This window comes from Syngnathus floridae, chromosome 2 (assembly GCF_059516105.1).
Source record: "Syngnathus floridae isolate MCC-2025c chromosome 2, RoL_Sflo_1.0, whole genome shotgun sequence".
Classification (NCBI taxonomy): domain Eukaryota; kingdom Metazoa; phylum Chordata; class Actinopteri; order Syngnathiformes; family Syngnathidae; genus Syngnathus; species Syngnathus floridae.
In genome coordinates, this window is record NC_142414.1 from 7,608,377 (window position 1) to 8,738,985 (window position 1,130,609).

Genomic DNA, 1,130,609 nt, shown 5'->3' on the forward strand with positions numbered 1-1,130,609 from the left:
TATTTAAGTAAAAATAATAAAAAGATAATAAAAATAATAATAAAAAAATAAATAATAAATGAATAAATAAATAATAAAAAAATAATGAAAAGATTCCGACTGGTTTTAAAGCATAAATTGACCCTGACTGTGCTAGATATGCAGAGTTTAAAAGTCCAAGACAGCGTTATACTTTTCACTGCTCCATTTTGATGAAGACCAATCATAACGAAGGGTGATGATGATGTTTGATTGCAGTGCGGCAAATATTTCAGAAAAAAGGAAGCGGTGACATCTGAGGACGGGTCACACAACAGAATCTTACGCAATGACGTGATTTGTTTGATTTAATTAGAGATGGCATGGCTTCCTTCACGCTGCATCCATCCTTCTGGGACCTTCTGGAGAAGACACGTGACTCACTCTGTGTTTAGGAAGTCACATGGGAAAAAAACCTTTTACAGTATAGGGAGTAGATCAGATGACATGAAGACCAATCACGGCAAAAAGTTCCAGCGGGTTTACGCCCGTGAGGTATATTTTCTAATCTGGACCTCATTTCCAAGCAGCGGACAGACACGGCCGCAGGAAGTCGTGACTTATTCGGTCGGATGAATGCCAACAGGTGGAAACGCAGGTGAATTGCACACTCTGCCATCATTTGTCCTGCCTGTCACTGAAATGGAGGGAATGGACTTGCCATTAATCTGCTACAGCCCCCCCTCTAAAAAAAAACCAACAGTTGCAATGTGTGTTTTGGTATAAAAAAACAGCACTCTATGATATTGTGTTTCATAGAAACACACTCAGAATATGATGAAATAGAATGTTGGGAATTAAACCGTTGATTCATTCATTGACACCCTTCTGATGTGCATGTGGCAGAATGTGTATACCACAAACTGTCAGTAAGATGCAGTAAGAAATATTTATTTGATGTCTTGCGTGTAGGAAAAATAATCTATGCCTGTGAGTACTGTTAAATTGTCTGTTTACAAGTGTTGCTCCACCGTTTGTCTTCAACTGTCAATGCTATGTATAAATGTGCTTGTTTTGATACATGTTTTGTTTCATGTTTAGCAAACTGACAGTACCTATTGTTGATATGTTAGATCTCATAAATTTGAGTCATTTTATTATGATTTTTTGTTAATTATTTTCAATTTTTTTATTTTTTTTTAAATTGTATTATTTTTATTTTATTTTTATTATTTTGTTATTTTATATTTCACACTTTATAGAGAAGGAGAAGACATTTTGTTGCTTTTTTTCCAATTATTTTAATTTTATTATTTTAATTTTATTTGTATTATTTAGTTATTTTATATTTCACACTTTACCTTTGCATTGGAGAAGAAGCTGCTTTTTGGAAGAATTGTTGAAAGTGCTGCGTGTTGTGAAGCTCATATCTAAAATGAAATTTTTGCTTGCAAGTCAAAGCAGCGGGAAAACGACATTAATATAGTGACACTTGATGATCACGACGTTTGGAATCTCTGAGTTGATCTAGTTCAGTTGCAGTGTCCAAGCTAATATTATTTGGTGACCCACCTCCCGTTCCGCCGGCACCTCCGAAGATTCCTCTGCCGTTGGGTTGATTAGGTGTCCAAACCTATCATTTGTTCATGTTGGCATATTTATCAGAGCCCAAAGCAAGCGCTCTGTTCAATTTCACTACTCATCTGCTGTTGTGGGCCTCGGGGGTCGCGCCTACCTGCTCGGACGTGTGGGATTGGTTTGCTTCGCCGGACCGTCATCAATCTGTTGGCTTGCACTCCATCAGTAAGCAACAGGCTTCCCAAAAAGACACATGATGAAACAAATGCTGGCTGAATCTCATTTAGCTGTCAGCGTATTGGGCTCTATCACCACTTGTGCTTGTTGCAATCTTTTTTTGTGCTTAGCAACACCAGGAGGCATTAGTGGTTGTGAGTTGAAGCAATTTTGACTTGACAGTGAGGCATGATACATTCACAATGGTTTTGTGCGTTGTGGTCATAGATGCAAAACAAACACACATGCTGACTGGACTGACGGTTGCCATGACGTCGTGGATCCGACGGCCACAACATTGTAAAAGGAAATGAACCGTAGCATTGGAAAAAAAAAAAAAAAATCAATAATCAAACAATATTGTTGGTGCGCAATCTGCATGGTCATATTTAGAAGGATATTATTATTATTATTTATAATTTTTTTCTTTTTATTATTATTTATTTATTTATTTTAGTGGTTAAGTTTGTCTTTAGTATAGTCTGAAGTCTTGGTTGTGATTAATGAAGAAAGAAAATCAGTTTTCTTGGGAAAGCCTTCTCAGGAAAGTTCCGACTTCCCTTTTTTTTGTTGATATTGTATATTTTAATTTTAAGTGTGAACGATTTATGCGCTTACTCCATTAAAACATCAGCCTCTCTTTTTTTTTCTTCCCTGTTTTCTTTGCATAATGCATTGTGCTGGTTACAAGATGTCCCGTTCTTTCACCTGAAGAAACAGGTTTTTTACTTTCCATTTCACATTTTGGGGCAAATGCTTCCAAATGCCAATCATGGTTCTGCAGATGACACACGGCTGGCTATATTTAGCAATGCCCCCAGATGACAGCAGTTCGATTGACGTGTGGTGTCACCGCCAAAAGCAAATTAACGAGACAAACCCAAATTCCCTTCAGCCAAACCAAAACAAACTTGACTTCATTAATGTGTAGCAGTCCCATATTTGGGCTACCGCAAGTCGATTACAAATTATTCAATTTTCCAAAGCTACTTTTTTCTTTAGCTGACTTCTAAATGTGCTTAAAAGTCGTCACTGGATGTTCTTTTCGTCATCTTGCTAAGCTACTTTAGCTTTCTCTTCTGGGCTTCCAAATGTTCTTTGCAAATACTTTTTTTTTTTTTTTTTGGGGTGTGCTTGCTCGATGTTCACAGCCCGACCGTTGTTATTTCACCGTGTCTGGACTTGTTTGAAGAGCTCAAAGCATAACATTCATTCATGACTTTTTCTGATTGCCCACAATCATCTTCTTGCATTGCCGTTTATGACGGTCTTCACACACAAAAGTTTAGCGAGGCACACCAAGGAACATTTTGTTTTCTCCGGGCGCTGATGTCCACTTAGAGAGAAGTACCATAGTCGAGCGACCTCTTCAGATTCCATTTGGAGACAATCTGACTTTCTCTTGATTGACGGCTACGTCCCACACGGTGGAGGTCTTCGGCCTCCATCCAATTGCAATGAATACAATCTTGCCTACCTTTGACTTGGTGCTTTTCGATCCAAATGATCACCAAACTAAGTGAAGTTCCCGAAGGTCGACTCCCATCCAGCTGTGTGAACCTCTCATGATGATCATGGTGAAGGTCGGCTCAAGCTTGAGCTTTATGTCAAAGGCTCAGAATATTTATTTACATGTGAAATTAAGAACATATTTCTTAATTGTTTCCCTGTTTAAATGAAGGTTAAATTTTAAAAAAATTGATTCCTTTATTGTTTTAATTCATCATAATTTTTCAAATTTTTTGTCTGGCGTGTTGTGTGTAAAATGTTAATGGAGCAAAATTATTAGTTTCCATTTTGGAATGCTGTGACTATCATGTAGAATAATTCTAATATAATAATTCTACCTTTTTATTAATTCTACCTCTTTATTAATTCTTCATTAATCACAACCTAATTCTAAGAATAATTCTATCTTTTTCAACGATGTGACCTCGCCGTGTGAGTAAACAACTTTTGCTTCCATGTCGGTCATATGTGAAGGTAGCAAAGTGTGTCGTGAAAAAGCTATTCGGTCAGGAAAATAGCTTTTGAAATTGTGAAAGGGCGGAATGACGACGCGCGCAATTGACAGACTGAAAGGCCCAATGTTCAATTCAATCTAACAGAACAAGTCTGGCGGACGGACAAATGGACGGACGGATGTTTCATTAAATATTGATGGACACATGCTGCTCTGAAGGCAACAATAAGATGGTCTCTTTGGGGAACTTAAGTCGCAACCATTCTCACAACGAAAACAAACATCCCAGTTGAGGGTTCCACAAAATATGTAGCTGGTGATCTTAGCATGGCAAAACTTGAGATTTTCTCTGAAAAACCTTGAGAACACATCCAAGAAATGTGTCAGTGGTTTGCGGAGCCGGATGACAGAAGGCGGGCACTTAACTTGTTGGCATGGCAGCAGCTGGATGGAAGAAGTGCAATCGTGAGTGAACGGGCCTTCATGCTGGCTGGAGTGGGTGGTCAAGGCCAATTGGCCTTGCGTGCGATGCAGGCAATGACGCCGACGGCGGCGGCGGCGAAAGCGAATGTAATCAATGTTTTCCAAGCAGTCAAGAAAATGGCGGGCGCTATTTTGAGAGCAAACTGAGCTCCGATGTTTGAATGGATTGCACTTGGAAGAGGCTTTTTAAATGTTCAACTCTTATGATGAAGTGCTGCTCGCGCGAATGAAAAGAGTTGACAAAATATTGGCTCGCTTCTATTTCAAGTTCAAGATCTGAGGAGCTCATAGATTGAAAGCAGTTGGGGAACGCATTAGCATGTTGGCTAGCACAAATTTGTGTAAGCCAAGTTAAGCCTCTCCAGGATTTCATTTGATATTCTCAATTTTTTTTCCAAATAATTTTCTCTCGCCAGCTCAAGATGATTTGAGCTTTGTAAGAACGGATTGCATGGCTCATCTCGATGGAAGTAGCCTCAAGCAGCAGATTGATTTGTGATTTGAGATGTTTACACCACCAGAAGGAGACTCATCAGAGCACAAAGACTTCTCACATTGCAATTTTGGTGACATCGTGACAACTGAAGTCTCAGTTTAGTCTTTCAAAAAGGAAACCAATTTCACCTTCTTCACTCTTTGATTATGCTATTAAAAGATAGATTGCTTTCTGCACATTTTTTTGTCACCCACTGTCAGTGGATGAAAAAATGTAGCTGACAGGGAGGGAGGGAGGGAGCGGGGAGGGGGCGGTCCTTACTTAAGCCCCAAGCAACTGTGATGTCATTTTCAGGGACAGATGAAATCGGGTGGATTTTTCTGCTTAATTGATTTTCCACAAAGCCAAAAGGAATCATCACTGTGCTGAGAACATATTAAACATCTAAGGAGAAATCTTTTTTGAGTTGACTTCCACTGAAAAGGGTGGATGAGCGTTGGGGTGGAATCTTCTTGATAATTCCAAATAATGATGCAACTTGTCTGAGACGCAGAACGAGTGGCACAGTCGGTAGCGTACTGCCATCTATCGGCCGCATTGCGTATTGTTTGAAAGCCGGATAAATGTCAGGAATGCTTGGAGAAAAAAAATTAAAAAAAGCATGAAAGCTTTCTCTCATCAGACTGGACAACACAACGTCTGTTTCTGTCCGCAGTCAGAATTCAACAGAAAAATCCCCCACACAAAACCCTTGTTTGCGTAATGATTTATTGACATTTGCTTTTCTTTTTATAGCGACATTATTTTCCATCTTTTTTTAAATTACAGGGATAATGACTGACTCACATACACGCATATGATTCAAGTTCATCTTATTGCAATAAACAAGAGTAGCCGGAAGGAATCAGGTATTGCTACAGTTCATCATACAAAGAAAGTCTTTGTCCATCCGACAGTGAAATTCAAAAATAACTTTATTGGCGAGACAAAGTTACAGCATGGCCTCTCTGTCTCTTTCTCTCTGCCCCCCCCCCCCCCCCCCCCGCAGGAGAGATGGAGGGCAGCATAAGGCTAAGGCTAGTAGCCTAACATCTGCTCTGCAAATAAGAACCCAACGTGATTTTGAGCATTTTGTGAATATCAAACATGAGCCGTGATGATTGCTTCATTTGTGGAGCACTGGATCACGTGACGACGGCACGGCTTCCAAATATGACCTTTTGACCTCCGGAAGAGAACGAGAAGGTGTCAGCGCACGCAGGAACAGAAGGAGAGCACGCACCCCTGGAAGAGAACACTGACGACGAGGCAAATGGATCATCTTCCCGTTTTAAAACAACTAGAAAACCATTCTGCCAGTTTTGTGAGTCGATAGCTTTTTGTCGCAAGACTTCTGGCGTTATACCCTGTTCCCAAAGCAGACATTAGCTAAGCAAAAAAAAAAAAAAAAAAAGTTCTTTAATATGAACCCAATTCCATCTTTGTAGTCCAGTTTAGGAAGCCCGGGGAAGGTTCACCACCCTCATGGAAGAAAAACTCTGCTCCTGGTTGACATGTACGACTCTGAATGACATGTCACAAAGCTAAACAACAACAACGACAAAATGCTCGTGGCTTTGCAATATTCAGACAAAAAGACTAAAACATTAGAATTCATTGCTTCTCAAAGAAAGGCGGCACAGTGAACATGTCCGGAGCTCATTTGCGGCAATCGCTGCTCCCCTCCCTCTTTCCAAAATGTCATCATGGTGTTGCTTCTCTTTGTTTTTTTGGTGCTCTGAAGTCAAAGTGTGAACTCAATAAAGTGCTCACCATGCAGAGGAAAACAAATCACGGTGCATTTCATGGCTTTTAGGAAGAAGTTTGACCTCACTGTGGTTCTTCTCCAATTGTCGCTCATTGCTCAAGTCATGTATTTGGCTTCTATCCGATCACTCCTTCTTTCTCTTTTGGATTTTCATGTGTTTGCTCCATGAAAGGAAGGCTTGGTGAGGTGGAAGATGAAGGAGCAGGCTTGGGGGAAAAAAAAGCCAGACCTAAAAGTAACAAGTTGGTGTTGCAACCTCAGCACCCACAGCTTGATGAGACGTAGCTTTCTCCAAGAGAACATGGAATACAGCAGTTGCCATTTCAGTGCATACTTTGACTTTCCCAAGCAGATGCTAATATGCGACTAGCATGTAGCTGGCCTGATTGCCACCCCATTGACATAATTCCTGCAGTATAAAGAAAGCGCCAGTAGGTGGCAGTGTAACCTTTCGGCCGACCGGTTGTTGGCTCTGACTCGTCACTGTCATGCACCTTCTTTACTTGTGTGCCATTAAGGAATGTTTTTGGAAAAAATTAGGTGAAATTGCAGGATGAAACAAAAATGCGCTCATGAAGCCCAACTTTTTGGAAATCGTGAATACTATGTTGTTTATTTAAAAGTGAACAATTTTGAAGTTGTCGGATTATGTTCCAATTTGGAGATTCCTACGTCCCAGCCTGCTCTGGTTTCTGTGGAAATGTGTTTGTTGGTACCATCTATTTTGGAAATGCAGATTTGTCCAATCTGAAATACTTTTCTCACTCGAGCTGACATTATCTTTTGTTGCTTTTACGACTTGCGTGTGCATTATTACGAGCAAACACCCCGGCAAAAAAAAAAAGTGGACTATCACAGCAAAGCTACCAAAAACCAAATGTGTTTTTTGGAAGTGCATAGGATGAGAAGAGCACATTTTGTCATGATGACAGGAAAGAAACAACACGGTGCAGTGACACGTGGTTTTGATATGCGTTTCTTTTTTGTAGCTATTTGGGACTGCCAGGAGAGTCGGTCAGGATGTGCCAGGAACTTCAACCCCTTATGAATAATCATCTCTGACCATTCAATCTGCAAGTCTCGCAGAAGTCTCAGAAATGGAGGAAGAATTTCAGGTAAAGGGAAATATGAGAGACTGCTCCGCCCTCTTTTTTTTTTTCTCAGTTCAAAGTTTGGATCAGTTACTGTCTGCATCTTCACAGTGTGCTTTTGGAGTGGCTGATCCTGATCAGGCCCGAGTCAGTAAGGGGAGAAGAGGATGGGTCCGTGGGTGGTGCGGATGGGTCCCGGCGCGGGTCTTAAGATGGCGTGGCTGAGGGGCGGTCCTTGCAGAAGGTGGTGATGCGGGTGCGGCGCCGGGGCCGCCGCGCGGAGCGCCAGCGGATTCGTCGAAGCGGCCGCCGCCATAGCCGCCGCCACGGCTAAAGGGCTGGGGAGCAGGCCGGCCCCTAACGCTTTGCTCAGACTCTTGGAGAACGTCAGAGAAGACTAAAAGTGGCGAGGAGCAGACACAACAATTAGTTGGAGGCCACCAACATCAGAGGTGGCTTTTTGGAGAGTTAGCTAAGATTCCAGATTAACGCCGTCAAGTCTGAATTTACCGTCAGATCAGCTCCCCTGTGCTTCTTGTGCCGGCCGAGGAGAGGGTTGGGCTTGCCCGCCATGCCGTCCCGGTGCCTCCGACTTGATATGTGCTGCAGCAAACAGACAGCTGACATGATGACACTGGCGGACTTTGAAGAAGAAGATGGACCATCCATCCGTCCATCCGTCCATCCGTCCATCCATCCATCCATCCATCCATCCATCCATCCATCCATCCATCCATCCATCCATCCATCCATCCATCCATCCATCCATCCATCCATCCATCCATCCATCCATCCATCCATCCATCCATCCATCCATCCATCCATCCATCCATCCATCCATCCATCCATCCATCTTCCGCATACCTGTTTGAGCTGCAGTTCAGAATTGACCCGCACATTGCAGATCTCACAGTGGAAGGTTCTTTCCTGAGTGTTGGGGTCAACCGGGCCGCCTCCCTGCTCCCCACTGGGCTTGGGACCCAGGCGTGGATATGCCTTTATTGGGCCCAGCCCGCTCCGAGCCTCCAAAATAGTTTTGTGTTTGGTACCTGCGTGCAGACACAAATGTTTTTTTTAAAATGCTCTCAAGTGGCCTGAATGAAGCAAAAATGTATGGGCTGTATTTCTCCAATAAAGCGAGCTGCAGCTGTAGCACAAAAAAACGCCCGCGAGTTATACAGCTGCACAGCAGGTGAGCTCCGAGAGATCAAGCCCAGTCTGCTCATTCATGTGTCATTTTTATTACAATATTGTCGTTTGATGTTCCCGTTTGTGAAGACAGGGGAAGTTAGCGCCACATGTGCCGCATTGTTGCTTTTCTTCCTTGATGGCATATTATTGCAGAGCAGTCTGGGGTCGGGATGAAGGCCTTTGCGTTTTTGTTTTTGTATAACAACAATGATGGAGTGACGCTATTATAGTAGTGACCAATTCCACGAGGTATCTATCTAACGGCAAAATTCAAATAATACAATAACACATTCAGTGCCATTGACAGTTATAGACGTGAAAAATATAACTGGGTTGGCAGTGAATGAGTTAAAAACCCCGCTCAGATATTTTTAGTATCGGTGTTGAAGATCATCGCTGTGCAATGACAATGCAGGTATTCGGGAGGAAAGTCCAAAGGGGAGGGGCGAGTCTTGGGGTGTTTTGGGGCAGTCGTGCTCACTTGAGAGCAAGTGCCTCGTTGTCACGGCGTGTAAAAAAGCTGCGACAAGCTGGTGGCGGACGAAATGAAATTTGAAACACATCGCAAGGAGGCGAAATGTTTGCTACTGGAGCGTCGTGTCGTTGGCTGGTTCAAGCGTGTCAGTGTCAATCATGTGATCATGTCGGTGTCGTACTCCAACGTCTACCGTGCCCCCTCCCCCCCACCCTTGAAGGAAAGCCACTGGCTCAGTCTTGACACTCCCAAAGCCCTTTGAACAGAGTTAAGGTTTCAGAATGATGGAAGGCGAGGAGGGGGGTGGGGTCACGGGGGTGACATACACCGAGGAGGACGAAAGCTGCTTCTACTCAAGGCCAGAAATGTTTTCTTCTCGCCTTTCTTCTATTTCGGTCTTTGTAAGCTTGCCCTCACATGTGTAGAGCGACACGCAAAGCACATTTCTACAAATAACAACATGGCCAATGTGTTTGCCTGAATGTCCTGACAGCATTTCACACACTTTTTCCGTCTTTATTTTTAGAGTCTGCAAACGTACGCCGTTTTGTTTCATTGATTCCAGAACATTCCGACTCAAGTGGAGCGGGCTGGCCTTCATGACCCGGTGTGGTTTTTTTTTCTTTTTTTCTTCTATTTGGTTCAGGGGACGCCTGATTCGAGTAGCAAGTGCGTCGCTAGCTTGCCCTCGAGAAAACCACGAGAAACTCAAACAAGGGAGAAAACAATTGCAGCTCAAAATGATGAAAGCTGCAAAACTTAAATGGTGTGTAACCCCCATTAATAATGCATGGGTATAAAAATAACTATTAAAAAAAAAATGTTGGCCCTTTACAGTACATTTGGTCTGCAGATGGATAACAAAGCAAAGCCATGGATAAACACAAGCACACAAGCACTAATGAGCAGACAAGGGGGGGGGGGGGGGGGAAGGTCACGCGGAGGGCAAGAAGGATTAAAACAGAAAAGTAACATTTTGCGGCATGGAGACGTGCTCGCTGTTTTTCTTTTGCGTAAACAAACATATTTGGTGTAAGCAGAAGGATGCAGGGATCTGCGTCATGCCAACGAAGAGAGAAAATCGTCCATTTTAGCTTCAATTGTTTATCCCAGTGTTTGGAGCCAAGGCAGCCACTTTAAACAAGATCAGAGCAAATCCTCAAATATTGACCATCGTGTCTACATTGACTCAAATTGAAAATAAAGCCGATCTGCTTGCTTCTGTTGAATGACTGGAAGGAAACATGAGAAGACGCTGAGGTCTTAGTTACACTCAGGTAGGATATCAGTACGCCTTCTGAACTTTGGACCAGGTCATCCTCAGGTGTGGACCCAAATGGCTGTTTTTCAACACTCACCTTTATTGTGAGCTTCCAGCTGAGACAAGGAATTGACAGCCACCTTGCACAAGGAGCAGTACAGAAGCTTCTTTGCCTTGTCCTCCTCCGTCTCCGGGCCGGGCGGGCCGCCCGCCGGAACCGGGGGCGACTCGGAGTTGGCACCGGAAGAAGACGTGGAGCTCGGGGGAGGGACGGGAGTGGGCAAATTGGGAAGTACACTGGGAGGCTCTAAGGGTGAGGCGGGTGAGGTGCTCTGAGGCGGGAGAGCTCCTGGGGCAAGCCCGTTTGACAGAGGCTGCGTTTCATCTGCGGAGAAAAAAATAATTGTACCTGACATTAAATACAGCAGGGTTGTCAAAATTATTTTTGTCGCGGGCTGCATCTTAGTCATAGTTTCCTTCGGAGAGCCATTGAAATCCAAATAAATGTGTGGATGTCTCATATATGACAAACTAGTGAGAAACTAAATGAATAACTAGTTTTCAAAACAAAGACTAATAAAAACTGTTTAGATATTTCAAAAAATATGAATGGTAATAAAAGTTGCTAGCAATATCGCTATTTTTTAAAAGTGAAAACAATTTATAATTTTAGCATTGACATATGAATTTGATGCACGATTTGCGGGCCACATAAAATGATGTGGTGGGCCGTATCTGGCCCCCGGGCCTTGAGTTTGACACCTGTGAAAGCGAGTTTGGCATGTTGAGATCACACAAGGCAGTGGAAAGCAGGTGCGAGTCAAATAGTTTCATTTCCGACCACACGCGCCAAAAAGAATGAAAACCCGTCGGACAGCCAAAAGACGAGGGGGGGGCTCATTTCCGGCAGACGTGAAGCTGTTGTTAGCGTGTTTGACTTGAGTGAAATGTTTATTTGAGGTGGGAAATCGATACGTTAGCTGGTGCGTTAGCTTCTTTCCTACACAGCTGTTCCTTTTGGCACGTTTTGTCAGAAGTAACAAAGTCCGTCTTTCCCGTACTTGACATGCCTTCTCGTTTTTTGTTTGTGAACCTGTTGGCACAATGATCCGTCCGCCCGTCTGTCCGCACGAGCACATGTGTTTTTGCTAATGCTACGCCATGCCTGTGGTATTCACCCTGGTTGTTGTCTGAACAAGACGCCCTAAATTTGGGTGGCTTACTCACTCACCCCCAACGAGGAGGTCGAGCGGGCGGGTTCGGCCCTTCTCCAAATTCCCCCTGATGTCGAGCCAACTTGAGCGCCGCGCTAAAGCCTCCCACCAGATTACGGCATTAAAGGGCTACCATGAGATATTTGCGGTCAGAAGACAAGCTCTCAATTCAACGACTCCGTCGCTCTTTAACAGCTTTGTCTTGACAGCTCGTATATTTATCTTCCATGAGATCATTTTGGAGTTATGCAAAAAAAAAAGAAATCTTTGATGACATCATATCTGATGAACGGGCTTTCCGAAATGACAATCCATGCAGGTTTGGAGGTTTCCAGCTGCAGATGTTCTCTTAGCCAGAAATTTTTATTTTTTTGGGTCGAAATGGAGCCTTCTCATTCGTCCTGTGCTGCAAGCCAGCGTTTGACGCTCCAAATACAAGCAGGCCATTTGCGAAGCCGATGAAGGCTTGAGCAGATTCTAAACATCTAAATTAGGAACACATGACCCACATATTTGAATTCTACTGGGGAGGACTATTGATCACAGATCCATAGCATACGGTTGACATCTGGTCAAGTTCGTGGAACGGCCGAACGCCTCCTAACCCTCAAAGCAGGTCAGCCAAAGGCGAAGTAACACTCCCAAAGTTCTTTTTGGGCTACTAGCGGATTTGCTCAGCTTTTGCTATAATTAGCCAATGTTTGCGTCAAGTAAGAATTGGACTGTGACGGACAGCACGATAGCGTCAATTAAGGCCTGACATACTGATAGTCCGCCTCAACTCCAAACAGCAGAAATGTTCACTTGGGGGGGGGGGGGGGTCATGGAGGTCAACAAAGAGCGTTAACACAGTCCAGATGCTTGATAAGTGTGTCTGCGTACATAATCCATGTCAGGAAATGAAAGTTACGCATCATATGCTGTTGCTTTGTCGGTGAAGTCGTGGGAGTCTTTTAGATTCCACCAAAGGAATGTTTTTGAGCCGGATGCTGGAAACATTATCTGTCAAAACATTGGGGGTCATCAAATGATGCTGTGGGAGATTCTACCACAAGTTCAGCATTGAAAAGCTTAGCTCGTTCAACTTGCTAGCCGCCCGCCAAGACATTATGCTAGCTCAATTGTTGATGAGGCGCGCATCGGGTTTGAAACTCAATGCTCATCTTGAGCGCTAGCTAGCTAGCTAGCTAGCTAGCTAGCTGATGGGTGCCCTTCACCCTCATCACGCAAACGGAGAAATTTCAGATAGGAACTTACATCTTTTGAATCGTTTGACCATTTTGTAACAATTTCCACATATGATAAGATGTGATGTTTGAACCACTAGAATGGAAACCCTATTTACCCCGCGTAACCTAATAGTCAGGCGCTAGTCATGCAACCTAGCCTATCGCATGAACGTCATCGCTTTAATTGTCCTTGAGTGTGTCTACGTGTGTGTGGAGGACAACAAGGCCCAACATTCAAGTGGGTGAGTGTATCAGAGAACAGCGAGGGGAAGAAGGTGAAGTTGTGTTTGTCTTCATGTTACCAGCTGCCTTTCCATCACCCCCAGAGTCAAGTCAAGTCCTCAGCTTACCATAGCAAATCCCTCAAAGCAAAGAAGACCTTCTCCGAAAGGTCAACAGCCTGGATAAAGGACGCCACCAATTATGTATTGCTGGACGTACAGCACAGATTGAATACATTAGTTTTTTTTTTTTTTTAGCAAATTCCACAGCGAGCGTTTCCACGAGAACGAGGAATGAATGCGTCGGTATCTTCTGAAAGCCGCTTTGCAACCAAGTCAATGATTCAGCATTATTGTCACGGCCATGTTGTGTGTTTTTGCTGACTTTCTGTTTTTAGCTTCCCCCGTGTCCCGCTTTTCTTGGTTGACCTTGCACATTAGTTAGTTCCTTGTTTCAGCCAATCAGCTCCCTCCAGTCACTCGTGTCATGTCCAGGTGTAGCATGTCCCGTCGCTTGGCTCGTATTCGGTTCCCTGGTTTTGTTCCATCTTTGATTTCTGATATGTTTGTTATTTGAATCCATCCACCCCTTTTCTGAATTCCTTCTTCTCAAATTCTGGATTATGCACGTTGTTCTTGGCCTCAGTGGGAAGAACCAGAGTGAAATCACACATTCACATGCTTCAAAGAGGGCAAGGCAGGAAGACGCAAGGGTCACAACAAGTCGATTCTTTCACATGTTTCTACTTTGTGTTGCCAATAATAGCGGGCTTGCTTTGGCTCAGCGTGCTCCAATGGTGAGTTCAAATCCCTCTGGAGAGACGCAGAGCAACCCAAACGGACCTCTCGCTATTACGGGATGGCTAACACAACAATCTTGGCTTTTAAAGTGGTTTTGCGGGTTAAAATAAAGTCAAAGGTGGTTCAAGGTTCACAGTTTTGTACTTGAAAATACATCTGCATTGTTTTTGCTTTGCGCCGCTGCCACTTTTGGGAAGGAATCTTTATAAATGTCACCAAAACAAGGCAGCTATGTCGCCTGGCGCTTATACCAAGGACAAGTCCGGGGACACTGAGGCAATGGAAAATGCAACACGGAGGAAGCAACAGAGAGGAGACACACGGCCTCCACGTCAAAGCTACAAATATAAAGATGAGCTGAGTTGAGCTGCTGGATAAAGAGATTCTGAGAAAACAACTGGACGACACAAGGTCGCACCGTGACTCTTGTTTCTCAAGTTGGACTAAGTGCTAATGTTTGCTCAACGGCGCCATCTTAATTGCCTCGGGCGAGTTACTATAACGACATTACTGTCCTTCCTCTTCTACAAGTTTCCCTCCTTCACACACGTGATCGTCTTAATAGCATAAGCTTGTGTTTCCCATTAACATAAATGTATTTATATTAAAGTTAAGGAACAGAAACATCCCAGTTGCGTGCAATTTAGTCTCAATTCCGTCTTCTAAATGAACAGGAAGAAAATAAAAAGAGTTCCACGCCAGATGCTACACTGAAAGACGGCCAATCAGTTAGAACATCGAATGTTGTGCGACGGCAACCGATCAACGGTGACCGAAAGGCCAGCCGATGGAAGAAAGCAGTCGTGGCAAGACCGGTGCCAAGGGAGTGGATGCAATACTAATGAAATATTAGTCATCCCCAAATTCCGAAGCATGACCGTAAACGTGTTGTAATTTCTCCAAAGTCGCAAAACATGAACGAGTCGAACGAAAAAAAAAAAAACAAATCCACTCCGCTCCTCGATGTGATACCAAGGGAATGTCCCGCTGCTCGTGTTCAAAACATGTTTACATTTAACAGATGGGGAGCATAGCTGTGGTTAGACTTGATTAAAACAAGATATTATCTTTGGCACACGCTCGACGAGAGCAGGATAAAAAGTAAATGCCCCTTTTGGATTTGTGCAGTTGTAGGCGATGAGCAATCAAAACAGCATTGGTGCTGTAATGTAAGATGGCTGCGACACTTCTTGGGATCATTTCCAGCTGCAAATATTGATCAGAAAAGAAAAAATATGTATTTGGCAGGAGTCCATTTTTGTTTGTGGAGATAAAATAAAATAATGCATGGCGCGTGACATATTTCTGCGCTAAGGCAGGTTGGACCCAAAACTGGTTACAAACTTAATTTGAATTTTGTTGAACAGCATTGATAAGCGGATTGTCGTCAGCAATTTGCCTCAGCAACTCTGAGTTTGTATTTGCTATCCTTGAGAATGTTCCATTTGTTTTTTCTTTCCCAAGATAAGTGCTTGCCAGTGCAATTTGTGCCCGCTATTGCGTGAAGCGTTTTCTGCTTTGTCACCTTGTTTGCCGGTCTCGCTATCTGAGGCAGCGCCCGGAGGAGATGGAGAGGCGGTGGGGGTCACAGTCTGAGGTTTGTCGCCATCTTGACAGCGACTCTTTGACGTCTCGATGCCTTTGACTCTCCTGGCGTGTCGGTTTCCTTTGTAGTGAGCTTCCGCTTGGTTCTGGATTGTGACACAAGAACACGTTAACTATTGCCTCTTGCAATGCATTCCTTCATCACTGACTTTGTGAATGATTGAATGGTCATCGAGTGTGTAACCAGGCTTTATTTGTATGGAATTCTTTAAAAAGAAAAAAAAAACATATCAGGTGCTGTGTGAACTGCAAATAAATAAATAGAACAAATAAACTCATATTTAAATCAATATTTGAATAAACATATCACGTGCAAATAAATAAAAAAACTGATAAATACATATTTGAATAAATAAATGAATATTTGAATGAATAAATAAATTAAAAAATTAAAAAAATAAATAAATAAATGAATGAATGAATGAATGAATGAATGAATGAATAAATAAATAGATAAATAAATAAATGAATAAATAAATAAGACCACCAGGCATATTATTTTTAAGTTTGCAGATGTTATGTTCTTAGTTGGTTTCGTTTTGGCTAGCAAAAATGAGTAAGAATTTATTTTGAAAAATATAAAAAATTTTGGGCGATTATCTCCCAATTACATCCGTCGGTTACATCCGGTCACGTGACATGTCACCCAGGTAGAGCACGAGAAGCAAGCAAAAATGAGCAAGAAACAGAGATGTTTGGAAAGCTTCTTCGGAAAGGGAAAAAAACCCAACGAGGAAACGTAAGAAGAAGAGGCTACGACTTCTAAGAAAAGGAAAGCTGCATTTAAAAGAACATTTTTGGAGCCCTACTTAAAATATGGATTTTTCAGGTGACTGACTCGCCAAGCCCACTCAGCATAATATGCGGCGACAGGCTTAACGAGGCAACGAAGCCTTCAAAACTCCTTCGGCACATGGAAACCAAGCATTAAAAGACAAACCTTTGGGATTTTCTTCAAGAAAAAAAATCGTGGACAAGATTGACAGAAGCAATTACTGAAGTCTCTGAAGCTCAGCGCTCCCATTAATTCAACGTAATGGTGAGTTTTATTTTTATGTGATTTATATTTGTTTTTATGCTAGTCGTATTATTTTATCTCATCGTATTTATATATTTATTATAAATGTATTATTTATTTATCTAAATGTATTGGGTTTTTTTTTATATAAAACGTATCCGGTCCGTGGTGCAAAAAAAGGTTGGGGATCACTGCTGTATATAATACAAAGCGTAATAATAATCATAATGACTAAACTATAAACTATGACTACAATGCAGCCCGTGACAAAAATGAGTTTGACCTGCATTAGAGCCTCCTTTGCCTTTTGTTTTAAATTATTTATTTATTTTATCTTTAACCCCTATCCCTGCTTACTTGCACGGGTCCTCATTCACCGCTACCTGACTTGACCTGACAGCGGGCGCATACATGTTATTCTATACGCGGGGTGGGACTGTAGCACCGACGGCAGCCTGGTTTACAGTGAAAGGAGAGATGGCGGACCAAAATCCTGCTGAGACAGACACTTGAGACCCTTCTTTGTTCCTTACTCATCACATATTTATTTGTCATTTCTTTTCCCAAGGACATTTCATGTCCCTGAACGCGTGCTTGTCAATCATCAGTCCAAAGTCTCTGACAGTTACTGGCTCCGTCTTTCATTAATAGCAGACTGAGAATGCCAGTGGGAGTTAAACTGGGGCCCACTGAGATGCCGTTGTACTGGAAGCGCCATAAACTATCCTTGTAATGCGTGTCATTAGACAGCATTTCATTAATGGCTTCCAGCTTTTTATAGTTCCCAAAGAGGCAAAGACACACAGCAAGGCACGCTTGCTTGCTTGTCCGGTGAAAAGCAAAAAAAAATATAAAAAATCATCCTAAACTACAAGAGATAATGTTTCTGGGATTTATTGCAGGAAGTCATCTCTGGCCACGAGCGAATGTGTTTGCACAGAGCGTAAACAAGCGGGGCGAGCCATTCGTCAGGGGACTTCTTTGTTTGGTTATCTGCCGGCAGTTTTGCGAGGCCGGCACGAGACGGCGGATGAGACGAGACGGCAGTTTGCTAGAACGACGATTTTTACTAGCTCACTTTGCCGCAAAGCACGGCGAACGTACAAACAAGTCCGCCGAAAGAGCGTAGCTGGAGGGAGCAGATGTGCAGCGTCGTGTGCTACAAAGTGAGCTCGTAAAATGACATCGTGAAGATGTTCCTTTTTAAGCGGCTGGCTCAGGGTCGGCGGCATGACGGGCGGCGGACAGCTGCCGCACGTGCTGAAAGGCTCCGAGCATTTATCTGGCTAAGAGGGGACTGATGGAGCTGCTTGGTGAAGGTGTTGATTGGCGGGCAGGCCCACTCATGTTTGTTTGTGGCATGACAAGCAGAATCTGGCATTGCAGTGGATTTCAAAGGTCCTACATCTGAATCATGGAGTGCTTGCCACACTAAGTAGTGGACATCTATCTCCATGTGTGCTTAGAAGAACGGCAGCTATGCTCCCTGCCATGTCTTGCTAAAACAGGAAAGATTTGGATCCAGCAATTTTGATGACGAAATGGCGGAGATTCAAAAGGTGGCTCCGATCTCAAGAAGGTGAAGCTCTGCCTTCCTGGTCTGGCCAGCGAGGCTTTCTTAAGCTCTTCAGCTGAGCTCAAGGGATGGACTGGCAGGCTGCTGAGTGGGAGGCGTCCATATTGGGAACCAACCAATAGTGACACGCCGATAAAGAGATGGAAGCGTCCCTCACCTTTTCGAGATAAATTATGGTCGGGATAAATGATGCACGAGTCGGCGTGATTCTAATTCTTCTGACATTTATTACAATCGAGTAGAATTGACTGACTTAACGTTCGCAAAGTGAGATTCCCGGTCCAAGTTAACGGATGTCTTGTAAAATAGATTTTAGATTTACGAGTGGCTAAGTGAAGCCAAATTGCATAAATGGCATGCAAGCAATGTTAAAAGGGGGGGGGGGGGACTTTGAAGGGGGCCTGCTATCTTTGATGATGAAATATGAACGATATGCAATATGCGTTTTATATGTTTCATATCAGCGTGTGTTTGTAGCTCCGTGTGGCCGCATAGAAATAGAATATCTGGTTGTATTTTATTTCATTTCACTTCATTTTGTTTATTGATTGATTTTGTTTGAGATTATTATTTGAAACAAAGATCAAATGACTGATGTGACAGATGTGAAAATAGAAAGCGGACAAGGTGGCGCTGAAGGAGAACGTCAGCAAATCAACCGATCCTTATCGGGCTAATTGTGCTGCGGGACATTGCTCGATGCTGAGGAAGCAAGCGCTTATGACGTCGTCAATATGGAACGCCACCAGAGCATTGCTATTTAGGAAAACAAAAAATACACTTGCAAGAAACCACACCAAAAACATTCCCGATAAAATAATAATCCAAATACAGCTTGAAAGCTGAGGGGAAAAAAAAAAAAGGACGCCTTTATGAAATCGACGTAAAAAAACGGCAAAATCGAACCCTTTTAAAACACGTTGATGATTTTATGATTGCACACAAATCAACAGCTCAAGCCGCATTAGATTGAAAGTCATTTTGAATTGTTGATGGAAAATGTGAAGAACATGGTGAGCTCAGATGGACGAGCAGACGACCGCAACTCTGACATAACCGACATTCTGCTGCTGCTGCTTTACGAGCCATCGACAATTGTTTTCTTGAACCATTTGAGCTGCAGCTTCTCGTCAACGTCGGGATAATTGCATGTTTTGGGAAGGCCCTGTTTGGTGTCCAGCGTGCGCGGACAACACATGATGTGAATGAGTTCGATGAACGCGGACAAATCCCTCCAGAAGTCTTAACAGAAATTTGAAAGCTGTTGCGCAGCTGAATACACATTGTCCTTCTCTCTCCTTCACTTCCTGTGGGTGTAGCTCCTTAATATATTTTTTTGGTCCAAACTGTGTATGTTTTTAGCCTAGCCTGAATCCTGAACACTCCCATAAACATTGGCGAATAAATATCACTTTGGTTTGAAGATCTAAGCAGAACGGCTTGAAAGATTGTAAGCGTTACCGCTTAGCCACATGATTGCAGACTTTGCGCGTATATTTAGCAGCGGTGCGCTACTCCTCCGTGTGGTCTGGCCAAAACGTCTTTTCAACATCACAGTCTGCACGGTGGAATTCTTTGAAGGCTTCCCCGTCATCAGACACACTTTGTCTCCTGCTGAGGACTTCCGATAAAAATAAAAACGGGGCAGCGACTCGTAAACAAGCTATGCTAATGAGCTAAGCTACTCATCCTTGCTAGATCTTGTTTTGAAGCTAATTCAATTCCAACGGGGGTCAAAAGGGACAAAACAAGGCCGCACCAAGACCCGGCCGGCTCTTCTCGCGCTTTAAACGTACCTCCGAGTTGAAACGGATCTGGCAGACGTTACAGGAGATGACCGGCCGCTTGGTCTTGACCAGTGGAACTCCAAAGGTGTGGTTGATCACCGCCTTCTGGACCGGGTCCATCTGCCACAGAACGGAAAAGAGAAACACAAGTTTTGTTTAAACAGTTTGAGCTACACATTTTGTTTTCGGTTTAGCTTGCCGGAAGTAAACGTCGACCGGCGCTAGCAAGAAACAGCTAGCAGCTTCACTTGTGACGTGTTGGGCTTCAACGAATGACGGGCTGACATTGTTCTGTTGGACTTTCACATTCTTGCCGTGTGACTTTTCTCCAGCTGCCCCATCAATCAGCATCTCGTATACGTTTAACCGACTCATTTTAGCGACTTGAATCCTCGAGCGCCCGAGCTGACTGCATTTAGCCTTCAGCGCAAATTGCCTTTAGCGTTAGTCAACGGCGGGATTTTCCATCACACACAGAGAAAAAAAAAAAAAAAATCAAATGATGTGGCACTGTTTGGGGTATGTAGGAGGAGGAAAGGAAGGAGGGGAAAAAAATGCATTTGGTGTTGCGTGTTCCTTAAAGTCAGAATGTTCCACGCAGCCTTCCAGCTGTGATGCAAGTGTGCTGCTTTGGCAGGTTCATAGACAAGCCATGACTCAATTTGGCCCATCTTGCTGTTTCATTTGGCCCATTGCCAAGCTTTCCCTTGCGTCCTCCCACACCTTCATTATCAGGAAGAGCGTTTCCTCCAAGACTGAATGTCTCTAGGACTTGAGTTACGTGCAAAAAAATTGCATGCATCTGGGCGACGCCGTCAGATGTCACCTGCAGCGCTCCAAGCGGCGCCTGTGACTTGAGGGCGTTGCCGCCTCTGGAGAACGTTTAACAAGAGCTGAGGTAACTGTGCGCATGAATGATGGGCTTGGGTCCAGTTCCCTGGGTGGAGGAGGTCAGCTCAGCTACGTTCCATGCAGGCTCCTTCAGCTGTTAAAAACACTGTGCAGCTGCCAAGAGGCCTTTGGGGGGGGTCATACGGAAAGCAACCCAAACTCCCACTCAAGCTCAGCCAACACTCTGAGATGATGCCTGCTGGCTTCTTGAGACACTGACGATCCAAAAAAGCTTTGCTGTCCACATCTATTTACAGAAGTGCCTTGAGATATGAGTTTAATTCCTTCAGCGGATCAAAACAATCAAATCGTAAATGTTTTTTTCCTCCACTGCAATGAATGAAAATGGGAGTACAACAAAACATTGAGTGGATCATCACCGGAAAAACGAGGCTTGTCATCATCCAAGGATATCTCATCCCGCCTCCCTCTTGGATGGTACGGCTTCCACCGGCGCAATTCGAAAAAATGGAACGGCCCTCCAAGAGTCCTGAGTCGGATTGCTTTGGCTGTTCTGGTCACACTTGAGCAAGCGTGTTTGCAAATGTTACACGTCTTGCGTATTTTCTTGGTGGTGAAACTTCCATGTTCTGCTCCCAAATTGACTTTTGTCACTGGCTGTCTTTGATGGCTTCTAGACAGCAAATTGCTTTCATCATGTGCAAGTGGAGAAGCCGGGAATGCGCGCCGTGTCATCAAGTGGCCACATGAAGACACGGCCGCTTGAAAGAACAAGAAGCATTTCCAAGGAGCTGCGTACTCACCTTGTTCTCCTCAGTGTCTGCGGTAGCTTGGAGCTGCATTTTCCCTCGCGTGTGTGCGCTGCCGTCACAGGTGTGTGTTTGCCTCTCCGAGCGGCTTAGACTCAAAGTGCCTGATGCACTCATTCAGCTTCCCCCCTCACTTGTCAAAAATGAAAACAAAGTTCTGCCTAGTGGTGCATGGTTGCCTTTTTGTTGGAGATGTTGGCATGACACCTTCCGTCAGGCATCGTCCTCGTTCACCATGTCCCGCTGCTCTCTTGCCATGCTGAGTCCCTCAAGCTGCACCGCCGTGTCTCCTCCCCTTCTCCTTCTCTCCTCCCACCTTCTCATGCATATTTGCTCTCTCTGGATGTGCTTGAAGCGTTCCCCCCTCCACCCCCCCCCCCCCCCCCCTTGCCAAAGCTCGGCCAATGAAAGCTGAAGCATTTGCATTGCCAGACAACTCGGACCAGCGCACGGGAAGCATTATCCTATCCTGCAACATGTCTTCTTAAAAATGTGCTCGGTGACTTTCAAAAGAGCCTGTGGAAGCAACTTCAAGATGGTACTTTGTCGTCATAGGGCAGAAAAGCCAGCGAGCGTTTCTCTCCGGAATGCCGGAATTCCCTGCCTGTGATAATGAGATTAGCGACCTCTGTCAAAATGTTTACAAAAAGAATCCATAACAGAAGGGGGGGTATTATTCTGCGAATTGAAATGAGCCTGATAAGAAAGTCCAATTGCTGACCTTTCGTTTCGCTCGGGGGAATCTATATTGGGAGCAACACATACTGTACTCTACTGTAAAGCAAGGTCCATCACTGTCCTAAAAGCATCGGCAGTGACAGCCAAGTGGAGCGCAAATCATATTACGCCCGAGTAAGAAAGGCCATTGAGGTAGCGAGCCATGTTGTCAAGGTAAGGCTAATTAGGATGGACACAATCAGGAAGAGGCCAAGAGTGCCAGCTACAAGGACTTTTACAAATGTTGAGTCTCCAGTGACATGTTCAAAAGCAGAAAGCCCAAAAACACCAAGGGGATTTGAAGACACCAATTAGCAGTTCCCCTTCCAGAGCGCTGTTCTTTTATTCTAGCAGCACTCTCAGCTCCAATCAGTGTCCACTCTCGTTACCGTCTGTCCGTCCGTCCATCCATCAGTCCAAATTCCAAGACACGACTACAAACAAGCAAGCCACAAAACTATCAGGGCCAGTTTTTTCTGTAAATCAATCAGATATGAAAGCTGAATTTGAACATGCAACTTGCTTTAGGCTACATCGGTCCCATGGCTCCCTCTCCTGGCCGCACGTACACATCACACGCAGCAGTTTTTTTTTTTAATCAAAAAACTTGTTTTCTAATTAAAAAATAGAAGCAGCTGGTTTGAAGCTATTGACAAATGGCTTATGCGAGTCGAACTGTAGCTTATGGTTTCAAGCAATTATATTATAGCCAAATTTAAAAGAAAAATGAAAGACTTTATGTATCATATACAAATTTATTTCCTTTTTTTTTTTTTTTTTTGGACAGGCAATAAAGGCAACAGCTGCTCCCCCTTTGGACAAATGCCCAAACCGAGCATGAAATGATCAATTCGGTGTTGTTCAGCCCCAAATTGGAAACTATGATGTCACTGCATTTTTATTTGCAAACACCACTGGTGATAAAAACCAATGCCAATCATTCCATATGTTCTTCAACCTTCATTCTACTGCCAGGCTTGCAATAATAATCATAATAATAATACAGTTTGAACATTCTCCAATTATTTTGCTCATCCAAAAGAGAATAAGATAAGAATCATCTTTGGAGCCAGCGACTCATTTGACGGATGAAATACTGAAGCTGCGGTCCAAACAAATCCTGATCTGCAATGGAGGCGGTGACAGTGTGCAGGCCAGCCTGACGTCATTCCCCAGTGGCAACAAAGCTTAGTGCTGCTCCAACATATTGATGAGCAACGTGTTGACATTCTCAAACGCCGTTCGGAGGAGCAACATAAGGCCGAATTGATGAAGTGTTGAAAGCCTCGGCGGTCTGTTCTGAATTATGAGCATTTTTCCAAGGCTCGGAGGGAGAAGGAAAGTCCCAATCTGTCACGATAAACGCTGAATCAAACAAACTGTGCCATTTGAAATGTGTTGCTACCTTTCATTTGGCAGCCTTGATTCATTCGAACAGACTTTCATCACAGAAGATCTATTTGAAAGAAACGGTGGCTTCTGCTCATTCCAAGAGAGCAGCTCATTTATTTCCCCGGCCTTTTTATTTATATGTAAATTTTAACCTCCCTGAGAAAATAAGTCGCCAAACACAACACAAGTCTTTGGATCAGTTCATCCAATCATCACGCAGGAGATCGGCGTCACGGTCCAAGCCGTCCGTCCCTTCGGTTTCTTACCGTGCTGAAGTTGTGGAAGAGGCTCAAGCCGTGTGGAGGAGGGGGAGGAGGAGGGGGAGGAGGAGGTGTTGTCTCCATGGAGAACTGCAGGAAGGGCTTCATGTCCAGGTGGGACTGGATCATTGTTGGGGTCCGCAAGAATGCTGGCACCGCTGCCCCGGCACGATTTATACTTCCTGCACACACAAATAACATTTTATTTATTCATTTAACAAAACGTTGTGGGTCGCCAACGTCACCGTCTAAACAGAAACATCTATCATTTCACCAGTTCGTCGATGATAACGTTAATTGTCTAATTTTGAACAAAAGTATCTGCTAAAATATCAATTCTGGCCAGTGCAAGCAATCTGGCTGATGTCACATTTTTCATTTCGACAGAAATTTTACAAAGAAAAAAGACTCAATTCATTATTCAGGCCATTCACAACGTAATCAAGATCGTTTTTTAACTCGTGCAGCTGTTGAAGCCAATACGCCGCCCCACCTCCTGGCGGTCATCATCTCTCCTCTTCCCTTCTCGTCTCCTTTTTGACCTCTGTCAAGGATGATAGCGTTGGGCCCCACGCGGCAAAACTCCTCTTCAGCAAGCTTTCGGATTAAACCTTTTAATATCCGCCGGCGCGTTCAAATTCCAACCCCCGCGACTTAAAGCTTTCGCTGCTCTCCTTTCGGGGATTGCTGAGGGCTACACGATATTCTCGCTTGGCCTGGAAAATTTTCCATCTACCTGCCTCTGCACCGGCAAGATGTAATTTGAGGCTTTCTCGACACCCGGGCTTGTTCATCAAACTCAAAGCGCGCCGGATGAGATCAGAGGAAGCTTCTGCGCGGGTGATGCTAAGCGATGCACTCGACAAACTTTGGATTAGAGAAAGCGACTTTGTCAGACAGAGTGCTGTCAAGTGGAGATTGCCTTCTGCTGAGCATCTGTCAGCCTCCAGGTGGGGACGAATGCATCGTTACCACAGCTTAAGCACTTGGAGCGCTCCAAACGTTGGAAAAGAGCACATTGGCGCTGCTAAACTCATTCACTACCAATGACGGTTATAGACGTCAAAGTGAACGAGTTAAGGAATGAAATTGGAATCAACAAAATTGATTTGGCTGTCTGTCTGTGCACGCCTTGGCCACTTGAGGGCAGTATAAAACAGGGAACATGATAGACATGGACACGGTCACAACTCCTCGAGAAACTGCAGTAATTAATTATTCGTTGGCAGCGGAAAAAGAATCTGTTTCATCAATCACAAGTTGCACGGAAGGTATATGCGAACGCCTGAGGGCGTGTCAAAAAGGTCACGGGCGGCTTAGTTCCAATATGAGTTGCAACATGTTCTCGTTTCAGTGTTCCGTATTCTGCGTGCAGACGTTCTGCTCTGAAATTTCCCTACGCAATCACAAACTACCACTTTACAGAACGATAATTCAATCATTTTGACTGCGCTAAGCATCACAAAGGTCATTCGGGTTCATGAATCTAAAACCCGGCAACACGTCAATCTCAGCTCGCGGCTTTTCTCGCGTGAGGCAATTGTTTTAATTTCAAGGCAAGCTTCAATTTATGGGCTGGCTGTAATGAAAGGCTTGATGCAATCGTAATGACACCCCGGTGGGATGATTGTGACACGTTGGAGACCCCCCAGGTAGATCCCACTTTGATATCCGCGAAGTCGACGAATCCACGCAATAACATTTAATCGCCGCTCGGTTAGTTTAGATGACAACAACAGACGAAGTGACGTCAGAATCATGGAATGACTGCTCGTGACCTGTCTGACCTCCGCTCGGCAAAGAGCAACGTCTTGAACACACATACACCAGTGCACGTGAGCCACAGATGCACCTCCCTTAATCCTCCAGATAAATCTCTTGCTGGCTCCTGCAAGCGGACCTTCGCAAAAGAGCTCGGCTTTTGTACTTGTGGCTCGAGGGATTTCACGCGTGTGTGTTCGGTGGGGGCACCTCTGGCTAACACACATGCATGCCCGCTTGACTTCTCCAGCTTTACACAAACAAGTCCTTTGACTGGGCAACGGCGTACGAATAATGGAGCGCACCGTATGTGGATGCGCAAAAAGTATGCAGTGTCGAGCTTTCCGTCGAGTCGGCATCTGCGGGTCGCATGTCACGACACGTACTCGCTCGCTCAGAGGAGGATTTATATACTTAATGAAAATATGCCAGAGTTGGCTCTCGGCCACGGCATTCCCTCATGATGGTTATCTCCAAAGCGTGATGAAAAGTTAACGTGGACTCGAGACTGAGGCCCTGGGACAAAATGATTTTGTCGTGCCGCTTTGAGGTCAGATGAATAGCTAATGGGAGAGGACAGACCGGGGTGAGGGCTCCAACGCAGACGGTGCCAGGGCGACGCTGCAGCTTAGCACAACAAGAACATGCAAAAGAGAAGAAGATGAATCTGCTCGCAACTCTCTGGATAACTGGGAAAGAGCAGAAAGCACACAAATGGGAGACTTTGCAGACTTGGCACTAGAAGAAAATTCATAATTTATAAAATGAACATCTGGATCCGGAACTCTATTTCAACTCTTTGAGATTTTAAATTAAATTCAGCAGGAGTCATATTTTTTAGTGCAATATATGCATTAGAATATATTTAGGATATGGAAATGCTGCAATTGGATGATTCAAGTCTAACAGCTTGCAGCGATATGGCACAGTGCAAAGGTCAAAAGTGTTAGCAAAGGAATCCAAGCCTGATTATTGACCTTTGGGGGGGCGCCTAAAACGTTTCCCAACACAAAAGGCCATTTTTGTTGTGTCTGCTGCAAGACTTGTGGGCATGGATGATAAAAGTGGGGCGGAGCAAAAAAAAAGGGGGCGTGGCCACGAAAGTGACGCAAGGTGAAGCGCCACCATCTCCTTCCACCTGGCCTCCATTGTTTTCCATCCCACAGCCAGCCCTCCCCCACATCCTCTCCGTCTTTTGTTTGGGCGGGCGGTACCCTGCTTGAACAATAGCCGGCAACTTTATTCCCAGGAACTTGTGCCCTCAGGTGTGCAATTCTATCAGCCCAAATGCAGTTTGGGCAGAGGGGAATGTTCCATCAGCCTAACAGAGCGGGGGAGGGGCTGGGTTAGCCCAAGCAACAAACATGTCCTTTAACATTAAGCCAGCAAAATCTTTTTAAGTAACGGGTTCACTTCTCATTGCAGAAACCGCAAAGGACACTTGTGTTCAAATCAGCATCAGTGGGACAGCTGACACTCCAAGGGAAGAATCCAAACATGATCATTTTCTTACACAAGCCGTTTTCAAATTTGATGAATGCGCACTTGGCATATTTTTTCAAGAAAGCAGCGATTGCATCACTCGACGAGCCGCCGTCGTTCCTGGCCGCCATAAATCTCAGTCCTGTGGCGCAACCAAGCATGAGATCACAGCAAACGTCAAATCAAAATGAACAACGGTGAGCTTTTCCAACAAGTTTTTTAACAAAGCCGAGCGTGGATGAAAGGAAAGGCGCGGATTGCGGCTTTTGAACGTCGCTCCAAGGCTCCTTGTCGACGAGCATCGGTGAAGAAATGGGACGGCAACACGTTTGCGAGGTGTGACTTTTGATTGTGATCAGACACGAAGCCTTGTAAAGTAAATTCTCATCTGTCAAAACGACTTTGACGGTTTGCGACACCCTGGCTCGCCAAAAAACAGCGAGCTGGCTGGAGAAAAAAAGAACTTGACAGCTAGCAAAGAGAGAAATGTTCCCTGGTGGGAGAATCAATCAATTCCTCTGCACATGGATTTTGCTAATTATGACTCAGGAAATGCTGAATCAGCAAGATTTCAATGCGCCACTCAAGTATTTACAAAATGGAATCCATTTACGGGCTCCCGAGTGTGACGATAATAAGTTTCGCAATCGCACCGAAATAAGCAGACTTGAAGAATTAAAAGACACGCTATCAAATTAGCCAGCAAATTGGTGCCGCTGCTCCTCGAGCATACATCACCATTCCGAGGAGCAGAAATGGGAAAAAAAAAAAAAGAGAGTATTTCCGGCACTGCGGCTCGGCCTCATTGTTGTTTTGATTCTTCTGCTAATGAGCAGCGCCTTGCTCCGGCTGCCATACAAAGGCCCAATTGAATCTGGCACGCCATTAGCATGTCGGAGAGGCCCGGCCGGCTTCGTTCGTCCGTGAGCCGCTGACTGACAGCGGCCGTCATCTCCGTAATTGCGCCGTACGCCGGAGCCAACGCCGGCCCGAGAGAGCCACGTGGTGCCGGGAAGAGGCGGCACTTGGAACAAGCGGGGATTAGGATTTAAAAGGGGATTCGGGGAGGAGAGAGGGAGACGACAGGCTGGGGAGAATTAGCCACCAAACTCCACGTCGGTGAGCTCAAAGAGGACGCTGGCGAGAAATAGCTTCGGCTGGCGCAGATGACAGACCTTGACTTTGTGAAAATAAATTAAATTAAAATAAATTGAAATAAATGAATAAATAGGTAAATAAATACAATTATTTATGCTTTATAAATTAAATTAAAATAAATTGAAATGAATGAATAAATAGATAATCATTTATAAATTAGATTAAAATAAATTGAAATAAATGAATAAATAGGTAAATAAATACAATTATTTATACTTTGTTATGATGGTGTGCGTGGTGCAATTGCAAAACAAACCTTTTCAAGGAACACTTTGCAATTTAAAAAAAAAAAAAAAAAAAAGACTGCCACCGCGACCTCAGCACGACACCCTCGCTTGCGCTGCTGACCTTAATTGTAACCTTCAGGAGCTTTGCTCAAATTTGTCTGGAAAAGCCACCTCGAGTAAATTAAAAAACTGATAAGACATTTTAGGTGTTCCCGCTCCTGATGTGTGTTTAAGTCCTCCCTTAAGTTCTCCCCATAGCTCAAGTGGGACGTTAATTCTCCTCTTTGTCACCTTCACCTGCAGCGATCTTTGCTTACGCTGCTTTTTTTTCCCCCCTCTGCGACCCTTTGACTCTTTACTCTGCACTCAATGTTCATTGTACAAACAGCATGAAGACACTCATGCAAGACATCTAAAATGGGCCAATCACACCAGCCCCGCCCCCATCCACTCGCCGTCCCTGTCGCTGGCTGGCTTGACGCTGCGCTTTGCTTCTTTTCTGGGCTGACACGCTTGCAGTCAGTCTCAATGTGTGTGTGTGTGTGTGTGTGTGTGTGCATGTGTGTGTGTGCGACTGTGATGTGCAGTGCAAGCACATTTTCAAGCTTCAGCCACCTGGGTGACACTGAAAGATGTTTCCCACACACGAGGCGCTTCCTTGCCCCCAAACATCCGAAAATATGGCGCTCACTTTCTTCTAACTCACTGCAGCAAGAATGTGAGAATTCATATGTTGGTGTGTATGTTCAACAACCAAATTCCATATGATGATTTAGTTTTTGCAGACGTACGTAAGTGTTGATTTTGCGACAATGTTTGTGTTGGTGCGCCGTGAAATTGTTGCAACATACGAATATTGAAACGCAAGCACCATAGCAACATATTAGATGCGTTGCTCATGGTATTTTTTATCCTTTGTGAAAAAAAATAACTAATTTGTCTGCAGATGACTGAGACAGCTGTGAAACACTTCTTTGTGTGTCTCTATGCATTACACTGCCCCCAGGTGGCAAGGCGAGCACATTGCAAGGAGCAGTCCGAAGGAGAAGCAAAAAATGGAGTGAAATCTGTTTCATCTTTACATTTGAGTTGAGTGTCGTTAAATATTTGTTCGTAAACTACGACGAATTACAGAACACAGTTTAAAAACTGTCAGATTAATGGCACTGGTGCTTTGAGTCACGAACATAGCTCAAACTTGGACCTCAAGGCACCACTGGATTTGTTTTGAAAATAAAAACCCACTCAAGGGTCAGACTATATTATATTTAATATAATCTGTCTTTGCGCCACGATTGAGCACGCACGCGTGATGTGCATGAGAGTCCGTTTGCCGACATGTGACGGAATGTCACGGAGTTCATCGCTCGGCGGCCGACGGACGTGACAGCGGCAACAAAGCGTTGCGCAACCACGCAAGACGCGCCACGTACACTCCCTGCCATCGCTTTCCTTCGCTCGCCTTCAAGTCTGCCTCGATAGGAGCCTCAGACTGCGGCAGTGCGGGGCAGTGAGGCGGAAAATACAGTGATTGTCGCTGACAAAAATAGAGGAGCTGGGAGAGGGCGGGGGGAGGGAAGGGAGGCAGGGGGAGTCAAAGGATGACAATGCAAGGGCATGAAGAGAATTGACGGATAGAGCAGCAAAGCTTCGGGGGTATATGGAGTCGCCGAGTTGAGGTAGGTGGGGGCCCAAAAAAAAAGGGGCACCATGCGCCCACGCAGCAAGCCAGCTGTCCGGCTCGCTCTCAGGGAGGGGGGGGGGGGTGGTACTGGGACATGCAATATTCATGAGCAGGGGTCTATTTGGCTGCATCATCGCCCTTACCTCTCTGCCAATAACAATCTGTCACTGGAGTCACCTTTATTCAGCCCTCAGGGAACTACAGCAAAAAAATGGAGTGAGGATTTTTATTCTCCCAAGCTTTAAGATTGAATGACAGAGATGATTGATGTTTTTGTACTGTGCATTTGGTCCAGCGGAGGCTAAGTCATTGAAATCCAGGAAAAGGAATTTCTTGGATCAGCCGAGTGATGTTTGAAACAACATTGAATGTAATTATTGCAATTAAAGTGGCATATTTCATCGAAGGCCGCCATCCTTTTGCCTGTCGCAGCCTGCCTGCTTGCCTGCCAGCCTGCCCGCCCGCCCACCATGAAGGTCACCCTCCCTGCAGCTACGGATTGCACAGGCAGGCACAATATGATGCCGCCCTTCGACAGAGGTCTCCACCTTGCCTTGCTAAGGACAAACCCCCTGGAACTTTTTTGTGTTTGTATAGATTTAGTATTAACCACAGTAAGTGTTTAGGATATTTAAAATAATAATTATAAAGTAAAAGATGAGCAGCCACTGTCTTCGAAGGAGACATGAGGGTGTGCCACCAGGAGAACCTTCATGTCTGTCTGCTGACCTGGTTTCAAAAGAGGGCCGGTGTCACCTTTTATCTTGCAAACTAGCTCACCGAGGAGCACAGGAGATGTCTGCAGTCAGGTCCATTTTAAGGGGTCAGCAGAGTTTTTGGGAAAAAAAAAAAAGTCATACACTTGCACACATCTCGTGTGGTCCATCCCTGCTGTGACCTTAATTTGTTGTGTCTTGAGGAGGCGTGCCAAACGGGCAGCTGATGCTCCCCGAGGGGACACGCTGACAAATCGTGTGAGCATTAGCTGCCCGCCATGAGGGATGGAGAGCGCACACACATGTGCAGTTTTACATGCAGACTACGTGTGATGGAAGGAAGGAAGGAAGGAAGGAAGGAAGGAAGGAAGGAAGGAAGGAAGGAAGGAAGGAAGGAAGGAAGGAAGGGAAACTTGCTGAGCAACTGGTGAAAGTAACACGACACAAGCTGTCTCCCTGCTAGCTAATCCTCTAAGCAAAGATTTGTGGCAGTGCCAAACAAATCTATTGGGACATTTCAAAACAAGTCATCACAGGTTTGGTGGAGAAAATGAGGTAACTGAAAAGCTTTTTTTTTTGCGGCTCACGTGATTTAGTTTGGTTTCCGCAACCCTGTTCTCATCATCTCCCTTTTATCCACCAATCGGCTCTTTCCGTCCGCTTGGGTCTTGTTGCCACGTCAAATCTGTTGTCAATTCATACTGTTGAGTTTAGTCCCTGTGTTACTTGAATTTTTCTTTCGAGGGTGGGGGTTGTTTTTGTATTATATTTATTTCACATGGATTCTAGTTTTGGTTTTCTTTTGCTGTGAATAAATTTTGGAAATTCACCACTGCAAATAAACCCAAAAATATCATTGAAATGATCTCTCGGACAGTAGTATGACATTTCCGTCATTTTAAAAATAACATTTATAGAAAAACATCCGGGGGGAAAAAGGAGCTTAAAAGATAGAAGCATATGTTCTTCACTCTACTCCCATATGCAAGCGTTGCTGTCTTGAAGCCCAACATTATTCAAATGTCAACGTGCGGTGCCGCTTCTAAGTGCATCAATATGCTAATGCTGCTTCCATTGCTTTGCAAATTATCTTTTGTAGCGTTGCTTTACATTTCACAAGCCAGCTTAAAACTACTCGACGCGCTGAAAATGCTGCAACGGGAACGTCATCTTATGACGTAGGCGTCACACGCCGTCATGGATATCCTCAGCTCCCGCTTTGGCCCTGACAGCCTTTCTAATCTGCACCTCTGGCATCTCCCGCCCCAACCCCGCCCTGCCCCTCCCTCTGGCCTCAGGGGCGCTGCGTGGGGCAGGTCCTGGCAAAGCCCCCTCTCACACGCTCTCTTCAGGAGACTCGAGACAGGTGTGCATACCAGACCTGCAGCGGCTTCTCCTTGAACCAAAGCTCCAAATACGTGCGGGCTAGACGACACATTGGGCTCGCTCTCAACTCCGGCTACTGCCATCTTTTTGTCACTAACACAGGGGAAGATTTACTTGGCAGTGTCTGCGTGGCCAATCAGGCTATTTTGAGAATCTCGCTGTAACATTAAGGATTAGCTTCTCGGAAGCCAATGAAGCGGGTTCTGTGCGTGCGTGTGTGTGCGTGGTTATCCCGAGGACGGAAAAGAAAATAGCCTTTGTGATGGTCGTGATCAGGAATTGAGGTGATGGCGTTTCCAGCGGTATGTCATGGATAAAGCTCGTATGGGCCAGATTCCATGAGTCAGACGATACAAGAGAAAGCTGGGCTTGGTGTGTGTGCGTTGCTGAAAGGAATCCATTTCTTCCCGCGGGTCAATTTTGAACTGAAAGAAACGAGTATGTGGCCATTATCTTACGCAATTCCTTCGCTCGTGTCGTACGTTTCTCCCACGCCTTCCCGTGCATCTTCGTCGCCACGGTGACCTTGTTGCTTCTCAAGGACAATTGATTTGGGAGGAATCTCCTCCATTAGCTCATTTGCACTTTTCACTGCATTCGCTTCTCATCGTCTTCAGGCTGCACAGAAATAATAATGCGTCATCTCTGCCCACCAAACATGTTTGCTTTGATGCTCGGCTGCTGCCGCTTGGGGATTTATTCCGAATCTTACCGAATGAAGTGATCGATAAAAAAGCCTTTAACTTTTCACGATGGCTCCTGACAAAATATTTAGTTTAGAACGGTTAACAAAGCAAGAAAATTTCCCCCCAAATATCTCAGAAGGCTTTGAATGTAGCGCAACCACACTTTTAGTTTATTTCCCAAATTCTCATTAGCGAGCGAGATTGAGAAGCTGAAGTGTAACAAGCTAGCACGAACGGTTAAATGTTCGGACGTGTTTTCCAATCAGCTAGCGTGAGGCGCAGCGTGAAGCAAAGAACGGATCGATGGCCCCCGACTCGGCGGCGCTCCAAACGACATGACACAAAGAAGGACGCGCTCGGGCACAAACGCTTTCCTCCGCGCCAGCCCAATGACGGCCCCCGTCGTCAGAGTCTCCCGCACGTTTATTGACGAAACAGGCTTGTGGACAAGCGGACGAGTCGGATGTACGACTCCACATCGACGTACGTAGCTTACACTCAGCTAATCACCGATGATGTGTTTTTCCTGGCGTCTCTTCTTGCAATCTGTTCGCTTCGGACTTGTCATCAGCCTGGAACGCTCCACGAGTCCAGCAGGAGCCAAGGCGAGGCTCGTAATTATTTCTTGAAGCTTTGGCCCTAGCACGTGCTATATGGATGGCAGTCAAAATGGCGCATGAAGAAGTTCAGTGAAACTAAACTGATTTGAAGAATTGTGCTCCACCGGATTATTTCAACACAAGCTCATCTTCAGAATTGTCGAATATGCAAATGAAAGTCAGAGGGATGACGCGTGTATGCGTATTTGGCAAATGTCTGCCTCGTCGAGAACTTCTAATTAGTGTATCGCTTTGACACAAACACGGGGAGCAGTTGAGAAAATGGGCAAGAAGTTCTGATCTGCTCAAAAAAAATATTTTCTCTCATGTCATTTTGAGTTGACCTGCTGGAGCCAGTTGAGGGCAGTTCAAGGGGGCGGGGCTTGTGTGAATGGAATGATCATCATCAGCCATAAAGACGGGTCTAAAGCGAGCCAGGCTTTATGAAAACAGATTAGGCGTCCAAATACAAAGCGTCAGATGAAGGTAGATGAAACGCGCACAAAAAAAATCCACAGGAAGCCGAGCATCAGCACAACATTCCTTGCTTGACCCATGAAAGATGTAAAATGATGCTACGTATGTCAAACTATTGGCTTTTTCGTATCAATTTTCTACTTTGTTTAACATTTATTTATTTATTTGATTTTAATTTGATTTATTTTTATTTATTTATTTATTTTTATTATATTGGCAAAGAGTGAACAATTCTTCCAAATAGATGAATGGTGCCAATGGTGTGCGTATTGAGATGATTTTTATGGTGTGTTTGCAATGTTCTGAACTCTCCCTGCCACATGCTCCTTGGAATTCAGTCAAATGAGGGCGATTGCCTCCAAAGTGCGCTCCAATTGATTGACTTTCTGATCCACGGGTTACCCCGGAGGGCAACCAAAGAGCACGTCCACTGACATTCCCATAATTACCACTGTCACATTGAAAAATGGCCACCGGGGCTTGTACGACCTTCATCATGTTAGTTTCTCCAAAATGGACTCTCGAGTGCACAATAAACAGTAGAAGGTGGACGCTCAAGGTCATTCACAGTAAACGCCAGCTGCTGACGAGTGTTTACATTTTTGGAATGTCACAACTCTTGTTTGTGTTCTAGCCGCACTTAAAAGATTGGACGGTGCATGAAAAGGGACAAAAAGTACGACTCGATGATCCTCGACATTATGCAGGCCGCAAACGAAAAGCGAGAGTCATCGTCCAAGCCAACCATTGCCGATGACGCTGAGGAACTTTAGCATTGCTTGACTAACATCATTCACAACCGCCACACACACACACATACGTCTAACTAAAGTACTGCAGGCTCCGGCAAAAACCTGAACGTGCCAACTCTGCCGGAATGATAAACAAGAGAAAGCAAAGTGGATTTTGTTCTTTTCAAAGTCTCCATGAGACGCCTGCTCTGAAAACACGTTTGCCCACAGAGCAGAAGGGCAGAGCCCGAATCAGTCCAGGCATGCGTTAACACAAAGTGGCGTCTCCGCCAGCGCGCATAGCGACGGAATTAACGCACACACACACAAACATACACATGCAGATGCTGGCGGGCACGAGGTAGATATAGTTAAATGCATAAACATTGTCCTTCATCACGCATGATCGGCCATGTGGACTTGGAGAGGCGAGTGCTCGCAGCAGCGATGTCAGACATGGCCACTACGAGAGCGGAATACTAAATGCCAAAGTGCCGACCGAGCGCCCGGTTGGCCGGCTGACTCACAACCCAGCAAGACTGCATCAGAACTCCATTTTTTTTTTTTTTTTTGCTGCTGCTGAACTGAAGCTGAGTTGAGGGCATCCGAGGCATCACATGACAGCGGTTCCCCCAAATCTGTAAATACTGCTTCGGAATTGGGTTCCTCTTTAACGATGCTATCCACCTTCGACTCCTCAAGCCTGTTCATGTGACCAAACACATCCTAATCAGATAGTTGAGCGTTAAACAATTTGACCTTGTCTGTCATCGCTCACACCTGCCATATTAATGGCACGCAATGATGATAATTACAAGCCCTCGCTGGGATTTAAAGCTTTTACCCCGCCGCCGGCCTCTGTTGACAGATGTGGAATGAACACCGCCGCGCACGCCGCACCACTAATGAAGAGCCGCCAGCTTAGCGAAGGAATTAGTCAGCCGGCAAAACCGTTGACCTTACCAGCGCAAAATAGCCAAAACTGCCAACTCACCCAAAATCATCCTGCGTGCTGGCTGCGGGTCAGCCGACGCAAAGGTTCTGGGAACGGATAGCTCCAAAGTCCTTCCTCAGGGGTGCACTCCAGTAGGAGGCAAGTCAGAGAGCCTGATGGGAGCAGAGAGAGCTGCTGCTGCTGCTGCTGCCGCCACCACCGCTGCTGCTGCGCATGCCGTCCGCTATGCCCGCACTCGCCAGGTGAAAAGCTAGGTGTGGATGTGAGAAGGAGAGAGAGAGCGAGGGAGAGAGAGAGAGAGAGAGAGCAAGCTCACGTGTGTGTGTTTAGATGAGGGTGGGGGGGGAGTGTTCCTGCAGCTGTGGCTCAGGTAAGCTTGAGGACACTACAGAGGGGGTTTACTTGCAAAGGGGAACAAGGGAGGGGAGAGTCAGGAGGAGGCGGGGGAACCTAAAGTCAGCTAACCAATCAGAGGGGAAGACTAAGGTCTTCTTCTTCACAGTAGCCAGGAGGGATTGCAGTGAGCTCCAAGAAACAGCTGACAAGCAACTTCTTCACAAGTATCATTTCATTCCGACGCTTCAACATGCACACACTGTCTTCTCCAGCTTTGTGTGTTGTTTTTTTGGGCTTGCGTATAACCGAGAGGCACCTTGCATGCCTTCACTCTGATTGGTGGCAGCCAGCACCAATGGGAGCCGCAGAAGACACTTGTCATCATGCAGAGTGGAAGTCATGAAGGAGAGAAGGAGCTTGACCGAGAACGCGATCTCCTCCCACCATCCCGTTTCTCGCATTGACTTTGCACAGAGCAGCGCCTCCCTGCAGGCTCTTGGATTGTCACATCTGTTTAGCGAGCGCAATTGTTGTCTCCTCTCCGTCCTCTAACTTGCTGCGTCTGTGTGACTTGCCAAAGGATGAACCTTTATTTAAATCGTCGCCGCTACCGTTTCTTTTAACCTACTCAGGCAAGAAGGGATGGGGGGGGGGGGGGGGGGGGGGTTACGCAAAAAGATGAAATGGAAGGCGACAAGCAGAGGAAGCAGTAGCCTATGAAGGAGAAGGAGGGGGGCAGTGATTCGACTCAATGCAAAGAGACAGAGGGGTGAAGCGATGTGAAGTGGCAGCGAGGAGGAGACCAAGCGCAAAGTCACAGCAGAAAGGCAGCACAAAATGAAACATTGTGCAAAGAGGAACCGCCTCCCCTCTCAGCGCGCGCACCAACAGCAGCAACAGCTCCTCACTTTCACAATCAAGAGGAGTCGCAGCATGGCTTTTGAAAAGCACCCTGACGCAATGTTAGCGCAAAGCTTAAGAGAAGGCTTAACGGAGCTGTCAAAAAATTAATCCCCTCCGGGCGGGCGGGCGGTCGTTTATGCTTGGAGACGCAAAGACATAAACACGTGAGCCCGCGGCAACGGAAAACGCTGATGTTAACAGCGCCTCTTCGAGTTGCGCGAGATGCTTCCCTCGCTGCATGGGTTTCCTCTCAGCCTCCATGCATGCACCAAAAGCGTCTTAAGTTTGGAGGAGGAGGTGATGAGTCACTGGCCGCCGATGCCGCAAAGATTCGCAACAACTCCACCGTCGCCGTTGTATGCAAACATTGATAACTAGCAAGCAAAATTCCACAAAGGAAGACAAACACGTGCATTCAGATCCTGCTTCTGCGGTTTAGCAAAAGAAGAAAAAAAAGCTGCTTTAACTAAACACAACAAACGAGTGAACCCGTTGCGCTACGTGCGTCGAGGAACCATATTTGGCCCCACACGTGCGCTTTTTTTTACCAGCCAATCAGAATAGAAAGTTCAGTCAGCAATGGAAAGGCCACGATTATGGAATATTACAGGAATGCTTTGAGATAAGAGTCATTTTTGTTTCCCTTGATCAGGCTTGTAACACTTGTATTGCAAATCATCATTTCGTATTGAAATGCATGGAAATTCCATTCATCCCATTCATTTTGCCAAAGATATGGAATATACCGTATTGGCCCGACTATAAGACGACCCCGATTATAAGATGACCCCCTCTTTTTCAAGACTCAAGTTTGAAAAAAAAGCCTTTGTCTAGACCCTGAATGTACGACGACCCCCCCCCCCCCCCTCCCCCTTTTTAATTTTTATTTCAATGAAAAAAGACCTCGTTTTATATTCCGGCCAATTGCTCGCCTCGCTATGATGTTACCTCACATGTTAGCATTTAGCTAAGCGGACTTTAAGGTATGTTTATATTTTAAAGGTAAACTAAAAGTGGTACTGGCAATAAACAGCTTAAAGGTTCTTTTGAAGAAGGCAAGTATGTGAAGCTCCAACGTAATGATTCACCGATTTCTCAATCGGCATTCCTGTCGTCATAATTAGTTTTGTTTACTTGGCAATCAGCCAAGGTGGGACGCTGACAGCAAAGCACGAATGAACAGGCAGACGGATGAAAATGACGGCAACAAGTAAAAGCGGTGGAAGCGATCGATACGGCCACGTGTGAAGGTCGCTCTCAGTCAGCACAAAAGTTGCGCTCGGGTTTCCTCATTAGTTGCGTCGCTATCAATAATTCAGAGACGCCCCTTGTCCGCGTCCAATGGTCCGAGTGCTAATGTGCCGTCGAGCAGACGGGGGCCCCGAGGACGGGGTCCGGTGCCGCTTTAATGGATGTCACGATGAGAAGGTGGAAGAGGAGGATGGAGATCGGGTGTCCCCGATGAACGAGAGGCAGCGCTGGGTGACGGCGCCGGGCTGGGCCAGGGGCCTCCGAGGGGGGCGCTTGGCATCACCGGACATGGTGAGGGAATTGAGCGGAAGCGACAGGAAATCACTTCTTCAGGCAATGATGTGGTGATTTTTGGCGCCTCGAGGGAGACGCGTCAAGGAAGGAAGCATACACGGAACGTTTTCGATGAATAATGAATTGGCAACGGGCGACCTGTGCGGTCTTCGGGGATTGAGCTCACAATTGTGTCATGATGATGACAAATGACTTTTTAAAGGATGACAGAAGAATGGAATAGAATCATTTTCACATGCTGGGATGGCAATTAACTGTGCATGCGCTAAATGGGAATAAAACATTTTTAGTGCTTTCCAGTTCTCATTTTAGCGAGGCAGTCAGCTCCCTTCCATTGTGTGTTGCTGCTCTACCGAAATAAATCTTTATTTATTTATTTAGCTAGCTTGTTCGTTTGTTTTTTTCTTTATATTTTTGTTTATTTATTTATTTATTTTATTCATTCATTCATTTATTTAGAAAGGGTTCCTGCAAACGATGATTAACTCAGCTTTGCTGCCCCCTAACGGTGGAACAATGTCAACATTCCAGCCATAGGGCGAAGCCATCAGTTCCTGCAGCTTTGACTTTGTGAAAAGTTCCTGTGAGGAACAAATGATCTCTTCAGTTTGTAAATGCTGATTGCCCGATAGACTGAATGCAACAAATCTGTTGAACACACTTGAAATGTTCAGTCCGAGGAACATCCGGCGAGCTATGAATAGATCAAATCGAGGAGGGTCAGGATCACATTTCTCCATCGATCTACAGTATACCATCCACCATCCAACCTCCGCATTCTTTCCTGAAGGAGAGACGCGGCTAAATCTCTGCGTGGCACAAACGATTGAAGTATGTTCAAGTCAAAGTCAAGTTGTCAAGAGGCAACTTGTGCGCCAGTCATTTATCAAGAACTGACGGCAGAGAGCTCAATGCTAGTTTGTCTTTGCTCTTTGCGAGTGCTGCGACGTCATGGTTTGATGTTGATACAGTGTGCGGCACTCAGCTAGCTCATATATCAGCACTTCGGGTGCCAGCTCTTGGCACCGAGGTGGTGAATTTAGAACCCGCCTACGACGGTCAAAGGTGAGAGGGCGAGCAGGGGCAAGCGGCTGACATACTTGCACTTGCCCGCTTTAAAGCCCCGCCCTCCTGATTTACACGTCTGACTGGATAAAAAAATGTCAATCATGACAGCAGGAAAATCTTACGGGTCTAAAGAATACGTGTTAATTGTTGCATTTTTTTTGTTGCTTTTACTTCACGTGATGAATCGACAGAATTGAAACAACTTGTTCACCTTGAATTGGGCGCATTCGACATTCGAGTCTATCAGCTTGCAGCCATGACAGTTAATCATCACTCTGCATTTAGACCATTGATTATATATGCGGGAAAAGGAAATGACCTCAAGTATACTTTGTGAAAAAAAAATACATATATAAAAATTGTATTTATTTATTTTAATATATATATATAATATATATATATATATATATATATATATATATATATATATATATATATATATATATATATATATATATATATATATATATATATATATATACATATATATATATACATATATATATACTCAATGTGTGTGGGTGTGTGGGTGTAATCTGTGGTGTGCCCAGAGAAGAAGAATGTTGAAGTTGACTGTCACACTCTAGCACCTCCATGACACTTTTACGCCGCCCCCACTGGAGAAGAGGGCATCTTTCTTTGGCAAGTGCATCGGGATCACATGCTTGCCCCAAATTCTATTCTCTTTTGTCTCTTCAACTCCCGTCCGAGGTATTGGATGACAGTAGATTTAGTAGAATTTGTCCAATTCCACTTAAAATGATCATTACAAATCTTTCTTCATCCATCTGTATCAATCAGTTTACAGCCACAGGCCCAATAATGACGCGCTCCTCGGTGAAGAACCTGAAGTGTGTCTCCCCCAACAGAACAACAGCTTTGCCTTCAACCAAAAATTGCCTAAATTCAGATGAGGTCATCCTTATTTTTTTATTTTGATGGTGCGCTGTTAGATTTTTTGAAGTAACACCTCAATCCCGAATCGAAAGCTCTTCTATTTCTTGCCCCACATTCAAGCAAAACACCCTAAAAAAAAAGGCTTCCTTTCTTACCTGCAGCCCACATTGATCGCCCGTCTGCTGCACTTCCCGAGTTGGTCAAAGGAAGAGTCGCTCGCTAACTCCTTCGGGGAAGTTACATCAAACTAGTCATCGCATGCACCTCTTGTTATCATCCGTGTGAAAAAGATTTGAAGGCCGGGGGAGCATTTGCATACACTTCCCCGTGCAAACGTAAAGGACGTGCTGGCGGTGCTGGGCACACAGAGACCGCAAACATATCGGCGTGAACACCTCCCCTCCCTCGTTTTTTTGCAGCGCTGTGTGATAACAATCGACAGCGGGCCATTGCAAGCTGCCGAGACGGACGTTGGTCACCAGGAGAAAGAGCTTCCAATGTCAATCAAGTCATGACATTCAAGCGTTCCAAAAGTCATTTGGAGCGTGATCATGTTAACACACATACTGAAAATCAAAATTGCAGTCCAAAGCGGTCACTCCTGCCGTTTCCACTTGCGTTCAAATTTCAGAATCGAGAGGCCGGTGGCTAAGGTCACATTTACCACCATTGTTGTTTGTCCCAAGAAGAAGAAGAAAAAGCTCTTAAGAGTACAGAACAACACTATAGATTAGGAAAAGTATGTCATGACTGCATTTATTGAACACTGAATTTGCATTTTACACTTTACTATACTCTTAACCGCCAATAGGGGGAGCCGTGGTCATGTGCGTCCCCTTCCTTGCGTGACGTAACAATACCCTATTCATCATTGAATTGGTTTAAAACCACACAGAAGATCGCTGATGAGTTATACCCCAAATATTTTGACTTTAAAATGTAAAACGTGTAAATTACATAAATGGATGTGTATGAGGAAAGCATTTGACTTATGACCACGCCCACTAAATCAATGTCAACTGAAAAGTCCTGTGAATGTCCAGGAAACGTCACGGTTCGGGTTTGTTAGGTGCATCACCCTAATTGTGCATCAAATCAACTCTACTGCTGAAAAGATGTCCAGCATTGAAGTCATAATGAGTAGATTTAACTCTTATGCCGTGATGTACAGTTTTGAGTCACGTGAGGAAAGCTTCACCAACTGGCCCTTTCGAGAAGATTGTAACTGCACACCTGAAAAGGTAAGACCAGCTGGCTGCTCTCACCGACTTCAAGTGCAACTTTACTATAAATGGAATATATCAAGAATGTACTTTATATAGCCTACTGCGGCGCTAGATGTGATTTGCAGTCAAGCAGGTACCGGATTTGGTTTTACTCCTAAAGGAGTCAAGTGCGCTTGTCCACATCTTCTCGTGATTGATGGGCACTCTGATCTCAATTTAGAAACGGTACTTTAATGTACATATTGTGTCATAAACATTTTTTTTTATCTGAGTGGGAGCCGAAACATCGTGGGAAAGCATACATGCTTATTAAATTGTACATATGTTGCTTGAAATACCCCCCCCCCCCCGATTCTAGCGCCTCATTTGATCAAACAGCGACATCTAGCGGATGTTGTTGAGAATTACATCCTGAACCGTGTGCGGTATAGTTGGATTTTGCTGCAGATCCGAGCGAGCGCATGCAGCTTTTTGTGTGCAGATGGCCAAGGCTGGCTTTGTGCACTGTCCCGGAGACAACGAGCCCGATGTGGTGTGCTGCTTCTTTTGTCTCATCGAGCTGGAGGGCTGGGAGCCCGACGACGATCCCTGGTGTGGCCAAAATCCAATGGACACTGAGCAGCCAGCCACATTGGCATCACTTCGATAGTACGCGTTAAGATCGCTGTGGTAGAGGAGCCAAGTTGGCCATTCAAACACACCAGGACAAAATGAAACCTGCTATTAAGTTTAAAATGCGGCTGCAATAAATCCTCGCCCAGCCCTAATTTAAAATATTTATTTTGGCAAATAGTTTTAGTGGCTGGAGAGCTTTCCACTTGTCCTGGCTTTGCAACTTCAGTTTTTTTCTTTTTCCCGAATTTTAAAAACACCTTTTTTTCAAGTGTGGATTGACTAATTTTGAAAATACTCTAAAATCTGATTATGCTGACAGTTCTTAATTTGCTAAATGCAAAGCTTTGATTCACTTTTGATTGCCCTTATTTGCTCAGCCCTTAATGACATTTCTAAATGTTATACTTTGTTTCTCCCCAAACGTATGTATTATTATTATTATTATTATTATTATTGTCCAAGTGGTCAATGTTGAGGCTGGTCAGTGTCTTTTTTTTTTTTTTTTTTGCTACAGTATTGTTGGATAAGAAATAAAACATTCCCCCATTTTTTTTTTTTTTTTTTTTTTTGCTACAGTATTGTTGGATAAGAAATAAAACATCACCCACTTTTTTTTTTTTTTTTAAATAATAAACTCCCAGGAACGAACACTCAAAGCGCTCCCCCAAGTGTGCCTTCCTAAACCTGAAGAAAGACCAGCGCGAGCTGACCCTGGCTGAGATGTTCCACTTGGAGAGCGAGAGGGTCAAGATCTTTACTGTGAGCATTGCCGCACCAGCCCGCCTAAGCCCGCACGTTGTTTTGTGACCTTCTTTACTTTCGTAGAGAAAAGTTTGCCACAAGAAGATGGCGGGCATGCGGGATGCGGTGGACGAGGCCCTTAAAGGCTTTCGCTCGCAACTGACTTCTCTTTGACAACGCTCACGTTGACTTTTATGATCTAATTGCGTGTGGTGAATGCTGTTTTGAAATGTAAATAAATTTTTTATGTTAACCTCAAAGCAATGCTTTTGAGCTTCAGGTTTTTCGCGTGTCTATTGGAGCTCACTAATTTGACAAAAGGCCCCCTAAAAGAAAGTTAGATTACCATGTCGTCCGTATTCCCTCCTTTCAAGCACACACTTAGCATCTCGGTGAGCGTGTAGCCATCTCCAGCATCCCTTTTCAGAAGTTGACCCTGGACAGATGGCCCCAAGCCCCTCCCTTTCAATACCAACTGTTGCCTCCCGAACATCTGTTCCACTCGGAGAGGGCCCGTCGCAACGCTGGGAGGAGCGCTGCTGACAGGCCGAGATTCAATATGGCGTCTTCTTAGCTTTTCTCAAATGTGTCGTTTTTGAATCGAGCTAGCGGGATTCTTTTTAGCTCAGCACGGCGGGATGAGAGGTCATGACCTTCACTCTTCTGGATTAATATTTAATGTAACACTGGCCACTCGGATGCTTAATTCTCACTCATCCGCTTGCAAATTCAAAAGCAACTTTTTTTTTTTTTTGGAAGCCAGAACTGACTATTTAATGAATGACTTAAAATAGAAGTCAAGTGGAAAACACTGATTTGAATCAAGTCCACGCACGACATTCACAATATAACACTAACATTGTTTGTTTTTCCTGTCCCAGGTGGCGGCCATTTTGCAACTTGCTGTTGACTGAAAATGACATCACAGGCAAGGAAACTTTTTTCTATACCACACTTCATTTATAAGATCATTCTGAGTGCTTTACACAAAATTGAAATAGAAATAAAAACTCATTTTGGTTTTTAAGCATTGGGCCAAGTGGCAAAATGGCCGCCCCTTATGAGGGATAAAAACGTGTGGCTTTTTCAAACGCATTATTTCTCGAAATACGGCATGATCTGATTGGAAAGACAATTTTGACACAATTTGTTTGCAAACTCGAGTCAAAGGAACACTGCTGCCGTCTGTAGGCCGCGCCCACTTCAATCCGTGTTGACATTAGTGATCGTGAAGGTGACACTAATCACCCTGAGACCATCTATTTATTCATCGCAGATGTTGATCTGGTCATGGGAAAGCTGCAAACCTGTTAATTCCTTTGGATAATCTGATCCTCACACCCCCGCGTCGTATCTGCCGCTCTTTGTTTTTTGCATTTTTTTAAAATCTGTTACTCATGGGAAAAAAAAATCAGTTTTCAGTTTAAAATTAAGATTTTAATTTAAAATTCAGTTTTCTGTAATATGATGAAGCAGCCATTTATTTTCAGCAAAATAGAAAGACCACTTCCTCTGCACTCACTTTACATCGCACCTCGCGCATCCGGCACAATTAATTACCGGCCCATAAATGTGATTTAATAATTCTCAGTGTGCACACATTAAATCAGGGGCGAGCTTTGAGTTGTTCCTCTTGTAATTGAAATGCAGTCACAAAGGCAGAGCACGGGATGGCCTGCCTTTTTCTAATTAATCAGCGCTCGCTAAACAAACGAAATAAGCGCGGCAGATGGACAGACGGACAGATGTTGCGAGCACAAAGTTTACAACCTGGGCTTTCCATCAGTCCCATCTGTTGCTGTGGAACCTGCTACCTCCTTCTCTCCGCCCTCCCCCATCGCCTTGGTATTCTCTCGCTTGGCTCATCAGCATCTATCACCGCAGCCTTGGTGAGCGAGCGAGCGGGCGGGCGTCCCCATTTAACCTCCCGCCTGACCTGCTTTAACCCTTGCCAGACAATTAGCCGCTTATTAGCCCATGTGAGCCCGAGCTCCATTAGCTTACAATTTGACATTCTCGGCCCTCCGATTGTGTGTTTTGTGAATCTGAGCAGTAGGCGGAAGACAATTTACAATCCAAAGAAAAGCATCGCCAGAGGAATACTTTAGAAATAATTGCAATGTCCTTTGGAAGCAAGTTAGGAGGAGAATTTGAAAGGCTTCACAGACAATCAATTGCCTCACTATGGGGGGTTTTTAACTTCTGAACGTTTGAGTTAATCACTTCCAAAAATTGCCTCACTTGTTTTGAGTTGATTAAGTCAAACATTTGCAAAGTTAAAACTCAGAAAAAGTATCTGAGGGTTTTTTTTTCTGCAAACTTATTCGGGTTTACAGCTAGGGTACCACTGGAATAAGTCAAGTATGACAAATTGTACACCTAGTACCTCAGTTTGACAATCACTGAGCAAAATTATTTATAAATATTATATAAATAATATACTAAATATACTATATTATATTTCATTATATATTATGTTATGTTATATATAAAAATATTGACAGTATCTATCTTTATTGGGCAAGCTCCTCCCACATTTTGGATCCTGTTGCTATGCAGGTTAAGGCATAGAAAATATTCACTGCACAGTGGCAAGCTAGGCTAGTGTTCTTTATCTTTCAACTTGAATTGATGTCACTTTTAAAAGCTCAAAGCAAGTCCGTGCAGCATCACAATATCCAGCAGCTCCTTCCTCTCCTGCCCCCTCTCTCCTTCTTTTCCAAGTTATCCCACGTCCCGCCTCTCAGACACCCGGGCCCTCCTACCTTGGCTGTTTTTGTGGCCTCTTCCAAAAGGGACCTCCATCTGTCCCCACACTCGCCCTATTGTCAAGCGCCAAAGCCCGGCAAGTTCCACAATGCAGTGGGCGTGCAAGGAGGGGGCGGGGCGGGCGGCGGCAGGGTAAACACCACAGCATCCAGATCCCATTAGAAGCTCTTTAACTTCCACACGCTAATACTGGGAGCGAGGCCCGCTCGGATGGAGAAGGCGTGTCCTCCTGCACGGCACGTCACCTCTGGTGTGAGGTCACGGGTCCGCGTGCGAGCTACTCAGGCTTAGCCCCGAGGCGAGCAGGGAATTGTGAAATATCTCCTCTCCTTTCCTCTTGATGATTCTAACATCACCATCATCTCCTAGTTCTGTGTCCTCCACCACCTGCTCCTGAGGCTCCTCTGTTTGAGGTTTCTCTACCTCCAAGTGTGGGCCATCACATCCCTGCGTGTGCCCCACCAGGGGGGAGGGGAGGGGCTGAGGCCAAGGGATTACTGGCGCACAGACACTGATTAAAGCCTTCCAAGCTCCCATGGCCCCATTAATACAATCTTAATCACAATGCTTTATCCCTCAATCTCGCTCCTATGGATCAGGGCCTTTTCATTTTGGTGGCCTGGCCTGCCACTGTTGTTGGCCTGCTGGATTAAGGATGAGCGGCCGGTGCACACAAACGCTAATCTAAGCGCAGAAGATGGCTAGCTAGCAAGCTTCCTACATGGCCAACGTTACAAATAGTTGACGTTCACATTGTTGCTTTTACAATCAGACGGCCGTAGCTAAAAATTCTGTGAGGCGAGGCGAGATTATCGTGGTTTGAGATTTTTTATTTGAGTTACTTTAGGACTTTTGTTTAATTTCTGCTAGTTTTAACTCATTTTGCAGGAGCAGGGTTAGGGTTAGTTTTAAGTTTTCATTTTTGCAAATATGCCTTGTTTTGTTTTATTTATTTATTTATTTATTTATTTATTTATTTATTTATTTATTTATTTTTAAATGTTCAGAGTATTTCTAGACCGCAAGATGGAGAAAAAAAAGGTCATTAAGTATATATGTAAGGTGAACTCCAGTTCCCAAACAATTTACAATACGCATTATAAACAAATGAAGGGAAATATCCTTCTTAACTGTTTGTTTTCAAATACTTGGTTCAGCCAACATGTATAAAATGAAGTCAATCTCATGTGAGCAACCTGTCCATTTTGCCTGGTTGTGACACCATATCTTCTTGTTCCATGACTTTGCAGCAAGACCCGCAAATTTTAACTGGCGCCAAGACAACATGGATCCTGCCAAGTCTTCTAAAAGGTAAGCAGAGCTGCAGTTTTCCCAAACAATACCACATAGTGTCAAATACTCCCAAGTTGCTAAAGGTTGTCGACGTGAGCTTGGATGGATATGGCTATTTGGCAAATTTCCGGGCTTGCGTGTTGAGGTGCTAACACATTTGTCTTCAGACTCGAAGCTTCTCAAAAACAAGCCGCTTACCTAGTCGTAATCCCTGAGGCTTCACTTTGGTCACTATGGTGATAAAAGACATTGGTGTGTCCTGTAATTCCTCATCCTTTGTGTCATGTTTTATTCCGACACTTTATCAAGACACTTTTCAAATTGTGACAAATGTCTCCTTGAATCATTGTACTTGGTTGACCTTATTACCGAGTCCACAATGTTCTCTTTTCACAACTTTTCCATTTTTTCTTTGTCATTGCTTTTGCAATCCAGGTGTGAAGTCGCTCTTGTCTGCGTTTTGGAAAGTTAATTTATTATTTATTGATATATATTATTATTATTATTTATTTGCATATTCAGATTTGGGGCATTCTGCAAAGCTAATTTATTATTTCTTCATATATATATTATTATTTATTCACATCCAACATATTTAGATTTGGGGGGGTATGTATGATCTCGCCCCCCCCCGGCAAAAAAGCACAAAGAGGCTGCATGCACGCCAACTGACTCCAGCAGTACTTTCTCACAGGCCGAACGTCTGTCTGTGTGTACAGCTATGTGTCCCTATATGCCAAAGAGCAGTCGGGACAAAGTTGTGAATGAAGAGCAAGGACCCCCCAGGTCACCTCTGGTGCCCTCGGCCTCCCCTTCTACCCCTCGGCACACTGCTCCCCTTTTCTGTGGGCCGTGCCGCCCGCTCGCTGGCTCGCATGCTCTCACTCAGCTCTTCCCAAATTGGCCCAGCTGTCCGTCAGCCCCCCCCCTGCGGTTCCCCCAGCTGTCTGCCCTCCCCGAACGAGAGAACCCCGCAACAATAGAGGTCGCAGGTCAAGAGAAAGAACAGGCTGCGCTCACAATAGACCAGTGGCGCCCTGTAAAACAATCATTCCCTTTTCCTCCTGCGGCCTTTCAGCCCCAACTGGAAAAGACAAACCTTTGGAGAGGCATCTGAAGAGGGGGCACATTCTTTTGGACAACGAGGCACCTCTTCTGCTTCAGCCGAGGTCGTTCGTACGCACGCACGTCGCGCTCTGCCACCCTCGTCTTTGTTCACCTCGAGTGCCGTCAAGTCACTCGACGGGCTCATTAAAGTGTAAACTCGGCTTTTTGACGTTAAGGGAGTGATATAAATGTGCCAGATGATACGTGGCCACTTGGGGAAATGCACATTATGGTTTGCTGGCACTAAAAATCTGCTTTTTTTTTTTTTTTTACTTTGTATGGTGGATGAAACATGACTTTTTGCCCTGCAGTGTTTTGGCATGATGGGAAACGGGGACATGTGGGAGAGCTGGAGAAAAAGGCCGTGCCACATTCACCTGTTCCTCAAGTGTTGTTTCCCATGGCCCACAACGGGGTCCCACACACCCGCCTGACTGCGTGAAGCCACACATCGTGCACGCTCACACATTTTGCAAATGAGTTCTGGTGGGACTTTACTGAAAGAAAAAAAAAAAAGCCTGTACTGGCGCTTTTGTCACCATGAATGAAATGAAGTGAAGCAAAATGGTAGACTATCCTTAAGCGTTGTTAGTTTTATATTAAAATGAGAACCAAACCATCATTTTGTAATGTGTGGTCCCTGTGGATTTTTTTCATATTAATTTATTTATTTGTATTTTTTTTTTTATCTTTAATCAGTCATTTCTAATCATTTTAATAATTTCTAATAATTTTCTAGAAGCATGGAGTAAAATTGCACGAGCCCAAACAAAATCTTACGACGGAAAGAGCATCCAATACTGTATAAGAATATTTATTCAATTAAGTGCGAAACAGCAAAATTATTTACAATGTCGACACCCAAAGATTGTGACACCCAATCAACAAGTACCTGAAAGAGCTCCAATAAATAACTTAAATACAGTATAGCTGCCAAAGACAAACCGAGAAGACAAAAGAAAACAAAACGAAAATATAGAGAAGACAGGATTTTTTGTAAAAAGACAGACAGGATCAAAATAAATATTAAATACAAATTTATAAATAAATTCATTGCTCCGCTGCTGAGATGCTCAATGGCTGCGGGCATTTCAGGATGGAAAGTTTTGCGTCCTTTGTTCAAAAAGATGTTGAGCATCAGGTAGATAGATGGGAGCTGACGAGTCGCTCTTTGAAAGGTGGCCGCGCTCAGGTGATGCAATGTACTGCTGGTTCTCTAGCACCGGTGTCCAACGTTGAGGCTCGGGGCCCAGAACTGGCCCTTCGCATCATCGTATGTGGTCCATGAAAGCAAACGTGCATCGACTTCAAGTTTGGTGCCTAATATTGTCGTCCACCAAGCCAGAGGTTGGAGGTTGGATCCTCAGCTTGCTCAAGGACAAGATGCTGACCACCCCACGCTGACACCCCCCCCCCCCCCCCCCCATCCCTGGCCCAATGAGGAAGCAGTGTAGCAAAGGTAGAAAAGTGACAGCTTGTTGACCATTTCAAAGCCCACGCAGGTCTTTTCACATGGTACCCATCTGAGCAGCCAACAGATGAGAAGAAGCGAAGGAGTCAAAGGCCACATCCAGGGGCAGCTCGTAGCGGGACGCCTGGAAGAGCGGGTGGCCCTGATGCCCCCCGGCTAGGCCAGCGCTCGCCGAGGCAGGGTAATGGTGGGACGTCAGGTAATGGGCGTGGTGGCCTGTGTAGTTCCTCTCGGACTCCTGGGGTGACGGTTCCTGCTTCAGGGCAAAGTTGCCACTGATGCTAAGGGGGGGCGTGAGGGGCCCGTCGTACGGCGGGGTGCCTCCGCCACCGCCGCACTCGTGAGGGGAGGGGTGGTCGAATGACTGCCCCCCCTTGAAGCCCTTCATGTGGAGGAGGTGGGATGCCTCCAGGGAGCCGTAAGGGGGGCTGGGGAGCCCCGGGGATGGGTAGCTGAGGCCACGGCCGGCTTGACCCCCCGCGGTGACCGAGCCGGGGCCTCCGCACTTGTCCTCAGGCTTGTTGATGAGCAAGGGCGCTGGGCCCAGCTGCAGGCAGCCGGCCACCAAGTTGCTGGTGGGCTGCGACAGGCCTTTGCACAGCATCTCCATGAAGCCGTGGCTCTCCGGAGACTGGCCCTTCTCCAGTACCTCCGACAGCGCCCAGATATAGTTGCGGGCCAGCCGCAGCGTCTCAATCTTGGACAGCTTCTGCGTTTTGGAGTAGCAGGGCATCACTCGCCGCAAATTGTCCAGCGCGTCGTTCAGGCCGTGCATGCGAGAGCGTTCCCTAGCGTTGGCCTTCATGCGGCGGGCCCGGAAGCGCTCCTGACGAGCCTTGGTCATCTTCTTCTTCTTGGGGCCCCTCCTCTTAGGAGCCATTTCTCCATTAGGCCCACTCATCACCTCCTCCTCTTCCTCCTCATCTTCTTCTTCCATGTCCTCGCTGCCCAGCTCAGAGCAGGAGTGTCTGCTGCCTTCGAGCAAGACATGGTGGCCCCTCATCTCGGGGCTTTCCTCGCCATCTTGAGAGCTGCCATCTTCCTCAAGCCAGGCCAGGGAACCCACCAGCTCACTCATATCACCGCTCTTTCCAAATGGCTTGTTCATCATTTTGCTCTGCGCAAAAAGGGGACAGTGTGTACCATTAGTCAAAGAACAACTTCAAATCGCATGTTTGATATCCATTTTCAGCACCACGAGGTGAACAGCTCACACATCGCCATGCATGAGCCCTTTCCTACATTTGACATGTCTTTGCATTGTAATATAGTGAGATTCACAAAAAATAAAGGAGAGGAATGAGAACGGCATAAGGACGCTGTCAATCTGGGACACGGCAGGATTTAGCCAGCAAATAAAGCCTAAAGATTAAATGGGACAACATGAAAATCAAAAAATGTGTTCACATGCACACCCCTCTCAAAAAAAGAAAAACTATTGTTTTATTTTTGTTTTATTTTTCTGTTGAAATAACGTGATAATTATTATTTATTATTATTATTATTTATTCATGCAAAAAATACATAAAAATATAACTATAGATTTTTTTTGTGAAATGTCCCAGATAAGTGTGCACCGGTATGTAAAAATGAGACAGATTACTAGATTTAATGTATTAAATCTAAACTATAGATTTTGGATTTTATCGTTGCCCTATTTTTTAATTTTGTGAAGAAAATATTTGCACAAATATTGCCTGTCGTAAATATTACATCTGGAGGTCAAGCTGGATCGAATGCAACGCACCTGTTTGGGCAAGACGGTGGTCCGGTCAAAGAAAGAATATGAAGAAGTGAAAAAGAAAGTCCAACGTCTGCGCGTTTATCTCGTACGTGTGCCACTGTCCCCAAACTCAGTTGGCCGCTGGGGCGCATATATGCATGGAGGCTTCGTCCCAAAATGACTCGAGCGCGCTGAGATTTGTTGCCCTAAGCCCCGTAAGCCCCTCCCTCCCACGCCACACCCTCGACCCATTCAAACGCGCGTGGCAGTCTCGTGGCCAGAAGTTTTACAACATTTGTGAGCAGAGAGAGAGAGCGAGAGAGAGAGAGCACGCCCCGCTGCATGCCTAATCACTGTTTTATAAGCGCGAGACAAGCGGGGGGGTTGGGTGGGGGGGTCAATTGTGTTCGGAGACGGAGTCAAGCGAGTCACTTCATCCCGAACAGGACCATCAATTTGCATAGCGGGGGAACCGGCCATTCATGGAACGTCACTTAATTGTTCAAAAGTTTCTATAGATTTCCATAGAAACGAATGATTAAAAACTCAATATACGTTAAGATGGTAAACGTCATCGCCGTAATTATCTACTCGATACAAAATACAAATCGGAATTTCAAGATGTATTGCCTTCATTTGCGACATCGGTGACAGGATAAAATCGTTTGAATGCCGACGTGCGTTAAGCATTTTAATCGATTGTCTATCTCATCATTAGTCGGTTGGATTAGGAATTTTCCACTTCATTAGGCGCACATTGTACGGCTGCTTGTGGCCGGGCGAGGAGACGCTCCTCCATGAGCGCGGATTTAAGTGTTTCTGACAGCTTGCTGCGTGGAGAGCAGGTGTGTGTGTGCGCGCGAGCGTGTGTGTGTGCGTCGTGCATGCGCTCCGTCGTTTGATTGTTTTCTTGCACGTTACTGAGCGCGCGTTATCTTCCGTTCCTTATTGGTGATTCGCTTGGCGCGACAATCAACAGCCCAGAATTTGGAAACCGAATATTGGGAGCTTGGATGGGAAACTGTGGACCGCCTTTGATTAAATAGATAAAAATGAAGTTTCTTAGATGAAATTAAAAAGTTGTTTGGGCTCGGTCACTAGCTGTCCGCTTTTTTTCCAATCAAAATTTTGGATTTTTGTGCGGGTTTGTGTGCGTGTGTGTGTGTGTGTGTGTGTACTCACTGGCGAGGAAATATTTTGTCAATAGTCGAAACGGCATTGTATTAGATTAAATGTACCCGTTGGCCTTTTATATGGACCCTGACAATGTAAGAAACTCAAAATTTCAAGGCAACAAACTTTCATAACATTCTGAGTTAAGCAATTTCTTGATTTTTTTAAAAGTTTTTCTGTTGTGAAATTTGTCTTCATTTGCTGCCTTGCACGAACACATTTGTTGCACTAAATGTCAACGATTTATATTTGAAGTTTTTTCCAACATTAGGCCGCAAAAAAAAAAAAAGTCGCAAAAGGGATGCACATTTTGAGTTTGCTAGCTGCAAAACTCTGCCGTGACAAGACCGTCTTGTTTTTACACTCTCCATATTGACGCGTTTTCACATTTTGTGGTGGCATAATAAAGGGCCGGCGGCTCCGTGCGTGGCGAGCCTCGGCCCAGTGGGGGACCACATTGTCCTCTCGGGGTCTCGCGCCTCGCACGTGCCCCCACATTGATCCTTTTGTGCACGAGACCAGGGGGGAGGGGGGGGGGGGGTTCCTCAACTTTGCCAAGCAGCACGCATACATGCAAAAAGTTTGCATGCACCCACTTTTGCTCGGACCGGCTTAAAGAGGATCACGTGACTCGTTGCAACGTCGCGCGTGAATGCAAGAGCGGCGGTTCGCGCTCGGCTCAGTCCAACGATTTATTGAACGGGGCCTGACAGATGGCTGCATTTCGGAGGCGTGCTGGGGGTGGGTCTTGGGGGTGGGCGCATCTGTTGCTTGGATGCTCACGCGTCACTCGCCTGTCCGCGGATGCGGTCTCGTGCTGAAACAGCATTTAGACATCCATAACGGCCCTCAGTCCTTTGGCCAGTGCGCCTTTTGGGCGTGCGCGCTAACGCGCGTGCACGCGCACGTATATGTGGTCGAAGGCGCTGCTTTGAGATACGGGTTCAATTCATTGTCATCTTGCTCATAACGCAAATTCTTTTGTGTATTTTTTCTATGAGGAAAATAAAATTGCACAGTGTGTAGCTTAAAAAGATAAAAATCAGTTTTTCTTATGTTGCATCAATTGACTGGCCATTGTGCTGCTCCTTTTGTTGTTCCCACCTTGGCCATATGGGGCCACTACAAGACAGATAGATGTATAGAAAAGTAGTTAAGACATCTGAACTCTTCTCAGGTCTTAGGGAAAATTATATTAGTTGTTTTTTGCAGCGAATAAATAATATAATTGTCCATAGACAACTAGACAGAAAAGGACGTTGCGTGTACATATAGAGAGAGGCCCACTCCCCAGGTACATGCACCCCTGCCCCCCCCTCCCCGTATACGTCCCGTGAGTGAGCATGGCCTCCATCGCACCTGCAGCCTGCACAGGGAATTAGAACCCCATCATCTCCCGCAATCCCCACTGCTCCGAACGTCAGTCCAACGGAAAGGGAATGGCATCCTGCTCCCATTTGCGCTAACACACAAAACCAATCTTCTGGAAGAGGTCATGCGTCGAAGCTGAAACCATGTCACAACTTTTTATTTTAGTTTTGTCATTTGCGGGAGAATTGAAGAGCGTGCTGGAGTGTATATCAGCCTTATCGCAAATCAACTTGAAGTGAATGGAAATGCCAATCATCTGTACCAGCCTTCACCCGAAAATTATTTTGGTAATATGCCTTTTGATGAGGAAAATATTACTCTTTTATAGATGATGATTTATTCATTATTTTGGTGCTGGTTCTTCTGGTGAGCCTGTTTTTGTTACCTGGGGCGGTATAAGACGAATGGATTTACATGAAGATGAAGACGATGAAGGATATATTACTGTCAGCCCACATGTGTTGCTCCACCATTTGTGTGCTATTTGTTAGCATGTCTATAGAGATTTCCATTGTTTGTTAGCATGAAGCTAAGATGACTTTTCATGAATACAAAGCTAGTATGTGGTTGATTTAAAGACACATCTGGTCTTACTCTGACAGCCAAATTCAACTTTTATTGTCATTAATTACCTTGAAGCATCATTTTTTGAAGAATCATCGAATCACTGCATAAGTGTCGCTTGGTGCAAAATGAGTTGAGTTCACTTCCATCATACAGCGCTCCTGTTTCAAATTTTTGCTCTCATGTCAAGTCAGAATAGCAAATTGGTAAGTCGGATCACTCGTATCTCAAGGCTGGTTTGGGCCATCTGTATTTTTGGAGTCATTATGAGGGGAGTCTTGTACCAGCTATTTGAGTTCTGCTGTTGCTAATAATGAGGCTAACCCCCTTCCTTACAACAAAAAAAAAGAAATCACTGCCACAAGTGAGTTGTCTCTCAGTCATGTCCCCAGGGCCTCGCAGTGAAACGGGAGGGCTCCTTGCTTGGTGCTGACAGATGGGTCCTTGTTCCTGTCTTTTTCTTCATCTCCCTCCTTTGCTAAAACACAGTCGCACTCACACACACCAGGACTGCGCCGACACAATGGGAATTAAAGCTCTCTCCACACACACATACACACACACACTGCTACTGAAAGCTGAGCCCTTGTAGACATCATAAAAGATGGAGTGAGTGGGGAGAAGGGGCGGGCCGCATGCATGGTACAGTGTGAGCTAGTCCGAGTGATGCCAGTGTATTGTTTTGCCAGGAAGGAGCAACTTGCTACACATTTGCACACATCGAGGGATTGTAGATATGGTTCTGGATGTTACATGAATGTTGAGAAGGCCCTGGGTGCTCTTTGGTGTTCATTGAGGCTGTCATGGAGGACGTTTTGTTTTTCTCACAAAAGTAAATGCCTGAAACAACTCAAGCAGCTAAAAAAGCAAAGAAAACAAAATAATTACTTTAAAAAGTACATTTAAATGCAGTAACCTACCCCAAAAAGATCAAGGCATTGAAAAAGAAAAGGAAAAAAATTGAAAAGTAGCTTACCGTATTTTCCACACTATAAGTTGCTTTTTTTTTCATAGTTTGACCGTGGGTTCGACTTATACTCAAGAGCGATTTATAGTCCAGAAAAGATGGTAATTTCAGAAAATTACTGTCAGTGAAATTGATTTTAATTTTTTAAAGAAGTTTAAAACATAGTTTGTCACCTGGATTTAAAACCGTTTACACTTCGTATGGACTGGCGAGGGAGAAGTTTATGTCACACGCACACGCAAACTGTTTTATTTTATTATTATTATTATTATTATTTTTTTTATGAAAGACAGTTGCACTCACCCAGATATCCATTGTATATAAAACATATATGAATGTGCAAGTGTGCCACTTGAATCTGATTCTTCAAATTGTATTTTGCTAACATCCTACATGATCCGCGGCGATATGAGCAGATAGTTTGCAGCTTATTCCGTCTTCCTTTGGGCTAATGGATTGGCAAAACATTCCAATCGCGCGGATAGCAACAGAATGGGAATCTGGCTCGAGGGCAATTCTCACTAAGTGGAGAGAGAGCCGTTCAACAAAGGTGCCTGTGGTTTCATATTCGGGATACTTTACAACCTCCGTCCCAGGACATCAACAGTGTTTTTGGGTGTGCTGCATGTCGGAGGGGGCAAAACGGGGGGGTAGGGGGGGGAGCCATCTGCCACGCTAGCGCTCCTGAGGGAGACGGCCATATCCCAGGGGTGTTTTGCAGAGAGAGAGGGGCTGAAAGGATTACACCCAACCACTAATCAACAGCGCTAATCTGCGAGCCCCCATACAAAATCCCATCCAAACAACAACTTGGGCCAAAACATAATAGCTGGCTGAATTGTGCGCAGTACAATCCAACAAATATGTAAACGTAACGTTCGGCATATGATTGGAATTGTGGAGGGAGACTCGCAGAGATGTGATTGGCAAAGAGCCATCCATCGTGAGTCTGTGATCAGGTGCGAGTATCCCACAAGTGGCCTCGTCTGATTCCCACTGTGACCATTATGCAAATACAGCAACACGACGAGCCCGCCAGAGAAATTAGACCAACCGACAAAAGCACTCGACTAATACGTTCGCATTGTCCCGTGGCGTACTTTCAAGCGAGTGTTGAGCATTTGGTGTCATCCGTCCTTCTGAGTTGTTGATTTAATGTCATACGACCGGCCAAACCTTTTTGGCTGACTTTATCACAGCAGGGGGGCGGGGCTAAAGTGCATATGCTTGGATTTTGTCTTGGCACCGAGCGGGGTATCACTTTGCAACTTGTTTCACGCTCCCCGGGCAGCACGATTTTGATGTCCGAGATGCTAGGCGCTGGCGGGCCCATCTTAATAATGATGCCAGTCCTCCGGGGCACAGGGAACTGGAGCACCTCGGTTTACGCCTATACGCGACCTCCTGCAGTATGCCCATTGGCTAGCCTGCCGCTAAGCTCCCGATTCCATCGCCTCATTGTTCGACGGGCCCCGCGCTGCCAATATTAAGCCCGGCTAATGTGGTCTCCAGGCAGCTGGAGCGGCCTCGATTATTACCATGACACAGCCAACTGAGGGGTGTAATATCATTAAAAATAAATCAGGTGGTTTGGAGATTTGCTTGGGGGTGGGGTGGGGAGGGCTTTGAATGGCATTAGGTAGGAGAGCTGCCATAATTTCATTAGCCAGTGGGAACATCTCAGAGGATCTGTTGAAACGTTTCCTTCAAGTTACACTAATTTAATTCCTCCCTGCACTCAGCACAGAATGAGTAAAGTATATGACGCAGAGTTTTCAGAATGAAGTGCCAAATAATCATAAAAGAGAACGACCGTCCGATGCTTAGATGCGCCGAAATATCATCGCAGCGGGATTAAAATTCAATTTGCCAATTAAAAGAGAGTGGCAATCGATCTGAAAGCAGGCGCGCTGTCGCGTTATTGGTGGAGATATTAGCTTCTTTTGCTGGATTATCGAGATGACAGGGAAAAAAAAACGTGAGTCTGCTCATGCAGTTAATCTCCTTAAAGTGCTTGACACTGAGCTGTCTGCTCGGCAGACTTGCCACAATCGCTTGGCCCATGAATAGACATCAATGCCAAGCCAATGGACACCCTGGCCAACTTGTCGTTGGGTTGTTTTCCATTGGCCCGGTTCGAATGCTGCGCTTTGCTCTATGTGAACATTAAAATTTCCTATTTTATTATTGCTGTTGATTTTGCACAATCCATGATTGTGACGTCAGAGGGGCCATTTAGTCTGCCGCCTTTGTTCGGGGCTCATCACAAATAAATAAGGTGATTTCAAGGCTCATTGAGTGCGCGATGGATTGCGCCCCAAAGTCACGCTCACATTCGTTGGATAGATAGATGGATAGAGAGAGAGAGAGAGAGAGAGAGAGAGAGAGAGAGAGAGAGAGAGAGAGAGAGAGAGAGCAAATATATGTTTGTTTCAACATTACATTCCAACAGGGACCTCTAGTGGTAAAGTTGCAAACTACAATATTTGAACTCAATCGCAGGATTCCTCTTGATTTAGTCAACGAAGATATTCGATATTAGAGAAGTCTGAGACACACCACCAAAGAAAATTGTCACAAAACGTGGATGTGCATATGAATTATGTATTTTCTGCCATCAAGTGGAATAACATGAAATTGTTCTATCTGTCACTTTATGTCACTGGCATATAGGTGGCTTCTATTCCTACGCTTTGCCTCACCCCCTCACTCTCTCTCACTTCGTCATGCTCCATGCATTCACTCGTGCAGTCCCCAAGCATCATTGGCATCATCACCCGTTTTTTTCCTTCAACCCATTTCTCCATCACGCTGACATACTTTAGTCAGTCACTCCTAGCATACAGTCCGGGTAGCCCACAAGAGGCTAAGGATGGCTCCGAAAAGAGAACCTTCCATTAAGAAGTCACCTTCTCCACTGGCCCAGCCCATCCTGGGTCCACCTTTTCCTCTCCTGCCTGCAGCACCGAAAGTAGCCCCAGAACAGAAACCGAGGATGCTGCGGCCATCAGATTCACCGTTTGACCCCAGTACTTTGGAGGTGAGTGATGTCAATCATGCTGAGTATGTGACGCTCCATATAGGGTGATGATGGTTTGCAACGAAACACACAATGAATAAAGACGGCAGCTGCAACCTGTGGTGGGAAAGAAGCTAAAATAAGAACTAGGGCACCGAGAGTGATGCCCCCACGCGGTTTCTGTCACAGTGCATTCGTTCTCTTGTGCATCAGGCAGCCACTTCGACTATCAAATAAGGGCGTACAATAATGTAAGAATGAACAAATATCATGACTGCCTTAGAAATTACTTTTTCAGTATACTGCATTTTATACAGTGCCTCCTTTAAATGAAACTATTGATTAATTGTATATATTTTTAAAATCACTTCTGTCTGTGCTCTATTTTTGCTCTGGCTAACTAGAATATTGCATTGGCACCGCTTTGTGGCATCTTTGTGCCAAGAACGATTTTAATAGTATTATTGGGGGAGTTTTACTGCCGTCTACTGGATGGGGGTGGGATTGTCAATTACTCACTGATTTTTACTGTCTGGGGAACACTGTACGTTTGCTCTACTGCCCTTTGTGTCAAGGGATTCTAAGGAAATACAATTGATGTCTACATATGCAGTAATTGTGTGTATGTGTACTGCAAGTAATGTCATGTTTGTGTATGTTTGTGTCTGTTTTCTCATAACTGCCTTGTGTGAGAATGTATGCGTGCAAATGTCACGTGCTAAACCTTTACAATATGTCTCACATTTATGCATGGCCATCATCCACACTATAAATGCTGTACGAACATCCGACCTTTTTTTTTTTTTAATTTATGACACTTATCGTCATTGATGTCACGGTGACACCAAGAAATGGTATCCGGGCAATCGCAGAGTATTTAAACAAAAACCATTTATGGTTATGGACAAAATAAACCCCCAAAAAATCGAGAAACACTTTATATATTTGTATGGATGAATAATTTTGTTGCCATTATTATCAAAGCGTAGAAAAATGAAATTCATCAATCAAATAGAGCACTTCAACTGACGTCACTGTGGTGATGTCATGACGTCGAGCGACGTTTCTTTTTTTTTTTTTTTTTTTTTTTAATCCTCACCCCGCCCATCTAGCCGAGCCGTCACTCCCGAGTCTGACTAGTGCATGTAGTAGTCACTGTCACATTCTTTTATTTCTCCGACACACCTCATCCGCTTCAAACATGGTGAGTTTTTTTCCCATTCGACATTTAAAACAACTGTTTTAGCAATTATTATTCGGATTAGCGCTGCGATCGATTTACACTTGAAAATGTCGTTCTTGTGCTCGCTTCTTGCTAGCGGAAGTGCAACTTTTTCCCAAGCTAGTCTTAGCATGGAGCTTATACGAAAGTAGCGAGCGCAGTTTAACAAAAATACTTGCAGCAATATACCATAATAAACGTTAATTATCCAAAGTTAAACAGTCTGAAATAAGTCGTTTGAGTAAAGAGGCCTGGCGACATGTTTTAGAGCGGAGCTAACATTGCTAACGTCGACCTACTACAGAATCATTTTCATCTCGCTAAATGTCTCTTAACAGTCTGACTTCTCGGACGATCAAATTCAAGGTGAGTATTCATATTTATTTTTTTGTTACCATCACGCTTCTTTCTGCATGCTGTGTCATTGTGTTTCATTTCAAACGGCACTTTGCCCCCCGTCCACTATCACCTTGCTTTATTTTTTTGTCTTCTCCTGTCACAATCAACATACTTTAAATTTCCTACTCTTGTTCCCTTCGCACAATTTCACCCCTTTCCACTTGCAACTGCTTATTTTTTCACAGATTGAGTTTAACCCCGAACAAATTCATGGTAAGTCGGTAGAAGACCGCCTGTAAGTGCAAATATTGGCGCACTCGGGATTTGGTTTTGCATGTTCGCATATGGCGGAGTTGTTGTTGACGTGATTGAAATGCTTTGAGCTGTTTGTTGCGTTCCAAAACTAAAGTTGCCAGATGCGTAACACGATGAGACGTGCATTTGCACTGCTGTAATGCCAAACATAGTCATGAGCAGAGTCTTTTGTCATTTCTGCTTTGTGTCAGGTCACCATAAACTTTAGCTCATCAATTCCCAGATAGTCGTTGTCTCACTGCTTCCCCTTTTTTGGTGCTGCTAATGTATGTTTGAACACCGTTGACATCATGGGCCGTGTTCCTTCTTGCACTCTCCTCCTCCTTTCTCCACTCCTCCATTACCAAATATGGTGCTGGGGAAAGGTTGTCTCATGCCAGACGGGAAGAGACGCATTCCTTTGAACGGGGCCAATAAAAAAACACCTCACAACACTGTGACTTGGGCTTGGTTTTTGCTTGGTTTGACATCCTGGCATGTCTCACCTAATTACAACTGAATATTAAACGGTCATTTGCTCTCTTGATCAAAAGCTATAAGTGCAAACAGAGTAGCTTTGCAACACTCGGATGACAAACATCTCCGACTGTAAAAAAGGAAAGCATTTTCACCAAACTGGTGTTATTACCTCATTAAGTTAAATCTTCTTTACTACAATTGTATTTATATCAAGGGAGCAGATAAGTTGCCAGATAGGATTAGTGTTTAGTGGTCGCTAATCGTGAAGTTGATTGACTTAGACTTGTCCACTTACTCAAATAGTTTGGAACTCTCTTAACGTGTTGAAGGTCCACGGTCAGGCCGCACATGTCCAACCGACTTGGAAGTAATCTTTTTGTGGCTTTTCGTGCACTGACATTTTTGTCCAAATGCTTGCTGTGTCCAGTTACTCGCCGCATGTTAGCACTTAACTTCAGTCCCCTGTTTGTCTTTCCGCATATATGCTTTTTTTTGTTTTCCCAGATCATTCGACTAATTTTACTCCCTCAAGAGGAAATTCCGTTGAGAGCGTTTTTGTTTACATTTTGTTGTAATGTGTTGACATGCAGCTGTTGAAAAGTTGTTTGAATCAAGTATCCAGTTGGTCTTTGCAGTAGAACCACAACATTCAAGCATAACCTGACCTCCACCTTGCGTTTCTTTTTTTCCACCCTTCTTTTTACCAAGATGTGCACTCTGCACATTTTAGTGTTGAACGCTTTCAATATTAAATGTCTGCTTCCCCCCCCCCCCAGCGCCCCCCCCCCCCCCCCCCCATCTGCCTGCATGTTGGTGACGTCATTACCATGTGGTTTTTGTTGATGGTTCTCGCGCCGTCCTCATCTCTTTCAGCAGGTGCGGCTTTTCAGTTGATCGTCGTCCTCCCTCTCTGTTGCAGAATTTAAGGAGGCCTTCCTGCTGTTCGACAGAACAGGCGAAGGGATGATCTGTTATAGCCAGTGTGGGGACGTCATGCGCTCCCTGGGACAGAACCCCGTCACGGCCGACGTCCTCAAGGTCCTGGGAAACCCCAAAGCGGAGGGTGAGTCGGCCTCGGCGGCCTCGGCACCACGCAATGGACTTTGCTGACTTTGGTGTTGTCCTTCAGAGATGAACACCAAGATGCTGGACTTTGAGAGGTTCTTGCCCATGCTCCAGACCATCGCCAAAAACAAAGATCAGGGCTCCATGGAGGACTTTGTGGAGGGCCTTCGCGTTTTTGACAAGGAAGGCAACGGCACCGTCATGGGCGCCGAGCTGCGCCATGTCCTCACCACACTCGGTAAGTGAGACTCTCCTCGCCGAGGTCAGTCGCTGTCGGAACACAATTAGGACATGTCTCGGAAAACGCAAGGTGGAAAATGTTTGCAACATTCAAGAAAAGTACTTTTGGTCTTCGGGCGAACCCTGATCAGAACGGAGACACCTTTTGAATGTGCGTGTAGATGGCTGCGTTGTTTTAAGGTGCCAGTGAAATACTTTTCTGTTGATTATTTTCAGGAGAGAAAATGACAGAGGAAGAGGTGGAGACTCTTCTGGCAGGACATGAAGACGCAAACGGCTGCATCAATTATGAAGGTGAGATTGGGGGGGTGATAATTGACAAAAGAGAGGAAGGAAGACATTTAAAGTAGCAAGTGTCCCAACCCAGGACAACACAAACGATCGCGAAATCCTCGACGTAGCCGACACGGTCCATCTCGTGCTGACTTGCCTTTGCCGTGTGGACCACTCAGTGTGTAACTCTTCTTCCTCCACAGCGTTTGTGCGCCACATCATGTCAGGCTGAAGGCCGGTACTGGCAGCGGGTATACATACCGCCAGGCGGCACGAGCGGGCTTTGCTGCTTCCGAGCTTTTTTTTTTTTTTTTTTATTTTCCTCAACATAATAAGCGCTCGCATTGGGCCTCCCTAACTCTCTCGAGTGTCCATGTGGTGGTGGTTCACAATAGATTGAACCTGTCGGTGTGTGGGGAAAGCCTCTATTAGCTTGGTGGGAGGGTGTGGACCTCTTGCAGCGTAAAACCGGGAAGTGGCTTGCGTCATCCATGGAAAGCGCGTTGCAGCTCCTCATCTGCATGAAGGACTTTTCTTCTCTGCGGGTGTTTGAAAGCGTCCGTGTGGCTCTTCTCACACAAACGCGCAACCGACCGGTTAGCCGTCGACGGCCTTTTGGAGTATTCCTCTTGGAGCGTTTGTACTAACCAGACATCTGCAGAGTTTCTCTGATAGCTGAATTTGTAGCTGGCCGCTGCCTCCATCATCTCCCTCTCTTACCTAATCGGCCGGCCGGCTGGCTCTCGTTGGAGCGTAGACATGGCCAAACGCTTGGGCTGATAAAGAGCTCGAGACGATTGCCTCGCCTCCTTCTCTCCTTCAACGCTTCCTTCCTTTTGTTGCGGGGGCAGCACGTCGACACGCACTCCTGACATGTTTTCTTTGTCTCCTCCTCTCTCCTCAGAACTGGTCAGGATGGTCATGAACGGCTGAAGATGAAAAGAATCACGCTTTTTTTTTTTGTCTTTTACCCTGTCACGGTTCCTCCTCTTGCAGTTCTCTGTCAGAATCCCCCCCACAAGCTCCTTGATATGTCTGAAGACATCACCTTGGCTACTGCCGTCAAGTCTAACAACATGACTGACGTGAATGAATTCATTAAGGAGTCTTAAAGCTTGCTTTGTTTGACACATTCCAAGATGCATCATCTGAGATTTTTCTAACTCACCCAATATTGTCGTAACTACTGCTACCAAAGGGTCAAATTTGGATGGCAATTTCATATTTATCCACACTGATCTGCTTTGATCTACCGTAATATTGGCAAAGAATTTGGGCTTAAAACCACTGGCTTGCTTTGTCATGGCAAATCAGTCAATATAAATTCTTATTATCCCTGAATAGACATTTCTTTCCCATGCTATTGATATCACCGTCTTTTTTTGCATTCGAATAAAAGTCTCCTCAAACACGATTTCATTGGATGTGACTGCGTTTCAATGAAATGGCTCGTCTGTAGTGTTGGTCGTACGACACGAGGGGGCAGTGTTGCTCTTATTTTGCAGTATCCGGGTGGTAACTGCTTAAATAGGCATTAGCGGGGAACAACATACTCTTCGGGGATCGCAGTGAATTAATTGGTTGTATTTGATCAAACTTTATTTCCAGCATATGGACAATTAGCTAATAAAAATTACTTGGTGTACCGACGATGGTGGTAAATTTGAAACGTTTTATTCAGGCGCCGTCAGTTTACAGTAAAACTGTCAAACTAAATTCCAATTCATTTCCTTCGGGTGCGTGTGGCGAATTCCAGTTGCTTTATCAACTAGGATTGCTTTTTGTGGGCGTGTTGTGAACATTTTGGGTGACAAAGCGGTAAAAAGACAACAAAAAATAAGGCTCCAGTTTGTTTGGTGGCATCGTGCACAAGTGGTTCAACTTCTTCCTCACTGTACAGCGAGAAGCCCTCTGGGAATGCGCGTGCACGTGACGGGTTGTCGGCGCTCCACTAATTACTAGGCGCGTGTCCGTCCGTGCGCGCGTCCGGTCGATGGAAGTCAAGGCTATTGATTATTTTAATCCTCCTATTTGCGAGCCAGTATGTGATCTTCACGGCGGTGCATTGAGCAGGGGAATCAGTAATTATCCGCGCGGCCGTCTCCGACCTCCTTCGAACCTCCTCTGCCGATCCAATGAGCTTTGAACCCGGCTTAAGCAAAGGCAACATCTCGATCGTGTTCTAAATGACTCAAGACCAAGATGCTATCAGCCCTCTTGTATAATTACAAGTTTGTTCTACTCACCTCATCAATAATCTAATGGGCTGTCAGAACCAATCGGCCATTATCGATGACGTGCGCGGTGCTCCTTTTACGTGCCTCAATGTGCTACTTAGGAATTTAGATTCAACTATTTCTGACGAGCTTTTGCGTAAAACTTAGCTCGGCGAATGAAGGTAAAATAAGGATTAGGTTAGGTTAGGTTAACTCAATTAAATTGATTAGTTGAATATGTCAACGTAATGAGGGATGGAAACAAATTATTTATTCATCGCACACGAGGATATGGATCAATGGTAAAATGTCTACATCAAAGTCCGTCCGTTATCATGAAAAGAAGTTTTCTTGAATAAAAGTGTATTTCTTTTTTAATAGCATATCATCTTCATATATCAATTGAAATTATAGAAAAAAAAAGAAAATCACATTTGTCTTTTTTATGGATGTGACATATGTATTTATTTTTGGTTTACCTTGTGTATTTTCATGTGTAGCTTAGTCCAAAAGAAAAGGTTGTTGAAAAAAGTATCAACGATTATTCGCTTATATTTTTATATTGTCTCATCAGATTGTGTGAGTGTACCTGATGTTTATTTTGTCATTGGAATTGAATTAAGTCAACACGTTATCAATGATTGATGATGCCACCATGTTGAATGCAGGAAACTGCTCAAATTGCTATTACTAATGAGAATCTCACCAATTTGTTCTTGCCAGAATATGACAGGATTTACTACGACAGCTCATTTAGCTTTTGCACAATTGATTGTGACATTTCCGTCAGCTGCATTTTGCAGAGTTGCGTTGATAATTGAGTGGTGTTGGTGTTTGTGTCTTGGAACGGTGTCTTAAGACATATTGGAAATCCATGACGCACAGGCTGCATGCATGCTCGGGTCGAGCCTCGCCTCGCCCACGGCCGTTTATTCAATGCTGCAGTCCGAGCCAGTTTAGGTGGCGCTTGCAAATAACACAGAGCACGCTTGATGGAAGCATAGATTATTTAATAGTAATTCTTTACCCGACCTCGTCGACATATTGCAGCAGACAATGACATTTTGACACACTCCTTCTTCAAAATAATTAAGATATTTTTGTAGGACTGCACGACATTTAATTGGGCCTGTTTGTCCCTTCTGGGTCTTATCGATATACCGGATCCGTTCGGACATGTGTTCGTGGACAAGTGACAAATCACACACACACATAAGTGCAGTTGTAAAAAGGATCTGAGAATATGCAATCCATGTAATCCTTTTGGGTCGCGCCAGGGGCTTATTTCTATTTCGATGAGATCAATACCATACTTCGCCTTTACAAGTATTGTATCATAATTTAGGTTTGTGGGAAAGGTCTTACTGGAAACTCCTGTGAATAAGACGCACCCTTGTAGAATATGTTTATTTATTTTTATAACACCCTTACTAAATAAAGTGGAAAAAATGTCCTTTTCAATAGCCTCAATTTGGAATATTTTTTTGTTGTTTTGCAAAAAAGTGTTATTCACAGGATTTTGCAATAATGAACACGTTTTCGCCTTCATCATGAGCGTATTGTTGAAATTTTCGGAATGGAGTCAACCCCAAACTTTTGTGTATTATCGAATTTTGCACATTTTTTGATGACATGGGATCTTGTTCAGTTTGCGAATATTTGTGCAGAAGTGGTGAAATGAAATTTTTGCATGCAGTCAGTGCAAAGAAGGTGATTTTGCTTCTCATTACTCCCAACACAATTATTGCACAACAAACAATCTAACCCATGGTGTGCTTTTAGAAATGCAATTTACCTTTAAATGGATCATATTGAAATATTTTGTAGGTTTTCAAGCCACAAAGTGCACACCAAGGAGCTTATTAAATATCCCCCTCATAAATCAACTTAATTGTAATTTTCCATGTTTCTATCCCGCGTCCACTCATTTATTAGGATTATATTGGCGTGTGCGTGCGTGTCGAGCCGCGGGCCTCTCGATCCTGTAAGAAGTCCGTTTTAATGTACGGCGAATAGATGACGTGACGGGTGTCAATCTGGGTAGATGAGGAATCCGGAGAAGGTGCTGTACTTGTTTGTGTTGCCCCCGTGGACCTTTCCGCCGTCCAGCTGCACGCACACTTCATCGCCCACGTCCAGATGCAAGATGACGCTGTTGGACGCGTAGTCGTAATTCTGATCGGCGTCTTGAGCGATGGCGCTGGCTTTTACCTGTGACACGCACAGTTGAGCAGTTAGCACGCGTGCAAATGAATTCATCACTTTTTCAACAGCTCCTCGGCGACTTATTCTTCAAATGAACCTGACGTCAATCTTCCCGCACCTTTTTTGTTCAATTATTAAACGCTCTCGGATGTCGGTAAGGCCTCGGCGAGCCGTGACTCCCAGAGGTGGGCCGACCGAGAACGAAGACTCTTAAGCCGCTGCGGTCAGGGCTCGGGATCTGATCGGGATTTGGAGATAAGCGACATGGGCGGGGCGGGGTGGCAGTTGCTTCTGATCTTCTAGTCCAGCTCGATCGGCGAGGTATCGAGTGCTCGCTGCCGAAGCCGGACAGCTTTCTATTTGCACGCCGTGCGTGAGCTGGGGCTTATCGACCCGGAGGCGGTGGATCTTTACTTGTTTGCTAACACCTTTAATTGGCTTTACTCTTTCTTGATGTTTAAGTACTACGAGCAACACAAATATTGTCGCATTAAAGGCACGGCATCTTCTGAGCATCGTGGTCCAGTCCATGTAGGGCTGGACTGACAATCGGGCCGACTGATTGCTGTGCTGCTTTTTTTCTTCACTTCTTTTTTGGTCGAAAAAAACACCAACATTTTAGCTTTTACCGAATCTTCCAAATTGCAGAATTGCGTCATTCATCAATTGATTGACTTCAGATATGCAATTTTAGAACATTATTTATGTTTTTCACCATTAAATCTCAGTTTTGCATCAGTAAGTGGGGCATATCGGCCGGCAGAAAACAACACTTTGGTATTTCCATCATATGTCAGGCATCCACTTCAACTGACCTCACCTGGTCACCAAATCCATTTTTATTTCCAAATCTGTTGTTCAGCAGCGATCATCCCCAGCTCAATGTCTGGAAACGACTTTGCTGAAACAAGATACCGCGTGGCACAAGCAGCAAATCCTCGCTTAACGTGGCTCCTTTTCCTTCTTTAATGTCGGACATATACCTGAAAAGACCAAAACTAGTTGCTACTAATTCGTGGGCTGGCTCAGGAATTCCCCCAGCATTCCGTTTAGCCTTTACTCATGAATAAAGGTGAGATTGTTGTCGTGCTTGACATGCTTGGTGACAGCCAATATCATATTTGCATCTTTGGCCGCGGCTGGTGGTGATGAGCCACCCTGGTGACGCGCTATCAATGTCAGCCATATGTCATCCTGCTCATTATTTTTGGCCGAGCGACAGCAGACAGGAGCACTTTCACCCCGTTAAGCTGTGGCAGATTCAGATCGCTTAATGTGGGAATTCTTCACTGGTGTCAAACTCAAGGCCCGGGGGCCAGATACGGCCCACCGCATCGTTTTATGTGGCCCGCAAAGACAAATTTTGCATCGACTTCGTATCATTACTAAAATTACAAATTGTCTTAACTTAAAAAAAAATCGAGAGATATTGCTGGCAGTTTTTATTACCATTCGTCTTTTTTAAATATTTAAAGTTTTTACTGGTCTCTGATTTCAAAACTAGTCACTCATTACTTTGTTTTGTAGCTGATACTGTATATAGAAGACATTGACGATCATAATGGCCCTCCGAGGGAAACTATGAGTTGGACACCCTTGCTTTACAGCAACAGCATTGCAAGAAATGAATTGATGCCTGCGATAACACGAGTTATCGATTAAGACAGAGAGGGATGGGGTCGGTCGGGTATTAAGACAGGACGGAGGAGCCAGACTGATCCGGCACACTGCGTTGATCCCCGAGCGAGATCCCCACAGGCTTGCCGACGGCAGTCCCTGCCCAGCCCTTTCATTAAAGCATAGGTGTCAAACTCAAGGCCCGGGGGCCAGATTTGGCCCACCACATCATTTTATGTAGCCAAATTGAGCATCGAGAACAAATTGTTTTCACGTAAATAAAATAACGATATCGCTAAAAAAAATTATTACCATATACTTTTTAAAAATATTTGAAATTTTTCTACCAGTCTCTGATTTCAACACGAGTTATTCATCAGTTTGTTGTGTAGGCTAAACTGGATATAATATAAGGCGTTGACAGTCATAGCGGTCCTCCGAGGGAAACTATGACGACGATGCGAAATGAGTTTGACACCCCTGCATTAAAGGGTCTCCAATAAATCCACCCGGGAGCCGCGGGGGAGGAGGAGGGGGAGGCCGCGTTGTCGTCTTGTATACAAGCAGCGTCTCTGACTTGAAAAGACGGCAAGTATACAAAAACCAAACGGGGGCGGGGGTGGTCCGGTGTCACGGACCGATCAAGCGAGGCTGTTTTGTGAGACCAGAGAGATGCGAGGCTATATGAATTCTTGTTTTCATCTGTGGCGCGGCGCTCCACGGGTAATAAAAGTGACAGGGTTCATTCACGGTGATATAGTGACCTCTTAGAGCGCAGACAATAGAAAAGTAGCTGTTAAATTTACCTAAGGGACCTCATGGCAAGACGCCGGCCGGCCCGAATGTAGGCTTCACTTGACTGTGCGTACGCGCAAATGGAATATTTATCGAACAGATTGTCTTGCTCCTTTGGGATTAACGTCTGTGGCGGCAAAACAGTTGTGCCGCTCGCTAGCTCCGTGTTACGTTTCACGAGATTATGTCAGTCGCGAAAAGTACGAGCCTGCGACACGGCCTCCGCTTGGCCTCAAATGAGGAGATCTCATTCGGCAAAATCCCGCAGGTAGCTGTGACATGTTAACAGCGGCTGACCTTTAAGGAGGTTATTAAAAGCGGCCGTAACAAATGCCGAAAACCCAACGAGGTGTCCGCGATGCCATGATATTGTCTGACGATAAATTTGTCGCCAAAGGACCAAATCGAAGGAAATGAGAAAAGGTCTTTCAAAACGTTTGCAATCATCTCATTCAGTTAGTGGTTCATTTTAACGATGGGGAATTGGGGTTGCCAGATTTTGGGCAAAGGACTTTCTGGGTGGATGCCTTGCTTTGTTTTTGATGTTGTCTCGTTGTCCTTTAGGCCCAAACGGTTTGATGGTGTATTGAAAGATTCTTGCTCGATGATTGATTTGATTTGGCAGAATCCTTTACCAAACACGAGAGTGTCTTGTTCCGTTTTTGTGTGCAATGCCAAGCTTGTCTTTCAAGCTCATACAAAGGCTAAAATTCAAATCAATCGTAGCACCGAATCCCCCGTCTCGAACTCCCGCCGGCCTCCACCTTCATCTTTTTCCACTTAGCGTGCCCACTAAACTGTTTTGTTGAACCGAAATTACTTTGCTTGCCCGTAATTAGTATTCCTTGGTCACAAATTGGAATTCTGTTTGCGCATTATGGCCAAAATTGACCCTTGGGGTTTCAACGTAAAGGAAAATGTTTATATTCAAAAAATATATATTCCAAAAATTATTTTGAACTATATTTGTCTGCATCAAGTCTAAAGATGCCAAACTGTGTCTGCCTTGTGCAAGCTTTTACCGGATACTCCAAAAAACAGAACAAAATCTCACAATTAAATGATGGCTTGACATCAACATGATGGTCACGATTATGATTGCGTCATGTCTCCAACATGGCCGCCGTTGAAGCAAGACTCTTGAATCACAAATCCGCAGATGCCGATCCCCGTCAAACTGCAATGATTTTGGGAACGTTAGATTGAGGTGTGAGCATGTCGGGCTCACGCAGCGGGGGAGCGGGGATTTAGGGAATGTAATAGGTCTGGGATCTACGGCAATCCCGCGGAAGCCCCCGCCGCAGCTAGCACATCCTCCGGAGATGCGGCCATCGTTCTTGTCAGACCTCGCTGGCACGAGGACTGTACTGGAATCCATAATGACAGCTAAAAATCAAACTTTCTTCATCATGGTTGTGATTTAATTGAATTCATTTGGACAATTTATGGTGAAGTACACCACAATGCGATGGGCTTACTAAAGTCTCGCGATTTAGTTTTTTACCGGCTTGGTTCTTCCCACAAGAAAAATACGGGAATAAAGAAAATCCATTGCAAGCCTCAGCTTAGGTTTACCCTGATATCAACTTTCCATGCCTGGTGTCAAAAAAGGAAGCTGTCGTGTTTGACGTCATCTAATTGTGAGATTTTGTTGTGTTTTTCGGAGCATCCGGTAAAAGCTTGCACAAGGTAGAGCACTTTTCCGTCTTCCCGCGGCCGACTCGTCAAACCGAGACGTGCCGAGCCCGTGTCCCGGCGGCCTCGCCCGCTCGCCAACCTCCTGATGCCTCGTCTAGCGGGCCGCTGTCTCCGCGCCTCCATCAAGTCGTCCATCTCGGCCCCCCTTCCTCGCATTCCCTTCGACTCGCCTTTCTTCTTTTTCCACGTACACCGAGTGGACGGCTCAGCTTGTGCCTGTCATGTTCGCCGGTGCTGGACATGTCACTCATTCTCGCTCACTGTCACGGTATGACGCTTAGAATGCAAACCGAATGGGGAGGGAAGGGGAGTAGAGTCTTTGTTCAAGGGTGGCTGGGCAACAAATACAATCCCAGCAGATTTGACCATAAAAATAAATAAGTAAATAAATAAATAAATACACTAATAAATAAATACACAAATAAATAAACTGATAAATAAACTGATAAATAAATAAACACAAATAAACAAATACACAAATAAGTAAATAAACAAACAGATAAATAAATGCACAAACAAATAAATAAATACACAAATAAACAAACGGAAAAATAATAAACACACAAATAAATACACAAATAAATACATAAATAAATTAAATAAATAAATACACAAATCTATAAACAAACAGAAAAATAAATAAACACACAAATAAATAAACAAACTGATAAATAAACTGATAAATAAATAAACACAAATAAACAAATACACAAATAAGTAAATAAACAAACAGATAAATAAATGCACAAATAAATAAATACACAAATAAACAAACAAACAGAAAAATAATAAACACAAATAAATACTCAAATAAATACATAAATAAATACACAAATCTATAAACAAACAGAAAAATAAATAAACACACAAACAAATAAACCAATAAATAAATAAATACACAAACAAGTCACCAATAAATAAATAAATCTGGAAAATAAATAAATAAACAAACAAACAAACGGCAATAGGCGAGCAGAGGGAGGTGGTTTGATTCTGCCACACCAACGTTCTTTGACTGCACCTCACGCAACTAGCCCCCACCACCATGCCCCCCCCCCCACTTCCTGTCAACCCCTGTTAGGCAACGAAACTGTTTAAAGAAGCCACGTGACGGGTGTCAGACCTTGCTGAGGTTAAATAATCAAGTTGAATGAAAACATAATTAATGGAGAATCAATGAACAAGTGCGCTTATAGCAGCAAAGTATGCTTGAGAGGATCTCATCTGAAACGGTTCAATTATTTAGCAGGCCAAGATGACTCGAATGACAATTGGAACATTTGATGGGCCACTCAGCGGATATTTCTTTCCAAAATGACCATGATGATTCCCAACATTTTCTATTCATCTCCCCACAAGAACTTCTGAGCTGGTTTCACTTTTTTCGACATTCACTCAATGTGCTTGCATGACCAATGCACGAAAAACGAAACTTAGCTGACAACGTTGCAGTGTACTCGTAATGATACGTCTTGCCTCCCCCCTCCCCCTCCCCTATCCGCGCATCTCTCTCCATCTTTAATTAGTGTCAGGGGAATGCAAGAGTGGATGAGTGGACTGCCAATTTTGTATTTATTATTAATTTTGCCGAGGTGTCAAGCGAGCGGGCCACGCAGTGACGGACGTGGCCGCGCTGCTCATTTGCGCTCTCATTTAGGCGATAATCAAGCCGGACGAGTGATCCTCTCTAATTAGACGTCGGCTTCCTTTTGGCGACGCTTGCCAGCGATCTGCCGCGTGTCATGTAGCCAAAGCGCACGTGCAAATGCAAACAGTAGTGGCAGACAGCTCGGCCGACTTCAAACTGTATGAACCTCCGTTAATGAGGAAAAAGACGACTCTTTCATTTCTCATCTGTCATGTGGCCTCCTGCGAAGTGAATTGAAGATGGAATGTTCATTGCGGGGGGTCAGCAGGAGTCAGAGATGATTCGTGTCAAGCGATCGGAACGATTGCAACTCGGTGACGATACGTACGTGTGAGTGATCCGACTGTCTGATGGAACTGTGTGATGGATGAACTCAGAATTGCTTTTTTTAAATCTGACTTGACTGTTTTTGCACCGTGAATCGCTGATGTTGGTTTCATGAGAAGATCGTTTGTCCATCGGAACGTATATTAAGCTTTGAGAACCCCACCCCCCCACCCCCCCTCTATCTATCTATCTATCTATCTATCTATCTATCTCTCTCTCTCTCTCTCTCTCTCTCTCTCTCTCTCTCTCTCTCTCTCTCTCTCTCTCTCTCTCTCTCTCTCTCTCTCTATATATATATATATATATATATATATATATATATATATATATATATATATATATATATATATTTCCCAGCTGTATTGTCAATGCGCTTCCGCATAGCTGCACAAAGACGCATTTACTCACCAGGCCGTTCTTCTTCAGGTCGGCCCACATGCTGGTGCCGTCGCCCCCTCTCATGAGCACATGGTAGGTGAAGAAGTATATGCCAGGCAGCGGGCAGGTGAACTTGCCAGTGCTGGGCTCGTAGTAGTTGCCCACGTTGGTCACCACGTCGTCAAACTTGAGCACTTCGCTCCCCTCGTGCTGCTTGCGGAGCCCTGCGTAAAAGGCGATTTTGGGAGTGTAGAGGGAGGGAGAGTAGCCGCCAGGACCGGGGCCCGGGGGACCCTGCGGCCCAGGCTTGCCGGGCTCCCCGGGAGGCCCGCGTGCTCCCTGGGGCCCGGGGATCCCTGGGGGGCCCCGGGTGCCGGAGCGGATCTTCTTCCCAGAGTAATCCTGGGGTGGCGGAGACACGGCCGTCAATTCCTGGCCTGGCTGAGAAGTGGCGTAGGGATCGCACACCATCCTGCAGCTTCCCAGCATTTCGTAATGGCTCCCTTCGCTTCCACCCTTGGTGGTATGGACCAGCAGGGGAATAGCCACCAGCAGAACCAGAACCATGGCGACGCCGACGGCCGCGCCAATCACACGCTTCCTGCGGCCCAGGCGCGAAGCGGCCAGCGTCAGAAAGTCCTCCTCCCCCTTGACCGGAATGCCGCCCGCCAGGGTGAAGCCTCTCGGGGGAACCGCGATGAGGCGGAAAGGTGGACGGACGGGGGGATGTGTGCGAGAGGGAGCCGAGTATACGAGTGAGGGATGAGAGGGGCTGAATGGCAGACAGCCAGAAGAACGCAAGCAGATGAAAAGCACCAAGAAAAATGATGACGGTGTCCAGGGAAGAGAGAGACCAAAAAAAAATTGTGATTAAAAAGATAAGAAAGATGAAGCTTCACCAGCGTCCGGTCTGAGATTGTCACTACTGGGGCCAAACAAAAGCACCACCAAAAGCATCGTTTTGGAACTTTGCTTCACTTCACACTTCAAAATAACTTTATTGGTATCAGAGACAACTCATAGTTCTGCCTCGATGGGGAGAGGAGGGGCCGTGCACGTTCCAATTTTTCTTCACACAAAAAAAGAGGTGTGACTCAGGAAGCCCTCGTCAAGGTTGGCGCTTGGCCACGTGGCAAAAGTTGAGCGATAGAGAATCTTCTTGACACCAGCATCTCCTCCTTTGGAGCATCTCCACCTCTTCATCTACTCGATAGCTGCACTGAAGGCAAACAAAAAAAGGAAATGCAACTGTTCAAATATTTCTCTATTATTATTATGATGACACACATTTTCTGGTCACGTTCTGAATCATGAAGTGAAAGCCATTGAAGGAGGAACTTGAGTCGGGAGAAAAGTAAAAGTCTGCTCACCTTTGCAATCAATCCCTTTCAGACCATGGCTCCCCTCATCCATGCAAAACCTCAATTATGGGGGTCTCACTGTCCAGGGAGGAGAGAGAGACATTGAAACCAGGATGACATCAGAGTCCGTGGAACGCAGGGGGGAGAAAAAAAAAAAGATGCTTTTTATTTTTTCATTTAATTTTCAAGTAGGTCCAAAATAGCAAATTTGGCGCTGCCGATGTCCATCGTAACACTGGACTGCTGCACGCTTGTGTTTGGAGACACACCTGTTAGAGCGCTCGCTCGCCCTCTCGCTCTCTCACTCCCCCCCCCCACCCTTCCTGTGTCTCCTTTTCCCTTTTTGCCTTTCCTAGTCTGGGTTTCCAAAGTCTGGCCCAGGGGCTGCTTGCAACCATTTTTTAAAATGTATTTATTTCTTTTATATTTATTTATTTATTTAACATTTATTTAGTTATTTATTTATCCATGTATGTGTGTTTTTTTATTTATTTATTTTTAAAAAAAATTAGTGTGGGCTTGTTTTGTTTATTGGCTTCCAGCATATTTTAGAAATAAGATTAAACAATGTTAGAATGTCACAACATTGGGTTTGGGCTGCAAATTAAATGAGGGGGGGATTATTAATTTTGAAAATCTTTTTATTATATTAGTCAAATATCGGTGGACGAAATGAGTTTGTTCAAAATTTCAATGAATAGAAATTGAATTTGTCAGTTGCAGCAGTGTGTCAACTGAAGCAGTCTTGTGTGTGTGCGTGTGTGTGTGTGCGTGCATGCACAGCCTCATTAGCGAGACACCCTGTCCAACACATTGTGCTGCCCCTTTACTCACACACTAGCACAAATAGTACTCGTGCACGAGGGTGGACACGTAGAAGCTTCCATCCAAAGAATGTGTTCACCCTTTGTAGTCTTGTAGAAAGTACAAAATGAAAGCGTTAACAGAAAATGACGTTGCAAGACATCAAAGTCACATCGTGGGATGTGACTCGAGCAAATGTCTTTCAGTATCAACGACGAGAAATCTACTGTGCAAAAGTCGAAAATCCAATCGGACACGATTTTTAGGGCTGATCGTTTGCACTGTTTTTAGCGAGTGTCTGAATCGGATTCTGTTCAGACCCATCTGGGTCACATTTTGAGGTCACATGACTGCGACCAAATACTTTCATAAATAGACTTGTTTCAATGCCGACTTTCCAGCTTTGCTCTGTTTTGTGCCAATGCGTTTCCCGCTCTGTCCGAGGACTGCTGTTTTCAATTTCTTCCATTTTTTTACCCCTCCGCCCTTTCAAAACCGATTGATGTGTTTGCAGTTCAAGCCATTCAAATCGGATATGCAACTAACTCTCCAACGTGGCTTCAAGCCTTCTCGCAAAAATCAAATTCCGTGTTCTTTGGAGCCATCTGGTTCCAGTCTGGATGGGCTGCAAATGGGATTTAACCGGCAGTCCGAACAAGACCATAGTGGGGAGAAGATACAATAAACCTGGTTGCCATTCATGCAGCAGAATAAGTCATGCCAGTACACGTTAAGCAGGCCCACGTGTCACATTCAAAGTCGATTGGGGCAAGCTCACCATTCATACTTTTTCTGACGTTTTTTTTTTTTTGGTGGTGTGCCATGCATGAGATTTTTCAAAATGCAAAACCGGGAGTGCTCTGGCCCAACTTGGTCTAGACAAAAATAGTGTATTTTTCCCGTACGTGCGGCAAGGGAGCAGATCATCATTGCCAACAGAGGCAATATGCTCACAATTGGATTTTTAGAGCCTGTTAAAATATTACTGAGATGATGAATATTGAAATATGCGCATGTCTGCCTTTCCACTCCCTCTTCGCTCTGACTTCCTTTCAGTAATCTTCGTCGTGTTGACCTGATGCCTCATTGCTTTTTTTTTTTTTTTTTGGGAGGGGGGGAAGTCGGCTGCTGCACCATATGTCATATGTTTATGTCACCATAAACAAAACACAAAGTCAGTTAAGTCAAGGGAGGATAATGAAGTAGTCCCCCGCTTGAGTTGTTAGCCAGTTTAGTGATTCATTTCACGCGTTCGGATGTACCAAGTAAATCTTTGTCTTTTGTGCATACGCATCGTTTCGGTTCCGTGCAACTCCTCCGTGTAAACAAATAAAGTGGAGAAGCGGAGAACTTATTTATGGCCGCATTAGTCACGTTAGATTTCTCCTCTGCTACGGCCGCTTTGTCTGCACGCTTTCCGATACTAATTCTTCAAATCAACCGACCGCGGTAGCATTAAATAACGCCGCGCTTTTCATGCCTAACATTTAGAAATGGCGCTGCGTAAAATCAATCAATCGTTTGGAACGGTGGAGCTATCTGATGCGCGCGTTTTTTGTCCATCAATCGCTTGAAAAGGGGGCGGGGCCAACATGTATCGGTCATCAACTCTGACGGATGCGATGCCCCGGGAGGCTCCTCGCCACCGCATTTCCCGGGAGTGGCCCCGTTCCTCGCGCGTGTGTAACGTCGGTGCGATCAAAATACTCTCCTTTGCTCTGTGGACGAAAACGACCCACTCGCAAATCAATTTCCAAGTCGTTAAGGGAGGGATGAAATGGCGTTTGCCCGTGTGTAATCTGCGGCAAGTGTACACAGGAGGAAACACATCGTGTCTGCTTAAGTGGAAAATGAAATGAGCTCCAAGGCGCAATGTCGTGTGAAAAGCAATGCGCTTAATCATCAAGTCAGCGTTTGATAACTTCTATACGCACCAGATGTTTTGGGACAATAACGATTTTTTTTTGCCTGGCCTTTTAAAACCAACAAGACGTTTTAAAAGGTTGAACAAAAACATGTTTACAATACACCTGCATTATCAGATGGCATTGTATAAATGTAATTCATGAATTGGATGAAATATTGAATTATTGCCTGAAATTTGAAGTAGGCCATCAACAGCACATTTGGAGTATGAATTGCCTTCAAAAATGTCCTTGAATATTTTTTGCCTGTTATGAGCTTTTAGTTATGTCATCAGTCGAGCCATCCGCCATCTTTGATAGTTTTTCCGGCGTAAAATTAAATATGCAATCCAACACAAACATAACTCTTGTTGCTTTTGCTGTTCAATTGGTCACCTTCTACAAATACCATTGTTGTTGTTTTGTGTACCTCTAGCTTGCCTCACACAATTTATGTTCGTATTTATTGTGCGTTGTTCCACTTTATCTGCTGACAGGTTTGCGTTGCAAATGACAATCCGTTCTCACATGGGAAATAAAGATTCAATAGAATCAAATGAATAACTCGAGAGGACGCTTTTCATTTACTGGAGACACAAGTGAAGATGAAAGCAAGTGCGCACATGCACTAAGTGCGCATTTGTAAGCAGCGCATGCAAGAGGCACTGCGCTGTTCTATTAAGTTCTGATTACGGGGCTTGATGCAGAGTGGCGCTGTTTGGATTGAGTTGCACGGCCACTGCAATTCTCTCGATTAATAACAAGCCTCCACGTCCTCAAGCACGTTTATTAATCACAATTTGTCATCCGTCCAGCGCTCCACCCTCTGCGCGCTCCCTCCCATGCTTGAGCTGCGCTCACCTCCTTCGCCGACATTGCTTCCTCCAACTCGGAGATGGTTCAGCGGAGCGATGGATTCTCTCATTCCTTCGCCCTGATCTCAAGCTGCCGCACGTACTGCGCACTTACTGCGCAGATTAGTTTTACAGCAACATTTGCCTCAAACGCATGAGTTAAAAACTTCATCGTGTGTGATGGTAGCAAATCACGAGGTGTTCCCGGGCCATTCAAGTCCTTGCATCCCTTCAGCACGTTTGCTGTGGTTTGCAAATGACTTGGGTTGTGTAGACGCGAGTGTGATTCGTAATCGGGCGTGCTGCTGATCTCAGAAAGTTTTGCGCGATCATGACGCACTTTCAAAATGTCGACTTTTCAAACGACCTCTAAGTCGAAAGTAAGCACGGTACTTTGTGTTGTGGGTTTTTTTTTTCGGGGGATTTTCATGAGCAAATGTCACTCGCTGCGCTCATAGCAATCACAGGCCCGTCTGTCTCCTCGGGAGAGGGGGGCGCGTTTGAGACACAGCTTGAATAATTTAGCTGCTCTGCGCCAGCGTGCTTTGGGGTCGCAACCTTCTAAAGTGATGACAGAAAGATGTCGGCCGGTTCCCCCTTCTTGCTCCCTCCGCTCACTTCCATGACCACTTATTTGCCGTCCCCGATTGGGCGCGGACAAAGCAGAGAGCCGCGCGCGGGGGAGGGAAAATAATCGGTGTTGAATAAATGGTGTCATAAAACGGAACGCAAGCAAACAATGACTTTTGAGTTAAGTCCCCGTTTTGACGTGCGCGCGCACCCGCTGCACGGGGGATCCGACAAAAGGGAGGAATGACACGAAGCAGGAACAAGTACGGCAGAGAATACTCATGTCGAAAAGTGTATTAAGTCCGAAGACATGAAGGAGCCGTCCAAATCAATTTGCGCTCACACACGTTGTGATATGGAGACGTGCAAAGCAGAGGCGCAGTCATCAGACGCGTGCACGTGCACGCACGCTGCTCCTCTGACAGCAACAAGACGAGAATGAATGGACTAGCAGGTGTTGTGCTCGATTTGGTTCCCCCGTGAGATTTTGTTCCCCCTGCCGCGGGAGCGCGCACGCCCTGTTTGGAAAGCGAAAAACCGATGCCGTACGGCGTCGTACGGCGTCAGCACTATGTTGTTTTCAATAAAAACATGAAGAATTCACGTTTGCGTCAGTCAATTTTAATTTTTATAAAGGATTATTCTCATTTGATGTCTTTAAATTCATCCGCGTTCTGCCATTGAAGCATTCAAAGACCAGTCGTAAAGACGGAACACTCACTCACTTCACCAAAAAGCAACGATATAATTACGTGAGCTCTTTGCATAAACCTCGATGCAAAGAAACTCCTCCTTTTGGGTACCGTTACATGCTACAAGGAGTATATATTACAAAGGAGACTTTATTCTTAATTGTAATCATCATTCATCCATCCATTTTATTACTCAGGTATTTTCAAAGCAAATTAATATTGTTGCATTTATTAATTTGCTTTAAAATGACAGCGCAATATAATTAAAAGCTGACACTCTAGCAATGTCAAACGTGTTCATTTAAGAAAAAGCCACACACGTTTTGTGATCAAATCTTTTGAAGGAATGAGGTCGAAATACAAAAAGTCCTGCCTCGCTACAAAAACAGATATGCTCAAACCTCATTGAATAAAGTACATAAGCAGACAAGTATATTCACATATTAAATAAATAAAAGAAACATTTGAAGCATATAATTATACCTACACACCAAATCAATAAAGAAGACATAACTAGACATTTTTGATAAGTGGTGATGAGAAAGGTTTTTATAACTTTATGATCTGATATATATATTTCTGAGGACTTTGAAATAACAAATGACTTTTGATATATTGCCTAAATAGCTCAATGACCCTTAAGGAACTGTGGAATGCATGCCTGATGTTTTTTCTGTGAATCATGGACACGGCCAGAGTCGTCTTGACCGTTCAGTACTTGATTGTATCTTATGTTTTGACTAATGCTAGACGCCAGTTTTTGATTACTACTGAACGCTCTGCACAGAGGGAAATAGTTTGCCTAACAAAGAAAAGATACGGTTGAATGCGGTACGACAGTGTATGTCCAAGATTGGAGAAGAATGTTCACAGGAAGGTCACGTGGAGATAAAACCAGTGGGTGCCAGAAGGAGCCACCCGAGAACTCGGCCAAAGATGATCGCCAAGGCCGAGAGACGGGATGGAAGACAACAGCCCCCTCCACACACACACACCAACAGCCCCCCACCAACACACCGAATCGCCCATAACCAGCACCACTCCCATGGAAGCAGACTCTCCTTCGAACTTGCCCCATCCCGAAGACTCATCGCCCATCAATCCCAGCCCACAATGTGCTACTGAATATAAAACTGATCTAACAACCTTGGACTTTGCCTTTTCTGAATGGAGACTTTCCGCTCTTGAAGGGCCCAGCGCTGTATTGCACTTTCCTGAAAACAGAGCTTTTTGAACAAGAATTGTGATTGAACTCAACCAATCGGTCTAAGTCTAATTTCTGCTTCAGTGTCTTTGCATTTTCCTAAATCTGAAGAAATCAAACGAGCACGCAGTGAGTAAATTGAATAACAGGTGATTGGCAAAGGCTTTTGCCGTGAGGCGCAGATAACGCGCTCCCTAAATTGTGGACAGAATCCAACACTTTCATAACGACAATGATTTGAGTGAATTGATTTGAATGAATAATTGAGAAGAAATTTCAGTTCTGAAGGCTCCTTTTGTCCCAAGCAAAGTGAAAGGTGGTGGGATAAAAATTGTAACAGGAACGCTATAAAAAATGTCAAGGCGTGAATATTTGTGCCCCCTCCCATTTTGAGAACGGTGAGTCCTGGACATCGACTGGCTTTTTTTCTGTCTTCCTGGGGGTCTGCTCAGGTAGTGTGGCAAATTTGAACAGGTTCCCTCATTCCTGGCCCAAGTTACAGGGGGGGAACATATCCTCACGGGTGGCCCGTGAGGATATGTTCCCCCCCCTTATTTTGAGAACGGTGAGTCCTAGACTCCAGCTGTTTTTTTTCTGTCTTCCTGGGGGTCTGCTCAGGTAGTGTGGCAAATTTGAACAGGTTCCCTCATTCCTAGCCTAAGTTACAGGGGGGGAACATATCCTCACGGGTGGCCCGTGAGGATATGTTCCCCCCCCTTATTTTGAGAACGGTGAGTCCTAGACTCCAGCTGTTTTTTTTCTGTCTTCCTGGGGGTCTGCTCAGGTAGTGTGGCAAATTTGAACAGGTTCCCTCATTCCTAGCCCAAGTTACAGGGGGGGAACATATCCTCACGGGTGGCCCGTGAGGATATGTTCCCCCCCCTTATTTTGAGAACGGTGAGTCCTAAACTCCAGCTGTTTTTTTTCTGTCTTCCTGGGGGTCTGCTCAGGTAGTGTGGCAAATTTGAACAGGTTCCCTCATTCCTGGCCCAAGTTACAGGGGGGGAACAAATCCTCACGGGGCACCCGTGAGGATATGTTCCCCCCCCTTATTTTGAGAACGGTGAGTCCTAGACTCCAGCTGATTTTTTTCTGTCTTCCTGGGGGTCTGCTCAGGTAGTGTGGCAAATCTGAACAGGTTCCCTCATTCCTAGCCCAAGTTACAGGGGGGGAACATATCCTCAGCTGTTTTTTTTCTGATGATTTGTGCAGTGATACTGTTATTAATGCACTTTATCAACGTCTTTGGCCTTATTTGGGTCAAACAACTTTGTTTCTTTATCATATAACATACATAAAAATAATGACTTTAAACTTTATTAAGAAAAAAAAATATATTTTTTTAAATAATGAAATAAAAAAATAAAAAATATTAATAAAAAAAAAGCAAAATGGTCTTCAAGCAAGGTTCAAATATTTAGCATTTATTTTCTTTACATGCTGTACACAAAAAACAGCCTTTGGTTGAAGGCTCCCCGACACATAAAAGATGGAACCACCTGCAACACTCGTCACACTGAATCTGGTAAACAAAGAAAAAAGCAAGATCATACAATGCAGCACATTTACAATAATTTACAACGCATGTGTCATTCAATATATTTCTTAATATTAATAATTTATTTACATTTACACCGTTTTAAATGGGGGGGAACATATTCTCACAGGGCACCCGTGAGGATATGTTTCCCCCCCTGTAACTTGGGCTACAGACTCAAGGTCTGTCTGTATTAGTACTGTTTATTGAATTATATATTGCAAAATTATCAATGAAGTTAAGAAGTTAAATATCTTAATATTGTTGTCGGGCCAATTAGTGGACCAACAACTTTACTAAGACATTATAACTGGCATAACTCAATTGGCATTAATTTTGTTCTTTACACATTTTATTGAAATTATTGAAGTTGTCAAAGTTGTTTGACCCAAATAAGGCCAAAGACGTTGATAAAGTGCATTAATAACAGTATCACTGCACAAATCATCAGAAAAAAAACAGCTGAGGATATGTTTCCCCCCTGTAACTTGGGCTAGGAATGAGGGAACCTGTTCAGATTTGCCACACTACCTGAGCAGACCCCCAGGAAGACAGAAAAAAATCAGCTGGAGTCTAGGACTCACCGTTCTCAAAATAAGGGGGGGGAACATATCCTCACGGGGCACCCGTGAGGATTTGTTCCCCCCCTGTAACTTGGGCCAGGAATGAGGGAACCTGTTCAAATTTGCCACACTACCTGAGCAGACCCCCAGGAAGACAGAAAAAAATCAGCTGGAGTCTAGGACTCACCGTTCTCAAAATAAGGGGGGGGAACATATCCTCACGGGGCACCCGTGAGGATTTGTTCCCCCCCTGTAACTTGGGCCAGGAATGAGGGAACTTGTTCAAATTTGCCACACTACCTGAGCAGACCCCCAGGAAGACAGAAAAAAATCAGCTGGAGTCTAGGACTCACCGTTCTCAAAATAAGGGGGGGGAACATATCCTCACGGGGCACCCGTGAGGATTTGTTCCCCTCCTGTAACTTGGGCCAGGAATGAGGGAACTTGTTCAAATTTGCCACACTACCTGAGCAGACCCCCAGGAAGACAGAAAAAAAACAGCTGGAGTCTAGGACTCACCGTTCTCAAAATAAGGGGGGGGAACATATCCTCACGGGGCACCCGTGAGGATTTGTTCCCCCCCTGTAACTTGGGCCAGGAATGAGGGAACTTGTTCAAATTTGCCACACTACCTGAGCAGACCCCCAGGAAGACAGAAAAAAATCAGCTGGAGTCTAGGACTCACCGTTCTCAAAATAAGGGGGGGGAACATATCCTCACGGGGCACCCGTGAGGATTTGTTCCCCCCCTGTAACTTGGGCCAGGAATGAGGGAACTTGTTCAAATTTGCCACACTACCTGAGCAGACCCCCAGGAAGACAGAAAAAAAACAGCTGGAGTCTAGGACTCACCGTTCTCAAAATAAGGGGGGGGAACATATCCTCACGGGCCACCCGTGAGGATATGTTCCCCCCCTGTAACTTGGGCCAGGAATGAGGGAACTTGTTCAAATTTGCCACACTACCTGAGCAGACCCCCAGGAAGACAGAAAAAAATCAGCTGGAGTCTAGGACTCACCGTTCTCAAAATAAGGGGGGGGAACATATCCTCACGGGGCACCCGTGAGGATTTGTTCCCCCCCTGTAACTTGGGCCAGGAATGAGGGAACTTGTTCAAATTTGCCACACTACCTGAGCAGACCCCCAGGAAGACAGAAAAAAAACAGCTGGAGTCTAGGACTCACCGTTCTCAAAATAAGGGGGGGGAACATATCCTCACGGGGCACCCGTGAGGATTTGTTCCCCCCCTGTAACTTGGGCCAGGAATGAGGGAACTTGTTCAAATTTGCCACACTACCTGAGCAGACCCCCAGGAAGACAGAAAAAAAACAGCTGGAGTCTAGGACTCACCGTTCTCAAAATAAGGGGGGGGAACATATCCTCACGGGGCACCCGTGAGGATTTGTTCCCCCCCTGTAACTTGGGCCAGGAATGAGGGAACTTGTTCAAATTTGCCACACTACCTGAGCAGACCCCCAGGAAGACAGAAAAAAAACAGCTGGAGTCTAGGACTCACCGTTCTCAAAATAAGGGGGGGGAACATATCCTCACGGGGCACCCGTGAGGATTTGTTCCCCCCCTGTAACTTGGGCCAGGAATGAGGGAACTTGTTCAAATTTGCCACACTACCTGAGCAGACCCCCAGGAAGACAGAAAAAAAACAGCTGGAGTCTAGGACTCACCGTTCTCAAAATAAGGGGGGGGAACATATCCTCACGGGGCACCCGTGAGGATTTGTTCCCCCCCTGTAACTTGGGCCAGGAATGAGGGAACCTGTTCAAATTTGCCACACTACCTGAACAGACCCCCAGGAAGACAGAAAAAAATCAGCTGGAGTCTAGGACTCACCGTTCTCAAAATAAGGGGGGGGGACATATCCTCACGGGGCACCCGTGAGGATTTGTTCCCCCCCTGTAACTTGGGCCAGGAATGAGGGAACTTGTTCAAATTTGCCACACTACCTGAGCAGACCCCCAGGAAGACAGAAAAAAAGCCAGTCGATGTCCAGGACTCACCGTTCTCAAAATGGGAGGGGGGCACAAATATTCACGGCTTGACATTTTTTATAGCGTTCCTGTTACAATTTTTATCCCACCACCTTTCACTTTGCTTGGGACAAAAGGAGCCTTCAGAACTGAAATGTCTTCTCAATTATTCATTCAAATCAATTCACTCAAATCATTGTCGTTATGAAAGATTTGATCACAATCTTGGCTTTTTCTTAAACTAACACGTTTGACATTGCTAGAGTGTCAGCTTTTAATTATATTGCGCTGTCATTTTAAAGCAAATTAATAAATGCAACAATATTAATTTGCTTTGAAAATACCTGAGTAATAAAATGGATGGATGAATGATGATTACAATTAAGAATAAAGTCTCCTTTGTAATATATACTCCTTGTAGCATGTAACGGTACCCAAAAGGAGGAGTTTCTTTGCATCGAGGTTTATGCAAAGAGCTCACGTAATTATATCCTTGCTTTTTGGTGAAGTGAGTGAGTGTTCCGTCTTTACGACTGGTCTTTGAATGCACCCCGCTTCAATGGCAGAACGCGGATGAATTTAAAGACATCAAATGACAATAATCCCTTATAAAAATTAAAATTGACTGACGCAAACGTGAGTTCTTCATGTTTTTATTGAAAACAACATAGTGCTGACGCCGTACGACGCCGTACGGCATCGGTTTTTCGCTTTCCAAACAAGCTGTGCGCGCTCCCGCGGCAGGGGGAACAAAATCTCACGGGGGAACCAAATCGAGCACAACACCGGCGATGAGACGCCGGTTGCCATGGCAACCAGATTGTGTCAGTCGGGATCAAGTGAGCCGATCTCCAGGAGACTCTATGGCTGATGAGGTTTTGTTGAACTAGTTGTACATCCAAGATTCAAAGAGACTGTGGTCTGGTCTGGTCTGGTCTGGTCTGGACTGGTCTGGTCTGGTCTGGTCTGGTCTGGTCTGATCTGGTGGTCCCATTGTGTCTACTCTTGTGTTTGCTAGAATACAGTAATCCCTCGTTGATCGCGGATAATTGGTTCCAAAAACCACCCACAATAAGTGAAATCCGCGAAGTACGGTCACCAACAAGATGCACTGGGCAGGCTAACGAGTTAGCGGAAAGATGCTAATTAGCGATTCTAAAGGAATGTAAACGAACATTTGGAGCAATACTACATTGTCCCAAAGGTTAGACACGTGTTTCCTCAATTTAGAAGTTTTATTTTGACTTTTAAAAGTTTTTTTAATTTGGAAAAAAATTCGCGATGTGGTTAAGCCGCGATAAACGAAACGCGAAGTAGCGAGGGATCACTGTATTTAATGCGCGACGCCATGTTGGAAACGGATTACATCACGTCATTGACACGGCCGGAAACCGAGTTGGCTCTGTTCACACCTGAAAATATCGGCATTACGAAAGCTGCTACGAGTTAGCGCGTTGTCGTGAATCATGGGAATGCGTGACCAGAGCGCCCAAGGGAGGACATGAAAGATCCCTGTGAGTTATAGAGTGTGATTGTTTGGTGAGTTATGGTCGCCGGCCGTCCACACCGCCACGATAAATAGTGCTGAGTGAGAATTACACTTTCTCATTTCCTGCTTGTCTATTTATCTACCTTTGACTTGGCGCACCACCCTTTCTCATCTCTCTCTGCCTACTTTGACCTTGTGCTGGGAGTGACTCCTCGGGCTTGTCCTAGAAAGACCTCCACAGAAGACAACAATGGCGTCGTTCCTCCCAGGTATGGCTGTTCATCTCGCAGTGAGCGAGTGTGATTCGGACAAGCCCACGGCAAACAGGCACATCTAACCTGATCATGAGTCAGAGCAAATGAGGTTACGGTGAAAGCTTCCACATATTGAGGTGAGGAGCCTGACGGAGACACAAGCAGATGGGAGCAAATGAAACGCCCACCAAAGGAGTGTCCATCCGGCGAGCAAAACAGACGTGTCGAATATGAAAACAAGATCCAATGTGTGAGTGATGTCCTCAACATGTCAGTGTAGGACATTTTTGTCGTTTGCTTTTCGCATGACAGGATCATCTTTATAGCCATCTTGAAATTCAAGGCACCTTTCTACTTTGGTGTGTCATTTTCTACTTTTTATCCAGAGCAAGTGGAAACACGGGCTGCAATCAAGTTTGGCCCAAACTTTTTTTTCCCCGCACTCTTCATTATTACTTGACGTTCCTTGAGGGCTTTGTTTTATACCGCAAACACCGGGAGACGCATTCCTTCAATTCCTCCTGACATTCTCTGTTGCATAATGTTTCTGACTGACTGATCAGGTATCGGAGATGGAGTTCTTTGTGTAAATGCAGTCTGAATAATTCATACAGGACTGAAGTGGGGGTAGGGGGGCATTTTAGAAATCATCCCGCCAGGCCCCTGATCATGAATAATTGATGTGAGGTGATTCAAGTTTCTCCTCGGCAAGTGCCACATCTGTGTTTAGCGCCTCTTTTCTTCTCTTTTTTTTTCAAGCATCGGCGTATGATTGCATCATATTCCCACACATGAATGGGATACGTTGGAAATGGCCTGTGTTGTGATTATTTTTGTGAAATGGTGCGTGTGCCCATTCTTTCATGTAAAACAAAACGAAAAAATCAGGTGTACACATGGGTATTCACAGAACTGAATGAAATTTATGCTAATCACGTTTGACAAATACTGTACAATCCTAAACTGAAGTGTGATTTTGAGGTATCGGTATGGAGTCCAGTTTGTCCTCAGCTAGCAGAAGCGATGAGCAATTAGCCGTGGGATCCTTTTGGAACGGCGGCAGACCCGTCCCGATTTGGGCTTATCGCTCCTGGCTCTGTCTTCGCATCTGCGCGTCAGATAATGTTCAGACACCAGGATGGCTTTTCTTCACTCTTAACCTTCAAAGTCGGCAGAGGATCGCATCTTTGATCGGAAGGCGAGGAGCGAAACGTCTGACAGAGTCGAACGCGACGGGAGGGAAGAGTGACAGCTCACGACATGACTACGAGCCGTGACCTTTCCCGTGTGCTCGGGCATGACGAGGCGGGCTCAAGGTGACAGCGTTACTTGGGAAGAAGACAACAACAAGCCTTTGTTTGTTTGGGATTTAGCAGTCATGCTGGAGATTAGAAAGACAATCGTGCTGGCATTGTGGCAGACGACAATTTGAGATGTAATTACGTACAAATGCTAAATTGTTGCAGTACTTAAGTAGATTTTTTTTGGGTCTCTGTACCTAATTTTTATTATCATTCATCTTTTTAAAATATTTGTTTTTACAAGTCACAGAATTCAAAACTAGTTATTCATCAGTTTGCGTTGTAGCCGTTGACATTCAAAATGGCCGTCCGAAGGTAACTACGACTACGATGTGGTTCACGACAAAAATGAGTTTGACACCCTATATAGGGTCATACCTCTTCAGAAAGCATATGTTCATGTAAATATTGTTATATTATCTGCCTAAATGTGTTTAAATATCTTTTGTTTCACCATCGCATCGCTGCTACGTTAGCCTGTCGTTTTGCTACGTTAGCCTGGCGTTTGCTAGCATTAAGCTCAACGGCTAAGGCTGACAAATGTGTATTTAATAGCAATATTGCTCCTAAAAACAATACAAAACGACAAGACCTTTTTGTGCCCGTGCTGCTCAACGATGGCACGCTATTTTGTCAGGATTAGAAATGCGACATTGCTCCTGTTGAGCTGCTCCTTGTGGGAAATTGGACGAATGGTGCGTCCATTTCGGTTCCCGATGAAGGTTTTCAAGGGGCCGAGCGCTCTGAGCATCCTGTCAGCTCAGAGCGGCCATGAGAAGGACGGGAGGCGGGGGCCCCCGCTAGCATCACACGTGGCTGGTCAGGACCTCGCTAGCAGAGCAACTTGTCTAAGCCCACCGGCCGGCGGCATCCGGAGAGCCTTTGGAAGAAACGAGAGGAATACTAAGAGAGCGGGCATAGATTTTCTGCTACGTGGTGGAGGCTGTTTGAGGGTGCCGGGGTTGACTGGCCACGTCACCCCCCCCCCCCCTCCTACCTCCCTTTCCTCCCCCCTCTCATCCGCCTGACTCTGGAGGGAGCGTCTGTTTGTCAGCCAGCCAGTGGAGCATCGCCCTCCCACACAACCTCAACCTGCTTCTTTCCTGTCCTTCCTTTCTTCTCCGTTTCACTCCGTCCTTCTTTACTCTGCTCGACTTTTTTGTATGAGAGCCAACAGATGAAGTCAATGTTGAGCAGCTAATATATTAGCTGTGAGCAGCTACGATGCTAAAAAAGCACCGTCAGTTACTTTCAGTTTTTCCTTCATTGGCTATTATTGCAATGATAAAATTTTTGATGAAATAATTCAATCCAGTACCGATACACGCCCAAACCTAAATTTTGTCTTTCAAAACTAAATTGAAGTGAATTTGAGTGTATGATCCATTCATCAAATTTCCCCTTCTTTGACCTCCCCGGCGTTTTTATGTCTCGCTGCCTCCTTTGCAGCTCCGACCGCCGATTACAGCGATGGCGTCGGCGGGCTCTATTGATTTCTGTCATTGTGCGATGACAACTTTGGTCTCAGTCGGCCGCGTTTGTGTCTGACTCAGTGCTTTTGGCCAAGGGGAGCGAGACAACATTCAGAGAAGAGAGACGATGGTTATCTGTGACACACATCCATTTAACTCGACTCTCTCTTTCTGGACGGCGCCATTGTTTGGCTTTGGGAAAGCGCCACGAGGCGACCGCTGTGAATTGCGATGAATACGAGAAAGACAGACGTGAGTCGAAGGAAGTGGAGGAAGCGTCTGGTGACACGATCGATGGCGCCCGCAGGTGTGGCCGCTGGATCAAAACCGGCCCACAATCAGCAGCGACAATAAAAGGTGTTGGCAACTCGACGCCATCGCAAACCCAAAATTTGGAGTGAAGAATTGGACTTGACATCTTTCTTGCACCCTTGTTTTGGAGTGTGGAGTCTCTTTCGCTTAGCTCGTGCTCGCTTATTGTTTCAGGCAGGTGGGACAAAAGCACGTGTCGCTCGATATTACCACACGCGTCTGTCTCGGCATCAACTTTGTTTTGTCCGCAGTTTGAACTACGGCCAAACCTAATTTGCATCCTTTGACGATATGTGTTTCTTAATTCACTTGACCTGTTTGAAGATAATATCTGAAGACGTAGAAAGACTGAAAACCGGCACAGTCGCGGTTAGCTAGCTAGCAATGGCGTATACTAGCTAGCTAGCAATGCCGTTAGCTAGCTAGCAATGCATCTGCGGTTCTCGTGTAGATTGCCAGGCCTTGTGAAAGCAGCAAACAAACGCCCATCGTTGCCTGAAGCTGTTTATCCGTCCACCTTTCAGTGGCTTGTCACTTTTCATTGATTTCAACTGTTTGACCCGCGTCTTCTCTTGAAGGATGCGTGTGGATTCCTGCCGCTCGGCTTCCGCGTTTTCTCCTCAACACGCCACGGTTCCAAACGCGATGGTCAAGGTGATGTCGTTTGCGCTAAATGACCTCGCAGATATCTAAGGATTTTTTTAAACTCATTTAGTGCCATTGACGGTTATAGACGTCAAGATTGGAGATAAGCAGTAGACTTCCAACATAAGATCCTTCTCCTCCTATCTTGGCGGTCTTATTTCTCTACAGCTGGGTTGAGGTAGAAGAACGTGAAGAGGGGGTGTGTGCTGTCCGCTTGTCCCACGATGTTTGTGTCCATCACGTGTCAGCTTTCACGTTGTGTTTGTCTGAGGGTCCAGCTCCAACATCTCCATTTTCTCACTGGAGATCCACGTCCCTCAGAGGCAGGAGATGCTTTCTCGTCTCTCTAGCTACGTTTCATGTCAGCTCAGCAACGACGGACCCGGCGTTCACCTCGGTGTCGCGGGCTCCTCAGTGGACGGTTCCCGCCCCTCCATGACCCCCACCCGGCTGCTTGACGGGCAGCTGTCGGTGGTCATAAAGCAGGAGAAGACACAGACTGGACTTTGGGTAAACATCAATGGCTACTTTCCTTACACTTTTGAAGTGGCAACTTCTGTGCTCTAGCCAGGGGAAAACAACTTTTTAACAGATTGTCAATAGCAATCAGAACATGGGCCAATATTTGAATTAATAACCGCAGAACGAAATGGAACTATTGGTTTTAAGAAGATGAGCCAGAAAACTGCAAAAAAGAAGAAAAATTGCAAAATTAATGTTGTTAAATCAATCAGGCTATCAAAAACTTTATGAATAAATTTGGGGAAATTATTATTTATGATATCTTCTTCATAGCAATGCGCGGATTTAACATGAGTAATCTGATCGGACGCTTCGTAGTGTCTTTGTGTGACGTCACGACTCCGTTCCCGTTGCTTTTTTTATTTCACTTGCAGGTTGACCTGCTGACAAGTTAAAATCCTCAAAGTCTGGGGTCACCAATCCTGGTCCTCGGGTTCCGGTTTCCTGCATGTCTTGACGACCACATTGGTTATCCAGCTTCTGCAGACCTGGCCAATTATCGTTTTTTTTTTTTTTTTTTTCAGCAATTAGCTGATAGTAGCCATAGACAAATGTGTTTTGATCCACGTTGTGTTCTTGCTCTGGTGGAAAGAAACCTTTGAAGCTAATGTGTAAATACTTTGTGTGGTTACCACGGGAAAGCAAACGTCAGTCACGGGGGCTGGAAACAGGCCAGAGGCTGATGAAGACAAATGTGCAAACACACGTTGGCAGAATTGCTTTTTGGTGGAGTGTGATCGGCTACACTCAGCAGGGCGGAACCGCCGGTTGTGATTTATGGTTTTTTTAGGAGCTGCCCGTGGACCACCGGTGTCTGCTGCCTCCCTTGACTTCCATTACCATGGGCATCCATTAGAATGGCTCCTCCCGCTGCCTGGCCTCAGTAGGGGGGGAGGGCAGACGAATAAGAGCAGACAGGAGGGAGATAGGCTTCTTATTCAAACGTCAACGCCCGGCCTTGACAAAAAGCATGATATCAAGGAAAAGAGGAGGCGAAAAAGACACCGCAGATGATATGATAAAGGTCAAAAAGGAACCATTGGAAAAGGTTGTGAGGGCTGCGAAGAATAAGGACGCAGAAGGCTTTCTTCTCATAGGTCAAGCTTGACTTCATCGCAATGGATGCAATCAAGAAGAAAAAAAGAATAGAAGAAAAAGTTGTCTTACTCCTGTTGTAAACGCAAGAGTGAGAAATTGATTTTTAACCCGGGAGTTTTTCAGAACTTATTCCACTTACGCGTAGCTTGACAGCTAAATGCCGCTGCTAAATTTTCATTCAACCGCAATTGGCAGTACGCAGGAAAATGGCCGCCCCCCGAGATGAATTTAAAAAATGGGGAAGGGGGGTGGGGACTTTTACGGCTTCATTCATATTCCACGAGCACAAAATCAATCAGAACACAGTGCGTAGACAAGAGAGGACACAAAGAACGTATTGCTGTCAAGAAAAAGAATGACATGACTTCCTTTTGAGAACAGTCGTTATGACTTTGACAGCTAGTACGTTTGTGAACTGTGAAAAAAAAATCCAGACAATCTAATGCAATATTTAAAAAAAAAACACCTTGCCGGAAGAAAAACTCTCGATCGGAGACAGAAAAAGCATCATGACAGATTCAACAAATGTGACTTGCCACAAATCAACAGAGGTGCGCGTTAGCAGCGATCGGTGAAATGACGTCACAACGCTCATAAATTAAAATTTATATTAGCATCATTGTGACATAAAATATTGTCAAGTCAAACTTTGCCTATGATGCAATTTGTGCTCTTCTGTTGTTTCAAGTTCGCGACCACATTTTTAATGTTGAACAGGGCAAGCCCGAGCATTTGTTTGCTTTGCTTGTCATTTAGGTTCTAGCACCTTCTAGTGGTGCCCTGCCCACATGAACATCCATTCGTGGATTTATATAGTTTAGTCAATGGTTCCCTGGAATTATTTTTTTTTTTGTTGGGATGGTGCATTGTTTTTTTTAAATTGGGTTTTGATTGCTTGTCAGACTGCCGCTCTTCAATTTTTACTTGTCTGCATTAATTTTGTTTTCTCACTCTCCAAAAGATGATCCAGTCATGTCAATCTCGTTGTTCTTTTTTAATGAGGGCTCATAACTGTACTGTAGGTAGATTAACAGATTAGCTCTTTTCATTTAATCCCTTTTTTCCTTAATTTTTCTTCTCAGTGTGCAGTGGAAAATTTCAAATTTTTGACTTAAAGCAACACAGCAAGAAAATACGACAGTCGTCAAATGAGCAGCAGAAAGATTTGCACATTTTACACCATTTATCATGTGCTCCTTTCATGTTTGTTGGTGGATGAAGGGGCACACTGACGATTGAGGATGGCTTCATTCTGGCTGTGCCATTAAAGACTCCTATCTCGGTTTATGAGAGAAATTCCAGCACCTTCAATTGATCTCCGTGACCACAAGCTCAAGTGGTTCTGTCTGAATTTTCCTTTGTCTTATTAAGGCTATCTGATCATACAGAAAAACAGGATTACTAGCAAATAGAGGTAGTATTGATTTGGTCAAAGAGTCAGGGCATACATTTCACATTGCACCAGAGAAGGAGGATTTCATTTGTATGCAAGTGTTGGCTTGAATTTATGGGAAAATACTTGATGAGTTTTTAAACCCCTCCCTTGAAATGCATTTGCAGCACAAATGATGTAATTATTAATGAAAACATTCAATGGCAAATTATCTTTATTCCATAACTGTCTGTGCGCCACACTTTCAATATTGCCTTTCTTTTTATTCAAATCATACGGTGGTCACAATTGTTTTAAAGTATCTCAACAACATCAATATCATTTTTAATATCGTACAATATGATAAAAACTGATCTTGAGTAAATGTTTTAGTGGTAAAGATCGGAACTTAATTGTATTCATTCCGTGATTTGAACTGCATGTTGAATGTTTTTCCACCAGCAGGTAGCAGCGTCGCTGTTTGTTGACGACAACCCGGAAGTGGAGGAATTTAGCGGTCAGGTGGTTCGTTTTTACTGCGTTTCCGTATACCTGCGAAACGATGTCGTTTTGCGGGGGGACTTGCTGGACTTTTGTCGCAGCTGCGACGTTTTTTGCTCTGCTGCTGGATGCTGCTTCTTTTGTGAATGCGAAGGTAAGACCTGCGGGTGCATCCTGCGGGGGGGCTGGGGGGCGGGGTGAAAGGATCATCAGTCAGCCATAATAGCCACACAACATTGCGCTTCTATGTCGGACGTGATATACCGATATGCTTGATTTCGTGCTCCTTCTTAAAAGCATCAGGTCTGCAAAGCAATCCTCACAAAGTCGGTAACTTGCGTTCTGTTTCGTTGGTTGGGCTGCAATGACAGAGTTTTGAAGATGTTCGCTGCAAGTGCATCTGCCCGCCTTACAGAAACATTTCCGGGCACGTCTACAACCGAAATGTTTCCCAAAAGGATTGGTAAGTGCAGCAATGCCTTTCTCATGTTCTATTTGTGATCTGTTCGAGTCTGATGATTTGATTTTTCTGCTTCTCTGTGTCTAGCAACTGTCTCCATATTGTGGATCCCATGCCGGTACCTGGCCGTGATGTAGAAGCTTATTGCCTGCTATGTGAGTGCAAGTACGAGGAGCGGAGCAGCAACACCATCAAGGTCGGACAAGAGCTTCTTTTTGCCAGCCCAGGTAAAAGTGGGAGGCAATCAAAAGCTATCATTTTGCATCTCAGGTGACCATCATCATCTACCTGTCTGTTGTGGGGGCGCTGTTGCTGTACATGCTCTTCCTCCTCCTGGTGGATCCTCTCATCCGCAAGCACGACGCCTACACGCAGCCTCTGCACAACGAGGATGATTCTGAGGTACGGCAAATCCTCTGCTCACCACGAATCTCGGCTTCTCCACGTGCGCTCTTGTTTTTTAGGAGATGCGTCCGCAAGTGGATGCCGGCCTGGCCAGAGGAAACACGGTGCTGGAGCGGGTGGAGGGCGCGCAGCAGCGCTGGAAGAAGCAGGTCCAGGAACAGCGCAAGACGGTCTTCGACCGCCACAAGATGCTCAGTTAGAGCCGAGCTTTAGAGCCAGGTATCTTCTCTGTCACCAGCTGCACTTTCGCAAGTTCACCACACGGAATTTCAAGGCTTGACGCAAAAATAGACCCGCTCGAGATGATTGCGATGCTTAACTGACGAGCACGGCAGTGAGCAATTCCTGCATGTGCTTTACAGTAAATTTGTGGAAGATTGAAAGTCATTCATAGTTTGTATTTGAAAAAAAAAGTTTATTGTTTACCAATATAAGTTAATAGTTTTACCATGACTGTATGATATATTCAACATTTTAATAACAGGCTAGCAACAAAAATGTGATATGATTTTTCACAACGAAAAAAAAAACAAAAAACGTTTCTGTGCGCAAAACAAGATCTGGCTGAATTAATACAGCAAATATTTATCTTACATAATAAAATTATAAATTTTACTATTTATTGTTTTACACAAATATAATTTAATAATGGCCAAAAAGCGAAGCGTGGAGAGTCTCTTGCCCAAAGCACAAATAGATTAATAATTGCCAACAGCCTGCAAACACCTCACCGGTTTGTTCCAAAACAACTCTGGTGGCTTTGTGACCAAACACTTTTTTTGCTAGCCATGAAGTATTGTTTGAAGGTGCCAAAGCATCTTGTCAAGAAACCCACATAGTTCGTTTGGTTCATATTAAGTTAGGCATATCATTTGAATGTGTGCTTGTTTTTCTTCTCCTGTCTTTGGGTGATAGTTTGTATCAAAATTGGGCTGGCTGTGATATTTTAGCAAAATGACGGGTAGATTATAAATCGCTAGCACGTAAATGAACTTTCTTGTGTTTAAAACCATTATTGCACATATTATTAGCTCCTTATCCTGATGTGTTGACCACAAAGGGATTTATCATGATTGTTTTATTAGATATTTGTGGTTAATTTGATTGTACTCGCTCCTGAATTGTATGCATAGTCAGTTGTCTGTACTTTTGTCATTCTTGCCAAATAAGAAAACACCGGTTAAGCAATTTTGGGTGTTTGTCGCGTTAATTTGCTCGTACCGAAAATGAACACTAGAGGGCAACACACTGCTTGCCCTTGTTAAAGAAGTTATGGTCGTCTTAATCCTTCACTTTGCACGTTTAATTTGGAACACATTTTGATGCTTTGAGGTCAGTTTTTATGGAGGACCAAAACTGCCAAAATCAAAAATAAATTAATATGTGAAAATAAAACCAAAATAAAAAATTCCATTGAAATATCTAAATAAAACAAAAACATTAAAATCCATAAAAGTAAAAATAAACACAAAATGATTTTTCAATAGAAAAATAAATGTAGAAATAGATCAATAAATAAACTAGATCTGCTCTCATTTCATGTCACAGTCAGTGCCAGCATGAAATGAGTGGCTGTGTTTTTTATATTTAATTATTTGTAATAATGCATTGTTTATATTCTTGAATTTTCTTTTTTAAAATAGGTTTTATTTTCACTTCATTATTTTTTATTTTGGCAGTTTGGGTCCTCCAGATATTTGCATACAAACAAGATGGAACAAATGACACTTTTATTGTTGAACTTGTTTTTTAGTTTGAATAGTTTTTAATAGTCGTACACTGCCCCCAATTCACACAAACCAACACACTAAACACGAGTCACAAATGTAAACATTTGATCAGCCTTGGTCACCTCCCTTGCCCTGCCCAGACAACCCACCCCACCCCCTTCATTTCATCTCATCCCATCTTGCAGGTCGTCACCCCCCAAACCTTTTTACCATCCCCAAGCATGGCTCGCCGCTAGTTCACGGTCTAAAATTAAACTCCAGCAGGGCCAACTGCGCTTGCTGCCACTTGGCCGGCAGGTTTTCCAGTCAGAGGTCCTCAGCCAGGCGAGGCCCGCGGCTCCGCGGGAGGCACAAACAAACGCGATTATCAGCCTCAGGTTGGGATTACACAAGCGGCGGAGCCATTTCTCTGGAATTGAGGCCCCGTGGGAATCTTCAGGATGGCGTCAAACTCGGACGCGTCCAAGCCGGTCATCATGAATGAAGAGGAGCTGAAGAGGAAGCAGCGGGAGAAGCTGAAAAAGTTACAGGCCACGGGGGGCAACCCAAGACCTGCTAGATCCCTCTTCCTCCTCACTCTTAAAAATCCCTTCCGCAAGGCCTGCATTAACATTGTGGAGTGGAAGTATCCTTTATTTTATATCGAGATTGGAGCATGTCAGGTGCCCAAACCATTTGGCAACTTGATCGAGCTGCTACGATTAAGCTGCTTTACACCAGCTGTTTGCCGAGATGTCAATCGCTAGCCCCCTTAAGCTCACGTCAATTTGTCGTGTGACGTGCAAAGACTTGTGTTATTCCCTGGCAGTCCACGTCCATGCAGGCACGCGAGGCCATTCTGTGTTTAATGTGAAAATAGCGCTCAAATGCTTCCACTATATGTGACTTGGCGCGCAGAATATCTCCCTGCGGGGACTTTCCTGCTTTTATTTTAGCCTCATGCCCATTCCGGGTTCAGACATCTTTCGTATCCAGAACAGAATTAGCCGACAGCAATTGATGTATTTTCAGATGACCCATATGCTACTCCGTTGATTACGATGGATAAACTTTTGGATCAATTGATAGTCAGGGTCACGTTTTGCTGATTTCTTTACCGACTTCACTATTCAGGGCTTATTTATTGTATACAAAATATTTTACATTAGTGAGCATTTTAACACAGAAAGAAAGGGCCAATTTAGATTGTGAAGCCCATTATGTAAAAAGTAAAAAAAAAAAAATCCCCCCAAGTTCCGTTACCATTTGTCGCCACATGCTCAACCGAGTCATGGGCACTTTTTATTGCACAAGTATAATCACATTGGTATGTCACCCCGCAGGACATGTAGACCACAAGTGGAGGGGGGGAGAAGAAAAAAACATAAAGTGTGGTGACGTTTGACAAGAATGAGGAACAAGTCTGACTCATTTTGGCAGGCGTGCGTGTGTTTGGCTGCTTTGGACATATTCTTGGGCCACGCAGCTGTCCTGCTGCATCACAGCGGGGACATGATGCTGACCTGGCAGGCGAATTCTCTTAGTGAGCCCCCTACTGGTGGGAATGAGAAAGTGTCGAGGCCGATACTCCGTTGTGATGCAGCACATTGGTGAAAAGCAGGGTTGTTGTTTTCTTGGCTTGCCAAAGTTGATCTTCACAAAATCTGCACCAAAACGAATTTAGGCCTCGAGTAGAGGTTCTTAATCTTTTGTCACCAAATACCACCTAAAAAAAAATATTCCATCAGATACCAGCGCCATAATAGCCTTTATTCCTGACATATATATTTAGCATCTTTGTGTCTTTACGGACAGTTTAACTGTGATTAAAACTAACTAATCTCTTCTACTGTACCTGGAAATCCCAATCATCTCACCTACAACTATTTTAAAATGAAGTAAACACGGTGAGCCGGTCACAAGATTCTTTGCTGTGGAATCTACCCCGCAGGACACCGCAATTCTCATCCTTAATCATTTTATTAATGTTTATATGACAGCCCAATAAACTTATCCAAGACAGACATGGCACGTCCAGTGACGTGGTGGGAGCTTAGGGCAGCAAATATCATCTGTTCTTATTTCTTTAGGGAAAAAGTGCAATTCCCATCATCCTTGAGTAATAATACTGAACAGCAGCATCCAGAACCTTTGAGATCATCATCTTATTGACCATCTTTGCAAACTGTGTCGCCCTGGCCGTGTTCCTGCCCATGCCCGAAGAAGATAGCAATAACACCAATTCCAGCCTGGTAAGCGAGAATGATCGCTCCGTCGGGACTCTTCAGTGAGCACCATTCATGTCTCAAATGTGATTCGGCGTGGGTGCTATTTGTTAGCTTGTCTGTGGTGTTTTGCATTGTTTGCTAGCATTAAGCTAGCTTAATTGTTTATATGGCATCCACATGGGTGCCGTTCGTTAGCTTGTCTATGGCGTTTTGCATTGGGTGCTAGCATTAAGCTAGCCAATGGGAAACATCCGTGGTTGTTTGATGTACAAAAGTTGTAATTCTTTTTGTTTTGTGGGAACTTAAATTAGAAGTGGCGAGAAATAGCTAAAAGACCATTTTTGGAAGAATTATTCGTAACCTGCATGTTACAAAGTCAGTTGAGATTACTGTCCATGCAGCGTTCATCAAGTTTTTGCTCGCAAGTCAAAGCAAAAAAAAGTGTCTCGTATTTCCAAAAAGATCGTTCTGACACTCAACTAAATAGATATCACAATACATAAATAAGTTTATACTCATCTTGGGTATATCAGGGACTGACCCATTTGGCCAAATGCCTTCTCATTCCTCTGAGGTAACAAGAGCTGCTTTCCCTGGGAAGATCTGCATACACAAACCCAAATGACTTAAGAGAACTATAAAAATAGCTTTCAATCAATTTCTAGCTTTACTTGACGTAGAAGATCTTTAATTGGATAACATTTTTTTCCGCAGGAGAGTCTGGAGTATGTCTTCTTGGTCATCTTCACCTTGGAGTGCTTTCTGAAGATCATTGCTTATGGTTTTGTGTTCCACGAGGGTGCATATTTACGAAACTGCTGGAACATATTAGATTTTGTCATCGTCTTCATGGGGTAAGAAAGAACCTTTGATGCGTGACCACAGCAACGTATGGGAGCGCTCAGTGATGGTCCTCCTCCAGGTTGGTCACCTTTGCCCTGGATACCTTCAATACGATAGCAGGTGTTCCCATGGAGAAAGGCGGCGGGTTCGACATGAAGGCGCTGAGAGCCTTCAGGGTTCTGCGTCCCTTACGCCTCGTCTCCGGAGTTCCCAGTAAGAAGCGGTTGGCAATCACATTTGCTTGAACCTGAGGAGAACCTCTGTATCTTGTTTGCATCCAGGCCTGCAGGTGGTGATGAACTCCATCCTGAAAGCCATGCTCCCTCTGCTGCACATTGCCCTGCTGGTCTTCTTGTTGGTCACCATCTACGCCATCATGGGACTGGAGCTCTTCAAGTGCAAAATGCACAAGACCTGCTACTACACGGGCACAAGTAGGCGGCGACGGCCAAAATGTTAGGATGAACTTTGACCTTGATTCTTTCACCCCTGCAGATATCTATTCGACAGCAGAGGGGGAGAGACCCGCCCCCTGCGCTCAGGCCGGGAACGGACGACGCTGCTTGATCAATGGCTCCGAGTGCCGGCCGGGCTGGGAAGGTCCAAATGACGGCATCACCCACTTTGACAACATCGGCTTCGCCATGCTCACAGTCTACCAGTGCATCACCATGGAGGGATGGACCAAAGTTCTCTACTGGGTTGGTCACGCGGCCATGTCTTTATCAGTCTGCATTGCAAAAACTTTCCAGAACGCTACCATACAAATATTTTTTTAATATATATTTATTTATTTATTTATTTTTTTACCTACATACCAATATATTCATTTATACATACAAACGCTACTGTACAAATATTTTTTATATATTTTTTTTAAATATTTTTTAATATATATATTTTTTTGGTACTAATTTTTATATAATTTTTTAAATATTTTTTAATATGTATTTAATATGCAACATTTAGTGAAGTCCTAACTCTTTTTCCAAAGCTGATGAATCGGCTTAGGCTGCACCCGCCCTTAAATGCGCGCGATGTCTTTCAGATCAACGACGCCATCGGAAACGAATGGCCTTGGGTCTACTTTGTTCCTCTCATTCTTGTCGGCTCCTTCTTTGTGCTCAATTTGGTTCTGGGCGTGCTCAGCGGGTACGCCGACTCAGAACTTCACGCCGCGATTTTCTCAACACGATTGAAAACGTTCCTCCTTTGCTCAGAGAATTCACCAAAGAGCGGGAGAAAGCCCGGTCCCGAGGAGAGTTCCAGAAGTTGCGGGAGCGTCAGCAGCTGGATGAGGACCTGCACGGCTACATGGAGTGGATCACCCACGCTGAGGTCCTCGACGCTGACAGAGAGGGCCAAGGTCAGAGAACTGCAAATTGATTACACTCTCCGTCTATCTGTCTAATGTAATCTACCCACTTATTCATCCATCCATCCATCCATCCATCTGCTCGCCAGGTCTCCTGCCTCTGACCAGCGGCGATTCTGACACCGACAGCCTGTTCGACATGGAGGGCAAGAGTCGTGTGATCTACTACTAGTGAGTAATCTTCGACTGTTTACGTGCACGCGTTGACAACACTTAGTTGTCCCCGCCAACGGCGTTGCTTTGGCATCTAGTCGCCTGGCTCGTCGCTGGAACCGCTTCTTCAGGATGAAGTGTCTGGTTTACGTGAAGACCAGAGCGTTTTACTGGCTGGTGATGTTCCTGGTGCTCCTCAACACGCTGACCATCGCCACGGAGCACCACCACCAGCCCGCCATGCTCACAACGATTCAAGGTTGAGCAACTCCCACGTAGACTCCTCACGGACTCAAGTTCACACTTTTCTCTATCTTGTCTGTCGGCAGACGTGGCAAGCCGTGTCCTCCTGGTGCTCTTTGTCATCGAGATGTTTGTGAAAATGTACGCGCTGGGACCTCGGGCGTATTTCATGTCGCTGTTCAACCGTTTTGACTTCTTCGTGGTGATTTGCGGCATCCTGGAGATGATCATGTTGTCGGTGGGAGAGGTCACCCCCCTGGGTTTCTCCGTACTCCGATGTATTCGGCTCCTCAGGATCCTTAAAGTCACAAAGTGAGTCTGGCGAACCATAAACACGTTACTCCTCAAACCACCCTCTAGGTGGTGCCATTGCATCCCTCTGCTTTTGAGATCAGCACAACGAATCACGGCTGTCCTCTTCTCACAGGTACTGGACCTCTCTGAGTAACCTGGTGGCCTCCCTGCTCAACTCTGTCCGCTCCATCGCTTCGCTGCTCCTCCTCCTCTTCCTCTTCATCGTCATCTTCTCGCTGCTTGGCATGCAAGTGTTTGGGGGCAAGTTCAACTTTCCTGACAACAGGCCCAGACGAAGCAACTTTGACAACTTCCCTCAAGCCCTCATCAGCGTGTTCCAGGTGAGATGTTTTCCACAGGGTCAGACACGTTTGCTACTATAAGCCGTCGTGGTCTTCCAGATCTTAACGGGGGAGGAGTGGACGGCCATCATGAACAACGGCATCATGGCCTACGGAGGCCCGGTTTTCCCCGGCATTCTGGTTGCCATCTACTTCATCGTCCTCTTTGTCTGTGGAAACTGTATCCTACCCGAAACTCCCCTGTGGGATATTCGAGCCAGTCAAAGATTGTTTTCCCGAACCTGATCCGAGCAGATATTCTTCTCAACGTCTTCTTGGCCATCGCGGTGGACAACCTCGCGGAGGCCGAGAGTCTGACCTCGGCTCAGAAGGAAAAGGCGGAGGAGAAGTTGAGGAGGAAGCTGCTGCGGTGAATCAATCATTGCAAAAAAAAAAGTCAAAGTGATCATCTGCACTCCATCTTATCACGTCTTTGTGTGTAGGTCCAAAATGCCTGACAAGACAGATGAGGAGAGGGAGAGGATCTCCAAGAAACTGGCTGAGCAGAGAGCCAAGATGGAGGGCATGCCGACCACAGCCAAGGTTCAGCTACCTTCAAACACACGCCACACTTGATGAGTCATCATCAACGATCATCTTCTTTCATCAGCTCAAGATTGACGAGTTTGAGTCCAATGTCAATGAAGTGAAAGATCCTTTCCCGCCCGCCGACTTCCCAGGTAAACAAACGCAATTTGTCATCTTTTCAAAATCGAAATTCTATTTCTGCCTTCGTCCAAGGTGACGATGAGGAGGAGGAACCCGAAATCCCCATCAGCCCTCGGCCGCGTCCCATGGCCGACTTGCAGTTGAAGGAGGAAGCCGTGCCGCTGCCCGAAGCCAGTTCTTTTTTCATCTTCGGCCCGCAAAACAAGTCGGTGGCGGACGCCTTTGCCCAAATGCCGATTGGCCATCTCGCTGATTGCGCGTGCTCTCGTTGTTGTCACCGACGGGGCTCAGGTTCCGCAAACTGTGCTACAAGATCATCAACGCCTCGTCTTTTACCAATCTGATCCTACTCTTCATCCTGCTGTCCTCCATCTCCCTGGCAGCCGAGGACCCCATCGATCCGAATTCTTATCGAAACCAGGTGCCGACCTTTTTCCGCCAAAGTCGTTTGACAAAAAGCCGAGCGACGTCGTTGCCTTCTGCCTCTCGTCCCGCAGATTTTGGCCTACGCCGACATCGTCTTCACGACTGTGTTCACTATTGAGATTGTGCTGAAGGTAAGAGCGGATGGATGGATGGATGGATGGATGGATGGATGGATGGATGGATGGATGGATGGATGGATGGATGGATGGATGGATGGATGGATGGATGGATGGATGGATGGATGGATGGATGGATGGATGGATGGATGGATGGATGGATGGATGGATGGATGGATGGATGGATGGATGGATGGATGGATGGATGGATGGATATTAATTGCAACTTTTTCCCACGGCAGATGACAGTTTATGGTGCATTCATGCACGAGGGCTCGTTCTGTCGCAACTCCTTCAACATCCTGGATCTGATTGTGGTCGGAGTCTCGCTGCTCTCGATGGGCATGGAGTGAGTACGCCCGGGACCTGCCGTGTGAAACATCACGTTGTCATTCTTGCCTGCGTCATTTGCGGTGTTCAGATCCAGCGCCATCTCGGTGGTGAAGATTCTCAGGGTGCTCAGGGTTCTGCGGCCTCTCAGGGCCATCAATCGAGCCAAAGGCCTCAAGGTGGGCTTAGCGTCACGCTAACTCGCTCACCGTTGAAGCTTTTCTTCTAACTTTCCTTTTTTTGGTGCAGCACGTGGTCCAATGTGTGTTTGTGGCCATCAAAACCATCGGAAACATCGTCCTGGTCACCATGTTGCTAAATTTCATGTTTGCCTGCATAGGAGTGCAACTTTTCAAGGTTGGTGACGTCACCCATCATCTTGCTAACATCTTGCTAACTTGGGTTTTTTTTACGACAGGGGAAATTTTACAGCTGCACGGACGTGTCCAAAATAACAGAGGAGGAGTGCCAGTAAGGCAAATATTCGTTTGGCTTGGGGAACCCACCGATGGTTCACTCGTGGCTTTCTGCTCTCAGGGGATTCTACGTGAAGCACATTGAGAACACTCTGCAGGACACGGTGGTGGCCAAACGGGAATGGCTCAACAATGACTTCAACTTTGACAACGTCCTGTACGGGATGCTGGCGCTCTTCACCGTTTCCACCTTCGAGGGCTGGCCCAAGTACGTGTTGACGCATCGTCGGGTTGCGTACACGCGTAGAAGTTAGTTCAGAAGGTGTAACTCCTCGGCAGACTCTTGTATCGAGCCATCGACTCGGACGAAGAAGACATGGGCCCCGTCTTCAACAACCGGGTGGACGTGTCCATCTTCTTCATCGTCTATATCATCCTCATCGCCTTCTTCATGATGAACATCTTTGTGGGTTTCGTCATCGTCACCTTCCAGGAGCAAGGGGAGCAGGAGTACAAGGATTGCGAGCTGGACAAGAACCAGGTGAGCCGCCGCCGCCGCCTTTAAACCGCAATGTGACCCGATCTCCGTTGCCTTTTTTTAGCGCCAGTGCGTGCAGTACGCCTTGAAGGCCCGACCGCTGAGGTGCTACATCCCCAAAAACCCATACCAGTACCGGGTCTGGTACATCGTGACCTCCTGCTACTTTGAGTACCTCATGTTCTTCCTCATTATGCTCAACACTTTGTGCCTGGGGATGCAGGTAGGTCAGTTTGCTTCCAAAGATAGAAATGAGACTTTGTGCAATTTGCAGATTGACTTTTTTAAGTCCAAATGAGATCCAGCCGATGTCAAATGTGTGTGTGTGTGTGTGTGTGTGTGTGTGTGTGTGTGTGTGTGTGTGTCCCTTTGCTTTTCAGCACTGCAACCAGTCCGACCACGTGACCAAGCTGTCGGACATTCTCAACTTGATCTTCACGGTGCTCTTCACGGTGGAGATGATTCTCAAGCTCATGGCCTTCAAAGCAAAGGTGGGCTTTCTTCCGGCCCGATGGGGCCCGAATCCTGAGCAGATGCCTCTACGCAGGGTTACTTCGGAGACCCCTGGAACGTGTTTGACTTCATCATCGTCATCGGCAGCGTGGTGGACGTCATCCTGAGCGAAATAGATGTGAGTAAATGGCGCTTGGGTGTTCAACGGGAGGTTCCCGGCCAATGACTCTCTGTCTTACTTTACTGTGTGTATTCGATGCTGCGAGCCAGACACGTATAAGCGCGGCCTCGATCGGTGCCGGCACAACTAGTTGGCAGAATCTGGTCAGTAATGCGGTTGGCCGTCCGTCGTGAGCACCACCCCTGCCGCCATCCTCCAGAGCAGCATCTCTATTCTGTCACCCACCGCCATGTCACTCCCATCATTGCCACAATTCTCTTCCATTTGGAATGTCCACGTGTGTCGAGTCAACAGCGCTGATTTTTTTTGGTCACCGTATGTGATGACGCAAGGTTTTCTCGGCCTCTCACGCACGGACACGCTTTTGGGCCGCTTTTCAACCACGCCTTTTTTCTGGCTTTCCACACGCCTGGCTCACTTTGTCTCGTTTCTGCTCAACATCTCACTCATCACCTGTGTCTCCTTTGCAGAGCGCCCTGGCCGCCAGCGGAGGACTGTACTGTCTCCAAGGCTGCGCTGTAAATATCTGGCCACCACTCGCATGCTGTGTCCTCTTTTGCACACTCGACTAATTTTGTTCATTTGTTCTGCAGGACACCAATCCCATGCAAGCAATCGCGGTAAGCCGCCTTCGTCATCGGCCACGTCTGCATTTATGAAAAGATTGACAGCGAGCATTGTCGCGGGCAGGCCTCGGAGAACGCTTCAGTTTCCATCACGTTCTTCCGACTCTTCCGTGTCATGCGGTTGGTGAAACTGCTGAACCGCTCTGAGGGCATCCGAAACCTCCTGTGGACCTTCATCAAGTCCTTCCAGGTGCGTTCCTCGCGTTCAAGCGCCAGCGGCAAGCGAGCTAAGCCTCGTCTCGCTCTTCAGGCTCTTCCCCACGTGGCTCTGCTCATCGTCATGCTCTTCTTCATCTACGCCGTGATCGGGATGCAGGTGAGCAAGCTGGAGCGCTCGCTTCCGAACCAGAGCACGCTCAACTTTTAAACATGTTTTAGATTTTCGGAAAGATCGCCTTAGTGGACGGCACGGAAATCAACCGCAACAACAATTTCCAGACGTTTCCTCAGGCGGTTCTCATGTTGTTCCGGTGAGTTCTCGCCGAGCGTTGGGCGCCCGCGTAAACGGCTGAGCACGCTGAAGATTTGATCTGCAGATGCGCCACCGGAGAAGGTTGGGAGGAAGTCATGATGGCGTCCATGTACGGGCAAAAGTGCGACCCCAAGTCTGACTTTCAGCCTGGAGAAGAGTTCACCTGCGGCTCCAACTTTGCCGTCTTCTACTTCCTCAGTTTCTACTGCCTCTGCGCCTTCCTGGTTAGCGATTCACGTTTGCGATTGGCCGCTGGCTCGGCAAGACGACTTTTAACAATAAATGTCGCCACCTTCTGCAGATCCTCAACCTGTTTGTCGCTGTCATCATGGACAATTTTGACTACCTGACACGTGATTGGTCACTGCTGGGTCCGCACCACCTGGATGAGTTTAAGAAGATTTGGGCGGAATATGACCCAGAGGCCACGTAAGCCACGATGACCACCCAAAAAAGAAATTTCTGGATGAAATGCCTTGAGAGGAGAACTCGATCTGAGCACGCCCAACTTTTCGTTGAGGTTTCGGAGCATTTGTGTTGAAGGTGTTTGTGTGCTCGGCCAGAGGCAGAATCAAACATCTGGATGTGGTGACGCTGCTGAGACGCATCCAGCCTCCGCTGGGCTTCGGCAAGTTCTGCCCTCATCGTGCAGCCTGCAAGGTACGCGCTGGGACACTGTCTATTTAAAAAAAAAAAAACTATTCAACGTCACGTTCAACCAAATCTTGTAGTATACTGCCATCTGCTGGTTTATTTGTGTCACTGCAGTTGTCAAATAACCCAGTGATTTTTGTATTATGAAGCCCTTATCATTTGAGTTTGTTTGTGTCGGCAGCGCTTGGTCGGCATGAACATGCCGCTCAACAGTGACGGCACGGTCACCTTCAACGCCACCCTCTTCTCCCTGGTCAGGACAGCCCTGAAGATCAAAACAGAAGGTAGAGCTCCCCGACGCTATTCACAGTGTGTGCGCAAGAGTGTGTTTGTTGACCTTGATTTCTCCTGAGCAGGAAACTTCGAGCAGGCCAACGAGGAGCTTCGAGCCATCATCAAGAACATCTGGAAGCGAACGAGCATGAAGTTGTTGGATCAGGTCATCCCTCCCATAGGCGGTGAGCACGCCGACACCATTCCAGGCATCCAGAGGCCTTTCGGAGACTGACCGCACCTCCACTTGCAGATGATGAGGTCACCGTGGGAAAATTCTACGCCACTTTCCTACTCCAGGATCATTTACGGAAGTTCCTGAAACGCCAGGAGGAGTACTACGGATACCGGCCAACCAAGAAGAACGCCTCCGGCCCAGAGATCCAAGTAAGTTGGCCTAAAGGCTTCAGAGGCTCTAGAAGTTTCCTTTGGTGGCATGCCTCCTCTTCTGGATTTTGCAGGCCGGTCTCAGGGCTATTGAGGATGAAGTGGCTGCAGAAATGCACCGAGCAATTTCGGGAGACCTGCACAATGAGGATGAAATGGAGAGAGCCATGCAGGAAGCTGGGGAGGAACACATTTACCAGGTGAAAGAAAATGTTGTTCACAAGACTGACAGGAAGCACAATGCTAATGTCCCTGAAAGTAGCTTTCACACCTTAGGCTCATGTTTCAAACTAGGGCTTAAAACTAGGGTTAGGGCTTCAAACTAGGGTTTTAAAACCCTAACACTAGTTTGAAACCATTGTTTGAAACCCGAACCCTAGTTTGAAACACTACTTTAAAACCATAAACCTAGGTTTAAACCCTACTTTAGACCCTAAACCTAGTTTTAAACCCTATTTTGAAACTCTAACCCGAGTCTTAAATGCTACTTTGAAACCCTAACCCAAATTTTAAACCCTACTTTAGACCCTAACCGTTGTTTTAAACCCTAGTTTGAAAGCCTAGCCCTACTTTGAAACCCTAAACCTAGTTTTGAACCCTACTTTGAAACGCTAGCCCTAGTTTTAAATGCTACTTTGAAACCCTAACCCTAATTTGAAACCCTACTTTGAAACCCTAACCCTAGTTAGAGACACATTTTGGGAGCACATTGTGGCCAGAATTAAACTTTTTTTGCACATATCATGTCTGTAGATTGTTAGATTTAATGAATGTTAAGGTGTAGAATTGTCTAAAAAAAAATCTCATTGATCAACGTATCCCAATATTTTTGCTGTTCCTTGTGAAGTTTGATTGACAATGTTGACACGTACAGCGTACGCACGGCTTGTTTGGAAATCGAGTAGAGCCGTTCGCCACGGAGAATGTCAACGCTCCGCCGCCACACATGACCAACCAGAGGCCCCTCAAATTCTTGGAAAACCAGCCCGAGTCAACACTCCCTTCGCCTGCCGCCGAGCCCGGCACGAACTTTGCGCCGCCAACGGCTCCCAAAAGCAACAGCAACAACAACGCCTTTGCAGAGTGAGCGTCCGACACGTGTCCTCAGATGAGACCGCTGACATCCAGCGGCTGATGAGAAGCTTCTTGCTCTTTTTTCAGATTGGGACTGCAAAGACAAGGTAGTGCCGAAGAGCTTGACAGCCCCGCTGAGGATGCAGGAGCAGGTACACAATTGTAGCTGAATATCTTCTAGTACGAAGATGTTGATTTGATGTCTTCACCTAGACAATATGCACCCGTGGGACTTCACAGTGAGAACGGACCGAACGCAGGTAACGTGAACGGCCGGCCCGTGTACGCCATATGAAGCAAAAAGAAATGAAAACCGGCCCCTCTTTGCAGTTCCCCTACGAACCCAGGCTCGCCGACAGTCCGACCTCGGCCTATGACGACGTGAGCGGCTTCGAAAGAGGCTTTTCCTTTGCCGTCCATCCTCGGTCAATTTGGAAATCGACGACTTTGCTTTTGTCTCCCAGGCCAAGAACGAGACAGTTGACGAGACACACGCCACCATCGAGGACCTCGAGGGCGCGGCCCGGGCTATCCTCAAAAAGAAGCGGCGCCTCCCCGTGCCTCCGCCAAGTCAAGCGGAGCGTCCCGACCCGGCCGTGAGGAAGAAGAAACGCCCCATCGCCGCAACTCCCTCCGCTCATGGTCCGCACGGAGCTGAGCCGCCCGAGGCCGACTCCAACGTTTAGAGGCGCGGCCACGCGTGTGCTATCACATGACTTCTTTTTGGGGGCGGCTCCGTCCTGAAGGACGACTCGACCTGGGCTTCAAGTCAAATGTGGCTCTCTGTCGTGTTCAAGTCTTGATTTGTGGTGGCCAGCCCAAGTCTTCCTGTAAACAATCAGCAAAGTTCTCAACATGGGCAACAACCTTCAAAGTGGAGCATTTGCCAGTTGTTCTCAATTCAAAATGGCTGAGAGATCAAGTGAATTCATTCATTCATTCCAGCCTCAACGTGTCACCATCATCTAACATTAAAGACCCTGCAAAGTGAAATCACAACCCGCTTTCTGAATGCATTAAACACGTTTGAAGATAATTGCTGCAAATGTGCAGAGTTAAAATTCGATGTAAAAGTTCAAAACAACCAACTTTTCAAAATATTAGCTCGTATTCTGGTTCGGCGGCCACATTTTGGTAGTTTGACCCTCAAAATATGGTGAAAAGTAATGATAGGAAAATGAGGCTTCAAATTTGCTTCATTAACCAGTTGTATTTTATTTACTGCACTAGATGGCACTGTTGGTTGACGTGAATAAAGCAGTTTTAGAAATGGTAAGTATACTTTTAACCCCAAAGTTGAACAGAGAGGAGTGAAAAAATTAAAAATGCTTCATGAAACATATTTGAAGCTTCACTAGTGAAAAGAAAAAGTGACACATTGCAAGTGATGAGTGACTGGTGTCCCTAATAAATTGTCATGGCTGTGAGTTTGCTTGGACACCTCAGCAGAGTTTCTCCTTGTAAATTGAGCCCCTCTTTAAATAGTCCCAACGGGCAGAGTGTTTGTGGAACGGAATGTCCGAGTCCTCATTTTGAAAGTGTCTTGAAGCTGTAGTGCGATTCAAAACAAAGATTGATTTGTCAAATAAAGAATGAGAGGATTCGAAAGAATTCAACTTTTATTTGTCGATAAAAGACACTGAGAGGAAATTGCCTCAAGCTTTCGTTTTGTCTAGCAGACATTCCGAATTTGGCTCGAGGGGAGTTAATAGAAACACATTGCTGATATTTTTGTCGTTTTTCTTTTTGTGATGACTGTTGTCTTTTCAGTGAACGAGTGATTCTTTGTTCAGTTCCTATGACTTCAACCAGTAGGTGTCAGTAATGCCCATTGAAGCTGGTGCCACCTCGCCGTAAAACAAAACGAAGAAGAAAATGACGTAACTTCCTGTTTACGAACCAGTCGCGAATTGCATTTCCCGCTCACCAACGAACGAATCAGTGAGTGAACGAATCAGCATTTCCAGTTCATGTTGAGAACGGATCAGTGAGGGAACGAATCCTGACTTTCCCGTTCACGAACGAGTCAATGGTTCAACTGCCTTCCTTCCTGTGCGTCAACGGATCAGTCAGTGAACGTGTTGCAGCCCCCTCCTGGCGTGAACTATGTAAGCCAGAATATCGATTTACGATTTGCCAAGGAAAGAAAGAACCATTCACTGCAACACCACTTCTTTTACGCGCGTTTTCTCCAAGCTAACGGCTAACTTTATTGCATGAAGGGATGCGCTGTTATGCAAGAACGGGGAGATTATGCTCCTCTTTGGGTAATCTTGATTTTATAACACTTATAGTAGTTTTTAAATAACGTGTATGCATGTATACGCCTAAATATTGTTATCCAATATATCTACTGCAATTTCACATTGGATTGCTGGTTTGAAATTTACTTTTAATATTATTATTATTATTATTTTTAATAAACATTTATGTTAAAACTTTTCTGGTGTTTTATTCCTTGTTTTTATATTCGCCAATTAAAGCATAAAAATCAGACATTTGGTTAACTGCTTTATATGACAATATAAACACTAGGTACACTACACGAGGTAAAAAGAAAGAAAGAAAGAATGGGTTAATTGCACAATAAAAGCACATTTAGGTGTGTTTTAACACCTGGGACCGAACCAAGTTCTAACCGAGCATGAGCCCGTATCACTAACCAGTCGGCTATTTCGACCGGGCAGCCCATGGTCGTCTGCACTGTTTTGTACTAGTGATGTGCATTCCAGTTACGTGAACTGACTCTAGAATCGGTTCACTCAAAATATTTGTTCAAAAGAATCGTTCACCGAATCGTTTGCTACACTGTCATTTATTCTTTTTTCTTTTTCTATTGTAGTGTTCATTAGGTGTACCTAATTACAGGCCACTTCAATAGGGAAAAAGCTTAAGTGAAAGTGAAAAGTGCCACACCCGCCCTCACCCCCACCTTCTGATTGGCTGTTTGATCTGTAACGTCACTTGGACACTCCATTAGGTACACCGCCATTTTCAAGTGTACCTAATATCAGGCCACTTTATTAGGGAAATATCATGGTCAAAGGTCACAGGTGTCAAGCTCTAGTCCTTGGGGCCGCGTTCCAACATGTTTACCAAGTGACCCTTGTTAAGCGCACCTGCGTGAAAAGTTTTTGGTCACTTTTACGTTCAGCAAGAGCTAAAAGTTTTCACGCAGGTGCACTTAACGAGGGAATCACACGGACACTCCATTAGGTACACCGCCATTTTCAAGTGTCAGGTTCAAAATCAGTAAAAAGGATCAGCAGACAAAACCAGTGAGGCAGAATGTTGAGTCTTTTCTCGCGAGGAGTGCATCCAGACTTACAGCAGTCCGACTACACTAAAAATCTGTTTTACACTCCTCGCTCTTTTTATTTGGAAATGCCCTACCCACATTGTGAGACGATTAGCCCTTAAGGGGTGGGGGAAAGAGATTGTGGCTTCGTCTCGTAAGAAAAGAAACAAAAAGTAACGCACAAAGTGTTGCGTGCAGATATGGCTATATCAGCAAAACAGTTTAAGCGATATTCCGAGAGATAAAAAGAGAAAGTGACGTTCTTTAAGGAAGATCAGAAGGTTCATGACGCATCGTTTGACGTGTTGCTTTCACGATCTGTTCTGGTGGCCGCTGAGCTGTCAGCAGCATCTTGTTTGACACAACCGTCATCTCGCCCCTGACCCAGCCGTAATCCTTCTGTTCTGTTGTACAAGATAAGAATAAGCAAGGCAAAGCAGCAAGCATACTGAACAGTAACATTGTGAATAAGTACTCATTAGAGAACGCATGATAACATATATATACAATTTTTCTAACATCAAGTGTACCTAATATCAGGCCACTTTATGAGGGAAATATCATGGTCAAAGGTCACAGGTGTCAAGCTCTAGTCCTCGGGGCCGCGTTCCAACATGTTTTCCAAGTGACCCTCATTAAGAGCACCTGCGTGAAAAGTTTTTGGTCACTTTTATGTTCAGCAAGAGCTAAAGGTTTTCACGCAGGTGCACTTAACGAGGGAATCACACGGACACTCCATTAGGTACGCCGCCATTTTCAAGTGTACCCAATAACAGGCCACTTTATTAGGGAAATATCATGGTCAAAGGTCACAGGTGTCAAGCTCTAGTCCTCGGGGCCGCGTTCCAACATGTTTACCAAGTGACCCTCGTTAAGCGCACCTGCGTGAAAAGTTTTTGGTCATTTTCACGTTCGGAAGGAGCTAAAACTTTTCACGCAGGTGCGCTTAACGAGGGAATCACACGGACAGTCCATTAGGTACATCGCCATTTTCAAGTGTACCTAATAACAGGCCACTTTATTAGGGAAATATCATAGTCAAAGGTCACAGGTGTCAAGCTCTAGTCCTCAGGGCCGCGTTACATGTTTTCCAAGTGACCCTCGTTAAGCGCACCTGCGTGAAAAGTTTTTGGTCACTTTTACGTTCAGCAAGAGCTAAAAGTTTTCACGCAGGTGCGCTTAACGAGGGAATCACACGGACACTCCAATAGGTACACCTATGTGTGTTTGTGTGTGGTGTGTGTTGTGGGTGTGTGTGGTGTTTTTGTGGTGTGTTTGTGTGGTGTTTGTGGTGTGTTTGTGTCTGGTGTGTGTGTGTGTGTGTGTGGTCTATGTCTGTGTGGTGTTTGTGTGTTGTGTGTGGTGTGTGTGTGATGTGTGTGTGTTGTGTGGGTGTTGTGTGGGTGCTGTGTGGTGTGTGTGATGTGTGTGCTGTGTTTGTGTGTGGTGTGTGTGTGTGTGTGTGTGTGTGTGTGTGTGTGTGGTGTGTGTGTGTGTGGTGTTTTTGTGGTGTGTTTGTGTGGTGTGTGTGTGTGCTGTGTTTGTGTGGTGTGTGTTGTGGGTGTGTGTGGTGTTTTTGTGGTGTGTTTGTGTGGTGTTTGTGGTGTGTTTGTGTGTGGGGTGTGTGTCGTCTATGTCTGTGGTGTTTGTGTGTTGTGTGTGGTGTGTGGTGTGTGTGTGGTGTGTGTGTGTTGTGTGGGTGTTGTGTGGGTGTTGTGTGGGTGCTGTGTGGTGTGTGTGTGATGTGATGTGTGGTGTATGTGGTGTGTGTCTGTGTGTGGTGTGTGTGTGTGTAGTGTTTTTGTGGTGTGTTTGTGTGGTGTGTGTGTGTGCTGTGTTTGTGTGGTGTTTGTGGTGTGTGTGTGTGTGTGTGTGGTGTGTTTGTGTGGTGTGTGTTTGTGTGTGTGTTGTGTGTGTGTGTTGTGTGTGTGGTGTGTGTATGTAGTGTGTGTGGTGTGTGTTGTGTGCGTGTTGTGTGTGTGTTGTGTGGGTGTTGTTTGGGTGTTGTGTGATGTGTGTGGTGCGTGGTGTGTGTGTGGTGTTTTTGTGTGGTGTGTGTGTTGTGTGTGTGTGAGTGTTGTGTGGGTGTTGTGTGGGGTGTGTGATGTGTGTGGTGTGTGATGTGTGGTGTGTGTGTGATGTGTGTGGTGTGTGATGTGTGTGTTGTGTGTGTTGTGTGTGGGTGTTGTGTGGGTGTGGTGTGTGTGGGTGTGGTGTGTGTGGTGTGTGTGGTGTGTGATGTGTGGTGTGTGTGTGTGTGTGGTGTGTGTGTGGTGTTTTTGTGGTGTGTTTGTGTTGTGTTTGTGGTGTGTTTGTGGTGTGTTTGTGTGTGGTGTACCGGCAGACAAATGTAAGAGGGTACATTACCTTGTTAACACACCCACGAACAGGGGCCCCTGGGTGAGGTGGGGACATTTTTTTGAGTCCCCACTTTTTTATGCTTTAAATCTTGTCAGAATCATGTCTGAAACTATTTGGTGAAGTTTTATCATTTTTGCAAAAAGGGGACCAAAAACTGTGTGAGTGTGGAAATCAATGCTTCTGCTGTTCCACACGTTTCCACACGGTGTATTCCACACACGTCGTATTCACACTCCATTGTTAACACACCCACGAACAGGGGCCCCTGGGTGAGGTGGAGAAATTTTTTTGAGTCCCCACTTTTTTATGCTTTAAATCTTGTCAGAATCATGTCTGAAACTATTTGGTGAAGTTTTATAATTTTTTCAAAAATATCAATTTCTGACATTTCTTGCGCGAAGTTTATATAGTAAAGAGGGGACATGCGCATTGTGAAATGTCAGACAAACAAAATATTACACACTCTGCTTACAAGCTGATTTTTTTTCATACTGAATAGGGCACTTTTCTGTCCATACAAATAATGCATATAGCTGACATTTCCGACATCTCATTTTTGCTGGTACAATGTCAATACAGGTTGACTGGTTCAAGACGGCGGCGCGTGCACACCCAGCGGCCACTCGCTGTCCCGTTCGGTGTTTTGTGAGTGTTTACTGAGTGTTTGTCCGGCAGTTTTGTGTGTGTTCGTTTCGTGTGATACGTCGTGCTACTAGTGCGGCGGGCATGTTCTGCTCAACATCGGCGGAAGTGGGTTTTATGGCGTTCTGGACTTTGGTGCGGAGAGATTAAGGGCGCTCGGACTGCTTCGTCATGGAGCGACGCCGGACTGGCCTGCTCTTCCTCCCCTGGTTGGACTGCGTCGTGAGCTCGGACTGCTCCGTCCTGGAGCATTGTTGGGATGCGTCGGCAGCGGGTCTGCGAGGCAGCGGAAGAGGGGCCAGCGCGAAGACGTCGGGCCAGGCTTGCGGCCAACCCAGCTCGCCCAGCCGTGCCTTCCATTCTCCTGGCGTACGTTCGTTCGCGGGACGACAAGATGGGTTGCGTTCGCCTGATAGGATCCACGAACAGGTGTTGTGCTCGATTTAGTTCCCCCGTGAGATTTTGTTCCCCCTGCCGCGGGAGCGCGCACGCCTTGTTTGGAAAGCGAAAAACCGATGCCGTACGGCGTCGTACGGCGTCAGCACTATGTTGTTTTCAATAAAAACATGAAGAATTCACGTTTGCGTCAGTTAATTTTAATTTTTATAAAGGATTATTCTCATTTGATGTCTTTAAATTCATCCGCGTTCTGCCATTGAAGCGGGGTGCATTCAAAGACCAGTCGTACAGACGGAACACTCACTCACTTCACCAAAAAGCAACGATATAATTACGTGAGCTCTTTGCATAAACCTCGATGCAAAGAAACTCCTCTTGGGTACCGTTACATGCTACAATATTATATATTACAAAGGAGACTTTATACTTAATTGTGATCATCATTCATCCATCCATTTTATTACTCAGGTATTTTCTCTGTTTTTTTTCTGTCTTCCTGGGGGTCTGCTCAGGTAGTGTGTTCAAATTTGCCACACTACCTGAGCAGACCCCCAGGAAGACAGAAAAAAATCCAGTCGATGTCCAGGACTCACCGTTCTCAAAATAAGGGGGGGGAACATATCCTCACGGGCCACCCGTGAGGATATGTTCCCCCCCTGTAATTTGGCCTAGGAATGAGGGAACCTGTTCAAATTTGCCAAACTACCTGAGCAGACCCCCAGGAAGACAGAAAAAAAACAGTTGGAGTCTAGGACTCACCGTTCTCATAATAAGGGGAGGGGAACATATCCTCACGGGCCACCCGTGAGGATATGTTCCCCCCCTGTAACTTGGGCTAGGAATGAGGGAACCTGTTCAAATTTGCCACACTACCTGAGCAGACCCCCAGGAAGACAGAAAAAAAGCCAGTCGATGTCCAGGACTCACCGTTCTCAAAATAAGGGGGGGGAACATATCCTCACGGGCCACCCGTGAGGATATGTTCCCCCCCTGTAATTTGGCCTAGGAATGAGGGAACCTGTTCAAATTTGCCACACTACCTGAGCAGACCCCCAGGAAGACAGAAAAAAAGCCAGTCGATGTCCAGGATTCACCGTTCTCAAAATGGGAGGGGGGCACAAATATTCACGGCTTGACATTTTTTATAGCGTTCCTGTTACAATTTTTATCCCACCACCTTTCACTTTGCTTGGGACAAAAGGAGCCTTCAGAACTGAAATTTCTTCTCAATTATTCATTCAAATCAATTCACTCAAATCATTCTCGTTATGAAAGATTTGATCACAAAACGTGTGTGGCTTTTTCTTAAATGAACACGTTTGACATTGCTATAGTGTCAGCTTTTAATTACATTGCGCTGTCATTTTAAAGCAAATTAATAAATGCAACAATATTAATTTGCTTTGAAAATACCTGAGTAATAAAATGGATGGATGAATGATGATCACAATTAAGTATAAAGTCTCCTTTGTAATATATACTCCTTGTAGCATGTAACGGTACCCAAGAGGAGTTTCTTTGCATCGAGGTTTATGCAAAGAGCTCACGTAATTATATCGTTGCTTTTTGGTGAAGTGAGTGAGTGTTCCGTCTGTACGACTGGTCTTTGAATGCACCCCGCTTCAATGGCAGAACGCGGATGAATTTAAAGACATCAAATGAGAATAATCCTTTATAAAAATTAAAATTAACTGACGCAAACGTGAATTCTTCATGTTTTTATTGAAAACAACATAGTGCTGACGCCGTACGACGCCGTACGGCATCGGTTTTTCGCTTTCCAAACAAGGCGTGCGCGCTCCCGCGGCAGGGGGAACAAAATCTCACGGGGGAACCAAATCGAGCACAACACCTGTTAGTGCGTGCCTGCTGTGTGGTCGTGTTCGCAGTGGCCTGGTTGACTGTCATCTTTCCGGACTCTGCTGTGCATCGGGAGCGGCTAGCGTGCTATCACTCTTATATGTTCATCTTGTTTTATTTATCCTGTGTTGTTTACTTGTATGTGCGTTGTGAACTCTGTCTTGTCACCCTGGGATAGTGAGAAACGTAATTTCGATCTCTTTGTGTGTCTTGACATGCGGAGGAATTGACAATAAAGGAGACTTTGACTTTTTGTGCGAAGTTTATATATTAAAGAGGGTACGTGTGCATTGTAAAATGTTCAGACAAACAAAATATTACACACTCTGCTTTCAAGCTGATTTTTGCAGACTGAATAGGGCACTTTTCTGTCCATACAAATAATGTACATACCTGACATTTCTGACATGTCATTTTTGCTGGTACAATGTCATCCTATCATAGAGGTTGACTTGCGCGAAGTTTATATATTAAAGAGGGGACATGTGCATTGTAAAATGTTCAAGACAAACAAAATATTACACACTCTGCTTTATTGAATTTCAAGCTGATTTATACTTATTGAATAGGGCACTTTTCCGACATTTCATTTTTTGCTGGTGCGATGTCTTCCTATCGTAGAGGGGACTTGCGCAAAGTTTATATATTGAAGAGGGGACATTTGCATCGTAAAATCTTTACATATGTTAGCATGTGTTATGTTAGAAGGGTGCCGGTTCAATTCCCCCGCTGACCCTCCCTGTTTGCATGTTCTCTCCGAGGCTTCATGGATTTGCTCCGGGTACTCCGGTTTTCTCCCACATCCCTAAAACATGCTTGATAAAGCCGATTGAGCACTCCAAATTTCCCCTAGGTGGGACTGCGAGTGCGGATGGTTGGTTGTTTCTGTGTGCCCTGCGATTGGCTGGAAACCGGTTGAGGGTGTCTCCCGCCTACTGCTGGAAACTGCTATCCGCGCCTCACGGCAAAACCCATAGCCAATCACCTGTTATCCAATGTATTCACTGCATGCTCCTTTTATTTCTTCAGTTTTAGGAAAAGGCCAAGACTCCAAAACTAAATTTAGACTCACACTGTTTGGGTGAGTGTTTCATTTTTTTTCTTACTGTCAAAAAAGAACACAACTGACTTTCACCCCCCCCCCCCCCCCCCCCAAAAAAATAAATAATATTACACTAAGTAAAATAAAGCACTGTTTGACATGATAGACCTGGTTAAGACCAAACTATATATTTTTTATACTCTATACCAGGGGTCACCAACACGGTGCCTGCGGGCACCAGGTCGCCCGTGAGGACCGCATAAGTCGCCCGCAGAACTGTTCTAAAATTAGCTCAAAATAGCGGCACTTGTCAGTGAGCTGCATCTATTTATTTTACAGTCAAACCTCGGCTTTCGAACGTCCCGGTTCTCGAAATAATTGGAATTTGAACCAAAAAAATTCGAGATATTTTTGTTTCGGTTGTCAAACAAAATTCGGAGGTCGAACCTCGCGAGATGAGCCGGGAAGACCCGAGAAAACCCGACCGCGCGGCCTGGATGCCGACTGAGTCCGTTGTTATTGTATTTTCGTTACTTTGAGGATTGTATTAACCCCTAATCATGCCTCCAAAGAAAGCAAGTGGAAGCAGTAAAGCCATCCTAAAACAAAAAGACGCTCTTAAAGCAATGCTACAGTGGGCGCCCGGCGTGCGGCGGTTGCGCGATCGGACCAAATTAAGAGCCCTGCGCAATGAGTTCCACTTAAATTTTGGAAAGTACATCAGGACTTTAAAAATATCTAGTAAATTTTAGCGACGGCTCTGTCACAATAATGCGACCAACGCGGTGCAGTTGCGCGGTCGGCGACGCGCTACGGTTGCGCGTTCGGCGGTGCGCTGCGGTTGCGCGATCGGACCAAATTAAGCTCCCTGCGCCCTGAGGTCCACTTAAAAGTTTTAAAGTACATCAGGACTTTAGAAATATTTTCTAAATTATAGCGACCTCTCTGTGACAATAATGCGACCAGGGCGGGGCAGTTGCGCGGTCGGCGACGCGCTACTGTTGCGCTTCGGCGGTGCGCTGCAGTTGCGCGATTGGACAAAATTAAGCTCCCTGCACACTTAGGTCCACTTAAATTTGGGGAAGTACATTAGGACTTTAAAAATATTTTCTAAATTTCAGCGACGGCTCTGTCACAATAATGCGACCTGCGCGGTGGGCGACGCGCGACGGTTGCGCGTTCGGCGGTGCGCTGCAGTTTCGCGATCCGACAAATATGCGCAAATGAAAAACTGCTTAAAAAAGGCGGGGTTTTTTTTGTCTTGAAAGGGATTTAAAAAAAAAAACAACATTATTTGTAATGGGAAAACCAGATTCGGAATTCGACCAATTCGCTTCTCGAACCGCCTTCTGGAACGGATTGTGGTCAAAAACCAAGGTTTGACTGTATTTTTGCTATTCTTGTTAAAATCACACTTACATGTGAACTGGAAATGACAATAATAACACATAGTAAAAGCCAAATTAAGCAAATTGGCTATTTCAGAATTGTGTGTCAAACTGGTAGCCCTTTGCCTTAATCAGTACCCAGGAAGTAGCTCTCGGATTAAGAAAGGTTGGTGACCCATGCTCTATACAAACCCTGACTGCAGGTGGGTGGCCATCTGCCTTGACCGGTTGGGTGGAAAGAGACAGAGAGAGACAAACTTAGCACTCATTTATTACACATTTCTCCTTAAGGATGCAATTTTGTTGTGTACAAAGAATTTTATGGCTTTCCAGTCTCGTCCATGATCTTTGAGTAATGGATTTTCATTTAAACATTTTTCACAGTCTTCCTTTCGAGGAACCCTCATTTCTGTCAGGAACTGCTTCAAATGACATTGGATAATGTTTTTTTCTGTCTTTGACCAGGGTATTCTGGATTTCACTGTAAATAAACAAAGAAAGTAAGAAAGTGAATAAATAGATGGATGGAAATGATTATCATTCATTCTTCTTAAACAAGCACATTACACAGGCATTATTAGTCATCCATTTTCCTTGTTAACAAATGTCAAACAAAGTGTTTGATTTCAAGGAGACAATATATTTTAGAGTCACTACACTAACACACCCTTTTGTTTAGATGGCTGTCCCCCAACTGCCTCTCTTGAAGTAGCAACTGTTTCTTTACCTTCCTCTGAGTTTTCTGAAATCACATGATCAACGATAAGACGTTTGCACTTATTGTGATTGAAAGTCACAATGCAGATGTAAATAATGAATGAATATTCAGTGAAAACTTACTTTCTTGACTTTTGAGAGTGGGCCTCTCAGACGGAATGTCCTTCCTCTCAGAGTCATCCGGCTCCTCTTCAGCTGAAACTAAATATTTTAAATCAATACTTGTGCACTAAAAGTCATTTTCCTTTGCTTTGTTTAGTAATAAGTGTAGCAAGTTATTGAAACCCTATACTTACAGTTTATGTTTGGCATTAAGCCCTCCAAGGTCTGTCCTTTGAATTGCCCCACTCCACTTTCCATGGCATAGAGGAGTCTACTGACTTTTGCTGTTTGCAAGGTCTCTTCAGGCAGTCTGTAGTATTCCCTATGGACTTCAATATCATGGCCCATGAAAGTTGCCAGCTGATCAAGCTCATGGCTTTTTAGATTTAGCAGCCGTGAAACAGTAGCCACATGTTTTCGCAATTTTGTGGACGTTATATTTTCTGGCCGTTCTGCTCCACAGGCCTCTGCAAATCTTTTTAGAGTATCGCATCCACGAATATTCCCCTCAGAACCAAAATGGGTGCGGGCAAAGATGTAGGGGTTGTTTGGGGCAATCCCAACCTCTTCCCTTGTTTTGAGGAGAAGATCCACAGATTCCTTGACATCAGGAGGGAACAACACTGGAACTTTGCGGCCTCTTTTCCCCTCTACCCTGGTGAGATGATTGCACAGATTCTTCTCCAAAGGGGATAGACTGTTCAGAATGTCATCCTGCATGCTTTTCTTGTTTCTGTCCAGGTATGATTTCAACTCCATCCGCGACACTTCTCCTTCACGACGCCGATTGAATATTATAAGCTGTGTCAGAGTTATTTGAGACAGTTCACTCCATGCCTTTGTCGATGGATGGTCGATGAGTGCTTTTTTGTTAGCTTCTTCAAGGCATTTCAGATGATCACGAAGCTTTTTGATGTCCTCGGATAAGGGCAGTGTTTGGGGGTTGTTCCATTTCTTCCGATAAAGTGTTTTCAGAGCATTGGATGACACAAGCGTTGACCACTCCAGTTCGATTAATCGCAGGAATTGATCTGCTCTTTCCTTTAAGCCGTGGTCCTGTTGACGCAGAGCCTCTCCTTGCAAAATCTGTGCCACCGTAACAAGGGAATAGCGCAGTTTCACCGGTGTTGAAGGAACGGCATATCTGTTTGTCAAGTCATTGAACCCATTCATACTTTTCACAGCCTTGAGTACAGTGTTGAACTTCCCTGGGTGGATTAAATCCTTCAGAAAGACAATGTCTTTGTCGATTTCCCTTGCCTCTAGGACAAGTCTGGCAAGTTCCCTCATCTTATTGCGCATGTCTGCCCGATATCGGCTAGACTCGCCATTTTTTAGAAACATCCTCTCTCCCAGTGAGATTATCAGCGTGTCACTTTTCACCACTTGAGTAACATGATCATGTGTCATGTCTCCAAGAACCCGTTTCAGTCCGATGGAAATGGAGGTGTCAGTGGGCAACAACATGGAGCAAGCAGCTTGAACTTTTCTCCTCACTGGTCCATCTTCTTTCACTCGCAATTTGCAAATTTTGATATGTCGCCAGATGTCAGATTTGACATACATAGCAAAGCAAAACTTGCATGGCAAATAGTCTGCAGCTGTTGAGGGATTTCTTGCTTGCCTTCTTGGCACGATTTGTCCATTTCCAGATGCTAGTACTTCACAGTTATGTTGGTAGTTTCCTTGATTCCTCACTTTGGTCAATAAACAATTACGCTGGCTTGAGCCTTTCTTATGCATCAGTGCCTTAGCTATGTCAGGTTTATCGCAATGTTTCTGCATCAGATGCCTTGCAATTTTTGCAAAAGGTTTCTCGCAATAAAGGCAGTAATTCCTCTTATCATAGACACGATGATGGGCAGTGTTTGAGGACATTTTAACATGAATACCTCGTTGAATGTCGCTACCATTACCATTATAATTTACTGCCTTTAGGGGTTTTAACAAAGTGCTTGACACTTCTGCAAGCTGTTCTTTCTTATCTGACATGTCCAGCTCAAGGGAAGCCTGTTTCCTTGGGATTTTGGAAGGTGGCTCTTTGTAGATCCCTCCCTTTTCTGCTTCTTCATCGTCATCTTCCTCCTCCTCCTCTTCATCATCATCATCGTCCTCTTCTTCTTCAATATAGTCCTCATCTTTTTGTTCATCTTTATCCTCATCATCATCATCATCATCATCATCATCATCATCATCATCATCATCATCAGTAGCATCAGAGATATCCAAGGGAAGGGAAAGCTGTTGCACACTGGTCTGAAATAAAGACACACAACGTATGTACCTTGCAAACAATAAACTGTGTCAATATCCTCAATACTTTTCTCATAGAAAATAATGTATTAAACCACTTCTTACCATTTCAGACACAGATGGTTCTTTTTCAATGGGAGAAGCTGAATCCACCAGGTCATTGCCAGTAATTTCCGACGGGTTATGAAATCACAATTTTCAGTTTGAGTTGTGACCTGTAAAGATATTTAAAGGAAGTGTTAAACATTTTGGTAAATTTACATGTTTTGCACATACGGATACATTCCAGATGTACAGCTTAGCATGAAGATTTTGATAAGCCTCTATCATGACAAACATCTTGATTCACCGACAATTACATTTTATAATCCATGTTTACAGCATGAAATCACTCATTTGAAGTAAGTTTCTATCATTGTGAATATAAAAAACAATTTATGTTCCCTTGACATGTGATATATCATGTAATTTTAACTATAACAAAAATAAATTATTAGTCAATACCAGAATCTGCATGTAAAGGCATGCAGTACTTTTGTTTATTTAATTTAATAACAATTATATATATATATATAAACACGCACATACTGTTATACATACCTGTCGCCATGGACAGTTGGTGTCCCCATAGTCGTACACAATTTCTTCTCCTTTATTTTTGTGATTGCAAAAGCACACAGATGTGTTTTTTTCTGTTTATCCAGTATCTGTTGGTCATATAGGCACAGACAATAAATAGTAGGAATTACAGTCATTAACAGTAATTTTTCTGTCTGACGGTTTCAACAGTGTATACATATATATTGTTACTTACTATTCTAATTTTGCTGTTTGGCTTTATGTGATCATCATTTATGAATCTTCCAAGTCTTGCTGTGTGCTTGCTGCCATCCACGCTGTATAGGGGATTTATTGCACTTATTTAGTCTTTGTTGCATTTCAGCGATATTATTAAACATAGCTGAAGCATCTATAACTAAATGATTCATTCAATTGTTCTTACCAGAAAATCTGTCCCCGGAAAGAGTAAAAATACAGAAATGCTGCATCTGTATCTGAGTATTGTTTGAACAGGGCTTCTCCTTCTAAACCTGTCTCGTGCCTTCCAACGTATTCAAGCAAGAACTCTCCTGCCTCCATGTTTTTGGTGGCAATTATTCCATAACCTGAAAAATGTGAGTATTTACATTTAATTATAGTATGATTAAAAAAAAAAAAAAAGTTTTGCATAGCAGACCCGTAGTAGAGCCTTAAATTCTAATGTGATAAGATACCTTTCTCTTTGTTGATTATTCTTTTTTGAAATGTGGGTTTATCTTTATCAGCAGAAATTAACTCCAAGGCTTCCTTTTCAGGGCAGATCCTTCTTGGTCTCATTTTCTGTCAAAATTGACTGCAAGCAGGGAAAAACATTAACCTGTTATACAACACCAATGCACCTTTACATACAGACTAACACTGCTACGTGCAATAACTATTTATTATTTACTTTATGTACATACTTCATTCATGATAATATAAATACTTGCATTGTGCATACTGTAAATAAGATCTTTCACGTTCATTCTTAGACTTCCTTCATACTTTTTTTATGTTCGTTATGTTTTTCACCAGAAAGTAGCCCCAATTTCATTGCACCATTGTGTTGTAAAATGACAATAAAGGGCACTCTATTCTATTCTACTTTTTTATCAAATAGGTTGTCTACCCTTACTATTAATTGCTTAATACTTTACTAAGAATATGTAAACCTGTGGACCTTACCGCTCTCTTGATGCTCAAAAACAGGTTTGAGGGGTGATTCTTGGTGCACAGTGCTCCAACCAATATTGCAAACTGCAATGAGGCCAGTCGTATTTATATGGTCCTGCCTGCTCAATGCAAATGAGACCTGTCTGTTTTCGACCTACATACCAGGTTGAATGTAACGACCTATTGACGTTGAGCATTACTTAAAAATTTGCATCAACGTAGAGCAAGGCTGGAGGTGACGACCTGACCCCTCTCTTCCACTCAATCGAAACCAGAATTTACCCACTTCTAACTTCTAACTCAATCGAAACCAGAATTACATTCAACCTGGTATGTAAGGACCAAAGTAAGGTCGAAAACAGACAGGCAATAACGTGCATTGAGCAGGCAGGAAGTTAGAAGTCACACTTCTAACTAAACTTGTAAGAAGTCACAGTTCTAGCAGGCTTCTAACTAAACCCTAACCGTAAATTATGGTTTCCATTGAGTCAAGATGACTCTTTGGTTCCCTGGACTGGTAGACAATCTGTTTGTGGACCTTTTTTTGAGCATCAAGAGAGCGGCGAGGTCCACAATAATGCACAATTGGTTGGAGAAGTTGAATAAGTAGTTTGCATTATTGGTTGCAAACCAATTGTGTATTATTGTTGACCTTACCGCTCTCTTGATGCTCAAAAAAAGGTTTGAGGGTTGATTCTTGGTGCACAGTGCTCCAACCACACAAACACACACCACACACAAACACACACCACAAACACACCACACACAAACACACCACACACAAACACACCACACACCCACACACCACACACATCACACACCACACACAACACCCAAACAACACCCACACAAACACACCACACGCACACACACCACACACCCACACACCACACACACCACACACATCACACACCACACACAACACACACAACACATAACACACACACAACACCCACACACACCACACCCACATAACACACACACCACACAACACCCACACACACACAACACACACACCACACAAACACACCACAAACACCACACCACAAACACCACACACAAACACACCACACAAACACACCACACACACACACCACACACCACATACATCACACACCACACACATCACACACAACACACACACAACACACACACAACACACACACAACACACACACCACACACAAACACACACCACAAACACACCACAAACACCACACACAAACACACCACACACAAACACACCACACACAAACACACCACACACAAACACACCACACACACACACACCACACACATCACACACCACACACAACACCCACACAACACCCACACAACAAACACACACCACACACACACACACACCACACACACACAACACATAACACACACACACAACACACACCACACCCACACCACACCCACACAACACACACACACACACCACACAACCCTAAACCACACCACACACAACACCCAAACAACACCCACACAACACCCACACAACAAACACACACCACACACACACACACACAACACATAACACACACACAACACCCACACAACACACACACACCACACAACCCTAACCCTAACCCACATCACACACCACACACACAACACACACACCACACAAACACACCACAAACACCACACACACACACCACAAACACCAGACACAAACACACCACACACAAACACACCACACACAAACACACCACACACATCAGACACCACACACACACAACACAACACACCACACCACACAACCCTAACCCTAATCACACACCACACACACACACCACACAACACCCCCACACACACAACACACACACACAAACACACCACAAAAACACCACACACACGCACAACACACACACACAGCACCCACACAACACCCACGCATCACACACACACCACACACAAACACCACACAGACATAGACCACACACACACCACAAACACCACACAAACACACCACAAAAACACCACACACACCCACCACACCACACACACAACACATAACACCCACACAACACACACCACCCACACATCTCACACCACACAAACACACCACAAGCACAACACACACACAACACCCAAACAACACACACACACAAACACCACACAAACACACCACAAAACCACACACACACCACACAAACACACCACAAAAACACTACACACACACACCACACAAAGACCACACACACACTACACACACACCACAGAAAGACCACACACACACACCACAACACACCCACCCACCACACCCACCCACCACACACACACCACACCCACAAACACAACACACAAACACCACACTCACACCACACAAACTCACACAAACACACACACCCACCACACTAAATATCAATGGCAACATTTCGGGATTGATTTAATGAATTTGCGTCAGAGAATTCTGAATTTGTTTCAGTATGCAGCTCTCGAGCAGACATTTAAACACAATTTGAAAAAAAGAAAAAAAAAAAAAAAAAACATTTCACACTGTTAGGTTACGGATTCTAGTTATTGATCTGACTCCAAATTGCGATCAACACTTAACACATAAATTGCTATGTCCTAATCCACACACTGGCGCACCTAACAATTTTGCGAGTTCGTTCTGTCAAAGAGAAGACCAGTAGATCAATCAGACCAAATTTACCAATTGTTTATTCCTGACAAAGCGCACTAATACAGGCCTGGGTCCCGGGTCCCTCACACTAAAACTCGTGCGTTTTTGTGACCACCAAAAGACGACACATTCTTCCGGGTTGCCCAGTTTTAAAGAAACACAATATGAATATTAAAGCATGCAAAATATTGTGAGATGATTGGTCGATGGCCATCTCCTCCCCGTCCAGGTGTCGCTGAGGTCAGGCGGTTGGGTTTTCCCCTCGAAGTCCGGTCTCATAGACGTGCTGTTGTTCTCGTTCCTTCACCGACCTTGGGATGGTCTCCTCCGGTACTCCCTATCCGGGCCTATTCCACAACACTTCGAAGAAAACAAGTTCATGCAGTTTGCCTGCACATTCCTCGGCCCCCACCAATCCACACGAGCACTCCAATACTAGATATTAATATGATTATAAGTTTAACACAACCTTAAAAAATATTTTTGCAAACTCCCGAAAGCACATTTTCCTTTAACACGAAGCTGCGCAGGGCGACGCCTCCAGGGAAGCGGGTCTCCCTCAAAACTCGGTGAGCGATGCCACAGCGGTCTGTTCACCTCTGATCAGATCGTGTCACATCCCGGTCGCCATCTGCAGAAACAGAAACAAATGTTAGAAACTCAAAGAGCACCCCAAGTTGTCGGGCACTTGCTTACTTGATCACAGCGGCTAGCTACTATTGGTGACCGTCGCCGGGTTGGATCGGATCGGGTCAGGCCGTGCGCCCCCCCCCCCCTTTTGCGTCTGGCCTGCAAATGGCAGAACATGCAATGAGTTGGGCGCTGCTCGCATCATTACGTCTTCCTCGTGGACCGGCTCGCCCAAACACCGCCCCCTACACCTAGAGAAAAAAGGACACACAGCTTAGATCAGTGGTTCCCAAACTTTTTCAGGCCAGTGAATTCCTAGCGCCCCCCCCGTCGACTGACTCGTCCTACCGCACATGTTGTGTACAAATCGTCCCCCCCCCCCGTGAGAGACGGCAAGAAACGACAAACATTTGCTCCCTTACCTGAGAAAATGACACGCGCTCGGTGGCACCTGCATTTGAGAACTCCCCTTGAGCGCGAAAATCGTGCAACAAACACGGCGTCCGTCGTGGAAAACGGCAGGAGACGACAAACATTTGCTAGCATGCTAGCTTACCTGAGAAACCGTCCGCCGCCACGCGCTCGGTGGCACCTGCATATGATAAGTCCCCTTGAGCACACCGGTCTTCAATTTACCGAAAGCCCTGACGTCACATCCGTCAATTCAAATCTTCTTCTCCTGATCGTCCAACGGCGCTCCGCACACTGACGCTGCCAGGTGGTCGCCTGTCATGGTGACTACTGTGGAAAGGGTTGCCTCGGACTATCCGATGAAAAATTGAACACCGAGCATGTTTGGATGGAGGATACCCTATCAATAGGACCAAATCTCCTTTTGTTTCCGAGCAGGCTCTGGTCGAGTGGTTAACGCCTTTGCCTTCAATCCAATGAAAATATTTGTATCGATAGTTCATCCTAAAAGGAATTGTTCTTACAAAAATTCTGCGGCCGTTGCAGTGGACTCATTTTCAATTCAGTTGTTAAGAAACACCACACCGTTGCACAGAGACAATTCTTGAGTCATATCAAATAAATGATTTTCAAACGGGTCCAAACAAGTTTTTCCGGTGGCACCTGCATAGGATAACTAGTGTTGGCTGGTGAGTGAACGATTCGTTCAAAAAAGAACGAATCTTTTCAGCGAACGAGAGTGAACGAATCACTTCCTAAAGTGATTCGTTCTTTTTTTTTTCCTTTCATATATAACCTCAACCAGTAGCGTGAAAGGTTTTTGGTCACTTTCACGCAGGTGCGCTTAACGAGGGAATCAAATGGACACTCCATTAAGTACACCGCCATTTTCAAGTGTACCTAATAACAGGCCACTTTATTAGGGAAATATCATGGTCAAAGGTCACAGGTGTCAAGCTCTAGTCCTCGGGTCCACGTTCCAATATGTTTTCCAAGTGACCCTCGTTAAGCGCGCCTGCGTGAAAAGTTTTAGCTCCTGCGGAACGTGAAAGGAGCTAAAACCTTTCTCGCAGGTGCGCTTAACGAGGGAATCGCACGGACACTCCATTAGGTACACCGCCATTTTCAAGTGTACCTAATAACAGGCCAGTTCATTAGGGAAAAATAATGGCCAAAGCTTAACTGAAAGTGAAAAGTGCCACACCCGCCCTCACCCCCAATTTCTGATTGGCTGTTTGATCTGTGACGTCACACGGACACTCCTTTAGGTACGCCGCCATTTTCAGGTGTACCTAATAACAGGTCACTTCATCAGGGAAAAATCATGGCCAAGGCTGAACTGAAAGTGCCACACCCACCCTCACCCCCACCTCCTGATTGGCTGGTTGATCTGTGACGTCACACGGGCACTCCATTAGGTACACCACCATTTGGTTTTCAAGTGTACCTAATAACTTTATGGATTTTTTTGTACGTGTCAAGAATGTGCATTTGACTACTTGCTCTTTATTTTGGGGGACACCAACACAAATTACACAATGTAAAACATATACATATTGTCATATAAAGCAGATAACCAAATGTCAAATTTTTGTTTTCATGCCCAAAAAAATAAAAACAAGGAATAAAACACCAGACAAGTTTTAACAGGTTTTAATGTTTATTAAAATAATAATAATAATAAAAGTACATTTCAAACCAGCAATCTAATGTGAAATTGCAGTAGATATATTGGATAACAATATTTAGGTGTATATATGCATACACGTTATTTAAAAACTACTAAGTGTTATAAAATCAAGATTACCCAAAGAGAAGCATCATCTCCCCGTTGTTGCATAACGGCGCATCCCTTCATGCAATAAAGTTAGCCGTTAGCTTGGAGAAAAGGCGCATAAAAGAAGTGGTGTTGCAGTGAGTGGTTCTTTCTTTCCTTGGCAAATCGTAAATCGACATTATGGCTTACATAGTTCACGCCAGGAGGGAGACGCAACACGTTCACTGACTGATCCGTTGAGGCACGGGAAGGAAGGCAGTTGATCCATTGACTCGTTCGCGAAATGGGAAAGTCAGGATTTGTTCCCTCACTCATCCGCTCTCGCGATGAACTGGAAATGCGAATCACTCACTCACTCATTCGTTCGTTGGTGAAGGGGAAATGCAATTCACGACTCGTTCGTAAACAGGAAGTTACGTCATTTTCTTCTTCGTTTTGTTTTGCGGCGAGGTGGCACCAGCTTCAATGGGCATTACTGACACCTACTGGTTGAAGTCATACGAACTGAAAAAAGAACGAATCACTTCAGGAAGTGATTCGGTCACTCTCGTTCACAGAAAAGACTCATTCTTTTGAACGAATCGTTCACTCATGAGCCAACACTAGTGTAGGTGTTGTATTATAGAAAGAAATGTGTGAATAACCGAGCCAATTATTATTATATATATTTTATTTATTATATATAATAATTTGGTGTATTGCTTAGTTGTGTGTGTTATTGAAGTTAAAAAAAAAAAAAAAAAGATCAGTGTGTGTATGTGTGGGGGGGGAGGGACGATTCGTTGAACGACTCGTTTGAACGAATCTTTTGAGTGAACTGATTCTAAAGATTTAACTTAAAAGAACTGGAATGCACATCACTAGGGCCGATTGCACCATGATGACATCAAAGTTGTGAAAATCTGCAGATGAAAACACTTTAATTTCCAGGTGACTCTTGTAAATACAAACTAGAAAACAAAAGGATAATGTTGGAGTCAGACAACCTGGCTCTGAGTGTCTACACGACAACCACTAACTACGACTACTACAAAAAATATAAAGAAATCCCACAGTAGCATATACATTATAAAACAGGAAATATCACACTACAGGATACAGAAGAAAATGAAGGAATGAAAGTTTTTCGAGAGTTTCTACTCGTGACGGGAAATCTTGTCCTACTCGTTGGGATTGGGGTTGGCGTCAGGATACTGAGAGAGGTCAAAGGTGAGCACCTTGCTGATGACGCAGTCTCCTTGCTGTGGACGAGAAGGAAGGAAAGAGTCACGAGATGCGGCGCGGAACTTCAAATCAAAGAGGTCGATATTCACTAATAGGAGCACAGGGACGTGTTCCTGGCAGATTTTTGAGAAGTCCCAATTTTAAGCTTGCACCACAACAAGATAGGAGCCACAGAAGCTCCCCATACAAGTCACTCTTCCTACAGAACAATAAATTCTTGTTGTGTGTGTATCATAAATTTTATTTATGGTCCAGATGATTAAAAACAAGTAAAAATATATTAAAGTAAAAATATATTAAATATATTTAAAAATGACATAAAAGTATAATCAACAACCAAATAAATAAATGAATAAAGAAATTGTAAAAAAAAAAAGGTAATATGATAAATGACCCCAGAGAACAGAAATAAAGTTGTGCGTTCAGTAAAAATATATTAAATATATATAAAAATGGCATAAAAGTATCATCTAATCTCCGCCAGCATCACGCTGAGCACGGGGGCCCCCCAGGGCTGCGTGCTCAGTCCATTGCTCTTCACCCTGCTGACGCATGACTGCACTGCGACCTACAGCGACAACCGCATAGTGAAGTTTGCTGACGACACGACTCTGGTGGGTCTCATCACGAAGGGCGACGAGACTCGGTACAGGTCGGAAGTTGACCTTCTGACCACGTGGTGCAGGGACAACAACCTCCTGCTGAACGTCAATAAGACCAAGGAAATCATTGTTGACTTCCGGAAGGGTCACACAACACACCTGCCGCTGATCATCGACGGTGCTGTGGTGGAGAGGGTGAGCTGCACCAAGTTCCTGGGGGTGGACATCAGTGAGGACCTCTCCTGGTCCGCCAACACCTCGTCACTGGCAAAGAAAGCTCAGCGCCGCCTGTACTTCCTGCGGAAGCTCAGGCGTGCATGTGCTCCTCAGGCAGTCCTGTCTACATTCTACCGTGGCACCATTGAGAGCGTCCTCACCAGTTGCATCGCTGTCTGGGGTGGTAACTGCACTGAACAGAACTTGAAGGCCCAGCGCATAGTGAATACGGCTGGTAAGATTATTGGTGCTTCGCTCCCCTCCCTGAAGGACATTTACACCTCCCATCTCGCCCGCAAGGCAACCTCGATTGCCAGAGATGTGAGTCACCCGGCTCACTCTTTGTTTGACCTTCTGCCCTCTGGGAAGAGGTACAGGAGCCTGCGCTCCCGCACCACCAGACTCGCCAACAGCTTCTTTTTCCAGGCTGTTAGGGCCCTGAACTCGCTACCCCCTTCTGCGTAGCGTGCGGCACTGTTGCGCTATTTTCGGGAATGTCTGCTGTACTTGCTCCTTTTTTTTCCTGCTCCTCTTATTTATTTATTTATTGTTGTGTTATTTATTCATTATTTATTCAGCACGCTTTTGTTTTACTTGTTTACTTGTTTGTCTGTTGTGAGCCATGTCTTGTCACCGTGGGATAGGGGGGAACGAAATTTCGGTTTCTTTGTGTGTCTTTGGCATGTGGAGAAATTGACAATAAAGCTGACTTTGACTTTGATCTATAAATAAATAAATAAAATTTATTTATTTATATAAATAGTTTAAAAAATAAATAAATAAGGTAATATAGCAGAATTTCCTCTCACGATGAATATTGGAGAAAAAAAAAAGTGGCGGCTAAAGAAAAGCTACGCACCTCGGGATAGACGCCGATGAGCGAGTCGGCTTTGGTGTAAAACTCCTCCTTGAGGGAGATGACGATGGCCTGGAAGTTCTCCACCGACTGGTCTTTGATGTAATTGGCCACCTTGGAGCGGGAAACAGAAATTTCATTTGCAGTCCTAATGACGACACGTAATGACGACGAGGACGGACCTTGCCGATGTTGGTGTTGTCGAGAGCGGCGTCGATCTCGTCCAGCACGAAGAAGGGCGCCGGTTTGTAGCTGAGGGAGAAAAAAGTTAGCTTGAAGCAAGAGTTGAAAGCTGCCACCTTGCTCTCACCTGTGAATGGCGAAGAGGAGAGCCAAGGCCGCCACCGTCTTCTCTCCTCCGGACAGGTTGTCCATTGGCCGGAACCTCTTTCCGGGAGCCACGCAGTTGTAGTTGATGCCGTCCAAGTAGGGCTCCTCTGGATTTTCTGGGCCGAGGAAAGCCTACGAGAGGAACGAGAGGAGCTGTTTCATTTTGGATGCTTGCCGCTCTCAAATATGAGGTGAGAGTGGTAATGACCTGCGCGCTGCTGTTGCGTGAGAGAGCCTTGTAGATCTCGTCGATATTGTTGGCCACGGACTCAAAGCAGGTATTGAAGCGATCGAAGCGTTCCTTCTTGATCTGCTCAAAGGCCTGCTTGGCCTTCTTGGCCCTCTTACGAGCAGCCTCAAACTCTGGGCGCAGAAAAAAAGGGGTGAGTGTCACACGTGGAGCTCAAAACGGACTTTTGGGCTGGCAGCTCACCGTCACTGGTCTCTTGGAACTTGTCCCTGACGCTCTCCAGCTTCTCCATGGCCTTCATATTGGGGGCGCTGATCCTCTGCAGGATGCTCTGCTGCTCGTTCAGACGCTGCTGGAGCGTGTTGGTCTCCGCCTTTATCTCCTCCTCGGACAAGGTGTCCTGCAGGAATTTCAGAATCGATTTGTAATTTTGTAATTGTTACCTAAGAAAGCGTCTCAGCACTTTTGTACATCACGACGCATCCCACGGCGGCTACCTTGAGATCTTCAGACAGGTTGCTGTAGTCGATCTCAATGAGAGCCTCTTTGGCCAGAACGCTGCTGGACGTCCTCTGGCTGCTCGACTCCTCTGTCTGGGAGCTCCCCTAAATATGCAAATGAGAGGAAGTGACGGCGGTGGTCCCAAAAGACGCACGGCCACGCTCCAGCTTGCCTGGCCTACCTCGCCCTGGCTGATGTCGTCCATGGTTCCTGAGCGAAGCGGCAAGCGGATGTCCTGCATTTTGCAGGCCTGCAGCAGGTTGTGGCGGTCACTGCGCTTCTGCTCTAGTTTGGTCTCGATGGCCGTCACTTCCTTCTGGAGTTGCGTCAGCTCCCTGGGAAACGGCGACGTGAGTTCTCGTAGCACCGGCCAAACGTCTCGGCTCGCGGCAAGAGCTTACTTGTTGGCGCCGCCCAGTTTCTTGCGGATCTCCTCCATGTCGCGGTTCTTGTCGTTGACCTCGGATTTCTTGGTGAGGTGCTGGTTCTTCAGGTCTTGCAGCTGAGCCATGGTCTCATCGATGATCTTCATATGTCTATGCTCCTCCTGGCACAAAAAAAAAAAGACCAAAAAGGAGACACGTGAGCCAAGAAAGCAAAACGGAGAAATGAGCCGTACCTTCTTAAGTCGTTCGATTTCAGCCTCGTCCTTCTTGACCGTCTGCTCCCACATCATGACCTTCTCCTGGTCCTCCTTCAGCTGGTTCTTCTCATAGTCCACCTGAATTCCTAGGCGGGTTTTCTGGGTCTCAAACTCGAGACTGAGAAAATAATTCAAGCAAGATCAGTCAAGTGACTTGACAACAAGCAGTGATTCTTGATCCTCTGTCAAGAAGGATGAAGACGAGTGCACCCGAGTTAGCTTACCGCTTCTTAGCGATCTCATTCTGCCTCTTCACCTTCTCCTCCTCAAACTCTCGGATGTTCCTCACTCCAATCTCCTTGCAGAACTCAATAAAGACTTCGTCTTCCACCTGAAGAGCATCGAGACGCGTCAGCACCCCGGCCGGCCACGCGACAAAGACGAGCAAGATCCGCTAGGTAGCTCACCAGGTTCATGCGGTCCCTGAGGTCAGTGATTTCTCGCTCGCGCGACTGGATGATCCTCTTGATCTCGTTGATGCGAGGACCAAAGTTTGCCAGCTCGCTCTCCAACTTGGACTTCTCCTGCGGGGGGCACGGGGGTGTTCACAAGGAAGAGGAGGCAAGGGAGGAGGAAGGATCAAGCTTACCTGCATGTTTAGCGAGAGGTGGCGGGTTTTGGTCTGCTCCAGGTCACTCTGGGAATACTTGAGCCTCATCTGCAGGCCGTGCGCCTGCGACTGAACCTGACGCAGCTCCGCCTCTTTCCGCTTAGCTTTCATTTGCTCCTGTAAAGCAAAGCATTGCTAAAAGTTTTGCTTAAAAAATGTCTCCAAAGAAGGATGAGCCAAATGACCTTGAGCTCATCAGTAAGTTTCTCCTTCTTCTCTTTGAGCTTGTCCACTGCTTTTTCATCCCAGCGTCTGGCCTTGGCCTTCAGGTCGCTGGCTCCTCCTGAGATGACTCCAGATTTTTGGAAAAGGGTTCCGTCCAGGGCCACAGTCTGGATGTGTGCGGACAAGCAGAGGATGAGGAAAATTCAGAGCCGAAAAGGCCCACACGGGGAGAGCAGAACATTTATTTCTATCTTGTGGCCCGGTACGGTACCTTGTGCCTGTACGGGCCTCCGAAGGCAATCCTCCTGGCGTCCTCCACGTTATCGCACACCAGAGCGTTGCCGCAGGCGTACTGCAGAGCTTTCTTGATGTGAGGAGGCTCGTAACGAATCACGTCAATCACCAGCTTGGCTCCTCGCAGCTCTCGAAGTTTCTCGTCGGTTGGCTTCACCTGTCGTTGGGCCCAAAAAAAAAGTCTACATCAAGGCAAGCAAAAAATATATTTTCATACCGTCACAGGGGAGGAACTTTTTTTTCAACGACCCAACAACAACAATTGGCCGTTCACCTCCAGGTAGTCGAGAGGCAGGAAGGTCTCCGGCTCTCCTCTCTGCTCCTTGATGTACTGGATACAATCTCTTCCCGTCTTCTCGGAATCAACAATGATGGCGTCCATGTTCTTTCCCAGAACTTTAGTGACAGCGATCTGATATTTCTTCTGAGTGGGCTGGCACAAGTCAATCAGGCGGCCATACTGCAGGAAGAAGAATAGAATAAGCGCTGTCATCTGAATTTACGTGAAAGCACCCGAGGCGATTCCTCACCACTGAGCCGGGGTAGAGTCGCTTGATGCTCTCCATGATTTCAGCCTTTCGTTGCTGTCGACTGTTCTCCTGCCTGTCGATCCTGGCGTCGCCGAGCTGCTCCATGACCTTGGTGGAAAAACACGACGATGGTGACATTTTGAACACGCGTGACAGAGCGTGCCAACGTAGCTACCTGATTCAGCTCCATGTTGATCTCATCAATCCTCCTCTTGGCCAGTTCCACTTCTTCAGTCAGTTCCTCCTCCATGCGTTTCTGCTCATCCAGAGATTGCCTGCGTAGAGGAAGCCGGGTTCAGTGAATGAAGCGAGACGATTCAAAGAGCTTCTTACAGAACGGCCGAGCCCACCTGCTGGTAGTGATGTAATCCTCCAATTTCTCAATTCGCTTCTGGTTCTCCTCAATCTCACGAATCTTCTGTTTGATTTTGGCCTGCAAAAGGGGTTGGTGACTATTTGTAGTTGCTCAAATGGTGCAAGGGCGTCGTCTTTTACCTCCGTCTCCACTTTCTTCCTCTCCTCCAAGTCAAGGCGGTCCTGGTCAGCTTTCTGGTCCCTGTTGAACTTCTCCAACTCCTGCGCCAACGTGGCTGCACGTTTGCTAGCCTCCTCCTTCAGTCGATGGTACTGCTTGACCTGCAAATGCAATGCCGCGTGGATATTATTATTTATTATTATTTTAGGGGCGGGGCTTCCTATTTGTTGAAACCGAGTCAAATGGAAAACAGACAAAATTCAAGTACCTGGTTCTCCTCCAGGGTTAGGTCCTGGCCCTGGCTCTGCGCTTCCTCCTCCATGCGCTCTTCAAAATCTTGCTTGGCGAGCTCCACCGCTTTCATCTCCTTGTCCAGCTCGTCCATGTCCCCCTTGCGCTTCTTGTACATCTTCTGGGCGTTCTGCAACGATTTACGGGCCGCCTCGAGCTTCTTGATTTTGTGCGACGTGTTCTCTTTGGCCTTGATGTACTGCGGCCTTTTTTGGTTTAACTCAGAGTCCTTCTCTCTGGGGGGGCAGAAGTCAAGCAATCAGTGAGATGCGAGCCAAACGGAAAAGCAACTTCGAAACGGTAAGAGCAGCGCGAGAACTCACTTGATCTCTTTCTCAATTGTCTGCTGCTCCCTCATGAGCCTTCCGAGCTCCTTCTTCTTGTCTTTCAGCTCCTCCTCCACGTGGTCCATCCTCTTGCGGTCCTTGTCGATCTCCTTGTTGCGCTGACCCAGCTCTTTGTTCAGCTTCTCGATCTCCGTCTCATTGTGGTAGAGTTTGAAGAGCTGCAGCTGAACACTGGCCCTGGCCACTTCATCCTTCAGTCGCTGGTAGCGCTCAGCCTTGATGAAAAAACAAAAGTGGCAGTTATGAATCTTCTGCTTGTGCTCAAAAGGCTCACTCACTCACCTCCTCTTTCTCTTGCTTGGCCTCTTTGCGCTCGGCTGCAATGTTCTTCTTGCGATGGTAATTGAACTGTGTGTCCTCCTCTGCTTTCACCATCTCCTTCTTCCTTCGGTCATACTCCTGGGCCAGCTCCCCTGAGCGTGAGATCTCCTCAAAGAGAGCAGTGCGCTCCTTTGGGTTCTTCATGGCAATCGATTCTACGGCTCCCTAGAGAAACAATCGCAAACACAGAGTGGAAAAAGCTTATCATTTATTTGAATGGTCTTTTTTTAAATCAATATAAATTCTCTGACGTTTATGAAGAGCACAAAAAAATGTTCATCGATACTCTGGCTCACCTGGAAAACCAAGAAGTTTCGAGCCTTGATGAGAATGCCGAGTTTCTCCAGCTGCTCGCTGTAATCTGGCAAGCCCACCACTTTGTTGTTGATGCGGTATTCAGAGGAGGAACCTGACACATAATCAGGGGATACGTTAAAAGTTCTGCGAAGGCAAGATTATTTTGGGTGCCTGCAAGTTTGTGTCTACTTGCTCAAAAATTACAAAACTTGTCTCAGACAAAACTCAAGGCCACAACAAAAGTAGATCGTCGTACCGATGATCATTCTGGTGAAGGATCGCTCCTCTCCGTTGTCCTCCTGGTAGACCATACTAACAAAAGCTCTGTTGGCAGCTGGTTTTCCAACAGGTGCCCCGTGGATCAGATCTTTCAGAGTCTTCACACGCAAGTTACTGGTCTTCTCCGCCAACACAAAGCTGATAGCATCCATAAGATTTGATTTTCCTGCAGAAACGATTAGACGTATTATTATTACATTGCGTAATTGTTTCTTGGCTGTCTATGAAACGTACATGAGCACGTGAGACACGCCCATTACGTGCTGAATATATATATGCAGAATATACATTTTACTCAGTTCAATGCATTTGCAAAACAATAGTTTTTTTTGTCCAGTACCGATAGCCAGAAATTTGCATTAGCAAACATACCAGATCCATTGGGGCCGATGATCGCCGTGAATTTATGAAAAGGTCCAATGATTTGTCGTCCTTTGTATGACTTGAAGTTTTCGATCTCGATGAGTTTTAGGTAACCCATGGTAGTTGCAATTCAGTATTTGCACGTAAAAAAAAAAAAACTCAGGAAAAGCAAGTTTTAGCTAATGCAAGCAAGCAATGCCTACTCGAAGAGCTCTCACAACAAAAGCATGCAAAAATAAATTAATCTCTCCACTCAGTCGAATGCCGGACAATACGACCACTTTATCGTGGTATGCACCTAGTAGTTAATCTTTGCAATTCAGTCATAATGTCGACGAATCGGGCACGACGCGGTGCTGACAACAATGCGCCATTTTACAATCCAACAGGAAGGGCTTTGAGCGCGAGAGCTGTAAGCTTGCAGTTTCTCGCGAGATCAAAGGTGCTGCTTTTTTTTTTTTTTTTTTGCCTGAGATTTTTCTTCCCGTACATATAATGCTGTTGAGGTAAAAATGATAATGATGACTAAATAAATGCTGCTCTTGTTTTTTTTTTTTTATCATCAAGTTTACCATATAATCAAAGCAGCTTATATTAAATAAATTAAAAAGCCTTTAGGCGTTACCATGGATACCGAAGGCCACAAACACAGCAGCGGTGTTATGCGTCCGTCTTGTCTTGATTCTTAAATTAAATCACAAAAGGTGAGTCCTGATTTCAATGGTTATTGCTTTAGAATATGAACAGGGCTACAATGATAGATAACTGATGATTTAGAAAGGTTTATTTGCAAATATGTGGATTATATAGGCAACATAAACTATAGTCATTTTCCTTCCATTTTCTGTATACATGTGGTCCCAATAATCCATTATTTTTCTTTTTTTTCCTCCCTGTTATATTGCTACGAGGTGGGGGTAAAAACATTTATGATATGAAACACTGATGCACCAAAGTGTCTTTGAGTTTAGTAATAGTTGACACGATTGAATTTTTTTCCAAATACATGAACTATAACCATTATGTGTTGTGAATGTTACAGACTTGAAAATTGAGAAAATGTACAAAGTAAAATTCCCTCTTGACCAATCGATCGAGACTGCCGTGGAGCGGAGACAGGCTGCCGAGGCTGCACGCAAAGCTCGAATTTTCAATACAAGGTTGCGAGTGATGGGCCTTGACCTGGATGCACTCACCAAGCAGACCCAGGAAAAAAAGCACCGCCAAGAAATGGAGCGAGAAAAGGACAAAGCTTTCGGTAAAAGATCCACGACAGCCAAGATGACGTGGAGACGAAATGAAAGAATATTTCTGCGCATATTGCAGATACGCTGAGACTGCAACACGATGAAGTTCTGTTACAGAGAGACAGACAGGAAATGAAAGTGCGAGAAGCTTTGCACACTGGCCTCACTCAGTTTTGGAACATCCAGCAGCGCGTGGAAGACTCGAGCGATGCCGACCTCAAATGTGGCCTGAAGGGGGCAGTCACAATCACTGTTCCAGAGGCTGAACTTGGGCCTTCCAGCATGCAGATCTTTCAGGTAGCTTGTGCCTGATGGGTGCAAAGACATGGCTCGGAAAGACCCAGCCTGATTTGTGTGTTCCATAGGGTGAAGATGTTGGCAAGGCTCAACGGAAGAGAGAACAAATTAAACAAACAGAAAGGGATCTGCTGACACAAAGGGTCCAACAGGAGAGGAGGTGCTTAGAGGACAAGCACAAAGGTTATTATTATTATATTTTTATATTATTATTATTATATTTTTAGATCACAAACACAATCATTGCACGTTAGCGTTATTATCTCCTACACAAAAAATAGCAATACATTTTATTGTCAAGTTCCATTTGTGAGCAGTTTCAAGTGGGTGAACAGGTCTTGATTTGTAAGACGTGTTTCGCAGAGATGCTGGCAGAAAAAGAATTGTTGCAACAAGATGTCAGCTGGAGACAGCAACACAATGCTGAGGAGGAAAGCAGAAAAGCCGCCCGGGTTGCTCTTGACCACTACAATCGAGCTCTGGTACAACACACATCTTGCCTAGATGATTAAATCTAGGATGTCAACTTAAGGGGTGCTAAGCTAGTTAGAATGTGATGCATTGAATACCACGGATGATCCTGATGAAGTGCAAAGCTGACAACAATATGCTGCCTGCAGGCCACAGAGCGGGCTGAGCAACTGAAGGAGGCCCATCGGCGAGAAGAGGGGGAGAACCTTGCTGAGAAATGGCACACACTCACGTCCACTATGATGACAGAAGGTTGGGATGCGGCTGTGAACCAGCTCCAGGAAGCCAAAGCCTCTATGAGGGACAGTTGGAAAGGGATGAGCCCCGAGCAAATCAGCGCCATCTACAGGGCAAGGGAGGAGCAGTGCATTGAGAGACAGGTGCTTACTGACTAAGTAGTGCTTCAAGGCAACCATGATCTGACATCCTTTTTTTTCTTTTTTTTTTTTTAATCACTGCTAAGAGATGCCGAGATATGGAGAAGAACCAAGATGCAGCCTGGAACTCCTGGCTCCAAAAGGCATCCGGTGAGGCCCAGCAGGAGGAAAGGAGATGGTCAGAACTCAGGAGAGCAAAGCAGATCCAAGAAGAGCAGTTCAACTTGCAGCTGGCCAAAGAGCAGCAAGCACAGTGAGTAGCAAGCACAACTGGCAAATCCAATCCCAACATCTTACTCTTGTGTATTTGTGTCTAGTCAGCGTTATTTGGACAAGGAGCTGTACACCAACAAAGCAACTCCAGAATACTTCTGCCAATTTAACACTACCTCTCGCTGATGCCGACACGCGACATGGAAAGACAGAAGGACCCAAATGGTCACATGAATCTTCTCCGCCGACAAATCAAGCACAGCTTGGATCGTTCCGCATACTTTATTGTCCGCTCGTATATCTCGTTACATTGGTGGATTGATGATGCAATTACACTTATATTGGCCCCATGGAGATTTGTATGTGGGGCACCTAGTACCACAACGAGGCACATTTACAAAGCCGCAGACACTCCCCAACCATGCAGTCTTCAAAAATGCTTCTGCAAACAAATATTTTATTGGGGTTTTTTTTTTTTGGAGGGGAGGGACGGTGTGGGCAGACATTAGCTTTTCCTGATCTGTCCTGAGTGTGTTTGGGTGTGTATGTTTGTGTGTTTTAACCAAGACTCGCCTGACATGTCCTTGCCTTCTCCTTTTATGGTCATGTGACACCTGTCTCGTCGCATCGACTGACCATGCTGCAACCTACTTTTCAGGACAAACAAAAAGAGTGACTTGCCAGTTGGCACGAAACAAAACACAAGACAGTTGAGAATTTTGCATAAAATTGGCAAACATCTACAGACTTTTCCCCTTTTTTATTTGACCTTTAAATTTGCAGAACAGCCAAATTTTTACGACAATAATATGGCAATAACAAAAGCAACGATACAAAGAACAGTGACAGTTTTGCTTTAAGATGACGCTCAGAAATTTTAAGCCTGCAGATTTTCAAGCGGTTGGGGTTGGGGTTCTTTTCAGGGATGGATTGTATTTACATTTTAAGATCCTGCAATAAACTCCTGCAGCCACCGTAGCCGAGCTACGTTGCACTCCGCAGCACGTAGAGCAATTATTCATACCCTGGGAAAATTTTGAAGTACATTTCTGTTTTGTTAAATTTAGATTTTTTTAATTTTTAATTAAATTTTATTTTTAGATTTTATTTTTAATTATACATATGCCCGACCACTATGAATCTATCAAGTTAGAACAAGGCTCTGCATTGGAAAAAAAATGCAGCATTAATCATTGGGGATTTTTGTAAAAACATTAAAAAAGATAATTATTTTTAAAAAAAGAATTATTGTTTTTAACACACTTTTTTTTTGGGACACTTGACATGGCATTTCCATTTAAAAATTCACCAAATTTTATTCAAAATGTCATCAGGGTATGAGTAATTGATGGCCTGAAATGTAATTTAAAAAAATACATTCTCGAGATGTGATTTCAACACCACCTATTTGCCTTTATTATCTGCAGATTGCCAATCAGTTCACCAATCTTAAACTGCATGATTGATTGTATGGCGTTTACCCGCAAGACTCCGCCCCTTTCATCTGCAAGCGCTGCTGCGCTGCACCTCTCAAACAAAACACGGAGCGTGATAGTGTAGAAAGAGACAAAGAAGACAACATACAGAAAGCAACACAAATCTTGACACAAAATTTACAAGCTCATCTCCAATCACAACATTCCACTTGATGATGGAGTCATGACATCAATCAGGTGCTCAATGCAAAACCCAGCAGGCACAGGAACGCGTAAAGGACCAGGAGCTAGAATACTGGAATATGGCTAAATAGATTACATGTCGATGCAAATATATACACCAGATGCTAGTCAGCGTTTTCACAGCAAATTCCTCTTGATGCATTGTTAGTGTGTTAGTCATGATATGAAACTGTATGAAATCGTAACTTCAATGCGCTCTGACAAATTATCTCAAATCCGTGAAATATGTCCATAAGGATATATATATAGTATATATGTATATATGTATATATGTATATATATATATATATATATATATATATATATATATATATATATATATATATATATATATATATATATATATATATACATACACACTATATATATATGAATTTTTCATATATATATATGATTTTTTTCATATACATATATATATGATTTCGTTCATATATGATTTTTTTCATATATATATATTTTTTCACATATATATATATATATATATATATATATATATATATATATATATATATATGAAAAATAATCCGAGACCGATTGACATGGATTAGCTGCACATTTTTTACGATTATTTTCTATCAATTATATTTCAATTAAATGATGAATCAGGGGGAAAAAAATAGCAAAATTTTCATTCTTTTCTCATACAAAAACACGACATTATTTCAAATTGACAGTGCAGAAAACGCACAAACATATTTTACGAATTTGGTCGGTAAAGGGGGAGGGGACGCCGCACTGCACGCAGGTTGATTTATCGTTGAAAGGCATGAAAGGCATTGATCGACATACCAGATGCCGACCACGGGCTTTTCCGGCCGCTCAATCGGAGCACGACTAATATAGACGTATAAACGGGATTAGCTCATAAAAATGGAATACAAAATTGAGACAGTTATCCAAAAAGAAAAAAATCACTGGCACTTACATTGTGTGAAATCATTATAAAAAATAATAAACGATGAAAATGTACCACGACAGCTGCGTCCCATCACGCTTCCCTTCCAGTCGGCAGCTGCTCTGTTCGCAGCTCCTTTCGATTATTATTATTTAATCTGCACAACATTCTTCTTTGCCTTTTTATGAAGAGGTTTTGAGGTCAGAAATCAAGATGATAGATGAAAGTTAATCATTTACGTTATACATTACACATGACGAAGGATCACCGATTCCTCCATGTTAGGGTTAGTCGGATTTATGTCCCATGGGTCCAATACTTTTTTTGGACATGCCTTTGGTCAAAAACAGTCCAGTCCATCAGACGACACCAGCAGCAGTTACATCGATTGCGTCGTCACACTACTCAACGGGGAACGGGAGCGTACGGGCACGTATGTGTTGACATGTTTTGGTCTTGAGGGTTCTCCGCGGATGGTCAATCGAGGATGGTGGCTTGGTTGGGCAGGCCGTTAGCGGCGGCGGCGCCGTTGAGCGGGGAGTTATCGGGCACCTCTTGGCCTTCGCTGGGCCCCCGGCTGAACTGACTGGCCAGCGACTCATCCAGGTTGATCTCGGTGGTCAACACGCTGCTGCCGTTGAAGTTCAGGTTGTCCTGGCTGCACAGCTTGCTCTCCTCGCACAAAGACGGCTGGCTGGCGGTGCGCTTCTCCTCCAGGTCGCTGCACGAGGGAGGAGATCAATGAACGGGGGAGGAGTAGAACCGATGCTTTTGATAAAAGGAAATAGCGCAAGCGGCATGCAGGTGAGAATTTGGGATCGGGAATCAAAGCGTACCTTTCGAGAGATCTGCAAAGCAGGCACAGGCATCGGGAAGAAAAGGGGACAATAACGGCAGCAAAAAAGGGTTAAGGAAGCCAAAGCAGTGGTGAGGGAATCACGAGGCTCGAGAGATGCATCACATGACCAACCTGTACTCGCCAAAGGTCTCATCCTTCATTGGTCGAGCTTCTGAGTCCATCGGGCCTTCCTCTTTGTCTTTCACTGAACGGAAGAGAAATGGTTGACCTTAAGTATCAGCTTGATGGTCTCTTGAAGATTTATTCTGGGCCCATTCACGCCTCGCAATCAATATGTATCCGATAATATGAAAATTATCTTTTAATCAAATACATCCCAAGGTGTTCAGATCCCGTCATGTTTTGTTCGGTTCTCAAATTGCCTTGCTCTGACAAACCAATCAGAGGATAGAAAAATGATTATTGGCCATCTGAAACAAACTGAAATCTGATTGGTTCAAGAAATGGTCCTGTTCTCGGAACGCATTTAAGTTGAAAATATAGGTCAGTGTTTCTGATAGCACTGCTATGGTCTTGGTTCCAAATTTGTGGATCTGTAAAAGTCAAGGCTAGCAAAGAACCTTTGAGCTACAAGAAGAATAAAGAATCTTGACACCTGCCTGAATACTTTCCTCCTTTGTTCCTCCGGACAAAGCAGAGGATGAGCAGTATGAGCAGTAGCAAGACGATGGCGCTGACCAGGCCGATGAACCATCCCTGGGTCGCAATGCTGGGCAGCATCTCAGTCACACCTTCAAAGTAGATGGTAGAACAAGGAGAAGGAAAAGCCTCCAAAGAGGCCACATACAAACGCCATTTCTCACATTTTGGTTTGGTTTAGTTTATAGTTGAGCACATATTATTACAGCAATAACAGTGCAAAGAGGGAGACGAAGCCTAGGGCTTGTAGAGAGCTCCACTCCTGTTAGATATACATCTCACCAGGGAACTGAATAAATGCCCTGAACAAATCATCTCATACGGATCACACTTGAAAGCACTTCAATCGAGATGCAGGGAACGACTAGGACTTCCTTGCGGCTTGATCTTTCAACCAAGGAAACCCGGAGGAGGAGCAGAAGATGAAAGATTAACACGCCATACTGTTTCCCTCGGTGTCAATTTCTGTCTGAAAGAAGGTGACGTTGCTGTGGATGAAGTGCAGATGGTAATGAGAACCAGGTCTTAGACCCTGGAGCTGGTAGAAGGACTGCGAGGAGTCCACCCTCTCGGCCTTCTTCCGAGCAGCATCTGTGCAGACAAATTAAGATGGTCAGGGGTTTGAAACCACAATTAAATTTACTGGCCGATGAGATGCTCTACCGTTCTTCTTGAAATATTGGATCTGGAATGGAACGCTCCTGTGGCGCTTCTTGGCCACCCAGGTTATATTCACAAAGTTCTCTCCAGGAGACACGCTGATGTTCATAGGAGGCACTGAGAAACATCCAAGGGTGTGAGTCACTGAGTCTGAGTCTGAGTTAAAGAAGGCGCCTACCTCCATCCAGAGTGGTGGCACCTTCCCTCATGATGGCTTCTCCATCTCCAGCCGCAGTGCGCCCCTTCAAGTAGAAGCGGTAATGGCTATGGCGATCCAGGCCCTTCAGGGTGAGGTTGCTGATTGTGGGATCGTCGATTTTCTCCATCTGCATCGGGCTGTCGTCACTCTCCACGACTGTGGATGAGAAGACATTCCATCAGGCTTTAATTGTTATGTTACTGCACGTTTAGAGAAGAGGGGGCGGAGCTAGTATAGCATTCGGGGTAATCAACTGGAACCTATCCCAGATGGCTCCAGAAGAAAATCATCAATGATGCTCACTTTGTTGGTACTGCAAGTGGTACCCAATAAGAATCCCGTTGGGCTGACTTGGCGGTGTCCATCGCAAAGTCATTTCTGTCTCAGATGGACTGTCCAACGCCAGAGAGGTTGGTGGATGTGGAACTAGTCAAAGAACAGAGCAGAGACGATCACATGAGCTTTAAAATGACATTCAACATGTTCTCCAAGACTATTGGACATCGGTTCCACAGAGTTGGAATAATATTTCGTGCCAGTCCCCCTGAGCTCCTTTATTTCTCACCTCCTTCTTCGGTCTCGAAGGACATCATCTCCGATGGCGGCCCATCTCCTTTGCTGTTGAACACGCTAACGGTCAAGCCGTAGCGGGAGTACGGTCGGAGATTGCTGATCACCTTCCTCTCCTCGTTGGCCCCGGTCTCCACAATGACAGTGGTCGATAGCTCCCTTGCCCTTCGGGCTCGGTGGTGACCCCGGGACCCGAATCGATTCAAGTGAATCTGGAGCCAGAAGATATGTTCATTTAAACCATGGGTCACCAACCTTTCTTAATCCGAGAGCTACTTCCTGGGTACTGATTAAGGCAAAGGGCTACCAGTTTGACACACAATTCTGAAATAGCCAATTTGCTTAATTTGGCTTTTACTATGTGTTATTATTGTCATTTCCAGTTCACATGTAAGTGTGATTTTAACAAGAATAGCAAAAATACAGTCAAACCTTGGTTTTTGACCACAATCCGTTCCAGAAGGCGGTTCGAGAAGCGAATTGGTCGAATTCCGAATCTGGTTTTCCCATTACAAATAATGTTGTTTTTTTTTTTAAATCCCTTTCAAGACAAAAAAACCCCCGCCTTTTTTAAGCAGTTTTTCATTTGCGCATATTTGTCGGATCGCGAAACTGCAGCGCACCGCCGAACGCGCAACCGTCGCGCGTCGCCCACCGCGCAGGTCGCATTATTGTGACAGAGCCGTCGCTGAAATTTAGAAAATATTTTTAAAGTCCTAATGTACTTCCCCAAATTTAAGTGGACCTAAGTGTGCAGGGAGCTTAATTTTGTCCAATCGCGCAACTGCAGCGCACCGCCGAAGCGCAACAGTAGCGCGTCGCCGACCGCGCAACTGCCCCGCCCTGGTCGCATTATTGTCACAGAGAGGTCGCTATAATTTAGAAAATATTTCTAAAGTCCTGATGTACTTTAAAACTTTTAAGTGGACCTCAGGGCGCAGGGAGCTTAATTTGGTCCGATCGCGCAACCGCAGCGCACCGCCGAACGCGCAACCGTAGCGCGTCGCCGACCGCGCAACTGCACCGCGTTGGTCGCATTATTGTGACAGAGCCGTCGCTAAAATTTACTAGATATTTTTAAAGTCCTGATGTACTTTCCAAAATTTAAGTGGAACTCATTGCGCAGGGCTCTTAATTTGGTCCGATCGCGCAACCGCCGCACGCCGGGCGCCCACTGTAGCATTGCTTTAAGAGCGTCTTTTTGTTTTAGGATGGCTTTACTGCTTCCACTTGCTTTCTTTGGAGGCATGATTAGGGGTTAATACAATCCTCAAAGTAACGAAAATACAATAACAACGGACTCAGTCGGCATCCAGGCCGCGCGGTCGGGTTTTCTCGGGTCTTCCCGGCTCATCTCGCGAGGTTCGACCTCCGAATTTTGTTTGACAACCGAAACAAAAATATCTCGAATTTTTTTGGTTCAAATTCCAATTATTTCGAGAACCGGGACGTTCGAAAGCCGAGGTTTGACTGTAAAATAAATAGATGCAGCTCACTGACAAGTGCCGCTATTTTGAGCTAATTTTAGAACAGTTCTGCGGGCGACTTATGCGGTCCTCACGGGCGACCTGGTGCCCGCGGGCACCGTGTTGGTGACCCCTGATTTAAACGTACACTTGTAAGTGATTGTAGGAACGAGGATCAATCAGAAAGGTCTTGTAGCAATAAAACGGCGACACTGCTTCATCTGTCCATCTCTCGATCCATCCTCGTTCGTGAACGTGACCTCTGATGTGACTCAATAAATGACTCAGAGTGACTTTCTCTCTGTTCATTTCAAAACTACTGTCCCGATTAGCTTGGTACCTTGTAGCCCAGCAGGTGTCCTCTGACCGTCTCTCTGTCGATTGCGGCCCAGGTCACCCTGATGGCGGTGCTGTTCAGGGTGGCAATGCCCACATTCATGGGGGCCTCCAGTGGAACTGAGAAAAAGATACGGATGTAACGCAACACACCGATTGCCGTCCAAACGCTGGCTAAGCCAAACGACTGCGCTTACTGTTCTCGCCCGAGTAGCCAATGACGGGATCGGGCTCAGGCCCCTCCCCCTTTTCATTGACAGCCTGCACTTTGATCTCAAATGCAGAGAAGTTGCCGATCTTGCTGATAACTAACGGGGGTTCAGTCGTGTAGTTGGGGTGCCAGTCAGGCCCGCTGCCCACCACCCGCCTCCACAGGATGCGGTACTTGAAGTCAGGTCCGTTAAAGTCCCGTTTGTCCATTTCCTGTCACGAGAAGAACATTAACCTCTTCGGCAAGACATGAAAATCCTTGAGAATGAGTTGAATTGCACATCTGGTACCTCCCAGGTGATGACGAGCGTATCTGGGTCGGTGGACTCGCTTCGGACATCTTCGGGGTTCTTGTCTGGTGCTACGGTCGACACATTTTAGGCGGCAATACAAACGTGTGGCTACAAACGCTACAAAAAACTCGAACCTTCAGCAGCCGTCTTGTAGATTTCAGATGGCTTGCTGGGAGTACTCTTGCCCACCTCGTTGATGGCGATGACACGGAACCGGTACGACATGAAGGGCCAGAGAGAGAGACTGGCGTGGTTCTTGTCCCCGGGTATTCTGCTCAACTCTTCCCAACCTCGCTCATTTGAAACCTGATCCTCAAACTCAATCACGTACTCTGGACATTATGGAGAAAGATGATTGGAGCCCTGAGTCAATGAGGCCAATCATCTCAAGATGCCCGTGTAGATACAGACCTATCACGGGGCTGTTGTGTTGAGAGCCAGGAATCCAACTGAGGTTGACTGCGCGTCTTTTAGGTTGCGTAAGTTGAAGGAGGCCAGGAGGATCTGGACGATCTGCAGAGAAGAAATTGGCATCATTAAAGTTCTTAGCTCTTTGATCATCGAGCGGTGAGCTCACCGTGTAGAGTGAGCGTGCCGGTCGCTTGGGCCATGTCCAGATTTGTGATGACCAGACACGTGTAGTTGCCTTCATCGTCAGCTTTGGTATCAGAGATGATCAAGTCTGGTCCTTCCAATGTGTATCTAAAAGATGTCAAATGGGGGTTTAAGTCAAGTCAAAGTCAAAGTCAAAGTCAGCTTTATTGTCAATTTCTCCACATGCCAAAGACACACAAAGAATAGATTATTCACAACAATCCAGTAGTATCTAGTAGACAGAGGTCTCAGACTATTCTCGGTCTAGTCTCGTCTACTCTTGCCGATGTTTTAGAACAAGTCATTTAGTCGAGTTGACGTCTCACTTTAGATCATTGCTGGATGGAAACAGCTTCTGGTCGTTCTTTCTCCACTGGATAAGCGGAGAGGCCAATTTGGGGTCCACAAGAGAGAGACAGGTGAAGATGGCAGTCTGTCCAGGCTGTACCTTCAGAGCCTGCGGAGGTGACAGGATCACTGTTCGGTCTGCAAGAGAAACGGAAGGAGATGCTGAGACCTGATGCTGAGATGTGTGTGTGTGCGTGTGTGCGTGTGTGCGCCTGCCACTCACTGAGCACCTCCAGCTCTGCAGTGATGGACAGGTTGGTGTTCTGCACCGAGCACGTGTAGAAGCCCTCGTCGTCATGTGTGACATTGAAGATTTCCAGACCCCCTGTGGTGAGAGGGTTCATTCTGGAATCAGCCAGAAGGGAGGAGGCACTGCCACTGGTCCTAGAAAAAAAAAAACAGAGATCCCACTTGCATGGCTTTTCTCCAGGAAGAGGTGAGGTGGACATTCAGATTGCTGGGAGGTGTGAATGATCACATAGTCCTGGGATTGATATGGAACAGATGGAGGGTTTGCCTTCTTGGGTGAGCATCAATCACACTCCAGATGCAAAAGTGTTGAGTCGCTAATGAAATGCATCCTACGCTATCAACTCACCAAATCAAACGAGACACCATGAGATTAAAAAAAACAGTGCAATTGGTGGCTTGATGGTTTTACCATGTGACTTTTGGTTTAGGAGATCCGAAGCTGTCACACTCCAGTAAAACCTTCTGGCCTTCGGTCACCGTGTACGTGTTGCCGTCCTCGGTCAGGATTTGTGGAGGCAGCTCTGAAACGACAAAAGGACGGATGACTGAGATGCAAACGCAGGGTACATGGTGGCCACCAAATCTCTGAAACACACTCGTTCGTTGATTCGTTCGTTCGTTCGATCTCTCACCAATGACATAAACGTTGATGTTTGACAGGGTAGCTCCGTGCTTGTTGGAGGCCTTGCACTGGTAGATGGCCGTGTCTCCGAAATTCACGTCCTTGAGGATGAGAGAGTTGCTTGGCGTCACAGTGCGTCTGGAGTCTTTGTCAGTCGCTGTTTAAGAAAAATTTAAAAAGACGCAGAGGCTAAGCGGCACGTTAGGATGACTTCACAAGTCCGTTTGTTTGCATACTGACATGAGAGCGGGATTCCGTTGATGGTCCATGTGATGACTGGAGTAGGGATGCCCTCCGCCTGGCAGTCGAGTCTGACGTTCTCACCGGGAGCGTATAACATACTGGCCGGTTCTTTGGTCCAGTAAGGAGCGGCTAAATCAGAATCACATGAGTGTTTGTTGAAATTTTACATAAAGCCTGGAATGAAGACGATTGCAACAATGTCGACGGACGAACCTTCCACCGTCAGGGTGTAGGTGTGTACGAGCTTCCCTTGGGAATTCTCAGCAAGACACTGGTACTCGCCGGCGTCACTCTCGGAGATATTGCTGAAGCGAAGACGGCGGTCAAACATTTCTTTGGAAGTCCGGGATTCGGACATCTCGGCGTCCTTTCTGACCCATGATACTTTTGGAGTTGGACTGAGGGGAAAGGATGGAGCGACGGTTCAAAACGAGAGGAAGCAGATGCAAAAAAGCAAAGGTGGGAGGAAAATGGATGTTCAGTCATTCACTGCCATTGACGGTTATAGACGTTAAAGATATTAAGTGGGTTGGCTTGAGCACCTAGACGACTTAGACACTCACTAGCCTTGGACGATGCACTCTAGGTCGATGGTCTGGCCCCTGAGTGCATGGTAAGTGCTGTGGCTTCCAGTAGGTCTCATCATGTGGGGTCTTCGGTTCCGCACCACTGAGTTGGCTGAAGCAAAAACAGAGTAAAGCCTCATTCCGAGGACTGGTGGACTGGTGCTGGTTAAGGTGCGGCTCTGATGTCAAACTCTTACAGGGGTTGACGGTCAGCGTGACAGCTTCCTTTGCCAGGATGGTGCGAGTTGCCAGATACTGGACATTGCAGGTGTAGTCGTTCCTGCTGTCCGTGGTTTCCAGGTGGGCAAAGTAGAGGTTACCATCCTTGCCCACGACCACCCGCTCGCTCAGATGGATGTGACGCAGCTCTGCAAGGATGGACGAGAGAGAGCACGCTGCTAATGTCAGTTTTGTTTCAAATAGGCCTCTGATTATTACCGTATTTTCCGGACTATAAGTCGCAGTTTTTTTCATAGTTTGGCCGGGGGTGCGACTTATACTCAGAAGCGACATGTGTGAACTTGTTATTTATGTTATAGTTATTTGAATAACTCTTAATATGTTACATCAGGCACGTTCTCAGTTCCTTGTTTCTGTTTTTATGTAACGTTAGCATACCGTACCGTTCAGCCTGTTGTTGCCTATCCTATTTTTATTTTAAATTTCCTTTCAAGATGACATGTCTGTTCTTGGTGTTGGATTTTATCAAATACATTTCCCCCCAAAATGCGACTTATACTCCGGTGCGACTCATAAATGTATTTTTCTTCTTTATTATGCATTTTATGGCTGGTGCGACTTATACTCCAGAGTGACTTATAGTCCAGAAAATACAGAATATATTTTTGTTTTTCCTCTCCGTGTGTTTATTTTGCTTCCTCAATTTCATTTTGGTTTTATGCAAGGACTTTATCTGAGAAACAAACAGGAAGCTCTGTATTATTTGTAATATTTGAATATTCGGAATTAAAAAAAATATAGAGAGTGTGCACAAAATGAACTGAAAGAGATGGAGGCTAGTTGACTTACGCCAGTCCATCCAGTGAATGATGGGCTCCATGGAGCTCTGCGGGGGGTTGCACTTGAGAACAATACTGCTTCCCTCTTCAGATTTCACATGGACTTTTTTGTCTTTCTGCTGAGACGGTGGGACTGAAGGGAAAAGAGGCACTCGTGAGAAGAGCGTCATAAGGACACAACCACTTGACATTTGATGTAAGAAAAGCAAAATTCTATAATATTGCACTTACAACATACAGTGATGAGTTACACAAAACGTAAACGAAAGCCATTTTTTGCTTGCACAATGCAGTAGGTTGCAGCCATTTTTTTGCAAAGGATAAAGAATACATGAGTATTATTTTCCGTCCCGTGTTGCTCATTTGCGTTCAGATATAATATGTCGAAAACATCGAAACATCGCCAGAAGCCATGCTAGTTAGCCCGTCTGTAGTGTTTTGCATTGTTAGCGAAACTGACACACGCTTGTTTTAAAGACACAATGTGTGATTTTTTTTTTGTTTTGACTTGGACACACATGTCAAATCAAAAAATAAAAATATCAGAACGACATGATTTTTTGAAAAAGTTGTCAGGTCACCACTATCTGAAGGCATCACCTTGGCAACGAGACTTGACACTCGACATTTACAAGCGCCTCTTTTGTCTCAACGGAGTGGCACAATGGGATCTGGGAGTTGCACGAGCTATATTTACTTGGTGCCTCCCCTCGGCTCATCGTGCGTAACCCCGCGGGAGACGCCCAAGAGACCTCGGCGTGACATCAGCTCACAAGTGTTTCTGGGGAAACGGTTGTCAGGGAAACTGGGAGTGAAGGAGGTCGCCCAGGGGAGATCCAGCCATGTCGGTGCACGTACACAAAGATGCTCTTTGCGTTAACAGCGGGAGCTAGCATGTGTGTGTGTGTTTTTCCTGTTGCTGATTATCATGTTCTTGCATCTAATTATGTTGGAGGTGGCCGTTCCGTGCTGTCCCAGTGTGAGTCTTCATTTGCAAACAAATGAGCTCTTTAGAAAGCAGGACGATTCGACATCACACGGCTCTGCTATTGCTTGCCAACAGACAATTAGCTTGCGCGCTCAAGCGTCGCTAATATATTCCAAATATAGCAGGCTTCTTAAGCGTATTACTAATTGAGAATATTAGGAGGGAAAGGGAAAAAAAAGGAAAACAAACACCTGTAGGCTGGTCATTTGTGTGTATCTCACTTCCTGTTTTGTTGTTGTTAATGCAAATATTTCCACAAGCGTGCATTTTGTATGATTACTTAATTTCCATCCTCACCTTTTTAAATATAAACATTATAATATAATCAGATTATTTTGCTTGTAAGAAGTAGGAAGAGCCTCTGCAATTTTAGATTTTTTAAAGTGCTACTGTACACATATGTACACTTTAATTTCTGACTTTTTTTCCCAACCAAACTGGACTTTTTAGAGAGAGAGAGAGAGAGAGAGAGAGAGAGAGAGAGAGAGAGAGAGAGAGAGAGAGGGTGAGTGAGTGAGTGAGTGAGTGAGTGAGTGAGTGAGTGAGTGAGTGAGTGAGTGAGTGAGTGAGTGAGTGAGTGAGTGAGTGAGTGAGTGAGTGAGAGACAGAGAGAGAGAGAGGGTATATGAGAGAGCGAGAGACACACAAAGAGAAAGAGAAAGAAAAAGAGAAAGAGAGACAGACAGAGAGAGTGTGTGTGAGAGAGAGGGTATATGAGAGAGCGAGAGACACACAAAGAGAAAGCGAAAGAAAAAGAGAAAGAGAGACAGACAGAGTGTGTGTGAGAGAGAGAGAGAGAGAGAGAGAGAGAGAGAGAGAGAGAGAGAGAGAGAGAACAGAGAGAGAGAGACAGAGGTAGAGAGAGAGAGAGAGAAACAGAGAGAGGTAGAGAGAGAGAGCGAGAGAGAGAGAGAGAGCGAGAGAAAGAGAGAGAGGTAGAGAGAGGTAGAGAGAGGTAGAGAGAGAGAGAGAGAGAGAGAGAGAGAGAGAGAGAGACGCAATAAACAATAATAATAAAATGCAATATTTGGGCACGTGTGAGCATGCGTGGAGTGCTGAGTCCATGTCGAGTGGCTTCTCACCATCAGTTTTGAGCGTGGCCTCGTCGGAGACGGCCGTTCCGAGCTCGTTAGAAGCGTAGCACACGTATTTGCCCTGGTACTGCTTCAGGGAGTCCACCGTGTTGCTGAGGGTGTAGAAGGCAAACGCACCCGAGTCCTCCGTCACCCCAAGCTCGGGGTCAGCGCCCGGGTCGAAATCCTCGCCATCCTTTGTCCATCGGAATCTGCAACAAAACGAACTTGAGCGACTGCGTGTCCTTATGTGACTAAATTGGAGGACGCAAATAAATTGGAGTCCCGACGGGGCTCCCGAGCTTATTATGGCTCATTGCGATATTCATTCTTGACTTGGCAAGCGCTGCAGTCTTCCACTTGCAAAGATTACATTCGTCCTTTGTTGCTGACAGAATTGTGACAGAGAGCTGCTTTCTTCTCATGATGAACCACTCAACGCGGACACTGAAAGTCACCCTCAAAGTCTCCATCAGTGCGTGTGCGTGTGCATACGAACATGGGCGACGGGTTTCCAGAGGCTTTGCAAATCATGACGAGATCTTCCACGCTGAAGACGGTGACAGACTCGGGCTGTGTGGTGATAACAGGAGGCTTCTTGACTGCAAACAAGACACATGGTCGTAAGAAGACGGTGAGCTCAAACACGTGCCTTGACATGCGCACTCAACTCCGTTCCCTGACCGCCCTCTTAACTCAAAACACTCGCGTGTGCCATTAATCTTTTCCAGCCGCTTCAAAAAGAACGCGTACAAAGGAAAAAATAAATAACCAATATAACACAATTCAAAAGTTTGCGCGTCATGATTAATTCATCTCCACCTGATGTGTACAACTTAGCCATTAGGGGGCAGTATGACATAATTTTTCATTCGAACACAGAAGCGTTTTACTACTATAGTGACTAAGTAAGTTGCAGTGAATATGATGCGTTTGAGTATTGTTCTGTACTGTCGGTCTACATGTATTGCTTCACCCTTTGTGTTCAAATATTTTTTGTTAAAAGCTTTATCAGACTGCTATACAGATGCTGTTAGATTGTCAATGGCATTTTGTGTCTCAAGAAGGTTGAGTGTCATATTGTTTTTTATGCATTTTGTTCATAACTGAGGCTAGCTTCCTTTTCCACTCGTTATGAACATTAAATGCGATTTATGTTGTGATGGAGACAGTTGAACTCCGGAACAAATTCACTTCTATGGCCAAGATTACAACAAAACATGGACATTTTAAATAAAATTATTGGATTATTAATTTACATTATTCATAAATGGAGTTGAGTCATTGAGTAAAAACAGTGTAAGGCACTGCTTTACAAACCTGGTTATTAATATGAGTTCATTTAAATGACTTCCTTAATATGACTGGTTATGAATATGACTTAATATGACAGATCGGAGATTTCAGCTAACGTTCAGCTAAGTGTGGAAGTAACATCATCTTAAATTATTGGCGTTAACTTAATTTTAAAAGCATTTGGTGTGTCTTTATAACTCAATAAGGGAACCAATATTGTATGGCAGTGCTGCAGTATGTGATTGATTTAATTCCGTATGCATTAAGCAGCGCTTTGACGCATATTACCCCAGAGTAATGCAAGATTCCCTACGACCAGAAGGCACAGCGACACCAATCATTTTTAGGTCAACAGCTGCCAATAACCATATATTGGGTCGATAGGATGAGCAAAGGGTCCCGAGAGAAAGACTTGTTATATGGACAGAGGAGGAAATTGCTTGAGATGAGCGGAAATGGAAGCAACATCATAAAAGAGGGATGGACGGACGTCGAGGAGGAATAGACCTTATCTGCTTCCTTTTTCATGTACGAACACTGGTGTCAAACCTGAGGGGCCAGTCCCAGCCCACCGCATCATTTTATATGGCCCACTATGGCAAATCACAACTTCAGGTTTTTCACTAGTATACCAAAAAATTGGCCTTTTTCCACTTTTAATAAGATTGAGATAGTACAAACGTTTCGGAGCATGTGATCAAAGGCGTCCGATTAGAACGATGCGCAGCGATGACACGGCGCCCGACAGAGACAGAAAATCGACAAAAGGTTCAGTAGAGAGAGAAAGGCAGCGAGAGAGCGAGGGAATGCAATCAAAGCTAATAAGCCCCTTCCTGATCCAATTAAAGTTCAGGCTCGGGGGTGCTCAGCCGAGCCGGATGGAGCTTTTATTTGCCCGTGCTGCCCACGTGACTGCAGAGTCATCACATAGCAAATCATTCAAGAGCAGTGTTGTTTTTTTTTTTTTTTTTAACTGTGCATGGAAAATAAGCCCAGCGGCCTAAGTTAAAAGTGTTTAAAAGCGTTTTTGCATTGCAAAAAATTGGTCAGAAACATTAAAAGCACTTACGGTCACTTATGTGGTCTTTTGTAGTCCACAGTAGAAAGAAAGCGTGAGGGAGAAAATGTTTTTGTTAGAGGGAGATGGACATGCTAGAGTGGACGTCAAACAGGAAATACAAGCAAAGATACAGTTTGGGACCAGGAAAAGATATGTACAGCGTGCTGAAACTTGATTTTGTTGTTTTGGTTTGATTTGATTTGGCAACTGGCCAATCACAGCGCAGGACAGGACCTGACCATTTTGCTTGATATACAACAATCAATTGAAAGTTATTCGATTTGGTGAGTGGTTTGTGGCCCGGTGTCACGGAACACGGTTCCACTTGATAGTGTAGCGAGGTCGTTGAACAATGGTCACGATACAACCCAATTGAGACACGATGGAAGCTCAACGCTTATCGCTGACTCGCATTGTTGCAAATTGAAAGGCAAGGGACACCTTGACCTTTGACATTTTTCACTTGCTCTTCCTTCCACCTCCTCCTGCACATCATAACCATAACCCCTCCCCGGGCAGATTGCTATCTTTCCATCTGCTTTCAGGCCGAGCTCACGCTTGTTTATCTGCGCAGGTGGTGGAGGACAGCTACCGTGACTCACTGCAAGCGCTTTCCGGAAAGACAAGCAACAAATGGTGTTAGTGGAAGGCTTTGGCTTGTTTTTTTTGACACGTTGCCAAATAAGCAGCACCTCCAGCCGCCATTTACTCGTTGATTAAATTACTCCTCAATCCGATTCTGGTATGCTCGGAGGAACCGGATCAATAGTGGGAGTAATCAATGCTCCTCGACAGGATCAATTAAATGGTAATTAGACGCACAACCGGACGAGGAAGGAAAAGGAGCTCCAATGTTGAGATCATTATTAGCACATGAATTAACAATTTGGTGAAGGCCAAAAGTGACGTGGAGGCGTACTCACAGTTGGAGGGAAAGTGGATGGTTGCTCGGCTGGGCTGGACCACGAAGAAGAGGAGGATGGGGAGGAGGAAGAAGCCAGAGCTCCGCCTCCTACTGCCCACCTGCTGTCGGGGAGCCATTGCTCGCTGTCCCGTCCGAGGCCTCGCTCACACGTGCACGCAACTGGGGGCCTGCTGCTTTGGCGAGTCTTTACGTCCCTCACGCTGGTCTTCTTTCTGCCACATAAAAGAGAAAGGAGGGGTGGGGGGAGCAGGGGCCATGTGTCACAACGGGAGGAACATGAACTGGCACCATGTGGCCAGACCGAGACGCTCAGTTAATACGACAGTGGAGATTTAAAGCGTCAAAATGGAGCGACAATGTGCCGATCACCATTTGGTTCATTAGCGGGACATGTCGTCCGGCGGCCCATATGGACGGGCTGGACAGATGGACAACAACAAGGAGACAATGACCAAGGGATGGACGACAGATGTGCGCACGATGAGAACCTCCTGGTGGTGATGATCCAAAGTTGGATGCGCCACCATCTCAGTCAAGACATTAGTGGCCCAGTGCATACAAAGTCATTTAAAGGTTCAGAAGATCCATTTCAGGATTATGTCTCTATGTTCATATCATCTCACCAGATGATGGATAGCAGTAGAAGAACACACACAAAAAAGGTGGAATAACTAAAAAGAGTATCTTGAAAGGAGTCTGGGTCCACATCCAGTCCAGAGTTCCTCTATTGAGGAGCTTGCCTGAATTTTTGGCTTCTTACATGGCAAACCACCCCTGCTAGGAGTCTATCCATTCTCCATCTGGAGCTTCTGAGCAGGTCCTGGTCGTATCTCCGCAGCCCCCCCCCCTTCCCGCTGATTGTTTGCACCACCCCGTATCACACGCAAAGAGCTGTTAAGCACACGCCATTATTATCACGTTGAAAAGAAAGAGACAAAAGGAGCGTGTGATAAGGACGCTGATTTGGCAGACGGCGCCGTCGGAGTTCCTGGCGCTGCCGCACGTTGGCACGTTGACTAGCGTGGGGGAAGGTCGTTTAGGAGAGAGATGGAAAATGAGGGAGAGGACTGGAGGATGCAAGATAATTACAGTTCATCAATGTGAAGATTTTAGTGTCACGCAGCGGAGCGCAAAGCACAAAGGCGGGAGGAGGAGACGGGGCTGCCTGAATTGTCAACATCAGTGGACACAAATGAGGTGAAATGGACCACCAAAGGAGAGATGAGGACTCAACGGGACGGGTAGCATTAAGATACAATGAGGCGTTCGAGTGGCGAGAGGAGTGCGGGATATTTAAGTGTAAAAGTGGAGGAGGGACGACAAAGGGCATCCATCCTCTCATACGTGTGAAATTGCAAAAGCGTCCAATCAGCATTTGTTCAATTCCTGCAGCAGCTTGAAGACACCGGCAATAAAAATAAAGACAGTAAAATACGGCCACTGGAGAGGTTAGGATTATGATTGGCTGTGCTCGCTTCTCACCCAAACTGGGCTGGTGACCCCAATGAGGATAAGCGCTGTAGAAAATGCATTAATGGAACCTCAAAGAGTAAATTGTAGGCAATGATTATAGGCTTGAAACAAATCCACACATTGAGCCAAATCCAAAATGGAATTATTTTTAGCCCCGAGTCAAAAAATGTCACGGGGATAAAAAAAAACAAAATGTAAGCACACACTTTTTAGAATAGAATACATAAAGACACGATACAGTCGGGCAGAAGAACACACACGACACACACACACGGAAGCTGCTGAGCGACATCCAGCATCTGCTTCATTTCACCTCGCAATCCATTGAGCAGGTTCAAAGGTCACGCCTGCGACTGTTGTCATGACCCATCAGCATGTTCCTGAGTGCTTTTAAACGCTATTATCACAGCTGGAATGTCAAGCGTGTCATCATCACAACGAGGGGGGCTTTTATAGATCCGCCAGTGCCGAGATGAGATTTGAGGGTGTGGTTGCACACAATTGGCTTGTCACATGACTTCTTCTTCAGTCATACATTGATTTCCCCTTGCAATATGTTGCCGTGCCATATTGTGTCACAACGTCTACAGTACAAGCCCACATCTCGTCTGGTCACATTCGGACCGTCACTTTTGGCAAAGTAGTTTGTCGTGTGGCTCTTTGTGTCCCCACTCGTCCCGGCGAGCCCGCAGATGCATGGATTATTCAAAAATGCATACAGAACACGCCTGAGGGAGGTAATCCCCACGTTCATTAAATATGAATTTAACTAAACGTAGCATCAATACTTAAAATGGATAATTACTTTATTTTGTTGCAACAAGGTTTTTCTAAACAGGCTCCTTTGTGGGTTTTCTTTTGTTGGGCGTGGCTTCCGTGTTTCCCATCATGAGCGACCACCGATCACCGTTTCTCGTGCGGCCGACCTGAGCCAGCGTGTCGAAGCGATCCTGTGTTCTGTCTCGCCTCCTGTTCCATTTTAATCAGCTCAAGCTGTGAAGATCCGCAACGGAAGAGCGGAGACAAATAAATGAAAAGATGTCTACCCTGCCCTGCCTTCATCTCCTTCCCCGAGGTTCCTTCCGTCGAGATCAGCGTGTAAAAGAGCGGCTGACTCACTCGTAAACAAAGCAATTCCTCACTCGACAAATGGAGTGTTGCGGAGCCTCGCTGCCGGAGATTTAAAGGGTCAATGGATCGTAAAAGCGAGGAGGAGGAACAAGGTGAAGCCGGTGGGGGGTCTGATCCACAGCCCCTGTTCGGGTGAATTATTCATCTCAATCCGCTTCCTCGGACACAATTTGCCCCAAATCCACCCAAATTCATAATTCATCCGTACCCCCAGGCCCATGTGCATTTGGTTTGGTTCCAGACTGCGTTGGTTCATCCATACCTGACATTTTCTGCCCTCAACCTTGCCCCCCTTCCCTCTCCCTGGCAGGGTCATACTTAATGCATGAGCCTGTTGCAGTGAGACGAGCGTGAGAGGCAATGGCAGGAAAAAAAGAAAAACACAAATCACTTTGAATAACAGCGGCGACCCGTGTCTGCTGTTTTAGCACTTCATGGAGATGATAAACCCAGGAGGTGTTTCATCAAAGCGTAGGCAGCCATGCAAGCTATCAGAAGCAATGAGGATCCATTTTCCTGTCTGCTTTTGATCCATTTTCTTCTTGTCCCATTTTTTTTCAAATTGCTTTCTCTCTTTCATTCCAATAACTTGTGCGGGAAGCACTCTGGTGAGGCCAATTGGCAAAGCAGCGGATTAATTTGATATCTGCAACTTTAATGGAAAACGGGCTTACGGTACAACGGCTCCCTCGTGCTTTCGAGCTTGCGTTTCAAGGCTAATGATGCACGATTAACACCTAATGGAAATTTACCTGCTGGAAAAAAGAAGGCAGATGGGCCCGGCCGCTTATCTAGAAACACGCTACATGCGCTTGACATTCATCAATACTCCAATTAGCATTTTAGCACAGGAGCTAGCACCCCCCCTCAATGTGAACAGCAAATTGGCCACAATTACAATCCCTGTAAAGTGAATATAAACGATATACCACAGAGAGAACTGGTACCAAATTAAAAAAGACACGAAGCTTTAGAATTATGAAGCTTTTCCACATTGCGACGATAACAAGCTAGCTAACGCCTTCCAGTTAGCTAGCTAGCACCTTTCCAGTTAGCTAGCTGGATGTTGCAATTGCGCTAACTACTCACAAAAAAAATCTATAAAACTGAAATAGAGTGAGAGAATACTATAAAATACCTAGTTCATAGTTCTGACTTAGCACATATGCTAACAGCAAATATCTTTCAACATGTGTAATGTAAATGAATTCACTTTCGAGGATCTCAATTTAGAGGCCCCACCCAAATCGGCACATTTCACTGAGGCTTCTCGGTAAATACAGCGTCGAAGAAAGAAAACAAGGTTGTTGGAGCAGCCACAAGGGCAAACGCCTACACCGGCTGTATTGTGGTTTCCTTGACAACACCGTCTCCGTGCAACCCCCCCCCCCTTCCCTGTGGTACATTCAAATCAGTAATTCAAACACGGACATTAATAGGGTTGCGTTATCGCTTACATATGCGCACGCACGTTCACCTGCCGACACCTCACACGTTTGAGAACATGCTATGGAGGCCTACACAGAAGGAACACCAATGATGGATGCTGAAGCTAATCAAAAATGCTGTTTGTACACTAATCCAAACAAACACCAATAAAGCGTTCCCAAAATGAAGACTCGTCTCCAACAGTCAAAAAAAATCTGTCTGATGTGATTTATTTGGACGCTGTTTGTCCCCTAACGAGAGAGTGGGAGAATACAAGAGGAGCTGAATCATTCAAGGAGAATGGAGTGCACTCAAACATCCATGAAGATAAAGGCTAAGTGGAGGGACTGAGGAATGCTTTGGAAAAAACAACAACAAAAAAACAGCTCAGACAAAAGCAAGATAGCAATGGAAAATTCATGAACAACAATTTTTTTGAAAAATTCATAGCGGGAGAAAAATCTATGTAAAAAGCGTGCTGCAACGAGAGCCATGCTGTAATGGGATCATCGACTCAGACAAGCTGGGGGGCGTCCGTCACGCTTATGTAAGCCCGTGTGCGTGCGCTGTTGCTGGCGTGTATCAGTCAAGATCCGCATTTGTGCCGCCGCGGATCTCCCGCGCCATGTTCATCCAAAGCGTTTTGTTAGTTATGCAAAAAAAAAAAAAAAAAGGATGGGTTCAATGGAGGGCAAGGCATGATCCACAATGCAATATTTTACGAGGCAAGAAGAAGCCTCCCACTTGGTTGCACAACAACCTGTCGGCCGATGTATTAATACATTTTGGCCTCATTTTTTTTGGTCCCACGGTGGCTTCTCCAGCACACAATGTTTAGAGAGCTGCGAGCCCAGTCAGGATAACAGATTGACGGGTTGTTAGAAGGAGGCAATGACACAAAACGGACCTTTTAATTGTCACCGGCAACGCCCTAAGCCCACTCCATCGTCATGGTAACGACCGCCGACCTCGCCACTGACCTGACTTTGGCGGTCAGTGGCTCATTTGCATGCATTAGCAGGAGCGCCACTCAGATAATGTGCCGGTGGCGCAAAGCTAATAACTTGACACACCCTCAGTGTCGTGGCGAGGAGGGGGACACACGCAAACACGCCCACTCATCCCCTCACGTTGCACATCCTCGTGTTGTTATTCACAGCAGGAAGGTGAAAATTAAAAGGCGGCCGCTGCTTTGGGAAATGAAGAGGAGGAGTCACCTTCTGCTGTGGTGTCAGTCAAGTGCTGCCTTCGCCTTGCGTCTCGCTCACCACTTGACTAATGTCTCATTTGAATATGTATGCCCTTGGGGCAACATTAAACATTGCAATTATCCACACGAGACGGCGCCAAGGGTTTGGTTTTGTTTGTGGTAATGCAGAATGAAAGGATGTAAAGAAGCTGGTGCTCTTGAAAGCTCTGTTGAGGGACGACAGTGATGGCATGGGCGTGGGCCGAGGCGCGTGAAGGCCGACACATGGGGGGGGGGCTGCAGGTGCTTTTTGCACTCCGTCAGACAGGAAGAGGAGGGAGGGCTCCCTGGAGCCGTGTGCTAAGTAGCCCATCGAGCGCTGGAGGACAGCTCATGTGACATGCAAGGACATGTCCCCGCCTCCATGGGGAAAATTGGCACGTCAAATAACCCGACAAGGGGAGGGGGAGTGTGTACAAGATCTGCCACCTCCAACAGGTAACGCCCCTTCTGACTCTCTTATAGGAGACAAAGTGGGGTCCTTGGGGTCACTAAAAAGAATGATTGTGTTTTGTTTGTTTTAAGTACAAGCAGCACAGTGGATGACTATTTAACACGTCCGGATCACAGTGCAGAGGTTGTGGGTTTGATTCCGGCTCTGGCCTGCCTGTGTTTGCAGGTTGTCCCTGTGCCTGCGTGAGTTTCCTCACACATTTCAAAGACATGCATGGTAGGTTGATTGAGCACACACACACAGACACACACTTGAGGGGGGGGCAACTTTTACTATTTTTGTCTCCAAAAAGAGGAACCATTTGTGTCAGTTGTGTTTAAATGCCGTTAGAATTCTGCGAGGAGGAAATGTTTATCCACTCAAAAAATTTGAGAAGTTTTGCCTTGCAACAATATCACACGGTACATTTGCCTTGTCTACGCGATGTAAGCAAAAAGTATATGAAGAGAAGTGTTGGGTTACAGTATGAACAAAAGTTTTGGGTCATTTCACAGATTTTGTTTTATCTTGGAATACTCGTCATGTCCGCCTCATCTAGCGGTTGGAGCAAATAAGCTGCCGGGTCGCAATTTCCATTCGGCGCATTTGCATGGACCAGCGCCACAATGCCGCCCCCCCACTTGGAGGCTGGATGAGGACACAAGGAAGCCCCCGAAGGAAAACAGAGCGCCGTCATGGTTGCAGCAAAGCGCATGCAGCATAAACAAGGCGCTGTTCAAGTCATCAAAGAAACACCGAGCGCAACTAAGAGGGAAACCAATGCAACAACAAAAACAACACACCAGTTAGATGTCACACAGGCGTCGAGGGCTAAACGAGATTTTTGCGCTGATTTGCATTGGCTAAATGATGAAGCAAGTCCAATTGGATCGTCGGCAATCCCATTAGTTTTGCCCAAAGCTGCAAATGCAGCAGTTCTCCTTAAGTGCAGCTCACCTAATGAAAACTCTCATATTGCACAGACAAGGCAACTTGCTAGGCCCTTTTTGCTCATAAGCACCCAGAGAGTGCAAAGAGAGTGCAAAAACAAAAGTAGACTTGTTTTAGAACATGAACATTATTTTTATCGCGGGCCGCATTGTGCTCGGTTTCATTCCATTATGTCTGTTAACGCCTTATATTATATACAGTGTAAAAATTGTTCAAATATTTTAAAAAGACTAATAGTAATAAAAATTGCAAGCAATATCTCTCTTTAAAAGTGAAGATGATCTATAATTTTAGTAATGACACAAAGTCAAAAAGTCTTTGCGGGCCACATGAAATGATGTGGCGGGCCGTATCTGGCCCCCGGGCCTCGAGTTTAGAATGACCTTTCTCTCCTGCGCTTTCAGTTTAACACTTCCCAAGGACATTTGATGGACCGGTTTAGGGCATGAAGGTTCTCTCAAGGTCAATAATTGCACGTTTGAATTCCAAGTAGAGTCAAGAGTGAGCTACTTGTTGAAAACAAACCTCTTCCCGCACTCCCTGAGATGGCACAAAAAGGAAAGTAATAATTCTTGCTTTCCCTTCAGAGCATTTCCAGAGAAGCTCAACATTTGCCGATGTCAACATTTCTTCCCGTAAAGGCGAGGACCCGGCGCGCAGATGTTTGGCTAATGGAGTCAGTTGGAGTGGGATTTGCATGCTGGCGAGAGCTGTGCATTCCGTCAAACACAAAAGCGAGCAAGCATGACACGCCGGTGCTCGAGATGGATGAAATGATTTGGACGCTTGGGAGTTTCTTGGACTTGAGGTGAGGCCATGCGTGCAGACGTTCGAGGCAAGGTGTCACTCAGATGAGGCCGCCTCCAGTCCCTGGCCTCACCCTGCTGTCACCATGACAACCTCTGGATTTAGTAATGACACAAAGTCAAAAAGTCTTTGCGGGCCACATGAAATGATGTGGCGGGCCGTATCTGGCCCCCGGGCCTCGAGTTTAGAATGACCTTTCTCTCCTGCGCTTTCAGTTTAACACTTCCCAAGGACATTTGATGGACCGGTTTAGGGCATGAAGGTTCTCTCAAGGTCAATAATTGCACGTTTGAATTCCAAGTAGAGTCAAGAGTGAGCTACTTGTTGAAAACAAACCTCTTCCCGCACTCCCTGAGATGGCACAAAAAGGAAAGTAATAATTCTTGCTTTCCCTTCAGAGCATTTCCAGAGAAGCTCAACATTTGCCGATGTCAACATTTCTTCCCGTAAAGGCGAGGACCCGGCGCGCAGATGTTTGGCTAATGGAGTCAGTTGGAGTGGGATTTGCATGCTGGCGAGAGCTGTGCATTCCGTCAAACACAAAAGCGAGCAAGCATGACACGCCGGTGCTCGAGATGGATGAAATGATTTGGACGCTTGGGAGTTTCTTGGACTTGAGGTGAGGCCATGCGTGCAGACGTTCGAGGCAAGGTGTCACTCAGATGAGGCCGCCTCCAGTCCCTGGCCTCACCCTGCTGTCACCATGACAACCTCTGGATTCCTGCTACTGAATATTCCTCTCCCCTCCCCCTTCCACATCTCTCGCTGGCTCCTGCACCTTGATTCTTTATGCTGCCTGCCTCGCACTCAAAGCAGTGTGAAACTTCATTTCTTCCAACTGAAGCTTCGGGGTCACGTTCCTCCTTGCAGACTTCCTATCGACTTCCATCTTGCAAGCAGGAGAAACTATGCAGGGGAATGCACAGCCCCTAAGTGGCTTCCTAACTCCCATGGCATCTGTTATCATTATCATCGGGAAGCCATTTTTGCTCGCCAAATCAATCCAATTATCACTAATAGAGTGGGCAGCTGAGATCCAGGCAAGGAGGAAGCCATGAAAGGCGGCAGTGTTATCTGAAGCGCGCACGCAGAGCCCCGTCTCGGCAAATCCTCCTCCGCCGTGGCTCAGAAATGGAGGCTATGACCTTTTCCTGAACGTGCGGCAATTTCGAGCCAAGCTGAAACAGAATGAGCAGCTTCTGTGCTCGGGATAACCACCAACCAAACGGAACTGACAGAACATAACAAGAAAGTCAGTGTTGACTCCAGAGCTCGGAGGGCGTGACCTCCCTCCCTCCATCCCTTCCGAGATGCAGATGTCGCAACCAGTGTACTCACAATCCGGGAAATACGGTGAAAGCCACGAGGGGGCCAACGTTGACCTTTTCCTGAGGCCAGATGGTCACGAGGAAATAAAACACAAGACTGTCTGCAGCGTCACTAAGGATGCATGGGCAGGTCAAGACTGAAGCCGTCTTGGGGCAATTTCAATTCTATCAAAATACTGGATTGACTTTGGCTCCACAGCTTTTTTGTTTTGTTATTATCTTTGCATTTGCATACTATCACAAAAGATTTGAAATCAATACTGATGAAAGCAAGAAGAGCTTTTAGGTGTGAACAGAACTCCTGAACAGTCAATCCAAAATCACTCGGCAATATGAATCCGGAATTGTCCGTAAGGAAAAGCCTCAGGGTCGAACGGCGTCCATTTTGCTTTTGAGCAGCTTTCTGTCAAAATGTCAGGCTGACATTGAATGGTGCACGCCACACCCCAAACAAGTGTCAAGGCCTCACAAATGCCACCTTTTCACTGTGCTCCTCTTTGTCTGGCCTCCCCCATCACCCCACCCAACATGTGCGCCTGAATAAATCTTTCACCTTCTTGTTGATCCACCGTTTCCTCTAGGGGACTCCACCTTTCATCTTTTGCTCGTATTAACAAGGAGCCTCAGCATGCCCCACCCCACCCTTCCCCGCCTGCAGCGTCAATCAGTCTTCTTCTCGGCACAGATCAAATGATTAGCTAGCATCACCTTACAGAGGATTGGAAATGATGCAGCTCAACCCGGACTGGGCTGGGCCTCCACGTGGTGTCAAACGTGGAGGATGACAACTCGTTTAACTTAATGCCAAACAAATGCGATCCCCCGAAGGAGATGCCTTGAGGGACGGGCAAATTCTTCCCAGGCAATGCCAGCAGAACGCCCCAGCCAAATGTGGCGGAATTGAGCCCAGAATTTTTTTTGCCCACATCTCTTTGGTGAGCAGCTCACTTTGTAGACATGTCAGGGAGCGCCAATCAAAACGGAGCATAATCGCCTTTGATACAGCTTTTGTGTCAGATTTCATTAAGCGTACGCGTGACATCAAATCATATCAACAAATTTGCGCTAATCTTTTCCCGAGGCACTTCATCCTCTCTCTGCCGTTTCTTCGCATCTTGACTTTTTTTTTTGGGGTAGGGTTGCCTCCAATGTGGGAGCAGCCGGCACGCGGTGGTGTGTAACGACACGGCGGCATGGGCGGTGAGATTAAATTAGGCCCGTGTATAGGGATTACAAGGCTCTCAAAGCCTGATCCCCCTCCTACTGGCGCTAATCCAAGCCTAATGAATGGATGATGCAGAACACGTACTCCAGGACGCCAATTCAGCTCATTTCTTGAAATGATGCATCTCTATGAAGGAGGGAGACGACGTCATCCATGCAACCAGTCAGTCATGCTTTATTAGCGTCGAGCTAAGCAAACATTTTTCAAGGCAAGCTAGCGACGCCATGTGATGTGGTTGGCACGTCAGTTGAGTTCAGTCAGTGTCACCATCCGGTTGTTACATTTTAAATTTTGGGCCGGAGGGGTCCGGGTGATCACGAGAAAACTTTCTGGAGCATATTGTTCCTCAAGCAAACCCCCATCCCTCTAGGGTTAGGAATATTTTTTTTTTATCAAATTAAAACTTACTTGATCCATTAAACCCATAAGAACAGATATTGACCTGTCAGTTGGCTCTTTATGAGCCTTACACGTTCCAGAGACTGTTTGTAGAACCATTAAAAATTCAAACTTATTTATAAATATTTTTCTAAAAAATAGTCTTAAACCCAACTACAATGTATCCCAAATACATTTCCCCATTAAAACGAATGGGAGAACGAAACCAATTCTTTGTTTTATTGCTTCATTTCAATGGAGATTGTGCTGCTCCCACCGTGGCCACCTGGGGGCAGTATAATACGAACATATAGCGTTTTGGGGGGTTTGCTGCTAATTGTTGCTTCAAACTAAAGGAGGTCAATTGCTGCTACGTGCTAAAGTGACAAAAGGCCGTTTGACATTCGGAGACGATTACCGAGGAAACTCGGTGAACAGAAGGTCAATTTAGTGGAGCATTTGGCCGAGTGACGCTAGCAAGAAGGCGTCTTTCATCGTACTGCTGCAGATGAAGACTCCCACAGGGGATTTTCGGCCGCTCGCATAAAGACACTTTTGTCACAGAGGCAAAAATAAAACAGGCTTGCAAAGTAAGGTCCTTCATGGGCCTTCATGGCCACGCTTTCTTCTGCTGAATGTCCGAATTACACACATTTGATTGTTTTCGTTTTTAGTCCAATTCTCTACACAATATTGTCCCAAAAGGGAATTTTTTTTTTCAAAATTATGATTTTTGGTAACTATTAGGACTTCAACTTTTTTATTTGGTGTTTTACTTCTTGTACTTTTGTGTGCTTCCTCTTGTGTGTAATTTTGCAGGATTTCATTGAAAAGTAACGAAGGGATAAAAAAATGTTTGTTATTTCAGGATAAAGTTAAAAAAAAAAAAAAAATTCAGATCCAGTGCGGGCTGAAGGTCTGAAGCCCATTTTTATTGCTGGCTCACCTAAGAAAAAAAAAATTCATCAAGGCAATAAGCCTTCCTCATATCCAATTTACTTCTCTGATTATTGCCTTTGTCGTAATTAAATTGCCACCCGGGCTGAAGAAATATTTGCTGCGAGGATTGCAATTTGAAGTGGCAAGATTTGCCACCCATGGGCTTTACTACCTTTCCTACTCATGAGATAATACAAATTCAATTCATTCCCATATCTGATGCTTGTCTTGTAATCTGTTCCAGCTTCCCCTCAAAGAAAAAAAAAAACTAACATTTTTTGTGAGGCGTTTTTTTAAATAAGGAAAATAGTATTAATTAAACAAAATGTAAACAAATGATTTTTTTTCCTCCGCAGCTTCCTATGGTATTGAACATTTTAATTTAAGACAAAGATACAGCTGTAGATGGAGTAGAATGAGATGCACACAACTCCTCAGTAAACTGTAGCGATGTTCGTTTAGCAAAGGATAAAGAATATATTCCTTTAAGTTGTTTCTTTGTCTGTCTACATGAGTTGCTCCATCGTTTGTGTAGCTTAAAAGAGACACCGCATTGTTTGATGGCACTTTTATAACAGAAAAGCCATTTGTTTTTGTTTTTAATACACATGTAAGTTTCTTTGATTTATGTCTAGTTTGACAGTACACGGTTGAGGCGAGAGGGTGGCTGGTGGACGAAGACAGTTGCGAGTTACGGCCGGACTGTCGAGCTGCACTCCATCCTCTCCAGAATAGCTTTCATCCCGCTGTCATCCGAGCACTCGCTTTTCAATCAATCCTTTCCATCTTGAGCTGCGCTTGCCTCCCTTCACTGTCAATTCAATTTTCCTCATTTGCAAGCTTCCTTCCCTCCTCCTCAGACCTCGTATATAATGTTTGGGAAGCGGTCGCCCTGTCAATCCACCAGACCTCGACCTTCCTAAATCACCGCAATGTATTCTCCTGCCAAGCCCCCCCCCCCGAAAGGATGTCAAAGCATACCCTGACCCCACTTGACAGCCCCCCTTCTCCACGTGCAGCCATTTTGGGAGGGGTGCGAGCTACCAGCCCGCTGAAGGTGTCACAAAGACGATAATGAGAGGGCGTGCCAGTTGAAGGGTCGTTTCTGCTTAACTCTCGGCTGGCCTGTCTCAGCCTTCAAGGCGAAGGCACCGCTTATTAGTGAGTCAGCCCATGCAGGAGGGACATAAGAGCAAATTGTGCTGCTGTTGAATGTCTGTGTCGTGAATTGAAAGGCTGCCAAGCATGCGGGCCCCCTGTCATGAACTCAATTAGGATTTAGTGAGGCTTTATGGCAGCGGGTCGAAAACAATTTACCCACTCTTGCATTCAAATCAAATGGCAAAGTAAAAAAATTCAAGAGGGTCGTTAGGAAATGAGCTTTCGGCTCAAAGGTTTTCAAGTCACTTTGCATGGTGTTGCATTAACTCATGCTAAAAACAAAATGTCTTTTGTATATTTCATCAGCTCCAATGCTCGCCTTTTGCTTCACTATGGAGTCAATATTCCCTATGAGCGTCAGGTTAGTCCCCGCCCACTTTGACTTCATCATTTGGCCTTACGGGAAAAGCATGTTAGCTTGCCATTGTTTTTTTATGAGACACATTTGGTATTCAAAACAGGGACACAGAATAAAAAAACAGGTTTTCCATGGAACTACGGTGTGACGGTTTGATGATTTTGTGGTCAGCACTTTTGTTTGCGCAGTGGAAATCCGCCCATGCAGTTGTGGTGGAGGAGAAAGCATCCTGAGGCTGAAACAGGGGAAAACAAAGTGTTCCTTCCTCCTACACACTTACTGGAAGAGCGAAAACGTTTGGATGGGCGCCAGCCTCTGCTTGACATTGGCACCCCCATCAACAAAAGTTGCTTTTGCCATCCAAATAAAACAATGCGATTCTCTTTGTTTTAGGCTTTGTTGCACAATGCTTCTTTTTTTTTTTTTTCGAAAAGATAATGTGACCTAGTTGTGTGTAATTTAGTGGTTTTGCACAATTCTTTAATAATTGATGACGATGCATCTTTTTTATTCTTTTTTATTGTGCAATGCTGCAAACTGGCTTCGTTGGAAAACATACCAGATGTGCATCTGTTGGTTTCATGATTAAAAAACATGGTGAGAACAAAACAGAACAAAAATGAAACTGTATGACAACTCCTTACGAGCACAAAGCTCCTTCTGCTATGCACGTCTCGGCCACTAGAGGGCAGTACGATACAGACAATTAGCTAAAAATTGAGATGGAGGAGACTGTCAAAGCATCATTCAGCTGCAGTAGGAATTCTATGTTTATCACAGAGGATAAAGAATATACGCCCGCAAGTATGATACTTTTCGCTGCTGAGGCGAATTGTGCTACCCAACATCGATGCTATTCATTAGCCCGTCGACTACGTTTCGCAATATTTGGTAGCATGAAGCTAACAAACGTTCCTGCTTTGTGGTCATTTCGAATACACAACTTGTAAGTCATGGAATTTGATGTTTGGTTTGACAATTATAGACAAAGCTATATTTTTAGGAATAAGCGTTTAATTCGTCAATACAATTGGGGCGGCTTGCATTTGCCTAAGTGAGGATGCAGAAAACGGCAAGAGCAGAAGGAGGCCAGGTGAGTGCCTAATTTGCATGCACACACGCACACACCAACGTGCACACACCAACGCGCACACACATGCACACACACACAGACACGTGCACGCACACCTCCAGCTGGCTGCCCCACCCTAATTTTCACGTCCTGTCATCTCTCTCTTCCCCGGCGCCTGCATCTATGTCGGCGGCCCTTATTTGAACCTCGGGTCACTTTCTTCCCGCCGGAGCTCAGTATGTGTCGTTCCCAGAGGAACGCTAGTCAGCGTAACGCATCATCTGAATGAAAAGTGTTGCAGCCTGTTGCGGCGACGGCTCGCACGTATCAATGAGCCGCTCGGCGATTAGCTGGGGGAGGGGAAAGAAGGCAGAAAATGGGCATTGATTTTAAAGGCAGAAAAATGGCATTTGCGTCGCCTTGCTCGCAAAGGCCCGGATATTCAAAGCATAGGCAAAACGCAACCGCACCTTTATGAAAGCTCACTTTTGCAAAATGGCAGCATGAAGAATGTCAGGTGAGACCCTGTTGCATGCGGGCGCGACAGAAAAGAAATCACACTCGTGAAGCAGATGGACAGCTGTATGTCTGCCACAGGTGCAGACATGAATCATCCTGATCGTCACACCAATCATTCCGATATGCATATCGCCATCATCACCATCATCATGGTATGGCTGCAAAGCCGTGTTGACAATTGTGTTAACATGACAGCGCCACGATAACGTCATTCAAAATAAAGACTACTTCCCTCCAGAGCAGACAATGAATTGTGAAATATCCGCAAGTCGCTAAAGGTGTGATGGCACCTCTGCAGCCTCATGAGGCAACCCATCAGACGTCCTTTTTTTTTTTTCCAACCTCCAAAGTGTCTGGACAACCAAAGCTGCTCTTACCTTCGCAACGATGTTTCTTTCCTTTGGTGAGTCCTCAAGCGGATCTGTTGCCGCTTGGCCTGGTCTGGTCCGGTCTGCTCTAGTCTGGCCTGGTGTGGTGCTGTCTGCCTGTGTGCACCTCGGTACGGTGCTGATGCTGCAGTGATAGAAAAACACACCCTCTTCCCTCTGGCCGCGCTCGCTCTCTCGCTCCCTCCTCCCTCCCCCTCATTGGCTGCCTCTCGGAGGTGACATCACCCCTCCGTCTGAGCCTCCGCTTCGGCTCCCCTCCTCGCTCCGTCGTGTGGATCCCTGGTTATTCCCCTCTATGTCCATGTCCGTCCTCTCGTCCCCTCCTCATCCTCACATCCAGCTGCTCTTCTTCTTGCGCTCGCATCTATCAAAGTAGCACATGCTGAAAAAATTAGCACACTGCCGAGAATCTCCTCCAGCTAATATATCAGGCCGTCCAAAAAAAGTTATCAGTCTCCACATTGAAGCTCTTTCAGTCCTCCTCTGTGCCTTTTGGTTTTTTATCTAAGTATTAACTCTTCACAAGTGAGGGTACCCTACACTCTTCCATAAGTGGGTCAAAAATGAGCCATATTAGAATCAACGTGTTTTTAATGCTATTATCTTTTTGGTAGAGCGTCATTCATTTCCATGATATTAGATTTCCATTGGATTTCATAGAAAATGCATTTTTGACCCATTTATGGAAGTTTGGGGCCGTAATACAAAAACTACAATTTCTTAAAATGTATAAAAGGTAAGTTAAAATTTTAAATGCCATGTTTTTTGAGGAATACTAAAACATAACTTTTTATTAGGAAGATATTTCAAAACAACCTAACCCACTTATGCATTTAAGGGTTAAAGAAACGTCTGGCAAGGAACATTATGCAATAACGCTGAATTAAAATGTGAGAGGCATAATACGCCACCTCTTATCTGCACGAGATGAGCCAATCTCATGACGGCCCCTCTAGGGGTGATACATTGATAAATGTCGCCTGGCAACCACGGAAAAGGAGACAATCAAGATCTCCTGATTGGACCTCTGCCGTTTCCTGTGACTGCAAATGAACTACTGATGATGATGTCTTACAATTCAAGGGAACATAAAAAATTAAACATGGAACAAGCTGTTCCAAGCTCTTTAATAAGCCGCAAATTTAGTCATGCCTCACCCAAGACAAAGAATACATGAGTCAAACCACCCAAATTGAAACATTCCTATATTTTAATTCTATACTTATTAAAAATGCTATCTAATGCATTCATGTGCCTCAAAGATGATTACATTGCAGCAATTTGAATGTTATCCAACATCAACATTGTAAGGATGACTATAACAAATTAATATATAAATAAGGCTGTGAGTAATGCTGTTCTACTTAAAGGCCATTATTCCGAAGGCTGAAGATCTCTGAGTACTTAAAAGGTTGAAAAGTGAAAGCCCAGTTCCAAGAAGACAAAGAGCAGGAGAAGAAACAGCATGGCAACATAGCGCACAGCCACATCCTTCCGCCTTGCGAACCGCCAAGCAGCGCGCCCATCTGCTGCCGGCAAAAAGCCGACCAAAGCTGCATAGGGCGAGAGACCTTCACAAGGGAAGAATGATGAATGGCGCTGGGCTTAAAGAGGTGACAAGCCCAACCAACAACCCTGCTTGAGGTCAACCAATCTGGGTCAAAACCACAACAGTAACACCAAGTGCAAACTAAAGGACGACATTGGTAGCGTTGGTGTGCATGCCATGGTTGCCCTCAATTAACAGCACCAGAAATGGACAAATTCATCTTTTGCGGTGAGGCAGTTGTGTTTTGTGATCGAGCTTGGCGTCCTGAAAAGGTGAATGGGTTAGACCACCAACCAGGAGCGTTCAAATCATTTCAAAGCCGTGGACGTCAGTTCACGAAAACACAGTAAAGGAATGTACAAAAATGAGATAATAATCGAATTGTATATGATATGTTTAGTTTGTCATGAGGAAGTGGAAGAAGTCATGACGATTTCTCAGCGGGGCCAGTTCGAGCACGGGCAAATCGTGCACAGATCAACGGAGGGAAAATATGTGCAAATGCAGATTTGAGAAGAGACATTTTGCGCACTCTTGGCTGGATAGCTTTTAGCAAAGCTCTTTGCTCGTTTCCAGCGTTTAAGCGTCCAGCGTGGACGAGATGAGCTGGAGGGAGCCGCAAAAGCGCGCATCCAATGAACGGCTTCAACCGAGAAGGGAAATCCAACCGAGTCAGCAGAAGGTGGGCGGGTGGAGACATTTTCATCACCTTAAAAGCAGGAGGAGGGGAGGCAATCGCGTAAATGGCCGGCTGCACTGCGGATGGGGAAACTCGGGAAAGACAAGAACGGAAATAGACAAGAGGCTGCTCGTGCAAAAGGTGGATACGCTCGTGCTGGAGACAAAATATTGATATGGCAATAGACGGACTCATTACGCGGCACAGGAAAGGACACGCTTGCGTCAAGAACCCGAGCGCATGCTGGCTGCCATCCAACGGCTCCATTTGCGCACCACTTCTAATTAATCGAGCTTCGTCAACCTTTCCACAAAATTAAAATGATCAACACGCATACCACATCACCAGAAACTAGATGGACCAATGGATGGTTGCAAAGATGAATGCAACTTATTTCACAAGCACAACTTGGCAGATTGTGAAAAAAATATATATACAAAAAATATAGCATTGGCATTCTTCTTGGTGTTCGAACCCTTCTCTAAGAAACCGATATCCGAACAAAAAGTGTGGTGCAACACATGTAGACAGAGTAAGGCACATTGTCAATCGCCTGCAAAAAAGTAACGAGAAATATTCCTGCATCTGACTGGACAGTTGCGACCATTTCCATGTATAGCAATGGGGCTGTGTTATACTGCCCCCAAGTGGGCAATGTGCACACAGCAGACGACTCAACATGCACAATCTGGTTGATTCTTTATAGTCCATTTAATAATCACTTAAGAGTTTGGGCTAAAATAGGTCATCCGTGCGTCTATCAATCCACTCGTCTGCGGCATTGAAGTTGTAAGAGCGCAAGGTCAACCGAGCGTCTCGGAGCCACCTTTAATCAGTCGCTAATTGAAGGCTAATGACTCTGATTAAGTTTCCTGCCATGCGCTTGACTGACTTGACTCTGACAGCTCAGCGTGCCAGAGAGCAAGAATGCTTTCATTTCAAAGAGAATCGGCAAAATAAGCACCCTTTAAATCATGGGTCACCAACCTTTCTTAATCCGAGAGCTACTTCCTGGGTACTGATTAAGGCAAAGGGCTACCAGTTTGACACACAATTCTGAAATAGCCAATTTGCTTAATTTGGCTTTTACTATGTGTTATTATTGTCATTTCTAGTTCACATGTAAGTGTGATTTTAACAAGAATAGCAAAAATACAGTCAAACCTTGGTTTTTGACCACAATCCGTTCCAGAAGGCGGTTCGAGAAGCGAATTGGTCGAATTCCGAATCTGGTTTTCCCATTACAAATAATGTTGTTTTTTTTTTTAAATCCCTTTCAAGACAAAAAAAAACCCGCCTTTTTTAAGCAGTTTTTCATTTGCGCATATTTGTCGGATCGCGAAACTGCAGCGCACCGCCGAACGCGCAACCGTCGCGCGTCGCCCACCGCGCAGGTCGCATTATTGTGACAGAGCCGTCGCTGAAATTTAGAAAATATTTTTAAAGTCCTAATGTACTTCCCCAAATTTAAGTGGACCTAAGTGTGCAGGGAGCTTAATTTTGTCCAATCGCGCAACTGCAGCGCACCGCCGAAGCGCAACAGTAGCGCGTCGCCGACCGCGCAACTGCCCCGCCCTGGTCGCATTATTGTCACAGAGAGGTCGCTATAATTTAGAAAATATTTCTAAAGTCCTGATGTACTTTAAAACTTTTAAGTGGACCTCAGGGCGCAGGGAGCTTAATTTGGTCCGATCGCGCAACCGCAGCGCACCGCCGAACGCGCAACCGTAGCGCGTCGCCGACCGCGCAACTGCACCACGTTGGTCGCATTATTGTGACAGAGCCGTCGCTAAAATTTACTAGATATTTTTAAAGTCCTGATGTACTTTCCAAAATTTAAGTGGAACTCATTGCGCAGGGCTCTTAATTTGGTCCGATCGCGCAACCGCCGCACGCCGGGCGCCCACTGTAGCATTGCATTAAGAGCGTCTTTTTGTTTTAGGATGGCTTTACTGCTTCCACTTGCTTTCTTTGGAGGCATGATTAGGGGTTAATACAATCCTCAAAGTAACGAAAATACAATAACAACGGACTCAGTCGGCATCCAGGCCGCGCGGTCGGGTTTTCTCGGGTCTTCCCGGCTCATCTCGCGAGGTTCGACCTCCGAATTTTGTTTGACAACCGAAACAAAAATATCTCGAATTTTTTTGGTTCAAATTCCAATTATTTCGAGAACCGGGACGTTCGAAAGCCGAGGTTTGACTGTAAAATAAATAGATGCAGCTCACTGACAAGTGCCGCTATTTTGAGCTAATTTTAGAACAGTTCTGCGGGCGACTTATGCGGTCCTCACGGGCGACCTGGTGCCCGCGGGCACCGTGTTGGTGACCCCTGCTTTAAATATTTGGCCGTTGTAGTGGATCTGTACTTTACTTTTGTGTCATGTTGCAACTTAAAATAAAATAATGTGAGACATGTCACAATTGACCACCGTATATGCTCAAGTCACGTGAACACACTTTTCACAGTACACAAAATATGCAAATTAGGAACCATAATAAAAGTTACCATAGTAGGATTCTGTAGCCTTTTCTACAATGATAAAATAAAAAATAATCTGCTGACAAAATTAAGTCATCGCTCAAGTAATTATTTTGTAAATTTTAAATATGTCCGTTCAAGACGTAATTCTAGGCTTTTAATGATTTATAGGCCTTCAGTTAATCTTTGGAAGAAAAAGCTCGCGAAGGCAGCATTTTTTTTTGTCACCACAGAAGCTGAACGCGAGGAAGTCTTTACCTTGCCAGATGCACCGCTTATCCACGTCTCCACAACGTTCGTCCATCCCAAAGGCTGCTTGTTTTACTTTCTATTAAAAACAAACTTGATAATAATTCTAACACGTTCGATTCGTGGATTCCAAAATGTTCCATAGGGATCATCCGTCCGTCCGTCCGTGCGGTCAGTAAAAAGTAGGATCTTCCTCTTGACAGTTCGAGAAAAAAAACACTTCCGCCAAGTGAACACCTGATTCAACCTAAATAGCCCGCCACCGCACGGTGGGCGGTCCTGTCAATTGTCCATACAGTGAGGGTGGCCAAAGAGCAACTGTAAAAATCAAGATTTACTGTCGTGGGAATCGAGTTTACTCACATATTCCCTCCAATGAACATTTTTCGCGTCAACTCCTAATTTGCTTTTTCGAGGAAGCACGTTGCATTCTTTTGCCTCCTGCTCAGCCGCGGCCCTTAAATGACGTCACACGTTTTGAAACGTTAAAGGGTTTTTTTTTTAAACCTTAACCCAGATTTAATTATTCAATGAAAACAATGTCATTTTACTAGTATATTTATTGGTGTCCATTTTGGCTCTTTCAATCCTTAATACCAGAAGCAGGGCAGACGCTAAATATTTATTATACACAATATATAAGTTTTAGGACAAGTCATCCTAAAACATTTAAGGAAGCCTTTTTTTGGTCACGCTAAAGAAGTCAATTTGCTGGAATTGAGCTGAAGAAATAACCAAACTTGCCTTCATTGCCCACTTTCAAGCACCGAAGCCTGTGGATTCAGGTACACAAGTTCCTGAGCAAGGCCGTTTGGAGGAAAGGAACACGAGGCAACATTTCTGGCGGTGTCGTTACTGGGTATGATTTACTTTAAATATAAATCTGGTATGATGCATCGAAAATATTTAAGCATCTTTCTGGATTTGGTAATTTATAAGGTTAAGGTTAAAACATTTAAAAAGACAAGACGCAATTTTATGCATTTATTCATGTTATTCCAATCGGATTCAAAGGCTCAAGGCTGTCAGCAATTTAATAGTCAAAAATACTCTAGAATTTGTTTTTTTTTTTGTTTTTAATCTCCTTCAGGTTTTGGCTTCAAGTGTACCATTCTTCCTTAAAAATGCCACAAAATGTTTTTGAAAAGTGCATTTTTGTGAACTTCTCGAGTTGTTCAGCCCAAAACAAAACGAACAAAATCAAGGCTTGTGATCATAAATTTGCAACAAGAAACCACCAACGCAAAGGTTTTATAACCATCCTGTTCACACATTCTTTTTTCTTTTTACACAGCCAGAGGAACAAAAAAAGTTGAAACAATAAACTCCCAAACCTTTTGTACAGAGAAAAATCAACCTAGATGAAGAAAATGTCTCTTATATAAGTCCAGTCGCCTTTGCATTTGCCCTTTCCATTTAAATGGGGAGGGGCTGACAAGCGCGCATATGTCATGCGTGTCTTTTACACGCGAGATTCTCCATGTGGTTTTGATCTGTCGTGTATGGACTGGAAACCAGAAACTCTGCACCATTAAACAAGTCATCCAGTATCATCTATGCAGGCGCTGTTAAAGAAATTTAACTATGTGGGGTCGTCAAGCTCTAATTCAGGTGTGTGCGTGTGTGTGTGTGTGCATGTGTGTGTCTTCAAGAGTCTCATTGATTAAGCCAGCCCGAATCCCTCAGAGCACTCCTGGATGGCCAGCAGCAGCATGTGTCTCAGCTTCTCGTAACTCTCGTAGGCAGGGAGGTCCAGCTGGTTGAAACTACACGCAGAGAACACACCGTGTCATTTCTGGAGGCGGCAGACGGGTTCATTTGTCACACGCAACGTGTTTGCTTACCAAGTGTGAGCGGAGGGCAGGCGGTCGGTGGAGCGGTCGTCACGGTGGATTTGGAACTTCTGGATGCCGTTCATGCCCTCAAGAGCGGCGAAACCCTGAAGGGGAACTTTGGAGGTGCCGGTGACGAATTGTAAGAACTTGGCTCGGTCCGCTTGGTCGAAGGAACGCAGGGCCCTCCAGAACCACTGGATCTTTGGTCAAAACGCAAACAAGCGAGTTCTCACACCTGGCTGGCTTCGCAACGACATCAAGACGGACATCCCACGGTACCTGGATGGAGCTGGACTGGTATTTGTGGTACTCCGTGTTGGCCTTGAGGTCATCGATATCGATGGTGGGCAGGCCAGAGATGAGCAGCTCCAGCTCCTGCTCGGTGAAGATGGAGATCAGCCTCTTGGGGATGATCTCGTAGAAGCCCTCCAGGAAGGCGGCCAGCTGCTTGCGGATGGCGCCTGCGCGACATAGTTCGAGGCAGCTTAAACGCTGACGGCCGCACATTGAGAGAAATTTTCTCACACCCAATTACTTGAAAATACAATTTCAAAGCAATAACACTTCTGAGGGGTCAGCAACGCCTTGAAAGTCACGCCCGTGTTTCATTTTACGGCAACACGATCAAAACATGATTTATTTGATTGCATATTTTCCCATGGCGGTGTTGAATGTCACACAAAATGTAAAGCCCGAGCTTACCTGTCATCTTCATCTGGCAAACCAGGTGCACGTATTCTTTTTTGTTTTCTTCTGTGACCAGAATGTTGGCGCCGTTTGGCTTGAGGTCTCGCACTTCACAGACACCGAACTCTTGGACCTGCGAAGTAAAAAGAGCAGCGGCAAGCTCTTGAAATCCGTTCGCCTCTTGCTATCTTCCAGACGACCGCGTCGAGAGCATTATCAAGCGGCGCTCGTGTGCCAATCTTGGGAGCGACAAGCCATTTTCCGGCACCCACCTCTGTGCTGAATGTGAGTTCATAGCCTAATGTGGACACGTCGTTCTCCAACAAGTAGACCAAACCCTGGAAGAAGGGGTAGTCCTCACTCTCCATGTCAGTGTACCTAGGAAGGGAGAAGAACATCAGGACAAATGTTAGCACTGACATTATTTCTCATCATCACTTTGAATTTGCATCACCTGACACTCTTGCCCAGGATGTGTTTGTAAAAGCTTCGTGTGAAGTAACACTCCAATAACCGGTTATCGTAAACGGCTTTGGCCACCACCCGGCCCACAAACTTGAAGTAGCTCAGGTGGTTGGGGTTGCAGTGGGACGAGGGATTGATGGTGTAGGTGACTCGATCTCCGGGCGACGTGCGGAACAGGGCGTACATGGGGTTGAACATCTCCCGGGAGATGATCATGTACCATTCCCTCAGAAGGCCGCCGGCATCTTGGCCCTCTTCTCCTTCAAAGACAATGTACCTGCAACACAGACAAAAGCACGTTGGCGTGCTTCCGGATGGAGCCGACTCGGGCGGACGTTTGGGCGAGGGAAGCGTACAGCCTGTTCTTCATGTCCTCGGGGCTCTTGCGATGAAGTTCTCTGTACGAGTCCTCAAACACGTGATCTCTTCTTACGTGCACAGCCATGTCCTCTTTCCTCAGGCCTTCATCCAGGCGTTCCAGCTCCTGGCGGAAATACCTGCCAGATGAACAACAACGGGTCAGCCACCAAGAAAGTCTGTGAATTGAGAGAAGGTCAAATTCATCCGGCTTACTTCCTCTTCACATCAAAGTCCAGGATACGGATGTAATCCACCAAGACCGCAAAAGGTCCATCAGCCAAATGAGTGGTGGACTGACGCAGGATCTGATTGAGTACTGTGCGGTGAGTTTCTACAAAAAAAGAGGAATTCAAACTCATCAGACCAGAAGAAAATATGTAAAGCCTTTACGGTCTTTGGCGATTCCGTTATTTACAGTAACTCCGATAGAGTTGGACCCGTTCAACGCCCACCGCCGAAGCGCGGAAATGCTGCAGTGCCAGCGAGTTCATTCCCTCTTACCGGCAAATCGGAGGAACTTCTGTGTGTCTGGTGGCAAGTTTGAAGAGATGTGCATGGAGGACGGTTCCCGGGAGAAGAACGGGTCTAGGGACGACGGTGTTGCTGGTGTGAGCGGCGCCGGAGAAAGTGGCGGCGGTTCATCCTTGATGTGTGAAAGCTGGCTCTCCCGAGTGTCCCGGACAGGAGGTTTGCTCTCTCGCTCGGTGGCGTGGACGAGGAAGAAGGCCTCCACAGCAGGCTGGAGAACTACGGAGGGATCACATTGGAAATTAAATAGGACAAAAAAAAGCATCGCTTACACGGCATAGCGGGAAGATTCCACCTACCCAAGACAGCGTGCTGGTCATGGGACTCTTCTAGCTCCTTCAAGCATTCTCCGAGCATGTCCCACAGCTCATCCAGCAGGAGCTGCTCGCTGAGCAGAGGGAGGTCAGGGAGTTTCTCCTCACTCTCTGATTGGCCATTTCCTTCCTCATCTGAGGAGAAAAACAAACATATAAAAACCCACTCTATGCCTCCAAACATACCAATACAGATTGGAACCTTTTAAGAGTGTGAATAACTCACCCAGAGTTGAAGAGTCCAGCTCCATAGATGTCTGGTCAACATCCATTGGCGAGTCATCTCTCTGAGTCGCCTGAGCCTCTGACACCGACTGCATTTCAGACTGTAGCGACCCAAACAGGAGACGGCCAGAAAGACGGGGCGGGATGGGAAACAAAAGATAATAATTAGCAATACACTTGAGCTACTTATCTGCATGCATTAAGTCATTTGCGATTCAATGATTAGGGCACTGTGGCTTGAGCAGGTAAAGCATGAAGCAACTTCAGCCAGACACCACTGCTGCCGATGATCATCAGGGGGTTGCCGAGTTTGGAGCAGGGACCCTCACACGTTATACAAACAAGCATGCTGAGAGAGCACACATGGTGGGTTACTGACACGTCCATTTCTGAGCAGAGTCATAAAACAACTCTTCAGAAACAAGTTGCAAACAAGACCACATTTGGAGGTAAGAATGCAAAATAGATCCAATAAAATAGCATGAATACGCTCAAAGCATATCAGTCGCTCACAGAAATTGCATCCAGCCTACGACGTTACCAAAAATGATAACACGGTTGGAAATGAGGCCCGAGTGAGCTTAAGTGTCTGCTGTCAACGCGGCCCATGCTAACCGTAGCGGCAGCAGCTGTGCCAGCAGGGGGAGCAGCACCGGCGGGGGCATGAGACGCTGCGACTGACGATCCGGCGGCGACGGCGACCGAGGCGGCAGTGGGCGGAGGTGCCTGTGTGAGCCGACGTGCCCGCTGACCCTCTCTCACCATCTGGATGATGGCGTCGGCTTCGGCCTCCAGTTGACGAACGGCAGCCTGAATGCTGCTGGCTGAGCCCAGGCTGGCCGAGCCTATCCGTTGAGCAAAAGGGGCGGGGTTTAGCGCTCCGAACCTCAACTGCGCAACGCTTTCTCGGCCGTATCGACCTCTCACCTATTCGCCCGGTCTGTTTGGCTTTCTTGTTGGCACGGCGCGTGTCCTCGCGAAGTTGGATAATCACCTGCAACACTCGCAAGAAAAATTTCTGCGTCGACGTCTTGGAGGTGAGAGAGCTCATGCAGGGGAGTTGGAGCTCTCGTCCGCCAAGCGTGCGCTTCTGTGCAGCCACAATCACCACGCTCTCTGCTCCATCAAACCTGAGGCCCAACGACAAACACCTTTAAGGTCGAGCAAACTGTAGGTGGAACAAATGAGTCTTTCATTTAATACTTTTTGCGTCGATCATACCTGCTGGTCATTTTGCCCTTAAGTCTGGCAGAGAGGGACGAATCATCAGGAGGTGCATCGGGGGAATGAGAATCTGCGTGCGCTCGTCTCTGCTGCTCCAAGTTGTACTCTCGGAGTTCAGCCAGTAGCGTACCTGGGCGGAAATGGAAATGTTTAAGGAGAGCGTACGAGGCTTTGCGAAAAGCCAGGAGCATAGCACTGACCAATTTGTTTGCAAAGGGTATAACCAAGATGTCTTGCGCCACTGAGCAGCAGTCTGAGCACAGTGTCCCTGGTGGAACCATCTCCCCTGGATAACTGAAGTAATATATTTGCTGCATCTTCCAGACCCTCTTCTGAGCATGAATGAGAAGTCAACACCTTGAACAAAGAGCAGACTTGTATTAAAAAAAAAAAAAAAACAGGAAGGACATAGCGGTAAACAAGGCAACGTTGGAAGTTGAACTTTCACAAAGCCCACACATGGTATTTTCCGATACCTCTACTGAAAGCTGAAGCTGTTTCTCCGTAAGTCCAGCCGAGGCAATCTTGTTGTCACTCTCCGTGCTACTTGAAGAGCTCTTTGTTTTTGCTGCTGTGACAGAATGAGAACACATCAATGACAAGCAGCATTTCGCAGCGATGACAAAAGTTTCCAAACGTCACCGCTGTTCCTTTTACCTGTGAAGACCGTGGATGTCGGCAATGGCGTGGAACTCGCAAACATTAAAAGACTTGTCCCTGAGGAGGTGCTCTGGGTCCCAGATCCCGCAGAGGCCACTGTGCCCACTGGAGCGGGCTGGGTGCTTGATGCCACTGTGCCCTGCGCAGTGCCAGGGGCTGCGGCAGCCGAGCTGATGATCTGGTTGGGGTTGGCTGACTGTGGAGTGGCGTGGCCTGCAGGCACCTCCGTGGCCTTGTTGTCAGGCAGGGCAATGGATATGAGCGAGAGCAGACGCAGCAGCTTTTCAGTGAGCAAGGAGCTCCGCCTGATGACGGGATGGGACAGCATGTTCATCAACTGACCAAGGGGGGACGTTTCCAGGCTTAACTGGAGTCCCTCGGCCTCTGCGTTGCCCCCTAAAGGCACGGTCTTCATTGAGGCTTTTCCTTTGCGACTGACATTCATGTTGTCCAACTTTACAAGCAGGTCCCAAAAATCGGTGGAAATTCCCAAAGACTGGGGAGTGATTGATGAGGAGCCAAAAGCGTTCTGTGCGCCCGAAGCATTGGAGTTTGGGTTGTTTTGAGCCTGGGAACTTGACTTTGATCCTCCGCTCATACCGCCCACGCCCGAGGAGCTCGAACAAAGTCGGGCCTCCAGGTCAGAGGATGACACGGACAGATCCTTACAACGCTGCTGGGTGAAATGACTGGGGAACACCTGCAGTGTCAGAAAAAAAAAAAAAAAAATCCGCCACTCAGTACTCATCAAATATCAAAAAGTGGATACATAACAGCTTTAATTTGTTTTAGTTTCCATGCCAACATTTTGGCAGGTTGGTGTAACATTTTCAAATCAAAAATGTAAGAGAAGGCAAGCCATATACAATACACACTACAAGAACACATTCCATGGTAGGCAGGTAAGATAAGCTTTCCGTACCGTGTTTTATAGAAGTGCTACGATGCAACCATATAACATTGCCCCTCACGGGAAATTCGACGAACGTGGCATGGTTGGATGATATTGCGAGGCGGCAAGCAAAGGAACCACAGCAATGAGCCTTGCTCTGTGTGTTTGTTAGCATCGATTGTTATTTAATAAGTTTGGGGGAGGAAGGGAGGGAAGAGTGGGGTAGGGGTGGCTGTAAGCCTTCCCACTACCCTCACGGGAAAACAGCAAAATCAAGTAAATTGCAGCTATGCATAATTTTAAACAAAGTACTCAAATAAATATTTGCATGTTGCAAAAGTGCATGCTGCATATGAAAGGGCTCGGAAAATTGTAGCTTGGCAAGTCAGACCTGATGCTGCACCAGCACTTGGTTCATCTTTAAACGAACCGACAAGTCAAATTTATGTATTTGCTGTGATAAGTTTGATTAATTCAGCATTAACTCTGTTTTAAATGAAAGCAGAGCCGGCAGCCGACGACATTGGAAGCATTTATTTCAAAAGACGTGGCGTTTTTCCTCGATGTCACGTCCGCCCTTTGCTGATTGGCTCCTTCGAACTGTCAGTTTGCTCATCTTTGTCCTGCCCACTTTTGTGCCGCATCAAGTCAAGCAACAGCATCGAGCAGATTTCGCGAGGGATACGTGACTCACCTTGGCTAGCTGGATGAGTGTGTCCAACACATGTCGACAGACGACAGGGGCAGCTTGCGGATGGATGTGTACGGTGGAGCCTCCACCTCCCGCGCAGGTTACCCCAGCAGGAGCTCCCGACATACCACCTCCCAGGGCTCCGGATGCTGCTGCAGCAGCAGCAGCAGCAGCAGCAGCAGCCGAGTGACGGTCAGCATGCTTCCTACCAGATACCCGTTGGATCTGGAAGATGTTAGTCCGACAGCCCAAGGCCGCATCCATGGACACAGAGAGCCAAGAAAGTTGGCTGGAACTACGAGACTCCACTCTGTTTAGAAGCTCGAGGGAGGAGGAGGAGGAAGAGCAGAGGGAGGCGGCAGCTGAGCCTTTCGCGCCGCAGCCTCCCTGGGAGCTCCTTTTTCCACGAGAATCTTCAAGGCGCGAGGTCTCCACACACACCTCACTCTCACTACTGCGTTGGAGGATGGACAACAGGCTGCGGATGACCCAGCCGCGTGTCTGCGAGTGGTAGCAAAGATTCCTGAGCACACGGTGCAGACGGCTGGTGTTGAGCTTGGGTTCGTCCACAAACAGCAACACCAGCAGACAGGACAAGGCCTCGTGATCCAGCAGAAAACGGCCGCGCAGGCGCAACAAAGAATCCACACTGGAACTGGATGGTCTGAGGAAACAACATTAAGTGATCAGCATCTAAAGGCACAACGGCTCTTCCATAAATACAAGATTGTGACGCTTTTACCTGTGGTTCGAGCCGCCACCCATCTGAAATGTGCCTCCTCTCTGCACGGCCAGTCGGGTGTACTGGACTCCACGATTGCTCCCTAAGCGACTGGTGAAGGCTGGCGAGCGCAGGATGGCCGAGAGCGCAGATGTCGAACTGTGACCAAAGAGCCGCTCGTGCATCAGTTGCCTTTGTCGTGCCTCTTGCTCCCGACGCAACGCCGCGGCTTCCGCGGCGATGTCGGGAGGCATGACGGCCAACACGCTGTCCTCCATGTCTTCCAACACGCTGCGTCTCAGCTCAGAGGGCAGCGTCTGGATGAAGGTAACTGGGTCCAGGGGAGTATCTCCCTGTGTGGGCTGTTGGGAAACCTCCCTGCGCTGCTGCTCGGCTCGTTGCTGGGCAAGGACCTAAAATAATCAACGGCAAACTTAGTCCAACCTTTTATTCTGTGCAAACCGTCTCTCATATCTCTTGTCTTGATAAGTTCAAGTCATCCAGTGAGTTCTCACCTCCTCCTGTATGGCAGGTGGCAACGCAGCCAGGAACTCAGGGCTGACCTCCGTAACCCCTGGTCCTGTTAGTACAGGCGCAGTAGAAGAGGGCAGGCTGGTAGCAGCAGCCGTGCGAGATGGTGGTCTTATTCCCAACTGATTTTGAAGCACTTCTCTACGAATGTCCTCAGGAAGCGCTGCCAGGAAAGACGGATCCACACCCTCAGGAAGACTGATTCCTGCAAAGACAAAGGAAAATACAGCGACAACGGTGTCATGTCTTACGAGTTCAAAAATTAGCATGTGCGGTGGGGGAAAAGAAAAAAAATAATACAACCACCTGTACCTGCAAGTGGGTCTTCTTCGTCATTGCTAGTGGATGGGAGAGGCTCTTCCTGGATAGCTTGGGATTGGCTGTCGGCGCTGTCACTCCTGATGATTGCTTCACCGGCAGATGAAACTGAAGTAGAGCTAATCAAAGGAAGACCATTTCTTCAGATGTTTTTTTTCTCTTCAAATCAGTATACAGAGGACTTATTGACAAACAAAAAGAACCTGACCCAGTCTCCGTAATGGTCTGCCTGTCGGTCAACTCGCTCTCCCCGCTGGCAGACAGATCTTGCGACACAAGGGCAGTCTGAGCAGGGTTGGCAACGGCTTCATCTTGCGTGGCAGAGGCGGGGCTGCTGGTGTCCATTGGTGACCCCTCCAGTCGTGACACACCCACTACTGTTGGTTCTGAGGTCTCAACCATATCCAGGCTTGAGGCTAGAAGGCAGAATTATTATTTTACAAAGAGCTCACTCACTACTACTTTCTCCGCCATTGCCTCTCTTACCGATTGTGGGTGCTGGGGACATTTCCATCTGAGATGCTTCTGCTTCACTATTAGGCCTGTCGGCTGCTGCCAAAGGTGGAAGTCGAGCGCCGGCCAGAGCCGCCAATGAGCTGGCATGCGACTCGGCCAACAGCAGGTCAGCCATCGGTTGGTGGACCTGTTGATTGATTGCGGTTTCCAAGGAAACTAGGGCTTGTTCATGTGGGGCTGGCGTAGTGGGAGTGACCTCTCCAGAAGGTGGCGCAGTAAGGAAGCCTTCTGACACCCTCGGTGGGTCTAGAGAAGACACTGCAACTCCTTGAGACTGCTCACCCTCTAAAAGACAAAAATATGGAAAAAAAATATTGTTTTACCTCACGAATGAGGGTAAAAAAGGGTCTGAAAATGGCTGGTGCTGAGTGAAATCATTTAACATGGGACAGCACGACGACAATTTATACACTGATGTGAGAAGATTAGCGTGTGAAAAAAACATGACTATGGCTACTTTCTGTTGCATGACCTTTGAAACCATTACGAAAAGGTCGCCTGATAACTGGCAGCTCTCATAACTGGTGCCAAAGTCCTTGCAATGACCCAACATGTGACGTTTTGGGGCCCAAATGGTTTCACATGAAATTTCACTGGGTGAAATTGAGCACATAGAAACACAAGATGTTGTCAAACAGTCGAACTGAGGAAGGCAGTAAGTTGCATCGTTATCTCCTGAACGGGGTGTACAATCCTGTTCCCCAACAACAACACAACTTACTACCTCACCACAACACAACCAGTTTCAAAAGAATGACATTCAGGTCTTCAGACAGCAGATGTTTCCCCTGCCGGCTATATGGCCGAGATGCTGTGGCGCTGCCCTAAGAAAGACAGTAGACTGTATAGTTATCTCCCAGATCTGGTGTGATCCTAAAACTATACAAACTACTACCTCATCCCAGAGCACGCACTGTCGACTCCTGTGGTTTCTTTCAAAAGAAGACACAATACACTTAACACAAGTCAGTACCTGCTGTGCTTTCTGCACCATTAACAGTCCCCAATCCAGAACCCTACAAGCGAGAAAGCAGAACAAGACACAAAGTGAACGTTTGTCAACGGCAGCGTATCGAGTCATCTCTCGTGTGCGTCATCGAGTCATCAGCAAGCCTACCTGCAGGCCCTGCTCCCTGGTCTGCTCAGCTCCAGAGGCCCTCCGCTCATTTTGTTTGGACTCTTCCTCTTCCGCCAGCTGCCGCCTCCGCTTTTCCCTGCGCTCTTCCAACTCCTCGTCTCGCAGACCTTCCAGATGCTGCAGGATGGGCACCTTCACAACTGCAAATAACACATCACAAATTCATCTTGAGCTGTGGTACAGAACATAAAACGTGCTGTTGGTGCTCCTGCATTGAAAGCAGGAAAGTAGAGGAGTCACAGAAAAACAAATCATCCCGAGCTTGACCCAGAAAACTTTGGTGAGAGAATTTACCGTGCTGCAGCATTCAGATCAAGTAAGCGTCACAACTTTGCTCACCTGCGACACAGTCGTGCATGCTTTCCGCATCCAGCACTTTACACTCATCTGTCCATCGAGTTAAGGCGGTAGGAATGCTTGAGAGGGTGCCTGGAAAAACAGAAAACCAACATGTCAAGAATTACAAACTCAACGATATACATCGAAAACAAAAATCATCTCACCAGCTTGACCTCCCGTGCTGCTCTGCTCGTGGAAAAAGTCGTCAAATTCGTCATCGGAGCGAGCAATGATGTGGACGTCCTCGTTTCCGACCAAAAGACGGGCTCGGCCGCGAGACTGCAGAGGTAGCGAGCTGGACAGTTGCAAAATGTCTGCTGCGGCACTGGGTCCCAACAACCTAGATGCGGTGGAGCCGTGGAAATGTTTAGAAACGGGCAGGCGGCTGTTGGGCGTGCGAGAGATCAAACGTCAACAAGGCATCTGACCTCTGCAGGATGAGGGGAGGGTTGGGCTGGCGGTTTCCAGGGTAGTGGACATGGATGGTGTGCCCGCTGTTGGCAGTGAGCTGCCTGAGCGTCCGCTGGCTGCGACCCATGCCTTGCGCCAGACGGCTGCTTGTGCCGGCCACACCTAGGGTGAGGGAACCGTGGTCAGCGTGGCGCACCATCAGTGGGTGGGCGCTAGGGATGTTGCCTGGGGAGGGAGGGATGTCAGCTGATGGAAGAACACAAAACGGAGGTCGACGTTAGGAAAAAGCTTCGCAATATACTTCAGTTTCCCGTCTACGTTAGCGACCAATCGTGGCTGCCGTGTTACAAGTGTCGAAAGCGAACAGCGGTCTGCTTACCATTGTTGGAGAACATGTTGTCGAACTCGATGATGAGGTCATCATCCCTGTCAAATCGCTCAAAGCGGATATGAGGGGCGGCATTGATGTCAGGGAAATCCTCATCCAACTCCATCTCTGAACCTTCGTCGTCATCATCCTCATCTCCTTCCTCGTCATCCTTAAGGGCAAGTGAGAGTCATGAGTTTGGACGAGCGACACCACTTGATGCGACATCTTATTAAAAAGTATAATGATCCAAACCGGGTCCTCCTCCTCGTCTTCCTCCTCCTCCTCTTCCTCATCCTGGCTGTCGTCATCATCGTTGCTGCCACTGGAGTCTTCTTCTTGCGTGTGCTCCTCATCCTCTGGTTCCAGGATATTCATGGAGTCTAATCATAAGAGGGCAATTTTAAAAGACGTACAGCTTACAAAACTTCAAACTGTGTTCTTCCCCCACACTCGCCTTCTCGGTTTGCCTGAAGAGTGGATGCCTGGCTAATATTGGAGGGGGCCTCTTCCATCAGCACGTCCTCTTGTGATTCATCCTCAGCACTTCGCCCGACTGACGGGAAAATTAAAAAGGTCAGGAATCCTTTCCTGTCGGATTCATTTCCGCCGCACAAATAAACGCAGACCTCCAATTAAGGCTTACCTATGATTGCACTACTGACGGTACCGCCGTCTCTCTCAAGTAGCTCATCAATCAGATCCACCAACTCATTCTCCACCTTCACGCACGTGTAAATAGTGTCACACTTACATGTATTGAAACAGCAATAGATGCTAATCAAAAATGCTAATCACCTGCATAGCCTGAGTGCTGAGAACCTCCGGTTGACCAGCAATGACCACCGTGTCTCCCTCCGTTTCTCCATCCATCAGGTCGCTGTCCGCTCCCTGCACTCTGTGGTTGCCCTCCACTGGCTCCGCTTCACCAGATTCTCCTGTAACAGATACCAGAGATCGCTAAGTTGCTCCTTCCAAACACTGGAGAACATCCGGTGTACCATGTCAAATGCGGATACCTTGATCTTGAGTGTTGCTGTTGCTATCCCTCGCAGCGCCCGTTGTGTCATTTTCGGTTTTGTTCTTGTTGGAACATCCTTTGCTCCCAAACAAACTGCTGGGCTGATTAACAATGCGGGACAGAGTCTCCAGAGGCTTGAGGGCAGCATTCACCGTGTTGGCCATGTTGGGGCTAAACCAATCAAATGTGAATTAGTCGTCATTGCTTCACCATACTTTACCAGACACAAAAATACACAAAAGCTAATTTGCTCTTAAAACACAGTTGTGCTATATGAAATTGCATTTATGAGCCATTTTTCAATCTTGCTACAGCACACAATGTATATCATACCTGGACAAATCCAAGCTGTGCGGCACACGAGCCAAGTCGCTGACCAGTCCTTTCTTGAGAAATAGCCGTATGATATTATTCATGCCATTATGTTGCGTCTTGGCTGCTGCTGTGCTATAGAAACTGGACGTGGAGGGACACGACTCCATGATGGTGCTGATGATGCACATCACTGCCTGAAGCCTGGGGGACACAGAGGAGCATTGGAAGTTTGCAACACCAATCACCGGCCATCAGAGTGCATTTATAAACAACGTCGCTTACCTCGCATGTTTCTCAGCACCTTCGGTCATTCCTAAAGCGCGACTGAGGGCAGCTTTCACCTCGTTAACCAGAGCAGCCTGGGCATCGGTGCCGGTGCCAGCGGCGGCTAGGCTGGCAAGGAAAAGACGGGCCAAGGCAGGGGTGTCCTTGTCCTCGGAATTTTGGGTGTGAGGCAGCAAGTGGTCGAGCACAAAAGCGAGCACACTGCAATCCTGTCGGGATGGACATGTAACAAGTGAAGGGGGAAACTTGTACTGGAAAGGGAGACGCCAGCTAAGCGTCCATCAAACGAAGGAGAAGTTGTTACCCACCTCCTTAATAAGCTCAGATTGTCCTGCAGTGTAGCAGTAAGAGGCAATTAGTGTGGCAATGCCAACATAGGAGCGCACCAGTTCAGCCAGCAGTCTCAGGATGGTGGAGGTAGGCATGAGAGGTTTGCTCGCCTTTACCTTTGCCGCCTTAGCCTCCTCTGAGCTGCTACTCTTATCACCCTCCTGCTCTTTCTTTCCCTCACGCATCTCCTCGGGAGTGGAGGCTAAGAACGTTCATGCAGTGTACATCAGTTGAATGACAACATCTCAACTTGTCAAAAAAAAAAAAAAGGTCTGTATTATATATATATTTTTTAAAAGGCTACTTTGTGAGACAACTAAAATCAATTTGTTTTCACCTTCTCCTTGTGGCGTGCCAGACTGGGATGACTCTGCCACCGCTCCATCCGCAGCAAAAACTTGAGACTAGGGAGAAGGCAGCCATTATTATCTATGTTTTCACCGCACCTGCTGAAATGTTACTGTTCGTCGCTAAAGCTCACATTGATATGGAAAGCGGACTGGGAGTCAAAGTCACTGCCTTGTCGAGTGAGACGGTACTGTTGGTAAACATCGTCGCCGACGTCCTGCAATATCTGGCAAAGGTCTTGGCTGCCGGGAACAGCTGACACACGTTCTTCTGGGCGTTCCGCTATAACCAAAAAATAATAAATACATCATGTGTTGTAATATTTTATGTATATATATATGAGGGAGAGGTTTGCCTTCAATCAAATAATTTGAATTGTTCGAAAGCCAACGAAAATATCCTACGTTCTTCAGGAGCGTGGTATGCAGCCAAGGCGTTGAGCATGTCGTATATGACCTCCTTGATGGTGTCAGGAATGGAAGGTAGCGGTGACAATTTCAGAGGAGTGGTTTTCACCAGCTGCACGGCATTTGGCCCCTTTATACGAAGATTTTCAAACTCGTCGTCGGACGCTGTGGGAAGACGGGTAACAAAACGGAATGAATGCAAGTCGGAAAAACTAACGGCTGAAAATGGTGATCCGCTCACCTGTGCCAGCTCCGCGGGGTGCGGGCAGAGCGATGCGGACGCAATTGCTGGCAGTTTCGGCAAAACATTCCGGGTCACGGCACGCGGCAGGGCCCAGCACACGCAAGATATAATTGATTTCCCTTGAGCCAAGGCTGCCTGACACCACCCCTGAGGTGGTGCTGCCTGCTCCGCTGGTCACTGCAGATCTCACCACCTGTAGCAACAGATGAACTCTTTCAGCATACATTTACAAATTTGTAAAAAAAAAAAAAAAAAAACGAGAAGGGCCTCAAAACCTTTTCCATAGTATGCCGAAGAGTAGCTGGATCTTCGATGATGTGTCTGAAGAGCAGCGTGACAAGGGGTGTGAAGCCATTGAACCCGGAGGTCTGCGTCAGTCCAAGAATCATTCGAGTGCTCTTGAGCTCGGCAAACATCATGGCGTAGTGGTGATTTCGCGTCAAACGCAAACAGAGACGCAGCGTCGCGTGCAGGGTGTCTGGGTCCACCGGGACGCTAATCATGCTGACGCAAGCGCGGATAAGAACGGTGGTCATGTCGTCACTCAGGCCTACGACAGCCGAGCCTTGCAAAGAGTCCGGCTCCTGGGGAGCCGCCGAGCCAGAGGTCGCCTCCTTGGGATGGCTGGAAACATCCTTGGGGATACTCATTTCCACTGCTGCCCCGGCGTCAAGATAGGTCTGAGTTTCTTCCACTTTGCACCGGTCTCCCTCTTCTCTCTCGGGGTCTGTTACGCAGCCCGCCTTGGCCGCTTTGGGCAAGCGAGGAAGTCTCTGAACAGTCAACATCACTGGCCTCCGGTTGCCAGTCTCTTCATTTACCTACACCAACAGCGACTCTCGTTAGATTACAAAGGAGTCCGTAAAAAAAAGTGCAAAAGGTTATGTCCGGTTTTTCGCACAAATACCTGCACCATGTTGTTAAACTGAACCGTGTATCGTCTGCGTCCGGCTGTGAAGCGAACATTCGTTTCTCCGGCCCTCCACGCAGAGTCAATAGTGCTGTTGTTGGAAGCGCTGTAACTGCACCAACGGCCTGAGCGGTCATCAAACCATCTCCAGTTGTTCCCGTTCGGCTGAAGATACTGAAGAGAGGCCAAGAACAGCATTGTAGTAGTACACAACCCAACACGACACGTGTAGCTCACAGATATTTTACCTTGTTCATTTGCGATCTGCGTAGTGAAGATACTGCCATTTTCTCATAAAAGTCAATAATCAGCAAGACTGGTGTGATCCACCTACAGGAACATGAGCAAGATTCAGCATGTGCGTGTTCACAAATCAAGATGTAACATTCAGCTCTGCGGCTATTCTTCAGGTCAGAGGTCATTTCGAGCTCACGGAAACTCACTTTGGTGTCTGAATGTCTTTCTGTTCTTTTGCAGCCTGCAGACATGGCTGGACCACCTCGAGAAGCTTAATCAGCAAATCGAGGATGCCACTCTTTTCTACTACTGTGGTACACATGAGCTTCAGTTCCTTTAGAGAAGGGGGGAAAATAAATGATCATTGCCTGGGCTAAAGTTGCTGTCCTGCTGTAAAAAACAATCGGTTACCTCAAATAACAACGTGAGTAGCAGAATTCGAGTGGCCAGCTTTGATGCCTGGGGCAGTGTGGCCATTTGTTTAGTCCATTCGGACACAGTCTTTGTGTCACTTGTAGTCAAAGGCACAGCCGCCTTGATCAACACGTCCGCCGCATCCCACACCTAAAAAAAAAATGGTCAGAGGGTAGAGCCGTGCAAGACGCGTAAGACACCCTGAAGATTAAAATGACTGACCTGATCGACGACCTGGCCAAGGATGAGGTCCCTGTACTCGGGGCCACTCCTCTTGATGGCTGTCATCAGCAGGTCACAGAGTCTGTAGACCGTGTCGGGCAGCTCATCCAACAGGTGGAAGCAGCCGGGGAGCATCGAGTCTGTGAAGGCGTGCAGCTCCTGCGGGTCCAGGGGTTCGGCCTCCATGAAGCGCTCCAGGCAGCGGGCCTCTTCCTCCTCTGCTCGCTCCCTGGCTCTCCTGTCGTCCTCCTCGCGCCGACGTGCCGCTTCCTAAAAGGTCATTTTATCAGCAACTCTTCATTCATGACCTTCAATTCCTTTGTCAGCCAATGGTCAGGTATTGAATACAATTTGAACAGTGAGAAAGGCACACCTCAGGGGAGTCGGAACGTTGCTCCATGCTGACCTCCTGGCCAAGTGACATAGCAATCGCTCTCATCATTTGGTCCTCTTCAGACATGGAAAGATCCTAGACAGACGACGATCGAGATTGTCAGCGGCCTTAGTTTGCGTGCAGATTATTTCAAAGGTACAGGCTATTTCTGATTTAAGCTTACCCTTACTGCTCCCCCAAGGTGAGGAGGAGGGTGAGTAAGAAGATATTCTGTGGCTTGCTCCATGGTACTAGTGTTCAATAGTGCCTCCATGGCATGCTCTCTTGAGAAACCCATATCTATCAGCTGAAATGGAAAACATGACTTACTTTCGGACAAAAACTAATGCTCACAAATACAAATGTAGCAAATGGCTTGAAAACCAGGTTTTTATTTTGCCTCCAAAAAAATATATATTCTGACAGACCTGTGTAAGCTGCGCCTGGTTGACCTGGGGGTCACGTCTTGGTGTGGAATTAGTCGACTCCTCGGCCGATCCCACAGCTGGCACTCCAGCACTTGGTGCCGTGGATGCTGGTGCCTCTCCGCTGGTTGCAGGTACACCTGGTGCTCCACTTTGTCCCAGAGAAGAAGAAGGAGCCCCCTCGTCATCTGGACGTACTGTGCCCTCTCTCTCCTTGGCTAAGCGCTCCTGGATAACCGGCTCCCCTCGCAGGATGTGGCAAAGGATGGCCAGCATAGATTCAGCCATCCTGCCTCCATAAACTTTCAGCGGCTTCCTGTTCCACAGGCTGCGGATGCAGGTGAATGCAGCCTAAAAAAGGGGGAGTTAATATTTGTTATTAACATCTTGGATCTGACCAGATTGATAATTTAACACTTTGAATGCAAAAAAAATAATCTTTTACATGTTTAGTTAAAACCTAATTGTAGTGGATTGCAAGATGTGGATGATGATGGTTAAAATGAGACTTCTTTGCCTCATGCAGTTAAAGCAGACTTACCTTCTGGGTAACTATGAGGAACCGAAGGGCACTGAATTGGGGTGTGGTTGGGGTGACCCCAGGCATCTTTGCTGGCAGGGAATGTGGAGAGTCCAACACAGTGCTGGGATTGACCATCTTCTCCACCAGCATCAACCATGCATCCAGGAACTCTCCTGTCCCATCTGGTAACTCAGTATGCTCCAGACCATCTGACACGGGAACCTTTCCACCCATTGACAGGGCCCAGTTGAAAGTCCTATGAAAAAATGGCAAGTCATCCGTTGAAATTCAGGTCATACGTGAGTGACGACAGCGTCGATACAAGTTTGTGAGTATGATTGAGCTATCTGCTCAATAACTTACTCAAACAAGGCATCATGTCCACCAGAGCAGAAAAACTTCTGCAGCATAAGGTGGTACGGATACTTCCTCTCATCAAACAACATGGGGGATGTGAAGCCAACAGAGCAGATGAAGAAAGTCAGTCTGTGAGAAGCAGAGCACAAGAACATGAGCACTTGTTTGCTACGCGACATCATTTGTGCACAAAAGTCACACCTGAAGCGAGGGGTGGGTGTGTAGGGTGGGGGCTGCCAACTCAGACCCTTGGTGAGGAGCTTTGTAAGAGCCGAAGCGGTGGCTCGGGCGGCGGGCGTGGGCGTCGTGCCTGTGCTTGTGGCGTGATGGGAGCGCCGTTGACGCACCGGGGAGCCGACGCACAACTTCACCAGCAGGCCAAAAAGCTCGGCGAGTGCCCTTCCGAGACGAGATGACGCTGAAGATAGGAAAGACGGCAGTGAAACGTTAAATACAGGTCTTATAGCAGGCTCAAACTGTTGAGAAGCTTTCGATACTAATCTTGATGTGGGCTATCAAAAGAAACTCACCAGAGAGGAGGGGTTTTATTTGTTTAATGCGTGTGGCCATCGCTGGGGTGAGCTTGGATTTGGCCTTCGGGTCTGTTGACGTGGGCTCGTCTGTCTCCATGGGAGCCAAGCTATCGCCATCTAAACCCATGCCTTCCAATAGCCCGCCGCTACCAGATGGCTCCACCGCCTCAGATTCTACTGATACAACAAACGTGTTGAAGATACACAAGAATTCGAGCTGAATCAAATCACCAACTTACCCGCTTTCCTGGAGCCAGGGGTGGTGCTCGTTGCAGCACTATTGGAGGGTTTCTCCTCTTTGGGTAAGAGTTTCTGCATGTCCGCTTGGCCAAACTCACAGCCTGGAGGCAGACTGTTCAAGACAAAAAGAGGTTAGCAGGCTAATAGTGGGCCGAGGTGATAACAATAAGGAGATCGTCAATTGTGTTTATACCTGTTGGGCGTACAAAGGGAGAGCAAAACAGTACTCTCCCATACCAGCGAACAATAGAGCTGACTCAGCTTGTTGAGAACAGTCAAACCCAACTGGGATCCCCACTGATTGACTGAGATTGCCCTGATCTCACTCTGTTGAAGGATAAGACACGTTCAGCCAATTTGACAAAATCAAAACGTAATGACTCGCGTCAGTTTGCAATTAGAATTGACACAGAGGAAGGAGCACTGCACTGAGGAGCTTGGTAAACATCACAGAGGGGATTAGATCTTGACTATTTACCTGTCCCACTCGACAGGTGTGGACAAACATGAGGATGTAGGCGTGCGCAGCAGTCAGCGCGTGGAGCAGCGGCGTGGCACGAGCAGACAAAGTGGCATCGGCGACGTGGCCGGCATTAGCCAGCTCCCTCAGAAGAACAGATCCCCCGGGAACCTCAATTGGCCGATGAAGGGGCTCCAGGGACGTGAGAATAGTGTCCAGCTGGCACAATCCCTCTTGAAGTACTTTGGGCTCATGTGAGAGAGTCTTCAGCAATAAAATGACAACAGTACATGACGATAATCATTTTATTCAATCGTTGAACGCTGCTTTGAAATAAGTGCAATTCAACTCACCAAAATGGACTTGCACACTCCAGCAACAGCTTGGCAGGCTGCTGAGGTGGGAAAATCTATGGGCAGGTTGGGCAAGCCCAGAATAGAGACCAGTGGGAGGAGCCCCTTCTGGTTCACAAACTCCTGACAGTGGTCATCCGTCGTATTGTTGCTGAGTATGGATTCCACAAACTTCATCTAGAAAATAGCCACAGCTCACGTCAGTTATGGTTTTGCGAGAGTTAAAAGGATCTGACAAAAGACTCAACACTTACCACGTTCAAAATGTAATCCATTAAAGGAATAGGAATCCGCTCCTCAGTTCCCACCACCCTGAAACAAGGTGAGCGTTAAAACAAGGAAGCACTTAGTACAGAGTGAATTTTAAACCATTCATTCATTAATTCAAAATGAAGAATATCAAAAGTGTCGCTGCATTGTGATATATCAACCCAGTGTCATATAGTTCAAGTGGCACTGACTGTCTGTTGCTCTCTGCCTCCCCCTGCTGCTGGCTAAATGTGTGGAGGGCCTCCTCTTCCTCTTCATCCTCACTTGAAGCTTCTTCGGCAGCATGGCTGGAGCGTGCCGGCGGCACGGCCGCAGTTCCGTCGGCTTTCTGGATAGACGGTTTCTGGCACACATACTCGGGAGCTCGGCCCAAATTGCATATCTCCTCCAATAACTACGACAGCAAGACCACTTGGTTAAAACGCATCGTCGCTTCGATTTTGACAAAGCGGACCGCTTCAAAACTACCTTAATGATTGCGGTGGTGGCATCTGTCTTCAACGTTGGTTGGTGTCTCATTAACTCATCGACAGCACTTCCTAAATTTGATGCAGTGTCCCCTGTGGAGGGAAGGAGACAAAGAATATCGCTCAAGCTGGGGCCGCAAAGGAAGGTCACCGCAGGACAACTCACCCAAAGGGTCTGAGCTGCGTCGCCGTCGCATGGCAGGTAGGTAGTCGGGGGACAAGAGCACTTTGAAGAGGCGCTCAAAGGGCTGACACCGCACAAAGGAAAGGAGGCCTCGGGCGTTCAGGCACAAGGCACTGAACACATTAGGGAGCGATCCCAAGACCTCACGTGTCGCAGGAACCTAAAATCAAGTGAAGGTTCGGAATACACATCAACAGGTCGTCACTTTACTATTGCATGCGCACACCCCGCAGATACTTTAAGCACCTTTACAGCCAAACCCAGCTGACAACAAAGATGTTTTTTTTTTTTTTGCTTTAAATGTCGCAAAGTTAGTTGACAAAACATACATCTTTGATGAGAAGTGCATGAAGCATAACATCAGTGAGGCCATTGTCCTGCAGAGAGGAAAGCAGAGATGGCTCCTGGAACACAAACACCGTCACAACCTCGGTTGCTACACCAGCCCAAAAAAAAACAGGAGAAGAAAAAAAAAAACAGCGTTATTATTGTTTGAAATCACAAACAGCAGTAAAATGACAACAATGTGCTGTACAGGAGATTCTAAAATTCTTTCATAATAAAATACTTTCTGAAGCGCACAAAAGGATCTCACCAAGAAGAAACAGCGAGGGTCCATAGTATTCTGCGTTACTGATGATGTGCTTGAGTGAGGTAGGCAAGGATCCATCCATGACTTAAGAGAAAAAAAATAAAACGTGACCAGGAAATCAGCAGCAAAGTCTGAGGCAGAGCTCTTGACTGGCTCCATCTGTGCAACTCACCATGGCGGATGCCATCAGAGAAGGCAGGGTCTTGGATGGCTTTCTTCAGGAAATTTAGCATTGACTTTAAGAGAGCTGCCCTTTGGGGGATACACTGCATGCCTGCACAAAAGGTCCCGCAAACTATTTCAAACACGTGTACATTGTGTGACCAATGCGGCGTGCACGCGCGTCTACCTGCACGTGGCGTGTTTGCAGCGCTACTCGGCGGTGCGCTCTGCTCCACTTCCGGTCTGGAAGCAGAAGACGATGGCCCGGGGCTGCTTTCCATGGCAACCTCAGACGCTGTTTTGTATCATCATGACATCTTAGCACGTGATAGCGAATGCCATTGATATTATTTCGAAAAAAGATTCATTTTAGTCCACTTACTCTCCATGTCTGTGTCCATGTCTTCAGACTCGACAGTGGGCCTTGGCCTTCGGATCTTTGGCTTAATGACGAATGGGCACTCTTTCCTTGATAGGTCCACCTCATGCTGCGTACGTGTAGAAAAAGCCGGAGAAGGGAACGGTTAAGTATGAACATTTACGCTTCAACGATCAGACGTGTCAAAGCGGGAAGGACCTCGAGCCTGCAGATGAAAATAGAAAGGCCGCTGTGTGACTGGAAGGCAGCCATGTCAAGGTTGGTGATGAGGTCCACGACCCGAACCGCTCTTGTTACAAAAGTGATCTGGTCCTGCTCGTCTCCCAGAAATTTGATCACCTACAGAGCGACATCGTGATGTCAAAAAAAGGGACTTATCTTGATGAGACAGGGAAGTGCGGTATACCTTTAAGAGGGCTTCCATCATTCCACAAGAGACAAGGGCTTCACCCCCAGCATCATAGCTGGCCAAATGATAGAGGAAAGAAAAGAGTGCAGTGGCAAACTGATGCGGGTACGGTTCCATCAGAGGATCTGGAAAGAAGCGGTTCAAGAGAAAAACTCCTTAGTATTAAGTGTCAAGCAAAGCGGACGCCGAAAGGACACTCACCAATCATGGCCTGTATACAGTTGCGCACCAACACGGGCAAGAAGCCATGGTAGGAGGCGGTGCCGGTGCAGTCAATGATGTTGGAAAGCTTGGGCGTTCTCTCCAAATGGACAATGGAGGTTAAAGTGCGCAGAGATGCAGCCTTGATATCCTGAAGTGCCAAGAAAGGAAGAGGGTGGCTTTCAAACTTGGCCTCAATTTAATTCCTGCAAGTCTTGGCAGAGGGGTCGCGAGGACAGTTTTGCCCGAGCTGACTAACGGGGTGGGGTATTTCGACACGACATTTTTATTGCTTTGATTTGCAAGCAAAAATTCTGTGATTGTCCTGCTACTATTTCACGCTCGGTACGAGTGAACTCAATTCAACTCACTTTGCAACAAGGTGCAGTTTTGCACAAGCTGAACAAAAAAAAAAAAAGAGGGTCCTATCTGTTGAATGTGTCTGACATTTCGAATTGACTCTCAAACAAAATTACATCTTGCGTCTTAAAGAAACAAAATAAGACCTAACTTCTCCTTCGTTTGCCATCTTTAAGCTTACACAATATTCAAAGCCATTGAAGTGCAACCAGACAACATCTCTGCAGCCATGTAGAATGCTTTAAGCAACAGATACTTGACCACAAAGAGTGTAGCAACACATGTAGAGAACAACTGAACCGTACCGAGTCACAAAGACGTTCGTCACTTACCACAAGCTGCTTGTCTGTAATCTGTAAGACATCCACCAGCTCCTCTATCAAGCCGTTATACAGGATGCTATTGGTGGACTCGCCAAGCGCATTTGAATAAACTGCAAAAACAAAAAAAGGGAGCTTTTAGGAATGGAGGCACGACCCGTGGACACGCTTGCTCATCATCTGAAGCGAGTCGTTTCAACCCACCCAGTATGGAGATGGCATGCAGTCTGGCCTGCACGGCCTGCAGCCTCTTTTTGTGATTCGAAAAGCCATGAGCCAGACGAATGTGTGTGAAGAGCAATGTCTGCTTGTCTTTTGGGATGTTGTACAAGCCTGTGAGCGACTGCATGATCTCAGATGGACTGTCTGAAATCTGAAAGGGAGGAGGAAAACGTACACCGTGAAATAAAATAAAAACTCCGGTGTTGATCCTGTAATTGAATCAGTGCATACCTTGTCAAGTTGCTCAATGTGAATATAGTGTAGAGTGTTGCTGCTTGTCTGCAGGAGAAACGCATTTAACATTTAAAGCCGCCTCGGACTTTTCTTGAATTATATTGCAACGAATTGATCGAGCTTTACCTTCCGCTCCACTTTGACCTCAGGAGCTGGTTCAGCATAAAACTCAAAGTGCAGTGTGGTGGCACTGGGAGGGTACTTCTGGTCAGGCACAAGTAGCAGGCAGTTGGAGTGGGACAAACAAAATATATTTGATTAATTGAGGCAAAATCATAACACGGCATTACGAAATGGGTCAATAGAGACTCCTACCGTCATAAGAAGATCCCTGCAGCATTCAGCTAGGCCAAAGCCATTTTCCTTTCCTCCCCAGCTCTGTACAAGAGCCAAAAGAGACAAAACAATCTAGCTTTTTCCATTCAGGGGACATCTGAGATCATCGTATCGAAAAAAAAAAAAAAAGAAACATTAACGTTTGCTCAACCTCAGCCAGATGTTGCAGGCGTGCCAAGAGAGGTGTTCTTTTGTCAGATCCTAGTCTTGTGATGTAGTTGGAACGCTTGCTGAAGACGTAGAGCAGGTTCAGCACAGACAGGACCACTTGCATGTCACATGACGCCAGCAGGGTTGTTAAGTGCTGCAAAGGAGGAAGAAATGATCAAATATGCTATATGACGCAAAAAATACTTCATTATGAGTTAGATATGCACAGTATGTTTGTTTACAAGAGATCTTGCACGCCAAGTATCATTTTTTTCTATTGGGGTTATACACTATGTATAATAAATGCAAAGTGACGTTATGTAAGTATTAAGACAATTGAAATAATCGCTTGACGTCAACTCATTGCAAAAATAATGGCAGATTCATCGACTACTAAAATAATCATTAGTTGGAGCCCCAGAAACACCAAATGGTTGATATTATCAAATTGCATTTTAAGATGAAGTTGCCTTTCCAAGCAGAACCTACCTCTATGGAGCTGTAAAGGTGCCTGGAGAAGCTGTACTCAATGAGCAACGCTGTAAAGTTGAGCACTGCCAAAAGCAGCGCTTTGAGCTGGCTGTTGTCGGGCCGGTCACACACCAGCAGCCATGACATATTCTCCAATGTCTGGCCCGCATCGCACAGAATGCCATCGAAGCGGTCCAGCAGATCCACCCAGTGGTACAACTCGCACTAACGGCCAAAGACAAGAAAGACTCACAATCTTTTTGATTCCAGTTAGGTTGTCAAAACATACAAAATACTATCAAAATGGACACACACTATGACATTCCTGGAATGAAACTCTTCAATTTTTTTTTTTCCCCATTCCAAAGAAATTACCTTGCCAATATTCCAGGTCTTGATGTGCTGTAGTTCAACAAGCAGTTGGTCATCACTGCATGCTTTCAACTTCTCGATAAGTATCCGGCAGTCAGCGGGCTGCAGGTTCAAAGGGACACGGTGTTCAAGATGGAGCAATGGAATGCACCAATCACTTTTGGTCCTGACACTTAGTGCGGACATCCCAATTCCGGAGTCAGCACCAGGATTACTACAAATTATGCAGAAAATGATCACGTGTACTCACAGCTTCCGTGGGGGTTTTCTTTAACTTGCTTCTGTCCACCTTCATGATTGGTGATCTATTAGAAGCTCCTGTCGAAAAACGTGCATATTAATAACCATGTTTTTCGGATACACAACTACTGGTTTTCATACAGATTTATTTACGCAATCAAGCGACGGTGAATGTGATTTGAGGGAATACGTACAGATGATTTGGAAACGGCCGCTTAACGGCATTTTTGAGTCACTTCACCTAGAAGAGGGCGACAAAAAGCAAACCAAGAAGATTTAGCTGCAAATTTGAAGTGTACACAATTACTGTACCGTTTTATTGTGTGCATCTAGAACAGACTTGTTTGAAAAACAAATTTGTAAACCAACCCAAGATGTTTATAAATCATGGACAGTGATGAGAAGACAAAATGTGTGATCTAGCAACGCAGAAAAATGTGTTAAAATGAGAGGTTTGTTGGGTGACTGTTGGGAGTCATCACAAAGCAAACTTACAGAAAGCGCATTGGCCGGTGACTAGCTAGGAAAAATACTCAACGGCGACGGGTAAAACAGACGCCGGACGTCGCCTTAGACTGGCCTCGGAGCTCCGATCGCGTTTATTGTAATGTACAATTATATGTTTGTATGCCCTTAAGTGGCGTGACCACCGCAATTCCAAACACTCAACGCCGACAGCTTAAAGTTGGGGGCTAGGTGGCTACCTAGCTAAGTCAGTAGCATGCTAACACCCGCTTGGTGTTAAATGTTGACAATTCGCGAACGTATACGCCGGGAATAGTGTTACACAAACATCCGGCACGACGAAACATACTTGATTGAGGTCGAGTCCACACTCACGGCGCGAACGATTAATACAAGCGCACGGCACGGGACGGCAACATTGGCTGCGTGCGGAGTTGTTGTTAGCCCGTGTCGCTTTCAAGTGTGTCAAGAAAGAGACGCACTTCAAAGCGGTCAAATAGCCCGTGACTGCGTACAATTTGGCCGGATCACACGAAAAACGAGCGTGTGCCGAGCCTGGGAACAACCTTCGGCCTAAACGTGTCTTTGGAGCATCCGAGTCGCAGCTGTCAATCCACAACGAGGAAGGCCAGCAGAGTATCTTGACCTGACGCTTTCCAAATTTAGGTCGGGGCTGCGTAGGCCGAAGGGGGGGAAAAAAGCCCGCAGTTCCTTCCCGGATGCCTTCTCGACTCGCGGAGACAAGGGCGCTCGCGTGGCCGAGACGATGGCATGCGGGGAAAGTCGGGGGGGAAAAGGTGCGACGTGCTAAACATGCGTTCTGCGACGACTGGTTCCGTTTTCTTACCCTCCTGACTCATCGCCAGACAGCCGTAGCACGCGCTAGCTAGCAAGCTAACAGCTAGCGAGCAGCAACGCATAGAGCAACTCGCTGAATCATTGTCGTCACACACACTCACAGACGCACACACACTTGCGCTTCTCACTTGGATTTCGGCAGAAAAAAAACAAAAAACACGGGCGACACCAACGAGATCGGGCTCGGCAAAAAAACCGTGATCGTTCTTTTTTTTTTTTCCTGCTTCTCAAACCATGAGTGACGTTGCTCGTGCGTGAACATAGCACATAGGCATTGGCGTGCGGCGAGTGTGCAAAAAGTGAGCAATGACAAGGCTCCGATTAGACAACACACCATTCGGACTCCTCAGAAGGAATTGGCTCGATTGAAGTTCTAAATGCAGAGCGTGACTTGTTGGAATTCCCCATTGAAATAAATGGAAATGCCACTAATCCGTGACAGCCTCCACCCCAAAAAAAAAAAAAAAAAAAACCTTCATAAAACCGTAGTAACAACAAATACAATGTCAATAATAAAAAATTGTGACACTTGGCCACCGCAGGGCAGTACATGTGGACACAAAAACGAGTTTCACAACTAAAATATACTCAGAGTGACATTGCATTTATAGCAGTGCTTATATCATATTGTGAATCTTAGTGGGCAAAAATGACTACCGTAATTCCCAAATACCGCTACAAATATCGAAACAAAGCTGACATACCATAAAAATAATACTGGTGAAATCACGTATTTCATGACCATCAAAGGTCAATCTGCATGGTCTCATGTTACATGTTGGGATGTCAAATGTTGATACTGCCTAAATGCTGACATAATCAACAAATATTTTAGTGCCTTAAGACTTTTATACACTAATGTATGCAAAGAAAATGATCATTAGTGTGTAAAAATGTTTCACGATAAATTGTACTAAGTGTGTATTTGTAGGGATCATGAAAACAAACAAAAAAATAAAAACAAATAATAAAAAAAATATGAAATTTTTTACAAAAAAATCCGCTGTAATAGCCAAATGAGTTTCATTTCAAAGCCTCATCCTCGGTGTGCAGCGGAAACAAAATTAGAAAGGGGGAGGCTGATGTTACTCGGCACGCACATTTTTGTGGAAGACATCAGCAAGGATCAAATCTATTGTGCGAAATGGCAGATCGTTTGAATGGCACACGTACGCCGGCAGCGACGTCGCCGTGGAGACTTCGACAGCACAAGAAAATCATTGATGTGAACAGCGTTGTCATTTCATAAATTGTGAGCGCCGGTCTGCATTTGAGAATATTTGTGTTCAGACAAAGGCTTGTCGGAAAAGGAAAGAAATCACTTTCCATTTGATGTTTCGCGACTTTTGCTCCAATTGCATTCATTTGATCTCGCTGCTGCAAACCTTTGTGTGCCGAGTAACGAGACGGCTCGAGCCATTTTTTTCCCGTCCGTTCATTTTTGCCAGTCGCGAACGGGGCCAGCAGAAAAGCAGTATGCCGATCACCGGTGAGACCAGACGCACATTCCGGACGTGGTGCAAGTGGACGCATTGTCCCAATTAATCAGCAAGTTAAACAAAGGAGCGGCACGCTTAATTTTTTTCCTTTTTTAGTTTGAGTTACAATGGACACCCTGCGGTGGACTAAATGCCGACCATGACGTTAAGTCAGCTGAAAAATGGATGTTTTGAACTGACATCTTGCCACACATTTGTTTCAACATCTGACAAGTTAGGAGCACAGGAAGAAGCGGTACATACCAGAACTTCTTTGGTTCAATAGCTCCGGCACTCGGTTCACTGGCATGCTTCGCAGCTTGTCTCAGTGTCTAGAAAGATTTTTTCGGGGGAAAATGACAGGAAAGGACAATTAGCAATCTTTTACTTCTGTTGATCGTAACAAACAACAAAACAAGAAGCCTGAATTGTTATCTGCATGTTGGCAAGTTCCCGAACACGCGATCAAAGAGATTTTGTTTTTTACTCTTTGTAACAAGAAACAGGAAATCTGTTATTTCCCCAAAACAAAAATTTGGTCTCTAGAAAAAATGATATCCTAAAAATTCCTTCCAATTTAAAAGCAGACGTGGCTTCTGGAATGTTTGACAGCAGAAGTAAACTGGACACGAGCCATGTTGTATGTAAGCTGCATCACGCTAGCAGACGGCTGGCTGGCCGTCGGTGCCGACGAGACTGGTGGCACGACCCGCCAGAGAACAATCGAGGAAACAATTCAAAAGCTGCCAGCCTCATCGGAAAAGTACACATTTGTAATTAATTGCAGTTTTGTTGTGCTCTTAATTTTATATGATGTTGAACAGCCAAAACAGCTTTGTTTTTCTACAAAAGGCTGCCGATATTTCATTTTGGTATGGCTTTTTTTGTTCAAACTCCTTCCAAAAGGAATGACTTGAAAAAGAAGTGACAAAATATCAAACGTTAACCATTCAGTAAGACTAAAATCAGGTTGAACTAGTGTATGTAGGCTCCATTAAATTAGCAAATGTGTACTTTTTCGTTGATGTGCAGTTGTGTAACTTAGGCCAAGGACATTTTGTGATTTTTTTTACGTGCGCTTCTGTTACTAAACTGTGAAATGTACGTACTTTTTGTGACATTCGGGTTTGGCAGTATACCGTCAGTATTTTCTAATTTAATGAGCCTTGTCTAAATAAAGACTGGGTAGGTTAACGGGTAGGTACATTTAGTGTTTATTTAGTCATGTTTAATTTATTTCAAGCTATTTTTTTTGGTCCTTTAAATTCCCGACTTGTGTCACGCTATGTAGTCATCTACAAGGGGTGGTCTGTATATTGCCGATATGTATTTTTTTAAATAAGTTAGAAAATAAAAAACAAAGGAGTTCGCAGAATGCTTTTATTTTGAAATTTATTTAGAAATCTTATGGAAATCTGACAGAGCTCAGCATACGAATACGCAGCGCAGCTGGTGCAGACTCCAATGCTTCCTTTCTCTTGCGGCGTCCTTACGGAGGACGCATTGCATCCGCAAAGCATCTGTTCTGCGTGAATTTGGCGTTAAAACAACATTTGAACACCTTCATGTCAGTGTCATCACTGGCACCTGACTATGAGAACAAACGGTGACCAAATCAAATCATACTGGCGCACTCAAGGGATTTGCGGTGGAATCAAGTTCACCCCACAGGGCGAGCCATTATTTTCTCCCTACGTTCTTATTCCAATATGTATAAAGACACGCCGTATCAGAGCTTTCATGAAAGCACACTTTGATTGTACTAACATACGTAAAACGGATGTAATTTTATTTCTTCAGGTCATCAAAGAGTGAAACACAATATTGTGACTTTGCTGTAAGAATGTATCCTAACACGACGCAGTTCGCTTTTTAAATATTCCACAAGCGTAGCCGTCTTTACATGGTGTCTTCACGGTTCGTTCAAGCTAATGCCTGTCACCTCGGCACCAGTTTGGGTTTGGGGTTAACAGCTAACGTTCGCAGATTACAAAGTCAAATTAGCACCCGGTTACACGTCGGAACATTTCTCCCGGATACGAATTGGTTATCTGGTCGTATGAGGAGAGCGAGCGATAACTGACCCAAAACAGCCGTAACAGACGCCGGAGAAGGGAAGAACATCAGCGGGTGCTAGCCTGTCGCTTGTAGCTTGCTAAGATAGCAACGAGAGCTCGCCACAATGCTCGATCAGTGGATCATGGCTATATTAAAAATGGCGCTTTAGGGCGCTACAGCCAGTGTAGCAGCCCTTCAAAAACACTTATGACCTCCGGAACACAAAAGCAGGCAGTTTCTTAACACAATTATTTCGACGAGGAAAAAACAGCTGCCTTAAAAAGCCACGAAGACACTGGCCTAAACAAGTATTTGTGCTTACCTCGAATGCGTGTTGCACGTCTCCATCTTGAACTAACAAGTGAGAGGGCAAGACGAGATCTCGCGAGAATAGCAGAGTGCTGCGTCTACCGGGGCGGGGCTGAGGGCACTCCCATGTTAAAAAAATGTACTTTGAAAAAAACGCTAGTCATTTGTTCCAGCAACGAGTTTAGGGTACATTTTACAAAAAAAAAAAAAAAATCGAAAAGGCATTCTATTAATTCAAATGGTAGCTATGGCAGCGTGTCTGCGTGGTTTGCACAATTCTGAATTTAAATCCTGGCTGTGTGGAATTTTTGATATTAGGTTTCACCTTCAACAATTTAAAAACCTCCTTATATTAACGTAACACTCAAAATTTCCGTCAATGTGAATGGTTTGTCTAAAAATACAGAATTAGTGTAGTTGCAGCAACTTATTGTTTGTGGACCCTCAAGCCCATCAAAGCATTTGAGATATGCGCAGCTTTATCAATTGTCTCCAACAAACACAAAAAACAATCACTTGATATTTGAAAAAAATCTAGTTATAATTCTTTTCCATGTGGTAAATAAAGCATGTTTAAAACAGTACACAAAACACAAAAGTGAATATCTGATGATTAATAATCAACCGAACCAGGAGGAAACAAAAGGAATTCATTTCCTCCCTACTCTTCAAATGTTACACAGCCAAGACAACTAAAGATAACAATTACTGTATACAAATATAAAAACAACTATTTAAAAAATACAGCAGTGTCATGTACATCCATAAGAAGGGTTTCAATGTTTCTGCACTATAAAAACAAAATGACAACATATATTTACACAAGTTGATCATTCACGTTTTCAATTGGTACATCCACATTTCTGCAGACATTCTGTTTCTCATACATTCTGCGGAATGGATACTAAAGCCTAGCAGGAATTACAGTGGATATAAAAACAAAGACCAAATGAAAAAGCCACGATGATGCGTGGGCGGTTCTTCAATTATTAAATGGTCACTTGCAAATGATTTCACTGGAGCAAAACACAAAAAAATCTGAAGAGGACGCATATCACCTGTTTACCAAATGTTGGGGTTGGATTGACTAAGCCAGATTCTTTCTGCTAATTGTTCACCCAGAAAGAATTAAAAGTTACGAGTTTTGATTTTAAATGAACGTTTTTTATATCCACTGCAAATCATTTTTGTCTTTGCTCTTCCAATCTAGCTATATACACATAACAGATCATACATATGTACAATTCAAACAAAATGTAAAAATATGAAAAGATTTCCAACATAATGGTTAGGATTTTTGTACTGCGGTTGAAAAGACATCAGGGACCAAGAAGGATGACAGAGACAAAGGCAGGTGGAAAGACACAAGAAAATAGGCTCAAGTTGACAAAATGTTGCCTTTGAAAATAAATTAAATTGCAATAAATATAAGTGTACATGATCAATTGTTGCTTAATTCTCCTGATTTGTAGAACAATCTATAAATGAAATGTTTAAGAAGCAACAGTGATTTCAACACTGAACGTTTTTAGCAAAACTTTATAGAGTGATGTATTCAAAAGTCCAATTAAAAAAACCGAAGGTCATTTGAGGTAAATATTAGGTTTTTGAAAAAAACAAAGCCTTACATTGGAATTACATTTGAACTAAGACGCATCATTTTCTTTCCCTTTCAAAATGTGATTGGAAAAGCTCGTCGTTATTGTCCACTTTACGCGTCCTTCCAAACAGCGAGAGGTGTGCTCGTGACACCGAGAAGCTGCTAATTAGCTTAGCAAATGTTAGCCAAGAGATGGTCAGACAAACACCTGGAAACTTTAGTAAACAAGCTTTCGAGTATAAAATATAGATTACTATTGTTACCTCCTTCAATAATATTTTCACACGGCAAGAATTGCTGCTCAGGAATTCAGCAGCAGTTCCAGATTCCATCACAAAAGCAGTTTGCCGTTGCGATGAATCTTCAAAATTTTCCCAAGTCTCTGTTTTGCTGTTGCAAGTCCTTTCTTTGGACGTTTCCCTGAATGCCAAAGACACACATGTACGATGTGAAGATGAGAAACTGGACAAAAATACGTAAATGTGTCGTTTCTTACCTTGACCGAGTGCCGCCGTGCCTTGACCGGCTTGCCCTGAAGGCGACGTGCCGGGGAGCGAGCTGCTGTTTTGCGGAGACAAGGAAGGTCGGCGTGAAGTGAGGAAAACGCCGGGGGCCATAGCCCCGCCTCCTCTAGGGCCACCAGGACCGAAAGGTCCCGGCCCTGCTGTGTATTCATGATCCAGCAGACTGGCGGAATAATAATCCATCCTCCTGTGCGGGCTGAAGTCCGGCGACGACTCCGAAACGTGCAGCGGCGAGGGAGGCGCTTGCTCGACGTGAACTGGAGGCGGACTCGCAACAGGGACAGGAGGACGCACTTTTTTGGTGTACTTTCTTTTAGCAGGCTTTTGCTGCTCCTGAAGTATAGACGGAAAAGATCAAAGATGTCCTTGTGCATGACAATATGCTGCATCACCGTTCAAAATGGCCGTCCTCACCTGCTGCGCTAGCTTGGCTGCGGCTGCTGCCAGGCCCGTTTCCACAGACGCCACTCGAGCTCCATCTCTGGCCGGTCGGTCCTGTTTCGGAAGTGTCGGCATCACCCGGGCTGTTTGATATAGAGATGATAAGATAGATGTTAGATGATCCAAGTTTAAAAATAAAGACTTGAGGTCAACACCATGCTGACCTTTGGGGCTCCAAGGTGTGTCATCCCAGTTTTTCTTGCGCTTCATCTTAGCCTTGTTAGCATGGTCCTCTTCATCAGACTCCAATGATGGATACACTTTGAAGAAGGATCAATGAGGCCAGAAATTTAGTGGAAGCAAATGACTACAGAATAAAGTTTTTTTTTATTATTATTTAAATAGTTGTACCACAATATAACGGGTGAAGACTGTTATGGATTGCTCACCATATTCTGAATCTTTGAAACAGGTTCCCAGTGTCTCCTGCTCATCCGGGCTGTCGTCTTCGCTAAGATGGCGGGCCGGACGCTTAATGGGCCGCTTTCCGGGCCGCTGGATAACAGCTTTTTTCTCGGAGGTCTTTTTGACCCCGCCCGTCACCCACACAGCCCGGTTGCCTTTCCCCTTGACTATTGCCAATCCTTCAGTCAGTCCTCCAGAAATAGACAAGGGGGAGGAGGAGGAGGATGACGACGACGATGAGGACGACGACGAAGGTGGGTTAGCCATGGAGAGCATGCCTTGGATGGCATCTCGGGTACTGGGAGAGGCTGGGGCTTCCTCGCTGGAGGGAGGGGAAAACAAAGCAAAATTAAGAAATCACCTTTAAAAAAAAAAAACGAAAGTGTGCCACCTGTATAGTAACAATAACAAAGAGACGTATTGCAACCTGAGTGCTGAGGAGTCCAATCCTGCCACCTGCTTGCTGGCCTTCAGTAAGTCCAGGATGCCGCCTGCGCCACCCTTCACCCCATGAGCAGCCAGCGCCTCTTCATCTGTGGTGTAATCCTCCTGAGGTCATGTGCACAAACACGCTAAACATTAGCAATGGAAAATAAATCAATGTGAGGTCAATCAACCAAGCAACAATACGGTACATCAGTCAACACGCCTGAGAATATTCAAAATGGCCACAGAACAGCTCCCAAATTGAAAAAGGCAGCACTTGATTTCTGGTTTAGCCATACTGAGCTCACCTCAATGTCAAAGTCGACCTCTCCTGGCTCCCGGATACGATTTGGGTCGGAGCAAGGCTTGGCTCTGGGAAGCTTCCTCGGAAGACCTGACGGCATATGTTGACATGTGACTAAGCAGCACGCATACTCGGATACCACTTATTGACTTTGTCATTATTTCACATCCCACCGCTGATTTTCTTCTTCTTGCTTGATCCGGCAAGCTTGCGGCGTGGGGGCGGCGTCTCGTCTATTTGGAGCTCATCCTCCGAATCCAGGTCAGAGAAACTGGAACCCTCGGCGGCAAGGTGCTGGTAGTTGGCAGCTCCTCCCGCACCATTGCGGCCCGCTTTCTTGCTAGAGTTGAATAAATGAGCGAATGGAAGCTCAGCTGTTGGCAAGATCATCAACACCACAACAAGGCTCAAAAGTTTACCCTTGGATTTTCCCATTGGTCAGCACAAGTTTCAGCTTGCTTTTGTTCAACTTTCCTTCAAAGTCCTCTAAAGGCAGCTCCAACTGAAGAGACAGAAGGTTTGAAATCATGCTTCCACTTGTACTTGAAAGCTTTTCAATGACATCTTTATTCGGGGGTACCTTCTTGCTTTTGGACTTGCCAGGTTGGATTCTTTTTAGCGTGTGCTTGGTATGGATCTCAAGCAGGTCTAACTCTCCCGCTTCTGTCTTAAGGAGACCCTTTTGGGTCTTCTTCTTGGGTCCTGGTGTCCCGAGGCCTACAATTATGTCCTTGGGCTTAAGGCCTTTCTTCTTTCCAGGGGGGCGACCTGAATTCTGGGAGGCAGTCGAGGGGGCTTTTGAGAGCGGCGAACCAGGAAATTGAGGTCCGGTGCGGCCAATGTTTTGTTGGAAAATGTCCTATGAAGAGAGAAAAAAAACCACAGCTCGAAAAAAAAAAAAACTTCACTGCATATGACACAGTCTTGTACAAAATACACTTTTAGACTGTTCAACCACTAATTTGCTTCATTACCTCAACCAGACGTATCTCCTTAGCAAGGTCCTTCACCAGTGTCTGAGTATTGATGGTTTCTGGAATTTCCACTTCATGATCGCCCAGTGCCTGAGTGTAAAAAAAAACAGTCATCAACATTCTGAGGGTTGCTTGAAAATACAAATAGATGAAATGGAAATAGGGCATCCTGCATCCTAAATCCAAGCTGAGAGTAAGGTCACCTCTTTCCTGGTCCAAGTGCGGAAGGCATTGTTCAACGCTTTTGCTCCATGAACCAGGTAAGTGGCCGGGTGTCTGCGATTTTCTCTCAAACCTGCAAAAGACCACGTTGTATGCTTTAAAAAAAAAAAAAAAAACGCGTGGAAAAGTAGGTGGCCGCGGTGTGCTAAAGGTGAACAGTCCAACGTTACCTCTGAAGGTATCAAGAAGGTGCTTCCCAACATACCAGCACACGGTCTCAAAGTTGGGAAACTTGAATAAGTCTGCTGTGCTCAACCGTTTCTCTAATTCGTATGCCCTGAAATATGAAGAGAGGAAGTTGTGTCATGATGATATGCATGAACATCCAATTCACTTTCTTTAAACAAGGAAATTATACTTGGCTTTTTTTTTTAATAACTCATTTTGAAATTTTGTTTGGTCCTCACATAATTAAAGTGTTTTCATGGAATTTGTCAGAATATTTTTTGGACGTTTTAGGATTTTCTTGTTTTACCCCAAAAATAAATGATAGTTTGAATAATCGTGATCATTATTTAAGTAATCATGTTTTGTATTTTTTTTCTTAATATAATTGAGCAGCCCTGATTTCATTTCCAAAATAATCATGATTTGTTTTTGTTTTTATTGAGCAGCCCTAATGTGAAAGGTTGGGGGAAAACTAACCGAAGCTGCATGTCAATATTGAGACTATGCAAAAAATTGCCCCCAAATGCCAGACAGTCCACTGGAGTCAGAACCGCATGAATCCATCCTGGAACAAACACACCATCTCAATCAATCATCAATGGCTCGGATATTGTTCCGTTCTTGAATACGGTCAAATGGAGCGAGAGAAACACAGGTAGGAGAGAAGTTCCAGACTCATTTGCTCGTACCTGTTGGAATGAACAACGTGTTTCCTTGTTTGACAGAGCACTTGTAACACATGTCAACCTGATCCCCGAAGAACATCTCGTTCTGATTGGACGAGGAATTCCAGCGCTCAAAAAGCGCCAGGTTGGCTGGGGTGGGAGATATTAGGTAGAAGATTTTCTCCCCCTGGATGAACAGAACAATCACAGGGCAATGAAAACAGATTCAATGAATACAAAATGTCCGTATTTGTGTCCTCACCCGTAAAACGTGATACCAGACGGAGGTGCCTCCAAAGTCAATGTGAAAGTCGGTGTAACTATCCTTCACTCCCATCAGGCAGTACTTCTGCACATTGGGCCGCTCAAACACGGACTCCTCGGGCCAGAGGTTCTCCACCCATGACAGTTTCCTCACAATCTTCGGAGTCTCCACCAGGTTTGAAAGCCTGGGAAAAAAACCAACAACATTATTTTCAATATAATTGTGTTTCTTTTCTCAGAATCAAAGTACCAAAAAATTGCTGCTGGATTAAACTAATAGATCCGATTGTGTGAGAAAAGTCAAACATTCATTTTAATGGCACAACGGCCCAATTCCGCAGACCTGGTTTCGGAGAACTCCAGGCTGATGACATTCAGCACTCGGTCTCTGTTGGGGCTGTTGTAGTACTCGGCAAAGTCACCGAGTCGCATCTTCAGGTCACATTGGCGAGACACGTCAATCACGTCAATCTCCTTGTCTGAACCTGCGAGCATTCCCAATTAACGCAATTACGGCTGCGTTCTCCTTGAGAAAAGCGCCTTTGAGTTCAAACATCACGAGTGGAGGCCTGACCAGATTGTGGGCCAAATTGAAAGCAGGAAGCTGTGGCTTACCGATGTAGTGTTCGACGTCGCTGACACAGAAGGACGCTGGCGGCAGAGTCATGCCGAGCCCGTCTCGCCTCAGCACCATGACGGGAACGCTGAAGGAATGCTCCTCAAGGAACTCCACCGTCAGTTGGGCCCCCGAGGGCTTCAGCAGGACTTCATCTGCACTGTGGATGACATACAAACAGGCTCATGATCATCCTCGTTTTTACTCGTCTCGTCAAACACTATGCTGCTGATGTTCAGTAGCCCTAAATATTCAGAAGAAACTTTTTCTACCCTGCACTGTGATGTTTCAATTTTTTTTCTTGCGTGTTGACTTTTTAATGAGTGTAAATTACAATGACATCAACATGATATTTTCATGTCTAATAAAAAGCTGTTGCGACTAAACATTATCTTCAATCTCTACACACATATTTTTTTTTTCCTACCTCGGAAAAGTGCGACTGCGTAGCTCCCTCACAAACTGGGGGCTGCCCGTCTTCACCAAACGGCTGGGGTCTCTTACGCTGACGGCGGCTCCATCTGTCTGCTTGTTGCCTCCGCGGCGTTTACGCACTGTGAATATGCAAATCAGGGAACGAATATTACTGCAAACATCTGCATAACTTGGTGTCACGGACAGAAAAAAAAGTTTTTACTCACTGACAGACGGTCCATGACTGAGCTGACAGTTGGGGCAGTGATAGAGGTCTATTTCTGTTGCTTTCTCCTCTTCTACTCCCACACAGCTTAAAAACAACAACAAAAAATGCATTTGAAATTGTGTAAATTCAATTATAGCCACCAATAAACTTGTACGGACAAAATTCTGAGTCGTCTTGTCAAAATGTGCAACATGAACATGGAGGCTACGAAAAGTATGTTGTAATATTATTCACATCACAGTTAATTTGAAGGCGATAAATATGATTCTGGCAGTAGTACTTTTATTTAGTTATTTTTTTTTACGTACCTTCCATGGAACCAGTCTTGACAAATGTCACACTCGATCATGAAGCGAGTCACATCATATGGCAAGCGACATAAGCAGTACACTGGTACAGAAGCCATACTAGACGTGTATGTGTTTGGAAGAAGCTACAACTTTGAGAATTTCAAAATGTCCAATTTACAAATGCAATTCTGATATTAATTCCTAATATTTCCGAGCTGTAATAACTTTGAAGCTGGTGAAGACACACATCCACTTGGGTGCACCAGGAGAACTGGAATACATGAATAAAAACAAGTTAACATTGCTATGTTAATTTATAGTGATGGGGTGGACACATAGCAAAATGTCTAAAATAAACGATATAACATAACACTTGGGGAACTGCAAACTTTCACTGTTACAGCGTAAAATATAAAGTTTGACCAACCACATCATGCTGATTTAAGGTAACTATTGATGCTCCAGTACTAAATCCAAAATATAGTGCTGTTATATGTAAACACACTCGGGATCGGAACATTGTGATGCTAGCTAGCTACGCTAGTTAGCGATGTAGCTAATCTATCGACATTTGCCAAATCCATGCAAAAATGTAGCACATTACCGAGGCCCGTTTAACTATCAGCTTCATCTATTAAACTGAAGTCAAAGATGGGTAGAAATGTGTCAAATGCAGCTAGTTGAAGAGCTGTTGAGCATCTCACCAGAATGGCGCTTCAGCGAGGCCAAGCTTGCAATGGCCGCCGTAGCACTTGACAATCCCTACGCGAGATCGGGGCAGCTGCGGCCTTAGTACGCAGCCGACTCGAGTTGTAAGAGTTTACTTCGCCACATATTTATGTAGCGAATGTGAAGTGCTCGAGCGGGAACTTCGCCGCGCATCCAAATTTGGAATTGGGAAGCGACACGAAACGACACTTCAGCTACAAATGACAGCGGAGTTCAAATGCACTGACGCCATTTTCAAAGACAACAGCGTCACCGTTCTTCATCTCTGTTAACCCGAGTGTGGTCAATAAAGTTTTCTTCAGTCAAAATCACTTCGAGGAGCGGAGAAAAAAAAAAGTCAACATGCCAAAAAATATTTTAACTTTCTGAGTACCCTTAAGAAATGCAAGTAGTCCCTCCCAGTTAAGCTCCTAAAACATTTTACTTGATATTATATATTTTATTAATTCTCAGCCTCCTTTATCCCAGTAAACAAAGGGAAAAAAATAAAAATAGTGTAATGTAAAGATGACAGAGAAATTATTTGCGCATGTTTCTAATAGACATAAAAACACAGAAAAGAATGTAGATGTTGGACATCATTTATTTGGATTAGTTAGAAAACATAAATAAAAGCAAAAGTTGTTTGTGTTACAATGTACAGAGGGCAAATCACTAGCAACATACTTTGTATTTTCAGGATTTCCCAAATGTGTTTGTTCATCATTGGTTCGCAGGCATAACACAGGGCGAGTCCCTCAGAACACGGATGAGAAACAGCCTTTTGATTTATTAGGATCACAATATTACAAGGAAACATCTCCATTTCAAAATACAAAAATAATATGTATTTTTCTCTCGTTCTTTTTTTTAAGATTTCGGTAACACACAACCAGCTCAACATCATACAATGTGATAATCAAGCTTATGGTCAACAAGTTAGTATCAGACGTGACAGCAATGGATCAGGAAAATCACTGGTCAATTCTAAATGATTCCAAAGTAACCCGACTATTTGATTTTCTGAATGTTCATTACCTCAGATGCAAAAGACAAAGTCCGGAAACACTGCAAATATGTTTCATCCTACATGAGCTGCTAAACCAGTTGAGTGAAATGTATCCACTTGCATATTGTTGCACAGAGTACGTCTGTATGTCTTTCATAATTTAACCTTTGGCAGTGTGTAGTCAGCACATGAAATGCTCACAGATTATCTTGTGACAGTTGGCGGTCAAGTGCAATGATTACTTTGACGCCCCCTAGTCAGTTGAGTAATTTTAGACGGGTTCGTTTGAACGTATGATTTAATGCGGGTCAAACAAAACAACACGACTTACACACTGAAAAATGCAAAAGGCAAAATGTGCTAATGGGCTGTCACTTGTTGAGTGCAAGCTCTTTCCACTGCTTCCTCAACTGGCGCTTCAGTGTCTTGCTCAAGGACACTTGGACATGGTCACAATGGCCGAGAATCGAACTCCCTACCACTGAGCCATGCCCTCTAATCCGAACGAGTTGTTGGGGGTCACTAAAACTCGGCAGTTGCTTCACTCTATGCACCACAATATTTGATATGTGGAAGGAAAAGTTTCTGCTGTGGGTTTGCTTGCTGTGGTTGTTGGTGCGCTGGGGTGGCCAATTTTTGACAATTCACAATTTAGCAGCCACTTTATGTCACAAAATGTTGGCGGTATAATTTCCGGATGAAATTAAAAGCTTGTCACGCATTAGCTGCCATTTGTTGGTCACTTGTGATTTTCTGTTTTTGACATTCCATCAGCACTTGACTGAATGTGATGAAATGCTACCCGGTAAACGGTAGATTGAAATTAGAGCTTGGACTGGCACCTAAAATGACTTTGTTGGAAAATTTATAGCGCCAAAAATATGGAAATTTATTCTATTCACAGATTGGCGCTGGGTTGACTGAGCCACAGAGCAGAAATTTGTCATCATTGCTTTTTCGGTAAATGTGAGCCATTCATCGTGAAACTAAGTAGCAAACTGTTATTTATTTTTTATGGTCCGCCGAAGTAGTTTGTGCTGTAAGCCAACCCCTTTGAAAATTTTACGTATACAAAAATATTTGATGACCTAGACATGACAATACATACATGCTGATCAATTCCCATGATCAGGACTAATTGCACTTTTAAAATTGATAGTCCGTTCACCGCAAGCATTAACAAGTGGAAACAAAACATCTCCGGCATAGGTGCGATGGTGGACAGGTAAAAGTTTTTTCGGAGATATGTTGCAAATTCTCTGCCGCGCGATGAACTCAAACGCACGCAGGAGAGAAACGAGAATATCGTATCCCGCGGTGGTGCGTTCAATGTCGCCTTCTGTCTGTACATGCGAGAGCCGTTCATATCTCACATTCATGTCCCATTGCGCAGTTACTAAGACTGGATTTACAATGTGGGTCGGAGTGTTTCCGAATTTAAGCCAAAATTTGATTTTTGGGCAGCAACGACACACCGGTGGGTCAACATGTTAGCAGAATACTTGTTAGCATCCTTCAACATCAAATAATCTAGAAGCCCTTTATTTGGAAGCCGAATGAGTAGAATGAGTTTCAAGTGTTTGGGGATCATATTTCAGCGTAGATATACAGTTTAAAGTGTTCATATGGACAAGATTTTTAATCCTTTTTTTGATTTGTGACAGGTCCCCGTCATCTGCGACAATGTAAATCCAGCCTAATAGTCCAAATGGATCCGTGCTACTTCCCACTTCAACTCAATTACAGCTTTTCTGGCACCTTTTTTTTTTTTTTTTAAATAATCACACCAACCTTGGTTTTATTTCAGTTCCAGAGGAGGCGTGGAGGCCGGGGCTGTCAGTGGGGTGATTCTTTTTGGCACTGGAAGGTACAGCAGCGTTCAGACAGGAGGAGCAGTTGGTTGAAGATGAGGAGGAACAAGTGCAAAATGCCCCCCCGCCAGCAACGCCGCTGTCTGTAGAGGGCGCGTCACCAGGTGGCGCAGATGGGACCGAGGCGGCGCGGGAAGGCAGCTGAGATTGGTTTTGATGCAGCCGGACGTCGGGCGGCGTCTGGACGTGCTGATAGCTCATCTGCTGCTGGAGGTGTGCTACTTGGGCCGTGTGCGATTGAGGCTGGGACGCGCCAGAGATGGACAGGTCAGCTCCGCCAGTGTTCCGGGCAGGGGCAGGCAAGCCGGTAGCCGCCGGGGGCGCCTGCGGGTTCAGTGGGACCGACGGAAACCAATCTGCTAGAGGAGCCACCTGTGCGAGAAGGAGTGCAACAACTGGCCTTATAGGTTGCTTGTGCCAAACCAAGCACATCTTCTCATTTAATCTGTGATATTTACTTTGAAAATGTTGCCTCTGCTGCATTTATCAATCACTTTCTCAATGTTTCATCCCTCCACCAGGGGGCGCATCCAGGCGACTAAAACATCTAAATGGGGGCACTGATTGTGTTACCTCAGGTGTCTGGGTCCAGCCTCCCAACTCCTGCACCTGCCGAATGTGCTTGATCTGATTGAGAGACGGCTTGGGCGTGTTCTGGCCCACCGTCTCCTTTGTCCAATTGTCAAGCAACTTGTGCAATTCCAGCGTGAAGGTGCTCTTCTTGGCAGGACTTTGATCTGAAGCATGTAGATAATCAGCTGGCTCCGACTCGCCTTTCAACACGTCACCTTGTTGTGTACTCACTGCTCTGGTGTCGTACCTCTTTTGGCAGGCAGCGAGGGCCGATGCTCTGAGCTGCGATGAGAAGGCCCTCCGCTTTGTTCCGTACCCGAAAAACCGCTCGACTGCTGGAGTCCTGGACAAGAAGTGAGGAAAATCAAGACACGGCGAAAACCAAGCTGCGACGATTTGCGTACCGGCGTGTGTGACTCCGTTGTTATCCATGTGAGAGTGAGGTCGGGGTCGCAGTTTGATTTTAGCCGGCCTGGGTCGACGAGGGGAGAGGAGGGGCGGCGCTGCGGGAAGGGCGGGGCTTCGAGACAAGCAAGCTGGAAGACTTTGCCTTTGGTCTTTTTGGGAGCGAAGCTGTCTGTACAGTTCTTGCAGCTCTTGGTTCTGCTGGGCCTGAAGCGACACCACTTCTTTGATGTGCCTGAAGGTTCCAAACACAGTAATAAGAGTCGATATTCAAAAAGAATATATTTGATTACTGGTGAAATACAGTATGAATGAATATAAAAGACCCGTTCTGACTTACTTCTCCCTCAGCTTGTGCAGTTCTCTTCTCAGATCTTCATCCTCCAACTCACTCCCGTCGTCGTCATCCTCGCTGCTATCGACGGGGGAGTGGCTATGCCCGTGCCCTCGAGAATGGTGACCTGCGGCCGGCGTCCTCCGACTCTCATCTTTCTCGCCCTCCTTCACCCGAGATCTCCTCCTCTCCCTGAGCTGGACAGGAGACACCGGGGAGCTGTCCGTCTGGCCCGAGTCATCCCGCGTCTCGGCCTTTGTCACCGAGAAGCGGCCCACTTTTCTGTCGGCGCTGCCACGCCTTGAGGACGCCTTCCTGGGCGGGGGGGACGGAGGAACCGGGATCACCTGTTGATGAGGGAAACATCAGCCTCGTCTTCCTTGTCCAAGCAAATGAAAGTCAAATCCATACATGGAATCGTCCTTTGCGCATCTGAGTCGGTGGTGCCACCTCCTTCGCCTCTTGGAGCGACAGAGCGCCGGACCCTCCGTCGGACAACGAGACTGGGGTGAAAACCAAAAGGGACAACAAGGAGCAAGAGGCGCACAGAGACGTAAATATGCGGACAGACGAGAGATGACATACAAACATAGAACACAGACATACATTTGTGTTAAAAATCCACTCACAAAGTCACACTTTTGTAACGTACACAGTATGGGCTGCATGCACTTTTGTGAAAGGTGTATCAAAAAAATTATGCAATGTCAGTAAAATGAGCAATGTGCATGCAAGTGAGGAGCTGGTGGTTAAAAGCATAATTTCAATGCAAACAGAAAATAAAACTGATTTTTTTTAATGCTCTCCAACGCTTGTTAGGTTAGTTAGGAGAGCGCTGTGATAGGTCTTCTATGGCAGTGATTGCAAACTCTAGTGGCCAAAAGCGGTATTGCAAGCGGTACATGAAATTGGAAATGGAAAATAATTAACATTTTTGAAAATAAAATTGGTTTATTATTTAGTTATTTCCCAGCTAAATTTGTAAATCATTTACCCATCCAAATGGTGTCAAATGTAGCGGAGATTCCCAAAATAGCAAATAAATTGCCTGTATAGGTCTAGCCTACCTTCGGTGCAAAATAAAATAATATTCAAACAAAGCAGTGGTCCCCGAGTTGCGTCCTGGTGGTCCCTTGGACAAAACCAATTGAAAACCCCTGTTCAAAATCCTAGATGTCATCAACTCTTCTTCGTGTGTGCTTCCATGTTTGTATTAGACTGCCCCTAGAGGCCAAGGCGTGCACAGCAGAAGGAGAAGCACAATATTGAATTGAAGTGAGGCAAAAAAAAGTTCAATTCTCTTCAAGAGGTATTTCAAGGCACCACTGTACTCCCATGACATCAATTACTACTTTCCTATTAGGGCTTTGGCGCCATGTTGTGGCATCTAATCGCAGTCATAGAAAGAACAAAATCATGTGAATCGGTGAATTTGTGAATAATGGAACGTGAGTTAGCAGGGGGTTCGCTGCAATGCAAGTCACATAATATTCAAACATGGGGTTATTAATCTATGCAAACATTTAACATCACTTTCTCAAGGTTAAGGAAATTAATTCTGTTAATACTAGTACTACATATTAGACTTCCATTTACAAGCATTCACTCACTCACTCACTCACTCACTCACTCACTCACTCACTCACTCACTCACTCACTCACTCACTCACTCGAATCCCTGAAAGCACGCTACCTTGCTGGACTCTGGGCTTCTTGAACAAGCTGGCGGAATGGCGCAATTTGCATGCCCAGTTTTTGAATTTGCGAGTCCAGGATTTCTTGCTAGAAACAGGATTTCTGATACTAGGACATGTCAGGTTTAGGCCAAAATATCCACCTCCTGCATTATGCTGCTGCGTTCCGTGCCGGAGGGGGATCTGCTGGCGGTGGGGCCGCAAGGCTTCTCCAGTGATGCTGTTGTCAGAATGTGGGGCCAAAGCCTGAAACAGGTGGGGGACAAATAAAAACGCTGCATGGGCCGGAAACATTTGAAAAAGAAACACAAACAGGAAACAAAGGACGTGGCTCTGACTACATAATGGACTTTCTCCCCCTGGGGGTCTTAACTGCAGAAGATATCAAATCCCCATTTAATTTGCATTTAAGATGGACCACACACTATTAGAGAGGAGGCCACTAATTGAGGAAATTGCAAATCCTGATTCACTCACTAGGATAGTCGGTTCTCCTGCTACAGGAGGACGCTGTGGCCCAGCAGGCTCATCCTGTTTGACAGGGAGGAAAGATGCTGGGGGAATGGAAGTGGAAGGCTCTATCAGGCCTTTCTCTGTTGACTGAAGAACTTCGGAGGAGTCTCCCTCAACTCCTGCACAGTTTTCCGGGTCAGGAGTGGTGGTGGAGCTGGAGGAGGAGGTGGTGGTGGAGGAGGACGAGGAGCGGAGAGATGAAGGAGGCGCGAAGGACGACGGCTGCGGCTCCGATGACTCATCTCCACCCGCAGATGTGGAGGCCGCCGACGTTGACGTCAGCGAGGACGCTGCCCCGCCGGCCGCCGCGCCGCCGCTGTGCTCCTGATACAACAAGTTCCTCAGCTTTTCATCCAGCGTCTTCATACGATTGTCCCCGAATTCGATTTTCGGGGGACCTTCGCTGTCCGACTCGGCCACCGAGGATGGCTGCGCGGGGGACGGGCTGAGCGTGAGAGAGAGCGGCAGATAGGTGGCGTCTCCGGCTCCCAAACGAAGCGGCGGCAAAGACGCCGCCGCCGCCGCCTCGTCCGTCAAGCTCATCTCTCCCGTCGACACCTCCGACTCGGACTGCTGGAGAGAAGACTGGGTGGGGAAAGGGTGTTGTCGGGGAGGTGTGCGGGCGGTTGTGGCCGTGTCCCCTCGCTCTGGGTTTTCGATGTGGGTGGCCTGGGCCACATGGCTAGAAAGCAACTGTTGCTGCTGTGTGTTTAGATGTTGCTGGTCTGTGAGGGGCTGACTTGGAGGCAGAACTTGCTGGAGCTGACACTCTTGCAGCGTACTGGAATTCTGCTCTTGGTGGACTTCCTGCGTCTGCTGCACTTGTTGACGTTGAACCTGTTGCTCAAGCTGCAACTGAGTCTGAAGCATCTGCTCCACGTCAGCCGTGCTGACAGTGAGATCAGCCTGAACGTCGGCGGACGCGGGAGGCATGACCAGAGCGGCGGCGGCGGGAACGGAGGTCGGGTCGGCTGCCGTGGAATTGGCCGGCGCACCGAGCCTTTGGTCGGCGGAGGTTGCGCTGAAGCCACCTGAAATAGTCGGAGAGGTGCTTTCAGGTGCGGCGGCGTGCCAAGTGGATGCAATCGTGGTCGACGGCGCTGAGACGGGAGAAGACACGCTACTGGAGGACTCCAGAATCTGGGCGCTTTCGTTTTCTACAGAACAAGGAGAAACCAGTAAGTTGTTTGCGGCGCGGAGAACTTGACAAAACACAAAAGCGATCCATCGCAAACGAGGCTTGAGCTCACCCTGGTCCGTTTTTTGGGGGGGGAGTGTTTTTGCTTCTCCGGTAGGAGGTGTGGTGGCAGCCCCCTGGCTCGACAGAGAGTCTCTGTGGCGAATGGTCTGGTTGATAAAGAAACGCCAGCGTCCCACCGGAGACGAGTGCGGCACCGAGTCGGCTGAGGAATCACACGCAAAGATTCCGGCCGTCACGGGTTTTGCCGCATTGCGAAACTCGAAACTTTGAAACCTACACGTAGAGCCGGCGCTGGGCGTGCTGACTTGTAAGCGCTCGGTGGACCCGGTCTAGTCGAGGAAACACGTAAAGAAAGCATCATCGGGAAGTGGATCATGGAATTGAACATGCAAATGAACGTACGAGTGAATGCCTTTGAAGTATCTCCTGCGCTTTTGCCACGATGGCTCTGAGCTCTTCGACAAACTTCTCCTTTTCCACATCCAGTACAAAGACTTCCTCCACCTGCAAAAAAAATTTTAAAAAATTGGCAAGTGGTGGCTTTCACCTCCGAAAGATTTTTTTTTTTTTTACCATGTAATCCGCAATGTCCTCCGGAGCATCTCCTTCCATATCAAATTTAAAGGTCACCATTTTGTTACTATGGGTCTCCAACTGGCACTCCACCATATTGTCCCCACTGCCCGACACCTAAAGAAGCAGGAGAAACAAAAAAAAAAATCCCATCACGCATTCTTGGCCGTGGAAATTATTGCTTGGGCGCGTTGTCACCTGAAGCATACTCAGCTGAAATTGATGTGGAAACTTCTCGGGTTTTAGCGAAGACGCTCTCCTCTGGCCTTTTGCTTTTTCTAATTTGCCATTGGCCAAGAGTAAAAGAGCTTCTTCTCCGTTTGCTGGCAGACACCTGCGGGCGGCACAGTTTTTTTTTTGTGTACTTGAGCCGAGGTAGACATTGCATGGACAAAATTTCATTTTGCTGTGATCACTACGAGTTGTGTTTGATTTTAAAACAAACGATGGTGATGATGAGCACACTGCGAGACAATCAGACGTACCCGGTTGAGGAAGGGCGTTCTGTATTTGACAGGGGCGGACAATCCTGAGGAAAACATGATTGACATCAGAAATAGAAACACAAAAAAAGCACAGGAAAAGAAGGCACGCAGACAAAGTCAACAATGAATGTGAGCCAAGTGTCAACATAAACACACACACACACAACTAGTGCACTTTTTAGAATGGTTAAGGGAGAGGCTGTAATTTTTTTTTTTTTTTAACTCTCTCACTCATCCCAAAAGCAAAATCACTCATGTCCACTGCATCCATTCCGCCGGTACCTGAGAAACGCCCAGCGGGGAAATGTCAGAATCTTGCGGCGAGGCTTGGGGCAGTTTGGGGGCAGGGCAATTAAGCAAGTCTAGAGCAGCGGCAGCGGCGAGAAAGTCGCCTTGCCCCGGTGGCGACACCTGGGCTGCCGGAGGAAACGGCGGCTCTGGCGCAGCAGGAGCAGGATGAGAGCATGGTAGTGACGACGGGGGAGGTGAGGGGTGAGAGGGGCTCAGGGCTGCGGGGAAGACGGAGCGGAGAACAAGAGGCGCTTGGGCGGGCGGCAACTGCGATGGAATGCACGTCTGGTTCGGCGCCTTCTGAGGGGAAGCCACCTCGCCCGCCGTTCCGCTCGTGCCCAATGAATGATGGGAATGATGATCGGCCACACGTGCCGGCGGCTCGACCTCATCCCCGCAAACCTGACCGAGCGGACAGGGCTGGGGCGGAGGCGGGACGGGCTCGACCGGCAATTGGGCTTGACAAAGCGTCTGGGAGACGGGCTGAATTAGGGCGGGGTTTGCGGGACTTCCTCCTGGTTGCTGCTGGGCCAGGACCACCGGGATATTGACCGCAGTGGCAACGACGCGCGAAGGGTCCAGCAGAGGATTGAGACCGGCGACCTGCTGATAGCGCAGCACCGGCCGCTGTGTAAAATTGATCACATCGCGCGGGAACGTCGAGTAGTTGCCCGACTGAGTGGTCAACAGGTTCGCCGGAAGGTGACTTTGGGCCGGGAGAAGCGTCTGGCTTGGAGTTTGCTGCGCCAGCTCTGGCATTTGAGGTTCACGCGGGATCTGAGCAGGAATTGTCGTCGCTGGAAGCGGGGCGGCGGTCTGGCTTTGAAGGCCCACGACATGAACGTCAGCGTTCTGGCTGTGCGTCGGTCGGGACTGAGCAGGATGCAGAGGCTGAGCCGACATTTGGTTGGTGGTGGAAGTCGTCGGTTCGGGATAAGCGCCGACAAGATTCTGGGTTTGGATGACGATTTGCGCCTGCCCTTGGGAAGTGACGAGCACAGGAACAACGCGGGAGTCTATCAGCATTTGAGCTGCTTGCGTGGTCGGCGGGCTCCTGTAATGGAGCGCAACGTGGCTCGGGTTCGGGCCGGGAACTTGCTGGCAAAGCGCCTGAGCCGGGACGGCGCCCGACGTCTCGGGAGGCCGCACGGCTACGGCCGGCGAAACGACACCGGCGAGCTGCCGAATGACCTCGGGGCCGAGCGGAAGTCTGAGCGGGACCCGGGTGGAATACGCTCCCGGCTGCATCAGCAGTGCGGCTTGTTGCCCCGGAAACTGAGCGCTGCTTAGTTGAGGGGCGCATGCCTGAAGCATTTCACATTGTTGCTGCTCAATGCAACTTTGAAGAGGAACAACGGGCTCTTCTTGTTTTTCCGTCTGCTTGAATTGAACGGCGGCAGCTTGGTGCTCTTGCTGCTCCTGAAGCTGTTGCAGTCTGGCCGTTTGATGTTGCTGAGGCACCACCTCGTGTGGTTGTTGCAAAAGACCTTGTTGCTGCTGCTGCTGGAAGACGAGCTGCTGTTGCAAGAGAGCTGCCGGTTCTTCTCGTTGCCTCGGCTGGGGCTGCTGAGGCACGGCTTGCTCTTGCTGGATTCTGGTCTGGGGATTTTCCATCTGTTGATTCAACGGTTGCCCTAAATGGTGATGCGAAAGCGCTTGCTGCGGCACGACTTGATGCTGCTGTTGAATAATAGCTTGTTGTCGATCCAATAAGAGCTGCTGTTGCTCCAGTTGAGCTTGCTGCTGATCAAGAGGGATCAAAGTTTGATGTTGGTCCAGCCTTAAAACTTGCTGCTGTGATTGAACGGTGATCCGCTCATTGACCGGTTGACAATGTTGCCCCGACAGTTCCGTGGCCGGGGGAAGGCTCGGCCGTACGCAGATGGGCTGCTGAGGCTCGCTTTGAAGGCTCTGTTGAAGGCCCGACGTCTGGCCGCCGAGACCGAGCTGCGTTGGAAGGACAGCTTGCGTTGGCGGCTGCTGAATAATGTCAGCGAGCTGGGCGGCGGGAGGGGCCTCGGGCCGGGGTTGCTGAGCGAGGGGAACAATAGTCACCACCAGATCACCCGGTGGCATGGATGAAGGGAGAACTTGCGGGGAAATAGGGGGGACGTAGGACTGTGAGGGGGCCAGCGGCGCTTGGGGGGCGGCGGGTTGAAATGCATCTGATGGGAATGTTTGCGACTGCGCAAGGATGATTCGTGTTGAAAGAAGGGGAGAGGGAGGGGGGGAGGGAGGGAGGGGGGAGAAAGTAGTAAACATTAGGTAAGAATAAGCTTTGCCATCACAATTAATATTTGATTTGACAGGATTTCCCACATTTTTTTCCCACAATGGAGGAAGCTCATTTGAGACACTTTTGGAGAAGCCCAATTCAAGACTATAAAAATCAATTCCATCATTTGAGCAGTGTGATGGTCTCGATATTCCACTGGAGATATGGGGGAAACCCTGGTAGCACACAGCGTTAGAGGATTTTCAAAATGATTTGTGCGTGGGTAAATATTCATCAAGAGAAAGAGGGAGAAGGTGGTGCGTTCAGGTACACTAGCATAGCCTTGTTTGCTTGTCAGTTGAAGCAACTAACAATTGAATTAAAAACTGAAAAAAAAATTATAACCAAAAAAATAGATAAAATAATAAAAATAGATAATAATAATAATAATAAAAAATAGTAAAATAATAAAAAAATAATAAAATAAGACAATCACCACAAAATAAACCAACTCCTTACAAATAATATAAAATATGATTTAAAAAATGAGAAAAAAGTTTGAATGTCATAATTTAAAAAAACATCAAGCATAAGAATGTGTTAAAAAAATAACTTGAATGTTGCTACTTCAATATTATTCAGACATACTGCACTCCCTTCAACATGCTTAAGTCTCAAGAAAAAGTCCCTTAAAAAAAAAAAAAAAAAAGACAGTGCAGGCCTACTAAACTTATGACACAGGAGGCCAGACAAGAAGCAATACGATGTGACAAGGACAACGACCGGGGAAGGACAAGCCTGACAAGAGCAGGCGTAAACGAAACCTGACAAGTAGACAAAACACAAACAAGAGACACGGGGAACCACAAAAGCAAAAACGACGCCAAAGTCTAAAAATACAGATGATGACAGAATCACGAAGATGAGGCCGGCACGGCGTGAACCCTGAATGACACTAGAGTGGCGTCTGCCGACCGACCGCGTGTACGAGCAACTCCCAACCGATGACGTTCCTTTCACCTGAAAATACAGCTGAGGTCTACTTGGCGATACCTGCTGAACCACGGCGGCGGGCCGGAGAAAGTTCTGAGCGACGGGCGGGCCGACGCTGGTCAAACTGACGCTCTGGCCAAGCGGCACGCTTGGAAGACCCTCACCCACCGGGAGCCTCGGAGGAGCGGCCAGCGCCGCAGTACACTACACAACAAACAAACGATCGCATCGTAAACAAAAAAAAGAGAAATAAACGCTGTATATTTGTACATGCATGTTACTTTAAGAGGCGGGGCCTAATCTGTGAGGGGGCGGGCAATCCAAATTAAGAAAAACAGCCTTCGGAGGACGCAGCTTGTGAATTTGGGTACGGGCACATACGTAATCCAAATCATCTTTCCCCATTGAAATGAATGGAAATGCGATTAATCCGGGCGTACATCGTAATGGACATAAAGTGGCGTCACGTACGATTGTGGCCAAATCGCATACAGATGTGGAGATGGGCTGGGAGAGCGCGAGCGAGTCCCCCGGCTGAGAGAGTGACTGGCTCTGCCCGCTAGCACACGAGTCGCAGGTGGTTGCCGCCAGACTTTGCCCTAACAAAAAGAAGAATGAAAAGAAATCGAGCATGCTCCATCATCAAGTGCCTCATGGTTTTGACTTTACCTGGCAGGCACACCCTTGCCCCTTGGACAACATGCTGGTCCACTTCAGGCAGGTTGTCAGACTCCTGTCCTCCTCCAGTTGCTCCGCCCCCTTGTAGTGATGCGCTGGATTGATGGGAGACGGTGGCGGACGTGAGAACGGAGTCGCGTCTTTCTTCCCATCCCTGCTGTTGCTTCTGCTGCTGGAGCAGCTGTTGCTGCTGGAGCAGCTGTTGCTGCCGTCGCTCCCGAGACTTCTTGATCAGATTGACCCGGTCCCGGATGGATTTGCCTACCACCTTGGCATCGCTCTCGTGGAAGAAGCCCGACTTGACCTGTGTGACAAGACGCATAATTAATCTTGAAGAGCGCCAGAAATAATCTGAGATTCTTCTCTTCTATAAAGTCGGACCCTGAAGCCCTGAAAGTAAAACCGCTGCCTCCTTTTGTTGTTTTTAATAAAAGTAGCTCGTGTATGACAAGGATATCCGCCAGAAGTAACAGGAAGCAGACTCACTTTCCCTTTTTTTTTTTGGTCTGTGTTATTGGAAATTTTCATCTCATGACATTTTGGAGCTCATCCAGCAGTCATGTGACTGAGCACGAGTTGTTTCTGTTCAGCTGCACGATGCTGACACGGCACCTTTTGACTTTGGCAAGGTGCTACTTATTGTTTCGTGATAGGAGCAGCTGAGAACCGAGCGAAGCCGCGGTCTGCTACGTCAGCGACTGGAGAAAGTCTGGGCGGATTACGGCTATGAAATAAATCCGATAAATTAGACTCAGATGTGAAAGTTGACCGAATGGAAGTCGGCTTTGATTGTGTTGCGGCGGCGCGTCTCACCATCTCCAGAGCCACTTCCTCAGCGCTGTCGTTCTCCAGGTCGTAGCTAAACTCGATGGCTTCGTTATCTTTGTGCTTGCCCTTCAGTTTCTTGGGCTCGTCGACCCAAATCCGTAGAGCCAAACAGTCCTGGGTGCCGGTGTCTTCCTCTGCCAGCTCCACGCGGACCCCCGTGTCTTCACCGAAGAAGGCGTGGTTGGAAAGGTCTCGGATGGACAGCCTGAAAGCGTGGGAAGGTTAAAAGTGTGTGTGTGGGGGGGGTGACCTTTCTGCGTGAGACTAAAAGAAAAACTGCTCACCTCTGACTTTTATTCTGACGAATGCAACCTTCGATAATCTCTTTGATCTCTGGGTCGTTGACTTTCTCAAAGCTGGCCGGTTTGATACCCTGCGGAAAATCACGAAGGAAAGCGTCATTCGATGGCAGAGGGCTCGACTCGACTCCCGTCCTCGTTTGCTCGGGACTCACGCTTGTCACTTTGCGATAAATCTGGGCGGCATTTTGGCACTCGGAGTAGGGATATTCGGAAGTGGCCATCTCCAGCATGCACATTCCAAAGGCGTAGACGTCCACAGACTCGTCGTAATGCTCCTCGTACATCTCGGGAGCCATGAACTCGGGGGTTCCTGTTGAGGGCACATTGAACATTTATGGACCCAAACGTGTGCCGATGAAGCAAACCCGCAAAAATTCCTCTCAAAATGGCGCCTTCTTCTGAAGAAACCTACCTATGACGCTTTTGGCAAAAGAAGTCCTCATGAGGGTTGCGAGTCCCAGGTCGCCTATTTTGACCGAACCGGTGGGGCCCGTGATGAAGATGTTGTCACATTTGAGATCCCTGTGCACGATGGGAGGGGTCCTGGTGTGAAGGAAATGAAGGCCCTTCAGGATTTGCCGACACCAGCTCCGCAGCACCTTGGGCTTCATCACCTTGAAACGCTTCAGGTACCTGCACAAGGAGATAAACGTTGAAGGATGGGTTTGGGTGGATTGATGGATGGCCGCACTCACGTTTTGAGCGTCCCCGAGGTCATGAGCTCGGTGACGAGGACGATGCACTTCTTTCCACGGAGCGCCGACTCCCACGAGTCGTAGAAGCGCACAATGTTGGGATGCTGGAGCCCCTTCAACATTTCCGCCTCTTCCTTGAAGCGCTGCTGCTCTGCCTTGGTCAGCTTGCGGTCCTGAGAGGAGAGCAACAAACGAGGTGATGAGGAGCACACTTCATGGGATGTGCCACCTCGGATTCTCCTTCACAGGATGGCGTTACGTTTTGGGAAAGGATGGAAGGAAACGGGGTTCGACAATTCAACACATGCTCAAATTGATTAGATTAGATTAGATTAAAAAGATTAAAAAGTCTACACACCTCTTATTTGAATAGCAGGTTTTGGCGATATACAAAAATGAGATCAACTTTTCATACCATAAATGTGACCTATAATTGGAACAAAAAAAGTAAAATAAAAACTGATATGTTGTCATGTTATAAAATAACTTGAATTGATTGCAAATTAATCAATCACACCCTGGACTTGTTGCTAGCCGAACTTCTCCATTTCAGCTTGGTGTTCTCTGTAATCAGTGACAAAGCATTTTTTTTTTTTTATAGGCCCTTTTCAATGTCATACTATGTTTTATTTTATTTTCTAATTTTTTTAATTTATTTATTTTGGGGGTACACAAAAGTCCAAAAATAATAATTTAATATTTACAGTCAATGACTACAATAAAATCATAAACTAGTCAATCCCCAAAAATAAATCCCGCATAACTTTTATCGCTCCCGATGGCACACGTTTGCTGATCTCGAAATCTTTTACAAGAAGTGAGCGATGGCCATGCGCTGATATGGGAGGCCTCTAGATGCCAGCAGCCGCACATGCAGCATTTCACCTGAAGCTTGGAGCTCCGCACACCGGCATGGCTGACGTGAGAGGACGTGGCAGCCATCAAAGTCACTTGGCAAAATTTTGGTCCTCAAATGTCTTTCCTGGGAAGGCGACCCATTCACCCCCCCTTTTTGTCCCTTCATATATCAAATGCAAGTCAGGGAACAGTATTCATGACTATGAGCAGGCACTCATGAATCTTTTAACACAAAAGCATCAAACAGTGCTGTCAAAGCATTTGAAAGGTTGCAGGAAATCCCAAGCAACACCTGCACATGTGCTGCCCTATTTTTAGACGCGTCACCAGCAACTGTTGTTGACTTTTTCCACAAGTACAGAATTCAAAGAATCCAAAGAATTTCAGCTCCTTCCTCTCGTCCTCAAATCACAGACGTTTGTGTCGTCTCGTGATAATGATTTTCTTACTCTTGTCTTGAAGAAAATCTAATATGCAAGAGGAGGATGGACAGCGGGCCGCGCTAAAAATAGACGTCATGGTAATGGAGCCCTTTAAAGACGTCATCGGAAAAGACCCCTTCAAAGTTTGTAAACAATGTGACATCATTTATGGGGCGTGGCTTGAGTGGTCAGCCAATCACAACAGGGACAGAAGACAAGGATGGAGCAGGCCATTATTCATTTGAATATTTCATGCCATTATTCATTTAAATATTTCATGTTGTTTTAGATACTCTTTTTTTCAGTCCAAACCTTTTGCCTATTTTTTGCTTTTACTGTTTTGGTAGCTTTTTTACTTCTGTTCCGGTGCCTTCTGTGACATCACGAAAGGCTCTTCACACAAGCCAATCGATTCTGTCATATCTTTCGTTTTGTATTTATATATTGGGAGTCTATGGGCACATTTCTTCCTTGCATGGGATGTCCTTTTGCGGCAGTGGTGCCACAGACCTCCTCTCCCTCTCCTCTCCTCTCCTCTCTAAGTAGCATCAACAGAAAGCTGGGCTGCTCTTTGTCGAACTATTTTGGCTAAGAATAAGTCCCGGCTCATCGTCACTGTCGGCCTCAGCAACACGCTTGTGTAAACATGGCTGACTGCGCTCAAATACATCAAGACCGCCCCCCCCCCACCCAGATCACGTTTTAATGATTTTGCCAGCACGCCTGTTTGGGTGCTCCACGGCACTCGGAGCATGATGGCGGCTGTCAGGGGGCTCAACGAGAGCGTTGGATTGCCACCTCAGCATCTATTGCCGTCGCTCTTGCCGGAGCCATCTTTGAGTCAGCGCGGTTCACACAAAGTTCAATTCTGGCTCGACAGAAAACCTCCCGCACGCATATTCGACCGTGCCGCTCTCAAATGAAATCCATTATTGTACTTTGGAAGGGCTTTCTCGTTAATGGCCGACCTTTAAATTTTGGACAGATGAGGTCAGAGGTCGGCGCTACCACACTTGGCATTTCGATCACGTCGGGGTTTACTTGTATCTTCCATGTTTACATTGATGGAGAATTAGTAACCTGATCAGAAAAACAAGGTCAGCTCACACAAGCGGAGCTTTATTGGCTTCTTATGACATCGCTCCAATTATGGCGCATTTGATTGGGTAATGTGCAAGTAAGCATCCGGCGTTGGGCATTCGGAGGTGGCGGGCGCTTGGGATTAGATTACTGTAAGCCACAACGGCTCTGGGTAACAAGATAGATAGGCTGGAAAAGGGCTGGCCCACATGTCAGATTAGAACGGCAGGCCACTAGGCCAAGTTCAACGACAAAGTGAGTTGGAATGGCAACCTTGAGCGTACGGACCGAGTTTGTTCAACCGACCTGTCGCTAAATCGGGATGCTTTGCTTTTTTTTTTTTCCCAAAACAATTGATTCGCAGTGTCAGACCAACATAATCAGCTCTTAGTTGCCAGTTGAGTGCTGTTCAGTTACAGCAGGAGTGGATCATTGAGTAGCGACGGAATGGCCCGTGCCCGAGGCTCAGATTGTCGGGTTCAACTCCAGTGGCTTTGCGTTTGATTTCTAAATTCAGACGCTCATCAATAGCGTGACCGGATGACCTCGGCTGGCTGATCAAGAGCAAACGTTGTCCACCCCTGTATGGCTCGGAATCTCTCCCTGCTTCTTCTTCATGAAATGAGTTTTTCAAAAACCCCAAATAGTTTATGTTGTAAACAAGAGGCCTTTTGAGAAGCTTCTTGTGGAGGCATTGTTTTTTTGAGAGCACGAGGTTGCAGATTACGCCATGACAAAACTAATCCGCGTACTTAAAGGCCTTAAAGGGAGCGAGTGTACCGTTTGAGCTATGTTGAGCTGCTCCGTTCTGGGACAACTGGGTTGAACCAGTCTGCTTTCTGCTGCCGCTGGCGCTGGCACTGGCATGCTGTCTGTGCAGGGTTTTTGTTACAGTCTGACAGGTCGCTCGCCCGACCGCCCGCTCTAATGGATCCCCCCCGCAACGGCACGCTCACTCACACGGACACAAATTATGGATCGAAATGTTGGGGGGGGTCACACGGTAGACAGAGAGCCGAGCATACGTTTTGGTGAAAAAAAAAGTTTGGATGTTATCATCATGAGCCAGCAGCGGACCTCAGCATCAATTGGTTGACTGTAAACTAAACCCATTTTTACTTTTATCAGACTAGAAGTCAGTCCAGAGTAAAAAGTTGCCTCTATTCTTCCCTGCCTGTGGAATTTCCCGAAAAGTAACACCGTAAGAGCCACGGCGTCGGCAGCGTGAGTTTTCATTTCCCGCTTTTTCACGCTGGGCTTGGACAACTAATCCCCCCCGGCTTCCCCGGATAGAGGAAGATAAGCGAGGTGCTCCCACCACAAAAAAAAAAAAGAGCATCCACTTGCGACCGATCTTCTTCAGGCCTTATGTCTTAATCCTTTGTTTGTTGTTCCCGTCGCTCGCTGTGAGTCAATTATAAATCGGATGTAATCAATGTGACTCGCCCAAGCGCTCGTTCAAATACAGTGATCCCTCGCTACTTTGCGTTTCGTTTATCGCGGCTTCACTACATCGCGGATTTTTTGTCCAAATTAAAAAACAATTTAAAAGTCAAAATAAAACTTCTAAATTGAGGAAACATGTGTCTAACCTTTAGGACAATGCAGTATTGCTCCAAATGTTCATTTACATTCCTTTAGAAGTCCGTTTTCGTGTGTTAGCACGATCGTGAATTAGCATCTTTCCGCTAACTCGTTAGCCTGCCCAGTACTTCTTGTTGGTGACCGTACTTGGCGGATTTCATTTATCCCGGGTAGTTTTTGGAACCAATTATCCGCGATAAACGAGGGATTATTGTATGCTAATGAGGAGTAAGGTCAGGTGACAAGAGTGTTTCCGGCAATGGCGCCGGACCAGACGGTACCGAGCCTGGCTGCGGAGCGCACATGTGAGCTTTGAGTTTCATCTCTGCATGTGGTGACTTGGTATTAGCCGGGCAGCTGCTTTCTTGGAGGGATGCTGTGCTAATCCTCCATTTGGTTCATCATGCTCACACTCCGTCTCGCGGCTTTTTTCCCCCCACGTGCCTCTTGTCACTGTTGCGTCGTTTTTCTCGCACTCTCTGTGTGTTTTCCCTTTTCATTTTGTTGGCAAAGTGTGCCTTGGCAAAAGCTTTGTAAGCGTGAGAAGCTAGCGTAGCACTTTGCGGCTTCACTCACTGCTCGTCCTTGTCAAATGGCACCAACAATCAGAAATCCATTAACGGTAGCAACACGGTGTCTGCTTGTCGACCCGGCTAAAGACCGAAGCGACCTGAAGCCAAACAAACAAAGCCAGCAGTCAAACGAGCGGCCGTGCAACAATACAGCTTTCTATTCTCCTCCGCAAGAATGTCTCCCACCGCTCACGTCGAGTCCACGTTACAATGTTCTCCAGAACGCCTCGGCTTTCATTTCCATTTCCTCCTTCGTGACAGCAAAGACGTCGCGTGCTCAAAGTGCTCCATATGTTCGTCAACAACAATGTGTCTTCTGTAACAACCATGAACAACTTGGAAAAGACCCTTGAGGAACAGGGCAACTCGTAACAGCTTCAGATGGAACTAATCATTCGACTAATTATGATCCGGAAAAAGTTCAATCTCATTTTAAAACTCATTTTACACCATTACCCTAATAAATAAATGACTGATCTGATTCTTTTCTTTAAATGTGGCAAAAGTGCTCTTGTGATGATGATGACATTCCCTAACTTCCATAACAACTCAGAAACAGAGATCCTCCCATCTTCCAGCATTATGTGAAGAGTGAAGATGAACTCAGGGTACAGCACAAAAATACAAATTTGTGGTGTGAGGGGAAAAGAAGCAAAATCACGATACCTGAAGCTCACACCAAGCCACCTCCACCCAGGTCTCGGTGTCCAAGCCTTTGTAGACGGTCTTGAAAGCTCCTCTGCCTAGTTCAATGTCAAATTTGAGGAACCTGCCTCCGGGAGAGGTGGCCACGGCTTTCATCTCGGCCTCCTCCTCCAGCTCACGTTCCCTCTCTTTGCCCTTTTGGCTGGGCGAAGAAGGAGCGCCGCCTTTGCCGGGCTCCTGCTCACCGGGGCGGGACGGATCCTGGCGCAGGGCGGTGCAGGACACGGCTCCTTGCTGCTGGACGCCGCTGAAGACGGGATCGAAGGAGTGCAGGTCCAGGTTGGGCGCGCTGCGAGGAGCTTCCAGGAGACCCGCTTGCTCGTCCTCCTCACAAATCTCCACGCTCTTCCTGAAAAAGCGCTTCTCCCTCCTCTGACATTTCTGCCCTGTGTCAACTGGCAAGGTGGGCGTGGAGGAGGACATTTCGGGTGTGACCGAGGCCACCGCGCCTTCCTGACCAGCTCCTTCATGCTCTTCTGTCGTCCTTCTCCACCCCTGAGACGGGAGGACGGCGGCTGGGCTGCTGCCAGATGTGTCCCTCCGCGTGCGCTCGAGGTCCTCCTCCTTGTGTCCATCAGGTTTCTCCGTCGAGTCCTCTGTGCCTGTGGGCTCTCCTGGATCGGTAGCCATGGAGACCTTCTTTGCAGCGTTTCTCCTCGGCCTGTCTCTCGCTGGGCTTTTTTTTCCTATGTTCAAACTCGTGACCTTTTGGTTCCTCTCTGTTTTGACATTTCTTCAAGGAGCGTGGTTTATGTCCTCTGCGGCATCCTCAGCCACCAATAAGTGCTTCTCGAGCGGCGTACTTTCACAAGCCCGCCGGAAGGAAGGAAGGAATGGAATCTCGGAGCCAACGTCATCAACGAAAGCCTGCAAGAAAGACAAAACAGACGTGTCAGAGGCTGCTGAGAAGAACCGAACGTTCTCATGTGCTTGCCGTACTTTTCAAAGCGATACGAGCGAGGCCCGCTTCAATTCCACTGGATCATTACCTTCGATTGAACGGCTTAAACTAAACGGTAGAGTGAGCTTGTATTTTTTTTCAACTGCTGTATAATCTTCACCGAATTGAGAATCGGAAAACGATAAACGATAGTAGCACGGCCTCAATTTTAATTGGCTTCATTATGGCCGGCCGCGACGGGACCGAGTACAAACGAGAAGCGAAGGTTATTTTACGCCAGCATACTGGAAGACCACGCCGAGGAAGACGTCAAAAACAAACTAAAACGGGAGGAAAGTCGCGAAAGAAAAGTGATTGATTGGCGATGCTGATGCAATTTTAAAATCTACCAAATGTATTTTCTGTGAAGGTCGACTTCAGGTACTCCATACAAAACGGGCTTGCGCTTAGTAAAGCCGATCCTGGTCATGAAATATGGATGATCAACTATGGACTTGTTCGGTGTGAATATTTCATGCGCAACGGGACTGACAAAGCAGAGTGAAAGGTATAACGCTGGTGTGATTATATGGAGCGTCCGAATTGCCTCTGAAAGCTTCAGGAGGAAATAAATATGAAGGATTTACGGCGCTGTTGTCGAGTTCATCTCGTGGACGCCATTTTTATGACTTATTATTTAATAATACGAAGCGACATAAATGCACAAGCAACCAGTGTCATCATTTTCTGTTAAAAACAACAATCAGGTCTTTAAACTTGGAAAGGAGGAGGACAGCTAGCTTCAGCTGTAAGGGAGTCTCGTCTCAGGTTGCGGCACTTCGAAGTTCTGCAACGCAATCCGCAAGGAATGTTAGCATGAGCCGCTCTCGATTTGCAGACGGGCAAAGCCGAGAGCATTTCTTAGAATTAAAGAGCAAAGCGTCACTCACGCGTGTCGCGACTCGCTGTCAGTCAAATTGCCAACACGCTCGGCTTGGAGACTTCCCGCATTCCGACATCTCGGGGAAAACTAGAATGAGCTTGAAACAGCCGCCAAAAAATAACAACATAAACCGCGAAGACTTTTGTCAAACAATTGCGTGACTGGAGGCACTGCTGCAAGGGAAATCCAGAATTTCATTTCTTTATGTACAATTAGTCGGGTCTTTAGCGTACTTATCCACCAAGTGTGAAAATGCTCAACGGGATTGATCTTTTGTGGGCTGGCCGTCTGCCGAAATGCACAAGGTCTTTTGAATCATGCCAAATGATGACATAAGGTTCATTTGGATAATAGCGTCAGCCACGCTGAGTACTGGGGTGCAGTTGAAGCATTGGCTAATTTCAACGAGGTGACAAAGAAAAAAAAAGTGATTTCAAATTGGTACGTTCCTTTGTGTACAAGTGATCCCTCGCTACTTCGCGTTCCTTTTATCGCGGCTTCACTACATCGCGGGTTTTTTTTCCAAATAAAAAACATTTAAAAGTCAAAATAAAACTTCTAAATTAAGGAAAAATGTGTCTAACCTTTAGAATAATGTAGTATTGCTCCAAATGTTCGTTCACGTTCCTTTAGAAGTCCGTTTTCGCGTGTTAGCACGATTGCGAATTAGCATCTTTCCGCTAACTCGTTAGCCTGCCCAGTACTTCTTGTTGTTTCGCGGATGTCACTTATCGCGGGTAGTTTTTGGAACCAATTATCCGCGATAAACGAGGGATTACTGTATTCTGACCAAAATGTCAATAGAGTCTAGTATTCAATGTTTGCAAAATGTCAGAGATGGTTAATAAAGACACCTGGCAGCAAAAATTGCTAACACTCATTTATCTCATCATACAATAATAAAAAAAAAGAGGAAATTGGAGATGAAAATTGTGTAAGACGCAATGCGAAGGCGCTGACGGACGACGTGGGAACGATTCCGGTTGAACAACAAATGATGAGAGAAGCAAATTGCCTTGGAGGCAAGAGCTTATTTGTCTATGTCCCCGGGGGAAGGAGGTGCCGTGAAATACACATTCCGGACCGACAGAGTTATCACAGCGCGCAAACCAGTTGAACGCATCACTGCCTCGCAGTCACACACACGCAAACACACATGCGCGTGCGCACAGTCGCCAGTCTATACACATCGTAAACACACAGGCAAGCTAAAACAAACATTGCGCTTCCCTTTCCTCTACGTGAGCATCTAAATTTACATTTTAATTTAGATTTGTTTGAAATTGCCCCACCTAAAATGATTCTCAACAATAAAATACAGTTTATACATTCAAGAATTCAAAACTGCTAATTGCTCCTCTCGTAATTTCAACAAGTGGCAAGTCTGCTTTTCAAAGAAAAACAAAAAGAAAAACTGATTTTAGGCCCCAGGGTTTGATGACAAAATTCTGTTTTGACAGCAGAATGTTTTCAGTTTCCATCACACAGGACGTCACATGACGTCACACCAAAGCTACGTCACGATCCTTGTGTGTTCACTGACGCTAATGCTGCATTCAAGGAAAGTCAGAGATTTCCAACTAGGTAAAATGCACCTGAACTCCCCTTTGAACAGAGATTGCAAAATTGGGGAAAAAAAAAAAACACCAACGGACTACAGAGTGATGTCATTCAACAATGGCGTCAATGAAAAACCCTAATTTGAGGTCGGAATTGGGAAAGTCCCAGTGTGATAAACCTAAAACCTCCCACCTTCCTCGAAGGCAGCAAAAGCAAAGGTTGCAAATGTAGTCACATTCTGTCCTTCTACATGTTAAAAAAAAGACTGGAAATACTGATTTAACTCCTTTGTTTAAGTAAAAGTACAAAATGAGACTCCAGATGTGAAATGTACTAAAGTCTGAGATTAAAAATAGGTTTTTATTCTTTCCTGGGTAAGGTGTCAACTGCTACGTTAGCTTCTTATATTAACCACTGGTTAGTTAGCATTAGCTCGTCAGGTGATCAAAAGGTAGAATACTTCATCAGTGTGTTAACATTTTATATTTCAAATTTCATTTTTTAAAAAAACATTTATCCTCCTTTGTCAATGAAGAGATTTCTTGTTGTTCTTAACTGGTCATAAAATTCAACTGATCGACATCGGGGTGGTCAAACTTTAGTGGTCAAGGTCACCCTTTGATTTTTAAAATGGGCAGGAGGGGAATTCATAAATGATCCTAAAAATAGTTACATGACTGTCAAATAAATAGTCTTTGATTCTTAATTTGGGTGTATTATAATCAATGCTACAGCGTTATACCAATTGCACGTTTGCACATTTGATTCCTGAATCCAAACTGTTGCAGGAAAAGCGAGCGAGCAGACAAAAGAAGAGCCAGGGGACTGTTTGGGTGTGTGGTGGGGGGGGCAAGCCGGGTAGAGTGGGGTGGCACTGGATAAAAAGTGGCCAGGGGGACAGGAAGGGATTGTCATTGGACAGCAGAGTTGGAAACTGGGGAGATGGAGTGCGAGAGGGAGGGAGGGAGGGCAAGGGGCTTTCGGAGAGGGGTGGGAAAAATGCATGTGTGAATAAGAACAAGAGAGAGATCAAGAGGGGGAGGGGGCACAGACAAAAGAGGGCTGGAAGGATTTGCTCTGATCAAATATGTGCTCCAGTTGAACGAAAGCCGCAACTCTTGCCCAATGTCTGCGCCCACCGAGCTGGCGACGCGTGCTGACCACAGCAGAGGAGCAGGGCAGGTGACCCCAAAAATTAGATCAATTACACATATAACAAAATGCCAATGTCCATTTCATTCAGAACTTCTACTGTTTTTGATTTTTCCTTCTCAAAAGTGACCCGTCGCAAAATGGCAGGTTGACGTGATTTGAAAAATGGAGACCAAAATAAATCATTTCAAAATTTTGACTGCAGGTTTAAAGTGCCTCTCCTTTAAAAAAAAAAAAAATTCAAGCCTTCTCGCCGGCTATTCCTGGATATCCCTCTAAAACTGATGAAAAAAGACAAGAGGAAAATGGCTCAGGGAGGTTGCCAAGAGGTCGACAGCAACGCTGAAGGAGCTGCAGGAATTTCTGGCTGTCTAACTAGGGTTACATATGTTTGTGAAATTGCTGCCATTATCGCAATTCCCTAATTATGTTTGCCAGGACTGAGCGATGGTAAGTAATAGATATCGTCAGAGTCGTGATCGAAAAAAAATGATGAGTAACTAATGCCAGCTAATGCAACGACATTTCACAGCATTATTAATGCAGCACTTGAACATATCCGGCCGGCACACTCAGCATTATTCCCACAGATCCAGGCTCGCTGAAGCCTCACGAGACCTGGTACGAAGAAAGGACCGCTCCTCAAGTCCAAATGGACAAAATAAAACAAGTCAAGGACCAGGAGTGACAATCTTGCCAGCTCACGAGCGACTTGAGCACACATTGTCGTGCAAATGCAACAGGTCGACATCTCTCGAAAACATCCAAGTAGCCTGCAGAACATTCAAACAGCGGATTGTTCTTCTTGCATTAGCAAAGCCGAGACTGGCAACACAAGGACTTTTGTGCAATCCAGGTCAGGCATGGGCGAGTTCGGTGTAGGTAGAACACACTGCCGGCCGACACTAACAACTAGCTATGTGTTATCTAATCCCGCCTTTTGTTCCTTCACCGCCTTCGGCCGTCAGAATCATCCTGTGACAAAGTCCAGGTGAGAAAGCCAGAACATCTCTTTAATGAGACGGTTGAATCCAAATTACATGCTATTTATTTGGCGAGCAGCTCTTTTTTTCTTTTTCCTACGCCTGTTCAAGGCCGGCTGCAACTTTATGGATGACTGAGCCGGTGAAGATCAGAGTTGACTGGAGTGGCTCGGCAGCTGTCGGCCTTTTTTAGTCAAGGGAGCACCCGCTCGCCCGTGCCGTTGAAACCAGATGCGATACTCACACATCGATACTGGAGGAAACGGAGGGGAAAAACAAGCATGTACGTATCTTGGGAACATCCCTTCAAGACAAACACAATGAAAGCACGTTATTTATAGGCTGCAGCATGTAGAACACGGGTCACCAACATGGTCCCTGCAGGGACCAGGTCACCCCTAATGACCATGTGAGTCACCCCCTGGCCTGTTCTAAGAATAACTCATTGTGGGACATTGTGATTTCCGAGGAATATACCTTTCATTTCCTTCTTAGCTAATTTGAAAATGTAAACACCTGCAGAGATTTACAATTTTTTTTCTTCATATTGATCTTTTTCCTACCTTGATAATATTTTATTCGTGATGAGTTTCTTCATTAGTTTTCGTATCAAAGTGGCTTCGTTTGCAAAAGGTTGATGACCCCTGATGTCCACCATAATGATGCCTGTTATGCTGCTGATGATGCTGGGTGACCTGTCTGATTTCCCAGGCCAGGCTCAAGTCAGCATGAATGTACCAAATCAACTCAGACATACTATAAAATATATATATGATGCTATTTTACATGCAGGAGCCGCTTGATTTTACATAACACACTCGTAAATCAATAGGCTCAATCCAAATACTGTTAAGCAGCCAGAAGTGAGACATGGTCATGTGCCTCAATTAAAGGGGGGGAACATTCCGACATCATTTTAACAACACAATTCAATGAATAAACTTCACTCACCCGAATGCAACATCGTGTCTGTCAGCTCCTGCGATGGATTTCTTCCAAGAAAAAAATAAAAAATAGGACACCAAGCCAATTCAGCACAAATAAACGCTAACGTTGCTGCTTGCAATTTACGCTAAAAATAATATTGGGGAAATCACGTTTAAAAAAAGCGATGTAAATAAAAAAATAAAGTCCGACTGTTGTCTATTTGGACTGGAAAGGCTTGAAAATGCCCCAGAAAAGCCGCCGAGGTGTCTGTGGAGCTCCGCCGCCGGTGACATAGGACGCTCCGGCTTTCCTCCGCAGGTACTCCGGTTGTCTGCCGCCGGTGCTCGGCTTCTTCCCGCGCCTCACACGATGCCCCTCGCCGCCGCCGTCGCCGCCTGACGACTGTCCCCGTCCACTGCTCGCGAGCGGCCATTCACCACTTGGCTAGCAGGCCAAACCAGAATGTTTGTCACTTGACTGCATGGCATATTCTTCTTAGTGACAGTCACCGTCCCACAAGTCCACTGCGGCGGGCCTGGACGTGGCGGATTCTCAAGTGAGCGCTGCTGTTTGCCCGTGTACACTTGCCTCTGGGTTCATCATCATCTTCCTCATCATCACTACCATCATCTTCATCAGCCAAGCGCCACACGTTTGTGACCAATCATCGGTCGTGTTGCGTCCACGTGATCACCTTTTCAGTCAGTTTTTTTCAAGCTTGCACAGTACTTGTAACAGATATTTTAATTCAAGCGCAAGGCCAAATCACAGAAAATACATGACCGCTAAATAAATCCCCAAAAGCCTTTATGCGAGGACAGAACAAAGCTAATCGCGATGTTTAGTTTTCGTTCCATGGTTTTAGAAAGAATTTATGAATTAAAACAGGTTGTACAGTACAGTATTTTAAAAACTCCCCGCAACACAAGAATGGCAGTTTTATGAAATATGTTGACATTCCACACACAATTGGTGGAGAAAATGACGTTATGCTGCTAATGGCCATTTCATTTTTTAGCATGAAAGATCCCGATGTACATGTATGGCAAAAATGCTTGAGGCATTGTTAACCGAACAACCCTGATACTTGCGCTTATGTCGCCCTCTGGTGGAATTTATGCGTAAACTGATTGCACTTCTCCAAGTTTTGACAAAAAAAAAACCCAAAAATTATTGTAGCCGCTTCCAAGTACCACCATCACGACGACCGACATTAAAATACGATGAACTGTGTACCTAAACAAAAGGTTAAAATAATGGCTTCAAATATAATAAAACATTTTAAATGCAAAACACTTTTACAATTTTAGTAATCCCTCTTCATTTTTCACTCCATCGAAGGTTATTTGCATTCATTTTAATGTCTTTGTAATTGTATGCTATGTTTTGAATAAATCGTATTTTTTTGTAAAACTTAAAAATGATTTAATAGTAACTTTTGTCACGCACACAAAGCTTTGTATAAAATTATAACCAGTCAAAAGCAACAGAAAACAATTCCTAAATGTATTGCTATGTCTTTAAATAGTTCCAACATGTCAAACATTTAGGGAAAAAAAAACATACATTTGCAAACATAATGCAACAAAGCACTCAGTGGACAAATATCAACCAGCATTGGATATTATGAAACTATTGAGCAGTCTAGATGGTTTCAGAAAGCATCTGCGTTTGGCATTTCAATAAATAATTTTAAGAAAGTGAAACAAGTTGGCAAACTAAACAGTTAAGCGACGCCGTAGGTTTGTGCATCAGGTTTGAAGGTATAAAACGGCTCCGACTATTTTGCGTACAATTTCACAGAAATATTTGTCACAGCATTAAAAAGAGCTACTTCGACTTGAATATGGAATACAGCGCTTACATTTTAACTTCAGGCAAAACGTTACCCTTCGTGAGAACCCTAAAAAGCGTTTGGAGAACCTCAGGACATGGTGCGACTTAATGGGGGGCCTTTTTGGCAGGGCGAAGAGAAACGATCACTTTCTTTCAAAGGAAAACCGACTCCGGCTCCATTGTTACATGTCCGAGATGTGTGCATCAGAATCAGTTGGTTGTCATGGAAACGCTCCCCGCAAAGAAGCGAATTAAACTGACACGGCCGGCCGTAAGGGAATGCAGCCGTCCATCTCCAGTGACTCAGGCCACCCTTCGTATTTGTTGTTACTCTTGCTGTTCTTCATGCGCTAATGGGAACGACAAACCAAACAGATCTGATGTCAACCACACGGAAAGATGAGATTCCCGCCGACAATGCTGTATGCTGTGGTTGTTTTTGTGCCAAATAAAATGAACACAACTACTAGAGTAGAACAAGATCATTCAAATCCAAATTAATTCCATTGTCCGTTAATAAATAAACTGATGAGTTACATTTATTATTGCCTACCTGCTCAAATGGACTCTTGTTCTCGATGCCCTTGGCGCCAACAAACACCCAGCTGTCCCGAAAAGCCAATTCCTTGATGGCGGTGCTCCCGAGCTCCTCAAACATACGCCGAGACTCTGCATTCAACCTGGCGATGAAAAAAGTGGGGGGCCGGACTATAAATGAATACAGTGAGGAGCTTAAAAAAAAAATTAATAGGGGACTCAAAACGGATCCTGGGGGTACTCCGTAGTGTACTGCTAAAGAGGGTGCCGCAAAATCATAGCGATGAAATGGGTTAAGGTAATAACGTATGTGTGACACTAGCCATGATGCGCTTGGTGCACTCTTACTTTGTAGCAGGATCATCAAAAGAGGCCACAAACACCAGTGTTCCCTCGTGGAGCGGCCGCAGATATTTCAATAGGTCCGAAACATCTGACAAACATCACGTGAGCCATGAATTGGTCAGTCAGAGTCATTTGCACCTAATATCACATTTACAATGGCACCTTGAAGACGACCATGGAACTGATTGTGGTCAAACATCAATTTGCTACTGCAAAGTGGACAATGTCAATTTTTATTACCTCCTGCCCACATGTCAAAGGTCTTGGTTTCCAAAGGTTCACCGGTCACCCCTAAAAAAAAAAAAAAAGTGTGTAAAACTGAGCGCGCGTCACAAACCGCTCGGTTCATTGTACCGTTCACCAAAGCGATGTTTAATCCTCGGCCGATGTTGTTTTTCACGCTGCTTAATAACCTGTGCGTCAGTGAGACAAAACAGACACTCAGCTTGAGTGGCGTCCAGATGAACGGGAGGACAGACGAGAACAAAGTGTGCTTGCTGTCATCTACTCAAACAGGGGGAAGCAAATGAACTCCAAGAGGTGGTGACACAAAGCAGCAAATCTCACATCTTGTCCTCCAGACAGATTTTGGGCCCGATGATGTTAGCAGCTCCCGACACCAGGCGGAAAGCCAGATGTTTGGGCGGGCACGCTGCAGAAAGGCCGCATTTATACCTGCGGGGCCGAATGTCAGCTTCATAAAAAAAAAAGGAGAAAGATCAAGATGTTACTTGTGGGGGAGGGGTTTGTCCCTCCTTTTCCCATCCCACTGTTGATGGACCATTGATAAGTAAACATCTTCTCTCTATTTATGACCATTATCATAATTATTAATATTTAAAAGCATATAGAATCTATTAATGCAGCCGTACCTGCTGTTGGTTCCTGACTTGCACCTGAAAAAAAAAAAAAGCAGAGGGGGGCGTCACACATACATGCATACATAGATACATATACGTATTTCCATTACATAAATATTGTACGTTTGAAAGAAATTCTGGCATCACTCTGTTTGCCTTGTGGAAATTCTGAATGTCCCGCCTCACCAGGCACAAATCTCATCGCATCTCACCGAGACAACAGAAACGTTGCCATGACGACGATGATAACGCTGTCAGAGCTCTGACAACATTTGGCTTTGCGAGATAAGATGTCAGACAAAAGTAGTGATTTGCTAAACTGTTTGTGGGTGTGTATCCTTGTAAAGAGTCGTAATGGTGGTGCGGCATTCCTTACTATTGAGGAAATGGCGCACGAATGAAGCACTGTCGCCTCCAAACAACGTGCTTGCAAGGAGCCACGTGAGTCCCACCAAGAGGAGCACAGCCACGACGCGCACGGGGCCTGCCGAGTCAAATGGAAGACACCGGGTGAGAAAATGGTGAGAAGAAAAAAAAATAAAAAATCCAAACCTACCTGTTAATCTCATGATTTGCTTTCTCGTGGTCATGGACTGGCGTGGGAGGAAAAACAAGTGGTTGGTTAACGAGCATTTTTTCCCCTGGGGCTTGTCAAATAAAAGTTTTCCATTTGTCACGCTGAAATAGACAACTTTGTTAAACATCAGCAACAGATAAACTAACAAATATATGTACAGATAGCATGCACTAAATAATCTTTCTTTAATAAGGAAAACTAGCATGCAATAAGATTCAATTGCATAAAAACAGATGGTTGTTGTTGATGCCAGGGGATGTTGAGAATAATTTTCAACTGTGGCCATGAGACATGTTTCTGATTAAGGGCTATATAAATAAAATTGACTCTCTCTCTCTCTGTTTAACGATTAACATTTTAAATTGATGATTTGTAACGCCATGACGCTGCTGATATTTGCTAATCGATCTATGGAGTTTCCCATTATATTAGCATTAAACCACCATTAGACTTTAACGCAAAATTACGTGGCTATTTTAAATTACCAACTAACCCTAACCTATTAGACTTATTATTCTCTTTCCATGTTTAGTACAATGTAGGTATCATTTTAATCCTCCCTTTCTTAATAAATTGTTGGAACGCGTAAACATGTGTTTTACGCGTTCCTTACGCGTTCCAAGTGTTATTTTAAAACAATACAGTTTCTTGACTTTAACATAAGAAAAAAAAAAAGGCGGGTCGCGACTTTTGCGCCTGAGTGACAAACTTCAAACATTTAAAGCGAAATAAATTCGCGATTTAACGACATATTATTTGCAAGCATGACACGACCGTCGAGGTGCCGTTTGTAAGCTTCAGTCAAGTGTTGCGTTTTTGGTTGTCGTCACTAACCTGGAATTAAGGAACAAGCGTCGTTCGCCAGAAAAGTTGAACTACTTTTTCCGCAGCTTCCTCATTTGGGCATGTGTCGTGGGTACGGCTCAAGCAAATATTTGCACGCAAATACACGCGTGTTTCTTTCCGTATTCGTAATACAGGTGCGGGGAGAAGAAACGCAGCAGATTACATTTAAATCATGTCGATTATTTTCCGGAAATATCAACTCCTCCTGCACGGAGCATGCGCATCTAACGTCACGTGATTGGCCGTCTCAAGATTTCCGCAATCCACCCTAAATCTTTAAAGTACGTTTTTATAGACATTAAATCACAACAGCACGAACTAGACGTTTCATTGGACAAATAGTAAATGCATAAAAATTGCATTAAGGTTAAAAAATAAATAAAGGAATAAAACTACTATTTCTCTTTTCTTGTACCGCTAGTACTAACCCAAGATGGCTGCTCCCTGTGCCGCATTCTCCATGTCCAAAATAATCCAACCTTTCCGGGCTGGAATTGCTGGAAACGCGATTAAAGTAAGGCGACAAACCTTTCTTTTATATAAGGTCCGAACTAATGTGCGTGGGTTCTATGTCGAACTCTTTTTATGATCATTGTGGTGGCACAAGGTCAAACCACGATAATCTAATAATCTACAGTATTTTACTCGTCAAATAATGACTGATTTTTATTTTTATTCTTCAGGTATTTGGACCAACAGTCACAAGTCACAGGAATAAGACGGTGTTGACTGTGAGTGTTTTAATCTAACGTGTCAGTGTGAATACAAGTGGGGCTTTCTTGTCCCTTAATCTGGTCACACGGATTAAAATGTCATGTGTGTGAATCTGTTTTGGTTTTAACTTTACAAATTGATCTGTTTTTTTTAACGTTTCATCTGCTTTCCTTGCTGCTCATCTGCATCCAAAGGGAAGTAACATTGTAAGTATGGGACGGGTACACAGTAATTGCAAATGTTTATTTTAACATTTTAAACATGGCTCTTAAATGTCTCTGCATTAGCACAGCTGTCACGTTGTTCACAAGAAGTCTTAAAATACATCAAATTATACTTTAACAGATGTTCACAAGAGAGATAAAAGTCACAATTTGTTGCATCTAATTTGTCACAGCCGCCTCCAGCAAAGTATGGCGGCAGACATACTGTCACTCTAATCCCTGGAGATGGAATCGGTCCAGAGCTGTTTAGTCACGTCAGGGAAGTGTTCAGGTTGGTCAGACTAAAAAACAAGTAAAGTAGAGCCATGCAGCCACAGAGCTTTTGCTTCACCCTGTGTCTTATCTGTAGGTTCAGCTGTGTCCCTGTGGACTTTGAGGTGGTCCAGGTCAATTCCGCCTTGGAGACCGAAGATGACATCAATAACGCCATCACTGCCATTCGCCGTAATGGAGTAGCCCTCAAAGGTGAGTTGTTTTCTCTGTCATCAGTTTTTATCCATTCCTTTAGCTTTTTTTTTGTCATATTTAAGTGATCATTAACTGAAATCAATATTTTATGCAAACATAAAACAACCCATATGCAGAATGTAACTACATAGATTTTCCTTTGGAAAGTCAACTTAGCTGAATGCTAACACACAATGCAAAACAGCATAGGCAGGCTCACGAATAGCATTTCTAATGATATCAATACTAACGGTGGCGCAACACATGTAGACATAAGTTGTATCATCATGTCAATCCTTAATTCTCCTGCCAGGTAACATAGAAACCAGGCATAACATGCCCCCGTCTGTCAAATCCGGGAACAATCTTCTTCGGTAAGTTTTAAATGTTAGGTCGACATTGTTTTATTCACGTTCGTAGCTTCATAATTTCCATAATGTGTCTACAGCACGAGTTTGGACCTGTATGCCAACGTGATGCACTGTCAGTCCCTGCCCGGCGTCCAGACTCGCCACAAGAACATCGACATCTTGATCGTTCGGGAAAACACCGAGGGAGAGTACAGCAGTCTGGAGCACGAGGTGGGACCGATCCTTCTCCTCCCTGTTAGCTTGCTGTAAAGACTCAGCTCTCTTTCAGAGCGTCTCCGGTGTTGTGGAGTCTCTTAAGATAATCACGAGGAACAATTCGCTCCGAATTGCCGAGTACGCCTTCCGGCTGGCCAGAGAGAAAGGCCGACGCAGGGTGACGGCTATCCACAAGGCTAACATCATGTGAGTTGTGCGCGCGATTCTTCTCTCCTGGATTTGGCTAACTGTTGCGCGGCCGCCAACAGGAAGCTAGGCGACGGCTTGTTCCTGCAGTGTTGCAAGGAGGTGGCCTCGGGATACCCCGACATCACCTTCGATAGCATGATTGTGGACAACACCACCATGCAGGTGAGGGAGAGAACATGCAAAATGGCCGAGTTGGCAGCAAGTTGCGGACCCGTCTGACTGTGCCTCCAGCTGGTGTCCAAGCCGCAGCAGTTTGACGTGATGGTGATGCCCAACCTGTACGGCAACGTGGTGAGCAACGTGTGCGCCGGCCTGGTGGGAGGACCTGGCCTGGTGCCCGGCGCCAATTACGGCCAAAACTACGCCGTTTTTGAAACGGTGAGCGTTCCGGAGCACCTCGGAAGAAAATTGCACCAAACTTATTAAGATTTTTTTTTCCTCCAGGCCACAAGGAACACGGGGAAAAGTATCGCAAACAAGAACATTGCCAATCCCACCGCCCTGCTGCTCGCTAGCTGCATGATGCTCGACCATCTTAAGTAGGTCCTCACGCTTTCTGCCTTCTTCTGCCGTGCGCCTCCTTCAACGCATTTTTGCTTTCCTCCAGGCTTTACGATCACGCAAACCTAATCCGCAATGCAGTACTCACAACCATGAATGAAACTCGGGTGAGTCCTGCTCCCCCTGACATGCCCTTTGCTGTGCTCCCCTTTAACACAATGTTGTTGTGGTTCAGTTGCACACAGCGGACATCGGCGGCCAGGGCACCACGTCCGAAGTGGTTCAGTCCATCATGCGAATCATCCAAAGCAAAGGACAACGCACAGCTGAGATGTAAGCGTCCATAGCGGGCGCACATATCTATGTCGTATTCCATAAAAGCAGACTTTAGCTCGAAAATGGTAAATGGTATACTGTAAGTGTGTTCACAAATTGTAAAGGTTAAATGAGAGTTGATAGCGAAAGACTTGACTTCGTGGATCACAATTCACGACTTGCTGCTGTGCTGTAACTTATACAAAATTTCGCTCGACTTAAACTGTACTATTTTGTATGTCGACATCATATCATCAAAGCATCTTAATGTAAACTGCACAAATAAACCTGCTTTTTGTCTCCAATGAATCTCGACTTTAATGGTGTATGATTGTGCTCTAACATAATATCAATACAGAATAATTAATGTGGAATTGTCCTTTTTAAGCTGCTTCAATATGATCAAAACAAATCGGTCACATGAGCAAGTCTATTGGAGCATTTAGAAAAAAAAAAGCGACTTTGAGTCATCAATAAATAAGCTAGAGCATCTGTTTAGAGCAACTTTTGCCAGGGCTCCTTTCTGACAAATTGGCTTTTACAACTTGCTATATTTCCATTTTACCGCTAGGGGGCAGAAGCTCCCTGTTGTATTCCGAGATGACGAAAACTGCTGAGAATGGTCTACACGCATACGGAGACTGGAAGCTAAAACAATGAACTTGCATCAACAAGACATCCTTGGCAGAAAACTTGCTTAAACGTAATTGAGAGAGAGAGACAGAGAGAGACAGAGAGAGACAGAGAGAGTCAGAGAGAGACAGAGAGAGATATAGATAGATAGAGATAGAGAGATAGAGAGATAGATAGATAGATAGATATAGATAGATAGAGTGATAGATAGATAGAGATAGAGATAGAGATAGAGAGAGAGAGAGAGAGAGAGAGAGAGAGAGAGAGAGAGAGAGAGAGAGAGATTTTTCAGCAAGTTGTGTTTTCAAACATAACGTGACATCCGCAAATAAGGTTATGCGACACCTCTCCCGAAAAAGGGCGCAACCAAACCCTGTGCTGGTGCCACCGACTTTTTTTAGTTGGCCGCAGCAGAGCTACCAGTGCAAAAGTTAGTGTCCAGACCCGCTCTGGAACCAAAGCTGGGACCAGCTGGCCAGTGGATTGCGCAGCAGGGGCGGGGGGGGGCGAGGGAGGATGTCGCAACAGACCCCTGGCCACTTGATCATCATGGCCAGCGTTCAGTGGAAAACTCCTAAGGGCCCAACTGTCTTTGTAACTAAATACTATGCAGTATTCCCATGTGGTCACCTCTTGCATCATAAAACCCCGTTAAGTCCTCAGCTGTACTCACACGTTCCGGGGTAGGGTCAAGGTGCATTCAATGGCTTCTCACAAAGTGGAACATCCCAAAGTATATTAAAAAAATAATAATAATTGCAATTGATGCACCAAACAGCAATGACTGGTACTTGAGCACATTGCAGGAGTCACAGGAAATATTTGAGAATTCACGCGAAGCACTAAAATCAGAACAGCGGGTCGTTTTTATGGTTCAGGCGGGGCTGGTACTTAGAGAGGAGGGCAGGAATGCTCCAAGATGAGCAAATGGAGGAAAATGACACTTTTCAAGAGCTAGCTGCTGGCTAGCGCCTCTCGACGAGCCACGCAAAGCTCCAATGGGATCGATAAGAAACTAAGTAGCACACATTTATCAGCAAATTGTCTTTTCAAACATGAGGCGGACACACTCACAGCATTTGAGAGCTGAGACAACAACTTGAAGCCTCCTTTCAAACACAATACTTGGCAATTTGTGTTAGCATCCGAATTTGGCAGGACTTCGATGTGTCAAATTTATAAATTCAACATTTATGTTTCACTTGACAGGAAATTCAAACAAGCGAGTCAATCTTAAGTTATCTGCTTTTTTGTAAAAGTGCCATCTGAACTTGTGTCTTACTCTTACAAAACTATGATTGCGTTTCACATTACGTCTCGTAACAAATGCCTCCATTGTGGACGCTCAGACCTCGCTTAACTCGTGGTAGATATTCTTCTCTTTTATCCAAGATAATAAAAATACAAAGACGGCACAGATAATCCATTTAATGGCGGCCAAAATGAGCTCCAGTGTGTTGCCTGGCAGTTTGCGTCAGAGCAGCAGTAGTTCCGAGTCGAAATAAATAAGTAATCGAGGGTCGAATGTGTTTTAACTCCAAATTGTTCAGCTTGGCAAAATGGTCAACTTGTTTTTGAGGTCGAAGCAGGTGCTTTTACTTGGAAGGAACCATGCTGCTTACATGCAATCCAAAATACATCCATCACTTGTTGACTCATTCCAAAGTTATTTTTTCCGTGACTTGTATTTCCTTGTCCTTCTTGCCCTTCTTCCATGGAGTGAAAGTATTCCGGCCGGTCGGACGTTTTTCGCTCCAGCTTTCGCTTGGATCTTGTCAATGTCCCGCTGTATCGAACGTTGCGCTTGGTGAGCGTATTTGCGGTCACGCTGAATGGCTCTTTTTTTTTTTTTTAAATGCCTTCTTATCCGATACCGAGCAGTACGTGAAAAGAACCCTAAGCAGAACATTGTCATTAATCAAGCTGCTTTTCCCAGATTTTGCCTTACAGCTGCAACCAGTCAGCCAACTCCATTCATCCCTAATGGAGCTAGCCCCACTACACACACACACACACACACACACATCTCAGCTCAACATACACAAGAGAATGCAAATACGTCAGCGGTCTGCTATTTGCTATCAAGCTGGTTGTATTTGGGGCCAGTATCTTCCTCAGCTGTGACGGGCCTAATCTATCATGACTAATGAGTCCAAATGTTGTGGAAAACAAATCAAATGGAACCCCATAAAAAAAGAGAGTGAGAATAAAAATGCCTTTGGAATATAAGTGGGGTGAAAGGAGGAGGAGCATAAAAAGATCCGTCTTGGCCATGTGGGCGAGCAAATCCTGAGTCGTATCTTTAACACCTCCTTCTTCATAATGAAAGCATAGAAAGCTCTTGGCTGCTGAAACCAGAAGGTCTTTGTCATCATTAGGGATCAGCCAGAAAAAAAAAAATCTGTCTTGCAATATATTGTTGCGGCCTCTGTTGGAATAACTAATCAATACACTAAAAGTGAATATCAATATTTTATGACAACACGAACCGATTTACTCCGTTGTCAGCGTCAGTACTTAATCTGCTACTTGATCTACTTAGCGTGCTAATTAACATCACATTTAGTGAGTTAAAAAAAAAAAAGCGCATGCTTGAACTGGATGCGCACGAGACAAAGAAGGCAGCTCAGTGGGGAGCCGGTTATCGATGGCCTATTTGTTCTCCTGGAAACAATTCTCCCTCTCTTGCCAATGTTCTCTCATGTTTGGATACGTAACTGCCGTCTGCCGGCAGTTGAGGAGTCCGTGCCAGAGTAACATTGCAGCCGGAGCGATCGCGCCGACCTCATGAAAACCTGGGTTGCGCTTGTCTGACGTCATCACAAGGCTCCCTTAAAACCGGAGCGTCTTGGCTCTTTTTCAGCCCCCCTCCCTTTGGGTGTCTGCACAAGTGTTTTTTTTTTCCCCCACGGTTGCTAAAGCAAAGTATTTATTCACGTTTTAATCAAATAAACGTGTGGCTATTTGCTACAAGCTAACCCATGCGTCCATTTCCCAGCGCGCAAATCGATTATTTAAAATTCCTCACAATCTGGAAATGACACCGAACGGCCACCAAAACTTTCAACACTGAGCTCAAATTCTGTCCATAAAACACAAAAACAGCAAAATTAAGATTTATCTGAAAAAGTCGAGACCCCCACGTTGGTTCTCCCCAGGTGAAGCGTCTCCAAAGACGAAAGCATGTGCGTAAAGCCAGCAGAAAACACAACTTTGATTATTTTTGGGGCCCTGCTCTTGGCGTTTGCGGACCGAATGAATGGAAGGGCCTGGAATAGCGTGTGACGAACCTTCACATGATTTCACGCGCATTCGTTTAATCGCTGCCAATGGCTGCGGGGAGCAATCCGAGCGTCACAGGAGCATAGCTGATCCTTGCTGGAGATTGTCGTTAAGTTAATAATAAAAAAAACAATGCTTGCCTTGGTATTGATGTGGGAGGGTAAATAAAAAAACATAAAAATCCCGAGATTTAGCCTTCAAAAGTTTTGGATTTGATTTTCCAAAATAAATCAATTATCCCTCAGAATGAATTCAAAAAGAAAAGACAAGCAGTTATTTATTTGGATCGCAGTTTTTCCCGGCAATTGGACAAATGCGCGGTCACTGCCGGTGCTGGTGCCAGGCCTGGATGATAAATGAGAATCTGTGGGATGCTTCTGAAGGGGGAATTTGGGGGGGGGGAAAGAATGAGGCAAACAAATCATTGGCGTTGTCAAGCCCTGATTAGATGAGCCCAAATTTGCAACAACAACAAGTTATACTTGCTAAAACTTGCAGATTCAAACCTAGACAACAAAGATGGCGGCAACCAAAGGAGAAAGACACACAGTCGAGCCCATTGTTTTGTCAATCTTCATTTTTCGGGAAATGCCCATGACTTTCAGAAATAGCTGGCTGACATTTTTGATATCTGCGTAGCGTCCCCCTGGCGTCAAAGCGCACTTTTTGAAGCTCATTGCTAATTTGAGTTGCAACGTGAAAATAGTATGCAGATTGATATCATGAGATTTTTTTTTTTAAGATCTTGTTTGCTCTGCAAGTCAAGCGTAAAAAAAGCCGGGGCAGGTCACGGCGTTGGCCCCGACGCAAAATGAGCAGCGTGCTCTAAGGATGAGCCGGGAGCTTCCTTCCATCTTGCAAGCCTTTTATCTTGAGAAAGCTGCGGCGGCGGCGGAGCCGGTCCGGAGGGGATGAAGCCGTAAATCCGGGCGGAATGAAGCGCTAAGCTGACTTGACTCTTCTCAGCCCATCTCCCGCCATTAGGCTTGATTTGCTGGGATGTATTTCTTGGCACTTGATCCTCTCTCCGGCTTTTGATTTTCTTGTAAGATGTCGGGAGAGTGACAAATGGAGGAGGAGACGCTTACGTGAAGCGATGAAGCCTGCCCCGAGCTTTACAAATACTTCACATCTTGACATTCTTTCGCTGATGCTTTCAGCGGGTCTGACACGGGCCCACTTCAAAGCCGGGCCGCCGATCGTCCCGTTGCTCGATACTGCGAAAACAACACGAGGCGACTCAAGACAACTGCGAATCCGACACCCGGCAAATAGACAATATGCTGACTGACACTCTTAATGTTTCATTGAGTGTAACAGGAGAGCGCCGCCATTTGCATCCATGCAAGTGCGTGCCCGCCAACAATGGCCGTGCGCTGCGGCCTCACCGCCTTGCACGGGAGATTTTCCATGCGCCATCCAAACATCTCCCCCCTCGGGGGAAAAACAGAAAGTTGAGCCCTTGTGTAATCACTGCTCTCGAATTCTGTTTGGTTTCTCCGCAAACGCTTCCATCTTGTTCTACGCATTACTCGTTGGCTCGAGAAAAGCGATGGAGCCGATGGAGGCGACTTCTTCTCGAGTCAGGAAAGACATCTCCATTGAATGATTGGATTTAAATGGTTGCAGGTGACGCACGATATGTCTGTGCCAGCCATTTTTTTTTTCTGCTCTCCGGTTCAAAATGTGCAAAAAGCCACTCGTCGTTTCTGAACACGTTTTGCATCGTCGATGAATTCCTGAACGCTTTGCTCTCAACTCTGTTTCCCGTCTTCTCTCACTTTTGTTTGTCGGACGTTTTTTTTTTTCTTCTCCCCTTTCTCACTTTGTCAGAAGCCTAGGAGCAATTTTCTTCTCTCGCGCAGCAAAGATGTGACCCCAAAAAGAAAAACTGACAGCAGAATATAAGCAGATGCCGTCAAGAAAACGCTCCCCCCAATCTCAGGAAACAATTTGGAGAACCCGTGGTCAAGCTTTTGTGTTTTTAAGGACTCTCTTCATTTCCCTTTCCTCCAATTTTGACTTTCCTCCATTTTTTTTCATGTTGTTTTAACAACTTTGCTGAACCTTTGTGGAAAAGTTCGACAAAAGAAATTGGTGGAGTTCAGAATCAGAAGTCAAGGAAAATAATTGTGCTTTTTTAGTAAGCACGACTAAAGATAAAATTGATTTGTAGTTTTCGTGGAGATGTTAACAAGAGTTGTTTGAGGGGGAAAACAGACGACTCGATGGATCGAATGTGGCCCTGCGGCTTGGCTCTTTCGAATTCAAAGTTTCGTTACGCTCGTCTAATTGAAACCACGTTGAGCTGTCAATCAAAGTCGGCCGCAACGCAAACATTTATCTGCCCATCAAGCCTGGCAGATCCGGAATCGCCTCCGTCGGGAGCAGGAAGAACCGGATTGGCTGTCAGTCACGGGGAAAAGACGTTCGTTCGTTCGTTCGCTCGCGGGGCATTGCGCGCAGATGAGCATCCTGGAAAAAGAAAAACAGACTGGGAGGGGCGGGGGGGACTGGGATTAAGAATCAGAGGGATCAAGCGGAAAGGGCAAGATGTTGGGAAATGGAAGGTGTGCGGTGTTTGTTTTTGTGTGGGGGGGGGGGCAGGAAAGGGGAGAGGCGGTGATGTCAGGCAGAAATCAAGACTCTTGAGCATTGTGCCCGTGGACCCTCGAGGAAAAAAAAAAAGCCTGACAGCACAACGTGATCATTGTGGGAGGCGATCGGGCGCAAGTGCAGCGCGTGTTTCCATTCAAAGTTTGTTTAGAGAAGCATGCCGAGCTAGTTCGCTGATGTGTACGTGTTGAAACCAATTTTTCATAGTTTCAAGACGAAAGTTGCCGCGCGGCGACATATTAGCAAATGTCCGGGTACAATAAATTATCGCCTGCTGCATCCAAATTGGATTGAATGTACTTTTATTTTTTTCAACCTGTCACATCTTATTTGTTGGCTATGATGTAACTTTATTTGACTTTGCATAAATTCATGTGCGCTCATAAACATGCACTTGCTTGGTACAGAGCGCTTGTTGTTGTTGGGAGAAAAGTGGAAAGTGGAGCAGGGGGCAAAAATGACGGAAACTTTTAAAATTGTTGATCTGGAGGGTTGAGATGCTGCCTGCCAGATTGCAGTTTTGCAATCCATTTTCCATCTCAGGGGAAAATAACAGAAAGGTTTTGTCCTTAGAGTAAAAGCGTTCAATGCACTTTTAAAGTGGAAAAAAAACAACCATTAGGATTACATGTTCTCCATTTTCAACATTTCAGTTTGCTCGTTCATTTGTAAGAAAAATAAAATAACATTTAGGTGGGGGTTGATATATATCATGTGACTAAATATAGGAAAATGTGACATAAGAGCTCTTGGCTTGAGAAGCAGCAATATATAAAGTGCTCATTTAGAGGACATTACTCGCAACGGTCACGTCTCCACCAATGTAGCCAGAAGAACTGTCACACGTCTTGCGTGTTCCAAAATACAAATCAAAACAATCTTGGCGAGCGTAACTTCTTGAGCTCATTTTCAGTTTCTTTGTTATTTCAATCCTGCGGGGCACCTCATCAATTCTAGAGAGCACTTGCAAAAAAAAAAAAAAAAAAAAATCAGTCTCCACTTGGTATGCATGTTGAAGTTCTCCCAGATTCATCTTGTTAGCAACAAATCCAGTTTTAGGTAGCGATGTCACGAGATCAAGACGAAATCTCGATCTTATGACCGAATCCGATTCTATCCGATCCTCACAAAAGATATCAGATCATTTTGAAAACAATCTGGCATCCATTCGGTATGACTTGCTAGTTTGCAACATGTTACTAATCTTCAATATGGAAGGATGAGAAGATGTAGTGAAGAGCCGAAGGCTCAACGTGAAGCCATTAGCTCACATTTGCTGTGAACCCTCGTACATCATGCATCTTCTGCAAAACAGGAGTGCAGATAGCTACCAGATGAGCCGCTGCGATTTGTTTAGAAAGCTCGGCCTCAATCCTCAAACATCTCCTAAAAAAAAAAAAATAGAGTGAGCCTGTGTTACACACAGAGATGGATGACGAGTCGCAGCTGGTGGAAAAAGAACAACTGATAAATTGACAATGGAAGAAATATCAATCTCACTTTTGGGCGCAAATCAGACCGAGCGGATCCTTGAGGAGAGACGCAAAGCTTTGGCGTCAACACGAGACTGTTCGAAAGTCATCCAATGAGAAAACATTGATCAAGCAAGCCATGGTTCGTACGTTGGGGAAAAAAAAAAGTTCATTTTTTGTAAAGAGCAAAGAAGGTCAAGCAACATTTCCATTCAGAATCAATGATTTGAAAAACAATTTGTGTTCCAAGCGCGGCTACGAATGAATTCAACTTGTATCTCAAGGCACCTCTGCGTTTGGTCCACTTAAATCTACTCATACTTGGATCCCAGATATTGAAATGCTCCATAACACACTAACTGAGTCGTTAATAAAAAATAATAATATATTTTGAGAGCGTCTGGACTCCGGCATGAATGATCGCCAGGAGAATTGATCCGATGTTGTTTTGAACGTAGGCCAAAAAAAACACGGAGGGGGGTCCCAGTTGGAAAAAGCAAAGCGCCAATTCTGCTGTGTACATTTCAACGTAGTTGGAGCGAAGCCGATTTAGCGTAGCTTGACGTCATCCATCTGATGATAATTACGATGATGATGTTTATTCATCTGCAGTGGTGGAAAACGCTTGAATGAGCTCAGTGTCGGAGGAGCCCGAGATCGAGCGAGGAAGAGGAAGTCCAAGACGGCGTGATGTATAGTGCTGCTCTGTTTTGGGACGTGAGGGAAGAGAGCGAGCCGTTTATGGGATGTCGTCCCGGCCGGGCGCATTTGCGCGGTCTGTGATCGTTCAATCGCTCCGTCATGTCAGCGCTGCCGCGAGGCGTGCATGCCATGGCGAATCATGCTGGGCGAGCTTCCGCATTCTTGCATTATTGTCATTCATCGGGAACGACTATAAGTAGATTTTATTGCTCTTTTCCGAGAATGAGAGGTCAACAAACAAAAACCGCTGGAGGCGACACAAGGTTCACGCAACGGTCTCCAAATCGGATCACTCGCTCTGATAAATGTTTGTATGTAATCGAATTACAAAAATGAACTGTAACCTGTTACACGACTAGGATGACATCATTTAATCTACAGTTACAATTTTGATGATTATACCGTTTTGTAAATAAGATCCACACCCAGACCATTTAGTAGTTGTGCGAAGGCAGCAGAGGGATCGATGGGAGGCTTCACACAACCACCTGGGTGTTCTGGAGAGTGTCATTTGAGTCCAAGATACGGGGTAAGATGAGATGTGGAAGCTATCTGGAGGATTTAGGAGCAGACAGAAGAAAGTACAATAAGGGGGGAGGGTGGGGTTATTACCTGGGTCAGGTGGGGAAAAAAGAAGCGCTCCTGACCACAGGTCCTTTGTCTAACTTTTCCTGCTTCTTGACTGGCGACCACTCTTGTAACCCGAAAACGATGAATATTGTATGTATTTAACATGATTTTTTTTCTGTTGCATTTGTTTAAATCAGTCATTTATTTATTCATTTATTTATTATATTTTCCTAAAATGTTTAATTTCTATTTTAATTATTTTTAGGTGTTTACTTATGTGTTTATTTATTTATTTATTTATTGTATTTTCTTAATATGTTTTATTTCTATTTGAATTATTTTTAGGTGTTGACTTATGTATGTGTTTATTTATTTATTTAATTATTCATTTATTCATTGACCTTTAAGTTTCCTGCAAGAAAAAAAAAAAAGACAATCTTCATTTGTACTTTGAGGTACGTATATATAGGTATATTTTGAGGTATATTTTTTTCCCACCCTGGTTCAGTATCTGGCAAAATGAAAAGAAGAAATCTGCAAAATTGAGGTGTATGAGAAGATAACAACAATGGAGTGAAGCAGGCAGCGTGACTATCCTGAGACTGATGACAGAGCGATGGAGAACACGATACGGCGTTGATTGGCGGAAACGCGGAGCACGATGGACAAGGGATAGCGCTCGCAAATCGACAGTCCAGGTGACTCGAACAACAAGCTAACCTTTAACCCGGGAATGCATTCCGAGGTGCGATGTCACTCCGAAAGCAGAATATCGGGACACAAGTCCGACTTCAAGGACTTCTCGAAATGAGCAATTTTTAGAACCTGCGCCAGGAGAATTTATAGAGTCCACAGACATGAGCACATACATGGAATGCATCACAAATGAGATCATGACAAACCAGATGCATCAATGCCGCAAGCTAGTGGGAGGGGGTGGGGGGGGTCTTCCTGAGCAGAACATCAACCAGCACAAAGTCAACAGCCGTTAGCATTAGCAAGGATGGAACCATTCACTAACCAAAAGTCAATTCCAAAACCAAAGCACGCTCATAAAACACAACTTTTGCGTCTTTGAGGAACTAATTCAGAATCTTCACTTGATGCTCCTTGATCAACTTGAACTTAGCACACTCCAAAGAATCCAATTCAAGTCCTTGAACATTCAACAAATATGTCTGCCAAGTCAACCGCCTCCTAGCGTGAGAAGCTAACGTAGCATTCCCCTCACGCCTTCCAACCCGACGATGGGTTTCTACAAAACGTCAACAAATACATCTGCCAACTCAATGGCCTGCTAGCGTGACAAGCTAACGTACCATTCCCCGCACATCTTCCAATCCGATGGGTTTCTACAAAATGTCAACAAATACATCTGCCAACTCAATCGCCTGCTAGCGTGAGACGTTAACGTAGCATTCCCCGCACATCTTCCGATCCGACGATGGGTTCTTACAAAACGTCAAAAGTGGCTTATTTTTGGGAGTCGGAAGACTGCTGAACTAGACGGACCGCGTTTGTGACCTTCGCAAACACTCGCAATCGCTTGCCCCTCAGGCTTGAGACTTGCTCTTTGTGCTGGACTTGCGCTGGGAACAAAATGGGGCCCTCCATGTCCAAAAGGAGCCAACGCAAACAGACAAGAGCAGTGGAAAAATCAATAGCTCTGCGGATAAGCTGCGATGAGCTCGGCGAGCTGGAAATAAAGCATCTTATTATGACTGAGTGCTTATTATGGATTCACACCAGATGAATCCAGCAGGACTGTCCGATACGTAGAAAACGGATCGGCTCCTTGCTTCGGTTTACGCCAACAGGTGTTGCGTGCCGCCCGCTCGTCCGGCCAAGACGTGGCCTTGATCAAAGCGGCCAAAACAAAGAAAAATCGCTTTGCCTTTCTTAACATTCCACTCAAACCCAAGCCCGATCTCTTTTTCCGAACCCACGGCAGCCTTGTTTGCAGAATGCGCCAGAATGCGAAGGAAGCCAAGAAAAATGGAAATTGGATTCAAGGACTGTGGGAGTACACGGCCTCCGATTGACGGCTGAGTCATTGCGACGTTTGTTGTAGTTGTTCCGATTTTGGATGATCGGTCGAAGAAAACAGCCTTCACTTTTATTTCTCGCGTAAATACGTGCCGACATGAATGGAGACCGTCCAGTCAGAAATCTCAGAACTGGGTCATATTATGGGATAGTTTATCCTAAGCCTTCCGTGTTCTCATAGCTGTGTGTAAACATCGCATCTCGAACCGGGGGGCATCGAAGTGTTTTGCTCAGACAGTCGACCCTGCCCAGAAAAGGCGGAAAAACGTTTTGCAGAGAGAGGCCACAAGGTGGCAGCAAACGACTACCCGCTTCCAAATGAAGCGACTCAACTCACTTCAAATTGCTTCTTTGGCACCATGGACTGTGAGCGTGCTCGTAATTCAAAGCATTCATATCTCAAGTTACCTTTCCCTGTTGAAATGAATGGAATGCCATTAATCTGTTCCTGCAAGCAACAAAAATGTTAAGAAATATTTGAACCAGTTTGAACCTCTTCTTGCAAATTACACTTCAAAATAAAATTGCTGATTTGATCTTGCACCAGAAAAACAATGCACCTTTGAAGACTCTGATGCAATCCAAGCTAAGTCAACACCTCCCTGACGTCCAAAGCTTTTCTCTTACCAGGCCCGACATCGAATATGGAGGACAGCCTTTTTTTTTTTCCGCATAGGACATGGCAAGGTCACTATCTGCTGACTCGACCAAATGATGACATTGCTGTCATCCGACGAACAGGCACCTGGCCGGCCACTAGCAGCAAAAAAAAAACATTTTGAGCGGCCGAGTGCTCAGCATGCAAAGTGACGGCGGCAACGTGTGTATACACAAGAGAGAAACGGCTTGAATGAGGGAAGGGCGGCTCCCCCCACCAGCAAACATTAACCTTTATTTGTTTCTGACACGTGAGAAGGCAGCCCACCTCTCTCATACATTAAAGGCATGTGAGACAATCACACCCTTCCTCGATTCCTCGCTCCACCCTCAGCCCTCGAGGACAGGCTTGACCCAGGAGGAGGGGAGATAGCAGGGGGGAGGCAGGAGCTCAAATTCATTTGCACCGCTGCAGCTGAAGGCAGCCGGAGGCAGCCGAAGGCAGAGCACGTTGCAAGAAGTGAAGTCGCCGGGCGGGTACGCCGACCGCGGATTACAATCATCGGAGAACGCCAATCTGGGGAAGGACACTTTACGAGAGAGATTGCAGTCTACTATGGTGGGGGGGGGAGGCATAAAAAAAAAATGCAGTGACATTTGTTACATTTTATTTTGCATCCAAACTGAATCATAACAGACCCATCTGATTTTTTTTTTTTTTTTTTTTTTATGCCGATGTGGATTGATCATTTCTGACATCTCTCGTAAATTGCACAGCCAAAGTGGATCACACGTGAGTGCCCTTTCATTATTTATTTATTTTTTGAAGTTTCTTTACGGCATGAATCTTGAAATCCAATTCTTCTAAGTGGTTGTGTACAATTCAACTCAATGTGATCAATGTGGGTCATCTCTCCACAAACAAACAGCTGAGGTCTCCACGGCACACACTCCACGACACGCACACACATTAACAGCGCCTTTAATATTCAACTAATAGTTCAGCTATTTATTTGTTTTGTTTTTTCATGGACTGTCACTATCAACACATGCAAAAGAGTGATGTGTTGCTTGACCGGTATGCAAATTCCAAAACAAATTCATGACATGATTATTAGCTTCTTGTTAAAATAATGAAAACAACTGAAGGAAAGGAAGGCTGTAAAATATTGACAATTAAGAGGATTATTTATTTGCCATATAGAATAGATTGCACTTTTTTTTGTAAATGTGAAAACTATGTGCAGCGCAGTTTCGTGGCTCCACAGTGGATTAGCCGAGTTCTAAGAAGGTGTCGGTTGATTTGTGTGAAATGTTAATGGATTGTATCCGGTGACAGCGCCAAAGATTTGTCTCGCTGCGGTCACAAAAACTTGCATAAGGAAGAGCGGCGAGATGTCAGGCAGCATTGTCTTCCAAATCCATGAATTGATCAGGTCAAGAATTGTTTTGATTGTTGAAAGTGAGTGTTGATTCAACGCTTCTCAAAATGCAGCACGTCATTTTGCTCAATACGAGAATGTCATTGACAAAGGATTACAGTCTGTCTTGAATAAATAAGTCATCATTGGTCAAATGCAACTTTTTCCTCCAAAATACAAATTTTCTCCTCCAAAACTTTATTCTTTTCAAAGTAAAACTTAAAACAAATATGATCTTGTTGTAACACCTTATTCCTGTATAAATAAAGCTGCTTGTTATAAAACTGTCGGTAGTATAATGAGAAAAAAAACACATTGTCATAATTCTGACCCTTTCTAAAAAGTAACAACAACATGAGGACTTTGAGCCCAATTTTCACAGCCAGCACAAAGTGCACCTTAACTGTCCTGCTGTAGTTTTCTTCCGTTTGGTCTTTTCGTAGGCACGGACAGTTAAAAAACATGCAATTGCGCCGTTGTGGGAGTGTACACAGCCAACTTGCTTCCTTGCAATGGAAGCGGCTCTTCCTCTCTCATTCCTTTTCAATTCCACCTAGGAGAGGCACACACAATCTCTCTGACATTATAGAATCGGAAATGGACTCGCTGGAGTCCATCCAGAAGATAACAGAGTAAAAGAACTACGTTTGTGAGGAACTGCAGGCAGATCTGTACTATCTTTTCCGAGCACGCTGTTGTTATATTTATGAATGAGATGAAATCCACCACAGAAAAACCTGTCTGCCGACGCTTGGATCAAATTGACACCTGCGCAACAAGTTAGACCTGCTCCAAGCTGGTCTAAAGTCCCAAACCAAATCCCAAACCCAGCATGAAAATCAAGATGTGCCAGTTTTTCCTTATTATATGAAATAAAATACATTTTACCGTAGCCAGATGAGTACATTATTTTCATAGTATAATGCTATTTTACTTTCCAAAGTAGCCCCGCCCATTTGTGTGAGAGGAAAACACAGTGAGAGGAAAACTGAATTTTTCCAAACTCTAGTCTGCCGCGTCTTCCGTCAAGTGAGCCAAACGGCACCGGCATTTGACGATGGTGCTCACATTGTACGAAAGCGAGGAAACGCGCAACACCACGATAACGTGTACTCAACCAAGCACGACGGCCTCGGTCGTACTTTCAAATCCTCAAGATGTTCTCTCCTACTTTTGCGTGCTGACTGAGCATGTATTATGGATTCCTTTACACCGAAGCCTAAGAAAAGTGTATTTTTAACCTACACGAGTGCTTGAAGCACTTTCCAGATGGAGTAAAGGTAATTAATCCCACTAAGGCCTTCAATGTATCCGCTAAAACACCACGTAAATCTTTGGCAAAGATTTCAAGGAGCCACTCCAACAATTTATTTATGCATATTTTTCCATCAACACTAGGCCCCCTGAGGGTTTGTTCCATTAATCAGATGCTATTTTTAATACCCCCCCTTCTCCTTCAAGTTGGCAGAATTTAAAACGAGTACAAAAGGACTTCCTTGGTTTATCGCCATTGGGAAAAATCCTCCTTGAGTGGCTGACCTTTATTTTGGAGGTGTTGGCTTCATGTGCACACCACATGTCGCCTTAGTCTAAAGAGCATGACTCGAAGCATGACTTGCTGGTTAATGATACATTCCCACCACCGCCTCCTCCCTTCAAAAAAAGTAAACTTGGTCAACGCATCCCCATTGGCGTCCTGTATTGTGGAAATACACGGCGGCTGTTTGCGAGTGACACACAGTGCAGGTGGCGAGTGTCGACGATGTGGGTGACTAATGAGGTGTGCTTCCACACCATTAACATTTAATCAGCTGTTTTGCCGTGACACAGAAGGAACAAATTGTTCACTTTTATTAGCTCGCCCCACCTCGCCGCGTCCGATGAATAAATCAAGCGCCGACGGGCACCGATCCGCATTCATGTGCAGAACGTCCACCTGGCACTCAAGTCGCTGTCGTGTTTGGTCCAATTTAGCTCCACGTCGAGCCGGCTGACTCATGCGGCTCTTTGTTGCATCGATCAGTAGGTAAATAAAGTCTCATGCCACGCTGACGAAAGCCACACAAAGCTCAAATGGGAGAGATGAAAAGGCGTGTCGAGAAAAATCTCTGCAGAACAGAAGTAGCTAGAGGAGTAATTTTCTAAGAACAAGAAAAGTCTCATATTTGTTTAAATGCTCATTGGGTATAAAAGCAAAAGGTCAACCTTCTCTGGCCCATTTTTGTGCCACTCATACAAAGAACCACCGCGCCTGAGGCAAAACAACCAATCACAGAAACAGGTGTATCATTTTTCGAAGAACAAGAAAAGTCACATATTTGTTTAAATGCTCATCGGGTATAAAAGCAGAAGATCAACCTTCTCTGGCCCATTTTTGTGCCACTCAGACAAAGAACCACCGCGCCTGAGGCAAAACGACCAATCACAGAAACAGGTGTATCATTTTTCGAAGAACAAGAAAAGTCACATATTTGTTTAAATGCTCATCGGGTATAAAAGCAAAAGGTCAACCTTCTCTGGCCCATTTTTGTGCCACTCATACAAAGAACCACCGCGCCTGAGGCAAAACGACCAATCACAGAAACAGGTTTATCATTTTTCGAAGAACAAGAAAAGTCACATATTTGTTTAAATGCTCATCGGGTATAAAAGCAGAAGATCAACCTTCTCTGGCCCATTTTTGTGCCACTCAGACAAAGAACCACCGCGCCTGAGGCAAAACAACCAATCACAGAAACAGGTGTATCATTTTTCTAAGAACAAGAAAAGTCACATATTTGTTTAAATGCTCATCGGGTATAAAAGCAAAAGATCAACCTTCTCTGGCCCATTTTTGTGCCACTCCGACAAGGAACCACTGCGCATGAGGCAAAACAACCAATCACAGAAACAGGTGTATCATTTTTCTAAGAACAAGAAAAGTCACATATTTGTTTAAATGCTCATTGAGTATAAAATCAAAAGATCAACCTTCTCTGGCCCATTTTTGTGCCACTCATACAAAGAACCACCGCGCCTGAGGCAAAACAACCAATCACAGAAACAGGTGTCTTATGAGCACATTTACCGCAGAATTTTTTTTTTTTTTAGATCATGTTTTAAAAAGGAACAAATCTTGACCAAGTAGTCGTTGGGATGAAACTAAAATGAAAAACAAAAGGTTTTGTAGTCCATTTCCAAAACACACACATTGGGTTCCCACGTAAACACTGCTCCACTTTCGCAAAATAAATAAACGGGCTGGACTTCACATAGTTTGCCCCGTGTTGCACTTTAGACCTGCGATTCTGGCACCGCTCAACAGTTCCCATGAGTAAAAACGCAACTTGCCATCCTGCCGAGCGGACATTTTTGAATGAGTTTGCGCTGCGCCTCAATTGACAAAGACATACTGTGAGGGTTACTAAAATGCAAGTCCAGTCTAGTTCTTTTTTTTTTTTTTTTACATTCCGCTTCATTTTTCATCCGACGACGGTGCATAGTTTGCCGATGATGTCGTCTTAGCGGCTTTTGACCCACACGTGTGCGCAATGTGTTGAAAGACTCCCCCCGACCTGTAATATTTTCTCCCTCACCTTAAGTACCTGTTTCAGTCATGCCAGAGGCATCGTTAGCCAATGCGCTGAGCTCAGAGAGGATGAGGCGGAAATTGATGGTTGCGCACCGGGTGGCCTCCGGGGAGATTCACGCCGAACGAGCAGACACAGCCATTCGTTTAAGGCTCGGAGGGAAGCGAGATCGCCGTGTAGCGCACGTGACCGTCCAATCCAGTGTGCATTGCCTTCCACACTACTTTTCAAATAAACAACGGCGAACAAAGGATGAAATGAATAGAAGGACCAAAATCATCCAAAATACACAGAAGAATTTATTTATCTATTTATTTATTATCTATTAATTAATTTATTTGTCAATTTATCCATCAATTTATCTATCGATTTATTTATCTATTTATTTATTATTTATGAAGTTATGTATTTCTTTATCAATTTAGCTATATATTTATTTATTTATTTAATAGATAAATATCTATTTGTTAAGTCATTTATTTATTTACCAATTTAGCTATATATTTATTTATCAATTTATTTATCTATTTGTTAAGTCATTTGTTTATTTACCAATTTAGCTACATATTTATTTATCAATTTATTTATCAATTTATTTATTTATCCATTTATTTATTATTGAATCAGAAAGATGGATTAGAAGGGCGGATAGCATCACCCCAAAGGAAATACAGAAAAATGTATTGAATTTATCGCTGCTGCGGATTTTTTGGGGTTAAAATTGTCTCGGGTTCAAAGTACGCGTGGATCAGATCGGCTCAAATTTGGAGTGATTTGAAAATCAAATTGCCAGCCTTAATTTATAGCATGCGCGTGGCATACAAATCAAAGTAGATTTAGAATATTTGTTTTTGTCAATGGATCCATCTGTTTTTAAATTGAATTTTACACACTTGTTCTTGTTGTTGCCTCTTTTAACAAGGAGCTCCGAGTTTTTACGATGATTGCACCAACTGACAAGCTTGTGATCCAAACATGGCGTCTTTCATGTGCTCCATCAAAGAAGCCACTCATTTTTACCGTCTACATTTCCCGCATCAAATTTAACTCCCTTATGTTCTTCCAGGCGTAAAAAAAAAAGTATTAAAGGTCAGCCACATGGTTATTGAGAACATAGATAATGAGACCATATAGAAGGCACAAAGAATGTTCTATGGCGTAATTACAGAGAACGGGAGCAAGACGGCGAGGTTCAAACAAAGAGAAGCCCGAGGAAATTGAAGAGCTCCTCGTACCGTTAAAACTTAATTAAAAAAAAGTGAGCGGTCATTGACGTCACACCGTCCGTCCCGCTCTCAAGTCGCAAAATGCGGCCTCGCTATGCCATAAGAAAAATATTTAATAGTCCAGGGCATGTTTGAATGATTGACAAGAGAGGAGCCCCCGTTCAGGTCAGAGAAGTCCATTTGGCAAAGCTACTCACGCATTCCTCCGTGCAAGCCGGCATGAGACACTTGACAACATGTCACTCGGCACGATTAGCCGCTAATTGGCTAGCGGGTTCCCAGTGGAGTTGTGAGAGAGCGCTTTTACCTCCCTATTTTTAACCAAGCAAAATCACAAGTGGCTATTTGACGTGTTGGTGGAGGCAAAAAGTAGACCTGAGTGCAGGGAAGCGGGATTATCTCAAATAAATAAATAAATAAATGGGTAAACAAAGCTGAGGCAACAACTTTGCAAAGTCCCCAAACACAACGTACAAAGACAGACGGAGAGCAACAATAACACACGAGCGTACGATTATTTTTTTTTTCCCACAATAGCCTGATCACGTTTTCTCGGACTTTTTTCTAAATCGGCCGGGCAATCTTCCGCCCGGCCTCCCACGAACTTCTGTTCCTCGGATTGCCCTGTCGTTCGTCTCTTGCGACGAGCAAGCAATTTATTTATAAGCAAAGAAAAAACAAACATGACATTTATTGCGCTCCACGGTGACATCGAGGGAGGGGAAGAGAATGTGATGTACTCGAAGCGGTCAAGGGAAACAAGAGAACGGAGGAATGCGACAAAGCATGTGATGTGGAGTGGAGGTGAAGGGAAAAAAAAAAAGCTGTCCATCAGCCTTGAGAAAATATGAAAGGGAAAATAAACGGTGAACACAAACTAATTAAAAATTGGAGATGGGATAATTTTCCCACGATTTTAATATATCGGATATAAGGCTCAGGCTGGAGGGCAAAGGTCAGTCTAGCTAACGAGAAGAAAATAGCACAATTGAGCAAACTTGATTTGCAGGAGTTGCTCTCCTCACCGTCGAACCGCAATGTTTGTCTTTCAGGAATGGAAAGCATCAGCTTGGAAACGGACTGGGACGCCTTAAGCCTCTCCTCTCTGGTGGCGCCGGCGAGCAACAACCGCACTTCCACGTCTGTCTTTGAGCTCAACACCCTCAACGGCTCCCACGGCGGATCCTCCTTCTTCGGGATCTTTCCGGAGAATGGCTCCGACGCCACGCCGTACCCGCTGCCCCAACCCAGGGTGAGGGACCAGGGCCTGGCCCGGGCCGAGATTGCCGTGCTCGGGGTGGTCCTGGCTCTCACCACGCTGGGGAACGGTTTTGTCCTGTGGGTGCTGCTCAGGAGGAGGAAGCACAACGCGCCCATGCACGTCTTCATGGTCAACTTGTGTGTGGCTGACCTGGTGGTGGCCTTCTTTCAGGTGAGGAATCGCATCCTTCATGTTTGAAATCAATCAATGAAGTCGGCCGCACGTAACCCGACTCGACACAACCGGACAATCATCAAGGTGGATGAAGCCACGTATACATTCTTGCGATGATTATTGATGATTAGAATTCCACCAGGATTTTTTTGGAGGCAGTACAAATATTTGCTCAGCCGCCTACTCACATCGAAATTTCTGGGCTATCCTATTCTTAATCCATAGAACATAAACAGAACGAAAAAAAAAAAAGGTCGAAACTTGGTTATATTTCAAATGTGCGTAGCTTTTTTAAATCTGTCGACAAATGATGAAGAATTTATTCTCAAAACGGCTAGCGGTGGATAGCTAGCGGTGGATAGCTAGCGAGTAGCTAGTGGATTAATTGTTCAATAAACGAAAATGTTACAGCCTGACAGAGTTGTTCCGACCAAGATGTTCAAAATTTGCCTCGTGAGGAACACTCCGCTCGGAACCGGCATGTTCTGAGCTTGGAGCTAAATCCCAATAGCGCAACTCAGCTGCAAGAATTCTTCCCATCATCATGAAGTCATGATTATGTCACTGAAGGAGCCAGAACATCACGTTCCTTGCGCCTTTATCATACTTGATTCAGTCAGCAGACAATATATTGAAAAGTGACAGGTCGTTGCGCTCTGTTGGCACCAGGCTAACTTCCAACATCTGCAAATCATTTTCGAGATCCTGCATCCGTCTTGCCTGGCTGTTTGGCAGCAGCTAAAATAACATCAACAACATTATTAATATCAACGCAGGGCAGACATTAAAGTGTCCAGAATGGATTTGCACTTTGACAAACTTTAAAATGTGCGTGTAGGTTCTTCCCCAGCTCATTTGGGACATCACAGACAAGTTCCAGGGACCCGATTTCCTGTGCCGCTCCATCAAGTACTTGCAGATTGTGGGAATGTTTGCGTCCTCCTACATGATCGTGGCCATGACGGTGGACCGCCATCACGCCATCTGCTGCCCGCTGCAGGCTCACCGCAGCGGGGCAGTGCCCCGCTGGAACACGTCCGTCATGGTGGCTTGGGGTTTGGCGCTCGTCCTCAGCCTACCGCAGGTGAGCGCGAGTAACGGGATCAGGCCGGTGACATTTATATTTTTGTCATTGCCATTTTGATGTCGTTCTTCTGTCAGGTGTTCATCTTCTCACGCTCAGAAGTGAGTCCCGGGGAGTTTGAGTGCTGGGGTCAGTTTGCTGAGGCGTGGGGGCTCAAGGCCTACATCACCTGGATGACGTTGGCTGTCTTTCTCCTGCCCGCCCTCATCATTACCGTCTGTCAGGTAAAACTGATTTTTTCCAGCATCGCCTCTTAGTAACTTTTAATAACATCTGGACAGGCAGAAAAATATATCCGAAGCGTCTCGTGACTATGAATATCCTCAAAGATTTTGGAGCTAGTTAATTCCTCTAGAAGCTGTCATTGTATTAGCACAGGTCCGAAAAAAAAGTAAGACCTCAACAACTAGCATTAGAAGTCGGGAGTCAAAGAAAACAATGTTTGCACTCATTTTAAAATGAATAACGTTCATGAGTGCTTGAATCACTTTGCGGCCATCTTGATGGCGTAGCTCGTGTTTAGGGGGAGCAGATGTTTATCGAGTTCATTCTGAGCACTAAAGAGAGAATTCAATCATACTACATGAGAAGGTCTGTGGTTGCTTTACTGCTGATGGTAAAGGCCAACACACAATCCTTGTTTCGCTTCAATTTCCTGAAGCGCTTCAACCAGAAATGCAAATCTGGCGTGCGCCCATCGTCAAATGGAATCCAGAGTGTTTTTGCTGATGTCATTCCAACTGTGCAAAATAAAAAAAATGGTCATCTCGCAGATAAGAATCTTCCGGGAGATCCACAACAACATCTACCTAAAGTCGGAGAGGATGGTGATGGCTGAGCTGAAGAGGAAAGAAATCCTTTTCCCTTTCCACAGCTTTAAGAAAGAAGAGCGGGCCAGGGATAGAGAAAGGGGGCGGCGGGCGTCCGGAGGCGGAGCTCATCCGGGACTGCGCCTGAAGCCCGTGACAAACAAAAACACGTCCAATAAAAGTCAAGCGGGAGACGCCGCGTCGAGAAGTGCTACGTCGTCCGATCAGCAGCAAGCCAACGGTCCCGAGTGCCACGAGTCCTGCACGGCGGCCCCCGGCTCACCTCGCTGCTCCCTCGATTACGCCCCCCCTCGCCCCGAAGCGCTGCCGCCGCCCAGCATCACCAAGGCCATGTCCAAAACAATCCGAATGACGCTGGTCATTGTGCTGGTCTACACTGTGTGCTGGTCCCCTTTCTTCATTGTTCAGCTGTGGGCCGCCTGGGACCCCAACTCTCCCAATCAAGGTCAGTAACATTCATCTTGGGTCGGGGCCGCTGTGCTCAACGCATTCGATTGGTGTTCCAGGAACCGCTGTGGTTCCGACAACCAACTTTCTGGAACTTGAAAGACTTTAAGAGACTTTTGTTGTACGCCATGGCTCCGAATACTAAAGCAGGAGTCACCAAAACGGCAGCCAGGTTGCCACTGGGGCTCAGTTCTAAAAATAGCTCCAAACAAAAGCAAGGCCTGATAGTGTGTCCCGTGATTTGAAGCAAAAGATAAACAGCAGACAGCAGTAAAGAACTTCTTTTGCAACCTGAGCGGCCAGATGTTGACATTTCATCAACAATGATCGGCGCTGGCGGCTAAAAAATTGGAGGCGGGTCCAACATTGAGCTCACCGCACCTTTTATTATACAACTGACCTTTACCTTAAACGAGTAACACGCAATTCTATATCGTATAACACACACACACACACACACACACATCTCGGCTGATGTTTATCGTTGTTTAGACCCAAATCCGTTTCCGTTGTTTAATGCTGACACGAGTATGACATAGGCTTGACTTATGTAATGATTATTATTAGAAGGCCAAAAAAAAACAGGACGTGAAGCTTTGGCCATCTGGAATGTTTACAGCTCTATAGTGGGACAGTTGAGAAGAACGCCATTCAACACAATGGACTGATCGGCTTCTCTTTTCAGGAGTGGCCTTCACCATCCTCATGCTGCTGGCCAGTCTCAACTCATGCACCAACCCGTGGATCTACACGGCCTTCTCCAGCAGCGTGTCCAGAGAGCTTCACAATCTGCTACGCTGCGGCTGGCCATCCGGACGCCGCCGGGGCTCGCTACCCGACGACTCCACCGCCACGCATACGTCCACCACCAAGGACAGCCAGTACTGACCCGGTGAGGCAACCCCAGAGAACCTCGCCTCCGGAGAACACGGGTGACCTGCTTCTGCCAGATGTTCCCGACCATGGGATCGAAGCGGACGGGAACTCCATCCGCGTCGGCGCGTGACGGAATGCGCCGTGACAGCTCGTGCGATGTTGCAAAGTGGCCTCGGCTGAAGGACGCAAGGTGTGAATGGCGTCGGGCGGTCAAAGGAGCGGATGGCGAGCTCGCTGCCGCGGGACCGACATGTCATGGACGACGCTGTTCCACAGGAAGGCTGCGGTGGAAATCCAATCGTGAACAAACTTCGACTCAAGTGAATTAGCGACGGATGAACTTAAGAGGACAACAGAGAGCTGTGAGCGGACACGAGAGAGGCTCATTCAAGAGAAACACACACACACACACTGGAACACACACACCCAAACAAACATGAGCCCTCGCGGGGCGGCTTAGTTCTGCAAAACGAACAATCCGGCTTTCCGCAAGCCAGCGGGACACAATGATGTGTTTTGATGACAGCATGTGAAGTATAGAAAATGACTTCCTGACTGGTTACGCAACGCGCCGAAGGAACGAGAGGAAATATTTCCAAAGCATTCCAAAGGATACGTATTGATTATCAGGCATGTTGGACAGCATAAACGTTTGTCGACTTGGAAAGTCGCGGCAAGTTTGTGTTCGTCGTGTAACCAAAGATAAGCTTGCACTTTTCATTAGAAAAGCGGCGCCGGTCCGAAGCGAGTGTGGATGATGTCCACGGACACTTTTATAGCCCGACAGCCTCGGTTTAATCTCACGCTGTCGTCAGCCGGGTTATTCTCGGCGGCGATATCGCCAGAGACGGACGTCTCGCCAGCGCTTTTCAATTTCATTTATCGACAGTTTCCACCTCACCTTTCGTAATGCCTTTCTGTCCCTCAACTGCTGACATATATCAAGTATTGTTTTTTTTTTTTTTTTTTAAATATTATCCAACTATTAAAGTCCGGCAAATGAAAGTAGATGAAAGCGTCGTCAACATGAAGGAGACTCAAAGGCCGCAATTACACAGCAGCTTCAAAAGGGCTTGAATTTGGACATTCCCATGACATTGCACAATAAAAACTTGCTCTTTGCATTTTTCTTATTCTCATTTGAACCCTCATGAGAAAATGTCACTCTGCAAGATGCGCAAATCAGAGAAGCGTAAAAAAATGGAACGCCACCAGCAGTCAATGGGCTAATATCTACAATCAGCAACTAAATGTTGTGTAAAATTCAATATTTATCTTTTATATTTGTTCTTCTGTGTGTTGTCACTGCCCTCTGTTAACACTCGTCGTTTCGAGTGTTCGCTAAAAAGTAAACACGAGATCGCTGATTTGATACGATACTACTCGATAGGCACGATTCTGCAATTTTGGATCATTCTTAAAGATGCTTCTTAAAAGAATCAAGAAAATGAAAAGTTTGTTTCAGTTAATGGTAACAAACCGCATCGATCAGTACAATCGGAAAAAAGGCAACCACTTGATAAAATCTTCTTTGTGTACGGCTGGGTGTGGATTATACTGCCCCCAGGTGGCCATTCTGAGTGAAACAGATGGAGCAGCACGACTTCTATTGAATTGAAGCAAAGCATGTGGAGGAAAAAAGAAATGCTTTGACGCTTGAATCATTGATGACATTACTGCGGGCTTTTTTGCGTCATACAACGTAAATTGCAATTTTTCTTTTTTGGGTGGATTCGGAATGGATTAATGACGTTCTCAGAATTTAAAAAGCACCACCGCATAACAAATTTAAATTGACTCAAGGCACCACGGTCGAAACGAGCTCGGCGAAACGAGCAGCAGAAGAATCTCCGTGTGATCCTTTGTGATGGTGTCTCCTAAGACTACGCAGATGTAGCCGTTGGCCGGTGTAACAGATGAAAGCAGACATTTCCAGACGTTCTGTTTTTGTGTCCAAAGCACAAATGCGGAGGACAATGCTGGGACGCTTTCAAGATGTCTCTGGAATCCTCGTCCGTGTCGGAGGAGAAGCCTCACCTTTTCCTCTGGCCCGGCGCCGCGTCCAGCATTTGTTCCCCAGACACGACGTTCCTCTTTGATCGTTTGCCAGATGAAAAGCTACATCAACACCCTGGCGTGTTCTACTTTGTTTCATCGGGAAGTGGGCCAAGTTCTCCGCAAACTCCTTTGGGTGTTAATGCATGTTCCTCTTCCTGGTAGGAAACGGAGAGGTCAATAGATGTTTCTTCTCCAATGATGCTTTCGCAATGGCCTCTCACACTTATGGTGATTTGAGATACGAACTTCCATCTGTTCCGTGACCTCGTTCCTCAGACAGAACACTTTGTAACACTTTTCAAATATCCTTTTTCCATGGAAAATGCAATTAATCCATGACGGCCTTTTTTTAAAAAAAAAAAAAAAAAAAAAAACACGCTGTAACATTGACAACTTACAGAAATGTAAAGTAGGATTGTTTTGTGTGCTTGTGAGGATTGTGAATTTAATTTTGCACTGCCGCTTGAATTACAAATATTTTTGGATTCTAGATGCAAAGAATTAAATGGATTTTGAATCAGTTTTAGTTCCAATTCAATGGGCATTGTGCTGTTCCTTCTGATGTACAAGCTTTGGCCACTTGGGGGCAGAATAACAGATATCATACAAGCTGCAGGTATTCTTAATTCGATGAAACGTACTCCCGCCTTCTGTCTGATCGCTCGCATTTCCTCGGGTGCTGTGCTTTGCTAAACTTCGTATCATCCAAACACTTTTAACAAATACGACAAAATATGACGACGGTCGTAAATTCCAGATTGGTTCACATGACTTGCGCCTTCGTACACACTTTTGTGTGCGCGTTAGCTAACGAGGATGCATTTTGGGCTGAGGTCGTGTCTATGAGCCATTTGGCCTTCTTGAATTATTTGAGTTGGTTTACCTCCACGCCACTAGAGGGACTCTTGTGTTACTAAACGGGAAGCTTATAAAACCCGCAGGTGAATTAGGACACGGGCAGGTTTGACAGGAGGAAAATAAACCCGCAAGTATCTTTTTATTTGTACCATCAACAACAGAACTTTTACTACGCCTGCTCATTTACGTATTTTAAGTGCAAATTCGCACGTCATAACAATCGGCCATCAGCCCCGGGAAGTAATTATACAAGGTTAGTCACTTGATCATGTTTTTAATACTACCGAGGCGTTTACCGCCAAGTCACGGACTACAACGGGAATGAATGACTCCGCTTGGAAGCCGCGGCAAGGTCAGCAAAATGAGTGAGCCGCTCTCCTGAAATCGATTCGGGCCTGGCGGACAAGTGCGGGATGATGAGGCCTCTAGCCTTGACCGCTGCCCACAAGGATGGATTTCTTTCTTTCAAGATTTCACAGCCAATTTGTCCATTGCTGTTTCAAATTGATACAGAAATGTTACAAGGCATCCAATTTCATGCGAGCGTAGTTCATCTGTTTATTTACGATTCCTCACAAATATTTTACGAGGGATCGGCCGACCCGCTTTTGACGGATTTACGGCCAACAAAACGGTTTGACGAGCTAGTCAAGTCAAGTCAAGTCAAGTCGAGTTGATTTATGTGGCCCTAGTTCACAAACAAGTCTCAAAGGGTTTCACATGTACGAAAATGGACAATTACTCTCAGGGGGCAAGGAAAAACAATGAGAAACCTTGAGAAGAGAACACAAATGGGAGGATCCCCCTTCCAGGATGACCAGGCTGCAATAGATGCAGAAAGGGCACATAGAACAGATGATGTAAAACAATCCAAAGAAAAAGTGGTCCGCTGGCGTGTCATGGCCGACGTCCAACTGAGAGCAGTTAACGAGCAGCGACGTGATGGAAAAGCAAAATAAAAGCAGAACTCGAGGAAAGTAGGTAGCTTCCATATATGGCCGCTTTTTGACCAGCGGCCCGCCAGGCAGACAAAGCGGATTAGTGGATACGCACACGGGACCGGAAGAGCCAGATAAGAAAGAGGGAGAGAGAAAAACGTAGTGGCTTACGCGGCCCGCTCACATTGTTGCGTTAGCGGCGGCTCTACTGTACACAAGTCGGGTCGGGCGTGACATAACGGCGACAATGGCCGTGGCGCAATCATAATAAAGTCAGAGTGGTGGGAAAAGAGACAGCGTGACTTCACGGCTGACTGACGCCATAGCGCTACATTTGTCCGATTTGGGTGCAGGAGTACATATGGCGGTCCTTGCGTTTTGAAATACTGATTTTTGTTTCAGTTAAAAAAAAAAAAAAAAGTTGATTGTCTTTCATGCGCGATGGTGAGTGTAAATGCTTGCCTGTCTTTTGTGTTTACACGGCGAGCGGCTCAGGAAGAGGTCCATCTTTCCGCAAGTATGAAGACGATAAGCACGATAGAGCATAGATGTCAAACTCAAGGCCCGGGGGTCAGGTGCGGCCCACCACATCATTTTAAGTGGCCCCCGAAGACAAATCGTGCATCAACTTCATGTGTCAATACTAAAATTACAAATTGTCTTAATGGAATTATTGCTAGCATTTTTTATTAGCATTCATCTTTTTAAACTATTTGAACCGTTTTTACTCATCTCTGATTTCAAACCTAGTTATTCATCAGTTTCCCGTGTATAATAAAAGGCGTTGACGGTCAGAACGGCCCTCCGAAGGAAACTATGATGACAAAAAAAGAGTTTGACACCCCTGCCTAAAAGAAACGCTATATAGATAGAAATGGGCTCCCAAAACTTTTTTTCGTCTTAAACTCCGTGCACAGCTTTCTTTTAACTGACTGAAATGACCTTTAGCGAATTCAACGAGCAAGCGAGAATCAAATCTAGCCTTCCTGTGGTTGTATTTACTTTGCAAAAAAAAAAAAAAAAGTAAATACTTGAACATATTTGGTTTGGTACTCCCGCAGAGAAGCGCAATCATGCCTTGGAAGGCAATCACACAAGTGCAAAAGAGCGAGACAAGCCCGCAGCCTTCGGCGGCGTTTGTTTCAGCGATGCGCCGCTTCTTCCCACAGCACAATTCAGGTTTACGTACGCATGCTCGTGCCACGAGAGTCTGCGAATTGAAATTAGTTGGGTTTTAAGGCTCCACATGGAACACACAAAATAGACTCGAGCTGTTTCTCTGCAGCCGCAAGGAAAAAAAAGGCTTATTGAGTCTTTCCAGAAACAGAACAAACAAGAAGTCATGCAGGTTTGGGTTGTGTTCTCGACAACTAAACTGAAAACTTGACATCTGTCAGCGTGTTTAACTTTAATGTTCACAGCTGCTTTTTATCGACCAATCGTCACCATTATTCCCTAATGACATTTTTGCATGCGTTTTGTCGTTTTACTACTTTGTTTTTTCTCATCATTGACGCTTTTATGTTGGTTTTATCTTAATTTTCAGGTCATCTTGTTCTTTCCTCATTGTTTCTTTGCCTCTAAACATTTGTCTTGCAGTTAAATGAACTCAATCCGTTGCTTTGGAAATAACAAACAATAAAAACTAACAATACGACCATATTGGGCAAACTGCACAATCAGGACTTTAATTTCTCGTCGTAAAGGTAAAACGGTGTGACCCGTGAACTAAAACTGGGCCTCAAGATGTTGCATAGTGATAGAAGATGTCGTCGCTGCACGAGAATAAAATACACAACACTGCTACCGTGTGGGCAATTAGTGTAACTACACAAAGACTTGATCAATAGTGCAACTTTCCTCAAGTCATTTATAAAAGCTATTTGTGTTTTGCTGGCAGCCTGGGCAGTGACGCAATGCAAAAGTAGAGATTTACAAAGATGGGTAATTTTCGGAGCAGCTAAGTAATGGAACGTTAAATACATTTCATTCCGATGTCTGCATAAAAAAATCCCCCAAGCTTGGAACCTTCGCAGAAGCTGCAAAACCAACCAGATCATTTGAATCGGGCGTGCAGAGAGACGGAGAGAAAACAACGCACTCCCGAGGACCAGGTGACTGTGCGAGAAAGACCCGTTGCAGTTCCAGAATTCGCCACACGAGGGCGGCATTTTACTTTAAATGAAAATGCCTTGCCTCAGTGTTTGACTGCAGTGCACTCTATCTTATAGCCATTTTTACGCCAAAGCTTAAAAAGAATAAAATACTTTTCCTAACTGATTGTGTCTCATAGCTATCAAATAAATAAGTAATAAATGAAAAATAAAAAAATAATTTAAAAAAACATTTTGTTCCCTCTTTTTGTGTCCAGAATTTCACAAGGGAGACTGGCAATGAAGGACTTAGCTTCCATGCATTTTCAACAGGCTGACTTTGGGCTGCCCTCAGTACACGCTGGAGTGTCACGGGCCACCCAGACCATAATCCATCGTCGTGATCAGCTCCAGCGCCGATGAGAGAAACGATGGATTGCCGAAAAAGAGATTCCGTCTCGGCTTTGTGTCTCTCACTGAGAAATCGAACCTTTGACCTCGGTCAGACAGTTGTCTGAAGTTGAAGCTCTGTAATTCCCCAGCGTCACTGCTTCGATTTGATCTATTTAAAGCTGCTGCATTCCTCTCTCAGAAGACGCTGATCTCTTTGAGAACGTCCAGTGCCAGAAATAACAGGTTTGGACCAACACGCGGCCGAGGCGTGGTGGGCTTGGCTGACCATGACTGCGGTTTTTTGCTCCACTCTTCTTTGCCTCAACTCTATTTGTCTGTTTTTCTCACAGACGTTTGCGAGGAGGGAGGGGTTCTTCATCTTACTCATTGGAAGTGGCTAAAGAAACAAGAGCACATCCTCAAGTCTGGGAATGCGGGAGAGTGCAGTCAGAGGCGACCAACGTCAGTACTGGATTGACGTCCCGACTATTTGCTGCAGTTGGTAAACGTGCTAGAATTTCAATCCATCAAATTTTCACGTGTGGGTGACGTTACCAGAAATAAAGTTGTATAGTATAAAAAATTAGAAAATACCGGCTGGTCAGTCACTTGTTTCACTTTGCAGCATTGCAACAATTCGGCCTTGGAGTCAGCTGCACTTTTTTTTGTGACATCTGGAATAAAACATTTTTCATCGGGGAGAGTGACAACGACTGCAGGCTTGACGTGTCGTCGTGGGATGTGGCATCCGTCATGCATTATTTGGCAGGAAGCTAACACTCATTTTGCATTAGATGCATGGCTCAGTGCACCTGCATAGCCGCAACACACACACAAACGCACAAGTGCATGTTTGTCACCTCTCTCGACACTGTTTGTGTACAAGAATGTAGGTCACATACTGTATGTGAGCAGTTTGTGTGTGCACTGCTGAGGTTGCACATACACACGAAGCAGCGGTAGGTCAGTTTAATATTTAATTGGGCTGATGGACGGCGTCTGTTGCTCGGCGAGACAAACATCATTATAACACACTAAGTGCCTTAAATCTAATTAGAGCTGAAAATCACATTACAGCCGCTGGGTGATATATGAAGCGGCTAAACCACTTTTTTTTTTACGCTGCTCATTGGGGTAGGAAAAAAAGGAACGGGTTTGAATAATAATTGACAATCAATGATTATGGAGAAGGTCACAAGAAACAGGTGAGAAGAAAGGAAAGGTTGTGTTGAGGTCATTTTTGAGCGATTTTTTAACAAAACAACAACCAAATGCTTGTTCGTATTCATCACCGTACTATTTCTATTATTGCACCTAAGCAAAACCCGTGTGTGTGTTTGGGGGGGGGTCTAATTTATGAACAATGAGTGCATAAACAGCTTCCACTTGGCTTACATGCTTTTGCACTTGGCTCGTGTGGAGATGTGATTGAGTGTTGGGCTCTGGCGGACATGAAACAACAGCTTCGCTTTTAGATTTGGAAACCTCCGCATCGTGATCATTTCCACCAGGGGAAACAAATAACTGAGATTTTCGCGCCAAGTGTCGGAGAACAATTCTGAGCGTCAAAATAAACCACAAAGCTGAATCAATCGACGACAACAATGAAAACGGTTGCGCAATGGTTCCACAGTTAGAAATGTCTCTTTTTGCTCTTTTTCATGACATTTCTTGCGACAACATGCTTTGAGCGCAGCGCCACTCCGCAGCCTTGGCAAGAGGCGCCTTGCCCTTGTTCTCTCCTTCTCCCGCTCCCTCGCCGTTTGTACGGAACAGATGCCAGCGCTGGGTAAAGCCCTCTCCGAAGGGCTCGACCCGGCAGCAGCATATTGCTTCATAATTAATGAAATTAGGGCCCGTGTCGGCAGAGGAGGCTTGAGTCCCGCCGTACGTGAGACTGCTCCCTTCAACAAGGCTGACGGGAAGAAAAAGACTGCTTGGATAAAGTCGCTCTAAGCTTTGCAACAGGCTCAGGTAATGCCACGTGCGGCCTTGAAGCGCTCGCTCCGACAAAAACGCGAACACAAAGGGCACAACCAGGTCACACAAAACCTGTGCAGACCTGAACTTTGTAACGCAATTTTGCAACCACAAGGAAAAAATGGGAGCACTGCTCAAACTGACTTTTTTTGAGGTCACACAAGCTGACATTTATATTTTTTACTCAATTTTATAACTGCTGGTGATAATTTATGACATTACCGGTTGGTATATTAGTTTTTTTTGTTTTAGTTTATTTCGTTATTTTATTTTGTATTTCTTTTTATTCATTGTATTTATTCATTTATTTTTAATTAGTTTTCAGTGTGGAGCCCACAATTTCTATTTTGTTTGTATTTTGTAAATTTACATTATATTTTTTTATTATTATTTTTGTTTTACTTTATTTTTTTATCCATTTATTTTTAATTAGTTTTCAATGTGGAGCCCACAAGTCCCAAATGCAGCCAGGACAACCAGGACGCAATGCAAATTTCGTACTTGCTAATGCTAACCATTCCCAGCCAGAGATCGTTAGCAGGCCGGCTGTCTTTTAATGCCGTTGTAAATTGTCCCTTGAGCTGGCTGCGTAAGGGAACCAGCCGAGGAGGGAAGGCGGCGTGAAATCTCAGACACCTGGTGGCGCTTCCTGCAGCCGAGCGTGCAGCTGGTGCAGAAAGCCAACGCATAAGGCGCCTGGGCAGCTGTGGCGCCCAAGACAAGTTGGCATGCACCGATGACCTCTACGTCCATCCATTCCATTCAAATCCAAAATGTTAACTCATATGTTACGTGCGCTTGTCATTATTCAGCGAGCGTGGCGCCTTACATAATCAGCGATTGCCTCAACAGCTCATTGAGCATCAGCTGAGGTCAAAGCTCAGGGAGGCATTCATTTAAGAGCCTGTCCCATTTAAAAGTGCTCGTGAATCATTTTTTGATGAACAACATCGGAACGCTACAATCAATTCTTGTTCCCAGCTTAACAAAAACAATGGACAAAACAATAGGCAAGATGACACTTGACCCCGCCAAAAAATGGCAGCATCAATTTGAATATGCACCTTAAAATTCCGCCTTTTTTGTTATAATTCACCTTTTGAAATGTATAGATACCTCAAATTGAAGAGCACACTTTAAAGACATACAAAGCAATAGGAGAAGAATATTTCCCAACAATATCAACAATAATAATACGTGTTGGCTTGAGCATGGGCCGTTTTCAAGGTTCAGTCAATCCTAAAGAAGCAAAGAAAAATCCAAACCCTACCTTGACCTTGATAGGAACATATGAACAGTGATGGCATCATGTGTTGTCCTATAATGGTCCTCGGAATCATAGTTTGTTGCGAGCTTGCAAGCTTAGAATCCAAAAGTTTCTCCAGGAAGAAAAAAAAAAAACAGCCTGTGAATCAGTCCACAAAGAAGAATAAACTTTAGTGCATTTAGCAAAATATAACAATGTAAGGCCACATGTCGGTGCAATTATTGGCTCTAAAACCGCCCAGGTTTACCAATACACTGGGAGATTTACACAAGTTAATACTGCAAAAAGACAATACACAGGCATTAAATATTGAAAAGAAAAAAAAACTGATAGGTATTTCTCTTTGTTTTACGCTAACATTGAAAAGTGCTTAAATGGAGTTCAAAGCATCTTCGGGATACACTTAAGTAAAATTTGCTTATTATAAGCTACTAAGAAACAGAAACATACCAAAACTCGTCCATTTAATGTTTTAGTGTTTCTATTCACATACTTCCTTGGTTAGATAACGAAAATTAAGATTTTAAGTGGAAAAAAAACTCTTGGCAGTCCGACGATGTCGTACTAACGGCAATTAGAGGTCGAACCTGCACCTGCTGAATCCGGTAGTTGTTCCCCCCCCCCCGTATGAAAATACGTCTTAAATTAAAATAGTTCACCCCCAAAAAATATTTGCATTGGATGGCAACATATTTATCATAACATAGTTTCAGTTATTTCTAACATTTTATATTTTGTGTACCTGCTCAATCCCGTTTGGTCCGGTACGAGGACGAACATAGGATATGCTAATGAGGCGCAAGAAGTGAAGCCATGAACGGCCATCTTTTGTTGCCAATGTCTATTTCTGTTTCTATGACAAAAATGTGTTTGGCCTTCTGTTGAAACAATAAGTCTGGGAGAAGCTCTAATCGTACATTTTATCTTTAAGAATAAAATTATCAACTTTCTCTAATGAGGTTTATTTCTCAGTTTGCTACTCAAATATTCATCTACAATAACATGATGCACCATCAAAGAAATAAAAGAATAGAAAGAAATCTATGTGAAATATAAACCTAAAGTCAGCATACGGAGATAATGTAGTTTGAATGTAGTTTAAATAAATCTGTGAGGATCTCATTTCTCCATACACAAATCATGCCATTTAAAAAAATGCATTGAGGTAAAAAAATAACAGAAATTGTCACTAAGAGGCAGCGCAACATGGGTACGCTCTGGTTTGTGTATATGTCGGTGTGTGTTTGTGTACGTGTGAGAGAGTGAAAACGTTGAGCATGTGAAAAGAGGATCACAGGTGTGTTTGCAAGCTCCACAGAGAGCCTCCTTCCTCCAAAGGCCCTCCGCCCCCGAGCATCCTGAGTAATATCAGGCTGCAGAGCACCTGCGTCCTTACCCCAAAACACACACACACACGCGTCTAATGACCCTTTATCGGTCTGCCATACGGCTCTAATAGCCAGCTGTGTGCAAAACCAAGCGGAGCGTGCCAACAGTCACTGATGCAGTTGTAATATTAGATGAGAGCAAATTTCACACGAGCCTCCACAAACACGTCAATCGCACACGATTCGTTCTCTGCGGCAAAATGTGCAATCGGAGTAGACAAACTAAAAGTTCATATCTACAAATAAAGTCTGAGGAAGGAGAGGAACGTAGTAAATCTTTATTTATTCTAGTTAATATAAATGTAATAAATAGTGAGGGTTTATATTTGCATCATTGAGTTTCTCAGTTGCTGCAGCAACAATGGAACAATAAATTATAACGACAATTCGAGATTTCAAATCTCATTGGTCAGTTTTTCTCCTGCCGTTATCTCCGCTGCCCTGCAGAATTTGGGCTGTCCGGGCTGCTATACGGAGACAAGGACGACGTTGCTGGTGCTGACCCGTTTCCCGTTTCTCGATCTGTCTCTGGCTCTCCCTCAGTTGCAGACGCGCACGCTGAACCTTTTCCATCTTCACTCGAGTCCACGGACTCCTCTTCTCGTCTCACATCGGAGTGACGCTCCCGGTCGTCGTCTTCAGGGCCCGACTCCCTGGAATTGTGTCGCTTGAAGTTGAAGCGTTGGTTCTGAAAGAACTTGATAATAGTGTGCTGAGGCAGGTCCAGTTGGGCTGACAGGGTGTGGATGGCCTCCTGGTCCGGGTAGAGCCCCACGTCGCCGATGAAGCTCTGCAAGATCCCCAACGCCTCCAAGGAGATTCGGGAATTTTTGGTTTCGCCCGTCCTTTCGTGCTGAGGCCCACTTTCCGACCCACCGACGAGAGGTGAGGCTGTTGGCAGCACGTGAAGAGGCGATAGAGCTCTCAGAGGTGGCAGTGGTGGTCCCTGTCAAAAAAAAAAAATCACAGCTTCACCGTGCACGTTTGGAGACTGGGGTGGGGCGGCCCGCATGCCTAAAACCAAAAACTCGTGGGTCATCAAATAGACTGGACAGACCTAAATAGAGATAATGGCAATTCCTTTCTCTCTTTCTTTCGCCGTCCAAAAATAAAATTACAGGCTGGCTGTCTTTGGAATGATACGGAGGTGGAGACTGACTGGCAAATATTTTGCGGGGAATGCCGAGCGGGGGCTCATTGAGCGAGCGTGTCTTTTTTTTCAATGACTTCCCAGACGAAAGCAAAGACAAGAAATCATTTTGGTTTGGCTTGGTTCTATAGCTGGACACACCTGATGTTCGAGGATGCGTGGGCCACCTTGCTGCTGCCTGGCTTCCTCCTCATAAACGCGGTCGCGCTCGGCCTCCGGGATGGACAAAAACCTGCGGATGGTGCCCAGGTTCTCCCACAGCGTGCGGTTCTCTTGGCTCGGGCTCTCTTTCCATCGGAGAAGTTCACACAGCCAACCCTGACAACATTTGTTCTCGTTGCCGGTCGTGCAGCAAACTTAATTGCGGGGAACGAAAAGCGCGGCTTACTTGGCTCTTGTTGGCCGAGACCTTGGCGAACAGACATTGGGAGACCTTGGCCCTCTTCATCTCTCGTTGGATCTCCTCGTAAATCCTCGACGTGATGTTCTCAAGCGTCTTAACGGGAGTTTCCGCGTGGCATTTAGTCTGCAGACAGGAACTAAAAATGAAACAGTGATGTCACATGACCAAACTATTTTCACACGTGTACCTGTGCGTGTTTGTGAGCGTTGTTGTGGTTTGTTGGAGTGTTCCTCTCTCGCTCCGCCTGGTAGATGCGGTCTCGTTCTCCTTCGGGTAGAGCCAGGAAAGCCTGCATGGCCTTGAGGTTGACCATGAGTGACTGGGAGGCCGAGCGGGGGTCTTCCTCCTTGCGTAGGATCTCCGAGAGCAAGCCCTGCCCGGTGACGACTCGTTATGGGATGATCTCGGTCGGATTTACGTTGGGTTAGTTTACCTGCGTGCGGTTGAAGGCCACGCGGGCAAAGACAGCTTGAGAGACGCTGGCTCTCTTGAGCTCGCTCCGAACTCGGCGGTAGATGTCAGCGGAGACTTCGGCTCCCGTGGGCTCCGCCGGGCCTTTACACGGCGGGCGGTTGGCGTACACGGGTTGGCGACACAGCAGGCGGTTGACGGCCAGTTGTCGGCCGATGAGGTGCGCCACGGCGAGTTGGTGCCGCATGAGCGGAGGGAGACCGCCGTGCAAAGGGGGGCTGGGCGAAGGATTGCTGGAATGCGGCAGGCTGGAGTTGTGCTGCTCCATGAGATGATTCGGGAAGCATCCGGCAGCACCCCGGTGAGGAAAAAGAGAAGGAAGACGCTTGTCCATCATATTTGGCTCCCAATTTCGCTCTGCTATGGAAACACAAAAGAATCTTTTTAGGCTTTTTATTTCAAAGCCAAACAAAGTCACGGAAAAGACACACGTCTGCCTTCATTCCACCTATCACGCTCCTCTGAGGTTCTCATCTCATACTGAAGTGACTTTGCACCCCTTACCCCAAAATTTTGCTTCTCCTTCTGATTTCCAAGCCTAAGCAATCTGCTCAACCTAAAGAAAAATCTCAGCATCTTCATTTGCCACCTCCAGCTCTGCTCGCTGCCTCCACTCCGTAATGTATCTGACTGGTGGAAAGTCCTTTTCAGTTCTTGTGGATTTTGATGACTCGTCCTCACTGTAGCCAATGTGTTTCTTGTTACGCTGGTGTTGGGTTGAGGGTCACAAGGGCTATTAGGAGAATAAAAATGGGACTGAGGTTTGGCAGGGTGGGGTTGCTGCACTGATTCCTCGACTATGGCATATCTATTAAGGGTGACATTAATGCGAACCACGTGTGATGACGGTTCCGTCCGACCATGAGCCGTCACTGGCACAAGGCTCTTGGTGCTTTAGCTGACGCACACACAAAAATGCAAATTTGAAGCAAATGCATGCGAGTTGTCACCTTGAGCACGTTTGTAGTGTTTGTACCAGCGTCCAAACTCTTGGCATTTGGACACGGACATGTTGGCAGAGTAGGAACTGTTGACCATGGTAGAAATCAGATTCTGGGGAGAGACAACATTGAGCAAAGTTGAGTACAGTATGAGTGCAGAGTTTCCAATAATGCAAATAAAGAGTGTTTGTTAGTGTTAGTCCTACCTACCTGGGAGAGCGGACACTCCTCGGGCAGAACGTTGTGATTGGTCTCTCTGAGCATCTCTTTGAGGGCCTTCCTCACAGTGGCATGTGTCCACTGTTCAGAGGGAAGTTCCTCCAGCCGGGCAAAACTGCAAACGTGCAATTTTTCTTTTAGAATACAAAATAAAACTGACTTTTTTTTTTTTTTCTTCTCCAGATCACAACGTCCCTACTGGAGTACCTGTGCAGCAGGATCCGTAGCGTGACCATGTGGTAAACATCTAGCAGCATGTCTGCTACCGTGGCTTCTGGAGCATCTGTCAGGTTGTGGACGGGCATCGGCTTCCACTGGCCCACTTTGATGACACCTGGACAACACACACACATACACACACCTTCCGATAACGATGAGCTTGGCTGTGACCCTCATTCTGGACCACAAGTCCGAACGAAAGACTACCTTCATGTTGGGAGAGGAAAAGACTCAATTTGATGTCAATGAGTGTTTGCGCTGGAATCTCGCATGCTCAGAATAAACAACAGGCAGCCTAATCAAAGAACCCCTGGCTCGCTTTAAAAATACTTCAATGAGACAAAATCATGCCAAATAAAATAGAATCACGAGAGGGGAAAAAAAATTGTGTAATTTTGGTTGTGACCACAATTGTGGAGCGGTGTTGGGATGATGCCAAACACAAAAAAAAATACTGTGAAAAGAAAAGGCTAAGGTTGGACGGAGGTGGGTCGCTGAGAGGCCCCACCCCGCCCCATGTTTAGGACACGGCCAGGAATGCCTTCATAAAAAGACAACAACAAAAAAATTCAAGATGGAGTCATGAGCCTTTATTGTGTAAACCCACCCAACTGGAAAACAGCTCCGATCTATTCATTGTCGCTCTTAATAATTCACTACTCAGTCATGAATTACCAAAAACATTTGAAATATCCCACGAGATATTTTAGGAGGTTACTAATGACGGAAATACACGCACCTCGGGCCTGGACAGCCGAGCCCTGCGAGTAGCCCAACGACATGAGCGCCGTCTCCACCAGTTGTGTGAACGGGACATCTTTCGGGATCAGCACAAACTCGGCGTGACGGTGAGCGTGCTGCCTGCCGTCGCTCGCCACGTCGGCGTGTTCCACAACGCAGTAGACCGGGATGGTCACACCTGCTACACAAAGTTACGAACGACACCAAAAGCACTTGGCTAATTGCTAATTGACAAATGAGGTCAAGCTAAGTTTAGCCTGGGTTGTCTTGTCGCAGTCTCACCTCCCGGCTTCAACGGTGTGTTTCGATGAAGCTGAGTTTGGGGAGTGTCGTTGAGCTCCAGAAGGTTCATCTTGCACAGCGGGGGTCCGCTTGGGGGGGTGCTCCCGACGCCATTGCCTTCCTCTGGACTGTCCTGATGGCTCTCCGGTCCCCTTGCTCCACCTGGCAAAGAACCTGAGGAACATCAATAAAGAGGAGTTTGTCATTTATGTTGATGACTCATTATAGGCGGATGATTTTCAGAATTTTCAACACATGCAAATTCATGTTCATTAGTGCATGTGTGCATTTTTATAGCAATAAATTAAAAGCAATATAAAGTAATTCAATTATTTAATCAGGTCATTATGCAGTGTCCATAAATTTTTTTATAATTTGACAAAATCTTTAACCCAGTACCCCTCCAAAAATAGAAAACAAATACTATAATAAAACATGCAAAAAAAAAAATATATTTTTTAAACTTGGCTGCATGAATATTTCCAAATTGTAAAGAGACTTTGAGGAGAGCGTTAATTGTAATTCCAGTAGACACAAACGTGCAATGACACATTTTGTTCGCATGCATTAACAAGCACTTACTTTTCATCATGCCGCCTGCCACCTTAAAGTCAGTCCGTCCATCGGGGAAGTTGCACCGCTTTGTCCGATCCGACAGCCAACTTTTGCTTGGCAAGCTCGGCGGCGCCCTGCGAGATGTGAACGCAAGCAGTGACAAGTGCGCAAGTGCTGCGGCTTCAGCTGAGAGCAAGCAAAGGAGGCCGGTCGGCCGGCGGGCTGCAGAGTCGTCTCGAGTGGGAGGGAGGGGGACCGGACCGGGCGCATCGTGGCCCTCAGCGTCTTCATTCGGCACTCATGAAGCGCAAATATTGTCATCATGCAGATTTTCCAGCCATCTCTACTTTGAGTATTTATTTTCCTCAAGTTAATAAAAGAGGGAAACTATTTTGTTTGCACCCCCAAGTGATCAAAACTTGATATGGTTAAAGGTAAAAATGTAGCTTTATTTTGACACATTCCAGAATTTAATTTTGAAACTTTTAATCAAGTAAATAAGCGGTAGTTTTTAAATCTTACAGCGTATGTGTACGTTTCCCACCCTTTTTTTCAGCATGTACAATATAATTAGAAATCGTCGGAACAGTGTGCTTTTTTTGGTCTCTCGCGCCATCTTGTGGTGCAAACGCGTTGGTGATATTTTACGTGTATTGAAGCTTTGTAAAAATCTAGTACCTGCTGTTCGAACTTGAACGGGGGCGTTCATCTGTTCGGTTACATTTAAAATATATGGCTGGTGAAATAATCCCAAATCAATTCACACAATTGCTGACCACAATTCAAATAGTCTTGTCAATTTCATTGAGACGCAAACATGTTAAATGACGACATCTAGCGGTCACCAGGGGAACAGCACCATTCAAAAAATGCTGTTTGGTTCGGTGATGGTTGTCTGCAGTGGCAGTAAAAAAGTTTGTTTGGAATTTATTCGTTTTGTGCATAGATTGTGAATAAAACTTAATCTGATCTAGAATCACAATAAACCGAGTAAGGGGAGCACTAGTTTAAAACCTTTATTGCAAACACAAACTTTACGACAAATAAAGGTGAGAGCATGTGTGAAGTGGAAGATCAAGTTTTAAGACCGTTAAGAGAAAGTCTGACCCTATTGTGAAATTTCTTTGAAAACCTAAACCAGGGATTATCAACCGGTGTCCCGCGGCCCTCTGGTGGTCCGGGCGGTATTGCAGGTGCTCGGGAAATTGGAAAATAATTGTAACATTTTTAAAAATAAAATTGATTGATTATTTAGACTTGATTTGTTTTCCAGTTAATTTTGTGAATTGTTTACCCATCCAAATTATGTCAAATGTGACTGAGATTCCCAAAATAGACATACAGATGCAAATACATAGCCTGTATAGGTCTATCCTCCTTCAGTGCAAAATAAAATAATATTCCTCCAAAGCAGTGAAGCTGCTTCTTAGTTATAATGGACAAAACCAGTTGAAAAATCCAAATTTAAAACCAAACTTGGAAAACCCAATCCTATTTTCAAACCTGACTTTCAATCCTTGGCCCTTGATTTGAATCCTAATCCTATTGAAACCTTAATTTGAAGCCATACTATGAACCTCTTGTTTGCAACACTGCCTCGCTTTTAAAGCCTCAGGAAAAGGTTTTTGCCACGTGGGATCAGACACACCTCAGAAAACGTTTGTCAAGACACAAACCTGGAGCAACACATCAACAGGTTAAAACTGCCACCGGTTTCTCGGGGCTCATCTGAGAAGCGTCAAAGCGCAGGCCACGTTTCAAATTGTTTCGGGAAATTCTGGACCCAAAAAGTAAGAGGCTCGTCTGGATTGTTCTCAGCCGCCGTTTGTGACGGGCGTCCATGACATGGCTCAGTGGCAAATCTGTGAACGCACCATTCATGTCCAGGTTTGGCTGCCATCCAAGCAACGTCTTTTCGAGTTGTGATAATTTGACCGTTTCTCACAAGTTCCGAGAGCACGCCTCCGAAAACGCACCTTTGTAAAATGAGGTGGGTTGGGTACGTTAAACCGGATGATCAACGTTTTTCAGGAGATGACCACTTACTACATCTGTCACAATTTACCGCCTTGGGTAACATTGGTGTCATTTTTGCAGTTTTACATTCGTCGTCAAAAATCCAGCGGCGACACAAAACCAGTTTTTTTTTTTGGGGTGGGCTCATAAACCCGGCCCATTCCTTCTAGGTTCATCATACCAATTATTTAACTTCTCATCCTCACCTTGAAAGGTATCGATGCAGGGAATAATGCAACTGTTGGCAGCTTCATCTTCAAGTTCATTGGAGCCAAGAAATGAATTGGTCCATCCACAGACCTAAACCCCAGTGAGGATGCATTCAACCTGCTGACGACCAGAAGAATCAAAAAGAAAAAAATATTCAGCTTTTATACTCCACACAAATAGCGTACGATGCCAAGACAAGGCAGAATGATTTCAAATCTGGGTCAAATATTATGCACACTTTTTTTTTTTAATTATAGAGTTGCCTTGTGTTTATCATGAGCGTGTGGTCATGATGAACAATTACGACACCCGAGTCACAATGACTCAACACTTGATAATTAAGCATAATTATCATCATCGACTTTCACGCCCTAGATGAGCTTCGGAAGCGTTCGTCCGAGAGAAAGCATCTTCACAGCATATCGGTGAAAACTGGATTGTCGACTTTTTTTGAGAGGGACGGACACCCACTTGTCATTTTTTCACAAATTCACCCTGGAGTAACATTGTTACCATTTTTGCAGATTTGTTAAAAATGCAGAACGGTGCCGCCACTGTCATTAAGCAAGCACGGTTTGCGTCTGTTTTGTGGTCAAAACCTGTTTGAAAGTGCCCCAACCCTTCGGCGCTTATTATAGAAATATTTCGCAAAGTTCCGTTTACGCCTTCAGAAGTATCGGCCGATCCCTAATGTTTTTTGCTGTCGATAGACATCTTTGGGTTTGTCACCAAAAGTGAGACAAGAGCTTTTATTTCTAATTGGTTACACTGATTCGGAAGCTATTTCTTAGAGATTATGAAAAAAGCATGACGATAATGAACCAAAGCGAAAGTCAAGCAAAACCTCAAAGTGGTTGCAACCAAATCTTTGGATTTATTTTTGGTCTGTCTATGTGGGCCACATAAAATGATGTGACGGAACGTATCTGGCCCCGGGGCCTTGGGTTTGACACCTATGAATTAGTGCATGAAGTACATGGAAAGAAAAAATAATAATTTTAAAGTGCTGTAATATGTTAATATTATTGTGGTTTGGAAACCCAGTGATGAAATTTCTTCAGCGTTTGCCACTTTCTGTCTATTAAGTAAATTGAGAGTTTTACAGCCAATGAAATTTTTCTCACCATGGGTGAGACCTTTTTTTTTTCATGTCATCTATGCATTTTTGCAAAACCAGTTTGGGAGGTTGGAATAGTCTGAGAATGTGTCCAGTTCTCTATAATTTGGAGGGAGGGGGGGCATCATCAAGTGTGCATAAAAGCAGAAAGCCATAAACTCCGAGCAGGAATCGTACGAGACTTGGGCTCCTCAAGCGCATCCTTTCCTCAGAGCATATTATGATGCTTGACGTTTCAGTGATGAAGGTCAACGCGTTGCTTCTCCTGCTGGCAGGTGAGCCAACTTTCACATTTTATTAACCCAAAAAAGTCCAACCTGGATGAGGATTGAGGACTTTTTTTTTTCTTTCCAGTTGTCTACAGCCACTTGGCTCCGACGGACACGCAGTCTATCGATTTGGCTAGTTGTCCAATTAGCATTTTTGGGAAAATGCAAGATGGTTCATTAAACGTGAGTAGTAGTTTGGTGGAACATTGTGGTCTAAACTACAAAAAAAAAAAAAATCACTACCTTGAATTTGTTCTGCTCGCTCATGATGTTTTCCCTCCTTCCAGATAAACCAGGCCAACGACTTCACTCAATTCTGCTTTACGTCTGGTTCAACAATCCCCGAGTGCATCGAAATCTCCGGTGCGGATGCGTTCACCGTTGCGACCGAGTCGGGGAATGTCACCGATGATCTCCAAACATCAGTCCAAGCAGCGTTGCCTCAGCTCGCCAGCGGCAGCTTGTCCTGCTTTTGGAAAATCACTTTCTCCACCGACAGCCAACTGAACGTGAATCATCTGATGTGCAACATTAATCTCGGCTAATCTCTTGACATTTATTATTTTATCTCACTATGTTCCCAGATGACCGTTATGTTTCTGAGCTTTGGATCCCAAACGGCCTTGAGCGTGCAGCTGACGTCGTACGGGCAACCAAATGTCGTAAGTACGCGTTACTTCGTCCGATGGCCGACGTGTTTTGAGAATAACATTGTCCACTGGCTTTGACGCAGCTGGTCCGGTCACTTGACGCTATCGGCGGTTTCGACGCCACCTTCACCCAGGCTGAAGGAGAGGCAACGAAGTACTTGGACCTCAGCGGCTGCAGGATAATGGGTACGTGTGAGAAAGGTTCACACTAATGATGGATAGAAAACAGAGCCGTCTCTTTGAATCTACAGGACAGGTGGTCTTTCCGGCTTCAGATAGGACCATCTCAGAAAACTGCACCGACCAAACGTGCAGCGCTCAGGGTGAAATCACGACTGTGTCCGCTTGTGGATCCAAGGAGACTTGCGCTGCCGATAACACGTAACTCTTCCCATGAGGGCCTCGGTTGGTTTCTTTCATTTGTGAAGTTGCTAAATGTGTTTTTCGGGGCCCGGGTTCCATCTGATGAAGGTGCCAGCCCGTGTACCGCGTGTGCACGGTGAGCGGCGGGCAAGTGATCCAGTTCTTCGGCCAAGTGTCGTCCATTACGGACCGCTGCATGTACAGCCTGCTGGAGCCGGCCGCTGGGAGCGACTTTGTACTGCTGGCAGCTTTCAAAGATCGCCGCAGTCAGACCAAGACTTTCTTGGAGCGTCTGGATCTGATATTGTCGTCATCCAATGTTACCATTTCTCTTGAGACGAGCGGCAAAGTTCAAGTTAGGAGAAGCGAATCGATTCTGTGTTTCAATTTGTGATGAAACCATGAATAGTTTGCTGATTTTTTTTTTTTTTATAATGTAGGTCAACGGCGAAATCCAAATGCTGGACAGCACGCCCACCGACGTCCAGGGGGTGCAACTCTCCAGGAGCGAGGCTGGGGTCACTTTGGAGATTTCCAGCGGAAACATCTCGCCCGTCGATATTTCCATTTTCTTTGACGGCTCGACTGCGTACCTTACAGTGCCTGATGGTGGGACCTTGACGGGCTTGTGTGGAAACCCAAGCGATCCCACATATTCCGCAACCCCCACCGCGGATAGCCGAAGCGAACTCGGGTAGGCTCCTCGCTGAAGTTGTCGTGGCGCACCAAACCAAACGGTCTAACATGTTTTGCTTCTTAACTTCAATTTGATGGCTCTAATTGGTGCTAATGTGCATCCCCCAGATGTGAAACGATGCCCCAAGCGAATAATTTAATCGTGGACAGCACATTGGGAATCCAACGGTAAGCGTCCTCGTTTCCGAGACGACGCTGTTCTGCTTCTCTCACCATCCTCCCGTCTGTATTATACATTCGCAGTTGCTCCCTGCTGGAGGCGGAGCCTTTCACCACCTGCCACTCCAAGGTTTCGGTGGCGCCGTACGTGCAGACGTGCAGCGCCACGCTGAGTGACTACCCCATGAAGGACAATCTCAATTGCCAGTTCTTCGAGGTGTACGCACGCGTCTGCAGTCTGCAGTACGACATCGACTTGGGAGACTGGAAGGCTTCCGTCGGCTGCCGTAAGGAATCTGTTTACGATCTGACCAAAGAAACCATAAAGAAACACTTCCTAAATAAAAATATTTCAAAAATAAAAAGCATTTGAAAGGAAACTTGTGTGCGCCCACAGCTTCTACCAATCAGGCGTACTGTCAGAACCACGATTGCGGCGCCAACGAGTTCTGCGGCGAGTCCCCGCTGAAAAAAACCGCCTGCCTCTGCCGAGCCATCTACGCCTCAGAGTACAAGTCGAAAAACGTTTATGGTAAGCGTTGCTTCCCTTCCTTACCTGCACTGGCTGACATTTTTTTTTTTTTGTTCAGGTGACCCTCCCGTTTGCCAAGAGGGCAGAGGATCCATCTCTCTGATTGGCTGCCTGCTCGAGGAGAAGGGCATCGACTACACCACCTTGCATCTGAAAAACGAGAACTGCACCGGTCAAAGGGACAGCGAGACACACTTGGTGACTTTCAATTTCGACTCGAGCAACACATGTGGGACAGAAACCGAGGTGAGTCGGCAACACTCGGGTCGGGTCACGATACGATTGAGAAGCGATCGATTCGGAAATTATGGAAAATTATGAACGAGTACTTGGCATTTACAGATAATGAAACGTTTTTGCTCCCGACAGAAGAACAACAGCTTTGTGGTTTTGAAAAACAGCATTTTACTGGGTCACCCTGTGACCGATTCCATTATCACACGTACCGGCATGCTGGAGGTGGACTTCACCTGTACGTACAAGCAGCCAAAAACCAAAGACTTGTCCTTACACGTCACAAGCGGGTAAGCGAAGCGTGATGTCGGCTGTTCGCGCAAACACCTGCTCACTACTTGTACGTTTCGTAGCTCCGTGATGCGTCAACTGATATCGCAGGACCAGAACTACACGTTGGTGCTGGAAGCGTTCACAGACAGTGGGCTCACGGAACCGCTGGATCCCGACACAGACTTAGAGCTCAACCAGCAGATTTGGATCGACCTCAGAGCAGACGGGCTGAATGGAAGCCTGGTGAAACTAGTGACCGATTCCTGCTGGGTGACACAAAAACCGATGCCCAACGACACTGCCAGATACGACCTCATCATTGACGGGTGACCCCCACTGGTTTCACATTAAGGTGGGTTTGCCAACACCTTCTCCAACGACATTTCTCGTTTCTGGCCAGCTGTCCGAACCCCAAAGACGACACGGTGGAGATAAATGTCAACGGAGAGGGGAACGAGAGCTCCTTCACGTTCCGAATGTTCCAATTTGTGGACAGCTTAGGTTTCTACCTGCATTGCAATGAGAAACTGTGCGCAATGCCGATGTGCAAACCGGTGAGTCGCCAGCACGTACCGAACACTGTTCTGCGGGAAACGATACGAGAAACCATTTTTCTTTCTCCTGTCCAAGCAGGACTGCAGCCAGAGTCGCCGCCGCCGCCGCAGAGCCTTGAAGAACTCCTATAAAAACGTTGCCGGCGACTTAATCTCAATGGAGTGGAGGCAATAGAACCATGCTGGAGAACTCCTCTCATTGGTCACTTCTTTGCAAATTTGTCATATGTGAAGAGATAAAACCCTTGCTTGAGGGGAAAACACTTTGACACTACTAGCAAATAAGCATTAATAGTAAATCTTGTATTCTCGGGTGATCAAGGGTCCGTCCGTCTTCAAGTTACTAAACATGGTTTGATGGCTCCACACCCTGAGATGTTACAAATTACCTGGAGTGGCTTTGGGGATTAGGGACAAAATATTTACCACTAAAAATGGATGGCTCAATTGACATACAGACATTCATAATCCTCATTGTAATAAAAGTATATGGTGATTGAAACATGGTTTCCTTCTGACCCAAATGGTAAACTCTGGGTTTTATTTAGTGTTTACCGTTTTAAATAACGGAATATTAATGTAACAATGACATATGTAATGTAATGGAATCTTAATTATGTTATTGTACAGGTTGTCTCGTTTTCATAATGACGATAACAAAAACACCAATTAAGTCAATGGAGCGTGGGGCTCAGCCGCGCTATTTTGCTAACACAGAGAGACTACAGAATATTTGCATCTCTGTCTAAAAAGTTTCAAAATGAGGTCAAACACAACAACCGAGACCGCAAAACCTACCAGGTAGAAACCGCAAGGTGCCAATTGTTGCCAGTCCAGGAAGCGATGCCCTTGCTCTGCCACTGGTGCTAGCTCTTCCCGCGGTAACTTGTACTCGTCCGTGAGTGAAATAAGCCCGTGTGGAAACGGCGCTTATTTAAACAGAAACTGCTGGTGCTTACCTTTCCCGCGGTAACTTGTACTCGTCCGTCAGTGAAATGTGTCCGTAAGGAAATGGAACTTATTTAAACAAAAACGCGAAGTAATGCGTAAATGAGGCGTTTCTTTGGGTTGACAGTCATAATGGCCCTCTGAAGGAAACTATGAAGACGATGCGGCCAAAACGAGTTTTGACACAGCTGGTCTAGGTCCTGAAAAGTGATGATTTTGGAGATTTCATGAAGCACTGATTGCGGATTGTGCAATCAACACTGGCCTTCTGGCCATGATCAAAAAGTTGTCAATCTAACGAGTATCATCCCGACTAAACGTCAATTAAAATGTTCTGCTTCGGGGCGTGGACACACCAACAACAAGGTGAAATAAATAATTTTATTATTCGTCACCGTCATATCGATAAACACAGAGCTGTTGCATTACTGCAGAATTTGGCCAAAAACATTTAACGGCACCGCTGCATCGGTCTGGACCAACCATGCATAAAATCTCCCATGTAAAATAAAAATATATATATTAAAAAATTATACATACCACTGATATACAGATCTGATATAAACAGGCGTATTGGTCACAAACCAATTAGAATTATAAACATGGCTTCTTTTACAAGACATACACAAACAGACTTTAGAAAAACAAAAAGGTACATTTGACTTTTTACATTTGTACAAGATTTTCCTCATCAGAGTCCCCCCCCACCCCCCCATGCTGAGCAGGCTGGCTCCAGGCAATTTGGGAGGCCCCGATTGAGTAAAGACAGTAGTTCAAACACACGCAATCACAACCTTGAGAACCAAATACTGCAAGTGAAATGTTAATCAACTATGGTGAACCAGCCCAAATGACATTCAATCATTGCAGCAAACACACACACGTAAAAAAAAACACAAAACATGCAAAACAATAACAATGTGTGTATACATATTCCTACATATATTTGCATATATATGTAGATATATATATTCATATATATATAGTCATATAATATGCATATATATATTATATATGTAGATGTATATACACATATAGATCGATACATATATAATATACATACACATTAGATCTCTCTCTCTCTCTAAATACATATATACATATACACACAAAGTATCAAAACCTTAGTGAGTTAAATATGCATCCTGGGTACATTCCTGGTTTAGCAGGACTGAATGTGGAAGGTTGTGCGTTTGTGTGTTGTAGTGCCATGTAGCATGTCGCAATACCGTGCATGTTAAGTGCTTTCAGAGGAATGGAGGGAAATGATTTTTAGTGGCTTTTCGTACCATCAAGTGGCTGCTGTTGAATAAAACAAAAAAAAAAATCTGGTGGTTTAACAGCAATCTTGACCTCCAAGAAGTCGAACTATGGTGACAAGACAATCGGAGGTGCTTTCTGGAATGTGTGAGTGCCAAAGCCGGCGCATCGAGCGTCAAAATTGCAACGCAATTCCTGGTTGGGCGTGATCAATACATAAATGTATGGAAGATTTGCATCTGTGGGGAATTGGAAGAGGTTTTGAAACAGTCGTGGCTCTGGAGTGATTTCCTGTTTGCTAGCAGGAAGAAACATAAAAGGCATCGGGAGTGTTACTGATGGAGTAGGGCGATGTGTCAAAAATGCAAAGTCTTCTTAAGGATGGCCTCCATCATTTTCAAAGTGACAGCGCCAGATATGGATGTGCTTGCAGCAACGTTGAACAGGACTTGCTTTCATCCAGGAGCAAACAGAAGAATGACGACTCATCCAGGCAATGTTGAGAAACGCAAAAAGGCACAAAAGCGAGATGGCGACTAGCAAAGAGGGCGAGATGAAGGCAGATGATTGGACGTTGTGGTCCGTCCGCCTGGTTTTTTTGTTTCGTTTTAGCAGCAGCAGGGCCTGGTCATCGAAGGCAGGAGACTACATTCTGGGGTCGAGTTCGCAACGTAGACGCCATCCCGCAGCACAACGTTAGCATTAAAAAAAACGGAGATGTTTCCCAAGAGTTTGGATCGTCACAAGAGAGGGACTTGACTCATCTCCTCTTGAGAAATTAAGGTGCGAAAACAGAAGACGCCTTTCTGCCATTAAGAGCTATATAAATACATTTGATTTGATTCTGCAATTTTATACAAAGCGCCCGACCTTCTTCCCGGTCCGAGCGAGGAAGCAGGCGGGGCGGGACCTTAATGTACGAAGATGTGCCTCAGCAGCTCATCGGCGCACGGACGCTGCTTGGTCTCTACAAAGATACGTTTGAGGAATTCTCTGCAGTGGTCCGACACGTGGGCGGGTAAAACGGGATTGGTGGGCTGAGTGGCGATCTTAAAGATGGCCGCCATGGCCTCAAACTCCGCCCAGGGGGGTCGCTGAGTCAGCATCTCAACAACCGTGCAGCCGACACTCCTGAGAGAAGAACGACACGGAGTAGCCGTAAGCACTATTGGATCAAAAAAAGCCTGAACGAGTGTTTTTTTTTTTTTATGGAAGACGCGGTCCTACCAGATGTCAGCCTTCCTGCCGTAGCCCTCGCCGCTGATGACTTCCGGGCTCATCCAGTACGGCGTGCCGGTCACCGACTTGATTCCCGTTCCTGATAGGCAAATGGTCTGCAGCCTTCGACTGGCCCCAAAGTCACCCAGCTTCACGTTTCCGACTGAATCTCGGAGGATGTTGGCCCCTGAAGATGACGACAGCTTTTAAACTTCCTTCCGTCTCTCAATTAATTAGCAAAAGCCAGTCCGATTTCTATTCAAGCTGGAAATGTCTACCTTTGATATCCCTGTGGACAATCATGTTGCTGTGCAGGTAGGAAACCCCCTCGAGGATCTGCCTGGTGTAGCGTCGTGTCACGTTCTCCGTCAGTGCGCCGTACGACTTGACTTGGTCCTTTATGGAGCCCTGCGGACACAACGGGGGGCGTCATCGGCATGGCGTCCACAGCGGAGCGTGGCGTTGGGAGAAACTAAAGCACTCACTCCGGGCATGTACTCCATGAAGATGGAGAGCGTCCGCTCCAGGGAGTCTCGCAGACAACCGTAGTACTGCACAATGCGCTCGTGGCAAAGGTTTTTCAACAGCTGGATTTCGCACTCCAACGCGCTCACCTCCTGCTCCAGACCAGACGAGAACAATAAAAGCATTCCTGCTCTGGAGAGAAGAGCAAAAAAAAATAGTGGAACCACAGTTCTGACCTTGCTGGTCTCTGGACTCTCCGGATCAAACTGGACCTGTTTGACGGCCAGCTCCCGTCCGGTGTCGGCGTCGTAGCAAAGAAAGACCCGTCCGAAGGCGCCCTGGCCGAGGAGCTTCCCCAGTCGCCAGTTGGTGGGCGCGCGCGGAGCTGAACGCAAAGGCGCTACAATGACTCGTTGGCCGCTTCTTTCGTGACAAACTTTTTCAACGAGTCGTATTGCTGCCACGTGAATGTTTTGGGATGCAAGAACTCACAGCGACTAGGCGGGCTAATGTCCATGACCGACAAACCGGGGGTGCCGGCGGACTGGTTGGCCTCAATGTCGCTTCCCCTTCGCGGCCGCCTGGCGGGCCCGGCGCCGTCTTCCAGGTCGGGGGTGAACACGCTGCTGCCGCTGCTGGTGCTCGGAGACTGCTCGGTGGGGCTGATGCTGACCGGCGAGCGCAGACCTTGCGCCTGAGTTCGCCGAGCGCGAGGGAAGGTCTTCCTCCCTGATGATCAGAAGGAGGACGTGTGTCATCGTGCGCTGACGCGTTGGAGGAAACCGGAAGGGAACGAATGCCAACCGTCGCTGTAATCTTGCAGGCCGAAGGGAACGCCGTATCGCCGCGGGTACGTGCCGCCTTTTCCCGACTTGTCAAAGACGGGGATGTCGTACTCTGGAGAGGAAGGGACGCATCGTTACAACAAAGCATTTCAACCACTTTGTTGCAAAATGTCTGGAGGGGAGATGGCTTTTTTTTTTAAAAGCACCCGAGTCCCGATGGCCGGCTGACTTTACATGATTTCCGAGCGCGATTGCATCAGGACAGCCCGAGTAGAAGTCGAGAGATAAGACTATGAGCAGCTAGCAAACGCTCGATATGATTCGCAAAGTGTCTTCCTTTGGTTCTTGTAAGCAGCACGCAACACTCAGCGGCCACTTCCTTACGAGAACATCCTGTTTGAAGCCGCGACTCTTGATCAATCTCGGTCTCGTGATGTCAAAATGTGAAGAGCGTGAGAAAGAGGAATGAGTGTTTAAACACTAGATCCAATTGACTGAAAAAAATAAACCACAATTCTTCAAAAGCATCAAAGTGACCATAATCAATTCAGTTTGCTCTGTTTTTAGCATTTGAAGATTCATATCTGCTCCTTATGTAAACTAGTTAGCAATTAAAAAAACTAGTCACACAATTAAGTATCGTCTCGTGGGCCAGTCTTGTCATGTCATCACTTGGGTTTGTTGAAATTTCTCACCTGGAAAATCTTGATGGTTGTCGGGGTAACTCTGTGCTCTGGGCATCCTCGACTTTGGGTATTCGCTGTTCAAGAGACAAGCGTGCCAGTCAAGAACGGGTTCCCATCGGCACTCGTTGTTGAAAAGAGAGTGCCTCTACCTGTCTAACGGGCTGTCCAAAGAAGGACAACTTCCAGACGCAGAGTTCTCCGGACTGCTCATGCTAAGTGGGTCCAGCATCTAAAGAGGAGAAGGAAAAACAAAAAAACCTTCATACTCGCTGTGTGTGGAGCAGCACACATTTTGGAGTGAGGAGATGTACCTGGTCCATGCTTTCCGGAATGAACTCTCCCTCGCTGTTGATGCTCGTGAAGGAGCCGTTCCTTGCCACTTGCTGGAGTGCGTCGGGAATGTATCCGGGTGGAGGAGAGCTGCGGTCCGTCGAATGAGACCCTGAAAAAAACAAAATCAAACTATGGTGCCAAAGGAGATGGGAGAGTAGCGAAGAACTGAATGATGTTTCACCTGACGATGCCAGCATGCTCTTCTTGTCTGCGACTCTGAATCCTGTGTTGTCCAACTCCTCGCAGGAAGGTAGAAGGCCCATGTTGCAGGAAGAGTTCTGGAAAAGCCAGGAATAAAAACAATAAGTGAACAAGAAGAGTGGCAACGTCCACAACGGAGCTGACCCAAGTGACCTGCGAGGAGCTCAGCACCACCAAGAGGATCTTCAGACTCTTCATGTGAACGCTTCGATCAAGCAGCTCCACCGCCTTGTCCAGGTCGTCCTGAATGCTGAGTGGAATCACCAGCTGCGGGAGTCAAGGAGCCAAATGAGCGACGAGAGCCGCCGCAGACCGACTCACTCGATTGTTCTTCTTACCTCGTTGTTGCTATAGTGAAGGTCCATGGCCTGGCCGAAAGCCACCTTGGCTTTTTCCCTCAGGTCGTCCAACTTGACAGGGCGAGAGAATTGCAAAATCCTACACAGACCAAGAGGAGAGGTCAAGGTGAAGGTCTGCCTAGTCCAAGAGGAACACAAAGCCAGCTCGAGCTTCACCTCTTCTCTCCTTTGAACTCGAACTTCACCCTCACGTCGTTCTGTTCCAAAAATCGAGAAGGAGAGAAATGAAAAGCTGCTTTTTATGCATTTCAAGCAAAGTTCTAGGGCAGTGTGACCCAGACTTTCGGGACGTATTTTACATGGCAGAAATAAAGATGCAGTAAACGTGGTGAAGAAATAAATCATCTAATTAAATTCCCTGTTGCCGGCCAACAAATCTCTCGGGGTCCGCTGCTCTAGGAAATAGCAGTAAATAAATCCAAAACCCAAAACAGTGAGCACATGGCTGGTTTCTTACCAGATTCTTAGGCGAGGAGGCTTTGGGCTTGCATAGGTCCGACAGGAACCCGGCAGGACGGCTGGAGCGGTGAAGTTCTGCCAGGTCCTGCATGATTGACTGCAGCGCCTCCTGCTCATCTGCTCACATAGTGTAAAAGAACACCACAAAAACATGATAATAAATCAAAGCATAACAGTGACACTGCATAAACTGTATATAATAAAATAATAAAAGTCATACCCATCGTAACGGCACAACGTTTGACCCCAAGAGACCATCAAAGGGATTTCTTCCTCCTGGAAAATAAGTTGAAAATAAACAAAATAAACACATGCTGGAGTATTTATTGCTTTTTGGAGCTGAAAGGCACAAGTGGTGACTCCCAAAAAGTGTTCTGTGACTTATCATCAGGTTTGTATCATGATATGATCCAATTTTACCTACCTTATCCTATGATTATTATTTGTTTTTATCTTTGAGTCATTCTTCCCCTGCCTCAAGAAGATCCACAGCTGCCCTTCCCTATCTACGTTTAGATTCGGTCACAAGTGCAACCTTTGCAATCTTTTTGGGTGATTTTAATTCAAGGTTTTATTATTCTTTTAAAGTAAAAATTGAATGCATGAGCCAGCCGGATCTATGTTAACGTGATCTACAGCACAGTAGCGATTACCAACCAGCAGGAGATGTCATAACTAGGAAAATATATCCGATTTCCCTTAATTTACCTTAAATTATTATTCATTTACAAATTGAGTGTCGTTGACCAGCCATTTACATCAGCGACGTAAAGCAACAATAAATGACAGTACAAAACTGACCCGCACTGTTGATGACATTTTGGCATGGTGCTATGCCACGATACTTTATTAATATTAAAAAAATACGACTTTTCCCAATAAAGCTTTTGAAACTGTACAGCACACGACTTGGGACAAGTTACAAACATTGCTTGTAGCCGTGATTATGGCCTGCTCGGCTGAAAATTAGCTTCAACGCTATCGCCTAGCGCGGCTCGATGAGCCCCGGCAAGCGAACACTTTACGTCAATTGTGCAAGTAAATTAATTCCAAAACAAATCGGTTTGACTTCAACGGCCGTGGCATGCCACCACATACGACGGCAAACTTGGAACTGTCAAGAAGGCTTAAACGCAGCAGCTACTTCGGCTAGCTGTCAGGCCAATCAAGTTGTCAAGCTCCGCTAATGCTCAAGCTTGCACCAATCGTGAAGCTATTCGACGCGTATCGCGTGAAGAAACGCGGTTGAATTAACGCTCCGACATTGTGCTCGTATTTTAGATACCTTACCTGGATGGAGCAGAATTTACCCCCTCATCCACAGGGCCGGAGCCTCGCGCCCCGAGCCCCGCGGAGAAGCCGCCGCGAGCCGAAGTTTGGCACCGAGCAGACAAGTTCGCTCGAAAGCTGCTTGGGAAACGACGACAAGGCCCTCGGGATGTCACTTTAGCCCCGTTTAATCCAACGCATTGAGACACTTCTCTGTATAATTTGTTTAATAAAAAAACAAAACAGCGAAGTTTCTAAATAGCTGCGATTTTAGGCTACTTTCCGCCGTGTTGGTTGACTACGCTAGCTTTTGCTTGCTGCTGTGGCCTTACAGCATCAATCGCTTGATTGTTGATCATGAGTGTCGGAAGTCGCTATACTTAACTGACAAAATAAATGTTTGACGCAATATCATGTCGTGGTATAACTTTTATTTTTTCAGCCGAACACAAGAAATCCATGTTTCGTAATGAAGCATACTTGATATGTCATAACCTTCGACCTTTATGGAGGAAAGTACCAAAACACAACCAAAGCTTGAGAATTATAAAAATAAGTCAGTTCATACACTAAATGCAACTTACAAATTTGGAAAAGTTTGTTAGTTTAAATAATGACAAAAAATTCTCCCCCACATTATAACAAAATTAATATACATTGCGCTAAATTCCAGCTCAATTTACTTTCGGTGTTTTAAAATGACCTGCATCTTCACAAACATAACAATGAACACACGTCTGAACTATTCCAAGTACTTGTACTTGTACGAGCATGAAGTTCTTATTTTGAAAGTGTATCGTTGATGTGTTTCTTCCGCTGCTTGACTCTCAAATTACGTTTTATTTTGAAAGTGTAAAGTCCGCATTCATATTTTTCCGTTTCCTGTGACTCACATTGACAACAACTCGCTTGAGATAAGCTAGTGTGCTAGCTGTGCTTATGTGACGGCCAAGCAGCGTTTCCTAGCCAGCGATAATTTTATTATTGCTTTTCTTTCATCGCTCACAGAGGAAAAAATGTCAGATACGGTGAGTTTAAACGATTAGATCACAGTTGTTGCTTTGCCCCCGGACACGTGCTCGCAACGCAAAACTAGACACCGCAATGTTTAGTGGCTTCTTTTGCTATGCTAACTGTTAGCTCTAGTCAGAGGCCCCAAACTCCTTCAAACAACTATCCCACTTAAGTCTCGGACTCAAGCTTCCCAACAACCGATATTGCAACTTTTAATTGCAACGTTGTATTGAAACAGTGGCGTTTTTAACTATTCCCTGATCATTCCGAGCCGATCCTTTGTGTTAGTTTTTTACGATTGCGACGTTTAACAGTGCTGCTATTTTGTAGGAGACAAAACCAACGAGTCAAGACTGTGGGGACAAGAAGGATGGAGAGTACATCAAATTGAAAGTGATCGGTCAGGTAGGAGCTCCTTGAAATTTGTCCAATTTTGGGGTACTATTTTTTTGGGGAGGTGGGGGCTTCTACGGCAGGAAGGACAATAATGTTTTACCTTCTGGTTGATTTATTTGTTGACACGGTCATTCTTGGGTCCACAGGACAGCAGTGAAATCCATTTTAAAGTGAAGATGACAACACATCTGAAAAAGCTGAAGGACTCTTACAGCCAGAGACAGGTTTGAATGCACACACTGTTTGAAGTATAGTTGAATATAAAACAATTTGCATACCAAAATTCATACTTAACGTTTGTGTGTGTTTTGCAGGGCGTCCCAGCAAGTACACTCAGGTTTCTGTTTGAAGGACAGCGAATCGCAGATAATCAAACTCCAAAAGAGGTAGCATACTTCGATTGTAATTGACTTTTTTGTTTGGTTCACATTTGAGGCGTCTTACTAAAATGCATAATCTTCTCCTGACAGTTGGGCATGGAAGATGAGGACGTCATTGAGGTATATCAAGAACAGACAGGCGGACTTTGGAATCATTAAACCTCTATTTGTATTTTTTTTATTTTGTATTTAGTTTTTTTTTTTTTTATGAATGCATTTTCGCTTCACTTTCAAACCATCTGGATCAATACTATCTGGGCTTCCATGCATCGGGACAGAAGGGTGTGGATGATGATCGGGGCGGTGTCTTTGTGGTTTTATGACTTGACTTGACTTGACTTATGTCCCTCAAGGATGCATCATGTCGCAATCACAGCAACAGCACCAGGATGTAAACATTGCAGCATGTCATCAAGTGACATACAATTTTTTATGTACTTTCATTTTGAGCATTGCATTTCCCTTGTACAGAATTTTAAAGTCCCACTGTTTGTTTTTGAGAAAAGCGATGCATTAGTTTGTCTGCATTTCTCACAGTTTCTGGTTAAATGAATTTAGGGGTTTTCGTATTGATATAATTGCAATACTGTTGGGCTTTTTTTTTTTTTATATAAAAATATGTGCTTGTACATGTGTTGGTTTTGGTGTTTGATAAAGCCATGATTATCTCTAGTGTGGTCTCCTGCTCATATTGGAAGATGTCATTGTGTAAATGAATGGCTTGCTGCTTCCTACTTTCGGAAATTCACCTTTGCGTACTCAGGGGTTCACGTCGCATTCAACCTCTTCTCCAACTGCAACGTCCAAGATGATCCAGTGGAAAGTCAGTCCCTCAGATGTGTTGAAGACACTCAGTTGTTCTCCAGAGAAGCCTTGATACAGTTGGTTTGACATTCTGATGAGCTTTTTTTTTTTTTTCCCCCCCAAATAAAATATTTATGAAAGGACAAAGCTTTTGTCTTAACTGTTAAGCTGTGGAGGTGGGTATGGATACTTCTGGGGATCCTCTGCAGCTCTTGTTGCCATCTTGATGTCATCCCCGTTGGTGAATCCTTGGGCTTGGTCCAAAAACACATGGGCTAGGTAGGCCAGGTCGAGAACATTGCTTGAGCATGTTCTTGGGCGGGAACTGTCAGATGCTCGAGCAGCCGCGAGTTGTCCCACCAAAATTCATTTGCACCTAAGGAAGCAAACACTCGTGGACTTGCTAGTTGATCATCTGGATGACCTGGTACATGATGTTTCCTCAAATGAAAAAATGCCATCAGGAGAACTCTCGCTTTCTTTGTTCTTGAAGATGTCAGTCTCTTCAATAAAGGTTGGAACAAAGTTTCAGAACTTTGGTCTCCATGACTTATCACCAATGATTACTGTCACATGATTGCTCAACGTCCTCATGGCTTGACAACCTGAAGCAGAGAAAGAAGAAGTACACAAAATCATGTGGAAATAATTTCAACGGCTGCCAAGAGCTGAGGTCACAGTTTAATACTTCAGGGTGATGTTAATGAAGGGGGGGTTACTCACAGGTCGTAGTTCAAGTCCAAAATATCGCCTGTGACACCAGTCCGGTAACTTCTCACTTCTCAGCCACACGTGCTGGTCAGACAGGAGAACGCCTATTTCAAACAAAGTTCAGTACTCCAAGTAAGTAAACGGGTCAATTCGCAAAGGACCAGACCGAAGACTTGCAATTGGAGACTTTTCAATTTATCACGACAAAGTTTTTACTGAGTAGAAAACAACCTCAAGTTGCTCACCTCAAGTGATTTACAAAAGCAAGCAATCAAACTTTTTGTGTGCTCAAATTACGAACAATACACAACAAATGGCGGCAATGTCCACAGTCTGAACGCAGCCGGCCATTTTGTGTCTTAGAGGTAAACATGAATTCACAAAATGTCCACGCATCCAATTTCTGTTGTCTTCTGTTTCTGCCATTTTGAGTAACAAAAAAAGTCAATAATCCCCTTCAAGTGACAGAATTCCAAAAGTGCTTTCAGGTCCGTAATCACAGTTAGAAGATTGTAACCCATCCAGATGTTTTTTTTTTTAAAACTGCAAGCGCTGCTCCAACGGCAGACTGTCCAACAAGCACTTGAGCTGTTCCTCGCCCAGCTTGATTTTGTCCTCCAGTTTACGCTGTTCCACGATGAGAGCAGACTTCATCTTGACAAAATGGCGATAGTCATCCAGGCGCTCGGGGTCCAAATGGGCCTCCATGACGGAGGACACCACACGCTCCCGGCGTTCCAAGTTCTCCTTCAGTTCCTTGGCGTCCTCGTATTGCCGCAGTAGCAGTTTGCGTTTCTCGGTCAGGGTGCGCTGAGAAGAGGAGATGGGAGCCGTTAGTCATGTGATCTATGATTATCTTCTGAAGGAACCTACCTTCTCCTCCTGTGGAGCTCCATCTTCCAGACTGTTGAGAGCGTTCTCCACACGAGCCAGCCGACCCGAAAGCGAGAGCAACAGGCTCACCACTTTGTCCAGGTCACCCACAAACATCCGAAACTTGTCCAGCTGGTTGGGCAAGCAAAAGCGTTGCACGGCGCTCTCCACCTCGCTGCCCAGAGCCTCGTTGTCCTCCACGTCCTCCTGGAGACTTTGTCGTGCCTCCCGTAGCACGTCCAGCTTCTTGGCCAGGCTTGAGATCAGCTCCTGCTGCAGGGATTCCATAAAGTTTTTTTTTGTCTTCTTAATTTGAAATATCATGGCTCAATGAAAAGTGGGTCACCTTTTTACTTGCGAGGTCCACTTCCAGCTCATCTTCAGAGTCCTGCTCCAGTTCCTTCATATCTTTCATCTTGATGAGGAGCTCAGCCTTTGGAGCTGAAGTGTCGTAGTAGGAGGAACTGGGAAGCAGCGAAGCCGCTGCAGAGACATCTTCTGTGTCCTTCCTAACAGCATGGACACAAACACAAGATCAAAGTTAAGATCAGTTTGACTGAAGTCAGAGAAGATACATGGTTGGGCTGAAGACAAACCTGCTTGAGGTGGGCAACCTGGAGCCGCTTGACGGTTTTCTGCGTAGCTGGGCCCCCTCCAGGATCTGCTTCTCTTGGGGAAATAGACCCTCCATCAGGTCCATTGTGGTCTTCCTTCCAGTCTGATCTAAGATCTCCATCAGGGATTTGTCTTTGTCCATGATATCTCTCACCAGCTGCTCTGTCTTGGTATCTTCTTCAGCCATGAGGTTGCACTCAGGAATCCCGGCCTTGAGTCGGAGCTGTCCGGGGTCCTTAATGGAGTTCTGAATTGAGGAGTGGCGTGTCTCGTTGGCATCGACTGAAATAATGTCTGAGCGAGGCTCGGAGACGGCAGACGTGTTGTTGATGTCCATCACCGCTTTCGAGGACTTGGAGTCATTTTGAGATCTGAAATCACACAAGATTTGAATGAATCAATGATTTGGTCATTGTTGCTATCACAAGAAGAGCAAAGCGTTGCGTAACCAGAAGTCAAGGAGATGATGCAGACTTTGAGATAAGCCGCTTACCCGAGACATGGATCCTCCTGCACGGACACGTCCATCAGACTCAAAGGAAGGCACAAATCAGAAGACAACACCGACTGCTCCTTCTTGCTCTCTGGATCTCGTCTGCCTTCTTCTGATTGAGGAGAGCCGGGAGGGTTGCTACTCCAACTCGACGGGGGCTGGAGTGTGGCAGCAAGGAAATCCTGGGAGAAGTCTGCAGATGGAGAAGATCTGGATCTTTCATGGAAGCACGCTACCTTTTCCTCAGCTTTGGTCTCCAAGATGTTCTCAGCAGAGTAAAACCTGCCTTGGATCTTGGTCTCCCACGTTCTCTTCTGTTTGTTCCACGTGGCTTGGTACTCTGCAAAGGTTCCCAGCTTCTGTTGCTCCTGAAGGAGCGACACACCTGGGGAGCTTTCCACAGATGGAGGAGTCTCCTGAGCTTCAGCAGATATCCTCCTACTCTCTTTGCTTTCAACTGCTCTCACGGGAACTTGCTTCACATCCGTATCGGACGTTGTAGCCCGTTTCCAAAAGGCTGGCTCGGCCTCTGAGAATTTCATTTGAACCGAAGCTCCATCTTGACGCGCTCTGTCCACTCCTACTCGATCTATCTTGTCAGGTTCTGAGAAGGAAAGCACCTGTTTGGCTAAGGGGAAACGCTTGCGTCCTCGAACGCGTCCGTGAGAGTTTTTGGTTCCGAGGGGTTCCAGATCACGTCTCTGAAAAGAGGTAGCCTGGAGGACCCGAGCTTGTGCTTCTTTCAGGTTATCTTTGTAGGCGTTTGAGGAGGACACGCAACAAGTTACGGAAGGTTCCGCGTATTTCCACTCGGCGGGATCTTCGTGGTGGATCAGCGTTGCGGCACTGCAGCTTTTTTGGAGCTGGGCTCGCTTCTGTTGCACTTGATTCCGTAACGTGGTGGCGTAACGGTCACCGCGCCGACTGTTTTTGTCGCCGAGCGTGGAGTCGGAGAGGTTCTTGGAGGACACGATACTCCTTGGCCTGACTTGCGGTTGACTTCGAGTCTCCTGTGCCAGTGAATGAAGCAAGGGTGTTTCTGAGGGGGATATTCGGTGGTCTTTTTGTGGTACCCAGGGTTTGTGGAGACTACTTTGGTGAGCTGGGAAAATTCTTTTCATGACATGTGCTTCATTTCTCTTCATGGCATCCTGTGGACCAAGACAGTGAGAACGATCAGAGATCTGAGGGTCAAAGAGGGGAACATATGTCAGAAGACCATTGCGCCCCATCTCCAGCTTTGCAGAGTATTTGTAATCTTCTCGACTTGCGGCTGAGGAGCACCACATCAATTTATGGCTGGAGGCTTTGGTGGGCAGATCCTGTAAACTGCGATAATAATTTCCGACACTCTGAGTCTTGGTGGGAGGAGCGAAGCACGACTTGGGATGAAAGAACCTCTCGTCGATGTACTGTTTGTGGTGAGAAGGTCCGTTTGATTGTCTGATATCAGTGGTGGACAATGAGAAATGCTTGTTTGGGTGGACTTGGTTGTGTTCAAGAACTTTGTCTGACAGTGATGTGACGCTACATCTGGACTTGCCTTCAGCCAACCTTTCAAGTGTCCTGTACGGCAGCATGCTTGTGGCAACACGACCTCCATCACGAGAAGGTGGAGGAGAAGATTCAGACTTCTTTTCCGGTACTTGCCACACTGAACTGATGCTGGGCCTAAATCGACTTGACATCCAAGAGGAGTTCCGCTCATCGAACTGAAGGTCTGAAGTCTGAAGGTAGTCGGGGCACTCCACTGGCAGGTGACCTTCATCCCCAAGAGCCTTGAAAAATATGTTTTCCGCACTGGTTCCTTTACTGCCGAGTGAGTCTAGAACCAGAGGGTTGGATCCAATGGAGAAGCAGCCGAATGTGACTTTTCGGCCTTCTGAAGCAGCCAGAGGTTTGCTGATGCCGGTGTATTTTGTCGGAGAACTACGATCTGGTGTGAAAGGGTGAGCAGGACGCTCCAGTTTCTCCATAACACGCACTGAGCCGAGCTGGCTGGTTAGTAGCTGCTGGTTATTCTGGCCTGGTTGACTGGACCACTCTTTGAGCCTGGTGTGGAGAGTCACATGAAGATTTAGGGTTAGGCCACCATGATGGATGGATGGATGGATGGATGGATGGATGGATGGATGGATGGATGGATGGATGGATGGATGGATGGATGGATGGGTGGGTTTGGATGGATGGATGGATGGATGGATGGATGGATGGATGGATGGATGGATGGATGGATGGATGGATGGATGGATGGATGGATGGATGGATGGATGGACGCACCATGATTGGTCCAATGACTTTCAGTGGTTGAGCTTTGAAAGAAGCATCCAAAGTTGTCAAGCTCACCTTGGTTCTTTCTGCTGCCACACTGGCACTGTGCCGCTTTGGTTGCCGAGGCTCTCCAACTCCGTCCCGTTCAGTTTGGAGACGTGCCAGGACTGAGGCCGTGAGCTCAGATCATTCTTCCTGTTGAGCGGAAAGCAACCGAGTTTTTCAAATGCTATCATCATTGTCGCAAATTGAAAAGGCAGCTACCGAGCTTCGACCGTGTCTCTTTTTGCTATCTTGGTCGACTTGCAGAACAGAGGAACTTCTAATTAGGTCTGACCTACCCTTTGAGGTGATTCTTCCTGGTTTGCATGTTGGGGAAAAAACATGACTCTGAGCATTCGTGTGAAAGTAGGGAAAATATTGATTCACTTGACAAACTAAGTATAAAAACTAGTGAAGCAGAAGAACCAACTTGTCCAGCCCTAAGCGCTACGTGACCAGAGGGCGCTTGCTACATGTACCTCATGGAGCTTCGCAAGATCTTGGTGAGAAAGCACCTTGCCACGAGAACCTCACTTTCTGACGGCATGGTGTGTGCTGACACAACATCAACCATTTTAGCCCTGATAATGGCGAGCAAAGGGGAGGAAAAAAAAAAAAAGCAAAGACACATTTGAAGCAAAGCTAGCAAACACACAAACACCACGAAACCTTCAACTAAATGACCCTCAACTGAAGGGACAAAAATGAGGCTGGCAGACCTGCAACTTGTGTTACCTTTGTAGTTCTGCGCTCCAAATGTAAGCGGCTACAAAAAGGTTTCACGCTGCCAGGCTCTGATGGAAGCACATTCTTTCCACGGAGGAATGTTGGGAGGTATTTTCCTTTCCTGCCATGCTTTGGAGCTTTGTGGCTCCGAGCAGTCCAAGTGCTCAGGCTATAATGTGGGAATGACACATAAAAAAAGTGTACATTATAATCTGTGCATGAGAGAAACTAATCTGATGGGGTAAAGGTCACGTTATTGTCAATATAAACACAGCAAGAGTTTTTTTTTTTAGGCTGGCTTTTTACTTCCAAAACTAATACAACTTCAAAATGGAGCATTTGCCAGTTGATTTGAAGTGGTTCTGGCAGTACCAACTCAAACACAGATTTGGACATATCTGACATATCAAATTGTGGATAAGAGAAAAACAAAAACTCACCTAAATGCTCACGTCGTTTCCAACCATGTGACTTTTCCCTGCAGTTAAAGAAGTTGGACTTTTCGGTGCCATTAAACAGAACCAACAAGTGCAACACACTTTATGCTACTAGGAGATCTCCGAGGGATTATAAAGGGGGGGATTTGAAAGAAGGGGAGGAGTTCTTCACCAGCACAGTGTCCTTGCTGTAATCTAGGATTTTAGAAAGGAGCGCACACTCAATCAAAGGTGCGAAAGTTGGTTCCTCTTGGTTCCCCAGGGACGCAATCCAGAATATATTTATTTGACCGTGCAGGGTTTGGTTTTTTTTACCTGTGTCCTCCAGGCAGCATTTTACCTGTGGAGAAAGAAAACAATTTTATTCTGCATTGCATCATCGGCTGCCTCCCAAGTCACCTGAGCCTCTCTCGGACTCAACAGCCTGCTGACAGCAGGGCCCAAACATGCAAACGGCCCCGAACACACAAAGCAAAGTGCCGCAGTCATCACCATTGAGCTTAGTGCCTGTTCGAACAATAACCTGACAATCTTGCTCCTAAAACACTGACAACAAATCACCAATCACTCACTCGTCCTAAAGTTTCACAAGTTATCTCGCTGTTATTATCTCCAACTCACACACGAGTACCTGATTTAATCGTTCTTCTCTCAAAAGTGCATGATTTGATCAGAGCAGATGAACGAAATGGAGTGGAAACAGGAAGTGGAGAAGTTCGAAGCGGCCATTCTGTGCCAACACAAAGCGATGGTTCGCTCACCTTGGCAACATGGGCTGGGTTGGGTCGTACCATCCTCATGTAGCGACGGGGGGGTGAGGGGGGGATGCTTGGACACGCGCACACCCGAGGGAAACTCACAAAACTCGTTTTACAGATTCCAAATTTTCATGTCGGCTTCCTCATCCGCATCATCAACTGCGTTTGTTTGTCTGTCCCGGCGAGCAGATCTCGCACTTCACCTCCGAGGGTCTCCACCCCCAACCCGAAAACGCTGGAGCCCAACAAGTGGCTTTGCAACTCATAATTGGATTCAAACGTCACTACGCTAAGCACTCGGGAAGATGTCTGGCTACAAGTGAAAGTGAAACACAGAAGATATTTTTCAGGAGGTTCCATCCCGTCGTGCAGGAGCAACCTGAGAGATCTGATTAAAAATGGAGTCGTGTCCTGTAACCCGAAGATGTCTGCGCTATGTTCTCATGGACCAAGAGGTGCCAGTTTCTGCAGGAAATTCTTCAAATGTGGTGGAAAGCAACAGTTGCATGGATTCTTAAAATTCTGCCCCATAAAAATAAAAATACACACCAAGAGTCCCACTAATTTAACAAACACTGCTAAATTTAAATTCATTTTTGGTACACAAAACAAATTCCACATATAAAATTTGCATTTGTCATTGCTGCAGGAAATCATTTGACATTGACTGAGATATCAACTGAAACCTCATAAAAAAAGTCATGAATTTCAATGTCTTTAATGAAAAGTAATTAAATTAGCCGCAACAAACAGAAAACAAATGCCGCATTGCTACTTTGACCTATGCATAACCGTGACAATCTGGGTGAAGAGCAAATCAGAACATCATCATAATTTGTGCTAAGTGTGACCAAACAAACTTGTGTGCATGCATATTGTGTAAAACCACACAGAGACAAATATATTACGACAACAGGTGAACAAACATCACAAATCACATCATGTGAACATTGATAAATATAAAAAAGTGACAGATTTTAGCAGCATTGTTGGCATATGTTGCCAAATTGGGTCAAACCATTAATAATCACACTTCTAAATCTAGAAAGATCTTAAATATTCTAAAAGGTTCTTTAGTGCACAGAAGCAGCAGTGACAACTCTCCATTGGCAAAAAAAATAAAAATAAAACAATTAAAAGGAACACAAGTGCTGTAATTTCCACGTCACGTGGAAAATAACCGCACCGCATTTCTACTGCTGTGCCCTGGTTGGACCATCTTGCAGCTATTGGCTGGCCAAGGTGGGCTTAGCCCCGACATACAGTAGGAGGAGCATTTACTCCGCATCGGGATCCTGCTGGTGCCGTCGGCGCCGCCGGGTGAACGTGAAGCAAAGTCTCTGATCGTCGGGCTGACGTCGGTGCTGGCCTTGGGTGGTTGCCGTGACGGTGAAGATGTTCTCCCCGTGCTCTGGACTCTGGCGTGCCGCAAGGTTGGCGAGGTCGCTGGAGTAGAGACATAATAATATTGTACACGTGTGTATAAAATTGAGAAGAAATCTGAGAGGTGCCGATCACTCACGGGAGGACAAGCAGCTTGGAGAACCAAAGTTCTGGTTAGTAGCAAGTAAAGAAGCGTTGGGGACACTTTGAGCTCGAGCAAGGTTGGGCAAGCTGCTCTGGGTCTTATCTGAAAGACACAAAAAGAGAACATCTTATCCAATTCTGTGCTTCTTTGTCATTCAAGTCAAGTTTGAAGAAGAGAATGTTTCGATTTTTCCTCACCTGGACCTGTTCTGAAAGGCTGCCGCAATCGGCCTGCGGAGAGGCGAGGTGGGGCGGAGGGACATACGGACAGGAAGCTGCTGCTTTGCAAGTTTCGGTCGCTGGAGAAGGTGCGGGCGCATGGCGGCAGCGGGTAGAGGTGACCTTTGCCGCCAGCTTCGTCTTCCGGGTCGGGGCGAGCGCTGAGGGGGAGGGTGACACTCCGGCTGCGTCGGGTGGCCAGGGCGGATGAAGTGCTGGCGCAAGCCTGCCTGAGTTCTGGGCGAGCGAGTTATGAGGAATAGCACGCCAAACACAACCAGAGGCGGGACTGTCACATCAAGATAAAAGTCTGACTCGAGTAAAGTCATGTGACAAGAGTCCCCACCTCTGACACTCGCTCACACACACACAATCAATCAATCAATCACCTGGAAGGGTTAATGAAGCTAAAGTAGCGATGAGCTCTGAGGTCTGCAAGTTAGTGGGGGCATGACGGTAATTAGACAGAAAGAAAGAAATGCAATTGTTGCTTTTGGGTTTGGACTTACTCTCCTCTTGCAGCCGTGCCACCACTTGCACATCAGTCAGATCCTTCAGTTTGTAGCCACGAGGGACCAAGTCATCCTCGTCCGGCCCAGGAGGGATGACGGCATGGTCCGCTTGTAGCCGAGGGCTGCTGCGGCGCCGCGGGCTGCTGTTGCTGCCTGGCAACCCAGAAAAAGTACATTTGTCTTAATTTTTTTTGGGGGGGGGGGAAATAAAAAATGAAAATTAAAGCTCTTCTCGCTCATTGAGACCAAAGCAGGCTTACCACGCGTCAGATGGGGGATGAAGGTGGGAGTCCTTGCCCTCCCACTGGGGCTCTGAGAGTGAGCTAAAGGAAGAGGAAAACAAAAATAATTGTTTTATTTTTTTTTTTTTAAATTCCCCCCAAGCATAATTTTGGTTGGTTTGCGGGTTACCATGTGGGTTACCGTGAGTTTCAGGCGACCTTGGGCTGCTGATGGGGGACACGACCGCAACTTTGCCGAGAGGCGGAGGAGTGGAGGGTAATTGACGGCAGCACGAAGCTGAAGATGTTGAAAGGAAAGGCTAGCTTCAGAGTGAGGACAACAAATCAGTTGTGTTTAACTTTTGAATTTCTTAACAATCCATTTTTCAATATTTATCAAATTGAGAATTGCAAGCATTTCTTGGGAGGTTCTTGTAAAACGTTGAAGAAACAGTTGAATGGACTATTGACGTGACAAAGGCGTCTTTGAAAAGCGTAGCGTTAGCTCATCCGCGCCGCCTGTCACCAGCATCCTGAATAAACGCTTTTGTCTCAAAACAAAGCTGACAGGAAAGGAAGGATCCCAACTGCTCAATAGATTGAATAAATTGATAAGCACACCTTGCCATCTCTTACCTGACTCCAGTTGGAGACGCATGAAACGCCTCGCTACCTTCCATTCGGGAGCCTCCAGAACATGGCGGCACCATTGTAAGGGGGTTACAGGATCTTGGGAGTTTTTTTTGGTTTGTGGTGGCACATACAACCTGTCAAAGACACACCACACACAAAGACTGTCAAATTTATTTGCATATGAAAAATCTTGGCTAACCCATACAAGAATGTAAAAAAATGAATTCACTGGTTGTGCTTTTGTCAATTTTAATGCTTGTCAATGTTTTGCAAAGCTCATGCTAAAAAGTAGCAACATTGTCTCATGTACGTGTTCTTTTTTAAGTCACTGCTGTACATATTTACAATATTTGTCATCTAAGAGCAATAATTAATAGTTAAATGTAAATAAGAAATGCCAAATCGACATAATGTTAAATTTGTAGTAAACAAATAATTTCCAAAGCAATTCAATTACATAATTTCAGTAGGTAAACCTGACAAACATGTTCAAACAAAGATTTAAAACTGCAGTGATTTAATGCCAAAATAATTTTCCTGCATGGACAGCTTGGTGTTATGTCAGCTTTTCAACAGGGCAAACTAAGTCATGAAAAGCACGTGTAATTTTTTTTTTAATATACAACAACAAGCAAGACACTCACCACGTCTCATGATCAGAAAATCCAGTCGCGTCCAAGTCCAAAAGTTCCACCTCGTCCAGAACTAACGGTTCGTAATGCGTCTTCAAATACTGGATACGGTCTTCAGGCGCTCTCGGTGAGCCCAGCTGACACGGAAGCGGCGTGCAAGCTCGACCCCGGGGTCCGGTTGCAAGCTTCTGCTTGTTGAGGAGCTCCAGCCTGAGGACGATCTTATGCACCCTCCTCAAATGCAGCTCGCCGTTCGCAAGGTTCTTCTTGAGGTCCACGTTAACCAAGTTCACTGCAGCCTCCATTGGATCTCTAGCTCGAGTCAACCGTGACAGGGTCAATCTGGTGGCTCTTTCCGTTAATTGAAAAAAAAAAGTTACTCCGCCCACTCCACAAAAGCCGCCTCTTTGAGACAGTGCCACGGTCATAAATAAATAAATGAATAAATAATTCTTACTTTATAAATGTGTGACTTGTATTTCTACGCCAATTACTACAGCATAACTTCACAATTTATTTGTAGCTGGTGGAAATTAAAATCACACGGGCTTTTCGTTCATTTGTCGCCATCTAGTGGTTGCGCCGATTACAGCATAATTTCACAATTTGTAGCTGGTAGGAATTAAAAGCACATGGGTTTTTCGTTCATTTGTCGCCATCTAGTGGTTACTGCACATCATTGCGAACATCTTAAGCCTCCAAACGACTCACAGTTTTCCACCCTGCCGCACTATAAATGTTGGCCCAAAAAAAAACCATGTGAGGTCATACAATTGTTTATCTGGTATTACTCTTAAAAAAACGTTTACTGTGACTTAGTCAAAGTCTGCTTTATTGTCGATTTCTTCACAAGCGTTGTAATTGAGTCAAACTGACAATATTGCTTTTCAAAAATTTGCAGAACAGTTACAGTAGTTTATTCATATACTAATGAATATAATCCAAGTCGTTCTGGACACAAGCGCCTGGTGGCTGAGAACCAAATGTCTCATGTTCCGTCATGATTGATAAAGTTTTCTGAATCGTAGACCATCTCAGCTCCATTTGTCAAGTATCCTAATGACAAGATGGTCATTATTTCACAAGTTCTGGTGGTATCATCCTCAACGTTTCTTCCAGGTGAATTTTTTCCTAGCACCTTCTTGACCGGGCTTCTTCCTCTCCCTCAGTCTGGGATCAGAAGTCAGCAGACCAGCTGTCCAACGAAGACAAAAAAAAAAAAAACTCCAACATTTGAGAACAATTTGAGTTCAATCAGCAATTGATACAAAAAAAAGCAGCATCCTCACCTTGCCTCATGATCTCAACCTCTCTCTCAGAAACAAAGCTGCATAGAGCGTGGGAGATGGCGTGCCGCAGCGCCCCCGCCTGGCTGGAGCGCCCGCCACCGCTCACGCTGCTCTCCACGTCAAAGCGTCCCAGCATGCCCATGAACTGGAGCGGGAACATCAGCTGCTCTCTGTCCACAAAACACCCAGAATGGACAAAGACGATAAAATCAACTGCAATACGTAATATTTTCACCAAGCTGAAATTCTTGCTTTATTAGCATAAAATGGCATTGACTCCCATGGAGAGTTTCCAACTGTGAAAATTGCCATGCATCCTTCGCGACGTGGTCGAGTGACTCCGCTTGCCAGCACGTATTAAGAAAAACGCCTGACTCAGCAACGGCGAGAAGATGCGAGCGTATGAGGTTGCTGACACGGATGCTCTCAACTGTGTAATTAATTCACAACAAGGAGATAAAGACACGGCGTCTGGTGGGAGGAGTAATTGGAGAAAAAAAATAAGGCTCCCGCCAACCTGTCTTGTAAGACGTTGAAGTACCGGATGTAGCTCAGCCCGTTAACGGTGACACTTCCAGAGCCGCCATCTCTCAGAACCACCGAGGCGTTGGATGACTTTCTTCGTCCTGAGAGTCAACGCACAATGGGTTGCTTTTTTTTCTTGTCACAATATAAAATCCTGAGCTACCTTGTGAGGTGCTAAAAGCCAAGCCCTTTTCATCCTTCTCCAGAGGTGGGATTGTCTGCTTCCTGGACTGAGTCTGGAGTTGCTGGCGGTAACGGAGGACAAACTCCTCCTCCATGGTGCAGTAAGGCAGAGACAGCAGCCGCTCCATTAGCTGAAGGAAGCGAGTATACTGCAAGAACATCACAGTTGAGCTTACGTGTGGGCTGATAAATGTTTGTGTGGAAAGCTCTTACATCATGAACAGAAATGGGCTCCACCAGCAACTCCTCCAGCTCCTCCTTCAGGAGCCACCTGCTTGTGCCGAGGGGGCTAATGAGAGATGGACAGTGTCGTTACACTCTAGCAACAATAACGCGACTCCTCGGTCCCTCAAAGCAATTCGTGCACCCACATGGGCTTGACGTCCTGGTCGAAGAGTCCTTTGACACGCAGACGATCCTGATGCTTCTCGATGTTGACGATTTTACTCTGTGTGTCCTAAAAACGATCAGGAATGGAATTTAGGATTCATTTTGTTGACTAAGCAATGAACTGGAGGCAAACTCACGTGCATTAAGCTATAGTAAGCCTGTTTGCCAGTGTAAAACAGGAAGTGGAATGGCCGCCCGTCCGGCCCCCATTGGACAGCTGCGAGAAGAAGACAGGCCAACGTTAGTTCCGAAGAGCATCGGGCGAAACGTGCTCATGTCAGTGTGGTGTACCTCGCTGCTTTGGGAAGATTTCCTCCGGATGCTGATGGAGAAACGCAATAATAATAATATATATATATTTTTTTTACGTGATAGATGAGAAAACATGTCGAGTGTTGACCTTCATGAGGGGCCGCGCCTTCTTCTCAAACAAGCCTGAGGGGAAGAGGTAGGCGATGCTTCTCTGCAGCGTGGCAGAAAAAACAAACATTTTAGAAGAAAGTAAAAACTATGACAACAGATGAGAAGAACGGAGGTCATGGAGACAGCAGGACACAAGCTGCCCGCAGGTTCAAGGAAAGGTGAGCTCATTTTTGCGGCAACTCTGACAGCCAGCGGACGATTCAGACAAAGTTCAGCACGCGTGCTCACTAAGCATCCAACAGATGCTCTTCTCTGTTTTTAGGGCGTCAAGGATGGGCGAGCAGGTGGTGTGCAGGCGGCACCTTGACATTTCAGCTCGTCATCAGCAGCGGAGGAACAACAAAAGGCTCTCGCAGTTCGACAAGAAGCGTGGTAAAAGGCAACGACAGATGAAGTCCCCCCTGCGTCCCCCCCGCAATATGGCGGCCATTCCCAAGAGGGCGCCAGCTGAACATTTAATGGGCATCACAACAGATTTCTTTTTTGGGTGGCATGGAGGTAAAGAAATTAAATGCAAGTCATCGGCACAGACTACGACAAATACTCTTATCATTTCAGAATAAAATATTAATTCCAGGCTTACATCTATGTCCTCTTGAGTGAAATTCTCAGGGTCCTCTCCCATCATGTTGGCCAGGTGCCGCTTGCCCAGATTGAATTCCTCCACCTGCTTCTCGATATACTCCATCGTAAACTTTTCAGGGCCAGCGGCAGCCAAGTTCTTCCTGTGCATGACGGCACTTGTGCATATCTGTCTCCGGGCTACCTAGAGGAGAAGATGCATAGAGTTTTATTAGTTTTACAATGTTCTAACACAAATATTGCATTGGTGAAGAAAATAACAAATTTGAAGGGATTCACCAACATGTCATAGTCCACATCAGAGATAAGTTTGAAACAGATTGAATAAGGAACAAATGCAATGTTAAGGTTATTTTTAAAAATCAGCATAATACTATCGAACATTATTTTAATTTAACAGGAAGGGTGATGTGAGATATCAACATCTGTACTGAATGTTATTATCTTTCATGAAACGTGTACATACGAAAAGAAACGAAATGCGTGTAGTACAGTAAAGAAAATGGATGAAATTCCTTAGTTCTTAAATTACTACATAATTCGCTTGAAACATAAAATGATATTTCCGTATTGTCGTAACATAGCAACTGTAAGAAGAGTTGTGATAGCAAGAAGATGCTAGCTCAAGGGCATATCCTTTTATTCTTGTTTTTATATCGTTGAATATGCCCAATTGGGAATATATTCATCGCCGATTACAAAAAACTTACCTGCCGATTCGCCTGTGACGAGACTCTTGAACAAGATGTCCCACATTTTGTGAGAAAATAGCCGAGTGCTCGCGTACACGGCGCCGCCATGATGGCTGGCTAAAAGTGACGTCACATCGGAAGTTGACGTGACGTTTCGGCAGATTAGATCCGCCTGTGTAACGTGCCTGTATGGCGGCCATATTGGTAGAGGCAACGTTCCCATCGAAGGCAATGCATGGACATGGAAAATAAATAACCTGCTCATTTCTTAAACGGTTTTCACAAGTTTTACTTAATCATTAGATACAGAGGCCAGGGAATCGTTTATGTTCAGTGATTACATACATACATACATACATACATACATACATACATACATACATACATACATACATACATACATACATACATACATACATACATACAGACAGACAGACAGACAGACAGACAGACAGACAGACAGACAGACAGACAGACAGACAGACAGACAGACAGACAGACAGACAGACAGACAGACATACATACATACATACATACATACATACATACATACATACATACATACATACATACATACATACATACATACATACATACATACATACACAAGAATATAAAGTTAAAAATACAAGGACACATGGTATAATGAGTAGATAATATTAATGGCATTATTTATTAACATATTCTTATATTCAAAGATTTAATTGAATAAATTATCAATGAGTTGTTTATTTGTTCCTCTCACTCCCTTCTCTCGTTCTCTTTCTGTCTCTCCCTATCATACTGTATGTATGTAAAAACATGCCTGGTATACAATTTATTCCCATATGTTATCAACAAGTAGCTCAATGAATAAATTCCTTCCTCCCAAAAAGCATTTCGACCAACAAAAACAAATAATGCGCTGTAAAGTGGATAATAACAGGCACATGATGGTGTGCAGGCCACAACACAAACTGCCAGGACTGACAAATGAAGTAACGAGTAAACTGAATGTTGAAACAAAACATTTTTCAACAATAAAGTAATGATGAATAGGCCACTTCCGCTTTTGTAATCGAGGGGCTCTCCAGTCCACATCGCAGCATGACACATCTAGTGAGGAAAAAAAAACAGATTTTTTCCAAAAACAATTACAAAGCAAACAGGCCACATAACGTTCCAAAAAACAAAATCTGTTCCTGTTTTATTCCAATTGATTCCAACCATCACTCCAATCCCAGTTTACCCATCCCAGACTGACTTCACAACCTAACCACTAGAATGCACAAAATATATGTACAGTTTGTGTGCATGGTACAGAACACTATAGCTACAGATCAATGTTGCGTGTCTTCACTTTGATAGAGTTGGAACAAGAACATGGGAAGATTAATCACAGTGAAGGGGCACTGACTCCAGGCCGGTGCCAGTCGATTTGGCCGTGTGGTTAGATTGCCTCAAGGAGGCCTGTCGTCACTTGGATGATAAACAGTGTTTGCCCCTTTCTCTTGCCACCAGCGTCCTCCTGCCCACCAAGAAAAATAGTTTTCGACCTGCCTTCTCTAATTCACAGTGGAGTTACCAGTTGGGACATTAATCATCCCTTCCTCATCTCACAGGAGACTTGTCGTGGGCGGACTGCAAGGAGATCTTCAAATTTCACTTTTTACTGATGACAAGCTGGGGTTTGTTTATAATGACGGCTAAACACCGCAGAGGTAAGGCAATGCTGCGGAAAATAAAATCACAAACCCATCCGAGACTGAATGGCGAGATTCCACAATAGGCCACGTTGACCTCCCTTTTCTCTTAAATGAAGTGGCACACTTTTAATTATGCGCCTAAAACAGCAACATACACATCCCAACAGAGGATATCACACAGTGGAGCTAAGCCAAGCTCTCCTTCCCCCACTTTGCCGAGGACGAAGGCTTTACTATTGCCAAGCTGAGGCTTTGCTCCCGTCATCATTTCCATGCCGCTTTACGCTGATTTCCTAATATCCTTAGCGCCGTGCGAAGGGATAAGCCCATCATGCTGAAACATGACTATAAACCGTTCACGGCTCTAAAGAATCCATTATGGTTCCTCCACAAACACGGAAACTCGAATGGCCACTTTGCCCGTGCTCCTTTATTTACCCTCGGTGCCGCGGCGCGGGGGATTCAGCGCACTTGCCAGACAGCCACGCTGGATTTAATTACAAGTGGTCATTCATACCGTAAATCACTTAGCAGACATTTTTAACTTATATTGTAGTGCGTAACAGAAGTAAAAAGTTCAAGGCTCGGGGAAAAAATGGGTGGCGTGCGTCTAATTGCAGCAGGCGCGCGTTCATTCACTAAGGCGCACCCCGCCCCCTCGCCCCGCCCCCTCGCACGCACACAGTCATGTCAAAAATCTGCAGATTACAGAGAACTGTCCCTGAGTGGAAATTAATTTGCCACCAGTAATAGATAAAGACATTTTATTGAGATGCGTAAAGGGAGCCGAAGTGCCAGCGATGACCTGTAGGAATCAACCCTCATCAATATCACGATAATTACAAAGCACTTCTGGCAGCGCGTGAAATGAAGTGCGCGTGCAACAGATTGGGCGGCGGCCATAGTTGTCTGCAGGTATTAGAGCGCCTTCTCCTCACGGTGCCTCCACGGGCCCAAGTGCTGCCTGAGCCGACCGCAAGTCTTGCTCCGTTTGGGTCCGCTGTATCTGCGGATAATAGCCTTTGACAGTTTGGAAGAAAAAGATAACAAACGGAATGAGACAGTGTTCTGGCAAATTGTTCAGAAATACATTCCTCTCCAAAAGTATTGGAACGAGAAGGTCGGTTCATTGATCTTTGCTGACGACTGGAAACTTTTGCTTTGATTGAAAGCGCTTAAATAAATAAATAAATAAATGAATCTGCCCTCAATTTGATTAATTAGAAATATAAATATACATGCGACACAATAAGACATTTCAGATCAAAATTAAGCTTGTCTCCATGCATAGTCAATTTATTAATTTATTTACAAATGTTGATTTTAAATATATTTATTGGAATTATTAATTGGAATCTATATTCAAATAAATACATTTAAAATCATTTGTCCCTGTTTTGAAAAATGAGTGCGTTTACACAACCCGCACGCATTCAAATAAAAACCAACGTAATTTTCATGTAGGTTCAGATCCAAATCCATCTTCAGGATTGACAATAATGATAATATTATGATAGCTGACATTCTCCTTAAGATTTAATCATGACAAACATGATGTATTTGTAGCATTGAGGCGGCCCACACAACTCTCGCAGACCCGCTTACAGCAAAACCGTGTTTCCGATATGACCTTCCACCTCAGTTCCGAGAGGTTGATCCAAATGTTTCCCAACATTCACATCCATCCCTCACCTGGAACCACTTTGTCGACCAGCTCACCCCGTTGCCCTCTCACACGCCGTATTGAGTTCCCCCAACAGCTGAAAGGTTACTTCAGTCCATCTCTGGCTTGAAGAGATGACATGACTACTTTCCTTCCCCTTCTTCCCTCTCGGTGTTTTGTTCATTTGAACGGCTGGAGAGGAAGGAAACCATTTCAGACTGAACGAACTGGGGCCTGGCTCATTGGAGAGGAAGAGGATTTGCTTTGGAAGGTAGACAGGACGAAACCTGAGACTTCTCCAAATGTCTGGGAATGACCGAAGAAAAACATCCGGCACCCCGGTTGCCCTCCTCATCCCCCTGAAACTTTTCCCCATAATGGGCCCAGTCTGCTCCAATGTAAGGTCCCAAGAGGATGGGGGGGCAAACACTCAAACACATTGTACACATTCTATTCAAGTTCATAGACATCTATAAAAACACACCACTGTCAAAGCGTGTCTTGCTTGGACACGTGCAAAATAACAATCGACTATTTGTACATGAAGGGAGGGGGGGGGGTCATGGAGTTAGAGAATCACGAGCCTACATAGGAAAAACATGGAGACGATTAAATGGTCTTTTGGCGTGAATGTGACTGGCAACCTAAAATCGGTCAGGATGGACTAAAAAAAATAAAATCAAATCAACCATAGAAAATGTGTGAAAGGATGGCTAGACGACCCATTGGATGGAATCCGGGAACTGACACGCTTCAGGGAAGATTTGAATTTTCTTTCCATCAACATGTGGACAGATGTTCTTACACATCAATCAACAACAAAAATCTGGACAAAGATGCATTTCACTATTAAAAGTCTACTTGTGAGCATATAATGTAAAATTACTTCAGGGGGACCCCCCCCCCCCCCCCTAACTTACCTAACTTAACAACCCTAACGCGGCACCTTGACTAATGACACTGCTGGTTGGAGCGAGGGACACTTTGCAGGGTTAATATGCACGCTTGCTCTCATTGATCTTCCCAGCCTGGCTAATGACCACGGCGATTTGAAACGATACTCCTCGCTCGTGACTTGACATCATGGGGAAGGCACCAGAACTTCTCGGGGGGGGTGGTGGGGAAGGGCAAATCAGTATGGGCCGATATGAACGAACAAATCTGCGAGCGTTCCTCAACATCTGGCAATTTGACAATGTAGAAAGGTTAAACCACTAAAATGAAATATTTGCCCAGAGGGAGGGGGGGGGGGGTCAAGTCGGCGCAATTACAAGGTCCAATCGGCCGGGCTAATCAGCTAATAGCGTGTACCGGGGGCTCGGCTGGCCCGCTGAAGCCTGATCACAGCTCTGTTCTCCGCCTCTGCTGTTTACTTATTAAACCTTGTTCCCATGTTGAAGGACGCCTTGGCAGCCTCTGGCCCTGCACGCCCCGAGGCTACATTTAGCTCCCGACGCTACTTTTAAACAGGACCACACCGATTGGCGAGAGAGAGCAGCCGAGGCGTTAATCAGTATCCCGGGCCTTTGTTGCGGAATGATCTCAAATTACTTTCCCCCCCCCCAATCTGGCAGGCATTAACACCTCGGGAAGCAAAGGTAGGAATTTGCACCCTGAGGTGGCAAAGTGCAAGATGTGTGTGTGTGTGTGTGGCGTGAGACAAAGCCCTACTTGGCATTCAGGCTCTGATGATGTGTGCGTTGTCAAAGTCACAAATTTGCTGTACATAAGTATCAAGTGCAGGATTAGTGTTGGCTTTATCAGAAGCGTCTGGTGTGCAACACTTTTGAACGATGCTCGGGGAACAATTACTGGTAATTAAATATGTGCCAGTTACTGGAAAGAAAGATAATTACGTCCTTGGTGTATCGCACCAATTAATTACTTTTATTTCAATGAGCTTTTGAGAACGGAAGCCACTCGGATGTTTGAGTACAAGCAACCTCTGTGTTTGCTTTTTGTACAATTTTTGCACATTTAGCAGATGTTGCCGTCGTTTGATATGGGCAAAAGAGCGTCTCTTCTCTTTGCCTCCTCCCGCTTAAGCGGGGAAACGTTGACGCTTGAGAGGAGCTGCCTCTCGCTAAGAGGATTGGTCAGATTGGAGGATCGTTCATCCTCACACTTTTTCCGTGCGTGCCGCTCCTCACCGGGCCGAGATTACCTGCAGGCGGCAAACCGTTTCCGCATCACAGCGCCAACCGTATCCGCTTGCTCGCATCGAGTTGGAAACTGCGGATTAGCACGCTCATTTGTGGCGCGGGGCTCTAATGTCTAACCTGCAAGGACCCGCGGCCCATCATTAGTAATCTATTAAATCCAGCGGCTAGAAATGGTTACACCAACAAACCGGGGCTGCTGCCTGCCTGCCTGCATGTTTTCCAATCTGCTTTTTGTTTTGATTAATGAGATACCGAGCGAGACGGCCCGGGTGCTCTCGATTCTTTCACCTCTTCTTTTTTTTTTTATGCCGGCTGTCTTTTTTTCTATAGCGGCGGTTTAATCCACGCATGCACCCACAGCTTCAGCCTGTCAGAAATGTTTTGTGTGTGTCGTTTAGGAGCTGGTAGGCTCGAATGGCCACGACAAAACCATTCGTGCTGAGAGTTTTGCAGCCAAAGGTCAACTTTTGCTCGAATGTTTGCGAGCAGTATTTTTTTAAAACTTTGGACGTCTCCTTTTTAAAAGTAGACAGCCAATACTCAGATTGCACAGATAAAAAACATCATATAATACATCACCAGTCCAGTGGCTTGTCATCCTGCAAAGATTTTCAGAAGTATTTGAAAATATCAGGAATGTCTCATTTGAAAAAGGATTCTTGATAAACGTTTTTTTGTGATGCTCTGCAATTGCTTGACCAAGGTCAACTGGGAGCGGCTCCACCTTAGCCATGACCCCACAATGAGGACAAGCAAAATAGGAAATGAATGGACGCAGGAGAACTGCTTCATGTATACAAACCAATTAGTCATGTGATGTCATGTGAGGAAGTGTGCATGGGGCGGTGGGAGAGGGAGAGGTGGAGGGGGGGTCGCAGCAGGTTGGCGTGGCTCCTGATCTAAGCAGTATTGACAAAGCCATCGGAGTCGGTGATGTGTCTGGCTCCCCGCTCGCTCCCCAATGACTCCCCCCCCCTCCCGGTGCTGTCACCAAGGTAACTGCCGCCGGGTCCAACAGCCTGTCGGGACAGTCCCCAGACAGCCAACTGGAGCATACATGTCACTTTCAAACACGCCATTTCTATGCCACAAAAAAAAAAAAAAGGATGACAAGAAAAACTTTGTTGGAATATGACATCATCTGGGGGAAAAAAAAGTTTAACTCTTACACAGCAGGGTAAATCATGTTCTTCCACAAACTACTTTTTGTTTCTCTACTTTAAAGTCTTAAAATGTTCTCTTATTTCAAATGTCTTCAATTATTTTGTCTTTAAATGTTGCATTGTGCCTTTAAATAATTCCTTTAAATGTTGATTTTTAAAAGACAATTGAAATTTGAGTTGAAATCTGAAGTTGCCTAACGATATGACGCACATTAAAATACGATAATCACATTACACCTACGAGCAAATCAGTCACACAGTGTCGACAGTAGAAGATATGAAAGATAACTAACTAGCTTCCTGGTTCCCTTGGCAACCACAAAACCTTGTAGAACATCTTTTGTTGGGATCATCAGGCGCTTTTTAACCCCTCGAATTGACTGCTTAGAACAAAACAGACTGCAAATACCAAACGTTTACATTGGGAAAAAAATTAAACACGTTTTTTTTTATAAAACAATAGTTTGTCTAAAAGCGTGCAACATATCTTGCAACATAATATTGGGAGCTAAAAACAACAACCTCGTCATCGTATTTATGTAAAACACTATGCATGAAAAAATTCGAGCCAAGTGGCCACTGGACGGCGCTGCAGGGTCATAGATTTGCAGGGCTATACGTTTTCTTCCAAATTAAATTGTGTTCTTTATGGATTAGCTTTGTTTACATATATTATATCAACGATATTGAGGAATTTTAGTTGAATTATTGATTTATTGATTTGTAATACTATATATACAAATAAATACAATTCTTAGATTGCGATATAAAAATACCCATTTAAAAATTGATTTTACTACACGCAACAACTACAGCAAAATAAACAATATACAATTTTGGGAGTTTAACAAAGAATTCTAGTAAATGTACATTAATTAACATTTCTATTTAATTGCGCCAATCCTCCAAAATCATTGGCTTTTGGTAACTTTTTTACTGCGGCATGCTTTAAGGTTGTTTTTTTTTTTTTGAGAGGGGGGGGGGTCAAAACTATAGATAGATAGATAGATAGATAGATAGATAGATAGATAGATAGATAGATAGATAGATAGATAGATAGATAGAGAGAGAGAGAGAGAGAGAGAGAGAGAGAGAGAGAGAAGAGAGAAAGAGAGAGAGAGACAGACAGAGAGAGAGAGAGAGACAGACAGACAGACAGACAGACAGACAGACAGACAGACAGACAGACAGACAGACAGGTACTGCTGGGGCCGCGCTTGCAAAGGTAAGCTCGAAGAAAAGGGGAAAGGGAGGCAGTTCCCAACTCTGCGACCTTCCCAATTTGTGAAGAGGAACCCCGACAATCACATCCACAAGATGCTCGTTTGTCCTTCTCTTTTCATCACGCAACAAAAACAATAAACACTACGTTAATGTATCGACAGTAATTGTTGAGTGTTTAAATTATTTATGGCAATTACGTGCAACGTGTGTCTGATGGGATTTATTTAAAACAAACATTTTTATGGTAAATTAAGTTTTAATTGGGGAACAATTCCAACGTTAGAGGCAACAATTTACAGGTCATTTATATTACTGCCGTTAATGTGGGAATAATGCGAAACAATTTGGCAGGAGGTGAGTGTATCTGCGTGCAATGATGCTGACGAATAAATGGCTCAGAAAGAAAAAAAAAATGTCAACATGAGCAGTCTTGAGCATTGTTCTTTTTTTTCTTCGTTTGGTTAGTCGAGTCGGAATAATTAGTAATACTCCACGCGTGGATTAAATACAGATTCCAAAAGGACACGCTAAAAAATCAAAGTGCTGATGTCGTGTTAACCCATATGGATTAAATATTCAATATAGTGCGCCTAAATCAACCTTATCAGGACCTAATAATTAATTGGCCCTACTTAATATTCACGTCGTGTCGTGTAACATGGCCCTTATTGGATGTTATTGCGTAAGTGCGTAGATAAAATATTAATCGGGCTAATTATTTCTTATGACACGCGCAGCAGTGACTTCCTGCCGGAGCCCTATTGAAATATTAGCAGCAATTAGGTGTTTTAAAGTTTGCTTTGCGTGAGAAATCCCCCCCTAGATCACGGACAAAGTGGTTTTAGGCGTATAGTGGTGTGACATGTCGAGCCGCTTCGATTATTGGGGCTCCCATTGAGGGCCTCGCGAGCACGCACCCACGCGAGCGCACACACCGCTGCCAACATAGGCTTGAGGAGCCATGAAAAAGCCAAAGCTGTGGCAGAATAGGCGGATCAAAACCCATTATGAGATTTGAAGCTGGTTTTGTGTCGGGGCCTGCTTGAATCCCTCAGCAGATTGCCGTTGAGGCTATTTGTGCACAAGCAAGCGTGCGTGCGTGTGCGTGGAAAATCATCAATGCGTTGTCAACTTGGCGGACTTCTCTCAAATGGAAACAGACAAAAAAAGCTCACGCAACAATTATTTAAATTCAAAGTTGAGATTACTCGAGAAAAAAAAAGATTGCAAATAAAATAGCAAGCGGTTGAGAGAAAGAAAGTTTTGTGCATGTGACGTCAGCCATCTCCAGTCACGGAGACAAAGACGTGCTGCTATGTGATCATTGAATTCGGTTGCTAGGCAACTATAGTGCGGGAATTCATCCGCGAAATTCAAACCGTACATCGCAAGGACACGTTCTGGGAGTTTTGGCGAGTGGCGAGAAAGAAAAGTTAAACACACACACACAAATATAAGACAAGACACATAACCCATACGAAATCTTCTGAGTTTGGCCTGCAGATGAAATTCATCATTCACCTCAAATATAAAAACAGCACATCTTTATACTTCGACTGAATGCTGGTGGAAAAATAACCCCCTCCCCTCCCCCAAAAATTTTGCAAAATAATACACGTTCTTGAAAAGAATTTAAAAAGAGTTTGCATCCTGACACGTGCACGCATGCGCGTTCTATTAGTATTTCATTCAAGTGAGTTCTTCATGTGCAAACTCCAAATAGGCCATGCACACAAGTGGGCACGTTATTGGGCCTGAAGAGGCTCCACATGTAAACAAACGACTGCCTTGCTTCGTTTCAACACTGCTGAATCAACGCCAACGTTCGTGCAATTATTTTTGACAATTAGTTTTATACGCCACATTTTAAAATCTATTTAAGACTATATAATGCTGAGCATGCAGCAGCAATGCATTTGATGGTAATGCGTGTATCCCAAAAATATCACACACACATCGCAATTTAATAATAATAATAATAAAATAATAATAATGTCAATTTAACACACAAGATGGCTGCATTTCATTCTAACAAATTTATTGTGTCTCAATCAGCTCGTACGGAACTACTACTGAAATTAAATTACAATCAAATGATCACATCAAAATATACCAACAACGGCAGCTTGTGATGATTTGTGCTCCTCCAGAATAAAAAATAAGAAAGAGAAAATATAACAAGAAAGCATCTCACACAAGTCCATGGGGCGGGAAATAAATTACCGTTTGGAATAATTCATAGGTATTCCGAATAAAATATTAAAACAAATCATTCTGATGAAAAATATAAAGTAAATAATTCCGATCAGTATCTGATCTAGTGATCTATATTGCCGGCTTTACAGAGTTGTTTATTAAAACCTACCAAAGAATACTGCTTAGAAAGGGCAGCATTAATAATATGTCCGCAGCACCCACTCAGTCACACTTGGCAAAACAATTTTTGATTTTTTTTTCTTTAAATTCCCCCTCGTCAAATAAGTGCAGCTGGAGTCTTTGTCAAATGTCTCTTTTGTTGAAATAGAAACGGGGACACGGAGAATCCATCACGACGTCAGCGTCCATTAAATAATAATAATTAAAAAAATGCCACTTGAAAGCAAAAAATGATCTTTCAGATCAGACGGGTTTTGGGGAGCAGTCCACTTCCGGTCTTTTTTGTTTTTTGTCGTGGAAAAAAAAAATCCCTGATCCTTCGAGTGTGGGTAATGAATACAACAAGAAAGCTTGGTGGATTTTATTCGTTCTTCGACTGGTTTGAAAGTCCTCCATCGAAAAGGATAGAAAAAAAAAAAGCTTGGCCCTTGTTCTCGATCACACAGGACAGTGGTCGTTGTTTTGGAGGGTGGGCGGGAGGGGGCATCAAAACAACACTCGGTGATGGTGGGATGAGGTGTGTTGAAGGAGGGCGGGGTGGGGGTGGGGGGGGTGTCTTGGTGTGTTCTCAATGCGCCAAAATTACCTGGTGGAATGAACTTGTGGTTGTCACCCTCTGGTCGCTCGCCTCACTTGCATCTTTTAAGTAATCTACTAAAAAATGCCCCTGAAAGAAACAAGCAGAAGGAACCTTTTAGGTTAAAACATTTCAGGCCCCTGAAGAAGATGCGTTTGTTCTGAAGGGGGTTGGGAGGAAAAGCGGTTCAAGGTTCTCTTTGTTTTCTCTCTCTCTCTCTCTGCTGAAAAATAGATAACATTTGTTTTGCAGTCTCATTCACATTCCCTCACAATCACAGTATCAAAATTGCTGCTATCCTGGCGATAGTCTGTGCGTATGTGTTTTTTTTGTGTAGCAATCGGATATAAAATATTCTGCTGTGCTGCTTGCTCTATGTTTCACTGAACATTCGTTTGCAGTCCATGGAGGGGGGCGGCGTTTCTGCACTCACATTGCCGACCTGAGAGTACACATCCTCCGGCGTCTGCGCCACTCCCGGGGGCGTCATCCGCTTTTCCTTCTGTCTCCTATTGCAAAACCACACTCGGACCACTTCCTTCTCCAGCTGCAGGTTGTCCGCCAGGGTGCTGATTTCCTGGGCCGAGGGCTTGGGACACTTGAGGAAGTGGCTCTCCAGAGCCCCCTTGACGCTCACCTCGATGGACGTGCGCTTCTTTCTCTTTCTGCCCTGCGCGGCGATTTTGTCGATGCTGGTGGGGCTGCCGGTGGACGAGTCGGCTTCCTCCAGCCACTTATTCAGCAGCGGCTTGAGCTTGCACATGTTCTTGAAACTGAGCTGCAGAGCCTCGAATCTGCAGATGGTCGTCTGCGAGAAGACGTTGCCGTAAAGGGTGCCCAGCGCCAGGCCCACGTCCGCCTGGGTGAAGCCCAGTTTGATCCTCCGCTGCTTGAACTGCTTGGCGAACTGCTCCAAGTCGTCCGATGTCGGCGTGTCGTCGTCCGAGTGCGGGTCGTGGCTGTTGACGCCGCCGTGGTGCTGGTGGTGCGGGTGATGCTGGTGATGGTGGTGGTGGTGCGCGCCGTGGTCCAGATCCGGGGTGTCGCCCCGGACCAAGCCCGGGTGCACCAGGCTCTGGCTCCCGGGGCTGAGCATGCCGTTCACAGTGAAGCCTCCCGGCTGGGAGTAGATGAGCGACTGCTGCTGCTGTTGCTGCTGCTGCTGCCCACCCGATATGGAGTTAATGTGCGCCGCGGTGCTGCTGCCCCAAGCGCCGGCGTGAGTCTGATGGGCCGCTAAGTGAGGCGGCACCGGCGGCCGGTGGTGCAGCGCCGTGCCCGTGTGCAGGTCGTCCCTGGCGGAGTTCTTCACGTCCTGCTGCTGCGGACTGGCGCTCATGCCGACCGGGCTCGACGACCAGGGGGAGCCGGCTTCGGCGGCGGCCACCGCGGCGGCTGCAGCTGCGGCGGCGGCGTGCGGGAGCGAGGTCACCCACTGGTGGGCATGGCTCAGCATGTGTCCTCCGTTGCTGGCTGCCATCGCGCCTTGCATAAAGTCACTTTGCACCATCTTGATGGAGGGGTCCCCTCTGTAGCCCCCAGAGCCCGAGGTAACAGCAGCGCTGCCCGGCTGCATGCCACCGCCTCCCGAGTCAGAGTGCACGATCGAGCCCGACGATAGGATGCTATTGCTGCCCAGATAAGGATTGGAAGCCGCGGTGGCCATTCCGTCAAGCCTTATGAATATGTTGGTGGATCGCCCCCTCCCTTTCTACAGTCACTTCTTTCGTGTAGGCAAATTATGCCTCATGAATTATTCAAACGTCAAAAAGTAGTTATGGCTTGCCACACACCATGCGTGCGTAAATACGCCAAAACGACGGTTTCGGAAAACTGAATAAAATCCGCATGCATTTACAGCATCCGCGCGGGCAGCTGTGCATGCGAGATGGACGAATACAAACTCCAGCTTCGCAAAAATCCTTTTAAAACATGTGCAGTCCGTGTACAAAGTTGCTCGGATGAAAATGTGGACATTAAAATTCAATTATGAATGGAAAAAGCGTCGTCCCCCCGAAAAAGTTTCGGTGATCAGGAAAAAAAAAGAAAAAGCTTGCAAATTGTCCACACAGTTCCAGTTTATGTTCCCGTTAGATGTTAAAAAAAAAACATGAGCGGAGTCCTTTTGTAATTCGGTCAGATTTCTCCCTCGCTTTATTCTTTTCTCTCTCTTCTTTTTACAGCAGTGAGGAGTCTTTCTCTTTGTTCCGTTTTGATATATTTAAAGCTGCCAAACCGCAAACTCCAGTTGAAGTACAATCCGTAGGAACAGTGGAAGGCGCTGCTCACCAGCCTCCCCTCTCATTCGCTTGTTCTCCCTCTCCTCCTCTCTCTCCCTGACTGGCCGTCGAGTCCCGCCCCCCCTTACACCCCCGACTCCCCCCCCGCCCCCTGGCACGAGGACTCGCGGATGTTTACCTCGTTCCTCTCCGCTGATTGGCTGCCGGGGGAATGATTGGCAGGCACCAGCAGCTTCGCTGAAGGCTCACGAAGACTCCTTCCGGCGGTTCCAATTGGTTTATTCTTAATTGCAGCCCAAACAAAACCAGAATAGTAAATAAAATGGAAGCTCGTAAAGTGAATGTAAGCTCTTGTACAACAACTTTGCACAATGTATTAGATTTCCAATCAATCTGTTAGGGACAACAGTGCACCTGTTTTGAAGCATTATTTTTGGAATACAAAGAAGAACGACACTTTACAAAGATTTCATGCTCAAATTCTAAAGCATTTATTAAAAAGGAATTGAGGTTTCAAATTCTTTAATTTGGTTAAGGGTATCCACTAAAATAAACAGTAGTCGATGTATCACTAATTAATGTTAATTTTTTCCCCCAAAAAACTACAAGTTTTAATTTTGTCATTACAACTCTTTGGTCAATAAAACATTCTGCTTCACTCTAACAATTCTAATGATCTTCTTACTTGGCCTGATTGTGTAATAGGAGGAATAGACACTGGTTTGTTAATTCCTCAAGGGTCAAGTATAGATTGAAGACATTCCTGAACAAACCCAAACTGTTTATGTCCAACAATGACAACCAGAAGCGGCTGTATTATGCAATCAAATTATATTTGGTATATATTGGAGGATGATGAACAGATGAGAGCACATGTTGTGCACATTGTTTTCCTTGGTAGCTGTCCAGTGTACTCATTGGCTATGTTCAAAAGATCATTGAAAAAACAAGGCTGGTAAATGGTGTGTAGTGGGTCAATATAAAGGCAGGTCAAATTGCCTCCACAAAAAGTTGTAGAAAAAGAGCCAAATGCAGTCTTTAAAGCAGGGGTGTGTAAACTTTTGCTTCTGAGGAATCAAAGGATGCAAGGGCGACTTTGACATTTTTTACCTTTAATCTATTAAGTATCCTAAAAATCAATCAAAAAACAATTTTATGTACACAAACTATATCTAATTCATAAAGTAAATAGTTTTAAAGCAGTTGAGGATCATTATTCACAAATCAGACTTGAAGCAGAAATTGAAGGTTATCATTTTTATGCAATAATATTACTAGTATTTTATTTGCAAATCTGAATATTTTTAAGTTATTTACCAAGGGCCGCTAAAAACGGCCACCGGTCCAAAAATCGCCCTCAGGCCGCAGTTTGGACACACCTTCTTTCACGGTGCGACACAGCCACACCTTCTCAAACGACACCCCGATTGACTCAAAGGAAGCTGGGTGTCTGCATCCTACTGTGCCCAGTTTGCCCACCTGCCAGGGAAGGTCCACCCGCACACAAGCCACCCGGATTTGTGAGACATGTCGCGCATTAACCCCGAACGCTCGCTCCAAAGCGCACCGAATCAAAGATGACGCAACAAGAGACGCTAAAGGGATTTAAGGGGCAAATATAAGGCCCTATGTAGTCCGTGCCAGAGAGCCAGCGCCCCCCTCCTCCCTGATCCCAGTAGATTTAATTTGGACCGGGCTCAATAACGGATTGCGCCTTGTGCATTTGTTTACATTGAATAGGCAGACTTGGGGGGCAGAGCCATGGGGGCCCAGCACGATTCATTAATATACAGTTCGGATTTCGGTCCAAATTACTGATGTTCTATGCACACGACGCCTTTAAAGTGCGTCGAGGGCAGTCAAAGGGCCGCTGTTTGATATATGATGTGTTTATTTATTTGTTTATTATAAAAGGCTCCCCTAAGTTTCCCTGCTGGGGGACTCGGTTTTATTATGCATAAAAAAAAAAAGGCAGGGGAGAGAGGGGGAAAAAAAATCATCCCCAAGTATAACAAGAGACGAACAGTTAGTGCTGATTTTCATTTGCATAAATTTTCATATATTTTAGCGAAAATAATAGCGGGAGCAGAGGAGAGCTGGTGCTCAGTTGAGGCAGAGGAAAGAAAATCTTAGGGAGCAGCAGACAGTCACATGCAGGGAAAAGGAGATAAGCATTTCGACAAGTCGACAACCTATAGTCCACTTTCCTGGACAGGAGGTAAGCCCCGGCATGTAAACGGATATATGTGCTTTTTCCGCGCGTGGAAACATTTAAGATCTCGTCCTGTCCCAGATGTGCAACCTTAATCGGCAACATACATTTGGTCACGTTGAAAAAAACGGACTTTCTTGAATCCAAGTGCGTAAAAAAAAAATCGCTTTCGCGCTTCAGCTTTTATACAAAGAACTGGATATACGCTGCGCAGTTTTATGCCGAACCCGGAGCGGAGCATGCAAGCTTGGGGCCATCAATCACATTTTAAGCAGGGGGAGAGAGAGAGAGCTCGGCTGGGAGGAATCTTGCGCAAGGGGAGCGAAGAGGCAAGTGCGGTGTTTCACGTAAATGGATGAAGTTTGTTTACAGTTGATCGGATTTTTATTTTTCAATTTGGTGGCGATTGTTTGCGATCAGGAGATGATCTTTAAATGTAGCCTAAGATATTTCGATGCCTGCGTGGATACTTTGTGAGCAGAAGTCTTGTGTCTTCCTTCTCACGCGGGTTAACTCCTCTTCCTCTCGCTCCATTGATGCAGCAGCGCATTTCTGAGCCGTGCGCGCGGTCGTCATGGTGAGCCCCAATAAAAAGGGGAACACTGGTCGCATTAAGCTGTATGTTTGTGCACTGGAGTCGAGAAGAAAAATGTCTCGGTGTCCTCACGTATCTTGAATTGTGCACGAGTAACGGGTTCACAGAAAGCTGGCTTCGGCTGAGAGGGGGGGAAAAATCAAATCATGATTTGTACCGTTAAGTGTTGAAGGAATTATTTGAAATACGCTTGACAACCTAGAAACTGTATTGCTAGTTGTCTGATCTTATTCAAATTATTTAAAATCGCCATTTTACAGAGTGGGGTTAGAAATTGAGCTTTTTGGGTTGGTTAAAAATACTTAAGGCAAAGAAGATTTTCAAAGTGTCAGTATTTACACAGACAATGTTTTGACAATGAGATGCAGCACATAGGGTCATTGGTGCACGGATACAAAAAAAAAAAAAAAACACACACTGGCTATGCTGTCCAAAATAGAAATATTAAAAAAATAAATAATTAATATTTGCCGCCAGGTGTCGCGCTGACTCGTGCTACGTCACTGTGCCAAACGCTAGCAGTCATAAATTATTTAAACGTTGCAGTTTCTTGATGAAACGAACAATTTTGAAATGAACTGTTGATTATTGACAGCTTCTTTTAACAGCTTGCTTGGCGACAGAGTTTTACATGTATTTGAATAATATTACTTTCCTCAAACACCAATACATACAAATCATGATGCTGCATTTTTTTTCTGATTCGTGACTTGGACTGAATAAAAAATAGGTCTTGCGCTCGAACAAATTGCAATTATATATATATATATATATATATATATATATATATATATATATATATATATATATATATATATATATATATATATATATATATATATATATATATATATATATATAAATCAATGACAGCTGATATGGAAATATTTGGTAATTAGGCATTGCACAATCGTGCCAACCATCTGCCAACAGCTCTTTGTTCAAACATATGTAAGCATTGACTTTAAGAATGAGTGGCAAGCGGGGCCCGGGCAGGTCTCATGAATCATCCGGCAAATTAGTGAGTCTCAATTTCTCTCCACGCACCAGCGGCCACTTTGCTGCAGCATGCTCTTGCAGCATTAGCGCAACAACTTTGAGCATTGCAACCATGCGCACAGCCTGTTATAGCCTCGTTCTACTGCCAACACAGTTTTTAAAATTGATTAATTAGGTAAACCCCCCTCACCAGGATAACACATGACAACCAATAATTCAGGGCAATTGACAATATAAAGAATAGTAAGACATAAAACATAAAAAAATATTTTCGTCACAATAAGAAATTGCTCTTCTCTCCTATAAAACTTTTCCTTATGCTCATTTCTGCCATGAATGCACGATAGAGATTTATTCCCACTTCAAAAGGTGCATCCTTTGCACCCCTGGTTACAATATTCAAATTGAATAGATGCAATTCCCGCCATTTTAATTATGGCCCACTTAAGTTGCCTATGGGCTGCATAATTTAACACCCCCCCACCCCCAATGTGAAACGACATACAGCGAGTGTGTCTCACGTCAGGCCAAACGCTGATTTACAGCTGAATTCAACTTGGAGCACTTAAACGATAATGTGGCCACTATACCGTTAATTAAATGACCTAAGCACAATATCAGAGCAAGCATTAAACAGGTCTTCAATTTCAGACACCATTATGATGCCCCTCTTTCTAGCTCAACCATTATTGATATTCTACAAATAAATGATACTAAAGAGCTATAGACACCTCTCATCCCAGCTTGCATGCTTGTTAGTGATAGGCTAAAATGTTTGTTAGCAGTTCAGCATTTAAAATGAAAACCAATAAGCATGCACACCCCCAGTAGGTGCATTTTTATTATACACATAATTATAAAACTGCATTTAATCCACTGATAAGATGATATGTATTGTCGTCAAACAAATATAGCTTGATTTTGATTAAACAATTATAAAATTACTTGTAAAAAAAAAATCATGTCCATGGTTAATAAAATTCAAAGCATTTAAGGGACTAAAATAGAAGTCAAGTTGAGTGACAAGGGACAGATGGCCGAAAAAGAAGCTTTCCAAGTCTGTGTGTGTTTCAATTAAAGGCTGTAAACTCAGTGTAGCTTTTGTGTACACACACACACGCACATACACACGCGCGCGCGCACACACGCACGCACACACACACACACACCTGAAGCCCTTGATGGAAACAAATCAGTGTTTGTTGTGAATGCAAATCAGTAAATGGACACAATGGTCATTTTCTATTCATTTGCCTTGTATTACAATTGCTAATCAAGATTTATATTTGGTTATCAAGCAACATATTTAATAAATAAACGAAGCCCGCAGGAAATCTACACTGCTTATTTGTCTCTATATGTATGGTGATGGTGGCAGCTTTTTTGTTTTTGTTTGTTAAACAGCGTCAGTCCCTGAGGATGTAGTCCGACCGTTTGTGGCACCTCCCCTTGCAGGATTACATTAATCAAAGTATTTATTTCCCTTGGGGAGCTAGGCGCAAATCACTCCAAATCCCAGTAAAATTGGATAACAGAGGAGTCGGCACCCAGGGTAAACCTCGCGCACACTTTGTTGTTGTATGTTTTTTTTTTTTTTCCTCATTTCACCAACTTAATGGATCTAGTTCTGTCTAAGTTGGTGTAGCAAGTGCAGGCAGGCAGGCAAGCGCCCAGATAGAGGTATTGAGGCCCGGGAGAAGACAAACAACATAATTGGATGGAAGCGGGAGCTCAGGTGCAGAAAACAACAACAACAAGACTACGAAATAGACGGCGAGTGCGGATGTGGACGTGTACAAATAAGTTGTTGTCTGACACTATCGGCCGCCTGGGTCACAAGCCCAAAACAACAAACACAAAACTTCTCCAAGTTTCAGCTCAGCATAACCCACAAAGTATACACACCTGCAGTGACGTCACGCCCCCGCCGGTAAAATTTGTCCGACACCTAACCGTGTCACAAAAAAGGTTGGGGAACGCTGCTCTAGAGTGGCTTATTCATTATTTAGTTTGAACTATTTTAATTAAATTCTCATATCAGCAGTCTTCACACGTAAAAACACTCAATAAAGCACATGGAATCAAAAACTTGTTTTCGATCGTGCGCGCCACTCCGTTCCGAAGTCCCGTTGTCCGAATCAAACCTTTTAACTCCGGAGTTGGTCGTCCTTTACTGATGACCTCCTGCTTCGATCGGAAATCCATAGTTGAAAATCGTTTGGATATGTAATCCTCCATTGTTAAACGAAAAGTAAAAACGAAAAAAAGAATAAAAAAAAGGAATGTAAAACGAAATAAATGGACGACTGCTCCTTAGTCGTTCATTTTAAATTTGAACTAGAGATCTCTTATTCTACAGGTAGGCGCATGACGCATCGGGATCATTAGCACCCCCTGCCGTAAGGCTGGAGAACCTTTTTTTCGTAAGGTCTCTTTTTAAAGCCGTTTTGTTCATCTTGTTCTCGTGGTTTTAAAATAACTGTAAAAATCCAGCGATTTTGATTCAAAATGATACAAAACTACTGAAATTAAAAGGAAAATGACTTTATAATAAAATCAATTTGTTTTTTCCCCTTTTAATGATGGCAGGGAGGCGTGGCCTCCCTTGCCTCCTCTGACTGCACGTCCCTGCACCTGCAAAAAATAAAAAGCATGACAATATTTGTTTTATTCGTGCAGTAATTACTGTTTGATCAGCAGTGCTATGGCTAATAATTCTTGAAAAGTTTACAAGCAGGCTGCTGCATCTCAGGGAATAAACACACCAAAAAAATTCTGCCCATTATTTTACAAGTAATGCAAATATAACAACATGCCAGTTATTTTTGCCTTGTGTTGTTGGTATCCATGATGGAAGCAACCTTGCTAGCTTAAGACGAGCTGCTAACACTCTTGCTAGCAAGTGACTGAAGCAGGATACGTTGAGCTTTATGCAACTTAAAAGTGGAAAAGGGCGTCAGTGTGAAAGGCAAGCTAGCGCCGACGATATGCAGCGACAGCAGCTATTGTGCGGTCACGTTCAAACAGCGGAGGGGAGCCTTGATTCATGTGGGCATTATGCACGCCGGACGCTTATGGCACCTCACGCCGTTGCTGTGCAGTTGGGCCCATTTGCTGGGAAATGGCTTTACATACATCTTCTGCGAAATGACTCAACCTGGAACCCCCCCATCACACGTCAGTGCTTGCAATGAACTAAGGAGAGGTCGGAGCAAAAATATCGTCAATGATATATAATATGTATTTTGAGAAATTGCTTCATAGCAAATGAGCTAATCAAGCGTTAGCTTGCGTTTGCGCGACCTTTATGATATCAAAACAACTTAGCCATAGCTTTGCTAACATTAAGAAGGAACAAAAAAACTGATACCATAAACCTTAGCTACTATTATGAGTCAAACACATCTCTTAAAAACGACAATATACAAGTTAATAGTGAGTTACCAAGCTTGATATATATTTTTAGATGTTTTTAAATGATCACATATTGATAAACGAATTCACCCTAAAATATTTTGTGCAGTTTAAAATCCAGCATGTTAGCTGAGCCTCATTTTCACATTTTTTTCTTAAAACTGAAACTACATTACTGCCCTAATCATTTTTACGTACAACTGATCCACATCTTATATTCAGGGAATACTTTACATTCATTCCCATTGAAAGTTTCCAGAATGTTGCAGCCTTCTGTGATAGTCCGTCCCTTTAAGGAGTTCTGAAGGACAATGTGGGCCAAAGCTGTTAAATTGTCCCATAGCTGTTTTTCAAATTAGGAAATGAATTCAGCCTTGCACGTTACAATGGAGAGTTAAATAAGTGAAAATATATCTTTGTTAACTTAACCTACTGGCTCCCCTGATGCAAAAACTGCAGCAGAACTTCAAGTGGCCCGTTTCCCCGTCTCCTCCCCTGGCCATGTTTTAGTCCAAGCCTGTAAGCGTTGCAGCCAGCAGCGGCACAAAAGCGCCTTTGAGGGGAGGGGGTCGTTTCTCGGAGCAAACAAATGACTCACCAGCGGGCCTCGGTGAAGACGGCGTCACAGGATGGACGGACACTACGGGAGTGAGTCGCTTGGGTTTGTAGAAGCAAGAATTCTGCAGGCCTGCAATGGCACAATAGAACTTTGTTGTTCAAGCATGTCAAAGAATTGCCTCAGCGTGGACTGTCAAGTCAAATCTCCCTCTGTGTGTTTGGCTTTTATTTTTTTTTTCATGATGCCATGATGACTGTGTGCGAACATGCTGTAAATGTGCGCGTGTTGAGACTGTTTTGGCGAGAGGTGCCTGCCAATCTGGATCATGTTACATCTGTGCTGAGGACTGAAGATTTTTTTTTTTCGATATAAATAGTTTAAATGTGTCACAGCACCTGAAAGGTAAACGTCACAGGCGACTTTTGCAGAACAGCACCAGATGATTCATTTTTGGTCGCAAACATGCTGCTCCTGTTTATGTAAAAATATGAGTTCAATTATTTCGCCATTGTTGCCTCGGAATCATATTCGCAATCCTTTGTGAGACAAGCGGAGATAATTCAATATTATGTAAAATGAAGCCTGCCTCTCTCCCTACACAGAGCTTAGCCAAGCAGATTTTTGGTGCCGACACAGTGTACCTGTTTGCCGAGCACCGATTGGATTAAGATTGTGTAGATCTTCCCCCCCCCGCCATCCTTCCTCCTGTTACGTAACGTCGCAATGTACCGCGAGTCATCATCAACTCATGTTCCAATCTCGTACGCAAATAAGGACGGATGCGTGGGAGAGTGTGGATCCTACAGTTAGTCACGCAAGCAATCATCTGTCACTCAAACAAGGCCATTACATTTGTTTCCAGCTGTTGATATGTTCCGGTGTTGTCATTTGTGTTGAATATTTTGTGCGGGAATATTTTGAATTTTTTTGATTCATTTATGAAAAGATGGTAGCCATGTCAAGAGTAAATCAAATTCTGTAAAATGCTGACTTCATGTCGCCCTTTCAGCTAGCTAATATTCATTTTGAATAGTTATAGTATGCAGTTCATGTATTGGCTGGTTCAGTAGGAGGAATAGATTTGATAATTTGACCCAATAATTTGACCCCCACACACACAATAAACAAATGGATCCATACATTTCTTAATCCATTTTATTAGCGCATTTTGGGTGCCAAACTAACAAAAAAAAAAGTTTCCTCCATGTATGGATATCAGACATCATGTGTTTTGTAAAGTTCCCTCAATTTTCTACATATTACAGCGATAAAAAACTGATTTTGTTGTTAGATTTTCATGAGTGGCCCATGCTATAGCTAATGCTAGCATCCCTTAGCACAAAAAAATGCTTCTTTATTGTCGACGAGGTTAACTTACAGTGCTAAAACGGTTTTGACCAAATATGAATGTTCATTTATTTTTTGCGGCTGCAATTTTCTGACCCTAGCGAGGATATTTTTCATGAATATGGATAATCGGCAAAACAATATCAGCTATCGAGATGTCTGCTGGTTTTAACGAGCGTCGTTCAGTAACGCCAAGACGACTTCCTCTTGCAATTTGACTAGCGTGGGGACTCTAATATGTCTTTGTCTCTTCCTCTTCCAGGAGAGCCGCCTCAGCACCCGCCCTCTTCTCCTCCACATCCACACACACACTAAACTTTGCTCACCCCTCCCCAATACTGAGCGACTTCTGGAGGTAAGGGCCCAAGTGTGTGTTTGTGTGTGTGCGGGAGTGCAAACCATCCAACCCCAAGTGAAAGCGGACGCGCCGTCTCCCCGGCATCCGCTTCCCTCCTCACGCTGACTGCTGCTTCGGGCTGTTTTCTTTGAGAGAGAGAGAAAGAGAGAGAAAGTATAAAAAAAATATGCAAATGCTATTGTTGGAGCGCAAAGATAGGAGGAGGAAAGGTGGTGGCGGCGGTGGTTCTTCTTTTACACTCTGTCACCTTCCTGCCACCTTCTCCTTCCAGGATGGAGAGATGGAGATGGAGAGAGAGAGAGAGAGAGAAATGGAATCACATGTACAGTACACACGCACACTTTCAAAAGGAAATTTATAAACAAACAAAAGTCAGACTTACAAGGTGAGAGTAAAGAGTAGGTTAACATTAGCTCGATGTCTATTTAGGTAGCAATCAATCAATCTACCAATCAACCAATCAGTCGGCATTTAACATTTGGCAAGAAAGGCAAAAGATGAATCCTAATTCAGTGATAAAGACTTTTCTAACCATCAAAAATCAACAAAACCAGTTTGATAATTCTCTTTTCTGTAAAATTCAACCAACTCTAAAAGAAAAAAAGTCATAAATCAGTCAAATGTCCTGTGTGTAATTCATAAATTCATTGTTGTAAGTGTTAAGGGAGCGTCATGCTCTCACTAGCAAGTCAACAATTTGAAACATAGAAATGTGACACTGTCTCGATGGAACTGAAAAAGTGTGTGTGTGTGTACGTGTGTGTGAAAGTGAAGCTCTCAGCAAGACTTTTAGAAGTGATTACCGAGATGGTTCAGATCAAAGGATTTGACAAGTGTGCGCCAAATATGAGACGGCTAATCACACTGGAGCCGCTCCATACAAGATGGCAGCACACGCTGACATGTTTCCTCACCCCCACCACCAATAAGCCCCCCCCTACCTCCCCCCCCGCCTCACCCCATTCAGTCCCCACAGCTTCTTTGCAAATGTAATGCGACGCTAACGGATAAACAGATTATGAAGGAATGGTGGCTTTGGGTGAAGGCGACTAAAGTGGATAAAATGGGAAAAAAAAATCCACTTTTATTTACGTTTGGTTTATTTAATGAAGTGTGGAGGGGGTGGGCAGCGTGGGAGAAATTAATTACCTGTTGCCAGTGCGGCTCTAAACGATATCAAGAGGGGAATATTAGTGGGAATGTGAGATGCTGGGGAAGTTTTGCTTTTGCTGTGATTCTCTCTTCCTTCACTAGTCATTATAGATTAATCCGTAATCCTCACCACCTAAAGACATTTTTGTCAGCGTAGCTTAGGGATGGAGATAACATTTTTTTTCCTTTTTTTTTTTTACCCACTCATGTCTCAAAACTCTTCTCACCTCTTGGCTCTGTCACCAAACCAAATAAAAAAAAAATGGCTAGTCAGACACTAATCATGCTGAGAAGCCAAAATATATTTGTTTTTATGTACTGCATATTCGAACCTCAATGTACGTGTGCTTTCTGAAATGTAAATGAACACGTTTTCAATAAAGTCAGTGCACCAGATGATTTTTTTTCTCTCCGTTTGTTGTGTCATTCAAATGAAAAAGTAATTAATCAGATTTGGATGTAGGAGGTTTTCGCCGGAAAATGCTGACATGTTATTTTTGTATGTTGTTTACATTCAGTGCTGTGCGATGACAAATGGTTTGGAAAATGGGTAAGTCATAACTGCTGTCATGTACACTTTTCTTCATAAGCTAGCATCCTGTGAGTCAACAATAAAATAATTAAAAAAAATATATGTATTGAAGATTTTGTTCCTAAATAGTCAATACAGTTTTTAATTAATTTAACGCACTTAGAAAGAATAATGATGTCGCAAAGAATTCTGAAATATGTCTCTTATGAACTTACTTACTAAAACACATAAAAAATTGGAACATGAGTTAGAATATTGAAAAAAAAAAATCTCATTGAGGCCCTTCAAGTGTCACCGAGGGTCACGTCAGACGAGGATGCATGTCCGGCGCGAACGCTTGATAAACGTCCCTTTGAGGGACGCATTTGGAGGGACGGAGCGAGGCGGCGACAGACACAGAAGACTGAAGCGCCAGTGTCGCCACCGCCGCCATCGCCATGCGAGCCCGCGCCGCCATTCATCCGCTATTTTTCCGGTCCCATCCCAGAACTCGTGATGCAGCATTAGAAGAAGGAGGGGGGGCAGCTGCTGCCTTTGCTTAATCATAAATAACATTTGGTTTGCTTGATAGAAACACACAAAAAGTTACAAGAATGGAGATGAAGGGAACTGACAAAAAGAGAAACCCCGAGGAGGCGGAGCAGATAAAAATATCTCAAAAGGGGAAACCAAGTTCACTTGCAGGTTACAGGTGACTCCAGCTCCAGAAAAATGTAGTCTGTCAAATAAAAGAAACCTACTAGCCAGATAACTGGGAGATCATCAGGACAGGAAGGTTTTAAGCTTGTAAACCAGGGGTGTCCAAACTTTTTTTTTTCGCGGGCCGCATTGTAGTCATAGCTTTTTTCGGAGGGCCATTATGACTCTCAAACCGAATAAATGTACGAGCGCCTCATATTATATACAGTAAAAGCTACAAAACAAACTCGTTTTCAAATCAGACCAGTAAAAACTGGTCAAATATTAAAAAAAAAAAGATATTAAAAGTGAAGACAATTTGCAATTCTAGTGATGACACATGAATTTGATGCACAATTTGTCTTCGCGGGCCACATAAAATGATGTGGCGGGCCGTATCTGGCCCCCGGGCCTTGAGTTGACAGTGTTGTAAACTGTTATTGGAATAAAACTGAGCAAAACTAGTTTTGGCTGCAGAGAATATAAAAATATGTCGGGAAATAAAGGGGAAAAAAAACCATGCAGTGTGTTAATGTGGTCTTATTGAGTTTGTTGATGTTTGGGATCAACGTGTCACTTTGATTGGTCAGTATCAAGGGCAGCAGGCTATTGATTGGCTGGTCGTTAGGAGGGTGCGCCAGTCACCTGGGAGCGCTGACACTGTTAACACGGAGCTCCGCCGCTTTGACCCGATAGGATGCCGCCATTGACCTGCCACCCGCCTGCTGTCCCTCGGCGCCACCGCCGAGCGTGAGTAAAGCGCTGTGGCGTGTGATGGTATTGATCGGCGGAGGGCAAGTCTATCGTTTACCATTGGAGGGCAGGCAAGATAGTGGCAGCTTTATTTTTATTTTTTTAATTTTATTAATTTTTTTCTATTTTTATTTAATTAATTCATTTTTATTTTATTTACTTTGGAAGAAATCGGGCAAGTCTGGTGACGATGAACACAGTATGAGCTGTCAGAGCCGAGGAAATATTTCATGACACCGAGGATGGGGGGGGGGGGGGGGGGAACAGCATGGAATGTGTGTGTGTGTGTGTGTGTGTGTGCAGGGCTGTGATCAGAGAGCGAATGAGCCGTTTCACAGGCTGCTCTTCTCCTGGGGGGGAGCCCTCGCTACAGTGCTGGAAATGAGCTCGGCTGTGCAGTAAGTGTGGCGACCTCGCGACTGACCCGATGCTGCTTCACCACCCTCGTCACTACGTGCTGCCGACTCTTTCCTGCTCATGATGACGATCGGTTGGGTGGTGGGCGGGCGGTCGGGCGGGGGTTGGTGCTCAATGGACTCAAGTAGAAGCTTTCTCCCGCCTTGTTGTCACACGCCAGCAACAAAGTGCTAATTCTGACTCGGAGGGACATTTTGACTGTTCATTTGTGACAGTTCTTGGAACGACCAGTGTCGAAACTGTACTTGTAAAAAAAGGCCATCGAACACACTCACACAGTCGATCACCACTTTGGAGGTGTAGAACGAGAAAGAGGGTCTTTCTTCAAAATAATTTCGTGCCCTTTATTTACAGCCGACTGATCAGAGGAAACAGAGCGGTTGGGAGGCAGGAAGTGAAGGTGCAGCAAGGGACTGCTTAGAGCTCCGCCCTCCTCGCTGTACACCAGCCGCTCTCCACACCTCGCTTTTCTCTGCAAAGCGGCAGCGTGAGCGAGCACAGGTGGTAATGCTCACTCCAATTTAGCTCAAAGTCCCAACTTGAAATAACGCTGCTGTCAGGGCCAATCTGTGCTGTGAGATGGACTGCTGTCTCCGCTTGGGAGGGGGCGAGGGGGCAACAACATACAAGCATACAGACTCACTGATTCGCTGTCTGCAGGCAAGGGAAGTCCATTTGGTGAATCGCAACATAACTTTGAAAGGTCAAAAATGACAAAATTAAATATGCTGCTGTTAATGTACTGAGTTTTCCATTTTCAAAAGAAGCAGCAGCGTATCGATGGCCAATCAAGGTGTGTGTGTGTGTGTGTACGGTGCCTGGCTTTGTTCCATTACGAGGCCCCGTAAATAAACCTGAAAGGTTTAAAACACTCAAGAGCGTTAAAGTTGCCAGATGGAAGCTTAGAAAATGCAAAATTTTTTTTTTTGCGTCTTTGTCCCTATCACATGAAAACACACGTGTGCCGTAATTGTCTTAAGTGCACACGCATGCTGTCGGCAGAGGTTGCGTTACCTGCTAATGCCTGCTTCTGAGGATCCCCGCGCGCCTGATACCCGGCAAGCAGGCGGCGAGAGTTCCCTGGCATCATCGCAACGCTCCGGATTTACGTACGACGGGAGGCAACAAAGACAGGAAGCGAGCGCGGCGTTTCAAGGAGCGAGAGCAGACTGAAGGCGTTTCTTCTTTGACAGCACGCGTTTAGAAGCTTCGTTGTTTTCGCCTGCAGCTACAGCCAGCTCCGATGATGCCGAGTTCCTCTGGGGGCGAAAACTGCCTGTGATTTGTATACCACAAATATCAGGTGAAAACAAAAACATGGAAGCTCACTCTACCCACATTTTGGGTTAGCTAATTCAGCTAATTAGCTAGCTCTGCTCGGAAACACGACACATACATACTGTTTATCTGCAAGGACTTTGGGCAATTCCATATCCATCCACCAAATAAAAAATGTATTTTCTACGGGCCTTAAGAGTCAAGTCATTCGTAACATCTCACAAAAATTCACATAATGGCTGCTTCGTGCTTAATCACACATGAACTTACGAGGTTGTCGCCGAGTCAGCATTTCTCTGCTAAGACACGATTTCAAGAATATCACTCCTACCTGGGCTATTTTAAAACTCTCACAAACAGCTCCTCCATCTTGAGGCCTTTGAAGACCGACTTCATTGACACCAATCTTGTCTCCATGAGCTCCATCGGGTCAATATTCTTTTCAACTGGGGGAGAAAAACTCCAGCAGTGTCTCACCACTAAATTGGGAGCGAGCGCGAGTTAGCACTTCAATGCTCTGTCTTCAAACACGCTGTTGAAAATGGCGTTTTAGGTGGACGGCCCTCTGTGCGGGGACGGTGCGCACCCCGCCGAGTCAGCAGGGGGGCGCCTGCTCAAAGGCACTCAGAAATGAGACAACCATGAGATGCACTCATCCGGAATTCAAATCCAGCACATAGAAACCAACCAATCAATTTGCTTTCAGCCAAAGAGAACAATCAGATTTGAACCGGAAAGCTCCAAATTTACAGGAGTCGAACGGGCATAGTCGTCTGGCTTCCTTTCAGCTGAGCAGTCAGTCGGGAAGCCGCATGGGAGTAATGACGGCTTCTGAGAGAGCGGAACGTCTCTTTCATGGAACAGAGCCACGGGACGTGAGCAGTCGGGGACGCGGATAACTTTGGAGAGCTCATCTTTGAGGACGACGCTAACCGCCTTTCTGCGAGTGTGACGTCGGACCAGACTATGTGCAGTGTGTCTGCTTCGAAACATAAGAATAAACTTAAGTGGCAGAGGATAAACGCTTCATCTCCATTGGAAGTAAAGAAAGTGTCACTCATGGATAATTGGCGGTGATTTATATTTAAGTAGGAATCTTCCTTATTGGTTGCGAGGGAGCCATCTTTACGGAAGTCATCAGCAGGGGAGCGGCGGAGTAATCAGTCGTTGGTGTACATGACTCCGCCTCCCCTTCCAATGCTAATGCTACCCCGCGACATCAATCACACGCCATGAGACGGGTCGGCGGGGGAGGGCCGAGCCAACCCAGGACCGAACAAGGCGCAACGAGATATTCCGAAAACAAAACAAGCATGCACACATGGTCACGCTCCATATGAAGATTTGCATTAATAATCGTACATCAGCGTGATGACATACAAACCGTATGCTTAACAAATTTATTAGACCATTAGACAATATTTATGCCACAGCTGCCCTAAATGATCAACATTGGTAATTATTTATGGTTAATGTAGAATTGAAATTATGTGAATGCAGGGAAGCAAGGCAAGACAGGGGGGCAGGAAATAAAAACATAAATAAAAAAAAAAAAAAAAAAAAAAAATATATATATATATATATATATATATATATATATATATATATATATATATATATAAAATGCGCTAATGCTATAACCTTGGAGGATGGAAGAGTCAAGGATTATGTCGGGGTAAAACTGAGTGTCGTTTAGCAATTACAAAAACAATGTCAACACTTTCTTTAAAATAAACAAGAGGCCAATCAAATATTTAAAAGCCGAGCTTAGATCATATCAGTCTAATATTTCCAGGGAGATTTTTCAAGGCAGGTGTTGAGGATGACGAGTCAGATGCGGCTGAGATTTGTGTTATCCCACCACAGCAGATCAACACAGAGATTTTGAGAAAGATATGGTGGGGAGGAGAACAGGGGGGGCAGGGGGGGCTTTCCGTTAGGTTGAGGAGGGAGAGTAAAGCCAGTTGGCTGTGTGCTCAAAGCCGAGAGAACAAACCCCTCAAAGTCAGCCGGCTAATCCATCCCGACAAGACTGAAGCCTCATCATATCGACGCCTCCCTCAGCTGTACACACAAACACACTTTTCACTCCTTTCTTGACAGGACGCCGCCAGCCCCCGCCCGCCCCGCCCGCCTCATCCTCGCCTCTGCATCTCGCCCCACTCTCACCAGCTCCACTCTGATGGACGGATGAAACAAAAGAGGAGGCAGAAGGTCAGGCGGAAACATCTGAGGTATAGACAAGCAAGGCACAGACTCACTCCTGCTTGAAGACCACGCCCCCCCCCTTTTTTTTTTTTTTTTACCTGACCACCGATGATGCCTTCGCTTGACAGATGACACAAAACGGGTTCAAAATTTCAAGACAACCTAACTCAAAATTGCCCCCTAGGATTAACCCACCAATATCAAACAACTCAGCAAATCATTTACTAGCTTGCTTTGTTGTGCGAGCTAACTTTGCTTCCATAAATATCAAATTACATTTTAAAGTTGTGTTGTGTTCTATCTCTAATTAAGCCAACGATAGATGATTGGAGGTCGAGACAAAGTGGCACAACGGGGACAAGCCGTGGGCGGGAAGCAGGGAGACGGTAAAGGTGGTTCGCGCTAAACCAAGGACGGCAGCGCTCGCCCGGCTGCCAAGTCATGAGCTCCCCGGCAGTAAATTTCTTTCCATTTCACGGCCGTCAGCCGGGACCAGTAAAACGGCGCAGCTTGTGCCGAGAAGTCGGACCCCGAGGGGGGCCGTGGTGAGCCTGAAGGACGAGCTGTCCCTCACACACGCTTGCTCTTTTTCCCGGATGGCACATGCTCTCGCTCCCCTTCTGCTCTGACATTTTTTGCTCTTTTGCGCACACTGCCACACACTTCTTCTCCGCATCCGATATATCCCACCGAACCCCCGCCGTGGACCACATGGGCCTCAAAGTCTCATCCTTCGTTCTACTCTCATTCCAAAAGTGATTCACTTTGGGAGAGAAAAAATGCTACCTGAAGTAAGAATTTTCTTTGGACGTGGTTCTGGGCTGTCCGTAGACTTTATCCGTTCAACGGTTTTGAATATGACAGATAGGACACACTCGCTCTGGCTGTCACAATCCCGCTCTGTTCCTCGGCCATCAATGGCTTCACACACACGTGTGCTGTTAAAACACCAAAGCGGGCCAGAGACAAGTCATTTCACTCCAAGGGAGATCTTCTGTCAAATCCGCGTTTGTACTTGAATGCTAACAGGACAGTTGGGTGGCCACATGTGACCCGGTTTGACTCCATAGAGACGTGTGGCATCAAACCAAATCTTCTCCAGATGCTTGTTGATGTTGAAAACTAGTATAAGGCTCAACACAGCAAAACACAGATTCCGTTTTTAACCTAATAGGACAGTTCAGCAAGTTGTGCTAAATCAGAATCTCTTGCAGCGGCTTTTGAGTTTAGAATATCAGGAGCGCTCGGTGTGGCGAGCCCGCAAGTCAAACGGAAAATAGATCTCGTGCTGTGCAAAGATGGGAAATCTCGCCTCATTGTAATCCCGTGAGATCTCGCAGAACGAGATCTTGTCCCATCTTTATTATGTAGCGATGCCACATAGACACTCCACCCCCTGCCACAGAAAAAAACAGCTCAAAATCAAATTGCGATGATCTTCATGTGAAAATATTTGTCCTAAAGTTTCTGTATGACTAATTGTCTTGTACTGTGTGTGTGTGTGTGTGTGTTTGTGCATTGGGAGATAAGGCAGAGGTCCAGATGGTCAGGGGGGAGAGTGACAAGTGGCTGTCAGGGGGATTCAGACAGCCTGGCCCTCTGCTGCCTTGCTGGCAACACACACACACGCACACACACACATGCACGCACACACACACACATGCACACACACAAACACACTAAAGGCACGATGTCGCTTCTGCAATGCTAAATCTGCCTTGCTAACCGCCTTTTGGTGTTGGAGTCAGCGACCCCCCTCAAAAAAAAAAATCTTCCAAATAATCTAGGTCATAAAATTAACTGCTGGACCTTCAGAAACCCCCCCCGAAAACTTTCATGGCTTCTTATCTGCTCACCGATACATTCTGGAAGCATAAGCGGTCCCGTCCACCAGTGACAGCCTCAAACAACGCGTACCTGGGCACGTTGCTCTCCATCCATCACATTTACATTTCAAACTGCCTGCTCTACCTCCAACGCATCCATTATTTAGCAGCCTCTGGCCAAAGCGAGGCGTGCCGCGATGCGAACACGCTTGCCAGGTAACACACATGCAGCTCACTCAGCAAACTGCAGCTTGTTATTTTTCAACGAAACTTTATTTCAATGCTCCCGCACAATTGCCTTCTATAGGACCAACGATGTTCAAAACACAGTCCTAATTAATTAATCAGCCCGGCTTTTCCTTCACACCACGTTTTAATTATTGAATGGGAGACCAGCCACTTGTCCAGCATCAGTGACCTTTGACTTTACAGATGTTCTTTCTTTCGTTCCCACAGTCATACTCAAGCTGCAAAGGTGGAACCAACAGCATACTTGAAATTTCCATCTTGTTGTTGTAATGTTCTGTCCAGTTAAAGAAATAAAAAGCCACAAACCAAATTGTTAAAACTGACCAGAAAAAAAAATCGCCCTTAATTTTGTTTGTTTTGCAAGCTTTCCAGGCACTAAGTGTGAGAAAATAATTTAAGCATGAGCACCAGTCGCTTAGCATTTTGGCTCACTCTTCTCCGGCTGGCCTGAATTAGACCTGCGGGGGCTGCAGAAACTTCTGGAAATGCAAAATAATCGCAATAAAATAATTATCTCATGCTACTGCTTAGAAATATTTGGCCTTCCGGAAGACATCAGCAATTTGGAATCAGACCAAAATTTTCTAAAAAAAAGAAAACAATTTAAAACATCTCCCATTCATATCATATGTGAGAAAGAGGGGAAATATTGTTAAAAGAATTTTGGGATCACCTAGATCAGATCATAGGTGTCAAACTAAAGGCTCGGGGGCCAGATACGGCCCGCCACATCATTTTATATGGCCCGCCAAGACAAATTTTGCATCAACTTTTTGTCATTACTTAAAATTACAAATTGTTGTCACTTTTTAAAAATATTGCTAGCAATTTTTCTTCACTTTTTAAAAATATTGTTAGCAATTTTTATTACCATTCATCTTTTCGAACTATTGGTTCCAATTTTACTAGTCTCTGATTTCAAAACTAGTCAGTTTGTTGTGTAGCCAATACTGTCATAGTCATAATGTCCCTCCGAGGGAAACTACGACTACAAAAATGATTTTGACACCCCTGCACCAGATAAAAATAAACATTTCAATGCGTGATGGTGGAACACGCTGCCCTGAATTGGGAAGAGTCCAAACGCAATACAGTGCTGGGCTCTCTCTCGGCTAATCAGCAACACTTACCAAGTGATTGCGGGATGGCTGGCCAAACATCTTGGCTCTGACCACCGTGACTGGCTGCTGCTTTTGCATGCTTCGCTCTCATGTTGACACTGATTTCCACACTGGAAGTCCAAAACACCTTGACCGTATATCCCGAGATTAAAGCAATTGAACCCGGAGTTATTCTGCCGCCTTCCTTCTCATCGCAGTGGCGAGCGGCATATTTTTTACCAAACTATCCCTCCGTCTGTTCAATCACACCACTGTAGGTGTGATTGTGTTTTCCCACGTCTGGTTCTGCTTAGCACCACAAGCACCCCCCCTAAATATAATCTGAATAAAACAAATGATGTCAGCCATCTACTGTCTCAAACATCTGGCTGATAAGCTACTTTAGCTTCACCTGCTCTTGGAGAAGACAGAAAAGTTGTTTTCTGGAAATGCATGCACCGGGTCGATTCTGATCTATTTCGATTGTGCACAAGCAACGTGTCTGGGCCCTCCGCTTGTTTGGCACCGCTAGTCAGCCAGTCGATTGCTCAACACCTGCGTGTGAATGCGAGTGTCCAAATTAGAAAGCTGTGGGCATCTGGTCATCCGTCACGGAATGTACACAGCTAGGCTGCGAAAATGCAAAGGAACGGCGTGCGACGGTTGTCACGTAATGACGGAATCAGCAAGGCGTTTCCCAACCTTTCTTGAGACCAATCTGTAATAATGATAATCCATTATGGAGGCAAGTTTCGATAGGCTTGTGGAAGATCGTTTAATTGTTCTGCCTGTCTCTACCAACCAACTAAAATAAATTACTTGAGGAAAAAAATTATTTTCGGACAAATTACCGTAATTTCCAGACTATAAACCGCTACTTTTTGCACTAGCTTTGAACCCTGCGGCTTATAGTCCACTGCGTCTTATCCATGGATTTCTAATAATTTCTAAAAATATTATACATAATATATATGTATATAAATAATAATTAATAATTATCCCTAGATTTTGAATGATTTTTTAAAATAATATTATACATAATATATATTAATAATTAATATATATATAATATTATATAATTATTATATATAATATATATGTATAATTAATAATAAAAAATATGTGTTTTGGCAATACAGGTAAAAGAAATAAGGACATTTCATTAAAAACACCTGCGGCTTGTCGTCTGATGCGGCTTATATGTGAACAAAACAAGATTTTCCTCAAATTATAGTTGGTGCGGCTTATATTCAGGTGCGGTTTATAGTCTGGAAATGACAGGAAGTAAAAGTGGATAATTTGGTGTTTGTCAAGTATTACTGCCCTCGTGCCATACAAGCAGTTGCCGTGTTCCCTTTTGATGGTTGGGCTGCTGTTTACTCGGATCTCTGACCCACCACCGGTTCTTTCTTTGTCAGCTGCTTTGAGTCGTACTTTTTTTCTGAGAAGCGCCAACCCCGTCAAACATCCAAACACAAAGTGAACTTTCCCAGTGAAATCCGCCAAAAAGTCTGCAGGTGCGATGGCGCCTCCTTTCAAAGGTAATGCCATTTCTTGGAATCTGCAAAACCACTTCATGTCGTCTACTCGCAGCGCTTTTATCATTTTAGTCAACAAGGCCGCGCGACTGAAGGCTGTTTACCGAGCGCCGCCTCCCTCCTCTCCGCCACCTCCACTCGGCTACGACTGGAGGCTAGCACGCAATCAAAGCGCGCCGAACGTGCGTCACCCTTTGAGGGGGTCTTTGAAATCCAGCCCTCATGCGCACACAGAAGCGCATCGTGGCGCATTAGACAGTTTGCAGAATAAATATTTGACGGACGGCAATATCACAAGACACAGAGAAACCTCGGAGCAAGCAGCCCCCTCCATCCCCCCCCTCCTGCCTGACTGCACCCCCCCAAACCCCCTCCCCACCCTACCCGCTTGGCTCCTGCAAACAGAGGGTTGGTTTAAAGCTCAATTGTGCATTTTGAAGATAAAGTAGCAAAATTACTAGAGGCGGTGTTGTGAGTTCTTGTTGCCAGGGCAACACTGTTACGGAGTCCTGCTCCTCCATTACTACTTAATTTGGTCCCTCTAATTGCATTTTTCACAATCTGTAGCCTCAATGTTATGCAGACGAGAGAAAAAGTTAGGGTGGGGGCCAGTTTGGGGGTTAGGTCCTCCATAGACCCTCTGGCTTGGAGGGGGAAATGAATGTTTCGGCAAGCAAATGGTGGAAAATTGCTTTGAAATTGTCCGCCATATTGTTTATTGTGACAACGTAGCTCGAATTATCCGCTACCATCCAAGTCTGATCCGTTTGGATGACCCAAATGAAGGAACCCGAATTTGGATCGGCACCAAATTATAGACCTTCAAAGTTATTCTTGCTTCGGCGTGAAATATTCGAGATGTGCTAAAGCTTCACCTCCTTACAAAGTTTCCGAGCGTGCATCTTCGTTTGATGGTGACGATGTGTGGTGGATACGTGGAGGGAGGGGGGGGGACGGGTTGACCCCTGTCACTTTCTCCGACCTGCCCTTTGTCGTGTCTCACCCTGGAACGCCCCCGACCCCGCCAAGCCTGTCCCTTCTAACATAGCAACAAAAGAAGATTTTGGCTAAGGGAGGGGCATGAGTGAGGTGGTGTGGGGGGTACCTCTTTTATGACTTCTATGCCACCCCCCCCCGCTATTGCGTTTTCAGGCTCATTCGTTCCTTACCCGTCCGTCTTCGGGAGTCGGGGCGGCCATTTATATCGTTGCCTGGGAATTAAGGCGTCGTGGCCCCTTTTGTTGTAAGGTGGGCCGGGGCAGCGGTGGCTGGGGTAGGGGGCGAGGTTCTCGGGGAGGGCTGTCTTTTGTCCCAGCCGGAGGAGTGGGCTTCAGTTCCCACAGAATGGGGGTGAGCGGGGCCCTGCGGTGATTTGGCTCGTGTTTACAGAGATCGGGACCTTTGCAAAAATGCACACGTGTGAAAGGCTGATTTTTTTTCACAACATCCAACCAACGTGGTTATGTTGGACGAACATTTTTTCTGTATAACGAATACAAAAAATATATACATATATATATTTTTTTTTTTCGATTAGCCCCGCCCACTTTCCTGGGTCCACCTGCCTTTGGTTTCTACTCCACCACGTGACACCAAGCTTGCTCCAAAGCCTGACGCTCCTCACGCGTGTATGTGATCCGGCTGCCGTTGTTTTGTCAGAAGGGTCAGGGGTGGGCAATTAATTTTCCAAAGAGGCTACGTGAGAAACTGGAACGGTTGTTGAGGGCAACACCGCGCTAACCTCAATTGTCTCCAATGTGAATTTAATGCCTTTATATAAAGCAGTGAATTGTGTTGCAGGAATAAACTGTAAAGTGTGTCAATATTGGATAGAGTGATACTTTCGATTATTGGTGCCTTAACATTTTCAAGGGAGACCAAAAATTGTTGATGCAATTTATTTATGTATTTATTTATATGTTTATTGGTTTATTTTATTATGATTTATGTTATTATGATTTAGTTTATGATATTGATTTACAGATTATTTATCTATTTATCTATTTATTTATTTACTTATTTATTTGTTTATTCATTGAATGTTATACAAAGAGTCAAACAGAAAATTACAAAAACAAAACACAATGGAAACTTCCATCCAGAAGTTTGGACAAATTCTAATCGGCCATATTGCTGATGCTGCACTCATGAGGCCACGCCCCTTAAAGGGACACATACGCCACCGCAGGAATCTCAGGAAACACAAAAAATTTTTCAGTTTGATTTGATAAAAAAGGCTGCTCAGAGAATGCAGACAGGCGGATGCGAGTCCATTTATTGTTTATTTGAGATTGTGAATCATCTCAGCTGCAACTTAAAAATAGCGACGGTAGTTTAGTGGTCTGACACAAAAAGAAATATCCATGGCGACAAATCATATCAGGTGAACTTCTAATGACTCACCTTTGACAGAAGCGTCAAAACATCGAATTCTCGTGTGACTCAGCGCTACTGTGCTAATGAGGCACACATATTTATTATCGTAGCACAACTGCTGCCATCTCCACGTTCTCGGTTTTTTTTTTTTTTTATAAGCATGTAACTGAGTACAGAGGTGATGTTTCATCGCAATCAAGTCAGCTAGTTAATAATGTAATCTTAAATTCCAGCGTAATTACCGCCTCTTAGCCACTGAGGGACGTTGGCTAATTCAATCACCGGCCTTTGCGATATTCTACAACGACAACACACAAAAGAAAAACACTTTATCTTGGCTATTTTAATGTGGAATAAAAAAAAAAAAAAAAAGAAGATTGCGCTGGGGGTAATTTGACAGGAGAGACTCTGCTATCAGTTTGAAGGGCTTATCTCCGTGTGTGTGTATTTTGTATGAAATGTGCACTTTAGCTCAGAAGTGGTACAGAACTTAATGTTAAGACCAAAGAGTTAACATTTTGGGCATCCATCTCTTGTTTTGTTGTTTATATATAATGTTTGGGTAACACATTTGACATAAAAAAAAAACTAAATGTCAAGAACTTTGAAATATACTAAATATTATATATGCATACTCCAGTAAACATTATGAGAATATTCTTGGCCTCAGTCAAATATGATTTGTGCATGGAAAATAAACAGGATGGAAAGGTTGGGATGACTCATTTAAATGTTACCATTGTTTCATTTCAGAATTTATCCGACACTGAATTGAATGAAAACTTGTCTGTCTGTGTGAGAATCCTACCGTCAAGTATTTGTCGGATCAGCATCACACACGCACGCACACACACACAGTCAACCCAATTTGTCACTTATTTGCTCGAGAGTGATTTCTTTAGAGACGCGCTTGCTGTATATGATGTGGCAGGCAAAAGGGGAGAAATTTGATTTGGGAAGTGTGAACTTCATTTTGCAGGTCTACCTGGGACTTGTGTGAAAATCCATACAGGCATGCTGAATCAGCAGTGGATTCCTTCTCTGTTGTTGAGAAGAGAGCAGAGATGTCAACCTAGTGAAAAGGGAGGGGCGGGGTCAAACGAGCGTAAATAAAGTCGAAAAAGTAAGTCGCTTTCTAAAGTGGAGGTAAAGCACAAGGTGCGACTGCGCATTGCAACCTTTGACCCCCCCCCAGCCTTCCCCACAGACTGCTGAAGAAGAAATGAAATGGATGACAAAGTGGGCAGAGGGTCCAGGTGCAAGGTCACGTTATGAAGACGAGGAGGTGTGTGCGGGAGGCAGCTTTCCAATTTGTTGGGGGGGGGACGAGGATGAGCTTTGGATGAAGTTGAGGCCTTCCAGGGGTCGCCTCCACCTCCTCGACGGCCTCATCTCGCCACATAAAAATAAATAGATTTTCATGTCGGTATGTTGACAAGAACATACCTTTGCCCTAACTAGCGCTGCACGCCGGGCGTGTGCGTCGTCATGGCAGCGAGCAACACGCCTGATAAATTTGACTCCCATTTGACAGCCAACGCCTGATCCGATGGATGGAGCAGAGAGTTTTATGCCAAAGCTTCCACATCAATGCCGTATTCATTCATCGGCCGCAGTGGGATCAAAACTCCCGAGTCTTGCGCTCGTGGTATTTTTACTGCACGCTCAACTGAACAGAACATCGTCCTGGCACCATTTTTTTTTTTACCTTTTCCGTGCTCCCCGTGTCACGTTACTCTGTAAAAAATGTCTCGCTCTGTTTTTGGACGGTGGGTAGCGGGAGGTCCGGGGTTCCGACTTGTTTAGATTGGAGGTTTAAACTCTATCCAGGCTTTCAGAGTCCGACCGCAGCTTCTTCGTTTTAGGCCAAGACTCACATTTAGCTTTGCGCCTCCTAACGTGGCTTTAATGCAGATGATTAATAATCAAAGTTAAGCTACAGTCCTGTTTTCATTTGGCTTCAGATAGAAACTAATCGACACATCTGGCAGGGTCAATGTTTTACTAGCTTTGAAATATAAAGCACCAGCTTGCTGCTTTACGGCCGACGCTCCTCGTCCAGCTTTTGTGCCACAAACATGTCGTAAAGCTTCCAAATCAATTTGCTCGAAAAATATCGTTCTTGCCATCATACTGGGTGGCTTTGGAGGTTGAGAATGAAGCTTAACCAGTAAAAGGGAAAAAAAAAAAAGAGCTGGCACCCAGCCAAGCGATTTGCCCGACTTGATGATGCGGTAGTTCTCTCGTTAAGAAGAAAAAAAAAAAGGCAACTTGGTAAGGCTGGAGGGAGGTTACCTTTCCATTTCAGCAGCCCAACGGTCCGCCGACCGCCTGCCACACTCTTTGGAGCCGGGAGGGCATAAATCAAGATAATTCTCAGCATGCCTTGAACTTTAACCCCGCTACAATTCATAGCAACATGAAGACGGGTGGGCGTGGGGGGTGATGTGAAAATGAAGCAGTGGGGGTGGGTGAGCATAGGTGGAAAAGAGGAACCGGGTGAGGTAAGAGAAGCGACGTATTTAGGTGTTTGCACTTGAGCGGCTGAGGATCTACGCCGATTAGTCATCGGCGTCCAGATTAAGGCAGTGGTCCGATCTAAACGCTACATCTTTATGAGCCATTAATCTTCCACGCCGAGCATTTTCATTAAAGTCAAACCTTGCTCGGGAGTCACCATCTGCAGCAAACTGCATTACAAAAAATTAATAACCTCCCCATTTCTGTCCTACAATGACCTCTGACATACAAGCCCCTTTATCTCCGACTCTGTCTGCAATGCCACTTCCCCCATTTTCTACAATTTAAAGCTCTATGGTGCCGTAATTCACTTAAAAAAAAGGCCAGAACTTTTTTATTATTATATTACATTTTTATTATATATTCTATATTATTAATATATTTTTTCTTTTTTTTTCCCCGCCAATGCATTTCAATAGGTGTCGATTTTTGCTGTTCACGATACATGTCCCTTGCAAATAGAAAGAATCAACTGTATAGTTTTTATTGTTTGATTTTTTTAATTTTATTGAGTTGATTTTGGGAATAAAAAAATGCCCAAAATGAGTTCTTACACCTGTTGGTTTTCTGGCCAGCAGTTTTGAGTCATCCTTGAATCATAATTTAAGGTGCAACAATCTGGCACGGTATGTGATTATTTTTTATTGTCCAAGTTTTTTGTTGTTTCAGGCTGGAGATGAAAAATTAGGGTGCTGACTACATTGGCTAAATAAAAAAACAGATGGAAATTTATAAGTGCAGAGTTCATTCATATTTAATGGAACCACCACTAAAGAGAGTTTTGGAAAAAAAAAAAGCTAATTCAGATTCTTGTGACACTATGGCAAAATTGAAAAGATAGAAATTGTTGTTTCGCCATCGGGGGAGTGGCACTTTCTCATTTCCTGAGTTCAGAGCACCTTGGGCAAAAACAGTGCAAGATTTGTTTCATGATCGCCGCGGGTCATCCATCACCCCATGCAGACAAAAGATACTTTTTTTTTTGCAAACTAACTTTGGATGTGCTGCATATTTTTGCAGCCTCTGGGCGTGCCCTAAACTTGCATTTAATTATCACGCGTGTTAAATGCTACGCAATTAGCATAAGCGGTCATGAGTCAAGTGTGTGTCCCCAGCAGTAAGGAGCAGAGAGCATTTTTTTTTCCCCCCCAGATATAAACAACGTGAAGTTTTTAACATGGCCGCGACCAACGCAGATCTTTCAAGACGTGTTTAAATCAATATTACACAGGAAGACTACAGTGATCCACGACCTTCTGCATCATACAGACACACTGACTAAATAACTTAAATGCTGTAAAACGTGCGCTGGTTCGGTTTTGACCTGAAACTCGGCCCAGCGGACCCGAGCGTGCATTGCTTCGTTGAAATATGAGCGACAACTTGAAGTGGTCCACCCTTGTGGACATTGGGAAAAAATAAAATTAAATTTAAAAAAAATTGAAAAAAAAGAAATAAAATAAAATGAAATATAAATAAAATAAATACATTTTTAAGTGATTTTTTTTCTGCTCAGAATCTTCTGCAATATCCTCATCTCTTTCCCACTCTATTCAGTTTGCATCCGAGCACATGACCTTCCACGTGACCTTATATGGGCATCAGGAAGCTGTTGACCTCCGCATGTTGGCACCATAAGAGGAAACAATACGGAGGTGGTGGTGAAAGAACTTTTTACGCCGTCAACGAAGACCTCTTGAACATCTTAGGTCGAACGTCAGTAAAACAAACCAACAAAGCGCAATGACTCATTTATGCCAAGAACGCCTTCGTGTTGTGTTTTCGCTTCCAAGTAATTATACCGTCCATGTCTCCACTTGAACTCCCCCAGTCGGCCGTTTTAAAAAGCTGGAGTGCGCTCGTTCTCCCACCGATGATGTCATCCATCTCGACCTTGAATGCAATCGTTGCGATTAAGTCACATACGCAAGTCCATCTGTCCTTCGAGCATATTTTGATATGAATTACTGACCTATAGGCTTCGGCTAAGGATTCATTGCTCCTGAGGCGTCACAATCAAGACAAGATCTTTACTGCTTATTGTTCTTCTTCTAGACATTCGACTGTATAGGGAACCGCTTTCATGATTCACATCACTGAAGTAAGACGGGGAAGCGAAGGCGGGAACGAGGAGGCCTCCAGATATACCGAGAGCGCCGACGCAGAAGCCTTTGGGAAAGCAATCTTAGTCATGCTATCTGTAGCTTGGCCTGATTGAGTTGATCAACTTTAAGGAATTACAGAAGATGAATGAGAAGTTGCGGCACCAATATGAATATATTTAAAATGGCCGCCGAAATAACTGGAATGAAAAATGTACAAGGGTAAAATAATCATGACTGTAGAGGATTTAGCGAATAACTCGGAAGATGGCTGCCCAATCTTGAAAAAACATAGCAGCAAAATGAAGTCATGAAAAATGTACCAGATTAAAATAATCATGACACAGATGTTAGCGAACCACTCACAAGATGGCCGCCCAGTCTTGAAAAAACATAACAGCAAAATGAGGTAGAGGGAAAGCTGTCTTGACTGAATATTAAATTACACTCTTAAAAAAGCAAAATAATCCAATTTGGGTTCATAATTGGATTCAATTTACCCCAACATCCTGGGTTGTTTTGCACAAAACAACCAAATAGACCCAACTTCCTGCGTCGGTCCAATATTTAACCAACACTTTTAAGGGTGTACCTGCTTAATATTCCAAACAAAGTTTTAACCCCCCCCAAAAATCAAATATGGAGGGATACAACAGAACTCAAAGGAGACAAAACCATAAAGTGTTTATGCAATTCCTGTGTTGGTTACATCTTTGCTAGCTTTCCCGCGCCGTACCGCCATTTTTTTCACACTAACGGGAAAGAAATCATTCCCATGCTCTGTCGTAGCCTCACAGGTGCACGAAAGAGAGAGGGAGAAAGAGACAAGGCACGAGAGAAGAAAATGGCAAAAATGCTTTAATGGATTTATGCAAATGGCGTAATCCTCAGGCTAAGTATTCCACGGGAGATGTGAACCTCACAGCTGTGTACAACGGGGATCTAAAGTGCTTATTTCCTTTTTTGCGTGTACACACAAAGCTGTGAAAGCGGTACATCCCTTTCCAACGAGTGTGAAGTCAGTCAACACCACTCACCTGACCATTTTTTTTTTTTACTCGGAACAGAATCTTTGCTTCCCATAAACTGTTAGCCGGGCAGTTTGTGAGGAAAGTAAACATTTGTCATAAAAATAATGTGTGCCTGGGCTCACTGCGTTACTTATATTTTCTTTCGTATGTATTTATATGTCGTATGTACATATTTATATTTCCTAGTTTTGTAGCTATAATCCGGCATATTTACATTTGTTTTTATACTGATGCTCATTAATGTGCATTGGCCCAATTCAAACAAATGAATAAAAATAAAATAAAATACGCAAAAAATAAATAATAATAAATAATAGAATAAATATTTATTAATAAATAAAATAAATAAAATAAACAAAATAAATAAAATAAATAAAATAAATTTGATTACTGACTATTTGTTTTTGTATTCTGTTTAGAGGCTTTTAAAATGACTGAAGGTCCCATACCAAACTACAAAACCCAGATTCCCCTTCCGGTTTCACACGCTTGCTACCCACAACCCCCTGCTGCTTGTTTACGGCAACAACAGAGGGCGAATCATGGAGGGTGGGCAATCGCTAAAGCAGTGGGAGAGAGAAAAGAAGCTGGACGACATGAGATGTGTTCATTTGTTTCAAATGACGAATTTCAACTTTAGATCCAAAGGGATGATCTGGAGTCCGGCCGAAAAGTCCACATTTTTCATCGCCGCTCTCGAATGCATTAAACTTCAGGTGTGCCACTAGCAACTCTGAAAAATCACAGCACTCCTCCAATTCAATTAAAATGTACTTAAGGCTACCTAATGGAAATTGATCAGTCATTTAGATCATCTCGGTTTAATCCAATTAATCAATGCCTGCTGATTGGGATGCTCGCTGGCAGCTGGAGGGACAAAAAAGAAAAAAAAAAAATCACAGCAATTTCACTCCCGAGCAGACACCAGCAAAGATTTGAAAGGAATTCTAAACAGTTGAGTCACCTTCAGGTATGTCTGCTCTCAAAATGAAGACCAGCGAGGTGCGGAGATACATCTGAACATCGATCAGATAGATCGTATGTTCTTGGGAGCTTCTTCATAAAGCGAGTGGACCGAGGAGCACTTTGAAGAATTTACAGAGCAATTTATGGGATGTGTTTATCGCAGCCACGTCATAACTCTCTCACTTTGGAGCTAAATCAATACGCTCTCGCTCTAGGAAAGTCACAAGAGAGATTTCAAATCGTGAGTACGTAAGTCTTAAAAGCAGGATTTTTTTGGGAAATTTTAGAGAGTGTAATTCTGAATCGACAATTCAGTTTTGGTTCCACACTGGGATGGACAGAGCGAGTGAAGCCAAGACGTTAAAAAAAAAAAAAGAACTGCTGAAATGTCAAATGAGAGGTCAGGAGCAACAGGAAAGGAGGAAGGAAATGAGAGGTGGGTGCAGAAGCATCACATTAAAGCTCAGCTAATTAAGCAAACAATTTGACCTTTCTGCATCACAAAGTGTTGCTCCATCTCCTCTCATCTGATTGAGTCGCAAATCTTCGGCTCTGCTTCAAGCAGAAGGCGCAATTTGTTTTGATGATGATGTTCACCCTTGTCTTTTCCATCCAGCTTTTGGAAACAAAACAAAAAACGGACAAAATAGCCTTTGCTGATTCATGCATTTAAATTTTCCCCCGACAACGCTGAGACTTGGACTTTTATAAACTCATCTCCCTTTTCATTTTATTTCCCAGGCTCAAACTCAATTATTCCCTCGTCTGGCCCGGCCCGGGTCAGTTGCCAAATGAAGCCAGGCTAAAAAAAAAAAGTGCAAGCGTGCACCGGATGAAATATGGATGAGGCGGTGTCGGCTGCAGGTGTGTCAAGTGTGATTTAATATGAGGATGGGGACACCCGCGCAAAGATGAAGATTACTGACGAAGGCGCACACAAACAGGGTGACCTTTGACCTCTACCATAGTAGGCAGCCGACTAATACCGCTGAGCTTGAATCGAACCAAAGATAACACCATCGGCTGAGCTGATTCGAAAGAAACAATTCGACAATTTGTCACTCTTTAGAAAATAAAGTTCCCAAACCTGTTTGGATTTCAAATCAGAAATAAATTAAAATAAAATAAATACAAATAAATAAAAACTAATACATAAAAAATAAATACTTAATAAATAGAAAACTAAATAATTCAACATAAAAATACATAAAAAGAAATAAAACCTATAAAGAAAATGAATAAAAACTAATACATAAAAGAATAAAAATAAATCCAAAATAAATCAACAACATGCAATCAAGTCGACAATGACGGTTTTCCACAAAGGTGAGCAATTTGAGTTTCTTCCACTTGAAGCTGATGGAGCATGAAAGCTATCGTAAAAGGCATTGAGTGTGTTGGCTAGCGAGCTAACCATTACATAGGATCTTCCTACCCCCCCATTCTAATGGAAAAAAAAAGTCAATTAAAATAACGACTGTGTTCTGCTTTTGTAGTGCCCAAATGTACAAATTTCCGTGTGTTTCAGCATTCCTGATTTGTCAAACTGGGTATTATGTAAATAAAATTCTACTTCTATGATTTAGTCCATTGCACTCAATACTTTGGGATTAAATCTATACTTCAACTTTTTCAAATACAAATATCTGTACAAAGTAATTTTGCCACTTCTGGTGAAAATCATAGCATTGTGTACATGTGTGTGTGTATCCTGAGAACTGCACCACCTGCCTTGTGAATCACTTGAGCATATCTCCCCTCTGCATGAGCTCTTTCAGCCTCCCCCCTTCTTTCAGGCCGTGACAAAAAAGGAAGAATTGCACTTGTAGCGCTGCAACACAATGGCCGTGCGGTGGGCGCTTGGCTTATGGGATCACAGAAGCAGCGCACAGGTGGTTGTGCGGAGAACATTCTACTCCCCACTTGGCCCTGACCTTTTTCCGGGCTGCACGCCGGAGCTCACGAGTCACCCCAAACAACGTTGGCCCTCCCATCATAGATCGTTGTTATCCAGTGTGATGTCATCATGCAAATAAAGTGAAATCAAAATAAAAGCCAAATGCAACGCAAACTTCATCCGTCCGTCCAGACTGACACGTTGATGTGTTAATTCCGCCCTGGAAGTTTCCTTATCTGCCTTCGACTTGGCCATTCATTCATAGTCCTGTTTTAATTAGCCATTAGCGAACACACTCCCATGTCAGAGATATGAGATGAGGGAGGGGAGGGGGGGGGCAGTGTGTGTGTCTGTGTGTGTGTGTGAGTGAGTAGGCTCCGTGCAGACAGCTCCATTCTCCTACTGTGGCGGCAGAACAATTGGCAGGGACACGCTGTTCGGCGGGGCCTCCACCTCATTACCGGCCCACTGCTCACTTGTGAGCCGTATCATTGTAGTGCGAGACAATGGCTGCCAGGGGCCCCAGCCGACATGATACCCCCTTTCTTGCACACACACACACACACTCGCACACACCAGTCCAGCTATAACTCCCCTCCTGCTCTTCCTTCATTCCAGCTTTGCAGTAAGGCTTTATGAGATTGGCTGTGGCGTGGGTGCCCGGCGTTGGTCGTGGTCGGTGGCGAGCGAGCGAGAGAGAGAGAGAGCGAGCGAGGAGGATTAAGCCTAATTAGCATGAACAATAAAAACAAACACACATCGGGGAGAGAGAGGTCAATGAAGCGATCCCGCAGTCTCTCTTAATTAGCATTGTTTAGCAAGCGGCACACACAGCAGCACGCATTTCACACTGCTGTGTGTATGTTGCGGCACAAGCATTAATAAGTGTGTGTGTGTGTGTGGGGCGAAATGACAAAATACAGCATATGTACAAAATTTTCACTTGTGGCAATGAAGTTTTTTCTCTACTAGTAAATAAGGGACACTTCATAAAAGACTGGAGTGAAAAAAAATCATTGTATTCTTATTTTCCATGATATTACGTCAGAGGTTAATAGTTCAGACTCACAGCTGAGTACAACGGAAGCCTCCCATGCCCAAATATGGTCAAATTCAATTTTTTCTCACAAATCATCACGATTGGTCAGTCCCTGTGCAGGTGGGTTATATTTCACAAATATTTAAGTGTTAAAAATGGTGTGTTAATATCTTTTTGGGTTAAACAGGTAACATCATTGACAGCCAAGAAATGTAACGTATAGAGAGAAAATGCCGGTTTTGTGGGTTTGACATTTCCATGAATGAGTCGGACGTCTGGGTCGGCAAATGGAGCGCACCAATGCAACGCAAAGAAATTAAATTCCGCCTCTTCAAATTTCAATGACTCTCACTATTAATGACTTATAATGGTAGGCTTTTCAAAAATGTTTTTGTCGGTCATCACCAGCCCAAAATGAAATTTAAACATACTATCATTCTTCATGATGTAACTTTACACCGAGCCCTACCTTGCCTGACTTGTGAAATGACAAAACACTCCTTTGGTGTGCTTGTAGTATTGATCGGACGTGACAGCTACCATATATTTATATGTGGTCAAATGATTGATGATGGGATATTTAAATCTCTTTGGCATTGCAGAAAAATTGAATTTGCCTCAAGAGTACCTGTCTATACAGTAAGTTGAAGTCTTGCCCCTGGGGAGCTCATCTCCTCAGCGGGGATAACCGAAAGTGGGCCAACTCAAAGTGATTAAGGATCTGCAAATCAATATTGCTTTAATATCAAATTTACTCACACAAGTCAGCAGAAATATAAGCCGGTGTAGAAACCGCAACCACCGGCGCTGGTATAAATCTTTAAATCAAGTTTTTAGATCATGTACGGAAAACAAAAATAACCAAACACCAAATAACTTGGTTAACATTTTGACCAGACCAGGTGCAAATCTAAACTTGTTGACAACACATGGATAGAAAAACCATTTTAGGTTGAAGCCACCATTTTAACAAACTCCAGCTTGATTGAGGACTTGAAATAAGACACGAATGTGAGCGTGAACGTTTGCTCGTACATGTTCTGAACTCCAGATCACTTGTGACCCAAATGAGGCTACAGAAAATAAACGGAGGTTAGGTCACCAACCAACACAGGTGATGCGTCCTCCTGGTGGAACGAAACTCATGACTATTATGATCTGATGTTCTCCAAAATTCCATTAAAAGCAAGCAACCACATTATAAGTGTATTGTTAAATAAAAGCCTCTTTGACATAGCAGAATTTGTGGTCCGGCATGATTAATATACAGTAGTTCTTCTTGAGGGACACTGTGGATTTATGTTTTAATCTTCTCACTTCCCACTGGATTTCCATTAAGGAAGCAGCAGCATTTGGTTCTACAGGCTGTCAGATGGAATTTGGGTAATGCAAAGTGGAACATTACGTTGAAAGCAAAAACAACTTGGTGGGTTAGGGTTAGGGTTAGAGGTGGTCCGGGAACTCCCACTTGGAGTTACATGATATTTTCCGTTACTTTCTGATAAGTAGCGGAGTGTGTTTGTATGTGTGTCAGGTGTACTGGTCCAATATGTTTACTGCTCTGATTGGAATTACACAATCAATTACTCCCCCCTGCTGCGGCCCAAATGAGCCGACCCAAAAGACAGGGGGATTGCATGAATGTTATTGTTGGGAGGCCATTACCCAACAATCGGGGTGTTTAACGCAAGAAAATGACATTCATTAAAACGGCTCAACGGGAGGCTCCCAGGGGCCTGGCCACAGATGACCCTCATTCACCGGCGGGCTTTGCGGACCTTTGTCCGTAGTGGGGAGGGGCGAGCGTGTCAAAGGCACAAAATGCTCCTTTTTTTTTTTTGTCTTAAAATGGCCTTTGGTCTCACTTTGCATGTGTGCATGCGGTAGAGAAAATACCTGTGAGATGTTGTCGGGAGGGAAAATATAATTACGTCATTGTGTGAATGAGAAAGGGGGTGAGCGCACATGTAATCCTGCAGTAATGATGTGATGCGGCGCCACAATCGACATAAAGAAAAAAAAAAGCACTTCCAGACTGTGGCAGCGATATCATCTATTAGCGCCGACACTGCTATCAAAAGTCAAAAGTAGCTGTGTGGTTATTTTTGACGCAGGATCCCTGGGAGAGATTATTTTTACAAACTGCCGCCAAGGCTTTCTTTGTCTCGTTGTGTTCAGAGTTCCACGTCGGAAAGGCAGGTCAGCTCGAGAGAGGCAGACGGCCTTGTTATTTCTGCACATCCTCCAGGAAAACAAGCACCGTCTCATGTCAGGGACTCGCAACAGCAACCCGTCATGGTTTGCGCAGACACCACCAGGTAATGAGACTCTTTAGAAATCTAAATGTTTGAGGAAGCAGAAATGACGATATATTCTCATGAATTTTTATTTTGGGTAGGCGGAACAGCCAGGTGTCCCGCGCCCCTTGCTGAAGTGTACAAACTGGTCAAAGAGCTGGCTTTGCAACACCATTAATTACCGTAATTTCTGGACTATAAATTGCTCTTTATTTATTTATTTATTTATTTATTTATTTTAAGCTCTGAACCCTGCGTCTTATAGTCCAGTGCGGCTTATCTATAGATTTGTTTTTTAGGATTTTTATAAGATTGTAAAATGATTTGTTTTGGTAATGCCGGTAATAAGAATGATGACATTTTCAGGCTTGTATTCAGGTGCTGCTCATAGTCTGCGTTCTTGTGTCCTCCACCGACACAAAAAATTCTGCCGAGGTTTTAGCGCAAGATGATTCATTGCCTTCTTCCAAAACATACCCCAGGAGGTCAATCGCCACAAGTGCTATCGAGTTCTCTGGCTAGAACACAGGTGTCAAACTCAAGGCCTGGGGGCCAGATCCGGCCCGCCACATTATTTTATGTGGCCGGTCAAGGCAAATCATAAATGACTCAGTGTTTCTTATTAAGATATAAAAAAAAAATGTCTTACTTTTAATAATCGTGAGTTATTGCAATAATTTTTTTGTCACAATCCCACTTTCCAAATAAATTGTTGAACTTTTTATCACTGGATTCTGTTGTATGTGATAATATGAGGGGTCCATTCCTTTCTATTTAAGTCATTAATGGCCCCCATGAGGGAAAAATGAGTTTGACACCCCTCTGTCTCGAATCACTCACTGTCCTGTAAAAGCAGTAGCTACAAAGACAGCAGCACTTTCAGAAGCCAGTCATCTCCAGTAGGCGGCCCGGCCCAGCTATCATTATCTACTAGAGAGACGTCGTCCCCATGGATCATCATTACCAGGCGCATTAGAAAATACTTTGATTAAACTACCCTAATCCAGCGTAGACAGCTGCAGTCCATTCACAGCTGCCTAATCTCCCCGCCGCTAAATACCAGCAAGACAATGGGCAACAAATGACAACTTTCATGAAAGGGGGAGGGAGGGGGGGAGGGGGGGGAGCAGGCTCGGAAAACAAAGCAAAATATCAATCGAGAAACGCGTAAACATCGCTGCGATGGCCAGCGACTCACGCTAGGAGACGACAGACGCTTTCGAGACAAAGCTCCGTGTCGTAAAGACTCGAGGTGACGTGAGCCCCGGAGGGGGCGGGGTCAAGAAGGAGGTAGTGGCCTCCTTTTGGGGCGGCAGATGAAATTGTGGAGAGTTTTTTTTTTTTTTTGCTGCTGCAAACAAGGCAATAGCGCCTGATGACAGCTGCCGCAATCAAGACGAGAGGAGAGTACGGCTGGGAAAACTCCTCAAAGGCACAAATCACCGCAGGGAGGCTATCAGGGCTGCCGGCAATCACTATAATGACAACGTGGCGTGACATGATAGTTACGGCACTCAAAGAAAATAATTTGCCCGGGCTGGGAAGGAGGTTGGCGGGTGGGCTGCTCCTTAAATGGCGGCTTGTGAGTCATGTGTAACAGGGTGTGTGTTTTACCTGAAGGTTGACCGTAAACTTGGTCACCGTCATTAAGGCAGCGGTGATGAACTGTCCATGCTGGAAAGTTCAACTCGGAGCAATCTGTGTTTTCGTTTCCGTCCCTTCGGATTTCCAAACGTGCCCAAGAGTAGTACGGCTTCATTATTTCAGCCGATTTTACACCTTGACAATCAAAAAGGCTAAAAGTGAATTCAACTCAACTGCTTGGGGCTATAACCTGAAGCTGTCACTCATCTGGTCTCGAAGACTTAAAAAAAAAAAAAACTACGTCCACTGACCTGACATCTTTCATTTCTTAACATGAGACTTGAAACTTGTTTGAAGTTGCTTATAGGAGCCAATGAGAACCAAGTCAGTGAGGTGAGGAATTTGAACCATCTCGCCCCCCATTCAGCCACTTGCTCAAAACCACTGTGAGGGGCTTTGCATAGCAAACAAGTAGATGAAGATGTGATTTATTTTACGATCAATGCAATTGTAAAGTTATCACCCATAATATATATTTTCAAATAATAATTATAATAATTATAAAATAATTATTATCATTAATCATAATAACCATTATTATTAAATAAAATAATTTTTGAATGCATACCTTCACAAAAACAAGCAACAGTTAAATAAAATTGTTCACCCTTTACATTCTGACAACGCATGAATCATTGCAATGCAACGCAGTTGCCGCCATGCATGTAATGACAGGTTTTTATTTGGAAATTAATTCCTAATCTAATCTATACAGCCATATTAATAACTGTTATAAAGCACACCGAGTCATGAATTAATCAAGGATTGGCAATTAGTGTAAAATTTAAATGCATGTTGTAAAGCCACATTGAGTGTCTGGCACTAGACGGAGGTGCCAAGCCATCGCTGTACTAATTAGTTTGCAATTATGTTTAATAAGTTCTGGGGAAGCCAGTCATCTTCCAGTCTGGGCGCTGACTCTGTTCTGCTCGACTGGAACCGAGTCAGGATCACATTTTTTGTGGGCGGGGCTAACTCAGATTTGCTGAGTATGCGTTTTCTTGGACCGGCACTTTTTTACAAAGCGTTCAAAAACAAAACAGCTCGTCTCCTCCCGGGCCTGCGGTGCTGCGTGCGGACCTAACAGCATGTTTGGGTTGCGGATTTTGGCTCATCCACACCGCTGGAGCAATCTGCAGCGATGTGGTGCCATTTGGACAAGCGCCTGACACCCTCCGTGTTAACAAGACTAATCAGTGCCTGCAACAAGCCCGCCTATAGCACAGCAGTGATACGACTTTCCCCAAACTATCCCCAGCCCGCACATCATACACGTTAATGAGCGGGGGAAACCCAGTCAATACAGAAAAATTGATCAGCATCGCTAGGTGACGGCGCGCCATCGATTGGGCTAGCCCCGGCTTGTAATGCCTAATTAGCCGCGTCACACACACACAAGCTAGCAGGTGCAGCGCAAACAAAACTGTTTAATTTAGAGCCGCTCGCCAGGCTGTGCCTCATTTCGCCGGGAACTCTGGTTCATTTGCAACGGTGGTGCCGTGTAGCCACACTCCATATGTTTTCATTAATATCAATTGTGTGATGTCAATATTAAGCCTCGGCCGAGTCCCTGAGAAAGGGACCTGTAAATTCAATTTAAAGGCAGCTTTTACTGTACTCATAGAGATTGTAAGACGGTTATATCCAGCAGCGCTTCATGAGGCAATTTCACCTCCGTTAAAAACAAACAAATAACCTCATTTGTTGTGCTGGTAAGACGGAGAACTTCTAGTAGAGGTCACAGATATTAGCTGTACCCAGATTGGCGATTGTTCCAACCTTGGTGGTGCTGTTGCGGTACGAATGGATGGAGATATTTCCTAGAATAAAACCAAGTTGGGTCCTCAAAAGCTCCATTTGGATTCTTTCAATGCCAAGATGCTCCATTCAATGGTTTTCATGGAAGGCTAACCTTAAAGGTGAGGTTATGGAAGTGTGGCATCAGTCAGCAAACATACGTATGATTGATGAAGAGGAGGAGGCAAGTTTCCCAATGTAGATTGGCTGTCATTCAACACATTGAAAGGACTGATTGCCGTAATGACAGTCATAGAAGGACCCAATGACACCCTGCAAGATAGCACTGGGAAAATAACAGAAGCTTTATCCCCCTTTGCTAAAGGTGCTTATTTTGTCCGACAGCAAGTTCCCTGCGATCAAGTATGGTTTTAATTTTCTCGCCACTTTAGTTTTTCATCTCTACGGGTTGATGGTGTGCAAAGGCCGCTGGATTTTAAAGCACAGAGACATCCTCCCGCTAGGTCTTGTCGGTATTTTTTTCAAACTTGCGGATCTCCAATTTTCCATCTGAATGTTATTAATTCCAAAAGCTTATTTTTATTTGCTGAGTCAAGATTTGTTAGGGTAAAATAACATTAGATGGATTTGACTGACGGACGGATGGACGGACAGACAGATAAAATTATGTCATACAACGATTAAACCAAAATTTACTTATGATCAGAAGAAAAAAAATCATGTCAATGTAAAGCAAAGAAAAATGTAACATTCTTCGATATTGAGGATCGATAAGAATTATAGAATCCAAATGAGGGAATACAAAAATCTGCTAGCTGCTCAAAAACTGAAACTGCTGTAATGAGCTAAAGCTAGCTTACAAAAATACAACGTTAAAGGAGAGTAAGACATTTTCTAATTTTAGCCGCAGATTAGCTTCTTGTCATTGGGTATCTACATATATCATTCACCCTCCCGCTAGTATTACTCACACATGAGAGGATGTTCTGTTTTATTTTAAAAAAAAAGTTACAAAGCTAACGTTAGCTTAAAACCTTTGTCCTCAAATGCGACGGACATCAGATATAATCATTTGTGGTATGCTTGAAGCCATCTTGAGTAAACCAAAAACATTTTAGATTCTTCAATTGAACGGAAATGAAATGCTTTGCTTTGTTTTGTCGAAAACGGAAGATGGTTAGTATAATCCGCTGGGTCGGATTTGAAAAAGTTGCGTAAAAGCTGCAGCGCACAGCATTCGTAAAACTATACTCCAACTCTCGCCCTTTCCATATAACGTTTTTGAGGTCACGTCGTTTTACTCAAATTGCACACACCTGACAAGTCACACAAACGGGCACCGTGACGTCCGTTTACATATCCGCCGTACGGGCCCCCGTGTTTGTTTTCACCGCCACAAACGGGAGTAGCGACGGTGAAAAGGTTGGCGCTCAGTGTCGGCGGACCTCTAATTTGTTCCGCCACGGCAGCGGCGGGCTAATGCGGCGCACCTGCTATCGCTGTACCATCATTAGCCGGTGCAGAGCGGCAAAAAAGGTCAAACATAAACAGGGAGATCACAACGACAGGAAGGCAAAGAAGAAAAAGCTGCTGTGTGTGAGGGGGAGAGAGAGGACTACTAATGTGGGGATGATGAGTGGGCGTGAGCTGCCCAGGCGGCGAGTGAAGCATGATGGGAACACTTCACGCAGCCGGGACGCTTGCCTCTGATCTTGGTAAACAAGCCTCAGTGCAACGGGAGGGGAGGGAGGATGACTGCGAATGGAACAAACAAACAGCGGCGAGGCAGATGCGCCACCGTTTACTTCCATTAACGCCGACGCGAAGCAAAAAATGCTGAGACGGCACGATTCATCATCCATCTTGGAAATGCATCTGCATGGAGGAGCAAAACTCGGAAAAGGCCTTTGAGCAGATATTTCTTTTGGCAAAAAGTATTCAGCCACACCCCGAATTAATTCAATAAGTCAAGACATGAAATTGTGGGGACAAATTCGATAGCCCTGATCTGAACCTAGAAATCGTAAACCATCATCAGTGATCTCTGTCGTTCTCAAATGCTCCTCTGGATGAGTGGAGACAAATTGGAAATCCCAAATAACGAAAGACATTGCACTGCATCGGAAACTTTTGGTAAACATTAGCCGCTTTTATTTGTCTGTTTACGTAAGCGCAGAGCAGGTATCTGTGATTAAAAGCGCAATGCTAATGTTGGATCTTTAAGAAACAAGAGCTCATTCCAAGACGCCAATTGCTCCCAGTGGAGCTTTTGCAGATTTACTTTGGAATGTTATTTTGCTTTCTTTCGACCGAGGCTGCTGCCATAACAACGGGATTGCATCTCGGCACGATTCTTCCGGCGTCCAATCATGTCAAAATGTCACGCGCTAGCAAAGAAAAAGAGAAGCTAAGTTTGGGACAGCAAAATCTATTGGTCACATGACCTTTGATGGGGGCGACCGCCTTATGACATTTTATATCTGGTGACAATCCGCGCTAATTACCCCCTAAAACTCACGTGCACCTGTGATTAACGAGCGCCGTATTCGCAAATGTTGAACAAGATAAATATGACAGAGACAGCCACAATTACGTTGTCTCTTTAAGCTACATTAACTCTCGCCGCTATTACCCACTGGAAGGCGCTCATTGGCTTGGAGGGACTGTTAAAGGAAATTAAAAGGAGGACTATACGCTTTGTTGTGATGCAAGATTGGGAATTCATTTCAATTAGATGCTGCGATGCTACTTTTGAAGGCACGGGGGAATGTCAGGCCGCAATGCACGGAGGACGACTATGTTAGACATCACGTTAGAGATGCTAAGGCTAGCACTAACAACATGTACTGGCATTATTACTGCAAAATAAATATTGCAGGAATTAAAATGCCTTCCCGCAGAAGAATTTGATTTAAAAAATAAGTACTGAATATGATACAAATATACATAGAACACATGTCCAACCGACCCGTCAGTTCGTCATTATCAGTCCATCAATATTTCAGTCCGTCATCGTTATTTTAATTCCACTTCAGTCAGAAACAAAGTAATAAAATTAAATTAAATTAAAAATATGTTCAAATTAAAATCTTTACGAGGCAAAGTTTTGCACTGGCATTATGAAAAAAAAACTAACCAAGCACTGCAGATATCATAAAATGATAGAATATGACTAATCAATGTTAACTTGCTTTATTTTCAATCATATTGGTATAAAGTGAGCCAAATGCGGAAAAAAGCCTTCAAAAAAACAACGTAATGTTAAGGCAACACCCATCGTCCTCTGCTCCCATCACTCCAAACTGCCCACTTATCAAATTGAGGTTGAGCAGGGGAAAGCGGGTCTATGCCTCGTGCACTAAAATGTTAGCTGTGGCTTTCGTAAAAAAGCAAAAACAGTAATTGCGCTTCTGTGCAGTGTGTCAGCAGTGCCAAGACACTTATGGAAAAAATCCAAACAAGTGGCTGTTTACAAGTAGCCGCAAACACATTAACGCCAAGGTGGGCAGAGACTTGTTAGCTCACCATCTGTGTCCTTCTCACAATGTTGCATTTGTAACAAGTTGAATTTACGGCCTGATGTTTGACCACTGCCAATTCGTGGCCAGCAAAAACAATCTTACTACTTTTATTTCAGCCTATTTTAGCTCAGCAGCTCCTGGACGCCATCAGTTAAGCTAAAGGAAGTCCTATTAGTGAGCTAAGGGCGGCTCTCCAGGGTGAAAATCCAGCAAGGTTTGAATTAGCTTCGTTATGTCAGTCTCGGTTTCCGCAGAAAGGCAAGCATGAGAGGCAACGTTGGAGCGAACGAATGCACGGCGTAAATCTTCACAGCGCCGACGTGCAAGTACGGATAAGGGAGGGTGACGAGCGGGTGACGGCGAGCGGCTAGCTTGAACGAACGCGGCGGATTTGCATGGCTCTCTTAATGCACTGATTATGACAGCAAAAGGGGAAAGTGCACTGGAAATTGGGGAGTGGAAATTACCTGCGTTATAGCCGCTCGCCATCTTACAAATGAATACTGTTAAGCTTCGGCATATAAATGAGTCCGTCGGCTTTTGCTCGGGAGCGGAGAAGGAGGACGCAATCGCTTTTGTTTTCATGTGGAGGTGTACACGCACATTAGAAGGTGTTTGAGTGTGGAACTGCAGGCGTGTGTGTAGCCGCCTGAAATTATGCAAGCGGGCAACAATGAGCAAATTGAACCTCCGCGTGCTGATACACAACCATGTGCAAGCATGCGCACACACACGCAGTACAAGGTCAGGCTCAAAGACAAGGCAGTTGGGGGGGGGGGGGGGGGCGAGCAGTGGGTGGGAGTGAAAAACAGATCATGATAAATTGGCTCACATTTTACAAAACGTTGCCCTTAATGCACCGTGGCTAGCGTGTAGCGCCGGCTCCGGCTCGGGCCCGCTTTAATAGCGGCATTTGTGATGTATGGAAACCAGGCGCTGGCACTAATTGTGCAATTACAAAGAAGAAGCCGGTTATGGCAGCTCAGCTCCGAGATGACTGGAGCTACCTGGTTAATCCAGGCTCCGTGTTGCGGGCCTGCATCACTCCAGTTCACTCAGAGGTGGAGGGGAGTGTGCCAGTTTCACAAAACCCCCACAGAGTAGACCAAATCGGGGAGGAGGGCACTCCAGTAAAACGGAGCAAGATGGAGGAAAGCGGAGGGAGGGGAAAGAAGGCAGAATTTGTCTTGCGCGTGGATGAAAGGACAATTTATTGGAAGCTGTTCAGGGAGACGGAATATTTTTGCCCCGGCGCTTTACCGACTGTCCGGATGAGAAATGAGAGCGTATTAGCGGCCGTGCTGGGCCTGAGCACGAGCCCACCGAGACAACAACCCGGCTTAACATCCCTGGGGGTCGTGTATCAAGGGTCCTGCAGTATAGGTGCAAGATGGTGCCACTGTTGTCTTAATCGTCCTGATTTCCGAAATGGATTAAAGTGTCGTGACAAAAAGTTCCTTTGAATCTTGTTTTTGATCCACTGCTCTTTCTGCCTGATCATCTATTTAGTTTAGTAAGCAGGCCTGGACATCTGGTGTACCTGGTGGGTACCTGGTGGGCCGGCGTCCTTTAGGGCCCGTGCGATGCTTTTTTGATTATTATCTAACTTGATTTTAAATCGAGACCTGCCTATAATTTAGATAGAGGAACCCATTAATCTGTTTACAGTACAGGCAGCAAACCAAAGAAATCAGCATCAGTGGTAGCGCTAGCTTACAGCCGGGTGTGGTCAGGAATCATGTTTGATTGTAAATTCGAACTGAATCCAAGCAGACATATAGATACAATGTTTTTCAACCAAGGGAGCTGCAAAATTACGAGTTAACAAAATGATACAAATGTCAGCAAAAAGACTTACATGAAAGAAAACACAAGTCATTGGAAAACACAAACAAAAGAATTCAGCCTTACCGGAATTAATGAGGTGCACAATTGACATGAGGTAGTCCTGACTGAAATCCAAAACTAACAATAAATAAATAAATAATCCCGATTGGAGATGAGTACACGATTGACAGGGAATACTAGCAAACAGTTAGTTTGCTTCGCGCCAGCGTTTAAATAGTCAGCTAATTGGGCTGTCGCACAGGTGTGTGCCGGAAGCTCCGCCCATCACCTGACTCAGGTCCCGGAAGAGTACTGGGGAGAGCAAAGGTTCATGACACTAACTTTAGAATAGAACAAGTCAATTTTAGTCGTATCCATTATTTTCACACTACATAGGAGGCAAACAACATGCCTGAAAAGTTGATCATATCATCAACTGATCTTAAATACAAGCAGGAACAAACCGAATTAAAATGTTTTTTTTTTTTTAATTGTGAAGAATTAAGACATTTTTTGGCTCATTGGGCTTTTTAAATATGATTTGAATGAATGGGACACCGATTGCAGATGATTTTTTTTGTTTTATTTCAGTCTAGACTTGTTGGTAAGTAAAAGTCCGCTCAGCCATCTTTGCATATATCGTCGTTATGGTAAGAGAAATCAGTCGAGGCAAGCTTTAAGGAGATGAGCCCGTCATCACTGCATCTCCATGCATCACCCGCCAAAGCGCACTTCCTTTTTATCTCCCGTTTCAGTGAGCAGCGAGCCCGACTGGCGTGACCTCTGTCGGGCACCGCATTAATTTCGCCTCGTCGTTTCTATGGCGTCGATTAATAAAAAGTGACTGGATTTCCTGCAAATGAACATGCGCTGATAAATGGGAGCACAAGCCTAATTGCTTGGCAAATTAAGAGCTCACAATAGTGACGAGGAAGTGCGCCGCTTTTAATATTTAAAAACTCATTAGGTGTGGGAAAAGTCTCGCTTAGTTGGGCCTGGAGGTTTTCTTAATGGCCATTTGAAATGTCACTGAGCGTTTTGGGTTAGAGGTGACGCCACTGATCGGATGAGAAGCGCGACAAAGTACACAGATGTGTTTAACACCACAATATATTCTGGATTAAAAAAAAAATATATATATATAAATTGCATTGCAAATATTGCATTGCAAATATTATAAATAAATATATAAATAAAATATATATATATATTTATTTTATATATTTATTTATAATATTTGCAATGCAGCAATTGCTCCACCGATATCATCTTCATTATTATTGCGCAATAACGTAACACAAACACAGAGGTGGCAAATTGAGCAAGTTGAGTGGATGCTCGGATTACGGTGATGGATTGCTTTGGGTGATTTCTCTTTATTATGACTAGCCAAGATCAATATTTTAACACTTTGTCTACGGCCCTGGGTGGAGTGCTTTAAAATGCATTATTCAGCACCTTCATCAATATTGGGGAGGGTAGGGGGGGGGGGGGAGCGATCTCCCTCCGAGACAACTGTGGAGTGGACGCATGCTTCAAACATTTCATCACATTTAATTTCTGTGTGTATTCATTTTTTTGGGTCAGAACGACAGAAACAAAGCAGTGTTGGCGAGATATCGCACATCAGATACGCCCTGTGATACCTGGCTGTGGAAAAGCGTCTGGAATTGAGAGCAGCGACATATTCATATCTGACCAGAATGAAAGCTGCTGCTACTGCTGTGCAAGAGGCTGCGCCGCTATCAAAGCTGCAGGAAGTCAGCCAGAGAGGAAAGCGGTGGCGGGTTGGAGGCAGGCGGGGGATAAAGCGACGCAGAGGTACAACCGAAGCGAGGGAGGGATTTCTTTCAAAGCTCCTTTAACCATCCTTCCAGAAGAAAATCCTTTGTAGCCTCCTTCCAAACCAGCTGCCAAAACCTCCTTCACCTACACCCCGCAATTCTCCCTATATTTAAATCCCAGTGTGGAACAAATGGGGAGCGAGCCCTGGAAAAGTTGGTCCCAGGGAAGGCCGGGTCGGAGTTGAACTGATTATATCGGTTTCAGCGGCGCGCTGGTAATAGGCTCCTCCTCGAGCTGCCGCTAACCCCGGCCCGGCTCTCCCCCGGCAGCCGCGGCGAGCGGAATTAATCAGGCCTACTGGGAGCGTCCTCCATCCCCTCTCCGCAGGCGAGCCACTCCGCAGTCATTTAGCAGGCCATCCCACCGTCAAGCCAGCGTCATTTAGACCCTTTTCATTACACCTTGTCCCCCCTCGTCCAACACACGGCCGCACTTTTCCCTCTCGCGTTGAATCCGAGGAAGCGTGGAAATGGGGACAGATTAGCCTAATGCTGCCTGTCTTTTTTTTTTTTTCTTTCCCGATATTACTAGATGGCCTATTATGACCACTACCACACTTTGTCATAAATATACAATATGGGAGCTCTTTTCACTTGCTCTAGAACAGCCCAGCTCATTAGTCCTCTTGTACGGTTTAGAAATGTATGAAAAATAAGTTAAAATGTACATCTACATTTATGTTTTGAAAAATGAGTTACACTTTTACTCATTGGCTCGCATCCGCCTAAATTGCTAGCTTCTGATTGGTTCGTTAGGTCAGGTGACGGGGAATGAGGAAGTGTCGGTTGTCACTGAACGCTAACCGGGAGTTCGATTCCCACATATGACGGTGTGAATGTGTGTGAGTGATGGTGTGAATGTGTGTGAGTGGCAAAAAAAAAAAAAAAACTCTCATACCACAACGTAAAAGACATACAGTGATCCCTCTCTACTTCGCGTTTCGTTTATCGCGGCTTCACTACATCGCGGATTTTTTTTCCAAATTAAAAAAACATTTAAAAGTAAAAAATAAAACTTCTAAATTGAGGTAACATGTGTCTAACCTTTAGGACAATGTAGTATTGCTTCAAATGTTTGTTTACATTCCTATAGAAATCCGTTTTCGCGTGTTAGCACGATTGCAAATTAGCACCTTTCCGCTAACTCGTTAGCCTGCCCAGTACTTCTTGTTGGTGACCGTACTTTGCGGATTTCACTTATCGCGGGTGGTTTTTGGAACCAATTATCCGCGATAAACGAGGGATTACTGTACATAAAAAAAAAAAAAAACGATTGGCAATGTCCTGAACGCGATGATCAACTTTATGAGGAAAAAATAAATAAATGAGGTGACAACCACAAATTAGCATAGCTCTTGGTCCCAGAGGTGCCTTCTCAAGTGGGCTATATTTGGACTCTTAAGTCCTGCAATGTTAGATGATCCTGAGAGGAAACACAAGGCTTCCTTTCCACAACTGACCTACAAATGAAGAACCATCTCGCCTCTCCCCCTCCCTTTCTCGACACAAAAAAAAATATTCATGAGTAAACAACAGGAGTGATTTAAAAAATGGCCAGAGGAGAAAAGAGAGTAATAAAAAGCATGAATAGTGCATTATGGGAGAGCTGAGGAGCCCTGCCCTCTCTCTGGGGTGAGAGGGAGATTGCGCTTGGACTTTATTAAGATCCCAATTGCAGTCGAGAAGCCTAAAGAGGACGACATGCTTGGATATAAGCAAACCCGAACGTGTCTTTGCATCCTCATCTTGGTAAAATATCGTCCGAATGCGTTGGGCGGAGCTGGATGAGAAGCAGACCGAGCACGCCGGACTCGAGCCCAATTAAGATAAGTGGCCGTTAGCAGGAAGCGCTTGTTTGACATCCCGTCACGTTAACGACTTGGACTTTTACATTGGCCATAAAATTCTGTTAGTTGTCATCGCTGGCGGTTTGGAACACAGAAAACAGAAGCCGAGTTGACGTCAACCGTTTCCAGCTTTGATCACCTCAAAAGGCCGAGGAAGTAAATATCTGCAGCGGCGACGAGTCACATGACATCTCAACCCGTCATTTCTGCTCTAACGCTACGCAGGTGGCAGCTGCCGTTCATGCGTGAGTTTATTTGGGCTTGGAAGAAGCGAGTTAGCCAGCGGGGGTGTTCTGCTCGGCATCAAACCGGGCCCTGGCTGTGTGTAAAGAACCAAAAAGGTGTTTATTGTAGCTGTGGCTGCCTGGAAGTGACTGGCAGAAAGCGTGCACAGTTTGTCAAAATGAACAGAAGCCAGAGGCAGAAAGCAGACAAGCTCTGAGACCACACTGTGTGCAAAAACAAACCAACATCTTCACAAATTCCTAGACATATCGACCATGTTTGAAAAAAGCTATTTGGCTCCAATTAATTACGTCGTATGAACTGGTGTCAAAGTTGAAATGTGCATAAATGAGATAATGACACGAAAATATTTGAAAATGCAAGTCACTCATCCATTAAATGATTGTGCTGAATTGTGCTTCTCTGCGATAACCACAATGTTCTTTAACCTGAGCACCTCCAATTAGAGCTTTGGAGGGAAGGGGGGGGGGGGGTATTGCTCTGACCCGCCCGAGAAAGGCGGAGATGCGACGGCAGGATATCGTCAAGGAAGAAAAAAAAAAAAAGCTCTGACTCAGATGGCCAGCGGTGCCCTGTGTCCCTGTATCAATGCAAAACAGACCATTTCCCAAGGCGAGGAGGAAATTTCACTTTTTATAAGCCGCCTTTTTCTCTTCAACATGAGGACGCGGTGAAACGCAGATGGGCAGCGAAGCGACGGAAGACAAGACCAGATGAAAAGTATCGGCCGGGATGTCCGCAACATCTGGTTCTTGATTTGCAGAAACGACGGGAAATTAACAAATGGCCTTTTGTTTTCATTTCTTTCATTGCGTGATTGGATGTGTGGTGCTAGCTTAGAGCCTTCCGGTCATGAAAACAGAAGCAAATGGGGTCAATCCAAAACCCGATCGGATGGCGTCACGTCAACAACATCCTGCTACTTAAACTTTGCCACGCGACAATTTTCACTTTTGAAAGACTTTCAACATTCGGTCAAAATTTAACGGCAACTCTAAAGCCCTCCGCAAATGTGTTCCTCATTTTCTGTATTTTCTTCTCAGTGAAATTTTGGGGCCTATTTCACGACAAAAAAAATAATTATCTGGGCTACACTAGCAAGTCGATCCGAAAAATAAAGCGTGCACGGTTGCGCTTGAGTCGTCTTTGACCTTCCCAGCTGTGTAGGAGGCCGAGAATATACCGTGCCACTAAGCTGCCAAAAAATATTTCATTAATAAACCAGCCGGTGCCGAGTCGAGGCGTTGGGTAACCTCTTGAACCGGCCTCAAACCACCAACACAAGTAGGTGGATGCGCTTGGGACAACCAAGATGAGAACCAAAAATGTTAATATTCTTCCAAATTTCCAATTGAGATGACCACACAGGAAGCTTTTGCAAACCAATCAAAGACGAGGGGCAAAATTTTGTGTGCACTGAATCAAGAATTTGGTTCATCGTTAACAATCGTGTTCATCATGTTGGCTTGAAGAAACATCTAGCATCAGCTCATGTGACCAAACAGAAATCTTCCTGGATTGTATTCCGCTTGGATTCTGATCCAGATGAAATCTGTCTTGCACTTGAACTTCACATTCAGCTCTTTATGCTTCTTCCGAGAGTCTTGCAGAGGTTGCTCCCTCTGCCCATCCTTTCTTGATGTTTCTCAACTGGACCCTTCACCCTCCCCATCGGACTCGGGAGCACACAAAAGCAAGCAAGCCGGCCGGCGCTGGAGGGATCCCTCAGGGCCGGGGGTCCTTCTCTCCGGGCTGTTTGATGTTGAGCCGCCGCGGATGAACTTCACCCCCCCGCAACCCCGGCCCGGAGTTTGCGGCCATCTTCAAACACCTCGGCTGGATGCTGGGCCAAAGCTGTGGCCTTAATCAAACACGGCAACCCAACAGAGCCCCTTTCATGCTCCGAACAGGAGAAAAAGAGTCATAAATGAGGACTTCAAAGTATCCAAAAGTGACACCGACCTCTGCTTCTTTGCAATAATACCGAAAAGAAGGTTGCCAGAAATGTAACGTGTCTATTCAAACATGGCATCCTACAGAAGGAGAGAGCGAGCTAAGAGGAGCTCGTCCTTGGAGAGATGGCGAGCGCTCAATTTTCTGTTTGCTGCCATTTGTCTTGTGCGGCTAAGAGAGATCAACAGTCCTCGGCACACAGATCAATATCCTCTTAACCCGCACATAATCTGGCAAGAGTTTCGTTCAATTTCTTCACCCTCACCACCTGCGTCCCCGTCCGCCGCCTTTTCTTTGCCGTCTTTTTCTTCCCAGCAATCATTTCTAGTTGTTCAAGTGACAGCCATTTTTCATGTTCCTGGCCTGAGCCGCTGACATGAAAAGGGATGGTGAAACGAGTGTGTGTGTGTGATTTGATGGATATGGTGGAGCTGGGGGGACAGACGTTTTCACCCTGAAGACCACCCCACCCACCCCTGATCCCGGTCAGATAGACTCGCTGTCAAATGAGGCACATGACATTGCAAATTTAGCTTTTGTCTTCCCCAAACACCCTCATGATGCTAACAAAGACAAGCGGTAGAGAAAATGAATTAATAGATTAAATGTGAAACAATTATAATGGAACTGAAAATTATGTAAATTATATCAGATCCAACTAAACTAACTAAAATCCAAATGTAATAACCAGTTCATCGCGAGTTGTGGAATCACAGTCTTCATGTACTGCGCACTTATTTTGCTAGCTTAGCGATTAGCATGGCTTTCTCCCCGTATTCCCTTTGTTTTCGTGCTAACGCTACTTAGAGAAGTGTCGCTTTTTGCACCGCCATGGAATTGACGATCAGTGACAGACAAGCATGCTATGCAGACGCGAAGCATCATTAGCCACATTAGCCACGTTAGCTACTAAGCCGCAGCTTTATCTAATATCCAGCAATTTCTTCCAGATTCTTTTTTATTCTGTTATTTATACATTCCAGTGCTATTCTTCTTTTTTTTAATCTGCAAACTTCCTGAGAAGCAGAGTGAAAGTGAGGCTGCCTGTATCGGCAAATGAATCATATCAATATTAGCGCAAGCGAATTTCCTCATCGGCACATTCCTTGGCCCACCTTCACGACTGCTCTTCCTCTCCACCCTCCAGCGCTGCGTTTAGGTTCCTGATTCTGGGGCGCTAATGAGGGAACGTTATGCGGCACCATAAACGGAGGGGCTCTCTGTCACCATGCATAAAGGATGAGACAGAGAAGATGGCGGCGGGGTCAGGTGGGAGAGCAGGCAGGCGAGCGCGGACACACAAAGTAGAGCAGCTCAATGACAAGGCAGAGAATCTGGTGACAAATCTGCTCACCTTTATGCTTGAATGAAAAGGGTGCAGCGCCCCCTAGGCTTGGCCCAAGGGAAGTGATCAAGAAAATGCCACCCCACCTATCCCCACTTGAACTCTGCGTGAGCCGACTGCCTAATGGATTTACAGTTATCCACGAATTTGAACGTTCCAAAAAGAATCGAGCGACACACAAATGTTATTTTGGTCAAAACACTTTCATAGTTTTACAGTGTTGTGGTTTGCTACCAAGCTTTGGAAGGAACAATCTTTAGTTGGGATGTCCAAACATTTTCTTCATTTTACGTATCGTAGGAAAAAAAAAAATGCAAGGAGGAGACTACTCATATTCATCACCTTTAGTTTACAGTAATTGAAACCAGCCCATCAGTGTAAGGCATGGTGTCAAACCTAAGGCCCAGGGGCCAGATATGGGCCACCACATCATTTTATATGGCCCGCAAAAAAAGATTCAGGGGTCAGTAATAAGATTGAAAATTGAATTCATGGGTCAATAATAAGATTGAAAATTGTCTTGACTTTTTTAAAAAATACAGATATTTCTAGCAATTTTTATCCAACCATTCATCTTTTTAAAAATATTAAAACAGTTTTGACTTTAGTCTGATATAAAAAGTAATTATTCATCCATTTGTTATGACTGAAATAAACTTTATACCACTGGAAGGTATACTCAGCAATTCGTTTTAGTTATATGTACTTATTTCAAAATAAACATCCAGATGATGAAGATTTGTACAAATTTAACTTGTACCCGGGGCCGTAGCTTGAGTAGCATCGACGATCGTGACTAGTCACGGCGTGTACGTACCAGAAAACAATACAGTGGCGAAAAGGCCATGAAATTAAATCGTCGCTTTTGACACTCAGCCAACACCACTTGAACGCTAATCGACGGCTGTCTGCGGGAAATACTGGTCTCGCAGACAAAACACACCTCCGTATCATTAGCTGTCATGTTTGCCGTCAGGTAACAGCGGCGGCGGCACGCGGGGATGCGGCGAGTCTGCGGGCTACGTCGGTGTGTTTGTGCACACAAACAAGGAGACGTGGGGAGTGTGTGAGTGGATTACAGCGGCGGGTGTGCGGGGAGACAACTTGCAACCATAATGGGATTTTTCACTAACACACACACTCGGAGATCTCAGCCCAAACAGCAAGCAGGTTGGAAGCTGCTGCATTGCGAGAGCAAAGCTGCAGCAGAGCTCACTTAAAGACACACATGCCATCAGCTATCTCTCTCACAAAAAAGCCACAAGCAAGGATGGAGAGAGGAAGAGACGTGTGCACGGATCAGCCGCACGCCACAGGGATGAGGAATGTGTCGCAAAGCTGGATGGGGATGAAGACTGGCTGCTCCACAGCGGATATGAATAGTTGAAATGTGTGCAAAGAATTCAGAGGTTGTGTTACGTAACGGTGACACTCCAGGCACAAGTCGTCCTTTTCCGAGTTTCAGGCGCTCTAATGTCACGTTGGCGAGTTTGGTGGCAAACTTTTTATCACAGTTACCTGAAAAGCATTTAATAATTCATTAAATTTGTATAGCGCTTTTGAAAAACCCAAAGATGCTTGGGTCATCTCTAATACGGGAAAGCGTGTCCGAGGTGCCGTCTGCTCGTCACTCCGCGCCGCTTTCAGCTAATAGGCCGCACATGGCCAGCAGGGAGCAACGGAAAAGTAAGCATGCAAACCCGCCGGGATCACGAGTAGGCAAAAGGAGACAAGCGGTGCCCTATCCTCGGCGGCTGAGGCGGGCCAAATCAAATAGCGCCAGCAGGAAATGGCCAAACATACGATCATTTCTCTTTGCCCGGCGATAAAAGGCTTTTGTATTAATAAGAAAAAATACAGCAGAAGCATTTTCTCAAGCTTAAAGCGCTTTTGGTATTTGAATTAGATCCCGTGACATACTTTTGCAAGGAATTAAAAGTTGCTGTTAATTTCACCCGGAACATTAAAGCCACATCTCATGACTCGTCAAAGCCCGGCTTGTCTCTCCTCACCTTAGCTTAGCTATCTGGTTTTCCAACCACAGGAGGCAGAAGTCACCTCAGCCGTCGTGAAAATCCAGGGACGGCGAAGATCAGCAAAGACGGAATATCCACTCTACTGCTACGCCACATTTGAATCCAAAATTGATATTCACATGGGATATTCACATACTACTAATAAGATCATCTTTGGCATGCATGTTATTTTTTTTATTCTCTATGTAGACCATAAACAGTTCCCGAGTATTGATCCCGGTACTCAGACAGGTTCAGGGTCACCAGAGATGCTTCGCAGTTGCTCAGCCGGGAAGTGCGTGGAGCGAGCGGCGCATTAGTTAGACGAATTACGTGGCAACAGTTCACGGTGCGGATGCTCACCGTCGGGATTAGGCAAGGCTATTATCGGCGTGATCCTTACATTAGAAAGAAGCATTAGCATGGATAATTCCGCCGATTCGTCGGCAGAGAACTGACATTGAATCATCGCATTCAATCCAAAGAGAGAAGATTTATATCTCAAAAGGCACTCGGGAAAAATACAACCTGATGGTAAATCTTCGCACTAGCGGAGATCCGATTGTGTCTTGGCGGATAAACAGGATAGCGTATTAAAGCATGCTTAATCCAACATTTTATTAAACCGTTACAATTACGATCTGTTTCTATTTCCCAAAACAGAAAGATGAATGTTTTTGAAAGCAAGTACCGTATTTTCCGGACTATAAGCCGCTACTTTTTGCACACTGATTTTTATCATATTGTATGATTTGTGCATATGTGGAAATTAAATATTAAAATACCTGCGATTTATAGTCCAGTGTGGCATATATATAAATAAAACAAGATTTTCCTGTAATTTTAGCTGGTGCGGTTTATATTCAGGTGCGTCTTATAGTCCAGAAATGACAATTGGCAAATATTTTTTTTAATATTGTATGATTTGTGCATATTCTCTTATATATATGGAAATTGAATATTAAAATACCTGCGTTTTATAGTCTAGTGTGGCTTATATATGAACAAAACAAGATTTTCCTGTAATTTTAGCCGGTGCGGTTTATATTCAGGTGCGTCTTATAGTCCAGAAATGACGGTATGCAAATATATATTTTTTAATATAATGACCACTAAAATCAGATCACCTGGATCCAAATAAGGGTTCGTTGGCCTTAGCGGAGCTCTTGAGGATTATTTAAGTTTAATATCTATAGCCACAGCCATAAATGTCAATCGTCAGTCAAAAAAATGCGTTAAATTGTCCATTCAAATTGTCTGGCGTAACGCTCGAAGGTGAGATGGCAGCCATGTTGGTTTGGGAGGTCTGTTGAGCCTCAACAGAGCCTATGGAGTTAACACATCCAGCTGGAGACAACAACACGACATGTTTAGCTGCCGGATATTTGAATGCAAATGAACGTCGTGGGATTGGCCAATGGGTGTTTTTGTTGACTGGAATTAGTGCGGTGAGTGAGCTTTCTTCTCTATTCTCTCCTCGCTTTTTCTCTTGCCTCCAAATTACAGCTATTAACACAAGACTGGGGCGAGCCAAACACGCCGCTTCATTTAACGTGATTTCCCATGCTTGACGAGAAAGGGAAAAGAGGCAATGATTCATGGAAGCCCCACAAAAAGCTGAAGATGGGAAGATGTCCACCTCCAGGATTCTCCAGAACATAAGTAACGCAAAAACACTGTGTACGGAAGATTAGCGCACGCCTGCAAATGAGCTTAAAAAGGAAATAATGGTTTATGACGTCCTATTTTTAAATATGGCCGCTCCTAAAAGAGACGTACGATTGTCCACAACCGGCTCAAAGAAAGTAGCAAGAGCGCTACCTTGTGTTGACTATCGTTGTAAAAGTCTTGCTAGCACTTATTTCGTTATTTCACATACAGAATATGGATATGAACTATTTCCAACCTTTCTTAAGATTACCATAAACTATGTGGATTCACAAAGTAGCAAAGATTCTGGGGTGACCAAATACTTTTGATTTCAGTTAGATTTTAGTTTGAGATGATTATTACTAGCTACGTGAATGAACGTGAGGTTAAATATTTTTGCTAATAATATTTTGACACCTATAAATATATAATGATACAAATAAATAATAAAAAAATTAAATAAATATACGAATAATTTACAAATAATAATAATAAAAATAAAATAGAAAGAAAATAATAATGAGCATTCTTAAAATTTCTTATTGGGATTTTCTGTGACTGGTGTTGAGGATTGAGCTCCAATTGATTAATACGATTGATATGTATGGATGTTTGATTTTTAACAGATGAGTCTGAGGCGCACACATTTGTTTATATCAAGAACTTTGTGTCGTAAAGCCTCGCAAGTCAGAACTCAAAAGCTGCATACAATCATTCTGGGTCAAGTAAGCTAATTTGTCCAAGACTTAACGTAGCCTTTGGCAGTGGTTGGATGGCCAAGACGGATGACAGTTCACTGAGGTGGCGTCCCTTGCTAAAGCTCGGTCTGGCCTCTAGCGCTACGCCGGGCCCTTCTTCTGGCTGGAACCAACAGAACCGAGGGCCGATGATGGCTAACACCCCTCGCTAATGGGTCCCCGGACAATTAGGCTCGACCTCATAAGCCTTGTGCATTCATTATCATCCGGTTAGCAGCTAGCGGTACTAGCCGCGCATGCTAACCGATCTTAATGTTAAATAAACTGTGACCTCTGTATACATTATCTCTCCTCCCCCTGCAGGGCAATATGGCTCATAGCAGAATTCCCATTTATCTGCATCCTTCGGAAAAACAAAACAACCTCCCCCATCCCACGAATTACCGCCTGGCGGAGGCCCTAGCGCCTCTGCGGATCAAACCGCAAAGCTAAAACCGATGCGGTCGTAACGGGAGGTGAACCCAATGGATTGGGAAAACATTAGGAGGGCGTGAAAAACTTGTCGCTGGGGATGTACGCGTAAATCGTCCGTCGCATGTTCCTTTTGTTGCGAGACGACAACAACAACACAGCGGCGCTTATCTCCATTACGGACTGGCACCACCGGGAGCTTTCCCAAAGCCATCCATCGCCTTATTAGCAGCGGCTCCCCTTTCCCGTACTGTCTATTCACGCAACGAAGCCCGGGATGGACCCGATTCGCCCGTCGATTCTTTTTTTCCAATCTTAGCCCTGACTCACGCAAAGAAGACCAAAGCTGTTATTTATAAGCCCGTACACAAAAGAGTGGCGGATCATTTCAGTGCCAGTAAGAAGATGAAGATCTTTTGTGCTTGTTTCTCTGGTAGAAAACAAATGAAGGGATAATGCCAATCCGCAAATCAAGGAATCGGCGAAACAATATGTAATATATGCAAAGGTTGAGTTTGCTGCCACGGCTTAAGAGATAAACGGGAAATAACGGGAAGTTCCTTTGCTGTGTTCTCAAATGTGGTTGGAAGGGAAGGGTGAGACGGTTCCTCCTGTTTTTGGGTCCCGTCGCCATCCCGTGTTTGTTTAGCTAGTGTTTATTTGTTTCTCTGTAGTCCTGGGATTAATTATCATAACCATATGCCTGGCTAATACATCTCCCTCCAAGCTAGTCGTGTGGCAGCCTGCTACTTCTCCATTTTAATTACAGCTAACATCGTTAGCCTGGTTTTATTTTTTGCGTTTTTTTTTTTGCTCGGCTACGAATTTATAATGCAGTCGAGCATCAGAAGAATGCGAGGCTCCGATAATTAAATGCTGTAAAGTCACAAGATGGGAAAGTTTCTGAGTTGGCACAAAGTCTGTGCTGGCTTTTTTTTTTTTGGCAGAACCAACCGGATAACTTGATGACATTTTTTTTTTTTTTTTTTTTTAGGGGACAAATAAATCAGGTGCAGAGGATTGGAAGAACTGAAGAAACCATCATCTGAGCTATTCCCCCCCTTTTTTCCCCCGCCAGGCTCTCCATTGGATATCGGCCCCCCTACTGCTTTTCCTCTTCAAGGACGAACGTGGCAAAGAGGAAAGGAGTTGACCCAGTCGCCGGGCGACCTCTTAGAAGAGACAAAGTGAGGGGTACAAACAGCACTCAGAAGAAACGTGCGACCCAAATATACATCTCTTTGTACTCTGGTTCAAAGATTCCTGTCCTCTCTCCTAAACATTCAAGGAGAGGAAGAAGGAAAAAAAAAAAACCACAATGAATAAATCATACAGCACCATGTGAGGTTTACTGTACCGTCGTTCCGAGAGAGAGAGAGAGAGAGCATCCATAAGACGAAACAAGAGTTGAAAGAGAAAACGCAAAGCGAAGCTCGCTTTGGTCTTTTGATAACGTTCTTATGGAACAGCCTATTTCTTGATTTCTTCTTAAATCCATCATCAGTCGAGCTAATAAGTCCAAGCAAGTGTGGTGCTCTGATGCAACACCATCCATCTCCCCCCCCTTGTGAGTACTCAAATTACCAGAGCCAAATAATTCAAGGGCTTATTAAGCAACTTTGATTCAAGGTGCCATTTTTTATTGCTGTAACAGCTCAATTAATATTCCATTTGATAGGAGAGTGCCACCGGAGAATCAGATTTGGTTAAGACGTCGCAAAGTAAGACGGAGATAAAACACACCATATTTTTTTTTTTTTTTTGTAGCGTAGATAAATGTCTTTTAAATTTGGTGCCACGGGGGAAGCGTGTCATTGACAAATCTGCCTAATTTAAATCATTTTATAAAAGCTTCAAATAAATAAATAAATAAATAAATAAATAAATAAATAAATAAGAATAAATAAAGAATGGATAAATAAATAAATTAATAATGGATAAATAATAATGCATAAGAAATAATAATGATAAATAAATAAACAACGAATGAATAAATAATAAATAAATATTGAGTTGAATGTGGCACAAAATGTCAATGAACAATTTGATTTTTGAATGAGTTTTGAATTGCAGCAATGATTGCAAGTTGGACCGCCATTATTCTTCATGAAGGAGAATATAATAATAATCATCATAATTAAAAATAATAATAATTTCAAATTTGACATTTTGTGTTCTCATTTACTTTTCTTACTATATTTGTTTTGCTGATGAGGTCAAAATTGTGTCTGCTCTGTGTGCAACTATAATGGCGCTATCTTGATTATCTAAAAAAAAACAGATTTCCATTCACAGAAGCACATTTGGATTTGCACCTGTCACAAAAGATGTGAAAATATTTACCAGGTGCGGAGTTCTCGCACGCTCCCTCGCAGGACATCGCACACAAAAGTGGGATCCCTGTCGGGAGGTCAATCGAATGCCGCTCAGCATATTTCGTCTCAAATCTCAAAGTAGCCGCCATCATCAAGAACCGTGGTGACACAGAACGCCATTGCGCCGTCTATCAAATGCGAAACCTGCTAATGATCATGTTTTCCTCCTAGCACACAAACATCAAGTCCGGAGAGATTTGCATGTGTGTGTGCGCTTGACAGAAACATTACGATAATTTCCCTGAAAAACGCCACGAGACTTTTCTCCAAATGATGGAATCTTTTGATGTTTAAATCAAGAGGAGCTACCGTATCCTTGCAAGGCCGCACCTTTGACAAGATTAGCAGAAAGGTAACGCCACGACTGTGGTCCAGCCTATTCACAAAGGTCATGAGAGAGAACTGGAGAGGTGTCCGTTAATGAACGACAAGAAGAAGAGGAAGAAGGAGGAGGAATGCAGAAGAAAGATAAATCTCAACTTCAGTCCGACAGAGACAGGAACAGGAACGACCTTGGATCGGATTTCCAACCTTGGCCACAATGCAGGGCGGGATCCCGGTTAAAATAAGCCATTTCAAACTTTAAAGTCAACAACGTGAGATTTCGTAAAGTCCCACGAGAGCCACACCCTTCTTGCAACACACCCGATGATGATCAAATGATCAGGATCGTTTCAGGCTGCTGCAGAGTTTGCTGATGAGCTGATCATTTTGAATAAGGTGTGTTGGATTTGCCAGAGACATAAAAAAAGTTTTTTTATGATCTCGATACACTGATACTTAACTCATTCACTGCCAACCCGATTAATATCTTTGACGTCAATAACCGTCCATGGCACTGAATAAATTAAGAACACACAAATGAACATTTTGATATATATTTTTTTATTTGACGGAAAATAGTGCTCATAGTGTAATTTAGCGATAACGGAAGACCGGGTTAAAATAATCACGGAGTGACTGGAAAAAATGACGGGTGAAATTTACCGACATGTCCACCACTGATGATTTCAATCCCACCCGAAAATATCCAAAGGAATGGCAACCCTGCTCTTCCAACTCTACCTCCTCTTCCTCGTCTATTTTTTTGTTTCATACGAGATGATAACAGGACCCCCCCCCCCCTCCCTCACGTCGCCGCCGATGATTTCACCACCTCGCGGGCGAGCACGAGCCCTAAGTGCTGCTTTCTTGGCGTCAAAGAGAGGCTGGCGGATAACGCGAGCACTCGACGCTCTTCAGCGCTCTCCCGGGCAGCGATGGCGGCCCCCTTTTGCGAAGCCCTCTACCTGCACTCGGGTTGAGCCACGAGGGCCTACTTCACCGCCGTTATCGAGGGATGGGAAATACATTGCTTCTCTTGAAAAACTCTGACCTGGCCTTTTAGACCGCCACGCAGTGGGGGGAATTATACTCGCTCAACCTTTTCCAAAAAAGTTCTGCACGCCCGTCACGACCGAGGCGGTAGAAATCTGCGGCAGCTCCAACTCGGGTGGAGATCTGCTGCGTTGGAGAGTGTTTAACCTTGGAGTAGGGGTGACTTTCACTCTCGTACTCATGTGGGAGTAGCTTTTGTGGGTGCCGCTGAGCTCATTGTCGTAAATCTAAAGGGCTTGCTTTGCCACTGCCTCTTTTTGAAGATGACCTTGGGCTCAAAATGACTCTCGAAAAACCTGCTCAGTGTTCCGCACGTGATGGCTGCGCTCTGCAGCTGCTCCGTGTCCAGGCTTGAATGTGAATAATAAAGTCCGAGCATGAAAGGCGAGCGGAAATGAGGCGTTTTCAGAAGCTGCCGGGCGGAGGACTGAAGTTGACCAGCTTGCTGCAAAATATTAACGTCCAAGGGCGTGTCACGAGGAGAAAGCACTGGACCCTCCCTGGCCGGGTCCCCCTTGAAAGGTTCTTCTTGGTCTTGTCATACTGTAGAATTTCCAGATTTTTTTTTTTTTAGGCTTGTCTTTGTACTCATCAGCAAATTCCAACCTGGCTTTCCAAGAAGCACTTTTCATCTTTTAGTGTTGCTTATGTAACCATCCATCAATCCATCAATGCAACCCATCCGTCCGTCCGTCCATCCATCCATCCGTACGCCCGCTCGCCCGTCCGTTCGTCCGCCCGCCTGTCCGCCCGTCCATCCATCCACCCATCCATCCATCCGTCCGTCCGTCCGTCCGTCCGTCCATCCATCCATCCGTCCATGCACCTATCCATCCGTCCATCCGTCCATCCGTCCATCCATCCATCCATCCATCCATCCATCCATCCATCCATCCATCCATCCATCCATCCATGCATCCGTCCACCCGTCCGTCCGTCCGTCCGTCCGTCCGTCCGTCCATCCATCCATCCATCCATCCATCCATCCATCCATCCATCCATCCATCCATCCATCCATCCGATGCTATCCACCCCTCAGTTTTGCAACCAACATTTTGTCCACAACGTTCTCAACTAAGACCGGCTCGCGTCGGTCTTAACGAGCAACACGCTCAGCTCCCTCAGCAGAGTTAGCATGGGGGCTGGCAGAGGCTGAGCCTAAATCCCGTTTCTCAGGCGGAGGGATGCCAGTCAGCCCCAATTGGTGGTTTCCCAGCAGCCTCCTCACCATTAATCCACGACCACAGACATCCCCCTCATTACCGCCAAATGACATGCAAATTTCCCCCCAAATAAATGAGTTTTAAGTACTTGACAACCTGTCAGCCTCGGAATATTGAGACGTGCTGACGGCTAGATAAACAATCAACAATAATCACTCTATGCAAATTTGATATTTCCCGCACAATTACGAGAGGGAAAAAAAGAAGCGGGCGCTATAAATAACCGGACACACAAAGGCATCTGGCATTTGTTCAGCTTTTGAACAGATACGGATGCAAATGAAAGATTCTTTAGGATGTAATTGATTCAAACGTCGCTTCGCCTCCTCAGCCTCCTTTTATTGTTCTTTTTTTTTTCTCTTTCTCCTTTTGGCACTTGTTTTCTTTGCCGCTGTGCCTTTATCTCGCCGCTTTCAATATCGCCACATAATGGCTGATGTAAATGAGAGAAAGGGAAAAAAGAGATGGATGTGAATCACCTCTCCGTCTACCTCGTTTTGTCTTTTTATGCGCTTCAGAGGAGACCCGTGCGCAAAATCATGCGCGCTGCTCAAGTGGATAGGAGATGACTGGAATTGAAGATGGGCTGGTGCTAGCCAAGGAGATTACCTCCGCGTGCTTCAACCTCTCCCAACCACGAGCTCCTCCACAACAGTCGGAGATTAAGACTGACAAGAACACGCCGAGTCATTCCGGGACAAGGGGATCTCTCGTTCTTATCTCCGGGCCTTTCTTTGCTCTGGAAAGCCTCCCTCCCCTCCATCTTCTCATCTTACTATGCGGCTAACATTTATCCCTATACACTTGGAGGTTAGCCTCCAGGGTGTGTCAGCCTCAAGTATCACCAAAACCAAAGATCAGTTCTCCTTTCTCCGTCTTATCCACAAGGAATTTTGGTCGTTTGAGTTCAGGAAATGCTTCTATGGTATGGCATCAATGTTCTCCCCCCATTAATGGTAAAATTGAAGACAATTTTTTTCTTCTGTGAAATATATTCCTGTGTCCATTTTGTTTTCTATCCAACATTTCCAGCATTTTAATCCTTTGGCTACACCAAAGCTGGTCCCAGACATTGAGACAGAGGATGAAGGCGAAAAGCGCAGGCGATGATGACGTTTACGAGCGGCGCCGTTATCAATCACTTGCTGCTCTATTAATTTCATCAAGGCTCCAGTGGGCGCCGACATTAAATGACAAGCCGGTTGAGTCCGATGCCGTCCCCGAGCTTCCAACATGGCTGGCGGCCGCTTTTTGAAATGCAAATCAGGTTTTAACGGTTAACCGAGCCGGCTGGCCAAAATGATCTTTCTGCCTTCAAGTCGGCTGCTCCCTTCTCCCCCATCTTGACCCCAGGGGTACTCCAGGTTGAAGAAGCATCTTTAGAAGTGGGTGGAAGATAAAGGCAAAGGTGGAGGAGGATGATCAGGGAGGAAGGGCTTGAGCACCATTGCTGACACCAGCATATTGTCCCGATGAAGGGGCGGAGGAGAGCTGCCGAGCTCAGCCATGAAGTCATTTCAAGGACAAGAGAATGTGGCAGAAGAGGGATGACCGAGCATTGGCATCTTCTCATCTTTAGGAAGACAAAGAAGATGAACACCAATCGGCAAATGTTGCAGTAGCTCAAAAAATTTGCCAGCACAGCACATCAACACTTTTATAGGCTGTGTTGAGACAGAGAGCTAAAATCCAATTTTTTTTGGCCCACCCAGATTCAAACTTTATTAGTCTGAAGAGTCACAAAGAAGAAATCAGATTTTTGCGAGACGGATTGAAGCAACATTCAAAAGAAAATGTTATATCCAATTTGGACAGGACGCTTCTCAGTCTGACCAAACACACAAATCCGTTTTGACCGACCGTGACATCACTCACGCAAGACCCAATGCCAAAATCAAAATGGCGATCTGACTCACTTCGAGCTATAACCTGAGTTACCTATCACAGCTGAGATTGAAACAATTGTTGAGAAATTGTGAGAGGCAGAACGATGAGACGAGGCTCGTTTCGAGTGAAGAAACAGAAGAAGCGAATAAAATTACACAAATATCGGAATGCAGTCAAGCAAGACAAATGTTTGACCAAAATGGCAGATGACACCCGGATGTTATTTTGACTGTAATTGTCAACATATGGGGAGCACACAAACCTCATCACAATTTCTAAATACCATTGTTATGTCAACAAAACCATGAACTTTTGGTCTGCAAGTGCGCTGGTCATGTTTAAAATAGTTGAGGAGAGCCCCCGACTGCCCGCCCGTCCCCGCCTCCAAGCCAACCACATCTGATTAGTCCGCAATTGTTCCTCAGATGTTTGCGACTCGTCCATCAAGTGGCGGCTGATTAGTGTACACAAATACCAGGTTAATGCCCCGGCTTGATGGCAAACAAGCAGGATGTGAGCACTGCAATCTGCAGCCGGCGTTGGCAGTTATGTGAGCGCGCTTCCTTCTCCGGCTCCGCCTCCAAAAGTGCCTCTTTTGATTGCGCGTACGCCTCTTCAACAAGGCGGCCCGCGTGAGCTCGAAGCCGCTCGCCGCCGCTTCCGCGAATGCTTATTATCATCAGCGGTGGATGGAAAATGGTAGAAATCAGGGCCTTGTCAAGCAATCCCTTGTACATCATTTCTGCCACCAAGTCGGGTTTGTTTTCATTGGCGGTTTTATTTGTTTGTTTGTGTGCAACTTCTGGTCAACGTTTGATTCCAAGGAAGTGCATCTAGCATTTATCATGCTAAATTGGAAAAAAAAAATGGTTGTTTTTGCAGGGTCAGTCGATTCAAGCTGCGATGCCAATTGGATCTCGTCCAGGTTGTATTAAACATGGAATATTCCATTGAAGCATTTTTTTTTGGATGCTTTGCCAATCTGTCAAATCGGGAATGGGTCCTACTGAAGATCAATGTTTTTTTTAAAGACCAAATATGTCCCTGGACGAGCTTGTTAGCATGGTATCGTAGCATGTTTCCTCACCAACTTGTCAATGCCCGCCGTGTGTGAATCTTGGAGTTGTTTTGACAAGAACTATGGCTTTGTTTTTTTCAAATTCGCTTGCTGAGGCTGGATCTACTCAAAGAATGAATATCGAAAAAAATCAACAGAAAATGACTCACCAAATGCTGAGTTCTTGAGTTGACCCGCTGACACCTCCCTGAACGTTTATTTTATGGTCTTCAAACGATGGGTTTTTATGGTTGCAATAAATAAGAAAAATTATAAATAAATAAATAAATTTTAAAACAATTGAAAAAAAAATCCTTTTAGTGGCCGCTGAACCACAATTGGGGATATTATTTTTGTCATTAGGTGGGAAGCCCGTCTGTTTTCAGGACATAGCAAACAAGCTAGTTGAACTCCCCCTGCGGCGCAGTGCCCATAATCCAACCCACATTTCTCTCGATTCTCTTCTTCTGAACCCAGGGAGAGGATGAAAGATTTAGACTTTCACCTCTGCTCTGTGAAGTCTCAACTCACACACACACGCAGCTACACGCTCGCTAGCCAACCTCGATGTTGCTCTCCTGCTACGATCCATCTTTGCTCCCCATCTCTGTTTGTCTCTCGTTATCCTTCACCCCGCGACTCGGAACATAGAAAAGATCTTGTGATGATTATTTCACAAGCACGCTGATATCATCAATGTGGATTTCTCGCCTCTTCTCGTTGAGGAGGAGGTTTTACAAAGCATATTACAAAGAATCTGAAGCTTCTTTACCTTGACTGATTATTTGAAGCCTTTCCGTGCCGATCGGTGCAATATGGCGCCAGGCATTGGCACGGAATCAGAAGATAAGGCTTAGTCCCAGGAAATATGAATACATTTCTCTACAGACTCAACTATTTTACTTTTCTTTCCTGCTCATTGCAGATATTTGTTGAAGTTTTGAAGCAGAATTACACTCGTAAAGAAAATATTCGGAATCGAACCCAGAACCTCTGCACTGCAGCTCGGAACGGAAGAATCAACAGCCTAAGGGAGGTGGGCTAACCAATAGTATAACAATAACATGATGACATCACAGTCTGATGTGGGGCTTCTTTATATTCCATTTCAAAACCAAGTAAACATTACATCTAATATACATACATTTTTTTCTGGTTATTTTAAAAAAAAAAAAAAAAAACGCCAACACACTATAGCAACCTATGGCAGCCTACTAAGTGTGTCCATCTGCTAATGAGCCATACGGGCCGGCGTCTTGTGCAGAGAGTCAGCGAGAAGCAGAAATGAAGACAGAAAGTGAGTCAGACAGTAAGGCAGAGAGAAGTTGAGACATGATGTTTTTCCTTACCTCCTCCATAATCAGACTCGTCTCCCAACCAAACACCACACGGCAATTAGACCTGACAATACGCTGACTCCCACAATCCCACCAGGATTACATGTTCAAACAAAGTCAGGGGGGGTGGGAAGGAGGGGGGGAAGTCAATGCCTGAAAACTGGCACAACTTAAAAAAGTAGAAGAAAAAAAACTGCTCTGGCTTGTCGTAAAGAGTGTGAAGATTGAGAGGTTGGAGATAGTGGCATCTTGCCTGGGCAGATGTTGGGTGGGAACATGGCGGCGCCGAGTGTGTGGGGTGCACAGAAGCAGTCAACGATTCCCAACGGACACCTTTGGGTTAGCGTGCAACGGTCGCGCGTCAAGATGGCACGCGTAAGCGCTGAGCTAATTGGGATAATTACTTTGTTAGCGCAATCGTTATTGCATTTTAAGGGGAATACTGAATGTGAGGAAAATACGGCATGTATTTCTGCAAACGTGGGACCAAACATGTCATTTCTAAACGGCTGCACCCATCCAATGTTTTAGCAATTAGCATATGCTGTGTACTAAAATGACCATGTAGCCACAAAAATTATTTTTATTGCTGCTTCTTGCTTTTGTATATGGCAGGACAGCCTACAAATATATTTTTGGTGCACAAGGGTGTGTAGACTTTTTATACCCTCAATATTTTATTTTTTCTGTACTATATTTTTATTTTATTTTTATAACCTCTATATTTTATACCTTTCTACAAATGTACTTTTGGTGTACAAGGGTGTGTAGAATTTTTATAACCTCTATAGTTTATTTTTTTCTACCTATATTTTTATTTTATTTTTATTTATTTTTTATTTTTATACCCTCTACAAATGTACTTTTGAGTGTGTAGACTTGTTATACCCTCTATATTTGATTTTCTTAAACCTATATTTTATTCCCTCTAAATTTTATACCCTTCTACAAATGTACTTTTGATGTACAAGGGTGTGTAGACTTTTTATATCCTCTATATCTAAAAACGACGGTCAATGGGTGAGCCTGCCACTGATTTATTCAGATTTTACACCATCCATAGAAAAAAAAAATACAATAACATCGAAACAGAAGCGCACAAGCACATCATTTCCGTCCGCTTATCAAAAGCGGTGTGTGCGATGCTTGGATTAGCACGCGAGAAGCGCCGAGCGAGTGTCCGGCAGATGACAGAAGAGCTCAAGCTGACTTTCCTTTCCTCTCTTGAAGGAACCACATCAATAAACAACTCTGTGGAGCAATAATTCCAGATGAATCATTCCCTCACAGAGCCACTTGCTGCATTCAAAAGCGTCCGTGACCTTCAGCGCTGCCTTTTTCTACATCTTACAGGGCTAGAAAATAAAAGCTTATTAGCTGCAAACATGGCTGATGTGTTTGTTTGACGGCCATGCACTAATGAGGCGTCGCAGGGATGCGGACAGCCGAAGACTACGCTTGCTTTTGGAGATATGCGCCCCTCCAACCCGTCTCGGTACACCAAAGGAGCCAAAACACAATGATAATATAAATAAAAGAGATGAAATGCAATCTCGATTTACCATATCAAAGGATGCGGCTGTCTTTTGGTGTGTTGATGGGTGACATAGTGAAGTGGACTTCAGTAGATGTGTGACGGACAATTCGGCTGTGAGAATAAACAGTGGAAAAATAGCAGTGGTGCTACAAACGGAAAGTGTGGCCCTTTTACAATAACGTACGGTCACTTTTTGGACTTGATCCAAAGACTAAGTCCTTATTGAGGGGTGTCAAATTAAATTTTGTCACGGGCCACATCGAAATCATAAATTCCTTCGGAGGGTCATTATGACTGTCAACGCCTTATATTATATACAAAATAGGCTAATTAACAAAATGATGAATAACTAGTTAGAAATCAGAGATGAGTAAAAACTGTTCAAATATTTTAAAAAGATGAATGCTAATCAAAAATGCTAGCAATAATTCCATATTATAATTTTAGTATTGACAAATGAAAATGCAAAATTTGTCACGAGCCGCATCGTCGTCATAAATTCCCTCGGAGGGTCATTATGACTGTCAACGCCTTATATTATATATAAAATAGGCTAATCGACAAAATGATGAATAACTAGTTTGAAATCAGATATGAGTAAAAACTGTTCAAATATTTGAATAAAATGAATGCTAATAAAAAATGCTAGTAGTTTTCAATTATAATTTTAGTATTATATATCGTATCTGGCCCCCGAGCCTCGAGTTTGACATCCATGCCTAATCTGGTCCACTTGTACATATATTATATACAAAATAGGCTAATCAACAAAATGTTGAATAACTAGTTTGAAATCAGAGACGAGTAAGAACTTCAAATAGTTTAAAAAGATGAATGCTAATAAAAAATGCTAGCACTTTTCAATTATAATTTTAGGGTTAGGGTTAGGGTTAGCATGAAGTCAATGCAAAATTTGTCTTCACCGGCCACTTAAAATGATATGCTGGGCCGTTATCCAACCCCCGAGCCTCGAGTTTGACATCGTTGCCTTATGTGGTCCACTTGCACATGACATTTCGACACAAAAGTACAATAACACTGATGATTCCGTCTATTGGGTGCCTGCTCTCACAAATGAATCTTCAAGCCATAAGAACAATGATTCCATTGAAAACCAACTCAACAAAATGTCTTCGATGAGTGAAGATGTTAGCTTGTCACAACGTTTCTGCCATCAAACTGCAGCATAGCAACTCCAACTTGTTAAGCTACCATTTGTCACTTGCTCCTGGAGTGGCTGCGCGACTCTAGCGCTAATTGCTACTGGTGCTAAATTTAGTCAGGAGATACGAACGGTTTTGATCACAAGCGCTGTGTCAAAAAAAAAAAGAAAAAAAATGTGCGCTCAGCCTCGCAGGCAAGTTTACCCGCCTCTCCCCCATCATCCCGTCGCTGGGGAATAGGTGAACTATTCCATATGTCAGCCTTGTCAATCAGCGCTAGAAATATGGGAAGTGCTCCCTCTCTCTCTCTTCCTCTCCTGGATTGTGGATGGATGACGCTCGCCTCTACCGGTGCATGTTTATTTATTTCCGTGTCATCATGGGTGGTTGGCAACCTCAAGACAGCGACGGAATATTAATCAAAACAGTTGGGAATCTTAATTGTAATATTAATCAATCATTGCAAATAAGTCACTTGATACTTGCCACCATTAGATACAGAAGAAGCCCAGCGTGGTAGCAGAAAAATATGAATATAAAGAAAAAAGAATTGGATATAAGCAGCAAACTAAACTTTGTTGTTTACTGTATATTGAGATTTGTGCATAATTTACAGCTCAATTAAGAAAAATCAAACATATGAACAAAATCCCAATCAGCAAAATGCAATTTGTTCCTCCTGTGACCTTTACAGTGATTTAAAAAATTAACCCGTTCGCTACCATTGACGGCTATAGACGTCAAAGATCCATTTTACCCAAGTAATATGATAAAAAACTTGGAAGCCATCCAAATTGTTATTTGTTGATACACTGTAGGTCAGTTTAAAAGATAATTGAGCTGGATGAAAAGCTGATGACATCATGTTTGTTGTCTCTTTACATGCCAAGACAACCCAAGAAGCACTCAACGAGTCACCTTGAGGTCCGACCCTCACCAACGTCGGTCTGGCAGCCACCCATAGCGCCATCAAGCCGTCAATCTCCAACTTGAGCCCTTTGCCAGCCGTCAAGGTCGCCGACGCGCCGACTTGACTATGGTCAAAAACTCCTTTTTGTGTTCAAGTAGTCACCGATAAATAACTCCAAGCGGATGCTCTTATTTTAATTAATACATCCCGTTTTGCAAAATGGAGAATGGTCGAATAAAGGTCCTTGCAGGGAGATTGATACTTCTGGAAAGGATAAAGGACACAAATCAAGCTAAAAGCATCGTCCGAACGGGACGACACGGCCAAGGTTGTAACGCTTAGATTGTCGTCCCGACTTGTTTTTATCTACATGTTGATTTATTTGAAAGGAACAAATGTTTGACAGAAATAATTCTTCAATGTTGATAGAGTGAGAAAACGGTAAACCCGTACGATTCACTCGACCCCTTCGAGGGGTTAAAGGGGAAGATGCGAACATTTCCTTAGTTTGAACTAGAATTTTATTCCGGCATCCCATTTTCTCAAAAACACTATTTACGAAATATATAAAAAAAAAAAAAAATGGACGTATTTGGTGTGACAACGGCTGATGTTTGTTTGTTGACATGTTTCCTTATTGGTTCTGTCAGATGCTGATATTAGTTAAAAGGATGTGTATTAAAAGATTAGCATTTTTTTTTTTTTAGGATGAATTGAATAAATAGTCCTTTTAAAGAATAATCAACAAAAAAGAGCGTGCTATTTTGCTATTTTTTTTTTTTTAAAAGAACAGATAAAGTTAAATTTTCAAAGTGTTGTTTTGGTCTCATTTTGAAGTAAATCAGGCGACGGTTCATTTGCACCTAATTACATTTCAAGACGCTGAATCCAATGGTGCTTTTTTGCTCGCTATCCACTCCTCTCACATCTTTTTTTTTTGATGGCCTGGAGCTGTTAAAAATATATTTGTTCAAACAAAATAACACCTTTTGAAAGCTAACAAAAGCTCCGATAAGGCACATCTGTACAACAGACTGTCCATGCGCGAGGTGTGAAACCATGTCTGGTCTTAAAAGAATAACAAAGAAGTGGATGCAACATGTTTTGGAAGCACGTTTTTGGACAGCCTCCCTGGTCCATCTGCCCAACTTCTCTTCTTGTCTACCTTCAGGTCACAGCACCAAGAATTTCTTGATCTTTATTGGTTCCAGGAGATGCTATGTTGGGAGCTTTCTAATGGCGTGACGAAGCTATCTTCAGATTTGTAGGATCTCCTCCAAGGCGTTCAACATGACTTTCCATGGTCTCACTGAGCTCCTCCCATTTTTTGTCTTAGCAGCTATCTACTTGTCTTAACCCAACAGGACTCACTTGGTGGATCCATCCGACCATCTTAAACTCACTTAAATGGGATAAGAGACAGAAAATGGTCGGATTTATTCCAACATTTGATTATTTTGCAAATTATTGTCACCAGATTAACTCCTTCACTACCGTTGACGCATATCGACGTCAAAGTTGTTCACTGGCAGCCCAGATAAAATAAGACACGGGTGTGAAACTCAAGACCCGGGGTCAGATACGGCCCACCACATCATTATCAAATTCGTGTGTCAATACTAGAATTGCAAATTGTCTTCACTTTTAATATCTTTTTTTTTTAAATATTTGACCAGTTTTTACTCGTCTGATTTGAAAACGAGTTATTTGTCAGTTTGTTTTGTAGCTTTTACTGTATAAAATATGAGGTGCTCATACATTTATTTGGGTTGACGTTCAATCACTGGTGTGCAACGATATTACATTGCCCAAAATTCTTTTTCAGTCCAAAATCCCGCAGCCACATTTGCAACGATTATTTGTCCTCGTCTGAGCTAATCTGTGCGTTGCCGGCAGAGTCTTTTCTCCGTGCTAAAATTGCGACCAGTGAATCACAGCAATCCTCCCCGCATTAGAGAGATGATTCCCCTCTTTAAAATATAATAAAAGATTGTATTGCACAATTGATCTGCTCCTAATGTGAGTCCGGAGCAATTCCACGCCACTCCAGATCCAATTAGCATTTCATGTGAGAAACATATTAATTCATCATTTAATTACATACCATTACTAAGTCATTGTGATGCCAGTGGATTACCTGCTGCAGAGTGTAACTAATTGCTAGACACACTCGCTACAAGTTAATCAGGAGTTTTCCTCTGAGGAGTCCCTGCGCTATAATTTAATAAACGCAATGGTTATATTGCGCTACATGACAACACACACACACGCACACACACATACCTTCTCGCCAGGTGGTATTGTGAGCGAATGGCAGTCTCTGCTTTTTATAGACTCTCACTATGGTTAAGCTGTCCCTGGGTTGCGCTCAGCCATTGTAATCCGCACACAATGGCCGCACAGTTAATGTCGGCAGTGATGAATCAGAGGCCACGTTTTTGCTGGGAGCAATTTTGGCTTCCATGCAGAAGTAAGGTTTGCTTTCTTGAGACAATGGAGGTCACTGCAGAAATTCCCCAAGAAATTTTAAGAAAAAAAATATGTTAAGTACTTCAAATATGTTAAAATAAGAAAGAATATACTTAAAAATATATTATATTGAAAAAAATATGTAAAAAAAATAGAAAAGATGTTTTAAAAATCTTAAAAATAGAAAAATAAACTGAGAAACTTAAAAATATGTTAAACTAAGAAAAATAATACTTTAAAATATGTTAAACTTAGAATTAAAAATACGCAAAATGATCTACCAAGAGAACAAAAAAGTTTTACTTGACAAGATTTAGAAAAATAAGAAAATAATCCTAGGCCCATACCTGGGGCATATAAAACTTATAAACTTAAAACAAGTCATATCATTAATATCTTAAAATAAGCAAATTTAAAAACCACACTTTAGGTTCTTTTAATTGTTGGACAGTTATTTTAAAATGTGAAATCTAAGCCTCATATTATCTTGACACCATCAGAACGATCTGACAATTTTATTTCGAGTCAAAACAACTTAAAACAGCAAAATAAACAAATTTAATAATTTCTTCCTTAAAATTTCACTTTTTCCAGTGATATTAGTTATGATGTCGGCGGGATCACGTGCAAGCACTTCCTGTCCGAGGATGTACCTAATCACTCTTTCGGGCCGTTTTTTGGAAATGAAGAAGCTCAGAATCGGCGTGAGGCGCCGCTCCATAAAGATGAAGTGGCCGAATCAGCCTCTCGGGCCAGCGCTAATTATCAGAGGCGGCGTCTGTTAAATATCAGATAGCAGGCGCTACGTTGAGGGACGTGGCGCTTTGCACTCTCATCTGTCACTGTAAATGTCATCACTTTCCTTTTCTGTTAGCGGTCACGACGAGCCCCGCTTTATCTCCCGGCCGTTCCCCAGGTGCTCGCCCATCTCGGATTTCCACCGCTCGCCGCCGTATCCGCTGCGAACATATGGCGCGCCAAGGCCGGCCGGCATAAAGGTATTTTCGGTTTCAATCTTACATTTTCCCAAGGGTGGGGGGCGAGCGCCTCCGCAGCTGGTTTCACTGAGAAAATTGTACGGAATTGCCTCATTCCAGGGCAGATTAGCGAATGCATACAATCCCGGGCTAAGTGCTATTGTGCGCCACAATTTGGCCATTATACTTTGTCTTTTTGGATTCAAAGAGCCCCCCCCTACCCAATTAAAGTAATACAGCCCTTCCAGTACCTGCTGCCAATTAAATCTGGGCGGCATTACCTGCCTTGATGGAGCCGGCCATGGCTCCTCAACACTCTCCTGCATTCATTAGTTCTATTCAATGTGACAGAGCTGATGACAATGATTCAACTGGAAACTCCCCCCCCCCTCCCCGTCCTTGCCCCTAAACACCCTTCCGCAACCACCCACCCACCCTCGCCTGGCCAGGCCCTCTTCTTTTTGTGTCCGCCTCTTTTTCACTCCACTCAAGGCTCCGAATGCCCGCCCGCTCAACCCAAGAGGACTCAGAATTGGCCGGGGAATACAGTTTCTGAAGGGAGACCCCCGCCCACCTCCCCATCCTGTTTCTTCTTTCTTCTCCATCTTCTGGTCTGCCCCTGGTTTTGTCTCCCAGGTACCTCAATTTTTTTTTTTTTTCCATCCTTTCTCCAGCTTATTGTGCCTTTTTCAAATAGCACGTTACTTGGTTGGCACCGTTCTGAAACGGTCACAGTGCAAAAAAAGAAAGAGCCTGTCCAGACCACTGACTCGATTGACAATTTGAGCGAAGGGGAGGGGAGGGGGGGAGCGGAATCCACAAAAGCTAGCACTGGGGTTGCTGCCGTCAGTATGAAAAGTCTGTTGCACAAGCACCAGGTGTTAATGGCCTTTCAGAAAAGCTCTGACACATCCCACGGCTCAAGAATACAATAAGAAAAAAAAAAAGTACAATTCATAGTGTCAAATTTCATTTTTCATTCATCGTTCTACCGAGTTTAACGTGGCCTGTAAAAAATCTTCTATTCTTAACCGGTACACAGAATACTAATGACTTTTTTTTTTGACAGTATGTGTTAATGGAATCTGGAAAAGGCAAATCTGATGCATGAGAAATATATAATGCATTGTTTCTTTGTTTTTTTTTTTTTTTGCATTTCAAAGTGAGTAAATAAAAAAATAAAAATGCTTTACAAGATATTGTTGGATGAGATGAAATTTAGCATTTCAAACACTGAACAAATTGTATTTGCAATGCTTATGCAGATGTAAAACAGATTCCTATGGATGTTGACTATCCGACAAGAAACGAGACCACCACACATTTTTAGAGTGGATGGTGGAAGAAGGGAGGGAGGGAGGAAGAGGAGGGAGGAAGAGGAGGGCGTGGCACTCAAAAGCAAATCTGAAGTTCTCAGGACAACCCATGATAGAAAATCTCTGGGACATATTCAAGACAATCTTGTCTTAATGAGTTACTCATAAATTGTAATTCAGTTGGAAAAATTAAAAAAAAAAAAAAAAAAATTGTGCACACATTTTGAAACATTTCTATGAAGAAGAGAAAAATTTTGATTTACAGAATTAGCTTTACATTCAGTTTAGAAAAACAATGTTTCCAAACAATTACTTAGAAAAAAAATATTTACAATACATATGCTAAATGAAAATTTTATTTACAATACTTTGTAATTGTATCATTAAGTATCTTTTTATTTTCTTATGAATACGGTTACAGTTAAACGTTAAGTGTAAAATGTCAAAAAAGGCTCCCTATTATATATATATATATTCATATATATTAAATATAAAGAAATACAAATAAATAAATAAATAATTGGGATTAAATGATACTGTACTTGAATGCTGGTCATGATGGCTAAAAATGTGACAACCACTGGATTAAGCGGACAGGGTTATAAAAAAAAAAAAAAAAAAAAAGCAAGAAAGCAAGAAATACTACACGAGTGTAGAGACACGCGCATGCTTGTAAGCTCGTAGTACGGCTGCTCCATCGGAGAAAGGAAGCAGGATAGGAGAAGGAGATAAGAAAGGCCAGCTAAATCTAGACCACATGCTTGTATGAGCAAAGTGGCTGGAGGCTACTTTGGGTCATGGCGGCTTTATGAAACCCAAGCTGGGATATGAAAGCCAAGACACTGTTTCCTCTCTAATCATATCGAATATCTCAATGAGGAAAAGTTTGATATCTTCATTCAACAAACCACAAGACGCAAATACACAAACAACATTCAAACAATTGGACAAATGTTTGTCGAATATGTGCCGAAGTCGATCTACCTGTTGCTGAACCTACGACTTAATTCATAAATATTAATAAATACATTAAAATGAATTATATTTGTGTTATAAAAACCTGATGTACGAGGAAAAAAAGGCAAATAAATGAAAATAAATAAAATAACAAAATAAACACAAATAAATAAATTAATTAATATATAAATAAATAAATATATAAATAAATGAATGAATGAATGAATAAAAATAACCACTTGCATCCTTGCCAAAAAAAAAAAAAAAAAAAAAAAAAAAAGTAAAAACTCCACAAGGACCGATAAGCTGAAATTCAAATCTGGAACCTCAAAAGCGTAAAGCAGCTGTGCTCAGCAAAAATTCCTGCAATGTATACTAATTCTTTAAACATCACTTTCCTCCGGTAGATGCTGTTGGAATCGAAATCGAACGGATTGTTTAGGCACGGTAAATTGTGCTGGTAAGCGAAGCTTTCCACCTGGTTAGCCGCGGCGATTCCGGGCCTTCTCACCACATTAGCGAGCAGCTGAAATTTGCATCGACACAGACCGCAGACAGCTTTTAATTAATTTTACACCGACAGCGGGGCGGCGACCTCGCGAAAAAGGCCGAGACACACCCGACTAATCATCCTGAACCCGGTGACATCACTCCCCGGATCTGCCGGGCCACTCCAAACGGGCTCAGTCTGGATAGTTTATTGTGGACACAAAGCGGCAATTTTTCACTATAAGCAAATGCTAACCTGGGAGCGTTGCCCCCGGCAGAATTAATTGGCCCTCTCTCTGTCTGTGAAGTGTCTGGCCTTGTTCAAAAAGACAGGCTGCCCCAGAGACCCTCAACACGCTCTGCCTCAAAGCTGCGCTGCTATTGGCTGATTGATAGCCATGGAAACCCCTTCTCTCTCCAGCTTGCGCTTGACACGCACACACACTCGCTGCTGATTCCGTCATTTCAATACGGCAACTACGCAAATCCAAAAAGGTAAAATAAATCGTCACCGGTGTTGCGATTGACCTTTGACCCCGTCCGATGGGTGTGGCGACAAGGTCAGAGTTGTTCTACGAGCCACCGGAGGCTCCGTTTCATCTCGTTCTCTTTTATCGGCCCCTCTTCCGTTCATCTGAGCGAGAACAGCTCTATCTCGCCCGTCCATCCGTGGTATCTCCTTTCCCCGACTCCTGTACTTGGGGGAATAATTAATCGGGCTAACAGGTAAGAGATACCGAGATGTGGCACAAAACAGCTTTCAGAGCTCTGTGGGGTTTCACTGGTGAAATGGATCTGCGGGGGCCCTTTTCACCAGAGGAGGGGGGGGGAGCCTTGAGCAGATTGGACTTGACAGAGCCTCTCTTCCTAATCGCCCCCCCCCCCCACTCGGCAAATCTTTGGTTTGTCCCGTTTGACACAAAATGAGTCTAATGCATGCAGCGGCAACAATGTTCCCTTCCGCGATTACTTTTTTTTTATATTCAATTACTTTTTTTAACAGCATCTCACATGAAATCTACTAGTGGTTGTTGTCCTGACAAAAGGCTTTTGAAAAAATAAAAAAATAAAATCCCTGGATGTGACAGCGGCGGCGTGTTTCTGACGGATTCCTGCAGGAGCCTTCAACTACTTCCTGCGCCTGTCAGCTGATTGTCACGTCGCTACCGAGAAACTGAAACTTACATAAAGTCAAACATAAATTGCCTGTTTGCACAAATGAAAGATTCTGTGTAAATGCAACTCAACGTCAAGGCCGGCATTGTTTTTTTTCTTTCAAAATGAACATCAATTACATTACAAAAGGGCACAAAAAAAGCGCCGTCCATTCTGACAATGCAGACCCCCATCGAGACTTAATCATTATTCAAATTGCTGGAGAAATGTCTTGATTGTGTCAAAAAGAAGGAAATGTCCAGTCAAGGAAAACAATTTCTTCGACATCTAAGGGAAATAATCGTATACAAAAACGAGAAAGAAAAGGATGAGAAAATTCCATCCAAATGTTTTTGATCATATAGACAAATATCTCCTTCTGAATCTAACACTCTGTTTAGATTACAAATAGACAGCAGCTATTTGCAAATCCATTAGTAATCATTAATGTTGTTAATTAATCCTTGCCAACATTATAACTTAAGTTGCAATATAATGAAGAAAAAAAAAACAGGTGTATTAAAGTTACCATCTTGTTGGAGGTCAAATTTGAACATTTAGGCTATCGCATTGGGAATGAACATTTTACGAAACACAATCCACGGTCCTTAGGTTAATGGAACTGCAGCTTTTAACATTGTAACCAACAAGAACCTGCACAGCTGGAAGCCAAACATCTACGGCCACCCTCGGGGGGCCGACCCAGCGAAGAACGTCAGAGCAGAACTGTAGCTTCCGGACCCTAGCCCACTTTTACCAAAAACCTCAACGCTGGCCTGCAACTGGCTCTGGTGCACTTTTCCTTTTGTCTTACCTCCCCCTGCTGGCGGACTCACTTTCTCCTCCCTTTGCTCAAGACTGTCAGCTCAACAGACGAAGAAAAAAAAAGAAAAGATTTGCATGCATCAAGTTTATCAATATGAACATGAATTCTTATCAATCAGTCACAAAATGTTTCTTTTTGTGGTTCATAATGAAATGTGTAACAAAACCAGTTCCAGGTGGTCCACAGTATGCTCTTCTTTATGCTCTACCTGAATTGGATACAGGGGTCTCACGTCCCGCTGCCATCCGGGTTATCACAAGTAAAGCTATAGGCCTGAGAGTGTGGACCACCGCAGGCCAGTGTGGGAGAAGGCCAAGCAAGTGTGTGTGTGTGTGTGTGTGTAGGGGGGGTGCACACATCTGCAGTCCAGAGCGCACGCGGCTCAAAGACTGGAAGAGAAAAGCAAAAGGGGGTTGCAGGGGTCAGTGGCAAGTGGCACACACGAGGGGGAGGGGGGGTGAAGTGGGCTGTAACAAGTGCTATAGAGAGGCCAGGGATTGTGTTTTTCCCATGGTCCACTACCCCGTTTCCCTCCACCCCCTCCCCAAGTGTCCCTTGGTGACCCCCACCCAACTCTCTCTCTTTCGCGGCCCTGTCAAGAAAGGACAGAGGCCGGCTCAGTTTCACTGCGCAGGGCTGCTGTGTTTTCAATGAGTTGATACAGATGAAGAAGTTCAACACAATGGGTGGATTACCCCGGACCCCCAACCCCCCCCCCCCCCTCCCTCCCTCACCCCAATCAAACCTCAGCCGTCATAACCCCCGCCCGTCGGATTCACTTTTTCCACAAAGCCGCTCAAGCAGCTTGCTCGGAAATAAAAGACTCAACTTTGGTCATTTTATTTTTGACAGATGCTCCGACGACGAGTCAACACGAGATTCGTAGCCCCATAACGCATTCGCCAAAGACGTGTATATACGTTTTTTGTCCGCCGAACGCTTGATGCCAAAGATGTATATATGTACACGTGTATTATTATTTATTTATTTTATCATACAGCCCACCATCATCACTTCCTCTGGCGGCGTCCTTAGCTGTCCAAGCTAATGGTTGCTAATATAAACTGCGCCTGATAAATCACACAAGAGCCAGCCAGAGTGGACAATCAAAGGATTGGCCGAGCACTCTCGTCCAGATTAATGAGCAACACGCCCCTTTAGCCAAAGCAAAGACAAATCTCATTGCGAATTCCGAAAAAAAAATCTCCGCGACACGATTTGTCACCGCCGACATCCATAAGACTTGTGTAAACTTTCCAGTTTGACACCAGCATTCAAGTTCAGCAAGACAAAAAATGGATTCAGCCTGAGCAATTTCTAAAGGCCTAACTATTAATCATGTACAGCAATTAAATTAGGCCGGGTCACACTCCAGAAAATAATCAGATTTTAATTGCTCGGGGCGAGGCTCTAATTTGACTATCTCTGGATCACTTGCCGGGCTTACGGAAGACTTTAGGGGGGTGGGGCATCCAAGTGAAACAAGCAAGTATTTATTTATTTAGATTTATTTATTTATTTGTATTTATATCTATTTATATTTATTATTTTTTAATTTATGTATGTATTTAATAACAATTTATGTGAAAATGAAGCAGACCAAAAGTCTCCAATATGCACCTGCATGTTGCAATGTGACACGTGGATTGGGTTGCTGGGTCACTCCCCCCTCCCCCTCCCCAAGACGACCCCAGTCCGACCACTAATACAAACAAAGACAGCACTAAAAAATAGTAAGGCAAGTAGAATTGTTCCGGAGCAATAAGAATGTTTACTTGTTGAATCTCCTATCAGTTGAGGTTTATCTCCCACTGTAGCACCGCCCCCCTCCCCTCGCTCCTCCCCCCCTCCCCTCACGTTATCTATGCAGCAGGTAGCAGGCTTTGCATCAGGGCTGCGCCAAGCTGATTACAGCAGTGATAGATGGGAGGGTGGATGACCTTAACTTGCGACTAAACACAAGGTTGGACATTTGTCTCCTGGCTGCATTTGCATGCTTTCCGCCCGCTCGTGGCAATTTGTCACCATGCCGGCTGTTGCCATTGAGAAGACGTGGAATTTAAAAGCTCGGCTGGGGAGAGTTTAGAACCCCAAGCAGGTTATGATGAAGCACTTTCACCCAAATGATTGTGCAGAAACTCAAATAGTGTGATTAATTAAAGCCGCACCGGTGCCGGGATTCATCTTTGTAGCAATCTGCCATGCTGTGAAACTTTTGTTTGCAGACAAGTTTTTGCTTTCTTTAAAAAAAAAAAAAAAGGGGGGCACACTGAGACAAGAAGCTGATGAACGGCCTGTCACGCTGTTTAGTCATCAGTGAATCATTCACAGTCTTTTAGTAATTCAGGGGGTTCATCTGAACGAATCACTGCAGGTTGACTCAGCCTAAATGTTGAATGAGGACTTTTTTTTTTTTTTTTAAACCAGACAGCCGCCTCGGCTACCGTGACACCAATCTTGCTCGTGTTGATTTCATCCATCAAGGGAGTAGCTCAAATATTAGTTTTTTTGCAAATATTCTATTTTTGTCTCTTTCAGCCTTTGTGAGCAACTTTACCGCCGACGTCCAATCAGCTCGCAGCACGAAAGCGACTCGCTAACCGACAATCCCCGCTCCTCTCACCCCAAAATGTCACCGAGCCGCACGCTAGCAAACCGAGGAGGCCCCCGCCAGACGCTCGCAGCTCCCTAACGAGGTCGCTAATTAACTCTCCCACTTGCGCTGGTTGCTTTTAATCCGAGGTGCACATTGCTTTTTTTTTTTTTTTTTTTGACAGGAGGGAGAAAATTGCCGGGCAATTAAATCATCTGAAGATGAACACTCCTGCAGCTGCTATTAGCGGCTAAATGTTACATTCATTTTCACAAGTGAGACGACGTGACGGATGGAACGCGTGCCACGCTTCCGAGGAACTCGGTTGCCCGCAATTGGGCTCGTCCGAGCCGACGCAGGCGGTCTCACTGCAGCCCACCGGCCTCCTCTCCAACTGATTTTTGTCTCCTATTTTGTTAACCTCGCTGGCAATTAACCCCACACTGCGAGCCAGCCGCACACGGGCCAAGAGAAGCGGCGGACGGCGCGAGCGCCGGGCCCAGTGTGAATCGCCGCTTTGTGTCATCCCTTCCCAAAAAGAAAAGAGCGGCAAGGCAGAAGAATGAGAGGGACTGAGAGTTCTTGGCACCCCTGCGGGTGATGACAGCAGTGGAGCTTGTGTGGATGTGTGTGCCATTGGGAGTGAGCGGGTGAGGGAGGGGGCGAGGTGATGGGGGTCCAACGTGATAGGTTCTTTTGTTAAAAGGGGATAGGGGGTGTGATGGCGTGAGTTGCCGAAAACAATACTGAGGGGGTCATTAACCCACTACACTCTGCCTCCACACTCATTGGGTGGATGAGATGCACACACACGATATGTGCATGTGTGTGTGTGTGTGTGGGGGTTACGATTTTTTTATCACTGCTGTTGGGCCACATCGGACCACACACTTCCTAACCAGATGAATGACAAAAATGCTATTTGATATATAGACAATCTATGCGCATACTAGGGATGTAAGGATTCTTTGAAAATCGATGTAAAATCGATTTAAAGTGCTTCAATTAGGCATCGATGAAAAATTTAATAAATAAATAAAGGATAAACTCGACAAAAATCAAGTCGAACAGTAAAAGTTATAAAATGCAGATGTTAAAGTAAAAGCATCTTTTGGCTATAAAATGATGGTTCGTTTTGCTCCATTTTTTTATTTTTTTTTTTAAATCGAATATGAATCAAGAATTGTAAATCGAAAATCAAATCGATTGGGTGCTTGAGTGAATCGTTCCGGTTTGAGGACTAAAAATCAAATTGTCTGGAGTGAATCGTTACATCCTGAGTACATTACATATTCTTAATATAGTTCATTTTTAATATGACACTTTTCAATGCATGTATGAAATGTCCACTATTTTTTCAGAAAATGATTCATGATTGCAGAACATGGTTTAGTGCTGCCAGTTGCATCGCCCTTCTTCATGCAGTGACATCATTAAAGCATGATTTTTTTTTTTTTTTAGAACCTTCCGGCTTGGTTTGTGGATGGTGATTGCGGTGCTTCCTGGTCTCGGCCATTGAGAGCAGATGTGAGTGGCATGGGAAGGCCTGCAGAGACTGTGGAGGGGGGGGACGGGGGGTCTTTTTTAATAGATCATCATTTGGAAGGGATTCGGACCTTCCAGCTGGTCCCAGTCATCACTGATATCAAGCTGTTCCAAATAACGTGTCCCAGGGTCAAGATGGAATATGTGCAGCAACGTTGGGAGTCAATTATTTGGAAACAAAACTGTCTAATTCCTCATCCCTCATAATTGTGTTCTGAAAAGCGAAATCCATTATCTGCCCGCTTCGGAGTTTGTCATCATCAGGGAATGAAATTGTTCAAATTTGTGTTTGCAGAAGGAGCCTCCACGACTGCTGCGGAAAGCACGTAACACAATGGATTCCCATCTCTCGCTTTCTTTTTTTTTTTTTTTTCCCTCGCCTTCTCCGCGCAGTTCCAATTTATTGAAGTAACCGAGCAGAAAATGCACTGACAGCTGTAGCACTTTATTGCGAATTAGTATATACATTCTACACCCCACGAGAAAAGCCAAGCTTTCATTGTATTTTTGTAATTGCCGTAGCCCGGCGGGACGGACGAGCAACAGCCACTACGGCAATTACGAACTAAAAATGACAGGGGGGAAGCAAAACCGACACACTACTTGAAAAGTTACAGATCATCATCTCTTTGCAAAATGATTGAATCAGACAGCACTCCCACCTAAAATAAATAAATAAATCGATTTCTAAATAATTAGATAAAAAAAATAAATAGATGGATGGATAAATAAATAAATAAATAAATAAATGGGATATAATACGGAATATATAATAAGGGAACATTATGTTATGAGCTGGCACTAGAAGAGCTGCTTAAAATGCTATTTGGGAGTTTTTTCTTTTTTTTTTAAATATTAGCAGTAAACTGTGTTTTTATTGAAAGGAAAAATAAATAAATAAATAAATAAATAAATAAATAAATAAACAAACCTGTGGGATTGTTAATATACCCCTGGGATCAATAAAGTCTAAAACTAAAATAACATTTAAAAAAAGAAAAATAAAGACATGATTAAGCAGAGAGGCAAAGTTTCCATCCATCCATTTTCTATACCAGTTTTGCTAGTTAGCTTGAAAAAAATAAAAGTTGCTTTCCAGATTACTTGCTTCAAAAGTAACGTACTTTCTAGATGACTTGATTGGATTTCACTTAACAGTCTTTCTAGACTTCACTTTTGAAGCCAATCCATCAATCCATTCTCAGATTACGTAACAGAAAGTCAAACCTCCTAGAAAAAAAAAAAAATTTGCTTTCCAACTTTGAATCACCCCCAGACTGATTCATTGATGAGCCCTTTATACGACAAGTAAAGGAAGGTGAAACAGTTTCCGGTCATATGCAAAATCATCGCTCGTCAACTGTAAGCATATTCTCCGAGCAAGTCCCAAGCCCGTTGCACCAAATCAAGAAAAAGTGATGAAGCTTAAAAGCGTCATGAAGCAGTGAACCGGCCGAGGTTCCACATGTATTATTGAGTAGCACTACGGAAGCCCCAAGGGTTGCTGACAACAGAGCCGCAGACTACTTGCCATGTAAAACACACAAAGCGGCAATGTCAACACTTGTCTCCCTTCATATTAGATTTTCAATCACCTTCATTGCGCTGGCGCTTAGCAAGTAACAAATCTCGCACGCCCGCATTTCAATTTGCAAGCCAACACGCTCGCTCGTTTGTTGCCGTTATTGCTTTGTCGTGTCGGATACGTTTATGACAAGACGTAAACTATTAGCGGGGCTTGTTGCGCCGGCAGTCTGATTGTGAGGTCAAGTGCGTTAACACGGGTGAGCGGAGAGGTGCCATCCGTTCCACTTCTCATCCGACACTTTGGTAAGTGGTGCTGATATTTTCTCAGATGAGGAAGTCAATAATGAAAAGATTTTTTCTCCACACTGGCAGCTTACGTAGAAATGGCAAAGCCTAAAGTGAGCTTGAACTGGTGACGGTTTTCTTGGCTGTGAACTCTATAAAAGGATGGCAGACATGATGTACTACCGTATTTTCCGGACTATAAGGCGCACGTATAAACCTAAAATTTTCTCAAAAGCCGACAGTGCGCCTTATAGTCCGATGCGCCTTATATATGGACCAAATTTAAACTGGTCCGAAGCATTGTGTCATGAAATCAATCATAAGTGGCCCGCTGAAGACTATGGATCATTATTTTGTGATTATAAAGTAATTTGTTGCGTCTGAAGTTGAAATAAAAAAGATAAAATGGAGAATGATTTGATTTGGATTAAAAATCTAACATGATGCATTAATGGTGCGCCTTATAGTCCGGTGCGCCTTATATAAGGACAAAAATGGGCCATTCATTGAAGGTGCGCCTTATAGTCCGGAAAATACGGTAATTGAATCAAAACGACAATATCGATCCAGCTCACGTGGTGTGATTGTTTTGTCATTCGGGCACGCTACCATTAAATTCATTTCAACGATTCCATTGATACGATTATTTGCAAAGTATTCCTCGTGGGACTCCATTTTATTTAAGGCCCAAGGTTGCACAAAGGATCTGCCGGTAACGACCGTCGGCGGGACTTATTGAAAAGTACAAATCGGTGCTCAATTTAGCATTTGTGCAGACAATGTCTTCAGAGTGCAAGCAGATCGTCGATCCTCATGGGGGGGACGAAACACTCAGCCGGTCCCCATTATGGATTATGACAAAATTCAGACAGCAAAATCTTCAAAACCAATGTCTCCCGAGCAAGAGCTGACAAGAGAGCTCCATCCCGCCGCGCTCCCCCTTTTCACTCACTTAGCGGCTCCACCTTTTAACAAGCCTACAGGGATAAATCAACCTTGCGCCGCTATCTCACCGAGTCAAAGCGGCACACCCGCAATGACAAAGGAAGCACATCAAGGGACGGCCAAGCCTGACTGACAAGCTCTTCACATGAGCGCCGGCCGAGCATTTGCTCGACTGGTTTCGGACCGGCGCCGGGTGTTAATCAGGGCTTCCCGGGGTGCCATCCCAGGCAGGCGCTTACTTCTGAGCTCGCTCTACCAGGGTGGAATCCTCTTAGATCACCTCGATTCACCGGGCAGGAGGGGGACAAGCTATGCTATCGCTAACATGGATAAGCTAACAACAGTATGCTATCGCTAATGTGGAAAGTGTCACCGGGCTGGAGGGGGACAAGCTAACAACAGTATGCTATCGCTAACGTGGAAAGTGTCACCGGGCAGGAGGAAGACAAGCTAATATGCTATCGCGAATGTCGAAAGTGTCACCGGGCAGGAGGGGGAAAAGCTAACGACAGTATGCTATCGCTAACAGGAAAAGTGTCGACTACAACCAATGTCGCCTTGATTAATTAGCTTAACCGGTAAGCTAATTATGTTGTAAATAATGACAAGGTTTGAGAGGAGATAAGAGCAACACCCGCACATGATGCCCTCAGATAGCTTCGGTGGCGTGAGATTAAATACATTCAGTGACCAGTCAGTTTGATCATTGTTAGCACGTTGCGCTGGATTAAAAAAGGATGTCCGTCATGCCCTGAATGTATTCCAAATGATAATTAATTGCATTATCTTTAGTTTCTTTAAAAAAACCAGGATGGTAATTTGGGGCTTGAATTAGAGTAAAAGTACCTTGAGGGGGACATCCGATGAAGCCATTTATCATATTGTATCTTTGCGTGGCGAGAAAAATATCAATTTCCTGTTTGCCGTCGTCAGCTCCTCAGCGGCGTCTGATGATTCACTCACATGCCAGTTTGTAACAAAGACACATCTTGATACATGTAGAAGCGGAGCGTTGGTTACACTGATGAATGGCCTTCAGCTTTTGGCAGGTACACCACCGCTGGTGTCTGCACACCACTGACAAATAAATCGATCAATCACGGGGAGGATTTTTAATCCTGCCGCCATCAGACAGCGTTACACCTTCAAAGTTTTATCGAGAGAGCAGAATCAACACTACAGTTAGTGAGGTACTTTTTCCATGAACCGGCAAAGTTTCCTTGCGAGGTAATTGTTAGATTATCGCGGCTAATATGAAGCACAACTTCATTTTATGTCGTTTCATCGGAGATAGACAGGCATTAAGATACAAATCACTTATTTTACGTGATATCTCATATTTTGGCGGGTGGTAGAATGAAGTAAATATATATATATATATATATATATATATATATATATATATATATATATATATATATAAATATTTTAAAATCTTTGTGGAAACACAATTGAAGAGTCGTCACTTATGTAGTTGTGGTCATTCCGCGATCGAAGCGGCGCGGAAGTCCAAGTAATGGAAATAAGGACTTTCAGGAGGTCAAGAGATGATGATTATCTTTAATCACTAACTTGTCTCTAGTGGCGTCATAACATTATCCAGCACCTTCATTCCTTATAAAAATATCCATCACACACAATAGCTCAGCGATGAAAAGAAGTGACGGCGGCGGCGGCGGCGGTGGAATGCCAACGACCTCATTACTCGTCCTCGCACATTGTAACTGGAAATTGCTTTTTTCAGGTTTTGTTTGCTCAGGCAATTACAATAAACTCTCGGGTTGACACAGTGTTTGCACAGATGTAGGACATTAATAAACATGAGCGCTAATCTGAATTATTGAACCGCGCTAGCTGCTTGATTCCGAGTCCCAAACGACCGCAGGGACAGGACGGCCGGGGATCGTCCGGACTACCCTTTGAGAGTTGCTCGTACGGGCAGAGGTGAGCGTGAGTCACATATGTGCAAGTCGCAAGTGGTAACCTTCAAGCCTGAGTCTTAAGTTACAGTTGGGGGTGGGGGGGGGTGAGCACGTTAAGTTATTGCATAGTTGAAGCAAGTTGAAGGACAAGTCTTACACTCTTGCTCTATATTTTATGTTGGTGCGCTAAGATATCATTTTTTTTACTACATAATAGACATTTACAAACTGTAAAAATTCAACAATTAAAGTGTACAAATTAATTCACGTATACCGTCATTTCCTGACTATAAGCCGCACCTGAATATAAGCCGCACCAGCTAATATTAGAGGAAAATTCAGTTTTGTTCTTGTATAAGCCACCGGTGTTTTAAATTAAATGTCCTCACTTTTATTTCCTGTATTACCAAGACAAATCCTCATACAATATCATAAAAATCATTTTAAAAATCCATAGATAAGCCGCACCGGGCTATAAACTGCAGGGTTCAAAATTATGCAAAAAGTAGCGGCTGATAGTCCGGAAATTACGGTACTTTTTAGATAGATTTTTTTTTTCCCCTAATCGTCTTTAGCTACAAATGTTTGACTATTAATCGTGACAAGGAACATTGATGTTATACCGCATATGGGGGTAAATGAGCAAGGTAATCAATTCTGAAACTCAATATTTAACAATATTTGCCAATCTTTTCCCCCAAATGCCTTAAGACTCACCTGATGTGTCCATAGCTAACCCAAAATGATTCACTGAACTTCCAGCAACTGCAGTATTGCATTTGCTGAAGTATGAAGCCTCCGTGTTGGCTCCGCCTCTCTCTATGCCGTCAATATTGACAAAGTCGGTTGCAGGTCATTAAAAGAAAGTTTGTCGCGTGTTTGCTCACGGGCGCCGTGTTTGCTACCGCATATCGCTGTTTACTCCAAAAGTTAGCGCCCGTTTCTCCTTGGGGGTAGCGGCTTGGCAAACACCTCGGAATAAACAAGACAACCGGTGACAATATGCTAATGGTCCGCTTCATTATTCTCCCTCCAACAAGCTCCGCCTCGCCAAAGACATCTCACATCTCCATTACGGCTGGCGTTTGCCGCAGAGCCGTTCCACCCCTGCCAACGCCGCCACCTGATTAATATCTCATCAGGCGTCCCCCCCCGCTCCCTTCCCGCCATCCGTCACGCGGCTCGGCAACGTTTCATTTCTGACGCTGTCAATCTTGTGAGATTGCGTGGAGGTGATGTTGGTAAAGTGACGCAAGATAAAGTTGTTCACCTTTAAGTGTTTCGGAGATGAATGGCCGACTTGACAGCCGCCCCCTGAGAGACGGATCGTCGGAGAAAAGTTACACCTGCGCAACCGGAGCTCTCTTGAAGAAGATCTCAGAAGCGCAACTCTTGCGGTCAATACGGGCAGAACGAAAGCAGCCCAAGAGGGGGGGGCCTACTCAAGACTTCCTGTTAATTGGATTGGACTGTAGATTGAATTAGTTCACTGCACAAATATTTACTGCATTGCTAATGACCCAAAGTCGTTACTGCATAGATTTCCTCTCCTACACATTTAGAACAATATGCTAACATGCTAACGTGATGCTAACATGAAAGTTTGTTTATTAAAAAAAAGGATTATAAAAAACTGTATAACACAAGATCTATTTATTTGTATAACACTTTCACAACGGTTTTCAAAAGTGTTTTACAAAAACTTTGCACCGTCGATCCCGATTTAAGAGTCTAAAATTTCAACATGGATTTCATTCATGGTAAAAAAAAAAAAAAAAAAAATGGCATCACAAGGGATGGGGAAGTACCTCCTGATGACGTTACTATGTAGTCCACGCTGCTTTTTCGGCCTTGAGTGGGTAGCCCAGCTGTTTGGGTTGCCCCGTCCTGAGGGCTACGCTAACACGCTACGTCGCAAATCAATACTCGCCGCCTGAAGTCGAATAGATCACCGAGCTACAGCTGGACCGTCCATCCCCCCCCTGCCAGTTCCGAATCGGCACCCTCTTTCTCCAGAGGACCCGAGCCTGCGTATATTCGCCAGTTGTTGAAGAAAAAGCTAACCCTTCACCCTTGACCTTTAACCCACGACCCGCCTGTCTGATGGCCTATCGATTACGTCTAGCCTCGCCTTGGTAATTGTTGCCCTGTAATTACTTCACATTGTGTATGGTTTTGCTTAACCACCACATTTCCGTGTTAAAAAAAAAAAAAAAAAAAAGTTTCACTTAATTTCAACGACTTTCATTTTGTCATTGCGAAGGCTTTCGGCATCGTAAGAAAAAAAAATGTCCACCCGCACAAATGTGACTCGAACCGCCGCAGTCACATTAAAAATAAAATAAAACATCTCTGTGTGCGATCAACACGTCCATGAAAGATCTCAAAATCACCTCGGCAAATTGAGTTTGTTGTGTATACAAGCACCTGCCACATTCAATATTGAAGAGATGATCCAAAATGGATTTTTGATCCAGGGAAAATGAGGGGAGATGTCTGTAACAACAACGGGAGAAAAAAAAAAAACTGAAGGAAGAAAAAAAAAAAAAATCCATAAACCTCTCAAACTCAAATCCTGCTCCTGGGTGCAGAATATATTATTTTCTCCCTTTGCTGTGTCTCATCCCCTTTTACCACTTGTTTTCATGTAAAGAAAAACCTATAGGCTTGACCTCGGCGTCAGCTCGCCTTTGGCAATCCGCCGCATATTGCGAGTTTCCAACGCCAGGTCCTCCGGGAGGAGTCCAAGTCAAAGCGTATAAATATTTCAAGAATGTTTCTCGCTCCCGAGACCTCTTCCCAATACACTTGGCAAGCAAAGCTGGGCTGTTTACGCTCGCCACTAACTTGTCGTCACTTTAAATTCAGCTTTTGTACGCTGGCTTAATGAGAGAGCCACAGTGGACCATATTGCATGTTTAAGTGTTTTGCCAACAACCGAACCCTCTTGCTCAAAGAGATTCATGGATACTGATCAATATTTTCAAAGTCAAAAAGACTTTTTTTTTCTTCGCTGACGACGGGGAAAAAAAAATAAAATAACATAAGCTCAAACCCAATTTGATGTTTTTCTCCCCCTTGTGTGTGTGAATGTCAGATTGTCCAGAGAAGTATCCAGTAAAAATGTAAATGCTCAAAGTCTTTGGAGATTCATCTCGACATCTGGTCGCCATCTGAGGGAGCCTGGAGCGCCGCCAAGCATCCTCCCAAAAAATGAAAATGGCTTCATTATGAGTGAATCATCAATGAACGTAGAGCACAAAGGCAGCGGGAGCCGTTAGCAACCAAACTTTACCACAGAAAGGAAAAAGATTATCGGGAAAAGGTTGAATCTTCAGTGTATGGGATTCGGTTCTCCCAACACGTATTTTTTTGTTTTTAATTGATGTTATTAGAGCATTTATGAAGATAAAGACGACAATTGTGAGTGTCTTTTTGATTGTTGATTGAAACAAAAGCATGAAGGCAGCATAAGAGGATCAGCGTAACAATCGGGCCCCAACGGGCCTCTTCATCGTGAACAATACTCGCAAGATCAACAAAAGGCAGAAATAACAACAGCGCTGGGAAACTTCCAGAGTCGCTGTCAGCTGCATCTTAGTGAAACATTAGCCAAAGATGAGCCTGATTCAGAGCTGCATTGACGGATACGATAGAATATTTTCAATTAATCGGCAGGACGATTCATGATATGTTTTTCATTCATTGTTGTGTTTGTTTTCTGGGCCAAAAAATATCTGGAATTGAAACTGCAGAATCATGATAATTTTTGTATTCCATGACTGAATTTGTAGTCTGAAATAAATTTAAATGTCAATATCATCCTTGCAAAACTTGTAATGGAAATACTTCTAGAGGTTGAAAGTTTTATTTTTTTATTCATCTATCTATCTATATATCTATCTATGTATTTACTTACTAATTTATTTATGTATTTATTTATTTACTAATGTATTTATTCATTTGTGTCTTATATAATTTATTTATTTACTGATATATCTATGTTATATAATAATTGATTTATTTACTTATTTACTTACGGATTCATCTATGTATTTATTTATTTACTAATGTATTTATTTATTTATTTGTGTTATATAATTATTCATTTATTTATTAATATATTTATTCATGTGTTACATAATTATTTATTTATTTACTTATTTACTTATTCATGACGTTCATATTCTGCTTCCCAAAAGTCTATTTCTTTGCCACCTGAAACATCCCAGAGCCATTTCTGACTGGATATCATTCATGTCGGAGCACACCATGAAACTAAAATAACCCGAGACATTTCAGAAAAGAGGAAACAATAAACATAGCGTTTCATACCAAGCAATATGCGTTAAACCTCTGCGGGGAGAAGTGTATCACTTTGTTTACACTGTGCAGGATAAGTGGTTTACATAATCCCGTGCAGCAAATCAGATGTAAATTTGACCATGATGTTAAGCCTATTGACAGCTTTGAGAAGGATGACCCCCCCCAACCCCCCCTAACGTTATGTTTTACTGCCACTGTAAACAGGATTAGCATCGGCAGGTGCGAAGCCGCCACAGATACAAACATCCGTTTGGACCGGACGCATACAAACATGAGCTGCAACAAATGCGAGAGAAAAAAAAACGGGAGGGACAAACCAACAAGTGCGAGATTGATGAGTTTGGATCGTATCCAATAAGTTAAAAGCTCACAGAGGATTCTGGAGCCCGGCTCATCATTTCACATGGCGGCTTTTGTCTGCGAGCGAACAACAAGGCAGGTGATCAGCGGCGTGCCCATTCAGAGCTGGAGGTGCTGCATCAAGCTGGCGTCTGGAGACGGGACTTCATCGGCCCGTCGAAATGTGTCCCAAACGCCGAGCCCTGACAATGAGGCCCGGAGAAAAATGGAGGCCACCTGGCAGTTTGAAAAGAAGGACAGCCGTTTGCCGCTGTAATCCATTCAGCGTAATCACCTGGGGGCGAGCGAGAGAAGCGCTCCCGCCCCTCCCTCCTTTCCCTAAACGCCATTCAGCGCCGCGCAGTGATTAAATACCGGCTGAGGAGAGCGCCAAGTGCCCCCCGTTACAGATGATCGTGTTTTTACAACCGCGTTCCTTCTCCGCTTCTCCACCCCGACGACAAACGGCGATACATTTTTACGCCTCGCCACTAAATATTTGGTGTCAGCCATTCAGGAGGGGAGTCGTCTGTCCGCCGAGATAGATCGAAAGCAATTACCATCAGACAGTGGCTATCGCGAGCATCGAGTGCACTTCGGCCGGCCGACGACTCTCCCGGTTGGCTCGCCGCGCGCACGATTTAGCCGACGGATCGATAGCCAAAGGCAGTTAGCGGCGCGGCGGCTCTCCGGCAAGACACGCGGCGGCGGACGGCGGCAAATGTCAAAACGTCCAAGGCCGAGTTGAGGGTGAAATTGTTCTTGTGAAACAAATTGACACACTTTAACCTGCGTTTCCACCCTGCTTGAGAGTCGATTCTCATTTAGAGAGGCGGCGCGGCGTTTTTGTGACTGGGTTCACGAGGTCATAGGTCAGGGATCGGCCCAAGGTCAAGGTGACACGGGGAGGCCTTCAGCTCCACCGCGACCTCAATCGATATCACCGGCGCATCTGTCCGATCCATCACGTCACTAACGCCGGCCTTTTACTTTCACTTCCTTTTTCTTAGCTCAGCTCTATTCACACATTTATGGATTCATTTAATTGGCTGTCGCCTCACTACCCCGCCGCTTCCAGCTTGGCTTATGAAGGAGCCGCTCTTATCTTGATACTGACCCCCGGAGCCCGCACCGGAGAACCCCTCGAATCCCGGGGCCGTCGCCGGGAACGGACAAGCGGAGATAACTTGGGCTTCATATTGTTTGAATAGCATTTTATTAAGCCGGGCGCTCTCTTTAATATTTACACTGGTGCATCGGAGGCTTCGGAAATGCTTGAGGCAATTACACACATGACCAAGTCGATAGCCACGGAAAGAGCAAAAAAAAAAAAAGCCTTTATCACGCCGCCAGGAGAGTATTGCCAATTCCGTCGGCCCGGCCGTTGATGTCGTTTGCATTTCAATTAAAAAAGGCTGCAATACAGGTCTTTTATTCAAAGTCCATGTCGTCCGCAAAATGCAGCCGCGACGACTATTTTGCGTCGAGTGTAATAATGCGCCGGCATCACGCGAGCCGGCATTCACGGCTCAATGGCCCAACTTGCGCGAGGGAACGAAATGGATGTCTTGCCAGGAGTTTTGTCATTAGAGCGTTCCCTCGCTAATCGCCGCTTCCGTTTATTGCGGCTTGCGTCGTTTGGGTGACCCTCAATAGTTTTCTTGCTTCTAAGGCAAGGAAAGCCGATTTTTTTAAAATAAATTTCTTTTTAATTGTTTGTTTTATAAGAGTATAAACTTCACTCAGAGTCTTCGGACTCTCAGAAGGTGGTTCTAATGTGCCGTTGAAAATTTTGAAGCACGAGCTGTTGATGATAGGCTGTGTTCGGAAATTAGCGTTAGCGTAGCGCACCCGGCAACATGAGGACGACTAAAGGTCATCTTAACGGATAGTTTTTTTGATTTACTTTCAAATGTCATACCTCAGCCACAATTCTGTCACATCGTAGGTCGCCTAAGGTGAGCGTTTCTTTTATCCTCTGTACCGTTAGCATCAACCATGCTAAAAAAGCTAAAACATGCTCAACAAGAGAAGCTCTGGCAATCAGGACGATCTAGGTTGTACAAAAAAGCCGGCTTTGCTTTGAAGCCGGCCCAGCCCTTTGCGAGCCCGCCCCCCCGGTGGTCTCGGTTGGTGCTCAGGAACCCGAGAACAGATGAGCGCGGCGGCGACGGGCGTGCACGCTCGGAGGATCATAGGTGGCTTTGATAATCACTCTCACGGACCTAAAACAAACGCAATTACCAAGTTAATTGTGTTCAAAGTGGAGGCAGGCACTGGAAGTCAGCAATCATGACTGTGCTGACGGTGCAGCGAGCGTGGAGAATAATGGATGCACGAGGGGCAAATACTCGGGGGAGGACGGTGGTTGGGGGCGGGGCCGAGTCGGTGAGCAACGGGAGCGCTTTGGTGTGCAGACGATGAGGCGCTGAGAGATGCGGTGGAAAACGCCAAGCGGCTTGACCTGCCATTCATCAGAAGATAAATGAAAGGTCACCTGACCGGCGTCGCCGCAGCGTGATTGGTCGGCCGGCTCGTTTAGCATGCAGGTACTTGTGCACGGCCCGTGTCAAGCACAAATCGGCTCTGCTCTATCAGAATGAATTATTAGTCAGCGGGGATGATCAATTTGAATCTCGGGCCTCTCTGCTTGTTGTTAAGGAGAAATGGCGGTCATGGGGTGTTTTCTCTTCCTTGCTTTCCTCCAGAGAGAGGAAGGGGTGGCGACAGATGCGCTCGCTCTTTGAGAGAGCTGCTTGTGGAGCGTGGCGTGTAGCCCGAGGTGCTAACAGTAAATATTGGAATGGCACAAGATGCTCTCTGCAAACACCACTATTCAATTTCCACCCCGCTGAGAAGACACTTAGACTCACAATATTAGGAACACTGCAACATTAGGTCAATTCATAAGCAAGACTGAAAATGTTTGGTTTTGATTATCGTGGATGTAGTTGAAAAGTACTAAGAGCGCTTTGTATAATAATTTGGACGATTCACATATCTGTAAAAGCTAACAAAATACTGGATAAAGACTAAAGATAAAGATTTTGCCTCAGCTTGGCTAATGATTTCGCTAGATATGAGGATGGTTGTTTTTTTCATCCGGGATATTTTATAATCTCAAATAAAATGTTATGGGGTGCTTCCGTGGAGACACTCAAAATTCTGACAGCACTATAAGGCGAGAACGATCTTTCATAAACTTTAGCTGGTTTCAAAGTTTCCCTCGTCCATACCTACTGGTAAACATAAATAACATGTCATAAAAAATGCCAGCTAATCAGATTTGCTGTTACAAAAAAAGTTTATAAAATTATAAAATAAAAATAAATAGATAAATAAATAAATAGATAAATAAATGTGCAAAAATGGGGTATGGGAGCAATTTGTCAACTTGAATATAACTCCGATGTGTACTAATTAAAATAAACCTTTGATAGTAATTTCTCAGAACTAATTAGTATGAGTTGGTACATACTTGAATTACATATTTCAAATGTCAACGATAGCCAGCGGTGGACTGATTCCGACTCTGTGAACGGTTGTGTGTCTGATGTTACGGTAATCAACTGGCAATCGATCCGGGTTGTAGTCTAGCTTGAAACTCTAAAAACGATCGACAGTATTGATATGGATGGACGGATGTTTTTAGTTGTTTTTCTTAAGGCAATTGAGAATGCTTTCTCTTTTGCATTTATACAAAGTACACAAATGACAGATTTCTTGTGATACTCAAATTTTGCATCGTGTTCATTTGTCACAAAAAATATGCATTATTCTTCACACATGGTGTTTGCGAGACGATGATAACCGAGGCTTTGGGCCGCACACATAACGGTCAAGTGGAGGAAAAAAAAAAAAAGCGCAATAATGGGCCATGGTGGGATTCCCGGGATTGCATTTGGCTTCCCGTGGTGCCAGGGTGGCGTAGGCTCTCAAAGTCATTTCAGACAGAGCAGTGGTGGCGTCCCACCCCGGGCGCCGTGCAGATGGTTTCAAGTGTGGAGAAATGAGCCGCAAGCAATCGCTCGCTTCTATTTCTTGCCCCCTGTCTCTCAACTTCTGTTTACCTCTTGGTGTCCCTTCATCCCCCCCCTCCATCCACGGTGAATGTGCGGCCCGCGGCGGCCAACTTGGCTCTCGTGGTAGTCGCAGGTCTCGGCGGGAGGCCCGGCGAAAGCGGCTCAACGAGACACGGGAGCCCATCTCAGGCTTGTGCTACCGGAAAATCTGCCCATTCACGCTTGGACGCTCTGCCAGACGCACTGATGGAGGGCGCGGGGTGCGGAATTGGAGGAAGGGGTGGGGGGCGGGGGTCTACCCCAAGCTTTTATTGAGGGATTTTATGTAAAGCCCTGCTGTTTGTTTTTGAAGGCCTGACTAAAGACAAACGGAAATCAAGAGAAACAACAAGATGGTGTCGTACAAAAGACAATTAATTGGTGCCGGCTCCCGTCGTTTACTTGAAAGAGGCGGGGCCTTTAAAGTCAATCACCGGAGCATGTGCCACGGGATCGACACCGATGAGTTTCATCTCTCTTGGACTGTTTGATGCAATATAGTTTAAGATGATCCAATTAGCAGAAAAATAAACAGGCACAGAATGATGTAATGACAACTTGGAAATGACCTGACCAAAATGGAACGTGGCAGTTTTTGTGGTTGCACCTTTCAGCTAAACACCAAATATATGTTATATTATATTATATTATATTATATTATATTACATTATATTATATCATATCATATTATATTATATTGTATTATATTATTGTATGAAAATATATTTGTATATAGATTATTTTTAAATTCATATTTTTTTATTTTATTTTTTTATTATTATTATCATCATGATTAATTTTCTATAATTCTGCCTCATATGGCTGCTTCTAGTCACAAAATTCGGTGGAAGAGAAAGAGGTGAAGGTTTGAACTGCAGTTTGTCCTTCCCCTCATCTTGCGCTATCTGGGAAATTCAATAGACTAACCTTAAGAATTTAATTGATGCTGCCAACAGGATTACAAAATGGCCGCTCGGGCGCTAGCCGGTGACAGCTGATTAGGAGCAGGGGTAATTGTTAATTGATTGATGTATCTCCTTACCTCTTGCTTCCAATGCTTCATTTTAGGGAGTTTGAAATGTTGCCACCATTGCCAAACGGGGCATTTCCAATCCACTTTTTTTCCTTCCTTGTCAAACCCGGAGTCCCCCTAAATGTGCACAAAGAAAGAAAGCAACAAACATTATCGATAGTGCCTTTAAGGTCACCGCTTTGTGCTATTTTCTTTTTTTTCCTCGCTACGATTTGGATTCTGCTTGCATGCATTTTTCTATTTTCAGATGTTAATGCTGCAAAGATAAAAGGCTGCTAATTAACAGGGGCTGTAAAAATGATGTTGCTCCAAGCCACAAGGCATCTGTGTGTATCTGTGTCTTCATGGAGCTCAGCAAACCCATTGGTCTATTTTGCAGACATCAAGAAGGTCTCAGGTCCGACATTTTCTCTTCACCGCCAAGTGCCAAACGAGCCTCGCCCCCTCCCTCTGGAACTGACCATCAAGCAATTACACGTAATCGTGGCCACAAACTGCTAAACGCTAAAAGGGGCTCAAAAGCGGCAGAGGGGTCCCTGCTGGTGGTGAGCCCGAGTAGAGACAACCACGGAGGATATACATTAAAATTGTTTGCGTACATCTGCTGACTCTCGCTGCCCGGACAGATGTTCTCTTTGGCACAGCAGGCGCTCACAGCGGGATAGAAGATCGCTCAAGGGGAGGAACCTTGCACTTGCAGAAGGTCGACTCTTGAGGAACTCGGAAAAGTGGCTTTTTTTTTTCGGGGCGTGACGACAGCTCTTTCAGCAGAGTCCAATTGGTTTTGAAAGACCTTTTTTTTTTTTAGCCAGTCCTAAGGTGATAGGGAACCAACGAGAACCTTTTCCTGCTTGTTTTCCGTCTCTCCCTGCTGTAACATCCAAATAATCGGGATCGTTTCAGGTTTCAACGGATGCTTGCTGATGCTTACTTGCACCTCTACTGAAGAAAAAAGAAAAAAAAAAAAAAATAGGGGTTGTCTCCTTGAGACTTTACAGTGGCTGGGGGATTAATTGGACACCAAAATGTTTCAATACAGCTCAATTCGAAGGGAAAAAATGTTAAATTAAATTATGCTCTAAGAGCGGCAGTTAAGCTGCTAGTCTGCTTTTATTTGTTCAGTGTAAAATTTGTAAATGCTAAAATATTTTATGACTATCAATGTTAGAAACCTGAATGGCTATCATTCACCGCTGCCTCCGAGAAATTGCACTCAAAGCTGAACTGCCAGTGAACTTCCCGCAATTTGTTTTGACGACTCTTCTTTTTTCCATCAGAGGTTGCAAAGCAGAGCTGAACATTTTTCAGATGAAGGTATTCCTTAGAGATATTTAAAGTCCCCGCGTGCCGGCGTTGCCTCCAGGGGTTAGGGACGGGATGGTTATTAATGCATTATTTACACACCTTTCCCGCTGTGTTCTATTGTAGCTTAGCTTGATTAAATAGGCTCTTGCTTAGCTGGCACATTGGAGTAGGAGGATGTTACTTTGCTTTGAAGGACTTTTGGAAGTTTTCTTGGGGACTGGAGATGCTCTAACAGTGGAACCAGACACTCGAAGGGTGAATTGACTCCTACAGTACGAAGACCAGAGGCCAGTCATTTTTAAAAATGAACATTGTGTGCACTCTTTCACACACAAACTCTCAGTTCAACAAAGTCCACAAACAAAAACATAATACAGTAATCCCTCGTTTATCGTGGATAATTGGGTCCAAAAACCACCATAAGTGAAATTCGCGAAGTACACTCACCAACAAGAAGTACTGGGCAGGCTAGTTAGCGGAAAGATGCTAATTCGCGATCGTGCTAACACGCGAAAACGGACTTCTAAAGGAATACAAACGAACATTTGGAGCAATAGAACATTATCCTAGGCACGTTTCCTCAATTTAGAAGTTTTATTTTGACTTTTAAATGTTTTTTTGATTTGGAAAAAAAATCCGCGATGTAGCAAAGCCGCGGTAACCGAAACGCGAAGTAGCGAGGGATCACTGTAATTTACAATAGCGTTTTTTCACTTACTGTGCATGTTGCTTAGTGCGACTTAGTGCATTCCTTGTCTTGAACAATCCTCTTCAAATCTGGCTTGTATTCCGTTGTTTCAAACAATTATTTTTGTTGGACGTCTGATACCATTCGTTTTAGTCGTTTTCAGGAAACAAGATTTCAACAACGTCACTGAGGCATTTTTTTAACAAACGATGCAAGCGTGACAGTCTGTGAGTGCTTTGTAATTTTTGGGAAAAACTGTACCTGTTTTTCTGCCTGACTGTGTCCAACTTGCGCTTGCGAAATTTAGTCCCTTTTGGAAAGTCCTTATCGATGGGAGTAAGCTATGGGCTCATGACGTCCGACGTATCAGGCAGAATAGCTTGCCATAACGTATATCAAACAAATTTCACCTTTCCCATTCTGTTAAAAACGCCGTGTTCATCTTCATTTTTTTCGTTTACCTGTGCATTTTTTTCACTGCCATTTTGAGAGCGAAATTGACACTAATTGTTTCCTCGAATGGGTTTGCACTTCCTGCTTTGTGGAAGTTCACCTTATGCGCATGCGCGTTTGACGAAAAAACAAGATTGAACACGTACAAATAAATAAATAAAAAACAATAACACAAATATGTATATGAACGGGTTGGCCAGGCCTTCTCTAGAATGTGGAAATTAAGGAATCAAATGAGATTGAGTTTAAGAAGACTTTCTCTCTGAATGGTGCTCTGTTAATCTATTATCATATTTCATTCAAATTTCCCAGGAACAACCCTTTTAAAATTATAGTAATAATACTACTACTAATACTAATAATAAAAATTACAATAATAATAAAAAATAATAACAGCAACAATATTATTATTAATAATAAAAAATAATAAAAACAAATAAAATAATAATAACAGTTACAAAAAAAAAATCATTATTATTAATAAATAAAATAATAAATAAAAACTGCAACAAAAACAACAACAGCAATAATAATAATAATAATCTGCTTGCGGCTGGATGAAATCCTGTCATCTTTATAATCGGAACACTGTGTTTTAATGTCATGACGCAGCAACTCCAATAATAATGCGCCCTCCTCGCTCGTGGCAGACAATCACACGTTTTAATGACCATCTAATTAGAATACACTCCGGCCGTATGTTTCCGCACTCGGTGTCGGTGAACCATATCTGGCCTGTCATTAAATAATTATGAATGCTAATGCAAATAAAATAGCTTTGCAACAAGAGCTATTGCTTCATATCTCCTCATACGAGAATCACCGCTGGAGGGGCAGGACGGTCACTCGGCTCTCTTTCCGAGGAGCTATGAAAGAGCGGAGCGACGTTAATGACGCCTTGAAAATCCCGCTGGGGAAAGTGGAGAGTGATTGAAAGGGAGAAAATAGGCGCTCCTTTCCCTCGTCCCACATTTCTTGTCGCCGTAATAAAGCAACGGAAGGCACGCCGTGGAGCAGAGTTGCTTAGAAGTCTCACACGGAGCGCCAGCCGGAGCGTTTTGCAGCAATTACAGGCAGATCAGGGATTTAGATATTAGTGCCCAGTGGTCCATTAGCTGGTAATTTGCCTGTCTTTTCTGCTCCACTCTCAGCAGAGAAGTGCTCAAGCTAAGATCTCCGCCACTCTAATCCGTGTAGTAAATAATAGCTGCGAGGTGATGCTGAGGAGAGTTCTGCAACAAGTGCAAATTGGAGTTCTTGAAAAAAAAGGAAAGGTCAAAGGTCAAAAATAAAAAAAAATATCCAAAATATTTAGGCCACCTTTGGATGGAAGAGTAAAGAAGCTACTTTGGTAACAAAATGTGACATTTAATTAATTAATATTACAGTGAAAAATGTGTTTTTTTTTGTTATTGTTTTTGTTTCCAAGTGGGCACCAGTCAGCCCCATGGCCTCGGCCTGGGATATGCATGCTGACATTAATCATCACCCCCCCCTCCCCTCACTCTTCATCGATTGCCCAGATAATGGTTTCCCCTTATCACCTCGCTATGTTCTCGAAAAAAAAAAAAAAAGCCAACACTATTCAGGAACATTCCTGGAGTCGTTTCTTTTTCACTCGCTGATGAGGAGAAGCGCATCATTCCATTCCGTCATACTTGCAAGGTTATTGTAACAGATTCTCCGTGATATTTTAGGTAAATGATTGGACACAAAGAGATTCACAAACTCGTCGCGGTGTCGTAGATAAACTATATCAGCGGCGGTAAAAAGAGCACCCATCAATCTTCCCAGGCCCCGCCCCCTTGCCCGCCTCTAATCTCTGCTCTCTCATCTCTCTTTGCGAGAGGAAGAAGGTTAGCCGAAATCTCCGTAGATCAATTAGGAAAGGGACCTGCCCTTCAGACGGTGGATGGGAGGGAGGATGGGAGGGATGACAAGACAGGAATAGACAATGAATGGGACGCGTTGTGTGTGTGCGTGTGTGTGGTGGGTGGAATGCAATATTAACATTGCACCGGCTCGGCATGCTTAGTAATAAGTCAGCAGCAACTGAGCTCTGTGCCCAGCCTTGGGACGAGTCACACCCCCCCCCCCCCCCACCCCCCCCACCCCCCCCCCCCCCACTCGACATAAGCTATTCACCTCAAGGGATCTTCATGAGGATGCTGGAGGCACTCGGTGCTTGTGGTCAATGTCCAAAAATGGGCAAGTCTTAATGTTGGGGCGAGTCGAGTTGACCGAGTCGAGTTGGCAGACTCACCAGGCGTTTTCCATTACACACCCTCGGCGGGCCTGACAATTTGGCGACAGAAAGTAGACTAGACTGACAGTAGACTAGACAAGCAAAACCAGGTCTAAGTTGTGGCACAGGTGATGTGACATTATTTTGGGGGATTTAATCCAGCCGCAAGCAGATTAGTATTATTATTATTATAGTTTTAAAAGGGGTGTCCCTGGGGAATTATTATTATGAATTATTATTATTATTATTATCGTTTTAAAAGGGGTGTCCCTGGGGAATTATTATTATTATTATGAACTATTATTATTATTATCGTTTTAAAAGGGTAGTCCCTGGGGAATTATTATTATCATTATTATTATCATCATTATTACTAAAAGACTTGAGCCAAATTTGAGCCAAATTCTAAAGATGGAAGAACTAAGTAATATTTTATTACCCGCCCCAAACATTGTATTTGTAAATGGATGGCCATTCCGTTTGAGATAATCATGTTTCACCACAAATTTAATGTAATGACAATTTGTCTTCAAATCAACACCCACTTGCATCGGTAATGAGGTCGAGCGAGCGCGGAGATATGATTGTCCAGCCATGCCGCATCGCTTCACTGTCTCTGACAATTCAAAGCATTCATCAAAAGCAGATAAGGTATCTTTCCAGTGAGCGTATTGATTTGTGCTCATTGTGAGAGCGCAAGGAGACTCATCACAAAGGAGGCAGAGTGACTGGCCCGATGGAGCTTGTGCGATCCTCTAAATTCTCCCGCTTGTATGGTCCAGAGAGTGTGTGTAAATCTGGTTTCATGAGTGAGAGCTCACTTTGACTCCACACTTGACCCTTGACCTAGAAACTAGAACATATTGGATGCATCACAACCAACCTCAAAAATCATTTACTGTAAGTCTTGACCTTTTGTTCAAAGCAAAAATGGGTTTGGGGTCGATGAAAACCGACTTCAAATCCTTCCTTCGAATGTTCTTCCATTTGTAGTCCTTTTCAATGAACGTAGGAGGACGATATTTGCTTAATCTTATTTATTTATTTATTTAGTCATCTATTTTATAATATATATAAAATATATACATATGTTAGAATATATTTTATATTCTATGTATATATATATCTTTTATATATTTATTTATCTACATATTTTATATAAAATATATAAATATATTAGAATATATTTTATATTATGCATATATATTTTTTATATATTTACATTTTATTTTTATATTTTAAATTTTTGGGGAGAAATTCATCGTGTAAAAATTTAAAGATTTTGCCCAAAACTCCCCAATTGGTGCCTTTCCGTGTTTAACGAAAAAGACACTACCTTTTTGTGTCATGCATATGCTCACCCTGCCACCGGGGTTGCCGTTGACCCACCTCGAAGGTTTCCCTCCATTTGTGAGGGACAGCTCTCCTGGCACTGATCCAGAGCTCACCACCTCATCTGCACATCTTTGTTCTCCGCTGCATCTCTGAAAAAGCGAAAGCAAAGAAGGTGGGGAGGGGGGGGGGCTTGTGCCATATGGGTTCTCCTCTGCCTCTTCAATGGCCTTCAATTAAAAAGTGTAAGAAGCGGAAGGAAAATAGAATCGTCAAACGGCGACAATACTTCTCATCTCTTTCTCTCGATATGCGTTTTTCAAAGAGGGGGGGGGGCGAGCGAGTCGTTTTAATAATTAGGAGGAAAAACTGCAACAGATGAAACAATAACCTCCATCTTTGTTTCCTCCCATATCGCGTGTAATGATTGAACACCGACTGAGCGAGCTCTTTGAGGATGACATTCAAACGATGACATTTGAATTACGGCTGTTTATCAGAGAGGGAAGGGCCCGCTCGCTTTTTTGCGGCCCGTCCGTCGTAGGTACTCAAGCCGCCGCCGCCGCCGCCGGCCTCCTTTTAATCACACGCGTGCATAGCCGCGTACAATGACGGCTTGGCGGGAATCCTGAAGGGGGCAATTTATGAAAAGAAGTGTGGAAACAGTAAAAACTTTATTGGGTTTTATTTCAAGCATTTACCGCAGAAGGGCCATCAAACTGTAACAACCGATATAAAATCACTCAATGTCACTAATCCTCCTGTATTGCCAGTTTATCCCCCCCCCTGAGTGTGGACATCATTTCTAGGCTCAAATGCTGAATTCCATCACGAAACGTTTTAACCTTCAGCGGGATTTGAGGAGATCACATTTGCATGGCCAAGATTTATAGTCTATCAGTAAAATGGACTGCGATGCAAAACAAAGGCCGTGCCCCCCCCCACCTTAGTCAAATTCAGAATCCTAAAAAAAAAAATAAAGAGTAAATCGGGCCGATCCATCACAAGGACTGGTGAAAAATGATCACCCCGAGGAAATGTATTCACGGCTGTTTAACAAGTCGTAGGTGAGCGACGAGTTGGTTCGGCAATTATCAAGCTTCACATTTGACAGCTGTTTCATTGCTGCAATCATTTTATATCACGTATTGTGACAAAAAACACGCTCTGGAGGTGCTTGGTGTGCCTTGATATCAGTCGCAGTACAAATGGAAAAGATTTTCATTCCGCGTCCTTTGGTGACAAATATTTTGACGAATGGAATTTCCACTTGTGAATTCTTAATGTCCGATGTTGTATGCGAAGTTTCGATTATGAAATTGTAAATTACGTGTTTATTCTGAGTCACCAACAAATCAGCATGTAAATTCCTCCAATTTTTTTTTCTTCAGAGCTGAGCGTTATTTGGCTCCGCCCCAAATGAAGCATCCTTCAGCAAACTTTCCCCGGTGGCTCCGGGAGACCCAGCATGCTCTGAGTGCCGCCTCATGTTCGGACCCCTGGCGAGGACCCACGCTGGCTGACCTAAGTGGACAACAAGTTTAAAAGCAAATACAAGGTGTCCAACTGACCAGCAGCTGTCGGCCATTTCTTTTTTTTTGACAACCGTTGTGGTCAAACACATGAGCTCGTGATTGTCCTTTCCAAACAAACAAGCGTTTGCTTCTCTTCCAGGTTGAGGCCAAGCTGAGCTGAGGTTGAGCCTCCCGTCTAACGGTGGCTCGGTGGAAACACACAAGGGCCTCTTTGTTTGGGGGGCTTCCTGCTTGAGTGAGCACGCTTTTGCTTGAGACTGCTGGTTTCATTTAATTGTTGCTCCTGGGGCGACACCCCCTCCCTCACAAACACAGCGCACCTCGGCTCATACCCCTCCCTCGCTGGATTTCATCGCCCTTACACCGGGAGATGATTTTGTGAATGAAACCATGCATATCCTGACGGTCTTTTGTGATGTTAATGACTAGCAGTCGACGAACAATGAAGGCGGAGAATGGCAGGATTCAAGGGATACGTTGGTGAGAAATGGATGCGGCCACGGGATTGCGTGTTTGCGTCTTTTGACGAAACTTAGATCGCTGAAATGTCCACTGAGGAATGCAGCTGAGATCACTAACACATTTCTGCCAATCTATTTTGTGACGCTCAGGAGGAAAAGAAGGAAACCTTCGTCCAGGTGAAGGACAATTAGTATATTTGCAAAAAAAAAAAAAATCAGACGTCACTTGATCATCTTCTTCGGACTGATGACAAATTTTTCACCTGTTTTTAAACATCTATATAGGCATGTAAATTATATATACAGTAATCCCTCGTTTATCGTGGATAATTGGTTCCAAAAAACCACCCGCGATAAGTAAAATCCGTGAAGTACGGTCACCAACAAGAAGTACTGGGCAGGCTAACGAGTAAGCGGAAAGATGCTAAGTCGCGATCGTGCTAACACGCGAAAAGGACTTCTAAAGAAATGTAAACGAACATTTGAAGCAATACTACATTGTCTTAAAGGTTAGACACATGTTTCCTCAATTTAGAAGTTTTATTTTGACTTTTAAATGTTTTTTTTAAATTTTGAAAAAAAAATCCGCAATGTAGTGAAGCCGCGATAAACGAAACGCGAAGTAGCGAGGGATCACTATATATATATATATATTATACAAATCATATACATATAAATAAAATGAACAAAAACAGACACACACACAGCTTGCTTTACCAAAAGGGTAACATTCACTCAAGCATTGAAACAAAGATGGCAAGAAGTCAAGAAGGCTGTTCCTAATTTAAAGATCACCTGCATTTCTGCTCCCATCTAAATAAAAGATGCCTTTTTCCTTGACACAACCGTACTGTATCCTAACATCTGGCTTTCTTACCGCTTTCAGACTGTGACACTTGATAATTGGAGTTAATTGTCCTGTGATTGTTCAAATATGTTGGCAGACAGCCGTGGACCACACCGGCGATACGCAAACTGTAACAGCCGGCAGCGTGCATGCTTGTCAGACAAGCCTAAAAAAAAAATTTTTTCGACCTGTCCCCATTTCCGTACATCATTGCAATGCATTTTTTAGTAAAACAAATCCTTGTCGTTCTGGAGCATAACTTGAACCCGAATGATTATTTAATCAACAAGGTGTTAGCTTGTCTTCTTCTAACCAACTGTGTGTATCAATGGCCAAGCTAATCCCTCACAGTAGGTCAACAACTCAAGCAACGACCATTATCAGCTTAAGCTCCATTTTATTAAATCCTTCACCGCATCCCTGTTGTGTGGTAATGGGCTCATTTGTAACAACCCCCAGCAAAGAACACAAGGCATGATTTGAGGTTATAAGTAGGATAACAGTTTGCTTTAATGGATAATTAGAAGCAGTCAAGGCGGAAAGCAGAACTTTCGTAGCCGTGGCTACAGGGGCCAACGGTCAATTGTAAAATTAGCGAAGCTTGACAGGGTGCATCTGACCTGCACAGGTGCTCTCACTCGCTGCCCGGTCTCGACCCGACCTTCTTGAATTCCCCCCCAGCACCATTCTGGATTAATTAGCTCGGGCTAAATCGTGGTTTGATCCCTTCGGCGGTGTGGCTTTCGGCTGCTTGGCCTGACGATTAAAACGTTTGGCGTCCAGCTAGCGATTCAAATCTGATATCAAATATCGTAGAGAGGAGAATTTGTTCAAGAAAAATACATCCTTTAGCCTAACAAAATGAGGCCAATAGAGGAAAGCAGTCTCTGCCAGTGGCCAGTTCTGAAAGCTGCAAACTGGCAGCAACACCCGGCCGTCCCTACGCACCATCGAGCGCCTCAAAGGTTCCCGTGTCCGCATCCCGCCATTGTGGCGTGGTCCGGAGAGGCTATTGTGAGCCTTGTCAATGGTGCTAGCATCTCGGTGCCAGCTGGCTAAGGTGGGAGCAGTGAAGGTTGTGAGGGGTAAATGGAACAATGCTAAGATTTGTAAACAATGGCTATCTAGTATAAAGGTGGCATCGCCATGCCAGATGACACAAAAGACCACCACGTTTGATATCTGCAGGAAGCCACGACCCGATCAAGGGATGCTACGTTCTTACACCTACGAATTGCCGCAGTTGAGCCTCCAAGTTTTCATCTCCATCAACAACACAATGTCATTTTTCACCTCATTTGCTTTGGTGGGCTTAAAAAATGACGCAAATTTCAGCCCCGGGTCTTTAAGTTTGCCACCTGCACAACATCTTTGACGTCCATAACCGTCAAAGGCAGTGAATGAGTTAAAAGCGAATGTCTGGAATCCATCTGAGATGGAGAAATGGGAGAATTGCGGTGAGACGCATTGAAGGAGACAGGCCCCCGGTAACACTTCGGGACCCAGCCTTTCTCGCGCCGCAACTCCCGGGCCATGTGGTCCGAGGCGGCTGCCAGGAAAGCGTGTCACAGCTCATCACAGTTGCAAATGAATATTCATGCGGCCAAGTGCGCTAAGTGTTTGCGTATGCACACGCAGCACGGACCATTACCCCGCGTGTCTGACCGTGCGCGTCTCCTGGCTGGCGGATTCGCCGTCAGACGTCCGGCCACGGGCTCCTGCTTCCGACATGTAACACGCGGTGGGGGCTCCCGCCGGCCGCATTGGCTCACGCACACGCACAGAACGAAGCAGCCAAAGCTCCACAGATGTCCTGGCTGTTGCCGCTTGTGAGTCAGCGCAGCTCGAGCGGCCAAGTCCGGTGCAATGTTTGGGGTGCGAGGAGTGAAATGCGTGGCGCACCGTCACGTGGATGTTCCGGAGACCCGGTGGTCCCTCGGAGCCCTCAGACAATAGGCTGTCCGTCAACGCGAACACTCTGGGGCGGTACCAGCTGTGGTGCCGAACTAGTTGTTCCCACAGTGACTAGATTAGCATTGTGGGTCGCCATCGACGTGACATTTTTAACGCCGTGACTTTGTAGGACAAGTGTTAAGTTCACGCCAAATTCAGTGACAATCATAATTTCATGCACATAAAAAATGAACTGAATATTATTAAAAGTTTAGCAAAGTGGTTCAACTTTTTCAGAAGTACTTTCGAGATCGGCTTTGGGTTCCTGTTTCATTAGCGCCCCCAAGGTAGCTGGGAATGTTTCATATCGATGAACCCCATCATATGTTAAGACAATTGAGAACCTTCATCGGGTGGGATCCAAGAATCTTTAAAATGATCAAATGCCTAATAATTAGCTTAAAAGGATAAAAAAATAGACTCACCATTTTACGCATGTTCTTAAATGGTCGCTTGGACTCACACAGTCCGAATACCTCAGACATGTTCTCCAAAGGGCTACAGAAGAACCTGCAGTGACATGCAAGCAAACATTTCACAAGGATTAAAAAAATAAATCAAACAAAGCAGCTTGGCGTAATTTGCCGACGGGCGTGTCAGTGTGATTGGTCACAGCAGAGTGTCGATTTAGCAGCTGGCCAATCAGGGTTGTCCAAACAAGGAAGTTCAATTGGGATTTCAAAACGTACCCTAATGACCTCAAGTCAGAAAGACGTTTTTGGGTTCATCAGAAGGTGCAAACAAATAGTTCTCTTCTCGGCAACTTTCAAGTCGACCTTAACGGCGTTAATGCAATCACCGAAAAGTGTCTTCATTTTAAAACAATAAATAAGCTTCGGCCACACACGCGCGAGAGGAAATGTGGATCGTGTACAATCAAGCGTGTCAATCCATCTCCGTGATCAATTAGAGAAACGGCATCCTAATAAGGATTTCTGACACCGAGGTGATGAATGGTAGAAAAACAACCGAGCAGACACCTTTTCCCACGTTTGTGTGAAAACATCTGGCGTGTTAAAAGTCACGGCAAGACCCCGCTGACACTAGCTACAAATTTTCGGAAGTTGGGGTCAAAATTGTCTTGTTTTCACGAACACTAAGAATATTGATTTGATTAGATTGATCAAATATATCGGAAATAATCATAGAAGAAGCCGTAGCGGCTTGTGCGTCAACATTGCTACTTTAAACGTTAGCGTTATTTCGTGCGCGGTTAAGAAGGCTGGTTGCCAAATGTCGGAATAAATGTTTGGATTATCAATCGACATTTCGCAGCCCTGTCATTAGGAATCAAATCTTGATCATTATGGGCTTGATCAGACTCTTATATTGCAATTTGAATCAATGAAAACGTAGTCGCTCGAGTAAAAACAAAATGGCCGCAGGGGTCAAACAGTCACCTTTAAATAAAGGCCCGTGATTTGGTGCCCATGTGTTCTCCCGGACGGTCAAACATGGAGTCAGTCCAGAAAATAACGTTGGCCGTTTTATGATAGTATCTTGAAATGGACGATTTTCTGCGTACACACTTTCTTCCGCCCGATTCCACTCACCACGATCACTTTGACGATCACACCTCTCGGAGAGATCCGGCAAAGCAACGCTCTTTGTCGGATTAATTACCGGGGCGGGAGCCACTCAAAGCTGCAGAAGGACGCCGAGGAGAAAGTTTGGGCTGTGAGTTTGTGGGAGCGCATGTTTGGCGGTGCGGGAAGCAGGGAGGGAGGGGGGGAGGCACTGAGTTGGGCACTGAGGGGTGTTCCTGAGTGCTTTGAACTGGAGAGCTCTGCCACGGTGGATTAAAGTGAGAGGGGAAAGATGGACGAGGGAGGAGGCGGGTGCTTGTGCGGGGGCTTTTGAAGTTACAGAGGCCAAAAAAAAAAAAAAAACTGAGAGAACAAGTTGTGTTGCCGAAATCTTGTCACCTGTTGACATCGGACTCATTTTCATGCCAGATACTTTTTGTTTGCACAAACTTGTTTGGTTCCGGTCCAAGACGAGAACGCTCGTTCACCTGAGTTCGCGGGTCGGCGAGGTGACGGAGTAAACGCTTGGATGTTTGGAACGTTCTTCTCGCCGCCCTCCTCCCACACACGTGCAAGTGCGCTACATCAGAGTGCAAGTGATTGGGAAAGGTCGTCGACTCATCGGCGAACGGGTTGACTCTCGGAATTTTAACAGTTTAACTTTGTTCTCAAAGGGGGCTGATGTATTTTGCAAACTGCCAAGAGTTTGAACAATGGAAAGGATTTTGAGACGTCAATCACTTGAGAAATGTAAATCGGGATTGTTTCGTTTCAAGTCACGTGGATGGAAACAAACTTCATTTTTAATTATTTCATTTGGGGGCGGGGTTGAATTTTAGCCATTTTTGATTCATTATTTATATTTTTGAAATAGATACTTCGACAAAAAATAGATAAAAATGAAAAAATGGTGTGTTGAATTTATTTTATTAATTTTATTTTATTAGTTTTTTGAATGAAATTAATTTCATGAAGTGCTTAAAATAAATTATCTGGATCCAGATACATTTTTGAGTCGTTTACTTTTTAATGTGAAGCAAGACCATTTTATTTCGTGCAACCACTTGATTCAAAACATTATTTTTAGCACACTGGAATCGGGTTTTACGTAAATCTTTGATGGATTTTTTTGTTTGTTTGTTTGTTTGAAGGAATATTGAGCATTCGTCAAGAGTTGACAACACTGAAATGATATGTTCAATTTAATCCATTTGATTCCGTCAAGTAGTTGCACAAAATCAATTCATCAGGTTCCAGATATTTTTTTTCTAAAGTTGTAAAATAGTCGATTTAATTCATATATCTGGAACTTGATGATTTTAATTTGTGTAACCGCTTCATAAAATAAAATTGAGCAACTGCAACATTCATTTCTTTTCTTTCAATTGACAAAATACCCCCAAATTGTAACGCGGTGATTTTTTTTTCAGTATCCATTCAGAAACTATTTCAAAAGTTAGCACTGTCCCGCTACTTTTCAGGAGAACTTTCTGCAACCTTGATCATCTCCAAGTGCTTGGAAGAAATCCTTCTCGCTTTCTCCTCTGTGTTTTCCTGTCCGGATGAGGGGCAGTCAGTAGGAAGCAGGGCAGGAGGAGGAGGAGGAGGAGGAGGAGGAAGGAGGGCTCGCATCTGATTCGGCCATCACGTCCCACTAACAATTTCTGTCAGCTCCCCAGAGGTTCCTTAATGAGCCCCACCGACACGGCCCAAGGCGAGAGCTCGGCACCGGCCCACTGAAGCTTGCAGGAGACCGACCGCCACTACGCAGCTTTGCAATTATTCAGACTTGTTTTGGGTTTTTTTTAAACGTCGTCCCTCAGCCTGTTCATCTTCCTGGCGACTATTTTTTCTCTTTATTAAGTTAAGTTTGATTTATATACTCAAAGGATGGAAATGTTGCGCAATTCTTTAATTTTTGAGGCTACTGTAACTTGTTATAATGTTTCACAAACACACACACACACACACACACATTCATCCCTGGGTGGATAAAGTTGCTTTCCGACATGCCCGAGGCCAAGCGTGACCTTTGCAACGGAAAGGTGAAATGTTCTGTTCTTTGTTTTGAGAAGAAAATGCCTCCAGAAGAAACATTTTTCTCTTCACATCTCATCTTTACATCGGTTAGTGTTTTTTTCCCACTTCTTTTTTTTCTCCACTGAGTGAAAACCTCCTGTTGCCCTCCTCCCCCCCTCCCACTCCTGAGAGTCCCTATACCTTTTTATCATTAGGTGACTTGGGTGCTTGTTTTTGAGCTTTGCAACATTTTGCAGGTGGCAAAAGGGAGGTCACGACCTCTCTAGACTGAATCCATTCCATAACACGGAAAAATAAAAAATTGGTGCAAATCTTTTTTGCACTGTAGGTAACACGTTTTCTCTTTGTGTTGACTTTGCTGCTGCGTGTTCATTTGCATCCTCATTTACATATACAGTAAATAGCTGAGATTTTTTTTTTTAATCAATTCAGGTTAAGAAACAACATGCTCTTTGAAGACTAACTTGTGGGAAGTAAATTCTACATTTACTTTCCGAAATGTCATCCTTGTACTTTATCCAACTGCAAATATTGTGCCCTTGAATAAGAATCATTTACATATTATTTTGTACATCGAAATTATTTACTAATAAAATACATTAGTATTATAAAACTGTAAAATATGCTGAAAATATAACTCATAAAACATGAATTTAACTTTTACAGATGGGAAGCTAGTAGGTAAAAACAATTGAAAAATGACATTTAAAAATATAATCAAGTGGACCTTCCTTCCGGATTAATTAGGTTCATGCATTTGAATTAAAAACAAACACACACAATGCTTGTACCCTATATACAGGATATACGAGTGGTAGTTTGTGTGTGTGTGAGGGGGGGGGGGGGCAGGAGTGGGCTAGTCCGGGTGGTCGCCCCACTGTTTAGCCATACGCTTCTGCCTTCCCTTGCCTTTTCAGCCTGGCTGACCAGAGAGCTCATTTGCATGAGTGTGTGCATGTGTGTGTGTGTTCATGTGTGCGTACATGCTTGTTTGTGTGTTTGTGTGGAGATGGATAAAGAAGGGGAGGGGGGGAGGTTAAATTAGCTGGAGGCCTGTCTGCACTCGGAGGCAGTGTGTGTGTGTGAGGAGCTCAGCATAGGGGGTGGGGTGATGGAGAGCTGGCAGAAAGAACATGTCACATGTATGTACGTACCCCCCCCCCGCCCCCCTCCCAAAATTTAACCAGCTAGCATACTTGCCTTCTACGCCAAGTGAAGAAATGCAGATAATACCACATGTTATGTGAGAGAGGCAGAGGGAACCTGGAGCCAATCCCAGCTGAGTATGTGTGAGAAGGAGGCAGCCTCTTCACCTGTCAATCACCAGATAAGCGTTCAATCACAGTCATACGTTTTATCGAACAAAATACGATTAAATACACATTCGTGTGTGTAGGTATACATCAACGGTTCAATCTCATTCAGTGTTGTGCTAGTGACCCCTAGGGGCAAAATTACTAACGATCCGCATGGATGAATTTGCACAAGAGAAAAATTCAACCATACTTTTGTGATATCACATTCAAATGGATAAACTGGAATACTTTTTTGCTCCAGACAAAAAAATGTCTCCTCTGCGTCATGTGCCAAGAGCTTTCGGGTTTGGTGTCGATGAACAAGTGTTGGCCGCACATGTGTCCTAATCCTTGCTCGCCAGCTTTGGCTAAGCCGCTTTTGTATTCTCCCTCCTTTCCTCCCTTGACCAGTTAAGTCCCGCAGGCCCGGACGATTGACAGCCCCCATTCAGCAGCATGCTGGGGGCGACAGCTGGTGAGAGGCCCGAGTGAAAGAGCCATGCCCCCGTTGTATTCGTCGAAAAGACGGCTGGATCGGGCCGAGCCGCAGCTGAGCCGGGCCGAGCCGCCATCCGGCGAGTCACTTCCTGGGAAACGACACAGGGTTAGCTTGCGTCGTATCGGTGGTCAATATTTTTTCATCGGTGGTCCATGACAGTTCCTGAGCACCTGCGTATCTTCTGCCTAACGAGGGACTTGAGTCCATATGTGACTTCCTCATTAACGGGGCCACATGACAGGGACAGAGGTGCTGGCCACTGGCCCAGTAGAGTTGACACAGCCAGACACCAGCAGGACCCCCGTGTGTGTTTGTATACATGTGTGCGTTCCGGACCACAGATGCCCAAACCATGTGGACCCCCCACCCCCACTCCCCTCCCAGTTCGGACCACTAATTACAAGCTGGATCAGCCTGACTTCAGCATCCCTCTCTCTTTGTTTGGATGTGTTTTGAAGTGATAATGGTGTCGGAGGCAAGGTTGAAGTGTTATTTCCAGGATGGAGATGATTGACAGGTCTTGGAAGCTTCTTGAATGACTTCCAGTCAAGTTCGCACAAAAAGTTGAGTGGGTCGGAAGCTAGACCGGACTATGGTTCTGCCTTAGAGGTTCCACTTGGTCCTCTCAGTGCAATTTATCTTGATTTAATTTTCTTCACGCTTTCTCTCCAGAGAAAACCTAAATACAAGCTTTTGCTCTTTAGCTGCCTGTGTGGCACTGTACACAAACAACACTTGTTCTGTTTACTTGGAGCCGGTCACCTGGGTACATGTTTGCAATGGTTTAAAATTATTGTGGTGTAAGGTGTATTGGAGTGGGATCTGAGGTAGGGGTGGGGGGTAGTCGGGGGTTTGAGTGCTGTGTTATTGATGCAAACTTCTTGAAGGCTTCCTGGTTATGTAGCGGCTAGCAATTAGCTGAGCAATGTGTTGCAAAAGGCTTGATTTTTTTGGGTCACAACTGAAATGACTCCAAGCTCAGAATTGATGTCAGGACCAATCACAAGTAGCCAGAGAAGTGTTTCACTAAGGCCTTTGTACGTTGTTACTTGTACGGTATTTAGCAGGAACAGGAACAGGGTTGAATTCATCAATGCCTGTATGAAAGACATATTACCTCAATAGCAATAAATAAATAAATGTGATTAAATATAACTAAACATAAATAAATATAAATTAATATAAATAAATAATCCGCAAGTAATAAATAAATAAATAAATAAATAAATAAATAAATAGATAAATAAAGGTCGCACTAAAGATCAGAAAGCAATCTATAAGTCTATAGGCCTTCTATATTTATAAATATTGATAAATATGAATAAATATAAATAAATAATCTGCAAATAAATAAATAAATAAATAAATAAATAAATAAATAAGGCCTTATATATTTTTATTTAATTCAGGAAATACAGGATCTCATTTGGCCACTTTATGAGTAGAAGAATCAGCAGCAACATCAAAGTTGGAGCCACTTTAATGTAGTTGTTTTCAGTTGTTTTGGACCCAGATTTCGTATTTTTGGGATTGTATTGAGTCATTTGTACTTTTTTTTCCCTACTCAACTAAAAATCATTGCGTTTATGATGTAGTTTATGTGGCGAATTAGAGGCAGTGCACATCGGAATGGAAGCAACAGAGCACTCCATTATCCGTGTCACAATAAAGCCGAGCCCACTTCACAAGGCAACCACCAATAATCAATCTTCGCCTGATGGCGGATAAAATGCAAAGCAGTGAATTAACAAACAGGCGTGACAGGCTGATTATTGATTTAATGTCAGCGGCCGGCTGGCACGTACATCTCAGAGGTGCCGAGCGCTATTAAAAGCTCTTAACGAGGGTAATTGCATTAGACACCTTTTTATGCCATTTTGTGCTTCTAATCGACGTGTAATAAGCGGCGAGGGGAGACGGGAGCTGCTGATTTGCTGAGTCAGTGGCCGTGTGATATAAGATGAAGAGCAACCGTTCACCTTGTAGTCTGAGTACATGGCCACAGCATAGGCTACACAATAAATTGATGAGTAACTAGTTTTGAAATTAGAAATGCGTAAAAACTGTTTGAATATTTTAAAAAGATGAATGATAATAAAAAATTGCTAGCAATAACTCTATTTTCAAAAAGTGAAGGCAATTTGTAAGTTTAGTCATGACACAAGTCGATGCACAATTTGAAAAAATGGTGTGGCAGGCCGTATTTGGCCCCCGGGCCTTGAGTTCGACACCTATGACATACAGTCCGGACTATGAGCCATACCCGAATATCAGGGAAAATCCTATTTTGTTTATATATAAGCCGCACTGGACTATAAACTGCAGGATTCCAAATTTGTGCATAAAGTAGCGGCTTATAGTCCGGTAAATACGGTAGCTCCAAATATGTCTGTGTCTCGATCAAATCAATCAAAACTTAGACCTGCAGGTCTACGGTCTCATCTACTTTCACTCATCAAATTGTTAGACGCTCCAGGGACCCGTGAAAGAAAATGCCCGCGAAGCACCGGAACCTCCATCAAAGCGCTGTCTATAAAAACAGCGCCCTTGCAAAACCTCTTTAAAATGCAATTACACAATCAAATGCGGAAATATTCCAGGTATGAATACACGCGAGTACATAGGAGGCTGGCAAGAGCCGTATAGACGGCTCAGAGAGGGGACAAGGTCCGAGCAGCGGGGCGGCCGGGCTTTTGTAGCAATTGGCGGCTTTCCCAGGCCGCCACTCTGCGCATGTAGCAGGAGAGGTCAAATGCTCAGTGGCCCTCAAACGCCCGCACTCTGAGCGACAACAACAACAACAGCTCAGTTTGCGCACTCAACACTCACGCACGAGAGCGGAGGATGAATTAGGTCGGCTTCACTGGTCAAACAGCGTGAACACATCCACAGCAGGCCGCTAAACACACATTATTCTCACTAGAATGCTCCGACGATAACACAGCGGCAGGACAATCAGTGGGATGGTCTGCCTCCTTCTGGACTTCTGGACTTAGTGTGGTACCGGTTCACAAATGTGTACCTAGCTTACAGTACATACACCAAAACTTGGAGAAATACCCGCCCGGTATTAGCGCATTAGCATTAGCGCCCAGTTCCTTGCTTAAAGTCGTCAATGTCGTCATTTGACAAAGATGTCCGCTAAAAATGACGTCACATCGTTGACAACGTTTACATGCAGACGATATTCGGGTTAAGGTTAAAATTTCAGTTTCTGAAATATTCTGAATAACTTGCTAGCATGGCGCAGAGTAACTTCCGCATTTAAATATCCTGACGGCGAGAGACATTGCTAGCAATTTTTATGACCGTTCATCTTTTTAAAAAATTCAAACAGGATTATCCCTAATATTCAGTAGTGGCTTATAGTCGGGAAATTACGGTACGTTCAGTTTGGGTCACGTATTCCAAAAGTAAGAGTAAGCAAGAAACGTTACGTTGTGGACGCAATATTCAGTTTAACTCCTTTATTCATTGTTTTTATTTATTATGTTTGAATAAAATAGATGATTTTAAATATCGATTATAAATATGACGGAATATCGTTTTACTTTCACGGTACGCTAGGTCGTGGTCGGAGGATAAAAACACGATCCGTTGTTGTTCCTAATCACAGTGATGATTTAGCAATGACCAAAGTGCGGTAAAAATAATCCCGACCTTGACATTTATCAGACTTTGGCTTTTTCCCCGGTCCTTTGCACAGCTTGAATCAAGGTTGGAGTCGAGCTCAAGCTAATCATCAACAACAAATTGTCCCCTCCTGACCATCTACATAAACACAGAGCGCCTGGACCACGACATGCGGCGAGGGAATAACAGTCTTTGTGCTCGGCATGCTGGCCCGCATTCAACTTGATCACAAATGTTGCATTTTTTTACATCGACTACTTTCCATGCAAATATCTACCGGCGTCTCTTGAAAAGATGCCGCGGCAGCTTGAAAGGCATCCATCGAGGCGGCGGATAAACAATATAACAGCCCCATCGCCAGCGTATGATGACCCCAACTGCTTTCTCATCTACTTTCATGTGCTTTGTTTCCTTTTTTTTAATATATTTACCCTCCCTTCTTCCTTCAGAAGCTCATTACGTTGGCACAGAGTCCCATACTGAAATTATAAGAGGACTAGCGACAGCGCTCGTTAGCGGCCTTGTCAATCCGTCGGCGGCGGGCAGAGAAGGAAGCAATCGGCGTCGGGGTCAGCGATGAAGATGTTCCTTCCCTATTCATCCATCTCATCTTCCGGGAAATCAATTTACGCCGCGTCGGCGTCACGGCGGCGGCTCGACAAAAGCGCTGATATGAAAGAGGAGGGAAACATCTTTAGAGACAAAGATGGAGGAGAGCCCAAGATTCATTTAGATACAATCTAATCAATGTCACTCATCCCGTCCTTTTTTTTCCTCCTCCACCACCTGAAGAAAACCACTCACTTCCTCTACATTCAATCCCTAGCTTTAATATTTTTATCGAACTAGCGATACGTTTCCCGTCGCTTGTGTATTCCGGTGGACTGTCGGCGGGTGACACGGCGGCTCACGTTAACGTGGCTTTCCCGCAAGTGTCATCTCGGTGCTTCATTAGTTTTGTTTGCTTTACGGCAAACTGAAGGCAGGGTGGATAAAAGAGGAAAGTAATTGGCGGCGGGAATGAACCCCATGGCACGCTGACAATGTCTCGAATGTGAACGACGGCTCCGTGCCACACACGCTGGTCAGGTGAGAAACGTTCAAGTGGAACAAGGCTGGAACTCCACTCCCGGAAGCGTGTGCCAATGTGTGTGTGCGTGTGTGTGTGTAGGCTTTCATTCCAGTAGATGTCATGCTGTTTGAGCAAATGCTTCTCTGTGAAGGCCATCCACTGCCTGCTGCCGGTGCCATCACCCCTGCTGCATGAAGTCTGCCTTGTGCCAACGCCGCTAATGCCAGGAGCCTGCAGGAACCCGCACCCCCCCGCCCATCCTCTCCCCTCCATCCCTCACCCTGCATCTCAGCAGAGCAGATGTCACTCAATTGCCCTCCGCCTCCTCCCTGCAAAGACGAGAAAAAAAGAACACAAGCCAAGCGTGCCCCCCGACAGGCGGCCGCGTCAGTGTGCCGGGCGGGCAGGCGGCGCCCAACTTGCTGGCGGTAGGAGGGCGGGGGGGTGTTTTTGGTGTTAAGGGGAGGCACAGCGTGAATGTTGTCGAGTTTTCTCACTCCATCGTCCTCCTAACGCCCACCACCACCGGCAACCCGCCTAAATCTCACAGCGCAATTAAGCGTTCACCGCACCGCCGATCCCGCCGCACCCAAACCCTCGCTCGTGATGTCACATGAATTACCCCACGTCCACTTCCGACACCCACCTTCCAAAATAAAGACACACTGGTCAGGTCTCTGGAAGATTCTATTTCCTAACTTACTGTATTTCTGGAGCATGCTAATTAGCTGCTCTGGGGTGAGCGAAAATGCGAGTCACCGCTCACCCCACCCCCAAAAAAAAGAGCAAGTGCGGCGGGCGGGCGGGCGAACCCACAAAGTGCATATACGCTCGGGCCCCCTGCGGCATTCTTTGTTTCCACTTGAGGCGCCGACATCCTAGCCGTTCTTCTGTCAAGCCATTGGAGATGTTATCATCTAGGCAGGGGAGCCCGTATCAATAACCTTGCAGGCTTCTCTTGCGCGAGGAAGCTCAAACGGCAGGGGCTAGCTGCAGGGATGGAAGATAATGGGATTGAGGTGGTACTTAAATCTCAACCAACCATGGCAGCTCAAGTAATTAGCGGATGGGATCCATACTGGGGGCGCTAAGCAGGGACGCTAATGCTACCCAGCGTTCTTTCATATAGTCCGAGCAAAATAGGTCGAGTTAGACGCCCGGAGCATATTACCGTGGTCCATAAATAGTTTTACCGAGAGGATGAAAGTATTTACCTGCGCAAAGAGGCGTCACTGCATTTTTACGGCTATGTTTTTTTTTGGGGGTTGATGCCCCCCCCCGCCCTTCACAGCGCAGTGGGATACTTTCCCTCCCTCAATTACATCTTTCGCCTTCAGTGACATTTTTCACAGTCGTTTCACAGCAGTGTCAGAGGAGCCAGCCGAGGCCCGGTCTTTCTATTGAGCCCTCATTAGGGCGAACAATGGACTTCCCTGCCATCTAATTAGACGTGGTTAATGAGCAGAGGCGGGCCCCGGCGCAGCACTGTCTTAAGCGGAGGCGGGGGATGCGGTCAGGGCCCGAAAGGAGGGGGGGGGGGGGGGGGGGGGGGGGGTCAAGTCTAACCATTTTACACATGGTTGATGACCAAAAAAGATGACGATTGGATTATCCTGTGCGTTTGAAAATGAACTCCAAAAACATGACAATATGTTAGCGTCAGTCAAGCTAGCTCATAGCAGCATTTCTGACCGAGTCATAAAAAAAAAGGAAGGCCTCCCTCCCTCCCTCCACAAACATCATCCACACGAGGTTGTTTGCAATCTAAAATATTGCCATTTACAGAGTTCCGTGCGGTGGCAATAATGTAAATGAGACGAGCTCCAGATGCATGCGGGGTTGATAACAGTTAACAAGTGAAAAAGCAGCTGGTAGTTAATGTATGGCATGAAGAGACAGTGAAAGGCAAGCTGCTCCGTTCATTTCTCCATCTTTTGTTTCCATCCACGGACTCCCGACTTTGCGTGGCGCAAAAAAACACGGCAGGGTAGCTCCATTTAAATGACTACCTTGCTCCATAAATCACCACTTTGCACACATCCCACATTAAGGCACATTACATTCCATGCAAGGCGGCGTCTACCTGAGCTGCCAGCGAGCGTGCATGTGAAATGTGAGTTTTGTGGGCTGAGAGGCAATTTAGAGACGGAAAAAAAAAAAAAAAAAAGTGTTATCGGCCCCGGATGTATACGCGCGTGGTATAAATGCGTACGGGAATGATGTCAAGGTCAGGGCGCGTGGAAATAACTCAGGCTAATTTCACACATTTGTTCTCCGGGGGCAGCAGAAATGCATTTGAGCAAACGGACGGATGGACGGAGAGTCATTTGCAATGATAGCGTGAGGCGCGCTAGCAAAATGCTAATCAAAGCCCCTCAACAGCAAACGAACGCGGCCCGAACTTTCCCATTCAAGGCGGACTGACAGCAAAACACAGCAAACGCTTTGCTGTTTTTTTTTTTTTTTCATTCAGTCAGCCGCCGCGGAAAAATATCAACTTCAAATGTTGAGCGCCAGCAAAGAAAGACGTTTTGTCTGCTTTTGTTGGGTCGGGCTTGATATGGCGCGTGGGCCTTTCAAGACATTTGTTCGACTCAATTTCTGCCCGTGTTACATGTGGAGATGAGCAAGTGGCGGCAGCGTGAAGGCACCGGGGCGCTATTATGGGGAGAGAATGACAATGCGCTTCGGAAAAAAAAAAAAAGAGTTGATGTAAAGAAAGCGAGCGGCGGAGATTGCGATAGAAGTGATGAGAGATCGCAGTGATGGGATGTGTGTGGAGTAAATTCAAATGCTTTGCTGCCCTCTTATTGTTTTCCTTCTTTTTACAATTCCGCATCTGGTTTGAAGCCGGTGACAGTTTTTGTTGTCCGGCGTAACATGCATAAGATTTGATTGATGTCGGTAGAAAGTCAATCGTCTTATCTCTCCATGTCCACGTTTACCTCGCAGCGTCCGTTTGTGTCTAAATGTTTTGCAAATGTTTCCCGCCAGTGGACACAAGCAGATGCTAATTTATGCACGTTTCCTTTCACAAGTCCTCGCTGCCAGCATCTGTCCAAACACTCGAGAGCAAACCTACATGGTTTCTTTACGTGCTCTGCTATTCATGCCCGGGATTCTTTTCTTACTTACGAGTCGAGAGTACTTTGCAGATTTCAATGACAACACCTGGTTGTGTCTGAGATTTGGAAAACATATTATTCTTTGTCGAGAAAGTTTCATTGCAATCATGAAAAAAATATTGAAACGGCTTTTTTTTCTTTTTTTTGGACATGTTTAAAAAGTAAACATACTTATGTAAATATAAATCAGTAAAAGCAATTTGTGTTGCAACTTTTGGTTGTGTTAGATTGACTTTTGTGATTAGAGATCGCTTAGATTTTAATTTTGCTCCTCGGAACAATTTTGTCTGTGTTGGGGCCTTGTCGGCTGTTTTGCTGAAGTTTGTTTTTTGAGGCGGACAATATAAAATGAGGGTTCACTTTTTGCTTAGCATTATTTGTCATTTTTTTTTCTTTTACCTAAGAAATTCTGGATTTTATTCTTGAATTTAAAACTTTTTTCATCATTTTTTTATCTTTATTTCTTTTGTTTAAAAAAAAAATCAGGATTTTCTTTTTGAATTTTAACTTTAATTTTAGCTTTAGCCTTCACTGAACAAACACAGTGGACCACAACAAGTAGGCGAGGCGAGGGATCAAACAGGGACGAGGGATCACTAAAACTTTGGTGAACAAGTTACATTTAAGTGCAGTGCGGTTAAAAGTACAATCGTCTTATTCTTGACAGGAAACTTGGAGAGGTGGGACTCCGGGAGGAAGCGTTGCTTAGAGGAAACCCTCAATGTTGTTGTTTTTCCAAGTGGCATAGCGCATTTGAATTTCACATGCCGGCAGCAAGCTGGTCACACTACTTTAACCTCGATCGCCATCTAGCGGTCGTGCTCATAGCGTCTCCACTAAAGTCACACGAGAAAAAAAATTATATATATATATATATATATATATATATATATATAAAATTTATGGGGAGAGAATGACAATGCGCTTCGCTATATACATATACATATATATACATATGTATATATATATATATACATATATATATATATATATATATATATATATACATATGTATATATATATATATATACATATATATATATATATATATATATATATACATATGTATATATATATATATACATATATATATATATATATATATATATATATATATATATATATATATATATATATATACACACATGGGGTTTTATCACTTTGGAATATTTTAGACTTGCTTTCTTATTGATGTTTAATGTTAAATGTTTAATTTAATGTTAAGTTACAGTCCATTAAGCCACTATCACGTTTATTAGTTTTATTGAAGTCAGTGTTTAAGGTGACTTAAGAGTAAGTGAACATATTAAATAAATTTTGTATTCTAAACATTAAAATGAATGGAATTAACATTACAATAAAAACAAAAATCATAATAAAAATAAATAAATAAATAAATAAATGATCCGACCCATAAAACTGAGGCAGAGTCGAGAAAATGGTGCAAGGACGTGTGCACATGTGCAGTGCGTTTCCAGAGGCGTTGCAGTGCACCTTAGCTCTGTGTAATGAAATCACACGGGTCAGCAAGGCCAGCAAGGCTCAGGCAGGTCACCCAACAGATCGGAACTAAGCTGCTTTGACCCGTCCTGGTACTGCTTGCCAAGCACGCACACACTTATATACACGCACAATGGAACATGGAGTCCAAGTTGCTTCACGCACATCCAATGAGTTTTTTTCTTTAAGATTTTTTTTTTTTGCCATCGGGAAGCTGTCCTTTAAGGAGAAAATGACGTCAAGAAATTAAATCAACAGGCAAAGTGATTCATGTTGCTGTAAACACAAAAATGCTACATCAGATTAAGCAACTGCAACGAGGGTTATTATGAACGGGCAAAGCTTTAATCATTCCTCTTCGTCTCAGATTGCCCGAGGCTCTCCATTAGAATAAAATGAAACAATGAAAATGTAAATATTGACAACACGCGTCATTATTCATTCCACAAGATCAGAATATTGCCACTGTTTTGTGCTAATATGAAAACATGCATTTGCATGAAGTAGCAAAGAAATGCAAATCCTTCTTTCGGTGAGCAGCCATCATTATGTCGGAGGTCAAAAGTCAACAACTACAGATGCCTTCTCAACTCCGGAGGAGAACAATCAATTAGCGCGAGCCGGATCTCACGTCCGTGCGGATCCGGCAGGTCCCCGTAAATTTGAATGTCAAAGGAGCTGGCCGGTTGCAGGGTTAAACACGTAATTAGTCGAGACAAGTCGGCGCAAGGAGCGGCCCGAGTCGTCGGCCCTCCGAGGCATCGCGATCTGGCGTGGCGATATTAAAAATGCAATTGTCCTCCGCAGACGCCTGTTTGTCTGCAAATTGACTTTTTTATTATGCGGCGGGTGCAATCATTAAATATTCCATGCCCTGGGTTGGCACGGCTACTCAACCACACCGGGGGAAGAGTTAACAGGTCCTGACGTTTGTTTGAAATTATGTTTATTTATCAGCGCTAATACAAAGTGTCCCGGAATGTCACACTCCTGGCTTCGCTGAATACGAGAAAAGACGCTGAGAAGTTCCCAAAACTGACTTTGCTTTGGTTTCTTCACAGTTGCCGTGTCGGCGTACGACGACTTGGCAGATGTGTGAATTAAGATATGAATACGAGAATAGACAGTCACTGGCCACGCGGTGGAATTCATACATAAATAGAAGGCCGTGTTTATTCTCTTATCTCCATAGCAACGCATTCACAGGCCTGGGTAGATGTGAGAGGCGTAATATGAAATATTTGACGGTATGTGTTTACATGTGGTGTTGTCGATCTCGGTCAGCGTCACGGCGAGACATTTGCAAGTCATGCAGTTCGGATGAGCTGCTGAGGAGAGGATAAAAAGTCCAGCCGGGAAAAGGAGGTAGAAGAACGATGACGGAGTGGCTTTTGTTGGGGTAAGTACGCGCATCTTCACGATGCTTTCCGTTACTTTCCAGAAAAGAATCGGAATGTAATTTAGCCACGGTGGGTCGCGGTGAACCCATGCGTGTTTCGGGATGATTTTTTTCGGACTGGGTCGTGGGGCTTGGTAAAGTTGTTAAGGTGCTTTTTTTCACAGCGGGCCTGATGACTGGCCGATCAATCGGCTGGCCGATTAAATCAGACAAAATCGTCGACCGTGCCGATTATTTTGACCTTTAACACACGGAATTTGATAACATAACCTCGTATCCTGAATGCCATTTGTTGATAAGGTTATTCGGGGACCTAAATTTCAAAAGTAAATGAATTTTTACAAGCACGTCATTCATGCAAGTTGTGCAGGGAATTGACCCGATGTCACTATTTTCACACATCCTAAAGTCACAGTTAATGAAAAAAAAAAAAATAATAATCACACGTTTTAAATATGACGTTTTAAACTACTGGTACATCATTCTAACTTCATTGATTAAGTGCTTATTCTCTAACCCTTATTTTTAGTTCATTTTATTGTGTTCATACAAAATTTTATTAACAAATGCAAAATAGAAAATTGATAAAAATGTTATGTTTGGATATATAAGGGACCAAAAAGGATTTTTTTTTCTAACTTTATTTTTACACATGGCTCATGCTATTCATGGAGAAGAGTGACCAGGGCGGCCTGCAAAAATAATTATTCCCATTGAATTACATTGGAGGGATGTTATTTCATGCATTACATTTTTTTTTAATTAATCACTTTTTTTTCTGCCCAAAATCAACAAAAAAAAAATTAAAAAGCCATCTAGGTCAGGTCTTAGTTGATAGACCCAAACAACTTCTACGCGTCCTTCATTGCTACGTTTGACAGATGTGAGTAGCACTTGCGAAAATGTGGGGGATGGTGACAAGAGGGTGCGGGCGCCGGTGTGGGGGTGCGCGGGGGTGTCAACACAGGGGCTGAAGGAGTGTGCGCCAAAGCATCGTAAAAAAAAAAATAAACAAATCAGAAACAATTAAGTGTGAACTCTCATGGAATATTCATAGGCGAGCAGCCTTTGCGTGACAAGCCATCACGCCACCTCGAGTCCATTTTTTTTTTTTGTTCCTGCTCTCCGTGTCCCGTTCATGGAGATGTGGCTGCCACTTAAATCAAATTAGTCATTTGCAAATTGAATCAACAATTAGAGCAAAAGAGCTACATGGCATTAGCGTCAGTTCACTCATGTTTGTCAACCTATCAGCGAAAGCTCTATTTGTGTTTTTTCCTGCGGTGCTTTAACTCCTCGCCGGTGCGTTCAAAGTCATGGCTGTAGCTCAAGGCCGAAGGCCCCCCTCGTCCTTTTTCTGCCAGGGTCACCGACCGTCACCGCGGCATCGGCGCCTTCTTTCTTTGCCAAAGCAAATTTGTTCCCTTCGCCGACTCTTTGATGGATCCGGTGGCTGCGCTTCTCGTGCTTGATTTCTATCGACATCTTTCACTCGGCGCCACCGTGACGTTTTTGTCAAAAACGTGGCTGGCGGAAACCAAGCCGTCCTCATTATGCAAATAGCGCTGACAACATGTTCGCTTTTATAAATCACAAGTCAAGTCGTATTTGAAGACCTTTGCAGAAACTGTCAGGACTATTTCCGTGCCTTTTTCCTGCCATGTTGACATGGAAACAAACGGAGCTTACTTTGCTTGTGCTCGTGTATGACGTACGCCGCGGCAAAATGACAAAAAGTTTTGCTGTGAATTTGTTTTGCTTGAAGTCCCACAAAGCTTTACTTGGTGGCCATGGAAGGCCTTCGAAAATATTCCATACCACATGTTGGAAGGGCAACTTAGACCACAGTCTGAATGGCAGATTGAATGATTTCCACTTCCCATTTTTTTTTTCAATTCGCAAAAAAAAGAAAACAATTTTTTTCCATTTTTTTTTTTAAATTCGCAAAAAATTAAGAAAAAAATATTTCTACACCCCAATTTTTTTTTGCAATATTTCAAAAACTTTCAAATGAAAAGATTTTTTTTGGGGGGGTGGGGCGGTGAAACACTTTTTTTGCTGACAATATATTGTACAGGTGTGTCATCATTTTTCATAAGATATTTCCGATGTACTAAATTTTTGTCCCCTCAATATATTTCAATGGGCGTCGATCATATGCAGAATTGTATGTATGATTTTAAGTTGTAATATCACTACTCACCACTAGATGCTAGATATGGCTCGGTTTTGTTTACCCCAGGTCGTGAATAGGCCTAATTTTTTTGGCGGAATTGGAACAACACAGGACAAATATAGTACCAGAATAATATTGTAATTTTGAGAGACTTGACTTCATTGTCAATTTATAACAACGAGGATGGATGTGTGACCAAAAATGTCGATGAACGGTGGGGGTAGTTTATTCTCAATCCTACATTTTCAGGCCTCTCTCAAACACAATCCACACAAAAAAAATGACATTGATCATTTAAAAAAAAGAAAGAAAAGAAAAAACATCCGCCTAACTCGATCCTTGTAGCAGCTGAAGTGCTAAGAAACATGACGCCTGGATATTAGTCGACAAGCCAAACGTAGAAAAAAAAAACAGAAAGCGAGAAGAGAGAAGAAAAAAAACGTCAAGAGTCAATTTTAATATTCATGAATTTTCTACCAGCTCAGTTCAGCAGTTTCGATTAAGCATTAATTAAGAGCCAGAGGGGGAAGCAAACAAAAATAAGGAGCTGAATGACTAATGATGTTGGTGTCGATGTGACTCCTGCATGGGCACGAGTACCAGCGGTGTGGGTGGGCGGCCCGACGGACGGCTGGGCGTCTGGGCCCACCTCTACCCACATTTCCATTTTTTGCTTTCATTGTTTCTTTTTTTTTTTTTTTTTTTTTTTCCCCACTCATGCACCCAAAAAAAAAATGTAATTGGTGTTTACATGGACACGGAATATTATTTATTACTATTGTAATCATCATCAGTTGCCATTTGAAGTTTTTATGGAATTATGGAATTTATGGATAAAGTCTATTTTTTTTTCTTTTTTTAATATTTGGCTTCTATTGAAAAACAAAAGGTGGGATTAAAAGGAAATAGCATAAATGATATGCCTTTGTGTGTGTTTCTTAGGGGAGCCATCTTATTTATTCAAAATGATGCTCTTCATGAAGGCAGTGCTCAGTAATTAAAAATAAATTAAAATTTCATAATTAATGTGACTAATTTTGTAATACGTGAATACACTGTACGAACTTTTAGTTCATTAATTTTAACGGGAATATCAAGTCTGAAGTTCTTTTTTTTCTAATAACTCTTTCCATTTTTATAATTTTAAAAATATTCACTCAAGCTAAAATATACAATAAATAATATTCAAGGGTAAAAAAAATATTTGACTAAAATAAATGACGATGGGCTGTATGGGCTATTTTCAAATTGGACTTTTATGAAGGCTTCAACCTCAATTTGACTACAATTATTTTAATACGACTTATAAATTTTTTGATTTACACAAAACTCCCCTTGGGTTTCTCTCCTGTCATTATTAATATGAAACAAATTTGCTTAATGCATATGAATGTATTTGCCAAATATGAATAAACAGCATACATTTGAATCATTATTGTCATGGCCCCAAAATGTCAGTGTGGCCCCAATTTACATCTTATAAATATTGTGGCCTCCTCCTAAAAATGAAATAAAGCAAACCATTATCAAAAAATAAAACCTAAGTTTGACAAAAGGCTTTGCAGTCTGTGCTTCCACAAAAGCAGAGCTGCAAGAGAACAAGAAAAGAAATAAATGATATTGTCGCAGAGGTATTAGCCTTAAGCCTGCCCCCTGATACGAGATTGCGTTGGTGAATTGCGATGAGGCGTTTGAGCTCAGCGGCGCCGGTGTCAAACGCCCACCGGCTGCTCTCGCACCCCGCTGTGACGAGGAAAAGAAAGCCGTTCCATCCCAACCTGTAAATCTACACATTGCCATGTGCGCGCACAGACAGGAAATGCCAAGCAAACAAACGTCTATACAAAACACATATGGATGCTTGAGCCCTTCCAATCATGACGGTCCCGTCGAGGTAGCAAAGCTAGCGCCCCGAGGTCTTCATATTATTCTCGGAATACATTACGGCGGACTTGGATAAACTTTGGGCCACTTCAATGAATAACATTTAGTTGGGAGCTTGTTTTGTGGGTTTTTCAGATGTGTGTGTGTGCGGAAGAAAATCAACCAGCTATAGAAGAAAACTGAAAAAAAGTCAAAAGTCAACTATCAACTGCTAACTATCAATGTTTTGTGGTGAAAAGTGGGAACTTTGCATATCAAAAGATTTACATTGCTCATCACAGAAGCCCGTCTATTTTTAGGAGTGCCCCAAAGCTCAATCTCGGCACCCCTAAAATTTTTCATTTTTTACCCTGAAAGAAGCTAGAAAAGTGTGTAACCATATAATTCTTAACAACAACAAATAAATAAATTCTACTATAAATTATTTTGGTCTATGTTGATGCTATATGAGAATGAGTCAACTTTCTTTAGCAGGGTTACAAAATGTTGCTTTTATGATTCATTTTCCTGTGGCTCCGCATTTTAGTGACCTTTTTCCGAATTGATCAGGGGATGCTTTGAGAACAATTGTCAATTTGTTTTGTATATTTGAAGCCCTTTGAGACTGCTTGTGATTTAGGGCTATATAAATAGACTTGACTTGACTTGACTTAATGTTTTCATGACCGACTATGCTTCTATTTCATAAACGCAAGCATAAAATTGAATAAAATTATACAATATACATACATGCCTAGCTGGAACCTCAACACTCCGAACATTGCTACATTGCTAGTTGCCTATTTCACAAATGGCAGCACGTGCGTCGGGTGGGGGAGCGGCGTCACCACCTTTCACAATTCATTACCACAAATTAGGGTTCGATAAAATTGCTATTCAGAGATAATTAGGAGTTCTTTTGGCGACAAGCCCTAGGAGTAAGGGGGGTACGGACGGGGGGGATATCTAGCGCCGCCGGGTCAATGGGGTGGTAGGACACAAGCGACGTGACCCAACGCATCAGCGGTCACACACCGAGATAGAAAAAGGCCGATGTCGCTCACCTGCTGAGCTGTGAGGACGTTCCAAATGAAACAAAGCAATTTCCGGCCTCCCGTTTTACACACGGAGGACGGGTAATAAGGTTGTTCTTTCATCAATTAGCACTTTCCGCAAAGCACACGCTAACTGTCGTCACGTTGCGGCGGGAGTGAAATGTCTGCCGGGGTGACAGGATCCGACCGAGAGTAACTAAAAAGTGAGAGACTGCGTGTGATTATTTCCGACAACTAAGCTTTATCTTCCCGAGCATTTCGGGAAGTGACACGTGATTGTTACTTGAGCGGAGTCGTTAGTTTTGATGACTTTCCCGCGTCTTTGGCGGACGATGTCATCCGCTAGTTCCTCCCCCTTTGGGCTGTTTGTGCCCTTCATTCACTCGCCGCCTTTCCTCGGGCCACCTTCACGTTGGCTGCCGACCCGACGCCACTGCAGGGGCCGTGTGAACCAGCCAGTCCGGTCGCCTCGCATCAGCGTCGGCCCGGAATGCGTTGTGGCCTGGCCTCGGCCGGGGACGCCACTCTGGGGAAGGGGGGGGGGTCAAGCAGGTGCTTGGTATAGAGTGGGGGGAGGGGCTGGGATGATGATGCTGGCCATTGTGGTCAGGGTGAGGTGGACACAGAGAGCCTGTGGGCCCCCCCACCCTCACAGAGGTCACCACGCCGGATCAAAATCACAGAACAGGATGTCTTTGCTCATTAAAAGTCTTCCCGTCGGTTCACCGACACTACGTGACAACCAGTCTAGTTGGTCTTGCGCAATCCTCAAAAAAAACCATCCTCGCTCTGCTGTCATGTTGGTCCTCTCAACTCAGAGGTGTCGGATTTCTTTTTCTACTCCTCGGGTATTGAAAGAAGCTTTTGGCACTACGTCTGTGTGCTCTCTGATCAGCAATTTGGCTCTTTCAAGTTATTAAATGCTGTAAGGGAGCCTCTGGGGACCACCACAACGCTCGTCGTCCACAACATGAAAGAAGAAAAGTACCATTTCTACTCATTACGCGTAAGTGCTCGATGAATGAGATTGCATATCTTGTTGTGTTGATGTCAGAAAGCTTCTCAATGGTTCGATATGCTTCGGTGTGGTTCTTCAGCAACACGGAAGGTGTCTCATATTCATTCTCTTTCAGGATGCCACTCGAGAATGAATTTTATGGAGGTGACAAGCATGCAGGAGGTGAATGCACCTACAGGGGAGGGAAAGTGACTTGGTCGACCTTTGACCCTCACAAGAAGCTGCAAGCATGGTTGCTTGGGGGCTCTCCCCCCAAAGATAAATAAATAAATATGAGCACATGTATCTGCTGTTGGTGCCACTTATTAATGTTTATAGCTTAATCGTCTCAATCTGGTATTAACTCCTGGCTCAACGAGTAATATATGAAGAAAGCAAATATTACGTTTTAAGGATAGGTCATAGATGCCGTTTGTCATTTAAAATACTTGGAACTCAAATAAAGCTTTACTTGCATCTTATACAGATAAAATGGAGCTGGAAATAGCCTCTATATATATATATATATATTTTTTTTTTTTTTTTTTAGTTTTTATTCTATATATTTTTATTTTTAATATATATATACAATATCTGCAAAAAACAGCAATATAATCAGACAAAAAGAATTTTAAAAAAGTGAACTTACAAGGTCCTCAAAGCTTTGCACTATTCCTTCAAAAATCTAGCTCTTGGTTTTTGAAATGATATTATTTATTCATTTTTATATTTTTTCTACGATATCTGCAAAAAACAGCAATATAATCAGCCAAAGAGAATCCAAAAATGCAAAACAAAAATAACCCTCAAACCTTGGCACTATTTCTTCAAAAATCCAGCTGTTCTTGGTTTTTCCGATATCTATTTTTTTTTTTTTTTTTAGTACGATCAAGCACCCCAATCAAAAACTACTAATTTTAGTTTTAAAAAAAAAATAGAAAATGCTCCCATTTTTCTAACGGTTGCCGAATGGACTAAACGAAAGCCGTCGAGGCTTCTCCAAGGTTGACCGTCTCAGGCCGCAGCAGCCAGGCTGCGTGAGCGGGCTCAGGAGGTGGCGTTTAGGCGCCGACGCCAGGGGAAGTGACAGTTGACAGTTGCCGCGTACTGCGTCGGGCTGCCAGTGTCACACCTGGCAGCTGTCAATCACAACGTTCCCGAACACCTCGCTCCCCGACACCAGCGCGCCCGCTGCCAAACACGCCGCGAGTGTTGACATCCATCCACACGCCAGTGCTGGCCCACTCCGACTGTACTCATCTTGTCAGGATGAGCAAGAGGCTTGGGGTGGGCTGGGGTGAGGCTGGGGTGAGGCGGGGGTTCGTCCGAGGGAGGGAAGCAACCAGCTATTTACATATCACACAGAAAGGTCACAAATAGCCTGCAGGCGCTGTGCTAATTACCGTAACATTACCAAAAAAAAAAAAAAAAAAAAGCTAAATTGAAAGACCAAAAAGGAGTTCTTTGGGTATATAATGAGATAAAAACAGGTGAGGATAAGCGGAGAATAAGTGGGCGCACCTCCAAAAGAATCGGACTGAAGGTCAAAAAAAGATGGTCAAGGTTGAAAAATCATCCCGCTGCCATTTTTGGGGTGGCAGCAGATGGACGAGCGGCGTCCTAAAGCGAAGCCGTGAAGCACGGGCCTCTAAAAGTAGACCCAGACCATATGACGCGTGGGATCTCCCGTAGCCGAATAAGCGAATCAACCTTTATAATTCATTGTGACAAGCTGACAAGGAAAATGAGTGTAAAATTTTATACTTACATGAATTTTTGTGTCACATCGCCGTCTGTGCACTTGTTTTTTCCGCCCCGGCCATAGCCGAGGGCTTCTTTCTCCGTGGGCTCGGCGGACCTCGTTTCCAGGCCTTCGGACACATCGCCCTTCGCCCTAGTGAATTTGCTGATTAATTTTGGATGCGAGCCTTAATTAACACCCCCAAAGGAAAGTGTAGATTTCCTAGCCTGCATTTTGCTGCGGCGGCAGACGACGCCAGCGAGTGTGGAGAAGGATGACCTCAGGGAGACAGACGCGCTGATGTCCGAAATGACATTAAAGGAGCAAGACCGAGGCCCGGGTGACTGCCGGGCCCGAACCTACGCGAGGGCCATGCCTGGGGAGCTCGGAGGCCTTTTAATCAGCGGCTGGAAACGACTTGCCTATTAGTCTCATTTCATTTGCTTTAGCCCGGCGCTCGCGTGATGCCACCCGACGCTTGAAACACGCTGCTCACGTGCCAGCGCTGGTGACGCCTCCGGCCCACCGACATTAATTGGTGCCACTCTCTTACTTCCAGTGAAATTGGCAGATGACGGAAAGGGGCGAAATCAAAAAATGTGATTTCCTTCGTGTCGAGGTTTTTTTTTTTACCTCTTTCTTCCGCCTCAACATCAGGGCGGATTTTGCTAATTGGCTTGAATGGCACCCATCTCGCCTTGTGACAGCCAAGCAGGATGCATGTGAAGCTGCGGGCAGCTTGGAGAGCTGTCACCAGCTTACACTAGTTCCAAAAGGACGGAAGTGCGGGAGGGATGGGGATGGGGGGGGGGGTCACATGGAGACAAAGAACGCAGTGAGGACATGGCAACGTCACTTTTGCGAGACCTTGAACAAACTCGGGCTTTGTCTCTCCAAAGATAAACACAAATACTTTGAGTGAAAACGGGATCCAACAATCACAACAGTGGTTTCCAAACTACGGCCCAGGGGCCACTTAGGGTCCCTTTTTCGGTAGACACGAAACACAATGGACAGAACATTTTCACGGGACATGTGGCCCTCTAGATTTTTTTCAAACATGGCGTTCGGTCCAAAAATTTTGGACGAGTTGGACTGCGGAATCCATACTGACCACATCCAGTTAACCAGGTTTTTTTTTTTTACTTCTTGGGCAAGCATTTCTTTTCCCGCTCACATTCAAGCAGAAGAGCCAAAAAGCAGAATTCCAGTTCGGCCATAAAGTGCAGCTGTAATTGGGACATTTGGGGGGCGTCGGGTTTCAGAGCCGGTGAGATGAGCGTGTCAGAAAGCAGACCCTCATCACTTGGGTCTCATTTTTCCGGACATCAACTCTTCCTGCGAGCGTATGGGACAAATTAAGCATGATATCGTGACAAAAAGGGGCTCCTACTCCAGAGTCCAGTTGCACTAAATGATCTCCTCATCTTTTGTCTCCCCTCCGCAGGATTCCATTTGCCATCTCGCCGTGTTGCCGGCCCAAACAATGCAGCCGATTGTTACTGAAAGCCCGCTCGGCCCTGCCAGAATCTTTAGCATCAGGACGGCAAGCGAGCGGGCTGTAATGGATCCACCCCGCCGGCCCGCCCTTCGCTCCGTGGCGCTTTCTCAGTCCGACAAGCATGATTCGGATCCAATTTGTTGTTCTTCAAGTGGCCCGGTGAGCTCCTTGGAGGCGGAGCTTCAACACAGGAAGCTAATTGTATTCTCGCCACAACAGGTGCATCACGTTGGATGCAAACCTAGCGAGAGGCGTCTAATCACTCTCCCAGAATGCCCGGTATTCCCGTCAAGAGTTTCTTTGGAACGTTTCCAGTCACCTTTGTTGGAGGAATTCCAAAACCAAGCGTGGGAGAAAGAGACGAAGAAAACGATCAGGGACGAGCGGCGAGTTTAAACCTGCGCCGTGAATCGTGATGTGCTGTATCGGATGCGAGGAATTGTTTACGCTCCACCTTGTCATCAGACCCTGCTGACAGGCCGCCATTATCCCCCCGCGGCGGGCCGGCTGCAATTTAGTCTCCAAAGGGAAATATATGTATGAAAGGCAAAGCGAGGGGGGGGGGGGGGGGGGTCTCCCTGATGCTTTATTGATGGAGCGGCAGCCCTGTTATCTTTGGGCCCAATTTGTTTTTGGAGAACTGTGATTTACATTTCACTGGGATTACACCTTTTAATGCTGTACCAGAAGTGGGCAGCGGCTGAAAGGAGGTGGCGATGAGGGGAGGGGGGAGAAGGTGCCTGTCTGAGGGGGGGGGTTCAAACGAGGTATTTCCAGGTCCTCCAGTGGAGAGGATTACAATTACAATTAAAAATCAAAGGCCCCCGCGTGGCCATCAAACAACTGTGTGAGGCTGCCAAGTGGCCGCAGATGTAAAAGCGCTTTAACAGCTAATTGTTCTTTATTATCGTTTGTTGGGATGTTACTCCACAAGTGTTATTATAGGCAAGGTCCAAATGGCGTATTTAATGGGCGCGGGTTAATAAAAAATACGCACATGACAACATCAGCAGTGGTGCCAGGGGAAAGATTGATTGAGCTTGTTGGACAAGTTCAGCTGATCAAAAGAAATGAATTGAATAGGGCTGCACAGTACTTATGAATACTTTGATTTTTCAGTCATCAACACTTTTACTCGTACTTCATTTGATCTTTGCGGATGACAACACAACATTAAAATAAAAACCAAAACAAAAAAAACTTTTTAAATATTTACGTTTTGGCAATCTTGGAGTTTTTGTACAAGGTTGTTTTCTTTTACAACTGAAATTTTAAAAAGTAAAAACAATTGTAAGCCTTATAATTAAGTAAATAAAGGCTATTTTTAAACAACGTGTTAACCGTCATTATTTATTTTTCTGAGTGGTCATTCCATCTACCCTCTACCCACTTATTGCATCATATATATATTTTTTAATTTGCATATATTATTTTATGTAAGAGATATTATTTTTTATTTGTATTTATTTAGTTTGTTTATTTATCTTCTTCCAGTCAGCGATATTATGTAAAACACGCTCAGCGGCATTGCATGCATAAGTGAATGTAAATTTCCCGTGACTCCGACACATTTCTTCACTCTGAGGCCACTTGAAATGAAAATCACACTTATCTCACGTGGATGACGATTCACACATTTCAAGTCTGCAGCTCCTTAAGAGGAACCCGTTTTGTCTCCAGTCTCAACCCAAAACTGCAACCTCATTTAAAAAAAAGTCGATAAAGTAACACACGAGTCACAATCACGTTAACCACGAGGGAGCGTGCGACTTGTACATGGCGTCTTCCATATGGACCTGCCATGTGACAAAGACGGCGGGATCACTTCCATACAGATGTTCACCTCTGTTTCGGCAGCAGCCGAGTCCATCTGTCTTTACAGTGAGCTACTTAGCGCGGCGCCATAGCGGGCATATGGACTTTACACAAAAGGTTACCCCACATAAATTAGGCTGAATGGCAAGCTGTTGGCGACAGGCGTCTGTCTTTCTTTATCGCTCTCTCTCTCTCTACTAGACACACATTAAATCGATGCAATTCAATACAACTGTATTTACACAGTGCATTTTACAACAGCTGCAGCTGTAATAAAGTGTTTTGCATCGAGCAATGGGAGACAGTGAAAACAGTCAATTGAAACACAATTAAACTAAGTCAATCGAAAGCTTTCTGCTCATTTTTACGAGTCAATGTTCGGTTTTGCAACATGCAAACTCAAAACTGAAAGGCCCAGGCCTGAGATTCCAAGCAGATTTGGACTTGAGTCTTTTTGCGGTACAACAGCAGAGCTTGAATGGCTTGCTCACAAAGTATGACTTATTTATTTTATCTATTTTATTTTTCATTATTTATTGATTTCATTATTTATTGATTTATTTATTTTATATTGAGTGCGCTGCATTATTGTCATGCTATGCGTTGTACAGGACCCAAAAGCAGGGAGGCAGGAGAATTAGGATGTAATGAACAAGAATATTTACAAAAATAAAAAACATTATCAAAATCTTGAGGGGAAAAACAAATAATCAGAATTTGAAGTACCAACAAAACACCAGAAAAAAATCCCAGCTCGAGACGACACACAAAATATGTGGCAGCAACAACCAAACAGACTGAATGAAACCAGGGAACTAAATACAGGCAAACTGACAAGATGACAAGGAACACCTGAACCAGATAGGAGTGACTGAGAGAGCTGATTGTGAGACACAACCAATCAGGTTGACCAGCACAGGTAGAAGCAAAAAATCCCAACGAGCAAGACCGGCCGGGAAATTAAAGAAATAAACCTAAAAAAAAAACTCTAGCCCAAAAACAAATCATGACAATCATACAGCTAGTTTAATAAAGCCCCCCCTCATGTAACCAAAATAAAATTTTAAAATATAGTGCCATTAAATGTGACTAAAAATCAATACTTAACAATAACTTAAAATGAATATTATTTTTTTCATATGGCCAAAATATTTATTCTAGCTCATGTTAGATTCATCAGGTGTACATCCCAAAAAAATAAAAATCTAATAGCCCAAAATCTACTATTCTAATTCGAAATCTCTTCACTTTTGAATTATCTCAAATATTTGCTGCTTGCACAACTGCGCCACATTTTAAAAACAAGATTAGGATGACATCTAGTGGACACTTGGCTCACGACGCCATACACACACCCATGCAAACACACATAAACACACACAAGTTTTCCCAGGCTTGTTTTTGTTTCCAAACTACGTCATTCAGACTAGATCAGAACAAACACAACTTATTGTAAAGACAGGCGAGGGGAGGGGCAATCAGGGGCCCATTGATGGGTTAAGCTCCACCTCCTCCTTCACCAAGTGGTCAACTCATTGAGGCTTTGTAACACAGATCAACGTTGGGGGGGGTGTTCAAAGGCTGCCACTGGCTATTTGAGGTAACTTTCATGTTCTCCTCCTGTCCCTGAAAACAAGTGGTCACGGCGGTCCAGATGCGCCAGGCCCTTGGGAGAACCCAACACTGGAGAGCCAGAAGTGGCCCATCCACATCCATATTCATGTGAAGATCATACACAGTTGGTTAACCTCGTTCCCCTGATGGCCAACCTGAGCAGCATAATAGGGAGAGATTTCCTAATCCCACCTAAAAAGCATCCCAAACGTGTATTGAACGTTATTAAAGTGGAAGTCAACCCCATTTTTTTTTTTTTTTTTTATAATATATGTTGTATGTGACCAAAGGTTTAAACATGGCATTCTGATTAATATTACATTTGTGGAATATGAGTTAAGCGGCAAAATTCACCCATTTTGAGCTATCTCAGGGGGGGCGGCCATTTTGCCAGCTACTGTCGAATGAAAATGACATCACAGTCGCCAGGAATCAGGTTACAACCAATCACGGCTCAGTTTCAGGCAACTGCTGAGCTGTGATTGGTTGTGACCCGAGACAGGCAACTGTGATGTCAATTTCAGTCGACAGCATTTGGCAAAATGGCCGCTCCCTGAAATGGATAAACACAGGTGGATTTTGCCTGTTTGATTCATATTCCATAAATATTTATCAGAAAACTTTTGGGAACCTGTTCCAGGCATCAAAATGAGTGAATAATTTCACTCATAATTCAAGATTGATTGGCCTTAGATTTAACCAGAAAGACACAAAAGCAATATTAAAAAAAATCCCTTTAAATATGCTGCCCACATGTAGAAATAACACAAGAAGTAGCAGCCAACTTATTAAGCATTGTTTAAAATCCCAGCGGGGTGTGCATGACACACACTTGAAATTTTGGAATGTTAGGCCAATGTAATCACACACCACAATTAGCCACCTTCACTAACGGCTTTCCGTGTGGAGTGCGCCGCCCGGTAATTAGCTCGGGACGTAAGCGGCACCTCGGTGATTGAGCCACCTTTTGGCAAGTGTCGTAATGGCCCGCAATTTTAATCAGTCCGATTTCTTTTCCGAGCCACACGAAACAATTGGCCTTCATCGCCACCGTTTACGTGCGAGCCACCCTCCAGGTTTGTAGGCAGCAATCAAGGCGTGCCCTTGTTTGAAATCATATCGATTTGATTCCGTTTTGCGGATGACCTTGTGGCGTGAGGTAAGAATCCAGTGGAGCGTATTACGAGAGTAAATCTATGAAAAGTACCTCTAATCAAATTCTGCAAGTTGTCGCTCCGGCTGCAAAGAAATACCCGAAATAAAAATACTGTCTCCAAATACTGTCTGGAACCAATCAATGATCGTGAGAAGATTGGATGCCACATAATCGGTAAACCATCGTTTCCCCTGGTATGACGATGCATGGAAGGAAATACTCAACAAAAAGACTTTTCTCTGAATACCTTTGAAGAGACAACACAATGTTGTGTTTGTAACCTGGCAAAGGATTATAAGATCCTAAGAAGATTATGGAGGCGTAAGAGATTTAAGATGAGCACGCTTTCTGGTTGTCTGACCCAGAGTGGGCATGAAACAACCAGCAGAAATTTTTGATGGGATTACTTTTCAACATCAAACATCAGCCATCTTGTGAGACATCAGGCAGTCAAAACACTCAAAGCACTACTTTTGTCTAAATGAATCTCAACTCACTTCATGACAAGGTTGCCACAAGATGGCGCCAAAGCAAAACAGCAAAACGCGAGTTTCTCGTTGCATACAGGAGGATTAAAGAATACAATTATAAACACAGGAGGATTAAAAAACAAAATTATAAATATTCATTTTGAGTGACAGCTGCGCGTCGTGACATCACTTGCAGACCTCGAGCGCAGAAACATAATACTGAAGACATGTTTGCATCTCGTGTGTGTTTACTCGGCGAACGCATCAGCCTCCTCCCACCTCTAATTCTCACCTCGCTGAAGAATTCAAAGGCGGGCCGACAAAGCGCATAAGCCCGACAATCTGCGAGAGGCGACCGAGCACACTCGGCAACATTAGACTGAGATGACGGAAATTTGTTCTCACAGCTTTCCTTGCAACGAGTTCTCGTCACCTCCGAGGTGTGTTATTGACTACCGGTGACGGAAATGTGAAGCATTTTGAAGGGCATAGAAGAATATTTGAAGACAAAGACTGTAGGTTACATCCATTAATAAAAAAAAAAAAAAAAAAAAAAACAATGTTAAGCTCCGCCTCTGTGTTGTGAGCCGAACGCCGTCTGCATTACAAGCTGTTTGCTCAGGAATCTGGGCTCGAAAATTGTATTCCATCGACCATGCTTTCTATCAACACACAATTATCTGGGTTAATCATGTGGAACTGCGGCCAATTCACCTGGGGCTCGGGAACTAATGGCATTGGCATCCGGCCCTACTTTCCTGGAACGGCACCCGGAGCAGGAACACGGAGATTTTCCAAAGAAAATGTCGTTTTATTTCATCCACCTTGGCGCTTGCTCATCTTCCGACCCCTCCGCCCCCCCTCCAAACCTGTTAATCCTCCACTTTTCCTCAACCGCGTTCCTCCTTCTGGCGCTTTTCTCACTTGTTCAGGGACATGACGCCCGACCTCCACCATAACAAAGTCCAAAAAAAAAAATTCACACTTGCTCAATCAAAATTCCAGGCTTACCACCTGTGTCACACCTGCGAAGGTGATACGGAAAACGTCATCTGGCAAAAAAAAACAAGTTTGAGACTTTGCTTGCGGACAGTCTTGAATTCTCGCTGCATAATTAAGAAGGTGATTGAGAGCAGTCGACCGGGCGCCGTGACATCACATCTCTTTTTGTCTTTCCGACACAACGCAGACTCAATCCCACCGATTTAGGCGATACCATAGCTCATAATTAGACATCAATATCAACATATGTTTTCCAATCACAGATGTCAGCCATGTGTGAAATGGCTGTCACACTGCTGGGGGCCTTCATTATTTGACCGCCGGTCACGAATTAAATGCAACGCACCTTCCAACTCCTGCGAGGATCAGAAGATGACGATCGGCGTGGAAGTCTACGCCTTCGGACCGTGCAAAATGGGCTGCTCGCTTTTTTTCTTCGCACCTACATGAAAAGCAGAGACTGTTAATGCTCCCCCTCATGCTTTGAATCACAAGCTGCAAAAGAGATTTATATATATATATATATTTAGGGTTAGGGTTATTTATTTATTTTTGTATTTAGCTCAGTATTTTTATTTATTTTTGTGTATTGATTTCAGTGTATTTTTTCTATATTCATTCGTTTATTTATTTATTTATTTAGCCACCCAACTAACATTCAATAACTTTTAATGAGGGGAGTACAAAACGGAACTGAATTTCTTTGTGGGACTGGAGCAATAGCGTAACCGTGACAACCAGACCTCAGCCCGCCCCCCTGATTTTAAGCAGGCTGACTCCCGTTTGCACGAAGCCAAACAATTTTACATGAAGGTTGCACCTCTCTATAAAAGTGTCTGTACTCAGATGACACATTTGTGCACAAACCAGATTGGGAAGCTAATTGAAAAAAAAAAGCACTCCACGAAATAATCAAATTTAAAGCTTAAAGTTGCACGGTGTGCCGACGCGCACAAACAAACAAAAAAAAAAAAGGGCTTGGCTCACCGCTTCAGCGTCTGACATGGTTTAACATTCTCACGGGAGTGGCAAAACGCCCCTGAAGGCTCAGTGTAAGCTCCCCTTCTTTTAGCGCCTAATAGAAGATAATGCAAGTGTGAAGCCCGATGAATCAATATGCAACAGCGGCTTTAGCTCGATAATTAATACCACTGTCAAAAATAGATTTGAGATTTGGCGGGGTGGGCCTGATGCGATGCTAGTCTAATTCTCCTTTCAATAGCGCCGATTCTTTCTGCTAAAGCCTGTTAGCTCACTTCGACTTGCCGGGAGATCCTGACATCTGTACTCTAACCCCCTCAAAATTAGTCCTGACACACTTTTTAATGGAAGAAAAATTAAAAGTATCACATAGAGGGATGAAAGGCGCTTTGCTATGTTCTATTTATTTCTGCAGCATTTTGGGGAAAAAGTCGCTGCTTCCATTGCATCAAAGGTGACAATTTTTTAGATGAAATCATCTCAATTCATCCAATAGAATTTGTGGGTGAGGTCAAATGAAGTTTCCACCATGTACATTTTGGAATGAAATTACCTGCTGAAATGTAAATTCCGGCACATCTTCTTTTCATTCTTCATTCAATCTATGGGAAAAAAAAATATGAGTACATTGAAAATATGAAAAATATACAGTGATCCCTCACTACTTCGCATTTCGTTTATCACGGCTTCACTACATCGCGGATTTTTTTCCAAATTAATAAACAATTTAAAAGTCAAAATAAAACTTCTAAATTGAGGAAAAGTGGCTAACCTTTAGGACAATGTAGTATTGCTCCAAATATTTGTTTACATTCCTTTAGAAGTCCTTTTTCGCGTGTTTGCACGATCGCGAATTAGCATCTTTTGGCTAACTTGTTAGCTTGCCCAGGACTTCTTATTGGTGACCGTACTTCGCGGATTTCACTTATCGCGGGTGGTTTTTTGAACCAATTATCCGCGATAAACGAGGGATTACTGTAATTCTCATTGTGGGACTTGCAATGCCTAATTGTAGTCCACAAGGGGAAGAACTTGTGAATGAACAAAACTTCCATTTTCATCTATTGTTTTAAATCACGCCGAACATTACTTTGGTCTCACGTTTATGGAAAAGGTCTCCCAAGGACAACCGTGAGTGACCTAATTGAGTCAAAGCCTTACTCTGAGGTCAGAAAGGAGGTGAGAAGGTCTTGGACGGGCAGAAGAGGCTAATTCTTCTACTTGGTTGAGCAAAGTGTTGAATAATTGTGGCCCCTGGGTCAGCCCGCGGCTAGCAAGACGCGACGAGGTAGCATAAGGGAGAATCTCAGAGCGCATGCGCACCCAGCAAGTAAATAAATACATTTAACTTTGAAGATTTAAATTGCAAAATTACACTTAGAGTGTTTTTGCCTTGTTAAAAATACTCATAAACACAAGGTTTTATTTTTGTTGTATTTTGTAATGCTTTGGTAGTTTGGATTTAGCGCCATACTTGTACTGGATTTCATAACGAACTGTGGTTACTCTTGTTGACCCACATCTCAGTCACACGCCAAATTAAAAGCGAAAATTATGAGATGGAGGATCTCAAAACAATTATATTACACCAAAATGGATAAAAAGTCGTTCTGTCGGGAAGTGTTAATAATAATTCCCACTTACGCTTCTCCACGAGTTCCGGGTTCTGCCTGTGAAGCCTCTGTAAATAAAAACACGTTATGACGAAGAAACACTGCCCCCTAGTGGCCACGCCAGGAAGTGGCTTTGCTGTCAGGAAATGGATTGTGACAGTCTCATTTATTATCTCCATCCCCGTGACCCGAGCATCCTTCTCATGTCCAGATCGAGTGCACATTCAAGCTCGACACACCTTTCTTCAGCACTTCTGTCTGATCCAATCGATCAGTTATAATGAAAGAAGAGTGGGTCGATTCATTAGGTAAAAAAAAAAGAAGATGATTTAAACTCCAAATTAAGTATTCCAATTATGCTCACTGATGGAGGTCAGAAGGATCCTCTGGTTGATTTTATACTCGATGAGAGATTGATGATGTGTTCATTTGGTGACATGATGTTATTTGCACTTTAAAAGAATGTCACTCTTCTGTTTAATGTGCAAAAAAGTTTAAGTATACTGCAGGGTTGACAGTTTTCATTACAAATAGTTTTTTATTTCATCTAGTTTTAATTCGTTTTTTGAGCGTTGATGGTGGCTAGCATTTGTCATTACTTTTCTCAGTTTTTTTTTTTTTTTTTTAAGAATATGGTAGGCTTAAGCTGGACCACTCTTGAAGGACCTTTGCTAGTCTTTGCTTCATACGATGCCAGGTTCCTTAAAGCATGTCAAATAAAGTCACAGTTCAGTTTGGAGCTCTGGAGTGTGTGTTGTTTTGTATGTGTGATGTGGTCGAGCGTTGTGTGCAATGGCGAGGAAGAGGAGACCAGACAGCAGGCTAAAAAAGGCGGCCACAGGAGCCAGCAGGAACGACGGGCCGTTCTGGATGCTCAGGTGGAAAGATCTGCAACCGCTTGCCTGCTGACCTCGGGCAAACTCCTCCAGTGTGTCCAACACTTGGACCCACATCACATACATGAGCACCACGACGAGCAGACACACACCTGCCAGACAAGACAGCGAAATGATGAAACAGTCTTGGTCGGGCTTTGGGGAGGAATTGATACTGACCTCCACAAAGCAAAAGAGCTCCACCCAATTTGTAGAGCTTGTAATTGGAGAGAGGGGCCGTACAAATAACAGAAAGCCCACCAGTGACCACCGTGGTTACACCCGCGATGAGGAAGATGCTCCAAAAAGTTCTGAAAACTGAGAAAATGTCAGTGAGGTCAACTGAGGCCAAAGCGTGCGGACACATGCGCAAGATGAGACGTCCTACTAATGGCCTTGTGATGCTCGTATGGTTCCTCAGGGGAATCTGCTGACGGCACCCAAAATGGGACCTTGGCTGGAAACGGGAAGAGGAACGCTGGCTGGCATACTTTCCTATTTGGCGCTTTTAGTGAAAAGTAAAAAAAAACATGATTGTGAGTTTTATTGTGAGAGTCCAAATCATTGTGGCGGGGCGGAAAAATGCACTTACAGATCCAAAGATTCCAAAGAGAGTATTGAGGAGATGTTGCTGGGATGGAACATCTCCAGAAGAGCCCCTCATGGAAGAGCATGCTGTCTGTCACCTTGAATCACAACACCACCAATTAAATATTAGCAGTTTGCATTGCAATATTCTCATTCATTATTCTCTTTAGTTATAGTTTTAGTGTTTTTTCCCCGATTGTTGTATGTTGTATGCCTTATCCCTGTTATAAAATTTTCTTTTTGTATGACATGTATTAAGATGCATATTTCTCTATCCATTGAAAATTTATCTTAAATGTATTATCTCTGGAGAATGCCACTTTGTAAGCCCCACGAGTTTTTTATTAGACATTCTCCATCACATTTATTTAATCTATGTACATTTTAAATTGTTTTTGTTTGTGAAAACAAACAAACAAACAATATGTAAACTTTTTCCTCCGAGGGCTGCTGTTTCATGATGGATTTTTATATTATTTATATTTATGGTCCATATCTTTCAGAACTACTTGCGCCGTAGAACTCTTGCAGTGCCTGTGCACCCCCAGCAGAGGGCGCCTAATCATGAGCAGACTGGGATTTTTTTTTTTTTTAAATATCTTTAAGCATAATAAATACGTACACACGTGCTTTGGACGCTCCTACAATAGGGAGATTAATTATTATTATTTTTTAACTTGTTTTATAAAATCTTGTACGCTACCTGTGTCTCTCTTGAGTCACTTCCTGGTTGGCAGAGCTCAGCCGAACCCAGCAGCCAGTAGTCGGTCGCACAGAAAACCAGAGTGGACAGAAGTGCGAGCGCCACGGAGAACAAAGCAAAGAAGAGAAGCACGCTGAGACGCTCGTTTGGGCTTAGGTGGCACCGCTCCGACATGTTGACGGTCAGCTTCACGCGTGGCTGCAGAAGCTCCCCGTCAGTTGAGGGATGAAAATAAACACTTGCATCATGTGTCAGGAAGGAGAGGAGCAGATGCCACAACTAAATATAATGACATTGAGTAGAAAGGCAAGAGGCGAAAAAAAAAGTTCACAAACTGGAAGCAAGCATTCTTTTCTTTTTAAAGACAATTATTAATTGCACAACATTTCATGACTCATCGTTTATTTAGCCCCGCCTCCCGCCAGACAAGCTGACCCAGGCATGTTGAGAAAGCGTGTTACAACCCTGTGAGCACTAATTAAATATTTACCAGCGATTATTAAATTATTTGCAGGAAACATGATTGGAGTTGCCCGTCCCTTCTAATTGAGTCACGTCGTTACCGCCGTTGGTAGTTTATTTGGTCCGCTGTCATTCGAGCTCAATGAAGAGGTCTTTTGGAGCGCCAAAAGCTCATGAGAGCACCACGCCGTGTGAGCTTCCTACATTTGACCTCCAGCTCCGCCCAACCAGCTCCCCCCCCATGGCCTAAGACATGACCCCGAACACGGGGTTGTGGCGGCATATGCTGGGACCGATCTCCTCATAGTCTTTCTTGGTGTGGCACACTTGGTAGAACTCGGGCTGTCAAAACAAAGTGAACATCAAACTTAGATCGAATCAAGTAGGAAAAAAAAAAAAAAAGGAAATCAAAATAGTACTCACAGTGGACGCCAACATGGAGCCGCCAAACCAGACGGCGTATCGTTGCATGTGATGCGTGATGACCTGCACATCAATGGGCTTTGGCTGCCAAAAAAAATAAAATAAATTGATTAATTAAGTTCTAGAATTGCAATCAGTAGAACAGAAATTCCTGATTTTGCTGAATTGGGATCCAGCATAATTGACTGTTTTTTGTTTTTAGGGGGGAAATTTTCCACCTCAAAACTGTATCGATACTTAGTATTGGTATCGGCGACTTACTACTCGATGACTGGGTGCTTGTGTGGTATTGAGTGCAAATTCATCGTAGGGAATTAATTCGTCTGCGCTCGTTACCTTCAACTTGCCGCCGCTGAGTTCCTCGCTGATTTTCAGCCTGGCGTCCACCGAGCGCTTGAGATCCCTCTGCAGGCGTCTGCCAAAGTCTCGGAACATAGTGGAGCCTCCCGAGAGCACGACGTTCTGTGGCGCACTTGACGAATTAGCACAAAGTCCAACCGTTTGCTTTCCGCTTTGCATACCTTGTAGAGTGGGCGGCGGACATCAATAGGGCAGTTCTGGATGACCTCATCCACCACCTCGGAGATGGGCTGTGTGAAATCTGGGTTGGCAAACTGCACGAGAGCAAACCATTGTCAATTTCAACTTGTGTAAAAAAAATAAATAAAAAAATATGCACAAGTGGATGACGAACAGAAATGCACCTCGGGGTGGAAGAAGATCTCAGGCCCTAAGAAACGCTCGTAGCCCACATCGATCAGGAACTCTTTCTTGGTGATGGTGTTGATGCCTGTGTACTGCTTGATCCACTTGGACCCGTCCGTGTCGTACTTGTTAAACTCCTTGACGAGGTCGGGGCACACGTAACTGAAACGCTCCTGTGGTGACATGTGATCAAACACTCGGTTTAAAAAAGTGGTGAGACGTTGACACATTTATTAAAAAAAAAAAAAAAAAAAATCCTCAACTCTTCAAACTGACCTTGACAGCTTTGGCAGTCTCCAGCGACTGCTCAGGAGGGATTCCCACTTCTCGTTCCCTCAACAGCTGCTGGATGAAGTACGTGATGTCCCGGCCCGCGATGGGGATGTGTTTGATGCAGCTGCCGATGACGTAGCCTTCAGCCTGGAATGCACAGAGGAAACAGAAATGAGGACGGGAAGGTGTGGATTAAGCGCACAGTCCACGTACCACTGGGATGACGTGCGTGACGCCGTCGCCGCTGTCGATCACGGTCCCCGTCAATGTTCGCTCGCCCACTTGCCGGGATGTCCAGGAGGCTGCCAGAGCCAGGACAGCCTAAGGACACAATTGTAAAAATAAACATAGCACCCCCAATAAAAACACTATAAATATATGTATATAATGATTTTACAATATATAAGTTTATTTTATTTTTTTTAGTACCTGAACAGCGATGTAGAGACCCGGGACATTGAACGACTCAAACATGATCTCGGCTGTGTACTCTCGGTTTTCTGGTGTGTTTAATGGAGGTTCCGTCTGCAGCCAAGAGACACACAGCATGTTACCACTAAACAAAACATTTTTCAGGGAGGGAAGTGAGGTTTTACCAAAAGAAAGTAATGATCTTCAGGTTCCGCCCGCAGATACTTGAAGATGACTTGCTCCATGAATCTCTCCATCAGATCCCAGTCTTCCACTATTCCATGTCGGATTGGCCACTGGGAGGGAGCAAATGAAAACACTGTCAATCCTCTGCTGAGAATGTCTAACTAAACCATTTGTGTTGTAAAATGACATCTGACCTTTGTTGCATAGGATGGCTTATCGATAGCTTCGTCCCCGATGAAAAAATCCAGATCGTCAACACCCTTCATCATTCGCCGCTGCGCCTGGTCGCCAACTTTGGCGGACTCTTTGATTGCAATGCCTGTTCAAATATAAACATTGTGAGAAATCAAAACAATAACGCTTGTTCAGAAGGCCCTCATAATATATTTGTGGACAAACGGTGCGAATCAAATTCACTTGTCATACTTAACTCTATGTATGATCACATTATGACAGTGTAAAAAAATAATTATAATCAAAAGGTGAAAATCTGTCATCCCATGACTTACATGACGGGATGATGAACTGGGGTTCCGTGTTTCCAGCATAACCAAGCTTTGTGTACCTGGAGGAGAAAAATATCGTTAACGTCGCACCTTCCGTGTGTGTGTGGGGGGGGGGGGGGATACCAGGAAGTAGCATTAGCCTCGATAGCTACCGAAAAGAAAAGCCCTTTAAAAGGCAGCTGTATCACAAGACGCAAGCCTGAGCAACTTATAAGTATCCCTCTTTCCCCCCATTAAAGCAAAAGAAAACTTTGACGGCACAGATTAGGGAGAAAAGTGGTGCAACACAATGAGGGCGTTAGCCGGGTACTTGACATGTAAGCTAACCGCAGCTAAATAGCGCTAGCATGTTCCACACCTACCCGGTGCCACAGTCGACAACGCAAGCCGGCATTCGACCAGCCATGCTCGCTCGCCTTCAAGCCAAATGCAAATAAATATGCCAGGCGCCCGATATAGATGGATATGCCGATCGCGGGTGATTTAAGTCGCCGTAGCCTCAAGAACACCAGCCCAGCCTCTTCGGACGGAGGAGCGCTTCCGGGTTCCCAAAGATTTGCCTGCAAGCTTGTGGATTTCTCAAATGTAAAACAGTGACCCCCAGTGGATGGCATTAGCTAGTACAACTGACTCCTTCTTTGGTTTACGTAAGTTTATTTAGTAGTTCGGGTACATTACCGCCATCTACCGGGATGGGGTAAAAGTAGTAGGGTAGAAAAAGTCGAGCAAATAAATCACTAATAATTAATTAATTATTATTAATGATTATATATGTTATATTATTATTATATATTATAATTTGGTGCTCATTGGCAATAATTTATTTGCATTTTCCATCTCATATCTATATATGGCTCTCTTCTAACAATGACAAGTTTGAAAATTAGGGAAGAAACCACTAGAGGGCAGCAGTGCATAATCCATATTTTTTTTGTTTTTCCTCCGTTTGAGTCGTCTTTGTACTGTATATTATTAATGAGAGTGGTAGCCCTAATGGTTGCAATTCTGGTAAGGGTCAGTATATTTAACATTAGTCTAATGCTTTCCTGCATCATCCCATTAATTTTCCATCAGAAGCTGCTTTAACTTTTATGCCATTTTACTGTTGTTATGGTAAGAACAGTTAAGTAGCTTTTAAAACAGTCTGGCCAGTAGATGTTTAATTGAGAAGCTTGACTGACTCAGTGCATGGTGCTCCTCGTCCCACGTACAAAGAGTTAAAATGTTATGTACAAGTATTTCTGATTTCTTATGTGCACATCATTAGACTGAGACTTTAGTTTCACCTTCCTCTTATTAATTTTAATAATGTGCTGCTTTTGCCTGCCCTTTAAAGCTAGCTGGAGGTGGGCTCGGCCTAACTGACCTCCTCCTCTGTGCTCGACCTTAACGGAGCACATGTTGAGGCAGTCGGAGAGCTGCATCGGTTGCTTGCTCGCAATAATAAAAAAGTTGTCGTTGTCCTAATAAGTCCTTTCTCCATCGGGGTCATCCAGTGGGAGTTTTACAAGTCCTCGTCTTTGACACACACACAGAGGAATATGCAAAAAATATTCAGCGTAATTGGGTGATGTCAACATATTTTTTGTATTGAGCTGCATTCAATTAAAATATTTTTGTCCATTCTGACTTTGCCAAGCAGAAAGTAAAAGTACATTTGAGTGCAAGCAATGTTCCGTACTTGGTTAAATTTTTTATACTTAGTGTATCAGCCTTGCCAAAAATCAGGCGAGTGTGAAAGCCATTAAAAGACTCCTGCTCTGTCAATACAACATTTATTGATCTGAAGAATAGTTGTACTCTTCACAGAAAACCGATCAGAACAAAGCAACAATATCTTTAACAGTAAAGCATAGAACCAAATAAAGACTATTATGCATACTGAGGAAAGAATCCCATGCAAGCATGAAAGGGTCGTGAAATCATGACAATCGGATCTAATCTGGCTAATTGATCTAATTCTAAACATTAATTACAACTCGAAGCAGCTCTCGGGTGAGAATTAAATTGTGCTTATGGTCCTTGTGTTGCCTTCAATCATTTTTCACTCTTCAGATGTTAACCTAAATATATCAGCGCATTTTTTACGCACAAAAAAAAATCAGCAGTACGTATTTCCTTGTCAACTACACCGACACAGATAACAGTTCGTAGAATAGTAGCCATGACAGAAGCAAAAGTCCACCTCATATTTTGGTGCACCAAAAAGAAAAAAAGAATCCAAGATGATCGAAAAGGCGTGTCCACTGAGATTCCAAGTGGCAAGGGTTCAGAATTTCCCTTAAATGTACTTTTTGGATTTATGCGGCGACGAGCTTTGATGACAACCATCCCGTGTCTCAAATCAAACGAGAGAAAGAAGCGGGAGAAGGAGAGCGAGGCCGACGCTCATCTGCGGCTTGGGCGTCGCCATGGAGGGAGCGGCCCGCTTCCTCTTGGGCCCGTTGCAGAGTGCCGTGTTGCAGCAGGAAATGCAGACCGAGTTCAGCCTCCCGGTGCAGAACTGCTGGTAGCCCGAGGAGGCGATGAGGCACGCCGCGGACGATGCGCATGACTTCCGATAATGAATGCCTGCGAGGAGAGGGACAAGTTGAATTATTCACTTACTCCCTCTGGAGTCGGACCAGGCTTCAGATTTAATCTGCTGCATCGTGGCAAGGCTGACGTTTATTTATCACTATCGTCACCCTGGAGAGCAAAGTGACTGGAAAAGAGGAACGGGTCCGCAAAACAAACGCCCCAAAAATTCAGATTCATTACATGTTCCTGGGGGACGGGTGGAGAAAAAAGTATGGAGAAATTTTTTTTTTTAAATTCTCAAAAGTCAGTTATCTGGTCTGGCACCTGGTATATATTTTAAGGGGGCCGTGCCCTCGTGGGCCCCCCCTCTAGCTTCGCCAGTGTTTGCTTGCGTGAAATTATATAGTTAACTTATACTGTATTGGCAGCCGAGCGACCCTCAATTGATAATCGGAATAATCAATTTTGTTTGCGACACGGCAATTTTGATTGGCTCACTCACCGTCGGGTTTGACCAGCACTTCCTTCTGGCACATGTCCTGCACGTTGACGGTGCAGTTGACGATGTACTCGGGCGTTGAGCAATCGTTGTGCTTCATCTCCTCACACTGGTAACACTGGATCTGAAGGGTGTCTCCTGCAAAGACACAGAGGAGCTTTGGTTTTCATGACTGGAGCATGGGCATTTTTTTTTTTTTTTGATGATGATGGAGTATATTTTGGTGTGGCTCTGCATAATAACATTGCAAGATTCCATGTTTTGCTCCTAATCATGAGTAGTGAGCAGTCCGTGGTGCAGATGTGTCAAAGGTTACGTTGTGTTTAAGGGCCCTAAAAAAAATTGTATTTTCCATTCACCCCCATCAAGTGGGGGAACTTGAAGCAACAACCTGTCAAGGTTGCAAAAGTCAGGGAATCTGATGTATTGTGTCATCCATGCTACTCATTTATTGCAACCTTGCCAGGAATGACTGTGGGATTGTTTTTGTTTCCGGTGTAATGGTCGAGAGAGTTGAGACAATATATAATTCTATTTTAGAATATGCAATAAAATGTTGGTGAGGTTTAATTGGGGCAGCAGAGATTTCTGACAGGACACCACCACGCTTTTGCGCCATCCTTGCACCTCGCTCGTATTTCACCACAATGTCTGCCTCCTTTTTTCACACTCAAATGCCCTCACTCAGTTTTCAAAGTCCACAAAGGCCAAACATAAGGTATGGCTTCATGTCCAAACAAAACTAATGGAGTCTTCCCTCCGCTGCACTGCTAGCTTGACATCACCTCGAGCTGGAGGGCGGCTGAGGATTTTTTGCCAAGCACATAATGAAGTGAGGCGAGGCCGTAAAAATCACATCAGTGGTATTTTATTTTTTTTTTTTAACAAGCGACTTTCTTAGAGGTCGGTAAAGTTTCATTTACAATGCAAACAAAAAGCGGCGTGATGCACTGCCTCCAGGGAAGTACAAGTGCCACCGCCTCACCTCTCCAAGAGAAAACATTTTACGGGCCACTTTTAAAGCCACGACGTGTGTTTGTCTGCTAACATCTCCATCGAAGCTTGAGTGTTTGTTTTGCCACAAATTGAGTGGCCAAAGCACCCGCGGACATCACAGTTGTCTGCAATGCATAACAAACATCAGTGAAGTCTGAGAGTCAACTCAAATTAGTTGAAGCAATCATGGAAGCAGCATCAATCAAGACAAACACGGCACATATGCTTATTGGAGTAATTATGGAAAAGGTGGACTTCATTAATCTGCCAAGTTTGCCACTGATAAACACAAGCAAACATAAAAAAAAAGAAAAAAAAAGGAAGTGAGTGGCTCCATCAGTCAGTTGGGATCAGATTGTGGGCACAAGCGGCTTCTTATTATTTCAGAGGGTTTCTGTCATGCCGCGAAGTGAAATGCAGTTTATCAGCATGAACAAATAGCATTCGATTAGTCTCAATGGGTAATTCAGACCGATAAGAAAAGTCAATGGAGTTCCTTGGATTTAACGCGGAAAGACGGAAAATATAATTAACAGCGTAGCATCTTATTATTCTGACTGCATATATGAATAAAATCAAATAAATGCTTCCGTTTTGAAAAGTCATCGTGCGTAATGCTCCGGTTGCATGGCACCAAGTCATACCCAAAAAATAGATGCAGCTGCGTTAAAGTTTCCTCATAATCATACTCGATCATTTAAGTGAGGTTATGATGAAGGTTATATTTAAATATTAAAGACGCACGCCCGTGTGGTTTCTCGCGAAAAAGGGGCACGTACCTGCGTGAACCAAGACTCCAAGAAGAGTCGCCAAAACGAGCAGACGCATGTCTCCCGGGATGGCATCCGACCGGAGAAAGTTGCTCAGAATACAAACAAGAGCAGGATGAAGCGCCACGGATGAAGCGCACGTACGCTTGAGCTCGTCAGCATCCTCCGCGCTCGTCGTGGCCACCACTGCACGCGCGCGATGAGCGCCGGACCCTTATAGAGGACCACGTGACGAATCGAGGCACTCACGATCACTTTATGATTTTCAATATTGAAATGACGTGCGATTTTTTCCAAAACTTTTCTCAATTTTGCAGCATTTAAAGTTTGGCGCAGAGGTGTCCAAATTAGGGCTCTGGGGCCATTTGGGTTCCACTTTTTTTTTTTTTTTTTAGCAGCCTGGAATATGTAGTGTCATCACGCTCATGCAGGTCTCTGCAGCTCAATATGGTCGTGGTGTAAAAAAAAAAAAATCGATGATCTTGTGTGGTGACTAAAGCAAGCGTCGCACATGATCATTCTGTTCCAGCGCCGGATCAATTCAGCATATTACGCAGATTATGGCGCACAATCACCATGATGGAGTTTAAGTGCATTCAGTCAAGCTGCGTAATGAAGCACCGTGGGACTGCTTACTTGGAAATCCCTCCGCACTCGTGGTGCAAACTGTCTCCTGTTGACGGATTGTTAGTAGAAAAGTGATTACAGGCGTGGTGGCCCCTTGAGGTTTTTTCCTTTTCTGGAAAACCAAGTACGCACGCTGGGACAGACAAACATACACGCTCGGCTGCGACAGAAAATATTGGTCATATTTATTTAGGAAATAGTTACATAAAATAGAGCATTAGTGTAACAGACAAGATTGCACGCAGGAATAATTAGAGCAATTAATTGGATTTACCAAAGTAACACTGCCGGTAACCATTTCCAAGGGAACATTTAAGGATAGCGGTGAATCACACTACAGTCCGATAGTACAAAAAAACCATGGGTATAAATACGCGACACCTAGAAAAATACACAAGCTCTCCGCACTCGCACATTTTCAACAGTTTTATTTTAAAAAAAGGAAAATTGCAACACGCAAGTCTGCTGTGTTGGTTAGCACCAGCTGGTCAAGTTCCAGAAAGGAATTTGGCATAATATTACCTATATATGTCTTTTAAAATAAAATATTTTAGCTCTTTTTTTTTTTTTGGATCAAAATAAAGATTTCTATTCAAACAAGAACCCCAAAAGAATTCAATAAGAAAAGTTACAAGCTATTTTCCAAAGCTCATTTGAAAGATTGGCAAAAAAGAATGTACAGGTGTATTTTTTTTTTCTGTGCATATTTGCATATATGAATTAGCAATGCCCCTTCTGATATTAACTTATATCACTTTTACTTACAAAATAATCATACGTCTAAGAGGTGAGGTTTGGTTCAGGTTTGGAAAACCACACACACGCAGACACACGAGACGGACTTTGTATCGTCGAAACCGAGAAAACTTCTTGGCGGAGTTTGTATGCAAGTCGACATCTTCCTGACGCTACAATTGATTTGAGTTCGCTTTGTTCCCTGAGCTACCAACAGTCTGTTAATCTGCACTAAAGAGAAGTTAAGTGACTCAAAATTAGAAATGAGATTTAAAAAAATAAAAATATGTTGGAAGAGACACTAAGGAAGTCAAAGTGTCCGCTCTTTGATAGTGGAAGATAAAATTAAAAACTGAGCTAGGTGCATGTAGCAGCAGATTCAATTTCCTGGAATGTCCAAAGCAACTGCCAGCAAAGCGACCGACTTGACTCGGCCCAAAAGGAAAAAAAAAACAGTGTAAACCTAAAAGGACACCAGAAATTGCATTGAGTCATGTTTTGCTACCATCAAGCTGACGCTTTGAGCTTTCCGCCTCTAAGTGCTTTTTTTTTGTTGGGTTCTTCATCAACAGGTGAGGTGCAAGACTGCAGTCACTCCAATCAAAATTGATTCTTTGCCCCTGCCGCAGGCAGCAGGAACACTCGCAGCGGTCAGTCAATTGACGCTGTTGGATACCCAAATAATCACGGAAAAAAATAAAAAAAAAATGGCTCACACGTCATTGGAGACGCGGCTGGTGCAGGACGAGAAGCTGTCGTAAAGCGAGTCGCTGAGGGAGCCCGCCGGATCGGCACCCGCCTCGGCGGACAAGCTAGCGGATGAGGACGGCTCGTCCGCCTTGGTGCCGCCGCGCGAGGCGTCAAACCTCCCGCGCTCACTCACGGCCTCCTTTCGGATGCTGGGGCCGCTGTGATTGATCTTGTTGAGAGACTCCAAGGTGACGTCCAGCGAGCCGGCTTGTTTGGGGCAGACGGTCGTCTTCGCTGGAGCAATTTCCTTCTGCGGAGATACAAACAATAAAATAAATAGTATAATATTAATAAATAGATATAATAAATCAATACCGTATTTTCCGCACTATAAGGCGCACATAAAAACCTCCAAGTTTCTCCATATTTATGGACCAATATTGAGCCACTACAGCAGGCGTGTCCAAAGTCCGGCCCACGGGCCGAATCTTATATATGGACAAAGTTTTAAAATGGGCCATTCATTGAAGGTGTGCCTTATAATCCAGTGCGCCTTATAGTGCGGAAAATACGGTAATAATAATAATTAGATAAAATAAATCAATAATAAATATACTATAAAATAAAATAAAAAAATTAAATAAATAAATGATATTAATATAAAAAATGCTAAAAATAATAATATATAAAAATAGTATATAATAATATAAAAATAATAATAAAATAGTCAAATCTGCTCATGTCACACGCTGTCGACACAAAGCGGTTGTTGACACCCTAGCAGGTGCTTCGGAAAGCACAGTGGAACAATCATGGTTTACTTTGAGAGACCAGTAAATGGCGCCTGGGGTCACAACAACAAATTATGAAAGGACTGAAGCGCACAAGTGGATGAGATGTTCCAGAGCAGTTCTAAATATGGGACTTTTTAAACTGCCTTAAAGCTCTGAACAACAACCTGAAGCATGAACATCCCACAGCAACACTGACGCCTGATTTGGATTTTGCCCAGAGTGAGGAATTGGCCTTCGGAAAAGTATTTCCCCGTGTTCAAAGATTGTGCATAATACATGAGGTCACTGAAATTTATAGTAGCGTTAAATAAGATGCGCATATATCGTGAATACCGTATTGCGCTCTTAAATCTGTTGGTCTTAAATCACACGGGAAATCGTTTAATATTTCACATTCCATGTCGTAATGTTCTATTTTCTTTTTGAAATTTCTCAAGGCGATAAGCTTCAACGTGCTCACATGTATCTCATCTATTCCTTTGGTCCAAAACAACCAGAAATCTCTTCAACTCTATCGTTCCTCAGGCATTTTTTACTCCTCGGCATAAACAATAGAAAGAAGCGTAGGTGAGAACGGTGAGAGTCCGACGGGAGGATGGATGCTGAGCTGAAAACAAAAAAAATTCCAGACGAACTGAGGAGAGACGTTACGAGCGAGGGAACGACAGCGGGAGACATGTTAGTGAAAGGGAAAGACGACGCTGTTAGCGGGAGCGTCAGGTGCTGTCAGGATGATGAATGGGAGGCCAACGTGGGCCGCGAGGGTTCCGACGGGACCCGGCGAGCTTTGTGTCGCTCTCCCGAGTCTTTTGCCGCATGTTATTAAAGAGGCTCAAATCGCAGATCTTTTGACACCAGCCGGCAAACTTTCCCCAAGTGTGGCCGCGGGCGACTTCTCGCAAGTGCCGCAGCACGTCCGGACGGGAACGTAAATAAAACCCGATGATCTGTTGCATGGATTCCCGCAGGGATTCCCGAGAACTCGTTTTGACTCTTTATGCTTTGTGACCCGTCCTCACGATTATTTTCGCAGAAGACAATTCCCTTGGCTGCATTGTCTGCGTTTGGTGAATTTGACATTTTGCAGATTGCTTGAAAAGGGCCCCGGCATCCCCTTGCTGTATGGAATTACAATAAAGTTTGATTTAATTTGAAGTCATCTCGCTTGAGTTCATCAAAGGTCAATCATAAAACTCAGTGAACAAACTCAAACGTACACAAGTGTTGAGTCAGATTCCCCCCGCCCCCCCGACTCAGATTATAGATTTTTGTGTCAGGCCCGGCATCAGGGTAGTCGAGGGTAGCCCGGCTGTCCTGCGGCGGCAGCTGGAGGCCATATTGAGCGTCTGGTTAAATAAGATGGTAGCGTCGTTAAAGAGGGTAGGAGCAGATACCCGACTGAAAGAGAAGGAAACGAAGCAATTAGGCCTGCTTTTGCTATGAAAATCTCCGACCGAAAGAAAGACTACGCTGAGCACGTCGAGGCGTCTTCGATACGCAGCTGTCTTATCAGGTGAGGTCGAATGTCATTCTCAGTTTGGAGGGAAGTCGAGGAAGACAGATGTGTTACAGTCAGGATTTACACGAGATTCACAATGTCACTTTTCAAAGGAGTCACTGTTTGGAGGGGAAGTTCACGCGAGATCTTCACTGATTAATTGACTGGAAGTGAGATATAAGGAATGAATATTTTCGCAAATGGCTGCAACCCGCTGAAGCTAATCCAGATCTTTTGGAAGCGTTGTCATTTTCCTCATTTGGAGGTCCGAAATGCTAATTCTATAATAAATAAAAAACTAAATAAAAAATAAATAAATATAATATATAATGAATAAAAAATAATAAAATAAATAATAGATTAAAATATAATATAATATAATACAATATAAAATAATATAATATAATATAATATAATAAATTCTAAAGCCGGTTTCCTAGAAAAAATTAATATTTTTGATGGAGAGGTGACTGACCTGAGTCGACCATTTTGTTGCTTTGCATCGGGCTCACAGTGATTACGGGTCGCTTTAGTTCGGTCTCAGTGTCGCTGCCGCTACTGGTGCCGGAGTACGTACACGATCGCAGGGCTCGCTCCTAAATTTAAAAAACAGGAAAATGTCGTGACATGTCTGACATTTAGTCATTTGTGTTTAATAAAAATGAAGCTTCAAATATGTTTCATGAAGCAGTTGTCATTTTTTACGCCTCTAGAGGGCACTGTTCAAGATAAGTTTAAAAAAATCAAACGACTTGCTGCTTTATTCAAATCAACAGTGCCATCTAGAGGAGTAAATAAAATACAACTGGTTCATGAAGCAAATTTGAAGCCTCATTTTCCTATCACTAGAACAGAATATTGCTTCTGTAAAAAGTTTTCTGCTATTATAGGGAAGTTTTCTTATACCACTGTGGCGAAAGTGCTTTGTCAAGAGAGGTTCTGTTGGGTCTCTTTGATGCAGACCCTCAACCTGTTCCATTTTGAAAAGTGCTTTCCAATAATTTGGTGTGCACTTCCAAACTTAATTAAATTGGAAAATGCAAACACAGCAAGACCAATTTTGTCCTGCATACGTGGTTCATCATTCAAACTTACGGCAGAAACGTCAGGCTCCTTCGCTTTGAACTTCCTCCCGGTTTCATCGTCTTTGTCCTCAGTTGTGGCTAAACTGCTGCACTTCGGGGTGAACAGGCTCAACCTCTTGGTCTTGTTTGCACCTACAAGTCCAAAGAAAGACAATGATGATGATGATGGCCAAAAATGGCTGTAGCCACAGTTGCAGTACAAACAAGAGTAATAATAATAATAATAATAATAAAAAAAGAAGAAAAAATAAAAATAAAAAATAATAACCATAATATAAAAATAAAAAATAATAATGAAAAAGAAGAAGAAGGAATAATAATAATAAAAAGAATAAACAAAGAAAAAGACAAAAACGAAGAAACAGAAAAAAGAGAAGAAGAAAAAGAAGAAGAAGAAACTGTTAGGTTGACTTACCAGCCAATTTGGGCAATCGGGTCTGGACGTCCGGGGTGAAACCACTATAAGTGAGGGATGGGTCAGAGAAGGAGTGACCCAAGTTTCCAGGAGCATGCAGACAGGTGTTGGGTCGGGAAGGCACTTTGACACCGGGTTGTGAACATTCTGGAGGAGAGGAGGGAGGCTCGGCTCGGAGCTCGCATTTCGGGATATGGCGTCCCGAGTCAGGGAGGGGGAAGGTACCGATCCCACTGTCCAAGGTTCTCATCTGACAGCCGGAACCTGAAGTGACAAGGACATGTGACGACTAGGGGAAGCGAGGGTCAGCACACGGGAAAAGGTGTGAGGGCATCACATGCAATGGAAAGGCTTGTGAGAGTACAAGGTGTCTGTTGTGGTGGGTTCAGAAGACAGAAAAAAAATATTAGGATCACGTTCAGAGGACTCCAATCAAATTAAACTTCCTTTCATAGAAATGGTTACAGAAGCACTCGCGGGGACACACTCAAGTGATTGGCCAGGGCTTCGGGCGGCAATAAGCAACACAGGGTCGCTATATTATATTTTTACCATTTGGATGAAATCAAAGAGAGCACAGAATTTGGAAACAAGTGAATATATATAGCTGAAAAAACATGAAAGGCTAATTCTCCGCAGTCAGTCTCATAAAGATATTCAACAGCAGAAATGCAAATGATTTCTTCGGACATTCTGGATATTTCCATTCCCAGCAGAATGTTGCATCATAAAGCACACTTGAGCTCACAAGCAAGCTAACAAACAAACAAGTGTTTTTGAAACTTAACTAATCTTAAATATTAAGGGGTCATGAGTTGTTTTGGAACCAAACAGGCTTTTCTCAGAAATGGGCCTGTAATTCCTCCAAGATGAAGAATTAAGATTCCAAAATGGTCAGGTCAACCCTAACCAGGTACCGTATTTTCCGGACTATAAGGCGCACCAGACTATAAGGCGCACCTTCAGTGACTGGCCCATTTTAAAACGTTGTCCTTATATAAGGCGCACCGGACTATAAGGCGCACCATTAATGCATCATGTCAGAATTTTAATCCAAATCAAATCAGTCTCCATTTTATCTTTTTTATTCCAACTTCAGACGCAACAAATTACTTTATAATCACAAAATAATGATCCATAGTCTTTTTGATTCATGATTCATAGTCTTCAGCGGGCCACTTATGATTGATTTCATGACACAATGCTTCGGGCCAGTTTAAATTTAGGAATTTGGTCCACATATAAGGCGCACCGGACTATAAGGCGCACTGTCGGCTTTTGAGAAAATTTTAGGTTTTTAGGTGCGCTTTATAGTCCGGAAAATACGGTAAGCAAAAAAAAAAAAAAGGCTGGCCTAAAACTTTAGTCCAAACCTGTGCTATTTTGCAGAATTCAAAACAACCACTTTGCTGGAATCATTTTGTGTGCTCACAAAGCGCATCACCGCATTTGACATCCACACGCACCGGCAACACCTGCGACAACCGTTTAATGTAAACAAGCGGCCGTGAACAGCTTGTTGTCGTCCTCGGCGACATTTGTCGCATTCAAATGCGGCGCACCAGACGAGACCGGCAATGGCAGGAGAGAAAGAGCAGAGTGCAGGCAGCCATAGATTACCCAGTCGTATAATCGAATGCCAGGCTTGACAGTTGAAAATGCCCTCACTAAGCAAACTATAACAAGTTCCAGCGTAATTCCAGCCCGAGGCAACGGCCACTGGACCTAATGTAGTTTTTCACGAGTCGCTATCACGTCCAGGCTGCATGCTTGGAGGCCCCAAATCTATGATGATACCTCCACCGTCTGATGCTTAGCTTCTATTTGTTTTGATGTATTTATTGTTTTTATGCCCTCGGATCATAAACGAGGTTCTTTAGTGCCCGAGCGTCAAAATTTGTTAGTTCATCTATCTGGTGCGTCAGTTTTGGATGACTTCTGCTTAGCATTTAATTCATATTAATAAATGCTAAAAAATGCTAAAAGCTGTAGCGACACGGCAGGCGCTCAGTCGTTATGACCTTTAAAGCTGGAGTTACAAACGAGCTGTAAATAGCATCTGCTATCAATCACACAACCATCATGGCGTCCAAGAAAATACAAAACTTACCCATCATGTGGTCTTGACCGGTTGGATCGACCTTGCGCCCCTCTTTGCCGTCAGCCCTCAAGTTGAGCTTCTGACTCATTAGGAGAGTCTGTGAAGTAAAAATGACAAAATGGCCTCAGGACGGGAGATGCTAGCTCGTCGATTAGCATCTTGTCGTCTAATTAATCGAGTTACGATTGCTGTAAAGAGAGTCACAAGTTGAGCTTCTCACTCATTAGGACAGTCTAAATTAAAAATAACAAAATGGCCTCAGCACGCCAGATGCTAGCTAGTCAATTAGCATCGTTAATTGTACTCTAATCGAGTTTCAATTGGCGTGTTTCCGAGCGAGGTGAAAAGGGAGTCACAAGGGGTCCTAAAGTGTCTGGCTTTTGTGCCGTTAAGGAGATGATGGAATGGCTCGGGGAATGGTATCAAATGGCCCTTTGTCGAATGGAGGGCTTCTGATAAGGAGCCTCCTCAGCGCTATCAAAAGGCCACATCAGGATTACATTTCCGAGGTGATTTGGCGGGGCTCTCTTTGTGACTGCACTTAGTCCTCTCCATTAAATGTTCTTTTTGTAGCTTTTAACGCTCTCAAGAATCGATCTTTTAACTCATAGACATAAAAAAAAAAAAACATATTCCAAATTATTCGCTATGCTATGCTATGCTATTAGAAAAACAAAACCAGTTTCAAGTCTGTCCCGATTCGGGAAAAAGAAGCAATAAAAAGAGTCGTTATCAAAATAAAACAAAACGCTAACTTACAGCCGCATCAGGACAGATCTTCATGTCTCCTCCTTTTATCTCCGAATGTTTCTTGGGTGTGGAGATCCCCGTCGGCGATGCGGTGACTAAGTTGCCTTTTCCAGCCGTCCTGTTAAAAAAAAAAAAAAAAAAAACAATATTTGAGCTGTATTTCAAGATGTGTTGAAAGCTGCTTGTCCCTCATGTGAGCACGAAATGGCAACAAAGATGATTCTCAAAAGGTGTGACCAAAAAAAACCCAAAAAACGGATCAATGGAGTGAAGCGCCGCAGCGTGCCTGCGCAACAATTGTCTCGAGAGTCACAACCGGAACAGACAGCTGTGTTTAAGATTTTTTTTTTTTTTTTTTTTTTTAAGCTAATGTTTGCTAGCAATCGCTTACAAACGATTCATTTGAAGGATTCGATTCACGACTCGGTGGAGAGACAACGCGTGGCAGCAGCGGGAATTAAATGACTAATCAATTAGGGGGAATTCAATGTGAGGGGGGGTGTTGATTTACGCACCTGCCAAGAAGCTCCTTGACAAACTGGTCCTTGGCGATGAAAGCGGCGCTGCACTGGAGCTGACTGGCAATCTGACCCATTTGATTGTTGCAGTGGTCCATGATGGAGCTCAGCTTGTTGCTCATCTCCGATTGATTCTGCGCCTCCAGACTGTCGTTTTTCTTCCTCTCCTTTTTCTTGTCCAACTTTATCTGTTTGCCTCCAAGGACCGATCCAATCTTGGTCTCTTTCTTCTCTTCTTTCCCTTTGGGCACGTCGGTTTTCTTACCGGCCACAGCCGGAAGTTTGCTTTTCCGGAAGCCGAACCAGTTTGCTAGCGAAGGAGCGCTTTTTTGTTTGGCCTCACTAGCGGCGACCTTCTCTTGTTCTTGACATTTTTGTAGATTTTCTTCAATTCCCATCATGACCTTCTCTTCAATAGTGCAGGCTGACAGGCTGATTTTTTTCTCGTCTATATCTGCGGCATGGTTTGGAGAGTCTGTCAGGGTTTTTCCTCCCGAGCTCAGTTCTTCCTCATTAGGGGTGGTTGCCATGCCTCCCGTTTCTCGCACCACGTTTTCTGAACTATAAGGACAAGACGCTGGAGGCTGAAAGTGTGAGGTGGCTTTTCCGGGCCTGCAGATGTTATTTATTCGATTTTTTTCACAGATGGGCAACCCACGCGTCTCCTTGTGGGAGGGCGACGTGACCGTCTGCCCCTTTGCCGAGCTTTGAGATTCATCACCTTTGGAAATTAACTTTGAAGTTCTCTCAGGTGGGACGTTCTGATTGTTGGGTCTCGTCCGGGGAGAGTAGATTGGACTCTCCGCCGAGCCGGGAACCTCCGAGGAACTCTGTCTGGACAAAGAAATCCCCCTTTCTGTTGAGTTGGTGATGATCTGAGTTCTGATTTTTCCTGGTCCCTCCAGAACGTTGATGTTGGGTTTCTCGCTGTAGTTGGTACTGAAGCTCTGGCTTCGGGCTTTGGCCCCGTTCATTCCCAAGGCTGGTTTCAGATGGGATTTGGCCGTAATGGATACGGATCTGGAGAAAAGTAGACTGCTCCTTTTGCCTTTATTGCAGACGTCCCCCTCGTCTGGTGTCACGACGGGATTGAGCTCCTCTTCCGGTAACCTCCCGTGAACTTCACCTTCCACCTCTGTCACGGACATCTTGGATGGCGGATCGATACCGCACACCGGCCGCGAGCTGTCACATTGGCTCGAGGCGTTTGAAGTCACAGTCTCCTTGGAAACTAAGTTGATATGATCTTTTTCTTGCTTATCTGGCAAAGAGGGACTATTTTTATGACCCGGAGGCGATTTTAAAAACGGTTTGAACCCGACGGAAACGCGAATCTTTTGACTCTTTTGCGACACGTTCGGGGAAGTCACGACCGAACTCGACGGGCTGACAACATTTTGCGGTTCCGACTTTACCTTCGGGGCTTCCGGAAGTGAAACTGTTAAACTAACCGAGGGCTTCTGGTTCTCATATTCATGGGGGGGGGCTCTCTTATTTTCAAATGAGGACCCTCTGATGGCACTATAAGGCGGGGGGACATTCTTTGAGCTTTTAGGTGCATTTTCCATCTCGGGGTCAAAGCCTGAGTTTGTGGGTGGGAGGTAGTCTTTTGCGGCGGCCATCTTGGGAGTGCCCGTGTTCGGTGTTATGCCAGAGGACTTTTGAAGGTGCTGACTGGTTTTGTCGACCAGTTTCTGAGGTGCGAGTGCAGTCCCGTAGCCGGCGTCCGTGTCCATGTCTTTATCTTTAATGGGTAGTGTTGCTTGCATATTTGGCTGGAGAGACGTGTAGTAACTCGGGGGCGGGCCCCTCGCAGCGGATGCCTGAGCTAGCCCCGTTTTATGTGCTTGAGGCGACCCCTCGTAATTTGGTTTGATCAGTAAGGAGGTGGTACGACCCGGCGGAGGGGGTGGCGAAGGCGACCTGAGTTTGTTTTTCACGCTTTCACAGTGTTTGTCTCTGGTTGGTTGTTCACAATTGTCGGCAAACTCCAGTTGTTTCCTTGAGAGTCGAGGGGAACCGGGGGATGAGGTTTTACTCCATTCGGACCGATTGGGAAGTTTGGAGTTGGCCACCTTTGGGCTCTGGGAGCTCTTGATGAAACGGGATATCTTCGTGATTGGAGGTGGGGGTGTTTTCTCCTGACTTGGAGTTCCTGAGTTTCCACCGTTTGGCTCGGTGGTCGTGCCTTTTGACAATCTGATTGGGGATGCGGAAGGTTTATTACAAGCTGGAAGTTTTGAGACCACCGCCATCGGAGAGGCAGAATCGTTCAGAGGTGGGATGGAATGTCCTTTAAACGCTCGGCTGCCGGGCGGCTTGATTAACTTCCGCTGTGAGGTGAACTGCACGGAGAGCCGGTCTGCGTTGCCAGCCCAGTTTGTTTTGCCGGTCCTGAGCTGATATTCCGAAGGTTTCTCCGGACAATCGAGGACAGCGTAGTTGTCCGTATGTGTTGACTTCTGACTCGTTGGTTTTTCTTGAAGGTCTAATTTGTTGTCTTCTTTACTAACTAAAGGAGCAATTGTAGGTCCATTAAGCTTCTGAGGACTTAGTTCAATTGGCTCCCCTTGAGCGTCAAATACTGCCAAGATGCTTTCGTCGGACAGATAATTATTCGTTGCCGTGATGGGTTCTGGTCTACTATCTGCAGACTGGGTTCCGACTCGGTCCCTTTGCAAGTGCTGCGGCCTGAGCGGTTTGAAAGCGCTCCGGGACTTCCTCTCCGCTTGCTCTTTTGGTTGGCTTGAGGGCACCTGCAAGTCACATTTGAGTTCTTCCAGATCGTCCACATCTGAGAAGCAATTGGAACTTTCTGGATCCGAAGGGGGAACGTGCATCACCGACACTCGAGTGAACGCTGACGGCCGTCCAATCTCGGTGAGACAACTGCTCGTGAGTTTCTCGGGACGTTCATTTGATGGAAATTCCGAGGGGGGCTTTGTCACGACGAGGCTCTTGTCAGCCACATTTCCTCCATCTTGCATCCCGTCCCAGCTGCATAGCGTGTCGGAGATGCTGTGGGGGAGCTTCTTGCAGTAGAACCAGCTGTCCCTGTTAGGGACGTCAATCGCCTGGCTGGATTGCACAAGCTCATCATCTGCGTCGTCCGAATCGTACAAAAACTTTTTCCCCACAAGAAGCGATGTTCTTCCAACGTGGGTTGGCTTCGACACACCTTTACTGCTACTCTTGATACCAAGCGAGTAAATACCCTCGTTGGAGTTCATGCAGTCTTTGTAGCCGGACTTGGAGACCCTGGTTGAGGATGAGGACCTGTGCTTCCTCCTTTGCAATTTCCTCAGCCCCTCCAGGATGTTGGTCTCCTTACGCCTGGTGGGCATCTGTTCCTCCAGTGGGACGTTGATGTTACTCGGGGCGGACGAACCCAAATTTAGCCTCTTTTCCCAGGTGAGAGTTGAGTGCTGAGGGAGGGTCAAAGAAAAGATGGAATAAAAGATCAAACCGGATTTATGTGGAGGAATAAAGTGGAGGATTGTTACCACTTTTCCACAGGATGATGGCCCGTCGTTCCAGGTGTAGGAGCCGCTGGAGAGTTCGCTGCATGCGCTCGACAGCGACAGTTCGCTGCTGCTACGGCTGCTGCGTGGGTACGTTGGCATCGGCGCTGTCAGACTCAGCTGGCTTAGACAATTGGCGGTGATGGGCAAACCTGGCTTTCCGTTCAACTCCTGTGAGACCGAGATGTAACATTGAGGGAATTGGAAACCGGGAAAGTTCTGCTGTTCAAAAACAATGTTGTTGCTCTTACAAATAACAAAATGAATATAAAAAAATCTTATACATACTGCAAATTTACATTTATTGTAAATGTATTGTCATTTTTATCATTTTTATTAATGATATAATATAATATAATATAATATAAAACAATAAAATAAAATAATATAAAATAAAATATAATCATATTTATAAATCAAGAAAGGAAATCTGCACATTTTGACAAAATGACCTTTTTTGGGCATTATTTCATCGCCAACTCCTTTCCTCACCTTAATGCATAATATATAAGGTGACCAATGAAGAACATTGTCCCATAAAGTCTTTTTTTTTTTTTTTTAATGACAAGCATCTCAATCGATGGCTTTCTGGTAACATGACAAGTGTTTATTCTTCTTTGTGTTAAGTGACACCGCCAGCCATTTCTGCTAAGAGTGGGTTGGGGGTCAGGCTTTTAGATGCTGAGGGTTGTATTTTAATATCATGTAATGATTTCTACGTTAGCTCAAGGACACCGGTACCAAAAAAAGAGGAAAAAAAAAATCACTTTCCATTAGGCTTACAGTTGTAGGAGAATTTGTGTTCCTGGACAGTAAGAAAGCTTTGCTTCTTTCGGGTTCCTGGAGCAAGTCTGCTGCAGACAGATCCATGATCCGTGACTGGAGTTTCTGGAATGCAAAAGTTGCAAAGATTTGACATCAGGGAATTGAGGAAAGAGGAAAAAAAAAAAAAAAAAAAAAGAATCTTCCGATTTTGTGCAAAAAGATACTCTTGAATGTTTCCATGCTGGATTCCGACTCGCATTTACATCATCAGTTGGAATAAAACATAAGTGAACAAGAAATAATTGCATCAGGGAATAAGGGACGCCTCTTAATATTTCCCCCACAATTCATTTGCTTGAGTGGAAAGAAGACAAAACCAAATACGGCTTCGGTGTATTAATCTTAGCGTTTAATTAGCCCGGCTTTCTGTGAGCAAATTAACTTCATTCGAATTTCCAGACAGTGCAGTGCAACATTTTTTCTATATGACATACATACATATATATTTATTTATTTTTAATTTTTAATATATACGTACATACATACATATATATATTATATTTTTTATTTATTTCAATTTTTAATATATATACACTTTTTTTTTTTAGCTTTTTTTTTCATACAAATTTAAGATCTCACAGCAGTGCTTGTTAATAAACCGAATGCCATTTTTTTATTCTTGCCAGTCCCTAAATGGCCATGCGGTATAAATTAGGCACTTTTCATTTTTTTAAAAGCTATAATATCAATGTCAAAGTGATGCAGATGAAGATGGGAGTGGCTGAAATGTCACAGGGTTCCCGATCTTATCGTAAAGTGTAGAATTTCACCTCCTCAGCATCCTCATCAAGCATTCAGTCAATAGTGTCATCGGGTCAAGGAGGGAGGGGGGGTGAGGGGGGGTCGGCCAAAAAAAGTCGAACGGACGTCTGCATGGATTTGTCTCTTTTTACGGTTCTAAGCTACAGTCGAATTTTTCTGAATATACTGTGAAATATTTGCAAGCCTGCAGTTTTGTATGTAAATGTAAAAACTATAACATTACTCTCTCTTGTTCTTATCAACATATCTAAGCGCAGGGAGGAAAAACACCCACTCGACATAAAATGGCCATCAACATGACCCAAATGCTTTTTACGTCGCTCTCACATTTACAAAAAGCGCATATTCAGCTTCTGTTTGCGATAAGAGCAAAGCCAGATAAAAAAAAAAAAACACAAACACACTAGCTTGTGTTCCGTCTTGTCCCGATTAGCAAGCAGGAGATGCCGCAAGTGCAACAGCAACGAGGAGGTCACGCTCCGTCCTTGAGTCCCCCGACCAAGCGCGACGTTTGTCCCAAGTAATGGGACACTTAATTGCCAATCGCCTGCCATATTTGATAAGCGGTCGAGGCCGGTTCGGGGTTACTGCACAGCCAGGACGCCGAGCATTATTGCGCAATACCTTTTACCAAAACACCGCTCAGATGTTTGTGGTCGGCTGGATGGACGGGGGAAGGAGCGTGCGTGGCTATGGCGCCATCAAATTCAAGATGGCGTTTTATCAGTGAAGCTCAAGAAGCCCGTGGGGAAAAGGAGAACTTTTTAATTACTGATAAGCAAAAGCTTTAGTCCTGGACTGCAAATAGCGCAAAATTAAATCTCGGCGCATTTGAAGTTGTAGTAAAAAAAAAAAGAAAAGAAAAAAGGAAAGTTATTTCCTCTTTTTTGCTAAATAAGAACAACAAGGTAGGGTCAGAATTTATCGATGTCATCTTCATTATATTATTACATTTACTACCGGCAGTGAATATGAATGAGGGCTCTCCCCGATGTCATTGCTAATGATTGATACACGTTTTTTATTGATTCCAATTTGATCATGATAGGGATTTGGAAATAATTAATGACATAAAAAAAAAAAAAATCCACTTTTTTTTTATTGTGGCTAGCCTGAGTTAGTTAATGCTGTTGCTAAGAAGGAGGAGAAGGAGGACAAGAAGAAGAAAAAGAAGAAGAACCTCATTTTTAAACATCTCAAGGGAGAAAGAAAAAAAAAATCTCTATATTCTCATTCAGTGCCATTGACGGTTATAGACGTCAACGATATTAACTGGGTTGACAGTGAATGACTCAACTGAGATGGAGCTCTAAAAAAAATTTGTAGTTTTCACACATTCTTTTTTTTCCTTCCGCAATAACATCGTGTGAATGCTGGCTTTATCTCATTAGCTTAGCACAAACCAAAAATACATTTTGACTGAAGTTTGTCAGCGTGGACAAATACACAATTGTTGTTTCAGCACTCGAGAAGGGAAAGCTCGCTAATGATACAGTCTAGCGACTCTCCGGAGAATTCCGTTATCACTTATGATTTTTCCTCAGACCCGATCGGTTACTAACAAACCAAAATGTCGTGACTGCTTTGTATCTTGTGAGAAAATGACCGCGGGTCACCTCGGCGCCGCCATCCTTCCAGTGCTCGATCCACTTTGACACCTTTCAGATTGACAACAGCACAGTACAATTTGGTTTCACTAAATTCTCTCCTTCTGTCTCCTCCTCCGTCCCTGTGGCGGTAAAGCTGGCTGATAGCTTCATTTTCAACTCTCCTCTCTTCCCTTCTTATCTCCCCTGGCTCTCCCTTTATGCCTGTTCACCCTCTCTGTTCTATTTAGCTCATTTTTTTCCAGCGCTGACAGTCCAGTCCAGTCCAGTCTTTTTTTTTTTTTTTCTCAGCAGCCCGTTGTTTTCATATTGACGGCATGGAGCCCCGTGGCCTCAGAGCTGACCTTCCTTCTGCACCGGCAATATTATACCATCACTAACAACAGATGGGTGGGTCTGTCTCATTTCTTCTCTTTCCGCCTGGCGCTTTGCAGTAAAGCGCTTGTGTTCAGGTGGCTCTGCAATGATCTGAGGCAATTTCCAGCCAATCTAAACCCGCATTCCTTTAGAAGGCATTGCAAAGTGCAAAGTCATTCATACTTTACAGCCCGAGCAAGAAACTTGGAATATGAAGATAAACCAATCGGCACTTTGCAGCGCCCCAACCCGCCCCCTCCCATCAAATTCTCTTCATTATCGGCCGAGACCAACCTGCCTTTTAAAGAACTAATCAAGTGGAAAATAACTTCAGTTGAGAATAAGTTCCTCGCAGTTCGGCCTACCTGCAGGAGCAGCTCCGAGGTGGGCTTGATACGCTGCTGGAACAGAATCCCCAGGGCCCGATTCTGCTGTTCCAGATCAAAAACTCGAGTGCGTAGCTTGAGACATTCTTCTCTCAGGTCCTAGTCGCAAGACAGAACCGGAAATTGAAACAATGTCCGCATATACGTGAGCGGTCCACTCATGGTGAGGAGATAGAAGACAAACCTTCTGAGTGACAAGTGCCTGCACGACTTGATTGGCGACCTTGAGAGAGACACAGAGAGCCATTTATGTTCAGATGTTTTAAAAACTAAAGAACACAACAATAATATTCCAAATCTAATATCATCAGAATTATGGTTTGTAGTAATTATGATTGAGCAGAGCGAGTAGCCTAAACGTTGTTGTGTCTTGGCTCTGACCACAGTGTCAATAACGAAGCGGCTCGCATTACTGCTTATCGATCCTTCATTAAGTCGGCGTTGGCTCTGGAGTATTCTTGTTTATTGAATGAGGGGAAGCCGACTCGAGAAGAGACTCGCCATCTGATTGCGCTCGTCTCGTCTTTGAGTAGCTAATGCGTTTGCCCGCGCGCTCCGCGATCCCGTGTAAACAATCATCTTCTTTAATCAGCCACTTTCAACTCCAATCTCATCCGCCCACCAGCAGAAGCCGACGCACGTCCCCTCTCCGTCCTCGGATCACGCACTCCCACTCGCCGTGATTCAGCAGGCCGCTATACTGATACACCCCCCCCCCACTCCCACCCATGTGACTCCCTAGGCGGTACTCAGCTTAAAAACAACCAGCAAGCAAAGGTAATTGTGCTGTATCAAAGCCAACTAACAGCTTCACGGACGTTTTACTGAGCACAAGCGGCATTTGAGTTGACCTCAGGTTAGCGGTGGAAGGGTGGGGTCCAAACTACACCTCGGGGGCCACTTGTGGGCATTCGTACCTTTTTAGTGGCCTGCGGCAAATACTAAAAATAGCAATTAACACGGCCCAAGGTCCATTTTTATAAAAATGTGTGTGTCTGTGTGTGTATGTTTGTGTGCGTGAGAGAGAGAATGTGTGTCGTGTATATGTGTGTGTAGTAATGAGTATGTGTGTGTGTGTAGTATTGTGTGTGTGTGTAGTAATGTGTGTGTGTGTATATGCGTGTGTACGTGTTTGTGTGAGTAGTACATGTGTGTATGTGTCAATGTGAGTGTCTGTGTATAAGTGTGTGTGTAGTATTGTGTGTTTGTGTGTGTATATTTGCGTGTACGTGTTTGTGTGTGTAGTAAATGTGTGTGTGTGTGTGTGTGTGTGTGTGTGTGTGTGTGTACGCGTGTGTGTGTGCTTTTTGTACCTGTTTCGGCTCTACAGTGCTTTTCTAGAGGTTCAAAGAAAAAAAAATATTGTGATGAATGAAAATAATTCCAATTTTTGAGCAGAACCGGTTTACACCACATTGTGCTCCATGACACATTCATGATCCTTCATTTTATTTCGGAATGTGCCGATGGGATTCGGGCACGTCTCAATTCTTGAGGGACCCACCCACAATCCTGCCGTAGAAGATGTGACGTGATGACCACTCACCTCATCCAGGCAGCGTTCGTACTGCTCCCTCTGGCTCTCGTTCTCCAACGTCAAGACGGAGTTCCTCTCCTGGAAAGAGCACGTGTTTGGGTTCAGTCATCGATATGATGCAACAACAACAACAACGAATAAGGCGGATACAACAATCGCGCTTGGCTTCAGAAAGGTCAACAGAGCGTCAACACGGCCGATAAAATCCTCCAAGGTACCACGGAGGAAAAGGTCAAGGGGATGCGAGTCATGATGTTGAACTTTGGTGTTGGGATCTAATAAGAATATCTCCTTGGCCTGCTGAGGGACCAGACGCAGGACTATTGATCTCTGGGGGTTTCCGATTTGTCAGAGGCCGCCAGCGTATTAGGAGCTGTCAGGCAGCCCGGCGCCGCTCACCCTCTGCCCTTTCGGAGGAACGCGTCATTCCTCCGAGGAACGCAAGAGATGTAATTATAGCCCCGACGTTCTGGGAGAAGAAGGTAAATGAAATCCCCAAAGCTTCGGAGACGGATGCAAATGTAATGAGGAACAATTGGTTCTCTTACGGAATGATTCAACCCCAACTCCGGGAGGGAACATGGCGATAACTGCAGGACATCGCCATGGTAACTACCGTAACTTTCTTTGTATCACTCACTTGGAGTAACATATTTCATTGAAATCATTTACTGCTGAGGGTATTGATCATAATATTGATCGTGAGGTGACGGATTTTTTTTCAACAACTCTGTGTACCTAATAAGGTGACAGATTCTTTTTTTTTTTTTTTTTTTTTACAGCTCTGCTACTTCAATTGGTTTCTTAGCGTAAACAGTCACACAATCACATTATGGTCACAGGCTCAACATTAGCATATGCATGTATAGTATTTATTTTTTTTATGTATTTTTAATTATTGTTATTATTTTTATTTATTTATTTTTTTACATTATTATTATTATTATTATTATTATTATAAATTAGATTTTTTTTCCATCCATATATATATATATATATATATATATATATATATATATATATGGATGGAAAAAAATATATACTAAGTAAATATTATATATATATATATATGAACATTTTTCAGTCTACAAAATATATATATATATATTTATATATATATAAAATATTCATGAAAAATATTCATTTTAAATAAACATACCTATAAATAAGCAATCAGATAATTTGATAATTTTGCTGCCCAAAAACATGGAAACATGATCCAGTGCTTGCTATGTAACAATACAACGTGTCAAGTCACATGGCTAAATTTAGACTCTGATCTGGACGAGATGCAAGCTACTATTTCGCTTTTCTAAATCATCAATTTGTCTCGATTCTTCGTTTTGTATTTAAAAGGTCTCAGCGAAGAGCAGCCGCGACAACAATAATGGATGGATAGGCGAGTGATGTATAGCATCTGCCCCCCCCCCTCCCTCCCCCCTGGCAAGCGCTGCATCCATCACGTGGCGTAGCGCGGCGGGATTAAATGGCACCTATCTTGTGATAAACTCATTTCAAATGTAATCATGAGCTCATATTCTCCATCAAATTTGAAAGATGGCTTGCGGGAACAGCAGCAAATGATCTTTTGCTGAATGATTATCTCCGTTGTACTTCCTGTAAGTCAAACTCGACCATGTTGACAAATCTGGAGGAGATGTTTGAAAGAAGCCGCAGATCGAGAAGTTACCTCCAGGGTTTTTAGGCGTTCTAACAGGAGCTTGGTCCTGTCATCGTTATCGTCTGTTTGACTGGTGTCGGCGTGCGGCCGCATCCCAGGATCCATCTGAGTCGCCGGCGGGAGGCCGTTCTCCTCTGGGCCATCATGCTGCTTTCGCACTTCCTCTGAGAATTTCTCCTGAGGAGGCGCAAACAAAGAGGGCAGGTTAGAGGAGGTAGAGCGGGACGGGATTTGTTGGGGAGGAGGCCCGGGGGGGTGTTGGCAAGAAGAAACAGAAGCAGATGGGCTGAGATGAAAAAAAAAAGAAAAAAGGATGGCTCGCTTTTGTAGAGGAAGCTGACAAAAAGGCAGAAATCACAGAAGGAGGAGGAAGTGAAATGCAAGATGAAAGCCGAGAGAAAAAGGGGGAGCGGATCAAATGGGCAGATGGGCCGACGGGGAGGTAGGCGGCTTCAACTAAACATCCCCATAATCCCTAATCATGTTCCTCTTGTTTCCCAAACTGTAGCAGCGACCTTCACGCTTGCTCCCGTTTGGCCTTCCTGCATCTCCGCCAGTTATCAGTCGACGGAGGTCTTCCCACCATCCCGTAATTAACTAGCAGTAATTATAAGCCTCAAATTAGCCACTCTCTGGATAGCACAAATAAAAATGGCCTCCCACTTGATTTATTTAAGAGGATTTCAATCTTAAAATTGTTCTCCAAGCAATTTTTTTTTTGCGGTGGGCTTCTTGTGCTTGTTTGCAGACGCTGCTCATCAGGCGCTGTTAAAAGTCGCCCGTAATAGCGTCCGCAGAGAGACGGACGGTCGGGAACGTTGGACCTCCTGCTGCCCTTTCAAGTTATTGAGTTTGCCTGCTGAATGCACAGAAAGCAGCTGTGGAGGACAGGCTGGCCTTGCGTTATTCAGCATCTGGGAATCGCCAAATAACCCTCCATGTTTGTTCTTGTCCACAAAGTCCACAGACAGCAAAGGAGCCCTTTGTAAAATCTCACAAAATGAAGATATTTAAATCCTCTATTCTTCTGAGATTCTACTTCTTTTCCTCAATTTTTATTTCATTTTATCGGTCGTTCTTGTGCCTCCATGAGAGCAAAACCATCTTCATCTCCAGCTTTGTCTTGTCGTTTTTTTTGTTACAACAAAGCTTATAGCCAGCTATCAAGCTAACTAGCAAGCTAACTAGCATCCTTGGCCACCGTGTAAGCAAAATCATTTCCTTCGCCAACTAGCAAACTAACTAGCATCCTTGGCATCATGTAAGCAAAATCATTTCCATCTCCACGTAAGGCTAAGTAGCAAGCTATTAAGCTAACTATCAAGCTAACTAGCATCTTTGGCCACCATGTAAGCAAAAGTATCCATATCCAACTTTTTTGCAGTTGTTTTTTTTGTATTACAACAAAAGATTTGCACCTAACCATCAAGCTAGTTAGCTAACTAGCAAGCTAACTAGCATCCTTGGCCACCATGTAAGCAAAAGCATCTCCGACTTTTTTCGTAGTTCTTTTTTTTTGTGTTACAACAAAGCATTTGCACCTAAGGCCAACTAGCAACCTAGTTCGCTAACTAACAAGCTAACTAGCATCTTTGGTCACCATGAAAACAAAATCATCTCCATCGCCACCTTTTTTTGTAGTTGTTTTGCTTTGTGTTACACCAAAGCTTCAGCGCCTGAGGCCAACTAGCAAGCTATCAGTCAAACTAGCCGCTAATCCTCACTGGAGCACATTAGCAATGACATTTAGCCACACTCTTTCAGCCCTCGTTTGGAAGTTTCCCCTCATCACTCAACAATAGTGAAAGCATGCGCTCATTGCGTTGATCAGATTTTCTTACAATCCCTTGATCGGGTTTAAGGATTTAAATCTTGGAATACTTTATTTAGTTGTATAATGTGTGTTGTTTTTGCAAACCAATACTGTGCTTTTTTTTTTTTCATTGTCGTCTGCTGCATTCTCCATTCGGTAGACAACATTAAGGCACACGAGCAAGGGAGGTGTGAAAACAAAAAAACTGTCAATTGTGACTCAAAAGGTGACTCTGTGAATGTTACTTATTTCTTTTATTTTCCTCCTCCATCCCGGCAGCTATTTCTGCTTCATAACAAGGTCAGCCATGATTGCTTTCCACTTCTTTCTTGGCTAAACTAAAAAAAAAATACAGCTAAGGCACCGAATTTCTTCGGATGGCCAAAATGAGCCAGAAAATGAAGATATTAGTCTTAATTGTATGAAAAAATTGTTTACTTTGTAGGCCTTCATAATGTCGGCTGTGTCTGTGGTGGTCTGCTCCATCAGTCCTTGATTCTGCAGAAGCGACCGCACCTTCTCCTCCATCCTGCACACACAAGAGATGACAGGGTGAATTTTGGCAATCCCATCCAGATGGTTTCCGCCGTATTTCTTTGTTTTTTTTCCCGACACAAACGGGCACTTGGATTAAGACTGACCGGGCGCATTTGTCTTTGCAGCACAACAATGTGCTTGCAAACGAGCCGTTGCCGGCGTGAATAAAAGTGCAATCACAGCAGCGAGCGCCGAGTGACTTTGACCTTGAGGGCTCGGTCTCCTCAAAACAATCAGCCGCCAAACATGCGGTCTGCATGCAGAGCAGGCATTTGAGAGAAGAGCCAAAACGGCCCAGGAGATTTGCGTCAGCTTCAGACTGAACTTCGACCTTCTGTGCATTCCGCTTTGGGCATCGTCTAACTCGATGTTGCCCGAGTGTTACGGCGCCGAGGCACGTATTTTACATTACAATGTGATATTATTACATTATTATGAGTGGCAAAGGTGGAATGAGATTAATTATCATCTGACATCTCGTGGAAGAGCATTTCATCGTTCGGGCCGGCGATACGTCACTGTCGTAAATTATTTGTAGTCAATAAATCATTTTTGTGAAGTTACAGGAATAATTTCACACGACACACTTGCTATCTCAAATGCGTCTGAGATACGAAGTCACTCGTGAGGATGGATTTCCCCTCGGAGACAGTTGCAGAGACGAAGAAGAACAATCAAACTGTTGCTAGTCAGCTGATCTGCTCTGCTACTTGTGATGAGCCCATGCAGAGAAGGCTTGCCCACCCGCCCGCGCCATCTGTCCAGGCTGTTCTGAAAAGCCGCTTGTAATCAGGCGTTGAGCGAATGTGCAAAAGTGGCGGCGAGTGGTCACTTTCCAAAATCGGCACGGTGACGAAGTGCAAGATGATGATGTGACAGTTGCTGGGCATGGTCTCAGGAGATGCCAAGGTGCTTGCCATGATCACGTCATAAATCCGAGGACAGTTTGGGAGTTACACGTTCGCTTTGAATCTGAAATCCCTCGCTTACGATTCAGACCGTGTTTGTAATCCAAGAACAGATGGCATCATTTTAATTTCAAATTGATGAGCCCGTATGTGGACATGGGAATTAATTAGTATGTATGAGGGACAATGACGTTCGAAAAAAATTGACATTGATGAACTGTGGTATGCACTGTAAATGAATGAATGAATGAATGAACAAATGAATAAATGAAATTAAATAATATAAAATAAAAGAATATAAAATAAAGTAAAATAGAATAAAACAAAATGAATTAATGAATAAAGAAAGAAAGAAATAATATTAAAGAGGATTAAATTATATAATATGAAATAAAATAAAATGAATGAATGAATAAAGAAACAAATAAATAAAATTAAATAATATAAAATAAAAGAATATAAAATAAGGTAAAGTAAAGTAAAATAAGACAAAATGAATGAATGAATAAAGAAAGAAAGAAAGAAAGAAAGAAAGAAAGAAAGAAAGAAAGAAAGAAAGAAAGGAAAAAAGAAAGAAATAATATTAAAAAGGATTAAATGATATAAAATAAAATAAAATGAATGAATGAATAAAGAAACAAATGAATAAATAAACAAACAAATAATATTAAATAGGATAAAATAAAATAAAAGTAAATCGGCTTGGCCAGACAAGAGAATTGAAGACAACAGTTGGTACTGGCTTCATGAATGTTCCATATAGCACGGGTATCCAAATCCGGCTCTCGAGGCGCTGGCAAAGCTAGTGCGAGAAGGCAGGGGGTCGTATTGCCTCCAGAGATATCCAGATAATTAACTTTTGGGTACATTTTGATTTTTCTGGCAATTTGTTCTCATGTTTCCCCAATCCCTGGAGAGAACATACAGTAGGATGAATATTCAACAGCGTTTTCTGCCAAATTTGGGGGGTTTTGAAAAAAAAAAAAAAGTTTTGCCGAGCCTCTGAGACAACCTTGAGGACCGCCGTGTTGGCTGTTTCGGTTCCCTCCCTGATTCAAATGATCAGGATTGTTATCAGGCTTCTTCAGCGCTCACTCATGAGGTGGTCACTCAAAATATATGAAGCCAAAGTAGTCGTAAAAGTAATGACTGATCAAAAAAAGATCAAACAAATTTTCATAGTTGCAAAAATACTTTTGACAGCTTTGAAAAGCTGGTAAAGGACAAACGGGGCATAGAGGGAAGCAGAACTAAATTTTGACTTGCTTGATCCATCTGAGCTTGAGCTGAAAAGCAAAAAAATGCCAACCGTCTCGGAAATGCAATTAGGGGGGGCAATCAATTTACAGCCTGAGGTCCGTCAATTTTTTGATTCAACAGTCTCAAACTATCAGCTCACATTCTTACTTCAGGTTGAACTTTCATTGGAGCATATTCATTATCACGCCATTGCAACAAATGGAATGAATTTGGTGGATATTTTTTTTTTGTATGTGCACATTGGATTTTGTATTTTTTTTCCCGCCCTTGTTACCACGTACAAAATAGAGACGCTCTTTTTTTGGGTAAAAAGGGTCAGCAACATTGACCCAAAATATTTTTTACAGCCTTGAAAATATAAAAGAGGCAAAACAACCATGGAAAAATATTTTCAATTATGTATTTTTCTTTTCTACTTTTCTACAATTATTAGTGTGTGTTTGCACATCTTCGTCTAACCTTGGTGTATTTGTGCGTACTGCATATCCATTCATGTATTTTGAGAAGATATGTACTTCTAATTATTCACAGCATACCTTGCTGACACTCAATTCTGTTTCAAGATTTTTAACCTTGTCGTCGAAAACATGGCACAGACAGACGTAGAAGCTTTGCCGCACACCAAAATGAGGGTTGTGTGCCTAAAAAAAGGCAACACTGTCATGAGCGCTCAAGGCCGAAGCCACACGCGACGTGCTCGGTCCATGTTTCCGAGCCGGCCTCGAACAGATCCTCCTCTCGTTACGCTGTGTCATTATCCCGCAGTGGCCTTGTCCACTGATGTGGCCGAGACGCTCCCATATGGGCCGTGTTAATAAGTCCTCTCAAAACCACTCTTCGACTTGGGATCATGTAGGGAACAAGGAGAAGCCTGCTGGGATGAACTGTGGACGTGGCTTACGCTCTCATCAGTGTGTGTGTGTATGTGTATGTGTGTATGTGCGTGTGTTTGTGTATGTCTGTGTGTGTGAGTGTATATCTGCGTGTGTGATTGTGTATGTCTGTGTGTGTGAGTGTATGTGTGTGTGTGAGTGTATGTCTGTGTGTGTGTGTGTCTGTGCGTGCGTGTGTGTACGTGTGTCTACATGTGTGTACGTGTGTGTACATGTATTTATATATGTGTATGCGTGTGCGTATATGTATGTATATACGTGTATGGGTGTGTGTACTTGTGTGCAAGTGTGTGTACGTGTGTGTGTGTACGTGTGTATACGTGTATGTATATATATATGTGTATGCGTGTCTGTACGTGTGTACATGTGTATACTATGTGTATGTCTGTGTGTGTGTGTCTGTACGTGTGTACATGTGTGTATACTATGTGTATGTCTGTGTGTGTCTGTGTGTGTCTGTACGTGTGTGTACATTTGTGTATATATGTACGTGTGTGTGTGTGTGTGTTGTTATGGCTCTTGACATGCTCAGCGACATCTAGAAGAACCAGACCAACATAACACAATTATTGTCTCCTCATAAGCTGAACACAATCGAAAAGCGTCTAAAAGACTCGATACTTGATCCGATCTCGTCTTTGCCCATCCTCAACAGGTCCCGCTTTCACTTTATCGCCGCTGTCAGACACTCAAGTTGAGCGCCGCCGCTAATCAGATTTGACAAAAGAACAATTCCAAAAAAAAGCCCAAAGCTGCTGAAAAACAATCAGCAGGTTGTGCGTCAGAATAGAGGCCATCGGGGGTTGCGTCGCCACAATCGCCTTACGCACAAAACCCGGGGCAAATTAAACGCGAGAATATTCCATTCTTCTGGCGTGAAGCAAACAGATGATTGGCCGGTTTAGCCCGACGCTAAGCTACTCTGATCGGCTTCACAAAACATGCAGACCCTTTCTTAGATATGACCTAAATGTTGGGGCGTCCTCACTCATAAAGACTCTTAATCCACTTTCCAGAACATGGTTGTTACAAAATCTTAATCACGACCAAACCCCGACATTTGACCACCTGTAGTTTACTTCCTTTCAGCAAATGATGATAAAATAGAATCAGCACCATGCCAGCCTCCGGACGAAGAGAAAGAGGTCTTTAAAGGACCCCACATGTGCACCAAAGGAATCGGCCGACAGGAACCTCTTCGTAAATAGATTGCAGGCACAGGTGGGATATCGACGAGGGCCTCCCCAGTGTGAGACCTTAGTCATGATGACAAGACTAACAACAAGTTCTGACTGAGTATTGCTCATCACAAATGTCCAGCTGGGGTGGAAGTCTAGTAGACACAATATGGACGAACAGACGATTCTGGAGAATTTGTGATTTGATATTTGCGAGGACGTTGGATCAGAAAGAAAAAAAACAGGCATTCCCAAACTCCCCCCGCAAATTAGTCCAATATGTCAAACGAGGGTGGACGAAGAAGTCGAGTCCATCAGCGTTAAATAATTTGATTGGTTCGGAGAGTTCGTTTTGTATCTACAGAGTAGATGATTTAATGATTTGACAATCAAAGCGCAGAAGTGACACAGCGGCTTGCGTTTATTTAAAGTAGAGCAGCTGCTGGGCAAATCTATACTGCAATCATGAGGTCAGTTTGAATTACAAGTTGTTTGGCTGCAGGCGGGCGACAAACGATGAGGGAATGCAAAGGGGGCGAGCAGCCGCCAACAGTTCATGTGTGCCCCACATCCGCAAAGGCTTGTAATCTGACCTCTTTCAGCATGCTTATAAACATCACAAACAGCATGCTTAATCTGCGGCGGAAGTCAGCAGGGTGGCGTGTGTGTGTGTTTTAGAAAGGACTACGAAAAAAAAAAATCTGTAAACTGGGCCAAGTTTACCATGAAAATGATCATTTAAATGAACGAACGAACGAATAAATAAATACGATATAAATAAATAAATAGGAAATAAATGAATAAATAAACAATATGAAAACGACATAACATACATTAAATAAATAAATATTGAATTTAAAAAAAAAGGAAAAATCTGTAATCTGGGCCAAGTTTACCATGAAAATGATCATCATTTAAATGAACGAACGAACGAACGAATAAATAAGATATAAATAAATAGGAAATAAAAGAATAAATAAACAAGATATAACTATATAACAGATTAAATAAATAAATATTAAATAAATAAATAAATAAATAAATAAATAAATAAATAAAGAAAGAAAGAAAGAAAGAAAGAAAGAAAGAAAGAAAGAAAGAAAGAAAGAAAGAAAGAAAGAAAGAAAGAAAATTGCGAAGTCCCTCGCTGTGTTTTTTTCCCCCCACCATTTACAAAACCCAAGCAGGCACGGGGAGAACATGCAAACCATACAAAAAGGCAGGAGCTGGAATTGAACCTACAACCTTTGCACTGCAAGGCAGACCTGCTAACTGGTGCATTGCCGTGCTGCCTTAAATTAAAACTAAAGAATGAAATAAAAAAAGTGAAACAAAATCGGGTGACACGGCGAAGTACTAGGTCGAACTCAAGCATACAGATTGGAGGGAGACGTTAAACCGGTGGTCGGCGCCAAAGCTCGTTATTTAGTCACAGTTAAATGACTTCAAGTGAGTTAAATTGACCCTAATACCCTGTCCGAGAGTGGAAGTTGAAAATTAGAGCCAATAAATGCTCCAAATGCGAGCTGCTTCCAAAATAGTGCCGACACCAATTATCTATTTAACATCGTCATTTGGAAGGAGCGGGAAAGCCACTTCAAAAGAACCGAGCCCAGCCGGCCTCTTTGTAATGACCCCAGATGTGCGGTTTGGAACAGGGGCTCGATTCATACCGCAGCGCAGTGGGTGGGGGGGTGGGGGGGTGTGGGGTTCTGCAACGTGCCAAATTAAAAGACTCGGGCCAGGTGTGGCTGGCTGCAGGATTTGAATCATTCCAAAAGAGCGCATTGATCAGCAAACAAACAGAGACATCGGTCTGCTCTTTGAGCACGGCGCTTTTTGCCGCTCCAGCCCAACAGCGCTGGCCAGACAATAACATAAGCCAATAGTTTATTCTGCGCAGGCATCTCAACGGGAGCACGAGCATCCAGACCCGAGAAGCCGTTACTGCCCGTTTGCATCACTAACAAATCCTTTGCGAAGAGCGCCAACGGCTGTATTTAAAAGATGCCTTTTTTTTTAGCATATTCTTCCCAGCAAATTTCGAAAGACACCATGCTGGGTGCACCCACTTAGTAGACCAGGCCAGGTTTTTAGACTGTTGCACATATGATTCAATATATACTGTAAATCCCAGACAACACAATAGCAGGGGAAAAAAAAAAAAGGCGCTGTTGGACCCAATTACCTGCCGAGCGCCTCCTTCATCCTTGGGCATATAAACGGGCACCCTGCACTTGGGTCATCTCGAGGCCTCACGGCGCTGTTGCGGGATCCAAGTCCGACTAAAGTTAGCTGATGATGTTGCTCTCAAGGCACATTTTTCTTCCGTCTGTCCCCTCCGCTCCAAAGTCCCAACTCGTATTGAGTCGAGGGACGTTGAGGGTGGGCTGAGCAGGGTTGTGCTGCAGTCGACCACTAATCCGTAGTCGTTTAATGACGGCAGGCCGTTGAAGCTCTGGGGGGGGGGGGTTGACCAAGTCAGGAGGGGGGTGAGCATGTGACCCACACCAAGCTAAGAACCCAGCCAGGGGGGGGAGGGGGCTTGCTTGTGTACACATCTTGGTCTGGAGTTAAGTGGCCAGTCATTTGGGGCGGGGAGACTTTTTTTTTTTTAAATCTCAACCAAGCAAACATGGGTGGGATTTTTGAAAAAAGAAATAAGTCAAAAATATATAGGCAAGTGGTTGTGTGCACCCAGATGAAGCCACGAGTTGACCTTTGTATGACCCCACTCTATCCAGGTGTCCTGAGCCCAGAAAATTACAACCATCAAAGTCCAAACAGAACCGTCACAGAATGACAACAGTAGCCGAGCGAGTCTCCAAACATCTTCCTGTTAATAAGCCCCATTTTTGGAGCCGATAATGGAATCTTTAACCAGACAATCTCAGCGGTCCAGCGCCCAATGAGCGCCATCCATCCAGGTGACCCCGAGTCACAGTGACAAATTCATTTGGACCCAATCAGGGATATGCTTGATATGTTCCGCTATTATTAGATGGATTTTGCTTTTTCACAGTGCTGCTAGACTATCTGCACGAGTCTCACTCACAGGGGGAAGCCGCAAGATTACACGCTCAAATTATCATCACACGTCAGTGCTCGAAGTTGAATGAACAATTCCAGCACAATAAAAGCCAGACTAAAGAATGCAGACTGGTATTAGGTAGCATATGTTCGCATGTGGACGAAATTGTCGGTAGAGAAAAATATGGTTGAATTCATTGGTTAATTTTAACCAATGAAAATCAAGCAGTGTTTCTTTTGAGTTTCAACAGAATGAAAACAAAACTTCTGAAAAAAAAAGGATTGAACTATTTATGATTATCAACATTATTATTATTATTTTTATTTCTTTATTTTTTATCATTATTATTATCTTTTTTTTTTTTTTTTAGTATTTTTTTATTATCATCATTATTGTTATAATAATAATAATAATAATAATAATAATGATGATGATTATTATTATCGTTTTTTTATCAACACCAACAATTTTCTACGTATGTATGAAAGCAGGTTCTGACTGGACGTAAAATAAAACGTTGATGAGTAAAAATTGTGCAAGTCGAGAAGTGAGAGCATTGTTGCATCAACGGCACATTTCAAATATGCACTCATCATCTTTTTAAATATTCCATCCCTCCGCTGCCAAAGAGTCTGCGGCTGCACGCTGGGATCATTAAAGTGTGAAGCGCTTTTCTAATGAGGAGATAAGCGGCCGATTTGAGAGAAGCTAATGTGAAGAGCCTCGCATGACTATCAGCAAATTAGGAGCTCCAGACCGGCCGGCCGGCAGAAAGGCTTTGTTTGAATACTTTGTCCTACTTTTGTGTGTCACGGAAGACGACAAGAGCGAGTGAACGTGTTGGGTTCGGTCACCTGGCGAATTGCTGCTGCAGGGAGACGATCTGTGCCCGGCCCAGCTCGGATTCCTCCGTCACTTCACGCAGACGCTTCTCGCTCTCCAGACGCAGCCGTCGCTCTTCCTCTAGCTCATGGATCAGCTTTTCTCGCTGCAGCGGAACAAGAACATCCGCATGTTACGCCAAAACAAACATTCGACGTTGAACATTTTATATGCGAATAACGATAAAATAACATCACCCAAATTTAATACGCGGTCCTCGCCAATGTTTAATACTCAACTTTGATTTAGATTTTTAGCTGCCTGTTTCTGAAAACGGAACCATTTTGAATCAATTTCCGAATGATGATGTCACAATTATAGCCACCATGACTTGGCAGCCATTTTGGTTAAAGTACAGTCCGGAAAAAAATTGTCAAAGCCAAAAGTTTTCAAGCGGCGTGCTGAGTTTTTGTTAGATTCGTGGATTAGCACATGCTAACGGCGTTAGCTTGCTTGTTAAAGTTGTTGACACAGTTTTGGTTGGAGTCTTCATGTTTGCTGTGTGTCCCTCGCATGTGCTACCTAGCTAGCTAGCTAGCAAAGGGTCAAACTCGTAGCGGCTCCTCACCTCAAACCCACGAGGTCCACATCTGGTTGTCATAACAACAAAAGCCAAAAGGCGTACACGCCGTTGATTTCGCAGTGTATCGCGCGAGGCTAATTTACTGTTTAAACTGCGACTATTGTTTACACTCTGATTGGTACGTTGCTACGACACCTTCAAACTGTTTTTAATTGTGGAGGGGGAAAAAAAATTGTCTCTTTTATATTGTCAGACAGTTCCTATAGATTTTTGGATCGATTTTGCTGCTTCAATCAATGGAGATTAATGAGCCTGTAAGAAAAGAAGCCATGCTAGCACAAGCTATGAAATCCCCGCTGTGATCCAAAGTTGATTTCCTTGGCCCCAATTTGGTTTCGCTGTTCTTGCGCAATTTGAACCTTCTGGTTGACTTTCTGTAGTTTTGTTCATTACTTCTCTTGCGAAGAAGAAATTGCGGTAACTTGAGGATTTCACGACGGGCGTTTTGAGATCTTTGCGCCACCATTTTCTTTTCACCAACTTGTGCTGTTTTCATTCATCTGCCCATCCAATAGCTGCTACACTTTTCAAAATACTTGTATTGGAGGTGGCCAATGTTTGTGAAATAGCTTACAATCCTCTTTTGATGGCCACACAAAAAGGTCACTAGAGGTGAGCGTATATAAGCCAGCGATAATTTAAAGAAAAACCTGGCTTGACATTGAAATCAAGTTGTGCACAAACCCACTCTGATAAAAACGCATCCTCTAGGTAAAAATTCTGAGGAAAATAAATAATGATGACATTTAATAATAAGTTGTTGCTACTTCGCGTCAAAAGAAAGTTCACCAAAAAATGTCAAAGCATATCACAGCTTCAATCTTTCACTGCTGCAGAGCTTTTTGTGCTCGGCTCGATTGGGAAACGCAGAGCGTCATTGCCTTGATATTGACAGAAAAGCCCAAAGCACCCAAAAAAGACTCGTGTCAACTTAACCAGTTCTATCAGTTTTTCTCTCCAACTCAAGACGAGTCTGAAATGAAATCTTTGTCCATGATTTAATTGGATTCTTCTGTCTTGATGGCCTTAGCTATCTGTTGCCCGACCGACATGAACCCTTCTCGAAATGTACTTTAAAGTCTCAGACACTCCTCTGGTAATTTGAAATTATACGTGAATTAGCTCAACTCGTTGCCAGGAAACCGACACGGTACTGCATCAGGAACTGTCTGCGCTCATCTGGACAGAGATGCTCATGTAAAAATTTACAAGTTTAATAATGAAGCTGCTTACGAGGACAGTGATGTATTGCTGATCTAAAATGCTGACCTGAAAGTTTGTATTTCATCTATATTCATGTATAGTATCAACATTTTTTTGTATTTTATCAAATGTCTTAACAGTCTCCTGTGGACAAGTGTTAAAAATAATTATTAGGTACACCTACACACAAAAGCAGACAACTGTTGGAACATTTGGCCCCCCAAAAAAGACGAACCAACCTACCATGGTCACGGAAATAATTTGATAAATACAAATTTCTGAAAATGAATAAGTGAAAATCAAGTATTGCTTTATTTTTGTGGTCCAACTGAATCGGATTTTTTTTTTCCCCCACAGCTGTTTGTCAGCTCGGAGCAGTTTGCAGACAAGCGTGAGGGCGACCTCTAGTGGTGGGAAAGTGATAACGCAAGTAAACAGTGAGAAACACAACATGTGGCTATTAGACATGATTTAAATCACACTTAACTAAAAAATATAAAATGGTCGCTCAGGGAGACATAATATGTGGTTGTGGTGCAGAACTGCGTTGCATCATATATTGGTTTTTATTTCAATAAGCAAAAAAACATTCAAATCCATCCAATTCCGCATATTTAACAATCTGCCTGTTTTACAGTAACCAGACAAAACCGCTAAACAACCAACTCGCACTCATGTTAAAGGTTCCACTTACAAAAGCACATTTAGTCCAGTCGAATCTATTAGGGCGTGAATACAAAACCCAAGACACCATTAAAACTGGCTCACGGTCTTGCCGTGGTTGTAAACTGGCGGCTACTACAGTATGTGAGGCTCCCTTCTGTCAAAAGTAACGACTGCTATAAATCCAAGTGCAAAAAAAAGCATAAAATGCAACAGCCCCCTGAAAAAAAAAAAAAAAAAACTCCACACCTGGACCCATAACAAACCTCGTCCACTTTTGTCATAAAGTCGAATGACCTCCATGCAAACATGAATTTGAATGACAAAGCTGCTAATAACACAAAACAAAAAGGCTTTTCTTCACGCAGTAATGTGCACGGTATTGTTGCACGTCCCTCAAGCAACAGTAGCTTTTTGTTATTTGGATTTGCCCACATATAAAAGCGACCCAAGCTAAGAATCTCAATAACAAGGCAGGATTGACTGTTTTATTCCAGCCTTTGATAGCTTCAGCTCAATATATAATTTCTGTAGTTTAACCAGGCAGGAGGCTATTAAATCCAACATTAGCATATCTTTATGTGGCCAGATATCCACAGCAATACATCAGAGCCACTCTGAAATGTTTAATGCCTACACCACCTCCATGGCTTTTATTCCTGGAAATGTTCCTTAATGGCATGCAGCGAACCTCTAGAAGAACATTTAGTTCAACCAACGACAAGCACAAAAATGATTCTTCCATTCATCGCCTGTCATCCTTGATGAGACGTGTAATATTGTTTTTTCCCTGTAGAGGGCGCCAAACTAACAAGCACATCTGCCCAAACAAATAGGAGAAGCTCATTACTAAAATGGCCCAGGGATGGCTTTTTATCTACTGAGCAATATACAGTATTTTCAATAAGCCCTTGGAGGATAAAGTTTGACCTCCATCACAGACGAGGCACATTTCATTTCCCGGATGATAAAAAAAAATGCACCCATCTCGTGATGAGTCCATTTATCACGGCCAACGCTCGTAATTGAATGAAGTGCAAGATGCACTGAGACTGTGTGCGTCTTATGTCGTCTTAAATGCTGAAGCGAGTTCTGCTTCTGAAATTGCTCTGCATTAGAAGGTAATGGTGCCCTCATTCAGACTGAATTACAACATCAGCCCTGCCCCTCCCCCCGAAAGTGCCCTCAAAGATCCACGGATGGGCTGTAAATTCATTAGAGCTCAGTCTCCGCTTGCAGGTCCGACTCCCACTTAGGAAAAGCTACATCAGCATAATCAGCTCAAGTGCACGACTGAGCGAGCCCTGCATCAATTGATGTCCATCCTCCTGGAGGATGCGTGGGTACAATTTTGGGGCAGCTCGATAATCTCTTCATGACTCAGACCCCCCCCCGTGTCTTCACCCCCCCTCATTCAGATTCTAATCAAAGGGCCGGGAGCGGGTCTCTGGCTTGTTGCTAAAGCAAACATCAGGGACACAATACACCGGCAAGGTTCTGAGTTCATTAATAAAACATGTCAGTGGGTTATGTGTGTGTATGTGTGTGTGTGTGTGCTCATCAGCAGCAATAAAATTCAAATGGAGACGTACAACAAGGAGGATTTGGGATGTTTTGCTGGAATTTAATGACATAGTCTTATTTGCACTGCCGGAGCTAAGATTTTTTTCCTTGGGGTGGCTGAGGGGCATATAAGGATATTTCAGGGGGTCCACAAAAAAAAATATTCCAAAAATAATAATAAACACACACAGGAGATTGTGGGGAATGTAGAAATGAAAAAATTGGAAAATACCCAAACTTTGATAATCTGACCTAGCACCTATTGTGCAGCTTCTTATTGTCACCTGGCTGTCACCACCTCTCAGGTCAAGGAGGGGGAGTCGAGCGCCCCCACTGGACGTGGCTGATAAGGCCCCGTGTGGAAAAGCAGCACCTGAGTTCACATTGACTGTCACACTTTGAAGCAGCGGCTGTCAGAAAAACTCCGAGAAGCCCTTTGAGGTGTTTCGTTATCGGCTCGACAAACTGCCTTCAATCTTAACGGTGCTGTCAGTGTCGTTTTGTGATAAATGAATGGTCATTAATCACGTTGACACGCTGCTCATCTCATTAGGACCAACGACACACTACTGACTACTTCCATTATCCCTTACAAATGATAAGAAATAAAGTCATGGAGGTCTACTGATAACCAATAAAAAAAAACGATTAATAAAGCTGTCTAATGAAATTAATATTGTTTGACTTTACAAGCTTTTCACGTGCGTGTTTAGTGGAGCATGCAAGCCAAACCTTGACAGCAGCACCTCTGTCTTTTTGGCGTAACGTATCAGTGAGCGTCCACAGACCCTCAAAGAAAAATAAAGCTCCCAAAGTCGAGATGGTTTATTTTCACATGTTGTTTACACAGCCGTTTCCAGTGGCCATAATCTTAGCCTTTTTTTTTCTCTCTCTCTAATGGGGAGCCCCGCCCCCCTGGGCAGCGCATGTAACGCTCTCTTTATGAGTCTGCATGTGGACGTGTGTTTTGAGCCTGACAGGAAACCCCCGCATCCTGCCCCCTCCCCAAATGGACGGACGGAGATTGTGGCTTTAAACTACCGTGGCCCGGCCCGGCCCGGCACCACGCCTCTGGGAGAAATTCCAGCAAAAAAAAAAAAAAAAAGAGGCGATGAGCCTGTTAATGAGCAATTCCGAACAGATGAGGCTTTTGGAAAGAAAAGCCGCAGACCCAAACATGCCCTCTGTCTTGTAGGAATTTTGAATTTATTTCCAAATCTACAATAAAGTTTTCGCGTTCGCGAAGTGGTTCTGCACAAGATGCAAAAGTTGCTCCTCGTGTTGCTCAACAGGGAAATTAAATTAGGGGACAAGCGGTATAGAAAATGGATGGATGATGAATTAAAAGCATCATGTGACTTTCACTGCTTAATATCCCCTCGAGGGAAAATGGCGGGGTGTACGTGGAAATGGGCATCGGCACAAGTCGTTGCTGGTTTCTACTTTCTGGCAGTTATTATCTCCTCCGTGCAGCTTTTTTTTTTCTTTCTGGTGAGGAGCCGCGATGCCTCCCAGGAATGCCGCAAAGCGCCAAAAAGGGAGTGCGAGGGGACTCCAACTGGGGTAAGCCCAATTTCAAATGGAGCTTAGTGATACCCCCCTACCAGCTCCTGTCTCAGATAGATAACCCCCGCCACCCCCCTTCCCAATCCCACCACCATGTGCACGCTTACAATCCACACACTTTGAAGACATAATTAGCATGTTGTGTAGAGCTGCTCCTCCGTCGCCAATGAGATGTTTTGCTTGGCCCGGGTCGGAGAGGTTAGTGTTACAGGAGGCGGTAATGATGCCGCAGAGAAGATGATAGTGTGTGCAAAGCCAGAACATGCACAGAGGGGGGAGGGGGGAGGGGGTCGTGGCCGTGACGGGGCAATGAATTGAGAAGGACAAGTTTTAAATGCCCAGCGTGAACTTTGCCCATGAGATTCACGGTTACGCGGTCATATATAAGTTGGACACGTGAGCGGCGTGACATTGTGGAAGGGGTCAAGTGGAGGTGAGCGCCGATGTGGGAAGATGACTCGATGAGATGCTACTGGCGTCGGCGGTCATCTTCTTTTACGACATAATTTATGTGTACCTTCACGTGTTCACTTGAACCGCAACGGTATGCTAAAGTGCCTTTGAGGAATTCGAGACGATATGATGACCTTCTTGACCGAGAGGCGAGTCAGAAAGAAGGGGGGGGGGGGGGGGGTCAGACATCATCAAGCAACAAGCTTTTGCTTCAGGAATTTTAAAGTGGGGCAATCAGCTGACGTCCATTGAATCACCCGGTTTGAGATTTGATCTCGTGACAGCACTAGAAAGCCTCGCCTAGGACAAGGATGTCTGTGGTCTTTTTTTAGCTCACCTAATTTCATTTAATTGTCTCCCACAAAAGCAATTTTGATGAGCTGGCACCAAGTGACTGACTCATGTGTTGCTTGGGTGTACCTTACCATTGTTCCCTCACTCTTGCTCCGCGCGACTTCCCTCTGCAGGCGAGCCACGGCCAGTTTTTCCCTGAATAAAAAAAAAGAGAGAGAAATGGAGAGAATAAGCAGCGTGACATGATTAGGCCTAGGAATAAAATCCTTGTTAAGCTCTCAGAAGTCAATTGATTTCAATGTCAACAAATGGCGGCCATGGTTGACGGCCAGTCAATCAACCAAAGCCACCTGAAAAAAAGTCTCAAGGTGACATCAGAGTTTTTTTAGCCACCTGCTCACCTGTCGGGCCAGTCACACCTAGTGATTAAAAATCCGCCGTGCGGCTGACGGATGAATGGTCCGTCTGGAGCCAAACAATGGCGTTGGCTTTAACGATGCCAGACACATTCGAGCAAAGGCGGCGTTGTCAAACAAGCAGTCAGGTGCTGACTAACTGAGCAAGAGTGGAAACTAAAGTGTGTGTTTGGGCGTGTGTGTATGGGTGTGTGTGTGTGTCAAGTCTGACGGCATCGGCGCTCAATTACTTTTGTATCACCTGAAAAAAAGTACTAGCATATGGTCCTACATTGAATTCCAGTAACATCGGTTATCATCGAAGCCAAGTCATAAGTTTTATTTCTAAAAAATAATTTTATAATAGTGGAAGCTGCTGCGAAAATATCAAAACTGTACTTAAATTTAGGGGAGTTTATTTTTAAATTATAATTTTTACTAAGATGCATTAAATGACAAATGTGCTTACATAAGTGTTTAAAAATACACATTTCCTAAAGATTGGAATATATGGAGCACTTTGAAGTTTCTATGTAATGTAAAGTGTGTATATTTTTATTATTAATACTTATCATTATTATTATCATTATTTAAAAATTAAATAAAAACTGAACTGCACCGTAAAAAGTACAGAGCGGGATTGAAAAAAAAATTAGCTTAAATATTGAGTCTAATATTTTTATTTTGTGTTTTCAATGCACCATATTTTATTGGATTTGTATGAAAGCTGTGTGACCAGTTGCACAACCCTTTCCTCCCTATCCTCGAGGGTTGGCAAGGGAGAGACGTCATTTCCACACTCTTGCAAATTTTCGCTTTGTTACAACCGGCCGGGCCTGGCACCAGTTCACTTTGTTTCATCGCACACGCCTGTTCTACCGGCCCATTACGCCTTTCATGAGCAAACACATCAGGCATTTGGAATTTCGATTTAAAGTCGGGCCGCTTCCTCCGAAGTGTGACAGTCGATGATGTGGAATCCGTAGCGCGCAAAAATGCTAGTTTCTCAGAATTATCTTTATTTCTTATTTCCATTTATTTATTTATCTATCTATCTATCTATTTATTTCTAAGTCATTTATTTATTTATGTTATTTATTTATTTCTGAAACATAGCTCACATTTAGCCTATGTGATAATTCCCACGGCCTCAGCATCTTTCTCATGACGAGACGTAACCACATCCGGCAAGAAGGTTGTTGGGGGGGAAAAAAAAAAAAAAAAGGCTGTCGTATTTGACTTTGGAGTGCTTTGTGGGAGCTTTGCAAATATTTCCACCGCCGTGACCGCTGTTTGCCGTTCATGAGTGCGAAAACCACACAAACAAACGTGCTGGTTTAATCTTAACCAGATTAAACATCTCACGACGTTTTGAGCATTCTGCACATATTGCATTGAGTTGCAGGAACAAGATCGACTGTTCCTGATATTGTCTGGGAGTTATCCAGTGACCCGAACACGTCAGTCGGAGCCACAAGGATGCACAAATGTTTGCATGTTGGGCAACGGCCCCGCCATGCATTTATGTATTAGCATCTGAGTTCCTGCTGGGCTAAGAGTTGTGGCATGCACGCGATCCCGTGGCCCACATCGAGGTGCTACGTGCCAGCATGGGTCATCCCCATCCATAATCGTGCCATTGACTGTTTATGTAACTCAAAAAAATCCCCTCGTGTGAACCAAGCCTGGCAGGCGCTCAGCAGTAGAAGAATCAATTTGCTTCGTATTTTCTAAAACTTTGCTCTTTCCTTTATCAATTATAGCTTTCAATCTTGGCTTCGATAATGCTTAACAGTTTCCAGGAGCTGAGCACAGACAACATCTCAGACAACATCGACCCCCCTACTCCGTCTTGGATGGAGACTCAGACACAGCTGGAGACCTCCCCAGCGTGGATGTTGAGTGCGCCGGACGGCGGCGGAGAAATAAACAGGAGTCACATGTCAGCGGCGTACACACCCATTCGACTGGCTGGCTGGCTTGATGAAGCTTTAGCTCGCAGTAGCAGAGCATCAATTATTAACATGTTGAAATGTGATGAGCCGGCGCACACAAAGAACCTCGTTGCAAATGTGTTTTGTCTGCAGAGCATTCTAGATCATTTATGGGAAAAGTTCTTGAGCTCACGCATGTGCTGCGTGGAGTCACACCGGGGCAAGGGAGATCGGAATAGTTAAGCACGAGTAACTTAATTTTTTTTTTTTCCACCAGGCAGTACAGTTCACTTCAGTTCACCACAAATGAGATTTCAGTGGTCAACCCGGAGCATTTCCACGACAAAACTATTGCCTGCTATAGTTTGGTATATTTGATAATTTTTTGGTAAATTTAATATTTTTTATATATTTTACATTTATATTTTATATATATATATGTTTATTTTTTATTTTGTAGTATTTTTTTTTTTTTTAATATATTTTTTAGAGGTAGTATTTTTTTCCAAATATATACAATTGATCAGTCCACGTGTGCAACTATTGCCTGCTATAGTTTGGTATATTTGATAATTTTTTGGTAAATTTAAATTTTGTAAATTTTTTATATACATATATATGTTAAAGTCCCAATGATTTTACTATATTATATATATATTTTTTTAATCATTATTTTATATATATATGTATATATTTATTTTTTTATTTTTTATATATATTTTTTAGCTGGTATTTTTTCCAAATATATACAATTGATCAGTCCACGTGTGGTGTTATTTTTAAGAATTAATTTCTCAATCTAAAGTAAAAATAAAGATGTGTCGCATCACACAAAACAGGATGAAGAGGAACGCTTGGTTCACTTCACTTCCGATCTTGCAAATGATCTATAACATCAAAGCGCTCGGTGTGCTAGTTTCGAAACTCCAACATGGGAATGTCGCTGTCCACACCCAGATTAGATGATTTCTCCAAGACTTCTCCTGAGCTGCAAGGAATGCGCTCGCTCGTCCAGCGAGGCTTACTGTTGTTTTCTTACGCCAACTCTCAATGTAAAAAAAATAAAAAAAGAAGTGAAACTGAGCACTAATGAAACGAGATGGAAAAAAACGATTAAGGATTTCAAAGACATGACACCAGCATTTAAGACACACCTCATTGTGACACACAAACATTCTTGGCCTCCAGCTCAAGCAATTATGTTGTTTCATCTTTTTTTTTTTCCGATACTCATCATCTCCCGTGTGTCACACGCTTGCCTCCGCCTCCGGGCTACTTCATCTCAGCAAGTCCGGGCTACTGAGGCACGAGTCAACTTTTAAGAATACATTTACTGAATTTGCCGTCCTCATAAACACACCCACTGGGGACACGTTAAAAAGTATTATTACTGGCCAACTGGACTAGACGCTTGACAGGAAGTTGGAAGAAGAACATGCCAAGAACCCGTCGCGCTACTGTCTCCTCATAAACTAAAGTGGCGACATGCCAATTTTTTTTTTTTAGGGCTGATTTGCAGCTGGGCAAAGCTAAGCTTTTGTCTAAGTGCATTGTAATTCACGCTTTCCATGCATTGTCCGCCATTTTTGCTTGTCCTGGCTTGACGCGACTCAAATTTACTGGAATGTTCTGTTGATTCATGGGAGGACCAAGCGGTGACATCAGGTGGTTTTCAAACAGTGACGGACAAACAGCTTCACACCCAAGCACTTGAGTTACGTGTTTAGAATCGGCATGGCAGCGTCACGTCGGACTTGCGGCATGCCTTTTACTCGCAATAATTCACTCTCGGAAAAGAGCAAAAGGGCTCCAGAGTTCCAACATGGCAGAAGAAGTTTTTTGGAGGTGAAAAAAAGTACAGCACAGTGAGCTTCTCCAGCTGCGTCGACACCGCCGGCATGTTTCTAAAACTATTACCTGCTGATTTATAAACCAGATAGTTTGGCGTTGAAGTTTGTTGACATTTTTCAAGACCCCTCAATTTGCTCCCCGCCATAAACGTATCACCGTGACAACTTCAGAAGCTGGGATCTTTGCGAGCTTTTGTTCTAAGAACCTTGCGAGATTCATGTGATCGCCATCGTGCGTCAGAGTAAACAAAGATGGTTGGCTGTAGGCGAGAACGCGGCGCCACCATGTGAGTTAAAATAAAATAAACTCTCGGGCGATATCATGAGATTTAAGAACAAGAGAGGTTTGTCTTTACAAACAAGTGGACTGTTTACATTCGCACTTTGTTTCGCTCACATGGAAGCGACCCTTGTCGTTGGGAATGCTCAGACCTTGGAGACGCTACGCCGGCGGTGGGAATCATGTGGGAAAGTCGTCTGGAAGAAGGACACCCCCACTCCCAAAGCTTTCAAAGAAGGGGGAAACACTTCCACGCTGAGGCCCACTCGACGAGCCATTAAACCGGGACGACATTCCTCAATAATTCACTTTGACCTGAGCCCAACATGCTAGCTGAGGGTCAATGAATACACCCAGTCAGTGGGTGTAAAATTCAATGTCTGAATGTCAAAGTGACAAAAAGGAAAAGCAGTGAGTGGGGAAAGTCATTTTGTAAAATCGCGCAAAGAGAAATGTCAGCATGGCCACAATGGAGAGAATTATAGTTTTAATTTGAGCGAATCAAATCCGTCCACTTGCCAATCCTCTTATCCTGTAATCCCCAGGTAGGTTTCACATGGAGGCAGACTCCAACTACCCAGCATGGCAAAAACACATCTGGCCTGCTCACATGTTGACATATTGCCCCCCCATCCCCCTTAAAAAAGGGGCAAAGTGGCCTCATGTCCAACTTACCGAGATAGCAAACTACCTTCTCCTCTTGATGGCTGCCATTCAAGTAATGACATCATGGAAGAATCTGTTTTGCTGTCAAACTTGGACGCTACTGATTCCCATGGCAGGAAAAAAAAAATGAAATCTGGCATTTTGTCAAAACCAACAAGAGTGATGCTTCTTTTACTCTCCCATGCTTTGCTATCATCTTCTCGGATGGTTCTGTTTATAGAGATAACAAAAATATATCCATTTATAGTACGGACATGTCTGTGTTCTTTAAAAATGGCCGACTTGGAACTTTGGAGGAACCCAAAAAATCAGAGACATCAATGCTATAATTGTCAGAATTAAAAAAAAAAAAAATCACATTTTCATTGCAACATTCCACAATGGGCTTTAACAGAGCGCCAAGAAAATCTTAATCTGCTCGAGAGAGTGTGAAAGGACAAAAGTGGGCAGCATTCCTATGTCTATAAATCCCCCAACAAGGACAGTGATCCATTTCCTTCTGCTATCAGTCCCAGTCAACATGGTTAATGCCACAATCTGTTGCCACTGGCGACACCAGACGCAATTCTCTACACCCCCCACTGGTTTGTCCAACTCACTATCCAAGATCGTTCCTGAGCAATTCTTTTTTTCCATATATAATCTGCTGCAAATTTTCCTTCAACGGACAAGAATCACATAAAATATATGAAGTCGCTCTTACCCCGATGGAGATGCAGCATTCTGGTGCAGTCAGCGCGCACTCATGGTAATCCAGCAGATTGCTTCCGTTTCTGCAAATGGTACCGGTTGAAGTTTCCAACTAGCGAATCGTCTTTGTTTTCTTTTCTCCGCCGTCTGCAACGCTTTGGGCTCGGCTAACGTGCATCAAGCCTCCCTCTCGGGTCTGCTTCCCTCTGCTCTCTCGCGACGTGCGCTCTGCCTCTCAGCTGTGGTCTCTTTCACATCAACACGCAGCAGTGTGAGCCCCCCCCCTCCACCCCTCTTTCCTCCCCCGCCCCCACCCCTCTTTCCTCCCCCGCCCCCTTGCTCGCCGCTCCGCCCCGCCCCCGAGCTTTATCTCGCCGCTTCTGCTTTTCGCTCAGACCTTGTCTCTCCTCCAAGCGGGACGTTGAACATGTGTTCACTGCTGCATCTCTGGAAGCAGCAAAAAGGAGGGGGAATCATGGAGGAGGATTTTTTATTTTTTTTTTATTACAATGTTGGAACAAACCAAGCAAACTGACTTCTGTGTATGTTTGAAAACACTAAATACTATTTAGGATGCCAAAAAAAATGGCTGACCTCGACACAGAATGTTGTGTCAGGTGACAACAAATGGCCTTTTTTTACGAGAACCACCGGGTAAAGTCAAGCAAAGCAGCAGGGGAAGGCAAAGTGTGGAAAAGAAGGTCTGCTCGCTCTGAGCTCTCGCCCATCTGCTGCAATCATAATCAGTCTCAGATGAATGGCTGTGACAAACTGAAGCCTCCTCGACCGGGGCCTGCGAGCGAGAACCCAGAGAGATGGAGGCGCCCTCTTTTGTCTGCCTCCCAATGGGACCAGTACGAAGAGAGGCGGATACGGGGAGGGGAGAAAGGGGGAATTAAAAGGCTCCCGTTGACAGAAGTGGACAGTTAAAGAGGGAGAAGAAAGGGTCCGGTCTGACTTGGAGTCGAGGCCATCGTGGCCACTTGGCCTCATATTCGCTGTCACTAATGCGATGAAAGAACAATGACACCGACCGTGTGAGGAAATTAGAATCGTGTGGGTGGGGGGGGGGGGTGACCAATTAGGAAAGATGCTCCACATTGTTTGAACCCCGCTGTCTCATTCATCATCGTAAACATCAGGAAGATTCACGACGGCCGGTGACGATGATGAGAGTTATGCGGACGGATAATCGTGTTGAACATAAGCGCAGCTGTCCCGGCGGCACTATTTGATTCTCAGAGCAGGTGGCTGCCAATTAGGCGTCATTGTCCCGCTTGGGTAAAAAAGACAAATGCTCGACCGAGTCAGCATTAACACGTACACGTGTGCGTAATGAAAAAATATCGGAGGCGGTGATCCATGCTAATTAGATCAGCGGCGATGATTTTCCTTTAGCCGTCCTACATTGGTTTCCGCCATTGTTTAGTTGAACTTTCAAACTCCAGGATGTCATTGAAATATTCAGGCCGTCCCATATGAGTGCACTGCTGTGGTCATTACGGCATCGTTCGCCAGACTGTCATTGTTTGGAAACACTTGGCTGCCCCGTACAGCCAGCCTGGCTCCAGTGGTGTTGCATGTAAACGTAGACACGCTTAGGCTAGCTTAGCATTCCAGAGTGAGCTCGTGAGCGAAGGCAAAAGGGAGACAGGACGCTGTTGAGACAGAGATCGATACGGGCCGGAGCGACGGGCCGTTGGAACGCAAGTGCAGCCGAGCACAACCTTGTTTAAGGAGTGGCTGGACAGCAGCTTGTTTTAAAATTGGCTCTTTCACAACTAAAGAAGACTGAATCTGGCCTTGGTTTGTTGAGACTCGTTTTCACAAACTAGTTTGGTTTGTTTCAGTTTGGTGCTCTTGCTCTCTCTCTCTTCATCCATCTATTTCTATCTATCTATTTCTATCTATCCATCCACCTATCCATCCATCCAGAGACGTCTGCGAGTATCCCTCACTACTTCGCGTTTATCGCGGCTTCACTACATCGCAGATTTTTTTTCCCAAATTAAAAAAAACACTTAAAAGTCAAAATAAAACTTCTAAATTGAATAAACACGTGTCTAACCTTTAGGACAATGTAGTATTGGTCCAAATGTTCGTTTGCGTTCCTTTAGAAGTCCGTTTTCGCGTATTAGCACGAATGCAAATTAGCATCTTTCCGCTAACTTGTTAGCCTGCCCAGCTCTTCTTGTTGGTGACCGTACTTCACTTATTGTGGAACAAATTATCCGCGATAAACGATCGGTTACTGTGTGTGTATATATATATATATATATATATATATATATATATATATATATATATTTTTTTTTTTTTTCTTTTTAATTTTTTATACACACATACACACACACACAGAGTGGACTCGCCAGAGCCATCAGTCACACTTTTCCCTGTGTGACAGTAATCCGTTGTGTTTTGATCACAAATGAGTAACCAGAGGCAGACGAGGGACGCCAGCATGCGTCACTGGAGTTCATTACTCGACCAGTCCTTTCAGCTCTTTAGGTGTGTGTGTGTGTGTGTGTGTGTGTGTGTGTGTGTGTGTGTGTGTGTGTGTGTGTGTGTGTGTTCCGAGACGGACATTCATCACAGCGGAGCCAACTAGTTGTTTTCCTGAATGCTTCATCGTAATTTCAGGAGGCCTTTTAAACATCAAAAGGGAAGCACGTGTAGTTTGCATTGGGCAGATATTAACATGGAGGCTCTCTCATTTCCTCCATCGATACGGGCAAAAGGAAATTCCAGAATGCAGACAGAGAGCCTGTTTGTTTAGGCAAGACAAACGCGTTCAGATCTGCGAGCGGCCAGACAGATGCAAATCACAAGACAGAACCCATGAGTGTCCACGTTTAAAATTGGATGTGGCGAGCCGAGTGTGTAATGGGACAAAAACGTGACTGCGCCTCGGCTAATGAAGCTCCGGTTGGGAGGGGCGGGGTGAAATGAGCTGCGTGTGGTGACGAGACATCATAAGCGCAGACTCATTTCCTCTCGGAACACAGGAAAAGCGGAAAGTATTCCATGAGCAGAATTAACTCTTATTGACTTCATCTGTAATCCATCTTGGATGTTTCTAGAGTGACCACCACCACAACAACACAAACAAATCCACCGCTTGATGTGATCTCATGCACAAAAAAAATCATCTGTCAAGCTCATGTTTTGGATTTTACACATTTTCCCGCCTTCCTGTTTCCTTTGGGACAAAGGGATGTTTTCCAAAGACCTCCAAGCTGGAGGTGACTATCATGGAAATGACCTCCTATCAACCCGAAACCGCACAAAGACGACATCATTAAAAAGCACACCGTCTTTTATGAATCCTCATCTTTACACTGAGGATGTTTTGACAAGAGACGATCGGAAGCGCAGGCAACGATCCAAATAACGTCACGCTATCGTGAGCACCAAAGGAGACGACGCTACACACTCCCCCGGTCTTTTACTGATAAAATCAATTTCTCAAAAAGAGTTGAAAAGCAAAGTCAAGCCCATTTCCATATCTGTGCTTCTCAAATCCAACAAAAGAAGATAAATATGTGCCGAGAACAACCGCTTAGCTTTGCGGTTGACCTTGAGCGAAGGAAGCGTAGAGCAGCATTAGCATAAAAGCGCTCGAGTACCGTTAGTCTCATTTGCTCAACCTTGACGGAGAAATGGTAAAAGGCTCCATTAAATGACTCAATTAAGCTCTCAAAGGTTCTATAAATGTGATGTGTTCGTTTAGGAAGAGGCAAACGGAGCAGCTAGCTAGTAGGTAGATTAAACAATGCTAGCTTGTTTACATTGAAACACCCACGTCAAGTATTTTGGACAAGTTTTTTAGATTTTATTGTTTAACACTAGAAATTGGCTGGATTAGAAAACTTTATTGACTTTAGACTGCAGGGGTGTCAAACAAATTTTTGGCCTTGAATTATATACAGTATATTAGTCACTAGTTTTGAAATCAGAGACTAGTACAAATTTTTTTTTAAAAAGATGAATGCTAAAATAAATTTCTCGCAATTTTTCAATTTTTTTTAAAAAGTGAAGACAATTTGTAAATTTTAATATTGACATGAATTCGTCTTTGCGGGCCACATAAAATAATTTTCCGGGCCGTATCTGGCCCCCGGGCCTTGAGTTTGACACCTAAGCAATTTTGGAACTGCCACATCTTCAGAGGCTGACGTGTAGCTGCCTCCACATGGACCAAACAGGCCTCACCACATACTTGGACGGAGGTTTAGTCGCTTTCATCGGCACGCAGGCGTCTCGCCAGCCCGATACGCCTTGTCTTCAAATCAGCAAGGTCCGACAAAGTAAAACTGTTCCCCAGCTCGGCACGCCTGCTACGTCGACCACGCTTGCAATTTAAACGGCGTCCCCAAGCAGCTACATTGGAAGGAAATTACTCGTGTAAAGAACTTTTATAATCCAAATGGAGCGTTACACTCAAGCTTATCCTGAAGATCAAGCAAAAGGCCCACCAAGCAGGAATGAAAACATTTTATCCTCATAATGAACATTCTTCGGGGCTCAAAAAATGGAGCTTTGTCTCGTCTTGTCCGAAAACTCCTCACAGTAGACAAATAACCCAATAAATAATAACCATTAAAAAGAAGCCATAATTGTCCAATCTGTGTAGTCCGCCGGTGTGAAAGTACCCAATAATATGGTACAATGAATGACATGAATGCACAAGGTCAATAGGTCACGAAGTAGAGGACGAAGGAATGTAAGGGCCTGACGGATTGATGGGCCCCATTGAGGTCCGGAGGGAGATGTCTACTACCCAACGAGGTGCTGCCTAATGAGGCCAGACATTTTTTTTTCCACTCAACAGTGTGCAATGTTGTTGAGATCACTCGGACTGCTTTTGACCAATCAAAAAGCCAGGATGAAAATCAACTTATTTCTCTCTCAACAGGTGTGGCGAGTCTTTCACTAAAGGTACGAGTGAAACCCGAGGAGTTGTCAGGACACAAGGGATGGTGCTCAAGTTTCAGCTCCAAAGTTCACGGCCCCCTCTCAAAATACACAGCAGGCCCTTGCGGCCGGCGATGCTAAGAGGTCATCGGGTCACTGCCGAAGACTCCCTTGTGTCTAAATAGATGCGCGGTTGACTTGGACAGAAGGGTCATTCCTTTACACATCCCTTTTCTTTGTCTTGCCGAGTAAAGGGGCCGGCCGGTGGTCATCCGCCCCCCCTCCCTGGCCACCCATTCGGAGACCCCTTCACCCCCTCTCTGTCCACTCAGGGGGAAAATTACTTTGAGTCGGGGGGGGGGGGGAAATAGCTCCATTGAGATGGAGAGAGGGCTCTTTCATAACAAGGGGTGAAGTTTAAAAAATTGTCTCACATGTCGGCGGAGGGACGGCGGAGAAGTCCGGAGGTGACGAGGTCATTAGCCTGGCATCTCCATCAGTGCTGCGACCCCTTTGTCCAGGACAATCCTCTCCGTGAGAAATGCCCTCAGTCAACCCCGCACTTGGCCCGGAGTTTAACTCCCCCTCTCCCCCCCCACACCTCACCCATTGTTGGTAGACACAAAAAGCATCTTTTTTCCGCAAAGCTCGTCTCGCGATCAAAACCAAACATTGTTCGACTGCCTCCGACTGGAAAGGGATCGCCGGCAGCTGGGGCGAAGAGCCGCTCCCAACATCTGCTCTTAGGTCTTACCTTCGAATATGGCGGCGCTCCTCCTCAAGTTGTTTGAGGAGCTCATCGATGCATTGGTTGGAGTCCATGTAGTCCTGCCATGAGGAGATGACAACAATAAGCAAAAGAATTCACTTGGATTGGGACAATTAGTTGTTCGGAGGGAAAACAGTCGAGGAGCCGGAATAGTTCACGTCCCAAAATGGATGCAGGGGGATCTCCTAACTATCCAAACAGCAGCAACGTCAGCACCTTACAGACAAAAAAAAATAAAAGCCACATAGTGTGTGACTCCATAAAAACTTCTGCTTGAGCAATTGAAACTAGATTGCCATCTTTTTTTAATGTTTGCTCAAGCAGACAAAACGTCTTCCTCCCATTAGCATTTCATAATGATTTTGACTAGCGCACAAAGCCAATTGTTTCTTTTGTGAAAGGGCTGTCAGAGGAAATATTTACAGGCTACATCAAACACAAAAAGTAAGGCTGCCTGAGTCAGTGTTGTCATCAGGGAAGCCGGCTGGCTCCTAATGACAGGGCCTTAGAAAACATGCAGGAATGCCAGGAATGCCGTACGCTCCTTGTCATGTGGACGCTATTTAAAGGCAAGATTTAAAAACCCCCCCGCTCACGTGTGAGTTGCAATCTTAGTATATCTTCAGCCTGGCTTGAGTTCTGACAGCTTTTACAGCACCAGAGAAAAGTGCAGCAGAAAGCAGTTCCTCACAGATCTGGACTTGTTCAAACTTTATCTTAAGCATGTTTCTTGGAAGCTTGGAACTGTTCAGGACAACTTAACGCCGCAGCAGAACATCGCTGGAAATTTTTTCATCGCATGAAATAGTAAAAACATGGGAAAAAATATCTTATGCATTGCTTAAATAAATGAAAAATAAAAATTAAAAAATCAATAAAAATAAAGTATTAAAATATAAGAAATATGTCAATTTTATTAAGCTGTGTAAATGTAACTTGCTGCTTCTTGGCCAGAACTCCTTTGTAAAAGAGGTTTTTAATCTAAATAATCTCACAAATAAATAAATAAAATAATAAATAAATAAATAGATGAATAAATGAATAAATGTCGGTTTATGTAGCGCTGCTCCACAAGTCAAATTATCATTATTAATTAAAATAAAATGATTAAATAAATAAATAAATAAATAAATAAATAAATAAACATTATTCCAGTGACCACATTGGCATTATCATGATTGCATCAGAGCATTTGGCTTCACACCTTGCTGAGGTCAGCAGTTCACAAGAACTACAAGGTTGTGACCTTTGCCCTCCATCCCTTCACCGCCACCCGCCTCGGCTTGCTGGGATATTTCTGACAGGTCGTGCCAGCATGAACTCTTGGATGGTAACGCCAAACCCCAAAATTGTAGCTTTGACAAACACGAAAGCCTCAGTGAGCCAATTGGCCAGGGAGTAGAATGCAAAATGTGTTTTTGTGTGTTTTGTGTGCTGAGAAAACATCTCGGCTATCCACAATCAAAAACCAAACATTCCCACCAGCCAACAAGCTTCTGCCAAAATTGAAACATTTTCCAACCTGTGAAATCAGTGAGATCTTTACAAACATACACTGAACAAATGCTTCCAGTTCACCGGACATTCTTTTCCCGCTTCTCCGACCCGAATGCCAATCCGGATTACCTGGCGGACAAAAACCACCCTGTTCATCCTCTTGAATGGTTTCGAGCTATCTGATGTCTAGCGGCGCCTTTTGCCTCGGCCAGCCCAAACATCAACACCTCACCACCATCAAGAATCGTTGGCGGATTATCTTTCCAAACACGAGCCACCGGCAGCGCTCAAAATAGCTCCCCTTGTGTCGGACTTTTTTATCGGGCTCTTTGAGTTGCACAGAGCGTCCTATTCATGCTAGCGGGGGAACACTGGCCAAACTGTTCACGGGGTAAACCGCAAACGGGAAATTGGGCAAAGGAGACGAGGAGTGTACGATGTTGTGTTAGCAAGAATGCTGTGGATATTTCAGCTAGCTTTGCTGCTAGCTGCGCTAACAAAGCCACACTTTAAATATAGCACCTGTGTTATTCCTTCTATGACTTGCAGTAATAGCCCAATTCACCTCCGATAAAACGAAATAATTGGTCTGTATTTATGTTTTTACTTCCAAAACTACTGAGGACAAGAGGGGTGCCCAATTGTCCAGAGTTTTTACAAGCCTAGGTTTTATGACCATCTGGGGGATCATTTTGTGCCAGGTGCGGTAAGAGCGGGAGAGTTTGGATCGGGGGTCGTTGAAGAAAGAAATGAAAAGGAAACAGAGAGCCGAAGGCGGGCGAGGTGAGGCTGTCACTGCTACAAAGAGAATGTCGGCCGGCCGGCCGGTCGGTCAGAGAGCAAAGACGAGAGACCGCTGACTGCCGCTTGCCCTCAAACGAGACGCCGTCTCAGCATTCCAGTCGTGACTTGGAAATGAGATGAAGGCCAAAGTGATAGAGGAGGGAAAAGGGCAGGCTGAGCTGAGAGTGATGCCAAACAGATGTTTGCTGTTTCATTTTTCAAGCGCCAAGAGGAGCTTCTGTTTAGCCTTTGACGGGATTACGGCACACCTTACTGACCGGTTCAAATTTGATCTAAGAGCCCTGAGGTTGAGGGTTTGAATCCAGGGTATGGACGGACGGACGGACGGAGGCACTCCAAGCATATCTTGTTCCAGAGCAATTCCCAACTGAGCTTGATGTTAGCTCTCGTCTTTTCACGCCTGAGTCTGATTGATTGCCTCAGCCCATTTGAGCGCCAAGCTTGTCGACCCAGGTGTCAGGCAGATGGTGAGGCTGCTGAAAAATATTCCCGCATCTCCTCCTTAAGTGCCCATTTAAGATTCCACACAAGCTGAGAAGTTGAGCATAAAGCTGGAGATGCTACAGGATTGCTTCAGGAGCAATATACAAATATCAATGAGAAAGAGATGGGTTGTGGTGACCTCTGACCCTAGCGCCGAGCTGGAGTGCAGCGATTAATCCCGGGGTCATAAATGATTTCTCATCTTTTCCCGGCGCCAAAAGGTTGCAACTTGAATGGAGGTACCCAGAGGACAAGCATGCACACATGGGCGTTGTAAATCTAAGCCGCCCCCTAAGCGCCAGCTCCAACTGTAAATAACACAACCCTCAGTCAGCGCTCCATGTTGAATAATTCATCAATTTCTTTATGTCCTTTGGCGCACCTTTGGCGATGTTCTTTTGCTTTGGCGTCGGAGCAGCATTCCGAACTCAACATACATGACATGAAGTCTTTGCAGAAAACTCGCAATAATTCAAACCCATCAACGACTTGGATCGCAGACTCGGAATTCCAATGTGACTCCAGAGCCAGACACGTGCCATATTTACACAATTAATGGCACGACTTCCTTGTTATCTTCCCATGTGCAGTCTTATTTTTAGCAGCCACGCCACTTTTAATGTTTCCAGATGCGCCCCGTCGAGGAATTTGACAAGAGGGCTGGTTCTCATTAAGCTTCTCAAACTGGGGGTGACATCAGAGGATTTCTTTTCGACTTTACGGCCAATCACGTTTTTCAGTGACGTGTCAAAGGTCGATTTTATCGATAAGCCCTTCTTGCTTCACAGAAATATGTTGTAGCTTTTTTGCTAACATTAGCGCACCAAAATCAGGTAATTAGGATGCGGCTGTGGGAAAATGAAAAGGACCTAAACTTCCTTTGCTTAGGCCAGCTATTTGCTCTTACAATAACAACACTGTTCTATCATTACTACATGTTTACTCAGCTAACCCTTTTATCATGGGTGGCCCCCCCCCCCCCCCCCCCCCCCCTTTCCATTGACCCCATCAGCCCCTTCTAGCAATTCATTCTCCCATTCTCTGAAGCTTCTGGAAGCTATTTCTCAAGCGGCAATGGCCAACGGGGTTGATTGAAGTGAGGTAGCGGCTTCTTTGGAAGGCTTTACAATAGCTGGCCCATCAGATGCCCTCCACCCATGAAAGCTGTTTGCCGTGGCATTGTACGTCGCACACTGGGCCATTCTGCATTGTTCACTTGTAGGTCACAAGTTGCACCGACCGCATTGGGTGTCTCATCGATGGAGGCCGCACGGCACGACGACGCGGTGAGCCGTGAAACGTACACAAAACATACGTGAAAGGAGGACCTGGAGTCGAGCCATGTATTCTAGAAATGGGTCAGAGGCTTATTGACTAAAATATTTAGCCCCGATCTCCCCCCCCCAAAAAAACCCACCATCTTGTCTTTATGCTAAAAGAAATCCGAAATAAAGAAATCAGCAAAATTGAGACGATGCATGGAAGGTGACAGCGACTCCAGCTGTATCAGCAGATGGATGTCGGGTCGCAGCTTGATCGCCCTCGGGTCCTCACAATTGTCCCTCGGTGACCGCTGTGGCCGTGTACAAAGACAAGCATTGACCACTGACGCTACACAATCGGCCCCCGGGCATCCCCCCCCTCCCTATTCAAAGTGTTCACCTGGGGCCCGGCCCGCCTCATAAAATCCTAATCAGGGTTCTGATGTCTGGCCGCAGTGAGTGAGCACGCCAGGAAATTATTCAGCGCATCACCGTAAAAGTGAGTTATAGATTCATACAGTTCATATCGTGTCCTCTGAACGAGGACAATTGTTTCTAGACAAGGATGATATTGATTTTTTTCCATCTTTGACATCTCGTCATCAATTCATCTTGAAAAGGAAGAATTTTATTTGACTAAATTGCTCGGTAATGTACTTGGAAAAAGGAGTGACCGCTAGAAAGGGGCATCTGCGCCGTTGTGGGGGTGAACACAGCAGACTTGCTTCTAATCTAATGGAAGTAGCTCTTCTTTTCTATTTTAAATTTAGCGTAGGAGAAGCCTGCAGTCATCACTCTTAATTAAGAATGTCTTTCAATGCATTAAAAAATATGAATGTGATTTACAGCCCAGTTGGGCCGTGATATTTTCTTGGCCAGAAATATTGCATTCTCTGTCAAGACACACTTACGTGAATTTTCCTGTAATCGTCGAACGAGTCGACATTTGGTTTTACAACTTGCTGTAATCATATTGTCACGATAACTTTAAAGTACAACAAGAAGTTTAAGTGCATATTTTACAAAACTAATGAGTCCAAAATATTTCTTACCCGCGGCAAGATCAGCAACTCAATGTCACCATGGGTGAAAAGCTCCGCAACACCTTGTTACACGGCAAAGGTGGCGCCGTTTGAGTCGAAACAGACAGTCTGTCTCCATTTTTATAATGCGTCCGGCCCGCTGCTTAGCATAAAAGCACTTTAGCGAGAAATTAAGGGAGCGGTGCCTGCTATAAAAATAACCGTGGCTTTAAAACAAGCCAGACAGGATTTTAACCATTTTCGCAACGCAGGCCAGCTCTGTACAAGCTCAACGCAAACATGCAAATGTGCAATGTGTGACGCATCAAGCAGCCACGCAGGTGATTTCCTGCGCACAATACCGAGCCATCGTATGGGGGGGTGACACACACACACACACGCACACGAGTGTATTGTGCAAATGACCCTTTGAATCTGTCACTGATGAAAAAGTACACAAGCCCCAGGGACGCTCGGTCAGGGCCGCTGCAGGGACAGCTGGGGGCGACACGTGCACACACACACACACACACACACAACACACACCAAACCCCAGGGATGCGTACGTGGAGTCGGATGCATACATACACAATATATATATATATATATATATATATATATATATATATATATATATATATATATATATATATACACACATATATACATATATACATATATATATATATATATATATGTATATATATATATTTTTTTAAATCAATTAATTAAAATTCATTCATTCATTCATTCATTTATTTGTTTATTTATTTAGCTATCTATTTGTATATATTATGTATATAATATAAATGTAATAATATAAATAAATAAATATGATAATAAAATTAATAAAATTTCAACAACTGTGCACACTTTTCGGTCATTGCACGTGACCTCCTAAAACGCTAAGCTTCCATTATGGATTGATTTCTTCCATGAATTAATTTCTGCATGACCACAGGTAGCTGACAGGTGAGCTGCACACTCAGTCATCATACAATAATTAATCACAACTAACTTCATTTATCCGTCGGTTTTAATGGATCCTCAGTTGACTACAAAAAAAAAGATGGCCTCAATATTTGGGAATTGTGTGCGTGCTGCTCTGCGAGCTAATCTATGCAAAGCTCTAAAGCAGAAACACTGTGTGTTTAAAGCCAATAAGGCGCTATCAAAACCAGGGCAGAGTTAATTAATCATCTCGGCATCCTTTTCATGGCCCTCCCATGACTGCCCCAAGGGTGTGTGCGCGTGCGAGTGTGTGCGTGTGTGCGTGCGGGCACGAAGGGAAGCAGCGGGGTGGTGCAGCTTGCAGCTGAGAGATATTTGCATAAAGTTAGCAGGGTAGCAGATTGCGGCATAATCCTCAAGATACTTTTAATTTGCCGAAATACAAAAAAAAAGGAGCACCTTTGTATCTCATCCAGGAAAATGATTTAACACTTCGATTTTATATTCACACTTGAACGGCTTTTACGATTTTATGACACTCTGGTATAATTCATGACTATCGAATTATCTTTCATATTATTTTTGGGGGATTTTTATCCTGTGACTTTTTTTTTATTTATAGAAACAGCTTTTATTTCACAAATCCTAGCCAGTCGAAGATGATTAAATAGTAGGCCCGCTCGCCCGGCTACACACGAAGGACATAAATATGGGCCGTCACTCGCAACTTTAGTTCAAGTGTAGCTTTCATTGGCTTGCCAGTCAAAGCAAGATGAAAACGACCCCCGGGAACCTCGACAAAGCTTCATTTTGATCCAGACTCCGTAAAAATAAAACACGAGTGGCGATGCCAATATTTTTGATGTATGTTGTTGCATTCAAGCATTTCAGGTTCAGTGGGTCAGAATGTGTGAGAAGATTCAGGTTGGGATTTGGGAGGGGGAGGAACTCTGGAGGTAATCTGGGCATGACAGTGAAATAGGATGGAAAAATTCAATCACGCATCACGAAGCTGGCCGGTTGGTTGCCGTTTGTCTGGCTTCTTCTCTTTTTTATGAGCCATTAGTCATTATCCAGTTCCCATTCATGTAATTAAACGGACGATATAAGGCGTCCTGGAGCTCAGCAGATACTTTGTCAGTCCGACTTGCCTTCCACTGAACATCTCCTGCACAATTGGAGAGATTCCAAGCATGAAGAGGTCCTACAGTTTTTTTTTTTTTTTTTACACAATGGCCCGTCACAGTTCAAGATGCACAGATGGCAAATTGAGGAGATACGGAGCAAGTCGGAATGCGCTGCATCACGGCTCGCCTGCAAGTGACCTACATATGCTGCACGGATTCGCTTCACCTTGCATCGCCGATACCGTCAAATAAACAAGTCGAAATATTTCAATGTCAGCTCAATATTTATAATCCGCCACCACGAGTCGCTAACCTGCAACAATCCCCGTCTAGCTGGAGGCTAGCCTGAATACGGGGCAGTCTGCCGTCTGCCCCAGTTTTTTGGTCTTCCGGTACGGGATGGAGGGATGACACTCACCGCCAGTTGCTGGAGCAAGGGAACATTCCCGATCCTATGGTCGGAGCGGTGGGGAAAGCGGCTCATCCCGGCTGGCGCTCGCCTGCTGTCTCTTCTTCCGCCTCATTCCCCACTTCTGCCCCAGCTGAGTCTCAGCTTCTGTATGGCATGGCGTGTGCGTGCGTGTTTTGCCCCCTGTTCTCGTGTGTAACGTGTATGAAGCGCGTGTCGACGCAGGCGGTCGAGTGTCTCGTCTGAAATCTTGTCTGTTCTCAGCTTTTCAATATTTAATCCTCGTCGAGAGAATTTTGTCATGTTCCAAATGCACTTTGAGTTTCCAATCATTTGAGAATCAGCTCTCGCAGCGAACACGTTTATGAGCACGGGCTGATGCAACGGCGCCTCGAGTTACAAACTTCATCGGTTTCGTTTGAAACCTGAAACGTTCTACAAATGAGGTAAGGTTTCCCATTGAAATGAATGCAAATGCAATTAATCCGTTCCAACCTTAGAATTTAGTTTCATTGATCCACAGTTTCAATCCAGTGTGTGGTTGAAAATAAATATTGCGTAAGACACTAAACGTTCTACAAATGAGGTAAGGTTTCCCATTGAAATGAATGCAACTGCAATTAATCCGTTCCAGCCTTGTAACTAAGATACAATGATCCACAGTTTCAATCCAGTGTGTGATTAAGAAATAAATATTGAGTAAGGCACTAAACGTTCTACAACTGAGGTAACGTTTCCCATTGAAATGAATGCAAATGAAATTAATCCGTTCCAGCCTTATAATGAAACTACATTGATCCACAGTTTCAATCCAGTGTGTGCTTAAAAATGAAATACTGAGTAAGGCACTAAACATTCTACAACTGAGGTAAGGTTTCCCATTGAAATGAATGCAAATGCAATTAATCCGTTCCAGCCTTATAACTAAACTACATTGAGTTTCAATCCAGTGTGTGCTTGAAATTAAATCATGAGCAAGAACACACTATTATAAAGAAGCACTTTTCAAAATATGACAGCTGTCCTGTGAACCTAACCCGGGGGCTACGCTGATGATTAACGCGAGCTGAGAGGCAGGTAGTGTTTTGTTCCCGAGCTTGACCAAATTTATGACATAAGTGGCGGGTAGAAGTAATTCAGTCGAGCCGTGTGAAGCTGCAGGTTTGCTGACGTGCATTCCTGAAAGATGATAATTATCAGCTAAACGGGTTCCGCCCTTCTTGTTTATGAAATGCGAGAGATGGATAAAATAAAATTTCAAATCATACACTAATACACTTGCGTGCCAAGTTTGTAATCACGGATGCTTTCCGATCGCATTTCTTGTCAGTGAGCCATCACACCGATTACGGCGTAATGACCGTCTGACTATTCTGGTTGCGGATGTAATGCTTAAGATTAAGATCGATTATTCAAAATAAAATAACCTGCACATCCAATCCTGACACTGGCCCATTTGCATCGTATAAACAAACACAACTTTGATAGGGGACTTCCTCCCAGCAGGGTGAGGTTAACACCCAATGTAAACACTGGGCGGATATAACGTGAAATTGATATGAGCAAAAAAAAAAAAAAAATCCAAACAAACTCAATGATGTCACATCAAATTCCTCCAAAATAAGACAACAACTTGAGTTTATACTTTTTTATCTACGTACGCACGATAGCTACGGAAAATGTCATTCGGAGCTGATCTTCATTCTGATTGGTCCATTAACTTTATTTTTAACATTAAAGGTTAACCGTAATTATCGTTCCTTCGAATTAAATCGTAGACACGGAAAGCGAAAATTTAAAAGACTCTCAAGGTGTGTGACTTTTTTACGACGCGTCATTAGTGAGGCGCGACACGCAACCTGTGACACGGGTCAGAGAGTTTGGTGCCAGGCAGAGAAGTAGCTACGAGTGTATGTGCCAAGCCGGGGGGAAAAAAACCAGGTCAGTCAGAAAACTCGGCTGTGAGCCCAATCCAAATGTAAGCGATTGTAATCACCTGCAATCCGCGCTCAAACAAACGTTACGTTCACATGAGGGTTGTAAGCGGTCCAATAAAAGCACAGGCCGGTGACTGGCAAGCTGGGAAAACATGTCAAAAAACGACGTGACAGTTATTAAAGCAATTTTACAAGCAAACAGAGCAGGGGGAGGGAAGGGGGGGGGGGTGACTCTAGAGTCGGATCAGCCCAGTAATATTTTTGTGCGAGATGACTTCTATAATGTGTCATATGGAGTTCAGGCGACCCCCCCCCCCCCCCCTCTTAGCCTCTTGTTATCCGTTATCTCTCTATCTCTCTCTCTATGACAGAGTGAGCGAGGATGTGGAGCGTTTTAGCTTTGGGCTGATGCCTTTTTTTTTTTTTTTTTTTATTAAATGATTAAGGGAAATGTCAGCATTAGTTGTAATGCTGACAAAAATCCATCCATCCACATGGATTAGATCTTTTTACCATTTGGATCATGATGTGATCCCCCCCCCCCCCCCCGTGAATATGATGGTCCAGTCCACTCTATCTCATCCTTACATTTATTGTCATTCCACATGAAGATGGAAAAAGTGAAATGAGCTCATTTTCACGATTTCAATCACAACGATTGCAAATCTAATTAAGACGGATGTGTGTGCGCATGCGCGCGTAATTTGTGTGTAGTTTGTGTGCATGACTGTGTGGATGCTACAAAGATTTTTTTTTTAAACTGGACCCCAAACCATGTTTAATTCAAAACCCAGCAGAAAATTCCCAAACCGTATCTCACCTCCACAGAACTTTTGGCCAACTGAGCCATTTCCATCCACACTTGACCGCCCCGGGGCGGCACACGTTGCCAGTGACCTAGTTTCAATCTCACCGTGCACATCGCCGCGTAACGCCAAGCTTCTCCACTCCACCACAGGCGGACGCTCGGTGATAAAAATAAATAGCGGCGTGGAATCAACCCAGCAACACTGCTCTTATGTAATCATGACAGTGGCCCAGTTACTGGGTCCTTCCCGAGCTACGCAATCTGATTCCGATTTCACAACGTGCCCTGCCTCCTTCCTGTCATAAGGAGGGAACCGGCATGATGATCACACAACAATGAAATGCTGACTCAGCCTCCACACCTTCTACAAATCCTTAAAAAGTTACTAGATGCTTAGAAATGTGTGAAGCGGAAATAAATCCACTGACACGACAAGGCAAAGTGGTGGTTCCCATTTCCTGTGTATGCACATGTGAGTGGGCGGAGCTACGTTGTGCATACCCGGGGGGGGGGGGGGGGGGGGGAGGGGGAGGGGGGGTTGGAAATGTGACACAAGGCAGCGCATGACTACGCTTGACATTTTAAAGAGGCACTTGCAAACCGATTCACCTTCAGTTAACCTCCGGCTACAATCATTTTCCACCCCTGATAACGGCCCGTCAATCACTCTGGTGTTTCGTTTTTTTTGTGTGTGCGGACGCTGACATACCATGCGAGGCTTTTAATGAGTGACGGATTGCGTGTGATCTCCCGACGGCAGTGAACGCACCGCTGTCTCTTTAAATCACAGCACACATATCTGTGTTATGTACATATGGAGCATCTAGTTCAATTAATTAAAAAAAATATTCATCAGAGAAGCTGTATTAATGATTGTGGATCGCTACAGATTTGTTTTACTCGTAAAACAGTTTTTGCTCAGACCAACCAATCATCAGACACATAAATATTGATTATGCCAAGAGACAATCAAAATATGACGCAATTGCCGACCTGGTTTAAATGACATGTGAAATGGCATGGTTGAAATCTGATTGGACAAGCAAATCCAACCTCCTCCTTTTAAAGCAGAAATATTACAAAATAAAGTTCACAGAATGAACGTTCATGTAAGAAATAGAAATTAAGGTTTGCCAGGCCTGACGACCCCACACAGGAAGTGAAAAATGATCTTTTTCCCAGAGGCATATTTGCATGATCACTGTTGACCCACTGTCACAAGAAGAGTGATTTTTTTTTCATGTTCTTACCGTGGGGCCGAGGGACAATCTCTTTACGTTCCTCTCCGCATAGCTGCTCAAGTTTCTTCCGTCCGGCGCTGTTTCAATCACCTGCGACGCTCTGCGGGGAGGAAAAGGGGCGGAGAGAGTCAGCACCTTGCGTCCGGCAACTTTTTGCTCTTTTTTTTTACCTTCCGCACAAGATCAGAGTCCAAGTTCCCTCCCTTTTTCCCAGCTTGACAAAGCTAGATCTTCCCGCCCATTCCACCCGCCCCGAGCCCTTTTGTTTTTCTAGACCTCTCCAAACAGCGCTGGGAACCAGTTGGACCTGGCTGAGGCCACGGCCGAAGATAAACACTTCACTTTATGCACACTACTCCTGTACAAAGAGACCATAGTGGCGAAAAGAGAAGTCACTGCACTTCCTCGCTGGAGGTCAAAGGTCGGCCGACGGATGCCCTGAGGTCAGAGGCCTTTAAAACACAACCTGGACTTAGCTTAGCAAATAATAATACCTGCTAGTTGAATTCATACGAGGATCATCGGAAGCATTTAGAAATTGATGTCATGTCGCATGAGTGCACTTGTCAAAAATCCTCCCACATCAACGTGACGCGTCCCGTTTGGCGATCGACGCGAAGCCTCGGTACGTTTGACCTCCCGCGCCGCGTTTTCGAGCCCGCTGCCCCATTTCTAAACGACCGCGGGGCAGTTGAGTGGAGAGGGAAGCCGACTAATCAGTGAACAGGATGTGAAACGCGTTAACGTCTCGCTACACGTCTCGTCGTAATTATAGTGCGGGTTTAATGCTTGGATTTCATGTCGATGAAATAGCCTGGGGGGAGGGGGGGGGTCATGGGAAATCGAGATCAAAAGGTGTCAGCACCGCACCTGATTGCACTGACCTGACGCCGAGAGCATGGTAACGTTTTCATCGGGTCGCCGGGAGGAGATTGCGGACGGAGCGGAAGTGATAAGTAAACACATTCATGTGGCCGCCCAGATAAGCGAGCTGATAAAAAAAACACAAAAAAAAAAACACTCACTCAATTGGAGTGCGTTCGCAACCACTTTCCAGATAATATATTTGACGTCTATTACCGTCATTGGGAGTGAATGAGTTCATTTAAAAATATTTCTTTTAGTAGGGCTTACTGGTTCTGTACTACTCCGGACTGACCCCCCCCCCTCCCCTCCCTTTGTGATTTGCTGTGATTTACACCTAAAGCAATTACAGCTACGTTGAAGCGTCTGGGCGCGGCGGCGGCGCTGACCTCCGCGGAGCGACACGCGTCGCCGCCCGCAGCGTGCGCAGCCCCCCAGCCGGCCATCCGAAAGGAGGCAATCAAAGGAGGCCAGGAGGACGCTGACATCTGGGAGTCTTTGTGCTGGAAGCCTAATTAGATACCAGGATGAGGGGCGGTAGTTTTGGTGTCAGCGTGCATGCGTGCGTGTGTTAAAGGTCGCATGAGGGCTCTCTCTCTCTTTTTTTTTTTTCTTTTTTAACATCTGCTGCAGGAACAAGGCGGGCGGGCGGGCGGGGGGTAGAGCCCCAGACAGCTTCAACACAACCAGGAGGATAATGTGAGGGAATAACAGCTTAATGAGAACACTTAGGCCCCATTGAGAACTGGCTTCTCCCAAACACGAGTCCATGAATATTGATCGGCATGGCTCTTTTGTCAGCTATTCATTTTCACGCTTTTTTGTCATTTGATGTGAGATACAGTCGATACTATTGCGCCTTCTGTCGGAGTCACGAAAGGAAACATGTTGAAAAGCTTCTCGAGTGTTTGGATAGCTGTTTCCTCGGCCGGCCTTCGTGGAGATTACATACGTGTTTAAATGACCATCTGGGGTGGAACCATAATGGTGCAAAGTTTGAAATTAGCAGAGTTTTTTTTGGAGAGGAGGCCATACAGTGGTCGATTGGGGGGGGTAATTAAATTCAGAAGAGGATTAATTATATCCGTCAAGTCCTCTGACTGTTTTATCTCACATCGTGAATGACTGCTACGATTATCTATTGGACTTTTTCAATTTGGGGGGTGAGCCAATTACTTTCCATTCATTGAGTGTGTGACATGCGGAGAGCGAGATCCATCTGCAGAAGCACAGATGGTCGGCGCTGATGAGATGTTTCGGGTCCCTCTGCTGGCCGACCCGTACGAACCCGCTGGACGTGGGATTATGGATGTCGATGGGATAAAGCGGTTTGTTTTTATGATTTTCCGCGAGCAAACCGATGGTTATGCTGGATGCTGGCTTTGCGTTTTGACGATGAGGCGTTTATCGCAGGCAGGCAACTATAATTACGTTTTAGTAGGTAAGAAGTGTGTGTGAAAGGCGGGCTTCGCTGGACTGGAACTAATGAGGTTGATGAGCTAACGATTTGGTTCGGTTTCTACCGGTGGTCACATGTCATTTTGTGGTTCGGCTTTCCAGAGTTACTGGAAAAGGCTGCGAGATTCACATTCTTTCTTTGCGCATCATTATGAATATCTTGATTATTCATGTGAGTGTGTCATAAAATAACACACAGTGAGGTTGTATTAAAACTGATAAAATTTGAAAAGTAACAATTTTGTATTTTGTTTTGGAGTCAGAGATACAGCAACATTTGAACAACTTTGAAACTAAGAAGCCAATAATGGTACAGGCAAGAAAATAACCATTCAAGGTCACATGGGTGAGGTCATGTCTGTGCATAATGACACAGTTCATAAAAAAAAAATTTAAAAAAAAATAAAGGAAATATGCGCAATATTGACGGGAACAGGGGGACCTGACAGAACAAGCAAAATAAGACAACACCGATAGAAAATAAATAAAATAACAAATTAAATAAATAAATGACTACCATAGAGAAAATAAAATAAATTAAATAAAGAAAGAAAAATTTAAATACATAAATAAATAAAATCAAATAAATAAATAAATAAATAAATAAATCAAATAAAACAAAAATAAATAAATAAAAAATAAATAAAATTAAATAAAATATACTGGACTATTGTGATCCTTTTTTTTATTTCATTCACCAGCACCATGACTAGCTATTGGACTTGTCTGTCTGGATGACATTAATATCTCAATATTTGGTTACGCCTAACCTACAATGTACTTAATCGGCACCCCAGGCCCAACTCAGATGACTGACTGAACCGGTTCTCTGAACAAAAAAAAAAATCATTCAAAGAAACACAAATCATCTGCAAACAAGAACGATACAGATGAGGCTTTGAAAGGAGAAGAAGGTGCGAGAAAAGGAATAATTAAAACCCAGTCTATAACATGACTATGCCCAACTTCAGGTACAAAAAAAAAAAATACTGCCAGGGCCCAATTCTTTCCCCTCCAACTTCTAGTTGGCATGTGAGCATCAAGTGAAGGTAAAAGAAAAACTCTCAGATTGCTGCTGATTGCTGGAGAACTTAACTCAATGCAAATCTGCTAGCTGCACAAAAGACGAACCAAAAAAAATCGGATTTCATATTTTGTATTTTAAGATTGGATGTGCACTTATTTGTCATTGCGTTCATTCAAACTTTAACCCAAAGAATGTTTACATTGCACGGGACATCTAAAGCATTAAAAATATATTTATTTGCATGCACAGAAGGCAAACTAGTTGGAACGCAAGCTTACCGTGCAGCAGCAGCCTGGTTAGAAACCGGCATCTTGCCTTCGGAGGTACTTCGACGGCATGATGAGGTGGAATTTCCTTTGATGGCAGCTGAAAACATGCTGCTGCAAATTCTCCAGGAAGTGTTGCAGGGGCTGTGGGCCGCCAGGCTTGTCTGCAGCAACACCCCACAAGACTTGTAAATACACAGCGGGAGGCGGGCTGGGGCTAAAGCGGGCAGGCGGGCGGACCAAAAGTGAGGCGAAGTTGCTCATGACATCAGCTGTTGACAACTCGCTGGTTATTAGCGCCAACTTTTTTTTTTTTTTTTTGAAACAAACATACAAACGCATTACTATGCATGGAATTCCTTGCGTGCAGGATAATGTGTTTTTCTTTGCGATATTAGTTTTCCTTTCGGGGAGTGTCGTGTGTTTACATAGTCTAGGAGCTGCTGAGCTGTTTTCCTGACTCACATGGCTGCTGCTCTGCTGTTACATTCCTCAAGTGTGTCGGCTTGGCAGTCGAAGCGCGTCTGTCCTGCCTTGCCTTCTCATTTAAATGGACGCACATGACTCGCAGCTTTACTGCCAAGTCGATGTCTTCGCTTTGCGCCGGCCGGCTGGAGCTTTTTTTTTTTTCATTGGCTTCTCTGCAGGGCTCCCACATTCCTCTTTGCCATCCACCCAACAAATCTCAGCCCGAATGTTATATTTGGTGTCTTTTAACTTCTCCGAGGATGCATATTAAGTTGCAATCAAATTGCATGTTTGGTAGTTGTTCCTGGATGACAAAAGCCTCGCTGGATCTCAGCTGCCCACTTGCTTGACTTGCGCAACCGCAGCAAACAAACGAGCCCGTCTTTTGGTGCATTCCTTTCCGATTCTCTTTTTGCATTCTTGCCCCCGAAGTTCGCAGCGCATTGTAACAATATTAAGTCAGTGAATTAGCAGCAGCCCAAAAGGTCATTTTTGGAACAACAGCTAAATAATACGCTCAGTGTCTCGGCTAGCTTAGCCAATGCAAGCAAACAATCCAACTAAATGTCAGAATTTAATCGGATAATAAACCTAATAAGAATGACTGCAATATTGTTTACTACTGTAAGAGACAAGCAACAATATTGACCTTTCAACTTTGGGATTTACTGCCAGCTTCATTTTGTGGTTTCACGATTTTTGTAACTACTTTGCTAACAGAGAGCAGAAACATTCAATTTGTGCCATAAGTAATGTTGAAGTTGTTTTGTTGCAAAATGTTTGACTTCTCGAGGAAGTCCGCTTTATCTGAAGATGTGCACGAGGTCATCTGGTCAGGAAACACAAATCTTCACGCCATCTTAAATCACAAGTTGCTTTCTGTTTCCGCTCACACTCGCAACTTGATGTTAGGGTGAGACACAACTCAGCGATTTGGCTTTGGGGAACTTCTCTTTAAATAAGTCTGGTCAGTTTTGCTACTTAGATCGCATCCCACTTGAATGTACAAAGTGGCAATTTTTTTAACAATTATATTGAATTTTAATTATTTAAATTTTAATTAATTTATAATTATATTAAAATAATCTATGAAAATATATTTTATTTTAATTATATTATAATTATCTTAGGTTTTTTTTATTCCCGAGTGAGTAGGGATTTTTTTTTCACCTCTTTCCACTCTGATTCATACACCCATAGGCACAACATATAATTTAAAACTGTTCATAAACAATAACAAAATTTCCTTACATCCGTATGTCTCCAGTTTTATTTTTTAATGACGTAGAATGGAGATGTGGTTCATATGTGGGCCGAGACTGGCTGGCGACCGGTTCTGGGTGTAGTCATTTTTTTTTTTTTTTTTTTACCCCAAAGTCAACTGATGCTGAGTAGGCTGCAAACATGCTAAGTATAGAAAAGGGATGAATTGATGGATGTACACATGGCCATTATATTGAAATGTTTTATGATGCCGTGTTGGTGCTTAAAGGCAACTGCAGTCTGCCCACTGACAGGAAGAATTTTTTTGCCGATGTCAGCCACTTTCAGAGAAAAACTCAAGCTGAGAAGATTTACTATCGATGCATTAGGATGGAAAGCAAGAAAAAAAGAGCTCTTTGCAGTCTGACATATATTATCGCAATGAATCAACGATGGTGTTTCATCTGCAAGCGAAGAGGATTTCATATCTTTTTAAGTGTCAAATGAGACTCGACTCAATTTTTAGCGCTTGTCGGCTTCATTCAATTGAGTTACGATCGATGATTTCCTGTGACGGTGTTCATGTGTCCACCCAATCGTCTATTGAGGACTCCACAAATCCGAGACTTCAGTTCAGTGAGCAATATTCTTATGTCCATTTTGTGTATCTTCTACCTGATCTATTTGCCTTCAGAAGCTGGGTTGAGTTATCTACAATACTTCGTGTGAGGTTTCACACCCCTTCGCAGGGTGCAGTAAATCTAAAGACGTGAGCCGTGCGGTCTGGCTCAGGGGCGGCCCACATGTGAAGAAAAGAAAACAACTGTGGAGGCCTGTGGGAAGAGCTTTGGATGAAGCACTCAGATAAATGGAGATGCAGATGTGATAGGCTACTGTGAATTGAACCTGATTTAATCATATAATTAATAAAGCACGTTCAAATTAAATGGGAAAGGTACAGAAGAAAATCCAAATGTGACTGGCGAAGTCAATATGAATTATTTTGCATTAAGATGTGAAAGTTCAGCACAGTGTTGCTCGACCTGCCTCAAATTTGCCCCATAACACAACAAATAATAAATAATAATGGTAATGTAATAGTTATACACGAAGACGTGCCAATAAGCTTGCGTATTGGCTTTTGTTTGGCATTTTCTCAAAGCGGTACAGTATTAATATGAAGATGGCGCCCCCTTGTGGCAACATAAAGAACGCAGACCCGCTTTCACTATAGTACTATTTGGGTAACGTTTTCACATTAAAGTATGTGCTGCTATTGCTAGTATAAAAAACAAGAAAAAAAACACAATTGTCAAAACTTGATTTGAACGTATATAAATAGCAATAACTACATTAGGGTCTTTTTTTCCTGGGATCAGGTAACTGTTTTGAAATAAGTGCAATAGCGTGTTTAAAGAAAATCGTTTTTATTTCATTACAAAACAAGCACAACTGCTTAAAAACCTTTAATATGTTATATAAAGTGTTTGTAATGCAGATGCAGGAGGTGCAGCATGCATTTACATTGAACTTCTTTCATCCCACTGCAACACAACAAAGGAGATAAAATAATCGGGAGGAGCGGGGCATTCCGTCAGAGTCGATGCATATTCGTAATCAGTGAAAATCTGGTCGCTCCTCCCCCATCGGGGCTATTTAAGGCTATCGAATATCTGTACAAGGTTTTATTGACATGAGATCATATACAGTGAAACGATATCATTATATCTGACACGAGAGCTGCACAACTCCTTGAATGATTACACAGCCTTCTTTTGATGACGCGGTACCGTTCAAATCTCAATAACAAATTAATACCTGAATGTGAAAGAGTCAATTAAGATTGTAAAGCCAGCTCTGGTATTGGATAGTGTTATATAGTGCAAGAGGTGGGTGTACACTGTGGCTATATGCTCAGAAGAAAAAGCTCATACGTGTCCATCCGTTTTTGAGTGCGGGCCGGCTTGCTCCCAGTCCTCAGGCAAATTGAGATAAAACTAGGATTTGACGGTGGAGGTTTTGGAAAGTAGTTTGTGATAAATCCAACCGTCACCCTGGCGAGGAAAAAAGGAGTTTGAATACATTCTGCATGGAGATGTTGCACGTCGAGTTAGGTTTGGCTTACCTCCCTGTCGAAGTAGCGGGTCCTCCAGGAGGTTTCTGTCTCCGCCCGGTGTCTCTCCTCTGAGCGTTGCCTCTCCTCCAGGATCCGCTTGTGCTCGGTGGCTTTGTCGATATCTTTCTGCCGCAGGGCCTCGGTAACGTGCTGCCACAAGCGCCTAAAACAAATGTAAACATTAAAAGTTGGAGCTGAACATCATGTTCCGGCATGATATTGTTGCATACCAGACAACGCCCGTCTGTTTTGAATGTTTGTAAAGGTATCGACGCAGCTCTCGTTAGTAATTACGCAGCCCCTTCACAGCATTTGGTGTTTTGCATTTCGTTTTACATCCTGTATGTTTGACATGAATTGTTCTGCACATAAATAAAGCCAGTTGCGTTTGAATGTGCTCTATCAAGATATTTAGAATGAAAAGGAGCAATAGAGTCATGCAAGGCAAACAGATATATGGTGAAGAAGACTAATATTTTTATTTATTTTATATTAGTTTATTTATTTATTTGTATTTATTTATTTATTATTTCATTAATTTATTTTTATTTCTTAATTTATTAATTTATTTTTATTTATTCATTTATTTTTTTAACCAGGAAAGTCCCACTGAGATTAAAAACCTCTTTCACAAGGGAGTTCTGGCCAAGAAACAGCAAAAGATACATTTACACAGCTTAATAAAATTGACATTAGCATTAAAAAAAAAAAAATGGTTGCAATTTGATCTCATTTTGGACTTAAAGTTGGTCAATGAAACAAGCTAAAAAAACCTGGAAAATTTTTAAAATTTCAACAAAATAAATGCGACCAAATGTGTAAAATGGAAAAAATACCTGGATTCGGTCGGTCCTTGCTTCTCGATGGGCCGGACCCACTTCCTGGTTACAGGCAGTTTGGTGACGTCGACCGCCCGAGTCTCGCCGTTGGTGTAAGCGAACTCCAGAGCGCCGTTCCACTCCCCCTGAATGCGGCACGCCACCACATTGGTCGGGTTGTGTTTCACCTCTGCCGTTACTCTACATTTCGGAAAACAAAAGGTGTCACCTTCCTGTTCTCCACTTCAAAGTAAACCGCCATCCTTACTTGTGCAATTTTCCACCATAAAAGGGTTTGGTTTGAAAAGTGATGACTGCGGCGTAGCCCGTTTTGGCGCAAGTGATGTTAACTTTGCCCCCGAGTTCCACCCAAGGGACGGTGAGAATGGAGCGTGCATATGCGCATGGCAACGTGAAGGTGTATTCTTCATCATGTTCCAGTAAAGTCAGGCAACCTAACAAAAAAAAAACATTAGGGTGTTACACATTTGAGTTCATGTGAGGCAAAAATAGAGCTGCTAACCTTCGCCGATCATGGAGACGCCAATGGACATGCCCATGAACTTGCTCTTAGTCCACACGTGAGTATTTACACACATGCGCCTCTCCTGGCATTCTGCATAAAACCCAGACACGGGGGGATGGTGGGATACTTGCTCAGCCACAAAGCGCACTTGGTAGAAATCTTGGGAGGGGGCGGGGTCAGTGCTTTCTGGCGAGGGCTCGGCCGACGAGGCCTCCGCTGTTTTGGGGACTTTCCAGGAGCAGTGGAAGGTCTCGCCGATGATGGGGTTGTAGGGCTTCTTGGCGATGGCGCCCTTGCGGCCCTCGTGGAAGGAGGTGAGGTAGTACTCCACGAAGCGGACCATGCGTTCCTCGGGGGTGTCGCCGTCCGTGATGGCCACAAAGAGTTCGGGGTGCGACATGAAGTCGGCGTACATCTCCAGTAGAGAACGCTTCTCCAGGATGAAGGTGGGAAGAACAACCTGAAGCAGGACGACGGAAGATTAAAATGGAGAAAAGGTATTTTTCGTGCTAGTTAGCTAACTATCTGCCTCGGTAATGATTTTATAGTTTTTAGTCGAGCAAAAGGTTGTTGGGCCAACACTGTCCGCATCAACATTGTGGGTCATGTGAGTCAGCTCAGAGCCAACTTCTGACGCTGCATAAACATTTCTCGATTCAAATCCGATTCAGAGATGTACTTTTGTTTGATTTAGTAAAGTTTTGTTTTGTTTTAAAGCAGCTGTGTACGGTGTGGAAAAAAAAAAAAAAAAAGAATCTGATTTTTTTTTCTCTCTCTCAACACATGGAACTCGACCTACCCGTGTGAGGTCCATGCCCAGCTTCAACTGCGAGAGCAGGTGTAGGATGACACTGCGCTCCTCCTCCACAGCACACAGGTCCTCCTCTTTGTCCGTGAACGAGTCGGCCACCTCATCCTGAGCGTCGATGTCTTCTTGCTCCTGAAAGACAATAAGGAATGAAGATACGTCTTCGACCCGAGCCCACCATTGAAATCTCCCTGTTGTCTTACCCCAGAGAAGCTGCAGGACTCTGGGCTGCTGAGCTCCAGCCCTCCCTCCTGCAGCAGGTCCTCTCCTGCTGTGAAGCTACCCAAGGAATTGCTGCCATTCTTCAAGATGTCGGGCAGCTTGGGCTCCAGCCACTCAATGGTGGATCCTGCCATGTGCAGGAGGTGCAGAGCAGTGGGTTCACAGCCACTCATCAATGTCCCCACCCCTCCCTCCCTCCCAGCCCCCCACCCTGACACTCACAAACACACGTAAGGCCAAAAAGGTGGCCCGCACAACAAGAACCCGAGCGGTGCTGGGCAAACGTCTCGAGTTCAAACGCAACCGGAGCCTCGGATCGGACGCTACTTGCCCCGCCGAGAGGAAACACGTTCATCCTTTGATCGGTTGGGGACCGCCGGTGCGGCATCTTTTTATGCAAGCTTAGGGGTGGGCCGATCCCATTCAAATTCACCTCGCCTGTTGCCGGGCAACTTAATCTGATTGGCTGTTGCCGTCGGGGCCGGCTGATGAAATATGCATCGGGTAATGAGATCTGCTTCAGAAAAGCGGGACATGAGCTGACTGTTTTTGCCCTTTCGAACGATTTGGAACAGAGAGTGAACGTTGACGTTAAAGATGATTCGGACATACGTGCTACTGTACGTGTGCGACGCTTTGAAATTGTCATTAAAAGTGCAGCATCGCATTGATATCGTCACGACCCGAGGTCCGATTACTCTTGAAACAGGTGGCAATAATGAGTACAGCTCCCTATCAATAATGCAAAATGATTCCACTGTTTGTCTCGTTTGGAGAGAGACCTGTTGTTCCCTACGAGCACTTGTGGGCCTTCTCATTCGCACAAATTCTGTTTCCCATTCATCACAATTTGAATACATGTAAAAGAAAGGAAACAAAGCGCCCGCCCACCTGCCATGGATCCTGTCTGCCTGGCCACCTGCTGCAGGTTCAGAATATGCAAGCAATCGTTGAGGCAGGTCATGGTAGCCATGGAGGTCGCCTTGAGCATAAGAAGATCCTGGTCCAAAGCGGACAGACCAGGAGCTGCGGGGAGGCCTTCTATTCCTTGGATTAGGTCTCGGTGCTGGCCTTGAGCTTGGGTCATCATCTAAAGAGGCGAGTGTGTGGTTAAAGGTTACAAAATGTCAATAAAATCTTCAAGACATCTCTTCACATTTGCAAAGTTACTCATTGGTGGAATTAGATGGAACAGTAATGGAGATTTCTGTCATCAGTGTGGAGTCAAGGGCTTCATTATTTACTTCTCTGGCTTCTATAAGGTGATCAGGTAGCAGGGACCGCTTGCTGGAATACAGTGAGGAGCCCTTGTGTATTTGCCAGTTGAATAAGGAGGAGGGGTTCTGGCTAGGTCTCCGCATAGACATAGGTGAGCTACTGCTGCCTTGAGACACCATGGAGTAGCTGCGTGACTTGGGTGGAGGATTGCTCTGAGCACAAAAGTCACACAAAGTTGGATTCAAGAAATTATATTTGCCACCTGTTGCAAAACCAGTCTTACCTTTCCCATGGCCTCAGTGTGATGCTGCGTGCAGAGTTGAAGTCTGCTCACCCAGTGTTGTCTTTCTTTGGCGTCGGTGGCTGAGAATTATGCATGAATTAAAAGAAATAATAAATACATGGTTGGGAGTATTTTAGCAGAGAACAGAAAACACTATTATCAGGACAACTTTAATCTTAACATCAATTATCACACAATTTTAAATAATCTGGCGTTAGTCTTGATCAGGAAAGGGCAAAATTATCTATATGCATGGCCTAGAAATAAAAAAAAATCAGAACGAGGACTGAGTAAGGTGTTCAAACACACCCCTGAGCTTGTACTGCTCTCCACTGATAGCGTTGACAGTGAACGTGTGCGAGTCCTCATCACTGGGGGAGATGACCGCCCCGGCCAAGGGCAGCATACCACGGGGCTTCTGAGGTCGGGATTGCTCGTTGACAAAGTACTCCAGCAAACCTGCCTCGTTGTTCAGGACAAAGAACCTGGGGAAGAATCGAAAACATGTCCAACTCTGGAAATGGCGATGACAATTTATGCATGTTAAGTAGGTCACATCACCTGTACTGCCAACCTGTCACCAAGTTGGTGTACTTCATCAAGTAGCCATTGATATTCTCCATGTGGTCACTAGCATCCGATGGTAATCATGAAAAAGGAGAAACAGAAGATAAAAATCATTGGGATGGAGCACACAGCCACAAACACACAAAGTGGCTCTTTCGATTGCCTCGTAAATTCGTCTGGTCAAAAAGTAAAGAAGCCAAACAAGTCACTTGCTAGTCGTCGTTCTTGCCACCACTCCTGAATGTAATAAACACACAATACGATCGGATTCAGTAACTAGCTGGATAGCGTCACCAAACTAGAAGTACTCGCCTGTACTGCCAGCTTTTTGCACTCGCTCTTCCCGAGCTTGGAGTCCTATTCTGGGGGAATACATCCAATTTGCTTTCGTTGTCCGTAATTCGTATTGCTGTGGTTTCCCCTTGCATAGTCACTGGCAACACCACCACCTTTAGCTTAGCCGCAGTCTGCTGGACTTAAGCTAACCCGTCCAAAACAAGACAACGTGATTAAAGAAGACGACGTTTCTTTAAAATGTAGAGTGACGTTCAAAATCCTTTTCGTACCGACCATACAACTTATAGAAACCCATTTGTCGAGTTGTTATTTTAAATAAAACCTGATAAAACATGTCCAGCCAGCTTGACAGTCTTCCTGGTGGCTCAACCGGAAACGCATCACGTGATTCGTCATCGGGCATTTCAAGCAAATGCGTGTTTTCTGGATTCATATTTGAAGGCAAAATATGAATTTTAAGCAAGCAAAATTTTATTCAACATATATCCTCGTGCCATCCGGAAAGAACATTGTGTGCTATTTCTACTTGACCCAATTTAGATAAAACTGTTTCAATGTGCACTAAAAACAAAATAAAGTACTGACGTCTGTGAGTTAAAGAGCTTTAATTCGAATTAACCTTATTTGTAAATAAAGGTAAACTAAATACATTAAATACAAATAAACAACTAAACAAACAAACAAACAAATAAATAAATAAATAAATAAATAAATAAATAAATAAATAAATAAATAATGTTACACAGCAAATATTTCCGTTATGATGTCAGACAAACATAATACACTTAAGTATAAATTTATACTGTATTATTCAATTATATTATTAAATATAATGCAAGTGAATGATTATAATATTATTTATATATAAATAAATAATAATAGTATATAGCGGTACAGAAAACGGATAGTGCATGTGATATTCGCACGATAACGTTCATGTACGAAATAAAGTGCCAGTTTATAAATTCGTAAAATTATTTGTTTCAGGAAATGAAAAAAAAAAGGCTCCATACGTTAGTGCCATCCAGTTCAATCATGGGGCGTATAAGGAAGTTAGATGCGGAAGATTAAAGTACGGTGCAGGGTTGAAAAAGTACGACCTGGATCAAAATGCCCGGGACCAAAGTCTGCATCTTGGGATCCGGAAACTGGTACATTTAATAGGTTTTTAAGAAGCGTGTCTCACAGTGTTGTTTCCTTTTTTGTTTCGCGCAGTCTGTACGTGTAATGTCGGGTTGCAATGTATTTTTTTGTAGTTGTCGTAAATTTGGGATTAGATCATCTGTCCCATCGGACAAAAAAAAAAAAAAAAAAAAAAAAAAACGCCGCCAAAACGATTAGAATGCTCATGTAGTCTGTTTAACTCTTTACAAGAATCGTGGTCGAACTTTTAAGGGCGAGATTTTCTCTCCAACTTTGTGCCACCATAATCGACCGCATTTACGACGCAAAACCCGCATAGGTCGAAAAAAGGCGTGAAATATATGAGACGCGTGTCGTAAACACGAAACAACGTAACTCGAGACCGTAAACCGAGTACACCCTATAATAAAAATCAGTGGCCGAGGTGTTCGATAATCAAAAAGCAAGTCAGTGGTTTTATTTTTAGGGATACATTTAAAATTAGAAGCATGATATGGTTTAGGTGCAGTTAGAATTTGCGACTATTCAAGTACAGTTTAAGAAAATCAAAACCTAAATAACTATTCAATTAAAATGTTTTATAGCTACATGAAAGATAAAACAACTAATTATTCATTTAAAATGTATGCTAGCTATATTAAATTTGAATAAAATGGTACCCAAACTACATTACTGGATTAATTTAAAAAGGTCTGCAAGACACTTAAACGTGAGTTCTATTTTCCTCCGCGTAGGTGCCACAAGAGGGCGCCCGCGAATCACTACTGATGCTGTAAATTACCTTTGTTTTTGTATCAAAATTCAGTTGTATATATAACAAACCTGCGTTTTAACATCTTCCTGTATGTATTTTCATTCTTTGTTTATTGACTGTCCTGAGGGTTCATCCAAGTCCACTTTTTGTTTTGATTTGTTTTATAGGGGCTCTTCAATTGCCAAAATAATTGGATGGAATGTCAGATCATCAAACCGGTTCGACCCAATCGTGAACATGTGGGTTTACGAAGAAATGGTCAATGGGAAAAAGCTGACCGAGATCATCAACACAGAGCATGAAAATGTCAAATATTTGCCTGGTCACAAGCTGCCCAAGAACGTGGTAATTGTCCAGTATAAGGGATTGATTATGAAATTCATTTTGACAATTTATTCCAAATCTTCTATTTTTCTGAGCCAATCAGAGCTCTCTGAAGATCTCTATAATACTGTAAAAGATCACATGACCTCACTTTGTCGCCGATGTTCTGACCAGGTGGCTGTTCCAGATGTCGCAGAGGCCGTCAAAGGAGCAAAATTGCTCGTTTTTGTCACCCCTCACCAATTTGTCCACTCGCTCTGTGACAAGATCAAGTCCCACGTTGTGGACGGCGCCATCGGCATTTCACTCATCAAAGTGAGAGCTCCGTTACGATGGGAAAACAAAACAAAACTTGCTTCATTGTGGCAATGAACTGCCTTTAGGGTATCGACGAGGGTCCGGACGGACTGCGGCTCATCTCGGACATCATCAGGAAAGAACTGGAAATTGAGGTCAGCGTCCTGATGGGGGCCAATATTGCCAGCGAGGTGGCAGATGAGAAGTTCTGTGAAACCACCATTGGTGTGACACTCTTTTTAACGGATCATCTCATCTTGGTTCCTGTTGTTACTTGACATAATTATTCCGTACTATTTCCAAAAGGTTCTACAAATGAGGCCAATGGACTTCTCTTTAAAGAGCTTCTTCAGACCCCCAACTTTCGCATCACTGTGGTGCAGGACAGTGACACAGTGGAGTTGTGTGGAGCGCTGAAGGTAAATGATTAGTGTGAAATCGACCCAAAAGGTCAGAAAGGGGAACAAATGGAGTCCGTATGCATCCGTAGAACATCGTGGCTCTCGGCGCCGGATTCTGCGACGGCCTCGGATTCGGGGACAACACCAAGGCGGCGGTGATCCGGTTGGGTTTGATGGAGATGGTCGCCTTTGCCAAGTTGTTCTGCAGGGGCCAAGTGAGTTCCGACACCTTCTTGGAGAGCTGCGGCGTGGCCGACCTCATCACCACCTGCTACGGTGGACGAAACCGCAAAGTTGCAGAAGCTTTCGTCAGAACTTCCAAGGTAATTTAGAAGCTTGCAGTAAACACTGAATTAATGGATGGATTTAAAAAATGTAAAAATAAAAAAAAGGAATTTCTTTTAAATTTATTTATTTTATTATTATCATTATTATTATCATTTATTAATGGACAAATTTAAAAAATGTAAAAATTAAAAAGAATGAAAAAAGAATTTATTACACATCATATTAAAAAATGTCTTCTTCATTAGTCCATCGCAGAGCTGGAAACTGAAATGCTCGGTGGACAAAAACTGCAAGGTCCGCAAGCCTCGGCTGAGATTTACAAAATTCTACAGAAGAAGGACATGGTCACCATGTAAGTCAATTAACTGCATGGCCCAAACGCTAAATTGTTAAGAATGATTCATTTTTATGAATAATTCTTTTCCTGCTTTAGGTTTCCACTCTTTGTGTCCATATACCAGATCTGCTATGAAGGCAAAGAGGTGAAGCAGTTCATCACCTGCCTTCAGAAACACCCAGAGCACATGTGAAAATGACAACAGTACATTGGAATGTGCCTTCTGTAGAAATTTAGGACAACAAGAGTTTGACAACATTCATGAGCTGGAAACTAATTTCAATTTGATAAACAAGAACTTTTTTTAAACAATGTACAATTAAAGAGTTACTTTTTATGTTATTATCAATCATTTCAGCCATTTTTGTATATTGCTGCATAGAGCCCTTCCCAGCTGACTTGGCAAGAGGTGAGCTACACCCTGGTTGCCAGACGATTGCGTAATATTTTGTAATAGGTTGCCAGACATTCACACGCAGAGTCTGCAATTATTTTAGCATGCAAGGTATGCAGGAGAAAATTCACACTTATACAAACCGATAAATTGTTAACTGTGAGACGATTTTGCAAGCCCCTTATATAATAAATGAAATCAAATTCAATATAATCTCAGATTAATTGCACTTAAATTTCAAAATTAATCTAAAATTTTGGGTCAAACACAAAATAAATGTAGAATTGTCTCCTCGTCACCGCTTGCAAAGAATATAAACTGAACTGCACAAAAAGACCAATGACGTCAGAGCTTTCCCCCTGCAAAGACAAGCGAATTAGCAAGACGTCTTACTCGGCTGCTACCGTTTCTTTTCTATATTTCCTGCAACGTAGCTTCTTTCCCCCGCCACCCTGTTTTTTCTCAATATCACAAGATGATATACGATGTGAAAAGTGGTCATCAATAATAGGACTTGAACGTAGAATTATTGTAACATTGGCCGCGTTGTAGTGAGAGCTCTTTTATAAACAAACGATCTCTTATACTGCACACGCCCAGCCTCAGCACCAACAGCGCATCCTCCTAGCGCACTTGCTTCTCGACAAGCTGAAGGCCAAGCCCACGACGCACCCCGTATTTTGGCCGCGTTCACCTGGCTTTAACGGGCCGTTATGTCTGTACATGTTAAGCCATGCCCGATGCCAAGCCCCGCCTGATTCCATCTCCGCGGCCGCTTTTGCTGCTGCTCTTTACACACTCCTCCTTGCTCCTGGTTTCTTCTGATGCGCCAGTGGGAGCCGTGGATGAGGGCGGCGGCGGCGGCGGTGGCGGCCTCCCCCCCTCCTTGCCCGGGGACAATGGCCAGAACGCCACCAACACGCCGATGTTTCTCGGGATCCCCGCTCAAACCGAAGGTGAAGATCTGAGCTGCTTATTATTATCCACACGGTGACGTAATCGCATATCTTCACGTCTTTTTTTAAATTACTGCTGCTACGATGTTTAGGGTACGCCTGGAGTGCTTCTGCATTAAGTGATGGATAAACCTAAAATAAAATCTTTTCTTGGCTATAATCAGATCAGGTGATTATGTTGAGGCAGCACACTGCAAACCCGCGATGCTCAGCAGATATGGAAGTGTGTGTCAGCAAAAAAATCTGTTGTGATCTGGAGGGGCCATCCTCTTGGGAATTAATTCTTCTTTATGAATTTTAGAGCCCCGGTTTGCCCTAAAGGTTCTGGTGAGAGACATGGTGACCCGCCAGCTCTTGCCAGGAGCCTCGGTTGGGATTTACGTCAACCACAACTTGAGCAGCTCCACCTGGACAGGGGAAGAAGGTGAAGCTCTCCTATGGGTGCCGTACAGCCCCGGGCTGAGTCTGACCCTGGTGGCCACCATGGAAGGTTACATCCCAAGCCCGCAGCCTTGGATCACGAGCAGGAGACCCAGTGAGCCTTTTTTTTTTTAGATTTTGTGTAAATGTCACTAGTTTATTAAAAAAAACAGAGCTGAGGATGGACACATTGTGTCATTGCAGTCTTCTCTGCTGTGACGTTGCTGCTGCTTCCTCAGAGGCAAGGCAACATCTGGCTTTTTGAAGACACAGTGCTCATCACAGCTAAGTTGCCTGGTATGTGGCGTCACATTTTTAACCATCACAACATAAATGGAGATTTATTTTCTCCATCCTGTCTGATTATTACAGACAGCGCCTCTCAACCAAAGATAAAGTTTGCCAAGAACCTGCTCACACTCCCCGACAAGAACATGTCATCGTTGACGGCTTACCTGACTGTGACGCACTCGGGGAAGGAGTGCGTCAACTGCACTCCGGGCATCGTTGCCAACGCATCAGGTAATATTCTCATTATTATTACATGCACCAATAAATATTTGATTTCATTTTTGATGCTTGTTTGCGCAGTTTTTCGAAGCGTCGGCTTGAAGCCGGCGGCAGCGGTTAGTGTCCACGTCTACGCGGGAGATGAGGAGCTCCGGGTTCAAGGGCCCGTCCAGTTGAGCGTGCCTCTGGGGAGCGCCACCCGCCTCCGCGTCTCTGACACCATGCCGGCTTGGGCCTTTAACCTCCAGACAGGTAGGGGCCCGGTCATAAAGCGGGGAGGGACAAAGTACGACACGTTCCTGGAATGAACGACTCTACTTGAAGGTGCCTGGGAGAATCGAGGTGTGGGAATCGTGCAGGCAGTTGATCAGGAGCTGCTTTGGACGTACACCGCTTCTCACCTGGGTTACTGGATGGCTGCCCCCTTTCCTTCCAATGGTGAATTTCATCTCATCTCATCGTCGGTCTTTATAATTTAATTTAATTTAATTTAATTTAATTTTATTTTATTTTGTTTTATTTTATTTATTTATGTATTTATTTATTTATTTATTTATTTATTTATTTATTTATTTGTTTATTTATTTATTTAAAATGGATTTATTTATTCATTTATTTATTTTCTGATGAAAAAAAAAAACCTTTTCGGTCTTTATGTGTCAGATCACGGAAGCTCCTTGGAGTTCTTTTCCTATCATCCGCTCCTAACGGTGGGAATACTGGCAGGAACTCTGGTGGTCGTGATCGGATTTCTGACTTTGCTCTTGTGTCAATGCGGGTACGAAACATCTCCTGTTTTGTTCTATATGGTAAGCGTGTGTATTTCTGACAATAATCAAATTCAAATGTTTCTCCGCAAGTTCCCAACGAGAGCCCAGGGGGAGACGAGCTCGTTTCTCCAAACTGGCCGTGGTGAAAAAAGACCAAACCACCTCCATGCACATGGAGGAGGGTCTGCTCTTGCACTCGGGGGAGAACATCCTGACTTCCCGCAACGTCCAGTGCGACATCCTATCCACCCCGAGGCACAAAGCCAACTACAACATCTACGTGGAGGACCCGGCGGGTCAAGCCACGGCTCCTCTCTACGAGAATTTATCCGCCGATCGTATCAAAGTGCGCTCCCACTACATCAACAACGAGGAGGTATCTCGACTTATGGAGCGGATGGAGCAGAACCGCGGCAACATCAACGTCGACGGCTTCTTCCCTGACAAACTGCTTCATATCTACAACCATCCGGTGGCTATCATTCAGGCGCCGGATATTTTCGGCAACCAAGAATCGCAGAAGTCCGCCACGTTCCCCCGCAACGGAAACGACCCGGAAGCGCCGAGTAAAGACAGCTACACGCAGACGCTGGGCAAAGTCCAAAGCGGCCAACAGCAAAGCAATCAAGATGAGCCGCAGCCTCTGGAAACTCCTCCCCCGAGCCAAGGGCCCGCCGCCGTGTGGGCCCGCTACAGTAACCTCCTGGAGTCGTCCGTCTCGGTACCGGGTACGCTCAACGAGGCGGCGGGGATGGAAGGCTTCGGCGGCGAGCTTCAAGGGATCTCGGAACGCACGCTGCTGGAACTGACCCGGGGCAAGTCTTCGGGTTCCCACCCCCGGGCTTGGTTCGTCTCCCTGGACGGGAAACCGGCCGCTCAGGTTCGCCACTCCATCATCGAGCTCCAGAGCCGCCACCGCCCTCCCAGCAGCAACGACACCAGCCTGGACTCCGGGGTGGACATGAACGAGCCTCAGCACAATATCCGGGAGGCGCGGCGGGAACGGATGTCCATCCGGGGTTCCTCGCTCCCGCAGCGGGGCAGAAGCGGCAGATACGGTGAAGAACCAGATCTGAGCAGCAGCGAGAGCGGCACCACGGCTACCGGTACTCCCGAGGACCACTCCCTCAGGAACATCCTGGACGGAAGCAGCAGCACCATTCCCAACATCCCCGAGGAGCAAGACGGCATGGACACCTCCAGCACTCAGGACGACAGTGAGCAAAGAGAGACCCCGCCTCCGCGCCGCCTGAGGAAAGGCAAGGAGAAGAGCAAATCGGAGAAGAGAAACACCAAGCACGTCCGGGAGGCCCGACCCGCGGCCAAACGAAAATAAAACCGGTGAAGATATTCTAAAGATCACCAGCAAGATTCCTCTAATCCAAGCACTGAGGGTGCCTTCTTCACGCTGGTGAGTCTGCAGGACGGACACAATGTAGTGCACTTATCCTCGCCATTGAAGCCCCGCCCACAGCAGCCACATACTGCCCCGCCCCCTCCCCCGCCCAAAGAATATGTAACTGAGGTGGTTTTGCGTTCATTAAATTTGAAAACCTCAACTGCCATTTTTAAAATGCATGCAAAATAGGTTCCCTTTATTATTGTGGAGCGAAACTTAGTTACGTAGTTTACCAGTGTAAGCGTTATTCGTTTTTCCACCTCATCACAGCAACGTGATCTTTTCACCGTTTCACGTTTCTTGCTAAAAATAACATTCGGTGCCTTGGAGAAGCGCTTCTTTATTTATTGTGTAAATAACCACACATGCCAAATCCAGAAAGAGCCGCAGCAGAATTGATGTTTTAAAACTGAGCAGTTTTTGCCAAATGTTGTCTTCCGTGATGGATTCAGGCTTGGTTTTTGGTCGCCATTTTGTGTGTAAATACTTGGCTTCTGTTTTTGTGACTGTGATGTTGCTGCTTGTGCAGTTTTCTTCTTCTACAATGAATTGATTATTAAAGAAATGAGTAGAAAATTCATTTTTGTTCTTTTCAAATGTAGCAATGAGCACTTGATGAGTCAGCGGGCTTGTAACATTTTCTTCACGTTGTATTTAAATTAGCTGAATGTATTTGAATCTCGTTGTCAGTCATATATTTCTTTGCGACGATTGTGTATTTTTCTTTCATGCTCTTAATTATTAAACACATTTGCTTGACATCTTTGGCTGAGTCGTTATCGTAAAGACTTCGAAGAATAAATCTGTGATATTAATCCTTATCATATGTCAACATTTTGGGAATCTTGACTTTTAATCCCTCCCACCTTCAAGAAATGAAAAATAAAAATCTTCTCAATAATACTGTTGCAGCTTTAAACTCCAAAGTTAAAGATGACACGTGACTCGCTCCTTAAAATTACATAAACTGAAATCACCTCGTGGGTTCAAATCCGGGCTCTGTCTTTCCTGTGTAGGTTCTGAGTTGGGTACAAAAATAACACTCGACCACAAGAGGGCACTGTTTGCCATTGTAAATAAGGTACGTGTACAATTCTCTCTCTCTCTCTATTTCTATTAGCCGAAATAACGATTGATTTCAAAACATGATTGTGAGACAAAACAAACAAACAAACAAACAAAAAGTCAACTTCAATCCTTAAACCCCATCAAGTATGCATTTTACCCATTTTAGTCAAAACTGTAAAAACATGGTGAGGTCACTGGGTTATACACTAAATGCAGTTTTTACAACTAATATGACATCTAATTTATTTGAATATGCTTTAAGTCTATCTATTCCTATACGATTGCAAAAATGTTTTAAATTGTGTGTTAATTGTGTCGTCGATTTAAAATAAAATTGTTGAAAATTCTATGTATTAATCACATCAGTGAATATAAATATTGCATTTATATATAATATATATAAATGCATATACTGTAAACAGTGTATACTGCTGTATGAAGTATAAGTGATTGTGTGTCTGTGTGTACCTGTATTGTGTTACCATCTCCTCTGCAGGGATGTCCCTTTTACGCCTCCATGGAAGGCGAACACATGATGTCATCCTCAAAGTGTCCTTATCAGGACAGCTCAGTGTTGCTTCAGACCGTGGAGGCTAACACAGCAGACACACTGACTCCTCATGAGCACAGATTGAATCTTTTTTTTTTTTTTTTTTTCTTTAGCTCACCGACAAGAAAGGGCAAGTTTAGGGATTGTGTTTAAAAAAATGGCATCTGCAAAGGTAAGCTCTTGTTTATGCTTCCGTTCCATGGTGATATGATTAGACAATGGTGTGTGTGCGTTTGATGCTGGAAATATCACGTGTGTATTCATTTAAATTAGGCTGAATGGATTTGCATTGATCTAGATGCACAAATAATTGATTGAAGAGATTACAAACAATATTGATTAGAAATAGATGAAAGTAGTTGCTTTGCATTGAGCCATAACAATATACGGCCATACTGCCGTTTAGATTTTAGGAGCCACACCTCACACAATGCAAAGCATTAATAAAAAAAAGTTTGAACTTTGCCAGGAAGTGAATGAACACATAGACATTCATTTGGCTAAACTTGCTCAATAAGTCACCTAAAATACACAAGCAGGAAGGAAACTGTGGAGGCCGAGGGGGAAAAAAAGGCTGAATCTGTAATCTAATGCGAAACAAGGAATCCAGCAATCACACGGGGGAAAAAGATTTTCTATGCTTTGTTTACACAATTTATCATTTTAAATTAAATGAACCCTTTTTACTAAAAAAAAACCAACCTCTGCCCAAAAAGTCACCCAAGATATTTCATTCTATTCTATTTTTCTATTTATTTAATTTCTATTCTACATAAAAAAAATTAAAAAAAAACATTTTTTTATTTTTCCCCCTTAAAAACTTTCTCCATCTTCCTCAGAAAATGCATCCAGCAATTCGCTTGATGTTTCTCCTGGTCATGTGCTCCCTCGCCAAGGTAGTAAACATCCATGCACAAGTCGATTCAATGCTCGGATAACATTTCTAATCAGGAAGGTTGTGCTTCATTGGTGTCAGCTCCTTGTGGCTGAAGAAAATCCAGAGGACGCCCATCAGGAACATTCCAATCATTACGGGGAGCATCCGGCAACTATCGCCATGGCCCAGTACAAGTGCTTCCAGCGGATGGTGAGAGGAGACCATCACCGGAGAACGCAATCGGCGGGTGAGCATGATGATGATGTTGATGATGATGTTGATGATGTTGATGATGATGGTGATGATGTTGATGATGGTGATGATGATGGTGATGATGATGATGATTATGATGTTGATGATGATGTTGACGATGATGATGATGGTGGTGATGTTGATGATGATGGTGATGATGATGTCGATGATGATGGTGATGATGATGATGATGATAATTATGATGTTGATGATGATGAAGTTGATGAGATGTGATGATGATAATGATGGTGATGATGATGGTGATGATGGCGATGATGAAGGTGACGATGGTGTGATGAAGATGACGTGATCATGACGTTGGTGATGATGATGATGTTGACGATGACAGCGATGATGATGATGATGATGCTTGGCAAGGCCAAAGTGGCTAAGGCATTTCAGATTGATGATTTGACGTTTTTCCCGCAGGACTCGTGTGCAACATGACCTGGGACGGTTGGCTGTGCTGGGACGAGACCGAAGCAGGGCTCGTAACGGAGCAGGGCTGTCCGGATTATTACAAAGACTTTGACCCTCATGGTAATTTGACCTTGTATTACTCCATTTCGAGATGAGTCATAGTTGAGGGGACACAAGAAAAACACATTTTGCATCCTTTGGATACTTCTGAATACTTATGAGAGAAAACAAAAAAAAAAAAAAAGAGAAAATGCTATTTTATCAACTTGAACTATTCTGATTGATTCTAACTCCAAGTTTACATTTTGCCATCAGCGCTAGCCTCCAAAGTTTGTACGAAAACAGGCGATTGGTGGCGTCACCCAGAGAGCAACCGGACATGGACGGACTTTACCAACTGCCAAGCCAACACGACACATCACGGCACAGTGAGAGCAAATCAAATCTCAGTAAACCCATCAAGCCTCCGAAATGTTCTTCAGTGAAATATTGTGTTTATCCCAGGTGGCCATGACGCACTTCTACCTGGTCATGATAGGTCACGGGTTGTCACTAGTCTCACTCATCATATCGCTGGGAATATTCTTCCATTTTAAGTAAGCACCTGTTTATTCCATTTTTTTAAATTATCTTTATTTACAGGCTCCGCCTCTAATAAGAATAGGGTAGCAAAGCAGACTAAAAGGTTTTCCAGCCTTAATTGAAATTTTAACAGCCAATCAGAATCTCTCGCTGGTCCCCCCCCCCCCCCCCCTACAGGAGTCTGAGCTGTCAGAGGATCACACTGCACAAGAACCTCTTCATCTCATTTGTTCTGAACTCGGTCATCACGGTGGTGTGGTTGACCAAGGTGGCCAAGAAACAAGGACAGACGTACAACGACTCGGTAAGCTAACCACTGTCTTGCCAGGGGCGATCCACGAATTGGTTATCACGTGATTGTTTTTCCGGCGCTAGGCGAGCTGCAAGCTACTGATGTTCATCCATCTCTACCTGCTGAGCTGCAACTACTTCTGGATGCTGTGCGAGGGCATCTACCTGCACACTCTGATCGTGGTGGCCGTGTTTGCAGAGAAGCAGCATCTCTTGTGGTATTATCTGCTCGGCTGGGGTGAGTACGGAACGGAAGGAGGGATCTCGCAAGATATTTTTTGCTCAGGTGCTTTTGACTCTGCAGGTTTCCCGCTGGTGCCGGCAGTGCTGCACGCTGTAGCACGCCAATGTTACTATAATGACAAGTGAGTTTGTTGAAATCGAAAAGAAGAAGATCTTGCTAAGCATTTTTGGTTCATTTGAGAAAGCTTGGTTTTTTGTTTTGACAGATGCTGGGTCAGCTCCGATACATCCTTGCTCTACATCATCCATGGGCCCATCTGTGCTGCCTTGGTGGTGAGTGGCAAACCATTCAGAATGTTGCATCTTGGTTTCCGATCAGAACAAAAAGTTTCGAAAATTTCCCTCCAGTCCTTAAGACTGGCTTCCAGTCGGCTGTAAAATACATTTTGAAATCCCACTACTGGTCTACAAATTACCAAACGGTTTAGGTCCCGATCACATGAAAAAAATTCCAATGCAACCCAGTCTGATGTCTGAGCCCAGACTTCGAAGTAAACATGGTGAAGCAGCATTTAGCCGTTGTGCTGCACACATATGGATGTCCGAGGCGAGCCTGCTTTTAAATCCAGCTCTATCTTGCAGGTGAACCTCTTCTTCCTCCTGAACATCGTACGGGTTCTCATCACCAAACTGCGAGTAACCCACCAGGCCGAGTCCAGCCTGTACATGCGGGCGGTGAGGGCCACACTCATCCTCATCCCGCTTCTCGGCATTCAATTCGTGCTGCTTCCCTACAAGCCTCAGGAACACTGGGTTTCTGAGATCTATCTTTACATTATGGAGATCCTCATGCACTACCAGGTGAGCGCTGACTCAGCATTCAAAACAGTATTTTGATGCCTTACTCACGAGTCTGGTGCTTTCAGGGTCTCCTCGTGTCCACCATATTCTGCTTCTTTAACGGAGAGGTAAGCAAATAAAGTTTTGCAACCCTGAATTGAAGTAATTCCAATCATGACCTTTGACCTCTCCCCTCGTAAGGTTCAGAGTGTTTTGCGGAGACACTGGAATCAGCAGAGGATGCAATTTGCCGGGACGTTTGCCAACGCCGATTTGTTCCGTTCGGCATCCTACGTGGCGTCGTCCCTCACCGAAGTTCACCGCTGCTACAGCATCGAGAGTCACACCGAGCACACCAACGGCAAAAGCTACTCGGACATTTTCCGATCTGACAGCCCGTTTGTGTGACGAGGACTTTTCCGTACAGGATTCAGAAGAGGGTTCGAGGAACTGAGATGATTTTTTTTTTTCATCTTTTCACAACTTTTGTCTCGCAAAACTTTTCACCAGATTCACAACCAGATTCACTGGAACGTCTTTTTTTTTTTTTTCTCGGGTTCAACTGCATGCTTTCAGAAATTTTGAAGGCCGAATGAAGCTCCTCAGCTGAGTTTTTTTGACTTTTGAACAAGATTTTTTCTTTCCAGGTGAAATTTCAAACCTGGAAAACACTATAAACTTTCCAGGTGAACTTTAATAGTTGCAACTGTGGCGTTGTAGTCACATTTCTCGCTTTCTCATTTTCGAGTATGGCACGTTTTGTCTCAATTGTTTTATTTATAACTCCTTTCATGTACACTTCAAAAAGGTTCATGTGGTTCCTTTTTCCCAAAATGCTGGAGAGGAAATAATGATGTAATAATGGCGAGCTTTTTTTTTTTTTTTTTTTTGCTTTGCAATTTGCATTAACATTGTATAGAAGGAACTTATAACGTGGCTGTAAATAAAATTGGCTGTGCATTGACAAAACTGCTCTCACCAACTTTTATATGGAAGAAAAAAAAATTCTCTTTGAAACAAACATGAAAGAAAAGGCCGCATTTCCTTTTCGGACCTAAAAAGTGGACCGCCGCTTCCAGACAAAGTGACGGCATGCTATTTACTTTTCATCCATTCGAGGAAATCCCAAAGGAAAACGCCTCCAGTGCATCATTTAGCCAGCTGGAAAAGTCACCTGACACACTTTCAACCTGCACCAAAGCAGGATGTTTACCATTTATCAGTAGCCCCGCCTCCCGTATTGACGCCCTCTGCTTGAGGCATCATTGACTTCCTATTTCCAAGAATACTTTTGCACGAAACCTTTTGAAGCTTGCCAGCTTCCTCCTTCTCGTAACCAACAATTGTTTACCTCAGCAGTCTTTAATAAAATGGGAAGAGCCTTTTTTTTCCCATTCCCAAATTCCCGTATGATCATCTTAAAATGGGAATATTTGAAGAAACATTACCGTAATGAGTGAATTGGGACGTGACATCATTCGAAATATTTCCACGTATTTGGCCGGATCGATGCGTGATGTGGACACTTGAGTGCGGGAACATGGCACTCCTGAGAACAATAGAAAGAGTTCTTGGCCATACTTGAGGGTGTGGAGGGCGAGCAATTCAAGGGTGAGCTATGTGGCCTGCATGTGTGGATGTGACCCGGTCTGGGCGGGGATGCAGGATGTCCGCACGGCCCTTGCAAACCCGCACGGCCTCAACGTGGAGAGACCAAAGGGTGGAGGCATGTATCATGTGATCATGTCCATGTTTGAGTGTCAAGCTGGGCCTGATCAATTATGATAAAAATTCAACAATGAAAATAATTAAAATACATACAGTAGTGCAGTAGGCCCATGTGTTCATCAGAAATATAGGGAGATGAGATTTGTTCCTAAAATGTAAACTTAGCAATATTACAAGCCATTGTGCAGAATTCAAAATAACAAAAACAAAAATCAGTACGTAAATGATGAAATTAAAATCTGTGGCACATCATGTAGACAGCTAGCTTGATGAAAATCACACCTGAATAAAAAGCTAGCTCTTAAAGACTTGAGGCAAAAATGTCGTCCGAGAAAATTAAATACAATTGAACTGAAATGATGCTTTAGTTCATAACTCCCTTAATTTTTCTTAGCATCTTCTGAAAGTATACTGTCATCAATTATTTCCATCGAATGTTTTAAATATATTTCCTTTTTGATTTTATTAACTCACTAATTGTTATTTAGTAATGTATACCCCACCGAGAATCAACAAAGACCTAGTGTTAGAAAGGTTCCAATGTTGATGCTAAAAATCAATATATAGTTTGTGTTGAATGTTGTCGCGTTGGAAAGTTACGTCACCGCGTCTTAAGTCTCGCGTGAGTTATCTGAACTTATCGCGATTCTTGCAGTTCGTGCGCAGCGCTAAATTACAGACGGGAGTTACGTCACTGCGCTTTAAGTCTCGCGTGAGTTACTTTCGTCTTATCGCGATTATTGCAGTTTGCGTAGCGATATGTTACAGACGGAAGTTCGAAGTTTCTGGAATCGACTGATCGTGTTGCTGTGATAGTGTGCGTCTTTGACAGAAAAGTGAGTACATACATTTAATTTTTACTACTGACAACTTTTATGCCGTTTGTCTGTTCTCGGTTTGTTTCGTGTGCGCGCCGTTTGATTGACAGTTTGCCTCGCATCGTACACGCACGACTACAGCCGTCGTCTAACTGTTGCCAGCAAATGTATTTGTTTGTCTTGATGACTTATGTTTGGTGTGTTGTCTAGAATATTTCATTTATGGTTATTTTAGTATAGTGGAACAGTTACATCCAGTCAGTTATGTCATGTGTGCCGTCTACCAGTGTTGTGTGACGTCAGACGTCGAGCGTTGTGACTGTGATCCCTCGCTACTTCGCGTTTTGTTTATCGCGGCTTCACTACATCGCGGATTTTTTTTCCAAATTAAAAACAATTTAAAAGTCAATATAAAACTTCTAAATTGAGGAAACATGTGTCTAACCTTTAGGACAATGTAGTATTGCTCCAAATGTTCGTTTACATTCCTTTAGAAGTCCGTTTTTGCGCGTTAGCACGATCGTGAATTAGCATCTTTCCGCTAACTTGTTAGCCTGCCCAATACTTCTTGTTGGTGATCGCACTTCGCGGATTTCACTTATCGCGGGTGGTTTAAAGAACCAATTTTCCGCGATAAACGAGGGATTATTGTATTTCCAATGTCTTGAAACTCAGTAAAATAAATGAAGCATGTTTGATACTCGTGTGACACACATTTTCAGCAACATAGTTGAGAGTATTTGTTTTAAATAAATGATATTCCAGTGAATAACCTACTTTAAAACTACAATAACTGTTATGAATATCAAAACAGCCTCCGCCGATTATGTAGATCATTTAAAATGATTTAATCATAATATCTGATTTATAATTTGACTTCAACAAGCATGGCGGAAAAAAAAGAGGTCATACAGCTTTCATACAGGATTACTTTCTTTGCAAAGGTTGGTGAGGGTTAGGAAGGTTAGCTACCAACAAGTCTTGCAGTGTGAAAATGATTTGATATCGCTGACGGCGATGATTGGAACAAACGGGCAGAAACAATCCCAGTATTTCAGCTTCTGAGACTTTCTTCAGTACGTGCAGGGCGTAAGCTCGGTCTCGTCTTCAGCATCAACTGCCAACAGGAACTTCCTCACTCCTCTTCCAGTTTCCTGCCATTGTTCTCTATGCTGCCACCATATGAGGCTCCGCCCAGGATCTTGGAAAAGGTGCGACGTTAAAATGGCCTGAACAATTATGGTGTGAGAAAAGAAAATGTCAAATATTAAATATCAACACACCCTTTCAGTCATTTTTTCGTCAGATTTGAGAATCTGCGTTTTTCCACCTGAGTGGCAGCATTTGTGGGTGTAAAATGACTAAATGGGTCATTTCAGAGAAACCATTGGTACAAACCATTGCGGCATATTCCAATTTGAACGTAAACGAACACCACTGAGTCCTTCTCAGCATGTTCCTCAAGCGTTTTGTCTGCTGCGCGCCGTGCAGGAAGGAAAAGGAGTTGCTGGGAAATCTCGTACAGAGGCTCCTCAGCGAGCGAGAGACATCCCAGCTGGGGTCGGCTGGGTGTGACTTCCAAGTCATCTCAGGGTCGCGGGCGCCTGGAGAGTTTAATTATGTTCAATGATTCCCTGAGGAAAAATTCAGGACGATGCAAGATGTTTACAAATAAATGTGGTCTCTTCTCAAGGTTTCTCATTTCCCCTAGTAGGAGTTTTGAGTTTTTCCTTGCCCTCCTTGGAGTTTAAGATCAGGGGATGTTTGAGAATATTTGTCAATTTTTACACATGAGTGTTGTTAGTCACCTAAACGTTGAACAAAGACTGAGGTGTACCGAAGTCAAATTCCTTGTTTGGCACGCTCAAACATGGTCAATAAAAATTATTGAATCTTGAAAAATGACAAAAAAATGAGTATGCAAGTAAAAAATGCAAAGAGGTTTGAGGGATTGATTTATTTTTTTTGATGGTGTTGACTGGTTGGAGGCTGGCTCCTTTTGGTAAACATTTTGAAATGAGACTTTGCTGCTATTTTGCTATGCTATATCTTGTTAATTTTTTTAATGGTGTTTTAATTAAGAGATTTTTTTTTGCCATAGAGGTCAAGTGATGATGAGCCAAAAAGCTTTTGTGCTAGCTGTAATTTTGAAACCTTACCCGTGAGCGCATATATATATTATAATTAAATTGAATGTGTGGAATATTTATGCACACTTGAGACACTGGAAATATTTTCTGACTGTCTTGTCTCCACTGGAAAAGCTCCCAAGTGAGAACATGTGCAGTCGGAAATGGGCGATACACACATATACACACACGCCTCAGAATCCTCATGTTCAAATTTTCCTCACATTATGAAAATAGCAAGCCATCTAAAATGACCTCGTCCACCGATGCCCGGCGTGGCAGCAGGAAGTGGCGAGAGTGGGTTTTCTTTCAGCGTTGGTTCCGCGGCGAGGTCGAGCCAGCAACATGTGCAGGCTGAACTTTGGCTCTTATGCTTCCTGCAAGGAGGCCTTCCTCCTCTCAAGCGCTTTGTGCTCGCTCACACACCCCGACATTTAGACACGTTGAAATTTGGGGAAACGCCTGCCGTGTCAGCATGTGTGCTCAAGCTAGCAGCCGAGCATTTGTAGCCTCAAAGAAATTGACAATTTTGCGTCAACCTTTCATTCCGGCCTCCTAGCGAGGAACTTCCGCCATCTGAAGATTTTCTGCAAATGGACGGCGCCCCCTAGAGGAGAAACGTGGAAGTTGTTTGCCGTTTTCTAAGCGCTCAATCAATGTTAATTTTATTATCGTGCTTTATTGTGTGCAATGAGCTCAGCCGCCCCGGAAAAAGACATTTATTCTAAATCAATTGTCAACAATCAAACAAATAAATTTAAATTTACAGTCAAGCGTGTAGCATTTACAGGTGACATTTCAAAGCATTTTGTTTGACTAAATATTTATCTGAACAGAAAATCAGGATCAAATATTTTAGCTCATCCAGATTGAGAGCATGTAAACATCTGTATTGAAAATATCTTAGTCTGTATTTATTTATTTTTTAATCTAAATGCCAAGTATGGCTTCTCCTCTCTGCGTTTCGGCGTTTGTTGATTCAAAAGACTATACGAGGGTTTCACAGAGAAGAAGATGAATAAATAATGGTGGCCTTCTACCAGCCGCACGTCTTTTTCCAGCCACGGCAATGATGTAACTTTCATCCACAGCGCTCACAGGAAGTGGAGTCATTTTCTCAAATTCACACGCGACGATTTCTCGGTCTATGAGAAGCACACAGGTCCAATGTCGAGGCCGAACTCTTGATTGGCCTTTCCGATGTCCATGGGAGCTACGTCGGCAATGGGCAGCCTGATTGGGGTTTGAGTCCTGTATTCCAACACTGTCTTAGCCCAGTCGCCGTTGGACTTCTGAGGAGACACAAGGAGGAGACGCAAAACATGCAACTCTGTCCCATCTCGGATGTTTTTTGTCATTTTTTGCTGATGACTTACCGCGCAGCCATCTTCGATGACGGTGTATCGCAGGCGGTTGGTGCCCTGCGCCCTCAACTCCTGACCGTTGGCCCCTTTAAGGATCAGGGCTTTCTTCATGGTCCCTTTGCCGTCTTTGTAAGCCAGGCTGTTCTTGCAGTGGTAGGTGAAGCTCTGGTGGGATTCTTTGGAGAGACGCTGCAGGAGCTTCATTTGAACGGCCACCGTGTTTGGCTCCTCGTCGACGTTGCCGTAGCGGAACTGAAATGGTTTGAATGGGTCAATGCTAAGTGAAGAAAATCATATCTGGGAACTGCAATGATGACATCATCTGCTTACTGGGGTTCCGCTGTACATCTCGGCTCCGAACCAAACGGGTTTGTTGGCACTGGGAGTGGATTTTGTCCACCAGGATTTGCGGGAAATATTGGCTGGGTTGGCATTAATGCAGGTTTCACCGTTGTCCATGTTGCAGAAGACCTTGATGGCATCTTTTGTGCTTCCTTGGTTGGGGTCAATCCAGTACTCGCCTGTAGACAAACACAACGTAGGTTAACGCTCGTCTATTTTTTTTAAGTATTATTGAGAAGAAGACTTACCGCTTGATTTCTGTGGGTAGCATTGCTTGATGTCCTGACATGTCTTTGCGGGGTTCTCTTTTGTTCCATCTGGACTGCGAATGTCTTGCAAACGCCTGCTGAGGGTCTTCAGAGCGCCATGAGCGATGATGGGACTCTTATCAGGAAGAGCCTCATCTTTATTAAATTCGGGAAGTGGAGGAGGGTCGGCCGCCACGTCATCCTTGAAGAACTCTATGGCGTCGGGCACGCCACGCTCATCCAAATCCATGGGAGCTGCATAGTATTCATCCACAGCTGCTGTTGGAGGTCCAGGAGGGCCTGGAGGTCCAGGTGGTCCCGGTTCTCCGATAGGGCCCTGACAATGCAAAGGAAGTAGCATGGTGGCTTTGGTCTACGAGAAGACTGCTCAACCTTGTACCAAAGTGTTACCTGAACTCCGATGTCACCGCTGTTTCCTCTGCTTCCAGGAGCACCCATTGCTCCTGGCTGGCCGATGTTCCCTTCCTTCCCAGGTGGACCCATGACGCCAGTAGGACCCTGTGCAGTCGTGAAATGATGTAGTTCTATTGGGTTTTATCTTCAGTTCTGACAAAGTTATCTGCAACTTACCCTTGGTCCAGCTGGTCCAACAATACCTCGAGGACCGGCGTCCCCTGTAGCCCCCTGAGGAACAAAAAAGGGTCTTCATTTTTTTCTTCTCTTCAAAGACACGTACAAAGGTATAATAGCAACTTACAGCAAGTCCTGGCAAACCCTGGAGTCCAGTAAAACCTATGTGACCTTTCTGACCCTTTTCTCCTTGTTCACCATCTGGTCCTTTATCTCCCTGTGGTCCTTGGGGGCCCTAGAAAATATATTAAAAAAAAGATTCAATATCAAGGTTGACGATAGAAAAAATGAGACGATGCAGTTATTCTCACCGCTTTGCCTCGTACTCCAGGTGCTCCGTGGGGCCCAGGAGAACCTTTGCCACCCTGAATCCAAAATAACAGGAATCAGCAAACTGATGTCGCCATTTATATTTGAATCACTGCGTCGATACAACTCACGTTTTCACCTCTGGGTCCAGGACTACCCGTAGCTCCCACAGGACCCTCATTCCCTGGAGAACCTGGGCCTCCAGCCAAACCCTCGGGACCAGCATTACCTCGATCGCCCTGTAAAGTCCCAGAGCGGTGATGAGTACGCACGAGTCTGGCCACGGCCTTGTCATGTGTCTACACGTACCCTTGCCCCTACGAGTCCGTCGCTCCCGGGTGGTCCCTCTTCACCAGTCACGCCCTGATTGAACACACAACAAACTTGACAAACACACTCATGCAAATTACCTTTGGCATACCCTCCAGTAAAACCCAACAACCTCAGGGCCCGGATCTCCTCTTGGCCCGGTGGCTCCCGCTGGTCCAACTCCACCAGGAGGACCTTTTCCACCTGGTACTCCAGCAGCTCCCGGTTTCCCAGGCAGACCCTGCATAAAAAGAAGGATCAGACATTGTGATCTTGGTTCACCTGCTGGAAATGGTTGATAGCAGGAGTATTCTGGCATACCGCAGAACCGGGCAGGCCTGGCATAGCTCCCTCTCCTCTCGCTCCAGGATGACCAACTACGCCTCGCTGTCCTGCAGCACCGGGAGGTCCTGGAGGTCCAAGAGGACCCTAATGAAGAAACACAAGACCAATCAAGGATTGTGCGCAGTATGTGCAGCAGGTGGTGATTAGTAAAACCCACCGGGGAACCATCCTCTCCAGAATCACCCTTCTCTCCAGATGTGCCTGCCGGGCCCGGAGCGCCAATCTCGCCTTGAAGTCCAGAGGGCCCATTTTCACCACGAATACCAGGGGGGCCTTGCTTTCCAGTTGGACCAATGGGTCCATCTGCTCCGGTAGCACCCTAGCGGATACACAAAGGCAAGATTGCAAGTGACCATATAAAAAATGTTCTTTACAAAATCCAAGTGGACTCACAAGAGAACCAGGTGGACCAACACCTCCGGGTAAGCCAGGGAAACCAGCTGAACCCTGTGGGAAGAGAACACTTCTAATAAAGCGGATGTGCCAAGCTTCTCCACAGAACCACGGTGGGTGGACTCACCGCTGAGCCCTGTGTTCCTCTGCCACCTTTGAGTCCGGTCAGACCAACCGCGCCCTGAAACAGACATTTCCATTAATTCACAAGTCTTGCTTGGCTCACTGAACCACAATCAAGTCCTACATTTTTTAGCTCACTAGAAACAGATATCAATTTGATTTGGTTACTAATACACACCTGTACTCCCGGTATGCCAGCCAGTCCTGGTGGTCCATGTGGTCCTGCCTCTCCCTTAAGGCCTGGTTCTCCGGTCTCACCTTTCACTCCAGGCTGACCTTCAGCACCCTGGCAAAAAAAATGATGCACCCATAAATATGTGCAGTTGGGACCAATTACAGCACAGGGTAGAATGTTTTGAACTCACTGCTGGTCCGGGGAAACCTGCAGCACCGGTTGCTCCGGGCTCACCACCAGAACCCTGTTAATCATTGGCACACACTTGAAAGTCAGAAGCAGCAGTGATTGTTCACCATCCATTCCGATGACAGTATGTTTTTCTCACTGGCACTCCTGCTGTCCCTCGCCGTCCGTTGCGTCCTGGGGCGCCTGGTTCTCCCTAAAAAATACAGACGTACATGGAAAAGAGGTCTTTGGGATTTGCTCCATCAATCCAATCAAATCGATTCTGTACAAAGTCATGTTTTGATTCAAAGCTTAAACATTAGGAAGTCTCACCTTGGCGCCGTTGGCTCCGACTGCACCTGGAGGGCCAACTGGACCTGATCCACCCTTTAATAGACAAATATGTCTCATTGTAGAATGCGTAATAACATAGCCATCACACACATTTATTAGACCCTCTAACGACTGGACACCCCTGATTAAACAATCCGTCTTTGGTGCAAACAACTCACTCGAATTCCATCAGCTCCAGCTTTGCCTTCGAGTCCCATCTCACCCACGGAGCCCTGTCCAACGAGATACGAGTTACTTTCACTTCATGTGCCAAGCACCAAAATTGGCTTTGGTGCTGCTGTAGGCAACACTTACCACATCCCCCTTTGGGCCGGAGGATCCTGGGATGCCTCTTTCCCCTGGCATCCCCTGAAGTCCTGGACTTCCCGTTTCACCGGTAGTTCCCTTTACGCCAGCTTTTCCCTAAAAACAACCCAACATTCAAATGAATGCGACTAACGATTTTATAGCTTTAACTCAAAGATAGAACCAGTGTCATTTATTCCTCTGATACCTTGAATCCATCTGGGCCTGGACTACCTGGACTACCCTTAGGTCCCTGTAGTCCTTTAGGTCCGGTTTCACCTCTAGCACCAGGAGCGCCTCGTTCTCCCTGTTGGCAGAGTCGTGTCGTATTTGTCCAGTGGGTTGACACTGGAGAAGCCAAACAAGAACCGGCGACTTACCCTCAACCCTGAAGTTCCGGCAGAACCTTCCTCTCCAGCAAGTCCCTGGAAGCACCGTTAAGAATATTTTATTGGCGCGTCGGTACTGAAATAATCCGTGCTACTTTGAGTGGGTGGAAAAATTTCAAGAGGGTAATGTGAGATTTATTTACACACCTCAGATCCTGGTTTACCAGATTCACCGGGTGGGCCTGGCACTCCGGGCAAACCCTGTAAAATAAAACCCCACATGTTTAAATAAGCAAGTTCACACATATGTTAAAGTGTCGGTTTTACCTGAAAGCCATTAGGTCCCTGTGATCCCTGCTCGCCTCGCTTGCCCGCGGTACCCTGCACAGTAGTGGATCAGAAGTTGTAAAGGTGCAGATCATTTCGCAGTTACATTGTGGAATATACGCAAGATTGAGAGAATGTGATTGGTTGATAACTGAGCCACTTACCGCTGGGCCAGTTGGACCGGCAGGACCCTCCTCTCCGTCTTTTCCGTTCACTCCCTGGAGGACGTTTGTAATATTTTGTCATCACTTCTGTTTTTAATTAATAGTAAATGTACTTTGAATTTCTAACAGAACGTAACATACTCTTTGACCAGGTGAGCCAGTACTGCCCGCTTCGCCGGTCTTCCCAGGGTCGCCCTGAAAGTTACAAAGGAGTCAGCGTCATCTATTGAAAAAAATGGGTTCATATTCTACGCAAAATGAGTCAAACTGACAGTGAGGCCTTTTGGTCCTGACGAGCCCATAATTCCTGCTAAACCTCGACCTCCCGTAGAACCAGGTGGGCCTGGTTTACCATCATCTCCTGCTGAGCCCTGCAGACAGCATCAAATATTCAAAAATGCAGAATTACCTGAAGAAAGACTCACAAAGTAGAACTCGAATAAACCTGTGGGCCCGGTTTGCCTTCTTCTCCTTCGGCGCCCATAATTCCAGACAGGCCCTGTTTGACAGACCATAGCATCACGGTTGGGAAAATACATCTTCCTTCAAGCTTGAGGAACAACCGTGGGGTTAAAATGGTCTTACCCGAGCACCAGTTAAACCGGGCTCTCCAGGTCGTCCCAGATCTCCGGGTGGACCTTTGGTGCCTGGTGTGCCAGGCAGCCCTCTTTCGCCCAGAGCTCCCTGCGACAGCAGAACAGCACGTTTTGAAAAAGAGGGAAATAGAATGTCCATCTCACTTGCTTCTGAGGCAATGAATTAAATAAATAAATAATGCCCAAAAGCTTGAGGAGATCTCAAGTTTGTTGCACAAGTAAGGAGGACATAAACACAATGCTGCTTCACTTTATTTCAGTTTGAAGGCACAAAGGGAACTCAGGGATCTTCTTGAATATATTTAACGAACTTACTTTTGCACCCGGAAAACCATCTGTGCCATGGAACCCACGATTTCCAGGGATGCCCTGTAACAAATCCATATGTTAAAATTGGATGACAAAAATGTCTGCATATTGGGATCATATTAGGCCAACTCACAGTCTCGCCAGGAGGTCCTGGGTCACCGATAGACCCCGCATCACCTCGAGGTCCGCGCTTTCCCTCATCTCCCATGGGGCCAATCAAACCCGGAGAACCATGGTCACCCTGGCAACAAGTTGCAATCACACAAGTTTAACCTGTGCTCCACCTGCTATAGCTACAAAAGATGTTTTTTCATACTCTTTCGCCTTTCAGTCCAGCTTCTCCTTTGATTCCAGCCACGCCACCGTCACCCTGGAGAAAAGATGACTCTTCACATAAGTGACAAAAGACAGAGAGAAAGTGCCATCTCAATTTACATCTTGGCCTTTTGGTCCCTGAGCTCCTGTGGTTCCCTGAGGTCCAGGGGGCCCGACCGGGCCTACGATCCCTGATGCACCCATGGGACCCGCTAGTCCCTGGAAAGAAGTCGTAGAGTCAATAAGGAACTTTACTGATACCAAAAAGGAAATTGATAGTTGGCTCACGTACTGTTGCCCCTCTGGCTCCTGGCGCTCCATCGGATCCTACGGAACCCTTTTAACAACCAATGACGAGGTTAATAACAACACCATAAACTTTTTGGCTCATTAAAAAGATGAGGGCAATTGCTCACCTGTTGTCCGGTGGGCCCTGGTGGTCCGACATGACCCGCATCTCCTCGGGGTCCCTGCTGACCTGGACTTCCTCTCATGCCAATAGGTCCTATTTCACCCTGGGGAGGTACATAAGGTCCTTCAGTGGATTGGCTAAGCTAATTTGTCAAATTTCAAGGCAGAACTACAATGGCACCTTCTGTCCTGGGCCACCTGGGAATCCTGGCACACCGGGGATTCCAATCGGACCCTGTGGATGAAGGATGTCATGATTTTTATTTTGACACCGGCATTGAATAATGACAACACGAATAATACTTACCAAGGGACCTGGTTTGCCTGCATGTCCTGCGGCACCGCGTTTTCCCTAAACCAGAAACAGATGAAATGATCCATCTTGCAACATTATGGGCTCTACAAACAAACATGGATGACGGCTGGTTGTGCCTACCACAGCACCGGATGGGCCTGCTCTGCCTCTCTCTCCCATCAAACCTGGTGGGCCCTGAAAGACAAGGAAGACTCAATACATATCTGTCCACATCCAGCGTTGTGGTGTTCCAATTGGATTTGTTGCCTACCACTGGACCAGTCGCACCCATGGCACCGGGAGTACCAGAAGTGCCCTGCAGAACACAATGACAAGGAGTTAAGTTAAAAAAAAAATTGGCTCTAGTGTTTTATTGTGTCATCAATATTAAAATCCTACCTTGATACCGACAACACCGGGATCACCTCTAGGTCCAAAAATGCCCGTCTCACCCTGTTGGAGAAAGATTGACAAGTGTTTCACTAATGTCCAAAAAAGTATAGAAAATTAAAAAACAAACAGGGATTTACCTTGTGACCTTTTTGACCTGGAATACCTGGAGAACCAGGTAACCCTCGAGCACCCTGATCGGATGACATTATCAAATATGAAATCAATGGAGCTGAACAATAAACCAAAGAGGTAAATGTGGGAATTGTTTGTTTACCAGTGATCCTGGGAATCCCGTCTCTCCAGGAGCACCAGGGGGTCCGGTCTCCCCCTATGCAAAATAAAAACAGTGGTTGTGTACATGAGAATCAATCAAACCATGATTTTAGTTCACCAATTTTTGAACAATAAAAGATTTTTAAAGCACGCAGGGCTTCATAAGATTACACTGGTCAACATGTTTTTGCTGCATTTTTGAATCAGAGATGCAATTTGACTTTTCTAAATGAGCCTAATTTATTTTTCTCAGCGCATCAGGTTGAAATAATAATAATAATAGATTAGTTTTTATGCATAGTATTTAATATATGACTGTTTTGTAACGGTAGATTCAAATATTCTATTTGTGAGCAATAGGTGGAAAAAAAAGGGGTGGGGTTAAGTATTATACTTCTTCCCACTCCTTTTTTGAACAATGTGTTTTGCTGTTATCTTATTATTATTATTTAAATTTCCTCTTTTCTTATTTTCGGTTGTAAATTACTTTTTTATATTGTTTGAAATAAATAAATTTCATTCATTTATTAAATAATAATAATAATACAGGGACTCATGAAGACATCTCTTATAATCTGCCATTGACCAGTGTTATTAAATGAATGAATAGATTTTTCTTCCGTAAGTTTTCACTGACATCAGGACCACTTTTTCCTGGCAACCCTTCTGGTCCTCGAAGACCCGGTTCACCCTAAACACAAGCAAAGGTCAAAGTTTGAGACACAAAGAGCAGATGTGCCTGCAGTCCATGACTGCAGGCTTGGCATCAAGGTCGAAATGGCAGCATGAAGATTTTACCATATGACCTGGGTCTCCAGCCTCGCCTGGGAGTCCCTGGCCACCGGGTGGACCCTGAACAAGAAAGGACAGGAAATGTCAGCCAACCATCCCAACCAAAGATCAATGCTGGACAGTTGAAAAAAAAAAAAACTTCATTTCCATTTGCAGGTGCTCAAACGCAAGTCTACCATTATCACTTTGTGTCACCCTCTAAAACAAACAAAGCCTGTCAGGAAATTTCATTTTTCCTTCACTTTTAATAGAGAGATTTTTTTTCCCTCCAACTTCCCGCTTAATATAAATCGGTCCACTGAGGGAAACCATAACTAGGATGTGGCGAGATGAGTTCCTGCTTTGTAGTCATTTTACTGACTCTTCTACACGTGTGCCAAACCTACTGGTGGTCCAGTCGCACCGGGAGGTCCTCGTGATCCTGCTTCACCCTGAAACAGGAACAAGCGGCTTATTACGAGCTGCGTCATAATTCCGAATGGACATACTGGCTTGCACTCACCCTTGATCCCGACACCATTCCGGTCAGGCCTGCTGATTTCTCATTAAATCCTGAAGCCATTTGTGACACAAAGTTTCCCTTTGGGTGATAAAAAAGGACATGAATGTATGTATTGTTAGGTTTTTATTTATTTTTTGCTTGGCTAAGGTGAAACGCTGGATGGAGAATCAATCTCACCCCAGGGAGGGAAGGAAAACCAGGGGGACCAGACGCGCCTGGGTTTCCTGGTATGCCAGGCTCTCCATCAAAACCTGGGGGCCCTTGGAATCCCTATCATGAAATTTTTACGTCAACATGTTTGTCATCAAAATACAAAATATAAGGTTCTTTTATGTCTTGTATTTGAACATCAAAATAAAAGGAAGATGTCAAGACAGAGATAAAGATTAGCTCTATTTGTCAAGTGATTGACACTTCTCTTCCTCTAAGGTCAAAGTTCAAGGACCCAAGGTCTCACAATGGTTCCGACTTACCCGTCTGCCTTTAAATCCTCTATGTCCGGTTCTCCCCTGAGCACCTGGAGGACCCTGAAACCAAAACCCACAGGATACGTTTGGTTTTAAATTTATTGTGACCTTGCTGGTGCTTTTAGCGAATAAAAACTCACGGAGGGTCCTTGAGGTCCAGGGATTCCTACCAGCTGATGCGAGAGTAAAAAATATCATGTTATAAAAATGTTGCGAAACAAGAGAGAACCTTTTAATATTTGCATATATTGCGATTTATAACTTACCTGTGGAATATCACCTGGTTCACCCTTTTGTCCCTATAAAAGAAAGATATCAATCTTTAGTACATGCACACCTCATTTAAATACTTGATGATTCATAATCCATTCATTTCAAAATTTGTCACAGCTCTGGAAAAAGTGAGACAAAAAAAGCAAAAAAAAAAAAAGATATTTTGACTTTTGAAATTTTATGCGAATAAATCCTGTAGATGTGAATATTTCTATTTGGAATTTTGGAGTCAAAAGTCGTTTCAGAATAAGCTAAAATAAAACCTTCAAATTGGAAAATCCTAGAAGCTGATCATTTTCAGGGGTGTCTTGAAAATTTCCAGTGCTGTATGCCCATAACATCCCTCACCCCTTCATATTATATCAAAAAGTTATATTGAAAATGAAAATATCATAACTTACCCTATAACCCATGATTGCTGGAAGAGGAAGCGATAAAACAAACAAACAAAAAGATCATTTCATTATATATGAAAAAAAATGTTACTGATGAACACTTTAACGTTGCACAGCAGCGCACCCTTGTGGGTGGGGTGCATTACTACAGTGGATTTACCAATGTGCCTGGTGGCGCTGGCCAGGTTTTCACACACTGGGCAGCACTCGCCCTCGGGGGTCACCATCTTAAGGCAGCCGGGCACCATCTCGCACTGCACGTCGCTGCAGACACTCACGCCGTTGTCGCACACGCACACGGCGCACAGTGCCGGCTTCCAGATGTCGTTGTGAGCGTAGGTTTCGCCATCCACTACGCAGCTCAAGCCCTCCTCCACGGGAGCTGAATTGGGGTCAAGCGTAGAATGAGTCAAGGCAGGCATAATCATGTTAAAGATTTTTTTTTTTTTTATCTTTTTTTAAATTCTTTTTTATTCGTATTTTATTCTTTATTATTCTTTTTTAATTCTTTTTTATTCGTATTTTATTCTTTTTTATTCTTATTCTTTTATTTTTTTAATTATAGTTTATTTTATTTTTGTATAGATTTTTTTTTTACTCACCCATTTGCTGTATTTGTTATCAGGCCTAAGCATTAAAATCCATTTTGTGGCGTATTGATGCCAATTAACTATGTGAAGTGAGTTAAGGATCATAAATTAGACAAAACTAGTGCTTTGCCACCATCTTTGGCATCTTGGTACCATGCAACTATGTAAATTATAGACAGTTGAGGAGTGTCACTTTGATAAAAGTAATGCTCTGCCGCCATCTTGATGCCAAGGAACTATGGTGACGTGAGTGGAGGAAATCTGAAGCTCCATAAAGAAACAAATATATAAATAAAGTATTTAATTGTATCTTGTGACATCTCGATACCACAAATTTTGATGAAGTAAGTGGAGGAGCTCCATTTAGACACACATAGTGCTTTGACGCCATTTTGTGACGTCTTAGTACCACAAATTTGAGTTGAGGCGTTCCATTTAGTCAAAAGTGACACACACGAACCTGCGGAAGGGTCTGACGTGGGAGCGGCGGCGCCGGGGGTGACGCACACCGGGCAACACTCGCCCTCCGGGGTCACCGTCTGGGCGCAGTCGCCGAGGTCGTCGCAGGTCACGGTCTCGCACGTGACGCTGCCCGACTCGCACACGCAGATCCGGCAAGGTTCCGGGCTCCACATTTCTTTGTTGGCGTACACTTGTCCATTGTCGGCGCACGTGGCTATTTGGAAAAAGTCAAATTTGCACTTTGCTGAGTTATTTATACACCAAATGAATGCTTGGCCTCCTCGATTTTATACTTCTTAGGTTAATTGAAGACTCGGAATCGAGAGAGAATGATTGTTTTTCTAACTTCTCACCCACAACCCTATTGAGGATTTTTTTTTTTTTCGGAATGGACTTCAGTTGCCAACAGAGTATCTCAAATAGCACCAGAAGATAAATGCCAAGTAATTCAAGGGCATTAAGTTAAAAAAAAAAAAAATGAAGGAATTTGTGGGTAACAATGGAAGTTGTCCAAGTTTACTTCATTTGTCTGGGAATTTAATTTTCATTGATAAATTATAAGATGGCAGAAGGTAGTCAACCTGTTTTTCCATTTGTCAGCTTTGTGCTCAAATTTCCCAGCAAATTTATGAATAAAAATAAACATTTTTTCACTATTCATACTTTTGGTGCCATTTTTTTTTTTTTTTTTTGATTGAGTCATCCATAGCTATGCTCAACGTAATCATTTGTAAAGTGATGTAATTAACACATTCTTATAATGTTGATAGCTAACAATTAAAAAAATAACAGACTCCATTGGGGCTTTCCACTGCAATGTATGAAGACAGTGATTAAGGAGCGAGCAATTAAATTGTGGTTAACTCCATCCTGACAGGAATTCACCAAGTGATCAGTAGATGTATTAATGACTTTCATGTGCTATTTCAATTTTTTTTTTTTTTTTTTGGGTAAGCTTTTTGCATACTGGTTCGGGTCGCTTTTGTCCAGAATGTGGCCACCTGCTGCAAGCTTTCTACGTGGGTCATAATTATGTGGTGAAGCCTCTCCCCGCCCGCGCTAGACACTCCTTCTCGCCAGCAGTAGTTATTTTAGGGGAAACCACACGAGATGGTATATACGTTGGCTTTGGCCTGAAACGTGTGGTTTGTCTTTTTTTTTTTTTTTTATGCCACGCCTGCAACCCCCCTGGAGAATCGAGAATCGGTTCTTTTCCTCGTTGTTCTTAGTTAAACTTTAAGCTAGGTTGTGGGGTGTTTTTTTTTTTTTTTTTTAATTATGGTCACATAAAAAAATTCAAGCTGAATTTTGAGAAATAAATCTCAGCACTACTTGAGGTGGACGCCCCAAAAATCCTTTTCTCTATTTACAGCTCAACTTCAGGAACAATTTGTGACACCTGTCTGAAACGGCGTCCTCCAAAAAAGAAAGCAGCGAGTGAAATGAGTAAGGCAAGCATATTGAAGTTGTCTCCTCCAGTGGAGCAGAACTCAACATCCTTTCACTGAGGGTGTGTCTTGTGTGCCTCCGGGTCCAAAGCTGACCAAAATTAGTGGCCTGCTTTTGTCCGTCGCGTCCACCAGGCCACATCATTACAGGAGTGAAGCTCGGAAGGCCTTCATTGGGTGCCGACCTCGCACCGAAATAGATCGGCTGAAGGATTATTTTGTTTTTCCAGCTTGGCATGTTTGTGACGTAGAAAAAGTAGTCAAGAAGGTTAAATCAAACTTTCTTAACTGTCCACAATTAATTTTTTTTTTTATTCCAGCACATCACACATGGAGCTTCATCAACATGCCAAAACTTTATTTTAAATTAAATTTAAGGGATGATGATGGATGATAATTCGGCCTGCAATCCCGCAAAAATTAGATTTGATTCTCTTGACGCGATGCAGGCAGCCTCTATTCAAACGTCTTCAAAATATCACAATCAAAATGATCTTCTGGATGCGCCTTCAAACCGCCTCAAAAGTTAAATAGAGAAAAAAAAAAAATCCATGCATCCATCCATTTTCTGTTATGTGACCGTTGGCCAATAGGTGGCGCTCACCCAGGACTGGTCGCATGTATGAGCCAAATATTTTTTAATCAATCCCCCTCACATTCCCATCCACGGACAATTTATACTCGATTTTACCATTAATATAAATAACGATATCACATATACAATAATATATGCCATAAAATGTCTCCTTGACGACAGTGTGGTCCAAAGAGACAAAACCGTACAAAGAGGGTCAACTACTCACCGTTCTTGGTTGTTTCTTGGCAGGAGACGGTAATCACCTGAGTTAGGGAGATGGCGGCCAGGAGGAAGGTAATCCTCATGTGCACGGAGGGGCCCATGGTTGCACGCCAAGCAGGCACGCGAGGACCTCACTCACACACACTCACACAAACACACTCAAAAGAGGCCGACCCGGAGCTACAGCATCCAGCCCCAAAGATCCCAATATCCCTGAGTGCAGCGGACTCCCGGATGAGCTGGGCTCCCTCTCCTCCTCCCCCTCTTCCTCCCTCCTCCTTTCCTCATCGTCGCTTCACGTTCCACTCGAGGGCCAACCTCCCCCCGGCAGACGCCGCTTTCGTCTTTGAACGTGTAATTAAAGGCTGCCTGGAAATCCAACCAAGAATTTGGAAAGATGGGAGTGCAAAAAAAAAAAGAAGAAAATGATTTATCGCGTATGACCTTTGACCCTAATTTGCTTTATTGTGTGATTTCTTCTCATTGGCTGATAGAGGAACATTTTTTTTGGTCTTAATTTTGATGACACATGTTGAAGATGCTTCCAAACTTTTGATTGGCATTTTATTTAGCGTACTTGCAGCGCCCAAGTTGCATCATCCTCTCGGTGGACGATGATGGGAGCATGAAAGGGGCGAGGCGGACAAATTAGAAACATGAGATCAGCACGTTTTTTTTTGTCTGCCAGTTCATCAGCTGCTCAGAGACGTTGCCCGGCCTGCTTTGAAGGCACGTTCTAAAAACATACAAAATTGCAGAGGAATTGTCAAAAAAAAAATTCTTGAAACCAGCTAAGCCACAAATACATGTTCAGTAAATCACACACCACGTATAAAAAGAAAAAAATTGGCTGCCGTTAGACAGAAGCCTTATATGCCCAAATTTAGCCTTCTATTTTTTTTTTCATTAAATTAGTTTGCATGGAAACTAACTTTAACAAGTTGCTGTTTGGTAACCTGACAATTTTTTTTTTCAATTTCCACAGCGCTTTCGAAGAAACGACAATGATAAAATTATTCAATCTTATCCTCAGTGACTTTAAAAAAGTCAAATAGCTCTTGATAGGAAAAATGTTCCCCCACCCAAAGTTATGTTGAGGTGACATAAAGAACAAGCTACACATTTATTTCTGGCCATGTCAAGTCATAAAATGGAACCACAAAAGAGGGAAGGCCAGCCCACACACCATATGTCATCATATTAACTGCATTTCATGTATATAAGAAGAAGAATGTGTGTAGGTTTCAATTTTAAATTGATACCTATTATCATACTATATTATTATTCATATAAACTAATAGTGGACTAAAAATAAAAGCAGTAAGACAAATACAATTCACTATTATTCCATCACATTTTATATTTTATTTTTAGTTGATTTTTTTTGACGGTTTTAGTTGTGTTTGTATTACATCACTCACACACATTTGAAATAATAATAAAAAACATTAACTACAGTGTGTTCTGTATTACCGTATTTTCCGCACTATAAGGCACACTTAAAAACCTTCAATTTTCTCAAAAGCCGACAGTGCGCCTTATAATCCGGTGCGCTTTATATATGGACCAATATCGATTTGTGTATGAGGACTAATTTATCAAAGTAAGCTTTACGTGTTTGTTTTGTGGGTTGTGTGGTATTAACATTTGAGCAACGTTGAGTTATTGATATGTTTTCACTATTTCAAGTGTTACTATATTGGGATTGCATTAACGTTTCAACAACGTTGAGTTATTTATTCTATGCGCCTTATAATCCAATGCGCCTTATATGAACAAAGTTTTAAAATGGGCCATTCATTGAAGGTGCGCCTTATAATCCAGTGTGCCTTATAGTGCGGAAAATACGGTACATTTGGACTTCCAATCTGCTTTTTTCATGGGTCATGTGACAGGAAGTTTCCACCTCGTGTGCACACCTATTACCTTACAAACTCTGCATTATTGAACAGCCAGCGTGAGAAGAGACACGCAGGGATGAGTACGCAGGGCTAGTCCCGCTCCTCCGTTTGAGATGTTTGCAGCCGCCACCAAGAACTTTGTCAAGCAGGTGGGCGACACCGGAAGGTTGGTCCCCGTCCCGAGTCTGAGCGAGGCCGACCGCTATCAGCCTCTCAGTCTTGTCACCAGGAAGAGAAAGAGACGTTTCTGGAAGAAGAAGAACAAATACGCCGCCACTGCGTTCTCCCTCAAGGACATCCTGGTCGGGGAGAAGGAGATCACAGCAGGTACAACTAGTTAGGAGCTCCAAAGTCTCGTCATTCAATCAATAAAGTGGTTTTACTTTCTTCAGGTGTATCCTCTTATCAGCTGCTCAACTACGAGGATAAATCGGACGTAGCCCTCAACGGTCGCCTCGGAAACCACCTCATCAACGACGTGGGCTTCAACGTCAGCGGCTCCGACTCGGTGGCCGTCAAAGCTTCCTTCGGTATCGTGACCAAACACGAGGTGGAAGTACCCACGTTGCTGCGGGAACTCAACTCCAGGTCAATCACATCGTGCAGATCCGAAAATCTTTGTTTTTCTGACATGCGATAGCTGAGCCAAAAAAGAACACCTTGTCCTTTTCTCACCTGAACTGAAGATAAGACCATCGAGTAGCTAGTATGCCGTCTGACCTATTTGTGACTGAGGGAATACGAGAAGAAGGCTTCCCTGAATAAATGATCGTGTTATTCTACACTCGAGCGGCCATGTTTGATGCACAACCAAAATTGAACCTTTGCATGACAGGAAAGTGGAGGTGGAACACTGCCTGGTCCGCCAATGCAGGGAGAGCAGATGGAGCGTCCTGTGCGTGGTCATGGAGAGCATACGCACCACTCGCCAGTGCTCGCTGACGGTCCACGCCGGCATGAGGGGGGCCACCATGAGGGTAAACACAAATTCAGAAAACAATTCAGAAAACATTTGATGAAAAACAGCTTAGACCAGTTTGTCTCATCCTCCTATCTCCAAAAATGGTTTGAAAATATTGAACTAGTGCAGTTTGAATATTTAATTCAGTGATTTGTATACGTACCACTAGAGGGCGCCTGCACATCACTAGTGTAGATTTCTACCAGTACAGTAATCCCTCGTTTATCGCGGATAATTGGTTCCAAAAACCACCCGCGATAAGTGAAATTTGTGAAGTACGGTCACCAAGAAGAAGTACTGGGCAGGCTAACGAGTTAGCGGAAAGATGCTAATTCGTGATCATGCTAACACGCGAAAACGGAAAAGAATGTAAACGAAAATTTGGAGCAATACTACATTGTTCTAAAGGTTAGACACGTTTGCTCAATTTAGAAGTTTTATTTTGACTTTTAAATGTTTTTTTGATTCGGAAGAAAAATCTGCGATGTAGTGAAACCGCGATAAACGAAACGCGAAGTAGCGAAGGATCACGAGGAGCAAAAGAAATCGCTGTCAGTCTGATTTAACATCCACAAATAATTTGTTTTCAAGTCAGATTATCCACTTTATATTTCAAGGACTGCATGCAAATGAACAAAAATCAATTATTCGTCTTTTTCACCGCAGTTTCAGATCGACGATGGCAGGAACCCAAAAGGCCGAGATAAGGCCATTGTCATCCCGGCTCACACCACCATCGCCTTCAGCATCTGCGAGCTCTTTGTTCGACTGGACGGGCGGCTCGGTAAGAAGGTCAATCAATCTTCCAGTAAATTACTGACAATCTCCATGCTCATTTGGATCAGATATCTGCGTTGCCCCGGGGTCTCGAGGGGGATTCGAACAAGAGCAAATTAGTGAGCAGCTGGGCGGTTTCATCGGTCACTTCTCAATGGGTCGACTGCGCCGTTTCCTGTCAGGCATCATCTACGGGAACCCCTTCAGAGCAGGTACAGTCGTGGTCCCCTCATCCGTCCTTCCACCGGGTCTTAACAGTGTGCTTGCAGATGACAGAATACTGGAAGAGCTGAGTCACTCCGATAACTTTATGGACGACACGATGACGGACTACTACGAGAAAGCCGCCAGCATGACCGACGTCTCCTCGGCCTACCTGAGGCAAAGCTCCCACACGCGCGTCAACCTTCTCAAACACAATATCGCCAAAGGGTCGTGTGCACTTTGCGGCATGGGCAATCAAAAAAGGGAAACGGTCTATGGTTGTTTGGAATGCTCATTTGCTGGGCATAAATATGTGCGACTGCATGTTGTGCCTTGTTTTGACCTTTGGCACAAAACTCTTAAGTGATGACGTTTTTGTTTTCACAATTAAATATTTGTGTTGCTCCAAAAATAAAAGTAACTGTCGACAATGGTGGAAAGTAGCCAAGTATAATGACTTACCTTGCTATGCTGGGTACGGACTTTTACTGACTAGCAAGCTGATTGTAATGTTTTACAAATCTGTATTAAATTTTTGAAGGATTTTAGCATAAATTGACATTATAATGTGTAGATACATCCAACTTCTCACGTAGGATAAAAATGCACACATATACGGACATAAACTCGTGCACATGCCCCAAAATATGGACATCGAGTTTAAAAAGAATAAAATAAATGAATGGAATTCTTAGAAACATGTTATTGTGCTGACGTATATCTAAATGGCGACACTTTCAATAAGGCGTTTGATTATTTTGACGCAATTTTAGTTTGATTGAGTGTTAGTCCACCTTGCCGCCAGATGGCGCACGCTCAATACTTTGACTCAACTCCAGACCGGAAGCGCTAAGTGTCAACATAACGTAAACACGTGTGAGCGGCGCTGGATGAACATGTGTGCTATCATTCAACGATTTCGTAAGATTTATACGGAATTATAGTGATTTTACATTATAGTCCGTTTACGGAATCGCGAGCAGAATGAAGTTCGCTTATAAGGTCAGTGATGTGCTTTTGCTTGGCAATAAATAGAAGTTTAATCAAATGTGTTCACGTACGGTGCTGTTAGCATAATTCGGTACCCAATAAAATCAAAACCTTCTCACTCTGTGCCCAATAAAACATGCATTTGCTTGAACATTTTGAGTGTGTAAACAAAATTCATTTTTCATCAAGTTTTCGAATCTGCTTGGAGCTGTCTACCGTCAAGGGAATCTGAGTTTCTCCAAGGATGGCAACGCTGTAATCAGTCCAGTTGGAAACAGAATCTCCATCTTTGACCTCAAAAAGTAAGTATTGTCAAGAATGTCATTTATAAAATATTAAAACGGGAATTAACACGTCTGTGCTTCAGCAATACATCTGAGACTTTACCAGTCGCCACTGATAAGAACATCACATGCGTGGGAATCTCGCCGAAAGGGAACTTGGCAATTGTGGTGGATGAAGGTCAGAGCAAAATATTTTCCCCCAAAAAACAAAACGTGTGATACTTAAAACTAAAAAGAATCTGTATTTTTCCTCAGATGGTGCAGCATTGCTGGTTAGTCTCATCACACGTGCTGTTCTTCATCATTTCCATTTTCACAAACCTGTCAATAGCGTCTCCTTCTCACCTGACGGCAGGTAAATATGTTTAATGAATGTACGACCACTTTAACCTTTTAATACTGACTTTTATTTTTTGGTGTGTAACAGGAAGTTTGTTGTCACTAAGGAGAATGTGGCATTGATGTACCATGCTCCTGGCAAGCAGCAGGAATTTAACGCCTTTGTGTTAGACAAAAGTTACTACGGTCCCTATGATGAAACAACTTGCATCGACTGGACGGACGACTCCAAGTAAGTGAGAAACTCGAAAGCACACCGGGCTTGTTTTGCTAAAGCGTATGTATTTTTTTTTTTGTCAGGTGTTTTGTGGTGGGCAGTAAGGACATGTCCACGTGGGTGTTTGGTGCAGAGCGTTGGACAAACCTCATTTATTGCTCGATGGGCGGACACAAAGACGTCATTGTGGGATGTTTCTTTGAGAAAGACAGTCTGGATGTGAGTCTTTGAGTTGCTTTTATTTTTTTTGCCCAATAAATCGAAAGCTGGTGATAATATTGCGCAATAACACTGGTCCGCAGCTGTACACAGTGAGCCAGGACGGGGTTCTGTGTATCTGGGAGAGCGACACCGAGCTGGACGCCCTCGTTTTGAAGAACAAACCCGAAAAACCTAAGATGCCGAGACAGGGGCAAGACGAGGAGGAGGAGGATGACGACGAGGAGGAAGAGAGAGAGGGAGAAGTCATCAGAGGAAAAGCTGAAATGTCTAAAAGTAACGAGAAAACCAAGAGGGTCCGATTCGAGCATATGGGCAAGTAAGGCAGATTTTCAAATTTGCTGACCTGTCACGTCGCCTGAGTTTCCTAAATGTCTCGACCTCTTCCCTCCTAGGCACTTTTTCAACAAAGAGAATGACTTTACAAAGCTAACGGCAGCCGCCTACCATAAAGCCACGCACATCCTGGTCACGGGTTTCGCCTCGGGAATCTTCCACCTGCATGAACTTCCCGAGGTTAACCTCATCCACTCCCTCAGGTCAGAGACAGGAGATGCTTCATGAACATCTGCCAATGGATATTTTAAACTCATCGATGGCCTTTCTACTTTTAGTATATCAAACCAGAGAATTGCTTCGGTGGCTCTGAACTCCTCCGGCGACTGGATTGCCTTTGGCTGCTCGGGTGAGAAAGGAGTCCATCTTGCACGGCGTGACGATTAGCTGGCGTTTAAGCACGCTTGTCGTTCCAGGGATGGGTCAGCTTCTGGTGTGGGAGTGGCAAAGCGAATCGTACGTCTTCAAACAGCAGGGTCACTTTAACAACATGGCGTCGCTGGCTTACTCGCCAGACGGACAATACGTCGTCACTGGAGGAGATGATGGCAAAGTGAGGGCAAAAGTCCTACGACCTAGCTCATCAGCAACGTTCTTTCATGGTGGTTTCTTTATTTTCCCCTAGGTCAAAGTTTGGAACACCAACAACTGCCTCTGCTTCGTCACCTTCACGGAGCACACCAGCAGCGTCTCTAAGGTGGCCTTCACCTCCAGTGGTTTCGTCGTGGTGAGCGCCTCTCTGGACGGGACCGTCAGAGCCTTTGACCTTCACAGGTAGTCCGGCGTCAGACACCGCAAACGAAACCTGAGGTCTGAGCCGTACGCTCGACTCGCATTTGTTTCGCTTCAGGTACCGAAACTTCCGTACGTTCACGTCGCCTCGCCCGGCGCAGTTCTCTTCCCTTGCGGTTGATAGCAGTGGGGAGCTGGTGAGCGCTGGGGCTCAGGATTCCTTTGAGATTTTCCTGTGGTCCATGCAGACCGGAAGACTCCTGGAGGTGCGTGTCCTTACTTTCAGTCTCTCCTAACAGCATGGAAATATTAAATGATATTTAACTGCTGTGGTTGGACAGATTTTAGGTGGCCACGAGGGTCCCGTTAGCTGCTTGTCCTTCAGTCCGGTTCAGTCCATCCTCGCCAGTGCCTCCTGGGATCGGACCGTCCGATTGTGGGACATGATGAACAGCTGGCAAGTGAAGGAGACGCTTCACCTCACCACTGATGGTAAACCGTTAGCATTCATGTAACACTCACTTTTGTTTGATTTGACCACACCTTGAAATTGGCGGTGGCCATTTTTGAGACAACCGGGCAGCTCATTTTAAAATTTAACGTCTTGTCACGTTGCAGATTCGAATTTAGTTTGTTACAAAAGTCATATTGGAAATTATTATTTTTTTTTTAACATGTATTCCCAGTACCACCATTTTTCTCCACTTGGTTTCTAATAGTGCAGTCTTTCTAACAGCCGGCAGAGGGAGCCTCTGCTTCAATTAAAATCCAATTCTTTTCAACAGTTGGCAGAGAGTGATTCCATTTTTAAAAAAATCGAAATTGCACCTTTCGGTGAGTGGCAAGCCATTAAATGAAGTAGGCTCTTTCCAAAATTAAAATAACATGAACTCCCCACCTTTGTCCAAAAATAAATATATGATCTAAATGAAACTTGAAAATGAAAAATGAAAGTGACCAACTTGGATCTTTATTATTTACATCCTTGTTTTTTTTGTTTTGTCACTTAGCTTTGTCGGTGACTTACCGCCCCGATGGCCATGAGTTGGCAGTGTCCACGCTGAATGGAGAAATCTCCTTCTGGAACCCCGACACGGCGACGCAGGTCGGCTCTGTGGCGGGACGTCACGACCTGGAGACGGGCCGCAAAGACACCGATAAAGTCACCGCCAAGCATTTGTCCAAGACCAAGTGAGTGGCTCCACCGCATCCCGTCTTCATTCGCCCCGCCGGATTCTCAAATTTCACTCACGCTGCTTCCAGGTGCTTCACATCACTATGTTACTCTGCTGACGGCGAGTCCATCCTTTGCGGCGGCCAGTCCAAGTTTGTCTGCATCTACAACGTCAACGCACAGATGCTCTTGAGGAAGTTTGAGATCTCCTGCAACTTGTCCTTTGACGCCATGGAGGTCTGACAGCAAACATTTGCCGGAATGGCAACGCCGGTGTTTGACGGAGGGGCGGGTTCTGCTTTCAGGAGTTCCTGGACCGACGTAAGATGACGGAGTTCGGCAGCCTGGCTCTGGTGGACGAGGGAGACGGCGACAAAGATGGGGTCAACATTAGTCTCCCTGGAGTGAGGAAAGGTAAGAGCTCACCTTTGATTATGTCACTTATCAGGACACATTGTTGAGAGGAAATTGTGTCTGCCCCCCATCAAGGTGATATGAGCTCCCGACATTTCAAGCCAGAGATCCGAGTCAGTTCATTGCACTTCTCTCCAACGGGTAGGTGATAGAAGAATCCATTTGTGGTGCCTGAAGGGAATCAAAACAAATCGAGGCTTTGACATTTGTCCTGACTTTGGTTCTCAGGGCGCAGCTGGGCAGCCACAACCACCGAGGGCCTGCTCATCTACTCCCTGGACGCAACTTTGGTCTTTGACCCCTATGACCTTGACCTGGACGTAACGCCGGCCAGCGTTCGCAATCAGCTACGGCATCAGGAGTGGGCGGCCGCCATCGTTCTGGCATTCCGACTCAATGAGAAGGCACTCAAACAGGAAGTGCTGGAGACCGTGCCGCACCAGCAGAGTGAGCGAACGGTTGTGATGGTGTCGAGTTCCATCTGCAATGTGATAAAGAACATTTGCAATGTTTTCTTTTCCAGTTTCGGTTGTTTGTGGCACACTCCCTGACGTTTATGTGGAGAAGTTGCTGGATTTTGTGGCAACGTGCTTGGAGAAGTCGGGCCATTTGCAGTTCTACATGACTTGGGCTCAGAACCTGCTCATGCTACATGGGCAAAAACTCAAGAACAGGTTTGATGCCGTTCACGCTCAAGTTGAACGTACGTCGAGTTGAGCTCACGGTCATGTTTGGTGTGCAGGTCAGGAGCCCTATTGCCCACACTGCAAGCTTTGCAGAAAACCATCCAGACACACCGGGACAACCTGACCAAACTGTACGTTGCATTATTATCATTTGTCGACCAGATCGCTCGTTTTTTTTTCTAAAGCTAATCAAATGTGTTCACTTCAGCTTTCTTGCTAAATATATATTTTAATTTTGGCGAAAAATTTGCTCTGAAAATGCAATTCAATTTTTACAGTCCGTTCTGCTCCCAAAGACGAACTATAAGTATTAATTATAAAAATTGATTTTAAACTTGGAAACTAATTCTGATTCGTCTTTAATTGTTCTATTCAGGTGTGACTTCAACATGTACAATATTCGCTATGCTGTTGCCCTGTCCAAGCAAAGTGGCATCAAGAGGCCATTGGGGCAGGAGGAGGAGAACAACAGCCAGGGTGATGATGCTGAAGATGATGATGATGAAGAGGAGATGAGACAAGCCTGTTTTGATGATGAAGAGATGATACTGTAAACTTTATATCACGGACACAATTGCTAAATCTTTTTCATTTCTTTTTTTAAAATAAATATTTCATATGTATATACATATAAAGGAGAGTTGTCTTTTGCTAAATAATTTGCACGCAATATTTTATATGCATGATGTGTTAAATTCAATTTATTATATGAAATGTTTTTTTTTTTCGAGTGGTCATTTGCCAAGTTGCAATCAAACTACAACTCCCAGCAGCCCTTGCGGCGACCGAGTCCGCCGAACGGAAAAGGCGGAGTTGCAGCAACATGAGGGAAAATAAGAACATGTCTGAGTCCCCGTCTCAAGCGGGAAAAGAAGTGCCGCTCAAGAAACACAAGCTAAGCAGTGATGAGAACAGCAACCCAGATTTGTCAGGGGATGAGAACGTAAGTGTTCAACTGTTATTCCGATTCTCCACAGGTGTGACTTTTAATCGTGTTAGCAGTAAGCCAAGTTAGCACCCTTGTGCTAAAGTAGCCGAGCATAAAAACCTACTAGCTTGACTCCTTCCTTTCTCAAGTAATAAACAGCAAATTAACTGGAAGTTTCACTGAGTTTACTTATTTTGTCTCACAGAAATATATCAAAAAACAAAACGGCTTGCGTGCGTGTTGACCTTGAGAGACTTTTTCTGACATCTGTTCTGGTTCTATTGTTAATCAAATTTACATCGATGGTAGCAGTAGCACTTAGCATAAGTTAATACAGGAGTCAGTGCTTGGAAGAAAAGCTAACAAACACCCTGTTATTAGATCTATAAATAATTAAACTTGACTGATTTGAATGTAACGTCAGTTGTCATTGGGTATTTCCAGTGCTGTTTTATCCCAGGTCATATCTGCCCGTTTTAGTTCAAGTACTTTATGTTGAATACTATTTTATTTTTTAGGATGATGCTGTCAGTGTTGAAAGTGGCACCAATGCAGAACGCCCTGACACGCCCACCAACACCTCCAATGCCCCAGGTAGGAAGAGCTGGGGCAAAGGCAAATGGAAATCCAAAAAGTGCAGATACTCTTTTAAGTGCGTCAACAGCTTGCGGGTGAGATCATACCCTCAAATTTATTTGCCGATTTTGGATGCCTATATGCAGTTGAGTCAATTTAACTTGAATAATTCTTGCAGGAAGACCATGGCCAGCCTCTCTTTGGAGTCCAGTTCAACTGGCACAGTAAGGAGGGAGACCCATTGGTGTTCGCCACAGTCGGAAGCAACAGGGTGACCGAGCGGTTCTCGTTTGAAAAGATGACCGATAAACAGTACAGTGAATCCCTTCACCCATGCTAATCGAGAATCTTGAACACTGAACTGGACTTTTCATCATCTGATTTGAACTGACCAATAGAACCAGTAAAACGCAAAAAGTGTATTTGCTAATTCCAAGCCATGAATGTGCAGGGGGTTCACTGTACCTGGTTACTAGACTTTGCTTAACTAATGCCGTCTCTTCTCCAGGTCACTCTTTATGAATGTCACTCTCAAGGAGAAATCCGACTCCTGCAGTCGTACGTTGACGCCGACGTATCCTTCGCCATCGTGTCGGGCATCAATTTGCTTTTTCCGTTATGTATCGCCGCCTCACCAGTTCAGATTTTCTTGACTGAAGTCATGCAAAGGCAGATGAGAACTTCTACACGTGCGCCTGGACCTACGACACCAACACCAGTCACCCCCTGCTGGCTGTTGCCGGCTCGCGGGGAATCATCCGTATTATCAACCACATCACGATGCAGTGCATCAAGGTTGGTTTTCTTTTAGCTGGAAAAGGTACAAGTTGGTAAATATTTGTGTTGTTTCGCTCAGCACTACGTCGGTCACGGGAACGCAATTAACGAGCTGAAATTTCACCCGAGGGACCCAAATCTTCTCTTGTCGGTCAGCAAAGGTACGGTTTTATGAACAAAGTGTTGTACGAATGTAAAACTTCAATTTCTTTTATGTGTGTCTGCAGACCACGCCCTTCGTCTGTGGAATATCCAAACAGACACGTTAGTGGCCATATTTGGAGGAGTGGAAGGTCACCGAGATGAAGTCCTGAGTGCTGTACGTTTCATGGTGGCACACGATAATAACCATAAGCTCATCTTTTTTTTTTTTTTTTTTAATCCCGCTGCAGGATTTTGATCTTCTGGGTGAAAAAATAATGTCATGCGGGATGGACCACTCCCTCAAACTTTGGCGAATTAACTCGGAGAGAATGCAGAAGGCCATCCGTGGATCCTATGAATACAACCCTTCAAAGACCAACAGGTAACGCCAGAAGAAGAAAAATAAAACATTGCATGCTATTTTTTATTTTTTTTTTTACTGTTATTTTTTTTTCTTTTTAGGCCTTTTGTGTCACAGAAAATCCACTTCCCTGACTTCTCCACACGAGACATCCACAGAAACTACGTGGACTGCGTGCGGTGGCTCGGGGACCTCATTCTTTCAAAGGTACAAATCTCATCCACGCGGATGAGTCGCGTCGTGCTCACCCAATCTCGTGTCTTCTAGTCGTGCGAAAATGCCATCGTGTGCTGGAAACCTGGAAAAATGGAGGATGACATCGATCGCATCAAACCCAACGAATCAAACGTCACCATTCTCGGACGCTTCGATTACAGCCAGTGTGACATCTGGTATATGCGCTTCTCGATGGACTTCTGGCAGAAGGTGAAGCACTTTTATGTTTTTATTTTTACAGAGGATAAAGAATTCATGCCTGTGAGTGAATTAGTCTACCTGTTTTGCTCCACCGGTTGACATTGCTACTATTCATTAGCCTGTCTATGGCCTTTTGCATTGTTTGTTAGCATTAAGCTAAGTCAAAGCTATTTTGTGGGTTTTTTTGCGCTATTCATTTATGACCTTGTGGTTGTCAGATGTTGGCCTTAGGAAATCAGGTGGGTAAGCTCTACGTTTGGGACTTGGAAGTGGAGGATCCACACAAAGCCAAGTGAGTTGAATGGACTAATTAAGAAATAAAAATAAAAAGGCAATTTTGCATTTTAAATATTCAATATTTTTCTGCTTTCCAGGTCCACCACACTCACGCTCCCCAAATGCACGTCGGCCATCCGTCAAACCAGCTTCAGCCGCGACAGCAGCATTTTGATCGCCGTGTGCGACGACGCCTCCATCTGGCGCTGGGACCGACAACGCTGAACTCTTCCCGGCCAATTCAACGGGCTCCTTTTTAGTTGTTCTTTGCCTTTCTTATATCAACTGTAAACATTTTCTTCCATTTCTATGTGATGTTTTAAATTTTCCTGTTTTGTTGACATCATGTTCAAATAGAGTACATTTAAACTTAGGACACTTTGCGCAGTCCACGTGTCCAAATGGTTCCTCGGTCATTTCCGGAATCATTAGGAGGCGTCAAACGTATTCCGGTAAAAAACTTTTCATTTATGTAGGTAACCTGTAAGAAAATGAGAAATGATTTTACTCTTTAGAGTTGTTGGATTTGAGTGTACTGTATTTGGACTTGAATAAAATTATTTTTATATACAACTTGCTTAATTCGGTTGAATTGGTTTAGCAGTGATGGGACTCGTTGAAAATGGCTCATTGCAGCAATTAGATTTATCAGGTAACGCATCAGAACAAGTTTATTTTTCTGAAGTCGGTAGTTTTGATTCCTTCGAAAACAGATTCTCCAGTAAATATTCACCATTAAAAAGTAATAGAATCACATCAGATTAGGAGATGTTAGTTTACTGAAGATGAGATGAATAAGTACTTTATTTATTTTTAGTTTTCAGGTTGGTTTTTTTCACCCATAAGTATCTCTTAGCTCTACTGCAGTCGGTAAGATCACCGGTAACGCGCTGCGACGACCACTTTCAAAATAAAAGCTTAAACAGTCGGAGCCCGATGATTTTAATAATTTAATAATTTTGTAATTCAACAAATTAATCCTATTGATTAATATTTGTTCGCCGCCTCTGTTTTGACAGGAAACAACCAGTTTGGCAAAAATGTCGGAGTCACCCTTGAGGATGTTGACCGCTGCACCCCGATTGTCGCTCTTATCAGCACCGCCGCAGCTCGGCGCTCGCCTGCTTCCTCGCGCTATCACGACTACGGACTTTTGCCCTTTCTCATTGACAGATAAAAACACGGCACCGGGCCGCTACGCCAGAACAAGTGGGACATGTTCGCCACCAAGTCGCCCAAAAGTCCATCCAGAGATGAGTCCGCCGACCAAATGTGCATGGTCGAGAAGGAGCGCGTGCACGCTTCGGACCAACAGGTGCAGGTAGGCCTCCCGATCCACGCATTCTTCTCCGCTGCCAAACAAACGATCATAATTTTGCACACTTCCGCTCCATCAGCATTACGGAATGGAGTAGAAAAGAAAAAAAAGTCAAATAGAAAGTCATTTTTAGTCTTTGTGTAGTTGTCCTATTGTTTGCGAAACAATGTTGTGTTGACAAAAACATCACAAGAAAATGTAAAACCTTTAGTGACGTCACACCCTAAACATTACGCACACGAAACACGAGTGAAAGACATTATTACCAATGTGTATTTTTGTGATCAATAAGTTATATTCTAAGTATGCATATGAATGAATGAATGAATGAATGAATGAATGAATGAATGAATGAATGAATGAATGAATGAATGAATCGTGCACTGATTTCTCACACACTTCAGTGCTGCAGCAAAGAAACCAAAATATCTATGGCAGATGTGAATTGGCTTTGTTTACTCCAGTCGGAGATGCACTTTGGACAGGAAGAGTCCTTTTGAACAGGAGTGTTTGTCATTCAACTCGGAAAAAAAAGACACTTTGTAGCTTTTGATGGTTCAGTGCAAATGTACCAGCATTCCAATAAAAATATCTTTTTTGTGGGTTAAGGGATTTACTAGGTCGTACAGTAATGGAGCCCAGCAGCAAGCCAAGGCAATTAGAGTTATTTGAGGTGACACTGGCTGACTTTAAGCAGAGTCACATTATAAATCATGTGATTCACCAGTCTTGTGGTTTAATAGGTTTTTTTTGGGGGGGGTTTAAGTCAGCACACTTTTTTTTTTTTTTTAAGGGAGGGCTGTTAGACCACTGATGTCAAATTAGCAGTTCCAGGAAATGTGGGTAAAGTGGCTTAAAGTCATTCGCTCAAGTGGTGCTAGTGTTAAGTTAAAATAATCTTTTTATTCTATTTATTTATTTTATTTTATGCACTGATCAGCTGGCACTTTTAAAATTTCGTTGTACAAGTGAGACAATGACAATAAAGATCTATTCTAATAAGGATCAAGTCAAAGGAAAAAAAAACCCTGAAATTATTAGAAAAAAAATAATTATTAGAAAAAAAATCAATAGATGTCTTCAAATATGTGAGGGAAAAGGCAAAGTTTCTAACCTGGATTTGAAAACATTTACATTCCAGTTGTCTGAATGGATGATACTCTAACGTTCTTGTGTCATCTTTGCAGCGAGGTCTTGACAACTTGGCTTATGAGTATGGCAGCCAAAGCGAGCTCTCCCCTCCACTCAGAACCTCCACAGAAACTTTTAAGCTTCTGGGCCTGGCCCCGGATCACCCGCTCCACGCCGTGGTGGAGAGCAGGATCTCCAGGCTGAGCGGCGTACTGGCCGTCAGTTCGGTTTCCCCGAGCCGGCTCACCAAGGTGGACTACTCGAGCTCCATGATCACAGCCGCAGAGATCGCCCAGGAGCTACGCCGGATGGGCTTCCACGTGGAGTCGGGGGTGTGGATCGGCGTGGACGGCATGCGTTGCCAGTCCTGCGTGGAATCCATCGAGCGGCACGTCGCCGCCCTGCGTGGGGTTTCTCACGTTCGGGTATCGCTCGAAGAGGGCGCGGCGTTGGTTGCGTTCCAACCGCTTCACGTCACACGTCAGGAACTGAGGGACAAGATTGAGGAGATGGGATTTGGAACAACTTTACTAGCTGATGATCCATCTGCAGCCATCAGCCACTGGCAGATTGATGTAAGCCAAACCGTGACTGTCTGGATAGGAGGAATGACCTGCAACTCTTGCGTGCAGTCCATAGACGGGAGGATCTCTCAGATGACGGGGGTCCGCTCCATAGAGGTCTCACTCATAGAAGAAAAGGGAACAATCACCTTTGACCCGGGCCTGACCGGACCGGAGCAGCTTAGGCTAGCTATCGAGGAAATGGGCTTTGACGCATCACTCCGAGGTAGGTGCACAAGACAAATAGTGGAAATGATAAAATGAAAATATATTTATATTATATTATATTATATTATATTATATTATATTATATTATATTATATTATATTATATTATATTATATTATATTATATTAGTTTATTATGGTTTATTATATTATATTATATTATATTATATTATATTATATTATATTATATTATATTATATTGTATTATATTATATTATATTATATTATATTTATAGAACTTATTTACTGGTCCAGCCCGCTAGACATCAAACTAGATTGACTATTATGAACCACGTCTGCATTCAAAGCAAGACAGAATGCATTTAATGTCACGGCCATGTTCGCCTCGCATCGGCTACCATGGAAACCAAGCAGCCATGTGCCCTCTCCAGTCTAACGTGAAGGGCTCTTGTGGGGGTCTTTCTTCTCGGATTAACGTCAGCAGCAGTTTGCCCAAAAAAGTGAAATTAACGACAGCGAGGTTCAACACAGCTTTAAAACCATTTTATTGCTTTTTCCAACTTAAATCTGGCATTCATTAAAGATGATTGATGTTGAACTTTTAAACGTGAAGATGAAGCCTTCAACCATGATCATCATTTCGCTTATCAGAACCAGCCCAGACTCACCAAGCGATCGTTAGCCGTGAACTCCCCGAACTGTCGGACCGGTCTTGTAAAACAGAATTAAGCAACGGCACCGGATGCCATTCCACTTCCGCACAGCAGTCGACGGGCACCAAAGAGCAAAAGTGCTTCATCAGCGTGAAGGGAATGACCTGCGCCTCGTGTGTGGCCAACATTGAAAGGAACCTACTGAAACACCGAGGTGAGTTTTCCCATCTAGAAAAAGGAAATTAGCTCATGAGACATTCCTATGACCTTTAACCTCCAGGGATCATCTCAGTTTTGGTGTCACTGATGGCCGGAAAAGCCGAAGTGAAATACGACCTGAACGTGATAGACGCCCCTGCCGTGGCTCAGCTCATAGAGGACTTGGGTTTTGGCGCCAAGACCATCGAGGACAACGCTGTCGCGCACGGGAAACTGGATCTCACCGTGAGTGGATTTCAAACCAGAAGAGAACTTTTCTCGTTAGCGTTCCTCCCCTCCGTTTCCAGATAACGGGAATGACGTGTGCGTCGTGCACCCACCATATTGAGTCGAAGCTCAGCGCAACCAAAGGCATCGTTAGCGTTTCCGTAGCCTTGGCAACAAATACGGCAAACATCCAGTTTGACCCGGATGAGCTAGGAGCTCGAGATATCATCAACATCATTCAGGTGGAATTCTTTCTCGGAAATTTTGTTGGTTATATCTTAAAGGTGGTTTCTCGTTCCAGAATCTCGGCTTTGAGGCCACTCTGAAGAAGGCGGGCTATAAAAGCAACCTTGACCACACAGAAGAAATTCGACAGCAAGTATCTCATCAACTTTTGGTCCCCGCAAACGGAATGAGGTCATTTTTGGGCAAAATAACACGTGAGTTTTCTGCAGGTGGAAGACCTCCTTCCTTCTTAGCCTGCTGTTCGGCCTGCCCGTCATGGGCCTCATGATCTACATGATGGTGATGGACAGCCAGCACCAGCAGCATGGAGGCACCATGCCGGAGGAGCAAAGCCTGCTGCCTGGCCTCTCAGTCCTGAATCTGACCTTCTTCCTGCTGTGTACACCGGTCCAGGTACAATGGAACCAGTTAGAATTTCTGTTTGACGTCTATAGCAGTCAATGGGAGTGAACGAGTTAATTTGCACCACATTTTACTTGAATTTTTTTTTTCTTGAAAAAATATTTTATATATATATATACACACATACATATGCATTGTTAATATTAAACTATGCATAATGTTCAAGTTGATTACATTTCGATTAGATGCTTGATTTAATAACTACATAGGCCTGCTATTATATTTTATTGTTGGTCATTATGGTGGTACTTGGGGATTTTATGAGGTGGTAATAATTTGTGCGCAAAACTTTGCTGGTCTACATCTTGAAGTCTTTTTCGAACCGCCGCGATTTTATGGGTCTGGTTCCATGCAGGTCTTCGGAGGCCGCTACTTCTACATCCAAGCGTATCGTTCATTGAAACACGGCACGGCCAACATGGACGTCCTTATTGTGCTGGCCACCACCATCGCTTACGTCTACTCTTGCGTGGTACTCGTCGTGGCCATGGCGGAGCGAGCCGGGCAGAGCCCAGTCACCTTTTTTGACACGCCGCCGATGCTCTTTGTGTTCATTGCGCTGGGCCGATGGCTGGAGCATCTTGCCAAGGTAGGAAACGGACATGCAGACATTTTGCCAACAGATAGTAAAACCTTTTGAGCTAATCAAATTTATATTTATTTATTTATTTATTTATTTATTTATTTATTTTATTTTATTTATGTCAAAATTAATTCAAATAAATAATCTACCAGTTACATGGAGCATAATTTTTTAAATATTTATTTATTTATTTATTTATTTATAGTAAAACCTTTTGAGCGAATCAAACAGGTTTTATACAAATGTATGTATTTTTGTATTTATTTATTTATTTATTTATTTATTTATTATTTCTAAATTAATTCAAATAAATAATCTACCAGTCACATGGAGCATAATATTTTTTTAATATTTATTTATTTATTTATTGTTTCAAAATTAATTCAAATAAATCTACCAGTCACATGGAGCATAATATATATATTTTTTATATTTATTTATTGTTTCAAAATTATTTCAAATAAATAATTTACCAGTCACATGGAGCATCCCCATGACAACGCATTTATTGTTTGACAATTAGAGCAAAACCTCAGCAGCTTTAGCCAAGTTGATGTCCCTCCAAGCCACCGATGCCACTGTGGTCACCATGGGACCTGACCACTCCATCATCAGGTGCGACATCAATAAATTCAAGTTAATTGATTCATGGATTTATAAAATGGAACACGAGCTCGGTTACGTTCGTTCGCTTTACTCGATCAGTGAGGAGCAGGTGCTGGTGGAGCTGGTGCAACGCGGCGATGTCGTCAAGGTAGCTCCAGGAGGGAAGTTCCCCGTAGATGGGAAGGTGATTGAAGGAAACTCCATGGCAGATGAGTCTTTAATCACAGGTCATTTATTCATAGAGATTATAAATTGGTTCCCTTGTCATGAGATCAAAATTGCATGTTCTTCACACCTCCATTAGGTGAGCCAATGCCTGTAAGTAAGAAGGTGGGCAGCCCGGTGATTGCAGGCTCCATCAACGCTCACGGCGCTCTTCTTGTGGAGGCCACCCACGTCGGTGCAGACACAACGCTGTCACAAATTGTCAAACTGGTGGAAGAAGCCCAAACATCTAAGGTCAGTCAATGTTTAGACCATTTTTAGACGTCCATCAGTCATAACGTTAGGCGGTAACGAGTGTTAACTTATTAAACTTATTTCTGAAGACTAACCCTAACCCTAACCTTGTTCTAGTGTGTTGGTTAGTTGTGTGCCGCTAATTTACTCTGGCTTCCGTCAGGCTCCCATCCAGCAGTTTGCTGACCGACTCAGCGGATATTTTGTTCCCTTTATCATCTTGGTGTCTCTCCTCACTCTTGTGGCGTGGCTTGCCGTCGGCTTTGTCAACTTTGACATTGTGAGGGAGAATTTCCCGGTAGGTGTGTCGGCCATCATATTCATGCGCTGTGGTATATAATTAAAAAAAACTGTGTGCAGAGGTTTTTTTTAATTTAATTTTTATCTATTTATATGTATATATAATAAAATAAATCCATAACAATTTAAATTAAAAAAAAAAAATCTCTGCACAATTTGAGATCTTTTGCCGCTGAGAGGTGTGTGTACAGAGGTTTTTTAAATTTGTTTTTAAATTTATATATATAGTAAAAAAATTAAATAAAAAAAACCCTCTGCACAATTTGAGTTCTTTTGCCGCCGATATGTGTGTGCACAGAGAGTTTTTTTAAATTTATTTTTGTAATTTATATATATATATAATAAAAAACGTTAATTAAAAAAAATACAAAATAAAAAAACCTCAAATTCTCAACTTGTACAGAGTTTTTTTTATTTTTTTTATTTTTTTTTATATATATATAGAATAAAAAACATTAATTAAAAAAATACAAAATAAAAAAAACTCTCTGTACAATTTGAGTTTTTTTGCCCCCGATCTTGACGTGCTGTGTTCTTCACAGGCTTACAACACCGACATATCCAAAGCAGAAGTCGTCATCCGTTTTGCCTTCCAGGCATCCATCACTGTTCTTTCCATTGCGTGCCCCTGTTCCCTGGGGCTGGCCACCCCCACAGCGGTAATGGTGGGCACCGGCGTGGGAGCGCAGAACGGGATCCTCATCAAAGGAGGCGAACCCCTGGAGATGGCCCACAAGGCAAAGCCCACCGTCCGCTCGCCGCACTCCAAACAGCTTCCGTGACCGTCGCTTTCGCTTCAGATCAATGTGGTGATGTTCGATAAGACGGGCACCATCACTAACGGCGTGCCCCGGGTGACGCGTGTGTTGGTGCTATGGGAGATGGCCCGCATGCCTCTGAGGAAGATCTTGGCAATCGTGGGGACGGCAGAAGCCAGCAGTGAGCACCCACTGGGCATCGCCGTCACCAAGCATTGCAAAGAGGTAAGCTTTGGCACCTTCTCTTACTTTTCAAGATCAGGTTTTACGAAGGAGCTCGTGGTTGTCGCATGCAGGAGCTGGGTGCAGATGTTCTGGGTTACTGTCAAGACTTTCAAGCAGTACCCGGCTGCGGGATCAGTTGCCGGGTTTCCAATGTGGACCACCTGCTGCCGCCGCAGAGTGAAGAGCGGTTCCTGTTGCCGGGGGCAACCACAGATGAAAGCGGTCCAGCGGACATTTCAAATGAAGGTGTGTCGTCTTTCAGGTCCGACGGCTCGGTTGATTTACGACAGGATATAATCAGTCTTCTCGGATCCAGGTGAGGTTTTGTGTTACTCTGTCCTGATCGGGAACAGAGAGTGGATGAGGAGGAACGGCCATCATGTCGGAGCGGACGTGGACGCCGCCATGTCCAGCCATGAGACTAAGGGGCAGACGTCTATCTTGGTGGCCATAGACGGTGAGCTAAAGAGGAACGCGCTCATCGTCACGGTAACGAACTATCGTCATCAAGGTGTTCTATGCAGGCGTGCTGTGCGCCATGATCGCCGTTGCCGACACGGTGAAGGCGGAGTCAGCCTTGGCGGTGCACACCCTCAAAAGCATGGGCATCCAGGTGGTCATGATAACGGGGGACAACAGACGAACAGCCAAAGCCATCGCCGCACAGGTGCAAAAAAAAAAAAGCGTTCAAGCCCCGCCTCCTCGCTCAACTGTCAACCGGCGCTAGGTGGGGATCAAGAAGGTGTTTGCGGAGGTGCTGCCTTCGCACAAGGTGGCCAAAGTACAGGACCTCCAGGAGCAAGGCTTGCGTGTGGCCATGGTGGGCGACGGCGTTAACGATTCGCCCGCCCTGGCGCGCGCCGACGTCGGGATCGCCATCGGCACGGGCACCGACGTAGCCATCGAAGCGGCCGATATCGTTCTCATCAGAGTGGGTGACGTCTCGCGTCCGGTTTCTTCCCGACCGTGCCGAGCGTTGACGTGTTTGTTCCGCAGAACGACCTCCTGGATGTGGTGGCCAGTATCGAGCTATCCAAGAAGACCGTGAGGAGGATCCGGATTAATTTTTTCTTTGCTGTTATCTACAACCTCGTCGGAATACCTGTTGCTGCAGGCGAGTATATGATCGGGATATGTTTTTCTCAGTCTTGACTTACGAGGAGCTTGGGCCATCTCGTCTGCTCACTGCAGGCATGTTCATGCCGCTCGGTCTGGTGCTCCAACCCTGGATGGGCTCGGCCGCGATGGCCACCTCGTCCCTTTCCGTGGTGCTGTCATCTTTGCTGCTCAGATTGTGAGTCCTCATCCACGATGAGTGTGTGTGATTTCCTGAAGCACTGATGAGATGTTTTGGGCAGATACAAAAAAACATCAGCGGAGGCATATGAGGTCAGAGCAAGAGGCCTGATGCGGAGTCTTCAGTCTTCACAGATCAGCACGTTCCCGAGACTTGAAGGCCACCGGCGCAGTCCGGGTCCTTCCACTGAAACCTGGGAAGAGCACAACACCAATGGTACACTAGTTTTATAATATTTATGTAAATAAATCTTTTCCAAGTAAGATTGTGTGATGTGGTGCGTCGAGAGCAATCGGGTGGAATAGCGGTGGAGCATGCTAGCATGTCTGACTTGATCCTGAAAGAATGTCGGGTTGCATTTATTATTTATTTTCATCTTATTAACGGTGGAAAAATAGACAAATGGAAAATAGGAGGAGTCACAACTGACAATTGTATGAATCTGGGATACAGTTCAAAAAAATTCGGGCAACGTTTAGCAGCTACTGTTTTTGATTTTGTTTCACTCTTTACTGGTTGATGATAAAATGCAGAAGAGCCAAAGATTTACTGAAATTATTTTGCAGATGTAATTGGAATCATGCCACTGTTGACTGATTCCACAACATCATCTTTAGTCAACGCTCCAAGCACCTTACTGTAAAAGCCCTGAGTGTGTACATACTGTTTGTGGATATACGGTGCAGTATATAAATATGACACATTTATTTTACATCATCAGTGGAAGAGCCTATCAATAAAATTAATGGTGTGGAGCTATCCTCGTGGAGGTGTCAACTAAGGAAGCATGCATGCGCTGTACTTGCATCTCTTATTTAGGGCTTGCTTGAGGATGAAATAAGTCCATTTTAAAATATATTATAAAAAATATATATTTAAAAAAAAATAATAAAAAATGTACAAAATATTTGTTTTTATATTTAACAAATATAGATTTTTTTTTACATATAAAGCACATTAATTTTTCTCAATTTCATGCTGATTGTTATACTAGACAGATTTCTGATTCCTCCAGGGCACTCAGTCTAAAAGCACAAATTGATTCATGTAATCATTTCTAAGTCTAAATGCACCCCAGCAGCACCCTGGAGATTCTTCTTGGGAACATGTTGTCACTTAAGACAAATTAGACTATTGAGTCCAAAAGTAATCCTCTGCAGTAGCCTTTAGCAATCAATGCAACCCCAGAATAACAAAAGGGCCTCCAAACAAGCTGTTGATGATCACACGGGGCAAAGACCTAGCATGTCCTTCGAGCGACACCGAGATGTTGCCATCGGATTTGTCAATCTCCCTCTCGGTGCACCTTTGACTTTTGAGGAGCCCACAAGGTCTTTTTAGCATAAAAATATCAAAGCATTGATGAGTCAGGCAGAAATCTAATACCGGTAATTATATATCTGTTGACAAGAAGACATATAAGGACACAGTGTCCTTTTGCTTTTGAATGAATCTCCCAGTGGCAGTTTGCTGAGATATTCTCAAAGCCGAGAAAAGCCCCCCGCATGGACATTTTTTGGCTGCACTCCAGACGGCATGGTCTGACCGAGGGAGCAGCGGGGAAGACTAGATTACAAGTACTTAGGCAGATTTGAACCTTTGGTTCTGTAGAGGACGTTTTGTGCTTTTGTAGATTTGTGTAGGCCAGCTCTTTGTTGCTGGCCAATTTAAAAAAGCTGCATCAGCTTTTGATAAATGACCTCCCCATGTAGAAGGCCAGTGAGCACAATGGCTAACGGCGCTGTTGCGCAACAAATCCAGGAGATAAATCGCAAAGCAAAGTTAAACAACAGCAACTCCAAAAAATGTAGAAATTATCTATTTGTTATTCCAGTGGCTCTCAAACTTTTTGGGGGTGGTGGACCAGCTTGGAGACAGACTGGTATGTTTGTGCGTATGGATATTTATTTTCTCTGGCAACTTAACTCGGTAGCACAAAAGCTTGAGAGACGTGAACATAATTCATAATAAAACGTGATGAGAATCTTGAGCTGTATTTTCCGAGCATGAAAATTGTACTTGTGTCAAAATTTTGTTTTCTTTATTCCAATGTTTGGGTAGATAAAGGTCTCGGTCACATTTGAATAAAAGAATCTTATTTTTATAAATGTCATAGGAGCTTTTTAAAAAGATATTTTATTTTCACAGACCATGGACCACTTGTTGAGAAACAAAAAATATGTTTACTCCATTTAAAAAATAATAATAAAAAATGGTGCTGTCTGTTGAGACACAAAAATCCAAATGTCATCAGACTGTATGTAGTACATATTTTATTTATTTATTTATTTATTTATTTATTTATTTATTTATTTATTTATTTATTATTTTACTTTACCAACTCTTTGTAATTATCTTTGTCGTGGATGTTGACGTATTCTGAGTCGTGACAGCACATGTCCAAAATTTGAGTTATTTTTGTGAGAGAGAGAGAGAGAGAGAGAGAGAGAATCCCTCAAGTCACAGCCATGTTTAATTGCATGACAACAATGCCTACCAAAGCGCCAACAAAACTTCTGCAATAAATTTCAGTGGTGTGAAGGATGAAGCCTAAGTCTGAACCAGTGAAGAAGAATCGAATTTGTCTGTCCAGATGTCCAGGAGGAGATGTGAAGTGTTTTTTTGCTTTCACGCCCAATCAGCACTAATGAGCCAACTGAAAAAAGGTGACTGATTGCAAGTTCCAAGACGGGTTACTCGATTGCAGCAAATGGAGAAAAGACACAAAGAAAGAATGATGGTAATGTCATTATGCATGAAGGGAAATTATGAGGAGTAAAATAAACATTCAGGAACTCCAGAACTTGGGCTCATGTGAGGAGATGAAGTTTTTATTGCCTTACAGTCATTTGGGAAATGAAGCCAACTTCCAATAATCGACTTTTCAGAAATGTTAGTATCATATAATTCATGCTTGGTGTATTTTGTCTGTTTGACATTTTTTCAATATCGCTATAGGTCATCACGTCAGAAGTGGATTTTGAATTTTTGTATATTTATATTGACCTTATTTTAGTAGAGTTGCATACTTAGTAGCTTGCTAGCTTAGCAAGTAGCTCATGCACAACTTGACCTTATAGTTGGTTTCAACTCAAAGTCTCCAATATAAATCTCAGTCACAGACTTTCCTTTTATTCTCATAGCTGGCTTTTTAATATAGCAATTTGTGATTTTCTGACCTTTCTGAACTCAACCCATTTTCAAATAATTATTGTCATTTCACTTTTCAACCCCAGGACGGAGACTCGAGGTGGAGGTGCTGTGCTGAGAGCAAGGTCAGAGAAATGCATTACATAAAATAGAACCAACTCCTTGGTCACATGAATTGGGGGAAAAAATGTCTTTAATAACTGTTGCAATATAGTAGCTTGCATTTATTGTCTTAATTGTATTTGTCATTTTTTAATTTTATTTTTATTATCATGTGAAGCACATGGTCTGTAAAAAGCGCTATATTGTTTACTTCCTTACTATAGGTAGCCTTGCACAGTCTGCTTTGATTTATGGATTTAATTTGTCAATGGGATGAAACTAATTTGGAATTTTCCAACAATTTATTGCCCCAAATGCAGCAGAGGACAAGTGTTATTATTTTCATTTGTGGCAATGAATAAGTATAAAATGTAAAAGACAGTCGCCACTGTCTTGAAAAATAGACGGCCAGATATGATTTATTCCCATCAATAAAAGGAAACGTGATCATTTGCAATTTTGGTTTATTTCACTGTTCAAATCTAAAAGAACAACATGAACTCGTGGATGTTCTTGAGCTTAAAATTGTTTTGAACATTGAAAATCTTAATCTTGTTGAAACAGACGGCAACCTTGACTCATTTACATAACAGACAATACAAAAATCTGATTTCCTCAACTGGTTTTGTCCAAGTGACTACCATTATAATCAAGAAGCAACTCAAGGACCACTGAATATTATAACATTTGACATAATTTGGATGAGTAAATGGTTCACAAAATTAGCTGGAAAATAAATCTAGTCTAAATAATAAATCCACTTTATTTTTAAAACCGTTACAATTATTTTCCATTTCCAATGTCGCGGACCACGTGCAATACCGCCATGGACCACTAGAGAGCCGCGGACCACCGGTTGATAATCCCTGTCCCTGACCTTTTTCAAGACAGTGGATTATTTGAGCTTCTTCATGCTGCTTTTCATTTTTCTTTTTTTTTTGAGTTGCAAACATTTTCCCCGCTTGACTTCCTTCTTCACGCATGAGTGCTCGCTCATTTCTAAAACACACTGCTGGCTGTGTCGTCTTCTTTATTGATACGGGAGCTGCTCGGCAGGGACTTGAGATACTCCATGTGCCTTCTCGCCTCCTCCTGGTTGTATCGGATGTAGTAGATGATGTAAGCGGTCACCATGGAGAACCAGCAGAACATAGCCACAAACATGGCTACGTCTGTCGTCTTCTGGTGGAAGGTGCAGAAGTTGATTCCCGAGTCCAGGACCTGCACGACCGGCTGCCCGACGTATTCGTCCCGGTCGGACGTATAGCAGCTCACCTCGTTGATCGTCTCGGGGTCCAGTCGCACCTCCCTCAGCACTTCCTGCAAAGAGCACTCGCAGTTCCAGGGGTTGTTGGACAAGCGCACTCGAGCCTGAAGTTTGTCGAAGGTTTCTTTTGGCAGGCTTTGGAGGTGGTTGTTGGAAAGGTCCAAGGTCCTCAAGCCTTCGGAAAGTCCTCGGAAAGCGCCCACCTCTAGACTTTCGATGAGGTTGTGGGAAAGGTCGAGCTCCCTGAGTCGGCGGAGGTCGGCGAAGGCCTCCTTGGGGATGTGGGTGATCTGGTTGGAGGAGAGCAGGAGAACTGCCGTGTCCTCGGGCAGGTTTGAGGGAATGTTCTCCAAGTTCCGAGACGTGCACTGCACCACGGCGCCGTTCCTTTCGGCGCAGTGGCATCTTTGTGGGCAGGACCGAACAACGGCGAGCATGGTGGAGAGAAGCCACAGCGCAGCCAGGAAGTCAAATCGAGAGTGAGATTTAATGCGCGACCTGCCAGTGGCCCCCATTAGTCCGGGATTTTCCTCTTCAGAGCCATTTTCAACCGTGGCTTTGTTCCAAAGTTCAACGATGAAATTTCAGAGCAGAGCCTTCATGCCCACATCATCTGCCAAAGAGGATTCCAAGGTCTTGTTTTGCTCCCTCCTCAGCTTTCGCTAATGACTGCAGAAAAAAAAAGGAAATGTTTTTTTTTTTTATGACAACTAAATCTCCCCAGTAGACACGTTAAGATTTGAGATGAGTATAAGACATCTTTGCACAGTTTGCAGAGAGCAAGAAGCCACTCGACGGGGCTCGCCGAATATCGACCTAGACTTAGGACAATGCAGCATATGAGAGGACAGGAATATTTAAACGTTAAATATTTTACGAATCCCTGAAAGACTTTAAAAAAAATAATAAACAAGTCAACGTGTACCTCAATATTTAAAGAGCATTACTTTCCATGTTTTTTTTACATCAGAAAAAAAAATTGTGGGAGAAAATAATTAAGTAAAGTACCTGGCTGTTCCCTCAAGAAAGAGAAAAATCAATAAAAAAAATAAAAATCATCCATTTATCCATCCTTTGGATCCATCCCAAAGACGAACTGCCGAAGGCAGCTGCAGCCGCCGAGATGCAAGTGCTCAATGAGACTTTGCCGGCTGCTGTTGGTGCAGCTTTGAGGCTGTGTGTGTGTGTGTGTGTGTGTGTGTGTGTGTGTGTGTGTGTGTGTGCACTTGTTTTTATTAGTATGGGGGGTCCGAAGACAGGGAGCCCACCAACAAAGTGGGGCCCTGTGTCGTTGTGGGGTCCAAAATCCTGGACCCCACTCGGGAAACCACTCTAAAACAGCTTGAAATGCTCTAACAACATGCCTCACGAATTTTTTTCACTTACCCCACATGGTCGCAATGTTGAGAAATGTGTGTGTGAAGTGTGTGTGCTCAGTAGCGTCCCCCCGACCATGGCAAGTGGTATTGCAAGTATACACACTACCGGAAGTGTGTATGATTCAACCAATCAGGGCACCTCGTGATCCGAGTGTTGATTAAGAAAATAAAATGCTATTTCCTGTAGATTTAAACCAGGTAATTATTATTTTAGTAACCATAGCAGCTAAAATAATAGTGTAAACATAAAATTCCTGCATTACAATTGCAATTTATCTACATGTTATTTAATATTCATGACACTTGTTTGCTTTATAAAAATACGCTCATTCTATTAGGCTTATTTTAAAAACTGTCTCGTGCATTTTTCATGTTCTAAACATAAAAATAAAGGTATAAATAAATAGTAATTTATTCTTTACCATCAGTTTACATATTAGTTTAATCAGCAGGTATTGCATGTGTTAGCTTCATGCGGCTAAAACCGCCGGCTTAACGGCACTTCGCTACGTGTGACGGCGCAAGGCTGAGACTGCTCCGCGACGAAGACACGCTGCTCCTATCGAAACACAACATACACGGTGAGTAAATCAACTGCATGTAAATACTAAGTACATGAAACTGATGTAGAAATGCTTTTTGTCCAGACCCCGAGGGGTTTATATGCAATGATTATGGCTTCGGATTCGGTATATTGCCACTCGGATGGCGTAACGTTTTCCCCTCAGAAAGTCCGGCTTTTTAACTCGTCATTCATCTTAGCTTACAGTTGTTTTAAAAACAATGGTGTAAAAGAGAACGACAGCATGTATAATTGCTCAGTGTTATATTCAGGGTGATTTCGATGTGCTAATGTTTCATAGTTGCTAACCCCAGAACCGGACTCTGGCCGTAATTGCCGAAACCTCTTCAAAACTCGTTAAACACGTGGTAAAGCTCAGTGTTATGATATATCTGCATGTCTTCTGTATGTCTCGGTGGTTTTCTATCATGTAAGAATGCTTTCTTTAGATAACACAAGCATTCTGACGCAAATAAAACTATCCGGAAATTAGCTAATTAGCTAGCGCTAATCAGGATGCTACGTTCACTTTTCAAACAGAAACATAATAAAAACGAGTTGGTAGCTCCTGTAAAGTATGAGTTATACTGGTAAAACTATTGAAATAACTTTTCTTTGGATGCAGCACTGCTGCTGTGCTGTGTTGGCCATGTTAGTTTTTTAAAAATAGGTAGTTATAGTTACAAGTTATTCTCATTTAAGGTATTTGAGTTACTATCTAGTTACTGCATTATAAAAGTAATGATACATGTGCCTACTTTGCTGGTTTTTGTAATATGTTTTCCTGTGCACTCTTGCCTGCTGACAGACATGTCTTGACATGCCTACACGTGACTCAGCAGGATGTCAGCGTTATGTCGTGCATATTTTTGTCCAGCTTTTGGGTTTGTAAGAATTCAGTTCACAACACACATTGACTCAAGGAAGAGCTGAAAGTAGAAGAGTGACCACGTAGAGACAGAAATAGCTCATGACATTACCTGTTGTTATTGAGATAATAAAATTAGCTGTGAACATGTAGAATTACTACATGCTGTGATCTTTGGGGGGGTCTAGGGAGGTCTTGTTGGTGGGGTGGAGTACCCCAATTGAATAATAATGGGGTAAATGGTGCTTTTGCACTATTTAGTGTCTGTACATCTAGTTTTCAGTCTGTGTGCATTCTACACACCTACCCACTTAGGCAGGGGTGTCCAAGTCCAGTCCTCGAGGGCCGCATTCCTCCATGTTTTCTGAGTTTCCCCTCGTTAAACACACCTGTGCAGGAGCCTGATCATTGAATCAGGTGTGTTTAACGAGGGAAACTTGGAAAACATGGAGGAATGCGGCCCTCGAGGACTGGACTTGGACACCCCTGCACTTAGGTAAAGGGCTGTTTCAGTCCTTTTTTGGATCTGGTTGGAACTGTGACTAGTTAGAAGAAACAAAGCTCAGCTTCAAACCGACAAACATTTTCATTAATATATCAGTATTTTCTGAAAAAGATTATAGAAAAATATTCTTTCTTTAATCACTCTTGTTCTGTTAGTTCTCAGGCCAGGCTTATTCCTTCAGTCTTTATACAGTGGATGATTACAAATCTTTTAAAATTAATATAGAGTGCCTGTTAAAGTACTCTCTGCCATGTTTTGAATTATTTTTTAGAGACAGAAATGTCCAAAAGGAAAGCAAGAAAAAAGCCTGCTGATGAAGCAACCTTTTACATTCAATCCTCAAAGGACAAACCTGGACTAGTGGAAAGATTTATTGATGATCAAAAAGGTAATAAACTCATTTTTAGACCATTTATCCATTAAGTATATATGTTTATTTATTTTATAAAATGACACAAACAACAATCAAATTCAGATTGGTTGTTGTATTTCTGTTTCTAAGCGAGAACTTAGTATTAAAATTGTAAGATAACACCACAATTATTTGGTTAAAGGTGTATCTTAAAGAAATATTTTCTCATAACCAATGGTTTTATATAAAATGTCCTTGCAGGAAGAGGCGTGTGTGCTACCCAGCCCTTTGAACAAGGAGATTTCATCTTAGAATACAGGGGTCAACTTCTGTCGGCAGAAAAATGCCAAACAACCAAGTACTCTGAAAAGGAGAGTACATTTTTCTTTGACTTTGAATGGCAGAATCATGACTGGTGGTATGTATATCCAAATATTTTCTATACAAGAATTATGAATTCTAGAAAGAGACTGGAATAAAATACCCTATATTAGTGAGTCACTCAGAAGCAATATTTCAATAACACATCAGGATTGTGGAATTAACAATTTTTTTATTTAGTGCTTTGACGTTCAAAAAGACATTTCCATCTCAACTTTTCTTTTGAAATGTTGCAAGTTTTTATTTCTGTAAGCTAACTTTTATTTTACTAAAAGACTAGTTATATGATACAAAATGTTTGATTTCTTGTTTTTCTTTCCTAGTATTGATGCATCAATCTCTTTTACTTGAATTACTCTCAGGCTTCTGTTGATGATGCGCTGCTTGAACCAGCCAGAACTTTGCAGGACTCTTACCCTGATGATAGCATCAAACAGGATACCAGCCTACAGGTAACATTCATTTAGACTTTGTTGTACCTTAAACAGCATTCAGCCAACCGTTGGATCGCATGGTTTTTGTGGTTCTACTCATGGAGCCCAAACGAACCAGTGGCACACACACCGATAGATGGATTGTTGAAACATGCGTCCATGGGGGTCTAACCAAGCCAATCATTCACACACACTTAACAGATTTCTGATGGATACTTGTGGGGCCCTCCTTATGGATCTAAGGTTGTTTTGGTTATTCCAACCAAGATAATCATTCACACACACATAACAGATTTCCTAAATATGGCTACTTGTGGGGCCCTCCGTATGGATCGAAGGTTGTCTCATGTTTTTAGATCATACTTTTGGTTACGGACATTATGGAGGCTGATTATATTACAGCTATAGTTCCACACATCCTCAACAGCTAAATGGCTGAAGTGTCATGCTTAATGATGCTCCACTACATCCATAAAGATGCTGTTAGAGGACCTGATTAGACATCCAGAACTGACTGGAACACTTTAGTTAGAAGGGCTTGTTTGGTTTTGGGGACTAACTTCACATGATTAACTATACAGGTCTTGAGTCTGTCATTTGTGGCGTCTGTATGATGTTGGTAAGTTATTTGTGGTTTTAATTCCAGGTGACAGGCTCTCAGGCTGTTGATGGTGCGCTGCTTGAACCAGCCAGAACTTGGCAGGACTCTTACCCTTATGATAGGATCAAACAAGATGCCAGCCTACAGGTAACATTCAGTTAGACTTTGTTGTAAGAAATAAACTTTGTAGACCTTTTCTTGTTCTCTTAGTTTACAACTTTTAGTTGGAAAGCTGTTCATTAGTCAGAAGGTACCTTAAACAGCATTCAGCCAACCATTGGATCGCATGGTTTTTGTGGTTCTCCTCATGGAGCCCAAACGAACCAGTGGCACAAACACTTATTGATGGATTTTTGAAACATGCGTCCATGGGGGTCTAACCAAGCCAATCATGCACACACACATAACAGATTTCTGATGGCTACTTGTGGGGCCCTCCGTATGGATCTAAAGTTGTCTTGGTTATTCCAACCAAGCCAATCATTCACACACACATAATAACAGATTTCTGATGGCTACTTGTGGGGCCCTCCGTATGGATCAAAGGTTGTCTCATGTTTTTAGATCATATTTTGGTTATGGACATTATAGAGGCTGATTATATTACAGCTATAGTTCCACACATCCTCAACAGCTAAACAGCTAAAGTGTCATGCTGAAGGATGCTCCACTACATCCATAAAGATGCTGTTATAAGACCTTATTAGACATCCAGAACTGACTGGAACACTTTAGTTAGAAAAGCTTGTTTGGTTTTGGGGACTAACTTCACATGATTTAACTCTACAGGTCTTCAGTCTGTCATTTGTGGTGTCTGTATGATGTTGGTAAGTTATTTGTGGTTTTAATTCCAGGTGACAGGCTCTCAGGCTCCTGTTGACGGTGCGCTGCCTGAACCAGCCAGAACTTGGCAGGACTTTGACCCTGATGATAACATCAAACAAGATGCCAGCCAACAGGTAACATTCAGTTAGACTTTGTTGTAAGAACTAAACTTTGTAGACCTTTTCTTGTTCTCTTAGTTTACAGCTTTTAGTTGGAAAGCTGTTCTTTAGTCAGAAGGTACCTTAAACAGCATTCAGCCAACCATTGGATCACACGGTTTTAGTGGTTCTCGTCATAGAGCCCAAACGAACCAGTGGCACACACACCTATAGATGGCTTGTTGAAACATGCGCCCATGGGTGTCCAACCAAGCCAATCATTCACACACACATAACAGATTTCTGATGGCTACTTGTGAGGCCCTTCGTATGGATCTAAAGTTGTCTTGGTTATTCCAACCAAGCCAATCATTCACACACACATAATAACAGATTTCTGATGGCTACTTGTGGGGCCCTCCGTATGGATCGAAGGTTGTCTCATGTTTTTAGATCATATTTTGGTTATGGACATTATGGGGGCTGATTATATTACAGCTATAGTTCCACACATCCTCAACAGCTAAAAGGCTGAAGTGTCATGCTTAATGATGCTCCACTACATCCATAAAGATGCTGTTATAGGACCTGATTAGACATCCAGAACTGACTGGAACACTTTAGTTAGAAAAGCTTGTTTGGTTTTGGGGACTAACTTCACATGATTTAACTCTACAGGTCTTGAGTCTGTCATTTGTGGTGTCTGTATGATGTTGGTAAGTTATTTGTGGTTTTAATTCCAGGTGACAGGCTCTCAGGCTCCTGTTGACGGTGCGCTGCCTGAACCAGGCAGAACTTGGCAGGACTCTGACCCTGATGATAACATCAAACAAGATGCCAGCCAACAGGTAACATTCAGTTAGACTTTGTTGTAAGAAATAAACTTTGTAGACCTTTTCTTGTTCTCTTAGTTTACAGCTTTTAGTTGGAAAGCTGTTCTTTAGTCAGAAGGTACCTTAAACAGCATTCAGCCAACCATTGGATCGCACGGTTTTAGTGGTTCTCCTCATAGAGCCCAAACGAACCAGTGGCACACACACCCATAGATGGATTGTTGAAACATGCGCCCATGGGTGTCCAACCAAGCCAATCATTCACACACACGTAACAGATTTCTGATGGCTACTTGTGGGGCCCTCCGTATGGATCTAAAGTTGTCTTGGTTATTCCAACAAAGCCAATCATTCACACACACATAATAACAGATTTCTGATGGCTACTTGTGGGGCCCTCCGTATGGATCGAAGGTTGTCTCATGTTTTTAGATCATATTTTGATTATGGACATCATGGAGGCTGATTATATTACAGCTATAGTTCCACACATCCTCAACAGTTAAACGGCTAAAGTGTCATGCTGAAGGATGCTCCACTACATCCATAAAGATGCTGTTATAGGACCTTATTAGACATCCAGAACTGACTGGAACACTTTAGTTAGAAAAGCTTGTTTGGTTTGGGGGACTAACTTCACATGATTTAACTCTACAGGTCTTGAGTCTGTCATTTGTGGTGTCTGTATGATGTTGGTAAGTTATTTGTGGTTTTAATTCCAGGTGACAGGCTCTCAGGCTCCTGTTGACGGTGCGCTGCCTGAACCAGGCAGAACTTGGCAGGACTCTGACCCTGATGATAACATCAAACAAGATGCCAGCCAACAGGTAACATTCAGTTAGACTTTGTTGTAAGAAATAAACTTTGTAGACCTTTTCTTGTTCTCTTAGTTTACAGCTTTTAGTTGGAAAGCTGTTCTTTAGTCAGAAGGTACCTTAAACAGCATTCAGCCAACCATTGGATCACACGGTTTTAGTGGTTCTCCTCATAGAGCCCAAACGAACCAGTGGCACACACACCCATAGATGGATTGTTGAAACATGCGCCCATGGGTGTCCAACCAAGCCAATCATTCACACACACATAACAGATTTCTGATGGCTACTTGTGGGGCCCTCCGTATGGATCTAAAGTTGTCTTGGTTATTCCAACCAAGCCAATCATTCACACACACATAATAACAGATTTCTGATGGCTACTTGTGGGGCCCTCCGTATGGATCGAAGGTTGTCTCATGTTTTTAGATCATATTTTGGTTATGGACATTATGGAGGCTGATTATATTACAGCTATAGTTCCACACATCCTCAACAGCTAAACAGCTAAAGTGTCATGCTGAAGGATGCTCCACTACATCCATAAAGATGCTGTTATAAGACCTTATTAGACATCCAGAACTGACTGGAACACTTTAGTTAGAAAAGCTTGTTTGGTTTTGGGGACTAACTTCACATGATTTAACTCTACAGGTCTTCAGTCTGTCATTTGTGGTGTCTGTATGATGTTGGTAAGTTATTTGTGGTTTTAATTCCAGGTGACAGGCTCTCAGGCTCCTGTTGACGGTGCGCTGCCTGAACCAGCCAGAACTTGGCAGGACTCTGACCCTAATGATAACATCAAACAAGATGCCAGCCAACAGGTAACATTCAGTTAGACTTTGTTGTAAGAAATAAACTTCGTAGACCTTTTCTTGTTCTTTTAGTTGGAAAGCTGTTCTTTAGTCAGAAGGTACCTTAAACAGCATTCAGCCAACCATTGGATCACACGGTTTTAGTGGTTCTCCTCATAGAGCCCAAACGAACCAGTGGCACACACACCCATAGATGGATTGTTGAAACATGCGCCCATGGGTGTCCAACCAAGCCAATCATTCACACACACATAACAGATTTCTGATGGCTACTTGTGGGGCCCTCCGTATGGATCTAAAGTTGTCTTGGTTATTCCAACCAAGCCAATCATTCACACACACATAATAACAGATTTCTGATGGCTACTTGTGGGGCCCTCCGTATGGATCGAAGGTTGTCTCATGTTTTTAGATCATATTTTGGTTATGGACATTATGGAGGCTGATTATATTACAGCTATAGTTCCACACATCCTCAACAGCTAAACGGCTAAAGTGTCATGCTGAAGGATGCTCCACTACATCCATAAAGATGCTGTTATAGGACCTGATTAGACATCCAGAACTGACTGGAACACTTTAGTTAGAAAAGCTTGTTTGGTTTTGGGGACTAACTTCACATGATTTAACTCTACAGGTCTTGAGTCTGTCATTTGTGGTGTCTGTATGATGTTGGTAAGTTATTTGTGGTTTTAATTCCAGGTGACAGGCTCTCAGGCTCCTGTTGACGGTGCGCTGCCTGAACCAGCCAGAACTTGGCAGGACTTTGACCCTGATGATAACATCAAACAAGATGCCAGCCAACAGGTAACATTCAGTTAGACTTTGTTGTAAGAAATAAACTTTGTAGACCTTTTCTTGTTCTCTTAGTTTACAGCTTTTAGTTGGAAAGCTGTTCTTTAGTCAGAAGGTACCTTAAACAGCATTCAGCCAACCATTGGATCACACGGTTTTAGTGGTTCTCCTCATAGAGCCCAAACGAACCAGTGGCACACACACCTATAGATGGCTTGTTGAAACATGCGCCCATGGGTGTCCAACCAAGCCAATCATTCACACACACATAACAGATTTCTGATGGCTACTTGTGAGGCCCTCCGTATGGATCTAAAGTTGTCTTGGTTATTCCAACCAAGCCAATCATTCACACACACATAATAACAGATTTCTGATGGCTACTTGTGGGGCCCTCCGTATGGATCGAAGGTTGTCTCATGTTTTTAGATCATATTTTGATTATGGACATTATGGAGGCTGATTTATATTACAGCTATAGTTCCACACATCCTCAACAGTTAAACGGCTAAAGTGTCATGCTGAAGGATGCTCCACTACATCCATAAAGATGCTGTTATAGGACCTGATTAGACATCCAGAACTGACTGGAACACTTTAGTTAGAAAAGCTTGTTTGGTTTTGGGGACTAACTTCACATGATTTAACTCTACAGGTCTTGAGTCTGTCATTTGTGGTGTCTGTATGATGTTGGTAAGTTATTTGTGGTTTTAATTCCAGGTGACAGGCTCTCAGGCTCCTGTTGACGGTGCGCTGCCTGAACCAGGCAGAACTTGGCAGGACTCTGACCCTGATGATAACATCAAACAAGATGCCAGCCAACAGGTAACATTCAGTTAGACTTTGTTGTAAGAAATAAACTTTGTAGACCTTTTCTTGTTCTCTTAGTTTACAGCTTTTAGTTGGAAAGCTGTTCTTTAGTCAGAAGGTACCTTAAACAGCATTCAGCCAACCATTGGATCACACGGTTTTAGTGGTTCTCCTCATAGAGCCCAAACGAACCAGTGGCACACACACCCATAGATGGATTGTTGAAACATGCGCCCATGGGTGTCCAACCAAGCCAATCATTCACACACACATAACAGATTTCTGATGGCTACATGTGGGGCCCTCCGTATGGATCTAAAGTTGTCTTGGTTATTCCAACCAAGCCAATCATTCACACACACATAATAACAGATTTCTGATGGCTACTTGTGGGGCCCTCCGTATGGATCGAAGGTTGTCTCATGTTTTTAGATCATATTTTGGTTATGGACATTATGGAGGCTGATTATATTACAGCTATAGTTCCACACATCCGCAACAGCTAAACAGCTAAAGTGTCATGCTGAAGGATGCTCCACTACATCCATAAAGATGCTGTTATAGGACCTTATTAGACATCCAGAACTGACTGGAACACTTTAGTTAGAAAAGCTTGTTTGGTTTTGGGGACTAACTTCACATGATTTAACTCTACAGGTCTTCAGTCTGTCATTTGTGGTGTCTGTATGATGTTGGTAAGTTATTTGTGGTTTTAATTCCAGGTGACAGGCTCTCAGGCTCCTGTTGACGGTGCGCTGCCTGAACCAGCCAGAACTTGGCAGGACTCTGACCCTAATGATAACATCAAACAAGATGCCAGCCAACAGGTAACATTCAGTTAGACTTTGTTGTAAGAAATAAACTTCGTAGACCTTTTCTTGTTCTTTTAGTTGGAAAGCTGTTCTTTAGTCAGAAGGTACCTTAAACAGCATTCAGGCAACCATTGGATCACACGGTTTTAGTGGTTCTCCTCATAGAGCCCAAACGAACCAGTGGCACACACACCCATAGATGGATTGTTGAAACATGCGCCCATGGGTGTCCAACCAAGCCAATCATTCACACACACATAACAGATTTCTGATGGCTACTTGTGGGGCCCTCCGTATGGATCTAAAGTTGTCTTGGTTATTCCAACCAAGCCAATCATTCACACACACATAATAGATTTCTGATGGCTACTTGTGGGGCCCTCCGTATGGATCGAAGGTTGTCTCATGTTTTTAGATCATATTTTGGTTATGGACATTATGGAGGCTGATTATATTACAGCTATAGTTCCACACATCCTCAACAGCTAAACAGCTAAAGTGTCATGCTGAAGGATGCTCCACTACATCCATAAAGATGCTGTTATAGGACCTTATTAGACATCCAGAACTGACTGGAACACTTTAGTTAGAAAAGCTTGTTTGGTTTTGGGGACTAACTTCACGTGATTTAACTCTACAGGTCTTCAGTCTGTCATTTGTGGTGTCTGTATGATGTTGGTAAGTTATTTGTGGTTTTAATTCCAGGTGACAGGCTCTCAGGCTCCTGTTGACGGTGCGCTGCCTGAACCAGCCAGAACTTGGCAGGACTCTGACCCTAATGATAACATCAAACAAGATGCCAGCCAACAGGTAACATTCAGTTAGACTTTGTTGTAAGAAATAAACTTCGTAGACCTTTTCTTGTTCTTTTAGTTGGAAAGCTGTTCTTTAGTCAGAAGGTACCTTAAACAGCATTCAGGCAACCATTGGATCACACGGTTTTAGTGGTTCTCCTCATAGAGCCCAAACGAACCAGTGGCACACACACCCATAGATGGATTGTTGAAACATGCGCCCATGGGTGTCCAACCAAGCCAATCATTCTCACACACACATAACAGATTTCTGATGGCTACTTGTGGGGCCCTCCGTATGGATCTAAAGTTGTCTTGGTTATTCCAACCAAGCCAATCATTCACACACACATAATAACAGATTTCTGATGGCTACTTGTGGGGCCCTCCGTATGGATCGAAGGTTGTCTCATGTTTTTAGATCATATTTTGGTTATGGACATTATGGAGGCTGATTATATTACAGCTATAGTTCCACACATCCTCAACAGCTAAATGGCTGAAGTGTCATGCTTAATGATGCTCCACTACATCCATAAAGATGCTGTCATAGGACCTGATTAGACATCCAGTACTGACTGGAACACTTTAGTTAGAAAAGCTTGTTTGGTTTTGGGGACTAACTTCACATGATTTAACTCTACAGGTCTTGAGTCTGTCATTTGTGGTGTCTGTATGATGTTGGTAAGTTATTTGTGGTTTTAATTCCAGGTGACAGGCTCTCAGGCTCCTGTTGATGGTGTGCTGCCTGAACCAGCCAGAACTTGGCAGGACTCTGACCCTGATGATAACATCAAACAAGATGCCAGCCAACAGGTACCATTCAGTTAAACTTTGTTGTAAGAAATAAACTTTGTAGACCTTTTCTTGTTCTCTTAGTTTACAGCTTTTATTTGGAAAGCTGTTCTTTAGTCAGAAGGTACCTTAAACAGCATTCAGCCAATCATTGGATCACACGGTTTTAGTGGTTCTCCTCATAGGGCCCAAACGAACCAGTGGCACACACACTTATAGATGGATTGTTGAAACATGCGTCCATGGGGGTCCAACCAAGCCAATCATTCAAACACACACATAATAGATTTCTTAAATATGGCTACTTATGCGGCCCTCCGTATGGATTTAAGGTTGTCATGGTTATTCCAACAAAGCCAATCATTCACACACACATAACAGATTTCTGAAATATGGTTTCTTGTGGCTTCTTTGTTGTAAATTTTGGAGCCTTTTCCATGTTTTATATGTAAAATTTCCTGTGCATTGAATGTGATATAAGGTTTTGGCATATTTCAGAGGATGTGTACAGCACCGGTCATCTACCAGTTAAGATATTGGACAGAAATTTTAATTATTTTGAGCAAAGAAATTCCAGTCTTTATATTAATACAGCATATAAGAGTAGCTTGCAGAAACTAACAACACATTTCTTTTAATTCCCTCCATAGAGCTATCAATTATCAAAGGAGTTTCTCAAAGTGGACTACTCAGACAGTGATGATACTGACAATGATTCCCAAAAGGACTGCTCTGTACCTCTGCAAATCAATCTGCTCAAAACAAGAGTATATTAAATTTGACCAAGCATTCTTATACAGGTGCAGTTAATTTTTGTTTTAGAATATTGCTATACTGTATGTATTTTTTCTGTACTTTAAAATCATCATTTCAGATGGGCTGATCCCAGAAGTCATAGAAGTGACCTCTTGTACCTCCGCATCTCGTGGCCCAAGTAATGAAAAGTCTGCCAAAAAGAGAGGTGAGTTGAGAGTAATCCTTTTCAATATATAACTTTATCACAGTTGCTTTTAAATTGCCCAATTGTTACTACTGTATCAGTATCTAATTATCCTCACATATGCTGCTTACTAAGATTTAGATGACCCAAGCAAGATATATTAAACACCACTTGACTTTTTTTCTTAGACATGTAAGGTCTAAACTTTTGAATTTTGTTATAAAATGAAAATTGACCCATCCTTTCTCATGTGAGCTACAGGTCATTGCTAACCTTGATTATATGTGAGATGTTTGTTTACATCTATTTTTAAATAGGGGTAATGTATACATGACACATTTAATTTTTTACACACTATATATTTCCAAATTTACTTTTATCATCTTTGTTTGTCTATGTGTAGCACGTTATCAAAGCAAATTCCCCATACATGTAAAACACTGTCTGAAAAAAGTTTTTCACAGATTTTTATTTTTTATTTTCCCTGATTTTGCAACAACTTGTATCTGTTCTTAATGGTTTTGTCAGAGAAATGGTGCATCCCAATGTGCTGCCATGGTGGAGTTTGACTGCCTGTGCAACCTCTGTAGGGTCCAGGAATTGCTTCATCTACCAGCAGTGACATTCTGATCAAATGCAAAACTGCTTAAAAGTAGTCAAGAAAATGAGAGACCTCTTTCCCCCACCACCAAAACTGGGGCCATTCTAATGTTACCCTTTTGTGCATCTATTTTTAATTTTGTTAATATCAAAACAGCTGACACTGAAGACCACCTAGCAACTTAAATGACCGGATTAATATCTCAGATATTAACTGATTTACTTATGTCTATTGTAGGCTCATCACTGTTGACAAAGATAGTTGACGTTATAAAATATCTCATTTAAATTATATTGTCGGATAATTGTACATAAAGTGAATGTATTCTTTATGCAATTTTGTTCTAATTAAATTGTAAACTAAAAAGTGCTCTTCTTATGCCCTTAGGTAACGGAAAAGTTGTGAAAAGAAGCTGGACCCCAGAGGAATGTGCTGCAGTAAATAAACATTCAAGGAAGTATATATTGACAAATCAGGTTCCTGGTAAGCTTGACTGCGAGAAATGCATTGCTGCAGAACCACAAGCACTGAGCTGTTAAGTACTTTGTCAAAAAGAGAATAACCACCATGAGGAGAAAATATGAGTGAAACAGCTTCCCTTAACAGAGATAGAAACACATGGCTGGTTCTGTTTCACCATTTGTTCACTATTTGTTTGTGATTTTTTTTTTATGCTCCACTTCTCCTGTTCATAAATGTTAGATTAAATAAGTTCCTTTATTCATTGGCTACATTTGTAATGTGTCCATTTAAAATTTTGACTCAAGACAATTATTACTTGTAAATCCTGTGTACTTTATAGTTAGCTAAAATGCAGAATTTAAATATTATTTTAAAATGTACCAATATGACTGAACAAATTGAAGAATATTAAGACTGTGACCAAGGAAAATGGACCAGAATCTGAATAAAGACTTTAGAATGTATTTTAGAATGCACATTTCAATGTATATCTAGTATATTTAGCCAGATGAAAGTATTCACACTAACAAAATTTTTAGGTTTTCTGAAATGATCAAGTCCACACAAATGCATGTTTGGGTTAGATTAGGGTTGGGGTTGAACTTGATAGATCCTCTTTATAAAGGCAGACCTAACAAGTCTTAAATCTTAACAGCAAGCTCTATAACTGGCTAAAAAAATAATGTGTGTATAGGTGGACCTCTTAAGGTTGAAATATTAAAAGTGAGCCCCATAACTGACTAAAAATCTTATGTGTGTAAATGTGGACCCCGCAAAGCCGGAATGTTAGAAACAGGCCCCTCATGTGACTGAAAAACTGACATGAAAAAAAAAGTTTCGAATTGTGTTCATTGAAAGTGATTTTTAATATCAAGATTTTTTTTGGGACTTGCCTGATTTTTTTCATAGTTCTTGGACCACTAGAAAGGGTGGACCCCACTACTCAGTAAAGTACTTTGGGTCCTGCAGAGGGAGGTTAACAAGGATGTGTGTGTGTGTGTGTGTGTGTGTGTGTGTGTGTGTGTGTGCGTGCGTGCCTGTGTGTGTGTGTGTTTTGAGGTCCTAATATGTCTCACTCCAGGAGACACACTCATTATAGAGTACACTATGATTACATCAGCTGGACATTTATCTCACTGTGGCCACTCTAATGTGATTGTATTTGGCAGTTAAGTGTGTTTGCAACAATTTAAATTGTCCAACTATAAATTGTGCATTACGGTTTTCATGTAAAAAAAAATTAAGAGAAAAAATGGACCTTAAAGGGGAATTCTTTCTCTTTATAATAATTTGCTGTATGTGACCACTTTTTGATTAATATTAATCTTGCGTCTTGAGCGGCGGCCATTTTGCCGCTTGCTGTCGACTGAAAATGACATCACATTTGCCAGGTCGTAGGTTACAACCAATCACGGTTCAGTTTCAGAAAATAGGTGAACTGTGATTGGTGAAGATATGACAAAATGGCCGCCATCAACACCCAACAGGCCTTTACAATTCGTTGAGATGCAGAAACAAAGCACTTTCACTTACAGAAAAAAATGACAGCTTAATTTTTTTCCAAATAATTTTTATCCATCAATAATTAGCCACTTATTTGATAAATTAAAGTTAGCTTCAGGTTGATAGCCTTTTTTTGGGTCATTCTTTCTTTTGGGGTTACAGGAGTGTCACACATGCTCAGCAAAAGATCTTTGAGGGGAATCCAGCGCTGTCGCTATAAGAACCTGGATGCAACCCAAGTGTGTGTGTGTGTGTATGTGTGTGTGTGTGTGTGTGTGTGTGTGTGTGTGTGTGTGTGTGTGTGTGTGTATGATTAAATGGCAGCTGCGTGCAGAGTTCAGGCGTGGCATTTTGCTGAAAGGCAAAATGATTGATTATATTGATGAGTGAAGCATTTTAGCGTGGATGAGTTAGCTTTATCCTTCAGTCATGTTGACAATAGTGTCAAAGCATAGAGCCAAATGGCACTTTTGTCTTTCTGCAGGGCAATCAGTCTTTAAGATTCACTTGACAGGCAGCGAGTCGCTTGGAACCCGATGAGGCATTTGTTTGACATCCTTACTCATCTTGTTGGATAGCTGGCAAAATTCCCATTTACTCGCCCATTGTAGCGAAAATACATCCTTGGAGTAGATTCATGTGTGGCATGCCATCTTAGTGCTACATGGCTAGCCGCTTCAAGAAAAAGAAAAAACAAGTTTTGCATCTCATTATGCTTCGGCTAGATTTTTTTTAAATTTTTTCGCTGGATTCCTGACAAGACAAACTATTTGATCAGACTCGGAGTGTTCAAGACAATCTTCGCCATCTGATGAAGTAAGCAGGACTGTGAAAAGCAAATATCGTTGTTGTTTTTTTTGTAGCAGTGGGCCACAATAGTTCTTGATTGACAGCCGCAAGTTTTACAGACTGACTTTTGCAGCTACAAGACTCACAGACTGCCTAAATGTCAAAGATCTGGCTGGCAAATAGGAATTTGAAAGTGAGGGAAAAAAACATTATCTCCTTTGTAGTGCTGATAGCTGCTATTCTTTTGCTTGAAATGTCATCCGATACCAATTTGGTTACTGATCTGATCTGAATTTTACCATTTTCTTATATTTCCCATCCTGGCCCCATCGTACCTTTTTAAATAGGCGTGTCCTCCAACCTGACCTCAGTACATTATGCTATTGTAATTTGTAATAAGTATTTCATTTCATTTTAATTTAATTTAATTTAATTTAATTTTAATTATCTATCAAATATCGAAAACAGACACAGAACGAAAATGATAAAAACAGCGGTCACAGAAAGAAAAACTGAAACTTTATTTGTTTTTATACTTACCAACACTTTGAAATCAAACATAGTACTCACAACTAATAATAATCTGCACAGAGCAAAGAAATCAAAATAGTTACAAACTTTGATCACTTTTTTTCCCCCCTCAAACTGCAATACACACAAACATAAGCTGAAAAATAAAAATCTTTTTTTTTAAGCCTCCTCCCACATGTAACATAATTTTAACTGAAACAAAAACAAACATTTTGCAACAAGCTACATAGCTCTCCTGTCTACGAGTCAAGTAGGGGAAAATGAAAGAGAATAAATAATTGCACATTGCACCCTATTATTGCATTAGTTGCAGTTTGCTTCAGTCATATACACAAATGTAAATAAATGTTTTTCAAACACATAATTAATTATACATGAAGATCGATGCTATTAAAATCACACTCCTGCTACTTTAACTCAATATTCCCGCTTTGCCATCACAACCAGCACTGGAAGAAAAAAAAAAATGTTCTCTGCTTTTTTGTGCATTTCTTTTACAAAGAATGACAGCTTGTCCTTTGACATTCTACTCAGGCCAAATAATCCAAACTCAAAGCTTCTATTGTTGCTCAGCTCAACTAGCACATCCAAGATTATTGCAGAATGATCAGTGGCGATGTCGCCCGACAGCCTTTGCTCAATTTTTGCAAAGTCAAAAGGCTTAGCATGCTAAAAGTCGCACAAGGGCAACGGTTGCCGTGCTGGACGTACAGGAGATCATGTGACTTGGACAGTAACATTCAACAGCTGTTTGTGTACATCAGCACAGAATTGAGCTTCTTGCCGAGTTTGACCCAATAGCATTCTAACCTCCCTCTCGTTAGCTTGAGTTAATTAATCAACAAACAAAAAGAAACGTGCGTTTGTCAAATGACTTGCACGAAAAAAAAATCTGAAACACTTGTGACCTTTAAAAAGACATTCAAACATAAAGCGATGAGATAGACATGACACAAATAAACAATCGTGAAAAGAGACTGAGTGTGCCCGCCCAAGCCCCGCCCCCACCCCGTAGGTCCCCCCCCCTCCCCCCCCCTGACAAAACCCTGAACATTCTTTGGCCTCCAAACAAATTTTTCCTTGGTCCAAACATTTTTGGCTTGAGGATTTTTCATTCGAGCCAAAAAGTTTTGGACCCAGCCCGAGGCCAGCAAACCGGTCGCACATCAGAAGCGGTCCAGAGTAAAGTGTAGAATCGTCTATTGCATGAGCGCCGCGTAGTTGACAAATAGTCATAAAAGTCCTTGTACAAAACAAAACACCGGATGATCAGAAACAATCATTTCAATTTCCGCTCCGTTTTGTCTCATATCCTTTTCATGCATGTGATAACACGAGTAATCGAAGGAGGCTATCGGTTCCGGGTTTAGGACTACGAGTAAGAGGCCAGAAAAACAAAAAAGTAAGCTTCAAACATGAGCGGAGAAGAACGGGGAACACAAAGAACATTTCATTTCAAGGTCCACCGAACAGGTTCTGCTCAAATACACAACAACACAACACTGAGTACATGCAATATAAGCAAGCGTGTACATAAACGAAGGAGATCGACACAAAACGGGGAGGCTCAGGGAGTGATACCATTGGCCAAGGAGGGTCATGTGATGTCATTTGACAACGATGCAAATTAGGACAGAAATGGAGAAGTCCGAGATTGTTTTCTAAAGGCTGGATCTATTATAAAAATGTTTTTTTGGCTACATCCCACCACACTCTGCCGATAGCATCACCGAGCTGTAATAAATGCAAAGAACTACTTCTACAAAAATCTTCAATCTTTTTTTTTTTTTTTTACACTTCTTAAATGTTCTATGACGCAGCACTGACAGAGAAAAAGAGATGAACAGAAAGAAAAAAAAAGTAACACAAGTTGTTGCTAATAAACATTCAACATGCTTTAACAGTTCTCTAAAACAAACAAAAAAAGTAACGAACAGTGTTCTTTTTTTTTTCTTTTTTTCAAAATGGCTCTCTGAAATAAAATTGAGCTCTCGGGCCGCGCCAGTTTGTGGAGGACCAGGGCGGCCGGCGCTCAGAATTTTCAGAGAGCCAGAGCCAGAGTCCGGAGGGCGTCGTCAGTCAGAAAGGGGCCGGATGGAAGAGCCAGTCAGGGAGCTCAGGATGTGGTCATGGAGGACGGGTCGTTCCACATGGCAGCCACGTCTCGGAACCTGGAGCGGGAAAAGCGAGTGAGCGTCTTCCTCGGAGATCTTCACCTAGGGGGCCTACCTTGCGTTGATGAGGTACTGGGCCAGGCTTATGTTGGCGGGGGTCCCTGTGATGGTGATCTGGCGCTCCGATGACCCTTCCATGGCGTTAGCAATTTTGATCTGTGCCCCAGACATCTGACGGATCTCGTTGATTTTGGTTCCCTGGCGTCCAATTATGCAGCCTATTAGCTGGGAAAACAATGGGGGCGGGACTTAGGATGGCCAGGGCACGTACACGCTGCTCTTTCTCCAGTCTTTATTTCTCATGGAATCAAAAAGAATTTCTGCTGAGTGGACTTGCTGTACTCACATCATTGGGAATGGTGAGTTCATGAGTACTGGCCTGGTTACTGGCATCCAGACCTGCTGCTGACCGAGGAGGAGAAGGAGAGGAAGAAGACATAAAATACAGTTGGACACGTTGGTGGAACATCAGTCAGAACATTGGACGGAAAGCCTTGCATCGTTTTAAGAAAGGATGCTATGGGGAGAAAAAAAAAACCCAAAACCAAACCAAAAGCAAAACCTCAACATCAACAAGAGCAGACCACCAGCAGGCCATGTCCGAGGAAGACAACGAGAAGAAGAAAAGAGCGAGAGGAAGAGCTGAAGAAAGTGTAGGAGGAAGAGAATGTGTTGACTTCTACAGGTACAAACGAGAGAAGGTCAAGAGGGTTGTAGTGTAGGTGGGTACGTACCGGGAAAGGCAGGGGTGGTCTGTCCGAGGGGGGTAAAGGGGGTTTGCTGCATAGCCAACTGGTGGAGCTTGCTCAACTGCTGAGGGGGGGAGGAGGACGACAGCAAAGCTATGAGGTCATCGTTAAAAACACTTGCGCGCACACGCACTCACTCGCGCACTCAAACACGCACACGCAGACGTGCGCGCGCGCACGCACGCAGAGGTCTCACCGAAAGAGATAGGATCTGAGGAAACACAAAAAGGTTGAAGGTGAAAACGCTCATGAGGGGCTTGGCCTGAGTTTGGTGCGGTGGAGATTCAAGCGACTCAATTTTTTGGGAAGTTGGACCTCTGCCATGCGTGAAAGCGAGGTTTCATCCAACAGATACCAAGCCAGGCCAGCAGATGGCGCTGCCACTACAATGCGCTCAGTCAGCACAAATCGTTAGTGACTACTTTTTTTCATATTTCTGACAACTTTTACGCTAATACATTTCCCTTAACCATCTTTCTTTGTTGTTCCTAAAAGAAATGAAATCGCTGTTGCCAAAATTGACCAAAATTTACTTTAGCATATCAGGTTTTACAAATAAAAAAAAATACACAAATAAACATAAATAAATAAATAAATAAACAAATACACAAATAAACATACATTTAAATAAATAAATAAATAAATAAATAAATAATGGACTTTTACTTTTATAGCACCTTTTTTCTGCCTGTTAAGGCCATCAAAGCACTTCGGAATACTTTGACATGGTCACGGTAGCCAGAAATCAAAACCACAACATATAGGTTGGGAATCGACAACCCTACCATTGATAATACTATACGTAATATAGTATTATATTTTGCAAAATTTAGGAATTAAGAGTTAGATTCAGCAACAGGTAGAGTTTTTATCTCCCTGAAACGTCATAGCTATAAATTACTATTATTATGTGTGGTAAAAATCCGTATTGCGCAATTTGCGGCCTACTAATGGGGAAGACATTTTTTTTTAATCAGTTTTAAAACTGTTGTAGGGACAAATGAAGATATCTCTGGTGCACATTTGCTGTTGAGAATTGTTTTTTGTACAAGACTGTCAATGTGCACTGTATTGTTCAAGTCAGGCATGTTGAGGATTGTTGGGGTAATTGAATTGATTTTTCATTTTTCATTGTCTTCAAGGTTATTTTAGAGATGAGAAGCTTAATGGCAAGATGCAGTCAATATGTTTTTGCAGCGCCAACATTCACATTGAACTCCATTGATCCATTTTCTGAACCTCTTCCTCTCACGAGGGTTGCGGGCATGCTGGAGCCTATCCCAGCTGATTTTGGGCACCCTGAACTGGACGCCAGCCAATCACAGGGCAGGACAATCTACAGGCAAGCTAAATATGAAATGATGCAAGTATTATCTAGTTTCACGATCTGCAAGCCAAGCCCCCGGAGGTTTAACAGAGAGCAGACAGAAGGAAGTCAAGAGTCTTCCGAGTCAGAAGATCGAGGAATTACTGTACATGTGCCATATTAGCCATATTAATATTAGCAATTAATATTAATAAAGGAGGTTTTGGGGAGGTAGCTGGTAGCAGCTTCCGAGATGGATGCAATGTGGAGCGCCTGGTGTGGAGAGCACTCACGTCTGGATGCGGGATGGCATACTGTCCTTGGATGGTGTAAGCCTGCAAACATGAAACGGAGACTTTATTTTTTTTCGTACGGCCTCCGCACAAAACTTTTATAAATGCAGGTTGCCGTTTGGAGCTTTACGTTTATCGCCAGGCTATGAGAAAGACATGCGCTGAACTGTCTATCATCAATCAAATCCAGTTGAATTATATCAACATGGGATCACTGTGAGGGATGGGTGGGGTGGGGGTGGGGAGTTACGCAATTGGGCGGTCTGAATGCTGGATTGTTAATTTTAAGTGTTGCAACAAGACTGAACTCAGTCCCATCTTTCGAATCAATTAAATGCAGCTCACTGGTTCATCTCGTCTCCTGAGCTACACGGCCAATGATTTTATTCGCTAGTTGGCACCTGGCCCTCAAGTTACGTATCTCCACCATTAAGTCATCATTGATTGGAATCATTGACATTTACACTACTTTTTGTTCTCCTCGTTGAATTTCAGGACATTTTTCTTTTCTGTTTTTGGCTCTCATGAATAATTTCACACATCTCCCTGCCAAGTTGATGGATTTTTTCTAAACCCAGAATAATAGACTGCATGCACGGCCAGATCATCCCTTAATGACTTCAGTGATGCTTTTATTTTAATCTCAAATCCGGGTTGACGGATGGCAGTGAGGGCAAAGCGGTGGTAGTTTCATGCTAGTCGAGGGGAGGGGGGTGAGGGGGGTGCTCGAGACGGGGGAGGAGGGTTGCTTGAATAAAACCTGGTGCGACACTAACAGGCAGTGGCTGGTGCTGCAGTAAGAGGCTGAGGTTGGCTGTGGACGCCCCCAGCGGGTCCGCTCTTACCTGGCCACCTGAAAAAATGACAGGGGTGGAGGCAGGCTTGGGGCGGTAGGGGATTGTGGCACCTTTCGGTGGGGACTGAGGAGAGCGAGGGTGGGAGAAGGAGTGACATGTGGAGAGAGTGTTAGAGAAGAAGAAAAAGAGGAGCAACCAGAGCATCGAGTGAGACCGAGAGGGACCGTGCCTGGGGGGGGACACACCAAAAGTGCTCTTCACTGTGCACATGCTGACATGAGGTCCAATTTGTGATTCACCTGGAACATCACGTTCAACTGGATAATGATGACGCCGCGAAACTTAAAACACCCCCCCCCCCCCCCCTTTCCGTGAGCACTCTGGAGACTTACAGCCGGGTGGCAACGGTCCAACGACGTTTGCCATCATGATGGCCGGCTGGACAACTGGCAGTGCAGTCAGTTCAAATTTCACTTCAAAAACAAGCAAGTGGTCACTAATTGATTATTCATCCACCATCTTGAAGATCCCCCCCCTGGTGGACCAAAAACGATTGATCGCATCCGCGTTGGAAGGGCGTAGAGTGGACCAGGCTAGCGTACCTCCAGCATCACCACACAAATCTGTTTGACGCATTGGATGATGGCCTCCGGCGCCCCGGAAATGGTCACCGCCCTCTCTGTTGAGTTGGGGAGCATGTCGCCGGCCACCTGGACCTGAGCTCCTGTGGACTGCAGAAGAAGACGGATGCGTTTGTGTTTCCTTACTAGGAGGCGGGAATCGGCTCGCTACCTCTCTCATCTCTTTGATTTTGGAGCCGCCTTTGCCGATGAGCGAGCCACACTGGCTGGCTGGCACAACCAGTCGGAGGGTCACAGGAGGTTTGCTGGTGGCGGGACTGTTGCTCATAGAATTGATGATGTCCTGCAACGACATTTGTTTGGGTTTATAGATGAGTCAAAATGGCCGCAAGACCTGAAAATCTAACCTCCACCATCTTTTGGTTAGATTGTGTTATTAAATAAAGCGGCTAGCTAGCAAGAGCGCAAAAGCATGCTAACTTGTATTCCCACTCTGGCAAACTAGTAAATGGCGCTGGTGTGGAAGCAGCAGTGGAGTCGTTACCTCCTCAAACTTGTAGGCTATCATCGCAAAGGCCTTGAAGATGGCATCCGTCGGCCCAGTGATGGTGACTATCCGTTCGGGGCAGTTGCCTTCAGAGATGTTGATGCGGGCTCCGCTCTGCATGGTGGCACAAGCTCATCCATGATCAGGAAATTACAATGGGGTACCTTGACTTACAAATGCCCCAACGTACAAGTTTGTCCAGTCATTTTTGGTTTGTGTCGAGCTAAGTTAGCTCATAAATCAAGGTACCCCCCTTCATTAGCTTCTACAAGGAGATGCTAGCAGAAAACTTCTACTTACGTCCTCACGCATTTTCTTCACCGTCTCCCCTTTCTGGAAGTCCATTCGGTTATATTATTATTTCTCAGTCAAAATATTGAATTGAAAATATGAGCTGATGATGTTTACCTTCCCGATGATGCTTCCGACTTCCTGCAGAGACATAAAATGCACAGAAATGTGAGTTTTATTTTCTGGCTGGTTTTCGATAGAGTTCGGGCATCGCACCTTGCCGTGCATGAGCAGCCGAATGGTGAGGGTCACATTCAGTCCACCTTCTGATTGGACCTTGATGGGCTCCATGTCGGATTTGAAAGGAAAGGGGTGCGGTCAAGTCAGAGAGGAGTTCGAGGGCCAGTGGGGGGTGTGAGGGTGCACTCGGCTGATGGGTCTCCTGCAAGGCAAAGACGGAACGGTGAATGGAAAAGTGCAGTTTCCTATTTGCAAGCCAGCTTCAATCAAGGGCAAGAAAAGAATCCTCACCAGCCCTGATGTCTTTTTACAATAAGTATATGATCTGAGTCATGTGCCCAATCTGACTGCTGAGTGACGTCAGGATTCAGTTACAAGGGTGAACACAGGAGGGCGCTCTGGACCATAACGTCAAGCATGGAACCGAATGGAACTAAAACTGACATAGTTTACTTGTAGATAGTTTGTAAAAATTGATTGTTGAAAAGTCGAGATAATAGCATTTAATTTGGAATGTTAACAGTTCTACACGTTTTATAACCAGCAATGGGAAAATAAAATTCATCCTCTGCCGCAGACTTCACAGGACCCATACCAACTTGATGGGGAGTTGCTGAACTTGGTCTGAGGGGGGTTGGTAGGTTGCTCAAGGGCACTTTTCACAACCGAACTGGAAGTGAAGACCCACCAGTTTTACGGATGAACTCTAACACTGAATTTAACATAAATTTGATATTGTGCTGTTGGACCTAAGTCTGTGAAGTTTTGGAGAATTTTTCTTTTGCAGTCAGCCATGAAGCATTAGATTTATTTATTTATTTATTTATTTATTTATTTATTTATTTATTTATTTATTTATTTATTTATCAATCATTTTATTTTAATTAGTATCAATAATAATTTGACTTGTGGAGCAGGGCTAAATAAACCGACACGGATTTTTATAATAATAATCATATTTTATAAATTATATTTTATTTAGTTAATAATAATAATAATCATCAGCATCATAATAATGAGAGGCAGAGATGAAATCACATTCATAGTTTTCATCTCACCAGCCCCAGCTGTATTTTTCTGCTGCATCTCCAGTATGTGCCATCTGCTAATTAGCAGCTTTGTAATCAAATAGTCCTGCCCTGGTTATCTTTTAATTGCAAGAAAACAAGATGTTCCTTCATTAAAGCACGAATGGGCAGCATGAATGGCCAGCTGTTTGCACGCACGCACATAAAAAGCTACTAATGTTGATTGCAATTTGCTTGCAGAAGAATTGCAGCGCTGATTGATGTTGAATGATTAAGAAACGGCTTCTTGGCTAACCGCTATATCCAACTTGGGAGATGCTACGGTTGCTATCTCGTTTTGTTCTTGCGTAACTACAGCAGTCTCATTGCAACCCAACATCATCACGTTGCGCTGGTTCCGGAAATCCTACCTCCGATAAGCTACAGTATGCTGCATGCATGGCTTGGTTGGAGGCCAGGGGAGGACCAAGAGATAAGGACAGGGATTCTATCGCCAGCTGTCTCTCCAATCTCCCAGAGGAGACCAGATTACATAAAAAACCTTAATCCGGGTTTAAGACTCCATCCAGTGGTTGCGGGTCCTCAGCGGGCAGCGCACATGTAAGTGCTGCAAACGCACTCTATAACTTGCTATGTTTAGTTTAGCCCGTGGATCAGTGCCCTCTTCATTCTTTTTTTTTTTTGAATCATTAAATCACCCTGAAAGATGTAGATGGAGGTAAAAAAAAAAAATCTCAAAATTGTGTTTCGAGCCTACATCCCAGCAAAAACGAGAATTAGGTCAAGGCCCGTGAATCATGTGACCCTTTGGGCAAAAACCTTGCAGCAAATGCTCTTTTTATTTTGAGGTCAGATTTTTTTTTTTTGGGGGGGGGGGGTGTCTTTGCCCTTTCTTTGGCACTCCCAGTACATGTCGTTTTACAAGTTTCCATTTATATTTGCAAATGTTCCTCCCCCATGTCTGACAGGAAGTTGGGGAGGGGGGGGGACGACACAATGAGGGACGGCAGGGAATTTTTCATGACATCTGAAGGGGAAAGTGGGTCATGCTCGGTGTTGCGGGCGCTACTAGCCTCCTCCTCTATGGCGGCTATTGAATTAATCACGCTTTACGCTCGGCTGGGCAACGCAGTGCACAAAATGCACCATACCCCCCCCTCAACGCACACCCCAACGCCTTCCTCCTGAATTTCCCTGTGTCTGATCGCCACGCATAGAAAAGACTCGTGCTGTTGAAGAAAGATGAACCTGAGGCCTTGTCGCTTTTTGTCCGCTCTTCCATTTCTTCTCATGCAACAATGGCAAAGATGCCGCTTTTTTTTTTTTGTGTAAGGAACCGCTCATGTGGAAATGTTGCAAAAACACCCCGGGCCAGAATCATTCCATTACTGAAGACCAACACTCTTAGTTATATCGGTGGTGCTGCCTAAAAACAAGCCGGTCCCATCCAAAGCTTCATCATCTGTCCAATCCACAAAACAAGGGAGGGATCCCACCATGACGCAATACATTCATGGAAGGAATTGTTGATCAAAAATGCATGAACAGGAAAAAAGAAAATCATCTTCCTGCTTTTATCTAGCGCAGATGTTTGCATTCTGCAGCTGAGGAGCTCTCCGGATGTTTGTGCTCCAATTACGGGTGAACAAAAGAGGGCAGGGGGGGGAGCCCTCTGGCTCACCTCATTGATAATTTTTTTTTACACACAGAGGTCATTTGGCATCTTCCAGTGAGGCCAATCGTATTTGTATGGAAGGAGAGTTTCATTATGGGAAGAAGCTCTCGTCTCGTGTGGGCTTTTGTTACAAGTGCTACGATAAAATGACAGTGGGGGGGGGGCGGGGGGGGGGCGTCCACGAATGCTACGGCACTATGACAGTGCTTTGAAAAGCTGTCAGTCCACATCAGCGACCCACAATCCCGATGGCTCAGCCCGGATCATGATCAAAAAAAGCTTCCTCAAAGACACAGGCGGTCGAGCCGACTCGCGGCAAGTCGTTTTCAAAGTGTCCCGGAGTGGGTTCGCTCGCAATGGTGGCGCGTGAGAGTCAAAAGGCTTAACGATGCGGGCGCACCATGTTGTGCTGTGAAAAAGCTGCGCGTCAAGTCGGCCATTTTAGATTTGCCGTAATTTGCAATAAGTCAAGGAAGTCACGGCTGCTGTCGGCTTTGGAGCGCATTGACTTTTGCCGTGTTTTTTTTTTTTTGGGGTCTTCCCCAAAAAAGATAGCTGCACGCTTGTGCCCGTCGCTCACGTTCTTCAAATTCACAACAACAAAGCAAGCATCGGTCGTGCCGTGCCGTTTCGGACCACATTTCAAGCTCAGCAAAGATGGCAGCACCGATATCAATGTGACGATAATTGGAATAACAATCACAAGCCAGCCGCCCATGTTTCTGCACGTAACAGCGGGAGTCCATCCAGCTGCGGCTACGAAATAATAGCCGTCGTGCAAAAGCTCTTCTTCTCGCTCAACTGACCATTCAGTCAAAATATTTTCACTCCGAATGCGACCTCGCCGCACTAACGATAAGTTAAGAAAACATTAACGAGATCTTTTCCGGATGATAAAATAAGTTAATGGGTCGGAAGAGCGGCGACTCACCCTAAAGGTCGTGCTTATGCTGGCAAAATTAATTAATTAAATCAATACCGATGTCGTGAAAAAGTGTATGGTCTTCCGCTTCAGTTCCATGCGTCAGAATTCCGGCAACGCTACGATATATCGGAATCTATATTTATTTATATAATCACGGTGTATATATAGATATAGATACCGTACGTTGGTAAAAATGAACTTATTCAATGAAAACAAATGTCGGCCTCCAAATAAATAGTCAGCAAAAAACAGTTTTACCTTTCTGTAGGGCAGGATGATGTCAACGACCTCCGTTGGTGTGGCAAGATTAAAAATCGCAAAAAGGAAAATGATCCCCACCCTCTTCCTTTTGCTCTCGCCAGGACGAAGCGCCGCCCGATTGGTCGGTGCCGAAGGGTCACGTGAGTGACCGGGAGAACACGTGACGACGGGCCTCGCGATTCTATGATCGTCGTCCACCTCGGCAACACAAGTTTAGTTGCGGCGCTGACATTTGTTTGCCGTCGTGTTTGGTGTTTGAGTGTAAATAGGCCGTTTGATGACACGTAATCTGGGCGAGCAGCACCCACCGCCCTATCGAGACCCTCCGACCCCCCTCGACTCCCCCCTTTCTGTTTTTTGCTGCAACAAAAGGAGGGCATGCATGCCCACTGAGGCACAAGGGCATCGTAGGGACATATCTAGGGTTGAGGTGCTCTACATCGGAACCGTGGCCTCGGGGGAAGGAAGCCCAAAGTCCACCGAGTCCTAAGCGGCAAAACCAACGGGTTTATGGGTCTTTTGGGATAGTTTAGGAACTTTTAGGTCTCAATCAGCCAAACACCTCAAAAGCTTGCGTAAACACCCACTCTGCTGCCATGACATGCAGATCCTCTGCTTTTTAATCCCGTCGGCTATGTGTGTGTGTGTGTGTGTGTGTGTGTGTGTGTAGACTTAACGGGCTTGGGAGGCAGCCCGTCCCGATTTTCCAATCCAGCACAAATCCAGACCTCATGTCAGATGGACATTTGTGCAGAGCTTAATCTGACATTATTAGGCTTGGATGGAGAAAGCAAATGTTGTTGGATTAGGGGCAATGCAGACAATGAAGAACAGGTTTTTTTTTTTACCTCAATCGTTTTCCATCTCTCATAACAAACATTTGCGATACACATCTAATTCATACCTGCGCCGCACAAATTGCAGATTGCGCTGTAATGCATCAAGCCAACTGTAAAATGGCCCGTGGGATAAACTACAAATAGAGCATTAAATTAGCTCTGCGTTGAATAACGAGGTGTGGGGGTGAAATAGTCAAGAAGATCCTCACAGATCCAGCTTGGGATTTTAGGAGGAATTGGTAGATAAAAACCAGAGCGGGACATTGGCAGAGCCCTCAAACTTTATTGACCCCGCCCTGCAAGATGGCCTCTAGCAAGGTGATGAACATTAGTGAACAATCCATCCCGCCCCAACCCAGCCCAGCCGGATCAGAACTTGTCCTCGCCCAGCCGCGTTTCCTATCAGGGTGCTGGTGTCCTAATGAAGGCAGAAGGGTGTGAAGGACGGGCGAAGAGAGATGGCATAGTCACAGTCGATCCCACCGATTGCTGCCGCACAATCATTGGGCTCAGATGACCCGACTGGGCGTGCAGTCACGACTTTCTAAAGTGATGGACAAATGATATTTGCATTAAAATTCCTCATATTATCGTTATAGCGATCATTTATTTCTGTACCGGTCACCATTTTGGGCATTAAAATCATCAGCAGTATTGATTTCCTGCAACAAAGGCAAATAAAAAAAAGGTTCTATAATATAATATAATATATGATATGATATGATATATGATATGATATGATATAACATAACAAAACATAACAAAATATAACATAACACAACGTAACATAATATAATATATAATATAATATAATATAATATAATATAATATAATATCGACAATGCAGAATTTAAAAAAAAATCTGTTGACAATTAAAAAAAAAAATAAATCAATCACAATTTGTTGTCAGAAACCTTTGACTAAAAAAAACCCACTTTGGCAGAAAGTTCTGTATTTTTTTGTGCATCTGACAAAGTGGCTGTGAGTGCAGCAGATGAATTAAAAAGTCATGAAAGAATTAGCTTGAATTCTAAATAAATGCAAACTGTCCTCTTCCTTTGTGTAGACTTTTTTCCTGCCGGCCACGGTCAGAGTAGCCCAGCGCATAATAAACCAGTCCTCTAAAAGCATCCCTCTATAGCTCCCATACAAAGTGCAGCTTGCTAATGGAAACTCTCGCTTGACCCTTTTCGCTGGAGCACGAAACGGGTCTACTTTGCCCGCTGGCAAAAACCAACCATGTATTTAAACCTCTCTCTCTTTGATTTTTTTTTTTTTTCTGGGTTCGTTGTGTTCCCGCTTTGTTCGGACACAGAAACATGACACAGCCACCTTTTATTTGTGTTATCCCAGGAACACTTTTGAACAGCATGTGAATTCTCATTGGGTATCCCAACTTTAGCTTAATTTACAAAAGACTCAAACGTATCCTTTGGGGGTGGGGGTGAACACTTTTGCAATCTCGCTCATAGTCAGCTGCGATTGACTCCAGCTCACCCGCAAGCTAAAAGAGGACAAGCGTGTCAAAAAAAATGGATAAATTGATATTTTGCCGTCATGGAACAGGCTCAATGTGTTTCGTACACGTCCGGTTCTTTCATAACGCGCCATTCGGCCGGGCAAGTCATCTTCTCTGCTTTCACGTGTAACAACCTGTGTGAATATGAAGACGCGGCACACGACCGTCGCATGTTGATCTCTACAGGGCCGTTGAGTCATATGAAATGCGTCATGAGCAAAATCTATTTTAATCAACACAGCACATGGACACGTGGGCTCTCCTGGAACAATCCCAATAGGATTTAGTCTCCCGCCATGGGATGAGATCTGACACGCTAAGATACAGCTGTAAAAAATCACATGATGATGATGATGATGATGATGAGGATGATATGGGACCTATACGCTGAACTCTAGCCGTTTATGAACCAGGGGATTATGTGCTTGACCCCTGCAGTATCGGAATGCATCGTGGACAAACAGAAGAAGGAGCAACTGGGTAGCCGAGCAGACGACTGGTGCATTGCAGTGGCGGAGCAAACCATTTCTTTAGCTCATCCAACAAGCACAGTGATAGAAATTGGACCTGACCATGCCAGAGGCTGGAGATGAGACACTCTGGCACACACACACATACTCAAAGGAACATCATAAAGCTCAGAAGGACAGCCTTTGACGTGAGCAAACTTAGAGGGCCTGCAGTGCAAAAACCCAAAGACAACCTCGGGCCCTTCACTGGCTGCAGAGTCGGCAGAACGAGCTGGAGATGTTGCACATGACACCTAGTAAAAATTTACGAGTTGGAAGACAAAGAAAGCTGGTGCAAGATGAAGAAACACTTGGATGTGTTTAGGGATTTGTTGATAACGAAAAGTAACTCTTTATTTGGATGAAATATTACATTCATACATTGACCTGCGGGGTTTAGCGGCCTCCAGTGGTCAATATGCACATTACAGCCACAGTAAGGTCTTGCTAGTGAAATCAGACTAAAAATAACGCCACGATTAGCAGGCTGTTCCCTCTGTTTGGCAAAAACCACAGCAGGATTCTTCCAATATCCACGAAATGATGGACAGGAGTGCTGCGAGTTCCCGAGCATTTTCCCGGCCAGCAAAATAATCATTCAGATCACATCCGCTACACTCCTCAGATCGGCCCACCATCTCATCCCCCCCTGCCTTCTAGCTCGATCTGCCATTGTGGTACAACCAGTTGCGTTGACAAAGGACACAAGTTACCCTGGGTGTCACAACGGCTAAAGCCGTCATGCTTTCAATTGACTGAAAGGACGTGTGTGTGTGTGTTGTGCGTGTGTGTGTGTGTGTGTGTGTGTATACTGTTACGCAGTATTGGGTGGCTATATTTACGTGACAGTTATTTTGTCCCCTTGTCTCACTGATGTTTGCTTTGTGTGTATATGAATGTCCAGACGTGTAGTTTTGTGATTTCCAAGGGTCACGATTGAACTGGAGGAAATCTGTACATTTTATAGATTTAAATTTCTTTCAGGTGTGATTAAGCCCGGCTGTGAAAAGAGAATGAATAATTGACACTCCCCTGATTATAATTGCTATTAGTAAAAGTTTAATCCACAAATAGGCTATACCACAGTTGATGATCAAAAAATACTCCCATCATTTGAATGCATACAAACATGATGTGTGGCTTTTAAATCAAAGTGCAACACATTGACACAAACAACAATTCCAGTGATGAATTGCTGTAGCAGTGTAGTCCAGCATGCAACGCCTACTTCATTGGCGAGACAAGCGCAGCAGTTCTGTGGGGCCGCCTGTGCTGCTGGCAAAGTCATCTAGTTTGAAGGCGCTAGCAAAACCAGAAATGGATATCATAAGGTATCCGCAAAAACTGAAAACGTTTTTACAAATCTAAAAGAAATATACAAAAAACTGATTTATTTTAAGTTACCTATGAGGGACTGCTAGAATGTGGAAAAAAAAATCCAAGAATTCTTGGAAAATATCCAAAAGTCAGTTTACAGGGTTCAGGTTTATTTCAGGGGAGGTAGTGCCCCACAGCCCCCCCTCCTAGCTCAGGCTGTGTTCTAAAAAAAAAAAAAATGGTAATATAAAAGAGATACTAAATTGTATGAGGCATTTTTACACTGCACAGGTGGCTCTGTAACTGCTAGAAAAATAGCCATCAGAAAATAATACATTGCTGCACTGTCCTATAAAATGTCGCACCTGTCTGGTATAAAACCAGCTCATTACCGCGAGGATGCGAAACAGCGTCCATTTTGGTTCAGTCATCCCTGTTGGATGGCCGCTGCCTCGTCGTGACAGCAGCACAACACCATATGTGGAGATACTCGCTTATTCCCACATGGCTGCCTTCCCTAATTAGCTAAGAATAAAACAAACCAAATTAGGCCTTGTAATTTCAAGATGAAAATTACCTTTCTTGCATGTGATAAGAGACTCCGGTGAGGCTAAACGAATGAAATACATCTTGACACGTAATTAATTAAAAATAATTAAATCCAAGCACGATGTAGATGTGATGCTATTTTTTTCTCATAATTCTTCACCGTGATTTAATCTACATGCATTTTGGGTTATAAAGAAACCACAAAGCACTCAGCTAGGAGGAATTAAAACGACCCCCCGAAGGTCAGCACATGTTATGCATGTATCTTAAAATTTAGTAGTTTAATTTTCCACGGGTGACTATTAAAAAGATGAATCTCTTGAAATACTCGAACGTACAGTAAATGTTGGCCTTGGGAACACGGCAAAAGATGTGGATGTGAAAATGAGTCACCATTTTTAGCTCATTGGAATACTTTTTGCAATGAATAATAGAACTGAGCGTAATTCCTTCTTGCAGCTCGACTGCAGGGGATCCCCTGTAATTCTTTTGTATATTGTCTGATGCTCATCTTTTCTGTCACAACGCCTATAAATACCCCCCAAAATAGAATATGAATATAAATGTGGCACAACCTGAATTAAGTAGCCTCCCAAGCACTGAATGCGTGTCTTGCTCTGAAACTGGAGGAAGACGCGCTGTGAAGTTATTTGACTCACGCAGAAGATTTTGCATCGCCAAAGGTCAATGAGCTTCTAAAGCTTACTAGCTCCCCCTGCTGGAAAATGTTGGACAACAACAATCCCAAATCAATTTGTCAACTTTACTATGCGGGAAGCCAGACGGTTAAATTACGTTTTGCTGTTGCTTTAATCCAAAACAAAATTATACATTTGAGAATAAAAGATTGTCGAATCTTCAGAGTGCAGTTTCCAAATACCCGTGGAAACCAACAGAGAAAAATAATTCAAAAGCAAGAATTTCTTTTGCATTGTTTATTATCATGAATCCTTCATCACTCACCAGGACTTTAGGGTTGTTTTCCCTTAGCGCGGCCTTTGACAAAAGATGCTTAGTGAAGAAAACAAGCTGTAAAAGTTGCCAGAAATGTTCTCGAGGGAGAGAGATAAAAGCACGTGCAGCAAATTCAAATTCCAGGCAGAGACATACCTGAGTGTTTATTCCACCCATGCCCCCTCCCCAACATCAGGACCATCAATACATCTTGTGTCTGTTAAATTAATCCAGCAGAAGACATTTTGCAGCAGACCTGCGGGTGTTTGCAAACAAGATGGAAATGGAGACGCCTCCAGAAGCAAGAAAGATGGCCTGGAGGGGAGGGGTGGGATGGGAGGCACCCGCGTCGCGATAAATTATTCATTTATCACCGCGCTGTCTTTAAAACATATCTTTCAATTCACAAGAAAATCAAAATCAAAATAATGACATGGCTACAACCCGCTTGAACTCTTTTAGGATCTTAAATGAATTTCAATTTTCATTTTCCATCAAATGCGCGATGCTGCCATAAATAAAGACTAGTACATTTTATTTTGAAACAAGAACAGATGGAATGCGGCGATGTGGGTCTCGATGGGGAGAAAGAGCTGAATAAAAGATCTCTGATGGCATCATCTGCAGCTTAGTGCCCACGCACGCACACACACGCCGCGCGCGTGCGCACGCACACCCTCCCTCCCATTCATCCACCACGCATCCTCACTCCCACACTCATTTCCCCATAAAGTGTCAGATGCAAAGCAGCTACGCGTGGCTGGCTGGATGCTTCCCCATCTTTCTTCTGAACCGAATCGTCTCCTTGTCATGCTCTGCTGTTTTTGGACCCATCCACAATCCGCCCCTCTGAGCGAACAAAACAGCGCTCCTCGCATTTGCCGCGTTGCCGTTTGGCGCAAAGCTCCAACTACCTGTTAGCGTCTAAAGAAAATTCGGCCGAGACTTGTGGCTGCACAACCGCTGACGAGAGGAAACCCGCACCTGAAGAAAGGCTCATCTTTTTCTTTTATGTCTTTTCTGGATGCATAGTGGCTTGTGGTGACCTTGAGAAGAAACATCTGCTAAAAGGTGGAGGTGGAAGGTGCGCGCCGAGGATCCAGACGTGTGCGCGCACTGACGGGAGGTTATGACCGGCTACCTTCACCTGGATGCCAGGCTGCTGCCGCTCATGATGATGATGATGATGATGGGATGCTTGATGGTTGGCGGAAGTAAGTATCTCGTCCCACTTGTCCGTCAGAATCATCGAGTGTTCATCCGGCATGTGATACTCAAATAGACACGCATCGTGTAATCCAATCATTCCCGTAAAAGCACCTTCAGAGACCATCTTGGGGTGCTGTGGGAAATTACCTAATCCCACTGAAGTCTTTAATTAAGCGTTGAGGAAAGGAAAGAAGCTAGTTAATTGATTTAATTGATTGAGATGCCAATACAACAATTTAAAGGAATGATGTCTCCATTGTTATTGAAGAACTCTGCTGGTTCACCCGAGTTGCTAAGCAGTACATAGAAAATAGCAATAAAATAAAAATATGCAAATGTCAATACTTAAGGTCTAAACTTTATGTATTTGTTTTTCTGACAGAAGCTATAGCTAAGGTTTGAGACCTTTTTTTTTTTTTTTTTGGTGGTGTGCCATGATTTATTTAGAAATATGGTAAATATTTGCCTTGGCCAAGCAGTGGATTTGTGTGAAGCACCGTTGATGCTCGGGTCAAGTGCCTGGATATTTATTCTGAATTAATAAATTATGAAGGGTGATTGAGGTTGCTAAGAGAAGATATTTCAACTTAAAGCCGATATAGCCGCCGGCCATGGAATTTTTTGTGTGTGGAGAAGAAGACAATTGACATGCATCTGCTGTTTTGCCCTGTCGAAGGCATTTTTACCTCTCCAGAGGGGAGGGGCTGGTTTATCTTGATGCACACCACTACACTGCATGCCACTGCCCTTGACTTAAAAAAAGAGGTTGGAAAACATTTACAATCCCACACTAAGCCAACGTGGAGGGAATTGTGACAGAGTGGAGTCAAGGAGAGTCAAATTTAATTGTCTAGTCCTTAATCACAAAAGTCTCAAAGGGCTCACAAGGCACGCAGTTAACAAATATTAACAACGTCCCCTGAATTAAACTCCCCAAGAGGTCAAGAGAAAACTAAAAAAACAAAAAGAAACAGTCAGTGTTAGCATAGAACTTTAAGGCCTCTGCTAGGAAGCAAAAAAAAAACCATCAGGAAAAGCCTACTAGAACATCTAAAATGGATATCTCAGTTGTGTTGTCCAGCTTTCAAGTCACTTTGAAATTGTTTATCTACCCAAATGTGGCATTTAACCAGGGGTGTGTAGACTTTTCATATCATATTCATAACTTCCCTGTAATAGTGTAAGAGGAGACCCTGAGAATCTCATGGAGGTTTCTTCAAGTCCAGTTCTCTGCCTTCATATTTCAAGCAGGAAAAACGGCAGTTGTAAAGCTGTCAAAAGCATAATCGATTGTCCGGCGGAGAGATTCCAAAGCCGTATTTCTTGCCGACTGTCTCTCCATCCCTTTTAATCAGCTAGTTCAATGTTAGTTCAATTCCTCGCGTTTATGTGAAACTCGATTGAGCAAAGCGTTTGTGTCAGATGAGTCCATCATTGGTGACAAGGAGGAGGCTAATCTGCATCCGCTAGTGTCCATAAACGTTTTCTCCTAGAGGGCGCATAAAAAAAAAAATCATGCTGATTTCCACATTTAGAACCAAAACAAGAACAATCTATTAAGAACAATCTAATGCATTTCTTTAAAACAGGATTAAATTGAGGATTATTAATGTGATATGTTTACAAATTGAAGTGGAGCAAACCATTTGGGCTTCTGAAACGGAGTTAGCATTTGTTATGAAAGAGAAACAATATTAGGATTTTAGTTGTTGATAGTCTCTTTCTGTCTCAAAACAAAAGAAAAAAATATTTTTAATGTTCAGGGGATCTTTGACGTCTATAGCCGTCAACAGCAGTGAATGAGTGATCAATTGTCACAGACAGTCGATGCCAATTTGCAAAAATTTGATATAAAATACCTCGTGACAGATTATGAAGCAGTAAAATGGAAAAAAAAAATCACATATCAAAACTTTTTCCTACTTGTGGAGGTGGCCAGAGAGTAACAAGGGGTGGCCAAAGCCACCCCTGGCCACCATCTAACTCCGCCCCTGTTAATTTTAGTAGTTATAGTAGAGGTCGTTTTTTTTATTCTACATGCCGCGAGCCACAAAAAAAAAAAAAAGTCATAGAGTCGTCTGTGCTTTGGAATGTCAGAAAGGTACAAAATGAACAACTGGTTTATGATTGCAGTCATATCTTGCAGCGGTGAACAATGCTGGAGGCGTTTGCGAGAAGATTTGCGGCGCTCTTTCAACAAATGGAGCGGTCACTAAAATGTAACCTGTCTCCTCAGCAGTTGCGGTGGCACATTTGGAAATGATCAGCAAGCACCCGTCAGCTGTCAAGACGTTCATAAAAATCCAATCTCATTTCTTGATGTACTGTACCTACATCAGCATGCACAGCTTTCTTTGTCTTTACGGCAAGCGCCGCACGCACATCCATCCTTCACCGGGAGCCATTAGCCAGATGAGCCTGTCCCAGCCCATCAGCAAACTGGTTGTTCCCTCTGATTTAGCGGCTGCGCTTGAATGACCGCGCAAAAACTCCAACAAGCGAACAAAATGTCACCAGGCTTATATATTTTTTTTTCTGCTGCAGGGGGAAAGAAGTTAAAAAGTGGCAGAATTTGGAGGTACTCAATAACCTAAAGCACGGGTGTCAAACTGATTTTTTTTCACGGGCCGCATTGTCGTCATAGCTTCTTTCGAACGGCCATTATGACTGTCAATCTAAATAAATGTATGAGCACCTCATATTATATACAGTAAAAGCGACAAATCAATCTGTCAAATAATTCGTTTTCAAATCAGACATGTAAAAACTGGTCAAATATTTAAAAAAACTGATATTATTAAAAGTGAAGACGATTTGCAATTCTAGTAATGACACACGGATTTGATGCACAATTTGTTTTCGCGGGCCACATAAAATGATGTGGCGGGCCGTATCTGGCCTCCGGGCCTTGAGTTTGACACCAGTGACCTAAAGGATCGGAGAGCAATCGCCCTTTGGAAAACAAATTGAATGAAAGTGGAAAGAATTTGCCTGAAATCGGGTCACATTTGCCAGAGAGTCTTTTACAAATTCTGAATGTGTTTAAATATAGATTTAAATATGATATTTATATTAATATTTATATATTTAATTATTAAATTAAATATATTGAATTTGATATATTTGATTTAATGATAAAATATATAACATTTTAATATGTTTAATATAGTTACTATATTTAATATATTTATTATTTAAAATATTGAATATATTGATATTTTAATTTAAAGATGACGGCTGATGAAGGCTTACTTGTGTGTTCCGTAGCTGCACGTCGATCAATATGTGTGCTTTCTTTCATTTCATGACTCTCTCCATTATTGATCTGATCTCCTGCTTCGGTCATCCATCTCACTTTGACTCATCCTTCTCTTCTTTCAAAACCTAAATATTGAATTTTTTCCCATCTCACAGCGTTTAGTCAATTTGTCTCTGTCGTGTTTTGCCAATGTTCATCCTCGTTTTATCTTTTTTGTCTCTCTTCATTGGACTTACAGAAGTTGATCGTGTGTGTGTGTGTGTGTGTGTGTGTGTGTGTGTGTGTGTGTGTGTGTGTATCCCAGCCACAGCCTTGCATATAAACCAATGATGCCACTTAAGTGAAGCCACCGGCGGCCATCTTTTGTTGTCACTAGCTAATCTCGCCTCACTTGAATACATTTATTTCAAGTGCTCCAAGCACATTTAATCGATGGAAATGCGATTATACATTTTCTATATCGCTGAGCACTACTCAAAAATGTGTCTGAATTTCCACTGAATGAAAAAAAACAGAAGTTGTCAGTGACAGTGGCAACGTAAGACGGCTTGCCCTCTGACTTGAGCCGCGAGGGGCCAATTGTTAGTCCGGTCGTGTGTACAGCGAGTTCGTGATTCCTGCTCACTTGACTCAATGCAGTGGCCAATTGGATTAGAGATGGGAGGAGGGGGGGGTCACACTCTGCTGCTGCAGTTTATAATCCTCTAACAGAATCCGATGCCCCAAAGCGGCTTATTTTCCCGATTTCTACAAGTGTACCTGAAAATGTTGATGGTGATCATCCACAAAGTCCGTCAGAAGGTGCATCCACTGCGGCAGGAAGCAAACAAACTAGCTATTGATTTTTCCCGACATCCCGGGGCAAACACCTGAGGTGGCTAACTTGAACGTGACATGCTAAGTGTGTAGCAAGAACAAGCTACAAGAACATTGTGGTGTGACAAAGGAGGATATTTTGAAGGATTTCTTGGCTGACAATGACAATCAACTTGTTGATTGCGTTCGGCGCGTCATCATCAGTGATTGATGGACGCTTAGCCCGTGACACTTTAAGTTCTCGTTTCTCACTTGACTCTTAAATCACACACGGCAGAAGTCCATAAATGAAATATTGCAGTTGTCTAGCTTGATTAAGAATTGAAGGGGAACTTGCCCTTTTCAAATCAGTCATTTTTGTCATGTTTGTTATTACAACTGTCTGTAAAAGCTGATTCTAAATGAGCAGTGAAAAAAAATGGTTTGAAACACCAGATTCTTTCACTCATAATCAAACATCAAATTCAAAGTGGCTAATCCAATTTAGGTAAAAAGTAAAAATGTGCGCTGCAATAATTCTTTACGATTGCATTTCACTTAATGTAATTGTTAATTTAGAAAAGCAGAAACGGCCGTTGCAAATCATCTTTGGTTTTGATCAATAATAAAAATCAACAATTTATAAAATCCTGAACGTATTCACAAATTTGTGTGTGTTACCATGGCAACAGCCGCACCAGCTGCCCCGGTGAACGTGTCGGTGACCCAGCTTCGAGCCACTTCGGCCAGGGTGACCTGGAACGTCCCTCTGGGAGAGACGGTGATCGGCTACGCCATCTCGCTGCAGGTACGTTGTTGAGCCGATTTGACTCTTTGATGGCGGACGCCGCCTGTCGCTAAGTTAACAAGCTGAGAGATAATTATTGTCAAACGCCTCATTAATTTCAATCCATCCATAATTCAAGTCACCTTTGTTCTCGCTCGGTTGGAGGTCACTTGGTCTTTTTTGTTTACAAAGTGAACAGCCTCGTTAGGGAAATTAGAAAAAGAGCAGATGACCTTTATTACATCATGAGACTGAATAAAAGAGTTAGCAAAACAGGGCTGCTGTCTATTCTTTTAATATTTTTAAGTTTCAAATAACAGTTTTAAATGATTAGGTTTTATATTTTGTCTTTAAACAAGGTTAAGTAAGATTTTAAACAAGGGTCAGGGTTCACATAATGAACTTTCGGGATGCAGGAGCCATCACCTCAGAGATTTGAAAATGCTGACAAAGCACAAATTGGTCATCGGGACTTGCTTTGGATTAACCTGAACAGACTCTTTGTGGTCCTCAGTTCTCTTTCCAAGAATCAAGATGGGACTTTCAAGCAGCAAAAAAAAAAAAAAAAAAAATCAATTTTTGCTGTACACACACACTGCAACATGCTGAGCAAGAAGGAGAAGCAGGACAAGGAAGTCTTTCAAATCCCAAAGCGGGGACTATTACGCAACACTGACAGACAGAAAGTCCATTTTGAGTTTGCAAAAACGATCTGGAAATTTTTATTTATTTATTTATTTTACGGATGCTACCAGCTGTAGACAGGCGACTCGAGAGATTTAACTCTTTATGTGTCTGCTGCAAATTGCACCACACAAACTGCATTGAGCACGTCAAATGGCAACCTCAAGGGTAACTGACGTTGATGAACACATTTGACACTTCTTTTTTTTTTTTTTTTTGTGGGATGACAAATCTTCACTTTGAAGGTCAGGCCCGAATGCTCCGAATTGCTTTTTGTTCCTGGGGAAACAATTATTGTGATGCTCGCTCGCCTCCAGATAAAACTCCGCGTTTCCATTTACTTTTGCACAAATAGATGCGTGTGTGTGTGTGTGTGTGTGTGTGTGTGTGTGGTTGTGTGTGTGTGTGTTTGGGTGTGTGTGTGTGTGTGTGTGTGTGTGTCTCACCCACAGAGGCAAGACGGCCTGATGCAACGCTCCATTCGTGAGGTGAACACATCAAGTCGCTGGTGTGTGCTGTGGGACCTGGATGAGTTCACACACTACAGTGTGCAGGTGGCGAACACAAACACACACACACACACACACTCTTAATCATCTGCAAGATGGCAAGAGCTTGATTTTTTTTTTATAGTTGCTGTAGTACTCATTTGACTTTGCTGCTGAGACTTTACAAAACTTTTTATGATCTACTTGAGTGGAGTGTTGCCCAGGGGATGCCAAAGATGCACTAACACAATTGACGTCAGTAGTGAGAAAATTTTATTTTATAAATATATTATTTTACATTTTACATTTCTATTAGTCACCCTTACAACCTTTTATTTTATTTTATAAATATATTATTTTTTATTTTACATTTTTAGTTACAACCTTTTATTTTATTTTATAAATATATTATTCTACATTTCTATTAGTCTCCCTTACAACCTTGTATTTTATTTTATTGTCATCCATCCATCCATCCATCCATCCATCTTCTTCCGCTTATCCGGGGTCGGGTCGCGGGGGCAGCAGCTTTAGGAGGGACTCCCAGACTTCCCTCTCCCCAGCCACTTCATCCAGCTCATCCCGGGGGATCCCAAGGCGTTCCCAGGCCAGCTGAGAGACATAGTCTCTCCAGCGCGTCCTGGGTCGTCCCCGGGGTCTCCTACCGGTGGGACATGCCCGGAACACCTCCCCAGGGAGGCGTCCAGGAGGCATCCTGATAAGATGCCCGAGCCACCTCATCTGGCTCCTCTCAACGTGGAGGAGTAGCGACTCTACTCCGAGTCTCTCCCGGATGACCGAGCTTCTCACCCTATCTCTAAGGGAGAGCTCGGACATCCTGCGGAGAAAACTCATTTCGGCCGCTTGTATCCGAGATCTCGTTCTTTCGGTCACGACCCATAGCTCGTGACCATAGGTGAGGGTAGGAGCGTAAATCGACCGGTAAATTGAGAGCTTTGCCTTTTGGCTCAGCTCTCTCTTCACCACAACGGACCGGTACAGGGTCCGCATTACTGCCGACGCTGCACCGATCCGCCTGTCGATCTCACGCTCCATCCTCCCCTCACTCGTGAACAAGACTCCAAGATACTTGAACTCCTCCACTTGGGGCAGGATCTCATCCCCGATCCGGAGAGGGCATTCCACCCTTTTCCGATCAAGGACCATGGACTCGGATTTGGAGGTGCTGACCCTCATCCCGACCGCTTCACACTCGGCTGCGAATCGTTCCAGCGAGAGCTGGAAATCACGGCCTGAAGAAGCCAACAGCACCACGTCATCTGCAAAAAGCAGAGACGCGATGCTGAGGTCCCCAAACCGGACCCCCTCAACGCCTCGGCTGCGCCTAGAAATTCTGTCCATAAAAATTATGAACAGAATCGGTGACAAAGGGCAGCCTTGGCGGAGTCCAACCCTCACTGGGAACGAATCCGTCTTACTGCCGGAAATGCGGACCAGACTCTGGCATCGGTGATACAGGGACCGAACCGCCCTTATCAGTTGGCTCGGCACCCCGTACTCCCGAAGCACCCTCCACAGAACCTCCCGAGGGACACGGTCGAACGCCTTCTCCAAGTCCACAAAACACATGTGGACTGGTTGGGCGAACTCCCATGCACCCTCGAGGATCCTGCCGAGGGTGTAGAGCTGGTCCACTGTTCCACGGCCAGGACGAAAGCCACACTGCTCCTCCTGAATCCGAGTTTCGACCTCCCGACGGACCCTCCTCTCCAGCACCCCTGAATAGACCTTACCAGGGAGGCTGAGGAGTGTGATTCCCCTGTAATTGGAACACACCCTCCGGTCCCCCTTCTTAAAGAGGGGAACCACCACCCCAGTCTGCCAATCCAGAGGCACTGTCCCCGATGTCCACGCAACGTTGTAGAGGCGTGTCAGCCATGACAGCCCCACAACATCCAGAGCCTTTAAGAACTCCGGGCGGATCTCATCCACCCCCGGGGCCTTGCCACCGAGGAGTTTTTTGACTACCTCAGTGACTTCGACCCCAGAGATTGGAGAATCCGCCTCAGAGTCTCCAGGCCCTGCTTCCTCAATGGAAGGCGTGTAGGTGGAATTGAGGAGGTCTTCGAAGTATTCTCCCCACCGACTCACGACGTCCCGAGTCGAGGTCAGCAGCACGCCATCCCCACTGTAAACAGTGTTGACGTTGCACTGCTTCCCCCTCCTGAGACGCCGGATGGTGGACCAGAATTTCCTCGAAGCCGTCCGAAAGTCATTCTCCATGGCCTCACCGAACTCCTCCCACGCCCGGGTTTTTGCCTCAGCAACCACCGAAGCCGCGTTCCGCTTGGCCATCCGGTACCTGTCAGCTGCCTCCGGAGTCCCGCAGGCCAAAACGGCCCAATAGGACTCCTTCTTCAGCTTGACGGCATCCCTTACCGCCGGTGTCCACCAGCGGGTTCGGGGATTGCCGCCACGACAGGCACCAACGACCTTACGGCCACAGCTCCGGTCGGCCGCCTCAACAATGGAGGCGCGGAACATGGTCCACTCAGACTCAATGTCCCCCGCCTCCCCCGGGACGTGGGAAAAGCTCTGCCGGAGGTGGGAGTTGAAGCTCTTCCTGACAGGAGATTCTGCCAGACGTTCCCAGCAGACCCTCACAGAGCGTTTGGGTCTGCCAGGTCGGACCGGCATCTTCCCCCACCATCGGAGCCAACCCACCACCAGGTGGTGATCAGTTGACAGCTCCGCCCCTCTCTTCACCCGAGTGTCCAAAACATGCGGCCGCAAATCCGATTACACGACTACAAAGTCGATCATCGAACCGCGGCCTAGGGTGTCCTGGTGCCAAGTGCACACATGGACACCCTTATATTTGAACATGGTGTTCATTATTGAAAATCCGTGTCGAGCACAGAAGTCCAACAATAGAACACCGCTCGGGTTCAGATCAGGGGGGCCGTTCCTCCCAATCACGCCCTTCCAGGTCTCACTGTCATTGCCCACGTGAGCATTGAAGTCACCCAGTAGAACGATAGAGTCCCCAGAAGGAGCGCTCTCCAGCACTTCCTCCAGGGACCCCAAGAAGGGTGGGTACTCTGAGCTGCTGTTTGGTGCATAGACACAAACAACAGTCAGGACCCGTCCCCCCACCCGAAGGCGGAGGGAGGCTACCCTCTCGTTCACCGGGGTGAACCCCAATGTGCAGGCGCCCAGCCGGGGGGCAATAAGTATACCCACACCTGCTCGACGCCTCTCACCGTGGGCAACTCCAGAGTGGAAGAGAGTCCAGCCCCTCTCGAGAGGGCTTGTACCGGAACCCAAACTGTGTGTGGAGGCTAGTCCGACTATATCTAGTCGGAATCTTTCTGCCTCGCACACCAGCTCGGGCTCCTTTCCAGCCAGAGAGGTGACATTCCATGTCCCAAGAACCAGCTTCTGCAGCCGGGGATCAGACCGCCAAGGTCCCTGCCTTTGGCTGCCGCCCAGCTCACATTGCACCCGACCCCTTCGGCCCCTCCCACAGGTGGTGAGCCCATGGGAAGGGGGACCCACGTTTCCATTTCGGGCTATGCCCGGCCGGGCCCCATGGGCGAAGGCCCGGCCACCAGACGCTCGCCTTCGAGCCCCGCCTCCAGGCCTGGCTCCAGAGGGAGGCCCCGGTGACCCGCGTCCGGGCGAAGGAAAACAAAGTCCATTTATGTTTTTCATCATAAGGGGCTTGGGTGAGCCGTGCTTTGTCTGACCCCTCACCTAGGACCCGTTTGCCATGGGTGACCCTACCAGGGGCATGAAGCCCCCGACAACATGGCTCCTAGGATCATAGGGGCACGCAAACCCCTCCACCACGATAAGGTGACGACTCGCGGAGGGGTATTTTATTGTATTTTATTTTATTTTATAAATATATTATTTTACATTTTACATTTCTATTAGTCTCCCTTACAACCTTCTTTCTTTTCTGCACGGGGTCTTCCGGAATTGATTTTGGACCCCCTCCCTGAACTCGAGTCTCATGGGCTAACGTACTTGAGTTGGTTGACTTTGGCAATAATCATCAGCAGGCACGTGTCATGCACAAGTGTCATTGAAAACTCATCAACCCCCAGGCGGTATGATCTTTGGCCACATCGGAGGATAAAGCACGATCGCCTTACGGAAATCTCTGCAAAGGATTACTGGACTGGAATATTATTATGTATATACATATTTCTGATCAAGGACGAGTTAAGCGCAAGGACAAGAGAACACAAATCATTGTGAGCATACATCTTGTTTTATAAAATTTGCCCTTTCACACCAGTACAAACTGCATTTTTGATCACAGAAAAAAATAATTTGTCAAAGACATGAAATCTTATATTTTTGTTTTCATTGCATTACAGTGCACGCTGTAATCATTTGAATTAAATTAACTTTGTATTTTTCTGATGTAGTCAGCTTACTTTGAGGCTACATGCATCAAGCAGTACTAGTAGATGGAGCATTTACAAATAAATGAATAAATAAATAAATAAATAAATAAATAAATAAATAAATAAATAAATAAATAAATAAATAAATAAATAAAAATACACACATCAAGCAGCCCCAGCAGAAGGAACATTTACAAATAACTAAATAAATAAGTAAATAAATGAGTAAATAAATAAATAAATAAAAATACACACATCAAGCAGCTCCAGCAGAAAGAACATTTACAAATAAATAAATAAATAAATAAATAAATAAATAAATAAATAAATAAATAAATAAATAAATAAATAAATAAATAAGCTTGTCTGACATTTTGTACTGCTGTTTGTGAAAGAATAAAATTGTCCACAGAACGGTTTTGAATATTTTTTTCTTCACACAAATCTTCGCACTTTATACCCACCTGTGAAGACACGACACCTTGAAATCTTCTTTGTGTTCAGGTGCTGTCTGTCGGACTGTATGGTGACAGCCAACCCAGCAGCGCCCTCCACTTCAGGACCTTGGAAAGAAGCGATCACTACCCCGCTGGAGTGCTTGACCACCGTAAATCAGTACCACTATTACAACAGGGATGGGCGTGTTTTTTTTCTCCGGGGTGGCAAAAAATAATGGAAAGGGAGACGGAAAGAATCTGGGAATTTCCATGGGTTGCCTCTATTTGTAAGCTGTAATACCACCAAACACCACTAGATGGCAAATATAACTTTGTTGTGCTTCCACTGGGTCCTATATTGCATGAGTCGGCCTAATAATTTTTTTGCAGTGTTTTGTAGGCTATGTGGCCCTCAAGTAGCGCTGCTGAAAAATTGAAAAATGAATTGTGGGCCCCCCCTGCAGCATATAAATTGCTCATCTTTGTACAAAACTTTGGAGATTTACTCCACAATAAGAAGAAAAGCAATTCTGTGTTGTGTTGTCATAACTCGTCCCCGGGTGCTTTATTGTCTGTTACCATGGTTACTGTTTGCGTGGCCCCTCCCTTCCTGTGTCTACTCACAATCACCTGCTTCTCGTTACCTGTCTCGTATTTAAGTCCTGCGTCCTGTCGGATCGTTTTTTTTCTCACGTTTTTGTTGGTCAGTTCCGTTTCTGTTATCTAGTCCGTCGGTCAGTCTTGTTGTTGGTTTTGCTTAGGAAGTTATGTTAGCTGCATTTGGTTGCCCTGCTCCATTCCGATCTTTGACGTGTGTGTGTGTGTGTGTCCTCAGATGAACCAGCAATGGAAGGTTTGGGAATGTCCCCTCACCTGCAGACTGGAGAGCTGCTCATCATCACCACAGTGCTGCTGCTGTGGGCAGGTCAGCTTCGCTTTGCTTTTTTTTTGTGTCTCCCATGAATCCACTTCAGCATTGCAATCTACTCACGCGTCTCTTTTCAAAGCCGTCATCGCCCTGTTCTGCCGGCAATACGACATCATTAAGGACAACGACTCAAATGGTACTCGAGAAAAGTCCAAGAGGCCGCTAGTTCCCGTCGCCTCCTCCTACTACAACGCCTCCGCCACCAGCTCTCCTATCTACCACAACGGCGCCATCCACAGTGGCAGGGTGACTCCTTTACTGTTATTGCCCTCATGGCTTTTTTTTCTTTCTTTTTGCAGTGCCTACGCAATGCATAACAGGCAGATGAAAATATTGCCACTCACAACAGCTTCTGTGGGTGCTTCACACATCTCTTAGCAACTGTGCTTTCAGCCATAGGGGCTAATTATAAAACAAGTAGGCTTGAAACAGCGTATCCGTTCTTTACAATGCACCGTTTTTATGTACAGGGATGCTTGGACAATGGGTGTGGCACCAAAAATATTATATTTCAGGAAAAATCAGATATTCCTTAACATATTTTAGATCTTCCATTTTTTTCTTCTTAGCTGGCAGGCCAGCAAGCTCACAGAAAAACAAAATCCCACAACTGGAAAAGGAAACGTAGCTGTTTCAAACAGTGAAGACAAAAACGGTTTATTACAACAATTATTTCTAATTTTGCAACATTCACTTCATGCTTGGTACTTCTCAATGACAATCGTGTACAAAACGAGTGTAAATTGAGACAATTTAATTTTTCATGGTGCTGTAAGTATCCTATGCCGCCCTCTGCTGGATATAAGAGGTCAATACCTCAATTCTTCCTGTCACCGAGTGGAAATGAAGTGAATCTGTGTAAACCTTCACATTGAAGTCCAATATCAAAATGAGAAATAGTAATTGTGACTTATTGTTTTATAAGGCTTTCACAGCCACAAGTGAAACGCTGTTTTACACACGTCAGAATATTATATTGACATTATACAGTAATCCTTCGTTTATCGTGGATAATTGGTTCCAAAAACCACCCGCGATAAGTGAAATCCGCGAAGTACGGTCACCGACAAGAAGTACTGGGCAGGCTAACGAGTTGGTAGAAAGATGCTAATTCGCGATCGTGCTAACGCGCGAAAACAAACTTCTAAAAGAAATCAAACGAACATTTGCAGCAATACTACATTGTCCTAAAGGTTAGACACGTTTCCTAAATTTAGAAGTTTTAGTTTGACTTTTTTTAATTTGGAAAAAAAAATCCGCGATGTAGTGAAGCCGCGATAAACGAAACGCGAAGTAGTGAGGGATCACTGTATTGATAATCTGGAGAGACTGATGTGTGTGAAGCAATATTGAACTAATTCACTGATGGCTTCTCGAATTGTCTCTCTCGCAGCTTCACAGAGCCTCTTCGTCTATCAGCATCATTCGAGTCTGAGAGCCGTCCACGGTTGCATCGATGTCAGGGAGCTTGCCGCGATTTCATCGCAGAGACTAAACAGGCTTGTCGGAGAGCCGTACGACTCCCTACTAATGATAAAGTGAGAGAGGAAGTCGTCAACTCGTGACTTTGACCCTGGTTGTGGAGTGGGCAGCGCTTTCGCTTGTCTGCTCGAAGGGACGGGCCGGCTTCCTGCCATGATCCTTCGAAGACGGAAGTGAATGTTTGCAAGCATGACGGGCAAATTTGGTTTTCTTCCTTTTTTTTGTCAGAGTGAGGAGCATTCCGCTTTTGCGCACTAACAGCTTTGGCTGAGCAGACGGAGAAGTTTTAGTTTGTTTTCAATAACTACATAACTAGATTACTAACACCACTATCATCGTAATGTATTTTATTTTGGAGGACTTTGAAGACCACCTTCAAGCATTTAAAAAAAACATAGCAAATAATAAAAAGTATTGTAAGAAACAAAAAAAAAATAGCAATATAAAACAAAAGTTACATAAGTTCTAATATATTAGTTCTAATCAATATGCCAGTTGATGCGTATTTGAATGTGTTGGGGAAGTGTCAATATCTATTGTGAGATGGAAAAGTCATCTAAAGCTGGGATGGGCACATTTGAGGGTTTATTTATTTATTTATTTATTTATTTATTTTATAAACACTGAGCACCAAATATTTCCCAGAGCAATGTCACAAAAACGGATTGAGAAAGACAATTTAAATTTACTTCAAGCACTTTACATGGTGAAGTCCGTCATGGTCATTTTCAGACCCCCCTCCAATAGACTATTCCATCTCATTGCACATGTGCAGATTTGATTCAGGAAGAAGGTTGCAGATGTTCCCCCAAAATTGCTGTTGGCCTGCTGTGAGAAAAGTTAAATAGTGGAAGAAGAAGAAGGTGAGAGAAAACCAAACCGCTGCAGCCATTTCCAAGGTGACATGAAATGTGCATAAATATCAACAATGGGAGCCAAACAAACATTCGGGCCAGTTGTAGTGCTAGTGTGTCTGCAAGTCTTGCACCTAGTATATCTTTTCTTGTCAGACTCCGTGTAGAAGTGGGCGAAGCTTTTCACCACCAAGATGTGAGTATTAGAGATTTTGAAATGGTAAACTAGAACTAATGTTCTTATCAATTTCAATTGAGCACCCAGAAGGATCTCAAGGGCTTTTTCTTGATCCAGCTGAGCGTGCTCGTAACCTTGAAACTTCATATGTCGAATAATAAGAAGCTCCTGTGCAAACTGATGCTGCTTATGTCTGATGTGACATCGAGAAACAGATGATGTATTGTACTGATGTATTTCCTAATTTAAACTAATTCAAGTTTGAAAATGTTGTTTGTGGGTTTGGACTGTGTAATGACGAATATGAACTGCAGAGGACGCCTGAGCTCTATCTTGACGCTTGCAAGCCTCAGACAAAAAATATTAATTTACAGCAGCGTTTGATATTAGTTTATGGAAAGCCGTTTGAACATTTATTTAATATTTTTTATGTCCACGTTAAGGTACAGTAATATGGTGTTTGTCCTCCGTATGAAGGTAATTCAGTGCATTGATAGACGTGCTACTCTGGTAAAACTGCCAAAATAAAAAAAATGTATTGAAGGATAAAATAATGGAAATAAAATTAATTAAATTTAATAAAATAGAAAACGAATAGGAAAAAATATACATACATCTATATAAGTGACAAAGTGACAAATTGTGAGGTTTAACCACTATTATCTTCCTACTTAAAAAAGATGAATACCAATGTCCACCACTGTGGCACATATTTGGCATATTTTCAAAAGAATCCATATTTGTGCTTCAATTGAAAAGTGGCAAATGCCATCACAAGGTCAGAGTTCAACAGATGAAGCACCGCAGGCATTGTGCGACCTTCTTTCTTAAACGCAAAATATGTTCCTGCTCTATTTTGCCTTCAGTCTTGACTCCCCACATTAGATGGAACACAAAGAACAGGAAAAGGGGGCTTGGGCTCAGGTGAGGGTGTCTGAAGCAAAGGGCAGTTCAGATCCGCTCCACACAGCAAAATACCACAGCCCGCCCGAGGCCTGTCATCCTCCGTGACGCCGAGCGAGAATTCGTCAGTGAGAATACGAGGGAGAGACAAAAGATCGATCAAGTGACTGAATCATATCTCAGCGGCTCATTAATGAGAATTGAATGTGACAGTATTTTACAAGCTCCCCCTCTCTGACATTCAGAGCAGTCATTAAGCCGAGCTGGTTGCAAGGGGGAGAGAAGGGGGAGTGGCTTTGAAACAGAACACCGACAAACAAGTTCAGCTGGAGGAAAAGGGTGTGGACTATATGTTAGATGTTCTTGCTCTGGTTGGTGGGGAATGAAGCAACATAGCTGCCGTGGGTTCTTGTAGGATCTTCTGAAGAACACTTTTATTTCAAGAGCACATTTCATACACAAGGCAACTCAATAGATAAAAGCTAATCAGACTTGTTATGATTCTGATGATTATCTGACCATCAACTGTGTTGCATATATAAAAATAAAAACATGCAGGACACCAGAAACTGCAGAACCAGGATTTAAGAGTGGAAATCGTCCATAGGTGTGAATGTGAGTGGGAGGCCCGTCCAAAAGGGACTTCTTCTTCTTGTTAGCAGGGATAGACTCCAGCTCGCACCAACCCATTGAGGATCATCAGCAAACCAAAGGTTGGATGTTACCAAATGATTGAATTCAAGCACTTCTAGTGCAGGAAATCCCATAATTCACTTGAAGCCCACGACACATTCCAGTGTGAAAAGGACCTTTGTTGCCAGACACTCACCACACATTGTACAATGTGAGGAAGAATGTGATGAGGAATTCCCCCCCTCCCTCCCCCCCAAAAAAAGAATCAGCTTGATTTTTAATGCATAAGACCTAACGCCCAAAGACTCATAAAGGTCCTTTTAGTCGGGATTTTTTCTTTTTTGTCTTTTTTTATTATACGCAGGCGTCTTGTTGAGTGGGAGCATATGTGCGATGCAGGTAAAATGTCAGGACACCTTACTGAATGGCACTTCGTTCCACCTGCAGCAGTTATCTGGAAAGGTTCAAACCATAAATCTCAGTCTGGCTGCTGCTTTTTTTTTTTAACCCTTCTTTGTCCTGTTGGGGGCACTTGTCTTTAATCGTTATTTGCATCATTAAGTGGCTTACAAGGAAGATTAACACGCAAACCACAAAATATGATTTAGGTGGTCATATTGTGGTACAATTTTTTTATGTGGCGTGCCCGGACATTGTCAAGTGTGAAAAGAAGATGCATTATATAGCGACCACATGACAACATTTGTCCTGTGATTAATTTCCACGCGCTTGCGGCCGTTCCCAGGGAAAGCGCACGAACAATCCACGGCCGTCGCCGCTGCGGCAAATTGTAATCGGAGGATTTAAAGCTGTCACTCAAATCTCGGCGTGACCTTTCACAAAAAAAAAAAAAAAAAAAAAGTCCCGTCGTTTCATTCACTTACGTTACCGTACTTGCATCTTCTACAGAATTCATGACGGGAACATTTTGTTCGGCTGGAACTTGATCGGGTATCTTCCAATGTCACCCACAGGAAACCAAACCCTTGTGTGACGTCATTTATTTGTTAATTTGAGTACAGGACACTCATAATAAATTAATCTATACTATACATTTTTTTGGGGGGGGGATTTTTTTTTTCTTTCTAAAATCTTGTCATCCATCTCAACCAAAAAGTTTGAATTCTATAGCTTCAATTCAAAACTTCTCCAGGTATACGGTGGCATGTTCACATGACGCCCTGTCACCTGGTTGGTGCCCAGTGGGAATGATGTCAATGCATAACACAAAAACACACAAAGCTTATAGAGCAACAAGATACATTTAATTTGATAATTGCCTTGTTTCCTTAGAATACTGGCTCAAAAGTATTCTTACAGTCCAGGTGGGAAAAAAAATTCAGAACATGATTCTCTTTGAGCCTATAGATAAAGCTGTAATTTCATCCCAAAGGAGACAATCAAACATGGCGATTTAAGACGGTTTTGCAATGAGCGATTGATGACAGGCAACATTGGCAGTTTGACGATCTTCGCTGTCAAATTATGGAAGACAAAAAAAACAAAGTGACGACATATTAAAAACTTGCTTGACAGGAGGGGTCACGATAAAAACGGAGGCACGTGTTGACGTGAGATTCCAAGAATATGCATTCAAGTCACTTGGGAGCTTCTGCAGGAGAAACTTGAGGAACACCTTCAAGCTCAGTTTAGCCCTTGTAAAAAAAAAAAAAAAAATAGTCCAATGACGTGGTAGTCAGTATCTGGCGGTGGCTTTGCCTCAACCTGAGAAGGCACGCATCCAACATTCCTTTAACAAAACATTGAGTGTGCTCCGACTTGTTGAGATGTTGCAACTCATTCACGGGATGAACGCAGACTTCCCCTTTCACACGGAAATACAACTTCAAAAATAGAACGCATACAATACTTCAGCATGCATTTTTTACTAAGTCATAAAAAATATAGAATCCCTTTTAAAACCCTGTTTTGCAATCAACGTAAATATTTCCATTACAACTTGGTAAATTTCTCTTAACTTTAAATGTCTATAATAAAAAATATATATGACATATATATATATATATATATATATATATATATATATATATATATATATATATATATATATATATATATATATATATATATATATATAAATAATTTTAAATAAGAGCAGAAAGAGTACGGCTAAAGCTCACAACCTGTAAACATGAGTGTCAGTGGGAGTTTGCAGTTGCTGTGGCTAATGTTGACCAAGTTGACCACCTTCAGCTTCCTAAAAAGTCTCGCTTGCATAAAAAGTTGGCTGCAAATCGGCGGTGAAGTGCTTGCACAAGACAGCGCGTGTACAGTAACGCCAAATAATCAGAGATATATTTGCATGTCTGCAGATTGGCACGGCCTCTGGACAGCTAACTTGAGTTCTACAGTAGAGCGACGGTTTCACGTTCTAGAATGTGTGTACAAAGTTTGATACGTGAAACCGCACTTGAGCACGAAATACACTTTGAATGGGGAAAAAGTTCTCGTTTGGGGAAAGTAAAATATGGACACACTGAAAAAATGCTTGCTAGCATGTTTGCTAGCAGGCTTGCTAGCATGCAGTCTTTGAGCAAATTGGGTCACTTGTGTGCGAGGTTGGCTTAATTATTTTAACCCAGCAGAAGATTGGATTTTACTGAAAGGGAAAAGTTGCTTTTTCCTATTAAAAAATTCCATTAGGTGTTAAGAAGTAAGCTTTGGATTGGAACCTTTTCGGCACAGCTAGCGCTGGGTTAGCTATTTCATCGAATTTGGGTTATTTTTGACCCAGACGTTTTAGGAGTGTGTCGGCTAATAATTTGTCATAATCAGCGTCTTTGCCTGTTTCTCTTGCAATTAGGATGAATACAAATGTTGCAGCCTAAGAAGAAGACATCGTGAACAATACAATAAAGCACGAGATTCCGTTCCAAGAAGAGCAGAATTGACACCAATCAGTGCTGAGTTTAAAAAAAAAAGTATTATAAAGGTAGAAATTTCAGATTTGATTAAAAAAAAAAAAAAAAAGAAAGATGCTATAAATTGTCACATTGTGCGCTATGAAACGTCGGAGGCACCTGATGCTGAGAAGAACCAATCAAGTTGCAGCCCATGAAAACAAACCTCAATCATTGGATTGCGTTCCAGGCCAAACACAGGCAGGAACAACCTGATTGCATTGTCATTCAAATGAGGTTGTTGACAGGAGAGCCCCACCAGGCCCGGGCTCGGGCTTAGACTCCGCCTCCGCTTCGGTCCACCGTCACGGGGCCCCTCATATCCAACGTTTCCTCGGCCGACTTCATCAAGATGGCCAGGCGGCTGTCGGACACGTGGCCCTTCTTGACGGCGCTCATCAACTAAATGACACATGATCAAGAGAGTGAGCTTCCGACTATCTTCACATACTCCAATGAACCCAACACCTGATGACTTGCAAGTTTTTTTTGTCAAAAGGGCCACCTGGGTCTGTTGGGCCCGCCTCGTTCCTTTCCTCTCGATCGCTACGAATAGCTAGCATAGTGACTGCCCAATTAAACAGCTGAGTAAATCGAGTAAACAAAAAAAACTGTAATTTTTTTGCTACGTAGCTCTGTGAGGGAGCCATTTTGAATATTGCCAAACTGTGACCTCAAAATTAGGCTAATGAACACTATCGAGGCTCTGAAACACGGCCGAAGCTAAATGCTAATGAGAACCGCTTTGTGGCTCACCGCAACCGTGACTCTTTCCTGATGTCTCGCTTTAGTTGATTTGCATTCACGGCAAAGTTCAATGACTAACTTTTCACGCATGATCCTGCGAGTGAAAATGAACCAAAGCCGTCCAAGTGGAAATAAGTGTTGACAAACTGGAAGAAAACGTTTCATGTCGTGTCTTCCCTGCCAACATTTTTCGTTTTGACAGTCTCACCCAGTGCCGCTTTTAAAACATTATCCAGACATTTGGAGTGAGCTGGTTCCCTCTATCAATATTAGTCACCCGAGTTAAACAAGGCTTTGTATTTGAGAGTTGTTGAACGTCTTCCAGCATAAAAATATTCTGCTTTCCTCTGGCGAGTCCGAGCTCAAGAGCAGCTCGCGCTAATGAAGACAAAAGAGTGTCATCACGTTCCCTCTTAATGACTCTTTTTCTCAAGTCGAAGCAAAAGTGAGAAAGTAATTTGCCAACGGATGGAAGCAGGTCTCATTACACCTGTCGCGCATTCTCCGTCCTAATTAAGTTGAGAGTTCACACCTGCTGTGCGGCAGGTCTGAGACGGACAATAACTTTTTCGCTTTTTTTCCACGTTTCCAGAATGTTCATCCGAGTATTTTTGCAGATTGTTGCGAGAAAAACAATTCGTACGACGACGGGCCGTCACGTACCTGGAGGAATTCACCTAATTCGATCTGTCCGTTCTTGTTGACGTCCACCTCGTTCAGAATTTCATGGAGGGCGTTCTCGTCGATGTGGACACTGATACTCTAACACGGAGAAAAGAAAACGGGATGGAATCTTGACCCAGTTACATCAAAGACGATCAGAGGAGACTCACGTCGAGGACTTGCTGGACATCAAGCGTGGTGATGAATCCTTTACGATCTTTATCAAACATTTGAAATCGCTTCTTGTACCTGCCGAGCACATCAAAGTCGAGCGCATTCCTTCTCCATGACTGACTCATGAGTTTATGGCAGACCTTTGGCCGGAGAACGCTCGTACCTGGCTATTTCCTGGTTGTCCAGGGTCATTTCAGATGTCTTGGTCAACTGCTCCGAACGGGATCGGTAGCCCATCTCTTGGTACAAGAACTTCTTGGCTGCTTCCAGCTCGGCCTAGATTTGAAAAAAGTCAATAGAATCACGGTCGATCTGGGATGTTTGGGGTTTTTTTTCCTCCCTTGAGTGACAATAAAGGCTCGGATTACAGGTACACAGTATCAGAGTCTAAGGCGTGGACTTCCCTATTGTGCTGATAGAAAACCCAAGTGGGGACTCAACCAGTTTTCAAAAGAAAATAGTTGCGGGTTTTGGTACCGTCTTGCGCTCTTGGCTCCAGCCCAACTCCTTGGCCATGATCTGTACAATGCGCGGGAGTGCCTCGTCGGCCGCCTGCACATTCAGGAAGCCGAGTCGCGTCCGCCGGGCGATGAGGTCAATGGCGGTGCAGGCGTATTCCTTGATGGCGTACAGCACCTGCGACGGGACGTAGACCGTGACGACGACGATGACAACATTTGGACGCCGTCGCGCTTCACCTCAGCCTCGATGTAGGGGAACTCCGACACCAGCCTTTTCCCAACTATCGGCCATCTTTGTCCTGTGACCATGGCCAACTTGGCCACGTCGTACGCCTTCCCTCCATACGTGGAAGCCAAATGCTGTGCGACCTGAAAAGAAGGTCCAGTATGCTTTTAATTGACCTCCAATTGCAAGAATGATGGATTATTTTTTTGGAGCACCTTGTTGTCGAGATGTCTACAGAATACACAACAGCGTTTTGCTATTCAGATCGTCGGCTTACCCATCATGCAAAAGGGCAAACACTGTCCAAATATCAGCAGTGACCTTTGAAGAATATTCCGTAGCGCCTCCGAGCGCTTTTAATAAGGAGTAAGTGAACCGCACCATGACTTTGCTCCACTGAAACAATGTTCTAGCGAATTTAATGGGGGGGTAGTGGCTAACTGTTGCCGATGTAAATCAATGGATCCGATGGACTTCATGCTAATGGCGTTGTTCGGCATACAGGCTCTTGACGTGTCAAGTCTTGGAAATGTCAACGTCGTTTAAGTCAACATCGAGGTGGAAGCGGTCAATTTAGGCGGCTGCTTCTGAGTTTTTGGTCTGGTACGATTGGGCTACGACTAAATAGAATAAACAAAAGCATCCTACTTCCTGCTCCAAGCCGTAGTCCTGCACCAGACGGATGTAAAGTGTTGGCGTCCAGTCTTTGGAGCCCTCTAACATCAAGCCCACGGTCTTGCATTTCTCAGCTGGGAGGCCATGTCTTTTGATGGCGGCGTCCAGAGTCTCCTCAGCCATGGATCTGTAGGTGGTCCACTTGCCACCTGCGGACGCAAGCGCCATTGAAATTAAAGTGGCTCAATGAACCGTTCGCCCCAAACACAAAGAAGCTGACCCGCAATGGTGACCAGTCCGCTGTCACTGATGCTGACAATGTGGTTACGGCAGATGGACTGAGTGTCTTTGGAGTTGGGGTCCGTCACCAGGGGGCGGATTCCGCTCCACGCTGCCAAGACGTCGCCTCGTCTCACTGCGGCGTAACAAAGTTTCATTTGCGTTTGATGACCTCCCGGACCGAACCGCGATTCCTACCTTCCACGTCGGGGCTCAGGTAGTTGCGGACCTCATTCAGGATAAAGTTGATGTCGTCCTCGCCGGGGATGGGGTGGGCTGTCACTGTGGTGGGAGTGTCTGTGGTTCCAGCGATGGTCATCTTCTCCCAAGGCAGGAAGAAGATAACCCGGCCGTCACTTGTGGCTGGGTCCAACAGGCCCATGTTATCGGGGCTGTGTGGCAAAAAAAAAAAAATCAGTCGGATGAGCTGAAAAGTGTGCCGTGTATCGAACGGTCCATACCTGTAGTAACCCGGGATGACTATATGCACGCCGGCACTGGGCTGGCAGATGTTTTGGATTTCCTGGTTATCCATCTTCCTCACCGAATCCGTGAAGGGCCCGGTGGCGTTGATGACACATTTGGCTTTGACATCGAATTCCTCGCCTTCGACAGGTAAGCAGTGACGACACGTGATCGACAACCCAATGCTTCTCTCGACGGCTTGCGAGCGATCTTCGCTCACCTGTGAGAAGGTCCCGGCAGTGTGCCCCGCATACCGTCTTGCTTCCGGTTTGCGGGTCCGTTTTCTTCAGCAGGTGAACCACCTCGGTGTAGTTGGCCATGGCGGCACCGTAGCGGGCTGCGGTGAGGCCGATGGCTAAGTTCATACGGGCGTCGTTGTGTTGCCCTGCGGGGCGATGGACGGGGAAAGGGAAAAAAAAGCACATTGGTTGTTCCTCGGTGAAGACAACAGACAGGAGGCAGAAGACATTTGTTGCTTAGACAGTCTGACCAATTGCATCACGGGAGAGAAGGTCAGACTTTGGAAATGTCACAAGCGTGATTGTACCAGATGGCAGAAATTAAGGGAAAAAAAAAAAAACATCCTCCACTCCGGCTGTCGGCGCTGCAGAAGGCTGACGGAATGTACAACAGAAATGCTTTGCATTATTTCTCAGAAGGTTCTGATCCACAAAACAAACCCAAAACAACTTTTCTATCATGGAGGCAACGGTAAGACCATTAGCAACATGTTTATTTTGGGTGACTCAAAGCAATTTTATTTTCAGCTTTGGCTTTCCTGGAATTCTTCATCACCGCATTTGCCACTGTAAAGTATTTCTCTGAAGGCATCTCAGCAGAAAAGACCAAACCACTCAGCTCTTCAAAAATAAACTCAATTAAAAAAAATATCCGCCGCTTACCATCGTAATAGACGATGGCTCCCACCAGCTTGTCCTTCTTCAGCATAGGAAAGAACTCCAAGGCTTTGGTCTTACTGAGGACGTAACTGCTCTTTAAGCACTGAACGCCGGCCACCAGGTCGTACATCTTGATGCCCGCCCAATAATACGGAAGCTGCCACCATCTGGGACAACCCGTGAGAACGGTGAGGATCGATACATGGATTGGAAAAAAACAAATGAGTTGAACTCACTTGTAAACAGGAAGCATGATTGGTAGTGGCGCTGACAGGTGAGGAGCAACCTCCAGAAGGTTGGCTCGCTCATGGAGGGCTTCTTTCACCATCATGTACTGTTGTGGGAGATATCGACTCAAGAAACATCTGGATAATAAACCGAGGAACATCAGCATTCCATACCTGCTCATAGTCGAGTTTCATGATGGCCTTTTGGAGGTAGCGAACGCCGCCGTGAATGAGTTTGGTGCTTCGGCTACTCGTGCCGGAAGAGAAGTCGTCTCTTTCCACGAGAGCAGTCTGAAGGTCTACAGAGGAGAATGCTCACAGGGAACATCTTGACAAGAATTTGAAATGTACTGAGGGTTCTTACTGCGCGTGACAGCATCTAAGGCACATCCCACACCCGTGGCTCCGCCTCCAATCACCAGGACGTCAAAGTCTTTGTCTTTCAGCGTGGCAAGCTGGGCCCGCCTTGAGGGAAGCTCGTGGCGAAAGGGAGCCTTCAGCTCGGCTTCTGCCGCCACGCGAGCTAACCGAGCCTGGATGTGACGCAGACGGGCGCGGAAATTACTCCACGTTGGTTTTGGGAAGAAAGTTAGCGGGCCCGTGGATCTGCTGCGACCTGAAGCATGCTATTCGCGTTAAGCTATGAGAAACAAAAGCAAAGCTCTTCTACTTTCTATCCAAGTTCAAAATGAATGTTAGCAAAACAAGCACTGTTAATATTAAGCTGCAAAGTGTGCGCTTGTCTTCTAGTTGTCAGCGTTGATAAAAATCCAGATTTAGGGGGAGGGGGGGGTCGAGGCTCGGTGCGACCTGCTGCAACATGCAACTTGTCTTTGCAAAAACACACAACACAAATCATCGCAGTCATTCATGTCCTGCATTTGATTAGGGAATGATTTGAAGTCATAATCACAACAACAGTCCCCCCTCTGACACCAGGACGTGCCATCTCACCTAGTTAATGAAATATTTATTCCATTTTTTTTTTTTTTGCCCCGCGTTTAATGATTGCATCAAGCTGCTTGAGAGCACATGCGCCATTTGACTTGCAAATGCGAGCAGGCTTTTGCAATTTGCTACTGAAATCATCGTCTCTCTCTGTGATGATAGGTAGAAAAAATAAAAATAATATCAGCACAGAGCTAAATGTTGGGGATTAGAATTACTGGGATTAGAGGCATGCATGATTACAAACTATTGTGGAAATGATTAGATTTCATCAACATCGGCTTCTTGCTTACCGATCCGTTCTTGGTTGGGTAGGCGGTGACAGGCAAGAGAAAGACATTATTGCAACGGGACACAAACAAAGTTCACATTAGCACGCACAGTTAAATAAAGGCTGCTATGTGGTAGCTCTGCGGATGTTCAAATATAGGTCTACGTCGGGTCAAAGGTCGAGGGGAAACACAGCTGCTCGCCCCTCTCAGATGACGAAAGCATCAAGGCTGGACACGAAAACATCAAACGTGGAGCTATAAGATGCCCCCATGAGGACTCAGTGCAGCTTTGTGGCAGGGCAGGGCGTGTTTGTTTATTTATAAAACACCGGGCTGCTTTGACAGCATCTTAGAAATGCAGACACAAAATGAAGTAGAGATGAAAAAAGGTGAAAATGACAAATGAAATCAAGGGTGTACAGTAGAACCTGATGGTAGTTTTTTTTCCCCGTTGAAATGAATGGTAACTCAATTAATTCGGTGCAAAGATTTTTATTGATGTGTGTGTATCGAGTATATTTTTTGGAACCCGTCACTTTCCTTGTAAAGGGTCTTTGGATTTTTTAAAGGCGCACTGTGTTTTGCAAAACTGCACGACAATTTTGGCTCGGACTACACTTCCTTCCTTCTTTCTTTCCTTCCTTCCTTCCTTCCTTCCTTCCTTATTTTCATCCTTCTTTCCTTCATTATTTTCTTCCTTCCTTCCCTACTTCCTCCATTATTTTCTTCCTTCCTATTTATTTATAAATAAATAAATAAATAAATAAAGGATACTTTGACTATGACTTTGACTTTTATTTATTTATTTATTTATTTGTTTGTTTGTTTATTTATTTATTTTAATAATTAATACCTGAAATTTTCCTTCCTTCCTTCCTTCCTTCCTTCCTTCCTTCCTTCCTTCCTTCCTTCCTTCCTTCCTATTTATTTATTTATTTATTTATTTATTTATTTAAATAATAATAGTCCTACCTGCAATTTTCCTTTTCTTAGAAGCCGTTCCCAGTGCAAATCAAAAATGAGATGAGTCACCAGTGACTAAGCAGCATGAGAAAGCACAATCTATCCCTTTCCGTGCTTTCATGTCATCTAAAGTAGTTCCTGACACAAAAATTGTGCATGAATCAAAGTAGTTTTTCTCTGAAAATGTTGCGCAGATTTCTTTCTAAAGTGCTGTGATGAATTCATCTTAAGCAGTGGAGGAGCTTAATTCTTCACATGTAAGGAAACACAATCTTTCTGTGCTTCGCACGAAGGTTATAAAACCTTGCAGGATGATTTATCACTAGTGTCACATGTGGCGTGTAGTGGGGTGGCAGGACAAGAAAAGTTAAGAACGGGAAAGACTGAATATTGTATGGCTCTGGTGTTGTAGAAAAAAAAGGAAAACAACACAAGGCACGTTAGAAGTCAATTCTCCCTTTGGCGCTAACCAAAGTGACAAAAAGGTAACGCTAAATGACATAAACACGGCCTGCAAGGAATGACCCAACCCTTTTTAGCCACACCTCCAATAAATGACTTTTCATTTTAGTAAGTCACAGGAGCAAGTGACCCACATTTGAAATGAACACTCCTTCACGGGCAACATCTGGCAAACATATGAGGTACATATCGGGTACTATATCCTAAAGGCATCAATTACATTCCAACATCCTGATGGAACATGCTATAGAAGACTTTTTCTCAACTCAACAATGTTCATTTGCAACTTACCTGCTTCTTCCTATACTCTACGAGCTGTGACAGACCAAAAACGGTAGCGACGGCTCCGCCGCCGATCATAGCCGTCCGTTTGAGCGCCTTCCTGAACGCCATATTCCCTGTGAAAAGACCAACGTGTTATGAGGGGTACGTATGGGAGGCGTGCCAACCTCAAACTGGAGTAAGGAGGAGCCCAACAAGTGGTGAATGCTGCGGTTCTAGGTTTAACCCCGATTGGGTCTGTGAAACCCATTTTTAGTTTTTATTAAAAAAAAAAAAAAAAAAGTTGTTTTTCTCCAACCTGGAATTCACCGGCTTTAGCTCATTTTCTTGCGTTTATATTATATTATTAATGAGTCTAATTATTTCTGATTTGCAAAGTCTTGGGTTAGACCTGCATGCTAATCTTGGGTTAGGCTTCCTGTTCTAATGGGGAGGATTGCTTTTCATACTTTATTTCCTTAGGATTAATGTTTAATAATGGCTGAACTAATTGTGTGAGCTTTTTTATTCCTGATAGTGTATTTATTTTTGAACACAATTAGACACCTTTTGAGAGTATAATAGCATGCCTGTTTTTTCACCTTGGATAGACAGCTCATTAGAAAAAGCTACACTGTAATGTGAATGCAAATAATGACAATAATGAGGCCGGGGGTTAAGACGGAGAGGCTGGATGAGCCGGCTCGTCCACACTCAGTCACGCTGCTGAGGGAAAGCGCCAATGCTGAGCCAGCCCCGGGGCTCTTCTTACATCAGACTCAATTATGAGTCAGCATCGGAGGGCGTAGTGGCGCTTTCTGGCTGGCTGTAGTAATCCTAACGTGTTATTGTGACGAGAAGTCTCCTGCACTGAGCGCTCATCTTGAGCTGACATCTTGCTATGGATTACAATGCTCTCCGGTTTGATCTTTGGGGGAGACGAACGCTGACGAATAAAGTGATGTGAAAACGAGAGAGGGGGAGAAAAAACAATGCGTCAAACAAACTGACTAGAGCAGAAAGGATATTTCCTGTTTTTGTTGTGGGTTTTTAATTTAAAATCTTTTTTTTTCCACGCGTAATAACAACACGCATACACAAGGTTATTACAGTACTGGCTTACGAGGTGCGAACTACATTATGTCTTTTGACAAACGGACCATAAAGATGTTGAATAATAATTGAGATTATAAATGACCAAAAAGATGAGGCGCTTTTCACTTACAGATTGCCTTGTTTGGGGCTTGATAAACGGTCGCTCAGGGCGATGCAGGGCGGAGAACGAGGCATCGGTTGTCCTAGCCTGTCTGGTAGCCCGATGAGAGTTTGACAGCTTCAACCAGGAAGTGGAGCTACGTTTGAGTGACGTGAGCTTCCGCCAATCAGAGTACGCGCGTCTGCTCTTTTTGTCCAATCACAGCTCGGAATAGACGACCTTGCCTTCATATGACGTAACGAAGCAGCGGCTTGCTCAAGTCCCCCAACGTCCTTCGAGGGATCATTACAAAGAGCCAAGTGCCACCAGCTGTCGTCTTTTGGCACACAAAATATTAACAACACGTCATACAGTCTTACGTTGCCGTTACAATTGTATCTTTTAAAGCAAGCGTTCATCAAACACCACACAGAAGTAATTTAAAATTATTGTAAGACAGCCAGTCGTATTACGCACAGATTCGTTGCACACAAGTGTTGTAACATATATATATAAACTTAAATATATTGCACAAAAAATACCTTACAATAAACCGCACCCCATTAAAAAGATGTTGAAATGTCACAGATGGAGAGAGAGAGAGAGAGAGAGAGAGAGAGAGAGAGAGAGAGAGAGAGAGAGAGAGAGAGAGAGAGAGAGAGAGAGAGAGAGAGAGAGAGAGAGAGAGAGAGAGAGAGAGAGAGAGAGAGAGAGAGAGAGAGAGAGAGAGAGAGACCCCACACACATGCGTAATGGTTGTGGGGCACGCGTACGCACCACGCACACAAAAGCACATTGTCGGTGTCTCTGGAACCAAATCTGCATTTGCCACCAGCAAGTGGACTTCATGATCGCTGCACGGCAAAAGACTTGCAGCCGTTTTGGATTACATTCCGTCAACCAAGATCAACATTGAAGGTAGGTTACCAGAATATTGTCTGATATTCCGAATCATTACATTTTTATTTTTAGTGTGTAATATACTCTCCTGCACTTTTTAAATCCGATTGCAGTGACCATGCCATGCGTGCAGACGCAATTCAGCTCCTCTCCTCCAGGAGCCAGCCCGGCGTCTCAGAGCGCCGTCGGAGAGCGGAGCTGTGATTTCATCACTCCGGAGTTTGTCAAGTTCAGCATGGACCTTGCGAACAGTGAAATCTCAGCTTCGCCGTCGGGCGCAGAAGCTTACAGTTGCGGCTACGACGTCAAGCCCCAGTGTCTATTCCAAATGCCGCATCACCGGGAGCTGTCGTGCGTCAAGACGGAAGATGCGCGCGGTTGCCCAGCGCGATTTCAACCTGGGCAACATCTGCAGGCGGCTGATTTGCTCTCCTCCACCAGTTCCGTTTATTATTACCAGTCTTCATCCTCGCGCGCACCCATCATGCCCAACTTTCAAAGTCCACCAATGTGGGAGGACTCTGGTTCTCTGATCCCTCAAGACTATTCGGCGCAGAGGAAAAACTCCTTATCCAGATTCTCACTGTTTTCCATCAAACATACTGAAGAAGACAATCGGAACTTTTCAAGCCCCATGAAATTTGATCGCCCTTTCCACCTGTCCACCAATGTGGACCAAGCGCTGGACTCTTCCGGTCTTTTTTGCTGTACCGGACTGCAGGGGTGTGCGGGGTTTCACCCTCTGCAGCTCGCCCACACTCAGCACTTAAGGAACAACCTGAGTCCTTCCACGTGCACCCCCAGCCGAGGACGACCGAGCGCGGAGGGATTGTGCGCGGTGTGCGGGGACAACGCAGCCTGCCAGCACTACGGAGTGCGAACTTGCGAGGGATGCAAAGGATTCTTCAAGGTGGGGTGTACATTTGCCTCAACGATATTTAGGTGTTTCCGATATTTCAGAGTAGCACCCAGTTGATTGTCATTTATGCCACTGGATAAACATATGTTATGCGTAAAAGCCACAGACACGATTTTTTTTTTTTTTTTTTGTGAAAGCTGCAACATTTATTTGCAGCAGGGGGGTCCAAAAGCCAGCCAGGCAGCAAAGTTATAGCTGCTGCTGTATTTAAAAAAAAAAATAGAAAGAGTTTATGTGTTGAAATAATTCAAATGATTACTTAAAGTAAAAAAAATGACATAAAGATTCAAATTCAATTATTCCCAGATTTTACCTTTTGTATTTGAATGGATGTTTTGAAAATATAAAAAACAAACAAACAAAAATTAGTTCAAAGAAATATTCTCACCTTTCTTAGTTTTAAATAGTTAAAATAATACTTATTCAAGTGTCGGGTTGTCACACGAGTCCAGTAATATATTTTTAAACAAACTTAAATTTAAATAAATAAATCGAAAAGTTGAATGATATGCAGTTTGGGCATACAAAACATTTTGAATCTACTAACCCTGCATGCTGTGCGGCTCGGTGTTGCACTGGTTAGCATGTCCGCCTCACAGTTAGGAGGGTGCGGGTTTGATTCCACCTCCAACCTTCCCTGTGTGGAGTTTGCTTGTTCTCCCCGGGCCCGCGTGGGTTTTCTCCGGGCACTCTGGTTTCCTCCCACATCCCAAAAACATGCTTGGTAGGCCGATTGAGCACTCCAAATTGTCCTTAAGTACAAGTGCAAATGGTTGTTTGTCTCAGTGTGCCCTACGATTGGCTGGCAACTGGTTCAGGTTGTCTCCCACCTGATGACTGCTGGAATAGGCTCCAGCACGCCCGTGGGGACAATAGATGGGATGGATGAATTAAAAATAAATAATAATAAAAATAGGTTTTACCTCACAAGCCCGCTTTTGACCTCGTGCCCCGAATGTCGACGGGGCTAAATGTCCTGTTTGAAACCCACCATTGACGTGCTGCGAATAAGAAGCCATCTTTGCTCAAGATTCCCCGGACAATTAACTCAATTATGAATGCCCACGACCTCCGTATTTACCCAGACCGACCTGTCGGCACACCGTATGCCATTAGGCGCCTCGCAGCTCCCACTGGACCGAGAAGGACTGAGCTGCTTCTTTTCAAAAAGCCTTTTGCCATTTCTTTCCACACAAACATCTCTGCATGCTTAGATCTTCTGATCAAAACACAAATCGAGAAGAACCATGACACACTTTGCTATCACTGTGACCAAAATATCGACCCACACTTTTGGTCAATAGAAGGTTTGTGCAGTGACTCAATGTTGTCATCTCCCTCCAGCGCACAGTGCAGAAAAATGCCAAGTATGTGTGTTTGGCGGCCAAGAGTTGCCCCGTAGACAAACGACGGAGGAACCGCTGCCAGTACTGTCGCTTCCAGAAATGCCTGGCGGTCGGAATGGTCAAAGAAGGTAACCTTTGAACCTTGCCGGTATGCTCCCTGTAACATGACCTCATGTTAGAATCTTCATACTCTGCAGTGGTGCGGACAGACAGTCTAAAAGGTCGCAGGGGTCGCCTTCCTTCGAAATCCAAAATTCTCCTCGACTCGTCCCCGCCGATCAACTTGCTGCTGAGTTCCCTCGTCCGAGCGCACGTGGAGTCCAACCCGTCGCCCTCGCGCCTGGACTACGGCAAAGTAAGAAAAGTTCTTCAGCTTAGGAGCTTTCATTCCACAGACGACTCACTTCTTCATTTGTGCAGTTCAAAGAAAACCCGGAAAGCCCTCCGGGAGATGACGCTCAGCACGTACGTCAGTTTTACGGACTCCTGACCCGATCGATGGAAGTCATTCGGGCGTGGGCGTTAAAGATTCCGGGATTTGTCTCTCTGACCAAACACGACCAAGACCTCCTGTTCTACTCGTCATTTTTGGAGCTCTTTGTGCTACGTCTGTCGTACAGGTAAATCCAACGAATGTGATGTGGTCGTAAAAACAAACAAGGATTATTTGCACGCCTTGATCTGGTCTCAGATCGAACCCCGATGAAGATAAATTGATATTCTGCGACGGCTCCGTGTGGCACCGCCTCCAATGTCTGCGGGGATTTGGCGAGTGGATTGATAGCATTGTGGAGTTCTCCAACAATCTACACAGGATGAATTTGGACATCTCCACCTTCTCCTGCATATGTGCCCTCGCCTTGGTCACTGGTGAGATGATTCAAGTACTCCTTTCAATTTCTGTGCACTAAAGTAAATACTAGGAACGTAGCAATTGGTGTCAAGGAAGTCACATCACAACTGTTATGCTAGGCTATATGATGTGCTAACATCTGGTGTGATGTTTTTGGACAGAGCGACATGGGCTGAAGGAAGCGCGGAAGGTGGAGGAGCTGCAGAGTAGCGTGGTCCAATGTTTGAAGGACGGCAGCGTGTATGCAGATAGAGACGCCAAGCATTTGTACAGACTGGTGGAAAAGCTTCCTGAACTTCGCACTTTGTGCATTCAAGGCCTGCAGAGGATTTTTTATTTAAAGTTGGAGGATCTGGTGCCGCCGCCCGCAATCATAGATAAGTTATTCCTCGACACGTTGCCCTTTTGAAGACGCCAGAGGATACGTTCAAGGACAATGGTAGAAGTTTTTCCCGTGTTGATTGATGATTTGTTGGAGATCTGAGCACAGAAATACATTTCATTCTTATTGACCTCTTCATGTTAAATGTGAATTTTGATTTGATTGTGATTTTTATGCAATTTCTTCCTTTCCCTTCTTCCTTTTTTTAATAGGAAAACTGAATTTGCAAAATCATAATTGACGTGTGAATATGAATGTGGAAATCCTGTCCTCGGAAGGCTTTTGTTTATATTTGTAATGGTCTTGTCACGTTTAATTGAATAAATCACCTTTGAGGGCTGCTGGACTCATTCATAACAGATCAAGAGGCAGTGAAAAAAGGGGTCAACTTCACATGCAAGGGGTCGACGAAAGGTCACGAAATCAATAAAGGTTTATCGGCAGCCAATTTAGTATTCTGATTAGGATAGTGATTGATGTTTGGAGGAAATGTACCAATTAACTAAAGTAATACCAGTACACAAAGATACGGTGTGACAATGAATAAATTAATATTATTACTCCTACTCATAATAATAATAATAATAATAAAATGATTAATAATAATAATAATACAATAATAATAGTAACAATTATTATTATTATTATTATTTTATCATGACTATCAATTATTAATTATTAATTCTTATTAATAGTAATATAATAATAATAATAATAAATAATAATAATGACATACCCACAAGACAGACTGACAGTCTAATAGATCAACAGACAGACAGACAGACAGACAGACAGACCGACAGACAGACAGACAGACAGACAATATCAATATCAATACAATCAAATTCATCCTCACAAGGCCCTCGCTGATGTCAGCATTTTCCCATCCTCCGATTCATTTAATAATCAGCATCTCTCGTGAGTGTCACGTATGTTGTTTAAATGTTTTACATTTCTGTTGTGCTATCAAATAACTATTTCTTGTGCACCGCACCTGAAAATGTACCTGCGACTGAATAGTATTGATGATTTCTATAAATACGACGTAACAGCGGTGCTATCAAAGCGTGAATTAAATTGTGTAAATTGCCACTGGGTACACCAGCAGTGTTCCAGTGAAGCAGCCACCACTTCCCAACTTTAAAAATATATATTTTTTTATCCTCCAGGATGCTGGAGACCTTTCAGCCTCCGGGCTGGCTTGTGGCCACACGGCAACATCAAATAATATTTTCATCAGTTTGTCAGCGCTCACTTTCATCTCTGCAACCATCCGGCATCAATACAGCTTAAAGCTTTATCGGCACCATGCAGCACAGAGCCCCCCTGAGCACCGGACCACCACTGATGGGTCAAAAGGCTCGCACCCCTGCTGACTTTCAACATGTAATCCATCGCAGATTTCAACCAATTACCGATCAGGGGAAGAGATGGTGAGTAGCTTGTTGACTCGCAAACATATAACCCGCTTGCTCTATCCTACCGAATTTCAATCACTTCGGAAGATAAGACATTTTAATCATCAAAATTTGATTCATGTCAAACTTAAAAAAAAACACTTTTACAAAACGGATCAGAAGATTTTCTTTTGAAGAGATTAGTACTTTAAATGAAGCGTCCACTTCAAAAAAACCAAAACAAAAATAATTGGAAGAGTTCAATTTTAAATGGATAATCCTTCAATGAGTCTCTCAATTGCACATGAAATTGTCTGTCAATAGGGGTCCAAACACTTGAATCAATGCATCGGATTATTGCGAGCACACACACACACACACACACACACACACACACACACACACACACACACACACACACACACACACACACAAAAGAGAGCACATTGAGTGTCCAGAATGACTCTCAAGCGCTTGAAACCTCTCATTTACACCTGAAGCTAACCAACGGGTGATAATTACTCCTGTGAAGAAGGGATTTGTTTCCTCGCCGTCTGAGTAGATGATGAGAAAGAAATACTTAACAAAGGAAAAGTAATCTCGGGATCTGAAAGACGGGGAGGAACAAACAAATTGCTTATCACAAAACCATCTCCTTTTTCCAAGAGTTTCTCTGGGGTCGTTTGAAGAGGAATCCGGAGGGGGGGGACGAAGTCTGAAGGGCACGAAAGTTTGTTTTGAGGATTATGAGGATGCTTCCATTCACAGCTGGAGATACACGTAAGCCCTGTCAGTCCTCCAAAGGTCACCAACCAAGTTCTCCATCCACAGAAGTGGATGGAGAACTTGATGGACAGGGCATAGAAGTCTCCATAAACTTATTAATTAGCTATTCTAATGTCAAATATTTCATCAAGAAAATCCCTGGAGAATCCTGAGTATAATTTGATAGTTCCGAGTTCTTTTTTTTTCTACCAACTAGAGCCATAGTGAGGCGCAAGTGGAACAAAACGTGACGATGGCGCTATCTAGTGGCTGAAGTTAATATTACAACAAGTGGCGCAAACAAAAACATCCATTCACTGAACGCGGGTGGGAACACTCTTGTTGATGTCAATAACATTTAAGCTTTAAGTAAACCTGAGACGACATGTTACAAATTGCGAGTGTATTATTTTTTTCATCCCATTGGTCTTCAGCAAAAACATACATGGATTCTCCTGACAAAAATAATACTAATAAAAAAATATATTATGTTATATTATATTATATTATATTATATTATATTATATTTTTGGACACCCTATCATGGTTTATAATCTTGCAATCAGAACAAAGAATATATAATTATAGGTTTTTATAAAATGTGCCTTAATTGTCCGCCAATTACACATTTGAGCGAGACATAATTTAATCGTAAAACGTCATAACAGGTTTCCTGGTGAATGCAACTGTGACGAAAATGAATCATCAACGGTAGTCACTCTGCTCTTGGTTTGAAAATGAAATCCAGGAAGTGTTTTCTTATCGTGGAGGCCCAACTGGGTAGAAATGCAACCGCTGGCTCCACCTCTGCGTGGGCTGCCTCCCTCCCCCTTTGTCAGTTATAAAAGTTGGTGCAGTTGGCTCACTGATAGGACTTCACTCACAGATCTCATAATAGGTGCACTGTGAGGACTTTCTGCTTTTGACTTTTTTTTTACAACTACAAAAACAACGACAGAATGGTGAGTTTGCTATCTTGTCAGCATTTAGTATTGCGGGATTGTGCTTTTCCAATTTTTTTTTGTTAGCTCGAAAGTGCCACATCATCTAACACAGAACATAATTAGCAGAAAAGCGCAGGAAGCACAGCAATGGAAAGGCGCCTCCAGGCATGTGACTGTGGTTTCACTGAAGGTTAACACTTTCCATATGGGCCTGGCGGGACGGCTTAGGCGCTTCGGAATGTTCATGCTGTTTCTACACAGGCCGTCATAAATTCGTTTTGTCTTTGCTTGCAACTTGGCTTGGGGGATTCAAAAAGAAATGAGCTCAATTTGCAAGTAAATGTGGTCACGCGGTTGAAGAGGATTTATGCAAAAGTATTTTAAATTTATTGCTCGGTAATAGTTGAGCGGGGGGGGCTGACCTCAATTTTAGGCGGGATCGGGGTGTGTTGAAACTTTTACAGCTTGTTGAGAGCAAGCGATGATTGGCGCAATTGTTAATGTGCTGACACTTCCTGTTGAAGCTTTCACGACGCAACATGTCGGGAGGCGTGCGTTTGCGCATGCGCGTGCGGGCTCAGCGTGAAGAGCGAGCGCTGTGGATTTAGGTCAAGAATTTTCCTCCATGTTGCGACTACTACTTCAAACATTTGCTTTCAAGCAGAGTTGAGATACAAGAAGCTGATAACCACCTCATGGGCTAAGATCGTAAACATCAGGAGGGTGTGGAAACAAAGACAGTTGGACATTTTTCCAAATCCACGCAGTTGAATTTGAGTTTTTTTTACAATTTTGACAAACTGAAGTGAACAAAGTCTGGCCTGACTAATGCAGACACTATTGTATTAAATTTGGTTAATAGAATAAACCCTAATCATTTTAATATTTATTTTTATATCCATTAAGATCCCACCTCCAACACTCCTTATTCAAATAATCAGTTGTCTGTCAGGTTTTAGATGAAGGCTTGATTATAATGGCATCCCTACTGGGTGCAGCCTGAATCCCTCAAAATAGCGAGGCTGGCTGCTGCCCCCATACTTAGCAAGCTCCGATCAGAAGGGTAATACAGGGTCAAAGGTCAAGGCGAGAAAGTCCGAAACAAAAGTCATTAGTGTTTTGGAAAGTATGAATGCACACCAGCCAGTGACGCTGATGCTCCTCTTGGGGCATCACTGGAAAAAACACAAAGAGAAAAAGAGAGAGAGAGGGAGGGAGGAATTTCACAACATTACTGTGAGTCATACCCCCTCCCCTCTAAAGAGAATGAAGTCACAAGGCCACAACATTCCCATTTTGTTATTGAAAGCAACTCTTGTGGGTACATAGCTGCTGACTGTTAGAACGGAAATACACCAGCTCAGGATTATGGATCAGATCCATGTGGGTTGACTGCCAAACAACCCGCAAATAACGAGACTTGACTAGTTTTATCATGGCAGGCCTGTACCTGCACCTCCCTCTTTTTGCCTTGCCCTTGCTTCCAAAAAGAATTTTCAAATTCTTAAGCAGGGTGTGTAAGCAAGGCCCCAATCGCTCCACGCGTGAATCAATCACCACTGGCGACCCATGGAGTCGTTCTCCAGGGTTAGGAAGAAAATAAACTTTAAGACTCGATGATGCCTGTCCTTCATGTCTTGCAGCGCGAGTGTATCTCCATCCATGTTGGCCAGGCTGGTGTCCAAATGGGCAACACCTGCTGGGAGCTGTACTGCTTGGAGCACGGCATCCAGCCGGACGGCCACATGTCCAGCGAAAGGACCGTGGGGAGCGCCGACGATTCTTTCACAACCTTCTTCAGCGAAACCGGCGCAGGCAAATATGTGCCGCGAGCTATTTTTGTCGACCTGGAGCCCACCGTTATCGGTAAGTACACTAACAGAGTATTTATCTCTGTTATCACCATTGAAGCTGATAAATAATTGATAGACGGTGGTTCTTTATTGCAGATGAGGTACGCACGGGTACGTATCGTCAGCTCTTCCATCCGGAACAGCTCATCTCCGGGAAGGAAGATGCAGCCAACAATTACGCCCGTGGTCACTACACGGTTGGCAAGGAGCACATCGACGCAGTGCTGGGCAGAATCCGCAAATTGGTGAGCTGAGGACAATTGCACTTTTGTCAAGTTCGGGTTTGAAAAGCAATCCGAGCACTCGAATGTTCTGCAATGTTTGTCCAAACTTGGTGGACAAGTAAGTAGGTCAGTCGCCCCTCTGCTGATTATTTTTGGGGGTTTGAGTGTGAAAGCCTCAGGCCAAATCTGACCTGTAACAAAATGGCAAATATATTTTCAGCAACCATAGCTCATAGCTCATGTAAAAGCCCTTGATGGGGCCTCGCCTACCAATTTAAAAAAAAAATTGCTTGAGTTTCAGTGTTGTTGGTACATTTATGAGGAGGCCATAATAAAAAAATGGGAAGTTATTTATTTACTCATTTTAAAACATATCAGATGGAGGGATTAAATTAATTTAATAAAAAATATTAATTTTTTGAAATTTTAATTTATTTTTTACATTTGTAATGTGTATATATATATATATATATATATATATATATATATATATATATATATATATATATATATATAAATTTTTTTTTTTTTTTTCAAAGTATTTGTGTGGACTGAAATAGAGGCTCAGAGTAGCTCCGCCCACCCGGAAACTGTCGGATTATCTAGACAAGCACTCTGGGCCTGCGCGTCTTAATAAATGAATTGCGATGCACTTAACATCTACGTTTAGCGCTCCAAAATCAGTGCAGTGTAAAAAAAAAAAACAGGATGCTCACAAAAGATTAACTTGGTTATGTAACTTTATATTTGGTGGGTGCACAACAGGTACTCCACATTTGTTATATAATTCATTTTAGAATCAAATCCTCTTGGATAAATACCTCATGAAAATGCGTCCTTCTTTCAGTCCGACCAGTGCACCGGCCTCCAAGGTTTCTTGGTGTTCCATTCCTTTGGAGGAGGAACCGGTTCCGGCTTCACTTCTCTCTTGATGGAGCGTCTCTCGGTGGACTTTGGCAAAAAGTCCAAGTTGGAGTTCGCCATCTACCCGGCGCCTCAGGTGTCCACCGCTGTGGTGGAGCCGTACAACTCCATCCTTACCACTCATACCACGCTGGAGCACTCTGATTGCGCTTTCATGGTGGACAACGAGGCCATCTACGACATCTGCCGCCGGAACCTGGACATCGACCGTCCGTCGTACACCAACCTGAACCGACTCATCAGTCAGATCGTCTCGTCCATCACCGCCTCGCTGCGTTTCGACGGAGCCCTCAACGTGGACCTGACTGAGTTCCAGACCAACCTGGTGCCCTACCCGCGTATCCACTTCCCTCTGGCCACCTACGCCCCCGTTATCTCGGCGGAGAAAGCGTATCACGAGCAGCTGACCGTGGCGGAGATCACCAACTCCTGTTTCGAGCCGGCCAATCAGATGGTGAAATGTGACCCTCGCCACGGCAAGTACATGGCGTGCTGTCTGCTGTACCGTGGCGACGTGGTGCCCAAAGATGTCAACGTGGCTATCAGCACCATCAAGACCAAGCGCTCCATCCAGTTTGTGGACTGGTGTCCCACCGGCTTCAAGGTGGGCATCAACTACCAGCCCCCTACGGTGGTTCCAGGAGGAGACCTGGCCAAGGTCCAGAGGGCCGTGTGCATGCTGAGCAACACCACGGCCATCGCCGAGGCCTGGGCCCGACTGGACCACAAGTTTGACCTGATGTACGCCAAGAGGGCCTTCGTGCACTGGTACGTCGGCGAGGGAATGGAGGAGGGCGAGTTCTCCGAGGCCAGAGAGGACATGGCCGCCCTGGAGAAGGACTACGAAGAGGTGGGAGTCGACTCATCGGAACAAGATGACGATGATGGAGAGGAGTATTAGAAAGGCAGCATGAACATCCTCGTTTCTGCTCAGCTTGCGTTTTAATGGCTCACGCTGTAACCAGTAAACACCAACGTTGGTATGTTAAGCACTCGATCCCGTCACGTTGTGTGAAAGAACATGTCGGTGCCTTATTTTCAAATAAAATGATTTGCATTCGCTTCTGTGGCTTTTCCTGCAAGACTCGATGGATGGATGGCTGGATAGACAGACTATATCATTAAGAGATTCATAATTATGAGAAACAATTATAAAACTTTGGTAACAAAAACAATACAATGCTACTAATGTGAAACGTGAGAGACCCTAAACTACATTTATGAGCACCTCTCAAGCTTCGTATCTCACCCAAAGGCAACTGGGATCGGCTCCAGCTCAGATGTGACTATGAACATTTATCAAAATAAAAAAAAAAAGAGCATAGTCTTTTGTGCTTGCTCACTGGAGGAGACCTTCAAGCTGACTTTGTAACTGGCAATGAAGGCTGCATAGATGGGAGATTTCTAAAGGTCACGAGGTACCACGTGAAAGGTAAATGTTAGCTCCTGGGATGAGTTACTCTTAAATTGGAAAATGTAAAAGCACGACTACATCCTGAGAAAGGAAAGTGGTTGGCATGTGTGGCTGCACAGTCATACTGTACGATATGTGCGAATGAGTTAAAATCGTGTTTTTTTTCTTTTTCCTACATAAAACTGGTCATAAGCAGCCACGGTAATTGACAGTCAACAAAAAAAAACATTTACATGTATTTATTTACCTCACCTGTGACACCATTGTATGCACTTTTTACATGAGGCTAAGTCTTATACTATTCACAAATAACAATATGATTTCCACAACACTAACTAAAATCGATCATTTCTAGCTCCTCAGCTTTCCGTTGTCTATTTTGATTTTCTTGTTTTTGTTTGGTGCGACAAGTATTCCCTTTTTAAATTTTACTAAATCACATTCGCTGTTGCCTGTCTATCTTTTGTGAAAACCATCAACAGAATTATAAATCTACCCAAAATGGATTCTCATAGAAAAGGAAGGATACGATCATGTTACATACACGATAATCAGTTAAAGGGCAAATCGGCAATGTGAACATAAAAACACGATTGAAGCTAAACAGTTTACAAAAAAATGTAAACCTCAACACAGAGTGTCTTCAACATAACACACATTCACATTCTGAAGACCGAGCGACAAAAATTTTTAAAGTGCACAATGTCGACGGCTTCCTGCCACGAACGTCACTGACCAGTTTTGGTCTCACATTTTGCGTTATATTTCTAAACAACATTTTTGAGGTGCTAAAACCAGGATCTAATGTAAACACCACAAGTGGGCTATTCTTATTTTCATTTATCTTAGCTTCTAAATCAGGGGTGTCCAAATTAAAGTTACGATGCCGCCGTTTGCTTTTCTTAGCAGCTCACAACCTCCATCAAACTACTAAAATTCCAGGGCTACAAAAAAAAAAAATCACAAAAAATGTGATGATTTATTATGTCACCTTTGGGAGAGGGTGGAATTGTTGTAAAAAGAAAAAAAAAAGCCAATGATATCACCTGGCAGCTGGGGGGGTCCAAATATATTTCATCAGTGCCCCTGCGGCCCCCCCATCTAGCTCCGCCACTGCCCTCAGATTTTCTGTATGCTCCCCTCGAAGGAAAGGACACCCCTGTTCTAAATTCACAATGACTGAAATATTGTGCTAAGAGTAAAAAACACACACACACAATTGTTCTGTGGACCTCCTCATTCATCTTCAGCACGCCTGTCGAGTAATGATGACGCGTCCAACAGGCAACCTCTAAAATAGCCAATCAGAGAGTGCCTCAGCTGAATCTGGCTTTGCCTTGACAGGAAGTGGCCCTCATCAGGGTAGATCTGTCCCGGAAAGAAACCAGTAAACATCTGCCTGCAACTATATTTGCTCATGCTGCCCTTTTGGAAGCCCTTTTCGGTACCTGCATGGTGTAGTTGGCTCCCACCCTGATCAAGTGCTTGATGAGCTCCGCTGAGTGTTGGAAGTGAACGTTTGCTGAGAAGAAGAAGACAATTATTTACGTCCGCCGCCAGATTTTCGATGGTCTTCATGCCAGCTTGGCAAAGGAAACCGAAATGTGTGTGTGTGTGTGTGTGTGTGTGTGTGTGTGTGTGTGTGTGTCTACCATCAGCAGTCCCATGGGCGAGAAACAGAGTTCCTCCCTGCAGGCCTTTGACGTCTGGGAGAACTTTGGACATCTGTACCGATAAAAAAATAAATAAATGAATCAATAAATGGAAAAAAAATGATTTTATAAATAAATAAAGATAAATAAATACATATAAAAAAATTCAAATAAATAACTTAGTTAATGAATAAATAAATGAAAAAAATAATTTTATAAATAAATAAAGGTATAAATAAATACTAAAAAATACAAATAAAAAAATCAAATAAATAAATAAATAGCAATTTCAAACTTTGAGTATCACTTTTTAGTTTGATTATCGTGAATATTGTATGCGCTGGAGCAATGAGGAAGGACATGGTGCCTCTGAAGTGACATTTGTGCGGAGGAAATGGACTAAAATGTAATTGCCACTCAAATATCATGGTGCAAAGTGTTGAGATTGAACACAGCATGCAGCCACCTGACTGGAATGGAAAGCGGAATAAGAAAGAATTGGCGTGTCGGTCATTCTCTATATCTTGAGCAGCCATTTTACATCGCCATTGCTCAGGGAGGATGCAAACAAGCACACAACTGGGATTCCGTCAGGACCTGGACCTTCGCGGCACCATTCCTTCTCTACTTCCCCACTATCCTCAGTCTTTGGATGTCACTTGAAGGGCAACCCCGCCCCCGCCACGGAAATAGAGCTCTCTGGCCCAATTCATCGCAACCCACTTAGAAGAAAACTGTCTGCGACCTTCACTTAGTGGACCATGGTGTATTTCTGTGTGGACCCATTCCATTCACACTTGTCAAAAAGACAAATTTGCCACATCTTTCTCTCTGAGCTAAAGACAACAACCTGGAATGTGTCAGATATATTTTCTGCCACACAAGGCATGCTTGGATTAATTTAAAAGCTCCTGCTCAAACCTGTTTGAGATTAACGACAATGGAAATTGGTAGCTAGAAGGAGCTCACTTGATATCTGTTCTCCTCAGAAGAAGGTGTGCCGAAATATCGCTCTGAGAACGCTGAAGCTGGTGGCATCCAAAAAAAAAAATTATTTCAGTTTGATCTGCATCTGCGGATCTGAATGAGGTGGACTCACCATACATTGTCCAATCAACAACAGGAGCCTGAGCGGCAGCGCATCGGATCAACCCCTCGGTGGATTTGATCAGCATCAGCGTCAGGTAACCGCCGTAGTCCTGCAGGACGAAAGTTGGCACTTTTCTTGCACCTCAGATGGACAAAATGAAACAATAGGAGCAGTTCAGACCTCTCCAAAAACGCCGACCCTGGTCGGATCGATGAAGGGAAGCTTCACCAAGTACCTGGAGAGAAAGAACTCATCAATCCATCGTGAAGTTGTTTCACGATGACATGGATGAGCTTTCTGAAAAGCAAATGGCTTCCCATCACATTTGTGCTTCAAATGACTCACTGAACATTTCACTTATTCTTCTAGAGAGCTTTTTTTTTCCCATCTTGAAACGAGTACGTACGCCAGAGCTGCTATCTGGTCCTCAACGTCCGCCTGCCCAATGTTCTGGTGGAGCTGATGCAACATCCTGTGATGTAAAAGCCATCGTGAGCTAGCTGCACGTCCTAAAAAAAAAAAATTCACATACCTTTGACCTCGGAACGCAGAACCGCGACCGTCGAGCCGAGCCACGATAACCTCCTCGGAGCCCACCAGCACTTGATCCCAGTCCAGCTGGAACTCCTCCGTGACGGCCTGGTCACCAGGAGAGCTGCCGCTAATGGGACAAAGCCGTGTTAGCGGGTAAAAAAAAAAAAAAAAAAAAAGTCCTTTTAGCAGCTAAAAATATCATAATCATCATTAAAAAAAAGTTACTGGACTTAATTGAATTTTTTTTTTCTTAAAGATCTTTAATGGCACACTGGATTGATTAGGTAACCTTTGGCTAAGCTATTAGCGGCATTGCCACTAACAAATTAGCGTCAGCGCTAATGATAATACGATGTGCTTAAAATAGTAATCATATTAAAAAATTAAATATTCAAAAAGGCTACGTCGCCGGAACTTTAAAGCGCCATTATGAGATGTCCCCATTATTTTTTTTTCCATTTGATTTGCGAGATGCGCGGCCCGCGGCTACGGTGATGCGTCAAAGAGTGAAGGTCACAGCGGAGGGTGCGGTGAATGCAAAGTGGATCCTCACACGATGAGCAGAAGGCCGTAGAGGAAGGACTCGGAGAAGTCAAGAGGAAGGATGAGCTTCAGAGGCAGCTCTAGCGTGAGTGAGGACACACTTGGAGTTATTAGATGAAACTTTGCGTGCACATCTCATCTCATTCCTACCCAAGTCGTTATGATGGACGGTGTGGATTTGGGTCCGAACCGTTCTTTTGGTGGACAGCATCGACCACACAGGGTGATTGTTCTCCAGGACGAAATAGGCTGATGGAAGATGAGCATTGAAAAAAACAAATGAAAATAAATAGACAATAAAGAAACAAAAGTAGAGCTCAATTAATTAATTATTAAAATAATTGCAAATGATGCAAAATACGCCCTATGGAAAAAGTATTTAGAAATATTTTCTGGAAAGACGTTTTACAGCATTGGTGTCAAACTCGAGGCCCGGAGGCCCAGATACGGCCCGCCACGTCATTTTATGTGGCCCGTGAAGACAAATTGTGCATCAGCTTCATGTGTCAATACAAAAATTACAAATTGTCTTCACTTTTAAAAAAATAGAGATACTTCTAGTCATTTTATTGCCATTAATCTTTTAAAAATATTTGAGCAGTTTTTACTAGTCTCAGAATTCAAAACTAGTCACAAGTTTGTTGTGTAGCTGTCGTTTTACAGGATTTTCATTTTTTTTGTGTGTCTGTGGGTGCTTGTTGTGTGCTTAAATTGTGTAATTGGTGTGTCCAAATACTTTTGTCCATACAGGGCTTTGCACAAATTGTCAAACAAAGCACTCACAGTCCACCTCGTCCAAACTAAGAAGCAGAACCGATGGAACTCCCGGACCTACGAGTGGAAAGCGAACAAGGTAAAAATATTTTTGTGATACCAAAAAAAAAATTCCATGGCCAACATGTCAATGAGAGATTTGCCTTTGCAACGCAGGACGGCGCGCTCGGCGTCTGGGCTGACGTCAGCCTCAAAGAACGTGCACGCCTCGCGGAGTCCGCAGGTGAGGCATTGTCGTGGAAACGCACCCAATGTGGACACGCTGATGGAGAGCACATTCGTGTTTTGAAAGGAGGCAGAGCCAAAGGTAACGGAAACGGAGACACACCTGTATAAATGCCTCTGTTGCGCGGAAACTTCTGTGCTCAGGAAGTATCTGAGGGGAGATCATCAGCTCATTTACACCTTATAAACTCCAAAATGTGTCTTCTCAGGGCACCTTCAAATTATTTAGCCATTGATTTATGATAATTTAGCTATATGTACATACCAAAAACAAACAGGATGTCCAAAAATCCACAAAATAGAGACAAAATAGAAAAATGGAAGTGGTGAGTGAAAGTTTGGAAATTGTAAATTAAATTAAATTTAATTTAATTTAAATCGAAATTAAAACTAAAAATAAAATAAAATAATATGAAATAAAATGAAATAAAATAAAATAGTGAGGTGATGAAGCAACATCTCAAGTATATTTCAGTCTTTTTGGGTGGCCAGCAGCCCTAATCTAGATCCGCCCCTGCAATGTGCAGCAACAGAATCACATCTCTCATTAGGAACCAAACCAAAACAGAGGAAACATACATGACCTGCTTGTTTTCATCGTACGCCACAATTTGCGTCACCTCCCAAGTGCCGGACGTCACGTGTTCAATCTCGTCCTTGTCGTCCTGAAGTAAAGAAACAACACAATGCCTTCCTTCATTATTGATTTTTAAATGTTAACATTTTGTCCTGTTTAATTCCCGCACCTTTTTGGTGAACATGGCAATGTGATGAAAATCCCCTTGACCTCCTTGTCTCAAAGGAACGGTAAGAAAAAACCTGCTTGCGTCTTTTGAAAACAAAGGCTCCTGGTTCTGTTGGAGAGAAGAAAAAAAAACACTTTGTGATGCCCTCAGAGGAGCGTGAGGAGGTCACGGTAGCAACGTACCTGCCTGGAGATCCATGAATCTGAAGAGTCCTCATGTCTCTGAAGCCCAAATCAAAAAACACAATTACGAAGGAAGTCAAGTAGAGGCCGAGTGGAATAAGAAGCACGTACCGCAAGGCAGACTCCCACAGCGGCCTCGCACACGGTCAGCATGGATGCGTTCTGGGCCCGAGTGAGCCAGCGCACGGCCAAGTGCGTGTTGCTCATCCACTTCACCATACCGATGTAGAAATCACTGCGGAAGAGTAGAATGAGGCGGAGGCTTTTGTGGCTGTGCATCTTTTATTTGTGTTACCTCAGCCTGAGCTGATTGGGAGGTTGCAGCTCCACAGTGTGAGTTACCCCAAAAAGATGGACCACAGACAGCTTGACCGCTGGGTTTGTCTGGCCGGCCTGATGGAACATTTGGGACAGTCATTTTATTTTTTCGAGTAACGTTGACTCAGAGGAACTTCAATTAAAATCGACTGATGTGTGTTTTGCTCTCACCATGGGGTACGGGTACTGGAGACCTCGGGGGTAGGCGCTGCCAGTGAACTGGGCCAAAGCCATGTTGGGCACCAGCGTGTCGTTGATAGTGAGGAAAGCCAGTTTCTCTCCATCAGGTGACCACCAGTGGGCCAAATGCGAATGCAAAATCTCTTCTGATGGCAAACACAATTTTATGCCAATGTCTCAGCATAAAAGAAACCTCGGATTTGCAGTGGACTCGTACCTTCATAAAGCCAATCAGCAAGCCCGTTGAAGATTACGCCCTCCATGCCAGAAGAGGTGATCCTCAAGGAGTTGCTCTTCACGTCCGACTGGTAGTAGATGTTGTTCTCAAAAATGTAGATCTTGGGAGGAAGAGGGAGGCATGCAAAATCTCAGTGATGACAAATTGTTCTAAAGATTTTTTTTTTCTTAATCTAAAAAACAACTAGCAGTGATGCATCCTCACCAGTTGCTGTCCTTGTTTCCCCCACGCCGCATGCTGCAGCACAGCGTTGGAAACTTCCGGAGGGTTCAGTTCCCAAACCTCCCTAAAACCACATCGAAATATGAAGAACCGACGAATGCTCCAGCGAACCCAGAACGACTCGCAAACCTACCGGGTGTAAATGTTGTAAACGATGTAGGAAGCCTGGTAGGAAAATCTGTACATCTGTAACGGATACAAATCAATCACACAAAGCTCACACTTGAAGGTGACCCACATCGGGTGAGACGTTATTAGAATCGACTGCCAGACCTCGACAGTATGTGTGAGGGCGAGGAGAAAAACAAAGCGTTGTCCTCGGGCACTCGAGTATGAATGTATGAAGAAGCGATGAAATATAAATAAGACAAACAAAACACACACTCGAAAATCTGTGCACATCTGTTGAGCGCAGGTGGCGAGCTTATTTTCCCTGCCGGCGTGTGTGTGTGCTTGTTTGTGTTGCACGTTATTATAAAAAAATAAATTAAAAAAAATATACAGAGCAGCTGAGCGATAGCCACGCCCACCTGTTTGACGTCATAAGCAAAGAGCGCATATTGAAGGTCTGCCGAGAGCGAGTACTTTGCCACCTTGAATGCCACCTGATGAGGGGAAAAAAAAAAAACTCAAACGATGCAAGAAAAACATCTCGCCGAACGCACACACTAAAAACTCACAAAAGTCGCATCGCTAAGCAGGACTTGGCTCTCGTTGCGAGTGAAGTCAAATTTCACAACATGCTTGTCTCGGTTCCTGTAGACCACCTCGGAATCTGAGCAGAGAAGAGAACGGGGTAATGTCATGAAATTTTATTTGAACGGATTTAGGCACAAAAAAACCACTGCCAATGAGAGTGAAGTAGATGGTTCCCATGGCAACGTCATGATGAAATGGCGTCCGCCGTCCGTGCTGCTGCTCTTATCAAAACAAGAAAACCTCAAAGTGTATCTGCCTTGTTTACTCTGTCCATCTTTGTTTGTCTTTTATTATGGAAGGTTATTACTTGTCACAAGCCTCCAAGCTGCGAAGGACTGCAATATGCAAGGAGAGCTCATTGTGCTCTTCTATACTATGTCCTATTGTTACCCTTTTTATTCCCTGTAAAGCATCTTTGGGTTATTGAAAAGCGCTATATATATTAAATGAATTATTATTATTATTATTATTATTATTATTATTATTATTATTATTATTATTATTATTATTATTATGCAGTGCCGAATATCCCATCTGGTCAGTTAGCGCTACAAATTATCATAAATGAATATTCAAAATGCCTTGGAATGTTCTATATCAGGGTGTTAACCTCATTTTTGTCACTGGCCGCATTGTAATCATATAGTTTATATATAAATATATATATATATATATAGTATATAGTATATATAGTATATATATATATATATATATATATATACATATATATGTATATATATATAGAGAGAGATAGATATAGATAGATATAGATATATACATATAGATATAGATATATAGATACATATATAGATATAGATATATAGATACATATATACATATATATAGGCTACACATCAAACTGATGAGTTTTGAAATTAGAGAGAAGCAAAAACTGTTCAAATATATTAAAAAGATGAATGCTAATAAAATTGCTAGCAATAACTGTATTTTTAAAAATTTGTAATTTTAGTATTGACACCTGAAGTCCATGTACAATTTGTCTTTGCGGGCCACATAAAACGATGTGACGGTCCATATTCGGCCCCCGGGCCTTGAGTTTGAAACTTATGTTTGAAATGAACATAGTCAGGATATTTTGGAGGAGGAAGTTAGCATAATGTGACAAAATGCAGCACGTTGCAAAGACAGGATTTGTTCAACCGGAGGCAATGCAAAGCTTCTCTGACTTCTTTGTGAAGTTCTAGTCTTCGGGTTGTTTGTGCTCGTGTTAGATTAGTCGACGCAGCTTGAAGGCCTAACTCGGGAGCAAAACGGAAGAGTTGCCAGGCCGTCCCTGCATCAAAGGACTCCCATCCTCAAATTTTCAATATTTTCTTTCTGCAGTGCGATTTAGTGGAGCATCGGCCTCTGTGTTTCTAAATCTTCATCACGGACACGTATTGATTTTTTTCCCTTTGGACGGACCGTCAATATGATGATAAAACACAGCTGCATTTTTGGAAAAACATGATGGCGTAGTCTCAGTGCAGTGGACTTTGGCGACATAAATTTGCTCTTGTAAATCTAACGAGTGGTAAATCTGCATGATCACGCGGAGACCAGATTAGTTTAGTTAATTCGGGCACAAGATGGCTACAATCTGTCTTGTGTTGCGCAACCTAAGAGCAGCAGCCATGACGAATGCCTTTAATGAAAACAATCACTCACCTGCGGAGACAAACATACAAAGCAAAACCTGGAGGCCAGCGAGGGACCGTTACGCATTTCAACGAATTTATCAACAATATTTCTCTCGGCGGTGTTTCGATTCGACATTTCTGCATACCAAAAACTGAATAAATTACATTTCTGGCAAAGGAAATCTGAAATCGGACGAATTCGTTACTAGCATGGCCAAATCCTTCAGATGGCTGGAACAGGTGTTCCTAATGTTGTTTTATATATATATATATATATATATATATATATATATATATATATATATATATATATATATATGTATATATATATATATATATATATATATATATATATATGTCAAGGTGTTAAGTTATGAAAGGTTCGATATTTATGAAAAAAAAGAAAAAGAAAAAAAAAGAAAAAAGATATTTATGAAAAAAAAGAAATAAAAAAATATATAAAAATTTATGTCGAGGTGATAAATTACGAAAGGTTCGATATTTATGAAAAAATGAGAAAAAGAAAAAAGATATTTAGGAAAAAAAAGAAATAAAAAAAATATATAAAAATTGATGTCGAGGTGTTAAGTTACCAAAGGTTCAATATTTATGAAAAAAAAAGAACTGTGCTGTCGAGGTGTATGTCACACAAACGGAACGTATCCATAGTTAAGTCACAAAAGGTTCTGAGGATCACGAATAACCACCCGAGCGTTCCGTTACTCGAAATGCTCCCTTGCACCGTCGCTGGAGCATTCCCTAATGGCGCTTAGCACGTGGACTTTTCTCTTGAATGCTCACCGCTTATCCATGTGACTTCTGGCTCGTGCACGGTGAACTCGGAAGCGTACAGATCATCTACGGTCAGCGCAGACTTGATGCTGCCTGCTAGATCGGCTGGGGAAACAAAGAAAATTACATGACAAACTGAAAAAAAAATTAAAATTTGAGTAGAAATAAAACCCAGTAATGCAACCAGTGACATTTCTGCTGTGTACGGCTCTTACCAGGCGTGAGGAGCACCACAGATACAGTGATGAGCGAGCAGACAACCACAATGACCAGCAGAGAGATGGCGATCCCCTTCCAGTTGCGCTGCGGGGTGCTGATGTCCACAAAATCCTGCCAAGCAAATCACAGCACACACATGAGTGGGCTGGCAATTCATTAAACCAACAACAAAATGGAACTTATAGGGATTTTTGCAAAACCCTGAAAAGCTCCAGCAAAAATTCCCCCTAAAAATTGAATGGGCTTTTTTTTTGTGCACTAATGTTGGCTGGTTGAAGGAAAGTGGTAATATTTAACTCACAATTTATATTTTTGTTCTTCCATAAAAGAATGAATTGTTCATAAAATATTTTAAAAATATTTCCAAAATGACAAAGTTATATTTGCAAATTTAAAATGTGACGATTTCTGAACACCAATAAAATATTGACACAAAATTTATATCCATTCCCTTGAGAGGAAAAGCGGTTCGTAAGATGATTTATTATTTCAACGACAAAAAAAAAAAAAATGATCGTAGTTTCCTAAAATTATCAAAACTCTTTGAAGACATGCTTTTGGCAAATCATGGGTTGTCTCATGACATCACCACAAAGCTGGAAGCTTGAGGCAAATACAATATCATGAGATACATAGCTGTGGGTGGTTTATGCGAATATTATTAATTTCATATTTTATACATAACTGTCAAGTTTGATCCAAATATACTGTAACGGTTGAGCTCATTCACACTCATGAGGCATTCGTGCGTCGCTCTATAGCGGCGAGGTGGAAAGTGGAGCATTTAATTAATGGGCCAGCCGCACACAGTCGGCGCCGGATGTTCCTCACACACCACTGAGCTCCGGACCGCTCTCTGACTATTAGTTTGACTTCTGTGAGCTGGTACTCAATCGTGCGCATTGTGTGAAAGTCTTCAGAGAAATCAGCAAACGGTAGATTCACAAATTTGGATCATTTAGAGTAGGGCTTGTCAAACTTTTTAAATGAAGCACCATCTCAAAAAGCACTTGGCTCTCCGACTGTTGCCATCATTTAACACTAGAAAATTCCCACAGAAATTGAAATGCTTCTAACATATTGGTGTCGAACTCAAGGCCTGGGGGCCAGATACGGTCCGCCACATCATTTTATGTGGCCCGCAAGGCAAATTTTGTATCGACTTTGTGTCATTACTATAATTACAAATTGTCTTCACTTTAAAAAAATAGAGATATTTTATTACCATTTGTCTTTTTAAAACATTTTTAAAAGTTTTTACTACTCTCTGATTTCAAAACTAGTTGTTCATCAGTTTGTTTTGCAGCCTGTACTGTATATAGAAAACATTGATAATCATAATGGCCCTCCGATGGCAACTATGAGTTTGACACCAATTCATAGTTTTTGTTGTTGCCAAAGGCGACCCGACGATATCATCATTCATAGTTTTTGTTGTTGTGCGGCACACCGATTCTTTGGAGAATGGGGAGATGTGCACATTTTACAAATTGGTTAAATAATAACACAATTAAAAAAGAAAATTAAGTGAAAATTGTCCCAATCTCTGCTTTGGAGTTTAAAAACCTGACCATAACAAAAATAATAATGATTGTTTTTTTCTTTCTCAAGCACATCAGCTTTTAATAATAATACTAATTTTTTTTAGTTTAAAAACCTGACCATAACAAAAATAATGATTATTATTTTTTTCTTTCTCTAGCACATCAGCTTTTAATAATAATAATAATTTTTGAGTTTAAAAACCTGACCATAACAAAAATAATAATTTGTATTTTTTTTTCTTTCTGTAGCACATCAGCTTTTAATAATAATAATAATAATAATAATAATAATAATAACAATAATAATAATAATAATAATTTGTGCAACTGCACACTATGGATCTTTTTGGGGGGCAAGTTTCACAACGATATACCTTGGTATCAATCATCATTCACAATCTCGTGACCCCCCCCCCAGTAGCTGTCCAAATGTTGCTTTATAGATTACGACCAGTGCACCGAAGCTCATCTTCAACAGGTCACTGAAACAACGCAAATAAGTTGACAGCCTTGACTCGTACGTGTGGTTAATAATTCTTTTATGCCTCCTGTTCATGATTTAATCTACATTTATGTAACACGTCATACGGCGAGAGATTACACATTTTCAACTGTCGCACCTGCTCGCATGCAACAACACAAGGCATGCGTCCAAATGCAAGCTCGGGAAGATACGTCACAACTCAATCCGAGAGACACGATGAGCATCCATCACATGTTCCACAACATCACACACACTCACTTATACTCTACCGGCTTGTCGCCAGACACATTTTTGCACCTTAATAATTGTCTCATTGAATAAAGAAAAAAAAAGCAACAACACAAGCCCTTGGATCACTACTGCAAGTTGATGAGAGTGATTTATGTACCTCATCTTGCTGATTCTCTTTCGATTTCTTCTTACTCGGATCCTTCGAGGCTGTCATTGCACCGGGTAGTCTTTTGACCAAATTCTCCTCCGAATCCTCCCGGTAATAACATCCAAATCTGACTGGGAGGCGATTTAACGACTCGGTGAAGTTAGCTGTTATGGTAATCAGAAGAGCTTCCGGAGTTTGTTACCAAAATAAAAGTCTAACCGTAGTATTTCTATTTTATTTCCGTGGAGGTTGAGGAAAATACGTTACGAGTTCGAAATCTTTGTTGAGGTTTCGTTATCCAATTGCTGTTTTTTTTAATCAATTGCTTTGATATATAATTTACAAAATACCAATCTTCCATGACAGCTATTCTCTGGATCATTGCTGCTAATGAGAATAATTCTTTCTAACTCTGTACATCCTCTAACTTGTTTTTCCCATTTGTACTGGATTGAGTTACAAATCAATGTGTCTGTATTATGGAAATGCAGTCGATGCCAGACCTTGGCCTTATCCCAATTTATTAAAGCTCAACTCAAGCATCAAAAGGAAGAGAACAAATGAGGAAGCAAGATAATTGGTACAAAAGTGTTCCAAAAAGATTGGGAATTGGTGGGAAAAAAAATAAAGGCACATGAAGAGGTAAAAAGAAAAAAAAGATGCAAAGATGAAAGGAGAAGAGGCATGAAAAAAAAAAATAAATAAATAAATAAATAAATAAATAAATAAATATTTACCTTGTCTTTGTTATGTGTCAACAACAGTGACTGTTGTGAAATGTGCTACATAAATAAAGTTGTATTGTATTTTATTGCGTTGTAGTCATGATGATCCATCTAGCATGTAAACAACGCGACTATGGCCACAGCAGCAACAGGAGTGTTCAATGTAGTAAAACTTGCCTCCTCAAGGCCATTAGAGATTTTCTCCTGCCATCTAATAATGGATGGGTTCTGCCTGGCACGGTAGGTGAATGTAATTAACCTGCGAGCAGGATGCAAACCCACGGGACCCGCAGCTAAAGGCACAAGAGTTTGCTAGAAAGATAAAAAAGCTGTGAAGTTCCTCAGGTCAGAAATTGATTAGAGACGCAATTCCGGAGGGAGCTGTGTTATTCCAGAAAAAGTGAAATTTCTCCTATTTGACATTATTATCATGTCTTTAACATCCCGAGTGCAAACACACCAAAATATGACTGCAAACATTAGTTTATGCCAATTTATCGACGTTCCAAAACAAAAAGTGTAGTTTTCTGAAAAGCAGCACTGGCCCGAAAGTCCAGCCTTGATTTTCAAGTGATTTTATTTTATTTTGCTAAATTGTTCATCTTTTAGTCATTTTTGACAGATATGTAAGTTTAGTTTCATCATTTAGTTGCACCAAAAATGCATGCAGGAAAACAATTTCCATGTTTAACCATTCAGAGCAGAAAAGCTCAACATGTGTTACTCCAATTTTTGCTAATAGCAATCCGAACGTGAACTCCACGTCCACGATTATATTTCATAAGCATGAATATTAATACCACAACGCACATTTACATATGTACTAGATCAGAGGTTTCCGACAATTAAAAGGAACACACAGACCGAATTTGACGATGAGCTTGACTCCTCTGGTGTGATTAAATGTTGGGATCACAGCCCAGAAGAAGTCGTGTCAAGAAAATAGGCCAACTTATCAACAGCTACCCAGACAGCCACCATTTGGTGCTTTTTCTTTAACTCCACAGCACAAAGACAAACCAGCACCAAATCTCGAGCTAAAAACCTGCACACACAACATCCTTACCGATTTATCGTTGAATGAAAGCGGCGCTAAGCCTCGCTTGCAAAAGCAACAAAAAAGCCAGAGGCAAATCTTTCCTGTGTTTCAAAATCTCACAAAAACACTCTTGAGCCGGCCGACGTGACTTCATTTTTACGACTAAGACACCTCGACTCAAAAAAAGCTGTTCAATTTTAGCAACAATGACAAAAAAGTGTCACCTCACCTCCAGGAATCTCAGCTCTGGCTCCATCATCTTCAGACATCAATCACTTGCTTTCCAAAAATGACACGGGAAAGGAAAGCAAAATCGCTTCTCCTCTCGCCACCGGCAACCGTCGAGCTTCTCTCCTCTCGGTAAACAGGCAGGAGATCCCCCTCCTGCTCGCTCCAGCTTTTACTACTTTCCCCCCACCCAAAAAATGGTGTCATTCAAGAGTAAAATCACTCAACCTAGTTTCACTTGGCATCTTCAGACTGATGGTCTAATTCTGTGTCAGAGGGGATTTGCCCGTCGAGGCCTATTGAACCGAATTTGCTTAAGCAAGAAAGACTCTTCTGAAAATGACCATTAGCAGCCGTTCAAAAAAAAAAAAAAATTTATGGAGATGAAGGAATGACTCAAAGCACGACGTCATGTCTGACTTACAACAGGAGCTCAAAGTCAATTTGATGTGCTCGGGCCAATTTAGTAAATCGAATAAGACGAAGGAGACAGTGAATTGGAGTGCCGTGAGGATGTGAGGTCAAATCTTCCAGATCAAGACGCAAGGTGACTTTGTCCTCACTTCCAAGTGAAATGAAACTTGTTGATCAGCTTGTAAGTGGAGCTTTTTTTTGGGGGGGCTTTTGAGATCTACTTAAACACCTTTATAAGAAGATAAGCCTTTAAATTACCGAATCAATCAGGATGAGAGCTTTTTGCAAGCCCCCCTCGAACCCTCACCGCCTCCTTCTTATAAAATAATCCTCTGCAACCTTTTGTGTTCGCCCCTGGAGGCCAGCCATGGATCTCAGAAATCGTTTCTGATTAAGGGGGAAAAAAAAAAGGTTTTATTTGTCTGTTGTCTGCACTGCGGTCAAATCTTTTTTTTTTTTCCCCGACTCTATTTTTGTTTCATTCTTCTGCGTTCAGGTTGGATGCTGACAAATTGACAATGTCAACAATCTGTCTTTGAATGTTCACATCTTCCACGCAAGACTCGCTTTTAAGATTAAGTGGCAGATTTTGTTCAATGTAGCCGTAGTAGAAGATGGAGATTTTGCTCTTTTGTGAAAAAACAAAAGTTCCCTCAGTTTGGCCATTTTAGAAGTGACAACTTGATGATTCATAGTGTTTAGAAATACCAGCCGGCTATCTAATGACGCCATTTAAAAAAAAAAAAAAAAAAATCAAATAGCACCATCTACTCAATTTTTATTTTCTGGACTATAAATCGCAGTTTTTTTAATAGTTTGGCCGGGGGTGCGATTTATAATACTCAGGAACGATTTATATATAAAATTATTAACACATTATTATCATTTCACATGTTATTTTCATACTAAACCACAAGAGGGCGCTCTAGACCCGTGGAGTAGTTGGAACTGCAACGGACGATGAGTCTGACGGAAGCCACGAAGAAGAGAAAATGCTACGTCTTCTAGCTTCTAAAAGCGGCACAGACGATAAAGATTTCATTGGATTTAGTGATTTGGAGTGACATGGATGGCTTGGTAAACTTGTTCGTATGTTATTTAAGCTACAGTTATCTGAATAACTCTTAATATGTTACGACAGGCACGTTCTTAGTTCCCTATTTATGTGTTAGCATGTAACGTTAGCATACAATAGCATTCAGCCTGTTGTTGATTATTCTATTTTTATTTTAAATTGCCTTCCAAGCATGTGTGTTCTTGGTGTTGGATTGAATTATTTTATGGCTGGTGCGACTTGTACGATTTATAATCTGGAATATACGATAATGATCATAAATTGAGGAAGAGAATGGACGTCTGATTTTTTTTTTATTTGTAAATGCAAAGTGTGTTTGCTTATTGGAAAATTAAACAAGCAGCAGATGGCATAAAAGTAGATGCGATGAAATGCGAGACGCCAAGAAGTCGATCTGAAAAACGTTTTCTCTCCCTCTTCTCACCCTCCTGTGCCTTGGTATCGATGGCCCAGCTTGCAGTGTGGGATGTGAAAATTCACTTTTTGGGTAAGTGCAAAACGAGTTTGAGATTTTAACATGAGACAAAAATCTTTAATGTCATTTAAAGAGACGTTCTCACATTTTTTTTAGCTGATTTGGACGTGAAATCACCCCGGCATCTCAATGGAAGTACAATAATGTGATTTTTGAGTCTTTGAAGGAAGACTTTTGGAAAGCGACATTAATCTTGCCATTTGTTCAAACACGCCCAAACGAAATTACACAAAATGACATTCACCGTGTTACATCATCCCGAAACTGCAACAAGTGCCAAAGTGTCCATTTTGCTGCGCATGCACCAAGTGGAATAGAATCACTGACACTCATCTAATACTGAGCACGATAATGAAAATAAGCACGGATGAAAATAACAAACCTTGACATCTTTGGCCGGATGACACTCAATCTGATGAGAGACAGACGCCGTTTGGTTCATCTTCGCCTTTCTCCGGTTCAGCTTTTCCTTCCTTCAGCACAAAGTCCGACGTCCGAAGGCTGTTTCCCACCGATGTTGTCGTTAAGCGACATCAGAGGCTAAACTCGCACTGGTCGATCCTTCTGGTTGTCACTTGGTGGCCTCCCTCCCGTGCTGTGTTGTGGTGGAGGTGGCCAATGCCTCCCACGTACAATTTGGAAGATGTCTCCTCGTCTCGTCGGGATCTACTCTCGAGGCAAAGACGTTGCAAGCGTTTGGGATAGAGCAGGATTTAAGCTTATTAAAAGAAAAAAACGGAATAATTCTCAATTTAAAATCAATATCAAAAATTTGTTGGAAGACACCAAAATCTGATTAAAAAAAATATCTTTGGTTTGAAGTTATATGACACAAATTCGATTTCTTTTACGCCAATTCAAAACAAAAGTTATCTTAAGGCACTGAACACAAAAACAAACAGCCTCCACCTGATATATTAAAGAAAATCAAATGAAAACTTCATCAGCGACTTTAATCAGACCGTCCAGTCCGTCTTGCCCATTTGGGCCTCAGGCCTAAAGTGTTGAATAGAGCCGTTATGTCATTATGTCAATTATCTGGATTGCAGACTGCAAACTACTCATTTCCATTAAATGTTGTGGAAGCAAGGTAGAAGACATCACACTTTGGGGCAGAGCCAGATCATTGAGGAATTCATTTTCATCACACGCTTGTAATGATGACTCAGCAGGCGATGTACATGGCAGTGATCTCATTTCAACCTCTTGCAAGGTGATGTCACTTTAAAAAGTCCCAGGAAGAAAGTTCAAGCTCTCATGACCTCCCAGACCCTTGAGGGTCCTGTGGCAAGTGTCCGAGTAGTGGATCTCCAGCCCTACTCTCGTTGATGTTCTGGTTGTCGGCAACCCAGCCAGGCGGGACTGGTAAAGGAGGCGGAGCCACAGTCGCTTCCGTTCCCCCTGGAGGTTGGTCCAACTTAGCGCTGGCCCTACGTGGCTTTGCGACTGGGTGACCGCCGGGGTTCCTCTCGTCCAAAACGTCCACCACAGGAGACTCCTCAACAGTGTTCAGCCTTCTCAGAGAAATTATGGAGCTGGAGGGGGAGTGTCCACCGTGGCGGCCGAACCTATCGCCGATTACTGAAACACATGGACAGGATCATAAAATAAGGAAGTTACTTTTGGATCAAAAACGTTGAATCTCGATGAACCTACCATGACTTCGTCTCCTGAGTGAAAAAGCAACCTCTGGATCTATTCCCGGCTGCAGGGAAAAGTATTTTTGCGATTTGGGGATATTCTGATTAGGCTGCAAGAAGAAGAAGAAGAATCAGCATGGGATGAAGTAGTTTGGGGTTCTGCTTGAGGTCAGTGTGTCTTACTACCAGGTCTCGGTAGCTTGCCGATCGGAGGCTGCGTCTGATGCTCGGATGTCGGCGGATCAAAATCTCCCGGGCTCGGCCGTTGTCAGGCCGGTTGAATTTGTTGGTGTAGGCCATCGTCTGGGCAGGGGGTAGGTGGAGGAGTGGTTACGGTATGATTTGGAACTGACATCTACTGATTGGCTACTGATTAATAAATTATTTTTAATTCTATATTGTTGATAGAAATTAATGGTATTTATCTATACATGAGACTATCAATAATTATAATAATGACGGTTTGAATTGAAAACAGGGCTGTGGGCGACTCTTAAAATTGAAATTGGAAACACTCAGCTTACCCTCTCTCTTATCTTGTACATGTTCTTCGACAGGATGTCGTGCATGTTCCTCACGTCTGCAGCCAGCAAATTCTTTTTTGGTTGCGGCGAATTCCTCCTCTCGTCGCTGGTGAGGAAAATGAACAGCCAGGGATAATTACTCATTAGAAAATTTGTATTTCAAGATTTCAAGTCCATCAAGAAAGAACTAATTTTAAAAAAATAAAATAAAATAAAAATAAATACAAATGAATACAAAAAAATAAATATAAGTAAATTAAATAAATACAAAGAAATACAAAGAAATAAAAATAGATAAAAATAAATAAAAATTAAAAAATTAAAATAAATTAGCATTTTTTTTAAACTTACTGAAGCGACACAATGGACGGCGCGGCACTCAGGTCGCCCACAGGTGTGTCCAGCAAATCAATGGCCGTCTGCAGTTCAAGTTTCTTGTACAGAGACACGATGCTTGACTCTGCCCTGTTGTCTCGAAGCAGGATGCGTCTCAAAAAGCGATCGTTGAACTTTTTAAACCTGAGCTTGCAACAAAATGAATTGTATCACTGAATAGATTCCAGGCTTCATTATTTATTTACGAGCCCTACTTGTCTTTCCAGTAGTAGTGACTCCATTGGCCGCACAAGTCCTCAATGCCGCAAACAATATGTTCCATCACCTTGGAACAAATTTGAATCATATGAAGCAAGTAAAGCAAATCAAATGATTAATTGGATGCAAAGAGGCTTACCCTGTTGTGTATTTCTACATTGATGGTGCCCAAGTCTTTATTGGTCCTCCTGATATTTATATATTCGATGATTGGACGAATGCTGATACCCTGCCACGAGAAAACGAAAACGATTCGGATTTACGTGACTCCATATTGACAAGTAAGAGCAGCCTACCTGGATGAACACGGTGAAGATGATGATGGCGATGGAAGCGGTGACAAACAAATTCTTCCGGTTGATGCTGTCAGGGAGAGTGAAGACCAAAGCGAAGCAGATGGCCCCTCGAACGCCTCCGTAGGCCAGACCAAACTGGTCCTTAAATGTGAAATGGATGGTCCGGAATGGGTTTATGATCTGGGATAGAACCAGAATGCCTGCAGGGAGTGGGGGGGTTGTTACTCCTCAAACAAATGTTTAAAATCGGATGGATGCGTTTGGTCTCACCGATTCCTCGCCAGAGGAGGGCAAACAGGAGCGTGAACAGGATGTAGGCCCAGTTCCATTCGTGTTCGGTCGTGATGGTAATCACCCCCAGGAAGAAGAAGATGAGCGTTTCAGAGATGGTGGCCAACATCTTGATCACGTGGCGGATGGTCGTGCAGGATCTCTGAGATACATTCTCCTCCACGTAGTACTTCATCGTGATTGCACATGTGATAATTCTGCAGGGGGACGGGCAAATATGGAAAAATAGGAAGTGTTGATTTTATGGAAAGAAAACAAATTTATTTTAAAAATATTAAAAAATATATATATTTCTTGATTAATTATAATTATTTTTTTTTAATATATATTATATTATTATTATTTAAAAAATAACTAAAAAGATATTTGGTTTTCTGACATTGGTGCGTGCAACTGGGGCACAAAAAAAAATTCAAACCACAACAGTGCATGCTCTGTCATGTTTAAGCAACGTTTACAAATCGCGTTGAACTTCCACCTCCTTGAAAGAGGAAGATCAAGTTTGACATGTTCCGTCAGTCCACGAGAATCTGGAGTTTCATAGATGACAATCTCGTGAGCTATTCACTGCAAATGGAACTGTGTGAATCAACAACTTGAGCGGGATGCAAATGTTTTGGTTTCGACTTACGCGAGAACGCTGGAAATGGCAAAGAGCTCAGACGCCAGGTAAGCCAAGTAGCTGAACATGAAGACAAAGAGGGGCTCGATATGCCGTGCGTTGTGCGTGAAACGTGTAGTGAACGCCGCCATGAAGCCAAACACAAGGCCGAAGAGGATGCCTCCGACCCCCACAACCAAAAACCGAGCCATGCCCAAAAACACATCGGTGGATTCAAAGCTCGGCATGTCCGCCACAAAGGAGAACATGCTGTAAAGTACCTGCCATGACACAAAAAAAATTGTTCAATTAATATCAGTGCACGAGAAGCTCCGTTGGTTTCCATCAAACAAAATTGATTTGTGTCACGCGCTATAAATAGCAAAGAAAAGCAGGACACTCACCACAGTGACAGCATCATTAAAAAGTCCCTCTCCAAATATGACAATGTGTGTCTGCTCGTTAACATCGATGTCATCAAACACGGCCAGCACAGCCACGGGGTCAACAGCGGAGATGATGGAAGCAAATAGCAAATTTTCCTGACAGGGGAGCAAAAACGTCAACAGATCAAATTGCTTTTTTTTTTTTTAACCCGATCCCCCTGACACTCCCTCGTCGCACGACTAACCTGCAGATTGATATCTTGAACTCCAAAGGCTTCACATTGACAAATGGCGAAGAGCGAAAGGCCGATGCCAACGCTGTTCCACAAAGTTCCCACCACGGCAAACCACAGAACCGTGCCCACGTTCTCGAAAAATGGCCTCGTGGGCATAAAGTAGCCGTTTTCCAAGACGATGAGCGGGAGCATGTAGAGGAAGAAGACGTTGGAGTTGAGCACGGCTGGCGGTTCTTCTTTAACCGAGTGCATGATGGCACCGACGATAAGGCCGATGGAAATCAGCAAGCAGGACTCGGGGATCCAGATTGTGATTTTGTGGTAAATATTGAAACCTGGGGAAACAGGATCAAGTTGTTTGCTCTATAAAAAATATTTAACGATATAATGCACAGTAAAAAAAAAAATCGAACTTACCAATTTTGGCAAAGGAGGCCAGCAGCACCCAGAGCGTAAATTCAAAGGGGATTTGTACCCGAGGGTAGTCCATTGTAAAAACGGGTAGATTGGCCCTCTCTTCATCAGGGAAGGCCTGAGGTTGCTCAATGTCATCGAGGAAAGGTTTGACGATCGGCGAGCCGGTCGCCGCTGAAGAGTCCGAATTTTCAATTTCACATTTTCCTCCATAACAGCAGAGAGACAAAAGAAGGAGAGCTCGTAAAGTTTGTCCGTCAATCAAATCCGGGCCGCGCATTTCTGCAAATCACAAGTCTGGACAAATCAAATGGCAGCAACCGGTGAACAAAAAAACTGGGCTGATATACTCCATTTGTACGTCATGAAAAAACTTGCAGATGCATTTTCATTTTAAAAAAAGGTAACTCCTCTCTCTGAGGCGACTCAGGTGAAATGTAATTTTAGTTTCAACTGTTGTTCAACCTGTTGGTAACAAGTGCCTTGCCTACAAGGTGTGGCAAAGCATTGTTGGGACGTTTTATATTGTTTCCCTTTTCCCACATGCTATTCCAGCTCTCAGTCTGAATAAGTCTAAAAATTAGCCATAATTAAAAAATGGATCAAGTACTGGACACCAATTCGGCACTGCTAAGATTCAAGTTGGTAGACTTCAAATTACAACTCTTGCCCACAGGATGGTGCAAGAGGAGAGTGATTCCAACCAAACTTTAGCAAGACTGGAAAGTAGGACACTCGCAAATATTGCTGCAGTGACTTTCAAAGTGTTGCAATTGTGGTAATCGGGCTCCCTCTAGTGGTACATAAAAGAATCACAATTTTGGGGGGTAAACTGGATAAAATACAGAACGCATGAAAACTTTTTTGTCAGCAAAAGGCAAGAAAACGAGGGCATACACTTTAAGTCAGCGTGAGTCAAATGATTGACACCTCATAGATCACGACTTCTGTCTCAATACACCTCTAAAAAAATGGACAGTTTTAATAAAAATCTGGGTGGGGTGGGGAATTTAGAGTACAATGTTTCTTAGTCCTTTAAAAAGCCATGCACAATGTTTCAGTTGCTTGCAATAATATGAATACACCTTATGAACTATGACAGAACACCTAGACCTACTACGTTACTGTATGTAGGCCGTAGTTGTACTGTAATTATAGACTGAGTATTGTGTGTAAAAGTTTAAATTAAATTTAAATTTGTATTTTGGTCTTGTTTTAGTTTTCTTTTCTTTTTTATTATTTTGCACTGGACGAGGATAAACCTATACAGGCTATTTATTTTCAACTGCATGTCTATTTTCGGAATCTCAGCTACATTTGACATAATTTGAACGGGTAAATGAATTTACAAAATTAGCTGGAAAACAATTCGTCTAAATAATACACCAATCTAATTTTTAAAACGTTACAATTATTTCCAATATCGCAACCCACCTGCATTACCCCCACGGACCACTAGAAGTCCGCGGACCACCGGTTGACAACCACTGATACATACGAAAGAAAGTGACGTTTCTTGTACGTGATGACGTCACCTGATGTCACGCAGGAGGCGGAACTAGCCCGCTCGGCTGCCTGTCACTTCTGCCGCAGTCGGAAAGACGTCCCGACGCCAAATAACATTTTTTTCCCATATTTTACGTGATTAATCTACTATGTAATGGAAAGCAGAATGTAAGTAATTACCACACAACACTTATTTGCACTTAAATAATATCTTAATCGATGTGATGTGGCTTTTCCTGTGTTGTTGCGTTAGTGTTTACATCTTTGAAAAAGGAGCTTGTTCGCAGATTTCAGTCTTTTTGTATTGTTGACATGTTCCCTGTCAAGTTGTGTTGTTTATGCTTTGCATTTGCGTAATTCGGAAAATGGAAGGTCAAGCATGCCTGAAAACGGATTTGGTGATGAGTCCCTGGCAGGAAATGACTCAATTGTGTAGTTGCAGTTTGAGCCTGCCTGCGTTGTGTCAGCCAGATCGCAGTCTTTAGCTCCATTACGTAACTTAGGAAACACTATTTTATCCTCCTGGGATACTATTGTTGTTTTTCTCTTCTTGTTTCTGTGCATGAGTGTGCGAGCGTGCGTACGAGGTGGCAATGATGATTTCTTTTACATCCTTGGAATGATATGAAATGCAACACGTTTCTCTGCCAGTTTTTTTGTCATTCAGTGGGTTTCACCCTGAAGGTCATTGAGGTGAACATGAACCAAAGTGCTGTTGTGCTTGTTTATAGTTTGAATTTTTACAATTTTGACAATATCTCTCGAGGACATCATGAAAAGTTGACAACCACCGCAATCGAACGGTAAATTATGAGGCGGATGTGCTGACCAACGATGATAGGAGGAACATGTCGAATCAGAATTCAAAAATGTGATTTGACCTCCGAAAAAAACAGTTATCAAATTGTTGGGCTGTTTTCTGACATGTTAGGGATCATACAGTAATTGAATCATAAGTTATGTATGTCAATTTGAAATGAGGGCCTATTTTTTAAAGGCATGGAAAGTAAAAACATTTTTTAATCAATCATTTGTTTTAGTTTAAAACCCTAACCCTAGTTTGAACCCCTAGTTTGAAACCCTAACCCTAGTTTGAAACCATAACCCTAGTTTGAAACCCTAACCCTACTTTGAAAGCCTAGTTTGAAACCTTAACCTTAGTTTGAATTCCTAGTTTGAAATTCTAACCCTAGTTTGAAACCCTCACCCTAGTTTGAACCCCTGACCCTACCTTTAAACCCTAGTTTGAAACCCTAAACCTAGTTTTAAACACTAGTTTGAAACCCTAACCCAAGTTTGAAACCCTAGCTTGAAACCCTAACTCTTTTTTACACATGAGAGTAAAACAATACATGTAATGTATCAGGATTTAATGTAATACATCTGTTAGCTGAGGGACTGTGACACAGAAACAGAACGATGATACTGGATCTCTCAGGGTCCGGTCTAATGAATCATTAATGAGTGTCGAGGGGGATGGGGGTGGATTGAAAAATGAGAAATCAAAGCTGTGTGTGCATGCGTGCTGGCGCATCACCCAAAATGTGGAAAAAAATAACCTGCAGGTGTTCCTGTATTCTAATATAGTAATCCATCCATCCTCACCATCCTCACCATCCTCAGCATCCTCACCATCCATCCATCCATCCATCCATCCATCCATCCATCCATCCATCCATCCATCCATCCATCCATCCATCCATCCATCCATCCATCCATCCATCCATCCATCCATCCATCCATCCATCCATCCATCCATTTTATCTAATCTAATCAATCAACCTATAACGTGATATCGTTTTTGCCGAAGTGAAAGAGTTAAAAGGCCAGGCTGGCCGCTGGCGTGTCAGAGGAAGATGAGAGGTTCTAAGACCGACCGCAGCTCCGTCTTTGCCTCGTGAGACTCTCGACAACGTGACTTTGTTTACATCCACGGTTGGCGAGAGGAGGCATCCTCGGCGACGTGCCGAGATGGAAGCTGTCATGCGACACTGATTCACGCTGATCATGACCCCATGTTGGCATCCGGACACTTTTGTTTAGACATTTTAAGGAAAGTGCATCATCATGGTGGTTGCTAGCAGCTGCCAGGACAGTGACTGCATGCATTTGGATTGATAAATGCTAATCGGGTTTTATCAGACATCTGCACCAGAAAAAATCCTCCTTTCGTTTTTAGAAAGACTCAATGGGCAAAAATAGAACACATTTAATACGTAGCAGGCTTCGAACATACAAAGAGCCACAAACTTGAGCAAATACGTGTCAGCAAATAATGAAATAAATATATCCCTGGGAACGAGATGGCTCTACGCATACAGAGTAGGACCGGTTCCATTTCCAGAGGCTCCGACGGTGACTCGGCGTGATAGTTGGAGCTCGGCGATGGTCATTATCATGTGAAAGGCTTACAGCTGCTCTGTCTGTCCAAAGACATTATTCATGCTCGAGTCTAATGAGATCGCAGATGGCACACACAGTGCGCTAAGTATTAGCTTCAACTAACGTGGGGGGGTGGGCACTTTTGCAGGGGGGAGCTTTTCATTTTTGTCGACACGTCATGAGTACTAAAGATTGCCTTGTGTTTTCTCATCAGATCGTGACCCCCCCATGCCACCCTGCTCTTCAGTTGCCCCTTTCACCTCCCGGGGATTAAAAAAAAAAAAAGATCTCTTCAATATTGTAAGATACTGCCACATTTATTTCATCTTTCTTTAAAGAAAAAAGAAAAATGTGAGCTAATTCATAAAGCAACAAGTGCATTTTTCAAGTAAGAAGAAGCAGATTTCGGAGAAGATGAAGCTGACTTCACCTTGCTCATTTTGCCAAAGACAACCCCGTTAAAAAAAAAAAATCTCATTACCATGTTTGGTGAACTGGACGCGCTCCAAGCACACTGACACACACGCACGCACAGAAACACACACACACATTTCTACATGTGAGTCACAAAGCAGTTTCAAAAAGGAAAGCATGTTAGAGCAAGTGAGAGGCGAACTTCATGACCGCGAAATAAATGTTTTCAATGTTTCCATGACCCCCCGGAAATGTGCATGCTCTTGACTCTAAATAGGTTAAATATAATATAGATATAATATAATATATACTATATATAATAGTATTATATATACTATATATATTATAATATTCATAATATAACATAATGTAGTATAATATAATATAATATAATACAATATAATATAATATATTATAACACAACATAAGCATAATATAGAAAAATAGGTGTAAATGTGAACGAATGCTTGTCTATTTAGTTGGGATGGGCTCCAGCTCACCCTGGACTCTGACCAGGATAAGTCGTAGAAAATGAAAGAGTGTGTCCCAGATTTTCCATTGACCGTAAATCCTGAGCACATGTGCCTCCAAAAGGTATACACACACTTGAAGCAAGGATTTGAAGCGCCCTTGTATGGCCACTTTTTGCTTCCCCCCCCCCAGCACAGAATGAATGATTGAAACCGTGTACTTTAAACACAGTCATCTATTTAATTTTTATATCCACTGTCTTACCAGCTAAAATGTATCAAATTGTACGTCTTTTCCGGTCCACTGGCCTTAATAGATGTCAAACTGGAACGAGAGTTCTGCGTGGACCAGTTATTAGGAAGTAGGCCATCAGCGATTAACCCAGAAGCACACTTGACATAAATCCTTCTCAACCTAAGGAATTTTTTTTTTTTTCAAACATTAAATACACGGTCCTGTACATTTTCTGTAAAATGCAAAAAAAGAAATCCGTGTTCACCATGTCGATGTAATGAATATTATAGCATGTAATATAAATATTAGCGAGTGCAGCCTGAAGAATATTTTGTGTGTGCTTTAGATACTGCACACATTATTCATCTTGAATACTGTTTGCGCTTTACAGCCTGAAGGAATTTAAAAGTTGAAAATTAAATTTGGACAGTACTGTAGTGTGGTTTGTGTTTTAGTCTCCTTTTTTTTTTTTTTTTTTTAAATCTTCACTTCTTCCACTTTGATCTAATTTGGACTGTGTGGACAAAACTCTTTTTCTGTATCACTGTTTCACAAGCTCTTCCTTTTTTATTTACTTATTCCTTTTGTGGTCTGACGTGTTCCTCTTTTTTTGTCTGCAAGCAGGCAGTGAGAATGGAACTGAGATTTGAAATGTTCCCAGAAACACAACAAAATATTTCTGCCTAACTGGTACATTACGTTTCATTGTAAACAACTGCATTGTTCTTTTTTTTGTCATGTAGAAAGATCATCTTCGCTACGAAATTGTGACTCCTGACTGGGTAGGCGAGCAAATCACATGGGAGTGCGTGACGGCACGGACTTAAGACTTCGGGCCTCCTGCCATCCGGGCCTCCTCCCGAACCAACATGTCAGGGGGCAGAGAGCGCGCCGGCCGGGCCCAGAGGCCGTGGTCAGTCTACCGGGCAAACACGTTCCAGTTGTCCAGTGAGATGATCGGCTTGGCGCTAGCAGGTAAGCGAGATGAAGATTACGCTCGAACAATATCGACCATGTCATATAAAAAAGACATTAAGTTCATTGACAACACAGGATGGCGTCAAAGCACTAGTTACGACTGAATTAAATTCCTAAACTCACTTTAAAGTACAATCATTGACAGTGAGATGCCACCAGATGGCGCCAAAGCATTGCCATTGTTCGTCGATATTTGACTTATCACCAGCTGATGAGGTCCTACATTGTGTTCCAGGAAATAGTCAAGACCCAGATGAACCTGTGCTGGAGTTCAGTATCGGTGAGTCCCAAAAATTTGCCTCGATTCGTTTGCCGGGGTAATTGTTGACTGCGCGTGTTTTTCGGCAGCTTGCGCAGAACTCCTGAATCCTGCTTTGGATCGAAAACCAAATGCTTTCGTAGCGGTGAGCTGCACAACACCTCCACAGGCTTTCTGGACCAAACACGCCCAGACGGAAGTCATAGAGGTGAAACTCATACATTGCACAGAACGACTCGCCGAGGCATGTTTTCGAGGTGCTGAATAATATTGTCAACAGGGTACGAGCAACCCCATCTTCCTCAGCAGCATCGCCTTCTTCCAGGATTCCAACATCAACCATCAGACGCAGGTCAAACTGGTCGTCTACGACGTGAAGGATCGTTCCCAGGGCACGGTGTGACATCCGCGCTCGCAGTCGTCCCGGTTACTCGCACGAGGAACTCAAATTATTTTATTTTTACCTCCGTTAAGATGTACATGCTGGGCTCGGCACTTTTCCCCGTGAAGGAGTTGTTGCAGGACAAAGACCACAGATTAGAGATGGAGCTCAGGTAACGTGTGAAGTATTCTTCCGAGTTGCTTACGTTCTAGCTACATCGATTTTGACGCACAGGTCGGCGGAGAACAAGCGTGTGGGGAATATCACGGTGGCCGCGTGGAAGATGGAGGAGAGAGCAGATCAGAGACTTGCCGTCAGCCGCCTTCCAGATGGGATCAACGGCCGGGTAGGATGCAGAAAGACACCAGAAGTCACTTATGAAGCGTATCGTCGAGCCACTTCCTCCATAGTTCCCAGTAGAGACCATCGGTGTCAAACTCAAGGCCCGGGGGCCAGATACGGCCCGTCACATCATTTTATGTGGCCCCCGAAGACAAATTGTGCATCAACTTCATCTGTCAATACTAAAATTACACATTTTCTTCACCTTTAAAAAAAAAAATACAGATATTGCTAGCAATTTTTGTTACCATTGAGCCTTTAAAAATATTTGAACAGTTTTTACTAGTCTCTGGTTTCAAATTTAATTATTCATCAATTGCATAATGGCACTTCGAAGGAAACTATGACTACAATGCGGCCCGTGACAAAAATGAGTTTGACATCCAAGCTGTAGACCATAGGTGTCAAACTCAAGGCCCGGGGGCCCAGATACGGCCCGCCACATCATTGTATGTGACAAATTTCACTTTTAAAAAAAACAAAAACATATTGCTTCCAATATTTACTACCATTTGTCTTTTTAAAATATTGCAACAGTTTTCACTACTCTCTGATTTCAAAACTAGTTCTTCATCAGTTTGTTTTGTAGCCTATGACTATAACTAAAATGACTTTAACACCCCTGCTGTAGACGGTGCTGCCGGTGGACGAGAGCCTCGCAGAGGCGATGGGAGTTCGAATCAAGTACGCCTCACTATGCAGAGACAGCCTCCTGCGTGCAGGTATGACGAGGTCCTTCGGTATAAATGTCACCATTTTCCATTTCACACACGATCGATGTCTGCATCACATCATATTATCCAGGAGTGTATCGATTCCTCCTCCGAGTGTCAGGAAGGCTCTGAAAATAACACACATCAAATATTTAATCTCCTCAGTATTCGGCGGCACCATGTCCAGAATGTACCGCCTCCCAACGACGGACGGCAACCACCTGAGGGTGCTGGAGCAGATGGCCGAGAGCATCCTGTCCGTGAACGTCCCCAAGCAATTTGTCAAATTACTACTGGAGGAGGATGCGGCCCGGTACGACACGCTTGAAGATTGCTTTGTATTGGACGGCGACGTTATATTTGAATATTTTCCCACGGCAGTGTCGTCGAGCTCCAGGAGCTGGGAGAGTTGTCGCCATGCTGGGAGAACCTCCGACGACAAATCGTCTCACACTACCAGACGGCCACGGCCTCGTATCAAGAAACGCTGACTGACCTCGGAAACTACAGAGGTTGGAATATTATTATCTGTTGACGGCACTTGCACAAAAAGAGAAGCAGAACAGCTTTCAAATCCGTTAGCAGAATTAGCACGCTCACGAGACGCCAATCTTATGTTAGAAAATTGTCATCGGTATTATTGACTGAGAAATTTGGGATTAAGGATCGTCGTTACGGTTCTTATCGTGGCCTCGTGCCCTATCCCCACTGCAAAATTGATTGGCAATCGATCAGATGATTTTTTTTTTTTTGCTTAATGTACGATGAGACTGTAGCCGCTATCTCTATCTCGCTCCCCCTCCCCCCCCGCCAGGCCCGTCATTCAAAGCCAGCAGCCGCAAAGCCGACAAGAAGATGGAATTAATGCCTACCAATTTGCACATTCAGAGGATGAGGGTGCAGGATGATCTGGGATTCGGTCAGAACCGCATACAAGACTCCCTCGCTATCTCGGTCATGTTGGACTCACATTTTGTTTCCTTCTAGAAGACACTTACGATATCGTCACCGTCGGGGCGCCGGCTGCACACTGCCAAGGGTTTAAAAACGGCGGCTTGAGGAAACTCACCCAAAAATTTGAGGAGGCAAAAAAACAGTAAGTTCACAAACTGTTTGCGAAAAAGATCACAAAATCATATTTTCCTTTCAATTCACTCAGTTTATCATTTGGCTCCAGTCAGTTTACTTTGTGAATTATTGCGTTATTTCTGCATTTTCGTTTTTCCCAAGCTTCCCTTTTAATAGTTTTGTTTTTGTGACTTTTGTGGTCAGCGCATATGAGGAGCTTTGGTGAGTTGCTTTGCTTCTTTTCGTTTTGTTTGTGTTTGTGCAACAAGCAGTCATCACGCCGCATTCACACATGACCCAACAGCCAATCACGTGCTCACGTTCACACCTCTAGGAAATTTAGTGTTAAACTTTTGTGCTATGTTTGGGGGATTTAAAAATGTCAAAATTGAGCTTATTTGAAGTGTCCTTGTTGCATTGTTTGGATTAATGTGCATGTCATCTGATGTGCCTGCTATGGAAATACTTACTGTGCGTAATAAGCATTTTTAGAATAATTTATTATTAATAATATAAGATATATTTTTGTGTGAGACTCTAAGTTTACCAGGGGTGTCCAATCATTTTACTCTGAGGGCCATATACAAGAAAATCGAAAAATACACTTTAACATTCTTCAGCTTGAATTCATTAAACATGAAAAAAAAATAGCCAATCAAGCAATTTTATATATAAAAGTTGTTTTGAAAAACTGCTTTCTGTTAAAGGTGAAAAGGCAATTTTTTTTCTACATTTGTGAGTCTCACTTTTTACTTGCAGGCTGTATTAAATATTATTTTGAGTATCTGGCCAAAAAAAATGGAAGGTGGCCTGAAATGGCCCCCGAGCCATATTTTGGACACCCCTGCCATATCCTATAAGTAAACCATCGAAAATCTAAGCCAAGTTTCTAAAACGGGATATTTGCTCTCTGCAGCAGCGCCCTGTCCAGCTCGCAGTCTATCGTCTTCATTCCTCAGGATGTGCTTCGAGCCAAAGAGATCATCGCCCACGTCAACACCCTGAAAACGCAAGTCAACTATTACGCCGAGAGACTTTCCAGAGCCGCCAAGGAACGCTCGGTTAGCGCGCTGGAAAGAACACTCGCCACGCTGGCCGATAAGGTACTCGACCGGCATGTCTAAACGATCGCCACGTGACGATCACATGACCTGGCGTGACATTTCCCCGCTCAGACTCGACAGCTGGTGACGGTTTGCGACTGTAAGCTGCTCGCCTCGGCCATTCAGGCGCTGAATGCAGCTCGGCCCGAGTACGTCGCCTCCAAATCGTCTCCTTCCGCCGAGTCGGAACAAGTCGTCCTCCGCAACGACCAGGACACGCTCCTCGCTAAGTGGAGCGGTAGCAGCAGTCGATCGTCGCTGCACGTGGACTGGCATGAGGAGGAGTGGGTGCGTGACACACATACTCACATTTTTTGTATTTTGTAATTCCGTTTATGGAACTGCCTCTTCACTGTCAGGAGAAAGTGTGGATAAACGTGGACAAATCGCTAGAGTGCATCATCCAGCGCGTAGACAAGCTGCTCCGAAAAGAAAATCCCGACGACGCCGTTCGAGAGAGAGCCCACTCGGACTTGCAGGGCGCCGGCGTTAAGAAAGGTAACTCGAAGTTAAATCTGCCACAAAAATATTAAGATGCCTGGAAACGTGATTAAAATAGTTTTTAAAAAAAATGGCGCAATGACAAAATCTCTGGCGTGCAAAGGTGATGGAAAAAGACGCGCTTTCTGGATCAACCCGGGAAGTTCATCACAAGAGTGTCCATCGTCATCTTCATCATTGCCTCCATCATCATCCTCTTTGCCTGGCTTCTCATCCGTATGCCCTGTGAACTTTGACCCCAAAACCTGTAGGTTTATCCATCCATCCGTTTCTATATTTCCCTCACCTCCAAGTTTTGGAATCTGTCACTCTTGAAAAATCATCCAAAAAAAATCGTTTTCTCGAAAGCAATGGTTCTCAAATAGGTCCTCATTCATTTTTCTGCGCGTTCCTGTGACTTTACAGCGCTCGCCAGTCGGGCATCCCTTCCTCTCGACGGAAGCCCCAACGTTGAGGAGGCGTACCCAGGTAAGATCTGTTTTCTTTTCAACCATGTCTGTGAATCTGACTCGATTCTTGATTCCAGGAGAATGGAGCGAGGCGCTGTACCCGCTCCTCACCACCCTCACCGACTGCGTGGCCATGATGAGCGAGCAGGCCAAAAAGTCCATGGTCTTCCTACTGATGCAAGACGTCGCCCCCACCGTCGCCATGAACGTCTCGCTGCAGTACCGCCGCGACGTCGTTTTCTGCCAGGCGGTCGGTACATCGTGACTGTCGCGCGGTCACATGACATGTTGACGTGTTTCTTCGTATGTGTGTTTGCAGCTTACCGCTCTGGTGTGCGGCTTCATTATCAAACTGAGGAACTGTCTACGTGATAACGGATTCCTTCGGCAGCTTTACACCATCGGCTTGCTGGCTCAGTTTGAGTCCCTGCTCAGCACCTACGGTACAATCGGCGAAAATCAAGTACATTTTTCCAAGATGATCAGAAAATGTATTTTTTAAGTTCTTCGTGCGTTTTTTTAGGGGAAGAGTTGGCCATGCTGGAGGACATGAGCGTCGGGGTCATGGATCTGCGAAACGTTACCTTTAAGGTGTGTGCATCCCTGAGGTTGTTCTCGCCGCATATCTTGCCTGACAAATTTTACCGGGATGTTTTGAAGGTCACCCAGGCGACGGGCAGCTCGGCCTTGGATATGCTGCCCATCATCACGGGTAACCGCGACGGTTTCAATGTCCGGATCCCTCTGCCGGCAACCATGTTTGACGCGTTGCCACGGGAAATCCAGAGCGGGATGCTACTGAGGGTCCAGCCGCTGCACTTCAACGTTGGCATCAACGAGCAGCAGACGCTGGCAGAGAAGTGAGTACAAAATAGTACAAAGAATACAAAAATCCTGGAACGGATTGATGATATATCAATTGAAGTCAATAGCAAAATCGATTTGACATATGAATAGCACTACTTGGTGACCCAAATAATTTGAACTTTGAAATGAAGATAGCACTAGTGATGCTTAGCTGAATTTGCATGTTTTAGGTTTGGAGACACGTCCCTTCAGGAGTTCATCAACATGGAGAGTTTGACGAGGCTCATTTCTTACTACGAACAGTTTAAAGAAGTCCTGCCCGAGGATTGTAAGCGTTCGGCAATACATCGAAAGAAACGTCACGATTTGCATCGCCAATAAAATGTCCTTTCCCGACGCGCAGGCCTGCCGAGGTCTCGTTCTCAGACCTGCCTTCCGGAGCTGCTCAGGTTTTTGGGGAAGAACGTGGAGGCCCGGAAAAACAAGAACGTGGACATCCTCTGGCAGGCTGCTGAGGTGAACTTCCTCTTAAGCCTTCGTTTTTAGCTAGCAGACTTTCTCGCTCATTGATCCGTCTTCTCGGCTCATCTCAGATCTGTCGACGGCTTAATGGGGTTCGTTTCACAAGCTGCAAAAGCGCCAAGGACCGCACGGCCATGTCGGTCACCTTGGAGCAATGCCTGATCCTGCAGCACGAGCACGGCATGGCGCCGCAGGTCTTCACTCAGGCGCTCGACTGTATGCGCAGGTGAGACACACATAGTTAAAAAAAAAAATTAAGAAATTATGGGTGGATTTTCCAGCTGGTCTAGTAGTCGGCGGTTATATTTACCTCGCACCCCTTTTTCCACTCCACACTCCCTCATCAGCCACCAAGCATGAAAAAAAAAAAGGCTACTCCGAGAATCTTAGCAACAGTCCAATATATTGACATTTACTAATATTCATCTTTCTGAATTGTCTCCTGTTTTCTCTCTCTTTCTCTTCTTTTCCCGCTTCCTTCTTCCTATGACTATCATGCGACTCATTTATTTTTTTTCGAGAACCTTCATGGGCCTTGTCATTATTTTTCATTGCGTCACCTCTCCGCTGTGTGTTTATTTTGCCGTCCTCTCCTCCCGTCGATTTCTTGCTCCTCCCGTGCCGCTTTTTTGGTCACCCCCCCTTTTTCATGATTCATGTCTCCTTGCCCTTCCTGCCCTCGCCACACCTCAGCGTTGGGACGAGGGAGGGTGTGATCCAGAAGAACCTGAGCGGTTTACTGCCGGTGCGTGACTACCGCTTGGACATCAGCCTCCTGTACTCGCTGCCCCTGCTGGCCCTCAGTCCCAACCTCCTGGTGGCTTGGATCTTCCTCAGCGTGACTTTTATCTTGGCAAGACTCCGATGCTGCTGAGTGCCTGAGAATCCCTTGTTCACTAACGCCCGGCCCAATTATTTTGGTGTGATTGCAATAGCCACCACTAGGGGGTGGGGTTCTGGAGCAGTTCCATTGTCCTTCGCTAACTCTGCTGCATGTACAACCGATGCCTCCGATCCGTTTCCGATCCCAGAAACATTATCCTGTTCCGATCTGATCTGATTAACTGTCAGGCCAATTAAAATGAATCCTTGACGTCCATGGCCGTCAATGGGAGCGAACGGGTTAATATTATGCAGCAGTTATTTCATGTCAGACTGTGGTCACTCTGCTGTGTGCCCACTACGGTTTGGAAAAGCACTTTGGATGATTAACAGCATACAGAAAATGAAGTCAAGTGACCTTAATGGTTTGTGAATCACATATTTGAAAGCTTCTGCCCGAAACTGGCTATCAACCAATAGATGAGTTTGTACAAATATGACATTTAAGGAATTGAAATAGATACTTGTCCCTGTCTTCATGCACATTTGCACATTATAAAGGTTTAGATTGATGCCAGAGGAGGCAAGAATGTGTTTCGTGAAAATACGTGCACTAGTTTTGGTTGCTGTCGACGATTGAATGAAGGATTATTTTTTTTGTGGCGCAACTCAACGCTGTTGCTTTTGCTGCCTTTCGAGCGAGACGCAAGTTCGAGGTTGCGACAATGTAGCTTGCTCAAGCGCTGGGCAAAATGGGTAAAAATAGCCGAACAATCAAAAATACTGTTACGCTGATTAATGGTGATGTTGTAGTTGTCCTTGTAAAAGTTCAACGAGGCTTAATGAGTGTCGATTTTGGCAGTTCTTGCTCTGATGGGTTGCCTGGAAACTGGCACTGCTCATTCTTGTTTGTTTCTTTTCAATTTGACACATGACTAATATGTAAAAGGCAAAGAAAATAATTTCTAGTCAGGTTCCTCCCCAAAAATTAGCACCTTGCTTTTGACGTATTTTTATTTGTTGGAAATGTCCAAATGAAGTATTTATGTATTTATTTTTATTTTATGTCTGCTCACATGTTCTGAACTACCTCCAAGAAACCCTTTGAGCATTTCTGGAAAAATCAAAGAAAATTAGGTGAAACCATTTGAGCGTGATCCATAATCATCACACGTGCTTCCTCTCAGATTATTTCAAAAGGCTCATAAATGCAAAATATATAGTTTATTTTTATTGTCTTGACATTGTTGATTAGAAAGTGCTGTTGTACAGAAAATGTATTTCAAAGCTGTTATATAAGAAAGTATGGATATTTAAGATCTACTATAGCTGGATGATGCTTCTGCAATAAAACTGTATTCACTATTGCTCAATTATAGGCCCATTTTGTGTTTTTATTTTCCACAACTGATATATTTATGTCCCATTCATGTTTACAACCGTTTTCCTATTGTGTAGTTGTGAATCATGATGGAAAAAAAACCTTTCATCCCAACTTCAGTTTTGTGACTCATGATCTGTTTCTTGTCTCACCAGCGAGGGCTGCAGACGTGAGAACACCGTGAAGAACGTGGGCTCCAGAAAATACGCCTTCAACTGTCTGCAACTCAAAGCCTTCCCGAGACACTACCGACCGCCCGACGGCACCTACGGGAAGGTGGAAACCTAACACTGCCTTTACATTAAAAAAAAATCAATGATGAAGTGCCTTTGCCATAAAAAGCCTTCATGGTTATGTACTGTGGTTGCTATTTTTTTTTTTTCACGGGTGCACACACCAAATGTATATGATTACACTGGTGTGTTTTGTCATCAAATAATGTGTGACTCCTGGTCAGATGCAAAAACTGCTTCAGCTAAATGACATGCATTCACCAATCACAAAGATTGGTGGTAATATTTATATTTGGTTGTATGTGTTATTTTACATTTCACTCATGTCAAATTATTGAAAGAAGGGTGAAATGTGTTTTATTTGTTGCTCACATTCTAGCGAAGTTTTTATGTAAAGGTATCTTAAATGCAATTAGAGCTCTCAAAAAAGTCACTTTGTGTATTGTGATTTGGAGTAAATTTCATGTTATGTGTCTTTAAAGATGTGTTTTTTTCCACAATTTTCAATTCAGTTGTAAATAAACGATCTCTGACATTGTAAGGTCAAAATATTACTTGTACTTGACTTTATATTACTTTTTGGTCTTATTTTTTGGAAGCTTGTTACCTTGGGTATTGAGGACAGAGCTAAAATCGTAAACCAACCCTAATTAAAAAAAACAACGAAGCGTTAACCTGTGTTTTATCTGCAGTACCTATCATGACCACACGAAGGCGCGCTTGCATGATGCCGGTCAATTCATTAACTTCAAATAGACTCCAACCTTATGAATACAAGAAGAATTCTGCAAACATGTACAATATATCCACAAATTTGATTAATAAGAAATATTTTTCAACGTAAATGAGTAGCCTCTTTTTTTGGAAAAGAAAGTTTTTATTTTACAGTGAACACAAGAACAATTTCCAAATATTTCGACCATGACTGAATCGACCCGGGGGGTTATTCCAAAAAGTATTTTCTTTGAAAACTCTGAGAAAGTGAAGCCTAAATTTCAGGGTCACGGCATTTCTGTTTTACGGTGTTCTGCAATTATTGCCAAATAAAAAATGTCCGCACCAGCGATCTAAATTATTGCATTTTAGCTGCTGTAAATTTTGTTTCACTCCTGTGTGATTGCAACGAAATCAAAATATATATAATTCAGTCCCACCAGCAAATGTGCTACGATTAATGATAATAAAATGGATGATAACGTTCATTCGATCAACAGTTTAACCCCATGCCACCGTTCTTTCCTTTCCTTGCAGCCATTGTATGACGTCATTAAAGGCTCCGATTCAAGGAGTGTGGAGAAGCGAATCGATTTTCTTCTCCCATCAGTGCTCCATTGAGGGTGGCTTTTTTTGTGTGTGGACAGGAAGTGCACGCGCTTAACTGGCGGATAACCTTCTCACAAGTTGACAGCTATTATTAATATTTTGGAACAAGTTTTCCATCTCAGGGTGAGTCAACCCCGTGTTCACGATTAGACTCGGTTTGCGGAATCATCTACCTGGAATTAGTTGAATCCTCGTGAACATTTTTTGGGAGATTTAAATCAAAAAGCTTTGCTATACTTTACTTGCTATTGAGTCAATATTCCGTGAATTTTTACGAAAAATGTGATTCTTTTTTTGCACTTGACAAATTTATGTAATTTAATTTATTTTAATCGTGTGTGATGTAAATATTGATTTTAAAAGAAAACGTAAGGTTTTCCAACAAATCTTAAAGGTTGTGCTAATTTTTAAACTGCCAATTGTTTGATGGTGGGGTTTTTTTCTTTTAATTATTTGAAAAGTTTGGCTGATTGAAAAACTTAATCAATACAGAACAGCATTAACTTGGGACGATATTTATAACTTATTTATTCGTTGGATTTGAACAGATTTTAAAAGAAAACGTAAGGTTTTCCAACCAATCCCAAAGGTTGTGCTCATTTTAAACTGCCAATTGTTTGTTGGTGGGTTTTTATTCTTTTAATTATTTGAAAAGTGTGGCTGATTGAAAAACATAATCAATACAGAACAGCTTTAACTTGGGACGATATTTATAACTTATTTATTCTTTGGATTTGAACAGATTTTAAAAGAAAACGTAAGGTTTTCCAACAAATCTTAAAGGTTGTGCTAATTTTTAAACTGCCAATTGTTTGTTGGTGGGTTTTTATTCTTTCAATTATTTGAAAAGTTTGGCTGATTGAAAAAAATAATCAAAACAGAACAGCATTAACTTGGGACGATATTTATAACTTATTTATTCGTTGGATTTGAACAGATTTTAAAAGAAAACGTAAGGTTTTCCAACAAATCTTAAAGGTTGTGCTAATTTTTAAACTGCCAATTGATTGTTGGTGTTTTTTTTTTCTTTCAATTATTTGAAAAGTTTGGCTGATTGAAAAAAATAATCAAAACAGAATAGCATTAACGTGGGACGATATTTATAACTTTTTTATTCATTGGCTTTGAACAGATATTGTGGAACACCGGCATATTCGTATCGGTGTTTTTTAAATTCTAATGTTTATGTTAGATGAATTGAAAGGGATGGCAAAGCGTGTTAGTTTGATGATTCTCGTCATACCATACGAATTAAGTGTGGCAGCGCCAATGAAGCGTTAAAGTCACATGCAAACCTGAACAAATTCTGTGATAACATTCACATCAGTATAAAGGAGCAGCTGATGGACCTCACCAGCAGATGCCACAGACGTCCAGCCAACATGACTGCCTCTTTACCCACCTACCAACTCCTCTGCCTCATCCCCGTCTTGGTCGTCCTTCTCGTTGCCTTTGGAAAATTTTTATCCCGCCAGCACCGCAGTTCCCCGGTGGAAGGTCACGGCTTTGCCGTGCTGATAACCGGCTGCGATAGCGGCTTTGGATACGAACTGGCTCGACGCTTAGACCACAATGGTTTTGTGGTCTTTGCCGGCTGTTTGTTTCCACAGGGGTTGGGTGCCCAGAACCTGACCAGAGAGAGCTCAGGTAATCTGAAAATCCTCAAACTGGATGTCACCAATGATGAGGATGTGGAGCAGGCAAAGAGGATCGTGAAGGAGAACCTGCCGGAGAAAGGTGAGATGATTAATGATGGACATTTTAATGTTGTGAATTTGGAAACGGAGTGCCTCAAGGAGCTGTTCTGAGACCACAGTTGATGATGATCATTTTGACCGAAAGCTCCTGATTTCTGCTCGTCCTCAGGCTTGTGGGGGGTGGTGAATAACGCCGGCATCTCAGACTGGGCTGAGATCGAGTGGAGCACAATTGAAGACTTCCGCCACATGGTGGACATCAACCTCTTTGGCGCCATCAGGATGACCATGGCCTTCCTGTCTTTAGTGCGTGCAGCAAAAGGTAAGAGATCAAAGCGATCTTTCCCTTGTCACGCCACCGACTCATTTATTTTCGTTCCTGTCCACCGCAGGTCGGATGGTCTTTGTGTCGAGCATCTTCTCGTTCTTTAACTGCCTGAACATGGGGAGCTACAGCGTATCCAAACGGGGACTGGAAGCATTTGCTGACTGCTTGCGGGTGGAAATGGCCAGCTTTGGAGTTAAGGTACTTTTGATGAAACCCAAACACAACCAAATCATGTGATGTTGAGGCAAAAAATAAAATATGTGAAAGGCAGCAGACTTCTAAAAAGGCTTCTTTCTTTTGGCGTATCAAACTTGTGTAAAACCAGCATGAAATAATAGTTTCCATTTCCCTTCACAGTGCTTATGTGGTGATCGTGGAATAGGATAAGCGATTTTTGTTAAACTTCGGGATTATTTCTAGCTGATTTTATTACCCAACAGTTGTGATAAAAAAAAAAATCAGTTTGTGGTTTGTCCTCACCCCTCGGGAAATATTTGAATAAGTCAGCACTTGGAGATTTTCTTAAAATGTAAAGTGCAATATAAATATAATTTATTATTATTATTAAGAAAAAGAAATCCCTGATGGAACCTTAAAGTTTGTATCCTCTCTCAGGTTAGCATCATTCAACCGGGTAACTTCGGCCAAGCTACCAACATTGTGAAGATGAAGACCCAAAACGATATTTGGAACAAGTTGGATGATGAGCGCAAGCAAATCTTCAACCGCGACTACATTGAGATGGCCATCAATTACTTTATATCCACATGCAAAACGGGCTTCACCAGCCCAGACAAGGTCGTCGCCGCCATGTTGGACGCCCTGACGGCCCCCCGCCCAAAACCTCGATACATGATCGTCTCAGCCATGGATCGGGTCTTCTTCCAACTCTTTCCTTTTCTCCCTAGTGCTCTCACTGACTCTGTGTTTTCTCTCAGCTCCATGTATACAAAAAGAAAAGAAATGCTGTATGTGAAGTAGGGAAAGACTATTTTTTTTCTTCATTTTTTTATTTAATGGTATGAAAATGACATATGGCAAAATCTGTAACTAACTGACTGAGTCTTAACTCTAAAGAATAATGGCCATGAAGCCTAGCTTATGTATTCTATAAAAAAATACATAGGGATTTTTTTCTTGGGTCTAGGGGGTCACTAATAAATTGCTCTTGTACTATGGGCCAGGATTTTGTGAGTGAAATTTGTAAAGCTCTTTGTTCAGTAGATTTATTGCTAGAAGGTGTTGTCCTGAAATCAGTTTGACATGCTGTCCTTGTGATGCTGCTAATAAAATTGGTGGAACGAGTTTGAGCCTTGTTGAGATTCACGCTGGAAAAAAGTGAAATCATAAGTAACATAATTTCTTAAAATTCAACCTAAATTTGCTATGTTATTTTGACTTGAAATAAAACTGTCAAGCAAGATCATTCTGCTTGTTTCAAGATACTTATTTGATCTTATAGTCTATAGTCTATCTTATAGGCTAGACAACAAAATGGCTGCCTCTTGAGATGGATGAAAACTTCATATTTTATATGAAATATTCATATTCCACAAACAAAAACATTTATCAGAAGACTATTTAGACAAGTTAGGCTGCACAGAACATATCAAGAAAATCTGAGTCTGACTGCCCTTTAATATTCTTCATTTCTGGTATCTGTTTTAGTCATTTTCAAATGTGTGTCCTGTCACTGTTTTTGTTTGACCCATGACTGCCTTTTCAGGAAAATGAATCCTGTTTCCACGGAGTGACAATCTTAAGGAGAATGTCTGCTGATTCTCAATCATAATTAAAAGGTCTCACCAGCTGAATTGGATGGGAGTTTCCAAACATCTGCATGACGTCATCTCGAAAAGAAACTGGGGTGATGTGGTGCAGATTCTAAGAACTTTTGGACATTTTGGGAAATGCTCATTCCATTTTTGGGTAACCAGGGTTTTTCTCTGAATTCCAAATGGGTCATCTTTTTCATTCAAACTACGGTTTATGCAACTGGAAATAGCTCCATTACGTTGTTGAAATACACCAGAGAAATTTGTGAGCTGAAGTGTGAGTAAATGTGATATGTAAAGATTTGTAAAAGGGTGAAAACCAATCAATTTATTTACTGTTATTCGATTGTATAAAGATGAGCTGTACTATTCCAGAAGGCAGGGTTTTTTTGTTTTGTTTTTTATCAAAGAAATCAATTGTTACGTCCTTGTCATGTAATGGGATGATGTGTTAAAAAAAGGCAGGGTTTTATCAAAGGAACCGATTGTCACGTCTTTAGGAGTAAAGGAAGCCATTTACACTCATGGGGTAAATACCTCATTCATTCAATTCTCTCCTGTGCTGACCCTCAGTCTCAGATGATGCTGAATGAATTGTGTGCCTTCAGGCTTTTACTGACTGACCTCATTGAAGTTTTTTCTTATTTTTAACATAATTAAAGTGCTGAAGGATGTAAATGATGGGGTCAAGCAGCAATGTTTATATTTTGATAGTCGGATTGACATGAATATTTTGTCCCTGTAACATTAGTGTTAGACTTATTTGTCTGAAGGTTGATGTGTTCTCTATTTTATATATTTTTCCAACTAACTGAAGTGTGACTTAAAGTATTCTGTGTATTAATCGTTTTATGTTTTTTGTTAATATCAGGGATGGACAACTGACAAGTTTTTTTAAAATCACTTTTTATTTTTTTATGTGAATTTATTAAAATTAAGATTCAAGTTTCTACTTTTTGGTTCTTTTCGGCTTCCGTATATACTCAGTGTAACAGCTTGAGTACAGTAAGACGCTCCACTCTGCGTTTATTTTCAGTTCATTAAATGAAATAACAAATAAAAAATTTGTTATGATGGTCAAGGTTTTAACCCTGAACAGTGGTAACATGACATTCTGTTTCAATGTTATATTCAGTTTTAATTGTACGTTGATGCATATATTGTACTTTTTCGCGGTAATACCGAGCATCATACTTCTTTGGACCATTCAATTAGAGACGAGTTGTAGCGATGATAGACGATCTTTGCTGTTTGCCTTGTCAACAGATGAATTCGCCTACGCCTGTGCTAGCCTAGCATTCCATCACGTTAGCTTGTGGCTGCTTTACAAACGCTTACCGGTTCAACATAAAGTATGAAGAATATAACGAGCTGCCGGTAAGGATTCTTTGTACGATGTGACAAAGTACACGCAGGAGTACCGTAAATTTGTGCTGCTGACTGAGTCCCACGACTCGCCAGCTGGAGTCGGCTATGGCTGTTAATATGTTGATGATGGTGATGATGATGATGTTGTTGACAGGATGACACCTGCTTGTCACTACTGACATGTTCCACTTTCCTCGCCCACAGATCATCAACGCGTTGAAGATGTTAACCGGCAGCGAGGGAGTTTTTTTATGACACGCTCATGGGCAAATAAAGCTCACGAATGGAAAACCAGAGGAGGAGGTAAGGAGGATTAAAGTGCTGCTGCTGTTTGCGTTGTTTCCAACCATGCTGGCGTTCTTTTATGCTTAAAATATCTTTTTTTCTTGGGCTAGTGATCGGAAGTTTCTAAGACCAGTTCAATATTTGACTTTCTTTTTTAATCTTAAGCAGAACCCTTAAGTGCCAAACTACTCGCACTCATTTTTTTTTAAATTCATTTATTTACCCAACACAATCAATATAATAACAAACCATAATCATAAGAAACAATTGTGCAGGTGAGATGTTTTTCCCCAAACATGAGCTCAATAATCTTAAAATTTCTTTTCCCTGTTAAGAGACAAAACTCAATTCAATAAATTCCTTGTTTATTCATGATAATTCCCATGGAATGTTTACACTTTTCAAAATATATAGACTTTTGCAACTGTAAGAGCTGACCCATTCCCACCATATCCTCTATGACTCATGATCTGGCAGCTCTGAAGATGATGGTGAAGGAGGGCGAGGCCTGCTCCATATCTGGAAGGGCTACTATTACCGTGTGGCCCCCGAGAAACTGCTCCTCCCCCATCCAGTTCTCCAGGTCGCTCTGGGTAGAAACCATGGAGTTCTGCTGGTGGAAGGTGAGTGGAAGGTGTTTACAAACTTTTAAGTCCCCCGGTTTTTCATGGTCTTGCTGTGTTCAATCAGGCGGACAGGTGTTTACATTCGGACACTGTCCATGGAAACAGAGTCAGGTGACGGAGTTTGTGGCGCCCACTCTGGAGGGCGCACTCAGTGGACAGCTGGTTGTGGCTGTGGCTGCCGGAAGCTACCACAGCGGGGCGGTGACAGACGGCGGCAGCGTCCACATGTGGGGCGACAACACCGCCGGACAGTGTGGTTTGTCGGGGCTCAGCTCCGTCCCCAACCCGACTCCAGTCGCTCTGGCGGACTCTGACTGTAGCTCCTTGCCGTCGGTGCCTGTATTGGAGCTGGCCTGTGGGGAACAGCATACCTTGGCGCTCTCGGTCCAGCGAGAAGTGTGGGCTTGGGGCAGCGGCTGTCAGCTGGGCCTCAGTGCCACCGTTTCTCCTGTCTGGAAACCACTGAAAGTTGAGCACCTAGCAGGCAGGTTTGTACTTCAAGTAGCCTGCGGGGCCAAGCACAGCCTGGCCCTGGTACGCCGCCCAGGCCCCCGGGACATCCAGCGGCCCCCGGCCGATAAATGCGGGCAGTGTGAGCAACTGCTCTACACCATGACGGACAAAGAGGATCATGTCATCATCTCTGACAGTCACTACTGCATTCCTTGCTTAGAGCAGCCGAAGCAGGAGGAGAGGCTCCAAACGCCATCTCCAAATCCTGTGCTGAAAATGTCTCCATCAGAACCTGCCCTTTCCTCCAAAACCTCCACATCACCGCCTCAATCTGTGTCTCCGGCACCTGTCAATAACAATGAATTTTCAAATTCGGAGACTCAAGAGTCATCTGTAGCTGGCGAGGAACCGCCTGCTTCAAACTTTGACCTTTCAGAGACAAAGTCAAGTGGGGCCCCAAGTGCCAAGGCTTCTCCTTATCCAGATGAGCAGGCCGTCAAAGATTACCTGAAGAAGCTCTCAGATAGCACCCAGGCTGAGAAAACACCAAAGGTGACACTTGGAGGACTACACACGCTGCTGGTAAGTGTTGCCAAAGAATAAAAGTACACATTTCCGATTGAGTAAAGTCCAACCCGCTTATCGTATCATCCAGGTTGCTCGTTTTTATAGCCGGTCGATCGTCTTGTTTGTTTTTAGCCCTCGGCGGCCGGACTCATCAGCGCCTCCACCAACAATCCCCTCAACAACCTGGTGGCCTCTTGCGCTTCGGCCGTCGGCGAAAGGGTCGCCTCCACCTACGAGGCGTTGTCCCTGAAAAAAATGATGAACATGTACCTTCCCACGTCGCGCGGGTCAGTCAAGCAAACGGCCGCCACTCACCCAGCGGGTGAGAACGACGCCGAGCGTGTCCGAAAGGAAGACTCTGCGCAGGCCAAGAAGAGTTCCAGCACTGGCGACATCCACGAGGAGGAAGCGGAAGGCCCGCATCGCCGCTTGTCGCTCCCGGGACTCCTCTCACAGGGTAGATACGCTGTTCACCTCTTATCCTCCTCCTATGGGCTGCTGTGTAAGTAGGGCCCCGTGGTCGTGCATGTTGGCATCACCTGCATGTTTCCTCCACACGTCGTGACGTTCTTGTCGTGGTGCATCCATTTGCCTTCTTTTCTTCCTCTCAATGTGGTTTTGATTTTTTCACTTACTTGCTGTGTTTTGATTTCCCTTCTGCACACCTGCAGTGTCCCCACGACTGCTACGTAGGGTCGGCCGTTCAAAGATGGCCGCCGCCGCGGCTCTGACCTCTTCGGAAATGGCGACCCCGGCGGATCAAGAGGTGCTGCCCTCCCTGCAGACGGAGGTGTGGAGCTGGGGCCACGGCCAACACGGGCAGCTCGGCCACGGGGACAACGCGGACAGGTCGGGCACGCTGCCGCCAAGCTCGTCGATGCGAGCGAGCGAGGTGCCGGGTAACAGCTCAAGTGTGATGTTTACAGATCGCAGCCGCTCTGCATCAAAAGTCTCAATAGTAAGGAGGTGGTGCGAGTGGCAGCCGGTTCTCATCATTCCCTCGCACTGACTGCCCAGTCGCAGGTCAGTCGACAGCTGTGGTCGCGGGACTGCTAGGGCCCAAATGTGCAAACATTTGGCGTTGACTCAGAAGGTTTAGCCCGTGTTTGATTTCCTTTATTTATTTATTTATTTATTTATTTATTTATTTATTTATTTATTTATTTATTTATTTATTCATTCATAATGTTATTAATTTTAATTATTTATATATTTCATTTTATTAGATTTTATTAAATTTTATTAATTTCATTCTTTTAATTTCCATTTCTTTTAAAACAGGACATTTTGCTCAAATTGACAGTGCATAAAAAGCATAGACACATGCATGATGATTTATAGTTAGCGGTTTTGTCTGTAACATGTCGTTTTACGGAAAAGGGGAGGGGATCATTAAAGAACGTCATTGATGGACATATGCTCATCGCATACTGTGTAACAAAGTTGAAATTTTCTCCTTGCAACTCGTCTCGTCTCTGTCTGTCTTGAAGTTGTTGTCGTGGGGAAGTAATAGCCAAGGTCAGCTGGGCCACATGGAGTCCCCCAGCACGGTCCCTCGTCTGGCTAAGGTGCGGTAGGCACATTTTAAGTGTAACTTCCCATCCGGGTGCACACTAATGTACCTTGCTATCCGGGCCGCAGCTGTCCGAGGGAATCCGGGTGTGGGACGTGAGCGCCGGAGAGTGTCACACGCTGCTGCTTGCTGATGGAGACTGCATACAGCCCATCATCTATTACAGTGGAGAGCAGGTGAAAGAGGGCAAGCAGCAAGACGGAGACAAGGAAGAAGAAGCGGAGGAGTCATGTGACGGCTACGCCCGGCAGCCTGTGCTACTTCCCTTCTGCATGAACGTAAGAACAAAACGTGTGCTCTGTTAAACCACTTGGTGAAACTCAGATTGTGACGCTTGTGCTTCCCAGTTAGGATTTGTGAGCAGCGTGTTTGCTGGCGGCCAGCAATGCGTGGCACTCTCAGACAAGAACGTGATGGGCTTCATCGCCAGCTTGCACGAGCTGGCGTCGGCCGAGAGGAAATTCTACTGCAAGCTGTCGAGCATCAAGACACAAGTCTTGAGCCCCTTGATGGCTCTCGGTAAGAACGACACATACGAGAATGTCATCTCGTGGTTGACTCATTTATTTTCCTAGAATCTCTGAGCGCCAACCTCGGCCCGGTCATCTTCAAGATCCTGCGGACGCTCGCCAGTCAGTTTGGGCACTTGTGTCATCTGACCGGGCAGCACGCCGTCAGTCTCACCGCCAACCTCCGGCGCAGCCGCAGTGTTAAAAGTCTTTTTATCCTCGACCACACCAGCATCTTCCTGGACTCCTACAAAGAGTATGTGTTCAAAATCCATAACTGACACTTTACAGTCTTTACACTCTACATCATAGCGTCAAACCCAAGCCCCGGGGGCCAGATACGGCCTGTCACATAATTTTATGTGGCCCGTGATGACACATTTTGCACGGACTTTGTGTCATTACTAAAATGACAAATTATCTTCACTTATTTTAAAATAGAGACATTGCTAGCAATTTTTATGACATCTTTGAACAGTTTTTACAAGTCTCTGATTTCAAAGCTAGTTATCCGTTAGCTTGTTGTGAAGCCTGTACTGTATGGATAGAGAAGACGGTGACAGTCATAATGGCCCTCTGAGGGAAACTATGACGACAAAAATAGAGTTTAACACCCCTGCATTATTTTTCAAGATACAGCAGCTCTTTGGACGACTTCCAGGTGATGGGAGGCTTCCCGACCCTCGCCAAACCCTCGCTGTGAGTACGCTGTCAGAAGGAAAGCTTTCAGGAAAAATGTTTCAAGTGTGACCGCTGCTTCCAAATTCAGACAGTGTGTAATTCTGTAGTCAGTAATGACATGGTCAGTTCTCGCTTGAATGAGTGTAAAAAAACGATCTAAGTCGAATAAGATATGCAGCAGGAAAGGTCGCAGAACACTATAAATATGAAAAAGCATTATCGAAGGAATCTATTGGAATGAAAAAAAAAATATTTACAAAAAAAAATCTCAAATGTGTTATTTGAAACGCAATCTTGAAGTGTTTTGAGATCAGACCGCATGGAACCGAGTTGAATCGATAGAATATTATTTTAATTACACAATTTGACAGGCAAGAAAGAGTTAATGAGTTTTTATTAACAAGTTCATCCGTTTCTCCAAAGCGATTGTTTTGGAAAGAGTCCCGAGCTCCTTCAGAAGTTGTCCGAGTGCAGTGAGGGGAACCTCGCTGTGGTGGACCTCCTGCAAACGCTCTTCTACCTACCCGCACTTCACCTCCAAGAGTACGCACGGCTCCTGCTCAAACTGGCCACGTGCTTTGAAGTTGTAGGTCAAACGCGACGAGCTCCTCGCAGCCGGCGGCTCGGCTCAAACCTGCCGATCGATGAGACGTTGCGCGTCTGTGTCCGTCAGAGCTCCAGCGAATACCAACAACTGCAGGAGAGCTGCTCCAAGTTTGAAGCTTTGGACCTTCTGCTGAAGAAGAAGAAGAAGGAAGCCGAGTACACCTTTCTATTCTGGAAGGGCTTCCCTGGCAAGATGACGGTAAGCTAGCTTGCCCTAACTAACACACACACACACACACATTCACACCCATGGCCAGTGTGAAGTCTTCAAGGATCCTCACCCGTCTTTTTTTTTAATTGTTAGGACTCTTTACGAAAGCCTCACCGCCGCCTCATCTGCGAGAGCAGCAACAAAGCTCTGACGCTCCAGAATGCCGGAAGGTTCTCTGTTAACTGGTTCATCCTTTTTAATGACGCTCTCGTCCATGCGCAGGTCAGCTTCACACACACACACAAACTCACTTATCGTACCTTGCTGCGCTTTCAAGCTTTTGTTTGTGTGTGCTTGCCCTCATGCTCTCAGGGCATGGCGCCTTGTAAAAACCTCGTAAGTATGAAACTCCGCATCGTGAGTGTGCGTGCGTTCGTGTGGTAGCAACATATATTGAAAAAATTATAATATATAGAGAAAATAATGAACTAATTCATGTTTGGAACTTGGTTCCAGATTTTTATGACCTGAACCGAACTACTTTTCTAACATCTGTCTGGATGGAAAAAGCTTGAGGACACGTTGACCTTGTTCTGTTTCAAAGAAACAAGAAATAAAAAGCGTCCATGATTCCCTGAAACACTTCCCCGAGGCCTGTCAAAATGATTCACAACTTGAGTGGTGGAAGAAAACCGAAGACAATCGTGAACAGAAGCCCGTCTCATACCTTGCTGCGACACAAAGCCGCCATGGTTGTGTGTTGCCACGGCACATTTAGTCGTTTGACAAAATAAACCTTAGTTAACCTTTTTGAGAATAAGCGGAGGGAGGGATGGATTTGTATGGTTTATTTGTGGTATTGAGTGAGTCTGTGTTGTGCACATCCCTTTTCCCCCTTTTGTCATTTTCTCTCCCCCCTGCCCCTAATTTGGGTATTAAAAAGTCTGACAAGATCTGTGAGTCATCTGAACCCGCAGGCAGTGGCATGTGTGCGTGGCATGACTCTGAGTGTGGCATGACATCCAACTGACCTTCATCTCCCCCTCCTCAGTTCTCCACCCATCATGTCTTCCCCTTGACCACGTTGTGGGTGGAGCCTATTCCAGAGGACAACACTGGCCTGTGAGTGACTTTCAATTGATGATCAAAGATATTTGTGAAATTAGACATCTGCTCATTTCAATTGTCTTCTTTGAGGAGCTACGGACTGAAACTGATCGCACCGGAAGAAATGTTCACCCTGTTAGCCAGCTCCGCCATGGAGAAGGTCGGTGAAATGAATAAAGACTGTGCATGTGAAGAGTTGGTGCAAGTTCTTTTTCTTTCTGGTGCTCACTTTACAGGCCAAGTGGATCCGCTGCCTCAACCAAGCAGTGGCTCAGGCCCTCAGTTTAGGTGAGGGACAAACGTTCGAGCCTCCCATTTGCAGGAGCGCCACGTATACGTTTTACAAGGACGGACGGCTGAAAGAGGCCACGTACGAGGGCCGCTGGTTGGCCGGAAAGCCCCACGGAAGGTACGACTTGTTGATTGTGTGTTTTTTTTTTTCTTTTTTCAAGATTGCAGATTAGCATTCTCGCTTTTTTCAGAGGCGTGATCAAATGGCCAGATGGGAGGATTTACACAGGCTCGTTTAAGAATGGACAGGAAGATGGGTGAGCTTCAGCCAACATGATCGTAGATGGGATGTCATATCTTGTCGTGAACATATTTTTGTTGTTGTTTAGGTTTGGGGAATGTGTGGCTCCGAATAAGAGCCTGGACACAAACGATCGCTATCAAGGTCACTGGAAGGACGGCAAGATGCACGGCCTGGGCACGTACAGGTGGGCATGTTCTGCTATTTGTTTTATAATAACATGGAAACATGTTTTGATCTCTCAAGGGGGAATTCAACTGTTCAAATATGTAAACTTTATCGTGTGTATATCAGATTATTTTTAAGTAGAAATAAAAAGTTTCCATGCAGTCTATGAGCCCCTTCAAAAATTTAACATGAAACATAAATAAATGTAGCTCCATGCAATATTGTCTGGCAATATTTAAAAAAAAAAAAAAAATTGTAACAAGTGTTTGGTTATCTATTTTTTATTTAAAAAAAAAAAAAAATCCTATACTAAAATAAAATAACGATGTTCAGACTAGTGTTTTTTTTCTTTTTTTTTTTTTTTTAAATTTCCCTCAAAAACTTAATTGTACAGCAGCAGGCTGATGCAACACATGACACAATATCATTTGATGGTAGCGTAACTTATGAGTGCCTGGACTTGTTGCCCGACTGATATTGGCCAATTCTGATATTTGCCAGAAGAAATTTCCGATAACTGATTCATCTCACAATTGATTAAAAATATATATCTAGTTGTTTGTCTATATGTGTACAATGATTGGCTGGCAACTCTATGCGTAGATACGCCAGCACCGAGGTCTACGACGGCTCCTACCAGGAGGGCCTGCGGCACGGCCACGGGATGCTGCGGAGCGGCAAACTCAACACCTCCTCGCCTAGCGTATTCATCGGCCAGTGGGTGAATGACAAGAAGACAGGCTACGGTGTCTTTGACGACATCACGAAGTACGTAGGAGCCTGCTGCGGCTTCCTGTTTCAATGCACTGTGAGAGCTCAGGTTTTTTTTTTTGCCTCCATCAGAGGCGAAAAGTACATCGGTATGTGGCAGGACAACGTGCGGCAAGGCAACGGGGTCATCGTCACGCAGTTCGGCCTTTACTACGAAGGATCTTTCAAAGACAATAAGATGATGGTAGGGGAAGAGATAATGACAAAGTGTTTGGGGAAAATGTATTAAAATAAATAAAATACTTAATTTGGGCCCCCACTAGTCTAAACACAGTAAGTATTCGGATCAATATTATGGAATAAGAATTAAGCGGAATAATCCACCAGATGTTTTTATTCATCTCAGGAAGCTGCTATTTTGTCTTATACTGCCACCTGCTGTTGACTTTAATTGACGTCATGGTGCCTGCGTCATTTTGCAAACGTCGCGTGTCCAAAGCCCAAAATTAGGTGAGCTGTGACGTTCTCAAGCTGAGCCAGCTGGTGGCAGTAGAGGGCACCAACGGGTTCATTTTTCTGCTTAATTCTTAATCCACAAATGCAATATTAATTAGAATACTGAAGTCACACTCCACAAAATAGTATTTTATTGCAATGAAAATTTCTTAGCGACGTTAACTTCAAATTTGCCATTGGCCATTGAATTATCAACTTTTGTTTCATTGTAGTATGTCACTGTAATGAGAAAAAAAAATGGCACGCAGATTGATTTTGTCTTTCAGGGCAGCGGAATCCTTTTGTCTGAGGACGATACGACGTACGAGGGGGAGTTCTCCGATGACTGGACACTTAGCGGCAAGGTGACTACTACTAAGTATTCCATTCATAATCAATCTCCAGGCCAATGACAGTATTGACACGTGTGTGACCTTAGGGAGTGCTGACGATGGCCAACGGCGACTACCTGGAAGGCTCCTTCAATGGCGAATGGGGCGCCGGTCCCAAAGTGACTGGCTCTTACTTCAAGTCGCAGATGTTTGAAAGTGACAAGGACAAGATTCGATCAGTGTAGGTTCACCTTGATTTCATGACGTGGAAGTCATGATAAGAAATCACTTTGCTGCCATGTTGTTTCCTTGTATCAAAATAATGTTTTTTATAGTCATTTTAAGAATGAAACACTCTTTTCTAAATGAAATCCACTTTCACCATGTCAGGAAGCTGGGCCGTCTTTGCGTGAGCGCCGAGGAGAAGTGGCAGGCGGTGTTTGACGAGTGTTGGCGTCAACTCGGCTGCGAGACTCCCGGCCAGGGCGACAACTCCAAAGCGTGGGACAATATTGCCGTTGCCCTCACCACCAACCGACGACACATTCTGGACAGGTTTGTGGTCACTTTTTTTATTGATAATTTTTTTTCCCCCCCTTTCGTTATATTTGAAAAATGTTCACACGTCTCTCAGTCCAGAACCTCTGTCTCGAAGTCACAGCAGAACTCTGGAGGGCTTAGAGGTGATCCCTCAGCATGACGGTCCCATGACTATGGAGCGATATCACACAATCCATCTTTACCTCATCAAGGTACAAGTTGTACGCCACTGAGCTCATACGATTCACTTTGAGTTAGAAATTTCTGTGATGAAAACTCAGGCGGCATAAATCCCACAAATCATTTGTCATCTTCACAGGCATGTGACACCCCGCTTCATCCGCTGGGCAGGCTTGTGGAAGCCTTGGTGGCGGTCTACCGGATGACGTACGTCGGCATCGGCGCCAACCGACGGCTCCTGCCGCAGGCTGTCTGCGAGTTAAAATCTTATCTCAACCGCATCTTCCAGATTGTAAAGTGAGCACCCTCAAGCCCCAGCACGCCATTTTTCTTCACACGGCAGCGGTTCAAAACACAAGTTATCTCAAGGCACTACAGTAATCCCTCATTTATCGTGGATAATTGGTTTCAAGACCACCGAAGTAGCGTCACCCTTTTTTTTTTGTTTATGTATGAATAAGTGTATATTAAACCATATAAGTGCATATGTTATCAATCGAACATTAAATAATAGAATTTTTAAAAGTCCACGATGTACTGAAGCCGCGATAATCGAACCGTGATGTAGCGAGGGATTACTGTACGGCAGTTCAAGAGCTATTGTTTCTGCGCAGGTTTCTGTTCCCAGACTTGCCAGAAGATGGCGGTATAATCCGAGAGCCAACCGACCTCGGGGAGAAGGAATCGGACTGTGAAGTCTCCAAGCAGGATTTGAACGTGAATCTGGAGCGGTCGCTCTGTAGCCACGTGGTGAGCAGCTTGGCTCTGCTGCTCCCTGTGCTGTTGCCCCGCCTCTACCCGCCGCTCTTCACCCTCTACGCTCTGGATAAGGAGCGAGAGGACGATGTCTACTGGGAGTGCGTCCTCCGCCTCAACAAGCAGCCCGACCTGGCCCTGCTCGCCTTTCTGGGTGTCCAGCAGTACGGCTCACGCTACAAGTGGACTGCAGCAACTCAGATGCACTTTTAAATCTTTGCTTTATTGTCTTTCAGGAAGTTCTGGCCCATTTCAGTCTCCATGCCGGCACCTGCGGAAAACCTCCAGGTAGTTTGGCTTGTGTGTTTTTGTTTCCTAGCACACACAAATGTAAATGTTTTGTATCTCATCCAGGTTCTGGCAGGCACCAAGGATACTTGCTTCGCTTCTGCAGTCGAAACTCTGCAGCAAATTAGGTTTGTCCTCTGAAGCATATGAATGGACAAATATGCTCATATAATACGAATATATTTATTTATAAAGTTTCTCTTGTATTTGGTTTTCAGCACAACATTCACCCCATCAGACAAGCTCCATGTGATCCAGCTGACTTTCGAGGAGATCACAAAAGAAGTGCAGTCACTTCTGAAACACGACTTCCTGTGGTCCATGGATGACCTATTTCCCGTTTTCCTCTACGTGGTGCTGCGTGCTCGGTGAGCGCCAACATTTTTGGATTCATTTATATCCAACTATAAATGTGGGTCAAATGTACATAGCTATTTTTTTTTTGTCAAATATACTAGAATTAGAAACCTCGGGTCAGAGGTCAACCTGATCGAAGACCTGATGGACCCTTGCATCCAGCACGGAGAGCATGGAATCATGTTTACAACTCTGAAGGTGATGTCTTTCACAAGTGATGGAGGCCATAAATGTTGACCTCTAGTAGAATTTTGCTCCTGATACAAAGAAAAAAAAAAAAAAAAAGCGACTGTCACTCTATGCTAACTGACTGAGTGAAGCCCTGGAAATGTTCTCTGTCCCTCCACAGGCCTGTTACTACCAGATCCAGCATGAGAGGATCACTTAATGCTACAGCAGCAGCAGCTTCTTTGACCGACGCGTGCGCCGTGGCTCCTCCCCCCGCCATCAGCCCTGCCACTAAGCGCTCCATCTGCTGCTGGCATTTATAGGAAGACCACCTTCCCCCTTTTGTGACCACGAGCGGCTGCCGCAGTGTTGTTCCCGCCATGTACAGTATGCACTACTTCCAAGTGTCCACATGTGAAAAAAATCTGACAAGTTACCTGAAAGTCTACAACACTATAGTAATTCCTTTTTTTTTTTTTTTCTGTCAGAAGACATGATTGATTTTAATCCATCAGGGCAAACAATTGCAAGCCTGTAAAGCAATTCAAGCCATAAATCTAGCAGGCAGTGCTCCAGCTAGCCCAAAAAAAATTGGGAGAGAAAGCATACTGGAGTTGACGCAACGGGACCTGATGCATGCTCGTTTACTGCTAGGTCACAGTTTTCACAAATGCTGCGTCATTTTGTAAGTGTTCACTACAGATTGTTTAATCATTGTGATGCGGTGTTGGAGAGGGATTATTTTGTGTTCTCTGATTATTTAACTGTGAAAGTGATTGCAGTCACAACGGAGACTTTCTTGTGACTCACACTAAAAACAGATACTATTTTTCCTCAGTTTACATCTTTCTCAATTTGACTGGGAAGAAGCATACAGAGGATCTTGAAAGTCTACACACCCCTGCTCAGATGGCAGGTTTTTGCAATCTGGAAAAAAAAAAAGGTGCGTCTGATTAAAGTCAAGTGAGTTGTACAGCGAATAGGTGACATTCACAAATATTTTGGTCTGGCATTTGAACACGGGTGTGTAGACTTATACAGTACGTGAAATGATGTAACTGACGTGAAGGAAGCGTTTGATTTACGCTCCGGTTATTATGAATTTAAGGCCTCGTTGCTGCTAAACGATGGCTATAAAACTGAAGTTGTCTTTATTATTGAATGTGAACCAATGTGACAATAAAAATATGTTTTGTTGAGGAATTATTGGTTGTTACGGTTTGGGCAGCGACTTGTAATTGTCAATTATTTTATCTTTTTTTTACTTAATATTTTCAATTAAAAAAAAAAAGGTAGCCAAATGATTTATCAATGATTAAAAAAATCATCGATGAATCATTGCGTCTCTAAAGGGCACGGAATGAAACAGAGTTAAATTTTTATCTAATGTTTTGTTCTTTAATATTTGAAGGGTTTAAAACTAAGCCGCTTGTCACTCACACAAAAACAAGTCACGCAGAAGAAACAAATCTGTGGTTGTGCTCGCTGACCAGTGTGAAAAGTTTTGCGACACCTGAATCCCGCGCACAACTCTGCCTGCCGGAAAGAGTTAAGAAGATTTATCAGCTGCCTGGCAACGAGCCAGCCGGTGAGGGAAGAACTGGCTTCCGGTGGTCAGAGGCAACAGGCTCACTTGCCCTGGATTAAGTGGGATCGAGGAGATTACAGCTCACTCACTCTTCGTAGATTGGTGACAGCGTTGCGTCCTCTTTTGTGCTTGCTCTCTTGGGAATGATTCACCAACAAATATTCTTTTTTTTTTTAGAATGATAAAAAGTGCAACATCCACAGAAAAGAAAATCTTGTGACGTCATTTGGACTCCGGAGGTATGATCCACTTTTTGTGTAAGTACTTTGGGTTACATCGATTTCTTTTTCAAATATACTTCGTTTGACCATATGTTGTATGGTCGAGAACCTTTTAAATGTAATTTAACATCTGACGAGATGAAATATTTCACTTTTTTTTTTTTTTTACATAAGGGTACAATCGACTGCTTTGTACAATAAAATCCCGTAATAAATAAAATCTTGGTTTTACTCAGCCCGATACATTGTGTTTGCAAGCGGAGATTGACGTATTCTTTGTATTAGTCGCAGTAATGTTACAACCGGCGTGAAGCGTGCCATTAACCCCTGATCTTTTCACACCGACAACCAGCTCGAGACTGGATTAACAGTAGAAAAGTGGGTCAATTGTCACACAAAGCTTCCGAAACTCCACCTGGTGTGTGTATTTGTCAGTGAGCTCCATGAAAACTCACTTGTGCTATTTTTTTCCTAATTAGATTCTTCAGCTGCTCAGGGTCAAAGGTTGAGGCTCTTGTGACCATGAGGCAAGCGGTGGAGGCTCAGGTATTAAGCTCCCACTGTGAACTGGGAGAACAAGGTGAGGAGGGACAGCAGTGATGGTTTTTTTTTTTTTTTTCCCATTATCAGAGCACTGCAGCCATCTGTAGCTAACTGTTACATATTGCAGGACTTCGGCAGATCCTGACAGATGTAGTAGAGGAGGTGAGGCGGACGGTGAATCAGGACATCGATGGAGCAGAGATTCTCCACAGTCTACTCAACGCCCCCTGGTTGAAGTCGCTGCTCAAGGTCAACATGCACACACACCTATCCAGCCGTGTGTAGACACTGAATTCTCTTTTGGTATAATACAGACACACAAAGGGAAGTTTCACAACTGACTCAGCTGCAATTATATTTTTCATTCTCCAGAGGATCAAGAATATATGCAAGTGACTATTGTTGCATTGTGTCGAAATTGATTAAAGCACAGGTGTCAAACTCAAGGCCCAAGGCCCACCATGTCATTTTATGTGGCCCGCAAAGACAAATTGTGAAATTCATGTTATTAATAAAATTGCAAATTGTCTTCACTTTTAAAAATCTGCTTTTTTTAAATATTTGAACGGGTTTTACTAGTCTGAGAAAAGCCTGATGGAATAATGATGTCACACTCTTGACAGGTGTATGAGTGTCTTCAAAGATACCTTCGAGACTCCCCGGCACCAGTTCTGGACTACGCCTGTGGACTCTCATTTCAGGTTTCACTTTTATTTTTCTTTGGATGCTCTTCTGTCGCTGGATGTTTTCTCCACACGGACTTTGTCCTCCCTGTGCAGTTGCTGATTGACATCAAGGCATTGCCGGGCTGCTCTGAAGAAGCTAAAGAGCTTGATCGACTCCTGCGGCAGCCTCACCTGCAGGTAGGCCAGAAATTCTGACCGCTTTGATTTTTGCCCGACGACAAGCCTTTGCAACGCCCACGCAGGCTCTACTTTCTGCACACGACACGGTGGCCCAAAAAAACTACGACCCCGTGTTGCCGCCGATGTCGGCTGACGTTCCAGAGGAAGAGGAGGCCACCAGGATCGTGTGCCTGGTCAAGAACAAGCAGTCGCTGGTGAGCCGCAAAGAGAAAATCATTCTTGTAAATCCGGATTCAATCAGATGAGGTTTGACCTGATTCGACAGACGCCACCTGAAATCGGAAGTGGGTCGCTTTTTGATGGGATCGCCCGGTATTATCGTGACATGCGACCTAATTTATTTGACGAGATTTTGCTTCTTTTTCGGATGCTTCTTTGCATCCATCACATTGCCATTGTGCCGTGAGCCTGCAGATGGCACGACGAGCAGAGAGTCTCAAACTTTGTTGTTTCGCAGCTTTGCAGCTGTCTGAGAACTCACTCGCAACCATCTGCCACGCCCCCTCCTGTGGCCCAAAACCCAAGAACGGGAATCTGCAGTCACTGGGACACCCTGAGACGCCTAACACGGCAAAGACTTCACTTAGATGGGTCGTTGGGGTCCGGCTTGGATGAGACAGCTCCGGTGGTACGCAGAGGCAGCTACCCATCGGCGGAAGCTTCGGGTCAGCAAAGAGTCGGACCGCGTGGCCGACCTTGCTGCGCGGCCATGAGCCGCAATTGTAAAGCCAGAGTTTGTCACACTGACCTCCTCTGGCAGCAGAACGTAAACTACTCTTCTCCTTCGGTTTACAACTCGGTCCTGATTGGTAAGAAATGATCAGTCAGCCATCTTCTACCATTTTCTCATCATTCATCCATCCATCCATCCATCACGTCGCCCACTACGCTTCAGAGATTGTAACTCCGGCGGCCATCTTTTTTGTGTCTTTGGAGATAACTTCATCGAAGAGATAGATGGCAGGAATGAAGATCAATCGTCTCCGCAGCCAATGGCAAACCAGCGTGGGCCCATGTCCCCGCCCTGTTTCTCTGTCCCCTACTACACCAACATGGACCACCACCTCCACTCAAATCTGCCTCCGAGGTTGAGAGAACAGCGCAGTCGCACGGCGCCCCCTAGCCCCGTGTGCCCCCAGCGGCTGGCAAAAATCCCTCCCCTCACAAAGCCGGCCAAGCGGGAGAGTCTGGACGAGCTGCGGAGCACGGTGGAGCTGGCCGCCAGCTCCATGGAGAGCAGCACCAAGGACATCCAGCTCCTCGGGGAGAAGATGGCAAGCGCGACGGAGCGCATGTCCGAAACGGTCCACGACAACTCCCAGGCTCTGAGCTTGCTTAGCCAGGTGGTCGATCGGCTTCAGACGGTCCTCGATAGTGGCAGGACGGAGAGGAACCTCCCGCTAGTAAAATCTGCAGTTGGCGAGCAGCACAGATTTGCTGCGAAGAGCATGCAGCGTCCTTCTCTTTCCTCCATACCTTCGCTCCTGTCTTCATCATCCAGCTCCCTCAGCAGCTGCCCGGATGTGCCCACCACCTCCCAGGCTAGCAGCTGTCTATCTGGATCTCACCACGGCTCTCCAAGCTGCAAGCCCAAAAATCCTCCTCTATGGCATCGCCTGACTAACGGCACCTTGGAAGGAGCCAAAGCAGCTTCCTCCGCTGCCAGAGGTCTCTCCAACCAGCGGAAGAAAGGCAAGAAGACGTAACGTGAGAGGTGGAGCAAGGGAGAAATCCACCTCTTGGATTGTTCAAGATGCTTTGCGGTAGTTGGATATTTTCTTTGTCCTGTCATTCTCCATCGCCATCGTTTTCCTTCGTTCTGATGAACACTTCCGTGCTCTGCTCTGTTTTTTTCTTCCATTTCATGACAGCCCATCTGCCTGAATCCACCAACTGTTCCGCTCACACTTTATGTGTTCTCCCCCTTTCTGTCGTAGGGAGCAACGATAAAAAGAAACGAAATCACGGGGGAGATTTTTGTGGCTCGGGTGATTTACGGAGGCCTGGCTGATCGCAGTGGTGAGTTCTGCCTTCAAGAACTGTCCCACTGTGGACTATCTCCAAATTACGAAAGTCTAAAACAGCACAGGCTATGAATACAGTTTGTATTCAGTTTTTACAGTAACTCATAATTTGAATTGTGAGAAGTTTTTTGGCCATGGGTCAAAATTGGCTATGCCGGAGCATTCGGTTATGGCTGCATGAAAAATGACGGTCAGTGTCGATGATGAAATTAAAGTCTGAATAATTATTATATATTATATTATATAATATTATGTTATGTTATTATATTATATTATATTATATTATATTATATTATATTATATTATATTATATTATATTATATTATGTTATGTTATGTTATGTTATGTTATGTTATGTTATGTTATATTATATTATATTATATTATATTATATTATATTATATTATATTATATTATATTATATTATATTATATTATATTATATTATATTATATTATATTATAGGTCTGCTCCACGCGGGGGACCGGATTGTGGAGGTGAATGGATTCCCGGTGGACGGCTTGGAGCCAGAACAAGTTATTCAAGTTGTGGTAGGTTGTCAGATTTCATATGCGTCTGTTCTATCGAGAGCTTTTTTTTTTTAAATATTCACACCTGCGGAGTGGACAATTTCAAACTGAAAAAGTCGCTCCACTGATTTGTTGTTGTTATTCCAACCAGCAGGCGAGAGCACAGGGAACCATCATGTTCAAAGTGGTCCCCATCACCGACAGGCCAATTCACAACCACACCATGGTGAGTCTCTTCTAAGGTTATCATCAACATTTACAATAATATAAAACTATTAAAAATTGACAACCTTGCTCTAAAAAGTGACTTATTCAAATTTAGTGAAAATAATAAAACCTAAACTAACTGCAATGAAAAATCCAACCCTAACATCTTGTTACGCAACAGCTTTACGTGCGCGCCATGGCGGACTACAACCCTCAGCAAGATCCCAGCATCCCCTGCACGGACGCCGGTGTGAGCTTCAGGAAAGGAGATGTTCTGGAGATTGTAGACCAAACAGACGCTCTGTGGTGGCAGGCCAAGAAACTGCCCAGCAACGAGACTTGCGCGGGCCTCATCCCCTCCAGCGATCTCCTCAAACGGTACGTTGGAACCTCTGCCGTCTACACAAGTGGAATCATCCTTGCTGACATGAAGATTTGCATGATGTTGCAGGAAGCAGAGGGACTTGCTGCCTTATCAGCCGCACACCTGTATACACATACGTGAGTTCACACGACCTTTGTATCCCGACAAGCCTGATTTTCTGGGGAATTGCAAGCCATCAACATTGAATTATGCTGATTGATTTAGAAATTCATAATTTTTGCAATAAAAACATATATTTTCCGCTCAAGTAGATATTTCTGAAATACCAGAAACAAAAATTGCACCGGTCAATAAATTTTTTCCTATGTTTTTTAATCAGGCATGCAACTACATTTTTCTTGACAATTTTTTCGTGTTGATTCCAATTGCAATTCCAAATTCTGTCCTTGGTTTTCTTTAGTTTTTCGTAATAATAATGATGACCATAAGAAGAAGAATAAAATTTATTTATTTATCATTATATTATATTATATCATATCATATATCATATTATATTATATTATATTATATTATATTATATTATATTATATTATATTATATTATATTATATTATATTATGCAAAAACATGGATAAAGAATAATAAGATAGTATCATGCTGACATACTAAACATATGCAATTGTGTCTCATCACCCGCTTGCCTTGCTGAAGTGAGCACAGTGGAAGAAGGTACTGCTCAGTTACCTCATTCAATGAAACATTACACATTCATCATTTCGTGTACTTTATTTCAATCTTCTCCCCACAGAGGAGGACCTCATGGCCATCGATGAGAAATGTGTCGAAGCAGGTAAATGTTCGCTTCACCCAGCAAGTGTGCAGTCAAATTCAACATTGAGTAACTTCCACTGTGTGAATTTTCTTTCTCTCTCCCCGGCCCAGATGAGGAGGCTTTTGAATCTGGTAGGTAAGTCTTTGTTTGCTTTCTGTTCTGATTTGTTCTGATGTACGTACACAATGTGTGGCAAGCCGTTCCTCCCTCTAATCATCTTCTACCTTTTGTTTCTTTTCACGTGCTTTCTGGATACGGAACATCAGACGAGTTAAGAGTCGGTGAGAGATTAAAACAATTAATTTATTTATTTATTATTTTTATTTATTGTTATTCATTTATTTATTTTATTGACATATTTATTTTGTTTGTATTTTTATTTTTGTTATTATTAAATATAAAATATTTTCAAATATTTCAAAGGACTTATCCTTCCCCCTCCTTTGATTATATATTTCATATTGAATAAATACTTTTGCATTTAGCTTTGCTGTAGGATCCCTAATTAGGACATTTACTACAATGTGACTTGTAAACGTTTGTACTCATTCAACATTTCCTTCTCCATTTAAATTGTTTGTGCTGTCCATAAAGAGGGGGATGATTTCAGCAGCGGTGTCGCCGGAGTATACCTCGGTGTGTCATCCGTCGCTCATCTGCATTCAGACATAGATGGATTTGGTGTGGTTTGGAAGGAAATCTTTTTTTCTTCTCAGCTGGTTTCAGGCAGAGCTTGCGTCGATGTCGCAGACGCTTTCACAGCAGCGCCCAAATGTTCTGCCCCAACAAGTGTTGCTATAACTGCAGCAGTGCCCTCAACTGTGCCTACGAGGAGGTCGTGCGCTACCAACGCGACTCCACCGATGTACATCGCCTCGTCGCCCTGTTAGGTACTTGACGTTTGTGCAAACATACAAAAAAAATTAGAGTAAAGTGTCAGGAAAAATAACTTTTGTCTTAGGCCCATCCAGCGTGGGCGTGAATGAACTTCGCAGACGTTTGATTGAAATGAATCCTCACACGTTCCAAGGAGCAATACCTCGTATGTGACCTCCATTTTATGATAACACACATACAGTCCTAAAAAAAAATTAGTTGGAGAATAAGAACACATTTTCATTTCCCTTTGCCAGACACCACAAGAGCACCCAAAGGTTACGAGGAGTCCGGCAGAGAATATCACTTCACCAGTCGAGAGGTCTTTGACAAGATGGTGCACAAAAGCAGGTTTGTCTGATTTCAACTCCCCTAATAAATATGTTTGTGATGGGATCCTTAAAATGTGTTCAATGTGCTAACTGTACCTGTTCCTGCAGGTTCTTGGAGTACGGTGAGTACAAAGGACATCTGTACGGCACCAGCAGAGAAGCTGTGAGGGATGTTTTAAACAGCGGCAAGATTTGCGTCATTGATATCGAAGCAAATGTGGGTGGCCGTGTCGTATCGTCGTGTGTACAAAGACACAAATACTTTTCTCATGTCAGCATGCCTGTGCCGTAATTTAGGCCATTCAAGCTGTTCGAACACATGACCTCCGGGCTTACATCATCTACGTGAAGCCGCCACCGCTGGAGCAACTCAGAGAGACGAGGAAGGACTCGTACATAACCACCGAGTACTTCGTCAACCGGTCCTTCAAAGTGAGTTTGATGATCTGCAGGTAAGATGTTAAGATAGAACTGACGTGTTGCCACCTCTGTCCGATAGGATGAGGACTTCCAGGAGATGGAGGAGACTGCCCGCAAGCTCGAGACCCACTACTCGCAGTTCTTTGATTGTGTGATCGTCAACAATGACTTACAGGAGTCCTGCGTCCAGTTGCTGGCCGCCGTTAGGAAAGCGCAGGATGAGCCGCAGTGGGTCCCCACCGACTGGATACGACCCACCGCAGATTCGTAGACAAAATTGCATGCATAATAATGTTTCAGTCCGATTAGATATCTCCTTGACTTGTCTCAACAACAAAAATCATGGCTTATTCTCTTCAATGTTTACAATTTAGACTGTGAGGTCATTTGTTATTCACTGCTTTGGTTTTTATTGTTCATGTCGTATTTTAAAAGGGGTCACTGCGTGCAATGCATGCCAAAACACGTTAAAATTGTTGATAAAAAATTGTTTACATTGTTGTGAAGCTATAATTGTGACCGATTTGGGTCTTCGAAAGAATGAACTCTTTGAGACACTAATAAATCTTGTCAGGTCTCACTGGCTCTTGTGCTTTTATTTTGACAACACCGGAAGCTAGTTGTTCCAACACTAACTACCTCCGGTTCGGGCGGTGGTTAGCGGTGCCTCAATGTGGCAAGCAAAATAAACAAAAACAAAACAAATACTCCATGTAATGTTTTCAATTCACACTGGATCTAATTATGAATTTAAAAATACGTTTATTTCGGGAAATTTGACCGGAACATGGACAGCGAACTCTCCAAGGTAACTAACGTTCTTATTTAGAAGTAACCCCCCCATTTGCATTGAGTGCATGCTTGGTCGTGAAGTTACACATTTTTTATTTTATTTTTTATTTTATTTACGCTTGAGCTAAGCAAGCCAATAAGGTTGAAATATTTTACAATTTCCCGATGCGTAAACGTGTGTTTACCCTTGCAGAAAACTCGACCCCGGGAGCTCCCGCCTCTGCCACAGGTCAGTCAGTATCAAGATTACTAACTTAACTTCAAAATCAGCGACTTAATATCCTTTATTGTATGCATGCATTAATCTTTCCCATTTTCTGCTGAACTCATGCAGTCTGCACAATCTCAGGGCCACCCACCCTACAATACCCCTGGCTACTTTTTGAATTTATCAGTTTCATCCCTGATTATTATACATTGGAAAGATTAAAATCACATTGTAGTGTCGTCTTTTACTATACATTAACCTTTACCCAGCCATACTCACTCAGAGCAGGACAGGCTTTGACCTGTGCCCTGAGTAATCCTTACTCCTGGCAGATGCATGACCACAGATTTAGCTAAGGATTTAACAACAGGACGTAATGTACAGCTTCACTCCACTCGTGCTTGATTCTTGTGTGGAATGGCCAGAAAGACTCCGGTGAAGTTTCTTCCTTGTTCTTGTCATCCGTCATGGCAATAATTGATCCTATAATGAATAACGAGTAACCTGTGTTTCTCTCCCTTTCTTTAGAGGGGACAAAGGAGCCTTCCCTCAGGGCCAAGGTAGGTTAGCCCGTTTTTCAAAACTAGAAACATCTTTATATGACTTCTTTTTTTCTTATATGTGGGCACTGAAGTGGAGAATCAGCCGGTGAGTAACGAATCGGTAGAAAATCAGAAATATCTTGAGCTCGACTTACCCTTTCCGATATAACAGAAGCGGCCAAGCAGAAGAAGAAGAGAGTGGTGAGAAAAGAGGCGGATGGAGCAGCGGATGGCGACGGTACGATTGTGCTCACATTGACTGGAAACGAATTTGCGCTTGGAACTGGTTTGCGTCCTTTTCCAGATCAGGAAATGGAGATGGAAGGCCGGGGCAGCAGAAGGACCTCTGAGGTGAATGACCGTCTTTCAGTTGAGACAATGACGGGTGGACCCCCTCAGAGGAAGAGGAAGAAAAAAAAGACAGCAGCAACTCTAGGTAAAGTCAGATGATTTCCAAACCGTGTCATCCAGCCCAAAACACAATACCAGATCCTAAACGAGCTTTTGTTTTCATTTCCACTTTAAGATCATGAAGATGACCAAGCTGATCTGGTGAATGGAGACACGATGGATCAGACTACCGATGAAGAGCAAGTTAAAAAACCCAAAAGGAAGAAGTAAGAATCTTCATTCGGATCAATTTGAACGGGCGTCATTTATGCGACTCTGCTCGTTTCAGGAAGTCCAAAGTTGCCGAGTCGTCGATTCCTGATGAATTGGATGTGGAAGAGGATGACATCATCACCGACATGCCTTGCTATATACCGCAGCATTCCCTCTTCTCTGCCCCGCAAGGACAGAGTCAGCCCGTCGGAAAAGTCTTTGTGGAGCGCAACAGTGAGTGATGGAATATTCATTTGGCGGATTTCTTCCTTCTCCAAATACCCACATAAAGTACAGAAACTGTACTTACTATTGTCCAGAGCGCTTCCAGGCAGCAGACCGATCAGAATGGAGGAAGACCAGTGAGCAGGTGGAAAACCTCAACGACTTCCAGCCCATGCAAACGCGCCTGACCACCAGAGATGTTTCTATCAAGGTGCACAAGAACTTCAGGTGAAACTTCATCGTACTGGATCGTTAGAATTGCTACCTGTGATTTTTCAGACTTGGTTTGCCTATTTGTATGAGATAATCGGGCTGTTTTTTTTTATTTATTTATTTGCTTGCTTCCTTGCTTGTTGTTCAGGTGTGTCTTCTTCAACATGAAATTGTCTTTTTTTTTGTCTGACTCAGGATTTTCGCTCTCTACTGTCACGGCTTCCTGGCAGGATTTGCCGTGTGGAACATCGTGGTGGTGTTCGTGTTAGCTGGCCAGCACCTCACGGCTTGGTCCAACCTGCTGGAGCAATACCACTGCCTGGCTTACCCGTCACAGTGTCTGCTTTACATGCTGCTGGCCATCAGCACCGTGGCTGCTTTTGACAGGTACCACTTTATTGGTGTCCACCCTGCTAACTATTTTTTTAAAAAAATAAAACATTTTAGCTGCTTTCTCTGATTTGTAAAGTTGAATTGCTTAGGAAATGCTGCAAAAAATATTTTTTGTGTGAAAACATAACATGGGTCATTATTTTGGGAAGGTACAGTATATAATTTATATAAACGCCTGATTGAAATAAAATGACATATGTCGTGGTAGAGTCAACCTGGCAAAGAGCTCCATGGCGCTGCAGGAGCTGGTCACACTGGACCCAGTGGCTCTTGCTTCCTTCTGTGAGTACTTGGTCCTTGGTTGTTGTTTTTTTTTATTTGCTTTTTTAACAACTTCTCTGCTTCCCGTTTCTTTTCAACACTGCAGTGTATTTCTCAGCATTGGTGCTCTCCCTTAGCCTACAAATGACAAGTGACCGCATCAACCTGTACCCAGACAACAACGCAACGCTATGGTAAAGTACCTTGAATTGCAACATGGAGTCTTTTCTTCATGGGAATTTATCTGAACACACCAAAGTCTGCCGGAAATGTGCAAAACAGAATATTGTGCTCTTGTTCCTCTCAAGGCGACCGGGGTCCGAGCATCAAATTCTCCACCCTTGGGTGACAGTCAACCTCGTGGTGGCGCTGCTGGTGGGCCTAGCCTGGATCTTCATCTCCATCCGACCAGCGACGGACTACACCGAAAGTATGTCATTGAGAAGATCCGGTGTTGCTCTTGTATGGATTGGTCTCATTGTGTTTCTCTTTCTCAGACTATTTGATGGCCATGCAAATTGAACCCCCCAAGGAAGAGGAGAAATCGGAAATGAGCGCGTGATTATTACAGATTGTACAACCTTTGTCAATTTTTTGTTCCGTATTTATACAAATAAATCTCAATGTGTTTTAGATTTATTTGTTCTTGCTTTGTAACTGTGGTTGCTTTGGAATACTTTTTTATCCATTAGAGTTTTGCATTCAAGGGTTAATGAATCTTATTTTGTACAGTGGGTATTAAAAGTCTGCACACCCCTGTTCGTATTCCAGGTTTTATGATAGAAAAATGAGAGCAAGGTAATTCATTGTAAAGCTTTTTCCACGGTTGTGATTTATAATCTGTATAGCGCAATTTCATTAAAAAGTGAAAATTAGCCTGTACATTATGAATTTCATAAAATGAGTTTTTAAACAATTTAATTGAATGTTGAATACGGGAAGTTGATATAAATTTGTATGATGATGTAAATGAATAAATAAAAATAAATAAACAATAATAAAAATTCTAAACAATAAATTAAATTAATATAAATTACGGTAGTGATAATCCAGTTACGGATCTGTGGAATCGATGCTCTCTGAAATAGATTAGTCGTCCCTTTACGGTCCAATCACAGGCTTGTCCAATCGAACACAGATCGACTCGTACACTGTCGACGTGGGAGTCTGATTTCTCTTAGAGTCGGCCTCAAATAGTGCTATTAGAAGTGAACAGTCATGCTGGACTTTGCAATATTTGCTGTGACATTTATTGTCGTTTTGGTTGGAGCAGTTGTGTATTTGTACCCGGTAAGTTACCCGTAAATGAACTGAAAGTTCGCTATGAGGCTTTGTTGTGCTTTTCGTGCACGAGTGTGCGTTACATCATCTGCACACAAACATCTACGTTACCAATTTAAAATTCACAGCCAAGCATTTCAACATTTCCCCTGAATGATAGTAAAGACGTGCCACGTTAAACTGATTCTCTTTGTACTCTTTACCAGTCGCGAAACGTAATTCTTTTGCATAAACTTCCGAATGGGAATTAATAATTAAATTGCAAAATTCTCTACAGGCCTAGAGTGACTCTCAAATATTTTACACTAATTACAACGATAATGACCAACATTATAATTAATATTAAAATACAATATGGGAAAACTGTACATATTGATCATATTGAATGTGTATTAGTTGTTTTTATTATATGTAAATGTAGTTGGGCTTTTAAAGTTAAACACAATTAAACCGTACTCAACTAGCGATTCTTTTGCATACCACTAGAGGGAGCCTGGGTACCACACTTTGAAAATCATTGGTCATCCGACTGTCGTATTAAAAAAACTGAAAGAATTATATAATGTCCTTTCAAGATAAAAAAAATAAGTGTTTCTTTGAGTTCATGTGATGATTATAAATAAGTCTAATTTTTGGTTTTCAGTCATCCAGAAGATCCTCCGACATCCCGGGTCTCAATCCGTCCGATGAGAAGTAAGCGACTTGCATGTTCTATTATTCATTACTCTGCTACTTTCATATCTCAATCAAATTCAATTTTTCAAATCGGCAAGTGCAAAGCAGTGAGCGTGTGCCTCTGGCTGTCGTGTCTTTAGGGATGGCAACCTGCAAGACATTGTGAACCGAGGCGGTCTACATGAATTCCTGGTGGCTTTACACGAGGAGTTTGGCTCTGTGGCTTCGTTCTGGTTTGGTCGGCGGTTGGTGGTTAGCCTGGGATCCGTCGACCAGCTGCGGCAACACATCAACCCCAACCACACAAGTAGGTGTGACCATTGCAAACATGTAAGAATGACAGATTTGTTCTTCATTTTGGGGTTTCCTCCGCTTCCCTCAGCTGACTCCTTCGAGACGATGCTGAAGTCGTTACTCGGTTACCAATCGGGCGAAGGGGTCACCGAAGCTGTCATCAGAAAAAAGATGTATGACAACGCCATCAATGAGACGCTCAAGAAAAACTTTTCATTGGTTCTCAAGGTGTGGTTTTCGAAACAGACCAACATCTCAGCGCTTGTCACGGTGCCAATTTCTCCATCTTGTGTTTGGCAGCTAATTGAGGAGTTGGTTGGAAAGTGGGTGTCTTTCCCAGAGGGTCAACACATCCCACTATGTGCCCACCTTTTGGGTCTCTCCATGAAGACCGTCACCCAGCTCACTCTTGGCGAGCGCTTCGGTGAAGACGCCCAAGTCATTTCCTTCCGCAAGAATCACGACGCGGTGCGAAGTGTAGCTTAAACCGCCTCGGAGTCCACAAAGAAACATTTTTTTTGTTTTCATCCTGGCAGATCTGGTCTGAAATTGGGAAAGGTTACTTAGACGGCACCCAGGAGAAGAGCTCCAGCCGGAAGACGCTCTATGAGACAGGTGTCGCTCCACATCGGGCTTAGTTTTCCAAATGACTCGATTGTAGACGGACAGACGGACGGATATACAAACTCGATAGATGTGCCACTGTGAACAAATAAATGTGTATTTTTAGCGCTGACGGAGATGGAGTCCGTGTTGCTGTCTGTTGCCAAGGAGAGAAAAGCCAATAAGAAGCAGATGGTGTTTGTGGACATGCTGCAAAAGTCGTCTCTCACAGAGCGACAGGTGAGTACACATCCAAGGACTTTTTTTTTTAATAGATATAAATAATAAATCATTTGCACAAACTTTTTATTTCAGATCATGGAGGACTGTATGGTGTTCACTTTGGCCGGATGCGTCATCACCGCCAACCGTGCGTGTTGCTTCGCATTGCACGTCATGCAAAAAAAAAAAAAAAAAAAAATCGAGAGAGTCACTTTTGTCCTTTGGCAGTGTGTATCTGGGTTCTTCACTTCCTGTCCACCTCGGAAGAAGTCCAGGATAGGTTGTATCAGGAGCTGGAAGATGTTTTGGGTTCCGATCCTGTTACCTTAGACAAGATCCCCCAACTCAAGTAAACGTCTCATCATCAGCGTAACTATTTATTTGTCCGATTCCTATTTGTTTTCACATTTTCTGTCATGGAACAGATACTGCCAGCAGGTTTTGAACGAGACGGTGAGAACTGCAAAGTTGACTCCCGTTGCTGCCCGACTTCAGGCATTGGATGGGAAAGTTGATCAGCACGTCATCCCTAAAGAGGTGCAGGATATTATTTGCTTTCCTGATGTTCATGTCATACGACATTAATCTGCTGTTATATTTCAGACACTGGTGATCTACGCTTTGGGTGTAGTACTGCAAGATTCCAACACCTGGAGCGCTGCAAGAAGGTTTGTTTTATTATACCACTTCAGGATGACATATTTACAATACAATCTGATTTACTTTCAGATTTAACCCAGATCGGTTTGAGGAAGATTCAAGCAGAAAGACTTTCTCTCTGCTTGGTTTCTCTGGAAATCAGACGTGTCCAGAACTTAGGTAATGATTGCAATCAAAGCATAAAAAAAAAAAAAAAGTTACATCAAGGTGAACAGTCTGAAATTTAAGTTGTGTTTTCCTTACAGATTTGCGTACACGATAGCTACTGTCATGCTCAGCTCATTAGTGCGGCGGATGAGGCTTCATCAGTTGGAGGGTCAAGTCCTGGAGGTCAAATCTGAGCTGGTTTCAGCACCAAAAGAAGAAACCTGGATCACTGTCAGCAGGAGAAGTTCAACTTAAGTCGTTTGTAGATTTTCTAATTGGCGGCAGCTCTGATCAACTTGTACAGTTGCATCTCCACTGAGTTGTGATATGCGTGGTCCATCATGTTCATCGTATTTTCACATTGTTTCCTTTGACTTTTCAGAATACATTAATGGTGTACTAAAAATCTAAAATCCTGGGATTAAAAAAATCATTTCAGTAAATGTAAATGTGTAAATGCTTTGTTTTCAGATTTTACACACACCCTTTCTATGCCTTTTCGCATTTCGTCTTTATAGAAAAACTCCACAAGAGGGCGCCATTGACTTGTATGTTACGCCAATAGAAACCTGTAGAATTGTTTTTTTTTGGGGGGGGGCACAAAAATGCTGCCTTGTGCAGAAAAACATGCACATTGGATAAACTAACATTGCGTACTGATTAATTAATTATGGGACGTACAGTTTTTCTTTAGTCGTGTCTTTAGTATCTGAAATTAAAATGACACATTTTGATACATCAGGCGAAAACATTCCTCCATCCACGATCCATTCATCTTCACTTAACCAAAGTCGGATTGCAGAAGCAGCAATTTATGAAAACTTCCCTCATTCCCCCCCAGACACTTTGTCCAGCTCCTCCAAAGGAATCCTGAGGCGTTTCCAGCTCAACCGAGAGTATGTGTCATTGTAATGCAACAAAATGACCAGATTAAAAAGATCAAACTCGACCGTGTGGAGTACAGACACATTACAGGATTGTCCACCCCATACTTGCAGTACCGCACACAACCGTAGCGGCGCCAGTGAGACCACGCTGCCTCGCCAAAGATGTGAAAATGGCGGAGCTACAAATGCTTTTGGAAGAGGAGATTCCAGCAGGTCGCAGCGCTCTGCTGGATAGTTTTACTAATTTGGAAAGAGTCGCCGAATATTGCGAGAGCAACTATGTCCAGGTAAGCATTTTCCGGTATGTGAACTCGTTTTTCTTAATGGCTATTCGCATGCGCTACAGTTCGCTGCTCGGATAGCTGTTGCTAGTATGCTTTCGACGAGATGCGGTGTTAGCCAAGCTCAAATCAGAGCCAACAACAGTGAGCCGATGTCACGGGCTCTTTCTCGTTGTCCCGGGGTGTGTTTAACAAACACGATCTCGAAATAATTGCCACTCCCGTGGTACAAAACACCTTTACGACTTTTCCAATCGCCGTGGGCTAGTGTGCTAGCCACATAGCTTGCAGCTGTCCATCAGGTTGCGACGTTTGAAATTGCCGTGATAATCAGTTGATTTGATCACTGGGATACAATTGCGAGCTGTCTGTGAATTGTGTGGATAGAGGACGAGAAATCGGGTGTACATCTGATCATCTTTGGGCGACACATTTTGTCATAGCCGTGGCAGTGGGCTGATTTATGATCTTGTGCTCAAATCGTTTTAAGGGGTGTTTTCACGTTGCCTATTTTCATCTTAGTTACTCGTGTAATATTTCTTTATTACATTCATTTTCAAGGTGGCATGGCGGCGTTTGTGACATTTTCGTCCTTTTTGTATGATACGTTTGTTAACCCTCACACCTCCTTTTGTTGATGACGTTTGGCATCTAATTGAAACTGTTTGCTTGACAATTTATTGTACAGTGAAAGGTATTTTGTCACGGGTGTGTTAGCAAAATGAGAGTTTGGGAATATTTTGCTTAAATCCTGGAAGAGCAGGTCTGACAGGTTGCCTTACAGGCGAGTGCTGCTTTTCACACCCCATAAGACTACACAATCACTGCCATGCTGAACTTCCTGTAATAAATCAAGATTTTTCCTAGACAACTTCCCTTAGTGACAAAATAATTTTGTTTCGTTCTGATGCGAACTATGTTGTCATAGTGGAGTTACGGCAGTTTCACAGCCTTTACCGCTCTCAATACATTCCCTCGATGTCAGCAGGGAAGTGGAATTTCCATGTCAGCCACGATCCATTTGCCACTTTGATTTCGTTCATAAAGTCACCAGGCTTTCCTAGTTTTGTTTTGTATGCATCATCTACAAGTTTTGAAGGCTTCAGTACTTTGGAGAATGTCAATCTGCACACTGGGGTCGATTCACAAAGCTGTATTTAATAAAGTTGAAGGGTTTTTTTTCATCACTTCAGATTTCTATTTGTCTTATTTAAATATGCATCATGTTTTTAGCTCTTGGGTGCATGGGAGGTTCATTAAAGACTAAATTGTCTCTCGAGGCTAATAATTTGGTCTATATGTCCCCCTGTGATTAGCTGGCAATCAGTCAAGGCCTTTAGCCCAAAGTCAGCTGGGATTAGAGCAACAGCAGACACTTTCATCTTGTGTCATTACCACACCATTCATTAAATGTCACCACTGCCTCTTCCAGTCCCCAGATAAGGAGCGAGCACTGGAGGAGACCAAGAATTACACCACTCAGTCGCTGGCTAGCGTGGCCTACCTGATCAACACGCTGGCTAATAATGTGCTGCAGATGCTGGACATTCAGGCGTCGCAGCTGCGTCGCATGGAGTCTTCTATCAACCACATTTCTCAGGTGAGCTCTGAGCTGCTGAGATGCACATTACAGATATGACGGAGAAGCCCTGTTGGCTGCGTGCGATCCATTTCAACATGCTTTATAGAGAGATGATTTATCAGCCAAGTGACACGGTGTTTTATAATTCTGCCCTTCTCGAATGTGCTTTCAACTGTTAAATGACACTTGAGTGCACACATGTCAAGGCCCGAGGGCCAGATACGGCCCGCCGCATAATTTTCGGTGGCCCGCAAAGACAAATTGCGCATTGAATTAATACATCAATAACAAAATTTCACTTTTAAAAAATAGATATTTTTAGCAATTTTTATTACCTTTCTTTTTTTTTTAATATTTTTTATTTTCAAATATTTTATTTCAATATTTCATTTTTAAATATTTGAACCATTTTTATTAATCTCTGTTTTAAAAACTAATCATTCATCATATATATATACACAATATGAGACGTTCATACATTTATTCATATTTATTTATATATAAAAACTAAACTCTCTCTCACACACACCCACACAAATACACAAATAATTTACACACGATTGGACATTTAAACACAAAACAAGCCTTGCTTTAAAAACAGCGTCAGTGCTAATGCTAAAGTCCCACTGACACGCTAGATGGGGAATTAGCATTAGCCTCTGGGAGATATCGCTTCAAATGATGCTGTAGGAAGAAACTAACAAGCATGTTTATGTCTTCAGACGGTGGACATTCACAAAGAGAAGGTGGCCAGGCGAGAGATCGGCATCCTCACCACCAACAAGAACACGTCCCGCACACACAAGATCATCGCGCCAGCCAATCAGGAGAGGCCGGTGCGCTACATTCGCAAGCCCATCGATTACAGCCTGCTGGATGATATGGGACACGGAGTCAAGGTAAAAGCAAAACAAAAAGCGGGCTCTTAGTTTTATGTCGGGGCGCTTTCAACGTCATTTGAGCCCATCACTGGCGGGTTCTGGTCCAGACTTTGGTGACTTGTTGCTAAGTTTCAATAAAGTGCAGTTTTATATCATCAACAAAAAAAATTTCAGAAATAAATTGAAATCAGTTTTTTTTTTTTAATCCAATATTTTGAATTCTATCCACTTTAATTCATCAATTCATCATCGATCTCAAACGTTAAATATTCAGTTCGATTTTTCTACTAGAGAAAATGCCTAAAAGTAACTACGCAAGTAAGATTTTCTTAGACATTAAATCTGAAAATTAAAAATGTATTGTCAGTGCCAGTGCCTGGCAACTCGATTTATTCTGGTCCGATGGAGGCAAAAAGGCTAAATAAACTTAATTAGGGATGATTAGGGAAAAACATTGAATGTTGCCAATTTGCCATTTCAAAATTGGACAGCTACTTTCTCTCCACCATTAATCAGTTGTGCTAATGCTTTGGAGATTCATTTGGATTATCTCTTGAGATCTGTGCAAACATAATGCTTCATGTTAGCTTTACCGAATACCAGCTTACACCCATTTTCATTTTGCTTATTTTTTTGTCTGTAATGTTTGAAAATGCTTGTCGAAGGCTTCTAAAAGGGAATAACGCTTGCGCTGTTGTTTTTCCTCTTTTCTATTGCGCACTAATCTGCTGATTTTCTTTCTCTTTCTCCCTCTCTCTGCTCCCCTTATTTAATCTTTGTAATCAACCATAGTGGTTGCAAAGGTTTAAGGTAAGATTTTTAAAGCTGGCCCCTCAAAGTATTTTTATTTTATTTCTGAATGCCGCTTTTGTTGTTGTTGTTGTTGTAAATTGCTGTGGAAGTACTTGGATTTTCGTTTTAAGGAGTAGTTGGATATATATTTTATTATTTTTATTTATTTTATTTTAAGTACTTGATATATATATATATATATATATATTTTTTTTTTTTAATTTTGTTATTTTCATTTATTTTATTTTAAGTACTTGGATATATATATATATATATATATATATTTTAATTTTATTATTTTGATTTTTATTCCAACTTCAAAACCTCAGTCACTCAAACCAAAGAGAAACATGATTTAAAATGAGTTCCCAACTACTCCTTTGAAAAGTTTTTGTTTGATTGTTTTTGAAATGATGCTAGTCTAAAAAAAGATGCTTTCTCACACCACTCGACTTGTTTTCATTTAGGCCAGCGCTCAGAGCATGAAAGCCGGCGCCGGTGGGCTCCCTCGCACCAACCCACCAACACAGAAGCCTCCCAGCCCACCTATGAGTGGGAAAGGGACCCTCGGGTATGTCATCTCTTATTTTTCATTCACATCGGCGTTTGCTTTGTCTTTGTGCTCCTTGTCCAGTACTCGCTTTGCTCGTCGAACATGAGATGACGGGAAGTCAACACTTCATCCAACCACAAGCAAAAGCTTTCAAAGCAGGAGCTTTTTGCCAGGTTTTTGTTGGATCGTGGAACCTGTTTGGTCAGCTTGTCGCTTTGGGGACCTTGCCGAGTCTCGAGCTTGGTCTTTGTCTGCCGAAAAGAATTTGCTGGATTTGCGAGTGACTGTGTTCCATCTGCTTTGTGACTTTTCTGCTGTGTGGTTTTGCTCGGTGTTTGTCTCTGCAAGAAGCATGTCACCACAGCTGCACCTCCATAATGGATCCGATGTTGCGGTCTTTGGCTAAAGACTGACATTTTTTTTTTTTTTTTTTTATAACTCTCCTTGAGTTATTTGGTATCGGCTTGCCCATTGTCGGCTGCCGCATATTCTTCATAGCAATATTTTGCCTTTACACCTGAGCCGTTAATTTTATTTTTTTCGTCAATTGAGCACATCAGCCTATGCTTTTTTTATTTTTTAGCTTTCGACTGAATGCGTCAGGCGTTGTCGTCATGCATCGGTTGCGCCCAGCTGTTGCTACCCTCAGCCAGCCCCAATGTTCCACCTGTCGTTCCCCATTTTCTTTAAGTTTGCACTTGTTTGTTTCCCGCCTTTCCCCCCCTTCCCTTCTCCTGCAATTCTCGGTGGATGCCCCTCCACCTCACCCCACCCCCAACCCCTCGACCCTCTCACAGGAGACACTCCCCATATAGGACGCTTGAGCCGGTGCGTCCTCCCGTTGTCCCTAACGACTACGTCTCAAGCCCGACGCGCAACATGGCGCACCCCCTGCCAAGCCCAGCACGCAATGCATCTGTTAATCAGAGGAACCGCACGTACAGGTACCCCCCCCCCCTCCACCCCCTCCCCAGCATGCCTCACTATGTGTAGAACACAGGCCCCGCCCTTTTATCCGTCTCCTTTCCTACACTTGAACCTGACCCAGCGCTCGATAGTCCTTGTTCCGAGTCCTGACTCTCAATCTCTTAAAATATCGGGCAGCAGTACACGGCCCATGTAACATAACCTCAAAGTAAAACTCTTATTCAGGATGATCGTTTGATGTAGGATAGCAAAAAAAAAATATATCTCCGTCTGTTGCGCAAGAGCATTGCCAAGAAAGTCCAAATCAAATCTTTTTAGCTTCATCCATTCTCATCTCACCGCAACACTGCTTTGTGCTACTCCGGCGCGTCACATTTGTCTTTTTGTGTGCTGTCGTAGCCGTGCGGCTTTTGCTAGGCTGCTTTTGATATTTGTGACATCATTGGAGTGATTTTCTCTGTGATGGCTCATGCTGTGCTAAACGTGGAATCCCCACAATGTGGTGGCCGTGCGTGTCTTTTGACCTCTTTGCTGACCCGCCACCAGCAGCGGGAGCAGCGGCGGCAGCCACCCCAGCAGCAGTCGCAGCAGCAGCCGGGAGAACAGCGGCAGCGGCAGCGTAGGCGTGCCCATCGCCGTGCCCACCCCGGCCCCGCCCACTGCCTTCCCAGGTACCGCCCTTGTTTGTCCGCTCGCAATTCTACTACTCTGGCGTCTGTGCACTCTTTGAAAAGTTTGACGTGAATGATCCCGAAGGATTGTAGAACGTTCCTCTTCTCCCTCACCTTTCACTTTCTCTTCTTCCTTTCTTGCACCTTTTTCCCCACCCCGCTCCAGCCAACACGACTAAACCTCCACCCAACACCGCCACCACGCCTGGTCCCCTACCCCCTGTCCTCGATGGCCCCCCTCAGGCTTCTAACCCACCTGCCGAGATCCCGCATGTACCCCCGCCCCCTCCCCAGCTCCCCCCTTCTGCAGCCCCCACCGGCACAGGACCGGCTACTTATGGAAACGCCGCACAAGGTGAGTGGCACCCAACGCGGAAAGCCGAATCATCTCAGCTGAGCTTTATGGTCCATACACGGATGCGTGAAGCAGTACTTCACAGCTCATTAAGGAATACTCTTTTTAGGGAGTACTCATCTTAATGCTGCCTCTGTTCCCATGACCCCCCCCCCGTGCATCTTTTCAACCTTCACAACTGTTCTGTCATGATGTGTTGCGCATGAGAATTCAGCCTTTGTGATGGTGCCACTACCTTTTTTCTTGTGCTGTATTTATTTTAAAGTGGTGACCCCCTTTCCCAGAGCTCTCTCAAAGGGAGAAGATAAAATGTGTTCTAAATGTGCTCCGTTGTCTCTTGGTGGCAGGTGCTCCTCAATTCTACAGCATGAACCGCCCGGCGCAGCCCACTCAGAACGCCCATGTGGGAGGATCGCTGCCGTACCGACGCCCCTCATCCGTCACCGGCCAGCCTAACACGGCTCCGAACCAGAACCAGCTCAATGGTGGACCACACTTTGCCCAAAATCAAGGTCTAAAATTTTGCTCACTTTTGTGTATTGTGCAGCTCAGGTTGATTTATTTTTTTATTTTTATTTTTTCCCTTCAAGTGTTTGAGTTGAATGTGCATCAGATTCTGTTCATATTCTCAGACCGTTGAAAACAATATTCTGTCTATTTTTTATGTTGCTGCTGTTCTGGATATCATCGCATACCATTCAGACACATGGCATCAATTGTCCAAGGGTTTAAAATTACCACAAGGTGTCGCCAAAGCAATATATGAAATTCAACGCATTTCAACATCGATTCTTGCTACCAAAATGACACAAAATGAAGTCATACTATAGAAATACAAAGAAAACGCCAATTAGGTGTTGTTGTTTTTTTTTTTTTAAATATGAAAAATGTGCTCATATTATACACGTCACTTATTCATCAGAAATATTTAGCATATGTTAAAATGACCTGAGCTGAGTCTACTACCCCTGCCCGCTCCATCTCAACACTGTTTTGGCACTTGCAGGCCCACTTGCGCCCCCTCCCCCTTCCATGCAGATCACCCCTCAGCTGCCCCTGATGGGCTTTGTGGCCCGAGTTCAGGAGACCAGTAAGTGGTTCGACTACCTTCTGCATGACCTCCATCTCTACACGCGGTCGTCACGTCAACATTTGGGCAATTTATTGTCCCAAAGTCATGATTCGGAGAGCTTCATTTACCTTCCACAACTAGCCTCGTCATTTTCAGACTTGCTTGAAATCAGCATGGCCTCTTAGTTGTCATCCTCGGTCACTTGCTTTGGCTTTTATAGAGAAACGCATTGAACCTGCAAAGCCCCTTTTTCCCACAGCAAAATGACAATTGAATCTTTTTGTTTCATGCATGTCATGGTCCTTTACTCCAATGCATGGGAATGCCCACCTTCTTATGTCAATTCCAAACGATACTTTGTTTTGATGTGTGCTCATATATTTTATTTTGTGCACCCAACCTAGTCTCAGATGTGCCACCGCCGCCCCCTCTTGCGGACGAGCCAGTCTTTGAGGACCCTACACCTCCTCCTCCCCCACCAGAGGACTACGAGGACGACGAGGAAGAAGAGGAGTCGGCGGTGGTGGAGTACAGCGATCCGTACGCCGAGGAGGACCCGCCCTGGGCGCCACGCAGCTACCTGGAGAAAGGTTGGCTCAAACTGCACACCATCTGCAAAAAAAAAAAAGTCAGATACAAGATATATATTTACTAAAATATGATCTAACGTATGGGCTCAAATATATTCAATGTGACATCTGGACTTGATAAAGGCAAGAAATCATGCATTGCTGATTCTGTTGTATAAATTGCAACAGGTGGATGCACAGGTTTAGTGTCACTTCTGCCGTCTAGTGGAAGACAAATGTATTGTTCTGTCTTGCTGGACATGAAACTAAGAACTTGGGCCAGTTAACATTCAGACCTTCTATTTTTATTTATCGTTCAGCTTGCTCATGGCCAATATGGCTACATACAGACATACAAATGTCGGGTTGTTGACTGTCCCCCTCGGACTGTCGCGCAGTGGTGGCCATCTACGACTACAGTCGGGACAAAGAGGACGAGCTGTCCTTCCAGGAAGGCGCCATCATCTACGTCATCAAGAAGAACGACGACGGCTGGTACGAGGGCGTGATGAACGGAACCACGGGCCTCTTCCCGGGCAACTACGTGGAATCCATCATGCACTACGCCGATTGAGAAACGCCCCTCGCCCCTCCTCTGCGCAACCACGGAGACGAGCAGGCAGTCGGGAAGAGGAGGGAATGAGGGGGAGCCGAGGGTTAAAGGTCAGACTTTGAACAGACAGAGCACGATCACCTCCGGGATGGGACGCCGAAGAGAGCCGACGCCCGGTCCTCCTCTCCGCCCAAACAACCACTACTTCCCCCCCCCCCCCTTTCTTCTGTTTCTTTCTGGCCGCCGGTCGATTTGAAGAGTGTTACGCAACGAGGCATTTTCTTTGAATTTGTTCGGCCAAATTATTTGAGAGTCGACTATTTAGTTTGAATTTTTGCGCGCGGTCAAAAAACGGAAAGGCGGGACAGAGGCATTGGACAGAAAAAAAATTCTCCTTGGACAAACACGGAAACATGCAGCAAGTGTTTGTACGCGGGCCGGGCTTATGTTGGAAGTGCCGCACCAACCGACGGTCATGATAAGCACATGCGGTGGCTTCAGAAAGTGTGTATTATCCGTTTACGCTAATGGGCGGTCACGTGACCTTCCAAAGAAGTAAGGAGTCCCATCCTCCGTTGCACAATGTGCGGCATCTCTGGTGAAGAAGAGAAGTCTATCAGCCCTCGGCTCGGAACTGCCCACTGGCAGTGTTCCGAAGCGCTTGGGTTGATTTCGCTTTTGTTTGACTTCTCCGAAAAGGATTTGCAGAGTGGCATGTTTCTACTTGAAGGAAAAAAAATGGCTCTATTGTGATGATTTGTGTCTTAATATTTTTAGATATGCCGTGATTATTTTTTTTTTGCCCCACCCCTCCCACCAGTGATGATGCGTTTTATTTTGAAGACACTTGTGCCATATTGAGATGTGAGTTGCAGTTGGATAGAGTTGGATGGCTTCTCTCCCCCCCCCCTTCCACTTTTCTCAAGTTGTTTTAACCAAAAGAACATGCGTTTGTAGTGAAGCGATGTAGAAGAACTAATATAAAAGTGACGAGATTTCTTGAATATGAAAAGACGCCTGTTGTGTTGACATGGTTTTGACCATCACATACTTTTGTTGTCTGTCGGCAGTGTGAAGGGTGTATCATCTTAAATGCGCTTGACAGTGTCCGGCATAAGCGCCGCCTCAGTACTTAAGCCAGAAACTTTATTTTCTATATTAAAAAAAAAAAAAGAGAGAGAGAAAATTATTCCAGTGGGTCTGTATGTGAGTCTTGCATGCCATGATTATCTGTGCTTTCCCCCTCAAACCCACATGGCAAGATGTGATATTCTAAAAAGCAGTTGTGGCCCGCCTCATCCAAAGAAGGTAGTGTACATCCACCTCGGGACATTGGTGACGAGGACAGGTGACAGTCCGTGATGCCATTGTGTTGCACATTTTCAAGCAGGAGTCTCATATTTGTAAAATCCAGAGAACAAAGACAATAAAGATACAGTATAAGGATTCACTTGCACTGGTTCTCATTGTCTGGGAGATTCCGAATCAAAGAAAGGATTGTTTGAAATGCTCCATGTCGCCTTGCATGCTCAGACAGAACTAATGCATGCAGAACTCGTTTTGAGATGGCGCCTATAAACCACTCTGGCAGCGAGAAGAGAGATGGGGACTTAAATGTAATTTTCTCTTGAGGCCCCCGAGGTGGAGAACGACAGCAATGAAAAGTGGGCTTAACGTGTGCAGACAGGGTACTGACAGTGAAGATGAGGAGTGAAAAGTTATGTTTATTAGAGAGGAAGGACATGTTCCAACAATCTTATACTCTGACCGCCATTTGCCACCCGACTGTCACTCAATTAAAAAGATGATGCGAGGAAGCAAAACCACCAATTACTCGCAGTCTTGTTTACCTTGTTCAAGTTCTTTGGCGAGTTGGCTGGAATGCGAATTGAGATGACGTCACCCTCCCCTCAACCCCTCAAGTTGTCTTTCATGAGCTTTTTCTCGCGCTGGAAAGAATGCAAAGTTTGCACCTGAGACCGGGACTGAAGGAAAAGACATGTCTGAACAGTGAACGCGCAGACACGCATATGGAAAATGATCACGTGTTGTCTCGTCCGTAGGCTGACTCAAAAACCGCAACTGTAAATTCAAATTAAGTTTTATAATTTTTGGGGGCTGCCCTAAATTGAACAAGTCTTCCAAATTGTGCCGTTCAACTCCTTTTAAAGAACAGCAACTTATACAGAAAGTATAGAAATATTCACCATTGCATTCAAAAGTTGAGATTTTTTATTGCGTTTTAGTTTCACCCACAAACCTTTTGTGAGTACTTTGCAAACGTTATGTCTGCATTCCAATGTCATTCGCGAGTTGCCTTTGTTGCGACAGCCGCTGGCAATTAGTAATTTTACTTTGAAAAACACCGCAAAGGAAGTTGTGTAATTCTAGCTTGACACTGCTGTGTCTTCAAGACCTCAACCTGTCTGCATCGGTGGGCGCGGGGTCGGGGAAAGCTGTCCTCTCTCTCTCTGATTTATTTCTCCCCAGAAACTGCACAACGCTCAGCCGGGGATGATCGGGCGTCCTCCTGCAGGTTTCTGACAGGAAATCCTCATTTTTGTATCTGGAGGGGGAGAGCCCCAACTTTAAAGTGGCCGCAAGAATGCGTGGACGCAGCAGGTGGTTGACCCCGCAGACCTGCTTCAGCATCAGCATCATCCTGCTTTTGGAGCTCCAACGGATACACACCCAGTACACAGGTACAGTTCACATTTTATTCAGCAATACATTTGGTGTACATGTGCATGTACCCCCCCCCCCCCCCCCCTCACCTCTTCCTTTTAAAAAGTAAAATTTATATGCATGTTGATTCACGTCACATTGAATAAATAATTGAATAATGAGTGATTTGGATGATTATAGCAAATGAAAAGTGAAAGTTCTACTTTTGGAATAGAATAAGTAAACCAACTATTTATAGACAGACAGACAGATCTGTAGTTATCGTATGAATAGCCCCAAGCATCCGGTTTATCGTTTCAATCAAGTTTTTTTTTTCTTGCTCGAAAGCAATCCAAACAGGATCCTATTCTAATCCAGCACTCATCTGTAATGCTTTGATACCTGCGCCGGCTGCGCGTGTGCATACTTGTGTGTGGCCGTGCACACACACAAGTGTGTTCTTGTTCCAGATGTTCTGCGCATCATCACTTAGGTTTGCAGTAAAGATCCGATACAGCTGGAAAGTTGCAAGTTGGCTAGATTTTCCCCACTCGGGGGCTTGTTTGTTCCTCTCAGCACATGCACACACCAAGAAGAATCAGTTTGCATATTTAGTTTGTCTTTGGACGATGTTCTGAGACATGTGGGGGCTTGAAAGGCGTCTGTGATTTTGGGGCCGACGAGGCCAACGAAGTCGGATACTGCGCTCTTCCTGTTGCATAATCAAATGTGGCATCAATTTGCCAAAAGGGTCGTTATATGATGTGCATTTTTTTAACATGGCTGTGCTGGGCTAATTTTAGCCGAAAAGAAAAGCGGCCTAATGACCAAGTACAGTATTTCCTGGTTTTAGTGACTTGGTGGATGAAATTCCCAAAAGACGCTGTCAAAGCTGATCAAAATGCCCCGGCAATGTTTTCTGTCATTTGAGCATGACTGCCAAAAAGCGGGAGGGAGGAAGTCGAGTGATGAGCTCTTGAAAGGCTGTTTTGTTTTCCATCTTCCACTCGATCCTATCACATCTGCCATCGCAACGGGGCTGCTCACAAGGTGTTCTGTGGGGACTGGCCAATGTTTTGTTTTCCAGCTGTGAAACATGCTTGCCTTAAGATGCAGGCCTCTTGAAAATCATCCTTACATGGTGCCCAATATGTTAACTGGCAACCAAGGTCCTCCTCGCCTCTACTCAGTTCTGGGCTAATCCACTTGCAGCACAGTTTATATTATGTCTTGCCAATTGATGTCTTTAAGATCTAATCGGCTTTTATCTTTGGTGGACATTTCTGGCTCTCTCTGGAGAGCTGCTGATTGCAGGATAAAAGCAGTCAGTGGCGCTTGACCTTGCGAGTCATCGTGTCTCTGCCGAGGTCATTACAGTACTTGTAGCCCATCAGGATAATCTAAGATGGATTTCACGTGTTTGGCCAACTTTTTTTTATGGAGCGAGCATATATCACGTTTGCATTCTGTGTTTAGGACAGCATTTGAAATGTCAACAAATGGCATCGAGTTGATTTATGATGAATAGTTGTAAAAATATTATGTTGGCCAAGCTACCCCACTCATTCTGATTGTATCCACTTGACTCATGAAAAGCATGAAAAAAATCCATTAGCTGCATTATATATTATATGTATTTTATTTTTCATATAGGTTCCTTTCCAAAACACGAGTTAACCCTAGAATACTGTTGAACATCCGTGTGCCTTGAAATATGCTACTTCCATAAAAAAAAAAAATCAAACACTTTTCCACAATCAACTTCAAGAGCTTATAAGAAGCAATAAGACAGTCTTATCAACACTAAATTCCTCACTCACTTTGTTGAGCGCGCCATAACACGGCCTGTCTCACATGAAACGTGCAGGAGTGTTATTAGTGGTGTCAATTTTTAACGAGGTAGCCAGCGGCATCAACTTCACATCTTTCTCATGAGGAATTCCAAGCACGAGACAAAAGCAAGTCCTTCGACAGCATTGACTCAACAGCTCGAATTTTGTGGTTGGATGAGCATTCCCTAACTTCAAATGCTAAACTGCTCCAGCAGAATTCAAGCACATATGGACAATAATGAAGAAAAAACTTTGTACAAGTTGACATCTTCACTAAATGTTTATCAGTAGGATTTTACAACGAGTTTTACTAGTAGCAGTAAATATTTGGAGTATTTAGTACTTGTACTGTCCAGTAATGTAAATACCATTGTTCAATCCGAGTTAAACGTTGCACTGCTGCCCTCTGTTGGCGAACGGGTATACTGCTGCCTAAGCAATGACCTAGCAATTTGTGCAAAACACTTTCCAACCTAAAATTGTGATAGTGTGGACGCCAAGTGAGTAATAAATGATTTGTAACGTTTGCTCCACAATTGAACTGCTAAGAAAAGTAAAAACTCGAGTCGAGCGGTCGTCATCTGTGCTAAATTAGCAGCAGGAGTCTCGAGATGGACGACCCCTCCCTAACCGCAACCAATCACCATGGCAACAACATTTTTTTCAAGCGCTGGCGACGCTTGGCTGGGGAATGTGTTTAGTTTTGTAAGGCACTCAACACACGCACTAAACACATGGCTGGCTTTTTGTGCAAAACACATCGTGGAATCGATTTATTTGATCCGCCTCCATGTTGCTTGACATTCGGCAGTTGTTCAGTCCATATTTGGGACTGGGTGAACGCAGCGACCTGGATGCAGTTGGATCACTTACATTAGCTTTGAGTTACGAGTGTGAGCATGGAACGCTTTAAACTCGTATTTCAAAGCACCACTGTCTTCAATCTAGCTCTGCTGCAATTCAATTTACGCAAGCGAGTCATTGATAGGTTAGCGGCCCAGGTGACTCGCTAACCCGGCGCAGGTCACAAAGCTGCAGGCAGTCGTGTTCCGATTCCTCAAGGGGGCTTCGCGATGCACAGATGAGCAATATGTCTCCCCTTGCGATGTGGCGTGGGAGATGTGAGGGCTGGAATGCGCAACAGCTGGATGTTCTAACTTGGCAGATGGGGGCACTGGGGGCTCAGAGTGGCTGGGGTGGGGGTCTGCTTTCCCCCTTATCGCTCCTCTGTGAGAACCTGGAAATGGAAACCATTCGGGGGATTTTCTGAAATGAGGTAACAGGCTTGCGAAGGAGTGGATTATGAGAACATCCCATTGGATTTACACTCCTTGCCCCCCCCCCACTACACACACACACACACGCACACAGCCTCCCCCTTACGACCTCTTCCTCGTTGTAGCTTCACATTCTCATCTTTCATCAGTCATCACCTCTCATGTCCTCACATTTGTTATCTGACACCAGAAAACTTCACTTTTATTATGATGCTCCACATTTTTGGGACATTCTGCTCCATCTACATTTTTCAATAGTTAAAAAAAAAAAAAGGTTCCACATTTTCAAATTCAAACTCTTCAGCTTATTTAGAGCATCTTGAGAACTTTGCATGTTTCAAAATTTGTTACACTCTCCAAATTCTTCTTTTCAAAGTAAAATTCCATTGCAAATATATTGTAGTATTCTGTATTGTGATTTAAATCATTCCAAATTCATTTCAGCAGTTGGATTCATTCTGCAGCTTTTTTTTTTTTTTTTTTTTTAAGTCTGAGCTCTTCAACTTCCTTCACTATGATGAGTCTCCACATCCGTTGAAGTCTTTTATAAATGTGTGGAAACTTTGCCTAAATAGCCCCCGCAGCTCCTCATAACGCCATGAAAATGACGAGCAGCGGATGATGAAGAGGAGGAGTTTTAGGGCGAGTGACCAAGCTTCTCCTGCGCGTCCCTCTCCAGCCATTTTTTTTTCGAGAGGGGGGTGTGCCCTTCCAGCCCGAGCTGCAGCACTTTTCCCATCTCTGTTCTGGACCAACTTGACTAAAAGGGTCCAAGTACCAGCACGTCACACTTGGACCTTTTGAGGCGGCGAGCACAATGTTGAGGATCCTGCTCCTGGCTCTGTGTGTTGGAGGCTTGGAGGCCTGGTTCTGGAACTCTGACCCGGAGCCCACCACGCCGACCTCGACCGACGCCCCTGCAACGACCAGTGGTGTGAAGAAGGTGAACGAGGAGGGTGAGGATTTGTCAGGGCTTGGAGAAGAAATCCTCAACGTAGCTACGGGAATCCGTAACTTGGTCAAGACGTGGGATCATGTGACCACCAGCCCCGGGACTACTAACGGTTCCCTGAAGGTGGAGAGCGCTGAGTGGAACGTGACGGGTAATGTTGACGGCTCGGGAGGAGGGAAGGGGGAGGAAGGCTCCGGTGATGCATCCGGATCAGGATTGGGGTCCAGGCAAGATCTCGTAGACACTGTGGTCCTTTCCAGTAACTTAAGCGATGCGAACAACGGGACTCTGGATCCACGCTGTTTGCCCGTCCCGTCCAGTTGGCCCATGTGCTCCAAAAAGCGCCCGCAGTTCTTCACCTTGCCCAATTTTTTCAACCATACATCCATGGAGCAGGTGGGGGCCACCCTGCAGGTGACCCGGGCGGGCTGTCACCGGCACGCAGAGTGGTTCTTCTGCGTCCTGCTGGTGCCCGAGTGCCCGTCGCCCACCCGGGTACCTCTGCGCCTGCCCTGCCGCAGCTTTTGCAAGCAAGTGCAGGACAGCTGCTGGGCGTCGCTGGACAGCGCCGAGGTGCCGGTGGAGTGCGGCCTCCTGCCCGTCAAGGAGTGTGTGTCTGTTAGTTACTCGGAAGGTAACCTTCAAGCGCATCCTGTGTGCTGCTGCCTGATTGTGCTTGAGCGCACATTGTTGCTTTTTTTGAACGTCACTGGCTTTGCATGTTTTTAGCCTCTCTGAGGAGGCAACAGCTGAAACTTTCGGCACCATGCTGGGATCTTCCTGGTGATCATGTCTGCTTTCATTGCACACAATTTTATTGCTGCTTTTCATTGAAAGCCTTGAACAGCTTTGCATTGTTGCGTAATAATCTCTGCTGCTTCTTCTGTTGCTGCTTCTGTATGCAGTCATCACTATCGCATGTTCCCCACCCAAGCAAGCTTGGATCTCTGAAAATGTCCTTTCAACCCAGCGCCTTATAGCAATTGGACCATTTGAGAAAAAGCACACCACAACAAACGATGAGCATTGTTCCGTTTCCGGGTGTCGTCATCGTCTGTCCCAATACAATCGGGGCATCTGTGGCAGGCGGTTTGGCAGCGGTTGGCATTTCTGATGGCATTTGCGGCTGGGGAAATGTCTTCTCCTTGTGGGAGGGAGGGGGACAGCGTCAGGCTCGGAACAAGGCATCTTTGTGATCCCCATGAGACGGGGCCTCTAAAAGGGCCTGGTGAGATGTGCAAAGATCACAGCTAGTTGCCCACTCCGCCAAAGCAGTGATTCGTCTCTGTCGTAATTTTTTTTTTTTTTTTTTTTTTGAAAGAGACATTTATGCGGCTGGGAAATCACCCTTGTTAGACAATGTGCAGATTCCCAAAATATGTACTAGGTCACATTTCAGGGACTTTTGAGGCCTTTAGAATGATCTCTATGATCGCTAATCTTGGAAGCTATTTGGATATTTTGCAGCCACGCCATGATCTTCATGCGTTTCTTTGTTTCCAAGAGTTCTCACTTATCCTCTATGAGTCGGTTTTAATTGACTCCCGAACATCTGATGGGTGTCGCAGCTGCTTCATCCCGGTTGACGATCCCTCAAGACGTATCAAATCCGCTTGGCTCGGTGCAAGCGGGCGTGTTAATGTCGGTCAACTTGTGTAACCGAACCGGAGATGTTCCTCTATTTCTATTCTCTGATATTTGGTGCTTCTCAAATTTGGAGATCCAGTTACCAAGAGTAAGGGAGTGTAAGGAAACATTTGTTGAAGTTCATTTCCCTGGCCCCTCTGTAAGGCATTAGTTCCAGTCAGCCATATTGGATCTTGCGCGCTTCAGGTCCCCTGCGGTCAGCTTTCCCATGAACATCTGACAAGTATTTCCTTCCTGCCCTTCCATCCATTCATCCATCCATCCATCCATCTCCCCGAGCTACTGCCAGTTGTTCCACAGGCGCTAGATTAGTGAAACATGGTCCTCATGTCATCTGCTGGAACATGAGGTCACTTTGTTTGCTGGGAACTACACAACTGTGTTGTTGTTTCGGGGCAAGGAGCCAGCAGGGAACATCTGGGTGGATGTTGCGATGATTTCCCATTTGTGCATGTCACACTGGCTTGACACTTCCATCTGTCATCGGAGGAGCCTTCATGGCTGCTACTGGTAACACCACAAGTGGCAAAAGGACTTCAGTAGAAGTTCAGAAATGTGTTGAAATGAAAGACCGCAGTCAAAGCAGAAGTACGGTTTCAAGTCAGAGTAGAAACTTCGAAATGGACTACTTAGGGAGAAATTAAAAATGGATTGAACCAAATATATAAAACACCTGTTTAGATAATTAGGCATAATAATAATAATTTTTAATTATTAATAATAATAATTAAAAATAATAACTATATATAATAAATAAATACGTAAAAATAACTAAAATAATAAATACATAAATAATAATAATTATTATTATTAAAAAATATAATAAAAAGAAAAAGATTTCAGGGCCCCTGAGGCAAAGAGCGGCCTGGACCACTTCCAGATGTGCATGGACATTCAACTTTGACCAGGCTGAAATGCAATCTGTGGACACCCTAGTCAAAACGTTCTTTCATTCAGATCATTTCAGACGGCAGCTGCACGAGCTGTGTTGCCACCACAGGAACCCCGAAGCAGGAAAGCAGGTGCTGCTAAGTGGGAGCAGACCACCCTGCCCGCCTTCTTCCACGTCCACTTGGACAATAGTCCACCAGAGTTGTCTGTGTGAAAACATGTTCTGGGCCCAAAGCTGCTTTGAGCTCCTTTTAGCCACCACTAAGAGCAGTTGGTGCTCAATCTTGACTTGAGTCTTCACTAATGAAACTGTCACATTAGGTTTTCCCTGGTTTTGTTTTCTTTTGTGAGTTATGGATTCTCCCTGCGACTGAACATGATGTTCTTACGTCACTTGGAAACAGCTGACCTCTGACCCCCCCTTTATGCACAGAATTCACATTTCAGTTTCTCTCATGAATCTGCCACCAAGCCACCCCCTCCCATGGAAGCATCTGGACCAAAATCTTCCTCCCTTGTGAGACTTGTTGGCCTCAAGACAATTTTTTTCTATGGGAACTGTAATATCAGCACTTTTTTTAGTCATTTTCTGGCCACGCATTTGTTGTTGTTTTGTGCAGTAAATAAATAAAAGGACAAAAAAAATTATCTTATGTAAATACTCGACGTTGCAGTGTTTGACCATGAGAAATACTGACAACAAAATTATTCCTCAATTTATGTTGCCAAAGTATTTGGTGTGGGGTCGTTTTTTTTAATGTTGGTTCAGATTTTTGTCCTAAAGGAAAAGAACCAAATACGTTTCTTGGAACATACAGTAAAGTGATTATTTGTGGTGGTGGGCCACTTAATCAGTTTGACAGGCCATATCTCGCCCCCGGGATTCACTGGCGGAGCTAGGATTTTTTGCTCAGGGGGCGAAAGGACATCTCAAGGGGTCCACAAAACAACCAAAAATATCACAACGCCCCCAAATTGTTTAGCTAATAAACACTTTCCTTAGAGGCCACAGTAGGAAATGTGAAAAAAAAATGTATTTGGCCTGGAACCAAGCATTTTTTGCGGGGAGATCAGTGCCCCCGTGGCCCCCACTCTAGTCCCGCCACTGCCGGGCTTTGACATATTGGTAAAAGGTTTTGGTAATCGCTGCAAAGATGTAATTTTTTCCCGTCTGCTCCTTCCCTGCAGAGCAAAGCAGTTTGTCTCTGCTCCAGCTAATCGGAGATCCGCCACCCGATGAGATCGGTCGGGTCCGGTGGCCAGGCGGCACCCAGGCCTACATCTTCACCTCGGGGGCCGTGGCGGGCCAGCCGGCTATGGCTTATGTGCCCAACCCATTCTACCGCCACTTCTCCCTCCTCTTTCACATCAAGCCATCCACTTCGGGCCCCTCCGTCCTCTTCTCCATCACCGACGGGCCGCAGAAGCTCATGTATGTGGCCGTCAAGCTCAGCGCCGTGCGGGCGGGTCGCCAGACGGTGCAGTTTTTCTACACCGAACCTGGTTCGGAGAAGTCGTACGAGGCGGCCAGCTTCGACGTGCCGAGCCTGGTGGACAAATGGAGCCGGTTCTCGCTGTCCGTCTTTGAGGAGCAGGTGACCTTCTACCAGGACTGTGATGCGGTGCCACGAGTGGTGAAGTTTGAGCGTTCCCCGGATCCCATGGACCTGGACAGAAGAGCAGGCATCTTTGTCGCTCAGGCTGGCGGGGCTGACCAGGACAAGTTTGAGGTTAGCAGGCCACATTTCAGGTGTTCAACGAGCATGACCTTCAAATGTTGGAATGATGTTTGACCTCCCCGTGGGTTCAAATTTCTTGTACACTGAAAAAAATGATACTTTGAACCAACAAAAAAATGACTATTTAGTTTGTCATAAATTAGATTTTTGATTTAGTTTAAATTTCAGATTTATTCCATTTAAGTTTTTTATCAGTAAGTAAAAATGCAGTTTATAATCACAACGGTAGACTATTTTGACTTTTTTTTTCCTCCATTCCTTTTTTTTTCCTTCCCTTCTAACCTACCCTATTTTTTCTATTTCTATTAGCCATAATCTTCCTTCCTTCCTTCCTACCCTTCCTTCCTTCCTTCCTTCCTTCCTTCCTTCCTTCCTTCCTTCCTTCCTTCCTTCCTTCCTTCCTTCCTTCCTCCCTCCCTCCCTTCCTTCCTTCCTTCCTTCCTTCCTTCCTTCCTCCCTCCCTCCCTCCCTCCCTCCCTCCCTCCCTTCCTTCCTTCCTTCCTTCCTTCCTTCCTTACTTCCAAGAAATGTTTTTCGCATCTCCTCAAAACACTGCCGCTTGTGTGTCTTTAGGGCGAAATTGCCGATCTGAGGCTGGTGGGAAACTCTCGGGCGGCTGAGCGCTTGTGTGACGACATCGATGACGACTCTGATGCTGTGAGTATTCCAAGCGTTTCCTCCATGGCGAGACCTGACGTCTGAACGATCACATGCTACCCGCTTGTCTTTCAGGCCTCTGGCGACTTTGGTAGTGGTGAAGGCAGCAGGAGGCAGACAGGAGGCGGAGTGAAGGTCAGTCTGGCATTATTGACCAGTCAGTAAGAGAGTGGAAGATTTATGATTGCGTCATATTGTACCACCAGACCACTCCAGCATCCATCAGACCGGTGCCCGAGCCCCCGCTGATTAAAGGAAGCAGATTTAAAGAAACAGGTAACTTGAGCTTGATCGTCGCAAACCAGATGCATGCTGAAATGGCGCCCCCTGTTGACATTTTTGCACTGCCTCCAAGTGACGAGACTGTGAGATGAATCGCTCATACAATAGAAATAGATACTTTATTCATCCTGTAAAATTAAATTGTCACAGCACAATATTCACATACATACTAAGAATACAGAAACTACCATCAAAGTAAAAACCAAATACAATCAATTAAAAAAACATTAGATTAAGATGGCGCATGTTAGTGAATCGTGAGTAAAAAATACTGCTTGCATCAGCAGTTTTAGTCAAATATATGCAAAGCATCGACTTATTAGCAATACCACTTTTTTCAGACCAGTACTAGTACTCAAATCCTGAAGAGTTGCTAATACTTTTGCTAAATAAAAAAATAAAACAATGACACCTCTCCATCCCAATATAGGCTTAACTGGGCCTAAAGGAGAGAAAGGTGACAGAGGAGAGAAAGGCACCCGAGGGGACAGAGGCCACGCAGGGCCTAAGGGAGACCCGGGCTCAGGTTCCTCCTCAAATGCTGGAGGTGGCGGACAGAAGGTGGAGTTCCTCACTATATGCACGTTTATGGTCCTATTCACATTTCCATTATTATAACCGCATCAAACTATGTGTTTCCTTATAGGGAGAAAAGGGAGATAAGGTTTGTGAACTTTGCCCGTCCCTACATTCTTGTTTAAGAATTAGAAACGTGACATCGATTCTTCCTCCTCTCTAGGGTAGCACAACTTTTGGAAGTAAAGGAGAGCGTGGCGCTCAGGGCCTTCCAGGTCCGCCGGGTCCCCCTGGGGCTGCGGGTGGGGTCACCCGCCTTGGAGATGGGTCACAGAGTGTGCCCGGAGCTCCCGGACCTCCGGGCCGAGATGGATTGCCTGGTCCGAAGGGAGCTGATGGAGAGCTTGTGAGAGAATTTCAGAAACATGATGAATTTCAGCGTGTATTACTTGATAAGTGCAACTTATTGATTGTAAATGATGTTGCAGGGGTTCCCAGGAGAGGATGGACTACCTGTAAGTGTGTTCTGGATATTACAACAGTAGAGTAGACTCAATTTCATTCTATTCCATGGATCTTTATTTTTCTTCAGGGTCCTGAAGGGCCGCCAGGTTTCCCAGGAACGCCTGGAATTCCTGGTGCAAAAGGAGACAAGGTTCAGTTTTGAATTCTAGTTGAACTTTGATTTCATCACATTCACGTTTTGACCTCTGAACTTCAGGGTGAGCGGGGTGAAGGACAACCTGGACCCAGAGGTCCACCTGGACCTCCTGGACCAGGAGCTAGAAATCATCCGGTATGTTATACACACATTTCAAAAATGTTGCTGTGCTTAACTGTGTTCCTCCACAGACATTTGATGACATGGAGGGCTCGGGATACCCAGATTGGGAGAAGATCCGGGTATGCAGAGGCAGTGTCAATCTCGGGGTGCACTCACACTAGCCAGTTTGTACCATATTTGGGCATGCAAAGAACTGGACCAGTGGGAGTGGACCCGAAACCAAAGGCAGTGGAATCATTTTGGAATTGATCACCTTTGTTGTTTGTTATTCAGGGTCCTCCAGGTCCCCCGGGCCCCCCGGGCCCACCTGGTACATCAGTTGCACTTGGATCTAATGGTCCAGTTGCCTTTGGACCTCCTGGCCCACCTGGAAGGAATGGTTTACCGGTGCGTATCTATCCGACCGTGCTTTGGTTTGAAAAGTGTGATCCAGAATTAATTAAGGCAAGGTGTTGAGCTGTCCAGTTGCTGAATCCCTTGGTGCTGTTTCAGGGTTCTCCTGGACTCACTGGTCCACCGGGTCAACCTGGGCTCCGAGGAGAGAAGGTTAAATTAAAATAGCAAGCACGTTGGCTGTTTGGGTCTTGTAATCTGAACATGTTGCAAATGGTCTCCAAAGGGCGACTGCGGTGACCTCAACTCTCTTGGAGGAGCTGGAGAGAAGGTGGGTTATGGAAATTAATTAAATTAATTAAATTGAATCAAATTAAATATGGGTTATGGAAATTTGCAGTCTTTGAATGTAAAACCACCAAGACAATTATGGTAAAGGGCTTTTTGGGAGTTTCATCTTATGCAGATATTCAGATCATCTCTCACAGAATGAATTAAGGCAGACATTGTCAACCGGTGGTCCGCGGTCCTCTAGTGGTCCGTGGCGGTATTGCAGATGGGCCGCCAAATTGGAAATGGAAAATAATTGTACTTTTTTTTTTTTTTAAATAAAATTGATTTATTGTTTAGACTTGATTTATTTTCCTGCTAATTTTGTGAATCGTTTACCCATCCAAATCATGTCAAATGTAGCTGAGATCCCCAAAAATAGACATAGATGCAAATAAATAGCCTGTATAGGTCGATCCTCTTTCAGTGCAAAAAAAGAAATATATATAAATATATATTCCACCATATTGAAATATCTAAAATATCTAAAATATATATTTTACGATGAACCCAAAATGCCCGTAGACTTTACGAGGTGAACTAAATTTGATCTTCAACTGTTCATTGTTTCAGTACTATTTGCACAGCTTGCTGTTCTCTAACAAAGACCATGACGGCAAAATTTACAACAGGTGTTTTTTTCCATCAATGTGTAATTAGAACTGCTCTGTAAATAAATGGTCCTCCTCAACGCTAGCAAACAGTTGGACACGTGCGTTCAAAATTACAGAGAGAGTCAAATTAAGTTCACTTGTATTTGAGGTTCATCTTGAAATTTTTCTCCTTCAGCGGAATAGCCTCAATTTTTTTTGCCAGGATTTGAGTAACACTTGTTCACTGCAGGGTTCTCGTGGTGACCCGGGACTTCCAGGGACGCCAGGACAGACTGGGTTAGCAGGGCTTCCGGGTCCCATGGGCCCACCTGGACCTCCGGGACAACCAGGGCCACCCGGATCGCCAAGCCCCTTTAGCTTTGTGAGTACACGATCACTTTATCATTTTTTTCTGTCAACTACAGCAACCTTACAGAAATCAGAAAATTAGGCACACCAGGGAATCTTTGTGGAATTTCATTTTGGTAACATAAAAAGTGACTAGCAAATTTTGGAGTGCAGTCAAAAAGATCATTTTTCCACAGAGTGATCGAGAGGGCTTTGAGAGAAATGGTGGCTCACCTGGACCAAAGGTATTGTGTCACACCTGACCTTCCCTCAGTTATAAAAAAAAAAAAATGCTATAAATAAATATTTATTGTGTCCTGTTTTCCAGGGTACTCCAGGTATTCCAGGTCTGGCGGTAAGCCGTTTTGTCATCTCATGTAGTACATTTTCTCCACGAAGTCTCCAATGTTAATTTAAATTATCTGGATTTTTAGGGTAAACCAGGTATACCCGGAAGCAATGGTGACAAAGGAGCAGAGGGACCAAGAGGTCCACCAGGAATTCCAGGTCTGGATGGTTTTCCCGGACAACTGGTAAGCTGGCAGATGAATTCCGTTTTTTTTTTCTGCTGCAGTATACATGAGTAAAAATATTATTTAAAAAAAATCCAACAAATGTGAAATCAACAAATGACTGTGTTTCCTCGTTAATTCAGGGTCCGAAAGGAGATCAAGGGGAGAAGGGGGAACAAGTAAGTCGTCAAGGATATACTTTGACTCAAAAGACCACTTTGGAGATGTACAGTAAATATTACCAAATGTTGGTTCCCATCGCAGGGTCTGCCAGGTCGTGACGGAGGGCAACCTGGACCTCCGGGGCCTCCCGGACCTCCTGGGCAGATCATTTATCGGGGTGGTGCTGTGAGTCCGAATTTTTTTTAAACTAACCACCACACCTTTGCTTCATCGTGTACTCACCTTCATTCTCCCAACTGTGTCTTGCTGTAGCATGACAACCTTCATTGGAGTGACACCTTACAGGTGAGTGGATTGAAAAAAATAATAAAACCAGGGCAACATGGGTTCACAACTCTTTATGTCTGTCTTTCTGTCAAGACGGGAGTAGGAATTCCAGGCCAAGCTGGATTTCCTGTGAGTTGACATGCAATCATAAGAGACCAGATGTAAGAAAACAGAGATACGTACGTGTCTTCCATCTTGATTTATTTTAGGGGCCCATTGGACCGAAAGGGGAAAAAGGCGACACAGGTCTTCCAGGGTTTGCCACGAAGGTAAGAAAATCCACCCTGAATTCAAATTAAAGCTGAAGATACAACTAATGCATTCCAAAATTGCATCACGCCACCTGCGCCACAACTTAGACCTGGTTTCACCTGCTCTAAAGTCTATTTTCATTGACCCAAAACCTGTTATTAATTTCTGTGGTCAGCTCCTTGTTTGTTTTACAAATTAAGTACTGAAGCATTGACTAGTGCAGTCAAAAGAAAACAATCGAAATTCACCTGTAAAAGGTATTTTGGATTTTACGATAAAATCTCCCCTGAAAGTCCCAGCACCCCAAAAACGTTTTGTGAGTAGTGTGTACCATAAATGTAAAAAAAAACCATGTGATTTATTCAGGGTGCAAAAGGAGAGCCTGGTGTCATCCTGGGTTCGGATGGGCGACCTCAGTACCTGGCGGGCCTGACAGGAGAACCGGTAAGTATACAAAAAGAAGTAACTATACTAACATGGACATGATCTAAAAATCACTTTGCGTTCTGTCCACAGGGAGATATCGGACCCCCGGGCCCAGTTGGACCTCCAGTAAGTATATTTTCTGCACACATTGTAGATGCCTTTGCGTTTTTTTGTGTGCCACAAACCGGTGTAATTGTTTTCTCTGCAGGGCCCTTATGGCCCTCCAGGTCAAAAAGGAGAAATTGGACTTCCAGGTAGACCAGTGAGTATTTAATCTGCTTTTATTTCATTTATTAGTTTTTATTCAGCAACATACAGAAGTCAACAAAAATGAGCACATTTGTGTAAATATCAACATGCTCAATGTATTTTATTTTGTAGGGTCGACCGGGACTGAACGGCATTCAAGGAGAAAAAGGCGAGCCGGGCGGCGGGTTCGGTACCACGTACCAAGTGAGTATATTTTCATTCGGGGATTCAGGAGAACTGGAACTTTGTCAATTAAAGTAATCGCGCCACGTTTTGATGCAGGGTCCCCCAGGTCCCCCGGGCCCACCTGGACCTCCTGGACCAGTATCCAGAGTAAGTTCACATGTAAATGCTGAAGTAGGAAAATTTTTTTAAGACCTTCAAAATCATTCCTGCGACTTTGTCATTCCAGGCTTATGATGACTATTCCAGGTATTATCCAGGTGAGTTTGCAACACAATCAGTTGTCTTCTGAATTGTCTGGATCAATTTACAGCTGCTGTTCTTTCTGTTGTAGATAGCAAAGGAGAGAAAGGTGACCCCGGGACACCCGGATTACCTGGTATACTAGGTAAGACATCTCGCCACTGGACTTCAAACATGCTCTTGTTGCGTTTGGACCAAGCCTAAAATGAACATCTTGCTTACGATTCAGGTGCCGGGACAAACTTTGACATTTATGCCTTTAAGGTAAGACACCTCTTTTGAATGAAATGCATAAACTTAGGATATTTCACAATGATTCTCTGTCTAGAATGAGTTGAAGGGTGAAACGGGTTTGAAAGGAGAGAAAGGAGAACCAGGCGGCGGCCATTACGACCCACGATATGGAGGAAGCGGAATAGGAGCGCCGGGAGTCCCCGGACCTCCAGTGAGATCATAATACTGTAGTTGTAATTTGGGACGAAGCTCACAAACACTTGAGGTTGATCAGTAAGAGGAAATATTTATAGATTACACATCACTTTCAAGCTCAGGATTAGTTTATTATATTAGTTAAAATTGTACGGCTAATTTTGATAGCAAATGATCATTTTGATGGCACAAAAGGACTTGACTAACCACTTTACCACCAGGGCCCCAGAGGGGACTCCATTCGCGGCCCACCGGGTCCCGAAGGGCCACCCGGTCCACCAGGTAGAGGCTATGATGGCCGCCCTGGACCACCAGGGCCACCTGGACCCCCTGGCGTCGCCTCCTTCCCCGGACCTCATCGAGGCATGCATAGTGAGTTGGAAAAACGAGTCGACTGTACGTACTTGCTGCTTTCAATGTATCATTGGAAAGGTCATTTCGTTGCCTCTTGAATAACAGCTATCAGCATTCCTGGACCACCTGGGCCACCTGGAGTACCCGGAACACCTGGACATGCTTCTGGGGTGAGCAATTCAGAAAATGACCTCTGTGGTTGGACTGGTTTATTTAAGGAATTCATTAAGTTGGTTCCGCCCCAATGTAAGATGATGATGGAAGAGTTTTTATATGGACATGCAGGTAACAGTGTTGCAGTCCTATGACATCATGACAGCCACCGCTAGAAGACAACCTGAGGGTTCTCTGGTCTACATCATAGACCGTACAGATCTTTACCTACGGGTCAGAGATGGGATTCGTCAAATCCAGGTACTAGGGGCTCTTCTCTGCAAAAAGTACCAGAGAAGCAGCAAACTCATGAATTTCCTTCCGTTTTTTTTTCAGCTTGGGGGCTATATTCCATTACCAAGTGTAGATGTGAGTGTCTTGCATGTTTTTTCAAAATTTCTATTTTACCGTGATGTCGCAAGGACTTCCGGGAGGCAAAAATTCCAATGGCACCAGTAGTAGACAAAGCCTCCGATGTCATTGAACCAAGATGGAGCCATTGAGAAAACGGGATAAATGGCTGGCACAAGCTAGCATGCTAGCCATGATGTGTTTTGAAATTACAGCACTTGCCACCATTTTTAGTTGAAGTGAGCAGTATCTCACTCTGGATTTACCACCCGGATGTCCATCATCCTGAAAAGTTCCTTAAAGAAGCTTTTAAATATCGAATGAACTAATTTGCAGGTTAATGAGGTTGCAGCCGTGGAGCCGCCACCGGTCGTTCCGTACCCCCCACACGGCAGCTCCAACGACTCCCACAGGCAATCGGAGAGGACAGAGCAAGTTAACCCGGACCGTATTTCTCAGCCCGACCCACGTCACTCAGGCCAGCCGTACTATCCGTACCAAACAAACCCCGACGGCAGAGACCAGACCCTTCCCGATGGCAGATACCGCCCTGACACAAGGCATACAGCTCAGCCAGAGCCGCGATACCCCGCCCCAACGGACCCCAGATACCCCAGTTACACAGACCGGGTCAATAACCAAGATGGCCGATACTACGCTGTGACCCCTCAGCGAAGGCCCGCCCCACCCGTGGTCCAGAATCCCGTCCACCGTCACACATTTGGTCCAGGGGTAAGGAGAAGCCGTGGTTTGTTAGCTGTCACTTGCGTCTTATTGAACGTTTTGGGGTTTCTCCAGCTCCATCTCATCGCCTTAAACCAGCCCCAGACGGGATCTATGAAGGGCATCCGGGGCGCCGACTTCCTGTGCTTCAGCCAGGCTCAAAGCATTGGAATGAAGGGAACTTTCCGGGCCTTCTTGTCCTCCAGACTCCAAGATCTCCAGAGCATTGTCCGCAGAGCTGACAGAGATCACATGCCAATACTCAACTTGAAGGTAGATGAAATACAAAAAAATTAAAATTAGATTCAATAACCACTTAGTTGCATATTGAGTGTGTATTATTGGTCAACATGTCTCTGCTTTTTAAATGTAAAACTTGGCCGCCCCCCCACCAACATTTTTTTTTTGTCTCATCAGGATGAGGTTTTGTTTGACAACTGGGATTCGATCTTCAATGGCGCCACCATCAAGGAGAATGTCCCGATTTACTCTTTTGATGGTAAAGATGTTCTCCGCGACAGCACATGGTATGTCCCAGTCAAAAACATCACATTTACATTTTGTTGGTCATCAATTAGGATTGCTAACAATTAAACTTCAATCAAATTTGAAGTTGGTCAATTCAACAATTTTTATTTAAGTTTTGCAGTTGTAAAAAATGTCACTCCAGTATTTCACAAAAAAGAACAAATTGTGCCTTGTATGTTGTGCTAATTAGCATTGTTGTCAATCATTTAAAATCTTAAGTATTTCCATTTGAAATTGCTGTCTTTGGCAAAAAAAAAAAAAATAGAAATAGAATTTTTTAAAGTTTAGGTGAGCTTGAATTCTAAAATCGGGTTTTATTTGGCAGGCCTGAGAAGATGATGTGGCACGGCTCGGTCAGCAACGGTCAGCGGGAGGTGGACGCTTTCTGCGAGTCGTGGCGCATGAATAGTCATGTACTCACCGGCAAGGCGTCCTCGCTGCAGAGTGGCAGTCTGCTCCAGCAGACTTCTAGCAGCTGCTCCAACTCCTACGTGGTGCTGTGCGTGGAGAACAGCTACATCGGCCATAGCAGGAGATAAACGCACGCGTTGGGACTATCAATTTGATTGCCATGACATCATTTCTTTTTCAAGTAGGTTAAATGGTGCTAAACTAAATGATCGTCTATGTCAAATAAGAATTTCAAGTGGCTCCAAGAAGATTTAAAAATAGCTTACAGCTCTCGGGGGAAAAAAAGAGATAACAGACCATTGCATAAATATTAGTTTCTCTGATTTTGCTATTTACAGGTACCGTAAGTCTTGGAGTGGAAGCAAAAATGTCGTTCTATTCTGTAAACTACTATGAACATAATTCCCAAATTTCAAAATGTTATTTGCAGAAAATGACAAATAGTCAAAATACCAAAAATAGTCCAGATTCTTTATATTTGGGTCTTTCTTTTTTCCTTTTTTTCAGAGCTATAAATGCAAGGAATTGGAAAAAGTACTTGAGCAAGAAAAGCAATTTGTATGATTCAGCAGTCAAGGAAAAAAAACATTGTATGCAATAACAGGGCTAGTTTGATTATTTTTTTATGAGTGCCTTTTCTTTTTTTACTCTTGTCTTCAAACAAAAACAAATCCCAAATGTATTCAGCTGTGGATGATCATTACCAGGCTGATGATAAAATTGAAACAAAATATCTAAACACGCGTGAAAGCTCTGTTTCTCTAATAGCAACAGTAAACACACTCCAGTTGCCAGTTAGTGACACATTGTCGCACATGCATGCAAAAACTGCACAATGTTGGTCATATTTTGAAAACAATGAGTATCCAGATTGGTGCCTGGGTTTCAAATGGACCACAGTAAAGTGGTTGTGGAGTTGACTGCTTGTGATCAATAATTCTTAATATGCCACTTATCAAACCGAATTATTGATGCCATTTTATAATTAGAGGCCGATTCTACAGAAAATGTGAATAGTTACCGTATTTTGAATATTCATTCAACCTCTGCTTGTGACAAAACACTTGATTTGAATTAAAATGTGTTTGCCAATAACCACAGTCCCTGCCCTTTCTACTCTTCCACAAGCAAAAGGTCACTGGGTTTTTGGTGAAATTAATCACCTGCATTTACTGATCTGAAAATGTGTGCAAGAGTGAGCTCTCTTACATTCTCCCTTTTGGAAACTGGGCCAGTTAACACGAAAACCAAAGGCTAGACTGGCCACGGTGAGAGAGAAGTGACAATGGATATATTGATAGCAAAATGCTGGAAATTGAGCCACCATGCAGAACACGACAACGTGGAAGTCGAACAAAGAGAAGATTTGTGTGTGTGTCGAGGGAAGACTTGCAGAGTACTGGGGTTACCTCAATAGGCGATCTTTGACTGTGGGCGTCGCTGAAGTGACAGGAAGTAGCTTCTGCTGATATTTGCTCGTCTCTTTTCTTTGAAGAACAAACAGCAGGCGGTAAATGTCTCCAAACAGTACATCTGCATTACACTAAAGTTTATAAAGCGTTTATTACGTATATGTATTTTTGTCGCAAGTAATGTCTGATTGCGTCGTTTTTGCGCTGACGGGCTAGCTTCTAGGCGGCTAAACGCATTAGCAAGGCATTGTTACACATATCGCCTCTGTAATAGTGTATTTACCTATTGTCACAGCTACTGCGATTAAATTGTGTTTTCGTTAGTATTGTCTTCTCTTTTTCGATTGCAGTTTTCGTGGAAACGTTTGATTATTTCACCCAGTCAAAATTAAATGAACCGAAACTAATCTCACCATATTATGTAATTACACGTTAGTGCATAAGTGCATTTTCCCTAACGCCGGAAAACGTACTTTTTTACGACATATATTTTGCTTTCCTTCATTCATTTGTTCATCGATTACAATGATGATGAACGTATTCTTGGGCAGGGAAGCTTGATAAACCGCCGACAGGGGGCGCCTGTTGCGCTACCATTGCGTAATGTAACGAGGAAAAAAATACTCCATAGCCAGCCGACTTTGATGTAATATGGGCTGGGCCAGGGCTTATATTTCACACTTATTATACATTTATATCATTTATGTAGTGATAATGTATTTAAATTTATCTAATTAGTAAATGCCTAATTTGTTCTCTTAGATTTATTTCACTATGAGTGCTGTTGTACCCAACCATCGAAGGACTAAGCCAGGAGGTAAGCATACAAATAACTACATTTTCTGACATTCAATTTGGTTCAAATCAAGATTATCAATTTATTGCAGGCATCAAGCCTGGAGCGGCAGCCACTGGTGTGACCGGACCGACATCTCAGATTCCTGGTCTGTCCCAGACTGCTGACGAAAGCACAGCAGTGGAGAGGGTCAGCGGCCGGCGAGTTGGAATCCTCGAGTCCGACTCGGACTATGTCAAGCTTGCTAAGCAAGGCGGACATAAAGGTCTTCATAATTCTGTGACTATATTATGTGTGATGGGATGTTTTCAAATGAGATCATTCGGGTGCCATAGGCCTGTTGAGCCATGACAACGATGAGGATGACAAGCCCAAGGTAGCCTACAGTCCCAACAACTGGTTTTCAGGTGATGACTCCAACAGGTAAATGAAATTATTCATATTAAAAAATATTAATCATACACATTCTTTTTTGGGTCTATATAAAAATTGTATGGACTTCTACGATGCATTGTCACGTCACACTGAGATGGAGAACAAAAGCCTTTTTACATCTTGTCGTCGTGCAATCGTTGTGCACGTTGATGACATTTCCGAGGTGCCGAACGCGAAGCGCGGCTCATGCTATGTGACGGTGGTTTTGTATTCACAGCAGCAGCAAAGCAACATCTCCCAACGGCCAGGCCAAGGGCGGCAAGCAGCCGTTGCTTGCACCGTTTGGCACTGATAACAGTTCAACCTGGGAAAGAGACCCCGATATAGTTACTCATGATAAAGATAAGGTGAAGACATCAAAAGAGTCGCCATTTTTTTGTCCCTGCCTTTTTTTTTTTTTTTTTTAAACTGTTTATTTATTTATTTACTTATTTGGGTTATGCAGGTTTGCTTCTTCATCATCATCATCATCCTCCTCCTCCTCACAGGCTTCCCATTAATTTTCGTGTAGTCTGTCATTTCATCATCCGTGATCCTCCTCTGGGCTTTTTCCCCCCCATCATGCGTTTCAACCAAACACTTGCGCTATAAGCCGGCTAACCATTTCCGTCCCGCAGATGTCTCCTGATGGTACCGCAGCTCAGCTGGAGGGGCTGTCTGTGAGCAACAAGTACAAGAGAACGTGAGTACGTCCCACAACAAGACGGATGGAGGTGACGGGATGAAGCTTTCACGGGAAGTTTTGACTTTGTCTGTTTTCTGCGTAGGTCTCACGATAAGCAAATGCCCCCGGTCAGCATGACCAAGCTGCTGAGTCACGGCTACGTGGAGGACAAAAAGAAGTCTCCCAATGATGACGATGCCTCAAGTACGACATACGTCCAAGACATATTTGGCCTAATTTACTAAGATGCCAAATAGTGATTTATTAAGATTTCCAACTTTTACTAAAATGCCAAATAGTGGGCTCTAAATGTGCACGTGGGATAAATATAGGTGGCGTATTTGAATGATAATTTGGAGCTGGTTTGCTCTGTTGCTTTTCTTTTCAGCATAAAAAATTGAGTGGTTTGAAGTGAAGAAATTGCGTATTTCCTGCAAATGATGTTTTTTGTTTGTTTGTTTTGTTTGTGTGCGGTTGTTCTGCAGGCGTGACCTCGGAGCAAACTAGCACCGTTGCAACGGAGGATGTGGATGACCTTGATTAGTGTGTCGAGCAGCTGTTCCCACATTCACTGGCTCTTCTTCTTCTTCATCCACTGACTGTTTGTGCTCATGTTTATGCATTGGGATGAGCCCTTCCTTTGGTTTGCTTTTGTTTGTATAAAGCATTTAATCGAGTAGATGTGATGATGATGTTTTGTTTTTGTAATGCAATTCCTCAACTTGGAAAGTAACTCGGGAGCCGTGTCCAGAACGAATCTCGTCAAATGTTTCTGTGCTTTTGACCTGCTCAGTTTGCCGGCCTAATTGTATGAGGATTGAGCAAGTCGGTTCTTGATGTGTTGTGCTAATTTATTTGCGATAAAAGTGAAGTCAAAATATGTCTATTTGAGCTTCCGATGCGAGCTGATCGCAAAGCCACTGCTACAAAGTGATGTTTAGATTACAGTTCTGCAAAATATTAGTTTAATGCTATATTCACCGGGTATCTCTCTCATGTTCTGTCTGTAAGCAGAATAAAAATAACTCAAATTGCAGTTCTTCATGTGCCTGTGCCAAATTCTCCATGACGACATTCTGTTACTTGCTTCCTGATATTTGTCAAACCAACAATCTCTATCTTATAACAAACCTAACATCGCACCACGCTAAGAAACTGGAAAGAAACCAACTGTACAACTAATACCGGCCCCAAAATATTCTTGGTTTTCTCACATTTAGTGATGGGAAAATGAGGCTTCAAATGTACTTCATGAACCAGTTGTTGTATTTCTTGACTCCACTAGATGGTGGTGTTGGTTTAAAGAAGTGTGTACTTTCAGCACCACCTAAATGAGTCAAAAAATGCAATTGGTTCATGAAGCAAATTTGAAGCTTCATTTTCCTATCACTATAATCAATGACAGTGATGCGAAAATTAAAATCCTACCAAGACAAAAAGGGGGCGGAGTACTTTTTGAAGGCAGTCTTGAACACAAATGCTATTTATCGGAAGTGTCATATTATTAATAGCTGCATCTGTATGACGTGTTGCCGCCGCGTTTAGCACTATAAGAATGGTGACCTTTTGCCAAGTTTACTTTTATTTACTGTTCATGTGTATCGCCAGATGAACTCCTAACAAGTTGGCGCTAACCAAAGTGGGTAGCTTGTAAGTTTATGCATCAGTGGGCTTTGATCAGCCAACACTGGCCAAAGGAAAGGGAAGGAGGCGTTGCTTAAAAAACACTCAACTAGATGTAATTCCTCACACATTTTATTTCAATAAATGGGCATGTGCATGTTACTGTGCTTGGTTTTTTTTTTTTTTTAAATTTCTCTCTGCTGTTATTTGTGGTCTCAGTGGGAATACAAAAACTTTTCAAGCGTTCGCATTGTTAATCGCAAAAGATGCTTAATTCAATTTATTTGTTTATAGTAGTACCAAATCACAACTTCAGCAGCTTTTAGGAGGTTTATGACTACAGCTTAAAAATTCTGGGTTAAAAGCAACCCAATTTGGGCCAAAAACTTGACTCATCCAGGAAGTTGGGTCATTGTTGTGCACAAAAACAACCAATAAATTGGTTGTTTTTTTCCCAAATTGGGGAAGAGGGAAACCAATGTGCAGAAATATCCAATCACAAATTTTGACATTGTAGTCAGCACACACCTGCAACAATTTTTAGCTGTTCTAGTAGGCTTTTCCTGACATGTTTTTTTTTTCTTTCAAGCAGAAGCCTGAGGGTGTTTATAATTCCATCTACCTTGACTAGGGCCCCAGTTCCAGTTGAAGAAAACCAACCCACCACGCAAGTTTAACAATTTTGTTATATTTGTCTTAAACATATTCTACTTTTTGGGAATAATGGCTAGAAAGTAATAATAATAATACATTATTATTATTATTATTATTATTATTATTATTATTATTATTATTATTATTATTATTAGTCGATGAACTTAACTGCGTGCGCACGTGTCTTCCGCAGGCGCTAATCAGCGCTCGATCGACCGATCGGATCAGAGAACAATCCATCGCCGCATGGTGACGTCACGTCGTTGATCGGTAACACTGGCTGGGCGGTTGGTGGGCGGGCGGCAGATTTCCGCGCGGACGCCACCAGAGGTTGAAGTGCATATATCATTATTCATGATTCCGAGCCGTGCACGCTCTGGTTGAAACGTATAACATCTAATATAAGGTGCAAGGTGCGTCCGTGTGGATTTCTACGATCGTTTTGGAAATGTAGCCGCTGTCACGGATGTGGAGGATGAAAAGTAGGATGGATGCCTAAGTGGACGGAGCGTGCCAGGTGTGGCCTGATTCCAACAGTAACATCTGGCCGGTGAGTCGCACCGACAGCCGCTTTGCCTGGCAGACCGTTCGGCGTGTACGCGTGCAAACGAAAAGGGGGTTGACCAGGGAAGGGAGGAGGACATGCGGGGAGCTGCCTTCCTTGCTCGCGTCGGGTCCGGCGAGTCGGTTGACGACCTCGTCCTTGCTTCGCCGGAGGACGGTTTGCGAAACAAAATGCCCTCTGTGCAGTGTGCATGCACTACTGCACATGTAGTCATTGCTCACTGTGGAGATGTCATGCTTTCAATTCTACTGACATGCATAGCTACGGAAAAAAAAAAAAAAAAGAGACCACGTTTAAATTGCATATTTACGAATTGTAAGGGGACTTCATTATGTGTCACAAATAGACATAAAAAAAGACAAACATTTGATTTTTTTTTTTGCAGCTCAATGGAGCTTTGCATGAGCTGATAATTCTGCAGTGATTTTTTTTTTAATGATTATTCCCCCCCCCCCCCCTCAGAGCTGTATATGCTCACATGTGTCGTTGATAGTCTAAACCTGCACGGATGCAAAGGATTTGGAATTTAAGGTTCTTCAGTCAATCACCACATTTTTTCCCGAAGCAATCCAAATGAACCCCAGTGGGATTATGACAGTCGCTAAACCACAAAATGGTCTCTACCTTGTGTAAATACAAATACGTGACAATCCACACGTTTTTTTTTTTTTGTGCGATCTCATAGACGCCGCTTCAGCAGCAGCCCACCTCTGGACTCTGAAGCCGCCAGGTATCAGAGATGGAGGAAGTGAACTCGCAAGGAGAAAGGCCAATGGCACTGAGAGAGGGATCGAGTGGCCGCGGCATACCGACGGAGACCGGCGGCACTTCCAAGACCACCACCACCACCACCAACCTGCTGGCTTCTGTTAAAGAACAGGTGGGATGGCACCACACATCTGCTCTGCTTGTGTATACACATCCACACAACCTTCCCTCTAGCCTGATTGTTTTCATCTCACTGAAGGAGTTGCAACTCTCCGAGGAGCCCATTCAAATTCGCACTGCCTGTACACAAATTCAATAATACTTCAAGCTGATTGGGCAATGTGGCAACTTGTGCAGTCTATCAAAGTTGAGTCTTGACCAATCACAGCAAAAGAAATCCTTATCAGGAAGTTAGAAAAGCACAAAGCAGTCTTTTGAGGTAGGAGGCAGTCAGGCCGGTCAGGGAGTTAAGTGAATGCCGTGATGTCGCCATCATTCTCTCAGAAGTCGATATTGCACTCTGCTTGGATAAACTAAAGCCAGTAATCTTTGTTGTGGGGAAAAAAAATGAACCGCAGTGTTAGCATCAGCAAGTGGAGTAGGCCAGATCTGGAAAGATCAATGCATGGTCACGGTGTAAAGATGCATAGTGCTCCAAAAAATAGTGCACACTCAGCAAATGCTCCGAAGGGGTCGCATCAGCGTACAGACCCTTGACCTTGCTTGAACTAAGCCGGATGATCGGGTCAGTCGGACGTGGCACAGCAAATGACAGCTTGCTGCTGACTCAAGGTCACCAGACCTCATCAGACTGTTGAGTTCATCGAGGTTACTTAGTTTGACAATTAGCATGGATTTTTTGTCTTTACTCATCAGCTCTTCATGAGAACGATACTTGTCCGAAATGTCGCTTATTTGCCAGCATTAGGAGCTGACGTGCACTAGTAGCTAGCTAGCAGAAGCTTGTTGCTAGCTAGCCATCCGACTATCGTTTCAGCGGTTGATTAGCAGTTTTGCTATTCAATGTGTTTTGATGTGGTGCTAAATTTAAATTTTTTAATGCGAAACTGCTTCTTTCAAGCCTTGAGAACAGAAGGGAGGATTAAAATTGAGCAATAAGCATTGTCCGTGATATAAGAATGTTGAGTCATGTGACTTCAGTTCCCCAACTGTGGTCCTGGCATTTCCACTTACTGACTCAAAGCAACTCTCAAAATGCCTTTTGACAATATTCAGAGGCATCCCATTAAAGGTGGGCGTTTGGAAATCAAAAGTGCTTGAGTGGGTCATGTTGTGGGTGGACAGAACGGATGCAAAAAGCTGGATGTGTTGCATATTTCTCCATCCATCACGGTGAAGGTGGGCGCCGCAGCTGCTTTTCTTCTTGTGATGTCGCCCATTACCGGATTTTTATGACGAACACGAGGAGGCAAACCGTACAAATCATGGCCGAGCTCGTAGGCTTGAAAAGCAAGCGTGGCCTCGAGAGTAAAGTCTCTTCTTCTTTTATGAAGAGCAGAATATTCTAGACAAAGGGAAAATTCAATGTGGTGAGCAAACATTTAAGAAAAAAGATCAAAGTAGTGAAAGTATTTGACTTCTGAAGTTAATCACAAAAGCACAATTGATTTTGCTGTCTATTATATTCAATAATGGTTTTGATACCAGGGCACAAAAAATGAAAAATGCACACAAAAAATTCTTCCCCTTATCAATTTTTTAAAAATAATAATTACTTTTTTAATAATAATTACTTATTTTTTTATAATAATTACATAATTACATTATACGTCACGATGACTTTTATGCTACCAAAACAATGTCTTCCCAAAGCTTTGCTATACATTGTGACCTGATTAGCAAAAAGTACTTCATTATAATAACCAACCAGGTTAGTCTAGCCCACTGTTAAATAAATAATAAATAGGTGTCTCATTACTTTTGTCCCTATAGTGTTCTTTGTATAGAACAGACAATCTCCAAATTTTAATTCCATTAGAGTTGTGCTCGAACATATCAGTTGATTTTTATTAGCAAATAAGTCTATTTTGATTTAAAAAAAAATAAAAAATGCTAAGCCGTGAGCATCTCCATGCAACCTTTAGCAACGAGGGCTCCGACTGCCGCACGCCATCCGACACTGTCAAGGTTGCATTTATCGCATGAGCAGCTGACCCAAATACAACAGTGCTTTTATCCTGAGATGGATTTAAGTCTCGTTTTGGACTTTTGGATGCATGAACATCAGGCGCTTACATTATTATCACGTGAACTTCCAGATTTGAATTGTTTGCGAGTGAGTATGGCACGGAATGCGTTTCCACAGGAGCTGCAGTTTGAGCGTCTGACAAGGGAGTTGGAGGAAGAGCGTCAGATTGTGGCCAGCCAGCTGGAGAGGTGCATGCTGGGAGCCGAGTCGCCAGTGGCAGACAGCAGCAGGTCAGCACACTTTTTTTTTTTTACAAAGTGCATCGAGTTCAGTGGAACCTCCGAGACTGCTCGGGGATGCTGGTTGACCTGAAATTTGTTGAAATCTCAAATCGGTCTCATTCTTGTGACTTTCAACTCTGGGTTTTAGTGTAACTTTATCAGCCATGGTTGACCTCCACCTCGTGCTTTTGACCTTGGAAGTTTTCAGATCTCGAAGCAAACAATTATATTTGTTTGGTTAACCGATTAACAATTTGATACGGTTTTCTGTCTTTTTGCTCAAGCTCGTCGGAGAAGTCGTTTGCCTGGAGATCTCCGGGTATGAGTTCTTTTTTTCTGTGTCACAGATTTATCATAGGATTTCTCCTAAAATATATAATCCTCTATGCTCTGTATTTTTAAATATTCGTGTTTATATTATTAAAAAAATAAATAAATAAATAAATAAATTTAATTCTGTCACATTTACACTTTGAGGTGCAATTCTGTCCTGCTATTGCAGGGGGCGACGCGCAGGGCATAGCGGCATCTGCATGTCAAGGTCGTAGAATGGAGGAGGAGGATGGACTCTACCCGCCCGAAGCGGACCGTGCATCCCTGCATGACAGTGAGGGTCTGTCGTTTGTGCACACACACTGACACTAGCGCTGAAATAAGAACCGTAAATGCAACACGATCCCGTCGGTGTGTTATGTCACCACCCCCACCACCAAACACGGGAAAATAGCCTCAGCAGATCAGGCTGCATTGTAGGTGCATGACCATCATGGAATATCCGCTATGATGCCACTTTGATTGAGTGCTAAAATAAAAATTCTGAAGGATTTACAAATTTTGGGAAATGCATAAATTCATGTGCATGAAGGCAACAAACTAGGCCCTCTTAGATTTTTTTTTTGCCTAAGAACTTTCCTTTCCTTCCCAAGTGGGCGAGATGCTTCAAAAAGTATTTATTTATTTAAAAAACCCGCATTTATTTATTTAATTTTTATTTTTTTCCTTTATTTTTTTTACGTTTCACCTTGATTCAACGACATTTGCCACAAAAATTAAGTAGAGCTGGCCTAAAGGTCAGTAAACTTGACTTGTTGAGGAGACGCCCAAGCGGTCCATTACTGTTAAGTATCCGATGCGGAACAATAAAATCAGGATGCGAAGAGATGAGCCGAATCTGGCGGGAGAACAGCGACAGTTCTTTAAGGACTCGGGCAAAACAGCCGCAAGAGTCACGTCTGTTGTTTGAAGACCTCCGGGTGTACATTTTAAGAGAGCCTTTGAACAGACGACAAAAAGCGATCAAACAGATTTTTCAATTCTTTCATCCCATTTGCGCAACATGGGAGCCTCGCAAGTGGAGAAGTAATCATGCAAGATCCAAGGAAAGCTTTGATAGCACATTTGCTCTCCTTATACTCCTTCTTCCTTCGTCTGAAAATAACCCCCCCCGCTTACGCCTCCTTTTGCTTGAGTAGAAACTAGGCCAGCCATGAAGTCAACAATGTTAGTGTACAAGCATCAAGGCTCGATGTTTTTCTATTCCCAAGTCGTCTTAAAGCAAATGAGATAAAACGCCAGCGTCTTGCTGACTGCTTCCGTCTGGTTTGTTATGTTTCTCGGTGTGGTCGCAGGCTCGGGGGGCCACTCGGCTCACGTGACGTCATATTCAGACAGTGGCTATCAGGACAGCAGCGTCAGTTACTACAGCAACCAGAACGTGGTGCGTTCCGAGCCCCGTGCTTCCCTCTCCAGAAGTCCGAGAGCTGAGGGCCAAGCGTCCGGGCAGGTAGGTTGGCTCTGACTCTTACCTACTTGATGTTATATTTGGACATAAAAACAGACACACAGTAGTGTTTTGAGATGGAAATTTTATTTATTTCTTGACCAACTTTGTATACCAAATCATATTATCCCATTGAAATGAATGGAGATGTAATTAATTCGTTCCAGCGCCAACAAGAAAAAATTACTCTTTGGTTAAAAAAAAAAAAAGCAGTGAATTGGGCACAAATGATCAGCCCAAAGGATTAACGTCCTGTTTTATCACTTCCTCAAATCCTCAATCTCAAATCATATTGTCCCATTGAAATAAATGGAGATGTAATTAATTTGTTCCAGCACCAACAAGAAAAAAAATGACTCCTTGGTTAAAAAAAAAAAAAAAAAAAGCAAAGTGAGTTGGGCACAAATGACCAGCATGGAGCCCAAAGGGTCAACGTCCTGTTTTATCACTTTCTCAAATCCTCAAATCATATCGTCCCATTGAAATGAATGGAGATGAAATTAATTCGTTCCAGTGCCAACAAGAAAAATTTACTCATTGGTATACTAAAAAAAAGCAAAGTGAGTTGGGCACAAATGACTAGCATGGAACCCAATGCGTCAACGTCCTTTTTGATCTCTTCCTCCTGTCAGCCATCTGGCCGGATGCTGCGTAGGATGTCGTCCCTCCCTTCCAGGAGCCAGTCTCCCGGCTGCGCCACGGCCGGCACCGTTTCACCCTCTCGCATATCATTGCGAACATCTCAAGGCAGCACCTATGACTCGCCCATCCTCTCCGAACCCAAACCGCTGGCGACGGTCTTCCCCGGCACCAGCGTGCCCCCCTCCTGCCCGTCGCCCTCCTCCCCAGGCGACGGCAGGGGAGCGGGCGGCGCCGCCGGCCGTCTGGGTTCCACGCTGTCCCTCATCGAGGGGCGGGTTTTGCTGGGGTCACCCCTGCGCTCCGGGATGACGGCCGTACCGCAGCATTACGGCTCCACGCTGCCCAGGCAGAGTCAGTCCTTAGCCTACGGCGCTGACCCGTATGGCCTGTACCAGAGGAGCGCCCTTCCCCGCCCTGACAGCCTCATAGGTGAGTCACCTTTGAAAAACATCTATAAACTATTTCACAGCACCAGGATGATTTTGAATTTAAATACAATCGGGTCGTGCCGGAGTTATTGCACGACAACACCCAATTTACTCTTTGGTCACATAACTAAGCCTCTCCCACTGACCCACATAGCCAGGTCGCTACCACAAAGCCATCAGATGATTATCATCTGGCCGCAGCCAGAGGCTTTAGACTGCCGTCAGCATCTGCTTTAAAGTTGATTTCCAACGGCGCTACTCTTTCTTCCTTTTCACAGCGCGGCTCTCGGTTACGAGCGAACGCGCTCAAGATCGCTTTGTACGCATTTGATGTGCTCCATCGAGCATGCTAGGAGAGTTGAAAGATGCACACGAGTGAACTACAATGAAATTCCTACCATTCCTCCAGCTGAGTGCTTTTCTACTAAGTAGCCCAACACATCGCTCAAGTCCGTGTTCCCGGTTATCTGTGACATGCAGCATAATCCCAGATTACAGATAGAAGATGAGCAATAGGCAGGTGCACACACGGCATTTCCTTTCATTTTTGTGTAAGAATGAAATCATTTATGTATCTCAGGAGAAGTCCTTTTTTATGTATTTAAAAAAAAAAAAAAAAATCCGCAGGCCTCCACAGCTCCTACGCCGCCGGTCAGTCAGGCCAGATTGACCCGGAGTTGAGGGCAGCGTTGTCTCCAGATTCTCACATGACAGCAGTTTTTGATGAGCGCACCTTCCACAGCCCCTTGTTTCACAGCCCCTCCCAAGAACTGCAGGGCTCCCTCTACGGGACAGGTGCAGGTACTGCAAGCCCAAACTTTAAAATGCTGCTTGACTTGTTCAAATTTTCATCTTTTTTTTTATCATTATTTTTGAGGCATCATCTGATTGAACTGATTTGTTCAAATTCTCATCTTTTTTTAATCATCATTTTTTAGGCATCATCATATCCTTTGTGGGAGGAGCTATAATAGATTAAATTTTTTTTTGCTCCTGTAAAGCGTTATAAGAACAAGTCACTGTCCCAAAAAACAGAATTTAATTAGACATGTTTTGTTTTAAGCCTGAACATTTTTTTTTTTGCCCCTCCCCAGGTGTTGGGACCTTGCGGCGGACCACAAGCCATTGCAGCACTCTGCCATACCAAAGAAGCAGCTACGGACTAAACAATGCGGCTGTGTACCTCGACTCCTTTGGGGTCCCCGGCGAGCCCGTCTACTCGCATCAGCACTCGGAGCTAGTGGAGCGGATGGTCACCCGCACGCCATCCATTGAGAGCATCCACAAAGACCCCAGGTGCACCAAAATGTTGCGTTGTACTCGTGACATAACCAAGGATGATAAATTCCATTTGTTCCGAGTACGATCACGGAATAAATTAAACTCATTAGTCACGGTCGTGCCGTATTAATGAAGAGACTTCATTTAACGGGTGCGCAACGGAGATAAAGCAGAACTCCATTAACCCATTTTGCTCTTTTGGCCCGCCAAGGGAGTTTGCGTGGCGTGACCCCGAGCTGCCGGAGGTCATCCACATGCTGCAGCATCATTTCCCGTCCGTGCAGGCCAATGCGGCCGCTTATCTGCAGCACCTGTGCTTTGGAGACAACAGGGTCAAAGTTGAGGTGAGTGGCGAGGGCCACGTCTCATTGCATTTTTTCTTTTTTCCACCGTAAGAAGCTCACGGGAAAAAGTTAAATTCGTCTTTAAAATGTGCGGATGGAATATCACATGCATGGCGACGTGCTCGTCTGTCTTTCTAAAAGTACACGCTGGCATCCCAACTGAGCCAAAGCGCCATCTGCTCCAACCGAAAAGTAGAAAACACTTCTAAGCTCTGATCGTCTTCTCTTTAATCTCATTCCCGCGCAGTAAATGACTGCGGCACAATAGCTTCGTGCGACGCAAGGACATTGCGCTTGCTTTGGTTTGTCGTTTTGTCGCGCCAACGTATTTTCAGAAGCCATTGAACACACAACCACTGAATATTGCATCTTTATTGGTCAGCCACCAACATTTTGATAAAGCTATAAAATAAAAAAATAGAATGAAATAGAATGAAATAGAAAAAATAGAATAAAACATATAAGAAAATAATAAAAATGAAATGAAATGAAATTGAATTAAATATAATAAAATATAAAATAATAAAAAAATAAAAATAAAACAAAATAACAAAAATAAGATAAATAAAATAAAAAATATAAAATGAAATAGAATTAAAAAATAATAAAAATATAATAAAAAATGATAAAAAGGAAATGAAATTTACATTGAATTAATATAATAAAAATATAAAATAAGAAATAAAACAAATTAAAAAAAGTTCCACGTGCTAAATGAGCTGACTGCTTTCAAACTTGTCCTAACATTTGGCGCCGTCATGACAAAGTGCGACAATTCCTTCTCCACTCTGAGAAATGCATTTTAAGAATTCTGATGCCTGCGTCCACATCTTGACCACTCCTTGGTCTTTGCGCAGGTGTGTCACCTCGGCGGCATCCAGCACTTGGTGGATCTGCTCGACAACAAGGCAGCTGAAGTCCAAAAGAGCGCCTGTGGGGCTTTGAGGAACCTGGTGTACGGGAAAGCCACAGACAACAACAAGGTGGCACTGAGGAACTGCGGGGGCGTGCCTGCACTCTTACGCCTCCTCAGGAAAACAACAGACAATGAAGTTCGGGAGCTGGTGACCGGTACGTCATTACTTTCACGACAACTGGAAAAGTGACTTTTTAGATGTAGGAACTTTCCTCAGTCAATGATGCTAATCAGCTAGTAGATACCGACTGACCTTTGAGGCAGCGTCTATTTGCTAAAGTTGTACCTTGAAGCTTTGGCTCAATTTGACTTGCTTATACTCACATGGAGGAAGTCTAGTAAGATTGTATTTTGGGATTCTTTGGCTGTCTGTGCTGTTCAAATATTACCCGACGGATCTTCTGAAGTGTGAATATACACACCAACGTTCACGCTATTTCTACTCAGTGAAAAAAAAAATGTAGCTCTTGGGAGGTTATTAATTCAGATGGCAATCCCATTTCTTCATCCAGATTCTATAAAAAAAATAATCGCAATAATTTGATTTTTCCGTAAATACCTTGTTAAAAAAAATCACATTTTGAGAAGACAACTCTGAATGAGTCAGTCCGATGTCCAGGCTGGCAGTGGATCATTTTGGCTGCTTTTTGGGTGGCCTGCTGTGTTTTGACTGAGTACATATCGAGATCGATGCAAGATAATGTGCTCTTGAAAAAAGGATGCAAGTGACAGCGACATACTTTTTCATACCAGGAGACACCAGATGGCTCTGGCTGTCCAAGTTGATTCTCGGTGCTATTTAAAAACGCAGGAAAAAAATTCATCAGCGAGTTTTTAGATCATGTAAAAAGTCGCCCATGACCACAACTTGATCAGAGCCAAACTGCGACTTCTAATCCCGGCGTAGGGCTTTCTGTACATTCTTGGTTGGAGAACATCATTGTTCACGGCAAAGTTTGGCCAATTTTTGCAACGTGGTCAATGTGCAAAGTGCCTTAACATGACTTTGTGTTGTTGGCGCTTGATGAAGAAAACCGATTTGTCCTTTCCAGGGGTCTTGTGGAATCTGTCGTCCTGCGACGCGGTGAAGATGACCATCATTCGCGACGCTCTGACCACACTGACCAACACGGTGGTCATCCCCCACTCAGGCTGGAGTAGCCTGTCACATCGTGATCAACACAAGATCAAGTTCCAATCCTCCCTACTGCTGCGAAATACCACCGGCTGTCTGAGGTGAGACACACACACACACACACACTTGTCTACTGGTCCAAATGCAAGGCTTCATTGCAGTCCAGGAACAAGGTGAAAGGGTTTTAAGATCCTCCTGCACTGCCTGAGGATTAAATGTTGCAAGCACATAAAGCTAAGACGTAAGCTAAGTGGTGTCTTGATGCTGATGCACGGAGGGAGCCGTGCACTGCAGCACTGCTCTTTCAACTTGATGTTTGCCATGGCTGAACGTTTCCATTGGAGGACACACTCCTCTTCTTTTATTGTATCCAGGCAGTTTGGAAGCCCCCATGTGGAGAAAGTTGCTCATTGCATCTCTCAGCATAATTAAAAAGAAAAAAAAAATAGCCCTGTAGGTTCAGATGATGGACCATGAAAGGCAAATAAATAAATAAATAAATAAATAAATAAATAAATAAATAATGTGTTCAACCACTGTTTTTAATTGTGCTACATAGTTATTATTATTATTATTATTTAAATGACACTACATACGTTAAAAACTACAACTAAAAGATAAAGTTATTGGAGCTGCTGTAACAGGCTGTCAGTAGTGATGGGAAAATGAGGCTTCAAATGTGCTTCATGAACCAGTTGTTGTATTTCTTGACTCCACTAGATGGTGCTGTTTAAGAAATGGCAAGTCTATACTTTCAGCGCCACCTAAATGAGTCAAAAAATGCAACTGGTTCATGAAGCAAATTTGAAGCTTCATTTTCTCATCACTAGCTGTCAGCGCCTCTGACATCTTTTCAAATTGTGTGCGCGTCAGGAACTTGAGCTCGGCAGGGGAGGAGGCGAGGGGTCAGCTGCGCTGCTGTGAGGGTTTGATAGACTCACTGCTTCACATCCTGAAAGCCTGTGTCAATACCTCTGACTTTGACAGCAAGGTGACTCAAACACACACACACACACACACACTATGCTGGAACTGGTTCTAACAGTTCTGGTTCTAATAATAACACTCCTCAGATTGTGGAGAACAGTGTGTGCACACTGAGGAACCTCTCCTACCGGCTGGAGGTGGAGATGCCATCCTCTCGTCTCCTCGGCAACCAGGAGCTGGACACCCTCTTGGGGTTCTCCACCACGGCCAAGGAGTTAGACTACATCTGCTGGGGGAAGAGGAGGCGCGGTAGGAAGAGGACCGACTGGCCGGATGAAAGAGTAAACTATCAAAATGATTGAGTTTGAAAAAAAGAGGTTGTCCTAAGCCATTATCTTCTTGTGCACATGTTTTGAGCAGTGGGACGGCACGGGGCCCATTCCGGGCTTTTCTCCATCTTTGAGGGGCGCCGAGCTGCTGTGGCATCCATCGGTGGTCAAAGCGTACCTCAACTTGCTGGCCGAGAGCTCAAACGCCGCCACGCTGGAGGGGGCCGCCGGCTCGCTGCAAAATCTCTCCGCGGGAAACTGGAAGGTCTCATCTTACTATGTGATGCAAACTGATCATCTTGACTTTGTTCAAATTATAGAGTTAGAATTGTAAAGTGGATCAAGAAATGGCGAGTCATCTGCTTGGTCCGGTTGCGTATGTCCAGTTCTCGGCCTACATCCGAGCGGCCGTGCGCAAGGAGAAAGGTTTGCCCATCCTGGTGGAGCTGCTGAGGATGGACAACGACCGAGTGGTCTGCTCCGTCGCCACCGCCCTCCGCAACATGGCGCTGGACGCACGCAACAAGGAGCTCACGGGTAACACAATTATTATTCATTCTTACACCAGCTGAGAACTCAGTCCTGCTCGCGTCATCCCGATGTCAGGAAAGTACGCCATGCGGGATCTGATCAACCGGCTTCCCGGCGGAAATCCTTCGGTGCTGTCGGATGACACGGTGGCGTCCGTCTGCTGCACCCTGCATGAGGTCACCAGCCACAACATGGAGAACGCCAAAGCTCTAGCCGACAGCGGAGGCATCGAGAAACTGGTGGACATCAGCAAAGGACGAGGCAAAGGGTACACGATACAGCACGGGATCCTGTCGCAATGTCCCAAAGTATACTTAAAAAAAAAAAAAAAATGCTGTGTGTGTTGTCACGGGGCAGGTACTCAATGAAGGTCATGAAGGCAGCTGCTCAAGTGTTGAACACGCTGTGGCAGTACCGAGAGCTGAGGAGTCTCTACAAACAGGTCAGGAACTCCGAGCTGCAAAAATTGGACCTGCATTTGTTGAAACGGAAAATATGTTTGCAGGACGGCTGGAACTACACTCACTTTATCACGCCGGTTTCCACTTTGGAGCGAGACCGTTACCGCTCGCAGCCAACGCTCCCCACCAGCCCCATGCACATGTCCCCCGTCATCCAATCCGGTGCGAGAAGAGAGAATGGCCGCAGTGGAGAGACGATAGCATGGTTGTAATTCCACTTCTGCCCAGGTGGTAGCGCCACATCCTCGCCAGCGATGCTGGGCATCAGGAGGCACAGCTCCAACTACCCGAGAGAGACGTCATCTATGCATGTGGACTCGTACTATGGAGAGAACACTTTACGCAGGCATCACTACCCAGGTTTGCGTTTTTTATTTTTTTTTATCTTTTATTTTTTTGGGTCATTCACACGCACACATTCACACCATCACTCACACACAAACATTCAATTTAGGCCTCCTTTGCTTGAATTTTGAGTAAACCGATTCTAAAGATTCAGTTAAAGAACTGGAATGCACATGACTAGTACAAAAGAGTGCAGACGGCCAAGGGTTATCATGTCAAAATAGCTGACTGGTTAGTGGCATGGGCTCTGGATTGGTAAGAGCCTGGTTCAATCCCAGGTGTAAGCATGTACCCAAATGTGCTTTTAGAATTGGAACCTCGCTTTGCATGTGTCCGCATATGCAAACAACTGAAAGTATTTGTGTAAATACATAAGGTGGCCCCACCCCAAGTTGGCTGAGCAAACCAATGGAACACGCCCACTACCTAGGGGGCGGGGTAAAGTCCAATCGTGTAGGGGGCGGGGCGAAGAGAGTTATGGTTTCAAAGTAGGGTTTAAAGCTAAGGTTAGGGTTTCAAAGTAGGGTAGGCGAAGGGTTAGGGTTAGGGTTTCAAAGTGGGGTTTGGGGTTAGGGTTGAGGGTTAGGGTTGGGTTAGGGTTTCAAAGTAGGGTTAGTGTTTAGTGTTAGGATTAGGGTTTGGGGTTAGGGTTGGGTTAGGGTTTAGGTTTAGGGTTAGGGTTTAGGGTTAAGGTTAGGGTTTGAGGTTAGGGTTAGTGTTAGGGTTAGGGTTTCAAAGTAAGGTTACGGTTTAGGATTAGGGTTTAGGGTTTATTTTTGAAGTTGTGTGTATCATGGCGGGAATTTAACCCTGGAATCTTTTTTTTTTTTTTTTTTTAATTCATCACCTCAAATTTAAATTTGTACATTTTTCAGGGTCTGAGAAGAAAAACACCTATTTCATTGGCACATACAGCTCCCAGTCTGGAGATGAGCTAAGAAGGGCCCAGGTAAGAAAAGAGAGGAAATGAAAAAGACGAATGGACCTGCTTGAATTATGCATTCATACTAAATCAAATGGCCCGAACGCTTGCTCCCTCAGCACCCGGAGCCTTTCTACGATGAACCGGACAGGAAGAACTACAACCGGCTATACCTGTCGTCCCCGCAGGATTACGGGGTGGAGCAGTATGAGGACGACCCGGTCCAGCTGACGCCGTCCTCCCCCGACGGCTACACCGGCCAGCCGCTCCGCTTCAAAAGCAACACCAACTATGTGGACTTCTACTCCACCACACGGAGGCCTTCAAACAGGGCCAACAAGTTCACCGGCTCGCCCGACTCCTGGGTGTAGACTATTGCCTGTCGACGGACTGCTGAGAAGGTCCGGCTTGGAAATGTCAGCAAATGTTCAACCACGTGTTCTTAGTAGTATTTAGTCCTAAAATGTGAAACAAAATGGCAGCAGTTTGAATCTGTCTCATGCCGGTTAGCGTGAGAAGTCCAAAAATCTTCTCGAGGCTCAATGAAAGGTGCTCGGAAAACGTCTGACTTGGATCAGCTGCCCGTCGATGAGGCGAGAACTCGTCGCTTTCATGTCTGTTGGCAAAAAGTGCAGTAGTGTATCTTAAAGTATGTGGAGAAATGTCTATTTGTACAAATACAACGTTGGGACTGTCATGTTGAATTGTTGTATTCAATCTGTAGAACTTTATATGTGACCACGTGAGAAAGAGTTTTATATTATTTATCAATTGTTTCTCATTTACCTGTGACCTGGCCAAGCTAACAAAGCTGTCTGTTCTGTTCAAAACCGCCGATGAAGATTATGTGCAATGTTACAAATGGAAATACTGTATATGAGTAATGAAAATCATGTGACAAAAAAATATGAAATAAACACTTGGAAATGATGGATTGACTTGCTTGAGTACTGACAGTACTACAGCAAAAAACATTTTCTTGATGAGAATCAATCCAAGTTTTTCCCAATGTGTTGAGAATTAAGGAAGTTATGACAAACCTGTAAACCTTTAAACTCTCTTTCTTCTGCCACAGTTCTACTATTTGGACAACAGAGGGCAGATGCGAGCCTGTACGTTTCTCCTGCTTTAGTGATGTGTGATTTAGTGATTCCAGTTCTTTTAAGTGAACTGAATCTTTACAATCAGTTCACTCAAAAGATTCGTTCAAAAGAATCGTTCACCAAATCATCGCTACACTTTATTTTATTCATTTATTTATTTATTTATTTATTTATTTATTTATTTATTTATTTATTCATTTACCTTGTGTGGTGTACCTATGATTTTTCCCTAATGAAGTGGCCTGTTATTAGGTACACGTCATGGACACTTCAATAGGTACACTACACGAGGTAATAAATAAATAAATAAATAAATAAAAAAGTGTAGCGAACGATTCTGTGAACGATTCTTTTGAACAAACCTTTTGAGTGAACCGATTCTAATGATTCAGTTCACATTAAACTGGAATGCACATCACTAGTACAAAACAGTACAGACGGCTGAGGGCTGCCAGGTCGAAATAGCCGACTGGTTAGTGACACGGGCTCTTTCTTGGTAAGACCTTCGTTCGATCCCAGGTGCGTGCAAATACATATAAGTGCTTTTAGACTTGGAACCTCGCTTAGTATGCATTTTCTACATTTAGCTCCTGCAGAACGTGAAAATGAACATGTAAATGAACTTTTCACACAGGTCTGTTTAATGAGGGAATCTTAGAAAACATGTTGGAATGCAGCCCCGAGGACTAGGGCTTGACACCTGTGAGCTTTGACCATGATATCTCCCTAATAAAGTGGCCTGTTATTAGGTACACTTGAAAATGGCCGTGTACCCAATGGAGTGTCCGTGTGGTGCCCTCGTTAAGCGCACCTGCGTGAAAAGATTTTGGTCATTTTCATGTTCTGCAGGAGCTAAAACTTTTCACGCAGGTGCACTTAACGAGGGAATCAGATTGACACTCCATTAGGTACACTGCCATTTTCAAGTGTACCCAATAACAGGCCACTTTATTAGGGTGCACTTAACAAGGGAATGTTGGAAAACATGTTGGAATGCGGCCCCGAGGACTAGAGCTTGACACCTGTGACCTTTGACCATGATATATCCCTAATAAAGTGGCCTGTTATTAGGTACACTTGAAAATGGCGGTGTACCTAATGGAGAGTCCATTTGATTCCCTCGTTAAGCGCACCTGCGTGAAAAGTTTTAGCTCCTGCTGAACGTGAAAGTGACCAAAAACTTTTCACGCAGGTGCGCTTAACGAGGGGCACTTGGAAAACATGTTGGAACGCGGCCCCGAGGACTAGAGCTTGACACCTATGACTTTTGACCATGATATTTCCCTAATAAAGTGGCCTGTTATTCGGTACACTTGAAAATGGTGGTGTACCTAATGGAGTGTCTGTGTGATTCCCTCGTTAAGTGCACCTGCGTGAAAAGTTTTAGCTCCTGGAAACATGAAAATGACCAAAATCTTTTCACGCAGGTGCGCTTAACGAGGGAATCACACAGACACTCCATTAGGTACACCGCCATTTTCAAGTATACCCAATAACAGGCCACTTTATTAGGGAAATATCATGGTCAAAGGTCACAGGTGTCAAGCTCTAGTCCTCGGGGTCGCATTCCAACATGTTTTCCAAGATTCCTCGTTAAACGGACCTGCGTGAAAAGTTCATTTTCAAGTTCATTTTCACGTTCTGCAGGAGCTAAATGTAAAAAAGGCATACTAAGCAAGGTTCCAAGTCTAAAAGCACATTTATGTACATGCGTATACCTGGGATCGAACCAAGTTCTTACCAAGTAAGAGACCATGGTACTAACCAGTCGGCTATTTCAACCTGTCACTGTTTTGTACTAGTGATGTGCATTCCGGTTTAAAGTGAACTGAATCTTTAGAATCGGTTCACTCAAAAGGTTTGTTCAAAAGAATCGTTCACAGAATCATTTGCTACAGTTTATTTATTCTTTTTTTTTTTTTTTTTTACCTCGTGTAGTGTACCTATTGAAGTGTCCATGAGGTGTACCTAATCACAGGACATAGGGTTCGCGAACGGGAAAGTCAGGATTCGTTCCCTCACTGATCCGTTCTCGCGATGAACTGGAAATGAGAATCACTCACTCACTCGTTCGTTCACTCAGATTCGTTCGTTGGTGAAGGGGAAGTGCAATTCACGACTCGTTCGTGAGCGGGAAGTGACGTCATTTTCTTCTTCGTTTTGTTTTACGGCGAGGTGGCACCAGCTTCAGTGGGCAGTACCGACACCTACTGGTTGAAGTCATATGAACTGAAAAAAGATCGAATCACTTTAGGAAGTGATTCGTTCACTCTCGTTCACGGAAAAGATCTGTTCTTTTGAACGAATCGTTCACTTACGAGCCAACACTAGAAGCCTGCGAATGCCACCTAATTCCGCAAAATATGTAGATAGATGGTCCACTGGAGCCTCATTTTCAAACTTTGACATTCAATACAAGAAGACTGCGACAGTCATCCACCAAGTACAAATACGGAGAAGAGATTAGAAAGCAACAATCAAACAAAGCATCTCGTTCAAGTGAGAGTGCCCACTTTTTAATATCTTAAGACATCTGTGCAACATCGTTCCACATGTTACATCACTGCATGATCTGTAATGTGTTTCAATATTTACAAAAATGCTTCGTACATCAAACCATTAAAAAAAAAAAAAAAAACGCCAAACAATATCAAAACAATGGACGCTGACAAACGACACTGTATATTTCGGCCACATGAATGCAGAAAAAAAAAACTGGGAGCAATTCAGTGCACACTTCACACAAATCTCACCTGTTAAGTATATATTAGTGAGGCAAGATATATACTCACAGGTTGGGAAAAAAAATCAAATACTGACAATGGGAGAAGATGATTCAAATCAAAACAAAGGAGCAAAAGTGGCTCCGCCTGCATGTCAACAACGCAGACGGGGAGACAGAATGAACTTTCGCCAACGCGTTGGCTTATTTCGCCACTGCGCCGTTTGTATTTTGTTGCCGCCGACTCTTCCTCAAAGCTTGCGTTTATCTGCGGTGATTCAGTCGGATCTCGATGCGGAACATGAACATCTTTGTTTTTCGTCACACTGAGCAAGTAGCGACAACGTAAGCACGCCAAAAAGTGGCAAGACGATAATCGGCCAACTTTTGATCTTCTCTTCTCATTGCTTTATTGCACTTTTTTTAAATTTTGTGCTGATTTCAGCTCGTTGTGACCGACCAAGCCGTGACGTCTAACTTGGGAGCTCGAAGTAGTGTAAAATGACATTTATTTGAAACATAGACAGCATCCTCCTTCTCTCTCTTTCTCTCTCACATAAGCATTTTTATAAATAAAACATTATGGAACACAAACAAGTAGAATGGTTGACAGTCTGTTAAGATCACTTCTTAAATAAAACAGGGGACCTCATGAATGAATACGCGGTCGAGTCAAACAAAACATACATATACACAGATAAGGCTTGAGTTTTGAACTCTCGGTAGTGTTATTGCCATCTAGGGTATTTGTAAAGCTTAAAATAAATATGAAAAACTGTACAGGAATAATTTACAACAAGCAAACTGATGTGAACGAAATACAAGGCCCCAAAATATGGGAGAATATCATCTCTCCCCTCGAGTGTTAATTTTGATCATCATTAATGTTGGGGGGGGGGACAATGACACTCCAAGGAGTTTGGACAACACGCAATAATCCACAAAAATAAAACGAAGCAATCTGTAGTTGAGAAAAAAAATCACTCGGAAAGAATTGCCCAAATTTTCAAGTCATGAAACTGCGGAAGTGCAAGAAAGGTCACGACGACAATGATGTTTCTGCTTTGTGAAGAAGATTTAGCAACATTCGCGCTCGTGGAAAGGCGGAATACTTTCTGCTGGTAAAGTTCATTCTGTCATTTTTTTTTTTCTTCTTCTCATGAACACTTTCAGGTATGAAGTAACAGAACGTTGTCCACGGCCGGTGTACAAAAAGCAACTCAATGCGACGGTCGTAGCGCTTGTCGTATAAAAGCCGTTTTGTGTATTGATCGCGCGCAAACGCGAGGGGATAGAAACCAAGACATTGGTACACTTCTGCTTTGTTTTTGTACAACAAAAGATAAAATGTGCATTAGGTACGCTTGTACATTACATCTTACAATATTTACATACATTTCTTAATAATAGGACATTTCGGGATTACCTATTTACATCATGAAAATGTATCAGAAATATTTGGACTGTCTATTTGTCTTAAATATGTAAGGTAATGCTTCGAGCTTTTTTCTTTCTCTCTCTCTCTCTCTCTCTCTCTCTCTCTCTCTCTCTCTCTCTCTCTCTCTCTCTTTTTAATGTCTTATACTAGAAAAAAATAGTTACTGTACTTCAAGAAAGCTGTAGACAAATTGCAACCTTTTTTGATGGTTCATTCTATTTTTTTTTTTTTTTTTTTACTAGAGTAAAAATGGTGATTGGACGTTCCAGCACCTCAAAAGTCAGCAAGTCAAGTGAAGACGCGGCGGCACGGCGAGCGAACACGCAGCGTCAACGTGTAGCACCTGGGACAGCTCAGACGGCAGCGAGGAGGAGGAGGACACATTCATTGCTATCTGGAGATCTTCCTCCTTTTGGGCTTGGGCATCTTCACCTGTCGATCTCTTGATGGGATCTGGTGGCACGGAGAGTGAGAATGTGACGGAGAAACTCGGGGGGAGGGGGGGTGGCGGTGGACTCACCGTGCCCGACATTTTGTCCAGCTCGCTCATGGCCTCGTGGATAGCAGCTTCCAAGTGATTATTCAGCTTACCCGGCCTGCTAAAGAAAACATTCACCGTATGAACGATGTGATTGAAATTTGGCCAAGCGGGACGCGTTCGACGACGGTGTTGCTTACTTCAAGCCTCTTTTGGCAGCTCGGTCGAGCGCCTCCAAGTCGTGCGTTAAAGTTTTGAGCTTGTCCGGCTCAACCTGGGGCGGACGCAAGACAAAATGTCAACGTTTGTCCTGCACAAAGACATCACGCTAGCGTTATGCTCGTCGTTTTGACTCACCTTGGCCTGATCTCGCAGTTGCAGGGGAGCACCGTGGACCTGTTCGTCCCCCGCCAGCTTGGCCGGCCAGGGGGGGAAGCCCTTCAGCTGGCCCCACACCAGCTCTCCCATGTTGAAGGTCCCGGAGCGGTAATGGAGTAGCTCCGAGGAAGGCGAGTCGGGCTGCCGCAGGTCTTCCTCGCTGCTCAGGCTCTTGGTGTCCGAGGGGCTTGGCGTCGTCCCGTTCAAGTGGCCGTTGTAGTGGCCGTAGTCTTTGGCGCCGGCTAGCGGGCCCTCGAGGCTCGTGGACGAGCCGGGAGACTGGTCGTCGGCCGCCGAGTCCTGCCGAGGGGCTCCCAGAAGGTCCGCGTAGCCCCGGCTGCTGAAGAGCGGGGCGGAGCCGTTCATGTGAGCGCAACGTTCCACCGTCTGCTCCAGACGCTCCTTGTAGTTAGCGGGTGTCCGGCTGCAGTTGCTGAAGCGGTAGCCGTCGTCCAGGTAGGTCTTGCCGTGGGACAAGGTCACGCTGTGGTCGTTGGAGCCATTGGTGACGCAGGGCGGGGCGGCACGCTCCATGCGGGGGCTGCTCCTCACCTGCGTGGAGCACTCTAGGAACTCTTCTGCACCCCAACCGCCGCCGTCCCACTGTCCCCTCGGAGTTCCGCGGAAGTAGTCGTTGGCTTCCGGGGTGCTCTTGCCGGCGTCGGCGTTCTTTTGGCCTTCCGCCGGCCTGAGCTGCCTGCTTCTGGCCTGCTGCGACAAAACCTCCCCTTCCCCGTGCACCGGCGCACCGACCCCGTGGGGGAGCTTGCCGGGCTCCCCGATGGAGGCAGTGAAGGCACTCATGGCGCTGAGGGCAGGCACGGGGCTGGCCTGTGTGCTCCCGCTCATCGTGGCGGTGGTGATGGTTACTGGCATCCCCTTACTGGCGGCATCCACCACAGCCCTGTAGATGGCGTCCACGGACTCTGAGCCTCTGCCGGGGGCTCCGGCCGGTAAGCATTCGCTCTGGCGCGGCTGCCCCTCGCTAAACTGCGGGTGCGCCATCATCCCCTGCTGCATAAAGGACCACATTGTGAAATCGCACGTCCGAAGTGGCGCAGACCTCAAATGCAATCATCTCACCTGGTACATCTGGTAGCGGCAACCCACGGAGTCAAGGTTGGCATTGCCGCCGTCTGCGTAAGGCGGGTTGTTGTCGGAGAAGTGCTGCTGAGTCTGGTAGGCCCCGCCCTGCTGCATGTACAGCCGTCCTCGGTTGACGTGAGGCTGCGGGCCGAGGGAAGACGAGCTTCCTGCAGAGGAACCGAGACCAAGGAGCACATGTCAGACACATGGGGGGAGTATAATATTCAACTTAAACACAATAAATGCACCATGTGCGTTTGATCATTTTGTTTCGTCTGACAGAAGCAACTCAATAAAATGTTGAAACTTGGTTGATGGGAGACCTTCTACCAAACGGGCCGGTGAGAACATCCAGTTGAAGAGCAGAGAGGTCCTGCTTTAAGGTGAAAGTTGCGTTTAAGTCACATCCTTTGGGGGGGGAGCACAGACATAAGCGGCGGCTAAGTCGAGCAATACAACTGGTAAGTGGGAGGGGGGGAGGGGGGTTCTGGATGCATGCCGCATATATAAATGAACCCGACGGAGCAGCAGTGTTACCGAGACAAAGCCCGAGAAGACAAGCGTGTGTGCGTACGTATGTGCGTGCGGTGGCAAGAGCAGCTGGTACCATCATGTGTAGCTGAAGGGCAGCTGTGTGTGTTCATTTTTTTCTTCCCCCCCGCCTCTTTTCTTCCTTCCCGACGACGCTAAGAGCAGCGACACGGCCGACCCCCTTCCCCCTTCGATATAGTGACGGCTGTTGCCGGGGGATGTTACCATGGGAACCCAGTGATGATTGGTGGTGCCGTCCGCTGCCAGGAAGCTTGTCGGGGGAGTTTGGATTGTGGGGAGGGGGATGTGCCGAGGGTCAGGCGGTGCCATTTGAGCCTGCTGGGGGAGGTGGGCTGGTCAGCGCGGTGGCGGGGTGTCTGCGGCTGGGTGGGTGGGGGTGGGGGGGTGGGGGGGGTTTACAACGTTCATTGTGAACCCCCACTTCTTCGGGGTATTTGTTGGGGGGTGGGAATCGGAGTGCACCAGCTAGCATTCGAGACAGATGGCTACACAGGCTAAAGCTAAAAAGCGAATTTCTTCAACGCTGCCATCAACCGGCTACTTTGTTGCATCTGCCAATTTAATTCCATCGTGTTGCTTTAAAAAAAAAAAAAGTGTTAGTGAAGAATAAATCAAACGGTTCTCACCCTTGATGTATAAAAGGTGCTAAATCTAAAATATCAATTAATTAGTTTATTAATAGTATAGAGGTGTTTTGCAGTGCACTACTCATAAGCCTTTCACATCTCACTCCTTCATTTATGATATCGAAAAAAGATCATCTGGACTTTAATGACTTGACTGGAAAAACTAAGAATAGGTGGCCAGCAGCAAAGTTCTGCAGTGATCACAAGAAAAAAAAAAGCCATCAACAGATTCAATACATATTAGCGCACGCTCAAATGATCAGAGCTTCTTACACGATGTCATACGCGATGCGTAAACCCTCGTCAAGGTTTTTACTCTCCTCTGTATTCAGGCTCTGTCGTTGCTATAGCGACCAGCCATGAGAAGCTCTATAGAGCGGCCTATTCGGGCCATTTTGCTCAAAGCATGATGCAGCTCTTGTTTCCATCTGTTTCTTGGTCGACAAGCACGCGAATATCAACGAGGAGAAATCCGGGCTGGGTGACGATTAGCCCCCACTGACATTTGGCCTACTCATTAGCTCCGCCGCGGCGTGAATGACACAGCTAAATCTTTTTTTTGTTGATCCTGACTCAAAGTCTCAAAACACATTTGACTGTCATTGGGGATGCAGAGACACTGTTACGTAAGATGACATCAAGGCAGGCGTGTGGCGATAAAATATCAACGCTTGTTGTTTCTCACCTGTGTCAGACATGTTCTTTGTACAACTTCCATCTCCGGTCGCCATCACCGCCATGTTAGTCTGTCCTACGCTATGATGGAGGTTGTGCTGCGAGGGGTGAGGCCCGGAATGGGATAGCGGCGGGGGATTGGTGTGCGGGCGTCCGAGCGGCGTGCCGTCGGGGGCTACGAGTCCACCGGTGGGACCCCGAGGCCCGCAGTTATTTAAGGCGGGGGCTTTCATCTGGGACATCATGTCGGGAAACTGACCCGGCCGCGAGACCAAGTGACTTCCCGCGGCGTCCATGCCGGGACAATTCTGCATGCCGTCCACTTGGACCCGAGGCCTCTGCTGGCCCATGACGTTCTGCTGGGGGACCTTGGCCGTGGAGTCGTTGTAGTGGAGCTGAGCGGCTACTTGAGGAGACGGTCCTGGGTGGTGGCCCATGTTGTGGGAGCTCTGGCTGCTCATGGACTGGAGGAGTTGGGCCATGGAGGCGTTGGGTGGGAGGTTTCCGAGACGAGCAGCCTTTCGTGCCTGCTCTGCTGCCATCTGCGGCCCCCCCATGTTAGCTTTGCTGAGCGTACCGTAGCCCATGTTGGCGTCGTGGTTGACCGAGGCGTTGCCCGACGGTTGCCTTCGTTTGCGTATGGGGTCCCTCTGCTGAGCCATCAGTTTGTCTCGGAGAGCCGCTCGACCGCTCTGACCCTCGGGGCAGTTGAGCAGCATGGTGAAGTTTGGCGGGAGCATGGAGTTTAAAGTGCTGTGTCCTTCCAGGCCGGGATGAGCGCTGGTGGAGCCGGGGTGCCCGCTGCCTCCGTTTGCCCCGCCGCCCGCTAGAGCAGCCGCTGCCGCCGCTGCCGCACCGGTAGTGCCGTGTTTGTTTTGATGTGCTAGCTGTGCTTTGGCTGCTGCTGACAGGAGGCTGCTGGCTGGGAAGGAGGCAGCATTCTGTTGGTTGAGAATCTGGTTGAGGGGCATCCTCAGCAGTCCTGCCTGGCCCTTCTGGGAAGCGCTAGGTGAGGGCAAGGAGGAAGAGGAGGAGGTGGGCGAATACGTGGCGGTGGTGGCGTTGTTGTGCTGAAGAGCGCCAAGCAGCTGGGGATCTCTGTACTGATGGATGGAGTCATTCCTGTTGCCGGAAGGGCTGGGGGGCATAGCCGGCCGGGGAGAGCCCATGGCCGATCTCGGGGACCGAGGGGGGACCTTCAGTGCGCCGCATGCGGCCTGATGCCCCGACGGCACGGCAAAGTTTCCGTGCTCGGAGGAGGTTGACGACGAGCGCGAGCGATGGGGTGAAGCTTCCGCTCGCCCCAGGGCCGATCCCGCCATGTGAACCGGGGAGGTGACCGGGGACGGCGGCACGGACGAAGCCGGAGCGCTCTGTTGAGTCCTAGGAACTTGGCCGCCGTGGCCCACGGGCCCGGGCTTGACGGTGGGCAAAGGTAAGTTACTTGGCAAAGGGACAATGGCAGGAGGGGGGATGTTTACATTCATCATTGATACCTGAGTGTGGATGTTAGGCTGGAAGTTTGGGGCGTTGGCTGGGGGCTGGCTAGGAGCCTTGCTGGGGATCGGGTCCAGGATACCCAAGGGGTCTTTTTCAGACGTCAATTGCCTCTTTTGCAGGACGCAGGAGGGTGGCACAGAGGGAGGAGGCGGAGGTGGCGGTACGGCATGCGCTTTATGGTGGAAGGCTGCAGCGGGCACGTCCATGGCATAGGGAAAGTTCCCGCGGGGCATATTGTTCATGACGGGGCTTTTGGCAGTGGCTGTGGGCGAGAGCGGCGTGCTAGTCCTTCTCGCCATGGCACAGGCTGCTTGGCTCGCAGGGGAGCCGTGGAGCATCATGCTCGGTGGGGAAAGAGGCGTTCTGGAGTTGCCGTGGATGGAAGCCGAGCTGGGACTGCCGGCGCCCGGAAATGCGCAAGAACTGCTTCTTTGAAAGGCCTCCGGGCTAGCCAGCGTGTCCGCGCGGGGCGACTGCGAGCCATCGCCGCAATGTTTGGTGCCGGAGATGGGTGGGCTCAACATGCCTCCGTAGCCGAGCCGGTAAGGGGATTTGGGGCCCGGGTCGCCGCCGGGCAACCTCTGCAGCCTGGAGTAGACGGCGGAGAGCTCCGCCTGCTGCCCTCCGCCCATCTCCTGAGGTGGAAACATCTGCTGCTGGTGGCCGGCTGCCATTGCCATCTTGTAAGGATTCTTGCAGTCTGGCCCGGCGGCGTTAACCAGGACATCGTGGGCTACCGTCCTTATTGCTCGATGACTCGCAGAATGCGACACCGCCGGCGTACCTTGAGGCCAAACAAAGCACGGTTCAGTTTGAAGCCGCTCGCGCGTCTTCCCTCGGCCACGTTGAAGACGTACGCACGTACCTCCGACAGGGCCGCTCAGAGTGAGAGGAGGGTGACTCTCCATGCTCTTGTGCAGCGTAGCCACAGCCAGAAGTTTCCTCTTGTGAATACACAGCTTGGTGACGTCCTCGTCCGACTTGACGTCCTCCGCTGTCCTCTGCTTGACCATGGCCCCCGGGTCAAAGTTGAACACCTGAGGAATCGATCATCTGATTATGTCAGAGTAAGATTTCACAGCTGTGATAGTTTTGTGTCGAATTGCGGGAAATGATGGGACGGATTACAATTTTCACATTCAAGCACCAGAAATTTGATTCGACAATGACACGACGTAAAAGATGTTATGAGACATTTTACTTTTATATGCATGTTTTTAATTGAATGTGGAAGAATAGGTTGCGGGTTTGCTACCTTGTGGAGGACGAGCGGGCATTCCAGACCACATTTGCAGGTCCCGTCCGTCAGAAGGTAGTTCTTCACCTGATCCAAACTGGAGAGCACAGAGCCACTGGGACTGCACACGGAAAAGATGGAGAAATCAGATTCAGGACATGCCACTCAAGGTGTTGGTGCAGAAAACTGAAGAAAATGTTAAAAGAACAACCAGTGCGAGATTGTCAATGTTTGAATTTGTGCATCTGAATGAAGCGACGAGTCACATTAACGCAAAACGAGTTGGGCTGTTTACGCAACGCAAAAAAAAAACATTCTGAGCGTTTGTGTGCATGCGCACGGTGACAGTTTCAGGCCACGGTCAAAGACGTCGGTGGGATTCTTTCCAATACTAAAAATAAACTTGACACTTAACCAACTGTTGCGCTCATTGTGATGAGCGCAGAGTGTGCATTAAGAAGACACAACCCGACACCATCGGGCCGTGTGCCATCTGGGTGGATTAGGACTGCTTTCAAATGTGGTCAAAACTGAGATGTGCAATCTCCAAATTCCAAACAACCCCAAACAGCCACCATGAACCTCACCAAAACATGGATAGAGAGAAAAAAAAAAAAGACATAACAAAAGCGGATTCATTTAGATACTGAAATGCGGGGCAGGTAATCCTTATTTATATACATATATATATATATTTTTTATTACTCATGTACAATATTACTATTATTTATGTATATTATTTTTACACATTTTATTTTTACACATTTTAGTTTGTTTAATTTTTTCATTATTATAACAATTAATGACACTAATTATGAATTTTATCATCACACCAATATTACTATTATGTATATTATTTTTACACATTTTATTTTTCATTTTATTTTGTTTAATTTGCTCATTATTATAACAATTAATGACACTAATTATGAATTTTATCATCACACCAATCAACAAGACCCTAAAAAAATCAGATTTTATCATTTTATAATTTTTATTTGATTTTTTTTAATTATATATTTTATCATCACCACACCAATCAAATAACGAGACCTTAAACAAGAAAAAAACCCTGATATCTTTCTCATAGCAAATTTCCGTTGCTGACGTGTCCAGTTTGCCCAGAAGCCGCGTGCGTCTCCTACCTGACATACAAGATGCCGCCGTGCTCCCTCACGCGCTGCCAGCCGATGGGGACTTGGACAGGGGCGGCCTGCCTCTCCTCGCCCGCCTCACAGTCCTTTCCGCCATTCATTGCTCAAGTGGATTTGCGCTCACACCTCACCGCTACTTCTGTCAGACATCCAGCGGAGTCTCGACGACGCACGCCATCTTCGTCTTCCAACAGTCGGCAGGGCGGCTACGGAATAGCACTCTTGAGGGTGGGGCAGGGCGGGGGCGAGGCCGGGTGGGAACGGTCGGGTAGGTTGACCCTACCCTTTTAGTTGCTTCATGGCCGCGGTGCTGATTGCCACACAGAGCTCCATTACTGCCATCCCACTCAGGAAGAGGGTCGGGAACGGGTGCGCTCCACACGCGCACACCTTCGGCTTAACTTTTTGCTACCATTTGTCCTTTGTGTCAGATGAGCAAGCGGGATGAATTCAACATGTTGTTTCCCAGACGCAGCTGGGTGGTGATATTCCCACGCTTCCTGTATGGGTCAAACAAGTGTATAGCAATTAGACAGGGAGAAAATGTAACATTTTGAAATTTGGGGAAAAACAGACAATTCGCATTGGATGTTTTCTGCCTCCTGTGCCGAGCTGCTTATTTGAGTCTGCCAGTGACAAAGCATCCTTGCAAGCATTGCTGCTGCTGACTCATAACTGGAGTGGCTGGCTGGCAGCAAAGCCAGCAATACAACTACGGAAAGGGGGGGGGGGGGGGGGGGTGAAGCAGTATGCGTGGCAGCCATCGATCAGAGGAAGCACCACCACATTCAAATTCTCATTTGAAGCTTTCAATGAAGAAAACCAAAAAAATGGTTTTGCGAGAAATCATTCAACAAAACACTCAACTTTCTGAATTGCACTCTTCGAGTTTGGAATATTATGGCCTCCAAGAGCTGGGCTAAGTGGTGTTACCTTAGATTAAAAAATAGGGGTGAAAACATTTACAGTACCCCCACCCCCTCACAAAAAAAAAAAAAAAAAAAAGATCCAAGAATTTTGGCTGCCTCAAGGAATTATTTATTTGTTTGTACAAAAAATGCCATTAATGTAATGATTAAGTGTTATAAATTGGCCCGGGCACACTACAAGAGCAACAAAATGAATGCTACACAAACCAATATGAGATCAACTTTAACGTACCTTACTCGTATGACGTTAGTTAGTTATGACTAATCTTGAATTTGTGCCTCGTTTATTGCAATCGGTGACTACAATGTGACTTCATACAGGAAATGTTGTGTTGTAATGTTATTTTGCAATAGTAATACAAATTGTATTTCTCGTCTTTTTAAGCAAATCACTGCAGGCTTGGCTGAACAAATTGAATGCACAATTAGATGGTTACCAAAGATGATAGTAACAGCCTTAAGCATGGTGATGCGAAAGCAACGAATTGTAAATTAAAAAATCTGCTGATTAACAAATAAAAAAAAAAAATCTCTGAGTTTTTCTTGTGTATCCATTATTAGTCTTTAACCAAGACACATGTTTTTCTCACTTAAGTGCTTGCTGGAATTTTCAGTAGTGATTACTGGAAAGATTCAATAGTTCCAATAGTAAGCCTAGTCAAACGTGCGTCGAGTGGTTCAATGTTGTCAGTGAGACAGACGCTCATCATCTTGACAAGTGATCGGAGCAAGCCAGGTGACGAGGCGAGCATCATAGCTCACTTTATATTTGGCTGCAAACACGAGAGTTTAGGAATCAACTCTCCTACGACAGGTGAACGACGCCAAAGAATCTTTCGTTAACCAGCAATCGGGACCAAAAGATTCTCACTTAGCAATTTAGCATTAGCCAGCCAAGTGTTGCCATTAACAACACAAGCAGACCTTCTGATTATCCGAACTACCTTCGGGTGCAGTGATCCGTTCAGCCTAGGATCAGGAGGAACGAACGAGTGACGGTGTCAACAAAACCCGAGCGGGCGATGCAGTGGTCACTACTCGGCTAGCTGGAGGTTAGCATACCAAGCGTCAGCTGTCTGGCTACCGTTAGTTAGCCAACGACTGCTCGTTGAAACCAAAAGGCACCGCGACCACACTGGACACCGTCCACGACGCTTCCCTTGGGAGAGCCGGAGCCGGGCTACAACGGGGGTACGCCAGTGTTTCATACCGACGCGAAAATGTCGAAGTGGAGCGTAGTTTAGCCCTCGACGGTTTTCGAGCCAAGGGGCCAACGCAAGGCCACGGCTAGGCCCGACTAGCTAGCGTTAGCTAGCCGTGCAAAGCCTTTGCGTCTGCAGACACACAGGAGACTCTTTCAGCTACAACGCTTGTAATACCCTCGTCCAATCTCCGCGTAACACTCTGGTTCTTACCCGAGTACCACAGTGAATGCACATTGGCGATAGAACGGCGAATAGTCCAAGCAAGGGCTCTTTCAGATCTTAAGGAGGGGAGAAAAGGAAACCTACCTACCCATTAGTTCTATCTGCCTCTGCTGCTTCTCCTACACTGGGATATTGGAAATGATGGAGAGCCCGACTGCGCATGCGTGTTGGCGACAGCCAGCACACAGGAGAGCTGATGCTCCCCCAAAGGCCCAACACGCTCTTTGCTATCTGTCTGACATGAATAGCCTTCCTCGAAATATTACAAATAAACATAAAAACACACAAAAAATAATCTCATAGAGCTAATAACATTTGTATTAACTGTGGTAACCGTTTTAAATCAAGTGTTATTATTATTATTATTATTATTATTATTATTATTATTATTATTATTATTGTTATTATTATATTGCTGTTGATGGCTGTCCTTTTATGGCGTCATTGTGAATATTGATATTTGTGACAACCCAATTTCCCTCAGCGCATGAATATATTTAGTGTTGCCTATGGGCACCAGCCCCCAAAGAACCACACTGGTTTATTGAAAAGGCGAACAGTCAGAAATTTGTATTCATAAATAAATGAATAAATATATGCAGAAATAAATACACAAACTGTTGTTCTGTTTCTTCATTATTTTTTTTTAGAAATTGTTATTATGAAATTCGTTACATAAATGAGATGTTATTAATAACATTATTGAAAGTATTTTGCGCTGGGTGTGTATCAAACATTCACATTAATCAGTACCCAAGAACAGAAGTTGATCTCGGTTACAAAAAGGTTGGTGACCCCAATCCCTTATTTCAATAGGGTTGATTTGCGCTATCGTGTGGACATGATGAGAACTACAAGTGGTGTTGGTTTCTTGTAGTCGAAAGCATTTATCACAGCGCCCTCGTGTGGCAAAACTAATTGTAGATCTCATGATAAGCAAAACTAAATGTAGCTTTCATGATAACGTACCAAAAGGAATTCATACTTATTTTATGGTAATCCTGGGAATTTCTACATATATTTTTAAAAGCATTTATGGTACAAATTTCATTTATTTATGTGTTATATTTTTAAGTGGGCGGCGAGACGTCAGAGTGAGGATTCGCAGCCAATCAGCGACGACAACAACGGAACTGCAGTAACCAGCCGGAAATACAGGGACGTGTCTATTTTTTTTTTTTTTCTGCCGCGAAGGTTTGTTTTTACTCTGCAACAGCGAGTCACTATTTGGGATTCGGGATTTGTCGACAGATTTGGGGTGAAGCAGTGTGAATGTGGTATGAGATAGGTTAAATAGGATAAACGCGATCGAGTCCGGATGTGGCACCACAAGTGCGTTCAGTTTGAAGTAGCGTAATAAGACATTTGTCCATGTGTAAATTAACATGAAATTATTTAAATTGTGCAGCCAGTGTTCTTCCTGATATTCTGTAGGATCAAATTGTGCTTAATTGAAATTAAACACCAAAAAGTGGTGGGAACTAACGAAATATTTTGTCACTGAATTTAACTATTTCAGATTTTTGTAGAATAATAATGAAAATTATTACATTAGATACAAAAGTAAAACAAAGTTTTAAATATAAATAATTTTTATTTTTCAACAGTATGACTGATTCTGATCTGAACCATCTCATTGCATGGAAGGTTCCGTTAAATCATATCTGTCATTATTCTGAAAGCGCACACTTTGTCAGTTGACTACTTCATTTTTTTTTTTTTTTTTTTTACCCTTTGACAAATTCCTTACAGTCAGGCGATCATGAGTAAACGAAAAGCCAAAAGTGTTCCAAAGCCAATCAACGAATGTATCACACAGGTTTGTTGACTTTCTTTCTGGTATGGTTTCTGATTTTTTGCCAGAGCGACTGACTCTTATTTTCATTGACAGCTTCACAAATGTCTGAGAGAGCGATTTTGCCATGATCAGCTTCCCAGCACGCTTGAGGCATCAGAGGCCCAACACAAGTAAGCAAGCTCTGAGTCCAGACTGTTGTTTTGTTCAATGAATTTACTCACAGAGGATTCCTCTTTTCCCGTCAGACACCTCCTGGGGTTACTCCAGCGAACCGCCATCCATGGTGAAAGCAACTCTGCGCTCATCATAGGTCCCAGGGGATCCGGAAAAACTGTGGTCAGATCACCTAAGCACTGCCAATGAGCTTCTTTCATCTCAGCGTGGTGCAATCTGGCGGTGTCCTTCTGTCCGCAGCTCCTCAAGTGCGTGTTAAGAGACCTGCTGCAGGAAAAGGAAGTAAAGAAGAACCTCCTGCAGGTCCATCTCAACGGTATGTCATCCTAGTGTGCTCTTCCACGTCGCAATCCAGTTCAACGCATCTCTTGTCCATTCGCTCAGGCCTCCTGCAGACTGACGACAGAATAGCCCTGAAAGAAATAACACGACAACTCAACCTGGAAAATGTTGTCGGCGACAAAGTATTTGTGAGTGTCGTCACAATTCACTTAAAAAAAGTCAGTTGTTCTAGTTGTTACCAATTAATGAGAAGGGCTTCCGAAATAATGTGTTCCAGGGGAGCTTTGCGGAGAACTTGGTCTTCCTGTTGGAGGCACTCAAGAAAGGTCAGATTTAGAAATCCGTGACGTTGTTTTCTCCATTTTGGTTCTGACACGAGTTTATACTCAGGCGACCGCAGCAGTACTCGTCCAATCTTGTTCGTCCTGGATGAGTTTGATCTCTTTGCTCACCACAAGAACCAAACTCTGCTCTACAACTTGTTGGATGTGTCTCAGTCGGCCCAGGCGCCGGTCGCTGTGGTCGGGCTCACCTGCAGGCTGGTCAGTTGTCCTCCTGTCAACTTTGCATGGATTGATTTGGTTTGGTTTTGATCAAAACTTTGAAGTAGCGGAGGTGTTTGTGGTGGTTCGCAGGATGTCCTGGAGTTGCTGGAGAAGCGGGTGAAATCGCGCTTTTCCCATCGTCAGATCCACATGCTGAGCAACCTGAGCTTCTCTCAGTACCAGGAGCGAGTCGCATCCCAGCTCAGCCTTCCCGACGACTTTCCCGACAGGAGCTTCGCTGAAGACTGGAACAGCGGCGTGCAGGCAAGGACAATGGGTAACGGCGACTCGGACAAAATTAGTCTCGTAACCGCGCTCGTGTCTTTTTTTTTTTTCCCTCCAGAGTCTTTGTGAAGACAAATCAGTGGAGGAGATATTACGGAGACATTTTAATTTCAGTACAGACTTTCGTTCTTTGCGCATGCTACTGGTGAGGGAATCGTCACTCAATCTCCAGAACCTCCAACATGTCTTCTCCAAGATGAATGAGCGACTATCTTTTCCTTCCAGATGTTGTGCTTGAGTCGCATCTCTCCAGTAAATCCCATCATCAAGCCTGCCGACGTACTGGAAGCCAGCAGAATGTGCTTCAGCGATTCCACATCCAACATGCTTCATGGTGAAATACACGACAGAATTCTTGGAGTATGACCTTTTGGTCCACACGGGTTCACTGTACATCTTGCGTTCCTTCAGGTCTTTCCATCCTAGAGCTGTGCTTGGTCATTTCCATGAAACACCTCAACGACGTCTACGGAGGAGAGCCCTTCAACTTCCAGATGGTTTACAACGGTATGCAATTAACATACCATGGGATGTCATCTTTTTGACCCTTTTCTATTTTCAGAGTTTAAGAAGTTCCTCCAGAGAAAGTCCAACTCCATGTACAACTTTGAGCAGCCTGTTGTCATCAAGGTGGCGGACAAACTTTCAAGCTTTTTTCACCTGGGAAAGTATTTTCAGCTTTTTTTTTTTTTTGCTCCCGCAGGCTTTCGAGCATCTGCAGCAGCTGGAGTTGATCCGACCTGTGGACGGATCTTCGGCCAAAACTCAGCGGGAATACCAGTTGATGAAACTCATGCTGGACAGCAGTCAGATCATTGAGGCTCTGCATAAATATCCACAATGCCCCACAGATATCAAACAGTGGGGCATGTCTGCCTTCGCTTAGGATTTTATTGATGTACTATTTTCTACAATAATAAAAGTATTATTTTTTTCAATGCAACAGTTAGAAGTAGTCGCTTTTTTTTTTAAAACTAAAATTGCTCCCCCCTCCTCACCCCTCCCTCTTGATGATAAACTTGCATATCAAATATAACTTAAAATCTTTGGCACAATTTTGTCTGGTATTATCCAGTGATTAAATATTTGATCATAAAAATATATAGTGTTAATTTTGCTGTCAAAATGTTTGTAAAACCTTTTTAGCCAGTTCGACGAAGAGAAAGTGAGGAACTCAACTCGGCAAAAAGGACTCCATTATGCTAATGCTAACCATGTGGTTTTCTAATTCTGAAATAACAAATATTTTTTTTACGGTTGTACTTTCAATTCATTGAACTGTATCATGTGCTGAGGGCTGTTTTTGAATAATTTGTACATATCATTGGGCAACAGATAAGTCAAATTATTAGAAACAGGCAATGCAGGATCTCACATCTTTGGCTCTGCGGAAAGATAAGTGTCACGAAAATCACATTTTAAACATGTGAGCGTGCAAGGGTAAGGAAAAAAAAAAGCCAAACATCAAATTTCACAATCTAGAAACATTTATTTACATCACGTGGATCACTTCAACGGATTAAAAACCTCCACCGGCTCACATAAATTACAGCGCTGATCACAGACTAGTTTCGTCTCCAGGATGAGTCTAACGTTGGAGATGGCTTTCACCTCTTTTGCCACCAGCACGAATACACAACTTTCTCCCCAAGAGACAACACGTCTTTGATCAGCGCTGAATTTCAGTGAACCTTAGCAATAGTGGGGGTCATAAACTTGTAGTGTTTTTCCTTTTTTTTTTTTTTTTTTTTAAAAGAAACTTCTGACCTGGCAACCAAACCATCACAGTCTTGGTAATGAGGTCACTGGAGATCAATGCTTCCTCTAGAATTCTTAACAACAGCAGGGACAAGCAGAAAGTCGCGGTGGTGGAATGAAACACCAAGAGCAAATGATTTCATGATCGCATCTGGAGTATTGCAACTGTCAGGGGAGCCGCTATAGTTCCCTGAGGAACACCGCTGTTAAGTGGGATAATTTGCAAAGTACTCCAATGAGCCTCTAGTTTACACAAAGTTCAATTGTGATGGGACAGTTGAAACCAAAACACAAGAAGTATAAATGAATGTACTCTATAGGAAACACTGATTTTTCACACACTTATAAAGATTCAGCTCAGAGTATATACTTGATTTTAATACGTTCTCATGTCTGTACAGGTCCTCGACTGTTTCAAATAGCAGGGCAACAAGACACAAATGATTCACTGGTATTCCGAAGCACAGCAATGTAAGCCTGGAGCTGACCTGGAGGAAGTCAGGATAGAAAATGTAAAGCTTCTCCATTCATACACCTTTAAATATTCTTATTGAGCACGGCGACCACAGCGTAGTCCAGCTGATTTGTAAGATTGTCTCCCATGACCTCATTTGGAATCGCATCGAGTGCTTTTTCCTGCGGTTGGATCGAACGAGCCACCTAATTCTGGTTTCATCGAGTGTCGGAATCAACCTGGACCATAATAGAGGACAATCGTTATGAGGATCAGCTGAGAGCGGAGCCCTCGACAGGTACACGGGCCGCACCAAACCAGAACCCAGGAAGGAGTCTCGACAACATTCATCTGCGGTCTTTGTACGGAGACTAAAGAGTGAGGAGCAGTTTGCATCTTTTTCTTTAAGAATCAACTGAAGTACTTCCTGAATTACAAGTAAGGATACCCCGACTCATCCCCCCATCCCCGAAAACGACAAGCTGAACTCGTGCCAACTCTTGAGTTTGAGTTGCACCTGAGCTACGAGCCCCTAACTTTAGGTTTTTGAGTAATAAATAAATACAACACATAAATATGCAAGGATTAAAATCAGAATTAAATGCTACTAGTTATTTGTGTGTGTGTGTGTTGAAAGTCACTCTTGCAGCTCAAGTGTTGAGTCGTTTGCGGCACTGGTTGCATATAACTTGCCAGAACATAGAAAAGCATAGTACTGAATCCCTGAATGGTGTTTTGGGACAGTTTCACTGATGCGGTTTCAAAACAAATACCCTTGAACAGAGGATTCATCAATTCATCTGATTATTTCTTTTCTTTGGGAGGGCAATAGCTCGAGCTATTTGAAATTGTGAAGACGGGAGAGTTTTAAATTTGAGGTAGTGCCAAGCTTTCGGGAAAAAGAAGAGCCGCTGACGCAAAGCTCACGCTACAGTAACAAAATACATGAATGGCTTTTTGACTTCCTTCAGGTCTAGCACCTTGCTGAAATGTGCATACGTTTTATTCCAAGCTTGACTAATAGCAGTTTTGATTATTGTCGGGAAAACAAAAAAAAAAATCACAGCGCTGCTCGTTTTTTGAGAAGGGGGGGGGGGGGGAGCGACGCATCCCTTCAAACATTCCCCCAACTCTGATTTGAAACCGCATCATGTGAAACAACCCCAAAGCTCAAAAGAGAGACTGCAGTTTTAGCGGCACCAGTGTGTGACGTCCATCGGAGCAAATAAAAAGTTGCGGGTTTGAGCGAGAGGGGGCGCTGTTGCTCCTCCGACAGCGACATATACATCCATTTGGCCTGACATCTACAAGAGGAAATATGGTGGAAGAAATGGCACCGAGATGAAAGATGCTCTCCCTGCCTCCTCTCGTCTGATGGCGGCACAGACGTGGCGTGTTTGGTTTGGGGGGTGGGGGGCGGTACGAAAACAGGAAATAGCACATGACTGGCAGTTTGGTTTGGTGGGAACCCAACCCGGATTGTTACGACCGATGACTTGATTTGAGACTGTGAAAGGCGTTAAAAGTCACAACCAGTGCTGAAGCGAGACCTGGCACAACGCCTCGGGTCAGCGGGCTCACGCCGGAACCTGAATTGAACAAAGAGCGGCAGTCTTGTGACTTCACTGTCCAGCATTAGTGTCGAGATGAGGTGAGAAGAAGCACAAGAAGTCACCACCTGACAAAATCTGTTCTGGGAAGGGCGACAGTGAGAAGGATGGCTAGCAAAGATTCCTGAGGCGTAGAAACAGAGAGTGGAAACCCTTAGTAGTAGTCAAATGCGATGAGTGCAATCAAACGGCGAGGTCGCGGGGGTTCGATCCCCGGCCGTTGTGACCGTGTCCGAGTGTCCTTGAGACACTGCACCCCGATCGCTCCTGATGATGTCATCGGAAGGTGAATGAGGAAGCCGAGTGATGCGCTTTTGAGTACCAAAAGTAGAAGAGCGCTATACAAGTGACCGCCCGTTTAGCAAACAACTGAGCTGGCTCTGCTGAGAACATTTCCAAAAAACCGGGGGCGAGTACCTTTGGAACCTTCCTCAAGACCGTACTTCAAACCTGAAACCTCAAAGACAAACGATGGGGTGACTATAAAAAATCCAGACATCAACCACTTTACAAATGAAAGGGGAAAAACTTTTCACCACTGTTCTAAACTAACCGGCTGAAAGAAAAGAAAACTAAACAAAGCTAGCAAAAAATTAGGGGGGCAAGCAAAAAAGCGGGAACGCTCGCTGATGTGCGGCCGCCGACGACATCACTCATGAGCACCGACGAGGGTTCCGTCGTTTAGATGCGGTGAAGCTTAGTGAAACGGGCGCGTGAGCAGTAAACTGTTCAAAACAGTGAGCGGGACTAATCATATGTGTCCATCTGAACTGAGGTATACCTGGTTGAAGGAGGTCTATGGTTCTTATCATCGTAATGCTTGAAAAATGGATCACCCCTTTCCTCCCCGTCCCACCCCCGTTCCCCTGAAAATAAGATGGATTAACAAGTCGACTGGGTTCATAATACACTATGTACAGCAGCATTACACTAGAAACATTCAAAAAGCCGTTGCTTATTGGCAGAATGTTAGTCGATACTTCAAAAAACAAACAAACGGAACCAAAAAAAAAAAAAACACGCACAAGAAAACAGCAAAAGGTATCAAGAGCCACATGCCCATATTTTTTTTTTTTTAAATGTATTTAGAGTTTGGTGAAAATCTGCAAGGTCTGTTCTCACTGTAAAAGATCCAGTTGAGCCTCCTGACGTAGTGTATATAAAAAGACGATCCAAACGTTTGGTGAGTCTCGCCGTTTTGGCGCCGTCATAAATCGCCCAATTGGTTCAAAGGGTTCAAAATCCTCGGGCAGGCGCGTCAATATGAGAGAGGGGCAGGAGATTGATGCCATGAGGCCAACACACGGTACGTCCTGAGCGTGAGTAGCGACCGGTGCTTTGCAAAAAACAAAAACGACGACCAAACCAGAATGAGAAAAGGCGGCCGGCCGACCAACCGGGGCCGGCCGCTCGCCCCCTCCGTGTCCGATGCTCGTCTGGCGGTGTGTCGGCCGATCATAAACTGGACTCCTTGGGCGGGAGGTCCACGTTGGTCACCATGGTGACAACGGTGACGATTTCCTCGGGCCCGATTAGGGGAGCCTGTCGCTGCATTTGGCCGATGCGCTCTTCTATGCAGCCGGCAGACAGTCGGGCCTCGGCCTCTTGGTCCCAGCAGTCTTCAATAGTTTCGCACAGCATGGCGAGACCCTGAGGAATGTCAGACAGAAATGTGATATGGAGACCACAAGCAAGCTTTCGGGCAAAATTTCAGGATGTGCCTAAAATGCACTTGAATTGAATTTGAGCTTAAGTCAATGTTTGCAAGTCCAACTGTCCGACAAGTTAAAGAAAAGTTGATTCGTGACTCAACCAATAAAGTTCCAAAAATGTCCACATGTATGACTTTATGACTCTTTCATTCTCTTCGCCATGAGAGATTAGTATATAAATGATTTATTATTATTATTTAATTACTCAGAATTTTAATATTATTATTAATTATTTAATTAGTCTGAAAATTGTTATTATTAACATGATTACAAATATTATATTCTTGTTCATCTGTAAAGGTTAAGTTTTGAAATGATGCAGAAAAATTACAATTTATTTATTAATTGAAAATATGTTTTGATATGCTGAAATTTCATATCCCGGTTTTCATAAGTCATGGATGTTAAAAATATAGCAGCTGTACAAAAAAAACAAAAAGTGCGGACCGTATGTTTTTGCCAGCAGTCCCGAAGGCAGGGCCGCAGCTTCTTGTGCACAACCACCTCCTGCATGTCCTCCAGAGACGGATGCTGGCCCACCTCTTCCTCGAAAGGCAGCATGTACTCATCTACCGGGCCTGGTGGCGCAACATTCCCCGATTAATACTGTTATTATCCAACGGTCATGTGACCCGGCGACCAATCGTCAGGGCAGCTCACCATCGGCGGCGGTGCAGCGTGCCGCCAGTTCCCACAGGACAAGGCCGAAGGCGTACATGTCAATGCGCAGAAAGGAGTCCCGCTGGAAGTTAATGGCTCCCTCAAGGACCTCGGGGGCCATATAACGCCGTGTCCCCACCTTGACGTCAAAAGGACAAACATATTGGAAAGGTCAAAGGTGAACGCGACGCAAGGAATGCCTCCGAACATACCTGGCCGTGCGTGTCCCCTGCTGATTTGCCGGCTTCGAATTTAAGAGCGAGACCAAAGTCGGCGATGCAAGCTGTCAGGTTGTTTTTCAGGAGCACGTTCTTGCTCTTGATGTCCCTGGAAAAAGAACGGCGGAGGTTTAGGAAGACAGCAAGGGCAATAACAACAACTTGTATCCATCTAGATTTTGCATTTTTAATCAGTGAGTGTAGAACCTGTGGGCGATGGAGGGCTTGTGTCCGTCTTTGTGTCCGGGGATATCTTCGTGGAGGTAGGCCAGACCTCGGGCAGCCGTCTGAGTGATGTGGCACAACTCATTCCAGGACACCACGTTGGCCTTCAGATAGTCTGTCAGTGAGCCCTGTCAGTGGGAGACATTTTTTGAATCCATCACACAGAGCACATCATAATTGAAACATTTTGGATTTAACCGCCTATTGCCTTCAAATTCTTTAATCTTCAATTCTTGCACCAATTAAAATGAATCAAATTGTCCTAATAATGTTTTGGGGACCATCACAATAAACAATGATATTTATATTTGGGGAAAATGAAGCTTCAAATGTGCTTCATGAAGCAGTTGTTGTAATTTTGGACTATTCTAGATGGCACCGTTGGTTCTAATAAAGGGATTTAGAAAATGGCAAGTCAGTGTATTATATTGTACTTAGTCAGCTCAATGTTGAACAAAGAGTGCCATCGAGAGGAGTAAAAAAAAAAAAAATCCTATCCATGACGTTGGACCGGGTCCCATCCAAGTCTGATCAAATTTTCAATTGAGAGCAGAAAGGAAAAACCAGTACCAGGAAAAAAAATAAAAATACAATCAGTCGAGTAATGTGTAAACTATGACTGGTTCTGTTAAGGCCCTAAAGTTGTTTCATCTTGAAGATGAAAATGACTACACATGATGTTGTGGTGACCTCACAATCATCAAAAAGAAACGTGACTACAATGCTAATATTTGTCTTCTGTTTTTTTTTTTTTTTTAACGCAACTAAGGAAGTGCCTGAGGACAAATGGTAAAGGAGACTAAAAACATATTTATAATCTGTTTACCCAGTTGTCCTCATTAAAGTTGGGAAAGTCATATGAAGTAAACATTAAATGGAGGCAAACTGAACCCAAAAGATAAGAGGACAACTAATAATAATAATGCGATGCAAACAGTTAAACGCTGCCGATTGTGACCACTAGACGGCAGGCAGCATCCGCTGATCCCTTACGTTGCCTTGTTTTTTTTAACAAAATATCCCTTTGGTACTATAAGCAGACCCCAAAACAAAACCAGCAGTCTTAATGTGAGGGAAAAAATGGCAGTTTCTGCAGGTAGATGTGGTTTTGTGGGTAAACGTGTTATATTGGCCCTCCCAAAGCATCAATTCGTCACAATTCCGGCACCAGCTGTGCTAAACCAAATGCAGGCGAAGGAACGGGTTTGCGTTTTTTCCGGCTGCTCTTTAAAAGTGCACAGATGAGGCGCTGTGTAGACCTGAGTTATGAAAGACCCCCGCTGAGAAAACAATTACAGGGGCTGATTTACGAGCCACTTAACTGTGATGTTCTCTTTCAAGCGCAACCTTGCCAAAAAGTCCTTCAACGCAAATGTTTTCCAAGCAATTTCTACTCTGAGTAGCAAGATGAGTGCACCACGCAGTTTTTCTTTTTTTTTTTTCTCCTCACAATATTTTCAAATTGAGAGGGTAGAAAGATTGAAACTCTTGCGGGAGTGCTGATGAGGCCTGCTTCAATAAATAAAACTTCAACATACAAATAAATAGGACAAAAATGTTGATGATACCTGATGGAAATTTAAAAAAAAAAAATTCGGAAAATACAGAGAATGCCGCGGTAATGTGCTAACAATAAAGCATGCATTGAGAAAGGTCACATGACCCGAAGAGAAGAGGCAGCCTACCTTGTCATGGTAGGTGGTGATGAGCCACAGCTCCAAGTCCAGATTGTTGTTTCTTTTCTCCACGCCGATGAAGTGGAGAATATTTTCATGCTTCATGCCATTCACGCTGTAAATCTCGTACTCGTTCTGCCATGAAAGCTTATCCTACGAGATACAAGACGAGGCAGTTAGTCCGGCCATCAAGCTACAAAACTGAACTTGCTGTTAAACCTGACATTGGAGGAAAGTTGCAAATTTGAATCAACTGGGAACTTGCAAAATTCAAGGTTGACTTAAATAAATATAGTCGGGGGGGGGGGGCAGGGAATTATACTAAACTATGTCTCAGCCTGACTTCCACACAAGTACAGTTGAATATTAAAAATCAATTTCCTGAAAGGGTTTATTTAGCAAATATTCAGAGGCGAGACATTACAAGCTCCAGGGGAAGAAGTAATTTACTTTGCATGTAGAAAAGAACTTCTTCTGTATTTCCATATGGGGACATTTTTGTGAATATTGGAATGGTTGGACTTAGATAAGTAATATTTAACTCATCTTTCATTAAATTTGTCTCCCTTGCTTTTTTTTTTTGTCTTGGTAAAAAACACATTTCAAACGCATCAACACCTGAATGGGGAAGATCTTCACAGCCACGTAGTCGTTGAGAAGCTGGGCCTTCCATACGCAGCCAAAGCGTCCCCTGGCCTTCAGTTCAATCAGCTGCAGCGGTTTATGTCCCAGGATGGGAGACGGCGGCGAAGGACCGGGATCCTGCGTGGACAGAGTAAAACGTTCAAAGTGTCTTAGATTCCAGCGAACCAAAACTGAGCCGTCATTGCTGTTGTCCTTGCAAGCATGTTCCACATTCCTAGCAAATGTCTATGCAATACCGCTTGCTTCCACAAGAGGCGATAATGAGCCATGATATCGAAACAAATTTTTCGTCTGTTGGAACCGCCTTCATGCATGGCATCATGTGAGACGTGAAAACAATGCCGCAGAGTATTGAACGAGACCTCAATGAGCAAAGGATGAACTCTGTGCATTTGTTTGATTGTCTTCGGTCCGAGCCTCAACTCGGAGAAGACATAGATGTACGAGTTTGATGGGGTTTTTTTTTTTTTTGGACTGGTGAGGATGTTAAAATGTGAGCTGCGTGAGGCTTACACCAGAGGGAGCAACAATGAGTGGGGGGAAGGATTACAACAAAGCATGCGTTGGTCAAATTTCACACCACGGGCTAAAAAGTAGCCCAAAGATGCTAGATGGATGGTTGAGGATGTTTCTGGAAACGTTCCAGACCTCCGCAGTGAGTCAAATGAAAGAAGCACGGCGGCAATGTTTCTGTTTTTACTTGAACCTCGGAGGGGCTTAAGCGATAAGCTAGGGCAAGTTTCAAAAGCCTGAGGCCAACCGCATCCACTTCACCATTGTGCGCGTGCGGTGGAAGCGGAAGATTGTCAAGTCAAGGCTGTTTAAAGGGCCGGCGAAGAGCGAGACGCAGCATACAAATATCGTCTTCATATCTCGCATATGGCAAAAGAGAAAAAGCGGCGAACTGCGGTTCACAAAGAAGCTGGGAAAACATTTGAATGTATAAATTCCAGCAATTGTGCTGGGAAATGAAAACAGCAAGCGGCTTGAGCCTTTAAAAACAAATATGGATGGAATCTGTTGCCAAGGCCCATTCTTTACACAGCATTCGTATTTGGGAGTGCAAAAATGCACTTTTAAAAAAATGTGTCTCAAAAGACATTGTAGAACACGTCGCTCAAGATAACGAGCTTGACAACACGATGGTCACGAATGCTGAAATTGAATATCTGCGCTGTATAAAGAAATGGCTTTTGAATGAGAAGAAAATTCTGTAGCTGTCTGCCGTGTTATGCAAGTGACTGTTCAGGGTTGCGGCTCAGTATAAATTTGATTAGTCTGAAGGCAACCCCCCCCCCTGAAAAAAAACAAAGCTTTTTCTACATTTTTGTGCGAGTCCGTGTGTACACATGCCGTAAAATTCAGTATCTATGTTAGGCAACTCAGGAGCGCAAGGTCATCTATTTTGTTCCTCCGTTCCATGTTAACAAAAGCGGAATATTGAGTGTACTTGAGGAACAGGATAAAAAAAGAATTTCCTATATTTTCTCTCCACGGCAGCTGTAATTTAAGAATACAAAAAAAAAAAGAGCCAGGAGTTCAAAACAATTGAAAGATTCTAAAGGTGAATATTCATGAATGTCATTTACCGTTAAGTGCTGGCTGTTGTGTTAAATGTGAACCGTTGGATAGATATAAATAGGATTTATTGCGCGTTGGGGTTTTTGTTGGAGCTCCTCAATTCAGTGAGGGTGGGATTTTTTTTGGGGGGGGGGCTCGATGGCACATCTAATATTGGGGGGTCAAACTAGACCTCAGTCAGGACTCACTGGACCCCCTGTCCACTCATAGCGCTACTGCATGAATGCTGACTCAGCACATCGAGTCGCAGCTCGATATTGCGTGCAAGTGTGTGCAACAACTGACGCAACGACTTGCAAAAAGTTAGCAATAATGAGCTTCGTGGCAAAATTTTAGGACTGACCTAAAACGCACCCAAAATGCGTTCGGCTCGAAATGTTGACGGTAGCTCAGGGTCGTTTTGACAGTGACAAAATAAAATTCGGTAGTTCTGCAATTTTATGTCAACGTAGGAAAGGTAGTTAAATCGGCGGAGCTGATTCAACCACAATGTTACATAGACATCACACGTGGACGGACATTCACATGAAAAAGGGGGAAGGGTAGGGGAGGGGCTGCATTTGGAGCTCGCCTACTTTCCACCATGCACCATATATTTTCAGCAGGAAACATAAGAGACATTCACGCGTGCAATAAACCCAGGCAGCAAAATGTCAATAGATATATATAAAAAAAAAGAAAAGAAAGACAAATGTGCTGGGTTTTAAATGAACAAGATGCTGTGGAAAAAGTGAAGAGAATAAGAAAAAGACAGCCTGGTGGGACTCAAGTGGAGAATTGAAAGTGAACCCAAAAAGGAGGGGAAGAAATTAATCAACTACAATTAAACTGCTCTTACCTCCACCATAATGTGAAAGGGGTGCTTTCATGAAAAAGAACATAAGAAGCAAACAGAGAAAATTGTATGTCAGTTAGAGGATGGAAAAGAGATTGATGGAAGGAGATCTTCACGCCGACTCGCTCGTGTCTGGAACGTTCGCAATGGAGCAAAGGCCAGATTAAGATGACAGCGGTGGAAAAAAAGGAAAGATAGAAACTTTCAAGCATGCGGAAACAAGTAAGCGATGAGAATCTCATCGTCCGTTTTTTTTTTTTTTTTTTAAAGCACGTTAAGCGATGATCTGGACTTGATTACAGTACAGGAGACCAATGGATAATTTCAACAGCAAAAAATGATCAATGATATGCAAAATTCCTTGAAACTGGCACCAAGATAAGAAAGAGTCCAGGTAGTTCTAAGAAAAAATATACTTTGGGGGAAAAAAACAAACAGGGTGCACATTCATAAAGAAGAGCTTCACGGGAAAATATCGGCAGGTTGAGATGAAGTTTGCCAAACGTGTGAAAAATGGAGGCCTGGTGACAAGTATGCAGGCCGCCAAAAAAAAAGAAAAGAAAAAGCTCTCACTCAAACTGGATGGGTTTGTTTTGGCAACGGTTCCGCCTCATTTTGCTCTCGAGTCATTTAGGATCTGACAATCTCTGTTCTCTGCCGTTTTTGACATTTCGCTTTTTTAATTGAGTGGTTAATGAGCAATACGATCTTCACAACGCAATTTCACAATGGTGATCTTTTGAGGAGCGGGAGATGTGGATGCTAAAAGTCAAGTGCTTGAAGGACCTGCTGGCAATGTTTGCACAATCATTAACATTGCATGGTCCAAGTGCCCTTTTCAGCCATTACGATTTAAACTAGGGCCACTACTAACCATTATTTGAATCATCCTTTCATCTGGCCATTATTTTATCGATTGAATCCAATCAAATGGTTTGATTGTATTCAAAATAATTTTAAAAAAAAATTACATTTTTTTTTTGGACTAACAATTTGAAATAACTGATACTGAGTTGTGGTCCAAAAGGTGTTTTTAAAAAGTAATTGCAATTGTTTTCGTTTGATTCAACACAAATATAAGCAGCCGGCTTTCACGTAGGATGACGGTGATTGGAGAATATTAAATATTGACAAGCGGAAATCCGGGCACTTTTTAATAATAATTAAAAAAAAAAGGCATTAAACGAAAAAACTATTATCGATTTAGTTGTACTAAGTTCATCTTGTTTTTCCTTTTGAATCACTTCACTGGTTTCTTTTATATCAAACAAATTACTATTTTGTTTTGTATTATCGATTTAGTTGTCGATTAATCGATTCATCATCGCACTTCTAATTTGCATTGTACAAATTACACCCAAACACACACGTTAACAACTTTCCCAAACGGTGACGCTAGCTATCATGAAGCCTGACGTTTGAACAAAGGAGCTCTGGCTTTGCCTGTTTTGGTTGCGGTGGCAGTTAAAGGCAGGGAAAGCCCAATATTTCATTAAAGGAAGTCAATACATGCAAAAAGAATTTGGCTTCTAGGCGAAGAAGAGTTTGGCTGTCTTAACACAGTGTTTTTTTTTAGTGGTTTTTTTTTTTTACGGTGAGGCACAGTCCCGTTTAGCGTGTTTGTATGCAGTTGATTAAATGATTTACTGCAGTTACTTTTCATTAGTTAATTCACAACTGCATATCATTTTGCTTTAGCTTTCAATTATTGATGTGGTTAAAGGCATCTTGTGGTGTTTTGTTTTTGTTAAACACCGCTGTCCATTAATTCAGAGTCAAGCAAAAAAAACTGTGCAAAACTATAATTACAGCTTTCATACTATCATTAAGACTACACCATAACACATTTGTTGAGTTAGCTAAAGTTGACCGCTGAATTATTTACACGCAGTGATTATGCATTGTTTGTATAAACGCTTTTCGATGTGTCGACACATTGAATGAATGGCAGGAAGGTCTCAATGATTTCAACGTCTTTAGGCTAGCATTAAAGAGCAACTTAAAGGGATATGGTTGAGCATTAAATGGAGGGATCGATAACGCTTTCATGACTTGTGTTAAGTATAGAACTACTTTTAATTTAATGTACTTTTAATAGTGCCCAGGGTTTAATGTCTCCACCATTGGTTTTTTTTTCCACAAAAATTAACAGCGGGTTTTCTAAATTTGAGTGACAATTTGCATTGGGGATGTCCCAATCACATTTTTGGCACCCGGTCCGGGTTGCTTGATTTTAAGACTTTGATAATTCTTAGTCCCAAAAGAGAGCCTAAACTGTGTCATCTATCTTCATTTTTATTTATTCGGATAAACATACATGACACCTTTTACCTCGCTAAAAATCCTTAGCGGCAGCAACACAAAATATATTTTTATTGTATATCAGTAAAGAGCCGGTCTAAAATAAACAACAAAAAACAGGTGGTGCAGAGATACTGTTATGATTGCTGGCGCTAGCATTAGTTTACTTTGTAGCTTGACTGAAGTGCTTGTTTACGAGACATATTTATAAATACTGTGAGGGGATTTATTTTCATTATGTTTGGTTGGATGGTCAAGTCTTCTGCTATTGACAAAAACTAAACGCTACTTCGTTTAAATAAAGCAGGAAAAAAAAGTAAACGGTACATCGGCTAAAAAAAACCCCAAATATGTCGACTGGAAAGGGAGGCACACATCTTGCAGCCTGGGTGTGTGTGTGTGTGTGTGTGTGTGTGTGTGTGTGTGTGTGTGTGTGTGTGTGTGTGTGTGTGTGTGTGTGTGTGTGTGTGTGTGTGTGTGAAGTATCTCATTTGCACTTAAAGAGACCGCACCAAAACGGCTAAGTGGCCGCACTTCAGAAAAAATAGAAAAGATGGACCGGTGATACTATCAAAACGAGGAATTCAGACAAAAGCATCCATTTTAAAAACGTAAAACAGTAAAATGTATTACTGTGATACTTGGGCTTTAAAGTTTAATCAGTTACCAAATAAACAATTGATGCCACAATGTTTTGATGAAAATTTTTCTATTTTCAAGTTGTATTTTGCCGGGCATGATGATATTTCCAGCGTAGTGTAGCTAAGAATCAAGCAGTAAAGTGAGAGAAGTGAAAGTCTCTCATCTCTCCCTCTCCCACACGATCCAGCCACCACCTCCGCTACTCTCCCAAGCAGCTTGTGTGTTTAGTTTTGTTTGCCTATATAAAGTGTCATCAATAATGCAGAGGCCCCGTGACTTCCCTTCCATACGATAGAGGTGCTTGCATGGAACTTAAAATGAAGCGCTGGATACGCTGGAAAAATACGGTGGAGACTTCTGCCATAAACGCTGAAGATGAGGAATGGAGCCAAAACGAGGCCTGGTGTTTCAAGCGTGTGTGTGTTTTTGTGTTTCCTTACATGTGTGGGGACGAGGGCTGCCGGATAGGCCAACTTGTGGTGTCGCCACATCCAGAAGGAGAAGAGGACGACGGCGGCCAGTCCGATGATGGGAACGAGGGAGTAGAGCAGAGTGCTGAAGAGCTGAGGCTTCTGAGAAAAGGGGTTGGATGTGGCTGCAAGGAAGGAAATGACAACATTTGAGATCTTGATGACCCATGAGGAAATGAGGTGGATCAAAAAATGAGCCTCGCTGCTCCAAAATCTTTGAAGGGAGTGCAAACGCATGCGCACGCATGCACGCAGCAGGACGAGTAAATCCATCTTGTGACATCACTTAATCCTCTGGTCAAAAATCACAACGCTCTGAACTGTGTCTGACCTCCCCGTGCAGGAGCAGGGTGGGTACTCGAGTAATCGATGGAATGACAAATAGAAAAATGTTTTTACTTGTGTATGATGTTGAGATAAAATTTTGGCTGAAGCTAGACTGAGTGCGGTGCGTGTGGGGGCAAGAGACGGTGATTTGCAGCGGGACAGGTTTACACAAGAAAGGTGCAATCAAAACTTTTTTTTAAACACCGATGACAACATTTTGTCAGCTGACTGCAAAATATGCTCTGCAAAATGATGAACTCTGAAAGAGAGGGGGGAGGGGCACCCAATGGACTAAAAACGCCGATGTTCAAGGTGAATGTGTTTATGGATTTTGTAAGAGCCTTTTGATTTGAAAGTTTATTGAATTTTATTTTATGTCCATCCAAACTCCATCAGCTCAAAATGAAACCCAAACATAACATAATGATTACTTTTCAAATCCCTGAATTTAATCGAACTCTCCACCGCCACACAAACACAGACCAGAGTTTTGACCATCATATGTATTTCTCCAAATTAAAAATATAGATGCGCACGATCTTTTGGTAACATTTGCCCAGTGCAAATAAAACACAGAATTCATAACTTTGAAAAATATTCAAAAGCATTTATGGATGGGTACAAACTAGGGCTAGGCGAAATGACAAGTATGCTACAATATATGGATTTCATATTGTCTGATATCGATATATATTGTTTTTTTTTTAATAGTGGTAACTATTAAAAATCATGGTAAAAATTTAAGTAATTTAATAGTTTTTTTTTTGTTTATTTTATTATATATGCATGGATGGGTACAAATTAAGGCTGGGCGAAATGAATGACAGGTATGCTACAATATAAGGATTTCATATTGTTTGATATCGATATACATTGTTTTTTTTTTAATAGTGCTAACTATTAAAAGTAATGGGAAAATTTTAAGTTATTTAATAGTTTTTTTTTTGTTTATTTTATTATATAATCAGTGCAAGCATTCCCAGTGTGTGTGCGTGTGTGTGTGTGTGTGTGTGTGTGTGTGTGTGTGCGTTTGTTGACAATACACACTGTAGGCTGTTGACTGGTGCGTGTCGCTTTGCGGGGTTGTATCGGGTACGTAGAGGAAGCGCTCGTTGCACATGTTGCCTTCGCAGCAGCAGAAAAAAACGTCAGGATTCTCCTTCTTCTCCACACACTCGTTGCTGTAAAAACAAGACGGAATGAAAAGCTACACATTAGAGCGGAACAATATTTTTTCCAAACTAATACAAATGTGTTCTTGTTTCTCCAAATTGTTACACCTGTCAGTTGCTCATCGCTAGTTGCGTTAAGCTAACGCGAAGGAAATCAGATTTTGGAGAAAGTTTTGTAAACCTTTCCACATGACCTGCACTACAAAGTCCGAGATTCTATGCGCGGAACTGAAACCAACCCTTATGGCCTCATTTGGAATTTTAAAAACCCCCAAAAAGATAAGGGCATATGATACATGGCCTTCAGAAAAAATGAGTACAGACAATATCTGTGTTTTAAAGGTGCGTGTAACTGTACTAGTCCAAAAAAAAAAAAAAAACCCTGGAGAGACGGAAAATCTGTCACGTAGGCTGTACCACTTGGCATTTCCTTGCCTTGAACAATCGCAAAATATAATGTATACAGTTCCAAAGTCAATCTCACTCTGGCTTTGACACTCTTGCAGCCATCAGATAAGATGGAGGAAGTGGCAGCCGCCCTAGAGCCTAGACTTGTTATGGACAAGACGGCGCCATCTCTGCTAGGGTTCCAAATCCATATTGACTGCAACTTCAGTCGCCACCGCACGACAGCAAATGGGGCGGAGAGTGAAATAAACAATAACCTAACCATTTATTATTATTATTTTTTTACATATACCGGTCTTTGATGTGTTGAGTTAAAAACTAACGAAGTACAGAAATCCCTCGTTTATGGTGGATAATTGGTTCCAAGTCCACCGGCGATAGGTGAAAATCCACAAAATAGTATCACCCTCTCATTTTTAACATACATAATTTTTTTGTGTATCAATAGATGTATATTAAACCATATAAGTGCATATGTTATCATTAGAACATTAAATAATAGTTTCAAACATGTAAATACTATATTAATAGTATAAATGAGAAATTAATGTATAAATAATATAAATATGATACGTGTGTGTGTAACATTTGTAGATGTAGCTAAAGTATAAATACTGTAAATATGTTTTTAGAATGCTTTTATTAATATAACAACTTTTTTTTTACATACATACTGTCATATGTTTGTAAATATGTGTTTAGAACTTATTATTATAAAAAAATATAACAAGGTACTATATTGTAAATATGTTTTTAGAACTCTTATTAGTATAACAACTTTTTTTTTTTTAATTTTTATTTTGAAGTTAGTTTGAAAAAATCCGCAATGTACTGAAGCCTCGACAAATGAACCGCGACGTAGTGAGGGATTACTGGAATGTGCTTCTTTTGCAAGCATACCTGTCATAGCAATTGATGTCGTCCAACCAGCAACCCTGCTTGACTACCTCCACGGTGCCAGAAATATTCTTCCACGTGGCAAAGCAGTGCCGCCTTTTATCCTTATCGCCATAGCAGGGTTCAGTGCCGGTGCGGTTGGTACGTTCCTTTTCCCAGTTGGAGTTGTAGTAGCTGCACTCCTGAGTCTCAGAGCGTCCCAGGATCGCGCCTGGCAAGAACAGAGACAGAAATCATTCATCCGTGCTATTTTATGCCATTTGATGCTCGCGATTGGTCGAGCAACTGTGATGTTATTTTCAGTTGACAACAATATTTTACAAAGTTTATAAATGCTAGCTTATTAGGTGATGACAACAAATTGGATCAAAACATTGATGAACACAATCAAAATTGTTTCTTTTATGTAAACTTGAACAGTCATTCTTGTTTTTTGTTGACAAAATACGATTCAATGTGTATATGTGTCATGTAAACAAAACACTTTGTTGGAATTGGGGCGGGACATCATAAGCAAGGTTGCTTCATCCCGTTTTCCATTTTGGCAAGTCATGTGTTGGTTTAGTGCATACAATCAAAACTGTGATAAAACTATGTAGATGCGAAATAAAACAAATCAGTCAATCAAGTAATTACAAGCTGGATGATCGTGTCGATTAATCTTTAAATGTCGATTCATAAAATGATCGGCCGGGGTGCTTCTGAGTAAGTCAGACCGGGTGACAAAAGCGCTTTGGAGATGCTTCATTTCATGTTTTTGCTGGGAAAATAGGTCAGTTTTTGTTCTGCATCAATAGCAATCGTCGTGCACAATCCCAAAATAAAAAGGTGCAATTGCTCAAAAGCCTGCAGTCAAGTTGACCAACCATTCAGTCCTCCAAATATGAGATTTAATGAGGTGAACTGTGACCTAGTTTAACCGCAACTTTAATTGTTCCCCAACTCAAACACCAAGCCAACTTCTTAACTCACTGCTGTGAAAGATGCCTCCTTAGTTGAAGCTCATATAAACTCTCTCATATTTGGACATCTGAAAAAGGCAAATAAACTCAAATTGAAATGTTGTTTACATCCGGGGTGCTCATCGCTATTGCACTTTTCACTTGACTGCGCTACTTTTTCATGCACCAGCCTATTAAATAACACAGCAGGAAAAAAAAAAGGAAACACAAAAATTAAATGGATAAAAAAAAAGTTGCATCAACAGATTATTGAATTAAAAACCAAATTGACACACATAGTGAACTCAAAAAGCCACATTCACCTTCTAATTGCAGTGTCTCGGTTGTGACACTTGAGAGTGTGTGAGAACAGAGAAAAATTTATATCTTGGGGTAATGTTGAGCTCGCTTTCGATTAATCATGCTTCACAGTCCATCGGCAAAGAAAGGATGGACATTTTTTTCCAAGCAAATCAGCTGCTACAAGATATTGTTTTCCGTAGATTTTCCACCAATCTGTGGTTGTCATTTTTTTATGGGCCCCAAAATTCCTAATCGAGTAAAGGTTAATTTTTGGAAGGCTGACTCAACTTGTTAGCAAATTCTACTGATGGATGAAACATGAGCCCAACGATTGTAATGTAGCCTCTGGCAACATTGGCTACATTTTTTTTTTGGGTGGGGGGCATTTCTCAATGTTTGACAGCCACAGGCGTTACATCATTGTCTGTTGAAATAATGAGAGAGAGAGAAATAGAGAGAGAAAAAAAGAAACTTCCTTCAAACTTTTAATATGCATATGTCTACATGGTACTTCCGTACATACCAACATGCCATCTGATTGGCTGAGACATCAACGTCGTCTAGGATAGGTTACGTCAAACCTTACGCAACAACAGGCAGAGGCAGCACAATATTGACACAGTAATTCTCCAATTTGACAGTAAGAGAAGAAACTTGATTCAATCAGATGGCAACGGTGAGGAGCTGGGTGGACTCACCGCTCGCTCACAAAGGCTGCACTCTTTCCACCGCGGCCACAGTGCGAGAGGAGGGGGGGGGGGCATTAAAAAGCACCGTACTCAGCGACTGAATTCAATCCCTTTAATCCCCGCTGGTATGCTGCAGCGACAAATGCCCATTAGCCTCTGCTTCGATAAGCGTCGATGGGGAGGATACCGGGGCGGGTCACGGGAGCAAGTTGGCGTAAAAGCCCGGCGACACTTGTGCGTCATGAGGAGCAAATAGCCGACGCATTCCAAACATTCTTGTCAAGATGAGCCCTGCAAATTGTCTCGTTATCTCTCGGAGGACAAAAGGAGGACTTGCGCCCCCCGTTTGAATTGTTTGGATTCACTCGAAGGGTGTGTTGAGTGCCACTTGGGCTTAAAGCTGGATATTGAATTTGCTGTCATGTTGCCGTATCTTCATCAATCGGCCAATGAGTGAAAAGGGGAGCAGGTGGGATGCAAGCCATCAGACACACTATTAATACCCGTGTGGGTGTGCATTTGAGATGATGGTGGGTCCGGTTTAGCCAGAGTCGCCACAAACATCTGCTCGACTTCAGGATGCACTTTGTCGTGTTTGACACTTTTCCACACGCTTGTCCAAATCTAAGCCGTGCTGATTCCACTCGGCCCGTCTTGAGATTTAGTGGCCAGTCATTTCACGCAGCGGTGTTGAGGTGCAAAAATGAAATGTCGCTATCTGGAATTGCGATCATATTCCATATGCTATCATATCGCCACAGCGAATAAACTTCAAGTATCTGCAAGGTTTATGGTTGTGTTTATCGGTCCTGAGCAGTTACTGATTACTAAGAAGCACAGCAGTTTAAAAAAAAAGTCTCAGGGAGAGAGCGGGCTGAACGATTTGAAGAAAAAAGTTGTACTGTGATTTTCCAGACAGATATTATGAACAAGCAAACTTCAAATACTTTTTCGGAACTCTTAACACAGACCGATACTTAGAAAACACAATTGGCCAAATGGATGCTTCCCAAAAACAAATTTGATTAAATGTACACTAACAATTCATTTCAAAATAGAACACATCTTTTATGTTAGTAAAAGACGGCAAATGTGACGCAAAGGAGAACGTTTGTTTTCACTTTGCAAGGTACATACGGTCAATCAAAGTACAGCCGCCTTGAAAATACTGGCCATTGTTGACATCACAAAAACTGCATAGACTTTTATGTTTCACTTTTGCAGGCAAAACACGCAGGTCACGCACTCAATTTCTTGGTTGGCAAAGGAATGCGTGTTTGGTCAAATATGTTTGGCGAACATAATTCAAATCACAGCATCTTCAATCTCTGAAACAAAAATTCTCAGATCTGACGTACAGTGTGAAAGTATTTATGCATTTGTGAGCTGAAGCTTTTAGTTTATAAACGACGTGAAAACATTTCGAAAATGTTATAATTGTGTAAGCCGCACAGAAGATGTTGCGCAAAGTGTGTGCGAGAGTGTTGGAAATTTGTCAGAGGTTTGGAATTTGTGTTAGGAGGATTGTAAAAACTATATATGCATAGCACACAAATCAAGTCACATCACTCACATCAATAAAAAAAAAAAAGGCTTGGCTCACCCGCGTGCAGTGATTTACATTTTTCAAAATTTCCACTCAATCAAAGAAGCTTTGTATTTTATTGAGTTGCACTTGTTCACCTCAACGAGAATCCAAAGCTGTTTCTCGACATTTTTTGCTTTTTCTTCCAGGTCTTGTGACAGACCAGAAGATGGTCGACGCGCTAATGTAACCTCACACCGCCGAGCGGGAGGATCGATATCCGCCCGATACTGCTGCACTGCACAAAACGCGAGCCTCCGTGCGGAGCATCCGGTAGTCCCGGTGGGAAAAGAACAAGTACATTCATTCCACATCTCCACGGAAACAAAACCATGTTTATTTTAGAGGCTTGACTCCGACGCCCAGCAAGTTCCCATTTGACAGGTAGCCGCAAAAAAAGCAACACTTCATCAATTGCATAATTCAGCAAAGGTGGATTTGATCTGCTAACGCTAATTGTGCATGTTGACACGCTTTCATTGTCTCAGGTTAATTACGCCGTACAATTTTAAATAGATACATAATTGATAACATTTTTTTTTAGCTTTCACTTCACTGACACATAATACACGAGGCAGCTGAGTAAGTAATGCTACGCCGCAATGTGAAGTTCAACATATGACATTGACCCGTTTTCTCCAACCCTCATTTTCTCACTTTTGAAAGAAAAAGCGAACCTGAAAAGACACAATGCTTTTAAAGATGGCAAACTCCAAGGATTCCTTGAAATGACTCGTCAGCATCGCCAACTTGGCATCTATTCGTCAGCAATTTCAGAGAGGATGGATAGACTGAACTAACAAGGCAATACTTGCAGAGGAAAAACAAATAGTTACACATCAGATAAGATGACAAAATCAGATCAGCAGGTCTCCAGAGAGCTTCACGCGTGACGTCACGGCAGCCCATAACACGGTTCACTACTGCGAACGTTGACTTTGCACTCATTGGGCGTCTTTCTTTTATAATCTGCATGCTAGATGGGCAACGAAGCAAAAAGAAAAAAAGAAATGGGCAAAGAGATGTTTTGTTTACGCAAAAGCCATAATGTTTTTTTTCTGCCATTTCCAATTTGGTCAATCATGTCAAAGTGATTCGTTCTTATCAAAAGTGTGAACACACAAATCCGATCCTAATTTTAAATCCAGATTGATTGGATCAAAACAATTTTGTGTCTATAAACAAAGCCATTGAGGTAATGAATCCAAATGTTCACAAGCACGCTGTCACGACATGAAAACAATGCTGCGTGCGGATCGACTGAATCAAACCGGCTGTGACCTTTGCAAGATAACGGTTTGTCACTGGTTGAGCTGCATCGACAGCTGCTGTAAGCATGTTGCATGCAAATGTTTGGACAAAAATGGACAAATATGACACTTTTGCTTCAATAGTTGGCTGTTTTGCTCCAACCCTTAATTAAGGTATGGGCCGATTTACAAAAATGTTCTGCAACGCAAAATGTTGCCAACTCAAAGTATTTTTCCCAAAGCCAAAAATGGTAGCAGTTCAAAATAACCCTAAAGAAAAGATATACGGCAACAAAGCTATCCCTGAAGATCAGAATTTAGCATTCGAACATATTTTTACAGTATGCAGTACTTTTCTGAAATTATCCGCTGCATTAACTTGAGTTGGAGTGCTTAAATCATTTCTACTTCACATATTGTGCATGCAACAGGGGCAAATCCACCCAAAGGAATAATTTTGGTTCAGTATAGACTTATACTTTGTTGGTAAAATGTGCAAAAAAGATAAAAACAACACGGGTCACACAAACGATGTCAGGATGAGACCCACCCCCGTCCCCCCGCGGGGTTGCATTGCACCGCATTCTGCACAGACAACAACCGGCATACATTGCACACAACAAACATGGGGCTGAAATCCAAGTACAATACCTTCACACCCACCTGAAGAGCAGGAGATGAGGAAAACGGCGAGGGCCAGTTTGGTGGCGTCTCCCATTTTCCATCCGAATCAGATCCTCAGATTAGAAAGAGTTAAAAAATATATGTAAGAAAAATAAAAGTTACAAAAAAAAAATCCTCACAGCGGCGGAGTCAGAAGGAGATCTGTCTCTGCAAACAGGACATGTTCAAAACCAGATAAATCCAAAGATAGCCCGGGTAATGCAAAGAGGGGGGAGGGGGGACTTGCTTGGTATTTCCACGTTTACAGATGGAAGGCGATTTCTTCTTGGCATTCAAGCCGACGCTAGCATACGTTTGCCATGCTGCAGCATCGTTACGAACAAACAAGGTTTTGTTGCAACGATTGTTTTGTCAGAGCACCGGAACGGGGAACCGAGCCGCAACCGGACAGAGGCAATATCCATCGGACTGGGAATCAAGCACACTCCGTCCTCCAATCAAACTTGTCCTCGCAGAGCTGCGTAACATTGCATTAAAACGTCAAATTGGAATCCATTTCCCAATGTTAAAACACGACAACGCGATGCATTGGGTCGATTTGTGTCCAACTCCGTGTGCTAGCCCAAATATTGCCCAATAGTCCAACAAGGCAAGCAGGCCAGAGGCAGAATCGGTTCGCCGCTCGGGAAGGCAAAAACAGCGCCGACTGCGAGGCGCTCTCCACTTAAGCCTCTTCAGTAGACGTCCTCTTCGAAATTTGTTCGATGAGATATGCTCATTTGACGAGTGCAACCGGTGGAAGCCGAGTTAATCCACCCATGTAAGATGTTTTTCGAATTAAGGACGCGTTGCACCGTCCACCGTCAAAGTCGTCCACCGCCGTCGCCGCCGCTGTTGGTCGGGACAATCCAAGATGGCGCATGGAGCCGCAACAAGAATATGGATTGTCACATTTCCGGTGAAACATTTCAAAATAATAGTATCGTAGAAAATGACGTTCAGATTGGTAAACAATCGCGTAAATTTGAATGCTTTTAGATTCTATAAAAACGTTACCCACATTTTACCAATTTCTTCTTGTGATTGTTTTGTTGTAAAAATCAATCAAATTTGTGGTATCCGGTAGCTGTTTTCCTCACTCCTGCAAACTTGACTTAAATACTTTACGAGCGAGAAGGTTACCGGTGTTTTTTTCATTCCGTTTGCCAATGTGACTGACACCGATGAGTGCTTTAAATCTAAACTGTGTTTAGTGCCGGTAGTTTTATTAGCTCATTCTAATTCACATCACATTGTATAATTCTCCGTTCGAAAGTGTCCTCAGTTGACTCAAGAAGTCCTCCAATCACCTCCAATTCAATTTTAAATCCATTTTTCAAAGGGTAGTTTTGCCTTTCTTTGCTTATTTTTTTCCACAAATGGGTGGACACTTCAAAATTTGTTGTGCACGTTACAATCTGAAAATATACATATGCATTTACAGTATAGTAAGTTTCAAAAATCAAAACACCTCTACAGAAGTGGTTCTGGATTTAAATCTTGGTTATGACCTTTCTGTGTGACAATAGCATGATCAGTATGTGCTGACGTGGATTTTCTTTTCCACCCCAGATACTCAGGCTAATTCATCCTCATTCCTAAAATATGCATGTTGGGTTAACTGAAGTCTAAATTGTCCAAAGGTGTGAGAGCTCCTTTGTATAGCTGTGCCCAGTGATTGGCTGGTGACCAGTCCAGAATTTACCCCTCACAAACCTCGATTTGAGGACAAGAAAGGATGGATGTCCAGGTCTTGTATATAATACAACTAAAATGTCTGCATCTTATGTGTCACTTATTCTAATGTGGGTCAACACAAATAAAACACCACAATGTTGTGACATACTCTTCTATATTCGGCTTCAGGATTGGTTGGGTGCTCTGTAATCAATGCTGAGAATACCATGAAGTCCAGATATAGGCTTGGCCCAACCCCAAATCTGTTTGACACTAATCCCTCTAATAGCCCGGAGCAGATCTCAAACGTAGGCGCTGCTAAACGATTACGAGGTCAAAGGTCCCAGGGGGATCGTTCTGCCAAACTAGAAGCTGAGTCACCTTTACTACACAATAGAGGGTTGGTAGCGTTCATTCTCAGTAAAACACACACTTCTGTACATGGCTTCGGGCACAAACACTTTCAGGGTGAAGAGTTCAGTTTCCTGTCGACGATATTTCCCTTGCAGCGAGTTGGAACAAAAAGGCTCCTGAAATCGACAAAGATTAAATTGATTATTTCGCACGTTCAACAGTTCAAGACTTGAATGGTAATTAGCCCGGGGTGGTTGGCGCAACTATAAATAGCCGCTTAATTTGATTACATACCATTGTCGGATTCCTTTGTCCTTGCGTCACATGGGATATATAAAGTCTACACCCCCCCTGTTGAAATTCCATCCTTCCATTTTCAACACAGATTATCCTGTTCAGGGTCGTGGGGTGCTATGAGCCTAACCCAGCAGGCTTTGTGCAAAAATCAGACTACACCTCAAACTGACAAGGGGACAATTCAACAAGCATTCAGACGGAGTGGGAAGCGAACCCGGCCAAATGTGAAACAGGTTTCTCTACCTTTTGAGTGAGGAAGACTTCCACTCCATGAGATTTACTGTCCAGTTCATCCCATTACTCAACTATCAGACGCCAAATCCCCTCTAATGGCATTACACGTGCCAGAATTACGTATGATGATGCTCACTAATGAGAGCTCAGCAGATACCTTACTGGAACCGGTGGCCCCTTTGCACAGAGCAGCCCTCAGGCTTAATGGACTCAGTATTGAGTGTCGGGGGGGAAGTCAAATGTATTGACAAAGGGCTTTTAACAAAAGCAGGTGGTGCATTGCAAAGCGCATTGCAGCACAACAAAGCATGTAAATAAAGCGGGATGTGGATACACGTGTTGTATTGTTATTGGGTGAGGATTGAAATGTGTTTAGAATGGATCGGTGGGATCTTTGGGAAAAGAGAGATTGCTGCTCGTATGAGCAAATCTGACTTTGGCCGTTAGTTCATCTCTAAATGCAAATATTTTAGAATTTCGCTTTTGGTCTTTGAGTAGGAGAGGATTTCCAGAGAAACACACGGCTAATTTGCTGAACTCACTGGAAAATTCTTTTATAAAGCCACTCTCGCTTAATCATCTTGCTCATCCTGTCCTTGGACATATCTGTGTGATAATACAGCAAAAGAAGAAGCATTATGGAACCCATGTGAGCTCTTATTGTTGCGTTTTGTACTTCTGTGGCTTTTGCATGACAACTGAGAGCATATAGAAGAAAGCGCTTCCAGACCGTCAAGGTCACAGTAACGCAAAAAGACAAACAGACACATCACCAATTGTTGACAGTTCACACTTGTATTGTGCGAGGAGGAATCAGCGTCCTCCTAATCTTTGACATAATGTACTGTTTGGTGGAGTGTGGACTATGTGGGGTGTCCGTTTGTCCATCTGTGTTCTAGCTAGCAAGCCGCCATTATCTTATTTTATTTTATTTTATTTTCATTTTTATTTTTTTAATGAGGAAAAATTCCTGTGTCTGCATCCTTATGGAAATTTATTTAATTTTAATTTAATTTAATTTTCATCCATCCATCCATTCCTTTAATTTAATTTTATTTTAATTTTTTTTTTAATGGGGAAAAATTCCTGTATTTGCATCCTTATGGAAATTTGTTGCGCAGTCCTGCTACCTGTATGTCTATTATGTCCAAATTTGGGGTGGCCTAATACTTTTGCACATACGAGGTATTGTAATGTAATAAGAAAAGATCTAGTCCCTGCAAGTATGAATTAAATAATATTCAGCTCTTAAAGCTGACATATATGATTTACGCTCATCTATTTGTGAAGGTCACATTCTCTTTTCAATGACGCGAGTTCAGTCATCAGAACGTCATCAGGCCTACCATTAATCTGCAAGTTTTGCTCCTTGCCAAGAATGCTGCTGTAATTTTCATTGATGCTTATCTCCTGGAGAGTTGCACACATACCTACATTTCTGTCAAAGCAAATCTTTTCAGCCCTGATTCACAAAATGGATTTCCAAGGATGTGCTCGCATTAACTAATGCTCTCGAATCTCGACCCGTATTATTTTCCTCTTTGCGGTGGCTCGGCGTGAGTGACAGCTCTAAATGTAAACTGCGAGGTGCCCAAAATATGAGTCGGCATGACCAGGCTAGTTTGAAAGTAACACCAAGTGAGCATGACGAAACGGTTGGGACGTTGTGCAATTAGGCCATGATATTCGTGGAATGTAACCTAATACACTGACACCTTTAGAGACAAGTTGTTCCCGATGTTCAGGATGGCAACTACAGCAGTGAGTGCATGTGTCCGAAATCAGAAGAAGGCCTTGTTTTTTTTTTTTTTTTTTGGAAGACATGGCCAATCCACTGCGTGACTCTTGCTGTGGTCTGTGAAGGTATTTAAATGCAGAGGGGAGCCAGCATGACATGTTTGTTTTTGTGCGGAAGGCCAACCCACTGCTTGTTACTGCCTTCTGTTCACATCCAATCAGATCTTGCAGAAGCTGGCTCCGAGTGTCAGCGTTGCTGTAATCCCCACGATGAGTGTGGGAGTGGGGCGAGGCGGGGCGGGGCGGGTGGCAAGCGGGTAGTTGGAGATAATAGTCGGAGAATGACAGCACTCAACAGCTGTAAGAGCCTCTTCGAGGGCTCCTTTCCAACCCAAACTCGATGCTCTGCCATTTGTTGGACAATTCATCCTGCTTGAGATGCAGATTGCTGAATGCTTCAGAAAAACACATTTCATAAATAAATAAATAAATAAATAAATAAATAAATAAATAAATAAATAAATAAATAAATAAATAAGTAAATGCATGAATAAATAAATAAATAAATAAATGCACGAATAAAAAATAAATAAATAAGTAAATGCATGAATAAATAAAAAAAATAAAATAAATAAATAAATAAATAAATAAATAAATAAATAAATAAATAAATAAATAAAAGTGAGAAAAGTAAATATCCATGCACTGTGTTTTTTCTTAATTTGTCTCCCTTGATGCGACTGTTAAGATTTGGCTTGACTTTGTTGGCAGACAAAAACATTATTGGACTTGTCAAGGGATGCAAGATTTGCTTCCCTGGTACTGCCCATGTGCTCTTGAGCAAAGCAACCTACTTTATTCTGCAGTGTGCCTTCACGTGTGATTTAGTGTGCACTAAATTGAAATTTTCAAGCAGACAATTATTATTAATAATTATAAATGTTGTAGTGTTGGAATGAAGCCTTCTGTATTTTTTAAGCAAACACCTCTTTTTTTTTTTTTTAAATGGGAGTCAAGGACTGAAGGGAGGGAGTGATGGAGGGGAGCTTAATGGGTTCAGAGACGGTGACATCATCGGAGCTGTTGGCGCCACTTATCTGCACGGGATCTCCCAGCTGCTCCGGCATTTCCTGAACTGGGTCACGTACAATCCTAATGAAGACTCAAAAACTCTGCATGTACTGGACGGTTGATATGAAAAGTTCATCAAAGTCGCCATTGGTGAGATGTTACAAAAATATGTTTGTTTTCCTTCAGGATCCCGTTTTAGAGGCCTAACATAGCAATTGGAGACATGGTTGATTATAAATTTAGCTGTGGCGTGTTGAATTTCGCTGATGTATCTGCTGACTGTACATAGTATGTTGTGAGTGCTTATCATGGATGGTAAGAAAGACGGACAACTCAAACAGGCTGCTCGGAATCAATAAGGATGAACACAAATTGTTTTTGGATGCTGATTGGATAAAAAAAAACATCCCTAATAAAATGGATGGATTTTTTTTTCAAGATTCCTAATTTTCAGTTAAATATAAAACCAAATTGACCAAAATGTCTACGGTGAACAAACAAAAATGGCTTGTTTTTGTATTTTTAATATGCTAATGTCAATATTTGAAATGTGTATTTAGGAAAGGATAAAGGATGCAAGATGACACATTTTTGACATAATTCTAAAGCAAGTTACTTTTCAAGGTATTTCATGGACCTTTACTACATTTAAAATCATTTATTTATTTATGTATTTATTTATTTATTCATTCATTTATTGATTGATTTATTTATTTATTTATAAACTATTCTTATGTTATTTGTATATATGGTTTGTGAGTATTTAAATGAGTCAAAATCATTTATTTATTTATTTATTTACTTACGTATTGATGGATCGATTGATTGATTGATTCATTCATTTATTTATTTATTTATAAACTAGTCAAAGTCAAAAGTCAAAGTCAAAGTCAGCTTTATTGTCAATAACTAATGTTATGTGTATACTATATGGTTTGTGAGTATTTCAATGAGGTGCTGGCATAGGGAAAATTTGGTTCCTCTTCATGTTCACAAAAAAGTAGACCTTTGCTTCCCTTCCACGCATAAACAGCTTCCCATTAGCTCAAAAGTACATTTCCAATTTCTCACACCATCTGCTCATCACCTCATCTTCCGGCTGAAGACTGCAACTTCTTACTCCTCATGTTGGCTATTTCCTTAAAAATGAATGTACAGTGTGTGTGTGTGTGTGTGTGCACACTTTGTCACTATTTCTTCTTCACAAGCTCACACTTCAATAAACAATACACCAAAACATTCAAATTGCATTTCTTTCAAGTAAAAGTAGATTCAATCCTTCTGGCAGCAGACACCATCATTTCTTCTAAAGTGTCAAGTTAACAGGACATGCATTATTCGACGCAAAGACAAGACGACAAAAACAAATCTTTTCATTTCAAAGGCAATTACGGGATAACTGATTTCATATGCATGTATAATATTTCTCCGGCAGCCCGGGGGCCTAGTGGAAACATTCATCCTTTCTTGCTCCAGGGTTATCATCAGCAGAATACAAAGCGGAGTATATTAAAAATACAACATGGATCATGAACACAGTAAGGAAATTTGTGTTTAGTCAATTTTTTTCTTTGTCCTAATGATTTTTACATCAGTGGAAATCCCGTTTGTGCTCTTTCATTTGTAAGGAACATGCAATTGAACAGTAAGTGGTGGGGCAAGTTCAAAATGACGGCAGCAAAATAAAAGTTTTGCATTGGCAGCGAATAGTTGGCAAATATTTCATGGGTGCAACCTACATAAAAGCACATGAGGCACACCCAGAGTGACTTTTTTAATCCACACAGAGTTTCATTGAAATTCAAAACAGAAGGGACCATTTGAGTTCAACTCTGAATGGATGATTCCAAAGACTGAAAAAAACAAAACAACATCTGTTGCATTTTTATCACCAGATAGCAGAGCGCCTAAAAACCTAAAAAATGTTGTTGTTAATTCATCCCAAGTCTTTAGTTTGTCTAGAAATGTCTTTTATTAGTAACCATATATTCATCTTTTTAATCTATGAAGTCTTTCTAATTATGCCATCACTTCATGGATGATAAATGAATGTTAAATTCGTCCTCCTGTTATTTTCATACAGGGCTTGCAGGATGGGAAACTAACAAAAAAAAAAAGACACTAATAAATCTCTGAACAAATGTGCCCTGAATGTATTATTAAGAATTTGGGGAATAAAATTCACCCCGACAATCCATTTATTCCATTAAAATAATAAATGAACAGGTGACCTTAAACTAAGCGAAAAATTTGATAGTCTCTCGACGAAGAGTCGAGACGACGGTCGAACTTGGAAATGAAATGAAAACAAAAACTTTCCCAAACACGATTCCTGGTTTATGATTGTTCAGTGCTCCTCAATTGGACTGCATTTCTTGGGGTCAATCAGAAAAACAGCGTTGCAGGATCCACAACTTCTGCCAAGATCAGACAAATGAAATTGCATAGTCAAACAAGGATGCTTCGCCAACAGTGAAGGCTTGCCAGCCCAAAATGTGCTAAGATGAGCCCGCCAAGATTTCCGGTTTCTGCAAACTAAAACAAATTGAAATAATCGTGTCATTTACACTTTTGTAATGTAGTTAAATAATTCAGCCGAGGCATTAAGTCGTGCAATTAGGCTAAAGGTGAAGCAAAGAAAAAAAAAATATATATATATTATATTATAATATTATATAAAAAAATATATATATATTTATATATATTATATTATATTATTATATTGAAAAAACATATTTATATATATATATATATATATATATATATATATATATATATATATATATATATATATATATATATTTTAAAGTTATTTATTTATTTATTTATTTATTTATTTTTTGCTGCACCTTTAGCCTAATTGCACGACTTAGTGCCTCGGCTGAATTTTTAACTACATACCCATCCATTGCCATTCCAAAAGCTATGTGAGAATTTTCAAACTCTGCTAGGAACAGATTTCTAGTCACTGTACATGCCGACTCCCCGGCAGGCTTGGAAGCACGGCGACTATAACAGCTTTTCTATGACTTCAACAGACAAGAGAAGTGTTATGAAATAAAAAATAACAGTTATATAACTCGCTCCGCATTACCGGCAGCATCACTAAAACAAAACGTTCAGCCTGTCTGGGACCATGAGTGAAGAATGTTTCAGACGCTCAAAGTGGGAGATTTGAAGCAATCAAGATACTATTTTGTTTTTCTTGGCGCCATTTCTGCCCAGGGATGATACACTCGGAGACTTTAGCTTTCGCCGACTGGGATCAAGAATGGGAGGCGCCAGCCTGCCTTTGGGGCTTTAAGGGCCTCACAAATCTCTCTCCTCTCGCCCTTTGAAATGTGACACTTTGCGGCATCTGCTGACTGCAGAATGTTCGAAATCACGGCCGGTGCCAGGGACTCCCACCGAGCAGAGGAAAAACCAGGTGGGCGTGGACATCTGGCTGTCAGGTGTTAAAACTATGGAAATGGACCTTTTTAGTTGCTTCTTGACAAAACTTTAGGTTTTAATTTTCCTATTCTGTATTTTTTTACCCTCTCAACGCCTCCATAAAAGATATGAATCGATGTCAAAGGTCGACCAACCCTCAGTGGAAACAAATCGGATTTACTGCCAGACCAAATGCGAAATGAAGCTACAAAAGCAACACATGTTTGAAAATTGCAACATCAATTATTGTATCATTATTCATGTGTATATTTCCCCAAACATCAAATTTCCTCCATTACAAGCATCTCATCAATAATGATTTGGCATCTTGTTCTGTGCGTATTTATTATCATGGAGGCAGGAACACTACAGCAATCTATCCAAATTAAAAAGTTCCAATCGAAACTTAATAGGATGAAAAGTTGCTTCAAAAATGCTCAGAAAGTTGTGGGCTTGGTCACTGTAATTTTGTGTTGTATGTATTGCAGGGGACCAAAACACCCCTATAATAGCCAATTATTTAAATAACCAAAAGGCAAAACCTTTTGGTTATTTTCTGATTTTTCCGGGAATTTATTTTCCACATTACCACTAATTCCCCAAAGGGACTATAAACTGAATCTTTATCAGCATTTTCTGAAGAATAATTTGGGTTTGTAATTTTCTTTTTTTTTTTTACAATTTTTGGAACCCCAGATATATCCTTGGCCACCCCATGGATCCCCCCCAAAAGAAAAAATCTTAGATCCGCCAGTGATATATTTCAGATAATGTATGTGAGAAGACTGTAGTCGAGCCTAATGCAAATATTCATTTCTACAGTACAGGATTCATAATAAACAGTGTCAATTACTTTTCCCCCCCAATAATTTGAATAATTTCAAATATTTCAAGCTCAGACCTTTTTATTTCCAATACATGTACGTCACATAGTAGCGGACATCTCAATTTTGACCTCAACTATTACAATCCCCCTGAATCACAAAAAACAGAACCGAATCCCGGTCAGAACATTCAGGAATGAAGAACAGAAGGTGTCTCGTTTCATTTTCCATCTTTGATGTACTCGACATCATACAGTGAGCTTAATACGGCCTTACGGACTGTGTAAGCTTCCACTCAAGCATCGCAAGGAGAAATCAAGTAACATGGCTGTTAGATGGGCTCAGACTGTCTGAAGCCAGTGTAGTCTAATTGCTTTCCCTTTCCTTAGGACACAGATGCGATGAAAGTTCCATGGATACTTTACGAGTTTTGTTTTACTCTCTCACGCTTCAACTATCACTTCCCGAAACCAACCCGGTAATCCAGACATCTGGGAACAAAGGTGTCACTCAACCCCCGAAAGTTGAATGAAGACGCAGGGCGCCATTTTGATAGCTAGCGTGTAGCGTGCTTTAGCATGTTTGGCAGATATTGTTCCTTTCTAACCGGTTGCTTAATTTAGCAGTTTTTATTAATCTTTTTAAAATATTTGAACAGTTTTTACTAGTCTCTGTTGTGTAGATTTTATTGTACGTATAATATTAGGCGTTGACAATCATAATACTTCTCGCCACAATGCGGCCCGCGATAAAAATTACTTTGACACTTCTGGCATAGCGTGATGGTTGTTGACTTCTAGGAGAAGCACTGAGTGATTGAGTTCATCTGTAAATAATAAATGTACTTATTTTGAACTGCTTACTGCTAGTCATGATCATCAGGAAAAAAACAATATATATATTTTTTCCTCGCACATCAATAAGGTTGTGTTTGTCGAAATGCTTCCTACCTGCTGGACTGTGACATCACGACCATAATTCTGTTGGCTTCTCTTTCAGCATTTCATCTCTTCATTCAGGCTGGAGGCATTGATTTAATGCGCCATCAAACCGTCAAATCTTTTATTTGCTGGACTTTCATTAGGCATTCTCAGGTACTCAGGTTGGCTTGGACGTCGGATTTAGATCAAAAGGCAGGATTATCTATCAGATATGTCATGAAGATGTCCTTGAGGAACTATGCAAAGGAAGATTAAAAGCTGCAAGCCTCACTGGCCAGTTTGAAAGAAAGACATTTTACCAAGAGAGTGGTCTTATTAGGAAACGGAGGCTCCTGCTTCATTTGGATCTTAAAAAGTTGGAACTTTAAAGCAATACTGTTACGTTTACCCGATTGTTTTTCAGAAAGTAAAAAAAAATAAAAATTGCCAAGGTCACAAAGAAAGCATGTGCAGATTCCCGATTTCTCCTCCAGATGTTCATTTGGACTTGCTGACAACTTAATGATGTTGTTTGTGTGCATTTCTTCATTAGGCTGTATACTCCAACCAATCATATCACTCCATTAATTAGCCAGCCTTATTGGTGGACTGATTTTAATTAGACTCGCTTGAAGGGAAGTTAATCTCCGTCAATTATCTAAGAGACAACAGAATAACAATGATGGAGCCGTGCTCCTCATTATTCCTCTGCTGATGATTTGCTTGGAGCATGGGATGACAGGCATTGTGGGCTGGTCTCAATCTGTCTTCACCAAGAGCTATATTTGAATACTAAATACTTAAAGAAGTAGTCACCCCAAAATTGTATTTGGAATATTCTGTGGAGCCCAATTAGTTGAAACCGTGTTCTGATTGATGTTTTTTTGTGGAATATCTGTAATAAAATCCACCTGATTTTAGCCATCTCAGGCGGCGGCCATTTTGTTTCTTACTGTCGCCTGAAAATGACGTCACAGTTGCCAGGTCTCATGAGTCTGAAAATTCTACACAAGTACAAGAATTTCCGCACTGACTCGTGTATTTTTTTTAAATTATTTTTGTGCTGTACCACGATATTTTTTCAATGTCAAATATGTGCCTTGACTCACAAAAGCTGGCCTCAATGGCACCAGATTATTTTGACATCACACAATGGTGGATTTAGGTTTGAGAACACTTCGGAACCTGTGACCCAGGTTTCTTCGGTCTTGTCAAGGTGAAGGCTAACCCCAGCCAATTCCCACAAGCTAAATTCACGGACAGACGCTCATGTCAGAAAGAAGCGGATTGGCCAATGGTGATGTAATGGACCTAATGAAAGTGTCCAACTCCTCCTCCATGTCCAGGCAGCTGGCCAGGCAGCATGAGCTCATATGTCCTTGGAAAAATAAATGGGTGAGGGGCATCTTTCATTCTTAAGTAGCCCCTTGACAAATGAAATGGAACTGAGACACTTTTTTTTTTCATAATATTTCAGAGAATAAAAGCACTGCGCTGCATTAACTTCACCAATCAGAGGGAGTAGCTATACTGTAATAAAATTAATGTCACATTAAATGAAGCAACCTTTTATTGGTTCTCGATCCTGAGATGTATGTATGTGAATGATATATAACCCCGGAGGCTGTAAATAAAAGTGGGGTATTCCATTTTGTTGAAACGCCCATCTCATGATAACTTCCACTGAGAAACTGTAAATTGTAATTTATTTGAAATGAAACATTTTTTTTAAATGTAAATGTACCTATTTAACACAGACCAGAAAGGGATCCTAGTTATCAATCATTCAGATTTTGAGATTTTTACAGTTTGCCACGGGTAAAACTATAATCTGTGCAACACTGAACTCTAGTGGCCAAAGATGTCTACTACAGCTGTGATGCTGTTTATTTTCCATGGACACTAAAAATATTCCGGGTCAGTTTTTTTCCCCGTTTTGACCCGGGCAAAGGGTAGAAGACTGATAGACTGTGCCATTTTTTTGGGGGCAAGCAGGAATTTTCATTTCGGACATTCTCAGCCCTAAAGCGAATTAAAATGTATGCCAGAAATCCGACAGGGCAGGACCGACTTTCAGCATGAGCTTCCATGGCGACAAAAAAAAAACTTCTTGATGGAACTGAAACGCACGGATAATCTGCACAACAGCGGAATTGAAATCTTGTGGAAAGAAAGGCAGATGGATTTCGTGTACAAATAATCAGGACAATTGGTGAGTAAAATGTTGCAATATTCCTAAATAATATTGCAATTTATCAGGTTATTTTTTTATGCTTTTTTTTATATGTGTCGCACCTGTACTTGCAGTTGAAGTTTTATAGCCATGAAATGGTTGGAGTAGATAAGCAGTTCTTCAAACTATTTGAAATTCCTAAGTGAACAATATTCTTACTTTTTCTTTCAAGTGCAAATACACATGCATTTTTACTGTTCTGATATTCCCTCATGACACTACAAGGACCAACAGGTTTTCTGTTCCAATCTGTCCAATGCGTTTAGATGTGGAATTAACGCCCCCTTGTGGAGACATTACAAAGATTCTTCAAATGATTTTTGTGGAGGTAGTGTGAGTGGTTGTCTAATTCCTTTTTAAGCAATTGTGACATTTTGTTTTCTATTCTGTTATCTAATTTCTACCAAATTCACTAATCATCGTTCTGGGTGATCTTAACAGGGCGAACCTCGCACACGAACTCCCCAGATACAGACAGCACATAACGTGTCCCACCAGAGGGGCACAGACACTGGACCACTGCTACACCGTAATTAAGGATGCATACCACTCTGTGGCTCGTGCAGCTTTAGGACTCTCGGACCACTGTCTAGTTCATCTGATCCCTGCCTACAGACAGAAACTAAAAACTTCTAAGCCTGTGGTGAGGACTGTCAGGAAGTGGACAGTGGAGTCAAGGCAGAACCTCCAAGCCTGCTTTGACTGCACCGATTGGAGAGTTTTCGAAGCTGCAGATTCAGACTTGCATGAACTCACTGACACTGTCACATCATACATCAGTTTTTGTGAGGATCTGTGTGTGCAGACTAAGACCTTCTGCACGTACAACAACGACAAACCTTGGTTGACACCGAACCTTAGGAGGCTGCGCAAAGTCAAGGAGGAGGCCTACAGGAGCGGCGACCGGGACCTGTTCAAGCAGACCAGAAACACACTGAACCGAGAGGTCAGGAAAGCCAGGAGGTGTTACGGGGAGAGCCTGGAGAGACACCTCTCTGCCAATCCTGATCCCTCAACAGTGTGGAAAGGCCTGCAGAGCATCACGGGCTTCAAGAAACGAACCCCCCGTCCTGTGGAGAGCCCAAGGCTCGCTAACCAGCTAAACAGGTTCTACTGCAGGTTTGATCGGTCCTCCCACACAACGGGACTTCCTGCAGCACAATCCACATACTCACCTCCCCCCACAACTGCTCTGTCCACACCTCCATCCTCCATCATCGTGGTCACCGACTCTCTCTCTTGCAGAGGCCGCGCCCGCACTCCAGATTCGCGAGGAGGAAGTGCGCCAGATGTTCCGAAGACAAAAGATCAGGAAGGCACCGGGCCCAGACGGCGTGTCACCTTCCTGCTTGAAAGTTTGCGCTGAGCAGCTGGCGCCCACCTTTGCACGGATCTTCAATCGTTCCCTGGAGCTGTGTGAGGTGCCCGCGTGCTTCAAGAGCTCCACCATCGTTCCAGTGGCCAAGAAGCCCGCCATCACAGGTCTGAATGACTATAGACCTGTTGCACTGACATCTGTGGTCATGAAATCTTTCGAGAGGTTAGTGCTGAACCACCTGAAGGATGTCACGGGCCCCCTGCTGGACCCCCTCCAGTTTGCCTACCGGGCAAACAGGTCGGTGGATGATGCGGTCAACATGGGACTGCACTACATCCTGCAACACCTGGACACCCCAGGAAAGTACGCCAGGATCCTGTTTGTGGACTTCAGCTCGGCGTTCAACACCATCGCTCCTGACATCCTCCAACAGAAGCTCATCCAGCTCGCGGTGCCTGCCTCCACCTGTCAGTGGATCACCAGCTTCCTGACCAACAGGAGACAGCGTGTGAGGCTGGGGAGCATCACATCTGACACTCTGACCACCAACACTGGAGCCCCTCAGGGGTGCGTCCTCTCCCCACTGCTCTTCTCCCTCTACACCAACGATTTCTCCGCAAGTGACTCTTCTGTGAAGCTCCTGAAGTATGCAGACGACACCACTCTCATCGGACTGATCCAGAACGGTGATGAGACTGCGTACAGACAGGAGGTGGAGCGGCTGGTCCACTGGTGCAGCCAAAACCACCTGGACCTGAACCCGCTCAAGACCGTGGAGATGACAGTGGACTTCAGGCGAGGCCCTTCACCACTTTCACCCCTCACTATCCGCAGTAATACTATTCTCTCATCAGACACCTTCAAGTTCCTGGGAACCACAATCTCTCGGGACCTGAAATGGACCGGCCACATAGACTCTGTCCGGAAGAAGGCCCAGCAGAGGCTGTACTTCCTGAGACAGCTCAAGAAGTTCAACCTGCCGCGGGAGCTGCTGAAGACCTTCTACACTGCCATCATCCAGTCTGTCCTCTGCACCTCCATCACTGTCTGGTTTGGATCGGCCTCCAAACAAGACAAGCACAGACTGCAACGGACAATAAGGACTGCAGAAAAGATAATTGGAATCAACCTCCCATCTATTCAAGACTTGTACCTGACCAGGACCAGGAAACGTGCAAGTAACATCTCAACAGACCCTTCGCACCCAGGTTGCAGCCTGTTTGAACTACTCCCCTCCGGACGCCGTTATAGAGCTCTGTACACTAAAACCAGCAGACACAGAGACAGCTTCTTCCCCCAGGCTGTCGCTCTGATGAACTCACACCACTCTTAGAGTCTCAGAGTCATTACTGTGCAATAACATCCTGCTTTCCACACCTTTTTTTGTTTACACTGTTTGTACTATGTGTCCTCTCTGCATCCATTGCAGCCTGGTCATCCTAGAAGAGGGACCCTCCCATCTGTGGACTTTTCTCAAGGTTTCTCATTTCCCATAGCTGGAGTTTTGAGTTTTTCCTTGCCCTCTTGGGAGTTTAAGATCTGGGGATGTTTGAGAATATCTTTCGTTCTTCACATGTGCTGAGTGTTGTTGTTAGTCACCTAAATGTTGAACAGAGGCTGTGATTTACCGAAGTCAAATTCCTTGTTTGGCACGCTCAAACATGGCGAATAAAAAACTCTTGAATCTCTTGAATCTTGAATCTTGTTTGAAGATTTTTGTATTTTAGGGGGAAAGCCAAATCAGGTAAGTGTTGCATTCGGGTTCCCTTTTTTCTAAATTCAATTTTAGGGTCAAGAGAAGCTTGAATTGCTGTCACGTGACTGTTTCATCCGACAAAACCCTTTGCAATGTTTTGGCTCCATTTTAGTAAAAGTCTGTGCGGGTAAAGTATTTATTTGAAGGTGAAAACAGGGCAACACCTGAAGAGCAAGTAAACTCCAGACCCGAATAAGCAACAGGTTTACGGAATATTGACTTTTGCTTGACAAGTCACCTCTTTATAGAACAACTTCATCCATCATTCGAGCTGCTTTGTTAACGGCAACGACGGAGCGCTACATTAAATGTGCAGTTTAAGGATCCAATCCATCACGGGTGTCCTGCGATGCGTCAGTCACTGATGGAGGAGGGAAGAAAGAGATCTGCCTTTACGGGTCAGCACTTTTCACCATATTAGACGGCAAATAATTGGTCATTCATCAATAACAATCAATGTGATTTATTGCCTTTAAAAATTGGAGAGTGATGATGATGGAGCTGACACCTGACAATTTGATGACAGAAGGTAGACTAGACATTAGACCAGATGTAAGCAGGTCTAAATTGTGGCGCAAGTGTTGTATAGATAACTTTGTGTTCACTCTCACAATGATGCAAGAAGTGAAGAAAAATACCTAAAGAAAATAAGTTGGACTGCACCTTACACTAGACTTTCTCTCCTCACGAAAGGAGTCAGCTAAATTTAGAACATACTCAGAGTTTTTCGTAAATAGACCGATTACGAATCTTTCCTCGGTAGTGTGATTTCACACTTGTGGTGTGAACGAGTACTCCTGAGACATAGATAAACCCATTTTGCTATAATATACCTCCTTGAATGGACGAGCAGCTAAAAATCAAATATCCTGTCACATGATTCACACACCACATCATCTTTCCTAAGCACCTGACTTGCTCCCTCACCTGCCTCCTTTGCCCTCTTTGTTGCCTGGAAGCTCTTTTTGCCCGTCTGACTTGTTCTTCTTCTCTTCACCCTGGCCTTCCTGAGTAATTGAAGTAATTTCCCCACCTTGTCTATGATAGATGTGTCCCACTCTCCTGCCGTGCCCTTCGACGCAAACCGGCCTAATTAAAGAAAACATTCCATGATTGCCTATTTTTCCTGGAGCGTGACAACCTATTATTCTCCTCAGCACCTGATTAGAGAGTTATTATGCTTAGATTTAGATTGATTTAAGCGGGCAGTCTAATAAAAGACTACTTGAGCATGATTTAACGCGGGGGGACTGCAGGTTTGGAAGCCAGTCACCATGCGTAATTGTTATTACTGCTTTGCGATCAGAGCCGACTGGCGGGGAGAGTGGAGAAATTGAATTAGAAAATTAGAAGGTCGCCGGCTGTACAACAGGTGACATTTTGGGACGTTCTCGCCACAATTGAGCTGTCAGGAGCAGCGGCACATTTGTCCGGAACAATAAATCACATCCATCACGGCGGGCGGAAAGTGACATATTTCTATCAAAGCAAGATTAATGTCTCCATCGCCAATCAACGGCAAGAAGGGAACGGCCGAACGTGCCGACGTTTGCCTGTTTATCGATTTGCTTTGATGACCGTAGTGGTGGAAAACGTAGCTCGTCCGGGAGGTCACGCTGGTGTCGGCGAATTCCGGAGGGGCATTTATTTAGTGTTTGTTCCCAACTAACATCCAAACCCGATGTTATGTCCCTGCTTGGCTCTCATTAGCATAGCGACTGCCCACTGACATGGCTGTGCAGCATTTTGATAAATGACATGATTAGAACTCAAATGAGCAATTTGACACGGGCCACGCCACCAGAGTGCTGAGATTTGGCCTTGCTTTGTTGGGGCTGAGACTGGGAGCCGATCTGAAGTGGCGACATCGGGATCAAAATACTTTGACAATACATTTTATGCATTTCAGTTTTCTCTGTGTCACTGTGGCTAGTGATGAATTTCCAGTTGATGTTTTACTTTGACTTGTGAGCAAACATTTTCAAATGGTTTGGTAGGTAGTGGGCAATTCTTCGAAAAAAAGAACATTCAAGCTTTTCAGTTTACTGGCAAAATAAACATACGACAAAATAAGTACATGTTGTGCATTAAAACTACTACATTGCATTGCCCCGTTTAACTTAAGGCTAACAAACATGGGCTAACGAAAAGCACAAATATTTTCAAATGGTTTGGTAGATAGTAGGCAAGTCTTCAAAAAAAAAAAAAACATTCAAAATTTTCAGTTTACTGGCAAACAAAACATACAATAAAATGTATTAAAACCCCAACATAGCATTGCCCACTAAGTCAGTTTAGCTTAATGCTAACAAACACGGGCTAACGAAAACCATGAGTGCTACCATGTTACGTAAAACCCTTTAAAGAACAAAAAAATAATTAAAAATTAATGAATTAAAAATGAAATATGCCAAAATGAATATAAATAAAGAAAATGTAAAAAATAAGTTGTAAAATTAATTAACAGTGATGCTACACATTTCAACACGATGGAACAAAAGCCAGGCTTATCATCTTTCTTTCTCGTCTGCAAGCAATGACTAATATTACTTCAGTTTAGTGAGAAGCCGTGACCGTCTCCATGTACTGTTTATCCATACGGAGCCAGAATTTCCATTAATTTCAATGAGGAAAATATGATTTGCAAGAGAGAGGCAGAGTGTGGTCAGAATGAGCTTATAAACCTCACAAGGAGTCAAAGGAAACACAATAAATTGAACGTGGAGTTTATGGAAAGACCAAGGAATGAAAATAAATGATGGCTGAAAAGCACTGGGAGAAATGGTGTAGGCATGATGTTTATTAATTCTTTTGACAAATGAGATGCTGCAACAGATGGCTGCACGTTAAAGGCGGACATTAAAAATAGTGATGCTTTCTCTTCAGGATTGATGACACACTGGAGATGGCCATCATCTCTCACTCAAGGCTTCATTATTGCACTTAATTGGCTCCTCTACTACTTGACCTGGCAGTCAAAATTAGTAGCAAGAAGACTTTAAGTCAAATGGATGAAATGGCGGAATAGCATGGGAGAGCAAGGACGTATGTGCAGAGAAGAGGCCGAACTTATTAGAGGCAAGAGAAAAATGAGCTGCACAGACTCTTGTGATCTCGGTGAAGGAAAACGGCGATTAAAACGAAAATGTGTGTGTGTGTGCAATAAATCGACAAACTATATTGAGCACTTTCTAAACACAAGATGTTGACTCATTAAACATTAGAACATATTATTTTAATTGAGAGTAAAGACTTTGAAAAATATATATTTTTATAAAAGTCTCTTGCTCTCTTATACATAAAGAAATTACGTTTTTATTATCTAATAAAAGATGATTTTTTTTTCAATACATTCTTAACTATCATTTTTTACTGATCTGTTTGTATATGGGAAGATAAAGTTTTAAAGAATTAATAGGAATGAAATGTCGAATATTATAAAGCAGTGTTTATAATTTTTTTTTCTTCTAGATTCAGATACATTACCAAAACAATATTTTTTACACATTTTACCAAGCAGCCATTTGCAGCCAGAAGCAGCTTTTGCTCTGGTCTGTCAGCAGAGCAGCTCAAGCTCACCTCAGCTCACCTCATCTCATCTCAGCTCGGCAAACTGACGTGAGCGAGGCCCAGGTGAGTCATGCTGCGTGCACACACAAGCGAAGGCCAACAAGTCCAACGAGCCCTTTGTGTCCTCTCATCATTGCACTGCGCGTTTCTTCCGTGCTTCAGGCAATAAGCAGTCCGTTAGGATGGGTGATCATGAACTAGCGGCAATAAAGACGTTAAGCAGAGTTAAATGGAGGCCCAGGCTCCCACCTCGTGTTAACAGACGTAAATTATAGCGCCGGCCGAGACTCCGGCTCCGTGTCTCTAAATGCTATAAGGTCATTCAGCGCATACTTAACGGTGGCAAAATTCACAGAATTTTCCAACAAATTAAGAGTTTATAAAATGAACAGGGAACTTAAACATAGCTGGTTGAAATATGCGTTAGCATAACTCCGACTGAATATCAGGGGCAAACTTTGAAACTTGATCTCGAACCACCATCTGTGAATATAATATCGAGTGATGGAAAAATGAAGCTTCAAATGTGCTTCATGAACCAGTTGTTTTATTTTTGGGCTCCTCTAGATGGCACCATTGGGTTACATAAAGGGCTTGTGAAGTAAAAAAAACTGGTTCATGAAACACATTGGAGGCTTCATTTTCCACAATTCAAAATAAATCCCAGATTGTAAATCTTAACTTCTCATGTAAATCATCTGAACATCTTCGTTCTACTTCCCACACATTACGAATCCCAACATTCTCGCATGTGAAACCTTCCTCTTGTGACTCGACAGTTTGTAGCCAGGAGCCCGAATGTGCTGGATTGTGACGGTAACATGCTGATTGATGAATGTGCCACACAAAGTCATTGGTGCCTTTCCTTAAACCCTCAGCATCAATTTTAGTCCAAGGGCCCAGCTCGTTTGTTCTAATGATGCACATGTCCTTGTTTAACATCGCAGCCCTCACTGCACGTCTTGGGGTGCAGATTAATAACAAAGTCGATTATTATTATTAGCGTGTGTGTGTTTGTTAATTTTTGGCAAGGATGCCTTCTTGATGCAGCAGCGGCTTGGTTCGTCACTGTTGAACCTGTGCCAGATCTAATTCTGTTATCTCTCGCTTCGTCGTTTACACAAATTAATTTGCACAATTAGCCCTCTACCGGCCTTTCATGAATTATGCACGAGAGGCTGCTAAAAATGGAATCAATTTCAAATTACAAAAAAAATACAGATACTGCATATGTTTTACCTGATGCCATGAAAATTAAGACAAACAAATTCATGAAACAAGTCAAAATCACTTTCATGTAAATTGAAAAATACGTTGACAAAAAAATCCTACAGATTTCCATCCATTTTTTTAATCAGCAAATTTAACAGTCGATGAATTTTTGAGTATTTAGAAATACTCCACAAAATCCATGTTACTGTACCTTTATTATTATCATTATTAGTTTGTTCCTGATGAAAGTTGTATTTTAATTTAATTACTGAAATACACAATTAGCGTTTTGAAGAGGTAGCGGTCATTGTCCTTGAGAGTGTCCATTCAATTAATTATTACATTAATTAAACCAGCCACGACCCCAAGAATCTGCTCTATACTGATATTATCCTCTGACTGTGGAGGTGGAATATTTCCAATAACCGCACATCAATTTTAGTATTTCAATGACATGAATGGAACTTTTTAAATAAAATACTCACAAGGTAAATAATTTTAAAAAAGCCATCGGAATTTGCTTTTCTTGCCTAACCAAATTAAAGGCAATTTTCTTCTTAAATACAAATTCATTTTTAGAACTGAACGTGTGTGTTCGGGTAGGAGCGACTTTCCTATGTTGTCCAGCAGGGGGCGTCTTGCCTCCACTGCTGATCGTGTCTCACTGTCCAGGCGCTTTTCTTGACATGAAGCCACCGAGTGTCATTAATGGAGTGACCGCCTTTCCATCAGTCAGCTTTAATGAGCTGATTGGAAACGGAAATTGAGGTTTGGACAGTAACTGAATAAGCAAAGGAGGCTGGGGTGAGGCGGAAGGGGGGGGGTTAAGCCATCCTCCTCCTTGGCATTAGTTTTAAACATCGTTCAATGCACAATTTTTTCCTTCTAAAAAGAAGCCATTAAGCACCAATAAGTGGGATCCATATGATCCGCCCAATAATGACATGTAATTTAGTGACAGTTATGTGTCCTTACGCAAATGTATGGAGGTGGCCTCTCCCCTTGTAAGTGCCCGCTAACTCAATTGTGTTTGTGTATTTCTTCAGCTCCGGGTTTCATGTCCATTAAGAGCGCAGGGACGGTGACTGAGGAACATAATGGTGCTCAGTGGCACCGCATAAAACCCGTCTCCCGGCTTCTAAAAGAACCCTGACTTGTTAATTGTATCTTCAATTACACAAATTGTGCATAACTTTTCTGGGTTTATTAGGTTAACCATCAAGGGAAGTGTTCAGCTTGTATTTCAAGAATGCCTGTGTTTTGGATCATTCCACACACCCACAAAAAAAAAAAAAAAAAAAAAAAAAAAAGACGATTTTGTGTTGTGTTTGAAAGCCGCCGAGTTTCTCCTGTGTTGTTGTTCGTGTCGGTGGAGGAAAGTGAATCACCTCGAGAGGTCAGAGGTCAGCAAATGTCTCAGGTTGTACTTTTAGGAGGAGACGCAACTCCGTTGGGAATATCTTTATTTCGTTCAACCACCGACTAGACCGCATGCCGGTTATCGTTCCGCGTGGACGTGTACGAATTGAAAACAACGGCATCGGTCAAACCGCAGTGGCATATCTTTCTCGTTAGCCAGTTCCCAAAACGTTTGTCCTTGATACCGTTTAGCTAATCGTATAACGGAAGGGTGGATTGTTTGACGTATTTCCACCAAACCTCTCGACATTCAAAACAAAGCGTCCTGCCTTTTTCATTTTGCATGTTAGAAGCCTAAAATGACAACTTACATTTATTTGCGTTGTACTAAAAAACCACACACAAAATAATGAGTCACATTTTATTGAGCATCTGAACTAAAAATGGAAGCAACGAATAGTTGTCAGCTTCGGGTTGACAAGCTGTTAGAACATTCTCATCTCTCCATTAGCAGGAAGAGCCTGCCACACATGGCATAATATAGAGATCCATCTCACCATTTTTTATGTCATAACTTCTCTGCCTAAGTAAACGTGAGGTGGCATTGTTTTTATTATTTTTTTTTAAATGAGGCCAACCAATGAAGCTCCAATCAAAGTAGCGCTGACAGTGATGCATGGTCTTGCAGATGAGCTCTGAAAAACTGATGGATCTGTGACGGCACCAGTGCTTACATAAACTAATGCATGTAATTACATTTTCCATTGCCACTCTATTGTGAGGCATCTTATTACAATATCATCAGAGCAAATGGGCTGCAAACATGATATGGTTTGCTCTTTTCTTTTCCTGCCAGAAAGGTTTTTTGTATTTGGTAATCATCAGTATGTGGCGCCGTGACACGGCTATAAAGATCTGGCCAACATTCTCGCTTATACTCTCAGGTGACACATCCTTTGCGTGTGTTTGCACCAATTTAGCATGGGCCGGGCGGTACCGGGTGTTTCGGACCGTGTCTGTATGCCGAGACATGGCTGCGCGTGCTGCGTATTGATATGCGCATACTGCTCCCTGGTTGGCCGCGTCTGGGAAGCGCGTGTGATGTCGCTGCACGTCGGGAGCTCATTAGGGGAGTGCCAGGGGAACTGTGCAAGCCGAGCTCTCCCAGGCCCCGGCCCGACCAGGCGACGCACCGGGCCGGGCCTTCAGCCCTTCATCTGCGCGCGTCACACTGAAGAGACGCTGTCACGGCCCGGCTGACGGCCACACTTCAAGCCGCTGTCAAGCGAGGCTGTCACATGTCGCACAACTTTGGGAACGGGGAATGGAAATGAGGCTTTGAGGTCATTTTGCTGTTGGAATTTACACATGTGCTTATTTTCCTTCAACGAAAAGCCTGTTTTTTTGTGGCCATTTAATTTACGGTGTTATAAATAAAGATGTGGATGGTGAGTAGTTTGCAGTAAAAGGGATGAAGGCTTTTTGATGTGGACCAAGAGTCCTTCCTCTGCTTTAATATTGAATATCAGCATGTCTAAATGAGGTGGCCGCATAAACCTTTCATCATGGGGGAGGATAATCTCTGCATTATTAGTGTCCATAGCAATCTTCTCCCTAGCAGGATTTTCCCCCCGGACTCTCACTGAAGGTTCCAACTGAAAATCAGAGAGATCTTTTTATCCTTTTTTAGGTTTTGTTTATCTCTTTTCTCCCCCCCTACTTTTATGCTGAACTACATTTGAATCTGTTGCAAATGAGGAAATTGGGTCACAACAGAATTAGCTCGAGCAAGGGAAAAAAAAAAAAAAAACAGGCGATGAGTGGAATCTCTACTGTATGAAAAGAAATGAGCAATGAAAGCTCATCAATCTGATTCGATAGCTAAAGTCCATCACGTTGGCCGCAGGTTCTGAATGTGGTTTTGGGTCATCCCGACACACGACTTGCTGGCGGCGTAATCATGTGTTTTTATTATTATATTCACAACTGGATTTGACTGTATCGTCCTTGTTAGCTGCGAGCACATTTGAGAGATCACTGGGCTGATAGAAGATATTTGTGGATCTACTTAAATATATCCAACTTGTGGTTTCTAGGCAACAACTTGGGAAAGTTACTGTGGAAACCAACAAATGGCAGAATGTTTAAAAAAAACCAAAAAAACCCCACATGCTACGCCTTTTGTGTTAATTTATGTAATGTAAGGGATCAGTGTACTTGCTTGAGGAGTGACCGTGAGTGCCTGTGTAAAAATACACGAGTCAAATTAAAAAAGGGTGACACTACAGACTGAAGCGGGAGCTCTGCTTCTCTGCCCGTGTTTGACAAATGAGACTTTCATTGGATAATTATCGTTTTCGGGATCGCAAACGTGTGAACAAGATTTGTCACTGTCACATTGTGTGTTTAAGGGCATATTAATCAAGTGATTAATTGCCAGATATTACCCGCTGAATAGGACCCATGTTCCCTTTCAAATGCTGCCCCCCCCCCTCCTCTTCTTCTTTTCGTCGTTTGATGCCTGTACTTTGGCTTTTCTTTGCGGGTACGTCTCCAGAGCGTTAACAGGCACGTCTGAGGGCAGCCTGACACTTTAAAAACAATTTTTTTTTTCCACTGCAGAAAACTGGAGAAAGGCCTACCCAGTTGTTTTTCTTTTTTGAATTGATTTGACCTATAGGAACAAAAGTTGTCTTGCAATGTAGGAATATTTTCTTCCCTCACAGCAGTAGCCAAATGCACAAAATCATATTTTTTATTAAAAAATGACGTGGCTGTGGTACTTGATAAATGTAGCACACTGAAATATTTTTCAGAATAATTTGATTTGGAATCAGATTGTGTGTATAATAGCCACTAGAGGGCGCTAAGTTGATGTGTCATGCAGCTTCTCACACGCGCACGCGCACACACACACACACGAAACCCCCTGCTCACGTTCAGACCCACACGCACACACACACGCTTGTGTTTGTGCTCTACTTCAAAAAGAAAAGAAACGGAATTGGGCGTAATTGGGCCTTTTTGCTCTCCTCCAACGATGCGACAGTTCCCTCAACCTCTCGTCTTGGATGCTCACTTTAGTTTTGACAAATGTGATATAGCTGTTAAATAGTTAATGGCGGTACAGGACGATGCACCGCGCACATCAAAGGGCATACATGAATACATCGCGCTCATGTTATTTCTTGTTCTGTTTAGTCTCCCGGGGAGAGGACTAGCGCTCGGAAAGATCGTCCTGTTTTTTCTTCCTTTTGCCCTTAATAAAACCTGATCTGGCTTTTCCTAAAGGTAAAGCACCTCGGCGTGCAAATGAGAAAAAATATAAAACGGATGTGCAAACGAGGGGGCCGAGCCGGATGATCTGAGCACGTTAAGAGGTACGCTTTGAAGAAAACTCCATCAAAAGGGAAACAATAAGTGAGACGGCGTTGACACAGCGAGCCGCGTTAAATACCTCACGCGGTTCGGGAACTCTTGAAATCTCAATTGGCGCCATTAACTGGCATCTGGAGAACAATGAGTTGCATCGGTGGGAGGTTTGGAAAAGGCTCTCAGCATTTCCTCTGCGTAGGAGGCTGCGCACCTTGTTCCCCAGATGGGGAAAAAAAGAAACTCAGTGTTTGATCATAAAATGTGTAATAATATTGCATGTATCAACAAAATATCGATGTGCACTTTCATTTCTTCATAAAGGTCAAAAGTCAAATTTGAGGTCAAACAACCTGATGAGAAAATCATGTAGCTTACGGCGAGGAGGTGCTTCGTGCCTCTTGTGTGTAGCAGCAGATGTCTGGACGGCTTCCTTGCTGACATCTTCTCTGAGCTGCTGTGACACAAATAGACTTGGCGTCAACGTGACGTACAGGCGTTGACACGTGAGGCCAGCCACAGGAAGACGTCCTTACAAAAACAGAACCAGACCTACCTTGACTTATGAGTTGTTATGCTCATATCTCAAATCCATTGTTTGTGATTAACCTCAATAGCATTGATTCATTCGTAATCTAAATATTAATTTAAAAAAACGGTGTTGTGCTAAAATCCAAAATGGAGCGCTGCCATCTACTGGTGTTTATTTGTCATTGCAGTTATTAAAAAAATTATTTGATGATAAATTTGTCATTGGCAATAAATTCCATGGGATGAATGTAGAGTAAATCGCTTTGCCAAGTAGTCCACGTTGCCTCACGTTTTTGTATAATTTCAAATTTTAATTCAACGGACATCGCCGACCTTATCTCACCTCCTCCGCGATGCTGTCTCCTGTGTCAAGGATCTTTTTAACCAAGCCTTGTGCGACAATCGTGTTTGTCATTTTGGCCGTCAAGTCGCCAGGCGCAGCGGAGTGCCGCGGGCCGCTAGCCGTCAGCTCGCCGACATCGACGACATTGACGGCGGCGGAGAAGGGGCCAGGTGGAGGTGCTGCTGCCAGCCTCCATTTGTCAACAGGGCCAGCTCCACTTAGCGTCCACTTAGTCATATGCACATCCATTTGTCATTTGTCTCTTCTGCGCTGTCCAAACGAGACAAGCTCACCTTCACCAGTTCATTCATCGCTGTCAAGGAGGATCACCTTCAGGAACTCTAAGGAGTAACCCTGCTTGGCTGCTCCCTTTGTTGCTTGCTTCACTGCTCTGGGGAACTTTGTGTTGTGTTTATTAAAAAGCGGGCAAAAATTACATCAGTATTTTTTTTCCCAACACATTATTTGGCTGTAAAGAGTTTTACATTTCGCCATGGTGATTTTTTAGTTACAAAATGGACACAGACAGTGAGAAAGTGGGCGTGGCTTCCAGGTAGGAAAGGCCCCATCTCACCTGTGACCCGAAAAGGGATAAGTAACATGGCGTTGGCATATTTATATATTTGTTGACAGGCTGAAAGGGCGGCTGGAGCAAGAGCTCACATTCCAGGGAACGCTGCATCCGAGTGTCGGACATTGATGGACAGCTATGTCATTTTCTGTCATTTTGCCCATACTTCTGTGTATTACTGTCCCGGGTGTCGGGCGTTGATTAATGCGGGAGCTCGAGTTAAACAGAAGCGTATCCGTGGGGTCGGATGTTGATGGACAGCTGTGTCATTTTTGGGGGGCATTTTTTTCTCGCGCTTCAACACTTCCTGTTTGGGCTTGCCATTGTACCTCTTTGCATTTCCTTTCGATCATAACATAATTGACATTCGATCACAACATAATTGACCTTCATTGCAACAAAATTAGCAAACAATGTTAGCATAACAAAGTTAGCAAACGAGTTGTTTTTCCTTGATTCTCAAAAGGTGAAAAAGTTCTCCAAACTTTGTTGTGAATTGAGTGAGAGAACATTTTCACTAAACTCAAATATTTAGTTGAATTCTATTTAAATAAAAGTTTAATTGAAAGTGGACCGACTTTTCACCTCAATGTTTTGGAGCAACTTTGTCACCCCGACCTTTCCTCCCTCTTGATTTCCCCCAAGTGCCGTGTTTTATGTCCGCTTTACTTTGGAAGCGGAACGCCGGCGAGGTCGGGAGACGAGCGTCCGAGACGTGGGAGAGTGGAATGAGGTGGCTGTTTATTCTCCCCACCAGAGCTACATACCTTTTTTTTGAGTGGCTTTGGAGCACGGCCTGAAACAACACCAGAGGCCATGTATACAAATTACACGTCTTGCTGGATGGGAGCATGGCAGAATAAAGTTCCCACTAAAAATAAGAACAGGAAGATTTATTTCAATACATCACAGCACTTTTAAGATCCATTGCCACTTTGGGAGATTACAAAATGAGCTATCATTTCCAACACCCCCTCCCCATCCGTTTTTTTTTCTTTTACATGTCCATTTTTCCCATCTTTGTACAGGGTTCATTCGGAGGCTGCACGAGATTATCAAGTCGAGCGCTCACGTTTCATTTTGCCGAGGAAATCATGGGTGACTTTGATAGATTGCAGCCAGGAATAAGTGTCCTAATTGAAACAAATATCACAGTCGTTGCCTGCGTATTTGTCTTGTCTGCCCTCAAAAGCAGACAAATACGAGCAAACACACTCGGCGCTGCAATAATAGCAGCAAAACCGCTAATAAATGCCACGCTGCTCTCGCCGCTCGGAGAAAAATAACAGCCAGTGTGAAACGACAAGAAACCAACGTCATCATTTGCATTGTACAAACTTATTTATTCCTTAGCGTCCATATTAAGAAAATGTAGTGTTTACCATTTTAATTCATTAATTAGCTAGAAATGTTTGCTTTTATTTTATTGTGGGCACTGAATCTCTGCCGCACCCATAACATGGAATTATTATTATCATTATTATTAGCATTGTGTATCTTATTATTTAAGTCAGCTTAACAAAAGTGACAATTCCCGGAGTGTTTATACACACACGCATGCTTGCAGCACCCCCCCCTCCCGCGATTGAATGTCTGCACTAGTCTCGGGGCTGATGGGGGTCAGCACGGAACAGGAAATGGGGATGGGGAGGTGTGGGGGGGGGGACATCTCTGAGCCAAAGCAATGATGACCAGTGGCTTGGAAAGCATAAGCCCATCCATCATGACAGTCGCTATCTTGCGACCCGGCGCAGTGTGTGAATCGATGTCCGGCGTGTAGCATTTTGTTTGTCGCCGTAGTCAAGTCAACATGGCTGATTGTTGTAATTATAGCCTTTGCAGTTCAGTGAGTGTGTGCGTGTGTGTGTGCAAAGGTGGAATAGGAGGGTGTGTGACGGCGACACGAGACTCTATTCCCTCCGTATGTGTGTGTTTTTGTGTTTGTGCGTGTGCAGGCATTGCATTGTTTGGCAGTCAAACGTTCTATTAGTGGTGCGTTAGGCTTTGACACACCCCGAGTGTCCTCTGCAAGTACGCAGGTTTGCGACTATTTTAGATTGCTCCTCCAGACTGCGGCGGGCTGAGATAGAACCGCATCGCCTTTGCAAAACGCTGTGTGGTTATTTTCACTGACAAAAAACACACTCGGAACATTCGGACGCTTGCGAAGAAAGACAAACTCGGCCTTGCAAGAACAACAAAGAGGAAGGAGGAGGAAAAAAAGTGGCTGTCGGCCATGCTGTCCTGCCTCTTTTAGAAGTTTTCCTCCACCAACACAACTGATTCAAATGATTAAAATGGGATGGAGGAGGGAAACTTCAAAAACAGGTAGGGCAGCAAGTCTCAAGAACCGGACTTCCCTAACCCTGGTTTATTTATATTTCCTTTTTTCACTTTTAATTCGTACAAATATGGAAATCATGTAATTCTGATCACAAATCGACTGACAACCAAATATATATATAATTATAAAAATATAATATAATTACATATACACCGTATTTTCTGGATTATAAATCACTCCGGAGTACAAATCGCACCAGTTACAAAATGCATAATAAAGAAGAAAAAAAAACATATAAGTCGCACTGGAGTACAAGTCACATCTTGGGGGGAACTTTACGCACCCCCAGCCAAACTATGAAAAAAACTGCGACTTATAGTCCGGAACATACGGTATACAATAAAACAATTACAATTAGACTGACAACAAAACAATTACAATTTGACTGACAACCCTTATATATATATATATATATATATATATATACATGTATATATATATATATATATATATATATATATATATATATATATATATATATATATATATATATATATATATATATATATATATATATATATACACACACACACACACACTCTCTGTATTTGTCTTTGTGAATGACATCAAAGCAACTCCGACTGTAGCCCAAGTGGGTCTGCGGCAGAAGAAAAGCGCCCGCCACGGCAGGCAAACAGCCATTAAATTCCCGGCGTGCCCTGCCAGTGTGGAGATAGGCTCCGCCAACTGCCCAAATCCGAAGCAAGTCCTCTTTCCTCCGCTGAGGAGGGTGAGGGGGGGGCACGGCTAAAGCCTCTCCCAATGTCAAGTGACATTTGTTAAGTACACGCGGCGGCGTGCGCTTCGCATGCCGGGGTCCCCGGTGGTCTGTGTGGTCCAAGCAGCCGTGCCAAACCCCGAGCCGCCGTCTTTCTCCTCGTCTTAGCAGCGTCTTGTCGGCGCGTTTGACATTGGGCCAGCCGCGTGCTAATCCCTCGCAGGAGTCTCAGGTACACCCAACAAAGCGTCTGATAATGTAGCAGGCGGAGATAAATAAGCCATTAGAAAAACAAAACCTCGGGGAGATCTATTCAGCTTCTCCAAAGAGGAGATGGCGCCATGGCAGAGGATTTGGGCGCAAATCATATTTTGTTGTTTCTCTCCTTTTATTTTTTTGCGTGGGGGTGCAGAAGGGTGGCATCTTCCACTGCGGACTGGCGCGATCTTGGGTGGTAAACCTTTCCCGCTAGAAATACTCAGATTAGCACTATTTGTCTTTCACACGACAAAGTCCGCACATCTTTGTGTCGCGCCCGGCCGCAATCTGCAAGTACAGCCCGACGTTGCCACCGGCCTATTGTTTATTTTGGCGTCAGTTGTCCGACAAACTCAAGAACATGGGACTTCATATCCAAGGATAATCTTTATTTGCTGGCTACGTTGAATGCCGCGTCTCGGGTGTACGGCGGCTTTTTGCCGGAAGAATAGCGAGGCTGGGTTACAGAGAGCGCGGGATTAGGAGCGGCGCGGTCCTTAATCCTTGGGTGACCAGTGGCACGGCCCAAATGAGCGCCAGCGCGATACTTTGCAAAAGTAGCGGGCCGCGCCTTTGTCTCCCAGCGCATTAAGCCGAGCTGTAGACGAGGCGGGGCGACATGAGAAGCTACGTTTATCAGTTCACAGTTTCAGAGGATATTGCAAATCAATTTATTAGATTATGAGGCCTGCTTTGAGCTCTGCTTTCTCCCTCCCTCTCTCTCGACGTCCTGCGGCTTCCAACGTTGTGTTTTAAGGGAAACTCTATTTCTAGATTATGGAGCACTTTATCGCACAACTGGGAAGCATCAATTCTGGCCTAGACGTCGCAAATCCTATTTCCCCCTCTCAATTTTTCTTTACAGTAACATCTCGTCATGTTCTCAAGGACGAGCGGCTGGTTCTCGCCGATCCAACGCGGAAACAAACAGCACGTAAAGCGCCATCTTTGCTTTGGGAGCTAGCGGTCGCTAATGAAAAGCAGATCTTTGCCAGCGTTGGTCCACATGAAGCAAAAAAAAAAAAAACTGAAAGAACGCATGGCTGCAATTAATCTTCTAGCAAGTGATCCAATTATCCAATTGAAGCTGTAATTTATGGACACGCGGCTTGTTCCGTGCTAAGAAAAAAAAAAAAGTCGGACTTCTTCCCCACGACCAGCGAGATGATTCCGCAAATGCTATTATCCTTGTTGGGAGATTGTTTCTTCCCGGGGATTTTCCTCAGTGTGCCTTTGAAAGGGTCCTGCTTGGACAAAGATAATTCGGTGCTCTTTAATTCCACGCCTCTTGTGGTGGGCTGACTGAGACTTAAGACCCTTGAGGAGACCCGTCCCACGCTGTCCTTTTTTACTTTTTGGGATCAAGTTTGATCTCATTTGAAGGGTGATGCAGAATGCTTTGATGGGTGAAACCCTCCAGCACGCACGAGAATGTTTTTTTTTGCATATCACATGATATGAATTAAGCGTTCTAAAATTGAGCTCGGTTGGTGAGAAAGTTTCCGTATGCAGCGACTCTCAAAATGGTCGCTGTGTGGTGCACCTGTTATTTTAATACATCAATGCTCAACGGCGTTCGCTAAAAGTAGTTTATTAAAAATATTTTTCTGCTCTTATTGCAGACTGCTTAACTAAAATAGCGAGAAAAAAAGTTTTAATCATTACTAGAGACATACTACATTTTATTTTAAATTTATGTTTTACGTATTACCTATTATTTTATATAATATACATAATTATTTTATATTATTTTACATTATTTTATATAACTATACATAATTATAATTATTATAATTATAATTCACTTTCTAATTATTCACTAAGTAAGAAAAAAAACGTGTATGCCCTGGATATCGGTAGCAATTTAAAAAAATATACTATTAAACCTAGTTTAAAGTTTTAAATGAACGTTAGTGAATTTAAATGAAGTATGTATATTTTTTTAATTACGACTACACTTAATTTAAAGTAATCAGTGCCAAGACGTTTGACATGTTCTCAGATTTTACACTGACTGTAAACACTTAGTGTTTCATTTTGATCAACATACTCCTTATGGAAATACAAAATAAATAAACGTGGGTATCAAAAAATCTTTTGAACAAAACCATTCCACATTACTTGCACACTCAAAGGGGAAAACCAAGCGAAGGTGTGTGTGTGTTACACAGCTCAGGAATAATGGGGGAAAAAAAAAAAATGGCAAGCTGATGAAAAGGACGTTATTAGCTTGGTCTCGGTCGGAGCCCATTTGTGCCCATTTGCATTTGGGCTGAAACCTGCAGCTGAGAGCATCTCAGTGGAGCGTAATGACCGGTTGTCACAACAACACGGGAGGTGGCCCCGCCGGCAAAATGACGGCCCTGTCACTCCTCCGTAGAGACGGAGTGCTGGCAACCTGTAATTCGCTTCCCGGCGCGGCCTCCTTCCTGCCCGCCGCCTGCTTAAATGGCACCTTTTGAAGGAAGTAAATCGGAAAAGTTGCGTTTAATAACATCGGTCGAGCCCAATGTATGATGGGCCGAGGTGTATTTGACGTTTGGAGAGGGGGCGGGGTTAAGAGGGATTTGTCATTTGCATACGCTCGTAGGGTCTAATCCGTTCAATCAAAGTAAATAAAAAAACAATTACGGCGTCCGTTCGCCGATGTCTGAAGCCACTTTGGCTTTTTCAAGTGCGAGATCCCAACAAGGGAAAAAGCACTTGACCTTTGACCTCGGCAGAGTCCAGACTTGACAGCGAAAGCGACGACGAGCCCGCTCCATCTGCGCGCTCTCTCCAAATGAAAACTTCTTCCGTAATGACATCCGACGTGCGAGCGACGCGCTCGGCTTGCCTCCGCAAATGTGAGATTGATGCTCGAAAAGAAAATACGGTGGAACTCACCAGCCGAGGCCTCCCCAAAAGGCAAAACCAACCTGCGCCGAGATGAAGTGGAAGAAACGGAAGGGGGGAAATTAGCGGCGAAGGCATTACGATTTGTCACCGATGCATAAATCTTGCTGACGTGCTCCGTCACTTTAATGGCGCGGCGGCTGCTCGGCGAAAAAAAGGCTGTGCAAAGTTGCGGGCTTGCAGAAAAAAAACTATATGTTCCTACATCACCTTATTTGCATAATTTACCAAAAGCCAATGAGGCAGCTCAAGGAGTGCGGCTGATAGTAATAAGTGTTTGGGAAAGGCAGAAAGATCACTAATGGTTTGCCTATGGGGATTTCTTCACGCCATGGGGGAGGAAAATGAGAAATATTTTTCAAACAGCGGGGGTAAAGGTTTTAAAACTGCGAGCGCATGGGGAGATAAAGATGTTCCTGCCACGGGGTGCTACGGGGGAAACGCAAAGGCGAGGATGACAAAAAGAATGCCCCCGTAATTTTGGCATTAAGAGGTAATAATCATGTTTCAGCGGCGATATTAAATGTGGTAACCCGCGTCGCCGGCAAATAAATGAATAAATAAAAAAATAAATAAAGGGGAAGGGGTCCGGGTTGGGTATCAGGTAGAGAGGTAATGAGGAGGCAGCTGTGTGTGTGCAGATGGAGGGAGATGCTCAATGAGAGTAAACAAAGAGTGATGGGAAGATGCCGAAAGAGTTGTGGGATCACGTCGGCCTCCCGGTGGGATTGTTTTCATTAAAGGTCCCGAGGGGGATGCGAGAAATGATCCATCCTTAAAATGAACCCGTGTTAGCTGCTCGAGGATCCTTTGCTTGTAGTTCATCCATCTATTCGGAATGAAGCAAAAGATCACCTTATAGCAGAGATCGACCGACCGGATATATTTATATATTTTACAATTCTGCTTTTCTATGGCCGCACGGAAAATACGCATTGCATCGGCCGGATTCTTTTCGCGCTGGTGGAAGGACTTTTGTATGCAAATTTGCAAGAGCAGAATGTTCACACACATGGCTCTTTTCATATAATTAATTTCTGGAAGCTTCTGACTGATATATGTCTCAACACAGAGAGTGGAAAAAAAACTCTTTTGGAAATATCTGAGGCAAAAAAAATAAATAAATATTAATAAATATTAATAAATAAATAAATAAATAAATAATACTCAATAATAATAAATAACAAAAATAAATAAAAATTAAATAATACAAACAAAAAAATTAACATTGTATACATGTTTACCAGTGCCTAGAGGTTGTAAAAAAAAAGAGAAAATCACTACTTTGTAGTGCAGTTTATATATTTCAATGTAAAATGTAAATGTATGTAAAAATATGTAATGTAAAAGAATAAACAATGTAAAATGCAAAAATAATCTTCCCGTACTTTGTCATTAAAAGTACATTTAAAAGCAGTTACACAGTTAGAGATTTGAAGGCAAAGTAAATAAATGAAAGGAATAGCTTACATAAATGATCAAAAGTGCATAGAGTGCAAGAGCACTTTTTAAAAATACTCAGAAAAACTTCAATCATAGGTATGTGAAAAGCTATTCAAAAACATTTATACTTTATTTGTTTTGAATCTTTATTCACTCATATTTGCCCACTCTGAACCGTATTATACACAAGGATAAAAAAATTGTTTTAAGTGTTAGTTTTGGAGGCCTGCTATTTACAAAACCGATTCAATCTACCTCGAGTCAGATAAACTTCTCAATCACTTGTTTCCCTCCCGTACAAACGTTTGATCCGGAAACTAATGCGCAAACTCTTGGCCCGGTCGAGGGCACGGCGAATGTCGGGGGACGTTTAGCCTTCAACTTCCCACAAAGGAGCAGATAAGCGGGCAGAGGCTAAGATGGCTGCTCGGCACGACGCGTTGCCGCGATAATGACATTTAGGCAGGGATAGTGTTGCAAAGCTGTTAATCTCTTTCATTGTACCAAGAAGATTAGTTGCCCGAGATGGAGCTGAATGACAGCGAAGGTAGCGTTTGCCAAGCGGCTAGCTAGCGCTGAACGCTAGCTTTCCACCGACGGCCAATTGTTACTCACTCGAAAGTAAGCGAGGTCATTCGCTCTCGCCGTTTACTGAGAATTATAAAATGATCACTTTTGAAAATGACTTCTACAAGACCTTTAAAAAGAAATTCACCATGTTTTGGTAACCCAGCAAATTTACATATAATGGCAGAAATGGCGGGAAAATATGGCTGATGACCGATTTTCCTCAACTGCTGTTTTGTTAAATATTTGCTACCATTGTGCGACACTTTTATATAAATTCTTTCAAGGTACTGTCAACTCATGTAAAATGTTTTTCTGCTTTTGATTCTCGTAATTCTTCACACCCCTTGAAAAACTGACCCCTCTTTTGGCGCAAATACACATTTTTTTAAATCTGATTTGACTTCTTATGATATGAGAATTGCTTTATTTTTGATTTACTTTTTGTTTATTCAAAGATTCCTAACTCTGTTCCAACTATAGACGTACTCTTGCTGTATATGATATTATCTATTTTTCTTCTATTCCTGAAACAGAAACGTTTTTGTCTCTGCACCATGCAAAGACAATTTAGGCTTTCTCTTCAAGTCAAAAGGGATGCACAGAAATAATTATTTCATACTTTCTGTGGAAAGTCCCCTGGGCTGTTCCTTGCGTGACTTCTTGCACAATAGTCGTCTGTCGTCTTGGTTGAACATTTTGGCCAATTTCCGAGTCGCCCAACCCAAAACCCTTTGACTTTAGACATTTACTTGGGTGTTGTCGCGCCACGGTTCCGCCGTGTGGCTGTCACGCTTGTGTGCCAGAACACGATATGTACAAAAACAATGTTCATTCAACCAAGAGCTGGAAAACACAAGTTAACAAAGAAATACAAACGGAAAACTATGTCAGCAAAACACTAATTGTAAAACACAAACAAAAAAATTCAAACTTATTGGAGATAACGAGGCACACAATTAACACGAGGTTATCCCGACTTCATAAGAGAGGAAGACCGAAACTATTTATAAGGTACTAGACTAGAAATGAGCACACGGTTGACCAGAAAAATAAATAATCAATTAATTGGGATACCGCACAGGTGTCTGCCGGAGACTCCGCCCATCAAGGACACCATTTTTATTCATTATGGCTTCCGACAGCACAGGAAATGTTCGGAAAGCTCTTTGTCATTCCTTCAGTGTTTGACAGTGCGCGTAAAGTTTAGCATGAAGAAGACGAGGATGTCGGGCGGAGATGACACCCGCTGAAGCCACCGGAGTATTCCAGACGTCTGGCGTCTGTGTCACAAGGTGGGAGGGGGAGGGGCCGGAACGGCGTGGGCTGACCTCCGGTATGTGTCTCTGGTCCCCCGGCGGATCGGTCTTGGAAACAAGCTGAGTGCAGCGTGATGAAAGATAGAGGCTGCCAAAGTGACAAGGAAGTCATCTCGAGAGAGGATCAGTCTCAAAAGTGGCAAGTGCAGGCCTGTCAGACAAAGCCAACGTTCCTCCAGCTAGCCTTTGCCCCCCCCCCGGCATCGATTTGCCTAAAAATAATGAACAGTAGAACAGCACTTGCGTGGAGCACATGATGTCCTTTAGTAAGTTAGATTTTTCTTATTTTTTTTATATAGGCGTGTAGTTAGAAACACAGTACAATACAGAAATAAGTGAAAACACTGTGCTCGGATGCTAGCTAAGACCACAACGTCGAACTACTGGGGGCTCATTAAGGGCAAAAAAAACAAAGCGATGCAAGCAAAAGCGCAACTAAGCCGTCCACGTTTCTTCGTGAAGCCGAGCAATGAAGTTTTCTTTGCAAACCGGGGCCGATTCACTATAAATTACAAATGATCCATCATCCATGGTGGCTTTTCTGCTACCATGAGTAATTTATCATTCAAGATCTTTGAAAATTCTTCAGCGGGATCTCCTTGCGACCACCTCCCGACTGCCGAGGCTCCAAGGTGTTTATGTTCTCTCTCGGGGACACATCTGTCCCGCTTGATGTTTAGTCACGGACCTCCTTTGAATTCCCAGGTGTGGCCTCACGCCGTGCTTTGGGCCGGAATGGCGCCGGGGCGCCGCGGTGTTCCTGTCCGAGCTATGTGTGTGTGTTTGCGCCACGGCTTGTGTGGAAAGGAGCTATGTCAACCGTATCAAAATCACAAGCAGTACAAATAAAAGCTTGTCAGGCTCGGATCACTCGCGTCGACTCGCAGGCTTCTACAAAAAAGAAAAAAGTGAGGCATCTTCATACAAAGACTTGGCCCGACTCGCCTCGGCAGTTCCCCAAATGCAGCCATCCCCCGCCCGGTGCAATTTGTGGCCTCAGTGGGCTTTTTTGTCTTGCGACTTTCATGATGTTTATCTGCAAAAGCGCCGCAAACAGATTCGGCGAGCGACGACAGCCGTGAGAAGCATCGACGAGCACAGCAGGTACTCCTGAGCGCGCTGTAACAAATACCTCTTAAAGACTCTTATTTAAATGCCCCATCTGCTTTGACAGGTGCTGTTTGAAATCTAACCCCACGGGGGACAACCTTGTAACTTTTTACGCGCCTCTTTGTAACCGCGCGAGCAGAAACAACGGGAGGCAGCCTCTCTTGTCAACCCGCCGCACTTTGAACAAAATACTGTAGGAATAAAAAAGGGAGGGGAGGGGGGGAGTCGGCGGGGGCAATGCTGATGCTTTAGAAAACTTTGACTCAAAGATTCCTCACACACACATACCCGCACGCGCAGATGATTTTGTTTATCATTTCTCCTGATTTGATCAAGCCTCCCATTTGATTATGGCACTAATAAAGCAGCCCTACCTGCTCTCCTCTGCCGTGTCCATGAAGATGAATTACCCTTTTAATAAATAATGACATGCAGTGAGCAATGACAATTACCTGACTTATTTTCCATTTGGGGCAGCGGCGGCGGCGGTGGAAGACACCTTATGCCGTCATGGATGGCCAAGCGTAAACGGCAAGCTTTAAGCTTTAATTACCTTGTTGTTTTTGTCCCTCCATCACGCCGGCCTCTGCACTCAATCATACTGCTGCCAGGGCTCCACTCAAGAGACCCCCGTAGACCCCCCCACCACACACACACCAACACATTAAGAATACATTAATACATCACATCAATTCCTTTGTCCTGCTTGCTTTTTTGGGGGTGTTTTATTTATTTCAGCACATTTTTGTCACCCGAAATAGAATATAAAATATAAAAGGCATCTGATTGGCCGCCACCCATGATTGTGAGCTTGTCAGAGCTGCCATTTCAGCCTCCTGGAGGATAATTGCTATCAGTGTAATGATCACAGCACTTTCATGTATCGGCCACTTCCATCTCCCACATATGTGCCATTAAGAGCAAGGTTGTCTTTGTGGATGCTTGCGCTTGGACATAGGCCAACACACACACACACACACACACACACACACACACACACGCTTTGTTAGCCTAAATATATTTCTAATAAGCAAAACTATTCTCCTACCAGAAAAAAAAAAACATTGGTTCGTTTTATCTCTTTGGTGGAGATCATCAAGGTAACATCAATAATTTATAGCGTCGCCCGTCATCTGAAAAGACTATTACCACCACGACTTGAAATCAATTACACCACCGTGCCGACACTTAGCCCCCTAGCCAGGTAGGGGGGGGGGGGCTCCATGGGTTCTCCCAGCCGAGACATGACGGCGCTGAACTTGACATGAGAGAAGGAAGTCGTTGCTGTATAATTTTCCGACATTAGGAATGCGGGAGCTCTCGCGGGGAAAACAAAAGTGAGCGAGCAGGAGGGACAAAAAAAGCACATGCCAGACATCTTGGCATCTGCTACCATTAATTTAGTGCTCACTGTTTTCAATGCGATTTCCTCCCGTGTGTTTCAGATGTGTCTTTCACTCGCCCCCCCTCCCCTGAAAACAAACCCCTTTCTAAATTTGTCACCCGACTCAAAACACATAGAGACATTCACGACTCTGAAAGCAAAGGGAACACTTAAAAAATAAAATTGCAAACAAAGCGATCCGTTTAGCTATCATTGCATTTACGCGCAATTGTCTTATTTTCTTCTTCTACTCATTATTTCTTTTAACAAACTGCAGGCAGGATGCATCACTATAGGTTGGCTCCGTTTCCTCTCCGATAAGACTCAGGTGTGTCTTCTTGCTGCCTGCCTGAAAATAATAATAATAATCATCATCATGCTGTTTAGTCTGTGCGGGCTCCCCAACACAATTGTGTTCAGGGCTTGACAATAAAGCAGGAACCGTCCCCGTAACCTCGGTGCTGATAACCGTCTCCACGGTAATGACCCTTCATTGTTGTCCAAATACAATGGCGCTGCTGCCGCTGTGCCACCCTGCCGCTAGCGGGCCTCGTTTGCCAGACGGAATAAATCACGTTGGGACCGGGTCTCTGTTTTTAACAGAAGTGTGTGCTTGCAAATGTTCGTTGTGAACCATAAAGTTGGCTGAAACAAGACAAATATTTAGAGTTACATTTCCTTCCAAAATAAATTCTTACATAAGGGAGGGCATTACAACTGCTAAAATGGGGTCTGACTAATTCCTGGAAAAGATTCACCGCCAACAACACACTCATTCTATCTGTGGAAATATGAAGCCTTTTTATTGAGAGCTATAGAAATAGATTTGGCGCAAACAAAAGTTGACCTTTAACCTAACGAAAAGCAAATTCGTGAGTCACCTGGTTCGATAAATATTGTAGGAACCAACAACGCCATCCCCAAATGTTTTCCTGACATATGCTCTTGTGCTCTCTCTTTTTGGAAGTGTGGCAAAAAATTTTGTTTGACGTCTATAGTCGTCAGTGGGAGTGAACGGGTTAATCGGCCATACTTCAAAAAAAATGATCAAATTGCTCTTCTGTTGTACATTTGTATGTAGTAAATACTAAGAACTTTAAAAACTTCCACAAAGCTCTTAGAAAGACAAAGCCCAGTGCGACCGACAGAAGACGTGCCTTTTTTTTTTTTTCGTCTTTTGTCTTAGTGCGAATGCCACTAAAGTGACAGCAGAGGGACTTCTGGCGTCCAGATGACGTCATGTATTGTTAAGCTTGCCAGCAGACGGACCATGTCACAGTTTATTCGGCCATTTACCGTCACTGCTCGCTGTCTTATCACGCAAATGGAGAAGTCAAAGAAATGAACAACCGGCGCAGATCTGATTTTCTTCGATTGGAAACAGAGCGTTTTGGCCGCAGTGAGTCATTGCCGAGGCCCACTTCCTTTTGATCTGTGCCACAGAAATGATACAAATTTCATTTGGCCTGGCTAAAACACAATAAGCGCGCGGCGTGATGGAGAACATATTCATTTATTTGCAGGACGCTTTAAGCGCAGGGCTCGCGTTCCTTATCTGACGGGAGCCATCGGCTTGCTTTTTGAGGACAAATGCGAGCAAGTGGCAGCAATGACGGCGATACGCGTTTGCCGCAGCCAATCAAAGTGCTCTGATTTACAGACACACTGATTCCATCAAAATAAGATGGGAGTTTTTTTTTTTTTAATCAAAGCTGTGATGATGGACAGACCTTGCCCTCTTAATTCAATCACGTTGAGCAGAAGTTCTTGTTCTTTTGAGTTTCACTTTAACTCGTTCACTGCCAGTTAATATTTTTGACGTCTATAACCGTCAATGGCGCTGAATGAATGAAGCTTGATGTTGCCCATTTCCAAAGTTTGGCCATTTCACCTTCAGGAAGTTTCAAGCAACTTTTCCAGTTCATAACCTCCAAGGTTATGAAGTGCGTCTGTGGGAATGTTTCCCCCATTCATCCAGAAGAATGTTTTGGAGGTCAGGAGTCACCCATGCTGGACCTGAGAGAGGCTCCTTCTCACAATCTCGCTTCTATCTAGTTCATTCCAAAAATGTTTGATGGAGTTGAGGTCAAAGTTCAATCGAGGCGTCCGAGTATGGCTTTGTGGACTTTTTGTCATGCTGGGACAGAAATGAGCTCTCGCCGACAAAAAACAAATGTCTAACCCGCTAATTATTCAACAAACACTATTTGTTCATTTCAGTGAAGGATCTCCCTGAAAATCCGTTAACGATCCTCCTCTCAACTTAAAACCATGGGATTGGTCCAGTTGTTAAGTGGAAAGTACTCGAGATCGCAGTGACAACTTGCTAATTGCAGACTAAAAAGCCGTTCCAATTATTTTGCCTACTTTTGACTCTTTGCGTTGCTTATTAATCAAGAGCAAATCGATTCCGCAAAGGGGTGCATGCTAGCTTACCCGCTACAGTTCCCCCCTCCGTGTTCTGGTCAATAAGAAGCAATTAGGTCAGACGAGCAGCGTTTGGCTGTGAACACGGCAGGTCATTTAGGGGTCGCAGAGCCGTCGTAAAGCACGTTGACCTCTGTGCTCCAGTCACTGATATTCTCTTTGGTAATGAGGGAGAGCGCTGGCTGCTCTTATGCCATGTCAATGACTGTCTTTGTTTCAACCTTTCCATTAGGCCATTCTTTATCGTTCAAAATGATGACACGTGATTGTTGGGGTGGAGGGTCACCTCCTGAGCAAAGCAAAGCCTGATGACAGCCACCGACAGCATCACATGAATTTTTATTTATCTAGGTATATTTATATATATTTTTATATGTTTTATATTTATGCATTTATATTATATTTATTTTTGTTTATTGTGTATTTTATAAGCAATCATATGAAAGTTGCTAAAAATGAAATTCAGGTACAAATAGAAGTGACAAAAAATTACTTTGGATAGAAAGAATATGATCTGAGGAAAAGTCTTAAATTATCTCATATTTGGTGTCAAATATAATTTAATATAATTAATAATGTAATAATATAAATTTATATATAATATAAAATAAATTAGTTCAATATACTTTCTGTATTTATTTATTTATTTATTTATTTATTTATTTATTTATTTAAATTGTGTATTTAATATTTGGAAATTCAATTATTTAAAAAGTGAGCAGTTAAAATTTTGGTGTAGTCCTTATAGTCCAAAATATATACGGTAAAAAAATCACTTTTTTAATCAATTAGAATTTTCATTACCGTATATTTCGGACTATAAGGCGCACCTCAAATACTTTATTTTCTTAAAAATGCGCCTTATAATCAGGATATTGAAGTTGAATAAAGTTGTCACTTATTTTCTTTATTTCCCTTAATGCGCCTCATAACCCGATGAGCCTTATACATGCAAATTTCCCAACGATAAACGAGACCGCCTTCCGTAAAAGCCCGACTCCAGTGCAATAACAATACATTTGCAATCCGATACAAAACTTGTAAGCACCCCATGTAAGAAATATTCTCTTCCAAACAATCTAAAAATGAATGAGGCCACTGTTTGCGTGTGTGTGTGTGTGTGTGTGCCCATCCAACAGGAAGCACACAGCGACCCGAGGCCAGCGTTCAGACAACAGCAGATGTCATTCCTTTACCCCGCTCCTGAGTTCATAATTATCTTATTGCATTTTGCCGTTTGCCGTGCTCGCGTGGTCTGAAGGGAATCCATTTGAAGAGAAAAGCCTGTAATTAAGTGTACTGCTTTGCCCTCTCGCTAAGCTAATGGCTTTATTTTGACAGTGTTAATTGTCATAATTGTCAGAAGGCTACCTCTGACACTCGGTGAGGAACCGTTGTGTGCTGATGAAAGTGTTGTCATACATACTTCATCCCCAACCGTTAATGCGGCCGACGTCTTTCCTGCCTCTCGCTGAGCCTTATGGGACGTCGCAGCCTCGCCTTTCTAATTGCCTCTAATGAAACGCCGGCTAGGGAGGTGATCCGCTCCTATTTAGATCTCACTCTTTTCAAAACGGACAGAAAGACAAATGGAGCCAAATGGAGAGGAGACGGAAAAAGAGGGAGGCGGGGGGGGGGGTGAAACGCGGCGACCCACCTCAATGGTCACGAAAAGACAGAAAAGAGAAGGGCGATAAATAGCACCCGAGGAACAATGGAATCTTTTTCCATTTCGCCTCGTCACTAATGCACTCAAATCGTTTTGATTGTAGCGTTTTGACACCCGATGCGACAGTACTTGAGTTTTCACAGCAGATGGTGCTATTCAAGGTCTGGTGACTTGTGCCAACTCGGCCTTGTTTCTCAGAATAACTCAAAGACGGACGAGAAAGGCAGGAGGGGGGGGGGTGTAGCATGGTATGCTAGCAAACGGACAGTATGATTTCTCAAGACAACCCCGAGGAAGAATAATCCGAGCACAATTATTGCAACAACAACAACAAGCGGGTCACAGAACCCGCAGATGTGAACATGTAACCCGATAGATAGTTTAGATACCGCTAGTTCAAAGGCATTTTGATGACTGAGCGTGTGTGCGCGAGCGCTAGTAAATAGCGACAGGATTATCCGGCAGAGGAAAAATGCAGCAGAAAGGAGCCGTCGATGGAGAGCGGCTCCTCTGAGAACGAGCGAGTGCTTCTCTCCTCAGCTCAGGTCCAGATAAGAGAATTACGGCGCGACAAGGAGAGTTGACAGAGCTCGCTATAAGTCTATTAGCAAGTTCATTAGAAACAAAGATCACGTTGATAAGACAAAAGCCTCTTTAGCGAGTAAATAAGTATCCTTCACAGCTCTGCTTTTGTTTTTTTTTTTGGGTTGTTTTTTTATTTTAAAGACATTCCGAACCTGACTGAGCCCTAATTGTTCTTTAAATGAGGACAAGCCGAACAAGAAAATCACCAGCAAGGTTTGTTTCTTCCCCCCGCACTGTCTTTTTTGAAATATTGATAAATATGGTGGAATCTCAATTAGGCGTCGGGTATGAATGCAGATATTAAAAATGTGGTCAAGAATCTAATTAGCTGGGTGTAATTAAACAGTCGCACGCAGGGTCATTAATCTTTCCCGTGGACCTTTGATGTTTTGCATACTGTCTTGCAAGTCATTAATAAAATTCATAACACTTTTCTTTGTGGTGTTTTATCATGGCCGCCCCCCCACTCTCTTCCTTCCATGTACCCCCCCCACCCCCATCATCTTCGGCTCCTTGGGAGATGGCCCAGCGCAAGTGTCAACACATCACAAGGGCCTCTCCTCTCGAGTTAATTTACTTTTTGTGCATATTACATTTTAAAGTTGCACGCACCGCGGCCCCTCCACCACCACCACCACCACCTCTCCTCTTTTTCTTTCCCTTTTCCACCCTCTCCTTTTTTTTTCTTTTTTTTTTGAGAGCACAATTACAGCGGCAGATCAAATTAAATTCTTCTGCAAGCACAGCTCATTTGGAGTGTAAAACATTCCTCGGCAGTGTGCAGCCGAGTGTGCGGCATGTCAGCGCCTCGCAAGACGGTGAGGGAAGAAAACTGAATTGTGTGGCCCATTGTGTCCCCCGTAATTAAATCCCTACAATCAGTCCATCTTAAATCACTGCCAACATAAATATGAAAAGGAGGCAGGATGAGTTTGAGTACTTACGTGACCGTCAACACAACGGACTAATATATGTTATGGAAATGGGACTCAGATTAGAATGCAAAATGAAAGAAGAATAGTATACAAGTGTACTTTAATGAACAAATATTTGTGACTAAAGCCGAGGCGAGGATTTACACGGCGGCCGGCCAGTGTGCGGTCGTCGGTGAGTGACATTAATGCGTAGCTATCACGCCGAGTGTCTAAGTGTTGCCGAACCCCGGGGAGGACAAATTCTCGTCAAACGTTGACAGCGGAGAGTCGCCGGGAACAAAACAAAATGCATTACCGACTCAAACAAACCCAAACAAACGTTTTTACAATTTGTTTTGGAGGCCTGCCGCACAAATGGAGTGTGTGTTTATTAACGTCGGCTGAGAGGCATTTACGAGCTGCGGTTTGACAACACTTAACTAAGGTTACTTTTTTTCACATTATTTTCCACAAAACCCTTGACCACCAAAATAAAGTCGAATGAAATTTACCAGCGTCGTTTAGCCGTTTTGATGCTAACATTGCTATTATTCTGAAATGCATTTTCCTAATAAAAATATTAATTAAAAAAGTTAAAATAATTATATATCATATCATTTAATAATAATTTCCTTTTCCCAAAAAGTTTTTTTTTTTTTTCCTACACATTTTTGGACTATTCACGTTCACTGGAAGAGGCTTTGACAAGGTTTAGCTCCAATTAAGCTTGTGTGCACAAATGTAGCAGATGGAGAAAGAGGGAGGTGGGGGGGAACCAAACTTCCATATTATACTCTGGCTCAGAGGTTTCTCTCCGTTTGCCCCAGTCAAAAAAAATTTGGATGAGCTGGCAAACAGCGCGCCTAATTAGTGGAGGAATTCTTCGAAAACACACTCTGTCTCCATTCCTCACACACAAACACCGGATATATTTTTAGCACACTTGCTTTTAATACGGAAACTTTTTACTTCTTCTACAAACACCTTTTTAGTTAGGAAATGTCTCCATAAATTCTACACTGTCTTTATTATTATTTATTTTTTCCTTGGTTGTCATTTGTTCGGAAACAATGGATGGTTCCAAGCGTGGCAATGCCCGGTGTGCCAGCTCCTCCCCTTCCGGCTCTCAGGCGAGGTCAGATGAGGAGCAGCTGGGCACGGGAGACGCACCCCCTTGCAATCTGCAGCTATTATATCATTTCCTCTTCTGCTTCCTATGGACTTTGGATGCCAAAAGAGAGGGAGGTGGTAGGTGGTGGTGGTGGGGGGGCTCCCCATTAGTTATAATGGAAAGTCAGTGAATAGGATTGAAATTGGTGGTGAGCTGCCAGTTGGTTGAGCTTTGTTGAGTATACACAACTGTTTGCTTTGTTAGTTTCAATTTTATTTCAATACTAAACACAAGTAAAGCCAGTTTTGACCTCGCTCAATGAAGACAACTCAGAGGAAGAATATTCGAAAAGGAAGTGCTAAATATAAAGTGCCGAGAAAGGCATTTTTTTTTTTTTTTTTGCCCACCTGATAAAACGACAATTGTAGCCGTCTGGGTAGATAAACGTATTTGGAATGCGAGCACAATGGTTGAGGTGCTTATGTTAATCCAGTCACTTTTTTTTTTTTTTTTTAAACGCCGGCAAATAAGATAAGCCGCTTGCTCAAGGTAGCCGAGTGGGAAGGCGAGGCCCCTTCCAACTTTGTATTGGGGCATTATTTCGATCATTCGCAGCCACCCCAATGATCTGGTACTCCGGCCTCTGCGGGAAGAGGCAACAAGCAAGCAGACGGCGTTTTAAACAGCAGGAAGTGGCTCATTGGTCCGTCCGGGACTCGGTGGGTCGAGTTTATTTAATCTCAGTGATTAAATGAGCAAATCATATTCCAGCAGCTCTCTTTAATTGGTTCCCCGTTCTGTTGCGGTTTATGTAACATTTCAAACCGTTTTAACGCTTCAGAGGCAATATTTGGAATTCACAGTTTCGACTCTTCTTATTTATTGAAGAAAAATGATTTGATTGACTAAAAAAACATTTCTGGATCTTTCTACTTTATTAGAAAATTTATTTCTTCTTGTGGAATTTTTTTATTTTTTATGAGCCCCATGTCACTAGTGAGATCTGATTCGTGAAATGACTCATATTTTTTGAACTTTTGGAAAATGTGTATGGAAAGACAAAAATCAATACGGGAGTATATGAAATAAAAAATAATAAAAATTGAAAATAAGATAATAAAATATATAAAAAAGTCAACTGTTAATTCTTCGACTGCTCTCAGCCGTGTGACGTTCTCCTCACCTTGTTTGGCGGAAACTTATGTAACAGCGGTGGGGATCATTTGTGAAGCGCTTTGAGCTTGCTCGGTCTTGATTTTTCTTCTTGTAATGTTTTGGGAACCCGGGAGAGCGGCTCCCCCGGGGACGCGTGGGAACCGAGCGTGGCGCCAGCCTGCCAGCCTGCCAGGTATTTCCTCTCACAAAGAGTGTTTGTTTTATTTTTTGAACATTTTTCTACATTTTACCTCCCCATCCGTCTCCCTCGCCTCTTCACTCCTAGATTAGTTGCAGGGGGATTTTATGATGATTTGATTCACAAGCTGCATCATTAAAGAACCCGCTTAACAAAGGCAGCTAATGAAAAGACACAATGTTGCTGATTAGACAAAACGGCCGCAAAGCGCCGTTTTACCTGACGACACCTGTCCTCTCACATCTCCAGCCGCTTAATTGGCCCGTCGTTTCATTTCGGAATGAAGAGCAATCTGCCCCGGCAGACATTTTATCTTTTGTATTCACGTTCAGATAGGATGAATATGCTCATCATCGCCACACGTCGAACCCGGAGGGCCGTCCGGCAGGTCACGTACTGTCAAAGCGTGGTCGTCTCACATTCCAATTTTTAGTTCACGTGAATTCACACCTGGGACGAACGCAGCCGGCCAGGCCTCGGCAATTTGCGAGCATCCAAGCATTCACTCCGTGACTCATATTTTACCAATGACAGCTTTTATTTGGCAAACTGGATTGAATTTGCTCCGAGTTTCTCGCACTCTCACTTATTTTGCACGGCAACACGGCAGCTTTTAAGCAATTTTGGTCCACACTTGTTACGTGGCAAAACCGTTTTCATCGGGCGGCCTGCTATGGAAACCTTTTGAACGACGCAGTCGTGCATTTCCACGCCGGATTGGCAACCTGTAAAGTGCTTCTGAAAAGCCCTCGAAATGAAGGAGCCTGAAGATAAGCGTCGACTTGTAAAAAAAACATAATTATATTGCTCCGGCCATTGAAAAGGATGCGCTTAACCTGTGATTCATGCATGGCAAGAAGTTGTCTCTCCCAAAAAAAAAAAAAAAGAAATTGCAGAGGTAAGAAGCCTTGAATAGTCGAGCCGGGTCATAGAATAATTTGATTCCCGCAGGCAATTTCATCAGAGAAAAAGGATTATATCTTGACTTTTTCTTCTCTCCTAGGATGAGGAAAGGTCTGAAATGATGGAAATCCTGTGAATAACTCGAGAAAAGGCAAATGTTTTTGTGCGTAGAACTTTTCCTGCGTTTGATTCGAAATGTAATTCATCTGGTCGGAATCGCTCCACAAGAGGTAAACGTCCGTTCGGTTTGTTTGTATTAATTCACAATGACTCGATTTGACTCAGCGGGAAAAGGCCCAGATGCGTATCGCCGCTTTTAGAATATCGAGGCTTTTTTTTTCAACAATTTTCGTAAGAATCTGACTTTTATCAGAAAACATCCGAGATTGTCACACAGGCTTGAATGCTATCGACTCTTTGCCGTTGACTGCGTCGCTTCCGTCCATTTTTAGCGCAAAGGTAAACAAACACTACATTTCCCACCGCAGGAGATCACTTTTTTTTTCTTCTCAATTCCTTGTACTACTTTTACCCCTCAACGTCTCAAACAAGCGTGATGGAATCAATCAGGTCGTCCTTTATTCCTCACAATTGTTCTGCGGGGGCAAAGATGCGATGATTCCCTTTTTGAAGTACATTTTCGTTCTGTCAACGAGATATTATTGGCAGCGTCTGGTTACCATGACTTGGAGCGAGATGTGAAAGATCAGAGCCACATCTACCCTGGCGGAATTCTCCAAGCCCGTCGGGATTCCAAATCGAGGTTAACCTCCATAGCTGTCACCTTCATCTGTCCCCTCCCCTCCCTAAGCGCTGCTGGTGCCAGACAGTTTCAGCTGAAGCCACCTAAGTTTGCCAAAGTGCACTTTGCGCCTGATCAAAGTCACAAAAGTCTTTTCGGTGGCCTCCACCACGTGCGAAGTACGATAACGTTGCTCGGGTGCTTTGCGGACCGCCTTGTTTGTCTCCCGCTCTTGCAGTCAGGGACCGTCAGAGTCCAACTGCTCTTCTCAAATTGTAATTAAAATTGAATAATTATTTCTCAGCGGTGACGTTACAAACAAACTGACAGCTCTCTGTTCTTTTTTTTTTTGCCACCCGGTGAAGGCCCCGCAATTGAAATCCCCCTGGTGGTGGTTGTTGCAGTGCCTGACACTTCTTGGGTTTATTATCTTTGTCTCCAGCCTTGGCCCTTCATCCCCACACTGCCGCCGCTGGCACGGGTCTGGGCCCGGGCTCTGTTCGCCACTCGGCTTTCGCTCTCCACATAAAAGCGGCTGCCTGCTGAGAGATCCGACCACGTGGCCCCGGACTGCACCTTTTCACTCGGCAAACTTTCCTGACCTAATTAGCGCCAAATTAAAACGGACAGAACACATCCATTATTCATTTCTTGGGTTGGACTTGTGAACTAGACATCAGGCCAAAAAGTGTGAGAGGCCCTCTGGTGTCAGCTCGCCTTAACTACCGCTCCGTTTGTAACAACACCGTGCAAGTTAATGAGCCGCATGTTGTTTTCCGTCGGGCACGCTCTTTGTCGGCCTGCGAGTCATTTTTAGGGAAACGGGAAACCTGGATTTAATAGTCAATCAGCGTGTTTGCGCAAAAATAGACTAATTGATTATTTATGCTGAAGATTCGCGTGATGGGGAGGAGCCGCGAGAAACGCAAATCCAAAGCAGACGTCAAGCGGAGTCGGAGAGTGAAGGTCGGGAGAGTTTTGGCAGACTGTTGATCAAGCTAATTAAAAGCTTTCCACTTTGGACTCAAATATGAATACGAGTGACCGACCGCATGCTGAAGAAAAAAAGGGTTTGTGCTTAATTGATGGATCGGAACATTTTACAGTAAATTGGCAGATGAGGTGAAAAGTTACTTTGTGAGCTCAATGAGTGGATGCAGTGAGAATTTTAAAAATATATTCAAAAAATAAACCAAATTATCTGCCAACAGAACAAGAAAGTTCGACTTGACAATATTTAGAAAAATAAGGAAATAATACTACACCCATATCTACAGGAGTCTTGAAATGAATATTTTTAAACAAGTCATTAAAATCTTAAAATATTCAAATTATGAAACCAGGTTGTTGTTTTTGGACAATTATCTTAAAATGTTTTTGTGTTAAGCCTCATTGTACTTGGAAGTAGCTTTTAATACTCAATGACAAGACTGTAAAATCAAATAGTAATCGGTATGAGGCTTCAGGTTCCGAGCTACAACGTTCCCAAAGTTGTCAAACACGTGGCGGTGTTCAAATGCGGCTCACAATCCGAGCGAGGAGGAGAGCTACTGGGCGCGATACGTAAAGGAGTCGAGATCAACCGTGCAGTCATGTCGTAGCCCGCGGCGACGCGCTGCAGACGGAACAAAAGCCGCGCCTGCCGATTGTCAGGAGGCAGCCATAATGATAGCTTTGCATGGAGGCGAGAAGGCCGACATCAAGGACATCAACGGCGCGCTTTCAAGGCGAGAAGGCCACCGGGGGCCAAGATGGCCGTCACGTGGCCCCCAGTCACTCACCGTCTGATGGTGGCGGCAGGTAACAAAGCAAATTGCAGCAACCAACATGCTACTGCTTTGAAATGAATACGTCCAGTTTGGGAAATAAATCAACGAACGAACGAAAGAATGAATGAATGAATAAATACATTTTTGTACCATATGAATACGTCCAAACAGTTTTAAAACAGTTTTAGAAATAAATAAATAAACAAATGAATAAATAAATCCATTCATTTTCTGTACCGCTTAAATAAATAAAAAAAGTAAATAAATAAATAAATAAATAAATAAATTTCTATACCATATGAATATAAAAGTTTTAAAACAGTTTTAGAAATAAGTAAATAAATAAGTAAATAAATAAACAATAAATAAATAAATAAATCCATTCATTTTACAGTTTTAGAAATAAATACATAAATGAATAAATAAATAAATAAACCAAGAAACAAACAAACAAAAAACAAATAAATCCATTCAATTTCTATACCGCCTCAATAAAAAAAAAAAAAAAAAAAAAAAATCCATTTTCTATGCAGCTCAAATAAATAAATAAGTAAATAAAAAAATGAATAAATAAAGTTGAATCCACTTAGGTTAAAGAGACACTCGTTGACGTCGAGTACGCAGCCGTGACATTTTGCTTCTGGTTGTGTTCAGTTTTGACTTTGTTACCAGATAGGATTTGACAGGAGTTCTGCAAAACAAAATGTTTTCTCGCACATTTGGCCCTCGCTAAGTTTGCTGTCGTCACGGTTGCCGCATATCTTGCGATATCATACACTGCCGGGGCAATTAATGAAATGATGATCGAGAGCTGGAGTTAGTTCAGGCGAGCGTGCGGCATTTCCCCCCTCTGAGTATTTATGTCTTGATTTTGTGTGTATTCTGGTAAAGTGTGCAACTTTTCACTTGGCAGCACTCCTCTTAATGACCGTTGGCTGCCAAATGTTTTTCTTCACAAGACATGAACATCATTTCTTCCGAAAACAACTTTATTCTGCGCCCAATCCAATTATGAATACTTGAAAAAGTTCACCAATAATTGCGAGACGTTGCACTTTTGGGTCGGAGCTGCTGAAGGGTAAACAAAAAAGAAGGTTTTGAAAGATGTACAGGAAGAAAAATAAGATTTGCTTGTGGCTGTCTGGGGATGACGTGACCTCTGAGAGTAAACAACTGGATCGAGTCCGTTTGCCTGCAGCTACTTGTTTTTATTGGATTTCAAAGGAGGAGGTCGCCAAATGACGCTGATCCTGCATCAAACTTCTTGACACACTAGTTCCATTTCCCACCAATTAAAAAAACATGTTCATATAGGATCGCTCTTTTACGTGCAGTGGCAAAGGTTTGCCCCCGAGTTTTAAAATGCACAACTTCCTAGTAAACAACCCTGACAAAGAATAACACTGGAGAGGAAGAATACATTTGAGCGCATAGGCTTAAAGATTTGCTACCTGTGAAACCATCCATCCATCCATCCATCCATCCATCCATCCATCCATCCATCCATCCATCCATCCATCCATCCATCCATCCATCCATCCATCCATCCATCCATCCATCCATCCATCCATCCCATCCATCCAATCCATCCATCCATCCATCCATCCATCCATCCATCCATCCATCCATCCATCCATCCATCCATCCATCCATCCATCCATCCATCCATCCATCCATCCATCCATCCATCCACTGAACTCTCAAAGCCACCCAGTGAAACTTTGATGCCACCAGTTCCCACCTTTTCTTCTCATGTGAAGATCAGAACATATTTTGACTGCAAGGTGAAGGATTCGTGGCCTTCTCAAGTTCCCTCAAGAGAGCTCAACAATGACAAAATGACAAGCTGCACCCTCATCCACAACAGGGATGAAGGCCACAGCCAGCAGGGGGCTGGGGGTATTAGGGGGGCACATGTTCACCCTCCGGGCCGGTGCTTGATGTGGTTACTGATCGCGATAGGCCGCGCCGAGGCCGCCGCCGTCACGGAGAACGGAGCCTGAACTGACACGTTTGGTTCAAAGGTGAAGGCGACTCTTCTTCTTATTGTCACATGATGCCCTGTGGCGTTTTGTCGTGATTAGACTCAGAAAGTGTGAGCACGACCATCACTAAGTCTCACACAGTAGGTCTTCTGTGTGTTGCCGCTCAGTGTAATACTGAAAAATTATTTTAAAAAAATATATAGATATATAATAAAAAATAAATATAAAATAAAATAAAAAAAGATTTTGTCTCAATTTTCTCATAAATACTTTATCTGTCAAAATGAGTTGACTTTTTCCAAATCCTCGCGTTCTCCAGTCATCAAGGTGATCATCTGTCACTTCTGTTGCCAGAGCAAATGAATAAAATATACATCACAAAACAAACGTACACATTTGGAGCTACAAGAGAATTTATCCAGTAAATGAAAGCCAACCATTTCATGTTTTTATTCCTCGTCTTGGTGCTACAGTAGCCCCAGGCCGGTGGTTTGAATGTCTCCAGAACACACATCAGCATGCTTATATAAGCTTCTCATCTCGCCTCCACTTCTTGCTTTCTGAACCAGTGCAAATATTTGGAAAGGTGATTGGTTACGGCGCTGAAGTGGCCGCCCGGAGCCAGTAAGACCTTTTTGATTGGAGCGACGCCGTGTAATAACGCACGGCATGGCCGCAAACGCACTTGCGCGACGGTTAAGCGTTAGCTATTTGGCCCATTTTGCTCGGATCAAAGTGAGGTGCTCTCCAAATGTGTGCCAGGCAGTTTCCCTTTAAAATAAGACAACCTATTTAGCGACTTTAAACATCTACCCAGATCTTTGTCTGTAAAATAATTTCCATACACAATTTATTTTGGCATGCACCTATATTATAATTTGGTGTCCCAAGTCTGGCCCGCGTGCCTTAGGTTTGACACCACCTATGTATCGGAACATCAATGGAATCGTAATCCTCCGAATGGTGAGATGGCGAGAGATTCTTTTGTAAAATATCAATTCAAGATTTATTCAAACTTTGCCCCCCTTTCCCGTGGAAGAAGTCACACGCTTCACGTCTTGATTCTCGATCCTGTTTCTTTGGAGGACCCCTCCCCGGAGGCTGGCCCAATAAGCAAGGTGGAGAGCGAGCAACGTTTGTAACAAGCTCCCTCTCTCGCCACTCCGAACCGGCGCCGAGGCCGCTCCGGCTGCCTTGACAGGGACAGCTCCCTGCCCGTTTGATGTTGGCTTGACGGTCAAGAATAATGGTGTGTCGAGGGACTATTGTCATCCCCGTCAATAGGATGGCTGAGGGGAGGGGGGGATGGGGGGGGATGCTCCCACCTTCTTTTGTAGTCACCGAGGAAGCCAGCAGCGCCGCATCCCGCCCGGACGTCGGGCGGGATACGGCGACGCGCCACCCTCCGACGTCTCGTCGTCTTTTGGATAATCCCCGCTCTCCTTCCTCCGCATGACAAACTTCCTCTCGCCGCCGCACACTTTTAATTCACACACTCGAGCCGTGTCTTCTCAATGTCAAACAAAGCCTTGAAAAGTCCTGATCATTTTCTTTCTTTTTTGTTTGGCTGGAATCTAACAAGGATCCCTTTCTCTTTGATGTAATTAAGCTCCTGAGGCTCCATCCGCATGTCAGAGTTAATTTTTTTTCCCGAGCATGGCGGGGAGCTATCAGAAGACTTCAGATGTCAGGCACGCTTTCAAGCTTCACGGCACCTCGTTTTTTTTTTTTTCCCCCTCCACCTCGTGTAAAAGATAGAATTCAAAACAAACGGACGCCTGACGCGACCACCCCGCGCCGGCCTAATAGTCCTTATCTCCACACCGCCATCCCTCTTGGCGCCTTTTTGTGCAGCCGCCAAAATTACCCACCTGTAGCCCACATCTTATTTTTAATGGCTATCAACCTGTGCCCCTCCCACTTCCTCTACCGCTAATGATGTGTCAGAGGACAGCAGCAGCCGTCGTCCGTCGGGCACCGATGGAATTACGAGACCCGAGGATGCTTGGACGGTCACGATCGGAGAAAGTGGCCCTCGCAGGACTTGTCCCGGCCAAGTGGACAAATAACGAAGCTGATAGATGTCAGCAACGGCTTCACCTGAGTTCACTTAGTAAGAAGAACCAGATTAGGCCTTCTGATTTGTCTTTTGGTTGGTTTCACACTCCCCCACCCGTTTTCTGGACGACCCTCGGCTGACAGGCGCTCAGTCTGCGTTGAAAGCATAATCTTCAACCTCTAGGTAGCGCCGCTCGAGCTCCAACGGCAAATCTCCAGAAGAGAGAAAAAAAAGCAGCGGACGGGGGTGTCGGCTGCCGCATTAGACAGACACTTCCTCTTGATTGCTGAAACAATAAGCCCTATTTATCGGCCATTTGAAAATGGTTTGACGAGACGCCGAAACAGAGGCGGCTTTCATCCGGCTGGCATATTAAACTGTCACAGTACTTAACTTTAAATTGAGGTGACACGCCGCTGACTCTCATGTCAGCGATAGTGCAATGGCGACCTACTAATAGAAGCGCAATATGACACGTTTGCTTTAACTAAAACCTCCGCTGTCAGATTATGACCGTGACATCTTTAACTTTTAATACAAAAGGGAGAAACGGGCAACAAACGTCGGGCGGCGTTGAGAGCATGACCGAAGACTAATAATGTCATTTTCTCATATTTGATGACTTTCTGTTCATAAATGTGCCTTTGTTGTTTGTTTTAAGAGCTTTACAGAAACTTATTTTGAGGGGAGGTACTTTTTCCTTGCAATCAAACATTAGCGAGTGCATAACAACAGCAAGAAAAACACACTTTATTGGCTGTGGGTCAAATTTAATTCCGATAACTTTGGTGCAATGACCATTTACAGCAATATAATGTAATGGAATGATAACTATATTGGTATGTTAATACCTTACTGATATTGTCAAATAGGACTGACCAAACCAAATTCCTTATTGAAATTTGGTTTCTGCAATCGTATTTAATGTTAAGGCACTGAGTGCTCTACTAAGATGCTGACATGTCAAATAAAAAAAAAACAATAATAATAAAACATAAATACAAATGAATACAGATAAATAAAAATAACTACAAATAAATTAAAAAATAAAAATAAAATCAAGGCAACTTAAAAAGCCAAGTCTGTAATATTTCCAAATGTGACTTTGTAGCTGTGACCATTTATACAGTGAGCAATAGTTTTCATAGTTTTCAAACCAGCTTTCAGGTGAGCTGGGAAAGGCAAGTTCTGAAATGTGTCAATGAAGGTAGAATAGCAGAAGTGCTTGGAAATGTGTTTGGCCCAACGTGGATGCAAATGCGTGCAGCCATTTACCTGGAAAAAAAACCCTTCCTGTTTATAGCCCAGCCTAATTGATCAGGGAGAGAGGGGGCCTAAAACAGTAAAATCCCCTAATTCCTAGATTATAATTTAAAATATTCTAAAATGCTAATCAGGGAATTGCAACCAACAAAGGGATAATAAGACGGTCATCCAATTACTGGCATTTTGGTGGGGCCTGCAAACCTGGAGCCTCCTTTCCTCGCCTTCCATGTGCCGTGCGTCGCGGCTCAAGCTGTGAGCAAACATGGCAGCTCTGGCGAGGCCCTCCCTGTCTCGCAAATATGTTAATTAGGGTCCAGATATTCACACACTTAATTAGCCGCGCTTCTAGGTTGCTTCGTTTTGATGGAGGAAGCAAAGACAAGGGAGGGGGGGGGTTGACAAAGGACAAAAATAAGAGGGTTTGGATTTCAATGGTGAATTTAAATATGGCCTCAAGGTGATGAGAAGGTATTGTTAACTACTGTACCCAAATGAACTTTTCTCCCCATTTTCCTGCGGCAGGAAAGAAAAATCCAGCGCGGATGAGATTAGCCTGTCATTTGCCACTGAGCACTTCCATTTTGAACATGAAGTGATTGCGTTAATTGAAGTGGCTTTCATTACACGGACATATTAGTTAGCGGAAGAACCGGAGAGGGGACGGTCTTGTTTGAAACCTGCCACAATAGACACCGTTCGACGTGAAATTGGAAATTACAAGTGAACTTTCCTAATTAAGTAGCGCGAGGACGACTGGCTGGGTGTAATATGCGTCAACTTTTTGGCCCGCAATCAAAAAAAAAAAAGAAATATTAGATCCAATCTATAGTATTAAAGTTCAGAGAAAATAAGAAAATGAAATTTTGCATAGCTGAAAAAGAAAATGATTAGTGGAAAGGTTAAGTGTCCCGCTCGTTGACAAAAAATGCCAGCGGAAAGAAATTAATTTCTATATTTGTGCTTTCGATATTCAGCTTCAATAGGGGGCAGTTCATTATTGAATTTATCTCGCTTTTGTGCTTTCAGAAGAAGGAAGCGCTTCGGCATGTTTATTAGTGTGTTCCACCGACCCCCCTCCATCAGTCCCTCATACAGATCCAACGACCCAAATACGGCCGGCTTGCCATTTTCTGACTGTCTGACATTGTGTCAATTTCGCTCCAAAAAGCAACGGCACCTTTGATAGCATGTAAAACATGTTCCGTAGCCACAGCTGACTGGAGCACCAGCTGGTGGCGAGCAGCCAAGACTGCAGGGCGCTGCTTATTTTTCTTTACATGGAGGGGGGGGACTCGGTGCTTTCCACTCGGCTGTTCCGTGCAGTCGGCACGATGGATTTTAACGAGATCATTCTTGCATTTGGATTGATTCTTTTCATCCTTTATCCACGTTTTATTTTATCGTTGGCACGGTATTCTAATTAGTGAGCAACTCAGTCCTTTTGCCTCAATTCAACAAATGATCAAGGTTATTGTTATGATCATGATAATTGTTATTATATAACTTTTCAAATGAAAAATGAGAAGTCTTATTTTTCTTTTTTTTTCTTTTTAAACTAACTTAGAGGTAAATATTATATAACTTCAAATGAAGAATACTTTTTTAAATTTTATTTTTTTCTTATTTTTCTTTTTAAACCAACTTATCCAGGTTATATAATTATGATTATCATAATTATTATGGTATAACTTTTCAAATGGAAAAATGACAAAAGTCTTCTTTTCTTTTTTCTTTCTTTTTTCCTTATTTTTCTTTTCAAACTAACTCATGATAAATAAATGAGACAAACACAAACTACTGCACACTACCAGAGAAGAAAAGCCTTCCTGACGATTTGCGTCATTTCAACTTTTGGAGCCGGTACTCGTCTGTGCGCACGGCCGTCCGTGCCTTTACTGCGAGAGTTAGAGCTGACTTATAAATCATTCAAATGTTTAAAGAAGAAGACAAAACAGTCCAAATTACAAGCGAAGATGTGGCAGCAATTGCAGCAAGTTGGAGCTTGTGCAACTTGGCCCAGACCATCATAACACAAGAAAAGAAAGCAGAAGAGCGACAATCTGGTTGCATATTGAAAAGGTTTATTTCTTCTTAAATTTTGGAAGATGTGAGTGAAGAATGCAAATTTGGAATATGCATGTTATGTGATTGGGTTGGATTTATGTCCATCAGCAGCACTCAGAAACGAGTGTATTTTTACTCAGATGTCTCCCTGTCAGCTATTCTTACATAAAATATTCCAATATTCATTGTTATGAAGACTTGCAGTGAGAAAGGCTAAGCTTCTTGACTTATGAATTTTAAAAGTATCCGAGCAGAGGGAAGCCTTTCCCCCACTGACCTTAATCTTAAATAGGCCTCAGACACAGGTAGAGTGATAAAATGGACTCAAGTGATTCCGGCGGAGAAGAATAGAAGCTAAGCCCACTTTCTGTGACGCCGGTTCTTATCGCCGGCGGGCGACAAACAGCTCCAGGTTCCAGAGGAGCATTTAGCCGCTCTGCGCCATCTCGGCTAATACATAGATTAGTTTACAAGTTTGGCTTCAGTGCCAATTGGATTAGAATTCATCACGCTGGGGGTATTTCCACATTGTTTGACAGTCGACATGCGGTCAGCATCAGGCTGGGATGGACTTAGGCCAAATCCCGCCTGTTTTGCGCGCCGAGCGAAAAGGCATTGTGGTCGTCAGTGTCATCGGGGTTGAGTTTTTTCCTCGTCTTTGTCGTGCCGAGCGCACGAGTCTTTGGAGCTCCACCTCTATCTCTCCCTGTCTCCGTCAGAAGACAGGAAGTGGTTGTAACCTTTTATTCCAAAGATAGGGCCCATCTTCTCGCCCTCGGGCTATGTCTTTTAATATCAGCGCTCTTGTCACCCTGATCCCCCGGTTCAAAAAGACCCGTGTCAAGATGAAAATATCACTGACAGAGAGCGTGTCTAATGCTGCCGCACTCAGCCGTAATCAGAGTAATCACTTTGAACTAGTTGCGAGAAAGGCACTTTATTTTGCAAGCCCAATCGCTCGGCTCTCCTTTAAGACTCGGAGGTTTATTTGATTAAGACCGCGCTTGAGCTTGAGAAATCAGGCAAGGAGACTTCACTGGCATTCCTCAGTAATATTGATACCGGGTCCCCTGACTTGTAAATCATTCATGCGTTTTCCCACTCACGTTTGACTCTAAATCTCAGAGTCGAGAGTGAATTAGACCTGAAATAATAAACGGACCAAGCTTCAACATTGTCTCCTGGTAGATCACAGGATGAGGGTGGAGAGCCACCGGCCCTCCGGGGGTCTCTGGGGACCAAGCCCAAACACCCCAGCAGCTTTGTGACTGTCCTACCACTGAGGCCTTTAATTGTTATTTCAGCCCCCCCCGCGCCGTTCGGGCAAACAGAACGGTCCTGATAGCTCCGTAATGAGAGGCGGCGTCCGGAGGGAGCCCGCCAGTGACTTCCAAATACATTGCCCTTGTTAGCCATGTTTGGCGCGCGGCTGCAGTGTTACAGATGTCGGTAATAGAGCGCTAATAGAGATCTATTAGCCTCGGCTTGGCGGTGAAGCTCGCGAGATGACGACCCTCGCCGTTGACCTCTGGCTCCCTCAAAAGCACTTTATTTCATTCCGACATCCCCTGAAGGTGCTTGCGGGTCCGACGTGATTCACGAACTAAGCATTTTTTAAACTTTATTTATTTATTTATTTATTTATTTATTTATTTATTTATGCATTCATTCAATCATTCATTTATTCATGTATTTATTTCTTTCTTTATTCATTTATTTATTTAATAATCATTGATTTATTCATTTTTATTATTTAGTTATTTTTTCTTATTCTTATTCTTATTCCTATTTTATTTATTTATTAATTTTAACAAGTTAACCAGAGTTGCGTCCCATCTAGTTTGCGGCTCCCAGTCTTCCTTCTTATCTTTGCTGGTCCTGCTCGCGGCCGGTAGCAGATTTTTCATTTAGCTAAAAGCTCGCTACCAGATCCACGAGACTGATAATCCTCGCACAGGTCGCAGCTGGCGTTTGCACGGCGCCGATGATTAGTCGGTAACGTTTTGCATTTGACCTGGAGAAATTCTCTCAGTGGAAGTAAACGCTTACTGTATTTTTTTTTTTTAGTGCCCCCCTCCCTTCCTTTCACATTAATGGATAATGATGGAAAGCATTTACCTCACGCTCGTCCTCCTCTCAAACACCGTCTGTCTTGTCACCGTGTGCGACGGCTGGGGCGACCTTCATCAGAAATATTTTTTAATTGCTTTTGACGGCGAACGGGCTCCCCGGCTCGCCCCCCCCCCTCATCGGAGCGTGGCGCTGTTTGGCGCAGGTACGATCCCTCAGATGGAATTAGGGCGGTAGCAACGGGTCATGAATGCACTTATCTCATTTGTCTGACAGGTTTAAACGTTTATTAAAGGTCTCAACCCTAATTCCCTCAAGCAGGTGTAAGCTTCCGTCGGAGGTGTGAATTATATCCAATCGAGCAGATACGCTCGTCACGTGCAGAATGTGAGCGGTAAGCTTCTCCAGGTGGAAATTGAATCACTTTTCTGGGCCTAATCCACTCTTGCTTTGTCATGAAGAACGAAGGGAACAGCTTTTTGTTTCCTGGCTACCTTGGCGAAAATAAACCGCATTTACTTTCTCAAAGGCTAACATGCTGCTGGCCTGCAGGATAAAAACATGGAGGGACACACGGAGGGAACACATGGAGGCTTTCTGGGCGCCCCGGGGTCACGACGACGACAGGCCCGGCTGGACAATGTTCACCGATGCAACAAACGGATCTGCTCTCCTCCCAGCGTCATCTGCCACCTGGCTTCCACTGAACTGTGCAGTGGTCTTTCTTGCGCACACTTACAACTCTGTTTGTTTATTATGGAGGCGGAACAGAAGCGGCATTAGTGAGCGCTTGCACTGGCATCCTGTCATGACTGCTGCCTTTGGACAGTCGGCAGCAAGAGAAGCCTTCACTGTCTCCATTTTGGCCCTAGAAGCATTTTTCATTCACATGGAGAACAACAGCTGCATTTAAGTCATCATCTGACATGAATCCACCATATTGTCCTTTTGTATGAAGGGCTGGTTGTTGTGAAGCTCGCCACACTGACAGTGGAGAAGCTCATCGTTTCAGAATGGCTCAGTTTGATTTCCAGCTTTGCTTGTTTGGATGTCTTTTGGCCATTTTTTATCCCGAGGTCGTGTCGGAGGGGTCGATCTAAAATGGTCGCTCGTTTGAAGTTGTGTTTACGTCTTACTCTGGCATAAATGAATGAAATTCTTATTTTTTTCTAACTCTGAGAAATATGAATTAAATTAATTTGGGTTTTTTCTTACTCTGGCAAAAATGAATGATTTTTTTTTCTTACGCTGAGAAAAATGAATGAAATTAATTTTGGCTTTTTTCTTACCCTGGGATAAATGAACGAAAAAAATTTTTGGGGAGTGGGATCATTTGACGAATGATTGAATGCCGACCATCTCATTATTTATTTTATTGCCATTTTGTTGATTGATTTAGCTATTATGGATTTCCATATAGTTTGAATTGCAAGTACCATAACTGTATTTTTTTTAAATATAGTACACATCTTACAAACGTAAGATTTTTTTTAAATGTAGTACACATCTTACAAATCTAAGATATTTTTTTTAGTTGTAGAACACTCTTACAAAGATATGAGTCATGCGCGTGATACTATATTTTTATCAGCGCCATCTGATTAGTTGTCCTATTTGTGGCGCCACAACAGTTCATAGTTTATAATTATATAACAGTGTTTGTGAACTTTTTTTTTTATAATCAAATGACCATATCTCCTTTGAAAGCCCCCAAGAATGGATTTACAACTTTTTCCAAGGGGATGAAAAGCAAATGTCATGAATTCTAAATCTAGAGAATGCGTGATGTGTATTTTTAGCCAAAAGACAGGGTGATGGCCAATGATGTGTACTAAATATATTTCCAAACAAAGAATAGTTGTGTTTGAAATCTGTAGCTACAGGGGGGAATTCAGAAGAGTTCCCCCAACACTGTAGCGCCATTGTCGCGTTGGCTCTGAAATGTTCAAAACATGTCTCATAAACATGGTCATGTGACACGGGATAATGACAAGCGTGTCCCATCTGCACCACGGCACTTAGTTGCAGCCGCGGGGCTTTGACCTCCAAGTCTCGGAAAGAAACGAACCCAAAGATTCACGCAGGACAACTCGGTGACATCACGTTAGCGGCGCTGTTGGGCTAGGTTGCGTTTGGCTTTTGATCGTGCTTCTTTACTTGCTCGCTTGTTTGAGAGCAAACTAAAGAAAAACGTGGTAGAATGAAGAGCAAAATATTTGATAGATGCAGCCCTGATTTGAAATGACGTAATTAGCATTCATGTATTGTTCCCCAAGTAAAAAAAAAATCCACAAATACTTTCCGTCAATTTTGCATAATCCTTCCTCGTAACAAAAAAAGCAGTACCTTGTGGGCGGAGTCTAAGAATTCCCGATTTTCTTCAAAGGATCCATCTGAAGCTCAAAGAGTAACCAAGTTCCAAGCTCAGACCGTGATGGAAAACAAGTTGTTTGCTGTGAAGAATCACCGTCACTTCTGTCTGCAGAGAAAAGAGATTAGCGACAGAACCTGGCGGCACGGCCGCCGCTAGCTCTAAGCGCCGCGGCTCGGCTTCGCCTTCCGCCGTCTGCGTTGTAAAACCGATGCAGATCGGAAAATTCAAACAGCAGAGTGCCAAGATCTTTCTGTGGATTTCCCCACTTCCAACTAGCTTAGGATAATTCTCCATCGAAGCTAATACCTGGTGAGGAAGTAAAGCCTGAAGGATGGGATTATTTAATGTGGCATTTTAATGTGTGACACGCTAATCATGTCTCAGAACAGGAATACTTCAACCGTTTAACTTTTGTCAAGGGAGGAGACGTGCTCAGGAAGTAAGCACCTCACTCCGACAGAACCTGCTCCGACGCCAGCCACAATGACACATTGTCACAACCGAGAGTAGGAAAGGAGGGCGGCGTAGCGCCCGAGCGGAATCCGCCTCCGCCGCGCGGGGAGTCGTCAATCTGGGAACGATGATGTCACAATCCTCGTATACCGGCGGATTTACGCGCAAAGCCGAGTTTCCTCCTGGATTGAAAAGTCGAACAAGGTGAAGCGGTGATGCGCCGTTTGACCCTTCCGAGTCTCTCGGTGGCGTTTCAGAGACTCCCCCCCTCCCTCCCTTGTCTCTCCATCATCTGTCGGTGATCATCAATGGTTAAACACGTGAAGCGTTGCTATTGTATCTAGCGTGTTATTAAAACTGCCCTCGTGCCTAGCCGTCTTTAAGGATGACGCTTAGATAGCGGCGAGCAAAATCAATGACAGGGCCCGAGAGTCGCCGCTCTGGCAGACTTGACACGCAACAGCGGAAGGTAAATTATTGGAACTTTAATTACTTTGATCCGTCATGCATTGTAGCATTGTGTCAGCAAAGTCAATGCCATGACAGACGGCCAACAAAGGCCGCCACCGCATTTTCATAACATCTTCACTGCCGGTTCACAGTGGCTGATTAAAGCTGCGGTGTCAAGGACCGGAGCCCCCCCCCCTCTCTCCCCCCCTCCTTCCGCCATGCACAGATTCAGAAACTCATTTTGTTTACCCAACTCATTACTGAAGTCAAGCATTGAATGGCGGTCCATTATGGGCCTGTGAACCACGGCTTTACAAACAAGCACAATGCTCGGCGCTATCGCCATTATCACATTGTTGGAGAGTAATGTATCGCCCTGTTTCTCCGCCGTAAATATAAGTCTGTGTGTGGAGCTAAATTAAGAAGGATTTGCCCAGACAATGAGCAAAACAATGACACAAACTCACAAAGTAAATGAGCGAAAGAAGGAATTTCGCTTTTTATTTCATCAAAAGCCCGAGCAAAATTACCCTTTTTTTTTTTCGCCATTTCATGAATATTCTGCCACTTAGTCTCGGGATGAATCTGCAGGATTGTTCTGGGAGCTGATAAATGGCTGGCACGTGAGCTAATTTAGAGGCCCGCATTAATCTCCAGTCGTGGCCTAAGAAGGGAATAAATAGGTAATTGATATGTGGCCAAATGGGCAGAACCCCCCGAAAAAGTTGCTAAGGCGATCATCTGCATTATTAATTGCGCAAGCTGCAGCACGCGGGACGACACAAAAGTACTCTAAGTCTTCATTCAAGTACAATTAAGCAAAACTGTTGTTTGGAGAAATAGTCAGCTGTCATCAAGAAAAAAAAAGTCTTGATTCATTAGCAGCTCAGGGATTTGCCAACTTCAATCTTAATCGCTCCACTGATGCTTCGTCGTCGTGTCTGTGGCTGATTTGTATTTTTATTCTATCCTGCACTTTGGGATAATCCGGCACAATGTGACCGCTACAGAGGACGGTCGGGACATCACGTTCGCTTTCCTTCAGGCTCATCGACAGTACGTAATTAAAAAAACAAAAGTGTCGGGACTCTGGGCCCGAATACACAAGAAGTAGCAACAGAAGAAAATTTGGAGAAGTTTGTTTATTAATTCAGAGGACTTTGCATTTGTTGCCAGGTCACAATCTCTGGGACGTAATTAATTATTATATTATATTATATTATATTAAATTAATTAATTATATTATTTATATTAATTATATTATATTATATATTATATTATATTATAATTATTGTGAAGAACTAATTCACACTCTGAAGCCTTTGTTCACCAAATTGTCAGGTGTCATAAAAAAATGTCTTTGGAAGGTCCAGTTCGGCGTAATGCAGTTGGCCTAATTCCGAAACACGGTAAACGAGATTTATCTTGGAAGAAAAATGGAGATACGGCAATTTTCGTGCAAAACCGTGCGGATAACATAGTTTTCCTGCACCCAAAGTGCACGGGATGTTAAAATGAGATCTGTGGGTAAAACTTCAAATCTTAACTATCTTCAAGAAAAAAAAAAATCCCACTTCTGTCTTAATTTGTATTGACGGGCCGGAAGAATTTGGCGTACTTTGCAGTTTTGTAAGGGGGAAGATGTTTAAGTGGAGATTAATTCCAGTTTTTGCTTGCTCAGTACTTGTAAAACTAAAGCAATTTATATTCCTTCTCTTAACGATCCCCCTTTCTCTGATTGCAGTAATGTAATCTAATTGTAATTATGATACTATCTGGATCACAGAGACCTTAACATGATTGGAGCTACTCCATTGCATTAAAAACTAATTTTTGAATAATGATGAAAGGCGCACTGGAAAATGTGGAAGTATTACATTTTTTCTTTATCTCTGTTTTTGGGGGGGGAGATATTACTCCCCCCCTGCCTTCAGTCACAGTTCTGGTGTAAATGACATGAAGATTCAGAGAGTGGTAGGGAGGAGGGAGAATGGACCACCCTAATTAAATGTATCAATGGCTCATCAGCGGTTGCGGCATGGCGGTGTACCGCGGCCAACAAGTTCAGCCTCCTCCCATGAGCTTTCGCTTATCACGTCTCGGCGCATCAGCCTCCACGCTCGGAGCGAGGCCTTTGCCGGCCGGGAATGAGGTTAAGTGGATGAGCAAGGTTCTTTACCTGCCCGCCTTATCGGGCCGCGACTGCCGGACAAGCTTGTTGGCGGTGGCTGGATGTAAATATGAGGTGAGAGCAGTGTAGCTAATGATAGCTATGAAATTTGAAGCTAATAGTAAGCGAGACACTGTGACGCCATGCTAGAGCAGGTCGGTTTTATATCACCTGCACTCCGAGCAGGTGAATTTAAAGCTTCTGGAACAAATGTGGCGTGAAAGCACGGAAGCAAACATGCGGGAGGGGAGGAAATGGTCTCCACCCAGACATTTGCAGCGATGGATAAATAGCTCCAGAGGAAATTTCAAGCTGCTGATAAGAACCCGGCCCATTCAGGTGGTCCGTAAAATATAAGGAATTGAAAGAACATCAGTTGCTTGTCGGGCGAGACCAAGACACTAATACAAAATGAAAACACCTGATGAATGAAGACTCCTGATGTCACCTAATAGGCCACGCCCCCTTTAATTATCAACGTATTATGCACACGCGTTCATATACGAGACACGCAGCTTAATTATACTTGACCAAATCATTTTTTTTTTATATTTACATAAAAGTAAAAAGTCTTGTGGCTTTCTATTCATGCAAATTTCTAACGTTTAGATAAAAATATATAAAAAGTATATAAAAAAAATATACACAATATATGGACTTTACGTGTCAAAGAAATCTCAGAATATATATATCATATATATATAATCTATATGATATATATATATATATATATATATAAAAACCACTGCTTTTTTTATATTTACTTTTATGTCTTGTGGCTTTCTATTCATGTAAACTCCCAACATTTAGATAATAAAAATTATGTAGAAAATATACAAAATATATTAAATGTCAAAGAAACCTCAAACAGAATTTAGATTATTATTTGATATATTTATTAGGAATTATTTGTCTTTCACCTGAGTGCCACTAGCCTGCAGCAACTGTCATTCGAACATGACAACGTAGCTAAGGGACACTCGCCGCCTCAAGCTCCTACATCCATCTGTGCATGTATTTCTTTTCTTTCCCTTAATACGCTCGGGTTATCCAGCCATGCTAAACGTGCAAAGATCGCCAATGACTCCCCGTTCCCATGATGCTGCGTTTTGCCTCCCCGGTGCCACCTGGGTACTCTTGTGGCTCCAAGGTGAAGATGTGCACATCAAACTTTGTTGTCTCAGGGCATGAGGCATATTTTCGTCAGTTGAACGACTGGAGGCAAACACGCACCCCCCTGTGCGTGCGAGCGGTCGTGGAGCTGCAGCCAAGCTTAGAGTAGGCCTACAGTATTTTAAAAAAAATAGCACAAGTGGGGATAGTTGGCAGGGTTGTCTTCTAATCCACAATAAAAAAAAGAAAAGTGAATAGCACATTTTAATTAAATGAAAATTACAAATTAGAATTGCAAAAATGAATGTTAGATTTTGTAATCCAGTGATTTTAAAAGTTTAAATTTTGGCAAACTTCCATTGACATTTTCAGGAATAATATACACAAGTGATATCACACACAAATGTACCGTCAAAAACAGAATATTGTGAGTTTTCAACTTGGGGAAATTGCTTTCCCACACTGCAAGTGTAGATTGGAAAAAATAAATAAATAAAATGTAAAACACATAAATAAAATAAAAAACACAAAATGAAATAAAAAGGTAGATTAGTTATCAACTATGACTACCAGTTTGCCTGTAACAAAAACAAAACAAAAAAAAAAAAAAAAAAAAAAAAAAAAAAATCAGAAATGCCAATGCTGCATATTGTCACGAATGACCTTGCAACATCAGATCACGTTTTGGAATTAGCTCCCCAGGAGCATTTCCATTGCTCACTGAAGGCTCACAGGAGAGTCAGAAGCAAGATGGTCAGGTTCTCCCTTGTGTACCGTCTCAAGAGTTCCGTCTTTGCTCGGCATTAAAGACTCACTGATTAGACTCTGGGCGCCATGCGGATGTTAGCAGCTGGCCCAATGAGAAGCCACGCGAGCCCTCATTTGGCATGCTAATAAAATGTGGCCGTCCACATGCAGGGGTCGACATATGTTCTACCATTGAGATGTAAAGGAATCTACATATGTGTGGGCCCAATTATTTCACGGCGGCTGCCATGATGAAAAGAATCCGAAGCTCACGTTCTGCCGACGAAGCGAGAGAGGGAGCTTTGGGGAAAGCATGTGTGTACTTTTGTAGCGCACAAAGGCCATCAGTGACATGAAAACAATTAAAAGTGAGTTTAGGAGGCCCTTGAGTCAATTAATTTCACTCTGGCAGAGAACTAGAGAGCGTCTCTTAGCAACACAACCCCCCCCTCCCTTCCTCAGCCTCCTCGCCAACCTTTGCCCCCCTTCTGGCGGTCAGGGAGAAGGTTCCCGATTCTTTGCCCACCTTTGCGATTGGTTCCGAGGCGGCTGTCAAGCTCCTCCCTGAAGAGAACCTGGCAGATCTGGTGGAGGAGAGAAAAAAAGCAGAATCAATTTGAAGCTCACAAGCTCCGCTGGGTGCCAACTCCATTCTGGGGAGACTGAGCCATGCTAGCTGTGACAGCTTTTGACTTCCAGAGGTAGCAAGGTGACAAAGTGTATTAGGGACGCGGGAGACGGGGGGGGACCCCGCTAACCTGCGTTCCCGTATCGAGCTGATCTATCTTTCAGTAGCGCCGGGGACCAGAAGGGACGGCGAGGTGAACAAAGTTGTTAATGGAAAGCACCGTTAGGGGGTGAGAAGAAAAAAAAAAAAAGTGGCAGAATTCAGGGGTGTAAATGATGAATTACTTTTCATCAAGTGAGGGGAAACATACTGCGGAACAATCCAGAAAACGGAGCAGGGAGACTCTGACCTCGTGCTTCAGAGCAGCCAATATCTTCATTCAAGAAGACAACCATGAAATTACACCGAAAATGGGATTGTCATGAGCGGGTCCTTGAAAATCTTGTGTGTACAGTCATTATGGCAGGCAGAGAGCCTTCATCCTCACGTCACAGCCGCTAAGAGAAGGCGAGCTGGGTCCTTAAGGAACATCTGCGAGGTTAAGCTTGGTTTCATTTAAAAATAATAATACATTTAAAAAAATCATCTTGCTTTACATTTGATTTCATCACCTGTGGGAGAAGACAAGACGTTTCCGCAAAGCGTTCACCGAGATGAAGCTTGTTTGCATTCACGCGCGTCAAGTACAAAAATACCTTTCGTTCTTCTCCACGCCTGCTTTAAAAAACAAACCCAGCGTGATTATTCGAGCTTACGATGACGTAGAACTATGCAACAAATGTGCTGTGAAATTGTATTTTCCCCAAGCATGTTTTGAAAACTACAGCTCAGACCAGAACCAAAGACAAACAATCCTTATTTACATCAGAGCTGAATGTTAAATATGCAGCTCGCATTTTATACATTCAGAGGATATTCATTAGAAAATGTCTCAAATTTGTCTTGGTGGAAAATATTCATTACAATTTGTATTATTCAATGCTGCGATTTGGTAAGATTGTGCAGGTGTGCATCCCAAAAAACAAAAAAATCCTAAGGTAATGTAAAATAAAGACAATAAAGTACTTTGGATTGCTCAAAAATAAACTGTGACTCAACAGGCACATGCACTCACCTCAACTTACACTGACAAAAGAAACCAGCAAACTTAAATAGACACAGCAGACGAGACAATGCGGCACACCTGAATGCAACCTGAGTGACCGAGAGAGCTGATTGGTTGATGTCAACGAGCACAGGTACGTGGCAAAAAAAAAAAAAAAAAAAAAAATCCCTTGAAACAAAACAGAAGATTCCACAAAACATTGAAAATAAAATAAGAACTCCAAGTAACCAAGATGATCGCAATGGCTATTAGCCCCGCCCCCTCCCTTAATTGTTAGACTTCCAAACTTTTTCCACTCCGGTCCGCTCAAACCGGTCATCCGGCTCGGCCTACCGATTCCAAAAGCGATATCTTGCGCAACTTTACAAAACGAGTTTGTAAGTAGGACTTCCAGCCTCAGCAGGATTGGATGAAAGACTAAAGATGTTCATAGCATATTTGCTTGCCTTTATTGTCCCTTCAGGGGAAACTCGGCCGGCTGCATCCATTAAAAATAGAACAGAGGATGTGCTTCAAACAACGTAGCAGATGAATACTGTTCATTGCGCGTTGATTAAACACAGTTTAGACGTATCAACAGGCGTGACGACACCAAGCAAAGAAGATGTTTCACCTCGCCGCTCCTTGTTTGTACAGTTGCTGGCCATCCTGCCTCTCAAGGTCTCCTCTTTCCCTCTCCCAAATGTTTGAATCAAAGAGTTGGCGTGGCCATCAAAGTTGGAAACTTTAAAGACCTGCACCTTTGCCGCCGACGCTCCTCCGCCTCTAATCTGGCGGGGGGGCTGAGTTCTCGAAGGTAAATAAGTGTGAAATGGGACATGTGTTTTCCATCCGTTCTCTTTGTCACACATGTTCTCTTTTTCTCCACGATTAACATTCCACCTACTCCAGGTCCCCGCTCGCTTCGCGCAGGTCCGGCCTGCCAAAACACTCCCTCGGCCACCTGGAAGCACGCATCCCGCAAAGCCCACACTTCCTGTCCATCTGAGATCCATCGGGAGGCCCCCCCCACCCCACCTCACTCGGGTGTGGGCTGACAAGATCCTGGACTAGGGGGGTTTATTCTGGAAGACTTTGCGCCCGCTGATGGACTGTTTATTGCTCTTCATTAGACGGCTGTAATTATTTGAATAATAAGCCAACAACGATGGATCTCGCTCGAATCCGACACGACGGCTCTGATCGGTGCCAGCGGCTGTCTTGAGAACATCAGCAGAAAGGAAATGCAATCTCTTTCTTCTCCTGACACGAGAAAAATGCGAAAAAAAATCTTACGTGAAGTACATAAAGAGAGCAAAAAGTCTTGTCGAATCTGACATAAGCTGAAAATAAATTTTAAAATATATTTTCTGATATTATACAGGACTATTCTTCTGTACGTAGGTCGTAGTTGGGATCTTTTGCCATGACATCGGAAAATTTGGTGACTGAAAATCTTTAGACCATCTAAAAGCAGGTCTAAGTTGTGGCGCCGAGGATGTGGATTGAGGAGAAGCCAGATAGAAACGTTCCCATTTTTCTCATAGATATGACAATAGCGCAAGTCATTGTAGAAATCAAAATATAGAAATATTTTTATAAACTATAATATATATTTTTAGATCACTTATCTGTCGACCTTTTCTCTACAGGCATCAATAAGTAACATTTTCAACATTTGTCTGTAATCATTCCTCATCTTCCTTCTACAATTTTGGAAGCCACCATTTCTGGGATGCCCTTGAAAAGCATTCCTGAGGTGCTCAGGTTATTATTTTAAATCAAAGCCATCTTGGCTTCCATTGGTTCCGTGGACCCCTCTCTCCCATCCCCTGAGCGCTTACCTCCATGTTTGGAGTCCTTGTACCTTGGCAGGCGGGTTTGACCATATGGCAGAACTAAGTGTCCATTATCAAACCATCTCGTATATCACACGCACACACGCAGCAGATGAAGCCTCATTTTCATCACTTGTGTAACACTTTGGGCTGCCCCTCCCCTGCCATCGCTGTTAAGCAATGACAGATGAACGAACATTCTACCTACGGCTTCACTGGTCCAGAAAAGAGAGCTGAATTGTTTGTCTCTTTTTTTTTTTTTCTTCATTGGTGAGCACGTTGCTACAGAAATGTTGCATTTTGACACTTCATTATTCCTATTTGGAAGCGGCGCTACTTTTCTGATTTGAATATTCAGCCGCCAAGGCACGCGGCATATATTATCATAAAGATCAAAAAAGCTTCATAAATGACACAGATATGATGATTACCTATGTACACGTCTGCTCACGTCAACTCGTGGGCTGCCATTACGCATTACTTATTAATGCAGCACTTAATTAGCTGTAATTTCACATCAGCAATTTACTGGGGACGCATTAAATAAACATCTATGTCTATTTAATGCCTTCTAATTAGAATATTGTGTCAGACTTGTGCAGACATGTGTGCACAAACAGGCCAATACCTTGGCACTTCAAAGTGCCGGCAGCGGAGAATTTGCATGGGCAAATCTTCCTCGAGATTTGCCTTTACAGTGGATGTGAAAAAAAAAATAGGTTTAGGCAAATTTTATCAGCTTGTTGTTTGTCCCATCCCGATTGTTGAAATACCTCGTAGGAACATTTTACCCTTTTTAATTTCTTCATACGAGAGGGTTGTCTTCTGAATTGATTGTGTCAAAATGTTATTTTCAGAATTGTGTGAACACTGATTGGAGACTTTATGATCGACATCAGCCCAAACTGGAAAATGTTGTTTTGCAAGAGCGGCTAATTCAGTTTTGACTTGTGGCCTAGAACAAATTGTAGTTGGACTTTCATAACATTGCATTCTTCCTTCCTTCCTTCCTTCCTTCCTTCCTTCCTTCCTTCCTTCCTTCCTTCCTTCCTTCCTTCCTGGCTGCCTGCCTGCCTGCCTGCCTGCCTGCCTGCCTGCCTGCCTCCCTCCCTCCCTCCCTCCCTCCCTCCCTCCCTCCCTCCCTCCCTCCCCCCTTCCTTCCTTCCTTCCTTCCTTCCTTCCTTCCTTCCTTCCTTCCTTCCTTCCTTCCTCCCTCTCTTCCTTCCTCCCTCTCTTCCTTCCTTCCTTCCTTCCTTCCTTCCTTCCTTCCTTCCTTCCTTCCTTCCTTCCTTCCTTCCTTCCTTCCTTCCTCTCTTCCATGGTCTTTAATGAAGCAACCGAAGGGATTTTCCACATCTTTTCCAAATTCAGAGCGTCTACGGCAGATGGACGTTTATTGCTACTTGCCTCTGTTCTTTGGCCCCAAATTGTTGTTATAATTATTTTCGGGTGTCATCCTGCCAACGAATAAAAAACATTAAGGAAGTCAGTCAAAAGTGTCAGGAGGTGTTGACTTATTATCAACGTTGAGTGCAGTCACAATTTCTCTCGCAAACGAAAGGCGGATATTAGTTTAGTGAAAGAAGAGGTCCAAGAGCCGCCATGCAGCGTGCGGTATTTATCAGCGTGCCGCAGCCCGTAGGCCGTGGCGCAGGCGAGCGCCAGGACAATGCATTAATGAAACTTTAATGACTCAACTTGGGCGAAAACAAGCGATCCATCCTGGACTGGTGCGCGGGTCCATTAGCGTTGGCGCGGCACGCTGCGACAAACAAGTGCCCTTGCCGCACCCCCCCGCCGGCACGGCCGACATCCAGGGCAGGGGCCCATGCAGGTAAATGGCTTGGCAGCATGTGGGAGGATGCATCTCCATCTGGATGACCTCTGCATGCTGGCGGCGGGGAGAACATCAACAAATGATTTGCACATGAAATAGCCACTTCAGAGATTGATGCGCTGGCTACATGAAGCTTTTTGTCAATCCATTTTTTTATTCCGTTTACCTTCGTTTGGGGCACGGGTGAACATGAGCCTCTCCCAGAAGATGCCGACACCCTGGTCTCATTTCCAGTCAATTGCTGGGGCAGCATAAAAACAAACAATCGTTCCCACCTAAGAGCAATTTCGAGTTTTCAATGAACTTAGCATGCATGTTTTCATCAATGTGGAAGAATGTCGGTGAACTTGAAGATCTCAAGTGAGCACAGGGAGAACATGCAAACTCCTCACACAAAAAGGCCTACTCAAATATATCCAATCTATTTTCACTCCTTTGTAACCAAAAACAACACATAAAATAATAAATACTAATAAAAAAATAAAATAAATAAATAAATAAATAAATAATAAAATAAATAAAATAATAATCATTTGTCTTAAAAATAACTATTGTGATACATTTATATGATCGCCTTCATTGAGATTAGCTTAACCTCGCTTAAGATAACACTAAGCAAAAGAGGCAAAGAAAAACTAGCAGAATGAAATTTATCTTTTTTTTCAGAACTGCAACCTTAATTTAAGACTTTGTACAGCAAAATACAAATGGTGACTCCCACCTCCTGAAGTAGCCACTGTATTAAAAAAAATGTGACAAATGTTTTCAGTGACAGCGACCTTTGGGACGTGTCTCTCCAAGTGTCAGCCGAGAGGTCAGCGCTGTCGCTATCCGTCTGAATGAATGCGGCCGCTCTGATCTTGATTTGCCTTTTATTTAATTACAACTATATGAATGCATGTCTCGCTCCGGCGTAATGTTGTTATTCGACATCATGCAAAGTGTAATTGAGACAACACGGCGCATTACTAGCTGAGTGATGCGTCCGTGCACAATACTCCGGCCGCTCCCCGTTTCTTAATTAGAAGCTCAGATCACCGTGTCATTCCTACAATCACACTTGTTTTCCTTTACGTGTTGGCAGTCGGGGAGGGGGTGGAGCATGACCGAAGAACGCCAAAACCAGTCGATACCGGCCAAATACATCATGAGAACCAACACAGGAAGATGAATTCAAGCTGGTAATTTCCCTCAATTGGAGGCGATTAATTGCTTAGCTGAATTAATCTGATTTGAATCCAAAATTTCCCGCTCAAGAGTTTTTGCGGACATTTAATGTATTTGGTAGCACGCTATTATGATCACAGAGTTACAAGGTTTCCCACTGCTGTGCATTGTGGGATATCAGTCCGACTTTTGCGATACGGTCGATTGACTGATGGTCATGATGATCACGCAACGACACCAAAGCCCACCAGAGTCCAATCGGTTCCGTAACCGGTCTGCTTACGTAAATGAGATCCAGTGTAATATTTCCCAGGCTGGATTGCAGCTTGCTGACCACCTCAAATTGTCTCCGGCACGCTTATGAATCATCGCTTTCCACTTAATTAACTAACAGCGCTCGGTAAAGTGGCTCAAATGAGCCCGACGGTGACGTGCCGCGGGAGAGCCGGCTCGCCGCAGATGTCACCTCACCTTGGCTTTTTCCGACGGGGAGAAAAATCAAAAAGCCGGACGTGGTGGTCGTCACCTTCACCTTGCGCGCTCGACACTTGCCGGCATCGGGTCATTAAATTCACATTAAGCCTCTCTAGGGGACGGCGGGATGCTGTTAGCGTAGCAGTGCAAAGAATCACAACTTTGTCGCACGCATAAAAGCAACCGGGTAGCACTTTGCATCCAGACATCGAGTCATTACGTCGTTTTTGTACCTCTTTCGATAATGGCGACCGGGCGGTCCATTTGTCCGTCCCCAGGAGGGGGAGTCAAAGTTGTGGATCACTGCCACCGCCGTGACATTAACTTCTCTCCAGTTGAATCATTTATAGACAGAAACCTGTGATGGCTGTTTGAGATGTCACATCACGTTAAGGCCAAAAAAAAAAAAAGTAGCCGGTGGGTGCAGCGCTCGGGAATGCGAGCTACCACTGCAGTGAAGATGAGTTGGCAACGGTGACCTTTGTTGTGTTTATCTGACCATGTCTGACATTGGCCACCCTGTTAGCTCGCATATTGTTGTTTATGAACAGAAGCCCGCTTTGGATGGGGCCGAGGGGTTTATTGCTTGCTGTTGGACGGACAGCTGCTGCGTTTGGCTCTTGACCAGAGGCCTAATAACAGCATGAGAGGGACATTACCTGGGAGCAGCTGCCATCCAGCCATTCGGCCGCGGGATGCCACGTCCCTCCCGCATTAAACCTTCAGTGAGCCACTAACAACCATTTGAGCTCTCAAACTGCCCGGCGTCTCGCTTTTCAGTCACTTTTTCTTTTCCAGAACCTTTTATTTTTTGTCGAGCGCTCAATGTATGGCTTTATCCCTTTTCATCTCGAAACGTTGCGGCAGCTCGCTTAACTCCGCCCCCCCCCCCTAGTCGCATCCCAAGAGCGAGACAGCTGTGAAAACAGTGTGGAATCTGTTGAAGAGAAAATGGCTGGCTGTTCTATCTTCAAATTTTAACCAGATTTTCCAGGGATATTAGAGGAAACAAAAGACGTTCAAAGCTCCTCGTGATAACTTTGATGCGAGAGTCGCTCGGGATAAAAAGCGGATGGGGGGATGGCAGCATGTGTTTTGGACTGTACATTTAAAAGGGAGGTGACAAGAAATTTGCATCTGACTTGAACACAAACGCTAAGCGCTGCCTCTTAAGATAAGAACAAATTATGCACTCCTCCCCATGATCAATTCACACAACAAAAGTTTCAACTTTCAACGGTTTTCAAAAAAGTTCTGCTTTTTTTTTACAGGAAATCCAAAGTTGGACAACTGTCACATCTACATATATTTCATAAGCAGCAAAGAAAAGACAGGGGAGAACATTTGAAAATATCATTTTGAAAAATCCCATAAATCCATTTCGATTATTCTTAGAAAAACAATCCTGATCCAGTCCTGCTAATGTTTACATATTAAAAATACAATCCAGTTAAATTCACTGTCAGGTTCTGAACATATTGAACAACATAACATAGCAAGATTTTTATTTTATGTTCAAATACAGAAGTGGCATTTCATAAAATGCTAAATATTCATTGAAAGCATCCAAGCAGGTAAACAATATCATAAAACCAACAAACGGTGCTAATAAACCGCCAGCTAGCCACAACAAGAATCCGTCTTAAACCAGCAGGAAGCAAAAAAATAATGCGCTGTTTTCTCTCTCATTGATAGGCACTGGCCTTGTTTTGCCAATCCACACGGTGGGAATAAGTCTGACTGATCTATCCCATCTAATATGTGACTTTATCTCCCTTTTTTTGCTCATAAGTTGCAAATGGCTTCATTAAAAGAAAAGCACGGCCATAGGGAACGCATAAAACACGCTGCCGCATGCTCCCTAATATGCTATTTATGACCGAGGCTAAATGTAGAGTGAATTAAAGTTTAAAGGATTGCAGTCAGGTAGCCTCTCCAGCGTTTGCAAAGAAATATCCATTAACAAGATGAAGGAAGACTTTGTGTGCATATGCGTGCGTGCGGTATTCCCTCACGGCTGCCGGCGGTAAGTTGGCTAGTCGAGACACCTTATTGTAAACACGCTTGGCCATTTTTTTTTTTAAACCTTGCATGACGAAGAAATAAATCATTAGTATTAGTCCTGCACACAACACACAAAACCATCGAAAAGAGTCAGTTGCCTCACCCGAGTTAAGTGTATTGTGTAATACCAAGACTGACCTGTGATGGCAGCATTGTGCATTAAATGGAAAAAAAGAACGGACAGAGTGGTAGAAGAAGAAATGGAAACATAATTGAACGCAAATTTAAATTTAAAATATACAGATGTTGTCCTGATCGTCATTTCAGCAGAGTGGTGTGGAAGACAAAAAAATACTTTTGGCACACTCACATCACAGTACAATCCTTCAGGATAATCTTTTTGACAGTGAGCCATTGCTGACTGAAAAAATGGGTTACAAGTGTACCCCGCTTGTCAAATTGAAGTTTTTGCGCAACCATTATGAAGTGATAAGTCCAAATCCGAGACTCTTCACCTTCTAAATATTGCACATACTTTGTTTCCATCTGATCACTTGGTGCCTTTTTTGCAAATATGCAAATGTGTTTGCCAGAGCAGCCTGGCGCTGCCGTTACATTATTTATGAACTGAAATCCTTTTGTTTATGTATCTGGAAGTTGTGGCGGCGGGCTGATGTAGGCTGGCCCGACGTCGGGTCGAAAGGAACCGTTCCCCTGCAAAACATATTCATATATTCTTCTTTATATTAGTGCGTGTTTGCCTTACAGCCATCAGCGACTCCAGTTCAAAGTTGACCCACTTTCCGTTTACACATGACGTGTGAAGAGGCCCACTCAAAGTGCACAGCTGTATTGTTGCGCTGGCTGAGTAATTAGGATCAAATTTGATTGCGAGGAACGGTAGCATGTTAGCGAGCCTCGAGCATGCAAAGAATTTTATTTGACGCGATATTCAGGTGAGGATGTTCGAATCAAGCCGAGAGAGATAATGCATCTGGTGGCTCGCATCCCTCCGGTTCTCCCACGAGGTTCGTCTACCTTTTTAGCGCACAGATGGGCGAGAAAGGTTCACTCGCTTCCATGTGACCTCAGTTGAATGTAAAAATTTGTGACACAAAGTGGCGCGGTTTCATATTTGTTTAGCAGTGACCGGTGGCGGCGGCGTAATGGCACGGCTCCAGTCGTCGTATCACCGCAGGCGGTGCGCCCGGGACAACCTGTGATCACCGTGCTGCTGATTTATGCATGAACCATGTGCTCGCTTTCTGCGAGGCAGAAGGAGAGCGTGTTAACAGATGAGACATTCGGACAAGAAGACATCCTGGAGTTGGTGATGCAGGGCAAATGGAGACAACAGGGCCCTTGACAAAGATATCAAGGATGCTACCTGTCTGCCGGAGCCATCTGTTACATGAAAGTAGTACAAACAACTGAGTGGAGAAGCACAATACAAATACACAGCGCTGTTGACGGCAATGAACGTCAATGGATCAACTATTCAAATGATGTCATAGAAGTAGGCTTTTTAATTTTAGCACAGGTGAGGTACGCGGTCCACATGGCGTAACGGACTCAGTTAAAATAGATAATCCAAATAAATTCAGCGCCACAATTTAGACCTGTTTTTACCAGTCTAAATTGTAGTCCACTTTCGGTCAACAGATTGTCAGGTACGATGGGGGCACGTTGATTCCCCAGAATTCCCATCAAAGTGTAGGAAGGTCTGCTAAATTCCCAGAACTGGACTTATGGTAGCACGTAAATGAGCATTTATACCTTTGTACAAAAAATGATAAAATAGGACTCCATTTTTGTTTCTTCCAGTTTCCTGAGAGCTTTTGTTTAAGCTCTGAGTTCAAAGTTGGGTTCAAGCTGGTCTCTTTAATTCATGAGGTGTATGGTCCAAATGACTTTATTTGATTTGAAAGATGTACTTGTAAAGATGAAGTACAATTTTTGGTTTAAATTGCAGCTGGGATGTAAAAAAAAAAACAATCCCCAATGGGCCTAAATCGCACGGGGGACCGACCCAATTTTTTCCTCCCGGATCAAAATGACGTCTGAGTGGCAGGCTAACGTTCTTCCCAGGCGTCACATGTCTACCCATGTAACCTGGCCCACCTATTCCACATCCAACCTTGTAATGTTCCTCCCGGCGTGCTCGTTGGAGCATGAGAGATCCCGCTCGCTGTTTGTCTTGACAGCGCTCTCCTTAAGCACCTCGTGTATCCATATTTGATTGCGCCACCGGCTGCGTAGGTAAAGACAGGAATTTGTAGTGACAAGGGGAGGGCGTCGGCACAGCGGAGGTACCTCGGCAAAGCGACAACCTCCTCCTGTGGAGGCAGATGAGCCTTGTCAGCCGGCAGTTGGTGCAGTAATTATAAATGGTGCGTTGAATTTCCCAGGGACTCCAGGAGAATGGCATAATGGAGAGAGCACTAACAATTTATAAGCTAAGTTGAAGTAAAATGAGACAGGAACATGATTCAAGTCCTGCACACAAGGAGCTCACCGCAATGCTTTGCACAGGTGCCGTCTCCTCCACATCTGACAACAGAGCGGCTGCAGAGATTGTTGCCCGTGTCCTAAATTAGCAGTTTAGCAGCAGATTAGCATGCTAATTACCAGTATAGCGGATGCACCTGCTTGCCTCGCTGTGGTTCTTGTAAATGAGTCACAATTACAACCTTACCAACCACTGGCAACCCGAGATGACGCCGGTGGAAACGCTGCATATTATTTGCAGTCATTTTATTTTTAAATGATCCACAATTATCATTTTTATCTAAACCTGGTGACGCATTTGGCTGCCCTTTTAGCTCAGATTTTTTCGATGGTGTCTGAAAACCTGGCAAAAACAATTGTAAAAGAAAATGGCGTGCTGAATTTATTCATTTTTATTTTGTAAACTGGTTGCACAAAATCGAATCTTTATAAGTAGATGTATAGTCTATAATAATAATTATAATCCGGTGCGCCTTATATATGGACCAATGTGGATTCGTGGATGAGGACTAATTTATTAAAGTAAGTTTTGAGTTATTTATTCTATGCACCTTACAATCCAATGCGCCTTATATATGAATACAGTTTTAAAATGGGCCATTCATTGAAGGTGCGCCTTATAATGCGGTGCGCCTTATAGTGCGGAAAATACGGTACTTAATTTTTTTCAGACTCTTGCTACAAATAGTGTAAAAATTATTCTTATTGATCATCTTGGCATGTCGCAATCAGCATCGTACTGATGTACTTTTTTAAAAAGGCCACAGAGCTTTCCCAAACTACCAAATAGATTTCCCCAACCTCTGACACATACTGAAGACTGGCAGTTACATTATGTTCAGGTACGCTTGCTCGCGGACCCCCGCCGACCCCCCCGCCCGCCTCGGAGCACACAGACGCGAAGCTCAGCCTCGTCCTCGGAGGTGCCTCAGCCGCAAATGTCCTGATTGCGAGTGACATCGGAGGCCCTCGTCAGTCACTCTGATGCTGTCAAGGAGTTGGGCGCCGTGAGGTGAGGGCGATGGCCTATTTATACCGCCGTCACCTGATCTCTCGCCCTTTCGGAGGCCAACAATATTAAATTGACAGCAGCATATTCTGAGATGTGTGATCGGCCTCGGGCCCGCATATTCGATGCTGTTATCTTCCGCCCACCTTTAAAAACACACCGATGATTCTTGTGTTGAACAATAAGGAAAGAGTTAGCGAAAAAAAAATATATATATATTTATATATTGTATTTTCCGCACTATAAGGCGCATCTAAAAACCTCCAATTTTCTCAAAAGCCGAAAGTGTGCCTTATAATCCAGTGCGCCTTATATATGGACCAATATGGATTGGTGGATGAGGACTAATTTATTAAAGTAAGCTTTACGTGTTTATTTTGTGTGTTGTGTGATATTAACGTTGAGCAACGTTGAGTTATTGTTTTCACTATTTTGAGTGTTACTATATTTTGATTGCATTAACGTTTGAGCAACGTTGAGTTATATATTCTATGCGCTTTATAATCCAGTGCGCTTTATATATGGACAAAGTTTTGAAATGGGCCATTCATTGAAGGTGCGCCTTATAATCCAGTGCGCCTTATAGTGCGGAAAATACGGTGTATATATATATAGATATATTCTAAGCAGTCCGTCAGCCCGCAAGTGGGTCGGTCTGAGTTGTAAAAAGGTGCCGTGCGGCCCGTGCCGTGTTAAACAACCCACATCTGGGTCACTCGTAAACAATCGTCCCCACTTAATCAGCCCCACATGGTTGCGTTCAGGCTTCTGGCGCTCCCGTCTCATGCGCGTGAGGTGAGCGAGCTCGTCAGGCCCGTCAGAACTTTGGTCCTGTGTGAAACGGATCTTGCGGCGTATGATAAATATTTGAACCGCAGGCCTCCTCCCATTGTAATTACGCCAGGTTTCCAAAGGGGCCCCTGACGTTTGATCTCCATAGCGTCCCAAAGCACGGCCGAGGCATTCATTTGATTACAGATGTACCGCAAAGCTCCAGAAGCTGGCGGCTGAAAGCACTCGGGTTCCGTTACAGCCTACGATGCTCTGCAGGAGCACAAACTTCTTTCTCAAGTAGGCTTGTTACTTTTTTGTAAAGAGCGCTGCTTTCATTAATAATGTATGCGTTAACAGTTCCAGCTGTCGGAGGTGAAAGTTTAGCGTTTGAGTGCTAAAACTAACACAAACTTCATTTGCTTAACAATGGCCTAAGGTCTGCTGCAGATGTTGCGAGCATTTAAATCAATGACGGCTTTATTGTGCCGCTTTGGAGTCCCTTCTGTTCTCGACAGCGCGGCTTCTCCTCGCAGTCATTGAGCAATGCAACATTAGCGCTGTGGGCGCAGCCACGCGGCGGGGAGAAGCAAAAGATGGGAAGTGGTGCTTTCAAACGCAAGTGGCGCGGTGCGGCGCGGCTCTCCACGCTTCCTTCACTGACCTGCGCGTTCTCTTGAAATAATCCGACCTCTCTTTGTTATTACTCCACGTCACTTTCATCTTATCTACCGAGAGATGTCTCCACAACTCGGTGTGTTCGGTGCAGCGGGACCGACTCTATACATCATCCGTGTTGATGCCACTGATTCCAGCGCCGCTCCACACATGGGGTCAACCCCTTAAATGAGATTTTAGCACCCTTGACCCGCGTAGTGCTCCTGTCACCTTTTGCCCGGTAGACGGCGATGACCTTTCACCTCTCGATATGCAAGCAGCCACGGAGATGCAGTAAGGAAGTAAAGCCATTGAGGTGTGAATGAGTGAGCGATCACTTTGGAACTTTGTGTGATGATGCAAAAACAATTTTTTATTATTATTACTATCATCCATATTTTTATTTTATTTTTTAATTTTATTATCATTATTATTATTATCATTATTATAAAGTCATTTAAGAGCATTTTTATTTTTATTCTTATATCATTATTATTATTATTATAGGTGCATTTAAGAGCAAAATCAATTTATAAGCAGGGGTGCACATAGGTGGTGCGATATAGTATTTTAAAAATAAAATGAGGTACTGGACTCTAGCTCAGCAGCTACAATTATCGCAATGCAAAGGACATCTTGTGAGTTTGTTCAACAACTTTTTTTTTCCCAGAGGTGAAGGCTTTAGCTATGTGTGTGTGGACGGCTCTTTAATGTGCGTTTGTGTTTTTCTTTCTTCCTGACATCTTTCAAGTGCTGCATGTACTGTATGTCATTAATTGAGTCTCCAGCTCCCTGGAGTGGTTAGCTCCACTTGCACTGGAGGGGGTTGGGGTGCTGCCTTCTGTGAGTGTGTGTGTGTTGTGTGTGTGTGTGTGTGTGATCTCTGATGATTATGCTCGATCAGTGTCAAACACAACCTACTGTGGCGGATGCTTTGAAAATAAACATGTTGCGGACTTTTAAAAAGAGCCATTCAAGCATTTGACTCGGATCTGAGAACATTTCACCTTCTTTTTCTTTGGTGAGCAAACGAGACGATCTATTCTGATGTCTTAGAGACTAAAGGATAATCAAAGTACCAGGAGAGAGAAGAAGAAAAAAAAAAAAAACACCACTCTGGGCGCTTTGGAGAATAAAGAACAAATCACATTTTGTTTGCAGAGGTTTATGGCGTGTGATAAAAGACATAAAGCCTCTTCTGCACCTTGGAAGCGCGAGCTGATGAGACGAGGGGCCGAATCCTCGTGTAAGACAACATCGGCTCCGACTTCAAAGACCCCGGCGTGCGCACGCTTATTTATGTGGAAAACGAAAATATCTATTTGTAGCTTGATGTAAAGATGATGTAAAGGCTCGGCATGCTTGCGGACATCCTGCGTGTACCTTTCAGATGTTCCTGGAGGAATCAGGGCTGAGATGGATGTTGGAGGTTTCTTCCCAGTTGGAATTGCATTAAGAGGAAGCAGAAGAGCTAGATAGAAAGTAAACATTTTGCTCAGTCAAGACCTTTAATAGAAATGTAGATAGAACTTTATTAATCCCTCCAGGGAGACATTAGTCATGGTAAATAGAGTGGGAATAATAATGGTGATAGTCACAGTGGTAATAAATAGTGCAGATGTCGGAATGTTGCCTTTAAACAAAGACAAATAACAAAGGTAGCATCATTTATAGAAAATAAAAAAAAAGAACATAAAAAGTTAAAACACATCCAGAACAGCCAGTAGAAGTTCAGGACTTAACTTTATGAAATGTTAATGGAAACTCTGAAAGTTATTTATTTTTTTTGGTTTAGTTTTACATGCTTGTAAAGCGCACGATTATTATGATGGATTTAATTAACGAGCTAGCATTATTTACAAAACCCTAGCCAATTAGGGAAAGTTTCTATCTGTGTCATAGCCTCCATTTGCAGACTTGAATCTTCTTCAGGGGTGTCAAACTTATTTTTGTCACGGGACGCATTATAGTTTCCTATAGTTTTGAAATTAGAGACTAATAAAAATTATTCCGATTTCTTAAAAAAAACAAATGGTAAAAACAATTGCAAGCAATATCTATTTTTTTTTAAAGTGAAGACAATTTGTAATTTAAGTAATGACACAAATTTGTCTTGATGATGATATGGCGGGCCGTATCTGGCCCCCGGGCCTTGACTTTGACACCTATATTTTACATTGACCTGCTGAGAGGGCAGAAAGGCCGAATCAGATTTATCTCAAGTCCGCTCACAGTTTACAAATCCTGGAATTGGACGCCGGTGTACCTCGGATCCAATCGAGTCCCGTTGGCCAATAACAGAAAGACACACCACAGCCCAATTCCGACTCAAGTGGTTAAACAAAGACGGAGGCATGCAGAGAGTGAAAGTCCCGCAGGGAGAACACTGAGCGCTGACACTTAAACAAAACAAGAGCGAGGACAAGGACGGTAAGCTTGCTGTTTCACGGGCAGACCGGCTTGATGAGAACTAAATGGCGCCCGACCGACTCTGTCGTGCGGGGAGGGGGGGGGACAAAGAGGTGAGGCGCATTAGCCGCTCATCATGTTTGATTGGCCTTTATTAGCAGCGCCTGTATTGTTCCTGTTCGTCAAAGCACTCACAGGTAATGTGCTCATAATCGTTGCCGAAGCCTCCATCTGCTCATCCGGCGGCGGCGGCGTGGGGGGGTAGATGGAGCCGCTCTCGTTTCAAATCCATTTTCCCAGGTGCTGATGGGAAGCCGCAGGGTTTGCGAGCAAACAAGTTACTGGCCCCGCCTCCATTCGTCAATGCAGGTGCTGGGGTCAAAGTGCGCCGGGAGGTGGATCTGGTTCTGGCAATTCTCCATGCATGTAATTACAAGTCTTTAATTGATAACGCGGAAAAAGGGGCATTGATTTGCTGTCAGGCAGAGGCCCGGCCTCTAATTACTGCTCTGTTCTGCAATGTTGGCTTCACTTCCTGCCAGAGCCGATCAGCTGAAGATATCCCAGTTGACTTGCTTGCTAGCGGGAAGCAGCTAGATGACGCCTCAAAAACTTTTGGGGAATCGTCCGGTTAAAAAGTGATACGACGCCTTTGAGCTAACAAAGCAAACACGCTAAGCTAGCCGCAGAATCGCCTTGTCGACTTCCTTCGGGGCGCACTTAAGCCGATGTGATGATGGAGAGGCACCAACTGGCCTTCTGCCCGAAACAATTTGAAGGTGGAGGAGAACCAGACGCCCTGTGCTCTTTTCCAAGCGGAATATTCGCTATGAAGTCGGTGGGACTCATCGGTGAAGGGATCGTCTGCAGTCCAGTTTTCATTTCATTAAGCGAGGGATTTCATCTTTCTTCTTCACACTTATTTGCGTCTGGATCACTAATTTGCTCACCATGAAGGCCATGAAAAAAAAAAACCATATTTTATAAGGGAGGATTGCGATGCTCATCGCCTGTTTGAATCAAAACGGCAGCGACATATTAAATGTAACTGATGGCTGGATTTTATTTCACCGATAAACATAAAGAAATTGTTTTCTGAACGTAGAATGGAACAGTTTATTTTGATTAAATAAAAATGACTGACAAAAATATACATTATGATGCCACTCAGTTGAGTTGTGCACGTGTGTGCTTATGCTAATTTTTTGTGTGTGCATATGCTAATTGCATATAGCTTGCCTGAGAATGACTCCAAGATAATTTTCTATTTTAACACACTGTAATTGTGTAATTGGTCTTTCTCCTGCAAATGTACGGAAACAAAATATTCTTGGACTGTGACGGGGGCTTGCATACATTTGTGTGGAAGACAAGGGCGGATCCCTTCGCCTGTAGGTGGAGCTCCGCTCTACTCTTCTCTCCTTTTCTCATCCTCCAAAGCTACAATGGCTGCAAGATTTGTAACTCCGTGCTTGCCTAGTGTGTCTTATTCACGTGTGTGCTCTTGATTTGAAATTCAATTTGGCGTCGTGGAACGCAAGTGATATCAGGGCCCACCTGTCCAAGCTGCAACACACCGGATTCAAATAATCAGGATTGTTTCAGCCTCCTAAAGAGCTTGCTAATGTTCTTCTATTCCTTCCACACACTCAATATTATTATTATTATATTATTATTAATTATTATTATTAAGCTGTCTTTTGTTATCGTTTTATTTGTCATGTCCGATCTTAGTATTGTCTCTGTTTATTTTTGTATTTAACTGCTGACACCTGAATTTCCCCCTAGGATGAATAAAGTATCTATCTATCTATCTATCTATCTATCTATCTATCTATCTATCTATCTATCTATCTATCTATCTATCTATCTATCTATCTATCTATCTATCTACCTACCTACCTACCTACCTACCTATCTATCTATCTATCTATCTATCTATCGAAAACTATCTATCTAGCTAGAAAATATAAATAGCTAACGAATACGCACTCTAGCTAGCTAATATGCTAGCTAGCCAATACGCACTCTCCATGGCATTTAAGTCTGGGGATTGATTGGAGCCATCTAAATACGAGCTGTTTGAGGTCTCGGTACCTCCCAATCAGTTTGGCCGCATCTTTCATTGGCAGACAAAATGCTCCGACAGACTTGAGAGTTTGTTTTGCCGCTGCCGTCAAGGGTCGCACCGATGAAGATTAATGAGGCTGTTCCGGAAGAAGTCATGCGAACCCAATCCATGACATTACCTCCACTGTTTCTCACGACTGGCTCGTACGTACGGGATCAACTGACCTTCTTGAGCGCTTTGCTCCAAAGTGTTTTTTATTTTCCCGTGTAGTGTTTGTCTTTAGTTTCTTTCGTCTGTTGCTTCTTCTGGACTTTACACAAGGTTGTTTATGGTTCATTTGAGGTCTTCTCAGTGTTTTTCAGCTGATAGTTCAAGATGGTTACACATTTAAAGAATAAAACGTAGTCTTCACTGGCAAGACCAAATGTCCATAACACCAAGAAAATACATTTCAAACTACAACCCACGCAAAGGTAGCCTGAATGTGTTTGGTCTTTGAACGTAACGGTGCTAATTAAAACTTTTCTCATGGTGAAATGCTTTGTATCACTGAATCGGAGCTGTTTCTATAAAAAGTCAACATAGCCCAAAAAAACCCCAACATTTCAATAACACAGATATTTTTAAGGATGTCACTTAAAGTGTGCCTTATTTTCTTTGTGAAGATCGAGTGTTTGATGCAGACGCACGTGTAGCTAATATTGAGTCCGACGATTTTATGAACACAGCCTGTAAAGCACAAATGTGTTTCTTTGTCTTTTTCTGTATGGCACACTGGAGAAGCTAACTCTCGCCCGTGGTGCTCACTGTGAGGGCGTTGAGCGACTGACTTCCTTCTGTCAGATCAGATCAGTTTTTTTTTTTCGGGACAGGCGTAGAGGAAAGGCAGAAATATGAAGGTGTCGGAAGGAACGTTTGTATCCATGCGAGCGTCTTGGCTCATGGTTTATATCTTTTCAGGTAAACTGCAACGTCGGGCAGCTGTGGCATCTCCCGGATGCGCAGCTGAGGTTTACACAACATAAACGCATCACTTCCTTCGTGTTGGGCGGGATGTAAACGGTCCATATGCTCGCACGCTTTATAAGTGTTATCCTGTGAAAGCAGGAAACGTTACCTTTGGCCTCGATTACCGGGTGGCGCCACCGTCACCTGACTTGATGGCCCCTGGATGGGAAGACATTCACAGTTAGCTTATGTTTGTCTTTTAACTACAATATATTTGCATTTACCCTTTTGAAACGGTTTATTTTGTTGTACTTTTGAGTTACCTTTTGTGGACTACATTTGATTTTTTCCACAATTTAATGCACCTCCTAATATTTAAGGGTTGATGACTTGTTGTATCCTCATGACCTTTGACCCTAATTTTACCTTATAGAGAACTAAAGACAGGTCATCTCCGTCCTGCTGTGTCATTTGGTACGGCCCATTTAAATCCTTTCTTGCCAAATGTGCTGCGATGATACAAAAGTATCGAACACGTTTCAACTCAAAATGAAAACTCTAGAGGCCCCAACACTATCGTCATTATTAAATGCCACAATATTACAAGCTTATTCAGCTTTTTAAATAAAGCGTACCATAGTTATCTGCTTGGCACTAGTTCACTAATCATCTAATTTTAGACTTACTTGTTGGGAAATTGATAATCATCAAATATTGTGGCAATCATGCGGTAACACGATGAATGCTTAAATGGTTATAACCAACCCCGGGGAGGACAACCTTAACTGATGTGGCCCACAATCAAAAATGAGTTGGACAACCCTGACATAAAATAATAATCCTTCAATGGCCATCAGATTAAAATAACCAACGGAGCCAAATTATATGTCCTGAATTATCCACTACATCAGGGGTGTCAAACTTATTTTTGTCATGGTCATAGTTTTCTTTGGCGGGCCATTGAAATTGTCAACCCAAATAAATATTTAAATAAATATGTATGACAATAAAAATTATTCGCAAAATCGCTCTTTTTTAAAAGTGAAAATAATTTGTAATTTCAGTATTGACGTTTAAATTCGATGCACAATTTGTCTTCGCGGGCCACACAAAATAATGTGACGGGCCGTATCTGGCCCCCGGGCCTTGAGTTTGACACCTGTCCGCTAGATCATCCAGAAAAAAAAAGGATAGATTCTTGCTTTGTATAATGAAAACAAATCTAAAAAATATACAAAAATAAAATAATAATACATTCACATTTCATGTTCGGCTACACCGCGCATTCGAGATCACAAGCGGAAATACGTGGCTTTAATATTCTGCCTTCACACTTGCCGAGGAATTCCATGTACGCATGAATTAGTGTGCTTTAAAAATACGTAGCCCCGGGCCACGTTTGTGTTCATGGCTGCGTTTCTTTTCTCCCCTCGGTCTACAATCGTCTCACCTCTTTTAGTTTCACGGCTCCTTCTCAGGCTGTGTCAGTGTGAAGGAAAGTACCAACCTGGACCCAACCTGAATCGTGACCCACAAAAAACTGGCAGCAGTATTAGGTGTGATGGACATTCACTCCAGACTAATATCTCCAACCACGCCGGGCTTGTCGATGGCTTGTCAAGCCCAAAAAGTTGTTGGTGAGGATCGGCAGTGGTATTCAGGACTCACCAGGACATGAATCTCATCGAATCCGTTTAGAAGCCAAGCAAGACTATCACAAAAAAAAACAGATTGTTAGTTTGCATTTACACCTGCATAAAAGGTCTGGACCAACGTGGGAAACAAACACCGGTCCAGTTAAATTGGACCAATCGGTTGAAGGTTGAGTAGTTTTACGATTTTCTCATATTTGTAACAAACCATTTAAGCACTTTAAAACAAGACTTGTCAGACTTAATGTTGTACAACCCGAGTGTGACACTTTAGTGAAACGTGTGGGTCAAGTTCAAAAATGGTCTTTTGAGGTTCCACTGCACTCTGTCTTTCTTTCATTTTTAATGATGCGATATCGTTCCTGTATAAAGTCAAACCTCCCTCCACATTGCCCCCAAACTTGAAAAGTTATTTCTTTTTAACTCCCACAAATTTGCCCAAAGTTGTTTGCCTGTCTGTCAGCGCATTGAGCTTCAGCCTCACGCTCTACTGAGCAATCCTCCCTCTTGATGGTGGTCTCAGACATTCGTCTGAAAAAGCTCAGCTCGCTCTGTGCGGTCAAACTCCTCCTGGATCGAACCAACGGGAGCCCAAAAACAACAATAGAAAAACTCTAAATGAGCCAAGTTGCTCGTGGAAGCCAGTACTTTTCTTCAAATCCTAAACTCATCAATCCATCTGCACTTCTACTGATGCAACTAACATACTGATAATCCGATGAATGTCTTGGTGCTTTTATACCCAGTGGTGACTAACGAGTCCAGCTGGCAGCGATCTTGGGATCCAATCAGTGATGATCAGGCCTCTTGGCATCTTGATTGGTCGAGTTGGGGGTAAGGGCCACCAATCAGTGATGAGCAAAGATTAAATTCAAATTGATGACCCGAAAGCATGACATATGGAACGAAACAGAAATTCCTTCATACATATTGAAAGATAAAAAGAATATGGTGGGTCGGCAGGCTGGGTGCTGTCAAATGGACTTTTTTAAAATATTTTTTTTTAATTCCACCTTCTTCCTTGCAAGTTTGATCAGCGTGTTGTGACAACGCCAAGGGGTGCCTGAAATTATCGAAGTGTCAAGCCTCTCTTGTCGCGGCTCATTCAAAAAAAAAAAAAAAAAAAAAAAGGTCCTCGTGGCCTCTTTTCATGCAAATAACGCCGCGCCCAGGCGTTTCGTTTCTGTCCCCTAATAGCTTCTTACAAATGATGTGCCATTACAAGGAGGTTTATTTAAACAAATTTAATACGTCTTTAATCAACCCTCACCGAGCGCCTTTCAAAAGGTCACACGCCACATCAGGATGGCTTGATGTAAGGCCCCCCCCCCTCCCGCTTCTCCTTCCCCGCGTGCAATATTAGCTCCAAGATGGAGGGGAGGAGGCCAACAAGAGAATTATTTCATGGACAACTCGTTTGAAGCAAATCTTTATTTACATTTTTATTCAGTTATTAAATTTTATCGCAAGACAGAACTGGTGCGGAGGGGCTGCCTACACACACACACACACACATCCGAGTGTGTATCATGTGACACGCCGGCCTCCTCTTGACGTTCTGCGCCGAACGCTAAGACGGAAAGAAACGCACGATAAATGACGGCGGCAGCCATTTAGCGCCATTTACAAGTCACACGTTAAAGCACATTTTTGCTACCTAAAGAATGGCGGCGCACCTCGAACCGACAAAAGGCAGCATACTGATGAGTGCTACTAAATTTAATCTTCTGGTGGGTCGTTTGTCGAAACGTCCACAAGGTTAACATCCATAAATGGTATTTTCTTCTTTGCACAATGCGGAGCTCACGTGAATGCTAATTCAATCCGATTATTATTCATACTCCAAACTAGCGAGATGTGGCGGAGGTTTATCATTTTTTATAGGCAATTGACTTCTCTAACCGACGTCGACCAAACAAACACGTCCTTGCTTGCGCCGGCCAGGTTGACAGAAGCGACACATCCTCAAGTGACCCCGCCCATTTGCTCGCCCTCTCTTACCTCCCGCCCGCCGTGTGGTTTCATCACGCCGCGGCAAACAGAGCCAATAAACAAGGCCATTTAAATATGTATGGCAGCCGCCCTTGCGCTCCTGAGATGGAGAGATTTCAATATGCAAAATTGCCAGTCTGCAATATTACCTCGCTGTTATATACTGTGACCTCCAGGATGAACTCTGCCTCCTGGCTCCGCCCCCTCACACGTCGAACGCTAAGCTTAACACGCTAAGGGTGCGGTGTGTGTTTCCTTCGATGACACGCTTTGTGCCTTTCGATGTCATTTGATAGGATGGGACTCATTAATACGTACGTTGTGTTTCCTCATATCGCTGATTGAACTTACACAACAATCAGAACCCGTGTCGAGTTAACCCTTTGCGTGCTTCGGGCTGCCATTTACACACAATGAATTGCTTGCTTAGACACAGCTAACTAAATCGAAGACAGTGAGGGCTGATACGATGAAAAATGGATTTTCATTACCGTTCCATTGATTCCAGTAAATAAGGGCCCCGGGCCGGCGCCGAAAGACTGCAAAACGGTAATAATTTAATCTAAGGTGACACAAACCAAAATGTATGTGGACAAAAAAAAATCATCCCTGAATATTAAACAACGGCCTCGAGACAAGCGAGGAAAGGGAGTGAAGGTGCGGGGGAGGGGGTTCATTTAAATATGTGCAGATTGCCATCCAAAGCTATTTAAAAACAAGAATTAGGTATTCCTGTCACAAATCATGTTTTTGCCGCTATGGATATGCCTTGTTATGTCGGTGTTTAACACCAAGCTGAAAGGTTAAAGCAGTCGGTGCATTAAATTGTACAAGGATAATTAATATTTCTCTCCTGGCTATTTATAAAATATGGAAAGTGGAGTCCGCTCAAGTGAGACATTACGCCGACAAAAGTGCACCTACGCAGGAAGTCGCAATTTTGCTCTTCAGAGACCCGAAATGCTCGTTCAGCTTCTGCGACGAGCGACTCCTAGCGCGTTAGCTTTCCGCGTGGCTAATTAGTGCGCAACGCCAGGAGTCTCCTCCAGAGGTGTGGAGCTCTCGCTGACACCGCCGGGCACGAGGTGTCACGTCTACCTGACTGCGTTGCACTTCGGTTAACGCGCTGTCAGAATTGGCCCGTGTGATGCAAACGGATATTTCCGTTACATAAACAAGAAAAAAAAAAAACAGCGGGTCATTTGGCAACACGCCCCGTTCCGTGTGAGCAAGAAGCGACGTGACAAGTGTCCGGGCCCATTACGGCGCCTTATTCAGCCACTTGTGCTCGGCTGCTTATTATGGGTATGCACCCCGAGCGTCATGCCACGGCGCCGCATAATAGCCTCACGTACAAAGCATCTGGAGCGAGAGGGCCCCCGTTACGCTGGCCGGAGGTGCGCTCGTGGTGAGCGGGTCCGTTCGACACCCCCTCCTTTGACCTCGCTCGCCTCGCTGCGGATTCCGGCCTCCCGAGTCATCCTTCGATAACGGCGATGAAAAGTGTCCGCTTAGTCACTGGCCAGACTGGCAAACGTCTTTATCACAGCAGAAAGAATAGTTAAAGTGATGCGGAGGCTGCACTTTGAGCAATGTGTCAGTGAAGCGTCAAAGCCGCTCACATGGATTGGCCCGAGCGGCAACCGCCGCTGACCTTTTCCGCATCAGCCAAAGTCTGCGCGCCACATTTCATCTTGATCACTCCTACCGCCGCTCATTTGCTGCCACCGTGGCGTGTTTGGACCACGGCAATTTATACTTCCACCAAAATCCTTCTTGACAAATAGCTCAACTGATTTGCGTCTTTCTCAACCTTTTGTTGACTTGAGCTTACATTCAAAGCTACAAGAGGCAATAAATTCAAGTTCCCGACTGATCAGAACTAGATTTTTTTTATGTAAATTGCAGCGGCAAGCAGAACACAAGCTCTGCTGAGCTTGCTCTGTATTCGCGTTAGAACAAGCCGCGCCGTTTCATCTGCCAGATTCAAAAGGCCAGTTGCAATTAAAATTTAAATACAATTTTCTATGTACATATTAAACCTGCATCTGCAAATTCCGTATCGTTTCAGTGCGTGCCGATGATTAATTGACTCGCTTTTTGGCTGGTTCGTTTTGTCTATTGTTTGAACTTACGCTCTAATTGGTGATTGGCAGCTGCCGGAATAACACACGATGAAGATGAGCGTGTTTGGGCTTCGGGTGTAAAATCTGACGCCGGATCGAGGGTGAGACTCACCGAGGAAGTCGGGCTTGATTTTCCGTGGTTGATTTCGTGTTTGTGTTGTTGTAGTGTCACACTTGATGCTATTGGATGGCTCCTGTTGGGAAAGAACCCAAAGCCGTTTTGGCTACAGGTTTGCCAGCTTTTCCAGCTGCTTTGGCACAACACTGGCGCTTATTTGGAAAGGTTTGCGAATTCATTTGGATGAACTCTGGAAATTCTCTGGAGAGAGGCGAGCTCACGGACAGACTGCTGCGTGTTGCCGTGCCCGTCTCGTACCGCCTGGAGGTGCATGGCTCATTTTAAATGCCTTTGTTAAAAATATAATAATAATAATAGACACCATCTCAAGTTATATTTCCTCTCCCAATCCGAACAGATTTTTTTTTTTTTTTTTGCAAGGATCAAGTGGAGATCACCTGGGCGGCGTATTTGCTCGCACCTTGTCCCAGACAGCTGCGTGTGGCCGACGGAGGCGGAAGTGAAAAGGAGGGGCGGCGAAATCACAGAGCGAGGGATGGAGGAGCGCAACAAATACGCAAAGATGAAATGAAAGGCAGAGCAAGAGTAATCGACCTACATCTGTTGCTCATTATCCTGCTGGCCTCGTCGTTGGTAATCGCTCCAGCTGACATAACTCACAGCAGACCTTACTTTGGCTACAGATGGGAGTCAATGGGAACGGGGGGCGAGGGGGGGCGTCTCCAGTTAATTGTATCAAATAGAAAAGGTTACTGTTCCTGTCTTTAAATTGACTCCAGTTCTATTTGCACCTGTTAAAATGAAATTTTGCTATAAGCTAACCTTGAAATATGATGCAGCATAGAGAGAATCTCGAAGCTCAATATCTTGTTATGGTGCCGTTGAGACCTCAGACTTCATCACTGCGTCTCCGCAGAGCGGCCACCCTCTCATCCGCTCTCCGGTCACCTCAGGAAGGTCATAGTCTGATTGTTATCTTGCATGGAGAAGCGCTTTCTAATTTGGACTTTATATTTTTGAATCACACATATATTTTATTTTATTTTATTTTATTACCCTCTCACCCGCCCTCCGGTCAACTCAGAAAATCTGACTTTATATTTTTAAATTACACATTTTTCCGACATATGTTGCAATGTTTTCTGAGAGCCCGGTGATAGACAACACAAGCGTGGTTGACACCACCTGATATCCTTGTTAGTCTTCCCCTCTTTTGGCACACAGTGTCTCTGGTTTCCCGCCCGTGCCACCCCTTGGCCCGGTTCCGCCAACGCTTGTGTTTGAAGGTGTGTTTTCCAGCTGTTCCTCGCAGCAGGCCGACATATCAGGCCAACATGAAAAGGCGACCCACAGCTGTGAAAACACAGACGGACCCAGCGGCTCCAGGTGACTGCACACCTTGACTCCCATTCATCAAACCCTGTTTACTCTGGCCGGCCACACTGAACTGGCCAGGAATCGACTCCTCGGGAAAGATTGATGTAGCCTGTGATGTAGGTAAGAATGCGAGCTGGCAGCCGTTGGCCGGAGGCAGTTCTAAGCGTCTTGGACAGGAAGTTGCATTGGAACGAAATGTGTGATGATGTCATAACCAGCAATCGGCATTATTATTATTATTATTATAATATGGTATAATATATTCTCTCTCTCTCTCTCTCTCTTCTGTACCGCATTATCCCCACGGGGGTCGCAGGAATATAATATAATATAATATAATATAATATAATATAATATAATATAATATAATATAATATAATATAATATAATATAATATAATACAATATAATATAATATAATATAATATAATACAATATAATATAATATCCATCCACATATAATCTAATATAATCTAATATAATATTATATTATAGAATATAATATCCATCCACATAATATTATGTAATATATAATATATATAATAATATTATATATATACTCTATATAATATATAATATTATATATATAATATATATATAATATAATATATAATACACCTATCCATTTTCTATACCGCTTATATTATATTATATTATATTATATTATATTATATTATATTATATTCACATGTATGCATGCATACGTGCATGGTCTGGGGGACAGCATAATGACCTCAAATGAACCTCAAATGTGTTTATGGTAGGCTGGATACCTCACCCCTCTCAGTTCATGACCCCATTTGAGAGAGCCGTTAGCTGGAGTTAAAGGGATCCCTGAAAGTTTGCGACATTCCCTGTTTGGCGAGTTGTGCAAGTTGCAGCGTCACAGGCGTGCAGAACTTGATGTATAATAATAAAGCGGGACGAGCTCCGAGGCCTGCGTGTCAGCTCTTGTTGTTCTTGAGCGGATTACATTCATAAACAAACTCTCAATTAAATTCTCACAAACCAGTTGGTTTACAGTAACCTGAGAGCTCGCCTCTGGGTGGACTACCGGCTTGGCCCGTTCAGACTCGAGTGGCAGAATTTGCGGCCGGCCAGGTCTAGCTGAGCGGAAAGAAGATAGGAGCAAGAAGTCAAAGTTGAAATGTGCTCGGACTGCTCATAAATTGAGCTCGGTGATAAATAATCCTTCCTGTTTATCTGCTGCTTCTCAGCCCACACAGCTCTCGCTCTTTGGCTCTCTGGTCAGCCTGCCAACATGTGACATAATAATATGCACTAATAAGGTAAGCTACACTTAAACACAGGAAAATCTTATCAGATTTCTTCCTCGGCTTCAAAGGAATGCATAATAACGTGCTGCTGAACTCGCCTCTGGGAGCCGTGTGGGAGGCTGGGAGAGGACGGCGGTGTGTTCCTGAGCAGCGATAAGCCAACATTTCCTCCCTCTTTAGCTTTATTTTTCTTGGGCTTTAGGAGTCAGTCCTCGTATCCTCGCATACAAAGCCTCTGATCGCCCGAAGATTTAGACATGTACGAGCAGTGTCTTCTCACGTGAACCCCCCCACCTCCAATCTTGACCCCTCTCCGTCCGGATGTGAATCAGTGATGGAGGGTGTGGACAACAAAAGAAGAAAAATTGATGTCTTTTTTTTAAATCTTCCAAAGGAGATGAAATAATAATAATATTATTGTGATTTCCAAGAGGGAAACACTTAAAGGTAAAGACGAGATTAGCGCCGCACGACATGATGCGATCAAACCGAGTTAACCTGGGAACAGCATGGGCGCCATCCCATTTACAAGCTGCTATTTTCTTTTTTCTTTTTCCTGTTGCTGAGGGAAACAAACTAGCGCCGCCGCCGCCGCCGTCGAGGCCTCTCTCACCCTCCCCCTCGGGCGCTCTCCCACGTTTAGCGCGTTATCCTTCACATCTGTAATAATAGCGGCTCATTTGTTGTCATTACGCCTTTTATCTGCGACCTGCATCTTACATCCACAACATCCCCGCCGTTACACCTTCCTGCCTGTGCCGCTTTGTTTACATTTGCGGCCTTCAACTGTGGCCGGGCTGCGCTGGTTGGAGTCGGCCGCGATTCTGTTGGAGGAGAATACACGGCACACTTTTCGGAGAATGAACAAAAAAACAACAACAACACAATGCCATTCCCATTTTGATTAACTAACATGTTTCGACTTAGCTAGCTATAGCTAATCATTGGCGTTATAGCAATAGCTATTTATAGTTATAGCTATAGCTATCTATAGTTATAGAATTGGAGCTATAGCTATAGCAAGACAGTAATAAGAAGAGTTGATTCTCAAGAGTTGATTCCCAAATTGACTCATCTACATCTACAATATCTGTAAACAGAAAGTTAGCATAGCAGTAATTAAGTGGATTAGTGCTAGCTTATTACCGTAACCACGTACAAGTTCAATTTAATTTTTTTTAGGTTTTCATAGATTGTAACAATTTCCTTTCAGTGTTATATTTACATATATATAGATTAATTTAATATTTGTTTAATTTACTATTTTTTAAATGGACTATTGCTGAAAAAAGACATGAAGAGAAAAAAAATGAGTACAAATAAATTAGTACAAATAAGTAAAAATAATAATACTATACAAATAATAAAAAATTGTGATATTGTACAAATAAGTGCATTAAATTTTGGATGAAATAGGATGTGTCTGTTTTTGCATGTGCACTTTCAAAGTGCATACAGCTTGTGATGTAGCAATGTCGCTTGCCCTTGTGTAGCAAAAAGGGTCCATTTGGCCCAAATTGGGTCGGAGCGGCGCAGAGCTGTCAGAGGACGTGACAGTACAGCACTGGAAGAATAATGTCGCTTGTCAGAAGGGTCCTCGCCGCTCGCAGACGAACACGTACTCGGCGTGTCATACACTTGGGCCGTCATGACAGATTGGAAAGCGACAACTTCCTCTCCTTTGACAAATTGACTTTTAAAGACTTCGAAAATGAGCCATAACTGTTTCGGTCTCAAAGTTTAAGAGCAAAGGCAAGCGTCATAAAAAACAATTTTTACTTGAGTTGTCATTTTATTGTTCTCTTGCGTGTTGAAAGCGCTTTGTGTTCTGCTTTATTTGTTTTAACACGGTGTCACACATGATTAGCCGTCTCTTTTGTTTCACTCGAAGACCGAATAAATTTACCGTGCTTTTATCTTTGTCATCTCTCTTATCCTTTCCTCCACACCTTAGCGCAGATTAGAGCATCTCGCTTGCTATCTCCCAGCAAACCTAACAGGATTAAGCGGATAAAAATACACACTTTCACTTCTGGAGTGAATTACCTTTCAAAAACCTCGGTGTTAAATGAAAAAATGGAAAAGACGGAATTCAATGAAAGCAATCGGTGATGCTTTGCCACGATGTCGTTTCGTAACGTGCGGTGAGTCAGCAAGAGTGCGATGGATGACAAAGAATGACATCAAAGTCAACAAAGCAGGGCAACACGAAGCGTAAATGCTGTGTTGAAATGACCTGTAGGCGATTTTTGTTCCTTTTTATTGCAGTCTTCAATTGAAACAACAAAATAACTCGGCTCATCCAGGCCAATCCTCATCTCATGCTCATCTTTTTGCAGGTGGCGAGTTGAAGTTGCATCTCTGGCATGCAGAGAATAGACGGGCAATTATTTGCACCGCAATGCCACGAAAAATCTTTCTTTTGACCGTCTTGATAACTTTGAACATGTCTCGGCCATCAAACTAACTAAAGTTTTGCTCCTGTGAGTGTTGCCCTTTTCAATCGCCTTAAGACAATGTAATATTTATCATTTGTCTAATTTTATTTTATTACTCTGCTGCAGATGTTCTTTGCTTAGACTTAGACTTAGACTTAGAGTTAGACTTAGACTCAACTTTATTAATCCCTTGGGATTGCTCCTTCAGGGAAATTCTGTGTCCAGTAGCAGTAAAATACAAAATATACAAAAAAACAATATAAGAGATAAAAATATACAGAACTATGCAGAAATATATACAGTGCAAAAATTAGCAAATGAAATGTAAAAGAGGCAAAAAGATAAATTAGGTAAGAAGATTGAGGGAGGTAAAAACACTACACAGTAGTTTTAGTAGTAGTTTTAGACTCTCTTTTCTTTTCTTTTCTTTTAATTGTGCCTGCTATTTTAGGTGTGTTCGGCGCCCTTGAATGCCTTGAAAGGCGCCTTACAAATAAAATGCATTATTATTATTATTTATGATATGATATATGATCATATCATATATGATATGATATATAATATATGATACTATATTATATAGTATCCAAGACATGACATAGTATGAGATATGATATATGAAATGATACATGATATATAACATCATATCATATCATATGTCATATAACGTAAATGCTAATAAAAGTAAAAAAAAAGGGTTTGACCCTGAGGAAGACAACAGGAGCGTGAAAGACGAGTATGTCATTTTGCGATGTTTGTTCCAATGTTATCTTCTTCTTGGTCTTCTAATGATTACAGACTTGACGGTCTTAATTTTGAGCAGCCAAACTGTGCTGACTAACGACGAACCGTGTGGCTATTTAGCAGTAGCCCAGTTGGCGCGTTGTGCCTTAACTGCTGGGACACGTGCCGGCGAGGCTGATGGCGAGGGTCTGATGTCTGATGTGTTGGCAGCCGTCACGGTGCTCAGAAATGGGTGCTTGCCTTATTATGTTTTTATCCTAACTATTTAACGCTAACTTTATTTTGCTGCCCTATTACGATGTCCCAATACGCTTTACCTTAAGCTAATATCTCAAATCATGTGGTTACTCCCCAAAACAGAATCTTAGGGGCCACAGAATTTTAGGATCTATCTATACATATTCATTTCATTTAAAACTGTATTATTATAAAACTTGCATTACATTTGGAAAAGTGTCGCGGTAGCGGCACTGAAAAGCTGTCCACCGCTACGTAATTTGTTTACCGTGATGGTGACAAAGTAAGATAACACGTATCAATTACAATAAAAGAGTTGAACCGAATTAATTGCGGTCTGATTGGAAAGAATCTTCCTTTGACGCCTTCCAAGCTTCTTCACTTTGTTTGAGCTCAGAAGATATTGACATCAATCGCTTGTATCTCTCTTCTCCTTTGGCTAAACAGGATGTCGGAAGCCGTTCAGTCCTTCGGCCATCTGCTGTCACAGCGCCCCCGCCCTCCCTTCCACGTTTTTGTGCACTAAAGCGCCGCGACAGGTTTCCCTCCAAGTCTGAGCAGGTGGCTCATGCTGGAAAATGGCGTGAATAGTGACTGTCGGAGCGGCCGGTGGCGATGGTGCGCAAGTTATCGAGCGGTGGGTAAAAGTTGCGGCGCTCAGGTGCGAGAGCGCCCGGGTCGCGTTCGCTCACGTGTCGCTCCGAGCGGCGTGCTGCGGACTTTCACGCACCAGATGGACTCGCTCTGTCACACTCGGGCTCGAGGCCTGGCGACCACCGGCCTCCCACTTTCATTAGTGCTTTGGCCGCGTTCACAAGTTTGGAGAGCAAGAGAGCTTCGATCTGAGGATTAGCAGCACATCTGAAGCAACAAATGGTCCTCTCTCTCCCTTTTTTTTCATGAGCGTAAACCTGGCCAAAGTCGAGCAAGGCTGCTCAGAAGGTGCCAGGGCGGGCTGTCTGCAGTAGAAAAAAGAAAAACAGCTCTTTACTGGATCATTCTGTTGAAGAGATGACATCATTAGTGAACACAATTAACTTTTCAGTGGTTGACACGTGCACTCGGGTTGAGGGTTGGAATCTTAGTTATCGACGTTATGCCAGGTAGCATAGATGGCTAACTACGGTTACTGTTAGCTTTAATTCTGCTACAGTAGATCCTCATCAGAACAACAAAAAAAATAAATCCAGTTTAGTGGCCTCTCTCGTGAGTCCAAAGGCAGGTTGAGGTTTTGAATCTCGGCTATAGCCTTTCCGTAAGGAGTTGTTCTCTTCATTTTTCTAGTTAGCATAGATGGCTAACTACTGTTACTGTTAGCTTGAACTACGGTTACTGTTGGCTTTAATTCTGCTACAGTAAATCCTTATCAGGATGAAAAATTTAAGTTCAGCGGCCTTTCTCATGAGTCCAAAGGCAGGTTGAAGTTTTGAATCTCAGCTATAGCCTTCCCGTGTGGAGTTGTTGTCTTTGTTTTTCCAGTGAGCATGAACAGCTAACGACAGTTACGGTCATTTTTAATTCCGCAACAGTAAATCCTCATCAGGACGAAAAATTCCAGTTTAGCGGCCTCTCTCGTGAGTCCACAGGCCGATTGAGGTTTTGAATCTCGGCTATAGCCTTCCCGTGAGAAGTTGTTCCATTTGTTTTTCCAATTAGCATGAATAGCTAGCTACTGTTAGCTTTAATTCTGCTACAGTAAATCCTCATCAGGACGAAAAATTCCAGTTTATCGGCCTGTCTCGTGAGTCCAAAGGCAGTCTGGATCAATACCCGCCTGCACTTTTTCTCTCGGGTTTTGCGTACCTGACACTCGTGGCGAGACCCCGCCAAGCGCCGAGGCTTTGTGTCTCTCACCGCTGCAGCTCTCGCAGCTTCTTCTCCGCAAGGGTAGCCTCTAATAGATTCCCCGGGCCCCCATGTATTATTAATGCTCTCTGCTCTCCAAGGTGGCAGTGACAAATAGGGAGCAGAATTCACTGACTAGCGCTGAATGTACTTTTTAGTCATGCTTGAGCTTCCCGCAGTCCATACGGCTGCCGGCTTTCTCCTGCTTTTCCCTCTGAAGAAGTTCCTCTTTCCAAGTGGAACTGCAGAACTCTACTGTGTGCACCTGCACCATCCTGGACTCATTTGGTCACAGCAGTACAAAACCCTTAGCAGTGATTCTTTGTTTTGTCTCGCTTTATTTAGGACACTGTGGAGTTGCCCGAGGCCGTGTCTACTTGGTGTTTCTAAGTCTCGCAGTTACGCGGCGATGCGGCTTGGCTGCCGTGTAACAGACTCCAACAAGCCTCGGGGAACGGCATTGGTGGGGCTTAACCCAGATTTGTGTGTCTCTCTCAGCTCTGACCTCCGTGCGTTGTGCCTACCTGGATGTGACAGGAACACAAAAGGGCTTGGGATGAATCACAACCCTGAAGCTGTTTGCCTTTTTGCATCAATACAGCTGAACTACCTGGAAGGACTCAACTAAAACAACAAAAGCAACATATGTCTTATGGTTGGCACCTTTATCGTGGTTGCCCCTGGTGAGATTTGGAGGCCTGCCTTCACCTGTTGAACCACCCCCCCCCCCCAAAAAAAAAAAAAAAACGGTGCACAGCATTCTAAGGCTGCTTCATTTTATCTCCCTTAAAAATATCAGTGGAAATAATCGTAATTATGAAACATTTATCGTAATTTTCTAACATTGTACCCCAAGAAGCAAAATGCAATGAACTTCTTTTACACCGATATGACCTCCCTCAATTCAGGAAACAGTTAATTTAAAAAATAGCCAGATTTTTTATTTTAAAATACATGTTAAAAGGAATTATCCGTGGCAAAATCCACATTTCATATCTCAAATAGTATGTAGAGTGAAGAATTCAGTTCTGTGTAATGCTGTTGTCAAAAAGGAACAGCAATCATCTTCTCAAGATTGGTCTATGAAGGCTTTGCAAAATACTGTATGCTTAACATTTTAATTGCCCGATGAGCACCTCAAATATTCCCATCATAAAGCAAGGAAAAAAAAGTAATGTCACTCCCAAGGGGCCCTTGCCATCCCTTTTGAAAAAAAAAATCAAGTGCTGCTTAGTTTGAAGTTTAAGAAGAAAGCAGTGAAGCAATTTGCTGGTGCCTCCATGAACATAGCTCACCTTTGCTTGAAGTTTAATACAGCAACTTGGCGCAGAATGAACCTTTTAACGTACGCATGGCGCCGGTTTAAGTGCCGAGCTTCTCCCCTGAGTGCGCTGGCAGGTTGCGGCAGCAGGTCAAAGCTCTTCTCAGGATGGAGGTGGGTGAAGGCTGCTCCCAACACGCAGCCCGTCCACCCCCTCTCTGCTCTCATCCTCCCCCGCCTCCCCCGCCTCGGTTTTTATTCACCCAGCGCCGTGACGCTAGGATCCACTCTACAGCTGTTCCCCTGTTGATCAATTAAAAACATGCTTTGGTGAAATAATTAGCTGACATTTGCTCCTACTTAACAGATGTTTCTGTATGAAAGTACAGAGGTGGAGGACAGGCAGCGTGTGTGTTGATGTGTGATAGCGAGGGAGGGAGGGAGGGAGGGAGGATGTGTTTCTTTTTTTTAATTATTATTTTCATTTGCAAAAAAAAAAAAAGAAAACTGTTTGCATTTCAAAGAAACGTACACGTTTTAAGGTAATTATAAGAGGTGGGCCCTTCCCTGGAATGTTTGGTTGCTAATGTGAGTGTGATCATCATAGTTAACCATCGTTTACATAATTAGCCCGTAATTAGCGTCACATTAAGGCAATAATATTAGCATTATGCAATTAATTAAAAGCAAACATGAACAGTTGCGTTGTGTTTGTCTGCACCTCCCTAATCATATTTATTGTCTTGGAGGAAAACAAATACGACCATCTCGGGCTTCCATCTCGGCAACTTTGGCCTGACAGCTCCTGCAGTCAGAGTATTGATTTGAATTCACCTTGGAAAACTACGCAAGCGTGGAACTGTCAATGTAGAGTACAAAAGTACTTGCAATTATGTTCAAATTTATTTGCAAGTACGATTGAACTTATCGAACTTAAGTGCTGCAAATGTCCCATGACACCAGTATTGCCTTATGATATATTATATCAATAAGTTTGAATATTAAATCAGTATTTTTTTTTAATTTTCTGTTTTCTTCATGTCTGTAGTTATTAATTATTTTATTATTTATAATTTGTATTTTTATTTTATTTATTATTTTATTATTTATTATATTTTTTGGCATTATTTACATTTGATATTTTCTCATAATGCCACCCAATGTGTATTATGGGAAAATTTGAAAAAAAAAAAAGATTTTATTTTTAATTATTATTTTATTATTTATTATAATTTGTTTGTATTATTTACTTTTGATATTTTTCTCATAATGCGACCCTGTATGCACATTATGGGGAAAAAAATGCCAAATGGAAATCATGTCCTGACATAAAACCATAAAGATCACAACAAACAATGACTATTTAAAAAAAAAAAAAAAAGTTTTGCTGTTATGACCATGCTTACGCAGATGAACATTCTGCATCCTTCTTGACAGGCAGAGGAGCCGGTGAGGTCTGCAGCGCAAGCCTCCCTAATGGCGGACGGCTTGTCAGGATTAGGGCAACAGGGGTTGTAAAATGGAGGCGTGATGAGGTGACTGGCTTTCCCCTCTCAGCTCCAGCACTTTGTACAGATTTGCCCAGCTTTGCGGAACTGGCGCCGCCTTGCTTGGGTGCCGCGCTCTCCTTTTTTTTTTTGAAGGAGTGCATGCTTCGATGCCATCTGTCCAAGCCCCGCAGCTTTCGGAGCTAAATTGGCTGATTTCATTACCATTCAGGTGAAGATTTTTGTGTGAAAGCAGAGAGAAGAATCAGCGAGGAAGAAGGTGCCAAAGGTTTATAAATGTTGCTGAAAAGATACGACGGCGCCGACTTTGGCGGCTAATCCCCGAGGTGGTTAATGAACTTGCTCTCTTAAAGCTCCCGGGCTAATGGATCAGATGCTCTCATCAGCTCCGACTTTGGCCCGTTTCTACTCCACTAATTTTACGCGTGTTCCATTCTTGTCGGTAGACAACTGCCGGGGAACTGCTCAAATTTGACTCTGTGATCATCACGCTGAATTATTATATTTATGAATTGAACGAGAGACCCGATGAGGAAAATGCAAAATTTCTTTCCCGTCAGCATATTTCACACCTTTCCAGAATTGTACCACCAAAATGTTCGAATAGGAAAAGCGGAAACAAACATGGCTTAGCAATTATCAAAAACAAATGTCGGGTTTATTTACAAGCTGGGCAAATACACGCCGGCTTGTTTGCCGAGGAAATCCTGCAAAATTTATTAATCGGCCGTCAAATCCCAAAGTGATTTAGCCAACGCCCGAAAACATATTGCAGCGCCTTTTTGTTCTATTTGTTTGCACTTTGGCTAATTCCATCGTAGCGACGTAGACAAAAAAAAAAAGAAGCACACAAGACAACAAGCCTGTCAGAAGCTCTTCCTTTCTTGAGAATTACCTTCCCACGTGTTATCAGCGAGCTTTGTGCTGGAAGTGAACAGGCAGGAAAGAAGACAAAAACACTTGACATATCCCCGGGCTATTTCTTTTTTGCTCTAGATGCAGAGGAACAAAACGAACTCCCCAAGTTCAGGTTGAGGCTCAGCGTAGCCGTGGGCTCGAACCCAGCAATGTTTGACTGTGTAGCGCAAAGACACATCCCCCCCCTCCTCCGCTCACCTCGTAGATGCAGGCGCACACATCTCGCCATCTCGCCACACGTGAAGTGACAGGACAATTTGCATTACTGACCTCCACTCCAATTCACACGGATAAACACATGCACGTCACGGCACACGCGTTACGTTCTTCATCTTCAAATGTTGTTTTTAACCTCTCAGGTGTTGGCTTCTTAGCGCTCTATTTTTCTTCACCTTGATTGGTCGATGGCGGTGAATGTGTTTATGCCTGTTTGTAGTCATGTGTCACGTCTGGTTTGGATCTCTGCGCTAAAGCCTCGGGGTCAGGTGTTAGGTTCAACACTTGCGCAGAAATCGGAATGACCTGTACCGCCTCCGGGCTGCAACACCAAGCACAACACAGACGGAGGCGGGGCACTCGCCCAGCGGAATTATGGGTATACCGAGTCTCTAATTGTGTTAGCTTCTACCTTTTTTTTCCTTTACTGCTAAGAAATGAAGATATTCCCAACACGGGCGTGTTTGGAATTTTCGGAAACAAAACGTAAGACCAAATCTGTCAAGCTACATTAAATTGAAGTTTTTGTTTTTTTTGTTGTGGGCCACATCGTAGTTATGGTTTACATCGTGGGGCCATTAATCTTATATTATTGCATAGACACAACAGAATCCAGCATAAAAAAAGTTGAAATTTTCTCTAATTTATTTAATTTAAGTGGGGTTTTAAAAAAAAATGATTTACAATTTTGGTACTTTAACAAAAAACATAGAGTTGACATATGAGTTGCCTTTGCGGGCCACATAAAATGATGTGGTGGGCCGGATCCGGCCCCCGGGCCTTGAGTTTGACAATTTAGTATAGACCATCAAATTCTCATTAACGAGACAATGTAGATTCTTAAATTCACTTTTGATTCTTGCGTTTAAATGGCTAACAGCTAATATCACCTGTAATCGTAATAATCGAAAAACCTAAACTACCATCTGGACCTTGATGCCGATCCCCACAGGAGTCTGGATTCAAAACCCCAAAGTCAAAACTACGAGGCTAACCACTTTCTCAATGCAGCATTTTCACGTTTCCATACGGAAAAAACGATTTGTTTTCCGATTCGGGTCAGTTATGTGATTCATGCTTTCTTGTCGCGACACATCCTCTGAAGCCCCAAAATGGCAAAGCTTTGACAAGTTAGTTATACAAATCTAAATTGCCGAATGAATCGTCACGCTAAAGTCTTTCAGGAACTACAACAGGCCGCGGCGGCTTTCCGACTCCCCGCCCTCGGCAGATCGATAGAGCGGCCGAGCGGCCAAGGCGCTGGCTCTCTGACAGCGCCGGGGCCCGGAATCAGTCGAGGGGTCTCGAGCGGGCCGGTCCATTATGGTGTGTCATGGCAATGAAATGAGATGTCAGGCGCCGGCAGATCAATGGCTGACACGAGCGCAGTGAGAGGTGCGTGCTGCTTCCTAAAGTTATTACCTCTACCTCGCTGTCACAAATCCAGCTGTGATGCATTACACGTGTTGGCTGTTGTGCGGCGCGTGTAAGCGGAGCCCAAACGGCAATCGGATGAGAAATGCGCTTTCCGCTCCATTCGTCTCCCATATAGCTTTGTGTGCTCTGGCGGGCTGACGCCATTGTCCCGCTGCACTTTTCTTTGTAAATAGGCATCACTCACTGTAGACTTTTGTTTCCTCTGGAAGCATCCAAAGTGTTTTTTTTTTTTTTTTTTTTAGAAATGCACAATCCATCAATTTCGCCAACAAAACCAGGAGGCTCGTCCCCGGAAGTCACCCACTGCACAAAGACAAAGAGCCCCTGAGAAGGTTCGGCGCGTTTGAATAACAGTTGTTTCTCCCAATGTGACGATGAGCATCGTTGAAATAAAAAAACAGGCTCCGCCCATGGACTCGTTTGATGACCATTGATCATGACATGGTAATTTTTCAAGGCTAATTTCCAAAATGCGGCTCACACGTACCGTCTGGACTTATTAATACAACCGGCGGGTCCTCGGCCCAGCCCAGGCCCAGCCCCCCGTTTTTGTGCGTGACGTGGTGGCTCCGCTCGTGGCAATAATAAATCACGCGCTGACAAGCGCGGCTCTCTCATAACCTTGATGGACTGAGAATCAACGACCCCCTTCAAATCACGCCTGATTACGCAATTGGCATCGATCATCGCTCTTGTCTTCTTCCATAAGGACGGGCTTGTTTCTGTGCTTTGAGTCAGACGTGTAAAACACGCAACAATGGATTTTGTTCAATAACCCTTCAAGGACAATTTTGAATCGGAAAGTTAGCATACCCCCGTTAGCATCAGATAAAGTGAGGCAGAATAAATCACAATCTCAGCTGTACTCTTGTGTCTTTTGTCATCCCGGCAGTGCAGATGGAGGACCCACGGGTCGGACCTCAGGTCGGGCATGCTGACCCGCCTGTCAGTGTTACTCGCAGAGGTTTGAATACGCCGTGACAGGTGCCAATCTGCGGCGCCGGGGCGATAACGGCGTCACCCTGGCGGCGCTCCGAGGGAACCTCGGCAGCCACCTTTACATATGCCAAACACTTGAGCTTGTGTGGGAATAACAATGATGCATTTGTTGAGGGCTCACACTTTGGACTTGATTTATGGGTTCTGAGCGGAAGTGATAACCTGTTTAACGCTTGGCTGGACTTTTCCTTTTTTTTTTTGCGTGCGTTTGGGTGACATTTACCTTCCTGTCACGCCGTTTGTGCATGCGCCGGTGACGATTGTGACATTCTGTTTGCTACTGGGACAACACTGCCAGGGTTTCACGTCTCGGGTTGTTCTCTTCATTTAATACTGGGGATCGTTTGATTGACGTGTAAAAAAATCACTTAATGGACCCAAGAACACATTATTTTCATTTCCATTATTTCCTATGGCAAAAATTCTTTGGATTGTGTTCGTGGAATAGAGGTCCTACTCAGTCTTGGCTTGGAACTTTATTTTTTTGTTTTAACAACCATAAAAAGAAGATAAAAAACAAGTTTAAGCAACACTTTCTTATTTTTTTATTAATTAGTATTTTTTAAATTTGTTTGAAATGTAATATTCAGAGGTAGGACTTGAGTTAAAAAGCCTACACGACCAAATAAAATAAAGATAAATAAGAAATAAGAAAATAAAAAAACAAGTTGGAGCACCACTTTCTTATTTTTTTATTAATTTGTATTAAAAAAAATCTTAATTTGTTTGAAATGTAATATTCAGAGGTAGGACTTGAGTGAACAATTCTACAAGACCAAATAAAATAGAGATAAATAATAAATAAGAAAATAAAAAACAAGTTGGAGAACCACTATTGTTTGATAAATTAGTAATTTTTTTTAATTTGTTTGAAATGTAATATTCAGAGGTAGGATTTGAGCGAAAAAGCCAACAAGACCAAATAAATAAAGGTAAATAATAAATAAGAAAATAAAAAAACAAGTTGGAGCACCACTTTCTTATTTTTTAATTAATTTATATATTTTTTTTTCTTGCTTTGAAATGTAATATTCAGAGGTAGGACTTGAGTGAAAAAGCCTACAAGACCAAGAACACCTGATTCAAGTTTCAAAATAAGTTAATTTAGAAGGTTCAATGTAAGGTTTGTCAACTTGAGGTGAACAGATTACCTTGCTTCTTTCTTTCCTGCTTGCCAAGCTAAATTTCTACCTAACGAGCCGCGGATTTGAAAAGGTTCAGGAAGCGTGGACTGATGAGAGTGCCTCCAACAGTGACCGGCAGTTTCCTTCCATCTCAGCACATTTCCCCCCTCACAAGCCGCTTGACTCCTCCCACTCAGCGGCGCTCAATTTGTCTTGCCGACTGGAATCCATATTTTTCTCATTTGTCGTACAACTTCTTCCAGGTTGCCCCTCCCCGAATTGCTCGCCCACTGCCCGTCCGCCCCCCCACCTATTTAGTCCTTGTGGTTTTCCAAAGGTGTTCCATTACTCTGAAGAAGCGGCGGGCTGGAATGCACCAACGAGGGCCGCAGCAGGGGAATGATGATGGAAAACGGCCTTTTACACCATCTTATTGTCTGTCTGTCTACCTTGCAGCAGTAGCAGCGGTCCCCCGGCGGGCCGCCGGCACAATCAATACGACACAAGACTTGAATTAGACATCCACCTTGACGCAAGACCTGAAATCCCTTGAACGTTTACTTTTCTTTCCACTGTGTTAACCAATAAGTGGATGAAATGAGAGGGAAAAGAGCAGCTGTCTTTCCCGTTTCTTATCTCCGCTACTTTTTTTTTTTTTGCTCGTCTCTCTCTCTCTCTCGCTTCTCCTTATGCTGGCATTTGGCTCTCGGCGCCGCAACCCTCACTATCTGTTTTGCCTTAAAAAAGCCACTTGAGCATAAATGAAATGCACAATTAGCAGATATCCAGAAGAAATGGGACACTCTCATGAGCAAGGAGTGCATGCATGTGTGAACACACACACACACATACACACACACTAATTGAATAATGTGTTCTCATCGACATGACGTTTGCTTCAACAGCTCACGGGTATAAATTATTTTAGAGGGATTCAATCAGAGATGTCACAGAGCGTATTTTTATTCTTTGAGGTTTCACAGTTCAATATTTAGGATGATTTACGTTTGTCACAATAACAACGTGTGAAGATTAATCAGGATTTTTTTTGTCTTTTTTTTATTCAGTTTATCTTCCCAGTTGAATCGACTGGAATATATACTTTTTATTTCCAGACTTGGTTCAAAATTTCTGTAAATGTACATGGATGACCATTTCAGTGTGTACACTTCTTGCCTGAAGTGTGCTGGGATAGGCTTTGGAAAATCATGTTTTTATTTGTTCTAATTTGCTTTAATATTTTTTGGTACTAATTATTCAACCTATTTGTTACATTTCTCCTTTGAGGTGTTCTGGCGTCTGGTTTTACCTCAGGATAACATAACATAACATAACATAACATAACATAACATAACATAACATAACATAACATAACATAACATAACATGTATAACAGTTCCATCCACTCCAAACTTGAAACAAATGTCAGGAACGCTAAATATAATGTATATATATTTATTTTGGGAAAAGTATCTTCCAAGATTTGGGGTACGATGATGGTCATGTATCAAATTGTGCCCTTTACTGAGCAGCAGCCAAACATTCATTTAAAATGTTGCTATTCTCTTCTAAAACTGAATTATCTTTCTTCATGAGGTAACATGAATAGAATTTTTTTTTTAATTGCCTGGGCGAGTCCCTTCATGCACCTGCAAGCTCGACTTGTGCTCTTTTACCTGCCACTCCATTTTGCACACACGTACAAATACACACACACACCTCCGCACAAGCACACTTCAGTTCCCTCTGGCGGATCAATAGAAGGCACTCAGTGCAGCTGACGCCCTTTCACACCTGATACTTGCTCTAAACACCCTCCCCTCTTCTCCACACTCCAACCTGGTAAGGGAGCAAGTCGGCGGCACAGAGGGAATTACTCGCTGTTGTGTGGAGTGATCTCTCTCAGGGTTACAGGTACTTAGCTCCCATTATGTCTGCTCTATTACCTGCTTGCAGCCTCCACCAGCGTCTGTGTGTGCACAACAATCCCTCCCGCCGGCCTGCTACCTTTTCACTCCCCCCCCACCACGTGTGAAAGGTGCACTTAACATACTCTGACTGGTGTGTAAACACACACACACACACACTCACCTTGCGGCACACGCGCTCTCATTTTCCAATTACAGCTTGGCATTCATTTCCACACCTGCATGCTTGTTCAGACAAATTATCTCCTTGTTGCTCATTTCACCTCGGTTAGAAAAACTCTTTGTGAGCGCACACGCTGGGTAAGCTGATCCGTCTGACAAACTGACAGACAAGTGGCTGCTCGGGGCTCGGAGACTGCTGAAAGGTTAATTACCCGTAACTGATGTACCTGTGTTGGTTTCAGTGAGGCTTCCTCCTCCTCCTCGTTGCAACCTGCACTTATCACAGTTACGAAGTCACCGCAGCCACTTAAGAGCTTTAATTGGAAGATTAGGGGGGGTTTAGCTATCGATTTCACGTCTTCGCTGTTTACTTTTTATCTGCCTGACGGCGCAGTGGCACCTGTCTGCCTGCGGGGGCGCTGCATTACTTTTTTTTTTCTAAAATCCGACTGTGAGTGGTTCTCAATCTGTATAAATTGAGAGCCGCATTCCAAAACTAAATATTAGCTTTTCAAGTAGCACCATTATGATACATGAGTGCTAAAAAAAGCAGGAGTTTAATTCCGCAGTAGCACCTGTCTGCCTATGGGGGCACTGCATGACATTTTGTAATGTCTGACTGTGAGTGGTTCTCAATCTGTATACATCGAGAGCCGCATTCCAAAACTAGATATTAGCTTTTTAAGGAGGACCATTACGATAAATGAGTGTTAAAACTGTTATTAAAAACAAGGCAGGAGTTTAACTCCGCAGTGGCACCTGTCTACCTGTGGGGGCGCTGCATTTCAAGTACGATACATGAGTGCTAAAATCCTTATTAAAACAAGGCAGGAGTTTAATTCCCGAAAAGTAGGTCTAACATAAAGCCGTATTACTGTTCGCATTGCTCTATTTCCCTACGACGACAGGCACGTTCCGACAAAAACTGTTAACCCACATGCTGCGTCTATTAGCCAGGTGTTGCGGGGTCCCAGAGGTTGTGTTTCACCAGGAATCAACAACCTGCTGTAAACAGCAAAGCACCTTCCCTTCCCTTCCCTTTCTTTGTACCGTCAAAGTGCAACCATCTGCTCCTGGGCCACTAAAATAGACTCGCGAGCGTTGCTAACAATTAGTAGTTGCTGCGCTAGGGGACCACACATCAAGCCACCTGATTTTCATAGCAGGCACTCGATGCGGCCCATCAGCCCGCCAAGCCCGGCAGGCAGCTATCAATAGAACGACACCTGTTTCCTGCCGGTGCCAGCGAGACACTTCTATAGCTGCACCTGTATGTGCTCACACACTGTTTGGCTAGCAAGCGGCGCTAATGCAATCACAGGAAGGACAGGGAGCACTTGACAAGTGCGAGCCAACGGTAGCACCGAAAATGCGCGAATGAAGTCAGGATGTCGCTTTTTCAAAAGCGGGAGCTCAAAAAGGAAATCTATTGACCCTGAATTGCTGCAGATGATGATGGGTGTGCATGCTTTTGGAGCTCTCAGTGTTTGTTCTTCCACTCTTGGGTCCAGATGCTTTGTAACGGTCCTCGCCTGACTTGAATGACTGAGAACAACTCGACAATGCCGCTCATTGCATTTGGATAAATGGACAACATCTTCTTCGCTTTGTACCAAACAGCGGCAGATGAACACACGGGAGAGGCGGCAAGCCCACCAGTCAATCCATCACAGCTAGTCAACCATTTCCCCCCCCTCCCACCCCTGCTGAACGGATGCCAGACGCCAAGCGGCAAACGGCGGCGTCAAGCATGGAAGGGCGTCAGATTAATGTCAACGCAGTGTTTCCGCGTTTGCGGCCAAAGTGTTATTGATTCCATTTCGGAGGGGTGAGAAAAGGTTAGCGTTTGCCGGGCCACGCTTTGGAGGTCAAGCGGCAGAAGGAGCTAGCGCACCTCCCTCTTCTGTGGCGGCCACTGAAGCACTCAAGCAAGAAATGGAGACGGACATCAGCTAGGCGCCAAGGAACGATCGCTTTTTTTTTTTTTTTTTTTTTTTGCCCCACGCACGTGTGAAGTTGATGCACACTGGCTATTGAGTGTCACACGCTTTTGCACTGTGTGCTACTTGGACAGAGTTAGCGATAGCAACAGATTGCTTCATCCAGTAAAACAGAATACCGACTTTGCATTGGTGTCATCATCATCACCTTATCTTTATCTAAATGCATACGTGTGAGGAAGAAAATTAGTCATACCATGTTGACAATATTTGTAGAAGACAAAAGGTTTTAAATTAATTGTTTCATTAAAAAAAACGCAAATTACTTTTATTAGAATAAAATAGCCATACAGCAGCAGTTACTTGTGTGAAACTTTTTCAAAAAATGTATTTAAATGTTTAAAATATATTATATTTATTTATTTATTTGAATTTATATTTTTATTTTATTTATTTATCACTCCCACTTATTTATTTATTAAAATTTGATTTATGTATTTATTTATTTTAATTTTATTGATGTATATATTGATATATTTATTTATTATAGCCACGCCCACTTTATTAACACAGATGTTAGATATTCAATCAACATTTTCTGTCATACCAGGAAATAATAAATACAACATAAAATAGAGTTAATATATTTTTGAGTGCATAACTCAACACGACCCACCGCCTGAAATAACAAGATACAAGAGCGTAGATCATTCTCACCTTTTAGGACTGACCAATTTTTTTTTTCTCGCAGTTGTCAGCCACCTTTCCTAAAATCGCTAAAATCCTCTTGACGTTCACATGCGAAAATCGACAACAAAAATGGCCGCAGTACGGAAAAAGGCCACAAACTGCATGTGACTGAAATATTTTTGGCTTGTGCAGTAAACAAGGTAGTTGACAAGCTCACAGCCGCTTGCTCCACCACCTTCCCTCCACTCTGTGTCACCGACGTGGCGAGAAGGTGCCGTCGTCATATGACAGTAATTAACGGCTGACAAACATCTCCCCTCCCTTAACATGAGGTGGGAAATCTCAAAAGCCGGATTTACTCGCTAATTAATTTACCAGCCGAGGTCTTCCTTCCAAACGTAGACCTGAGCAATGAACTTGTTAAAACACTGAGCTTTATCTTGGATGGCGCAAAGTCACCACGTTGTCACTTTGCCGAGAGGAAGAGTTTGTCTTCCGTAATGGCGCCAATAGCGAGGACGTAAGACGGGTAAACCACTTTACGATTATTTAAAAGCAGCTCAAAGTGAGGAACAAGGTGGTGAGCAACTTCCATAGCAGCTTTGAGATCTGGCATTCCATTACGGTCAAACAATCTAATTCAAAATGATATGAACTTCTAAATTCAGCTCCACTTTTGCAAATTTCACCTAAGATGCTAACATCTGACGTTAGTAAATAACACACGTTTAACAATGAAAGCTATCTTGAGGGAGGCAAATGCCGACACGCCTCCCCAGCCTCTAAGAGAGCCAAGAACATTCAACAACCTCTCTGAAATGAGCCCTGACATGGCTTCATCCAGTCACAGAGGCCTTGATAGGGATTTGCACACAGGACCTCCCACTCAGCACACACACACACACGGAAATACACATCCAGGCAGAAGGGGGAGGGAAGAAAGCTGAGGGCCATGTTGGAGGAGATGGGTTGCCCAGGAACATCTGCAGTCTCCGATGTTGATAGTGTGGCTGCCAGCTTGGAGTGGGATCACAGAACTGGAGTTTGGGCTCTACCTCCTGGCCACCCCCCACAAACCCTTCCTCCTCCGATGAGAACTTCCAAACCTCCTAGCTACCACCTGTTAGAGGGACCAAAGGACACTCTGAAGTCAAACTTGTGTCTTTCCTCTCCGTCTCGAGTTTTACCGGACTTGGCCGGGTTTGAGGCAACCCCCACCATGCCTCCCCTTGCCACTCCTTGCCATCTTCCCCTTGTGTTATAGCTTTGATGTGAGCAGACTGGAGTCACAAATCCTTTATCCATTTAGCATCAGAGAGCATCTCCCTAACCCAGGGCTTGGCAGGGTCCCATGTGGCCGCTGATTTGAGATGCTTTAATTAGGCCAAAATGTGTCTAAGATGCAGTTGTGCCTGCGGATCTCCAGCGTTTCCCATGCTAAAGAGATAAATAGACGGCATTTCGACGTTGCAGAGGTATTAGATGACTATTTTCATGTCTTTCTGCATCAGCTAAATCCCTCCTGCAGGCTTCCGTGTGTTCGGGGCTCTCGGATTTGCTGCCGTGCTATTGGTGCAAAATCAAAATGTTCATTTCGAGAACAACAAATAGTGGTGTCACTATCCCCTTTTCAACGTGACTCGTTTTATTTTTCTGCTGCTTTTCCGCTAGGTCAAGCACGTTGATTTTATGTCTTCGCAATTTGTCGGGATTTGAAGTTGCGAGAATCCCGGTACTGAATAGCATGCTTTTTGTGTCAACATTGATTCTCTCTGCTCTCCACCTTCTGATGAAGAAGCAGACTCTTCAATCGCACCCTCCCTGTCCGCCCAAAGCCAACTTGAAGTTCTGTCTTTGTAGATCCCCCCCCACCCCCCTTCCATCTCACCACAGAAGGAGCCAGACAGCACTGCCGGTACCAAAGGTGGCACCTCACCACCAGCCCCCTCCTGTAGGTGTGTGAAGTTCTAACAGTCGAACACCACTTGGAATCAATACCCCCCCTAAGCCTAAAAAGTATGTCCAGCCAAAAAGAGTCGGAACTTTTCAGCATGCCAACTTGTGAAAAGTTGTTTTCGTGCAACCTGCTCAGTTACAAGTTTCTTTGTCTGGCCGACATCCTCGGCCGTCTATCTCGCCATCTCCCGTCAAATTGCTGGGAGGTGTTAAAAAGGAATCAACGGGGGATCGGCGCTCCATTATGCAGGTCTGTTCCTGTGCTGTCTGCCGCTACTTCTTCGCACCTCATATTGCCCATCAAAGCAAACACACACACTCTCTCACAATCATCCACACACACACACACAAAAGAATGTGCAGAGAGATGGAGTTGCAGCATCTCAGGATAGCCTGCTAGGTGAAAAGGTCAAGAGGTCCTTCAAGCTAGTCCTGGTGTGCTCAAGTAGGAACATACAAGATACTGTTTACTTCAAGTTAGTGATCAGTCATTAAAGAACCGGCGTTTTAACCAGCAAATTACTCGTGAATGTAAAAGTTAGCAGAAATACGAGCACCGCACGTAGCACGTTCGCGGTCACGGAGGTGCCATCTGCTCGTTGCTTTCTGGCTCACTAGGCCCATACGCTTTGTATGAGTGACAGGGTGGAGTTACATAAGCATGCCTCATTAAATTAATTTCACTTGATGGCTACTGGGAGGTATTTTTTTTAGCTCACTAAATTTGCTTTAAAATATCACATACAATAAGTCCCAATATTTTGGAGGAGCAGTTATTAAGTTTTGTTTATCCTTACTTCTGTTTCAATAATTAAAGCGCTACATGTTGGCTAATAAGCCGTTAGCCGGTCATCACATAAAAATGCTAAAAAAAAAAGCTCATAATTGAAAACAATTTTGTTTTAACAACACTGGATTCATATCAAATAAAATGAATGCCTCGCTCCGCGGTTCAGGCATTAAATCTATCGAATTATCAAAAAAAAAGCAAATGTAATTAACTCATTCAGTACCATTGATGGTTATAGACGTCAAACATAATAAGAGTGAAAGTTGCCAGAAATAGAAATATTACAGCGATGTACAGATACTTGAGAATTTTATTTAGGTCGGCTCCAAAATATTTTCACTGTTACATTACAAGACTGTTGACATCAAATACAAAATGTCAGCGAGTATATCAACCCATACTGTGTCTATATATCTTTTGCGAGCCCACCAGAGGAATGACTTTAACATGCACTTACACAGCAAGCGCTCTTCAAGCACATCATCTCCCCAAGCAGCATTGCCAGGAAATGAAAGTCGACATTGACCAGCCAGCCCACAGACGCTGCTGAGCACCTCTGACCCGGCTCCCTCGTCTACCCCGCCTTCATCCGTACATGAATAATGCAAGACGCCCCCGCTACCTGTTCCAGACCGTACACGGCGGAGTCGTCCGAATAGGAAAAGCGGCCGGCGTGGCCGACGCTGAGGCCTGCCTGACCCGTGCACGCATGCACAAACTGGCCCGTGTACAGACACATGACGCACACAGGCTCTCGCACACCGTGTGTGTCCCGGGGGGATGTAATAAGTAAATTATGCTGCAGCTAAGGTGAACAACAGCGCCGATTGGAGATGTCTCTAGATGGGACTACTTTACAGCTGTATCGAAAAAATAAAGGCTCGGAATATTCGAAGCAGCTCTCGGTGTGTAACTAAAAATAAACACTAATAATAAAAATAATCATAATGAAATAATATATAAAAATAAAATAAAATTAAATTAAATTAAAACTACAGATTTTTGATATATAAATAAAATAAAATTAAATTAAAACTACAAATTTTTGATATCATACATCACGGATTAGTAAATTGAAATAAATTAAATTATATAAAAACTACAGATTATACTATATAAATAAAATTAAATTAAATTAAAACTAAAAATTTTTGATATCATACATCACGGATTAGTAAATTGAAATAAATTAAATTATATAAAAACTACAGATTATACTATTATATATATATATATTATATTATTATCATACATCACAGATTAGTAAATTAAAGTAAATTAAATGATATAAAAACTACAGATTTTTGATACCATACGTCACAGATTAGATCATTCAATTAGATGTGCAAATGAGCGTCACATTTTTGTATTCATGCCAGAGGGTTAATCAATAAATGAATTGGAACGTACAAGATACAATGCGGTTGTCCTGCAGTTCGAGTTACTCACTCACTCGGTGTGGCTTAGCGTTGAATTTTTAAATATTTTCACTCTATTTTTAGTCTGGAGAGCATGCCGCATGCACATCTGGAATCATCAGCCGAGGCAAATGAGTGCGCCATAATACTTTTGGCAATCTCATGCATATTCTCGGGATCTTTACACACTGATAGAGAGGCTCGTGTCTGACAAAATGAGGAAGCTGCGTGCAATAGTAGGTCAGTGTTATAAAATCAATGGTATGATTCAAAAATCAAGTTTGCAGGGTTGTTCCGGGTCAAGATTTTTTGCGGCTTGTGTTTTACTGAAAGATTGCAGGGTGGCTAGTTTTGGATTCATGACAATAATGCAGCGGATGTTTTTCTCCACTTGCTCATAAACACGTGCTCGTGCGCCATGTGTGAGCGCATCGCGGGGTCGGGGGTGGCGTGCCACGCCTGGAGCCATCCCGTCTTTCCGTGCAACCTGAATTCTATCGGAAAGGGAAGCGGAGTGTGTACAAGTGAGATGATCAAATAAATCAGCCGCTTTCGTCTCCTGCACCGCCATCAGACATGAATATTAAGCACATTAGGATCAAGCTAATATGTCACGTTTGTAATCTTCCACGATCTGCTGGTCACTTTGAGTTTGCGCCGTGGGAGAGAGGAGAAGTATTTACTCCGTCGTTTAGGTGACGCTCTCATCCAGAATGACTAGCTAACAATGACATCAGGCATCAGGGCCCCACCCCCACACATCCTCTGGTTGGCCGGAAATGGCGACTCCCTGCAGGCCAATCAAGGAAAATATGTGTCAGGGTGTTGTGCAGCTTTCCCCGGTGACACGCACCACCATTTGGAAATTATCAATTAGTTCAATATCCGATATAAATTAACATATAAATAAACACTCGGGGGGAAAAAACAATATTGTGACTTTAGACTAGCTAAGAGCTGGTCTAAGTTGTGGCGCAGAAGTGTACTTTGGGTGCATCGATCTCCTGCAGGACCTTTTCCGCTTCCATCATCGCAAAACATGTCTGCAAAATGGTCTCATTTGAGTTTAACTTGTGACAAATGGCAGCAAACATTTTTTTAATCAGTTTACATTTACATTTTAGTCCTTCAACCTCTTCTTGGCAACATGTCTATTTTGTCATCCCTCACCAAAGTTCTTCAAATGGTAAGCACAGATGATTACAAAAACAAAACAAAAACTTACAAAATGAACACAAAGGCTCAAAATAAGCCCCAAATACCAGATGCGTGAAAACTCGTCACTCCTAACGTCATTCCTAGCTCCTAACCGGTACAGCACCTTCCCCGAGCCAGATGGCGATGTCGAAGGCGACAGGAGCAGCAGCTACGTGCCAGCGCAATCTGTTGCGCGCAGGTGTCAGCTAATTGTCTCCCGGATCCGAGGTGGCGGCGTTGGCGGCGAGCATGTGTCGCCGCTACCTGAACAAGTTCATTTTTACACCGTCGTCAGGGGACCTTGTCATGTCGCGTGAAAACCGACAGAGATCAATTTGTAGTTAGCATTTTGGGTATTTTGGTTCTTCCTTAACACACACACCTCAGCAACTGGATGTTGTGTGTCATCGTTACTTTAAGCTGACACAACTTCCCCTCATTATGTCCACGAAGCCCCCGGGCCTCCATATACTCCTGGCTGCGGAACCCACATTTTATCGAGGTACCGGCTGGCTGCTTCGTAGACTCTGACATTCCCATTGTGTATTTCGAGGGGGGGGGGGGAGTGTGTGTTCTTGTCAAAGTATCTTTCAAATGGAGCCATCTGACCATGGAGGAGGAGGCAAAGTGCCTCTAATTGAGGTGCTACTCTCCACACTTGTTTCCCACAGCAAGATGTTTCCAAACGATTCTTTTGTTGCTCATCAAACCAGTAAAAAAAGTCAGCAAGCGTTGGAAACTCCAGTTTTTCCTCCGTCCATGTTTTACATTCAGGTCGTAATGGAGAACGTAAGCATGGGTCAAGCAGATACAGATGCAAGCTCATTTGAAAAGGATCCAGTTGGTTTGGGAGCACTTGAAATGTCTTTGGAGGATTTGGAACGCTGCGGCGTCCTCACCAAGGCTATTTTTTGCATCAGCCACAAGTTAAGTCTTTAAAAGCTTCCCACGATACTGATTGATCCCTTGACCCCTGGCTCTCCATTTGAAGCCGTGTTTTCATGTGTGGCGAGCAGGAAGTGGGGAGTCAGGTTCAAGTGGAGCCCCTGTCGACATCGGATTTGAAGCTCGCTTCCTGCCGTTTGCGGCTTGTAGGCCGTGCGGCCGGGTCGGCACATCCTGGACTACATCGGCTCATACCTCCTTTTTTTTTTTTTTTTTGCACGACAAATATTAAGTGGCGTTAGTTAAGTTTGTTTGTTTTCAATATCTTCCTTCTCATGTCACTAGCTAGCTTTGAAAGCTAACAAAGCTAGCAAAGCGTTTTGCGCTTCACCTGAACATTTGAAATATATCCAAATCACCCCGGAACAGTCTCACTTTCAATTTCACTCACTTTCCATGTTTCCCATATTTTCCGGACTATAAGGCGCACCTAAAAACCTAAAATTTTCTCAAAAGCCAACAGTGCGGCTTATAGTCCAGTGCGCCTTATATATGGACCAAATTCCTAAATTTAAACTGGCCAGAAGCATTGTGTCATGAAATTAATCATAAGTGGCCCGCTGAAGACTATGAATCATGAATCAAAAAGACTATGGATCATTATTTTGTGATTATAAAGTAATTTGTTGCGTTTGAAGTTGAATAAAAAAGATAAAATGGAGAATGATTTGATTTGGATTAAAAATCCGACAGGATGCATTAATGGAGCGCCTTATAGTCCGGTGCGCCTTATATAAGGACAAAGTTTTAAAATGGGCCATTCATTGAAGTTATTATAATCCGGTGTGCCTTATAGTCTGGAAAATACGGTAATTGAAGTATGATGACGTCACCATAAGCTTCCTTCTCATGTCACTAGCTAGCTTTGACAGCGAACAAAGCTAGCAAAGTATTTGCGCATCGCCTGAACATTTGAAAGATATCCAAATAACCCCGGAGCAGTCTCACTTTCAATTTCACTCACTTTCCATGTTTCCCTTCATAATTGAAGTATGATGACGCCGCCATAAGCTCGCCGGACGGCACAGCTGCGACTGCCGGCGTGCTCGGCTGGAGATGAATGTGCGTGTTTAGTCGTTTGTCCTCGCAGTACCTTTCGTTGCATCGGGGCAAGTGGAGCGTACCGATCCAATATGGTGTCATCTGCCGCATGCGCTGCGCAGGTGCCCAAGGAAATACGGCAATCTGCTTCTAAGTTTGAAATAATGGAGAGCACCGCAGCGCTGATGTTCAACCGACACGTCGCACAACTCTTCGTGTGACCTTTGAACGCATGAGGTGTGTTTTCTCGGAGATGATGATCCCAACGACAGGTTGGAGAAGTGTTGGCGTGACCTTTTCGAGTTTGATGCAGGTGGACTTGTGATGAGTTATAAAGTTTATAGGAATTATTGCATTTAAATTGGCCATTACTTTTCACAGCTCATTATTTTAAATGCTGCATGATGCTCACATGCACTTTACGCCCACATTGTGTCCAATAGCGTTGAGGTAAAATTGTATGAGATTTTTTTTTTTTTTTATTCATTGTGGGAGAAGTCGATTGTTGTGGCAATGTGTTTGACCTTTTGATCGTGTCAGTTCTAGTGGTTCCTTGTGGAGGACCCCGTGCCCCTCCACCTACGCTAATTGTCTGCACTTCCTTCCACAATGATTTCCTCGCCAGGGCCCTCAAGTTGTTATACAATGCTAAGGTAGCTGTGACGACAAGCAATTTTATTTCACTATTTGCTCACTCTTTGACCTATATATATCTATATATATAGTAAAAAAATATCTATATATAATTAAAAAAAAATAATAAATAAAATAATACAAATATATATATATAATTTACAATGACTCCTATATATATATATATATTATAATAATTATAAATTTTATATGTATTTTTTTTATTTTATTGATTTTTTTCTTAAATATCAAACATGTACCTCATTTTGCAACATGGAGACTGATTGCATTTACAAATGCTCGATACTGCACTGGGTATGTATTAAAAGGACAACAATTAACGTTGCACCTGAGCTAGCTCATTAGGAAATATGACTCGAAATATGACTCTCCATTGATTGGTGATGGTCATTTGTGCATGTAGGAACCCCTGTCATGTCACCCATTGACCCAACAGCACTGTGGGGAATTGGCACAACTCAATTGTTTAGACAAAGGTGAAATGTTTATTCCTATTAGCCGGCCCGCGTACGATGCGGTATCGAACCGGACGGGAGCAAGATCGGCTGTGGCAAATTATAGCGGCTGTGGCTTACGCGATGCTGCAAAAGTAGGGATGTGGCGCAGGGGTGGGGGAGCTGGGTGGGGGCAGAGGTTCATGCAAACACAACCAAGAACGAAGAAGAGAAATCAATGGAGTCTAGTCAGATGTTAGGTAAGTTGTCCCTGTCGTTTGCTTTAGGGACATTCGCAGTTGTTTAATAAGACCCAGAGCATCTCCAATCAATGAGATCCTTCCATTTGGCTGCTTTAAGATCAATGAGAGCCTTTGATACAATGCTGCACAGACTTGTGGAGATGTAGCTTGATCTCTTGAAACTCTTTGCCCTTTGCCTTGAGGTGTTGCAATCAAAAACTATGACTCATATAGCGCAAACATTTTGGGCCAATTTACTAACAAATGCATAAAACAGAGTGACGCCATTTTGTTTCTTTAATACTTGACAAATCTGACAGTGTCAAGAAAAACAGAATATATAATTATGTTTATAAGGGGTGACATTTAGATACTGATCTTCTACATCAGGGGTGTCAAACTAATTTTTTTTCGCGGGCCGCATTGTAGTCATAGCTTCTTTCGGAGGGCCATTATGTCAACCTAAATAAATGTATGAGCACCTCATATTATATACAGTAATAGCTACAAAACAAACAAATAACTCGTTTTCAAATCAGACGAGTAAAAACTGGTCAAATATTTAAAAAAAAAAAAGAAGATATTAAAAGTGAAGACAATTTGCAATTTTAGTAATGACACACAAATGTGATGCACAATTTATCTTTGCGGGCCAGATAAAATGATGTGGCGGGTTCTACATCATTCCATTCTTTTTTTTTTTCCCCTTTGTGTCCGTTCCTAAGTTTGTATTGAGGTTAAACTAATAAGCTAATACTGCTATTAGCTATACGCTAATACTTTTCTTAGTCTATCAACAAAATCGGCAACATTTAAACTCATAAACAGATTTAACTGCTTTCATGGAGGCCAACTCCTGAGCGCTCTCACCTAACTCTTCTTTTCTCTCTCTTTCTCGCTCGTCCCAAATTTGACAGGAATAATTACAAGGCAAGGCCCTGCTGAGCAGGTCACAAGAGGAGCACGAAACTGATTGGTCGAGACACAGGAGGCCATGACTGACACAGCCGTGAACTCACTGACACACATAAACATCCAAAAGTAAACGTTAGTCCAGATTGGCGGGTCCTTCAATTTATTTTACGCCGTGTAAGAGAAAAATATAACGACAGGTGTCAAAGAAAGCCAGTTTTCTTTGGACTTGTTAGACGATGGCTTGCAAGCATCATTATTGCGGGTTGCTCGCACCCTCGCCCCTCCACCCCTCCCTTTGTCGTATTGATGTTCCCCCACTTCCCCCGCAGAGTTCTCTCCACTACCAGGTATGACTAACTGCTCTCTTGCTCCTGTGACTCTTTTGTCATTTATCTTGCGGCGCCACGCCGTCCGGCTGACTGCACAGCACGGCGGTGCGCTGTGACAATAATTTGCACTGATCGGACGCCTCCGCCTGCCCCACTTGTACAAATGGTGATCGATTATTATGCAGCAGCGCGATCGACTACATTTCTGTGTGCGTGCTGTGTCACCTCTTTGGTGACATGCGCTAGTCTGTACTTTATATGGCTAAAATTGCCTGATAAAATATTCCTGAAACTGTCAAAGTTTTTGTTGTTTATTTTAAACATGGGTTGAAATAAGCAATTTTGTGTTTCAGTTTTTGAGTTTTTGAGGTTTTCCAGACTTCCTGCAGACCTTATCCGATCATTTGAATCACGTGCGTCGCAGCAGGAAGACAACTTGCAAAAAAAAAATACTCCGCAAAATCAGAAATTTGCTCCTTGAATCAAAACTGAAGAGAAAAAATATACCCGCAACATGTAACATTCATCCACTTTCATTTTCTCAGAAACATAAATATATAAGCTCGGGAGATCATGCAAATTCTTCACAGTTCTTCACAATTCTTCTGTAACCGTCAATGGCACTGAATGAGTTAACGAGATTCAAGAATTCCACCAGCACGACCGCACTGCACTGCCCAACATGCCTGAGGCAACTTAACGTAAAAAAGGACCCCTTCGGCTGCCCAAAAACATGCCTTTCCAAAAAAACAAGACTTTTAGAGTTAACGCAATTCCCAAATTCTGGACTCCAATGTCTGCGTAAAATCAAGCTTTAGCAGTGTTACATCATGCCAAGAAAATATATTCTGTTTACATCCTGCTGTTTCTTTTCTTCGGGTTTCTTGTGTCATCTCATCACACTCATTTTCTTTTCTCCGGTCAAACATTGCACGTGCAACAGAGCTCGCGCCGATGTGCATCCGGAGAGAAGAAGGAAAAAAAAAAAAAAGCATCAGAGCAAAAGGCCCTCCCGCTAACTCTCCTAAATTGCACCTAACTTGATTACAATGAGACAATTATACCTTATTAGCAGAGCTATGATGGCGTCTCCTTACTGGGCCTCATTATAGGCGCTTGCATCTGTGACCTAATGTTAGCGCTTCCTCTTTGCCCGCTCATGACCTGCCAGCCATTACCACAGCTGGAGGAAGAGGTGGGTGTGCCATTTTAATTTCACTTGATGTTTCATGTGATTACGTCCGAGGAGCTTGAAAGCATCACAATGCAGACAGCAAATCCTGATTTTTTTTTTATACTCTGAAATCTGCTTTTTTTGTTGGAAGAACCTCACCACACTCAACATTATTGAAGATAACCAACGACATTTCAAGGAGGAGACAATGCAACACATGCAAACTCGGAGTAAATCTATAAAAGGTCAAAAACAACATTAGTAAATAGCATGCAAAAACGCTTTTCACAAATAGCTTTGAAGCTATTTGGAAAAAACGGGAGCCAATCCGTAATCTGTTTTGAAAGGATGCTAATGCGGTAACACCTGTCAAACATTTCCCGCCCAATCCCGAAGAGATTACACATGCTACGAGCAGGTAGACCCGGATTATTTGTTAACAGGCAGGGTGACGTTTTTGTCAGAAACCTGAGCGACTTGTCTGTGGTAGAAAAGCAATGTTGAAAATTGATCCTAAGGTGAATTGAATCATCTGAACGATTTGAATTTTGAATGGGAGCCAATTGGATTTTGTCGGGTGAGAAATGTGCGATTGCGGAAAAACCTTGACTGAATATCAGAATCAGCTTTATTGGCCAAGTTTGTACCAAACAAGGAACTGAATCAATTCTCACCTTAAAGTGAAAATATGTTTTAGGTAGAACGATCGGTTTAAGAGATGAGACCATCTTCTGCACTGCAGAGGTGGCTTGTCACTTTTGAGACTTCCCTAACAATGGCGCCGTCAAGTTATTGGCTATATTGGACTTCCTGACGTGCGCCGATTCTTTTTTTTTTTTTTACCTTTTCCGAGTCTCAAGAAAACCCCCCTTGAATAATTGACTTTTCCTTTCGCCGGGACATTCATATTCTCAGCAGCTTGGGAATCATCCACCGAGGAGACATTGACAGATGTCTTCAACACTCACAAGAGAGCTGTCGCCCTGGACAACGGCGAGCCTCTGACACGCTCCACTCCAATTCCGCTCTCGACATTGCCAATATATTCGGTCACCAGGGAAGACTTCTGGGAAAGACTTGCGTCTATTAGCAAGCGCTTCGGGTTGTATACTTACCTTGGCCGTGACGGACGTGCCAGGAACTGCCGAGCGGGACGGCCTTGTGTACACCAAGCAGATGTACAAGACAGAGACATGAGGAAAAAAAAGTGTATGTGTGTGCAGACAGCTGAGAGAAACCCACAGCGACGTCTAAATCTCGCCACAATGGAGAGATTACGCTCAAAGCGGCAGGTAGACAACAAACGCGAGCTGTCAAGCTGCTCGTAGCACGACGCCAGGGGAGCTAATCAGGTTGGAAGCGTACAGGTACACTATCTCGTGCTTCTGAATGGCCACGTTTTACCACAGTAATCCTCACTAAGCCTTGCAGCTAATGTAATCTAATTAATGACTTTTTTTTTTTTCATTCTGGCGCAAACTTGAACCTGCAGAGACGACATAAAAGCTCCATTTGAAATACTGCTGCGGCAAATTCAAACCAAAGTATCGGGGGGTTTTTCTGCTCAGAAAGCAGTTTTACTGAACTTTGGTCTTTGGATGGAGTCATTTTGTTTGGCATCACAAACAGGCAGGTGAGTCATCTCATCAGCTTTTTTTTTTTAAGTTACAAACAAACATTTCTACAAACTTGATCGGTGGAGAAAAAAAAAACACAATTATCTCTAAAAACTGGAACTGATTTTTATTAAATTAACCTTATTAGTGCATTACGGTAAGCAAATGCCAAAAAAGGAGCTCTCATTTGCATGAAGATAGATTTTTCAGGTTGGCTGCACAATTTAATTAAAGAAAAGATTAAGAATCATTAAGCAAGCTGCTGTACCTTGCAGTGGTGCCGGGCTACATCTGACTCAGGTTCACTCAAACCCAGATGGCAGCCCTCTAACTGTTGAATCTCCATAACAACATCGGAATGATTCCATTAGTTCCCAAGGTGGGGGGGCAAAGTGAGGGAATTTAGTAAATTTGCTACACTTGCAGCCGGCGGCCAACTTTCCGCACAAACGTGATTTTCGTGTGCTTGAAGGAAGGAGCGTGCGTTTGGGGGGGAGGCAGGTGATAAGTTGATAGTTTGAAGAAATGCAGGTCAAGGGTGACGAGTGTTTGTTTGTTTATCTATTTTTTATTTTTATTCTTACTTTTTTAATTTATTCTTATTTATTTATTCTTATTTATTTATTCTTATTTATTTTTACATACATTATTTTATTGAAAAGGACAATACTGTTCTTCTCAGACAAATATTTTAAATACTAAATCATAATACCTAAAAATAAAAAAAATAAACATAAAAATTCCTAAAAATTAAAAAAATATATATAAAAATTCCTAATAAATCTAATAAAAATAAATTATATTAAATATTCTCTAAAACCTCTCACTAGCAGAAACAATGTGGTTGTGAAGGTCATTTGAGGACACTGAAATTGCTCAAGGAAGCTCAAATCAAAGATTATTTTGGGTTTGATAGTAATTTTCAGAACCTCACATGCATGCCTCAGTCAGATCTGGCATAATTGCAGTTCTGACGGCGGCAAAACCCGGTTCGAAGCGCTCCGTTGACGTGACCGTTCTTTCCGACCACCGCGGGGTTAAAGAATTTGCTATGCAAATAATTTGGAAGGATGTTGTTAAAAGTGAGGGAGCCAAGGAGGAAGAAGAAGAAGGAGGTACGCATCCAAACCCTTAATCCTCTTGCTTTTGCCAAAATGACAAACGCAGGAAGTGAGGCATAAAAGACTCACTCATGTATGGCGCACTTGAGTATTACTGCGAGGCACCTGCACTGGAATGAGCAGATACAAATAAATAGAAAATAATGCGGCAGAGAGGATGAAGGGGGCTGCTCGCTAAGAAGCTTAAAAGAGTCTTCTGCCTTTGAATGCAATCAGGCGGCATTGAGACGGCAGCAGGTGCCTGGCAGGTGGAACCGAGCAGATGCGCCGGCGTTGGCAGCCGCGCCGGCGTACAGGTGTGAACAAACGTGCCCGCTCCCTAATTACAAATTTAAATGCTTAATTTTTGTGTTTCAATATTGATTGCTACCTTTATGCTGGTATTTCCCCACGGGGGCCCGCAACTGGAGCCAATCCGTGTTTTTTTTTTTTTTTCTTCCCCTTTTCTTCCTCTAAATACCTCCAAATAAATCTGGGCTTTTCTCCCGAGCGGTGCTTTGTGTTCTTGTTTGGATTCGTCCCAAATTGTCCCCGAGTGATTAGAGGAGAAGATGTCTTGCTTACGTGACGGCAGACCTGCCCGAAGCATCTCATCTTCCTCTTTAGATGGGATCATATACTGGTAAGGGGACGCACAATCAATGGCCTGGCATTGATGCCTAAAGTAGTGGCCGCCCCCTCCTACCCCCAGCCCCACCAAAGCCCGTTTCAGTGGATCCAGATGGATCTTTATCTGCTGATGTATTGATGGAAATCTCTCCGCTATCTTTGGCTCGCCTTGCTTCCTCCACAGCCAATGTTTCATTTGCCTACCTGCTGTGTGACGCGCATCTCGAGTCGTCGGCTTTGTGTCTTTGAATGACATCCCCTTTCCTCTTATTCGATGTCACCGCTGACATGATCTTTGGGTCATTTATTGTCGTGGTCTGCATTTTGCTGACATTTTAGATCGGATTTTATTTTATTTCATTGTATTTTATTTATTTTTTATATTTTATATTTTATATTTTATATTTTATATTTTTTATTTTTTATTTTATGTTTTTATTTATTTATTTATTTTTTTCATTTTTGTATTTTTGTATTTTTTATTTTATGTTTTATATTTTTTATATTTTTTATTTTATGTTTTCATTTTTTATTTGATTTGATATTTCTTTTATTTTCATTTTATTTTATTTTATTTCATTGAATTTTATTTTGTTCTATATTTTATATTTTGTATTTTTGTATTTTGTATTTTATTTGATATTTATCTCATTTTATTTTTATTTGACCTGAATATCCACAATCAGCGCCATGACACCTCTTGTCACCAATCTGTCGGCAAAAACCTCAAGTCTGCAAACGGGCCCATCCTCAAAGCCGTACACGGTGAGGGACTCTCGCAAGCCCCACAGCGGCGGCTCTCATTGCAGGCCAGCAGCTGCCTTTCCCAGGTGGCCTGACATTTGAGTCACAGCCGGACAGATTAGACGGAAGGTGTACGAGCGGACAGAAGGCAGGACCATGATGATGGGGTTGGCAGAACCATTAACTTCGTGCCAGGTCGTTGTACATCCAGGCTCGGAAGGCGGGTGCGTGAGGCCCGGGGGACAACCTGAGCCCTCGGATTTGCGTCCAGATGGCTGGCCGAGGGACCCCTGAGGAACCCTCTTATTGATTTAGGAGGGAAAACAGAGAACCTGGTGAGCGTCGACAGAAGCGCCGAAGACCTGCTCCGCTCCGTCTTGCCATCTCATCCTCATCTCAGGTTATCTAGGCCGACCCAAGGGGACGCCAAGCGGGAAGCGAGCCGGGCGGGATATAAATAGAAGATGTCTGACTGAGCGGGTCGCATATAAAACGGGTCACACTTTGGCAGGTCTAATCCCCTATCCACGGAGGTCCGATACGTATGGACACCCCGAGAACAAATAGAGCTTGAACTGTGCAGGTCGCCGCTCAACTAGTCAGATGTGCGAGATAAGATTTGCAGGAGGACATGAGTATAAATATGGATGCTAGTCTTTTAGAATAAGCCAGTGAAGAAGAAAAATAAAGAAAATAATAAGAATAAATAAACTGGTACCCAAAGTGCATGATAAAGAACGCTGAAAAAATAAATGATGAAGAATTTTTCGAGGTATGATAGTGGAGGTGTCTTCAACCAAAGCACTCATTGATGTATCCATGACGTTATGTGTTTATGATGCTAACCTGTAGGCTTATCATTGAGAAATGCCTCTTTTAATTTCTGACCTGTGTGTCATAAATATAAATCGCGCACAAACTAGTTTGCGTTTTTTCAATTCTGTACATCGTGGCGCGACTCTTAATCTCTTTCCGCCGTACAAGGCAAGGAATAGGGCTGAAAGTTGCAGTCTTGTCTTTTATTTTTTTTTTTTAATTGACTGGAATCATGTATTTATACTAAAATCCTCACAAACCAGTTTTACACTAAAATAATCTCCACATTTATTTCACATCATGTTAAATATATTAATAAATTATATACATATATATATATTTATAATATATTAATAAATAATAAATGATATTATATTTAATAATATTAATAAATAAATAAATAAACTAATTAAAAAAAATATTATATATATATATATATATATATATATATGTATATATACATACACATTGATATGACCTGCTATGTGATTTTTCAGCAGGCAAGCCATGTCAGGCGCGTATATATATATTTTACCAAGGATGATTCAACTTTAATTTTGGATCACTTTTGCATTAAATGTGCTCGCACCGTTGCTTCTGGGCACTGTAATACTGCGTTACCTCCCTTCCTCTCCCAATGTTGACATGGCAACATGCTCGGGGTTTATAGGTCACAGCTGCAAACACAGCTGAGGGCAACGCTTGTGTGCTACACTCGACACATATGTTATTAAATGAATATTTAGACCACTCGCTTTCTTTATGAGTCTGTCCTGAAAATATTACCTCCAGCATTGTTCCGCTTATCTGCAACCCTCTGATATTCCTTTTGTGGTCCGCTGGGGTAAAATCTTGCTCAGTAATGTCTAATCACCTTGAAATTAATTAATTGTACCACAACAATGCCAGCGACGGTATCGTTGCTTGTTCACCCTTTACCACCCACTCTTTCTTTCTTTCTTGGGGTTGCTGTCCTGCACGAGCGAAAAACCATCCGGGAGGCACACGCGGGGTCGGGCCGAGTAATTAATCTCAATGAAGCTCGTAGGTGTGACGGCCTGGAATTCAATTACCCCCGCGACTGCCGCCGCCGTCATCAGTGGCATGCAGCAGCGCTTACAGGAGGAAATATCTTCCCTCCATTTTCTCAGGTTAATATGAGCCACCTGAGCCCGATCGTCTTTTAATGGCATGTAGATATTGTCATAGCGCAGGCGGCCCTTTTTTGTCATTAGACTTCTCACGCACACACGCTGACGTCGACTTGCTGTATTTTTCCTTTCCAATGAGAGATTGTTTTACCTGCACGACAAGCTGACTCTTTGTCTTTCACAATGAGTACCATTGATTTCTCCAACCCCAATACAGAGTATTTCCAATTTAATTATTTGCATGGCTGCCTTTTGCCCAGATGCACGTCAATATGACAGAGACCAGCAAATCCCATCTGAGCTAAAGTCATTAAAGTACAAGTCCTGTACCTGAGCTGTCTTGGGGGGGAGGGGGGGTTGAAAGCAAAACACTTTGAAACGATTTGCATCTAACGGTACTTGATGATTTGAAGCCGTTTGTATGCTTTCCGGTGTCGTGCCAGTCAAAACGTTTGCGGAATGTGCTATCATTTGGGAAACTGTGTCCTGCTTTGCAGTGACGGACTGATCCAAGTGTTAGATATAAAACAAACTGTTACAGCACGCAACAACAAAGAGGAAGGCAACAATCTTTTAAAAATTCTGATATTTTTAGGCGCCCGACTATAAAAATCTCCTAATAGTTTGAACTTTCTTTTTTTCAGATAACGTGTCTAAAAAGTGATTTTGTCGGTATGCCATCAAAATAAAGTTCCTGCAGGGAAAAAAAAAATCGGTCTGAAAAAGGATAAACTGGAAAATAAACAAATAAATAAAATAAAATAAAAAAAGACAATTTAAAAATAGAAAATAAATAAATAAAAAATAAATAAAACAATAAAACACCCGCGGCTTATAGTCCAGTGCGGCTAGTATAAAACCGGAATGAATGAACAAATAAAAAAAAAAAAAAAAAAAATCAAATAAATAAATAAATAAATAAACTTCAATCCTAATCTCACAATTAGAGAGGAAATCACTAGCTAGTCGAGTCACTGATAATTGCTTCAACTCATTCAGCTGATTTTGTCGGGAAACCTTCCAAATAAAGTTCCTGGAAAAAAACAAACCTTCACACCAAACTTCAAACATAACTTCACAATAACACAGGAAGACAACACTAGCTAGTTGACTCACTGATAATTTGTTCAACTCATTCAGCGCTCAGGAATGTTGCCAAGGGGTCACATGTTATTTAGCTTTATCATCGTACCTGTCTGCTTCCTTTTCGCTAGGAAATTGCTCCGCGCTCCTGCCTGACTTCCTTCTCAATTATCTGGCTGCTCTTTGGGCGTTTATTTATTTGTCTAAAGTTCACATACAGTATGCATACAAATTTCCTCCGAGGGGAACAAACACGGCTCAGCGGAGCGTAGCGGCTAACCGCGCAGGCGGCGGGAATGGAGATGGAGGGGAAACAGATCAGAGGCTTAGTCGCAGTTTTCCTTGGAGGCAAACCTGAGGGTTGCCTTAAACACCTTCATACGATAAATCCAACACGCTTGGCTCAACTCTCTGCAGCCGACACGCTTGCCTTAATGAGATGCTCACTGACAGAACCGCGCAGATGATCAAGGTCGGGTCGAGCGGCTAGGGCGCCGCCCAACACGTACGGAAAATATGCTCGACAGTTCATGTGTTCCAAACTGTACTGCAAAGTGTCGGACGTGACGAAAGCAGAAGCAGAGGAGTCTGCGGCTTGGATGGCGGGGGCGGGGAATTGAGTCAGGTAAAGACTGCTGGGAAACTAATTAGAGCCCGAATCAGAACAGCAACAGGGCCTGAGCCTCTTTGACTCGGTGACACGGTAAACAAAGCACTTGTTTCTGTCACAGCCCAGATACCTTTTCGCTTTCCAATTTGGCTTTACGAGTGAGCGGGAAAAGCGGGTACCCCCGCACGTATTTCGCCTCGCCTATCTTAGGGCGCCACTACCTGGGTTTGTTTATAGGATTGCGTTCAAAGCAGGCAGGTTTTAGTTTTTGTATCATTATTATTACAAGCTAGTTGGAAGAAAAAAGCTCTCAAAAGGTTACACTGTTAAATTGCCTCAAATGGTCACGTCTCCCTCGTGTGTGAGTCAAAGCTCAAACACGTTCAGAATCTCAAAAACAAAAGACATGCCGGCAATTAAGGAGCTTTGCTTCACTTTCCCACAGTCCAGCAGACACCTGAAGAGACATCGGGAGATGAAAGTGGATGTTGGGTAATGCAATTAGCTTGCCATGCAAGGAAAGGACAAATAATGGCTCGTAAGTGAAGAGGTGAATCAAGCAGATGAATCAGAAAAAACTACGACGCTTGTCATCGGTGTAGTTAACAAGAGGATGTAAAGTGGCTCCCTCATCGCCATGGAGATCTAAAGAATGTGCTTGTGGTCATGGTGACGAGGGTTGGCCGGCTGGGGAAAAAGGATATGCCGGTTTCCTGCACCTTAGACAAACACAGCCCCGCCTCCAGCGCTAAATGGCCGAGGTCAGCCAGTCAAAACATAATTATCACCCCGTCGCCTGTTGACCCGCTTACCTGACATTAACCTTGGACTGCACTAACGGGGAGGTGCCGGTCGCCTCAGGGGGGCCAGATGCTAATTTGAAGCAGAGTTAGCGGTAAGGGGGGCCGCGGGCTGGGGAAGTGGGGGTAATTGCCGCCATCTAATAAGGATCAGTGCCGTGGGAGATCTCCACGCATCTGTCGTCTGCACCTGAGACTCGACTCACCAGCTTGGCCAAGCTCGCGGCCCATTGTGGGCTTTAAAGACACATAAGGGCTTCACCGTGCTGCTGCGAACAGAAGTTGTGTGTTTGAAGAAAGCCACCTGCTCGGGACAAAAGTGAAAAGCCACATCGTGAGATGAGATGATGGGGAAAAATGAGCAGGAGTGGGAGACCAAACGGTATTTGAATTAGTTTTTTTCCCCACAATGCAAAAATGTTTTCCAGTAGAAGTCACACAAACCTCACCAGATCTCACATCTTGTAAAATTTACAAGACTTAGATAAATAAATAAATAAATAAATAAATACAAAGATCTCACAATTGGATATCTTGTAAAATTTACAAGACTAGAAAAAAAATCTAAAAATAAATAAATAAATGAATAAATAAATAAATAAATAAATAAATAAATAAAGACCAGAAAAATGGCTTGAAAAATTTACTCAACCAATTTTTGTTGTCTCGGATTTGACTCTGATTCCTTGGCATTTGACTCAGACTTGTCTCGGACTGAGCCATTGGGCTTTCAAAATACTTATTTATTCACATAATATCAACTTCACCTAGTCTAAATGTGTTTTCACTCAAAATTAACCCCTGTATGAAAATTACAACAACAAAATTTTGAATCTGGAACGGATTCAAACTTAATTCATAATTCACGAGAAACAAATCAAAATATTCAAGCAGTGCTACGTATTCAGTTTAGTAAGTAAAATCTAAAAAAAAAAAAAAAAAATTATAGTTCCCCGAAAAGAATTTAGGTCAGAAACTATCTTCAGTTGCCGTACAAGTAATTTTTCAAAACCCATACAAAGGCTTAGTGAAGGGTTTTATACGTCAAGGGCAAGACGACATAAATATACTCCACATTCGGGGCAGCGAGGTCCATGCCCCTCTTGTCAGGTGCCTCACCTATCCACTCCTCCGTGCCGGTGGGAGCCGGCCTCCTGCTTATCTTTAATTCATGCCATTAAATATGCAGCAGAAGCAGCTGTTAGCGGCTCTAGTAAGCCATAATTCAGGAGATCAAATCCGAGCAAATTGAGGGCGAGCTTGGCGTTGGCCAGAGAAGACGCAGGAGACAGGCACGTTCACTCAGGTGCAGCGCCGAGACTCCACTTGGCTTGTTAATCCTCTGGCTTGCGGTAATCGACATGTCCACACATTGGCACAAATGCTCAATGGTGATGCCGAGATGTCATTTCATGTTTGACTTAAAAAAATAATTTTTGTCACCAACCGGTGAGCTCTTTTGCTCAGCAAGGGGAAAGGTCATGGTGTTTACTTGTCTACACTCCTGCAAAAGTATTAGAACAGTGCAGACAATTCTTTCTTTAAATCTAGCAGACGAAATGAGACTTATGATATCCAACCCATGTGTTCTGTCAAAATACAAAATAAAAAACCTGTAAATTCAAGTTTTGCGTGTGAGTGCGTACGTGCATGCAAGCACAGGAAATCACCATTTCAATACGGCACTGATTAAACTTCCCGTGTCGTGTTATGGAAGCACACAGGAACCATCTCTGGGCAGGTTTCCTCCTGCAGCAGGCGGCAAAGTCTTTGAAACCCAATCAGGTTCCGGTTCTCGGATCACTGTCCGCCCTTCGCTCCTCGCCGAGTCGCGTTGCGGCCGTGAAAAGACTTAGCTGCTGCCAGCTGGCAGCCAATCAACTGCAGTCACATCTGAGAGGCACCTGTTGGGAGTCTGCAAGGTGCAACATGCCGCAAAAAAAAATAAAAAAATGGAGCGCTTGTGTGCAGCCCAGTGCGTAATAACTCTGTGTGTGTGCATGTGTGTAAGTGTGACATCATGTAAAGCATTCTCGTTATTCTCGTGCAGAGCTTGCGTAAAAGAAATTGATGGGATGAAACCAATAATTTAAAATATTGACTCTTAATAGGGAAATTAAATATTGATGAGGAAAATTTAGGTTTATTTTGGCATCGATGGATGGATGGATGGATGGATGGATGGATGGATGGATGGATGGATGGATGGATGGATGGATGGATGGATGGATGAGTTAGAGATTAGGGTTAGGGTTAGGGTTAGGGTAGATTGATGGATGGATGTATGGACGGATGTTTGGATGGACGGACAGATGAATGGATGGATGCACAGATGCTAGTATGTACGGACAGACAGACGGATGGACAGATGGATGAAAAATATTTTCAGACCACCTTTACAGTACCACTTTTGATCTCTTAAGGCGCATAAAAATTCAACCTGAGGGGTCTGAAAGTCTTACAGTGAACAAACTAAAAAGTAAAAGCACAAGTTATATATAATTTTTTTTTTTTTTTTAAGCACCTGCATTGCTGACCATCAGGGCGCTTCACTTATTATTTTGAGTGGAAAATCCTAGCCGGGGCATTAAAACACATTAGCTCTATCCAGCATGTGCAGGAGAGACTGAGGACGGGAGATAGAGGCCTAGTTTGACCGCGGTGACCAGAGGAATTAGAGAGAGAGAGCTTATCCCCACGTCACTATCAACACGTTTAAGCCCAACGGTCCATTTCAAGCTCCCAAACCTGCCATCAGCATAAAACCTCCCACTCTCTCATCTGTTTGTCCGCCTAATTAATGACTTGACGTGCCTCTGTGTGTTTTTGCAAATGATAGATGACCATGGAGAATTACGACGGCGGACATTGGTGGAGCTGAGCCGTCAGCTTCCCGCCCCGCATTACCTGAGTCGATCTGGCGTTCGCTCAGGATGGGACAGATTTGATTTTTTGCCATGTAAGAGGCTTTAAAAAAAAAATGGTTCTAATGCCGGATTTGGTAGGTAAGCACAATCTGTCATGTTCACCTACGATGATATTATCCAACAAGGACATGAGGACACACGGAAAAGAGCGGACCTGGTTAGTGGACCTTGGGATTAGCAGGCTGCCAAATATGAAGTAGAACATGGGTTCGCCTCCGATTCTTCTATATTGTAAAAGCAATCTGAAATTTTGAGAAACAAACTGCTACAATCATTAAATTGATAGACTCTAACGATTGTGCAAACTATCACACTCAGCAGTTAAATTAACCAGACTTTGTCCTACGTTAATTTAATGAAATAAATTATTGATTTAATCAAATGAAATTTGACTACTTTTGTATTTGCTTTTTATTCTTTATGTATTTTTTGCTTTTTTTCCTTTTGTATATGAAGAGTTCGACTTTGTCTCTCCTCACGTCACAGTTGGTAATTCCATTTATTATTTTTTTTTTTTCCATGTACGGTTCTTTGTGATAAATGTGCTAAAAATAAACTTCAGATGAGTAATCATTCCTCACTCCCATTTTCAAATAAAAAATAAAGATTAAAAAAAAATTATTCATGGGCAAAATTGTTCATTTTGAGCATTTTAAGGTTTTACATTTTTTTTTATTGGTGGCCAGAAGTTAACGTTTCCTCCTCATTTGTGTCTAAACACGCCGTTCATGTCTTTTTCTAAAGGTTAATAATTCCTATTTTTGATCATCCTCACTGCCTCAGGCCAGGTTTTAATCCTGATCCAGACTTTGATTCGCTGTCCGGTTTTAATAATGCAGGCGTGTTCATGGGTGGTTGCCCCCCTTACCTCGGGGTGTCCGTCTGCCCCCCCCACGAAGAATCCCGCCTTCTCCAGATAAAAAACAATCCCGGAAACGCTTGTTGGGGGGGGGGAAAGAAATGGGACGGGCTGTAGTTTGTAGCGGCGGCGGGCAGGAGGCCATGAAAAGTTTCTTTTCTTGACAAAAGAGCATTTTAAACACACTCAAGTTGCCAAATTGACTTTCCAACATCTTTAATCTTGTTGCACGGGAAGCCATTTCCTCCCGCCTCCACTTTTCCTGCTGTTTAAACAGCGAGATGAGGCTAGTCAGGAAAACACACTGACGGCGTCATCAAACATTAATTACCCCCCTCCTCGCCCCTCCCCTCCCCATTCCATGAGATTCTTCTTAAAAACACGTCAAAAAATTCTGAGAGGCCGTGACATGTTTGAAGGCGAGCGTCGATCTGATTAGCACGGCCAAAAAAGCCTCGGAACAATATTTGAGGGCGGGGCTGTTTTCGACACAACAATTTTCAATTAACACTTTATGATGAGCTTCCTTCTTTTTTTTTTTTTGTCACCCTTCACTATGACACACATCTTCCGCCGCTTTGTTTCTTAAAAACTGGGCCATGAAATCAGTGTGAATTTGCATATTTGCTGCGATAATTGCAAAAGCTGCCAGATAGTTGTGCTCTAATTGCAGACTAATCACTGAAAAATGACCACAAAATCTGACGTTCACCGACGCCGCAAAATTCGACCGACACCCCCTTCAAGTTTGCGACTTCTCCGAGTCGATAGAAAGACTCATTAAAGCGTATTCGTCTATTTTAGCGGGAGTTGACCTCTCCCCGACGCCGCCTGCCCTCTCCCTCACCAGCTCCGTCCTCCTTGAGCCGCCAGTAATTGAAATAAATTATAAGCGCATTATCTGTGCTTAGTTAGCGGCGCCTCCCTCCTTGTCAGGAAATGCTTGGATTCAATTATGACTTAAGGGGAGGGAAAAAAAACAAGTGAACATGTTATTCCCATCCTCCCAACTTGTTCCCGCCGCCATCTTCCTCCTCCTACCTGCCAAAGGCCACTGTGACGTCTATCATGGAACCGAACGGGTTAATTGCCCTCGAGTGTCGCTATCTGTCGCCAGTAAACAGTGGTCCGCTTTCGCACGCTGTTTGTTTAGAGAAACACTTCTCGTCAAAGCTCGAGACTTTGTTGCGGGCTGCGATGGCGGCGGCGGTGTTTTTAAGAGCGTTCTCTGGCGACCGCTGTGACACTGCCATTCCCATGCCCCGTCAAATTCTTTCCTCAGATCCCAGGCATTTAAGCAGCTCCCTCCCCTCGCCCCCTCCCTCCCTCCCCAGCACCGCTTAGGATGCAGCCAAGTCCACTGACCTGTGTGGGAGTAGATATTTTGGAAAACGGCCCCGGCTAGTTCACGAACTATTTCTGTCCGAGCCCGTTCATTAGCCCGGCCGGCCTCAGGAGTTGCCGTGTTTACGCGCTCTTATCGTTTTCACGGAGGCGACACGTGAAACATGCGTGTCTTCATGTTCCTTGCCTTCACCACCATGTCAGCCCCGTTGTTCTTTTTTTGCCAGAGGTCACAGCGGTGGAATGGAGTCATTATTTACTGTTGATCCAGTGGCGGGAAGTTTTCCAAGCCGGGGCTTCGGGATTTTCACATTACAGCCCAACAGAGGAAATAATGACCTGTAGGTGCTCAGCTGTGGGAAGGAAATTGGTGTTTCTTTTTTATTATTATTATACTCCAAAGCTGTCGTGCTCTCTCTCCAGCAGCATTGCCTCAAACCAAGGAACCCCAATCTTCAACCCCCCCCCCATCCATTTTTGTATCCCACGCTGCAAGCTCTGTTACATCACTTTTTTTTTTTTTTTTTTTTGGTAAATGTTCCTCACCTTTAAGTGGCCTTGTTTGCACTGTGTAAACATTCCAAAGAATTCCGATAATGTGGATCAGGTCCCACAATTGTAAAAACAAGCTCTGCTAGTGTTAGGGACACTCAAAATGAAATCTGCAAAAGTTTCTTGACGTCACATTTCTTTGACTTCACGTCATGGTGTGAATAAAAATCGTTTTTTAAAAAAAATGAATCTAAACATCCTTTGTTTGTTATCGCAGTAAAATCTTGGGAATAAAAGACGGTCACATGTCACATACCACAATTGTGTGTTTATGGAAAGAGGGAGGAACGATTTACGATACTTACGTATGTATTTTTTATTTGGTGTCAAGTGTTGCTTTACAAATTTTTGCAATTTGTGTTCCGTCGTATCAAAAGCGTTTTTTTTTTTTTTTTTTGTGAGCGCAGGTTGCGCCGCCTAGCGTCAGTTTCCAAATTCCGAAGGGAGCCCCGGCGAGACGAAACATTTTTTTTTTTGCGATAGCCGAGGGCCCGAGGCAGCTCATCAACGCATTACCGCTGTCACAGCCGCTTAAATCAACTCGCTCTTTGAATAGCGGCCTCCTGCGAGACGGCTAAAATATTCAACATCTTCCAAGTTACCTGCTGTTCCGCTAGGTAGAAAGCGGAAACAAGTAGAAAGTTACTCTTTCATGTTTTTCTGACAGACTGTCACTCAACCGGCGACACAAATCTTTTTCTCTCGGGCTGACGTCGAACACGACTTTTCATCGCCGTTAATCAAAATGAATAAACATGCGTAATTGTGCCGAGCGGGAAGAAGTTGGGCAAATTCATAGAGAATTTTCAATGCTCCATCAAGTATTAAAAGCTAGCTTGGCCTCATTTTCTTTGCTACCTAGCCGTTTTTCCACCACCTTGCTTTTCCCGCACCAGCTCGTCACGTGCGTTCGCAAAACCATTAGGAGCAAATATTTACATTCCCACGTTGGCGGCGTACTTGTGCCCACTTTGATATTCTCTTTGAATGGCGTCGCCGCCCCTTTAAGACGTGTGCAACTTTAAGCAGTGTGCCAGTTTGATGTGATTTTTTCCCGCCTTTGTACATCACATGCAAACATGAAGAAAAAGTGCGTTTGCAGACAGGCAACAGATTGACATGTTTTTTTATTTTGACAGCGCTCGCCCTCCCCGGCCCGGCTTTGTGATCATAAATAGTGCATGGCGGCGCTTATTACGCTCGACGCTTGCCTCGCTCGCCCGGTGTTGGCAGACAATTTGCCAGTACACATGTGAGACATTATTAGCGTTTCCCTTTCATCCCCGGCTGCCATTGCTGCAAAGCACTCTGGGATAGCATGTACCCGCCGATTGTGCACGGCGCTCGTCACGCCGCTAAATTTGACGGGAAAAGCGCATAATGTGCCTCCTCTTCGATTAAATCTAATGTGATTAAGCGGCGAGGACGCACAAAAGACGGCATGATGACAGAATTTCAACGTGTTTCGCGGCTCTCCCAGGAAAGAAAGACGTTACTGGCGCTGCCGCATGCAGCAACATCTGGCTCCAATTAGCCAATGCGAGTTGCGGTAGTATCGCAAAGAGGAAACTCAAAGGATTTCCTCTCTTAAAATGCACATTATCCTCTAATTCAGACCTAAATTAGCGCTTAAGCGAGGGCCGCCCTTACAGGAACCTCTGAGAAATTCGGAGCGAGGTCATCGCCGGTAGATCGCACCTCGCTGCCTCCTGCAAGGACGGCCAAGGAAGTTACTCACTTAAAGGATGTTGGTTTTTTTTACCGGGATATTGCGAGGCCCCTGGGATAGATTTGCAAGTTAGGATAGTAGCATTCACCTCTCCCTGACACTGCCGCCGGGGGGCCCGGGGCTAACCGGTGGTCAAGGCAAGTACAAGCCCAATAACCTCGCACCGCCGTCCCCAACCTCCAAACAAAACTGTGTCTCGCCGAGAAAGTGCAGATGAAGGAAGAGAGGTAATTCGATGCCAGGTTTCCCCTTTGGGAGATGAGCTGCTGATGTCACCGGGTCAAAGCTTTCGCAAAGGAAGATGATGGCGGTGCGCTTCATTTCACTCACAGCTTCAGACGGCAGACCGCAGTCATTTTTTGATTTCCTTCACTTCTGCTCATGGATATCCTGGCTACTTTAAAATAAATAAATAAATAAATAAGTGAATACACATATTGTTTTCTTTAATTAATAAATGTATTTATTTATTATATAGAATTAATTAATTAATTGATTGATTGATTTGTTTACTTATTTATTATATAGAAGAATATAATTAATTTATTATATAGAAGCCAGGATATCCATATATATATATATATGGATATATATATATATATATATATATATATATAGTCTAAAAGTGTGTGTCGAATTTTCACTGTATTAACTTTTATTTTTACATGAAAACCTCAACGGGATCCATCCAGGAAATGTTCCAAACATGATATCGAGAGCCACGGCGAGCAGGAAGTGTCCCAAGGAATAAAGATTTTGCAGATTCTTTTGTGTGAGCCTTATTTCATGGCGGGCTCTTCTTGGTCTTTGGGGGTAATTTAGCACAAACACAGTGCGGCAAAAGAGACTATTTGTGACGTTAACATCCATCAAAGACTGAAGGGAATGTCCAGTTGGTGGCTCCAGCAGGCTTAGAAAAGCCTTTTGTTCAAACACCTTTAATAATTAAACACCTACTCAGCCCCTCAGGCTACACAAGATTGAAGACTTTTGCAGGGAGGGAAAGAAAATCTCTTGTAACCTGGCAAGCTCGCACCTAATGCCTTTTCCTTGGGCTCAACAAAAGCCTGGACTTTTCTCGAAGCAGCAACATTAATGGCACTTCTCTTCCTTTTCATTTTAGTACAGTCAGGGTGTTGTTTTATATGACATTTTCATTAGACTAAAATTTCCCTCAAAAAACAGTGACACGTAATTTTAAAGGAATGGCCTATACATTCCAATATAGCAATATTTTTTGAACTTGCATGAAATAAATGCTAATTTTGTATTAAAATGGCCACGTGAGTGCTACTGATATTGGCCTCTTGAAATAAGACCGGTACCGATACCCGATACTGGTATTCGCCCATTCCTTTGTACGATACCAGAAAAATATTTTGTGTTTTTGTTTGTGTCTCTTATGGATTTCTCGCACAGTTGAAAAATATGCCAGCTCCATCAAATTGTCTGTAAATGTTGGTTTGAATTGTTTGTCAATGTGTCCAGTGATTGGCTGGGAACTAGTCCAGGGTGTGGTGGGCTAGCTTACCCCTGACCATAAAGAGGATAAAAATAAATAAATGCTTGTCAATAAAAGGCTCTTTATCATCATCTTGCTGCCCTAAAGTTGCATTTGCCATAAACTAGCATAAAAATAAAGAGCAACAGTAAATAATATTTGATGTATCAGGTTTGCGTGCCTTCCCACCCTTCCCCAGGCTCTCCCTCTGGTCCCTTGGGGCCCAATAATGGCTGAAGCACTTTTTGCTGAGAACAAGCACCTGAGAGAGAACAGCTGTCTTGTAAAAGGTCACTCTCCCACTGTTCCTTGGTCTCGCTCGACATTTCCGGCCTCAGCACCAACCCACCCGCCCACCCCCCTCGGCCCCCGCCACACACCAGGCCCCTCAACCGCCCCCGCACCCCCAAACAATTTTCTCACACACACTCCCAATGTGCTGCACCTCGAGGATTCTTGGCAGAGTTAGGACACCTTGTAATCTGTTGCATGCGTGGGCGGACCAGTGCACTGTGGCCCGTTTTATAAAACTTCCCTCGGAGTGGATCTGTACGAGCCTCTCGAGGTGTTTATTTTCCCCAATGTCGTGTAGCGGCTATCATCGATGTGCACGTGGGCCAACACAAGTACAAGCACACACATACATACACACACGGGCATGTCTTAACAACTTTAAAAAATAAACAATTTGGTAGTCATTTTTTTGAAACCAAATTTCTCACAAGCTTCTCAACTAAGAGCTTCAAACAAGCACACAGTTATGTTTGTCATGAAGCCAGCAATGAAACGGTTGTCCAAACGACGATTCGTGGTGCCCCACGGCATATACTAAAAATATATTTTCGAAAAGCAAAAAATTTAAAAACCACAAATAACACATCCTACTAATACTGCCATTTTTTTTTTTTTTAATGAGTGAATACCAGATGTTGGGATCTTCTTTTTTCATCTTTACCTTTTATATATGTAATATATATATATATATACAAAATAAAATATATAGAAAGTATAAAAATAAATTAAAAAATATATTTAAAAAAATTATTAATATTAATATAATTAATTAGTGGTCCTTCCATCCTTCCATATTTCTGTATGTGTCCTTCAGAGAAAAAAGTTTGGAACTAAACAAACACAAGCTCCAACGGTGTCTCGTATGAAACACAGACACAAATTTATTGCCGAGTGGCGTCCATACTTTTGCATATTTACAGTATATTTAACAGCCGGAATAAAGTGGGATTCACCGTTATGTTCTCAAGGTGATTCCGTCAATCTTGGGGAGGACATTTTGGGGCGTGACTCGTCTCCTGGGGCTGGATTGCGTGGGCGTGTTTTCTTGTCAAGGTGAAGCTCGTAGCGGTGACAGAGGAAGTTCTGCCACGACTAAGAAAATTGTGTTTTGATTCATTAGGCCGGTTTCAAATAAAGAAGTATGGATCAATACCATACAAACTCACTTGACTAGTTATTGTCCAGAATAAGCCAAGGTAGCAATTTACATATTCAGTCATCAGTCCAGAACAAATATATGTAATATATGTAGATAAGTTTTTCAAAAAAACACATAAAGGAAGAAAACTCTTAGCACAACGTACCTGTCAGTTTAAAAATGCCGCTGTACCTGTGTTCCGAAGCGACATTTTTCATGGTCACACTCTCACCTATGGACAATCACATGAATAATGACACGTCTACCTCTCTGATGGTGTTAAACAAACCGGAATATGATTATCAGCTTTGCAATGACAAAATACATTTAACGTGTTGTGACTCATTAAGACTGCAGAAGATTTGATGGTGTGCGGACACATGATATGCAAATTGGTCACACATATGATTATCAAACATGCTGTGACTGCAGCCCTATTGTTCTTTTTTTTTTTTTAAATCACAATTATGTGTAGTGGACACACTTTTATGGAAGCATATTCTTCCTGCCACACTCACTTTTGATGCCACTCTATTTTCTATTCATACAATATTCTATTTTTATTTATATATACATATATTTCTATATACATATATATTTAGATATATTTTTTCTATATTTACATAATTTCTCTCTCTTTATATATATTTCTATATTTACATAATTTATATATATTCTATTTATATAATTTTTTTCTGTATTTATATATGTATATATATATATATTTACATATATTTTTTCCTATATTTACATAATTTCTCTCTCTATATATATATATTTCTATATTTACATATTTCTATATATGCACGCATGCGCACACACACACACAGTCATTAACAGCCGTCATAAAACACAACTGTTTCATGAAGCCTCTTGAAGTTTCATTTTCCCCTCGCTGTTTTTTGCTCATTTCAGAATTTGATGTGGCTTGAGCTGAGTTTCGAAGAAGGCTGAACAGTGTTGATAAGCATATAACAGAAGCACTTTTGAGCGGCTGACGGCCAGTATTCAGCCGGGGGTGGGGGCGAGGGGGGCCGGCTCAATGCGACAGGTCCCGCCAGATATTTCAAGCAGCCACTTGTCAAGTGGCGTGACAGTTATGACAGGAGTTAGCGGAGGTCCTCTTGCATCTCTCCTCACTTTGACGGGAGTGGTGGGGATACTCAGGGCTGCGTGGGAGCGACTTCCAGCAGGTCACTTTGAACACCAGCCTGTCATGACTCATGAAGTTTTGACAACACAAGACGGGGGAGGGTGAAGGAATGTAGGATGGGAGTCTCAAAGAGTGCCAGGTGAATTAGCTCCACGTGTGACCCAACGTGGACTCCATTCTGTACAAGAAAGCGGAGGGTGTCACATCACGTGATGCATCCGAGCCACCTTTTGGCAGACGACGAGTTGTGATTTGTCCTCGGAATGCTAACACGAGGAAAGTTCAGAGCAGTTGCTCGCTTGCGTTATTTGCTGTTGCTTTGTCATCGGCTGGCTTGCTAACCCCTCCGAAAACGAATTTAATGCGGGCTGAGTAGATTCAGCCATGACTCTGCATTTAAATCTAAGCACGGCTGAGTCCAATAAAAAGTTTTGATCCAATTATACTTCTAAATCAGCAATAATTACGCAACGCCCATCTGCATATCTTAATTAATATTCAAATCTTACTTTTGCATGCAAATGTATAATATATTCAAGATTAGGTGTATTGCAGTGACGTCCATCTCCACCTTGCTTCGTCTTAATAAGCCGTGTTCCCTGCCAATGTTGCCAAGACTTATTAGAACGCAATATTCCCCGGCATGAACGCGGCAACCCCTTAAAATTACTCCTCTCAATTAAAATGGAGACGAATACAAAGGGCCTCCTTGGTTAATTTGCGTTCTCATATAATGCAAATAAGAGCGACGGGAGTAAACAGGTCCATCCGAGGTGCACGCCGCATGCCGGCTGAAGTCAGTCAAGTGTTGCAAATCGAATTTAAATATATGAATGTTTTCTCTCTGGACTCACTTTTGTCGCAGTCACAGGGAAGAAGCAGAGCTTCGAGATGTGTGTCGATATCCGAAGCTCCCAGGACTTTAATTAGACAAGCACCTGTATACGCTACAGCTCCCCAGAGCTCTTGTTCCCTCATATCGTGGAGAGGCAGTTAATATCGTCGTGCGAGCGAGGATCTATAAAAACCGCCGCCATAAACTAAACACGGCTCTGTAACATTCAAATAATAGCCAAATAGCTCACGGATAGAATAACCGGGTCGTATCGGGTCGTTCGAGTCCACATCGTGCCCAAGTCCGGTACGGATTGCAGGGCCTAATGGTGGTCTTAATGGATGGCTTTATTTTAAAAGGGCGCCATCCACCATCAATCACCCAGAAGCATCTGGAAGAGAAGCGGTGATTTAGCGTAGAGTCTCGCTCCTTTGCCAAGAAGCAAAAAAACGGAAAGACAGGGCGTCCCGGTGAGAATAAAGCATCAGAGCCACTCAACAACACCGGCGCAAACAATAATAAAAATGCCCCGGCTTAAAGGTGACATTCTCAATTTACGATTATTTGTGTCTATAAAGCGCATTTCTCGGCTGCCGACCGGATCGTGGCTTCTGTTACAAGAACAATACATTAAGTGAGGGGGGAGGGGGTGAGGGCAAATTGAAATTCTATCCATTTTATTAAGCCGACAGGCTCAGCTATACCTGAGATTTTCAATTTTGCCGGCGTGACCTCCAAGGAGACATTTCTTCCCTCGGTCTACCTTTTCCTTCTTCAATTCCCCGTCTCCCACCTTTATCAATGAGCTCCGAGGCAATTCTCAAACTGTGAGAGAAGCCTCAGAGATCAGGAGGTGGATGAAATCAGCCTTTTTTTTTTTATCTCTTTAAGTGATTGTTTTTCCTTCTACCGCTGTTACGGATGTTGAGTGGGAAATGTGATGGATTAGGAGAAGCCGTCCTACCACCGAACCAAACCCCAAAAATCAAACAACTGCTTGGTTGCTCCTAATCTCATGAATTCATATTTTAGAACATTTGGTACGTCTGTTTCTGTTCCAGTATGGAACGGCGGGGTTTATAAAGGTCTTGGAGTAGAAGAATTTGAGAATTTGGGATGACCGGGAGACGCTGCGACAACGGCACTTGCGAGGGGAACGTGACGGGAATCCCCCCCGGAGTCACGAAGAACAACTGACGTTGACCCATGACCCGTAGACCCCCGTAGACACAACGATGACAAGTCAAGAATCAGGAATCTCCACTTCTTGCTTTCCAGTCCTACTAGATTATTGTTTTAAATCTTCAGAATTTTTTGTCGGGGTTTTGACGAAGAGAAAAGCAGACAGAGGGACGGATAGCAACATTTCTCATTAATATCCCAGGAAGTTGGAAACTTTTCCCAAATCAAGATAGATAGATAGATGGATGGATGGATGGATGGATGGATGGATGGATGGATGGATGGATGGATGGATGGATGGATGGATGGATGGATGGATGGATGGATGGATGGATGGATGGATGGACGGATGACAGACAGACAGACAGACAGACAGACAGATAGATAGATAGATAGATAGATAGATAGATAGATAGATAGATAGATAGATAGATAGATAGATAGATAGATAGATAGATAGATAGATAGATAGATAGATAGATCCGTCAGTCCGTCGGTCGATATAGATATACGTAGATAGATATAGATAAATAGATATACGTAGATAATCAAAGCGGGCCACACAATGGAGATTGTCCCCGATTGCCAACGTGACTATCTCATCCGCAAGGGAAGATCTTGCACCACGACTGGTAAGACCGATTTACAAATACAGTAAGAAGATTGTACGTTTATAAGAACCTTTGTCAGACTTTGGAAAAAGCGCCTCGGTTACGGTAGCGGGCCCGTGTCTAATTGTTTGTCTCGAGAATGACAGTGGCGGTCGACGCCATGACAAGCAGACGTCACCCAGGATCACCCTCACTCCCTTGATGGATCCAATCCCGATGATCCCGATGACGTGCGGCTGTCCTGCCGCACTTCACGGCGTCGTTTTCATTCGGGAAAAGTTTCTAACTTCCTGGGAAATAATGAGAAATGTTACTATCCATCCCTCTGTCTACTTTTCTCTTTGTCAAAACGGCTTGAAACAAACATGCGAGCGCGAGTCCAATTACTGGCAAAAATGAGGCGCTTTGTGCGCTTGTGTGACGACATCAATGAGATTCTCCTTCATTTCACTCATTTCTGTGGGTTTCATGAAGCAATATGCCCGGAAAGTAAACATTTAGACGTGCACACACACAAGATGACGCTCGTGCCAGAAGCAAATTGGCAATCTCCGTCCCTCTCGCCTGCCGCCGTTCTAATGAAATTGTGCTGGAAATGGTTGAAATAAATGACATAATTCTGCGCACACACAATTAAAGCAGAAAGCTACATTCAGCTCCTAGTCGCTGCTATAAATAATGAATACGGCCATAATTATTCCCTCGCAAATTTGCATAATTATTGTGTTTTTCTTGGAAGCCGCGTGTTTACATTGCGGTGACCGACGCTTTGTGCGAGCGTGCGAGCGACACCAAAGTGGCATTATAAGGAAATGTAATTCGTCTGTATTTAATAAAGAGGTCACATGTCACATTATGGCATTGCACCACCTCTGTTTTTATGATGTAGTGTTTATGATGCATTGCTGCAAAGAGGGCAAGCGCGTTCAACTTTCTCTTTTTCTCTCTTTCAAAAATAAACTTAATGAGAGGTTGAGGCAGATGAGACTGCTCTTCTGTTTTTTTTTTTTTTTTTTACTTTAATGTGAGAGAGGAGCCATACAATATTTTCACTCTACATGTGCCTGCAATGTCTTTTTTACGATGGATTAGCGGCTATCCTCAGATATTATCCTCCACTCTAATGGATGTCGATTATCGAGTATTTGCCAGGTGCAGGCGCCCTTAGAAGAAATACATTGTCATCAGGAACTGATGACATTTCCGATGTGAGTTAATGTTTCCCAACCAGGTGCAGAGGTGTCAAATCCAGGTCGAGAAAGTAGAAACGCTGCAAATGTTTGGCTTTAGCCACATGTGCTTCTACTCAGGGAGCTTGTTTACCTACCATTTATCTGTGGCTAAGGCCAAATAGTAGCAGAGTTTTTATTATATAATTGTTTCATAAATAATATAAATATTTAAAATAAATTATATATACAAAAATGTAAATCAAAAATAAAAATAAGTAAATTAAATTAGTAAATTAAAGTAAATTAAAAAATATATATATTTTATATATCTTATATTATATATTTATATATTTTTTATATTTTATATTATAATAAATCAATCAATTTATTGTGATATATATATATATATATATACATTTATATATCACAATAAATCAATCAATAAAGAAATAAATATACATAAAATATAAAATGCCTTATGAATGCCTCAGGCAACGGAAAACCAGTAAGGAGGAGGAGCCAGATGGACGTCTCATGGGAAGATAGCAATCCTGAATATTACCAACATTCAGAAAAAGCAACACAAAAGAAAATATGGAAAAATACCAAGAGTTGTGTTACGTTCGACTTGTTAAAAATCATTAAAATGTATGAGTGATGAGTAACAAAAAAGGTTTGAGGGTCCACGAGCTCCAAAAAGTTGGCTCCACCAACAATTCTCCATTGTCAAACTGTATACACGCGTATTATTCCACAAACAGTCCGACAACAGGTAGACACCAAGTAATTTAAGTTAAATTAAATTAACCGCCGCTCTTATGTTATCAGCATGTGCATGTTGGATGGTGTTGGCCATTGGCTGTGTCCAAGCACACAAAACATTAGCCAGGTGACTTATCATAGCAGTCTGTGGCTGACCTTTTAATGCGCCTGTCATTGATTGCGTGGCATGCTGCGCTCTGTCCATCCCAAGGTGATAGATTATTCAATTAACTATTGACCTTTCCCGCAGACTCATTTGTCGATGGGAATGCTTTTATGACAGCGGTGCATTTGGAAAGCATAGGATGCTGAGTTTTGATTTTAGGATTTACCGCTCACATTATGTACGGACCCCTCCCCGGCCGTGTTCTCCTGTTGCCTCTTTGATTTAATACGGTGTACCTCCTCGACATTTGGCCGTTATTAGTTTCACGGAGAGGGCAGGTTGACAAGTCCTCCATCAACAGCGGCATCGTCGGATCATTCAGATAAGTCTGTCAAACGACTTCTTACCCGAAAAGTCTGTTCAGCAACAAACATGCCGTGCGATTGGATGATGGCCAGTTCTCAAAAATTCAGCAAGGGAACGTAACAAGTGTGAAAAATACGAAAAAAACGTATAGTGTCAAACTCAAGGCCTGGGGCCAGATACGGCCCGCCATATTTTATGTGGCTGCGAAGACAAATTGTGCATCGACTTCGTGTGTCAATACTAAATAAAAAAAATTGCAAATTTTTTTTGTTATTGCTAGCAATTTTTATTTCCATTCAATTTTTTAAATATTTGAACATTTAACTCTGATTTTAATCAGTTTGTTGTGTAGCCTATACTGTATACAATATATGAAGCTTCGACAATCATAATGGCCCTCCGAAGGAAACTATGATGCGGCCTGTGAAAAAAAAATTAGTTTGACACCTCTGGTATGGACAAACAATCACTGCTATGGACAACACAAAGTTTTTGGGATGTGTGGGGAAGCTCGAATGTGCTGAGGAAACCCACGCAAAAGCAGGCAAACCTCCACACTAAATTTCTGCAGGCTTCGAGGTGCTAAAAACTTTTTTTTCCCATTGTCCTCATTAGGGTCTCTGAAAAAGTTCCATTTGGACAGCTATTTATTTTTTCTGGCTCAAGATCCTCAAAAGGTGTAATCGTGCAGCCTCTTTCCGATTCCAAACGTGACCCTCTCAGTTTTTTGTTGTTTTCTTTCTACGTACAAGCTTACAGTACGCAACGTGAGTGTAACATTCCTGGCCGTGAATCAAATTGCCCCCTGGGAATAATATAGATTGAACCTAATTCCAGCACTTAGCTCTGCCTCCTGTAGTCGAAGGCCTGTTAATCAGTGAAGTCTACTGTGGGAATTGCACCACTCGGTTAAATGGCAGAGCACTCAGGTTCAGTGCAACGCCGTTAGCCTCGGGAAAATAACTCGATGCTTTGTTTTTCACCTGAGCGATACGGTCGGAGCAAATAATCTCCGTCACCTCTCCCACAGGGTCTCTCGACGTACGGACTCGTGATGGAAGAGTCATAACTCGCCTCTCCGTCTTGATAAAACACTCCTAACAATTGATGTGTGCTTGTAGAGCGCTGATAGATATCTGATCTCCCGTGCCTCTTAAATATCACATCCCTTTGGCGGCTCTGACAGGAAGTAGCTCCCCCGCTGCCGCCGGAGCCAATCGGTTGACGGATGGAGGGATTGAACGTTTACGGGAGGACGGCAACGCTGCAATTACCCACAAAGGAGGGACGGCAAAGTGGCGTTTGACGTGATTTATCCGACAGTGGCGGGAGTGCGTTTAAAGCCGGACCCCGCCACGTTGTGACAGTGACGCACGCGTGAAATCAATTGGACTCCTCTGAGCGCAAGTGGTTGCTGTCAGAAGGTGAATGGCTGTCCGTCATGGCGGCCGACCACCCGCAGACTTTGCTAACGTTAACCTACCAACGTAACGTCCAAGCATGCTAATCAAATTTTAACCAGACGGGTAATAAATCGGCCTCGTTTGTGAGAAACACAACTGTTTTCATTCTTAATCCTTGAGTTGTTTTTAGCAAAGCTCACCACAAATATATTAAGACACCTCAGAACTGTTTTTATTAGCCCAGCATGCCCCCTTAATATATTAATTTGTATTTCAATTTACTATTTCCACCATCTTTGTGGTTTTCCCATGGTTATGTGTGAAACGCTTTTGTCACAGCTGCAGCTGTTGTAAAATGAGCTGTACAAATAAAAAAATATATAAAAAATATATGTATATAAAAAAATAAAAAGATATATTTAAAAATAAATAAATAAACATATAAAATAATATATAATAAATAAATAAATTAAAAAAATATATATATATATTTATTTATTTTTTCTAAATAACAATAACTCATCCAGACTGTTTGAAAAATAACAATTCCGCATGTATCGTCCGTGTGAATATGGTTGTGTTTTTTTCTGCGGACTTATCTTCCAACCTAACACCAATAAAGTCAACTTTTTTTTTTGTGAGCTTGTCCGTGTTGTTGTGTTGAGAACAACAAGAAAGCTTCCTTGGTGTGGAGTCATCACCAGGCCACTTCTGTGCCCTGGTCAATAATTCACCAATGGGAGCCATGCTACAGGCTGAGTTTGGGAGGGAAAGAAGGATAGGTTTCACTTCTCCCGATCCGAAGCCATGACAAGCGTTATAGAGCCTCTCGTCCATGATGCATGAGTGATGCATTTTCAATCCCTTCCAATGTTCATGCATTTTTTAGGAAAGAATACTTTGCGGTGCTGAAGGGTGGCCAGCTCTAAAAATAACACCATAGCCCCTTGCACCCTTTTAAATTGATCTTGGCGAAACTGACGCCAGCGTGGGCGAGCCTTTTGGATGTTTCAACTTGATACATGAGAGTTTTCATTCTTATCCGCATTTGTCTATTTGAATATCTGACATCCGTTTAACCGCTGATAAGTCGGATGCATACAATCAGAGCCCAAGTAGCTCAACTTGCAAGCCCACGCACGCTGGCTGCGTGTGCAAATGAGCGAGAAGCGGGTCGGAGGGCACTCCAAGTTGTCCGCCTCGTCCGAACGGCTCGCTGAGTGACACCTTGGCAGCGGCGAACAGCTCACTTTGTTTTGTCTTTTGCTCTCGGCGATGGAAGTTTCTTTCTCTCTTGTGTTTGCTCATTACCACTAATTATAGAAGTTTTACCTCCTCAGAAGAATTTTTACAATTTACGTAGTTAGGCCTGATTTAGTCAAGGATTCCAAGTGCGAACACGGGCGGAAACTTGATTGCACACCCGACCAGATGTGGAAGCTGATCTGGATGCAATCAGGATTATGTGCAATATGATTGCTTAGTACATTTCTCAATCTCAAAATATATTTAAAATGTAACATTTATTTAATTAAATATTTTTTTAATCAAATTTAAACAAAAGAAAAACATTTTTTTTAAATATATTTAAAATATTTTTTCTAGAATTTCATTTTTTGTTTGACCTATAAAAGATTGCACATATATTTTATCCTTCCATTGAAATATAGTTAAGAAAAAAAATTCTAAATACGGTCAAATGAGGAGAAGGAAAAGCAGAAAACATGCTGCTGTGGTTTGCTGAGTAAATTTCAATGATTCACTCTTGTTTATCATGTCCACTGTTTAGTTTTGTTGCCGTTTTTATAGCTCTTGGCAAAAGAACACAGGTTAGCTCCATTTGGGATTTTTGTACAAGATCGCACAGATCTCGTAAAACACGTTTACCAACAATTTAATAGATACTATTTGGGATCTTTTTAAATCACATCCTCAGTGCGTCAACCCAGGGCCGAACGAAATCTCCTTTAACTTGTCATTCGTCCACGTGGGCCTTTCTGTGGCTGCAGCAGGAAGTGCACAATTGAGCCGCAGACCAAAATCAACATTGTGTTTCCAGCCAGAACATTCATCCATCCATACATGGGGCTGGGAATACACTTTTAGAAAGGTTACTTGTAAAAAAAGGACCTTTAACTATTTAGTGTGGGGTATAAAATGTTTTGCCTCTATGAGAGATCACTCCTTTTGATTTATATAATTTCTAAGATGCTTTATTAAATTAATATTGGAAGTGGTCCAAAAAAATAAATTATATATATCTTATTTTTATATATATTTTATTTTAGTTTTTTATTTAGTTAATTAACCCTAACCCTAATGTATTTTATTTATTTTAATTTTTTATGTGCCAATATGTGTTCTTGCTATTATTTTTTTTAATGGTCTTTTATTAATTGCAAATGATAGTTGAAGTCAGGATGGACCACCTGAGCTGATGAATGGTTTCTGAACAACCTGTTCTAATGCAAAACAAGTTGGCGACACATCGGTCCAAACGTGGCATCAACTTCCTGGTCGCGTAATAATGAAACCGTCATAAGCCAATGGGGAGTCAGCGGCGCCGATGTGATGCTTTTGTTGCTGGCAGGTTTTCCTCTCCCAAATCAACGGGCGATGCTCTTTCCCAGACCTGAATGTACTATTTGTCCACTAACTCAGATTTATGAAACAATATCTCAGCAGTGTTTGACTTTGTGTCAACACTCCAAACTCGGCGGCGGCGCTGGAGCTGATCTGTTGCCGTTGCTGGTTTTAATCACGATGGGATGCTTTTCACTTCCTGCCTGAAAAGTGAAACAGCTTCGGAATGTCATTCTCTGAAAAGAAAACAGAGAGGATCCACAGAGGAAGTCCTCCCACAGTCCTCTGCTGTCCATTCACACACTCTCATGTATTCTCACACCCACACGTGCACGCACACGCACACATGTACACACACGCGGGGCTTGCTGGGAATCATCAGACGCTAAGGGAGGAAGGCGGACAGGCTTTTCCCACATTTAGACTCCGTGGATGCTTCAGATGTCAAACTAAAAATAGAGCCAGCGTGGAATCAAGCGCTCTCCACTTTTACCTTCAAAACACAAGAGTTATGAGCATCCTGCCTGGAGAAAACCCGGGCGCCATATTTTAAACGCCTTAAAGGTTTTCACGTGCCAAATAAAAGTCAAATCTAAGCAAAGGAGACGTCATTTAACACACGTGAGCTTTTTATTCAAAGGTTTTCGTCTTGCTACCATTAGCGATGTACATTTAGCATCCGGCCTAGCTTTTTCTGATGTAAACAAAGTCGGAAGGTAATTATAGGAATTTGGACAGCAGAGCGCCAAGTCATCTGACGGATGATCCCAGCGTGATGGGATCAGCGCTGATGTCTTCTATTCTTCATCTGCTGGGAACACAACAGTGTCCAACAAGGTCACCATCTTGGAATAATCCCATCACGCCTCGCCCAAGTCACTTTCTGCAGTCCGTTGTGATTTAGCCCAAGCAGGCGGTCAAAAGGGCACGTTTTTTTTTTTTTGTTTGCACACGCCGCAACCGAGCGGATGAGTACGGGAGTTGCTGAAACGTGACGCGGCCGGCCGAGGCATTGATACGGAGTGCTGTAGAAAGTCATCAGTGTCATCATTTAGTCCATAGGTGTCAAAGTCCAGGTTCGGGGGCTAGATACGGCCCGCCACATCGTTTTCTGTGGCCCGCGACGAAAAATTTTGCAATGACTTTGTGTCATTTCTACAATTACAAATTTTCTTCATTTTTTAAAAACAGCAATATTGCTAGCAATTTTTATTACCATTCATCTTTTTAAACTATTTAAACAGTTTTACTAGTCTCTGATTACGGTCCGCTACATCATTTTGTGTGGCCTGCGAAGACAAATTTTGCAATGACTTTGTGTCATTACTAAAATTACAAATTGTCTTCACTTTTTAAAAATATAGCTCTTGCTAGCAATTTTATTATTATTATTATTTATCTACAATGACTTTGTGTCATTACTAAAATGACAAAATGTCTTCACTTTATAAAAATACAGCTATTGCTAGCAATTTTTATTACCATTCATCTTTTTAAACTATTTGAACAGTCTCTGATTTCAAAACTAGTTATTCATCTGTTTGTTGCGTAGGCTACACTGTCATTGTCATTATGGCCCTCTGAGGGAAACTATGACCCACAACAAAAATAAATTTGACACCCCTGATTTAGTCGGTCCGGATGTTGGCACTACGTCAGAAAAAAAAAACCCTCATTGTGTGCTATGTCCAACAAAGCGACAAGCACAATTTTTCAACCTTCAAAGTTGTCGTTGTCAGAATCTCCGGCGGCCTCGGGACCGCCTCCACCTTCGCTTTCCCTTTCCGTGTGCGTACAAGTAAGCGCTTTCTCCGCTTACCAGCTTCCTCTTCATCCTCGCCGGCCTGATGCGAGCTGAAGCCGTGCTCATGTGTTTGCTCATTCCGCGCACAAACACTCTAAATCACATTTATGGAGTTCCACACGTCACTTCGGTGGAAAGAGACACCAGAGCGCATTAAGACTCGCCCGGGGGTAGGGGGAGACGGGCCGTGCTTACGGGTCACTAAGGATTACCCAAGGAACCATCATTTAATTTTTATTCTATTCGAGGTCCGACGTGTCTTGCAATTCCTGGTCGGTCTTTTTTCCTCAACCCAACATAACACGTTCAAACGGCATTATTCAAAAAGTCCAGTCAAAGAGGTTTGACGTGATCAAATCATTTTTTGTCGATTTGCACCAAAAATGAAAAACCCGATGCTGGAAGACGCTCCGTGACAACTTTCTGCCTTTTTTGTTTTAAATGGCAAACATGATCCGAAGCTCCCTCATTGATGTCTTTCTTTGCAGACGGCAGTAGCGGCGGCGGCGGCGGCGGCTTTTGGAGCACCGAGCCAGCCCGCTGTAAAAGGTGCTGTAATCTCCTGATGCGTGATGACAGGTACTCTCAAAGCAAAGCCTTTACAAGCTCTACCTGCAGCGCCGCTCGCTTTGATGGAACATCAGTGAGCTGTCGACTCCGCTAACGGGCCCGCTCATGTACAACGCTAGCACACACACACACTAGAATCCCATCCGCTTCAGTAATTTCCACGTAGTTCCCTCCACAGCTTCTTCAAAATTGTGTGTCCAAATATAAGTTTAATGACTCGGTTTAAATGACAAAAAAAAAATGGTTTCTTAACCCTAAAAAAGTCTTTGAATATTTAGCCGGTGAAGGTGCAGCAATGCCATTTCTACGTGTGAGCTAGCTTAGAAAAAAATGCTAGCCTGTTTAGCTAAAGTATGTTTAGTGTCAATTAAGCATCTTTTTCGAAACAATGAGGTGTTATACAAAAATACATACAAAATACTCGAGTACTGTCAATTTAAAATGATATAATTCAAGTTACAGAAAGAAAAAAATATCACAAGAATAAATACTGGACTGAGAAACTAGTAAGGAACTTCAGATGTTTTTTAACGTGAAATTGATCGTCAAATTCACAAAATTATCAAACAGGAATCTGGAAATTCAGATATTGCGTAACAATATTTGGATTTTCAACACAAATGAAATGAAAAACAACATCTCAAACTAAAACTCATCTAAGAGGAGTTACATCTTCATCATCAGTGTGTTGTGACACCCGCTTCCAATTCAAACGCTGCCCCGGCCGCCACCTGCGCCTGCCAAACTTGCTAATGATTGCATTTTCCGCATCAAGCCAGTTCAAGACGAAGGAGCCACCTTGCACCTTCCCTCCTTTTCCTTCTCGAGTATGTCAGATGGTAAATTCTGTTGACAGCCCTGACAGGTTTGCTAAGAAACGCAGAGTTCATTAGCAAAGTCATCGCTCGGTCCTTAAAGGTCGCCAGTCCGCCAAGCGAAGCGCTCCTGAGAATGAAGAGAGGTTGAGGTGTGAAAGCGTCACCCGTGTGTTTGCGTCGCAACATCGAGTCCATCCATCCATCCATCCGTCCATCCATCCATCCATCCATCCATCCATCCATCCATCCATCCATCCATCCATCCATCCATCCATCCATCCATCCATCTACCCTAACCCAAACCCGAACCCGAACCCTAACCCATCCATCCATCCATTTAGGAGGCCTCACTCCAACTCTGACATGAAGCATTCGAGGTCAACGAGCTTCTTTCGTCATGTGCGAGCGCCTTACATGCACTTTGGGAACATACTTTGCTAATTATACGGCGGGAAAGTCTCTGCTTTTGCGCTATATTTACTGCAGACACGAGATTGCGCCTTGCTTTTCAACATCTCCAAAATGTGTCAATGGGTGCCGATGGGAGCGGCTGATTTGATTGGACTTGCGCTGGCGGTTTCTGAAGACGTGAATGACTGCAAGATGGCGGAACGAAAATCCAAGGAAGGGACTTGTCAAGAGCATTTGGATGTTGTTGAAAGCAGCAGCTGATTGAGCTCAGCCTCCCTCTCAGGAAACTGGTGACATCCTCCTCATGAGGTCACCGTGAACTTCCACATCGGTCACGAACTGGGTCGTCGCATCCTCTGACTTTCGTTTCACATGTCGGATTTCAGTTAACGTATTTTTTCCGGACCTAAGCCGATACTTTTTGCACAAGCTTTGACCCCTGCTGTTTAAAAGTCCAGTGCGCCTTATCTATGGATTTTTCATGATTTTTATGAATATTAAAGAATAAAACACCTGCGGCTTATAGTCCAGTGCGGCTAATATAAAAACAGGATAGATAAATAGTTAAAGAAAGAAAGAAAGAAAGAAAGAAAGAAAGAAAGAAAGAAAGAAAGAAAGAAAGAAAGAAAGAAAGAACGAAAGAAAGAAAATAAATAAATAAATAAATACATAAACACCTGCAGCTTATAGTCCAGTGCGGCTAATATGAAAACTGGATCAACAAACAAACAAACAAACAAACAAACAAACAGGACTTTCCCTAGCTGGTTCAGCTTATATTTTGGTGTGGCTTATAGTCCAGAAATGACGGTATTTGTCACGTGTTCTTTTTGAGAACGATCTCAAAATAAGCTGCTTCACATGGCAGTTTGCGAGTCCAAATTCCCATTTTGCGCCACAAACACACACATTGAAAAGCATTCCTGCCAATGAGCAGATTCTTCTACTTTATGGATATGTTCCAGAACTGCTCAGCCAAAGTCCAAATCAAATATATTGTTGCTTATAGTGCGTTATTCATGGCCCGTCACAAAGTGCTTTCTTGCTTATTTTGTGGCGCTTGAAAGAAAAGGTGGCCTGGTATGTAAGCAGCGCTGTCATGCAGATGAAGCCCCGGCACGTTTGAAGGGTGGAAAAGCTCCTCCTCGCCTTATGAGCTAATAAAGCACTTTTACAGGCTCCGACTCTTTAAATCAGGGTGAGGCAGCAGATTTTACGCACTCCGACGCCTCCATCATTACGCTGGCAAATGTCACATTGTGATTAAAAGGCCCGCCTTGGCCTACAGAACTGAGGATAAAGCATGTGACGCGCCCGCCGAGACACAAGAATGCAGCTCGGCCAAAGAGCAGAACAATGCTGCGTTCCCACAGCGTTCCCTCGTCCTGTTAAACATCACAACGTTGTCATCGACGTTTCCCAGATATAAATCAGCGTCGGGATCAGAGAGGAGAGGCCGCGAGGCACATCTCGAGTCTTACGCTCGGCGGTTCTGGCAGCCTCGGGCCGTGGCGGCGGGCTCCAGGCGTCAAGGCGCCACCTCAGACTCTCTGCTGTGGTCGGGCTGCAGTCTCTCTCCACATGGCACTCATTTCTGGCTTCGGAGTTGCAGCGTGAGAGCGCCGCTTGGCCGTTCCAGCGGTGAGGAGATGCCTGAACAATTACGGCAGTAATTAGGGGCGGGAGGATCTCCGAGGCGGCGGGGCCCCGGCCGAACGGGCCCCGCTGATCAAATGACGAGGACGGGGCGCCGCCGCCGCCGCCGCCGCTATTGGAATGAATAATTTACAGCTGCTGTAGAACTTGTGTGGAAGTGCAGCGCAAACAGCATGAAAGCAAGAAGAGAAGAAGTGGGCGGAGTTAAAGATCAAGCCGTTCCATCAAAAGGAGAGAAGCGACTCACACCCCGCTCGTATCGTTGGCTTCAAAAAGAGCTTTGTCTTTTTATTTGTTTCCTATTTGGGAGGCAAAATCTGGCCATTAACGCAATTTTCTGCCAAAAAAACAAAACTCCCGCGATGACGGATCTCTTTTCATATTCCTGAGCCCGCAGTGAGTCGTTTTCGCCGCCCTGACCCAACATCACAAGCCGCCGTTCGGTCATTTGGCCGAACCGAGAAGCAAGCGAGAAGTTAAATTGGATCAAATTCATGCATCCTTTGTTTCCACTGCAATGGCAAACTTCGGCCCGGCTGGCCGGCCCGGCCCAGCCACGTGAAACCTCATTGTTCCACGCTCGTCACACAAGCAACTTTGATGTCGACCCACTTCCTCGGCACGGCGTAGATGCGTGTCGACGTGTCATCCGCACACTCGCCGGACAGCGCCACGAGCCTGACCGCAAACTGGCCAATTATTTAGAGCGGCCCGCTGATTCTACCTTGAATAAACAAGACAGTGAAGCCCGTCTCGCATTAGAGCAATGTTGGGCACGTTTCTCCGTCCAAGCTGACAGTCGAGTCTTTTTAATCCGAACAGCTCCAGAAAACGACTCGCTAACAGACACAATGGACTCAAACTACTATTAGCACCTGTGACCTTTTTATTTTGAGCCAAGGAGGAGGGAGCAGTGGCCTATTTTCTTTTGGAGGATAACCTCTTTATTTGCAATTAATCCTCCCTCCTGGCAGCCCTTCCTTCAATTTAGCAGAGGAAGATGTCGAAGGCAAGAGTTACTTAACCCCGGGGCCTTTGAAAAAGACTCCACCTCATTTTGCCAGGCGGCCTGATTGAATCATTAGCGGCGCTGTCTGCATCGCCTAGCGACGGCGCTAATCTTACCTGATAGCAGAGATTTGAATTCAGATAAAGCCAGCACTAATGCTTTGTGCTCCGGTATGTGACTCAATACGGTTTTAGTTGGATAGGCCGATCATTTTGACTTATAGGTGTCAAACTCAAGGCCCGGGGGCCAGATACGGCCCGCCACATGATTTTATGTGGCCCGTGAAGACAAATTTTGCAATGTCATGCCTAGAATTACAAATTGTCTTCACTTTTTAAAAATAGAGATATTGCTAGCAATTTTTATTACCTTCCATCCTTTTACTAGTTTCTGATTTCAAAGCTAGTTATTCGTTAGCTTGTTGTGTAGCCTATACTGTATGTATATAGAAGACGTTGACAGTCATAATGGCCGCCCGAGGGAAACGATGAATACAACGCGGCCCGACAAAAATGAGTTTGACGTCCCTGTTTTAACTCAATGAAATCTAAATTACTCGGTTAAGTGACTAGCACGTGATTGGCCGCTCGTCGCCGCCGTCCCGGCTAATCTGCGAGGCGGCCGCCGCCGTGTGCCAGTCTGGCACGGAACCACGAGCTCACGTGCCCTCGAGAAAAATATACGAGAGGAGGGGATATCTTGAAGGAACGTCACCGATGAATCTCACTCTGCCACCTTCTCTCCGTCGCACTAAAATATTCAGCAGCATCCCGCGGCCGCCATATTTCCCCTTTTATTGTTGCTGATATAAAGAGCAGCAATTATTTGATTCCACACTTATGAAAACATGTATGTTATGAGAAAACAAGCAAGTTAAGCTTTAATTGGCGCCATTTGTCACGCCCCTGGCAAGGTACTTACCTCTTTGGCACCTCTCGGAAGATTACGCATTAGTATTCTTGAATGGAGATGAAAATTTGGTTCCGCCGTAATTGGGGACGCCTGGTGTGTACCTGCAAAGTGGCAAAACATTTTCCAAACAAACGCTTTATGTATTTGATTCTAATACGCTTTATTGCCTGCAGTGTTAACTCGCCTCATGTGGAACAATCCTCTCAATTAATGTGATAAATTCTAAAGTTTGTTCTCTGCAGGAGACATTGCGTGCAAATGCAGGATGAGCGTGGGAGTCGATTCATCTGCTGCCAATGTGAAGACACAATAACAGCGCGTACATTCCGCTCGGACCGCTTGGCAGGTAAAACGTTGGAAAACCTTTTTCTTGCTGCTTCCATGCCAGCATTGTGACATCGGTGTGTTTTTATCAAACAAAAAAAAAAATGCCCTGTGAAGTTGGATTTAATTGGAGCTGAAGTCACCAAAGTGTTAAAAATGGAAGACGGTTTTCTCAAACTGTCCTGTCATTTTTTTTCTTTCAACAAAACAAAATATGCCACTAAAATATTTTCCATTGTTTACTTTTGACTAATTTACTGTCATCTTATGTGTCATGTGGCAACAAAATGTCAATCCGAAATCAGCACAATGGAACCAGAACAGTTCATACATGTTTTTGATAGTAACAGGGCTAGCCAAAGTGCGGCCGCCCACATTCTCTGACCAGAAGTCAAACTAACCCGTAAAATATGTTAATTTTGAAAGAAAAATATGAAAATGTATTTAATTTATAAAATTCATATTCACATTTAAAAAAAATTATGTACGAATATATAAGTTCATTTCTAATTTAATTCATTATTTAAACGTGGAGGCTAGCGAGGTAGCAAGCTAAAGCGCTGTACTTTTCTGACTCCTCCAGCTCCAAAAAAAGAGTCTAGCAAAAATTTTTGTGTAAACATAAATAACCACTTATAATTGTGTCTTTTATTTCTTAATTCTAACAATACATACCACACACATGTAGCAGTTTATTGGAACAAGACAATGTGTTTCTCCAAATGCATTCAAAATAACAACAAAGTTGCGGTTAGCGGTGTTGGTTTGGGCTTTGGCCCTCTGCAAACATTCCACTTTCTCATGTGGCGTCTTTGCATAATCAATTGCACCCGTCTTGTATAGATGGCACTTTCAATACAAACATATATAATGACTGTTAGGGAACTATTTGTCGAATTTAGCTTTTTCGTGGTTGGGCTGAGGCCCGTCCCTGGTGACTAGCGAGGATCCACTGTACATTTTTATGTCACTAACTGACGAGACATGTGTAAACAGCTGTGACACAGCCCCCACGCATGCACACATGCCTGCACCCCCCTCTAACCCTTGACCCCCCCACCCCTCACAGGTTGCAAAGTAACCCATCCAGGATAAAATATCCTCCTCCCTTTGATTAGCCGCTTTGAAATGCTGTAACACTGTGATTATGTGAAAGCGCCGCGAGTATGCGGTCAAAGCTGAATATTTTCTCGCCGATTGGGCGTAGAGGCGGCCGGTGGAAGGGAAGGGGGGGTGTCGGATGAAGAAAATGGGAGCGAGAAGGAGAGATAAAGTCGGGGCAGGAGAAGGAGGAGGGACCATTCCATATCCAGAGCAGAGCAGAGCAGAACCCTCTTTGTGCAGACATTGTGACGCCAGATGGCTTCTTCTAATAAATATTCAACCTTAACTCAGTTCCCATGTAACTTCTCCTTCTCCTGCTTTTCTGTGCGGCTGCCAGCACACCCACACGGTTCTGGGCCAGCGCAATGATTACAGTAAAGCAAACAGAGAGCAAGCGAGAGGGGGGGTTGACAGAGGAAACGGCAGACGGGGTCCTGTATACAGAGAGATAGGCTGCGATGAAAGCTGACGCTTTGCTTTTTTTCCCGCGAGCGTGCTCGCAGTCCCGCTCTGCCTTTGCGAAGGTGGAGATCCTCAGCGGTCGCCGCCGAGATTGTCGGAGGGCTCCAATTGTTTACCTCATCACTCCCGTTTAAATGAAGCTTTCCTGATGTTCCTCGCAGGTTCTTCGGTTCTGCCCCAATCACAGCAAATTAGCTGGTCGTCACAGATTTTACCGGCTAGCGTTGGTTTCAAATGGAAAAGCACGACTTGGTTTGATATCTCGGTAGCAACGGCGGTAATGGCCTTCATTAGTGTGCAGAGGATTTGACAAGTAGCAAATGTTTGACAGGAGTCTGTTTTGGCACATTCCTCCTGATGTGAAAATGATTGCATTAAAAAGCGACAACGCCTCACGTGCGATCTCTCTTTTTTCGGGGTGACAGACGAGTTGAAATGTACATCATTAGCATCTGCACCGCATAACAACCTTGTAATCACTCGGCAACCTGGCTCTTTAGGTATGCACTGCTATAACACACCCCCGACTAACAACCGTGACTAATTTAGGGTGCTATCCCACAAGCAACCACTAGTTGGTTTTTATCCCACTCGGCGGGGTTCATTTTAGCAGGTAGAATGCAGAACTTGGGTGTGGACCATCATCGGCGTTCCACCCGAGAACAACTCATCTTGATAAAAACATTGTTTGGTTATTTTAAGAAAGGGAAAAAAACTCAGGTTTGACACGAAATGGCACAAGAGCGACGTAACTCCCAATGACTCACAAATGCAATTCCAGATGCCGAGCCCTGTTCGTGTTTTCTTTGTTTTGCTTTGATTTCATTCCACGTGAAATAGAAATCAAACCGGGCCAAGTTTATAAATCCACCCACTAAATCGGACCAGAGAAAACAAACTGCGGTGTGACGGCACCTTACCGACACGTCGAGCATCCCGAAGACCAACACGAGGTCTTCCCCTCGGTGTTGTCATGGCAAAAGGCTCTGACATGGCCCGGTCACATTCTCGCTTTTGTACCTGGAGTCCAGCAGGTCGGAACTTGGGGGGATTTTGGTTGCGTGTTCACCGAGCGGCGGGGAGTCCGGATAAACTGAACAAAGAGGAAGCGAGGGGGTGGGAGGACAACATTTGATGCCGATAATGCCGGCGCTGAGCCCCATTAGGACGGAGGTATTATCCCCTGGTTGACTTTGGCTATGTGAACGCCCCTCCCCCCAGCCTGACCCCCTTGCTTTGCCGTTTCCCACTCATAACAGACCTGTTGGCCGTGGAGGTCTATCGGCCTCGCACATCTAAACAGGACAGGGGCCCTGACCAACCCGGGCCCTTGTACACAGGAAGGAGCCTAAGTCTCGACGGATTAGGCAGCAAGTTGCCATTTGGACAGCTGCTGGCCTGTGAAAGTTCACAGAGCTTAATTCCAGCGGCGTGGAATCACAGTTGCAACGTTGTGTGTTGGGCGTGCATGCAAACAAAGAGCGCACATGTATTAATTAAAGGTGGTGTGTTGTTGGCACATTCCCACACGGATGACCACCGAGACCTTAATAACCTGAGAGCCGGCACGCCGCAAGCCACGCGAGCGGCGCTGATTAAAGCGGGCACAAGAAGGTCACGACTCGGATGGCGGAGTGGATCCTCCAGCCTGAAGCATCCTTCAGCGCAGATACGACCGCTGATCTCATGTCCGTGTGATCAAATATGGAGATGGTAGAGCGGATTGTGTTTGCCTTGAGAGACGGAGAACATATCATCAGATGATGTCACCTTAATAATCTCCCCCCCCAGTCGCCGTGACTGCAAAAATGGCAGCAGCCGAACATAATCCACGTCCATGTCAAGCAAACACTAATGTATTAATTTATGACCAGTCTGTGGCAGTTGTTGTGGGCGGGGCTTGTCTCCCTCCCAATGTCTGAGCAATTTCCTGAAGGAGGGCGAGAAAGACTCGTGGTTTTCTGGTCCAAATCATATTCACTTACAGATGTGAGGCTGACTCAACACAGCTGATTAATGTCCTTATAAAGGTGGAAAAAAATACAAATAAACTCTGACAAGTAACATTCACAGTCCGGAATGGCAAAAATAATTACTTCACTTGCAAATACAAACTTGGAGGCTAAATGCTAATATTTTTCATTTTTTCCATAATGCCACAGTGTATTGACTTATACACACATATATATATATATATATATACATTCCTTTTGAAGTCCGTTTTTGCGTTAGCACGATCACGAATTAGCATCTTTCCGCTAACTCGTTAACCTGCCCAGTACTTCGCGGATTTCACTTATCGCGGATGGTTTTTGGAACCAAATATCCGCGATAAACGAGGGATTAGTGTATATTTTATTTATTTATTTATTTATTTATTTATTTATTTATTTATTTATTTATTTATTTATTTATTTATTTATTTATTTATTTATTAAGCCACAGGGTGCGCGCATATATTTTTATACATTTAAAAACACAACAATAGTCTGAAGGCTGTACAGTACAACTGTTGATTAGAATGAATCTGACATTGTTCGAAATCGCAACTCATATACTATATGTATGCAGAAGTTAATCATTATAATCTCATTAATATGCATTAGAGAAATCATGCTCAATGCCACATAGTTAGCAGTAGCTTGTTAGCAGTAATGCCGCAAAGCCTCTGAGCGCATTTTGCCCAAGACAAGGAATTACAAGCATAATCGCTCATGTCGTTTGCGCAGCAATTTTACTCCCCAATGCCTTGTTTTAAGGAGAAATTAATCATACAAAAAAAAAAAAAGAAGAAGAAGCACGCGTGTGCTTCAGGTGCCGCACAATTCAGTCGCTCGCCACTCATCCTTGCCCGCAGCCCCTGCAACGCTTTCTCACTCTCTTATTATCAGTTGGTAATTCCTTCTCATTCAAGCAAATTAGAGAAAGTTGACCGTGTTAGCCGAGTCCGGCGCGGAGCCGCGGGCGGCGTGGAGGCTACGTGGCAGAAATTCCCCCTGGAGCAACAAGCGCATGAAGCACAACATTGTGTCCGCCACAAAAGCAGCTCTGTAGGTTTGATCCCCTTTAATTTAATTAGCCCGAGAGGTAGTGCATTCATTTGCCAGGAATTCTTCTGAAGCAGAAAGCCGCCTCCGGTGGCTAACGCCGGCTAGCGAGAAACCTCCAAATTGCGTTTTGAAGATGCAGACATTTGCTTTCCACTTCCGCCGCAACCACGGAGAGCATTCACTGTCTACTCGGCCAGCACCTTTTATTTCAGTTCTGTAACTATTTTTACGAATACATCTTTCACATTGTTCCCGTGAGATTTGATCCAACGACGGGCCTTGGAATTAGTATTTTCTTTTTGGTGCTTAATTTGGTGCCCCGAAACAAAAAAAACTGCAATTTAATAGACAACAATACATTTTTAAAAAAATTAAAACATTTTAAGTGACTTAAAAAATATTTTAAAATGTTTTTAAGGAAAATCTGACAAGCAAAATTCACAGTCCTAAATAAATTAAAACAACAACCGTAATTTCCGGACTATAAGCCGCGACTTTTTCCCAAAATTTTGAACCCTGCGGCTTATAGTCAGGTGCGGCTTATAGTCCAGAAATCACGGTAATTAATTATTGCCCCAAATCAAACTGAACTGCAGTTTAACAGACAAAATACATTTTATTATTCTTAATCATTTTAAATGATTTTTAAAATGATTAAAAGCGTTAAAAAAATAAAATCTGACAAGTAAAATTGACAGTCCTGAAGAAAAAACACAAATTAGTTATTGCCCCATAACAATCTGAACTGCAATTTGACAGACAAAAATACATTTTAATATTTATAATAATTTAAAAATGTTCCCCAAATGGATGATATTCAAGCCTAAATTGGTGCTAACCGTAAGATGATGTTTTTTACATGACCAGAAAAAGTTGTGTGAGCATGTCATCACTATCATTCCATTTCTTTTCCTCCCGAAACATTTCACGAGCCTTTTGAAGCACATGAAGATGCGCTGTGGAGAATTTTGCATCACCATGTTTCTTTGAAATTAGTGAGACAAAAGATGATGAGCCATCCTGTAATATCTTTGATCAGCAAGGATTGGCCCGAGCTGATCATTTAATCTCCTCGCTCCTTCAACAATCTTGAGATTTCCCTTTCTCTCTATCTTCAGACTCTTCTGTGAGGTGAAGAGCACTTCTCATTAAAGACACAGTTTGCATTTTACTAATTAGAGCGCTCCTCCAAGTTTCAACCAACTTTAATGGCACCTTAAAGTTTTTTTAAAGTGTCCCTTAAAGAAAAATTAGCGCACAGGTTAACAACTGAATGTTTTGCCGCGGGCCATGTTGCTCTCCCCCCCCCCCCACCCCGTCACTGATGGACCCCCCCCTATTTGTGCGCTAAGGTGCATTTTCACCGTTTGGCTGTAAAAGCATGGCTGCTCACTATTGGCTGGATGAATAATTTACCACAGCATGTTTGAACAGGTACAGAAATACTCCTTGAACAGAGTGGATCCCCCCCCCCCCCCCCCCCTCGCCCACCCATTCCTGATTCTACAGAGAGCTCTCTAAACATATCAGCACGACCTGATGAAATATTAACATGTAAAGGTTAGCTGGAGACCGAGGGCTGTCGTGTCTACAAGAGCTGAGACAAACAGGTATCTCCGCAACGTGCAGGTCGGGATATCCGACACCGGTAAATATTACATGCAGGTGTACGCAAGCCCACTGCCCTGCTCCCTGATAGCAATGAATGTGTAGACCTTTTTCTGCAAGTCTGGACAAAACGAAAAAAAAAAAATCCAATCTATAGTGGCCGGTGCATTTTGTAAAGGGTAAACTCAAGGATGTCACAGAGGTTCTGATGAAGGCCTTCTCTCGTTGGTCAAGAGGTGTACAACCTGGGGAAGGTGTCTGAGGCCAAAATCAGGGCGGTATTGATCAGCTCCACTCACGAGCTCTACGACAAGCTGTGGCAGAAGAGCGACTCATTTAGCCAGCGAATCCTTCTACCCGGGAGCGGAACCTTTGAGCCCATCAATAGCAGCGCCTGCCACAACGAGTCACTACGCCCCCTCTTACAACGACCTCAATCGATAGACACTTCCATGAACTCGATGCCTCTTGTTACCTGCGGCTATTATATATATAAAAGACCGGCTCTGTTTATACGATACTATCTATATATATATATCTATCTTAATCCATCTATATCTATATATTTATCTCTCTACCTCTATCTATCTACGTATATCTACGTATATCTATCTACATACCTATCTACCTATTTACCTACCTACCTACCTACCTACCTACCTACCTACCTACCTACCTACCTACCTACCTACCTACCTACCTACCTACCTACCTACCTACCTACCCATCTATTTACCTATATACCTATTTACCTAACTATTTACCCATCTACCTACCTACCTACCTACCTACCTACCTACCTACCTACCTACCTACCTACCTACCTACCTACCTACCTACCTACCTATCTACCTACATACCTACCTATCTACCTACATACCTACCTATCTACCGACAGACCTACCTATCTACCTACCGACCGACCGACCGACCTACCTACCTACCTACCTACCTACCTACCTACCTACTTACCTACCTACCTACCTACCTACCTACCTACCTACCTACCTACCTACCTACCTACCCATCTATTTACCTATATACCTATTTACCTAACTATTTACCCATCTACCTATCTACCTACATACCTACCTATCTACCTACATACCTACCTATCTACCTACATACCTACCTATCTACCTACATACCTACATACCTACCTATCTACCTACATACCTACCTATCTACCTACATACCTACCTATCTACCTACCGACCGACCGACCGACCGACCGACCGACCGACCGACCGACCGACCGACCGACCTACCTACCTACCTACCTACCTACCTACCTACCTACCTATCTATCTATCTATCTATCTATCTATCTATCTATCTATCTATCTATCTATCTATCTATCTATCTATCTATCTATCTATCTATCTATCTATCTATCTATCTACACGGGACTGTTGCACATCCAACAGAGCAGAAGCGTTTTGCCGATGCTCTCGTCATATCTCGGCACTTCCCTCCACCAACGGTCCGTTTCATCACTCCGATAGGTGCCTCCGTGCGTTCTACCTAGTTATCATCCGCACACGAGATGACGTAACAGCGGGCAATCACAGCATGGCTCCGCTTACATCAAGTTCAGATCAGCTGCCAGAACCTCTCAGCTCATCATAAGCTCGCCTATAATTGACCTTCCCCGTTTGATAAATAAAAGAGTGCTGACCCGCGGCGGACCTGGCTGACTCGCTAAAGCGTGCAATTACATTTAATCGGCCGCACGGCGTTGGCCAGCTTAGGTGAGTCTCACATCGTTCGCTGAATAAAAAGTCAGCTGTTAAAAAATAAATGAGCGGGCCTGTTGCGACACGCGATAGTGATAATTGATGCATCCGCGCTTATCCTGACAATTCCACTTCACGTGACCCTTGTGGAAAAATCCAATTCCAGCAAATGTTCACGCTCTACTTTTTACATCGAGTCAGATCGATTGACTCTGTGCGTTGCACTTTCAACTCTGATCAGCTGATATCACCATTATTGTGGCGTGTTCTCTTTGCACCTTAACGCTTTCTTCTGCTTCCCAAAATGATCCCAAGGTTGCATCACAAGCCTCACGGTCGCTCCTCATCATCGTGGCCACGTTAGCACCAGTTTGGAATTAAAAACATCCTTCACCCGGGACGTCTCTCCACCAATCACATTAGGCGAGATATAAAGCTGCGCCGGTTGCATCTTGGAAGGAGACGGCGAATCCTGGCAGGGCCCAACTCGTGTCTCCGAGGTGCCCGGTGATGTCGTGATTTTGTTTCCCGTCACCCGCCGTCGTTAGGAGCTCCCTTCACCTCCCATGCCGCCGTTCCTTAGCAACAGATTTCCCGAACAGCACCTCTTTGCAGGTGGGTGAGCGTATTAGCCCGGCGCTATTTGCCAACATGACAATTGATGATGTCGTCGTGTTTGGCAAACAGCTCGAACATTGTAAGTGGATTAAGTGAAGGTGCGCGATGGAGGAGGGAAACTCGCACGCCGCAATGGCTTTATATCCTCCAAAACAGCACAGTGTGACTTCTGGTTTGTTTGGAGGAGATTTTGAATTTAATCCACAAGCGTTGCAATATGCATTTATGCATAATTGATGCATTAACAGCAGGATCTTGCATGGATGTTTCCAACTAAAATCTTTCCAACTATTGTGTAGACAACATTTGCACATTTAATAATTTAAAACGCACGCTGATAAATGACTGTGTGTTTCTTCTATTTTCGTCATCAATACTCTTTTGGCTAGAGCGTCGCGAGAAGGTAAAAGCGATGGTCTAAACAAAACCAACTTGTGTGCAAAGAGTGGAAAGTGTTTTGTGCAGTGTCAGCTTGGCTTGTTTAAAGATTTTTACACTTTTACCTGAGCTTTAAAAAAAAAATTGCAATGATTAACTTTTTGTCTTCAGGTGAGCTTCACCTGGCTTGTAAACATTGACGGCAGGTTTTTGAGGCAGTCAGCTGTAAAAACCTCGGTCTGAATATTCACTTTGACCAACAGTACACGATTCATTAAACATTAAACACAAAGTTGACAAGTCTTGGAGCTTGTTCTTACAGATTCCATACTGCGTGGATGGCATCAGCCAGAACCACCCACGTCGCAATTTGTCCAGTTTGTGGGGATCTTTGGGTCAGATTGTAGAAAAGCAAGCAAAATGTTGATTTCTGCAATGTTACAGTAATAATTTAAAGTGAAAGCAGTAGGAAGGTATGGCCAGACATCACTGGAATTTTTTTTTTTGGGCGCATCAGTATAATATAATATAATATAATATAATATAATATAATATAATATAATATAATATAATATAATATAATATAATATAATATATGTAAGATATAATATATATAATAGAATGAAATATAACATAACATAATATAACATAACATAACATAACATAACATAATATAATATAATATAATATAATATAATATAGTTTTTTATATTCCATTATGTACCTCATTCAAAAAGGTCCTTTAAACAACAAAGCAACATAGCAACTTGCGTTAAGTAACAAAAATGGAGAATGATTCAGCAAATTGCAGGACAAAGAATTTCTGTGAAAACCATTTCATCGCAATGTAACGTTCCGTGAAAATCCGTTCAATTCTGTGGAATCCTGGAAAAAGACATACAAAGACTTCTCGCGTAAGACATGATGATGACCATAGGGCCGATCGTCACACACCAAAATGCACGGCTCATCATTTTTCATGCCCATTCACGGAGGCGCAGGAGGCATGGAAATCAAGAGATAAGTGGAAAGTTTTTATCACAAGACAACAGCTCAAACATGACATTTTGAAAGGGAATTTTCTGCCCTAAGAACTTAAACTGGACACGCTGACGGGAAGGGGCGTCGCCTCCCCACGGTGACCCAAGCTGACCTCATCACCCCGCCCGCTGTCATCGTCGACGAGACTGACACCTCTTATAGCCAAAGCCCAAAAAAGCCGACTCGTCGAAGATTGCTGCCTTAATGGCAGGCAGATGCGAGCGAAAGCAGCTTCCGACGCTTCTCCCTTGTCCAGACTCCAAATCAACAGCTGGACTTTCTGTAAGTGCCTCTTTCCTCACATCCGGCCGCCGCCAAGTAGCACAAAACAACTAATCCAATTGCGGCCAGTCCATAAAGCATGGCGGCGGCTATTACGACAACACTAACTGGGTTAACAAAGTGGTTTTGCGAGAAAAAAAAAACATGCAGATCGTCACCTTCCTCCTCGGTCGCTCCTCGTTACGGCCCCTCCCACTTTAATTGGAACTTTCTGCCTGGTTTCACCTAAGATGCCGATGAAACCGAAGCTGTCGCAAAGTGTGCTTATTAAAATGGGCTGGGCGGCGTGTGTGTGTGTGTATGGGGGGGGCGTTAAAAGCTTAAACCCTCTTTGTTTTTCTGAGAAGGCAACTGTCTGTGTGCATCTTTCATAGCTGACACTTAAACCCCCGAGCACTGTGCTGTTGTTATTTTCTTCGTTTTCACGGGAAATGTCCCTTTTCTAATGTGACCTTAAGTCACCGCATGCCCCCCCGCCCCCCTCCCCCCCATGCAGCAGAAATTGTCAGCAGTTTGTCTCCAAGGCAAGAACTTTATGGTTGCATAAACACAATGTAAATCACTCACATGAGAAGCACACAAGGCTACACTGTGTCATGTTCAGCAAATAGACACGTACAGAAAGTTGGCTTCAGCTGTCCAGAGCGGGAGGAACCTAATTTAAAAGAAGGACTACGCAAACAATACGAAATGTCTCGTACGGTGAGTCGGCCCGTACGCAGCAGTACGGAATTGCGGTACTTAACCTTAACCTTACCAAAAAATATGTTGAAACAAAAGCCTTGGTACAGTGAAATAAATAAAAATGAAAAGAATAATAAACAAAAAAATAATGCTTAAAATAAGTTAAAATATTTGCCAATAGAAGAAAGTTTTACTTGAGAAGATAAAACAAAATAAAGATGAACAAAATGAAAACAACAATAATAGAAAAGAAAATTATCTGCCAATTGAACAAGAAAGTTTTACTTGACAAAATTTAGAAAAATAAGAAAACAGTACTAGGCCAATATCTATAGCAGTCTTGAAATGAATATTTTTCAACTTAAACAAGTCATATAAAAAAGAAGTATGCACATATTTATTTATTTATTTATTTATTTATTTATTTATTTATTTATTTATTTATTTGTTGATTTATTTATTTGTTTGTTTGTTTAATGAATTTAATTTATTTGTTTATTTATTTATTAACTTAATGATCTGCCCGAGTGTACCGGAGGTAAAGGAAGTACCGCCACTTTTTTTTTTTCACCACTTAAAGCACTGACTGTGACCACGACCATATCATGCTATCCAATTAAAAAATTCCCACTTGTAAAATAATGATAATTTACACTTTTAATTGGCAGCTACTCAGTTACTATTGCCACCATCGTTTGTAAAATTCTACTGACTCATACCGAGCTGTGTCGAATATTTTGCCGACCTTAATTCATTTACTGGAAAACTGCTCTCGGCCTCGCTTCAGGAGCCTCCAGATTTCTGATATCGAGTTCTCATGTGACGCTGGGATTTCCCAACCCCGTGAATCCGAGCCGCCGTGTCTCATGTCTACAGCGACGATGACCAAAGCGCATTTTACGGCCCAAACGTTGAATCTTTGATGTCATCAATGTCACAGTCGATATCAGCCATTGCTGATATACGAATTATAAACCATCATAACTCACTTCGACGTGTTTTCCCTCATCATTTGTGTTTCTGATGGATTCCAACAAAAGCGCTTTCTGTGACCTTTAATTGAATGGAACGTGACCTTACGGGGATGTTTTCCAGCCTTTCCTCTCAATGAGCCCACTGTCGACACCTCGTGCGTACGACTCGGAACGGATTCTCCGCGGCGGCGAGTCGCACGGAGTCGGACTCCCCCCCCCACCCCCCGCCTTTCTTCCCGAGCGGCGAAGCAGCTTGTTTGCCGTTCAGGCGTGCAGATGTTCCTTCATGTGCTGCTGTGTATTTTGCTCAAGCTTTAGACTCTCATTAAATCAAGCGAGAAACAGCAAGCCTCTATAAACATCAAATCTATAAATTGCATGGATGGTCTTGCGCGAGGCCTCAGACAGTGCTCGGCTTTGATGAAAACTTCTGGGAAAAATACAGAAAAATAACTAGAGATTGTGAGGCAAGAAGAGAAAGACCGAGATAATTTATAAGTTTTTTTTTTTTTTTTTCCCTGGCTGGTGAGCAAGACGAGGAGGGAAGGAGCACGAGATGAGAGGAGCTTTTGATATTTATTAGGCCCGGACCTCGGCAAAGACCTCTCCCAGGACTGCCCATGTGACAATTAAACCAGGTTGCGGTTTGACTCTCTTTCCATAGGCAAGTGGCCAAAGTGTCTTGCAGTCAAAGCATCCATGGCAGCTAACAAGCTCGTTCCCTCTCCGCGCAACTGACAAGAAAGGAGGAGGCTGCAGCCTTGAGACATGAACAAACGCTAAATAAATAAATAAAATGAAAATACAAAGACGCAGAAGAAAGAGAATAGGGGTGGGGTGGGGGGGGGGGGAGTTGGAGCCGAGGCAGTATCGAGGAGTTTGCACAAGAAAATTGTCGTGACTTGATCAAGGTGCTTTTGTCTCTTCAAATGTCCATCAAGAGTTGAATATAACCACGCAAAATTGCGCCCGCCTTAATGACCCGCCTTGACGCCATTTTCACAGCTCTTGCTACACCTTCCTCTTTACTCATGTAGACTCTTCGCCCTCATTTTTTTTTTTATGTGTGTGCGTGCGTACTTGTCTTAGAGGAGCTCTGGGTGGCACAATGGCCATCTAAACTCATTAAGAACATTCAGTAAAGAGCCATTAACAAACGGCTTCTCTCTGGCCAGAGATATCAGCTCTAATTAGGTGAGCGTTCTTGACAGGCTTGCAAAAACAAAAGGCGCGCTCTCATTTGAAAAGGTTCAGGTCCCGCAAAGGGCCTCACGTTTCTTTCCCTCCTCCTCCTCCCTCTTCCTCAATGTAGCCCGCTAATGACGATGGGTTGGACAACAACAAAAAAAAAAAAAAGGGGGGGGGGGAACACTTGGCCTCCGTATACCGTGTGCGTTATCTTACCCCGGGAAGTCGACAGGGAAAAGGTTCGCCGTGCTCGGAACAAAGCTTTCCCACTTTGGAAGCCTCGCCAGGTGGTTAACTGACCTGCTTTGGAAAGACAAAAGCAGCCGCAGACGCCTTTGGAGTAATTGTGCAGCCGTGCCAAGACAGTGACAAGAGCCCACCCATCTTTCTTCAATAGAGAGAAAGATGACCTTTGACCTTTTCCCTGCACACCTACATGGCGAGTTAGTTTTGACTCGGGCTAAGAATAACCAGAAAATAATTGTCAAATCTTTAGCATCAAATAATTAAGTTCATTCATTCATTCATTCATTCATTCATTCATTCGTTCAAAGGATCACAGTGGAAAAATAGAAATTATAAAATAAAATAAAAATTGGCTATTTTTATTGCTATCTAATCTCAAAATGGGTCAAATTTAAACCTAAACACATACAAACGTTTTGGCCACTAAAAGGTGAATTTGTAAAAATATGTTTTTTACCGTTTCTCTATTTTGGTGACATCTCAAGTACGGCAAAGTGAACGTTGACATTTGTGCGGTGTGTGTGTGTGTGCATATCACAACACGTGTGCTGTCCATCCGCGTATGTTGCTGGACCGGGCGGCTTCTGCTTTGACAGGAGGATTATGGGAACCAGATGACTTCCACTTATTTGCAGCTTTTAAATTCTAAACAGGAGTTTCATGAGAGCTGTGAACTCATTGCAAAAGGTTTGGACTTTTAACAGCAGCTCAGGATGCAATTGTTGACGTATGAAGCCAGCACACACACACAGATCATTCAAAGTATTGGGCGGTTGCCAAATCAGTGTGTGAGTAAAACCTCAGCGTGACGACCGCCGCAATGCATTTGCGGCGAAGGTAAGCAGCTGAGGCAGCACATAAAGCAGCACCTGTTGGCCGTTAACCTTCCTGCCAAGGTAGCGTGCCGGCGGGAGGAAGTCGCTATTGGCTCACGTCGGGAGGAGGCGGGGCCGCTGAGCAAACCGATGACTTCAGTCGTCGTCGACATGTGCAACACTCAGCCGACAGGTGTCTGGAGAGGAACATGTCTTAACTTTATGGAGGAGCAAATTCTGAATGTGTGAGAAGAAGTGATTTTAGCAACGGGTGGTTGACAGGTAAACAAGTTCCAGGTGAGGAGAGCCTTTAGCACTTTGGCTTTTCTTCCTGGACTCGAAATTTGACACCTCTCATATGTGTCAACTTCTGCTCAAGGTGTTGCTCACTGACAGCTAAATTGACTCAAGTGAGGGAACTGGCAAACACACACATTCACGAAAACACACACCCACACACCCACACATACACACAGACACACACACACATCGGTGACCTCTAACCAGCTCAGGTAGAATGCAGCCACGTTGATGGTCAAGTAAGGTCAAAGGTCATCCATGAAGTTCAGGACACAGTGATCCCTCGCTACTTCGCGTTTCGTTTATCGCGGTTTCACTACATCGTGGATTTTTTTCCAGATTTAAAATACATTTAAAAGAAAAAAAAATGTCAGGCCACAGTTGTAAATAAGAACTTGTTCTTAATGATTTGCCTGGGTAAATAAAGGTTAAATAAAATAAAAAAATAAAACTTCTAAATTGAGGAAACGTGTCTAACCTTTAGGACAATATAGTATTGCTCCGAATGTTCGTTAACATTCCTTTAGAAGTCCGTGTGTTAGCACGATCGTGAATTAGCATTTTTCCGCTAACTCGTTAGCCTGCCCTGTACTTCTTATTGGTGACCGTACTTTGCTGATTTCACTTATCGCGGGTGGTTTTTGGAACCAATTATCCGTGATAAACGAGGGATTACTGTACATAAGTGTGCTCTTAGAAAACCTGTTGTTTTTCAGTGTCTATTTTCAGCACATAAATCAATAACGCGTCCTATTTTTTTTTGACTCGCTCTGTGGGAAAACGTCCATTTCCTGCAGCTTCCAAAAGAATCCGAGCGGGATCGCAATACGCGTCCAAACAGGTGTTGGAAGCCGACGGATCCGAGCTCCCGGGCGGATTACATGGGAACATTCAGGATTGAGCCGCTGCTCAGACGTCAGACCGCCGGCAGGCCGACCGGGTAGGACGAGGTGGTAGAGTAGAGCAGGTGCTTGACATGTGCAGATGTCAGCTCCATCTGGGGAATGAAAATCTCCCCACACCGCCTTCCAACATCTCCTCCAACATTACTGCGGGACGCTCACTTCAGGGATATTTGTCACCGCCTTGACATAATGGCTCTGGGATCCTGTCTCGCGTACATCCATATGTCGTAAGAAGCGGGAAAAAGCATGCGAGAGCCGTGTTGGAGCTCCTAATTAGCTGGAAGTGGATCTCTTTGAACTATCGGTGTCGCGCAAAAGCAAAACGTGAAACATTTTCGGCCTCATTATAAGTTATCTAAAAGGCGAACGCTCGTGATAATGAGGGCCATCCAGCGGGATGCGATGCGGTGGGAAGAGTGCGCCTAATTGTGTCAAATGGCTCACTGTGAATTATGAGGGAGGGGGGAGGGGCTTAAGACAGACACACAAAATAGGCGCAGTGTTCTGCCGCGGTGTCAGGAGGTAAATGAGCGTCTTCGGCAAAGAGGACAAGGAAGTCGGCGTCTCACCAATTTAGAGTTTTACAATATCACGATAAAATCTTCGTCAACGTCGCGCCGAACGTTCTGCGTGTCAAACGGAACATGACCTAACTGGCTTGGTTCATCTTGTTTGCATTCTCGCTATGGTGACATATAGCATGTAGCATACCGTATCATTTTATGCTAACACAAACCTACTTTCCACTTTACGTTAAATTGTCGCTATTATTTCAACAGATTTTTTTTTAAATCCGATGTTGCCGTGAGAAAATTAGCTGAGCTGCATTTGGTGTCTGGATTCTCGCTATACTGACGTATAACGCTTAGCATGTAGCATATCATATCATTTTATGCTAATACATTCCCTACTATCCACGTTACGTTAAATTGTCGCCATTATTTCAACATTTTTTTTTTCATATCCGATGTTGCTGTGAGAAATTTAGCTGAGCTGCATTTGGTGTCTGGATTCTCGCTATACTGACATATAACATGTAGCATACCGTATCATTTTATGCTAACACAAACCCATGCTTTTATTCCCTACTATCCACTTTTCGTTAAATTGTCGCCATTATTTCAACAGATTTTTTTTTTCAAATCCGAGGCTGGATTCTCGCTATACTGACATATAACGCGTAGCATGTAGCAAACCGTATCATGTTATGCTAACACAAACCCATGTTTTTATTCCATACTTTCCACTTTACGGTAAATTGTCGCCATTATTTCAACATATTCGTTTTTTAAATCCAATGTCGCTGTGAGAAATTTGGCTGAGCTACATTTGGTGGCTGGATTCTCGTTCACTTTGTTTTCAATTCATCCTCCGTTTCTGCTTTAATCACCAGCGTTTCGCCGCTTGTCTGCCGGAACGCTCGACTTGTTTAAATAAATCATCACAATGCGGTTACTTCACCTTCGTGTGGCGCCATAGTGAGTGATCTCTGTCCCGCCTCCGTGAAGTTTGACATGTGCTCAGCCTTGTGTAAATATTCATTATGTTCACCTTTTTTTTTTGGAGCCGCTGGAATTAATTTATTTTGGACCAGCTATCAGCCCAATGTAACCTGTGTTAAATCTCACCGAGCCATCTGGGCCAAGCCAAACACATTTGGTCATGGCTCTGAAAAACATTACCTCTTGCAGATATATAATACTGCACGCCAGCAGGGAATATGGGTCAACATTATGGCGCTGAAAAGAGAGTGGCGGGTTAGCGATGCTCAGGCCGCCGCCGAAAAAGTGAGCCCTCACTGCAAGCTGCTCAAGTGGGTGGGTGACACCGTGAACACGAGTGTCTCATCTTGGTGTTTGTTGGTTGCTCTTAGCGACGTCCCGATGTGCAACAACTGGCTTTTGTCTCATTTGATTGACAGTGGCGGAATGACTCGGCCCTGGTGAGTGATGAGATCTGGAGCGCCCGTTGGTGGTGAGGTCAAGACTCGTTCATGTCGCGTCAAAGGCAGTGGTGGGAAATAAACATTATTAAATAATAATAATTAAAAAATACAAATAATTGGTTACCGTACTAATTGTAATTAGATTTGTCAGGGATCTGAAAACAGATTAATATAAAATATAATATAAAAGAATATAGTATGATATAATAAAATATAATATTGAATAAGATGAAATAATGAAATATAAGATAAATATGATAAAATAAATATAATATAATATATCAGCATTATTTAATGTTAATCGTCCACCACACAATCTGTAGTGAAGTAAACGGTTTTAGTCATCTACAGTAATGATTTACTCTTCTGTATTCAGTGGGGTCAAAGGTCATGTCTGTTAACACGCTGGAGCCAATATTTGGAGCTGAAATAAATTTGAAAACCATAAGGATGTGACGTCACAATTTGGCAGTGATGACCAAAGCTTGCGAATACGCCCAGCGAGCGCTCTCATGTTGCAAAGCTGACAGCAATAAAATTGTTGTTGGGAGACAAAACCGAGGAGCGCCGATTGAGAACGTATTTTTTGGTCCCTTGTCCATTCTCCACCTGCAGCTCAATGTATGACATCACCGAAGTCAACTCCAGGTACTGGCACCTTTAATGGACTTGCGAAGGTTTCTGCTTGGTGACCAGTCAAAAGAACAGGTGAGAGTTTCATGTTGAGCAGAACTTTCCCCAAAGAGCCGCTTCTCTAATAAGGGAACAGCAAAGATCCGACCCACCGTCAGCCCTCCCTCCTTTCGAATCCGTGCTCCCCTGCCCTGTCATCTGCACGCAGCCGGTCCAGAGCGGACACACCCCAGAGCTCGCAGCCAGAACTGCCTTTTCTCAGCGGCTTGTCACTGATTCACATGAGCTCAGCGACCGTTTCGGGCCCAGGTGACTTTTGCCGAGTTGCCGTTCCAGCAGGAAGGATGGGAAGAATGTAGGTGTGGCTTCCTGGGGTCCGTAGAAATGTTTGTTAATACTGAACTTGCTGAAATTCAGAAGTTGAAGAATGACCATACACTCGAGTACAGCGGTGGCCAACCAACAGACCTTGTACAATATATATAATATTTTGCAGCAAAAGAAATTAGCCGACAAGCTAGCACAAGTGTTCAATCCAGCCAGGTAGATTCTTAAGTAAACTACTACAAGTCCATTTGGAATTCTTCTGAGGTCTTAGCTGATTGAATCTTGGCAGGTTTGCATGTTTTAGCTGAGTGGTCACTTCCTGCAACAGAGCAAGCCTTATCGCTTCCTCACCGCGATTAGGCCGCTTCCTGGTGGCGGCATCTCAGGTTGAAGTTCATTGCCTGTGCTTGTCACCGATGTCAAAACAGACGAGAGCTGTGTCACGACGGTCACGCTTGTTGCAGTCAAAGTCCTCTTGAGAAGTTACAGCCTTGCACTGGCGAGCGCTTCTGCTCATCTTTCTCCTCCCGGTGGAATGCGTCCTGCAGAGTCCAAATGCCATTTATCCCCGGGCTGAACGTTCAGGCCTTGCTGCCAAAACAACATTTTGCTGAGTTCATCAACACTGCCCGCTGCAAAACATGACGTGCAAAACTGCACTTTTTACAGGTGAATGTTTTTTAAAACCCAATCGGTAAATTTAAATGAAGATTTGACCGTATGAGCAAATCCTCCCCATCAACGGATGTGTAAAGATAAGCTCAAAGATGGATTAACTTTTTGGATTTAGCACAGCTTATAACAAGGGTTGTGTGAGGCGAGTAGGGAATCGCCTCACTGTTACCTATGACAGTTTGAATGATGAGGGCAAGTTAGTTTCACGTCAGACCAGTCTTTTTTACTACCGTATTTTCTGCACTATAAAGCGCACCAGATTATAAGGCGCACCTTCAATGAACGGCCCATTTTAAAACTTTGTCCATATATAAGGCGCACTGGATTATAAGGCGCACCTTCAATGAATGGCCCATTTTAAAACTTTGTCCATATATAAGGCGCACCGGATTTTAAGGCGCACCTTTAATGAATGGCCCATTTTAAAACTTTGTCCATATATAAGATATATACATTTGGCCCGCAGGCCGGACTTTGGACACGCCTGCTGTCGTGGCTCAATATTGGTCCATATATAAGGCGCACCTGATTATAAGGCGCACTGAGAAAATTGGAGATTTCTAGGTGCGCCTTATAGTGCGGAAAATACAGTATACTATACGCTTCATCCACAAGAACATTATGCAAGCTTTGCTATGTGCACTGGGCAAAGTCATGCCTTCCCAAAGCCACAATGTTGAAGAATGTTGTTCCTGCGCGTGTGTGTGTGCCTGTGTGCGTTTGCAGAGTACCAAGCAATGAAGTGCCACTTTATTTGCCACTGAGTCTGGAATAAGCAGCACCATCATTACTTTGTAAGCAAAGGCAAATTAGAGATCTGGCGACCGCTTGGACTTCCTGCTCGGCTATTTGAGCACTGAAAGTTTGTGAGAGTTTGTTTAGTCGCTTCCACAGGGAGCGGCTGACATCTTGTTTGACATATGATGCCAAGTGTGTCAAACTGTGTTTTGCTTCTCTTGTGGGTGTGAAGGCATTAAAGAAACTCAACCACTCACACTCACTGACAAATGGGCAGGTAGACACACACAAACACACACACAAGGCCAAAAAATCCAAAAGTCACGACAAAATGTTTTTAAGGAATCTGTGCATCATTTTCCACCAACAGGTGCAGCGGCTGATCAAGTTGCAACATTTTTTTTTTTTTTTTCCCCATTCTGCTTCCTGCCTCTCCGCTTCTGGAATCAACGCCAGCGTGAGCGGCTTTAGTGGCATTTCTGACGTGAGGGGCTGAGTTGACGTGGGGGAAGCAGGGATTGACTAATAGCCAAGCAAGGTACACTAATCTCCCATGGCAACATTTGGTTTACCTTAAGCTGGAGGGACAGCTGTATTAAAAGCAGGAATTATCATAATCAGTGGCAAGCGCCTCCTCCCCGCTTCACCTCTCTGCATATAAAACTTCCACATTAGGCTTAAGAGTACAAGGGCTTAGTGGCTGCTCGCCCTACATCTGTCTTCCCACCGCCACCAATCAGGAAGGTGCACTGAAGGGGGGAGGGGAGGTCCGACATGATGGAGAATTAGAATAGTAGAAAGGGAGCAAAATATGACGATGAGGCCGGACGCCGATGACTTCTTGTTTACGTGGCGTTTTTCTTCTTTTTCGAGAGTTCCCCTCCATTTCATTAACTTTTTCCTTCCAGGTGGTTCCGATTTTTTAGAACGGTTTGACTTTACTGATTGATTTTATTGACGGACCGGCTGGTTCTAGTTAGCGCTTGTTCACCTGTACGACTCCAACATACATTATGCACAGGAACAAGCGTCGGAACATGACTCGAAAACGTGTTCTCGCCGCGGCGTACACGGCTTCCATCCAGTTTTTTTTTTTTTCCTCCTCCTCCCTAGCTCCGAGGCCCTCGGCACCATAAATCCGACTGATTACTCCGCAGCCCTTTTGCTTGACTGCACCTTCACAATCAGCTGTGGCCGCCAACAATGAGGCCCTGATGAATCAAACATCCATGGCATTAGTTTCACCTTGCTGCCCCTTTCCCATGCGCCGCCGCTTCTTTGTCAGGCCCCGTTTGATGGGAAGGACTACTGACACCGGCTGCACCTATTGACAGACGGCTCTGGAAAGACAGCCGGAAAGTTGAGGCTCCTCCCACTTTTTTTATTTTGTCCTCTGCTCACAAAGGTAAGTGATGAAATCGGATTCGCAGAAGTTTTGATTCCAGTTTTGGTACTTTATAAGACAAGAAATGTATTTTTGTGATTATTTTGGTCAGTTTGTATCTTGTTTGTGCTTGATTCTATAAAGTTGCAAGACAATGTTTGTGTGTGGCTGAAATTGAGTGAGGTATCAACAGTTTACCTTGTGTGTGGCGTTGATCTGCTCAGCCACACAACACCATTAAACCTCCAACAGGAGATCAAACCCAAGATGTGCTGTGAAAGCGTCGGGGGCCACTAACAGCCAGTATGGCTCGCCACAGGCATGAAGGACAAAATGTTGCTGTGCCACTGGAGGCTGCGCGTAATGAGACCCAAACACTGTGTGCGTTTTACAGTCCATGCATTTTTTTTTTTTTTCCCAAGTCCAAATGCAACTGATGCCCAGTTTCATTCCGCACCGACAGACCTGTCCATACGTGCGTGACAAGACTGCAAAAAAAAAACATCATTTAGTTGGGATGTACTCGCTACTAAGCACATTTGATGGAGTTTGGTCAAAAAGTTAAAGAAAAGCATCTTAAGATGTGAATGGGAATGATGGAAATAAAATCAGGATCAAATTGTTACCACTGTAAGACCTCTGCACAGGTATCGTTTAAAGTAACATTTTCAGATTCCAAATGACAAGTTTCCAAAAAAATAACTAATAGATATCATCCATTTAATGACCAATACTAAAATAAATTGATATTAATCATATATTATATTATTTGTAATATTAATGTTTCCTTAAATTATAATAAATATAATTTTATAGTTTTTCTATTCAAGTTTCCATCAAATGGTTGAGCTGTTCCTTAATGGTACATAAAAAAAAAATCTCAAAACCATCAGCATAAGAGAGTTACAAATTTGATTTCTATTTGTGAGTGAAGGTAACAGTATTTTTCTACATCTGTCTGTTTATTTTTATGTGCCAGTTAGTGGGTCACGTGATGTGTGAAGGTGGCATGACAACAATGACTCATGTTGGAAGGACTTTGCAGCAACATTTAATGATGATATTTAGAGAGGTGATGTTCAAAAAGACTCCGTTGAAAGAAAACAAACACAGTAGATGGTTTCGACCAAGGAACAAAAAGAAAAAATATCTGCTGAATGATTGGACGATTATACTTTGAACACAGGCATGCACACACACACACACACACACACACACACACACACAAACACATTTGGAGAGTATCCATGAAAAAAAAAAGCCTCTTTGTTCGGGATGATGGCTCGCTTTTAGTCCCAACATGTGTCCGAGTGGGACGGTTTAAATCTGCCCACCTGTCTGCGCACTAATCCAGCCTGTCTCATGCTACACAATTAATTAAAAGGCCACGATTAGTAACCGACATTCTCACTCATATTTACCTCACCGCCATGTTTGAAAAAAATAAAAATGCTTAGAAATTTATAGAAAAAATGTCAAGCAAATTTGGGCTGTTGAGACAGACACCACCTTGTCAGCATTTTCAGCGGAATTATTGAGATTAAGAATTATCGAGATGCTATCTGTTGTATGTTTGTGGCAGAATGGGAATAATGAGCGGCAAATCTGGATTAGGTCATTCGCATCACAAGAGGGAATTTATTCAAATGATTATTGTGAGCTGCACAACAGGGTGATGTCACGCCACCTTGACACATGTACGTACACACACAACACACACATGGGATGCCCATCTGAGTCTGTGTCTGTTCAGATTTACATGTAAACACTTGCAAAATCCATTCTGCCAAAAATGTGTGTGTGTACGGCGGTTACAAAAGCAGGTTATGGCGGTGCACAAATGACACGGTGCAACAGATGATGGGCATTATCCCATCAACCTGCTGTTTCTGCACACACTCTGTGCTCCCTTTGAAAGGACAGCCGGTGTGTGCGCATGTGTGTGTTGAGTGGTTAAAAGTAGGAGGGGCCGGGGGGCTTTCACACACTGGCACACTGCACCTGCCACCGACAGCCTCTCACAACAAGGCAAACTTGCGCCGTCCGAATGTTACTATGAGGGTCCATCAGACATAATTCATGGTTACCTCTCACATATGATGCTGGAATGTGCTCATAAAAACAATTGCTTTCATTCAGACCACTCAAACATACTCAATAGTGAATTGTTACTCACAGTATTGAAATGCTCTCACACATACTGCCCTTATAATAAAGTGAAAGACAAATTTCATTTGTGCTTGAAAAGTGAGTGAGAGTTTCAGTTAAGTGAGTGCGTGACCGTGTATGGGAATTTCAGTAAATATGTCCAAAAGTGTGGAAATAATTTTCATCAGAGATTCTCATGCTTATGAGAGCATTTCACTAAGAGCTAAAAAAAAATGTGGACGTGAGAATGTTTTAACAACACAGACAGTAATTGTGTGTTAGAGTAATTCAGTAGAATGTGTGAATAAACTTTTAAGACAAAATCAAACGTCTATGAAATTTTCAAGTGTCAATGAGCCATTTCAAAAAGGTTTTGCATGGTACGATTAAGGAACCGATTGCGGGAGAGACAAGGCAGGAATGCGGGACGTACTGAATAAAATGATTTCATAAGAACAACAAAAAGCTAACAACGCGCTGCTCCAAAGAACAAGCAAGACCCAAACGCAAAGCGACAACAAAACACACATCGAGGAGACCGCGAACAGAACCAAAGGAACCAGGGAAATAAATACAAGCCACATGATGAGACGATCAGGAACACCTGAAGACGCAAAGTGTTGGAGGGAGCTGATTGGCTAACACGAGACACTTGATTGACGCGCACAGGTGGAATCAACGAGAAAGACAAACCACAAAAAAAACACACACAAAAAACCCTAAATATCTTCTAGACCAGGAATTGCTCATTACGTCGATTGCATGACATTTAAAAAAAATACATATATATATATATATTTTTTTTTCTATTGGCGAGATTCCATCCCATCGCTTGATTGACACACAGGTAAGCCTGTCCGGAGGCAATCACGGTGAGCCGCACATGCGCAATAGACAATGAATACCCCCCGCCCCCCAACCGCAGTTTACTTAAACCCGACGCCAAAGCTAGCAAGCTAATCAACGCACGCATGGTAAGTACTCGCTTTTTTCGTATAAACTAAAGAAAGTTTATGACCATCAAAAGTGTTGCTGGACCAAGTAAGAAGTCAAAAACTTCTCACTTTCATACGGAATGGGAGTTGGACTTTTTTTTCACAATGTCATTTGAAGTCGGAAGATCTTTGTGACTTGGTCATTTTGAAAGTAGCTCGCGAGCTGAAAAAGTGTGAGCACCCCTGTTCTAGACAAAAGACAAATCATGAAATGTCTACTTTGTGAGAGAACATTTCGGTCATGAGCGTCCGAGCGTTTCAGTTTGTGTGTGAGAGGGAAAATAAATCAATATAAAAAAATACTATATATTATATATAATATTATACATATTCTAATATAATAATGTTCAAAATAAATACATTTATGTGAAAGAATTTTGGTGGCATGTATGAGAATATTTCATTTATATATAACAGAAAAGCACTTTGCTAATCCTGTATGTGTGAGAGCAAAATCAATTTCAGACTACATAGATTAGCAGATAGTATTTGGCAACATCAATGATCAGTTAAAATATGATCGAATAAACTGCTCAATCACGTCATTGATTGCATTCGCAAAGGTGGAAACTCACAGCAAATTTTTAAATCATTTGTTTTATTAGACCGGGCCAGTCCCAATGCCAAACGTACGCTGGTTATCGTTATTTTTATCGTTACTTGCTAATCGGCAATCGGCTCTGGATCGTGTAAAACCTGGTGGTGTGTGTGTGAGCGTGTCACTCGAGTCCACTCGAGCGACCGTTTCCTAAAGTTGAGCTTGCCAACGCGGGAAGACAGCGACAGCATCGCCAATCAATTCAACAAGGAAGAGCAATTTCCATGTTCTCGTTGTTGGCCCGAGCTTGGCTTTGTGTTTCGCTCCCGTTACGGTGACTTCCATCCCGGCGGTTGGTAATTGTTCCCAAAATTGTTTATTTCACTCTTCGTACAGGTTTTGCACTCACAATTTGCACCGAAGCGAACTTCAAGGGCTTAATAAGATGTTTGACAAAAGGGCAGAAAATCGGCAAACAGCAGACACACATACGTGCCTAATGGGTGTGAAACGCACCTCGCCAGAAGGTTAACTTCTCTGCCTGTAAATTGACGCCCCCCACTCCTCTCTCCACCACCTTTGCCGCCAACAATAGGCTCAGCGGTGCCCTGGTGATTGCCTCTTTTCACATGGAAATGGCGACCGGGCCGCCTCTCGTCAGCCAGGTTCCCCTGAGCGGTGTACAAATGACAGTTTACAAGGCGATCTGGGATGGATTGGAGACAGCCGCAAAAGGTTGGGGGGGGGCGAGAGGCAGTGAGCGGCATATTTTTCTCTTTTTAGAACAAAGTGACATGTAAATTAGCTTTAAGAGCGCCACTCAGGACGCTGATGGCACCCTAATTGTCACAGTCAATTGTGGCCAACAATCTCTCGAGTCGGCACAGGCTGCGACAACAAGGCCGCCATCAAAAGAGGCGTCGTACCTCGGCCACGTGCGTGCTTGCGCTCGTCTCGTCTACTCGCCCGCTCGCTCGGCAGGAAGCGCTCGAGCCACTTCTATCAACATCCCTCCAAATCCTTTGAGTGTCGGGATAACAAACCAACGTCCGGTCGACCGTGACTCTCCCCTCCCCTTGACCTCTAACCAACGGATTAGCCCGGCTTGAAAAATATATCGAAAATAATTCAAATGCAAAATGTGAAAACACGCAAGACTCCGGGAGGCATGTCGGAGAGGTCACGAGTCGAAAGTTTCAGAGTTCATGAAAAGATGTTTGCTTGCGAGCAGCTCACCACACCATTGTGGGCGGAGCTATTCGTTAGCTCCGCCCTGATTTTTACACCTGATTGTTGTTATTGCTCTTTTTTGAAGAGGAATTGAAGTCAAAAATTTTCTTGGCAATAATATGTATTCTATGCGACTCCACTATAATATAATCTAATCCCCAATTTGTGATTAATAATTCATTTGTGGGATATGAATGAAGCAGCAAAATGCAGCCGTTTGTCACCATCATCGCAGTGCCGGCCGACCGGGCTCACGTAATGACCAATCACGGCTCAACTGTTTTCTGGCTTGGGTCATGTGACCTTGGCTGATTTTTAGATTTTGCTGCTTAAATCCACATTTTACAAACGCAGTTGTATATTGGAAATAATTTTTTAGACCTGACTTCAGGCGTTTTTTTCCCATCTGGTTTAAGATGCCAAATTCAGATTTTCTTTTGTTAGGGTCAATAAATTTTTAAATTTTAGACTAGCCTTTATCCCCAAAACTATTTTTTGCACAATCCAAACCATTTTGTCACTTGTATTGCAAATGTATTGATTGCAGTTTTTCTTCCTTTGGCTATTATTTTCACATTTAGATTGTCTTTTTTTTTTTTTTTTTGCCCATTATTGCAGCATTTTAATTTTTAATGCTTGATTTCTTCATGGCTTAATGCGCTTTTTTCCATTTACGTCGCACACATTCCTTTGCAATCGACGGGATCCAAATGAGGTTTGTTCCGCCTTGGTCCAGGTCTGGGATCCACTGAGTGCTAGTATTCTAGTTTTGCAACCAACTTATTCCCTGAGGGATATTAAGAGGAATTCTGCGGAAAATATCAAATGTGACTCCCAAGAACGATCTTGATTATTTTCTTATCCCGGCTAAATGTTTTTGCGGCCGTCGAGCGCAAATGTGGGACGAGGTTCCCGCAAATGTACACTTGTTCTTTTTTTTTTTTTTTCTTTGTGTCCTGAGAGGATGTGCACTCGTATTAAGAGCACGGCAATATGCAAATGAATGTTGAGATGAGAGATACAACAATTATTCAAATGTTTGATTAATTATTCAGCGGAGACACTGTCAATTATTCATTGGGGCAAGCGATAAAGTTGTGCTTTTTTTTTTTTTTCTCTGCAAGTAAAAAGTTTCCTGGCGGGATCTATCAGAGCCCGGATCAGAAGCTTTTTTTTATTTGTCAAATTGATTCTTCGCAACATTGGCTGCTGATGTGGTGGCGAGCGGGAAGGTGTTCCTAATAAAGTGAAGTCCAGTTGTCAGTAAAGGTCTGCAGAGTGCAAAGTTGTTTTAAATTCTTTATTGACTCAATCCAGCATCGGTGGCTTCATTTCACATGCGGATGTTTGTATCCGTGTGTGTGTGTGTGTGTGTGTGTGTCAGTGAATAGCTGAGAAGATGGCAAATCAATAGCTCTCCAGTGCAAACATTTGTTTGTGCCCGGGCTAGCTTGTTCTTCTTCTTGTCCTCGCGAAAGGGATCAGAAAAACCCAAAAAATGCTAACTCTTCATTTTAGATGTCGGAGGAGCCCTTACACATCACACGGCCCGGCCGTCGCCTCCCGCTCTTTAATTGTCCGTCAATCTCGACGTGGCGTGGCGTTGGCGGCTATCAGAGACCAAGTCAGATGGGAGCTGCTCGGTTTGATGTTGGCAAAGCTGCAAGAGACGCAAACAAGCACAGTGGGGAGATGAGATGCGGGATGCCCGAGCTTTGCTGCAGACTCCGCCTACTCTACTCATAAAAAAAAAAAAAAAAAAAAAAAAAACAGATCCGGGCCTTCAGAAACCAACGAGGTCAATCGACATGTCGCAGGTCAAACTCTCGCCGCTTTCCTTCTTTATTGCTTTACTGTAAGCCACAGAAAAATAAAGAGGAAGTCCACATGATCTGTTTTGACACGTGTCTCATGATATCCTCATGTCAACTTTTGAGCAGCACCCTTCATGATAATGAGATGAACTGAAGATAAAATCTCCATTGTGAACTTTTTTTTTCCCGAAATGTTGGTGCGGCTGCTACATTTGTAATTTGGTAGCGGAGTGGTAGTCGAGCCCCGTGTCGGCGCCGTAGCTGCCGCAGCGTCTTTCTTTGGCATGTGTGCATGCATGCAGCATACAGCAAACAAACCTTGCATGAATTTATTCATCAGCAGATATCACGCGCTCAGATTTGTACATTTTGCTCAGTTGAGTGCAGCTTTGACATCAAGAGAGAAAAAAAATAAAAATCTGCATTTGTACCTAAGCAGGAATCCATATTTTCTTCTGAGCACTTGTTTCCTGACCTTTGACCCTTTCAAAATTCATAAATGTATTGCTTTTTTGCTGTCATCTTGTTCCGCAAGTTCAATTTCAGCGGCACCTTCTCAGTTTGGACCGGAAAGTATGCAGCTTTGTACGACACACACAAATACAGCGCACACACACACGTACGCACACACAGAACAAAAATGAGGATTATATTTTGATTTTCTGCCTCCAGGCGCATTGAAACTCCCAGCGTCTATTGATTCAAATTGACAAAATAAGCCATCAGATTTCTTTGCTGCAACGTCGTATTAAACAAGCAGACAAAGAATTCACCTCGTAATCACACTTTGATAATCAAATTTACATGCAGAATAAATATTAAAACAGTAACGCCCCCCTCAATTAACTACATATAGGCACTAAACACACCGCCTCCCCCTAAAGGTCACACACACGTACACACACACACACGCACACACACACTTAATCCTTTTACACGCTGAATATGCGGCCCCACGCACAAGAGCCTGCGTGCGTGGAGAAAAGCGAGAGCTACCACTTCAGGCCCGCCTGGATGAATGCATCTGTGGCCGTGTGCGCGCGCGCGCGCGCCCGTGTGAAAGTGCGCCAACCACGCCGCTTCGTTTACATGCAAATACCCCAACAGCAAATTACGCGTGGCAATAATTCACCCAGGAGCTGATTCACTTTCCACCCGGGGTAAATGACCGGCCTTACGTCACTTCCGTCACACCACAAAAGTTGGCTGGAAATGAATTCAACTTACCCGTTAATAATAATAATAATAAAAGTAATAATAATCGTAATAATTTTAAGACTCAAACTTAATTATACTTTTTTTCTGCTAATTAAACAGCATCTGAGTTTTCGTTGATGCAAAAAAAAAAAAAAAAAAAGAGGAGGGGATTGATTGATGATTTAATTAGCCATCCAGTAGCGACCTGCAAAAGGAAGGGACACAAAATAACCCTTCATTTGCTTAGCCAATCAACTCGCTTCGAGGGCGGGGCTTGCTCCCTCACTCCATCCCACTGTGGTGTGTGTGCGTGTGTGTGTGTGCGCGAGCGAGAGAGAGGGAGAGAGAGAGAGAGAGAGAGCGGCGCGCGTTGAGATGGTTGACTTCTTTAATAAATGTGGGGTTCATCCTCTTAAGTGGCCTCCAGAAGCGAGAATCACTCTAATAAAGCTCGAAAATGTCGATGATATTCGCATAATATTCCTGCAGGGACTCGTGCAGCTCCGCGGACACTTTACGTCTCTTTATGTCACTTTATGTTTTTCTCCCCTCTCTCTTTTTTTTATTTCTTCGATCTTTTAGTGCCACAGAGCTATTCTAAAATAGCCTGTATGTGTCACTGTTGGAATATAGTTCGTCATTTAAATATAAAAACCATGATTATTTTTTTTTGCTTGATTTTTATTATTTATTATCTAGTGCTAAAAAATGTGCAAATGAGTAAAATGCAAATTTACCCCCCCCACCCCATGCAATTTACACGTAAGTTATGTAGATATACTTGCATGCAGTGCCAGGATTTTCAACTCTTTTGGTAAAAAATTAGTAAATAAAATTACAAACGCATGGCATCTTAAGCATCAAATTTAAAACGAAGAGTCCAAATATTAACGTTATTTGTTAACACCCACACACAATTTTTTTAGAGTGAAACAGTTCAGGTTTTCTTGAATAATTTTCACAGAAACATAGTTAGACACTCACAAAAAGATGTTGGTACTAAATTCAACAATTTAGCGCACAAAATTGCTACTATTGTATTATACAGAAAAATACATATTCCGTAAAAAAATTGCACATTTGGGCGACCGGCCAACGCTTTGCGGTCAATGAAGCGGATCGAGAACGCGCACATCTCTGCCCAAAACACCAAGTGTAAATAAAAATTTGCAAATAAGAATCCTTACGTGGTTGCGGCTGGCGTGGACGTGCCTCAAGTTTTTCCCCGCGCACACACGCGCGCACACATCACACATGCACACAAACTCCGCGTGGACATAGTTGGTTTCACAGTGCCAAAGAGAAGGATGCAGAAAGCGAGAGGAGCAGGAGGGGGCAACAAGAGCGTGTCGGGGGTGGGGGTGGGGGGTGGGATAGAGGAAATAAAAAAAATAATAATAAGTTGAAGCCAGAAGATGCTCACGTTTGGCTCCCCTCAATTATCCCCTCCCGTGAAGATAGGTGGCGTGCGTTTCAGGGGGCTTCTCCTCCGTGTGCACTGCAAAGAAAAGGAGGTGGAAAGAAAAAAATGTCATTAGAAGAGGCGGAACACGTCAGTCCCGACCCAGGTTTGTTTCCTGGAGTGGGTGTAAGACATCAGTTGTAAACCTGCCCGAGCAGGACGCGCGCTCCCTCCCTCCTCCCAACCACAAGCAGGCTTTATTTCTAAGGCTTTATTATCACCGCTGGACCGGAATCCGCTCACCGCCGCGCTCCGGTGTCATCGGACCAACACACCACTGTTTGTTCCCCTCACAGCAAGCAGGTACGTTCGGCGCACTTTTTTCCCTTTTATTCGCTCTCAAAACTGACGCGCTCCACTTCGCGCCTCACTTGGAACTTACCTGCGCAGGTGGATGAGGTAGTTTGAAAGGGGGAGAAAAAAAAGAAAAAGAGAAATCCATGCATGCGCAGAGGCGGTCAGTGGAGGCTCCTCGTAGCCGGCACCGGGCGCTCTTTGCCCGGCGTTTTGCCCAGCGCAGCTCCGCCTGTGCTCGGAGAGGAGCAAACGACGCTGGTCCGCCCGCTCGGTCCACTTTGTGCCCACTCGCGCCAGGCTGCAAAACAATTGACACGTCGTTTTCAACTTATTTGCACATATTTGATCAGTTAGTCCCACGACAGTCTTTTAGCTTTTCTTTGTGCGCAATTTACGCATTCAGCGCAACCTGGTTTTCATGCATTTTCACTTGCGTGTTTTCTAATTGATTTGCTATTTGCGAAAGCTGCGCGCGGCGTAAACAATGCAGTCGCAGCAATTTGTTCAAAGTTCCGTTATACTTTTTCCTCGTGTGTGTGCACGCCCGTGGAACTCAGTTTAAAAACGGCCTAAAATATGATGAAGGTGCTTCCCCCCCCTCATTGTCGAGTTTGAAGCCACTACACAAGCTGTTACTTGAACAAGTAAAACTGAATAAATAAAACAAAAAAATGAGGAACTTTTAAAATGAAATTATTTGAAGCTTAAACACAATCTCGGGTAAAAAATGATGTGTGGGTTTTTTGTTGATTTTTTTTATCCTCCCTTGTTGTCATCATAATCTCAGAATTATCCCAAGTAATTATTATATTTTATTTTTCTCATTGTCTACACCAAAGTTAGTTTGTGCGTCTGTCTCGCAAGGCTAACACTGTCGCGGCTCTTGTTTTGTGTGCGTGTGCGTGCATGTTGGTGTGTGTGTGTGTGTCCCGTCAGAGTGAGACGACAAACTGAATCCACGCGTTGGGGTCCATGCGAGCTGCCGTCTGAGTGAGCCCACACGCGCACTTCTAAATGAGGCAGGAGATGATGGCGGATGGGCCCCGGTGCAAGCGGCGAAAACAGGCCAACCCCAGACGGAAAAACGGTAAGAGATCATCCGCTCCGATCTTTCCGCCTCGCTCTGCTGTTTGAGTCGTCGCCTGCTGAGCGCTCCAGTCGGGACCGTTAGTCCGCTCGGGGACAAACCCCACGCCCGCCCGCCTGCCTGCCTGCCTGTGCGGTCTTGTGTGCCCACTCTTTTGGGGGCTGTGTTGTTGAGGGAGCAACGAGCAAACTTGTTGGAAAGTTGTGTCGGTGTCGACGGGCCTGCTGACTGGCACGAACCCGTCCGTCGTGGGGTGGAGTGGAGTGCTTGTGTCTAACGGTCACCCGAGTGTGGCTGATCCCTGGACACGCGCGACTTGTGACTCCGTTTTTGCTTCATTGCGCGTGTGGGTGTTGGATTTTTTATTTTACATCAGGCTACTCTTGTATGTATAATTTTTGGGCGTAATTTTCTTTTCAATTTAATTTTATTGTCAACCTAAAATGATCGGTGACGCGGCTCGTCGCGTGCATTGCTGGACGTGACGGTTCGACTTGTCGTCTCAACTCGGACACTAATTGGCGCGCTGGAGGTGCACATTTATTGCTTTTCTTTATCCATTCGAGTGCGCACTTTCCCACAAGAGGCAAATGTGCTGTGACATTTCCTGGCCCCGTTATTCCTGATTATTCCACACATACACACTGTGCGTGTGTGTGTGTGCGTGCGTGCTTGCGTATTTGCGCGCGCGCGCGTGTGTGTGTGTGTGAAACATGAAGGCTGCCATGCAGCTGCTCAGACAAGCTTTGCATTTTTCTTGAATCGAGACTTGTTAATTGTATTAGATTTTTATAGCAACGCCGACACGGATTCTTTATTTGGATCAGGTTTCATTTATTGATTTGCTGGATCGATGCTAGGAAAACATAATATTCCTCTTGTGAAAAGCAGCAGCTGGCTTTTAAATATTTATTTATTTAAGCAAATATATATTTAGAGCTTGTTTAGTAGCACCTTTTTGTTCAAATGAATATTTTTTTTTATCACCCCCCTTAATGTTAAAAAATATTCCAAATAATTTTCACACATTAAGGAGGAGCTCAGTTTTTTGAATCGCTTGTGAAAATAGTTGCATGCAGTATTTTGAATAATATTATATGACATGTAGTAAGTTCCCTGCTTGATGCCCTCACCGGCCCCTCCCTTTCCGCCCCCCCCTCCATAGTCCCCTGGGAATCTAGAGTCTTATTGGGGTTTGTGTCCTCCCCCTGACTGAGCGGAGGACTAACCCGGTCTGTTCCGCCGAGCCCGGCTCCGAGAGCACCGTCAGAATAAGACGAATCAAACCCAAACGTGCGTGGTGTCGAAATCTTGGCGCGATTTCGAGAAAGCGGCTTCATGTGTTCTTTTGCAATTTATTTTAGGGCCTGTTTGTGGCCAATGTGATGCTTTTTTTTTTTTTTTTTCTCCAGCCATCCAGCCAATTAGTATTAATGAGGCCTTTGCTCACTAAGTTGTCCAAGCGATGACATTCTCATCCAGATGACTGTTGGCCTTCAGGGCTGGAGGTGGCACACGGTAACGCTCTCTGGCCAGCGTGTCATGTGATATTTAGACACAGCTCGTCACTTCCTCTTGCATGTCTGCGCACAATATTCCAAAGAACACACACATAGCCAAAGTTCGGGCCCGGTCAGGTGCGGCTCTTCCGATCCAGCGGTGAACAAACGTGATTTTCCCACCGGACGACGGGCAAATCTTGTGATAACCCGGGAAATATGTTTTATATTTTATCGCCCTCTAAATCCTGCATTGCCCTCATCTGACTCATTCCTGATTTCCCGGTGTGACCTTTGACCTTTAATTGTCAGGATGTCCCCTTGGAACTGTACTCAGATTACATAACAGCTGCAGCTCAGTAACGCGCTTTACATGTAGTCTGAATTACAGCGTGTGTGTGTGCGTGCGTGTGTGTGTGTCTAAGCGTGCATTGAGTGTAACACAATGCCACATTTGTGCCAGTCCAAACAATTTGTCCATTACAATTATTCCGCAGTCTTTTTAAAGTTGTGTGGGAGAGAACCGTGAGCGTTTAGGGAGGAAGGGGGGGGCATGTGGGAGTGAGGCAAGGTACCCCCCCCACACCCACCTCCCCTCTCCCTCAAGGTAGAGGGGGAGGGAAGGAGGAGGTTTCGCAGGCCGCTCGCGGACAATTGATTGTCAGCGGTAATGTGTTTCATTTACATGTTTATACCGTCAATAATGGCGGGGGGTTGTCCGCCGCGCCATTCAGCGCCGCCATTCCCATACGGGTCGCCAATTGTGTGCAGCCTTCCGCTCCTGATGGCTTCTTCTAGCGCATACAAGCAGTTCACGGCCGCGTCTGCGTCCGAGGGATTATTCTGTTTGAGCGAGTGAAATAATGACGGCGAGATGTTCCGGGGCCCGCTGCGACGGCGCCGTCGGCACAAACGCGCCGTTGTCACAGCCCGGCCGAGGTCAGAATTGTCCCGTCACCGGCAGCGTGACACCTTTGGATTTCTTCTTCCCTCGGCCGTGGTTTATAAATGTAAATATAAAAAGAGATTTGTGAATACGTCTGCCGGGTGGAAGTCGAGCGCACGGCAGTCTTCTTCCCCCCCCCACGTTAAAAATTGAATCTTTTTTTTTTATTTGATATTTTGTCATTTTCTCATTTTCTGATGTGACATTTTGTCTTCATCGTCATCTCTTCTGATTTGTGTCCTAGTTCGGCAGCATGTGTACACATGCGTGCATAGTTGCTCGCACCTTTGATAAGACACATAAAAGCAGGACGCACACACACACACATACACACACACACGGACTAATGATCATCTCCTCCATCCTGGACATCGGATGGAAGCTTTTTATCCTTCCCCGAAAATAGCCGTGAAAAACATTTTCTGACCTTTTTTCTTTTTCTTTGCCATTTTTATTTCTTTTTATTTCCTTTGCATCCTCGACCACCGCGCTGGTGTGAAGACGCGTCTTTTATTTTTCGCCCCCCCCCCTCCCCCTTCCCCTTCTCCTCCGCCTGGCGGCCAGAGAACCCACACTCGCAGAGGCACCGGCGGGCCGGACCCCTGACACGGCGGGTCTTTGGAATGCCTTAGGTACCATTTCACTTTGGCTCACATCAATGCTGACCTGAATGCCTTTCATATCTGATCCGCCGCGTCTCTCCTGGTAAACATCCCCCAGGGGGAGAACAAAGAAAGGAGCTCCTCTTCTGCTGCTTCTTCTTCTCCCTCTTAATCACAATTCAGCCCCTCTCGCCGCCAGCAGCAGGGCTGCACATTTGCATTCAGCATCAGAAAGGGGGCCGAGATGAAAAGGGGGTGGGAGGGGGGGAGGCGATGGAGGAAGATGAGGGAGGAAGGGGTGGCTGCTGGAGAGAAATAACTGGGCTGTTTGTGCTTGTTTGTTGCCGGTCCCCTGGTTACAAGCCTTTTATAGCCTCCCTCCTCTAGCGGGGGCCCGGGCCCCTCCTGACACACAGATAGTGTTACGAGATGGCGTGCTCGCACTATTCGTGGACACCCGTCCGCTTCTTGAGAAGAAGCGGTGGGCCGGAGCATCCGCGAGCAGGTGTCGTCTGGTTCTTGCCGGGGGAAAAAAAAGTTGGGAGCCGCAAACACCGGGCAGGTGTCTCGCAAGCTCCTTGTGTAACTGATATCTTTATCGGCAACCTCCCAGGCGGGGATGGATGCAAATCTTGAGTAAAGATGGGGAGATGTGGGATTTGGTCGGGAGTGGGGGGGGGGGGTCATGTGATATGGATTTCTTTTTACCCTTTCTTTTCCTCACACAGAACTTTTTTTCTTCTTTTTGGTTAAGAAGAAGGATTATCGGTACACCTTCCCTCCCCCTCCTCTTCCTCATGGCCAAGCTGCGCAGGATTTAGGCAGATTTACTTCAGCAAACACCTTTGGACACTGGGGGTGGTGGTGGAGGGGGGGGGGGTGAAGGAGAAAGAGTCTGTTTGCAAAAGGGCCCTTTTGTTCTGGGAGGTTCTGGATAATGCCTTACCAGGCAGCCATGATATTAACCCCTGCTTTGGAGGGACGGGGTGGCTGGTGTCGGGGGGGCGGGGGGGGCTCTTAACACACATTGGCAGTCAGTGGCCAAAGTGGCAACCAGGACGTTGTGATTTGGTGGCTGGTGCCACTATGGACTCTTCAGCCACGGGTTGGACTTAATGTCCCGCCTCCTTGTTTTCTTCCAAAATGCAAATACCTGCACGCCACCTTTAATGCCCGAGCGCCGCACGATGATGCGTCGGCAAATATCACGCCTCATTTGAGCCAAGTGACAAGTCTTTACGAGGCCCATCCGGCCGGGCTCATCCCGCTGCCTGTTTTCAATCCGCTGATGTGATTTTGACGACTCGACTTTTTTAGATTTGAGCTTATCCAATCGTACGTAAAGGTGGAAGTCGGCGCCGTTCGCCACCTTGCTAGCGGATGCTATTTGAAGCGAGATCACTTTGCTCCATTATTCACCGCTCGGGAGCCACCTCGCCGCTCGCCTCCCGTTACCTTTCTCTAACGAGGCCTAGCCCGCGCCGCCGCGTGCCCTCGCACGGAATTCCGAGGCGTTATCTGGCTTTAATTGCGGCCGATCGCCAAGCGAGATGAACAAAATTAGGTCGTTTTGCGGCTGCACGCATTTTTCTAGCTTTCATCTCGCCCGCTGATCAAGCGGCCCGCTAACCGGAGGTTGCAGCCTAAAGAGGAAATGGTCAGAAATTACACGCGGCCTCTCTGTTATTCAAACATACAGTTAACCTCTGGCAAGAGTGAGTCAAGGAGAGATGAAACGAGGAGGGGGGGGGGAGGGGTGCATCACCCTTTACTTTAAATGTCAGCACACGGACATGTGCAGCAAAGTCGAGCGTGGCAAAAAAAAAAAAAAAAGTCAGAGAGGTGAATTTACGTGTTAATCGGTTGTGACTGGATAGGGAGCCCCCGCCCCTGAACGCCGCTCGTCCCGCCGCTGTCAGAGGCAGATGTCAAACAAACACCTCCTCAGGTAGCGGGGGGATAATCACGCCGACAGGCCCGTCGTCCGCCGTCGTCCTGACAGGCGGCTCACACGGCCGAGGAGACACTCGGGCTTGCGTTTCAACGAGGCCGAGGCAGCCATGCACGCTCATCGCAGAAAGTGGAGAAATAGGTTCATATCTTTTGGAGGACCAATCAAGGTTGACCTTTGGCACACCTGATGAGCTCTCATCTTCCATAGCCAAGTGGTTGGGACTCACTGATGTTTGTTCTCCAAACATTCCTGACTAAAAGTTGGGACTTCCTAATTACTGCTACCGCCAGCCCATATCGAGCCCCCCCCCCCTCCGCAATCTATATGCACCCCCAGCCAAGAGAAGCTGCGTCCTTATCGTCCGGCATTCCTCAGATAAATTGCAGTGTTATTCTTACGACTTGACGAGGTCCTCCATACTTGAATTTGAGGTCATTTTATGATGGTGTTAGGGCACTACGTTCTGATGAGCGCTTTTTATTTTACGCACCAAATAACAAACCAAAGGTGATAGACACAAATTGTGGACTGTACTTTCTGTTTTTAGGCAGGAGCTGGAGTATTTTTAAAAATTGCGGAAAACACATTTGTTCTGAGGCATTGTAAAGTTTAGATTTTTTAATTCATATTTATTTTATTTGTATCTTATTTATATTATATGATATATATATACACACATATATAATATGAATAAAATATATACGTATATATATATATATATATATATATATATATATATATATATATATATATATATATATATATATATATATATGCATACTGTATATATATATAATTATATGCGATCTGATCCTATACGTTCCAAGTTTTTTTTTTTTTTTTTTAAATGATATGTGGCTATAATTAGCTTGAGAGTGACATCTTAAAACACGGCGCTGACTGTACAACAACTATTCTGGTCCTCTAGAGAAGGAAGGAAAACACACGCAAGTCATGTATCTGCTGTGATGTTATGAAATATTGAAGCTCACAGTTCTGTAATCACGGCGAACTCAACTGCACCTTTCAAACGTTGGAAATAAAATCGAATTGAAAGAGTGCACATTTTTCAAATTGAAATTTAAAAATTGAATAAAATAATCACAGTGTAGAAATAGAAAAGTCAGATTATATATAAATGACATTGCAAAGATGCAATAAAGAATTTTCTGACAAAAATTCACATAAATTATCGACGACAATTAGATTGACGAGTTTCATCAGTATTGTGACCAGTTTTAGTTTTCTGTAAATAAATGTTCAGTTGGCTTACCGATAAAAGGCAAAATCTGAGAAATTGATAATTTCTCATTGATTACAATTTTTTTCCAAGCACTTCCTTTCTTGGGCCTCTTGGCATTATTGTCGGCATAATCTCAAAACCTTGACCCAAAGAAGTGAGACACGGCTGATGGGAATAGATGTGCAGGTGGAGGTATTCCTGTTCCTGCTTTCTTCATTTGTCTGCAAGCTGGTGAAGTACCAATCACAGTTTGGCTAATGTTATTATGTTTGCTAATTAGTTGCAGTGACTGGCAATGACTTTTCAGTAATTAAAGTCATGAAATATTCATTTGTGCTACCTTTGCAGTAGCCTTCTTTAATTGTCATGCTGCACTGGCAATTAATAATTTGGCACTGCCCACTTTTGGGTGATACTTTTTTTCTGCTGACTCAGGACTTTTTTTTTTTCCCTCAACTTTGTGCATTTTGTGATCTTTTTTTTCAATGTTACTCAGCTGACTGCAGCAGCAGACTAAAGCAGATTGGTCGCCAGACAGTCGCAAGAACGACAGACAACCGTTTACACCAGGGCTCTTTTTTTTTTGTCAATTACAAAATGGCAGACGCTTACATACTTTATTTAACATGTGTCGGCCAGCTTCTCCCCCCCCCCACCCCGCTGCAACCCCAGAGGGAAGCAGATAAGGATTTTTTGATGAAACTTTTAGTGAGTCTGGCTGCTCCACTTCCACGTCACAGACAACCCCCCCCCTCCTCCGCCCCCACCTTCCTGCTGCCATATATTGTTATTAAGGTTTGCGTGGGAGAGGCGAGGGTGATTATGTTTTTAATTTCAACCCCCTCCCTCCTCCCACCACCTGTTTGCAAATAATTTAACGGCTTCCTTCCTCTCGGTAGTCCGCTTCATCTTCTCACGACTCGCGTTGCCTTCATCTTCTCCTGTCATCATCATCCTCTTCTTCCTTCACCCCTCCCTCCCCCTCCCACTGTCTCCACCCCGCCCTCAGCTTTTTTTGCGGGCTGACGGCTTGATGGCCGTTTCGACAGGCCGCCATTGAGGTAAAGCAGTGTGACGGCAGAGTTTTGTTAAGCTCAGAACAAAGGCTTGGAGATGGCGGGCCGGGTCCATTGTCCCGAGCGCATATTGGCCTCTTTTGCAGGATTTAATGCTCTGTTTACCTCCAGCCAGTCACCGCTAATATTCAGAGAGGAGCTCCGGCCTGTTAGATGCACTTCAGGGTGACGGAAGGGAAGGCAAAGTTTTATATAGCTGTGTGTGTGTATGTGTGTGTGTGTGTCTGGACTGTCCCCTGCATGCTCTCTGGACAAACTGAAAGCAGTGCTCAGTGGGATTAGAGAATGAGTGTTGTTTCGGGGGGAGGGGGTCATTGGACTGGACACAGCACGGAGGGATTCTGGGAGTTTTTTTTTTTCGTCGTGTTTTCGGGCAAGTCCAGTTTACCGATTGTGTCAAAGTGGCTCTTTTAAAGAAAGAAGGAAAAAAGGGAGGACGGCCGCCACTTGCAACTCTTCAGGGAAAAACCATCCCATATAAACTAAAAAAAGGCGCCGTGGTGGTTTGCCTTTGTTTTTACATTAATTTCAAAGCTACATTCCAGAGCCGTAAAGGCGGGCGAAGGCGCCGTCGTGGAACCCAATGTTACTTTGACGAGCACATAAAGATCGGGAGCCGGTGCCAACGGAACCCATCTGCGCCTGAGAGCGGAAGACTTTGATTGGTTGTTTTAAGGTCAGCGCTCTAACAAAAACCCTCACAATGATTGACAAGCCGCTACGCTGATTGTTTTGAGGAAGAAAGACAGTAAATCCTCTTCCTCTTGCTGTGGTAATTAAAGGGTTAACCGGATCAAAGAATCCCAAGAACTTGGTGTTCCCCCCCCCCCTCTTTTCTCCCCCTCCCTTAGCAAAACAGTTACAAAATTACAGCAGATAAGAAGTGAGCAGTGTTTATGCAATCAAGCTAACGAAGAAACAAAACAATTTAATGCGGGAAAAAATCATCATTCATCTGCATTATAATTGCCTCTCTCTCACACATCTACCAACATGCTTAATTAAAATTGTGATTAAATGCGGCTGCAGCGCCTGCAACGACACACACACACGCACACACACACACACTCGGCACCTAAACAGGTGCTACAGTTTAAAAGTAAAGGGAAGAAGCTAATTAGCATTAGAAATTGTCAGATTGCCTGCAAGAATTTGCGTTAATTTCACTCACTGATGAGGTAATTTATGGCGGGTGGGGGAGGGGCGTGAGGGTGATTACCGCAACACACACACACACGGCATGCAGGTGAAACTGTTGGCTAAATACTGAAACTTATTTGCCACACACAGCAAAGCTCGGAAGTTATTTGGAAATTCGGTGCACGTGGCTCACACACGACCCAAATGTTGCTTCTTCACAATCCAAGTCAAGGAAAACACAACACGAAACTGGTGGCTGGGATTTTTTTTCTTCTTTTTTTTTTTTTCCGATGGGAGCTCCGCTCGGGATGTTGGCGGCCGTCCTCGCTCCCACTCAGATTTTCCAGAACCTTCACAGATACTGCTGATCTGGACCTCTCATGTTCACAACCCCTAGTAATTACCTGTCATTGTACATCATTATAGTTGGCGGCGCTGGAATGTCGGATCTGGAACGAGACAGTCAGCCAAACCTTTCCACCATCTTGGGGGGGAGAAAAAAAAACTGGCTGTAGAAAGTCTCGCTAGAGCCACATTTCTTATGACGGCTGTTTGTGCCAGCAAACATGGCGCTTGTGTTTTACAGTGTGGTATAAGAAGCTGGGGGGGGAGAAGGTTAAATCCAATGGGAGGCGAGAACATGGCGGCAAAAAGTTCGGAAAGTCCAGGAGTGAAACCTAAACCTCCTCGTCATCACGACTTTTATTGTGATCTTATTTTGGGTCATTGTGCATCACAAAATATGCACAGCAGAGTGGACCTATTTTTTTTTCCCTTTAGGGATTATTATCTGTAAAATAAAAATAAATAATTTAGGAGATATTTTCCAACAGAGCCGTTTTCCTTCAGTCACAGCAGAGTTCCTTCCCGATTATTTCATGTTGTCAGCCCCTCTCGGAGACTCCCACTCCCTCCTTCCCTCCCTCCCTCCTCCCTCCCTCGCTTCTCATCCTCGGAGCAGGTCAGCCAGTAAGTGACAAGGTATTTCGCTGTTTTGTGAACCTTTGCCAGACTGATTGTTCACTGCAAGTGTAGTGTAACTGAGCTGCTTGTAGCTCGCCCAAGTGTGGAAAATAAGATCGAGGCTGATTTTTTTTTTGCTTTCACCGCCATTGAGCAATCCCCCCCCCCACCTCCTCCTGAGCCCACCTCACCACTTTCCCTCTCGGCTCCACTGAGATAGTAAAACAGATATCTAGACTGGTACGTCTATTTATGTTCCACCTGACAGGCCGCCGTCTCCGTCCAACTTTTACACTCACGCCGCGATGATCCGTGACCGCTTTCGGCCACCGCGGCCACGTGTTGAGTCACTGCCGACATATTGTAAGTCATGAATTGCTCTAGCCAAGTGTGTCATAATTCACCGGGATTATTATTTCTGCTTTGGAAGTATTATTTGGATGTATAGTTTGGTTGTACCCCACGTGAGCCGGGACCGATATTCTTGTCGGTAGCCATTTTTGAGACTAGAAAAACCTGGATTGGGGTAGAAATTTTATCCACTCCTGGTTAGAATTTGTTGGGATTAGGTTGCCCTAACCCAACTCAAGGCCCGCGGGCCAGATCCGGCCCGCCACATCACTTTATGTGGCCCGCAAAATCATGTGTGTCAATTCACTGTTTCTTGTTAAAATACCAGCATTAAATTTTTAACAACAGTGAGATATTGGATTTATAATCCTAACTTCAAAATAAATTAGAAAATTGTTGACCTTTTCTGTTGCATGTATGTGATATCCACCCATTCATTTCTAGTTAAGTCATTAAGACCGCCATTACTCCGATGCGGCCCGCAACAAAAATGACTTTGACACCAAACTCTTTTAAAATTGTTAACGATGAATTTTTGCATATTTTCACAATCTACCAAGGAAGGCCTATATTGTATTTTGAAAAAATGCTGACACGGATTCAAATGAAGACATTCTATTTTGGAATCCCGCCATTTTCAAATTCTTTTTCTGATCTGTGTGGAGTACCTGTTGTGATTTTTATGATGATAAGTGTTTCTGCCAACTGGATATAAGAGATAATATTATTATAATGGCTGGAGCTGCCCGACTGGTGTAACAGATGTGTAGAGCTGCGCTTTGCCTCCTCACACACAGTGGCGTTTATCTCGCAGCAGATGGAGGAAGCCTCTCGTGTGTCGTATTAAAAAACTCTACCTTGTTTATAGCCCCGGGCGCAGTGTGGAGACAACCGTGGATTTATCAGACAAAATGCTACCTTAAGTGTCTCCCTATGATTCCGACATATTTTTTCTGTCGGCCCGTGTGACGGGATGACGGCGCTTAGGTGAAAGGGAGATGACAACAAAGCGTGTAGGGAAAAGCCTGGTGGAGAGACGGAGAGGGAAAACCGGGGGCGGGGCATCGCTAAAATTAGTACGGCATTAGAGCGGGGGCACGAGGGGGGGTTGTGGAATACACACACACACAAAACAAATAAACAAAAAAAAAGGTTGAGTGAATTAATGTGCGCATAATGCGAGCGCGACCTGTGAAGTATGCCAGGGTTCCTCAGGTAACAGGATTACGTGGGCACATAATTGATCCATTCAGGAGGGGGAGGGGGGGGGGGGGCTCTAAAGAGGCCACGGCTTTGGAAATGCACTTTATGGCAGGCATTCGTAAATTCAAAGGAATCAATACGTCACTTTTATTACATCTCGGAGCCAGATGGGCGTTAAAGGCAGCGCTCATCCTTCCTTCCCGACCGAGCGAGCTCTCCATCACACCTCGCCGGCTTTTGTCTTGCAGCGTTGGCACGTTTGTGTACGTTCGAAGCTAGCAACGTCGCTAAGCTATTTGGCTAACCGGTGTACAATCGTGTTCAATCGTGAACAATCGTGAAAAACAAACATTGGTTATACAATCCCAGATTTTTTTTTCTAAAAAGTCCAGAATTGTTCATATTTATAGTTATGAATATTGATGGAATTATTCTAGGAAAAAAATATTGTTAATCAAAACAATTTGATCATTTCGATTCTTCATCGTAGGCATCGTAACAGCGTCGATATTTTCTTAGTCAGCTTTTTCAATGTTAATGTTTAAGTTCTGAAGATTGATGGAATTATTTTAGGAAAAAAATATTGTCAATCAAAACAATTTCATCATTTCGATTCTTCATCGTAGGCATCGTAACAGCGTCGATATATTCTTAGTCAGCTTTTTCAATGTGGCTGACGCTTTATGACCCGGAACCACTTTCAGTTCCCAGCTGTGGATTTCTTGACCTCGTAATGTGTTTGAGACCTTCTGAATTGGAAGGTGTTTTTTTGTGCGTCTGTAAATGTGAGACATAGGTCACCTCTCCACCCCCTGTTCCCGTCCTCCCTAATTCCTTGACTCTCTCTCGTCTTTTCTTATCTTACTGATAGGTGCCCGTATCAAGGTCCTAGCTTTGTCGCCAAGACCTTTGTGTGTTTTTTTCTACACGCTGTTATTGCAAACAGTAGTGGATTTGTAGCAAGGTGGCGCCGTGATTTGAGATTGTGTGTTTGTGTGTCATTCTGCATTACCCGGTTTAAAATATGCACGTTTCACATAAAGACAACGGCAACCTTAATTAGCATCCCGTGCTGTAACGCAAATGAATAATGCAGCATAAGACTGATGCAAACGGAAAGAAGTCGCGAGCAAAGAGAGGAGGCCCCTCCACAATTAGAGGGGCCCGCTTGCCTGACGTTTGCCAGGATTCTCCTTTTCCCATTCCAGTAGTTCATTTTCAGAGTCAGTAAATAATAAGAAGTTGGTGATGCTTGCGTTTTTAATTCCGCCTCCTCCCCCCTCCCTCCTCACCGCACGCACTTTCCCCTTCCTCAGTTGACTGGGTGACATCTGCTATCAATGCTAAGCAGGTGTTCCCGTGCAAGCAGACATGCCCCCCTGTTTGTGTTTCGCCATCACCGCCACCGTGCACCCAAATGAGCAACGTGATTAAGAATCCTGTAAATTTTTGAAAGGAAACGGATGGCTGCCCGGCTAGAACGTAATTACACCGCCGCCGACATCCGTAGCTCGCCGCTGCCGCCGCGCCAGCCGGAGCCAAAGCAACAGCAGAGAATTAATAATATATAATGGCATCTTTGCTTGTAATTCATAAATGAAATAAAATGGAGGTGTATCCGCTGATAAGACTCCCCCCGCCTCCCTCGCCTCAAAATGGATTCGATCGTCTTCCACAATGTGTTAACTGGCGGAGCTTCACTTCTTCACATCTTTTTGGTTCGGAGCTCATTTATTTGCTAAATGAGGCCTCGGCACGCGGCGTGTGACATCACGCTCGTCGGCGCCTTGGACGATTACCTCTGGCGTCTCAAGTGGCGTCCCACTTCCTTCCTTTTAACTTCAAAGACGCTCGCCACATTAAGTTGGTGACTTTTCTCCACGTACGCTAAAAAGAAGCGCCACTATCTTTTCTCCCGGTGTCAGAGCGAGATAATGCCGGTGAACTCTCGCGAGGTCAAGTGAAGGTGGAGATGACTTTTGGACGTTGGTGGCGAGCTCAACGCAGTTCCATCATGTCTTGATGTTTACCAACGGGAGATCGGAGGGCTGCTGGGAAATGAGTCGGGTAACCGCGGGCTGCTGGGTGGCGATGGCGGCGGCGGTGGGGGAGGGGCGATGGGAAGCAGACGAATCAAGGGGGCGATTGTGTCTGGTGCCAGTCAGTCGTAATTAAGAGCCCGGGGCGGGAGGGGGGAGCACGAATAATGGGCAGGGGTGTATACACACACTGACGGACCTGGAGACATCACCTCACATGCACATTAATGTGCACAGTGACACATCCTTAAGCCGCCTCTTTTATACGGAACAGCTCACCTGAAAATAATGGCGGCGGCGCTGGGTGGGGATGCAAATGAGGCCGGAGGTTAGCGTGGGAAAAGTGGGGCAGGGTGGAGGGGGGTGCTAGGTGATCCTCCGGGCAGAAGTGTGTGTGTGGGGGGGTCTTTGTTTGCAATCTCAGTTTAAAAATACCCAGCCCCCCCCACCCTGCTCTGTGTCACCTCAGCGGCCCCCGGCTCGGCCGAGCAGAGCGAGCCGGTGATGTATGGTTTGTTTAACAAAGAGGGAGGGCTCAGGTCCATTTATCAGCCAAACACAGGGTGCTGAAGACATTATCATACGGTGCCATCATGTTTTTACCAGTGACATGAAGCTACTGTGTTCACTAATTTCACTCTCCTCTTCTTTTTTTTTTGGGGTCCCGCTCCTTGTGCACCTGCTGACTCCAAAGCAGGTAAGCCTGTTTTCTTTCAAAATGCAACCAGCTTTTCTCTGTCCTCATTATTATTCAAAGAGCTGTAAAAACACGTTTGTTGTCGAAAACAAGGCGACGGAACCTGTTTGATGGCACCGCTGCCACTGTTGTACCACTCTTGCTTTATTATTATTTATTGGCCATTCCTCTCACCTCCTCCGTCCCCTTTATCACCTGTTTAAATAATTTCTAGAAACAAGGATGCGGCAAACACACACACGCACACTCGCGCTCAGTTTTCGCTCATCAAAGTTTAATCGCTGCCCATGTTACAGGATTTTTTTTTCCGTATAAAGCACACTTAAAAGATCTCGATGCAAATGACGCTGCATTATTCATGCGCTCTGGCAGCACTTGTAGGTTTAAACATTTGCTAGGCCACCTTGATGTCAGTAATTACCTTCGCCGTGTCCGCCGTTGTCATGAATAAGCTATTTCCTACGAGCAGAGGCCGTGCTTGATGAGCTTTTAGAGTGGCTCGACACCCAACTGGTGAATTGCCACTGCCGCATCAGTGACTTCAACATGTGGCGGCGGGGCGGGGTGGGGCTCGGCTGGAAGAGTCGAGAGTGACGCCAAACGTTCTCAGTGGCGATCTGATGTCTTCTCGGTGTCGGCGTGAGCTAACGTGAGTCCTTGGCCGCACTTTGGCGGCCTCTTAGTGACTCACTGTGTAGCCAGTGGTGTGTAAACTAACAAGCACCAGCTTCTGGCATTCAAAAAATCTCAGCCTATCTGGAAAAATAAGAAAAAAACTGACCAGAAAATTATATTTTTTGGTTGACGTCATTAGCTTGTTTTGACAAGATGAGTAGAGTTAGCTAGCTAGCTTATTTTCTTCCAGCTAAGCACTATGACAGTTTTTATGTCAGCGATAAGAATAAAAAAAAAGTGCTTAGGTGCATCTCAAAATCATCAGTAAATTAATTGAATCAATACTTTTTTTTTTCAGTCCCTTTACTTAATTTGGAGCAAAGTGTGAATATTTATGCCATGTCTACGTATCTATATCCTATTTTTTTTGGATAACCCCTTCCTTTTTAAAATATGCGATATCTCGGCAACTTAATAATTTGTGACGTTTCCATAGCAACACGGGCAGGACCCACATGCGCGTGGCTAGCAATTAGCCAGCTCTCAGCATGTGACAGGTGAGCTGCAGGTTGTTGAGGTGTCAGATGTTAACGCTCCCATCAGTAGCGGCCCCGTGACAACCTGCTGTAATATCGCCACAAACATGTTAACCTGCACACCATCATGTTACCCCAAGTGCAAATGACGTTCGCCCCCAGGAGGGCGAGCACACTGAGATTACTGCAGCGGCTTGTGGGGGAACAAAGTAGTGAACGCGTTCGCTTCCATCGTCTTTACGAGCGGAAGAATTAATATTTAAACATTCTAATAACGTGGCTCGCCTTCCATGCACTTTTAAACAAAGCAACAATATTTTTCACCTGAGGTAAGGCCATGATTTGTCTTCCCACCACGCACAATTTCCCAGACAGCCCCTCCCCTTTCCAACATCCCCCGGAACCTGTTTATGATTTCCACCTTATTTCTCATACAAAACAGAGGAAAATATTCATGGAGATGAATATTGAAATGCATTTTGCCGACATACTGTACAAGCTTGAACGGTCAAGGCTGCGGGAAGCCTGCGACATCTCATCACAATCCAGTGCATTTTTTAACGTCGATTCTTTTGTTTGGTTTGTTGTTTTAAAGCTAACGCGATTAGCTCGTTGAACTTCCGTAGGCGTGCTATTTGCATTCAAGGTGTAGGTAACGCTTTCCTCCCACTGGAACTGTGTAAACAAACGCTTAGTAAAAGCAGGAAAATGATCCACTTTGAGGAATCCTCTAAGGTGGCGGGCGAGGTGGAGCCCTGACATTCCACACACGCCTTCAGGTTTGTCGTTGATCATGAGGACCAGCGGCAGCTAAATTGAATGACATAAAAAAAAAAGAGTTATGCACTAAGCCCTGCGGAGCTTCCATCTTTAATAGAACGCGTCCCACCTTGCAACGTACACACGAGCGCTCGTAAAATGTCATAAGCTGATTCCTACGTTTTATGCTACGTCAATGGATGAACGGTTATGCTAGCACCTGGGAGAGCGGGAGATTAAACTCAACATTAAGGTGTAGTGGCGTCTTTGTATGGGGAAAGATTGTCTTCCTTTGATACGTGATGTTCCCTCCGGGTGTTCTCGCCGCGGTGCCGCAGGCTATCAACAGGTTTATTGAAGAGGACGTTCAAAGCGTAGGAAATATGACGAGCAAATTACCTTCGCAATGGCCCACTTTTGGTTCAGGCATTTGTGCGCTACCTTGACGTGAGTGCTTGAAATGTGTGATTATATGTCTTATTTCTATTTAACCTGCTCGGGTCCTTCACCGCTCGCCGCTCCTCTCCAGGGCAAATCCTGACTCTACAACCAGGAATCAATTTAAAGCGTATTGATTCGGTGAAAAAAAATAAAAATACGCACGCTTTGCTAACTCAGGCATTGGACCGGCCAGCCGCTCTACATTTGTCCCAACATGAGAATTCCGTCTAGACTGCCGAGCGAGGGGATTTAGCATGAGGACGGTTGGAGCAGATGACTTTCACCAATTAGATTAAATCCTCGGCTAATTTAAGGCAGCTCCGCGACGCCCCCGCTCTTGAGTCATTACCACCGCAAGGCAATTATACCCTGAGTGGTCCAAACGCTGACGTGCCGCAACACATCGGTCCAAAAGTTGCAGCACAGACCTATCCGGATCCCACCCCGGACGTGCCAAATAATGGCATCCATTTTGCGTTTTAAAAACACCGAAAGACAAGTGATGTGAAGAGTAGATGGCCGATTCTGACCGACCTGGTCGGCGACAGTCACGACCGTCGCGAGGGCAGTGTCGCACAGTTGCTCTTTTTTTCAGACAAGGCCGAGCCGGGTCGGGCCGGGCCGTGGTGGGAGCCTTCGGAGGGCTGGCGCGGACTCTGCATGACAATACCTACATCTGTCCGCCGTTTTGTTCTTTGTGTTCTTATGGGCCGCTGCCTTTGTGGTGCTGTCGTGGTAACAGGAGGTTAGAGGTAAAGGCGGTGGGTGGGGAGGGGAGGGGCGGGGCGGGGAGGGGGCGTCTTGTGACACAGCTTTTGTTGTGCTCCCATATTTGATCCTCTTAGCGGTTTGCCATGCCTCATGCCCACTCCTACAACTTTTAAAGCCACACGTCGCTGTCAAAAGAAAAAAGCGCTTGTTTGCTTCCACCAAAGTCTCACCGCCTATTGCGGCGAGAAACAAACTTGTTTTATAAGCGGTGGATCTCCCAAATGAGATGGAGACTTTATGGCATCAATTTGCACAGTGTGTTAAAGAAAAGTTTATAGCCCCTCCCCCCCCCCCCTGGCGTGCCTCTGGAGGGGCCATTACAGGGCCTTTATTGTTTCAGAGCTGAGGTCATCCTCCTGCTTGGTGCGGTCCAAACAAAGGCCACGGGTTTCATTGCAGGCCCGACTGTGTGAAAGGAAACACGTTCTAATAGTGTTTGATTCTGACAGATAGCGCGGCGAGGAAACAGCCGCTGCACCTGACAGCGGCGCATAAGTCACTTTGGGTTTTTTTTCTAAGATGCTCCGTGTCAAACCTTTTTGTGCCCGCCGGCGCCGCCGCCAAGGTGTTGAGTACGTCTCAAGCAGGATGTCGTTCCTCGGTGACAGGCAGTCAGGAGAAGGGGAACGGCGGGAGGGATGGGGAGGGGAGGGGCCGAGGGGGCCTGAAGTCAAACAGCATTCTAAGCGCTTATTTGTTGTATGTCTGACATGACTTTTAGATGTTTCGCCACAGCGACAGCAGTAAATAAAAGGCTCATCTTTGGCACGAGCCTTTCAGGCCCTTTGTCTCCGTGGTGATGACCTTGGTAATTGCGACAGTAATTACAATAAGTGGCCGTTATATTTCAAGGTGCAGCGACCTTCATTATCCAAATCAATTTGAGTCACTATCAATTTGATAACTCACCGCCGCCGCGCGCGCCGCTGTATGGAAGACACGCGGCTAACGCGCCTGTCGTCCGCTATATAATGGAACGCCGTTACCGAGATTGAGCCGGGCGTCTCTCGGCGCCGGCGCCAATCGATATTAACGGCTCGTAAAAAAAAAAAAGAAAAAAATTACCGCCGAGGCTCAACCTACTTAAACAAAGTGCAACGTATCGAAGGAAGCAGCTGAAGATGCAAGGATGGGGTCAAAGGTCCCCGAGCGTTCGGCGGCTACTAAACGTGCGTACGGCTCGGAAGAATGTATTGAATTGTTTGCAGACACTCGCCGCTCTATGGAGCCCGACAGAGGTCGGCATTCATGGCTCGCCACCTGGATGCAATCCTGCCAAGCGGCCATCGCCGAGCGCTCTTTCAGGGCAGCACGTGCGCCGCTGTTGAATTATATGCACCTGTCTTGTCTTGCAAGTGCGGACGGGCACTTTTGTCGGTCACCGTGTTGACATGCAGGTCAAAATTAGGGACAAACGTGTATGAATCTTTCTTCGTTTGAGCAGCTGGATGCAAAACCGCCAAAATGTTTGCCATCGCGTGAAGCCAAAATCCTCCTCCGCCTCGACGCTGACAAAACAGCAATTATTCCGTGACCTCATTGCCACGGGTTGGCAAAATGTGCAATTTGCGCGTGTTTACAAGTTTGGCACACCTGCAGCTCATCCCTTGCCTTTAAGGCGCCACGCGTTGCCAGCGGGCGACGTCGCCGGCCGTCACCGAGACGAGCGCAGAAAGAAAGGCGGCGGCCAACGGGGTGAAGTAGCGAGAGAGAGTGAGCGAGAGAGAGCGGCGCTTTGTGCACCATTCTTCCCCAAGCCTCCGCCTGGCTTATTGCTGTTCGTGTTAAGAATCAGCCTTTTACACAGGCGTACAATGGAGACAACATTACTTCCACAGTAGCCTCATTATTTCCTCGCCGCCTACCTTCTGCCCTACACTGCTTTACGCTCTCCTTGCGTTATTGTTGGGCCGTAATGGCGCCGGGGTAGTTCTGCAATTCCCTCATTATTTAGCTTATTAAGGCTGCATCGAGTCTATAATCGCGCCGCATTTGGTGTCAAAGGGGGCGACTGTACTGATTTGCTACATTTGAAGGCGAGACGAGACGGCCAGCTCAATCCTCCACGCACGCAAGCGGGATGAAATTGCTCTGCAAATAAAGGCAGTGTAGAAATGACCCTCGTAGACGACGCGCGATGCTCGCTCCGCCCTGAGCAAAGTGCACCTGACGGATAACCCCGCTGATTTGAATGTCGTGACACAGAAAATGCGATAAAGCGTGAGAAACTCGGTAGCGGGCTGGCGTCGGTGACACGTTGGGAGGTCAGGGCGGAAAAGAACCTTTTATTTCCTTTTTTTTTTTTACTTATTTTTTATTTTCAATTTTTTTATTTTTTATTTTTATTTTTATTTTTATTTTTATTTTTATTTGGGACCATCCAGGTTGGTTCACCGATGGAATGGGGAAACACAAAATTGAAACGTCGAGTTCTGCTCCTTCAGCATGAGAAAAGGACAAAAACTCATTTCTTCACTCTTTACTCCGAGTTCTTCTGGGTCTTGAACAGATGTGGAGGCCCAGGGCTGACTGAAGCTGCGTCTTGTCATGTGATGTGCACTCACACATTGGGGGGATCATCGGGCAATTAAAGGATGCACCTTGCGAGGACGCCAGGCAGGAAGTGGCGGGCTCGCAGGCGCTCAGTAACCAAGCCTTAATGACTATTCATAAGTGATTTTCACTATGCCGATCCACTCGACTGGGAAGCTTTGCCCTGGAGAGTCGGCGCTGTCACTTTCTCTCACCTCAAAAAAGCGCCGCCTTCGACAGTGTAGCATGTGAGCGAAAAATTGCCCACAATTCTGCTGGGGGCCCATCTCAGGTTGTATGCATGAGGACAAAGAGGGGAGGGGGGTAGGACATTACATATGTGGCATGTACGTGCCTGAGAAGTCACTCATGATGTTCAGAATCAGATCCCACCCCGCCCTAGTAGATGTTTTGAAATCCACCGATCCCATTTTGGCTCGACCGTTGAATTGCGGAGCGGCATGTACCCCCCCCTCGCCCCTCCCCTGCCTTATCTGGCTCTTATCGACAGGCATCGTTCACCTTATCTAAGGTAAATACAATAATGGGCTCATTAGGCTCATGGCTACTTGGCATGCGTGTTTGCTCAGCAGTATGAGCGTGTCGGGTCAGCGGTGCGTGCATGTGTGTGTGTGTGTGTGTGTGAAATAATGCTTCCAGCGCAGCTCTAATTGAATAAAGTACCTGAACGAGCCTGACTTTTGCCTCTGCCCCCTTCAAGCCGAGAGTCACAATCACATCGTGGCAGGCGGCCAGAACCACTATCACATAATTAATCTGCATCGATCATCCGGTTACGGCGAAATCATCGAGTCAGGACGTCTACGGCTCCCTCTTCTCGGGTTCGCCGGACAATAGCTTCGCAAAAGTCAGTCTCGGGTCGTGTAAGAATCAACGGGTTCACTCTACGGCGCGTCGTAAAGACGTCACTCCTTAGCATAGATTTTTTTTTTCTTCTTAATAAGAGTGTGAGCTAGGGGCCGCCTTTCCTCTCTTTATGCCTATTGTTGGCACCTGTCATCACCCTCCAAAATAAAACGTTGGAATTAGAATCTTTCACTGGCGGGATGTCGGGTTCCCGCTATGCGCGGGAAAGTTGGACTTCCAATTAAACAGGTGGAAAGAGACCAAGTGTGTCTGTCAAAGGTGGGGAGGGGGTCTCCTTTTGGGTCGTAGTAAGCGCTTTTAATTGAAGTGGCAGCTCATCATTAGCGTTGCTATCATGATTATAAAGCTAGCAATACGGATGATATTTCTGTCCCCAGCCACCTCAGCTACATCATGATCCCTCCGTCAGCGCACCACGCACACCCCGAGCCCGCCGCCCCGTCATTACATCTATCAGATGGCAGCTTAATTAGTCCTGTATAGCACATTAAGCAAGAGGAGTAGCTTTGCTCAAATATTTATAAGCTTGAGTATATTTATGATCTATGTCATAATCCCTTATTGGAAGACCTCAAGATGGCCGCCCCTCCCCCCCCCCCCCTACTTCCTCTTTGCCCTCCCTCCCCGCGACTCTCCATCACGGAATGTCAGGAAGTGTCGCAATCCCGAGTTGAGTTTCCGACAGACGTCCCTGAGCGGCAGATAAGATGTTCGACACCAAAGTTTTGGTTTGCCGTGTCAAAACTCCAGCGCTGTTTTGTCTCGCCGCGGCTCGCCTCTACGCGCACGCGCGGACTTTATGTTCCTAATTCTCCCTCCTCCTGGGGTATCTATTTTTAGTAACAAGGGTGCTGTTGAAGTGGTGTTGGATGGTACTTCACCAAGACCTCCCCCCTCCCTGCCCCCCCCCTTTTTCAGAGCGCCATCATACCTATTCTTCAACAAAAAGCAAGGAGTTATCGCCACCATGGAGGGCTCTTAGCTTTCTCCACCACTCAGCCGTGGTTTTGTCTACTTCTCCTCTGAAGGAACCAGGAGGGTCATGTTTGTTTAAAACCAAGGAACTCATCCTTAAGAAGCCCTCTTCTCCTCCCTATTCATGTCGAGGGTGGGGGGCAGGTAAGAGTGGCAGCTGAAGTGGCAAATATCACGAAAGGGTTGGTCGGTGTAGATTCTTTCGCTTCTTGCTATTTGATTCACTTGGACTGAATTGTTGTCCATTATTTTATTGCATCAGCTGGAAGTGGTTGGAAGCATCAGCGGGGACTTGTACCTGGAAGCGTGTGTGTGTGTGTTGCTCCGGTTCCGTTTGCCCGAGAGGGAACCCAGAGTGTCATCGGGAAAGTGTGACACAATAAATACAAATACACTGGCTGCAAAATGATATTGCCGCTCCTCCTCCCCGACCCAACAAGGCTCCCGTATCCACCCGGGAGCCACCAAGGTGTCGGCTCGCGCGCCGTTCCAGCCCTTCAAGCTGTCAGACACACTCGGGTGGCGCCAAATCCTCTTTTCCCTCTTCCTCTTTGGCCACAAACATATTTATCTTCTTCTGGCCGCCATCAAGGACGAGCAGCAACATCCAGGGCGGCGAGCTCTCCGGGGCCTGTCACTCGACATTTGCCTTTTAGCCATTCGGCGGCGGACACGTTGATGCGTGGCGACGTGCAAAGTGAAAGTCAACCTGGATGCTCAGATGCACGCGGAGGACAAAAAGAGCGAGTGGGGTTCTCTTTCACGTGCTGTCACTTGCTTTATCCTCCCGCGAGCCACCTTTACTCTCATTTCATCACGCTTCCCGCTGCACACATTCTTTCTGGAGTTGCTTCATTGTGTCTGGCTCGCCAGTCCGCATCGATTTTGAATCCTACATTTTCCGAGAAAGCCCTCAAAGCCCGTCACGTGTCCCTTTGGAAGCGCGAGCGGCTCGTTAGCAGCGCGGGCTAGCATGCGGGCACCGTGTCGGCCGCGACAGCGTGTCGTCTAATTGTTTGGAAGAGAGCATCTTCCTGCTCTGTTTGCCGTAATGAGAGATAAGTCGCTTCACGCCGTCAAGCACCTTTCTCATGTGTCGTCCACGCCAACACACACAAATCTTTGTACAAGCACATGTCCTCCCCCACTCACACACACACACACACACACACACACACACACACTCCGGAATGGGCCTCGGGCCGACTGCATGCGCACCGCTCTTATCTCCCGCGCACAGACTCAGCGCGACGCCACCTGATCTCCTCTCAGGTCCGACTTCCTCCTCGCCGTCTAAATTGTCGTTAATTGAGCATTGCTAATCAAATAGGACGCTAGCTTTTTAAGAGAAATTGCCGCACCGGTTGGGTGTCCAGCGAAATGTGCTACCGGCGATCCGTAATAACATTAAGTATGGCCGTCGAGGCGTGGGTGGCCCTCTCATTGCCAGCCAGCTCGCCAATTGCGTCGTCCTCGCAAACATCTGTCAGCGTGTCCGTTCAGCATGGCGGCAGACAAGATGGCTACTCTTGCTCAAGATGGTTTCAAAACTTCAACTCTACTGGGGGGGGAGATGAAGCTGGTCTCATCAGCTGAAGTCGCTACCCTGGATGTCATTTTTGCGCCATGTCGCAACTGTTCTCTGGTCAAAGTGCGCTTCCTGTCCATCCAGAGAAAAAAAAAAAAAAAAAAAGGCGAAATTCCAGTGTTGCAACTCGAGGAATCCCAAAAGGAAGCAGCTGCGAGGGTCAGATGCCTGCTTTCTCAGCGTTCTCTTTCTCGGCAGCTCGGGGTCCAATGTCCAAACTTTGACTTGATAGAAAAATATTTCTGCTCCAGTTATCGAGCAAGAAGTCAAAAGGCAAAACTACATGGCGGCGCAAAATGATAACTGGCTAGCATAATAAAAAAGCTCTAATTGGGCCTGTCCTGCTTGTCATCTGATGAAGATGTGAATAAAAATAGTTAATGTTGATGTGAGTTGAAGATGTGACTTTGCTGCCAAAGCTAATGGCCGGCTGATTGTCGCACTTTGTCACATGATTCCTGGGCTGACTTCAAGTCTCCGTCCGTCTAATGGCTCTGTGACACCTCATATTTCTGTTGGAAGCCAATTTGTAGCGGAGGACGGTGCACGAGGCACAGTGGCGGCGGCGGCGGACGCATTAAAAGAACAAGTCAGGGTGTTAAAGTCTGATTGGCTCCTCTTGGTAGCTTCTGTCACACCTGACATACAAAGGGTGGGCATGTTGGAGCAGGTCATAAAAATAAATAAAATATCCAAATAATTAAAATAAATATAAAGAAAAAAATAAGAAATAAAATAAATACAAATTTTAAAAAAATAATTAAAATTAAATAATAAAATGAAATAATAAAAATCAATAAAATCCCTCCACGACAACCCCGCCTAGGTTCAATTAGTTACCGATTACCAAGGAGATGGAGTAGTTATGCAACAGGGTATTTCAATTTGAGCCCATTGGGGAGGGAGGAGTTGAACTTTTCGTCAAATTTCACCTCTGGATATGTGAGGGAGGTGCGCTTGGGGTCGCTCGGGGTCAAGTCAACAAGGTTGCTGTGAGATGCTCTGTTTGCATTACCTGAAAAAACAAACAGTTGCAAGGGAGGAATGAGATGAGGAAGGAAAGGGAAAGTGCTCCCCTGGCGCACCATTTATTTCTCGCGCAGCAGAGAAAGGCCTGGGAACTGCGCTAGTTCTGCTAGCATAGTGCTAGCGGGTGGGGGTGGGGGGGGGGGGGGCTGTTTGTTTTATAATGACGCAAACTCAAACTGCCGCCGTCCTCCCTGGTCCGAACTCGGTGGGATTTGATTTCAAAGTGGCGCTCTCTGATCCATCGCCATTGCCCTCCGTAATGACCCGTTTTAAGGTGTTAATCACCGTCGGAAACCCGATTGGCGGGGATGAAAGGGACTCTATCTGCAAAAGATGAGTGGGTCTTCACCACGCTAGGAGGGAGGGAGGTAATTTTCCTTCATGCATCTTTCCTTATCAGGTATGTGCTTAAAATGATCCCTGCGCTCGCGGCGTTCTGTCCAGGGGGACCGAGCGAGAAAGATAAAAAGCGCTCGGACCAGGTTTCCTGTCTCAGCCGGACTAACTGAGGGATGGGCTCACTTCCTCACAGTTTTTTGCCGCTAAAGCAAGACTGGGCGATTACTAATCCTTGAGTGCCAGTGTCCCCGATATTTTCTGTTTCCCTGATACAACCTGAATTAAATGATCAGATAATCAAAAAGGTGTGCAGAAGCGGGATACTATCCTGATCCTGAAAAAAGAAAAAACTAACAAAAAATTTAAATTAAGCCTATTCAAAAAAATTTAAACTTATACAAATAATGTATTATTATTATTATTGTTATTATTATTAGAAAAAAATAACTTATACAAATAATAATATAATGATATAAAATAATGTATTATTATTATTGTTATGATTATTTTTAATTATTATGATCCTGAAAAAAACAAAAACTTAAAACTAAGCGTATTAAAAAAATGAACTCTTAAAAATAATAGATTATTATTATTATCCTGAAAAAAAACGAACAAAAACTTAAAACTAAGCGTATCCAGAAAAAATGTAATTCTTAAAAAGTAGCAAACTTCCTCTAGAAGTAAAGCCGAAAAACCAAAACACAAAAACAAGTGCGATTAGACTATAAACAAAAGCTCGGGCCAATATTTGTATGCAGTCGTCGCTTTTAAAGAACGGATGCGAAACAAGCTTGTTCACGTGCTTTGTTATCCTGAAGACAAAAAGATGGAGGAAATCGTTTTTTGATGGGGGGGTGGTGAAGCGGGACACTGGGAGCATAGCCTCGCTCTTTACGCCATGCTCTTTCATTACTGAATCGTTTCCCCTTCTGGAATTACGCATCTTCGCCATCCTCTCCTTCAGGGTTTGGAAACGCACGCTTCCTCGCTCTCAGGAATCCCAGAGAAGCTCGCTCGGCATGTGGCGACGCAACTCCGGCGCAAGCCTTTTTTGTTGACGCAAGCACCTCCTTTAACTCGGCAGGTAAATTGTTCATTAGCGCCGAGGTAGCGGAGAACAAATAAGTCTGAGCGTTTGTTCAGCGGCGTAATCTACACGTCAATTAGCCTGCAGAGCTAATTAGCGCCTCGCCGGCACCCGAGTACCTGAGCGCCGCTTTCAATCCGCTGATCAAAAACAGCAGGATTGACAGAAACACGGGGCGGCTGAACCCTGGGGTAGAAGAGAGAGAGAGTGAGAGAGAGAGAGAGAGCGTTTGTTTTGCAGCACATCACGCCAGTGCAGCTGCTCAATTATGTAAGCGCTCATCTGAGCAAGCAGGGAATTTCGTCGCCCGCGACAGCCGACCGGCTAACAATGAGGGCACCTCGCAAAGGGTTAAAGATCCAATGTGGTAACTGTTGTTGCGGCAAAGTGCGATGTTCAGCTCTGACGTGATCAAACGGGAGCTCGCATTAGGGGTCGTAACCTTAAACATGCTGGCTGTCTTATTAAGGTGAGCTCAAAGAGCCCCAGGTGTCCCACCTCCTCCGTCACGCCACGCTGTCATTAAAAGTCGACTTTCTCGCAGCTACAAAGGGAAGACAGGTGGATGATTTGGAAAAGGGAGAGAGTAAAAAGCAGCGCTTGTTGCCTCCCACTCACACATGCGAGGCTCAGGGGCCCCGCCCGGACCTCGCCGGTGTTGCTCGGTGCCGTTAAACCGAGATGGCGAGAGAGGTTAAGTCGTGTCACGTTGCCCTCGGCCTGCACCTGCCGCACCTTGCCGCTAGCTAGCGCGTACGGAGTTATTCAAGCAGCAAATTTCTGCAAAAATCAATCTAGTTTGCATTGTTTAAAAAAAAATCCCCTCCAGTGACACGAAATGCACGCCGAGCCAGAAACAAAATAACTCCGTCGTTATTTAGCCTTTTCCGCGGCTAACGTTGCGCTATAGCTAACCAGCCGGAGGTCAGTTAAGAGTCCAGACGACCAAATGTGTGTTTGTGTTTAAAAAAAAATCCCCTCCAGATGCACGCCGAGCCAGAAACAAAACATCTCCGTCGTTATTTAGTCTTCTCCGCGGCTAACGTAGCGCTATAGCTAACCAGCTAATTTGGAGGTTGGTTAAGAGGGTCCAGACGAGCGAATGTGTGTGTGTGAGTAACAGATGTGATTTTACACTCTCATTAGCATGTGAATGAGGCCCTGGGCCGCCGCTTTGGCTCAGTCAATCTAGAGAGGAAACAGAAGAATCCCCGACCCTCATGTGGCCCCTCACCTGGAACCTTGCTCCCCACCCCCCATTTGGTTCAGTCTGTCTGATATCTTTAGTTCATCCCAACTCCCTGCTTGACTTCCTGTCCGCTAACACACACCCCATCCACAATGGTAGAATTTATTTTGCACCTCCACAACGCAGGAACACATTTTTTAGCGCTCAGGTTATATTTATGCAGAGATAAGCGGCGACCTTGCAGTCAGGAATGCAACCTTGGTCAGATCAAACCCGGTCAACAGTTTTGGTGTCTGAGAGAAAAAAGGCAAAGGATGGTTGCTCATTTGAATGCTCTTCGATCCCTGCCAGAATCCGAGCCGTAAACTTGGCATGGTGCGTGCCTTGCTCAACCTCAAATGAGATTTTGATTCATGGCGTCTGTACGCACATTGGAAGCTTCCAGTTTGCATTTGCTGGATTTTGGCATCATCTAAAGATGAACTTGAAGCCACCATTAATTCTTCCAAAATGGAGGCGTGAGAAACTTCATTTGTGTGTTTTATGTGGTGTGCTACGGCCGCCGTGAGATGGGAATTTTCATCCAGGTTTTGCTCATGGAAAGAAAAAAAAGTTGACTAATCTGTCCTGGCAGTGCAATATGTCAGCACAGCTTTATAATTAATTTTACAGGCAGCCTAATATATTTATAATATCAGATTGCTGCAACACTGCTTATAGATTAATTAATGCTTCTAATCAGTCTTGGAAAAAAAAAAATCATTTCACAATGATTGCGTGTGTTTGTATTTGCATATGCTTACATGTTGTTTATTTTTGTAGATTATTTTCTGCACAAAGCAGGCAGCGGGATTAGAGATTTATAAGAAAAGACAAAAAAATGAAGACCTTTTTGACGGTTGAGCATTTTTGTCTTTGGGAAACTTTTTTTTTATGCAAGTTGGTGAGAGTTCCTCTCACTTTCTTCTCGGTGCGGACTTGTACAGATATTTGTTGCCATTGATTCCTGGAAGGACCGTCAAGACAGTTGACATGGACTTTTTTTTTTTATACGTCTTTGGTTGGAGGTTCCTTGAGATTTTTTCCCTTTTGTCATTGCCTCCCTGCTTCCCTCCCGAGTAAATACACAAAGTGACACACACACATAGTCAGATGTCCACTCCCACATGTGCACACACACTCATACACACATACACACATACTGGCGCGCCGTAGCAATGGTTGCACAGATAAGCATGATTCATAAACACACAGTTAAAGCAGATGTGTTATCAGGGTGGCTCAAAGTGCTGCAAGGCTACACCACCTCTCCTGGGGACACACACACATACACACACAGGTTTTATACTCAAGATGATAAGAGGGCAGCGGCCATCAATTTGGCACCCCCTCAAGCAGCTCCGCGCCGACGTCAGCAGATTCCGCCGCCCCACTAGCGTGTGTTTTTACTAGCGTTGTCTATTTGGAAAGCTGGCCGTCGTGTCGCCATGTCGGTTCTTAGGTGTGTGTGTCTTTGAGGATACACGGAACGACTCGTTCACATTGTCAATCAATGGATTGTGTGGGCTTGGAAACTTGCAAAATGTTGTGCTGTAAACTTTTTGATGTCAGTGTTTGAAGTGTCTTTTGTGGCAGCATGTTTTATTAATAATGAGTAAAAGCGGCTTTTATTGTGGCGAGGAAAAAAAATGGACACTCGCTTCCTTTCAGCTCGTTGTTTTCTTACCGTGTGTACGTTTGCTTAGTTACAGTAATTACGAGCCAATAAGGCGGCTAGGCGAAGGTACCGTCGACGGGGGCTGTTTTTTCCTTGGCCTCCCTGACGAACATCTGCTGAGAGATTTGCATATTAATTAACCCACATTAACTCTAATTATTCTGGGAAATTATCAAATAAATTAAATTTTCTAATTTCAACCCCCTCGTGTTGTTGCTCCATGCATGTAATAGTACAGTCAGGAGGTGAAGTGGAGCTTACCTGAGCAGGAAGGAAAAGGTTTGGCAGTCGCCCCCATCCAAGACCCCCCCCCCTCTTTTCCTCCTCCTCTCTGCAGACCCCGGGGTCCTGAGGGCAGCCAGGGAAGCTTTTGTGTCCCCTTTTTTTTATTCTTTTCCTTGTGTGACCAGCAGGACGAGGAGGTGGGGCTGGAAATGGGTTGGGGGACATTTGTTTGAGGTGGGAACATCCATGAACTGAGGGAGGAGGAAAGGGGTTCATGTGTGGTGTTGGGGGGGGGGGGTGAGGAGGGGGCGTCGGTGGGCGTGCAAGCTAGCCGAGGGGGTTGATTGTAGTTATGGAAGGCGGGTCACAGATGGTTGGTCGATGCAAAGGTGGTACCACTGAGCTGTTTAGCAAACCTTGGCCCTAATTTAGACCCCCACCCTCCACACACACACAACTGAAAGATAGATACACACCAGTTCCCTAAACACACCCCCTGCCTGTTGCTTGACACATTAATGTAACTTTAATGGAATTAGTCGCCGGTGTCCTTTCTTTTGGACACCCAGTAAGTTATTTTTTTTCGATTGAATAGTCCCAGACGAAAACAAACAATTGCTTTATCTCAAAGTTGCATAAAGTTTCCAAATTGGATTGAGGGCACTTTTCGGCGTGGCAGCATCCCCCCCCCACCTCCATCTCTTTATGAAGACTGTCTTTCTCTCACGCACACACATGCACGCATAAGCCCACTCCCAGGTTGCATTTCCACTCGGCTGAGTTTTCACCATTCATCGCACGCCACGGCCCCACCTCCTCGTTCCTGCCTTCACTCTGGCTGTGTCCTTTCAGGGTCTTTGTTTGCCCACGACCTCCCTCTTTTCAACGACTCGGCCCCCTCGTGGCCCCCTCGTGGCCCCCGTGCCCTCATTCCCAGACCAGATAACACCAAATAGCCAAACACTCACTTTTGTCGGCGACTTGACAATTCTTTCTTCTCTCAAGTGTAATGGGAGAAACTTTCCTGGCTTGTTTGTTTATCTAGCGTTCCCCCGCCCCCCCCTTACCAGGTCGTAGCGTCTCGCCTTCAATTTTTTTTGAAACAGTATTTTCTTTATCGAGAAGTAGCCGCGGCAGACAAAAGGTCATAGCGAAAAATCCGCTTGTGCCAGCCGTAGCCACAAGGCAGCGACCTCGCCTCCACCTTGGTGCCCTCCCCCACACACCAAGGCTGCGTAACGCCACGCTACCCCCCCACCCCCTCCTGTATCTCGCTCTCAGCTATCCAGGTGATCCGCTTGGCTCACATTCATGAGACAGCCAGCGAGCGCGAGCAGTTACGGTCCAATAGGGAGAATGTCCGGGCTCATTATCGGCGTAGGAGGCCAAGTGTGTCACCCGAAGCTAAGCCTCGACACTCGGCTAAAGAGTCAGCCGGGGTTAGCATTACAGCGTGGGTGTTAGTCATTCCACCTCGCGGCCATCACCTCTTACCGCCGCCCCGTGAGAAGGAAGAGCGCTCTGGCTCTCTCCCGAGCAGGAAAGGCGATCTCCTCGCGGCGCTTAACGCTACCTTGGGATGCTTAAATGAATGTGATTATCATTGTTAGCGCTGCCGAGCGCAGGTGCGGCACCTCTGAACTCGGCGCCTGGGAGGAAAGCGCTCACCTGATGGGGAAGCTTGCTGATCTTTGGCTTTTAAAAAAAAAAAAAAGTTGCATCGCACACGTGATTCCGTACTTTTGATCGGGTTAAACGAGCATGTTAACTCATTCGGTGCCATTGATGGTTATAGACGTCAAAGATGGTAACTGGGGTGGAAGTGAATGAGTTTAAGCAAACTCATTTTTGTCACAGAGTCATAGTTTTCCTCAGAGGGTCATGATGATTGTCAACATCTGTTCAAAGATTTTAAAAAGACAAATGGTTCTAAAAATTGCAAGCAATATCTCTTTTGTTTGAGAGATTTGTCATTTTAGTAATGACACAAAGCCGATGCAAAATTTGTCTTCGCGGGCCACATAAAATGATGTGCCGGGCCGTATCTGGCCCCCCAGGCCTTGGATTTGACACCTATGAGTTAAAGAATTGATGGCTGTGGATTTCAGCAAGTGGCAGCCCAACTGTGCTTGATGAGTGGCGCTTCAAACTTTCTGTCCTTATTTGACGCCTTTTCTTGATACATCTTTATTAAAAAAAAAATGAGAAGAATGAAACAAACTGTCAGCGTCACCGCCCTAATCAATAGCGTAGCAGCACTCCACTTACAAGAGAGCCGCTAATGGCGATCTCGTGAAAGCCCCGTGTCAGAAACGGCAACAGTTAGGCCGAATTAGCGGCGCGGCCGCGCAGGTAACGCTCGTCGCCGTTTTGACACCGAGGTACGACGAGCGTAAACATCATTGTCTTGGCCGCCACAAAAGGATGATAAAGCGGGTGACAAAATGACGGCCTGCGAAATGTTGCTAGGTTAGAATTACTTTGTTGCGCGGCACAATGGCGGCGGCTGAGCGACTCGTCAGCCGTGGCACCTTAACAAAGGCGTCTTTCTACACGTTAGCGGCGCATGTCGTGCCTTGACAAGCTCCCTCGACGCCAACAGACAGCTGACGCTCGGGGAAGATGGCACTGGCTGTAGTTTGGCAAGACAGTTGGCCGCCCCCGTGCAGCAGCCGACACAAAGTGGTGACGAAAATAAATGAAAGCGCCACTTTTCTTCTCCTCACTGAAAGTTTTGTTATATAGAAGGTGGGCGGCGCCCCACCTTCCACACGTGGGAGTGGAAGTCAGCGGCGCAACAAAGAGATGTTCCCTCGTTCCTTTTAGCGCCACACAATAGACCCCTTTCGCAACCTTTCTAACCTAGCCGCCCTTTCCATAATGTCATTCACAGGCTGTCACGGAAATTTGCATGCCTCGATCGGGGTCCGCGGCGGCAAGCCGATCGAGCCTTCCGGCTTGCTTTTGTTCTAAGCGGCGAGATGTTGGCTGGTGAATTCCGTTTGAAACAGTCAAATTCCTCAAATGGTGTTGTTTTTGAGTGCTATGCAGTAAAGGCTCAGTATCAACCATGCCAAGGTAGATTTGGACCACCCAGGAGAACCCTGACCGGCCCAGTTTCACCCCCCGCCCGGCACCAATCCCCCGCAACTCGCCCCTCCCTCCCAGGTCACCACTGCCCTTTTTGTCATCACAAGCAGCATTACTGAGTCTGAACTTGCCTAAACCCTTGTGATCACACCTCTTGAAAGGGTTTTGTTTCCTCCACCGATTGGTATTCGAAGCAGGTCAGCGCAATCCCAGACGCCCGCACACCCCCACACCCCCCCCGACCCCGCCTCAAAGCCCCGTTTTCATTTTAATTTGCACCTGTTGTGCAGTTGTTCCATGTAGGCAAGTGTGGACCAGCCAGTCATACGTGCCTGGAGGGGGCTGCGGGAGGTTTAGCCTTTCATATGTAGAACGTGAACACAAGTGTCATGCACGGACTTCACCGTGGGAAGAGGCAGCCTCTCGTAGATTTATGAAAGCTCTCAAAATGTGAGAAACGTAACGCGACGTGCTGCCTCCTCGTGACTGAATCCAGGGACGGCCTAGCTTGTCCGATGGTGGCGACTGATCGGATGCCGTTTATGGAGTTCATAATTGTCAAGTTGTTTTGTGTTGAAGACAACCCCTCAAAATGGCCACTGAAATAATGCCTATCAATGATGAATTAATAATAAATATAAAAATAATATTTCATTGATTGGTTCATTTAAAAAAAAAAAAATAATGCAATCATTATAAAAATAATTAATAATAAAATACTACAACGATCCATTCAAATGTATTGAAATGACCAAATAAAATTCCAGGATTTTTTTTTTTGTTTACGTTTCAACACTAACAACAAAACTGACCTGGAGAAAAAAAAAAATGAAGGCACCTTGAACTGACCGCATGCTTTATCTTCAAGAGATAGTAAAAAAAAAACTCAGACCCTTGAAGGCCATCACAATAGTCAAAACCTCCAAAGATTGTGCAACAAAAGGTCAGAGGTCATTTGTTTGATTTAACAGGCTAATTTTTGTTGTTTAAATATTCATTCTTCAGTGCTCATTTTTCAATTTTTTTACACCAGGGTCATCCGTGTGTGTTTTTTCTTGAGCCTTGGGGCCTGTCTCAGTGCTTTTTTTTTTTTTTTTACATGAGTTAAAATTTGTATTTACGTTCACGAATGGCTTCCCCCGATGAGTCATCGGGTTGAGCCTTGTCGCCGCAACTCGGTTGTGCCGCTCGTGCTATGTTAAGCATCTGAAATGCGTGAAAGGTGCAGCACGCCGGCACGTCAGGCATTTGAGTGCGACTCGAAATTAGCGGCTATTTTGGCCCACATCGCACTGGCAGCTGTCTGCCCGTCGCTGTGGATCAAGTGCAGATTCCAGTCCTGTAATTGGGGCGGAACCCGTGACTCAGGCCAAATAGCGACGCGGGGCCTTTCGCGGTTTCCAAAAAGATGTCGAAATCCTCATTGGGAAAGAAACGTCCCCGCCCACTGATCCAAACGTCCTCTCTTTGGCAGCTCTCAACTACGAGAATGTGTTGGAGACCGGCTCGGAGACGGAAGAGGACGACAAGTTGCAGGTGTCCGAGGAAGACCCGCTGATCAACGGCACCGGTAGCCCGGCCAGCCTGGTCAACGCCGACGCCTCGCCGTGCGCCGAGAGCCACGGGCTGCCCACCAAAGAAGAGGAGGACGACGAAATGAGGGACAGCGGAGTGGAGCACATCTGGCCCGACAGCGACATGTTGAGTGCCTCGGCGGATGGTGCCGGTGAGTGTTGGCCGATGTCATCTCTCCGGTTAAGAAAAGGGGCGGGGTTACAGAAAGCACTCCTAAATACCTTCTTTTTTAAATTAAAACCTTGACACCTGGTGTAGAATTTGGTTGTCTCTAAGCCGCCAGATGTGCGGCCTTCAAGGTGAGCCGTTCTTTGACTGAACTCACTTAATCCGACCGGCAGATTCTTTATGTGCTCATGCTGCCGCCTGTGGGATCATCTTATACGTTGAGCCCCTCCCATCTGGTGTAGCCTTAAACAAATGGAGCCAAGTGTGGAGCAAACAAGTCTGGAGCCAGGTCTGACGGCGAGGCCTCCGTAGCGCTCCCCACCATAAATTGTAATATGGACGCCATTCAAAATTTCCCTCGCCATTTTGCGGTGCTTTTATAATCTAGGTCACATTAGCGAAAATAAAAACAACTTTTGAGGAGCATCATGTGACAAAAATAACCTCGAGACCCCCGATCTACTGCTCCCAGGTGACCCCCCCCCCATCCCCCACCCCAGCCCCCAAACTTGACTTATGCTCTTTTGTCAAACGGCGCTGATTGCCGGGGCGCCAGTCACGGATGCTTGAAAGATAAATACTTTTAATTAGGGGGCAGGGTAGACCCATTAAAGGAAGCCAGACTGCTGGAAAAAAAAAAGTCATTAGCAATCTTAAATGAAATTTTTATTTTTATGATAGCCATTTACATGTATAATAAGAGTCAATGATTCTTGGAAGCGAGTGACAGGAACAGAGTGCGGCGAGAAGTCATGTAAGACAGCGCCTTTCTAAATGAGCTCGGCTTTGCTATTCATTTCTGCTAATGAACTAGCCATGCACGGCGCCCGAGAAGTCGGCAACGTTCGGGCGGGCTTAAATTTTAATACCGGAGGTGGCGCATTTATTAGTCGAGGCAAAAAAAAAAAAAAAAGCCGAAATAACAGTTCGTATCCTTCAGGGGATACGAGGAAGAAGACGGTCGGGTAAATAAATCAAGATAAAGGATAAACAAGCTGTCGTTGCATACGGTAATTGTTTATTTGATAAAGACCCGCGGTGCCGTAATGTCTGTAAATCAGCCATGTTGCAATTCTCACATAATCTGCTTGTGCTGTGATAAAGTGTCTGACATATTTGGGAGAGCGAGTCAAGTTCATTAGAGTCTCTTTCCCAATCTTGTGGCTGCTGTGTTTCCCAGCCTACTCTTACTTTGCCGGTGCCTGAGTGTCTGCGCAGATACCTCAACACATAACTGAGTCCTGAGATAAGCTAGCAGCCCCACACACACATATCGCTGTCCTCCTGATTTGGAGCCCTATCAGGAGCTTCTCACCGGGCCTCCGGAAGGCCGAATCAGACCTCGTTGGCCTCGTAAGAATCTGGCTTGAAAAATTTGAATGTACTTTAATGGCGACGACGTCGTGCCAGCAGACAGGAAGCTCCTGTGATTCCAGAAGACAATCAAAGTCTTCTATCTGGCCTTGTCCTTGACATTCCTCCATCCCACAATGTGGCTGGATGCAGTCTTCTGGAAAGCATGACATCATTGTCACTGACAGGCATTTGCGCATAAATCACCTGATGCTCCAGCGAGCAACGTAACGCGGCGCCATATTTTTATTGCCACCGGACATGTCATTGCGAACGTTTTGAGGATTGTTGAATAGAAGCGTTTGCCCCCTCCCCATCTTGTCACGTCCAAATTTCAAACTGTTACGCTGCTCCATCGTGAAAAGATGCATGCAAAAGTCTGCACACCCCTTCTCTGAATATTTTTATTTGGGTTGAAGACGGCTCAGAGGCAAAACGGAGAACGTCCATTAAAAAAGGAATGTTTTCATAGCAAACAGTAAATATCAAACTGTTATGCTGCTCCATCACGAACAGATGCATGCAAAAGTCTGCACACCCTCTCTAAATATTTTGTGTTGTTGTTGAGGCAAAGTGGAGAACGTCCATTAAAAAAGGAATGTTTTCATAGCAAACAGCAAACATCAAACTGTTACGCTGTTTCATCGTGAAAAGATGCATGCAAAAGTCTGCACACCCCCTCTCTGAATACCTTTTTGAGTGGAATACGGCTCAGAGGCAAAATGGAGAACATCCATTAAAAAAAGGAATGTTTTCATAGCAAAGCGTGACGACGTGAGCCGGAGTCTCGCTCTTCCACGAGGTGTGGGCCCTTGTGCGATCCAACGCTGACGCAACACACGCACGGCTACCCCGTGACCCACAGCCGCACATTTTTTGCGGCATTTCTGGTGACGGCTTTCACGCCGTGTAAAGAGCGTCGGCTGCCGTGTCAGGACGTAAACGCCTCCCGCTGGCTTGCTTCCTCGCTCACCGCGGTGACACATCGCCCGGTGCCAGAGGTGGAGCCGCGTCTCGCTCGCTCGCCCTCCTCACGCCGCAGATAACACATGTTTTCCAAGGTAAACACTAACAGGGCAGAGAGGAGGAGCAGTAAATCCCACTGGTCATCCCCTTGCGTCAGGGCAAAAGAATGCAGCCAAATTTGATTAGCCAAAGCAAACACGGCCCGTGAGGACACGCACATGTGCTGAAATCCGAGCCGTGTGGGTATATTTCAATCTGTTGCTCTTGATTTATGCCACTAAAAAGACGGTTATTCTCAAGCTGCGGTTCTGATGCCGCTTGGCAGACATGTGATTTCAAAAAAAAAAAATGTCTCCAGAAGCCAGCGAGTGGGGGCGTTCACAGCATCAAGTCCATTGTCGGCTAAAAATACAAAAAAAAAGCCACTTTGCTTCTGGCTTTTGTGCGAGGAAACATTAAGCATCGACTGGCTCCGCCTCTTCCTGTGGCGTGAAGAGTGACATCAGACGGTGGCGCCTCGTGACAAAGTGAGGCACAAAACACGGCCTTCTTGGAAGAAAGTTCATTTCCAATGAAGATGCACAGAGTGCAATCGGGTTGTGGGTTGGCCGTCTTTGACAGCAAAGGCGGTAACGCAACTCTTCATTTGCGGTGGCGAGTTGTGTTATTTTTAGTGCACCGTCGCTGCGTGTAACAGCTTTGGAGGAAAACATGTCACAAAGGAGACAAAATGCAGAGCGCGGCGGCATCACAGTCGGGGCGTAATGAGCTCAAGCCACATGTTGGCTCAAGCTCAACAATTGCTCAGGTGGATATCACGTTTAGTCGCAGCTTGTTGTCATGTGAAAGGTAAATACGTGGCCGTCTGGCTGGCCTGATAGGATTCATTGAGCGGGATGAGCAAAGCGCCGCACCTTCAACGTCTCATCTTGCACTCACTCCGCCCTCTTTGTCCCCCCCCCACCCTTCTGTGCAGATGAAATCAAAGATTTCGACACTTTGGGCCCCGATACCACTTTGCAAATAGCTGGAAACGGTACAGGTGAGTTACTCGGTTTATTGCCCCTTGTTTACAACTTTTGAAACACTTTGTGTTGATAAACAACAACAAATAAAATGTTCACATGTTCATAATGTGATGCTCACACACAATGTCCTTGAGGCTATTTGGTAAAATTATTTTATTATCTTATTTTGTTATTTTATTATTTTATTGTTATTATTATTATTATTATTTTTTATTTTTTTTATTTTTTTTAAATAATAACATACGCTTGTCATTGTGAGGAATGCAATTTCCAGGTTCAAATATATCACATTTATCATTTTCACAAGTAGCGACCCGGTTTAATCAGCATGAGCACAATTCCAGCAATTAGCTCGGAAGGACACGACTAACGAATAGCGTAAATGATGCAGTCGAGGCTGCGAAAAAAGGATCCATTGGCACCGGTGACATTTGATTTTTTTTTCGGCGACCAAATCACCAAATATTTGCTACCTTGACCTTTTACAAATTGGCCGGTCAAGTTATGGCTTGAAAGCTCACCTTGACTCGCCATCCAAAAGGCTCGTTAGCCATAATCGATCTTCATTTAGTTGTCACTCACATGAGGACTAATGAAGGTTAGCAATTTCATGGTCATCTTGGCACCACCAGCCGCGGCTGGGATGAATTTTGGTTTGGCTGCAACCAAAAAAAATCTCTCCACCGGTCTTAAACGTGACTTCCGTGCTCTGCTACGGAAGAATTCAAGAGTGCGGCGTACGTCTTGGCAGTCATGAATGAATTACCCCGTTTAAGTTTTTCTGCCTCTACTGATTGTACGATTTGAAGTTGGATTTGGTTCCAATTCTTATTTTAGCAGTGCGGAATGACACGCAGAACCCATAATTTAGTCGTATCTGCCCGACGTTTTGCGCTATTCTTTTTGTGTCGCCTCACACTTGAAGCAAGTGACTCCCAAAAGGAATCTTATGTCTTGTCGTTTGTTCTCCCTTCTCGCCTTTAGTCAAGAGCGTCAATTGCACTTCAGAGTTCGAGGACTTTTTTGCCAAGAGGAAGCTGGGCGACAGTGACAGCCACGTAGTGAGCATCGCCGAGTATCTCCAGCGAGGCGATACAGCCATCATCTACCCAGAAGCCCCGGAGGAGCTTTCCCGACTTGGGACGCCGGAGGCAGCAGGCCCGGAGGAAAACGGTACAGCACTTTTTCACCTCTTGTTTTATTCTGCCGCCTCAACTTGTTTGTGGCCGTCGCTGCGTTAGGTTTTCAATTAGCTTCAGTTTGGTAGGATAAAAAAGAAAAAAATGTTCATTGTTGCAAACCTTCAGATTCCAATTTAAATGCACAACTGTATTTTTAAATGTGTATATAACATATATATTTAAATAAATAAATAAATAAATATATAAATAAATATATATATATATATATATATATATATATATATATATATATATATATATATAAATAGACATAAATAAATATGAATATAAATAAATATAAATAAATATAGATAGATATTTATACACACACACAAACACATATATATACACACATATATAATCATATACATATACACATATATCCACATACGTATATACACACACATCTACGTATTCACTTGTATACACATACATATATACACACATATATATATATATATATATATATATATATATATATATATATATATATATATATACACACGTATAGACATATACATATATATATATATATACACACTTGTACACATTTGTATACACATATACACTTACACAAATGTATACATACATTTACACACATGTATTCATCGACACATATTTACAAATACTTCATATATAGTGCCTATACAGGGCACAAATAGCCAGTACTGAAGCCAAAGTGTTACTATCAAAAAGATAGGACAATGCCTGGGCAATTGGCCTCCTGACTCGTTCCGAATGAGAGATGAGAAGCTGCAGCAGCAGCTCTCTCGCCCGACGCGAGCAGACAGCTGTTGGTCCCACAGATTTGCCGGATGCCACAGTGTTTACCTCCAGTCTCAAGCAACAGCTGGGCAGAAACCAGATAGTTCACCTCTGAAGGTCCCAGCAGGCGGACTGGGATTGAGGATTGAGCGAGTGGGGTCAAGCTGCAGACATGGCAAGCATAGGAGTGGGAAAGATTTGAAGACATGACAGCACTCAGGAACTTGCTATCCTGCTGTGTGCGAGTGTGTGTGTGCAGACGTATATGTGTGTGTGTAGTCTTCAATACCTAAACAGAAAATTCATAGGTCAAAAGCTTTTATGACATCTCCTGTAATTAAATGAAATTAATTCAATGATATTCCTAAAATACATAAATATATGAACTTGAAATGTAAAATTTCGTCCAGTAAGAAAATAATTTTTCCCTTCCAAGTCCTTGGGTGTGCGGCAGATTGCATAGATCGCTCCCATAGCATTCTGGGCAAGACGCCCATTAGCTGCCATTGATTGGCTGACCTTTTGGCCCGCTTTCCCCTCCTACCCATGCAGACCTGCCACCTGGAACGCCAGATGCCTTCGCCCAACTGTTGACCTGCCCCTACTGCGACCGAGGCTACAAGCGCTTGACATCACTGAAGGAGCACATCAAGTACCGCCATGAGAAGAATGAGGAGAACTTCGCCTGCCCGCTGTGCAGCTACACGTTTGCCTACCGCACTCAGCTCGAGCGACATATGGCCACGCACAAGCCTGCGAGGGATCAGGTTAGCTATTTCGCACACACGCACAACCTCCATCTTATCTGTAATGTGCTCTGATCCTCCGAGAAGAGAGATCATTTTTTTTTCTGATTGGCAATCATTATTAATTTTTCATGGCATTTTGAAGATGCGACTCCTTTAATGGTAATAACTTTAATTGAGGCCCTAAATGGTTTTTTGATGGCCTTCCTTGATATGATTTTGCAGCTTCGTGTTCACGATCCAGTGATTGTGTTAATTTCCAATTTGGAAATTTTTATCAGCTCCTTAACTTTGCTACTGGTCTTTAATGTTGTTCTGGTGACGCACACACACACACACACACACACACACACGCACACTGCATAATCAGCAGCAACATCTACACAACATACTTCAGAGATTTGTAATATAAGTGCGTCTCGTGACAGTTGACGTGAGTCGTCCCGTGAGGATGAAACACTTCCATTAGTCATGGATGTTAAATTAGAGCGATGAAGTTGCAATTTAGCTCAATTTGAGACATGATTTTAACATTTTAAATAAAATGATAAATTGGGCACAAAGAAATTTAGGATTTAAAGAGCTCAAAGCCGATATGGTACGATTTAGGTCCACAATATGGAATAAGATTGTATATACGAGAAATAAGAGAAATCATTTCTGAACATGTTGGATGGGATTAGACTTTTTTTTTTTTTATCCAAGCCAAAACTCAAAGCTATAAATAAACAAAACAAATTCTGAAGCAAATGAAAATAGACAGAGAGTTTAGGTTAAAAAAAACAAAAAACGCTACTGTCAGAAATGAGCTTATTTTTTATGCAAATTTAATCGGAACATCCTGGAAATAAAAAATAAATAAATAAATAAAAACAATTAAAAATTTAAAAATTAAAATACAACTAAGTAAATACATAAATAAATAAATACATACATATCTATGCTTTCATATCAAACGTCCCTTCAAGTGTATTCACACCAATGAAAATTTGATGGAGGCATAGTGAAGATAAAAAAGTGGTGTAAAAAAAAAAAAAAAAATCCATGTCACGCGCATAGTTGACTTGTCTCCTGAGGTCGCATGACAGCCTCAGGCTGAATTTGATGTCATCACCTGATCTACCAGCTGGATGTAAACGTGAGCAGATGGGCCGGCCCAATGCCTGGCCGTCCCAATCCCCACATTACCATGCCGGTGCCGCCGCCGCCGCCGCTTTCGCTCTCAATGGCCGGCCAATCGTGTTCAAGCACCGCAGCTCCTTCTGCTCCACCACTTGTGTTCACTTATAAAACCAACTGCGCTGTCAGCTTCTCCGTCGCTTTGTCATTTCCGTCCCGCCCGTCCCCGCGTAGGCGAACCTGACAACGAGGTGCATTAGCATAAGAAATAATGTACCCATCAGTAAACATGTGCTCTCGTATGTTTACAAGTCTTAATGCTCCTCCTCCTTTTAAGCAATTAGCCGGAATATGACTAATTAGATCTTATACATATGCAAGCGTTCTGCCGGTGCCCCGCCCACAAGTGACGGCGCCAGTGCATGAAGGCGAGATGGAGCATTTTGCTGGTGCCATTCACAATTAAGGGCCCAGAGTGTCTTATTAGCAGTGAGACTAAACTTTAACGGGCAGAGGTCCTCAGGGGGGAGAAGGGGGAAGAGGGGGAGGAGGCACCGAAGCAGCTGTTGCTGTTTGTTTATGCAACTCAGCAACATACGAGTGGCGCGGTTCTCTCCGGCGCTCGGCGGGTCCCCCCCTCATATCCCCCACCCTCGACTCTCCCTGCTTGATCTGTGAAGGTTGGAGCTTTTCTTCATAGTGTCCTGTGCACTACCATCTGTCTCTCCAGGAATTCGTACACCCCAGCATTTGTCGGTAGGGGAGGGGGCACATTGGATTTTTTCAGGTCTGGGCTCGGAAAACAATGGCCTCTCCGATTTTGGGGTGATCGTTTTCAGCAGGTTCCAGCTAGCTGGTTACAGATGATCATATGAGATGCTAGGAAAAAATTTCCAAAATGATGCAGGTATGCAGGGCGACACAAGACTTATTACAGGGGAGATGAATGAAAAGTAGATCATATCAGTCCCTCTAATGAAGGCAAATGCGCTAAATATAGATTATTTTCTGGGGCTGCCAAATTCTAAAGACAGTCGAGCAGGCAGGAAATGAAAAGGTGTGGGATCCTCTCTGTTATCGCCACCGCTTGTGACAGGTTCAGCGAGTGAATCATGCTGACCGCTTGTGGTGACGGTGCAGAATTTTAACAGCAAGTGTCTTTCCCGCAGCACCAACTGCTGAACCAAGCGGCCGGCAACCGCAAGTTCAAGTGCACCGAGTGCGGTAAGGCCTTCAAGTACAAGCACCATCTGAAGGAACATCTCCGCATCCACAGTGGTGAGTGGCAGTCTAAGAAGACCCTTGTTAGACGTCCCCCCCCCCCCCCCCTCAGACGACTTATCGTATCTGCTTTTCCATTCCAGGTGAGAAACCCTACGAATGCCCCAACTGTAAGAAGCGCTTCTCGCACTCTGGGTCCTACAGTTCGCATATCAGCAGCAAGAAGTGCATCGGCCTGATCGCCGTCAACGGTCGGATGCGCGGCGGCGCCATGAAAACAGGCTCCTCGCCCACCTCGGCGTCCTCCTCCCCTACCAACACTGCCATCACCCAACTGCGGCAAAAGCTGGAGAACGGCAAGCCAGTGAGCCTGGTCGACCACAACAACCACCTGAGCATCAAGACCGAACCGCTCGACTTCAACGACTATAAACTGATGATGGCCACGCACGGATTCGGCGCTCCCGGGCCTTTCATGAACGGAGTCGGAGGCAACAGTCCGCTGGGCGTCCACCACAACTCGACGGCCCAGAGCCCTCTGCAGCACCTGGGTATGCCCGGACTGGAGTCGCAGCTTCTGGGCTACCCAGGCCCTCTGATGAACAACCTGAGCGAGGTGCAAAAGGTCCTCCAGATCGTAGACAACACGGTGTGCAGGCAGAAAATGGACTGCAAACCGGAAGAGCTGTCCAAGCTCACGGCCTACATGAAGGAACTGGGCTCACAGGTGGAGGAGCAAAAACAGGGCCTGAACTCAGCAGGGGGGCAGGTCAGTCTTCCGCTTGTCAATCACAACGGCGCCACCAAAAGCATCATAGACTACACGCTTGAGAAGGTCAACGAAGCCAAAGCCTGTCTCCAGAGCTTGACGGCAGACTCAAAGAGACAGATTAGCAATATCAAACACGAGAAAGCCAACCACATGCTGGAAGGTAGCATGGAGGAAAAGGCATCAGAGAACATGTTCACGCCGTACGCGTGTCAGTATTGTAAAGAAACCTTCCCGGGTCCCATCCCTCTCCACCAACACGAGCGCTACCTGTGCAAAATGAACGAGGAGATCAAAGCCGTGCTCCAACCCAGCGAGAACCTGATGCCCAACAAGCATATCTTCATGGAGAAGAACGCTCATCTGACATCTTCCATTTTGACCGAAAAGGGAATGGCGGGTTCCCTTCACCCCTACAGGGACCACATGTCTGTGCTCAAGGCGTATTTCGCCATGAACATGGAGCCCAACTCCGAAGAGCTGCTCAAGATTTCCATTGCCGTCGGCCTTCCTCAGGAATTCGTTAAGCAGTGGTTTGATCAGCGGAAGATGTTTCCATACGGTAGCAGCAGAACGCCGCCGCCGCTCGAGCACAAGAACAACGCGGAAATGCTTGTGGGTAGCAACAACCGCCACAGTCCCCCCAAAGACCCTCTGGCGGCGCGGTCGCCCATGTCTCTAATCAAACCGGGGGACCGCATCACATCTCCAGCCATCGCCGAGCTCCACAACAACTGTGACAACTCCCTCAGACATTTGAAAAACCACCAATTTGGCGACGCCAAACCCACAGGTGACAAGTTGGACCATTCCCGCAGCAACACTCCGTCACCTCTCAACCTGTCGTCCACCTCCTCCAAACATTCGCACAGCAGTTCGTACACCCCCAACAGCCTGGTGTCGGAGGACCTGCAAGCCGAGCCGCTGGACCTTTCTCTCCCGCGACTCATCAAGGAACCTAAGCACGCGTTGACGGTGAAGAGCCGACCCAAAGTCAACAGCGTCTCCGTCGAGCTTAGCGGGGTCCCTTCGCCGCGTGAGCACTTTGAGGAGCCTCTGAACCTAGCCTATCTCAAAAAGGAATTCTCTGCCTCCGCCAACAACGGCAACCTGGAGAAAAGCACTAGCCCCATCTTTGGCATTAACCCCTTTGCCGCCAAACCCATGTACACGTCACTTCCACCTCAGACGGCTTTTCCGCCGGCCACGTTCATGCCGCCGATGCAGGCCAGCATCCCGGGACTCCGGCCCTACCCGGGTATGGAGCAGATGGGTTTCCTACCGCACATGGCCTACACATACGCAGCCGGTGCCGCTACCTTTGCTGAGATGCAACAGCGGAGAAAGTACCAGCGGAAACATGGTTTCCAGGTAAATAAACCACCTGCGCTTCGGTGACGGCTCCAGGCGGAACCAAATGAACGCTTATCTCTGCTAATTACAGCCAAAAAAAATGTGTTCCATCACTAGACTCGGTGTTGAGTCATCATCTTCCTGGTACCAAATTCCAAAAGCCCCACAATGTTTGCAGAAATAACAAATCCCGCCTTGAAGAACACCCCGCCACACCTCAGTCGCATTTTAAAGCGAGATTAGCTTGCGAGTGCACTTTAATAATGCACCCGTGTTCATTACCGCTGCATGCTGAGGGCTGTTTAACATAGAGGGAAACCATTTTGATGAGAAAAAAAAAGTATTAATAATGTTTCTCATTCTAAGTTATTAAATTAGATTTTAAAAATACAGCTACAGGCGTTTAGTTGGAATTGATTGCCGAGTGATAGCGCCGTCCCGTCTTCAAACATCCTCGCATTGTCAAGTTCATTAAAGGAACACGTCACACCTTGTGATTGTGATCGCCGCCGCAGAATGTTCTTCTCACCGCCGCGTATTGTTCTCCATCAATTCACACGCCACACTTGTCTTCATCATATAAAGAGAGATTTTACTCTTACTGACTGGACTGAAAGGAGAAACAATAGACCACCTTGCAAATCTCCGTTCAGGCCAGATAAAAGACTTTCATTGCATTTTTAGACAAAGATTTCGATGCTAACGTTTGGATAGCATTGGATGAGCATTTTTAGCATAGCACTCCTAACGAGATTTAAATGTCACTTACATTTAAATTAAATGACACCCAAAAAAATTCAGTCCCCAAGGTTGGAGAGTCCTAAATTGGATCAGGCCTACATTGACACTAATCGTCAAGTGCAAAAATTTTGCGATTCGTGTATCAGCCATCTAAGTTCTCGGGTAGCATTGGATTAGCATTAGCCCGACTAGCAAGATGTAAATGTGACTAACATTTAAATCGAATGACACCAAAAAAACTTCAGTCCCCAAGGTTGGAGAGTCCGAATTTGACACCTATATTGACACCAGAATCGACAAGTGCCAGAATTTTGTGATCCGTGTATTAGCCATCTAAGTTCTCGTTAGCTCCATCCTTGCTTAGCTAATTTGGGGCACGGTGCGGGCTAAATTCTGACCTGGCCTCTTATTAGTCCTTCACTGGGCACATCATTCAGAGTGGGAAAGTACATTTGAAACTTTTTGTAACAACTGTTTATGGAACTGTTTGCGTTGCCGGCGGGGCCTAATCGTTTAACCTGAAACGCATCACCCGTGAAAAGCGAGGGAACGAGTAAATTTATAAGATTAGGAATTTTTGTGTTGTCTGAATTCCAACCCCAATTGATTTTTTTCTATGTGTGTGTCCTCTCGTCTTCTCTGTTGTTCTTTGTCCTTGCTAAGGGCGAGCTGCTTGACGCTACCGCCGATTACATGTCAGGGCTGGACGACATGACAGACCCCGACTCCTGTCTGTCGCGGAAGAAGATTAAGAAGACTGAAAGTGGTATGTACGCGTGTGACTTGTGCGACAAAACATTCCAGAAGAGCAGTTCCCTTCTCAGACACAAATATGAACACACAGGTATATACTGTTCTAGACCCTTATTTCCAACCCCATTATATTTCCTTTTGTCAATGTTTGTATTGAAAATCCTCAGTGAATCTTTTAACTTGTCCCCTCCTCTTCCTCCTTCCTCTGTTGCACATCTTGTAACTTGCTTCTTCATCAACAGGGCGGACATACTTTTCGCTATTTGTTAGCCCGACGAGTAAAAGCGGTTCCTTTATTGGCGAGAGATCGCATCGAAGCCTTCAGAGCGCCGCAAACGAGTCTTTCTTATTAGCGTTAGCGTAGCCAGTTCCTCTTTCATGGGGTTGCATCATTCATTTCAGAATCGGTATCTCTCGTCTAGTGTTTGCCGATTCTGTGCGTCTTATCTATTCGGACATGAAAGCCGGGGCAGCTCCGCTTTCTCGCTCACGTCGCCGTGTTGTTCTGGTCCCCGCACAGAAGGGAAGTGGTCGGACTGGAGATTAAAAAACCCTTTCGCCTCGTCTCGTTTGCGAAAAGTTTCAAAGAAATAAAATGGCGGCTTCCTGTGGCAGGCATGCTATCAACGTGAACTTCAATCCTATTTCCAGATAAGCCCCTCCCCCCTCCCGAGTAGATCCCGCCGATTTCTCGACTCCTCAGCCGGCGTGTTGGCGACGCGTCGACCAGTTTCTTTGTTTTGACCGCAGGAGGGAACTTTCCTAATATCAGGCGGCGAATGCTAGCGCATTTTCCGCTCCCAATTTGAATAACTCTGGATTTGATGTCCCCGTTATGTCATTTTGCTCCACGCCATCCAATCCATCCAACTCTTTGCTTTTCCTCTGCTTTTGTGTGATTTGTTGTGGCGTCCCGCCCGTCGTCACGGCGCTCACGGCGTCCGCTCTTTTCTTTTGTGTGTCCGCAGGCAAGCGACCGCACCAATGCCAGATCTGCAAAAAGGCCTTCAAACACAAGCACCATCTGATCGAGCACTCGCGCTTGCACTCGGGCGAGAAGCCCTACCAGTGCGACAAATGCGGGAAACGATTCTCGCACTCGGGCTCGTACTCGCAGCACATGAACCATCGTTACTCGTACTGCAAGCGCGAGGCGGAGGAACGCGAGGCGGCCGAGAGGGAGGCCCGCGAGAAGGGCCACCTGGAGCCCACCGAGCTGCTGATGAGCCGGGCCTACTTGCAAGGAATGGCTCCTCAGGGTTACCCCGAGCTGGCGGCGGTGGCGGCGGAGCGCGAGGCCATCTTACGGCACGACGGCGTGAACGGAGGGATCGTAGAGGGACGCAAGGAAGTGGACCAAGAATACGGAAAGATGGGACGCAGGGAGGACGAGTTTGAGTTTGAGGAGGAGGAGGAAAGCAAGAGCATGGACACGGACCCGGACACGTTGAGGGACGAAGAGGAGAACGGAGAGCACTCGATGGACGACAGTTCGCTGGATGGCAAAATGGAAACCAAATCGGATCGCGAGGACGCCATGGAGGACGCCATGTAGTCGCCGGGGGGGGGAAAAACGCTTTTCTCCCGCTTCGGTATTCTTACCTGTTGGGTTTAAGACGGGGATGTTTTAAACCCTTACGTGCACGTGCCTGAAGCTTCCGGGAAGCTTCGACCGCTAAATCAATGAGGCGGCGGCAGTGGCGGCGGCGGTGGAAGGGAAGGGGAGGGGTTTGTGACTGAAGCTGCATTATGCAAACCCGACAAAGAATAAATACATTTGGAAAAAAATGTACAGACACAAGAGTGTGGTGCTAACCTCCCCTTGCCCGTCCGTGTTCCATAGTATTTATAGCACAAAACAGTGACTTGTACAAATTGCACTCCGCTTCTGTAATCACCAAGAAGAAGAAGAAAAAAAAAAGAAAAAAGAAAGCGTTGCCTATGTATATATTTATACGGGGTCGGAACAAGAGCAGCGGGGTCTGCGTACCCCCCCTTCAGCCCTTCGGTGTTTGTCGTCACCCCACCTTTGGTTCCGCCACCTGCAGCCGCACTGTGTCAGGCCTCCAATCATGAAGACTGTGAAGGAAACGGGGCAAAGAGGAGGAGGAGGAGGAGGCGGATGAGCTGGCGGTGCCTCCGTCTTAAGGGAAAAAAAAAAAAAAAAAACGGGGAGGGGAGGGGTCAAATGAAGGATGAAGCCTTTGAGGTGTTTTATGAAAAAGAAGAAGCCTTATATGCAAACCTTTTAACCTGTGTGTTTTCTGCAAGTGCCACCCTCGTATTGTGTCAAAGGAAGGTTACTTTTTTTTTTTTTTTTTTTTTTTTTTACCCACCAGCTTCAGTATTATGGGATGGTTTACCATTGTTCTCTGCGGCACCCGTGTCAGTATTAAGACTCTAGGCAGCAGTTACTTAGTTTACATTATGTTGTGCAATGTTTCTTTGTCAGTATTACACCAAACCTTTTTTTTTTTCTTTTTTTGGAAAACGAACAAATTGCATTCATTTTATTTGTAGGTCGGAAGAAAAAAAAACTTATTTATGTGGCCCATTTTATATTTCCTAATTTTATTTATTTCATACTGTTGTGTACAGTACTATAGGTCTTCAATATATAGATATATTTTAGTAAAAAGGAACATGGTGTTGATCATAGGGCAAAATTTACGTAAAGAGAGCATTTATTGTGTTTTGAAACATTGTGAAATGCGAAGTTTAATCTTATTTTATTTTATTTCCTCTATTTTCCACATAATGGAAAATTCCAAATTTGGGAACTTTTATACAATTGTGAAAACACTGTATTTTCGACTGAAAAAAAAAAAATTCCACTTTCTTCATCTTTGTTTCTTTTTTTTAAGCTAAAAAATGAAGAGGGACTGTTAAATACTATGTATGATATCATGACTGAAGAAGAATCTTTCCTGAAATGTCTTTGTAAAAGTATTATTGAATTCTTGATTTGTAATTTCTCTTGAAAATGACCCTGCTCGAATAAAAGTAGCCAAATTACAAAATACAAAACGCTCGCCGTGTCGTCTTTGTTTGGAGGCGACAAATTATCGTGTGCTGCTTCTCATGCTGATTATTTTTTTAATTTATTGCTATTATTGATTATTGTGATGTGATTCATTTAGAAAACTATGCAAACATTTTAAAATAAATAAATAAATGTACTAAAATAAATTTACTCTTATTTACACAAATGTGGACTTTTAAAATATATAAATAACATAAATAATGCATTCCTCATTTCAAAAAGAAATGATTCCCTCTACATATACACAAAACTTTTTTTCCCATGTTAAACACCAATTAATTTGAGCAGGAGGAAATTCTAGTTGTGTTTCCGTCCTCCCGCGTTTGTACTTGGCGCTGACAGGTGGACTCCATCCCGCCCTTCAGTTCGCTTTATGCAGATGAACGGCAACTTCAAAAGGCCCAGATGAAAGCGGCAAAGGTTGAGCCATGCCAAACATCACAACCAGCTTTGCCTTTTCCCCCATCGATCGCGTCGCCACCGGATCATTCGCAGACTATCTCGTGGATGAAAGCGGGGCAGCGAGCGGGGCTAAATGTTGATTAGCTGTCGAATTTGATATGTGACGTGGCGGAAAGTGTTGAACGAGTTGGTTCAGCCCAGCCGGGGGGGAGGGGGGGGGGGATGCTGTCAAGGCCACCATCAACAAAATAAGTGAGCGTCCGCTACATCTTTCTGACCAGATGCTTGCTGGCTCAACTGAAAAGAAGGTCAAAGGTCAGAAAGGGTGTGACGCAATTGCGGGAGCCGCGCTAACGAAGCACTACGCGAGGGAGCCAAAGACGAAAAAAGAGACGAAGCGAGCCATCGCATCGCTCGTGTCATTCCGCAAACAGTGGCTGAAAGTGATCCAGTTCCATGCGCTGATCAATATCGTCTGGCACTGTTAGTAGAGGTCCACTTCTAATTGCAATCGAGCTCGATGTACGTACGTGAACAGCATTGATTTTTGGTGCACTTCATTTACTAACTGATTTCAACACGAAAACAATTATTTCTGCTCTTCACTTAAGACCCAAGACATTACGATGTCTATCGCTACTAAGCGTAAAAAAAGAAATAAATCATATAATTATAAAATAATAAATAAATAGATAGATAGATAGATAGATAGATAGATAGATAGATAGATAGATAGATAGATAGATAGATAGATAGATAGATAGATAGATAGATAGATAGATAGATAGATAGATAGATAGATAGATAGATAGATAGATAATGGCCACATTAGCATCTTTGTGTTGTTAAGCTTGACCCTGAGTCACTCCAATCCGGGACTGCAAAATGGAACCCCCTGACCCCACCCTCTCCACACACAAAAATCACGTCCCCCGCCCCCTCCCCCACCCCAACACATCCGATTGCTGAAGAGCAAGACGACGGGGCGACAGTGATTAGAGCAAGACGGTGTTTTCGATGTAAAGGAGTCAATGGAGGCGGCGGGAGCGAGCGTGTGCGCAGGCAGCGCTACGGCCTCGGGCTAAATGTACACTTCGCTTTGGTGTCGGCGAAGCCCCGCAGTGAATCATCGCAGCTCAGCTGTCCAACACAAACCGCCAATCTGGGCCGGGCATATGGCTGCGTGGCGCTCAATGACAGCGATACGCTCGTGTTGTCAAAATGCTCTCAAAACACATCGCTGGGCCTGCAAACTGGATTGAACTCAAGCATAACACAATCGGTAATTTCAACATGGAAGCAAAGAATCGCTGTTGTAGAGTCGATGAGCTTCAGCCAACCTCGGAAGAGCGCTTGGCTAAAGTATTGCCTGGGGCCGTGTATGACCCGCTTTGTTCTTTAATCTGGCCCAACCAGTATTTAGATTATCAAGAGTCCTGTCATATTTTGAGATTTATTTGACTCATTACAAGATCTAATAATTCATTTATTCCGTCAAAAAAAAATACAGTTTACATTTAACATTTTGGGCCATTAAATTTGATTTTTATCTCTTTTGATCAACTACCAATTAACTTATTTATTGCAAATAATCCAATTTACAAAACAGTAAAATAAACTTGTGTGTGTTTTATACATCAAATTGCACCTGTCAACAGCACATTTTTGATTTTTGACAGTTTGATTTTCCATCATATCAAATTTTTGTTTTAAGCAATCAAAAAAGCTTGCACAATACTGATATGACTATTTATTATAATTAATTCTGACGTTCTAAAATAAAATCCACCTGGTATATCTTAATTTACAAAGACCACATATGATATTATTGTTTTAGCATCATTATAATGATAAAGACTTGATGTGTTTGAAGAAATTATTTTAGAAAAGTTTACTTGCTTCTCTGAAAAAATCTCTGACCAATCTTATTTTTCATATGAAATAATTTGACACACATGAGGATTTTCATATTAAAATTTCACATTTTTTACACCATTTATTTTTAACCTCATCCACATATGGTCACCAAAAAAATAACACAAATGCGTCCCTCAAGCCTACATGGTTTCCCTCGAGAGCAACAGTGGTGCTAATCCTCGCCCAGCTCTTAATGATCTTCACTGAGTCAAAATTGCTCAGCATCAATCTGTGTTGATCCACTTATTGACAAGTCAAGACTAAATTGAGACTTGCCGACATTTACCTGATGAGCACAACCCCAATATGGGAGTCGGACCGTTTGCCGGGTGCGGCCAAAGAATGAAGGAGGGTCTTGGCTCTGGGCGAGAGAAAAGTTCAATGACACGCAGGGAGGAGAAGGCACAAGTGACCAGCAGGGATTAACCAATCACAGTGTCAGAAGAGCGGCCAGCTGTTCATTCTGGCCCGAGCGGAATGAGGCCTGGAGCAGGTGGTGCAGCCTGATGCCAGCGGTGCTGAAGGGGGGAGGGGGAGGGGGTGGGGGCAGGAGGAAGATGCTGATGAAAGACACTCGCCTAATGTTTCGGCATCACTCGCCGACTCCCTGCCCGCATTATCATGAATAAATATTCTACAAACGCAGAAGATGGGAAAAATAAGCCAAGCTCACGCTTTATTGATGTGCCATTTTTCAAAATAAAAGCAGCAGTGAAAAGATAGGAACAGAAGGTAGAACAAGATGCAAGTGTTAATGATTAAAAAACAAAAATAGAATTAAGTCACACCAAGATGAGTTTTAACCTTGAAAATATTTTCTTCTCATTTTCCGTCTTATCCAAATGATTGTAGAGGCTGAACTGGACGACTGCGAAAAAAACTTGGCTAAGTGGAGGTTTGTCAATAGAGGGCGCCACCACGCATCGCCATTACCATATTACTTTTCTTTAAGACATTCAAAGAAATCAAAGATAGCAAAAACCAAAATATTTCAAACTTGAAGTATTGCTAATTTGCGATGAGTCGAACGTAATGAGTTGTGTCATTTCATTTTTTTTCCGCGTGAAACCGATTCTTCACCACAACACCAAGCGATTGACCGACTGTGACGTTGTATCGGGTTTTGAGGCGCCAAACACCTTGTAATCTTTCTACCGGATTCCGAGAACATGACACGATTGTCCAAAACCAAAAGACAACAGTTTTATGGCAGTGATGGATCACCTGATTCGGGGACAGGGACTCTCTGCGCTTCGCTTTCTAGCTCCAGGTCGATATCAAAGTAGAAACATCGTATGGGATTGCCATATTTTGGTGTTGATTCCAATTTGAATTTGTTGTTAAGTAACTGAGTTGACTTCAGCCACACAAATCAAACATGCAGCTGGTCATCTAACAGTGGTAGCATCTTCCCGCATTCAAAGAAGAGCCCCCCCCCTCCGGATCCCCACCCGTCACTACGGGGTAAGTGATTATGTGTTTTGCCAAAGTGGTAATCTTTTGATATGCACAAACACAGATTCTAACATGCGGCTTTTTTTTTTTTTTTTAATTTTCTTTTTCTGGGCTGAAGGCTGATTAGGATGCCGGATCATGGTCCCAGCTGGGCGCAGGGTACATCGCTCATTACAGGTTTTCGAGAGGAGGGAGGCTGATTCACGACGGCGCGCAGCATGGTAGGTGTAATCATATCATGCAAAAATCAGCGGTCAGTTCGGCGCGGCTGGAGCCTGATTAAAAGGCCGCCATAGACAAAGTGACACGTCCTCAACCTCATCGGAGGAGACGTTAAGCAAAGCATCGCAAGGTGCGGGGTTGATTCCTTTTTCGAAATGACCGCTTTCTTTTTTTTTTTTCTAGGGATCAGCATGTATTTTTGATGAAGCCACATATGCCGTCGAGGCCTTCACTTCACTCGCAACTCCATTTAATGAGAGCTCAGCATTTCGGACGTAAAATATCTGCTGTAATTAAGCAGCATTCTTCAGCCGAGCGCGACGTGACACTTTGAGTGAACACGGGGTTAATGTCTTCGGGAAAAAAAAAGAAAAAATCAGCAGCCATTTGTTAACCCTTTGCCCGCTCTGATTTCTGCAGCGTTGCTAAGAAGAATCTGTTTTTTGCCAAGGCGTCGTTTTATCCGCTTTTTGACTCCGTGGGAAAAGTTAATTACGCCACTTCCTGGTCCAACCTTCCTGCTGGAGAAGGATGAATGTGGCCTCGCCTTTCCTCGCCTCGCCTCGCCTGTATGTAATGTCTTTAAGGAAGCACAGCCTGCAGGGATTAGGCCTAATGACAGAAGTTAATTATATTAAGAGTCATTTTCAAAAACAGTTCATGAACTGCAAATTACAGTTAAAGTTGCTCCTTAATGCTCTTAAGTGTAATTAAATTGGCTAATATCTCAAGAAAATGAGCATGGTGAGCAGCAGGATGTCAGAGGGGAACTTTTACACGGTCAGTCGGTAACAAATCTTCGTAAGATTCACGTTCATCATCTGTCCACGCATCCGCAAGTCTTTTGGTAAGTTTTGTGCTACACGCGGAAATCGGATGTTGCAAAATCAGGGCTTGTCTCCTTTTTAAAATGTCATGTCAGGCCTCGTATTGAAAACATTTTTTTTTTTTTAAACATTTCTCTTAAAATATTTGACCTCAATTGTAACCCAAAGGTACAATCCTAGTTGATGATTGTATATTTAATGCATGTTTTAAATCCTTGTTAATGTTATTGTTCAAAGTAAATTGCAAAAAACGCACCACAGGATTCTAGTTAAGATTTTTGAGACCTTTTAGGATAAAAATAATTTCACATTGTTATTAACCAACATTTTGTCATACATTTTAAAAGTTAAATATATTAGTGTAACAAGTAGTTAGAATCTTGAATTCTTGAATCTTGAATCTTGAATCAAGGGAACTGTGCTGGGGGGGGCATAACAGCGCAATGACATTATTCCCCTACAAAAAAATAAAAACAATAATAAATTAAATAAAATTAAATACATGAATAAAAAAGTAATAGCAAAAAAATTAAATTGTGCGAGAGAGAGACTTGAAAATGTCATCTTGAATGTAGCTTTCTGTCGTGGATGACAAGCCACTCAGGAGCAGAATTTGCAAAGATCCCCAAGTGCCGGCTGTCCTGGCAGGAATTAACTCTCCTCTTGCAGCCGGTGAAACCTTGACACCTCAAGTGAAAAGTGCTTGAGCTGTCGTGCACCATAATCCCCAAATGGTTGACAACATTCCCTTTTGAGTACAAGCCACAAGGTGGGGGTTGGCGGCAAGAATTATATGCATTTGTCCTCTGGTAATTAGATGACTTTTGACTCAATGACTGACTTTTTTTTTTTTTTTTCCACTGAAGACTTTTAAAGTGTAATGATGCTTCCACTCAATTTAAATCAGAGAAAAGCAATGTCATTAGAGCCCTTAATCTTGCAATATTTAGCTTGGCTCATCTATTTATTTTTTTTCAAAGACTTCAGGAAAAGTAGAATATGGTAGCCACGCCAAAGCCACAGAGCGTTTTTGTTCAAGTTCTTCCCGGACACTTTTCACCTCCAGTGAGGTTTGGAGACTTTCCGAGTCATGCCATTTGTGCAACTGTGCATATTGAGTCGACTTGCTGGGCACGTGTGTACTTGTGGCTGAGGTGTGTGTGAGCACACATGGGAGCAATAGCTTCCATTGCTGCCATGAAGCTAGACCCCCCTTTGCTTTTCTCACTTGTAATCATGTCCAAATTTGCACAGAGGGGCTGGGGTGACTTTGGGGGGGGGGATACTAGTCAATTTGTGTGGGTGTTTTCAGTTTTTTTTCGTTTAAAAAAAAAAAAAGACATCTCAGATGTCCAGGATCCAAGGCAACTTCCCAGGCCCAAAGCTCAAAAACATTTTTCTCTCCATCGTTATTTGAGTGAAAGCGCTGATTGATTTCTTGATTGGAGCCAAGCCATGTGCCTTGTGACAGAGAATGAAGATGAGAAACTAAATATTTCTTCTGTGTGCGATATGTACAACAATAATTGTTTTTCCTTTCAGAGTGGAGAAACGTTAGAAAATTCAAACTGTTGTTTCGAGCAGCACAACAGCAAGTGACTTGAAAAGAGAGTTGGGGTTTTATTCTGTCCTCTCGACCGCATTTGTCAAAGTTGACCAAAGTTTCAAACGTTTGGCTCTTCTCATTTGCGTGATGCGGTCGAGCATCAATCTGCTGATGGGGACGCGGGCGCAGCAAGGCTTTAATTAACTGCGGATCCAATCACCGCGTGTCAGGCTCTATCGGCCGAGGCGGACGGGATGACGGCACCGCGCTCGGACTGGTAAAAGTGGGTCAGGTCCGAAGTGAGTGGACATGGAAGTGACGCCGGCGTGTGATGTGACCCGATAGAAGCGAGGCGAACGGACTCGGGGCACCTCTCGTCTTCCCATGCGGACCGCCGCTCGCCACGGGGCAAACAAATCACAGCAAGTCACAATGACGCTCGGCTGAGAAGTTTGCTGCTCTGCACTTTGTGTCCACTCTACAAAGCATTCAGCAACTTCCGCTAACTCATCTTAAAGTTCCTTCATGTCCTCTGCGTTTTGTCCTTTCCTGTCTACTTTTCCAATCCTTTTTATCGTGGTAAATTCCTCGCTTATCCGCTTTTGTGTTTCCTTTCCTCAATTATCTTCATTTTGGTTGTCTTGTCCCTTTGCCTTTCTTATGTCCTCTCCTAATTCGCTTTCCAATTGCTTTTCGTTAATTTTCTGTTTTCTTCTCCTCATTTCCTGATTTGTATTATTTTTATTTTCTTTCCTCTTTGGTGTTGCTTTTGTTAGGAGAAGAGTTCCGCATGCTGCAGAAGAATATCACGTCACGTCTGTGTGTTTTAATTGCGGCGTAGTGATGCCGGCCTCCGAGCTATGGCGCTTGAAGCCTTTGACCATGATACAAGCGGGTGTCTTCTTGTCTCTGCCTAAACAGGGCATGTGTAGCCATGGGGCAGCAGACTATCAGAGGTGATCAGCGTGATACACACACACACAGCCGCACGCCATGTTTGTTGCAGTCAACCCCTGTTAGAAAGTATCCGCTTGCTCGGCATGTTAGGCCCATTTTTTTTTCGCGTGCCACCTCCCAGGACGTTTAAAGAAATGTTTTGTTTTCAAATTTAGCAGGTGATAGCATTGTCGTGTCCGGTGGTAACAAAAAAATATATATATATTGGGGTAAAAATGTTTTTTTTATCCACCGGATGAACTGCGAGTTTGTGTTTTAAGGCTGAATTTAAAAACGGTGTCCTCAGAACGAAAATCCAATCGGCCAAAAAAGTGTTTGGGATTCTAGTCAGAGTGGCGCAATGATTAGATTGCTTTAGCCAATTCTACCGTCATGTCCCATCCAGCATTTAATATGCAAATTGCACCAACGTAAAGCTCTGATGGTTTTATTTAACAGACATGTCCTCGGGCGATAGGAAGAGCGCTGTTCTGGCATAAAAGAAATAGTTGCACAACTTCTCATTGTGCGGGATTAAACCTTAATTGATGTGAATCATTTATTTGGGTTGCTTATCTCAAAGATATGTGGATAAATAAAAAAAAAAGTCGGAATACGGCAGGGAGTGTCTCGTGCGGCTAGCCAATTTGACATCCTTCAGATTACTTGTCATCCTTTGGACTCATAATGGCGTTTGTCCTGAGGTCACGCTACTGCAATTATCCAACATTACCGGAATGCTCGCAGGGATTAAGAATAATGATCTCGATATAAATGATGATGTCGGCGCCGCTGCGCACGAGCAAAAAGGGAAGCCTCTGTTCCCTTTAAAGACGGAAGGAAGTTCACGTGTGAAAGAAAGGTCAAATTGATTTTGTAAAAGAAGTGATATGGCGCTCCGGATTGATATCCCTCTGTGGTTGCAGGATCATGCCATAAAATGTGTCAGTATGGCAAACTCCCTCAGATGCCTCCTACGGTAAATCCTCGCCAGCATAGTTGAAATTCAAACGGGCCCGCCGTAAACCAGATGACACCACAATGCCGAACATTGTCGTGGTGAACTTTGGGCCGCGTGGGCCGCTTCAGCGTCTGCAGTGTGGGCCCAAATTGCTGACATTTTTCTCTGATGGCATGCTCGTTACTACTTTTGTTTTCTACTGTAAGCTACTGTGTGTGTGTGTGTGTGTCTCCCAGGGCAACACAAAACCTGACGTGGCTGACAAACACTTTCTGTGACTGTGGCATGTTGGAACCCCACCCGCCTTGTTCTCAACTGTTTGACATACTCTTGGTGTAAATTTATTCCGCTGAGACAAAGATACCGTGGTTTGAGCATCTCTGAGAATTTAACCCTAAGTATCCCGTACGCATGCAAATTGTCTTCTCTTTTATTTATTTAGTTTGACCTAAAAGTAAAAAAATATGGAACAGTGAGAGAAATTCACCACAAAATTTTGGAAGGTTATTTTGAGTGGTGAATGTTTACCATTGGTAAAAAAAAATAATTGACCTTATGCCCAAATGGAAAAGTGTTTTATGTTTTGTGTCCATGCCGAATTGTGTGAAAAGTGAATAGGAAAATACAAATACAACTGAAGTACCCTGTTAGCTTAGCCATTACTTGTTACCCAAGAATGCGGTCTTGTCCGATGTTTAGTCAGTTAGTGGTCATGTATCGATTGGAAAATCAGCAACATTGTGTATGTTATAAGATATGCTTATATTTAGAAAGAAAAATCTTCTTAATGCCTTGCTGAATTGTGTTTTGTTTTATTCAATGGTTGCAATGTATGCATCGACGGAAATTACATTGTATCTTAGTTTGTTTTTTAATTACTTTTTCCCAATTAATTAATTGTTTTAATGAAAATTATTTGATTAATACTTTGATTAATTAGTTTAGTTTTTTTTCTTAAACTGTATGGTATCAGTGGCGAATATTTGGGGATTTTAATAAGGCACCTGGGACAACTACGGGGGTCCTCAATACCCGGAAGTAGTTGACCGTGAGCGGGAGTTTCGCCGGGTCACGAGTGTAACTGCCGCTGTCGTGTGTGTTTCAGGTGAGTAAATCTGTTGAAAAGTTGATGATCAGAATTCCTAATACTGCTGGTAGTCTTAGCTAATTGTTGATTGAGAATATGATACGTACGGTTACGGTTGTACAATGTATAATTTTGCGTGTAACATGGACAGTGTGATGTTTCGAACGTATTCTCAGTACCCGGAAGTAGTTGACAGCGGGAGTTTCGCCGGGTCGTGACTGTAACTGCCGCTGTTGTGTGTGTTTCAGTACAACAACAAACCCCGCATGCGTGCGACATATATCTTTATTATAAATTTATCATTTATTTGTAGAAATGTATTATTTATTTATGTAAAGGCCGGTCCGCGAAAATATTTCTGACACGTAACGGTCCGACACGTAACGGTCCGTGGCGCAAAAAAGGTTACATCAAGCTCACCCAAACTAGCTAACCTTTAGCCAAACGCAAGTACGTCATTTCCGCTCTAGAAGTAGTCAATCTTTTCCGTGGCCGTTTGATGGTAAACAATGCTACGAATCCTGTAATTGTACCGCCGTACAACCCCTGGCGCTTTAAGACTCGAAAACACAAACGTTATGACGCCGCCGGTGCTCCATTAGCCTTATATTGAAATATTGCGGGGCACAAATGAAATCCAGCTCGGTAATATGAAGCAGGATATGTAACCTCACAGCCCCTGTGGTCCGAATAGCAAATGTTAAATGAGAGGAGAGCCAAGTGTTTGAATAAAGAAGTACATTCTTAGCAGGGAGGTGAGCGGCTGACAATGAAGCTCCCGAGCGAGCCTGCGAGAGGCCGACTTGTTCATCCCTTGTTATGCCGCTAATGTGTATGATTTAAGGGGGAATTATGCACATCTCAATGTGCCTATAAATGACATTATTCATGCACAGGTGCTGCACTAAGCAGCTCCTGAATGAAAATTAAGATAATCTTTCTCTTTTTTTTCCCGCCTCCCTTCACGCTCGCTCCCTTTTCTCACGGATCCACTTTGTTCAGGCAATATCTCCTGTGTCAATACCTCACTAGACTGCCGCCCCTCTCCCCTCAGCCATTGTCTGATCTTTATTCAGCACTAACAAGTGCGACCACGTCTGTGTGTCTCCCCCGAGCCCGACGGTATTTCTGAGAAATAACGTGCCAAGTTGAATTAAAGCGAGAGAATTAAAAAAAAAAGAAAAAACTTTAGCGAGGCAGAAACTTGCCGTTCCCCAGGGAATTCTCAGCGCAATGAATTTCTCAAACGAGAATATGAAGACATTGATGTGGAGCACTTTGCATATGATAAGCTCTTTTTCCATAAAGACCGATGATTAGTTTTGGAAATGTTGCCGTGGAGAAAGTGTTGCGGGCCTTCAGATACGACGGGGGGAAAACTGTCACTTTGCATTACTTGGGCAGGACGTTGTGCTAAGATGACAATTTGCGATCAAGAAGAAGTGTATCGCTGATGCCTTTGGACGGGCTCGGTTCGCGTTCTCCAGACTGCGTGGGGCTCGCCGTTCGCTTTTCGTAAACACTGAGCGATGACGATCGCCGCTTATCCAGCGGAGACACAGCTGTATTGTTTTAGCGCCGCGCTCTTGTTTACAAGAACATCTCTATTGTAGACGGGCCGGCTCGCTCCACTTGTCTGCCGTGCAAATCACTCCCGCTCGTGTTTGTGTTTTGTCGATGTGGCTCCGAGTTGGCCTTCGCTTCAGTTCAGCTGGCTCGGATTAGCGGGCCACACCCTCGCACCTCACAGCGCGGTGGGGACAAGCAGGAGCTGCAAAGAATTCACCGCGTTTGCTTTAAGCGGCCGTCGGTGCCAGAGGGGGCGGAGTTACATTCGGCACTCTCTCTATAGACCGCAGTTTCCCAAACTTACTCGGGGCTGTAGACCTAAATTACAAGTGTGGTTCCGAGCCAGGACCCAAATTTACAGAAATACTGCAAGCAGTTTGGTTTAGAAGTGTTCAAACAAAGACAGACGTTGAAGGATTTCTCCTGACAAAAATGGATTTGAAATGAAACAAAATGAAATGAGAGAAGATGTAAAACTGGGTTTTTGGGAATTGTCTTACGGTAGTTTTAGGTATCACCTTTCTCAAGAACTGAATAGTGTTTCTGACTTGTAAAATACTACTTGAAAACAAATTAATTGCTACAAATGACTGCCTGAAGTCTGGACTTCAGTGACATCATCACTGAGAAGCTCTTCAGTGACTCCAGTGACATCATCACCTCATTTTGAAACGCTCTTCACTGACTGCTTGTTTGCTGCCCTCCTCAATCAGGGAAAAGCGTTGGGTTAACAAAAGGCAGACAGCTTGACCCTTCTAGAATATTCCATGTATGTTCTTAGTAAAAGTTTTGAAGCAAGTCAAGTTTATTTGAAATGGCCTCAATCACAAACGAGTGCTAGCCCTTGAGTGTGAAGTAAGCCCCCGCAAAATGTTTGCATCCATAAGCGCAATTAGATCTTTTTTTTAAACCTTTATTGTGAAGTTACCCCTTCAAATGAATCATCTCATTTGAGATCTTGTCCGACATACAAATGAAATAAACAACACAAAGGATAGGACAATCACGTTCTTTGTCAACTGTCCCATTTCCAGGGAGGAAATGCCAAAGTTGATGATATTCACAGGCTCCAGACTTTTATTTTGGGTCAGGTTTTGAAAATTATAGTGATGCAGTATATGCAATGACAATAAAGTGTCTCATAAATGGTTTCACGGTTTCTTGCTCCATATAACTCACATTGGCTGTAAAATGCATAATATTGTTTTGCAGATAATGACAACTGTTGCAGATCATAGAATTGTGATTTTTGAGGGACAAATTTATCCAGTAACTTATGTAACATTTTTATTTGATTAACCCAGGTGTCTTCACGCAACATAGGTGTCTTCACTTAGACCATAGGTGTCAAAGTCAAGGCCCGGGGGCCTGATACGGCCCGCCAAATCGTTTTATGTGGCCCACGAAGACAAATTGTGCATCGATTTCATGTGTTCATACTAAAATTACAAATTGTCTTCACTTAAAATAAAATATAAATTAATCAACATTTTCAGTCATACCAAGAAATAATTAATAAAATTATTCCAAAATTGAAACAATCCATAATTGAGAACATAACTGAACAGTGTTGCATGGAGGATGGAAAATTTCAGATGCAACCAAAGTTATTTGTCACAAAAGCCTGACAATCACCTTGGAAAAAGTTCTTCTGCGTTCTGATGTTTGTTTGTTAATTCCCACCATGAATGTTTGTGATTCCCCCACACACACCCGCAATCAAATACGTGTGTGGAGTGAAGCATCATTGTTCTTTCAGTCCGTCTTTGGTGAAGTGAACAGGATGTGCCTGATGTGTCTTTGGCAGAGGGGAAGGTAAGAATACAGAAGATTCATCTGGTTTGAGTTGTGCAGCACCACATCACTTTAAAGGGGGGGGTGCGTCCCCCCCCCCCCCCCCCCCCCCCCACCGCTCTTTCTTGTGCGGGAATCCTGGACCCTTTGTGTGATTGAAGCTCAAACGGAGCAGGAAATGCAAATAGTCCCCGCTCTGAAGACGTCGACTGACGTGATTGTTGGGACGGTTTGAGGAGGCCAGCTCGCCCGCCACATTAAAGGACAAAGCCAACAGAGTGGGTTAAGTTAAGCGAGGGGGGGAGGAGGGGAGGGTGGGCTTCAAAGACGCAGAGGTTGGCCGGCCACACTGTTTGTGGCCAGAAATGTCTTTCATTAATGCTGGTTGATAGTTCCATTGTTCTAAGATGCAACATGAAAAAGGGCACAGAACAAAAAAAAACCTCAGTCAAAAGCAGGAATGTTTTTTGGGGGGGAAACTTTTTTGAAAAGTTGTATAATGACATTGCCAAAATGACAAATTTAGTTTATTCATCTACTTTATTCATTTATTTTTTTCAGGGACCATGTACAAAAAAAAAAAAGAATATCTACTGTTCCATATTATATCTCTGTAATTAATCGTGTATCCTTTGGGAGGTAAGAAAATAAGGTATATAAAATGTCCGCGAAACAAAACCAGAAGCCAAAAGAAAATTAGCAGTTACGGGTATTTCGTCCAAGGAACGAAACAGTTCGTCCGACAAAGAACAAGACGTTTTTAAAAAATAGACAGCATTCTGGATTTTGGAAACGAGATTCCATTTTAATCATATTTTCAATTGATGAACAAGTTATCTGTCCAAAAAGCAGGATGTGCATATTTATTCCAGTGCCTCGGTTGTTACTTTATCCCTTTTGACTCTTCTTAAGAAAAAAAAAAACAAAAACTGGCTAATTATCCCAATAACGAAGCAGCCGCGGTCGTCATTGGCATCCGAGGCTGTGCACAAGTGCATTAGACACTATTTCATAGACGGCTCATTTGCATATTATGATGTGAGGACTGCCCATCATCGCCTCTCCTCATTAAACATCCGGTATCTTGTGGTCCATTTTTAGAAAAGGACAAAAAAAAATGTCTTCAATTGCTCATCATTTGTCTTCTCGCAATTTCCCCACAAATCCTTGTCAATCTCGAGCCCAGCTCGCATTTTATCAACAAAATGGCGCTACAGTAAACATTCCATAATTGACTGTTCAGGAACGCGATTATCAGTTTGAGTTTGATTTGAGGACGTAATCTGCTTTTTGTGCACGCCAGCCTATTCAAGCAAAAATGGACGGCGGACTTAATGGCGCCGCTAACCTCGGAGCCATTCATGCCAAATGGATGTACTTGATGATTAAGTTTGAAAGAGCCGTGTTTTATCGTCAGCCGCCACAAGAGTTGACAATCTTAAGGCCTTCAACAAGAAATAATTAGCATCTATTTGAATGCGCCCGGGAGTTAAGCGCGTTAACGACGACGCTGGCTAGCAATTAAACGACTCGGCTTGTTTATGCCTTCTATCACCTGAAAATTGATTCCGGTTGTCAGCGCCGATCGGGCGGCGACTTTAGGAATTCCAACCGCGCTCTTGTGTACGTTGTTTTTCAAAACTTGTTTTTTAAGTTTCCTTGTGAAAAGTGGTTTCGGAAGAATGTGTGCTGCTTATTCCAATTTGAAGAGCCCGACTACCCCAGCACCCCCCCCCTCCCTGGTTTCTCCACATAGTTTAGCTTTAAAAATCAGGTCAACCTTTAAGATCTATGAAGAGGAAAAAAAAATGAATTAATGGCATGCTATTTTTATTCAGTCACTCATCTGTTAATTTGGTATGACCTTAGTCAAAGGCAGCGCAATAACAAACTTCTTCTTAAGACCAAACCCCTGGTCTCCAATGTTGCTTTTAGAAGCGAAGGGGCCTTCAAGTCTTATCTGCAAAACTCAACGTGCAGGATTTTTTTTCCGTGGCGCGAGAAACTAATGCTCTTTCATCTGGTTTCATAGCGTATTGTTTCACATTTAAAGCTGCTTGAAGATGTTTTTTTTGAAACAGCCAATCAAGCAGCTTCTAGGGGCCCAATAACAAAATGAGTTCTGACAGCCAAATGATGCCGATGATGTCAAAGACTTGACCAAAAACGGCGGCTGTAGAAGTGTCTTTGTGCCAGGCACTAAAGCGGAGGTACGTCACCGCTTTTATTTCCCACCTTCCCGTGGCCCGTGAGTTCCCAGTGTGACTCCCCTGGTGACAGCAGCATCCAAACTTTAGCGCTGCAAAGTCTCTGGTGCCGGCTGCCCCCATTGAAGCATCCCCGCGGGGGTTTTCTTCACAGAGAGCCTCCGAGGGGAGGGGCCGACGGTGAAAGTTTGGCAGCGGGTGACGGATCTCCAACAGCGGCGGCTTTTGTTGCCAGGTTGCTCGCGCTCGGCAACGTGGATGAGCCAGGTGGCCTCTGACCTGACCTCCTCGCTGGAAGGACCGGTGGGCGCAGCCATGAAAAGGAACTCGCGTTGGACGTGGAGGAAGGGGAGCCTGTCTGAAAATTAAAAAAAAAAAAAAAAAGTGCTCCGAAATAGGTCAACCGGTATCTCATTTTTCTTGCTAAGCTTGTAATAAGCCCTGACAGGAATACTGTGGAAGACGGCTATTCAGCGTTTACTTAGCTCGTCCGAGCATCATGGGGAAGAATGACCTTTGTTCTTTACTTTGCTGCAGCTGGGGCTCTTACCTGTAGCCATCAGCAATCATTTTCTTTTGCCGATTTATGTGGCAACCGAATATTTAATATTCACACCTCACCAAAGGAGAATCATTTGGATTTTAAAAACCAAGCATGTCTCATAAAGACAAATCGTTACTTGTCATTGTCCAGAAGAAGAATGAAGCCAAACCTCCACCAACAATATCTTCACGATATAATATGATTTCTTCAGTTTCCAGCCTTCTGTCTGAATCTTGCGAACGATCATGAAGTATGAAAACTTGGCAGGAACAAACTAAACCTGCTCAATCACATTTTTTTTTTCTCCATGAAAAACTTGCTTGCTTTACATTGACAATGATTCTTTTTAAAATGTTTCCATTGGTCCGTTTTTGACACATCAGGGTCACCGGTGGGTTGCAAACTGTTTTTTTTACTTTTGATTAGTTCTTCCTTTCGTCTCCTTTAACTTGTTATTCGACTGACAAGAAAAGGCATTTCAATTAGCACAAAACTTCACACGCAATCATATCAACAAACGACGACGATCGCTACATGCGACAAGCTAATAAGCTAGCTTGCATTAGTTTGCGGTCGGTTGACTATTGTTGGAGCATTACGTCCGTTGGTTTAATGTTACCGCCAAATTTTTTTGTGAACTTACCACAATGTCTTTGTGATGTGTCCCTTCAGATTTGTTTTTTTCTTCCCAACTACCTTGTGCCAGCATTCCTTTCGACTAAAATCAGGCATAAGATTTTTTTTTTTTTTCCTTCTTCATACATCTTCTCTTTTTCCTGAGCCTTGTGCAAAGTGAGACTATTAATGCTTCACTTTTACACAACTCTGGAGCAAATTCGCAACTGGATGAACCAAAATTTGCTTCAGCTAAACCAAACCAAAACAGACGTTATTGTTTTTGCTAAGAAGGTCATGGGTCAAAAACGTCTGACTGCACTACACACGTCAACCTGTCTATGTTTAAACTGATTAAATAAATAAATATGAAATAAACAAATATAAAATAAATAAGTATAAAACATCTAATAATAAATAATCTAAATAAATAAATATAAAATAAATAAATATAGAAATCCGACTGCACGACACACATCAACCTGTCTATGTTTAAATGAATTAAATAATAAATAAATATAAAAATAAACAAATCTGAAATATTAAATAAATATATAAATGGATAAAATATTTTTTTCCCTGGACCACAGAACCGACCTCACGTGCCGTGCAGTGCACCAGACAAGGTCCGAAAGAGAGAGTGCTGAGGATCCGAAACACCCGCTGCTCGTGTGTGCAGCATTTAATCAAAGTGGCATTAGTTTGACACTGTAGCTTAAACGTCGCTTGCCTCCCAATCCCAGCTGAGACGCTCATATTGTTGCTGAAGTCGACCATAGACTCAGCAACTAAGTGGATAAGATGAGCTTAGTTTTTTTCTCCCCCCCCCCAAACCTGGCTATTCACTATGATCCACTCATCACCTGCCCGAGAGTCCGAAACGCTTCGATCCTCTGTAAACGCTCCGTGACTGACTTTATGTCTCTCCACTAAAACCAAAAATGCTGAACAAACCATCACGAGTCTTCTAGCTCAAATGTTCAGTGTGAGCGCAATTTACGACACTGAGCACTTCTTTTCGAATAAAACTCGAACAGGTTCTGGTGTTCTATGATTTTAGAATCCATTGAATTCTTTGAAGCACAACTTGAATGCCTTCTCCTTCAATATCAGCCTTGCCCAGTCCGTCGCAGCCGCCATTCATCCCGTTCTATATGATATTTCTGAAATGTCTTTAAACTTTCCGCATATGGGAAATCAAGCCGAGGTGGCACAAGATTGGCGGAGAACCAATCAGAGCTCTCACAGCAAATCAGATGTGAGAGTGCACCATGTCCCTACAGCCAGTTGTGTGTGTGTGTATGTGTGTGTGTGCGCTTACGTATCCTTGATATTACCAAGAATCATGATGCAAGCTTTTTTGCCTAGAGTGTTTTTGAGCTCATTTTCAAATGGTAATTTGCCTTATCCGAAGCAAACTCACTGAGTGTAAGTAAGTGATTATTTGCATGGCTGACAATCACTTGGCACGCCTGCGGTCTTTTTCCAAACTGCTCTAGTTTGTCCGGTCTTTGAGTGAGCAAAGTGTTTAGAGAAGCCGCCTCCCTTTGAAACATCCTTTCATTTACCTTATCGTCGGACGCAAACGTGGTGTAGTTAGCTCGGGAAAAACAGACGGCTTTTTTGGTAAAAGTTGTCGGATAAAAATGGTGGCGAACGTTTCTTTTTGGAGAAGTTTGAGCACCTCGGCGCCGCTTTTTAATTGGTTCCGACTTCCTCGGGCAACATGACGCGTGGCGGTGACAGCGGGAACAATGCGCCGATTGATACGATCTGCTCAAGGACTCGATAGCGTTCAAATATCATCAACTCGTCGATGCCCCCGACCCGACAAGTGCGCATGAGCGGACACAAGTCGACGGCGTTCAGGGACCACTGCGCAGCCACGCTTGGAGGAGGACCAAAAGGAGAACTTCATTCCATCAACTCATTTAACGGCTGGCCGATGAGCAGAACTTGTTTGAGGTCAAAATATAAAATCTGGAAATCCAACGAGGTGATCAGGAAAACATCGAAAGGTCACCTTGACGATTGTGAAATCCAACCGTTTCCAAACTTGCGAGAAGAATTCAAGAAGGCGGCCGGCGGTCCCCGGTTCGATACACGTCGATAACAATGTGATGGAGGCCTCCCCTCGTCATGAGAAAATTGTGTCGGGGGAGGGGGGGAAAAAAAGTGGTAGCAGCCCTCGCTTGGCCGCGCTCATCCATCAATCAGTATTTAGGACATTGACAAGTGGTAATTTAATAAGCAGTGACCTGCGCTGGCAGGAAGCCAGCCCGACAGACAATACAAACTCATTTATCACACGGGAGCCGAGGCCCGGCCGCTCCCTCTGATCCGCAGATTGCCGCCGCACCGGTTAGCCCCTCGGCGCCGCGATGAGGGCTAAGCGCGCTCCAAATTCGTAATGCAATTCAGTTCTGCTACGAAGAGCGCATCCCGAGTCTCCTTAGCCCAAAGTTTTACCTCGGAAGTTCTGACGTTGATGTCAAGTGAAGCCGAGTCCTGGCTGTGGAAATTTGATCTTTGCGTATTTGCGCCAAAATGACGTGTTTGGTATCTATGGAAATGTTCCTTGCTTGAATCAAAGGTGTTGTGTTATAACGCTGCTAAAAACACTCCCACGACTTTATAGTTGGCTTGCATGAGCGTTAAAAAAAACAAAACGGCAGCATCACATTTCATTGGAGAACAGGGCACGACCTTTCAAAACGCTGACACGGCATTAATGTGAGGAATATGCCCTAACTCAAATCTGGAAAAGGGTTTGAAATCCACGAGAAAATCGGAATTTTGTCGATTGTCTAGAATTTTAATTTGTCTTTGCAGGCCACATGAAATGACGTGGGGGGCCATATCTGGCCCCCGGACCTTGAGTTTGACACATCCTTTATTCGATTCTGTTTTGGGATCCAATATTTGACGGTTCACATGATTCAAATCGTGTGAGCGTCAGTAATGCACCGGCATTGTTTCCTCACATGCGCAATCTCACCTTTGTGTGTGCAAAGCTTGTGCGCAGCGTGGGTATTTGTGCCCCCCCCCCCCCAAATGCGCGGACCTGAAGCAGGCCTTGGATGTCTTCCAGCCGTCCAGTATTGAGCCTTTTTGACCCTTTCACAAGTGCACTTCTCCTGTTTGCCAGTGCAAGTGAGCCAAACAAGTCCCAGTTGGCTTGTTTAACAAGCTACATTATGTTTGCTCGCAGCTCCTTCAGCCCCCTCAAGGTTCACGAGAAACAAGCCGTATATTTGATTTGCTTGAATATCATTGCAAAGGTGTAAGTTTTTTTGTTGTTTTTTGGAAAAAAGACAGCAAAGTAGGAATAGTTGTTTTGTTTCCCTTAACATACATACAGTAAATGAACCAAATGATTTGAGGAGCAACTTCGTAATTTTGTCGAGCTATTTTTTCGGAAGGTTAACTCGAGCACTTTTATTAAACATATGACAATTGCTTTTCTTTTTTTTTTATATAGTTAACCGGTTTTATTTTGTAAATTCACATTGTGTACAGCAGCAAATGGTATTTTCTTGTCTTGAAGCTAAGACAAATTAAAAAATATAACAAAGCTAATATTTGACAGACACCTTTGATATGATAAATAAATGATATAAATAAATATTTACAGAGAAATATTTGGGCCATATTGTTAAAAGGGTGCTCAGAACACGCACCACCTGCGGCAGAACTCCAAAACTTTTCTTTCAGCAGAGATGCTCAGGCTCGCCAGGGTCAGTCCAGGATCCGACGCCTCATCTTGTCGCTCCAATGTTCACTCTCTGCATCTCCATATCTTCTTGAGGCTCCGCCACCATGTTAGACTTGTGAAGAGGCAGTAAAAGATATAATGTGGATTTTAATGTGCTCTAATGATGTCTTATTTGTCCTGTCGGACGCCTGGCTTCGGTCTGGACGTTTTACTCGCCGTGTGCTTCACCTGGGAAGGAGATCATGTTAATGAGGATCCTGATGATGGGAGGGAGTGACACACCACTGCACCATGATGACCTCGCTAACCCGCTAACCTAATTTTATTTACTTTACCGCTACTTAGATAAGTTGAATCTTTAGAAACATGATTTTATTTTATTTGTATTTTCATTTTTATATTTTTACATTTTTATTTTAGTTTTCTAGTAATCCCTTTAGATTAGGTTCTTTGGTTTAGATCACAATGTAGGATGCTCATTTTTAACACAAAGTAACATCAAGCCATCTCCACATTTCGACTTTTCCGAGCTTCTGCCAACTGACTTTGAGCAAGTAGCAGGTTACGCTCGGAAGCTGGGAAATACCCGTGAGCGCTTGTATATTTTGTCACATGGACAAACCATAAAAACTCCAAAACAAGTCGAACACATCTCTACTTTATCTCACTTAAATGTGCGTTTATGCACAGCTGCAAATAGTTGTCATTCCTTACTTTTTTTAAACAATCACAAGTGACTATTTGTCAAGCAGTCAGCTCGTGCTCATGCTCACGCTCGCCAACGAGCACCGCTGGAAAATCAATGTGACTGTGATTAAGTGAGGCCAACGCCAACCTCCTGATTATGACCAATAAAGGAAATTAGATCAATGTTGTTTTTCTCTTTATTTAGGCAGCTTCCAAGGCAGCAACTTGATCAAATTCAACATCAAGTTATCAAAGGAACGGCCGGTGATTTATAAATCGGATAATTGGGGTGTACAGCCGCTGGGTGCACCCATTTTATTGCTTAGTCAAAGCACCGGCTTCCATTTTAAAATTGCCTATTAGGTGGACATGTACGAGCCGGAGTCGGTGTCGCACCCGTCTGCCGCGCATTAGTCCTTTGGCGGCTAAAAACATTCTGTGCAATTTATTTGTCAAAAGATTCAAATCACAGCAAATGTGTCGCCACTCAGTACACGCCTGAAGGCACATCGAGTCATCTGGCAGTCTCAAATAAATGCAGAATTTGAGCTAAGTGGATATTTGGACAGACAAGGCAGGTGAGTGCGATCGCTCGCAGCATTGCAGCGTGGAAAAAAAAAAAAAAGTGTTGTCATTTTACATTGCATTTACAAAGGCAGCAAGAATACATTTCAACACTTGTCAGAAGAAAAAAAAAGCATCTCTTAGCAGGTGATAATTCTGTCTGGGACTTTGACGGATCATTACCTCGGACATTCAAACTATTTGATTTGATTAGAAATGTTTTCACAAGCAACACATGCATGGAATATTTTGCTTCCGTTAACAGAATAATTTTGCAGAGTGAGACATCATAGTCTCGTCATTATTTGCGGACTGAAATTCAGAAGCAACGATGAATTCATCCAAACCAATTTAACACGCATTCGTTTTAATGTTTGCAACATTTGCTTTATTGCACAAAATGTTAGTGTGAAGTTGCACCTGCTGTCACTTTTGGCTTTTCATCCTCCTCCATTTGTCACCTTTTTTTTTCCTTTTTTTTTTCATCAGCCATCCCCTCGTGTCACCTTTCTAACAACTGCCACTTTGACATCCCACCGGGCTTTGTGTGTGTAAGTCACCTGCAAAGCGCATAGAGCTGAGGTGACAGCGCTTTGCAGCTCCAAAAGGAGGAGAGTGACGCGATACACTCAGATGGGATTACAGGTGGCTAACATCTTGGCCGGCAGGCTGGCTTGCTGCCCTCTCGCTTGCAGGTTCACAAACTGAGCCCACATGCTGACCGAATTACATTTTTCACTGGCCCGTGTGTTAGTGTGAGGGCCCTAAATGGTCACAACTAAAATAGTAACTTTTTTAAAATTGAAATTTTTAAAAAAACATTTTATCATATTTATTTCTAATTATATAATATCCTGATGCATAAAGATATTAAATTTGCTGCACTTTCTGATCCATGTCAAGGTCAGTTAAGTACAAATTTCTGTGAGGCCTCTAAATAGTCACAACTAAAATACTTTTTTTTTTTTTTTTAATCTGATTTTTTTTTATTGTACTTATTTGTAATAATATAATATCCTGATGCATAAATATAATTAAGACATTTTTTGCTGCACTTTCTGATCCATGTCAAGGTCAGTTTAGGAGTGATTTTTAGCTTTTAGTTTCCCAACATCTGGAAAAATCTTTTTTGATTTGGCAACAGGGAAACCTATAAAACACGCAGGACACAAAGATGAAGAATGTCAAAGTTGCTGTTAAATCCTTCCATCAATTTTTTCTTGTACCCTGCTAATAAAAAAAAAATAATAAAAAATACCATTGACCATTGGAATCTTGGCTGTTTTGCTGTTGCAGCAAGACCAGCACAAAAACACAACAAAAGTAAACTAGTGTTTTTTTTTTTTTGCATGGCTAAGCAAGGTTAACAACACAAGTCATCCACAATTAGTGGTTTTCCCGATTTACAAAAAAAAAAAAACAACTGAAGTTATCCAAGTGATAAGCAGCCACCCTCACCTCAGCTCACCTCCACAGCACTGACTGACTGCAGGCTTTACTCACAGGCTGGAATTAATCGTCTTTTCCTACTCTGTAGTCATTTCGCCCAAAGTTGAATAATATCCATTCATTATTACCTGATTGCCCCCCCCACCCCCCAACAATGCTCATGCTCCCGCCCGACCCCCCCTGCAGAAGCCACTTTGAACAAGTAGCATATCTCCAAGGCCTAATTAGAAGGGCGAATCTGCTCGTTTAGAATTGTCAACTCTCACCTCCGGCTGGGAAACTTTGACGAGAGTCTACTCAAGGAACGATGCGTGTAATAATACACATTTCGGGTTTGGAATAATATTTCTCCTTTCGCTAAACATCACACCCTTGTTCATGGCGGCTAAGGTGGAGACGGTTTGTTTTAACACTTAAAGACGAGTGTCCTTAACTTAATCACCACCTTGTTTCACCACATTTGCATATATTTACATATTAATTGGACCCGCGATTAAAATTGGTTTTGTAATTTTAATTAAGTGTCCACAAAGGTATATGATTAACGCCGTCTAAAATACAGCCTGACATAACAAGAAGCAAAAAAAAAAAAGGCGCTTTGCTGCAGATTCCTCATAACACCTCTCCCCCCCACCCCGACTCCCCCCTCCCTCCCCCCCGTTTTCAAAAAGGAGAGGATTACTTACAGAGAAAGCCTGTTTCATGATAACAATGTTTTAATCTGCACAAGATTAGGCAGCTGAGGAGAGGCAAGAGCGGCTGGTGGCGGGGGGGCAGAGCCTCCAAATCACTTTCTCAAGATTCATATACTATAACCGTGTTTAAGGGCCTTGAGTCCATGTATCAGCCAAAATTAGCACAAGACACATGCTGAACGTTCCCTCACTGGGGAGGAATGTCGAAAATGAGCATAGGTTATCTTTGTTGTGGAAAAGTACCCGGGATTTCGAAGATACTTGGAATCTTAGCATGCTAACATCTTAGCAAGCGCTATATCGTTCCCTCTCTAACTCTGTCGATGGTTCATATAAAGGTAGTCACCTTTACATAGCGTTGATATCGAGGTTACGGTCAAAATTCCTTTTTCTGAGAAATTGATAAGTAGTTTAGAGGTCTCAGCGGAAATTTTAGCATGCTAGCATCTTAGCAAGAGCTATGTCGTTCCCTCCCTGAACTGGCACCTTAGTTCAGTGGATGGTTTATATGTCCCAATGACTCAGTAGCATCAATATCGAGGTCAAAATTCCAGTTCCTGAGAAAATTGAGGATAATCTATTTACATGTCTTGTATATTTGGCGGTGGTGATCAAAATTGGAATGTCCTGATGGAAACAAGCGATGGATGGATGGATGGATGGATGGATGGATGGATGGATGGATGGATGGATGGATGGATGGATGGATGGATGGATGGATGGATGGATGGATGGATGTTATCTTCACCGTACTTTGATCTTTACAGTCACAATAATAAATGAATCGGAGCGGGCCTGTACCTCTCCTAATCATCCGGTTTTGAACAGGAATAATGCTGACTCTCATTAAGGAGCTGCGAGGCGATGCGGTGATTGCAGCACGCGTCGTCGGCCTGATGTGTTTTTCTGTGCAAGCTTCTTCCCGTGTTGCAGAAAAACAGGAGCCAACAGCACACAGGATGATTTCTTTTGATATCCCGCGTCTGCGTCTTGTGCTGGCCTCTACGTACGCGCACAAATGCCCTGGGCCGGCTGTAAAGTTTTCTCTCGCGCACGCTTAATGAGCTCGGCTTTTGCCAAGTCCAACGGGCTGACATGTAACGCAGCGAGACTCGTGCAGCCTTTTTTTTTCTTTTCTGACGCAATTACACCAAAGTCAGGGTATCATCGTGGGGACTTTTCAGAAATGTAATATTACCTCATTTGGTCTTTGGTGTGGTCTGGAAGGTTTCTCGGAGACATTTGGAAGCATTTTACTCATAAAATACTTAACCATTTAAGTGATAGGATACAGTTTCCTGCACGGTTTGCTGGCTGCTGCCAACCACAGAGGAGGGAAAAAAAATCACTGTAGGTTGCCGCGTTCCCCCCCCCCCCCATCATCTGTGGGACAACAAAGAATCTGCTAGCTCGTAACCACAAGAAGTCAGGAGAAAACGTGTTTCGGGACGACTCCCTTTATTCCGACGATACTTTTGAAAGAGATCTTTGCCTGGCATGACCTCTCATTAGCACTCGCAGCTAGCCACCTCTGCGATGATGACGGTGTCATCCTGTCCGATCCTCAAAGCTGTCTTTTGGGAGCCCTCGGAGTTACGGCATTAGCCGAGCTTTCGTCCTCAATCCCGCCTCCGCCCTCGCTCTCAAATTGCTGCTTCTTGAGTTACTAAGCCGTTTTAATAGGTACAACCTGTGCAGCCTCCACGGCCTCAGATAGGATATACCTCGAAGAGTGGCTCTTTTAACGCGCCATCCCCGCGATGCATCCTGTCACACGCAATGGCTGGCCCGATGAGCCTTGGCACCCCCAACCGATGCCGTTCCCTCTGCCAGAGATTCAAATGTGTTTTCTATTTCTTTCTTTTTCTGTTGACATCACAATATTTCCAACCTCACTTATACGGTACGCACCACAGCAAATTCATTTATGTATTGACGGCATGTGGTGTCCTTCGTCGTGAGCGATGATGTCAACGTAGACTGTCGAGGCATGACTTTATAAATTAAACACAAATAGATTTAAACGCTATGTGTTTTGGAAAATGTCAATTGCTTGTATAAAAACAGATGGCTCTCTGGATGAAAAAGTGTCAAATTTTACAACCAAGTAAAACTTTTGCGAGCTTATCAAAATGAGAAAATAAACGTTTGAAATTGTTGCTGATTTTGATGTCACGATTCAGCTTATTTGCATATTGTCCCCACACCGACTTTCTCAGCCCATAATTTCACAGTTGGGCTGAGCTGCAGTGTCACAAACACAGCCAAAGGTTAAGCAGAGCTTCGTTTAATATCATTGCATGCACACGTTAGCATTAGTAATAGCATTAGTCAAAAAGTCAAAAAAAAAAGTCAAAAAAGTCAAAGTCAGCTTTATTGTCAATTTCTCCACATGCCAAAGACACACAAAGAAACCGAAATTTCGTTCCCCCCTATCCCACGGTGACAAGACATGGCTCACAACAGACAAACAGTAAACAAGTATAACAAAAGCGTGCCGAATAAATAATGAATAAATAACACAACAATAAATAAATAAATAATTAATTAAGAGGAGCGTAAAAACGCGTACAGCAGACATTCCCGAAAAATAGCGCAACAGTGCCGCACGCTACGCAGAAGGGGGTAGCGAGTTCAGGGCCCTAACAGCCTGGAGAAAGAAGCTGTTGGCGAGTCTGGTGGTGCGGGAGCGCAGGCTCCTGTACCTCTTCCCAGAGGGCAGAAGGTCAAACAAGGAGTGAGCCGGGTGACTCACATCTCTGGCAATCGAGGTTGCCTTGCGGGCGAGGTGGGAGGTGTAAATGTCCTTCAGGGAGGGAAGCGAAGCACCAATAATCTTACCAGCCGTATTCACTATGCGCTGCAGGGCCTTCAAGTCCTGTTCAGTGCAGTTACCACCCCAGACAGCGATGCAACTGGTGAGGACGCTCTCAATGGTGCCACGGTAGAATGTAGACAGGACTGCCTGAGGAGCACATGCACGCCTGAGCTTCCGCAGGAAATACAGGCGGCGCTGAGCTTTCTTTGCCAGTGACGAGGTGTTCGCGGACCAGGAGAGGTCCTCACTGATGTGCACCCCCAGGAACTTGGTGCAGCTCACCCTCTCCACCACAGCACCGTCGATGATCAGCGGCAGGTGTGTTGTGTGACCCTTCTGGAAGTCCACAATGATTTCCTTGGTCTTACTGACGTTCAGCAGGAGGTTGTTGTCCCTGCACCACGTGGTCAGAAGGTCAACTTCCGACCTGTACCGAGTCTCGTCGCCCTTCGTGATGAGACCCACCAGCTTCTGATAAGCTAATTAACTTCCCATCAATCCAGAAATATTAACCCCATTGTGGTGGAATAAATGCAAAAATGTACTTAGGGTATTTTTATGAAAGTAAGGCACAGATTTTAAGACAACAAAAACATCTTGCAGATTTTGTTGATGATGAATATGGAATGGTGGTCATTGAAAAAAAATGTTGTTGAATAAGATGTTTTGGTTTAGGGATCGTGTTCAAGGTTGAAATTGTAATTTCTAAAATGCGCTCATGGCTGAAAAATGAAGTCTGTGGTTTTGAATGGGAACAACTGTCAGAGTCTGAATACAAAGCCTTCAAAAAAAAATCAGGACACTTTGGAATCATGAATAACACCATGACGGTGATTTAAAAAAGACAAAATAAATTCCATAAAATACAGCAAACTTAACAAAACCAACAGGCTGGGTGGCTGCATGCTCTCGAGCTCTTTAGGTGGCACATCAACACTTGATGATCGGAATTAACGCCACCTTTGAGCCCTAATAGAATTTATCCACATAAAAGCGAGTGAAATTGAGCTGCGCAACTCGGCTCGCCTTTGCTGACGCCGTGCCAAATACTTATCCGCTCTCTGGTGTGCGTTTAAGCGCCACTCCTGGGAATCACGCAGACATAATGAAATTACTTCGGCACAAACAAATCGGGTCAAACTCTCAAGGAGACGAGCATTATATGCTCCGTTTTCTAATGACTCACTAACTAGCTCTGGATGGGCGGGACATCTTCAGGTCCATTCCGAGGGCTCCGAAATTTTCAGCGTACACCAGCATTTGTTGACAGTAAATACGCCCCATCGGCAGAAATACGCAAGGCCACTCCCCCTTGCATTTGTCAATGTCAACAGAAAACAAAGCTTAATGCGGAAAGATGTCGGACCACCGTTGCCGCCGACCGCTTTGTCGTCTACCTATTCTGGTTAAAAGCCAGCTGGTAATCTCGTTCTTCTTTCCGCACGTGGAATGTGAGAATGGAGGCTGGATTACGCCTGCTACATGCTCCGAGTTTGGGATTTATTCGGAGGTAAATTGAGATCGAAGGCAAACGCGCTCAGGCCCGGTAATCCCCGCGTCTTATCCGTGTGTGTGGTAAACATGCAAAATGGCAGCTAGCAAAACCAGGAATGATGCAACCGAGCCTGAGAGGAAACTTTTGGCTCATTTTTTTACCTTTGACCTTTGCTGTCTTCATGTGCGTTTCCATTAGATATACATTTTTTTTTTTAGGTTCATGATACAAACCTGAGAGGAAACCTTCGGTGAAAAAATTTGAAAAAATAAACTTTTTTTTTTTCACCTTTGACCTTTGCTGTCTTCCTGTGTGCTTCCATTATATAAACACCAACCTAAAAACAAAAAATATATATTTTTTTAGGTTGGTGTTTATCTAATGGAATTGCATATGAAGACAGCAAAGGTCAAAGGTCACAGGGGATGTGCTCGGTGGTCAGAAGCTTTGCCTGTCTCCTTCTCGCTCGCCCCTCGTGGCCTTGGGCTTTCGCTGACGCTCCGACCCGCGGGATGTAAAAACACCATACGCTGATTCCCGCTGAACTCATCCCAAAGATTCAAGCTGGCAACATTCCAAGCGGCCGGGTAGCCGATCTGGCCTCCGGCCCGCCGTCTGCTTGCTGCTGCTAACAGGTATCGACAGAGCTGATGGGGCGAATCATCATCTAAGAGGGGTTTTTTTAGTCTAGCGTGGCTCGCTTTCACTCCCGAGGCGCTGGAATTCCCGCTCAGGCGGCCCCAGATGCGCAGATTCTACCACCTGAAGGGATTTTTCAAATGTCTTACACAAGACAAAATAACCTCCACCTAACACAATAAAGCCCCCGACCACCTTCGCCTGACAAGCCGCTAAGAAGAAAGCAAGACGGCCTAACTGGCAGTGAAGGCAATTTGTCGCTGGAGCTCATTCCCCGCTTCTTTCTCCCGCACCGTCCACATTTCCCATAAGGAAGGCGCTTTGGTGTAATTCATCACCGGGCCCTCTCGGCAAAGCGCTCGTTCTGGCTGTGAAATATGAGGTGGGCTGGTATTTTCACACGCTAGCTGCGCTGAATGAGGGTCTATTTTGGCAGGCTCCCACCAGAGCCTTCCTTTTTTTTTTTTTTTTTTTACGCTGCCGCCGCTACGACATGCTGCTGATCAAGCTGCGAACAATAATAAACTCGTAAATGACTTGTTTTGATTCCTGGCACAATAGAGGAGCGCCCGCAACAAGGTGCTGCTCTCGTGTGGCTCTTTTTGTACCTGCTCTCAATAGAGCGACGGGCGCACTCACACACACACAAAAAAAAAAAAACATTTCACTCTCTTGATACACTGTTTTGCATTCTCAACTAATGGCCAGAGGTCATTATAGAACAGATGCATTTTGGATGCAACCTTGCTATTAACTCATCCAGTGCCATTGCTGGTTATAGACGTCAAAGAAATTAACTGGGTTGGCAGTGAATGAGTTAAAGACATGCAAAAATCAAGTTACCATAATTTCTGGACTATAAACCGCAGCAGCTAAATTTAGGGGGACATCCTGTTTCTTTATATATAAGCCGCACTGGACTATAAGACGCAGGTGCTTTATTGTTTCATTTCCATATATGAGAGAATATGCAGAAATCATACAATATTATAAAAATTCTATAGATAAGACGCACTGGACTATAAGGCGCATCAAATTTAATTTAATTAATCCTGGGATTAAATTGTTGCACCAAAAGTGGACACGTGAGTCCAAAAGTGTTACATGTGGGTCAACCCACAGTCCCAACACCATCTCATACATTAAAAAAAAAAAAATTGGGTGCATTGGTGTCAGCAGTCTTTTCTTTGCTAATTATATTGACCCAATATTTACACACATGTAAGAGGGGGGTGGTGGTAGTAGTGGGGGTGGCGCATATGTACAAGAGGACCGTTTAATTTACAGTAAACATCTAAAGCACTTCGGGCCTTTAAATCCTGACAAGAAGAGAGAGAAAGAGGGAGGGAAAGTCAGCTCGAAAGAGATGTGATGATTCTGGGGGCGGCGGGGAGGTGTGTATGGGGGTGGGGGGCAAGGGAGAGTCTCTTCCCCAGTGGGAGATGACAAATACCATATGTCCTGAGCACAGCGCTTGTGTTAATCCTCGCCGAGTCCCGCCAGGCCCACATCCGACTCTGCGACCTCTGCAACCCCCCCCCCCCCAGACTCTACAATCGCTTTTTCGTCTTGGATTGCAGAAGAACCAAAGTTGCTGTGCTTGTTGTCACTTTACAGTTCATCGTGTTTTGACATACAAGCGACACTCCCTGAGGGTTCAAATTCATGGTGTGTGCCTCATGAAGCCGAGGACTTAACCTTGGAGGGGACATGTTGTGCATTCCGTACATTTTCATTGTTGGTGAACAAAGATGCCCCGGAAACAATTCCCTACTTGGAGTACAGTGACATTGACTTTAAAAAATGATTCTAACAGTTTCAGTGTTGTTAGCGAATTGGACTTCGGATGACAAAGGTGTCTCAACACCCCCCGTTGGTCAACGCTTATTGTTCTTAGCGATCTGATTTGTGTGTGAAGGTTGCTATTTACCGCAACGTTAGCCATTCACGATTGTTGTTGTTTCTATATCGGTGATTCATGAAAATGGCAATGTAGCAAAGCCTTAGGTGAATATGCAAGCTGAATATATTACGCTTCTACCACTCGGGCTTTGTGTGATGGCTAAAGGCGTGCATAAGTGAGGTGAAAAATGGAAATGAATCCACCGAGGGTGGCACCTGAGAGACATGCCCCAACCAACATTAAGAGGCTAATTTTCCAAATCTAGGAATCAGTCAAATTCCCCAGAATGCCTTGGGGAGTGGTTCAAAAGGTAAGGAGTGACAGTCGCGGGGGTGTGAAAAGGGAACAGGCAAGGTAATTTCACCCTCCTTATTTAGCCCGTTCCATCATCCAGATGGTCTCTTCAGTGAAGGTGGAACTGAAATTAGACCAGTGTGGAGTATTTATGATACGCTAACAGTGTGTGTCTGTGTGTGTGTGTGTTTGCAGATTTGCACCCAACCTATAGAAATACCTTGTTTAATAATAGTCGATGAGTTAATATATTTCTGGCTCGGAGCGTAAACGAAGGAAGGCAGAAGCAGGCGGAGGCATTTAATGCCCACTTTACCTACATTGGATTCGGGCCGAGCCGTCTGATCGCTGTGTGTTGTACAGAAGAGGAGGGGGTGGGGGTGGGGGGGCAGGATGGGGGAGAGAGGTACAGGCAGAGGGGTGAGGAAAAAGGAAAAAGTCTTAATACTATTGTGTGCCTATAACCATCTGTCACAGCTCGCCTGGAGATGAGACTGAGATTAGGAGGAATAAACGTCGGGGCCGCGGAGCATCGGTAAAGCCTGCGGGGCAACAACAACAACAAAAAAAAAGGAAGAGGAGGAAGATTGGGCCGCGTAGGAAGAGAAACGAGCCAAAAAATAAAAACTCACAGGGGCCATTCTTATTCCGGAGCATTCATGGATTACAGATTGTAACCTGCGCTGATAACCCGGGGGGTAAATGACGGCCAATGTTGCAGCATCCATGATGATGATGATGATGATGATGGCGGTAATGAGGACACTTCCTCGGTTTGGTCCAACTGAAATGAAAAGGTAGCGGAATAAAGGATGGCAGGAAGGAAAGGGTGATAAAAAGAAAGATGGTTCTCCCCAACGTCCTCCTTGGCCCTTCTCCCTCCTCGAGAGCTTAAGGAAAGGCATTTGGTGGCTCCTGAGGCATCCGCCGATCTCCCCTCCTTAAATTTACCGTGAAGGATCTTGGAGTCCCATTCAGGCGGGATATTCTCCTTTATTGCTTTTAGAAGAGCAAGCTCACAAAGTACAGTGTCATTGCTTCTGGAGAGCACAACGCTGGGGCTTCGCCTGCCGCCGGGAATTATTATGTCGCACACAAAGCGGCCGAGTCTCATTCTCAAACGTTCCTTAAGTTGCTTTACTCTGTTCGGAAGAAGTGAAAAAATGTTCACGCCGAGAAATATTTGCTCCACTAGCTGAGACCCGATGAAAATGGAGCATGTAAGCAATTTGCTTTTGTGGATTTTAGTTTTGAAATGATTTGGGGGTTTTTTGTAAACCTCAACTGAAAATGTCGGCATGAAAACGATATGGATGTATTAATTCATCGATTAATCTAAAGCGAATCGATTCAATTCATCGATAAAGATTTTTTATAATTGATTAAATGTTTAAATAAATTATTTAATGGAAAATTGCAGTATGAAAATGACATGTACGTATTAATACATTGATTAATCATAAACTAACTGATTCAATTAATCGATATTTTTATAATCAATTATTTACAAAAAAAAATAATGGAAAATTGTCCAAATCTTCTGGATTTCAGCTTTTCAACAGTAACGTCAGATCTGCCATTGTTACTAATTTTGCATTGAATCAAAACATCGATTAATCGAAAACTAACCGATTTCATGAATTGATTTTTTTTATAATTAATTAAATGTTTAAATACATTTTTTAATGGAAAACTGTCCAAATCTTCTGAATTTCAGCTTTTCAACAGTAACGTCAGATCTACCGTCGTGACTGACTAATTTTGCATTGAATCAAAAAAAAAAAAAAAGATTTTTGCAGAGTAAATGATTCCTAATTAATGTTTGCATGATGACAAATCAACTGAAAGTGGCTGCAAAGCACGCATGAGGTAATCAGAAGCGGGAAGCTTCGCACCTGCAGCATGTCACCTCTCCTGCCACTTGCCATTAAAATAAAAGCTGGCTTCAAGTGATGACCTGCCAACACCTTGAGGATGACTCGAGAGTGATGAAGATGTTTTGTGGCTCCGCGTGAGTCAAGTGGCTACGAGGGCACACAAACAATCGCGTCGGAATATCCCACAGGTTTACAGTCAAAGTTGCATTTTGAGGCTTTTCCAACCATGGCAAAAGTGTGCACGTGCGAGTGTGTATGTGTGTCCTTCCCTCTGCCTCTGCCCTTGTCATATTGGTCCCGGCGCTGCAGGGCTGGATGCCGGGCGGACAGCTCGGGTCAAGGTCTCCCCCTCCCCTGCTCTGACCGACGGGCTGTCACGTCAACGGGTGGAGCAGGCTCAGTCCGTAGGCTTTTCCACGCACGCACGCACGTCGAGCGTCACGCGCACGAGCCCCCTCCCCGCCCCTCCTGGAGATTGACAGCGAGCTTTATTGCTGCTAATGCTTGCAGCTGGAGAGGCTGAGCGGCAGCATCCTAATGGGAAATGGACTCATTTCCGAACACAATGAGGGTGCGGCACACGCCCACATTTGGTCAACCATAATCTGCCAGCGCTGTCTGTCCTTGGCGACCTGGTGTTTCCTCCGAGTAGATCTCTTCTCGCGCTCCTTTAAGGGCACTAAACGGAGGCAAGCGAGAAGGAGGGAGGGAGGGAGCCTTGGCCCCAGAAAGTGCAAGAAACTGCACGTCATTCATTTTGAGGACTTTTTGCACTTGGGGAATGCTGTCCCGTTACATTCCGAAAATCAAAAGTTCAATTTATTGATAATAGCTCTGATTTTCAGGCGATGAAAGCTCAGTGTGCCAGCAGGCCTCATGGTGAATGAATCTATTTTAGACTTTTCTTCATTAAAGCCATTAGCGTTTCATGAGGCGCGGCATCCTTGTGCTAATTGGGTGTCCATATTTCTATATCTCGTTATTGGATTTATTTTATATTGTGCTTAATAGTAAATAGTGTTTGAATTTTAAAACATACCTCTTGGGTGCAACATAAAGGGGAATTTTTAATCACATTGTCTGTAAATGAAGGGACCCAGCTTGCTTGCTTTCTCTGGAGATAATTTTTACGAATCCGTCCTAATGAGTTTGCAGGTTTCTTATGCAGATACAATGGAATATATATATATATATATATATATATATATATATATATATACATATATAAAATAAAAACAAATACATAATGAAATATATATATATACATATATATATATATATATATATATATATATATATATATTTGTATTTAATTATTTTTTTCTCTACATCCTCCCTTGCTGGTCACAGTAGGAGGCTGTCCTCAATAAGAGATGGGATGAGGGAGCATTGGGCGCGGTGGGCCGATCATCACTATCTAAGAAGAGGAAGTGTAACATAGTTGATGATGCCGGCCGTCAGTTGCCTCGGCAACCTCTGTATTTATGAAATGTATTTTCATCATCATCGAGTCCCGGGGTCCCGGCGAGGAGGCGCGCTAATGTAGCGAGCCGTCTCTACCTGCTGATAGGCAAGGGAGCGCCTTTAAGCCTGGCTTGACAATTAAGACCTGGGCGACTGTAGCCAGGGGTTAATACCGCTCATTAAAAGAACTAGGTCATTAGCAAAGAATCAAGGCTCTTAAGGCGGCAGGGGATGCAGGGTTTGAGATGTTGGGGAGGGAAGGGGGTGATGGAGAGGAGGGGTGGGGGGGTGGCAGTGGCAGGCAGCATAGTCAACTGAATCTCTGTGAACACGCGGCCCCTTGCATTAATTAACCTCCCTTTTTCCTTGTTGGGGAGGTGCGCTTTGGGGGAAGGGGAGGGGAGGGGGGGGGGCGCTCTGTTTCAGGAAGAAATCTCCCGTTATCATATAAGCACATGGCCGTACATCAATTAATTGCAAAGCAGCGGGGAAAAGGGAAACCAGAGCTAGTTTACAGTCCTCCCCGCGGTCGCCTTGTGCTCCTGTTTGAGACCAACTTGCATTATTTTTTTGCAGATGAAGAACAAAGGAGGTGGGCTGTAAAGAAGCAAATTAAAATTAAGGAGGGAATCGTGGCAGAAATCAGACCCGCTGTTACCACCGGGGAGGGGGGGAGCAAATAAAATCCACGGAAATGAAAATAAATAAACTGGGCTAATACTTCACCTTAAGGAGCCGTGGCCGAAACCCCCCTGGCGGCCGTTTGCCGACTTTCTTATTAAGCTATTACACGTGCCGTTTGACCTTCAGCCGGGAGGATAAACGCTCTCGCCGACTGTCCTCGCTTTGTTACGACGAGTTTTGTTGACACGGTGCCTGCGCGTGGTCCGACGTATTTACCGACTGGGTCAGTTGAGTAGTTTAGTTTGAGCCGGAAAACAATTGAGCCGTTGACCTGCCGTGAACTGTTTTGGATATGCGTTTACTGACATTTTACCTCACAGGTGTCAAACTCAAGGCCCGGGGGCCAGATACGGAAGGAACTGAAGAAGGTTGGCCGATTTCCTTTCAACTTCAACTTGACGTGACATTTTTTTCCGCTATGATTTCTCAAGCATCATAATGAGAAGTGATTTGAATTTAAATGATGCCATACTGGAGATAGGCCTAATTCGCCCATACATATTTAATCTGACATATTATCTTGCTCCCGCGATGGGCTGATGCGATATGACGGCCCGTCCGCCTCGACACTCGACAAAGAAGAAAGGCGGAGGATCGTTCGTCGGCGCCGTCGGAGACGCTTTTGTCCGTCGTTGACGGCGCGGCGTGTTCACACGCTTTGCGCTTTCTGTTCTTGCTCGAGCGGCTTGATGTTCGGGGAGGTGGAGACCTTTTACGCGCCCTGGGGAAGGATCACATCTACCGTGTTTGCTCAGCTCAGATGTGCGACAGCTGAGGATGGCACCTGAGCGTGTTACATTCTCAGTGTTTGTTTGCACATAACATGGCCGATTACCCTCCGGCGTCTGTCTCATCGCCTACCTGGCACACGGCGGCGGATAGCGTGTCCCGCCATCTTGCTTTTAATTGCTCTCCGGGCGTTAATATGCACTTGTGTTCATTTCAAATGGTGACAAAGGCTGCAGCCAGATGCCAGGTGGGAGCAGTCCAGAGAAAACTTCAAAATCCAAACAGTGCTTGCAAATGAGCTGAGCGAAAAAAAAATGTACTCAAGTAAGCGTATTGTTACTTCAGAATATTATGTCTCCAGTAAAATCCAAAAGTGGTACATACTTGAGTAAAATAGTATTGAGTGTAAAAAATACCCAAGTAATGAATGTCAATCAAAATAAATGAATCAGAGAATCTGCAAATTCTGAAATTGCTGAACAATCTCTCTTTATATAAAACAAGAATATATTTCATATTTGTGAAATAATGAATGATAAAAAATTTTTAAAAAAAAATCCCTTTGTTCAACAGCTCAATCTCTCTTATATATATACCGTATTTGCCGGTGTATTGGTCGACCTTTTTCGATCCAAAATCGACCGAAAAAAATCGACCTCGACTTATACACCGAGTCATAAAATTTAACTTCGTATTCATCGCTTCAAATGTGATGGTAACCAAGGCCGTTTCTCATGCATCTCATTGTGCGTTGCACTTAGAAAATTTGAACCGGGCGGCGTGCGCGAGTGCGCGGCCCGCTGGAAGTCGAATGAGGCGCCGCCACCACCTCCACGGTGCTTATAAACAGCCGATCCGCTCGGCGGGGGCTATTTTCGGCCACTTGGCTCGTGCGCACGGCCTCCCGGATGTGCCGGGCGGGTGCGCGAGCTCGCCGGCCGCTGGAAGTCGAATGAGACGCCGCGACCACCTCCGCGGTGCTTATAAACAGCCGATCCGCTCGGCGGGGGCTATTTTCGGCCACTTGGCTCGTGCGCACGGCCTCCCGGATGTGCCGGGCGGGTGCGCGAGCTCGCCGGCCGCTGGAAGTCGAATGAGGCGCCGCCACCACCTCCGCGGTGCTTATAAACAGCCGATCCGCTCGGCGGGGGCTATTTTTGGCCACTTGGCTCGTGCGCACGGCCTCCCGGATGTGCCGGGCGGGTGCGCGAGCTCGCCGGCCGCTGGAAGTCGAATGAGGCGCCGCCACCACCTCCGCGGTGCTTATAAACAGCCGATCCGCTCGGCGGGGGCTATTTTCGGCCACTTGGCTCGTGCGCACGGCCTCCCGGATGTGCCGGGCGGGTGCGCGAGCTCGCCGGCCGCTGGAAGTCCAATGAGGCGCCGCGATCTCCTCCGCGGTGCTTATAAAGTGCCGATCCGCTCGGCTTGGAGCTATTTCCGGCCTCCCGTTGGTGCCGGGTGGCGTGCGCGAGCTCGCCGGCCGCGATCTCCTCCGCGGTGCTTATAAACAGCCGCATGCGCACGGCCTCCCGGAGTTTGAACACATTTCGTCAATAAATTTCGCATATTGAATTTTGAAGTTTAATATAATGCAACAATTGAGCTCGACTTATACAAAGGATATATCATAAAATCGTAAATTTCCGTCGAATTTTAGGGGGTCGACTTATACACCGAGTCGACCTGTACACCGGCAAATACGGTAATACATTTTATATTTGTGAAATAATGAATGATAAAAAAAAAAATAGAAAAAATTAAGGTCGGCACCAAGACAAAAAAAAATCCCCTTGCTAAACAGTGCAATCTCTCTTTATATAAAACAGGAAACTATTTCATATTTGTGAAATAATAAATAATTAAAACGTTTGAAAATTTAAGGTCGGACCCAAGAAAAAAAAATAAAAATGTCCACTTGTTAAACAGCACAATTGCCTCACCAAGGGAAGGATACCAAGGTTATAGAAAGTCTACACACCCCTATTCCAATACCACATTTAAGTGATCCAGAAAAAAAAAAAATGAACCCAAGAGAAATCAGTTGAAAACATTTTCCACCACTGCGTGATTCAACTTTTTTTTTTTTTTTTCTCCAACAATTTCATGAGTCTTCATCTGTGAGGTCACGCTAAGCGTTTCGCAATCACGCAATCATCTTTGAGTCAAAATACTCTCATTGTAACATTGTCAGCTAAGGCTTTCAGAATCAGTCGCTAACGTGCAATAAGTTTGCATGTTTGCCTTGATGGCAAACAGTAATTTTGGCTGGCAACAATGCCTCCAAAGTTGGTTTAGCAGATGTCAGTCTTGGTGTTTCTTCTCGAAGCCCACGCATGGATCTTCTATCGGGAAAGCTTATCGGCATCAAGTGCTTAAAAGCTTTTCAGATGCCTGGTGATCACAACCATTTTTGGCTTGATCTGCAGACTAAACAAATGGGTAATGATGCAAGCTTGTGTAAAGATGCACACGGCAAACAACAAATGCCCGCGCTTGATGTTTTTATTAATGTTCCCTCCTCCGGCTTCTCATCAGCCCTTCTCATATGGCTCCAAACACAAGGGCAACTTTGTTTTTGCTCCCGCCTAGCCGCAAAAGGAAAAAAATCCGGCAACCCAAACGTATCATCTGCTCTTTTCTGCCTCGGCCTCGCAAATTTCCCCGGGGACGCTTGAGCGGATTGCGCTACTGTGTGCTATATTCCGCGCGAGATGTAATCAAAAACATTCAAAAGGTTGCCGTAGTCATAGGTGTACTTTTCAGGAGCGCCGTAACGAGCCCGGGCTCCTGTCGCCGTCACGTCAAAGCAGCCGGCGCATTAACTTTTAACTGCGTTCTCTATTTTGCAACAAGGTTGGATGTGGAACAAAGTTAGCAGACATCCTCTCAAGACCTGGCGCTCTCATTTCCATGCAGAAGCAGGAGCGCCGCCGCCGCCGCGACGCACCGGGGCTCCCCTCCAGTCACAACTTCTGGCTGACACGATACCGAAGAGCCGCTCGCTATAACCAATCAAAAGACCTGAATTCTATTTGTTTCTTTCTTTTTTTTTTTTTTTTTCAAGGGGAGATGACAAAGGGGGCCTCAAGGTCTTCTTCAAGATGGCAACTTGTGAAGCTCAAGAGGAGGAGTGACGCTTTCAAGCGGCCGTCCTTGGCAGGACCTTTGGCGCCAGGTACACAGCTTTTAGCGAGGAGGGAGGGGGGCGGGGCTTATTTCATGTTGCCGGGGAGTTATTAATATTCTCAAAGCCAGAATTTTCTCCCTCGGATTGAAATAAAGGATCACACTTAAAAGGGGAAGAACTCATTTCAGGTTTTAATACGGTAAGCCTGTTGGAACCAATTATTGGAGGTGCTGTGCCATTGTCATCTCGCATTTCTCCTTGAGGAGATTAACGGGAACGCTGAAAAGGCCTGGCAGTAATTCGGGATTGCGCTCATTCCCACAATCTGCAACGGAGCCTCCACTTGCCCGCCGCGTGTGTGTGTGTTCCTCGTCGTTTGGCTTCATGTTCTACCTAATTATTGCAATTTGATCCTGAAACTGGAGTGGCCTAATCCGTCACTATGGCGCCAAAATCCTGTTTCAGAAAGTTTTGGTGAGGCCGAATATATTTTGCCTGCTTAACAGAGACTGGGAAAGTAGCGATGAGACTGCAGAGGGCAGCCTCGGTGGGAAGCTCATCTTTTCTTCTTCTTCTTGCTTTTTCTTCTTCGTCCCTCTTGTGACGGCAATGCTGGTAAAAATATCAACTCACTCGTTCCGCGCCACAAACTCTGCCGGAAGCCAAGTTGCGTATGACTGATGATGATGATTACAATGACTTAAGGTTTCTGTAACATTCCCAAAGTTCTAAACCAAAAACTATTATGTGCTAAAAAGTGCTAGCAACTTCTGTATTTTTTAAAAGTGAAGACAATTTGTAATCTTAGTATTGACACATGAAGTTCATGTGCAATTTGTCTTGGCGGGCCACATAAAATGATGTGGCGGGCCGTATCTGGCCCCCGGGCCTTGACTTTGACCCCGATGTTCGAAACCATTTTGGATCATCCATTTTTAGCCCCTTTTGGGATTTTACCTCACAGTTTTCTCCAGGTACCCTGGCTTCCTTCCATAATCCAAAAGTCCATTTTAGGTTTGTTGAAGATTAAGCTAGCAAACATTTAATTGAGTCCGTCTCCACCCATTGAGAACTTTCCTCGGTCCCGATGAAGTTTTGCTGTTTTTCCAGGCAGATATCTCGGCGGCCTCAATGTGTAGCCCACCTTGCTTTAGGGCACTATTTTTTCTTCTTGTCACCTCCCCCCCTTTTCTTCTCTCCCCCCGAGGAGCGAGCGGCGTCCTCGGATCATTACTCCTCAAAGAAATTTAAGCGCGGCATGCCATTTAACCAACTACAGTCTGTCATTAGAAATCCCGACTGTCACGGTGATGCCGTTCTTGGTGGGCTGTGTTTGTTGCCTCATTTCTTTTAATTTTATCTCCATTAGCTTAATTCTTTTTTAATATTTCCGTCTAACGAACTTTACAGTCCATTTTGTCTCAGTGTCTTGCTAAGCGAGTTTTATGAAGCAGGCAGTTCCATTTCGAGGGAGGGAGGGGCGGGGGGGGGGATTCATGATGGTGGCCAACGTTGCCTTTGTCAGCTGATTTTTGGCATACTCGCTCGCCGTTCTGCTTCTTTGCCTCATACAAATAAACAAGTGCGCGGAGTTCATTAGCCGGGACAGCTAATTAGGCTGGAGCTGATTGAGCTGTGACGGCTTTACCTTCACTGCCATTTTAGCGTACCTCCCTTGTTCTTTTCCGATTATGTTCCACCTGCCTGTGTCTGGCATGAAAAGATTTTTTTTTGTTTTAATGGAGGTCAGTACAGACAAACTAGCATCATTGCATTGATTTGAAGAATTTGCACAAGTCCGATGTGATGAATCTATTTTTCAGAACAAATATGAGTACCTAAAAAGGCGAACCATCGCTTGACTTAGACTTCCTCAATGTGATGTCATGCATACGTCAGAATCTGATAAATCGAGATTTTATAATCTATGTTAGCCTTCCCTTTGACATGCTAGTTGTGTATTAGCAAAATAGCCCAAACTGAGCCGATTTTGGTTGCTAATATCCTTGAAGGATCATCAATATGAGCAACAGCGATTGGATAGGGACACCTTGTAAGGGATGAAGGTCATGTCCTACCTGGAGAAGGTGATCGGCACCACAGATCCCCGAGTTAACTCATTCAGTGCCATTGACGGGAATAGACGTCAAACGACACTTTTTACTGACCTGGCAGTGAATGAGTTAACCTTCAGGTTATCCTCACTTTACTCCTTCATCTCCGCCTCCCCATCTTAGCGACAACTCTTCCTCACCCCAGGGAGCGACAAGCTGAGGCTTCCCGCTGCGCAGCGCTCCCCCCTTTGGTGTTTAATTATCAGGGGGCCTGAG

The 1,130,609-nt window shown here is 44.0% G+C and overlaps 59 protein-coding genes, 17 long non-coding RNA genes and 1 pseudogene across 184 annotated transcripts in view; 39 read left to right on the plus strand and 38 right to left on the minus strand.

Annotated features, from left to right (window-relative positions):
* Positions 1-5,385: 5,385 nt before the first annotated feature.
* znf385a (zinc finger protein 385A) lies at positions 5,386-36,120 on the minus strand. Of its 2 annotated transcripts, XM_088368776.1 has the most exons (8): positions 35,842-36,120; positions 23,947-24,122; positions 19,920-20,030; positions 15,450-15,615; positions 10,557-10,844; positions 8,397-8,581; positions 8,043-8,135; positions 5,386-7,929 (listed from the first exon to the last, which is right to left on the minus strand). In XM_088368776.1, exons 1-8 carry the CDS (start codon positions 35,849-35,851, stop codon positions 7,681-7,683), a joined length of 1,278 nt encoding a protein of 425 aa, XP_088224902.1. In that variant the 5' UTR covers positions 35,852-36,120; the 3' UTR covers positions 5,386-7,680. The 2 variants fall into 2 exon arrangements, with proteins under 2 accessions (XP_088224902.1, XP_088224903.1); XM_088368777.1 differs by lacking the exons at positions 23,947-24,122; positions 35,842-36,120 and adding an exon at positions 21,566-21,864.
* On the plus strand, positions 6,871-8,723 carry LOC148401493 (uncharacterized). Its single transcript, XR_015857098.1, has 3 exons — positions 6,871-7,037; positions 7,431-7,556; positions 7,644-8,723. It is a non-coding gene; the product is annotated as an uncharacterized LOC148401493 (long non-coding RNA).
* A 5,445-nt stretch (positions 36,121-41,565) lies between the features above and the next one.
* birc5b (baculoviral IAP repeat containing 5b) lies at positions 41,566-43,393 on the plus strand. The gene is made up of 4 exons (XM_088359450.1): positions 41,566-41,792; positions 42,259-42,368; positions 43,034-43,151; positions 43,218-43,393. Exons 1-4 carry the CDS (start codon positions 41,667-41,669, stop codon positions 43,305-43,307), a joined length of 444 nt encoding a protein of 147 aa, XP_088215576.1. The 5' UTR covers positions 41,566-41,666; the 3' UTR covers positions 43,308-43,393.
* A 6,343-nt stretch (positions 43,394-49,736) lies between these two features.
* On the minus strand, positions 49,737-51,693 carry neurod4 (neuronal differentiation 4). The gene is made up of 2 exons (XM_088359385.1): positions 51,521-51,693; positions 49,737-50,890 (listed from the first exon to the last, which is right to left on the minus strand). The coding sequence occupies exon 2, from the start codon at positions 50,882-50,884 to the stop codon at positions 49,811-49,813; it is 1,074 nt and encodes a 357-aa protein (XP_088215511.1). The 5' UTR covers positions 50,885-50,890; positions 51,521-51,693; the 3' UTR covers positions 49,737-49,810.
* Positions 51,694-58,428: 6,735 nt separating this feature from the next.
* LOC148401496 (myosin light polypeptide 6) lies at positions 58,429-63,917 on the plus strand. Of its 4 annotated transcripts, none has more exons than XM_088359418.1 (7): positions 58,429-58,611; positions 60,397-60,424; positions 61,845-61,988; positions 62,055-62,228; positions 62,447-62,524; positions 62,707-62,754; positions 63,408-63,917. In XM_088359418.1, exons 1-6 carry the CDS (start codon positions 58,444-58,446, stop codon positions 62,733-62,735), a joined length of 621 nt encoding a protein of 206 aa, XP_088215544.1. In that variant the 5' UTR covers positions 58,429-58,443; the 3' UTR covers positions 62,736-62,754; positions 63,408-63,917. The 4 variants fall into 4 exon arrangements, with proteins under 4 accessions (XP_088215544.1, XP_088215535.1, XP_088215562.1 ...); XM_088359436.1 differs by lacking the exons at positions 58,429-58,611; positions 60,397-60,424 and adding exons at positions 59,654-59,794; positions 60,151-60,178; XM_088359409.1 differs by lacking the exon at positions 62,707-62,754.
* A 1,791-nt stretch (positions 63,918-65,708) lies between these two features.
* Positions 65,709-74,090, minus strand: c1ql4a (complement C1q like 4a). The gene is made up of 2 exons (XM_088359398.1): positions 73,418-74,090; positions 65,709-66,930 (listed from the first exon to the last, which is right to left on the minus strand). The coding sequence occupies exons 1-2, from the start codon at positions 73,952-73,954 to the stop codon at positions 66,751-66,753; spliced, it is 717 nt and encodes a 238-aa protein (XP_088215524.1). The 5' UTR covers positions 73,955-74,090; the 3' UTR covers positions 65,709-66,750.
* A 19,706-nt stretch (positions 74,091-93,796) lies between these two features.
* On the plus strand, positions 93,797-95,879 carry tmem9 (transmembrane protein 9). Its single transcript, XM_088361051.1, has 5 exons — positions 93,797-93,980; positions 94,198-94,289; positions 94,374-94,482; positions 94,557-94,688; positions 94,751-95,879. The coding sequence occupies exons 1-5, from the start codon at positions 93,888-93,890 to the stop codon at positions 94,889-94,891; spliced, it is 567 nt and encodes a 188-aa protein (XP_088217177.1). The 5' UTR covers positions 93,797-93,887; the 3' UTR covers positions 94,892-95,879.
* Positions 95,880-96,638: 759 nt separating this feature from the next.
* LOC148401499 (dihydropyridine-sensitive L-type skeletal muscle calcium channel subunit alpha-1-like) lies at positions 96,639-109,485 on the plus strand. Of its 2 annotated transcripts, XM_088361029.1 has the most exons (46): positions 96,639-97,046; positions 98,547-98,652; positions 99,343-99,482; positions 99,551-99,684; positions 99,753-99,905; positions 99,967-100,172; positions 100,520-100,623; positions 100,692-100,837; positions 100,936-101,017; positions 101,098-101,258; positions 101,329-101,554; positions 101,670-101,877; positions 101,938-102,058; positions 102,133-102,247; positions 102,321-102,420; positions 102,488-102,557; positions 102,619-102,751; positions 102,838-102,967; positions 103,044-103,103; positions 103,331-103,437; positions 103,510-103,597; positions 103,668-103,775; positions 103,837-103,889; positions 103,956-104,102; positions 104,174-104,375; positions 104,437-104,595; positions 104,753-104,863; positions 104,920-105,003; positions 105,096-105,149; positions 105,477-105,524; positions 105,600-105,626; positions 105,697-105,822; positions 105,883-105,948; positions 106,011-106,102; positions 106,169-106,328; positions 106,406-106,533; positions 106,668-106,764; positions 106,940-107,042; positions 107,115-107,216; positions 107,285-107,418; positions 107,493-107,618; positions 108,293-108,501; positions 108,580-108,644; positions 108,706-108,752; positions 108,823-108,873; positions 108,957-109,485. In XM_088361029.1, the coding sequence occupies exons 1-46, from the start codon at positions 96,862-96,864 to the stop codon at positions 109,176-109,178; spliced, it is 5,496 nt and encodes a 1,831-aa protein (XP_088217155.1). In that variant the 5' UTR covers positions 96,639-96,861; the 3' UTR covers positions 109,179-109,485. The 2 variants fall into 2 exon arrangements, with proteins under 2 accessions (XP_088217155.1, XP_088217164.1); XM_088361038.1 differs by lacking the exon at positions 105,096-105,149.
* A 10,256-nt stretch (positions 109,486-119,741) lies between these two features.
* Positions 119,742-120,948, minus strand: LOC148401500 (uncharacterized). 2 transcript variants are annotated; one of them, XR_015857062.1, is made up of 4 exons: positions 120,496-120,948; positions 120,323-120,400; positions 120,150-120,224; positions 119,743-119,963 (listed from the first exon to the last, which is right to left on the minus strand). It is a non-coding gene; the product is annotated as an uncharacterized LOC148401500 (long non-coding RNA). The 2 variants fall into 2 exon arrangements; XR_015857061.1 differs by having other exon boundaries at positions 119,742-119,963; positions 120,323-120,948.
* A 5,809-nt stretch (positions 120,949-126,757) lies between these two features.
* Positions 126,758-128,296, minus strand: LOC148401501 (uncharacterized). Its single transcript, XR_015857118.1, has 3 exons — positions 128,130-128,296; positions 127,640-127,732; positions 126,758-127,574 (listed from the first exon to the last, which is right to left on the minus strand). It is a non-coding gene; the product is annotated as an uncharacterized LOC148401501 (long non-coding RNA).
* Positions 128,297-130,664: 2,368 nt separating this feature from the next.
* On the minus strand, positions 130,665-138,696 carry smc1a (structural maintenance of chromosomes 1A). The gene is made up of 26 exons (XM_088358799.1): positions 138,305-138,696; positions 137,910-138,098; positions 137,653-137,765; positions 137,318-137,521; positions 137,012-137,250; positions 136,666-136,924; positions 136,418-136,558; positions 136,273-136,355; positions 136,098-136,197; positions 135,923-136,030; positions 135,667-135,852; positions 135,370-135,549; positions 135,119-135,265; positions 134,913-135,050; positions 134,731-134,847; positions 134,548-134,654; positions 134,300-134,441; positions 134,082-134,227; positions 133,862-134,015; positions 133,677-133,784; positions 133,423-133,579; positions 133,198-133,352; positions 132,970-133,121; positions 132,842-132,911; positions 132,663-132,773; positions 130,665-131,002 (listed from the first exon to the last, which is right to left on the minus strand). Exons 1-26 carry the CDS (start codon positions 138,411-138,413, stop codon positions 130,922-130,924), a joined length of 3,696 nt encoding a protein of 1,231 aa, XP_088214925.1. The 5' UTR covers positions 138,414-138,696; the 3' UTR covers positions 130,665-130,921.
* A 65-nt stretch (positions 138,697-138,761) lies between these two features.
* ribc1 (RIB43A domain with coiled-coils 1) lies at positions 138,762-141,645 on the plus strand. The gene is made up of 8 exons (XM_088358844.1): positions 138,762-138,999; positions 139,338-139,553; positions 139,622-139,839; positions 139,908-140,022; positions 140,203-140,321; positions 140,460-140,690; positions 140,774-140,940; positions 141,005-141,645. The coding sequence occupies exons 2-8, from the start codon at positions 139,355-139,357 to the stop codon at positions 141,084-141,086; spliced, it is 1,131 nt and encodes a 376-aa protein (XP_088214970.1). The 5' UTR covers positions 138,762-138,999; positions 139,338-139,354; the 3' UTR covers positions 141,087-141,645.
* Positions 141,642-177,684, minus strand: l1cama (L1 cell adhesion molecule, paralog a). 4 transcript variants are annotated; one of them, XM_088358813.1, is made up of 29 exons: positions 177,501-177,684; positions 157,691-157,904; positions 156,777-156,791; positions 154,911-155,013; positions 154,421-154,623; positions 152,361-152,483; positions 151,529-151,699; positions 151,329-151,443; positions 150,979-151,163; positions 150,763-150,894; positions 150,533-150,679; positions 150,310-150,421; positions 149,872-150,032; positions 149,627-149,786; positions 149,284-149,408; positions 149,118-149,219; positions 148,841-149,038; positions 148,704-148,774; positions 148,401-148,626; positions 148,208-148,323; positions 146,397-146,613; positions 146,135-146,257; positions 145,811-145,987; positions 145,636-145,749; positions 145,417-145,563; positions 144,933-145,064; positions 144,445-144,517; positions 144,311-144,322; positions 141,642-144,195 (listed from the first exon to the last, which is right to left on the minus strand). In XM_088358813.1, the coding sequence occupies exons 2-29, from the start codon at positions 157,806-157,808 to the stop codon at positions 143,952-143,954; spliced, it is 3,822 nt and encodes a 1,273-aa protein (XP_088214939.1). In that variant the 5' UTR covers positions 157,809-157,904; positions 177,501-177,684; the 3' UTR covers positions 141,642-143,951. The 4 variants fall into 4 exon arrangements, with proteins under 4 accessions (XP_088214939.1, XP_088214934.1, XP_088214958.1 ...); XM_088358808.1 differs by lacking the exon at positions 177,501-177,684 and adding an exon at positions 172,522-172,702; XM_088358832.1 differs by lacking the exons at positions 156,777-156,791; positions 177,501-177,684 and adding an exon at positions 172,522-172,702.
* A 778-nt stretch (positions 177,685-178,462) lies between these two features.
* Positions 178,463-208,311, minus strand: huwe1 (HECT, UBA and WWE domain containing E3 ubiquitin protein ligase 1). Of its 12 annotated transcripts, none has more exons than XM_088361583.1 (82): positions 208,261-208,311; positions 206,145-206,212; positions 203,274-203,320; positions 203,090-203,157; positions 202,843-202,941; positions 202,486-202,692; positions 201,998-202,150; positions 201,826-201,888; positions 201,637-201,711; positions 201,508-201,555; positions 201,259-201,427; positions 201,067-201,167; positions 200,375-200,525; positions 200,171-200,298; positions 199,963-200,103; positions 199,768-199,873; positions 199,573-199,680; positions 199,396-199,497; positions 199,227-199,307; positions 198,961-199,067; positions 198,614-198,791; positions 198,449-198,540; positions 198,172-198,374; positions 197,965-198,022; positions 197,711-197,887; positions 197,376-197,621; positions 197,091-197,224; positions 196,897-197,009; positions 196,655-196,834; positions 196,326-196,542; positions 196,131-196,253; positions 195,786-196,023; positions 195,248-195,595; positions 195,004-195,126; positions 194,820-194,915; positions 194,447-194,716; positions 194,222-194,374; positions 194,017-194,144; positions 193,822-193,903; positions 193,571-193,747; positions 192,939-193,484; positions 192,661-192,856; positions 192,417-192,584; positions 192,146-192,294; positions 192,002-192,068; positions 191,643-191,866; positions 191,332-191,543; positions 191,068-191,250; positions 190,733-190,905; positions 190,512-190,651; positions 190,360-190,435; positions 190,171-190,269; positions 189,969-190,096; positions 189,726-189,885; positions 189,364-189,592; positions 189,100-189,275; positions 188,936-189,025; positions 188,576-188,736; positions 188,432-188,474; positions 187,429-187,743; positions 187,151-187,358; positions 186,931-187,061; positions 186,609-186,829; positions 186,115-186,506; positions 185,376-186,036; positions 183,787-184,489; positions 183,606-183,700; positions 183,330-183,486; positions 183,127-183,259; positions 182,833-183,035; positions 182,521-182,750; positions 181,907-182,006; positions 181,666-181,815; positions 181,340-181,585; positions 181,052-181,169; positions 180,835-180,975; positions 180,468-180,755; positions 180,286-180,391; positions 180,029-180,146; positions 179,606-179,787; positions 179,336-179,526; positions 178,463-179,257 (listed from the first exon to the last, which is right to left on the minus strand). In XM_088361583.1, exons 4-82 carry the CDS (start codon positions 203,132-203,134, stop codon positions 179,155-179,157), a joined length of 13,632 nt encoding a protein of 4,543 aa, XP_088217709.1. In that variant the 5' UTR covers positions 203,135-203,157; positions 203,274-203,320; positions 206,145-206,212; positions 208,261-208,311; the 3' UTR covers positions 178,463-179,154. The 12 variants fall into 12 exon arrangements, with proteins under 12 accessions (XP_088217709.1, XP_088217760.1, XP_088217764.1 ...); XM_088361634.1 differs by having other exon boundaries at positions 183,606-183,697; positions 186,937-187,061; positions 196,655-196,831; positions 201,637-201,714; XM_088361638.1 differs by having other exon boundaries at positions 186,937-187,061; positions 196,655-196,831; positions 201,637-201,714.
* Positions 208,312-208,767: 456 nt separating this feature from the next.
* Positions 208,768-216,779, minus strand: phf8 (PHD finger protein 8). The gene is made up of 22 exons (XM_088369195.1): positions 216,494-216,779; positions 215,808-216,060; positions 215,498-215,583; positions 215,284-215,410; positions 214,856-215,016; positions 214,584-214,725; positions 214,239-214,425; positions 214,001-214,163; positions 213,789-213,876; positions 213,314-213,420; positions 213,125-213,216; positions 212,922-213,011; positions 212,528-212,806; positions 212,367-212,449; positions 212,121-212,287; positions 211,952-212,037; positions 211,645-211,766; positions 211,202-211,539; positions 210,977-211,072; positions 210,786-210,895; positions 210,344-210,704; positions 208,768-210,267 (listed from the first exon to the last, which is right to left on the minus strand). Exons 2-22 carry the CDS (start codon positions 215,903-215,905, stop codon positions 210,179-210,181), a joined length of 3,072 nt encoding a protein of 1,023 aa, XP_088225321.1. The 5' UTR covers positions 215,906-216,060; positions 216,494-216,779; the 3' UTR covers positions 208,768-210,178.
* Positions 216,780-217,083: 304 nt separating this feature from the next.
* wnk3 (WNK lysine deficient protein kinase 3) lies at positions 217,084-243,453 on the minus strand. 5 transcript variants are annotated; one of them, XM_088369744.1, is made up of 25 exons: positions 242,848-243,452; positions 236,340-237,245; positions 231,158-231,330; positions 230,875-231,095; positions 230,615-230,772; positions 230,445-230,533; positions 230,146-230,365; positions 229,324-229,636; positions 229,126-229,253; positions 228,682-228,858; positions 225,438-227,630; positions 225,156-225,199; positions 224,869-225,004; positions 224,671-224,787; positions 224,500-224,601; positions 224,375-224,426; positions 224,147-224,299; positions 222,861-224,053; positions 222,383-222,629; positions 221,101-221,192; positions 220,696-221,036; positions 220,355-220,590; positions 220,198-220,293; positions 219,951-220,114; positions 217,084-219,749 (listed from the first exon to the last, which is right to left on the minus strand). In XM_088369744.1, the coding sequence occupies exons 2-25, from the start codon at positions 237,006-237,008 to the stop codon at positions 219,288-219,290; spliced, it is 7,776 nt and encodes a 2,591-aa protein (XP_088225870.1). In that variant the 5' UTR covers positions 237,009-237,245; positions 242,848-243,452; the 3' UTR covers positions 217,084-219,287. The 5 variants fall into 5 exon arrangements, with proteins under 5 accessions (XP_088225870.1, XP_088225868.1, XP_088225869.1 ...); XM_088369742.1 differs by having other exon boundaries at positions 230,445-230,772; positions 242,848-243,453; XM_088369743.1 differs by having other exon boundaries at positions 228,715-228,858; positions 230,445-230,772.
* An 862-nt stretch (positions 243,454-244,315) lies between these two features.
* fam3a (FAM3 metabolism regulating signaling molecule A) lies at positions 244,316-283,332 on the minus strand. Of its 4 annotated transcripts, XM_088369785.1 has the most exons (10): positions 247,813-248,039; positions 246,958-246,994; positions 246,778-246,885; positions 246,414-246,437; positions 246,109-246,235; positions 245,896-245,954; positions 245,782-245,832; positions 245,545-245,629; positions 245,213-245,339; positions 244,316-245,009 (listed from the first exon to the last, which is right to left on the minus strand). In XM_088369785.1, exons 2-10 carry the CDS (start codon positions 246,989-246,991, stop codon positions 244,911-244,913), a joined length of 714 nt encoding a protein of 237 aa, XP_088225911.1. In that variant the 5' UTR covers positions 246,992-246,994; positions 247,813-248,039; the 3' UTR covers positions 244,316-244,910. The 4 variants fall into 4 exon arrangements, with proteins under 4 accessions (XP_088225911.1, XP_088225910.1, XP_088225909.1 ...); XM_088369784.1 differs by lacking the exon at positions 247,813-248,039 and adding an exon at positions 283,198-283,332 and having other exon boundaries at positions 245,782-245,954; XM_088369783.1 differs by having other exon boundaries at positions 245,782-245,954; positions 246,958-247,079; positions 247,813-248,043.
* idh3g (isocitrate dehydrogenase (NAD(+)) 3 non-catalytic subunit gamma) lies at positions 247,947-251,110 on the plus strand. 3 transcript variants are annotated; one of them, XM_088369770.1, is made up of 14 exons: positions 247,947-248,105; positions 248,246-248,338; positions 248,508-248,555; positions 248,733-248,744; positions 248,936-249,033; positions 249,112-249,227; positions 249,523-249,583; positions 249,658-249,790; positions 249,849-249,982; positions 250,045-250,147; positions 250,217-250,363; positions 250,430-250,524; positions 250,593-250,653; positions 250,722-251,110. In XM_088369770.1, exons 2-14 carry the CDS (start codon positions 248,258-248,260, stop codon positions 250,821-250,823), a joined length of 1,191 nt encoding a protein of 396 aa, XP_088225896.1. In that variant the 5' UTR covers positions 247,947-248,105; positions 248,246-248,257; the 3' UTR covers positions 250,824-251,110. The 3 variants fall into 3 exon arrangements, with proteins under 3 accessions (XP_088225896.1, XP_088225895.1, XP_088225897.1); XM_088369769.1 differs by lacking the exon at positions 247,947-248,105 and having other exon boundaries at positions 248,115-248,338; XM_088369771.1 differs by lacking the exons at positions 247,947-248,105; positions 248,733-248,744 and having other exon boundaries at positions 248,115-248,338.
* Positions 263,085-274,731, plus strand: avpr2aa (arginine vasopressin receptor 2a, duplicate a). The gene is made up of 7 exons (XM_088369764.1): positions 263,085-263,338; positions 263,497-263,512; positions 269,988-270,367; positions 271,209-271,454; positions 271,532-271,678; positions 272,228-272,729; positions 273,417-274,731. The coding sequence occupies exons 1-7, from the start codon at positions 263,336-263,338 to the stop codon at positions 273,617-273,619; spliced, it is 1,497 nt and encodes a 498-aa protein (XP_088225890.1). The 5' UTR covers positions 263,085-263,335; the 3' UTR covers positions 273,620-274,731.
* A 1,513-nt stretch (positions 283,333-284,845) lies between the features above and the next one.
* Positions 284,846-297,591, minus strand: LOC148401511 (DNA-binding protein SATB2-like). 2 transcript variants are annotated; one of them, XM_088369758.1, is made up of 13 exons: positions 297,435-297,591; positions 291,786-291,909; positions 289,591-289,697; positions 289,009-289,182; positions 288,725-288,904; positions 287,974-288,100; positions 287,758-287,881; positions 287,557-287,659; positions 286,569-286,966; positions 286,323-286,508; positions 286,121-286,258; positions 285,874-286,050; positions 284,846-285,528 (listed from the first exon to the last, which is right to left on the minus strand). In XM_088369758.1, exons 3-13 carry the CDS (start codon positions 289,598-289,600, stop codon positions 285,010-285,012), a joined length of 2,136 nt encoding a protein of 711 aa, XP_088225884.1. In that variant the 5' UTR covers positions 289,601-289,697; positions 291,786-291,909; positions 297,435-297,591; the 3' UTR covers positions 284,846-285,009. The 2 variants fall into 2 exon arrangements, with proteins under 2 accessions (XP_088225884.1, XP_088225883.1); XM_088369757.1 differs by having other exon boundaries at positions 288,725-288,907.
* LOC148401512 (alpha-tectorin-like) lies at positions 293,127-296,916 on the plus strand. Its single transcript, XM_088369788.1, has 16 exons — positions 293,127-293,181; positions 293,261-293,358; positions 293,463-293,684; positions 293,760-293,837; positions 293,909-294,011; positions 294,077-294,206; positions 294,297-294,543; positions 294,629-294,882; positions 294,993-295,052; positions 295,128-295,330; positions 295,441-295,575; positions 295,634-295,821; positions 295,945-296,099; positions 296,163-296,408; positions 296,483-296,636; positions 296,716-296,916. Exons 1-16 carry the CDS (start codon positions 293,127-293,129, stop codon positions 296,809-296,811), a joined length of 2,424 nt encoding a protein of 807 aa, XP_088225914.1. The 3' UTR covers positions 296,812-296,916.
* A 360-nt stretch (positions 297,592-297,951) lies between the features above and the next one.
* On the minus strand, positions 297,952-304,971 carry map3k2 (mitogen-activated protein kinase kinase kinase 2). Of its 2 annotated transcripts, XM_088369761.1 has the most exons (17): positions 304,641-304,971; positions 303,571-303,626; positions 303,349-303,467; positions 303,048-303,088; positions 302,871-302,970; positions 302,686-302,799; positions 302,513-302,609; positions 302,310-302,440; positions 302,148-302,227; positions 302,008-302,072; positions 301,332-301,424; positions 301,020-301,256; positions 300,764-300,912; positions 300,548-300,679; positions 300,341-300,470; positions 300,072-300,249; positions 297,952-299,975 (listed from the first exon to the last, which is right to left on the minus strand). In XM_088369761.1, the coding sequence occupies exons 2-17, from the start codon at positions 303,572-303,574 to the stop codon at positions 299,756-299,758; spliced, it is 1,890 nt and encodes a 629-aa protein (XP_088225887.1). In that variant the 5' UTR covers positions 303,575-303,626; positions 304,641-304,971; the 3' UTR covers positions 297,952-299,755. The 2 variants fall into 2 exon arrangements, with proteins under 2 accessions (XP_088225887.1, XP_088225885.1); XM_088369759.1 differs by having other exon boundaries at positions 302,310-302,609.
* A 519-nt stretch (positions 304,972-305,490) lies between these two features.
* Positions 305,491-307,081, plus strand: sumo1 (small ubiquitin like modifier 1). Its single transcript, XM_088369787.1, has 5 exons — positions 305,491-305,647; positions 305,964-306,038; positions 306,176-306,253; positions 306,344-306,415; positions 306,500-307,081. The coding sequence occupies exons 1-5, from the start codon at positions 305,636-305,638 to the stop codon at positions 306,566-306,568; spliced, it is 306 nt and encodes a 101-aa protein (XP_088225913.1). The 5' UTR covers positions 305,491-305,635; the 3' UTR covers positions 306,569-307,081.
* Positions 307,082-308,107: 1,026 nt separating this feature from the next.
* LOC148401515 (protein Shroom2-like) lies at positions 308,108-314,140 on the minus strand. 4 transcript variants are annotated; one of them, XM_088369749.1, is made up of 11 exons: positions 314,013-314,140; positions 313,385-313,721; positions 312,954-313,113; positions 312,698-312,799; positions 312,518-312,535; positions 312,252-312,371; positions 309,906-311,957; positions 309,394-309,783; positions 309,144-309,306; positions 308,798-309,067; positions 308,108-308,734 (listed from the first exon to the last, which is right to left on the minus strand). In XM_088369749.1, the coding sequence occupies exons 4-11, from the start codon at positions 312,790-312,792 to the stop codon at positions 308,462-308,464; spliced, it is 3,381 nt and encodes a 1,126-aa protein (XP_088225875.1). In that variant the 5' UTR covers positions 312,793-312,799; positions 312,954-313,113; positions 313,385-313,721; positions 314,013-314,140; the 3' UTR covers positions 308,108-308,461. The 4 variants fall into 4 exon arrangements, with proteins under 4 accessions (XP_088225875.1, XP_088225874.1, XP_088225876.1 ...); XM_088369748.1 differs by having other exon boundaries at positions 308,798-309,070; XM_088369750.1 differs by lacking the exon at positions 312,518-312,535 and having other exon boundaries at positions 308,798-309,070.
* A 701-nt stretch (positions 314,141-314,841) lies between these two features.
* LOC148401516 (SLAIN motif-containing protein 1-like) lies at positions 314,842-318,586 on the minus strand. 2 transcript variants are annotated; one of them, XM_088369763.1, is made up of 8 exons: positions 317,896-318,586; positions 317,255-317,385; positions 316,821-316,916; positions 316,658-316,720; positions 316,395-316,550; positions 315,865-316,122; positions 315,662-315,769; positions 314,842-315,585 (listed from the first exon to the last, which is right to left on the minus strand). In XM_088369763.1, exons 1-8 carry the CDS (start codon positions 318,309-318,311, stop codon positions 315,305-315,307), a joined length of 1,509 nt encoding a protein of 502 aa, XP_088225889.1. In that variant the 5' UTR covers positions 318,312-318,586; the 3' UTR covers positions 314,842-315,304. The 2 variants fall into 2 exon arrangements, with proteins under 2 accessions (XP_088225889.1, XP_088225888.1); XM_088369762.1 differs by having other exon boundaries at positions 316,809-316,916; positions 317,896-318,376.
* Positions 318,587-318,698: 112 nt separating this feature from the next.
* mrps9 (mitochondrial ribosomal protein S9) lies at positions 318,699-322,119 on the minus strand. The gene is made up of 11 exons (XM_088369773.1): positions 321,986-322,119; positions 321,277-321,459; positions 320,671-320,733; positions 320,562-320,592; positions 320,408-320,487; positions 320,252-320,337; positions 320,094-320,169; positions 319,861-320,029; positions 319,690-319,798; positions 319,173-319,342; positions 318,699-319,078 (listed from the first exon to the last, which is right to left on the minus strand). Exons 1-11 carry the CDS (start codon positions 322,073-322,075, stop codon positions 318,987-318,989), a joined length of 1,149 nt encoding a protein of 382 aa, XP_088225899.1. The 5' UTR covers positions 322,076-322,119; the 3' UTR covers positions 318,699-318,986.
* A 9,751-nt stretch (positions 322,120-331,870) lies between these two features.
* Positions 331,871-335,158, minus strand: pou3f3b (POU class 3 homeobox 3b). The gene is made up of 2 exons (XM_088369767.1): positions 333,251-335,158; positions 331,871-332,907 (listed from the first exon to the last, which is right to left on the minus strand). The coding sequence occupies exons 1-2, from the start codon at positions 334,481-334,483 to the stop codon at positions 332,809-332,811; spliced, it is 1,332 nt and encodes a 443-aa protein (XP_088225893.1). The 5' UTR covers positions 334,484-335,158; the 3' UTR covers positions 331,871-332,808.
* A 1,792-nt stretch (positions 335,159-336,950) lies between these two features.
* LOC148401519 (uncharacterized) lies at positions 336,951-346,092 on the plus strand. The gene is made up of 2 exons (XR_015857264.1): positions 336,951-337,275; positions 344,446-346,092. It is a non-coding gene; the product is annotated as an uncharacterized LOC148401519 (long non-coding RNA).
* LOC148401520 (uncharacterized) lies at positions 341,512-475,951 on the minus strand. Of its 19 annotated transcripts, XR_015857250.1 has the most exons (9): positions 475,391-475,528; positions 474,783-474,831; positions 473,595-473,690; positions 442,195-442,279; positions 437,003-437,125; positions 430,960-431,067; positions 359,634-359,720; positions 343,232-344,666; positions 341,513-342,965 (listed from the first exon to the last, which is right to left on the minus strand). XR_015857250.1 is itself a non-coding variant. In XM_088369776.1 (8 exons), exons 2-8 carry the CDS (start codon positions 474,824-474,826, stop codon positions 344,352-344,354), a joined length of 858 nt encoding a protein of 285 aa, XP_088225902.1. In that variant the 5' UTR covers positions 474,827-474,831; positions 475,874-475,951; the 3' UTR covers positions 341,512-344,351. The 19 variants fall into 19 exon arrangements, 5 of the variants coding, with proteins under 5 accessions (XP_088225902.1, XP_088225901.1, XP_088225905.1 ...); XM_088369776.1 differs by lacking the exon at positions 475,391-475,528 and adding an exon at positions 475,874-475,951 and having other exon boundaries at positions 341,512-344,666; XM_088369775.1 differs by having other exon boundaries at positions 341,513-344,666.
* On the minus strand, positions 362,176-379,571 carry LOC148401521 (uncharacterized). Its single transcript, XR_015857265.1, has 3 exons — positions 379,335-379,571; positions 363,141-363,337; positions 362,176-363,061 (listed from the first exon to the last, which is right to left on the minus strand). It is a non-coding gene; the product is annotated as an uncharacterized LOC148401521 (long non-coding RNA).
* Positions 475,952-476,439: 488 nt separating the features above from the next.
* Positions 476,440-478,281, minus strand: LOC148401522 (transmembrane protein 182-like). Its single transcript, XM_088369781.1, has 5 exons — positions 478,009-478,281; positions 477,310-477,403; positions 477,106-477,222; positions 476,898-477,035; positions 476,440-476,830 (listed from the first exon to the last, which is right to left on the minus strand). Exons 1-5 carry the CDS (start codon positions 478,180-478,182, stop codon positions 476,565-476,567), a joined length of 789 nt encoding a protein of 262 aa, XP_088225907.1. The 5' UTR covers positions 478,183-478,281; the 3' UTR covers positions 476,440-476,564.
* Positions 478,282-478,393: 112 nt separating this feature from the next.
* LOC148401523 (actin-related protein 3-like) lies at positions 478,394-481,547 on the minus strand. Its single transcript, XM_088369768.1, has 12 exons — positions 481,337-481,547; positions 480,978-481,033; positions 480,663-480,787; positions 480,468-480,578; positions 480,301-480,396; positions 480,085-480,192; positions 479,875-480,018; positions 479,598-479,771; positions 479,415-479,507; positions 479,230-479,355; positions 478,894-478,977; positions 478,394-478,812 (listed from the first exon to the last, which is right to left on the minus strand). Exons 1-12 carry the CDS (start codon positions 481,378-481,380, stop codon positions 478,717-478,719), a joined length of 1,257 nt encoding a protein of 418 aa, XP_088225894.1. The 5' UTR covers positions 481,381-481,547; the 3' UTR covers positions 478,394-478,716.
* Positions 481,548-482,732: 1,185 nt separating this feature from the next.
* Positions 482,733-486,310, minus strand: LOC148401524 (ly6/PLAUR domain-containing protein 1). Its single transcript, XM_088369786.1, has 3 exons — positions 485,769-486,310; positions 483,997-484,131; positions 482,733-483,545 (listed from the first exon to the last, which is right to left on the minus strand). The coding sequence occupies exons 1-3, from the start codon at positions 485,815-485,817 to the stop codon at positions 483,319-483,321; spliced, it is 411 nt and encodes a 136-aa protein (XP_088225912.1). The 5' UTR covers positions 485,818-486,310; the 3' UTR covers positions 482,733-483,318.
* Positions 486,311-486,547: 237 nt separating this feature from the next.
* LOC148401525 (nck-associated protein 5-like) lies at positions 486,548-549,361 on the minus strand. The gene is made up of 20 exons (XM_088369192.1): positions 549,142-549,361; positions 545,524-545,614; positions 533,959-534,032; positions 522,607-522,670; positions 516,123-516,256; positions 507,900-507,990; positions 505,658-505,825; positions 503,977-504,045; positions 502,615-502,653; positions 502,410-502,529; positions 499,277-499,381; positions 498,476-498,664; positions 494,970-498,397; positions 494,464-494,572; positions 493,714-493,801; positions 491,604-491,867; positions 491,199-491,320; positions 490,579-490,699; positions 490,075-490,106; positions 486,548-488,121 (listed from the first exon to the last, which is right to left on the minus strand). The coding sequence occupies exons 1-20, from the start codon at positions 549,237-549,239 to the stop codon at positions 487,834-487,836; spliced, it is 5,694 nt and encodes a 1,897-aa protein (XP_088225318.1). The 5' UTR covers positions 549,240-549,361; the 3' UTR covers positions 486,548-487,833.
* Positions 549,362-552,210: 2,849 nt separating this feature from the next.
* Positions 552,211-558,133, minus strand: LOC148401526 (oxysterol-binding protein-related protein 11-like). Of its 4 annotated transcripts, none has more exons than XM_088369754.1 (14): positions 557,929-558,057; positions 557,671-557,839; positions 557,353-557,421; positions 557,101-557,276; positions 556,792-556,871; positions 556,535-556,720; positions 556,182-556,380; positions 555,272-555,417; positions 555,060-555,200; positions 554,258-554,720; positions 554,003-554,189; positions 553,753-553,935; positions 552,926-553,079; positions 552,211-552,854 (listed from the first exon to the last, which is right to left on the minus strand). In XM_088369754.1, exons 2-14 carry the CDS (start codon positions 557,784-557,786, stop codon positions 552,798-552,800), a joined length of 2,157 nt encoding a protein of 718 aa, XP_088225880.1. In that variant the 5' UTR covers positions 557,787-557,839; positions 557,929-558,057; the 3' UTR covers positions 552,211-552,797. The 4 variants fall into 4 exon arrangements, with proteins under 4 accessions (XP_088225880.1, XP_088225882.1, XP_088225881.1 ...); XM_088369756.1 differs by lacking the exon at positions 557,929-558,057 and adding an exon at positions 557,522-557,595 and having other exon boundaries at positions 557,671-557,714; XM_088369755.1 differs by lacking the exon at positions 557,671-557,839 and having other exon boundaries at positions 557,978-558,133.
* A 516-nt stretch (positions 558,134-558,649) lies between these two features.
* LOC148401527 (glycerol-3-phosphate dehydrogenase 1-like protein) lies at positions 558,650-561,536 on the plus strand. The gene is made up of 8 exons (XM_088369774.1): positions 558,650-558,806; positions 559,720-559,897; positions 560,051-560,191; positions 560,260-560,398; positions 560,480-560,592; positions 560,664-560,897; positions 561,108-561,214; positions 561,296-561,536. The coding sequence occupies exons 1-8, from the start codon at positions 558,766-558,768 to the stop codon at positions 561,390-561,392; spliced, it is 1,050 nt and encodes a 349-aa protein (XP_088225900.1). The 5' UTR covers positions 558,650-558,765; the 3' UTR covers positions 561,393-561,536.
* A 145-nt stretch (positions 561,537-561,681) lies between these two features.
* fam171b (family with sequence similarity 171 member B) lies at positions 561,682-566,482 on the plus strand. The gene is made up of 8 exons (XM_088369752.1): positions 561,682-562,549; positions 562,851-563,084; positions 563,174-563,266; positions 563,342-563,491; positions 563,561-563,731; positions 563,804-563,917; positions 564,143-564,257; positions 564,340-566,482. The coding sequence occupies exons 1-8, from the start codon at positions 562,327-562,329 to the stop codon at positions 565,583-565,585; spliced, it is 2,346 nt and encodes a 781-aa protein (XP_088225878.1). The 5' UTR covers positions 561,682-562,326; the 3' UTR covers positions 565,586-566,482.
* Positions 566,483-567,307: 825 nt separating this feature from the next.
* LOC148401529 (calcitonin gene-related peptide type 1 receptor-like) lies at positions 567,308-571,664 on the plus strand. 2 transcript variants are annotated; one of them, XM_088369766.1, is made up of 13 exons: positions 567,308-567,438; positions 568,106-568,162; positions 568,243-568,390; positions 568,825-568,935; positions 569,131-569,243; positions 569,320-569,411; positions 569,575-569,701; positions 569,773-569,926; positions 569,993-570,053; positions 570,138-570,204; positions 570,514-570,732; positions 570,798-570,839; positions 570,913-571,664. In XM_088369766.1, the coding sequence occupies exons 1-13, from the start codon at positions 567,424-567,426 to the stop codon at positions 571,117-571,119; spliced, it is 1,413 nt and encodes a 470-aa protein (XP_088225892.1). In that variant the 5' UTR covers positions 567,308-567,423; the 3' UTR covers positions 571,120-571,664. The 2 variants fall into 2 exon arrangements, with proteins under 2 accessions (XP_088225892.1, XP_088225891.1); XM_088369765.1 differs by having other exon boundaries at positions 569,773-570,053.
* A 1,491-nt stretch (positions 571,665-573,155) lies between these two features.
* On the plus strand, positions 573,156-593,808 carry pjvk (pejvakin). Of its 3 annotated transcripts, none has more exons than XM_088369930.1 (9): positions 573,156-573,275; positions 588,658-588,736; positions 589,560-589,604; positions 591,485-591,760; positions 591,826-592,021; positions 592,269-592,410; positions 593,061-593,178; positions 593,240-593,383; positions 593,441-593,808. In XM_088369930.1, exons 4-9 carry the CDS (start codon positions 591,547-591,549, stop codon positions 593,740-593,742), a joined length of 1,116 nt encoding a protein of 371 aa, XP_088226056.1. In that variant the 5' UTR covers positions 573,156-573,275; positions 588,658-588,736; positions 589,560-589,604; positions 591,485-591,546; the 3' UTR covers positions 593,743-593,808. The 3 variants fall into 3 exon arrangements, with proteins under 3 accessions (XP_088226056.1, XP_088226055.1, XP_088226057.1); XM_088369929.1 differs by having other exon boundaries at positions 588,658-588,731; XM_088369931.1 differs by lacking the exon at positions 588,658-588,736 and having other exon boundaries at positions 573,175-573,275.
* On the minus strand, positions 574,130-575,946 carry LOC148401531 (uncharacterized). Its single transcript, XR_015857304.1, has 3 exons — positions 575,611-575,946; positions 574,656-574,861; positions 574,130-574,486 (listed from the first exon to the last, which is right to left on the minus strand). It is a non-coding gene; the product is annotated as an uncharacterized LOC148401531 (long non-coding RNA).
* On the minus strand, positions 576,091-589,769 carry LOC148401532 (uncharacterized). The gene is made up of 55 exons (XM_088369193.1): positions 589,537-589,769; positions 587,284-587,499; positions 586,394-586,615; positions 586,240-586,256; positions 585,832-585,864; positions 585,706-585,738; positions 585,572-585,625; positions 585,276-585,368; positions 585,099-585,176; positions 584,983-585,027; positions 584,603-584,656; positions 584,442-584,495; positions 583,806-583,859; positions 583,669-583,722; positions 583,538-583,591; positions 583,410-583,454; positions 583,280-583,333; positions 583,151-583,195; positions 583,025-583,078; positions 582,849-582,947; positions 582,725-582,769; positions 582,553-582,651; positions 582,434-582,487; positions 582,251-582,358; positions 582,124-582,177; positions 581,798-581,896; positions 581,658-581,711; positions 581,485-581,583; positions 581,354-581,407; positions 581,213-581,266; positions 581,049-581,102; positions 580,929-580,982; positions 580,773-580,817; positions 580,601-580,699; positions 580,402-580,509; positions 580,266-580,319; positions 580,087-580,140; positions 579,914-579,967; positions 579,776-579,829; positions 579,589-579,696; positions 579,415-579,468; positions 579,288-579,341; positions 579,052-579,213; positions 578,871-578,978; positions 578,683-578,790; positions 578,550-578,603; positions 578,372-578,479; positions 578,243-578,296; positions 578,059-578,166; positions 577,932-577,985; positions 577,752-577,859; positions 577,341-577,677; positions 577,081-577,271; positions 576,763-577,002; positions 576,091-576,678 (listed from the first exon to the last, which is right to left on the minus strand). The coding sequence occupies exons 1-55, from the start codon at positions 589,631-589,633 to the stop codon at positions 576,532-576,534; spliced, it is 4,746 nt and encodes a 1,581-aa protein (XP_088225319.1). The 5' UTR covers positions 589,634-589,769; the 3' UTR covers positions 576,091-576,531.
* Positions 593,809-594,144: 336 nt separating the features above from the next.
* pwp2h (PWP2 small subunit processome component) lies at positions 594,145-599,389 on the plus strand. Its single transcript, XM_088369926.1, has 21 exons — positions 594,145-594,377; positions 594,555-594,667; positions 594,733-594,827; positions 594,905-595,004; positions 595,077-595,220; positions 595,289-595,424; positions 595,508-595,743; positions 595,820-595,963; positions 596,039-596,109; positions 596,177-596,313; positions 596,386-596,534; positions 596,611-596,758; positions 596,834-596,984; positions 597,503-597,683; positions 597,756-597,903; positions 597,972-598,080; positions 598,156-598,221; positions 598,309-598,527; positions 598,604-598,754; positions 598,823-598,897; positions 599,143-599,389. Exons 1-21 carry the CDS (start codon positions 594,360-594,362, stop codon positions 599,318-599,320), a joined length of 2,769 nt encoding a protein of 922 aa, XP_088226052.1. The 5' UTR covers positions 594,145-594,359; the 3' UTR covers positions 599,321-599,389.
* A 158-nt stretch (positions 599,390-599,547) lies between these two features.
* On the plus strand, positions 599,548-602,818 carry eed (embryonic ectoderm development). Its single transcript, XM_088369927.1, has 12 exons — positions 599,548-599,709; positions 600,213-600,365; positions 600,449-600,541; positions 600,779-600,844; positions 600,940-601,065; positions 601,127-601,208; positions 601,275-601,366; positions 601,440-601,573; positions 601,654-601,759; positions 601,820-601,978; positions 602,188-602,261; positions 602,344-602,818. The coding sequence occupies exons 1-12, from the start codon at positions 599,590-599,592 to the stop codon at positions 602,468-602,470; spliced, it is 1,332 nt and encodes a 443-aa protein (XP_088226053.1). The 5' UTR covers positions 599,548-599,589; the 3' UTR covers positions 602,471-602,818.
* A 509-nt stretch (positions 602,819-603,327) lies between these two features.
* atp7b (ATPase copper transporting beta) lies at positions 603,328-611,662 on the plus strand. The gene is made up of 21 exons (XM_088369925.1): positions 603,328-603,566; positions 604,751-605,483; positions 606,096-606,311; positions 606,378-606,541; positions 606,604-606,765; positions 606,825-606,898; positions 606,979-607,162; positions 607,527-607,760; positions 608,278-608,369; positions 608,460-608,587; positions 608,665-608,819; positions 608,983-609,117; positions 609,662-609,856; positions 609,920-610,102; positions 610,174-610,348; positions 610,419-610,559; positions 610,627-610,769; positions 610,830-611,033; positions 611,099-611,216; positions 611,294-611,396; positions 611,461-611,662. Exons 1-21 carry the CDS (start codon positions 603,462-603,464, stop codon positions 611,630-611,632), a joined length of 3,816 nt encoding a protein of 1,271 aa, XP_088226051.1. The 5' UTR covers positions 603,328-603,461; the 3' UTR covers positions 611,633-611,662.
* Positions 611,663-614,125: 2,463 nt separating this feature from the next.
* LOC148401536 (uncharacterized) lies at positions 614,126-647,682 on the plus strand. Its single transcript, XR_015857303.1, has 3 exons — positions 614,126-614,291; positions 614,636-614,674; positions 646,822-647,682. It is a non-coding gene; the product is annotated as an uncharacterized LOC148401536 (long non-coding RNA).
* LOC148401537 (leucine-rich repeat-containing protein 3 pseudogene) lies at positions 615,099-618,035 on the minus strand (annotated as a pseudogene). The gene is made up of 2 exons (XR_015857300.1): positions 616,927-618,035; positions 615,099-616,587 (listed from the first exon to the last, which is right to left on the minus strand). The product of XR_015857300.1 is annotated as a leucine-rich repeat-containing protein 3 pseudogene (transcript).
* LOC148401538 (uncharacterized) lies at positions 617,099-630,859 on the plus strand. Of its 2 annotated transcripts, none has more exons than XR_015857302.1 (8): positions 617,099-617,878; positions 619,504-619,620; positions 619,846-620,002; positions 620,289-620,417; positions 621,046-621,147; positions 629,043-629,192; positions 629,267-629,353; positions 630,321-630,859. It is a non-coding gene; the product is annotated as an uncharacterized LOC148401538 (long non-coding RNA). The 2 variants fall into 2 exon arrangements; XR_015857301.1 differs by having other exon boundaries at positions 617,102-617,878; positions 620,328-620,417.
* On the minus strand, positions 633,185-644,274 carry LOC148401539 (poly(rC)-binding protein 3-like). Of its 4 annotated transcripts, none has more exons than XM_088368829.1 (13): positions 644,023-644,274; positions 640,173-640,338; positions 640,074-640,097; positions 639,966-639,998; positions 639,663-639,779; positions 639,330-639,461; positions 639,140-639,268; positions 638,517-638,660; positions 637,741-637,782; positions 636,127-636,202; positions 635,739-635,794; positions 635,448-635,617; positions 633,185-635,389 (listed from the first exon to the last, which is right to left on the minus strand). In XM_088368829.1, exons 2-13 carry the CDS (start codon positions 640,245-640,247, stop codon positions 635,335-635,337), a joined length of 1,053 nt encoding a protein of 350 aa, XP_088224955.1. In that variant the 5' UTR covers positions 640,248-640,338; positions 644,023-644,274; the 3' UTR covers positions 633,185-635,334. The 4 variants fall into 4 exon arrangements, with proteins under 4 accessions (XP_088224955.1, XP_088224954.1, XP_088224953.1 ...); XM_088368828.1 differs by having other exon boundaries at positions 635,739-635,797; XM_088368827.1 differs by having other exon boundaries at positions 636,127-636,205.
* A 2,791-nt stretch (positions 647,683-650,473) lies between the features above and the next one.
* On the plus strand, positions 650,474-665,460 carry LOC148401540 (fibronectin type III domain-containing protein 4-like). The gene is made up of 7 exons (XM_088369932.1): positions 650,474-650,926; positions 655,668-655,783; positions 656,899-657,000; positions 661,818-661,920; positions 662,586-662,675; positions 662,758-662,924; positions 664,072-665,460. The coding sequence occupies exons 1-7, from the start codon at positions 650,842-650,844 to the stop codon at positions 664,111-664,113; spliced, it is 705 nt and encodes a 234-aa protein (XP_088226058.1). The 5' UTR covers positions 650,474-650,841; the 3' UTR covers positions 664,114-665,460.
* A 2,511-nt stretch (positions 665,461-667,971) lies between these two features.
* On the minus strand, positions 667,972-678,803 carry gpd2 (glycerol-3-phosphate dehydrogenase 2 (mitochondrial)). 2 transcript variants are annotated; one of them, XM_088368240.1, is made up of 18 exons: positions 678,537-678,803; positions 677,342-677,448; positions 675,647-675,655; positions 674,770-674,938; positions 674,580-674,704; positions 674,415-674,512; positions 674,182-674,345; positions 673,500-673,664; positions 673,276-673,420; positions 673,013-673,206; positions 672,816-672,950; positions 672,569-672,744; positions 671,932-672,063; positions 671,711-671,869; positions 671,397-671,509; positions 671,230-671,308; positions 671,060-671,158; positions 667,972-670,051 (listed from the first exon to the last, which is right to left on the minus strand). In XM_088368240.1, the coding sequence occupies exons 2-18, from the start codon at positions 677,441-677,443 to the stop codon at positions 669,926-669,928; spliced, it is 2,190 nt and encodes a 729-aa protein (XP_088224366.1). In that variant the 5' UTR covers positions 677,444-677,448; positions 678,537-678,803; the 3' UTR covers positions 667,972-669,925. The 2 variants fall into 2 exon arrangements, with proteins under 2 accessions (XP_088224366.1, XP_088224371.1); XM_088368245.1 differs by lacking the exon at positions 675,647-675,655 and having other exon boundaries at positions 678,537-678,802.
* Positions 678,804-679,049: 246 nt separating this feature from the next.
* LOC148401542 (nuclear receptor subfamily 4 group A member 2-like) lies at positions 679,050-683,149 on the plus strand. Its single transcript, XM_088368247.1, has 7 exons — positions 679,050-679,424; positions 679,520-680,316; positions 681,670-681,799; positions 681,869-682,026; positions 682,092-682,291; positions 682,363-682,541; positions 682,686-683,149. Exons 2-7 carry the CDS (start codon positions 679,525-679,527, stop codon positions 682,931-682,933), a joined length of 1,707 nt encoding a protein of 568 aa, XP_088224373.1. The 5' UTR covers positions 679,050-679,424; positions 679,520-679,524; the 3' UTR covers positions 682,934-683,149.
* A 2,720-nt stretch (positions 683,150-685,869) lies between these two features.
* On the plus strand, positions 685,870-690,075 carry LOC148401543 (tubulin alpha chain-like). Its single transcript, XM_088369681.1, has 4 exons — positions 685,870-686,030; positions 687,656-687,878; positions 687,962-688,110; positions 688,937-690,075. Exons 1-4 carry the CDS (start codon positions 686,028-686,030, stop codon positions 689,912-689,914), a joined length of 1,353 nt encoding a protein of 450 aa, XP_088225807.1. The 5' UTR covers positions 685,870-686,027; the 3' UTR covers positions 689,915-690,075.
* A 576-nt stretch (positions 690,076-690,651) lies between these two features.
* On the minus strand, positions 690,652-707,636 carry LOC148401544 (inactive dipeptidyl peptidase 10-like). 3 transcript variants are annotated; one of them, XM_088369680.1, is made up of 27 exons: positions 707,227-707,636; positions 700,478-700,592; positions 700,272-700,367; positions 697,812-697,906; positions 697,662-697,736; positions 697,265-697,317; positions 697,114-697,195; positions 696,889-697,009; positions 696,663-696,814; positions 696,469-696,566; positions 696,285-696,408; positions 696,174-696,212; positions 695,992-696,099; positions 695,825-695,910; positions 695,349-695,396; positions 695,164-695,282; positions 695,030-695,077; positions 694,397-694,495; positions 694,257-694,326; positions 693,702-693,830; positions 693,576-693,641; positions 693,350-693,404; positions 693,179-693,278; positions 693,049-693,107; positions 692,080-692,152; positions 691,876-691,949; positions 690,652-691,795 (listed from the first exon to the last, which is right to left on the minus strand). In XM_088369680.1, the coding sequence occupies exons 1-27, from the start codon at positions 707,284-707,286 to the stop codon at positions 691,664-691,666; spliced, it is 2,376 nt and encodes a 791-aa protein (XP_088225806.1). In that variant the 5' UTR covers positions 707,287-707,636; the 3' UTR covers positions 690,652-691,663. The 3 variants fall into 3 exon arrangements, with proteins under 3 accessions (XP_088225806.1, XP_088225804.1, XP_088225805.1); XM_088369678.1 differs by having other exon boundaries at positions 696,663-696,817; XM_088369679.1 differs by lacking the exon at positions 707,227-707,636 and adding an exon at positions 702,898-703,047 and having other exon boundaries at positions 696,663-696,817.
* Positions 706,264-710,009, plus strand: LOC148401545 (uncharacterized). Its single transcript, XR_015857236.1, has 3 exons — positions 706,264-706,371; positions 706,823-706,856; positions 706,941-710,009. It is a non-coding gene; the product is annotated as an uncharacterized LOC148401545 (long non-coding RNA).
* On the minus strand, positions 707,777-712,281 carry LOC148401546 (sodium/hydrogen exchanger 2-like). The gene is made up of 13 exons (XM_088369675.1): positions 711,830-712,281; positions 711,422-711,747; positions 711,195-711,332; positions 710,821-711,071; positions 710,169-710,386; positions 709,899-710,098; positions 709,742-709,831; positions 709,599-709,669; positions 709,360-709,527; positions 709,009-709,114; positions 708,671-708,787; positions 708,501-708,594; positions 707,777-708,425 (listed from the first exon to the last, which is right to left on the minus strand). Exons 1-13 carry the CDS (start codon positions 712,104-712,106, stop codon positions 708,100-708,102), a joined length of 2,382 nt encoding a protein of 793 aa, XP_088225801.1. The 5' UTR covers positions 712,107-712,281; the 3' UTR covers positions 707,777-708,099.
* Positions 712,282-713,338: 1,057 nt separating this feature from the next.
* On the plus strand, positions 713,339-726,950 carry inpp4ab (inositol polyphosphate-4-phosphatase type I Ab). 11 transcript variants are annotated; one of them, XM_088369671.1, is made up of 27 exons: positions 713,339-713,500; positions 715,929-716,014; positions 717,577-717,808; positions 718,047-718,091; positions 718,160-718,278; positions 718,351-718,467; positions 718,545-718,624; positions 718,687-718,798; positions 719,426-719,516; positions 719,673-719,820; positions 719,889-720,019; positions 720,322-720,426; positions 720,495-720,603; positions 720,780-720,797; positions 721,492-721,678; positions 721,751-721,966; positions 722,038-722,176; positions 722,283-722,426; positions 722,585-722,647; positions 722,706-722,878; positions 722,948-723,071; positions 723,152-723,219; positions 723,289-723,488; positions 723,666-723,763; positions 723,839-723,951; positions 724,029-724,183; positions 726,316-726,950. In XM_088369671.1, exons 3-27 carry the CDS (start codon positions 717,703-717,705, stop codon positions 726,446-726,448), a joined length of 2,994 nt encoding a protein of 997 aa, XP_088225797.1. In that variant the 5' UTR covers positions 713,339-713,500; positions 715,929-716,014; positions 717,577-717,702; the 3' UTR covers positions 726,449-726,950. The 11 variants fall into 11 exon arrangements, with proteins under 11 accessions (XP_088225797.1, XP_088225799.1, XP_088225789.1 ...); XM_088369673.1 differs by having other exon boundaries at positions 721,495-721,678; XM_088369663.1 differs by lacking the exon at positions 726,316-726,950 and adding an exon at positions 724,651-726,152.
* Positions 726,951-727,667: 717 nt separating this feature from the next.
* On the plus strand, positions 727,668-731,046 carry LOC148401548 (D-beta-hydroxybutyrate dehydrogenase, mitochondrial). Its single transcript, XM_088369682.1, has 5 exons — positions 727,668-727,839; positions 729,044-729,453; positions 729,583-729,735; positions 729,806-729,939; positions 730,357-731,046. Exons 2-5 carry the CDS (start codon positions 729,060-729,062, stop codon positions 730,720-730,722), a joined length of 1,047 nt encoding a protein of 348 aa, XP_088225808.1. The 5' UTR covers positions 727,668-727,839; positions 729,044-729,059; the 3' UTR covers positions 730,723-731,046.
* A 1,689-nt stretch (positions 731,047-732,735) lies between these two features.
* On the plus strand, positions 732,736-745,172 carry als2b (alsin Rho guanine nucleotide exchange factor ALS2 b). Of its 2 annotated transcripts, none has more exons than XM_088368975.1 (33): positions 732,736-732,893; positions 733,089-733,187; positions 733,647-733,792; positions 733,860-734,830; positions 734,948-735,272; positions 735,487-735,664; positions 735,742-735,838; positions 736,306-736,383; positions 736,457-736,666; positions 736,736-736,907; positions 736,964-737,153; positions 737,531-737,596; positions 738,002-738,164; positions 738,252-738,383; positions 738,489-738,617; positions 739,387-739,457; positions 739,533-739,602; positions 739,679-739,851; positions 739,925-739,990; positions 740,063-740,161; positions 740,746-740,910; positions 740,986-741,097; positions 741,636-741,713; positions 741,788-741,921; positions 742,071-742,235; positions 742,315-742,432; positions 742,540-742,697; positions 743,015-743,320; positions 743,393-743,444; positions 743,511-743,572; positions 743,663-743,812; positions 743,903-743,999; positions 744,151-745,172. In XM_088368975.1, exons 2-33 carry the CDS (start codon positions 733,168-733,170, stop codon positions 744,187-744,189), a joined length of 4,992 nt encoding a protein of 1,663 aa, XP_088225101.1. In that variant the 5' UTR covers positions 732,736-732,893; positions 733,089-733,167; the 3' UTR covers positions 744,190-745,172. The 2 variants fall into 2 exon arrangements, with proteins under 2 accessions (XP_088225101.1, XP_088225099.1); XM_088368973.1 differs by having other exon boundaries at positions 739,536-739,602.
* A 383-nt stretch (positions 745,173-745,555) lies between these two features.
* LOC148401550 (MAGUK p55 subfamily member 4-like) lies at positions 745,556-753,314 on the plus strand. Of its 3 annotated transcripts, none has more exons than XM_088369049.1 (22): positions 745,588-745,814; positions 746,258-746,358; positions 746,449-746,570; positions 746,945-747,022; positions 747,101-747,184; positions 747,250-747,381; positions 749,125-749,206; positions 749,675-749,760; positions 749,891-749,965; positions 750,128-750,324; positions 750,398-750,447; positions 750,982-750,999; positions 751,079-751,120; positions 751,213-751,233; positions 751,369-751,383; positions 751,697-751,738; positions 751,819-751,992; positions 752,064-752,144; positions 752,236-752,329; positions 752,419-752,527; positions 752,608-752,742; positions 752,810-753,314. In XM_088369049.1, the coding sequence occupies exons 2-22, from the start codon at positions 746,301-746,303 to the stop codon at positions 752,999-753,001; spliced, it is 1,887 nt and encodes a 628-aa protein (XP_088225175.1). In that variant the 5' UTR covers positions 745,588-745,814; positions 746,258-746,300; the 3' UTR covers positions 753,002-753,314. The 3 variants fall into 3 exon arrangements, 2 of the variants coding, with proteins under 2 accessions (XP_088225175.1, XP_088225176.1); XM_088369050.1 differs by having other exon boundaries at positions 749,894-749,965; XR_015857123.1 differs by lacking the exons at positions 749,891-749,965; positions 750,128-750,324; positions 750,398-750,447; ... (9 more) ...; positions 752,608-752,742; positions 752,810-753,314 and adding exons at positions 747,645-747,996; positions 748,124-748,950 and having other exon boundaries at positions 745,556-745,814; positions 749,675-749,741.
* Positions 753,315-753,342: 28 nt separating this feature from the next.
* On the plus strand, positions 753,343-756,602 carry LOC148401551 (transmembrane protein 237B-like). Of its 2 annotated transcripts, XM_088369051.1 has the most exons (14): positions 753,343-753,538; positions 753,716-753,751; positions 754,259-754,290; positions 754,365-754,378; positions 754,445-754,510; positions 754,577-754,708; positions 754,799-754,889; positions 754,952-755,109; positions 755,196-755,328; positions 755,509-755,700; positions 755,915-755,988; positions 756,074-756,161; positions 756,276-756,397; positions 756,465-756,602. In XM_088369051.1, the coding sequence occupies exons 1-14, from the start codon at positions 753,518-753,520 to the stop codon at positions 756,527-756,529; spliced, it is 1,224 nt and encodes a 407-aa protein (XP_088225177.1). In that variant the 5' UTR covers positions 753,343-753,517; the 3' UTR covers positions 756,530-756,602. The 2 variants fall into 2 exon arrangements, with proteins under 2 accessions (XP_088225177.1, XP_088225179.1); XM_088369053.1 differs by lacking the exons at positions 753,343-753,538; positions 753,716-753,751 and adding an exon at positions 753,828-754,165.
* Positions 756,603-757,078: 476 nt separating this feature from the next.
* On the plus strand, positions 757,079-760,292 carry cyp20a1 (cytochrome P450, family 20, subfamily A, polypeptide 1). Its single transcript, XM_088367517.1, has 13 exons — positions 757,079-757,257; positions 757,892-757,941; positions 758,064-758,230; positions 758,306-758,445; positions 758,518-758,685; positions 758,754-758,832; positions 758,948-759,060; positions 759,136-759,190; positions 759,271-759,391; positions 759,468-759,579; positions 759,646-759,710; positions 759,772-759,861; positions 759,948-760,292. The coding sequence occupies exons 1-13, from the start codon at positions 757,186-757,188 to the stop codon at positions 760,102-760,104; spliced, it is 1,389 nt and encodes a 462-aa protein (XP_088223643.1). The 5' UTR covers positions 757,079-757,185; the 3' UTR covers positions 760,105-760,292.
* A 544-nt stretch (positions 760,293-760,836) lies between these two features.
* On the plus strand, positions 760,837-770,422 carry abi2b (abl interactor 2b). Of its 17 annotated transcripts, none has more exons than XM_088368995.1 (12): positions 760,837-761,023; positions 762,450-762,617; positions 763,322-763,498; positions 764,273-764,290; positions 764,740-764,843; positions 765,623-765,769; positions 766,302-766,423; positions 766,590-766,778; positions 767,126-767,290; positions 767,785-767,868; positions 768,255-768,440; positions 768,818-770,422. In XM_088368995.1, exons 1-12 carry the CDS (start codon positions 760,907-760,909, stop codon positions 768,991-768,993), a joined length of 1,653 nt encoding a protein of 550 aa, XP_088225121.1. In that variant the 5' UTR covers positions 760,837-760,906; the 3' UTR covers positions 768,994-770,422. The 17 variants fall into 17 exon arrangements, with proteins under 17 accessions (XP_088225121.1, XP_088225125.1, XP_088225126.1 ...); XM_088368994.1 differs by having other exon boundaries at positions 760,838-761,023; positions 766,299-766,423; XM_088368999.1 differs by lacking the exon at positions 765,623-765,769 and having other exon boundaries at positions 766,299-766,423.
* A 937-nt stretch (positions 770,423-771,359) lies between these two features.
* On the plus strand, positions 771,360-790,176 carry LOC148401554 (collagen alpha-1(XVIII) chain-like). Of its 2 annotated transcripts, none has more exons than XM_088368541.1 (41): positions 771,360-771,674; positions 779,424-779,965; positions 780,548-780,631; positions 780,707-780,766; positions 780,838-780,907; positions 781,344-781,474; positions 781,560-781,577; positions 781,653-781,835; positions 781,918-781,944; positions 782,022-782,084; positions 782,151-782,225; positions 782,282-782,332; positions 782,487-782,600; positions 782,706-782,759; positions 782,833-782,877; positions 783,720-783,851; positions 784,015-784,062; positions 784,146-784,172; positions 784,252-784,350; positions 784,473-784,508; positions 784,594-784,677; positions 784,765-784,797; positions 784,873-784,908; positions 784,989-785,048; positions 785,398-785,475; positions 785,548-785,583; positions 785,666-785,719; positions 785,839-785,910; positions 785,989-786,039; positions 786,119-786,149; positions 786,224-786,277; positions 786,362-786,396; positions 786,461-786,577; positions 786,783-786,933; positions 787,021-787,085; positions 787,201-787,329; positions 787,405-787,437; positions 787,756-788,151; positions 788,218-788,415; positions 788,560-788,669; positions 788,996-790,176. In XM_088368541.1, the coding sequence occupies exons 1-41, from the start codon at positions 771,578-771,580 to the stop codon at positions 789,207-789,209; spliced, it is 3,993 nt and encodes a 1,330-aa protein (XP_088224667.1). In that variant the 5' UTR covers positions 771,360-771,577; the 3' UTR covers positions 789,210-790,176. The 2 variants fall into 2 exon arrangements, with proteins under 2 accessions (XP_088224667.1, XP_088224666.1); XM_088368540.1 differs by lacking the exon at positions 771,360-771,674 and adding an exon at positions 775,444-776,331.
* Positions 790,177-790,464: 288 nt separating this feature from the next.
* On the plus strand, positions 790,465-793,424 carry c2h7orf57 (chromosome 2 C7orf57 homolog). The gene is made up of 8 exons (XM_088368542.1): positions 790,465-790,591; positions 791,256-791,310; positions 791,381-791,554; positions 791,625-791,712; positions 791,942-792,071; positions 792,342-792,406; positions 792,492-792,592; positions 792,874-793,424. Exons 2-8 carry the CDS (start codon positions 791,268-791,270, stop codon positions 792,930-792,932), a joined length of 660 nt encoding a protein of 219 aa, XP_088224668.1. The 5' UTR covers positions 790,465-790,591; positions 791,256-791,267; the 3' UTR covers positions 792,933-793,424.
* A 1,452-nt stretch (positions 793,425-794,876) lies between these two features.
* On the plus strand, positions 794,877-809,339 carry LOC148401556 (plakophilin-4-like). Of its 5 annotated transcripts, XM_088368945.1 has the most exons (23): positions 794,877-794,995; positions 795,072-795,215; positions 795,916-796,110; positions 798,265-798,377; positions 798,653-798,687; positions 798,871-798,981; positions 799,997-800,151; positions 800,781-801,219; positions 801,846-802,019; positions 802,313-802,514; positions 802,711-802,843; positions 803,701-803,914; positions 804,812-804,995; positions 805,768-805,885; positions 805,968-806,162; positions 806,239-806,415; positions 806,537-806,687; positions 806,757-806,949; positions 807,039-807,123; positions 807,187-807,304; positions 807,371-807,502; positions 808,363-808,436; positions 808,529-809,339. In XM_088368945.1, the coding sequence occupies exons 3-23, from the start codon at positions 795,970-795,972 to the stop codon at positions 808,778-808,780; spliced, it is 3,396 nt and encodes a 1,131-aa protein (XP_088225071.1). In that variant the 5' UTR covers positions 794,877-794,995; positions 795,072-795,215; positions 795,916-795,969; the 3' UTR covers positions 808,781-809,339. The 5 variants fall into 5 exon arrangements, with proteins under 5 accessions (XP_088225071.1, XP_088225075.1, XP_088225070.1 ...); XM_088368949.1 differs by having other exon boundaries at positions 794,932-795,215; positions 808,598-809,339; XM_088368944.1 differs by having other exon boundaries at positions 794,934-795,215.
* A 4,445-nt stretch (positions 809,340-813,784) lies between these two features.
* mbd5 (methyl-CpG binding domain protein 5) lies at positions 813,785-823,844 on the minus strand. Of its 3 annotated transcripts, none has more exons than XM_088368927.1 (11): positions 823,703-823,844; positions 821,642-821,858; positions 821,350-821,564; positions 820,223-820,325; positions 819,833-820,004; positions 817,478-819,751; positions 815,612-815,781; positions 814,508-815,539; positions 814,351-814,424; positions 814,193-814,271; positions 813,785-814,125 (listed from the first exon to the last, which is right to left on the minus strand). In XM_088368927.1, exons 3-11 carry the CDS (start codon positions 821,457-821,459, stop codon positions 814,063-814,065), a joined length of 4,077 nt encoding a protein of 1,358 aa, XP_088225053.1. In that variant the 5' UTR covers positions 821,460-821,564; positions 821,642-821,858; positions 823,703-823,844; the 3' UTR covers positions 813,785-814,062. The 3 variants fall into 3 exon arrangements, with proteins under 3 accessions (XP_088225053.1, XP_088225052.1, XP_088225051.1); XM_088368926.1 differs by having other exon boundaries at positions 814,193-814,268; positions 814,508-815,542; XM_088368925.1 differs by having other exon boundaries at positions 814,508-815,542.
* Positions 823,845-824,894: 1,050 nt separating this feature from the next.
* Positions 824,895-827,741, plus strand: orc4 (origin recognition complex, subunit 4). Its single transcript, XM_088368026.1, has 14 exons — positions 824,895-825,046; positions 825,467-825,533; positions 825,606-825,682; positions 825,758-825,848; positions 825,927-826,002; positions 826,071-826,156; positions 826,246-826,294; positions 826,359-826,510; positions 826,604-826,777; positions 826,857-826,943; positions 827,024-827,132; positions 827,210-827,305; positions 827,361-827,428; positions 827,502-827,741. Exons 1-14 carry the CDS (start codon positions 825,033-825,035, stop codon positions 827,682-827,684), a joined length of 1,329 nt encoding a protein of 442 aa, XP_088224152.1. The 5' UTR covers positions 824,895-825,032; the 3' UTR covers positions 827,685-827,741.
* A 526-nt stretch (positions 827,742-828,267) lies between these two features.
* Positions 828,268-850,705, minus strand: acvr2ab (activin A receptor type 2Ab). Of its 2 annotated transcripts, XM_088366235.1 has the most exons (12): positions 849,821-850,705; positions 844,393-844,600; positions 842,960-843,093; positions 841,556-841,710; positions 838,176-838,199; positions 835,730-835,873; positions 835,121-835,264; positions 833,418-833,563; positions 833,205-833,319; positions 832,993-833,131; positions 832,780-832,910; positions 828,268-832,270 (listed from the first exon to the last, which is right to left on the minus strand). In XM_088366235.1, exons 1-12 carry the CDS (start codon positions 849,873-849,875, stop codon positions 832,076-832,078), a joined length of 1,590 nt encoding a protein of 529 aa, XP_088222361.1. In that variant the 5' UTR covers positions 849,876-850,705; the 3' UTR covers positions 828,268-832,075. The 2 variants fall into 2 exon arrangements, with proteins under 2 accessions (XP_088222361.1, XP_088222362.1); XM_088366236.1 differs by lacking the exon at positions 838,176-838,199.
* A 65,215-nt stretch (positions 850,706-915,920) lies between these two features.
* Positions 915,921-918,532, minus strand: LOC148401560 (uncharacterized). The gene is made up of 4 exons (XR_015857037.1): positions 918,134-918,532; positions 917,872-918,053; positions 917,421-917,478; positions 915,921-916,318 (listed from the first exon to the last, which is right to left on the minus strand). It is a non-coding gene; the product is annotated as an uncharacterized LOC148401560 (long non-coding RNA).
* A 292-nt stretch (positions 918,533-918,824) lies between these two features.
* Positions 918,825-919,946, plus strand: LOC148401561 (uncharacterized). Its single transcript, XR_015857038.1, has 3 exons — positions 918,825-919,004; positions 919,264-919,423; positions 919,519-919,946. It is a non-coding gene; the product is annotated as an uncharacterized LOC148401561 (long non-coding RNA).
* A 12,107-nt stretch (positions 919,947-932,053) lies between these two features.
* On the minus strand, positions 932,054-933,605 carry LOC148401562 (uncharacterized). Its single transcript, XR_015857157.1, has 3 exons — positions 933,476-933,605; positions 932,255-932,342; positions 932,054-932,163 (listed from the first exon to the last, which is right to left on the minus strand). It is a non-coding gene; the product is annotated as an uncharacterized LOC148401562 (long non-coding RNA).
* A 16,753-nt stretch (positions 933,606-950,358) lies between these two features.
* Positions 950,359-954,314, minus strand: LOC148401563 (uncharacterized). The gene is made up of 3 exons (XR_015857132.1): positions 954,023-954,314; positions 951,361-951,629; positions 950,359-950,589 (listed from the first exon to the last, which is right to left on the minus strand). It is a non-coding gene; the product is annotated as an uncharacterized LOC148401563 (long non-coding RNA).
* A 15,115-nt stretch (positions 954,315-969,429) lies between these two features.
* Positions 969,430-972,416, plus strand: LOC148401564 (uncharacterized). Its single transcript, XR_015857317.1, has 4 exons — positions 969,430-969,616; positions 969,718-969,832; positions 970,142-970,248; positions 971,843-972,416. It is a non-coding gene; the product is annotated as an uncharacterized LOC148401564 (long non-coding RNA).
* Positions 972,417-1,005,286: 32,870 nt separating this feature from the next.
* On the minus strand, positions 1,005,287-1,009,693 carry LOC148401565 (uncharacterized). Its single transcript, XR_015857168.1, has 3 exons — positions 1,009,600-1,009,693; positions 1,007,495-1,007,666; positions 1,005,287-1,005,729 (listed from the first exon to the last, which is right to left on the minus strand). It is a non-coding gene; the product is annotated as an uncharacterized LOC148401565 (long non-coding RNA).
* Positions 1,009,694-1,037,205: 27,512 nt separating this feature from the next.
* Positions 1,037,206-1,040,315, minus strand: LOC148401566 (uncharacterized). Its single transcript, XR_015854487.1, has 2 exons — positions 1,040,118-1,040,315; positions 1,037,206-1,037,579 (listed from the first exon to the last, which is right to left on the minus strand). It is a non-coding gene; the product is annotated as an uncharacterized LOC148401566 (long non-coding RNA).
* zeb2b (zinc finger E-box binding homeobox 2b) lies at positions 1,040,309-1,089,343 on the plus strand. 4 transcript variants are annotated; one of them, XM_088362591.1, is made up of 10 exons: positions 1,040,309-1,040,695; positions 1,041,626-1,041,776; positions 1,074,748-1,074,999; positions 1,078,312-1,078,377; positions 1,079,348-1,079,536; positions 1,080,862-1,081,076; positions 1,083,344-1,083,452; positions 1,083,539-1,085,535; positions 1,086,922-1,087,102; positions 1,087,980-1,089,343. In XM_088362591.1, the coding sequence occupies exons 2-10, from the start codon at positions 1,041,704-1,041,706 to the stop codon at positions 1,088,564-1,088,566; spliced, it is 3,669 nt and encodes a 1,222-aa protein (XP_088218717.1). In that variant the 5' UTR covers positions 1,040,309-1,040,695; positions 1,041,626-1,041,703; the 3' UTR covers positions 1,088,567-1,089,343. The 4 variants fall into 4 exon arrangements, with proteins under 4 accessions (XP_088218717.1, XP_088218730.1, XP_088218709.1 ...); XM_088362604.1 differs by having other exon boundaries at positions 1,086,922-1,087,024; XM_088362583.1 differs by having other exon boundaries at positions 1,041,626-1,041,775; positions 1,074,744-1,074,999.
* A 10,008-nt stretch (positions 1,089,344-1,099,351) lies between these two features.
* The window catches only part of LOC148401568 (uncharacterized), a 31,396-nt gene continuing 138 nt past the window's right edge, over positions 1,099,352-1,130,609 (plus strand). Inside the window, exons 1-3 of the long non-coding RNA XR_015857241.1 lie at positions 1,099,352-1,099,425; positions 1,128,217-1,128,327; positions 1,130,539-1,130,609. The exon at positions 1,130,539-1,130,609 is cut by the window's right edge and continues 138 nt beyond it. This is a non-coding gene — a long non-coding RNA (uncharacterized LOC148401568). The remainder of the gene's footprint in view (positions 1,099,426-1,128,216; positions 1,128,328-1,130,538) is intronic.

Coding starts and splice junctions, on each gene's coding strand:
- znf385a (XM_088368776.1), bottom strand. Junction 20,031..23,946: donor TCTTCCACAACTTCAGCACG/GTAAGAAACCGA, acceptor GTTCTGTGGCAG/ATGGACCCGGTCCAGAAGGC. Junction 7,930..8,042: donor ACAGGGGAGCTGATCTGACG/GTAAATTCAGAC, acceptor CGCCACTTTTAG/TCTTCTCTGACGTTCTCCAA.
- birc5b (XM_088359450.1), top strand. CDS start 41,667: ATGTCCAGCATTGAAGTCATAATGAGTAGATTTAACTCTTATGCCGTG. Junction 41,793..42,258: donor GTAACTGCACACCTGAAAAG/GTAAGACCAGCT, acceptor TTTTGTGTGCAG/ATGGCCAAGGCTGGCTTTGT. Junction 42,369..43,033: donor GAGCCCGACGACGATCCCTG/GTGTGGCCAAAA, acceptor ATAAACTCCCAG/GAACGAACACTCAAAGCGCT.
- neurod4 (XM_088359385.1), bottom strand. CDS start 50,884: ATGATGAACAAGCCATTTGGAAAGAGCGGTGATATGAGTGAGCTGGTG.
- LOC148401496 (XM_088359418.1), top strand. CDS start 58,444: ATGGCTCCGAAAAGAGAACCTTCCATTAAGAAGTCACCTTCTCCACTG. Junction 61,989..62,054: donor GGGAAACCCCAAAGCGGAGG/GTGAGTCGGCCT, acceptor GTTGTCCTTCAG/AGATGAACACCAAGATGCTG. Junction 62,229..62,446: donor CCATGTCCTCACCACACTCG/GTAAGTGAGACT, acceptor GATTATTTTCAG/GAGAGAAAATGACAGAGGAA.
- c1ql4a (XM_088359398.1), bottom strand. CDS start 73,954: ATGGTTCTGGTTCTGCTGGTGGCTATTCCCCTGCTGGTCCATACCACC. Junction 66,931..73,417: donor ACCTGAAGAAGAACGGCCTG/GTGAGTAAATGC, acceptor TGCGTGTCACAG/GTAAAAGCCAGCGCCATCGC.
- tmem9 (XM_088361051.1), top strand. CDS start 93,888: ATGTCGTTTTGCGGGGGGACTTGCTGGACTTTTGTCGCAGCTGCGACG. Junction 93,981..94,197: donor CTTCTTTTGTGAATGCGAAG/GTAAGACCTGCG, acceptor CTGCAATGACAG/AGTTTTGAAGATGTTCGCTG. Junction 94,483..94,556: donor GGAGCAGCAACACCATCAAG/GTCGGACAAGAG, acceptor TTTGCATCTCAG/GTGACCATCATCATCTACCT.
- LOC148401499 (XM_088361029.1), top strand. CDS start 96,862: ATGGCGTCAAACTCGGACGCGTCCAAGCCGGTCATCATGAATGAAGAG. Junction 102,059..102,132: donor CCTCTTTGTCTGTGGAAACT/GTATCCTACCCG, acceptor TGATCCGAGCAG/ATATTCTTCTCAACGTCTTC. Junction 106,329..106,405: donor ACTGCCTCTGCGCCTTCCTG/GTTAGCGATTCA, acceptor CACCTTCTGCAG/ATCCTCAACCTGTTTGTCGC.
- smc1a (XM_088358799.1), bottom strand. CDS start 138,413: ATGGGTTACCTAAAACTCATCGAGATCGAAAACTTCAAGTCATACAAA. Junction 136,198..136,272: donor GATTACATCACTACCAGCAG/GTGGGCTCGGCC, acceptor TCCTCTACGCAG/GCAATCTCTGGATGAGCAGA. Junction 131,003..132,662: donor TCATCGGCGTCTATCCCGAG/GTGCGTAGCTTT, acceptor TCTCGTCCACAG/CAAGGAGACTGCGTCATCAG.
- ribc1 (XM_088358844.1), top strand. CDS start 139,355: ATGTACAAAGTAAAATTCCCTCTTGACCAATCGATCGAGACTGCCGTG. Junction 140,023..140,202: donor CTTAGAGGACAAGCACAAAG/GTTATTATTATT, acceptor CGTGTTTCGCAG/AGATGCTGGCAGAAAAAGAA. Junction 140,941..141,004: donor GCCAAAGAGCAGCAAGCACA/GTGAGTAGCAAG, acceptor ATTTGTGTCTAG/TCAGCGTTATTTGGACAAGG.
- l1cama (XM_088358813.1), bottom strand. CDS start 157,808: ATGGCTCCCCGACAGCAGGTGGGCAGTAGGAGGCGGAGCTCTGGCTTC. Junction 154,624..154,910: donor TCTGGAAACCCGTCGCCCAT/GTTCGTATGCAC, acceptor GTTTTGTTGCAG/ATTCCGATGGACAAAGGATG. Junction 151,700..152,360: donor CATTCACTGGATGGACTGGC/GTAAGTCAACTA, acceptor CCATCCTTGCAG/AGCTGCGTCACATCCATCTG.
- huwe1 (XM_088361548.1), bottom strand. CDS start 203,134: ATGAAGGTGGACAGAAGCAAGTTAAAGAAAACCCCCACGGAAGCT. Junction 202,693..202,842: donor AGACCTGGAATATTGGCAAG/GTAATTTCTTTG, acceptor TTTGGCCGTTAG/TGCGAGTTGTACCACTGGGT. Junction 183,701..183,786: donor GACATCCACGGTCTTCACAG/GTAAAAGGAACA, acceptor ATTCTGTCACAG/CAGCAAAAACAAAGAGCTCT.
- phf8 (XM_088369195.1), bottom strand. CDS start 215,905: ATGGCTTCTGTACCAGTGTACTGCTTATGTCGCTTGCCATATGATGTG. Junction 214,726..214,855: donor CGACGTCGAACACTACATCG/GTAAGCCACAGC, acceptor GAATGCTCGCAG/GTTCAGACAAGGAGATTGAC. Junction 213,421..213,788: donor AATATTGACATGCAGCTTCG/GTTAGTTTTCCC, acceptor TTCATATTTCAG/GGCATACGAATTAGAGAAAC.
- wnk3 (XM_088369742.1), bottom strand. CDS start 237,008: ATGGCTACCGATCCAGGAGAGCCCACAGGCACAGAGGACTCGACGGAG. Junction 231,331..236,339: donor TGGCTTGGTGTGAGCTTCAG/GTATCGTGATTT, acceptor CTCTCCTCTCAG/GACCGCAAGCTGACCAAGGC. Junction 224,300..224,374: donor GCCCAGCGCCGGCTCTACGT/GTAGGTTTCAAA, acceptor GTGATTCCTCAG/CCGACTCGGTGCCGCACTCG.
- fam3a (XM_088369784.1), bottom strand. CDS start 246,991: ATGACCACGAGAAAGCAAATCATGAGATTAACAG. Junction 246,236..246,413: donor AAGTCAGGAACCAACAGCAG/GTACGGCTGCAT, acceptor TTTTTTATGAAG/CTGACATTCGGCCCCGCAGG. Junction 245,630..245,781: donor CTTTGACATGTGGGCAGGAG/GTAATAAAAATT, acceptor GATGTTTGTCAG/ATGTTTCGGACCTATTGAAA.
- idh3g (XM_088369770.1), top strand. CDS start 248,258: ATGGCTGCTCCCTGTGCCGCATTCTCCATGTCCAAAATAATCCAACCT. Junction 249,584..249,657: donor TCCGGGAACAATCTTCTTCG/GTAAGTTTTAAA, acceptor ATGTGTCTACAG/CACGAGTTTGGACCTGTATG. Junction 250,364..250,429: donor ACTACGCCGTTTTTGAAACG/GTGAGCGTTCCG, acceptor TTTTTCCTCCAG/GCCACAAGGAACACGGGGAA.
- avpr2aa (XM_088369764.1), top strand. Junction 270,368..271,208: donor TGGTGGTGGCCTTCTTTCAG/GTGAGGAATCGC, acceptor ATGTGCGTGTAG/GTTCTTCCCCAGCTCATTTG. Junction 271,455..271,531: donor TCGTCCTCAGCCTACCGCAG/GTGAGCGCGAGT, acceptor TTCTTCTGTCAG/GTGTTCATCTTCTCACGCTC.
- LOC148401511 (XM_088369757.1), bottom strand. Junction 288,908..289,008: donor CACACCGTTGAAGCCGGGAG/GTGAGACTGCGA, acceptor AACTTTGTGTAG/CAGGTGTGACCATCCCGGTC. Junction 288,101..288,724: donor CTCGGCTGTCCAGGCCCGAG/GTGCGTGTATTT, acceptor TGTGTTGTCCAG/GTGTCATCAAAGTGGGCCAG.
- LOC148401512 (XM_088369788.1), top strand. CDS start 293,127: ATGATGCTTGACGTTTCAGTGATGAAGGTCAACGCGTTGCTTCTCCTG. Junction 293,359..293,462: donor TGCAAGATGGTTCATTAAAC/GTGAGTAGTAGT, acceptor CCCTCCTTCCAG/ATAAACCAGGCCAACGACTT. Junction 294,544..294,628: donor AGACGAGCGGCAAAGTTCAA/GTTAGGAGAAGC, acceptor TTTATAATGTAG/GTCAACGGCGAAATCCAAAT.
- map3k2 (XM_088369759.1), bottom strand. Junction 300,913..301,019: donor CATTAGCCCGCCTAGTCGCT/GTGAGTTCTTGC, acceptor CTTTGCGTTCAG/CTCCGCGCGCGCCCACCAAC. Junction 299,976..300,071: donor GGCAGGAAGGCTGACATCTG/GTAGGACCGCGT, acceptor TTCTTCTCTCAG/GAGTGTCGGCTGCACGGTTG.
- sumo1 (XM_088369787.1), top strand. Junction 306,039..306,175: donor AATTGAAAGTGATCGGTCAG/GTAGGAGCTCCT, acceptor TTGGGTCCACAG/GACAGCAGTGAAATCCATTT. Junction 306,254..306,343: donor ACTCTTACAGCCAGAGACAG/GTTTGAATGCAC, acceptor TGTGTTTTGCAG/GGCGTCCCAGCAAGTACACT.
- LOC148401515 (XM_088369748.1), bottom strand. CDS start 312,792: ATGGTTGATGTTGTGTCAGCACACACCATGCCGTCAGAAAGTGAGGTT. Junction 309,784..309,905: donor CAGGAGGATCCATGTCTCGG/GTAAGCGGCTTA, acceptor GTGTGATTTCAG/ATCTCAAAATGACTCCAAGT. Junction 309,071..309,143: donor TGGACCTCGCAAGTAAAAAG/GTGACCCACTTT, acceptor GAATCCCTGCAG/CAGGAGCTGATCTCAAGCCT.
- LOC148401516 (XM_088369762.1), bottom strand. CDS start 318,311: ATGACCGTGGCACTGTCTCAAAGAGGCGGCTTTTGTGGAGTGGGCGGA. Junction 316,917..317,254: donor GCGTCTCCAACTGGAGTCAG/GTAAGAGATGGC, acceptor CAACATCTTCAG/CTTCGTGCTGCCGTCAATTA. Junction 316,551..316,657: donor CATCCCCCATCTGACGCGTG/GTAAGCCTGCTT, acceptor CTGGGTTGCCAG/GCAGCAACAGCAGCCCGCGG.
- mrps9 (XM_088369773.1), bottom strand. CDS start 322,075: ATGGCGGCGCCGTGTACGCGAGCACTCGGCTATTTTCTCACAAAATGT. Junction 320,338..320,407: donor CTTACTATAGCTTAATGCAC/GTGAGTTTGCCT, acceptor GATCGTTTTTAG/GACACACAGAGTAAAATCGT. Junction 320,030..320,093: donor AGCCCATTTCTGTTCATGAT/GTAAGAGCTTTC, acceptor ATGTTCTTGCAG/TATACTCGCTTCCTTCAGCT.
- pou3f3b (XM_088369767.1), bottom strand. CDS start 334,483: ATGGCCACCGCGGCTTCCAATCCTTATCTGGGCAGCAATAGCATCCTA. Junction 332,908..333,250: donor TGTACTCTCAGGTCGGCAAT/GTGAGTGCAGAA, acceptor TGTTTCTTTCAG/GGGCATTTTTTAGTAGATTA.
- LOC148401520 (XM_088369776.1), bottom strand. CDS start 474,826: ATGAAGAATGAAAAGAAGATGTGCCGGAATTTACATTTCAGCAG. Junction 442,280..473,594: donor ATCCTCGCAGGAGTTGGAAG/GTGCGTTGCATT, acceptor ATGTCACTGCAG/GTTCTTCTGTAGCCCTTTGG. Junction 359,721..430,959: donor TGAAGCATTGGAAGCAAGAG/GTAAGGAGATAC, acceptor CCTTTTCACTAG/GTTGACATCTCTGCTCTCTT.
- LOC148401522 (XM_088369781.1), bottom strand. CDS start 478,182: ATGTCGGAGCGGTGCCACCTAAGCCCAAACGAGCGTCTCAGCGTGCTT. Junction 477,404..478,008: donor GTGACTCAAGAGAGACACAG/GTAGCGTACAAG, acceptor TTGTGATTCAAG/GTGACAGACAGCATGCTCTT. Junction 477,036..477,105: donor CGAGCATCACAAGGCCATTA/GTAGGACGTCTC, acceptor ACATTTTCTCAG/TTTTCAGAACTTTTTGGAGC.
- LOC148401523 (XM_088369768.1), bottom strand. CDS start 481,380: ATGGCTGGTCGAATGCCGGCTTGCGTTGTCGACTGTGGCACCGG. Junction 479,508..479,597: donor AGATCTTCTTCCACCCCGAG/GTGCATTTCTGT, acceptor GCTCTCGTGCAG/TTTGCCAACCCAGATTTCAC. Junction 478,813..478,893: donor GCTCCATGTTGGCGTCCACT/GTGAGTACTATT, acceptor TTGTTTTGACAG/CCCGAGTTCTACCAAGTGTG.
- LOC148401524 (XM_088369786.1), bottom strand. CDS start 485,817: ATGCGTCTGCTCGTTTTGGCGACTCTTCTTGGAGTCTTGGTTCACGCA. Junction 484,132..485,768: donor TGGAGTCTTGGTTCACGCAG/GTACGTGCCCCT, acceptor GTGTCTTTGCAG/GAGACACCCTTCAGATCCAG. Junction 483,546..483,996: donor AGTGCTGGTCAAACCCGACG/GTGAGTGAGCCA, acceptor CTCTCCTCGCAG/GCATTCATTATCGGAAGTCA.
- LOC148401525 (XM_088369192.1), bottom strand. CDS start 549,239: ATGTTTTCAGCTGCCATCAAAGGAAATTCCACCTCATCATGCCGTCGA. Junction 507,991..516,122: donor CTGCAGCAGCAATTCGCCAG/GTGACCGAACCC, acceptor TTGTGTGTGCAG/GATGGAGGAGAAGGTGCGGT. Junction 490,107..490,578: donor CAACAAAATGGTCGACTCAG/GTCAGTCACCTC, acceptor CTGATAAGACAG/CTGCGTATCGAAGACGCCTC.
- LOC148401526 (XM_088369754.1), bottom strand. CDS start 557,786: ATGCAAGGGGAAACCACAGCAATACGAATTACGGACAACGAAAGCAAA. Junction 554,721..555,059: donor TGGGCATGGACCTCACACGG/GTAGGTCGAGTT, acceptor GTCCTGCTTCAG/GTTGTTCTTCCCACCTTCAT. Junction 554,190..554,257: donor CGTCTCCATGATCGGCGAAG/GTTAGCAGCTCT, acceptor TTTTTTTGTTAG/GTTGCCTGACTTTACTGGAA.
- LOC148401527 (XM_088369774.1), top strand. CDS start 558,766: ATGCCCGGGACCAAAGTCTGCATCTTGGGATCCGGAAACTG. Junction 560,192..560,259: donor TCGGCATTTCACTCATCAAA/GTGAGAGCTCCG, acceptor AACTGCCTTTAG/GGTATCGACGAGGGTCCGGA. Junction 561,215..561,295: donor AAGAAGGACATGGTCACCAT/GTAAGTCAATTA, acceptor TTCCTGCTTTAG/GTTTCCACTCTTTGTGTCCA.
- fam171b (XM_088369752.1), top strand. CDS start 562,327: ATGCCCGATGCCAAGCCCCGCCTGATTCCATCTCCGCGGCCGCTTTTG. Junction 562,550..562,850: donor GATCCCCGCTCAAACCGAAG/GTGAAGATCTGA, acceptor TATGAATTTTAG/AGCCCCGGTTTGCCCTAAAG. Junction 563,492..563,560: donor CATCGTTGCCAACGCATCAG/GTAATATTCTCA, acceptor TTGTTTGCGCAG/TTTTTCGAAGCGTCGGCTTG.
- LOC148401529 (XM_088369765.1), top strand. Junction 570,205..570,513: donor CCATCTGTGCTGCCTTGGTG/GTGAGTGGCAAA, acceptor TCTATCTTGCAG/GTGAACCTCTTCTTCCTCCT. Junction 570,840..570,912: donor TCTGCTTCTTTAACGGAGAG/GTAAGCAAATAA, acceptor TCCCCTCGTAAG/GTTCAGAGTGTTTTGCGGAG.
- LOC148401532 (XM_088369193.1), bottom strand. CDS start 589,633: ATGGGCCCCTCCGTGCACATGAGGATTACCTTCCTCCTGGCCGCCATC. Junction 585,028..585,098: donor GAATGGTGTCGGGATCAAGG/GTGAGTGCAAGC, acceptor TTCCTGTTTCAG/GGTGAAGCAGGATCACGAGG. Junction 577,860..577,931: donor TTGGACCAGCTGGACCAAGG/GTAAGTTGCAGA, acceptor ACGACTGCACAG/GGTCCTACTGGCGTCATGGG.
- pjvk (XM_088369930.1), top strand. CDS start 591,547: ATGTTTGCAGCCGCCACCAAGAACTTTGTCAAGCAGGTGGGCGACACC. Junction 591,761..591,825: donor GGAGAAGGAGATCACAGCAG/GTACAACTAGTT, acceptor TACTTTCTTCAG/GTGTATCCTCTTATCAGCTG. Junction 592,022..592,268: donor CTGCGGGAACTCAACTCCAG/GTCAATCACATC, acceptor TTTGCATGACAG/GAAAGTGGAGGTGGAACACT.
- pwp2h (XM_088369926.1), top strand. Junction 596,110..596,176: donor GATTGCCTTTGGCTGCTCGG/GTGAGAAAGGAG, acceptor TTGTCGTTCCAG/GGATGGGTCAGCTTCTGGTG. Junction 596,985..597,502: donor GCTTCACCTCACCACTGATG/GTAAACCGTTAG, acceptor TTTGTCACTTAG/CTTTGTCGGTGACTTACCGC.
- eed (XM_088369927.1), top strand. CDS start 599,590: ATGAGGGAAAATAAGAACATGTCTGAGTCCCCGTCTCAAGCGGGAAAA. Junction 600,845..600,939: donor AGTCGTACGTTGACGCCGAC/GTATCCTTCGCC, acceptor AGTCATGCAAAG/GCAGATGAGAACTTCTACAC. Junction 601,979..602,187: donor CGATGGACTTCTGGCAGAAG/GTGAAGCACTTT, acceptor TGTGGTTGTCAG/ATGTTGGCCTTAGGAAATCA.
- atp7b (XM_088369925.1), top strand. CDS start 603,462: ATGTTCGCCACCAAGTCGCCCAAAAGTCCATCCAGAGATGAGTCCGCC. Junction 605,484..606,095: donor CTTTGACGCATCACTCCGAG/GTAGGTGCACAA, acceptor TTCGCTTATCAG/AACCAGCCCAGACTCACCAA. Junction 608,820..608,982: donor AAGAAGCCCAAACATCTAAG/GTCAGTCAATGT, acceptor GGCTTCCGTCAG/GCTCCCATCCAGCAGTTTGC.
- LOC148401539 (XM_088368826.1), bottom strand. CDS start 640,247: ATGGAGCCCATCAAGGTCCAATCAGAAGGTGGACTGAATGTGACCCTC. Junction 639,780..639,965: donor TGAAGAAAATGCGTGAGGAC/GTAAGTAGAAGT, acceptor GCCACCATGCAG/AGCGGAGCCCGCATCAACAT. Junction 635,798..636,126: donor GACCACCCCTGCCTTTCCCG/GTACGTACCCAC, acceptor CTCCTCGGTCAG/CAGCAGGTCTGGATGCCAGT.
- LOC148401540 (XM_088369932.1), top strand. CDS start 650,842: ATGACCGGCTACCTTCACCTGGATGCCAGGCTGCTGCCGCTCATGATG. Junction 657,001..661,817: donor TCACACACTACAGTGTGCAG/GTGGCGAACACA, acceptor CTTTGTGTTCAG/GTGCTGTCTGTCGGACTGTA. Junction 662,676..662,757: donor AGTGCTGCTGCTGTGGGCAG/GTCAGCTTCGCT, acceptor CTCTTTTCAAAG/CCGTCATCGCCCTGTTCTGC.
- gpd2 (XM_088368240.1), bottom strand. CDS start 677,443: ATGGCGTTCAGGAAGGCGCTCAAACGGACGGCTATGATCGGCGGCGGA. Junction 673,207..673,275: donor GTCATCCCGGGTTACTACAG/GTATGGACCGTT, acceptor TTTGCCACACAG/CCCCGATAACATGGGCCTGT. Junction 672,745..672,815: donor CGGACTGGTCACCATTGCGG/GTCAGCTTCTTT, acceptor TTGCGTCCGCAG/GTGGCAAGTGGACCACCTAC.
- LOC148401542 (XM_088368247.1), top strand. CDS start 679,525: ATGCCATGCGTGCAGACGCAATTCAGCTCCTCTCCTCCAGGAGCCAGC. Junction 680,317..681,669: donor GATGCAAAGGATTCTTCAAG/GTGGGGTGTACA, acceptor ATCTCCCTCCAG/CGCACAGTGCAGAAAAATGC. Junction 682,027..682,091: donor CGCGCCTGGACTACGGCAAA/GTAAGAAAAGTT, acceptor TCATTTGTGCAG/TTCAAAGAAAACCCGGAAAG.
- LOC148401543 (XM_088369681.1), top strand. Junction 687,879..687,961: donor CCTGGAGCCCACCGTTATCG/GTAAGTACACTA, acceptor TCTTTATTGCAG/ATGAGGTACGCACGGGTACG. Junction 688,111..688,936: donor TGGGCAGAATCCGCAAATTG/GTGAGCTGAGGA, acceptor TCCTTCTTTCAG/TCCGACCAGTGCACCGGCCT.
- LOC148401544 (XM_088369678.1), bottom strand. CDS start 707,286: ATGAACCAAACGGCGTCTGTCTCTCATCAGATTGAGTGTCATCCGGCC. Junction 700,593..707,226: donor ATCCGGCCAAAGATGTCAAG/GTTTGTTATTTT, acceptor TTTGCTTGGCAG/GATTTTGTGGACATCAGCAC. Junction 694,496..695,029: donor TAGTTTGGACGAGGTGGACT/GTGAGTGCTTTG, acceptor ATCTTCCATCAG/CCTATTTCGTCCTGGAGAAC.
- LOC148401546 (XM_088369675.1), bottom strand. CDS start 712,106: ATGCGCGGCCCGGATTTGATTGACGGACAAACTTTACGAGCTCTCCTT. Junction 711,333..711,421: donor TTCAAGATATCAATCTGCAG/GTTAGTCGTGCG, acceptor CTCCCCTGTCAG/GAAAATTTGCTATTTGCTTC. Junction 709,528..709,598: donor CACTACTACTGGAAAGACAA/GTAGGGCTCGTA, acceptor TTGCAAGCTCAG/GTTTAAAAAGTTCAACGATC.
- inpp4ab (XM_088369663.1), top strand. CDS start 717,703: ATGTCAGGGGGCAGAGAGCGCGCCGGCCGGGCCCAGAGGCCGTGGTCA. Junction 721,967..722,037: donor ACTGGCATGAGGAGGAGTGG/GTGCGTGACACA, acceptor CTTCACTGTCAG/GAGAAAGTGTGGATAAACGT. Junction 722,879..722,947: donor ACGTCGTTTTCTGCCAGGCG/GTCGGTACATCG, acceptor GTGTGTTTGCAG/CTTACCGCTCTGGTGTGCGG.
- LOC148401548 (XM_088369682.1), top strand. CDS start 729,060: ATGGACCTCACCAGCAGATGCCACAGACGTCCAGCCAACATGACTGCC. Junction 729,454..729,582: donor GGAGAACCTGCCGGAGAAAG/GTGAGATGATTA, acceptor GCTCGTCCTCAG/GCTTGTGGGGGGTGGTGAAT. Junction 729,940..730,356: donor TGGCCAGCTTTGGAGTTAAG/GTACTTTTGATG, acceptor ATCCTCTCTCAG/GTTAGCATCATTCAACCGGG.
- als2b (XM_088368975.1), top strand. CDS start 733,168: ATGGAAAACCAGAGGAGGAG. Junction 738,384..738,488: donor GCTTCCCTGGCAAGATGACG/GTAAGCTAGCTT, acceptor TTTAATTGTTAG/GACTCTTTACGAAAGCCTCA. Junction 743,445..743,510: donor CACCTGCGGAAAACCTCCAG/GTAGTTTGGCTT, acceptor TATCTCATCCAG/GTTCTGGCAGGCACCAAGGA.
- LOC148401550 (XM_088369049.1), top strand. CDS start 746,301: ATGAGGCAAGCGGTGGAGGCTCAGGTATTAAGCTCCCACTGTGAACTG. Junction 749,761..749,890: donor AACAAGTTATTCAAGTTGTG/GTAGGTTGTCAG, acceptor TATTCCAACCAG/CAGGCGAGAGCACAGGGAAC. Junction 751,993..752,063: donor TCGCCTCGTCGCCCTGTTAG/GTACTTGACGTT, acceptor CTTTTGTCTTAG/GCCCATCCAGCGTGGGCGTG.
- LOC148401551 (XM_088369051.1), top strand. CDS start 753,518: ATGGACAGCGAACTCTCCAAG. Junction 754,709..754,798: donor AAAGACAGCAGCAACTCTAG/GTAAAGTCAGAT, acceptor TTCCACTTTAAG/ATCATGAAGATGACCAAGCT. Junction 755,701..755,914: donor ACCGTGGCTGCTTTTGACAG/GTACCACTTTAT, acceptor ATGTCGTGGTAG/AGTCAACCTGGCAAAGAGCT.
- cyp20a1 (XM_088367517.1), top strand. CDS start 757,186: ATGCTGGACTTTGCAATATTTGCTGTGACATTTATTGTCGTTTTGGTT. Junction 759,191..759,270: donor ATGCGTCATCACCGCCAACC/GTGCGTGTTGCT, acceptor GTCCTTTGGCAG/TGTGTATCTGGGTTCTTCAC. Junction 759,711..759,771: donor ACCTGGAGCGCTGCAAGAAG/GTTTGTTTTATT, acceptor ATTTACTTTCAG/ATTTAACCCAGATCGGTTTG.
- abi2b (XM_088368994.1), top strand. CDS start 760,907: ATGGCGGAGCTACAAATGCTTTTGGAAGAGGAGATTCCAGCAGGTCGC. Junction 767,291..767,784: donor ACACTTTGCCCAAAATCAAG/GTCTAAAATTTT, acceptor TGGCACTTGCAG/GCCCACTTGCGCCCCCTCCC. Junction 768,441..768,817: donor ACGCAGCTACCTGGAGAAAG/GTTGGCTCAAAC, acceptor ACTGTCGCGCAG/TGGTGGCCATCTACGACTAC.
- LOC148401554 (XM_088368540.1), top strand. CDS start 775,563: ATGTTGAGGATCCTGCTCCTGGCTCTGTGTGTTGGAGGCTTGGAGGCC. Junction 784,509..784,593: donor AAGGGGAGAAGGGGGAACAA/GTAAGTCGTCAA, acceptor TTCCCATCGCAG/GGTCTGCCAGGTCGTGACGG. Junction 786,040..786,118: donor CTCCTGGACCAGTATCCAGA/GTAAGTTCACAT, acceptor TTGTCATTCCAG/GCTTATGATGACTATTCCAG.
- c2h7orf57 (XM_088368542.1), top strand. CDS start 791,268: ATGAGTGCTGTTGTACCCAACCATCGAAGGACTAAGCCAGGAG. Junction 792,072..792,341: donor TTACTCATGATAAAGATAAG/GTGAAGACATCA, acceptor TCCGTCCCGCAG/ATGTCTCCTGATGGTACCGC. Junction 792,407..792,491: donor AGCAACAAGTACAAGAGAAC/GTGAGTACGTCC, acceptor TTTTCTGCGTAG/GTCTCACGATAAGCAAATGC.
- LOC148401556 (XM_088368945.1), top strand. CDS start 795,970: ATGGAGGAAGTGAACTCGCAAGGAGAAAGGCCAATGGCACTGAGAGAG. Junction 802,020..802,312: donor CCTCTACGGGACAGGTGCAG/GTACTGCAAGCC, acceptor GCCCCTCCCCAG/GTGTTGGGACCTTGCGGCGG. Junction 805,886..805,967: donor CCTCTGACTTTGACAGCAAG/GTGACTCAAACA, acceptor AACACTCCTCAG/ATTGTGGAGAACAGTGTGTG.
- mbd5 (XM_088368925.1), bottom strand. CDS start 821,459: ATGAATGGCGGAAAGGACTGTGAGGCGGGCGAGGAGAGGCAGGCCGCC. Junction 820,326..821,349: donor GGCGGCATCTTGTATGTCAG/GTAGGAGACGCA, acceptor TTCCGTGTGCAG/TCCCAGTGGCTCTGTGCTCT. Junction 819,752..819,832: donor TCTGAGCGGCCCTGTCGGAG/GTACGTGCGTAC, acceptor TTTGGCCTCAAG/GTACGCCGGCGGTGTCGCAT.
- orc4 (XM_088368026.1), top strand. Junction 826,003..826,070: donor CCTGCAGGTCCATCTCAACG/GTATGTCATCCT, acceptor CCATTCGCTCAG/GCCTCCTGCAGACTGACGAC. Junction 827,133..827,209: donor CACATCCAACATGCTTCATG/GTGAAATACACG, acceptor GCGTTCCTTCAG/GTCTTTCCATCCTAGAGCTG.
- acvr2ab (XM_088366235.1), bottom strand. CDS start 849,875: ATGGGAGACGCCACCAAACTGGCCCTCGCCGTTTTCCTCATCTCCTGC. Junction 835,874..838,175: donor CCTTTCACATTATGGTGGAG/GTAAGAGCAGTT, acceptor CTGTCCACGCAG/GATCCCGGTCCTTCGCCGCC. Junction 835,265..835,729: donor TGAAGATCTTCCCCATTCAG/GTGTTGATGCGT, acceptor TGTATCTCGTAG/GATAAGCTTTCATGGCAGAA.
- zeb2b (XM_088362583.1), top strand. CDS start 1,041,704: ATGAGGCAGGAGATGATGGCGGATGGGCCCCGGTGCAAGCGGCGAAAA. Junction 1,079,537..1,080,861: donor AGCAGGCCCGGAGGAAAACG/GTACAGCACTTT, acceptor CTACCCATGCAG/ACCTGCCACCTGGAACGCCA. Junction 1,087,103..1,087,979: donor ACACAAATATGAACACACAG/GTATATACTGTT, acceptor GTGTGTCCGCAG/GCAAGCGACCGCACCAATGC.